Source organism: Hemitrygon akajei, chromosome 3, assembly GCF_048418815.1.
Source record: "Hemitrygon akajei chromosome 3, sHemAka1.3, whole genome shotgun sequence".
In the NCBI taxonomy this organism is placed as follows: Eukaryota; Metazoa; Chordata; class Chondrichthyes; order Myliobatiformes; family Dasyatidae; genus Hemitrygon; species Hemitrygon akajei.
This window is the reverse complement of record NC_133126.1, coordinates 14,219,600-15,373,032: the sequence shown is the minus strand read 5'-3', so window position 1 is coordinate 15,373,032 and position 1,153,433 is coordinate 14,219,600. Positions and strand designations below refer to the sequence as shown.

Genomic DNA, 1,153,433 nt, shown 5'->3' with positions numbered 1-1,153,433 from the left:
AAGGTGGTGAGAGTGTGGAACAAGCCGCTAACAGAAATGGTGGATGCAGGCTAGATTTCAAAACCTATGAGAAATTTGGTTAAGTACATGGGTGGGAGTGGAATGCAGGGCTCTGGTCTGGGAGCAGGTCAATGGGACTAGGCAGAATCATAGTTCGGCATGGACTAGATGGGCCATAGGGCCTGTTTCTCTGCTGTAGTGTAGAGTTTCTATGACACTCAAAACAATAGCATGAAGGTATGGTTACCATATCAAATTACTTCCATGCGTTTTGCAACATAGACAAAATTGACTTGTCTTCTGTATATGTAGCCTTGTTTCCAATGATGAATGTTTGATATGGCAATAAGCAGCCAAGTTATTTAATATGGAATAACTGTAGGCATGCTGTGTTGATGCTGAAATCATAGTGACGCTTCTGGGCTGCCCCAGCACATCCTTGGATGTGTTGGCTGTTGATGCCAATTACGCATTTCATTGTACGTTTTGATGTTACAATGTTCATCTGACAAATGAAGCTAATCTAATCACTATTAGAGAAATTGTGTTCAGTTAAAATAATGTATTACAGTAGTTAATGTATTTTATTATTCTACTTAATAAATCAAAAATAACAGACACTTCATCTGAGCGATATGTCTTAATCTATATTGCTGCTTATCAATGAGCTCTATTTGCTTTGTACACTCAGTGGCCACTCTGTTAGGTATACTTGTACATCTGCTCTTTCATGCAAATATCTAATCAGACAATTATGTGGCATCAACTCAATGCATAAAAGCATGCAGACATGGTCAAGAGATTCAGTTGTTGTTCAGACCAAATATCAGAATGGGGAAGAAATGTGATCAAGGTGATTGACAGTGGAATGATTGTTGGTGCCAGATGGTGTGGTTTGAGTACCTCAGAAACTGCTGATCTCCTGAGATTTTTCAAGCACAAGAGTCTCTAGAATTTACACAAAATGTTACAAAAAAAACCCAAAAAATTCCCCTTGTTAATGAGACAAGTCTGAGGAGAATGACCAGACTAGTTCAAGCTGCCAGGAAGATGATCATAACTTAAATAACCATGTGTTACAGCAGTGGTATGTAGAAGAGAAGCTCTGAATGCACATGTTGAACCTTGAAGTGAATGGACTACAGCATCAGAAGACTATGAACATACACTTAGTGGCCACTTTATTAGGTACAGGATGTACCTAATAAAGTGACCACTGAGTGTATATCTCAGTAAGTAGATTTGGAAGTACTACTGTCATCATTATCAGGAAATACTTGTATATCTCTATATTATATTAATGGAAATGAGATCTCTTGTTTCTGCTAATAGAAATGTCTTAAATATGTGCCATTTCCATTAGTTCCAGGTGTTTATAGGATTAAAAGAAAAACAGATTAAATGTATGATATTAGCTAATGGTAGCCACCATAGTGAGCTTACTTCAAGATAACACATTGGTTCTGAATTCATGCACCAAGCCCTCCGAGTTCTGGGAAAATACAGTATAGTACAACAAATATTTTCAGAAGTTATTCTGCAATTTTCCTTTTTCAGGTTTGGTATTCAAAGGATGGTGGAAATTCATTTGATGTATTAATCAAATTGAAAAATGATTCTGTCATCAAGGCAGTTGCATGTTCTTATTCCTATGCAGTGATTTTCATAACTTCCACCAACAATATCTATTATACTAAGCCAGGTAAGCTTACACCTAGAATTTGCTGTTACTTTCATATGCAATATGTATATTGTGGGAAATACTTACAGGGAAGATAGGACCTGTACTAAGGAGATGGTTTCCACCTGTACTGGAGGGAGACTAATATCCTTATGGGAAGGTTTGCAGGTGCTGCACAGGGTGGCGGTGGTTTAAACTAGAGTTTCTGTGGTATGGGAACCCCTGTCAGAGAAGATAATGGAGTGCTTGTGGGAAAAGATATTGTTAAGCCTACATAGAAAGTCCTGAATTGAAAGGTTGAGCATGATGGGACTAATGTTCTGAGTTGCATATATTTCAATCCAAGGAGTATTGTAGGAAAGGCAGATGAGCTTAGACCATGGATCAGCACGTAGAATTATGACCTTGTAGCCATTAGTTAGACTTGGTTGAAGGAGGGTTAGGATTGGCAGCTCAATGTTCCAGGATTCCATAAGACATAGGAGTAAAATTAGGCCATTTGGCCCATCGCATCTGCTCCACCATTCAATCATGGCTGATCCTTTATTTTCCCTCCTCAACCCCACTCCCAGGCCTTCTCCCCATAACCTTTGATGCCGTGTCCAATCAAGAACCTATCAACCCTTGTCCAGTCAAGAACCTATCAAGTACTGCCTTAAATACACCCAATGACATGGCCTCCACAGCTGCTTGTAGTAACAAATTCCACAAATTCACCAACCTCTGGCTAAAGAAATTCCACAACATCTGTTTTAAATGGATGTTTCCCTATTGTGAGGCTGTGCCCTCTTGTCCTAGACTCCCCCACCATTGGAAACATTCTAAACATCTAGTCTATCTAGGCCTTTCAACATTTGAAAAGTTTCAATGAGATCCCCCATCATCCTTCTAAATTTCAGTGAGTACAGACCCAGAGCTATTAAATGTTCCTTGTGTGATAACCCTTTAATTCCCAGAATCATCCTTTTGAACTTCCTGTGAAACCTCTTCAATGCCAGCACATCTGGAGTCCAGAACTGTTCACAATATTTAGGTTGAGGCCTCACCAATGCCTTATAAAACCTCAGCATCACATCCCTGTTCTTGTATTCTAGACCTCTTGAAATGAATGCTAATATTGCATTTGCCTTCCTCACCACCAACTCTGTCTGCAAATTAACCTTTAGGATGTTCTGCACAAGGACTCACAAGTCTCTTTACATCTCAGATTTTTGGATTTTCTCTCCATTTAGAAAATAGTCTGCACATTTATATGTACTGCCAAAGTGCGTGACCAAGCATTTTCCAACTTTGTATTTCATTTGCTGCTTTCTTGCCCATTCTCCTAATCTATCTAAGTCCTTCTGCAGCTCACCTGTTTCCTCAACACTACCTGCCCCTCCACCAATCTTCATACCTTCTGCAAACTTGGTAACAAAGCCATCTATTCCATCATCTAAATCATTAAAATACAGCATAAAAAGAAGTGGCCCTAACACCTGCGGAACACCACTAGCCACTGGCAGCCAACCATAAAAGGATCCTTTTATTCCCACTCGCTGCCACTTACCAATCAGCCTCATGTGGCACCTTCTCAAAGACCTTCTGAAAGTCCAAATATAAAACATCCATTGCATCTCCTTTATCTATCCTACTTGTAATCTCCTCAAAGAATTCCAACAGGTTCATCAGGCAAGATTTTCCCTTAAGGAAACCATGCTGACTTAGTCCTATCTTCTCCTGTGTCACCAAATACTCCATAACCTCATCCTTAATAATTGAATCCAACATCTTCCCAACTACTGAGTTAGACTGACTGGTCTATAATTTCCTTCCTGCTGCCTTCCCCCTTTCTTGCAGAGTGAAGCAAAATTTGCAATTTTCCAGTCCTCTGGCACCATGCCAGAGTCCTGGGATTTTTGAAAGATTATTGCCAATCTCTCCACAATCTCTACTGCTACCTCTTTCAGAACCCTAATATGCAGTTCATCTAGTCCAGGTGACTTATGTACCATTAGTTTTAGCTTTTTGAGCATCTTCTCTTTTGCAAAAGTAACTACTGCACTCACTTCTCTTCTCTCTTACCCTTCAACGTCTGTCACACTGCTAGTGTCTTCCACCGTGAAGATTGATGCAAAATACTCATTTAGTTCAACTGCCATCTCCTTGTTCCCCAATATTATTTCTCCAGCCTTGTTTTCTAGTGGTCCTATATCCACTCATCTCTCTTTTATTTTTTATGTACTTGAAAAAGCTTTTACTATCCACTTTGATATTGTTTGCTAGCTTGCTTTCACATTTAATCTTTTCCCTCCTTAATGATCCTTTTACTTGTAGGTTTTTAAAAGCTTCCCAATCTTCTGTCTTATCACTAATCTTTGCGTTGTTGTATGCCTTCTCTTTTGCTTTTACATTAGCTTTGACCTCCCTTGTCAGCCACGGTTGTACTATTTTGTTATTTAAGTATGTCATTGTTTTTGTAATGCATCTATCCTGCACCATCCTTAATTTCCTCAGAAACACTCATAATACAGGAGTCACATCCGTACAGAATACTGTAGGGAAGAAGTTGCCTTTCCTCAACTGTTAGCCAATTGTGAAAGATACTGTTGATAATTCGGTTCTTAGAATAATCAGGTCAATTCCTAAACCCAAGAAAAGCTGTTTATTTTAGTGACATCTGAATCTGATGGACTGCTGGTGCTCAAATGTTTTTTGCATTCTTGGTAAGACCCCAGTGCTGCTCCTCCATTTTGAGTAGTCAAGTGCCAGAGATTCCCATGAGGAGGATTTGACAACATCCTTTTATCTTCCACTCTGTCCACATGATGATATTTTGTATGACAGAATTTGGAGTATATCTGTTTGGAAGTTTAGTTTCAGTGATGTGGAGTTGAGTGAGTGTAAATAAGGCCTCTAGGTTGAGAACATTTGTTAGGAGGAGGACTTTGGTCTGATTATGCTACAGTAGATATGTAGGCTGACCTGGTGGTACAGTGACATCAGCGCTTGACTCCGGAACGGAGGTTCCCGGGTTTGAATCCAGTCGGGCCGTTCCCGAGTATGCTTTCCATCCGTGCCGGGTTGAGTGTTGAGCTCGCAACTCGACCTCGTAAAATAAAGAAAAATACTGCGAAATGTCTGTGTGAGGAGTGGCATTCCACACAGTCTTTCGTTCCATGCCTTGTAAGGCATGAAAATGCCCAATGCTGGCCTCTCAGGCTTGAGTCGATGTCATCATCATCAGGTATGTAGGATTTTGCAGTGGTAATGTTAGTGATCTCCTTGCAATGCTTTGGGGTGTATTTTGGTCTCTGAAGCATGCAAGAGAGTGATGATCAAGAAAATGAATCTCAAGTTAGTCTTTGGTAACAGATACATTACTGTGCAAAAGTCATGTGAAAAAAATCTGTGAAGCAAAAATGTTTTCAAAATAATGAAAAGTTTCTAAATATCAAAAACTTACTAGAAAGAGCAGTAAATAGTCAAAAAGACTAAATCAAATTAGTATTTGGTCTGGCCACCTTTTGCCTTTAAAATTGCATCAGTTCTCTTAGGTATGCTGTCTTGCAGTTTTATAAGAAAATCAGCTGGTAGGTTGTTCCAAATATCTTGGAGGATTTCCATGGTTCTGAAGACTTTGGCTGTCTCGCCTGCTTCTGTTTTACCAGGTAATCCCAGGCAGCCTTGAAGATGTTGAGATTAGAGATCTGTGGAGGCCATGCCATCTGAAACTATATAAGCAAATCTAGGGTGCTTAAAACTTTTGCAGAATATGTATATACTTTGATTATAAATGTACTTTGAGCTGTGAAGAGGCCATAAATTGTCTGCTGGGTCTGAGCACTTGATTGCCAGATCGATGACTTTAAAGCTGAACAGTTACATTGGAGATGATAGGGAAATTAGTTACGAATTAACAATTAGTAGTTAACAATAATTAGTCATTAAGTAGGTAAACTTTAGGGAATGGTCCACATTTCCCAAGTCATCTGTATTGTCAGGGGAACAACCTGTGTAGTCGGATCAGATTGATAGAGGACTTCTGTTTTGGAGAGAAGTGTAAAGTTATTTCACATTTTAGTGAATAATCCGATGATGATTTGGAGCTTGGCCTCTAACCAAGCACTAAAGCATTGTCTGTGAATTACACTTTGACAACTGAAATTGGGATGGCCTTGGTTCTGGAAGTAACAGCGGCTGAACAATTTCTCATGTGTTGATTAGCTCTATCCCAGCAGGAAGCTTGATGAAGATTAGGTTCAGTTTGTAGTGACATTCGTGTTTGAGTGTTGAGGCAGACTTCCTTGACTCTGAGTCCATTGTGGGCATAATGCTTTGTGATCACTGCTGATAAAGAACTAGTCTTCCATTGTTTTGGACGTGATAGAATTGGAGGGATTAAAGGAAGAGGTGTGGTATTACAAGTCAGGGAAAATGTCATGGCAGTGCTCAGACAAAACAAGTTGGAAAGCTCATCTACTGAGGCTATATGGGTAGAACTAAGGAATAAGAAATTAATGAGCATGTTAATGGGATTATATTATAGACCACCCAACAGTCTGCAGAATTTAGAGCAGCATATTTGTAGGGAGATTGCATACTATTGCAAGAAAAATAAGGTTGTGATAGCAGGTGCTTTAAACTTTCCATGTAGCGAATGGAACTCCCATACTATAAATATAACTGTGTGGTTTGTAATAAAATGGGTTAAAACATCCAAGATTAAATTAATCAAACATAGTTTGGAAGAAGGGACCCTCCATTGGAGCCAAACTCATGTGTCATATTTTATTTCCCTAATAGAACATAGAACAATACAGCACAGTACAGGCCCTTCGGACCACAATGTTGTGCCAACCCTTAAACCCTGCCTCCCATATAACCCCCCACCTTAAATTCCTCCATATACCTGTTTAGTAGTCTCTTAAATTTCACTAGTGTATCTGCCTCCACCACTGACTCAGGCAGTGCATTCCATGCACCAACCACTCTCTGAGTAAAAAACCTTCTTCTAATATCCCCCTTGAACTTTCCAACCCTTAGCTTAAAGCCATGCCCTCTTGTATTGAGCAGTGGTGCCCTGGGGAAGAGGCACTGGCTATCCACTCTACCTATTCCTCTTAATATCTTGTATATCTCTATCATGTCTCCTCTCATCCTCCTTCTCTCCAGAGAGTAAAGCCCTAGCTCCCTTAATCTTTGATCATAATGCATACTCTCTAAACCAGGCAGCATCCTGGTAAATCTCCTGTACCCTTTCCAATGCTTCTACATCCTTCCTATAGTGAGACGACCAGAACTGAACACAGTACTCCAAGTGTGGCCTAACCAGAGTTTTATAGAGCTGCATCATTATCCCGCGACTCTTTAACTCTATCCCTCGACTTATGAAAGCTAACACTCCATAAGCTTTCTTAACTACCCTATCTACCTGTGAGGCAACTTTCAGGTATCTGTGAACATGTACCCCCAGATCCCTCTGCTCCTCCACACTTCCAAGTATCCTGCCATTTACTTTGTACTCTGCCTTGGAGTTTGTCCTTCCAAAGTGTACCACCTCACACTTCTCTGGGTTGAAATCCATCTGCCACTTCTCAACCCACTTCTGCATCCTATCAATGTCTCTCTGCAATCTTGGACAATCCTCAACAGTATCCACAACACCACCAACCTTTGTGTCATCTGCAAACTTGCCAACCCACCCTTCTACCCCCACATCCAGGGCATTAATAAAAATCACGAAAAGTAGAGGTCCCAGAACCGATCCATGTGGGACACCACCAGGCCCTCCAATCTGAATGTACTCCCTCCACCATGACCCTCTGCTTTCTGCAGGCAAGCCAATTCTGAATCCACCTGGCCAAACTTCCCTGGATCCCATGCCTTCTGACTTTCTGAATAAGCCTACCGTGTGGAACCTTGTCAAATCCCTTACTAAAATCCAAGTGGATCACATCCACTGCACTACCCTCATCTATATGCCTGGTCACCTCAAAGAAATCTATCAGGCTTGTTAGACATGATCTGCCCTTCACAAAGCCATGCTGACTGTCCCTGATCAGACCTTGATTCTCTAAATGCCCATAGATTCTACCTCTAAGAATCTTTTCCAACAGCTTTCCCACCACAGACATAAGGCTCACTGGTCTATAATTACCTGGACTATCCCTACTACCTCTTTTGAACAAGGGGACAACATTTGCTTCCCTCCAATCCTCCAGTACCATTTCCATGGACAACAAGGACATAAAGATCCTAGCCAGAGGCTCAGCAATCTCTTCCCTTGCCTCGTGGAGCAGCCTGGGGAATATTCCATCAGGACTCAGGGACTTATCCATCCTAATGTATTTTAACAACTCCAACACCTCTTCTCCCTTAATATCAACATGCTCCAGAAAATCAACCTCACTCATATTGTCCTCACCATCATCAAGTTCCCTCTCATTGGTGAATACCAAAGAGAAGTATTCATTGAGGACCTCACTCACTTCCACAACCTCCAGGCACATCTTCCCACCTTTATCTCTAATCGGTCTTATCTTCACTCCTGTCAACCTTTTGTTCTTCACATAATTGAAGAATGCCTTGGGGTTTTCCTTTACCCTACTTGCCCCCTTCTTGCTCTCCTCAGCCCCTTCTTAAGTTCCTTTCTTGCTACCCCATATTCCTCAATAGACCCATCTGATCCTTGCTTCCTAAACCTCACGTATGCTACCTTCTTCCGTCTGACTAGATTCTCCACCTCACTTATCACCCATAGTTCCTTCACCCTACCATTCTTTATCTTCCCCACCAGGACAAATTTATCCCTAACATCCTGCAAGAGATCCCTAAACATCGACCACATATCCATAGTATATTTTCCTGCAAAAACATCACCCCAAATCACACCCGCACGTCTTATAGCCTCATAATTTACCCTTCGCCAATTAAAAATTTTCCTGTCCTCTCTGATTCTATCCTTTTCCATGATAATGCTAAAGGTCAGGGGGCGGTGATCACTGTCTCCCAGATGCTCACCCACTGACAGATCTGTGACCTGACCTGGTTCGTTACCTAATACTAGATCTAGTATGGCATTCCCCCTAGTCGGCCTGTCAACATACTGTGACAGGAATCCATCCTGGACACACTTAACAAACTCTGCCCCGTCTAAGAATTGGTTTAACTCATTAGCCCATTCACAGCTGCTTTCCAAGGCTCTACAGCTAGGCTGATTGAAGCCAGTGATGTTCTTCATGCCTCTCCACACCTCCCGTGTGCTACTCTACCCAAGCTTGTTCTCCAGCTCTCTCCTGTATTCCTCTTTAGCTACCTTGATCTTCTCCTTTCACTCTCTCTTTTTGTGGTTGAGAAGACCCTTTAGATCACTGATGACGCATGGTTTGTTGTTAGGGAAGCAGCGAACAGTTGTTGATGGCATTACAGGGTCCACACAGAAGCTGATGTAGCCAGTGATGCCATCAGTGTTAATGTCCTCCCCATGTGGTTCACAAAGCACATTCCACCTGATAAACCTGATTCTGATACTTTCTCCCAGGCATTTAAGGTAAAGGGGGCAAGTTTTTTAAGCAGGTGGTGGTAGGTGCCTGGAACTGGTGGAAGCAGATGTAACACCCTGCTAATGTAATGGTCTTTAGAAGCACTGCTAATATAATGGTCTTTCTATAGCAGCATTGTTTTGGTTATGGGTAGAGATAACAGGTGCTTTGGAAAGTGAATCATCCAATGAGGGGACTGTTTTCCGGCTGTGTGCCTGACACTGAGGTGATCTGAGTCTTTTGTTCGGTGGAAGATGGAGAGAGAAGATGCCAGTAAGGAGAGGTCATTGACACCAGAAAGGAGTGGACTTGTATTGGGGCTGGGAGTCGAAGCCTGGGAAAATCGATGAAGGACCAGTGGAAGGGAAACAGTGAGCTCTAAGTTGTGCACATTAGACTGTTTTATTAAAATGCCCCCTTTTACTTTACTAATCTGTTAGTCAATTGTAGAAATATAAAGCTAAATTGTTTAATTGAACATGGTGTACTGTCTGTTATTTCATGGTACTGATTTGTAACAGGGTAACACATCATACAGCCTCCACACAAACAGGAGGTTTTGCTCTTCAATCTCATATGTTTGGTGGGGCCAGAGACTATCTTCCCTAGACTTACACAGCTGACAGAACCTGAGGGTTATACAGATATGTTAATGGCATTTAAGAAGCTTTCAGATAGCCACATGAATATGCAGGGACTGGAGGGATATAAATCATATGCAGGCAGAAGAGATTTAGTTTAGTTAGGCATCGGTTAGGTAAGGGTCAAAGACTAGTTGCTGTAGAAGTACTGTTCTAGGCTCATTGCTGTATGTTCCCTGGAATGCAATTGAAAAATCAAAGGGATCTTGCAGTAGTTTTCTAATGGTCTGGCATTTTTTAATTTATTGAGATATAGGCCCTTTGGGCCCTTTGAGCTGCACTGACCAGCAATCCCTAATTTAATCCTAGCCTAATCATGGGACAATTTACAATGACCAATTAACCTACCAAATGGTATGACTTTGATCTGTGGGAGGAAACCAGAGCACCCAGAAGAAACCCAACCGAACGTACAAACTCCTTACAGGCAGCATAGGAACAGAACCCAGGTCACTGGTACTGTAAAGTGTTGTGCTACACTACCATGCCATGAAACTCTGTGAGCTATGGATATACAATTGTTAATTTTTTTCTTCCTCTCACTGTTGGTTGATGTTGGAGTTTCAGGGAATATCATTCATTTTTTAATAGTATAGGAACGATAAGGCCCATGTGTATTTCACTTCAGTCTCAAAATATCAAAATACCACCATTTTTTAAAGGCTCTATCCATGTAACATTGTAGCAGTATGGCATTTTTTCAAAACCTTAACTGTGTTCCCTCTCAGTTCAAGGGATGATCTGATATATTTCTGGATTTATTTTCTTCCAAAGGCTTGTCCAAATATGCCTTATTTAACTATTGGGATAGACGGCCAATGGCTTTCTCCTGTGATCATTGTGGTAATATATTAAGAATATTCTTGAATGAAAGTACTTCAACTGGCTTGAGTGTGGAATTTATTGATCACAAGTCATTAATAGCGGTGAGTTTTCAATTGTGAGTTTTTTAAAATTATGATAACAAAAGATCAGTATGGTAGCTTTATGTAATTTTAACTATCTTCTGTTCTGATCAATATTACTGCTTCTTAAGGACTGGAAAATTGAAACATTTGAGAACTAGTAATGCATTCCTTATGTGTTTTGAACCTACAGATAAAGAGGGAAAAAGCTGGAAGCACTAAACAGGCAGATAGAATATGTGGAAAGAGACCCTTTGTCTTTGATTTGAAAGATTAACCCTGTTTCTCTTGCCACAGATGTTGCCCAACCCGCTGAGTATTTCCAGCATTTTAAAAATTTGTTATGAGAATTCCAACATCTGCAAGGGTTTTTTTTTATGGCGGACAAGAAATTTGCCTGGTTATGTGAACTCTTAGCAGTTGAATGTCTCACACAAGCAACACTTTGTGGTTCATTTATTTTAGTTGCAGATGGCTGCATTAAAAACAATCAAGAACCTCAACAGTTTCTTGGACAAAGCAACCTCCTTTGTTGGTACACTATGTATTAGCTTAAACATCCATACCCACTACTAACACACACTGTGACTCTATAGTGTACCATCTACAAATTGAACCACAATTCCTTCCTAGGACTACTCCAAAACACTCCCCAATCTCTTGATCCCTACTGCATTAAATCTAAAGGCTACAAGGAATAAGTCACATTTTGGTGCTTCTGACTACTTTACTACTTTTGTAGAAATCATTTATGGACCAAGTAGATTCCATTCATTCCATAATAATACAATAAATCCAAATGAATGAGTTGCTCAACAGTGGTTTCTTTTTAAGCCTCAATATCAAAGCAATTAATTGTTTTTAACAATGTTGTGTTATCCATGAAGTGAACATATTTTCATATTTTTAATTGTTTCTCAAAATATTGGTTATTTACTTAAAATGGAAACAGAAAATGCTGGAAACACTCAATAGGTGAGGCACGGGTGAGAAACAGAGTTATCTACAGGAAGACAAAACATCTTAAGATCACGTGACACAGGAGCAGAATTAGGCCATTTGGCCCATCAAGTCTGCTCCGTCATTCCATCTTGGCTGATTTATTATCCTTCTCACCCTCATTCTCCTGCATCTCCCCGTGACTTTTGATACCCTAACTAATTGAGAACCTATCAAGTTCTGCTTTAAATATACCCAGTAACTTAACCTCCACAGCTGTCTGTGACAGTGAATTCCACAGATTTACCACTCTCTGGCTAAAGAAATTCCTCCTCATCTATGATCTAAAAGTATTTTCTTCAATTTTGAGGCTGTACCTTCTGGTCCTAGAATCCCCCTCTATTGGAAACATCCTCTCTGCATCCACTCTGTCTGGACCTTTCCAATATTCGATATGTTTCAATGGGATCCATCCTCATTCTTCTGAACCCCAGTGAGTGCAGGCGCAGAACCATCAAACACTCCTCATACCTTAACCCTGTCATTTCTAGGATTATTCTTGCAAACCTCCTCTGGACCATCTCCAATGCCAATACGTCCTTTCTTAGATTGTGAGCCAAGAACTGCTCACGATACTCTGTGTGCAGTCTGACCAATGCCTTATAAAGCCTCAGTATTACCTCCTTGCTTTTATATTCTACTCCTCTTGAAATAAATGGTACCACTGCATTTGCCTTCCTCACCACTGACTCAAGCTGCAATTTGCATCTTGATAGATGCACCTCATTTGCTGAGTGTTTCTATCATTTACTGCTTTTACTTCAGACGACTAATTGCATCTGCAGTTATTTAGTGACCATTTATTTTATTTTGTAGATTGATAATGCAGGCTTCTCAAGACCTCTTGCACTACAATATGTCACCAGATTAAAGGCATTATTCTTTGAACACATTTCTTGGATTGAATATGACGTGGATTCCGAACCCATGTTTTCCTCTGCTCACGTTGGCAAACTCTTAAAACTAAGGTAAAAGGTCTACAGTATGAAAATCATGCAATAACATGCATAAAAATTTTCAATACTTTTTTGTGCAAGTTCATTGAGAAGTATTGCTACCAAGGATATTGATCAGGCAAATAAGAACTTGTAAACACAAAAGAGTCTGCAAATGCTGGAAGTTAGCACACCACCCACACAAAATTCTGGAGGTACTCAGCAAGTCAGACAACATCTATTAAAATGAATAAACATTTGACGTTTTAGGCCAGGACCCTTCTTCAGGACTGAAAAGGAGGGAGGAAGATGCTAGAATAAAATAAAATGGTGGGAAGGAGGACTAGCTAGAAAGAAGCCAGATGGGTGGGAAAGGTAAATGGAGGGAAAAGAAGGAATCTGATAGGAGAGGAGAGTGGACTATGGGAGAAAGGAAAGAAGGAGGGGCACCAGAGGGAGATGACAGGCAGGCGAGGAGAAGACATAAGAGGTCAGAGTGGGGAATATTAAAAGAGGGAAGGATGAGGGAAAAAAATTACCGAAAGGAGGAATCTGTGTTCATGCCATCAGTTTGGAGCCTAATTAGATGGAATATGAGATGTTGTTCCTCCATCCTGAGAGTGGTCTCATCGTTGTAGAAGAGGGAGCCATGGATCAGTATGTCATAATAGGACAGGAATAGGAATTAAATGGTTGGCCACTGGGAAATTCCACTTTTGACATGGAGACATATCAACAAAGCAGTCCCCCAATTTATGTCGGGTCTCACCAATGTAGAAGAGGCTGTATCAAGAGCATTGGATACACTAGATGACCCCAACAGATTCACAAGTGAAGTGTTGCCTTATCTGGAAGGACTGTTTGGGTCTTGAATGGAGGTAAGGGAGGAGGTGAACGGGTACGTATAGTATTTTTACTGTTCGCAGGGACATGAAATGAGTAGACAAGGATATCATGGAGGGAGAAATCCTGGCAGAAAGTGGAGAGAGGGGGAAGGGTGGAGTACTTGTAATCAGTTTCTTTAACCTGCATCACAATCAGCATTTCATATGGGGTTCATTCCTGGGTGCATGATCCATTAGCTTGATATTACCTATCATTGTTAAGATGGAGGGTTCAAGTATCACATTTCCGACATTAGGCCCTACCCATTGCACAATACATAAAATAATGATGACACTCCGCAAGTCAGGCAGCATCTTTTGCGGCCCATTAGCTAGATAGGCCAATCTATAGCAATTTATGGGAAAATGGTACAAACCAGCACTGTGCTATCTGGTCCCAGACTACATAAAGTTGTTTATTATGATCATTTAGAACATCTTATTTGTGGTTGCTTATTATATGGCATAATGCTAAGCTATTAGCTGAAGCATTTTGTTTCAAAGTGCTAGAATCCCTGAAGTAATATGGTTGGCTGCCAGTGGCTAGTGGTGTTTCACAGGGGTCTATCTTGGGACCGTTTTTTTTTCACGCTTTTTACAATTTCAGAGCTAGGGTGCTGAATCAGAGGGACATTAGGACCGTGTGTGTCCTATGTTTCACAGAATCCTGGTTAACACCTTCCATGCCAGGTGCATCGATCCAGATCAAAGGGTTTACTATACACCATCAGGATAGATGTGTAGAGTCTCTCAAAAGCAGAGGTGGAAGAGTATGCCTCATGATCAACTCTTCTTGGTGCACAAACATATCAGTGTTATCCAAATTCTGCTCACCAGACCTGGAGTCCTAATGCCTTCACCATTGTTTTTGGATATTTTAGCCAGGGCAGTCAGAAAAAAATCACAAAGCAACTACCATCAACAGATCACTTGCAATACCAGAGGAAACAACACACTGGGCCATTGCTATGCCACTATCAAGAATGCCTACCATGCATTCAACGCCCTCACTTCGGGAAGTCTGATCACCTAGCTGTACTTCTACTCCCTGAGTATAGGCAGAGACTGAAGAATGCAACACCAGTAGTGAGGACTAAGAAGGTATGGATAAAAGAGGCACAGGAGCACCTACAGGACTGCTTTGAATCGGTGGACTGGACTGTATTCAGGGATTCATCTTCGAACTTGGATGAGTATGTTGCAGTTGTTACCGACTTCATTAAAACTTGTGTGGATCAGTGTGTGCCCACAAAGACTTGCTGTACATTCCTAAACTAAAAGCTGTGGATGAACTAGGAGGTACATTGTCTGCTGAAGGCTAGATCTGTGGCATTCAAGTCTGGCGACCCAGGCCTGTACCTGGAAACCGATTATGATTTGTGGAGGGCTATTTTAAGGGTGAAGAGACAATTTTGAATGAGGCTGGAGGTGACATTGGATGCACGGCAACTCTGACAGGGTCTGCAAGACATTACTTCCTACAAAGCAAAACCCAATAGCATGAGTGGCAGCGATGCTTCACTACCAGATGAACTCAACACCTTCTATGCCTGTTTTGAAAGGGGAATACAAGTCCAGCTGGGAAGATCCCTGCTGCACCTGATGACCCTGTGATCTCTGTCTCAGAGGCCGATGTTAGGCTGTCTTTAAAGAGAGTGAAGCCTCGCGAGGCGGAAGGTCCTGATGCAGTACCTGGCAAGGCTCTAAAAACCTGTGCCAACCAACCAGCGTGAGTATTCAAGGATGCTACGGGCAGAATTTCCCACTTGCTTCAAAAAGGCAACAATTATACCAATGCCTAATAATGCAGGCTGCTTTAATGACTATTGCCCAGTAGCACTCACATCGACAGTGATGAAATGCTTTGAGAGGTTGGTCATGATTAGACTGAACTCCTGCCTCAGCAAGGACCTGGACCCATTGCAATTTGCCTATCGCCACAATAGGCAGAAGCAATCTCAATGGCTCTCCACACAGTTTTAGAACACCTGGTGATGCACCATCAATAACTCTCGGAGACGGGAGGTGAACGATAGGCTTTTATTAGCAGCAAAAGGGAGCACAGCATCTCGGAGACTGAGGGAGGAGCAGTGCCCCAATCGCCTTTATACAGGGGTCTGTGGGAGGAGCCACAGGAGCAGTCAGCAGAGGGGCGTGTCCAGACAGGTATACATAGTTTACCACACCTGGACAATACAAACACCTACATCAGGATGCTGTTCATTGGCTATAGCTCAGCGTTTAATACCATCATTCCCACAATCTTGATTGAGAAGTTGCAGGACCTGGCCCTCTGTACCTCCCTCTGCAATTGGATCCTCGACTTCCTAACAGGAAGACTGCAGTCTGTGCGAATTGGTGATAACATATCCTCCTCACTGACTATCAACACTGGCGCACCTCAGGGGTGTGTGATTAGACTATAGCTCTATTCTCTATATACACATGACTGTGTGGCTAGGCATGGCTCAAATACCATCTATAAATTTGCTGACAGTACAACCTTGTTGGTAGAATTTCAGGTGGTGACGAGAGGGCGTACAGGAGTGAGATATGCCAACTAGTGGAATGGTGCTGCAGCAACAACCTAGCACTCAATGTCAGTAAGACAAAAGAGCTGATTGTGGACTTCAGGAAAGTTAAGATGAAGGAACACATACCAATCCTCATAGAGGGATCAGAAGTGGAGAGAGTGAGCAGCTTCAAGTTCCTGGGTGTCATGATCTCTGAGGATCTAACCTGGTCCCAACATATCAATGTAGTTATGAAAAAGGCAAGACAGCGGCTATATTTTATTAGGAGTTTGAAGAGATTTGGCATGTCAACAAATGCACTTAAAAACTTCTATAGTTGTACCGTAGAGAGCATTCTGACAGGCTGCATCACTGTCTGGTATGGAGAGGCTACTGCACAGGACCGAAAGAAGCTGCAGAAGGCACATACTCAGCGATTGAGCAACAGCTTCTTCCCCTCTGCCATTCGATTCCTAAATGGACATTGAATCTTTGGACACTACCTCACTTTATTTTAATGTACAGTATTTCTGATTTTGCACGTTTTTAAAATCTATTCAATATATGTAATTGATTTACTTGTTTATTTATTATTATTATTTTTATTTTATTTATTACTTTTTTTCTCTGCTAGATTATGTATTGCATTGAACTGCTGCTGCTAAGTTAACAAATTTCACGTCACATGCCAGTAATAATAAACCTGATTCTGATTCTGATTCTGAATATATGTCAATAATTTGGGATGATGGAATTGATGGCTTTGTGGCAAAGTTTACAGATGATGCGAAGATAGGTGGAGGGGCAGATAGTTTTGAGGAAGTAGAGAGGGTACAGATGGGCAAAGAAGTAGCAGATGGAATACAGAGTCAGAAAGTGTATGGTCATGCACTTTGGTAGAAGAAATAAATGGAGAGAAGATTCAGAAATCTGAGGTGCAAAGGGACATGGGAATCCTTGCGCAGGATTCCATAAAGGTTAATTTGTCAGATGAGTGTGTGGTGAGAAAGGCAAATGCAATGTTAGCATTAATTTAAAGTGGACTAGAAAATAATAGCAACAATGTAATGTTGAGGCTTTATAAAGCACTGGTGAGGCTTCACAGAGTACTGTGAGCAGATTTGGGCCCCTTATCTAAGAAAAGGTGGGCTGAAATTGGAGGGGGTTCAAAGGAGGTTCATGAAAATGATTTTGGAATTGAAAGGGTTGTCAAATAAAATGAGTTTACGGGGAGAAAGCAGGAGATTGGGAATGAGAGAGAAAATGGATCAGCCATGATGAAATGATGAAGCAAACTTGTTGGGCCAAATGGCTTATTTCTACTTCCATATCTTATGTGGTCTTATGGTCTAATCAGATGTAGTCTAACCTGCATCACCAGATTTCTAAATGGTCCATGAATCCATGAACATCACTTCACTATTCTTTTGTTTTTGCACTGTTTATTTATTTTGTAATTTCTAGTACAGGTTGAGTACCCCTTATCTGAAATTCCAAAATCCAAAAATCTCCAAAATCCAGTTTTATAAGCACTACCATGATGTCACAAATGAAATATTCCACACAAGATGCTGGGAAGGTTCTCAGACAATGTGCAGGTCTCTACATACCACAGGCAATTCTGAGAAGTGACCTCACATATGTAATGAACAGAAGTCAGTGAAAAATAGAAAAACACTGCATAAAGCAAAAAGTGAAAATCTTGAGCATGTATCATCAGCATCAGAGTGAACTTAAGCCAGTTAGTTGTATGCTGATCATGAAACAAGTAAAGATCTATCACAACAAACTGAAAATTGAAGGTAATCTTGAATATTCAGCAGATTGGTTGCAGAAATTTAAGAAAAGACACATCATTAAATTTTAAAGTGTCTACTGATCACCAAAATCTAGCACCAGAATGTCTATTATGCTGATTAATTTTTTATAAGTTTTATATTAGCTATAAAAACAAAGTACAAGTACAGTGTACTGTAACTTTTGAATCAAAACAGGGTGTCCTAGCTGGAGACTGAAAGCCTGCCGTTGTTTGTTGTTCTCAACAGCTTATTCAGGTATTCTCCTGATACTGCCTTGCTGCATTTATTTCCCTGAACACATTACATATTCATTATATTAATGGCATGTAATAATTTTTACTGTTTAGTACGTATGGGTGATGAACAAGTGTAAAACGATCCCAAGCTACTTCATTATATCAAAATCTGAAAATATCCAAACTCCTGAACACTTCTCACCCCAAGCATTTTGGACAAGGGATGCTCAACTTGTAATTTCACGTCTTTGCACTATACAGTTTTTAGATCAATTTTATCTTCTAGACATGCAGAAATATTTTCTTAAATGAATGTGTTGCTTTGCTCATCATTAACATGATGTAGCATAGTGGACTTCCTTGGTGATTTTCAAATTTAGGTTTAACAAACTGCAGTCTTTATTTTGAAGAAAATAAATTCCACATCCCATTCCCATTCTGATATGTCTATCCATGGCCTCCTCTACTGTCAAGATGAAGCCACACTCAGGTTGGAGGAACAACACCTTATATACCAGCTGGGTAGCCTCCAACCTGATGGCATGAACATTGACTTCTCTAACTTCTGTTAATGCCCCCTCTCCCCTTCTTATCCCATCCTTGTCATATTTAGTTGTTTGTTTTTTTCTCTCTCTCTGCCCATCACTCTGCCTGTTCTCCATCTCCTTCTGGTGCTCCCCTCCCCCTTTCTTTCTCCTTAGGCCTCCTGTCCCATGATTCTTTCCCTTCTCCAGCTCTGTATCACTTTCGCCAATCACCTTTCCAGCTCTTAGCTTCATCCCACCCCCTCTGGTCTTCTCCTATCATTTTGGATTTCCCCCTCCCCCTCCTACTTTCAAATCTCTTACTATCTTTCCTTTCAGTTAGTCCTAACGAAGGGTCTTGGCCTGAAATGTCGACAGCGCTTCTCCCTATAGATGCTGCCTGGCCTGCTGTGTTCCACCAGCATTTTGTGTGTGTTGTTTGAATTTCCAGCATCTGCAGATTTCCTCGTGTTTGCTTTTGAAGAAAATGGTTTTTTTTTGTTCATTAATGTTTGTGTTCTTTGTGATTTTAGTTCAGTGGGCAGTGCTGAAATAACAGAAGTTCACAAATATAGAGGATCTCAGCATTTCTTGGCTGTTGCCATTGCAAGGATTGTTGTTCCATATCACGCAGAACCTTTTTACAGAAGGATTTTAATGAACAAGCTGCTTATTGTTAAAAAAGGGGATATATACCATCTGGAATTATTGGATGCTGGTGAGGAACTGTTGTACTAATACTATTTAATTGACTTTTGCCTTGAATTCCATTGCCTTTACAATATATCTTCTATGGTTTTAGTACGCTTTGGGTCATTCTTCAGTTTGCAGGCAGGAATAACATTATCTTCTTGATTACTGCTAGAAATTTCAAATCTGCACATGATGATTCAGAGAATGCTTGAAATACAACAGCAAATTTACTTTTTCCCTAGTTATGAGTCTGTAACTGAGTAGCGCACAACTTTTTTTTGTGGGACCTGACAATTAGATTGGCAATTGGAAACAGAATTGAGAACCAATTTTGCAAATTCAAAAATGTTAACCTCTTTAAGCATTATTATTTGATATGCTTTTATGTTGCTTTCCTCATGTAGTTTCACAGAAGTTTTACTGAGAAACCTATGTACTAAAACTATGCCAGATGCAGGCTAAATGGCTGTATTCATTTCAAAGGGCTAGAATAGATCCAAAGCAGATAGGTAATTTTTAGGTACTTTATATCTTTGAAATAGTTTAATGATTAATTAAATATATTGTTTCATGTGTTTTTGAGTTTATGATTGTTTATGTTTTAATTACTTATCTTTTAAAAATTATTATTCATTTTAATTTAATAACTTTTTTGCACTAATGAATCCCCATCGTTACAGACCACAAACCAAGACAGAAACCTTAGTGCTGTGATGGACTCTGACTTAAATATTAACTACTGCATTAAGACAATTATAAAGTCAGCTTACTACCATTTAAAAAAAATTCATGAGAGTTAAAGGGCTTATGGTTCTGCAAAACCTAGAAAAACTGGTCCATGCATTTATTTTTACTAGGTTTGACTACTGGCATTTTCACAGGTCTTTGTAAAAAATCCCTCAGACAGCTGCAGCTCATTCACAACGCTGCTGCTAGAGTCCTCACTAAGACCAAAAAAGTAGAACACAGCACCCCAGTTCTCAGATCACTAAATTGGCTTCCTATCTGTCAGAGGATTGACTTTAAAATACTACTGGTTTATAAAGCACTGAATGGTCTAGGGACAAACTATATCTCCAATCTCTCGTTGTACCTTAAACCTTCCTGAGCTCTCAGGTTGTCTGGGGCGGGTCTGCCTACCATCCCCAAATTCAAAACTAAACAAGTTGAAGCAGCTTTAGTTACTGTGCTCCACATACCTGGAATAACCTTCTGAAGTCTGCCCCAACTTTAAGCTCGTTTAAATTGAGGCTTTTCACTGTAGCTTTTAATTAGAATTTCCTGCACAGTAACTTTAATTCCTTTTTAAATTCATTTATCTTATCTATTTTTGTGTTATTTTATTCTTATATACTGTCTGAAATTTGATGCGTGGTTTTTATATCTTGTTTTCTGTAAGGCACTTTGAATCGCCTTGTGTTTGAAAAGTGCTATACAAATAAACTTGCCTTGCCTGTGCCTTTCCAATCCAAGTATTCAAACATTTGTCCAAATGCCTTTTCAATATTATGACTGTATCTACTGCCACCACTTCCTCTGGCAGAATGTTCCAGATATTCATCACCTTCTGTGTAAAACATTTATCCCTCACATCTCCTTTAAATTTCTCCCTTCTCACTTTAAACCTGTGCCTTTTAGTCTGAGCCTCCTTTCCTCCATGAACCAGATTCTTACCATCTAGCCTATCTCTTTCCCTTATATGTTTAGAAATCAATATTAGATCAGCTGCTTGTGTTCCCTCACTCAAAATGTTCATTTGGAAATAAGCCAGGAAACTACAGACTGAATAGTCTTACATCAGTGGTAGGAAAGTTGTTGAAGGTTTTGAGAGACATGATTTATGTTAACTTTGAAAGGCAGCACTGATTAGGGGGAATCGGTGTACTTTATGAAGGGGAAATCCTGTCTCACAAGTCTGTTTGAAGATTTTGAAAAGGTAACTAAAAAAATCATGAAGACAAGGCAGTAGATGTGGTATATATGGACTTTAGCAAGGCTTTTGTTGAAGTCTCACATGGTATGCTTATCCAGAAGGGTCAGGGCAAAAGGGATCTGAGATGTGTTGGCAAACTGGATACTAAAACTGGCTTATTAATAGGAGGTAAAAAACAGTGATGTGGGGTTGTGTCCACTAGTGTTACACAGGGATCAGTGCTAGGACCTTTGCTGCTCATCAGTTATATAAATTACTTTGATCAAAATGTACAGTAAGTGGTATGTTTAGTAAGCTAGCTGACAACCTGATAATTGATGGTTTTGGATAGAGAAGAAGATTGCGTAAGGATAGAGTAGACAATGATCAGTTAGAAAGCTTGATGGATCTGTGGCAGATGGAATTTAATTCAGGCAAGTGTGGGATGATATATTTGATGGGACACTAAATTCTACCAGGACATTTATAGGAGTTGGCAGGGACCTGATGAGTTACCCAGAAACACTGGGTGCAGTTCATAGTTCTCTAAAAATGATGGCATAGTAGTTCTGGTGGTGAAGAAGGCTGCAAAGGCTGCATTTGGGTTGTTGTGCACAATTCTGCTTGCCACATTATAGGAAGGATGTGGTAATATTTAGAAAAGAGTGCAGAAGAAATTCACCAGGATGTTGCCTGGAATGGATGGTTTTAGTTACAAGAACTCTAGATAAGCTGGGTTTATTCCCACTGGAGCATTTTTTAGAGGTTTAAAAGGTTATGAAGGGTATGCATAAGGTGGATAGTCACGGTCTTTTACTCAGGGTAGGGGAATCTAAAACAAGAGGGCAGAGATTTAAGTTGAGAGGAGAAAAAACTTAAAGAAGATCTGAAGATCAAATTTTTGATACAGTGGTTAGTGGCAATAAAGTATGAGTTGTCAGAGGAGATAGCAGAGACAGGTACAATTACAATGGTTCATTTGTACAGGTACTTGGATAGGAAAGGAGTAAATGATGCAGGCTAATGCATGAAAATTATATTAATGAAAATAGGCATCATGGTCCATTCCAAGTTCAGCTGAAGAATAACTATTCAGTGACTCTGTGACATGGAAAACCTCCTGGAAAGAAGGAAGAACAATAGTCTAGCATAAATAAAAAGTATTAAGGAATTTGGATGCTAAAAATGCAAGGGAGAAGTTGATGTAACTGAAAGCTAACAAGTCCCTACTACCTGGTAATCTGCATTCTAAGGTTTTAAAATAAATGATTGTGAGGATAATCAGTGCACTGATTGTCATCTTCGGACATTGCATGACTGGTTGAAATGTTTGAAGACGCAAAGTGGGAAATACAGACTTGCTAGCAGTGAAATACTTATGTTTGTTATTAATAAAATGGTAACAGGTGATTTAGAAAGTAATAGTAGGTTTGGGCATGATCATTATGGATTCATGTAAGGAAATTATTCATGTTTGACAAGTCGGTTACAGTTGTTTTAGCTTGTCCCTGTTGGAATATGTAGGTGAAAACCGTTATAGTGTGTTTGGACTTTCACTGTAAATTGTTATTAAACGTAATTAAAGCTAGTTGGATTGAAGGTTGGTTGATAAAAGTAAAAGAGTGAGGAAGGTTAGAAGGGTGATGAACGTATCTATTCTCAGGCCCCATGTATTTATGTAATGATTTGGATGAGAATATCAAGTGTACAATATGTAACTTTTCTAAAGCTTAGTGGTAGAATGGATCTTGAGAATACAGAGGGATATGAAAAATTGTGCCAAGCAACTGGCAGGAGTGTTAAAGGACATTTTCAATCTCTCTCTGCTGCAGTTTGAGGATCCTGTCTGTTTCTAAAGGGCAACAATCATTCCAGTGCTCAGGAATAGCAGGCTAAGTGTGTGTAAGTCGGACCGTGAAGCAGCGGGAGTATTTAAAAGAGAGCAGTTTGACAGAGCGGGTGACATTGTAGCATGTGACGGAGTAGAGGGAGACAGAGTAGGAAGGCTTTGTCTCCAGAGGCTTCGGCGAGCAAAGGCTGAGGACAAGCTTCACTCCAAGTGAGGTAAGGCCAGGTAAGTTCCTTTCAAAGGAGAACGTTTCAAATTTGAGGCAACGTATTGGGTAGGTCATGACAGCTGAGATCGGCCCCGTGGTTTGTTCATCCCGCAGCATGTGGGAAATCAGAGATACTTCCAGTGTCCCTGACGACTATGTGTGCAGGAAATGTGTCCAGCTGCAGCTTCTGGCAGACCGCATTGAGTGTCTGGAGCTGCGATTGGATTCATACTAGAGCATCCGCGATGCTGAGAAAGTCGTGAGTTGGCCACACCGCAGGTAAAGGCTGCACAGGCAGAAAGGGAATGGGTGGCCACTAGACAGCGTAGCAGTAGGCAGGTAGCGCAGGAGTCCCCTGAGGTCATCTCCCTCCTAAACAGATATACTGTTTTGGATACTGTTGGGGGAGATGTCTCATCAGGGGAAGGTAGCAGCAGCTGAGTTCATGGCACTATGGGTGGCTCTGCGGCATAGGAGGGAAGGAAAAGGAGTGGGAGAGCTATAGTGATAGGGGATTCGATTGTAAGGGGAATAGATAGGTGTTTCTGTGGCCCCAAACGAGACTCCAGGTGGGTATGTTGCCTCCCTGGTGCAAGGGTCAAGGATATCTCTGAGCGGCTGCAGGACATTCTGGAGTGGGAGGGTGAACAGCCAGTGGTTGTGGTGCACATAGGTACCAACGATATAGGTAAAAAACAGGATAAGGTCCTACAAGGTGAATTTAGGGAGTTGAGAGATAAACTAAAAAGTAGGACCACCAAGGTAATAATCTCTGGATTACTACCAGTGCCACGTGCTAGTCAGAGTAGAAATAGGAGGATATTTCAGATGAATACGTGGCTTGAAAAATGATGCAACGGGGAGGGATTCAAATTTCTGGAGGATTGGAACCAGTTCTGGGGGAGGTAGGACCAGTACAAACAGGACGGTCTGCACCTGGGCTGGACTGGAACCAATGTCCTAGGGGGAGTGTTTGCTGCTGCTGTTCAGGAGGATTTAAACTAATGTGACAGGGGGATGGGAACAAGTGCAGAGAGACAGAGGGGTGTAAAATGAGGGTAGAAGCAAAAAGTAGTAAGGTGAAAAGTAAAAGTGGCAGGCAGGCAAATCCAGGGCAAAAATCAAAAAGGGCCACTTTTCAACATAATTGTATAAGGGCTAAGAGTGTTGTAAAAACAAGCCTGAAGGCTTTGTGTGTCAATGCAAGGAGCATTCGTAACAAGGTGGATGAATTGAATGTGCAGATAGTTATTAATGAATATGATATAGTTGGGATCACAGAGACATGGCTCCAGGGTGACCAAAGATGGGAGCTCAACATCCAGGGATATTCAATATTCAGGAGGGATAGACAGGAAAGAAAAGGAGGTGGGGTAGCATTGCTGGTTAGAGAGGAGATTAACGCAATAGAAAGGAAGGACATTAGCCTGGAGGATGTGGAATCGATATGGGTAGAGCTGCATAACACTAAGAGGCAGAAAATGTTGGTGGGAGTTGTCTACAGGCCACCTAACAGTAGTAGTGAGGTTGGGGATGGCATTAAACAGGAAATTAGAAATGCGTGCAATAAAGGAACAGCAGTTATAATGGGTGACTTCAACCTACATATAGATTGGGTGAACCAAATTGATAAAGGTGCTGAGGAAGAGGATTTCTTGGAATGTATGTGGGATGGTTTTCTGAACCAACATGTCGAGGAACCAACTAGAGAGCAGGCCATTCTAGATTGGGTATTGAGCAATGAGGAAGGGTTAGTTAGCAATCTTGTGCAAGGCCCCTTGGGTAAGAGTGACCATAATATGGTGGAATTCTTCATTAAGATGGAGAGTGACATAGTTAATTCAGAAACAAAGGTTATGAACTTAAAGAAGGGTAACTTTGAAGGTATGAGACGTGAATTAGCTAAGATAGACTGGTAAATGATACTTAAAGGGTTGACGGTGGATATGCAATGTCAAGCATTTAAAGATCACATGGATGAACTACAACAATTGTTCATCCCAGTTTGGCAAAAGAATAAACCAGGGAAGGTAGTGCACCCGTGGCTGACAAGGGAAATTAGGGGTAGTATCAAGTCCAAAGAAGAAACATACAAATTAGCCAGAAAAAGCGGCACACCTGAGGACTGGGAGAAATACAGAGTCCAGCAGAGGAGGACAAAGGGCTTAATTAGGAAAGGGAAAAAAGATTATGAGAGAAAGCTGGCAGGGACCATAAAAACTGACTGTAAAAGCTTGTATAGATATGTGAAAAGAAAAAGATTGGTTAAGACAAATGTCGGTCCCTTACAGTCAGAAACAGGTGAATTGATCATGGGGAACAAGGACATGGCAGACCAGTTGAATAACTACTTTGGTTCTGTCTTCACTAAGGAGGACATAAATAATCTTCCGGAAATAGTAGGGGACCGAGGGTCTAGTGAGGTGGAGGAATTGAGGGAAGTACATGTTAGTAGGGAAGTGTGTTAGGTAAATTGAAGGGATTAAAGGCAGATAAATCCCCAGGCCCAGATGGTCTGCATCGCAGAGTGCTTAAGGAAGTAGCCCAAGAAATAGAGGATGCATTGGTGATAATTTTTCAAAGCTCTTTACATTCTGAATTAGTTCCTGAGGATTGGAGGGTGGCTAATGTAACCCCACTTTTTAAAAAAGGAGGGAGAGAGAAACCGGGGAATTATAGACTGGTTAGCCTGACATCGGTGGTGGTGGTGAAAATGCTAGAGTCGGTTATCAAAGATGTGATAACAGCACATTCAGAAAGCAGTGAAATCATCGGACAAAGTCAGCATGGATTTGTGAAAGGAAAATCATGTCTGACGAATCTTATAGAATTTTTTGAGGATGTAACTAGTAGAGTGGATAGGGGAGAACCAGTGGATGTGGTATATTTGGATTTTCAAAAGGCTTTTGACAAGGTCCCACACAGGAGATTAGTGTGCAAACTTAAAACACATGGTATTGGGGATATGGTATTGATGTGGATAGAGAATTGGTTGGCAGATAGGAAGCAAGGAGTAGGAATAAACGGGACCTTTTCAGAATGGCAGGCAGTGACTAGTGGGGTACAACAAGTCTCAGTGCTGGGACCCCAGTTGTTTACAATATATATTAATGATTTAGACGAGGGAATTAAATGCAGCATCTCCAAGTTTGCGGATGACACGAAGCTGGGCAGCAGTGTTAGCTGTGAGGAGGATGCTAAGAGGATGCAGGGTGTCTTTGATAGGTTAGGTGAATGGGCAAATTCATGGCAGATGCAATTTAATGTGGATAAATGTGAGGTTATCCACTTTGGTGGCAAGAACAGGAAAACAGATTATTATCTGAATGGTAGCCGATTAGGAAAATGGGAGGTGCAATGAGACCTGGGTGTCATTGTACACCAGTCATTGAAGTTGTGCATGCAGGTACAGCAGGCGGTGAAAAAGGCAAATGGTATATTGGCATTCATAGCAAGAGGATTTGAGTACAGGAGCAGGGAGGTTCTACTGCAGTTGTACAAGGCCTTGGTGAGACCACACCTGGAGTATTGTGTGCAGTTTTGGTCCCCTAATCTGAGGAAAGACATTCTTGCCATAGAGGGAGTACAAAGAAGGTTCACCAGATTGATTCCTGGGTTGGCAGGACTTTCATATGAAGAAAGACTAGATCGACTAGGCTTATACTTGCTGGAATTTAGAAGATTGAGGGGGGATCTTATTGAAGCATATAAAATTCTAAAGAGATTGGACAGGCTAGATGCAGGATGATTGTTCCTGATGTTGGGGAAGTCCAGAACGAGAGGTCACAGTTTAAGGATAAAGGGGAAGCCTTTTAGGACCGAGATGAGGAAAAACTTCTTCACACAGAGAGTGGTGAATCTGTGGAATTCTCTGCCATAGGAAACAGTTGAGGCCAGTTCATTGGCTATATTTAAGAGGGAGTTAGATATGGCCCTTGTGGCTAAAGGGATCGGGGGTATGGAGAGAAAGCAGGTACAGGGTTCTGAGTTGAATGATCAGCCATGATCATACTGAATGGCGGTGCAGGATCGAAGGACTGAATGGCCTACTCCTGCACCTATTTTCTGCCTCAATGACTATCGCCCAGAGTCACTCACATCTATAGAGATGAAATATTTGAGAGGTTGGTCATGGCTAGAATCAACCCCGACCTGAGCAGGGACCTGAACCCACTAAAATTTGCCTATGCTACAATAGGTCTACAGTGGATGCAATCTTACTGGCTCACCACTTAGTTTTGGATCATCTGGACAATAGTAATGCCTATGTCAGGTGCTGTTTATTGATTACAGCTCAGCATTCAACACAATCATACCCTCAGCTCTAATAAACTGGCTCCAAAACCTAGAACTTTGTTCCTCCCTCTGCAACTGGATCCATGACTTCCTCACAAGGTGGCCACAGTGTACAGATTGGAAGTAACATCTCGTCCTCGCTGATGATCACCACTGGCACGTCTCAAGAATGTGTACATAGTCCACTGCTCTACTTTCTCTACACCCACTATTGTGTGGCTAGGTACAGCTCAAATATCATCTATAAATTTGCCAACAACACAACTATTGTTGGCAGCATTTCAGATGGTGACAAGGAGGCATACAGGAGCGAGATAGATCAGTTGCTTGAGTGGTGTCGCAGAAACAACCTTGCACTCAATGTCACTAAGACTAAGAAATTGTGAACTTCAGGAAGGAGAATTCAAGGGAACACGCCCCAGACCTCATTGAGAGATAAGAAGTGGAAAGGGTGAGCAGTTTTAAGTTCCTGGCTGTCAACATCTCTGAAGATCTATCCTGGGCCCAACATACTTAGGCAATTACAAAGAAAGCACAACAGAAGTTATACTTCATTAAGAGTTGAAGCACTCGCAGATTTCTACAGATGTACCATGGAGAGTACTCTATGTATCTCCATATCAGATGGTGATGCAACTAGTTAAAGTGTAAAAGGGAGAGGAGAGTGGATATTGGTCCACTGGACAAAGAAGCTGGAGAAGTAGCAATGGGGGAGAAGGAAATGGCGGATAAACTGAATAGGATGCTCCAGAGTGTCAAGGGTCAGAAGAGTGTGAAGTTGTCTGGGAAATTGAAAGGTTGGAAGGTGGATAAATCACCTGGACCAGATGGTGTGCAGCCCAGGATTCTGAAACAGGTTGCTGAAGAGATTGTGGAGGCATTAGTAATGATCTTTTAAGAATCACTGGATTCTGGAATGGTTCTGGAAGACTTGAAAATTGCAAATGTCACTCCACTCTCCAAGAAGGGAGAGAGGCAAGGCTACCCTGCCGATCAATGACCGGATACTTCACTCCCTGAGAGGCTGAATGTCTTCTATGCCAGTTTTGATGCACAGAACAAAGTGCTAGTGAGGAAGGCAACCCTCCCCCGAGGAGCAGACATTCTGTCTGGCTGAAGCTCAGGTGAAGAAGAGCCTGGCCAGAATCAACCCACTCAAAACTGCAGGGCCCGATAATATTCCATGTCAGGTTCTGAAAGACTGCGCAGTCCAGCTGATGGAGATGCTGAAGGATATACAGTATTTAACATCTCACTGGGACAAATCATTGTCCCCCTCGATTTTCAAGGCAGCGATCATTATTCTAGTGCCAAAGAAGGCTACAGTATCCTGCCTAAATGATTATCATCCGGTGGCATTAACATAAACTTTTTTGAAATGCTTTGAGCAATTAATCATGGAGCACATTAAAGCCTTTCTCCTGGCTACACTGGATCCTTTCCAGTTCATTTATTGCTCAAATCAATCCACTGATGATGCAATAGCCTCTGCCTGCCACTCTGTCCTGTCCCACCTGGAAAATGGGGTCTCATATGCCAGACTGCTGTTTAATATAGACTTCAGTTTGCTATTCAACACCACCATACTCTTCAAACTGTCCTCACTGGGTCTCAGCACCTCCCTCTGCAATTGGATACTGGGCTTCTTAACAGTAAGGCCACAGTCAGTCCATATTTTGCAGCAACTTCTCTCATCCCATTACTACACTCCCCAAGACTGTGTGCTCAGCCTGCTGTTGTTCACACTGCTGACGCATGACCATGTCACTGGCAGCTCAAACTGTGTAATCAAGTTTGCAGATTACACAACAGTGGTTGGCCTTATCAAGAACAATGACGAGGTGGAGTATAGAGAAGAAGTGGAGTGGCTGGTGGATTGCTGTGAGAAAAACAACCTAAGTCTGAACATGGAGAAGACAAAGGTGATGTGGACTTCAGGAAGGTGCAGATAAACCATCCCCCTCTGCAAATATATGGCTCCTCCATAGAGAGAGTTAAGTGCACCAAGTTCCTGGGTGTTCACATCATGGATGATCGACCTCACCTGGTCCCTTAATATCACCTCACTGAACAAGAAGGCACAGCAGTGCTACCACTTCCTAAGAAGATTGAGGCAAGCAAGGCTTCCCCCTCCCCCACCCCCTCATTTTAACTGCATTTCATACGTGCACCATTGAGAGCATCCTGACAAGTTGCATCTCTATCTGGTATGGAAGCAGTCAAGCATCGGCAAGAAGTCCCTAAAAATAGCTGAAAAATCTCCTTACCATCCATCAGGAGCACTGCATATGTGGGGATTAAGGATCCCACCATCTATCCATCCGTCCAGCATCCACTTTATCTTTCTACTATAAGGGAGGAGACTACAATGCATAAAACCAAGGATGGTCAGGATGAGAAACAGTTCCTGCAGGTCATTAGGCTTCTGAACTCCTGGCCGCTTCATATTTGAAGTGTTGCTGGATAACCTCTTCCGTACTTTACAGTATTTAATATTAATATACTTTAGTTTGTTACTTATGCATGATTAATTTGTGGATTTTATCCTTACCTTGATAAGTTAGCATATGTTATGTGTGTTAAGTTTTTTTTATATACCCTGGTTCAAAGAAACGTCTTATTTCTATATATGTTATATAAATGTGTGTATTTAAATAACAATAACTTGACTTGACTTGAGGCAGCAGAAAGTAAATTATAGGCTAATCTGTTGGAATTCTTTGAAGAAGTAACAAGCAGGATAGACAAAGGAGAAATGGTGGATGTTGTGTACAGGGATTTTCAGAAGGCCTTTGACAAGGTGCCATATATGAGACTGTTCGCTTGGTTGACACCTTCCAGGTAGCTCATGAAAATATCTCTTGTACTTTTTTTATGTTTGTTTTTCAACTTAAATGATTTTCATGGACTGTTATAGCCTGCGATAACAGTTTGGAAATCGTTTAAGTGATTCAGCGCTTTGTTGTCTCCAAGAAGATTCTGGGAAGCAAGTGCGTACTTGGAATGTCTCGATGTGAAGAAACTTCGCCAGCTGATATTCGACTCCATTTCACCATTTAAAGCATCCATTAATCGCTGATTAAAGCGTGAGGAACACTGCAACATCGAGGTGAATGCGGAAGCAAGCGAGTTTCAGTACCAACTCTGTGCCTTTTGATTGCTATCGGAGGAGAATTCTGTGAGCAGCCTACTGCTGTGTGGCTTGCTATGGCAGGGGGGTAGGCTTCTCTGCCTCGTGGTGTCCTCTGTTTCGATGAATATTGGTAATATCTTAGGATGTTATCATGGTTCTGTGTTTATGGATTGGACTGTAGATTTCTTCAGACTTATGGTTTCACTTGTTCCTTTTCTGTTTTGTGTGTGAGGGGAGGGTGTTTGGGTTTTGATGTTCTGTTAGTTAGTTGTGCAGGGAAGGGGATGTTTGGGGGTCAATGTTCCTGTTCCATTATGTGTGGGGGGAGGGGTTTTTTGGGGGTTGATGATTGGAATACAATTATTTTTTGTATGGGAGGTGGGTTTGATGTTTCTCTCTGAACGACTTTCATATTTTAGAACATAGAACATAGAAATCTACAGCACATTACAGGCCCTTTGGCCCACAATGTTGTGCTGACTTTGTAACTGACTGTAGAAATTGCCTAGAATTACCCTACTGCATAGCCTTCTATTCTTCTAAGCTCCATGTACCTATCTAAGAGTCTCCTAAAAGACCCTATTGTGAAATATACCACTGACATCTCCTGTGTCCCTACTTCCAAGCACCTTAAAACTATGCCCTCTCGTGTTAGCCATTTCAACCTTGGGAAAAAGCCCTCTGGCTATCCACATGATCAATGCCTCTCACCCATCTTATACACCTCTAGCAGGTCACCTCTCATCCTCCGTTGCTCCAAGGAGAAAAGGTCAAGTTCACTCAACCTATTCTCATAAGGCATGCTCTCCAATTCAGGCCACATCCTCTGCACTCTCTCTATAGCATACATACCCTTCCTATGGTGAGGTGACCAGAACTGAACACAGTACTCCAAGTGGGGTCTGACCAAGGTCTTGTATAGCTGTAACATTACCTCACGGCTCTTGAACTCAATCCTATGGTTGATGAATGCCAACACACCATACACCTTCTTTGCATCATGACTATCCGGAGGAGACAAATTTCAGATATATATTTGTATATAGATATATGCTTTGATAATAAATGAACTTTGAACCTTTGCTTAACAAGTTAAGAGCCCATGGTATTACAGGAAAGATTCTAGCATGGATAAAGCTGTGCTGACTGGCAGGATGCAGAGTGGGAATAAAAGGAGCCTTTTCTGGTTGGTGGCTGGTGGCCAGTGATGTTCCACAGGGGTCTGTGTTGGGACTTTTTTTACATTATATGTTGATGATTTGGATGATGGAGTTGATGGCTTTGTTGCAAAGTTTGCCAGGCAGCACAAAGATAGGTAGAGGGGCAGGTAGTTTTGAGGAAGTAGTGTGGCTACAGAAGGACTTAGACAGATTAGGAGAATGGGCAAAGAAGTGGCAGATGGAGTACAATGTTGGGAAGTGTAGGACATGCACTTTGGTAGAAGAAACTAAAGGGTAGATTACTTTATAAGTAGAGAAAAAAATCAAAAATCTGAGGTGCATAGGGACTTGTGAGACTTTGTGTAGGATTCCCCAAAGGTAAATTTGCAGGTTGAGACTGTGGTAAGGAAGGCAAATGTGATACTGGCCTTCCTTTCGTGAGGATTAGAATATAAAAGTAAGAATGTAATGTTGAGACTTTAGAAAGCATTGATGAGCCCTCACTTGAAGTATTGTAAGTAGTTTTAGGCCCCTTATCTTAGAAAGGATGTGCTGACTCTGGAGAGGGTTCAAAGGAGGTTCACGAAAATTATTCCAGGATTGAATGGCTTGTCATATGAAAAGCGTTTGATGGCTCTGGGCCTGTATTCACTAGATTTCAGAAGAATGAGGGCAGACAGAATTGAAACCTATCCAATGTTGAAAGGCCTCAAGAGAGAGTGAATGTGGAGAGGATGTTTCCTATGGTGGGAGAATCTAGTGCCGGACAAAGCCTCAGAATAGAGGGGCATTGTTTTAGAATGGAGATTAGGAGGAATGTCTTTAGCCAGAGAGAGGTGAATCTGTGGAATTTGTTGCCACAGTAGGTGTGGAGGCTAAGTCTTTATTTAATGCAGAGGTGGATAGGTTCTTGATTGGTCAGGGCATGAAGGGATACGGGGACAAGGCAGGAGATTGGGGCTGAGAGGAAGAATTGATCAGTCTTGATGGAGCAGGCTTGATGGGCCAAATGGCTTAATTCTGCTCCTATATCTTATGGCCTTATGGATAGGCCATAGCACAGGATCTGAAAAAGCTGCAGGAAGTTGTAAACTCTGTCAGCTCCATCATGAACACTAGCCTCCCCAGCATCCTGGACACCTTCAAAAAATGATGTCTCAAAAAGGTGGCATCTATCATTAAGGACACCTACTACCCAGGACATGCCCTTTCTCATTAAGGAGGATGTGCAGGAACCTGAAGACACACACTCAACATTTCAGAAAGAGCTTTTTCCTCTCCACCAACAGTTTTTTGAATGTACTATGAACCCATGAACATGACCTCAGTAATTTCCCCCCTCTCTTTTTGCACTACTTTTTTATTTTGATTGTTGTTTGAGGAAATAAATTAGCAATACCTAGCCTGTCAATCTTTTTCAGAATATTGTATTTCTTAATGAGATAATCTGATAAACTTTCATTCTTATAAACTTTGAGTAAGATTGCTTAACACTTAGCATTCATGTCAAAACAATCAAAATTCTTCATTAGTTTGATAGGTTTCCCTTGGATTTGTTGTCCAGAGCCAGATGTTACAGCCTCAGAATAAGGAATGAGATATTCAGAACAAAGAAGATTTTATTTCTACCCAGAGGGTAGTGAGTAGTTGGAATTTTCTAACAAGAGGCAGTGGAAGCTCAATCATTAAGTAAAGTATATAAATCGGCTGCAGCTTGTTCAAAATGCAGCAGCAAGAATCTTGACTAAAAAATGAAAATCTGAGCCCATTTCACTGTTTTTGGCATCATTACCTTGGCTGCCCATGTATGTTAAGATCAATTTTGAAATCCAATTAAATGTATATAAGGCTCTGAATAATCTAGCTTCTCCATATATTTTTTGGGGTGTCAATCCTCTTGCATCCCCAATCGTAATCTTAGATTCACAAATACTATTTTACTTAGTGTTCCTAGAGCCAAACATCCAAGAACTGTTGATGCAGCCTTTTGCTCTTATGCACCAAAAAATCAGGAATACTCTACTGACTCAGAAAGACCAGGCTAGTACTGTGGAATGTTTTAAAACACTTTGGCTTTCTTATAGGATAGCTATTAATGTTAATGTTAACATTAACCTGTTATTGTTGATTACATTTATATAATTTGGTATATCTCATTATATTTTATTCTATATAATGTTTGTGTTTTTAAATTTGTCTCATTTTAATGACTGTATTGATTTATCTTTACAATCTATGTAAAGTACTTTGAGCCTGCATCATAATGTATGAAATGTGCTATATAATATTAACTATTATTATTGAAGACACAGATCAATAGATTTTTAAATAGTAACGGAATCAACTAGAAAGTGGTACTAAGGGTAAAAGATCAGCCATGATTTCATTGAATTACAAAACTGGTGGCACTGGTAGTCCAGTAATGTTCGCCTGCTACTTTCTAATGTTCTCATGTAAGTATTGTTGTGGAAGATCGACTGATGATTCGAAGTATCTGCTTCTTTCAACAGAATATGGCTTTATTGCTGATGATTTCGAGAAAACGGTGGTTATTCCTGGATACAGTAGTTTTCTGATAGTTCGAGTTATTAGCACTAACTTAGTAATTGCACATGGTACAATGCCAGAACAAACTCCAGACTATTTCATAGTTGAAGAAAGACAGTGGTTTATGTTTGACTTTGGCTCAAAGAGTGGCACATGGTCTATTGTTGAAAATGAGTGTGTTACGTCTATTGAGGATCAGAACAACCTTACACCAAATCCTATTGTATTTCTTGATATTAATGATTCTGTCAAGTTGACATTTGAGTTGTCAAGCATCGGATTTGGTTAGTAATTTTTATATAATTTATCATCTATATTAGTAAAAGCTCCTGAACTGCAGCTGTGCTTTGTATATGTGGCAATAATTTTTATATTTATCTATTTTTGAAATGTGCATAAGTGTAACTGTGTTTCATTTCAAACTTGATTGCAAATCCCTATAATGAAATAGAGCCATAGATCACAGAAACAGGCTCTTTGGCCTAACTGTTATATGTTGACCAAGATTCCCTTATGACTGCACTGGGCCCCTTTCTCTCCAACTCTTTCCTATCATGTACTTGTCCAAGTAACCTTTAAAAATTATTTATGTACCTATGGCAATCACTTCCTCTGGCAGCTCATGTCCACCTTCTGGATGAAAATGTTCCCCCTTGGGTTCCTAATAAATCTTTCTTGTCTTAAAGCTGTGCTGTCCAGGTTTTGATAGGTTTTGATTCCCCAAAACTGGGAAAAAGACTGTATTCACCCTATCTATGTTTCCCCAAAATTTTAGATACCTCTATAAGATCATTTTCCTGCACTTCAGTAAAACAAAAAACTCAGCCTGTTCAACCTCATTCCATGATTCAGTCCCTCAAGTAAACAGCAGCATCCTGGTAAATCTTCCCTGTGCCCTTTCCAACTTAATAGCTTATTTGCTATAACAGGGTAACCAAAACTGAACACAATTCATCAAATATGGCTGCACCAACATCTTGTACAACTGTAGCATCATCCCTGACTGATGAAGGCCTGCTTGCTGGAAGCCTTCTTCACCAGCCTGTCTAGCTGCTATGCTACTTTCAGGGAATGCTTTGTACATTCACATCTGGATCATTGATATAGATGACAAATAGCAATCAGCATAACACTGAGCACTGAGTTTGAAAAAAATATCTTCCTTCATGACTCTCTGCTTCCTACCATCAAGCCAATTAGCTAACTCTCTCTGGATAGCTGCAAGCTAACTTTCCATAGCTACTTAACATAGAGAACCTTATCAAATATTTATTGAAGTTCATACAGTGCCTATAAAAGGTATTTAACCACCCCCTTGGAAGTTTTCATGTTTTATTGTTTTGCAACATTGAATGTGATATTTCCATGGATTGATGGTTTGTGACATAAAAAGAAAACTAAAGTACCCGGTAGTCTAGACAGTTCTTTTGAGATGGGATTGCAATATTTTGTGGAGACAAGGTAAAGCTTTCCATTATATTTTCTATCTTGATTTAGGAGAGCTTGATCCGAAACATTATGTGTTTCATTATCTTCCTCTGACTTGCTCTTACTACTTGTTGTGGAAAAATTGCAAATGAATTTACCAAACTAATCTTCTCTAATCTTATTTTGCAGCTGGTTCAAAAAAATTTGAAGTGGTCATTGGAAATCGGGTCCTGCTAGATATAGATTCTGAAAGTTACTATGATAAAACTGGCAGAAGTGTCATAATTCATTACATTACCAACAACTTTAATGTCAGGGTAAGGCTAGTATTTTGAATGAATGCAAAGTCTGGGGGTTGTTTTAAAATGTTGACTTCACTTAATTGGTATAAAAAGAAAAGAGTTGTAATAACCATACAATCATATAACAATTACAGCGCAGAAACAGGCCATCTTGGCCCTTCTAGTCCGTGCCGAACGCTTACTCTCAACTAGTCCCACTGACCCGCACTCAACCCATAACCCTCCATTTCTTTCCTGTCCATATACCTATCCAATTTTACTTTAAATTACAATACTGAACCTGCCTCTACCACTTCTACTGGAAGCTCATTCCACACAGCTACCACTCTCTGAGTAAAGAAATTCCCTTAAACTTTTGCCCCCTAACCCTCAACTCATGCCCTCTTGTTTGCTTCTCCCCTACTCTCAATGGAAAAAGCCTATCCACATCAACTCTACCTATCCCCCTCATAATTTTAAATACCTCTATCAAAAGTTCCCATTCAACCTTCTACGTTCCAAAGAATAAAGACCTAACTTGTTCAACCTTTCCCTGTAACTTAGGTGCTGAAACCCAGGTAACATTCTAGTAAATCTTCTCTGTACTCTCTATTTTGTTGACATCTATCCTATAATTCGGTGACCAGAACTGTACACAATACTCCAAATTCAGCCTTACCAATGTCTAGTACAATTTTAACATTACATCCCAACTCCTATACTCAATGCTCTAATTTATAAAGGCCAGCATACCAAAAGCTTTCTTCACCACCCTATCCACATGAGATTCCACCTTCAGGGAACTATGCACCATTATTCCTAGATCACTCTGTTCTACTGCATTCTTCAGTGCCCTACCATTTACCATGTATGTCCTATTTGGATTATTCCTACCAAAATGTAGCACCTCACACATATCAGCATTAAACTCCATCTGCCATCTTTCAGCCCACTCTTCTAACTGGCCTAAATCTCTCTGCAAACTTTGAAAACCTACTTCATTATCCACAATGCCACCTATCTTAGTATTATCTGCATACTTACTAATCCAATTTACCACCCCATCATCCAGATCATTAATGTATATGACAAATGACATTGGACCCAGTACAAATCCCTGAGGCACACCACTAGTCACCGGCCTCCAACCTGACAAACAGTTATCCACCACTACTCTCTGGTATCTCCCATCCAGCTGCTGTTGAATCCATTTTACTACTTCAATATTAATACCTAACCATATAACCATATAACAATCACAGCACGGAAACAGGCCATTCCGGCCCTCCTAGTCCGTGCCGAACTCTTAATCTCACCTAGTCCCACCTACCCGCACTCAGCCCATAACCCTCCACTCCTTTCCTATCCATATACCTATCCAATTTTACCTTAAATGACACAACTGAACTGGCCTCTACTACTTCTACAGGAAGCTCATTCCACACAGCTATCACTCTCTGAGTAAAGAAATACCCCCTCGTGTTTCCCTTAAACTTTTGCCCCCTAACTCTCAAATCATGTCCTCTCGTTTGAATCTCCCCTACTCTCAATGGAAACAGCCTATTCACGTCAACTCTATCTATCCCTCTCAACATTTTAAATACCTCGATCAAATCCCCCCTCAACCTCAACCTTCTACGCTCCAATGATTAACGATTAAACCTTCCTAACTAACCTTCCGTGCGGAACCTTGTCAAAGGCCTTACTGAAGTCCATATAGACAACATCCACTGCTTTACCCTCGTCAACTTTCCTCGTAACCTCTTCAAAAAATTAATAAGATTTGTCAAACATGACCTTCCACGCACAAATCCATGTTGACTGTTCCTAATCAGACCCTGTCTATCCAAATAATTATATATACCATTTCTAAGAATTCTTTCCATTAATTTACCCACCACTGACATCAAACTGACAGGCCTATAATTGCTAGGTTTACTCTTAGAACCCTTTTTAAACAATGGAACCACATGAACAATTCTCCAATCCTCCGGCATCATCCCCGTTTCTAATGACATTTGAAATATTTCAGTCGGAGCCCCTGCTATTTCTACACTAACTTCCCTCAAGGTCCTAGGGAATATCCTGTCAGGACCTGGAGATTTATCCACTTAAAAGCACCTGTACTTCCTCCTCTTTAATCGTCATAGTTTCCATAACTTCCCTACTTGTTTCCCTTACCTTACTCAATTCAATATCCTTCTCCTTAGTGAATACCGAAGAAAAGAAATTGTTCAAAATCTCCCCCATCTCTTTCGGTTCCACACGTAGCTGTCCACTCTGATTCTCTAAGGGACCAATTTTATCCCTCACTATCCTTTTGCTATTAACATAACTATAGAAACCCTTCAGATTTATTTTCACCTTACTTGCCAAAGCAACCCCGTATCTTCTTTTAGCTTTTCTAATTTCTTTCTTAAGATTCTTCTTACATTCTTTATATTCCTTGAGTACCTCATTTACTCCATGCTGCCTATATTTATTGTAGATATCTCTCTTTTTCCTAACCAAATTTCCAATATCCCATGAAAAGCATGTCTCTCTCAAACTTTTATCCTTTCCTTTCAACCTAACAGGAACATAAAGATTCTGTACCCTCAAAATTTCACCTTTAAGTGACCTCCATTTCTCTATTACATCCTTCCCATAAAACAAATTGTCCCAATCCACTCCTCCTAAATCCTTTCACATCTCCTCAATGTTAGCCTTTCTCCAATCAAAAATCTCAGTTCAGCCCTATCCTTCTCCATAATTATATTGAAACTAATGGCATTGTGATCACTAGACCTGAAGTGCTCCCCAACACATACCTCCATCACCTGACCTATTTCATTCCCTAACAGAAGATCCAACACTGCCCCTTCTCTAGTCGGTACCTCTATGTATTGCTGCAAAAAACTATCCTGCACACATTTTACAAACTCCAAACCATCCATCCCTTTTACAGTATGGGCTTCCCAGTCTATGTGTAGAAAATTAAAATCTCCCACAATCACAACCCTGTGCTTACTACAAATATCTGCTATCTCCTTGCAAATTTGCTCCTCCAATTCTCACTCCCCATTAGGTGGTGTATAATACACCCCTATAAGTGTTACTACACCTTTCCCATTCCTCAATTCCACCAAATAGTTTCCCTAGACGAGTCCTCTGATCTATCCTGCCAGAGCACCGCTGTAATATTTTCTCTGACCAGCAACGCAACACCTTCCCCTCTTGTCCCTCCGATTCTATCACACCTGAAGCAACGAAATCCAGGAATATTTAGTTGCCAATCACACCCCTCCTGCAACCATGTTTCACTAATAGCTACAACATCATATTTCCAGGTATCACTCCATGCTCTAAGCTCATCCACCTTTCTTACAATGCTCCTAGCATTAAAATAAATGCATTTAAGAAATTCTCCACCTCTTCCTCTCTGTTTATCTCTAACAGTACAAAGAACTTTACTGTCTTCTTTTTCTTCCTTCTCCCATACATCTGTTCCTACACTCTGGTTCCCCTCCCCCCGTATCTAGTTTAAATCCACTGGAGCCTCTCTAGCAAACCTACCTGCAAGAATATTTGTCCCCTCCTGTTCAGATGTAGACCGTCCTGTCGGAACAGGTCCCCCCTTCCCTGGAAAACTGCTCAATTATCTATAAATCTGAAGCCCTCCTGCATCACATCTTCAGCCACATGTTGATCTGCACTATCTTACTATTTCTAAACCCACCTGCACATGGCACTGGTAGCAATCCTGAGATTGCTATCCTGGAGGTCCTGTCCTTTAACTTGGCACCTAGCTCCCTAAACTCACCTTTCAGGACCTCCTCACTTTTCCTACCCATGTCATTGGTCCCTACATGGACCACGACATCCGGCTGCTCACCCTCCCTCTTGAGAACACTGAGAACTCGATCCGAGATATCGCGGACCCTGGCACCAGGGAGGCAACAGACCATCTGGGATTCTGGATCTCTTCCATAGAACCTCCTATCTGTCCCCCTAACTATTGAATCCCCTATCACTGCTGTTCTCCTCTTTTCCCTCCTTCCCTTCTGAGCTGAGGGTCCAATGCCAGAGACGCAACCACTGCAACTTGTCCTTGGTAGGTTGTCCCCACCAACAGTATTCAAAACGGTATACTTATTGTTGATGGGAACGGCCACAGGGGTGCTCTGCTTTTCCTGTCTATTCCCCTTCGCTCTCCTGACAGTCACCCAACTACCTGTCTCCTGACTCCTAGGGGTGACTATCTCCTTGAAACTCCTGTCTATTTCTGACTCTGCCTTCCGAATGATCCAAAGTTCATCCAGCTCCAGCTCCATTTCCCTAACACGGTTTGTCAGGAGCTGCAGCTGGATGCACCTTTTGCAGGTGTAGTTATCAGGGACAGCTGTGCTCGCCCTGACTTCTCACATACTGCAAACGGAGCATTCAACTGCCCTAACTGCTGCCTCTATTACTACTCCTAAGCTAATTAGATTAATTAAAGGAGCATACCCATCCTTACCTCACCTGAAGTGAAGCTCATACTCAGCTTCTGCTTGCTTTTTAAATTCCCCCTCTGATCTCAGAGGCCAACTTTCACGCGCTTGTGCAGTTGTGCCCCATTCAACCTCGCCTCTGTCTGTTCTCGCCAAAGCCGTCCCACTCTGCCTCAGTCCACTCCGACAATGGCCGCTACGACGATGGCCTCTGTATATGGCAATCTTTCTTTTAAACCTTTGGCGCACTACGTTATGGGCCTGCGCAGTCTAGCCTCTTTGCCCCGATCAGTTAAAAAAACAGCTTCTCTCTCAGCTTCTTTTACCTCTTCCCTCTTGCTTCAATTGTAATATACTGAAAATGAAATTACATTTGAATATTTGATACTTCAGTAATCTAGTATAATATGGTAAAGTTAAAACCTTGGTAACCAGGGTTTAGGAGGTTGTCTGACATTAAGTGGAGATAATTTTCCATCAATTGTTTGTGAAATATTTTTAATACAACCTCAGTTATTCTTTTTCCCATTGGCTGTACATTCAGGTTAAATTAGTGTATTGTCACAGTGAAAATCTGTAGAGAGAGATGAGACTTAGAAACTGTAGAGCACTATTAGAGGCCCATTATATGGTATTCAAACAGCATATCAATACTAGAACTTGGAATTGAATGAACACAACTTTGTGTGTTGCAGAACACACAATGGAAGAAATAGGGTTCAGAACCAAAGTCACACCTGAAAGAATTAGGGAGAGGCAACCACTGAGGCCCATTCATCCTAAGTATGGTGATGCAAGTCTAATTGGCCATCTGAGATCTGTGATGAATAGTATGAGGTTTAGAGATCATGGCTCCTGATGTCATTCAGGTTGAAAATCTCATTTTGGTTGTAGCAGTACAGTTGTTTGTCAATCTTTGTATATAGTTTTTCATTGATTCTATTGTATTTCTTTATTCTACTATGAATGCCTGCAAGAAAATGAATCTCAATGTAGTGTATGATGACATATATATAGTTTGATAATAAAATTACTTTGAACTTTGAGAAAAAAGTGCCAGGGAGAATAAAAATCTCATAAATAAATGAAGTTTAGGTACCAAGAAATGTGCACATAATTAATCTACTCCAGCTTTTCTATGCACAATGCAATTGTCTTCATATTCATGTGAACAGATTTCTACCCCTTTATATCAATTGTTTACATTTCAGAGTGGACACTGGAAACTGGCAGCTGGGAGATGTGATCACCTAGCAGCCAACTGATTGTTTCCCTAGACTTTGGAGTCTATGCTTTGGTTAGTTGCCTGGCCCCTCCTAAGGCCACAACTCTGCTGAACAGTACCATGTCACTGTTGGTAGTGCTCTCTGTAATCAGGTCAGTTTGTGTTATGGCCACAGGACAGGTGCAAGCCCATGAAGTGCACTGCACTATAGTTGTCAAAGCAGACTTGACAGTTGAGTGCATTGACTGCGGCAGACAGCACATGATCACTATATCGCTTTAAATGCCAGTTGGTCAGTATTGTGGTCTGACCTCACACCACTCTTTTTCTCTTTTGCTCTCCACCACTTTTTTCTATCCCCATTTCCTGTGTCCTGTAGTGGATAAGGATTTATTGTTCTCCTTAGCTTTCCACTGCCATTAAAAATCAACAACATAATGTAAAACTAGAGTCATTTCTTCTTCAAACCAGGCACACATAAAACATAAGCAAATAGAAGCAGTCACCTCCTCAAGCCTCCCTGCTAATGAGTGTAATCATGGCTGATAGAAGTCTTACCTCATCTATTCTTTGCTTGTTCTATACTGTTTTTAAATTTTTGATTCTTCAAAGACTTACCTACTTCTTCTTTAAACACCCCAAATGATCCAATGTCCACAACCTTCCTAGGTGGACATTTCTAAGATTAGCCTCTGGAAAAAAAATTCCAAGCACTACAGTTTTAAATGATTGCCCCGTAATCTTGTAACTATATCTCTTCATGGTAGATTCTGTCATTAGTTAAATTGTCCCAATTCTACCCTGCTGTACCCCTTTAGGACCTTAAATGTTTTAGTAAGATCGCCCCTCCTTCTCCTAAAGTCTAAAGATTATACATCCTATTTCTTTATTCACTGATGAAATGAGAATACAAAAAAGAACATTAATGGTACACCTAAGCATTCCAGGAGTTTTTATGGCTATTTTCTGTTATGGCTTTCCACAAATAAGTATACTTATAATAGATAATTTTCATCTTACTTTTTTGTAAGGAATAAGACAGGTGAGTTCAGTTAGGGGAGCAAAAGTTATTTTCATGTTGAAGTTAGGGACACAAACATTAGGGAAAGGATTAAGAAATAGGATGGAAATAAGTAGTGAGCTCATTATCCCATGCATATCAGTTTTCTAGAATATTGGAGCATGGCAAGGCTCTGCATAGGGAGTTCGGGGAGTTTGTTAAAGGGCAGGACCTCCAGGGTTGTGATCTCAGGATTGGGACCTATACCACGTGCTAGTGAGGCTTGAACTAGGAAGATCATACAGTTTAATACATGGCTAAGGAGTTGGTGTAGGAGGGAGGGCATAAGATTTTTGGATCATTGGGCTCTCTTCCTGGGAAAGTGGGACCTGTACAAAAGGGATGGTTTGTAGCTGAACTGGAGGGAGAATAATATCCTAGCAGGAAGGTTTGTTAATGCTGCACGGTGGGGTTTAAACTAGAGTTGCAGGAGGATGGGAACCAGAATGCCAGAACAGTTAGTGGAGAGGTTGCGGGGAAAGGTTGAGCATGGTGTGACAAAACTAAAAAGGGTGAATACAGAAAAAACACAAAGTACACTGCAGATGCTGTTGTCAAATTAACACGTACAAACAAGCTGGATGAACTCAGCAGGTCGGGCAGCATCCATTGAAATGAGTAGTCAACGTTTTGGCCCGAAACGTTGACTGTCCATTTGAATGGATGCTGCCCGACCTACTGAGTTCATCCAGCTTGTTTGTAAGGGTGAATACAGGACTGAAGGTATTGTATCTGAATGTGCACAGAATATGGAATAGGTAGATGAACTTGCAGCTTAGATGCAGATTGGCAGATATGATATCGTCAGCATCACAGAATCATGGCTGAAAGATTATTGCTGGGAACTTAATGTCCAAGGATACACATTATATTGAAAGGATAGGCAGGCAGGCAGAGGAGGTGGCATTCTTCTATTGGTTAAAAATGAAATCAAATCATTAGAATGAGGTGACATTGGGTTGGAAGGTGTTCAATTACTGTGGAACTGCAAGGGGGAAAAGACCTAATGGGAGTTGTATACTGATGAATTAATGGTAGTAAGGTTGTGACCAACAAATTACAATGGGAGATAGAAAATGCATGTTCAAAAAGGTGATATTACAATAATCATGGGGGATCCAATATGCAGGTAGATTGGGAAAATCAAGTTACATAGAACGTAGAATAGTACAGCACAGTACAGGCCCTTCAGCCCACAATGTAGTGCCGACCATTAAAACCTGCCTCCCATTCCTCCATATACCTGTCTAGTAGTCTCTTAAATTTCACTAGTGTATCTGCCTTCACCACAGACTCAGGCAGTGCATTCCACGCACCAACCACTCTCTGAGTCAAAAACCTTCCTCTAATATTCCCCTTGAAATTCCCACCCCTTACCTTAAAGCCATGTATTGAGCAGTGGTGCCCTGGGGAAGAGGCGCTGGCTGTCCGCTCTATCTATTCCTCTTACTATCTTTTATACCTGTTATGTCTCCTCTCATCCTCCTTCTCTCCAAAGAGTAAAGCCGTAGCTCTGTTAATCTCTGATCATAATGTATACTCTCTAAACCAGGCAGCATCCTGGTAAATCTCCTCTGTACCCTTTCCAATGCTTCCACATCCTTCCTATAGTGAGGTGACCAGAACTGGTCACAGTACTCCAAGCGTGGCCTAACCAGAGTTTTATAAAGCTGCATCATTACCTCACGACTCTGAAACTCTATCCCTCGACTTATGAAATCTAACACACCATAAGCTTTCTTAATTACCCTGTCTACCTGTGAGGCAACTTTCAGGGATCTGTGGACATGTACCCCCAGATCCCTCTGCTCCTCCACACTACCAAGTATCCTGCCATCTACTTTGTACTCTGCCTTGGAGTTTGTCCTTCCAAAGTGTACCACCTCACGCTTCTCTGGGTTGAACTCCATCTGCCACTTCTCAGCCCACTTCTGCATCCTATCAATGTCTCTGCGCAATCTTCGACAGTCCTCTACACTATCCACAACACCACTAACCTTTGTGTCATCTGCAAACTTGCCAACCCATCCTTCTACCCCCACATCCAGGTCGTTAATAAAAATCATGAAAGGTAGAGGTCCCAGAACCGACCCCTGTGGGACCCCACTAGTCACAACCCTCCAATCTGAATGTACTCCCTCCAACACAACCCTCTGCTTTCTGCAGACAAGCCAATTCTGAATCCACCTGGCCAAACTTCCCTGGATCCCATGCCTTCTGACTTTCTGAATAAGTCTACCAGGTGGAACCATCAAATGCCTTACTAAAATCCTTGTAGATCACATCCACTGCACTACCCTCATCTATATGCCTGGTCACCTCCTCAAAGAACTCTATCAGGCTTGTTAGACACGATCTGCCTTTCACAAAGCCATGCTGACTGTCCTTGATCAGACCATGATTCTCTAAATGCCCACTGATCCTATCTCTAAGAATCTTTTCCAACAGCTTTCCCACCACAGACGTAAGGCTCACTGGCCTATAATTACCCAGACTATCCCTAATACCTTTTTTGAACAAGGGAACAACATTTGCCTCCCTCCAATCCTCCGGTACCATTCCTGTGGACAATGAGAACATAAAGATCCTAGCCGGAGGCTCAGCAATCTCTTCCCTCACCTCGTGGAGCAGCCTGGGGAATATTCCATTAGGCCCCAGGGACTTAACCGTCCTAATGTATTTTAACAACTCCAATACCTCCTCTCCCTTAATATCAACATGCTCCAGAACATCAGTTGATGCTGGATTCCTGGAGGCGGTATTTCTAGGTGCCTTCAAGATGGCTTTTTGGAGCAGCTCGTGGATGAGCCCACTAGAGGATCAGCTTTTCTGAATTGGGTGTTGTGCAATGAACCAGAATTGATTAGAGAGCTGAAAGGTAAAAGAACCCATAGGGGCAGATGATGATAATATGATCGAATTTTCCATGAAATTTGAGGAGAAGCTAAAGTCAGATGTATCAGTATTACAGTGGAGTAGAGGGAGTTACAGAGGCATGGGAGAAGAGTTGGCCAAAATTGATTGGAAAAGGACATTGGTGGGATGACAGCAGAGCAACAATGGCTGGAATTTCTGGAGGCGTTTTGGAAGGCATAGGATATATACATCCCAACGAGGATGAAGTATTCTAATGGAAAGATGATACAACCATGACTAACAAGAGAAGTCAAAACAAACATAAAAGCCAAAGAGAGTGCATACAATAGAGCAAATGTTAGTGGGAAGTTAGAGGATTGGGAGGCTTTTAAAAACCAAAAGAAGGCAACTAAAAATGTCATTAAGACAGTAAAGATCATAAGTATGCTAGTCAATTAAAAAGAGTACCAAAAATTTCTTCAGATACATAAAGTGTAAAAGAGAGGTAAAACTGGATATTGGATCGCTAGTAAACAGTGCTGGAGAGGTAGTAATGGGGGACAACAAAATAGCAGACAAACTGAATAAGTATTTTTGCAAACATGAGGAAATCTGCAGATGCTGGAAATTCAAACAACAACACACACAAAATGCTGGTGGAACACAGCAGGCCAGGCAGCATCTATAGGGAGAAGCGCTGTCGACGTTTTGGGCCGAGACCCTTCGTCAGGACTAACCGAAAGGAAAGATAGTAAGAGATTTGAAAGTAGTGGGGGAAGGGGGAAATGTGAAATGATAGGAGAAAACTGAAGGGGGTGGGATGAAGCTAAGAGCTGGAAAGGTGATTGACGAAAGTGATACAGAGCTGGAGAAGGGAAAGGATCATGGGACAGGAGGCCTTGGGAGAAAGAAGGTGGGGGGGAGCACCAGAGGGAGATGGAGAACAGGCAAGCAACTAAATATGTCAGGGATGGGGTAAGAAGGGGAAGAGGGGCATTAACAGAGGTTAGAGAAGTCAATGTTCATGCCATCAGGTTGGAGGCTACCCAGCCGGTATATAAGGTGTTGTTCCTCCAACCTGAGTTTGGATTCATTTTGTCAATAGAGGAGGCCATGGATAGACATATCAGAATGGGAATGGGACGTGGAATTAAAATGTGTGGCCACTGGGAGATCCTGCTTTTTCTGGCGGACCAAGCGTAGGTGTTCAGCGAAACGGTCTCCCAGTCTGCGTCCAGTTTTCAATGTGGAAGACACTAGCAGTATGGTTCCAGGTGTCAGGGGTCAAGAAGTGTGTGAAGTTACCATAACTAGAAGGTTCTAGGGAAACTATAAGGTCTGAAGGTAGATTAGTCACCTGGACCAGATGGTGTACATCCCAGAGTTCTGAAAGAGTTGGCTGAAGAGATCAGGGAGACATTAGTAATGATCTTTCAAGGATCACTAGATTGTGCAATGGTTCCGGAAGACTGGAAAATTGCAAATGTCACTTCACTCTTCAAGAAGGGAGAGAAGCAAAAGAAAGGAAACTATAGGCCAGTTAGTCTGACCTCATTGGTTGGGAAGTTGATGGAGTTGATTATAAGGTGTCAGGATACTTGGAGGCACATGATAAAATAGGCATAGTCAGCATGGTCTCCTCAAGGAAAATCTGTTGGAATTCTCTGAAGAAATGATAAGCAGGGTAGACAAAAGAGATTTGGTTGATGGTATGTACATGGATTTTCAGAGGGCCTTTGGCAAGGTGCAACAAATGAGTCTACTTTATAGGAAAGATTCTAGCATGGATAAATCAATGACTGATTACAGAAGGGAAAGAGTGGAAATGAAAGGAGCTGTTTCAGGCTGGCTGCCAGTGACTAGTGTTGTTCCACAGGGGGTCAGTGTTGGGGACAGATTCTTTTTACATTATATGTCAATGATTTGGATGATGGAATTAATGGATTTAATGCAAAGTTTGCAGATACTGTAATATAAAGATAAGTGGAGGGGCAGGTAGTTTTGAGGAAATAGACTGGCTACAGAAGAACTTAGTCAGATTAGGAGAATGTGCAAAGAAATGGCAGATGGAAAATAGTGTTGAGACGTGTATGGTCATACACTTTGGTAGAAGAAATGAAAGGGTTGACTGTTTTCTAAGTGGAGAGAAAATACAAAAAACTGAGGTGAAAAGGAACTTGGAAGTCCTTGTGCAGGATTCCCTAAGGGTTAATTTGCAGGTTGAACCTGTGGTGAGGAAGGCAAATGCAATGTTAGCATTCATTTCAAGAGGACTAGAAAATTAAATAAATGTAACATTGAGACTTAATAAAGCACTGGCGAGGCTTCACTTGTAGTATTGTGAGCAGTTTTGGGTCCCTTTATCTAGAAAGGATGAGCTGAAACGAGAGGGTTCAAAGGAGGCTCACGAAAATGATTCCAGGATTGAATGGCTTGTCATTTGAAGAGCATTTGATGGCTCTGGGCCTGTTGTCACTAGAATTCAGAAGAATGAGGATGAGCTCATTGAAACCTATCGAATGGGGAAAGACCTTGATAGAGTGGATGTGGAGAGGATTTTTCCTATGGTGTGAGAGTCTAAGACCTGAGGACACAGCCTCAGAATAGAGGGGCATTCTTTTAGAACAGAGATGAGGGGGAATTTCGTCAGCCAATGTGTGGTGAATCTATGGAATTATTTGCCTCAGGCAGCTGAGAGGTGAAGTCTTTATGTATATTTAAGGCAGATGTTGATAGAATCTTGATTGGTCAGGGCATGGAAAGATATGGGGTGAAGGGGGACGATTGTGGCTGAGAGGAAAATTGGATCAGCCATGATGAATTGGCGGAGCAGAGGCAATGGGCCAAATGGCCTAATTCTTCTCCTATATCTTATGGTCTTAAGGTCTTATGAGTTAGACAACATAGAAACAAAACTCTTCCACTCAGCTTGCCCATACCAAACAATGTGCCTTTCAGAGCACATCCTATTTGTTTGCATCTGGTGCATCTCTCTCTACCTTTCCTATCCATGAACTTGTTTAAAAGTTTTAAACTTTGTTGTTGTACCTGCCTCTATCACATTTTTTCTTGCAGCTCATTACATATACCCATCAGTCTCTGTGTGAAAACTTCCCCCTCAGGTCCCCTTTCATTCTTTCCCCTCTCATCTTAAGTCTACATTCTTTGGGGAAGACTGCGATCATTCACCTGATCTCTGTTCCTCATGATTTTATAAGCATTAGGTCACCTCTCTGCCTCCTTGACTAATTTTCCTGCATCCTCACATTCTTAATTACAATCTTCCTGTAGTACGGCAACTGGAAGTGCACATAACATTTCCACAAGCTTTTTCATCAATGTCCAATACAGCTGTAACATGACTTCACTTTTGTAATCAATATGCAATCCAATGAAGGCATGTGTATTCTTCATCACTTTATTTGCATGTATCAACACTTTCAGGGAGCTATGTAGTTGTACCCCTAGGTCCCACAATTCTACAATGTTCCCAGGACCCTGTTATTTATTGTTGTAATCTTAAACAACTTTCTGTACTGTCCACTACGCCTCCAACTTTGGTAACATTTGTAGATGTAATAATCATGCAACCTGCATCCAACTCATTAAGATATGTGTTAAACAAAAGTGACCCAGCCCTGACCCTGCAGTACCCTACTAGTCGCAGACCTCCAATCGAAAGAAAGGACAACCCTCCCCTACCACCCTCTGACTCCTATCACCTAGTTAACTCTATATCTAATTAGCTGGCTCACCCTGGATCCCATGTAATCTCAACTTCCAGATTGGCCTACCCCACGGGTCCTTCTCAAAAGTCTTGCTATAATTCACATAGATAATGTCTACTGCCCTGCTTGTCTTTCTTCCTCTTCAAACACACTATTGAATTTGTGAGATAGAGTTTCCCACATTCAATTGGGTTGCCTCTCCTCCCTGAATGGGAAGATGCATTGAATATATGACCACCTTGTTGACAGTGTTTAATGTACAACTATAAAAATGGTTCAAATGTGTATTTAGTTTTAATCAGATAAGTGATATATACAGAACTCTTCATTAGCCTTACTTGTGTCATCATTTGAGAAGGGTGATCTTTGTTCACTACTCATCCCAGAACATTGAGATGAAATTACTTAATTGAAAATATATCCAACTGTTTATTAAAAAATAATTCTCACTATTTCAGGGATATTCTACAATGTCCATTTTCAATCCCGATGCATCGCTGTTGTGTCCAGTCACTAGCTTCTCCTTTATTATTTGTTGCGCCTGTCCAGTTGGAAAATATATTTTCTATGAAGAGCCTATATCAATCAGTACCAGTGAGTGGTTGTATGGTAATTCAGAAGGTACAATCACTAATCTGAAGACTTTGCCTGTAAGTAGTGTTCAGAAAATTAAGTTGTAAATAGTGGTATGAAAGAATATGATAATCAAAGCTGCAGTAAGGAGAATCTCTCATATGTTCCAAATCTTAAATATCTTGTAATTTGCAGTAAGTATTATGAGATCATGGTGTTTGCAAGTGATTTCATGGTTCTCATGTAACTGTGAAGTTGTTCATGGTATTTAATTCTTTCAGGCCAGACACTTAGTACCCAAACAGAATGTCATTGTCACAAACACAAGAGATTCTGCAGGTGCTGTAAATCCAGAGTAATGAATACAAATGCTGGAAGAACTCAGCAGATTAACCAGCATCTATGGGAAGGAATGCACAGACAACATTTTGGGTCACCATTCCTAATGAAGAGGCTCAGCCTGAAACATTGACTGTTCATTCACTTCCATGGATGCTGCCTGACTTGCTGAGCTCCTCCAGTATTTTGTAAGTGTTGGAACATTAGAACATTAGAAAGTTTTTGACAAGAACAGGCCATTCAGCCCAACAAAGCTTGACAAATTCCTATTCACATAGTGTGTTGAAATAACTATCTAGTTTAGATTTGAAAGTCTCTAAGGTACTACTCTCAACTACATAACTAAGTAGGTTGTTCCATGTGTCCACAACTCACTGTGTAAAGAACTGCTTCCTGATGTTAACCTGAAATCTCCCTTTAACCAGTCCCCACCTATGGCTCGTGTCCTTTATGGTGGATTAGTTTTGAAGTAGCAGCTGGCATCCACTTTACTTGTACCCTTAATGATTTTGAACACTTCTATCATGTAATACTTTACATTTACTTACATTAAATTTCATCTGCCATTTATTTGCCCACATCTGGATTTTGTTTAGATCTATCTGTATTGATTCTGCTGCCTGAATGTTATCAGTCCATCCCCCTAATTTTGTGTCTACAGAAGATCACTGTGTTCCTTTCTTCTGCATTTCCCTTCAAATACAGCAAAGACAAGGCAATTGCAACCTTTACACATAGTTCTTGTTGGGAGCTGCATGGCTCCCTTTTTGGTGCATGATTATAGCTCTGAGCCAACAGAGTGCAAATTTTTGCTAACTTTGCTGATGGGTGAGGAATCCATTTGAGCGTTCATGACTTGTGTTTTTAAGAAATGAATGACATCCAATATGAGCTGCTGATTCATTGTATTATGTTTGAACTTAAAAAGAACAAAATGAGTGATCACTGAAAAAAGGCTGCCCTCAATCTTAAAAACTTCAAGGATATAAAAGTAGCTCTGATGAAGCAGTTTTGGAACAGTGAAACTTTTATGTCAAACCTGGAAAGGACAATGCCAAAATTAAACAAAGTGAACAAATTTAAAAGGAGCTTGATTAATTTGTGGCAAATTGACCACTAATTTTGTGTGGGGGGGGGGGGGGAGAGAAATATAGAACCACTAAGTTATGAGCAGGAAGGTAACTTCGGGATAAAAGAAAATTCATAACTGCTAAAAGACTGCTTTTCTGGGGTTCACTGTGCATTGGCATTCAACCCCTTTAAATTAGTGTTTACAGGAAAGTAATCTTGAAGAAATCATGGTTACTTGGCCCTGTTCATATGTTATTAAAATTGCTAAGGTTTGTAAGCTGGAGACCAGTTTTAGAAGAAAATTTTCTCTGTGCATGAAGAAAGGTGAGCTTTTGACATGACTACACTTTGCTGGACTTTAGTAGTGTGATTTTGTTTGTGCTTATTTTCTGACTGGAAATTAAACATCTTTGTTGCTATCAGCAAAAGGGGCACTATAGTAGTATAGAGGTTAGTGCAACGCTATTACAGCTCGGGGCTTCAGGGTTCAATTCTGGCATCCACTGTAAGCAAGTTTCTACATTCCTTTCCGTGTGTGCATGGGTTTCCTCCATACGTGGGTGGGTTTTCGCTGGTACTTTGGTTTCCTCCCACAGTCCAAAGATGTACCAGTTAGTAGGTCATTTGATCATTGTAAATTGTTCCATGATTAGGCTGTGGTTAAATCAGTGGGTTGCTGGGTAGCACAGCTCAAAGGGCCGATGCCACGATGTATTCAATCGATCAATAAATAAAATAATGTAGTATTGACATGAGAGAAGAATAAACCTGAAGCAATGCTTGGCAGTATGTCTAGAGTAAGGACTAATTAAAATATTTTAGAGTGATGAAGATAAAATTAGGATATGTAAGGAAATATTTCTTAACCAAGACTTTGATCAATCTTTGGAATTGGTTATCAGCAAACTTGTTGAGACCAGGACAATGGTTGTATTTAAAATCGAATGAAATACAGTATCAGGGTGACAAGCAATCTGCTAGAGGAACTTAGCAGTCCATGCAGCAACTGTGTGGGTTGGGGGGTGGGGGTGAGGTTTGCTGTTGGTAAAGAAATTTCAATAATTTAGTTTGAAACCATGCGTCAGGGCTAATGCATGGTCTTGACCCTTCCTTTCCTCCCCCAGAAGCTGCTTGATCCATGGAGTTCCTCCACAGATTGTTTATTTCTGCAGATTCTAGCCTCTGTAGTCTATAGTGTCTTGAAATATCAGAGTGACATTCTGGAAAGAAAATATACTAAAGGACCACCTTCATACAAAATTATCTTCTACTTTTGCAGTATATCAATTCTCAATTTATATTTTACAAAAACATCAACATGGTAGTGGAACTTGTTTTCTCTTATTTGTTTAAAATAGGTGAATTATAGACCACCATCCATGCTTGGAATCAACATACCTACAACTGATAACATTTATAATGCTGATCCGAGTAAACCAAAATTTCGAGACTTTTATAAAATCTCAAAGGCAAGTATTGTATATGTAGAAATGTAATTTTAACACAGGAATCCTGAAATCGCATTAAGCCACTCTTCACTGTAGTCCTTGAGAATGACCATGGTTCTTATGCACAAAGAAAATGTCTCTGCATGTTATTGCTTTTCATCAGCCTGTACAGGTCTCTTTAAGCCCCTAGGAAAACTCTTTGATTCTGCTCCCATCATTGCAGCATTTATTGATTCAGGAACAGATCTCCCTTGAAACTGTGTTTCTTGTATTGCAGTGTGTCCCTTTTTAGAACTTGCACAAGAGATTTAATGTTTTAGGATATGAGCTGAGAACTCTAATAAGTTTCATCATATTCAAAGGGAATGTTACACTGAAATTAAAAGTCCTATCCTCTGAATCTAGCAAATGAAATGCTATTTCTTTCTCTCAGTTCCTCTGCCTCTGCCTCATTTAATCTCAGGATGAGGCTTTCCATTCCATGACATTCAAAATGTCCTCTGTTATCAGAAACTGAGGTTTCCCTTCAACCACTATCAATGCTGCCACCCATTTCCCATACCTCAGTAAATCCCAGGAATACAGTTCTCTTGGTGTTCACCTATAACCCAACAAGCCTTCATATCCAATACATCATTCTATGTATTTTCCACAATTTCCAATGGGATCCCATCACCAAGCACATCTTTCCCTCCCCACACCTACTTTCTACAAGAATCACTCTCTCTGTGATTTCCTTGTCTGCTTGTCTTTCCCCATTGATCTTCTTCCTGATGTTTATCCCTGCAACCATGCTAAGTGCAGCATTCTCTATATCAATGAGACCCGATGCAAGTTCTGAACCACTTCATTGAGCACCTTCATTCCACTACATTATAGCCAGGGTCTTGCAACATCCACTCAATTCCATTCCCCATTTCCACACCGACATGTCTCTCCATGGCCTCGTCTACTGTCTCAATGAGAACAGATTCAGTTTGGAGGAGCAACACACACAAAATGCTGGTGGAACGCAGCAGGCCAGGCAGCATCTATAGGAAGAAGTACAGTAGACATTTCAGGTCAGGACCCTTCGTCAGGACTAACAGAAAAAAGAGATAATAAGAGATTTGAAAGTGGGAGGGGAGGGGGAGACCCGAAATGATAGGGGAAGACAGGAGGGGGAGAGATGAAGCTAAGAGCTGGGAAGGTGATTGGCAAAAGGGATACAAAGCTGGAGAAGGGAGAGTATCATAGGACAGAAGGCATTGGAAGAAAGAAAGGGGGAGGGGAGCACCAGAGGAAGATGGAGAACAGGCAAAGAGTTATTGTGAGAGGGAAAGAGAGAGAGAAAAAATATATATAAAATATAAAAATATACATGAAAGTTAACCACTCCCCTCCCCACCCCTTTGTTTTCCTCAAAGAAGGGGTAGGCATCTCCTCCCCTCCACATTACCTGTCCATCACCTCTTTCTGGTTTCCCTCATCCTTCTTGTTATTTCCATAGACTACTGTACTCTCCTTCTTCTTCAGCTCTCTATCTCTACCACCTATCACTTCCCAGCTCCTTGCTTCATACCACTTCAACCCTTCCTTCCCTACCCACCTACCTTTCTCCTCACCTGGTCTCACCTATCACCTACCAGTTTGTTTTCCTCCCCTTCCCCCCACCTTTTAATTCTGGCCTTTGTCCCCTTCTTTTCCGGTCCGGATGAAGGGTCTCAGCCCAAAGCGCCAGCTGTTCATTTCCTTCTGTAGATGCTGCATGACCTGCTGAGTTCCTCCAGCATTTTCTGTATGTTGCTCAAGACTTTTAGCAGAAACTCATGTCTCCATTTTGCAACTGAAATTATTACTTTTTATAAGAGTTTCATAAACTGTGTTGAGGTGAGCCATACTGCTAGATTAATGCCAAAAACAGGTTTGAAAGAATTATGGCCCTGTCACGTTCACATTTTGAGTTCAAATCTCAAGTTCTACATGCATATCAATATTAGAGCAGTCACTGTCCTTAATTTGTAATGCATTTTATTTCTGAGTCTAACCATTTGTGGTTGCTATAAAGAAACATTTCCTGTTTAGTAATGCGAATGCAATGTTGGCATTCATTTCCAGAGGAATAAAGTATAGGAGCAGGGATGTGATGTTGAGATTCTATAAGGCAATGGTAAGACCTCACTTGGAGTACTGTGTGCAGTTTTGGGCTCCTTATTTAAGAAAGGGTGTGCTGAAGGACAGGGTTCAGAGAAGATTCATTAGAATGATTCCGGGAATGAGAGGGTTAACGTATGAGGAACGTTTGACTGCTCTTGGACTGTATCCTTGGAGTTTAGAAGAATGAGGGGGGACCTCATAGAAACATTTTGAATGTTGAAAGGCATGGACAGAGTGGATGTGGTAAAGTTGTTTCCCATGGTGGGGGAGTCTAGTACGAGAGGATATGACTTAAGGATTGAAGGGCACCCATTCAGAACAGAGATGCAAAGACTTTTTTTTTAGCCAGAGAGTGGTGAATCTGTGGAATTTGTTGCCACAGGTGGCAGTGGAGGCCAAGTCATTGGGTGTATTTAAGGCAGAGATTGATAGGTATCTGAGTAGCCAGGGCATCAAAGGTTATGGTGAGAAGGCGGGGTAATGGGACTAAAGGGGAGATTGGATCAGCTCATGATAAAATGGCGGAACAGACTCGATGAGCCGAATGGCTGACTTCTGCTCCTCTGTCTTATGGTCTTAGTAAATCTGATTGACTTCATATCAAAACTGATTGACCCATGACATGGATAGGACAAGTGATGAGGTTTTGCAGAGGGAATTCAGGGAGTTAGGTGTTAAGTTAAAGAGAAAGACCTCCAGGGTTATGATCTCCAGGACTGGTACCCGTGCCATGTGCCAGTGAGGCCAGATCTAGGAAGATTATACAGTTTAATACTTGGCTAAGGAGTTGGTATAGGAGGGAGTGCATAAAATTTTTGGATCACTGGGCTCTCATCGAGGGAAGGTGGGACTGTACAGAAGAGACAGTTTGCATCTGAACTGGAGAGGGACTAATATCCTAAATGGAAGATTTGTTAATGCTGTACACTGGGGTTTAGACTAGAACTGAAGGGGTATGAGAACCTGAGTGCTAGAACAGCCAATGGAAAGGTTGTGGATGTAGATATTGGTTAAAACCTCAGGCAAACTTAAGAATTATAAGGTTCAGCAAGGTGTGACTAGTGGCTTGAGCTGTGTATACAGTGCTTATGAAAAAATATTCACCTCTTCCCCCCTCCCCCACAGAAGGTTTCATGTTTTATTGTTTTACAATGTTGAATCTCACTGGATTTAATTTGGCTTTTTTTGACACTGATCAAGAGTAAAAGATACTTTTGTGTCAAAGTGAAAACAGATCTTGGAAGGAGCTTAAAAAGGAAATTAGGAGAGCCAGAAGGGGCCCTGAGAAGGCCTTGGTGGACAGGATTAAGGAAAACCCCAAAGGCATTCTACAAGTATGTGAAGAGCAAGAGGAAAAGACGTGAAAGAATAGGACCTATCAAGTGTGACAGTGGGAAAGTGTGTATGGAACCGCAGGAAATAGCAGAGGTACTTAATGAATACTTTACATCAGGATTCACTATGGAAAAGGATCTTGGTGATTGTAATTATGACTTGCAGTGGACTGAAAAGCTTGAGAATGTAAATATTAAGAAAGAGGATGTGCTGGAGCTTTTGGAAAGCATCAAGTTGGATAAGTCGCCAGAACTGGATAAAATGTACCCCAGGCTACTGTGGGAGGCGAGGGAGGAGATTGCTGAGCCTCTGATGATGATCTTTGAATCATCAGTGGGGATGGGAGAGGTTCCGGAGGATTGGAGGGTTGCCGATGTTGTTCCTTTATTCAAGAAAGGGAGCAGAGATAGCCCAGGAAATTATAGACCAGTGAGTCTTACTTCAGTGGTTATGAACATTTGGAGAGGAATAATATGATTAGGAATAGTCAGCATGGCTTTGTCAAGGGCAGGTAGTGCCATATGAGCCTGATTGAAATTTTTGAGGATGTGACTAAACACCTTGATTGAAGGAAGAGCAGTAGATGTAGTGTATATGGATTTCAGCAAGGCATATGTTAAGGTACCCCATGCCAGGCTTACTGAGAAAGTAATGAGGCATGGGATCCAAGGGGACATTTGTGGATCCAGAACTCACTTGCCCACGGAAGGCAAAGAGTGGTTGTAGACGGGTCATATTCTGTATGGAGGTCGGTGACCAGTGGTGTACCTCAGGGATCTGTTCTGGGACCCTTACTCTTTGTGAATTTTATAAATGACCTGGATGAGGAACTGCAGGGATGGGTTAGTAAATTTGTTGATGACACACAGGTTGGAGGTGTCGTGGCTAGTGTGGAGAGCTGTCAAAGGTTACAGCGAGATATTGATAAGGTGCAAAACTGGTCTGAGAAATGGCAGATGGAGTTCAACCCAAATAAGTGTGATGTGGTTCATTTTGGTAGGTCAAATATGATGGCAGAATATAGTATTAATGGTAAGACTCTTGGCAGTGTGGAGGATCAGAGGGATCTTGGGGTCCGAGTCCATAGGACGTTCAAAGCAGCTGCGCACGTTGACTTTGTGGTTAAGAAGGCATACAGTGTATTGGCCTTCATTAATCGTGGATTTTAATTTAGGAGCTGAGATGTAATGTTGCAGCTATAGATAGATAGATAGATAGATACTTTATTCATCCCCATGGGGAAATTCAACTTTTTTCCAATGTCCCATACACTTGTTGTAGCAAAACTAATTACATACAATACTTAACTCAGTAAAAAATTTGATATGCATCTAAATCACTATCTCAAAAAGCATTAATAATAGCTTTTAAAAAGTTCTTAAGTCCTGGCGGTAGAATTGTAAAGCCTAATGGCATTGGGGAGTATATAGGATCCTGGTCAGACCTCACTTGGAGTACTGTGCTCAGTTCTGGGCACCTCACTACAGAAAGGATGTGGAAGCCTTTCTATAAAGGGTGCAGAGGCGATTTACAAGAATGTTGCCTGGATTGAGGAACATGCCTTATGAAAACAGGTTGAGTGAACTCATCCTTTTCTCCTTAGAGTGACGGAGGCATTGATCATGTGGATAGTCAGAGGCTTTTTCCAAGGGCTAAAGTGGTTGTCACAAGAGGACACAGGTTTAAGGTGCTAGGAGTAGATACAGAGGAGATTTCAGGGGTAAGTTTATTACGCAAAGAGTGGTGAGTGTGTGGAATGGGCTGCTGGCAATGGTGGTGGAGGCGGATACGATAGGATCTTTTGAGAGAGTTTTGGATAGGTACATGGAGCTTAGAGAAATAGAGGGCTATGGGTTAGCCTAGTAATTTCTAAGGTAGGGACATGTTCGGCACAACTTTGTGGGCCGAAGGGCCTGTATTGTCCTGTAGGTTTTTGATGTTTCTATATTTCTAGATCTCTACAAAGTGATCTAAATTAGTTACAAATATAAAACACAAAATAATTGATTGCATAATTATTCACTCCCTTCAGGTCCATATTTAGTAGATGTACCTTTGCCAGCAATTACAGCCTTGAGTCTGTGTCAATAGGGCTCTATCAGCTTTGCACATCTGGACACTGCAATTATTCCCCATACTTCTTTACAAAACTGCTCAAGCTCTGTCAGATTGCATAAGGATCATGATTGAACAGACCATTTCAAATCCACCCACTTGGATTGAGGTCTGGACTCTGACTTGGCCACTCCAGGACATTAACTTTGTTGTTTTTAAGTCATTTCTGTGTAGCTTTGGCTTTATGCCTGGGGTCATTGTCTTGCTGGAAAACAAATCTCCCAAGTCTCAGTTCTCTTGCAGATTACATCAGGTTTTCCTCCAGGAATTCCCTGTATTTTGCCACATTCATTTTACCCTCTACCTTCACAAGCCTTCCAGGGCCTGCTGCAATGAAGCATCCCCACAGCATGATGCTGCCACCACCATGCTTCATGGGAGGGTGGTTTTAATGATGTGTTTGGCTTATGCCAAACATAGCATTTAGTCTGATGGTCAAAAAGCTCAATTTTGGTTCGATCAAACCATAGCACCTTCTTCCAGCTGACTGCAGAGACTCCTACATGCCTTCTGGCAAACTAGCCAAGATATTGTGTGGGGTTTTTTCAAGTGTGGCTTTCTCTTTGCCACGCTTCCATAAAGCTGCAACTGATGAAGCACCCGGGCAACAGTTTGTATGTGCAGTCTCTGCCATCACAGCCACTGAAGCTTGTAACTTTTCCAGACTTGTCATAGGTTTCCTAGTGGTCACCCTCACTGGTCCCCTTCTTGCACGGTCACTCAGTTTTTGAGGATGGCCTGCTCTAGGCAGATTTACAGCTGTGCCATATTCTTTCCATTTCTTGATGACTGACTTCACTGTACTTCAAGGAATATTAAGTGACTTGTAAATTTTCTTGTCTCCATCTCCTGACTTGAGCTTTTCAATACCTTTTTTGCAGAGTTGCTTAGAGTGTTCTTTTGTCTTTGTGGTGTAGTTTTTGTCAGGATACTGACTCACCAGCAGTTGGACCTTCCTGATACAGGTGTATTTTTTCAACAATCAATTGAAACACCTTGACTGCACATGGTGATCTCTATTTAACTAATTATGTCACTTCTAAAGCCAATTGGCTGCACTGGTGATGATCTGGTGTGTCATATTAAAAGGGTTGAATGCAATCAATTATTTTGTGTTTTATATTTGTAATTAGTTTAGATCACTTTGTAGACATCTGTTTTCACTTTGACATGAATGAGTATTTTTCTGTTATTCAGTGTCCAAAAAAAAGCCAAATTAAATCCACTGTGATTCAATGTTGTAAAACAATGATCATGAAAAATTTCAAGAGGGGTGAATACATTTTATAGGCATTGTATTTCAATGCAAAAATATTGAATGCTGAAGATGAGGTAGCTAGTTTACAAACAGAGGCAATGTGTAGTAAGGAGAGGCAGTTGATAGAGCAGAATTGTAGTCAACAGGATGAGTTGCAAAGTAAAAAAATAAAATCAAAAAGGGTGAATACAGGACTGAAGGTGTTATATTTGAATGCGCGCAGTATACAGAATAAGGTATGATATATTACTGAATCATCCTGAAAGAAGATTATAGCTGGGAGCTTAATGTCTAAGGATATACATTGTATCAAAAGGACAGGCAGGAAGGCAGAGGGGGCGTGTTACTCTGATGGTTTTAAAAAAAGAAATTAAATCATTAGAAAAAGATGACAAAGGGTCGAAAGGTATTGAATCGTTATGGACAGAGCTAAGGAACTACAAGGATAAAAAGACCCTGATGGGAGTTGCATATAGACCCTCTAATGGTAGTAAGGTTGTGGCCTACAAAGCACAACGGAAGATAGAAAATGTGTGCCGAAAAGGCAATGTTACAATAGTCATGGGGGATTTCAATACACAGGTAGATTGGGAAAATCAGGTTGGTGCTGGATTCCAGGAGGCGGTATTTCTAGGTGCCTACAAGATGGCTTTTTAAAGCAGCTCGTGGTTGAGCCCACTAGAGGATCAGCTATTCTGGATTGGGTGTTGTGCAATGAACCAGAATTGATTAGAGAGCTTAAGGTAAAAGAACCTTTAGAGACAAGTGATCATAATATGATGAAATTCACCATGAAATTTGAGAAGGAGAAGCTGAAGTCAGATGTATCAGCATTACAATGGTGTAAAGAGCATTACAGAGACGTGAGAAAGTTGGGCAGAATTGATTGGAAAAGAACATTGGCAGGGATGATGGCAGAGCAGCAATGGCTGGAATTTCTGGAGGCATTTCAGAAGGCACAGGATATATACATACCAAAGAGGAAAAGGTATTCTAATGGAAAAATGACACAACTGTAGCTAGCAAGAGGAGTCAAAGCAAACATAAAAGCCAAAGAGAGGGCATATAATAGAGCAAAAATTAGTGGGAAGTTAGAGGATTGGGAAGCTTTTAAAAACCAAAGAAGGCAACTAGAAAAGTCATTAAGAAGGTAAAGATGGAATACAAATGTAAGCTAACCAATAATATTTAAGAGGATATCAAAAGTTTCTTCAGATACATAAACTGTAAAAGAGAAGTGAGAGTGGACACCTCTTTGTCCCTTATTAAGGAGAGAGAGCCTGTGGTATGTCAAATACTGGGTGATGGGTGAACAAGTAGTCTTTTGGGGTACTGCAAGTTTGTGTCTTTATTGATGCTTGCTGCACACTTGAACGCTCAGTGGGGTGTGCAGATGCTTTTTTGCCTTCGGGGAGGTCATTGCTTTGCTGCTGCATATGCGTGGGACGGGGAACCGGAGGGGGTGCTCTGGAGTTTTGTCATTCATTTTTTGGGGCACTCTGTTTTCATGGATGTTTGCGAAGAAAAAGAATTTCAGGATGTATATTGCATGCATTTCTCTGATATTAAATGTATCTATTGAAACTATTGATACCTGACTTCTGGAAACAATGCTGGAGAGATAGAAATAGGGACAATGAAATAGTGGATGAACTGAATAAGTATTTTGCATCAGACTTCACTGTGGAAGACTCTAGCAGTATGGTGGAAGTTCTAGGTGTCAGGGGTCAAGAAGTGTGTGAAGTTACCATAACGAGATAGAAGGTTCTTGGGAAACTGAAAGGTCTGAAGGTAGGTAAGTCTCCTGGACCAGATGGTCTACACCCCAGGGTTCTGAAAGAGTTTGCTGAAGAGATTATGGAGACATTAGTAATGATCTTTCAAGAATCACTAGATTGTGGAATGGTTCCAGAAGAATGGAAAAATGCAAATGCCACTCCACTCTTCGAGAAGAGAGAGAGAGGCAGAAGAAAGCCTACTGCATAGGCCAGTTAGTCTAACCTCAATGATTGGGAAGATGTTGGAGTCAATTTATTAAGGATGGGGTTTAAGGGTGCCTGGAGGCAGATGATAAAATAGGCCATAGTCAGTATGGTTTTCTCAAGATAAATTCTTAACTGACAAATCTATTGGAATTTTGTGAAGAAATAACAAACACGGTACACAGGAGAATTGGTTGATCTTGTGTGCTTGGATTTTCAGAAGGCTTTTGACAGGTGCCAGATGTGAGGTTGCTGAATAAGCTATGAGCTCGTGGTATTACAGAAAAAAATTCTAGCATGAATAAAGCAGTGGCTGATTGGCAGAAGGCAAAGAGTGGAAATGAAGGGAGCCTTTTCTAGTTGGCTACTGGTGACTAGTGGTGTTCCACAGGGGTCTGTGTTGGAACTGATTCTTTTTACATTATATGTCAATGATTCAGATGATGAAATTGATGGCTTTGCTGCAAAGTTTGCAGACGATATGAAAATAGCTGGAGTGGCAGGTAGTTTTGAGGAAGTAGACTGGCTACAGAATGACTTGGACAGATTAGGAGACTGGACAAAGAATGCTTTGTTGGGAAATGTATGGTCATGCACTTTGGTAGAAGAATTGAAAGGGTTGACAATTTTCTAAATGGAGAAAAAATACCAAAAAACTGAGGTGCAAAGGGAATTGGGAGTCTTTGTGCAGGATTCCCTGAAGGTCAATTTGCAGGTTGAGTGTGTGGTGAGGAAAGCAAATGCAATGTTAACATTCATGTCAAGAGGTCTGGAATATAAAAGCAAGGATGTAATGCTGAGACTTTATAAAGCACTGGTGAGGCCTCACTTGGAGTATTGTGAGCAGTTTTGGGCCTCTTATCTTAGAAAGGATGTGCTGAAACTGGAGAGGGTTCAAAGGAGTTACACAAAAATGATTCTAGGATTGACCCTGGCTTTATCATATGAAGAGCCATTTGATAGCTTTGGGCCTGTATTCACTAGAATTTAGAAGAATGGTGACCTCATTGAAACCCATCGACTGGTGAAAGGCCTTGAAAAGTGGATGTGGTGAGGATATTTCCTATGGTATGAGAGTCTAAGACCCAAGGACACAGCCTCCGAAAAGAGGGGTGTCCTTTTAGAATGGATATTTAGCTAGAGTGGTAAATCTGTGGAATTTTTTGCTGTGAAGGCCAAGTCTTTATGTATATTTAAGGCAGAGGTTGATAGATTCTTGATTGATCAGGGCATGAAGGGATTTGGAGAGAAGGCAGGAGACCACAAAATTGGATCAGTCATGATGAAATGATGGAGTAGACTGGATGGTCCAAATGGCCTAATTCTGCTCGTATATCTTATGGACTTATGGTCTAATTTACCACATTTGGCTTTCATCTTAATTACAGGAAACTGGACGCTATAAGCAATGTGCAGGGAAGCGTTCAGTCGAGGAATGTGGCTGCACAGAGGATATGAAGTTATCTTCCCTTGTTGAATATTCAGACTGCAGAGAAAGAGTAAGATAGTTGTTCATCTAGAATGGAATCACTTCAGCTTACCTTTTGCTCTCCGATTAAGAACAACAGAGTTTATTTTAGTTGCAGAAATTTGTATTACGAGGGGTGATTGATAAGTTCGTGACCTAAGGTAGAAGGAGTCAATTTTAGAAAACCTAGCACATTTATTTTTCAACATAGTCCCCTCCTACATGTACACACTTAGTCCAGCAGTCGTGGAGCATACGGATTCTTGCTTTGTAGAAGTGGTCCACAACACCGGTGATTGATAAGTTCGTGGCCTAAGGTAGAAGGAGATGAGTTATTAACTTCAAACTTTCTGCATTATCACTCAAAGAGTTGAACTGCACGTGCATGTAACAAGAGTGTCTTGGACCTCCAGGTGGTCCACAGCAGGGGTGATTGATAAGGTCGTGGCCTAAGGTAGAAGGAGGTGTGTTATACAGCTCTTGTTACATGCACGTGCAGTACAACTCTTTGAGTGAAAATGCAGAAAGTTTGAAGTTAATAACTCATCTCCTTCTACCTTAGGCCACGAACTTATCAATCACTGGTGTTGTGGACCACTTCTACAAAGCAAGAATCCGTATGCTCCACGACTGCTGGACTAAGTGTGTACACGTAGGAGGGGACTATGTTGAAAAATAAATGTGCTAGGCTTTCTAAAATTGACTCCTTCCTCATTAGGCCACGAACTTATCAATCACCCCTTGTAAATGTATTACCCAAATAAATAGATAATTACTAGTATTTTGTATGCTGTACATTGCAATCATTGAACATCTCTAATGTAATTAATTTTGAAACCGATTGGTGTGAAAAGCTGGTTGGTAGTTGACCAATATTCATTTGCTGAGATACAACATTTAAAGTGAAAGAATAACATTTTGCAATGTATTGTTTAATGCTAAAATCATCTTCATGATCAAACCTTATGCATTATGGTAACAGGAAATGAGAAAATATCCTGGCAGTTCAAGGCTCTTGATTATTTAACGTTGGATAAAGGACCTCCTAGCAACTTACTCCTGCTTTACTTTACTTCCGTATTATGTTGTGTATTGTTTGTTTTTGCTGAGTTATAATAGCTTAGGGTATTGATTGTCTGATCCTTACAGAGTGTTTGTTTCTTTAAATGACTCACTGTCTTTTCTGATGCTACAACGGTTGAATTTTGAAGCAGTTGCTAATTGTCTTCTAAGTATCAGATTTACTATCACTGGCATATGTCATGTAATTTGTTAACTTTGCAACAGCAGTACAATTCAATATATGATGATAGAGAGAAACAATTGAGAATCACAGTAAGTATATATTTGTATATGTTGATAATTTTTGTGTGTGTGTATATGTATGTACATATATATATATATATATATATATACATACATACATACACATGTATATACATATACATACATATACACATACTCATATACTTACTGGGTATGGGGGGCTGGGGTTCAGGTCCAGTGGTGGCCTGGTAGGGGTCTTGGGCTGGATACCCCACCTTCATGCTACATCTGCCCACAAAAAGCTCTGGAAGGGAGTGACAAGAACAAGAAAAGTCATGCCGGCTCACACGTTGCCCAGATTAACAAGGTCCACGTCAATGGTTGGGGAACCGGGACCATCTGATGAGAAATTGGCTACTGGAACAAACCATACATGAGCAAGACTAGACTACATGGAATAAATTGTATGCTACTTTAACTGCAACCCACATGAAAGAGCATGTGGGGACTGGCAACAATGAAGGCTGTCTTCCACATTCATGGAAAAACAACTGGTTACCCAGCAATCAAACGTTGTCAGAGGATTGCTATCACATCTTGAATTGGAAGATATAGAATCATGATGCGCCATAGCAACAGCACCGCAGAACCGAGCCAAACAGAAAATATGAGTTTAAACCCCACTTCCACAACTCACATATGGCACAAGGATAATAACATCACTTTGTACATGGGAAATGTAAGTTTGAACCTCACCTCCGGCTATATTGACGCTGGCTGCTGCAATCACAGAGAAGATCATAGCTAAACTAGTGACTGTCAGTCAATGAACTAGACCCCCAGGTATTAATATTGAAGTGGTAAAATGGATTCAACAGTGGCTGGATGGGAGATGCCAGAAAGTAGTGGTGGATAACTGTTTGTCAGGTTGGAGGCCGGTGACTAGTGGTGTGCTTCAGGGATCTGTACTGGTCCAATGTTGTTTGTCATATACATTAATGATCTGGATGATGGGGTGGTAAATTGGATTAGTAAGCATGCAGATGATACTAAGGTAGGTGGTTTTGTGGATAATGAAGTAACACACACAAAATGCTGGTGGAACACAGCAGGCCAGGCAGCATCTATAAGGAGAAGCACTGTAGACGTTTCGGGCATTTTGTGTCTGTTGCTTGAATTTCCAGCATCTGCAGATTTCCTCATGTTTGTGGATAATGAAGTAGGTTTTCAAAGTTTGCAGAGAGATTTAGGCCAGTTAGAATAGTGGGCTGAGCGATGGCAGATGGAGTTTAATGCTGATAAGTGTGAGGTGCTACATCTTGGTAGGAATAATCCAAATAGGACATACATGGTAAATGGTAGGGCATTGAAGAATGTAGTAGAACAGAGTGATCTAGGAATAATGGTGCATAGTTCCCTGAAGGCGGAATCTCCTGTGGATAGGGTGGTGAAGAAAGCTTTTGGTATGTTGGCCTTTATAAATAAGAGCATTGAGTATAGGAGTTGGGATGTAATGTTAAAATTGTACAAGGCATTGGTAAGGCCGAATTTGGAGAATTGTGTACAGTTTTGGTCACCGAATTATAGGAAAGATGTCAACAAAATAGAGAGTACAGAGAAGATTTACTAGAATGTTACCTGGGTTTCAGCACCTAAGTTACAGGGAAAGATTGAACAAGTTAGGTCTTTATTCTTTGGAGCATAGAAGGTTGAGGGGGGACTTGATAGAGGTATTTAAAATTATGAGGGGGATAATTCAAACAAGAGGACATGAGTTGAGACTTAGGGGGCAAAAGTTTAAGGGTAACATGAGGGGGAATTTCTTTACTCAGAGAGTGGTAGCTGTGTGGAATGAGCTTCCAGTAGAAGTAGTAGAGGCAAGTTCGGTATTGTCATTTAAAGCAAAATTGGATAAGTATATGGACAGGAAAGGAATGGAGGGTTATGGACTGAGTGCGGGTCAGTGGGATTAGGTGGCAGTAAGCGTTCGGCATGGACTAGAAGGGCCGAGATGGCCTGTTTCTGTGCTGTAATTGTTATATGGTTATATGGAGAGTACTGTTATAACCCCCCCCCCCCCCCCAGAGACAATGATTGGAAGCCAAGATGAAAACCACAAGGGCAGAGGTCAGTTGACTAACTGAGCTACAGAAAGGTGGGAAGACCAAAGACTCATCTCAGCTAATAAGGAAGTACAGGGTTATATCCATAGCCAAAGCCCTGGAAACTGCCAAGGCATGGTTAACAGCTCTGGCTACCAGACTACAGAGGTACACTAAGGACACAGAGGCCAAGTGAATAAGTGCACTCTTCTCCAAAGAACCAGGGAAAGTATTCACACAGTTCCAGAGCACAACATGCCAGTACCTGAACAACCAAAACAGCAACTGAAGTGTACTGGAAAAGTATATGTGAGAACGGAGCATCACATAATATCAGTGCCCAATGCCTGAAGGACCTGCAAGTAAGCCTCTGCAATCTCCCAGAGGGAGAATCAGTCACCATCATAGCAGTAGATGTCCAGCAACAGGTAGCAAGTATGAGAAAACAAACATCACCAGGGTCTGACATGATCCAAGCCTATTGGCTGAAGAAACGGACAGCATTACATACACGGCTGGCAGCTCAAACAAACCAGCTCATTTGAAGCAGGTTCCCACCTTGACTAGCTAACTAAATGATAGACAGTACTCATAATGAAGGATCCTCACAAAGGAGCAACACCATCAAACTACCAGCCTATAACCTGCCTGTCAACAACATGGAAGTTCCCATCAGGCATCATTGACACCAGGTGAAGAAACATGTAACGTGTAAATTCTTGAGCCCTGCTCAGAAGGGGTTGGATATGGAACCAGGGGCTCCAGGCACCAACTACTGGTAGACAAAGCAGTCATGCAAGACTCCAAGACCAGGCAAACTAACCTAAGCACAGCATAGATCAGCCACCAGAAAGCAAACGAGTCAGTGCCTCACACATGGATCCTGGAATGCCTATCTTTGTACAAGGTCAACAAGACACTAAGGACCTTCATCAAGAACTTAATGGGCTGTTGGAGGTCAATGCCAGAAGTTAACTGAAAACCAATAGCAGAATGGCCATCAGATGTGGAATATACCAGGGTGATGCACTATCTCCACTGCTGTTCTGCACAGGCTTGAACCCCCTCAGCCAGATCATCTCAAAGAGCAGATATGGCTACAGGCTCAAGAGTGGAGTGACCATCAGCCACCTCCAGTTTATGGATGACCTCAAGCTGTATGCAAGAAGTGAAAGAGCCATTGACTCACTAATCCACCTGCCAATGGAGTACAGCGGAGACATTAGATTGTCATTTGAACTGGAAAAGTGCAGCTGGGTGGTCATGAAAACAGGCAAACTCATCAAGACTGAAGAAGTTGAGTTACCTGAAGGCCACGTACCAGATGCACAGGACAGCTATAAATACCTGGGGATCCTGCAGGTGCATGAATGCCACAATGAAGACACAAGGAATGCTGCAACATCCAAGTACCTCCTAGTAAGCCAGCTGATTGAGAAGAACAAGGTCAGAGCCATCAACACATTCACCCTATCGGTCATCAGATACCCAGCCACAATAGTGTACTTCCCAAGGAACGAACTGGAAGCCACTGACATCAAGATCCGGAAGCTTCTAACAATACATGGAGGATTCCACCCAAAGCCCAATGTCGAGCAGCTGTACACCCACCAGAATAAAAGAAGGTGGGGATTTAGAAGTGTCAAGGCCATAGTCCTGGAAGAAATGCGAAACATCCATAAGTATATCAGGAAGATGGTCCCTAAGGACAACCTGCTAGGAGAATACCTCAGACAGCAGGCAGGGACATGGAAATGGAAGTGGGTGAAGCAGAGCCAGAGGACCAGAGGCCATGGCAGGACATGCCACTGCACGGGATGTACCATCACCAGATATCAGAGGTGGCTGACAGAAGAAAGTCCTACCAATGGCTGGAAATAGCAGGGCTGAGGGACAGCACAGAGGTGCTGCTCATGGCTGCACAAGAACAGGTGCTGAACACAAGAGCAATAGAAGCAGGGTCTGTGCAGGGAATCCACTGAAACCATCCAGCACATAGTAGCAGGGTGCAAGATGCAGGCAGGGACAGCATACACTGAACAGCACAACCAAGTTGCAGGAATTGTGTACAGGAATATCTGTGCTGAGTATGGATTGGACTCTCTCGTCCAAATGGGAAACACTCAAGAAGGTAGTGGAGAATGACAGAACTAAGAACTTTGGGACTTCCAAATACAGACTGATAAGCAGGTACTGGCCATCCAGCCAGACATAGTATTACTGGACAAGCAACAGAAGAAAGCAATAGATGCGACAATCCCAAATGACAGTAACATCAGGAAGAAAGAATATAAGAAGATAGAGAAATACCAGGGCTTGAAAGAGCAGCTAGAAAGCATGTGTAAGGTTAAAGCCAGAGTAATCCTGGTGGTGATAGGAGCACTTGGATCTGTAACTCCTGGGCTGGGAGAGTAGCACCAACAAATCCCGAGAACAACATATGAGATCTCAGTGCAGAAGAGTGCACTACTAGGTACAGCAAGAATACTGCGCCAAACCCTCGAAGCTCCCAGGCCTCCGGTAGAGGACCCGAGATTGAGGGGAAAATACACATACACACCATCAATAAGGGGCGAGAAAAAAATATATATTAAATAGGTAAATAAGTAGTACAAAAGCTAGGAAATGAAAGAGTGGTAGTGTTCATGGGTTCAATGTTCATTCATAAATTGTATGGCAGAGGAGACAAAGCTGTTCCTGAATCGTTGAGTGTGTGCCTTCAAGCTTCGGTACCTCCCTCTTGATGGTAGCATGTCCTGAATGGTGGGGGTCCTTAACAATGGATACCACTTTTCTGAGGCACCACTCCTTGGAAATGTCCTGGATAATACTGAGGCTAGTACCTATGATAAAGCTGAATAACTTCACCACTCCCTGCAGTTTACTTTGATCATGTACTGTAGCCTCCTCCCCCAAGACACTGATGTGGCTGGTTAGAATGCTCTCCATGGTACATCTGTAGAAATTTGCGAGTGTTTTTGATGACATATCAAATCTCCTCAAACTCCTAATGAAGTATAGCTGCTGCCTTGCCTTCTTTAGAGCTGCATGGATATGTTGGATCCAGATTAGGTCCTCTGAAATATTGACAATCACAAACTTGAAATTGCTCACTCTGTCCACTTCTGATCCCTCTATCAGGATTTATGTAGGTTTTCTCATCTTACCTTTGTAAAGTCCACAATCATTTCTTTGGTCTTACTGATGTTGAGTGCAAGATTGTTACTGCAACACTACTCAGCTAGCTGGTATAGCTCACACCTATATACCCTATCATCTGAGATTCTGCCAACACTGGTTAGATTGTCAGCAAAGTTATAAGTTGAAAATCTGTTGTGTATCTGTAAAGATCCTAAACCCAAGCAAGGGAATCAGGATTTGGGTGTATTGGAGGGATAGCTGAACACAATTTAAGAAGACCCAATCTTCAACTAATGATTAATAAACTTGAATTCAATAGAGACATATTTTCCATTCTGGATATCTTCTTTCATGAGTACTATAGAACATAGAATAGTATAGGACAGGAACAGGCCCTCTGGCCCACAATGTTGTGCCAAACCAGCTAAAAAATAAATCAAAATACCTCAAAAGCTAATTTACCCTACCAAGGTGCAACACATCACATTTATCCGGGTTAATCTCCATCTGTCATTTCTCTGTCCATATCTGCAACTGATTTATTTTTGTGCTATATTCTTTGCTATTCTTCTGCACTGTCTACAACTCTACCTACCAATCTTAGTATCATCTACAAACTTACTAACCCATCCATCTATATGTTCATCCGGGTCATTTACATATATCACAAACAGCAGAGGTCCCAGCACAGATCACTGCAGAACACCACTTTACAGATCTCTAACTCCCTTCGACCACCACCCTCAATCTTCTATTTGCAAGCCAGTTCTGAATCCAAATAGCCAATTCGCCATGGATATAGAAACATAGAAAACCTACCTTTCGGCCCACAATGCTGTGCTGAACATGTACTTACTTTAGAAATTACCTAGTGTTACCCATAGCCCTCTATTTTTCTAGGCTCTTGAAAAGGAGTCTCTTGAAAGACCCTATTGTATCCACCTCCACCACTGTCGCTGGTAGCCTATTCCACGCACTCACCACTCTTTGCGTGAAAAACTTACCCCTGAAATCTCCTCTGTATCTACTTCCAAGCACTTTAAAACTGTGCCCTCTTGTGTTAGCCATTTCAGCCATGGGAAAAAGCCTCTGACTATCCAGACGATCAATGCCTCTCATCGTCTTATGACCTCTAACAGGTCACCTCTCATCCTCCGTCGCTCCAAGAAGAAAAGGCCGAGTTCACTCAACTTATTTTCATAAGGCATGCTCCCCAATCCAGGCAGTATCCTTGTAAATCCCCTCTGTATCCTTTCTATAGTTTCCACATCCTTCTTGTAGTGAGGTGACCAGAAGTGAGCATAGTACTCCAAGTGGGGTCTGACCAGGGTCCAATATCGCTGTAACATTACCTCTTGGCTCTTAGACTCAATCCCTAAGTTGATGAAGCCCAATACACCATATGCCTTCTTAAGCGGAGTCAACCTCCGCATCAGCTCTGAGTGTCTTATGGACTCTGACCCCAAGATCCCTCTGATCCTCCACACTGCCAAGAGCCTTACCATTAATACTATATCTGTTGGGTCTGGGTTGAACTCCATCTGCCACTTCTCAGCCAAGTCTGGCATCCTATCAATGTCCCGCTGTAACCTCTGACAGCCCTACACACTATCCACAACATGCCCAACCTTTGTGTCATCAGCAAATTTACTAACCCATCCCTCCAATTCCTCATCTAGGTCATTTATAAAAATCACAAAGCGTAGGGGTCCCAGAACAGATCCCTGAGGCACACCATTGGTCACCGACATCCATACAGAATATGACCCATCTACAACCACTCTTTGCCTTCCGTGGGCGAGCCAATTTTGGATTGACAAAGCAAGGTCCCCTTGGATCCCATGCCTCCTTACTTTCTCAATAAGCCTTGCATGGGTTACCTTATCAAATGCCTTGCTGAAGTCCATTACACTACATCTACTGCTCTACATTCATCAACGTGTTTAGTCACATCCTCAAAAAATTCAATCAGGCTCATAAGGCACGATCTATCATTGACAAAGATATGCTGACTATTCCTAATCATATTACAACATCCTAATCTTCTGATTTAGCCTCCCATGAGGGACTACGTCAAACATCTTACTAAAATCCATGTAGACAATATCCACTGCCCTACCCTTGTCAATCCCTCTTGTCACCTTGTCAAAAAATCAATCAACTTGGTATGACACGACCTGCCCCATGATGCACCATCAATAACTCTAGGAGACTGGAAGTGAACGATAGGCTTTTATTAACAGCGAAAAGGGAACACGACCATGTCGAAGACTGAGAGAGGAGCAGTGCCCCAATCGACTTTATACAGGGGTCTGTGGGAGGAGCCACAGGAGCAGTCAGCAGAGGGGCGTGTTCAGACAGGTATACATAGTTTACTACACCCCACACAAAGCCATGCTGGCTCTCCTTAATTAGGACAGGGGTTTCCAAATGCTCATTTATTACATACCTAGGAATTTTTTCCAACAATTTCCCTACAACTGATGGGATACTCGCCAGTCTATAGTTCCCAGGATTTTCCTTTGTTCCTTCCTTAAATAGAGGTACATCATTTGCCACTTTGCAGTCGTCCAGGACCTCGCCTATACCTAGAGAGGACATGAAGATACTGGTCAAGGCCCTAGCAATCTCGTTTCTTACCTCCTTCAATAACATGGGGTAAATCACATTAAGCACTTACTGCCTTACTATTCATTGGGAAACCTAACACTTCCTGTTCCTCCATGTCCTTTTCCTTGGTAAATACAGAGCATTTACCAAGTACCTCACTCACATTCTCTGCATCCAAGCAGATGTTCCCCTCTTTATCCTTGAGTAGTGCTACCCTCTCCCTGTGTATCCTCTTTATTCTTGATGTATGTATAGAATGCCTTGGGATTCACCTTAATCCTACTTGCCATGGACTTTTCATGGCCCCTCCTGACTTTGCTAATTCCTTTCTTTAATTCTTTTCTAGCTTCTTTAAATTCCTCATATGCTCAGTTTGATCCTAACTTTTAAAGCGTTAAAAATTTTCCTTTTCCTTCTGGACTAAATTCATCATGTCTTATGACATCCAGGGGTCACTTATCTTTCCAACCGTATCTTTCCTTCTAACAGGAACACACCTTTCCTGGACTCTGTGCAATTGATTTTTAAACATGCTCCACAAATCTAATGAGGACTTGCCATAAAAAAGCATTCCCAATTAGCTCGTAATTTTCCCTATTCCAATTTGAAACTGTCCTGCATGGACCATACCTATCCTTATCTATAGCTATCCTAAAAGTTAAGGAGTTGTGGTCACTGTCCCCTAACTGTTCACCCACTGAAAGGTCAAGTCAGCTGACCAGGCTCATTACCCAACACCAGTTCCAATACAGCCTCTCCTCTCATTGGACTGTTTACATGTTGATTTTAGATAAGGTGCTGGAGGATTGGAAGATAGTCAATATTGTTCCACAGTTTGAGAAAGGCTGTAAAAATAAACCAGGAAATAATAGGCTGATGAGTGGGAACATTATTGGAAGATATTTTAAGGGTCAGGATGTATGAGTGTTTGAATAGACGTGGCCTGATTAAGGATAGTCAGCATAGCTTCATGCGTGATAGGTCGTGCCTAACCAATCTTATTTCGAGGACATTACCAGGAAAGTTGATGAAAATAAGGCAGTGGATGCTGTCTACATGGACATTAGCAAGGCATTTGACAAGGTCCTGCATGGGAGGTTAGTCAAGGAGGTTCAGTTGCTCGGTATTCAAGAAGAGCTAGCAAATTGGATTAGATACTGGCTTCTGGGAGAAGCCAGAGTGTGGTAGCAGATGGTTGCCTCTCTGACTGGAGACGTGTGACTAGTGGAGTGCCACAGGGATCAGTGCTGGGTCTGTTGTTGTTTGTCATCCATATCAATGATCTGGATGATAACTGGATCAGCATATTTGTGGATGACACCAAAATTGGGGGTGTAGTGGACAGCAAGGAAGACTATCATGGCTTGCAGAGGGATTTGGACCAGCTGGAACAATGGGCTAAAAAATTGCAGATGGAATTTAATGCAGACGTGTGAGGTTGCACTTTGGTAGAACCAACCAGCATAGGTGCTACACAGTGAAAGGCAGGGCACTGAGGACTGCAGTAGAACAAATGGATATTGGAATTATAGATCCATAATTCATTGAAAGTGATGTCACTGACTGATAGAATTGTAAAGAAAGCTTTTGGCTTCATAAATCAAAGTATTGGGTACAGGAGATAAGATATTATGTTGAAGTTGTACAAGACATTGGTGAGGCCTAGTTGGGAGTATTGTATGCAGTTTTGGTCACCTACCAACAGAAACGATGTAAGTAAGATTGTAAGGGTACAGGGAAAATTTACAAGGATGCTGTTGGGTCTTGAGGACCTGAGTTATAGAGGAAGATTGAATAGGTTAGGACTGTATTCCCTGGTCTAGAGCGTAAAAGATTGAGGGGACATTTGATAAAGGTATACAAATGAAAGGGTAAATGCAAGCAGGCTTTTTCGACCAAAGTTGGGTGAGACTACAACAAGCGGTCATGGGTTAAGGGTAATTGGTGAAATGATTAAGGGAAACATGAGGAGGAACTTCTTCACTTAGAGGGTGGTGAGAGGTTTGGAAAGATTTGCCAGTGCAAGTGGTAAATGTAGGGTAGCTTTCGTAAGAGAAATTTGGATAGGTACATGGATGGTAAGAGTATGGAGAGCTGTGGTCCCGGTGCCCGTCAATAGAAGTAGACAGTTTAAATGGACTAGATGGACCAAAGGGCCTGTTTCTGTGCTGTAGTTTTCTGTGACTCCATTACTCTATAAGCACTCCTGGATACAGTTGAACAAATTCTGCCCCATCTAAACCCCTTGCACTAAGGGAGTCCCATTTATATTAAAGAAGTTGAAATTCCCCATGACAACAACCCTATTATTTTTACACATTACTTAATCTGTTTACATGTCTGTTCCTCAAAGTCCCGGGTGGCTGTTCGGAAGTGTCATTGTGCCCTTCCTATTCCTGAGTTCGACCCAAGTAGGTTCAGTGTCTGCCCCTTCCCTTATGTTTCCCCTGAGAGCAGCTGTGATATTGCCCCTGATTAGTAGTGCAACCCACCCCCACTTTTACCTCCTCCTCTATCTTTTCTAAAACTTAGAAAACCTGGTATTTTAATGACTCATTCCTGACCCTCTCTCAACCAAATTTTAGTAATGACTACAACATCATAATTCTACATACTGGTGGATGCTCTAAGTTTATCACCCTTACCCATAATACTCGTAGCATTAAAATACGCACGCATTAAACTACCCATCTCATCATACCTGTTATTTTGTTTTGCCTTTCAATACTTTCTCTGATATGTACATTCCTGTCCAATCCTTCACTTACTGACCTGGTGCTCCGGTTCCCAGCCCCTTCAAAACTAGCTTAAACCCTCCCGAGTAGCATCGGCAAACCTCCCGACCAGGATATTGATTCCCCTCCAGTTCAGGCGAAACCCGTCTCTCTTGTACAGATCACCCCTTCCCCAGAAAAGGTTCCAATGATCCAAGAAATTGAAACTCTGCCCCTTCCACCATCTCCTCAGCCACTCATTCATCTGTGCTACCATCCCATTCCTACCTGCACTAGCACGTGGCACCCAACATAAACCAGAGATTACTACCTTGGAGGTCCTTCTTTTCAGTGATTTTCGTAACTATATATCTACTCAGTGTGTAGGACCTTTTCTCCTTTTTTGCCTATGTCATTGGTGCCAATATGCACCACAACCTCTGGCTGTTTACCCACCACCCCCAGAGAAGATCTTGCAGCTGCTCTGATACATCCTGGACCTGGGAGGCAATACACCAGCCTAGTGTCTCTTTTGCAGCCACAGAATCTCCTGTCTGTCCCCCTAACTATCGAGTCTCCTATAACTATAGAACTGCCTGACTTTACATTCCCTGTTGAGGCTGAGAGCCAGCCATAGTGCCAGTAGCCTGGCTTCTGCTGCTATGTCCTGATAGGTCATTCCACCCCCCCCCCCACCACCCCCAGCAGTATCCTAAGAAGTACACTTGTTGCTGAGGGGAATGGCCACTGCAGAACCCTGCTCTGATTGCTTAATCCCCTTACCTCACTTGGTGGTCACCCCTCTACTGTCTGAAGCCTAGGTATGACCACCTCTTAAAAAGTCTCATCTACAATCAGCCTCCCAGATAACCCTGCGTACATCCAACTTCAGCTTCAACTCCTTAACCCAGTCAGTCATGAGAGCTGAAGCTAGGTGCACTTCCTGCAGATGTAGTCATCAGAGAAACCTTCAGGTCTCCTGAATTCCCACATCTGACAGGAGGAGCATTCCATCCTGACTAATTTGTATTTTAAAAAGTATACCTCTTCTTATCTGTGCCTCTGCCTATCCTCGCCAAAGCTTGTTAAACCAAACCTTCTCATTCTATCACTGGCAGATTCCAGCAATGGCCGCTCCACTTGATCGTACCTTCCTTTTACTTGCTGCTGAGTTTAGACCTCTGACGCTGACTCTTTTTGTACTTGCACCGACAAAAAAGACCTGCCTTAACTGAACCACTTTTTTTTTACTCTCTCTCTCTCCTGACTTTCAGTAGGGCTCTGACACAGACACTTACTGCACCTGAGCCACCGGAAAAAGACCAGATTTATCTGAATCAGCTCCTTTTAAATTCTCACTCCGAGCTTCAGTAGGCCTCTGACACTGACACTTACCACATCTGTACAGCTGAAAAAGCCCGGCCTTACCCAGAGCTGCTCCTTCTTTCTCCCGACCTTTGGTAGAACTCTGACACCGACACTTACTACACCTGAGCTGCCAAAAAAGTTTCATATTTATCCGTGAACAGCCTACTTTAATCTTAGTAATCCTTTATTTTGAAAAGCAATAAAACCTATAGACCAGAAGGCCATAAGACATAGGAGATGAATTAGGCCACTCAGCCCATCAAGTCTGCTCTGCCATTCCATCATGGTTGATTTATTATCCAACTCAACCCCATTCTCCTGTCTTCATGTTCAAATTTCAATGTGCATTTATTATTAAAGTATGGATCTGTTATACAACCTTGAGATTTGTTTTCTTACAGGCAGCCACAAAACAAAGAAACCCAAAAAAAATGCGGTAAAAAAAGGTATACTGTCAAATACCCAATGTGCAGAGAAAAAAACCCAAATTGTGCAAACAATAAAAATAAGCAAATAGCATTCAGAACTAAAGTGAGTCCATAGACACGAAGCCTGGAGCATCCAGAGAAGGCTACAACCACAACCTCAGTTCATTGCAGATCCAATTAACATCACAGAGCAGTGAGCAGAACTGGCCTGACAAGCGCCTCTTGTCCTGACACCCTACCTTTTCAATTCACCTGGCCTGGCATTTAAATTGTCCAAATATTGAGTTGTTCCTCGCATTAGGACCTGGGCCCTGTCACATTGCTGTGCTCTGGGCCTGGACCCCACCACCATGTTTTGACCCTTACCCAACCTTTTCAAATTGGCCTGGCACTTAGATCGATCAAACCTCAGTCTTGGTTTAGGTGGAAGGGTCTCAAATATGCCTCTCCACTGCTCCAACTTTGCTTCCCTCTTGGTTGGCCTGACTTTGCCTTGACTTCACCTTGCACACACGTGCTTCGACTCTCAATTCAGCCTCACTTCGCTTACCTCTCCATTGTTTACAGTGATCGTTTACCACAAATTTTACAAGAAAATGTGTCATTAATAAAGAATATACTTGTATTCTTTGTTTTGTTTGTCACCCGTAATTAGTTATTGGGCTTCACCAGCACTATCTTAAACCTGAAGCCCCCATAACCTTTGACACCATGATTAATCAAGAACCAATGAACCTCTGCTTTAAATATACCCAATGACTTTGCCTCCATAGCCATCTGTGGCAATGAATTCCACAGATTCGCCACTCTCTGGCTAAAGAAATTTCTCCTCATCTTTGCTCTAAATGGACACCCCTCTATTCAGAGGCTGCAACCTCTGGTCCACTCTTCCACGTTGTAACTCCTGTCTATTAGTATAATCTGTGTAATCAATAATAATTGTTCCAGTCTAATTGCACTCATTCTGTTTGTCAACATAGCACTTTTAGCAAAATATTGTAATTGCTGTTCAACTATGTCACTATCTCTATTTCTGAAGGTATATCGAGTTTTATATCCAGCCTATGATTTAAACATCCCCCTTTGGTTGAGGAATAAAAATAAACAAAATCAGAGTTTATATTCTCCTTTCTTTGTTACGATCACTGAACTGAACAACCGGACCAACTGGAAAGCAACTAGTAAGTGAACTATATGCATAGCAGTAAAAATTCATTCTTTAAAAACAGGATATTTTTTAAATGCAGATGCCAGAAATTTGAAATAAAAATCAAAAATGCTGGATACTCAGCAGGTCAAGTAGATGTGCGTAAGGAGAAACAGAGTTAACATTTCAGGTCTGATGGAGTGTCCTATATCCCAAACTTCAAATCATTTTTCTGCTGAATGAATATTGCACAAGGATTTCAACAAGATCCTATGCAAGGCAATATTTGCTACACCACCAGCTGATTCAGCATAACTCAAATTTGCAATAGTGATCAGTGACCAAAATAGATTTTGGAACAATGTTATAGTAAACCGGTTGCAATGCACTAGAGGTTATATTTCCTCTCAGAACAATGACTAGAAATGCAAAAAGTAATGTGGAATTCTGGCAAATATCCCTTTATTGCTTTTTTAAAAATTCTGCATTGTGCTTGGGAAATTGACACAAACAAAAATGTTGTGGAAATTCCACCTAAAGAGCAAACCTTTTGTAATCAGTCTAGTAGATATTTGCTTGAATTATGAGCTTATGCCTTCTCTTATGGGAAAATATCTAAAGATGTTTGCAGGAAAGTGAAGGTTTCCAAGTGAATCACTCATAATTGTATTAGAGGGCCAAGAGGACTCAAATTTCACAACTTAGTACTTTTTCAGAGAGAAGTTACTTCCAGAATGCTCCAGCTAAGGAAAGAACACAGTGTTCAATAAATATTGAGCAGGCAACATTTATCTTGCTAGATTATTGACTGACTCAGATGCCTAAATTGCCTAAAGCAAATCTTGGTAATGAATTGATGAGATTTCTTTTCTTTTTGGCCTAGGTACGAAAAAAATCCCAAGCTTTTCCAAATTAAGAAATTTCTATAAAAACAATTTAACCATTTACAACCCAGATGGCCTTGTTATTAGTTTATTTGTAAGTAATCATTTTCACTGTAAACCTTCATCAAAATGGATTTAAGTTAGATTTTCAATGTTCAAATTTTTTTTATCAACAGTGACTATTATCTATAATTAAATGTCCTGAAAGCATGTGCCGGCTCTTAGCTGGTGTGGCAAGAGACAGGGTTTCCAGAATGTGATACAAATGCTTCCAAAGTATTATATAGTTAGAAGTGGGATGAATCAAAGATGCACCAAATTTTCTGCATTAGTAAATAGATGAGACTCAGGCATGGTAGTTGTGGGGTGGGTTGCATGATCAATCAAGGAGACTGCAGTAAAAAGGCATGATATCTTGGAAGGCTCTTTGAATGAGCCCATGTTGGTAGAGAAATAAATTGGGAGTGATCACTTTGTTAGAGTATGGATGACCCCCAACAGTCAGTGGGAGACAAAGCAGCTGCTCTGGACGCATATCATGGATAGTTGTAAGGAATAGGATTGTTGCAGGGATTTTAACTTCCCCTATATTAATCAGTTTGCCTTAGTGGAAAGGATTAGGCAGGATATCATTTTTAAAGTGCATCTAGGAGAACTTTTTGTGCCAGTACATACATGATGTAATTGCATGATCATGCAAATGTCCAGTATTTTGAGAATAATCATCATAATTCATTACATTTCAAAGCAATTATGCAAAAGAATTGTCTGGAAATTGAGTCTGAATTGGGGATATTGCTGATTTCAATGTCATTGGACATGACTTGGGAGTAGATATTTATAGGTAAATTTTCATTTTGAAGGTTTGGATTTTCTATAGGTGAAGTAGTGAGAGTACGGGGCTGGTGTGTTTCTGTAAGAGTGAAGGGTAAGGACGACAAATCTAGGCAACTTTGGACATCAAGGGATGACAAACACCAAACAATCAAGCATTGATTCCTGTGGCACACCCCTAGTCGCAGGCCTCCAGTCAGAGGGGCAACCCTTTACTATCATTCTCTGGCTTCTCCCACAAAGCCAATGTCTAATCCAATTTACTACCTCATCCTGAATGCTGAGAGAGTGAATTTTCTTGACCAACCTCCCTGTAACCACAGTAATAAGTCCTCTATATCAATGATCTGGATGGTATTGTGGTTAACTAAATTTGCAGATGATACCAAGATTTGGGGTGAAGTGGACTGCGAGGAAGACTGTCAGAGCTTGCAGTGGGATCTGGACCAGCTGGGAAAATGGACTGAAAAGTGGCAGATGGAATTTAATGCAGACAAGTGTGAGGTGTTGTACTCCTTAGGACCAACCAGGGTAGGTGTTACATAGTGAATGGTAGGGCACTGAGGAGTGCAGTAGAACAAATGGATTTGGGAATACAGGTCAGTAATTCAATGAAAGTGGTGGCACGTGTACACAGGGTTGTAAAGAAAGCTTTTGTCACTTTGGCCTTCATAAATCAAAGTATTGAGTATAGGAGATGGAATGTTATGTTGAAGTTGTATAAGACATTGGTGAGACCTAATTTGGAGTACTGTGTGCAGTTTTGATCAACTACCTACAAAAAAAGATGTAAATAAGGTTGAAAGAGTACAGAGAAAATTTACAAGGATGTTGCCGGTCTGGAACACCTGACTTATAAGGTTAGGACTATTCCTTGTATCATATAAGATTGAAAGGAGATTTGATTAAGATGTCCAAAATTATGAGAGGTACAGATAGGGTAAATGCAAGCAGGTTTTTTCCACTGAGGTTGCATGGGACTACAACCAGAGGTAATGGGTTAAGGGTGAAAGGTGAAAAGTTTAAGAGGAACACAAGGTGAAACTTCTTCATTCAGTGAGAATGTGGAATGAGGTGCCAACTCAACTGGTGCATGTGAGCTCAATGTCAACATTCAAGTGATGTTTGGATGGATACATGGACGGGAAAGGTATGAAGGGCTATGGTCCGGGTGCAGGTCGATGGGACTTGGTAGTTTAAATGGTTTGGAATGGACTAGATGGGCCGAAGGGCCTGTTTCTATGTTATATTTTTCTGTGACTCTCCCAATTTCTCTAGTTTCTGCGGAAGATGAATTCTTTGTGTCAGTTATAAACACTGTTGCTGATAGCCTTACTGACATTCTTATTGCAAAATTTGATGGAATAAACTTTTTTCTGCAAACTAGGGTTCAGAATTGTACCATTTCAGAGTAACAGTTATTCCTGGAGTATCGCTCTGTGACTTGTTTACTGAATTTCAGGTAATATCTCTTTTGTTTAGATGTTTCAGATATCATTTTTTAGGATAATGAACATTAAGAATATTAAGAGCATTGAGATTCTAAACTAATTAAATATCTTGATTGATGCTTGCATTTGAACAGTTAAATAAAGTAATCAGTTTGGGTCATATTGTGTAGTGGTCAGTATGCTGCCATTATAGCTCAGGCATCAGAGTTTGGAGTTCATTTCCGGTGCTGTCTGTAAGGAGTTTGTACCTTCTCACGCTTACTGTGTGTGTTTCCTCTGGGTGCTCCAGTTTCCTCCCATATTTCAAAAACTAACTGGTTAGTAGGTTAATTGGTAATTGTAAATTGTAAATTGTCCTGTCATTAAGCTAGGGTTAAATAAGTGGGTTGCTGGGCAGCACAGCTCATTGGGCTGTAAGGGCATGTTCCACGCTGTATATCTAAATAAAAATAAAATGAAGTATCATAGTAGAATTATTCATAGTAAGCACATCAGTATGCAGAAGAGACAAGAGTCCTGCAGATGCTGGATCCTGGAACCTGATGCAGGATTTTGATATGAAAACATTGACCATTCCTTCCCCCCTGTCATGTGTTACTCAACTTGTTGCATTCCTCCAGCAATTGTTTGTTGATTTTAGCAGAATACTGTATGTTCTGTAGTGACTAGCACTTATACCACATTTATGACTGTCCGCTTCATTTAAAGATTAATGACTTCACTCATGTTAGTCATAAACAAGTCAGATATTTGTTATTAAGCAACACAGACAAAATGCTAGAGGAACTCAGCAGGCAACACAGCATCTATGGAAAAGAGTAAATAGTCGATGTTTCGGGCTGAGGCCCTTCATCAGGACTGGGATAAAAGAGACGAGGTCAGAGTAAGAAGGTGGGGGCAGGGGAGGAAGAAGTACAAGGTAGTAGGTGATGGCTGAAACCGGGAGAGAGGGAGGGATGAAGTAAAGAGCTTGGAAGTCAGTTAGTGAAAGAGATAAAGGGCTGGAAAAGGGGAATCTGATAGGAGAGGACAGAAGACCATAGAAGAAAAGGTTTCAAAGGGACATTTAATGTCAGAGAAATGTATACAACATACATCCTGAAAAAGGAAGGGAAGGGGCACCAGAAGGAGGAGATGGGCAGTAAGGAGAGAGAGAGAGAGAAAAATGGGAGTGTGGAAAGGTGAAGGAGAGGGGGCAGAGGCATTTACCAGGTTCTTGAAATTGATATTCATGCCATGTTCATGAGGCAACCCAGACAGAATATAAGGTGTTGCTTCTCCACCCTTGAGGATAGCCTCATCGTGGCAGTAGAAGAGGCCCTGAATTGACACGTCAGAATGGGAATGGAAAGCAGAATTGAAATGTGTGGCCTCCTGGAGATCTAGCTTTTTCTGGCAGATGGAGTGTGGATGCTTGGCAAAACGGTCTTCCAGTCTATGTTGGGTCTCACTGATATACAGGAGGCCACACCAGGAGCACCAAATACAGTGAATGACATCAAACGACTCACAGGTGAATTGTCACCTCACCTGGAAGGACTGGTTGGAGGCCTGAATGTTAATGAGGGAGTAGGTGTAGGGGCAGGTGGGCCACTTGTTCAGCTTACAATGATAAGTACCAGGAGGGAGAACAGTAGGGGGGACGAGTGGACAAGGGAGTCGCGTCTGGAGTGATCCTTGAGGAAAGTTTTTGGGGGGAGTGGGGTTAGAGAAAGATGTGCTTGCTGGTGGGATCCCATTGGAGATAGCAGACGTTCAGGAGAATTATGTGCTGGACGTGGAGGATGGTGGGGTCGTTGGTGAGGACAAGAGGAAACCTATCCCTGGTCAGCACCTCTGATGCTCCACCCCTTTCCCTTTCTTCCATAGCCTTTAGTCCTCGCATCAGATTCCCTGTTCTCCAGCCCTTTATCTCCTTCACTAACTGATTGAATTCCTAGCTCTGTACTTCACCTCTCCCCCTCTCCTGGTTTTACCTATCACCTGCTACCTTGTACTTCTTCCTCCCCTCTGTCCACCTTCCTACTCTGACTTCTCTTTTTTCCAATCCCTATTGAGGGTCTCAGCCAGAAAAGATGACTGTTTACTCTTTTCTATAGATGGCCTACTGAGTTCCTCCAGCATTTTGTGTGTATTGCTTTAATTTCCAGTACTTGCAGATTTTCTCTTATATGTTATAAGTAGCAGTTGTTCCTCCACTAATTACAGAATATGGTGATGGTTTGTCAAATGTACCAGACATGGTGTCTCTGGCCTTCATTAAAGTTCTTGTGAATTCTCGTTAGGAACAATACTTCCAGTCATCTATTTTGGGGACAAACTAATTATATGGATTGGGCTTGGGAATTGGTCTTCCAACATTTGGGATTTTCATTTTCATATATATTGGGGAATATTAGTGAGGAGCAGCATACTTCTTGCCCTGCTCAGATGTGTGTGGAAAATTGTCATAAATTGTCTTCAATTCAGTCCCATTCTGTCAAGAATCATACAATACTTGTTTCACCGAATGTGACTGGATGGTAATCCATCGTATTGTACTTTCTGACTTACTTTTGGTCAATCTCATACTTGATTTGCAAGAAATCCTGTTGAAGCACCTGGGAAATCAAACTGGCTGTTCTCTTCACTCTTTGGATTATAAGAATTTTATAATAAAGAAGATCATCCAGGATGGTAGTGAATAATGGTAGCTCAGATTGAGGCGTTTAATGTTGCGGAATTTGCCGAGTTTAGCAAGGCTTGGAGATATTTCATCATCAGTCAAGTGCACAATTGTTGGTGTTTCTTTCTGTGTGTGCTTATGTTTATATTGCCCTGCCCCCTTTGCTTGGTTCAGTCCTGATTGGCTACCCATTCAGTTGATCATTCAGCTCACTGTGTCTGAGCAGGCCCTTCGAAAAGCTGAGTAATTTGCTGCTCTTACCTGTTATTTTTCTTTAGCCCTGTGAAGTTCTGCTCTTCTGGCAATTATTCAGTTTTATACAGCATTTAACAAGGGTGTAGGGGTTACCAACCTGGGGTCCACAAACCCCTTGGTTAATAGTTGGGGTCCATGGCATAAAAATGATTAGAAACCCCTATCCTAAAGCCTGTTACAATCCTGACTTCTTCCAATAAAACATAGTTGTAAAGTTTTCTGAATGCATTAAAAAATTGTGTCCGTATTTCTTGGACACAGTAAATCCTATTTAGGTTTTGATTGAACAGTTCATATTAATTTGACCATACACTTCTAACAGAAATTTTAAAAAAGCAGTAATGTATAAAGGGCAGGTGAATCATTATAGGTGATTATATTTTATCAATAAAATTATAATTACTTGTTTAACTAACAATAAATATTTTTTTGATTTTTTGTAATAATTTTTCTGAGTTCACAAAATTACTTGCAAGAAAAAATATGGACACAAAAAGATATGTATTATGTTAGATCTGATTTGATGCTGAGGGTTATTGAAAAATTAAACAATACTTTAACCATAATGTCAAATGGAGCTCACTGATGTTCATCTAATTTTGCTGAAGGCCTTGCATGATAACAAAAGTGTCAAATAGAGAATAAATATTGTAAAATGTACATTGCTGTAAATCAACATTAGATTTAAATTAATGAAAAAAATAGTGCGGGAATGGATCTTTTTCAGAAAGTATTTAAATGATGAGATCTGGTGATTTCGACAGTACTGTCATGGGATTGTATACTCTATTCTTACAATATGTCAAAATAATAAAACAAATATAATGACAATTGAAGTTACTATATCTAATTTAGTATGTAATGGATTGTTCAAATTATAAGTACTTTTTAAGATCAAAAAGCCCCCATTAAGCAGAAGTTCTTGTGATAGTGCATTTATATATATGTTTCATGTCACGTTTATCCAAGCTAAATGGAAGTAATTCTAACCTATGCCATTTTACATTTGTGTTCAATGAGGGACTCATAATAGTCTGTATTTCATAGTTAATAGCAAAGCATCAGCATTCTTTGCTGGCCCCAAAGAAAGCTATCCACAAATATTAATCATTCCTATTTGGTATAAATTAAACAAGGTACCTGACATCCTGCACCAATTCGTTAAGGCATTCATCCAGGCAACAAATCAGGAAGGAAGAGGCACAATTTTTAATTGCCTATTGAAATACTTTACAGAATGTCAATAAAAATTGAAATAAATAATTAAGCCAAGATATGAATTATCTTCAAAACTGTATTTAATGTATTAATCTACATATCTTCTCATATATTTAGAATACCTAACAATCCAGCATAGGAACAGACATTTCAGCCTATGTTGTTTGAAAGGACCATGATGTCAGATTAAACTGATCTTACCTGCCAACGCAATTGCTTCCAATTCAGAATTGATCAAGTCTTTGTCTATTGTAGTTAACTTATTTAAGAGTACTTATCGCCCTCCATACCCATTCCATCCATGTACCTATCAAAACTTCTCTTAAACATTGAAATCAAGCTTGCATGGACCACTTATGCTGGCAGCTCGTTCCACACTCTCATGACCATCTGAATGAAGAAGTTTCCACTCCTGTTCCCCTTAAACTTTTCACCTTTCACACTTAACCCATGACCTCTGGTTGTAGTCCCACCCAACCTCAGTGGTAAAAATCTGCTTGCATTTACCCCATATATATCCCTCATAATTTTGTATATCTCGATCAAATCCCCTCTCAGTCTTCTACGTTTTAAGGAATACAGTCCTAATCTATTCAACCTTACCTTATACTCTAGACCTGGTAACAGCCTTGTAATTTTTCTGTGTCCTTTTTCAACCTTATTTATATATTTCCTGTAGGTAGAATGATCAATACTCCAAATCATACCTCACCAAATTCTTATACAACTTTAACATAACATCCCATCTCCTGTACTCAGTACATTGATTTATGAAGGCCAATGTGCTAAAAGCCTTTTTTACGATCCTATCTGCTGTGCCACAGCCTCTTCCAAAGAATTATGGGTCTGTATTCCCAGATCCACAGGGAGGATCTTTTTAAAGGAAGATACTTTTCTGACAATTATTTCCTTAATCTATTTAGATGGTTTGTATTTATTTTTAAGTGTAAAGTATGCTATTTCAAAAGGATTTAATGTAAAATGCAGAGTATTTAATTTTTTTTTTACTTTTCTTTTCAGATTTATGTTGATGACCCACCAATGGCATACCCATTGCACTATTTAATCAGTATGGTTACTGCCATCGTTCTTGGAGCAATCGCTATGGTTTACTTCTTTTTTCAGTATCACTACTATGCATTTAATATCACTCCATGTTGGAAGTTTATCAAAGTAACTTAATTTTCAGGGAAAAACTATTATAAAGAAAATAATAAATCAAAATTAAGGATGCAATTTTGCGATTTATTTTCTATATTTAATAGCTAAATAATTAAGTCATGATAGTGGGAGTCAAGGAGCCTTGATAAAATTAAAACCAAGCATTGTCTTTTTGAGGTGACAATATAACAGACTACTCTGGATCTATTGCTGCGTTATGAGAAAGGGTTAATTAATAATCGTATTGTAGAAGAGTCACTCAAAAAGATTGGTCATAATATTAAAAAAATTGCATTTAGATTTGAAAGATTGATATTTCAGTCTGTAGCCAGGATCTTTATACCGGCATCCATCTCTATTCTCAGACCAAATATGCTGACAGTCTGTTCTCCCCACAGATGCCACTGAAACCCCCCTCCCCGGGGTTTCCTCCTGCAGATTGTTGTTGCTGGAGGTCTGTAAAGACAGGATATCCATTAGGAAGATGAAGCGGTGGGGAGCCTTGTTATCTGAAATTGTCAGACAAGTGGAGGGCATGATAGGCAACCTGAATGTACCTTGGACACCGTGGTAGCATAGCAGTTAGTACAGCGCTATTACAGCTTGGAGCATCAGAGTTCAGAGTTCAATCCTGGCATTTTCTGTGCATCCTCTTTGCAGAATATGTAGGTTTTTTCCAGATCCTCTGCTTTCCTCCCACAGTCCAAAAATGTACCTGGTATTTTAATTGGCTATTGTAAATTGTTTCGCAGTTTGGTTAAGGTTAAATCAGGGTTGTGGAGGCTTGCTGGTCAGTGCGGCACGAGGGGCCACAAAGGTCTATTCCACACTGTACCTCTAAATAAATAAAGTAAAATAGATAAAAATAATATCATTAGGAAGAGACTGGACAATGGCGGACAGGATAGAGAGGATCGAGGAAATAAATTCAGTAGGGTAAGAGCAGGTAGAAAGAAAGGGCATAACAAAACAATCATGGGTAATGGTTAGAAGTAGGAAGTATAGGGTTTTGTCGATATCAGATAGGAAGCTATAGAGGAGATACCTCCTGGTGTGATGGGATCTCCAACAGTGCAGGAGACAATGGCTGGAACACCAAAACACCTGGACTTTTCCCTAGATCTAAGAAGGCTGGAGGGGTGATGTTTATAAAATTATGATGGGCCTCAACTAGAGGAATTTCCAGAATCTTTTTCTAAGGATATAGGGTATCTAAAACCAGAGGACATAGCTTTAAGGTGAAAAGGGGGAAAGATCTAAAGCAATTGGGTGGGGAGAGGGTAGGTTTTTCCACACACAGGGTGGTGAGTACAATTGGGATGCTTAAAAGACATCTGAACAGGTAGGTGGTAGGAAAGGGAGAGGCAGCATACCAGGTCATGCCTTATCAATGACAGAGTTTTTTGACAAGGTGACAAGAGAGGTTGATGAGGGTAGGGTAGTGGATGTTGTCTACGTGGATTTTAGTAAGGCGTTTGACCAAATCCCTCATGGGAGGCTAATCCAGAAGATTAAGATGCTTGGGATCCGCAGAGATTTGGCTGTTTGGATTGAGAACTGGCTTGCACATAGAAGACAGAGGGTACAGTACTGGTTGAAGGGACTTATTCGAGCTGGAGGTTTGTGCTTGGACCTCTGCTGTTTGTAATGTATATAAATTTCTTGGATGAAAATATAGGTGGGTGGGTTAGGAAGCTTGCAGATGATGCCAAGATTGGTGGAGCCATAAGTACAGCACAGAAACAAGTCCTTCAGCCCATCTAGTCTGTGCTCAAACCATTTAAACTGTCTACTCCCATCAACCTGAACCAGGACCATAGCCCTCCATATCTCTACTATCCATGTACCTATCCAGTAGAGTGGAGTTGTGGTTAGTGTAGAAGACTGGCAAAGAATACACCACAATATAGATCAATTGCAGATATGGGCTGAGAGTGGCAGATGGGAGTTTAACCAAGATAAATGTGAGGTGTTGCTCTTCAGTTGGGCAAGCTCCTTAACAGTGTCGCTGAGCAGAGAGATCTTCAAATCCAAGTTCATAGCTCCTTGAAAGTGGCTCCACAGGTCAATAAGGTAAGGAGGCTTATGGAATGCTTGCTTTTATTAGTCAAGGCATTGAGTTCAAAAGTCAGGAGATCATGTTGCAATTTTATAAAACTCTAGTTAGGCCACATCCGGAGTATTGTGTACAGTTCTGATCGCCCCACTATAGGAAGGATGTTGAGGCTTTGGAGAGTGTGTAAAGAGGTTTAGCAAGATGCTGCCTGGTTTAGAGGGCATGTGCTATCACAAGAGGCTAGATAAATTTGGGTTGCCTTCTCTGGAGCATTGGAGGCTGAGGGGAGATCTGAAAGAGGTTTACAATTAACTTGAAAAAATTACTTATAATTTAAGAGATAAATATGAAACATTTTTGAAAATTTGGCGCCCTTATTTACAAAAGACAGGATTAAATAAATAGGTGCTCCGAAGATGAAATAATTGGTTACTTGGGGAAAGAAATAAATATATATACTAAAGTTATTACGAACTCCATGGAGCATGTGGGGATCTTCCAATATCCAGGCATTCCTTTTTTTTTCTTTCTTTCTTATTTTTTTAATAGGGATGTTAGGGAGGAGGGGTTAAGGGGAGGGGGGCTGGGTAACACAGTTTTTTTTCATACACATTTATTCTGTAACTATTTGAAAACAATAAAAAAAAGTTTAAAAAAAAAGATTATGAGAGGCACAGATAGAGTGTAATGGAGAGTATCTGATTCCCAGGGTTGAGTTGTCTAAGACCGGAGAGCATACATTGAAGGTGAGAGGGTGTAGATTCAAGGGGGATGTGAGGGGTAAGTTTTTTTGCTCAGAAAGTCATGGATACTTGGAATGTGCTGTCTCTTATGTGGTAGAGGCAAATACATTGGAGGCTTTTAAGAGATGTTAAGATAGGTACATGAATGTAAGAACAGAACATAGAATAGTACAGTACATTACAGGCCCTTCGGCCCACAATGTTGTGCCAACCCTCAAACCCTGCCTCCCATATAACCCCCCACCTTAAATTCCTCCATATACCTGTCTAGTAGTCTCTGAAACTTCACTAGTGTGTCTGCCTCCACCTCTGACTCAGACAGTGCATTCCATGCACCAACCACTCTCTAAGGAAGATGGAGGTATATGGACATGGCATAGGTAGGAGGAATTAGTGTTTGGGTGTTTTTGATTTGCTTTTCAGCTGGTTCGGCACAACACTGAGGGCCGAATGGCCTGTTCCTGTGCTGTACTATTCAAAGTTTTATGTTTAGAGGGATATGGATCAAATGTGGGCAAATAGAATCAACTCAGGTAAGCACCTTAGGTGGATGGATTGGGCTGAAGGACCTGTTTCAGTGTTGTATAATTCAGTGATTCTTTGTGTTTTGTTTGAATTCTTTTTCTGTCAGTGGTATCACAGGTATACAGGGTCATAAAGAGAGCTTTTGGCACATTGGCCTTCAGTAATCAGGGCACTGAGTGCAGCATGTTATGCTGAAGTTGCGTACAATGTTAGTGAGTCCGAATTTGGGGTATTGTGTGCAGTTCTGGTCACCTTCTTACGGGAAATGTATCAAGATGCTTGAAAGAGTGCAGAGAATATTTACAGGGATGTTGCCAGGTCTTGAGAACCTGAGTTATAGGGAAAGGTTGACTAGATTAGGATTTTATTCACTGGAGTGCAGGAAAATGAGGGATAATCTTATAATGATATCCAAATTTTGGATGAGATTAGAACTAGAGGTCATAGGTTGAGGATGAAAGGTGAAAGATTTAAGGGAATCTGAGGGAGAACCTCTTCACTCAGAGGGTAGTGTAAGTGTGGAATGAGCTGCCTGTGGAATTGGTGGATGCAAGTTCGATTGCAATAATTTCCTGCTCATTCTTTTCAATGTGATGTCAGTTTTGATATAACGTACATTCCATTTCATGAGAACAAATTTAATAAATTAAATTAGCAAATCTTAAACTAAAATGATATTGATGCAACAGAGTGAAACACAATAATCATAGCTGATGTAAGAAAGCTCCAGTGGATCCGGGTTGAGTAAGACTTCAGAGATGAACTTTCTTATCTGATGATTACAGTACAAAGCTGAAGGCCACCCCCTCCCTGTGAAAACAAACCAACACACTATTGGTAACATCCTTATTTAGGCCTGGCACTTGTGTTGCACAACTTGAACATGTACTGCAGTAATTCAACTGGAAGCCACATAATTGACACGAGACAAAATTAAAATAATGGTATGATTAGATAAGGCATGGAAAGTTTTCAGGATACATCTTTGTGATTTATCTTTGCATCATCAATGCAGACAGGAGAGGTTCCGGAGGATTGGAGGGTTGCGGGTGTCATTCCTTTATTCAAGAAAGGGAGTAGAGATAGCCCTGGAAATTATAGACCAGTGAGTCTTACCTTAGTGGTTGGTAAGTTGATGGAGAAGATCCTGAGAGGCAGGATTTATGAACATTTGGAGAGGTACTGTAGAATATAATTAGGAATAATCAGCATGGCTTTGTCAAGGGCAGGTCATGCCTTACGAGCCTGATAGAATTGGGGATGTTGTGGATAGTGTGGAGGGCTGTCAGAGCTAGGTATTGGTGAATGAGATAGAGATAGACACTCAAAGCTGCTATGCAGTTTGACTCTGTGGTTGAGAAGACATGGGGTGCATTGGCCTTCATTGACCACGGGATTGAGTTTAAGAGCCGAGAGGTAATGTTACAGCAATATAGGACCCTGGTCAGACCCCACGTAGGCCCCCACCCTCCTTCACCATTCCCTATTTGCATTTCCCTCTCTCTCCTTATCTCTTTACCTGCCCATCACCTCCCTCAGGTGCTCCTCCCCTTCCTTTTCTTCCATGGACTTCTGTCCTCTTCTATCAGATTCCTCCTTTTCCATCCCTCTATCTCATTCACCAATACCTAGCTCTTTACTTCACGCTCCCCACCTGGTTTCACCTATCACCTACTACCTTGTATTTCTTCCTCCCCTCCCCCACCTTCTTACTCTGACCTCATCTTTTTTCTGCAGTCCTAATGAAGGGTCTTAGCCAAAACATTGACTGTTTGCTCTTTTCCATAGATGTTGCCTATCCTGCTGAGTTCCTCCAGCATTTTGTGTGCATTGCTAATTGCTCCAAACCTAGCCCTCAGATTTTGTCTTGTCCATTTCCAGAGCATAGTGAGGAGGTTAGAGACTGTAATCAAGTGATCAGCTTCCAGAGATTGTTTTCACTAAAGCACTGCATAATTTCCTGTAGATTTCCATCACAAAAAAATCAGAGTGCAAATAAATGCAATTAGATATTTATTTTTCACTAATTAAACACTGACATTTACACAAGATAAGATCAACATATAAAGAGATATTATTTTCCCTAGAAGCTTATGGTGCTACAAGGTAAACTTCGGAGTTTACCAGATTGAATCAATGATGACAAAGATGAGATTTAACTGAAATCCATTGTCATGTTGCCTTGAATCTTTAAAGCCTTTCAGTACCAACTATCAATTGTACTATCACTCCACTAGTAAATGTTTCCACAATCCACAAATACACTTAAACACTCTGGCTAAAATCTGAAACAAAAAGTTTGCTGTGAGTGACCGAAAGACTGAAGGCTGGGTGATCACCTGCTGGGGTGGGCGAATGGTGATTATTTGCATGATTCTAGAGGGTATATTTATTTATTTATTTAGGAATACAGCACAGGACCTTCCAGCCAGCTGAGCCGCGCTGCCCAACATCCCGCTGATTTAATCCTAGCCTAATCACAGGACAATTTCCAGTGACCTGTGAATTCTTAGGTGTGTGTGGGAGAAGCTGAAAGAGACCCACATGCACACAGAAAGAACATCTAATCTTTCTTACAGAGGATGGCAGAATTGAACTCTGAACTCTGACATCCCGGGCTGCAATAGCATCACACTAACTGCTATGCTACCATGGCACTCCAAGGTAGGGGAAAGGTATGTGCCAGTAATTGCTTTCTGAAAAGTTCCACTAAGGAAGTTGAAAATGAAATGGCATGATTTACATCTGACGAGGAAATTGGATTAGGTTCACAAGTATGACAGGATTGCAGTTCTGTCTAATCTTCTGAGTGATGAAACTACCTGGAAGCAATTGTTATTATGATTCATTTTGGAATAAATTTAAATAGTTTTAGAATTATACAACAGTATAAACAACAGTACACTGCAGTTGGATTACCAGGCGAGAGGTTAGGTGCATAATTTGTAATTCAGATCACTTGTCAAAAGTTTTTAAATGTTCTAAGAGACTGAACACTGGACTAAAACTGCAATCACTGGAATGGTGGTGGTGGGGAGTGTGGTGTAGTTACTGGGGTGGGTATTTCACTCATCTCAAAGCTCTTGCTGCTTTGTGATCATTAATGTGGCCAAAACTGTGCAACTTGAACATGGAAAAAAATATTAAGATTCTGAGAGAGGGATGTAATAAAATAGTTAAAATAGATAAAATAGTTCACCTAATCTGGATCAAGAACGCTGATGAAATGTCTCTGCCCGTAATGTTGACTGTTTGTTTATTTCCATAAATGCTGCCTGACTTGCTGAGTTCTCCCAGTATTTTGTATGTGTTGCTCTGGATCATGAGTTTCCCAATTGTCATCCTTGCAGAGAGTATATCGATCCTAGCTTCTGAGCAGGGCGAGAACTCACCCCATCATAAATCCTGTGTATCTCTAAGCTAAACTGTGGTCCCTCTAATGCCATATCAAGGTACCTTTATTTCAGGGGTTCTCAACCTTTTTTTTATGCCATGGACCCCTACCATTAACTGAGGAGTCTGTGGACCCTGGGTTGGGACTCTTCTGCTTTATATCTGTAGTGAAAGGGAAAAAAATATAATCGGGCAGGGTGAAAAAATAAATTAGGCTGTCAGGTAAAATGTTGACTTTACCAGACAAGAAGGTTTGATAGAGCAACATGGTTCCTAGGCAGCAAATGGATACAAGCAGGGAAATGAAATAATGCCAACCACGCATATCTGGGGCCACAGAAACAATGGTGCCAAACAAGGTGAACTGGCACTTTCAAATCATAACTCAATCAAGTATTAGGCAATGCAGCCACAAGCAAGAGAAGGATATCCAAGCAACACACACAAAATGCAGGACAAACTCAGCAGGCCAGACAGAAGGATGGAAGATGTCCTAATAAAATAGTTCACCTAATCTGGATCAAGGATACTGATGAAATGTCTCAGCTCGTAACATCGACCGTTGTTTTATTTCTAGAACGCTGCCTGGCCTGCTGTGTTCCTCCAGCACTTTGTGTGTATTGCTTAGGCAATGGAGCAATTAATTAATGCAGGTTGTTTGATTGGAGGGAGGGTGGCAGAACATCAGACAGAATTGGAGATTCACTCATAACTCTGAAGATGGCAAGAACCTTGGGTACAATGGCATACAGAGGGATCTTGAGGTACAATCTGTGGCTTCCCAAAAGTGACAACTAAAGTAGATAGGGTGGTGACGAAAGCATGTAACATATACTCCTTTCATTGGTCAGGGCACTGAATATAGAAGTTGGGAAGTTACTTTGCTGGTGTATATAGCTTTGGTTAGGTTCATATTCAGAGTATTGTGTGCAGTTCAGGTTGCCATATTACTGGAAGGATGTGGAGGCATTGGAGAGGGTGCAGAAGAGATTTGCCAGGACACTGCCTGGATTAAAGTATTCACTACTCTACAAGAAGAGATTGGATAAATTGGAATTGTTTTCTCTGGAGCGTCAGAGGCTGAGAGAATGTATACAGTTATGAAGGATGTATGTAGGGTAGACTGTCTTTCTCCCCCAGGATGAAATGTCAAATTCTAGAGGGAATAAAATTATGGTGAGATGGGAAATGTTTAAATGAATGTACGAGGCAAATTTTGTTTCATGCAGAGCGGTAGCTGTTTGGAACAAGCTACCAGAGGAGCAGATACATAGCAATGTTTACAAGGTATTTAGACAGGCATGGCAACACGTAGGGAAGGGAGGGTTATAGGCTGTGTACAGGAAAATAGGATTAGTTTAAAGTGGCATGGATATAGTGAGCCAAAGGGCCTGTTCCCAAGCTGTTCAATATACTGTCTGCATCAATGTAGCGAGAATAGGTCTTTTAATGGTGTTGCAGCTAAATAGGCCAAAAGGAGGTGCATTTCCAAACACCAAGCTACACAACCATTGCACCAAATAGAAGGAATATGGATGAGATTCTAGAGGAGGTGAATAGCCACTGAGAAGTTCAGTACAAAATAATACAGGAGGATCATCTGAAAAACTGTACATTAGTGAAAAGAGCTTTTCAGGATTTTGTTTTTTGTCCATTTGAAAAGCTGGAGGAAGAAGGGAAGATCATTCACTCAGACCTTGCTCTAATCGCCATTAACACAGGTGCAATCAAGATATTTGAAACAGCTTTTAGCAAAAGACTTGCCAAAGGTCAGAGAGAGTTGGTGAAAGTTACACTGGAAATTATTGCAAGACTTATTTTGAGTGAGCAAAGGAGCATGTGAGGTAACTTGGTAGAGGTGTACAAGATGATAGGAGGCTTAGATCGAGTGGATTGCCAGAGACTTTTTCCCAGGGCAGAAATGGCTAAATATAGTGGGGCATAATTTTAAAATGATCAGAGGAAAGTATACAGTGGGGATTCCTAACCCTTTTTATGCCATGGACCAATATCATTAAGCAAGAGGTCCATGGATTCTGGGTTAGGAACCCCTTCTTTAAGCTACTGGGAATTCTGCACTAAGTCCGAAATAGAACAGCTTGAGGCTGAGAAGTGTGAGAGACATGCAACATGAAATTAATATCCTTGAATGATTAAGCAGAGTGCCCCGCACAGTAATTTGTATTTTAATGCGGTCATGTTTTCTATTTTTTTACTTCATTGACTGGAAAGCAAATACTTAAGTTATTTCGATGCTGCAGACGCTTTTAGTGGATACAACACACTCTTCATCCCCACATGGCTGAGACAGTGATGTACAGCCCATTCTCTCAAAGATCATGTTGTTCGTTCTAAGGAATTTTCTGAAAAGCCTCTGCTTCTGCGCAGCTGTAGAATATGATGGTCACACACCCGATAGACAAATATCACCATGTTGATCTTGGCCAATTATTTAGACATGAGGTAAACTTGTCACATGTCACATAAGCTTTGTAGATTTTCACATTAAATTACCTATGAAGACCAAATGAGCTGGCTAAGAGTTGGGCCAAAGCAGAAATTGCCTAGAGATTCATTGTTAATATTAATCAGACATCAATGACTATGGAATCAGTGCAGGATTGTGGCACTGAGGTAAAGGATCAGCTATGATAACATTTAAAAGGCATAAGGGGCCTACTTAGATTTCTTAAGTTCTCATTATTCAGTTTTAAAAGGATGATTGTAAACATAGAATACTGTGCAAAAGTCTTGGGCATACATATATTTAGCTAGGGTCCTTAAGATTTTTGCACAATACTGTATATTGGTAAAAATAGGAAGGTGGTTGGGAAACAGAAATAAGAATACTTAGCTTTGTATTAGCTCAGTAGTATTAAGTGGTATTTGGTAACTGGAAAGACATAATATACAGTACTGTGCAACATCTTAGGCATCCTAGCTATGTGCCTAAGACATTTACACAGTACTATAGCTACTTTCTATCACAAAAAGAGAGATTTAAAACACCAAACTGTAATATTGAGGTTCCTCCCCCTTTTCTTTGAGATGGGAAAGACATTCTGTTGTTTTTCAAGCTAATTACACTTGAGGAATATTTACTGCAAATCAAATTACAACCATTTCACATTTCACACGTTCTTGCAACATGTTTCAGTGAGTGAAATTTCATAAGTCAAAAAGCTGGGTGGAATGTATTGCAGGTCTGTTAATTGTGAAAAGTTAACTTTGTAAATTCAGGACATATACCAAAGATATGAAAGGAAAAGTTTGTAAACGGTACGTACTGTCATTATTAGAGAAAAAATTAATTAATTTGAAGTAATTTAGTTGAAAATTTCCATTTGTGAATAAATGGTTTTAATGGATGTGCAGTAGTATGAAGCAGCACATATTTAAGTTGAGCTCACGGCAACAACCTCCAACAGAACCACAACCTTGTCATAGGATTTGGAGGTCTGCGTGCCTCAGTGACCCGGAGATCTATGTTGGCTAGAGACAGGGCCTAGTGCTTTGGCTCTTGGTAGGGTCACCCATGCCAAACAGGTCAAAGGGTAGATAGAGGACAGACTAAGAGTGGTCTATTGGTCCTCCAGGTTCAGGAGCTTGGCTCAGGGCGAACAACCCTGAATGGTAAAAAAAAATGTTACAGAAACAGCAATGAAGAGTCCTTCTATAGTCTGTGCGATGGTACGGACAGACAGAGATGGTTGACCTTCACTGCTGCTCTAAACATCAGCAGCGTAACAGGCAGTAACTAACTCATAGCAATAACTAAGTCATCCCTATCATAGTGTATCAATATCTTCTATGCTTATTGTGGAAGCAAGAGTAAGTATAAGTTAAATTATCTTATCCAAAAACCAAGGAAATCCAATAATATATTCTGTAGAGCAGCTTGAACATAAAACATACAGATTAATATAAATAACAAATTCAGAAACATCACTTTCAGTAGCTGGTATAAAAAAACTAAAGGGCTTATGTAATGGTGGGGGAAGCTTCAGAAAAATACACCATCAGGTTTAAAATAAATTCCTACTTTGCTTACAAGACTATGGTTATAACAATTTAGAACACAGAATAGTATAGCACTTTGGAGGGTATGGTGTTCTCAATACCTCATTTTCTATTTGGAGTCAGTGTGCTAATATCTCAATAAACAGCTGACATTTTATTGATGCAAGGCATCTTCCTCATCCACAACATGGAGATTTTTATAAAAATCCTTCATTAATATATTTCAAGTTTTTCATCTCCAGTATACTGGGGTCATAGAATAAATGTCCAAGTTGAACTAAAAAGAGAAAACTCAGGACTATTAACTCACATAAAAGATGCCTTTTCAAAGTCACTACTTATAAATACACGCTAACAGACAAACTGGAACAGTCCCCTTTTAAATACTCAGAATTTAAATCAGAACATTATTTATATATGTTGTTAATCAATTGGCATAATACATGAAGAAAAGTTTTACTACCTGATGACCATGAAACAAAAGAACCTACAGCAAATATAATGACTTTATGTACTATCATGTGGAACACATTACAAGTCAGTTAAGACAGTCCAGAGGCTTAGGAAATCACTATCCCAAATCCCTGGGCAATTTCAAACATATTCTATTGTATGCTTCAACATTTTTTATATATATATTCCATGCTTGAACAGTGTCAGGTTTTACAAATTAAGAACACTGCATTATCATATTAATGTTTCCTGTGAATCTACTTATAAAAAACACGATTCAGTAATATTCCAGTCCAGTCTGACCAGTAAAGTTACAGTTTAGCTCGGTGTGGCAGCTTCAGGTGAGACTCAGATTGTGCCAGTTGACAACAATTTTCTCTGGATTGGAGCTTGTATCTTGCCACTGTTCCAAAGCCACTCCAGTGCTGTCCCAACCGATCACCACCTACAGATCATTTAAATGCAATAAAAATAAGGCACTTGGGTCAGGCAAACACAACTCTACATAGCTATCACAAGGTTGTTTCCATTCCTGTTAAAGAAAATTATTTATTGATTTGAGTTAGAGATACAGTGTGGAACAGGCCCTTTCAGCACAATGAGCTGTTCTGCCCAGCAACCCATCTATTTAGCACTAGCCTAAACACAGAACAATTTACAATGACCAATTAACCTACCAATCGGTACATAGAAACACAGAAAACCTACAACACAATACAGAACCTTCAGCCCACAATGCTGTGCCAAACACATACTTACTTTAGAAATTACCCATTAGGGTTCTATATACCTGTCCAGGAGCCTCTTAGAAGACCCTATCGTATCCGCCTCCACCACCATTGCTGGCAGCCCATTCCACGCACTCACCCTTCTGTGTAAAATACTCACCCCTGACATCTCCTCTGTACCTACTTCCAAGCACCTTAAAACTGTGCCCTGCTTGTCTTTGGAGAGTGGTAGGAAACTGGAGCACCCAGAGGAAATCCACACAATTGCAGGGAGATTGTATAAACTCCTTACAGACAATACTGGAATTGAACTCTGAACTCCAGAATGCCAGAGCTATAATAGTGTTGTGCTAACTGCTACACTACCACGGTGCCCTAGCAATACACGTATAACTGCAAGATTACCATCAGCTTTAAAAGAAACTTCTGCTTTCAGATGGGCCAAAGGGTCCATTCCTATGACTCTCTAAACTGACCAAATTGGATTTCTCTTGCAACAGTAGTTTTTAAGGAAGCCTTCAAAAAGATTTTAAAAATCTGAGCTGCAGATCTTTCCCACATACCTTCTACTAAAAAGCCATATCTCATCACAGAGTAACATTTGTTTTGATAATCCCGCTCAAGCTCTCAAGTCTTCTTCCACTGGTCTCTTCAAATTAAACAATCTCCCTCAAAAGGTAATTGGCAGATCAGCTTTTTAGAACTACATTCCTAAACTGTGGAATTCAATACCTAAAACTAAAGGGTGTTGATTCAGCTGACACTTAAAAACCAGCACAAAACCTATTTATTTAACTTTGCTTTTAACTAATTTTTTTTGTCTTTTATTTTCATGTTTGTACTTTATCTCATTGTAAAGCACTTTGAATTACATGTCTGTGTGAAAAGTGCTCTATAAATAGTTTGAGAAAATCTGCAGATGCTGGAAATCCAAAGCAACACACAAAAAAACTACTGGAGGAACTCAGCAGGTTAGGCAGCATCTATGGAAATGAATACACCTTATATTCAGTTTAGGTAGCCTCCAAACTAATGAATATTGGTTTCTCTGACTTACAATAATACCCCGTCTTTACCATTCCCTATTCCCTCTTGCCTGCTCTCCTTACCTGCCCATTGCCTCCCTCTGGTGCTCCTTCACCCCTCCTTTTCTTTCTTCCATGGCCTCTTGCCCTCTCCTATGAGATTTCTCCTTCTCCAGCTAAGTATCGCTTTCACCAATTAACTTCCCAGCTCTTTACTTCACCCCTGCCCCCTTCCCAGTTTCACCTTATGTTTCTTTCTCCCCTACCCCCCCACCTTCTAATTCCGACTTTTCATCTTTTTTTTCTCTCCAGTCCTGTTGAAAAGTCTCAACCCAAAACTCTTTTCCATAGATGTTGCCTGCTGAGTTCCTCCAGCATTTTGTGTGTTGAATGGAAATTAATAGTTAGTTGATGTTTCAGGCCGAGACCCTTCTTCAGGACTGAAGAATGGTCTCCACCTGAAATGTCAACTATCTATTCTTTTGCATAGATGCTGCCTGACTTGCTGAGTTCCTCCAGTATTCTGTGTGCATTGCTATAAATAAATTATTATTTCTCAAAGATCCTTTCAATATCACTGGGTTTTGAGCAGTGCACACACAACCTCATTTTATGGAGGACATGTTCTTGCTCACAGCCAATCCCACAGCTTTGAGATGCTTTATCTGGGTGACCCAAACCGTACCTGCCTTCACCCTCTCACCAGGCTGTGAGAGCACAATATGGACAGAATCCCTCAATTCTGGCAATGCTGCTTGAGAGGATCTCAGTGGAGATATGTGCACAGGAGACGTGGGAGATGAACATCTCTTTGATTTTGAAAGCAAGATCTACAGATACTGGAATCTGGAACAGCACCATCTGATGGAGGAATTCAGCATCTGTGGTGACCTGGTGCAGTGTTTCAACCTGAAACGTCGACAATTATTTTCTCCAAAATCTTTTAGCTTCTCTTCTGGATAATAAGCTATCTCTTCCGGCTACATTTTTCCTAGCCTTCACTTTTTTTTTCATAAATCAAATAAGAAGGGGCTTGGTTTTCATTAATTCCCTTGTCAAAACTCCCTTCACCTTCCTGCTCAACTCTCACCGACATCAATTATCTGTCCTTTCATGGTTTGTCTCTCACATCAAAAATCTGACCTTTAAATCCAAACATCCTGGTACTATCCCCCTTTGTCTGTCACAGTTTTCAATGTTATCCCAGGCATTGGCAAGTTGTGTTTCATTTGCTGTTGATCCTTTGTCTGCACCATTCTTTCAAGTTAATACTTATTTGGATTTCTGCCAACTGTTAAAATAGCTAATCCCCTGCGCAATCAAAGCTTTCCTGCAAATCATTCTGTATTTGAGCCCTTCAATATACAAGACATTAAAAAACATATCGTAATTAAGCAGTAGGGGTCTACACATTCTAAACACAAGAAAGTCTGCAGATGCTGGAAATCCAGAGCAGCACATGCAAAATGCTGGAAGAACTCAGTAGGTCAGCCAGCTTCTATGGAAATGAAAAAAAAAGTTGACATTTTGGCCGAAAACCTTCTTCAGGACTGAGAAGAAATGGGGAAGATGCCAGAATAAAAAAGTGGGAGGAGGGGAAAGAGGCTAGCTGGAAGATGATAGATGAAGCCAGGTGGGTGGAAAAGGTCAAGGGCTGGAGAAGAAGGAATCTAACAGGACAGGAGAGTGGATCATAAGAAAAAGAGGAGGAGGAGGGGACCCAGGGGAAGTAATAAGCAGGGGAGAAGAGGTAAAAGGTCTGAGTGGAGAATAGAGGAAGACTTTATATTACCCCAAGTCACTAGAAAGAAAATTGGTGATTTAGAAAATCAATAAGCAGCATTAACAAGAGAACATATACTGTAGACAGGAGACATGTGCAGGCTCAGAATTCTTGCCACTTAACTAAACCTAAAGAAAAGAAATTCTGAAATCCTCTACACCGCATATCTCTACAGATGCTCCTTAAAATGATTTCTTTGATTAAACTTTTAGCTTTTAGGACCCTGGTCAGACTCCACTTGGAGTACTGTGCTCAATTCTGGTCGCCTCACTACAGGAAGGACGTGGAAACCATAGAAAGTGTGCAGAGGAGATTTACAAGAATGTTGCCGGGATTAGGGAGCATGCCTTATGAGAATAGGTTGAGTGAACTCAGTCTTTTCTCCTTAGAGCGACAGAAGATGAGAGGTGACCTGATAGAGGTGTACAAGATAATGAAAGGCATTGATCGTGTGGATAGTCAGAGGCTTTTCCCCAGGGCTGAAATGGCTAGCAGGAGAGGGCATAGTTCTAAGGTGCTTGGAAGTAGGTATGGAGGAGATGTCAGGGGTAAGTCTTTTTTACGCAGAGAGTGGTGAGTGTGTGGAATGGGCTGCCGGCTGCGGTGGTGGAGGCGGAAACGATAGGCCCTTTTAAGAGACTCCTTGACGGATACATGGAGCTTAGAAAAATAGAGGGCTATGGGTAAAGCCTAGGCAGTTCTAAGGTAGGGACATGTCCAGTACAGCTTTGTGGGCCAAAAGGCCTATATTGCGCTGTAGGTTTTCTATGTTTCTAAGCTACCGGCCAGAAGATTGGCAGCACCATCCATTACCCTTACACATGACAGCTTATTTTAGAATCAGAGTGGTACAATTGGTAGTAATCCAATAAGCAAAATTATGAAGCACCCTCAACAGATGACCAGATACCTGCTCAAATAAGTTAAGCAACTCTGGACTTCCCTAAACAAATACTGTTGAATCCATAATTCTAGTTCAAACACAGGAGTGTGGCGATGAACACAACTGCTTTGCAGTGCTAGTGATTACCGAACAGGAATCAATTCCAATGTTGTCTGTAAGGAGTTTGTATGTTCTCTCTGTGATCACCTGGGTTTCCTCAGGGTGCTCTGGTTTCCTCCAACATTCCAAAAAGATGTACGAGTTAGGGCTAGGAAGCTGGTCAGATGTTGTGTTGGCACCAGAAGCATATCAACATCTGCGGGCTGCCTACAGCATATTTCAAATGATAACATAAATCATGAAATTTACTGTATGTTTTGATGTACATGTGACAAATAAACCTATTTTTATAATTTTCTTCTTCCCAGGATTGAAATAGCTAATATGAGAGGGCATAATTTTATGGTGGTTGGAGGAGAGTTTAGGGGGATGTCAGAGGTTGGTTTATTTCTTCACACACACAGAGTGGTGGGTTCCTGGAACATGCTGCCAGGCATGGTAGTGGTAGAGGCTGATGCATTATAGAGACATTTAAAGGATTTCTAGATAGACACATGGATAACAGAAAAATGGAGGGCCTTGTAGGAGGGAAGCATTAGATTGATCTTGGAGTAAGTCAAAAGGTCACCACAACATTGTTAGCCAAGGGCCCGTACATACTGTGCTGTACTATTTAAAGTTCTATGAAAGTAAGATCCAGATAAAGGACAAGTGTCTAGTTTTCACAAGGAATTGACATGGACAGGCTGGTCTGAATGGCTGTTCACCTATGCCTTATGATAGTACGATAAACTTTAAAACATTCTGACAGATTTAACATTGTGATGCCCAAGACTGTTGTGGAGGCCAAGTCATATTTTAAGTGGCGGTCAACAGGGTCTTGATTAGTCACAGCATCAAAGGTTATGGGGAGAAGGTAGGAGAATGGAATTGAGAGTGTTTATAAATCAGCCATGATAGAATGGCAGATCAGACTGGATGGGCCAAATTGCCTAACTCTGCTCCTATGTTTATGGACTTACAAAGGTAGTAAAAACCCATCTGTATCTTTTCTTAAATTGCTGGCTTTGAAAGAATGTAAATGACATGTACAGTTCAACTGAACAATTCCTCTTCCTTGTGTTTTTTGGAAGATGGTTTATTCCTACATCTAGGAAATCAATTGATAGTTATTTCTTTTTGGAAGGCTGTCATTGGTATAACAACAATGATAATGCTGTGCATCACCTTAAAGCAACAATGGAAGAATACAAACTGGAACTTCATTAATGAAGATTCTTCATCTTCACATAGAGTTCAGCAACTGTTGGACATGGTAGCGCAACAACCATAATTTTACACCAACGTGATGGATCAGGTTCAGCTCCACATGTGAAATTATGTGAAAAAGACACTTTCTAAATGGTCTCCTCTTCCTTTATCCCTAATTGGCCAAATTAATTTGATTAAAATGAAGATTCTTCCTAAATGTTTATATCTTTTTCAGGCTTTACCTATTTTTATTCCTAAGACCTACTTTGATTCTTTAGATTCAATTTTAACATCTTATATTTGAAATAATAAACAAGCTCGTTTAAGTAAAGTTTACCTACAAAGAAATAAAGAGATGGGTGGATTAGCCTTACCCAATTTTAGGTTTTACTATTGGGCTGCCAATATAAGGAATATTACTTTTTGGTCCTATTATATTTATCGTAAAGATTGCCCATCATGGGTCTCCTTAGAAGTTAATTCTGTAAAAAATTCCTCTACTGTCTCTCTTCTTGGATCATACTCTTCTTTTTCAGCAAATAAAACAACAGATAAAATAACTGTTAAGCAAAGTTTAAGGATCTGGTCTCAATTTAGAAAAATTTTTGGTTTAGCAAATTTTTCATTATCATCTCCCATTCTCCTTAATTATTTTTTTATCCCTTCCATGACTGACAAAGTCTTTAAGGTTTGGGATGAACTAGGTATTAAGTGTTTTTGGAACCTGTTTATCTCAGGATCTCTTGCTTCATTTGACCAATTGTCAACTAAATTTGCACTGCCAAAAACACATTTTTACAGATACCTTCAAATTAGAGATTTCTTACGTTCCCAATTAATTACTTTTCCTATAGGTCCTGATAAAAATTTACTGGACGATCTTTTAAATTTAAAACCTTTTGTTAATGGTTCTATTACCAGTATCTATAACTTTCTGATTGATTCTAGACAAGACTTTTTAGATAAAATAAAAAAAGCTTGGGAGGATGACCTAAATTGTCGGATTTCTGATGAAAGATGGAATAAAATTCTTAAACGGGTTAATAAATCATCTTTCTGTGCCGTCATTCTCTTCTACAATTTAAAGTGGGTCATAGAGTTTACATTTCTAAACAGAAGCTGTCCAGTTTTTATCCAAATGTTTCTCCACTTTGTAATAAATGCAACTCTGCTGATGCCTCTTTAATTCATGTTTTGGTTTTGCCCTAAAATTGAAAAGTTTGGCAGGAAGTATTCCATACCTTCTCACAACTTTTTAGGGTCCAATTTGACCCAAATCCCCTTACTGCCTTGTTTGGTATTATTGCAAATGAAGATATAACTTTAAATACTTCTAACCTACTTTTTAGTTTTTACCTCTCTTTTAGCAAGGAGAGTAATCTTGCTTAAATGGAAGGAGTCTACCCCTCCTACACATCTTCAATGGCTACATGATATTATGTCTTATTTAAATTTAGAGAAGATCCGCTGCTCAGTCTTAAATTCAAAACAATCTTTTTATGATAGCTGGGGACCTTTCCTAAATTACTTTTCCAATTTATTAAGTTTAACAGTGCACAGACTTTTATGTATATTTCTATCTTCTCTTCTTAAGCGAATATGTTTTTTTTCCCTAATTATCCATTATCATCTATCAGCTTTTTTCTTTGGTAGTTGGTAGGGGGTTGACTTTTTTATATAAAAAAAATGTTCTATGATGTATGACCTATCTTTAAATTTTTGATTACAGAGTGGTATACCTTTATGTGATATACTATAACATTTTGATCAATTTTATTACAATATATGAATGTACACAATTTATGTTGAGATGTATCTATGTGTTGCACTCTGGAAATCTTGTTTTTCCTTCTGAATAAAAATATTGTAAAAAGAAAAAAAGCTCCACACCAGTTAATCCTGGAAAGCTGGAGGACATCACTTAGTCCACAGTGATCACCCAATCCACAGGAGATTCCAAGCCAAAGATCTTAGCCCAGAGGCCATGAAATGTCTTAGCTTACAAGTAAGAGGACAGAAATGAAAACTAGTTCTTTATGAGCAGTGATCACAAAGCATTGTGCCTACAATGGACTCAGAGTCAAGGAAGTCTGCCTCAACACTCAAATACAAATGTCACTACTAACTAAAGCTATCTTCAACAAGCTTCCTGCTGGGGTAGAGCTAATCTATATAATACATGACAAATTGTTCAGCTGATGTTACCTCCAGAACTAAGGTCATTCCAATTTCAGTTGCCAAGGTGTAATTCATAGACAATGCTTTGGTGCTTGTTTAGAGGCCAAGCTCCAAATCATCATCGAATCATTCACTAAAATGTGAAATAACTTTACACTTCTCTCCAAAACAGAAGTCCTCTATCAATCTGAATCGACTACACAGGTTGTTCCCCTGACAATACAGGTGACCTGGGAAATGTAGACCATTCCTTAAAATTTACCTACTTAATGACTAATTATTTTTACGTTTCTATTGTTACCTAGTTGACTAATGCCCCATCATCTCCGATGTAACTGTCCAGCATTATAGTCTTCAGACCCAGCTGACAACTCATGGCCTGTTCAAAGCTCAAAGTACATTTATTATCAAAATATATACAGTATTCTGCAAAAGTTTTAGGTACCCTAGATTTTTAAAAATATGGTTTCAGGTGGTATGGCCTTCAAGCTCTGATCAACATCATCGAGGCTTGTGGGGTTACCTGGAAAGATAGAAGCAAGCTAGACAGCCAAAGTCTGCAGAACTACGGTAAATTATCCAAGATGCTTGGAACAATCTACTAGCTGATTTTCTTATAAAATTGCATGACAGCGTACCCAAGAGAACTGATGCAGTTTTAAAAGCAAAGGCTGGTCACACAAAATATTGGTTTAATTTAGTCTTTTACTGTTTATGGCTCTTTCTAATAAATTGTTGATATTTAGAAACTTTTCATTATCTTGAAAGCATTTTCATGTTACAGATTTTTTTTCACATTACTTTTGCACAATACTGTATATGTTACCAAAGACCAACTTGAAATTCATTTAACAACACACACACAAAATGCTGGTGGAACACAGCAGGCCAGGCAGCATCTATAGGGAGAAGCACTGTCGACGTTTCGGGCCGAGACCCTTTGTCGTCAGGTCTCAGCCCAAAACGTTGACAGTGTTTCTCCCTACAGATGCTGCCTGACCTGCTGTGTTCCACCAGCATTTTGTGTGTGTTGTTCGAATTTCCAGCATCTGCAGATTTCCTCATGTTTGCTCTTGAAATTCATTTTCTAGATCATCACTCTCTCGTATGCTTCAGAGACATCAACATACACCCCAGAGCACCGGAGAGAGACCACTAACGTTACCACTGCAAAATCCTGCATATCTACTGGCAGCATAAGCAAACCAAAGTCAGTGTCCTCCTCCAGGCCAACGTTCCCAACACAGAGGATAGAGGCCTTATTTACATTTGCTCAACTCCACGTCACTGTAACTAAACTTACAAACAAATCTACTCCAAGTTCAGTCACAAAAAAAATTCATCAAGTGGACAGAGTGGAAGGATATTGTCAAATCCTCCTCAAGGAAATCGCTGGCACTTGACTACTCAAAATGGGGGAGCAGTATCAAAGTCTTACTGAGAACGCGAAAACTATTCAAGCACACAGCAGTACATCATCAAAGGAGATTCAGGTGTCATTAGGAATCGAGCTGCTTATTCTAAGAACCAAATTATCAGCAGTATCTTTCACAATTGGTTAATAGTTGAGAAAAGGCAACTTCTTCCCTACAGTATTCTGTATAGATATGACCCCCGTGTCATGTGTTTCTGGGGAAAATGAGGAAGGTGCAGGATAGATGTATTCCAAAACAAAGAAATAATCAAATGGCAAAATTGCACAACCATGGCTGACAAGGGAGGTCAAAGTTAACGTAATAGCAAAAGAGAGGACATATAATAACGCAAAAAATAGTGAGAAATCAGAGGATTGGGACACTTTTAAAAAACTGCAGCGAGCAACTAAAATAATGATTAGGTGGGAAAAGATGAAATATGAAAGCAAGCAAGCAAACAATAGTAAAGTGGATAGTAAAAGCTTTTAGTAAGTATTTAAAAAAATAAAAGAGAAATGAGAGTGTATATAGAACCGCTAGAAAATGAGAATGGAGAAATAATAATGGGGGACAAGGAGATGGCAGATGAACTAAATGAGTATTTTGCCTCAATCTTCACTATGGAAGACACTAGCAATGAGTCAGATTTTCAAGGGTGTGAAGGAAGAGAAGTGAGTGCAGTTACAATTACAAGGGAGAAGGTGCTCAAAAAGCTAAAAGGCCTAATGGTGCTAAGTCACCCAGACCAGATGAACTGCACCCTAAGGTTCTGAAAGAGGTAGCGGTAGAAATTATGGAGATCTTTCAAAAATCATTGGACTCTGACATTGTGCCAGAGGACTGGAAAATTGCAAATGTCACTCCACTCTTTAAGAAAGGAGGAAGGCAGCAGGAAGGAAATTATAGACCAGTTAGCCTGACCTCAGTAGTTGGGAAGATGTTGGAGTCAATTTTTAAGGATTAGGTTATGGAGTACTTGGTGACACAGGGCAAGATAGGGCAAAGTTAGAATAGCTTCCTTAAGGAAAAATCTTGCCTGACCTGTTGAAAATTCTTTGCGGAGATTACAATTAGGATAGATAAAGGGGATGCAATGGATGATGTATATTTGGATTTTCAGAATTTCAGAAGGCCTTTGACAAGGTGCCACACATGAGGCTGCTTACCAAGTTAACAGCCCTTGGTATTACAAGGAAAGTTATTGGCTGATAGGTAGGCGGCAGTGAGTGGGAGTAAAAGGATCCTTTTCTGGTTGGTTGCCAGTGACTAGTGGTGTTTCACTGGGGTCAGTGTTGTGATTGTTTTTTTTATGTTGTATATCAATTATTTAGATGATGGAATAAATGGCTTTGTTGCCATGTTTACAGATGATACAAAGATTAGTGGAGGGGCAGGTAGTGTTGAGAAACAGCTAGTCTACAGAAGGACAAATTAGGAGAATGGGCAAGAAAGTGGCAACTGAAATTCTATGTTGGAAAATGCATGGTCACGCATTTTGGTAGAAGAAATGAACATACAGGACTATTTTCTATAATAGGGAGAAAATCCAAAAATGTGAGATGCAAAGGCACTTGGGAGTCCTTGTGTAGAACACCCTAAAGGCTAACTTTCAGGTAGAATCAGGAGGAAGGCAAATGCAAATTTAGCATTCATTTCAAGAGGTCTAGAATACAAGAGCAAGGATATGATGCTGAGGCTTTATAAGGCACTGGTGAGGCCTCACTGAGTATTGTGAACAATCCTGGGCTTTTATAAGGTCATAAGATATAGGAGCAGAAGTAGGCCATTTGGCCCATCTCTGCCATTCAATCATGGGCTGATCTAATTCTTCTAGTCATCCCCACTCCCCTGCCTTCTCCACATACCCTTTGATACCTTTGCAAATCAAGAACCTATCTGTCTCTGCCTTAAATGCATCCAATGACTTGGCCTCCATAGCCGCTCATGCCATCAAATTCCACAGATTTACCACCCTCTGACTAAAGTAATTCCTCCGCATCTCTCTTCTAAATGAACATTCTTCAATCCTGAAGTCGTGCCCTCTTGTCCTGGACTCCTCTACCATGGGAAATAACTTTGCCATATCTATTCAGGCCTTTTAGCATTCGGAATGTTTCTACGAGATCCCCTCTCATTCTTCTGAACTCCAGGGAATACAGCCCAAGAGCTGTCAGATGTTCCTCATACAGTAACCCTTTCATTCCTGGAATCATTCTCATGAACCTTCTCTGAACCCTCTCCAATGTCAGTATCTCCTTTCTAAAATAAGGAGCCCAAAGCTGCACACAAAACTCCAAGTGTGGTCACATGAGTGCCTTATAGAGCTTCAACATCACATCCCTCATCTTATATTCTATACCTTTAGAAATGAATGCAACATTGCATTCGCCTTCTTCACCACCGACTCAACCTGGAGGTTAACTTTTAGGATATCCTGCATAAGGACTCCAAGTCTCTTTGCATTTCTGCATTTTGAATTCTCTCCCCATCTAAATTCTAGTTTGCCCATTTATTTCTTCCACCAAAGTACATGACCATACACTTTCCAACATTGTATTTCATTTGCCACTTCTTTGTCCATTCCCCTAAACTATCTAAGTCTCTCTGCAGGCTCTCCATTTCTTCAACATTACCCGCTCCTCCACCTATCTTTGTACCATCAGCAAATTTAGCCACAATTCCATTAATCCCATAATCCAAATCATTGAAATACATCATAAAAGCAGTGGTTCCAACACCGACCCTTGTGGAACTCAACTGGTAACCGGGAGCCAGCCAGAATAGGATCCTTTTATTCCCACTCTCTGTTTTCTACCCATCAGCCAATGCTCTACCTATTCTAGTAACTTCCCTGTAATTCCATGGGCTCTTATCTTGCAAAGCAGCATGTGTGGCACCTTGTCAAAGGTCCTCAGAAAATCCTGCATCTGCTTTGTCAACCCTGCTTATAATTTCCTCAAAAAAATTGCAGTAGCTTATTCAGGCAGTATTTTCCTTACAGGAAACCATGCTGGCTTTGGCCTATCTTGACATGTGCCTCCAGGTACTCCATAATCTCATCCCTAACAATCGATTCCAGCAATTTCCCAATCACTGATGACCACTAACAGGTCTATCATCTCCTTTCTGCTGCCTCCCACCCTTCTTAAATAGCAGAGTAACATTTGCAACTTTTCCAGCCATCTGGTACAATGCCAGAATCTATTGATTTTTGAAAGATCATAGTTAATGCCTCCACGATCTCTCCAGCTACTTCTTTCAGAACCTGAGGGTGCATTTCATTAGGTCCAGGAGATTTATCCACCCTCAGACCATCACGCTTCCTGAGCACCTTCTCAGTCCTAATTTTCACTACATATATTTCACTTCTCCGACACTCTTGAATGTCTGGTATACTGCTCATGTCTTCCACTGTGAAAACTGAAGCAATGTATGCATTCAGTTCCTCTGCCACCTCTGTCTCTCTCATTACAATATCTCCAGCGTCATTTTCTTTTGGTCCTATGACTACCTTCAGCTCTCTTTTACCCTTTATATACTTAAAAAAGCATCCTGGCTGCTGTTTGGAGGCCTGTATACAACTGCCATTAGGGTCCTTTTACCCTCGCCATTTCTTAACTCAACCCATAGAGACTCTACACCTTCTGATCCTATGTCATCCCTTTCTAATGATTTAATATTTCGTAAATACAGGGCCACACCACCCCTTCTGCCTACTAACCAATCCTTCCGATACACTGTATATCCTTGGACATTCAGCTCCCAAAGGCAGACATCCTTTAGCCATTTCAGAGATGGCCACAACATGATCACAAGTGATGGTGTGGGGGTGGAACTGGACTCTCTGATGGTGGTGTCTGAAAAGAGGATGCTGTCCAAGTTGCATGCCATCTTGGACAATGTCTCCCATCCACTCCATAATGTACTGGTTAGGCACAGGAGTACGTTCGACTCCACTGAGATGCAACACTGAGCGTCATAGGAAGTCATTCCTACCTGTGACCATCAAACTTTACAACTCCTCCCTCGGAGTGTCAGACACCCTGAGCCAATAGGCTGGTCCTGGACTAATTTCCACTTGGCATTATTTACTTATTATTATTTAATTATTTATGGTTTTATATTGCCATATTTCTACACTATTCTTGATTGGTGCGACTGTAACGAAACCCAATTTCCCTCGGGATCAATAAAGTATGTCTGTATGTCTGTCGGTCAAACATCATACTTGCCAATCAGTAGCTGAATTTCAAGATCGTCCATTTAATTTCTTACGCTGCATGCATTCAAATATAACACTTTCACTCCAGTATTTGTTGCTTTCTGTTTTAACTGCATAGGTAAGCCTAGCAATTTCTGAGGTAGGGACATGTTCAGCACAACTTTGTGGGCCAAAGGGCCTGTATTGTGCAGTAGGTTTTCTATGTTTGTATGCCTCTATTGCCTTGTAATTCATTCCACTGGCTGTGATTATGCATCATCTCCTGCCTGTCCTTTCTATCATCTCTGTTGCAAGCTATCTTTGATTTATTTCTGTTTTCCCCTTCCTCAGCCTATCACTCTGGTTTCCATCCCCCTGCCAAATTAGTTTAAACCCTCCCTAACAGCTCTATTAAACCTGCCTGCAAGGATATTGGACCCCTTTGGGTTCAGGTGTAACCGGTCTTTGTTGTTCTCCATCTATGAAAAGATGTGCTTTCATTGAAGAGGGTTCAAAGGAGGATCACGAAGATGATTCGGAGAATAAAAGGGTTATCCTATGAGGAACGTTTGATAGCTCTGGGTCTGTACTCACTAGAATTTAAAAGGATGGGGTGGAGGGGAGACCTCCTTTTAAATGTTGAAATGCCTTGACAGAACAGATGTGGAAAGGATGTTTCCCGTGGTGGGCGAGTCTAGAACAAGAGGGCACAGCTCAGGATAGAGGGGCATCTATTTAAAACAGAGATGTGGAGAAATTTCTTTAGCCAGGGGGTGGTGAATTTGTGGAAGTTATTACCACAGGCAGTTGTGGAGGCCAGGTCATTGGGTATATTCAAGGCAGAGCTTGATAGGTTCTTGATTGGATACGGCATCAAGGGCTACGGGGGAGAAGGCCACGCAGTGGGGCTGGAGAAGGAAAAATATGGATCAGCCATGATTGAATGGCAGAGCAGACTCAAATGGGATAAATGGCCTAATTCTGCTCCTATATCTTATGGTCTTACAGTTTAGGTAATGGAAAGTCACTGTTACAAATTCCAACCTAAAAATTCGTGAACAGAATAAAATTTGCTCTCACAAAATTTGTGAAGCAAATAAACCATAATTTATATTTTTCAAGGAAGAAGCGCTGTCGACGTTTCGGGCCGAGACGTCAACAGCGCTTCTCCCTATAGATGCTGCCTGGCCTGCTGTGTTCCACCAGCATTTTGTGTGTGTTGTTGTTTGAATTTCCAGCATCTGCAGATTTCCTCGTGTTTGCTAACTTTATCTTTTTCAGTTTGCATTTCTTGATGCACACACAGATGATATGCTTCCCATGACAAGTTGTTGTAATATGGGGCAATGTAATCTTCCATCATTCATGGGGCCATGAATGAATGCAAGTCAGGCCTCTCCTGCACCGGATTCAGACACTTCACCCCAAGATTTTTGTTCTTCTCTTCAGTGTTTGAAAACATTCTGCTTTTCACTATTGAAGGAGGATCTCAGCACTTTGCTTAATTAATGTCCAGGATCCCAACACTTAATGTCTAGAGGCAAGTCTTGTAAGGAAGGGAAGTTACCAAATGTCGGTCAGGACTCTCCACCCAACTACTCCTCCTGAGCCACCTCCCTCATGGATTCTGGCCATCGCACCTCCTTTATGTGGGAAGCTTCCCGAAGTCTGGAAAGACTGCTCAGCCATGGTTAGACTCAATTAGTTGTTAAAATTAAGGTAGGTGCCACCATTGTGAAATATAAATGACCACAACCACCCCCTTGTCTTGTCCCTCAGCCCACAACTGGCAAAAAGTGTTTCTCCTCCCCTATTTTAGCCTCTGGCTCACCGGAGTTCAGAAGTTCATAGAACATAGAACAGTACAGCGCAGTATTATTCTGTGTTCTATGAACTCCCAAAATTTGGTGGGTTAGAGGGTAAAGAAAGTTGTGTTGACCTTTTAGTGTACTCTAAGATCAGTCTCACTCTTCCCTCACACATAGGTCTGTCTCCATTTTACTTGCATCTACGTGTCTCTTAACTGTCTCTATCTGTCTCTAAAACCATTCCTGGCAGTGCATTCTATGCACCCACCAGTTCGTGCGGTACATTTCAAGAAAGGTTTAGCGGTATATTTCTCAATGTAATTTTCGGAGTTCTAAACTAAGCCTGTAATTCAAGCCCTTATAGATTTATTTGTACTGTAATCTAAGAGGCCTTGCACTACAAAGGCTTCTTTGGCTTCCGAGAGGAAACAGATCTTTTGAAACTACAGAATGAATGGCCAAACATGTGCGAGTGAAAGTGATATAGCTGATGTTGGCCCCTTATCTGTGTGTAAGGATTTTACTTAGAGTACAGTAATTGATAACCAAACCAATGGTGTTGCCTTACACATTTAATTGAAACCTTAATGAGTAGTATCTTTGTGGTAAAACTAAATGGCTAGAGGGAAAGTTATAGAAGTATGTCAATGATGACCTCATGAAGGGTGTAATTCTTGCATTGCACAATGCAAACAATCACCTGGCTTGTTGAAGCAAAACTCATCCCAGTTAAATCGTGCAATTTGCTTCCCCACCCCTCAAAGCTTATTTATGATTACTTAATCTGTCTCTAGCTGTAGCTACGTTGCTGAAATGGCTCAGAAATATCCAACTAAATTACAAACAATTAAATTACAAGTTATTACTTTCCCCTAGCCCTTGTCTGGTGAAGGGTTGATATGTCCATGAGCAGGAAAAAGTTAAGCAGATTTCAAAGGAGGTGGTTGAGGCTACGGGCGTATTTTCGTCTCAGCAGTCCATGCCAGCAGCAAGAATGTGACAAAAATTGATAACAGGTGGAAATAGGTTACACTGATCTACCGTAAGACAAAGGAGCAGAATTAAGCCATTCAGCTCATCGAGTGTGCTCCACCTTTCCTTCATGGCCCATTTATTATGCCCACAACCCCATTCTCCTGTTTTCCATAAAGCTAGTGCCCAAAGCCTGTACTCCTGGCAAATTGTGCTTTGGAAAACAGCTGTGATCTATGTATTTATTTTAACTCATGGGGCAGGATTGTAGGGTAGTAGTTAGCACAACACTTCATAGTACCAGTGATCCTGCGTTCAACACCTGCTGCTGCCTATAAGGCGTTTGTACATTCTCCCCATGTCTGTGTGGGTTTCCTCTAGGTGCTCACTCCACCGGTTGGTAGTTTAATTGGTCATTGTAAGTTATCCTGTGATTAGGCTAGGGTTAAATGGAAGGATTGCTGGGGGCAGGCTCAAAGGACCATAAAGGGCTACTCCATGCTGTATCTCAATAAATAAAAAATAAAGAAAGAAAGATTGATTTTGAAGGGCCAATGCTTGACAAGACTTGCTAGCACAATTTCATCATTGACTAGCTTTGTTAGATATAAATAGCCTTGCTCAGTAAAGTCATGGAATGGACGACATGTAGTGGGTTAAAACATCGCACCATGTAATACTGGTCTTCTATGAAAGGCTCTCCGCCCACCAGCTTCAAGTACAGTAAGTCCCCAGGTTATGATAGGAACTGCTCGTGGTCTGAACTGAAAGTATGTTTTAAATGAAAAAGGACAGTATGTGGAAAACGATTAAAGAAAGTGAGCAAGTGTGGGAAGAGTGGCTGTCAGTCTTAGAGACTCAGTGAGCAAACAAGTCTGCTCAAGAGTTTCCCAGCTCTGCTCAGCTTGACCCAGCCCTCGACCGAAACGGCTCAGGTGGTGGAATCTCCGCATCCACAGATCTCAGAAACATAGCAAGTACCCATTCCCACCAGGCATATACAAGCAGCATAGAATGTGATTGAAATTCCAACAGTCAGTGCAGAGATACTGGGGCGTCACCCGTGCTTTGAGACAACAGCCAGAACAAAGACACGTTTATCTCCCAGATCAAAAGCAACACTGTTTACTTTTAGAATGGTGCCAAGGTTATTGAAATATGCTGAAGGTCCCCAGGATCTTGATTTATAAATCCTATTTCAAAGTAATCCAATTACTCAATCAATCAACAATTTTCAACAAGTGCAACAGACCAGGAAAGGATTCAATGGGGGAATTTTGGACCATGTCTAACAATGCAACAACTACTATTTATACATTGCATTATTTTTCTAACTCTGCCCACTCTTCCTCACATCAATCCCCTTCCTTTTGTATTATACACCTTAGAGTAGGTTGCCATGTGCCTTACAAATGTAAACTTCTCTCTTTGGCAACTTCCAGCGGTATTATTCCATTCCCATAAAGCCTCCAGAAATAAACCCACTAACCTGGAAAGAGGAAACACTGGAAATCTGAAGTAAAAACATCTCTCTGCAACCCCTCAACCCCACCCCCCAAAACAATTAAGTAAATTCAGCATTTTCTGTTTATTTTTCCTAACGTGGGAAATCCAAGCGTGAGTGGATTCGATGCCCCAGTTAATGTCCAGATTAACTGTTTGTTCCTGCTTTTATCTCAAAAAACTGGAGAGGCCTCACGGAGTATTGTGAGCAATTTTGGGTCCCTTACCCTACGAGGGATGTGCTGACTTTAGAGAGGGTTCAAAGCAGGTTCATGAAAATGATTCCACGATTGAAAAGACTATCATATGAAGGGCATTTGATGGTTTTGGACCTGTACTCGCTGGAATACAGAAGAATGAAGGGTGACCTTATTGAAACCTACTGAATGACGAAAGGCCTCAATAGAGTGGATGTGGAGAGGATGTGTCCTATGGTGCAGGAGTTTAAGACCAGAGGACACAGCCTTAGAATAGAGGGGCATCCATTTAGAATGGAGAGGAGGACAAATTTCCTTAGCCAGAGAGTGGTGAATCTGTGGAATTCGTTGCCACAGATAGCTGTGAAAGCCAAGTCATTGGGTATATTTAAGGCAGAGGTTGATAGATTCTTGAGTGGTTAGAGCATGAAGGGGTACGGGAAGAAGGTAGGAGATTGGGGCTGAGAGGGATAATGGATCAGCCATGATGAAATGGCAGAGCAAGCTCAATGGGCCAAATGGCCTAATTCTGCTCCTAGATCTTACAATCTTATGGTGATAATCCAGAATCTCGGCACTGAATGTTGGAATTTCATTCACATTCTGTGCTGCTCGTGTATGCCCGGTGGGAACAGCTACTACCTATGTTTCTGAGATCTGTGGGTGTGGATGTGAAGCAGCACCATCTGAGCTGCTTCTGTCGAGGGCTGTGCAGTCTTGCTCACTCACTAGCACTGAATGGCAGCCTCTCTTTCCACACTTGCTCACTATGATCCTATCCCACACACTGTTCTTCATTTAACACAGAGCTTTCTTTCTGAAAGCAAGTTTAACAGCATGTCTTGAAAGAGTCATACTTGAGCTTCTTTGCCATCAGTAGATACTCCCGGCCTGTGGAATGAGTAGGACGTACCTGGCCCAAGTGCTGCTTTCTTCTGACCGAACTCTTGCTGTAGAGTTTCAGGGTAAAACTAACTCTCTGGAACTGGAGCTCATTTTGAGTAACAGGGAAGAGAAATGTTTCTCCCCACTTCACTTGGCCGTTCACAGCTTTCACAGGGCGAGTCTTCTTTGAGTCAAACAGCCCATTCTTTGTCTCCATCATTATTTTCACATAGAAAGCTGGATAGAGAAAGCACACACTATTACAACTGTCTGGTGTAGTGCCACATCCTCTCACAATATGTGAAAACCACAGTGAACTGTCAGGACAGCAGGAAAGGTCATTGGCTGCAGTCCATAATCACAGCAGGACTTGTATCTGTCCAGCACAAAGAGGCGGGCAGGAAAACCCACTGCTGACACAACCCACCCTGCAAATTGCCTTTTCCAAAAGCTCCCTTCTAGAAAGTGCTATAGGGCTAACAAAAAACAAAAAACTTCACATCATCTTAGAAGTTTCTTCCCCCGAGGTAGTTAATCTGATAAACCGTTCTAATTAGATGAACACCGCCCCCTCTATTACTTCAGTCAATGCACTGTAAACACTTTAAACCACTTTTTATAATGTTGTTTACATTGCAAATCTAAGCCGGTATTTATGCATATTTTATTCCATTTCTGTACTTGTATATCATTCTTTATAATTGCTGAATATTGTTGTGTTATTTGCATATCGTGCCAACACATCACAACAAATTTCTATTACATGTAAATGTGTATGGCAAATGAGGATCCTTGATCCTATAGAAAAGTAGTAGGTAAAGTTTGTGTCTTTATGGCTCAGAGGAGCACAGAATTATCGAACGCCACTGGTTCTTCTCCCCACAGATATCCTCCCATTAAAAAAAACACATAAAATGTTGATTTGCATTTCTGGTGAACCCTAAAAAATTACATCCAGGCTTTGAGTAGGGTATAAACATGTCCTAGGTAAGCTACTTAAATCCATTTCATCTTGCTTAAATCTGCTGAAGCTCAGTTCAAAATCAGCTGCTGGTTAAATTACAGACATATTCCTAGGAGTTTCATCAGAGATGCTAGATAATATTAGAATTCATTCCCTAGAACGTAGAAGATAAAGGGAAGATTGGATAGAGATAAGATTCGATAGAGATATACAAAATTATAAGGGGTATAGATAGGGTATTTGCAAGCAGGTTTTTTCCCCACTGACCACAGTATGTAGGACTACAACTAGAGGTCATAGGTTAAGGGTGAAAGGTGAAATGTTTAAGCGGAACATGAGAGGAAACTTCTTCACTCAGAAGGTGTTGAGTGTGTGGAACAAGCTGCCAGTGCAAGTGGTGGATACGAATTCAATTTCAATGTTTAAGAGAAGTTTGGATAGGTACACGAACGGGAGGGCTATGGTCCCAGAGCAGGTGTTGCCTGGACTACGGAGCATGCCTTATGAGAATAGGTTGAGTGAAATCGGCCTTTTCTCCTTCGAGCAAAGGAGGATGAGAGGTGACCTGATAGAGGTGTACAAGATGATGAGAGGCATTGATCGTGTGGATAGTCAGAGGCTTTTCCCCAGGGCTGAAATGGCTAGCATGAGAGTGCATAGTTTTAAGGTGCTTGGAAGTAGGTACAGAGGAGATGTCAGGGGTAAGTTTTTTTATGCAGAGGGTGGTGAGTGCGTGGAATGGGCTGCCGGCAGTGGTGGTGGAGGTGGATACAGTAGGGTCTTTTAAGAGACTCCTGGATAGGTACATGGAGCTTAGAAAAATAGAGGGCTATAGGTAAAGCCTGGGTAGTTCTGAGGTAAGGACATGTTCGGCACAGCTTTGTGGGCCGAAGGGCCTGTATTTGCTGTAGGTTTTCTATGTCTCTGGATCGATGAGAGTAGGCAGTTTAAATGGTCTGGCATGGACCAGATGGGCTGAAGGGCCTGTTACTGTGATGTAGTTATGACTCTGTGTTTCCTTTGCCCATGATTTTGCTGACTAGTACAGCAGACACAAAGGGCTGAATGTATTCCTCCTTCTTCTACTTCTTGCTTGATTTACAGTAAGTTGCCTTTAGAACAAACTCTCTCCAACGAGAAGCACTTGAATTGCCAAGGCATAGGAGGCCACATATCAAGAGTCAGTAAATAGTGATGACAAGCATGGATGGATGGGTAGAAAGCCTGTTCCTATGCTGTTTCACTGTATGACCCCAATAGGATTTTTTTCCTGTGGAATACACATTCCCCAAATGCACTGGAATTTGTCTCCTAATCCTTGCTGCTCCATCACTCACTGATCCTTGACACTCACTCACCTGTTATCCCTTCAACCCACTGCCTCAGGGTAACATCATACCTCAGGTCTTCACTGTCGTAGTGAATGGATCCTTCCCTGTGGCCTGTCGTATTGCTTCCTCTCCCCAATAATGGCCATGCCAAAAATTCTCCAACACCTATCCCCACATCCCCATTACAACCCGCCACCTACACACTCATCTATTTTAAGGTTTTCCGCAACATCTTAAAACTTTCATTAATAATTTCAAGATTTCTGGAAAAACACCTACTTAGTGTCAAAGGAAGTGAGGAACTTGGCAGATTCTGGACTTCCAGGACTTGTAGCTGGACCCGATTGCTGACAGCTTGGAAGCAGGTTCCCACGCGGAGAAGAGCGTGGCAGGGCTGGGTGGAAATACACAGGAAAGAAACTATTTATACATCAGCAAGCAATCGTTAGTAACAAGGAAAGCCATGAAAAGTAAAGTTACAAATCACAGAAGATTCTGCATATACTGGAAATCTGGAGTAACACACACACATAAGATTTCAGGAACTGCGCAGGCCAGGCAGTATCTATGGAGAGTAATAAATTGTCAATGCCTGAAATGTCATCTGTTCATTTCCCTCCAGAGATGCAGCCTGACCCGTTCCTCCAGCATTTTGTGCGTGTTACTTTTTTAAAAAAGCCACAAGCTGGCTCCCATCCTCCATTGAACAACATTTTAGGCAATCTCCATAATAAAAATGGGCTTGCATTCATGTCTGTTCCATGGATTTAAGTGGCTGAAGGATCTGCAGACTCTGGTAGATGTGACAAGAGCTGTTTGATGGGCTGAGTCCAATCACAAACAAGAGAAAATCTGCAGATGCTGGAAAGCCAAACAACACACACAAAATGCTGGAGGAACTCAGCAAGCCAGGCAGCATCTACAGAAAAGAATATAGTCGATATTTCGGGCTGAGATCCTTCACCAGGACTATAGGAAAAAGGATGAGGAATCAGTTAGAGGGTGGGGGGGGGGGGGGTGAGGGGAGGAGGAAACACAAGGTGGTTGGTGAAAACAGGAGGGGTGATGTAAAGAGCTGGGAAATTGATTGGTGAAAGAGATACAGGGCCAGAGAAGGGGAATCTCAGGTTTGAAGAACAACACCTTACATTCCATCTGGGTAGCCTCTAACCTGATGGCATGAACATCAATTTCTCAAACTTCCAGTAAAGCCTCCTCCCCCTCACCATTCCTCATTCCCTTTTCCCTCTCTCACCCCATCTCCATACCTGCCCATCACCTCCCTCTGGTGCTCCTCCCCCTTTTCTTTCATCCATGGACTTCTGTCCTCTCCTATCAGATTCCCCCTTCTCCAGTCCTGTATCTCTTTCACCAATCAACTTCCCAGCTCTTTACTTCACCCCTCCACCCCCCCCCCCCCCCCGGTTTCACCTATCACCTGTGTTTCTTCCTCCCCTCCCCCCCCCCACCCTCTAACTGACTCATCTTTTTTTCTCCAGTCCCGATGAAGGGTCTCGGCCTGAAACGTCGACTATACTCTTTTCCATAGATGCTGCCTGGCCTGCTGAGTTTCTCCAGCATCTTGCATGTGTTGATGGTCTTAGAGGCCCGTTTCAGAGTTTGTACTCTCTATCCACAATTTGTACAGGAAGTGGGTTTAACAGGCCTCCTCTGAGAAAGATTCAATATGAATTCAGAGAAGTCAACCAACACTCAAAAGGATCTGGAGGAACTCGGCAAATTGGGCACCATCTATGGAGGGAGATGACTCCAATATGTTTTGCTCCAGACTTCCAGCATCTGCAATCTTGTACATTTCAATAAATTGAATACAACAGTGATTTGTGTAACATTTTACAGTGCCTGCAACCTGATATCAGTTCCTCCCGCAGCCTATAAGGAGTTTGTACAGTCTCGCAGTGACCGCACGGGTTTCCTCCTGGTGTTCTGGTTTCCTCCCACATCCAAAATGTGGGAGGAAATCTGGTTGGCAGATTAAATGGTTACATGGATGTAACTGGGTGACAAGAGCTCGTTGGGCTGGGAGTTCGCTGTATCTCTAAACAAAAAACATTCTCAGCTGCCACAATTCAGCCATTCACAAAACTCTTCACTGGATGATGATCTTGATTAGCTGTTCAATTATTTTACAAATTATATTCCTTGGAGCCAGATTATTTTGGATTACGATCAGTAAATTAACTGCAGAGGGAAATCACTAAACCTGAATTGTTACTGTAAACTGCTGCTCAAGTGCTTCAGTCTGAAAAGATCTTTTAAATCAAGAGTGGTTTCTGTTCCCAGCTCTCCTTGGCCAACTGGCTTTGCAGGTTTTCAGATCAATTACTGTAACACAAACCATTAATGCAATTCACTTCCTCCAATGCTCGGAACATCACTGTTGAATTAACATGGAAGTTACATAAATAAATTCACACTAGGTGTTTTAGACATGGCTTGGTAGGTTGCAATTTGTTTCTCATTCAGTGTTCTGAACTCAGGCCTCCAGACGATTGAACAGAGTTACTTAAGTTGAATGTTACAATGTCATGTTTATGATTTACTGCCACGCACACTGCCATTCAGTTACACCACTGAGTGCAAAGTGATGCATTTGGAAATGTGGACAGTGATGACTGGGCCCTAGAGATCGTTGCAGAACAGAGAAGCTGGTGCATAAGTACACAGTTCCCCAAGAGTGGCAACACAGTTAGACAGGGTGGTGGAGGAGGAACATAACCTATATTCTGCCTGTGCACCCGCCAACCTGGTCACGTGAATATCGATTTCTCCTTCAGTGAACAAAATTTCCACCCTCCTCCCTTCCCCTATTCCCCACTCTGACCGTCTCACCTACCTATTGCTTCCCCCAGGTCCCCTCCTCCTTCCCTTTCTCCTATTGTCCACTCTCCCCTCCTATCAGATTCTTTCTTCACCAGCCCTTGATCTTTTCCACTCACCTGACTTCATCTATCACCTTCCAGCTAGCCTCTTCCCCTCCCCACCTTCCTTCTCAGTACTGAAGAAGGGGCTTGCCCCAAACTGCTGACTGCTTATTCATTTCCATAAAAGCTGCCTGACCTGCTGAGTTCCTCCAGTATTTTGGGTGTGTTGCATATGGCAAGTTTGCCTTCATCAATTCATTTATTTACTTACAGCAGTGGTTCCCAGCCTGAGGTCCACAGACCTCTTGCTTAATGCTATCAGTCCATGCCATAAAAAAGGTTGGGAACCCCTGATTTAGTGATACAGTGGGAACAGGCACTTCCAGCCTACTGCTCAGCAACCCACTAATTTAACCCTAGCCTAATCACAGGACCATTTACTTTAACCAATTAACCTACTGTGAGAGGAAACCATAGCACCTGGAGAAAACCTATGTGGTAGCAGAGATAATGTACAAACTCGTACAGAGAACACCAAAATTGAACTCTGGCTGATGCACTAAACGCTACACTACCATTGCATCCCTCGGGACACCAAGTATAGATTCTTAAAACCTCTGTACACCCAATTAGTTTTACTAATATGCTGAAGTTCCATGAAGAGGCAAGTAAAATTTATGAAGGAGCACTTGGGAGAACGTCAATATGGATTTGGTGGCCACAGTTAATCTTAGCCACCAATCTTACTGGGTGTGAACAATTCTCGCAGAAGTAACCCGGCTGTAACCTGGGGAAAACCTGTACAAGAGGTGGGACACAAGAGATCCTGCACAATTCCACGGTGACAAACACAAACACTGATGAGACTCAGCAGGTCAGAAAGCATCTGATGAAGATCAAGACCCTTCATTTGAAACATTGACTATTGATTCCTCTTCATAGATTCTGTCTGACCTTCTGAGTTCGTCCAGCATTTTGTGCAAGAAATGGAACATCATATCAGAGCTGTACAAAATAGCACCGAGAATATTATATGCAGCTCAGGTCTGTATACTATGGGAAGGATGTGATTATGTTAGAGGGCACAGAAAAGATTCAGAAGGAAGCTGCCAGGACTGGATGGTCTGAGTTACAAGTAGAGACTGGATAGGCTTCGATTGTTTTTTTCCTTGGAGTAACAGACACCAAGGGTAACTTATAATGGAAACAATAATAAAGAATGTGATAGAAAAGTAGCTGCTAAGAACAGGCATATTAGCAGAAAGCCAGCATGGGTTCGGAAAGAGGAAATTGTGTTTTACTATGCCTAAGTTCCATGAAGAGGCAAGTAAAATTTATGATAACAATAGAGCAGTTGATATCATTTACTTAAGACTTTCAGAAAACTTTTGTATCCCACAAGGGGTTAATAGTCAAATTATAGGAAGTAGGGATTCGGGATAAGATGTGCAAATGGTGCAGAATTGGCTTAAAAACAGAAAATGACGAGTTATGGTGAGAGGATCATTTTCCCATCTAGATGATGTTAAAAGTGGGGTTCCACAGGGATCAGTTCTGGGGCCACTGCTGTTTTTAATTTACGTTAATGATTTGGATAAACATATAACAAATAAGATAGTAAAGTTTGCCAATGACACAAAATTAGGGGGGGGGGGTTGATAACATTCTGGCAACAGTATCAATACAGTTAGATCTAAACAAAATCCAGATGTAGAACAGGAATTTGGCAAGCTTTTCTGAACTGAATGGCCTGTTCTTGTCAAAAACTTTCTAATGTTCTGAAGGAGACTTGAAAAAATCATACAGAGCATAAATAGTGTGGACGGTCACAGTATTTCACCCAGAATAAAGAAGTCTTAAACTACATGGTTGAAGCTGAGAGAAGAACAATTGAAAGGGGTAGCATCTCCACACACAGGTAGGTGGGTATAAGCAATGAGCAACACACAAAATGCTGGAGGAACTCAGCAGCTCAGGTAGCATCTATGGGAAATGACTAAACAGTCGATATTTTGAGCCAAGACCCTTCACCAAGTTGTGATGAAGTGTTTCAGCCCAAAATATCGACTGTTGCTGCTGCTGCCTGACTTGCTGAGTTCCTCCAGCATGTTGTGCCTTTTGCTTTGGATTTCCTGTATCTGCAGAATCTCTTGTGTTTTTGTTACATAATGAGCTGCCAGAAAAAGTGATACACAGGTCCAATTACAACACTAACAAAAATATTTGCATGGTTACATGGACGGGAAAGGTTTAGGGCATGAGTTCCCATACTGGGGTCCACGAATCCCTCGGTTAATGGTAGGAGTCCATGGCATAAAAAAGGCTGGTTTAGAGGCATACAGACCAAACACAGGCAAATGTGACCAGCAGACAGCTTGGTTGGCATAGCCCATTTGAGCCAAAGAGCCTTGTTTCAATGCTGTATTACTAGAACCAGGAGATGGGATTGAAGCCCTGCCTTCCCTTCTGTAGATCCATCACGGGTAAAGCCCTCACCACCATTGAACAGATCTACATGGGGTGTTGTCACAGGAAAGCAGCATCCATCATCAGGGTCCCCCACCACGCAGGACTTGCTCTCTTCTCACTGCTGTCATCAGGAAGAAGGTAGAGGAGCTTCAGGACTCGTGTCACAAGGTTCAGGAACAGTTATTATCCCTCAGACATCAGGCTTTTAAACCAAAGGGGATAACTTCACTCAATTTCATTTGCACCGTCACTGAAACGTTCCCACATGTTATGGACTCTCTTTCAAGGACTCTTCATCTGATGTTCTCGATATTTATTGCCTATTTATTTATTGTTATCACTATTTCTTTCTTTTATTATTTGCACGTTTTGCTGTCTCGTGCCTTCTGGTTTGAATGCCCAGCTGGTGCTGTCTTTCATTGATTCTTTTATGGTTATTATTTTATTATGGATTTATTGAGTATGCCCACAAGAAAATGAATCTCATGCTGTATATGATGACATATATGTACCTTGATAATAAATTTACTTTGAACTTTGAAATTACATAAGGCACTCAACTGACCAGCAGGGGAGTTCAGCCCCATGCACTTACCAGAATTATCAGATTGCAGTGTATGGGATCTTGCTTTGCACTGATTCATTGTCACCTACCCTGTTCTATAACAGCGACTATACCTCAAAACTAGTTCATTGCCTGTAAAGCACTGAGGGGATCGGAGCTTGTCCGAAGTACCGTACAAATGGAAGGCTCTTATCATTTTTGTTCACTCCCTATTTTTTCATTCTCTTTCTTGACTTATATTGTCTCTGGCTTAATTTTGACCAGCATTCTCATGATTTCAGCAAGGAAGTTAAGATGCTCAAGTGTGAGAACAGGCCTGGTGCTCTCAAGAGTTAGAGGGGACATTACATAATTTATCCCCAAAGTGGATAATCTAAAAGGACAATCTAAAAAGGGGTATCTGGATCTAGGGTCAATAATTTCAAAATAAGGAGTTGCCCATTTAACACCAGATGGCAGTATCTTTATCCCAGGGTTGAAATGTCTAATACCAGATAGCATGCATTTAAGGTGAGAGGGGGTAATTACAAAGGAGATGTGAGGAGTATTTTAAAACACAATGGAGTGTGGGTGCCTAGAATGAGCTGCTTGGAGTGATGGTAGGGTCAATAAATTAGAAACTTTTAAAAGATGTTTAGATAGACACATGAATATGGATGGATATTATGTAAGCAGAAGGGAGTAGTTTAGTTGGCCATTTGATTACCAATTGATTTGGCATTCATTGTGGGCTAAAGGGCCCATTTCTGTGCTGTAATGTTCTATATTCTATGTTCTATGAGGAGGAATTTCTTGCCTCAGAGTCAACAAATCTTTGGAATTCTCTCCCTGTGAAGGCAGTCATTGAATTTGCCTGTGGTGGAGATTAACAGATATTTGAACTACAAGGGAAGAGGGACAAAGTGATGCTGAGAGCAAGATCGGATCAGCCATGATCTTAATGAATGGCAGAACATGCTTCAGGGGCAGATGGCCAGTGTCACTGTGGTGCTAATGTTGTAAAGTCTCTATAATGTATAATGTGGATTACAGGAACATAACCAGCAGGTTAAACTATTCAAATAAAGGGGGGGATAAAGGAGTAGCAAGTAAAAAATATTTTGAAACAACAGAGTTATCCAAAGTAGGATAATGTACTACAGAGGATTGATGGCTGCAAAATGCCCTGTCACAAGATAAACTATTGTTTTCTCAGCTTGCACGGGGCCTCATTGTGATAGTGCAGAAGGCTCAAGACCGATAGGTCAGAGTGAGAGTGAGATGGGGGTTTAATACAGCAGGCATCAGAAGATCAGGCGGACTGGAAAAAAGTTCTGCTTTTCACCCATCACCCCTAAAAACCAGCTGGACTCAACTTGCTTTTCTTTCTCAGTTCTGAAGCAGAGTCCTAGACCCAAAATGTTAAATGTTTCTCCTTCCATAGTCATTGATTGCTCTGCTGAATGTTTCCAGCATTTACTCTTTTTAATGCCAGTGTGGACCACACATCATGGTGGAACCCAGTCCTGTTCAAGCAACGGATCGTCAACGGATTGAAAGCTGATGTAAACTCACCGGGACCTTTGACAGTGGATTAATATTCAGCCAAAGGTCTGACTCCACACTGCTCAGTTCTCTGAGTGATATCGCACATTCACCAATGACCCTCTTCCGAGGCTGCTGGGTAACGACTTTGATTACCAGGCCGTGTGTTTGAAGAAGGGGCAGTTTGATGTTAAACACAAACGTTTCCATGAACACCAAAGTCTGGAAAAGCAAAGGGAAAACAGTGAGTTAATCTCTATCCAATGCAGGTCTTTTGATCTTTGGAGGGGAATAAACTGTTGACATTACAGGCCAAGTCCAGGTATCAGGACTGGAAAGGAAGGAAGTAGAAGCCAGAATATTCCCCTCACAATCCAACTGCTATGTCCCCATCTCTTCATTTTCCTGCTGTAATAATCTTCTTCCTCTATTCCCGCAGCTCTTTTCTTCCACTGTTTGCTTTTGCCTGGTCTCTTCCCCCAACTTCTCGAAGCAGTCTTTCATAATAAATGCAGGAATGGGCTCAGCAGCCTCTGTGACAGTACTGTGGCTCTTTTCTTTGCAGTCCCCATTATGCCAAGGAGAGAGTAGGTTCTGCACAGTGAGCAGCCAGCAGAACCTCGACACCCCACCTCCATAGGCTCGCACCATGCCCTCCAGCCATCTCCAGCTGCTAGTGTTAGGCTTTCTTATGCTCGGACACCTCCTTAATCCGGTCTTCCCAAGGAACTGTCAGTTCTACCATGGCACCCGCTTTAATGTTTCTGATCGAATGACCAGGTCAGGTTTCAGGGATGAAGACGGAGAACTTTAATTGCTTTGACATTCAGTTGCCAGTCGCAATGAAGTACCAAAATGCTATACTGGGCACACCTTCTGTGGAAATCCACGAGTTTTTGTTTTAAATCATAAATTTCACTCCTCCTGCCCTTGTTTCTATCCACATATGTGAATGGCAGGACTCCCAATGTGCATGACCTTGACATGAAGTGTCACATACACTTACTTTTATGAAATAAAATTGGCTCTTTTTGCTGCCGCAAAACAACAAATTCCACGTTATACATGACAGTGATAATAAATCTGATTCTGATACATACGAAAAGCAAGTTCTTGAATGTACTGCTTTTAATATGCAATTTCCTTTTTTTTTCAGTAAAACTGCAAATGCATCTACAAAAGATGTCAGAAACTAGACATTAAGTTAGCAAGTCACAGGCCTGTAACGTGGAAAACTTTTGATCATACATTTGGAAAGAAGCTACGCTTGTTGGAGACAATTGTCTGTACAAATTGAATCATGCCTTGGTTCAGGTTGATTTTTTTTTTACTCTATCTGAAATAAGATTTTCATTGTACCTGGACCTCACTGTACTTGTGCATGCATCAGTAATCTTAGCTTGACTGTTGAGCACAGAAACAGGATAATTAACAGAATTATTCTCCGTGCCAGGTAAGCAATCCACTCCCCATTCACTTCTCAACCAACCTCTTCAAACCAATCATTCAAGAGGCCTTTCATGAGGATCATTCAATGATCTTAAAAATCCGTGCACTCTGAAAAATTACATTTAAATATTATCTATGCTTTTAAATTAATAGACATGAAATGTATTTAAATCACTTTTTGACTCGTGAAATACTAATTTTATTTTTCTCTTGACTTGTATTCTGTTTGGATGTGAACTCTTCTCAGTGTTGGCCCTGCCCTACATAGTGGGGCAAGATTGGCACTGAGAAACACAGCACTGAGAACGAACCCATGTACACCACCTCACTATTTTTCTGTAATTTACAACTTGTTTATTAAGTATTGCACTGTACTGCTGCCTCAAACAACTAATTTCATGAAATATGCCAGTGATATTAAACCTGATTCTGATTCTGGGCATCACTACTGAGCAAACTGGAATAAGAATACTCACAACCGAAATGCATAACGATGGTACGTTGTGACACAACTCTCCACTGAATAATATGGATGAAGCACCAAATGTAACATGAACAAAGTCACCAGAGAGATGTAGCTGGTAGATATGGAATAGTCTTTTATTCAGCAAAATGAGAAACAGCAGGCACCATATTGAGACCGCTTTGGAGGAAGAAGCCTGCGCAACCCACATTACATGACGTTTTATATTCTAGAGATCAAAAGGCAATTCTATATTTACAGTGTATCTACCATGCTTTCTTTGAATTACAAATAACCTTCAGACTTCCTTCTTCGCACACACCCTACAGACACACAAATGAATGTTAAATCAGCACTGTCTGGTCTTTCAATTAACTGTGGTTCATGGCTAGGAACCCATTGTTCTAAGAGCTGCATTTTAAACTTAATATACAGTCCATATTCCGATCTGAAGATTGGCTGAAATTGCCTGCTGAAGTTAATATTTTACTATTCAGCTCTTTTGCTTTTTTGGACATTGAGGGAGAGGTTGTTATCTTGGCACCACTGTGTCAGGGTGTTAACCACTCCTCTGTAGGCTGTCTCGTCGCTGCTAGAAATAAGACCGATCAATGTTGTGTCATCTGTAAATTGGATCAGTAGATTGGAGCTGTGTTTTGGAGTTATTGAGTACACCCACAAGAAATAACCAATCTCAGGGTTATATGGTGACATAAGTGTACTTTGAAAATAAATTTACTTTGAACTTAGAGATCTCGATCATCCAAGATATATCATCTTCCCTCAGCTATGATCAGGCAGGAACGACAGAAGCCTGAAGTCCCACACCACTGTGTTCAAGAACGTTGACTTCCCTCCTACCTGGACCACTCCAATCACTGCAGTAACACTAGTATAGTAAAATTATGACCACTTTGATCATATTGCGCTATAATAGATATTGTTTTGCTCTAATTATGTTCTTTCTTGTAAAATTTGTGTATAATTTAAGTTTATTTTATTCCTGCTACATGATGCTTATATATGTTTTCCTGTAGCTTATAGGATTCTATGTGCCTGTGATGACACTGCAAGTTTTTGATTGCACCTATGCATATATTACTTGGGCATATGACTATAAACTTGACTTTGATCCCGTTCCCCTGTCACCCTAAACCATGGGTTACAGCCCCCCTGACCCCATTCTCCATCCACCACAACCTCTCTTCAATTGATTCAATCGGGGTCAATATACTATCAGTTGATAATCCATGGTGGCATATGTAATATACAGTTAATAGTTCCATAGTCCTATTGCAGCACTCATAATTAGTTAGGAATTAATTAACGAGTACTTACTGTGCCACCGTCTTTCACAGATGACTTGAATTGCACTGGCTTCGGTATTGTTATTGTCCCTTTAAGATACACATTAACTTTTTCTGTGGGTTTGTTGTACAGGTACAAATCCTTAATCTATTAAAGAGTGAAGAAACAATTTGCTAAGTATACTGACAAAAAATATGCACAGTATATATTCCCTTTAATGTAACCTGCAAGAGGAATACTACAGGCAGGATAGTACAATGCTCCTGTTGCAGGGAAGACAGGGAGACATCCATTTCCTTGACCACTATAACTGCCAGAAGTGCATCCAGCTAAAGCTTCTAACAAACTGCATTAAGGAGTTGGAACTGGATGAGCTCTGGATCATTCGGGAGGCTGAAGGGGTGATAAATAGGACATATAGAGGGGTAGAGAGGGGTAGTTACAGCCGAGGTGCAGGACACAGGAACTGGATGACAGTCAGGAAGGTGAAAGGATTTAAGGAGCCAGTGCAGAGTAGCCCTGTGGCTATCCTCTCAACAATAGGTATACCACTTTGGATACTTTTGGGGAGGATGACCTAACAGTGGAAAATCACATTGAGCTAACTTCCAGGGAAGGTAGGACCTGTACAAAAGGGACTGCTTGCACCTGAATTGCAGAGCGGCTAATACCTTAATGCTGCATGGTGGAGTTGTAGGGGGATGGAAAGCAGACTACCAGAACTGTTAGTGGAGAGGTTGTGGAGGCAGCTGTTAGTAAGACCTCAGACAAGGTTAAGAATCAAAAGGTTGAGCATGGTGTGACAAAATCGATAAGGGTGAATACAGGACAGCAGCATACGGAATAAGGTAGATGAACTTGCAGCACAGTTGCAGATTGGCGGGTATGATGTTGTAGGGCATCACTGAATCATGGCTGAAAGGTTATAGCTGGGAGCTTAATGTTCAAGGATACACATTATTTTCCTGAGGCAGAAGAAAGGAAACTATCAGCCAGTTAGTCTGACCTCAGTGGGTGGGAAGATATTAAGGATGAGGTTTCAGGCTACTTGGAAGCACATGATAAAATAGGCCGTAGTTAGCATGGTTCCCTCGAGGGAAAAGTTTGCCCAACAAATCTGAAGTAGTAAAGAACAAGATAGACAAAGGAGAATTGGTTGATCTTGTGTACTTGGATTTTCTGAAGGCCTTTGACAAGGTGCCACAGATGAGGCTGCTGAACAAGCTATGAGCCCATGATATTACAGAAAAGTGTCTAGCCTGGATAAAGTTGTTGGTTGATAGGCAGGAGGCAAAGAGTGGGAATAAAGGGTAGCTGGCTGCTGGTGACTAGTGTTGTCCCACAGGGGTCTGGGTTGGGACCGATCCTTTACTCGCTTGGAGTATTGTGAGAAATCTTAGGCCCCTTATCTTTGAAAAGATGTGCTGAACTGGAAAGGGTTTAAAGGAGGTTCACAAAAATGATCGCAGGTTTGAATTGCTTATCATATGAAAAACATTTGATGGCTCTGGGTCTGTATTCACTGGAGTTCAGAAGAATGAAGGGTAAACTCATTGAAACCTATCAAATGGTGAAAGGCCTTGATAGAGTGGATGTGGAGAGGATGTTTCCTATGGTGGGAGAGTCTAATACTAGAGGACAAAGCCTTAGAATAGAGGGCACCCATTTAGAATGGAGAGGAGGACAAATTTCTATATTAAAGTGGTGAATCTGTGGAATTCAGAATAGAGGGACTTCCTTTTAGAATGGAGAGAGGGTGATGAATCTGTGGAACTCTGCCACAAGTAGCTGTGGAGGCCAACTCTTTATTTTTAAGGCAGTGGTTGATAGGTTCTTGATTGGTCAGGGCATGTGTGGATACGAGGAGAAGGCAGCAGATTGAGGCTGAGGGGAAAATTAGATCAGCCATGATGAAATGGCAAAGCAGACTCGATGGGCCAAATGGCCTAATTCTGCTTCTATATCTTATGGACTTAAGCTCTTCAGGGTTAAAGAAAAAGAACTTCACAGCTAGAACAAAACTGCCTAGAAAATAGAGCCGCACAGGAACAGGCCCTTCGGCTTCCAATATCTGTATGACCACGATGCCAACCCAATCTAATCCCATCTGACTGCACGTGGTGCTCTGCCCATTCACATGCCTATCTAAATGCCTCTTAAAACTTTGTTCAAACTCATTCCAGCTTGTTTGCTACTGCTGTTGTTTGGTTCCCATCAGAAATTAACCATTCCAACTATTCGTTAGCCATCAGGAGGGTGAAAGGTGATTTGATAGAGATCTATAAAAGGCAGCGATAAAGTGGGTTGTCTGCACCTTTTTCCCCAGGGCAGAAATGGGCAACATGAGAGGGCATAATTTCACAGTGACTGGAGGAAAGCATGGGATGGTGAATGTCAGAGATAGATTATTTTTACTCAGAGTGGTGGGTGTGGGAACAATTTGCCAGGTGTGGCGGTGGAGGCAGATATGTTAGGGACACTCAAGAGACTCTTAGATAGGCACATAGATGAAAGAAAAATGGAGGCTATGTAACATGACTACAATATATCAATTCCAAATATGGTGAAGCAGATAGATGGAGTGGAAATTTGTGTGGAGCCAAGGTGAAGGAACTCGAGGCTGGTTTCCTTTTGTAATGAATTAGGGAACGGAGTCTTTGGTCAACTGGACGTTGTCATCTAGAGGAGGTATACAAGGTGGGAGCAAAGCAACAAGCAAGATTATAGCATTCACACGGCATGATTAGAACTCACCTGTACCACAGTGATCCAGATCTGTTCCACGTCTGGTCTGTAACTAAGTTTCAAATTCAGCTTTCCAAATTCATCAGAGAATCCATCTGCAGAAAAATAATTAATTTCAAATTGGTTTATATCTGGAAACCAAGATGTACCATTACTTAGGGGATGTTCATGACCAGGAATCCAGAGCACCCTTCTTTCTCCCGGTTTGTATTCATTTTACTAAGTAATTCATGGGATTTACAATCTATTTACTTTTAGATTTTTATTTAGAGATACAGCGCAGAACAGGCCCTTCCAGCCCAACATGCTTTGCTGCCCACCAATCCACCTATTTAACCCTAGTCTATTCACAGAACAACTTACAATGACCAATTAACCTAGTAACCGGTATGTCTTTGGACAGCAGAGGAAACTCACACGGTGACGGGGAATGTGCAAACTTCTTACAGACAGCGCTGGAACTAAGTTCTGAACTCCCTGCGCTGTAATAACGTAACGCTAACCACTACGCTACCTTGGTGAGGCAAGCATTTAGTGCCCACTCCCAAGTGGCTCCACGTTCAGGAGGTGGTTAAAATTTAGCCATATTGCTGGGTCTTTGACCAGACAGAAGTCAGAAAGGGCAAGGATATTAGTAAGTCAAATGGGGTTTCACAATCATTTCATGAGTTATAATGTGAATGAAGTTTCTTGCAAACAGTATTTTCTTTACTCGAATAAATACCTGAAAGGCAATCAAGGTTCAGAGTCAGTCACAGTACATGACCCTGTCATCACCATCAACTGGTCAGAACAAACAGCTTCTAAAGGTCAAAGTTGAAAGTACATTTATTATCAAAGAATGGATAAACCATATAACCCTGAGATCCGTCTCCTTACAGGCAACCACAAAACGAAGAACCCATATTAAAAAAGACCATCAAACACCCAATGAGCAGAGGGAAAAAAATAGATTGTGCAAACAATATAAGTAAGCAAATGGCATTGAGAACAAAATTGAGTCCTCAGACACAAAGCCTGGAGCATCCAGGCAAGCATCCAGTGCATTGTGGTTCTGCAAAGCCAAGATGGGTAAAAAAAAAGCACAGAGATACACATCCAACTGAACATTGGGGCTTACTTGAAAACTGAGCAGTTACATATCACTTTACATGCGATGTGTGGCACACGAGGAGACTGATCAGCCATTGTATTCACGCCAACTTTTTGGGGGAAAACAGAAATCGAACTGGAATCTTGACCTTTATAAAGGGAGAAGTTTCATACTTGCTCTTCAAACCAGAAGGCCAAGTATTGTAAATAAGAATAGGGCATAGCTAAAATATAAAACTTGGCACAGTTTATTTCAACAGCTTTATTCAATGGAACTATTACTGAAATAACATGGAAACCCAGTCTTTAAAACAGGGGTTCCCAACCTGGGGTCCACAGACCCCTCAGTTAATGGTAGGGACCCACGGCATAAAAAAGGCTGGAAACCCCTGCTTTAGAATAACAATGGTAAGTATTTTTAGTGTTTACAGTTGAATATCTTAAAGCATTTTATCCTCCAAGAAAGGGGCAGGTGGCAATTGGGGGTGGGGTTAGTGGAGGACATACCATCTCAATTTTAGCCATGTTTGTTTAAAACAGGATTAGGGGAGGAGGTAGCTTGACCTTAACTCTTCCTACACATTTTTCCTGCTGGTTGCAATCCACTTTAATGACTCAAGTCTTACCATGTGCAGGAGCAGCACTAATAATCTGCCACTCCCTTTAAAATTAAAATAGTTACAAGCGTCATGAATTTATTTATTTTCTTTTTTTAAACATTACAGGCACCCACCCATCAATTAAATTAGCTGGGAGCTAGTCAACCTGCGTCATTGGCTCAAAGTGCATTCTAAGTCACAAGGACACCACACCATTCCCGGTGAGATCCAAGTAGAAGAGCATGAAATGACAGGAGCCAGCCATTTAGCACTACAAATGCTCGCAAAGGGAACACGTGAGAAGCAGCTGCCTAAACTCCCACCAGTATGAAATTACACGAGAAAAAAACCATCTAGGTTTATTTGAAAGTGCTCCCTAGCTATGAAATTAATGTCCAACGATACACATTGTATCAGAAGCACAGGCAGGAAGGCATGGCACTGTTGGTAAAAAAAAATGAAATTATATCATTAGGAAGAGGTGACATAGAGTTGGAAGGTGTTAAATTATTGTGGATAAAGCTAAAGAACTAAAAGGGTAAAAAGACCCTGATGGGAGTTATATACAGACCCTCAGTAGTAAGGATGTGGTCTACAAGTTACAATGGGAGATTGAAAATGCACACCAAAAGGGCAACATTACAATAGCCATGGGGGCTATTGTGATATGCAGGTAGGTAGGGAAAATCAGATTGGTGTGGCATTCCAGGAGGGGGAAGTTTCTGGAATGCCTACGAGATGGCTTTTTAGAGCAGCTCGTGGTTGAGCCCACTAGAGGATCAGCTCTTCTGGATTGGGTGTTGTGCAATGAACCAGAATTGATTAAGGAATTTCAGGTAAAAGAACACTTGGGGAAAGTGATCATGATATGATTGAATTCCCTCTGAAATTTGAGAAAGAGAAGCTAAAGTCAGATGTATCTGTATTACAGTGGAGTAAAGGGAAATTACAGAGGCATGAGAGAGGAGTTGGCCAGACTTGATTGAAAAAGAACACTGGCAGGGATGACAGCAGAGCAGCAATTTCTGGAAGCAGTTTGGAAGGCACAGAATATATACATCCAAAGAGGAAGAAATATTCTCAAGGCAAGATGGCACAACCATAGCTAATAAGGGAAGTCAAAGCCAAGATAAAAGCCAAAGAGAGGCCATATAATAGAGCAAAAAATTAGTGGGAATTTAGGAGATTTGGAAGCTTTTAATACCAACTGAAGGCTAGTTTTTTTAAACTAAAAAAGTCATTAAGAAGATACAGATGGAATATGGAAGTAAGCTAGCCAATAATATTAAAGAGGATACCGTAAGTTTCTTCAGATACATGAAGTGTAAAAGGGAGCCAAGAGTGGATATCAGATTACTGGAAAAGAAGGTTGGAGAGGTAGTAATGAGGGATAAGGAAAGGGTGGGTGAATTGAATAAGAAATTTGCATTATTCTCCACTGTGGAAGACACTAGCAGTATGGTGGAAGCTCCAAGTGTCAGGTTCCAAATGTGTGAAATTACCATTACTAGAGAGAAGGTTCTTGGGAAACTGAAAGGTCTGAAGGTAGAGGAGTCACCTGGAATAGTTGGTGTACACCCCAGAGTGTTGGAAGAGGTGGCTGAAGAGATTCTGGAGGCATTAGTAATTATCTTTCTGGAAGACTGCAAAATTGCAAATGTCCCTCCACTCTTCTAGAAGGGAGAGAGGCACAAGAATGGAAATTATAGGCCATTTAGTCTCACCTCAGTGGTTGGGAATATGTTGGTGTTGATGGTTAAAGATGTGGTTTCGGGGTACTTGGAAGCACATCATAAAATAGGCCACAGTCAGCATGGTTTCCTCAAGGGAAAATCTCGCCTGACAAATCTGTTGGAAGTCTTGGAGAAAATAACAAGCAGGATAGACAAGGGAGGTTGTGTACTTGGATTTTCAGAAGGCCTGTGACAAGGTGCCACATGAGGCTGCTTAACATGCTATGAGCCCATGGTATTACAAGAATGATTCTAGCATGGATAAAGCAGTGGATGATAGGCAGGAGGCAAAGAGTGGGAATAGAAGGAGCCTATAAAAACACAAAATGCTGGCAGAACTCAGCAGGCCAGACAGCATCTATGGGAGGAAGTAGTGACGACGTTTCGGGCCGAAACCCTTCATCAGGAGCCTTTTCAGGTTGGCTACCAGTGACTAGTGGTGTTCCACAAGAGTCTGTGTTGGGACCAATTCTTTTTATGTTATATATCGATGATTTGGATGATGGAACTGATGGCTTTGTTGCAAAGTTTGCAGATGATACAAAGATAGACAGAGGGGCATTTCGTTTTATGGAAACACGGAAGCTACAGAAAGACTTAGACAGATTAGGAGAGTGGGCAAAGAAGTGGCAGATGGAATACAGTGTCAGGAAGTGTATGGTCATGTGCTTTAGTAGAAGAGATGAAAGTGTTGGCTATTGTCTACATAGAGAGAAAATACAAATGAGAAAATGGGAGTCTTTGTGCAGGATTCCCTAAAAGGTAATTTGTAGGTTTGAGTCTTTTGTGAGGAAGGCAAATATGATGTTAGCATTCATTTCAAGAGCACTAGAATATAAAAGCAAGGATGTAATGTTGAGACTTTATAAAGCACAGGTGAGGCCTCACTTGGGTATTGTGAGCAGTTTCAGGCCCCTTATCTTAGAAAGGATGTGCTGAAACTGGAGAAGGTTCAAAGGATCTTCACGAAAATGATTGCAGGATTAAAAGGCTTGTCATATGAAGGCCATTTGATAGCTCTGGGTCTATATTCACTGGAATTTAGAAAGAATGAGGGGTGGCCTAATTGAAACCTATCAAATGGTGAAAGGCCTTGATAGAGTGGATGAGGAAAGAATATTTCCTATGGTGGGAGCACTTAAGACCAGAGGACACAATCTGAAAATAGAGGGGTGTCCTTTTAGAATGGAAATGAAAAGGAATTTCTTTAGGCAGTAAGTGGTATATCTGTGGAGTTCTTGCCACAGCTGCAGAGACCAAGTCTTTATGTATAAGGCAGAGGTTGATAAATTCTTGATTGATCAGAGCTTAAAGGGATATGTGGGGGGGGGGGGGGCGGGGGGAGAGAGGCAGAATTTGAGGCTGAGAGGAAAAATGGATCAGCCATGATGAAATGGTGAAGCAGACTTTATGGACCATATGGCCCAATTCTGCATCTATATCTTATGGTCTAAAGTAGATAGAACATCAAGGGTAGGAGAGTTTCGAAAATCATTGCTTACCTAGACTGCGAGAGCTTCCTAAGGAGTCCATCAAAGATGACGCATTGCTGTTTAGACTGGATGTCGAACTGTATCTCTACATGCAGAAAGAAATAAACACCTTTAGTGTTAAGCTAGGAATAGGAAGAGGCTAAAGCAGAAAGCCAATGGAAGCATTCATAGTCTCCATAGTAGATGGGTCAAATGCAAACAAATGTGAATAGCTCTGTAAGGTACCTTGGTTGGTATGGATGGAATGGAAAGGCATTTTGTTAACATTAATTGAAAGGACAAATACTGGCCAAGATCTATAGACACTTTAATAACTACCTAATTATTTAAGTACTTGATGAGCCGAATAGTCTAATTCTGCTCCTATGTCTTATGGTCTTGTAGGACGATGGGATTGAGAGAGATAATAAATCGCCATGATGGAATGGTGGAGCAGACTCAATAACTGAATGGCACAATTCTGTTCCTGTGGCTTATTGTCTTAATTGGCTCTAGAATACAGTGGAATATTCCTAGTGAGAAACGGGCAGTGAAAGTCCAAGTCTTTTTACTTCAGTGACAGAAACAAAGCAAAGGAGGATGAGAGGTGGCCTGATAGAGGTGTACAAGATAAGAGACATTGATAGAGTGGACAGCCAGAGACTTTTTCCCCAGAGTGTAATCACTAATATAGTTACTGCCCATTATGCCGCTGATGTTTAAGACAGCAATGAAGGTCCTCCGTCTTTGTCTATCCTTGGCCGTATACCATCACACACAGGTATAGAGGTATCCTTCAATGCTGTTTCCATATCAATTTTTTTTGACTAGTCAGTGTTGTTAGCTCTGAGTTGAACCCTCGAAACTGGAGGACCAGAGGACCACCCTTGGTCTGGCCTCTACACTTTGACCTCTTGGGCATGGATAAACTTACCAAGAGCCAAAGCATAAAGTCCTGACTCCAGCCAACATAGCTCCCCAGGTCAGTGAGGCACACAGGCCTCCAAACCACGACAAGGTTGTGTTCCTCTTGGAGGCTAATATGATGAGTCAGGTTTTAAGGTAATTTGAAGAAAAATATGGGGGGATGTTAGGGGGAGGTTTCTCCCCCACATAGAAAGAGCTGGAGAAACGTTTTGTTTGGCGGTACACATGCGTACACTTGAATGACAATAAACTGAACTTTGAAATGAGGATGATCTTAATCAAATCAAATTCAAGTTTAATTATCATTCAACCATATATGAATGCAGTCGGACAAAACAGCAGTTCTCTGGGGCCAAGGTGCAAAACATACACAGCACATTCAAAATATAGAGCAAAAAAACATATACATAGCCGTCCTGAACGACATATCCTGCAAATTGATGGCACGGTTCCCAGACATGCACAGACGAACACAATGCAGCTGTTCATTCCACCAAACATTGGAGGGCAGCACCAATGGGTGGGACCAGCCCACAACCAAGCATGGACGCCATGCTACACCACCTCCAGTGTCTCCTCTTCTGGACTGCAGCAGCAGACAAGCCTATGATTTGAGGCCTAGTCCTCATTCCCACCGAGACCATGCAATTTCCCTGCCACCTGTCACACCACTAAACAGCAGCATCTTACATTTTCAGTGTCCAACTGGGTAATATTCTCCAGGGGCTGAACTGAGCTCTTGTCTCAAAGCACTAGTGACCCAGGTTCAGTATTGATCTCCAGCGCAGTCTACATGGGGTTTGCATGCTCTCTTTGTGATCACATGGCTTTATTCCATTAATTGACCACTGTAAATTACACAAGTGAGTGATAAAATTATGGAAAGGGGGGTAGTGCAGGGGTCCTGATCATAATGTGGGAAAAATTTAAAAAAAACATGATTAGTGTTATTCCACTATAAGTGAATATTTGATGGTTGGTGCAAATACAATGAATTATTTCTATGCTTGGTGATTATATGACAAGGTAGATACTAATGTCACATTCTTGGGGATTGGAATGCAAGGTTCCAAGACGTTAAACTCTGGATCACCGGTCTTAGTTAACCCTGATATCACCATAGCCCTGATAACATCATTTTGAACCACACTCCTAAAATGCAGTTAACACTTTAATGCCAGCACAAAACCTATTTATTTAACCTTTCTTTTAACTAACATCTTTTAGTCTTTTATGTTTATGTTTGCACTTCATCCCAAAGTAAAGCACTCTGAACTACATCATCTGTATAAAAAATGCTTTATAAATAAGCTATTATTACTATTATTATTATAATTATTATTATTAGGGTAAATCCGGTTAGCAAAATGAATCAAGGATTGGATTGGCGAGAAGTAAATTAGTAAATTGGTTTATTATTTTCACACGTACCAAGGTATGGTGAATAAAACTTTGTAGGCATTACGTCCACACAGATCATTGAAACAGGTCAGTACCTTCAGGTAGTGCAATGGAAAAGAGAGAGAGAATGCAGAATGAAGTGTAACAGTTACTGAGAAAGTGCACTGCGGGGAGACAATAAGATACAAGGCTATGCTGAGATAGAATTCATTTGAGCTTTTTTCAAAGTTAGAGATACAGCATCTCTAACTTCAGGCCCAGTAAGTCGCACAGCCCAGCTGCCCACCTATTTAACCTTAGCCTAGTCACAGGACAATTTACAATGACCAATTAAACTAACTGCTACATCTTTGGACTGTGGGAAAAGAACAGAGCACCCAGAGGAAATCCATGCAGTAAAGGGGAGAATGTACAAGCTCCTTAAAGACAGTGCTGGAAATGAACTCTAACACCCCAAGCTGTTATAGCATTGCTCTACCATAGTGCCCCCAGTATTAGGAAACTACCGGTAGTCAAGTTTCTTATAATGGCAGCACAGTAGCTGTACTTGAGTCTGATGTTACACGCTTGCTTTCAAGCTTTTGGACCTTCTGCCTGATAGGAGGGTGGAGGCGAAGAGGAAATTTTGCAGTGGATGCGACCTTTATATGTGTTCGCTACCTTGTCAAGGCAGCGAGAGGTGTAGACAGAGTCCACACACAACTGAGTCCAGCATTTAGTCACCGAGCCAAACTAAGTCAGTTTGTGCATTTCACCAGCAAAATTTCATGACGTTTTCCAAAATAAATAAACATCCTCAAACTGGAAGTGGCCATCCGGGAATAATTAATCTCAATAGGAATGCCAAACCCTCTTTTGTGGGAAAGAATTCACAGTATGCTGAATAAGCAAGGGAACAACAGAGTGGTCTCCTCCCTCATCCAAGGTAAATAAACCTGTGCCCACTGAAACCTCAGCAAATCATGACATTTTAAAATAAAAATATAAGAAACACCAGAAATAGAATTATTGCTGTCTTGAAGGAGCAGCCATAAGATATGGAGATCTGATAGCCTTGTTCTCTTCTCTTCTCAGAAAGGTGGTACAAGAGCCTCAGGACTCTCACCACCAGGTTCAGGAACGGTTCCACAGAGAGTGTTGGTTGTGTGGAACACCCTGCCAGGGGTGATGGTGGAGGCGGATACATTAGGGGTTTTTGAGAAACCCTTAGGAAGGCATGTGGATGACAGAAACGAGGAAGGCTATGTAGAAGGGAATGGTTAAATTGATCTTCGTGTAGGTTAAAAGATCGGCACAACATTGTGGGCTGAAAGGCCTGTATTGTGCAGTAATATTCCACGTCAGATACTCAAAGAAATTTGCTGCCACTCCCTGGCTCACGTCAATCCACTCTCGTAATACATGCGTGACAGAAACTGCCAATGGCACCGAAGGAGACTGGTAAGTTGCAAAGTTACAATGAAAATACTTTCCTTCCGTGATGTAATCGTGGGAACACCCACACCCTGGAACTATCAGAAACATGAACACCCCTGCTGGAGAAGCACCCTGAGAGAGGCAACACCAGACCACAGGAACATCCACAACGTGGAATGTTCTTGGAGTGAGAACAGCCCCGGCACGTGAACGTCAATGGTTCACAGGAAGGTTGGGGGGGGGGGGGGGAGGGAGGGGGAAAGAGACATTTTGTCAAAACACGTGGTCTTTAAATCAGTGCTACTTTGATATACCAAACATTCTGTGGGTTGTTTTCTCTGGAGCGTTGGAGGCTGAGGGAAAATCTGATAAGAGGTTTCCAAGATTATGAGAGACACAGATAGAATGGACAGAGAGTATCTGTTTCCCAGGTTTGAAATGGGGCATGCATTGAAGGCAAGAGGGGGTAGGCAAGTCTTTTTTTTACTCAGAGTCATTGATGCCTGGAATGTGCTGCCTGGTATGGTGGTAGAGGCAAATACACTGGAGGCTTTTAAGAGATGTTTAGATAGGCATGTGGATGTGGGGAAGATAAAGGGATACAGATGTGGTGTAGGTAGGAGGGATTGGTGTCCGGGTGTGTTTGATTTGCTTTATAGTTGGACACTGTGGGCCAAAAGGTCTGTTCCTATGCTGTACTGTTCTATCTCACAAACAGCAGCCACCAATTCTCACAGACTTTCCCTTAAAAGAAAATTCAACTCAGAATCAAAGTATAAAACATTTGATGGTAATGGGGTACACTTATGGAGATCTTATCTTTGAGGCACTTGGTCATGTACAATAGGCCTGTGCCCTGTATTTGGAAACCTGAGTTTACAGCAACTCAGAAGCTTACTAACTGTAAAAGTGAAGGGCCACCCCGTGGCTCAGCAAGAAGGGCCCAAGGAGGGACGCAGTCTCAGTCCTGTTGCTGTCTCTATGCAGCTTGAACACAGTCTGAGTGACCATGCGGATTTCCTCCGGGCACACCGCTTTTCTCCCTCATCCTGAAGATCTGCAGGTGGTTAACTTACGCAACTGGCTACAAAAGCAGCTTTTTTTTCTCTCGCGAAGTAAGGCTGATCGACACCCCCCGCCCACACTACTTCATCATTTCCAGTCAGAGTCACTTTACATACAAACTCTCCTGTACCTGTTGTCTCTTTAGTGACATATAATCAATCCATGTACACAAGCTCCATTACGTATTTACAGTACTGTGCAAAAGGAGATATGAACTAGGGTGCTTAAGACTTTTGCACAGTACTGTATTTGTCAGCATGGAGCAGAGAGAGAGTTTGTAAATCTGGTGCGAGCAAAGAATGCTGGGAATGACAAGGGCGGAGTACTGTGGGAGGGATGTGGGATAGGTAGCAGAGGAGGAGTGTCAGGGATGGGGGAGTGGATGGTTTGGGTGTAGACCAGGCGCCCACATGAGATTTCAGGCAAGGTCATTTGATTCCAAACAACTGGTTTATTGATCATTACAGAATGTCTCTCTGATGCTTCCCACTCTCTCCCCTCTGCCTTCCCCTTTTCCCAACTTTGACTCCCCTCTCCCCAACCATGATTCCCCTCTCCCTGCCCCCTTCCCACTCTCAGTCCACAATAGAGACCCATATCAGAATCAGGTTTATCGTCGCTCACGTATGTCATGAAATTTGTGTTTTCTTTTTGCAGTGGCAGTACAGTGCAACACATAAAATCACTACAGTACTGAGCAAAGGTCTGAAGCACCCTAGCTATCAATATGTGCTGAAGAACAGCACTGTACATTTATTGCATTTTTTATCTTTGTGCTTGTTTATGCTGCATTGCATCCAGAGTAACAATTATTTTGTTTCCCCTTTACACTTGTGTGCTGGAAATGACATTGAACAATCATGAATCTTGGATTATTGTAAACTGTCCCTAGTGTAGAGGTGAGTTGTAGAATATAAGAGGAGCTGAGAACGTGCACAGAATAAAAACGGGATTGATGTAGAATCAGTGTGAATGGTCAGCAGGGAGTCAGTGGGCCAAAGAGCTCAATTTATGATTGACCCAACACCATGGTGTGCAAAGCATCAAACCCCCACAGTTCACAGCCTGAAAACAGCATGGAACAACAAACCCACACTGAAGGAGAATGATATATTCCCAATCAGCCTTGTTGACCACATGATAGAGAGATGGTTGTTGCTGTTGTTCCTTTCTGTACCTTGTGGTGCATTGGGCAGATCCTTACTATTTCTTTAGCATTTTGTCTGTTCTTTTAAATGAGGCTGAGTTGCTAGCTCGATGCTCAACCCAGCACAGGTGGAAAGTGAGCAAGGAGCCGGTCGGAATTGAACCTGGGACACACGCCACCAGCCAGCTGACAGTGAGATTACCTTTACAGAAATAAATTAAATCCAAATTGTCTCATGATGAGACCACCCTCAGGTTGGAGGAGCAACACCTCATATTCAGAATGGGTAGCCCCCAACTGATGGCATGACTCATTTTCAGCAATTTCTCCCCCCACCCTATTTTTTTTTCTTTCCATTCCCTATTCTGGTTCCCCTTTTACTCCTTCTATTCTCCTCACCTCTTAATCACGTTCTTCTGGAAACCCCTCCTCTCTCCCTTTCATGGTCTACTGTCCCCTCCTAGCAAATTCCTTCTCCAGCCTTTAGCCTCTTCCACTTATCACCTCCCAGCTTCTCACTTCATCCCTCTCCCACTCACCTACTCTCTCAGCTGGTCTCATCCATCACCTGACCTGTACTCTTTCCCCTCCCCTCACCTTCTAATACTGGCTTCTGCCCCCTTCCTTTCCAATCCTGAAGGGTCTCGGACCGATGTGCCGATTGTTTATTTCTCTCCATTGATGCTGCCTGACTTTTGTGGGAGTTAATCTGGATTTCCTGCATCGGCTGAATCCCTTGTGTTTATGATCCATTATCTCCCAAACTTTCTCCCTTTCTCTAGAACAGACCCTGCTTTGACAGCGAGATATTGCCAGAGTTCTCGCTTCTTTCTCAATTAATAGCCTGTCTTCTGAGTAAGTTTGAGTTGCTTGCTGTTTGATAGAGCTTATGTGACTGATACACCCCGTACCACCTCCAAGTCACTTACTAATGCCAATAGGCAGGCTGATTACTGATCAAAATTCCTATCAAATTTAAAAGTACCTTGTGACCTGTCCAAGGCTAGAAGATTCATCATTACTTGTTTGTGCAGGTTTGCAAAGTGCAGCTCATAAGACCAAAAGACACAGGCACAGAATTAGGCCATTCAGCCCATTAAATCTGCTCCACTATTCCATCATGGCTGATTTATTATCCCTCAACCCCATTCTCTTGTCTTCTCCCCCCAACCTACGATGCCCTTGCTAATCAAGAACCTATCAACCTCCACTTTAAATACACCAAATGACTTGGCCTCCACAGCCATCTGTTGCAACGAATTCCACAGATTCACTATGCTCGGGCTAAAGAAATTCCTCCTCATCATCTCTCGGGGACATCCTTCTGTTCTGAGGCCATGTCCTTTGGTCTTAGACTCACCCACTGTTGGAAACATCCTCTCCACATCCACTTTCAACGTTTGATAGGCTTCATTGAGATGCCCTCCTCATTCTTTTAAACTCTAGCAAGTACAGGCCTAAAGGTTCCTTTTACTTTAACCCTTTCGTTCCCAGAATCATTCTCATGAACTTCCTGTGTACCTTCTCTAATACCAGCACATCTTTTCTGAGCTAAGAGGCCCAAAACGGCTCACAATACTCCAAGTGCAGTCTGACCAACGCCTTACAGGGCCTCAAGCTTTACATCCTTGCTTTTATATTCTAGTCCTTTACATAATGTCTCATAGTGTTTTGCACAACACTAACCACTTGGCAAGTTTTAGGAGGTACATCTCCACTATTGACAGTAGATTTTAACAAGGTGATCAAGACTGGTTTCTGAATTAATATATAAACTTACCTGTGCTCGCTGGCCAGACGAGAGATCCGACATGGAACTGCTTAAACTTTGTGTATTGCTCAGTTTTGGGCTTCTCAGTTCCCATGCTGGAAAAGGAGGAACATATGTGTTTGTAAGACAAGGTAATCATATTGTAGCCATCATAAAGATCACACGTAACTGTCCCTCTTGTTGTCTACAAAGATACATGGTCTCCTGAAGGAAATTGCTATCATCCTCTTTAAGGGAGGAAGGCAGAAGAAAGGAAATTATAGGCCAGTGTGATCAGAGCCTATTATAAGGATGAGTTTTCAGGGTACTTAGAGGCACATGATAAAATAGGCCAAAGTCAGCATGGTTTTCTAAAGGGGAAATCTTACCTGACAAATCTGTTGGAATTCTTTGAGGAACTTACAAGCAAGAGACAAAAGAGTATCAGTGGATGTTGTTTATTTGGATTTTCAGACAGCCTTTGACAAGGTGCCACACACGAGCCTGCTTAACAAGAGCCCATGATATTACAGGAAAGATACTAATATGTATAAAAGATTGGCTGACTGACAGCAGCAAAGAGCGGGAATAAAGAGGGCCTTTTCCGGTTGGCTGCAAGTGACTAGTGGTGCGCTGCTGGGGTCAGTGTTGGGACCGCCATTTTTCACATCATATTTCAATGATTAGGATGAAGGAATTGATGGTGGTGAGGCCAAGTTTGCGGATGATACGAAGACAGGTGGAGGGGAAGCCACTGTTCAGGAAGCAGGGTGTCTGCAGAAGAACTTACAAAGAAGTTACAGATGGAATATAACGTAGGGAAGCGTATGTTCATGCACTTTGGTAGAAGGAATAAAAATACAAATTATTTTCTAAATGGGGAGAACATTCAAAAATCAGAGGTTCAGAGGGACTTGGGAGTCATCCCTAAAGGTTAATTTGCAAGTTGAGTCATTGTGGTGAGGAATGTTAGTATTTATTTTGTGAGGTCTAGAATACAAAAGCAAGGATATAATGCTGAAGCTTTATAAGGCAGTGGTCACACCACACTTGGAATATTGTGAGAAGTTTTGGGCCCCTTATCAAAGCAATGTGCTGGCATTGGAGAGGGTCTAGTGGAGATACACAGGAATTAAAGGGTCAACATATGAGTAGTGTAGTGTTTGTTGGTTCTGGACCTGTACTCACTGGAGCTTAGAAGAATGTGGGGGAGGGGAGATCTCATTGCAACCTATCAAATATTGAAAGGTCGGGATATAGTGGGTGTTGGGAGGATGTTTCCTATAGTATGGCTGTCTAGGACCAGAGAGCACAGCCTATAATTGAAAGATGTCCATTTAGAACAGAAATGAGGAAAAAAATTATTTAGCTAAAAGGTGGTGAATATATGGAATTCATTGCCTTAGATGGCTGGACAGGCCAAGTCATTGGGTATACTTAAGACGGAGGCTGATGGGTTCTTGATTAATCAGGGTGTCAAGGTTATGGGGGGAAGGCAGGAGAATGGGGTTGAGAGGGATGATGAACCAACTATTATGGAATGGCAGACCAGACTCAGTGGAAGAAATGGCCCAATTCATCTCCTATGCGTTATGCTCTTACTAAAGATCGGAACACAAATTGTCACACCCCATAATCAAGTCACTGTTATACAACTGATATTCAATTCTTGAGCAAAAAGCAGATGATTTGTAAAGCTGACACTATTGATGAACCAACTTTGGAAGTATGACGTATGAGCCAGTTAAAATTATTATAATTAATTTTTTTACAACACACGCAAAATGCTGGAGGAACTCAGCAGGTCAGGCCCTGTCTATGGAGAGGAATAAACGGTTGACATTTCAGGCAGAGACCCTTCATCAGCTCTGAATTTCTGGCATCTGCAGAATCTCTCCTGTTTTTTTTAAATTATTAGCCACATATGCCACTATTGGCATTTGCGGAAAGGGTTTGATTACTGACCACAAAGACCATTAGGTGTTAAGCAAATTAAACTCTTCCACTCATCAGAATCTTCCCTGACATTGCAAACGTCACTATATATTCTGGTGTTGTATAACAAGGGAGCTGGCAGTCAGCTGCCTTGGTGATTGATAGTGTTGTGGTTACACCTTGCAAGGTGTGGTGCAGGGTGGAGGCGAAATGGATTTTTAAAAAATCAAAATGACAGATTATTTTTGGAAAAGCAACAATAGTTCATTTACTCTTCTTTTGTACTGCAAAACTCTAATAAATCAGAATCCAGCTGCTCAGAAATCCTTATGGCATGACGTTTAACTCACTCTTAAATCCAGTATTTGAGCTGATGGACCCAAATACAACTGGGTGAATGATAGTCTAGAGTGCAGCAAGGTCTGGGGTTCAGCACGTGGGCCAATGAATTGCTGGAGATGGGGTCTGGTACACTAGGGGTTAAGATTGAGAGAAAGACAAGGGAACACACCCCTGCCCTCATCCATCAATCGATCAGAAGTGGAGAGAGTAAGGAATTTCAAGTTCCTGTGTATCAATATCTGAGGATCCAATCTAGACCCAACATATCTACACAGCTACAAAGAAGGCACAAAATCAGCTATATTTCATTACGAGTTTGAGGAGATTCGGTGCGTCACCAAAGACACTTGCAAATTTCTACAGGTCTATCGTGGAGAGCATTCTAACCGAACGCATCATCGTCTGGTATGGTGAGTGGTGGCACCACACAGGACTGATACAAGCTGCAGAAAGTTGTAAACTCAGTCAGCTCCATCATGGAGTCTGATCATCTACTCTCCCCAGCACAGAGGACATCTGCAAAAAATGATGCCTCAAAAAGGCAGCATCCATCATTAAGGACCCCATCACCCAGGACATGCCCTCTTCTCACTGCTACCATCAGGAGGAACAGGTACAGGATCCTCAAGGCACACACTCCATGATTCATGAACAGCTTCTTCTCCTCTGCCATCCAATTTCTGAATGGACATTGAACCCATGAACATTACCCCACTACTTCTTTTTCCTCTTTTTACACTACCTATTTAATTTATATAGTTCCTACTATAATTTACAGTTTTTATTATGTATTGCAATGTACTGCTGCACATAAAAACCAATTGCATGACATATGCCAGTGATATTAAACCTGATTCTGATACTAAGTTTGTGAGCAGAACCAGGATCCAGAGTGCATGTGTATTTCCTCCTCCCATTAAGCTAACAGTTTGCTGGAAAATTTATTATACCACTGTATAATGAAACAAAAGTGGAATTAAAGTGTGTTTGGTGATTTCTCTGATCCAATAGTTCAGAAAATCTACTAGACCTGCACTACCAAAGTACTGAAGGTGTCGGATTATTATAGGCAAATCAAAAGCGATATGATTAATTAGCTGTTTGCTCATACTGGTTGAAGCATTAAATATTGGTCAGGATACTCTTCATTTCATATTCTCTATACTTATTGCTCATTTATTTATCATTATTATTATTATTATCTCTATTTTTGTATTTGCTCAGTTTGTTGTCTTTTGCACACTGTTTGAATGCCCAAGTTGGTGTAGTCTTTCATTGATTCTGTTACTGTTATTATTCTATGGATTTATTGATTAGGCCCCCAAGAAAATGAATCTCAGGGTTGTGTACGCTGATATATGATGTACTTTGATGATAAATTTATTCTGAAAATGCTACAGAGTTATTATAACCACTTGAAAGGTAAAATGTTGATTCAAGGTCTCATCAGGAATAAAGACAACATCTTGGATAATGCGCTACTTCAATTTAAATTAAGTGCGCCAAGATTTCATGCTTCCAGTTTTCCTTACTTCAGGTTATAGATTGGGTTTTGAAGCTACTCTGTCTGAATCAGACAAACTGTATCGTCACCTATTTAAAGGATTTGTTACTATTGTGCAAATTGTTTATTGTAATTAAGGCATCATACCTGACATTGGTTTGTGTTTTGTGTTGTTTGAGGTAGCTACACATTTTGATCAATGGACTATCACCCAAGGCAAACTTGTTGAATACTAACTTTAGTATGTAACATCCAACAATGCTACATTTTTCTTTAGGGCTATGTTGAGTGTAGCATGTCTTTAATGCACAAAGTAAATAGAATTTCTTGTACTTATAGTCTGTCTGAGGAAATCTTCAATATTGCAACCTGTGTTACTGTTGAAAGCCAGCACTAGTGCTTAGAGGAACTCTATAACTTTCTTCACAAATGTCCCAAAGACCATTGCTGACTTCAGCACCTTCTACTATAACGTGAAATCTGAAAACCAAGCCTAAAATCAAGAGGACATACAACAGCACCACTAACATGAACAAGGACAGATGAGTAAGTGGACCTTCGTATTTGATTTCATTCAATTCAACATTCAAAGTACAAAGTACATATATGTTACCATTGAGATTCATTTTCTTTCAGGTATTTACAGGAAAAATAAAATACAATAGAATCTATGAAAAAGCACTCACAAAGACTGATGAACAACCAATGTACAAAGCACAAATTGTACACTTAAAATAGAAATGAGAACACGAGTTGTAAAATGTTGTTGAAAGTGAATCTGCAATAGCTTTTCTATTATTTCTTTTTAATGTTACTTTTATAATTTGAAACCTCTTGAGAACTTCTAAATATCAGAGATGGGGGCAATTAACTGCAGGGACAGCTTACGTAGTGGGCAAATCATGGTAGAACACACTTCTAGAAAGACCATGATCTGGACCATGCTGGTGATCGGGGAGCTGTCCATCCAACAGTAGACTGAATCAGAATCAGCATCAACTTTACTGCCATTGACACACGTGGTAAAATTTGTTGTTTTGTGGCAGCACTACAGTGCAGGCCAATAAAAACTACAAGTTAAAATTTTAAAAGTCTATAAAAAGGTGCAAAAGTGGAATCATGAAGTAGTGATGATGGGACCATTCAGAAATCTGCTGACAGATGGGAAGAAGCTAAAACACTTGAGTACAGGTCTTCAGGCTCCTGTACCTCCTCCCTGAAGGTAGTAATGAGAAGAGGGCATATCTTGGGTGGGGATGGTCTTTAATGATGATGCTGCCTTCTTGAGGCACCACCTCTTGAAGATGTCCTCGATGATGGGAAGGGTGGTGACTGTGATAGAGCTGGCTGAGTCTATAACCCCTTGCAGCCTCTGTTGATCCTGTACATTGGAGCCTCCATACGGGCAGTGATGCAACCAGTCAGAATACTCTCCATGGTACATCTGTACAAATGTGCTTGTCTTTGGATACATATAAAATCTCAGTCTCCTGATGAAGTAGAGATGCTGGCATTCTTTCTTTGTGTTTGTGTCAATGTGACAGGCCCAGGAACCACTCTCGTGTCTGTAAAGTTCTGGTTTAAAAACTAGCTTTAAATTCTACAATATCCAGATTTGCATTTGGTTGTCCTGATTATTAGTCCACAGGTCAGAATGAATTTGAAAGCACTGGTGAGGCCTCACTTGGAGTACCGTGAGCAGTTTTAGGTGCCTTATCTAAGAAAGGATGTGCTGACATTGGAGAGGGTTCAAAAAAAGCTCTCAAAGATTATTCCAGGATTGAACGGCTTGTCATATGAAGAGCGTTTGATAGCTCTGGGCCTGTATTCACTGGAATTCTGAAGAATTAGTGATGGCCTCATTGAAAACTATCAAATGTTGAAAGGCCTCAATAGAGTGGATGCAGAGAGGATGTTTCCTGGGGTGGGGGAGTCAACGGCCAGAGGACACCGCCTCAGAATAGAGGGACATCCTTTCAGAATGGAGATGAGGAATATCTTCAGACAGAGAGTGATGAAGCTGTGGAATTCATTGTAGCAGGTGGCTATGGAGGCCAAGTCATAGTGTATACTTAAGGCAGAGATTGCTAGATTTTTAACTGGTCAGGGTATGAAGGGATACAGGTACAAGGCAGGAAATTGGGGTTGAGAGGGAAAATGGATCACCTGTGATGAAATGGTGGAGCAAACTTGATGGGCCAAATGACCTAATCCTGCTCCTATAGCTTCTGGTCTTAAATGAATTCTGAAACTTCAGCACAACAAATGTCCGCATTTAGCACAATGGTTTTTAAAACTGGGTGTGCTTGACTAATAATTGTAGTATATAACCAGCTCATTCTCTGTATATGTGAGAATGACATTTAAGAAGATACAACGATGCTTAGCAAGAAGTATCCACAAAGTCTCTGTAATAAAGCTGCTCACTTGTCTCTGGGAGTGGTCATGCAGTAAACAAACCTCCCTCTATTCCTGTGAGCTTAGTTAATAAAGCACAGTGCTCCTTCAGCTTAATGGCTAGCCTCCAGTACCTTGGAAATTGATACTGACATATGGTACTAGAAGGGCTCCTTAATGAAATAACAAGATCTAAAAATCCTGACTGAAGTAACAAGTGAATATGCACCAGAAAATAGCAGACAGAGAGCATAAAGGTGCAAATAAATCCACCAGCAGTCGGTTTCCAAGCAATGAACCTGACTCAAGAACGGCCAGATGCAAGAAGGGATTACGCCCGATAGTAAGCCAGGCTACACCAGATAGACCAGAACTGACACATGTTAAGGTGCAGTATACAGGCTACAGGAGCACAGAATAGTAACATACAATTAAAAAATTGGGAATATATGGATTGGGAAGTCTTTTCCACAAGCAGTACAAATTAAGATACCAGAAGTTCACACAGTGGTTGAGATGAGCCGTGCAGTGACAGAAACAGATTCAGGTTCAGAGCATCAGCTGAACATAAATGGACCTAATAAAAAGGTCAGCCATTGCATACATCCACAGCAAGATGAGGCAAAAAGCCCACCACTCACACTTCGTTTCTACTTGGGAGCAATTTTTAAATTCCTCCTGAAGCAAACCAACAAATCTGAAGTGATGCAGTAGAAAGCAACACGACAAGCCTACACTGGTGCCCACTGTGAATCCAACAAATCCAGAGAAATATAATGAGGTGTTCATCATATATGAGCAGGCAATGTCACATCCATTCTCAGAATTATTGAAGAGCAGAAGATGGGAATTGTATAGAGAGCCAAATAACTACCACAGAGTACCAAAGGCCTGTCACTTCTGAGAGTCCGGGACATCAGACCATCATCAGAAGTGGCCGAATGCTCAGGTGACTTGACAAGCATGAAACTTCAGATGATGCAAGAGCAGAGTGTATCCCATCTGGGAGTAGTGGCTCAGATCCAGGAGGATAGTCCATCAACTCGAGCTGTTTAGAGGATTCAACTAAAGTGCGCAATTGGACAGTTATTTGAGATTTGACTTTTTTTGATTTTAAGATCATCACAGGATATAACATCCAACTTATGTACCTGACCCTGACATTCCCCTCAGAACCTCTTACTTTACATTCCTTTTTAATCTTACCTTTTTAATCAATTTCTTCTATCTAGTCTTCAAGCATTTCTCTCCACGACACATCCTTATTACTGTTCTGAACCACATCACCCTCTGTACTCATTTCCAAAGTAACAATCAATTAAACCTATTCCTTACCTGATCCACTAGGGCTTATGGCTTTCCCCTTGGGTAGTACATGTCTACCGGATCCGGGGATGATGGAAGGGATCATATAATTGGGGTTGTACACATCATCGAAATCTGGCATATTTTGAAGAGAATTGGACAGCTCCAATTTTCTTTCGTTGTACTGAGCTCTTGAGAGAACTGGCAATCAAAATAAATAAATAAGTGTGAGAAAACTGTTTCTGTTCCGTCTCTATCCGTTAATCATAATGATCCAACTGACAGATAAGTTTGGACCAGTCCTCCCCAAGAATGGACCCTTATCAAGCTGTTGTTTAAAATTTCCCATTCTTAGGTTTAAAACCCACTGCATCCACACCTCTGTACCTTCATCTGATGCTACAATCATCCGCTGCACTCCTCCGCAAACTCTAGTCTTCCACCTGATGTCTAGTCTTCCCTCTCACTCTGTCTTTCCAACCTCATCTTCAGACCCCCAAGAGAGGATGGAGATGGATGTCTTTCCACTATGTGCTTCAAATCAAAACACACACACACACACACACACACACACACACACACACACACACACACACACACACACACACACACACACACACACACACACACACACACACACACACACACACACACACACACACACACACACACCGCCCCCCCCCCACCTATCACCCTCTGCATGGAGAAAATGCCTCGAGCCCCTTCTGATTGTTCCTTTTTCCACCCTCTAATTTTGTAAGCCCCTATGCAGGGGAAAAGACTGTGTATGCAACTTACCTACACCCCTTAAGATTTTATAAACCTCTATAAAGTCAGCCCCCTTCACTCCAGGAAAAAAAAAGTTCCAGCCTATCCAGACTCTCCTCATAACTCAAGCCCTCCAGTTTCATTAACATCCTCATGAATCTCTTTGCTCCCTTCTAGTTTAATGACATTAAATATTTATTAGACACTGTTTATGTCACTATTGTCATTATTTATGGAGATTAATCTTAAGAACGTTCAACAATTCATTTAAAATGTCAGTAGGTCTGAAGCCTGTGGTGTGGGCATTACCTGACAAAGCTTCCTCATTGTTCCAATGAAAGTTGGGCTGTATGTAGGTTGTTCTTAGGTTTGGAACCACAAAGGGAACTTCCTTGCCATTGGGAGGTAGTTTTGCGAGCAAAATATCTTCAGTAAATCCGATCTTCTTGGACCCCATGTTGGTCTCCAACTTTGAAGATTGAGTTGCTGAGAATAATTACAAACAGAAAAAAATGCCACCGGTAATTATCAAAGTTAGAATTGCTGTGGTATTTATAATCAGTAAGTGAATTCTTGAAAAATAAGGTAAAATGAGATTAAAAGCGATTTCAGAATTCATGGAAATTTAGGAGTTACACCCATGACTAGAACTCCCAATACTGGGTGACAGGGGTTAGTCGTATAAGAATGCCCTGTCCTCTGGTGATTTCAGTTCTCAGATCTTATTTCATGACTAGCATTAACAATTTCCTACCAATTACTAGCAGGGAGGAAGGCAACAGTTGACTGAGGGCAAAGACTATAGCTTCAGGTGACACACAGTGTAATGGAATGATGTACTTTTGGCAGGAGAACTGGTTCTGAGGAGGTCTGAAGGGGTTTTGTGACATTAAACAATCTTGAATCCTGAAATGCTCAAAATGGGGGAGGAGCATTTGCGATGCTGAGAACAGAGTCATCAGAAGCTCAGAGAAACCTTGCAGAAGGATTGCATCATGTTAAAAACTCCCCACTCACTGCCACGTCAGTAGAAGAGGCATCGGTTCCCACATCATCCTCTGTCACTCAAAACCCACAAATTCAGTGTGGAACGAAGTCATTCTCAATCCCAAGAGACTGCCTCAGAAGCGGACATTGCAATTGTTGCTGTTATTTTTCCATTTTATTCAATGTTATCACATAGTATTTAAAACTATGTCAGTGGCAGTCAGTGGTGAGTGGGGTGCCGCAGGGGTTGGTGCTGGGCCCGCAGCTGTTTATCATTTACATTGATGACTTGGAAGAGGGGACTGAGTGTAGCGTAGCAAAATTTGCTGATGACACTAAACTGAATGGAAAAGCAAATTGTACAGAGGATGTGGAGAGTCTGCAGAGGGATATAGATAGGTTAAGTGAGTGGGCCAAGGTCTGGCAGATGGAATACAAAGTGAGATCATCCACTTTGGAAAGATTAATAGAAGAGCAGATTATTATTTAAATAGTGAAAGATTGCAGCATGCTGTTGTGCAGAGGGACTTGGGAGTGCTTGTGCATGAATCGCCTTCATTGCTAGAGGGATTGAATTCAAGAGCAGGGAGGTCATGCTGCAACTGTACAGGGTACTGGTGAGGCCACACCTGGAGTACCGTGTGCAGTTCTAGTCTGCAACTTGGATCTAGAAGGACATACTGGCTTTGGAGGTAGTGCAGAGGAGGTTCACCAGGTTAATTCCAGGGATGAAAGGGTTAACCTATGAGGAGAGATTGAGTCGCCTGGGACTATACTCTCTGGAATTCAGAAGAATGAGAGGGGATCTTACAGAAACATATAAAATTTTGAAAGGGATAGACAAGATAGAAGTAGGAAAGTTGTTTCCATTGGTAGGCGAGACTAGAACTAGGGGACATTGCCTCAAGATTCAGGGCAGAAGATTTAGGACAGAGATGAGGAGAAACTGTTTTTCCCAGAGAGTCATGAATCTGTGGAATTCTCTGCCCAGGGAAGCAGTTGAGGCTTCTTCACTAAATATATTTAAGATACAGTTAGATAGATTTTTACATAGTAAGGGAATTAAGGGTTATGGGGGAAAGGCAGGTCGATGGAGATGAGTTTACGGACAGATTAGCCATGACCTTATTGATTGGCGGGGCAGGCTCGATGGGCCAGATGGCCTCCTTCTGCTCATATTTCTTATGTTCTTTTGTAAAACTGGAATATCATTGACAGAAGAGCAAGCAAGTGCATACTGTCCATTACCATGTGTGTTGCTTGGATTTCCAACACCTGCAGATTTTCTCTTGTTTGTCCATTACCATGCATTATCATTATCTGCATTATCAGACCACAAACCCCAATTTGATCAAACAAGAAATATAATGACTCTGGATAGCAACAAGAACACTTACTCTTGTCTTTGGTGGCACCTTTCTTTTTTTCTTTCATGGCTTCCTTGCAGCAATCCTTTAGAAACTCTGTGCTGATTCCCAGTACAACAACAAACAGCAAACCAATAAAAACGGGAACCAGCAACCAAGGTGTTTCTGAAAGAGATGGGAAAGGCGAGGTTTAATAGGATTTCCAGAAAAGCTGCAAAGAAAGAGGGTTCCAAGTACAATGACAATGCCAGAGCTACAGGGGAAGAGCAGGAACTGAGTGAGCTAACTCCCAGAATGAATGCAGCAACCCAAGGCTTAAATAGCCTCCTGGACTGCATGATACTCAGTTCAGTATAGCATTGCTACATTGAGGTGCTCTCTCACCCAGCTTACTGTAGGTCCATGTTGGCTACCAGCACATTTGAACTACTGTGAGCAGGTCGGTTTTAGTTGATCTTTGTACTGGAAGTAACAAATGCAATTATATTTAATATAAATTAAAAACCAAGTATTGATCATCTTTTTTCAATATTGGTGTTTCCTTTATTTTGTATTGTACTCTTGTGTGTCGGGGTGGAGATACATCTCTACCAAAGGAGGTGCAAAGTGCCCCTTCCCTCCACTAGCCTGCAGGTCACCCCTGGGCAAGGTGTAGCACCTGCTTAGCCCCTGATCATGAACATGTGAACCAGTGGTAGCAGGTGGTGAATGGTCGTATGAGCAGCTAGTGAGCGGGTTATGTGACCACTGACCCCAGGCAGACAATCTCTGAAGAGCGTTGATAATGGAAGGGGTCACCCAGCTTGTAAAGACATCATCCAGAAGAAGGCAACGGCAAACCATTAGTGTAAGAAGATTTACCCAAGAACAGTCAAGGTCATGGAAAGACCATGATCGCCCACGTCATACGGCATGGCACATAACAAATGATTGAGTGTTGCACTCAACTTTTGAGTCATTTAGGGAGTACATTCTCGTTTTTGCTAAATCTCTCAGTAAGAGCTGCTTATAGCTTTTAGTCTGGTGAAGTCAGATACCCGTGAATGTCATTGCTTTTCTGTAACAGAAGGGGAGGGCTGTTGTTGGGAAATGGGGAGGAAGCAGGACATTTAATGGATGTGCATCCAAGGTATCTTCAGCTCCTTTGTCACACATCTTGCTGATCCCTGGAAGTCACATGACCTTATTTGTCTTTCCGAACTCTGATGGAAAATTAAATAGAGATTCTCAACTGAAGTGAAACAGCTACAGAGGTCAAGCCTGATCAACTTGGATCTCAAGTTGTGTAAATTTATTGAAGAACAGCAAATCCTTCTATAATTTGTGTCTGAGTAGTAAATTTGCATCTGTACAACACACTGGAACACAAGACCATTAGGATCAGAATTAGGCCATTTGGCCTATCGAGTCTGCTCTGCCATTTCATCATAGCTGATCCATTTCCCTCTCAGCCACAACCTCCTGCCTCCTCCTTGTATCACTCGAGTCTGGAGCGTGGAGGCTATTCAGTTATTTAAAGAGAATGCCTGACCAACAGCACATGCAAGTACCACTCATAGCTAGTATCCACAGTGGACTGAGGAATACTCAGCAAAGACTTCTTCAAAGATCAAGTGGAAGAATTGTAATTAAATAGTATGGTTTTGAATTCACAAAATTTGCCATGTAGACCTATTGGAATTCTTAGGCAGAATTAACATGCGTTTTGAAAGGACCACTGAGATTCAAAATTCTGTGAAATAACAGAAGATTAGTTTATTAGATTACCAACGGGATTAGCAGTGATAGAAGCACTGCTGATATTTTGAGTTTTTTTAAACTAGGGGATCCCAACTTTTTTATGACATGGACAAATACCATTAAGCAAGAGAACCTATTTTTTTTTTAAACTTAACAGCCATTGGTGCATTCTGGCTGTGTTGTCAAGCAGGGAGAAACGCATAAACTGTTTACCACAATGCAATAAATAATAACAAATTACAGATTATTTGACTTTGTTGAAGGGAAGTTTGGAGAGCAAAGTGGAAGTTGACAGCAATCTAATTTGCAGCATCTGCATGGCCTTGTCAGTGGTGAAGTGATGAATTTCCCACTGTCCATTAAGGTCCAGTGGTCATAGTAGCTTGGACTTGGTTATTTCCTTAATTATCAGTGCCCATCAGATATAATTTCCCCAGCACCTAATAGCATTACATTGGCTGAGAGGCCAGTTGCATTTTAGATAATTCTCTATTCGAGTTCTATAAGGTGCCTCAAATAAAGCCATATATACCTCTAATTTATGAGTCTATTAGAGGCATCTTATAGAACTCAGATTAAAGAACATACGATTAAGAATAATATAGATGTTGCAATTTCAGAAACAGTTTTTGAAATTCAAGGTTTATTATCAAAGAAGGTATAAATCATACAGATTTGTTTGCTTACAGGTAGCCACAAAGCAAGAAACCCAGAAGGACACGATTATAAAAAGAAAAAGAATAACAATAAAAATAGAAAACCAATACTCAATGCACTAGAGAAAAAAAATTGTGCAAACAAATATAGAGGACAAAAGCATTCCAGACCAAAACTGATCCTCAAATCTGAAACCCAGAGCAGCTCGGAGTAGGCAATAAAGTCATTTTAAGATTCATCATGTTTTGCCACTTACACTAGTAAAGTACGTTCCACATACCTGTACATAAAACTAGTTCAGGGCCAGATAATTTGTTAAGTAGTAATCAAACTTAGCAAGCCATTACAAGCTTGAAAAGACTTCATACAAGAAAGCTTAACACTTTTAGGGCACTTTATATAGAATTTTAAATGCAAATTAAGTTCACACTAATTAACTACCCACAACTGAAAGAGGCCATAAACTGCAGCTTATAGGAAAGGCCTGAGTAACTTGGGAAATGAGGTTCCTGTCTTACGCCACCAATAGTTTGACTGTTGTTAGAATAACAAAATCTGAGCCACACTGTGTGAGCCAATGTCTCATTTCCCGTCACACAAAGTCTTAAGGACAAACTTTCAAAATACCCATTAGCAGAATTAGAAGAAGAGATAGACGTCATTCATCATCATGTGCCATGTCAGTATGATGTGGGCAATCATGGTCTCATGACCATGATTTTTCTTGGCAATTTTTTCTACAGAGTGCTTTGCCTTTGACTTCAGGTTATTGAAATGTCAATCTCAGCCAGGATCTATTGTGTTTCAAGTTCTAATGTGTCTGAAGGGAACTGCAATGAAAATCAATATAAATTATATCGATCATATACTGGCTGATATTTTCAATATTGTGGAGCAATTTCGGTGTTGCGGGTACAAGGAGAGATCACAGATAGGGTTCAGCAATTTCCTGGAATGCAAGGATACACTTGTATGTAGTCAATTCTGATATCTACTTCAACACATTCCACTACAGTACAAACCCTCCCCAACTTATGAATGGCTCGTACACGAGTGCTTGGGAGACCGACGGGTGTTTGCTGGCTGCTATGGAGCTGAAGGCACCTGTGGGAATTTGGTTCACAAGTCAGAACTGTGACTGCAAACTGTTGGGCTGCTAACAGTTCACAGAAAGAGACCCTGCTGTAATCTGGGAGTAACCTGTACAGATTTGTTTTTGTAATGGCCTCAACGTTATTACCAAGTCACGTGAACAATATATGAAGTTTGCTCAGTTCTCAATTGTAAATACTGTGATGGCTTCAGAACAGAATTAAGTCATTATAGTTATGCCTGAAGTAGATTGGCTCTGTATCAGCTCTGGGGAGAACAACCCCACCGGTTCCTTTCTATCTTACCCCTTCCCCTTTCTTCACCTGCCCATCACCTCCTTCCTTTACCCCCTTCCTCCACACTCTTCTCCTATTAGATTCCTTCTTCTTCATCCCTTTACCTCTTCCACCTATCACCACCCACCTTCCATTCCCTCCCATGGTTTCACCTATCAGCTTGTACTCTATCCCCTTCCCCCACCTTCTTATTCTGGCCTCTGGCCCCTTTCTTTCCAGTCCTGATGAAGGGTCTCTGCCCAGAACAGTGCCAGTTTATTCATCTCCATAGACGCTGTCTGACCTGCTGAATGCCTCCAGTATTTTTGTGAGTTTATTTCTATCACTTTCCCGAACTGCCCTGAAAATTATTTTCCCATAGGTAAAATCCTGACTGACTCCAAATTAACACATTTAGTCATTTACTTCACCTCCTTCCCAAAGATGTAGATCATTTTACAATTATTACCAAACTATTACCACTAAAAAAGTAACAGATGTTTAACATTTCTTATCATTCACAGCTCCTTGGTCTAGTACCAGATAATTAAAAGGATGGATATCAATGGCAGCACAGTTACACAGAGCAGAAACACACAATGATATGCATAAATTCTGAATAAATAAGCTTTTGTTTAATCTACCAACTAAATTCTTGGAAGTCTTGATTTATACAACTATGATAATTTGCCCATGATGTCCCATGACTCCACACCACTACTTTATCATTTCCGTTCTGCCACCATATGTACAGATGTGCTCGTACCAAATGTCACTTTACGTTCATGCAATCAGGCCGTGTATACAAGCTCTTATGTACTTCTATTTATTATGATATGTTTATTATTGTGTTCTTTATCTCTTTGTGCTGCTGCGGGTCTGGAATAACAATTAATTTGTTCTCCTTTACACTTATGTACTGGAAATGACATTAAACAATCTTGAATCCAGAACACGTCAAAATTCACAGTTAGCTACCAAGTATTCAACTGAGGCTGCAATCAGTGGCAATTTGGAAAGCATTTAGTGTGATTCTTCAGCAGATTACCACTGCACTCCAGTGTAAGGAACTCAGTCAATAACAAAAGTCTGGAAACACTATATTGGGACAGTCTGCTTTGCGGTTTTACAGACACCCACCTGCTGTGGATGGATCTACCTTGAAAGCTGCCATTCCTTCAGTTGCTGTGGTGAAAAATTATCCGGATGTCTTTCTCTTGAAAGTTATGAATGAGTCACAGGGTTCCTGCATGTAAAAATATATCACTTTAGACAGTAAATAAACATTAATTTCTAGAAGCATTAAAGACATCAGTTAAGTTGACAGAGGATAAAATCCGTGGTAAAAACAAAGACATGTATTGCTGTGGTAACTTTTATTTAGTATTTATTTACTTCGAGATACAGTTCAGAACAGGCCCTTCCAGCTCAACGAGCTACACTGCCTAGCGATCCATCTATCTGACTCTAGCCTAATCACAGGACAACTTACAATGACCAACCTACTAACTGGTACGTCTTTGGGGTACTGGATGAAACTGGAGTGCCCAAAACAAACCCACACCCCCATGGGAAGAAAATACAGACTTCCTTACAGACGACACCAGAATTAAACTCTGGACTCCGATGGCCAAAGCTGTAATTGCTTTACACTACCTTGGTGCCCCGGATTTGAATCTGCAATAACATTCACAGCCAGAAAAGTACAGAACTGTGCAAAAAGTCTTAGGCACATATATATATATATATAGATAGCCAGGGTGCCTAAGACTTTTGCACAACTCTGCTCTTGTCAACATGGAGCAGAGAGTGAGCTTGTAAATCTGCCAGAAGCAAAGGATGTTAGGAATAGCGAGGATGGAGCGCCAAGAGAGGGGTGTGGGACAGGTGGCGGAGAAGGAGTGCTGGGGCAGGGGTTTGGCACAGGTGCAGACACACTCAGCCCCAAGACACCAGGCAAAGTCATTTGATTCCAAACAATTGTTTTATTGATCATTACAGAATGTCTCTCTGGTGCCTCCCACTCCCTCCCCTCTCCCTATCCCTTTTCCCAACCATGATTCCCCTCTCCCTGCCCCCTTCCCACTCTCAGTCCACAATAGAGACCCATATCAGAATCAGGTTTATCATCACTCACATATGTCATGAAATTAGTTTTTTCTGGCGGCAGCAGTACAGTGCAATACATACTACAGTGCTGTGCAAAAGTCTTGGGCAAGGTGTAGCACCTGCTTAGCACTCTCTCCACCCCACCCCACCCCGGATCAGGGTCACATGAAATCATGGGAGTAGGTGGTGGATGGTCATATGAGCAGCTGGTGCATATCTCAAGTCCTGGTTATGTGACCACTGACGCCAGGCAGACAATCTCTGAAGAGTATTGATAATGGCTGGGGTCACCCGTCTTGTAAAGACATTGCCCAGAAGAAGACAATGGCAAGCTACTTCTGTACAAAATTTTGCCAAGAACAATCATAGTTATGGGGGCATGACTGTCCACGTCACATAATGATGATTACGATCCTTTGTTTATTAGAAGTTAACACAATGCAGCACCGTACTGGCCCTTCAGCCTATGATGTTGTGCTGACCTTTTAATCTACTCTAAAATCAATGTAACCCTTCCCTCCTACATAGCCCTCCATTTTTTCTAACATCCACTTGCCTACCCAAGTTTCTTAAATGCCCCTAATGTATCTGCCTCTACCACCATCTGTGACAGGGTGTTCCATGGTCTCACACAGTGTAAAGAAGTAAAAACAGTGTAAAGATGACACTAGTCATCTTCCCTATAGTCTTCTCCAATCACCTTAAAATTATGTCCCTGGTATTTGCCATTTCCGCCCTGGGAAAAAGGGTCTGGCTATTCATTCGGTCTATGCCTCTTATCTTGTACACCTCAGTCAAGTCACATCTCATCTCCTTCACTCCAAAGAGAAAAGCCCTAGCTCACTCAACCCATCTTCATAAGACACGTTCTCTAATCAAGACTGCATCCTGGAAAAACTCCTCTGCCCCCTCTAAAACTTCTGTATCCTTCCTACAATGAGTTGATCCTGAACTGAGCACAATATTCCAATTGTGGTTTAACCAGGGTTTACAGGGGTGCAAATTTACATTGTGGCTCTTGAACTCAACCTCTGAAGAATGAAGGCCAACACACCACACACCTTCATAATCACCTTACACTATCAACTTCCGTGGCAAGTCAATTTAAGCCCCAAATCAACTGCCTCTGATCACTGCTTCCAGCACATTTGAATTGGGGCCATTAACCCAGATGAGCATGTAAAAGATTTAACAAATGTTGACCAATCAAAAATAATATTGGGTGTTGCAGATTGGTATCAGAAACAAGAAAATCATTCTCCTGCGAAGTTGCAGAGTACTTCAACAAAGAATTATTTCCAGTCATATAGAGAATGAAAGTACCAGTATAGTAAATCCAATAGAGCACAGATAACAGCCCAATGCAGGTGAGAAGAGAACAGATAAAGCCATTAACACTTCCTCGTCAAAAGTTCACCATTAGTACGGTAACATGAAGTTGAATACAACTTAATTATCCTGGGTTTTCAGAAATCACTCACAGATGGTGTTTGTCTTTCATCTGCAATTTATTAACTTCAATTATCAAAAGCTTTGGAGTTTGCAAGATGTTAACTTCTCAAAGAATGAGGAACCAAATGTGATTATCCTGTTTGGAGTACATATGGTTATCTATCTTCCAAATCAACTATTCTACATTCCAAAAGTTGCACAAGAAGCCAAGCTTTATCCAGCTGTAATTTGGCATCTAAACAGGTTCAGGTTTTTTTTATGGCTCACTTGGTTAATGTTTTCATAGCACTGTCTGAAATTAGCAACTACTGGAGTTTTATTAAAACAAAGAAGGAACTCGTGATGCTAGGGAAATAATACCAACGGATAATTCAAGTTGATAATTGTGAACTAGGGAGTCTATTTATTCATATTCAGGTTTTATGATGCATGACATTTATTACTACTTCGCACTTAAAACAAAACAAACACCAGCCTTCCATGATAGTACTTCCTTGATTAATTTTATTTAAGATGTACTTCGATCACAGATGCTTAATAGTAAGTCATAATAATTTTATTTGGCACTTTATTATTCCTGGCAAGACTTGGAGCACAAGTTTCACCAGGAATATTTAATTTCAGCCTTGGCTCTGTGATGCGAGTATCATCATAGGGTTCAAACTTCACAAATACATAATCTAAACATAAGCTCTAGCACAGGACAGAGAGTCCAGTACCGGGAAGCCCGGGTCCATGTGATACAGGGAGTCCTGTACCGGGAAGCCCGGGTACATGTGATACAGAGAGTCCTGTACCGGGAAGCCCGGGTCCATGTGATACAGAGAGTCCTGTACCGGGCAGACAGTTCTGTATTGGGAAGCCTGGGGACACATGATACAGAGAGTCCTGTATTGAGAAGCCCGGGTGTACATGATACACAGAGTCCTGTATTAGGAAACCCGGACACACGCAATACAGAGTCCTGTATTGAGACAGATAGCCCTGTACCTGGACAGAGAATCCTGTATTGAGAAGCCTGGGTGTACAAGATACACAAAGTCCTGTATTGGGAAAGCCAGGTACACGCAATAGAGAGAGTCCTGTATTGGGACAGATAGCCCCGTACCTGGACAGAGAGTCCTGTATTGGGAAGCCTTGGTACACAGGATAGAGAGTCCTGTACTGGGAAGCCCAGGTACACACGATACAGAGAGTCCTATATTGAGAAACCCAGGTACACATGATACAGAGAATCCTGTATTGCGAAACCCAGGTACACACGATACAGAGAGTCCTGTATTGAGAAACCCAGGTACACACGATGCAGAGAGTCCTACATCAGGGGGCTCTGTTTATTGGATGAGACATTAAACCAAGCTCACAACTGCTGAACTAACTAAAGTAGATGAGGGAAGTTCTTCATGGTTTCCAGGTCAGTATGTATCCTTAAAGTGTGACTAGTTTTGTCATTAACATCTGTGGGAGTTTGTTGTGAGCTAATTGTCTCCTTGCTAATGGAATTTTCGGACAGGCCAGTGTTATGGAGGATGCCTAGGTGTGATTGGCTCCAAACTTTAAATTTCTCAAACACAACCAATCATGTTTGCACATCCCTCACTCCCTCCCAAGCGTTCAAGTTCCCAGCAAGAGAAGCAGAGTGAAACGGCTGGTGTAGCTGCTGAAGGTCCGACACATTACCCACAGACATGAATTATCAATGAATCCCACCCAAGCATTTACATTCAAACCATTAAACAAACAATAGTAATAGTCCAATCACCCGAGACAAGTACGCTGTTCTCCTCAGGGGGTTAGGGTGGACTCCCTTAAATGGAGAACACTACGCATGACTTTGTTTAATGTGGGCAGGCTGATGCATGGAGCAGCCCCCACACAGCCCTTGACAGATTGGGGTCAGGCTCCAGTGGCATGAAGTGCAAGATGACTGGGGACCTTTCACTGCTGCAGCCTTCCTCCCCCCTCACAACCATCATCTTCCGCATGCTCCGCTGCTGAGGTAGTCTGGAACCTCCCCTTGCCCCTACCAGGCGCGAAGTGCTAGCTGCCTAAATTCCAGACAGCGTCACCCTCGGGATCTCAGGAACTCGCAAGCCTTTCCACCGTGACGAGGTGATGATCCTCAGAGAAGTAAACAAATGAACCCAGTACATTGTCATTGCGCTTCTGGATTATTGTAGAATCCCTTCAGGTTCAATAAGGACCCGAGCAAGGAACTCCACCACCTTCAACCACTGTGGTCTAGACCCAGCGACTAGGTTACTTGACTTCAGGGTCAGTTAAAGTGGAGGAAAAGTGGGGCTTTGCCAGACATATCCACATTCACAAACAAATGCTGGAATGCAACATTGCTACTCTGCCACTACTACCATCCCTACATATACTTCCCTTCACTCATTCCATAGGCCTTAAAGGGGAAACAGTGATATTTTGGGAGCCTTAAAAACAAATCTTTTGAGATTCTTTGAGGAAATAACAGGCAGGATAGACAAAGGAGAGTCAGTAGACATTTTTCAGTTGGATTTTCATAAGGCCTTTTGATGCACCATCAATAACTCACTCTGAGACGTAGAAGCGAGATATTGGCTTTTATTGACTGGAAGAATGAACAACACTACATCCTGGAGAATGAGGCCGGGCTCAGGCCTCAATCGCCTTATACAGGGGTCTGTGGGAGGAGCCACAGGAGCAGTCAGCAGGGGTCTGTGGGAGGAGCCACAGGAGCAGTCAGCAGGGGTCTGTGGGAGGACCCACAGGAGCAGTCAGCAGGGGTCTGTGGGAGGAGCCACAGGAGCAGTCAGACAGGTATATGTAGTTCACCACACCTTTGACAAGGTGCTGCACATGAGGCTGCTTAACAGAATAAGAGCCCGTGGTATTACAGGAAATGTATGAGCATGGATAGAGAATTGGCTGACTGACAGAAGGCAAACAGTGGGAATAAAGGTGTCCTTCAGATGACAGAATTGTTTGCTTTGTGGCAAAGTTTGCAGGCAATACAAAGACAGGTGGAGGGGCAGGTAGTGTTGAAGAAGCAGGAAGTCTGCAGAAAGACTCAGATTGGGAGAACAGGCAAAGAAGTGGCGGATGGTATGTAGTGTAGGGTAGTGTATGGTCATGCACTTTGACAGAAGGATTAAGGGCATAGATTATTTTCTAAAAGTGGAGGAAATTCAGATATCAGAGGTGCAAAGAGACTTGGGAGTTCTTGTGAAGGATTCCTTAAAGGTTAACTTGTATATCAAGTTGGTGATGAGGAAGGCATTGAATTGTTAGCATTAATTTTGAGAGGACTAGAATAGAAAATCAAGAATGTAAGGCATGGTCAGACCACACTTGGAGTATTGTGAGTAATTTTGGGATCCTTCTTAAGAAAGGATGTGCTGGCATTGGAGAGGGGTCGGAGGAGATTCACAAGAATGGTTCCAAGTACAAAAGGTTAACTTGAGGGGAGTTCAATGGCTCTGGTCTTGTACTCGCTGGAATTTAGAAGAAAGAAGGGGGCCCTCATTGACACCAATCGAATACTGAAAACCCTAGGTAGTTTATTTCTTACATCCTTCACATACATTAGGAGTAAAAATCTTTATGTTACATCTTCATCTAAATGTGCAATCGTCATAATTTATAATAAGTAGAACAGTCAATGTAACATAGAAATGCAAACAAATCAGCATGTTAATCAGTCCGATAGCCTGGTGGAAGAAGCTGTCCCAGAGCCTGTTGGTCCTGGTTTTTATGCTGCAATACTGTTTCCCGGATGGTAGCAGCTGGAATAAATTGTGGTTGGGGTGACTCAGGTCCCCAATGATCCTTCGAGCCCTTTTGTCACACCTGTCTTTGTAAATGTCCTGAATCATGGGAAGTTCACAACTACAGATGCACTGGGCTATCCGCACCACTCTCTACAGAATCCTGTGATTAAGGGAGGTACAGTTCCCATACCAGGCAGTGATGCAGCCAGTCAGGATGCTCTCAATTGTGCCCCTGTAGAAAGTTCTTAGGATTTGGGGGCCCATACCAAACTTCCTCAACCAACTGGGGTGAAAGAGGCGCTGTTGTGCCTTTTTGACCACACAGCTGGTGTGTATAGACCATGTGAGGTCCTCGGTGGTGTGGATGTCGAGGATCTTAAAGCTGTTAAGCCTTTCAGCCCCAGATACATTAATGTCAATAGAGGTTAGCCCATCTCCATTCCTCCTGTAATCCACAACCAGCTCCTTTGTTTTTACAACATTGAGGGAGAGGTTGTTTTCTCGACACCACTGTGTCAGAGAGATGACTTCTTCCTTGTAGGCCACCTCATTGTTGTTTGAGATTAAGCCAATCAATGTAGTGTCGTCAGCAAATTTAATTAGCAGATTAGAGCTGTGGATGGCGACACAGTTATGGGTATACAGGGAGTAGAGGGGACTTAGTACACAGCCAAGAGAGGCTCCTGTGTTGAGAGTCAAAGAGGATGAAGAGAGGATGGTTCCTATTACAGGAGAGCCTAGGGCCAGAGAGCACAACCTCAGAAAAGAGTTCAGAAGAATGAAAGGGGATCTTATAGAAACATACAAAATTTTGAAAGGGATAGATAAGATAGAAGTAGGAAAGCTGTTTCCATTGGTAGGTGAGACTAGAACTAGGGGACATTGCCTCAAGATTCAGGGGAGAAGATTTAGGATGGAGATGAACAGAAACTGTTTTTCCCAGAGAGTGGTGAATCTGTGGAATTCTCTGCCCAGGGAAACAGGTGAGGCTTCTTCACCAAATATATTTAAGATACAGTTAGATAGGTTTTTACATAGTAAGGGAATTAAAGGTTTATGGGGAGAAGGCAGGTAGATGGAGCTGAGTTTACAGACAGATCAGCCATGATCTTATTGAATGGCAGGGCAGGCTCGATGGGCCGGGTGGCCTACTCCTGCTCCTATTTCTTATGTTCTTATGACTTTCATTTAGAACAGAGATGAGGAATAATTTCTTTAGCCTGGGGTGGTGAATCTGTGAAGACCAAGTTGCTTGGTATATTTAAAGCAGAAGCTAATAGATTATTGATTAGCTAGGGCATCAAAGATTACAGGTAGAAGACAGGAGAATGTGGCTGAGAAGAATAATAAATCAGCCATGATATAATGGCAGAGCAGACTCGACGGGCCAAATGGCCTAATTGTGCTCCTATGCCTTATGGTCTGTGGTCTAAAATTATGCTTCTTGAAACACCATGCTGCATTCTGACGTCTGGAATGTTAAGTATATAGAAGCTGTTTAGTTCTGAGGTACCGTGAAAAATTTGTCTAATCTACTGTTCACTGAGATTACTACAGTGCATTTAAGTAGTACAGGTAGACCAATAACAGAATATAGAGTATAATCAACAGCTACAGAGAGAGTGCAGTGCAGTCCATGAGCCTCTTCCATTTTGTTTGTTTTTTTTTATGCGGGGAGAGGTATTTGGGGGTCGATGTGCCTGTACCATTTTGTTTGTTTTTTGTGCTGGACCAAGGATTTGGGGATGTGCCTGTTCTGCTTTGTTTGTTTTTTGGGCTGGGACAGGGGATTTTGAGAATTGATGGTCATGCTGCCTTTCTGTCCTTGGTTTCATCGCTATCCAGAAAAGAATTTCAAGTTGTTTTCTTTGATAATAAATGAACCTTTGAATAATAAGATGCAAGATCATAATGAACATATATGTTGTGAAGAGCCTGTTTTATCACACGAGGGAAGCATTCTGTAGTCCTATAAAAACAAGGTAGAAGCTGTCCTTTTGCCTGGTAATAAGAGCCTTCAGGCTTTTGCCATGCCTATTCCATGAAAGAGGGAAGAAGGAAGAATGTCTGGGATAGGTGTGGTCTTTAGTTATGCTGGCTGCTTTACTGGGGTAGCAAGAAGTATAGATTAGCTTTGTGTACAGTGAAATTATAATTTACATCAATTTGTGGGCAGCCACAAGTGGCGACATGCCTCCAAGGCCAACATAGCATGGCCTCGGAAGCATGTCACCACTGGCATTCAACAACCGTGGGACTGAGTTCAAGAGCCATTGAGGTAATGTTACAGCTATACAAGATCTTGGTCAGATCCCACTTGGAATACTGTGTTCAGTTCTGGTCACCTCCCTACAGGAAGGATGTGGATACTATAGAGAGAGTGCAGAGGAGATTTACAGAGATGTTGCCTGGATTGGAGAGTGTGCCTTATGAGAATAGGTTGAGTGAACTTGGCCTTTTCTCCTTGGAGAAAAGAGGATAAGAGGTGATCTGATAGAAGTGTATAAGATGATGAGAGGCCTACAGCAAACAATAACGAGGAGGCCTAGAGGTGTGTAAAAAGGACCCAAAGGATCATTAGGGACCCAAGCCATCCCAACTACAATCTATTCCAGCTGCTATCGTCCGGGAAGCGGTACCACAGCATAAAAGCCAGGACCAACAGGCTCCAGGACAGCTTCTTCCACCAGGCCATCAGACTGATGAACTCACGCTGATTTGAGTGTACTCTATATTACATTGACTGTTCTATTTATCATAAATCACTATGATTGCACATTGCACATTTAGGTGGAGACGCAACGTAAAGATTTTTACTCCTCATGTATGTGAGGGATGCAAGAAATAGTCAATTCAATTCAATTCAGTGATGAGTGGATAGCCAGTGGCTTTTTCCCAGGGCTGAAATGGCTAATACGAGCGGGCATAGTTTTAGAGTGCTTGGAAATAGATACTGAGGGATGTCAGAGGTAAGTTTCCACACAGAGAGTGGCCGGTGCGTGGAATGCACTGCCGGTAGTGGTGGTAGAGGCGGATACAATTGGGTCTTTTAAGAGCCTCTTAGATAGGTACATGGAGCTTAGAAAAATAGAGGGCTATGCATTAGGGAAATTCTAGTCAGTTTCTAGAGTAGGCTACATGGTCAGCACAACATTGTGGGCCGAAGGGCCTGTAATGTGCTGTAGATTTCTATGTTCTATGTTATGATCCGTGGAAGAGAGGCTGGCTTCCGTGAGGTGCTGAGCCACATCCACAACTCTCTGCAGTTTCTTGCAGTCACAGGCAGAGCAGTTGTCATACCAAGCTGTTACATATCCAGACAGAATACTTCCTATGGTGCGTCAACAGAACTTGACAAGGGTCAACAGGGCCATGCCAAATTTCTTGACATAGAGGGCAGTTAACATCTTGTAAAGGGCCACAAATCTATGTCAAAGCTTTGTGATACGCATCTGAAATGCCAACAGCGTCCCTTCTTTCCAAGGGACTTCCCGTACTGTCATCGTCTCCAGTCCGGTAAACAGCTTACATTCTCAACATGAAAACCTGCTTCCTGTCTGGTTTCCTCCTCTGGAAGTTAGAGAAATCCGGGAACAGAAACTCACAGTAGCAGACAATAAACTAGATAAAAATCAGGATAGTCTCCAGCACAAATTGGAAAATAAAGGACATCCATACATTATCCAGGGATAGGGACTAAACTTGCATTGGTAAGCTGCGCAGAGAGCATAAACGATCATAAATTTTGAAGCTGCAGTTATCAGAGTGAACATATTTCCAGGGAACAGAACGAAGTATGTCCAGAAGAGGCAGAAACTGGCCATTCAGCCCAGCTGAGCCGTGCCAGATTTTATGCCGCACATGAGGTTACTTCCATGTAGTCCTTCCCACCCCCCCCCCCCCCAATGCTCTCTGAACACACCAGTAGCACATTCCACATTTTATCCATTCTCAAAGAGAAATGTCATCTTAACTCTTTCTTAAGCTTTGGGCCCCTTATTGAAGAAAGGATATACTAGTATTGGAAGCTCTTTGTAACTGATGCACCAAGATAGATTCTGGGATGAAACGGCAGTCCCATCAAGAATAACGAAACAAGGTACTACACGATGGGGTAAATGTTAAAGAGTGGTAGAGTCTCAGACAAGGGGACATTGTTACAAGAGAAGAGGCAGTCATTTAACTTCATTAATAACACTTTTTCTGGTAAACAATAACCTTTAACTTCCCATTTGGAGCTGAACTTTTCAACTGCTTGCAAGACCTGGTGTTTTTGCAGTGTGAACTAAAGTCTTGTGGGGTAGTATGCCTGAGACATGGCGGGCTGGGGAACGGAGTCATTGCTGGAGCGGACTTGGAGGCAATTCGATGCGGTAGAACTGAGCTGAGTTAGAGCTGAAGCAGAGCCTGGTCCCATCCCCGACCGCGTGGAAGGATCCGAGGTTCAATCGATTTAAGTGTTCGGCTGAATTGGAAAGGTCAGGTACAGGCCAAATCAGGCGGGGCCCAGCCCCCAGAGCGTATCGAAGCAACAAACCAGGGTTCGAGAGCGAGGAACGTATGTATGAATTAAACGTAAAGCCAGATTGAAAAGGTCATGGTATCAGGGCTGGAGACAGGGACAGGATGATTCAGCTCGCTGCTCTTCAGTTTTCTTGTCTCCGTGCAGAACTGAGGCTGTGGCTTTGTGTCTGTGGACGGACTTTCTTTCATAAACTTCATTGCTGAATGCTATTCACTTAGCAACATAGAAAACCTACAGCACAATATGGGCCCTTCGGCCCACAAAGCTGTGCAGAACATGTCCTTATCTTAGAAATTACTAGGGTTACCCATAGCCCTCTATTTTCCTAAGGTCCATGTATCCATCCAGGAATATTTTAGAAGACCCTATCGTATCCCCCTCCACCACCATTGCCAGCAGCCCATTCCACGCACTCACCACTCTCTGAGTTAAAAACTTACCCCTGACATCTCCTCTATACCTACTTCCAAGCACCTTAAAACTGCGCCCTCAAGTGTTAGTCATTTCAGCCCCAGGAAAAAGCCTCTGACTATCCACACGATCAATGCCTCTCATCAGCTTATACGTCTGTCAGGTCACCTCTCATCCTCCTCCGCTCCAAGAAGAAAAGGCCAAGTTCACTCAATCTATCTCATAAGGCATGCTCCCCAATCCAGGCAACATCCCTGTAAATCTCCTCTGCACCCTTTCTATGGTTTCCCCGTCCTTCATGTAGTGAGGCAACCAGAACTGAGCACTTGCTTATTTTATTGTCCGCACAATTTGTTTTTTTTGCACATTGGGTGTTTGATGGGTTTCTTAAAAAACGCAGTTATTTTGGGTTTCTTTGTGGCTACCTATAAGGAGGTGAATCTCAAGGTTGTATATAGCATACATACTTTGAACCTTGAAAATCAAAGTCATAGGAAAAATTCTTCTCGTGAATTTTAATCTCTGAAATTCACTACCTTAGAAGGTGTGAAGAAAGGGGGTATTTAAGTAGGAGGTACATGTAATGTTGAAAGATGAGGGTCATGAGGATTTGACACTACAGAGGAGTTAGACTGGAGCAGATTAAACATGAGCACACTGATTGGAACAGTGGGATTAAGAGACAAATGTTCTCCGCTGTTCATATGTTCCTCATAGGATTTATCGCCATTTAGCATCCTGCACCAAGATTTTGACTTCCCTTCGAGTGGGTTTGGGGTTTGTACCGGGGAAGCAGCGTGGATGTACTGTAAAAGGGGAAAGCTGAGGGGACACACAGTTAAGCAAGCTGCTGACAGTGACTGCCCTTGAGTGCTACCTTACAGTCTGATCCAGGGAAACTGGCAGAAATAAGAGATCTGCCAAGAATTTATTCCAGCTGTGGAAGTAACCACAGAAACAGTTCTGCTTTGTTACACCATTCTCGCCTTTAATTTCTGCTTAACGGCTTCTTATTTACTCATCACATTAGGCCCATCGGGTCTGGCTGGCTGTGTCCAGGACAATCCCATCAGTCCCTTACCTGCTTCAGCCCAGCTACATTCCCTCCTCACATGCCCATTAACTCCCTTTTGATTCCTTAACCACTCACCTACACTAAGGGATGATTTACAGTAGCCAATTAACCTACCAGCATGCCTTTGGGATGTGGGAGGAACCCAGTGCAGCTTGTGGAAGTGTGAAAACTCTCCACAGTCAGGATTCATCCTGGCTCCCTAGGGGAGTAAAACAGCAGCACTACCCTCTGCACCATTACGCAAAATTGCACAAGGAGGATCATAGAGTCAAAGAACAGCACAGAAGTAAGCCTTTTGGCCCATGTAGTCCTTACCAAACGATTAGTCTGCCTAGTGCCATTGACCTTCACCGGACCACAGACCTCCATACCTCGCCCAACCATTTTCAGTACTTAACCAAATTTCTGTTAAGTGCTGAAATTGAACCCACATCCACCACTTCCACTGGCAGCCAATTCCACACTCTCACCCCTGAGTGAAGAAGTTCCCCCTCAGGTACCCCTTAAATATTTCTCTTCACCCTTATCCTATTCCCTCTAGTTCTAGTCTCACCCAACCTCAGTGGAAAAAAACCTGTTTGCATTTATTCTATCTTTACCATTCAGTTTTGTATACATTGATTAGATTAAATTTATTTATAAATCACATGTACATCTGATTTATTAATCATGTTAAAATCAAATAACCCAATTTTTTCAAAATTGAACAGAAAATTTTATTTTGATTATGATTTTTCTGTCTTAATCGCTCAAGTATGTTTTAATTTTTGTGCAACGCAAAACGTTAGGTGAAAAGCAAGCTTCTCCTTCCTTGTATGCTATCAGTGACTGGGTTGACACAATCATGGTTACTGGGCACTGTAGTCACTAAATCAGGAAGATCGAGCACAGAATCAGTCTCTTGGCCTCCAACCAATGTTTGTTAGGAGCCAAGGTCTGACTACAATCAATGCCAGGGAGATGAAATGCATGGCACAGCATATAGATTTTAGGCAAGGTCACAGCAAACCAACTGCCACAATCCAAGCGATCTTTATATTTGCCTAAACTAATCACAACTTTCCTTAACCTAGCGCTCAATGTCGATTTTTTCCAAGGAGTCACGAGCCTAGATATTGTATCAGTTAATGCAATGTTTTCACGTGTTATGGAACAACATTGTTTTGGAGTCCTCATCTGAATACTGACAGCAACTTCGAGATTTGTTCCCAACCCTGGGTGTACGGGTCAAACACCATGCAAGGCTTTTCCCAATGCACTGCACAATATTCTCCAACCTGAGGCTCGCACTATTAGCAGAAGCTGTGAGCCTGTTTCAGTGTTTGTTGCAGAGGCTACGAATACTGCTTCTATGTCTTATGGTCTTCTGGTTATCAGACTCTTGAGTCTTATTGTACAAGAGGTCCAAAGTACATTTGTTAACAAAGTATGTATACTGTATACAACCTTGAGATTCATCTCCTCACAGACAGCCACAAAACAAAGAAACCCAATGGGACCCATTAAAAAAAGACTGTCATATACCCATTGTGCAGGAAATAAAACAAATTTTGCAAACAATAAAAGTAAACAAATAACATTCAGAACTGAAGCTCATGAGCTTCACACGAGGAAATCTGCAGACGCTGGAAATTCAAACAACACACACAAAATGCTGGTGGAACACAGCAGGCCAGGCAGCATCTATAGGGAGAAGCACTGTCGATGTTTCGGGCCGAGACCCTTCGTCAGGACTAATTGAAAGGAAAGATAGTAAGAGATTTGAAAGTAGTGGGGGGAGGGGGAAATGCAAAATGATAGGGGAAGACCGGAGGGGGTGGGATGAAGCTAAGAGTTGGAAAGGTGATTGGCGAAAGTGATACAGAGCTGGAGAAGGGAAAGGATCATTGGACGGGAGGCCTTGGGAGGAAGAAGTGGGGGTGGGCGGGGAAGCACCAGAGGGAGATGGAGAACAGGCAAACAACTAAATATGTCAAGGATGGGGTAAGAAGGGGAGGAGGGGCATTAATAGAAGTTAGAGAAGTCAATGTTCATGCCATCAGGTTGCTTCACATATTTTGGCCTCTCAATCTACCTCATTATGATTTTGTACTTAATCATTTACCTGCACCACACTCTTTTGATAGCTTTTAAAATTTATTGTGCATTGCTATTGTTTTATTTCCTTCACGCTCAATGCACTTTGTAATGATGATCTGTATAAACAGTATGCAAGACAAGCTTTTCACCGCATCTTGTACCAATACCAATGCAGACTGCTGCCTCATCTGACCATTTTCATAGACTCACAATGAACGTGTGTTATTTCTTTCTGGCAAGTCAGTTAGAGCTAGCTTTCACTAGTAGAGAACGCCAAAGGCAGAAGGGAAAATAGCTATTGATGTCTGCGAGTGCTCACTGGTGCAAATCATGAGAACAGCCTGTGCGAATTAAGTGCCTCTAGGTCTCCTGGCACATTGAGCAGCCTGAAGCTCGGCACCTGTGGCTAGCCCACACACTGGAACCGAGACACAACCTGGTCAGTTTCAACATGCCTGGAAGTTCCACGTTGAAACTCCACTCAGCTCCAATGGGAAAGATTTAGTGAAAGCCAGCTAATTTAGATCTTCTGATGAAGGGTCTCGGTACAAAGCGTCAACTGTTTATTCATTTTCAGGGATGTTGCCTGACCTGCTGAGTTCCTCCAGCATTTCATGTGTGTTGCTTTGGATTTCCAGCATCTGCAGACTTTCTCATGTTTATAACTTAGATTAGTTTGAAAACCAAAAAAGCACAAGTCACACTGTCCCTATAATAGGCACAACCAAAGGTTTTAGAAAAAGGTCACCTACACCATTCAGATGCCATTTACAACAATATTAAGGCTGGGTGACAAGAAAAATAAAGGAGGGTGCAGTACCTTTCTGAAGGGTCTCAGCCCAAAACATCCTCTATTTATTCCCCTCCATAGCTGCTGACTGACCTGCTGAGTTGCTCCAGCATTTTGTGCATATGGTTCATTTTCCAGGATCGTTTCTGTATACGAGGCCGCAGCATGACCTGATAGAAGTATACAAGTTCTTAAAGGCACAGATGAATAGATGGTCAGAATCTTTCTCTCCCGCAGTAACCAAAGAGGGTATTGGTTTAAGGTAAGAGGTAAGAAACATGAAGCATATGTTGGAGTCTGCTTTTGTTAAGAACACAGACAGTGGTTGACATCTGGAATTCACTGCCAGGTGAGTGGATGCAATCAGTACAATTTCTATGCTTAAGGAGCATTTGGACAGATGCTTAGGTGGGCAAGGTGTAAAAATGTGATCAATGGTTGGCCAAAATGGTATCCCTGCCATTTTGCTCTAGGAGTCTACGTGGGATTCGTTTGACAGGCTAAAAGAGTGACATAATACGGTGGGCCAAAGAGCCTTTTTCTGTGCTGTTACTCTGATGACTGAGAGATCATCTCTCAGAGAGAGTACGAGCACTTGGATATCTGTTGTCAGGGACAGCAACCCAATCTCCATTTACATTCCTCCTGTAAATGAAAAAAGAAAACTCAACATCGACACAAGAGGTACTGCAGACACTGGAAATCTAGAGCAATACCCACAATGTGCTGAAGGAGCTCAGCAGGTTAGACAGCATCTATGGAGGGGAATAAACAGTCGATGTTTCGGGCCGAGACCCTTCATCAGGACTGGAAACCTGGGGAGGGGGGAATAAGTCAGAATAAGATGGGCGGAGGGGAGGAAGAAGTACAAGATGGTAGGTGACAGGTGACTCCAGGAGAGGGGGAGGGGGTGAAGTATAGAGCTGGGAAGTTGATTGGAAGCTAAACGTACTGTAATTAAGTAAAGCTTACAAAGATCCAACTTCGATCAAGCATTTGGCTAAAGAGCTGACATTAGGGTAGAGCTTACAGGTGGTCACGAGGTGCAAAATAAGAGTCAAGTTTCACAAGAGAACTCCAAAATTAGATTGAGGCAGCTGGAGGCACCGACAACAGTAAATGTCAAATACACTTCAAAGAAAGGGTGATAGCTGAAAGGAAAGCAAAACTTGGTTTCAAAAAAAAAAGCGATTCTAGTGTGCAGAATGTTGAACTCGTAACTTCACTAGTTTAATAGAGTTCTTTTTCAATAGAGTGTTAAGTGGGTGATCAGGCTTCTCACGAGGAGGGCAAGGTCAATGATTTGTAGTAATGATTATGGACCTTCTATCCATTGCTGGTAAATTTTATACTGGAACAACAGGAAACCACAGAGCAAAAACTAATGGATGAACTAAGCCAAAACAATCTTCAGATGCTCTCTGAGATCAGTAAATTTTGGAAGAGTGCCGCATATTGCTTTTCGTTGCAATTTTGGGAGTTGGGCAACATGGTACCCATTACCCACTCCACCTGCCCATTGAAGAGAGGAGGTGACTCCACAGTTATGATCGGACCTGGTGAGGGTGGCAAGTTCCCCTCCCAGCATCCCATCAGCCTTCGCTGCTTTCTTCATGAACTGATTTATCAAATTCATAACCTATCAAAATGAAATCTGAACTCAGCAGGTTTTAATCAGTTGACCAAACAAGATTAAGAACTTCTTTTTTCATCATATAGCAATTTTTTTTAAAAAAGTTTATCTGGAACTACTGCTACACTCTCCTATACTGTAATCCCATATCACAATCAGTGCTCAGTAGCGTAGTGGTTAGCACAACACCATAGAGTACAGGCAACTGAGGTTCAATTCCCGCTGCTGCGTATAAGGAGTATGTACATTCTCCCCATGACCATGTGGGTTTTCTCCTGGTTCTTCAGTTTCCTCCCACAATCCAAAGGCGTACCAATTGGTAGGTTAATTGGGCATTGTAAATTGTGCCGTGGTCAGGCAAGGGTTAAATCAGGTGATTGCTGGGTGGCGAGGCTCGAAGGGCCAAAAAAGCCTATTCCGCTCTGTACCTCAGTAAATAAACAAACGCAAATATACTCAGCTCGACAAATTCTTGTGATTACCCTTCAGTCATTTGTACTATACTCTCTTCTCAATACCCAATGACTCAAAGAATGGGAAGAACACTAGTTCAAAATCAAAAGCTAGCTAGTCAGTCACCAGCACAAAGCTTCAAACTGCTGGGACATCCCAAACCTAACTCAACTACATCTGAGACCACGTGGGAGAGCAATCCTCCCAAGTGGAGTCCCAGCATTTCTATGGGATACGAAGAAAAGCAACATGAAATCCGCCCTTCTCCTGCAGGACTGTAATACTACGGGGTATATTGTACAATTTCCAATGAATTTAAAACACAGATTCAGAAAAAAGCTTGTCCTGTCATATACATTTTATTGAATCCAAACCATGCTACTATTAAATGTGTGGAAACTTCACACTGCATGGACTAGACATGTATCTGAAAGATAATTAAAGGTTTGAATTGTAAGCACCAGTGAAGATTTCGCAAATAGAAGGTACCAGCAGACAGATTGTACTGAGATTTGAGGAGATCCCCAGAGATGGAACTGTACCTAGGTGGTAACGGCAGGGGCTTAGACAGCAATGCTGTGGGGCTCGTACATGAGGGATGAAGAATAGCGAAGACAACAAAAAAAAATTAAAAGTTAGAAAAAAGTTTATTCATTCTATGCACTTTGTCCATATTGCGTCAGCAATCATCAGTACTTTAGACGTGCTGGAAAAGTTTTCAGTAGGAGTTTGCCCAAGTACTTCATATTCACTCAACAATACCACTGATATCCTGCACATAATGGATACTTGAGCAGTAATCTTATCAGAGAATTCAATTGACGTCAAGCCGTACAAACAAAGCAATGAGAAACAGTCATCTGAATCCTGAAGAACGATTACAGTTTAGATTTCCTCTCGATTTCTGCCTGAAAGCATTATCAATTGTTATTTTGATAACAGTTGTGACTCAATTAAAAGCTAACATGTCTCCGAGGGAGGAGACTATGACCTCAAAAGTTGCAGCAGGTATCCTGATGGAGTGCTCCATTTTTAATGGTTGGTGATTTCAAGTCAATCATGAAACTGAAGCCTAATTTAGTTCGATAGGTGGGCAAAACAAAATGCCCCAAAGCACAAAGTTAGAGTATAGAACTTTCAGCCCAACTTCTCCATAACTAACTGGGTGAGTCCCATTTGGCTTTCTTTAGCCCATATCACTTTTTCTAAGGATAGGACAGAATTTTCTCTGGACTGATGAAGGGTCTCGACCTGAAACATCAAATGTCCACTTTCCTCCACAAATTGGGGAACCAATTTGTCGAGCAACTTTGCTCCACTGGCAACTGGGAGGATTTCCCGGTGGCCAACCACTTTATTTCCATTCTCCATTCCCATTCCAACGTGACCTACTCTACTGGCCCGATGAGGCTACTTTCAGTTTGGAGGAGCAACACCTCATATTCTGTTTGGGTAGCCTCCAAACTGATGGCATGAACAGCGATTTCTCCAGCTTCTGGTAATTTCTCCTCCCCCTCTATTCTCTTCTCCTCGTCTGCCTATCACTCTCCCCCTCTGGATCCCCTTATCCTTTCCTTTCTCCCATGGTTATTACTTCAATAACCACTGAAGTAATCAGCTCCTAAAGTGGCATGAGCAAGTGTTGGACTCTTGTGAAATGTACCAGCAAACCACTCAGTTCAAGAGCAATTAGGAAAAGCAATAGTTCTTCAAGATCACTGAAGATCTTCCTAACAGTAGATTGCTTTTTAAAACACATTAACAGGAGTTTTTCCACAACAAAAGGCAATTCTTTTTTAAAAATTCACTCACAGGACGTGGCAAATCTACTGTTAATTCTCCATCCCTAATTGTCCTTGAATTAAGCAGTTTACTGGACCGTTTCATAAGGAACTCAAGTTCAAACACACTGACGTGAGTCTGCAGTCATATTTAGGTCAGACTGGCTATGAACAGCAGCTTTTCTTCCCTAAAGGACTTTGGTGAACCTGATGGGTCATTTAATGACACTCTGAAGGTTTAATCATCACCACTCAACATTCCAGTTCCACTTAATTTTTTTTAAATGAACTTATTTCCTTTTCTACCACAATGGGATTGATTTTTTGTAAACGGACTCACAAGAAACACCAATGCTGTGATGTCTCCACGACAAAAGATAGCTAGTAAAAAAAAAATCTTCATTAATGTCTTCGCTAATCTTTGGAGGTGGGGTGGAGACACGTCTCTACCAAAGGAGGTATAAGGCACTCCTTCTCTCCGCTAGCCTGCAGGTTACCCTTGGGCAAGGTGTAGCACCTGCTTAGCCCCACCACCCCCCAATCAGGGTCGTGTGAAGACATTGGAGCAGGTGGCGGATGATCGTCTGAGTGGCTGGTGCAGATCACAAGACCTTGATTATGTGACCACTGACAACCATATAACCATATAACAATTACAGCATGGAAACAGGCCATCTCGGCCCTTCTAGTCCATGCCGAACGCTTACTCTCACCTAGTCCCACTGGCCCGCACTCAGCCCATAACCCTCCATTCCTTTCCTGTCTATATACCTATCCAATTTTACTTTAAATGACAATACTGAACCAGCCTGTACCACTTCTACTGGAAGCTCATTCCCCAAGGCAGATAATCGCCAAAGAGTATTGATAATTGCTGGGGTCACCCATCTTGTAAAGACACTATCCAGAAAGACACTATCCAGAAGCCAGCAATAGGAAACCTGTTTCTGTAGAAAAAATTGCCAAGAACAGTCATGGTCATGGAAAGACCATGATAACTCACGTCATACAACACCGCACATAATGAATGAATGAATCTTCAACCACAGTCATAAGATGAAGGATAGTTTAAAGTCAGAAAAACAAATAATTTCCACTTTTTTAATACTTTAGAAAATAAATAAAATGAATTTCATTTTAACTGTCAGCATTTTTCCTCCATTATTTTTAACTCAGAGTAGTTTATATTAAGTCACCAATTGCTTGTTCCAATGGTCAATTAAATGCAACAAGCACAGCAGCATCAATATTTGGGTTAATTGCAAGCAATTAGGCAGATTGCTGGCCAAAACTTTAATTGTTTCCTCTCCCTACAGATGCTGACTGTCCTGCTGATTATCTGTGTGTTTCAAAGTTCAAAGCACATATATGTCACCATATACAACACTGAGATTCAATTTCTTGCAAGCATCCGCAGAAAGAAATACAATAGAATCAATGACAAACCGCACACGTCAGAGACAGCCAATTGACCAATGTGCAAAAGACAATGATCAACGCAAGCACAAAAAGATAAATAAATAAATATCATCCAACAAATATCAAGAACAGGAGCTGTAGAGTCCTTAAGAGTGAGACCATAGATTGAGGAATCAGTTCAGTGCTGGGATGATTGAAGTTAGATAGATAGATAGATAGATAGATAGATAGATAGATAGATAGATAGATAGATAGATACTTTATTCATCCCCATGGGGAAATTCAACATTTTTCCAATGTCCCATACACTTATTGTAGCAAAACTAATTACATACAATACTTAACTCAATATAAATATGCATTTAAAATCACCCTCTCAAAAAGCATTAATAAATAGCTTTTAAAAAGTTCTTAAATAGTTTACTAAGAAATACATTGAATGGTAACTTAAGCTCAGTCCTGACCCCGGCACTTTAACATATCCTACCCCTGGCGTTTGAATTGTAAAGCCGAATGGCATTGGGGAGTAATGATCTCTTCATCCTGTCTGAGGAGCATTGCATCGATAGTAACCTGTCGCTGAAACTGCTTCTCTGTCTCTGGATGGTGCTATGTAGAGGATGTTCAGGGTTTTCCATGATTGACTGTAGCCTACTCAGCGCCCTTCGCTCAGCTACCGATGTCATACTGTTGTTGTGAAAATGGGGGGGCTCCTCCCTCTCCCTTGCCAGGGAGAGAGAGAGAACCTGTGGTTTGTCGAATGTCGGATGAAATGCGAAGCCTTTGGGGTAACTTCGGTCTGTCTTTGCTGTTGTTTGGCACACGCTTGAGCTCAGTAATGGTACCAATGCGCCTCTTTTTGCTGGTGGGAGGAGGGGGATCATTGCTTGCTGCTGCTTATGTGCAGAAGGGGGAAAATGGGGGAGGGACTTCGGGGTTTTCACATTTAATTCTTTGAGGCACTCCTTTGTTTTTGTGGATGTTTGCGAAGAAAAAGCATTTCAGGATGTATATTGTATACATTTCTCTGACATTAATATCGACCTTTGAACTTCCTATGCAACTAAATGCTAACATTTATAGAAGAGGCTCAGGGCCAAATACCCTGACTGGTCAAACAAAACAGTAACGGAAACAGCAATGAAGAATCCTTCTACATCTGTGTGCAACAGTATTGAAAGACAGAGATGGAGGACCTTCATTGCTGCCCTAAACACCAGCAGGCATAACAGGCAGTCAGTAAGCACGTTTATAGAAGAACAACATTCGGAAATTAGCTTTGTTTGTCACAGGTACATCGAAACATACAGTGAAATGAGCTGTTTGTGTCAAATCGAATCAGTGAGGATCGTGCTGCGCAGTCTGCAAGCGTCACCATGCTTCTGGGCGCAAAAAGAAACACAACGTCATCGTGTTTCTTGGCTTCTAATGTGGAGTATGTTTGCGAAAATTTGAATCCTATTGTGGCTGCATTGGAACTAAATTCTTTTTTTTTAAAGTGGAACTGAAATAAAAGTATCAGATTGTCATTAATGACCACAGCTTACTATCTCTAACCATACATCCTAACCAGAGCACCCAGAGGAAAGCCACACGGTCACACGTAGTGGTGGGAATTGAACCCTGAATGGTGATCTCTGGTGCTGTAACAGCGTTACGCTAACGACTACGCTACCATGCCAGCCTTTTCGCATTGGGTACCATTTGCTTCTAGAGCGCAAATGCAAGGAGTTCATGAATCCCTGAAATCAAGAATGTGATTCGGGATTTGTGAGGAGTGGAATGTCACTATTTCCAACAATTATTCATTTGTAGCAATACTGGTCCACTGCAGTATGCCGGCATTTCTCCAGCAAATTCTGGGACAATGTACTGCTTTCATACAACTACCGCCTTTTATTTTGCCAGCAGAGATATTACTAATCATGTCAAAGTGACTAATATTGCCATGATTATGGAAAATACAAGGAAAGAAGACTGACATTTTATAAACATAAAAGATTCTGCAGATGCTGGAAATCCAGAGTAACATACAAAATGCTGGAGGAACTCAGCAGGTCAGCCAGCCTCTACAGTGAGGAATAAACAGTCGACATTTCGGGCTGAACCCTTCGTTGGGAGTGGGAAGGAAGAGGGAAGAAGACAGAATAAGTTGAGGGGAGGGGAAGGAAAACAAGCCAGAAGATGATAGGTAAAGCCAGATGGGTGGGGAAGGGGAGGTTGATCTAAGAAGCTGGGAGGTGGATAGGTGGGAAAGGTAAAGGACTGGAGAGTGAATCTGATAGGAGAGTGGAACACGAGAGGCAGAGAAGAAGGAGGGCACCACGGAAGGCGATAGGCAGGCGAGGAAAAGAGGCTAGAAGTCAGAGTGAGGAATTGAGAAATGGGGAAGGGGAGGGGGATAAAGTCCTGGAAGTTGAAGAAACTGTTGCAGAAATTGAAGTTGAAATATTAAACATTTTTATAATCAAGTTTTTTTAGGTTAAGAGCCACCTGCTTTCAACGACATTACTAATACATCTAACAGGAGAGAAAAAAAATCAGACTGTACATTAGGGGTAACAGAGGCCTTTTTCCCGTCCGCTCAGTCAAATACTGCTTTCGTTGGGAGTCACTCACAGTGGAGTGGCAACCCCTGGAAGCCTTAACAACCACTTGTCCAGTACATCACAACTGAATTATTAATGTGTGCAGGAGCTGACTGCTTTTGGAAGGGTCATGTGAGCATTTTTAATAATTATGAGAAGGGGCATCACACACACACAAAACCTCGGGTTAAACTATTTTATTTAAAGTGACATTTGAGGGATTTGTGAAATGCCCTTTCAGCCTATTAAACTCTACAGTCAAGTTCTAACCTACTCAGTCTACTCTGTAGTTCATCTTTTTTTAAAAACACAAGGAGACCAAATCGTACACAATTGTAAACAAAGTCTGTTTCAACCAGACTTATAATTGTAGTAATTTGGCTTAACACACAGCAAGTATTTTATCTCACACTGTTATCTAGTCAATGCATCTCCTTACTCTACCATAATCTCCCTACAACCCCCTACTTCTGTCTGGTCACATCTCTTGCCCCAGTATTTAAAGTTTTCTCAGAATTTCACCCTGGCCCCATTATCACCCTCCCTTGCCTCTCACTGAACACCCAGCTTCTCTCTCCAACACTTACCTTATTTGAGAAATATCCTACACAGAGTTATTGCTGCTACTGATAAGCTAATCTCAGGGAGGGCCCCCTTTTCTCACTGTGAATTAGGCTGGCTTTTCGAGCTAATGAAAACTCCTATTGACTGTTGCAGAGTTTGGGGAAGCATTCACCTAGGCAACCAGGAGCAAGGGAATGTTCCATCAACATGGAACCAACAGCCCCCTACAGGCAGCTAGGACAAAAGTGTACAAACCAGCAGTACTGGGGAACGATGAAGACTCGGGAGCCATAGCCTTCCCGGGCAGAGTATAATATTACCTGCCCGTGACCATTAACTACTCATTATGGGGTGAAGGCAGGAGAGTGGAGTGGAGGAATAATAAATTAACCATGATAGAGTGGTGGAGCAGACTCGATGGGCCAAATGGCCTAATTCTGCTCCCATGTCTTATGAACACAAGACACTGTAGAGTTGAGAACACAGCTCAGCACATTACTGCCTCCCACCATGGACTGTCTACACTTCTCACTGCCCGGGTAAAACAGCCAGCTTAATGAAAGACTCCCCACCCCTGCTCCACACACACACACACCCTGAACATTCTCTCTTCTCCCTCTCCCCCTACTAGTGGCAGAATATACAAAACCCTGACAGTGCATACCGCCAGGCTCAAGGAGAGCCTCAGACACAAGAGTATTGAAACGTTCCTGTATTGTGAGATGAACTCGAGACCTACCTGCCTCATTATGACCTTTCACCCTACTGTCACCTTCTGCTGCACCTTTCTGTAACACCTGATTCTGCAGTCTGTTATTGCTTTCCTTTGTGCTACCTCAAAGCACTAACGTGATAGAATGATCTGTATGCATGGCATGCAAAACAAAGATATTCCGTGCATGTGACAATAATGAACCAACGTACCTGGTGCTTTCATACTCACCGCTGCCTGGGAGGATTCACCAGCATGACATCCCTAAAATACTAACCTCACCCTTCTCTCCCCAGAAAAGGAACTTTGTTTACTTCTATACACTTTGAAACACTTGGCCCATGCGTACAACTGGTACCAAGCACCTGGATGAACCTGTTCAGCGGAATGGCACCATCATTGCAAAAATGGGGACACCAACACCCAAAGGGAAACTCTGGTGATTCATCAGGGCTGACACCAAATGTTAGCAGGCACCAGGTATGAAGATACCAAGCTGAATTAGTCACAGAGTATGACAGCACACAAACTGGCTCTCTGGCGCATCCAGTCTGCACCAAGCTATCATTCAGCCTAGTCCCAATGACTGTCAGCTGGACAATACCCCTCCCACACTCATCTTACAGATGCACCCACAACCACTTCCACTGGCAGCTGCTTCCACAAACCCACCGTCCTCTGAACCCCTGATGTTCCCCTTAAATATTTTTCCTTTTACCCTTAACCCTAGTTCTAGTCTCACCCGACCTCAGTGGGGAAAAAAACCTGCTTGATTTGCCCCTCATCATTTTAGATGCCTCTGTCAAATATCCCCGCATCTCCTACACTCCAGGGAATAAAGTCCTAACCTGTTCAACCTTCCCCTATAACTCCGGTTCTCAAATCTAACAGCGAGCTCTCTTAAAATTCTAGTTTGGTCCCCGCAGGTGCTGGGGATATTATCACCACATTCTGCTTTGATTTTTAATTTCCCCGCATTGATTCACACTTGAATCTTCAATCCCACAACAGGGGACCAACTTTAAAACTAGAAATAAACTAAGGAAGTTCGCAGAGAAACATTTGAGAGTAGATGCCGGTCTGGGTCCTCCCCAACAAGACGACCGCTCGTAAGAGAAGTTATGGAAGAGCTAGTTTGCTGCACTGAACTAGGAGACGGACCTTATGCCAGTCGGTCGAACTTGTCCAAGTCCCGGAATGTTTTGTACGATCAGTGGGAATCAATCACACACACACACACACACTTTCACACCGCTCACTGGCACAGGTGGACACTAACCTGGCTTTACGAAGGCTGCCTTTGAAACAATGTATAGTTGCTTTGATGATCAAGATTATAAATTTGGGATGGGGGGGTGGTCGTTACACTTTTCACATCAGCTTCCCCAAATCCAGTAGGAGTTTAGATTTGTCTCGCTTTCCGGCACAGGCAGCCGCTGTGTGGGATCTGCTATCACAGACCTTGTCGCCATCCCGGCGGCCCGGAGACCGTTCCTTCGCCTGGCCTCATTCCTCCTCCCGGAGTTCAGCAACTTACACGCTCCTTACGCATCTGGTTTATCTTCGTCTCATCGGCAGCAGCATACAGGCGTCCGCTGGGTCCTAAAGCTCCTCGGAGTTACGTATCACGGACCTATTAACCCTTCTAGTGCCAGACACTGCCGCTTTGCAAAATTGCGACCCATAAATATAAAAATAATCATTTTAATAGATAAATCAGCCAACATATCCAATTTATATACTTCCTAATTTGCAAGCAAATGAAAAATAGATGGCCTAACCTTTCAATTTAATGTCAACAATCTCCAGCAAGTATCTTGTGCAATGCGCATAAATGGCCGGAGGAACTCAACAGCTCAGGCAGCATCTGTGGAGAGAAATATCAGTCGGCATTTTGCGCCAAGATCCTTTCATCACTCGCCCTGTCGATTTACCTTCAGAGATGCCGCCTGACCTGCCGAGTGTCTCCAGCATTTAGTGGGTGTTGCCTAGATTTCCAACATCTACAGAATCTCCTGTGCCTCCAAATATCTTGTTCATTTGCGCAGTAAATGTCATTATCTTAAAAAATAAAATTGCAAAGCACCCGTGAATACTGAATCCGGAGCTATTTTATATATATAAAAAAGCTTTTCTATTAGTATTTCGGATCAGAGCATAGTAAATAGCACAACAGATAGAGCTGCAGCCTCACAGTTCCATTGACCCCAGTGTGATCGTTTCAGGTGCTGTCCCTGTGGAGTTTGCATGTTCTCCCATTGACTCTGTGAGTCTTCCATGGGTACTCTAGGTGCCAGATCTCAAAGGTGGAACGTGGCAGGAAAATAGCCTACCCAATTTGATCCCTTGGTTGTCCATGACCATGATTTCTTTTGGCAAGTTTTTCTTCAGAAGTGGTTTGCCATTGCCTTCTTCTGGGCAGTATTTCTACAAGATGGGTGACTCCAGCCATTATCAATACTCCTCAAAGATTGTCTGCCTGGTGTCAGTGTTTGCATAACCAGGACATGTGATAAGCACCAGCTGCTCATACGACCCTTTGTCACATGTCCCTATGGCTTCTCGTGACCCTGATGGGTGGGGGAGGCGCTAAACAAGGGTTACACCTTGTCCAAGGGTGACCTGCAGGCTAGCGGAGGGGAGGAGCACCTTACACCTCCTTTAGTAGAGATGTATCTTCACCCCGCCACCCCGTAAACGAGGGTAGGGCTTTCACAGTGAATGGTAGGGCCCTGGGTTGTGTAGTAGAACAAAGGGACCTGGGAGCACAATGCGCAGTGCTGTGAAAGTGACACCACAGGTAGACAGGGTGGTGAAGAAGGCATTCGGCATGCTGATCTTCATCAGTCAGGGCACTGAGTACAGAACTTGGGATGTAATGTTCCAGTTGTACAACACCTGCAATATCGTGTACAGTTTTGGTTACCCTATTATAGGAAAAAGTGTAAAGAAGATTTACAAGAACATGGCCAGAACCTGAGATGTTGAGTTATAGGGAGAGATTGGGAACACTTTGGCTGCAGGCTGCCATCGCTACGGGATATGAATGTGTCCAGGACAAAGAAGCAGGCAGGAAAAATCATTGCAGACATGATCCACCCAGCAAACTGCCTCTTCTTAAAGCTCCCTTCTGGGAAACAAAAACTTCACACCACCTTAAAATGTTTATTCCTCCAGTTAATCTGATCAACCATTCTTTCAGCCACCCCCCTCTATCTATTACCTCAGTCACCGCAATGCACAGTAAACAACTTAAACCACTTTTCATAATGCTGTTTACATTGTAAATACATGCAGCCATTTATGTATTTATGCACATTTTGTTCCATATCTGTACTTTAACCTCTAAATTCCATATTATTGTCTATTCTTTGTAAATGTTGATTATTGTTGTGTTTGTTGCATGTCGTACCAACACACCGCGGCAGATTCCTAATGCATGTAAATGTATATGGCGAATAGAGTTGAGACTTGATACTTTGGTCCTCATAGTGCAGGAGACTGATGTATAATCAGAATCAGATTCAGGTTTATTATCACCAGCACTTGATGTGAATTTTGTAACTTAGCAGCAGCAGTTCAATACAAAACATAATCTAGCAGAGAAAAAATAATGATAAATACAATAAAGGTAATAATAAGTAAACAAATAAATCAATTACGTATATTGAATAGATTTTAAAAAGTGCAAAAACAGAAATACTGTATATTTTTTAAAAAGTGAGGTAGTGTCCATTGGTCATTTAGGAATCGGATGGCAGAGGAGAAGAAGCTGTTCCTGAATTGCTGAGTGTGTGCCTTCAGGCTTCTGTACTTCCTACGTGAGAAAAGGGCATGCCCTGGGTGCTGGAGGTCCTTAATAATGTACACTGCCTTTCTGAGACACTGCTCCCTAAAGGTCTCCTGGGTACTTTGTAGGCTAGTATCCAAGATGGAGCTGACTAGATTTACAACCTTCTGCCGCTTCTTTCAGTCCTGTGCAGTAGCCCCTCCATACCAGACAGTGATGCAGCCTGTCAGAATGCTCTCCACGGTACAACTATAGAAGTTTTTGAATGTATTTGTTGACATGTCAAATCTCTTCAAACTCCTAATAAAGTATAGCTGGTATCTTGCCTTCTTTATACCTACAACTTTATAAATTCATAAGGGGCATAGATAGGGGCCTGATGGGCAAATTCATGCTGAGGGAATGGCTAGGGCAGCTACATTAACAACATTTAAAAGACAATTGGTCAGGTTGGGAACCCCTGTATCTTCATCTGGAGTATAGCATTCAATACTGTTCATCCCATTACAGGAAGGATGCCGAGACTTTGGAGAGGGTGCAGAAGAGGTTTATCAGGATGCTGCCTGGATTAGAGGGCATGTGCTATAGAAGCTGGACAAACTTTGGTTAGACCATAAGACATAGGAGCAGGATTAGGCCATTCAGCCCGAGTGTTCTCTGCCATTCCATCATGGCTGATCCCAGACCCCACTCAACCCCATACACCTGCCTTCTCATCATGTCCTTTGATGCCCTGACCGATCACGAAAATATAACCTTCCGCCTTAAATATACCCATGGACTTGGCCTCCACAGCAGGCAGTGGCAGAGTATTCCACATTTTTACTACTCTCTGGCTAAAACTATTCCTTCTTACCTCTGTTCTAAAGGGTTGCCCTCAATTTTGAGGTTGTGCCCTCTAGTTCTGGAAATCCCTACCATAGGAAACATCCTCTCTATGCCCACTCTATCTAGTCCTTTCAACATTTGGTAGGTTTCAATGAGACCTCCTACCCCTCCACATTCTTTTAAATTCCATTGAGCATCAGCCCAAAGCTGCCAAATGCACCTCACATGTTAACCCCTTCATTCCCAGAATCATCCTTGTGAACCTCCTCTGGACTCTCTCCAATGACAACACGTCCTTTCTGAGATATGGGGCCCAAAACTGTTGACAATCCTCCAAGTGCAGCCTGACTAGTGTCTTATAAAGGCTCAGCATTATCTCCTTGCTTTTATATTCTGTTCCCCTTGAAATAAATACCAACATTGCACTTGCTTCTTTAACACAAACTCAACCTGTAAATTAACCTTCTGGGAGTCTTGCACAAGGACTCCTAAGTCCCTCTGCACCTCCGATGTTCGAATTTTCTCCCCATTTAGATAACAGTCCGCACTATTGTTCCTTTTACCAAAATGCATTATCATACATTTCCCAACACTGTATTACATCTGCCACTTTTTTGCTCTTTCTCCCAATTTGTCTAAGTTCTGCTGTAATTGAATTGCTTCCTCAGCACTAACTACCCCTCCACTTATCTATGTATTATCCGCAAACTTTGCCACAAAGCCATTGCTTCTATTATCTAAATCAATGTGAAAAGCATTGGTCCCAATACTGACCCCTGAGGAACACACCATAGAAACCCGCAGCCAACCAGAAAAGGCCCTTTTTATTCCCACGCTGCCTCCCGCCTGTCAGCCATTCCGCTATCCATGCCAGTACCTTTCCTGTAACACCATCGGGTTTTCTCTTGTTAAGCAGCCTCATGTGTGACACCTTATCAACCGGTTTCTGAAAATCCAGGTAGATGATATCTACTGACCCTCTTTGTCCACCCTGCTTGTTACTTCCTCGAAGAACAGATTTGTCAGGCAAGATTTTCCTTGACAGACACCATGGTGAGTTTGACTTATTTTATCGTTGTTCTCCAAGTATCTGGAAACCTCATCCATAACAATAGACTCTTAGGGTTGTTTTCTTTGGAGCAACGGAGGGGAAATCGGTGGAGGTTTATAAGATTATGAGAGTTGTATATTGACAGCTGGTATCTCTTTCCCAGGGATGAAATGTCTAACACCAGAGAGTATGCATTTCAGGTTTGAAGAGGTAAATTCAAAGGAGACGTGCAGGGAAAGTCTTTTTACACAATGAATAATGGGTACCTGAAATGCACTGCCAGGGAAGCTGGTTGGGGTAAATGCTATGGCAGCATTCAAGACTTCCAGCATCTGCAGATTTTCTTGTGAACAATAATTTTAGATAGGCACATTAATGTGCAGAAAATGTGAGGATATGGACATTGTGTGGACAGAAAGAAATGTTACAGTCTGATTTTGGTTCTTTGTGGGAATGGGACCCGTTCTCAGGGCCTCATGACCAGTCGCTTTTTGATATGCCAAGGACTCAGCCTGGAAGACGAGTGCACCTTCAGGGTTCCGGGGTCTTGTGGCTTTGGGGTCATGCTGGGGTCCCTGACTGGAGCATCGTGCTAGAACACAGCAGCAACGGGCTAGCTGCCAATGGTTGTGTGCTCGGAGATCTACACCTTTCTGATGCCCACTCTCCGGGCGCAGAGCTCAGAAAAAGCGATAACAGACTTTTAACATCATAAATCAATGAGTTGTTTGTTATGTCTCCCCTCTCGCTGTGAAACGGAGACACCTCTTTTTCTCTTATTAGGGAGAGAGACAGAGCCTGTGGTATGTCGAATTACCGGGTGAACGAGTAGTCTTTGGGGTGCTGCAAGTCTGTGTCTTTATTGATGCTTTGCTGCATGCTTGAGTGCTCGGTGGGGGGTGCTGATGCTTTTTTGCTGCTGTGGAGGGGGGATCATTGCCTTGCCGCCAGGGAGGGGGGAATTGGTGGGGTGCTTTGGGGTTCTAATGTTTAACTGTCATTCATTCTTCGGGGCACTCTCCTGTCTTTTGTGGACGTCGGCGAAGGAAAAGAATTTCAGGTTGTATATTGTTTACATTTCTCTGACATTTAATACGCCCATTGAAACAACGATAAAACCACACTTAGAGTTTTGTCTGTTTTGCCCGCAAGCTCATTCATTTCTAACATGTATACCTCACGTTCCTTGGTGCCATCCTTGTAAGTCTCTGTATCCTCTTCTGTGTTATAAACAGAACTGCACCCAGTGATCCAAGAATGACCTGATCAAGGTTCAGTGCTGGTTTAGCATCCTTTCCCTAATTTCCAGTTCCCTCACTCTAGGAATGAATTTTAGTGTTCAATTTGCTTTTTATTTAACCACCTTACTAACCTTTGGCACAACTTTTAGAGACAAATGTATTTGTATTTCAGGGGCCCTTTGTTCCACACTGCTCCACCTAAACTTACATCTAATAAAGAATAAATAATCCAAAGGCACATAATCCAGCACACCTGTGGAGGATGCTTCGGCAAGCTTTCAAGAGTGGATACAAGCCCAACGTTGGGACCCCAACATTTCAAGTTACTCAGCAGTTCCCCTACACAATCCCTCTCTCTTCCCTAATGTATCAACTTACATCCCACTCACAATGCTCATAACCTTTGTCCAACTTGGTCCAACCCATCAATCAAATCATCGCAAATCATGCAAATTGGTGATTGCATCTTATCACCACACCCTCCATTCCATTTCAGCAATTGCAACATCCTCTCCACCCCACCCCCCCCCCGAGCCCCAAATAATCAACATGCCACCTGTCCTTATATCTTTCCCCTCATAATCAATTCCATTTTTATTGCACATTGTTGGTTACTGCATATGTAAGTACTTGAAGATGTTCTGTTACACTTTTTGTATGGGACTCATGCTGCAATGCTTACAAACCCAGTATGACAACCCTGGTGTACATAAGTTCTCTTATCAGGACTACTAATGTCTCCTAGAATACTTGTATTATGTCATTCATCAGTGGAATTCATTGTTTTAAGCTTTAGTAATTCATGCAGTACTTCCCTCCTAGCTTTTCCAACCTGTTGCTGCTGGGCCCTCCATGTTCTCCATTCTGAAATTCAAGTAGCTCACTTCTTAACAAACACCACGTCTACTTCATTCTTAAAAACACACAATGCTGGCAGAACTCAGCAGGCCAGACAGCATCTATGGGAGGAGGTAGTGATGACGTTTCGGGCCAAAACTCCTGATGAAGGGTTCTGGCCCGAAACGTCAGGAACGTCAACATTACGTCAGGAACGTCAACATTCACGTTCTGGCCCGAAACGTCAACACAACCTATGCAATAACTTTCAAGGACCCTACAACCGACATTCTCAGCATTATTTATGTATTTATCTATCTATCCCTATATCTGATTAATTATTTTTATATTCGCACAGTTTGTCTTCTTTTGAACATTGTTTTTGCATTTGTGTGTAGTTTTTCATTGACAATTTTGTACTACTTTATTCTACTGTGAATGCCTGCAAGAAAATGAATCTCAGGGTAGTAAATGGTGACATATTAAGTACTTTAATATTAAAATTACTTTGAACTTTGGAACGTGCACCATGCTAAAGTGGAGATTTATTGATGTTCCTTTTTGTATCTAGGTCTACATTCTGGCACATTCTCCTCGACAACACCCGAAATCAAACCAAGAGGGTGGCTCAACACCACTTTCCCAGGAAGAGATGCATAGTTGACACACTTTAAGTTTGTTTCAGCGTGCACAGTTTTGCCTCGACTAAAAAAAAACTGTCATTCAGAATGGAGCTGAATCAAACAGAACTGGGAAAAGGTTTTCTTACACTGTCAATCTAAGCATTACTCTTACACCTCAGAGCTTTCAGCACATTTCCAGAGCATACTCTGACATGAGATGCAGTCGAAACAAAAGGACAGAAGTAAGAAAAGGCGCAAGCTGCAAATTAACAATGAAATTACTGTTGGTTGCCCATCATATCCAATAAGAAGGCCTGTATGGGAGAGGTTTTGAAGTGGAAAAATCGTTGCACTGGGGCAGCTCCACTCTCTCAACCTCAGAAGTCCGGGTCCGGTGGGATGATTAGTCGTTGTAAACTGGGATCTTCCTTGGTTGCAGTAGATGTGTTCTATGCTCTGTCATGCACATCGCCCTCCACAAAGTATTGCAGAACTGCCTTCCTGGCCATTGGATTTCACTGTGGATCTCATCCATCCAGTTCGCCGGAGCTGACTTTGCATGCTAGGACAGGCATGTCCCTATCTCACTTGGGTATAAGCCCACTGGCTACTCTCACCTGGTTTAGACCGCCTGTACTGCAGTGTGGCTGCTGTCACATGCAAACAGCTACTTGGAGCCACAGATGAGAGCTAAGTGTCCAGTAGACCCAAAGGTGAGTGAACTGCCCTCAGAATGGACATGACAAGTCCTTTTGCCACGGGGACTACCCATCCCTAGACACCCCATATGTTCACTTATTCATTTGTTATGTGCCACGTCATATGACGTGAGTAATCATGGTCTTTCCATGACCGTGATTGTCATTGGCAAATTTTTATACAAGAGTTGGTTGCCATTGTGTTCTCTGGGCGGTGTGTTTACAAGACAGGTGACCCCAGCCATTATCGAAACCCTTCAGAGATTGCCTGCCAGGACTTGTGGTATGCACCAGCAGCTCATATGAACATCCACCACTGCTCCCACGGCTTCACGTGACCCTTCAGGGGCTAAGCAGTTACCACATCTTGCCCAAGAATGATCTGCAGGCTAGCAGAGAGAAAGAGCGCCTTCCACCTCCTTTGGTAGAGACATTTCTCCACTCCACCACCATACACTCAAAAATAAAAATAAATATAAATATATTACAAAGGCAATTCAGCCCACCTATTGTTGCCTCTGCCCTTCAGCAGCAGAGTATTCAAATATAATTAAACTTCCATCTCTATGAGGTAAGTCCCTATGATTTCTGAAGCTTTCTTTCACTGTAACAAATAGTACTCTATTCTCCATGTACAACAACATACATTTAGCAATACACTGTGGCAAAATAGCCACAAGGCACTTCACTCAAGCCTTTCAACTAATGAAATTCTGTTTAACAAAATGTTTTATTGACTTTTTACAAGATTTGAACTTATACAAATTCAGGAAAGGCTGTATCTGTAAATATTTAAATAACCATTTCTCAGATGTGTTTACTCAATTCTCAATAAAAAAAATTGTTTACCACAAGGTTCAGTTGTAAGACTATTATCAAAGTACATATATGTCACCATATACAACCCTGAGATTCATTGCCTTGCACGCATACTCAATAAATCCAGTAACCATAATAAAATCAATGAAAGAGAACCAGTGTTCAAAATACAACAAACTGTGCAAATGCAAAAAGAAAGAAATAATTATAATAATAAATAAATAAGCAATGAATATTGAGAAAATTAGATGAAGAATCCTTGAAAGTGAGTCCACCGGTTGTGGGAAGAATTCAGTGATGGAGCAAGTGAGGTTGAGTGAAGTTATCCCCACTGGTTCAAGAGCCTGATAGTTGAGGGGGAATAACTGCTCCTGAATCAGGTTCTATGAGTTCTGAGGCTCCTCTACCTTGTTCCTGACAACATACCTCCACACCTGGCAACATACTTGTAAATTTTCTCTGCATACTTTCAGCCTTATTTACATCTTTCCTGTAGGTTGGTGACCAAAACTGCACAAGATTAGGCTTCACCAATGTCTTATACAACTTCAACATAAGATCCTATCACCTGTACTCAATTTATGAAGGCCAAAGTAGCAAAAGCTTTCCCTGAAATCCTATCAACCTGATGAAAGAATGAAAGGGAAATTGATGGGAATGTGAGAGAAAATAAGTTGCAGAACTATAGGGAAGTAAGGAAAAAGGCAATGGGACTAATGGGATTGCTCTGCTAAATGTTGGCATCAACTCAATAGGTTGAATAGCCTCCTTCTAGGTTGTAATGAGTAAATTACCCTGAGAACTCCACGGGAGCTAGCACTGGGAAACCAAGCACAATATTGGATGTATGGTTAACCCATGCCCATTTGACCTGATGCAGAACAATCCAAATGTTAATTCTTATCATGCTACTTGCAATAAAATAGATCACGCTGGACATATTCAGCGGTTTTAAGAAGCCGAGGGGCAAGCGTGGACAATTCTGAATTTAAATGGAAGGCAGCAGGGACTGGGATCATCAGATTATTTATTTATTGCCACGCCATATGAAACAGGCCCTTCCGGTCCTTTGAGCCATGCTACCCAGTAATACCCCGATTTTAACCCAAACCACGGGACAATTTACAATGACCAATTAGCCTATCAACCAGTAGGTCCTAGGACTGAGAGAGGAAACTGGAGCATCTGGAGGAAACCCACGCGGTCATGGGGAGAATGTACAAACTCCTTACAGGCAGCAGCAGGAATTGAACCCAGGTCGACTGGACTGTAAAGAAAGCATTGTGTTAACCACTACGCTGCCATGCTGCTCCAAGGACTAGGCAAGAGAAATATAAGTTTAATAAAAATATCAGAAATAATTGAGCATTCTGCATTTTACCATCTGCTTATCTCTACTCTTCCAGTTCCAACGAAGATTCATTGAAACATTAACTCTGTTTCTCTCTCCGTACAGGTTTTCTGCTCTGTAGAGCATTTCCAGCATTTTCAGTTTTATTGCAGATATCCAGAATTTAGACTTTTTAAAGCACGACGTGGCATTACAAAAGCAACATTTTTACAGTGGGTAAGTACATGGTGGTATAGAGGGCTATGGTTCAGGTGTAGATTAATGGGACTAGCTAGAAAAATATGATTTCTGTGCTATAGTGTTCTGTAGATCTATGGCTCCATTAAGTCAGGCAGCATCGATGGAGGAGAATAAACCTCCTGATGAAGAGTTTCAGCCCAAAAAGTTAACTTTTGTTCCTCTCCATAGATCAGGGGTTCCTAACCTTTTTTTTTAATGCCTTGTGGCCCTACCAAGAGGTCTGTGGGCCCCAGATTGGGAAACCCTGCCAATTGGAGAAGAGAGATCCTCTATTCACAGGGCTCCAAGAATCTTTCAGTAACAGTATGGGGGGGATCAATGCCAAACGTGAAGCTTCAAGAACATTGTCCAAATGCTGCAGGGAGGTTAAAGACCCAGAACCTGCAGTCAAGGTCAGTACAGATATCAAACCTCACTTCCTATCTGCTCACTTGACTCACACACTAAGCTTCACACCACTTTGCTCTCCTAGCAGTAACTTCTATTGATTAAATAACATTCATAAGCTTCACCACACCCTCAAACATTATCATGAAACCAATCTAAAGAAACATGTTTTCTAATGTCTCTGCCCCAAAGTCAATTAAACCTGATAATGTTCCTGTGGAATGCATTAGGGCATTGACCTACGTCAAAGACGCATGTTATTATTATGCCATTTTTCAAAGTTCAAAGTACATATATTATCAAAGTATTTATACTATATGCAACCTTGAGATTCATCTCATTACAGGCAGCCACAAAGCAAAGAAACCCAAGAGAACCCATTAAAAAAAGAAAAACATCAAACATCCACTGTGCAAAAGAAGTACAAATCGTGCAAACAATAAAGAGAAAGCAAATAACATGCAGAACTAAACTTCATGGAAGAGGGTTCAGAGCCATGAAGCCAGTCAACACTACAGCCTGTTTAGGAGCCTGTTAGTTGTAGGCCACAGCCTCCGTTCAGTGCAAAGACAAGCAAACCTCACCAAGTAGCAGGTTGAACACCAGCCTGTTCCTCACCTCCAGCACCAAAACCCTGACCTTTTCAATGTGGCCTGGCACTTAAATCGGTCAGACAATAACTCATTCCTCGCTCTCAGGCCTGGGCCCTGGCATTTCATCTCTGCCTCACCTTGGTTCTACCGCTTGGAATTGGCTCCAAGTCCACTCCAGCAACAACGGCTCATTCCTCGCTCCCGGGACTAGGCCCTGCCGCCTCAGTTTGGCTCATACACGTCACTCCGCCACAACTGTCCTGCGACTTTGAGACGTCACTTCACACCACAAAAACGCTAAGTCACACAGGCAGTTCAAAGTTCAGCTCCGAAAGGGAAACTACAAGCTATTCACTGCAGTGGTTGTTTTCCAGAAAAAGTGTGATTAATAGAAAAATCAGTAGTTTTGTTTGCTGCTTGTTAGGCATTGCTGTGCTTCACCAGTGCTGTCTTAAACCAGAACCATGTGCTCCATATGCTAATCCTCCTTCATTTAAAGCAGAGGTTCCCATCCTGGGCTCCTCAAACCCCTTGCTTAATGGTGTTGGTCCAAGGTATAAAAAAAAGGTTGGAAACCCCTGATTTAAAGCCAAAATCCTCCTTGAAACTGTTCTTATGTGTAACTTCCAAAGAAGTGTGTGGAAACACAAGATAAGACCTTTAAAAGTGCAACAATTCTCCCAGTGTGCCAGACGATGTCTTTCAAAAGTTCAAAGTAAATGTATTATCAAAGTATGTATATGTCACCATATACTATCCTGAGATTTATTTTCTAGTGGGCATTCATAGTAGAACAAAGTAGCACAACAGAATCAATGAAAAACTACAAACAAAGACTGATAAACTTTGCTGAATCGATATTATCATTTTGGAAACCTGCTACAATTGGCCACAAAACAGCTCCACCAAAACTGTAAGTAATTTATCTCCAATGAAAGAATCTGAGACATAACGGTTGCTTTTTCTTTCCTTTCCCAGCTCCTTCAATGTTTTGTTCACTAGTTTGTGGTTTCTGTACTCGTTTACCTGGATTAGAAACAGTGAAACTTAAAATCCCCCTGCTGTTCTATCTACCAAAGGTGAGGTCTACCACATTCGTGCTCTCTCCTTTGTTCACACACTATTTATTTTTCTTAGACTTGATCAAAAACATTTTGAAAATAATGTTGTAATGTTGAAAATAATGGGTAACCCTAGTAATTTCTAAGGTAGGGACATGTTCGGCACAACTTTGTGGGCCGAAGGGCCTGTATTGTGCTGTGGGTTTTCTGTTTCTATAAGCATATGATGTAATAAGCATATGTCTTTAATTCTACAAATATTACATTACTTTCCACTGCCCACACTATTGGAAAAGCCTTCCATTATTCCAGAATTTTTGTTTAAGTAAAGCAGCATTAAATGCACTTTTCTGACCCTTGCCAATGCACAATCGGTTTACAACACATTACACAGGCCAATAAATTTAATGTGCTGGTCTCTGCTGCCATTAAACCATTTTGACGTACCTTATCACACTTCATTGTTCTACACTTTCCTTCCCCCCCCCCCACCCACCTCACCCCACTTTTACTTAAGCCAACTTTCATCTCTCTCTTTGCCTGTTCAGATAAGAAACTAGAGCTCCAAATCATTGACTATTTTTCTTTACATAAATGCTGACGTTTTCTAACAGTTTTGTTTCTCTTTCAGATTTCTAGCATCTGCAGTGTATTTGATTTTCATCGATTCCTACAACACGATCATCCATGGCCTTCATAGCAAATGGCATGAGGATTAAGAGACACAAGAGATTCTGCAGATGCTGGAAATCCATAATATCACACAAAAAAATGCCGGAGAATCTCAGCAGGTCAGGCAGCACCTATGGAAAGGAATAAACAGTTGAACTTTCAGGCCGAATTCACCCTCCCTCTACATTGCAGAGGACTGCACAGTCAGGCAGATCAGGAGGTGTCTCTGGAAAAGCTGAAACATCGACATCAAGATGCTGCCTGACCTGCTGAGTTCCTCCAGCATCTTGTATGTGTTACTGGAAACTTATCGATATGCCTGTTGTGTATTTGATTTTTCAATAATATTAGAATAATCATATTTATACAGTTTAATTAAGCTTTCTTGTTTGTTTAAATAATTAAATACTGCTAATTGCATACACCATCATGCTACCATGTGATACATGGGGCACCTCACTTACAGTAAACCCATAGTTAGACTCACATTTTGGACTCCTGTGCCTTCCTTTGAATTCGTTTAATGTTTTGAAGTTACAAAACATAACATTGGTGATGAAGTATTTAAGATGAACTCAAGACAGCTACTGACACGCTCAAGTGCAGCGAGATGTTCAAGTTTAAAAATGCGCAGTGAGGAATGGTGAAACAGGGTGGAGCGTGCAGAGACATTGAGTTAAAAAAAAGGTTGTAAATAGAAAAATTCAGGTTCATAAACTGAGAGCACTGGGTAATGATAATTATTTTAAAAAAGCAGAAATGGCTAGCTACATTGGAAAAATTGACAAGTTTGATTACACTATAGGTAATTGACTCGTGTACACTGAACTATTGGGACAGTATTTTGAAGCAAATCAAACAGCCAGTGAGAATCAAGTACAAATTCCGTTAAGTGTGTTGGGTTTAAAGGCAAAGGGTTTGCTTTGAAGATTGACTGCTCCAACCAAACCATCAGAAATCACCTTTGTTGCTATAGTAAAGGTAATGCAGGAATCAAAGCCATTGTTGATGGCAGAACACTTTAGGCTTCATAATTAGAATCAAAACGAAGAGGAGTCGATTTCAATGCACATGGCTGAATTGAAGAGATTGTCTGAGCTTTGTCGGTTCATTAATCGGCTTAATGATACACTAAGAGATCATTTAGTTTGTAGAACCCTACAATAAAAGACATTCAATAATGGCTCCTAGCTGAAGAACAACTTGCATTCAAAAGAGCAGTGAAAAAAAATCAGTTTCAATCGAAACTGATAACAGAAATGCAATTGAGTTGCAGTCAGGAATGAGAGTGAGTGTGAATAAAATTACAGCATCTAAACGGACACTGGTCTGGCCAAACAAATTGTGTTACCATTGTGGAAGGGGCTCACATACACCAGACAAATGCAGATTTAAAGAACAATGACAAGACGGAGTATAGAGAGGATGATTTTATAGAAATATATACAGAGGAGATCTTTTGGAAACATTTAAAATTATGAAAAGGATAGATAAGATAGGGACAGGAAAGTTGTTTCCACTGGTAGCTGAGACTAGAACTATTGGACATAGCCTCAAGATTCGAGGGAGTAAATTTAGGATGGAGATGCTTTTCCCAAAGAATGGTGAATCTGTGGAATTCTCTGTCCAATGAAGCAGTGGAGGCACCTCAGTAAATATATTTAAGACAAGGTTGGGTAGATTTTTGCATAGTAGGGTAATTAAGGGCTATGGGGAAAAGGCAGGTGGGTGGAGACAAGTCCATGATCAGATCAGCTATGATCTTACTGAATGGCAGAGCAGGCTCGATGGGCCAGATGACCGACTCCTGGTCATATTTCTTATGCTCTAATGTTAAGTAGAGCGACTGATGGATTGGTGTGAGAAGAACAACATAAATCTGAATGTGAAGAAGACCAAGGAAACCGTTGTGGACTTTAGGAAGGTGCAGACGAACCATCCCCCTCTATGAATACATGGCACCTTCGTACAGAGAGTTAAGTGTACCTGGGAGTTTCCATCACAGGTGAGTTCACCTAGTCCCTTAATATCACCTCCCTAAACAAGAAGGCACAGCAGCACCTCCACTTCCTAAGAAGATTGAGGCAAGCAAGGCCCCACCATCTTAAATGCGTTTTCCAGGAGCACCATTGACAGCGAAGTGACAAGTTGCACTTTCATCTGTTATGGCAGCAGTCGAGCTTCGGACCTGAAGTCCCTACAATGGTCTGTGAGTACGGCTGAGAGGATCATAGGGGTCTCCCATGATCAGGGACATTTATCAGGAGTGCTGCGTACGCAGGGCCCTTCGTATTAGTATGGTTCCCACCCATCCATCCCGCATCCTCTCTGACTTTCTACCATCAGGCAGGAGACTACGATGCATAAATACAAGAACGGTTAGAATGAGAAACTGTTTCTTTCCCCAGGCTATAGGCTTCTGAACTCCATGGCACATTATATTCAAAGTGTCACTGGTTAATCTGTTCCATAGCTTACAATATTTAATATTAACACACTGTTGTTTGTTATTTGTGTGATTTATCCGTAGATGTTATCCTTTCATTCATAAGTTATCGTGTGCTTGGTGTGTTATGTGTACTACTGTGCTTTGCACCCTGGTTTGAAGAAACATTGTCTCATTTCAATGTATATTATATGATAAAATATGTTATATACAGTACATGTATATAGTTAAATAAGAATAAACTTGACTTGAATTGAAACTTGCAGAAAATGCAACAAAGTAGGTTACATACAAAGAGCATGTTGGACAGACACAAAATAAATGGACTGCTCAAGGAAGAGAAAAAGCTAAAATACCTATTTACAGTTTCAAAAAGAGGACTAATCTGCATGCTATTAATGAAAAATCTGATAATGATGTGTGTGAAACAAGCCTGGGTACCCTTGAGATTTCCAATGTGAAAGCTAACAATAGACAAGCAATAAAAACACAAACTGCTGGCAGAACTCAGCAGGCCAGACAGCATCTATGGGAGGAGGTAGTGACGATGGTTCGGGTGGAAACCCTTCATCAGGAGTGGGGGTAAGGTTGGAATTGGAGCATGGGGTGGTGAAGTCGAGACCGTTAATGTCCCAACGGCAATTAGAGATAAACAGATCCAGGGCGGGTAGAAGTCCTGGGCAGGGAGTCCATGAGGAGGAGGAGGGTTGGAGATGGGAGAATGGGGGTGGGAGAGTCCCTACCGAAGAAGCGGGCTCGAAGACGGAGCCGGCGGAAGAAGAGCTCCACGTCCTGGCGCACGCGGAACTCACTGAGGTGAGGGTGAAGGGGGACAAAGGTGAGGCCCTTACTAAGGACAGAGTGTTCAGCCTGAGAGAGAGGAAGGTCGGAGGGGATGGTGAAGACCCGGCAGGGTTGAGAGCTCTGGTCCGAGGGGGGTGGGAGGCTGGTGGAGTCAGTGGGGAAGGGGTGGGGGTGAGAGGAAGATGAAGCCCCTGAGGGCCCGGGAACCGGTGGTTGAACCTCAGGCTCGGAAAGATCAGATGGCAGCGTGCTGGTGGGGGGGAGGGGGGGAGACGGCAGCGCGTGGAGGTCCAGCTCGGAGGTCAAGGCTGGGATCCAGCGTGGTGGTGGGGGGAAGGGGGGAGAGGGCAGGCGTGGAGGTCCAGCTCGGAGGTCAAGGCTGGGATCCAGCGTGTTGGTGGGGGGGAGGGGGGAGGGGGGAGACGGCAGGCGTGGAGGTCCGACTGGAAGTTCAAGGCCGGAGTCTCTGAGGGGGTGTCCATGACCGTAGGAACCAGCGTTGGTGGTACTGGAGTCAGGGTTAGGAGTCTGTCCAGTGCCGTGATTGGCAGCGGGTGTCGCGATCCGAGATTCATCCGTGTTGGCATCGGAGCTGACGGGCTCTGGGGTCCGCAGATGGGCGATTTTGCAGTGTTTGACGGACGAAACAAAGTAAAAAAAATGACGATTGTATGCATGAATCCGTCGAAGGATGAAATAGCGGATGGGTCCACGGCACACGGCGAAGAAGGTGTCCCAGAGGTGCGGGAAGTATGAGGAAAGGGAAGCCAGGTATCTCCTCATCGCAGAGATGGTCGCTCTCACAGCCCGGCGGGAGGCAGAGTCAATTACATGTGAGTACCTGTGATCCTCCGAAGGTCCAAATAGGGAGGCTTGGAAACTAATCCTGAAGCCCGTTGGAATTAGTTGGTTGCGGAGACACGCACCAAGGAAGGATATGTGACTATAATACTGGGTCTGGGTTAGCGTGTGGTCCAAAAGTTTCAGGGCTGAAGAAATAGTAGGTTGGGAGCAGAGAGAGAGGTTTTCGCTGATCTCCCGTCGGAGAGAAGATCTGAACTTCTTCAGTGTAGGCATCACTGGAAGAGGCTTCGCAGTAGTGAATTCAAAGGCAACACAAGTGAATCTGCAGATGCTGGAAATAAATAAAAACACAAAATGCTGGCAGAACTCAGCAGGCCAGACAGCATCTATGGGAGGAGGTAGTGACGACGTTTCGGCCCAAACCCTTCATCATAATATGGCTTACACCAGAAGTGAACGGTAAATTAATTAAAATGAAATTGGACACCAGCTCAGCTGATTCTGTCATTCCACAAACCAAGTTTTAATGGAATTTCAAAGATACTAAACCTGCAGAGATCCAACTAAGAACATAGTGGAGAAAAGACAACTCCCGTGGGAATGACATTCGTACCAGTGAAATGCAACAACCAACAAGCCACATTGAGCTTGTCTGTGGTAAAAATAGGAGGACCAGCATTGTGGGTACATGATTGGCTGAGAAAACTACAACTTGATTGGAGATCCATCCATCATTTGCATGTCACATCCTTTACAGTAAAGTCAACTGAGAATTAATTAAGAAAGCTACTGGGTGGACTGTGCCACAATTGTCTCCGTGCTGTCACCATGAACCATTGGCCAACCGAGGACAAATAGGTGTTGGTGCCAACCTCTGTGCCTCTGGTTGGAAAGCAAATTAGATCAAGGAAGGACAGTGCTGCCCAGAGGAAGCAAAGGTCCAACTACAATAGTTTCTGTAGACAACATAACTGAGAAAGATTCTGATATGTTAATTGGGTAGTTGCTTGCAAAATGTGGCTTTGTCTTAAGCTGAAAGAGAGTTCAAGGAGCTTCAGGAAAGTTGTAAACATTCCGCTTTTGTGAGTATAAAGAACCAGAATCTACTCTGCGTGCATTATGGTCATTGTATGAACATCAAGTGGTAGACAAAAAACTGTTTGTAAAAGTAGATGCAAAGACCAACGCCCAGCTGGATGAATGGAGAAGAAGAGTCATTGGAAATACGAAAACAGAGGATTTGTCAGATGATGTTGTGAATAAGGAAAACGCTTCCTGTATTCTCCTAGAACCACCATGTAGGAGGCCCCAGAACCTGAGATTGTTTTCATGGCCACAATCCTCACCTGCCAAGTATAGTGATTCCGCTTGTCAGGAAAGATGTTATCTCACAAGAGAGAGAAAGCTTCCACAGTGATTAAATCTTTAAGCCTGAATGGGGCCATTTAAAATTTACTATGCTGTGGATGTCTGCATATAGTAGATCTTCTTTATATATTGTTTGATTAAGCATTCTTGTTCATTTAAATAATTAACTATGGGCTATATGTAGAAATACAATAACTGTATATGTCATCGCACTATCACATGATACGTGGGGGCGCCTCGCTTAAAGTAAACCCAAAGTTAGACTCACATTTCGAACTCTCGTGCCTTCCTTTTGAATTAGTTTAATGTTCTGAAGTTACAAAACATAACAGAACCTTCCCATTAATCTGTCTCAGGAAAGCAGTAGGCATAATCGAAGACTCCACCCAAGGGGACATTCTCTCCCCTTTTCCTCCCACATTGGTAGAAGATACAAAATCCTGGAAGTTCCTACCACCAGGCCCAAGGACTGCTTTTATCCCACCATCTTGACTATTAAATGATTCCCTAGTACAATAAGATGACCTCACAATCTATCTGACCTTGCACCTATTGTCTGTTTGCCCTGCACTTTCTCTTTAAATGTAACACTTTACTCAGCATTCTGTTTACGCTTCACCCCTATCCCTTCTCCGAGGATCATCACCTTGTTGTGATGGAGAGTTCCTGAGATCCCAAGAGCAATACCATCTGGAGTTTAGCCATCTGGCATTTAGATCCTGGTCGGGTCATGTCAGGTAGTAAGGTCAAAGGGGACGTTCCAGACAAAGAGCGATTCCACCAAAACGTCAACAGTGGAGCTGGCAGAAGATGATGACACCCCACAATGGCAGTGAAGGTGGAGGAGGGCTGCTGCAGTGAAGGTTTACCGTGCTACTGGACCTGACCCTGATCTGTCAAGGGCCATGTGGGGGTTGCCTGTGCATCAGCCTTCCCACGTTGAACAAGGTCATACATGGGCATTCCCCACCCTAATGTCCTGGATTATGTGGATCCTGGATCGGACTCTACAGCCACCAGAGAACCTACCAATATACAACTTCTTAGGAGAACATCATACTCGACTCGCGTGATCGCACTACCATTAAGAGCGAGCAATTTCAAGTTCCTGGCTGTCAATATCTCAAAGGATCTAACCTGGGCCCAGTGTATCAATGCAGCTATAAAGAAGACATGACAGCAGCTATATTTCATTAGGAGTTTGAGGAGTTTTGGTATGGCACCAAAGACGCTTGCAAATTCCTACAAATGTATCATGGAGTGAACGTTGTTCAAAGTGCTATACAGTGAGATAAAGAACAAACATGAAAATAAAAGACAAAGAGATGTTAATTAAAAGCAAGGTTAAATAAACAAACAACACACACAAAACGGAATGGGAATGGGAAGTGGAATTAAGATGGGTGGCCATTGGGAGATCCCGCTTTTTCTGGCGGATGGAGTGTATGTTCATCGCCTTCTCTCAATTCCTCCGTCTCAGCCACATCTGTTCTCAGGATGAGGCTTTTCATTCCAGAAATAGGGAGATGTCCTCTCTCTTCAAAGAAAGGGGCTTCCCTTCCTCCATCATCAACACTTCCCTTCAACCGCATCTCTTCCATTTTGTGCATGTCTGCCCTCACCCCATCCTCCTGCCACCTCACCAAGGCTAGGGTTTCCCTTGTCCTCACCTACCACCCCACCAGCCTTCACGTCCAGCACGTAATTCTCTGTAACTTCCACCACCTCTAATGGGATCCCACCACCAAACAGAACTTCCCCTCCCCCCCCCCCCCCCCCCCCACTTTTTGCTTTCTGAAAGCAGCTCAACAAAACAACGTAGGCTTGGCCTATAAGGCTGCCGTTCACTTTGTGGCCTCTGATGAGGCCACACTCAGGTTGGAGGAGCAACACCCTATATTCCATCTGGGTAGCCTTAAACCTGATGGCATGAACATCAATTTCTTTAACTTCTGGTTATGCCCCCACCCCCCCCCCCTCACCATTCCACATTCCCTTCTCCCTCTCTCACCTTATCTTCTTACCTGTCCATCAACTCCCTCAGGTGCTCCTCCCCCTTCCCTTTATTCCATGGACTTCTGTCCTCTCCTATCAGATTCCCCCTTCTCCAGCCCATATATCTCTTTCACCAATCAATTTACCAGCTCTTCACGATACCCCTCGCCCCTCCGGGGTTTCACCTGTCATCTTGCATTTTTCTTCCCCCACCCCCAAATTCTTATCCTGACCTCATCTTTTTTCTCCAGTCTTGAAGAAGAGCCTCGGCCCGAAAAATTGACTGTTCCATAGATGCTGCCTCACCTGCTGAGTTCCTCCAACATCTTGAGTGTGATGTTTGGATTTTCAGCATCTGCAGATTTTCTCTTCTTTGTAATTAACTATACATGTATTTAAAAGGCTCAGCTGAGTCTGCATCCTTTATAGTTTTAGGTATTGAATTCCACAGTTTAGGAGCGCAATTCTAAAAAGATGACCTGCCAATTGCTTTTTGAGGGAGATTGTATAAACTGAAGAGACCAGTGCAAGAAGAACTGAGAGCTCGAGCAGGAATTATAGAATTAAAAGCTGGGCTCCACCATTCATAAGTTGTCAGCTACAGAACTTGAGCTGCAAATTCACCACAGTGACTGGACTGATTGTGTTAGGGAAAGGATTTGGTGTCCGCCAGAAATAATGCCAGCATGCACTGCTCAGGAGATAAAAGCAGACGTGACAAAGTGAACAGCAGCCTTATAGGCCAAGCCTACATTGTTTTGTTGAGCTGCTTTCAGAAGGGCAAGACTTCCCCTGTACTGATGCAATGCTCTAATCTCAATATCCAAAATGTGGTGACCTTTCTTAAGGAAAACAATTGAACCAGGTGACAAAGTAAACTGTTCCAAGATTGTGTTGAACACAGAAACTTTTCTTATAACCATTGTGTATCTATGCAAATTATGGAGCATTAGGCCATAGAACATAGAACATTACAGCACAGGAACAGGCCCTTTGGCCCTTAATATTGTGCCAAACCAGCTACAAGGTAAAAACCAAAAACTAATCCCTCCTACCTACACAATGTCCATATCCCTCCTCTTAAAAGTCTCTAATGTATTTCCCTCTACCACCGTACCAGGCAGCATGTTCCACCACTCTCTAAGTAAGAAAAACCTAAACCTCACATTCCCTCTTTATCTACCACTTCCCCCCACCCCACCTTCAATGCATGCCCCCTGGTGTAAGACATCTCTACCCTGGGAAAAAGATACTCACAGTCAACTTTATTTATGCCTCTCATAATCTTATATAGCTCTATCAGACCTCCCCGCAGCCTTCCGCACTCGAGAAAAAACCATGCAACCTCTTGTTATAGCACATGCCTTCCAATTCAAGGAGTATCCTGGTAAACCTCTTCTGCACCCTCTCTAAAGCCTTGACATCCTTCCTATAGCAGGGCGACCAGAACTGTATGCAACACTCCAGTTGAGGCCTAACCAGTTTTATAAAGTTGCAACATAACCTCCTGACTTCTGAACTCAGTGCCTTGACTAATAAAAGCAAGCATTCCATAAGCCTTCTTAAGCACCCTATCAATCTGCATGGCCACTTTTATGGAACTATGTACTTGGACCCCAAGATCTCTCGGCTCAGCAACACTGTTAAGCGTCTTTGCATTCACCCTAGCAAGGTGCGACACCTCACATTTATCCGGGTTAAACTCCATCTGCCATTTCTCTGCCCATATCTGCAACTGATCTATATTGTGCTGTATTCTTTGCCAGTCTTCTACACTATCCGCCAATCTTGGTATCATCCACAAACCCACGCAGTTACAAACTTACAAAAGAACCTACAAACTCCTTCCAGACAGCAGTGGGAACTGAACCTGCTGTAAGGCATGTGTGGGTACCTTTATTTCACAAAGAGGTACAGGAGCCTTACGTCCCACATCACCAGGTTCAGGAACAGCTATTACCCTTCAACCATCTGGCTCCTGTACCAGTGGAATAACTTCACTCACTCCAACATTGAACTGTTCTCACAACCTATGGACTCACTTTCAAACTTCTACAACTCATGTATTATTATTTGCTTATTAACCTATTATTATTGTTATCTTGTTTTTCTTTTTGTATTTGCACCATTTGTTGTCTTTTGGACATTGTCTGTTTGTCCGTGTTGTTTGTGGTTTTTTTCATTGATTCTATTGTGTTTCTTTGTATTTAAGAATTCAAGATTCAAGATTGCTTAATGGCATTTCCAGTACATAATTGCAACATAAAATTAAATAGTTATTACTCTGGATCTGATGCAACTCAAAATAAACATAATAAGATAAAGAACACAATAAAAAAGCACAATAAATATAAATTCATAAGATTGATTGTAAGTCCATAAAGTGACACTTGGTGCATAAGGTAACTGACAGGAAGTGATAAAGTAGTGATGGTTAAGTGTGTAGAAGGGTGGAGATGTTGATCAGCCTTACTGCTTGGGGAAAGTACAGTCGGCCCTCCTTATCCGCGGGTTTCACATGTGCGGATTCAACAAACCGCAGATGGGGAAAACCCGGAAGTTGAGCATTGTTCGCCTCGTGTCTCATTTGTTCGCTATTTGTGTTGTGAGCAAGAGGAAGGAGTTTGAGGCTAGTAAGGGATGGCTGACTAGCTATGTAAAGCGCTACAGCCTCAAGGACTTAAAGATCACGGGAGAATCGGGATCGGCTGATGCCGAGGCAGCATCCGCGTTCCCAGAAGAGCTATGATGGTTGCGTCTGTACTGAACATGTACAGACTTTTTTTTCTTGTCATTATTCCCTAAACAACACAGTATAACAACTATTTACATAGCATTTACATTGTATTAGGTATTGTAAGTAATCTAGAGATGATTTAAAGTATACGGGAGGATGTGCTTAGGTTATATCCAAATACTACACCATTTTATATAAGGGACTTGAGCATCCGTGTATTTTGGTATCCGCGGGGGGTCCCGGAACCAATCCCTCGCGGATAAGGAGGGCCGACTGTATCTGAATCTTTTGGGCTTGTGTGGCTGCTACGTCCTAATGGGAGTGGGACAAGCAGTCCATGAGCAGGGTGGGAGGGATCCTTCATGATGTTACAGGCCCTTTTCCAGCTCCTTTCTGCATCTATGTCCTTGACGCTTATAGGCTGATGCCAGTGATACACTTGGCATTTTTAACTACACATTGTGGAACTTGCCTGTCTGCCACAGTGCAGTTTCCGTACCATGCAGTGAGGCAGCTTGTTAGGATGCTGTCTACTCAGCATCTGTACAAGGTCCTGAGTATGGATGTGCAGAGTGCAGCTCTCTTCAGAAAGCAGAGGTGATGGTGAGCTTCCTTGATTGTGTAGGATGTTTTCTGAAACCATGATTGGCTGTGTGAGATGTGCACTCCCAGGAGTTTGAAACTGCTGTGACATCAATCGAGTGTGCATGGTGTGAGTTCTCCTCAAATTGATAACCATCTCCAGTTGTTGACATTACGGAAGAGATTATTTGCCAGGCACCAGGCCTCGAGCTTTTACACCTCCTCTCTGTAGGATGTCTCATCTTTGTTGGTGATGAGCCCCACCCCTGTCGTGTCATCAGTGAACTTGACAATGCAGTTACTCGGGTGGTTGACTGGGCGGTCATGTGTGAGCACAGTGTACAGCAAAGGGCTCAGCACACACCTTTAGGGGCCTCCCACGTTGAGGATGATGGGGAGGGAGGAGCCATTGTGCATCCTGATTATCTGAGATCTGTTGGTTAGGAAGTCCAGCACACAGTTGCACAGACACGTACTTAGACCAAGGAGTAGGAGTTTGTTCACCGAGGTCTGTGGGACAAAGGGATTGAATGCCGAACTAAAATCCAGAAACAGCATCCTGACATAAGTGTCCGTGTTTCCCAGGCATGTCAGGGCCCGGTGCATGATTGGTGCTATAACATCTGTCGTAGAGAGGTCCCCTCAGAAAGCGTATTGGTGAGTGTCCAACGTGACAACTACCGTATTCATAGCACTTCATGATAATTGGTGTCAGCGCCACAGTTCATTTTATTTTACTATAGTGTACTGGAAATGGCATTAAACTATCTTGAATCTTGAATCCTTAAGTACAAGGAAACACAATAAAATCAATGAAAAAGAACAACACAAACAACATGGACAAATACAATGTCCAATAAACAACAAATTGTGCAATACCCTGATTTCTCTCTGGACTCCTGACACAAATGAGTGGGCCAGATGCTAGACTATCAGGATTTCTGAACAATCAGATGCCAGTTTATTGGAGTTCTATTTCTTCTCCTTCCAATCGAACTTACTGATCAACATTTTTTTTCAAATGTGTTACAGTACTTCTTCAGAATTCTTTTGTGATTATGATAGACTGCTTCAAGCTGAACCCACATATATTTCAGACTACTTGTATCACGTGGCAATTCAGAGAAATAAGAAATTAACTTTTATTGAATATAATGTGTTTAATTGCATAATAGTGCAGATGCTTTGCAATAATTAAACTAAGCTAAAATGTTTTGTTTGTACTCTGTGTCTGAGGCTTCTCGCTGAAGTGTCCAACAATAATCAGCCAGCATTGATGGATTCCAGTTGCCTTGATACCATTTCTCCATGACCACAATGGCCTGGTGAAACCTTTCATCGTGCTTGTGACAGCAACAAGATTTGCAGGGAAGGAGTCTAAATGGGAATGCAGAAAATTAATCTTTAGTGACAGGTTGCACTTTTATTAAAGGCCTTCCATGAGATGGTCCCACTAGAAGTTCTTCAAATTGCCTGTCATTGATGACCTGTTTGATTTGTGGACCAATAAAAATTCCTTCTGTATTTTTGGCAATACTTATTCTGGGAAACATTAGTCTCAAATATCGAATTCCTTCACCTTTCTTCTTCAGTGCTTTCACAAAATTTTTCATAAGCCCCAGTTTTATATGAAGAGGCAAAAATATCTCTGTTGAGAGTACAAGTGGCTTATGTGCCACACCTTTCTGCCCTGCAACCAACTGTTAATGGAGTGGCCAATCTCTTTTAATGTAATGAGATTTTTTAGCATGGCTGTCCCATTTGCAAATGAAACAACAGTACTTGGTGTATCGGCCCAGCATTCCTGGTAGCAGGGCGAATACTTCCAGATCACCACGGATATTCCAGTTGTAGTTTCTGTACAGTATGTGTTTCAACAACACCTCTAAACTTCCATAGTTTTCTTTCATGTGTACTGCACAGCCAATCGGTATTGAAGGGTGGGCACTGCCATTGTGTAGCGGCACAGATTTCAGGCTTAACACTGAAGAATTGATAGAAATGCATCATTGTTGTGGGTCATGATGGCAACCCAAAGCATGCCCAAGCACGTCTGGACGAGATAGAAAAATTTTCAGCTTACATTGTGGGCAACATTTTAATTGACTTGAATTAGGAATTGAAATAACAAGTATAGGCAATTACTTTACTTTATTGTCACCAAACAATTGATACTAGAGCGTACAATCATCACAGGGATATTTGTTTCTGTGCTTCGTGCTTCTGTGCTTCGCGCTCCCTGAAGTACAAATCGAAGTAAATATAATAAAAATTTAAATTATAAATCATAATTAGAAAATAGAAAAGAGAAAGTAAGGTAGTGCAAGTCAGGTCCGGATATTTGGAAGGTACGGCCCAGATCCGGGTCAGGATCTGTTTAGTAGGCTTATCACAATTGGATAAAGTGAGTCCAAGGATGGAAGATTGGTTTGTGTGATGTGCTGGGCTATGTTCACAATCTTCTGCAGCTTCTTCCGGTCTTGTACAGGACAACTTCCATACCAGGTTGTGATGCACCCTAGAAGAATGCTTTCTACAGTGCATCTATGAAAATTAGTGAAGGTTTTAGGGGACAGGCCAAATTTCTCAGGAAGTAAAGGCACTGGTGGGCCTTCTTGGCAGTGGACTCTGCTTGGTTAGACCAAGTCAGGTCATTTATGATATTCACCCTGAGGAACTTAAAGCTTTTGACCTGTTCCACCTGCGCACCGCCAATGTAGATGGGGTCGTGCGGTCCGCTACTCCTTCTGAAGTCAACAACCAATTCCTTCGTCTTGCTGACGTTGAGAGACAGGTTATTGTCTTCGCACCATACCACCAGGTTCTTAATTTCCCTTCTGTACTCAGATTCATCATTACCCAAGATACGGCCTACAATTGTGGTGTCATCAGCAAACTTATATGTTGAGTTCGATGGAAACTTGGCTACACAATCATGGGTGTACAGTGAGTACAGCAGGGGGCTTAGTACACAGCCTTGTGGGGCACCGGTGCTCAGAGCGATTGTAGAGGAGAGCTTGTCCCCTATATTTACAGCCTGGGTCCTGTCTGTGAGGAAGTTGAAGATCCAGCTGCAGATCTGAGTGCTAAGACCCAGGTTCCGAAGCTTAGGAATCAGTTTATTTGGAATGATGGTATTAAAGGCAGAGCTGTAGTCAATGAAAAGGAGCCTTACATATTCGTCTTTATTCTCCAGGTGTTCTAAGGAAGAATGTAGTGCCAGAGAGATGGCATCTGCTGTTGACCTGTTTTTGACCTATTTTTCCAAAAATAAATGGTGCATGATAGGGAAATTTCAGAACCAGAATCAGGTTTGATATCTCCGGCATACATTGTGAAATTTGCTGGCTTTGTGGCAGCAGCACAATGCAATATATGATAAATATAGGAAAAAACCTTGAATTACAGTAAATATATATATGTATATTAAATAGTTAAATTAAAATAAGTAGTGCAAAAACAGAAATAAAAAAGTAGTGAGGTAGTGAACATGGATTCAATGTCCATTCAGAAACCAGATAGCAGAAGGGAAAAAGCTGTTCCTGAATTGCTGAGTGTGTGCCTTCAGGCTTCTGTACCTCCTACCTGATGATAACAATGAGAAGAGGGTATGTCCTGGGTGGTGGGGTTCCTTAATGATGGATGCTGCCTTTCTGAGGCACCGCTCCTTGAAGATAGATGGTTACTATGTGAGCTAGTAACCAAGATGAAACTGACTAATTTTACAATTTCTGCAGCTTACTTCAATCTTGTGCAGTAGCTCCCCCCACCCCCATACCAGACAGTGATGCAGCCAGTTAGAATACTCTCCAAGGTACATCTGTAGAGGTTTTTGTGTGTTTTAGGTGGCAAGCCAAATCTCCTCAAACTCCCAATGAAATATTGACACTGTCTTGCCTTCTTTATAGCTGGTTCAAAATGTTGGGACCAAATTAGGTCCTCAGAGATACTGACACCTAGGAACTTGAAATTGTTCACTCTCTCCACTTCTGATCCCTCTATGAGGGCTGGTTTGTGTTCCCTCGTCTTACCCTTCCTAAAGTCCACAATCCGCTCTTTGGTATGATTGAATTTCGCATTCAGATGGAGGATGAAATAGTTAGATCTATAACTAGTGTATTATGCTTGAGGTGAGCTAGCCTTGGATAACTAAGGAAATAAAAAATAGTATCAAATTAAAAGCTCATGTGTACAAAGTCACAAAGGGTAGTGGGAGACTGGAAGATTGGGAAATCTTTAAAAAGCAACAGGGAAAAACTAAACAAGAAATAAGGAAATGGAAGATAAGAGTATGAAAGTAAGTTAGCACAAAATATAAAAGCAGATAGCAAAAGTTTTTATAAATATATAAGGCAGAAGAGGGTGGCTAAAGTCAATGTAGGTCCCTTGGAAGATGAGAAGGGGAAGTTGGATATTGGGTAATAAGGAAATGGCTGAGGCATTGAACGACTATTTTGTGTCGGTCTTCACGGGGGAGGACACGTCTAATATGCCAAAGAAGGATGATATGGACAAAATGGGAAGTGAGGACCACGATAAAATCATTGTCACTAAAGAACTAGTGATGAGCAAGCGAGAGGGCCGGAAGGTAGTTAAGTCCCCTGGTCCTGATGGGATGCATCCCAGGGTGCTGAGGGAATTGGCAGAGGTTATAGTAGATGCATTGGTCATCATTTATCAATACTCTCTAGATTCTGGGCATGTCCCTGCAGATTGGAAGACAGCAAATGTCATGCCACTTTTTAAAAAAGGATGTAGGCAAAAGATGGACAAATATAGACCAGTTAGCATAACATCTGTAGTCAGGAAAATGCTTGAAGCTGTCATCAAGGAAGAAATAGCAAAACATTTAGAAAGGAGTGGTTCCATTAGACAGATGCAGCATAGATTCAGAAAGGGCAGATCCGGACTGACAAACTTACTGGAGTTCTTTGAGGACATAATGAGTGCAGTGGAGAGAGGGGAACAGGTGGATGTCGTATACTTGGATTTCCAGAAGGCGTTCGATAAGGTGCCGCACAAGAGACTTATAAATAAGATACAGATGCATTGTGTTGGAGGAAGTGTATTGGCATGGATAGTGGATTGGTTAACCAATAGAAGGCAGAGAGTTGGTATAAATGGGTGTTTCTCCGGTTGGTAGTCAATGGTGAGTGGGATGCCGCAGGGGTCAGTGCTGGGCCCGCAGCTGTTTACCATTTACATTGATGATTTGGAAGAGAGGACTGAGTGTAGTGTAGCAAAATTTGCTAATGACACTAAACTTTGTGGAAAAGCAAATTATACAGAGGATGTGGAGAGCCTGCAGAGGGATATAGATAGGTTAAGTGAGTGGGCCAAGCTCTGGCAGATGGAATACAATGTGAGATCATTCACTTTGGAAGGAATAGTAGAAGAGCAGATTATTATTTAAATGGTGAAAGATTGCAGCATGCTGTTGTGCAGAGGGACTTGGGAGTGCTTGTTCATGAATCGCAAAAGTTTGGCTTGCAGGTACAACAGGTTATTAAGAAGCCAAATGGAATGTTGGCCTTCATTGCTAGAGGGATTGAATTCAAGAGCAGGGAGGTCATGCTGCAACTATACAGGGTACTGGTAAGGCCACACCTGGAGTATTGTGTGCAGTGGTGTTCTCCATACTTGAGGAAGGATATACTGGCTTTGGAGGCAGTGCAGAGGAGGTTCACCAGGTTGATTCCAGAGATGAAGGGGGTTAACCTATGAGGAGAGATTGAGTTGCCCGGAATACTCACTGGAATTCAGAAGAATGAGAGGGGATCTTATAGAAACATAAAAAATTTTGAAAGGGATAGCTAAGATAGAAGTAGGAAAGTTGTTTCCATTGGAAGGTGAGACGAGAACTAGGGGACATTGCCTCAAATTCAGGGGAAAAGATTTAGGATGGAGATGAGGAGAAACTGTTTTTCCCAGAGAGTGCTGAATCTGTGGAATTCTCTGCCCAGGAAAGCAGTTGAGGCTTCTTCACCAAATATATTTAAGATACAGTTAGATATGGTTTTACAGAGTAAGGGAATTAAGGGTTATGGGGAAAAGGCAGGTAGATGGAGCTGAGTTTACGGACAGATCAGCACGATCTTATTGAATGGCGGGGCAGGCTCGATGGGTCGGATGGCCTATTCCTGCTCCTGTTTCTAATGTTCTTTTGTTGGTCTTGCTGATGTTGAGTGCAAGGAGGCTGCTACAACACCACTCAACTTGTTGGTATATCTCACTCCTGTACATCTTCTCATCACCACTGAGATGGTTGTATCTTTAGCAAATTTATAGGCGTTTGAACTGTGCCTAGCCACACAGTCATAGGTATAGAAAGAGTAGAGCACTGAGATGTGCCAGTGTTGATTGTCATTGAGGCGGAGATGTTATTAGCAATCCACACAGATTGTGGTTTTCCAGTTAGGAAGTTGAAGATCTAGTTGTAGAGGGAGGTTGTCACGTTGAATCAGTATCACAGGTCTGGCAAATGAAACAGAAAAGACTGACTACAAATAAGTATTTTAATCATTTATTTACAAACAGTAAAAAATTGACCAAACATTCATGTTCCCCAAGTTACATACACTACAAAACTGAATTTTCAACAAATATTCATACATTCAAGACACATGCTTAGTTAAAAGCGTGCACAGAGCATACCTTTCCAATGGTCATGTACACCGCTTGCCTTAAACAAAGGAAGAGAGGAAGAACCTTCCACATGTGCTCCCCATATACCCAGGATATTTGAAACTGGATACCAGGCAGCTAACCAATGGGAAAAGAAGCTGCAGTTTTTAAACAAACAAATCATGATGGAAGTGACTTTCAAAATCAGAATAAGCCATGCCCCCCCACATTACACTCCATTCCTTGAAAACTGCAAACATGATGGTTCAAGCTTCAGACTAGTGTGACTCTCGTGAACTCTCAACCAATTAAGTTACATATAAAACACAAAAGTACAAAGCCCAGTCACTGCCAGTACACTACAGTAGTCCACACGCCCCCCTGAGCCCCAAAAAGGCCACCCCCCTGAAGTGAAATAGCCAATGAGTTCGCCCGCTCACTTAATCTTATACACGGACTCTGAGATATGATCAACTAGATGAGTGATGTTCTCCAACCCGTCAGGAATGTAGGTACAGCATTCTTGATTAATAACAGTACAGATGCCACCCTCCTATGCGGCAGGTAGACTAAAGTGATTGAAATCAGTTTCCAGGACAGTCTGGCCACACCATGCTAAGAAAGGCTCACATTCAAAATCTTCCTTCCTTTGTAATAGTCCTCTTTCTGACCAACACGGGCCAGGTAATCATCCGGGGCACTGGTGTGGTATACATACGACACCACGAATCAACTGCACCACCCTGTGGGAACCACGGGTAGACTTAGGAACTGCATATCCAGTAAGTGCCATTCAGCATTCAACATGAGCCCAGCTTCACAACAGCAAAAGGCACAGACAGGGCTGTCCCAGGATAACGTTCCTGGGACTTACCATCCACCTTTTGTACTCAACGTATAAAACTACACCCACACTCTGTCAGGTGGACAATTCACTCTCACTTTAAGAGTCAGGACTTTCCAGTTATACACATGGTATGTAGGGAAATACCAGCCCTTAAAGTACTTCCTCCACCAGGGATATTACAGTAAGACTCAAGTCCCTTATGGCTGCTACCATACGTTTGGCTGGAATAGACTACCCCCAAACCAGAATGCCAAAACCTGAGAATCTAGATAATTAACCCCAACAGTCTTTTTCCTTCTCAAAGGGATCAATATCAGTGGCATCCCTTCCGTGATGTAGTAAGGAATCAAATCAGCAATCTGACCCGTTGGTCCTGCATGAAAGTGCAAATGCCATCCCCAAAAATGTATCACAGGATCACCCACCACAAGTCAGCATCCACCACTTTGCTAGTCTGTTATGCTGGGAGATACAAATATACTCACTCCTGATTAGTCACTGGGTATTTAGAAAAATACAAAATCAAAGACTTCTAGAATTGCTCCCCAAATGCTTAATTCCCTCTGCAATGTGGGTATCTCATACCCAGAATAAAGTTGCCCAACTTTCTACCCCATAAACTCAAATTTCATATGGCCAGTATGAAATGTCATCCCTAAAACAAATTACATGGGAAGCAAGTAACAAAATAACAGGTTAAAACATAATAAACGTGTAGCAGACTAAGAAAACAAGAAACAAAGTCACAGCTTTAACACCAGAAGACAAAGCCCAGGCTGTACTACTCCCCTTCTTTTAAAACTTCGTATGGAACTGCAAAAGCTTAAAGCAGACAGCTAATTTCTCACAGAGAAATAGAAGATCTTTCAGAGAAGGAACAAGCAACTGCGAGGGGCCAAAACATTTACAGTCTCTTAAAGGCAAAGCGCGCGCGGACGCACACGCACACACACACACACTCATTCACTCACTCACTCACACTCACTCACTTGTGGCCACACCTCCCTCACATTCCTCTGCATTCGAATCATTCACACTCTATTTACAGGGAAGAGGGATGCAGGTCAAATGATTCCCCTCCCTACAACAATGGGGTGCGAACGTGCTAACCACCCCCCGGATTCCCACTGCTGGCAAAGATCAGGCACAGCCATTTGCAATGCCTGCAGTGAAGATAGAGGCAATTCTGAATGGAATGTGAGGAATCTGGCAGAGGACAAAAGGAACCCTTATCTACAGAGGGCTTGAAGAACGACTCTGCCCCCTCAATAGCCTCCCTCTCATGCTTCTCCTAACAGTACTTCCTCTCTGTTGCATAAAGGGTGTGGTTGGGAACTCCACTTACATGCTGCTCCGGGACACCAGCTTTGAACAACACTGAAAACATCTATTTATGGGATACGCGGGATCCCCCACTCCCTGTCTGCTTAACCAACCTTCATACCCGGCTAGCCTCTTCTACATATAGTACTCTAAACTTTGTAACAATTGAATCGCTGAGCTCATAGGATGACCAACAGCTGATGCTATTAAAAACAGCACTACTGTTACTCCGTTTTTTGGGGAAAACGTCTCTATAACCATGGGTCCTATCATTCCAGAAGTTAGTTCAATAGTCGTGGTATAATTCGGTGATAAGAGCCCATTAGGGCAGAACTTTAGCACCCTCCTCTGCAGTGCTCCACTCTGCCTGGGATTTTAAATTTCATTCATTAGAGTGGGATATGTAAGCTTAACTGCAGCCGTTACTTGAACCCATAGTGATGCTCATGATCAGGAGAAGCAAGTAGTGTTCTCAGGGCGTTATTGATCATGTGTTGGGACAATAGGCTCCCTAAAGCACCTATTTCTGTGTTACATAGGATCACTCTGGTACCCCCTCATCCCATGTCCTCAATAGCCAAAGTCTGCAGCCTGTACCTAGTCCCTACACTCGCTAATTCCTTGCTGGAAAATTCCCTGAGCTCTGTTCACTCAAAGGAACCTGCTGTACTATCCCCCTCATATTCCTGATCCTCATCCCCATCCACCCCCCCCCCCCAGAGGAAGAAGCCATGGGCCAATGCCTCCCATGGCGGATGTGGGAACGTGCGATCACTCCTGGCCCGTACTGTTTCGCACAGGCAAAGGAGAAGGCAATCGTCTTGAGGACTAAACTGAGGGGTCCAAGCTACCCTCTCTCCCTTAATATCATTATACAGCCAGACATCCGCATCTCCCAGCTTCCCAATAGGATCATCGTCCCTGCCTCATCGTGGCTTGGACTTTTACAGAGTTGGGCTGCCAACCTGCTCTCTGCGCAGGGTCGAAGTGCCGTAGCTTCATTAGCTGCCAGGCTATTCTGAACCTCCAGCTTTGCAGCCCTACCCTGAGCCATCAGTAGTGGTTCTCTCAGAGTTCTCAGAGTTCTGCACTGAGTGAGATTTTCCGATTAATTCTTAAGACCCTATCATATTAATGCTGATGTCTTACAATTGCTACAAACAGCCAGGACGCATACTGCTGGCAAAACCCAAGCAGGAAAGCATCCTGCTTTCTCCTGGGAAAATCCGACGGTTTAAGTGTGGAAAACCACGTCATGTCCTGTTTCAACCCTGGTGAAATCTGACCAATCTACCGACATCCCATAATCCATCAGGTGGATAGCGAGACTTCTGAAGCCTGCACTATTATCTGTTCACCCCCTGGGACTCTGCATCTCTCATATGGAGGGTCCACTTTTTTAAATAACCTTTTAGAGAAGTACATTTTTGCTGAGAAAGTCATATCCTGTTCATAGCACCAAAATGTAACATTGAACCAGGCTAGCAGGTCTGAAAGTAAGACAGAAAACACTGACTACAAATAAGTATATTAATCACTTATTTACAAACAGTAACATTTTGACCAAACATTCATGTTTCCTAAGTCCCTACACAGCTGAATTTTCAACAAGCATACTTAGTTACAACTGTGAGCAGGAGCATACCTTCCCAGTGATTATGTGCACTACTTGCCTTAAACAAAGGAAGAGAGAAAGAACCTTCCAGACAGGATATTTGAAATTGGACACCAGGCAGCTAACCAATGGGGAAAGCAGGTGCAGTTCCTAAACTAACCAATCACAATGGAAGTGACCTTCAAAAATCAGAATAAGCCACACCTCCTACAGGAAAGAGGTACAGAGGCCCAGACTTAGTAGTTTTTACACCAGGACTGTAGGAACGATGGTGTTAAGCACTGAACTATAGTCAGGAAACAGCATCCTGACATAAGTGTTTGTATTGTCCATGTGGCTGTGTGGAGATTTTCATGGTCAGCAGCCCAAAATTCATAAGATACACCCAAATGTATTCAGAAAGCAAAATCTTTGTTGTCTAGTGTTTTTTTTGTCAAAGTCAAAGTACATTTATTATCAACGTATGTATACATTATACAACCTTGAGATTTGCCTTTTCACAAGCAGCCACAAAACAAATAAACCCAATGGAACCCATTAAAAAAAAGAAAACTATCAAACACCCAATGTGCAGAAAAAGAAAACAAGCCATGCAAACAATTAAAACAAGCAAACAACCGAAGTTCGTGCAAGTGAGCCACAGCCACGAGGTCAGTCATCACTGCAGCCAGTCAGTAGACCATCAGCTGCAGGCCACAGCCTCAGTTCAGTGCAGAGACGAGTAAACCTTGAGGAGTAGTGAGCTGAATGCTGGCCTGACCCTTGACTCCAGCCCCGACACCCTGAACTATTCAACTTGGCCTGGTCTTTAAATGGGCCAAACCTCAGATCGATCCTCGCTCTCAGACCCAGGACCGGCAGTTTTGAAATGTTTCTCGGGCCTGGGACCTGCCGCCTCGATTCAGCCCGTGCACACCATTCCACAACCGTCCTGCACCTTCGAGACTTCAGTTCACAATCCACACCATAATGACAGCTGCTTCCTAACTCAGGCAAAATGAAATTAAAATCTGTGGATACCAAAAATACAAATTAAGATGGAGAATGCCAGAAATACTCAACAATTCAGGCAGCATCTGTGGAGGGAGAAACACAATGAACATTTCAGATTAGTGAGCTAATGTCAGAATTAATGAAAGGCAATCACTTACTTAAGTCCACCATCCGTAATGGGGCATAGACTACCAACAGCAGCTTGCTGGAATCCTCTGACCTGGGCCAGTCTTTCAAGTTTTCCCCAGGTGTAGCCCATCTTCTTGGTGCATCCTTTCTCTCCCAGAGATGAGATATTTGGAACTTCTTTTGGTGTTTCTGTAGCACTGCGTCTTTATGGGATGGGGTTGCTAGCCCCATGTCCAACTGCCCTCCTTGGGCTTGGGACATCCATGGTGGAATTGAAAGCTAATCAAACTGATACATTAACTCTGTTCTTCTCTGCAGATGATGTCCAACCTGCACTGTATTTTAGCATTCTCTTTCTTGTTTCACACAAAACTTACCTTTAGATCTCCTTCCTCTCCATATATTTGAGTGGGGAAGAAATGTGATCTAAATGACTTTGACCATGGAATGATTGTTGGAGCCTGATGGAGTGGTTTGAGTATCTCAGAAACTGTTGATCTCTTGGGTTTTCATGCACATTAGTCTCTAGAGTTTACCGAGAATGGTGTGATAAACAAAAAACATCCAGTGACTGGCAATTCTGTGGGCAAAGATGGCTTGTTAATGAGAGGAGGATGGCCTGACTAGTTTGAGCTAAAAGGAAGGCAACAATAACTGTAATTCTGTGGAATTAAGTTTAATGTCATTTTCTGTACGAAATCAACAGCAGAAATTTCACTTTGCTCAGTGCCAGTTCAGGGTTTTGAACCAAAGGCTGAGATTCCTTTCCTCCCACAGATACAAGTATCTGGGAGTACAGTTAGACGAGAAGCTAGACTGGACTGCCAACACAGATGCCTTGTGCAGGAAGGCACAGAGTCGACTGTACTTCCTAAGAAGGTTGGCGTCATTCAATGTCTGTAGTGAGATGCTGAAGATGTTCTATAGGTCAGTTGTGGAGAGCGCCCTCTTCTTTGTGGTGGCGTGTTGGGGAGGAAGCATTAAGAAGAGGGACGCCTCACGTCTTAATAAGCTGGTAAGGAAGGCGGGCTCTGTCGTGGGCAAAGTACTGGAGAGTTTAACATCGGTAGCTGAGCGAAGGACGCTGAGTAGGCTACGGTCAATTATGGATAACTCTGAACATCCTCTACATAGCACCATCCAGAGACAGAGAAGCAGTTTCAGCGACAGGTTACTATCGATGCAATGCTCCTCAGACAGGATGAAGAGGTCAATACTCCCCAATGCCATTAGGCTTTACAATTCAACCGCCAGGACTTAAGAACTTTTTAAAAGCTATTATTAATGCTTTTTGAGATAGTGATTTAGATGCATATCATATTTTTTACTGAGTTAAGTATTGTATGTAATTAGTTTTGCTACAACAAGTGTATGGGACATTGGAAAAAAGTTGAATTTCCCCATGGGGATGAATAAAGTATCTATCTATCTATCTATCTATCTACTGCTCGAACCCCTGCATTCCTCCAACAAATTGTTTGTGCTTGAGAAACGTAGATGACCAGTGCCCTACGACATGCCGCAGAGGCTTGTAGGGCTCATGACAGATAGTGATTACGGTCTTGCAGATTAGTTCAAGAGCTGAATGATTAACAGCAAAGTAGGTGTTCTTAAACCAGGTGGCGTGAACAGAAGGCTCCTATACCTCCTGCCTGATGGTAGCTGTAAGAAGATACCATGGCCTGGTTAATGATAGATTTTGACCTATATACTTACAAAGGTGTTGTTAAATTCTGCTCTAACTCCATGTAGAAGTTTTCAGGTCACACCAGTGTCAAATCTCAAACGACAATGAGACGGAGTAGAGGAAGGAGAGAGTGAGCCCGGTGTCATGGTTTCTAGGCAACAACCTTTCCCTCATTGTCAGCAAAACAACGTAACTAGTCACTAAACAGCCAGATCAGCTATTAAAATGAAGTCCAAGTAATACATATTGTACCTCCAAAAGAATCACAAACTCCTTATAGTTTAGAGGCTTGCATGCCTCAGTGATTTGGAGAGCTATGTTGGCTCAAGTCAGGACTTTATGCTTTGGCTCTTGATAGAGTCACCCATGCCAAGCAGGTTAGACTACGAGTGGACCAACAATCCTCCAGGTTCAGGGTTTCAAGGCTAACAACCCTGACTAGTAAAACCAAATTGTTACGGAAACAGCATTGAAGAATCCTTCTACATCTGTGTGCAACGGTATTTCTGAGTCTCCACCCACGACTTGCAAGGTAGACAGTAGTGAAGACTGAGAGAAAGCTACTGACACAATGAAAGAAGCCAGAGATGAGGGATTTTTATTGTCACCCTAAATGCCAGCTGCACCATGGGCAAAAGAAAAGAGAGAATGAATATTGTGAAATTACAATTTACTGTGGTTGTGTAAAGAAACACTGACAGGAAAAACTCTTTTGTTTGGCTATGATAAACATCCTATATAAGTGTCATCTTGAATTGTCTATTATCTACTGTAACTGCCAGCATCTGAGTCATAAATAATACTTGTATTATCTATTAACTTTTTGTTTACAAATTCAAGTTGCATTATATCAGGACATAATTTAAAATACATCTTTTACCAGCCCAACAAGTTCCTGCTGTATGTCATTTAAATATTCCCAAGATCTCTGCACCTCACCTCTTGATAGCTTATAAACTTGACCTTGGTAGAAGAGTAGCCTAGAAAGGGAAGACAGTCAGAGTGTTTTCCCAGGGTAAAAAGAGCTTAGAATGTGTTCTGGGATGTTGGGGGTTAGAAATGTTACACAGAATATAGAACAATACAGCACAGGAACGGGCCACCCTGCCCATGATATTGTGCCAAACTCTTTAAGCCAATTGATAGCTGGTGCATTGTTGCCACGTACCGAGGTACAGTGATAAACTTTGTTTGCATGCCATCCATACAAATCATTTCATCGCATCAGTGCATTGTGGTAGTGCAAGGGAAAATATTGAAAGAATGCAGAATAAAGTGCTTCTGTTACCGAGAAAGTACAGTGCAGGCAGACAATAATGTGCAAAGTCATGACGAGATAGATCGGGAGGTCAAGAGTCCATCTTATCAAAGCTTCAAAGATCAAAGTAAATTTATTATCAAACTGCATATATGGCACCATATACTACCGTGAGATTAATTTTCTTGTGGGCATTCATACTAAATACAAGAAACAATTGAATCAGTGTAAAACAGGTTACACATCAACCAATGTGCAAAAGACGACAAACTATGTAAGCACAAATAAGAGAATAATAGTAATAATAATAGTAATAAATAAGCAATAAATATCAAGAAAATGAGCTGTAGAGTTCCTAAAGGTAAGTCTATAGGTTAATGTATCAGCTCAGTGTTGAGGTGAGTGAAGTTATCCGCACTGGTGCAAGAGCCTGATGGTTGAGGGGCAATAACTGTTCCTGAAGCTGGTGGTGTGGGACTTGAGGCTCCTGTACCTTCTTCCTGACAGCAGCAGTGAGGAGAGAGCGTGGCCTGGATGGTGGGTGTCCCTGATGATGGATGGTGATTTCCCGTAACAGTATTCCAAGTAGATGTGCTCATTGGTAGGGAGGGCTTTACCTGTGATGGATGGGGCTGTATCCAGTATATTTTGTAGGCTTTTCCATTAAAGGGCACGGGTGCACCCATACCAGGTCGTGCTGCAACCAGTCAGTTCACTCTCCACCAGGTACCTCTAGAAGTTTGTCCAAGTTTTAGATGACATGCTGAATCTGCGCAAACTTCTAAAAAGGTAGAAGAGCTGCCATGCCTTCTTTGCAATGACACTGAAGTGCAGGATCCAGGACAGATACTCTGATATAATAACAACAAGGAATTTAAAGTTGCTGACCCTCTACTCCTCTGATCCCCCAATGAGGACTGGCTCATGGACCTCTATATTCCTCCTCTTGTAATCAATAATCAGTTCTTTGGTTTTGCAGACATTGAGTGAGAGGTTATTGCTGTGGCACCATTCAGCCGGAGTTTCAGTTTCCCTTCTAAACGCTGATTCATCATTACCTATGATTCAGCCACTAACAGTCACGTCATCAGCAAACTTGAATATGGCATTGGAGCTGCACTTGGCCTCATAATCATAAGTATAAAGTGAGCAGGGCAGGAGGCTAAGCACACAGCCTTGTTGTGCACCTCTGCTGATGGTGATTGTGGAGGAGATGTTATTACCAATCCAAACTGACTCTGCAAGTGAGGATCCAGTTGCACGGGGAGGAATTGAAGCCCAGGACTCAGAGCTTATTGATTAGTGGGAATAACGCAGAAGATGTGTAGCTCAGGTGGTTGATGGTCGGGTTGAACTGTTCTCTGATCTTGGTAATTTACTTGTATACTTTTCACTGATAGGCTGTGTGGCGAACTTCGGGCATTGTGGTCTGGAATTTTGCCTGCATCGACTCATGAATAGGACTCAGGTCTTCATGTTTGTTTACAGAATTGTTCATAGAAAACCATGCTTCTGGGAATTCCCTTGCATGCTGCGTATTCCTCTCCACTTCACAAATGAGTTTTCGAAATGACATCCAATATGCTGATTGAAAACTATACAAAGCCAAGCATTTGGAGGACACACTGTAATCAACAGTGCATTGTGACAAAATGTTTGCAAGTGAATTGTCAAGATTGCAGAACAACTCAACCCTCCCTTATTGATTAGTTTTTGTAACTGCAAAAACTAATTAAAAGATTAAAAAAAACAGGAGCCAGGGATCCTTAGTTTTACTTTAGTGAGGTGCTCACGTGATCTGTTTTTTTGAGCGTGTTGCACCAGCGTGGTGTCAGGGTTGCTCTCCTTTCAGATTAACCGGGTCACAATATGAACGTTCCTTTTCTTTTAACGAGGCCGAGTGGCTAGCTCGATGTTCAACCCGGCACGGACGGAAAGCGTGCTCGGGGGTGGCCCGACTTGGATTCGAACTCGGGAGCCTTCGCTGATGGCCATGTGACCTGGTGACATAATGACATATGCCATTTACATACTTTTATATATAACCTGTAATGAATTATGTAAACAAAGAATGCTTAATCAAACAATATAACTCAAATATTACTGAAATATTAAGTAACATTCCTCTCTGCTTAATTATAAAGTCCAACTCAATATAGAATGCATCTGAATTTACACTCACACACACACACACACACACACACACACACGCACACACGCACACACGCACACACGCACGCATGCACGCACGCACGCACGCACCCACGCACACCGTTTATTTATTTATTTATTGGTGGATCAGTGGTGGAGAGGGTCAGTAACTTTAAATTCCTGGGGGTCACTATCTCAGAGGACCTGTCCTGGACACATCATATAAATATAACTACAAAGAAAGCATGTCAGTACCACTATTTCCTCAGGAGTCAATGGGGATTTGGCATGTCATCAAAAATCTTGCAAAGTCCTATGGATGTGCGGTGGAAACTGTGCTGAATGGCTGCATTATGGCCTCGTATGGAAACATCAATGCCTTTGGGTGGAAATTCCTACAAAAGATAGTGGATTTGGCCCAGTACATCAAAGATAAAACCCTCCCAATCGTTGTGTACATCTACATGAAAAGTTGCTGTAGAAAAGCAGAATCCATCATCGAAGATCCTCACTACCTAGGTCATGCTATTTTCTCACAACTGCCATCAGGTAGAAGGTACAGGTGCCTCCAGACTCACACTACCAGGTTCAAGAACAATCACTACCCATCAACCATCAGGCTCTTGAAGGGGATAACTATATTCGTTTTATTTCTGGAGTTCCTTCAATGGATACTCTCACTTTAAGGACTCTTTACTATCCCTACGTGCTATCGTAGGGACAGAAATGTGGACAGAGGGGGTGGGGTGGCCCTGTTGGTGAGGAATGAGATTCAGTCCTTTGCAAGGGGGGACATAGGGTCAGGAGAAGTAGAGTCTGTGTGGATAGAACTGAGGAACAGTAAGGGCGAAAGGACCCCAATGGGTGTTGTCTGCAGGCCACCAAACAGTGGCATGGATATTGGGTGCAAGTTGAATAGGGAGTTAACATTGGCATGTGGCAAAGGTAATGTCGCAGTAGTTATGGGGGTTTTCAACATGCAGGTGAACTGGGAGAATCAGGTTGGTGCTGGACCACAGGATAGGGAGTTTGTAGAGTGCCTACGGGATGCATTCTTTGAACAGCTTGTACGAGAGCCGACCAGGGACAAGACTATTCTGGATTTAGTGTTATGTAATGAACAGGATTTGATAAGCGATCTTGCAGTAAAGGAGCCATTAGGAGGTAGTGATCATAATATGATAAGTTTTTATCTGCAATTTGAGAAAGATAAGGGCAGCTTGGAGGTGTCAGTGTTGCAGTTGAACAGGGGAAACTATGGAGCCATGAGGGAGGAGCTGGCCAAAGTTGACTGGACGGATAGCCTAGCAGAAAAGACAGTGGAACAGCAATGGCAGGTATTCTTGGGAATAATGCACAAGGTGCAAAATCAGTTCATCCCCCAGAGAAGGAAGGATTCAAAGGGGGGAAAGGGGCCACAGTGGTTGACAAAGGAAGTCAGAGATTGCATAGCATTAAAAAAAAAAGGAAGTATGACAGAGCTAAGGTGAGTGGGAGGACAGATGATTGGGAAGTTTTTAAGGAACAACAGAACTTAACTAAAAAGGCAATACGGGGAGAAAAAATGAGGTACGAACGCAAGCTAGCCAGGAATATAAAGGAAGATAGCAAAAGCTTTTTTAGGTATGTGAAGAGAAAGAAGATAGTTAAGAACAATGTTGGGCCCTTGAAGAATGAATTGGGTGAAATTGTTATGGGAAACAGAGAAATGGCAGAAGAATTTAATGAGTACTTTAGATCTGTTTTCACTAAGGAAGACACAAGCAGTCTCCCAGATGTATGGATGGGCCAAGGACATAGGGTAACAGAGGAAATGAAACAGATTGACATTCGGAAGGAAACGGTGATGAGAAGACTGATGGGACTGAAGGCTGACAAATCCCCAGGTCCAGATGGTCTGCATCCTAGGGTACTAAGGGATGTGGCCCTGGAAATTGCGGATGCATTGGTAATCATTTTCCAATGTTCCTTAGATTCAGGATCAGTTCCTGAGGATTGGAGAATGGCTAATGTTATCCCACTTTTTAAGAAAGAAAGGAGGGAGGGAGAAAACAGAGAACTATCGACCTGTCAGCCTGACATCGGTGGTGGGGAAGATGCTAGAGTCCATTATTAAGGATGAAATAGTGGCATATCTAGATTCAGTGATAGGATTGGGCCGAGCCAGCATGGATTTACCAAGGGTAAATCATGCTTGACTAATCTGTTGGAGTTTTTCGAGGATGTAACCAGGAAGTTAGACGGGGGAGATCCAGTGGATGTAGTGTACCTCGATTTTCAGAAGGCATTTAATAAGGTCCCACATAGGAGATTGGTGGGTGAAATCAAAGCTCAGGGCATTGGGGGGAAGACATTGACATGGATAGAAAACTGGTTGGCAGATAGAAAGCAAAGGGTAGCGGTGAATGGGTGTTTCTCGGAATGGCAGGTGGTGACTAGTGGGGTGCCACAGGGCTCGGTATTGGGACCACAGATGTTTACAATTTACATCAACGATTTAGATGAAGGCATTGAGAATAATATCAGCAAATTTGCTGATGATACTAAGCTGGGTGGCAGTGTGACATGTGATGAGGATATTAGGAGAATTCAGGGTGACTTGGATAGACTGGGTGAGTGGGCAGATACTTGGCAGATGACGTTTAATGTGAATAAGTGTGAGGTTATCCACTGGGAGTAAGAACAAGAAGGCAGATTATTATCTGAACGGTGTAGAGTTAGGTAAGGGAGAAATACAAAGAGATCTAGGAGTCCTTGTTCATCAGTCACTGAAGGTGAATGAGCAAGTGCAGCAGGCAGTGAAGAAGGCTAATGGAATGTTGGCCTTTATTACAAAGGGAATTGAGTACAAGAGCAAGGAAATCCTCTTGCATTTGTACAGAGCCCTGGTGAGACCACACCTGGAGTATTGTGTACAGTTTTGGTCTCCAGGGTTAAGGAAGGACATCCTGGCTGTAGAGGAAGTGCAGCGTAGATTCATAAGGTTAATTCCTGGGAGGTCTGGACTGTCTTACACAGAGAGGTTAGAGAGACTGGGCTTGTACACGCTGGAATTAAGGAGATTGAGAGGGGATCTGATTGAAACATATAAGATTATTAAGGGATTGGACAAGACAGAGGCAGGAAATATGTTCCAGATGCTGGGAGAGTCCAGTACCAGAGGGCATGGTTTGAGAATAAGGGGTAGGTCATTTAGGACAGAGTTAAGGAAAAACTTCTCCTCCCAGAGAGTTGTGGGGGTCTGGAATGCACTGCCTCGGAAGGCAGTGGAGGCCAATTCTCTGGATGCTTTCAAGAAGGAGCTAGATAGGTATCTTATGGATAGGGGAATCAAGGGATATGGGGACAAGGCAGGAACCGGGTATTGATAGTAGTTGATCAGCCATGATCTCAAAATGGCGGTGCAGGCTCGAAGGGCCGAATGGTCTACTTCTGCACCTATTGTCTATTGTCTATTTACCTTGTTATTTCATGTTCATTATTTATTGATAATTATTTTTATCTACATTTGTACAGTTTGTTATCCATTGATTCTGTTTACAGTTATTGTTCTATAGATTTGCTAAGTGTGCCAGTGGAAAAAGAACCTTAGGGTTGTAGGAGGTGACATGTATGTACTACGATAATAAATTTCATTTTGAACTTTGCGTGCTCCTGAGATTGAGTTTGAGAAGATCCAAATGTGAATGCGAAGGACAACCCAGGAACCTGGTGAGTTGTTGGTTGTGGAGTGTGCGGCATTGCAATAAGCAAGGAGAAAATTGGCAGACTTCTGATTTAGTGTCAGTGTAGTGTGCCCTGCTGATATTGCTAGCAAAGTGTTCTTTAGACTCTGGACAAACCTTCCCACAGAACCACTTGCAGCTGGGATGTACGGTGCAGATGTAATATGTCTTATTCCATTCACTTTCAGGAATGGCTGAAACTGTTCCGCAACAAACTGGTCCATTGTCACTGAATAAGTGTTCTGGAGCTCCTTGAGAAGACCCTTCTCAACACATCAACAATGTGTAAAGTTGCAGTGGAGGCATCCACTACTACCGAGAAATTTGTGCCCAGGAATGGACCAGCAATATCCACATGAATCCTCTACCAGGGTGATGCATGCATTCCCAGGGTTGAAGAGGCATTGCTCTTGGCATCTTCTAGACATCTGGACATGTTGGCATTCTGAACAGTGCATGAAATTTTAATCGATTTACTGATCTATTCCAGGCCACCAGACCAAGTGTTCCTCAGGGGTCAGTATTGGGACCACTGCTTTTGACAGACAGACAGACATACTTTATTGATCCCGAGGGAAATTGGGTTTCGTTACAGCCGCACCAGCCAAGAATAGTGTAGAAATATAGCAATATAAAACCATAAATAATTAAATAATAATAAGTTAATCATGCCAAGTGGAAATAAGTCCAGGACCAGACTATTGGCTCAGGGTGTCTGACACTCCGAGGGAGGAGTTGTAACGTTTGATGGCCACCGGTAGGAATGACTTCCTATGCCACTCAGTGTTACATCTCGGTGTTGTACGCACTGGAGAAGTAAAAAAACATGACCCTCACAGTGCTCGCCAGCTTGTCCAGGTGGGCGTAGACACGGTTCAGCAGGTAGACGATGGCATCACATTTCACATTGTTTGTCAATTATTTAGATCATGGAATTTATGGCTTTGTGGTCAAGTTTGTGGATGATATAAAGATAGGTGGAGGGGTAGGTAGTGCTGAGGAAGCAATGCAATTGCAGCAGGACTTAGACAAATTGGAAGAATGGGTAAAAAGTGGCAGATGGAATACAGTGTTGGGAAGTGTATGAAAATGCATTTTGGTAAAAGGAACAATAGTGTGAACTATTATCTAAATGGGGAGAAAATTCAAACATCAGAGGTGTGGAGGAACTTATCAGTCCTTGTGCAAGACTTCCAGAAGGTTGAGTCTGTGGTAAAGAAGGCAAATGCAATCTTGGCATTTATTTCAAGGGGAATAGAATATAAAAAACAAGGAGATAATGCTGAGCCTTTATAAGATACTAGTCAGGCTGCACTTGGAGTATTGTCAACAGTTTGGGCCCCATATCTCAGAAAGGATGTGTTGTCATTGGAGACAGTCCACAGGAGGGTCACAAAGCTGATTCTGGGAATAAAGGGGTTAATATGTGAGGAGCGTTTGGCAGCTTTGGGCCAGTACTCGCTAGAATTTAGAAGAATGCATGGGGATCTCATTGAAACCTACCAAATGTTGAAAGGACTAGAGAGGGTAGATCTGGAGAGGATGTTTGATATGGTTGGGGTATCCAGAACTAGAGGGCTCAGCCTCAAAATTGAGGGGTGACCTTTTAGAACAGAGGTAAGCAGGGATTTTTTTAGTTAGAGAGTAGTAAATCTGTGGAATGCTCCGCCACAGACTGCGGTGGAGGCCAAGTCCATGCGCATATTTAAAGCAGAAAGTGATCGTTTCCTGATTGGTCAAGGCATCAAAGGATATGGCGAGAAGGCAGGTGTATGGGGTTGTGTGGGATCTGGGATCAGTCATGCTGGAATGACAGAGTAGACTCAATGGGCTGATTGGCCTAATTCTGCTCCTATGTCTTGTGATCTTGTGGTCTTGTGGTCTTATGTGCTGCAAGGCTGTCCAGGCACTCATCCCCAAGGGCCAAAGGATGTATCACAGTTGTGGTCCTTTTTAGGATTTGTCAGTTACTATAACAGGATCCTGCCAAACCTGACTACTGTGCTCCACCCTTTGAATTTATTATTGCAGACCAGGAAGAAATGTCAATGGACAGGGTAGTATGAGGTGGCTTTCCAAAAGGCAAAGGAAGTGGTGATGTCAGACACTGTACTCACACATTATGATCCAAATTGTCCAGTGAAGCTTGCCTGTGATGGTATAGGTGCAGTCATGGCACATGTTATGAGTTAGGGAAGTGAATGCCCATAACATTCGCATCACTTTCCCTTACCACTGCAGAGAAAAATTACGCACAGATTGACAGAGAGGAATGAGTCTCTGGTTTGGAGAGTAAAATGTTCCAACCAGTACTTGTATGGGAGAGAGTTTACCCTCATTACAAATCATCATTTTCAATCTACAGAAGGGTGTTCCACTTACGGCAGCACAACGAATGCAGAGATTGGTTCTGTTTCTTGGAGGACAGAATTCCAAGCTCAAATCCAAGAGGACGACTAATCATGCAAATGCTGATGGATTGCTTCGTTTACCCCTGGAAAGGAAACTATTGAAATTTTTATTAAAGAGGACACTCCCCTTGTTGCATTCTCCCTAAAGCAAATTGAAAGTCTCCCTATTATGGCAGAGATGATCCAGCAGGAAACCAGAAAAGACCCCACACTATCTCAGGTCCATATGACCACCCAAAATGGCTGGAATGTGCAACAGAAATCTGAGTTCCCCCATTTTTATCAGTGCCGCAATGAACTTGCTGTTGATGGTGATTGCCTTATAAGGGGATTGAGAGTTGTTGTACCATCCAAGCTGAGAGGTAGAGGAGCTACATTTCAGCCATCTAGGCTGGTAAAAATGAAAGCATTGGCTCTAAGTTTTGCCTGGTGGCCTGGGATAGATCAGGAGATCAATCAGCTTGCCATGCACTGTTTAGGGTGCCAGGACACCCAGAAGATGCCAAGAGCAGCACCTCTCTATTCCTGGGTATGGCCCACATTGCCCTGGCAGAGGGTTCATGTACAAGGGCACAAATTTCAGCTACAATGCAGCTTTGTAGATGCGGCTACAATGTGGCCCAATGTTTTCTCAACAGTCTCCACTACGGCCTCGCACACAGTTGATGTATTGAGAAGACTCTTCTCAAGGTCTGGTATTCCAGAACACTTTATCAGTGACAATGGACCACAGTTTATTGCAGAACAGTTTCAGTCATTCCAGAAGATTAATGGAATAGATATATTACTTCGGCACCATACCACCCAGCTGTCAGGATCAACGTTATCCCACAAGCTTAAGAAAGCCTCCACAGCAATTAGATCTTTTAGCCTGAATGGGATAACTATGTTGCAGATGTCTATATAGTAGTTGTATTATATAGAACACTATAATACATCTATAATATTTGAGTAGTATTGCATATATGTTGTTTGATGAAGCATTCTTGGTTGTTTAAATAATTTACTGTGGACTCTATGTAAAAGTACATGAATGGTATAAGTCATCGCGTTACTACTACAAATGTGCGTGTTTAAAGTAAAAACAAAACTAAGACACACATTCTTGGCTCCATTTTTTTTTGATTAGTTTCCTGTTTTGGAGTTACAAAACATAACAAGAAGGGCCTGTTTGCTAAATAAAATATAAACTAAAACAGATAACCCATAGCTGAGCAACATGAAGAGACATTACGTAGTTAACTAAAAGGTTCATGGAAGCCACAGGTAGTATTTCAAAAGGATGAAGGAGAACTTATGAGGCTGAAAATTTGAAGGATTGAATCCAAAATCTTGTGATCTTGGCACAGAACCACCAGCAGTAGGAAATTAAATAGAAGGTTTGATGAGAAATTGACTCCATGGAGAATGAGATGTTATTTTAACTCAGTGAAGAGTTCAGAACCAGGGGTGTGGTATCCAGATAAAGGATCATTCAGTTCAGAATCAGATTTATCATCACTGACCTAGATGTCATGGAATGTATTACTTAGGGTGTGAGATGAGTCTAAACTTTTTTGCACAGAGGGCTGTAAATGTTGTGTACTGGGTTCTTTCTGTACTGCACTGTGAAATTAGATTAGACTTGCAGTATCAAGGAAATGTCTTTATTTGTGATGCTTGTCCCTCCAAATGACCTTAAGTGTGACACACACCATTGTTGGTATAGGTAACCACCAGCCAATCTTAAGGCAATGGTAACACCACCACCAACTGACTGGTGGTAATGAAGCATATTACATGTTGTGTTTCATTGGTTGGGGCAAGAACTACGTGAACTACAGCTCGGCATTCAGTACTAATATCCCCTCAAAACTAATCAATAATTGTCAAGACCTTGACTTCAGTATCTCGTTGTGCGACTGGATCCTCAATTTCCTCACTTGCAGACCTCAGTCAGTTCGGATTGGCAACATCATCTCCTCCACAATCTCCATCTGCACAAGGCCGTGTGCTTACCCCCCGCTCTACTCTCTTCATACCTATAACTTCTGTGGCCAAGCAAAAGCTCCAATGCCATATTTAAGCTTGCTGATGACATCATTGTTGTTGGCTGAACCAACGGTGGCAAAGAATCAACGTTTAGGAGGGGGATTGAAAATCCGGCTGAGGGGTGCCACAACAGCAACCTCTTACTCAATGTCAGCAAGAGCAAGGAGCTGATTATTAACTACAGGACGAGCAAACCAAAGGTCCATGAGCCAGTCCCATTGGGGGATCAGAGGTGGAGAGGGTCAGCAACTTTAAATTCTCAGTGTTATCATTTCAGAGGCCCAACACCTAAGTGCAATTACAACAAAAGCAAGGTAGCATCTCTACTTCCCTAGGTGTTTGCAAAATTTGACGACAACTAAACTTTAACAAACTTTTATAGATGTATATTGACTGGTTGCATCTCAGACTGGTATGGAAACACCAATGCCATTGAGTGGAAAATTCTACAATAAGTAATGGATAGAGCCCAGTTTATCATGGGTAAAATCCAGCCCACCATTGGGCACATCTGCACAAAGAGTTGTTGCAGGAAAGCAGCATCCATCATTAGGGACCCTCACCACCCAGATCATGCTCTCTTCTCAGGAACAGTAATTACTCTTCAACCATTAGGCTCCTGAACCAGATGATATAACTTCACTCACTCCATCACTGAACTGTTCCCACAACCTATGAACTCACTTTAAAGGACTCTTCATCTCATATGCTTGACATTTATTGCCTATTTATTTGTTATTAACATAAGTTCTTTTTTTTTCCTTTTTGTATTTGCACAGCTTGTTATCTACCCTGTTGGCATGGTCTTTCATTGATTCTGGTATGGTTATTGGATTTATTGAGTATGCCTGCATGAAAATGAATCTCAGGGTGAAATATATGTACTTTGGTAATAAATTTACTTTGAACTTTGAACTTTGAAACTGGGATGTCATATAACAGTTGAGATAACACCTGAAATACTGTGTGCAATTCCAGTCACAATCTGAAGGAAGGATGTGATTAAACTAGAGAAGGTGCAAAAAAGATTCATAAAGATTTTGCCAGGATTGGAAAGTTTAAAGTATGAGAAGAAACTGGATTGGATGGACGAAGGGTCTTGGCCCAAAACATCGACTGTGCTTCTCCTTGTAGATGCTGCCTGGCCTGCTGTGTTCCACCAGCATTTTGTGTGTGTTGTTGTTTGAATTTCCAGCATCTGCAGATTTCCTCGTGGATTGGATGGAACCAGTTTTTTTGTAGAGGAGGGTTTTTCTTTTAGAGGTATGTAAAATCAGGAGGAGTATGGATAAAGTGGGTGGCCACAATCTATTTCCCACGAGTAGGGGACCTGACAGTACATTTTTCACGGAGAGGTTGGTGGGTATGTAGAACGAGCTGTCAGAATGAATCATAGAGGTACTTGGATAGGAAAGATTCAGGCAAATGGGATTAGCTCAGGTAAGGCTTTGGTCAGCATAGAGGAGTGAACAAGATAGTGCAGGTGATCATAGGCAACATTCTATGGGCCACAGTATGCCCAGAAGAAAATGAATCTCAAGGTTATAAATGGTGACATATATGTACTTTGATAATCAACTTTACTTTGTACATTGTAGGACTTGGGCCAAAGAGCCCGTTTCTGTTAATATAGAACAATAGAGGCCTTTCGACCCATGATGTGCCAACCTTTTAACCTACTTTGAGATCAATCTAAACCATCCCTCCCTCGTAACCCTTATTTTTCTATCATCCATGTGCTTATCTAAGAATCTTTTAAATCTCTCTAATGTAGCTGTCTCCAACATTACCCTTGGCAGGGTGTTCCACGTGCCTACCACTCCCCTGGATGCTAGGGAGGCTGATGCCCATGATGGAGCTGACCGAGTTTACAACTTTCTGCAGCTTTTTCCATTTCTGTGCAGTGGCCTCTCCATACCAGATGGTGATGCAGCCAGTTAGAATGCTCTCCATGGTACATCTATAGAAATTTACAAGTGTCTTGGACGACATCAATTCTCCTCAAACTCCAAATGAAATATAGCCACCGTTGTGCCTTTTTTGTAATTGCAACAATATGTTGGGCCCAGGATGGATCCTCAGGAACTTGAACTGCTCACCCTTTTCATTTCTGATCCCTTGATAAAGACTGGTGTGTGTTCTCTCAACTTCCCTTTCCTGAAGTCCACAATCAATTGGTTTTGGTCTTTCTGAGACTGAGTGCAAGATTGTTGCTGCAACAGCACTCAACCAGCTAATCTATCTTGCTCCTATAAGCCTCCTTGTCACCATCTGAAATTCTGCCACCAATAATTGTGTTGTCAACAAATTTATTGAGCTATGCCAAGCCACAGAATCATGGGTGTAGAGAGTAGAGCAATGGGCTTAGCACGCATCCTTGAGGTGCACCAATGTTGAGCGAGGAGGAGATGTTATTTCTGACCCACTCTGTGAGGAAGTCACGGATCCAGTTGCAGAGTACAGAGGCCCAGGTTTTAGAGTTTGTTGATTGGAACTGAGAGTATGATTGTGTTGAATGCTGGGCTGTAGTCAATAAACAGCAGCCTGATGTAATTATTACTATTGTCCAAGTGATCCAAGGCTGAATGGAGCTACGTGTAAAAGAGATCCTGCACTTCACAGAGCCCAAGAAGCCTTCATTGTTGAAGTAATTATATCCCAGAGAAGGAAGCCAGAGACAATCATGACCCTGGGAAAACAACCTCATATGTCCAATCAGCATATGCAGAAGCAGAACAAGAACCCATTTATTAACTGCTCTAGTCCTGTACTCACACAGACACTCAGGTACCTAATAAAGTGGTCACTGAGTGTACGTTCATGGTCTTCTGCTGCTGTAGCCAATCCACTTGAAGGTTGTGTATTCAGAGATGCTCTTCTGCAAAGCACTGTTGTAACCCGTGGTTATTCGAGTTACTGTTGCCTTCCAGTCAGCTTGAACCAGTCTGGCCATTCTCCTCTGACCTCTCTCATTAACAAGGGATTTTCACCCCCAGGACTACCACTGACTGGATATTCGTTGCTTTTCTGTTAACTCTAATGATGGTTGTGTGTGAAAATCCTAGGAATTCAGCAGTTTCTGAGATCCTCAAACCACCCCATCTGGCACCAACAACTATTCCATGGTCAAAGTCATTTAGATCCCATTTCTTCCCATTCTGCTGTTTGGTCTGAACAACTTGCTGTGTCTGTACAACTACATATCAAATAAATAAAGATTCACATTCAGAGGTGGAGTTAATGTGTATATATGCACTTTGCAGAGAGAGTAACAATGTGCATGTGTAAGTTTTCAGTAAATAATTAATGAAAGGGAAGTCATTGCAGTAAAATCTGTACATTACACTTCCTCCTCCTTTAGATTAATGTAACATATAACTGTATATGTAACAAAACATTCAATTTCCTTTAACAGACCTTGTCCAAATAAACATGCTTTCACAAAAACATGTCACGGTCCAGACCATTGACTCCTCATTCCAGTTGTTTCCTTTTCCCCGTGGTCCATTGGGTGCCTTGATTAAGGCATCTGTTTCCCATCTGAGCCAGGCTTAAAAGCTCCGGCTTACAGCTACTCGGTGCTGGATCGTCACCTGAACAAGTGCAGTTGTGCGCGATTCGGGTCCCCGTTCATTGTGGACCCTAAGTGGCTTCAGTGCCTGGGGGTGCTTTGTGGATTCAGTCGTTTTCGTGTCCAGCTGAGTTGCCAGTTGTTTGCAACCGCTCCGATCCAAAGTTATGAATTTTGCCGTTTCCATGGCCAGCTGAGATTTGCTGGCCATTGCCACTACTCCAAGCTGAAATTCGAATGGACTATCGTGGTTTGGATTTCGTTGTCTCGTATCCAGCTGAGTAGGCAGGCCGTTTGCCGCTACCCGAATGGACTGTTGTTGTTTTGTTGTCTCGTATCCAGCTCAGTAGGCAGGCCGTTTGCCGCTACCCAAATGGACTGTTGTTGTTTTGTCGTTCCGTATCCAAATCCAAGTTGGAGTCCCGGCTCCTTGTCCAAGTCCGGTCCAGTCCAAGTCTAAGTCCTGGTTCTGAGTTCCAAGTCAAGTTCAAGTCCTGGTTCCGAGTTCCTAGTCAAGTCCAAGTCTGTCTCCGTGCCTGTGTCCTGCACTTGGGTTTGCTTGGGTCTCTCTCTCTTGACTCCAACCAAAGACTGCAGCCGGCAGCTTGAATGGACTTGAGTGACTTTTATATTTCCATTGGACAATACATTATCCCCTAGACAACGATAGAGTTATTTCTTATTGATTATTATTATACCCACGCTTTTAGATTTAGTATTGACGACGTATATTATCTATATGGTTGCATTGATATTATTTTTGTGTATTTTTATCAATAAATACTGTTAAAAATAGTACCATCAGACTTCAACGGACCTCTCTATCTTTGCTGGTAAGTGACCCAGTTACGGGGTACGTAACAGGAGTTAGAAGAATTAGAAGCTGAGAAGCAGGATCTCAAAGGTAGCTATCTTGGGATTACTGCCTGTGCCACTCGACAGTGAGGATAGGAGTAGAATGAGGAGGCAAATAAATGCACAGCTGAAGAATTGGAGCGGGGGGCAAGGATTCAGATTTCTGGATAATTGGGACCTCTTCTGGGGCAAGTGTGACCTGTACAAAAAGGACGGGTTGCACTTGAATCCAAGGGGTCCAATATTCTTGCTGGGAGTGGTTTAAACTAATATGGCAAAGGGACGGGAACCAGTATGAGGATAAGCCAGCAGGTTTACAAGTAGCTGATGGGTGTAACATGAATGTAAGGAAGGGCAGACAGAGCATGGAGTATAATTGTACCACAGAGGAAAAATTCATAAGGACGAAGAATGCAGGACTGAAGGTGCTGCTTTTAAATGCACGTAGCATTCGGAAAAAGGTGAACCAATTTGTAGTGTAATTACAGATTGGTCAGTATGATGTTGTGGAAATCACTGAGTCTTGGCTGATAGAAGGCCATAGTTAGGAGCCTAACATCAAAGGGTATACTTTGTATCGAAAGGACAGACAGGAAGGCATAGACTGTGATGTTGCTCTGGTGGTAAGAGATGGAATTACATCTTCAGAAAAAGGTAACATAGGGTCAGAGAATTTTTGAATCTTTGTGAGTGGAGTTAAGAAACTGCAAGGGTAAAAAAAAATTATAGGCCTCCAAATAGTATCCAAGAAGTGGGATTGAGATTGCAATGGGAGCTGGAAAAGGCATGTAATAAGGGTAAGGAAACAATTGTATTGGGGGACTTCAATATTCAAAGGGAGTGGGAAAATCAGGTTGGTGTCAGATCACAAGAGAGGGAACTTGTAGAATTCCTACGAGATGACTTTTTAGAGCAGCTTGTGCTTGAGCCTACTCGGGGAAAGGCCATCTCAGATTGGGTGTTGTGTAATAACCCAGATCTTATTAGTCAGCTTAAAGGAATTCTTAAGAGGCTGTGATCATAATATGATTGAATTCATTCTGCAATTTGGGAGGGAGAAACATAAGTCACATGTATCAGTATCACAATGGAATAAAGAGAATTACAGAGGCATGAGAGAGGAGCTTGCCCAGGTGGATTGGAGGAGGATACTGGCAGGGATGACAGCAGAGCAGAGATGGCTGAAGTTTCTGGGAATAGTTCACAAGGTGCAGGATAGGTGTGTCCCACAGAAGAAAAAGTTTTCAAATGGCAGGTCCAGGCAACCGTGGCTGACAAGGGAAGTTAAGGACTGCATAAAAGCCAAAGAAAGGACATATTGGATTGCAAAAGTGAGTGGGAAGTTGGATGGTTGGAAAGTTTTTAAAAACCAACTAAGTGCAATTAAAAAAGCTATAAAAAGGAAAAGATGAAATTTGAGGGCAAACTAGTTAATAATATAAACCAGGATACTAAAAGTTTTTTCAGTTGTATAAAGAGTAAAAGGGAGGTGAGAATTGATAGTGGACCACTGGAAAATGACGCTGGTGAGGTAGTAATGGAGAACAAGGAAATGGCAGATGAACTCAATGGGTACATTGCATCTGGCTTCACAGCACAAGACACTAGCAGTGTGTCAGAGATCCATGAGTGTCAGAGAACAGGAGAAAGTGCCATTGCTATTACAAAGGAAAAAGTGCTAGGTAACCTCAAAGGTCTGAAGGTGGATAAGTCTCCTGGAGCAGGTGGACTGCCTCCCAGAGTCCTGAGAGAGATTGCTGATGAGATAACAGATGCATTGGTCATGATCTATCAAGAATCATTTGATTCAGGCATGGTCACGGAGGACTGCAAGATTGCAAATGTCACTTCACTCTTTAAGAAGGGAGGAAGGACAAAGCACAGGGCCTTGACTCCAGCCAGCACAGATCTCTGCTTCATTGATGCACTCCAAACCATGACAAAGCTGTGGTCGTTTTGGAGGAAAGTGAATGCACTGCATAAATAAACATGCCCGTGTAGATTTTAGTTTCCTTTTCAAATGTATCCCGTAACTTGCTGTGCATTACTTTCTGTGATGGATTATGTCAGCCAAATGATTGATTTTTAAGCAACACAGAAGGAACTCAGCATCATCTATGGCCCAAAATGTCAACTGTTTACTCTTTCCCATAGATGCTGCCTGGCCTGCTGAGTTCCTCCAGCATTTTGTGTGTGTTGCTTGGATTTCCAGCATCAGCAGATTTTCTCTTCTTTGTGATTGATTTTTCATGTGGTTCTTTCAGGTAAGGTCTTCTCAGTTTTTTATTAAGTCTCCTTGAATGTGTTACACAGAGTGTTTTCTGCCGCATAAATAATTAGATGGTTTCTCTTTCGATGAAAGGACAAAAACTGGTGTACATACTAAAGTTTGATATACCGCAGGGCTACTGCAAAGGTTCTACTGAAATTCTTATAAACATCAAGGAAATAATTTGAAAGAATGAGGAAAGAAAAGGCAAAATGCTCCTCAGACAGGATGAAGAGGTCAATACTCCCCAATGCCATTAGGTTTTACAATTCTACCGCCAGGACTTAAGAACTTTTTAAAAGCTATTAATGCTTTTTGAGACGGTGATTTAGATGCATATCATATTTTTTTACTGAGTTAAGTATTGTATGTAATTAGTTTTGCTACAACAAGTGTATGGGACATTGGAAAAAAGTTGAATTTCCCCATGGGGATGAATAAAGTATCTATCTATCTATCTATCTATCTAAATCTCAGAAGGTAAAATACCAGAGACCAGAAATTGCTCTTGTGTTAAAATAAAATCAGAAAATACTGGAAATACTCAGCAGGTCAGACTGCATCTGTGGGAAGAGAAACAGAATTAACATCTGATTCCAGTGAAAGAAATTTCTACCAGGAACATCAATTCTGATTCTCTTCCTGCAGCTGTGGCTTGATCTGTTGTGCATTTGCAGCATTTTCTATTTCTATTTTAGAACTCCAGCATCTGCACTTTTATTTGAATTTTCACGTCTGTGTTGGGTTATTCTGGTGTTAAAGAACCCTTGTGGACCACCCTAATGTTGTTTGTGAAAATAACCTTGAGAGCAAGATCTTCAGTTGTGGAGCTGCATACAGGAGGGAGATTGAAAATTTGACTGAGAGGTGTCATAACAATTACCTCTCACTCAACATCAGCAAGACCAAGGAACTGATTGTAGACATCAGGAGAAGGAAAACAGCGGTCTATGAGCCAGTCCTCATTGGAGGATCAGAAGTGGAGAAGGATAGCAACTTTAAATTCCTGGGTGTCTCTATTTCCGAGGACCTGTCATGACCCAGCACGTAAATGCAATTGAGAAGAAAACATGACAATGCCTCTATTTCCTTAGGAGTCTGCAGAGATTCGGCATGACATCAAAAACTTTGACAAACTTCTACAGATGTGCCGTGGAGTGTGCATTGATTGGCTGCATCATGTCCTGGTGTGGAAACACCAATGCCTCTGAGCAAAAAATCCTACTAAAGGTGGTGGATTTGGCCGATTGAGCATTTCTACATGAAATGCTATCATAGGAAAGGAGCATCCATCGTCAGAGATCCCCACCACCCAGGTCATGCTCTCTTCTAGCTGTTGCCATCAGGCAGATGACACAGGAGCCTCAGGACTTCCATCTCCAGGCTTAAGAACAGTTACTATCCCTCAACCATCAGTCTCTTGAATAAAAGGGGATAACCACGCTCACTAGCCCCATCATTGAGATGTTCCCACAACCAATGATCTTATCATCTCATTATCTCATGTTCTCATTATTTATTGCCATTTACTTATATTTGCATTTGCACAGTTTGTTGTCTTTTGCACACTGGTTGATCCTGTTATAGTTACTATTCCATAGATTTACCAAGTATGCCCACAGAAAAGCGAATCTCAGGGTTATACATGGTGACATATGAGTATTTTGATAATAAAATTTACTTTGACTTTACTTGTCAGAAGAATATCGTTACTTTTCCTTGTGAACGTAATATTTTTGGTTAGCTTTTAATCTCATTATTTCTATCGATACAAGTTCTCAGCGTGTATCCCAGCAAGCACAATCTTTGGAGTCAGCTCTTCACGTGACATAGCAGAGTATATATAACACTCTTCCAAATGCAAGGAGTGGAAGGAGTCTAAAGACACACACTCAACATTTTAGGAATAGCTTCTTCCCCTTCGTCATCAGATTTCTGAGCAGACATAAACACTACCTCACAAATTTTTTTGCTCTATTTTTGCACTACTCATTTAATTTTTAAAATATATTTTTTATTATAATTTATAGTATATATTATGTATTGCACTGTACTGCTGTTGCAAAACTCATTTGGTGACATGTCAGTGATAATAAACCTGATTCTGATTCTGACAATGATAGGCGGGTGGTAGGAGAGTGCTGCTGAAATGGGAGGTCTGTCAGAGGAACTTGTACAGATTAGTGAAGAACAGTTAGTTGGTTAATTGGTGAAATACATGCAATTCAAGAAAGTACTACGGTACTTCTTTGGACCGGGTACAGGTAGATGAAGTCACCTTTCTCTGGGCGTGAAGTGTGAGTGACCTCCATAATACCTTGGAGTGATCCCACTTACATGAAAGATCATCAAGAAGATAAAGCATGTACCATAAATTGTCGGTCTTTTAAAAACCATGTTTCTAAGAAAAATAGCAATATAAAACCTGGCTGTCCTGTTGCAACTGGGAGCTTATTGTTACTGACTCCCTCTACTGGCTGGACGACAGCACAAAAATGCAGTGATTTAGGGCGTGCGAATTCTGTTTTTACTTGAGATGCCAATACTGAACAGTGCCTTTACAATATCTACCAGTGAATGTAAATCAGCATTTATCAGATCAGCGAGATTGAAAATCTCATTAGAAGTGAATTTTGAATGTTGTGTAACTGCTGGTGTTATATAACGTAGAACAGCACAGCATAGTATGGGCCCTTTCACCACAATGTTGTTCTGACATTTAAATCAACTCCTGAATCAACCTAACTCTTCTTTCCTACACAGCTTACAACCCGTCTATTTTTCTTTTACCCATGCACCTATATAAGCGTCTCTTAATATATCAGCCGGGTGGTGGGGTGGTGATGTGACTCTACCAAATGAAGTGTAAGGTGCTCCTTCCCTCTGCTAGTCTGTAGGTCACCCTTGGGCAAGGTGTAGCCCCTGGATCAGGGTCACGTGAAGCCATGGGAGCAGGTGGTAGATGGTCGTATGAGCACCTGGTGCATATCACAAGACCTGATTTTGCAACCACGGATGATGACAGACGATCTCTGAAGAGCATTGATAGTGGCTGGGGCCACCTGTCTTGTAAAGGCACTTTCCAGAAGAAGGCAATGACGAACCACTTCTATAGAAAAAATTGCCAAGAACAGTCATGGTCATGGATAGACCATGGTTGCCCACATCATACAACATGGCACATAATAATGATGTCATACCGCACGACACATAATGATGTTGACGGCCACTTCCAGCAGTACATTCTCGGCACTTGCCACACCTGTGCCATCTCCTTTGAACTTTTCTCCTCTAATAGATAATTCTGGGGGAAAAGTCTCTGTCTGTCCACTCAATCTAGGCCTCTTCTCAGTATACACATCTCTACCAAGTTATCTCTCGTCCTCCTTTGCTCTAAAGAGGGAAGTCCTACCTCGCTCAACCTTTCCCATTTAGACATGCTCTCTAATCCAGGCAGCATCTTGGTAAATCTCATCTGCACCCTCTTTAAAGCTTGCACATCTCTCTGATAACGAGACGACCAGACCTGCAACAGTACTCCAGATGAGATCTAACCAGACTTTTGCAGAACTGCATCTTGGGTGAGTCGTGTGATAGGGAGGACAAAACTCTGCCACTGGCCATTGGGGGGATTGATTTCCCCATTTGTTCACCAGAAACATGTACCAGTGGAGAAAAGCAAGAGACAGCAGATGCTGGAAGATGGAGAAAAGGACAAAATGCAGGAGAGATTCAGCGGGCTGGGCAGCATCAGTGGAGCTGAGGGGTGGACAACATCTCTGGTTGACATCCTGCATCAGGACTATGATATGCATAACATTACTCTGGACGAGTTCCATTCTTCTCAAGTGGGAGGACTAGGTACCATCCAGATGAAGAAACAAAAGGCCTTCCCAAATCTTCATGTCGATATACAACGTTTGGATGTATATCATTTCCATTGGGCAGGAGGTACAGAAGTTTGAAGGCGCACAACAGAAGTTCAAGAGCTGCTATTCTCCTCAACCATTCCATTCCTGACCGAAATAATGCAATTGCAACAGTTTAGCAAATTTATGACCACTTTGCTCAAAAATGAATGCTTTTTTGTTCTAATTGTGTTTTTCCTTGTAAAAAATTATGTGTATTTTATTTATGTTTCTGTTGTAAATGCTGTGGTATTCTGTGGTTGTGATGCTGCTACAAGTAAGATTTTTATTGCACCTGTGCAAATGACAATAAACTCAACTTTGACTTCTTCCTATAGGTAAGAAAATGTCTGTTTAACTGTATATGATTGTTTTTCATTTTAGAAATCTCATCGAGAAGATTCATTAACGTTTGTTTCTGTGTGCTGATGGGCTCAGTTTGTCATTACTATTTGTTAACACACTTGAATATGAAAAAGATCCTTAAACGTTGTTTGACTGACAAGGATTCCTGCTTCAATGAGGTCTCTGGATTAGACAGGGAATAAATGGAAATTGCGTTCCTGACCAAGTTTCAAAGGTAAACAGTGACAAGTAGCTGGGAGAAGCTGACAGATTTTGTAATTAATGTCCATGTATTTTAAATGGTTATACCACTGGGTGCCACGGTAGCGTAGTGGTTAGTGCAACACTAATACAGGTTGCGGCATTCCGGAACGCGAAGTTTCATTCCAATGCTGTTCTGTCAGGAATATCTATATGTCCTCCCTGTGGAATATGTGTGTTTCCACTGGGTGTTCCGGTTTCCTCCCACAGTCCAAAGATGTACCGGGTAGGTTAATTGGTCCTGTGATTAGGTTAGTGTTAATCAGGCTTGTGGGGTTGTGTGGGCCTCCAAGTGGACTACAATCTTGGAGCCTTAATGACCTGGAGAGCTACGTTAGCTGGAGCCCACATAAAGTCAGGACTTTATGCTTTGGCTCTCGGTAGGGTCACTCATGCCAAACAGGTCAAAGGGTAGAGGCCAGACTGAGGGTGGTCACCGGTCCTCCGGGTCTGGGGGTTCAGCTCAGGGCTATCAATCCTGACTAGTAAAACAAAATTGCTATGGAAATGGCACTGAAAAATCCTTCTTCGTCTGAGTCCAGTGGTATTCCTGAGCCTCCACCTATGACTTGTAAGACTGACAGTGGTAAATACTGAGAGGAAACCACTGGCATGATGAAGAAAGCCTTAACACACCAGAGACAGAGAACCTTCATTGCTGTCCTCTGCCGGCAGTATAACAGGCAAAAGAAAAGGGAGAGGGTTTGCTGGGGAGGTGAGCGTTGAAGGGCTGGAAGGACATACTCCACGCTATATTGCTAAATAAATTAATAAATTATAAATGCCATCATATAAGAAAGATATTTCAGTCAATTTTTTATAATATAAACAGTTTTATAAATTTAAAAATCACATTAAATACTACTATTACATATTTTAGGCTGTTTTCTTATTAACAACGATTTTCTGGATCCTGATCATTTTCTGTCATTGTAAAGGAAGGGAGAGAGAGAGATGAAAGGACCTGGCCTTGTCACAGCATTGAACTGGCTTATCAGAATCGTGAATGGCTCTCATTACGATCTGTGTCCGTGGTAACCTATCCTTCCAAGTCTGTTGGTTCACAGTCGAATCGCTTCTTCATCCTCCAGTCTCCTCCATCCTCCAATCAGATAAAACTGGTCTCTTTTGGTTTCATCCTTACCAAATGGTAGCCTGGGCAATGCCCATGAAGAATTCCCTGCTCATTCCTTTGTCGTTACCTTCAAATTGTCTATTTTATTTTATTTATTTAAGAGACACCACGTAGAACAGGCCCAGCAAGCTGCACCACTCAGCAGCCCTCCTAGTTAACCCTAGCCTAATTGACAATGACCGATTAACCTGCTAACCGTGTATCTTTGGACTGCGGGAGGAAACCAGAGCACCCAGAGGAAACCCACCCATTCCACGGGGTACAACCTCTTTACAGACACCGTCGGAATTGAACTCCAAAGTCCGACACCCCAAGCTGTAATAGCGTCATGGTAACTACTACGCTGGAGTGGAGCTCTCAACTCTTCCCTTTGGGCTTTCTGATTATCATCTGTATTCTAATGTTTGCCCATATCATTCAAGGACACATTCACGTCTCCCCTGCTCACTCTTAGTTCTTTCTGTCCAACACCTCTGTAGGCTACTGCTCTGCCACAGATTTGTTAAGCAGAAATACACAACAAATAAATATGGTGAAGTTGGCAGCCATTGTCTTTGGTCCTGCCATACATTCGACTCTCTGGCCATCCAGAATGATGCTGACTTAGACTGGTTGCACCACTGGGAGGGTTTGAGAGCTGTGATAAGACCATAAGATATAGGAGTAGAATTAGGCCATTTGGCCCATCTTTGTAAGTTCCCATCTCTCTCCATAACATTGCTAATCCTATTGGTGTCCCAGTTCAAATGGTTTCTGGGTTCTCGTATCTATGGCTTTGTTACCTGATATTATTCTGATATTCTGCTGGAATGCCATCCTACATAAACTTGGGTTCCTCCAAACCTCTATGTTTGGTACCTCCAGGACCCATGCACCCATGTCCAAGTGCTTGCCATGGACAGCTTGGCGGCCAAGTCATTGGGCATATTTAAAGCAGAGGTTGATAGGTTCTTGATTAATCAGGGCATCAAAGGTTATGTAGAGAAGGCAGGAAAATGGAGATGAGAGGGGTAATAAATCAGCCATGATGCTATGGTGGAGTAGACTCAATGGACTGAATGGCCTAATTCTGCTCCTATGTCGTATAGTCATGTGGTCTTACTACCAGTTCATTCTCCACTATCAATCCCTCATCGCTCTTAACTTCTTACACTCACATAAACCTTCTAGTTCTGAGAACCTGGACCTGATTTGAACTCCAACCAGTGGGAACAGCAGCCAAGGCTATGCTCTCTTCTCATCACCATGATCAGGCAGGAGTTAGGTCCTACACCATCAGGTTCAGGAACTGTTTTTACCCTTCAACCACCAGGGTCCTGATCCAGCATAGATAACTTCACTGACTCCACAACCTGTGGACTCACTTGCAAGGACTCTACAACTCAGTATTATTTTTTACTTCTTTTTTATTACTTGAACAATTTGTCTTCTTTTGCACAATGGTTGTTTGTCAGTCTTTGTTATTTATAGTTGTTCATAAATTCAATTGTACTTCTTCATTTTCCTGTAAACGTCTGCATGAAATCAAATTTGAAGGCAGTATTCGGTGACATATAATAAATTTACTTTGAACTTTGAAGGGTTTTAAGGTCCTCTAACTACTTGCCTCGCTCAGCTCCTTTAAAAAGTCTGATCAAGCTACCTCTTTGATCGAGCCTTTCGCTATCAGCCCTCATTTCTCTGTCAAGTAATCTCATTTGGCAATAATTCTGTTCTGCATCCTGGAACATTTCACTACATTAGAGGTGGGACATTAGGTCAAGTTATTGTTGTTGTTACAACATCACAAATTGAGAACCAAGTTAGGAAGATATCAGATGCTAGGAAGAACTATAGAAAAGTCTGCTTTACAAAGCGGTGACACACTTGAGACAATAAGGATTTATTGTTAGTTGGGTGAAATTAAATTTGCCAAGGGGAGGTAATTATCCATTTGCGTTAACCAACGTTGTTCAATGTCTTCAGTGTTTTATCTGCTGCAGAATCTAGGCCACTTGTTATTGCCTGAGGCAACATGTAACATGGGTGGTAAAATAATAGTTTGCCATTAAGCTCTTTATGAGTCACCGTGCTTGTTTAGGATTTTACAGGGTGGCTCCAGGTTTCTGTGATTAATATAGATACCCGTTGCTTTGAACAAAAGGAAAATATCTGAAGGCAAAGAGTGCAGATGAGATGGGCAACGTCTCACAGTGACTGAGGCATCTGAATCCTTTTGTGATATTATGCCTGACATCATTGCATTGGGCATTTAATTAACTGCAGATATCAGATTCCAGAGTTTTGAGCTGCAGGACAAACACATGAATCTTCATGTTATTCAGTAATTGATCTTGGGGTAGATATTGATTCGTCCTCCCTCCATACTGTAGAACACTGTGGCTCAGTAGGTCAAGCAGCTTCTATGGAAAGGAATAAAGAGTTGACATTTCTTCGGGCCTCAGCCCGAAACACTGACTCTTTATTTAATTCCATAGATGCTGCCTGGCGTGTGGAGTTCCTCCTGCATTGTGTGTGTCACTCTGGATTTCCAGCTTCTTGTTTAGGAACTCTGTGACTGTTCTGGGTGACCAAAGGAGCAAGCCCTTCCTCTTTCTCCTCCAGCGTAGAAAATACTTTCTTTTTGATTTAATATTTGTTAGCTCTGCTTCCACTTCTCCTTCACAAAATGTACCGTAGATTAGAAATACAAGATAAGAAAAAAATTCTCCCCGGGACCTTGTACTGTCTTCTTCGAACTACAGTGTCCTTAATAATGGGTGAACCCTGTTATAATGCTTGCAATGATCTCAGAGTATAACACACTATACCAGGCTGCTTGTCAAACCATAATTCTTCTATATACAACAAAGTTCACAATTTATCAAAACTCTATTCAACCTGAAGGGTGTAACTAATGATTAAGCATGTAGGTGTGGGTGTGGAGGTTGTTCAGTGTTGTGCAGACACCAATATTGAGGATATCACCTGTCACAAAAGCTAGGTAATGATTTTGTGTTCTTCTCAGTCCTAAGATTTGGACTCGGACCCTTAAGGGCACATCTCAGCCCTACAACATTTACCACTAACAAGGATAAGGGTGTCAATGTCATGAGATTGTTGTCTGCCAAGTTGCAGAGTATGTATTAGATTTTTGTTTAGTTCATTTCTACTAGGGCAAAGTCCTGGGATTACCTAACTAATCCTATTGAGATTTGCTCTTTTGTTTTCGGAACTGCAGCAGTCACAGAGAGGGTAGTGACGGTGGTGACTGATGGATCATAAAATTAGCCCTAACTATGCCAACTATTTCACAAAACTCAATTACGTATATATTATAAAAACTGTTCTTGACGATTCTCTCCAGCCTTTTATACACTGTTGCCATCCTTGATTGACATAAGGGTGCCAAAAGTCATGGGGGACGGCAGGAGAATGGGGATGAGAGGGCAGATAAATCAGCCACGATCAAATGTTGGAGCAGACTCACTGGGCTGATGACCTAATCCTGCTCCTATGTCTTATGACCTAATGGATAAACAATGGCTAAGGACATCACAATGCCTTCCTGAATATACTGCAGCTTGAAGGCATTGCATTTCTATTCATGGGTAGTTGTACAATAACTCTGACCCAGCCAGGGGAGAAAAGCAGACAGAATTAAGAATCTATACAGTTACAATGTATTATCAAAAGCAGCTTTCTGCCTTAGCAACAACAGTGACACATTCACTCACTAAAACATAGATGTAGAACCTCTAGCCCTGGGAAACCCAACGGCTTTAAAACGTGTATTCAGATATAAAGATTGTCAGTCTGATCACTGAACTCCCGCGAAAGTTGATGACGGTGTTCACGGTGACCATCTCCAGGTCCAACACAATGTCCCGAGGCCCTTGAATTGGACGGGTCATCACCACTGTAGCACTGACAGGCCCAGTTTGCTGCAGGTTTGTGAAGAAAGTGAAAATCTTATTTAGTAACAATTTTAATAAACGGTTAAGACTACATGGAAATCTGAAAACGCTGGTAGAATGCAGCCCTTGTGGACACTGAATGCCCTGGACTAAATTGGAAGGAACAAGTGCCTTGGCAGCTTCCCATGCAACCAGGGTTGATGCTGGACCTGTTCAATCACCTCAGCCCTTTCTACCACCCAGGCACTCAAACATTCAATTCAGACAAATCAGTGATTCCCCTGAACTTCATCCAATCTCATCCACTGCATCCGGTGTTCACAACGTGGTCTCTACAATGGAGAAACAAAATACAGGCTCTACCCACAGGGATGACCCCTGATCTTCCTGCAGCAAGCCACTTTAATCCACATTCCACTTCTGTCACAAATTGCCTGCCTGGGGCCCCTACTGCTGCTCAGCAAAATCTAGAGGCATAATTATTTGGATTTCTGCAAGGTGTACCCTGAACCCTGAACCAGGAGGCAGTAAGACGGGCTTTTCAACCTATCTGGTCCACACCAAACCCACCATCGTCCCTGCTAGTCCTCTTTCATACCACCTGGTCCGTACCAATTCCAACATCGTCTCTGCTAGTCCTCTTTCATACCACCTGGTCCGTACCAACTCCAACATCGTCTCTGCTAGTCCTCTCTCAGACCACCTGGTCCATACCAACCCCACTATCATCCATGCTAGTCCTCTTTCAGCCTTACTGGTCCATACCAACCACAATTGACCCCCATTGACCCATAATCCTCCAAGCTCCTCCACTCCATGTACCTATCCAAATGTGTCTTAGATATGTCATTGAACTCGTCAAGACCACTCGTACTGGCAGCTCATTCCAGGTACTCACTACCCTCTATGAAAAACAGTTACCGCTCTTTAATCTCTTCTCTTTTATCCTGTATCTGTGCTCCTCTAATTTTTTAATCCCTAGCTCTGGGGAAAAGACTGACCACCCATCAAATTTACATCCCTCATGATTATAGAAACTTCTATGAGTTCTCCTTTTATTCATCTGCATTCCAGGGTATAAAGATCCAGTGTGGCCAACCTTTCCCTATGACTCAGGGCCTATACTCTAGACAGCATCCCTGGAAATCTCTTCTGTGCCTTCTCCAGCCTGACAATGTCTTTCCTATATCAGGGTGAGCAAATGTGTATAAACTGCTCCAAGTGTGGCCTCAGCAATGACTACACTCATCCTTCTGGATGAAGTGTACGTGAATTCAGAGGGTGGAGGAGAAGTGGCTACATGATGGAGGGACGATGCCTGAGGTGACTGCTTTCAGCTGGAGACACCAGAGAGTGTTATGGTGAGCTGAAATAACCAATGCCTATTGGTCAGCAGACAACCAATTCCAAGCTGACTTTCACGGATTGGTCATTATTCCAATCAACGTCTTGAGTGTTCTTCGGTAAGCCATTTAAACAGTCATGCTTTGGGATGTACAGCTGAGTTTTGAGTTTGAGATTTTGCAGCTGAGTGTTTTTACTGAATAAAGGAGTATTTTGAGTTCCAGCTTCGTCGTGTCTCCTGGCTTTGAGTCTGACCAGTAGTTACAGGCATGTGAACTCACAGAGAGTCAAATAACCCACCTTTGAAGAGTTTAAAGAACACTGGGTAATAAAGTTGGTGTAAAATATGTTTTGATTCAAATTTAAGGTGGGAAGATGGTGTTGCGGAGGGGTTACGCTGGTTGTGTTTGCTTCAGAATTTTAATACTGGTAAAAAGTTCCCATTTTCATTCTGGATCAGTAGTAACGTTCCTCAGTGTCATGACAGAAGCTGTGGCTTACCCTCATGTAGAACTCTCTGCCTTCATTCCCGGATTTGACCTGGAAGATGTAGTATGCTCCAGGATAGCGGGCCGTGGCCTGCATCTGGAAGACATCTGAGGGGACGCTCCTTCCCGACGCAATGTCCATGTATTTGTACAGAATGGTGAACGGCTGATCTGCACACCCAGGGTTGTCTCCATGGCACATACAGCGACTGTAACACGGCGAGAATACAATAATTAATGGATTTTACAATGAATTCCTCTCATTGTAGCTGCAACAGCGAAGTCCAAGCATATTTGGTTCACCATGTGATCAAAGACTCCAGCAAATTTCTACAGGTGTGTTGTGAGAGCATTCTGACTGGGTGCTGGTACGAAGGCCCCAATGTGCTGGATTGAAAGAGGCTGCTGAGGGTCGTAAACTCAGCCGGTTCTATCACAGGCACAAGAAGCTCCACCATCGAGGACATCTTCAAAAGATGTTGCCTCAAGAAGGTGGCATCCATTATTAAGGATGGTCACTATCCGGGATATGCCCTCTTCTCATTACTACCAACAGGGAGGAGTACCGGAGCCTGAAAAGGTATCCTCCACACTTTAGGAATAGCTTATTCACTTCTGCCATCATATTTTTAAATCTCACACACACACACACACACACACACACACACACACACACACACACACACACACACACACACACACACACACACACACACACACACACACACACACACACACACACACACACACACACACACACACACACACACACACACACGTCAATATTTGTTTCCATAGATGCTGTCCGACCTGATAACCTGCTGAGATCCTTCAGAATTTTGTCATTGCTACAACAGGACCTGAAGAAGGGTCTCAGCCCAAAATGTCGACTGTTATTCATGTTTATTCAGTATGTAACTTCAAAACATTAATCTAATTCAAAAGAAGTCATGGGAGTCTGAAATGCAGGTCTAACTTCGAGGTTACGTAAAGGCACACCTGTATCACGTGGTAGTGTAACAATGTATGCAATTCACATATTTATACGGATAACCCACAATGAATTAGTTAAATGAACAAGAATGCTTAATCAACCAATATATAAACAAAGTTACACAAATATTATTGAAATATTAACTACACAACTCCCATGCTCCCTTTCAATGACACCAGAGGCCACTGTCTGCCCTCTCGGACCCTGGTCTGCTTCCTGTGCTCTCTTTAAAGGAATCAGTTTCCCTGGAAACTTTACTGTAATACTATGTACTGTCTAAAATAAGAATTAAAATGTGTTGATTCCTATTATAAGAATAAAATCCAATAAATCTATAACAGGAACAGTAGTCATTGGAAAGGAGAGGAATGGCTGCAAAGAGGAAGTGTAAGTATAAACTAAACATTATTTATTTGGATTAATCAAGTTTGCTTCAAAATTTTAATAGTTCTTATTAGTTTTAATTTTTTTTAAAAAACGGATTTTATAACTATTTAAAATAATTTTGAATGTTACTGAATGTCATGGGAGGCCCTGATGGTTAACAATTCCTTAGTTACAGTTATTTCACGGTCAGTGCTTTCTAAGGCTTGCCCACATGATGGGATTACTAGGCCTTGCTGCCTCCCATGGCTTCTTTTGTTGGTATCAGGATGGCCTGAGTAGTAAACGATATTGAGGAACATGGATGAGGTCAGCTTGTGCTCTTGTTGTGGGTTAATAGTGATACGGAAACAGGCCTCTTTATCCTATCAAGTCTATGCTGACAGTTAGTTACCTATCCACACCAATTTTAAATTAATTTCATTTTACTCTGCCCGTATACCCATCAACTCCCCCCCATCCCAGATTCCATCGTTCACTTACACACCAAGGGGAATTCACAGTCGCCAATGAACCTACCAATTCTCACAATTTTGGGACGCGGTAGGAAAGTAGAACACCCAGAGGAAACCCACAAGGTCACAGGGAAAACAAGATAACTCCATACAGGCAAGGCCCGAGGTCAGGATCGAACCTAGGTCTCTGGCACTGCGAGGCATTGGCTCTACTTGTGTTTGAGTTAAAGTAATGTGAAATCTGGGAAGATGGATGGACCACAGCACAAATGAGTGACAAACCCAGAATCTATTGAACGGAGAATGCCATATCCTGGCATAGGAAAGACTTGTTAAAAGACATTACTGAGGATTGTAGTAGAACAGAGGGATATGGGAATACAGATCCATAATTCCTTGAAAGTAGATAAGGTCATAAAGAAAGCTTTTGTCACCTTGTCCTTCACAAAGCAAAGTATTTAGTAGAGGAGTTGGGATGTTGTGTTGAAGTTGTATAAGATACCAGTGTGGACTAATTTGGAGTATTGTGTATGTTCTTTTGGTTGCCTACCTACTAGAACAATATCAATAAGATTGAAAGCATGCAGAGAAAATTTACAAGGACACTGCCATGACTTGAGGACCTGAGTTATAGGGAAAGGTTGAATAGATTAGAACTTTATTCTCTAGCGTGTAGAAGGAAGAGGGCAGATTTGGTAGAGGTATCTAAAATTATGAGGGTATAGATAGGGTAAATGCAAGCAGGCTTTTTCCACTAAGGTTGGGTGAGACTAGAGCTAGAGGTCATGGGTTAAGGGTGAAAGGTTAACTATTTAAGGGGAATATGAGGGTAAACTTCTTCACTCAGAGGGTGGTGAGAAATGTGGAAAAAGCTGCCAGTGCACGTAATAGACTCGGGTTTAAGTTCAATATTTAAGAGTAATTTAGATAGTTACTTGGATGGGAGGGGTATGGAGGGCTATGGTCCGGGTGCAGGTCGATGGGACTAGGCAGATTAATAGTTCAGCACAGACTAGATGTGCTGAAGGGCCCTTTCCATGCTGTAGTGTTCTATGACCAATATATAACATGCAGCAAAACATAATGAAGCATAATATTCAGCTTAATGAGCTTGAGTTCCCTCTTAGCTAATATGCTACTTTGCCATGCAGTTGCCCATCAGAGTTCTTACTTTTCATTCAACTGTATGTAGGGATCCTGGCAACGCACTGGGTCCAGGCACTTGTACGTCCCTGGAATGTTGAAGCAGATCTGTTCTTCTTGGCAAGTGTGGTTACCCGTCTCACACTCATCGATATCTGAAGAAGAGAAAACATTTCAAGTATTGTCCCACACTCTCAACTCTGCGGAGCACGCCATTGGATCTGCCCCTGAAAAACGGATGTAGAGCTGGACATCTTGGCGAACATCTCAGCTCATTTCAGATCAATACCACACAGCTTGGCTTGTCCCAACAATTTTCTCTGGCACCAACTGCAAATCAAATGTTCCATTTCCCAGAGCAGCAGACAGACAGTTGGGGATTTTTTGCTGCTCAACCTGCTTAGTTCCTCCAGTAGAGGGCTTGTTGCTCCAGTGTCTGCAGTCTTGTATCTCATTACCTGGCTTGAGCTTGCAATCCTCCCCACCTATCCTCTACACTCTGCTCCTCCTCCAACGCTTCTTAAACCAATAAATGAAAATCTGATACAGTACTGTGCAAAACTCTTAGGCACGTGGGGAAAAAAATCTGTAATGAAATAAACAAATGAAAAGTTTCTAAATATCAAAAAAATTACTATAAAGAGCAGTAAACAGGAAAAATACTAAATCAGATCAAAATTTGGTGTGACCACCCTTTGCTTTTAAAACTGCATCAATTCTCTTAAGTACACTGTCCTGCAGTTTTGTAAGAAAACTGGCTGGTTGGTTGTTCCAAGATTCTTAGAGAACTTCCCAGAATTCTGCAGACTTTAGCTGTCTCGCTTGCATCTGTATCTCCATGTAATCCCAGACAGCCTCAATGACGTTGAGATTAGGGCTCTGTGGAGGACTTGCCATCTGAAACCATATAAAAAAATCTAGGGTCCTAACACTTTTGCACAGCACTGTGCAGTATAAAATTCAAAGGATTTATTGTCAAAGTATGCATGCAACATACAACCCCGAGACAGCAACAAAACAAAGAAAACCATGGAACCCGTTCAAAGAAAAACATCAGCCCCATTCCCCCCCCCCCACAACATGCAAAGAAAAACAATTCACGCAAGAAAAAATGAGCAAAAACACAACTTTGAAAGCATCCATATGCCGTTTAGTTCAGTGCTCATTAGTCCAATCTACGAACTTCAGGCCTGGAACATCGGTACCATCCTCTGACAGCATTGAGGGAAAGAGAGACCATTCAAACACTGGGACTTCCTTCCAGGAGCAACAAGTGAGAGACCATCGCACGCAGAGGCCTTCCTCTTGCAGCAGCCAGCGAGAGGCTGGTAGACCGCTGAACACTTGCTCGCTGTCCACAGTCACCTGGATGTTTCAATCTTCCTCAACACTTTAATCGGTGAGATCGATGAGAAATGGAATCATGGGCTCACGCCACATCTCTAAGCATCTTAGTCTGGAGACTGCTCACCTCCTGGAACCTTCTCATAGACAGCAAAGTACCAGATCGCTCAGTCAGCCCAAAAACACATCACTAAACCGTCAATCACAGGCTCCAACAGCACCAGAACCACATTTAAAAGAAAAAGGAGATGTAAAATAAGTGAAAGAAACAGTTTTGTTCACCATCTGGAGAATGCTGCCTGTGGTAGCACTGTTCGTTGGTGCCATCTTTTCTTCTTCCGGAACAATAATACAAGCGGAAAAGGCGCATTCTGAGATTTGTAAGAGACAGTTCATGGATTCATCTGCATGAACAAATACTCAACCCAAGAATGCTCCGAAGTTGCTGGCTACAAATTGGAACACTGGAGGTGAAAGAATCACGAGGAAAGAGGACATCTGCAATTCGAGATGCAGGACTGAGAGGTGTGACAGATAGCAGTGAAGATTCAACATACTTTGTGGAATGGCAGGATTTTCATATGAGGAGAGAATGAGTAGGCTAGGCCCCGGTCCTTTAGTGTGGGAGAAGAATGAGAGGTGGCCTCATTGAAACATACAAAAGATGCAGAGGGTGGATGTGGTGAAGCTGTTTCGACTGACCAAGGACCTGGAGGATGGACGTAGAGAGGATGTTTCCATTGACGATGAATTCTAGAACTAGCTGTCACAGTGTCAAAATAAAGGGTTGGCCAGGAAATGAGGAGAAATATCTTTACTCAGCGGATAGTAAAACTTAATGATTCTCCATTACAGGTGGTGTAAAGATTCAGTCATTCATTGCCTCCTAGATTACAGAAATCTTCTCACTACTACCATCTTGGAGGAGGTACAAAAGCCTGAAGGCCTACATTCGGTGTTTTAGGAACAGCTTCTTCCCCTCGACCATCAGATTTCTGAATGGTCCTCACGCAGAGGAGTTTCAAAATTGCTTTCTAAGTTGTGAGATCGATGAGAAATGGAATCATGGGCTCATGCCCCATCTCTAAGCATCTTAGCTCAAGCTGCTCGCCTCCTGGAACTTTCTTGTAGATGGCAAAGCACCAGATCGCACTACCTCACTTTTCCTCTTTTGCACCATTTATTCATTGTAGCTCACGGTATATTCAGTGCTTTGCACTGTACCACTACCACAATACAACAGGTTTCACAGCATATGTTAGTAATAATAAACCTGATTCTGCTTCTGACTCTGAAATGGTGAGGAAGTTATAATTTGTTGAATGGTAAGAAAGTCTCGAAGCCCATGGTTGCTCTGACATTCTTAGTCATATCCTGTCTATGCTTCTTGTAATTTCATTTATCTCCACCTCTGTAATTCCAGGGAAAGCAAGCCCAGCCCAAGTGATTTCTTCCCATACTTGAAGTGCTCCAATCCAGACAATAGCCTGGTGAATCGCTTCTGCACTTTTTCCAGCACAATCGCATCCTTCCCATCGTGTGGCGACCAGATCTGCACCCAAAACTCCAGGAGCAGTCTAAACAGTCAAAAGTTGCAATCTGTCTCGTGTCCTGAACTTCCTTCAACACGCAGGGTCATAAAAATTACAGAATCATAGATACAGAGCAAGGAATCAGACCTTCGGCCTGCTGAGGCCACACTGACCATTAGCCACACATTTACACTAATTTTACATTTCATCCATTTTACTTAAGGTCTCCCCACATTCTTATCAATTTGCACCAGGTTTCAACCACTCACCTGTTCGCTAGGGGCAATTTACAGTGGCCAATTTGCCTACTAACCCACAAGTCTTTCAGATGTGAATCCAGAAGACCCAGTGGAAACCCGTACAGAGAGAGCACTCAGCTTTGCACAGGGAGCACCCCAGGTCAGGACTGAACCTGGGTCCCTGGCACTATGAGGCAGCAGCCCTACCAGATGTGCCACTCTGTGCATCTTCCTTCACCTAATGTCATATGCAATGATTTCACTTTGGGCAGCTTGTATTTTAAGGCCCGTGATTCCATAATTGGTTTTATTGTTTGAGCAACACACACAAAATGCTGAAGGAACTCAGCAGGTCACGCAGTGTCTACGGAAATGAATAGACAGTCGACATTTCAGGCCGAGACCCTTCACCAGGACTCCTATCTTAATATATTACTTCTTCAGCCCTTTACCTTTTCCACCTATCCTCTCCCTACGCATCAACCTTCCTGTCACCTGCTCTCACCAATCACTTGCCAGTGTGGATTCCTTCCCCTCTTCCCCCTCCCCCCCCCCCCAACCTTCTTATTCTGGATTCTGCCCATTACCTTTCCTGCCGACTATTTATTCCTTTCCCTGGATGCTGCTTGGCCTGCTGAGTTCCTCCAGGTGTGTGTGTGTGTGTGTGTGTGTGTGTGTGTGTGTGTGTGTGTGTGTGTGTGTGTGTGTGTGTGTGTGTGTGTGTGTGTGTGTGTGTGTGTGTGTGTGTGTGTGAGTGTGTGTGTGTGTGTGTGTGTGTGTGTGTGAGTATGTGTGTGTGTGTGTGTGTGTGTGTGTGTGTGTGTGTGAGTGTGTGTGTTTTCAAGTTTCCAGCATCTGTCCCTGTTTTGTTTTATTTCATGTTGGAACCTTTTCTTTTTGACTCACCCCTTCTCCCTCTCAGCGCTAACCCTCTGGTAAACACCTGCAGACGGATGATATTTGACCACGGCCAGGGTTATCATGGGCCCGTGAGAACAACCTTCAAGAGACCAGTGGCGAGCGTAAGCCTTGACGCAGTATTGGTGAGTGGCCTTACCTTGGCAGCTCCTGTTGTCGCTGAACATGGTGTAGCCTTGGGGGCAGATGCAGTAGTAGTCGCCTGGCTCGTTCACACACTGATGCTGGCAGAGGAACTCCGAGAAGCTGCACTCGTTGATATCTCGAAATAAGAACAAATACCTGGGTCAGAAACTGAGAACAACATGCTGTTTCGTTACACTGGCCTGGTGCTTGCTTTTCTCTAATGTCAACACCCAACATTTACATAAGAACATAGAACAGTACAGGCCCTTCGGCCCATGATGTCGTTGCGACCTTTTGACGTGCTCTAAGATCAACCTAACCCTTCCCTCCTTTATAGCCCACCATTTTCCTATCATCCATGTGCCTATCTAAGAGTTTCTTAACTGTCCCTAATGTATCTGCCTCTACCATCATCCCCGGACAAGTGTTCCATGCACTCACCACTCTCCTGTAATGAACATACCTCCGGCATCCCCCATACTTTCCTCCAATCACCTTAAAATCATGCCCCCTCATACTGGGCCACTTCCACCCTGGGAAAATTTCTCTGGCTCTCCAGTTGATCTATAACTCTTGCCACTTTACACCACGATCAAGTCACTTCTCATCCTCCTTCAATCCAAAGGTAAAAGCTCCAGTTTGCTCGACTTATCCTCATAAGGCATGCTCTCCAATCGAACCAGCATCATCTGCACGCTCCCTAAAGCTTCCACATACTTCCTACATATGGGAGTGTGTTTTGCACCATGTTTGACTTAAAAAAGTCTCTTATTGAACTCAAGCAACGCACACAAAATGCTGGAGGAACTCAGCAGGCCAGGCAGCATCTGTTTTGCTTGGATTTCCAGCATCTGCAGATTGTCTTGTCTTATTGGTCTCAGCGGGTCAGTCAGCATTTCGGGCCGAGACCCTTCATCATCAATAGCAGACTGTTGATTCACTTCCATAGATGCTGTCTGACCTGCTGAATTCCTCCAGCATTTCTGTCTTTTGCCTTTGGATTTCCAGCATCTGCAGATTCTCTCATCTTTGTTGAGCCCGTTATTGAAATATGCATTTTAATAAATTAACTCACTTGATCTGCATATAACAGTGAGCAGAATGCACATATCTTAAATCTTTTACAAATTCAGTTTATTTTAGTTAAATACTATGCTACTTTATAAAATACAAAGTGGGAAAGTTCTATTAAAGCAGAGCTTCTTCATGGACGAGGTCTGGCAGTTTTCAGCTGGGACATGATACACTGGCTTTCCCAGAGGGAAGGAGCTCCCTCATAAATGTGTAGGGGTATGACTTCAGCAAGCTGCTTCACCACTTGTACAAATCCTATCGAGAAGCTTGCTGGAGATCGCCTGAGAGCTTCCTCCTATGCCCACGATTCCCCGTACTAACATTGGCTCTAGTACTTGTATCTGTCCGCTTTGGAGAGGCACACTGGATGAATGTATATTACAGACACATGCGTGCATTCAGATCGCATTTAATAATTGTGAGTTGAAGGCCAGATTTATTCCTGCTGCTTTACATTAAATGCAACTCAGAACCTCTCCGTAATTAGAAAGTAATGTGCTTCAATCCCAGCCTCAGATATGGAACCTATTAGATGCAATTCCTCTCGGTTGTCCTGTGGCCAGTTTGATGCGGATTTGCAATAAAACTTTGTTATTTTGGCTGCATTGACCCAAGACTACCGGAACCAGCAGTCACTTGGATAAGCTACTTAAGGTTGAATGAAAACAGTTTTATAAGCACTGCTTTGTAGTGCAGCGGTTAGCACAACGCTTTACAATAGCCGGCTGTGAGGTAGCCGTTGCCTATAAGGAGTTTGTTTGTACGCCTGCTTCGGTTCCTTCGGCTGCTTCAGTCTCCTCCCCCATTCCAATGAAGCACGGTTCGGGTTAGGGCTAGTCACTTGTGGGCATGTTATGTTGAGGCTGGAAGCGTGGTGACACTTACAGTCTGCCAAGCTCAGTCCTCACTGATTTGATCTGCTGCACACGATGCATTTCACTGTATGTTTCGAAGCACGTGTGACAAATAGAACTAATCTTCTAATCTTATCTTAATCAGTTCTGACAATCATTTCTCCTAAATCCTGCATTAAAACCTCATTACTTCCATTAGAGAGACCTGGGAGCTACAATGTTGGAGCAGTTAGCACAACGCTATTTCAGCTCGGGGTGTCCGAATTTGGAGTTCAGTTCCAGCGAACTCCGTAACTCCCTTCTCGTGTAAGTGTGAGTTTCCTCCGGGTGCTCCAGTTTCCTTCCACAATCCCAAGATGTGCCAGTTAGTAGGTTAATCGGTAGTTGTAAAGTTTCCTGTGATTAGGCTAGGATTAATCACTAGGTGGCGCGGTTTAGTGGGTTGGCGGGCCTGTTCTGATTCTAATTTAAATGCATAATGATTGAAAATGAGAAGAGCTTTACTAGGATCTTTGAAAGAGGTTCCAATCCAACAAGGTTGATCTGGGAGCTACCAAATATAGTCAATCCTGTGAGACATGAACTGCCTATTACATAGGGAGCAGCATCAGGAAGTGACTCACACCACGAAGTACACAGCTGTACTCCTCGTGTGAAATGAAATAACACCAACACTCCAAAATGCAATGCCCAGTTATGTTCTCAGTGTGACATGGAACAGCTCCAGAGACAAACTGATTTTCCATTCATAAAGTTGGAAAAAAAACAAGCTCACATTGTTGAATTTCTCACCCTGAGGGTGAACCTACTGGAATGCAATAAAATAAATTTGTTCACTGGGATCCTTCAGGGAGGAAATCTGTTGTCCGCATCTGTCTGGCCATTATATCTGCTCTCTAACCCAACTATCCACTTTCTTTGTTCAAAGGACAACTAGGGATGCGCAATGATTGCTAATTTTGCCAATGACATCTGTGCTGTAAGAATGAAAAATGAAACAAATAAAATCCCCACTTAAAACAAAGAATTTATGCTAAGCTGAACAGTTTTTAATTAACAATGGCACGTGAATAGAGTTCTGTACAACTTACAGTAAGCTCCTGAATTTACAAGTTATTACATTTTACCATATTAATAACAGAAATCTAAGTTTTTAATATTTTTAAAAAATTCATTTATTTTAGTTAAATATGATGCTACATTAGTGAATACCAAGTGGGCACAACACCTTACAGTACCAACAGCCCAACAACCATCACGGCTCGTAAGGAGGTTGTATGCTCTCCCTGTAACTGTGTGGGCTTCCTCTGAACGTTCCAGTTTCCTCCCATAGTCTAAAGACTTACAGGTTGGTAGCTTAATTGGTCACTGTAAATTATCCTGTGATAAGGTTGGAGCTAACTGTTTAAAAAGTTCATGTATTTGGCGAGGTAAGTGGGTGAGTAGACCTATTTTTCCTTGTTTCATTCCTGAATTAGGTAGCATGTCTGCAGGGTTAGTGCTTTGTTCAGGGTGTCAGATGTGGGAATCCTGGGAGACCTCCAGCCTCCCTGATAGCCGCATCTGCACCAGGTGAACCGAGATTCAGCTCCTCGGAGACCGTGTTAGGGATCTGGAGCTGCAGCTTAATGACCTACTGCTTATTAGAGAAAGTGAAGAGGTGATAGACAGGAGCTACAGGGAGGTAGTCATCCCTAGGCTACAGGGGTCAGAAAACTGGGTGACTGTCAGGAGAGGGAAGGGAAATGTCTGGATAGTGGAGAGCACCCCTGTGGCTGCCTCCCTCAGCAACAAGTATATCGTTTTGGATGCTGTTGAGGGGGATGACCTGACAGAGGACGGCCACGGTGACCGGGTCTCTGGCACTGAGCCTGGCGCTGTTGTGCAGGAGGGAAGGAGGGAGAAGAGGAATACGGTAGTCTTAGTGGATTCTATAGTCAGGGGAAGAGACAGGAGATTCTGTGAGCCTGATAGAGATACCCGCATGGTGTGTTGCCTCCCAGGTGCCAGGGTACGGGATGTCTTGGATCGGGTCCAAAATATTCTGAAGGGAGAGGGCGAGCAGCCAGCTGTCTTGGTACATGTTGGTACCAATGACAGAGATAGGAAAAGGGAGGAGGTCCTGAAGAGAGATTTCCGGGAGTTAGGAAGGAAATTGAGAAGCAGGACCTCTGGGGTAGTAATCTCAGGATTGCTACCTGTGCCATGTGCTAGTGAGGGCAAGAATAGTAGGATCAGATGAGTGCATGGCTGAGAGACTGGTGCAGGGGGCAGGGCTTCAGATTCTTGGATCATTGGGATCTCTTCTGGGGGAAGTATGACCTGTTCAAAAAGGACGGGTTACATCTGAACCCAAAGGGGATCAATATCCTGACGGGAAGGTTTAATTGAGCTGTTAGGGAGGGTTTAAACTAATTTGGCAGGGGAATGGGAACTAGAATGATAGAGTGGAGTAGGGGGAAAATAGAAATAAATCTAAGATAGTGAGCAGTAAAGATGTCAGGAAGGACAGGCAGGTGATGGGGCAAATTTGCAGCCATTGGGATGAGTTGCAGTGCAATCAAAGCAAAAAGTACCAAATACTGGACTTAAGGTGTTATACTTAAACACACGCAGCATAAGGAATAAGGTGGATGATCTTGTTGTACAATTACAGATTGGCAGGTATAATTTTGTGGCCATCACTGAGACGTGGCTAAAGGATGCATGTCTCTGGAGTCTGAACGTCCAACGATACACGGTGTATCGGAAGGATAGGTAGGTAGGTAGAGGGGGTGGTGTGGCTTTATTGGTAAGAAATGATATTAAGACATTAGAAAGAGGTGACATAGAATCGGAAGGTGCAGAATTTTTATGGGTTGAGCTATGAAATTGCAGGGGTAAAAGGACCCTGATGGCAGTTATCTACAGGCCTCCAAACAGCTGCAGTGATGTGGACTACAAATTACAACAGGAAATAGAAAAGGCTTGCCAGAAGGGCAGTGTTATGATAATGGTGGGGGATTTTAACATGCGAGTGGATTGGGAAAATCAGGTCGGCACTGGATCTCAAGAGAGAGAATTTGTAGAATGTCTATGATATGGCTTTTTAGAACAGCTTGTTGTTGAGCCCACTAGGGGATCGGCTGTACTGGATTGGGTATTGTGTAATGAACCAGAGGTGATTAGAGAGATTGAGGTGAAGGAACCCTTAGGAGGCAGTGATCACAACATGATTGAGTTCACTGTGAAATTTGAGAAAGAGAAGCCGAAATCCAATGTGTCGGTATTTCAGTGGAATAAAGGAAATTACAGTGGCATGAGAGAGGAACTGGCCAAGGTTGACTGGAAAGGGACACTAGCGGGAAGGACGGCAGAGCAGCAGTGGCTGGAGTTTATATGAGAAATGAGGAAAGTGCAAGACAGATATATTCCAAAGAAGAAGAAATTTTCGAATGGAAAAAGGATGCAACCGTGGCTGACAAGAGAAGTCAAAGCCAAAGTAAAAGCAAAGGAGAGGGCGTACAAGGAAGCAAAAATTAATGGGAAGACAGAGGATTGGGAAGTTTTTAAAAGCTTACAAAAGAAATCTAAGAAGGTCATTAAGAGTGAAAAGATGAACTATGAAAGGAAGCTGGCAAATAATATCAAAGAGGATACTAAAAGCTTTTTCAAATATATAAAGCGTGAAAGGCAGGTGAGAGTAGATATAGGACCAATAGAAAATGATGCTGGAGAAATTGTAATGGGAGATAAGGAGATGGCGGAGGAACTGAACGAGTATTTTGCATCAGTCTTCACTGAGGAAGACATCAGCAATATACCGGACAATCAAGGGTGTCAGGGAAGAGAAGTATGCGCAGTCACAGTTACGGCGGAGAAAGTACTCAGGAAGCTGAATAGTCTAAGAGTAGATCAATCTCGCAGACGAGATGGAATACACCCTGGTGTTCTGAAGGAAGTAGCTGTGGAAGCAGAGGCATTAGCAATGATCTTTCAAAAGTCAATAGATTCTGCAATTGTCACTCCGCTATTTAAGAAGGGGACAAGGAAGCAAAAAGGAAATTATAGACCTGTTAGCTTGACATCAGTGGTTGGGAAGTTGTTTAAGTCGATTGTCAAGGATGAGGTTACGGAGTACCTGGAGACATATGACAAGATAGGCAGAACTCAGCGTGGTTTCCTTAAAGGAAAATCCTGCCTGACAGACTTATTGCAATTTTTTGAGGAAATTACAAGTAGGCTAGACAAGGGAGATGCAGTGAATGTTGTGTATTTGGATTTTCAGAAGGTCTTTGACAAGGTGCCGCACATGAGCTGCTAAACAAGATAAAAGCCCATGGAGTTATGGGGAAGTTACATACGTGGATAGAGCGTTGGCTGATTGGCAGGAAACAGAGAGTGGAAATAAAGGGATCCCATTCTGGTTGGCTGCCAGTTACCAGTGGTGTTCCACAGGGGTCCGTGTTGGGGCCGCTTCTCTTCACATTGTATATCAACAATTTGGATTATGGAATAGATGGCTTTGTGGCTAAGTTTGCTGATGATACAAAGATAGGTGGAGGGGCTGGTAATGCTGAGGAAACAGAGGGTCTGCAGAGAGAATTGGATAGATTGGAAGAATGGGCAAAGAAGTGGCAAATGAAATACAATGTCAGAAAGTGTACGGTCATCCACTTTAGTAGAAGAAATAAACGGGCAAACTATTATTTAATGTGGAGAAAATTCAAAGTTCTGAGATGCAATGGGATTTGGAAGTCCTCATGCAGGATACCCTTAAAGTTAACCTCCAGGTTGAGTTGGTGGTGAAGAAGGCGAATGCAATGTTGGCAATCATTTCCAGACGAATAGAGTATAGGAGCAGGGATGTGATGTTGAGGCTCTATAAGGCAATGATAAGACCTCACTTGGAGTACTGTGTGCAGTTTTGGGCTCCTTATTTAAGAAAGGATGTGCTGATGTTGGAGAGGGTTCAGAGAAGATTCACTGGAATGAGAGGGTTAACATATGAGGAACATTTGACTGCTCTTGGACTGTATCCTTGGAGTTTAGAAGAATGAGGGGGGACCTCATAGAAACAAATTGCATGTTAGAAGGCATGGACAGAGTGGATGTGGCAAAGTTGTTTCCCATGGTGGGGAAGTCTAGTACGAGAGGGCATGACTTAAGGATTGAAGGGCGCCCATTCAGAACAGAGATGCGAAGAAATTCTTTTAGCCAGAGGGTGGTGAATCTGTGGAATTTGTTGCCACAGGCAGCAGTGGAGGCCAAGTTATTGGGTGTATTTGAGGCAGAGATTTATAGGTATCTGAGTAGCCAGGGCATCAAAGGTTATGGTGAGAAGGCGGAGGAGTGGAACTAAATGGGAGAATGGATCAGCTCATGATAAACTAGCAGAGCAGACTCGATGGGCCGAATGGCCAACTTCTGCTCCTTTGTCTTATGGTCTTATGGTCTAAATCAGGGATTGCTGGGCTGCGTGTCTCCAAGGGCCAGAAAGGTTCCATTCTGTATCTCAGTAAATCAATATTAAATTAATCAATTTTGTTAGCATTTTTCTTTCCAAAAATTGTTCATTTTATTTTAATACTGTTATGCCTGCAGCCCCCTCCTTTGTGAGAATCGCAAGATCACTATTGGGTTGGGTCAGGGGACCCAGGAAATGAGAGAGAGACGTGCAGAATGCCTCGTTCCCTGGCAATGTAAAACTACGGGACATGGCCATTGTCTCTTGGAGACACATTTGTGGATTGGAATACTATGCTACGTGGACGCCCTCAGGCAAAGTGGGCTGGGTGAGAAAGAGATTGCATCACCCCAACCTGATTGATATTTTCGACCCTGCGAGTCAGGATAAAAGAGGGTCTGTAGGAACAGCCCCTCAGACGCACCAGAAGAAACGCTAGCGATCCCGTAATAGCGGGAAGCCATTTGAAGGAGGCCACGTGCGTTCAGTTCCGTTGCTCGGGACTGGTGGCTGGAACCACGGAAAACGGCTTTTAGCTAGCAACGGGGAAATCAACTCCCCCGACTCAAAGGACTGGCATCATAAAAGACCTGGGCAAGTTTAAAACCGTCTCTCTTAAACCCAAAGAGCTGCAGCTTGAATGACAGTGACTTTTATATTTCCATCGGACAATACATTATCCCCTAGACAACGATAGAGCTATTTCTTATTGATTATTATTATACCCGCGCTTTTTGAGTTAGTATTGACGACGTATATTATCTGTATGTTTGCATTAATCTTATTTTTGTGCCCCTTTATCAATAAATACTTTTAAAAATAGTACCATCAGACTTCAACGGACCTCTCTATCTTTGCTGGTAAGTGACCCAGTTACGGGGTACGTAACAATAGATAAATAGATAGATAGATAGATAGATAGATACTTTATTCATCCCCATGGGGAAATTCAACTTTTTTTTCCAATGTCCCATACACTTGTTGTAGCAAAACTAATTACATACAATACTTAACTCAGTAAAAAATTTATTTCTCTCAATAATCTCTTATAGGTGAGCTGTCGATCTGATTGAATCCACGTAAGAAATAAATGGAAATTTATATACAGTAAACCTCAGAGAATATTTAAAGTTGCTAATATTTTAAAATTAGGGAATGAAAAGTACTTTGTAAGTACATGTTCAGCACAGCATTGTGGGCCAAAGGGTCTGTATTGTGCTGTACGTTTTCTATGTTTCTAAAATCATAGAGGATGTAGCAGTTTAAAAATGGAACGGTGAGATAATTTTAGTGAAGGATGGGCTATAATCATAATTATATCAGTAAACGAGGCAGGTCACACTAACAGCTTAGCTCTCCTGTCCCTCTGTGCGAAAGCCATGAAGTCTATATCACAAGCATTGTTGTGGAAGGGCCAGAGGGTGGCGCTAATGAGCACTTTCACCTGAATGTTAATGGGAGCTCATTGGTGGTTGGTGCTACTATTATACATTTTCAATCTTTGTTTTTGCTGTGATTGTTCCTAAAGGACAAACCTCAGGAAATAGGTGCTGCAATATGTATTTTATTTCACTCTCAGGTTCTTACCTGTTTAACTACATTCTGTGAAATTCCAATTTGGGGAGGAAGGTACTTCAGAGATAAAAGCACTAGAAAGACTAATCACCGATATTATTTGCCTGTCTGCCTTGCTGCATTCCTGGCCAAGGATCTTGCTTTGCTTCAATCGCAAGAAGTTATAATATTACTGAGGTTAACAACTTTGTCAAGAATGAGCCCAACCTACAATTAATGATTAACCTAAAATTATTATTTAATGATCTGTTCCCCTTATCAATGCAACTCCTTCTAATATCTAGGCAGTATGTCCCTGGTTATCAATTTGTCTTTTCCTATGAGGGTGATTAGATAAAAAGTGTATAATGTTGCTATAGAAAAGGAGTTGGAGTTTGTCAGAAGGGCACACTACTTCAATCTGTCCAAGGTTCAAAGTAATTTTTCATTGTCACCATATACAGCCCTGGGATTCATTTTCTTTCGGGCATTCTCAATAAATCCAAGAACTATAATAGAAACAATGAAAGACTGCATCCAGCAGGGTGGACAACCGATGTGCAAAAGATAACAAAGTGTACAAATGCAAAAGAATAAATAAATATTGAGAATATGAAATGAAGAGTCCTTGAAAGTGAGTCCATAGGTTGTGGGAAAAGTTCAGTGATGGGCAAGCAAAGTTGAGTGAAGTTATCCCTCAATTCAAGAGCCTGATGGTTGAGGGGCAATAACTGTTTCTGAAACTGGTGAGATGAGCCCTAAAGCTCCTCTACCTTGTTCCTAATGGCAGCAGTGAGAAGAGGGCATAAACTGGGAGTTGGGTGTCTGTGGTGAACTACATATACCTGTCTGGACTGCTCCTGTGGCTCCTCCCACAGACCCCTGTATAAAGGCAATTGAGGCCTGAGCCCGGCCTCATTCTCCAGGATGTAGTGTTGTTCATTCTTCCAGTCAATAAAAGCCGATATCTCGCTTCTTACGTCTCAGAGTGAGTTATTGATGGTGCATCAGTGTCCCTGACGAAGAAATCAGTTTTCCTGTGACAGCGCTCTGTTTAGATGTTCTCTATGGTGGGGTGGGCTTTACCCAAGATGGACTAGGCTCTATTCACTACTTTTTGTAGGATTTTCCATTCAAGGGCATTGGTGTTTCAATACCAGGCTGTGATGCAGCCAGTCAGTATACTCTCCACTACACATCTATAGAAGTCTGTCACAGTTTTAGATGTCATGCCAAATCTTTGCAAACACTGAAGAATTAGAGGCATTGTTATGCTTTTTACATAAATGCACTTACAGTATATGCTGAGCCCAGGACAGATCCTCTGAAATATTAACTCCGAGGAATTTTAAATTGCTGACCCTCTCCACCTCAGATCCTTTGATGAGGACAGGCTCATGGACCTCCAGTTTCAAACCCCGAAGTCAATAATCAGCTCCTTGGTTTTGCTGACATTGAGTGACACGTTGCCGCTGTGCCACCGCTCAGCCAGATTTTCAATCTCCCTCCAACATACTGATTTGTCACCACCTTTGATCTGGCCCAGTGACGGTGGTGTCTTCAGTAAACTCGAGTATAGCATTGGACCTGGACTTAGCCACACAGTCCTGAGTGTAAAGCTAGCAGAGCAGGGGGCTAAGCACACAGCCTTGAACTGCACCAGTGCTGATGGACATTGTGCAGGAGATGCTGTTGCCAATCTGTACTGACTGGGGTTACAAGTTCAAACTCAGCCCGAAAGGAGGGGATAAATATCCACTGGATTCATAAAGGATTAAAGAGGTGTAGGAGTTTCCTGTTGCTCCAAATGTGGGTGGGTGGGAGGGGACGTGTTCCTTCGAGTTTGGGATGAAAGCGTTCAGGCTTGTTATGTTAGAGAGGAGAGTGTAACAGAGCCATGCAGCGTGGGAGCAGATCCTTCGGTCCAACTGGTCCAAGATTCCCATCTAAGCATCTTCCATTTGTCTGTGCTTAGCCCATATCCCTCTAAACCTTTCCCTCCCATGCACCTGTTTGAGTGCCTTATAAATGTAATTAATGTACATGCCTCTGTCAGCTTGTACCCTCCATTGACCATCTTCTGGGTGAAAAAGGTTGCCCCTCAAGTTCCTATTCAATCTTTTCCCTAAATCCATATCCTCTAGTTCTTCATTCCTCAACCTTGGGAAGAAGAACTATGTGCATTCAACCCAGAGTGTCACAGTAGTGTAGTGGTTAGTGTCACAGTAGTGTAGTGGTTAGTGCAACCACTTTACAGTGCCAAATCATGGTTCAAATCCCGCCACAATCTGTAAGCAGTTTGCATGTTTTTGCATATTTCCTTCACATTCTCTGCAATTACCCTTCTCTTCAATAGGAAATATTAGATAAACAAAGCATTTTTGTTCAGCCAACAGGGTCTGGTTGGGAAGGGCAGGACTGGAGGAGGAAATTGCTGCTACAATAATGCTTCCAATCACCAAAATGATAAAATGGTGTGAACTGTACACAAGACCAAAATGACCTGCAGCCCTCAGAAAGTTAAGCATTTATCAATAAACCAAACAGTAGCATTGTGTTGAAGAGTTTAAAAGTTAAATGTGGTTAATATAAACCCAGTGATAAATTAGTCAATCTCCAGAGAAAAATAGATGCTATCATTAATAAACATTTTTGTACAATTTAGTCACCTCGATTCCCAAGTAAAATATTAGTCTGAATTACATAATTTCCTGCAGGATTTATTTTCCCAATGAAAGAATTTCTGAACTATATCCCACAGCTGTGGTTTGCCTGAAACAACATGGCAACACTTGTCGCTAAAGACAACAAGGTGTTGGTTTAAAAATATTAGTGAATAAGAGCTTGCTTTTAAAAGACACCTTCTTTAGTAGTAATCACAGTGAGCATAACAAACAAAATACTTAATTTTATTCACTTACCATGTTTTTATTTAAATAAAATTTATTTTATATCCATGTAAAGTATGTTGGTATAACATTTAGTTTCTAACATACATATTTATCAGTGCGCTAATTCTCTTCTCCACAGGATATACTTACTTCACCAGATTTAACTGGAACTAGATGGATATTTTCCCAAATTAATTGTAAATAAATGATTCATCCTCAGTTGGCAAGTGAGTCCTTTTAATACCCTTTCCTATCTATCTTTTTTAAGCTATATAGAAACATAGAAAACCACAAAGCTGTGCCGAACCTGTCCTTACCTTAGAAATTACCCAGGGTTACCCGTAGCTCTCTATTTTTCTAAGCTTCATGTACCTGCCCAGGAGTCTCTTAAAAGACCCTATTGTTTCCGCTTCCCCCACCGCCGCCGGCAGCCCATTCCACGCACTCACCACTCTCTGTGTAAAAAACTTACCCCTGACATCTCCTCTGTACCTACCTCCAAGCACCTTAAAACTGTGCCCTTTCATGCTAGCCATTTCAGCCCTGGGGAAAAAATCTCTGACTATCCACACAATCAATGCCTCTCATCATCTTATACACCTCTATCAGATCGCTCCAAGGAAAAAAGGCCAAGTTCACTCAACCTATTCTCCCCAATCCAGGCAACATCCTTGTAAGTCTCCTCTGCACCCTTTCTATGGCTTCCACGTCCTTCCTGTAGTGAGGCGACCAGAACTGAGCCCAGTACTCCAGGTGGGGTCTGACCAGGGTCCTAGATAGCTTCAACATTACCTCTGGGCTCTTAAACTCAATCCCACAATTGATGAGTAAAACTATGTTTTATTTTTGATGGGCTGATTTTTTTCTCAGTGATATCATTGCAGGTGACTGAACTACGCGGGTCTCCGAGGTAGCGTAGCGATTAATGCGTTGCTATGGCAGCTCATGGTGCTCCAGAATTCGGAGCTCAATCTGGTACCGTCAGTAAGGAGCTTGTACATTCTCCCCGTGACTGCGTGGGTCTGCTTCGAGTGCTCTGGTTTCTTCCCACAGTCGAAAGATGTACCGGTTAGTAGGTTAATTGGTCAGTGTAAAATGTCCTGGCTAGTGTTAAATCAGTGGGTCCCAAACAGTGCAGCTCAGTGGGCCAGAACGGCCTCTCCTATCTATTTAAGCTATATGTTTATGGACTGCTGTTTTGAGTGATGTCGTTGCTAGTGCTACCTACACATTACCTATACACCTCATAATTTTATATACGATAGGAGATTAGATTTAGCTTGAGTTGTCGCCTGTACATCAAAACATTGAAACAGTCAGTGAAATTCCTCATTTGTGTCAAATCAAATCAGCGAGGACTGTGCTGGGGGCAGCCCACAAGTGAGCCGTGCTTCAGGCACGAACAGAGCAGGTCCACAGCTCACTAATTCCAACCGTGTGTCTTTGGAATGTGGGAGGAAACTGGAGCACCCAGAGGAAACCCACGTGGTCACTTGGAGAATGTACAAACTCCTCACAGACGGTAGTGGGTATCGAACCCCCAATCGATGATCGCATGCACTGTGCTAACCGCTGTGCTACTGTGCCACCTCAGTCATGTCCCCTCTGGATTCTCCTGAGTTCTAAGGAGAACAGACCTAGCCTCTCTGATCTCTTTTCATAACTGAGCTGCTCGATCGCATTCAACATCGTGGGGAATCTCCTCTCCAGAGCTATCACATCTTTCCTATGGTATGGTGACCAGAAATCTATGCATTACTCCTGCGAAGGTCTATATCAAATATTAGAAAGCTGGAATATAACCTCCCTCCTCTTGTTTTCAATGCCCTGACTAATGACGAATAATATCCCATCAGCCTTTGTACCTATGTTATCAACCGGCACTACCACACTCAAGGATAACTGGACTTGTACCGCAAGCTTTCACTGTACTTCAGAACTCAGAAGGTGGGCTAGATTCTGACTTCTACCACAGTGAAAGTGAATCGGCACGACATGTCACATCTCCTACTGTTTCTGGCCTTCTCTACATAGGTCCACAAACTGGACTAATCGCACATCATTCATTAAACATTTCAATAGTTTTCTTTTCCATCTTTGATTGTCTCAGGAGCAACCAGCAGAAAATTAATCCCTGCTTCGTTGACCTCAATTTATTAATTTTTATTTATTTAATGATACAGCGTGGAGCAGACTCCCCCGGCCCAATGAGTCACGCTGCTCAACAACCCACCTAATCAATCCTGGACTAATCAGTAGACAATTTATTAACCTACTAACCGGTACATCTTTGGACTGTGGGAGGAAACCAGAGCACCTGGAGGAAACCCACACAGTCACAGGGAGAACGTACAAACCTCTCACGGACAGCGTCATAATTGAACTCCCAACTGTGACACTGGAGCTGTAATAGCATCACGCAGATCGCCATGCTACCATGACGCACGTGAATTGGGCTAAGGGAAGAAGTGAGTAGATGCTAAGGCAAGGTTAACAGTCAAGTGTCAAAACTAACACTGAACTCATGCACCTATATACCAGTGTAGGTCCTTTGATGTGGCTAGCAAAGTCCCAAAAAGCTGAGAGAGCTATTGGGTTATAACATCAAACATACTATAACAGCAGAAAGATGAGACAAAGAATCAAAGCCATTTTAAACAGTTTCAAGATTCAGGGTTCAAACTCCAAGATCTTATAAAATTTTCAACAGATATAAACGAACTTCATAGAAATCAGTCAATAAGTGACGATAATGGACGTTATCACAAGATTGTGATTCCTTTGTCTTTCTTTATAGTTTCCTTGTCTCACAGGTACACCCAAAATTTGAGACTATTTAGACCAAGATAATGAAGATTCTATACAATGTTCTTTCCTTTTTGATATCTGGCCCTAATTCAGTAGTAAATCCGCACATTATTGTACCCACGACCGGAGTTCAGTTCCCACCTCTGTCAGCCAGGAGTTTGTACACTCTTCCTGCGATTGTATGGGTTTCCTCCAGCTGTCCGTTTCCTCCCACATTCCAAAGATTCAGTACGGTTAGCAGGTTAACTGGTCACAAGGGTGGAAATGGGCAGTGCAGGCTTACTGGGCCGGAAGGGCCTGTTACTGTGTTGTTATCTTTAAATAACTAAATTAAACAATTTAGCAAGTAGACTGATAATTAAAAGATTGTGCAAACTCGCTGGCTGTAAATCAGATGGGTTTTGTTGGTTGCCAAGTGCCAGAGCATCACAGACATGCATGAGAAATGGTCTTGGGATTGTTGTCAGCGACAGCCTTAACTCCGCCTGACCAACCATGAAGCAGTAGTGGTAGCAAAATGATAGAGTGGTTCGTACATTAAGTTCAGGTGAGACCCTTGACAGGAATGGGAGGGGGCTTAGGGAGGCAAAGCCAGCTCTCAAAGATAAAAAAATTGAACCCAGTTGTTCCATTGCTTACCATCACAGCCCATTCCCTCCGAATTTAGTTCATACCCAGTATCACAGCGACAGAGGAAGGAACCGTAAGTGTTGATGCATTGTTGCCCACAGGGATTTTCTCCAGCGCACTCATCCACATCTATAGCAGGATGGCAAGGCATCGAAAGAACATCGGTGTCAAAGTTCAAAGTAAATTTATTATCAAAGTACATATATGTCTCTATGAACTAACTGAGATTCATTTGGTCATCTGTTGTATCATCATTTATAAAATGTACCTTATCCTCTGCAGAGAATTGTCCAGAAGTTTAGATGATAACAAAGAGTCAAAGATACAGTCCTGCACAAAAGTGTTAGGCACATATTTATGTAGGGGGAGCTTAAGACTTTTGCACAGTACGGCAGTAATCCTCTGTATTGCACAGTACCACTGACACAAAAAAATCAAAACATTTAATTTAGATAAGGTGGATGTGGAGAGGATGTTTCCTATGGTGGGGGTGTCCAGAACTAGAGGGCACAGCCTCAAAATTGAGGGGCAACCCTTTAAAACAGTTAATGAATTTTTTTAGCCAGACAGTAGTGAATGTATGGAATGCTCTGCCAAAGATAGCTGTGGAGGCAAAGACCATAGGTATATTTAGAATGAAAATTGATAGTTCCTGATTGGTCAGGACATCAAAGGATATGGCGAAAAAGCAGGTGTATGGGGTTGAGTGGGATCTGAGATCAGCCATGATGGAATGGCAGAGCAGACTCAGTGGGCTGAATGGCATAATCCTGTTTCTATGTCTTATGATTTTATGGGCAAATGTGAGTGATGATATACCTGATTCTGAGACGGGTTTCTATTGTGGACTGAGAGTGGGAAGGGAGGAGGGAGAGGGAGAGGGGAATCATGGTTGGTAATGTGTCACCAGCCTCAATTAAAACAGTTTTAATTGAAAACGAAAGGAGATATTTATGATAGAATATGTTACAATGGGCTACACAAAAAATATGTCCTTCTGCTCAAAGCACTGTAGGATTCTATTGTTTTTCATCTAAGGTTCTTTTGGAAGTAAAGAAACAGGTATAAAACTTGTTGCCTTGCGATTATTTAATTAAGCACTAATAAAACAACAAGAATTGGAAAGCTAAGGACAAAGAATAGAAAAAGATGGCAGGCCAGTGTGTTCAGCTCTTCTTATAACCATAGATAAGAAACATTCCATTCAAAATTATAGATATGAGGGAACCAATCAGATAGCCTCTACTTAAATAACGTGATACCAGGGGAGCTTCCAGAATCACAAAGGAACTGTAACCACTAGGGGGCACACTGAACAGTTACATATACATCAGTAGTTTATAAAATACAAGCAGGCACAGATTGTTAAACTGTGCAGAAAATAACAATTATACAGTCTATTGCAACAGCATCAAAGCAGGTGGACAAGTGAAACCAGATATAGCAAACTGCTCTGAACTAAAGGATACGGTTTATAGCAATTTCGGTCATTCATATCACGCCGATAGCTACTGCATCTTGCTGTGGACTCATGGCCCCATATTTTCTATGCTACGACGTAACTACACTTCAAATGTAGTTTATTGGCTGCAGAGTGTGTGGGAAGTTGTGAAAAACAACGTACTGAATACCAACTTTATCCTCAAAAGGAAAGCCTCACCCTGGGACAGATGCAGCAGAGATGAAGGATCTGAGAAAAGGGAATGGCATTTCTACAGGTGAGACAGTGGAAAGGGCTGTGAGAATCAGTAGGTTAATAAAATATAACAGTAAGCTTTCCTTTTCAGAACATCAGAGATGTCCTCCTTCTCCAAAGAATGGGATTTTCTTTCCTCCGCAATTGTTGCTGCACTTATATCTCCTCCATTTCCCAGATATCATCCCTCACTACATCTTCCTGCTGCCTTAATGGCGATAGAGTTCCTCTTGTCCTCACCTACCACCCCATGAGCCAGCACATCATTCTCTGCAACTTCCATCATCTTTAATGGGCTCCTACCACCAAACACATCTTTTCCTCCCCGGCCCCACTCCCTGCTTTCCACAGGAGTCGCTCTCTCCATGATTCCCTTGTCTATTCATCCCTCTTCACTAATCTCCCTCCTGGCACTTTTCCCTGCAAATGAAAGAATAGGTAGCTACACCTACCCATTCACCTCATCCCTCACTTCCATTCAAGGGCCCAAACAGTCCTCGCAGGTGTGGCAACTCTTCACCTGTGAATCTGTTGAGGTCACCTAATGTGTCTGGTGCTCCCAATGTGGCCTCTGCATTGGTGAGACTCAACGTAGATTGGGGGAACACTCTGTCGAGCACTTTTGCTCCATCCACAACAAGCAGGAGTCCCAATGGCCAGCTATTGTAATTCCAATCCCCAATCCTATTCTGATATGTCAGTCCATGGCCTCACGTTGGAGGAGCAACACCTCATATTCCATCTAGGCAGATTCCAAGCTTCAAGGCCTTCCTTTTCAAAAGGATCAACATCAGACCCTGGTCAGTAGGGATCGGCAACAACTCCTCAATGATCATCAAGCTCACTGCACCGCAAGGATGTGAGTTTAGCCCCCTGCTCGGGTCTCTTTACACCCATGGCTGTGTGTCACCGGCACAATTCCTCTACGTTGCCACAGGCCGGGGTGGGAGGTGGGGGTGATAATGAGGATAATCTCCCACTACCTATTAAATGCACCCAATGGTGTACATCTCAAATAGCCTCTGACAACCAAGTCCAGCTCCTGGACTTCACACGTGGCCCAGCGGAACCATTTCTACTGACAGGAGATGGGGCAAAGGTGGGTTACTGGAGACTTAAAACCAGTGGCTTTGGGCAGATGGGACTCATCAGCTGTGGTTGGCAGATCATCTAGGGGAAGGAAATCTGCGATCTTAAACCTCCACTGCCTTGCTACTACACTCAGTCATGCGGAAGACTTCAGGAATAAACGCTGATGGGAAGTTCCAGATCTAGAATCCCAACGGCAGTCAATGAACACCATTGAGTTCAATGGTGACTGGCAACTCCTGCGACAGCGCTGGTGTCAAACTGTACCGGTTTCTATTGTTCCTTTGGATTCTTCAGTTGCGTGGAGCAGGGGCAGGATGGAGTCGGTTACATGGGCAACAGCTTGGTTTCCACACCGTACCAGCCTGATCTGCTTACTGGCTTGCGTGTGACAGCTGGGACGCAACACCCATGGTTGACCCCGACCAACACAGGACCAAGTTACCGGTGCATAATCCAACATCCATGAACTCAACTGATTTCTAAAGCTACTCCAGGAGGCCTTCAATGCATTGTAACACTTCAAAGTGCAAAGTAAATTTATTATCCAAGTATTTACATATATGTCACCATATACTACCTTGGGATTCATTATCTTGCAGGCACTTACAGTAAAATAAAGAAATACAATGGAATCAATGAAACTCCACACAAACAGACTTGGACGAACTGATATTGAGATCTCACTACCTTGGCATGATCTCCCATCAGGGTTGAGGAGGAAGCCGGAATTACACTGGCAGGAGTAGGAGCCGGCAATGTTGGCGCACAGTTGCTGACAGTATCCATGCCGACACTCGTCGATGTCTGAGAGGGGAACAGAGTTCAGTGTCGATGAGGAAGCGATGTACTACCACAAGAAATAAATCACTGATTTTTTTGATATCAGAACATCACAGAAATGTTGTGAATCTGTGGGAGGTCATTCCGTCCATTTTTCCTTGGCATCTACTGGAAGATGAATTCTGTCATGCCCCCCACTCCTCCAAACCTCCCATAGCCTTATACACTAATTTCCCTATTTCAGGCTGAGACCCTTCATCAGGACTGTCCTGATGAAAGGTCCCGACCCAAAACGTCGAAAGCTTATTCCTTTCAATATGCCAGACCTGTAAAGTTCCTCCAGCATTTTGCATGTCTTACTCTGGATTTTCGGCATCTGCAGAATCTCTTGTGCTACTGTAACAATCATACTTTGCTCTGTGTTATTTTCATGGACAATATTAAGTTAGGATATTTGATCATGGAACATTTCATTCAAGACTCTTTCTAGTGAATCCCACTACTTACGTTAAAAATAATTTGCCCATCTCTATGTCAGAAAATGAGCATAAATCATAAGAAATGGATCCAGATGAGACCAATCAACCCTGGAGCCTGCTTAGCAGATCACTGTAGTCATAGTTAACCCTTTCATTCATAACTGCAGCATGAGTCAGTAACAAGGAGCAGCAGAATATAAAAGCCAGGATGTAATGCTGAGCTGTTATAACATATTGGTAAGACCACACTTGGAGCATTGTTAACAATTCTGGACTCCGTATCTAAGGATGTGCTGGCTTTGGAGAGGATACCGAGGAGGCTCATGAGAATAATTCCGGGAATGAAAGGTTTAATGTGTGAAAAGTGTTTGTTGGCTTTGGACCAGTACTTGCTGGAGCTATGAAGAATGAGGGAAGTTTTTGTTGAAATCTAGGGAACATTGAAAGGCTTAGATAGAGTGGGTGCGTAGATAATGGTTCCAATGGTGGGTGAGTCTAGGATCACAGAGTGCAGCCTCAAGATAGAAGGATGTCCCATTAGAACTGAGACGTGACGGAACTTCTTTAGTCAGAGGGTGGTGAATCTGTGGAATTTGTTGCCACAGGCGGCTGTGGAGGCCAAGTTATTGTGTATATTTAAATCAGAGGGCAATAGGCGCCTAAGTAGTACGGGCATCAAAGGTAATGAGGAGGAGGTAGGAGAATGGAGTTAAGAGGTGCCATGGTTGTGTAGTCACTAGCGCAATGCTGTTACAGTCCAAGGCATTGGAATTTGGAGTTCAATTCCGAAGCATCTGTAAGGAGTTTGCACGTTCTTCCCCCCTGACCATGTAGGTCTCCTCTCACAATCCAAAGACAGACTAGTTAGTAGGTTAATTGGTCACTGTAAATTGTCCTGTGATTAGGCTAGGGTTAATTAGGTGGGTTGCTGGGTGGTACAGCTAACTGGGCTGAAGGGCCTGTTCTCTAAATAAATATATAAATCAGGCATGATGGAATGGCAGAGCAAACTCGATGGGCCAAATGGTCTAATTCTGCTTCTATGCCTGATGGTCTTATGGAAGGTGCTATGATCTGGGAGGCACGGACTGAAATTGGGGCACTGTTGGGCAAAGCAACCCATTGGTTCCCTTCTCAATCTCAAAACAAACACTGATCAAAGGAATCATATCTGGGATTTGGAGGAGCTTATTGAAGTGTTAGGCTTTGATCAGTCTGGGCATTCAGTGGGATTGATTGGGATGTGAAGTGGTGTGGTCTGACCTTGCTCTGGCTTTGAGAAGGGTCAGGATAGGCTGGTCAATGTCTGGGAGTCTGGTTTCAACAGTGGGGAGGTTAAAGAGAGTATATAGCTGGAATCTAAAGTGGGGGGGGGAGGGGAATGGTCCAACCTAGACTAATAGGACAGTAGTCAAGAGCAAGAAGCAGTATCAACTTGGACTGGCGAGGGGTCAGAAGGTAGGGGTGGAAATGGGTCTGGGTAGGATCTGCAGATCTGTTTGGCAGCTACTGTATGACGTGACAACTTGAAGGAGTCCTTCCAAGACTAAAATTGGGTTCTAGCTGAGATCAGAATAACTTTCCATCCAGAATCTTTGGAATTCATTGCTACGGGCTGTGGAGGCCAAGTCTTTATGTAATTTTAAGGCAGAGGTTGATAGATTCTTGATTGGTCAGGGCATGAAGGGATACAGGGAGAAGGCAGGAGATTGGAACTGAGAGGAGAAATGGATCAGCCATGATGAAAAGGCAGAGCAGTCTCGAATGGGCCAAATGGACTAATTCTGCTTCTATATCTTATTGTCTTATAGGTAGGGTTATCAATTGGATCTGTATTGTTTGGGTTGCTGGGCACCTAATTGTGATACTGTGTGTTCTGGTTCCTGCTGACTGTGAACTATTCCACTCAACTCTCATCTCAACTGTAAATTCTAGCAATGGGCATCGGCCCTCGATTCTGTTACTGAACAAGAACTCTGGCTTTCATTCCTTCACTTACCTCAGGATGAATTGAGACTTACCCATACACTGCCCGTCAACTAACCAGTAACCTTCCGTGCAGGAACAGCTGTAGCCTCCCTCTGTGTTAATGCAGATCTGCGAGGGATTACATTGGTGAGTTCTTGCCGTGCATTCATCAATATCTGTACAGGAGAAGAAGTCAAGACAAGGATTAATGTCATATGCACAAGAACATGTAAATGTATAGGGGCAGCAGTATCACAGGCACATGGCATTAGAGGCACATTTGCAAGAAAAAAATACAAATGAAACATAAATTGTACTAAATTATATAAGAAAGAACACAATCAGAACAAAATAAAGGCCATTGCAGTATAAAGTGGCCATAGAGTTGTTTTGCTGAGGCTGCAATGAGAGTTGAGTAAATGGATTCAGAAGCCGATTTGTTGTCCTTGAACCTGGTGGGGTGGGAATCAAAGCTTCTGTGCCTTCTGCTGATCATAGTGATGAAAGATACAGTACGGAATGAGTCGCATTGTCCTACAACCCTCCGTTTTAACACCAGCCTAATTACAGGAGAATCTACAATGACCAATTTACCTATTAACTGATACGTCTTTGGTCTGTGGGAGGAAACCAGAGCACCTGGAGGAAACTCACTCACACACACACAAACTCCTTACAGACGGTGCCAGAGTTGAACTTGGATATCCAGAATGGTCTGAGCTGTAATACTATCACGCTAACCATCACAGATCATGAGGGTATTTGGTGAAGGATGTTGCCTTCTTGTCTCAGCTCCCATGTAAACTCTTCTGATTGTGGAAAGCGATGTATTATACAGGGTAATGAAGAGAGTGAAAAAAACGATGCAAAATCAAAACAATGCCAAAAAAGATATACAGTAATCATGGACGGGCCCATGAAATGGCCCATAGTGCTCCATTACTGTGATAGGATTGGGGTTGTGCTGGTTGGTTCAAGAACCTGAAGGTTGTAGGAAAGTATCTGGTCCTGAGCCTGGTGCAAGGGATTTCAGGCATTTGTACCTCTTGTCTGATGGTAGCAGACAGGAGGTGTTGAAGCTGTGCTTAGCTGCACAGCCATGGGTGTAAAGAGACCTGAGCAGGGGGCTAAACTCACATCCTCGTGGTGCAGCAAAGTTGATGACCATTGAGGAGTTGTTGCTGATCCCTACTGACCAGGGTCTGATGTGATAAAGGATCCTGTTGAAAAGGAAGGCCTTGAAGCTTGGTGATAAGCCTGACAAATGCCAATGGCAGATTTTAAATGAAACTCTGAAGACTCAGAAAGCAACATTAGCATTTTCTCAGATATTGGGGTCATAGTCCTCAAAGTTCAGCCCAGCTGGGCCAGCCATGTTGTGTGGTTGCAGACTCGGAGTTCAGCACTCAGGAGGAGGCAGGGAATGTGTTTCAAGTAGCTCCTTGTGGATATCGTAAAGAATTGGAATACCGGCATCAAGGTGAGACGCCTTGGCCTGGTACCACTGGAAGGACTGAGATAAGCTGCAGGAAACTCTGCACTCTGACAGCAGACGATGGCAACAAGAAATGCGAAAGTAAGAGAGACAGATCGGATGGCATCCCAGCTCTATCCCAGACCCATGAGAATACAGATCCATAATTTCTTGTGTTACAAACCCCATAACTGGGTATCTTACCAGCAAAGATAGGAGTATCTGTTGGAGTCTGGTGATACTATTTTTAACAGTATTTATTAGTAAAAATACACAGAAATAATATCAATGCAAATATACAGATAATATACGTCGTCAATACTAAACCTAAAAGTGCGGGTATAATAATAATCAATAAGAAATAAGCTCTATTGTTGTCTAGGGGATAATGAATTGTCCGATGGAAATATAAAGTTCAGTTCAGTTCATGCAGGCTGTGGTAGTTGTTGATCGCTGTGTTGCAATTGTTGGAGAGAGAGAGAGAGAGAGTAACAGCTATTGACTTGCCGACTTTCCTTTTACGATCTTGATCCGTCGATGCGTTGTTGTTGTGGCCATTCACGTATGACCCCTCCGTCCTTTAGCTAGACCGTTCTTCCGTGGCGGACTCGTCACCCAGGCAAGGGTGGACACACATACAAGCCCCCATCGGTCTCGTAGCATCTCTCCTGGTGCGTCTGAGGGGTGTTCCGCAGACCCTACTTTTATCCCCACTCACGGGGTCTCAGGTGTCAATCAGGTTGGGATGATGCAACCCCTCAACCAGACCACTCTGGTTGCCCCCTGAGGGGTTTCAATGAATAGAACAGTACTCAATACACAATCTTTCTCCAAGAGACAATAGCAGTAATCAATGGTTCCGTTCCGCTTTTGTTAGGAGGAGACATTCCACTTTTGTGTATCTCTGCGTTGTCTCTCTCTCATTTCCTTGGTATCAGACCCAAAATAGTAGCGATTTTGCGATTCTCAAAAAAGGGGGGGGGGACTTTGCACCCTTCTGCCCATCAGAGTTGCTCCTCATTCGTAACACTTGAAAGTGACGTCTTAGGTAGATAGGGTCATAAAGAGAGATTTTAGCACTTAGGCCTTCATAAATCAAAATATTGAGTACAGGAGTTGGAATGTTATGTTGAAGTTTTATCAGACATTGGAGAGGCCTAATTCGGAGTATTGTGTACAGTTCTGGACACCTACATACAGGAATGATATCAATAAGATATCCATCTCCCACCCCCCCATTCTCATCACATTCTACAGGGGTTGTATTGAGAGCATCCTGAACAGCTGCATCACTGCCTGGTTCGGAAATTGCACCATCTCGGATCACAGGACCCTGTAGTGAGGTCAGCTGAGAAGATCATCGGGGTCTCTCTTCCCGCCATCACAGACATTTACATTACACGCTGCATCCACAAAGGAAACAGCATTATGAAGGATTCCACGCACCCCTCATACAATCTCTTCTCCCTCCAGTCGTCTGGGAAAAGGCTCCAAAGCATTCAGGCTCTCACGACCAGACTATGTAACAGTTTCTTCCCCCAAGCTATCAGACTCCTCAATACCCAGAGCATGAACTGACACCTTACTGCCCTCCACTATGCCTATTGTCTTGTTTGTTGTTTATTATTTATTGTAATGCCTGCACTGTTTTGTGCACTTTATGCAGTCCTGGGCAGGTCTGTAGTCCAGTGTAGTATTTTTTCTGTGTTGTTTTTATGTTGTTCAGTGTAGTTTTTGTACTGTTTCGTGTAGCACCATGGTCCTGAAAAACGTTGTCTTGTTTTTACTGTGTACTGTACCAGCAGTTATGGTTGAAATGACAATAAAAAGTGACTTTAAAGAGCAAACACGAGGAAATCTGCAGATGCTGGAAACTCAAACAACACACACAAAATGCTGGTGGAACACAGCAGGCCAGGCAGCATCTACAAGGAGAAGCATTGTCGACGTTTCGGGCCGAGACCCTTCGTCAGGACTAACTGAAAGGAAAGATAGTAAGAGATTTGAAAGTAGTGGGGGGAGGGGGTGGGATGAAGCTAGGAAGGGTGAGTGGCGAAAGTGATACAGAGCTGGAGAAGGGAAAGGATCATGGGACGGGAGGCCTCGGGAGAAAGAAAGGGGGAGGCGGGGGAAGCACCAGAGGGAGATGGAGAACAGGCAGAGTGATGGGCAGAGAGAGAGAAAACAAAACAACAACTAAATATGTCAGGGATGGGGTAAGAAGGGGAGGAGGGGCATTAACGGAAGTTAGAGAAGTCAATGTTCATGCCATCAGGTTGGAGGCTACCCAGCCGGTATATAAGGTGTTGTTCCTCCAACCTGAGTTTGGATTCATTTTGACAGTAGAGGAGGCCATGGATAGACATATCAGAATGGGAATGGGACGTGGAATTAAAATGCGTGGCCACTGGGAGATCCTACTTTCTCTGGCGGACCAAGCATAGGTGTTCCGCGAAACGGTCTCCCAGTCTGCGTCGGGTCTCACCAATATATAAAAGGCCACACCGGGAGCACCAGACGCAGTATACCACACCAGCCGACTCACAGGTGAAGTGTCGCCTCACCTGGAAGGACTGTCTGGAGCCCTGAACGGTGGTGAGGGAGGAAGTGTAAGGGCAGGTGTAGCACTTGTTCTGTTTACAAGGATAAGTGCCAGGAGGGAGATCGGTGGGAAGGGATGAGGGGGACGAGTGGACAAGGGAGTCATTTAGGGAGTGATCCCTGCGAAAAGCAGAAAGAGGGGGGGAGGGAAAGATGAGCTTGGTAGTGGGATCCCGTTGGAGGTGGCGGAAGTTACGGAAAATTATACGTTGGACCTGGAGGCTGGTGGGGTGGTAGGTGAGGACAAGGGGAACGCTATCGCGAGTGGGGTAGCGGGCGGATGGGGTGAGGGCAGATGTGCGGGAAATGGGAGAGATGCGTTTGAGAGCAGAGTTGATGGTGGACGAAGGGAAGCCCCTTTGTTTAAAAAAGGAAGACATCTCCTTCGTCCTGGAATGAAAAGCCTCATCCTGAGAGCAGATGCGGCGGAGACGGTGGAATTGTGAGAAGGGGATAGCCTTTTTGCAGGAGACAGGGTGGGAAGAGGAATAGTCCAAGTAGCTGTGAGAGTCTGTAGGCTTATAGTAGATATCAGTAGATAAGCCATCTTCAGAGATGGAGACAGAAAGATCAAGAAAGGGGAGGGAGGTGTCGTAAATGGACCAAGTAAATTTGAGGGAAGGGTGAAAGTTGGAGGCAAAGTTAATGAAGTCAACAAGCTCAGCATGCATGCAGGAGGCAGAGCCAATGCAGTCGTCGATGTAGCGAAGGTAAAGAGGGGGATGGATACCCGTATAGACTTGGAACATGGACTGTTCCACAAAGCCAACAAAAAGGCAGGCATAGCTGGGACCCATACGGGTGCCCATGGCTACACCCTTGGTTTGGAGGAAGTGGAAGGAGCCAAAGGAGAAATTATTGAGAGTAAGAACTAATTCCGTTAGATGGAGGAGAGTGGTGGTAGAGGGGAATTTGTTAGGTCTGGAATCCAAAAAGAAGCGAAGAGCTTTGAGACCATCTCGGTGGGGGATGGAGGTATATAGGTACTGGACATCCATGGTGAAAATAAGGCGGTGGGGGCCAGGAAACTTAAAATTATTGAAAAAATTCAAAGCGTGAGAAGTGTCACGAACATAGGTGGGAAGAGATTGAACAAGGGGGGATCACGAACATAGGTGGGAACACCTTATATGATGGCTGGGTAGCCTCCAACCTGATGGCATGAACATTGACTTTTCTAACTTCCGTAATGCCCCTCCTCCCCTTCTTACCCCATCCCTGACATAATTAGTTGTTTTTTTTCTCTCTCTCTCTGCCCATCACTCTGCCTGTTCTCCATCTCCCTCTGGTGCTTCCCCCCCCCCCCCCATTTCTTTCTCCTGAGGCCTCTCGTCCCATGATCCTTTCCCTTCTCCAGCTCTGTATCACTTTCGCCAATCACCTTTCCAGCTCTTAGCTTCATCCCACCCCCTCCGGTCTACTCCTATCATTTTGCATTTCCCCCTCCCCCCTCTACTTTCAAATCTCTTACTATCTTTCCTTTCAGTTAGTCCTGACGAGGGGTCTCGGCCCGAAACGTCGACAGTGCTTCTCCTTGTAGATGCTGTCTGGCCTGCTGTGTTCTACCAGCATTTTGTGTGTGTTGTTTATAAAAAGTGACTTGACTTGACTTGAAGATTGAAAGTGTACAGAGAAAATTTACAAGGATGTTGCCAGGACTTGAGGTCTTGAGTTATATGGAAAAGTCGAACAGGTGAGCACTTTATTCCTGAGAGAATTGGAGAATGAGGGGAAATTTGATAGAGGTATGCAAAATTATGAGGGATATAGATAGGGTAAGTGTAAACCAGGCATTTTCCACTAAGGTTGGGTGAAATTACAAAGAACTGGAGCTCATAGGTTAATCTCTTACCTATGAGGTTGAAAGGCGAAATGTTTACCTGGGGGTGGGGGAGATCTTCACTCAGAGGGTGGTGAGAATGTGGAATGAGGGAGATTGAAAAATTGGCTGAGTGCTGTCATAACAACAATCCCTCACTCAGTGTCAGCAAGACCAATGAACAGATTGTAGACTTCAAGAGAGGAGAACAAGAGGTCCATGAGCTAGTAATCATTAGAGGATCAGAAGTGGGGAGGGTTAGTAACTTTAAATTCCTGGGTGTCATGATCTCAGAGGACCTGTCATGGATCCAGCATGTAAATACAATCGTGAAGAAAGCAAGGCAAAGCCTTTTCTTCCTCAGGAGTCTGCAGAGATTTGGCATGACGTCAAAAACTTCGACAAACTTCTATAGATGTGTAGTGGAGAGTGTATTGACTGGCTGCATCGCAGTCTGATATGGAAACACTGATGCCATTGTACAGAAAATGCTACAGAAGTAGTGAATTCATCCCAGTACATCATGGGTAAAGCCCTACCAACCATTTAGAAAATCTACATGAAATGCTGTTATAGGAAAGTTGCATCCATCATCAGAGAACCTCGTCACCCAGGTCATGCTCTCTTCTTGCTGGTGCTATCAGGTAGAAGGTACAGGAGTCTCAAGGACTTGCACCACCAGGTTCAGGAGCCATTACTACCCCTCAATCCATCAGGCTCTTGAACAAAAGGGGATAACTACACTTTCTTGGCCATCCATTGAGATGTTCCCACAACCAATGATCTAATTTTAAGGACTGTTTATCTAATTATCTCACATTCTCATTATTTATTGCTACTTATTTATATTTGTATTTGCATAGTGTATTGTCTTCTGCACTCTGGTTGATCTTTCATTGATCCTGTTATAGCTACAGTTCTACAGATTTGCTGAGTATGTCCGATGGGAAAATGAATCTTAGGGTTGATAGTAAAATTTACTTTGAACTTTTGAACTTTGTAGATTAAGTTCATTGTCATTTAATTGTACATATAAACGACTAAACGAAGCTAAGTTCCTTTGGACCACGATACATCCACAATACATATTATCACACACATAAAACAAAAATATTATCACAAATGAGTTAATAAAATATAATTCAAACTGCATGTGAAGAGTACAGCACAGGTAAACAATAAGCAGCTTGCTCTTCTAGTGACGGGACCTCAGTGGTGGCAGGGTATTAATTAGTCTCACGGACTGGGGGGAGGTCGCTTTTACCCGGTCTGGCAGTCCCAGGCCTGATGCTCCTGTACCTCTTTACTGATGGCAGTGGATCAAAGAGATTATGGGATGGTTGGTAGGGATCCTCAGCAATGCTTTGGGCCCTTCGTATACAATCTCCAGGTCACCAGTAGTGGGGAGGGGGACCCCAGTGATTCTCGCAGCAGATTTTACTACAGTGAAGCTGCCGATGCAAGTGGCAGGCGCAGGTTCAGCTGCAACATTTGGTAAAAGTTTGGATAGGTATATGGATGGGAAGGGAATGGAGGGCTATGGTCCGGGTGCAGATCAATGGGGCCAAACAGTTCAGCATGAACAGGACGGGCCGAAGGGCCTGTTTCTGTGCTGTAGGGTTCTATGACTCTATGGACCAGCATTTTCAAGAAGAAATAAACATCCAAATGGCACCTGTATCAAACCATCTCAGATCAAACTCATTCCATCCTCAAATCCACAAATGAAATATTCACAGGGAGGCAAATTAAAATGGACTGCGTGGGCTGTGAGTGAATAACAAAATCTCAGTCTGCATTCTGTTTACATCAGCTGAAACTAGTGTCAGCACACAAGTGACATTAAGTTTTTGAACTCTTGAAATGAATCAAAACCAAAATCAGGTTTATTATAACTTAGTTGTATGGCATGAAATTTGTTGTTTTGCAAAGATATAAAATTACTGTAATTTACAGTGCCAAAAAAGGAAGAACCAGGTAGGGTTCATGGACTGTTCAGAAGTTTAGGTGTCCCGGTAACATGGCAGTTGGTGTGGCGCTATTACAGCTTGGGGCATCAGAGTTCAGAGTTCAATTCCAGTGCCATTCTGTAAGAGGTTTGTACGTCCTCCCTGTGAATTTGTGGGTTTCCTCCCAAAGTCCAAAGATGGATAGTAGATTAAACGGTTGTAAATTTTCCTGTGATTAGACTACGGTTAAATAGGTGAGTTGCGGGTCGGAGTGAGTGGCTCATTGGGCGGGAAAGGCCTGTTCCGCTCTGTATCTCTAAATAAAAACAAAATAAAGCCTTTCCTAATCGTTGAGTGTGGGTCTTCAGGCCACTGAACCTCACCCCTGATGGCAGTAACATGGAGGGGTCATGTCCATTTGGCAAGAGTCCTTAGTGATGGATGCTGCCTCTTGAATATGTCCCTTGATGGTGGAGAATGTTGAGCCCATGATGAAGCTCTTGAGACCCTGTGCACTGGAAACTCCACACCAGATTGTGATGCAAGCAGTCCGGGTGCTCTCTGTCCTACATCTAAAAGTGTCTGAACAAATTTCTATCTACGCACTGAATCTCCTCAACTCTGAACAAAGGAGCAAACTCCTAATGAGCTTCTGATGTGCCTTCTTTGTGATTACATCAATGCTTTGGGCCCAGGGTAGACCATTCAAAATGTTGACACCGAGCACTTGAAGCTGCTCACCCTTTCCATTGCTAATTCCTCAGTGAGGACTGGTGCGTGTTCTTCTAACTCCTCCTTCCCGAAGTCCACAATCAGTTCCTTTGTCTTGCTGGTATTGTTGTTGCAACACCTCTGAACCAACTGATCTATCACATTCCTGCATGACTCCTCCACTAATGGCACAAAGGTAATTAGGATGCCGTCTTTACAATTCCTAAGCAGGAAGTCATGCTGTTAGCATATATAACAGCAAACTGCATTTGTAAGAAACACCACAGGTGCTTACAGAAGCAATTATTGAATAAAGTATAGAACCTGAACTTTAATTGTGAGTTGTTAGTACTTTCTCAATATTCCACAAATATCACCTGGATTATTTTAGATTCAAGATTCAAGATTGTTGTAGTGATTTCCAGTACACAAATGTAAAGGAGAACAAAGTAATTTTTACTCTGGATCTGATACAGCACAGGAAAAAACACAATAAGATAAAGAACACAATTAATATAATCAGAATCAGGTTTAATATCACTGGTATATGTAATGAAATTTGTTAATATTGCTGCAGCAGTACAATGCAATACATGACAATAGAGAGAAAAAACTGAATTACAATAATATATATAATTAAATTAAATAAGTAGTGCAAAAATAGAAATAAAAAAAGTGACGAGGTAGTGTTCATGAGTTCAATGTCCATTCAGAAACTGGATGGCAGAAGGGAAGAAGCTGTTCCTGAATCACTGAGTCCGTGTCTTCAGGCTTCTGTACCTCCTTTCTGACAGTAGCAATGAGAAGAGTGATGTCCTGGGTGGTGGGGTCCTTAATGATGGATGCCACCTTTTTGAGGCATCGCACCTTGAAGATGTCCTGGATACCATAGAGGCTAATGCCCATAATGGAGCTGACTAATTTTACAATGCTTACTATGCTTACACAGCTTACTATGGTCCTGTGCAGTAGACCACCCCCATACCAGAAGGGGATGCAGCCAGTTAAAATACTCTCCACGGTACATTTGTGAGTGTTTTTGATGATATACCAAATCTCCTCAAACATAAGATAGCTTATACACATACGTGACCCAATGGTTCTGTTGGCTGCGTAGGCGAGGGAAGACAACCTCTGGCATCACCAGATGTATGAGGTTGAGGAGTAAAAACTCCTGTTTGTGTGGATGCTGTGTGATGTGTTACCCTGTTACAAATCAGTACCACAGAATAACAGACAGTGCACCATGTTCAATTAAACGATTTAGCTTAATAATTCTTAATTTGACTAAAGGGTTAGTAAAGTAAAATAAAAGGAAAAGGGCCCATTTTAATGTAACAGTCTAATGCGCACAAGTTGGAGGCACACAGAGAAGAAAACACTCTCCCTTCACTGGACGGCGCCCATTCCAAAGCCCCTGTCTCTAGCCATAACCCAAACACTGCTGCTACAGAAAAACCATTACATTAGCAGCGAAACCTTTCCCAGGCTGTTACACATAGTATGTGCATAAAATGATGCTAGGCACAAGGAGTGTCAGTACATTTGTGTTGACTTGCTAATTAATAACTGAGCTAAAATATTATTCAAACACATTTCGTTTGCAGACTACACAAATACACAAAGATCCTTTTAGTCAATTGGCCTGACTGCTGAAGGAAGATCTTGAAGCTCTGTATATAGCCAGTGTCTTTGAGGAACAGAGCAGACAAACTGACCTGCTGAGGATGAGCTGATACGATAGCTATGTATTCATGGAAGCAATATCTCCAGTGAAAAATATTACTAAATGTATCTTTCTTTTGAGACACACGTCCAGTGAATTCTTTTCCAACATCTGCACAGCTCCAACTATTTTTTACAAAAATATCACACACACCAAGCGGGAAGATTCCATTGCAATGATTATATTAATATGTTTCTCCAACTGTGGTTATTTCTGGTTCGGTTGTAACACAGTAATTACCTACTCCTGTGAGATAGCTCATATCACAACTCCCAGATGGCCATTTATCTGATATTAGAGTTTTGAGTAGAATTTATTGTAAAAACATTGAATTCTAAAGAGGAACATAAATATAGATTAAGGAATTACAAAGTGCTCTGTCTAAGCGTAGCAGTCCAATAGAGACAGAAAACCAAATTTTATTAACCAAGTGACATAATAAATTTCAGCTTGCTGTAGGGTGTTCCATTCATCTGTTTACAGAGTTTCTCCTTATCGTCTTGTCTTGTTAGTTATTGAGTCATAGAAAAGTACAGCACAGAAACAGGCCCTTTTGTCCCAATCCAGTCTGTGCTGAACCATTAAACCTGCTTACTCCCATTGACCTGCACCGGGACCATTGCCCTCCATACTCTTAGCATCCATGTACCTATCCAAACTTCTCTTAAACGTTCAAGTTGCGTTGCCATGCACTACTTGCCCTGGCAGCTCATTCCACACTCTCACAACCCTCTGATTGAAGAAGCTTCACCTCATGTTCTCCTTTAACTTCTCACCTTTCACCCTTAATCCATGACCATTAGACAATAGACAATAGACAATAGGTGCAGAAGTAGACCATTCGGCCCTTCGAGCCTGCACCGCCATTTTGAGATCATGGCTGATCAATTACTATCAATACCCGGTTCCTGCCTTGACCCCGTATCCCTTGATTCCCCTATCCATAAGATACCTATCTAGTTCCTTCTTGAAAGCATCCAGAGAATTGGCCTCCACTACCTTCCGAGGCAGTGCATTCCAAACCCCCACAACTCTCTGGGAGAAGAAGTTTTTCCTTAACTCTGTCCTAAATGACCTACCCCTCATTCTCAAACCATGCCCTCTGGTACTGGACTCTCCCAGCATCTGGAACATATTTCCTGCCTCTATCTTGTCCAATCCCTTAATAATCTTATATGTTTCAATCAGATCCCCTCTCAATCTCCTTAATTCCAGCGTGTACAAGCCCAGTCTCTCTAACCTCTCTGCGTAAGACAGTCCAGACATCCCAGGAATTAACCTCGTGAATCTGCGCTGCACTTCCTCTACAGCCAGGATGTCCTTCCTTAATCCTGGAGACCAAAACTGTACACAATACTCCAGGTGTGGTCTCACCAGGGCTCTGTACAAATGCAAGAGGATTTCCTTGCTCTTGTACTCAATTCCCTTTGTAATAAAGGCCAACATTCCATTAGCCTTCTTCACTGCCTGCTGCACTTGCTCATTCACCTTCAGTGACTGATGAACAAGGACTCCGAGATCTCTTTGTATTACTCCCTTACCCAACTCTATACCGTTCAGATAATAATCTGCCTTCCTGTTCTTACTCCCAAAGTGGATAACCTCACATTTATTCACATTAAACGCCATCTGCCAAGTATCTGCCCACTCACCCAGCCTATCCAAGTCACCCTGAATTCTCCCAACATCCTCATCACATGTCACACTGCCACCCAGCTTAGTATCATCAGCAAATTTGCTGATGTTATTTTCTATGCCTTCATCCAAATCGTTAACGTAAATGGTAAACATCTGTGGTCCCAATACCGAGCCCTGTGGCACCCCACTAGTCACCACCTGCCATTCCGAGAAACACCCATTCACCGCTACCCTTTGCTTTCTATCTGCCAACCAGTTTTCTATCCATGTCAATGCCTTCCCCCCGATGCCCTGAGTGATTTTACCCACCAATCTTCTATGTGGGACCTTATCAAATGCCTTCTGGAAATCGAAGTACACTACATCCACTGGATCTCCCCCGTCTAACTTCCTGGTTACATCCTCGAAAAACTCCAACAGATTAGTCAAACATGATTTACCCTTGGTAAATCCATGCTGGCTCGGCCCAATCCTATCACTGCTATCTAGATATGCCACTATTTCATCCTTAATAATGGACTCTAGCATCTTTCCCACCACTGATGTCAGGCGGACAGGTTGATAGTTCTCTGTTTTCTCCCTCCCTCCTTTCTTAAAAAGTGGGATAACATTAGCCATTCTCCAATCCTCAGGAACTGATCCTGAATCTAAGGAACATTGGAAAATGATTACCAATGCATCCGCAATTTCCAGGGCCACCTCCTTTAGTACCCTAGGATGCAGACCATCCGGACCTGGGGATTTGTCAGCCTTCAGTCCCATCAGTCTTCTCATCACCGTTTCCTTCCGAATGTCAATCTGTTTCATTTCCTCTGTTACCCTATGTCCTTGGCCCATCCATACATCTGGGAGACTGCTTGTGTCTTCCTTAGTGAAAACAGATCTAAAGTACTCATTAAATTCTTCTGCCATTTCTCTGTTTCCCATAACAATTTCACCCAATTCATTCTCCAAGGGCCCAACATTGTTCTTAACTATCTTCTTTCTCTTCACATACCTAAAAAAGCTTTTGCTATCTTCCTTTATATTCCTGGCTAGCTTGCGTTCGTACTTCATTTTTTCTCCCCGTATTGTCTTTTTAGTTAAGTTCTGTTGTTCCTTAAAAACTTCCCAATCATCTGTCCTCCCACTCACCTTAGTTCTGTCATATTTCCTTTTTTTTAATGCTATGCAATCTCTGACTTCCTTTGTCAACCACTGTGGCCCCTTTCCCCCCTTTGAATCCTTCCTTCTCTGGCGAATGAACTGATTTTGCACCTTGTGCATTATTCCCAAGAATACCTGCCATTGCTGTTCCACTGTCTTTTCTGCTAGGCTATCCTTCCAGTCAACTTTGGCCAGCTCCTCCCTCATGGTTCCATAGTTTCCCCCGTTCATCTGCAACACTGACACCTCCGAGCTTCCCTTATCCTTCTCAAATTGCAAATAAAAGCTTATCATAATGTGATCACTACCTCCTAATGGCTCCTTTACTGCGAGATCGCTTATCAAATCCTGTTCATTACATAACACTAAATCCAGAATAGTCTTGTCCCTGGTCGGCTCTCGTACAAGCTGTTCCAAGAATGCATCCCGTAGGCACTCTACAAACTCCCTATCCTGTGGTCCAGCACCAACCTGATTCTCCCAGTTCCACCCAAGTTCAATGGAAAAAAAGCCTGCTTGCATTTACCCTATCTATACCCCCTCCTGATCTTGCATACCCATCAAATCTCCTCTCAGTCTTCTACATTCCAAGGAGTAAAGTACTAACATATTCAATCTTTCCATATAACTCATGTCCTCCAGTCAGGACAACATCCTTGTAAATTTTCTTTGTACTCTCTCACCTATATTTACGTCTTTCCTGTGAGTAGATGATCAAAACTAGCCCTTCTAAATTAGGCCTCACTAACATCTTATACATTTCAACAGTCCCTCAGGAACGAGGATGACTTGCTTCCATCTTAGTCTGTGCATTCTGAGGTCAAAATGGAGCAGAAGGTGCTTGACTGCATGAGCAAGTAAGTAGTTAGTGAGAAAAAGCATTACTGCTGGTCTCACTGAGTTCTTCCAGCAGTAGGACATCTGTAGACATTGGACTGTCCCAGGTTTGTGGGTCCTGGGCTAGGATATTTGTGCAAGCAAGAGGCACGAGGTCTGGTGGGTCATCAAGCCCAGAGGCCTGAAGTTTGGGCTTTTCGCATTGGCTAGACTAGAGGTCGATACTGAAGCTTGAAGGTCAATTGGAACTCTGGAATTCAAAGACTAGTGGCAGAAGTCTGGAAATCTGTACTGGGGTTGGAAGACTGTCCATGTGTGTAGGTGGGCGAGATGGAGGAAAGGGACATGTTTTGCTGTTGTTGTTTTGGGGCAAGTTGTGTTCTGTGTAGTTCTGCTGAACATTGTAGGCATGTGTTGGCACCATAACCTATGGCAACACTTGCAGGCTGTCCCCCAGCATGCCTTTAGGTTGTGTGGATTGTTAATGTAAATGACACTTTCACTGTATGTGTCCATGTACATGTGATAAATAAGTAGATCAGATTCTGAATCTGAACTTAAGTTGAGACTTGGAATGAAGAAGTTTGGGAACGAAGAGAAGTTGAGAAGGTTCAGCCTACTTTCATTGAAGAATGAGATATGATCTGATTGTAACATAAATTTCTTAGGGGGATTGAGGGAGCAGACATTGACAGAATGTTTCACCTCACAAGGTTATCTAAAATCATAGGGGGCATTGTTTCAGAATAAGGGTTTACCCATTTAAGGTGGAGTGGAGGAGGAATTTATTCTTTCAAAGGATCATATATCTGTGGAATTCCATATGCATGAGATGGAATTATTGACATATACCAGTGATATTAAACCTGATTCTGATTCTACTTGCTTTGATAATGTTACACATAGCCTTGTGCTAGTTGTCCATACAGGAGCACAACGCTCCTCTATAAGGTATAGAGAATATGTAGACCTGGATTTAAGATCAGTCCCAGCCAGGCCAGCATTAGTTGGACACATCTGAGGCTGTGCCTTCATGGGCTATTTATGATAGAGGGTAAGCTTCAGGATGCAAGAGTTTGAAATGAGCTGAGCTTGGGTGATAAATCAGTAAATTGGTCTATTATTTCCACATGTACCAAGGTGTATTGAAAGGCTCATATTACATACCATTCATACATATTAATTCATTGCAACAGTGTCCTAAGGTAGCACAATGTAAAACAATCCAGAGTAGAGAATAAAGTATTACAGATTCAGAGAAAGCACACTGCAGAGAGATAATAAGGTGCAAGATTATAAGGATGTAGATTATGAGGTCGAGTCGATTTTATTATGCTAGGGAACTGTTTCATAATCCTACAGTGACAGGATAGAAGCTGCCCTTGATCCTGGTGCAGCACGCTTTCAGGCTTTTGCATCTTCTGCCCAATGAAAGGGGAGAGAATGCCTGGGGTGGGTGGGATTTTGTCTCCATTGACTGCAGTGAGAAGTGTAGACAGAGCCATGGAGGGGAGGCTAGTTTCCCTGACGCTCTGAGCTGTGTCCTCAACTCTCTGCAGTTTCTTGCGGTCATGGGAGATGCAATTGTTCCCTAGCAAAATAAAATGAACTCTTGACCTCATAGTCAGAATCAGAATCAGATTTAATATCACTGGCATATGCTGTGAAATTTGTTAAGTTTACGGCAGCAGTACAATGAAATACATGATAAATAAATACAGAGTAAAAACTGAGTCACATTAGTTTTATATATATATATATACAGTATTTATATATATAGTATGTGTGTGTGTGTGTGTAATAAATAGTTAAATTAAAAAGTAGTGCAAAAACAAAACAGAAATTAAAAAATGTGGTGAGGTACTGTTCATAGGTTCAATATCCATTTTGAAATTGGATGGCAGAAGCTGTTCCTGAATCGCTGAGTGTGTGCCTTGAGGCTTCTGTACCTCCTTCCCAGTGGTAACTGTATGAAGAGGGCATGTCCTGGGTGGCTGGGATCCTCAATGATGGATGCCTCCATCCAAAGGCACCGCTCCTTGAAGATGTCTTGGAGGCTAGTACCCAAGGTGGAGCTGACTAATTTTACAAGTTTCTGCAACTTATTCTGATCTTGTCCCATAGCTCCCCCATACAGACAGTGATGCAGCCAGTCAGAATGCTCTCCACAGTGCATTTGTAGATGTTTTCAAGTGTTTTTGTTCACAAACCAAATCTCCTCAAACTCCTAATGAGATATAGCCACTGTCTTGCTGCTTTATATGTTGCTTCTAAGTTAGGTCCTCAGAGATATTAACACCCAGGAACTTGAATTTGCTCACCCTCTCCACTTCTAATCCCTCCGTGAAGACTGGTGTGTGTTCCCTTGTTTTACTCTTCCTGAAGTCCACAATCAGCTCTTTGGTCTTGCTGATGTTGAGTACAAGATTGTTGCTGCGACATCACTCAACTAACTGGTATATCTCACTCCTGTACACCCTTTCATCACCATCAAAAATTCTACCAGCAATGGTTGAATCATCAGGAAGTTTATAGATGGCATTTGAGCTGTGTCTAGCCACACAGACATGGGTGTAGAGAGGGTAAAGCAATGAGCTAAGCACCCATCCCTGAGGTGTTGATCATCAGCGAGGTGGAGATGTTATTTCTAATCCACACAGAACTTTGGTTAGGAAGTCGAGTTCTAATTGCAGAGGGAGGTACAGAGGCCTAGGTTCTGCAGCTGTTTGATCAGGACTATAGGAATGATAGTGTTAAATGCTGAGCTGTAGTCAATAAACAGCACCTAATAAACATGCAGTAGGTATTTCCATTGTCCAGGTGATCCAAGGCTCTGTGGAGAGCCATTGAGATTGCATTTGCTGTAAACCCATTGTGGTGTTAGGCAAATTGCAGTGGGTCCAGGTCCTTGCTGAGGCAGGAGTTGACTGTAGCCATGACCAACCTGTCAAAACATGTCATCACAGTAGATGTGAGTGCCACCCAACGATAGTTGTTAGGGCAGCTCACCCTGCTCTTCTTGGGCACTGATATAATTGTTGCCCTTTTGAAACAGGCAGGAACTTCTGACTGTAGCAATGAGAGATTGAAAATGTCTTTGAAAACTCCCTTCAGTTGGTTGGCACAGGTTTTCAGAGTCTTACTAGGTACTACATCGGGTCCCGCTGCCTTGCGGGGGCTTCCCTCTCTTGAAAGACAGCCTTACGTCGGCCTCCAAGACAGGGATCACAGAGTTATTGGATGCTGCAGGGAGCCTCATAACTGTGGTTTTATTCTCCCTTTCAAAGCAAACATAAAAGGCGTTGAGCTCATCTGGTAGTGAAGATTCACTGCCATTCATGATGTTGGGTTTTGCTTTGTTGAAAGTAATGTCCTACAAACCCTGCCAGAGCTGACGTGCATCCAACGCCACTTCCAACCTCTCCTGGAGTTGTTTCTTGGCTCTTGAAATAGCCCTCTGCAAGTCATACCTGGTTTCCTTATGCAGACCTGGATCGCCACAGTTAAATGCTACAGATCTAGCCAAGGTAGTAATCTATCTTGCTATGATCTTGCACCATACCAAGCTATGACGCACCTATGCAGAATGCTAAGGTGTTTCGATAAAAATTGGGAAGAGTTAGTAGGAGCATGCAGAATTTCTTTAGCCTCCTAGGGAAGTAGAGATGCTGTGATCTTTTTTGGCCATGTGTCTACATGGTTGTACCAGGGCAGGTTATTAGTAACGTCTATTCTTAGGAACCTGAAGCTCTCAATCCTCTTGACTTCAGCACCATTGATGTAGACAGGAGCATGTGCACATCCCCTTCCTGAAACCAATGACTAGCTCTTTTGTCTTGCTGACATTCAGGAAGATGAAGTCATGACAACATGTTACTAAGATCTCTATCTCTTCCCTGTACTCCAGTTCATCATTTTTTGAGATATGGCCTACGACAGTAGTGTCATCACAACCTTGTAGGTGGAGTTAGAGCAAAATTTGGATAGTCGTAAGTGTATGGAGATTAGAGTAGTGGTCTGAGATCATAACTTTCTGGGGGACCTGTGCAGATGATAATTGTGGTGGAAATGTTGCTGCCTATCCCTATTAATTATGATCTGTTGGTCAGAAAGTCAAGGATTCAGATGCAAAAAACAGTATAGAATCTCAGATCTTTGAGTATAGAATTGAGTTTGCTTGGAATTATATTATTGAAGGTGGACCTGTAGTCAATAAGCAATAATCTAACATGGGTGTCTTTACATCCAGATGCAAATGTGTGGCCAGAATATAGAGTCTGCTATAGAACTATTTGGCTGGTACCCAGCTGATGACATAAGCTGTTTAGGCTTTTAACCTCAATATATTAATCAGATGAGTTGGCAGAGGAGGCTAACATGATCCAATGCATCTGATTGCCTCCTTCACTATGCTTTTAAGAAGCACAGTGCCCTCATTCCATTGTTACCATCAAGGAGCTGGTACAGGAGCCTGAAGCCACACTCAGCGTTTTAGAAACAGGTCCTTCCCATTCCCATCCTCCATCAGATTTCTGAACAGATAATGAGCCCATGTACACATAAAAAGCTTCTAAATATTAAAAAATATTATAAATTAATATAAAGAGCGAGAAACAGTAAAAAAAAACTAAATCAAATCAGTCAACACACACAAAATACCGGTGGAACACAGCAGGCCAGGCAGCATCTATAGGGGGGAGCGCTGTCGACGTTTTGGGCCGAGACCCTTCGTCAGGACCCGAAACGTCGACAGCGCTTCTCCCTGTAGATGCTGCCTGGCCTGCTGTGTTCCACCAGCATTTTGTGTGTGTTGTTTGAATTTCCAGCATCTGCAGATTTCCTCATGTTTGCTAAATGAAATCAGTATTTGGTGTGACTGCCATTTGCCTTTAAAACTTCATCGGTTTGCTTGGGTACACTGTTGTGCAGTTCTTTAAGAAAATCAGCTGGGATGTTGTTCCAAACATCTTGAAGAACTTGCCACAGTTCTTCTGCAGACTTTAGCTGTCTCGCTTGCTTCTGTCTTTTCAGGAAATCCCTGACAGTGTCAATAATGTTGAGATCAGGGTTCTGTGGAGGCCATATAAAAAATCTGGGGTTCCTAAGTCTTTTGCACAGGTCTATATATATATCATTTCTTACTGTAATTTATAGTTTTTATTATCATGTATTGTTGCTGCAAACAACAAACTTCATGAGATATGCCAGTGATATTACACCTGATTCTAAGCAGGTTGGTGAGCAAAGCAATGGCTTTGGGAGAGATTGAGAAGGGAAAACTGGCGTGAGGGGGCAAAGCACGCAGGTAATATTGAAACCATATCCACCCAGTGCAGTACTGGTGATAAGAACATAAGAGATAGGAGCAGGAGTAGGCCAATCAGCCCCTCAAGCCTGCTCCGCCATTCAACAAGATCATGGCTGATCCAATCTTAACTGGATGTGGGATGCAGAACAGGGAAATCCCTGGATCGGGAGGGTTAAACAGAAGACCTATCAACAATTCTCATGTTTTAATTTACCAGTGCAAGTATCTAGAAGCTTAAGGTGATCAACAGAAACCTGAAAAGACATATAAAGGACATTTGGACTAGTGCATGGTTAGGAAGGGTTTAGAGGAATATGTACCAAATTTGGGCAAATGGGACTGATAGGTTGACATCCTGGTTGGGATGGACAAGTTGGACAAAAGGGCCTGTTTCAGCATTGTATGACTCTGTGACTCTGAGTTCTATTCACATGTGCTTGCCAAGCTGATGTGGGATATGGGCCATTTAATGCCTGGGGTGTATCTGGATGAAGTAAAGAGTATGCATGAACAAAGGAAGGTTAATTCCACACCATCAATCTCCACCTCACTCCCCACCACTTTCCCAACCTCCTCAGTGTCACCAAATGCCCATCTCTTTGGTTGCCTGTCATGATATACCCTCAAACATGTTATGTTTTGTAACTTCAAAACATTGAAGTAATTCAAAGAAAGACATGGGAGGTCACAATGTAGGTCTAAGTTGGAGCTTACTTTAAGTAAGGTGTGCACAAATGACGTGGTAACCTGATGACGAATGCAATTCACATATTTATACATATAACCTGTAATGAATTATTTAAATGAACTAGAATGTTTTATCAACCTATATATACTGTATATAAATATACATGAGATTACTCAAATATTATTGAAATATTAAATACACAACACTCCTCCCTGCTTAGCTATAAAGTCCAACTCAATAGAGAATGCATCTCAACTAGATACACAGTATATTCAGTATATCTCACAACTACTATATACAGTGGGTGTGGGAAGACGAATCTCAGACTTGTACATTGCATATATACTTTGATGATAAATATACTTTGAAGTTTGAATTATGAACAAAGAGAATGTTTGAGAGATAATTGGAAAGCTGGAAAGCTGAGGTGCGAGCCAGTTAAGAACGAGCTTGGCCAGAGAGGAGACTAAAAGTAATGGATTCATGTTGTTTCTGAGCACAAGCTATATTCCTTTTTAGGACTTGTTCTCAAAATAATTTGCATTGTTTCTGGAAGATGTAAAAGGAAAAAATGAAAACATTTCTACAGAATGAAATCATTTGTATAGTCAGTGAAATTCATCAGGATAAAGATTTAATTAATAGAAGGTGTATTGAAGGACAAGCCAAAGTACAATATGGGTTGTTACACAGACTTGTACAAACCTATCTGACATCTACACTGGCCTGTTAATGGCTGGATGCCAGCACTAACAGTGGCCACCTGTTTTCTGTTAGCCTCACACATCAGAGAACTTAGCTTCAGCAATCTCTACATCTGCTCCTAATGCTAAAGAGCAATCATGGCCAGAGAAACGGTTCTGCTCCCTGGATAGTCACAAAAAGAATCAACTCTTCATTATTTGTAGTCCTCTACTGCTCCACTGTCATTGTAAAGTCGACTTCTTTACATCAGAGGATGCCAATTTCCTTATTAAAAAAAAATCTGAAAATAGGTGGACATCTGTCTTTTATGAAATGTTTCTGGTCATATTACCTACTGCCCATTAAGCCGCTAGCATTTAGGGCAGCAATGAAGCTCCTCCATCTCTGGTAGTGCTCAGGGCTTCCTTCATCATATCAGTAGCTTGGTTTTTACCACTATCAGTCATGCAAGTCCCACGCGGAGACTCAGGAATACCATCGCGCACAGGTGAAGAAGGATTCTTGCAACACACACAAAATGCTGGTGGAGCGCAGCAGGCCAGGCAGCATCTATAGGGAGAAGCATTGTCGACGTTTCGGGCCAAAACCCTTTGTCAGGACTAACTGAAAGGAAAGATAGTAAGAGATTTGAAAGTAGGAGGGGGAGGGGGAAATGCGAAATGATAGGAAAATACCGGAGGGGGTGGGGTGAAGGATTGTTCATTGCTGTTTCCATAACAATTTTGTTTTACTAGTCTGGGTTGTTAGCCCTGAGCCCTTCGACCTGTTTGGCATGGGTGACCCTACTAAAAGCCAAAGCATAAAGTCCTGACTCCAGCCAACATTGCTGTCTGAGTCATTGAGGCACACAAGCCTCCAAACCCTACGATAAGGTTGTAGTCCTCTTGGAGAGCTGGTCGCATTGTCTGGTGTTATTTCAGCAGCAAAGCACAGGGGGCCATTGACAGGAATGATTGGCCACAGATACTTAAGCGACTGGGTTCTGATACTGTCAGCGTTTCATTGCTCTCAATTGAAAAAGATGAGCAGAGCTGCTGGCATAAATTCTTCAGATTAATTTGTTCCCTGATTGGGAATACGGCAATCTCAGAATGGGGCAGCATGGTAGCGTAGTGGTTAGCATAAAGCTTTACAAGGCCAGCGACCCAGGTTCAATTCCTACCACTCTCAGTATTGTACATTCTCCCCATTGCTGCTTGGGTTTCCTCTCACCGGTTAGTAGGTTTCGTTGGTCATTGTAAATTGACCTGTGATTAGGCTAGGGTTAAATTGGTGGGTTACTGGGCGGAGTGGCTCGTTGGGCTGGAAGGGCCTGTTCTGTACTGTATTTCAATAAATAAAATAATAAATTAATTACCAAAAAATATTTGACTAGAGCAAAGGAAAACAAGCTTCTGAAGGAACTCAGCAGAACAGGCAGCATCTGTGGAAGCAGAGAAAGAGAGTTAATTTTTTTGAGGTAGAGACCCTGCATCAGGATTGAGAGTGTCAAGGGGAGGCAACCAGGGTAAAGAGGTGAAGGGGGAGGGGCAAGGTAGTTGATAGGTTGAATCAGGTGAGGAGGAAGCCAGGTTGAGGAAGGGAATGGTGAAGGTAAAGACAGACACAGGAAAGTGATGTGGAGAGACATTGATGAGCTGCAGATTCTGGAATATTATAAGTAAGGAAGATGATAAGTGGAATTTGATATGGGACAGACAGATGGACCACTATGGAAGGGACAGGGGTCTGGTATGGAGGGCTACTGCACAAGGTCAAACTAAGTTGTAGAAACTTGTAAAATTAGTCAGATCCATCATGGGTACCAGCCTCTGTAATATCCAAGGCATATTGAAAAAGTGTGTCTTAGGAAGGCAGTGTCCATAATTAAAGATCCCCACCTCCCAGGACATGCTACTGTCGGGCAGGTGGTACAGAAGCCTGAAGGCACACTCTCAGTGATTCAGGAACAGCTTCTTCCCCTCTGCCAACAGATTTCTAAATAGACATTGAAACCATGAACCCTCACTACTTTTTTTATTTCTGTTTTTTTTTGCACTGCTTGTTATAACTTAACTATTTAATAGACATAAGACCATAAGCCTTAGGAGCAGAATTAGGCCATTTAGCCCATTGAATCTGCTTTGCCATTCCATCATGGTTGATCCTGAATCCCACTCAACCCCATACACCTGCCTTCTCGCCATATCCTTTGTTGCCCTGACCTATTAGGAAATAATTAACTTCTGCCTTAAATATACATATGGACTTGGCCACCACAGACCATTCCACAGATTTACTATTCTCTGGCTAAAAAATACCCTCCTTACCTCTGTTCTAAAGAGTTGCCCCTCAATTGTGAGGCTGTGCCCTCTAGTTCTGGATATCTCCGCCATAGGAAACATCCTTTCCACATTTGGTCAGTTTTAATGAGATCCCCCCCTCCTCCCCGGCATTCTTCTAAATTCCAGTGGATGCAGTGAGCGCAGGCCCAAAGATGCCAAATGCGCCTCATATATTAACCTTTTCATTCCTGGAATCATCCTCGTGAGCCTCCTCTGGACTCTCTCCAATGACAAAACATCCTTTCTGAGATATGGGACCCAAAACTATTGACAATACTCCAAGTGCAGCCTGACTAGAGTCTTATAAAGCCTCAGCATTATCTCCTTGCTCTGCCTAAGTGGTTGCCTGAGCTAACCTTGGTCTTACCAATGTAAGGGTGTATCATGGGCACCAAATACAGCAGGCAAAGTTGGAAGAGGTGCTTGAGAATCTCTGTCCCACCTTTCTTCCACCTTCTTACTCATTTTTTCTGCCTCATTCATTCGTCTCCCTTCTCCTACTGGGCAGAAGATGCAAAAGCCTGAAAGCACATACCAGTCCGCTCAAGGAAAGATTTTATCCCACAGTGGATCCCAGACATCCGCTTGTATGATAAGATTGACTCTTGACCTCACAACCTACCTCATCATGATCTTACACTTTATTGTTAACTTGCTCTTCACTTTCTCTGTAGCTGTTACACTTTATTCTGCATTTATTGTTCCACCTCCATGCACTGAGTAATGATATGATCTGTATGAATAGTTTGCAAAACAAGCTATTCACTGTATCTTGGTACATGAAACAATAATAAACTGTCGTCGTCGTTGTGGCAATCCCTTGAGGTCGAAGATGATGGTCTTCATTTCGTTGATCTGTTTATGGGCTCTCAAGTGGCTTATGAGTCCAATCTTGGCTTTGAAAGTTCTTCCACATTCAGGACAGGTAGTTCCAGACGGCAGATCGGGCTTTGGTTGTTGCTGCCTCTCTTTCCATTTTCTTCTAATTCTGCACATCTGTTGGCTTCGAAAGTTGCTGTTCCTTCTCAGATGATGGTTTGCCAGAGTTTCCTGTCCTTGGCATTGGTTTCCCAATTCTTGATGTCGATGTTACATTGTTTCATCTTGGCTTTTAAGATGTCTTTGAATCTCTTCTGTTGTCCACCTCTTTTACATTTGCCTTCTTTAAGCTGGGAGTAGAAGATTTGTTTCGACAGATGTTTGTCTTTCATCCGAACAACGTGACCACTCCATCTTAGTTGGTTCTTGATGTCGTAGGCTTCAATGCTCGTTGTTTTTGCTTCATTTAGCATGCTGATGTTGGTGCTTCTATCTTCCCAGCTGATATTTAAGATATTTCGAAGACAGCGTTGATGGAACTTTTCAAGTGCCTTCAGATGTCGTCGGTATGTTGTCCAGGTTTCTGATGCACACAGAAATGTTGGGATCACCACTGCTTTGTACACTAACATTTTGGTGTCTGTTCGGATGTTACGATCATGAAAGACTCTTGTTCAGAGACGTCCAAAAGCTGTTCCAGCACATTTAAGATGATGTTGGATCTCTCATTAAGCTTAACCTTGGAGGAGAGGTGACTTCCAAGATACGGAAAGTGGTCCACATTTTCCAGGTTGTTTCGCCAAGTTGAATTGTTGGTTTTATCCGATTTGTCTCAGTTGGTGACGGTTGGTAGATGATCTGAGTCTTCTTGGAATTGACGGTAAGTCCAAGTTTCGTGAATGCACGATTGAAAACAGTCAGAATCTGTTGTAGGTGGTTTTCTGAGAGAGCTGCAACACTGTTGTTATCTGCGTATTGGAACTCGATGAGGGAACTCGTGGATGTCTTGTTTTTGGACTTGAGACGGGCAAGATTGAAAAGTCTGCCATCTGTTCTGTAGACAAATTCGATTCCTGGGGGTAGGCCGTCCTTGATGATATGGATGATTGTCGCAATGAAGATGATGATCAAAGTTGAGGCAATCACGCATCCCTGTTTTATTCCTGATCTGACTTGAAAAGGCTCACAGGTACTGTTGCTGACCATGACTGTGGCAAGCATGCCATTGTGGAGGTGTCTCAGGATTTGAATGTACTTTTCAGGGCATCCATAGGTAGATAGGACATCCCATAGGAGTTCCCTTGATACCGAGTCAAAGGCTTTGGTGAAATAATAAACCAATGCACATACCAATACCTAGACACTAGCAACAACATCTCTTCCACGATCTCCAGCAGCACAGGTGCTCTACAGGGTTGTCTGCCTAGCCACCTGCTCTACTAGCTTTAAACTTATGACTGTGTGGCTAAGCACAGCCCCAATACCATATTTAAATTTGCTGACGACACCACTGTCGTTGGCCAAATCAAAAGTGGAGATGAATCAGCATTTAGGAGGGAGATTGAAAATCTGGCTGAGTGGTACCACAACAACAACCTCTTATTCAACGTCAGCAAGACCAAGGAGCTTCAGGACTTCAGGAGAAGAAACCTGAGGTCCTTGAGCCAGTCCTCATTAAAGGGTCAGAGGTGGAGAGGGTCAGCAACTTTAAATTCCTTGGGGTTATTATTTCAGATGACCTGTCCTGGGCTCAGCACATGTGCAGTTAATGGAAAATAGCATGACAGAGCCTTTACTTCCTCAAGATTTTGTGAAGATTCAGCATGACATCTAAAACTTTGACAAACCTCTGTAGATGTGTAGTGGAGAGTATATCGACTGGCTGCATCACAGCCTGGTATGGAAACTCCAGTGCCCTTGAATATCATCCCAGTCCACCACAGGTAAAGCCCTTCTCACCACTGAGCATATCTACATGATACACTGTCACAGAAAATCAGCATCCATCATTAAGGACCCCACCAACCAGGAGATACTCTCTTCTCAATGCTGCTATCAGGAAGGTGGTACAGGAGCCCAGAACTAACATCATCATCCATCAGGCTCTTGAACCAAACTTCACTCAACTTCAACCTTCCCAGAACCTATGGACTCACTTTCAAGGACTCATCATCTTGAGTTCTCAATACTTATTACTTGTTTATTTATGTATTGTATTTGTACAGTTTGTTGTCTTTTGAACACCCAAGTTGTGTGGTCTTTCCTTGATTCTGTTATGGTTATTATTCTATGGATTTATTGAGTATACCTGCTAGACAAAAAATCTCAGGGTTGTATTTGGTGACATATATGTACTTTGATAATAAATTTGCTTTGAACGTTGAATAGTCTTTCTCTGGAGAATTAGTTGTATTACTATTTATTTCAAGTGGATATTTTTTAAATGAAGCAGTCTGTAGAATATAATACAATATTTCCTACAAAGAGCAAAGAATTTTAATAAGTATTAGTTTTCACATTCTGGAACCCTATGCTCTAGGATTTTCGTGGAATCTTTAGGAATTGAGGATTAAGATCCGGGCAGACACACAAGGATGAAAGCCAGTTGAGCATTAAGTATACAAGCATTCTTTTTGTTTTCTTTAAACATTTCCCCTCATATGTTGGAAAGGGAAGATGCCTGTCTCACTGACAAGTTTAAACCTGTTAGATAAACCCATTCCCTTTCTAATTGGCCATGGAATAGTGGTGCCCTTGGGAATGGAACATTGGTGGGAGTGTTGGGATGCACCCATTCACAGTAAGAGTTTATGAGATAAAACTTCCCAGAAATACACTGAAGGTGAATTGGCAAATATAACTCTCATTCTCTAAGCTTTCAATCTGTAGTTTAAGCCACAGCAGCTATGTAATCACAAGAAGCGCTGTAGCCAGTTATAAAGGCTCTTTGTTATCCAACTGGTTTCATTTCAGAAAGTCAGTTTCTGTTGAGTGAAATTCCTGTAACATAAAAGGTATTAATGAACTTGCAGTTAGATTGCTCCAACTTTACATCTACAACAGTGTTCTCTGACACTTTTTCTCATTAGGCTACAACTGGCCATTTTCTTGAGCTAGTAGAAACACTATCTTGTGGTCTAACTGCTGACGATTTCAAGCTAAATATCTGCTGGAAAATGCATTATATGCAGACTTTGACCCTATTGTGAAGTATCAGAAAATTTTGTCTGTACAGAGGCTGATACCACAGCAGTCCAGCATTAGACCAATGTCCCAAAGTCCAAGTGACTGGTCAAGCTTTCTCCACCATTGAGCACGTCTACACAGAAAAGCAGCATCCATCTCAACGAACCCCAACTTCCAGGCCATAACTTCTTCTCACAACCACAGCCTCAGAACCACCCCCCCCCCCCCCCACACCAGATTCAAGAACAGTTATTACCCCTCTTGAACCAAAGGGGATAATTTCACTCACCCCCAACATTCTTCCCACAACCCTATGGCTCGCTTTCAAGGACTCTTCATCGGAAGTTCTCGATATTAATTGCTTATTTATTTATTTATTTATTTATTTATTTAGTATTTGCAGTTTGCTGTCTTTTGCACACTGGTTGTCTGCCCTGTTGGTGTGGTCTTTCATTGAATCTATTGTGTCTCTTTGTATTTACTGGAAATGCTCACAAGAAATGAATCTCAGGATTATATATAGTGACATATATGTACTTTCAAAGATTCAAAGTACACTTATTATCAAAGAATGTATAAATTATACAACCTATCTTGTGTTTGCTTATTGGGAGCCACAAAGCAAAAAACCCAAAAGAATACGATTTTAAAAAATAAAGACCAACACCCAATGCGCAGAGAAAGAGAAAAACCACTTATCAAGCAAACAATAGAAGCCAGCAATAGCATTCCAAACCAAATTGAGTCCTTAGATCTAAATTCCCAGAGCATCCTGGAGTAGGCCCAAAGCCTCAGTCTCAGTTCATTACATTAGTGGGGCAAATTGCCGCAAATCTAGCAGACGCGAAGCACAGCAGCCGGGGCAGTCTCAGAGCCTCAGTACTGTGGAGAGAGGAGTGAACATCGCAAGAGAGTGAGTGAGTTCAGCCCAACTCTCGCCTCCTGTATGGACACCCTGTCTTTCCAGTCTATCGGGGCCAGCATTTAAATTGTCCAATCAGCGGATCATACCTCACATTAGGAACTGGGCCCCACCGCAGAGAAAATTTCCAGGCCTAGACCACACCACTCAGCAATTTGCACTGGCCCTAGACCTCACTGTCCAGCCCAGAGCCAATCTTGACGACTCCAAATCAGCTCGGAAATTAGACCAATCTAACCTTGCACGTGGATTAGTTGGATGGGCATCAAAACTCCTCTGCCTCAACTCCCTCTCTCTAAATTGTTCTGCAACTCTTTCTGTGTTGATTTTGCAATGCACCAACACAGCTCAATTTGCTTTGTATTCGTTTGCCTCTTCATGGTTTGCAGTGATAGTTTGCCACAAATTACTTCAGAAAAATAACGTTTTAGTCATTTTCTTTGATAATAAATTTACTTTGAACTTTGACCTTTGAATTCCAGTTCAGTTCATTGTTACCACTGAAACAGCCATCGCACATTTGTCAGTGTAGAACAGCCGTATGTTTCAGTTGCCAAAAGAAAGTTCCCGTTTCAAAGGACTGCAGATGTAAGGCTAATCCTAGCAACAAAAACCATTTCAATGCCAAGTCAAACAACAGAAAAGAGGCCTTCATAGTCTGGAAGTTCAAGTAGAAAATGATAAACTGTGATTGTACTGTAGCTAAGCTACAAACAATAGTGGCAGCAAATATTGTCAATTATAGGTGTCAATTAACAATCAGTGCATTGGCGTGTGTGTTGATAGCATTGCACATATTTCAATAATGAATTGAGATATTTACTTTGGCAAGTTTGGTAAGATACTGTTAACAGAATGCAATGATTACTCTGAAGAAATTTTATAGATATTAAGACAGCATTAATTAATTAATTTTGCAATACAAAACAGAGCAGATCTTTCCAGTTCCTTGAGCCATGCTGCCCAGTAGCCCTCAACAAATCCTATCAACCCTAACCTAATCAAGGGACAATTTACAATGACCCATTAACCTAGTCAATACGTCTTTGCACTGTGGAGGACCCAGGGAAAACCCAGGTATTCCACAGGGAGGATGTACAAAGACTGGGGTCAGAATCGAACTCTGAACTCTGGAACACCCCCAAGCTGTAATCATGTCACGCTAACAACTAGATTACTAATATGGTGCCCCATAATAGGTATCTCTACTAAACAGGTAGAACTTCCTGTTATCATTGGAGCAAACTACAACACAGAGCAACATTAACAGAGAAGGAGATCAAGCTCAATTGAAAGAATACTTCCAATGATGATACTCCAAGTCACCATGTAACATCTTGATGAGAAATTATGACCATATGTTCAATGACACCTCCTCTTGCACAACAAGGTGCATTTGAGTCGGATTAGTTGCAAAACTGACTGGCTGCAAGCTCAAGCTAGTTCATTATGCTCTAGAGTCAACTTGAGAGGTGCTTGTGAAAGCTGATTACTGGTAAATTAAGTGCCAAGGTAGTGTAGCAGTTAGTGCGATGCTATTACAACTTAGGGAACTCCAGAGTTTGGAATTCAATTCCAGCACCATCTGTAAGGAGTTTGTATGCCCTCCCTGTGAACAATGTTGCTTCTCTCTGCGTGCTCTGGTTTCCTCCCACAATCCAAAGAGGCATGAGTTAGTAGATTATTTGGCCATTGTGAATTGTCCTGTGATTAAGCTAGTGTTAAATAAATGGTGATGCAGCTCATTGGGTTGGAAGGTTCTGTTCCATGCTGTATCTCTGAAACAAATAATAAAAAAGTTAAAACCTACTGTGTTTAAACAACAAAGTCATACCATACCTAGATGTAAATGTTGAACAGTACCTCCTTACAAACAAAAGAAAATCTGCAGATGCTGGAAATCCGAACAACCCACACAAAATGCTGGAGGAACTCAGCAGGCCAGGCAGCACCTATGGAAAAATGTACAGTTGATGTTTTGGGCTGAAACCCTTTGGCAGGACGTTGACTATACTTTTTTCCATAGATGCTGCCTGGCCTGCTGCGTTCCTCCAGCATTTTGTGTGTGTTGCACAGTATCTCCTTGCTACTTTGCAAGGCTTCTACATAAACGTAAGACCCAAAGAGATGCAGATGCTGGAAGCTGGAGCACTACACGAAGAACTGGAGGAAATCAGCAGGTCATCTGTGGAGGGAAATGGACAATTGATGTTTCAGGTCCATATCCTTCATCTGGACTGAAAGGAAAAAAAGTAGATAGGCAGTATAAAAAGAGAAGCATAAAAACTTTATATACTGGCTATCTCCCATCTTTCTTTAAGTCCAGGTGAAGGGTCTCAACATGACATGTTGACTGTCCATTTCCTTCCGTAGATTCTGCCTGACCCACTGAGATTCACCACCACTGAGCACAGCTACATGGAGCGCTGCCAGAAGGAAATAGCACCCATGACCCAGGACCCTCGCCATCCAGGCTATGCTCTCTCATTGCTGCAGGAGGTGTAGGAAACTTATGTCCGCACCAGCACTTTCAGGAATAGTTGTTACCCTTCAGCTTTCAGGCTCCTGAATCAGGGTGGATGACTTCACTCACTGAACTGATTCCACGATCTATGGACTCACTTCGAATGACTCTATGACTCCTGTTCTCGGTGTTTGTTCTCTATTTGTTTGTTTACTTATTGTTTCCGTATTTGCACAGCTTGTCCTTTTGTCATTCTTTGTGTGTGTGTTTTTATTGATTCTTTTGTCTTTCTTTGTTCTACTGCAAATGGCCACAAGAAAATGAATCTGAGAATCAGAATCAGGTTTACTATCCTTGGCATTTGTCATGAAATTGCTGTTTCATGACAGCAGTTCAGTGCAATTAATAATAATAAATCTATAAATTACAATAAGAACTGTATACACACACACATATTTTATATATATAATTAAATTAGTAGTGCTAAAAGAAGGAAAAAACACTGAGGTAACATTGTCCATTCAGGAATCTAATGGCAGAGGGGGAAGAAACTGCCGCTGAACCGTTGAGTGTGTATCTTCAGGCTCCTGTACCACCACCACCGTGATGGTAGCAGTGAGAAGAGGGCTGATGGGGGTAGTATATGGTGACATATGGGTAACTTGATAATAAATTTACTTTGGAAGAGTTTGTGTATTATAAATATACAAATTTTATACATATAAATTTGGCATGGTTGGGGTGAGTGCAAGGCAGAGGCATGAAGGTAAGATTTCAGCCTTGATCTTTCTGAGAGACAACGCTTGAGTCAACCCTGAAATGATCTCCAGCACAATTCACTTTGGGTAACACTGAAACTCGTAAGCACAGTGCTGTGATCAAATTTCTAGGCTGTGTTGCTTCAATCCCCTACTTTTATGTTGTCTACAGCGGTCAGAGCTTTTCAGCCAAGTGAGAAATTAATTCCAGCAGAAGTGTGTCAAAATTATCCAGTGGGCAGGAATTGAGTAAAATCAGAGTCAGCAAACTATGGCTCTGGCACTGAGCACACTGGAGCTTCCTTTGAATCTGAATTAAATAGAAATACTTCTTTATCGAGCAGGAGGGATGGCTATCAACTCAAGTTCAAGTTTAAGTTTATTGTTATCTGACTGTACATATATATAACCAAATGAAACAATGTCTCTCTGGACCAAGGTGTACCCACAAAGCACATAAAACCAAATATTAATATAAATAAGTTAATAAAATGTAATTCAAATGCATGTAGTAAAGCACAGCATGGGCAAACAGTAAACAGCTGACTGTTCCAGTGATAAGACCTTGGTGATGGCAGGGCAGTCATTAGTCTCACAGCCTGAAGGAAGAAGCTGTTACCCGTTCTGGCAGTCCTAGTCCTACGCCTGTAGCTCCTCCCTGATGGTAATGGGTCAAAGGGATTGTGGGATGGGAGGTAGGGATGATGGGATGGTGGGATGGGCACAATGCTTTGTGTCCACCGTCTGCAATGCTCCTGGTAAATTTCATAAACGGAGGGGAGGGAGACCCCAGTGATCTTCTCAGTGTTCTTTCACTATCCACTGTTGGGTCTTGTGATCCTAAGCCTTGCAGCTTCTGTAACACACAGAAAGGGACACTCTCGATGGTACTCTGTAGAAAGATGCTGGAATGGGGACGAGGACCCGTGCCCTGCCTCCCAGTCAATCAGTCTACTGGATGAACTCAGTGGGTGACGCAGCATCTGTAGCAGAAAGGGAAATGTCAAAGTTTTGGGTTGAAATCCTGCATGCTTTGTTGCTCCAGATGCCAGCATCTACAGTCACTTATGTCTTCAGGAATTACCATCAACAATCACTGAATCGTAGCTGAGGTTGTAGCTGGGAGCTGAGTGTCCAAGGCTACACATTGCAATGGAGCGATAAGAAGGTAGGCAGAGGAGGTGGTGTGGCTCTGCTGGTAAAGAATGGCATCAAATCATTAGAAAGATGCAACATAGGGCTGGAAGATGTTAAATCCTTGTGGGCTGAGTTAAGAAACCGCAAGGGTAAAAGAACACTGTTGGCAGTTATATACAGGCCTTCCAGCAATAGCTGGGATGTGGACTACAAAGTACAGTGGGAAATAGAAAAGGCTTGTCAAAAGGGCAATGTTATGGTAGTCATGGGAGATTTTAACATGCAGGTAGTTTGGGAAAATCACATTGGTAATGGATCTCAAGAGAGTGAGTTTGTTGAATGCCTAGTATCTGGGAGTACAGTTGGACGAGAAGCTAGACTGGACTGCCAACACAGATGCCTTGTGCAGGAAGGCACAGAGTCGACTGTACTTCCTTAGAAGGTTGGCGTCATTCAATGTCTGCAGTGAGATGCTGAAGATGTTCTATAGGTCAGTTGTTGAGAGCGCCCTCTTCTTTGTGGTGGCGTGTTGGGGAGGAAGCATTAAGAAGAAGGACGCCTCACGTCTTAATAAGCTGATAAGGAAGGCGGGCTCTGTCGTGGGCAAAGTACTGGAGAGTTTAACATCGGTAGCTGAGCGAAGGGCGCTGAGTAGGCTACGGTCAATTATGGAAAACCCTGAACATCCTCTACATAGCACCATTCAGAGACAGAGAAGCAGTTTCAGCGACAGGTTACTGTCGATGCAATGCTCCTCAGACAGGATGAAGAGGTCAATACTCCCCAATGCCATTAGGCTTTACAATTCAACTGCCAGGACTTAAGAACTTTTTTAAAGCTATTATTAATGCTTTTTGAGTTAGTGATTTAGATGCATATCATATTATTACTGAGTTAAGTATTGTATGTAATGAGTTTTTGCTACAACAAGTGTATGGGACATTGGAAAAAATGTTGAATTTCCCCATGGGGATGAATAAAGTATCTATCTATCTATCTATGAGATGGCTTTTTAGAGCAGTTGGTCGTTGAGCCTACTAGAGGATCAACTATACTAGACTGAGTGTTATGTAATGAACCAGAGGCTTAGAGAACCTAAGGTAAAAGAACCCTTATGAGACAGTGATCACAATATGACTGAGTTCAACTTGAAATTTGATAGACAGAAGGTAAAGTGTCGTAGCAGTATTGCAGTCTAGTCAGGACAAATGGCAGAGGCAGAGAATTTATGAATTTCAAGGGCGCTCTGATAGTAGTGCAATTAGTTTGATGCTATTACAGCTCAAGGTGTTGAGGTTCAGAGTTTAATTCTGGCATCATCTTTAAGGAGTTTGTACATTCTCCGCTTGAGCGCATGGATTTCCTCTGGATGTTCCGGTTTCCTCCCACAGTCCAAAGATATACGGCTTAGTAGGTTAATTGGTCATTGTAAGTTGTCCTGTGATTAGGCTAGGGATATTGTAAATAGGTGGGTTGCTGGGTAGTGCAGCTTGTTGGGCCAGAAGGGTCTGTTCTGCACTGCATCTCCAACAAAATAAATAAATTTCTAGGTTATCACTGACAAGCTTCTCCAGTGGACTGGGGAGACAGTTTATTTATTGAAAGCATAAAGTGCAAGGGGAGAAACTCTCTGAAAACAACGCCTCATTCCATCCTCCACTGACCCGGACCCCCACGCACCTCCATTCATCGGAGAAATTACCTTTATTTTCCCCCTCGCCAGCTAACAGACAACAGTTCAGTAAGCAAGAAACAATCAGCTGGAGGAACTCAGTGGGCATTTGTAGACTCAAAAAGCAATTGTCAACATCTTGTGCTGACGATTATCTTTCTCCCGCCCACAGACACTGCTCAACCCCCTGAATTCCTCTAGTAGTTTGTTCATTGTTCCAGATTCCAGCATCTACAGTTTCTAGTGTCTCCAAGGATTTCAGTAACTATATGGTTTATTTATTGCCAATGTGCTGGTTCTCAATTTGTTCTGCTTGCTATGTTTCCTGGAGAAATGAAATTCATTCCTGGACACCCTAAGAATATTGGCAAAAGGTACTCAGGCCATGTACAAAAGTTCTGCAAGATTTAAACTCAATTGTCAAGATTCAAGCTCATTTGTCAAGAGTGCATCAAAGCATACGGTGAAATATGTCTTTGTGTTAACAACCACCACACCCAAGGGTGTGCTAGGGGCAGCCCGCAACTGTTGCTACACATTTCAAGGTCAACATAGCATGCCCACAATACTCAGCAGAACAACACAGAACACAACAGACCAGAGAACAGAATAAACAACAAAACAAAAACAGCAAAATGAGTCATGTTCGTCGCTTCCGGCCATGCACATTCATGGCCCTCCTGCCCATATGACAGTAATCATGCCCCTATGTACTGTATGTGTGTAGTCCTGATATGGGGCTTCAACCCAAATCATTGACAATTCCTTTCCTCCCATGCTTGACCTGCTGAGTTGCTTGGGCAATTTAAACACTGGACCAGATGGACTGAAAAGGCAGGGAGTCAGGACTGGAGGAGAGGGGAGGGGGAGGTTCTGCTCTGCGACGTTTTACTCCGCTCTCCTCGGTGCTGAGGTTGAGGCTGAGTCGAGCCCCGGCTGCTCTGGGCTTAGTGTCTGTAAGCTTTGTGGCAATTTGCCCCACTGTGTGATGAACTGAGATCGAGGTTATGGGTCTATTCCAGCTGCTCTGGGCTTCGGGTTTATGGGCTCAGTTTGGTTCTGAATGCTGATACTTGCTTTATTGTTTGCATGATTTTTTTTTCTCTCTGCGCATTGAATGTTGGTCTTTTTTAAATTCAGTTCTTTCTGGTTTCTTGTTTTGTGACGGCCTGTAAGCAGTTGAATCTTAAGGTCGTATAATGTATACATACTTCGATAACAAATGTACTTTGAACTTTGTTGCTCCAGATGCCAGCATCTGCAGTCTCTTGTCCTGTGTTGTATAGAACCTATAAAAGGGACGCAGTTTCTCCCAAGCAGCTGAGCAGAAGCAATGCTTCGAAATTCAGGGTTGTCAGGAATTTCCTCTCAGATCTACAGTTGAGTCCCTAGCCTCAGGGACTGGGCCTTGTCCATTACCAAGGGACTTCAGTGTTTTTTTTTAACAAATATTTTGATTGGAAACTCTTTATTTGGCAAGTACACAGGTTGGAGAGTCCTGCCAATGTTTTATAAGTCCACAGAAGTATTGGACGGAGCTGGACTGCCTGAAGCAGTTATATGTTGAGTTCGACGCTGACTAGCAACTTCTGCAACACTGATGGTGCCAAACTGCATCAACCACATGGAGAGGGGGAGCCTGACACATGGGCAACAGCTTGTTCTCCATATCATACTGGCTTGTGTATCACATAGAGAGCTGAGACACAACATCCATGCTTAACCGTGACCAATGGAGGACCTCAGTTACTAATGAGAGAGAGGGGAGAGAGAGGGGGGGGGGGGGGAGAGAGGGGGGAGAGAGAGAGGGGGGGGGAGAGAGAGAGAGATTCAGGACAGGATCTGGGATGAAGTGCTTCACAATCTCTTATCCTCTGTGGAAGCACAAGAGCAGAAAATAAAGCAAGCATAGCCAAAACTCACTTCCCATAATCCCCAGTGGCAGATCACTTCAGTGATTACCGAATGCTTTCAGCAATCGAAGATTCAATCTCAGCAAGATTGACTGAAGCAATATGCGGCTCTTAGTTTCATCTGTGGCTGAGATGGGCAGAAGAAAGGGGATGTGGAAGTTCTTCACCCACCTTGGTATTCCAAAGGCCACTTACTGTTGGAAAACTGATGAAGGCACCAGAGAAACTGTAGATGCTGGAAATCCGGAGCAACACACAAAGTGCTGAAGGAACTCAATGGGTCAAACAGCATCTATGGAAGGAAATGGACAATCGATGTTTCAGCTCAAGGCCCTTCATCTGGACTGGAAAGAAAGAGGGAAGAAAAGCTGGTGGCCATTACAACCATTGGAGACACAAGAGATTGCAGACACTGTGGAGCAACACATAAGATGCTGGAGGGACTCAGTAGAATAGACAGCGTCAATGGAGGCAAAAATGGATTGTCAGCATTTTGGTCCAAACGCATTGCTTCAGCCTGAAATGTTGACCGTCTATTATAAGACAATAGGACATAGGATGCCTGCTTTGAAAGAGAGAATACAACTACAGCTGTGAAGATCCCTGCTGCACCTGATGACCCTGTGATCTCTGTCTCAGAGGCCGATGTTAAGCTGTCTTTAAAGAGAGTGAACCCTCGCAAGGCGGAAGGTCCTATTGGAGTACCTGGTAAGGCTCTGAAAACTTGTGCCAATCAACTAGCAGTAGTATTCAAGGACATTTTCAACCTCTCACTGCTATGGGTGGAAGTTCCCTCTTGCTTCAAAAAGGCAACAATTATGCCAGTGCTTAAGAAGAATGACGTGGGCTGCCTTAATAAATATCGCCCGGTAGCACTCACATTGACAATGATGAAATGCTTTGGGAAGTCGGTCATGACTAGACTGAACTCCTGCCGCAGCAAGGACCTGGACCCATTGGCATTTGCGTATCGCCACAATAGGTCAATGGCAGATGTAATCTTAATGTCTCTCCACACGGCTTTAGACCACCCGGACAACACAAACATCTATGTTAGAATGCTGTTCTTCAACTATAGTTCAGCATTTAATACTATCATTCCCACAATCCTGATTGAGAAATTGCAGAACCTGGGTCTCTGTTCCTCCCTCTGCAATTGGATCCTTGACTTCCCAACTGGAAGACCACAGTCTGTGCGGATTGGTAATAATATCTCCTCCTTGCTGATGATCAACACTGGCGCACCTCAGGGGTGTGAGCTTAGCCCAATACTCTACTCTCTATGTAATCATGACTGTGTGGTTAAGCATAGCTCAAATACCATCTATAAATTTGCTGATGATACAACCATTGTTGGTAGAATCTCAGGTGGTGAGATATGCCAACTAGTGGAGTGGTGCTGCAGCAACAATCTGGCACTCAACATCAGTAAGATGAAAGAGCTGATTGTGGACTTCAGGAAGGGTACGACATACCGATCCTCATAGAGGGATCAGAAGTGGAGAGAGTGAGCATTTTCAAGTTCCTGGGTGTCGAGATCTCTGAGGATCTAACCTGGTTCCAACATATCGATGTAGTTATGAAGAAGGCGAGAAAGCGGCTATATCGTATCATCTGCAAGCCTTGTAACAAAGCCACCAATTCCATCATCCATGTCATTGACACATAACGTAAAAATAATTGGTCCCTACACAGACCCCTGTACAACACCACTAGTCACCGGCAGCCAGCCAGAAAAGGCTCCCTTCATTCCCACCCTTTGCTTCCTGCCGATCAGCCACTGCTTTATCCATATTAGAATCTTTCCTGTAGTATGCGCTTGTTGCTTATTAAGCAGCTTCATGTGTGGTACTTGTCAAAGGCTTTCTGAAAATCCAAGTACACAACATCAACTAATTCTCTTTTGTCTATCCCGCTTGTTATTTTTTCAAAGAGTTACAGCAGATTTGGCAGGCAAGATTTTCCCTTGAGGAAACTATGCTGACTATAGCCTGTTTTATGAAGAACTTGCAAGAATCCTGAAACCACATCCTTAACAATCGACTCCAACGTCTTTCCAACCACTGAGGTCAGACTAACTAGCCTATCGTTTCCTTTCTTCTGCCTGACACCCTTCTTGAAGAGTGGAGTGACATTTGCAATTTTCCAGAATTTCCAGAACCATTCTAGAATCTAGTGATCTTGAAAGATCATTACAAATACCTCCATAATCTCTTCAGCTACATCTTTCAGAACCCTTGGGTGTAGACCATCTGGTCCAGGTGACTCATCTACCTTCAGATCTTTCAGTTTCCCAAAAACCTTCTCCCTAGTAATGGTAACTTCACATATTTCATGACCCCTTATACTTGGAATTTCCACCATACTGTTAGAGTCTTGCAGAGTAAAGACTGATGCAAAATGCTTATTCAATTCATCTGCCATTTCATTGTTCCCCCATTACTACCTCTCCAGCATCAGTTTCCAGTGGTCTGATATCGAGTCCAGCCTCTCTTTTACACTTTATGCATCTGAGGAAACTTTTGGTATCCTCTTTAATATTATTAGCTAGATTACTTTCATATTCCATCTTTACACTCTTAATGAGTTTTTTAGTTGCCTTCTATTGGTATTTAAAAGCTTTCAATTCCTCTAACTTCCCACTAATTCTTGCTCTATTATATGCCCTCTCTTTGGCTTTTATGTTGGCTTTGACTTCCCCTGTTTAGCATGGTTGTGTCATCTTGCCTTTAAAATACTTCTTCCTCTTTGGGATGTATATTTTCTGTGCTTTCCAAATTACTTCCAGAAATTCCAACAATTGTTGCTCTGCAGTCATCTAGTGTTTTGTTACCAATCAATTCTGGTCAACTACTCTCTCATGCCTCTGTGAGTTATGGGAGTCAGTGGGTTTATTGAAGATGTCAGTGGACAGTCTGTCTCCGGAGATGGAGACCGAGTGATTGAGAAAGGGGAGAGAAAGTGTCTGAGATGGACCAAGTGCATTTGAGGGCTGGGTGAAAGTTAGAGGCAAAGTCGATGAAATTGATGAGCTCAGCATGGGTGCAGGAAGCAGCACCAATGTAGTTGTCAATGTTGCGAAGGAAAAGTTGGGGAGCAGTGCCAATATAGATTTGGAGCATAGACTGTTCCACATAACCCATGAAGAGGCAGGCATAGCTGGGGCCCATGTGAGTGCCCATAGCTACACCCTTGGTCTGAAGAAAGTGGGAAGAGCCGAAAGAGAAGTTATTAAGTGTGAGTATCAGTTCCGCCAACCAGAGGAGTGTGGTGGTGTTGGGGAACTGGTGAGGTCTATTGTCAAGAAAGTAGTGGAGGGCTTTGAGGGGGAATTGAAGTGTATAAGGATTGGACATCCCCTGAACATCTGCCACATTTCTTCCATACGTTTCCCTGAGAACATCTGTTTCCAAGTTATGCTTCCAAGTTCCTGCCTGATAGCCTCATATTTACCCTTACTCCACTTAAACATTTTCCTAAATTGTCTGTTCCTATCCCTCTCCAATGCTATGGTAAAGGAGAAAGGAGATAGAATTATGATCACTATGGTAAAGGAGATAGAATTGTGATCACATCCTTACTACTGTTTGGGGTCTGTATATAACTCCTGTCAAGGTCTTTTCACCCGGGCAGTTCAGCCGAACAACTCAGCACCTTCTGACCCCATGTCACCTCTTTCTAATGACTTAAACTTCACTTTTTACCAATAGAACCCCACAAACCCTCTGCTTCCTGCCTATCCTTTTGATACAATGTGTATCTTTGAACATTAAGCTCCCGGCTATAATCTTCTTTCAGCCATGATTCAGTGATGCCTACAACATCACACTTGCCGACATCTAACTGTGCTACAAGTTCATCGACCTTATTCCATATACTGCACACAGTGAATATAACTCCTTTACTCCTGTATTTACCCTCTTTGATTTTGTCTGCCTTTTACGTTGCAAATGATCCTCGTGACTGTAATTTTGCCCTACTGTCAGCCTCTCCTTGCTTGAAGTCTCACTACACATGCCTCAGCAAACCAACTAGCTCATCTTCTGCACTCTCATTCCATTTCCCATCCTCCTGACAAATTATAGTCAGTATTGGCTCCACTACTGGAGTGCTTGTTATTACAACAGGGGTCTCCTGGTCTAGAGGCTTCTTGTGTTTAGAGGATCCATGATGTAGAATTTACTATAGTTCTTGATTGTTATAGTTGTGAGGTTTCAGCGGCATTTCCGTGACAGGCCAAAACCCACATGAAGATCAGTCAAGACCCTGAAGAAGTTCCTTGAGGGCGATAGCTGTAAATCTGAATCACACCAGAACAATTTGTTATCATAGAATCATAATCCCCTCAACCCATGTAGTCCTCGCCAACCTGGTCTTCTGTCCAGTCCCATCAATCTGCACCTGGACCATTGCCCGCCATACTCTTCCCATCCATGTACCTATCCAAACTTCTCTTAAATGTCACAATTGAACTCCATCTACCACCTCCTCTGGCTTGCTCCTCACTCGCACTACCCTCTGACTGAAGACGTTCTCTCAGATTCCTCTTAAAAACTTAATTGGTAACGTCTTCATTGTGGAAAAGCATTTAATCTTTTGCAATTCATCCTAAACTTAAATTTTAAAACCTTTGTCAGTCCTTTGTTCATGGAAGTTATGTGTTTCATTTCACTAAAGGTGGCAGGCACAAGGGAAGAGTGTAAGATTTTTATTTGTGCATTGTGAGGTATAAACTTCTGAAACAGGAAGAATGATAGCAACTTAGCAGTATGACATTTTTAAAGCGGCCCTGACGACCGTTTCAGTTATATTTGAGTAACATTGTAATTATATTAAGTACTCCTTGTTGTTTACACAAAGCATTGCAGGTCATATGTAAAAGTATGTAAATGGCATACATCATCACACCACCGCGTGATACGTGCACATCTCACTTAAAGTAAAAAGCAAGTTAGAAACGTATTTCAGACTCCCTTGTTTTTCTTTCAATTAGTTTTATATTTTGGAATTGCAAATCATAACAGTGGTGATAAGTAAGTTTTAAACAAATCTGAGTTGAAACACAGAGAAATGCTTGAATTTTTAAAAAGTGCAGAGAGAAATGGTTAAGTAAAAAGAAACAGCGCTGTACATGATCTTCAAAAAAATCAGACAGACCAGGTTGAGGCAAGAAACAGAAAAATTCATGGATTCATGAACAGTGAGTACTGTAATAATCATAAAAAAGAACAGAAATGGCTGTCTACATAGGAAAGTTTGATGTGTTCGATTACTCAACAGGTAACTGGATATTGTATATGGAGCAAATTGAGTATTATTTTAAAGCAAATTATATAGCTGATGAGAAGCGAGTGCCAACTTTGCTGAGTGCATTTGATTTAAAGGCATATAATTTGCTTAGAAACTTGACTACTCCAAACAAACCAGCTGAAATTAGCTTTGCTGACATAGAGTCATCGAGTTATAGAAAAGTACAGCACAGAAACAGGCCCTTCAGCCCATCTAGTCCATACTGAACCATTTAAACTGCCTATTCCGATCGACCTGCACCGGGATCATAGCCCTTCATACCCCTATCATCCACCATGTACATATCCAAACTTCGTTTAAACATTGAAATCAAGCTCACAAGTATCACCTGTGCTGGCTGCTCATACCGCACTCTCATGATCCTCTGAGTGAAGAAGTTTCCCCTCATGTTCCCCTTAAACTTTTCACCTTTCACCCTTCACCCTTAACCCATGATTTCTGGTTGTAGTCCCAGCCAACCTCAGTGGCAAAAGTCTGCTTGCATTTATCCTATCTATACCTCTCATAATTTTGTATACCTCTATCAAATCTTCTATGTTCCAACGAATAAAGTCTTAGCCTATTCAACCTTTCTTTATAAACCAGATCCTCCGGACCGAGCAAAATCTTTTAAAATTTTCTCTGTACTCTTTCAACTTTATTTACATCTTTCCTGTAGGTAGGTGACCAAAACTGCACACAATACTCCAAACTAGGCCTCACCAGTGTCTTATACAATTCAATGTAACATCCCATTTCATGTACTTAGTACTTTGATTTATGAAGGCAAATGTGCTGAAAGCTTTCTTTATGACCCTCTCTACCTGTGATGCTACTTTCAACGAATTATGGGCCTATATCACCTTTGTTCTACCACATTCTTCAGTGTCCTAACATTCACTATGTAAGACCTACCCTGGTTGGTCCTACCGAACTGCCTCACCTCGCGCTTGTCAGCATTAGATTCCATCTGCCAGTTCTCAGCCCATTTTCCCAACTGATCTAGATCCTCCTGCAAGCTAAGATAGCCTTTCTCGCTGTCCACTACATCCCCAATCCTGGTGTCATCTGCAAATTTGCTGATTCAGTTAACCACATTGTCGTCCAACAATGGACCCAGCACCAATCCCTGCAGCACATTAAGAGTCACAGGCCTCCAGTCAGAGAGGTAACCATCTTCTACTGCTCTCTATCTTCTCCCACAAAGCTAATATCTAATGCAATTTACTTGAACACTGAGCGACTGAACCTTCTTGACCAACCTCCCATGTGGGACCTTGTGTAAAATGCCTTGCTAAATTCTTTGTGGACAACATCCACTGCCTTGTCTTCATCCATTGTTGATTGCAGAATTCTTTAGGTTTCATAAGCGGAGAGAGTCCATTTCAGCGTACGTGGCTGAATTGAAGAGATTGAGCATTGTCAGTTCAATGATTGGCTTAATGATGCACTGAGAGATCGTTTCGTTCGTGGAGTCTTACAAGTAAGCATTTAAAGACAGCTTCTAACTGAAGCACAACCTACATTGAAAAGTGCAGTTGAAATTGTTGTATCAATGGAAACAGTAGAGACACAATTGAGTTGTAGTCAGAAATGAAAGTGAGCATGAACAAAATTACAATGCCTTATCAGAAACCTGCCTGGCCAAACAAATTGTCTTACCATTGTGGCAGGGGCTCACATACAACAGACCAATGCAGGTTTAAAAGCAAAACTTACAGAAAATGCAACTAAGTAGGATACGTGCAAACAGTATGTCAGGGAGACAGGCACTTGCAGTCTGGCAGAAAGCTATGCACCAGGTGTGCATGACTGCCCAGGAATTCAGTGTTAACTGGATGACATTATTGTTACTGGTAAGAATGACAAGGAACATCTCCAAAATCTCCAGACAGGTTATGGGCTCAGAGCATAATGCAACAAGCGTGAATTCTGTAAACCAAGCATCACTTGCTGTGGTCACACCATCAATGTACAAGGATTACTCAAATATGCTGAGAAAATTCAAGCAGTGGTGAATCCCCCAAAGCTAAAGGATGCGTCACAGTTGAAATCCTTTTTAGGATTAGTCAACAACTATAATAGGTTCTTGCCAATCCTGGCTACTGTGCTCCACCCTTGAACTTATTGCTACAAATTGGGGAAAATCAGCAATGAACAAAGCACTATGAGATGGTTTTCAAAAAGGTAGAGGACATGGTCACATCAGACACTGTACTCACACATTATGATCCACATCATCCATTGAAACTTGCCTGTGACACCACTTCTTACAGTATACAGTGCCTATAAAAAGTAGTCACCCCCCTTGAAGTTTTCTTGTTTCATTGTTTTACTACATTGAATCAAAATGTATTTTAAATTTGTTTTTTTCTGACACCGATCAATAGAAAAGGACTCTTTTGTGTCAAAGTGAAAACAGATCTCTGCAGTGTGATCTCTACAGTGTGATCTAAATTAATTACAAATATAAAAAACACAAAATAATTGATTGCATAAGTATTCACTCCCCCCTTAATATGATACACCAAATCATCACTGATGCAGTCAATTGGTTTTAGAAGTCACATAATTAGTTAAATGGAGATCACCGTGTGCAGTCAAGGTGTTTCAATTGATTGTAGTAAAAATACACCTGTATCTGGGAGGTCCAACTGCTGGTGAGTCAGTATCCTGGCAAAAACTACACCATGAAGACAAAAGAATACTCCAAGCAACTCCATGAAAAGATTATTGAAAAGCACAAGTCAGGACATCGATACAAGAAAATTTCTAAATCACTGAATATCCCTTGAAGTCAATCATCAAGAAATGGAAAGAATATGGCAGAGATGTAAATCTGCCTGAAGCAGGCCGTCCTCAAAAACTGAGTGACCGTGCAAGAAGGCAACCAGTTATGGAGGCCATCAAGAGACCTATGACAACTCTGGAGGAGTTACAGGCTTCAGTGGCTGAGATGGGAGAGACTGTGCATACAACAGCTCACACAAAGTGCTGGTGGAACTCAGCAGGTCAGGCAGCATCTATAGGGAGAAACGCTGTTGACATTTCGGGCTGAGGGCGCTTCTCCCTATAGATGCTGCCTGACCTGCTGCGTTCCACCAGCATTTTGTATGTGTTGCTTGTTTTCCTCATGTTTGACATACAACTGTTGCCCAGGTGCCTTACCAATCACAGATTTATGGGAGAGTGGGAAAAAGAAAGCCGCTATGGAAAAAAAACCTCACGTGAAATCTTGGTTAGTTTGCCAGAAGGCACTCTGAAGTCAGCTGGAAGAAGGTTTTATGGTCTGATTAAATCAAAATAGAGCTTTTTGGCCATCAGACTAAACACAAAAATAAACCGAACACCACGCATCATCAAAAACACACCATCCCTACCACGAAGCATGGTGGTGGCTGCATCGTGCTGTAGTTGTTGCCAAAGGCGCATCTACTAAATACTGACATGAAGTGGATGAATACTTTTTCAATCAATTATTTTGTGTTTTACATTTGTAATTAATTTAACGCGCTTTGTAGAGATATTTTCACTTTGACACGAGTATTTTTCTGTCGATCAGTGTCAAAAAAAAAGCCAAATTGAATCTACTGTGATTCAATGGTGTAAAACAATTAAATGTGAAAACTTCCAAGGGGGGGGTTGAATACTTTTTATAGGCACTGTAGGTGCAGTCATGACACATGTTATGAGTGATGGATGTGAATGCCCCATAGCCTTTGCATCACATTCTCTTACTACTGCAGAGAAAAATGATGCACAGATTAACAAAGAGGTCTTGAGCCTCATTTGGGGTGTGGAGCTATTCAACCAGTACTTAATGGGAGAGAGGTCACCCTCATTACTGATCATCAACCACTGGAGTCCATTTTCAATCCATAGAATGGTGTTCCACTAACTGTAGTAGAATGAATGCAGAGATTGCGTCTGTTCTTTGGAGGATGGTTACAAATTTAGATTCAATAGGACAACTTATCATAGAAATGCTGATAGATTGTTCCATTTACACTTGGAAAAGGAAATATCTGAAAAAATGTACTAAAGATGATCCCTTGATGTATTACAGCAATGATCCAAAGAGAAACAATAAAAGACCTCACATTGTCTCAGAACTACATAGCAATTTGCAGCAGAAAGTCTCACTCCCCCATTTTTATCAGTGCCGGGATGAACTTCCCCTTGACAGCAGTTGCTTTATGTGGATTAAGAATTCTTGTACCATCCAAACTGAGAGCTAAAGTGTTGGAGGAGCTCATCTCTAGGCATAGTCAAGATGAAAGTGTTAGGTCAAAGTTTTGTTTGGTGGCCTGGGATAAATCAGCAGATTGATCAGCTTGTCATGCACTATTCTGGATGACAACACGTCCAGAAGATGCTAAGAGCAGCACATCTCCAGCCCTGGGAATGGCCTGCATTGACCTGGCAGAGGATTCATGTGGATTTTGCCAGACCGTTCATGGGCACGGATTTCTTGGTAGTAGTGGATGCAGCTACAAAGAAGTCAGAAGTGTCCCCAATACCTTCTATTACAGCCTCATTCACTGTTACGTGTTGAGAAGAGTCTTTGCACAGACTGGTGTTCCAGAACAGTTGGGCAGTGACAATGAACCACAGTTCGTTGTGGAAGAATTTCAGTCATTCCTGAAAATGAATGGAATAAGATACATTACATCTGCACTGTACCACCCAGCTATGAATGGCTTGGCAGAAAGGTTTGTCCAGACTCTAAAGAACACACTCCAAGCAATATCAGCAGAACACACTACATGAACGGTGAATCAGAATCTCATTAATGTTCTCCCTGCAAATCGCAATGTGGCATTCTCCACAACCGACAACTCACCAGCTCTCCTGTTCGTGGGTCATCCCTTGCATTCACGCTGGGATCTTCTCAAACCCAACCTCAGAAGGAGAATGCAGGACAAACAGGTGAGACAAACTGGGGGCTTCTCAAACAAAAGGGTTCAATGTTTCACTCCTGGACAACAGTCCTGGTGGGAGATCAATATTGGGTACTTGGAAAGATTAAAGACAGAACTGAACCACTCTCCTACACAGTGGAGGTTGCATCTGATGTCATCTGTAGAGGCGATCAAAGGGCATTGTTAGATAAGAAACATGGCCAGAGCTGTCAGAACCACTTCCTGCAGTCCTAGAGTCAACTGCTACAACCACCATGGATAAGGCCCCGGAACCTGGGATTGCTTCACAACCACAAGTCTCACCTGCCAAGCAGACTTTACCCCTAAAGAGTAAGAAAGCCTCTGTAGTGATTAAATCTTCAGGCCTAAATGAGACAATTTAAAAATTTACCATGCTGTGGATGTCTATATAGTGGTCTTATTACGTAATGTATTAAATATATATATATAGTTTGATTACGCATTCTTTGTTGTTTACATAATGCATTGTGGATTGTCTATAAAAGTACGAAAATGGCATACGTCATCACGCCACCATGTGATATGTTCATGCCTCACTTAAAGTAAAATCAGAGTTAGACTCACATTTCTGGCTCTCCTGTTTTCTTTTCAATTAGTTTTTTATGTTATGGAGTTACAGGACATAACGGTGACCTCTTAGGATACATAGAGTGATGGAGCAACCAACTTCAAATCCAATGTGGGTGGGAGATTCATCCATCTCTGTCGATGGGTGCAGTAGGTAATTTGATAAAATGCATTCTAAAAGCTTGCTTTGCATGCCACCACATCAGTACATCAGGGTAGTACAAGGGCAAAGCAATAACAGAATGCAGACTATGATGTTACAGATACCAGAAGGTACAGTGCAGGAACACAGTTAAATACAAGGCCATGACGTGGTAGATTGTGAGGTCAAGTGTTACCTTTATTGTACAAGAGATCTCTTCAATAGTGACATGACAGTGGGATAGAAGCTACCCTAAATTCCAGTGTTTGGTGACTTTAGGCTTTTGTATCTTTTGCCCAATGGGACAGAGGAGGTGGAGTGGGGGTGGGGGTGGGTAGAAGACTGAATGCCCAGGGTGGGAGGGGCTTTGCACATCTCCTATTCATAGAATGCTTAAGCAAGCATGAAATATTTTTGGCAATCATGAACAGCTTAAATGTGGGTGGAGGATGTGTTATAACTCATTGCTCAGACCTCATGAGTTGAAAAACATCAGTAATGAATTTCTGCAGCCGTGCAATCAAGCCCTACGAATAGCAAATGTTGGCATTTTTGCAGCAAACCAAAACCCAATGGAATTAATTTGCGGTTGTCATAGTTCTCCTAGAAAGTGATAGATTTGCCATTGAAATAAAACGATAAACAAAAGCAGACCGGAAATGATCCCAACCTGTTACAACAGCATACAGGATGATACGGTAGCAGTTAGCGTAATGGCATTACAGCGACAACTGAAAGATTGGTGTCTAATTCCTGTCGCTGAGTGTAAGGAGTTTGTACGTTCTCCTCATGACCACATGGGTATCTTGCGGTGCTCCAATTTCCCTCTGCATTCCGAAGACGAAGGGTTTAGGGTTAGTTAGTTATAGGAATGCTCTGTTGTGCCTGAAACATGGCTACACCTGCAGGCTGCGCAGCACAATCCTTGCTGACCTGATTTGGCATAGATGATACATTTTCAATGTTTCAATGTACAGTACATATGACAAATAAATCTAATCTTATAACAGTAGAAAGGAAGTAATAAATCTTAGCTAGGTTCATATTCTGTCCATTAACGTCAACTGAAACACTCAAAGGTGTACAAAACAGGATTCTGACTGGGTGACACCTGTTTTATCCTGTTGCATAAAGCCAAAAGCAACATGGACACGTATCAGTGTATTTTAGTGGTAACTCTATTTTCAAACTAAATAGCCACATTGAGGCCACAAATATTCATCTGTGACTCTGTGTAATAGTCAAATTACATCAGTCCAAAGCTATGTTTAGAAATTTATTACATAGCCAAATGTTTCTCAGAGTATTGATTTAAATGGATGCTGAAAATATTTATCTTCATAAAAAAATTGGATCTTTAATCATTCTTATGTTTATGGGCAACAACCTCTAGGTAAGGGGTTCCCAACTTGGGGTCCGTGTTTAGTGAAAAAGAATAAACAGTCAATGTTTCAGGCTGAGGCCCTTCATCAGGACTAATGAACAGTCTCAACCTGAAATGTCGACTGTTTACTCGTTTCCATAAATGCTGCCTGGCTGGCTGAGTTCCTCCAGCATTTTGTGTGTTACTCTGATCTCCAGCATCTGCAGATTTTCCCTTGCCCCTGCTTAATGCTGTTGGTCCATGGGACATGGAAGTTTGGGTATCCAGTTAATGAAGCTAGAATCTAAGTCCTCTTGAACATGAAGTGTTATAAGAGGTTGGAATTTTGAGATGTTATGATGAGACCTCTGTAACCAGCACTTCTTCTTCACAAGGTTATACTTTCTGAACTTGGAAACAAACACTCCCTTGGAATTATACATTCCTGTTAATTGAGCCATCGGTTGAACAGGGCTGCTTATTTGGAACAAGTCTTAAGGAACAAAATCTATTTGAGAAAATTGCTGGATTCCCTTTGTATTTTGGGACACTATGCTACTTAGTTGGTGCGAGAGACCGTTGCTGAACAAGTTTTGATGAACTTCAATCATGCGCAGTTGTGTGGCTATTAGAATGTACACCATACTTAGACCAAGTAGTTTTTAAATCGTCAGTTGCATGTATTTGTGTTCAAAAAGCAGCAATTCTTGTCATTGATAGTTGGTGAGAAATAAGCAGTAAGACAATTCTGAATTGCTTTGCTCACTGCGGTTTCAAACATTCAGGTTTGGAGACGCCAGAAACAGCCACAAGTGAAAATAAAAAGATTTCAACAAGTTAGGAACTACGAATAATTCGAAGGCATCAACAATCATCTTGAATGTTACTATGAAAGTTAAGATTTGCAAAATGCAGTTGTTGATTGCACTGTATGAAGGCAGTCTATTATCTACACTAAGTGCCTGCACTGATTTTGTTCATTGTGTACACTGGATGAATTTCTCTGTTGATAACTATTAGGAACTATAACACAATTTTATAGCACTGTAGTGCTATTAGTAATGTTCTAATTTTTTCTGTACTTCATATAAATACATAATTTGTTACTCAGTTAAATGTAGTTTGTCTTTTTAAACTATTTCCCTGAAACTTTGGCTAATTGTGGTCGCTGTTTAATTGGGCCAAAATGTACTGGTCCCGATGTGCCCAATTAACTGGAATCCACAGTCCACTGAGAACTCGAGCTCTTACATCTTCTTCTGCCAGTCTCTTAAACTTAAACAGTCTCTCTCAAAAGATAATTGACAGGTCAGCTTTTTTGAAGTACACTCCTAAAATGTGGAATTCAGTACTTAAAAGTATAAAGGATGCAGACTCAGTTGATCCTTTTAAACACCAGCTCAAAACCTATTTACTTAATCTTGCTTTTAACTAACATGGTTTTGTCTTTTATTTTCATGTTTGCATTCTATCTCATTGAACTGTATCTGTATGAAAAGTACTCTATATATAAGTAATTATTAATATTATAATCATTATTATTATATTCTACCTTATCCAAGCAAAATGATTGAAAGTCTGTAACCAGAGGAGTGCGGTAGGATTTGGTGCAGGGTCCTCTGTTCATCACGCACTTCAATGATTTGAAAGAGCATGTAGATGGCATGCTCTTCTCTCAATGCTGCCATCAGGTAGAAGATACAGGAGCCTCAGGACTCACACCACCAGGTTCAAGAACAGTTACTACGCCACAGCCATCAGGCTCTTGAACAAAGGAGGATAACTACACTCACTTGGCCATCCATTCCCACAGCCAATGACTACCTTGTTATCTCAAGTTCTCGTTGCTTATTGCTATTCATTTATATTTGCAGTTGCACAGTTTGTTGTCTCCTGCACTCTGGTTGATCTTTCATTGATCCTGTTATAGTTACAATTCTATAGATTTTCTGAGTATGCCCACAGGAAAATGAATCTCAGGGTTGTACAGAATATGGTGACATATACAGTATGAATTTATGTATATGTAATAGAATCTGCCGTACTTTGAATTTGCATGATTAGTAAGCTTGCAGGTGACACCAAAACTGGAGTGCTCCATGGCAGGAAGCCAGTGATCCTCATGGATGGATGTTAGGCCATCAGGGCCCATGAATGAGGGCAGATGATCTCACAGGTTGGCGAGCCCTAGAATCAGAGGTCTGTGTGAGTCCAGAGTTCAAAGTTCATGATCGTTGTGTCCTGGGTTGATGCCAGAGGTTAAAAATCAAAGCTCAAGGCAGTAAGTCTAGGCCCGAAGGTCTACGACTGAGGTCAGTGAGTCCAGAAGTCGAAGCCCAATAGTTGAAACCCCAAGGTCAGCGGATCTGGAAGTTAGAGGCCTGTTGTCTGTGAGTCTTAGAGTCCGGGCCAAGGACTCTGGAGGTGGCCTGCCTTGGGGTTGAAGGCTTGTTCTTATGTGAGTGTGGATTGGTGGGTAGGAAGGAGGAAAGGGGCTTGTGTTGCTGTTGTTGTGTTGACATTGCCTGAGTTGTTCTCCTGAGAATTGTGGACACGCGCAGTTGGCGTTGAAATATGTAGTGATACTTGCAGGCTGCCTCCACTACATCCTTGGGTTGTGCTGGTTGAAAATGTAAAAAAAGGCCTTTCAGTCTATGTGTGATAAATAAATGAATCTGAATGTAAAGTGAACAATTTTCCTCATAAAGTGAGTATTCTACATAGGAAATATCATTCTGCCCGTGGTACTTACTGTAACCCCTCTAATCTCAATTTCATTCTGATCAAAGGTTGGCTGGTGGCGCAGTGAGATCAGCGCCGGGCTCAAGAATGGAGGTTCCCGAGTTCGATCCAGTGACAGACCGCTCCTGAGCACGCTCTCCATCTGTGCCGGGTTGATGTTGAGCTCACAACTCGACCTCGTAAAAAAAACACTACCACCTCCAGTTTAAATTCCCACGCAGAATATTGTGGAGGATCAAAATACCCAAACCTAAAGCCAATGTATTCATTTCCTACCTACTCTATGTTATGTAGATGATAAGAAGATCTCAGTGGTAATCTCCTTTTCATCCTTTTAGCCTCCTTTATTCTCACTCGACTTCACGTGACCTATCACCACAATGGATCAACAGTGGATGTGACCTCTTTGGCTCTTCACGCAGCCTTTGGTCACCTGGACAATACTAATACTTATGTCAGGATGCTGCTTATTGAATATAGCTCAGCGTTTAGCACAATAATTCCTATAATTCACTTTTGTACCTCCCTCTACAAATGGATCCTTGCCTTCCCCACCAGAATCAGAAATAACATCTCCATCTTGGTGACAATCACCACTGGTGCACCTCAAGGATATATGCTTAGCCCACTGCTCTACTCTCTCTGTACCCATGACTGTGTAGCTACATACAACTCAAATGCAATCTATAAATTTGTTGACAACACAACCATTGTTGGCAGAATTTCAGATGATGACGAGAAGGCAAACAGCAGCAAGATATATCAGCTAGCTGAGTGGTGTCACAGCACCAACCTTCCATTCAATGCCAGTAAGACTAAAGAACTGATAGTGGACTTCAGAAAGGGTAAGATGAGGCAACATACACCAGTCCTCAATCGAGGGATCAGAAGTGGAAAGAGTGAGCAATTTCAAGTTTCTGGGTGTCAACACCTCTGAGGATCTATCCTGGGCCCAACATATTGGTGCAACAAAGACATGACAGCGGCTATACTTCGTTAGGAGTTTGAGGAAATTTGATATGTCACCAAAGACACCGGCAGAATTCTTCGGATGTACCACGAAGAGCATTTTAACTGGCTGCACCGCTATCTGGTATGGGGGTGTGGGGGTGGGGGGCTAATGCACAGAATCGGAAGAAGCTGCTGAAAGTTATGAATTCAGTCAGCTCCATCATGGGCAATAGCCTCTGTAGCATCCAGATCATGTTCAAGGAGCAAGGCCTCAAAAATGCTGCTTCCATCATTAAGGACCCCCATCACTCAGGACAAGTCCTCTTCTCAATAGACAACAGACAGTAGGTGCAGGAATAGGCCATTTGGCCCTTCTAGCCAGCACCGCCATTCACTCTGATCATGGCTGATCATACACAATCAGTACCCTGTTCCTGCCCTCTCCCCATATCCCTTGACCCCGCTATCTATAAGAGCTCTGTCTAACTCTCTCTTGAAAGCATCCAGAGACTTGGCCTCCACTGCCTTCTGGGGCAGAGCATTCCACAGATCCACCACTCTCTGGGTGAAAAAGTTTTTCCGCATCTCTGTTCTAAATGGCCTACCTCTTATTCTTGAACTGTGGCCTTTAGTTCCCCCCTTACCACCATTCCGGGCCCCAGACAGTCCTTCCAGGTGAGGCAACACTTCATCTGCGAGTCTGCTGGAGTCGTCTATTGCATCCGGTGCTCCCGATGCGGCCTCCTCTACATCGGCGAGACCCGACGCAGGTTGGGGGACTGCTTCGTCGAGCACCTACACTCCATCCGTCACAATAGACAGGACCTCCCGGTTGCCACCCACTTCAACTCTGCATCTCATTCCCATCTAGATATGTCCATACATGGCCTCCTTTACTGCCATGATGAGGCCAAACTCAGGTTGGAGGAGCAAAACCTCATTTACCGTCTGGGTAGCCTCCAGCCTAGTGGTATGAACATTGAATTCTCCAATTTCCAGTAATTCCCTCCCCCGCCCCCTTCCCCTATCCCAGGTCCCTCTCTGCCTCTCTCCCCTTTCAACTTTCTGCTCCTTTACCTCTACAGTTCTTTCATGCTTATCCCCTCCCCCCTTTATCCTTCCTCTGATTGGTTTTCCACCTGGCGCCTCTAGCCCTTCCCCCACCCCTATCTCTATTACTGGGCTTCGGCCCTCTCTTCCCCCCCATTCCTGATGAAGGGTCTCGGCCTGAAACGTTGGCTACTCTTTTCTCACGGATGCTGCCTGACCTGCTGAGTTCTTCCAGCGTCGTGTATGTATTCTTTGATCCACAGCATCTGCAGTCGTATTTTTGTGTTTTGGGCCTTAAGTTCTGGACTCACCCATCAGTGGGAACATGCTTCCTGCCTCCAGCGTGTCCAATCCCTTAATAATCTTATATGTTTCAATCAGACCCCTCTCATCCTTCTAAATTCCAGTGTATACAAGCCTAGTCGCTCCAATCTTTCAACATATGACAGTCCCGCCATTCCGGGAATTAACCTTGTGAACCTATGCTGCACTCCCTCAATAGCAAGAATGTCCTTCCTCAAATTTGGAGACCAAAACTGAACACAATACTCCAGGTGGGGTCTCACCAGGGCCCTGTACAGCTGCAGAAGGACCTCTTTACTCCTATACTCAATTCCTCTTGTTATAAAGGCCAGCATGCCATTAGCTTTCTTCACTGCCTGCTGTACCTGCATGCTTGCTTTCATTGACTGATGTACAAGAACACCTAGATCTCGTTGTACTTCCCCTTTTCCTAACTTGACTCTATTTAGATAGTATTCTGCCTTCCTGTTCTTGCCACCAAAGTGGATAATCTCACATTTATCCACATTAAACTGCATCTGCCATACATTCGCCCACTCACCTAGCCTGTCCCAGTTACCCTGCATTCTCATAACATCCTCCTGACATTTCACACTGCCACCCAGCTTTGTGTCATCGGCAAATTTGCTAATGTTACTTTTAATCCCTTCATCTAAATCATTAATGTATATTGTAAACAGCTGCAGTCCCAGCACCGAACCTTGTGGTACCCCACTGGTCACAGCCTGTCATTCCGAAAGGGACCCGTTAATCACTACTTTGTTTCCCATCAGCCAGCCAATTTTCAATCCATGTCAGTACTCTGCCCCCAATACCATGTGCCCTAATTTTACCCACTAATCTCCTATGTGGGACCTTATCAAAGGCTTTCTGAAAGTAATTGCTACCAGGAGGAAGGAGGTACAGAAACCAAAAGGCACACATTAAATGATTCAAAAACAGAGTCTTCCCCTCTGACAGCAGATTTCTGAATGGACATTGAACCCATGAACACTACCTCACTACTCTTTTGGACTACTTATTTAATTTAACTATTTAATGTTTATTATCAAAGAATGTATAAATTATACAACCTTGAGATTTGTTTACTCAAAAGCAGCCACAAGGCAAGAAACACAACAGAATGCAATTTAAAAAAAATAAAAACCAACCCCCAATGCGCACAGAAAGAGAAAAAAAAGCAAGTCATGCAAACAATAGATGCGAGCACAACAGCATTCCAAACCGAATTGAGTCCTTTAATCCAAATTCCCGGAGTAGGCCCAAAGCCTACTTTCATCATATTAGTTCGGTTCATCATATTAGTGGGGCAAATCGCTGCAAAGTTCACAGACAGGAAGCAGAGCAGCTGGGGACAGTCTCACAGCTTTAGAGCTATGAAGAGAGGAGCCAGCATTTAAATTGTCCAAATGGTGGGTTGTGCCCTCATTAGGACCCGGGTCCTGCCAGAGCAAACCGCTTCAGGCCGAGAATGTGCCTCCAAGTGATTTGCCGATTGGCCATTCTTGACATCTCCAAATCTGCTCGGCACTTAGATCAATCCACCCTTGCCTCGTCTTCACCTCTCCGAATCATTCACTCCAGCCAGCACAACTCCAACTCCCAAGTGCGTGGATTTTGCAGCACACCAGCAGGGCACATCTCCTCTCTGTGGTGATAGTTTACCTCAACTTACTTCAAAAAAACTGTTATTAGTAATGGTTTTAATCAAATTCCTTTGGTCTCGAACTACCAGTAAGCTGTTGCACAACTTCAGTGACGCCATCATAAACCGGAAGTATATATATTAGTAATTCATAGATTTAGTCACATGCCGGTGATATTAAACCTGATTCTGATTCTGACTTTATGCAGCCTCAACACACTTATTCAATATGTACACTATTTATTTTACTGAATGGTGTTGGTTAAAATTTCCTTTCATCCCTGAACTTGATGGCCAACAAGTTAAGTAAATATTCTTGGGCAAATAAATAGAAAATTACTTTTGCGAAAGGAGCCTGCTTGATTGGCACTCAGCCCAGCAGCCTAACCTGGACTCGCTCAACTACTGGTACAAAGTGACTTCTTTAGATATCTCATACAAAATGCAATACAGGAATTTGCCATAACTCATTTGATCACACTCCCCAAACCCTTGATTCCTACAGCTTGGGAGTACAAATACAAAGGAAAACTTGGGGAACAGCACCATCTACGAATTATTATCAGTGAGCATTAGACTTTCTTTTGAAAATCTGTCACCGGTACTAAATGCTGGAACCCTCATCCTCGCAGTGGTTGGAAAAACATCACCTAAAGGGCAACAGCCCATCAAGAAAGCAACTCATTACTGTTGTGTGTTTAATATTTAAGTAATATTTGAGTAATCTTGTAGATATGTTGTTGATTAAGCATACTTGTTCATTTAAAATAATTCATTACAGCTTCTAAATAATTAATTACAGGGACAGGTTACAATTGAATCCAAGGGGGATCAATACACTTGCGGGCAGATTTACTAGAGCTGTTGGGAGCGGTTCAAACTAACAGGGCAGGGGGATGGGGATAGGGCGAGAATGAGCCAGCAGGTTTACAAGTAGTTAATGAGTATAACATGAATGTAAAGAAGGACAAGCCAATGATTGGGTACAAATGCAGACTGAAGAAACAGTTAAGTTGTACCACAGAGGCAAAATTCAAAAGGGCGAAGAATGCAGGTCTGAAGGTGCTGCATTTAAATGTGTGTAGCACTCGGAATAAGGTGGACAAACTCATGGGGCAATTAGAGATTGGTTGGTATGACATCGTGGGCATCATTTGAGTTGTGGCTGAAAGAAGGCCATAGTTGGGAGCTTAACATCGAAGGACAGGCGGGAAGACATAAGTGATGGTGTGGCTCTGTTGGTAAGAGGTGGAATTACATCTTTAGAAAGAGGTGACAAAGAATGTTGAATTTTTGTGGGAGGGGTTAAGAAATTGCGCAAGTAAAAAAACCATTATAGTAGTCTCCAAATTAGACTCCAAATAGTAGTCAAAATAGTCAAAACTTATCCTTGTAAACGGAACAAGTGCTACACCCACCCTTACACTTCCTCCCTCACCACCATTCAGGGCCCCAGACAGTCCTTCCAGGTGAGGCGACACTTCACCTGTGAGTCGGCTGGTGTGATATACTGCGTTCGGTGCTCCCGGTGTGGCCTTTTATATATTGGCGAGACCCGACGCAGACTGGGAGACCGTTTCGCTGAACACCTACGCTCGGTCCGCCAGAAAAAGCAGGATCTCCCAGTGGCCACACATTTTAATTCCACGTCCCATTCCCATTCTGATATGTCTATTCATGGCCTCCTCTATTGTCAAAATGAATCCAAACTCAGGTTGGAGGAACAACACCTTATATACCGGCTGGGTAGCCTCCAACCTGATGGCATGAACATTGACTTCTCTAACTTCCGTTAATGCCCCTCCTCCCCTTCTTACCCCATCCCTGACATATTTAGTTGTTTGCCTGTTCTCCATCTCCCTCTGGTGCTCCCCCCCCTCCTTTCTTTCTCCTGAGGCCTCCCGTCCCATGATCCTTTCCCTTCTCCAGCTCTGTATCACTTTCGCCAATCACCTTTCTAGCTCTTAGCTTCATCCCACCCCCTCCGGTCTTCTCCTATCATTTCGCATTTCCCCCTCCTCCCACTACTTTCAAATCTCTTAGTATCTTTCCTTTCGGTTAGTCCTGACGAAGGGACTCGGCCCGAAACGTCGACACCGCTTCTCCCTATAGATGCTGCCTAGCCTGCTGTGTTCCACCAGCATTTTGTGTGTATGTTGTTGTTTGAATTTCCAGCATCTGCAGATTTCCTCGTGTTTGCTGTCAAAATATGGGGTTAAGATTGCAAAGGGAGCTGGAAAAGGCATGTAATTAAGGTAATGACATAACTGTAATGGGGGACTTCAATATGCACAGGGATTAGGAAAATCAGGTTGGTGTCAGATCGCAAGATAGGGAATTTGTTGAATGCCTACGAGATGGCTTTTTAGAACAGCTTGTGCTTGAGCCTACTTGGGGAGAGGCTATCTTAGATCGGGTGTTTTGTAATAACCCAGATCTTAATAGGGAGCTTAACATAAAGGAACCCTTAGGAGGCAGTGATCATAATATGATTGAATTCATACTGCAATTTGAGAGGGAGAGAAGCATAACTCACATGTATCAGTATCACAATGTAATAAAGAGAATTACAGAGGCATGAGAGAGGAGTTTGCCGAGGTGGATTGGAGGAGGATACTGGCAGGGATGACAGCAGCGAAGAAATGGCTGAAGTTTCTGAGGGTAGTTCATAAGACACAGAAGAGATATGTCCCACAGAGGAAGAGATTCTCAAATGGCACTGGTAGAAAACTGTAGCTGACAAGGGAAGTAAAGAGCTGCATAAAAGCTCAGGAAAGGGCATATAAAGTAGCAAAAGTGAGTGGGAAATTGGATGATTGGGAAGCTTTTAAAATCCAACAAAAAGCTACTAAAAAAGCTATATGAAGGGAAAAGATGAAATATGAGGGCAAACTAGCCAATAATATAAAGCAGGATAGCAGAAGTTTTTCAGTAATATAAAGAGTAAAAGGGAGGTAAGGATTGATACTGGACCACGGGAAAATGATGTTGGTGAGGTAGTTATGGGGGACAAAGAAATAGCAGATGAACTTAATGGGTACTTTGCATCTGTCTTACTGTGGAAGACACTAGCAGTGTGCCAGAGGTCTGTGAGTGTCAGGGAGCAGGAGTGAGTGCCATTACAAACTTCTTAAGGTAGATAAGTCACCTGGGGCAGATGGACTACATCCCAGAGTCATGAGAGAGGTTTCTAAAGAGATAATGGATGCATTGGTCATGATCATTTCAAGAATCACTTGATCCTGGCATGGTCCCAGAGGACTGGAAGATTTCAAATGTCACTCCACTCTTTAAGAAGAGAGGAAGGCAAAATAAAAGAAAGTATAGACTAGTTAGCTTAACCTTGGTGGTTAGGAAAATGTTGGAGTATATTATTAAGCATGAGGTTTCAGGGTACTTGGAGACTAATGGTAAAATAAGTCAAAGTCAGCATGGTTTCTGTAAAGGGAAATCTTGCCTAACAAATCAGTTAGAGTTCTTCGAGGACGTAACAAGCAGGATGGACAAGGGAGAGGCAGTGGATGTCATTTACTTTGACTTTCAGAAGGCGTTTGATAAGGAGCCACACACGAGGCTGCTTACCAGGATAAAATCCTATGTCGTTACAGGAAAAGTACTGCTATGGATAGTGGAATGGCTGACAGGCAGGAGGCAGCCAATGGGAATAAAGGGGCCTTTTCTGGTTTGATGCCAGTGACTAGTGGCGTTCCTCGGGGTTCAGTATTGGGGCACTGCTTTTCCCATTGTTTGTCAATGATTTAGATAATGGAATTAATGGCTTTGTGGCAAAGTTTGTCGATGATATGAAGATAGGTGGAGGGGTAGGTAGTGCAGAAGGACTTAGACAAATTGGAAAAATCGGCAAAAAAAGTGGCAGATGGAATACAATGTTGGGAAATATAGGATAATGTATTTTGGTCAAAAGAACAATAGTGTGGACTATTATCTAAATGGGGAGAAGATTCAAACATCAGAGGTGCAGAGGGACTTAGGAGTCCTCGTGCAAAACACCCAGAAGGATAATTTAATAAAGTTCTATGGTAAAGGAGGCAAATGCAATGTTGGCATTTACTTCAAGGGCAATAGAGATTAAAGGCAAGTAGGTAATGCTGAGCCTTTATAAGACAGTAGTCAAGTCACACTTGGTGTATCGTCAACAGTTTTGGGCCACATATCTCCGAAAGGATGTGTTGTCGTTGGAGAGAGTCTAGTAGTTGTTCACAAGTATGATTCTGGGAATGAAGGGGTTAACATGTGTGGAACATTTGTGGGCCTGTATTCACTGGATTATAGAAGGATGTGGGAGGATCTCATTGAAACATACTGAATGTTGAAAGGAGTAGATAGTGTGGATATGGAGAGGATGTTCCCTATGGTGGGAGTGTCCAGAAATAGAGGACACAGACTCAAAGTAGAGGGGAGACCCTTTAAAACAGAGGCAAGGAGAAATTTTTTAGCCAGGGAGTAGTGACTCTGTGGAATGCTGTGCCTCAGACTGCAATGGAAGCCAACTCTGTGCTGCGTATATTTAAGTGAAAGTTGATCAGATCCTGATTGATCAGGGCATGAAAGGATATGGCGAGAAGGCAGGTGTATGGGGTATGTCTCCTGGCCTTATGGTCTTATCCGTATAAATAAGTAAATTGCATACACCGTCACCCTACCACATGATACGTGCGTGCCTCGCTCAAAGTAAACTCAAAATTAGACCTGCATTTTTGACTCCTGTGTCTTTGTTTGAGTTAGCTTAATGTTTTGAAGTTATGGAACATAACAACTATCATCTTCTCAAGGGCAATTATAAGTGTGCATTGAATGCTGACTTTGGCATGTTTTAGTTAAAAAATTAGAGATCACTATTTCTTAATTGCACCAACTGACTCACCCAAGGGTCTTTGACCATCTGCAAGTCGGAAGTGTGATTGAATGGTCTCCATTCATACTGGATGAATTCAGTTCCAACAGTACTCCTAACAAACTCAATATCCACTGACCAGTCTGAACATTCATTCCCACCACACTCGCTGTCTGCAATGAGTACTACCTGCAAACCTAATTACAATTAGGTTGCTTTGACAACATCTCCCAAATCCATGATATCTTCCATCAAGATAGGCAATGGCAGCAGACGTGTTTGCCAGTACCTCCTTCCAATATTTCTGTCCAAGATAGGGACTATTGGAGCTTAGAAATATCAAGGACACCCACCATCCAGGTCATGCTTTCTTTTTGCTGCTGCTATCAGGAAGGAGGTACAGGAGTCTCAGGTCCCACACCACCAGGTTCAGGAACAATTACCCTACAAATATAAGGCTCTTGAACCAGAGGAGACAACTTTACTCACCGGAACACTGAACTGATTCCTGAACTTATGGATTCACTTTTAAGAGCTCTACAGCTCATGTTCTCGAAATTTAATGCCTATTTATTTATTATTCTTATTATTTCCTTTCTTTTTTGTGCGTGCACAGTTCATTGTCTTTTGCACATTGGCCATTTGTCTTTGTGGTGTGCAGTTTGTCATTGAAAGTATTGTACTTCTTTGTATTTACTGTGAAAACCTGCAAGAAAATGATTCTCAGGATTGTATGTGGTGACATAAATGTACTTTGATAACAAATTTACTTTGAACTTTGATATTGTATTGTTTGTTCTTTAAATCCTGGAACACCCCACTCAACAGTACCATGGGAACACTTTCATCAGATGGAGTATAGGAGTTCAAATGGCACCTCACCACCACCTGCCCAAAGGGCAATTATAGGTAGACAATAAATATAAGTGTTTGTAGTGAAATCCGGACTCAGAGTCATGGTTCTTTAACCCAACTCATCCATGCCAACTGTGTTGTCCAGTGAACTAGTTCCCATAGCCCTCTGAACTCCTCCCACCTGTGTACTCATCTAGATGGCTTTAAAATTCCAGACAAAATGAATTTTTAAAGAAGCATTGCCTAATTACCTTATGTCAGCTTGGCTGCATCAACAATCCAGGGTCTGTGACATTAAATCTCATCAACAATTTGAGAATTTGAATTCATTTTGATCGTTACAAAGATGAGAAGTTTGTTAAAAGTCAAAAATTAGCCTTTGACATTTTCATAGAAATGAATTAATGCCCTGTAGTGATGGAAATCTGACACTCTAATAGTTCTGGGCTTTCCGGTCCAATGCCTATGACTCAAGTGCTTATGGACTGGTCTAACAAGACTCTCAGCTGTGTTAAATGGATGCCAGTGATTAAACTGGGCACCTGCCATGATGATCTGATCTTCTAATGATGGTAACATACTGAGAAGGAAATCAACAAGGATGTTAATCTCACAACGTATTAGCTGTGCTTAAATAAAATCAGAATCAGATCAGGTTCATTATCACAGTGTGAAATGTGTTGTTTTGTGGCAGCCACGTAGTGCAAAGAACCCAACGAGGTAGTGTTCATGGGTGCTCAGACCATTCGTAAATCTGATGATGGATAAGAAGAAGCTATTCCTGAATCGATGGGCTGAATGGCCTGATTGTGCTCTTCTGTCTTATAGTCAAATCATTGAGTGTTTCCTTTCAGGCTCCCTGATGATATTAACAACATGAGGGCATGTCCTGAGGGTCCCTAGTGATGGATGCTGCCTCCATCAGGCATTGAATATTTCAGGTGTCCTCAATGGTCGGGAGGGTTACCCAACACCCTTCCCTGCACTGCACCCCTGTTTTGAAGAAAAATGTTTCTGGATAAAATCTCATTTGTATCCTAGACATTTCTACTGTTAAATTGCCTTGAATGAGCCTGCTGCCTTGGCTTCATTCAGTTTTGCAGTGAATGCGCTTTACATTTTATTTCTCTCATGTGTTAAGTGCCAACTTCGGTCATTTCTTCCAAATTATACCAATTACTTTGGAGCCATATTTTTTTTCTGTCTGGCAATTTGGATCCACCTTTCCCTTCACTGAAACATGTATTTGAAATGCTTATTCCAGGTCTGCCCTTTGCTTCCCAAGTGTATGTCGATAAATTATATTATTCAGAGAGAATTGGATACATGGTGGTTTTTATTCAAAAGGTGAAATTGTGAATGACTGAATTCCTTTAGGCATTGGAAAAATAGTTAATAAACACTAAATAATTTGCTCACAGTCACGGAGACCGGTAATCTACGAAAGATAACTAAACCAATCCCAACTTGCATCAGTGCTCTAATGAGCAACAGAACCGTACAAAAATCCAACAGGTTAATCGTGTCTTTTAAAGAAGGAAACCTGTTGTCCTCACCTGATCTGGTCTTCTTGTGTTTCAACCTATTGCTAGCATGACTAATACCTTGAATTGTTCACTTTGAGAAGACATTTCATCACCAGCAACTATTGCCTCATCAGCTCATTTTCCTGAGCTGAATCCTCAGAGGAAGAATTTACCTGCAGCTCTTCAAAAAGCACCCATCTGCGTTAACTGAGAACTGTCCTACATGGTTATATAAAACCAATAAATTACCATTCCCAATAGATGTATTCCAGCTGCTGAAAGTTATTAAACCACGTAATTTAGTTCTTTAATAGTCTTGGTGCAGACAAACAGGAGATTTCACGTTAAAGTTTAATTGTTATTCAATCATACATGAATACTCATGAAAGCAGCAAAATGAAACAACGTTCCTCTGGAGTTTGGGTGCAAAACACAGTACCAACAGTCACACACAGCACAAGACACATGTAGCACATAAGATTATGACAGCAGTAGACAGTCACAAACAGTAAGCCCGAGTGTCATGTCCATGGTGCATGGCATGTTGTCATGGAGACATGTTTCTGGAAGAACAAGCTCTCAGCAACATACGTATTCTACAACATAAAGGATGTAGTTGATGCCGGAGTCCGGCGCTGATGCCATTGTGCCACCAGCCGGCCAGATCAAACATCAGAATGGGGAAGAAATGTGATCTAAGAAACTTTGATGGCGGAATGTTAGTTGGTGCCAGATGGGGTGGTTTAAGTATCTCAGAAACTGTTGAACTCATGGAATTTTCATGCACTTTAGAGTTTACAGAGAATGAATGGTGTGAAAAACTAAAACCCTCCATTTCTTTTAGCACCTGCAGTTTCTCTTGTCTTCACTTGACCTAACTTTATTCTTTATTCCTTTAAATTTCTTATTTTTATCTGCACTCTCTAATTCTTGGACTCGCTGTATGCAGTGTGTGCAACTTTGTCTATCTCCTCTATGGTGAGGAAGGCTTCCACTTTGAAACATTGGCACAAAATTCTCCCTCTTTTAGTACATCAAGATGCGACAAAGCCTTCATATATCATGTACCAAAACTTGCATCGTTACTCTAATGTTACGTTTTCAAAATATTAGAGGAGGGTCATTTAGTCCATTGCATCCATACTGTTGAAAGCCACTGTCTTTTCTTAATAACATTTTTATAAGGTTTGTACTTTTGAACAAACTCATGTATTTTTCACACTCACTGGCAGAAAGCAGTATAGCAGCTAAACTAATGGTTTATCCTTTTCTCATTTTCATTGTTTAAGCATTAGTACCTTACCTATATGATGTAATTGTTTTAATTAGCCTATTAACTAATTTATCTCTATCTAAGGAATTTCTCTTATCTTATCTATAAAAGTGATAGATTTTTCAGAAGTGCCATTTTTATTCTTTTCTCTATTCACCTCAGCATCGTTTCTCTGCTCTTTATTTAGCTTGCTCAGTATTTGTATGTTTCATTGTACTGTAAAATAAACTGAAATCTTGGAATTAAGATTGATCGTCATTCCTGATTCCCAGAGGAACCCTAAGGATCAGAAAATAAACAGAAATCCAACAACCCTAATCAATTTGCTTTAGTTTTGGTTCTTTTTTTCATCTGTTGGTCCATATGTCTGCTGGTTATGGCTTATTGAGTAGTGATTTACCTGTAAAATAATGATGGCTAAAATGCTTCCGTCTCAATACCCCACTTCTTTCAAGTTAAAAATCATGATAACATGGAACTGAGCAGGTAAATTTATTTTTTGGCAAATAAGCCCTTGATAATTAAAACGATCACTTACCCACACAGTTGTTGTTTTCATCCACAGTGTAACCAAAACGACAGATCAGAGATCTAGCTCGGGCAGGATACCTGGGAATGGAGGCCGGCTGGTAGACGGATGAACTTTGTGTTTCTGAGTACCTTGATTGTGAAGACATGGGGTAAGATGGATTGGATGGTCCATTTGCCAAAACGAGTGCAGCAGTCCTTGGCAGGCACAGGTATCCACCATTGTGATTAATGCACCTCATGTCCCCTTTGCAGGCATCTGGGATGGTTTGGCACTCATTAATATCTGTAGAAGGGCAGCAAGAAAACACAGCTGAGAGGCTATGCTGACTCTGATTCGTTGTCAGAGGACTATTTAATCATTTCACCCTTCATAAAGATGTCATTCATGGCTCAGTTGATAGCAATTTTCATCAGAGTCAACTCTGAGTTTCACTTCTAACACAAGAACATAAGAAAATAGGAGTGGGAGTAGGGTGCCTGGTCCTTTAGGCCTGCCTCAACATTCATTATGATCAGGGCAGATCTACAGAGGCCTCAACTCTTTTCGTTCTAGTTCCCCATCAGCCTCATTTCCACAGACTTGCAAAAACGTATTCCACTCGAGCTTAAATAGTCCTTAAATTAGTCTCCTGATGAAGGGTTTCGGCCTGAAACGTCGTCACTACCTCCTCCCATACATGCTGTCTGGCCTGCTGAGTTCTGCCAGCATTTTGTGTTCTTAAATTATTCTAATGACTTACTAAGGCTAAAGCACAGAAGTCTAGACTAACACCATAGTGAGGACGTGCTGCACTGTTATTTTTCTGATGACACATTCAACTGAGAGACCAGTTATGCCTGGCACATTTGGTCTGTCAATGGAACGTAAAAGATCACTTGAAACAATAAATGGTAGCCTTACCAGTGATGCTTTCATCTCAAACATAAAGAGTATATGTTATATTGAGTGTTCTGGCTACTACTACTCTCTCATTTGACATTACTAAAAATCTGATCATCTGGTCATCATTGTTACACTGCTTGCAGGAACTTCCTGTGATCACACAATCCCTCAATTCTACCAGTTACTACATACACATCAGCGCAAAAAGCACTGTGGGATGGTATGGAGAGGATGAGAAAGCTGCTATATAAATAAATACCTTTCTTCACCAGCATACATAACTTCTGGTATCCAAGGAGGAAATGTTGAAGATTCTCAGCAGATCAGGCAGCAGTTCTGGAGATAGTTATTGTTTGGGAAGTCTGGAATGAGGAGGCATTTGAGTGTAAGAAAGCCAAATATCAGGGGCTGGTAGGGCAGTTTCAGGGCTGAAGGACGCAATGTGACTCTACAGAGGTGTGGTTTAGAGGTTTTACTGGCTACTTGCTCTGCAGAGCCTACTTTTCCCTTGGCATTACAGGGGCTGCACAGAAAAGAGCTATCAGGGCCATCACACAGCCTGCTGAGATGGCTATGGATCAAGAGGTGTGATATGTGGATCATTGTTGATGGGGCACAAGCCAAGGCCTGGTCAACCCTAGCTGGGTTGCCTGGCTGAGGGTGTCTGATGTTAAAAGACCTGAAACATCTGATTGTCCCAGTTACACCACTGATGATGTGTCTCAGTACATCTTAGGATCTATCTCAGCATCAGCTCAACAGCCCTTCATTAGTTTCTCTGTCTGCAGATGCTGCCTGACCTGCTGAGAATTTCCTGCTTTTGTTTCCAATATTCAGCATTGCTATTTTGCTTTTCAATTTCTCTTCCAGTAGCTCTACACGTGAGCATTGGTATGGCTGTAGCTCCATCTCTCTTCCTGATACAGGGCCCATTGGCCAGCCATTAGCACCAGCAGCAGGCTGAGGTTTAGAACCCTGTCTCCACTCCAGCATAAAGCGGGCAGCAGTGAACATAGAATAGAGAACCTAGAACAGTACAACACACTACAGGCCCTTCGGCCCATGATGTTGTACTGATCCCGTAACCTACTCCAAGATCACTCTAACTCTTCCCTCCCACATAGCCCTCCATTTATTTTTCATCCATGTGCCCCTATTGCACCTGCCTCTATCACCACCCTTGGCAGCGTATTCCACACACCCGCCAATCTCTGTGTAAAAAGAATCAACTCTAACATCCCTAATTACCTTCAAATTATGCTTTCTCATATTAGCCATAACTACCCAAGGAATAAATTGCTGGCTGTCCACTCTGTGTATGCCTCTTATCATTTTATACACCCCTTATCCTCCTTCACTCCAAACAGATGGTAGAAAAATGGAGGATAATGCAAGAGTGAAGGGTTAGATTGATCTTCGAGTAAATTAGTAGATGATCACAACACCTACGCTGTAATGTTCTATACCCTGTGTTCAATAGCCAGATTGATGTCTGTTGGTTCTTGCTGTGCCCAGGAAAGATGCTACATAAACTGGAGTAGTAACTGTGTCTCACCTCTGCATTGTCCCGATGAGCGGTCCAGTCGATAGCCATCAGAACACCGCTGAAATAGAACGAGACAAAACGATCTCTTCATTGAACACATAGAGCAGAGTCAGCAAGAGATTCTCACTTGCCTGTGTCTTACATTAAATTGACATCCGTCCGTAGGCATCCTCTCCATTCCTTGATAACATTCACCCAAAATACTCTGACTGTTAGCTATTTCATGTCCATTTTTCTTGTGTGGAAGTTTGGCAATTTTTTTTAAACAGTGTTCAGTAAAGAAGAGAAGGCAGGAGAATGGGATTGAGAGGGAAAATAAATCATCCATGATTAAATGGTGGAGCAGACCTGGAAGTTGGACAAGTACATGGATTGGAAAGGTTTAGAAGAGTACAAGCCCAAGAGTGGCAAATGGGTCTATCTTGGTTGGTATGCCTTGGTCAGCAAGGACTGAAGTGCTTGTTTCTGTGCTGTCTCGTACTATAAACGCTATGAACCATAACAGCTTTTCCATAATACTAGTTCAGCTTTTCACCACAAGCAACTGTAATGCAGAAACTCTCAAAAAGAGGTCAGAGCTACAAAATGGAATTGGGGGTCACTAACGTCTCCTATTCCCATTTCCATTGCAAAAAAAAAACACTGTCCAACCACTTTCAGCTCATCTCAGCTCACACTACAATGCGGATCCATGTCTTTATTATCTCTAGCCATGATAGTTCCAATGCACTGATAGTTGGCCTCCATCATTCTGACCTCTAAGACCTCACTAGTTATCTAAAGCACTCTTACTCACTTCGATTTGCATGATTTGTTTTCTTTTCAGTTATACCTGGTCACTGCAACTAGACAGGGAAGTAAGCCAGTCTATAAAGGTGGTTACAGTATAATTGCCTCATAGTGAGGGTACTGTAGATAGCTATATCGGTTGGGGATTAAAATCTCCGTTTAAGTTTAGGGCTTTGTGGCCAGTGAACCCAATTCCAATACACCACCACCCCTAACAAATCATGGCTGAAGGATGATTGTAGTTGGGAGCTGAATGTCCAAGGTTACATGTTATATTGGAGGGATAGGAAAGTAGGCAGAGGGGTTGGTGTGGCTCTACTGGTAAAGAATAGCATCAAATCAGTAGAAAGATGTGACTTAGGATTGGAAGATGTTGAATCCTTGTGGGTTGAGTTAAGAAACTGCAAGGGTAAAAGGACATCGATGGCAGTTACAGTTTATACAGACTTCCCAACAGTGGCTGGGAGGTGGACCACAGGTTACAACAGGAAAGAGAAAAGGTGAGTCAAAAGGGCAATGTTATGGTAGTCATGGGAGATTTTATTATGCAGGTTGATTGGGAAAATCAGGTTGGTAATGGATCCTAAGAGAGTGAGTTTGTTGAATGCCTAAGAGATAGCTTTTTAGAGCAGTTTGTCATTGAGCCTACTAGATTGGGTGTTATGTAATGAACCAGAAGCGATTAGGGAGCTTAAGGTAAAAGAACCCTTAGGAACCTGTGACCACAATATGATTGAGTTCAACTTGAAATTTGATAGGGAGAAAGTAAAGTCTGATGTAGCAGTATTTCAGTGAAGCATGGGAAATTACAATGGTATGAGAGAGGAGTTGGCCAAAGTAAATTGGAAGGAGCTGCTGGCAGGGACGTCAGCAGAGCAGCAATGGTGCAAATTTCTGGGGAAAATGAGAAAGGACATATGAATTCCAAAAAAAAGAAATACTCAAATGGTAAAATAGTACAACTGTGCCTGACAAGGGAAGTCAAAGATATTGTAAAAGCAAAAGAAAGGGCATACAACAAAGCAAAAATTAGTGGGAAGATAGAGGATTAGGAACTTCTTTAAAACCTACAGAGAGCAACTAAAAATCATTAGAAGGGAAAAGATGAAATAAGAAAGCAAGCTAGTGAATAATTTCAAAATGGATAGTAAAAGTTTTTTCAGGTATGTTAAAAATAAAAGAGAAATGTGAGTGGATATAGGGCTGCTAAAGAGAAATAGTAACGGGACAAGGAGATGGTTGATGATCTAAATGAGTATTTTGCATCAGTCTTCACTGTGGAAGACACTAGCAGTGTGCCTGATGTTGTAGTGTGTGAGGGAAGAGAAGTGGGTGCAGTTACTGTTATAAGAGAGAAGGTGCTCAAAAAGCTAAAAGACCTAAAGGTACATAAGACATCCGGACCAGATGAACTGCACCCTAGGATTCTGAAAGAGACAGTGTTAGAGATTGTGGTGGCATTAGAAATGATCTTTCAAAAATCATTGAACTCTGGCAAGGTGCCAGAGGACTGGAAAATTGCAAATGTCACTCCACTCTTTAAGAAAGGAGGAAGGCAGCAGAAAGGAAATGGTAGACCCGTTACCCTGACCGCAATGGTTGGGAAGATGTTAGAGTCAATTGTTAAGGATGAGGTGATGGAGTACTTGGTGACACAGGACAAGATAGTACAAAGTCAGCATGGTTTCCTTAAGGGAAAACCCTGCCTGACAAACCTGTTGGAATTCTTTGCGGAGATTACAAGTAGGATGGATAAAAGGGATGCAGTAGATGTTGTATATTTGTACTTTCAGAAGGCTGTTGACAAGGTGCCACACATGAGGCTGCTTACCAAGTTAAGAGCCCATGGTATTACAGGAAAGTTACTAACATGGTTAGAGCATTGGCTGATCAGTAGGAGGCAGCCAGTGGGAATAAAAGGATCCTTTTCTGCTTGGCTGCCAATGACTAGTGGTGTTCTGCAAGGGTTGGTGTTGGGACCACTTCTTTTTATGCTGTATGTAGATGATTTAGATGATGGAATAGATGACTTCGTTGCCAAGTTTGCAGATGATACAAAGATTCGTGGAGGGGCGGGCAATGTTGAGGAAACAAATAGGATGCAGAAGTACTTAGATAGATTAGGAGAATGGACAATAAAGTGGCAAATGGTCTACAATGTTGGAAAATGCATGGTCATGCACTTTGGTAGTAGAAATCAATGTGCGAACTATTTTCTAAATGGGGAGAAAATCCAGGAATCTGAGATGCAGAGGTACTTGGGACTTCTTGTGTAGAACACCCTGAAGGTTAACTCGTAGGTTGAGTCAGGGGTGAGGAAGGCAATGTCATGTTAGCATTCAGTTCAAGAAGTCTAGAATACATGTTAGCATTCATTCCAAGAGGAAGGATGTGATGCTGGGGCTTTATAAAGCACTGTTTACGCCTCACCTTGAGTATTGGAACAGTTTTGGACCCCACATCTTAGAAAAGATGTGCTGGCGTTGGAGAGGGTCCAGAGGAATTTCACAAGGATGATTCCAGGAATGAAAGGGCTATCATCTGAGGAATGTTTGATGACTCTGGGTCTGTACTCACTGGAATTCAGAGGGATGAGGGGGGATCTCATTGAAATCTTCTGAATGTTGAAAGGCTCTAGACAGAGTAGATGCAGAAAGGATGTTTCCCATGGTGGGAGAGTCTAGGTCAAGAGGGCACAGGGTAGAGAGGCATCCATTCAAAACAGAGATGTGGGGAAATTTCTTTAGCAAAAGGGTAGTGAATTTGTGGAATTTGTTGCCACATGCAGCTTTGGAGGCCAGGTCACTGGGTGTATTTAAGGCAGAGATTGATAGGTTCCTGATTGGACATGGCATCAAAGGTTATGAGGAGAAAGCCAGGAACTGGGGTTGAGGAGGAGACAGAAGAAAAGGATCAGCCATGATTGAATGGCGGAACAGACTTAATGGGCCAGATGGCCTAATTCTGCTCCTGTGTCTTATTGTCTTATAGTCTAATGCTGTATTTGGGCTCAGGCACAAAGCATCCAAAATCACAATCAGATGTATGGTCACTGACTTTAGTGGTGAAATGTGTTGTTTGTGGCAGCAGTATAATGCAGGCATAACAAATTACGTTAAGTTACAATAACAAAATAAATAAAATAAGGCAAAAAAAGGAATAGTGAGGGTTCATGGGCCATTCAGAAATCTGATACAAAAGGGGAAGAAGCTGCTCCTAAGGTCCCATTCTTCTCTTTGAATTCGTTTCTGGAGTTACAAAACTTAATAATCACAATTACTTTTATTGCCTCCTTCCCAGATCTGACAGAAATCTGAAATGTTAACTCTTGTTTCTTTTCCCTAAGATGCAGCCTGACCTTGTGAAGCATTTCTGACATTTTCTGTTTTGGCACTCCCTGTCTATTGAAATGATTTTCCTTCAGTCGGTCTTCTGCGCCATCTCGGAGTTTCTTGTTAGTAATTACCGTAATTGAAACAGCTGAATCCGTCTCCTGTGCCAGCCCTGCTCTGATGCACAGCACTGTCAGTGCCAATGCAGCCAACATTCTGCAACAGAATTAACATGCTGTGAATGAAGGGTAAGCTGCGCTAATTCAGCCACTGCATTTTGCAACCAACCCACGTTCCCACCCCACCCCACAATCTCACCCAAAAATAAAGAGCAGTTTCTGGAAATTCACATGCCCATCAGTCTCATATGATTAAAGTAAATGTCAAGAATTGTGCATGGAGTTTCTAAATCTGACAAGCTTAATATAAAATGATATTCGTAACTGGATAACATGTTAGCACCAAGGTATAGGTGCCCTATAGGACAGACGTGCATAATGTTCCAGTTCACAAGGAAAGCTAATTAATAAAGGATTAATGATCAACTTCATTTACCATATCCTGTACACTTACATGTATCAGGAATTGGCTGAGGTGTGTTAGTACAACATTCAACAAAAATCAACAACTTTCAATAATTAAAAATACTAAAGAATTTGTGTGTGTATGTATATTGAATTGAATTGACTTTATTTCTTATCCTTCTCATACATAAGGAGTAAAAATCTTTACCTTCCGTCTCTGTCTAAATATGCAATGTGCAATGATAGTAATTTATAATCATTTATAATAAATAAAACAGTTAATGTAACAGAGAAGTACAATCAAATCACCATGAGTTAATCAGTCTGATGGCCTGGTGGAAGAAGCTGTCCCGGAGACTGTTGGTCCTGGCTTTAATGCTGTGGTACCGTTTCCCAGATGGTAGCAGCTGGAATAGAATGTGGTTGGGTTGACTCGGGTCCCCAATGATCCTTTGGGCCCTTTTTTCCACACCTGTCTTTGTAAATGTTCTGAATCATGGGAAGTTCACAACTACAGATGTGTGGGGCTGTCTGCACCACTCTCTGCAGAATCCTGCCATTAAGGGAGGTACAGTTCCCATAACAGGCAGTGATTCAGCCAGTCAGGATGCTCCCAATTGTGCCTGTAGAAAGTTCTTAGGATTTGGGGACCCATCCCAAACTTCCTCAACTGTCTGGGATCAAAGAGGCGCTGTTGTGCCTTTTTTCACCACACAGCTGGTATATACAGACTACGTGAGGTCCTCGGTGATGTGGATGCCGAGGAACTTAAACCTGTGTACCCTTGTGTGTATATACATGTATTTATCTGTATATGTGTGTACACACACACACACACACAGGTTTTATATACACACACAAAAAGCTAGTAAAATTCATATCATATTTTTCAAACAGATTCTTCTTTTTCTGAAGTGTTATGGCAGTTTTCAAACAGTTTAAGGTGCATTACAGCCATCGAACATGATTAATTTTCCCAAAGCAATGGACAGGTGTATTGTCAAACTTAAAAAGCAACACAAGATAGAGCGGGATAAGGAGGAAATTTCAGGAAACTCACTCCCTAAACCTTAGTCACTCAAATGTTTGAAAGGTACCCCGAATTCCACCAGCTCCTGCCCTCAGTTGCTCTGGGATGGTATTGAAAAGGAGCATTTCTTTTGTGAGTGCATTCAAACAATAGGGTACTAACAGGGCAACATATCACTCAGGTAACAGGACTGCTATTGAACTTCTGACATCAACCAAGGTTGTTGGTGGGACTTGAGAACCTGAGTTACAGGGAGTAGGTGAATAGATTGGGACTTTGTTCCCTGGAGCGCAGGAGAATGAGGGGAGATCTTGAGAGTGATAGGCCTTCATTGGTCAGGGTCAACCATGGATGTTGTGTCCTAGATAATGCAATCCTGGGCAGTACAATATGAAGAGCAAGCTGTTGTCCATGTAGCAAGCACCCCCTCTCAATGCATCTGATGAACCCAAAGGAATGGCAGAAACTGATATAGTTTGGCCACCAGCAATGTCTCAGGAGTTGCCAGTCAGCATTGAACTCAATGTAGGACTTCATTAGGGGCTCTAGCACCAGATTTTTCCCTTGGGGTTCACTCCTGAAGCCTTCCCCACGAGTGGGTATAGCCACAAAGCAGCAGATGTTTGAGATCAGAGTTTCCCTACTCTTCCGCTGCCAACCACAGCTGACAAGCTCCAGCTGCCCGAAGTGACTGGTTTTAAAGTACCAGTAACCCACCTTTGAGACTTCTCCTGTCAGTAGAGATGGTTCTGCTGGGTTAAAGAGCTAGACCTAGTTGATAGAGGCTATTTGAGGCGCACGCCATTGGGAGCATTTAATAGGTAGTGGGAGCTTGACCCCATTACCACCCCCGGATATATGAGGGTGTAAAATGATGAGAGGCATGGATTGGGAATGGGTGGCTGCGATGCTCTTCTCCCAGGTGAGCTCAACACCTTTTATGCAAGCTTGGAGAAGGAGACTAAAACTACACCTGTGTGAATCCCTGCAGGTGACCTTTGTCTTAGAGGCTGACATCAGAACATCGTTAAAGAGGGTGATCCCTCACAAGGCATCAGGACCTGATGGTTTACTAGCTGGGGCAGTAAAATCTTGTGCCAGCCAAATGGTGGGAGTGTTCAGGAATATCAGTCTCTCACTGCTGCTGTCAGAGGTTCAGAAGGATGACAATCATTCCAGTGCCCAAGAAGAGCATGGTGAGATGTCTCAATGACTATCACCCAGAGGCACTCACGTCTACTGTGATGAAGTGCTTTCAAGAGGTTGATCATGGCTAGAATCAACTCCTGCCTAAGCAAGGACCTGGACCCAATGCAATTTGCCTATCACCACAATAGGTCTACAGCAGATGCAATCTCACTGGCTCTCCACTCGGCCTTGGGTCACCAGGACAATAGTAATATCTACCTCAGGTTGCTGGTTATTGATCACAGCTCAGCATTCAACACAATCATATCTGTAATCATACCCTCAGTTCTCATCAACAACCTGGGCCTGACCCTCCTTCTGCAACAGGTTCCTTGACTTCCTCCCCGGGAGACACCAGTCGGTGCGGATTTGTAATAACATCTCCTCTTCGCTGATAATTGACAGTGACGCCGCCTCAAGGATGCCTGCTGAGCCCACTGCTCTACTCTCTCTACACCCACAATTCTATGGTTAAGTACAGCTTAAACACCATCTATACATTTGCCAACGACACACCATTGTTGGCAGAATTTCAGATGGTGAGGAGATCCTGTAGATCAGCTGGTTGAATGGTGTCTCGGCAACAACCTTGCACTCAATGTCAGTTAGACCAAGGAATTGATTGTGGACTTCAGGAAGGGGAAGTCGAGGAACACACACCAATCCTCATTGAGGGATCAGAAGTAGAAAGGGTGAGCAGCCTCAAGTCCCCAGGAGTCAGCATCTCTGAAGATTTATCCTGGGCCCAACATATTAATGCAATTACAAGGAAAACACCAACAGCAACTATATTTTATTAGGAGTTTGAGGAGCATTGATACATCACCAAAGACATATGCAAAGTTCCAAAGATATACTGTGGAGAGCATTCTAACTGGTATAGAGGGGCCACTTCACAGAATTGGAAAAAGTTGCAGAAAGTTGTAAACTCTGCCAACTCCATTATGGGCCTCCCCAGCATCCAGGATACTTTCAAAAGGCGATGCCTAAAACAGCCATTCATCCATCATTAAGGACCCTCATCATTAAGGACATGCCCTCTTCTCATTGCTACCAACAAAAAGGAGGTAAGGGAGCCTAAAAGCACACACTCAATATTTCAGGAACACCTTCATCCCCTCTGCCATCAGATTTCAGAATGGATAATGAACCTTTGACCATTACCTCAGTAATTTTTCCCTCCCTTTTTGCACTACTTATTTAATATATTTTAATATATATTTTTATTGTAATTTATAGGTGTTTTATTATTTTGTATTGCAATGTACTAATGCCACAAAACAACAAATTTCATGACATATGCCAATTATATTACATCCGATTCTGATTATCTAGATTTAGGGTGAAAGGTGAAGTATTTAAGAAGAATCTGAAGGGAAACTTGTTCACTCAGAGGACGATACAAGTGTGGATCAATCTGCTATGGAAAATGGCAGATATGGTTTCAAATATAACATTTAAGAGAAATTTGACAGGTACAGTACGTGGATGAGAGGGATATGGAGGGCTATAGACTGGGTGCAGTTGGATGGGACTGGGCAGAAGATCAGTTGGTATGGTCTAGATGGGCCAAGGAGCCTACTTCTGCTCTGTAGTGCTCTATGACTCTATAAACACTACCAGGAACCTGTAAGGACCAAAATGTACCTTGATGCAGACTTTTGGTACCCCTCCAACTCACTCTACCCCAAAAGGAAGAATCATCCTTTGCACAATTGGTCATCCACAACTGAGTCTTTTAAGGATAATTAACATTTCACTTTAAAAATGCTTCATTTATAACATATTTCATGAAGACATCTTCTTAACCAATGACTTTATGCCAATAGAAATGGAGGTATTTGATATACATAATGATCCATGACCGATAATGAGATGGTATTTAATCTACATTAGGCCATGCTGTGCATGGAGTCCTTACAGTAAAGGAGGAGGCCATTCTTCTTATCAGATCTTCTTTCAGATCTCTGCAAAGCTATCCAGTCAACCCCATTCTCTCATTCTATCCTCAGAGCCATGAAAGTTTACTCCCCTCTTGTGCCCATCCAATTTCATTCAGAAATCGTTGATGGTCTAACATCTACCACCCTCTTAAGCAGGAAGTTCCAGATTATTGCCCCTCTCTGTGTAAAAATATTCCACTTCAGATCTTGCATGTATCTCTTGCTCAGAACTTTCAGTCTATGTAGCCCTGATCATAGAACGTAGAACAGTACTGCGCAGGAACAGGCTATTCAGCCCATGATGTCTTTGCCTACCATGATACCAAGGGTGGCCTCTTAAGCCTACAAGCCATTTTAAACGTCTAAGTGTTGAGGTTGACAGTTCAAAGCCCACTAACGTCTTGAGTATCTAATACGCAGCACTGAAATAGTGTTTTTGGGCTCTTGGATAACTGGGAAATAATTTTGTGTACGTTGTGGCAATTCTCACATTGTACAACTGTATGATTGTTACCCACCTGTGGAGCACAAAGGCCTAACATTTGGTTGTTGGACAAGGCTGGTGGCAGTGAGGCACACCCTCGCAATGCTTAAGGCTGGGGCAAGACCTGAACTCCAGAACAAGAGCACTACGAAGCAGATTCTAATCCAAATCACTCCACTTCATGGATGAAAAGTTGACCTAAAATATTTATTCCATCCATGGATGCTGCTTGACTGCTGAGTATTTTTTTTGTTGGGGCCAGGCTTCAACTTCCTTCCTAACATTTTGCCCATTATAGAGTCAAGGGAAGAAACACACAACATATTTGTATCTACATAAATGAAGGATCATTGTCTTTGCAAACAACACACACAGAACGCTGGTGGAATGCAGCAGGCCAGGCAGCATCTATAGGAAGAAGTACAGTCGACGTTTCGGGCCGAGACCCTTTGTCAGGACTAACTGAAAGGAAAGATAGTAAGAGGTTTGAAAGTAGGAGGGGGAGGGGGAAATCGGAAATGATAGGAGAAGACAGGAGGGGGAGGGGGAAATCGGAAATGATAGGAGAAGACAGGAGGGGGAGGGGGAAATCGGAAATGATAGGAGAAGACAGGAGTGGGAGGGGGAAATCGGAAATGACAGGAGAAGACAGGAGGGGGAGGGGTGAAGCTAAGAGCTGGAAAGGTGATTGGCAAAAGGGATACGGAGCTGGAGAAGGGAAAGGATCATGGGACAGGAGGCCGAGGGAGAAAGAAAGGGGGAGGGGAGCACCAGAGGGAGATGAAGAACAGGCAAAGAGTCACTGTCTTTCCTCCTTTATGTCAAACCAGTAGACTATAAGACATAGGAGTAGCATTAGGCCATTCAGCCCATCAAGTCTGCTCCACCATTCTATCATTTATCACACCCCACTCCCCTACCTTCACCCGCAACCTTTGACACCCTTACCTATCAACCACCAATTTTGATTTGCCAATGACTTGGCCTCCACAGCCTTCTGTGGCGATGTATTTCACAGATTCCCCAACCTATGGCTGAAGAAATTCACTTTATTTCTGTTGCAAAGGGGCACCCTTGTACTCTGAGGCTGTGCCAACTGGTCCCAGACTTCACCCACCATAAGGAATATCCCCTCCATGCCCACTCTGTCTAGGTCTCTCAATATTCCATGAAATCATCCCTCTAAATTCCAGAGAGCACAGGCCCAGAGCCATCAAACTCACTTGTTAACCTTTTCATTTGCAGGATAATTCCCATGAACCTCCTCTGGACCCGCTCCATACAAAATTCTGAAAGAAGTGTGTACAGTTGGCAGTTTTTATGGTGAGTTAAATCACTGTCTGAAAGTACGTTATATTCAGTTAGCTGGATCAATATTCTGCATTAAAATTCAGCTAATGCAACTCATGTTGCATTATAGGAACGATCAGATCCCACTGCTTGTTATTTTTGTTTGCTATGAGCTTACTTGAAAATGCATCACTTGGAAAACTCAAGGCTGATTTATGAAACACAGTGAAATATCAGATAACTGTCGACAGGTTTGAAGAATCCAGATTTTATGTGAAATCCCATGAGGATGCAGCTGTGAAGGTTTAGCTCCAGTAATTTAGTCTTACATGCTTCCTCGGTTAATTTAATAAAATTTATTGAATCTTTTCTCTCCCACGGAGATGTAAATAAGCATGTGGCCCATGGTGGTTGACATTGGCAGAAAAATAAACTGAGATCTAAATATTTTTTATTTAAATCCACATTGCCTGAATAATACCTCATCACCCCAGTCCATCTTGTACTGACATCATGCTTCTGTCAAAATTGGATGGTTGTGAAGTCAAAAAGAAAGAAAGGCTTAGATGTGCAGAGTTTTGTTCCGGTAAGATGGTGGCACGCTTGGTCAAAGCAGCCTCTCCGGGTCCAAACGAAGAGTCTTCTTTGCGATCGCAAGACGCTGCTGGATATTGAAAACATCAAGTGCTGCTGAGGTCTGTCCTACTGGCAAGGTGCTCGATGGCAGTGGAGCTGGACTTGTTGCATGCTGAGCTGTTGCCTGCTACAACCACCCAGGGAAGAAGGCCTCACAGGCAGTGTACGGTCCAACAAACGGTGTAATGGATTGTCTTGGATATTTTTCTGGTGATCGCATGGTGCTCTCCCAGTTGGGCGATGGTAATGTAGAATGCTGCAAATCCACTTCATTGGTTCACTGACGAGACCAATGGCAAAGGAGCTGCGTGGCCTCAGTTGTTGCGCGGGCCAGGCACTCAAGCTGCAAGATTTCCTGTTGCAACCCCGCTAAGAGGAGAGATGTCAGAGGCAGTGTGGGTGAGAACCGAATTCTGTGCAGGGTTGATGGCTGCCCATCCCATCAGTGCTGCCCTCTAGAGTTTGCTTGGTGGAAGACAAGCTGGATTATGTTCATCTGCAGCAGCACTAGCGTGTGATGAGGATTGCTGTGGTCTTGTTCTTGTAGAAATGTGGCTCTGGGACAATACCATGCATTATATATAATACATAATAAATATATGTATATATGTATAGTTTTGCAACTCTGTTTTTCTGCTGTCATCACCATATGCACTACATATGCTGTGAGCTGTGTGTCACTGTTGCTACTGTGTTTTGCACTTGGTCCTGGAGGAACACTGTTTTATTTGACTGTGTTTATGTAAATGTTTGAATGATGAGTAAACCTGAACTTGAATATATGTTTGTATTGTTATGCTTTTCTACAAAGTGTTTTTGCCTATTGACTATGAGAATTCAGAGATTCAAAGTATGCAGTATACAAACCTCAGGTTCATCTTCTCAGAGACAGCCATCATGGAATCCATTCAAAGAAAACATCAAACACTCAACGTGCAGAGAAAAAAAGAATAAGTTGTGCAAAAGGCAAAAAATGAGCGAATAACACACAGACTATTAAACATCAAAACACAAAGTCTTTGAATCAGCCTAGAAACGTTCAGTTTAGGTCAATTTAGTGCTATGTCATTCGCTGATAGGGTACAGATTTTACTCAGCCTAAAATACAAAGATACTTTTAACCTCTCACATTGTATATTCAGTATGGTTATCACACACCATCCAGGGCACTATACATGCAGCCTATGTTCTTTATGCTGCTTCATTGTATTTATCTAGACTGAGGAAAAGCCAACTTGGACATGATCATCTATAATGATTCTTTGACCCTATATCTATCTAAAACCTCTGCCGTGGAGGGTCCCAAGCCTGGCTGCAAATGGAGCAGGGTTGAGCATAGAGATAGCAACCCCATCCCATGAAAACACAGTGCTACAGAGACGTCCACAGAAGCTCCAAAGACCTCCTCCCTGTGAAAGGAAGGATCTTGGCCTAGAAGACCTATAGATGGACTACACCTGAACTTGAAAGATGGGCCTAGGCCTGTTGAGCTGCTTTTGGCAGCCTATGCCGCAGTAGGGCTGATGGGCTTACAAAGTAAAAGAATGACTATCTAAATGTTAACCCTGTTCTTAGGTATCTGTTCATTCAATTGTCTCTCCTTTTCTGAAGGTGTGTTTTATCACAGAATTGAATGGGACCCACAATATCACAGGAATGCTCCCAACACCTACAGGACCTGGTCCTTTGTTCTTTTCAGGAGTAGAGTTCCAAATTTCTACAAATCCTTTTTGCTAAGGTATTTCTGATTACACTCTGGATTTCCCTGGCTCTAATTTTAAGATTACATTTCTCTTATTCTTACTGTTCTGTTCGGAAGCTATCAATTACGTATCATTGCGCAATGACAGTCTATTTGGTTCTTTGGTTCCATGCCAGCTCATAGCACACACCTCATCAGTCCCATTTCTCTATAGCTACGTAACTTATCCTTTATTAGATCAACTTTTTTGCTTTTTATGTACAATAATGCATTCTTTCATTCCTGAGCAAAATTTTGTACTCTCTTTTGGATATCATCGGTTTTACTCGTTTGACCAGCCCGACATTTTGGAATTTGTCAAAAACCTTGTTTAGTATAAGGCTTTCCAAGGACTGAAAAGGAAAGGGGGCATCTTCTCCCTTCCGTCTCAGTACTGATAAAGGATCTTGGTGCAACATTTCGACTGTTTACTCTTTTCTATAAATGCTGCCTGATCTGCTGAGCTCCTCCAGCATTTTGTGTGTGTCTCTCTCTGGATTTCCAGCATCAACAGACTTCCTTGTGTTTTTTGTTTAGGTCCATATAGATTGCTTCAAAATGCTGCACTAAATAACAATCCAATGTACTGCCTTCACTTTAATCAAATATTCTAAAGGATTAAATATGCAAGAAAAATGGTACATATACGACTTGCTTGACCATTGTATGGTCCACTTGAAACTCCTACTACATTTCCTCATTGAAATACACTCGGCCCTCCTTATCCACGAGGGATTGGTTCCGGAACCCCTTGCGGATAACAAAAAACGCGGATGCTCAAGTCCCTTATGTAACCTGTCTCAGTGCGGTGGTGTTTAGGACCCGGCGCAGCTCTGAATCCGCAGTGTTTCTGCCCACAAAAATAATCACGATCACAATTGAAAATAAAGTGGAAATAATAAAGTGATCGGAAAGAGGTGAAATGCCATTGGTCATTGGAAAAGGGTTAGGCTGCAGTCGGTCAATGATCGGAACAATTTTAAAGGATAAGGTGAGAAAGGCCCTGCCCCGATGTAAGCTACGATTATTACTAAGTAACGCAGTGGTTTAATTATTGAAATACATATGTTTCTTAAGTGTTTTATATGCATAAAAAGGTAAAATATATACTATATACTGAGACAAACATTTGAGTAACTGACGCTAAATAATGCAGGGTATACCTGTTCCGACTTACTTAGTAAGAGAACTTACAGTTTTGTTTGGATCCTGATCCACAATAACCCACGCACATCCTCCCGTATACTTTAAATCAACTCTAGCTTACTTACAATACTTACTACAATTTAAATGCTATGTAAATAGTTGTTATATTGCATTGTTTAGGGAATAATGACAAGAAAAAAAGTCTGTACATGCTCAAACAACAAGTGCTGGAAGAGCACTTCCGGGTTTTCCCTATTTGCGGTTGGTTGAATTCGCGCATGCGGAACTTACGGATAAGGAGGACCGACTGTATTTGATCCTTTCTCCATTCTCTGTTTGTCCATCTGTACAATTCATTTTAACCACTCCCTGTGATAAACAATTCCCCATTTTCACTATTCTTAGGATAAAGAAGTTTCTTCTGAAGTCCGTATTTAGATTGCATTTTAGAGGACCACATATAGTTCTCTTCACTGCATTATTAAGAAAGAAACTGAAGTAATGGTGAGGGTACAGAGAGGATGCGCAAAGAAGGTAGCCTGAAATGTAAGAGATCAACAATGACTACTTTACTGATGGTGAGCTCGTTTCCACCCTTCCCTGCCTCTCCAACCCCCATGCTCTCTGCAGGCTGTCTTCCAAATGCATCATCACTTGAATAATCTGCGTTGTATTGATTCCCTCCTTGTTTATCTTTTACATTTCCGGCTACCTTCTTTTCCGTACCCACTGCATTTCATTGAGATACTTACGCGGAATAGGCCCTTCCAGTCCTTCGAGCCGTGTTGCCCAGCAACCCCCCCATTTTAATCCCAGCCTCATCACAGCACAATTTACGATTACCAATTAACCTACCAATGGGTACAACCTTGGAATGCAGGAGGAAACTGGAGCACCCGGAGGAAAGCCACACGGTCACAGGGAGAACATACAAACTCCTTATAGGCAGCAGTGGGAATTGAACCTCAGTCCCTGGTACTATAAAGTCCTGTGCTAACTACTACAATACCATGCTGCTCTGACAATGCAGTGAGCAGGACTAGATGTAGCACTCAAAATCGCAATCTAAAATTCCATATTTTCAGTAGCATACCTTCCCTCATTTTCAATTCAAGAAATAAACACTATTATTGGTTTTGTATTGGTTTGTGACTTCGCTAGCCTGTGTACAACTTTTAATAACTGGTGTACTGGCACTCCATGACTCTTGTTCCCTCCCAAAAGCAAGCAAGTCACCACCTGATTCTTCCTACAAAACATACGCCCTTTTAAATCTCTCTGTTGCTTCGCTTCATGTCTTACCACCTTTGATAGCTCTGGCGTGTACTCACTGGAATTCAGAAGAATGAGGGGTGACCTCATTGAAGCCTATTGAATGTTGAGTGGATGTGGAGAGGATATTTCCTGTGAGCACAGCCTCAGAATAAACAGTCAAGGGGGAAGGCGTACCTCTTCCCCCAAGCTTCTTACTTCTTCCCCACCCCCCCCCCCCACCGCACCTCACAACAACAATTTCTTGCTCAATGTCAGCAAGATCAAAGAGATGATTGTTGACTACAGGAAAAGGAATCAAGAGATTCATAAGCCAGTCCTCATTGAAGTATAGGAACTCAGCAATTTTATGGTCATTGGTGTTATCATTTCCAAGAATCTGTCCTGGGACAAGCACATAAGAGACATTACATAGAAAACACGGCAGTACATCTACTTTCTTAGAAGTTTGCAAAGGTGCAGGGGAGATTATATTGACTGGTTTCATCACATCCTAGTACGGAAACACCAATGTCCTTGAATGGAAAATGCAACAAGAAGTAGTGGATACCCCCCAGTCCATTATGGGTAAAGCCCTCCCCTCCAATGAGCATATCTACTTGGAAATCTGTCAGAGGAAAGCAGCATGCATCATCAGAGACCCCCACCACTCAGACCATGACGTCAGCTCGCTGCTGCCATCAGGAAGGAGGTACAGGAGCCTTCGGATCCACGCCACTAAGTTCAGGAACAGTTATTACTGCTTAACCATCAGGCTCCTGAACAGAGAGGATAACTTCACTCAAACCATCACAAAACTGTTCCCACAATGTATAGACTCACTTTCAAGCACTCATCTCATGTTCTCAAAACTTACTGGTTATTTATTATTATTTATTTGTTTCTTTATATTTACTGTGAATGCCCACAAGAAAACGAATCTCAGGGTTGTGTATGGTGATATATATGTACATACTTTGACAATAAATTTACCTTGAACTTTGCTTATTCCTCTCCATATAATTGACTGACTTGCTGAATTCCTCCAGCATTTTGTGTGTGTTGTTCAAGATTTCCAATATCTGCAAAATCCCTCGTCTTTATAAAGCTCTGTAAAATTTTATTGATTTTACTCTTTAGAGAATACAATCTCTCAATCTCCCCAGTTTTGGCAAATCTACCATCGAGTTATCAGTCTAGTGAATTCTCACTGCACATTCTCTGGAGAAGTACAATTTTTATAGGTAAAGAGTCCAAAACTGTATATGATAATCCAAGAATATAAGCAATAGAAGCAGGAAGGAGCCACCAGACCACAAGATTATGAGTGATCATTTACCTCACTGCATTTATCCCACATCCTCCTTTTCCATTAATTAACTTATATAATTATTGAGATACTCTGGCCCTTCAAGCTGCACCGCTCTTGGGACAATGTAAGCCTAATCACGGGACAATGTACAATAACCAATTAACCTCTCAACAGGTACATCTTTGGACTGTGGGAGGAAACTCATACAGTCATAGGGAGAATGTACCAACTCCTTACAGGCAGCAGCGGGAATTGAACTCAGGTCACTGGTACTGTGCTAACCACACCTTACCATGCCTCTAAACGTCTATCCCATATTTTCTTGGGAAACTGAGCAAGTGAGCCTCCACGGACTTCTCAGGCAGACGTTTCCAAAGATTTACTGATCTCTGATTGAGGATATTGATTTTTGTCATGATCATGAATGTCTGTCCTCAAACCCTCATCCCTTTGGCCTCATGACAACACCAAAAGTCATGACTTGAAGCAAAGAAAAAAGGCAACTCGTTAAATTGTTTCCACGTGAGTAGGATTTCATTTTGCACACTTAATTCTGTTTTGGTTCAGTTGTCATCGCTAGCTCTGCTGAAGAACAGTGATTGAGGATGATATTTAGACTTCCAAAATGCATTTGCCGTAAAAATAGACTCAAGATCGAAAACCACGGATGAAAAGGGTGTCCAGCATCATGGGTAATAAATTGGATGGGAAATAGGAAACAGAGATTAGAAATGAAAGGCTGTTTATTGGACTGGAGTTCCCCAGGGTTCAGTATGAGGACTGATGCTTTTATTACTATAGCTGTTTACTTGGACTTGGATTTACAGGCTAACAGTTTTCAGATGTGCAGATGATTCAAAATTGGAAGCATGGTCAATACAAGGAAGACAGTAATAGACTTCAAGGAGAATGCATTTCACAGTATGGATAGATAACTGGTAGACGAAACAACGTCAGGGTTAGAGGACCTGATGTATGGGGAAAGGTTGAACAGGTTAGGAATTTATTACCTAGAGCATAGGAGAATGAGGGAAGATTTGATAGAGGTATACAAATTATGAGGTGTATAGATAGGCTAAATGCAAGCAGGCTTTTTCCACAGAGATTCAGTGAGACTAGAACTAGAGGTCATAGGTTAAGGGTGAAAGGTGAAATATTTAAAGGGAACTTCTTCTCTCAGAGGATGGTGCCAGTGTGGAATGAGCTGCCAGTGGAAGTGGTAGATACGGATTCAAATGCAGCATTTAAGAAAAGTTTAGATAAGTTCAAGGAATGCAGGGGCTATGGTCTGATGGGGGTTGATGGGACTAGGCAGGATAACAGTTCAGGGTGAACTAGATACTTCAAAAAGCCTGTTACTGTGCTCTTGCACCTTATGACTATATGGTCAGACTGCACTTGGAGTATAGTGAGCCATTTTGGGCCTTTTTTCTCAGAAAAGATATGCTGGCATTGGAGACGTTCTAGAGAATTATTCCAGGAATGAAAGGATTAATGTATGAGGAACGTTTCTTGGCTCAGCACCTCTACTCGCTGGAGTTTGGAAGAATGAAGGGGATCTCATTGAAACCTATCGATCATTGAAAGGCCTAGATAGAGTAGATATGAAGAGGATCTTTCTTATTGTGGAGGAGTCTATGACCAGAAGGCATGGCTCAGAACATTCCCCCTAGAACAGAGAAGAAGAGGAATGTTGTTAACAGGGAGATGATTAAACTGTGAAATTCGTTGCCACAGATGACTGTAGAGGCCAAGTCACTGGGAATACTTAAAGTGGAGGTTCATACGTTCTTGTTTAGTAAGGATGTCAAAAGTTACAGGGAGAAGGCAAGAGAATGAGGTTGAGAGGGAAAGTAAATCAGCCATGATAAATTATGAAGCAGATTTGATGAGCTGAATGACTTAGTTCTGCTCCTATTACTTACGGTGGTAAATTCCTTGGTATTATCACTTCAAAGTACCTGTCCTGGGCCTGGCACTTAAGCGCAATTGTTAAAAAAATCACAGCAGTGCCTCTACTTCCTCGGAAATTTGTGATGATACCATATGTCCTCTAAAACTCTGACAAACTTCTATAGATGTGTGGTGCAGAGTACATTGGCTGGTTGCATCACAGAGTGGCATGGAAACAACAAAGTCCTTGAACAGAAAATCCTACATAGTGAATACAGCCCAGCCCATCATGAGTAAAGCCCTCCACTCCGTTGAGCACATTTACATGGATCATTGTTGCAGGAAGGCAGCATCCATCATCAGGGATCCCCACCACCCGAGTCAAGCCCTCTTCTCACTGCTGCCATCATGAAGGTCATACAGGAGCCTCAGGACTCACATCACCAGGTTCAGAAGCCATTATTACCCCTCAACCATCAGGTTCTTGAACCAAAGGGGATAAATGTCACTCAGCTTCACTTGCACCATCATTGAAATGTTCCCACAACCTATGGAGTCACTTTCAAGGATTCTTCATGTCATGTTCTTGATATGTATTGCATATTAATTATTATTATTATTATTATTATTATTATTATTATTATTATTATATCTTTTATTTGCATTTGCAGAGTTTGTTGTCCACCCTGTTGGGTGTGGTTTATCACTAATTCTATTATGGTTCTTGGATTGTCAGAGTATGCCCGCAAGAAAATGAATCTCTGGGTTGTAGATGAAGATATACATGTACTTTGATAATAAACTTACTTTGAACTTTGGTAGGAAAAATGAGAGGAGGAAATATAAACTACGCTAAAGAGGACACAAGGACAGAGAGATCAGGACATCTACGTGCACAGTTTGCTTTAGGTGGCCGAGCAGGTTAACCAACGTGAGATCCCGGGCTATCTAAATCAATTCCATCTCCGCTCAGGTTCCAACTGTGGCTATGTGCAAAGAAGTGCAGAGAGGTTTGTTTTGATCCACCTGAATCCTATTGCTCCAAATTCACAGAAAATAGTGCTCTGTAACAGAATGTTTTTTTTTAAAGAATGAAGTGTTTGAAAAATTGTATGTGGAGTCTCTCACTGCTCATTTATACTGGAGAGAGTGCCAGAAAGATAATTGATATGTTTACCATTTTTGAATAAACAGGCAGAAATGTGTTTAGGAGTGAGATGAGTCAGGAATGGAAATCAAAATTACCATAATCATTTACAGGAGAATGATGGGAACACTTCCAAACTAACACAGTGAAGCGAAACTATTCCATACCAACTCATTACGGGATATCACAAAGATGACCAGGTTCCCAATGACACAACTCTCAAAGCAGTGGCAGGATTTATCCTCTTCCAATGCCAAAAAAAATTATTGTTAGGGTCTTACGACAAAGTAAATTTATGATCAAAATATGTATGTATGTTACCAGATATTACCTTGAGATTATTTTTCTTGCAGGCATTTACAGGTAAATACAATTGAAATATGAGAACTACACATATGCAAAGACGGACAATCAGGAAGACACATCGTACAAATTGTAGGCTCTGGGAAAACCTTTGATCTAATTTATCCTGATTTCCCAAGTGTAGATGGAGGTGTTGAAGGAGGTTAAACCTCCTGGGATCTCTACATCCTTTCTATTCACTGGCAATGTTTAATCAAACAGAAAATGAAGTCAAGGTCAAATAATAGCCCAGATAAGGCAGCTTATTATTCAAAAAGGTCTAATTTAGTGGCAAAACATTTAACAAGTGGATGACCTCTTTAAATAAGGTCTGGAATGATTTATGGTCTGTTGAACAGCTAATTCAGTGTAAATTATGGTTGGTTCAGGAGAATGATTTTGTAACAAAAGTATCATAAATCTTTGGCTTTAACTGGAAATAAGATTGCCTTTGCCAGAATTAAAGTTTCTCGAATTTCTTTCCTCTAGTTCCTTCAGATCCTGTGACCCTCTGTCAACTTGAAGATCAAAGGTTAGAGGCAACCAGGAGCATAGACACCTGCAGTTTCCCTCCTACTCACACACTTTCCTGAAATGAAAGAAGAAAATTAATCCTTCGTTGTCATGGGAACAAATTTCTGGGACTCCCTCCACAACCGCAGAGTGGGTGTACCTTCACCAGAAGCACTGCAGGATGACTTTCTTAAAAACATTGCCAAAGATGCCAATAAATAATGGCAACCATCCTTTAGTGAGTAGTATAATCTTCATGACAGCTATCCTGTAACTCGTCATTTCCAGCATTAAAACACTGCTCGGAGTAATTATTTTGTGTCTGATATATATCAACGAACCATTGCACCCTCGTTTTGCATTAAAATCTCCATCAATGTTCAATACATTACATTGTTTTCCATAGAAAATGAGGTTAAGATCTGCTGATTTTCCTGGGTTTAGCTGGATAAAGTTACTTCTTTGCAGCTTTATGGATTAAACCTACCTGATCTTCTGTTCCAACTGTTGAATATTCCTGAAAAGTAAAATCAAAATCCCAAGAACTGATGTGGCTTGGACGAACAGCTTATATTTCCCTTTTTTCCTTTTAACGAGCCCCTGTGAGCTTTGCGCAGCGGCTGGATCTGAACTTGAGGAAAGCAGATGGAACCCCCCTCCCACTCCTCACAGTTTTTGCCCCCCAGATCTCGGAGGTACTAGTCCTGGAGTAAGCGGCACTTGGCTTCGTCCGAGCTCCCTTCTAACTCAGCATTAAGCCAATAGAGCAAAGAATGCTAAAAATGAACACTTTGCTCTTGAAGCACGCTTAAAAATGCAAATGGGGCCTGTATGTCTCTGACAGCTGGTTTAAATTACAGAGCACCAATTGGCGTGAATTCCCACAACCAGTTTGTGGATCTTGGCAGTTTAGGGCTCCACACTTTGTCTCTCTGGAAAGGCTGAGACCTTCAGTATGTTTAAACTGCAGCATCTGATATGTTATTGCTTTTACATGCTAGCTCATGAGACCTGACTTTGTACTAAACTAAAATTAACTAATGGAAAGGAGCCAGTCTATTCTGATGTTTGCTGTGTAAACCACTACCAAAGTAAACTGGACTGTATGGAATAATCTGCGCAGCCTTACTTCTTCAAATTTATGGGGTGCTCTGGGAATCTAGTTCAACCTTTACAACTGGTTGGTTGGAAATATTGGGGGTAGTGGGGAATTGGGGCCAAGTGACTGCAGTGGTTGGTGAAGAGTACTAAGAGGCTAGACTTTACAACTTAGAAACACAAGTTCAAGGTTATTGTCATTTACCTGCATGTGTGCACAGGGCCAAAAGGAACAATGTGCCTCTGGACCAAGGTGCACAACACAATACATGTAACTCACACACAACACATAAAGTAATATTACCACAAATAAGTTAACAATGGATAAGATATATTCCAGGAGACTGACATTTTGCCTAAGGTGTAAACAGTATAACGCCATTGGTGCTTAATAAGTGAAGAGGCCTGGGTGGTGGCTGGGATCTCAGTCATCACATGGTCTTGGGGAAGAGGCTGTTTCCCCATCCTAACAGTCCTTGGCTTCGTGCTATACTACCTCCTGCCTGTCTTCCGGTAGGAAGTCAAAGAGGTAGTGGGATGGATGGGAGGGATCCTTGACAATGCTAAGGGCTCTCCATACACAGCTCTCCTGATGGATGTCTCAGATGGGTGGAAGAGAGACCCCTATGATCCTCACAGCAGACCACCGAGTCTTGCAGTCAGATGCCTTGCATTTCCCATACCAGACAGTGATGCATCTCAGTCGTGCTCCTGTACAAATTGGTTAGAATGGGGGACAGAGAGCCTTGCTTGTCTCAGTCTCCTCAGGGGGTGGAGACGCTGCTGTGCTTCCTTGACTAAAAGGCTGGTGTTGAAGAACCAGGTGAGATCGTCCATTATGTGCACTCGCAGAAACTTGGTGCTTGTCACAGAGGAGCCATTTATGCGTAATGAGGAGAGGTCAGCTTGCACCTTTCTAAAGTCCACAATTAACTCAGGTTGTTCTACAAGCCACTCTACCTCTTCACTGTATGCTGCCTCATCATTATTGTTGATGAGACCAACCACTTGTGTCATATTGACTTGATTCCGTTTGAACTGGATGTAGCAGTACAGTCAGCAGCAGGCTGAGCATGCCAGTGCCGGGGGGCACCGGAGCTCAACGTGATGAAGCTAGAGATGTTGCTGCCAAAATCATCCGACTGTGACCTTTTTGTCAAGAAGTGCAAGATCCAGTTGCAGAGAGAGGTGTTGAGACCCAACAAAGACCGATTACCCACCGGCTTCTGAGGGGGTGATCGTATTAAATGCCGAGCTGAAGATGATAAAAAGTTGTGGGATGAAGGAGCTTCACACTCACAATAGAATAAAACAAGACTAATCTACAATTTATACCTTTCTATTTTCAAAGCCATAAGGACTGGGTTAAGAGTCTATTGCAAACTTTGAATATTGTCGAGACACAATTTTGATGTCGGAGAAATAGAATTGTTTTCTTTTTTATAAGGAATGGCAGTGTTCTGGCATTCATAAATGATATAAATAATTCCACTATTTAAACACATAGGCATAGAAGTTACTGTTTGCAACATTTCCTTAGACTGCCATTATTCAACAACATAAGAGCTCTCACATATTTCCGTTATATAAAATATTAAAATTGTGTAGAAGAGAATGTCACATGAACATTCTGGCTTAGGAGCTGTAGAATGGGATTGACAGTTCCACTCTCCACACTCACAAGGTATGAAAAGTAACTTAGATCTCTTACCACTATAGTTGCATAGCTAATAATGCCAATTCAACCCATTGTACTGATTGTATCAATGGCTTTCCCACCGGCCTCTGACTTCCACCTCAGACCCTGATCACTGTTAAAGAGCCATCTATAGGAATAACACAGAGTTAAATGTGGAAATCAAGAAAATACCAGCTGAATTGTTCTTCTCCGGAAACTAAGCCTTAACAGTACCTCAGAGACAGACATATCATCGGAATATACACATCAAAATAAAATTTTATGAGTACAATGTCTTAGTTGTGCCAAATCACCTCCCTGATAGAGAAATTTAACCTCTGAAGTGAGGAGACCCTCTCTTTTAGATTTGAAAACATAAGGAATCCTTTTCTTCATGTTATATTTGTCTCTTTTGTCCCATTTTTGTTTTTCTTGTTTCAATGTCTATTCATTTGTTTCCTAGGCACTGTGTGGCTCTATTAATATTCTTCAATCTAATTGGCTAAGGAGATATTTAGTGGTACTGATATGTTACTGCACAGGACACCACATCAGAGTACCATTTTGTGTGCAAATGTCCTCGGGAAGTCCATTGGTAAGTACAATGAAAGGTGGGTGAGAAGCATCACTTAAAGCTGCTCACACTCTGGACCAGAAAATGGTCATAAAAACCTTCATTAAAATGGAGGAGGAATTGTGTGGACTTGTCCTGTATTCCCTGCAATTTAGAGACTGAGCATATTGGAATTGCTTGAGATGGATTGAGAAAATAGATTAAAGGGTAAATCGGTACTTGATCAGTGGTGTATATTTAAGGAGTTATTTTACAACTATCAAGAAAAATATATTCCACTGAAGAAAAAAGGGTGTAAAAGAAAAAATAGTTATCCGTGGCTAAGCAAAGAAATAAAGCAAAGTATACGACTAAAAAGAAAGTTATATAAGGTAGCTAAATCTAGTGGGAAGATTGAAGATCGAGAAGCTTTTAAAGATCAGCAGCAAATAACAAAAAGATTGATTAAGAAGGGGAAGATAGATTATGAAAGTAAATTGACGAAAAACATAAAAGCAGATAGTAAGAGTTTTTATAGTTACATAAAAAGAAAAAGGGTGGCTAAAGTAAATGTTGGTCCCCTAGAAGATGAGACCGGGAAATTAATGGTAGGGGACATGGAGATGACGGAAACGCTGAACAAATATTTTGTATCAGTTTTTACAGTAGAGGACACTCAAAATATCCCAACACTGGATAAACAGGGGGAGGGAAGCTAACTACGATTCAAATCACCAAGGAAGTGGTACTTGATAAATTAATGGGACTGAAGGTGGATAAATCCCCTGGACCGGATGGCTTGCATCCTAGGGTCTTAAGGGAAGTGGCGGTCGGGATTGTGGATGCATTGGTGATAATTTTTCAAAACTCGCTGGACTCGGCAATGGTCCCGGCAGATTGGAAAAATGCTAATGTAACTCCTTTATTTAAAAAGGGCAATAGACAGAAGGCTGGGAATTATAGGCCAGTTAGCCTAACATCTGTGGTTGGCAAAATGTTGGAATCGATAATTAAGGAAACAGTAACAGGGCATTTGGATAAACATAGCTTAATAGGACAAAGTCAGCATGGCTTTACAAAAGGGAAGTCATGTTTGACAAATTTGTTGGAGTTCTTTGAGGACATAACATATAGGGTAGATAAGGGGAACCAGTGATTGTGGTGTATTTGGACTTCCAAAAGGCATTTGACAAGGTGCCACACCAAAGATTATTACTTAAAGTAAAAAATCATGGGATTGGGGATAATATTCTGGCATGGGTGGAGGATTGGCTTTCTAACAGAAAACAGAGAGTTGGGATAAATGGTTTATTCTCAGACTGGCAGTTGGTGACTAGTGGTGTTCCGCAGGGGTCGGTGTTGGGACCCCAACTCTTTACAATCTATATTAATGATTTGGAGAAAGGGACTAAGTACAACGTATCAAAGTTTGCTGATGACACAAAGATGGGAGGGAGTGTAATGAGTGCGGAGGACATTGAAACCCTGCAGTGGGACATAGATAGGCTGAGTGATTGGGCAGACATTTGGCAGATGAAATATAATACTGACAAGTGTGAGGTCTTGCACTTTGGCAGGAAAAATAATAGAGCAAGTTATTATCTAAATGGAGAGAAACTGGAAAGTGCTTCTGTGCAAAGGGATCTGGGGGTCCTGGTGCAGGAAACACAAAAAGTTAGTATGCAAGTGCAGCAGGTGGTCAAGAAGGCCAATGGAATGCTGGCTTTTATTGCTAGGGGGATGGAGTATAAGAACAGGGAGGTCTTACTGCAGTTGTACCGGGTATTGGTGAGACCACACCTGGAGTACTGCGTGCAGTTCTGGTGTCCATATTTAAGAAAAGACATACTGGCTCTCGAGGCAGTGCAGAGAAGGTTCACTAGGTTAATTCCGGGGATGGGTGGGTTGATGTATGATGAGAGGTTGAGTAGATTGGGACTCTACTCATTGGAGTTCCGAAGAATGAGAGGCGATCTTATTGAAACATATAAGATTGTGAAGGGGCTTGATTGGGTGGATGCGGGGAGAATGTTCCCAATGATGGGTGAAACTAGGACTAGGGGGCATAGTCTTAAAATAAGGGGATGCCGTTCCAGGACTGAGATGCGGAGAAATTTCTTCACTCAGAGGGTAGTGGGGCTGTGGAATTTACTGCCCCAGAGAGCTGTGGAAGCTATTACACTCAATAAATTCAAAACGGAGATAGACATTTTCCTGGATAAAAATGGCATTAGGGGATACGGTGAGCAAGCAGGTAAATGGACATGAGGCTAGGTTTAGATCAGCCATGTGATCTCCTGGACCAGTTTTCGATAGCCTGGATGGGTCGGAGAGGAATTTTCCAGATTTTTTCTCCTCAATTGGCAACTCGGTTTTTTCCCCCCGGGTGATCACATGGGTTTGGGCGGGATGAATAATAAAATAAAATGGGCGGCATGGTGCCCTGTTGGTTGGCACTGTTGCCTTGTGGGATTCGGTGAAAACTAGAGTTAAGATTGGATCAGCCATGATCTTGTTGAATGGCAGAGCAGGCTTGAGGGGCCGATTGGCCTACTCCTGCTCCTATCTCTTATGTTCTTATGTTATGTTAGAGTAATGCTCTACAGTGCCAGCAACTTGGGTTCAATTACATCACCATCAGTAGGGAGTTTGCATGTTCTCCCTGTGACCGTGTGGACTTCCTCCGGGTGCTCTGGTTTACTCCCACATCCCAGAGGTGTACAGGTGATGTGAGCATGGTACGTTAGTGCCAGAAGCACCAGGGCATCTTCAAAAGGTGATGCCTCAAAAAGGCAGCAGTCATCATTAAGGACCCTGTCTCCCAGGACATGCCCTCTTCTCATTACTACCATCAAGGAGAAGGTACAGGAGCTCAAAGATACACACTCAATGATATAGGAACAGCTTCTTCCCCTCTGCCATCAGATTTCTGAATGGACATTGAACCCGTGAACACTATCTCAGTGCTTTTTTCCTCTTTTTGCACTACTTATTTAACTTAATTCTCTTTTATATATATATATGTATGTATATATTTCTTACTTTAATTGTTTTCATTAATATGCATTGCAATGTACTGCTGCTGCAAAACAACAAATTTCATGACATAGGCCAGTGATATTCAAACTGATTTTGTTTCTCACACTTGCAGACTGCCCTCGAGATGTGTTGGTCATTGCCCCAAATGACACATTTCACTGTATAATTCAATATACATGCAACAAATAGAGCTATTATTTATCTTGCTCTTTAAAAAACTCACAGAGACTTACAAGAAAGAGAAAGTCTGCAGATGCTGGAAATCCAAGCAGCACACACAAAATGCTGAATGAACTCAGCAGGCCGGGCTGAATTAAATTGAATTGACTTTATTACTTACATCCTTCATATACATGAGGAGTAAAAGTCTTTATGTTACATCTCCATTCAATGTGCAATGTGCAATAATAGCAATTTATAATAAATATTATGTACAACAGGATAGTCAATATAACATAGAAATACAGTTTTGTCAGCATGAATTAATCAGTCTGATGGCCTGGTGGAAGAAGCTGTCCCGGAGCCTGTTGGTCCTGGCTTTTATGCTGTGGTACCGTTTCCCGGATGGTAGCAGCTGGAACAGTTTGTGGTTGAGGTGACTCGGGTCTCCAATGATCCTTCACGCCCTTTTTTACACACCTGTCTTTGTAAATGTCCTGAAGTTCACATCTACAGATGCGCTGGGCTGTCCGCACCACTCTCTGCAGAGTCCTGCAATTGAGGGAAGTACAGTTCCCATACCAGGCAGTATTGCAGCCAGTCAGGATGCTCTCAATCGTACCCTTATAGAAAGAAATTGGGGGTCGTATCAAACTTCTTCAACCATCTGAGGTGAAAGAGGAGCTGTTGTGCTTTTTTCACAACACAGCTGGTGTGTACAGACCACATGAGATCCTCGGTGATGTTTATGCCAAGGAACTTAAAGCCCTCTCAATTCCAGATCCATTGACGTCAATGGGGGTTAGCCTGTCTCCATTCCTCCTGTAGTCCACAACCAGCTCCTTTGTTTTTGTGACATTGAGGGAGAGGTTGTTCTCTTGACACCACTGTGTCAGGGTGGTGACTTGCTCTCTGTGGGCTGTCTCGTTATTACTTGAGATTAGACCAATCAGTGTAGTGTCATCAGCAAATTTAATTAACAGATTGGAGCTGTGGGTGGCAACACAGTCATGGGTATACAGAGAGTAAAGGAGGGGGCTTAGTACACAGCCCTGAGGGGCACCTGTGTTGAGAATCAGAGGGGCAGAGGTGAGGGAGCCCACTCTTACCACCTGCCAGCACTCTGACAGGAAGTCCAGGATCCAGCTGCACAAGGCAGGGTGAAGGCCAAGGTCTCTGAGCTTCTTGTCAAGCCTGGAGGGAATTATGGTGTTGAATGCTGAAAAGCAACTATGGAAAAAAGTGCAGTTGACATTTTGGGCCAAAATCCTTTGGCAGGACGGGAGAAAAAAAAGCTGAGAAATAGGTTTAACAGGTGGGGGAGGGAAGAGAGAGGCAGCAGGGGATGGGTGAAACCTGGAGGGCGAGGGATGAGGTAAAGAGCTGGGAAGTTGATTGGTGAAAAAGACAGAAGGCCATGGAAGCTGTAGTAGCAGGTTTGGGTAAGCACGTGGTCAAGGAGTTGGAGAGCTGCAGGGATCACAACGGGGGAGCAGGGAGAGATTTTCTCTTGTTTGTGATTTGATTACTACAATGCAAAGTCTCTTCCAGGCATGCCTACCCTGAAGAAGTTTAAATCTTCCCTTAGACAGGAGTTCAGTGAAATTCTCACTGCTCCATATTTCCATGGAATAAAGGAGTCCAAGAATATGGGCAGAGCAGAGAGAAATTAAACTACAGTCAAAAATCAGTTTTGATCTTAATGAAAGGCAGATTAGGATGAAAGACCAAACGACCTACTCCAGGCTCCTAATTCCAATGTTTTATGCCCTTGCAATAATTTCCAGACTCTGCTGTTCATTTAGCATCTTAGTCACGGTTGCTCAGGTGGTTGGTACATTATGTCTACTGTAATCAAAGGGATCAGGTTAACACAATAGAGTAAATACACTTACTAGTTACCATAGAGTTCAGTATAACAAATAAACTACTCCCAGTCTTCAGCATCATGGGGTTACCAACCTCCAAAGACATACCTGGAGTCCTGAGAAATTGATGATTAACTTTCTAGGAGACTTTTCACCAGGGAGGAAAATAACAAAGCTTTCTAAACAAGAAATCAACCATTAAGTAGTCAGAAATATCTTGCATTGTCAAACATTGGCATAGGGTTTGAGAATTACACTCAGTCACCACTTTATTAGGCTAGGCAGCATCTATAGGGAGAAGCGATGTCGACGTTTCGGGCCGAGACCCTTCGTCAGGACTAACCAAAAGGAAAGATAGTAAGAGATTTGAAAGTAGAGGGGCCTGTTCTCCATCTCCCTCTGGTGCTCCCCCCCCCCTTTCTTTCTCCTGACGCCTCCCATCCCATGATCCTTTCCCTTCTCCAGCTCTGTATCACTTTCGCCAATCACCTTTCCAGCTCTCAGCTTCACCCCATCCCCTCCGGTCTACTCCTATCATTTCGCATTTCCCCCTCCCCCCTCTACTTTCAAATCTCTTACTATCTTTCCTTTCGGTTAGTCCTGACGAAGGGTCTCGGCCCGAAACGTCGACATCGCTTCTCCCTATAGATGCTGCCTAGCCTGCTGTGTTCTACCTGCATTTTGTGTGTGTTGTTGTTTGAATTTCCAGCATCTGCAGATTTCCTCGTGTTTGCCACTTTATTAGGTATCCCTGGCTCGTTAATGCAAGTATCTAATTAGCTAATCATGTAGCAACAACTCAAGCATAAAAGCATTCAATGATAATTGAAAAGTACAGCTTACAGGGAAATGGTCAAGAGGGTCAGTTGTTGCTCAGACCAGATGTCAGAATGGAGAAGAAATGTGATCGAAGTGAGTCTGATCGTGGAGTGGTTGTTGGTGCCTGGTGTGGTGGTTTGAGTACCTCAGAGACTGCAGATCTCCTGGGATTTTCACGCACAACAGTCTTGAGAATTTACTGTGTGAAAAACAAAAAAAAACAGTGAGCGGCTGTACTGTAAGTGAAAACTCCTTGAGAGAGGTCGGAGGAGAATGGTCAGACTTGTGTCAGCTGACAGGAAGGTGACAGTAACTCAAATAGCCACACGTTATAACAATGGTGTGCAAAAGAGTATCTCCGGATGCACAACATGACAAATCTTAGTGGATGGGCCACAGGAGCAGAAAACCACGAAGGTATACGCGGTGCCTACTGTATTAGGTAGAGAAGGTACCTGATAAAGTGGCCACTGAGCATTGATTACGTAGTAAAAGGAGTCATTGCAATATTCAATTACTTTGAAACTCCAGTTTCAACCTGGTGTCATACACCCGCACTTTTCCAACAAAATCCCACATAAGCATTTCACCTTTCTGCTACACAGCTCAGGACTCAACATTGATTTCAACAATTTTCGATAATCCGTTGGTAAATTGGTTTATTGTTATCACGAACTGGGATACAGTGAAAATCTTAGCCTTGCATGCCATTTATACAGAACATTTCATCAAAAGCAGAATCAGGTTTAACTTCACCAGCATACGTCGTGAAACCTGTTGTCTTTGTGTCAGCAGTACAATGTAATACACAGTAACAGAGAAAAAACTGAATTACAGTAAGTATATATTAAATAGTTAAATTAGTGCAAAAATAAAAATAGTAGAGTGGTAGTGTTCATGGGCTCAATATCCATTCAGAAATTGGATAGCAGAGGGGAAGAGGCCGCTCCTGAATCGTTGAGAATATACTTCCTTTCTGATGGTAACAATGAGAATAGGGTGTGACTTGTGTGATGGGGGTCCTTAATGATGGATGCCGCCTTTTTGAGGCATCGCTCCTTGAAGGTCCTTGATGTATCCTTGACGATGGGAAAAGCAGTGACAGAATGTAGAATGCAGACTGTGTATGCGAGGCAGCCAGCTCTGCTGAAAGATCATAAACACAAGAGATACTGCAGATGATGGAAATTCAGAGTAACACAACAAGATGTTAAAAGGAACTCAGCAGGTCAGGCTGCATGCTGACTGATGAAAGGTCTCAGCCTGAAATGTTGACTGTTCATTAACTTCCATAGATGCATTCTGACCAGCAGAGTTCCTCCAGCATTTTGTGCACGTTATTCTATTGAAGTATCACCATTCAGTAACATTTTTATCTCTTTTCCCAGAGATGCTGTCTGATCCAAGTATTTACAATGTGGCAGAACAGTGGTGAAGCTCATAGAACCAAACAACTCACAGCTCAAGTGACCCAAGTTCAACTCTCACCTCAGGCACTGTACTTGAGGAGTCTCCTCATTCTCCACAGCTGCATAGGTTTCCCCTGGGTGTTTTGGATTCTTTCCACATGCTAAAGACGTGCAGGTTGGTGGGTTAATTGGCCACTGTAAATTCATCCTTGTTGAGATGAAATGGTAATTGAAAAGTGTAGCTTAGAGGGAAATGGAACTACTCTGTGAGATTCAAAATCAAAGTTTCTACTTCCATATCATAAATTACTTATTACCCATTACACCACTGGGTCCTCCATCTCTCGCTGTCCTCGGCCATCGTCTCTATTATGCCCCAAGTGTGGTTCAGGGTCTTCATTACTGCCTCTATGATACGGTGCCAAGTTCTCTTTAGTCTCCCACGGTTCCTCTGCCCTTCAGGGGTTCAATAACAAGCTATCTCAATGATGGAGTTGGCCTCGCTTCTTGTTGCGCACCCAATACATCTCCAACATCTCCTTGTGATGACTGTGGCCATGTCTTCTCGGTGACACTGAAGGAGTAGTGGTGTGGTTGGAGACCTTTCTTGGCCTGAAAATACGGAGGATCTTCTGGAGGCTCACGGTGTGGAATGATCACAGCCTGGCACGTGCCAGCATTCTGACCCCATAAAAGAGAGTGGACAGAACATAGCTCTGGTACAGCTTCACCTTGGTGTGGACGCTGTACTTGGTTGATCCCCATATGTTGCTCATTGATTTGAAGACAATTCTAGCTTTGCTGAGTCTGCACTGGATGTCACCGTGTGTCCGACCATCCTCCCCAATGATGCTGCCCAGGGAGGTGAACCTGCCAGTACTGGGAAAGTTGATGTTATATGCTTTGATGGGAGGAGGAGACTCTACATTGAGGGTCATGGTCTCGATATCATAAAGAAATATGAAAATAACATCTGCTCTGAAAGAGAAGGGAATAATAAATCTGATGATGAAAGATAGTCCTTGCTCATATTTCCACATTAACTTGTTGCCTCTAGGCACAGTTCCTCTGGGAACATGTTATAACTGGTAGATTAAGCAAAGAACACACACAGCAAGACATGTGAAAGGAGCAGGAAGAAGGTAGGGAGAATGGCCCTCATCTGCAGGTCCACATTTGCTAGGATATTTGGAGGACAGTCTTCCTACATGAAATACAGCAAGGAATAATGTGTGAAGCATTTTAGCCAGGATGCCCCCATTAAACTTGTTCACTTACTGTGCATTAGCTGCAACAGCAATCTCAGAACAGGACAAGGACTACATTGCCGAGATGAATGCAGCCATTTTGATGGGCTCCTTCCAAGGTGATGCCAAGGCACTTGCAAAGTGACCACAAATTGCTATTTATTAGAACCACTGGATGTTTTCTGTTCAAAGAGCCATAAGACATAAGAGCAAAATTAGACCATTCAGCCCATCGGGTCTGCTCCGCTGTTCAATCATGGCTGATTTATTGTCTTCTTCAACCCCATTCTCCCCATAACTAATTAAGTACCTGTCAAACTTTACTTTAAATATTGTCAATGACTTGGCCTCCGCAGCCTTTTGTAGCAATGCATTTAATTGATGCACCATCCTCTGGCTAAATAAATTCATATTTAGAAACATAGAAAAATTTACAGCACAATACAGGCCCTTAGGCCCACAAAGCTGTGCTGAACATGTCCCTACCTTAAAAATTACCTAGGGTTCCCAATTGGCCTCTATTTTTCTGAGCTCCATGTACCTGTCTAGGAGTCTCTTAAAAGACCCTATTGTTTCCGCCTCCACCACCACCGCCGGCAGCCCATTCCACGCACTCACCACTCTCTGAGTAAAAAACTGGCCCCTGACATCTCCTCTGTACCTACTTCCAAGAACCTTAAAACTGTGCCATTTCAGCCCTGGGGAAAAAGCCTCGGACTATCCACACGATCAATGCCTCTCATCATTTTATACACCTCTATCAGGTCACCTCCTATCCTCTGTTACTCCAAGGAAAAAAGGCCAAGTTCACTCAACTTATTCTCATAAGGCATGCTCCCAAATCCAGGCAACATCCTTGTAAATCTCCTCTGCACCCTTTCTATGGTTTCTACATCCTTCTTGTAGTGAGGCGACCAGAACTGAGCACAGTACTCCAAGTATGGTCTGACTAGGGTTCTATATAGCTGCAAGATTACCTCTCGGCTCCTAAACTCAATCCCATGATTGATGATGGCCAATGCACCGTATGCTTTCTTAACCACGCAGCAGCTTTGAATGCCCTATGGACTCGGACCCCAAGATCCCTCTGATCCTCCATATGCAAAGAGTCTTATTCCTTTGCATCTCTTTTCTAAAGGGGTGTTCTTCTATTCTGAGTCAGTTCCCTCTGGGCCTAGTCTCTCCCACTATTGAAAACATCCTCTGCACATCCACTTATTCTAGGCCTCTCATTCTTCTAAGCGATAGCAAGTATAGGACCAGAGCCAAATGCTTCCATTTCATAAGATAGCATCTTACTGGACCCAACCAGTGGCTCAATGTCACTGCATGTGGCCCCTGCTCACCTGTATCCTCCTGGTCCAGTTGTCGGACCAACCTCGCTGATCGTCTGCCTTCTCAAGTAAATGGCAGGAACTCAATCACAACTGGGCATCAGATGGCAGGAGAATGATCAACTACTCTAAAGTGGACAACGAGGTGGTAAGTTTCATGTCAAAGCGTGCACTCAATCAACACTGGTCATGTGTGTTTTTCTTGTCGTTAGTGAAGATTCTACCTGTTTATCTCTTCCTCTGCAAGGAGCACTACAATGTTTTGTTTAAGAGGCTCTAATTGGTTTCTCACTCATCCACAACTTGCCATGTCTCCATTAGCAATGAATGTCTTGCTTATTGAAAGGCAGTTCTTTTGATGGGTAATGTGAGCTCACATGGAGACCACAGAGTAAAGAAACAGAGGCTGAAAGCGTCATCATCGTTCTCTCTGTTCATGCCTCCATGTGCAAGTTTCCATTTCGAAGTTACTGTTATTATGAAGGGGCAAACGTGTGAATTCAAAGTTCAAAGTAAATCTTATTATCAAAGAACATATATGTCACCATATACAACTCTGAGATTAATTTTCTTGTGGGTAAATTTCTTGTGACGTGAGATGAAGAGTCCTTGAAAGTGAGTCCATTTGCTGAGGGAATATTTCAATAAAGTGGCAATTGAAGTTGAGTTAAGTTTTCTTCCTCCCCCATCAACCATGTTCTGAGTTCAGTCAAACCCATGTTGTATCTGATCATGGAGAAACTAGAATACCCACTTTGTTAGAACACAGAACAGGAGAGTCTGTCCTGTATGTCTGGCCTGATCATGTCAATCTAGCTAATCCTATTTGCCTGAACACAGTCTGAATCTCTCGACTCCCTGCTCATTATGTGCATGTCTAAATGCTTCTTTATGGAAAGGGTAAAAGCATGTTGCTCTCCTCTCATATCCATCATCCACTGGGATGGAATTGTGCTTTTTAATACAAGAATAAAGAGATAAGGCATTCCTTAATAATGTCATTTCTGTCAGATACAGGGTCTTTCTAAAATCACTCCTCAATCGCACATCATTACACAAATAAATCTGGCGAGAGATCATCACGGTTTGTAAATGTTATGTTCATGTTTCCGCAGCTGGTCTTGCAGCTGCCAGAAGTTCCAGATCCTTGGGATGATTTGGAAATAAAACAGGCACTGGTGACAACAGGCAATTGATAATTACACAACAAGTTAAATGAATGTTTTCCTTTCTTTGAAGTCTTCAGCATTCATTCGAAGTTTACAATAACCTCTGGAATACTTCTTTTACAGGCTTCCTTGCATCTGCTCCAGTATTGAGGAAAGATTAGCCAGAGATCATTAATTTTAACCTTTGTATTTGGTGAAATCATAGAAGCCATACCAACACAGCTTTTATAAATATGGGAGAAATGCTGCAGATGCTGAAAATCCACAGCAACACACACAAAAAATGCTAGAGGTACTGAGCAGATCAGGCTACATCTATGGAAAGGAATGAACAGCTGACGTTGAAGGCCAAGACTCTTCATCAGTTCTGGATAGGAATGGGAGAAGATGCCAAAATAAGGTAGAGGGAGGAGATGGAACACAAGCTAGGTGATAGGTGAAGCCAGATGGGCGGGGGAGGGAGGGGTGAAGTAAGAAGCTGGGAGGTGATAGGTGGAAAAGGTAAAGAGCTGGAGAAGAAGGAAGCTGTTAGGAGAGAAGAGTGTGAATTTTCTCAAGCTTTCAATGTCATTTAGAACTTCCAAGGCAATTTGAAAGTTATAAACTTTTGATCATGTATTTTGTAAGAGATGGAGGTAAGAAACTGAAATGTGAGTTGTAGAACAGGTAGAATGTGGCCCAGGATTACCAATATTTCCATATGTATTACACAGCTCTGAGGAACATATCCAACTCCAAGGTCTTTCCATCAATGTCCATTCAATCAACAATATAAAAAGTACTACAAAACTAAAGGAGGGAATTTTAGGAACTAACGTAGAAGTCCAAGTTTAGTTATTGCACATGCTCTTCCTGATTTACCAGTATACATTTTCTGTGTTAACCCCCTGAATGCTATTTTAACAATTCCTTAACTGCTGCAGTTCTTTCTTTATCAGGTTCACTAATGCCCTTCAGGGACATTCTTACCCGTTCTTGGTGCATATGAAGTGTAAGAGCTGGTTCCATAGTTGGCTCATAACCATTCTCAAGTCTTCTGAGCTACTCAGATTTAAAGATCAGCTTAATTTGTCACACGTACATTGAAACATTAAAGCATTCTGTGAAATGCCTTGCTTTGCACCAGCGTCCAACACTGTCTGAGGATGTGCTGAGGGAAGCTTACAACTTATCGCCACACTCCCAGTGCCACAGTAGCATACCCACAACTTATTAAGCCTAAGCAACACACACAAAATGCTGGAGGAACTCAGCAGGTCAGGCCGCATCCATGGAAATGAAGAAACAGTCAACGTTTCGGGCCTGAACATTCTTCAGGACTGCAGGGTGGGGGGGTGGTGGTGGAGGGAAAGATGCCAGAATAAAAAGGTGGGGTGAGGGGAAGGAGGACAAGCTAGAAGGTGTTAGGTGATCCCCTAACTTGCATAGCTCTGGACTGTGGGAGGAAACCAGAGTACCCAGAGGAAACACATGCATTCACGGAGAAAACACACAGACCCCTTACAAACAGGGGAATTAAATCCTGATCTTAGAGTTGGCACTGTATAGCATTACACTAACCACTATGCTACCAATCTGCCCTGTATGGAAGGGTAGGAGAAGAAAACAATTTAGTCCCTGTCTTGGCATAAATGGCTGCTTAGTGTTCAATGTGGACTTAGTGGACTGAAGAGCTTTTCCCTGTGTGTACAACTCCATGAAATATGTTAAATGAGGCAACAAATTTTCAAGTTTCTACAAATAACAATGTTCAAGTCATAATTTAGCAATTTTGAACGAGGAATACATATTTTATGGATAACTGTTTACCCGTGGGATCTGCTGAGGAAATGGAGTCTGTCTCGTGTCTCTGAAAGATGTCCTTCCAACAATATAGCACTCCTCCATTACAGAACTACCAAAGCAGCCAAGATTTATGCGCTCAAGGCTCTGGAATGGGAGTTGAACTGACAAGTAAACATAAATGCAATCTTTTTCTTAAATAAATAATTGGAGTGCCAGTGGTGGAGCTAATGATCCCAAGAGTGTTGGCAATTTCGTACCAAGGCTGTCAAAGTAACAAAACTCGTTAACATTTAATTTTAACAAAATGTGAGAAATGATGGGTCAGCCAGTTTTTAGTAACAATGACCAAGTGCACAGCTCATTGGACCGTCTCAATGCAACACTTTATCCAGTTGGAGCCTGTTAATCCTGAAGCCAGCTTGCCAGGAAATTCTACGCATGTATCAGAGTCATGGCCAGACAAGAATTCTTTTTTCCATAAATTTTATGTGTTCAACATTCTTCGCAAAATAGCTTATTTTACAGTTGTTGCTAACTTAATGATAACACTGTTCTTATTTCCAGTATATTTTAAGAGCAATTAAATAATATAATAATGTAATACATTCAACTTTGGAATGAACTATGTCAGGAACAGAGATACATAGTACTGAATAGAATATGATTGTTGGAGCTCATGCGACAACTATCACATTCGGATTTTTCAGGTGCAGCCCATTTTAATCATGCTAGCTTGGCAAAATGGCAAGTAAATCAGGCTACTGATTAGGTGCAAGAATTGTTAGAAGTTTCTGCTTTTGAGATGGTGTTGAGTAAAGCGATTGCCTCTATTATTTAAGAAGCGTGCCTAAAGTCATCTGAGCTGACACAGCTGGTGGATTATCTGGCTCCCACGAGCAAATGGTCTGGAGACTTCCGATCCCAGCACTGTACATGAACTGCCAGTGGTAAATAGCACCAGATTTCTCCCCAAGTCCTTTATCTTGGGAGCTTATCTTTTCTTAAGGGTTATAATCCTCAAGTGGACAAAGTCAATGAGTCAACTGTGCTTCTGCTGATGATCCCTCCAATTACCAGTTATCTCTTTTTAACATGTAACTCTCGATTCCGCTAGTGGCTTAATCTAGGGGAAGACAGACCTCAGCCCGGCCAAACTTAATAAATCTTGTTTGGGTGGATGCCTCGTGATGTGTCCCCTGTTACAGATCAGTACCACAAAATAACAAACAGTACACAATATGCGATTAAATGATTGAGCTCAATAATGCTTAATTTGACAATAGGGTTAGTAAAGAAACAAAAAAAAGAAAAGGGCCCATTCTCTGAAACAGTCTAATGCACAACGTTGGAGCTCACAGTTCAGTCCATTGGTTTCCCATCGACGTCCTCCAAGTGTAGCCGACCCTCAGACCCTCACTCCAAGTCCTCTCCGTCCGACGGTCTACCAACTCTCTCCATTCGTGTCTTCTCTCCTCATTTCTACCCGGCAAAAGACCACAAAATCCCTGCTCCCTGACCCACAAGAAAGAACAACATCCCTCTCATTGGATAGCCCCACATTCCAAAGCCCTGTTATCTCTAGTGATAACCCAAACATTGCTGCTACAGAGAAACCATTACATTAGCAGTGAAACCTCACAGCACGTTACAAACACAATGATCAATGCTTTCTACAAATAATATTTCTGTTTACCCCATTAAGTTCCAACTGATTTGAGACTGATAAGTATTTACCCCAATACATTCAAATTCTAACAGCCTTTCTTTGGACTAGGAAAATATGAAGATAAATTACAATTTAACCACATGGGAGGTAATGCATTGTCAGAATTGCCAGCTCTCTGATGAGATGTGAAATGTAAACTTCTCAAGTGGAAACAGAAGATCCCATGAAAAACAACATTAGTAAAACAGGAGGGCATATCATTACTTTATTACTGTCTTTCATGCTCATTAACCTTTGCAATTGGTACATTGCAATAGTGATATGTCAGAAATAGTTATTTTGTAGGGAAGGGCAGTTGGATTTACTGAGGTTGGGAAAGGTATTTATGTAAATGTGAGATTCTGAGAGGTCTTGAGGTCCTGCCTTAAGGTGTCACAAATCTTTGCAACTCAAAAGGCAATGGAAAAAGTCTTTAAATATTTTAAGGCAAGGGTGTATAGGTTCTTGATAAACTAGTGATGAAATATTATTTTATAGACTAGAAAAAGGACTTGAGGACCCAATCAGTTCAGTTACTTTGTAGGTCCTAACATGCTGGATGACCTGGGATGTGTACCCCTGCATCTAATTCAGATATTTTTAAAATTAAAAACTTGTTTTTTTAAATTATATTTACCCAGATGTTGCACAATTATTACGGGGTTTAGAGCATTTACTCAACCGTCACTTTCAGATATTTTCCTGATGCAGCTCATTTTAGTAATGAGCAACACATCTGAAATATTTTTCACTCTTGGCATCACACAATCCAAGTTTTCCAAGCCTGAAAACAAAATACTATCTGCATCAGCTGCCCTGATGTAAATTCTCACTACTTCTCTCTGATTATTTAGTTATTCCCAAATAACTTAATGTTACATTGGCAGCAAATGTGGATACATTGGTTAACATAAGAACATAAGAAATAGGAGCAGGAGTTGGCCATCTGGCCCATCGAGCCTGCTCTGCCATTCAATAATATCATGGCTGATCTGGTCATGGACTCATCTCCACCAGCCTGTCTGTTCCTCGTAACTCTCAATTACCCCACTATGCAAAAATCCATCCAACCTGGTCTTAAATATATTTACTTCATTGGGCAGAGAATTCCACAGATTCAACACTTTCTGGGAAAAGCAGTTTCCCCTCATCGCTGTCCAAAAACTACTCCTCCAAATCCTGAGGCTATGTCCCCTAGTTCTAGTCTCACCTACCAGTGGAAACAACTTTCCTGTCCCTATCTTATCTATCCCTTTCATAATTTTATATGTTTCTATAAGACCTCCTCTCATTCTTCTGAATTCCAACGAGTACAGTCACAGGTGACTCAGTCTCTCCTCATAGTCTAACGCCCTTACCTCTGGAATCAACCTGGTGAACCTCCCTCTGCACTGCCTCCAAAGCCAGTATATCTTTCCTCAAGTAAGGAGACCAGAAGTGCACACAGTACTCCAGGTGCGGCCTCACCAGTACCCTGTACAGTTGCAGCATAACCTCCCTGTTCTTAAATTCAATCCCTCTAGCAATGAAGGCCAATATTCCATTTGTCTTCTTAATAGCCTGCTACTCCTGCAAATCAACCTTTTGAGATTCATGCACAAGCACTCCCAAGTTCCTCTGCATAGCAACATACTGCAGATTAAATAATAATCTGCTCTTCCATTTTTCCTTCCAAAGTGGATGACCTCGCATTTACCAACGTTGTATTCCATCTGCCAAACCCTTGCCCACTCACTTAACCTATCTATATCTCTCTGCAGACTCTCTGTATCTTCTGCACAATTTGCTTTTCCTAGTGTCATCAGCAAATGCAAGGACAGTATAATTAGTATTGGTAGCAAAAAGCTGATCATCAATATCATGGCAATTAACCAATTAAAAAGGTTCTTTATTCACATCGTTATTCTGGCTTTTCTACTAGTTTCCTATGTATTTTAATACATCTCCACACCTTGTAAGCCTTTAGCGTATGTATTAAGTTTGTATGACATATTATGCATTTTGAGGAACATCCACCGTTTTCCCCCTATCCAACCTGATGTATCTTCAGCTGGCTAGCATGGCACTGCAGCAGTTAGTGTAGCTGGTGCTTCACAGTGCCAGCTGTAAGACTGGGGTTCAATTTCCACCGCTGTATGTGGGGAGTTTGCATATTCTCATCGTGACCCGATGGATTTCCTTTGGGTGCTCCAGTTTCCTCTCATGTTCCAAATATGCATGAATTAAGGTTATTAAGTAGTAGCCATGTTGCCACCAGAAGTGTGGTGACACTTGAAGGCTGCCCCCCAGCATATTTCGAGCTGTGTTGAATGTTGATACAAACAATTCATATTAGTGTATGTTTCCATGTAGATGTGATAAAGCTAATCTTTAAAGTCTATCTTCAAAAACAGATTTTCTCATGTGTAAACTCATGTTACCTATCTAATCATATTACAATTTTAGAAGCATTTTATTACCCAAATTTTTAATAATTGATTCAGTACTTTCTGAAACTATGCCAAGCTAACTAGTCTGCAATGCTCCATTTCCTCACTCCCTCTTGTTGTAATTTGAAATCCACAAGGAACATTCCAGAATCTGGCAAATCCTGGAAGCTCACCACTCTCTAATGAACTCTGAATACCCTAGGAAACTGGCTGTCAATGTGAGATAGAAGTTAAAGGCTCAAATGCCAACCAATGTTTTCCCTGCACCAGTATTAACTATGTTCTTCAGCATGCCCTTGGGCTCTTCATTATTTCCTGGGTTTTCATCACCTTCTCTGTTGTGAATACTGATAAGAAACAATTCATGAATTATTTTCCATTTCTCTTTAATTGTTCCTGCTACTGTCCCAATGAGTTCCAGATTTACTTTTTCTGCTCTTCTACTTTTCCTCCAGTATTTCATCCACTTCCTATTTCAACTATCTCCTCTTAGTTTTTAAAAAGCTGTCAATACTCCAGGCTTAAGACTGCCTTGGCTATCGTGGAGTCCTAGTCATACAGCACAGAAACAGCTCCGTTTGTACAAACAGTTCACCTCCCCATCAAGAATCCAACTACTCTGATCTCATCCAACACAAATCCTATTTTACTTTCCTCACCTCCACAAACTTTTGCTGGAATCTAACAACTTACACACCGGCAGAATTTACCCATCATCCCATATGTTTCCAGCTTTGTTTTATAAGCCACTCTTAATATATTGGGTGTGGGGTGGAATTACTTCTCTACCAAAAGAGGTGTAAGCCACTCCCCTGCTTCGCTAGCCTGCAGGTCACCCTTGGTGTAGCATCTGCTTAGCACCCCGATCAGGGTCACATGAAGCCATGGGAGCAGATTGTGGATGGTTGTATGAGCAGCTGGTGCATATCACAAGTCCTGGTTATGCGACTACTGACACCAGGCAGACAATCTCTGAAGGGTATTGATAATGGCTGGAGGCACCCATCTTGTCCAGACATGTCCCGGAAGGCAGCAATGGCAAATCACTTGTGTAGAACAATCATGATCAAGAACATGATCATCCATGTCATATGGCACGCACCTAATGAACAACTTAATATATTTTTCTTAGTCTCTAAATGGCTACAGATACGAATGTCCATTGCCTTTATTTCTCCATGGACAGTATATTCACTAAAAATAATAACATAAATGATAACATATTTAGACCATGAGACAAAGAAGCAGAATTAGGCCATTTGGCTCATTGAATCTGCTCCACCATTCAATCATGGCTGATCCTTTTTCCCCTCCTCAGCCTTCTCCCTATAACCTTTGATGCAGTGTCCAAGAACCTATCAATATCTGCCTTAAATACACCCAACAAGCTGGCCTCCACAGCTGTCTGTGGTGACAAATTCCACAAATTCACCACCCTCTGGCTAAAGAAATTTCTCTGCATCTGTTTTTAAATGGAGGCTGTGCCCTCTTGTCCGAGACACCCCCACCATGGGAAACATCCTTTCCACCTCTGTCTTGGCCATTCAACATTCAAAAGGTTTCAATGAGATCCCACCCCATCCTTCTAAATTTCAGCGAGTACAGACCCAGAGCCATCTTATGATAAACCTTACGTCCCAGGATCATCCTTGTAAACCTCTTCTGAACCCTTTCATAAGAGCATAAGAAATAGGAGCAGGAGGAGGCCATCTGGCCCATTGAGCCTGCTCCACCACTCAATAAGATTATGGCTGATCTGGCCATGGTCACATCTCCATCTACATGCCTTTCCCTCCATAACTCTTGTCCCCTAATTCGAGTCTCACCTACCAGTGGAAACAACTTTACTGCCTCTAACTTATCTATCCCTTTCAGAAATCTTGTTTCTATAATTTTGTTTCTATTATAATTCATAATTTTATGTTTCTGTTTCTCCAATGCCAGCACATCTTTTCTTAGATAAAGAGCCCAAAATGCTCCACAACAGTCTACATGAGGCCTCACCAGTGCCTTATAAAGCCTCAGCTTCATATCCCTGCTCTTGTATTCTAGTCCTCTTGAAATGAATACCAATGTTGCATTTGGCTTCCTCACCACCAACTCGACCTGCAAGATAACCTTTCAGGTATTCTGCACAAAGACTCCCAAGTCCCTTTGCAACTCACGATTTTTGCATTTTCTCCCCATTTTGAAAATAGTCTGCACATTTATTTCTTCCACCAAAGTGCATGACCTTGCATTTTCCACCATTGCATTTCATTTGCCACTCTTGCCCATTCTCCTAATTTGTCCACGTCCTTCTGCAGCCTACCTGTTTCCTCAACACTACTTGCCCCAATCTTCATATCATCTGCAAACTTAGCAACAAAACCATCTATTCCTTCCTCTAAATCTTTGATATACAGCATAAAAAGAAGTGGTCCCAATTCTGACCCCTGAGTAACCCCACTAGTCACTGGCAGCAAAGGATCCTTTTATTCTCACTCGCTGCCTCCTACCAATCAGCCATTCCTCTATACATGCCAGTATCTTTCCTGTAATCCCATGGGCTCTTAATTTGGTAAGCAGCCTCACATACGGCACCTTGTCAAATGCCTTCTGAAAGACTAAATATAAAACATCCACAACATCATCTTTATCTAGTCTACTTGTAATCTCCTCAAATAATTCCAACCGATTTGTCAGGCAAGATTTTCCCTGAAGAAACAATGTTGACTTTGTCCTATATCAACAAGTATTCCATAACCTCGTCCCTAACAATTGACTCCAACATCTTCCCAACCACTGAGCTCAGGCTAACTGGTCTATAATTTCCTTTCTGCTGTCCTCCTCCTTTCTTAGCTAGTAGAGTGACACTTGCATTTTTCCAGCCCTCTGGCACCATGCCTTTGAAAGATCATTACTAATGCCACCTCAATCTTAACTACCTCCTTCAGAACCTTAGGGTGCAGTTCATCTGGTTTGGGTGATCCTTGGATCTTTCAACTTTTTGAGCACCTTCTCCCTTGTAACTGCACTCACTTCTCTTCCTTCATACCCTACAACATATGGCACACTGCTAGTGTCTTCCACAGTAAGACTGATGCAAAATACTCATTTAGTTCATCTGCCATCTCTTTGTCCCCATTATTATTTCTCTGCTTTCATTTTCTAGTGGTCCTATATCAAAGGTGAAAAGTGAAAAGTTTAAGGGGAACATGAGGGGAAACATCTTCAGTCAGTGGGTTGTGAGAGTGTGGAATGAGCTGCCAGCACAAGTTGTCCATGCGAGCTCGATTTCAACATTTAAGAAAAGTTTGGATTGGTACATGCATAGTAGAGATATGGTGGGTTACGGTCCCAGTGTAGGTCATCTGGAGTAGGCAGGTTAAATGGTTTCGGCATGGACTAGATGAGTCAAAGAGCCTATTTCTGTGCTGTATTTCTCCATGACTGAGACTTGGGCTTAAGTCTGAAACATCAACAATTATTTTCCCTCCACAAAAGCTGTTCAACCCACTGAGTTCCTCTTGAAGACTATTGCTCAAGAACAAATGGACTTTTAATGTGGGTCAGAAATTTTAAAGACGATAGTTCTATGTTTAAACACAGGATTGATGTACAATGTTTTGGGGTACAGTTTGTATTGTTAGTAATGTATATAATAGTTGGGGAAGGAATAGTAGGTGTATATATTAATATCTTATGCAGCATATCCAATCTAAATATATAGGAGCTGTTATGACCTCAGCCTCCTCCTTTGTGAGAATCGCAAGAGCCCTAGTCAAGGGGGGGGTCAACTGACCCAAGAGGGGGAGAGACGTGCTGAATAGACACAGGAAATGGGAGAGAGAGAGGGAGACGTGTGGAAGACCACGTTCTCCCGAGAAGCAGAATAAAGTGACTCTGACTATTGTCTCATGAAGACCACATGTAAAGCCCTAGGGTAATGTGGGCTGGGTGATGGGGGAAAGATTGCCTCACCCCCCACCCTGATTGACATCTACAACCCTGTCAGTCCAGATAAAAGGTGGGCTGCCGAGGCGGGGCCTGAGACGCACCAGAAGACACGCTAGAAATCCTGCGACAGCTGGTGGTGGGGTTCGTGTGCGTCTTTTCCTTGCCTGGGATTGACAACCTCACCACGGAAGAACGGCCTAGCTACAGGGGAGGCCACAGATGAGAGTCCATTCCCCAACGAGACTTCCGACGAACTCCTACAGGTTGGAAAACCTGTCGGGTAAATGTTTCATTCAATCTCTCTCTAACAAAAGTGCACCAACGCGACACCACAACGACGGCAGCTGGTGGAACTGCAGTGACCGTAAAAGACTTGTAGATATCCAGCAAACAATATATATCTACGTTACCCCTAGACAACGATAGAGCTTATTTCTGATTGATTATTACTATACCTGTGCTTTAGATTGAGTTGTGACAACGTATATGATCTGAATGTTTTGTATTAACCATACGTTTGTGCCCCGTTATAAATAAAAATGTTTGAAAATAATAGCACCAGGCTTCAGCGGACCTATCTATCTTTGCTGGTAAGTCACCCGGTTACTGGGGAACGTAACAAGTGGGGGCTCGTCCCGGATTTGAAACCAAAAGGGAGGGTCAGTGAATCGGGCTGTAAGTCCAAACTTAAATCTGGTTACGCAGGTAGCCAGACAGGAAACCAGCAAAGATGGATGTGGGTGAATTTATGAGAAACCCGACTGTAGAGGCGCTAGGGATGGCTACCAAATCAGACTTGGTAAATCTGGCAAAGGGGTTAGGCCTCGCAGAGGTGAGGTCATCAGTGAAAAAGCAGGAAGTGCGAGGGGTCATAAATCAGTATTACATTGGGAAGGTGGTGTTTGCAGCTGAGGATTTGGAAAATATCTCTGAAAAGAGATTAGCGAGTGGGACAGATCAGGTAGAGTTGGAGAAAGTAAGGTTGGAACATGATCTTCAAGTAAAGCAGCTAGAAGCAGCTGCAAAGGAAAAGGCTGAGGAACGAGCTGCAAAGGAAAAGGAACGGGCTGAGGAACGGGCTGCAAAGGAAAAGGCTGAGGAAAGGGAGCAGGTGTTCAAACTAAAGGAATTAGAGATGAAACGGGGTCATGAGCTCCAGCTAAAGCAGCTAGAAGCAGAAGCAGAAGAGAAAGAGAAACAAAGGAGCCATGAATTGGAGCTGGACAGGCGAAAGCAAGAGCGAAGAGCTCAAGGGCAAGAGAGAGAGGAGGGGTTTGATGTTAGTCGGGCGTTGAGGTTGGTCCCCCCGTTCGAGGAGACGGATGTTGATAGTTATTTCTTGCTTTTTGAGAAGGTGGCAGTGAATCAGAAGTGGCCCAGAGAGCAGTGGGTGGCGTTGTTACAAAGTGTGTTACGAGGGAAAGCACAGCGGGTATATGCCGCGTTGCCCCCAGAAGGGGAAGGGAATTATGACCAAGTAAAGGAGGCCATTCTCCGAGGTTACGAGTTAGTACCTGAGGCGTATAGACAAAGGTTCCGAAATTTAAGGAAAGGGTGGAATCAAACGTATACCGAGCTAGCCCATGAGAAGGGTGTGCTCTTGGACCGTTGGTGCACCGCGGAAAAGGTGGCCGAGAATTATGGACGTCTCAGGGAGTTATTTTTGATTGAGGAATTTAAAGGTTGTGTTCCGGAAGAGATCCGAATGTATTTAAATGAGAGGACGAATCAGTCCATCTCAGAAATTGCTAGGTTCGCAGATGAATATGCCCTAACCCACAAGACAAAGTTTTCCTCGCCAAAAAGTTACCCGAGAGACCGTCGGAATGGTAGGGAAAGCCCGCCGGCTGAGGCGGAGATCCTGCCGGGAGCTAGCAGGAAAAGTGAGGATAACAGGCAGGAAACCTGGAGATTTCCTGGTTTAACCTGTTTTAATTGTGGAAAGGTGGGTCATATTGCATCTAAATGCTTTGCTCCGAGAAAGGAGCCAAAGAGAGAGAGAGCAGCGATCCCTATCGGGCGTGCAGTGGTAATCAGAAAATCTGCAAGAGGGTCCCAGGGGAGCAGAGAGCGCGAGGGGTCGGAGATTTATCTGTCACCCGGAACCGTGTCTGTGAGGAAGGGGGACCCGCCTATCCTCGTACGGATTTGGAGAGACACGGGGGCGGAGCTATCATTAATTAGCCGTAACGTATTACCATTCGGACCTCCAACAGGCGAGGTAGCCCTGAGAGGCATAGGAAACTGGACCGAGGTAGTGCCTTTGCATAGGGTCCTTCTAGATTGTGAGTTGGTGTCGGGACCAGTGGAAATGAGGGTCCTGCCGGAGTTGCCGGGGGAAGGCGTGGACGTCCTTCTGGGTAACGACCTAGCGGGTGGGAAGATTGGAGCAGCCGTGAAGCTAAAAACCCAGCCCGTGAAAGTTGAGGCCCCGCCCATAGAGTCCCCGAGCTATCCCGCATGCGCGGACACTAGCAGCCTGTCGAGAGCGGCAGCTGAGAAAGCGAGCAGTTTAAAATTGGCTCAGACGTTTTTACCGACCCTGTGCCACGAGGGTTTCGAGGGTGGTAAAACGAGGAATAGTAACGTAAAAGGGGATAAAGGAGAGAAGGTAGATCCTCCTTTAGTGAAGAAAAAGGTCCTAGAGGTAGGAAATAACGATGAGAAACAGATAAAGCTGTTAAAAGGTCCAGGGTTGGACCTGGATGAGTCTAAAGGTGTTCCCGATAATGAAATGAGGGCAGTCCTCGATGAAAAGGATGCCATTACCTTGAAGAAGTCTGCTGGATTGGCAGATGAGGTTGTTCCAGCCCAAGGGGTTGAGTTTATTTCGGAAGTGAGTTGCCCAGAGAGTAACTGGGAGGATCAGAGGAAGTTAGAATTTGAAAAGGGTATGGGGATTGAAAGCCTGGAAGAGGCAAATGCCCCGTTTGAGTGTGTCCAAGATGGGGAGGCCCGTGGTCCTAAACCTAGCCACGGAGCTCAGAAAAAGTCTGAGGTATTTGACTCGGCTGGACGAGACGGCCGTCCTTTTGGATCAGATAGACTTGGTTCGGGGAAGAAAGGGTTAACCTTGGGAAGTGTGAGTTCCCAGATGGTTGTGCTGAAGGGGGTGTTCAGAGTTAATGTGGAGTTTACGAATGGGGAGATAACTGTTGTTGTGGAGGAGAATGGTAAATCTGTAGTTCCCAAATCGAAGGAAAAAAAGTTAAAGTCTAGATTGATGCCTGCGCATCGATTACAGGTTGATTTGGAATGTAAAGGGGCCTCACACGCTATTGTTATTCAAGGAAGCGCTGTGAGGAAGCCGAAATTTAAATGCGGCCGGGGAAAAAGGTTCGAACTGAAGCCCATCAGCCTGCATGGTTTTGTCAAAAGGGTTAACTACCTGTGTAACATTAAAGAATTGGGTGGAAATTCTCATGATGGACTAGGTTGGGGACACGGAGTTAAGAGAATAACCCTTGTGGAAAGGAAAGGTGGGAGAGTACCTCGCCAAATTACTCAAGTTCCCCACAGGGGGACTCACTGGAAAAAAGGCGATGGTTAATAGAAATGCCATTTTTAAACAGCAACGCCGGTTGTACGGGTTTGCGCCAAAGCCTGTGAAATATAAAGACAACCCCTTTGGAGACCTGCCGGTGAAATAACACGACCGAAACGATTAGTATTTGTATAAACTTTTGTAGATGCACCTAAGCTAAGATCACACCTCCTTAGTTGTGTGGCTGAAGAAAATAAATAAAAATAGGTGGTTATTGAGCTGAAGTTTGATGCTACCAGACTTTAGTACGGTACATGAGGTTAAGATATTAAAGAAAGGGGCACTGTAATTGTTACCTGTTTTGATACTGACTGGAATATATAATGGTAGTACTCTGTGAAGTGAAAAGCTTGTGTAGTATGTTAGAGTCCAGAAAAAAAAATAATCCTGTACCAACCTGTTTTTAACCGCTGGTAAAAAAACTTTTAAGAGGGGAGGTGTTATGACCTCAGCCCCCTCCTTTGTGAGAATCGCAAGAGCCCTAGTCAAGGGGGGGGGTCAACTGACCCAAGAGGGGGAGAGACGTGCTGAATAGACACAGGAAATGGGAGAGAGAGAGAGGGAGACGTGCGGAAGACCACGTTCTCCCGAGAAGCAGAATAAAGTGACTCTGACTATTGTCTCATGAAGACCACGTGTAAAGCCCTAGGGCAACGTGGGCTGGGTGATGGGGGAAAGATTGCCTCACCCCCACCCTGATTGACATCTACAACCCTGCCAGTCCAGATAAAAGGTGGGCTGCCGAGGCGGGGCCTCAGACGCACCAGAAGACACGCTAGAAATCCTGCGACAGCGTTTTGATAGCGACAGCCGGTGGTGGGGTTCGTGTGCGTCTTTTCCTTGCCTGGGATTGGCGACCTCACCACAGAAGAACGGCTTAGCTACAGGGGAGGCCACAGATGAGAGTCCATTCCCCAACGAGACTTCCGACGAACTCCTACAGGTTGGAAAACCTGTCGGGTAAATGTTTCATTCAATCTCTCTCTTTCTAACAAAAGTGCACCAATGCGACACCACGACGACGGCAGCTGGTGGAACTGCAGTGACCGTAAAAGACTTTTAGATATCCAGCAAACAATATATATCTACGTTACCCCTAGACAACGATAGAGCTTATTTCTGATTGATTATTACTATACCTGTGCTTTAGATTGAGTTGTGACGACGTATATGATCTGAATGTTTTGTATTAACCATACGTTTGTGCCCCGTTATAAATAAAAACGTTTGAAAATAGTAGCACCAGGCTTCAGCGGACCTATCTATCTTTGCTGGTAAGTCACCCGGTTACTGGGGAACGTAACAGAGCCAACTGAGTTTTGATGTGGAGAGTAATTTCAGACTTTTGATATTTCTTTGTTATATTTTATCTACTGTCAAGCTTTAACCAATTTTCCAATTTACCTTAACCAATTCGTCTCTTGTGCCTATATGACCGTGTTAAAATGGAGAATAGTGTTATACTCAGGTCATATAGCATGCATAGGGAGCATTTATGAAAGACCATAAGACAAAGGAGCAGAATTAGGTCTTTTGGCCCATGAGCCTGCTCCACCATTCATCACAGGTGGTTTTAAAAAGCCAAAAATAAACAAGTTTAGAAAGTTTATGATGCTATATTTAAATAAAAGTTAAATGCCAATCATTTCCCCAACTTGGATTCACAATAATGCTCAACTGCAGCTCACTTACAACAGGTTGAAATACAGCCAGCATCAAAATATTGAGAAAATGGAAGCAAAGGCAAAAACTATTCTGTAAATTCATATTTAATACATTTTGTCCATTCTTTATCAGAAGGCAACAGTGAATGTTTCACATTTCAATTCAAATAAATTAGGTATGAACACAAAAGCAGAATTAGCATCAGAAGCAGCCCATGGCAACATAGACCAAGAGGTTGTCATGGATAAGAACATTTGTAAAAATGTCATTTTACACTAAGCCAATATTTAGCAATGGGCCTGTTAGCACTAAAAGACACTTCTAATTAATCAATGTGATTAACATACTGATAGCGCTGAAGACATTTCAATTCATATGATTCATTATATAATGATATCAATGCCACCTGATAAGACCATAAGTAAGTCTTCTTCCCAGGAACAAAATTAATAGTATGATAAAGTATTCAATTTTTAAATCACGCACTGCATATAATCCCATCAAATGCAAGAGCTTGCATATGTTAAAATAACAATGCAGAAATATTTAAGTAATGTGTGGTACTTAGTCACCTTAGGGAATATAGAAATCTGTCTTTCATGCCAACTTTAACTTTGAAGCTGGACAGAATTATCAGCTGTAACACATACAAAATGCTGGGAGAACTCAGCAGTTCAGACAGCATCTATGGAAAGAAATAAACAGTCGATGTTTTGGGCTGAAACCTTTTATCAGGACTGGGAAGGAAAGAGGAAGAGGCCAGAGTAAGAAGGTGGGGGAGTGGAAGGAGGACAAGCTGGCAGCAGGTAAGGTGAAGTCAGGTGGGTGGTGGGGGCAGAGGGAATGAAGTTAAGATAAAGGTAATAGGTAGAAAAAAAATGATTAGCTACCTTCTATCTCTTTCAAAAGACATGCATTGAAACTGGAGGGTACTTTTGTCCTTCTGAACATAGATTATTTGATAAAGTCAGAAATATTTACTTCTAACACTGCCATATAACATTATGGAGGTTTGTTGGATTACTCCCGGGCTTTACTTCCATGATAACCCTACTCTCATATGAACTTAGTTTAATTTAAATTGAAGCAAAAGATTTCCTGTGAAAAAAGGCTAATGAAATCAAGAGATTATTTTGTTTAATATGATTAAAAACAACTGCAACAAGATGATATATGTGTTATGATAAAATATAAAGTGATTGCGCCACAAGAAGGTCAGACAATGAACCTCTCTCTTGCAAAGGCAAGGCTGAATTCCTGCAATATTGAATATGTTCAATGATAAATACTTGAACATGATTCAACATATTTGCAGTCCCTCAAATCACTTTGTGCAGGAAACAGCTAAATTACTTTGCAATTCAGCTTGAAAAATGATTTTTAAAAAAGTAAAGCAAATAAATTAAGGGCCAATCAAGATAACTAGCATTTGGTTAGTACCAAAACAGGTTGCTCAGCCACGTAGATTCAGTCAAGCGCAACAGGATTGGTGACATATTTTGGTCTGGATTACTCAGCTACTGGAAAGGTTCCAGATCAAAATACAGGAGCAAGTAAAATTTTGACCTTTAAAGTTCAAGATGACGCCAGAGATCATCAGCAACTTACTGCATGCTGCAAATGCTGTCATAGGAAAGCAGCATCCATCATCAGAGATCCCCACCACCCAGGTCATGATCTCTTCTCGCTGCTGTCATCAGGTCAAAGGTACAAAAGCTTCAGGACTCACACCACCAAGTTCAAGAACAGTTACTACCCCTCAACCATCAGGCTCTTATACAAAAGGGATAACTACACTCATCTATTGAGACATTCCCACAACCAATGAGCTTACTTTAAGAACTCTTTATCTTGTTATTTCATGTTCTTTATTATTTATTGCAATTTATTTATACTTGCATTTTGTGGTTTGATGTCTTCTACACTCTACTTGATCTTTCATTGATCCTGTTATAGTTATTATTCTATGGAGTTGCTGAGTATGCTCACAGGAAAAAAAAATCTCAGGGTAACATATATGTATTGTGATAATAAAATTTACTTCAACATTTTTTTTAAATCGGTCTTTTCATCAGGTGAGTAGTTACAATGACCTCATATGTTTCTAACCTTATCAATACATTATAGTGTTTCAAGCATCAAACCTATATGAAGTGCATAAGTAGCAAGTGTTTTGCATGATACTCATTTATTTTCATTCCCTTTAAAGAACCTCTATACCAGCTATACATACACTATGGTACTCTTTAAAAGGTCTCATCCAAATGTTAGAACAGCTATGCCAATCCTGTCCCCACTGATGGCTGTGACAGGCAGGCAGGCACACAGACACGACAGACACATATTACTTTCTTCAAGGCCATTTGCTTTTGCCCAGCACTGATCAAAAAATGAGATGCTTTGCCAGGTTCAACATCCACTAAATGGCACAGGGCCATTTTATGGGAAAACTGAATCCATTGTATTTCATTAAAAATTAGCACTGCATGAACTGTGCAAATAATCCATCAGCTTTCTTTTGTAAAGCTTACAAGGAACAAGCACCTTTAAGAAATTTTGAAATATGATTTCTAAGCTTTTGCTGAACAGCATTTCAGATGTGTTTGTTGGGGTTTTCTGTGTAAATAAACCATTCAGCATGCACTCTAGCATGATTTGAACAATGGCTAGTCCCACTCCACCTACTCCACTATATTACTTAGGGAGTTGAGATCTATATTTGTAACAAAGCTAACTGCAGCCCAATAATGGTGCTTAACCTCAGTGCAGAAAAGCATCCTGAAATTTGGGGAAAAAATATTTTATGCAGCAATAGAAATAGGTCATATGCATCCCAGCCTGTTTTGCCATTCAGTTAAACAATTATACGCTTTCCTAAATCTCCATGGTTATGCTAGCCCCCAACATTTAATATTAAGCTATAAACATGTTCATGCATTTAAAACTGAGCTCACTCAGCCAAGAGTGCCATCTTTTTAGAGTTAGCACCATTTTCAAATGCAACTCCAACTGGTGAAAAGATTATATTCATAATGCTGCTAACATTCTTTGGCAAGCTGTCCTTAATACAGTATATCTGCTTGGCTGGAAAAGTTAAACGTGAATATACACTCCACTGATCTGTGCACATAACCTGTTAACCATTAAGCTGAGATGCACAAAATAGAAGAAAATCAACAGCACCAAGCTATAGAGAAAATAGCTGGTGGAAATGGGGAAACTTTTATATAATTGTTCTTATTAAATTTAGCTTTATTGCTGGAAATTTTAATCTGAACCAAACTCAAATTAAGATTAAAAACACAAAATGCTGGCATAACTCAGCAGGCCAGACAGCATCTACGGGAGGAGGTAGTGACGACGTTTCGGGCCGAAACCCTTCATCAAATTAAGATTATGATGTTTCCAGATTTTCTCTGCAAACTTATAACATGAAGCTAGAATAATTTCAAGTGGAAAAGAATTCTGTAGAAAGGTGGAACGGTTGAGTGTCACCTTTGCAGAGCAGAGGGTCGATAATCAAATTTCAAAGAAAAATTTATTATCAGAGTACATACATGTCACCACATTCAACCCTAAGATTATTTTTCTATGGACATACTTAGCAAATCTATAGAACAGGAACTGCAAACAGGATCAAGGAATAACAAACTGTGCAACTGCAAATATAAATAAATAGCAGTAAATAATGAGGGCATGAAATAACAAGACAAAGAGTCCTTAAAGTGAAACTATCAGTTACGGGAACACCAAAAATAGAATGAGTGTAGTCATCCCCTTTTGTTCAAGAGCCTGATGGTTGAGAGGTAGTAACTGTTCTTGAACCTGGTGGTGCAAGTCCTGAGACACTTGTACTTTCTACATGATGGCAGCAGTGAGAAAAGAGCATGGACTGGGTGGTGAGTATCTTTGATGATGGATGCTGCTTTTCTACAGCAATGTTTCATGTAGGTGTGCTCAAAGGCTGGGAGGGCTTTGTTGTGAGGTACTGGCCCGTCTACTACCTTTTGAAGGATTTTCCGCTCAAGGCACTCGTGTTCCATAGGCTCAATAATGAGCGTGATACACTTAACTTTCTGCACTAGGAAGAAAAAAAGAATGCTTAAATTGACAGAAGCATGTTGGTAAGGACAGCAAGGTAGTAATCAATTTTGGCCAGGACAGTACAAAAACACATCTGCTTGATTTCAAATGATGCCATGGGATGTTTCATGCGCACCACAGAGTAAAAGTATGTCATGTCTCATCAGAAAGACACTACTCCAGCAGTACAATGAATCTTCAGTAATATGCTTAAGTACCTGCCTGATTTATACTGGTCAACAGCTGGAGTGGAACTCCAAACCAAATCTTACATTTAAAGAAAGCTGATAAAGATAAGATTATTACTAGGTCATCAACAAACAGGAGTTCTATAAAAAGTCACATCCTCTCTTTGTCTTTGTTGGTAATTTGACAACTGTAAATAGATTTTCAAGAACAGTTGTCAACATTTTGTGTACTTTCAAAGACTGACAAATAAACTTTAAAGTAATTAATAATGTTTAAATTTTATTGGGGTCAAATGTTGGTTGTCACCTGCACAAATTTTGTTGAAAATGGCGTTGAGCAAACCCAGCCAGGATTCTCACCACAGATAGAATGTCTGAACAGCTTCTGAAGAGCCACACTGCTGCTAGCGTGAAGAATTTCCTATAGTCACATTTAATTATGATGAACAGTCAATTGAATGAGTTAGCAGTGAGCTGTACTCTTGGCAACAATGCACCCAAAAAATCACCCTGTTCAGGAAAAGGATGAAAAGAAAACTAAAATCTTATTTTGAAGACAAAGCAGACCTTGCACTATAATGTCACAGATGAATGATGGAGATCTTCAGCTTTGACCAACCCCTAACATTAAACAACTTAGGGGCAGTTTGGTGGCATAGCAGCACGCTTTACAGTGCCAGTGACTGTACAGTTCAATTCCCAGCACTCTGTCAGGAGTTTGGACACTCTCCCTGTGACTGCATGGGGTTCTCTCCATGTGACCCTGTTTCCTTTCACATTCCAAAAGAAGTACAGCTTGCTAGGTTAATTGGTCACGAGTATAATTGGACAGCACGGGCTCATTAGGCCGGAAGGGCCTATTACCGTGCTGTATCTCTAAAAGAAACACTAAATAAAGAAATGGATCTATTAAATCAGTATATGAGTATTCTTGGCTGGCTCTAATGATGTCAGCACATTTGGTTCCAATGCAGAAGACTAATCATAACCTTTAATAAGTTTGCATTTTGATATGTACACAAATCTTCAAATCATAGTAATAAGTAACCTGAACAATTTTCTGGGAAATAAAGACAGTTTACTATAAAGGATTTTAATATATTCAAGAATAGCATTTTTCAGCTAATCACAATATTATACAATAACCAACTCAGCTATTAGATTATGGATAATTTAGAACTTAGAAGGCTGTACCTTATAAATCTGCAGGCATATGCCAGATGAAAAACCAGTTGTTGGATGGTGAAGACAAACAATTTATACAAAGAAATGTGTTGCAGGCTGTTAACTGTTGTTTCACTGATACAGTGAGCTGCAAGTAGAATAATTTAACAGAAAGTCCTGCAGCAATTCAAAAGCCCAAATTCCAGAATTGTACAAATTATTACAACTGAAATATAATACAAAAACTTTTAGATCACTGCCTTTACATACAAATAACAGATTCCTTGGCACTAGCCAGCATCAGACACACAAAGGTTATACTTTGCAGGCTTGACCAAAATAGACTAGAGTGTTACTATGCAGAAGTGTCTGCAAGAGTCTCAGTTTTAGTTTTCAGTGAAATTTCCTACATCCTTAAATGCAAATGACAGTCTACTGTTCCTTTGTGGCATTTGCTTTAAGCTCAAAGCAAAATTCACTATACTGAACAGTGAATAGAAAAGAAGATTCCATCATTAAGAATAAATTAATCTCAAGGTTGCAATCAAGTTTCTGATGGGTTCTACAATAAAATAAAGAATGAAGATTGGTAACAAGGCCTGCTTACAATCATGGAAGACAGTCAATGATTTTAATTTGGATTTACTCTAATGGAGTTAGTTTTGCAAACATACTGTAACCAATGTTTTCATTTTATATTCTGATTAAGACACTATAGCAGACACCATTTTCTTAAATTAAGGTAATTCAGCATAAATAAAACTTGAACCCTCTAAAGCAAGAACGCGGAATAGATGGGAAAGTGACAGGGAAACAGTTTTCAATTTCTTCTCAAAACTCAGCATAAATAAACCACAGGAAATCTTGCTCACCACTAAAGCCACTTCAGATATGCAGTTATGTAGTTACAGGCAGTGTCAAAAAATAATTGTTTTTATACCATGGAAGGTACAACTGAAAAAACAATAACTTGAAAGAGTCTGCATTTAATAAACTTCATGTACACAACACTGCTATTTTATTTCTTTGGAACTTTGTGCTTCAGAGGCCTTACTTTAATCCTCCTGTGGAAGGCGTTATGAAAATCCATTATAGCTTGCAAATATGCAGGTCCCATTAGGACAGACAATTCTGTGCCTCTGTGAATTTCTTTTTTTAAGTTCTGCCTCTTGATTAAGTGCCAAATATACAGTATCTGCATTTAGCAAAACAAAAGGCTCACCTTGCGTACTTGGTATCAAGTATTTATAATTAGCTTTTTGGAAAGGGGTGAAATTATTCCTACACATGGAGCCAATCATTCCCCAAGAGGATTGCAACTTTCATGGACTTAGCATGTCAAATTGAAAGATGCATGCTTACAATATGTAAATATTTTTCAGGGAGCTCTGTGTACACTGCACAAAATCCCTCTTGTGCTATAGTCTATAGTGTAAGCTTTCACTTTAAAGTGCTGTAGTGGATTGCTCCAGTTTTTTTTATTGCTTGAGGAGATCTTTAAGGACAGTGCCGGCACTGGAATCTGGTGACACTGGCAGAGGCGTGAAAGTGGGAAGGGCACTGGAGATTGGTTTCATGAGGAGATGCGAGGACCCAGTAGAACTGGCAACAGCTGAGGTAATGAGAGGCACAGCAGCAGATCGTGGAGCCAAGAAGGAACTGGATTCTGATTTTTTCACTGGACCTGCTCCAGCTGCGCCTGAAAATAAAATTTAATAGCATGATTTAATGAAATTATACATTGAGAAATGCTCCACAAAACTGTTAATTTAGAACATAGAACAGGAATAGGCCATTTGGCCCACGATGTTATGTCGAACTAGCTAAAAAGCAAATCAAAAACACCCAAACACTAATCCATCCTATGTCAATATCCCTCCACCTTCCTTACATCCACGTGCCCATCTAAACATCTCTGAAAAGCCCCTAATGTATTTGCTTGTACCACCGTACCAGGCAGCGCATTTCAGGCATCCACCACTGAGTTAAAAACTTACCCCTGCCATCCCCTTCTCACCTTCAATGTGTGCCCTCTGGTATTAGAAATTTCAACCCTGGGACTTCTCATAATCGTGTAGGCATCTATCAGATCTCTGCTCAGCTTCCAATGTTTCAGAGAAAACAACCCACGTTTATCCAGCCTCCTCTCATAGCACAAGCTCTCTAAACCAGGCAGCATCCTGGTAAACCTCTTCTGCACTCTCTCCAAAGCCTCAACATACTTCCTTTTGTGGAGTGACCAGAACTGTATGCAATACTCCAGATATGGCCTAACCAGAGTTTTATAAAGTTGCAACATAACCTCGACTTTTGAACACAATGCCTCAACTAGTAAAAGCAAGTATTCCATAAGCCTTCTTAACTGCCTTATTGACCTGCATAGCCACTTTCAAAGAGCTATGAACTTGGATCCCAAAATCTCTCTGCACAGCAATAGATAAAATTTATATTTATTTTGTTAGAATATAGTGTTTAGTGCCTATTTTCAAACCCCTTCAAATAACTATATGCAGTCTTAAACCCTGGACTGAAATACATCATAAGTCCAGTCAAAGCAACCAGCAGGTTGAGCAGGAAGGCTAGGTTACTATTAAAACTATTCACTTTGGAATTAAGCAAAGTGAAGGAGGAGGAGCTTCAGAGGATTAATGGCACCTAACGGTGGCTCCTTTGCTTGCACCTTCGGAAGCAGCTCTATTTTCATCTTCAATATCTCTATTTTTCCCTTTCAGGGTTCTTTTGAAGACCCTGACCTGGGGTTACACACTGTCTACGGTTCTTTGAAGGAATGGGAGCTGCTCTCAGGGTTTCACGAATGGCCGTTATTTGGGACGCCAAGGACTCAGCCTAAGAGGGATCGAATATAAGAGCTGAGAGGTAATGTTACAGCTATATAGGACCATGGTCAAACCCCATTTGGAGTACTGTGCTCAGTTCTGGTCACCTCACTACAGCAAGGATATGGAAACTATAGAAAGGATACAGAGGAGATTTACAAGGATGTTGCCTGGACCGGGGAGCATGCCTTATGAGAATAGGTTGAGTGAACTCGGCCTTTTCTCCTTGGAGCGACAGAGAATGAGAGGTGACCTGATAGAGGAGTATAAGACGATGAGAGGCATTGATTGTGTGGATAGTCAGAGGCTTTTTCCCAGGGCTGAAATGGCTAACATGAGAGGACACAGTTTTAAGGTACTTGGAAGTAGATCAGGGGTAAGATTTTTAAGTATAGAGTGGTGATAGTGTGGAATGGGCTGCCGGCAACGGTGGTGGAGGTGGATACGATAGGGTCTTTTAACAGACTCCTAGATAGGTATATGGAGCTATGGGCAATGGGAAACCCTAGGTAATTTCTGAAGTAAGTACATGTTAGGCATAGCTTTGTGGGCCGCCCTGTATTGTGCTGTAGGTTTTCTATGTTTCTAAGAGCTCAGCTCACCTTTGGAGGGCTGAGATCTTGTGGCTCTGGAGACAGGCAGATCGAAGGTCAGTGTCCGGGCAGGAGATCGGTGTGTCGTAGGAGATGGAAGATCTAAGGCTGTGTGCCTGGAGACCCAAGATCTTTGGGGACAGAGCTCAAAAAAATGATGCAAGGGACTTTTAACAGTCTCTTAAATCAGGGACTTTTAAATCAGCGAGTTGTTTGTTATCTCTCCCCTCTCACTGTGAAATGGAGACACCTCTTTCTCCCTTATTAGGTGGAGAGAGAGAGCCTGTGGTATGTCAAATACTGGGTGAATAAGTAGTCTTTGGCGTACTGCAAGTCATTGTCTTTGCTGTTGCTTTGCTCACGCTTGAGTGCTCAGTGACAGGTGCTGATGCTTCTTTTTGAAGGTGGGGGGATCGTTGCTTGCTGCCGCTTACGCGCAGGAGGGAGGGGAGTTGGAGGAGGGACTTTGGGGTTCTAACATTTAACTGTCATTTATTCTTTGGGGGCACTCCTCTGTTTTTGTGGATATTTGCAAAGAAAAAGCATTTCAGGATAAAGGCCAATACCTGAACTGCTCATCCCTCAATTCCATTAATATCTAAAAATTCTATCAGCCTTCTTTGAGAGAATACTAAGTGCTTCAGCCTCCACAACCCTGGTGTACAGAATTGCAAAAAATCAACACCCCTGGACAAAGAATTCCTCCTAGTCCAAAGCAGCTGTGATCCCCGGACCCTAACATCCTCCTCCTCCTTTCTAGTGAACAGCCCCGCTAACAGAAGTCTTTCATTCTTGTAAACTAGCTTTGCCTTTTCTCTGCTGCCTCTGGATCCTTAAACAATTCACTATATTTAGAGAACGTTGAATAAAGCTTCAATTAACTGCTCAATTCTATCCTTGCATAACTGAACCCAAATGCTTGTTTCAAACAAACTTCTCTTTATGGTTAAATGTAGAAGATATACATCGAGTAAATTATAAACATACCTGCTGTGTGACCAGGAAGGCTGCTGGCTTGCTGGTTGGCTGCAGGTGCGGGCCCAAGCGGATGTATATCATAAATTGGAAGCTTTGGTGGTGGAAGAGAAGGACGAGATTCTACTTCCAGGAACTTTACAAACATTTCTGAGAAAGACTGCAAGATAAAAGGTGCCTGGTGTAAGAATTCATTCCATCAATACCAAGATCACAAATCATTCACATCATATTGTTCTGTACTGGGTGGCATGATGGAGATACGTCTCTACCAAAGGAGGTGTAAGGTGCTCCTCCCTCCACTAGCCTGCAGGTCACCCTTGGACAAGCTGTAGCGTCTGCTTAACCCTGATCAGGGTCATGAGAAGCTGTGGGAGCAGGGGGTGGATGGTCATAATTATGCACCCAATTATGCACTACTAATACCAGGCAGACAATTCTGAAAAGTAATGATAATGTCTGGTGTCAGCAGTCTTGTAAAAACACTGCCCAGAAGGCGGCAATGGCAAACCACTTCTGTAGAGAACAATAATGGTCATGGAAACATCTGTAAGGACTATGTTTTAATCTGGTTGCACATATCAAAATTAGCAACACTTATAGGAGATAAATAAGAAAGTCAGTGATTTTAGAACAGAGGGAAACCAGTTGGTTGCTATACCTGTATGTAAAATTCAGAGCTATCTAGTCAAATTTAACTATTCACCTGCAAAATGCTGGAGGAATTCAGCAGGCCAGGCAGCATCCAGCATTTTGTGTGTGTTGCTTGTGTAACCCTCAGTCTCTGCCAGCATTTGTTTCAAGGCCCCCACATTCCAAGCCCTGTTATCTCCAGTCATAACCCAAACATTGCTTCCACACAGAAACCATTACATTAGCAGTGAAACCTTACAACGTGCTACACTTGTATTTCCAGCATCTGCAGGTTTTTCTCTTGTTTCTATTCACCTGTTCTACTTAGCGTATTACTAAGGAATTACAAGTTTTGCCTTAAACCACAGGATTGACTCAGAGCTGTACGAAATAGTCAGCAGATTTCAAAAGTATTTTTAAGGATAGTGAAAAATCTCAGGACATTATGGTACTAGGAAAGAAACAGTATTAAGAATTTTTTTAAAAATTTGTAACTAGGACATGTTGCTTTTGTCATACTCCCTTAAATTTATTCCAAGAATTTTTATACATCTCTGTATCCAAACAAAAAAAAAAATTAAGCCCATTCTGGTTAACTGGACTACTAGACCCTCACCTAACTACAATTATAACATTGTGGTATGCTATGTTGGTGCCGGAATGTGTGGGCAGCACCCAGCACATTTTTAGCTACTTGTTGTGAATACAAATGATGCATTCGCTGTATACTTTGATGTACATACATGTGATAAACAAATCTGAACCTGAATCCCTGGAGCTGTGTTTATTCTTACCCTACAGCAAAAAACTAACTGCTAAAGGAACTCAACGGATCAGACAGAATCCGTGGAGACACAGGGATGGATAAAGTTTCAGTCTGAGACCCTGCATCAGAACTGCAGCGGTTGGGGGGTGGAAATAACTTGCAGGAGAATGAGAGGAATTCATTGAAACTTTTAAAATCCTGACAAGATGTAAGAAAGGTATTTCTGATCGTGGCGTAGTCTAGAGCCAAGGGTACACTGGCCTTTATAAATCAAAGTACTGAGTATAAGAGTTGGAATGTTATGGTGAGGCTGTATAAGGCACTGGCGAGGCCGAATTTGGAGTATTGTGTGCAGTTTTGGTCACCTAATTACAGGAAGGATATTAATAAGGTTGAAAGAATGCAGAGAAGGTTTACAAGGAAGTTGCCGATACTTGAGAAACTGAGTTACTGAGAAAGGTTGAATAGGTTAGGACTTTATTCCTTGGAGCGTAGAAGAATGAGGGGAGACTTGATAGGGGTAAATAAAATTATGATGGGTATAGATAGAGTGAATGCAAACAGGCTTTTTCCACTGAGGCTAGGGGAGAAAAAAAGAGGTCATGGGTTAAGGGTGAAGGGGGAAAAGTTTAAAGGGAACATTAGGGGAGGTTTCTTCACACAGAGAGTGGTGGGAGTGTGGAATGAGCTGCCAGATGAAGTGGTAAATGCAGGCTCACTTTTAACATTTAAGAAAAACTTGGACAGGTACATGGATGAGAGGTGTATGGAGGGATATGGCCCAGTTGCAGGTCAGTGGGACTAGGCAGAAAAATGGTTCGGCACAGCCAAGAAGGGCCTGTTTCTGTGCTGTAATGTTCTATGGGTCACAGTCTAAGGATACTGGGTAACTCATTTAGCACTGAGATGAGGTGAAATTTCTTCACCCAAATTGTGATGAACTGTACCACAGATGGCAAATGAAGCCAAAGTATCAAAGAGTAAGATACCATTCCAGAGCAGGGGTTCCCAACCTTGTTTATGCCATGGAGCCTTACCATTAATCAAGAGCTCCAGGTTGGGAACTCTTGCGATAAAGGCTAAAGAAATCATGGGATAAGTGAAGAAAGTAGAAAAGGGCACTGAATTTGGTGATCAGCCATGATTGTGCCTGCTCTGCCATTTAAGGCCAAAAGGAAAAATAGGCCACTCCGATCATTAATGATCACATTTCCATCCATAAACCAATGTCAAATACCAGCAAATATAAAACTAAAAGATAAATTGCATACACAAGGACATATTTTCCTCTGAAATATTGCTGCTCTCTGTTTTTAATACTGTATGGATCCAATCCATAACGATCCTATTACAATCACAAGAGAATGCAGATGCTGGAATCTGGAACAGCACACAAACTGCTGGAAGAAATCAGTGGTTCAGGTAGCATCTGTAGATGGAAATGGACAGTCATCTTTACTGAAGTCCAGATGAAGGGTCTAAACCCAAAATGTTGATTGTCCATTTCCCTCCACACACTCAGTTCCTCCAAAATTTTATGGGTTGTACCTTATTGTGGTAAATCTCAATTTTCATTAATTTACTATACCCCAAAATATCTGTTGTTCATGTATTTTTAAAACAAAACATGTGGAAATTTATGAACAAAAGAGAACTTACACTGTTGAAGATTGTCTGCTGGTTTGGCCTTTGCGGGGTATTTGGTACACTTTGGGTTCCACTAGATCTGCCACCAAGCCAACTAGTGACCCATCCAGTAACACCACGAAATTCACTATCCATGAGCTAGTAAAACAACATATTTAAAATGTAATGTGTGTTTATACTATTATGACAACCAAGCAATAGAATACAAGCTTTTTTTTGGTTTAATGCAAAGGCTCATTGTTCCATTACTGTATCTGTCTTGAGAAGTTCAGGAATTGGCTCCTGATCCTTGACCAAAATGACACACATTTCAGCTCCACAAAATGTTAGCTCCTACATACATACAACTTGAAGTGTGTTCATAGTGTTTCTTATGGTATCTTTAATACCTAAAAAAAGGACTAAATTATGTTCCAAGCTCATAAGACATAGTAGCAGAATTGGGCCATTCAGCCCATCAAGTCAGCTCCACCATTTGATCATGACTGACTTATTTTCCCCTTCAACCTATTTTCCTCTTCCAAAATAAAGCAGCAAATTCCAGCATTCTGTCATATATACCTGGTTTAGAAATACTGCACTTGAAGAAAGAGAAAAGTAAAATATAAATCTCTATTGAATCTTGCTTCATAAAGAAACTCATGGGCAAGAGTTTGTGGAAATCACAACTTTTGTAGAAGGTCTTCCACAATTCTTTTGGGTTCAAGAGTTCTAAGATTTAGGCCAGAAAAGAAATAGAGTTAAAAGATTTCAAAATCAGGATGGTATGTGTCTTGTGAGGTAAGGTGGCAAGAACATATACACTGTACACACCGATGTCCTTGCCCTTCTATGGCTCAAGGATATGGAAAGATCTTGGGATGTCTGGTGGTTAAGTCATTTACCTAAGGCTGGATATTTGAGATGAGTGACTCACCACTTGACATTCCACATCCAAATACATGAGCCATTTCCATATCCATGAGACATGTCAAATGTCTGATAGAATGCTCTCTAGTTTCTTGTGTGAATACAGTTCAAGGAAGTGTACCCCCCGGATAAAATGAGCTGTTGATTGCTATCCTGTTTGATGGGATGGATTCAGAGTACCATGCTAGATCGCTGAATTTATACCATTTAAACAATGGTTGTGTCACACAACATCTTCACTGTAAAGAAGATCATGCTGTGGATGATCCTTTAAATGCTTTCACAGGCAAGATGGACAAATAAGTCTGAGGTCAAGTTGGTTTATCCCTTATGTTACTTTGCTTCCTTCATGCCACCAGGACCTGCTAGGTCAATTAGCGGCAGTACTATCAAGCTACTTTTATCGAACACAAAAGTCCTTCAAACACAGTACTGTCCTTGATAGTGCTTTGTCTAATAACTATTCAAGATAATAGTAACACTCTTACAAGATGACCACAACTTTGCCATGGTTTGGAGACTGTGTGCCTCAATGACCCAAACAGCTATGTTGGCTGGAGTCAGGGCTTTATGCTTTGGCTCTTGGTAGGGTCACGCATGCCAAACAAGTCAAAGGGTAGAGGATAGACTAAGAATGGTCCCCATTGGTCCTCCAGGTTCAGGGCTAACAACCCTGACTGGTAAAAATTGGGTTTTGTTACAGTTGCACTAACCAAGAATAACGTAGAAATATAGCAATATAAAACCATAAATAATTAAATAATAACAAGTAAATTATGCCAAGTGGAAATAAATCCAGGACCAGCCTATTGGCTCAGGGTGTCTGACACTCCGAGGGAGGAGCTGTAAAGTTTGATGGCCACAGGCAGGAATGACTTCCTATGACGCTCAGTGTTACATCTTGGTGGAATAAGTCTCTGGCTGAATGTACTCAAGCACCTAACCAGTACATTATGGAGTGGATGGGAGTCATTGTCCAAGATGGCATGCAACTTGAACAGCATCCTCTTTTCGTCAGAGAGTCCAGTTCCACCCCCACAACATCACTGGCCTTACAAATGAGTTTGTTGATTCTGTTGGTGTCTGCTACCCTCAGCCTGCTGCCCCAGCACACAACAGCAAACATGATAGCACTGGCCACCACAGACTCGTATAACATCCTCAGTATCGTCCAGCAAATGTTAAAGGACCTCAGTCTCCTCAGGAAGTAGAGACGGCTCTGACCCTTCTTGTAGACAGTGTCAGTGTTCTTTGACCAGTCCAGTTTATTGTCAATTCATATCCCCAGGTATTTGTAATCCTCCACCATCAGCTCCTTAGTCTTTTTCACATTAAGCTGCAGATGATTCTGCTCACACCATGTGACAAAGTTTCCCACCGTAGCCCTGTACTCCGCCTCATCTCCCTTGCTGATGCATCCAACTATGGCAGAGTCATCAGAAAACTTCTGAAGATGGCAAGACTCTGTGCAGTAGTTGAAGTCCGAGATGTAGATGGTGAAGAGAAAGGGAGACAGGACAGTCCCCTGTGGAGCCTCAGTGCTGCTGACCACTCTGTCTGACACACAGTGTTGCAAGCGCATGTACTGTGCTCTGCCAGTCAGGTAATCAATAATCCATGACACCAGGGAAGCATCCACCTGGATCACTGTCAGCTTCTCACCCAGCAGAGCAGGGAAGATGGTGTTGAACGCACTGGAGAAGTCAAAAAACATGACCCTCACAGTGCTCGCCGGCTTGTCCAGGTGGGCATAACAGTGATAAAGAATCATTCTACTTCTGAGTGTGATGGTATTCCTAAGTTTCCACTTGGGACTTGCATGACTTACAGTAGTGAAAACCAAGAGGAAGCTACTGACACAATGAAGGAAGCTGTGAACACCACCAGAGATGGAGAATCTTCATTGCTGTCCTAAATGCCAATGGTGTTACACAGTAAGTTAATATAGTAACACTGATTTATCTACTGAGGGAGAACAGGATGTGGTAATCTGTATGTTAACCAATTGAGGCTTGACTAGATGCTGTGAGATCGTATGGGGTAAAGGAAATCATTTGATGAACTACTTGTGATACCTGTCTGGGTTGTCAAGATTCTGGGTTCTGTACACCATTGCAATGGTGGGTTTATACTGCCAGTGGGGCAGGACCTATCCACAGCTTGAGATGGAAGAGTCCGGCACATTGTCTTTAAGGTATGATGCTGATAAGACAACCCCCCCCCCCCCCCCTTTAGACACCATTCCCTTTTATATTTGTGAGGAAGTCTCTGCAAGGTCAACTGGACACAGAGTGATTTTAGCATTTCCAAGTTTGATACATAGATCAATGATGAGTGTACCATTCTATGTATCCGCTGCTCTGTCTTAATGAAGTGGTTGTGATATAAATGCTAGGCCATTTCAGAGAGCAGTTATGAGTCAAATACATTATTGTGGTTGGCCATACCTGGTAGAAATGGCATTTTCCCTCCTCTGAAAGACACTGGTGAACCAGATGGGTTTTTAAGACAGGCATTTTCTTTTAAATTCCAGGCTATGAACTAAATTAAAATATAGTAAGGGCTTCCATGATTTTATCCCATTCATGGAGCAATGATGACCATTTCCAAATCAGAACTGCATGCAACTTGAAAGGGTATCATTCTAGTATGCCTGCCCTCTTTATCTGATGTAGGGGTGCAAGAAAAAGCAATAATGTTGTTGGATGAAAAACACTACAAATGCAAGGAAGTGAATGCTCAGGATTGTGTGATTTGACCTTGCACCTCTGAATTGTAAGTCCAGTAATTCACCAATCACCCTACAGCCATATCCATATGATTCACCAACTACACCGGATGACTCGGTCATACCTGACAAATCTCTCCTTTCTTTATCCCCAGAACACTTCCCATCATCCGCATTGCTTCATTGCGCTTGTTTTTTGGAGTATGGAAGTAACTCACAAACAAATTTCTCATCAAAACCCTTGGAAATAAAGAGCAAATGGTTAACGATACCTGAACACAAAAAAAAGGCAGATCTGCATTTCAATTAAGTGGCATTCTAACTAGCAATGATTTTGCTTTAAGTGCATGATACAATCATAATATTTTCCTCAAAAGAAACTTTTACGATACTGAAATCAACCACTGATATTAAGGAAAATATTTAAGTTTTCTTAAAGGTAATCTTAATTGATTTTTACTTCATGATTAACAGCAGTATGACAACTTGAATGCACAGGAACTGAAGAAGCTGCAGAAGGTAACGGGATCCACCCATACATGACAGGTACATCCTTCCCACCGTTGGAAATATCTATAGAAGGCATTGCTTCAAGCAGGCAACGTCCACCAAAGATCCCTTCTGTCCAGGCCACACCATTTTCTTGCAGCCACCATCATGCAGGAAGTAAAGCAGCCTCCAACACCTGGTCCAACAACAGCTACTTCTCTTCAACCATTTGCTATTGAATTAACCTGCACAACCCTATCACTTTAACATAGTATCACAATAAACACTTTGATCACTTTGCACTAAAATGGACTTTGTTTTTTTGTTCTGTACTAACAGTGCTCTTTCTTGTGTATAATTTACGTTTATATTTTTCTTATGAATGCTGCTTATATGTGCCTGTGTTGCTGCTGCAAGTTTTTCATTGCCTCTGTGCTTCATATACTTGTGCAAATGATATAAACTTAATTTGATATTTTTGAAAGGGATTACGCTGAATATGTGTTCAGAGTGTGATCTAGAACTACATATATGGAATCAACTTGCATGTAGATAAGAGAGATTTCCTTGCAATTTGAACATCTTTGTAACTTTCCATAATGGTAAATAGACATATTGATATAGACATGCCAACATATTACAACATCAATGAGCAGCAGCCTGTCTTAGCAGGAGTCTGGATTCACAGGTAGTGAATTAGATAACGAAGCGTGCTGCTGCAAGCAGAATCACAAAGCAATATATCAAGATTTTCAGGAAAACAGAAAAGGGTATTTGTTGAATCATTGTTTTATTTTAAATTAACTTATGGAATGTGGATGCTACTAGAAAAGCTAATATAGATTTATATTATATAGACCTGATAGCCAGAGGTCTCAGGGAATAGAATTAGGTACAGTTAAGATTACTAGAGAGAAAGTGCTTGGGAAGCTAAATGGACTAAGGATAGGCAAGTCTCCCAGACCAGATGAGGTGCACCCATGGGTTCTGAAGGAGGTGGCCTTGGAGATTGTGGAGGTATTGAAAATGATCTTCCAGGAATCAATAGACTCTGGCCTGATTCCGGAGGACTGGAAGGTCGCAAATGTAGTTCCACTGTTTAAGAAAGGAGGGAGGCAGCAAAAAGAAAATTACAGATCTATTAGTCTGACATCGGTAGTTGGGAAGTTACTGGAGTTGATCCTCAAGGACGAGGTTATGAAATACCTCGAGGTGCATGACAAGATCGGCCCAAGTCAACATGGTTTCATGAAGGGAAGATCCTGCCTCACCAACCTATTGGAATTTTTTGAGGTAATCTCAAATAAGATTGACAAGGGAGAGGCTGTGGATGTTGTGTATTTGGATTTTCAAAAGGCCTTCGATAAGATGCCACATAACAGACTGCTTAATAAGATGAGAGCCCATGGAATTACAGGAAAGATATTGGAATGGGTGGAGCATTGGCTGATAGGCAGAAAGCAAAGGGTGGGAATAAAGGGATCCTATTCTGGTTGGTTGCCGGTTACTAGTGGTGTTCCGCAGGGATCGGTGTTGGGGCCGTTTCTTTACACTATGCATCAATGATTTAGATTATGGATTAAATAGTTTTGTTGCTAAATTTGCGGATGACACCAAGATAGATGGAGGAGCAGGAAGTGTTGAAGAAACGGAAAGGTTGCAGAGAGACTTGGTCAGTTTAGGAGAGTGGGCAAAGAAATGGCAGATGAGATACAATGTTGAGAAATGTACAGATGTACATTTTGGAAGAAGAAATTATCGGGCAGTTTATTACTTAGATGGGGAGAAAATTCAAAAATCAAAAGTGCAAAGGGACTTGGAGGTCCTCGTGCAGGATACCCTAAAGGTTAACCACCAGGTTGGATCGGCAGTAAGGAAAAATGAATGCTATGTTGGCATTCATTTCAAAAGGAACAGTGTATAAGAGTAAGGAGGTGTTGATGAGGCTCTATGGTGCACTGGTGAGACCTCATTTGGAATACTGTGTGCAGTTTTGGGCCCACTATCTTAGAAGGGATGTACTGAAGTTGGAGAGAGTTCAGAGAAGATTTACGAGGATGATTCCCGGAATGTAGGGGCTAACATATGAGGAGCGTTTGTCGGCTCTTGGGCTGTATTCATTAGAGTATAGAAGAATGAGAGCGGATCTCATAGAAACATTTCGAATGTTGAAAGGGTTGGACAGAGTAGATGTGGAAAGGCTGTTTCCCTTGGTAGGTGAGTCCAGAACAAGAGGCCACAGTCTTAGAATTAGAGGGTAGCCATTTAAAGCAGAGATGAGGAGAAATTTTTTTTAGCCAGAGGGTCGTGGATTTATGGAATTCATTGCCACATACAGCTGTGGAGGCCCAATCACTGAGGATGTTTAAGGAGGCGATTGATAGGTATCTAATTAGTAAGGGTATTAGGGGGTATGGGGAAAAAGCCAGAAATTGGAACTAGATGGGAGAATAGTTTAGCTCATGGTGGAGTGGCAGAGCAGACACGATGGGGCGAATGGCCTACTTCTGCTCCTTTAACTTGTGATCTTGTGAGATTGCCCAATATATCTTCCAATGAGAAAAAGATGGTGAGCTGTTACTTTGAATTTTCAAATCCAATCCAAAGTGTCCTGGGTAATGAATAGGTTCCATTTTTACATACATCCATGGGTCAATTTTGTTCGTACATTGGAAAATAACAAAAATCACTTGATTTGTAATTGAACCTCCGCAGCATTGCAATGAATAGCATTGAAAACACTCAAGACTGTTATGAAATGATAATTGCTAAAAGTGGAGAGAGAGGAAACTAATTCTGCAATGCACAGGATATGCATGTACCTACTTCAGACTTTTGAATTTAATAATATGGCGGCTCATTCGTACATGGAGTGTTCATAAGTCACCTGTGGGCAGCCTGTAGAGAACAATCACTCACAGTGATGGCTACAGCCTTTGGCCCAGAGATTAAGAGTGATAGTCATCTCACATCAGGATGGTGTGATTTGGAGAAGGACTTGCATTTGATGGTCTTCCTATCCAACTATTTTTGTTCTTCAAGATAGAGATGATTATGGCCAATTATTGCACAAAATCATCCAATAGAGTTCTTTATCAACGCTGCTCCTTTGGATTCCAGTAAATACATTAAAGTCAGACACCGAGTATTAATTTTAATATGAAAAAATCCATGCATTACTGATATAAAATTGAGTATTGATACATACTTGTCAATTTTTCCTTCATTGTTGTTGACCAGGTTTAATAATTTTCTCTGCGCATCATCCAACATATCATTTTGAGACTCAACTGTAAAAGAAATAGATATGATTCATGGAATAGCCAAAAGTAGCCTGAGCAGACAAAGTGGTCGGGCAGAAAAATCTTATTAAGGGAAAACAGCGCGGTTGACACCAAACTTGCTTCAGGAAAATGCTCAATTTCAGCCAATTAGAATCAGAAGATAAAATTCAGACAACCCTATTACTCGAGATGATGTTACCAAATCAGCTTAAATATGTTCATAAGTGGATAGGAACGGGAAAGACTCGGGTATGGGAAGTTTTCTACTTTGATTCTGTGTTACAATATTATCTGGCACCATATAAAAATAACTATGTATAAGCAACTCGCAGAACACATTACATGTTCCTTCGAACCACATTGCTGATTGAATCAGTTGTAAGAGTTGTCTTCAGAGAAGTTCATATACAGCAGTGCTCGCTGAAGGATCAGAAGTGGAAAGAGAGAGTATTTCAAATTCCCAGGTGTCAACGTCTCTGAGGATCTAACCAGGGACCAATATATCAATGGTGTTATGAAGAAGGCATGACAGCAGCTACATTTCATCAGGAGATTTGGTATGTTACCTAAGACACTCGCAAATTTCTACAGGTGTACCAACTGGCATCACTATCTCGTATGGGAGGGGGGCACTGCACAAGGTCAAAATAAAGATGGCTCCCCAACAGCCAGGACATCTTCAAGGAGTGATGTCTCAAAAAGGCAGCATCCATCATTAAGGACCCCCATCACCCAGGACATGCCACCTTCTCATTGTTACCATCAGGAAGGAGGTACAGAAGACTGATGGCACACATTCAATGATTCAGGAACAGCTTCTGCTCCTCTGCTATCTGATTTCTGAATGGACATTGAACCCATGAAACACTACCTCTCTACTTTTTCCTTTTGCACTAATTTAATTTAACTTAAATATACAATACATATTTAATATATAATATTTTATATATATAAAAATATAAGTACACATACTTTATATTGTAACTTGCAGTTTTTATTATGTATTGTAATGTACTGTTGCCGCATAACAACAAATTTCATGATGTATGCCGGTGATATTAAACCTGATTCTGACATGTGTTACTGACAGTATTACTGTGCTGGGGATAGGTGTGAGCCTTCCCAGCTCTCAGCCCTCTGAAGCCACTTCTGTGTTAACAAGATGATCTCATTGCTGCATAGTTCATGTGGAATGAATGCAATGGCTTCGAGCGCTGACAGTGGATGAACTGGGTAAGAAAAGTGGATGTTCTTCACTGAGATCCAGGGCTCAAGAGTACATCCTATCCCACATAGTACAATGTGTGAGGGCGTGACTGGGGACTAATTGTGCCTGCTCCACGGGCTGACAGAATACTTTGATCTTAATATCACCCATCACCTCCTGTGAATGTGATGACAGCTGAGCTTGTTACCAATGAGAAATCACTGGGCTGCGAAGAACTGTGTGGACAAAGAAAGACAAGGGACATTGTAGCTTCCAATACTGAAAGCCATGCCAGTCTGCAGCAACTCCTGCATTTGCTTTTCTGGTCAGGGTGCAGCCCTACACATCCTGCTCTAACACACACCAGTCCTCAAAGGCAACCTCTGCATATGCAGTGGTTCACTGCATAGTGAGCCATGTGACAATGAGATCACCATTCCATTTCATCAGAACCACCAAAAGGCATAGTTGCACTCTGGACTCCCAGAAGAGCCCGAATGGAAGATTTGTTTAAAGTTCAGGAGTACTACTGATTTCTAGGACAAAGGACAATAGAAGGAATCAGCACCTTGAGAAAACACAGAGTACCAGTGTAAGAAGAAATGCTGAGACTACACTAACTCTCTTTACTTCCTAAGAAGGTTGGCGTCATTCAATGTCTGTAGTGAGATGCTGAAGATGTTCTATAGGTCAGTTGTGGAGAGCGCCCTCTTCTTTGTGGTGGCGTGTTGGGGAGGAAGCATTAAGAAGAGGGACGCCTCACGTCTTAATAAGCTGGTAAGGAAGGCGGGCTCTGTCGTGGGCAAAGTACTGGAGAGTTTAACATCGGTAGCTGAGCGAAGGGCACTGAGTAGGCTACGGTCAATTATGGATAACTCTGAACATCCTCTACATAGCACCATCCAGAGACAGAGAAGCAGTTTCAGCGACAGGTTACTATCGATGCAATGCTCCTCAGACAGGATGAAGAGGTCAATACTCCCCAATGCCATTAGGCTTTACAATTCTACCGCCAGGACTTAAGAACTTTTTAAAAGCTATTATTAATGCTTTTTGAGATAGTGATTTAGATGCATATCATATTTTTTACTGAGTTAAGTATTGTATGTAATTAGTTTTGCTACAACAAGTGTATGGGACATTGGAAAAAAGTTGAATTTCCCCATGGGGATGAATAAAGTATCTATCTATCTATCTATCTTTTTCATCTGCTTGGCAACAGATTTAGTTTACTAAACTTTCTTCAGATATCAACTGATTACAACCTGGAGTCATTATGTTCTATTTTCAGAGCACCTTTCATTCTTCCAGAAAACTAGTGGTCACTATATATAATTACAAGTTCTTTAAAATGTCTGTGTTAAGTTTTACCATAACAGAAAGAGAAGCTAAAATCTGGAAGGTATAAAGTCTTATAGGGGAAAAGATGCAACAAGTATTGCAATTGGATAGAAAACTTTGTAAAAAGATTGAATTAGAAGCTATTTTCTATATCACTGCAATAACAGTAATCAGTTAGGAATCCTAAAACAATCTCAGTTAAGATTAGCTGCCTGTTAAATACCACAACAAAATCACGACCATCTTTGGCAAAGAACTCCCCACCCAGATCACTCATGGTACAAAAATGTTTTCTCTCAAGTCACTATTGGTTTTTTAGCTAATCACCTTCATTCTACATCCATCAGTTCTCGACCCATCCATTATTGGGAACAGCTTCTTTCCTGCTGAATAGTGCAAATCTTTCATGATTTTAAGTACCTTACCTCTAGCAGATCTTCTTACAATATTGTTTTTTAATTTTCTCTAGCCTATCTGCCAAAAACAGAGTCCCTTTTCTTTTAGTAAATCTTTTCTGCATCCTCTCCAAAATCTCTATATATTCCCAAATCTGGATGCAAATACTCTAGTTATGAAATAAAAATATTTAGCCCTTGCATCCAACAAGCACATCTTTACTTTCCTCTTCTCTTGCTGTTTTCTGCTGGGATTGCTCCCTTTCTGATTTCCTTGTCCATTCATCCCTTCCCACTAATCTTCCTCCTGGTACATATTCCTGAAAGCAACAGAAATGCTACACCAACCCATCCATCTGCTCCCTCGCCTCCATTCAGGGCTCCAAACAGACCCTCCAGGAGAGGCAACAGTTCATCTGTGAATCTGCTGGGGTCACCTATTGAATCGAGTACTCTCCAAGCAGCATCCTTTACATTGGTGAGGCCTGATATAGGCTGGGGAACCGCTCTGCTGAGCACTTCCACCCCATCTGCCAAATGTGTAAATTCCCAGCAGTCAACCACTTTAATTCCTATTCCCATTCCCGTTCTGACATATCAGTCCACGGCTTCCTCTTCGGTCACGATGAAGCCACTCTCAGGGTGGATAGCACCAACTCATTTCATGCAGGTCACCTCCAATCTGATAGCATGAATATCAATTTTTCCTTCCGGTAATTTTGTTTGCTTTTATTTTCCTTCCCCTTTTTCTTCTATAATCACTCAGACCTCTTACCTCTACTCCTCACCTGCCTCTCTCCCCCCACCCTGTGCCCCTCCTTCTTCCCCTTCTCCCATGGTCTACTCTTCTCTATCGGTTTCCTTCTTCTCCAGCCCTTTACCTTTCCAATCCACCTGGCTTCACTTATCACTTTCTAAGCTTGCCCTCCTTTCACTACCCTCACCTTTTTATTCTGACATCTTCCTGCATCCTTTCCAGCCCAAAACATCAACTGTCTATTCATTTTCATATATGCTGCCTGACCTGCTGAGTTCCTCCGGCTTTTTGTGTGTTGCTCACAAGAAACAAATGTTGGATGTCATTTGGCATTGGTGCCTTCTACCGCATTCAATAAGATCATTGTTGATCTATATCCTTCAATTCCCCTAATATTTTAAAACCTATTAATTTCCATCTTGAAAGCCTCCACAGATTCACCTATTGACCAAAAAAAATACTTCTCATCTCTATTCTAAATATCCAACTCTTTATTTTGAGAATGTGACTTCCTAGTATTGGAAACCAAAGGCAGGGAAAATTAGTTTTGTGTCTACATTATAAAATCTTATTCAGAATCCTGTAAGCTTCAATAAAACCACCTCTCACTCTTCTAAACATGAGTGCATAGGCTTAATCTAATTAACATCTCCTCACTTCTCACAACAAAACCACCGTCTCGATAATCAATCCCTGATGAAGCATTGCTGCACTCTTGTGCTCAAAGTTCCAAGTGTGGTCTCGCCAGGGCTCTATAAAACTGGAACAAGATGTCTCAACTCTTGTACTCAAATCCTCTGCAATAAAGGGCTAGACACCATTTGCTTTCAGAACCACTTGTCAAACATGCATTCATCAATTCAGGCAGAAAAACTCATATGCCCCAGTGAACACCAACACCCTGCAGTCTTTCAATACTGAAATACTTTGCTTTACTATTTTTACTGTCAAAATTAATGACCTCACAACTTTCCATTTTCTGGTCCATATACTACGTACTTCATCAGTTATGAAGCCTGTCTACGTCCTGCAAAGCCTTCTGCATCCTTTTCACAGCTCCCACTGCTACTTAGCTTCTGTGTTATCAGAAATCATGGAACACATTCCACTTGATAGCCTCAAATAAATCAGTGATCTAGGTTGTGTATGGCTGGGGACCCAACAATGATCCCTACAACATCAATTGGTCATTATCGCTTAATCTGAAAATGACCATCAATGTCTTCTGATTTCTCTCCATTAAGAAAACTCAACTCAAGCCAGTTTATTACCATCCTAAATGCTGAAGTCACAAGCGACTGCAGAGACTAGAATCTTACGCAATAAACAATCTACTAGAAGAACTCAGTGGGTTGGGTAGCATCTGTAAGTAGAAAGGAATTGTCAACTTTTTGCCTCAAAACCCAGTATTAAGTCTCTGCACTCTAATTTTAATTTCACTCTGATACATATTTAAGCCCCTTCTCAATGCTACAATCAAGAAGATGCTGTAGGAGCCTGACGACACACACTCAACATTTCAGAGACATCTTCTTCCCCTCTGCCATCAGATTTCCGAATGAATCCATGAACACCACCTCACTATTTTTCCCTCTTATTTTGCATTACTTATTTAATTTATTATTACATATTTATTGCTGCCTCAAATCAAAATTCACAACATGTCAGTAATATTAAACCTGATTCTGATTCTCTGAAAGACAAATACAACACATCAACTGGTTTCCCCTCATCTATTCTGCTAGCTACAACCTCTAAAGCTCTAACAACCTCAAACACCTCTCATAATAACATGATGATTCTGCCCGATCCCACTTTTATTTTCCATGAGTCCTGTTAGCAATTCCTTGTTATAAATTTCCTGCTTTTTCCCCTACTACTCATGTTAGTATAATTGGTCCATTGTTATTCTTTTTCTCTCTCTGTCCCTCCTTTCATGAACAGTGGAGTTACATCTGTTATCTTCTAATTTGTGGGAACCATTCTAGCGTCAATGGAAATTTAGAAGATGACAATTAATGCATTGAATGTCACAATAGACAATGCAAACATACAAAACCCGAGAATGATGAGGATTTAATCACCATTCCGATCAATTCCTCCATCAAACGCTCCACATACATTAACCCTTTCATTCCTGAGATCATTCTTGTATACTTCCTTTGGACCCTCTCCAATGTCAGCACATCCTTTCTTAGATATGTAAGATAGCTTACAATACGTCAAACGAGGCCTGACTAAAGCCTCAGAATTACATCCTTGCTTTTATAGTTTAGAATTTTGAAATGAATGCTGTTTTCCCTGTTGACTTCAAGATGGTGCCAACGAACAATGCGCCCAACAGCGATGTCCTGCAGACAGATCATGAAACTCCTCCTTTTACTACTATTTTTTCTTTGAAATATAATTCTACAACTGAACTGCCTGCCATTGGAACCTGTGACTTAAATTTTGATTGTGTGTTTTTGGACCAATTGAGCAATCTGGACCTTTGCTGGCTCTGAGGGAGTTTGCTGAGGTTTGGAAGGGGGTGTGGGTCCTGGAGACCAGGTAGCCTGGGATGCAAGCCCAAAATCAGCTCCATTGCTTCTCTCCGACTGAGCTGTTGAGCAAGATTGAAGTCGACGAGGACGACAGCGGAGGATGAGCGGATGTTTGGCGCCATCTGCCCGCAATTGATTGGTCTTCCTCTCTCACCCACTTGCAGGATTCTTGGGATCTACATTGCAAGGACTGATTGGCACATTTTCGGGTACTTCAAGGTTCATGTTGCATGTGTTCCTGGACTCTGGTTACTCTGTTTTGCTGTTTTTGAGCAGTTTGATCAATGTGGACTGGGGTACACCGGCGAAGAATGGTTCTCCGGCCTGCAGTGGGCTAGCAGCATGGCACTGAACTGAACTAAACTGAATACTACCGGACTCCTTGATTGGTGTTTGATATTCCCCACTCACTTTTTGCCATTTGCGCAATTTGTTCTTTTTTCGCGCGTTGGGTGTTTGATGTTTTCTTGAACAGGTTTCATGATGTTTTGTTCTTTTGTGCCTACCTGTGGGAGGACAAATCTCAGCTGTATTCAGCATACATATTTTGATAATAAATGTACTTTGAATCTTTGTGTAGGTAAGTGCTACCATGGAATGGCGCAGTAGTATAGCGATTAGCACAACAGCTATAAAGCACCAGCAATCACTGATCAGGGTTCGATCCCAGCCTCTGTTTGTAAGGTGTTTGTACGTTCTGTTGTAACTGCATGGGTTTACTCTGGATTCACTGGTTTCCTCCCACATTCCAAAGATGTACGGTTAGGCTTAGCAAGATGTCGATATGCTACCTTTGCAGTGAAATCATGGTGACACTTGCAGGCTGCCCCAGCACAATCTTCACAGAATTGATTTGATGCAAATGATGCACTTCACTGTACTTTTGATGTACGTGCTAATCTCATATCTCATTCTTGGAGGGAGATGGAGTTAATGGGAACATGGAAAGAATAGGTTACAGGGACAATTAGCAGAGAATGGGATCACTCTGTGAGCCAGCATGGACTCGAATGGCCAAAATAGCCTCCCTCAATGCTGCAGATAGAACTTGCTAAGGCAACGGTTATACAGTTGGCCCTCCTTATCCGCGAGGTATTGGTTCCAGGACCCCTCGCGGATAACAAAATTTGCAGATGCTCAAGTCCCTTATTTAACCTGTCTCAGTGCGGTGGACCCAGCGGAACCCAAGACCTTATTTAACCTGTCTCAATGCGGTGGATCTAGGACCCAGCGGAACCCAAGACCTTATTTAACCTGTCTCAATGCGGTGGATCTAGGACCCAGCGGAACCCAAGACCTTATTTAACCTGTCTCAGTGCGGTGGACCCAGCAGCAGAGATCTGAATCTGCAGTGTTTCTGTTCACAAAAATAATCACGATAACGATTGAAAATAAAGTGGAAATAATAAAGCAATCGGAAAGAGGTGAAACAGCATCGGTAATTGGAAAAGCGTTAGGCTTTGTCGGTCAACGATTGGAACAATTTTAAAGGATAAAGTGAGAAAGGCCGTGCCCCAATGAAAGCTACTATTATTACTAAGCAACGCAGTGGTTTAATTATTCGGTTTGGTGGGTTTGGGTTTTTGATCCTCCACATTAACCTGGCATGGTGGAGAGCGCACTCGATAGGGATCTGTCACTAGATCGAACTCGGGAACTTCCCGAGCCCAGCGTTGAAACATGCGTTCTTAAGTGTTTTATGTGCATAGAAATGTAAAATATATACTATATATGAATGCAAACGTTTGACTGACACTAACTAATACCGGATGTATCTGTTCCGTCTTACTTAGTAAGAGAACTTCTGATTTTTTCAATCCCGATCCATGATAACCCACACACATCCTCCCGTATACTTTCAATGATCTCTAGGTTACTTATAATACCTAATACAATGTAAATGCTATGTAAAATAGTTGTTATACTGCATTGTTCAGGGAATAATGACAAGAAAGAAAGTCTGTAAATGCTCGAATAACAAGTTCTGGAAGAGCACTTCAAGGTTTTTGCGATTCGTGGTTGGTTGAATTCAAGGATGCGGAATTCGCGGATAAGGAGGGCCGACTGTATGAGAAAGTTGTCAAATTAGCATTTAAAAAGCCATGACTCAAATTTAAAAGCCTCACCCTGCCCTTCAAGTTCCTCATGTGTCTCATGTGGGATTGTTTAAAAATTTATCAACATACAGTAACTCTAAAATGCAGTTACGCTTCAGTCTGGCAACCTGCATTATTTCTGGAATGGGAGCTACACACAAGCTTTTGACTAAGAAGCAAGCGGGCTAACATTGTAGACAAGGGGAACAGCAAATTGACTGATCTACAAGATTCAGTAACGTTAAAAATACATGATGGAGGAGAGGTCCAGATGGAACATTTTCCACAAGAAACTAGGGATAAAACAGGAAAACTCTCACTTGCACAATACCCAAAACATACATGCCAGTCCAAAAGGAATGAGGAAGGTAGTACCGTTATTTTTTTGTGTCATTTAGTTGAATAGTCTTTTTTTTAAGTTTAATATGAACCAAGGAGATATACTGAACTAAACCTTATTAAACCTGTACTAATAACGTCATTTCATGCTTCATATACGCCTTAAGATTTTTATTAATTCTCTGTCTACCCGTCTAGTTCCCTCAACATTGCTTGTGCAGCAATGAATATTTTACCACTGAATAACCAAAGTCATTCCTTGGCTTATGATCTGAAGCTGAAAGAATGAAGCAAGCTGCCCAACAATCTTGATTGACAACCCACGGCTTCAATGCATTAAAAAACTGCATTTTAGCAATGAATGGGCATTTATGATACAACCTAAATGCTCAATCAATCAAGAAAATGAACAAATACCTTCAGCTCATTTGATATAATGCCAGTTAGATCCATCTTATTTCTATAAGATTATTAAACCAGCTGAAATTACCTTCTCTGCCAAGATATCCCTCCTTTGTCTTAAATCATTTCATACAGGAGAATTTGCCAAAATCTTAAAAAGGTCAACTACTGCTTTAATGATTTCTGTGCAAAAGCTACTCATTTATGCATCAGGCATCTCCTCATTTTATAAATAGGGGACAAATATTTCTCTGACATGAAGTGATTCACCATTTTTTATCATTTAATAGTACTGATATCCTTGTATCTCTGAATGGAAATGAAAGTGAACCATATACCTGCATCTGATGTATGGAAGTTTAAAACTGTACAGCCACACTACTTTTAGGACTATGCTTAAAACAGCATTCAATGGAGCATTGGTCAGAATCGCCCTAATTTAATACCCCCAGTTAGTCCCAAAAAGTGAAATAGATCAACTTCCATGACAGATCCTTAATTTCATTTAAAACTGTATACTGACTGAATGGAAACAGATTTAATTACAATTAATAATCTTTTTACTACTGTTTTGAAATAGATATGTTGCAGTCTGTTAGAATCTTTCCAGCAATCAAATAACTATTCAATACTTCATGTAGACATACAAATGCAATTTTCCAGTCAGCAAGTTGTGACTGAAGATTCTTCACGTAATGCTAATACTCTATTCGATTGTGTGAAAGGACACCAAAGCACTGAACAAAACCAATTGGACTGTCAAGGTATTGTTTTTACTTGGCTAATGCAACAATTTGTTTACCACAGACTCCACTAAACCATCCAATCCTCTGAAGAAATTTTCTGCACAACATTTAGTCCACAAAACTGACATGTATCCAAAATGCTTACTACATTCTGTGTTCTGTACCTTAGACTGTTTCTTAGCTTCACATTTTTAAGATTTTTGTATTTCAGAACACTACTATGATCCACACGGTATTGAAATTATCAGCATTTGGGCTCTGAGTAACTAAATAAATATGAAATTTAGAATTCCAAAGTTGACAACAGAAGATTCAACTTCATGTCTCTGGATCAAAAACACAGATTTCTCACCGATGATCTAGTACTTAACCAGCTGCTGCAAGATTTGATTTGACTATCTATTCACATATCAGCACATAACTCTTCATACTTTCCTCTAAATTGAACATGTTCTGATTAATGCATCACAAATGTAGGAGTTTAAAATGGTTTGGAATGCTTTTCCATGTTGCTTCATAAGCACAAGTTGTTGCATACAGTTTTCAGATCTCTTCAAGAACCTGAAGAAATCCATATGTCTGCATTTCTATCCATCCTTCTATAGCTTCACAAAGTTCTGCCTTGAAGATTTTAAAGTATTTTTAATTGTTTCTACATTGTAAATGAAGTAATCTTTGTAGTTCAAGGGTTTACAAAATGAAGAATTGATTTATTCACTTCCCTGTTCTGGTTGGCTTCCTTTTATATATACTCCCAATTGTTTCTTTATCTGTGGCCAAAAACGCATATTTTCAAATTGCATTTTTGTTGCCAGTGATCCAGACACATTGCTGTTTACTATCAGTCAATCAACTGCATGCCTCTTTCACAAAATTGCTTTTAAACCATTATTTATTTCTTTTCAACCTACCCACCCTTAGCTATGTCCATATTTAGCAAATTTGCTCCACATCCACATCAATCCTATCCAAAGAAATTCAAAACGCAAATTTGTAAATGGATTAGGAATGTCGCAAAGCTTCTCATATCTTTTAATGTTAATGGCATTCCTGCTGGACAGAGACAAGATTTCTCCAAAATGGCTCAAGATAAATTATGCTATACACAGTAAATCAAAAAAGCTTTTTGATTTAGCTTTTCCTTTACTCTTTGGCTTATTAACAGCTTCTTGTTAATTTAAAGTAATTCAGCACTACCCAATTCCTTCTTACACAACTCTTACTCGGTGTACTGTCCACTCCTCATCGCTGACATTATATTGTTGGTGAGTCTAGTGAGTATGCGCCAGACATCACTGTACTTAAACTGTTTTTTTAATTAATCATGAAACCTTTCTCTCTGTACTTTTTCCTTTAGTTTCTCCAAAGAATGTCAACTCAGGCCATGGTATGATTCTGTGGAATTTCAACAAAATGGCCTTTATTTCTCTATGAACCTTTACAGCAAGTGATAATGGGAAATTCAAATAGAAAGTATTTCTAAAAAGCCTGCTAGTGCACAGTTGGCCAGTTGGAGAGTGATTAGGTACAAGAACAGTGATCTATACTCTTGAAGAGCTAAAGAAAAGCTACTGCAATGCAGGTTGAATGCAGGTAGACAGCCTGTTTCCTAATGACTGACATAAGAGAATTGTAAAATCGAGCAGCCTGGGGACAAGCCATTCAGTCTAACTTATCCATGCCAACCAGTGGGCAGTCTTCTGCATTAGCCCTTAACACCCAGAACCGTGTCCATAGCCCTCCATGTCTAAGCAATTCAAGTGTTCACTGAGCCCACAAGGAGGTGCAGAGACGTGCGACAGATCAGCTTGTTGAATAGTGTCTCAACAAGAACCTTGTACTCAATGTCGGCAAGTCCAAGGAATTGACTGTGGATATTAAGAAGGGGAAGATGGGTAAACACATACCAGTCGTCATTAAAGGCTCAGTGATGGAAAGGGTGTCAATATCTTAAATGATCTATCCAGAGCCCAACACATTGATACAATTATGAAGGTGGCATGCCAGCAGCTATATTTCATTATGAGTTTGAGGAAATTTTGTATGTGACTAAAGACTTGATCAAATTTCTACAGATGTACAGTGAAGAGCATTCTGACTGGCTGCACTAACACCAGCTGTACAGGCTCCAAAATGCAGAATCAAAAGAGGCTGCACACAGCTGTAGATTCAGTCATCTCAACTCTCTCCACATCTTCAAAAGGCAGTGCCTCAAAAAGGTGGCATCTATCCTTGACATATCTGCTTCTTGGTACATGAGACTGAAGATCCACACTCAAATGTTTTAGGAACAGCTTCTTCCCCACCACCATCGTATTACTGAATGGTCCATGAACGCTACCTTGCTATTCCTTTTTCATACTATTTTTTTTTGATAACTTATATAGAGTAATTTTTGTCTTCCACTGTACTTCTGCTGTAAATTAACAAATTTACGACATGTACGCTACAAGAAAATTGATTCTGAAAGAAAAATTATGTCAGCGACCCAACTCCAACCACCCTCTCAGGCATTGTATTCCAGATATTTATCATGCTTTGGGTGTAGGTCTCTCTTATATTCTCTCTGAATCTCCTTCCATCTTAATGTACACCAACATCCACTAGTTTTATTTACATCTCATGGTGAAAATGTTTCCTGCAGTCTACCCTATCTATACCTTCAAAGTTTTATATACCTCAATTGTGCCCTCCCCCAAACCTCTCCAGGGTCTCCTCATAACTGAAATGCTCCATCCCAAGTAACATTCTGGTAAATTTCTACTGAACCATCTCCAGTACTACTAAAATTCTTCCTATCCCATGGAGGCCAGAACTGGATGAAGTACTCCAGCTGAGGTCAGAGCAAGGTTTTCTCATTTGAAGCACAACTTCTGTATGCAATGTTCCAAGTAAAGAAGACGAGTACCCCATGACTTCCCTAACCACATAATCTATACACATTGCCACCATTAAGGATCTACAGGCTTCTACTCTGAGGTCCAATACTTCTCAAAACCCCACTACTCAGGTCAGTACCAAGTCTAAGTAAGAGCAGTCCAGGTAGTTTCACTCGAATGAAGAGCATTGGAGTAGATGTTCCTTAAAGGTGGACTGCTACGAAGGCCGTTCTTCTCCTATTGCGGAACACAACAGGTTTCTGTATTCACTGGCCTTCTTTATTCCCCTCCTCCCACTATTACTACCTCCAACTACACCATTTTCTCCTACCTGGCCTATCGTCACCCTTCTGCCACCCCCCAATGAAGCTGCTAAGCACCAAGAAGCATTTACTAGGTTTTGCAAGAAGATAAATGAATATACAATCAGTGGTCATTCCATTAGGTACAGGAGTTGAATCCAGTGTTATCTTTACTGCTGTAGCCCATCCACTTCAAGATTCTAATCAGCCAACCATGTGGCGGCAAGTTAAAACATAAAAGCCTCCAGACATGGTCAAGAGGTTCAGTCGTTGTTCAGACTAAGCATCAGAAAAGGGAAGAAATATGATCTAAGTGACTGACTGTGGAATGTTTGTTGGTGCCAGGCGGAAAGGTTTGAGGATCTCAGAAACTGCAGAACTCATGGGATTTTTGCAAACTACAGTCTCTAGAGTTTACAGAGAACAGTGCAAAAAATAAAAACATATCCAGTGAATGACAGTTCTGCAGGCAAAAATGCCTTGTTAATGTGAGAAGTCAGAGGAAAATGGCCAGAGCTGACAGGAAGACAACAATAATTCAAATAACCACGCGTTACAACAGTGGTGTAAGAAGCATCTCTGAACACACATGTCGAACCTTGAAGTGAATAGGCTACAGCAGCAGAAGACCACACCGGGTTCAAATTCTGCAACTAACAAAGTGACCACCAAGTATAAATCCTGACTTCCGGCCAAGATGGTGCCTGTGTACAACGATCCTTTGGTCAATATCTCCTGGACAGATCATGAAACCATATATTTCACTTCTTTTATGTCTTTTACATTTGTTTTCATTTTGGATGTGATTCTGGAACTGTTGGAGCCTATGATTTGCTGTTTGGAGATCATTTGGGTGTTCCAGCATTCTGCAGTCTTCAAGAGGATTCCAGGAGGAAGAGGCAGTGGACTTGCACTATAGACTCTTCTTTTCAGTCTCAAAGCTTTTTATATTCTGCTCTACTGCCATGATGAAGCCAAACTCAGGTTGGAGGAGCAACACCTCATATACCGTCTAGGTAGTCTCCAGCCCCTGGCATGAACATTGAATTCTCCAACTTCTGGTTAATCCTTCCCTCTCCCTTCCCCCATCCCAGTTTCACTCTGCCTCCTCCTCCAGCAGCCTATCACCTCTCTCATGATTCTGCCTTCTTCTACTACACATAGTGCTTTCCCCTTACATTCCTTCTTCACCTTTCCTGCCTATCCCATTCCCCACCCCTTGATCTTTCCTCTTACTGGTTTTTTACCTGGCACCTTCTCCTTCTTCAGCCTTCTCCTTCCCGCCCTCCCCCCACCTTCTTTATAGGGCCCCTGCCCCCTCTCTCTTCAGTCCTGACGAAGGGTCTTGGCCCAAAATGTTGACTGCTCATTTCCACAGATGCTGCCCGACCTGCTGAGTTCCTCCAGCTTGTTGTACGTGTTGCTTTGACCCCAGCATCTGCAGTGTACTTTGTGTTTTCATATTCTGTGCTTTTTTTGCCCGATCTTTGTTGATTGTTTTGTGCAGGAGGAGGGATTAAGGGGTCAATGTGCCTCAACCATTTTCATTTGTTTTAAGTGCAGGGAGGGGTATTTTGGGGGTTGATGATTGTGCTGCCTTTCTTTTCTTTCTTGGTTTCATGGTTACCCAGAGAAGAAGAATTTCAAGTTGTATACTTTGATAATAAATGAAGTTTTGAACCTATGACATCCAATCAATATTCAAATCTTACGGACAGGATATTGGCCCAAAATGTTGACAGTTTATTCCCCTCCATAGATGCTGCTTGACCTGCAGAATTTCTCCAACACAAAATGTGTGTGTATTGCTCAACATTTCCACCATCTGCAGAACCTCTTGTGTTACAGACACTTGTCTTTCCCTTATAATTTACTTTTAATTGCAAAGATTGAGTTTGAGGTAAATATGGAGAATCTTTTTAATAATTCATTTCACAGGAGCAACATAATGAATTACCTTGTTTTTTAAGATCTTCAATCTGTTCCTCTTTGAGATCCAACTGCTCAGTTAGTCTTGATGCAGAATCCAAAGCATCATTCGCTTCCTTTAAGCGCTCCTGCAGGAGGAATGCAATTGCAATCAAACATACTCATGTTTTAATTAACCTGGAGGAGAAAACATTTGATAATATCAGAATCTGGTTTAATATCACTGGCATATGTCAAGAAATTTGGAAACTTTACGAGAGTAGTACAATGCAATACATGTGCCTTCAGGCTCCTGTACCTCCTTCCTAACAGCAGCAATGAGAAGAGGGCTTATCCTGGGTGGTGGTAATGCTTAATGACGGAGGTCACCTTCCTAAGGCACCGCTACTTGAAGATGTCTTGGATACTACGAAGGCTAGTACCCATGATGAAGCTAATTTTAGAAGTTTCTGCAACTTACTTCGATCATGTGCAGTAGCCCTCCATACCAGACAGTGATGTAGCCACTCAGAAGGTTTTCCACAGTACATCTGTAGAAGTGTTTGTAGAGTGTTTTAGTTGATAAACCAAATCTCCTCAAATTCTTAATGAAATATAGCTGCTGACTTACATTATGATCAGAGATTAAGGGAGCTAGGGCTTTACTCTTTGAAGAGGAGGAGGATGAGAGGAGACATGATAGAGGCATACAAGATATTAAGAGGAATAGATAGAGTGGACAGCCAGCGCCTCTTCCCCAGGGCACCACTGCTCAATACAAGAGGACATGGCTTTAAGGTAAGGAGTGGGAAGTTCAAGGGGGATATTAGAAAGAAAGGTTTTTTTTTACTCAGAGAGTGGTTGGTGTATGGAATGCACTGCCTGAGTCAGTGGTGGAGGTAGATACACAGGTGAAATTTAAGAGACTACTACACAGGCATGTGGAGGAATTTAAGGTGGGGGAGGCAGGGTTTACGGGTCGGCACAACATTGTGGGCCAAAGGGCCTGTACTGTGCTGTACTATTCTATGTTTATAGCTGCTTCAGTAAGTTGGGTCCTGGTTAGGTCCTCAGAGATAATGACACCCAGATAAAACTGCTCACTCTCCACTTCTAATCCCTGTATGAGTATGAGGATTGGCATGTGTTCCCTCGTCTTACCATTCCTGAAGTCCACAATCAGCTCTTTGGTCTTACTGACACTAAGTGCAAGGATGTTTCAGCGACACCACTCAACTAACTGGCATATGTCGTTCCTGTTCGCCCTTTTGTCATCATCTGAAATTCTGCCACAATGGCTGTATCATCAGCAAATTTTTAGATGGCATTTGGGCTGAGCCTAGCCACACAGTCATGGGTGTAGAGACAGTAAAGCAGTGAGCTAAGCTCCCATCCCTGTGGTGCGCCAGTATTGGCTGTCAGCAAGATGGAGATGTTAGTTCTGATCCGCACAGATTGTGGTCTGCTGGTTAGGAAATTGAGGAACCAATTGCAGAAGGAGGTACAGAGGCCCAGGTTTTCTACCTTTTCGATCAGGACTGTAGGAATGATGGTGTTAAACCCTGAGCTATAGTCAATAAACAGTATCCTGATATAGGTATTTATATTGTCCAGGTAATTCAAGGCCACATGGAGAGCCACTGAGATTGTGTCTGCTGTAGACCTACTGTGGCAAAAGGCAAATTGCAGTGGGTCCAAGTTCTTCCTGAGACAGGTGTTGATTCTAGCCATAACTAACTTATCAAAGCATTTCATCACCACAGATGTGAGTGGTACTGGATGATAGTCGTTAAGGCAGCTCATGCTGCTCTTCTTGCACACTGATATAATTTGAACCAGGTGGGAACTTCTGACCAGAGCAATGAGAGTTTGAAAATGTCTTTGAATAACGTCGCTAGTTGGTTGGCACAGGTTCTCACAACCTTACAAGTTACTCCACTAGGTCCTGCCATCTCACCCTCTTGAAAGACAGCCTGATGTTGGCCTTCAAGACAGATCACAGGGTCATCAGATGCTGCAGGGATCCTCATAACTGTGGTTTTATACTCCAGTGCAGTGATCATGAAATTAGAAAATTGTCATTAAAAAATAATCTAGTTCAGCAACAGCCTCAAGAGAATACCAGCTATCATACCAAACCACAGACCATTTGGCCAAGTTCAATCAGTTCTGATTACTGGGCAATTTTCTGTATTAATGCCATCGACCAGCACCTGCTCCATAGTCTTCTATACTAAGCAATTCCCTTAAGTTCTGCCAGCGATCCAGCTTCAACCACTCTTTCAGGTACTTACTTATCTCTGGGTGCAGCAGCTCTCCTCATACCCCTCTAAATCTCTTCCCCCTAGTCTCATTAGTAGTCCTAAAATTCAGCACATCACATTTGTCAGGACTGAGTCCCATCTGCCATTTCTCAGCACATCTATATCTTTCGGCAACAATTCTGCCAAACCATAGATTTACTGGTCATGCCTCCTATACCCACATCAAAGAAATTTGAAAAATTGCAAACAGCAAAGGTCTCAGCCTCAATCCTGTGGGATATCACTATCACAGGAATCCAAATGTAGAACAATCTTCTACCATTGCCCTTTACTTCCTATTGCCAAGCCAATTATGGATCCAGTTTTCCAACTTGCTCTGTATCCCATGGGCCTTAATCTTTTGAAACTACTTCTCATGTGGGACCTTATCACATGCCTATTTAAAAATCATGGAAATCACACTTAACTGTTCAAGCCTCATCTATACTATTGTTAGCTCTTCAATTACCAATTCAAAGAGTTCAATCAAATTGATTGGACAGGATGTACTTAACAAAGCCTTGCTCACTGTCTCCGATTAGTTGATGCCTTTCTAAATAATCATTAATTCTTCCCTCAGAATTTTCTCTAATATCGTCCCTACCTCTGATGTTAGTCTCTTAGCTATAGGTACTAGACTCTTCCCTGCTGCATATTTGAAAAGCGCAGAGGGGCAGGTTTTCTGGTATCCAGTTCATTTTTAAGAAGCTGGGCAACAGCAACAGTCATTGCCCAACCCTAAATGCTATTGAGAAGGCCGAGATGAACCATCTTCTTGAACTACCGCAGTCCTTGAGACGAAGGTTGTCCCACAATACTGTTGATGCTGGGCGCAGTTTTCCAGGATTTAGATTAACCTGGTGAACCTATGCTAAACGAAGGCAAGTATAGCTGTGATCTTATCAAACCCTAGTAATCATAACTTCATTACTTTTTAATATAACTTGGCATTCTTCCTCCTGCTTTTTTTTTTAAAAAGCTTCATAAATCATACATGAAGTTCCTTCCATACACCAATATTTCCTAGCTCCTCAACATTTCAGGAGAAAATGAGAGTGTTGTTAATATGGCATCTAGTGCATTGGCCTTCATTAGTCAGGGGATCAAGGTCAAGAGCGACAAGGTGATATTGCGGCTCTATAAAACTATAGCTTGACACCAATTAAAATACTGTTTTGAGTTCTGGTTGCCTTATTTTCAGGAAAACGTGGAAACTTTAGAGAGTACAGGAGGGATTTACCAGAATTACCTGGTTTGTTGAGCATGACTTATGAGAATAGGTCGAATGAGCTAACGCTTTTCTTTTTGGAACAATGGAGGTTGAGAGGTGACTTGGTAGAGGTGACAAGATGATAAAAGCATAGATTGAGTTGACAACTAATGACTTTTTCCAGGACAGAAATGGAGATCAGAGAAAAGTATGGGGGGATGCCAGACGTAAGTTTGCCTTTTCTGTACAAGGTGGTGGGTGCATGGGACACGCCAGGGATGATGATGGAAGCAGATACATTGGAGACATTTGAGAGACACTTTCCTGTAACGCCATTGGATTTAATCTTGTTAAGCAGCCTCATGTGTGGCACCTTATCAAATAGCTTCTGAAAATCTAAGGAGAGGCAGTGGATATCATTTACTTGGATTTTCAGAAGGCATTTGATAAGTTGCCACACATGCAAGATAAAATACTATAGTGTTACAGGAAAGATACTGACATGGATAGCAGAATGGCTGACAGGCAGAAGGCAGCAAGTGGCAATAAAAGGGGCCTTTTCTAGTTGGCTGCCGGTGACTAGTGGTGTTCCTTAGGGTTGGGACCACTGCTCTTCACGTTGTTTGTCAGTGATTTAGATAATGGAATGGATGGCTTTATGGCAAAGTTTGCGGATGATACAAAGATAGGTGGAGGGATAGGTAGTGCTGAAGACGCAACGCAATTGCAGCAGGACTTAGACAAATTAGAAGAACAGGCAAGAAACTGGCAGATGGAATACAGTGTTGGGAAATGTATGATAATCCATTTTGGTAAAAGGAACAATTGTGCAGACTATTATCTAAATGGGGAGAAGGTTCAAACATCAGAGGTGCAAAGGGACTTAGGAGTCCTCGTGCAAGACTCCCAGAAGGTTAATTTTCAGGTTGAGTATGTGGCAAAAAAAAAGGCAAATGCAATGTTGACATTTATTGCAAGGGGAACAGAATATAAAAGCAAGGAGATAAAGCTGAGCCTTTATAAGGCACTAGTCAGGTTGCACTTAGAGAAGCATTAACAGTTTTGGGCCCCATATCTCAGAAAGGATGTGTTGTCATTGGAGAAAGTCCAGAAGAGATCCACAAGGATGATTCCGGGAATTAAGGGGTTAATGCATGAGGAGCATTTGGCAACTTTAGACCTGTACTGACTGGAATTTAGACGAGTTTGTGGGGATCTCATTGAAACCTACCGACTGTTGAAAGGACTAGATAGGGTGGATGTGGAGAGGATGTTTTCTATGGTGGGGGTATCCAGAACTAGAGAGCACAGCCTCAAAATTGAAGAGCAACAGAGTCGTAAATCTGTGGAATGCTCTACCATAGACTGCGGTGGAGGCCATGTCCATGCGTATATTTAAGGCAGAAGTTGATTGTTTCCTGATCGGTCAGGGCATCAAAGGATATGGCAAGAAGGCAGATGTATGGGGTTGAGTGGGACCCAGGATCAGCCATGATGGAATGGTGGAGCAGACTCGATGGGCTGAATGGCCTAGTTCTGCTCCTATGTCTTGTGGTCTTATGAACTCTTAGATAGGCACATGGACAATAGAAAAATGGAGGGTTTTGTAGGAGGGGAGGGTTAGATTGATCTTAGAGTAGGTTAAAAGGTCAGCACAACATCGTGAGCTAAAGGGCCTATGCTGTGCTGTAATGTTCTATGTTCCATGTAAAATGTTTCTGTATTCTCCCAAAAATGAGTATCCTCATAACTTCAAGAATGTACTCTCTCCTTCACTGCCCAAGCATGCTTGGTGTCTCCCTCCCAGAAACCTTCCCACCCAGCTTTATATCAATGACATTTCAATGTACTAAACTTCATGCAACATTGAAATTCTTCACTGGTGAGGCTACTCTACAGGATCAAATGGATAAGCTTAAAGTCCCAGTGGAATAATCAACTAAATTCAACCCATAGTGTAATAAATTATGATTATAATATCTGGATAAAACTGCTTTTATAAAATAACTCAATATAACCTTGGCAGAATTTCATCAATCAAAACAAATGTTTGCATTTAAAAATTACTTAAAGCTGAATCTAAGGATTAGTTTGATATTTTGACATGGTTAACGAGGCAATAAACCTATTTGGGGTCAGATGTCACTGATTTGCGTGCACAAACTGAACCCAAGGCTTAAATAATTGCTGCTAAACACTTTGGTGGAGAAATCAGCCTTTCATTGGTAACACTAAAAGCACATTTAATCATGGATATGTATTGCTTTGCTTTGCTTTGCTTTCTGAAATTCAGCTTCAATGAAGTCAACAGCTATGAATTTCAGAAGAATACAACCTGAAACTACTATTAAACTTACATGTTTAGTGAAAGCAAACAAATTTGTTAGAAAACAGTCTGTGACCCATGGCATCAGGCAATACAGGACATCACTGATGTCAGACATCATAAAATAGCCAGTGGTGAATTACAGATAAACTCACTAACTATTGCGTAACATTATTATAATCGAAACTGGTCAAAAACGTTGACAAATTTTTCCCTTACCTCTAATTCTGTGACTCTTTTCTCAAGACTTAATGCTTTCTTTTTCCACTCTGAAATTTCCTTCTGATATTTCTCCAGCTCAGTTGCATACATCGCTTTCTCCTCTGCATGTTGGAACAGAAAATATACACGGACACAGAATGAGCAAAGCTATCTACATTATTAGGATGCAATTTATTACTATACTGCAAGACCAAAAATATAGCTTTGATCATTAAAAGAAAGTGAAAAACATCTAGCAAGCTGTCACACAAAAAAAAGCAGGGGAGAAAACATCATGGAAGAAAATTTAAAATATTTTGTTGGCCAAAACATTCTGAATTAAAACAATAAGGATAAATATTCCAGGCCTGCTTTGCAATGAATTAACTGACCCCAATCAGAGAGATACCGTTGATGCTATATTTGGATTCAAAACCTCAAAATCTTTTAAATTCCACAAAACAGGGTTTGACACAATGGTCACCCTTATCTACGTCTCTGGAAGGTCGAATTAATGTTATTAAAATGTATATCCTTCCTAAATTTTTATGCTTATTTCAGTCTACATCAATTTTTATTTCTAAAGCTTTTTTGACTCGTTAGATTCTATTATTTTGTCCTATCTATGTTAAGGCAAACGTTCTAGACCTGATAAACCTTACCTCCAAAAATCTAAAAACGGTGGTATGGCTTTACCCAACTTCCATTTATATTATTGGGCAGAAATATTTGCTGTCTTACTTTTTAGTCCTTTTTTTATAATCAGTCTGATTGTCCAAAATGGGTGGCAATGGAGTTGAACTCTACTAAGAATATCTCTATTTCTGCACTTCTTGGATCTGCACTTCCTTGTCGCTTGCCTAGACTAATTGTTAATCCTCCAATCAGACACACTCTGAGAATATGGGCTCAGTTTAGAAAATTTAATGACCTTCATGTTTTTTCTCTCTCTAGTCCTATCTTACATAATCATCTTTTCCTACCTTCTATGCAAGACTCAACATTTCATGATTGGTATAGAATGGGCATTAGGTGTTTTGAAGATCTTTTCATAGACAATCGTTTTGCAACTTTTCAACAACTCTCTGCAAAGTTTAATCTGCCTAATACCCATTTCTTTAGATACATTCAAATTAGACATTCCATTAACCCTTTATTATCTAATTTTCCTGAGATGCCCAAGAAAAACATTGTGGACCTGTTTCTTTGTATTAATCCATTGAGCAAAGGCTTAATATCTTTTATTCATGATAAATTATTGACCTTAAGACATGCCCCCTTTGATAAAATTAGAACTGCTTGGGAGCATGATTTAAATATTTCTTTATCTGATGCGGTTTGGGATTCAATTCTTAAGTCAGTTAATTCAACCTCGTTATGTGCTCGCCACTGTCTTTTACAGTTTAAGGTTGTACATGGGGCTCACATGTCTAAAACTAAATTGTCACAGTTTTATCCTGACATTAGTCCTGTTTGTGACAAGTGTAAAGGGGGTGGGGCTTCTCTTATCCATATGTACTGGGCTTGTCCTAGTCTAGAAAAATTTTGGAGAGAAGTTTTTTTAAATCTTTATCCCATATTCTTAATTGCCACTTAGAACCTAATCCTCTGATTGCCCTTTTTGGTGCCTTGGGTGAGGCAGACATGCATTTGAGTCCAACTAAATGTCGAACATTACCTTTTGCCTCTCTTTTGGCTAGACGCTTAGCTCTCCTTCGGTGGAGAGATGTTGCCCCACCCACTCATGCTCAATGGCTTAATGATATTATGTCCTGATTAGACCTTGAAAAAATTCATTACTCACTTCTCAATTCGGACATAAACTTTCAAAAGGTGTGGGGACCTCTTCTTGAATACTTTTTATAACTCCTCTTTAGATTAAGTTTATTCTTTTTAATCCCTTACTTTCAGCTTTTTTTTCTCTCTAAGTTTTATGATTTCTTTTTGATGGAAATTACATTATAGTTTTGGTAGTAGGCATTATTATTCTTTTTTTTATTTATATTTACAGTTGGGGGGGTTGAATGCTCCGATTAATTTCTTTTACATATGGTTGGCCTGGAGTTCTATAGTGGGAGGGAGAGGAGGATACTAACTTTATATGATTTTATTCTGGGTGCTGTTTCCTTATTGTTATGAATTATTTAACTGATATGTTTATTTTGCACTGTATTAATCTTCACTTTGTTGTTGGGTTTTTTTGTTTGCAGAAATGCATAAAAAAATTAATAAAAAACTTCATGGGATAGCAATGAAAGGAAAGAAAACTAGAAGTCCTTGATTAGAGTTATCCAATGTGGAGAACTATAAAAGTGAGTGGCACAGGTGTAGGCGATTCAGGCCGTCATGCTTCCATTGGCTCTTTGCTGAAGGAAGCAAAAACAAACTTCACCCTTCTATCAACCCTGCATTTTCTTCAGTTTCATGTACATTCTTCCTCTGCACTGTGATTTTCTCTCTCAACCATAGTCTTTATTGTAAAAATCTCACGTACCGTGTGTATCCTTCATTCTCTTACACTATGTAAATTAGAAACTAATCCCTGCCTTGACACTAAATCCCAAACTTGCTTTGCTACATTTTCTCTAGGCTTTAAGAAACTTCTTACAAGTACATATGTGCCCTGTTACTAAATCCCATGGTCTGATCGATCAATAATTGCATTTTCACAACTTATGTTCAGTGCCTTGCTGTTTATCCACTAATTAACATGTTTTTATGGAAATAATGGTTCCTTGCTTCGCCATATTATATTGCAACTGCCTTCTGACCACCTCATTCCACCAATTTATGTGCTTTTAACTATCTTCTAACTCCAGCAATAGATAAATCAAATCTTTCTTGCTGCCTGTTAACATAACAATCATACTCGCACTTCTTCTTTTAAAGCCTGTGATGAACGCTTACAAGAATTACAAAAATGGAAGCAATGTTCGCCGATAACCATGGACTGACAAAGTCTACATGCATGAGTAGTAGAATATGTAAACAGATTGAATCATCTGAAAAATGGGGAAGTGAAAAAAACAACAATTATTTCAGGGGAGCCAGAGCATATAGTGATAGGTGGGGGGGGCGGGCAATTTCTGAATGTAGATAACAAGAAAAAATGGAGTGACATCTGTGCAACATGTTGATGCTTTGACTCTACACTATATGACTGCATCGTAGAAATATTTCTTGCTTACAAGCATTACAATTACCATAGATCATTTATTAATTATTGTGCATTCTGTTTCCAAACTCATCCTCATAAATATTACACAACTTTTCACTCATGGTACTCATGGTAAATGATCTTACTGGTGAGGTATTGCACCAGCTGTATGACCAGTAATGTTCCTTTCCCATCACCCAACAATATAATTCACTCAAGGTCAAGAAATTTCTGTCTCCATCTCTGGAGACAGCTTATCTACTGATATCTATGATAAGCCTCCAGACTCTCAGAGCTACCTGGACTATTCCTCTTCCCACCCTGTCTCTTGCAAAAATGCCATCTCCTTCTTGCAATTCCTCCGTCTCAGCCGCATCTGCTCTCAGGATGAGGATTTTCATTCCAGGACGAAGGAGATGTCTTTCTTTTTTAAACAAAGGGGCTTCCCTTCCTCCACCATCAACTCTGCTCTCAAACACATCTCTCCCATCTCACGCACATCTGCTCTCACCCCATCCTCCCGCCACCCCACTCGGGATAGGGTTCCCCTTGTCCTCGCCTACCACCCCACCAGCCTCCGGGTCCAACATATAATTCTCCGTAACTTCTGCCACCTCCAATGAGATCCCACCACTAAGCACATCTTTCCCTCCCCCCTTTCTACTTTCCGCAGGGATCGCTCCCTATGTGACTCCCTTGTCCATTCGTCCCCCCATCCCTTCCCACCGATTTTATGCCATGATCTAATCCTGTTGAGAAGCAAACTGAGATGGTTTACTCATTTCGGTTAAGCTATCAGTAAGACATTTAGTTCTGTTATCAACTGTAGATTCTGATGAAGGGTCTCAGCCTGAAATATCAACTCTTTATTCCTCTCCATAGATGCTGCCTAACCTGCTGGGTTCCTCCAGAATCTCAAGTGGGTTGCACTGGATTTCCAGCATCTGTAGAATTTCTTGTATGTAGATTCAAATGGACATCTCCGAATGAGTTCATACTAAAACATTAGTTTATATACATTAAGAATGTACATGTAAATGTACAAATGCATTTAATAAAATTGCACATTTCATGAAAATTGCTGATGTTGATTGTAAGAATAGTAGTCTTCAACTACAGAATGATATTAGTGTTGATACAATTTAATCCTGAAAAGTGTGGGGTGAGGCATTTTGATAGAATTAGGAAGGCAAGGAAGTACACAATGAATTGGATCCTAGGAAGTACTCAATAATAGAGACCTTAGTGTACAAAGGATGATATGTCAAAAGTCACTGAAAACAGCAGCACAGGTGGTTAAGGTGGTATACAGGACACCTGCATTCATTAACTATAGCCAGAAATGCAACAGAGGAGGTTATACTATAACTAAAGAGTGGGAATTCCCAACATTTTTTATTCCATGGGCCCTTACTATCAACTGAGGGGTCAGTGGCCACCCAGGTTGGGGGCCCCTGCTACTAGTTCAGCCACAGCTGGAGCACTGGGTGAAGCTTGTTTTTTATTCCATAGGAAGCAGGCGATTGCACTGGATAGGGTGCAGAGGAGATTCACCAGACATTTGCCTTCTTTAACCATGAGGAGAGAGAAAAAAAAACAAACTAAATATGTCAGAAATGGGGTAAGAAGGGGAGGAGGGGCATTAACAGAAGTTAGAGAAGTCAATGTTCATGCCATCAGGTTGGAGGCTACCCATGACATATTTAGTTGTTTGTTTTTTTCTCTCTCTCTGCCCATCACCCTGCCTGTTCTCCATCTGGTGCTCCCCCCTCCCCCTTTCTTTCTCCCAAGGCCTCCTGTCCCATGATCCTTTCCCTTCTCCAGCTCTGTATCACTTTCGCCAATCACCTTTCCAGCTCTTAGCTTCATCCCACCCCCTCCGGTCTTCTCCTATCATTTCCATTTCCCCCTCCCCCCACTACTTTCAAATCTCTTAGTATCTCTCCTTTCAGTCGGTCCTGACGAAGGGTCTCGACCCGAAACGTCGACAGTGCTTCTTCCTATAGATGCTGCCTGGCCTGCTGTGTTCCACCAGCATTTTGTGTGTTTTGTTTGAATTTCCAGCATCTGCAGATTTCCTCGAGTTAGAGAAGAGTCTAGGACATTTTATTCCCCGCCTCCCCTAATCCAGAGTATGACTGAAATCAAGAATACGCTGCCCGAGGGATGCTGGAAGTAGACAATCTCAGAACAATTAAGAATATTTAAATGAGCCGTTGAAACATCATGACACAAGGCTCCAGGCTAGATGCTACAAAGTAATAAGACGACCAAGTATAGGAGCAGAATTAGGCCATTTGGCCCATGAAGACTGCTCCGACATTCAATCATGGCTGATTTATTATCCCTCTCAAACCCGTTTTCCAGCCTTCTTCTCGTAACCCTTGACACCCTTACTTATCAAATATCTATCAACCTTCCCTTTAAATATATCCAATGACTTGGCCTCCACAGCCATCTGTAGCAATGAATTCCACAGATTTACCACCCTCTGACTAAAGAAATTTGTCCTCACCTCCCGTAAAGGGAAACCCTTTTAATTGGAGTCTGTACCCTCTCTGATATAGACTCTCCCACTATTGGAATACTTTGTTATCTAAGTGTTTATTTGGTTCAAACTCACATGCCAATCTTATAGTTTTGCCATTTACGACATCTGTCATCCAGAAAGCAGAACGTTGGTTCAGTATGAAGGACAATTTTTATCAGGTTGAAATTCACAGGGAATAAAAAATATTTAATCAACTGCCCTCAACTGCATCTCTTCCATTTCATGTACATTTGTTCTTACCCCATCCTTGCACCACCCTAGGGATAGGGATAGGGTTCCTCTTGTCCTCACCTACCACCCCACCAGCCTCTGCGTCCAGCACATAATGCTCCAGAACATTCGCCATCTCCAATGGGATCACACCACCAAGCACATCTCTCCCTACCCCCCCACCCACTTTCTGCTTTGTGTAGGGAGTGATCTCTGCAGGACTCCCTTGTCCATTCGTCTCTCCCCACTGATCTCTCTCCTAGCACTTATCCTTGCAAGTGGATCAAGTGCCACACCTCCTCCCTCACCACCATTCAGGGCCCCAAACAGTCCTTCCAGGTGAGGCGACACTTCACCTGTGAGTCTGTTGGGGTCATATACTGTACCCGGTGCTCCCTGTGTGGCCTCCTGTATATCGGTGAGACCCAACGTATATTGAGAGACTGTTTCACCAAGCACCTACTCTCTATCCGTCATAAGTGGGATCTCCTAGTGGCCACCCATTTTAATTCCACTTCCCATTCCCATTCAGATATGTCAATCCATGGCCTCCTCTACAGCTGCAATGAGGCCACAATCAGGTTGAAAGGACATCACCTTATATTCCATCTAGGTAGCCTCCATCCTGATGGTATGAACATTGATTTCTTGAACTTCCGGTAATGCCAACCCACCCCACCATTCTCCATCCCCTTTTCCCTCTATCACTTTGTCTCCTGGCCTGCCCATCATCTCCCTCTGGTGTTCCCCTCCACTTTTCTTTCTTCCATGGCCTTCTATCCTCACCTATCAGACTCCTCCTTCTCCAGCCCTGTCAACTTCCCAGCTATTGACTTCATCCCTCCCCCTCCACCTATCACCTTGTGTTTCTTTCTCCTTTCCCCCTGCCTTTTAAATCTCTCCCTCATCTTTTTCACTCCGGTCCTGCTGAAGGACTTCGGCCCAAAACGTTGACTGTAGTTTTTTCCATAGATACTGCCTAGCCTGCTCGGTTCCTCCAGCTTTTTGTGTGTGTAGCTTGTGGTTTCAGATTTTTCTTGTTGCCTACTTATCTTCACAGAAATCTATGGGTTGCAAATAATTACAATCTTTGGAAACACAATTAAATGACCAAAGTATAAAGGAAGCTGTAAAAATCTGTACATCTAAATTTAATCATCCATCTGACTCAGCTTACTCCGAAGCCACTGGTTTCACTTGAGCAACATCTTACCCTGTTGAAATTGCTCTATCACCATCTGCAGGTTGGTCAGTGACATTGCATACTGCTTTACTTGTTCTTGAGCGGCACGTAACTGCACCATCACATCATCTCGCTGCTTCGTGATGGCCTGAAGTTGTTCTTGCAAAGACTCCACTTGAAGACTGGCTTGGTGGCTATAGGGGAAATATGCATGGTGTTCTGATGATAAGGTACACTGCTCAAGCATAGCATGCCTTCAGATAAAATAGTTTGGAAGCAAATGTGAAATTACATGCATAATATCACAGCAACTGTGTAGTCACCCATGCCTCCCAGAAAATAAATCGTATCTGACACTAGAGCAAATAATTTTCCATTAGCAACCTGCCTGATTAATAGATGTAGGTACCACATTTACAATGAAGCCGCTTACTCACTGTCAATGTGTTTGGATTAATTATATTCATGTGCCTGCTGAGATGCAGAAGAAAATGTGCACTTCTTTTTAAATTTCAAGCAAAACTTACAAATTTGTCTCTCCTCTGCTTTATGGAATACTATCCCTAGAATTCACCATCTTGATTAAATTGGCAGCAATCTCAGGGACTTTGGATCTTGTAGAAACCAAACATAGGGATAAATCTAGGCCGACCACTAGAGAAATGGTGCAGTGTGACAGGTAGCCTATTCTGGCAGTAGAAGGAAGGTGATATATTAATAATCCTCCTTTCTTTTTACTTACCTGTTGCTAAAATAAGCAGGCTGACTGATCTTCGTTTGACCTTATCTCATGCTATAGAAGTCTAAAGTCACTTCAGTCAGAAATATCATACAAAACATGACTCACAGTGATTCATTGTGAAGAAAAACTCAGGAAAGTCTTAGGAAGTGACTGTGTGGTATGGAAATTGCACTGCAGAAAGCTCTACCAACAGGTAGTCAAAACTGCCCAACGCATCACTGGCACCAGCCTACCCGCCATCAAGGACATATATGCAGAGAGCTGCTAAAAGAAGGCCCATAACATCCTGAAGAATCCCACCCACATTCTCATGGACTGTTTGTTCCACTCCAATCAGGAAGGAGGCTACGTAGCATCCACAGAAGGACCATCAGACTCAATAACAGTTACTTTCCCCAAGCTGTAAGGCTGATCAACACTACCCACCAACTCACCCCTCCACATCCCTACCACCACTACTTAATCATTTTCTGACAGAGTCACCTCATGTGCTGACACTCCTGCACGTGGCACTACAGGTCATACATAAGCCATCTTATGTTATTATACTTACTGTGTTATTTTATTATCATGTTCTTTAACTTATTGTGTTTTTTGTGCTGCATCGGGTCTACAGTAACAATTATTCTCCTTTGTACTAAAAATGACATTAAACAACCTTGAAACTTATCCACTTTAATCACCATTTTAAAATCTAATATTTTCTAAAAAGGAGGACTTCTACCTTGCACTTTCCACAGCGCAAGACGAGGATGCCAACTTTTCCTCCAAAAAGGTAATCTTCCTCCTCAGCTCAGTCTCTCTGTCCTCAGCTGTCAAGGCCTCTTTGGTGTATGATTCTTCTATCTCAATTAAGTGGTTTCGCAGTCGCTGCAACTCCTGGTTCAGACGCTGCTCCTTATCACGCATATGCTGCAACTGAAGAAAAGGGTGTTCATATCATGATGGGTGTAAAGTAGGTTTCCTAATAGTTTCTGTTTTCCTGTTGGCAAATTACATGAAAGTAGAAGACATGACATGAAGGAACGGAGGTAAGGCAGACATGTTGGAACCCATGTTGGGTTGGGGGCTGGCCCCACATATCATCACTGTTCTCCATTGTTCAGTCCTGTGGTTCACCCAGCGCAAGACAAGCTGTTTTGCCTTCATCTGCTGAACCTGCACAAGATGAGGAACTGCTGTGCACCTGTTCTTGCAAAATTTGCATTTAAAATATTTATTATCAACATTAATTTCTTTCTGAGCACATACAGCAAAGTAAATTGATTAATTTACATCATTTAAGGTTGCTCCTTAATTAATAACTCTCCAAGACAACATCCACGCACCATCAATCTTCAGGTCATCCCACTCAGGGACTTGTGCTAATATTATTTTTCATGACTGTATCTATATGTGCTATGTGTGACTGAATTACTGTGTTTTGCATCTTGGCCTTGGAAAAATAGTTTTTATAGCTACGTAGATGTATGTGGTTGAATGACAATGAAGTCTGAACTTGAACTTCAGACAGACAAGATCCCAATTAACTGCCAGTGAAGAGAACTTCAATCTTCCTCTGCAATCAAACATGTGGTCAACTGTTTTCAAGTTAAAGAAACTGATTCTTCTGAATCTAACAAATTACACAATTCACTGCTTCACTAAATCTACTGAGGCAACAACAGATACCCTTAAATGTAACTGGGTACAGTAGAATGCACATTTCTGGAAACCAGCTTATGTTGAATATCCTGACCTAGGATACAAAAGATGTAATTTATAAAATATGATTTATGTTAGTTATTAATCACAAACATCTCATCATTTATCTCACATTGGGCTTTAGTTGACTCTTTGGTTGCCAGTTACATGGTGCATAACTGCAACAAGATGTGATGATCCTTTACCTATTAAGTAGAAGGCCTAGATCATCGAGGGCTGTGGTAGACAGCAAAACACAGTGAAGATCAGAATGCACAGAGGAGTTCCAACACCAAATTAAAACCGAGTATGTAATATAATCAAAACTACATACCATCACACACTTCCAATAGCTCATTTAACATGGGAAATGATTAACTCAAGAGCAACCTTAAATGATGTAAATTAATCAACTTACTTTGCTGCACGTGCTTGGAAAGAACTTAATGTTGATGATAAATATTTTAAGTACAAATATTTCAATTTTTCTACTTCTTGTAGAAACATGCCCCTCTAGGAAAGCTCAAATGATCTGAAGATGCTCAAAAACACTCCAGAAAACAAGAAATAATTATTTGTTTTAGAGCCCCCTTAGCAAGGTATCAAGCAGGTTATGTACTAAGGAGATTTACCCATTAATGAATGTGCTCTCTCATAGGATTTCTGCTAGTGGTTCCACCACTTTGCACAGTTGCTGAAAAGCTGATTTTGTTTCTTACTTCTATTGTAATTGCTTCCTCTAGATTGGGCAAATCCATCATCATTACTTCACTGTTTAAACTCTTTACTCTTGAATCTATGTCTTCACAAACTTCCACCAGACCTCCAACTAGGCCAAAAATGAAAAAAAGATTTCATTCCAAGATTTGTACCTAGCTCTCCCATGAGTAAATCTCTCTGAACAGGATTCACTAGTTTCTTTCTACTCATTCTCTCAACAATATATATCATACATCCAATGATTTCCTTCCCAACATCAATTCTCTATTGTCCAGTTCATAAAGTTCCCTACTATTCATAAGTTGATCATTTTCAGCAATGGCTTTCCTTCTTGCACCATTCTTTTGGGGTTCCCCGAGGTTCACTTGAAAAGGCTAAGTGACCCTACAAATGTGGCATTTATGGCATTTATATCCCTACTATTGCAAGATTGCCTTAACCAAAAGCACTTGAAAACATGTTACCTCACAGGAGGCATTTGAATAGTAGAGCATTAAACAACTCTACTGTGTTAAGATAACTCAGTAGATAAGTTACTGAAAAGCAAGAATTCTGGACATGGGTCAAGATACACAAGTTTGGATCTTATTGGGGCACTTGGAGCATTTTAAATTCAAAATAGTAAATAAAATCCAGACCTTCATGTACAAAGCTTGACTCAGTAAAGGTAGTCACGAGACTACAGGATACTGAGAACACAGTCTGCCTCCTAACACTTACGCACTATATATGACTCCACCTCTGTTTAAGTTATTGACTTAACTTCCTTCTCCGTTTTAATGTAATTGGAATGCACAATAAATCCTAGCACTGCTAGCAACTAACACGTACCTGGAATGAATGAAGACATCATTTTGTTTTATTTTACAGTAAGAGGTTAAAATCAGCATTTATTGCTAATATTGCCTCAGCTACCCTGGATTATCACCCACCAAGAAAAAGTAGACCACCACCTTCCTCACTGTCACAAATATCATCACATCAGCAGATCTCCAATCCACAGGCTCCAACTTGAGCGTGCCCCAATCCCACACTTGCTGCTCTCAACTCTTATCCAAGATCCACAAGCAGTACTTTCCCAGTATGCCCATTGTTTCTACCTGTTGAACTTCATCTCCTCGTACCTTGACTCTACTGTGTCTCCTATTGTCCAGTCCTTTCCCACCTATATCCTGGAGACCTCACGTGCTCTCCACCATATTGACAACTTCCCTCCCCATCTAACCCTCCCTGACCCCTAAACTTACCCATATAACCGTGGGAAGTGCAACATTTATTCCAACACTTCATCCCCTCATACCATTCAGAGACCTAAACAGTTCTTCCAGGCAAGGCAAAGATTCACATGCCCCTCCTCCATCCTTACCTACTGCATTTGATGCTCTTTATGTGGCCTCTTCTAGAGCAAGGACTGAGTAGGCAGTCAATTTGCATTCGCTCCTCAGTGGTCACCCTGATTGCCAGATGGCATGCTAGTTGAACTCCCTGTTCCCACACCAACTTGTCCACCCTTGGCCTTCTCCACTGCCAGGGTAAGACCCAACACAAACTAGAGGAAAACAAAACCTGCACTGCCCGGGAATTTGACAACACAATGATACAAACATTGAGCTTTCCAATTTCAGATAACCCTTACCTCCTGTGTTCACCTCGCTCTATCTCCTTCTGATCCACTTCTATCCTTCCATTTATGTTCCCTTTCCCATACCTTCCCCCAACACCCATCATTCATTTTTGTCCTCCTCTTGGGTCTATCCACCTACTACCCACACACTTCACTCACTAGATTCCCTGCTCCATCTGCCTCTCCCTCCCTTAAACAGTTCCCATTATCACCTTCCTTATCTCTCAGATTCCAGCACTTGTAACCTTTATTCCCTTGCTCATGACTAGCTTGTTTCTGCCTTTACTTTTCCCCACCTACCCCACACCTCAGCCTATCTCCAATGGCTCTTTACTTCCTCCCCTTGTCTTGCCTGCTTCCACCTATCACCCAGCTGCCTCTGTCTCTCAATTCCATCCCACCTCCTCACCTTTAGCTGGCTCTTCTGCCCATCATCTCTCACTCTTCCTCGGTCCACCTATCACCTACTAGCCTGTCTCACCACTCCCCTTCTCCTGTTTACACTGGCTAACTTCCCTTTGACTCTCAGTCCTGACAGAGGATCTCAACCTGAAACTTCAACAACTCCTTTCCCCACCTACAGATGTTACTCGACCCACCATGCTCCTCCAGCAGATTGCCTGTTGCTCCAGATTCCCAGCCTCTGCAGTCTCTTGTGTCAGCATTTATTGCCCGTGTTGAATTGACATGGAGACATGGGCTTCAGATGCAGAAATCTTTTTGGTGAGGCATTCCACATGCTCCAGGATTTTTGACTCAGCAAAAGTGAAGTAACAGCAATGTATTTATAGGTCAGGATGGTGTGTTTGTCTCTGTTTGGCTAAGAGGAGAACCAGCAGACGGTTGTGTTCCCTACACCTGCCAGTCTCTTGGTGGTAGATATCTTCACAGATCATGCTGGGGTGGCACAGTAGCTTAGTGGTTACAGAACCAGCGACCTTGGTTCAATTCCCTCCACTGTCTAAAAAGAAGTTTGTACATTTTCCCTCTGACCACATGGGGTTCCTCCCACAGTCCAAAGAGCTACTGGTCACTGTAAAGGATCATGTGATTAGGCAAGGGTTAAATCAGGGGTTGCTGGGTACTATGGCTCAAAGTACCAGAAGGGCCTACTTCGTGCTGTAGCTCGATAAATAAACAAACACATATATACAAAGATAAATAAATAAATAGATACTGCGGAGGGGATTTCAAGAGTAATGCAGTCAAATACATGAAGTGCATTTTGCAGTTTGGCTACACTGATGCCACAATGGGCTACCCATTGACAAGAGTTTTGAGAGGGATGCAGTATCAGATATGAAGGGTTTGTTTCTCTATTATCATCAAATAGAAAACAAACTGGCAGGAGGTACCATAGCATTGGGACAAAGCCTGTTAGGATGGGAAATACAAAAGGAACGCCCAAAAAATTGTTAAGGAAATCAGCAGGTCAGGTAGCATCTATGGAAGAGAGTGAACAATCAACGTTTTGGGCTGAGACCCTTCTTCAGGATGGTAAGTGCTTCTTCTACCAGTCTGTAAGACTACTGAACTCCCTGCCACCACCCACGTTTCATCACATATGATGCACCAGTCGTGTTATACTGTTTATTTTTTAAACTTGTGGCGTAAATGCACCTTATTATTTGTTAATTTATTTGTGGTAATATTACTTTACGTGTTGTGAGCCTGAGCTATATGTATTGTGTTGTGCTGGGTTGAATGACAATTAACTGAACTTGAACAATAATTAGAAGACACCGTTCTGATTCAGGGTGTCAGTGAGCCACACACTGAGAAGTGAAAGGAACACAAGCGCCAAAAACAGAGCAAGTGCCTCTGAACTAGTGTTTGCACAAGGTGTGTTAGTTTTGTGCAATTGAGAGTACTGTAGTTACTTGGGGAGAGCTTTGTGAAATTTGCATGGAGTTTGCTTTCAACTGGACTAGATTTACTATTAGCAACTGAAAGTGCTGAAAATACTCAGCAGTTAAGGAAACATCTAGGGAAAGAGACAGAGAATTATAGCTGGAGACAGATACACCATTCTTCATAACACAAAGCACTAACACTCTCGCTCCCTCTTCCCACAGGAGGACAACTGATCAACATCTTTCCAGCATTTTCAACTATAATTCTAAATTCCAGTATCAGCAATATTTTATCTTGGAACTAGATTTAAACTCTGGTGCCTCACAAATAATTGTGAGTCATGCTTAATGTGCCTTACCTACTCCCTCTATAATGTTTGAATTTAACCACAATTCTAATGATATCTTACCTCATTCACTAATGCAGTGGCTTCCATTTGCTTCTGCTTGAGGGCCAGCATAACTTGGTCTCTCTCATGCTGAAACATGCCTGCTTGCTCCTGCATTGATTTCACTTCATTAAGCAGCTGATTTAACTCGCCAGTCTTCCCCTTCAAGTTGTGAAAAATAACTGATCAATTTTAAAACAAAACTCGTGCCTGCAAAGATAAAGTTTTAAAAAGCTATATTCTACCTATGGAACTACTGTATATAAGGTTTTGATTTCCTCTTTTAAAATTTCTTTTGCATTTTTCAAAATTTAGAATCGTGCCCTTTATTACGTTAGAAAGAACAATACTACCAGCAATAACATTTTCACATTTTAAATTGCTCTTTTCACACCTAACAATAAAATATAAAGACACATGTCCTTTCGAAGTGTTATATTCCCCAGCTTTAACTATTTGAAACATCTAGTTGATTGCTGACATGAAAATAGTAACTGAGAAACAACAAAGTATTTTTTCAACATTTGTGATGATCACTTGAAGGATCCCATATTATCAGTAGATATAAGAGGAGATCAAGGAGAGCCTTTGAACATTAAAATCCATAGTGGGGCTGCTCAACCTTGGGAAGCCATTCTTTTAAACAGAAATAGCAAATTCTAACACAGTTACATCTAAATTATAACTTTTAGGCCATAAGGAAAAGGAACCACCACTAGGATATATGTGTATTATTCTCTTAAATTATCAAAGTAACCAAGGAGGAAAATGCAAATAACTTCAAAATCAGTGACTGACTTTTGCGATTGGCAACTTGTTTTTAAAACAGAAAAGCAGGACATGTACTCTTACAATTTTTCAACATTTAAAAGCTTTACAAAATCTTCTACTAGCCTAGCCTGCTGATTCCTAATGCTGTTATTGCCCCATGACTGTATAGAACTTGTTCCACCGACAACGCAACTAATTAAAGAGTTTTGAACTAACCTCTTCTTTCTCCTTTAACAACTTTTCTAATGCAGAAGCTTTTTCTCTCATAGAATTTGATTCAAACTCTTTTTCTTTCAACATCATGGAGAATTGCATATTAGTCTCCTGCAGGGCTCGAAATTCAGTTTCCTTTTCCCTCGACTTGGCCATAATTTGGTCATTCTCCTCTTGAGCCTTCTGGATGTCCAACTGCAAAAGCGAAATCCTTTCTTTCAGATTAGTGACTGCCTGCTTTAAAACTTCATTTTCATTATCCTTGTTCCTCAAGGATCCTGTCACTGATGACAACTGGTCACTCTTTGATTTGATGAGAAGGTCTTTTTCCCTGAATGACCTTTGTAATTCTTCATTCTTTTCTTTCATTTGCTTTATCTCCAGGGCTACATCCTCGTGCATGCTTTTTCCAATGTTAGAATTCATTGGCCGAGAGGCAGATAATTCAGCATTATTCTGAAGTGCCAATATTGTGGCATCATTCCCCTCCAATATTTTATTCAAACGTTTCACCTCTTGCTGTAGTCCTTCTATTTGGTTCAAGTGTTCTGCTGATGAACATTCATGGGAAGTATTCTTCATATGCAATATTCCTGTGCTTGTTCCCAACATTTGTGGTTCTGTTGGTACACTGTCCAACTTGCCCAATATCAGATTCTTGGTGCTGCTGAGTTGCCCGATGCTTTGCTGGACCTCTGCAAGCTCCTGGCTTAGGCTCTGCAACTTCTTTTCCTTTTGTTCATAACTATAAATTAAGCTGTTGTAGTCTATCTGGAGCCGAGAGTTGCACTCACCATCTGTAGACAATCGGCCCTGAAGCTTAAGGAGCTCATCCTGGAGTTGAGCTGACTCGTGCTGCATGTTTTGAACAGTGGTGATCACCTGCTGTTTCCACTCTTCCATCTTCTTCACTTGTTGCTTTAGCTTGTCACGCTCCTGCAAGAGCTCTTCAAACTGATTACTACTCACAAGGCCTGACTCGCCATTCGCCCCCATTCCAGAGGTCTGCAGAACAGTGACTAAAGTTTGGCACTTTTGACTAAGAGCATCAATTTCAATGTCCTTCTCGCGGATAATCCGAGACAAATTCTGGATTGTTTCCCGTATCATATCCTGACCCTCATTTTCAGTTTTATTGACCATTTTCAGATTCTCCTCTTGGAGTTTCAAAAGAGCAGCTTCCTTTGCAGCAATAATGTCCATCATCCGATGGTATTCTGTCTTTAGTTGACTGTTCTCCCTTGTCTTTTCATTTAACACTGCCAATACTTGCTCTCTCTCCATAGCATAAGCCTGCAATTGCTGCTGCAAGTAGGCCACGTCTGCACCAGCCTGCCCATAGGTGCCAGAGGTTATCCTGGCATTAAGAGTTTGGATTTCCATGTTCTTCTGTTGAACGATTTGGGATAGCTTAACGACTTCATCCTTAAAAATAGTAAACTGATCTAACTGCTTAATCAGAGACACATTCTTCTCATTCAGTACCTTTATCTCCATTTCTTTTTCTTTTATACCATTAACTAATCTATCAATCTCCACTTTAGACAAATCATGTTTTTCATTTCCATTTTCACCATTTACTGCTTGCACTTTAATCTCTTGGAGAATAACTGGAGCATCTGTGGGGTCATCCTGAAATTCTCTTTGCATTTTCATCTGATTGATGGATTCCTGAAGGCTATGGATTTCATCATCTTTCTCACAAATTAACTTTTCATAATTTGAACTGATTTCCTCACACTGGGTTTTAGCTTCGTCCACTCGATCTTGTATGGAATGCTGGAGCTGGAGGACATTCTGCTTTTGTTCCTCAATAGTCTTCTTGTGAAGCCTTACTTCCTCTTCAAGACTGTTCCTTTTGTTGTTCAGTTCAGTTATTTCTGTCTCCAGCTCTATTATTATATCAAGGGTCTTCGGTTCAGCAATAGGTTGAGTCCTGCTTTGTTGGTCCCCCAGCCTATCTATTTCTTCCTTGAGGTGGTTGTTCTCTTCCTTCATCACACTTAGTTGCCGATCTTTCTCTTCAAGGTTTTGCTTCAAAGACTCACATTCCCCTAAAATCTTTACATTCTTTTCAATTTCTTGCTGCAGTTCTAAACTTCGCGCTTTCAGCATTTCAACAAATGACTCTTTTTCCTCCAAAAGATCTGTCAACTGCTGCTGTCCCTCCAAACTAGATTTCAGCATCTCTTTGGTCTCTTCATGGTCTGCTTCCAACTGCTCTATGTTGCGTTTGAGCTCTTCAACCTCAAAATCCTTCTCTTGGATCGTCTTAATCAAACGATTATGCTCTTTCTGCAAAGTCGTAGCATCTAAACTTTGAGCCTCTGTTAATTCCTTGATGGTTTGCTCGTATTTTTTTGCTTCTTCGTTCAGTCGTTTCTCAGCCTGGCTCAATTCAGACTGCAGCTGGGCTTTTTCCATTTTCATTGCCTCCAGCAAGGTGCTGTTCTCCTTGGAAGCCTCACTGTTACTGGAAACAGTTTCCTCAAGTTGCCCTCTAACATTATTCAAAGCCAAGTTGGCTTCATCTTTATCTGCAACAAGCTTTTTATTTTGGATTTTGAGATCATAAAGCTCTGTTTGCAAATCATCATTTGTAGATCTGGTTTCCATAATTTGCTTCCTCAGCTCTGAAATTTCTCGATCTTTATCTTCGAGTAATCCTTCTTGACATGCACTGCTCTGAGTTTGCTGAACTACTTGAGCAAACTCCATTTTAACAACCTCTAGCTGTGATTCTGCACTCTTTAGCTTCTTTGTCAGATCTGCAGCTTCTGCCTTCAACTCCAAGTTATCCACCTGCGACTTGTTTAACTTCTCTGTTAAGTCATTGACTTTCGTGTCCAGTTGTTGTTTGCTCATGTGCAATTCATTAAGTGCAAAAGCACTCTGGCTCAGCTTGCCCTTCTGCACTTCCAGCTCTTGCACCATTAATGCCTTTTCAGCCATGATGACCTCCAACTCTGATTGCAGCTGCATGATCTTTCCTTCGGAATCTTTTCGCTGCTGTGTCAGCTGATCTTTGGATCTAATCAAATGCTGCAGAAAATCAAGAAATTATAATATTATTCAGGCATGTTTCAAATGCAACTCACTTATACTGCATATTATGAGCATAAATCGGTTCTAACTTTTAGCCATTTTAGTAGGACTGTGTGTCACATACTTGCAGGCAATTTACAAAATTGCTGGTACAAAATGTATTTATTTATTATTGAAATATGACACAGAGAAGGCCCTTGAGCCGTGCTGCCCAGCAGACCCTAAATTTAATCCTAGCCTTGTTACTGGACAATTTACAATAACCAATTAACCTACAAACTGGTACTGGTATGAAAGGAAACCAGAACATCCAGAGGAAACCCACACGGTTATGGAGTGAGTGCACAAACTTCTTACAGGCAGCAGCAGGAATTAAACCCAGGTCACTGGTACTATAAAGTGTTGTGCCAACTACTGCACTACCATGCCACCACAAATTCCGGTGCCACCCACAGTATGGCCAAAATAAATGATTAAAAACTGTTCAAACTTTACATTACAAATCTCCTCAATGCGGTATTTAATATCCTGTAAGCATCAAAGCTAGCTACAATATGTTTATATTTCTATTATTTACAAAGCACACAACGAGAGTCCCTTGAGTATGCAATGTATTTTCTGATTATAAAGCAACTATTATTCCACAACCCCTTTCCAAATTACAGCAGCTGGGTATACTACAGCATTGAAATAGGGTTAAAAACCAATCGTTGGCACACCTTTTCCAATCTGATGTGGTAAATACAGTGGTGCTAGAAAGTTTGTGAACCCTTTGGAATGTTCTCCATTTCTGCATAAATATGACCTAAAATGGGATCAGATCTTCACGCAAGTCCTAAAATTGGATAAAGAGAACCCACTTAAATAAGTAACACAAAAGCATTATACTTGTTCATTTATTTATTGAGAAAAATTACCCAATATTACATGTATTTGTTGGAAAAAGCATGTGAACCTTTGCTTTCAGTAACTGGTGTGACCCCCTTGTACAGCAATAACTTCAACCGAATGTTTCTGATAACTGCTGATCAGTCCTGCACATTGACTTGTTGGAATTTTAGGCCATTCCTCCTTACAAAACTGCTTCAATTCTGGAATGTTGGTGGGCTTCCTTGCATTAACTGCTTGCTTCAGGTCTTTCCACTACATTTCTATAGGATTAAGGTCAGGACTTTGACTCGGCCATTCCAAAACGTGAGATTTCTTCTGCTTTAACCGTTCTTTGGTAGACTGACTTGTGTGCTTAGGATCGCTGTCTTGCTGCGTGACCCACTTTCTCTTGAGCTTCCATTCACAGATGGACACCCTGACACTTTCCTGTAGAATTTACTAGGACATTGCAGAATTCATAGTTCCATCAATGATAGTAAGCCATCCTGGTTCCAAGGCAGCAAAGCAGGCACAAACCATGACACTGCCACATCCATGTTTCACAGATGGGATGAGGTTCTTATGCTGGAATGCAGTGTTTGCTTTTCACCAAATATAACGCTTCTCGTTTAAGCCAAGAAGTTCTATTTTGGACTCATGCATTCACAGAACATTCTTCCAATAGCCTTCTGGCTTATCCACCTGGGTCTTTAGCAAACTTTAAATGGGCAGCAATGTTATTCTTGGAGAGCAGTTGCTTTCTCCTTGAAATCTTGCCATGCACATCATTGGTATTCAGTATTTGCCTGAAGGTAGACTCATGAACACTGACATTAACCAATGCAAGAGAGGCCTGTAGCTCCTTAGATGTTACCCTGAGTTTCTTTGTGACCTCCTGGAATATTACATGCCTTACTCTTGGAGTGATTTTAGTTGGTCAACCACTCCTGGGGAGAGTAACAATGATGTTGAATTTCCTCCATTTGTACACCATCTGCCTGATTGTACACTGGTAAAGCCCAAACTTTTTAGAAAAGGTATTGTATCCTTTTCCAGCTTGGTGAGCATCAAAAACTATTTTTCGAGCTTCTCAGAAATCTCCTTTAATTGAAGCATGGCACACTTCCAAACACCTATGTGGTGAAGATCAGACTTTGATAGTGAAGACCCAGGTTTATGTTTTTTAAATAGGACAGAATCTCCTACACTCACATTGATTGAAATACCTAAATTTCCCCTTTAAATGAATTGATAATACTAGAGGTTCAGATACTTTTTCCAATACCTACATGCAATATTGGATCATTTTTCTCAATAAATGGATGAACAAGTATAATGTTTTTTGTGTTGCTTATTTAATTGGGTTCTCTTTATCCATAATTAGGACTTACGTGAAGATCTAATCACATTTTAGGTCATATTTATGCAGAAATAGAGAAAATTCTAAAGAGTTCACAAACTTTCCAGCACCACTGTAGAATTGACTGTAAAAAGTAATTTGAAAATATATCTTTTTGCCACGAAGGAAATATTTTCTCCCATTAGTGCAAAGGATATTAGTTTGTTCCGATTTACAAAGCTTACACAAGGAATCAGGAGCTATAGTAACACCGTTATAAATAATGAATAGTACTATGCATACTTCAGTAGCATCTTGATTCTGTTTGTCCAGTTCTTCCAATTCAGACACTAATTTGTCCCTCTGCATGGACATGCCCGACAGCTCATTCTCTTTGGTCAGCAAATTCTGTTTCAGTTCACTCACTTCCAAGGCCAGACTATTAAGGTCCGATTCACTCTTCTGAATATTCTGCAGGTTTGAGAGTTCCTGTTGCATTGCCTCCTGCCATTTAAAGGATTTCGTTAATTGCACATTTGGTCAGCTTTAAACACAATCAACATATCACATGATCAATGGCAAAGCCCTGTTAATTCAGGGATGAACCGGAATGGGTACCACCAATCGAAAACGTGCATCTGAAACACTCAAAATTCATTAGAATTACATTCATGCATTTTTTGCAATGAAGAGCTTAAGACTGCTAAATGATTACTCAGTTTCAAATGGTTTTTAGCTAATTTTCCACATCAGACAACTATTGGATACTGAATTATTTCCAGCATTACTCAAATCGCAATCCACAAGTATAGCAGCTGCTGTCCAACATGAAGTTCATACCATCATCCTGTAAGCATATATACAAATCTAAGAACTTAAATATGGGGGCATTCCCCAAAATTCAGAGATCCTGACTATACAAGCAAGGTTGGTAATTCATCAATTACATCATCAGGCTTAAACTTCCTACTGCCTATCCAGGCGATCTTGCTTTGCAAAATTATCTGGAATCCGGTGAGGAAATTGTGAACTAGTCTAACAGGTCACTTCCTCCAAATTCTATTAAGTTATTCAATTATTTAACAGTGCTCAACAACCATTTTACTGTGACAGTGGATAAATGTTCTGTCATAGAAGCTTAATTTGCTCTTGATCTTCAAATGCCTTCCCATGTTATTTTGGAAAACACATGGATGACAAAATACCCATTTAAAATTTTCTGTCCTAACAATAATCATTAGACAACACAGGTTGCGTATTGGTCTCAATTAGAAAGAATGCAACAAATTGGAATCTGTTCATGAACAACATTAGTGCACTTTTATCACATTGCTGAGTAGAGCACATATCATGTCTCAAAGGCAGATTTTTGGATATTGAAGTATGCGCTTCCAAAAACAACTTGTAAGAGGTGCTTACAGTTGCCGTTGCCAAGGGCTTTATTTTCTCCACCCTCAGCATAACATTGGGGGCCTTTCTGAAGAAGTTTGTGATACAGAAATCATCTTGGTTTTCAAAGACTATTCCAAACAAAGGGTGCAAACATTTCCTAATATCAATCTGGAAAAAAAATTAATGATACAACACTAACCTTTTCCTTTTGTAGTTCTTCTTTTTCATGGTTTAACAATTCCAGACTTGCTTTTAGCTCCTGAATATCTTCTTGTCCATTATACTTACCCTTAAAAGTACACAAAATCAAAAATTAAACTACACAACTAGCTACCAAATATTAAATTTGGTTATTTGATCAAAAATTCTTAATAAAGATTGTTTAAAATCTTTTCAAATGAAGTATGTTTAACAATTTTCCATCATCATTTTTATTATCTCCTCAAATCTGACACAAAGGTACAATTTTGATCACCCCTACCCTAAGATCAAAACAAGCATGATAACCTAAAAGATAAATCAGCACAATGCATCAATAACAAAACACAGGTAAAATTTAAAAATCTGAAACAGTTTTTATGTTGACAGTAAGGTAGAAGCGAATACTCCTAGGATATTTAAGAAATATTTAGCTGAACACAGGAATTGCCAAAGGATCGAAGGCTACAGGCCAAATGCAGATAAATGGGATTAATACACGTGGATATCTGTTGATTGGTATGGACATGCTGGGCCAAATGGCACATTCTTATGATTATCACTTTCATACTCGACATTCACAAAATAATTTAAAACTAACCAAAAATTGTTTAGTGCTCTTTTTTTAAAATTGGGCTTTTTAAAAATGGATTTATCTTTGCAAAGGGACAACAGAATATAAGAAACCATAATGAGGATAACAGATAATTTGAAACCAATTATTTATTTTATTTTATTTAGTGATATAGTGCAGAGTAGGCCCTTCTGGCTGCCCAGCAACCCCCGAATAATCCTAATCCAAATCACAGGACAATTTACAATGACCAGTTAGCCTACATGGCATGTCTTTGGACTGTGGGAGGAAAAAGGGAGGACCCAGAGAAAACCCATGCATTCCATGGGAAGCACTTACAGAACAGTGCCAGACCTCTGAACCCTAGAACACCCCAAGTTTAATAGCATCACACTAAATGCGATGCTACCATGGAGCCATGGTCAGTGTGAGCCCTCTTTAGAGGAAAAGACTACTAAGCAACGAGTTAGTTTCTAAGGAGTGGTTCAAAGTAGACACATTAAAGCAGTCCCATGACTTCAGCATATTTTCTTACGATTTCAAACATCTGAAGAAACTTACTGAATATTTTATCAGCTCAAGCTGTTCCATACTAACATCTTAAGAGAGGAAAATAAATACAAGCCCGGAACCTGTGATCCGCTGCCTCCCACTACTGCTCTTAAAGTGATGCCAGAACAAAGGCCCAATAATTTAAAAAAAGCCAAAATGAACCTGGACAGTTGGCTAAATCTATGCACGTTGGTAAAGATGGCTGTCAAAAACTTGTTTGATATTGAGAAGCAATTAAAAACAAAAATTTTCAAAAAATTGTAAAATATTGAAAAATATAATTACAAGTTGCAGTAATTGAAAAAGATTCTGAAGGGCAGGATAAATGATGAATTGGACAGGCAGGGACAAATCAGAGATGTCCTTGTCAGGGATAAATCTGACAAGGGATAAATCTTGGACAACTAATCCAAGTGAGTTATTTGAGAATGTAACAAGTGCATCAGATGAGGATAGGGCAGTAGATATGACTAACATGGACTTCGATGTAACCTTCAACATGGTCTCATGTGAGAGATTGGTCCAAAAGGCTTGAGCCCAGGGATCATGGGCAAGTTGGCTAATCGGATCCAATATTGGCTTGGCAGTAGAAGAGAGAATGATGGCTGAGGACTGCGATTGTTTGCCTGAAATCAGCGGTGCTGGGGCCTTTGCTGTTTGAAAGATACATGAACGATTTCGATGTGGATACAGAAGGTGTGATCAGCAAGTTCACAAGTGACTCAAGATCGGTGGAGCCGTTAATAGGATGGAAGGTAGTCTTGGGATACAGGGCGGTATCAATGTATCTGAGAAACAATATGAGAAATAGCAAATGTATTTCAATCCTGATACATGTGAAGAGATGCATTTTGTGAATACTAATGAAATTAAGTCATAACACCAGGTTCTAGGAAGCATTGAAGTGTGCATGTCCAAAAATCCTTGAAGGTGATAATGGTTAAGAAGCTATATGGGACAATGGTTTTCAGTCGTAAGGTCAATGGATACAAGAGCAGGGCAATGATGCTCCAATTTTATAAATCACTGGTCAAAACTCAGCTTGAAGTATTATATGCATTTCTGGTCACTGCACTATTGGAAGAACACAGTGCACAGGGTACAAAGAAGATCCACCAAAATGAGATGGAGTGTTTTAGTTACATTAGAAAGATTACATCTATTCTCTCTGGAGTGGAGAAAGTTAGGAGAAGACATGACTGAGATAAAGAAATTATTGACAGGTATAGATAGGGTAGATCACGGGAATCTTCTCTCCTTTTCGGAAGTAGATGAAACCAGAGGAGACAGATTGAGGAAAAGGGGTAAGAGATTTAACAGGAATGTAAGGGGAACTTATCCACCCAGATAGTGTGAAGTATTAATACTGAACTGTTGGGGAGAATGGCAAAAGCAGAATTACTAACAGCATTTAAGAGGTGTCTAGACAAGCATTCTCAATTAGACAAAAATTCTCAAATTTTTCAGATATCATTCCTCACACAAAGATCTGCAAAACTGGTTTACATGATAATTTAATACTCAATAGTTCATACAGATATTTACTAAATAAAATTTGACCTTTGAAACCATTCAATAAACATTCATTAATAAATACTGAACTCATAGTCCATCCTTTGCAGATTTACAGATCTGTTTACAGATGGCTATTAATTAATGCATATTTTACAATGGTCTCACAATGTGTAATTTACACTCATGGATACTACTCACTGGAATTTAGAACTTGCTGTTCTAGAATTATCAAGACATCTTGAATACAGTTTAAATTTTGTTTATCATATGAATCCTATTTGAATAAACAGCAGGAATATTTAACACAAAATTAAGTTAAGACATTGCTCAGGAAGCCACCTGCACATACATACATCTTTAGAGTTATTCATTCCCTTCTGTTCTTTCTCTGCATCTATAATAGACAATATGAAATTATGTTAAATTATAAGGAATAAAACATATCTTTATTCATCCTTACAACTCACCAGCTAAGGACTCAAGCTTTCCATAAATGTGAACTGTTTAGAATTATTCAAAAAAAAGTTAACTTAAATTAGAAGTAACTTGAAAATAAAATCTTAAGCATTCTAGCTTGCTGTTGAAATATAGAACATAAGTCTTCATGATTTAATAATTATATAAATTAACCAAAAATTCACTATCAGATTCACACATCTGACATAACTATACAACACATAGCATTAGAAAACCACTGGATTCCAATAAGTAAAGTCTGATCTAATCTGGGATCACATTTGCATCATCTAAAGCAGTGAAGTTTTACATACACTAAGGTATAATTTCAAACCAAATTTTTTCAAGCACTATTAATAAAATAATTCAAACATACACTGATGGTTTGCCCACAAGTTGCAGTGGATTAACACATTTCCTTTTCAACTCTGGGATGTGATTAATAAAATGAAGGCCAACCTCTCCCAACGTTGTTACGCAAAATTATTCTGGCTCATCTCCACATAGATTCTTCTATGTTTTCACCCAATATGCACTGAACACACAGAGCTCCAATCTGCTAATTAAATTTACATTAATTGGCCATATCTCAAATAATAACGAGACAGCTAACAGAGAAGAAGTCATCACCCTGACGTAGTGGTGTCAAGAAAACAACCTCTCCCTCAATGTTGCAAAAACAAAGGAGCTGGTTGTGGACTACAGAGGAATGGAGACGGGCTCACCCCTATTGAGATCAATGGATTTGGGGTTGAGACAGTGAACAACTTTAAGTTCCTCGGTATACACATCACAGAGGATCTCACGTGGTCTGTAAATAGCGGCCTGTGGTTAAAAAAAAAAGCACAACATCACCTCTTTCACCTCAGACGGCTGAAGTTGTTTGGTATGAGTCCCCAAATCTTAGGGACTTTCTACAGGGGCACAATTGAGAGCATCCAAACTGGCTGCATCACTGCCTGGTATGGGAACTGTACTTCCCTCAATCGCAGGACTCTGCAGAGAGTGGTGTGGACAGACCAGCACATCTGTATATGTGAACTTCCCACTATTCAAGACATTTACACAGACAGGTGCGTAGAAAGGGCCCGAAGGATCATTGGGGATCCGAGTCACCCCAACCACAAACTGCTCCAGCTGCTACCATCTGGGAAACGGTACCCCAGCATAAAACCCAAAACCAATAGGCTCCGGGGTCAGCTTCTTCCACCAGGCTATCAGATTGATTAATTCACGCTGACTTGAGTGTATTTCTGATATATTGACTGTCCTATTGTATATACTATTTATTACAAATTACTATAAATTGCACATTTAGATGGAGACGTAATGTAAAGATTTTTATTCCTTATGTATGTGAAGGATATAAGAAATGAAGTTAATTCAATTCAATGTAATATGCACAACTAAAATAGAATAATTATTATGGCCTTTACCTTAAGACAAACTGCTGGGGTAAAATTAGGGGTACAATTTATTCACGTGCTTTATCAAAAAGTTGGAACATTAGATTCTGATCCATTTCTCAAGTTTCTCTTCACCAATCCTGACAGCACATAAAAGACTCCCCTCATTTAAACGTTAAAATGCCATCCAGGTGGAAGGAAAATATTTTGTGTTGTACAGAATTGAGAATTACTGATAAATTTGTGTGATAAAGGGCTCTGAGAAACATACACTCATGCAACATGCAAACAAGCCCTGTGGCCTAACTCTGCAGACTATGCTGTCCAGTGAGCTAGTGCCATCTGCCTGCATTTGGCCCACAGCCCTCTAAGTACCTCCTATCCATGTACCTATCTATGTTTTTTTTTAATTATTACTAATATGTCTGCCTCAATCACGACTTCTGGTAGTACATTCCATGTATGCACAACCCTTTGCATGATGAAGCTGCCCTGATGTCACTTTTAAATCTTATGTCTTTAATCTTAAACCCAAGCCCTCTTGTTTTGAGCAACCCCACTCTGGTAAAAAAAATGTCCTTTCACCCTGTCTATGCCCTCATGATCTTATACACCTCTATCTGGTTAACCCCAATCCCCTAAATTCCAGACATTAAAGTCCTCGCTTACACAGCCTCTCCTTGTAACTCAAGCTCTCCAAGTCCTGGCAACATCCTGGTAAATCGTTTCTGCACTCTTTTCTAGTTTAATCACCTATTTCCTTTAATACCGTGAGCAAAACTATACACGACACCCCTTTCCAGTTATGATGAAAGATCCTGACCCAAATCATCAACTGTTTATTCCCCTCCATAGATGTTGCCTCCTCAAGAATTTTGCGTGTGATCCACAATTCTCAATACAAGTGCAGCCTCTTGTCTAACAGCATCATAACTTCCCGACTCCTGTACTCAATACCCTGATTAACGAAAGCCAGCATGCCAAATGCCCTCTTCACTACCCTATTTATTTGTCACATTGCTTTTATGAACTATGTAATGGCATTCCTAGAGCTCTGTTGCGTAACACTCACCTAAGCCCTACCATTCACTGCATAAGTCCTAACCTTATTTAATTTCCCAAAATGCAATACTTTGCTGATTTATTTAAAATAAATAAACACTCACCAAGGCCATACAATCATTGCACAAATCCTAACCTAGTTTGCTCTTCCAAAATACAATACCACACATTTATCTGGATTGAAGCCATCTGTCAATCCTCAGCCCTTATAGCTAGCTGATCTAGATTCCCTGAAATTTCTAATAACCTCCTACACTATCTATAATATCATCTAATTTAGTATTATCCAGAAACTTACTAACCATGCCTTGTACATTCACATCCATTGTTTATATAAATTACAAACAACAAAGGTCCCATAACTGATCCCTGTGGCACATCACTAGACACAGACCTCCAGTCTGAGAGCCAAACCTCTACTTCCTACCACCAAGACAATTACAAATCCAATATGCTATCTCCCCCTGGATACAATGTAATCTAACCTTCCAGGCCATGAAGGACTTTGTCAAAGGCCGAGCTAAAAGTTCAAATACACAACATCTACTGCCTGACCCTGATCTGCCCTATTGGTTACCTCCTCAAAGAAATCCTTCAACAGATTTTGCAGACAAGACTTTCCATGCAAAAAGCCAGGCTGACTATCCTGTCAGACCCGATTGACTCCAAATATTGGCAGATCCTGCCTCTCAGCACCCTGTCCTACAATTTATTCTGTACCAATGGTCCTTGACAGTCAGCCAATCTTATATCCATGCTAGTATCCTTCTTGTAATACAATGGGCTCTTATCTTTATCTTGAAGGCACACACTCAGCAATTCAGGAACAGCTTCTTCCCCTCTGCCATCCGATTCCTGATATTGGACTTTGAAGAATTGGACACTATCTCACTTTTTTTAAAATGTACAGTATTTCTGCTTTTGCACATTTGTTAAATAACCTATTCAATATACATGAAGTGATTCACTTGTTTATTTATTATTATGTTTTATTTTATTTATTATTTTCTTTCTGTCTCTCTGCCAGATTATGTATTGCATTGAACTGCTGCCGCTAAGTTAACAAATTTCACGTCACATGCCGGTGATAATAAACCTGATTCTGATTCTGGTTCTGATTTAGTAGCCATATAAGAGTTTGGAAATCAGTAAGCAAATAACAACTGTAATTAGGCAGTCTATCTAATTGCTCACTTATCACTATCTGTGGAATAGCACGGATGAACTTACTTGCTATAGCAGCTAAAAACAAAAGTCAGACAGCAATTACAGTACATCCCTTCCCAATGAACTTAATGCACTCTATGCATGTTTTGAAGACAAGAGGATTGGTACGTCACCACCCATTCCAACAGGAATCTTGGAGTGCACCCGAACCTCAAGTCTTCCAGAGAGTGAACCGTGGAAGGCATCTGGCCCAGATGGTGTTCCTGGCTGTGTAATTAGATCCTGTGCAGATCAGCTGGTTGTGGTACTTGCAGATATTTTTAACCACTCCCTTTTTCAATCCAAGGTTCTCACCTGCTTTAAAACCACCACTATTAAGTTCAAGTTCAGTTTATTGTCATTCAACCATACACACAAAACAATTTTCCTCTGGACCGAAGTGCACAACACAAAACATAGTTCACATGCTAACACAAAGTAATATTATCCTGATGCCCTAAGAAAAACAAGGTAACGTTTTTTTTTGATAACTACTTCCCAGTGGCTCTGAGAGGGCATAGTTTTAAGGTGCGTGGAAGTAGGTACAGAGGAGATGTCAGGGGTAAGTTTTTTTTTATAACGCAGAATGGTGAGTGTGTGGAATGGGCCACCGGCGACGGTGGTGGAGGCACATACGATAGGGTCTTTTAAGAGACTCCCGGATAAGTACCGTAGATTCCGGACTACAGAGCGCACCTGATTAAAAGCCACTGGCTCTAATTTTAGAAATAAAATCAATTTTTTACTTGTACAGGCCGCACCGGATTTTAGGCCGCACCGGATTTTCGGCCGCAGGTGTCCCACGTTGTAATATGAGATATTTACACAGAAAGATATTACACGTGAGGATTTTTTAACTTTTAATTAAATCCATATGGTAACATAAACAAATACATATTGCAAATGCTTTTTTTCGAACCGTGCCTGTAACGCGGCTACTTTTAAATATACGTTGCGTATACTTCTTTACTGAACAACATTCCAATATCTCCTAACGACTGGTAAAAAATATATATACTGCAGCCTACCAGGAAAAGTTATTGATCGCCTTTAACTTAAAAGCAGCGTTTTCGCTCCGCCGCTCGCCCCCCTCCTTCCCGTTTATCGCAAACCGGTATCCCACAAGACGCGGCGAAACCGGGTGTGACGTCATAGCATCCCGCGATGTAGTACAGAAAACAAATATAGTTAAAACAGTTCTAACTTTAACTAACAAATGAATTACTAAGCGAAAATATTATAAACTAAATAACTGCCATAAAGGCAGCACAATGCTTTTCTTCGAGTGTTTTCCATGTTGATGAGGGTGAGTACAAATGACTGATTTACAATAATTTAATTGTGAAAGTGCGCTTGATTTATTGTACAATTTCATTGGACCTCTGTGAACTACTCATCAATTTTATTGGTCTACTGTTACGAGGCAAAATGTTTTTGGCGGCATGAAAAAAAACCATGTATTAGCCGCTCCGTATTAAAGGCCGCAGAGTTCAAAGCTGTTCAAAATGTGGGAAAAAAGTAGCGGCTTAAAATCCGGAATCTATGGTATATAGAGGTTAGAAAAATAGAGGGCTATGGGTAACCCAAGGTAATTTCTAAAGTAAGTACATGTTTGGCATAGCATTGTGGGCCAAAGGACCTGTATTGTGCTGTAGGTTTTCTATGTTCCAATGTTTCAATCTACTGTCGTGAAGTGTTTCCAGAGGCTGGTCATAGCATACAGTAACTCCAGCTGCTCAGACAACCTCGACCCACAGCAATTCACCTAATGCCAAAACAGGACTATAGTGGACACCATCTTCCTGGCCCTACACTCACTTTTGGAGCATCTGGACAGTAAAGATATCTATATGTTTGACTATTGTTTATTGACTAAAGACCTGCCTTTAATATTATAAGCAAACTTATAATCAATATTATAAGCAAACACCAAACTCTGAGACCTGGAAATCAACACCTCCACTGCAAATAAATCCTCGACTTCCTGATCAGCAGACAGCAATCAGTAAGGAGAGGCAGTGACATCTCCACATAATTATTCTAAACACTGGTGCTTCACAAGGTTATATCAACAAAAGAGCTGGTCATTGACTTCAAGAAAGGGGGCAGTGCATATGTCTCTGTTTACAAATCAAAGATGCTGAGGTTGAGAGGATTGAAAATTCCAAGGAGTAAATATTACCAATAGTCTCTCCTGGTCCAATCACATAGAAGCTAGGGTCAAGAGAGATCACCAATATCTCGACTTCCTCAGGAAGCAAAAGAAATTCAGCACATATCTGTTGACCGTTATCAATCTTTATAAATACACCACAGAAAGCATCCTATCTGGATGTATCAAGGCTTCATACAGCAACTGCTTACCCATTACAAGAAACCACTAAGAGCTGTCCAAAGCTCCACATGTCACAGAAACTAGCCTTCCTTTCCATGTCTATATACCTCAGTGCCTTAGTAAAGCAGCCATCATAATCAAGCACCCCACTCTCCTGGACATTCCTCCTTCTCCCCTCTCCCATCAAGCAGGAGATTTCAAAAGCCTGATAGCACATACCAGTAAGCTGAAGGACAACTACTATCCTGGCACAGGGGAGAATATATATTCACATGATGATAGAAAACATAGAAACATAGAAAATAGGTGCAGGAGTAGGCCATTTGGCCCTTCGAGCCTGCACTGCCATTCAGTATGATCATTGCTGATCATCCAACTCAGAACCCTGTACCTGCTTTCTCTCCATACCCCCTGATCCCTTTAGCCACAAGGGCCATATCTAACTTCCTCTTAAATATAGCTGATGAACCGGCCTCAACTGTTTCCTGTGGCAGAGAATTCCACAGATTCACCACTCTGTGTGAAGAAGTTTTTCCTCATCTCGGTCCTAAAAGGCTTCCCCTTTATCCTTAAACTGTGACCCCTCGTTCTGGATTTCTCCAGCATCGGAAACAATCTTCATGCATCTAGCCTGTCCAATCCCTTTGGAATTTTATACTTTTCAATAAGATCCCCCCTCAATCTTCTAAATTCCAGTGAGTATAAGCCTAGTCGATCCAGTCTTTCTTCATATGAAAGTCCTGCCATCCCAGGAATCAATCTGGTGAACCTTCTTTCTACTCCCTCTATGGCAAGAATGTATTTCCTCAGATTAGGGGACCAAAATTGCACACAATACTCTAGGTGTGGTCTCACCAAGGCCTTGTACAACTACAGTAGAACCTCCCTGCTCCTGTACTCAAATCCTTTTGCTATGAATGCCAACATACCATTTGCCTTTTTCACCGCCTGCTGTACCTGCATGCCCACCTTCAATGACTGGTGTACAATGACACCCAGGTCTCGTTGCACCTCCCCTTTTCCTAATCGGCCGCCATTCAGATAATAATTTTTCCTGTTCTTGCAACCAAAGTGGATAACCTCACATTTATCCACATTAAATTGCATCTGCCATGAATTTGCCCACTCACCTAACCTATCCAAGTCACCCTGCATCCTCTTAGCATCCTCCTCACAGCTAACACCGCCGCCCAGCTTCCTGTCATCCGCAAACTTGGAGATGCTGCATTTAATTCCCTCGTCTAAATCATTAATATATATTGTAAACAACTGGGGTCCCAGCACTGAGCCTTGCGGTACCCCACTAGTCACTGCCTGCCATTCTGAAAAGGTCCCGTTTACTCCCACTCTTTGCTTCCTGTCTGCCAACCAATTCTCTATCCACATCAATACCATACCCCCAATACCATGTGCTTTAAGTTTGCACACTAATCTCCTGTGTGGGACCTTGTCAAAACCCTTTTGAAAATCTAAATATACCACATCCACTGGCTCTCCCCTATCCACTCTACTAGTAACATCTTCAAAAAATTCTATAAGATTCATCAGACATGATTTTCCTTTCACAAATCCATGCTGACTTTGTCCGATGATTTCACCTCTTTCCAAATGTGCTGTTATCACATCTTTGATAACCGACTCTAGCATTTTCCCCACCACCGATGTCAGACTAACCGGTCTATAATTCCCCGGTTTTTCCCTCCCTCCTTTTTTAAAAAGTGGGGTTACATTAGCCACCCTCCAATCCTCAGGAACTAATCCAGAATCTAAGGAGTTTTGAAAAATTATCACTAATGCATCCACTATTTCTTGGGCTACTTCCTTAAACACTCTGGGATGCAGACCATCTGGCCCTGGGGATTTATCTGCCTTTAATCCCTTCAATTTACCTAACACCACTTCCCTACTAACATGTATTTCCCTCAGCTCCTCCATCTCACTAGACCCTCGGTCCCCTACTATTTCCGGAAGATTATTTATGTCCTCCTTAGTGAAGACAGAACCAAAGTAGTTATTCAATTGGTCTGCCATGTCCCTGTTCCCTATGATTAATTCACCTGTTTCTGACTCTAAGGGACCTACCGGTACATTTGTCTTAACCAATCTTTTCCTTTTCACATATCTATAAAAGCTTTTACAGTCAGTTTTTATGGTCCCTGCCAGCTTTCTCTCATAATCTTTTTTCCCTTTCCTAATTAAGCCCTTTGTCCTCCTCTGCTGGACTCTGAATTTCTCCCAATCCTGAGGTGTGTCGCTTTTTCTGGCTAATTTATATGTTTCTTCTTTGGCCTTGATACTATCCCTAATTTCCCTTGTCAGCCACGGGTGCACTACCTTCCCTGGTTTATTCTTTTGCCAAACTGGAATGAACCATTGTTGTAGTTCATCCATGCGATCTTTAAATGTTTGCCGTTGCATATCCACCGTCAACCCTTTAAGTATCATTTGCCAGTCTATCTTAGCTAATTCACGTCTCATACCTTCAAAGTTACCCTTCTTTAAGTTCAGAACCTTTGTTTCTGAATTAACTATGTCACTCTCCATCTTAATGAAGAATTCCACCATATTATGGTCACTCTTACCCAAGGGGCCTCACATGACAAGATTGCTAACTAGTCCTTCCTCATTGCTCAATACCCAATCTAGTCTAGTCTAGATTGTCATTTTGATATTGTCATATATATTGTCATGATATTGTCATTTTATGTTACTGCAATCCTGAACACTTTCTCTGCCAGGTTACAGTGCATTTTAGAGTTCCACTGTACAAATAGCTACTTCTAACCTTGCAACTGCTGCTCCAGTTCTTCTATCCGCTCCTCGTACTCTGCAAGCTCATCCCTGTGTCGGTTTGTGAGACTATTTATTTTCTGCCGATGTACATCTTGCAGCGTAGACAATTCATGCTGATGCTCATCAATCTCCTGGCTAAGCTGCTGCTTCACCTCCTGTAATAATGAGCCAACTGGTTATCATTAGAGCAGCACGAACTAAACATTAGCATAATCTAAATATTTCACGAGGAACATTAATCACGAAATATATGATTTCAATTTCATTGGGAATTCAGAACCTCCAGGAAAATACTGCAACAGATTCAGTGGCGATACTAACACACAATTAGATTTTCATGAGAGAGAATGAGAAAATTTTTCCCTCGGACAAAATTAAAACTGCTGGGCATAAATATGGTTAAAATAAGTACTGAAGGCAGCATTATGGCAAAAAGAGTTCCTAACCCAGACAATGATGTTCAATGCTTGGTGATCATCTCCACTGTTAATTTAGTATCACCCTACTGCTGTACTTAACAGCTGATCAAATACCAGATGCATTAATTTTACAATCTTGTTTAAAATATCAGCTAACATTCATTCTTGATAGTTTAGGAGAGATTCAGTGGATAGAAACATGCTAAATAATGTAGCAGATGGCTTGAATACCTGAACAAATATGACCAACGTATTCCATGAGTTTGTTTGTTTGTTTATTTATTTACACAGAGTGGAGTAGGCCCTTCTGACTCTTTGAGCCATGCCACATAGCAATCCCCAAATTTTTTTATCCTCGCCTAATCACAATTAACCTGCCGACCGGTACGTCTTGGGACTGTGGGAGGAAACCAGAGCACTTAGAGGAAACCCAGGCAGCCACGGAGAGAATGCACAAACTCCTTATTCAGCCAGCAATGGGGATTGAACCCGGGTCACCTGTACTGTAAAGTGTTATGCTAACCACCATGCTACCGTGGCTAATTGACAACAATCATTATCATACAGTTCAAAGACACCTAGTAAGTTGCTGGTTTCGTTAAATTAGTTGTTATATATTGTCCATTAATACAAGCCAAAAGTTTTGCAGAAATGGAATGCACCAACCAAGCAGATTTCAGTCGGTCAATGATTGGGGTACTTTTATCGGTTGCCGAACCCACAACCTAATGATAAAAAGGTTATCGTTCAGTCTTAGCAACTGATTACAACCAGTAAGTACAGTTGCTAGACAAAGACAAAATTTGCTTTGTCTGTGATACCATTTCTTGAAGGATAATGAAATAGATTATCCCCTATATAAAATAATAGGCACATGATTAAAGTACTAAATGAATTTTAACAGAAATTATATTGTATTCCTATTACTACCATGTAAAGAGAATGGCAAAATAAACGTCAATTAAGGCAGATATGGGGAAACTAACAGCACTCACTTTAAGTGATAATTCATCGCCTTCCTGTTATTACCTTAATAGCTATGCAACATACCCTTATACTCTGACATTATATATACATTATATTTTAAGATGACTGCTGAAACTGCAGTTCCATTTACTAATGGAGTTCTTAAATTTGAAAGATGTTCTTACCTCTATTGTCTTTTGCAGCTTGTAGACATCATCCTCATCAGAACTGACTGTCCCTTGACTCTTAGTTACCTAAAAATAACATTAAAAAGGATTAACTTTTCTCTTCCAAAACTGCAATGAGCAGTTAGCATAATCCTGCAACGGGATCTAGATTAAACACAGAGACTAGTAAAAAAAAAAGTTCTTAACTTGAAATACAAAGATTTCAGCAATTTTACAAAAAGGTATTAAAAAATAAAAACCCTTATAGTATAGAATCTCCAAGGTGTTGCAATATACTGTGAAGATAAATTTTACAGTCCTGATAAAGTATCCACTAGCACAGGGTGGAGTGAAAGAACATTGCTTCTGGTTGAGGAGTCTATGACGAAGAGAATCAATTTCAAAGTGGCTTAGAATAATTAGAAGAAAAGGTTTTACATGGACGATAGTTGGACTTTGAGTACTTTCCTGTTGAGAGAAGTTGTAAGTGGAACCCTCCATCCTTCAAGAAAATATTGTTAAAAATATTTGAAGCAGGAAATGATATTGTAAGCAATTGGGATAGTGCAATTGATTTACATTTGTTTATGCAAAAGGCCACTGCAAGAAAGTCCAATACCTTGCTTGTAACCTTCCAAAGTCCAATTTCTAGACAAACAAAAATAAATCTTTAGAGAAAGACATTGGATAGAAAATCCTGCACATCATTCATCCTGTTATTTATGTCTTCAGTCTATAAAGAGTACAACAGTAATTTGTATTATAATACTGAAAAGTATTTTTAAGAAACTGTTATCAAAAATGAGTATTTTTTTACTCAGTTCTCCAAAGATCCTGACAAGATGTGCAGTGAGTGCATCTTCATTTACAATTTCACCCCCCCCCCCCAATATTTTAAGCATTCAGCAGCTGAATCAAGAGTTATATGCTTGCCCAAAAATTACATCTGGTGTGTTTTCTAGTTATTGACAGTTCAGTCAGGTGCATAAGTATGGAATTATACTTGTAGTATATAGATCAAATCAAAACTGAAATCTGAATGCACTGCAACACACACAAATGCTGGAGGGACTCAGCAGATCAGGCAGTATCTATGGAAATGAATAGATCGTTGATGTTTCGGGCTGAGACCATTATTCAGGACTGAAAAGGAAGGAGGAAGATGCCAGAATAAAAAGGGTAGGGGTGGAGACGAGCTGGAAGGTGATAGGTGAAGCCAGGTGGAAAAGGGCTGGAGAAGGAGGAATCTGATTGGAGAAGAGAGTAGATCAGAAGATAAAGAGGAGGAGGAGAGGACCCGGAGGGAGGGGGGGAGTAATAGGCAGGTAAGAAGTAATGGGTTAGAGTGGGGAAAATCTTGTTTATGATCTGAATGCAGTGATTTGATTTGTATCCTCAAAGACAAATCCAACTTCTTATACAAGAAAATATTGGAAGAGCTGAGAGATAGTACTCAAATATTCTGATCACATGGATGAATGGAGAAGCAAGGGAAATGCTAGGATTCTGGGATCAACTTCAGCTTTAACAATTATAACCAGCTTTAACCAGCATTGACACAATTCACTGACCTGTGCCAAAGCTTTCCAATGGGCAACATCAGTTTCTAACTTTGACACCTGTTTGGAAAGTCTGTTAATCTCCTGCTGGGACCAAATGACATCTCCAAAATCCATGGTGTCCCCATGGAACGTTGCACGGAGGGAAACATCATCAGGCAAAAAGGCAGTAGAGGCTGTCAATGTGCTGACGCTGGTTTCTGTGTGTGTTGGCTGAGCAACGGACTGAAGCTTCTGTACTTGGTCTTGTAATGCAATCTGCTTGGCTTTCAAAAGATTTATTGTCACCTTAAAATAAAAATCAATAAATCAGAGAGCCATATCCAGCAAACTAAATGAAAATTCAAATTTACGTGAGATAAAATTAAAAACAAATAAGTTTCAACTGCCTTAGAACAAAAAGAATCTTCTGCCATCAACAAAATCAGCAATTCCGGAGACTCCAACCAGTAGCATAGAGGAATCACCTTAACTAAACTTTGAACTAAATTGACGATGATGATCTATGAATAAGCCACTATCATAAGGGTCATGAAATTACATATCACTTCATGGGTACAATGAAAATAAAGTTTTAATTTAATCCCTGGGCCCAGTAATACGATCCAAGCAACAGTTTGTTGTTCTTTCATCGACACTCAGTGGTCCCTTTATTAGGTACAAGAGTGGAATGCAATGTAGTCTTTTGCTGATATAGCCCATCCACTGCAAGGTTTGAAATGTTGTGCATTCAGAGATGCTCTTCAGCACACTAGTGTTTTAACAGTTGGTTACTTGAGTTACTGTCACCTTCCTGTCAGCTTGAAACAGTCTCGCCATTCTTCTTTGACCTCCCTCGTTAACAAGGCATTTTCACATACAGAACTGTCACTCATTGTGTTTTTCTCAGTTTGTGCAACATTCCCCATAAACTCTACAGACCGTGCATGAAAATCCCAGGAAATCAGCAGTTTCTGAGATAACTCAAACCACCCTATCTGGCGCCAACAATCATATCATGGTCAAAGTCATTTAGATCACATTTCTTCCCCGTTTGGAAGTTTGGTCTGAACAATAGCTGGACCTCTTGATCATGTCTGTATGCTTTTATGTAATGAGTTGCTGCCACATAATTAGTTGATTAGATATCATGAGCAGGTGTACAGGTGTACCTAATAAAGACCTCATTGAGTGAATGCCATTTTTAAAGGCGTCTAGAGGCCAGCTAGGTTTACTTTAAAACATACAAAAGTCTTGCAAGTGACAAGGCTCATTTACAATATAAACACAATGCGTACTAAACAGGTTAAGTATGCTTTTAAGAATTGAGAATCTTCAGATCACAGGAAGCCATCAAAATGCCAAGATCCTAAAATGTACACCCTTGTGCCACTTACTTCTGTGGTAACTTTACTCGTCAGATAGCATTGCTTTGATATTACATTTATTTACACAGTAACAGTCCCTTCTGGCCCAATGAACCCATGCCCCCAATTACACCAGCTGACCAATTAACTACCAACCTGAAATTCCACATTCCTCCCACAGAGAACTGCAGGGATGTGGAGAATATACAAACTCCTGACACACAGCAGCAAAATTGAACCCAGATCACTGGCACTGTAATAGATTTACACTGACTGCTGCCATAGTTAATCTGTTACTAATTACAGAGTTCCAACACATAGAAATAAACAATTTCCAAAGGCAATTAATCCAACAGCGCCTTAGAGTCCTGAAAAACTAGCTGTTCAAGAAGTAGACAAAAAAATTGGCCAACATTTGGTCATCTCTCACCTTGAAGCCAATTTAAAGAGATTCTACCCAAAGTTTATTTTGAATACAACTAGTGGTCAAATGTTACTTATCTTTCAATTACTGTCAACACTTTCAGCTCAGGCTTTAAATGTTTCATCTAATGCTAAACAGTTTCCAACAACTTTTTATTGTTCCTATTACTTTGAACACTTTCATCTTTATGGCAGATTTGATCCTCCACCAGTCAAAAGGAGTGTCAAATCTCTCAGGACCAGACCTGAAAGTGCACTGAAGCCGCCAATACGCCCATTACTCCCTCCATACAATAGCAGTGCTTCATCATGCATGGCACATCCCCAAGTGCAAACCTGAACTCTGGTTTGACAGATTGGGACACCCTGGTGTCATACATATATCAGGTATCATATTCTCCTATAACAAATGCATTTAAAGCCTGAACTGAAAGAACTGACAGTAATTGAAAAATAAATATTAACAAATAACACAAATAAATAAATAATAAATTCCCATTTGACCACCAGTTGCATTAAAATATTGTTTGTTCATTATGTGCCATGTTTTATGACATGGGCTATCATTATCTTTCCATTACCATGTTTGTTTTTGACAAATTTTTCTAATGAAGTGGTACACCATTGCCGCCTTCCGGGCAGTAACTTTACCCCAGCCATTATCATAACTCTTCAGAGAATAACACACACAAAATGCTGGTAGAACACAGCAGGCTAGGCAGCATCTATAGGGAGAAGCGATGTCGACGTTTCGGGCCGAGACCCTTCATCAGAGAATGCCTGGCTTCAGTGGTCGCATAGCCAGCTGCACCAGCTGCTCATAGGACCATCCACAACCTACTCTCACGGTGATAATCAAGAGCTCTTAAACTCACTGATAAAACTACATGTTAACTGATAAGGTGATAAGTATTCTAATGGGAGAACAACAAGCTGGCAACCAGAGCAGCAAGGTACCAAAGGGAAGGGATGAAAAGGAAAACAGATATTATTAAAGTCTGAAAGGAAGGACAGGGAGGGCCACATTCATGTACCTGGTGGGACGGATGGGTAAAGGCTTAGATGGGGCAGAATTATATAGTGCACTGGACAGAGTTTCTTGAAACAATAAGTGGATAGTCTAACTAGAGGAGGGAGCACACTACACCTTTGCATTAAGAAATGAAGCTGGACAAGAGACTGGCCTTGCAAAGGAAAATCATTAGGGGAATAATGATCACAACCTCTTGTTTTAAGATAGCAGGAAAAAAATCAACCAGGGGATTAGGAAGACCAAAAGAGGCCATGAAATATCCTTGGTGAGTAGGATTAAAGAGAATTCCAAGGCATTTTCTACATGCATGAAAAACAAGAGGATAACTAGGGAGAGAGCAGGAACACAATGATGAAGTAATTTTATGCTTGGAATCAGAGGATGTCGATGAGGTACTAGATTAATAGTTTGCTTCAGGATTCACCAAGGAGAAGGACATGGAGGGTAGTAGAGAAATGCAGGGCATGATGATGTGCCAGGACATTTTGAGAGCAGGAAGGTGGTGGTGCTGGATCTTCTGGAGAGTATCAAGGTGGATAAGAACTCAGATCCTGATGAGATACAGAGGAAACAGGTGAGATTGCTGGGGCCTTGATGAAGAATTCATCAAGAGGCAAGGTCCTGGGAGACTATAGAATAGCCCATGTTGTTAATTTGTTCAAAAAGGGAAATTGGGATAACAGTCAGAAGAGTCTCACATCAATGATCAGGAAGCTATTGGAGAGGATTCCTTGAAACTGAATTTACATGTATTTGGTAAAACATGGCCTGCTTAGGGATAGTCAGCATTGCTTTATGCAGGGCAGTTAAGTCTTACAAAACTGATTAAGTGTTTTAAGGAGGTAACCATGAGACCATAAGATATAGGAGCAGAATTAGGCCATTTGGTCCATCGAGCCTGCTCCACTGTTTCATCATGGCTGGTCAAATTCTCCTCTCAGCCCCAATTGCCTACCTTCTCCCTGTATCCATTCATGCCATGACCAAACAATAATCTCTCAACCTCTGCCTTAAATATACATAAAGACTTGGCTTCCACAGCTATCTATGGCAAATAATCCCACAGATTCACCACTCTCTGGCTAAAGAAATTCCACTTCATCTCCGTTCTAAAAGGACACCCCTCTATTCTGAGGCTGTGTCCTCTGGTCTTATACTCTCCCACCAGGAAACATCCTCTCCACATCCACTCTATCAAGGCCTTTCACCATTCGTTAGGTTTCAATGAGGTCATCCCTCATTCTTCTGAATTCTAGTGAATACTTATGACAAGCCATTCAATCCTGGAATCATTTTCATGAACCTCCTTTGAACCCTCTCTTGTTTCAGCACATACTTTATAAGATGAAAGGCCCAAACCTGCACACTGGCCTCACCAGTGCTTTATAACGTTTCAGCATTACATCTTTGCTTTTATATTCTAGCCCTCTTGAAATAAATGCTAACATCGCATTTGCATTCCTCACCGCAGACTCAACCTGCAAATTAACCTTTAGGGAATCTTGCACAAGGACACCCAAGTCCCTTTGCACTTCACTTGTTTTTATTTTTTCTCCAATTCAAAAATAATTTCTTTCATTTCTTCCACCAAAGTGCGTGACCATACACTTCCCAATGCTGTATTCCATCTGCTATTTCTTTGTCCATTTTCCTAATCTAAGTACTTTTGTAGCCTCTCTACTTCCTCAAAACTTCTGCCAATCTTCATATCATCTGCAAACTTTGCAACAAAGCCATCAATTCCATAATCCAAATCATTGATATATAACATGAAAAGAATCTGTCCCAACACAAACCTCTGTGGAACACTACTAGTCATCAGCAGCCAGCCAGAAAAGGCTCCCTTTATTCCCACTCTTTGTCTCCTGTCACTCAGCCACTGCTTTATCCATGCTAGAATCTTTCCTGTAATACCATGGGCTCGTAGCTTGTTTAACAGCCTCACATGCAACATCTTGCCAAAAGCCTTCTGAAAATCCAAGTGCACAACATCCACCGATTCTCCTTTGTCTATCTTGCTTGTTACTTCTTCAAAGAATTCCAAAAGATTTGTCAGACAAGATTTTCCCTCGAACGAACCAGGCTATGACCTGTTTTATCATGTACTTCCAAATACCCTGTGACATCATCCTGAATGATCAACTCCAACATCTTCCCAACCTTCCCAACGGAGGTCAGACTAACTGGCCTATGGTTTCCTGAAGAGTAGAGAGACATCTGCAATTTTCCAGTCTTCCTGAACCATTCCAGAATCTAGTTGATTCTTGAAAGATCATTACTTATGCCTCCATGATCTCTATGGCCACTTCCTTCAGATCTCTGGGGTGTACACCATCTGGTCCAGGTGACTTATCTACCTTCAAACCTTTCTGTCTCCCAATAACCTTCTCTCTCGTTATGGTAACTTCACACACTTCATGACCCGACACCTGGAACTTCCACCGTACTGCTAGTGTCTTCTACAGTGAAGACTAATGGAAAACACTTATTCAGGTTGTCCACCATTTCGTTGTCCCCCATTACCACCTCCTCAGCATCATTTTACAGTGGTCCAATATCCACTCTCACCTCTCTTTTACACTTTATGTACCTGAAGAAAGTTTTGGTATCTTCTTTAATGTTATTGGCTAGCTACTTTTGTTTTCTATCTTTATCTTCTTAACTGATTTTTTTTTTTGTTGCCTTCTGTTGGTTTTTGAAAGCTTCCCAATCCTCTAACTTGACCATGTTATTGAAAGACAATTAAAACTTATAAACTATTGAAAACTTTAAAATGATTAAAATGCAAAATAATTAAATAATTTTAATTAAAACAAAACAGGAAATTGATCAAATTAAAATAATTTCTCCTAATCTCAAAGCCAGGAAACCCACTCAAGTAATGATATCTCTAATCCTGCACCAGATCCTTCCAGGATTGGAGGGGAGAGTCAAGTTCCCCACTGTAATACTGGGAAATCCTGGAAAGACTGAGCTGCACTGTTGGAGACAGATAATGCAGCATAGTAACAAATTGCCTGTATCTAATATGCAAACCAGATAAATCTGGTAATTTCTTGCCTGAGAACATGCACTGTGACAGACAGCATGATTTGGCCTCTTAACTCATGTAAACAATCCAGTTTCCTAGTGAACATGTGCTCATTTTCAGAATGCATAGCACAACGTTTAGATCCACATTTATAATCTACTACTTCTCCGACTTGGGAATTTCAGTATCACCTTCTGGTACAATTCATTTACTTAGTATGTGTCCGAACAATTAAATTTTACATTTATTCCTGAAACAAATTAATTATTGTATGATGATATACTGGCATGAATTCAAAGATAACTTCAGAAAATACCTTTATAGTTTTGTAAAAGTAATTCACACAGAGTTGTGAAATAAATCTGTTTTTCCGTCAACACCACTGAGTAATCTATTATAACTGAAAGGAAGGTGGATAAAGATGCTTCCGTTTGGTTTTATGTGATCTTTCTGATTAAACAACAAGAAGATAAGTGACCAAAAATATCTGAAGTTTAATGTGGTCAATGCTGAATTAGCCCACTTAACTGTTGTGGTTGCTAAAAATGGTTTCGTTTCCGACGGATTAGTAAAAGGAAAGTGGGATTGCTAGAATTAAATAATTTCCAGTAACCAATGTCAGGTGTTTGTCATTGAGAGAGAACAGTTAATAAACACTTCCAGTAAGATCTTGGCATACTCAGATTCTCAAGATCAACCAAAGATGCTTTTCCTTTTTTAAAATTACTTTTTTTTATGATCGCAAGACAATGTCTGCCTCCCAGAACTTTGGGTACTGCAGGTCTACCCCATCAGTGAGTTGCTTGTTGGCAGAGCAGCTGGACTTGATGCAGAACATGTTGTTCCCTCCCACAGGAAGGCATCAAAGTTGGCACGTGAAGGCGGCGTGTAGTATATCTGAGGGTGATTGTCCTGGGCGTTTCCCTTGAGATCACAAGATCCGGTTGGATATTGATAATGTAAGATGCTACAGGCCTGTTTCCCTTGTTTGGTGGTGCAACAGACAGCAGGGGAGCTCTGTGGCCTCGGTTCAGTGAGGACTAGGCCTCAAGCTGCAGGCTTGCCTGATGCTGCAGTCTAGGAGAGGAGGCACCAGAGGCGGTGCAGCATGGTGTCCATGCTAAGTTGGGGGCTGGCCATTCCTGTCAGGGCTGCACTCCAGTGTTCCGAGTGGTGGAATGACAAGCTAGTCTGCTCATCAATTTGCGGGACATATTACTCCAGGACTTGGGTTGTACACATTTTTTTTGTGTGACTGCATGTGTGCTTGCTAGCTTCAACGTGCTGTGCGCCTTCTGCTGTGCTGTGCCTGTTTTGAATGCTGTTTTATTCAGCTATATTCATGTATGGTTGAATGACAATTAAACTTGAATTCGATTTGATAATTCACATAATCAAATAGCCTGCCTGTACTCATAGCTGACAGATACAAAACTATTACACAGGCAGAGTCCTGGAGATGGACCAGTACTCACACTGCTTACATATAACTTTTCAAAAGAAAACCTTAATATACAGAAAATAGGAACATTTAAAAAGCTCAAATAACTTTATCATTAACATTGAACACAAGACCTTAAATAGAAAATACACAAAATCTTTGACCTACTTCTTTCTGCTGTAGTTGGGCTCTATAATCTGATGAGAGGTGCTTTATTTGGAGCTCTGCTGCAGTCGCTTTCTCTTCTACATCCGTGTAAAGTTTTTTCAACCGTTCATACTAAAAACAAATAACATCTTTAATACAATCAGATATGCTAAAGAATCAATATAAAATTGCAATGATTAGTGCATCAGTTTGTTCCAAAATTATAGAAGCTTTGTAAACAACCCTTGAGATTGTGTTCTGTGTTGACATCCTACTTGAAAGGGTTGAGCATCTTATTTTTACCCTTCTCCAATTCCTTGTGTGGAAGTGCTTGCCATGTGTCTCTCTGTCTTAGTGAAGGAAGCAACGCACCTGAAATATTTCATTCTAACAGTGGATCACAACCCTCAACACAACCAAAAGCCACAATCAAGCTGCACAACTGCTTTTATTGGGTTAAATTTGCTACGATACTCTAACTGGCACTGAAGTAGAGCAAAATTCAGCTCACCAGGAAATTTAATTCCAAGGTTAGCATGACACTATTACAGTTCGGGGAATCCAGAGTTCAGAGTTCAATTCCAGCACCGTTCTGTCAGGAGCCTCTGTACATGCTCCCCATGGAATGCGTGGGTTCCTATCAATACTGGAATTAAACACTTGATTAACTAATAGTTTAACTTGCACTAATTTCATTTGTTGAACTGTTGTGTTTTTCACCATGTTAGTGAAATGCTTGTTAAGCTGTTTCAGCTGTAGCTTCTTTCATGCATTGCTGGAAATGTCTAAATGCATGTACCTAATCAATAAATTCTTGTTAACAGAAGAAACTAGGTGAATTTATCCAGAACTGTCTTTCTTCCCAACGATACTGTATATATCTGATTTTCACTTAACAGATTAGATATGACAAAGTTATTTCCCTAGGACAAGAGGACACGACTTTGGGATTGAAAGACATCCTTTTAGAACTGAGATGCGGAGAAATTACTTTAGTCAGAGAGTGGTAAATCTGTGGAATTTGTTGCCACAAGCGGCTGTGGAGGCCAAGTCATTGGGTGTATTTAAGGCAGAGATAGATAGGTTCTTGATTAGCCAGGGCATCAAAGGGTATGGGGTGAAAGCAGGGGAGTGGGAATGACTGGAAGAATTGGATCAGCCGATGATTGAATGGTAGAGCAGACTCGATGGGGCGAATGGCTTACTTCTGCTCCCATATCTAATGGTCTTAATGGTCAATTAATATTGGTTAACAGACAAGATGGTGGCGCGACATAGCGCACAGAGGCCACTCCAAGAATGAATATCTGTTATCTGTAAGTAGGGGCCGTGTACAATCCTGATTTGATGGAGACGGACATGTGAAGTGCAGAGGAATATCTGGTGAAACTTTTGAAATGCCTGTTTCGCTGCTGCTGCTACTGTGCGATTGGAAAAATCTCTGGGAGGAAGGCCCCGAATCCTCGGCTTTGCCTGTTGCTTGGCAGCCAGTGCTTGGGGTCGAAGCGCTCGGCAGAGATGGTGCTCGGTGCTCGGTGTTAGAGGCTCGAAGTTTTCGAACAGACTTGGAGTTGGCTGTGGTTGGAGCTCTCAAAGTGCTGTATCAGCAAGCTGTGGCGCTGGAGGTTCATGGCAGGAAGAGTTTTTCTTCCGTCTACCGTCTGCGTGAGATGATGGGCTGTCGGGACTTTAGAGACTTTCTTTTAAACCGTGCCATGGACTGCGCTCTATCAGATTACAGTATTGCTTTGCACTGTTGAAACTATGTGTTATAATTATGTGGTCTTTGTCAGTTAGTCTTTTATCAATTATGGTATTGTCTGCACTGTTGAAACTATGTGTTAACTATAACAATATGTAATCTATGTGGTTTTGTGTAGGTCTTGTAGCTTTAGGTTTGTCTGATGGGTTTGTAGTTCCTTTCCGGGGAACATGCTAAGACAGTAGCGCGATATCGATATGCAGCAACCTCTCTGGACTCTGGATTGGGGATTACCAAACGTTATGTAGTTTTTCTTGTGTGGTCTGTTTTGTGCTTTTTCGTGATATCATTCCGGAGAACGCTGTCTCATTTTTTAACTGCACTGTATTTGTGCTTTATAAATGACAATAAACTAAATCTGAATTTTAACACAGAAGGCATTCACTGAGTCTACGGCAGCTCTCAGAGAACATCCATCAGTTGAATTTCCCCACTTATTTCCACAAACCTATTTTGTCACCTTTGCCCAGCAATTCCCCCCGTGTTTCTGCCACCCAGCTACCACAGTAGCCAATTAATATATCAACCAGAATGGTGCATGGATGTGGGAAGAACCCAGAATATATTAGAAAAGTCCAGGCATCACATACAAATTCCACATAGAAAGCACCCAAAGCCAGGATGGAATGTGGGTTACCGGAACTGTGTAGCAACAGAACAGCATTCAGCAACCGGATCTTGTGCCCTGTAACTAAATCTCCACAAATTTCCTTACCAGCCACATTGCAGGCAATTTATAATGGCCAATTAACACGCATATATTTGGGATGCAAGGGAAAACTGAAGCACGAGGAGAAAACATACAGGGTCACAGAGAAAATGTGCATACTCTCAACAGAGAGCACCTGAGATCATGATAGAGCCCAGGTCACTTGAGCAGAGGAAGAAACTAGACTAGCTGCATCACTGCTGCCCACAGGCACCTAAGTTACAATGATACTTAAACTGGCTCCTGAACATCAGTTATACTTCTGCCTCAGATATACCCTGAGTCTTAATGGTTCAAATCTCACCAAGGCAGGACTGGATTGAAATTCAGTTTGTAGTCAACTAGAATTAGAGATCTTATGTTAAGGGGAAAAGGTGAAATGTTTAACTGAATTGACTTTATTTTTTTTAAATGCTTCACACATATATAAAGAGTAAAAATCTTATACGTTACGTGTCCATCTGAATGTGCCATGTGCAATCATAGTAATTTATAACAACTAATAATAAATAGAGCAGTCAATGTAATATGGAGTACACTCAAATCAGCGTGAGTTCTTCAGTCTGATGGCCTAGTGGAAGCCTGTTGGTCCTGGCTTTTATGCTGTGGTACTGCTTGCCAGATGGTAGCAGCTGGAATAGATTGCGGATGGGGTGACTCAGGTCTCCAATGATCCTACGGGCCCTTTTTACACACCTGTCCTTGTAAATGTCCTGAATCATGGGAAGTTCACAACTACAGATGCATTGGGCTGTCTGCACCACTGCAGACTCCTGCGATTAAGGGAGGTACAGTTCCCATAACAGGCAGTGATGCAGCCAGTCAGGATGCTCTCAATTGTACCCCTGTAGGAAGTTCTTAGGACTTGGGAGCCCATACCAAACTTCCTCAACCGTCGGAGGTGAAAGAGGCGCTGTTGTGCCTTTTTCACCACACAGCTGGTGTGTACAGACCACGTGAGATCCTCGGTGATGTGAATGCCGAGGAACTTACAGCTGTTTTCCCTCTCGACCCCAGATCCATTGATGTCAATAGGGGTTAGCCCGTCTCCATTCTTCCTGTAATCCACAACCAGCTCTTTTGTTTTTGCGACTTTGAGGGAGAGGTTGTTTTCCTGACACCATTGTGTCAGAGAGAAGGGGAACATGAAGAGGATCTTCTTCACTCAGAGGGTAGTGAGTGTGGAATGAGTTGTCAGTGGAAGTAGTTAATCCGGGTTCAATTTCAACACTTAAGAGAAATTTGGATAGGTACATGGATGGGAGGGGTATGGAGGGCTACGGTCCGGGTGCACGTCGATGGGACTAGGCAGATTAATAGTTCGGCACAGACTAGGTGGGCCAAGCGGCCTGTTTCTATGCTGTAGTGTGGTATGACTTTGTAATTTGTAATTTAAAACTCTGATACAGTAACAAAGATTCTGTACAGGAAGGAAATCTGCACCCCTACAATATGATTTGTCAATGATTTGGATAATGGAATTGATGACTTTGTGGCAAAATTTGTGGATGATACAAAAATAGGTGAAGGAAAGTGCCGAGGAAGCAATGCGATTGCTGCAGGACTTAGATAAATTGGAAGAATGGACAAAAAAAGGGGCAGATGGAATACAGTGTTGGGAAATGTATGATAATGTATTTTGGTAAAAGGAACAATTGTGCGGACTATTATCTACATGGGGAGAAGATACAAACAGAGGTGTAGAGGGACTTTGGAGTTCTCGTGCAAGACTCACAGAAGGTTAATTTACAGGTTGAGTCTGTGATAAAGAAGGCAAATGCAAAGTTGGTATTTATTTCAAGGGGAATAGAATATAAAAGCAAGGAGATAATGCTTGCTTTATAAGACACTAGTCAGGCCACACCTGGAGTATTGTCAACAGTTTTTGGCCCCATATCTCAGAAAGGGGAGAGAGTTCAGAGGAGTTTCAGGAAAATGATTCTGGAATGAAGGGGCTAACATATGAGGAGTGTGTGGCAGCTTTGGACCTGTACTCACTGGGATTTAGAAGAATGCAGGGGGATCTCATTGAAACCTACTGAATATTGAAAGGACTAGATAGGGTGGATGTGGTGAGGATGCTTCCTAAGGTGGGGGTATCCAGAACCAGAGTGCACAGCCTCAGAATTAGAAGAGAGACCTTCTAGAACAGAGCTAAGGAGGACATTTTTTTAGCCAGAGAGTAGCAAATCTGTGGAATGCTCTGCCACAGAGTGTGATGGAGGTCAAGTCTGTGGGTATATTTAAGGTGGAATTTGATCGTTTCCTGATCAGTCAGGACATCAAAGGATATGGCAAGAAGGCAGGTGTATGGGGTTGAGTGGGATCCGGGATCAGCCGTGATGGAATAGCAGAGCAGTCTCGATGGTTTGAATGGCCTAATTCTGCTCCCATGTCTTATGATCTTATGGACTCGTATCTGGCAACAAGGGTCTTCAGGCTCACAGCAATGTGGTCCCTCACTCAGTTGTACCACAGCCATTATGCTTATGCAGAGAAAAAAATAAAAATCAAATTGACCTAAGCTCCACACTTCAGGTACTGTGAAGTTGCACGCTACTCTGGTTTCGTTCCCCATCCCAAGGAGACATTGATAAATTCACTGAGTACTATAAATTGCTGCTTCATATAGGAGAACTGTGGTGGATAAAGAGGGTGCTGTTGGTGAGTGCATTATAGAGGTAACAGGAGAAAAGGTGAGAGAATAGAACTGAATAATGTGAATGATTTGAGAACCTGTACGTCCTCCCCCCTGTAGCAAGAGAAAAATAAAGATTACCATTGCTGTGTTTCCCACCCAGCAACATTTCTGGGGATTACCACTGACTGGAAATTCAACTAGACTCGCCCCATAATTATTGCAACTGCAAGGGCAGCTCAGGTATTAGGTAACTGCAGCATGTACCTGCTCTCCAGACATCGCAAAGCAAGTTCACCAACTACAGGCTATTGTTGACAAGTCAAGTCAAGTCCTTTTTATTGTCATTTCAACCATAACTGTTGGTTCAGTACACAGTAAAAACGAGACAACATTTTTCAGGACCATGGTGCTACATGAAACAGTACAAAAACTACATTGAATTATGTAAAACAACATAAAAACTACACTAGACAAAGACCTACCCAGGACTACATAAAGTGAACAAAACAGTGCAGGCATTACAATAAATAATAAACAGGACAATAGGGCAGTAAGGTGTCAGTCCAGACTCTGGGTATTGAGGAGTCTGATGGCTTGGGGAAAGAAACTGTTACATGGTCTGGTCGTGAGAGTCCAAATGCTCCGGTGCCTTTTCCCAGATGGCAGGAGAGAGAAGAGTTTGTATGAGGGATGCGTGGGGTCCTTCATAATGCTGTTTGCTTTGCGGATGCAGCATGTAGTGTAAATGTCTGTAATGGTGGGAAGTGAGACCCCGATGATCTTCTCAGCTGACCTCACTATCCGCTACAGGGTCTTGCGATCCGATATGGTGCAATTTCCAAACCAGGCGGTGAAGCAGCTGTTCAGGATGCTCTCAATGCGCTTTATTGAAGTGCAACACCATTCAGGTCAAAGCAGCTTGTAAGATTGGTACTCTCTCCTACCATTAGCATACAGTGACTACATTATATAGCCAAAATGCATTGCAGTTACTATCCTAGCCCTCGTGAGAACACCTTCTAAATCCATGACTTCTGTTACTGAGGTAAGGAGAGTAGATGCATGGGGATATCAGAATCCGCACGTTCCCCTTCAAGAGGCACACCATCCTGACTTGAAAATATGGCACTGTGCCATTTAGTCCTAGAAATTGCTACTCAATAGCAATGCAAAAGAATTGTCCATCACAAGGGCACTATGATGAGTAATTAATGCTGGCCTTACCACCAACAGCTTAATCCTAAAAATTAATGTATTAAATAAACATAACATCCATTCTTGCATCTCATGGGCAATTAGTGCTAAGACAATAGCAGCCGAGCATAATGCGCAACCTGAAACAAGACTATCAGTCTTTGAAAACAGTTGCAACTCCATTTAGCACATGTACAAGGAGCGCTGTCACAGGAAAGCAGCATCCAGCATCAAGAATGCCCACCATCTTTGCCATTCTCTCTTCTCAGTGTTGCCATCAGGAAGGAAGCACAGGAGCCCAAGGTCCCATACCACCAGGTTCAGGAATGGTCATTTTCCTAACTGTCAGGCTCTTGAACCACAGCGGATAACTTCACACACTCCAATACTGAACTAGTTTCACAACCTATGGACTTACTTTCAAGGATCTACAATTCATGTTCTCAATATTTATTACTTATTTATTATCATTTTGTTTTTTTCTCTTTTTGTGGTTGCACAGTTAGTTGTCTTCTGCACATTGGTTGTCTGTCCGTCTTTGTTGTGTGCGGTTTCCCCTTGATTCTATTGTGTTTCTTTGTAGTTACTGTGATTGTCCACGAGAAAATGAATCTGAGGGTAGCATATGGTGAAGAATGCATTTTAATAATAAATTTAGTCTGAACTTTGAACTTCATACCATAAAAATGTGAGTTGTCAATTCCTTTAACAAATTAGGCAAACTGGTCACCATTTGAAAAATATTCCATAGCAATGCCTCAAAGTCTCTAGTTAAATGCCTGTAACATGAAGGTATCACATACCAACCTCTGATTTCTGTGCAGTGTAGGCTGTTTCAATGTCCTTCAGTTTGGAATTGGATGCATGCAGTTCACTAGTAGCATCTGAAATTCAAGCAAAACATAGCAATGAGTGCACATTTTCACAACACAGGACCAATGGCAACTTCCATTTATATGGTGCTCTTAAATGCAAAACTAAAGCTGTTCAAAGAGGTGAGTTGATAAGGTGCACCACAGTAGCATAGCAATTAGTGTGATGCTATTACAGCTCAGGGCATCAGACTTCAATTCCAGTGACCTCTGTAAGCAGTTTGTATGTCCTCCTTGTAAACACACGAGTTTCCTCCTACGGTCCAAAGATGTAGCCATTACTAGGTTAATCGCTCATTGTAAATTTTTCTGTCATTAGGCTAGGGTTTAAATGGGTGGTTTGCTGGGTAGAGTGGCTCATTGTACTGAAATGGCCTGTTCTATACTGTATCTCTAAATAAAAAGAAATTAATAATGGCCATCTTAAGACGAAAAAGGTGACCAATCACCCATTGACTCTTATTACAAAGTCTTTTTATTGCATTGGGGAGGAAATGTAATGATGCTGCAGATTCAAAATCTTGAATAATTTTACTCTGTTAATCTGTTATTTGACCATGTAGAAATCCCTATGCTGCAACATCAAGCTCACCAAGTGATATCTGTTGTGCTCCCTTTCCATTCATTGGGGCCCAATTTCTTGTGTTCACTTTAAACTTACTGCTTCAATGGAAAATGTATTATAATTGTCTGTAATATACACTAAAAGCGAATTAAAATGTGTTGATTGTACCATCCAATAGTCCAGAAAATCTGCCAGTTTAGCACTCTAGTTCAAAGCATGACAAATCGTTAAGTTTTAATGTAGAGAATTTTTTTAATGCAGTCAGCTCCTTTTCCTGATCCATATATCTCTAAAAATTCTCCAAGTGCTTGGAGCGTATGAAGGCTTCACAAATACAAGAGTACAAACTGTACATTCACATTAAGAGTCATAAAATCATTAAGTCTGCAGTACAAGAAAAGCTGACCCACTGTAATGGTTCCCATTAGAGTATCAGGAGACAGATCCCTCAATTTAATTGCCCACTACTTTAAATATTTATCCACAATCTCCTTAAAAGTTACTGATTCTTGCTGCAATGACCACCGATGGGAAGTACTTCATCCTCATAAATCATCTAATTAAGAACTTCAGGCTCAGCAGCTATGCTCAATTGTTACCAACTTTCCAGCCATTAAAATTGTTCTAGCCTTTACAACATCAAAATTCTCATAAATCCTAATAGCATCTATTAATTTCCCTCTAGCCTGTTCTCTACTCAAGTGGAAATAATCCCAGTATTTCAAGTCTTTTCTTGTAAATGATTTCCCATACTCACTTTCGAGCAGGCAAGTTGTGTTGGTTTTGAATCCTGAAAATTCACAATGATCTATAAAAAATAAAAATTCTTGACAATAGGCATTGCCTTTTATTTACCCTCCTTTGGAACCCCATGATGAGTGTATTGTCCATGATGACAATTTAAACTAATACCATTTTCCTGCACATGGTTTATATCTCTCTAGCAGGGGTTCCCCACCTGGGGTCCATGGACCCCTTGCTTAATGGTATTGGTCCATGGCATAAAAAAGGTTGGGAATCCCTGCTCTATCCCCTGCCAGTTCATATATCTCTTAAATGCTAATAATATCTGTAGAGTGGTTTTGGATCCCATGTGCCTTAATCTTCTGAACAGCCACCACCAGGGATTGTGTCAAGTGCTTTACTAAAGTCCATGTTGACAGCATCTACTGATCACTTAACCAGAGCGGATTGTAGGCTTCCACAAATAAAATGAATTGAGGTGTTTTATGTTTAAGAAAATCTGTAACAACTCATTTACTGTACTCCAAACACTGAACACAAAAATGGCGGTAAAAGAACTTTATGTAATATGTCATCGTGTCAGACCAGCCACTTAAAGTCAACCCCAACTCAATGTCGGTGGTTGTGAGTTATGTAAGTTTCCAGCAATTACATTAGCCTACAGAATAACTTTACTCAACTTCACTCACCCCATCACTGAAATGTACCCACAAACTATGGATTCACTTTCAATGACTCTTCATCTTATTTCTCAATATTCGTTGCTTACTTATTTTGTTTTTTTTATTTTACTTGCAGTGTTGTCTTTTGCACATTGGTTGTTTCGTTGAAGCTTCTCATTGATTCTATTGTGTTTCTTTGTATATACTGTGAATGCTCGTAAGAAAATGAATCTCAAGGTAGTATATGGTCACATACATACATTTGGATAATAAATTTACTTTGAACTTCATTCATCTTCATCACCTCCTCAAAAACATAGTTCTTTACAAAGCATAACAGTCTCCCCACAGAAAACCAGGCTGGCTGGTAGCTCCATAATTGTTCCTACGGTCCAAGAATTTTCCCCAATAAATTCCCTGCCAATGATGAAAGGCTCACCAACCTGCAACTCCCTAGTTTGTCTCTATTGCCCTTTTCAAACAAAGGAATAACACCAGCTATTGTCTAGTCCTCTGTGACTTCACCTATAAAGAACTCTGTTCAGTCCGTAACAATCTCCTCTCTGGCCTCTTTCAATAGCCTGAGAAAGCTCTCATCAGAACCAGGGGAATCATCTCACCACTGACCATCTCACCACTTAAGCCACCTGGTAACTCTTGTTGAGGCAAATCGTGTTATACCTTCCTAGCCCAGTATTCTAACATTTAGCCATTAATTACCACCTTCTGCTCAAACGGATTCCAAAAATCCTCCATCAGAAATTCACTACAATCAAATTACACGATGTTTCTGCCCTGATTATGCTGATACAAACTGATCAAACATATTCAATTACATTCTGGAATGTCTGAGTCATTCTATATTCGCTCTTTTGCGAACTGTCTGTCGATCTCACTTCAATATCATGACCATTGTTTGTAATGCACAATTATCTATTAGAATGCAATCTTGACACAAGCACTTATTGTTAAGTTATTGTTGTATTTAATGTATTCTTGCACTATATGAGCTATTGGCCCAGTTCATGCATTGAACAGGAATAAAGACATACGACATGACAGCAAAAGAGCTGGACATTAACTTCAAAAAAGGAGGAAGTGCACATACTTGAATGCTGTTGAGATAGAGAGGGTTAAGACCTTCAAGCTTCTGGGAGTGAATGTTACCTATAGCCTCTCCTTGTCCAAACATAAAGCATATAGATTTCACAGCCAAGAAAACTCACCAATGACTCTACTTCTTCAGAAGGCTAAAGAAATTTAGCATGTTTTCATTGCCCTTTACCAGTTTTTAATCAATGCATCATAAAAAACATTCTATTTGGATGCTTCACAGCTTGGTATGGAAAGTGTGAGCACATCATATAAACTACTCTCCCCTGTACGGGCTATCAATCATCCTGCTGCTTCAGTAAAGCAGCCAGCAAAACCAAATTCCTCTGACCGTGGGCACTGTCTCTTCTCCCCTCTCCCATCAGGCAGAAGATACAAGAGACTGAAAGCATGTATCACCAGGCTTGAGGACAGCTTCTACTCTCCTGTTAACTAGACTATTTAATGTTCCACTAGTATAAAAAGAAGATAGACTTTTGACCTCACAAACTACTTTTCTTTGATCTTCCACCTTCTTGTCTACCTGCACTGGGCTTTCTCTTTAGCTGTTACATTTCATTCTGCATTGTTATTGTTTTACCTCAACGCACTGTGCAATCATTTGGACTATTAGAATAATATGGGTGACAGGGTGGAGATACGTCTCTACCAAAGGAAGTGTAAGGTGCTCCTTCTGTCTGCTATCCTGCAGGTCACCCTTGGATGAGGTGTAGCATCTGCTTAGCCTCCCCCTACCCCCACCAGGGTCACATGAAACAGGTGACCACTACAGCAAGTGGCAAATCGTCGTATGAGCAGCTGGTGCACATCCCGGTTATGCAACCACCGAGACCAGGTAGACAACTTCTGAAGAGTATTGATAATGGCTGGGGGGTGAGGGGGGGACTGATCTTGTAAAGACATTGCCCAGAAGGTGGTAATGGCAAACCACTTCTGTACAAAAATTTGCCAAGAGCAACCGTGGTCACAGAAAGACCATTATCATCTATGTCATACAACACAGCACATAACAAACAAACAAATAACATGCAAAACAAGTTTTTCACTGTACCTTGGCAATTGTTCCAATAATAAACCAATATCAATTACAAGGAACCTGCAATAATCCACTGTGTTCTAACTAGTATTGATTCTTCAAACATCACCAAAGCCAGATCAGCCACGATTTACTGAATGGTGGAGCAGGTACAATAGGTCTAATCTTACTATTTCTCATGCTCTTATATCCTTAATTACCTGTTGATTACAACACACATGGAGAATAACTTGGTTGTTCTGATGCCCTATATTACAAAAAGTGACTAAGATCCTATAATTGACTATAAAACACTTCAGAATAAGCAAACACCACAAAATCTACAATACAAGTACAAATCCTTCTTCCCCCTTTTGTATATGAAATAATTTAAACTACAGCCTGGTTCTTCTACCAGAGAGATCAGAGTATGCCACAAATACAGCATGCAGATTTATACTATGTACTAAATCTGTTGGGAAAATGGCAATTTGGAAATATATCAGAAGCAAAGTGGTATCGTGTAACTGAGATTCCTCAGCTAAATACTAAACTTTAGGACTCAAACTCCCTAAAGTCTAAGTATCTAATCTTGTAAATACTTCAAAGCAGCACTGAAACACAGCTTCACTGAAAGTGGGAAAGTGGGAAATTCTTTCAGGCAAGAGAATGAGTCACAAACTCATCCTTATGCCCAGGTGGTCTTTCAAGATCTCATAACTATGCTTCAATAAAAGCTGGGAGTTACCCTGGTGTCCCTATCAACATTTTCCTCTTCAAAGTGTCTCTTCATGTATCTGAGGAACCTCACTGAATAAAAAAAAAGAATGCTACAGTTCCCCATAGAACAAATGCATACAGTTTAAAAGCAACAAAATGCTGGAGGAACTCAGCAGGACAGGAAAAGAGTAAACACTCGGCATTTCGGGCTGAGGTCTTCCTTAGAAGGTTGGCGTCATTCAATGTCTGTAGTGAGATGCTGAAGATGTTCTATAGGTCAGTTGTGGAGAGCGCCCTCTTCTTTGTGGTGGCATGTTGGGGAGGAAGCATTAAGAAGAGGGACGCCTCACGTCTTAATAAGCTGGTAAGGAAGGCGGGCTCTGTCGTGGGCAAAGTACTGGAGAGGATAACATCGGTAGCTGAGCGAAGGGCGCTGAGTAGGCTACGGTCAATTATGGATAACTCTGAACATCCTCTACATAGCACCATCCAGAGACAGAGAAGCAGTTTCAGCGACAGATTACTATCGATGCAATGCTCCTCAGACAGGATGAAGAGGTCAATACTCCCCAATGCCATTAGGCTTTACAATTCTACCGCCAGGACTTAAGAACTTTTTAAAAGCTATTATTAATGCTTTTTGAGATAGTGATTTAGATGCATATCATATTTTTTTTTACTGAGTTAAGTATTGTATGTAATTAGTTTTGCTACAACAACTGTATGGGACATTGGAAAAAAATTGAATTTCCCCATGGGGATGAATAAAGTATCTATCTATCTATCTATCTATCTATCTTTATCAAGGCCTCCATTGATGCTGCCTGACCTGCTGAGTTCCTCCAGCATTTTGCACATGTTGTTTTGGATTTCCAGCACCTGCAGATGTTCTCATGTTCATGCAGTCTAAAATTTTTCCACTTGCTGTAAACTAACCTGCAACATCTTGCCCATTAGCAGCTAATGTAAACATCAGTTATGTAAACCTACTAGAAAAGCAACTGGGGTGTGGGCAGAGGAGGACAAGCCTTTACATTACTGAACTATTCTGTCTCACTTCCATGCATCATGCAGTGATGTGATATTCTTGATGTTTGCCTTTGCGAACCAGTATCACATGGATGAATGAAGCTGGTTAAAGTTGGTTCTTAACAGAAGCCAAAACTCAACCAGATAATTCAATCTGGGTATGGTTCAATAGCTATTTGAAATGGATATGAACTTTTAAATACTTGCATTTCTACGCCACTTCACTATGCCCCTCAGGACATCTTGAAGTCCTGAATACACAAACCATCCTTTGTTGTGTAAATTGTGATTTTCAGACAAAAACACCTTTAATTGTTTGGAAATTGATCCAGTGTTAGTTATTTCTAAAGTTTTAATTGCCTGCGATGTGAGCCAGACTTTCTTACTTGTTACTGCCGACTTGATCAAAATACGTTTTAAAAATGTTTTTTTTGCAGAGTTGAATCTAAACATAAGCCATGTTTCATTAAAATGAATCTTCACACCCATATCATTTGTTTGTCATGTGAGTGTTAGTGAACGGCATGTAAAGTCCAGTGGCTGTTTTTAAATTTATTTATTTCAGAAATATAGCTACAGCGTGGAATAGACCCTCCAACCCAACGAGCTGCACCACCCAGCAACCCACCTAGCCTAATCGTAGACAACTTACAATGACCAATTAACCAGTACACCTTTAGACTGTGGAACGAAACCAGAGCACCTGGAGGAAACCCACGCAGTCACAGGGAGAATGTACAAATTCCATATAGAGGATGCCGGAACTGAAGTCCGAACTCCGATGCCTAATCTCCAATAGCTAGTTGTTAATCACACGTGAACACTCCACGTTGGCAAGTATCTTTAGCTATCAGTTTTCATAACTCTAGTATTAGTCATGCTGACTATTCTGTCCAGAGTAAACACTATTTCACACTGTATCAGTTGATGTCTTGTGCACTAAGACTATGACGTGAACAGATATGACTGAATATTTTCCATATACAGTGGCATGCAAAAGTTTGAGCACCCCTGGTCAAAATTTCTGTTACTGTGAATAGTTAAGTGAGTAGAAGATGAACTGATCTCCAGAAGTCATAAAGTCAAAGATGAAACATTCTTTTCAACATTTTAAGCAAGATTAGTGTATTATTTTTGTTTTGTACAATTTTAGAGTGAAAAAAGGAAAGGAGCACCATGCAAAAGTTTGGGCACCCCAAGCGATTTGAGCTCTCACCCAAGGTCCCAGACCTTAATTAGCTTGTTAGGGCTATGGCTTGTTTCATTAGGAAAGGCCAAGTGATGCAAATTTCAAAGCTTTATAAATACCCTGACTCCTCAAACCTTGTCTCAACAATCAGCAGCCATGGGCTCCTCTAAGCAGCTACCTAGCACTCTGAAAATTAAAATAAATGATGCCCACAAAACAGGAGAATGCTATAAGAAGATAGCATAGCGTTTTCAGGTAGCTGTTTCCTCAGTTTGTAATGTAATTAAGAAATGGCAGTTAACAGGAACGGTGAAAACTTCCCGAGACAACTGCTCGTAGGATTGCTAGAAAGGCAAATCAAAACCCCCATTTGACTGCAAAGACCTTCAGGAAGATTTAGCAAACTCTGGAGTGGTGGTGCACTGTTCTACTGTGCAGCGACACCTGCACAAATATTACCTTCATGGAAGGGTCATCAGAAGAAAACCTTTCCTGCGTCCTCACCACAGAATTCAGCATCAGAAGTTTGCAAAGGAACATCTAAACAAGCCTGATACATTTTGGAAACAAGTGCTGTGGACAGATGAAGCTAAAATAGAACTTTTTGGCTGCAATGAGCAAAGGTATGTTTGGAGAAAAAAAGGGTGCAGAATTTCATGAAAAGAACACTTCTCCAACCATTAAGCACAGGGGTGGATCGATCATGCTTTGAGCTTGTGTTGCAGCCAGTGGCTCGGGGAACATTTCACTGCACGAGGGAAGAATGAATTCAATTAAATACCAGCAAATTCTGGAAGCAAACATCACATCATCTGTAAAAAAGCTGAAAATGAAAAGAGGATGGCTTCTACAACAGGATAATGATCCTAAGCACACCTCAAAATCCACAATGGACTACCTCAAGAGACACAAGCTGAAGGTTTTGCCATGGCCCTCACAGTCCCCCAACCTAAACATCATCGAAAACCTGTGGATAGACTTCAAAAGAGCAGTGCATGCAAGACGGCCCAAGAATCTCACAGAACTAAAAGCCTTTTGCAAGGAAGAATGGGTGAAAATCCCCCAAACAAGAATTGAAAGACTCTTAGCTGGCTACAGAAAGCGTTTACAAGCTGTGATGCTTGCCAAAGGGAGTGTTACTAAGTACTGACCATGCAGGGTGCCCAAACTTTTGCTTCAGGCCCTTTTCCTTTTTTGTTATTTTGAAACTGTAAAAGATGGAAATAAAAAAGAAATCTTGCTTAAAATATTAAATAAATCTTTAACTTTATGCCTTTTGGAAATCAGGTCATCTTTTACTTGCTTAGCTATTCACAGTAACAGAAATTTTGACCAGGGTGCCCAAACTTTTGCATGCCACTGTAATTATACTCACTGAAGGCATGAAACTTGATTGAACTCTAATTGAGTTCTAGATTACCTTCAAAAATGTTTTCTGGAGAGTGTTATATGAATTGTGGGACTGTTTTAACTTTGCCACCACAAAATGGGAAGTTCATTTTAAATCTTCCATTTATATGGGCAACATATGGAAGCTTCGACTTCCAGTCAAGATGGCGCTAACATACAACGCTCCCGCGGTCTACATCATCTAGATAGCCCATGAAAATATCTATTTTACTTCTTTTACATCTATTTTTCACCTAAAATGTGTTTCTGGAACTGTCAGGGCCTGCAATTTACAGTCTGGAGATCATTTGAGTGACGCAGCAGTTTGCTGTCTTGAAGATTCCGGGAAGTGAGTGCATACTCGGACAGCCTCGAGGTGAAGAAACCTCGAGATGGTGCGAGTCATTGTTCAATCCATTTCACCAATTAAAGCCTCGAGGAAGATTGAGACATCCAGGTGAAGAGTTCGGTGCTGACCTCCTTCCTTCTGATCGCTGCCAAGATGGGAGTCTGTGGGCAGCCTATCGCTGTGGCAGGTGGGTAGGCCTCTGCGCTCATATGGTGTCTCTCTCTCTCTCTCTCTCTGTTGCCAAAAGTAGTTCATACCGTGGTTGTGTTGGGATTTGGACTATTGCATTTATGGGCTGTAGACTTTCTCAGACTTGTGTGATTTTTACCCATTTCAAGATAGACCTAAAACTTTAAATGCAAGTGATGAGTGATTCTTTTTGACCGAAATGGGCCAAGAATATTGACCCAAAACCCCCTCATCTGCACAACAAAACAATTTCTATGTTCTAAATAATTCCAGCTGCTTCCTCCAAGGATCTGAACTGAAGACATAAACCTAGTACACCAGGAATGGGTTTGCACAATTTCAAGCACATTGCAGATATACTGAATTCAGTCAAAAAGAATCACTCATCACTTGCATTTAAAGTTTTAGGTCTATCTTGATAGACTTTAAAACAAATTACAATGAAATGATTACCAACAGCTCCTTTTCATCTTGCTGTCTAGGACTACTGAGAATGGCATACCTCAGAAACAGCAAAATCAATACGGAAATGACCAAGTGAAGGGGCAAGGGACGCAAGACCTTAGGGACTCCCAATTCCAGATTTTTCCTCGGGGTTTACTCCTTACCCATGAGAGGGTATAGCGGCAAGGCAGCAGAGGTTTGAGATCAGAGTTTTCCTTCTCCTATATGATCTGCCCGAAAACCAAAATTGGCAAGCATCTAAAAATGAGTGAAGAGTAAACCATTTCCATTAACGGAGTGGTTAAGAACTAGATTTATGATGATTACAAGAAATAAAAATATTGGGAGGGTAAACCATTTCAAGCAATAAGTTATATTGTACTGAAACGTAGATGCAGATCCCAAGCATCTTATTTTCACTATGGAGGTCCAGTCCCTATACACCTCCATCCCCCACCAGGAAGGCCTCAAAGCTCTCTGGACATCAGACCCAACCAGTTCCCCTCCACCACCACTCTCATCTGTCTGGTGGAACTTGTCCTCACTCTCAATAATTTATCCTTTGGCTCTTCCCACTTCCTTCAAACAATAGGTGTGGCCATGGGTACTCACGTGGATCCCAACTAGGTCTACCTTTTTGTCAGCTACATGGAATACACTATTTTCCAAGGCTACACTGGTGTCACTCCCCAACTTTTCCTACTCTACATCAATGACTGCATTGGTGCTGCTTCCTGCACCCATGCAGAGGTCATCAACTTCATCAACATTGCCTCCAACTTCCACCCTGCCCTCAAATTTACCTGGTCCATTTCCAACACCTCCCTCCCCTTTCTTGATCTCTCTGTCTCCAAATCTGGAGACTGCTCATCTACAGATGTCTATTATAAACCCACTGACTCACAGCTACCTACCTGGACTATACCTCTTTCCACCCTGTTACTACCCCATTACTTGTAAAAATGCCATCTACATCTCTCAATTCCTCCATCTCCACCACATCTGCTCTCCAGAATGAAGATGTCTTCCTTCTTCAAAGGAATAAGCTTCCCTTACTCCACCATCAACGCTGCCCTCAACCACATCTCTTCCATTTTGCACACATCCACCTTCATCCCATTCTCCCGCCACCCCACCAGGGATAGGGTTCCCCTTGTCCTCACCTACCACCCCACCCGCTATTGCTTCCAGCACCTAATTCTCCATAACTTCCACCATCTCCAACCTAACTCCAAGCATATCTTTCCCTCCCCCCTCCAACTCCCAAAACTTTCAGCTTTTTTGAGGGATCACTCCTTACACAACTCCCTTGTCCATTCGTTCTGCCCCACTGATCTCCTTTCTGGCGCCTATCCTTGTAGGCGGAACAAGTGCTACACCTGCCTGAACAGCTTCTCCCTCACTACCATTGAAAAACCCAAAGAGCCCTTCCAGTGAGGAAACACTTCACCCGAGTCTGTTCAGGTCATCTACTATATCTGGTGCTCTTGGTGTGGCCTCCTGTATATCAATGAGACCCGACATAGATTGGGAGAGCACTTTGCCAAGCACCTACGCTCCATCTGCCAGAAAATGTGGGCTCTCCCAATGACCACTCATTTTACTTCTACTTCCTGTTCTCATTCTGACATATCAGTCCATGGTCTCGTCTACTGTCACGATGAGGCCACACTCAGGTTGGAAGAGCAACATCTCATATTCCGTCTGGGTAGCCTCCAATCTGATGGCATGAACATAGATTTCTCGAACTTCCAGTAATGCCCCCACCCCTTCACCATTCCCTATTCCCATTTCTCTCTCTCACATTATCTCCTTACCTGCCCATCAATTCCCTCTAGCACTCCTCCCCCTATTCTTTCTTCCATGGCCTTCTGTTCTCTCCTATCAGATTCCCCCTTCTCCAGCCAATCAAGTTCCCAGCTCTTTACTTCACCCTCCCCCACTACGGTTTCAACTTGTGTTTCTTCCCGTCCTCCCCCACATTCTAACTCTCACTCCCCATCCTTTTTTCTCCAGTCCTGATGAAGGTCTTGGCCCGAAATGTCGGCTGTATTCTTTTCCATAGAAGCTGTCTGGCCTGCTGAGTTCCTCCAACATTTTGTGTGTGTTGCAGCTTGAAGTGTGGCTTTCAGATTTGGATGGGATATTTAAGGAAGAAAGAATTGCAAAACTTCAGACAAAGAACTAGGAATGGGAGACAGTAGATGATTTTTGCAGAGATCTGGGATTAGTCATATATAGCACAGAAATGGGCCTTTCTTCTCAGCACAGCCATGCTGACCTTCTATCCTATCTACAGTAATCACATTTGCCTGTATTAGGTACATATTCTTCTATGTCTTGCCTATTCAAATGTCTGTATTCAAATATCTGTAAATGCCCCTTAAACGTACTGACTGTAACTGATTCCACCTCCTCCTCTGGAACAGCATTTCAGATATCAACCGTACTCATTTAAAAAAAACAACCCCTCACAAGTCCTTTAAAATGTTCCTTCTCACAGTGTTTCTGATATGAACTAAATGGCTTCCTACCGGCTGCAGAGGTTTCTTCTCAATTAGATATAGAGTCATAAAGTACATCACAGAAACAGGCCCTTTGGCCTGTGTTGTCCACACCAAACTATTTAAGCTGCCTACTCCCATTGACCTGCACCACAACCATAGCCCTCTATATTCCTACTATCCAAACTTTGAGCTTGCATGCACTTATGCTGGCAGCTCATTCCTCACTCTGAGTGAAGAAGTTTCCCCTCATGTTCCCCTTAAACTTTTCATCCTTCATCCTTAACCCATGACCTCTGGTTGTAATCCCACCCAACCTCATGAAAAAAGCCTGCTCTCATTTACCTTATCTATACCCCTCATAATTTAATACCCTATCTATACCTCTCATATACCTCTATCAAATCTCCCCCTCAATCTTCTATGTTCTAAGGAATAAAGTTCTGATCTATTCAATCTTTCCTTGTAACTCAGGTCCTCCAGATCCAGCAACGTCCTTGAATTTTTTTTCTGTACTTTTTCAACCTCATTTACATCTTTTCTGTAGTAGGTTACCAAAACTACACATAACGCATCAATGAATGTCTTATACAACTTCAACATAACATTCCATTTCTTGTATTCAATACTTTGATTCATGAAAGCCAATATGCCAAAAGCTTTCTTTACGGCCCTATCTATCTTGTGATGCCATTTTCAATGAATTTATGGACTTGTATTCCCAGATCCCTTTGTTCTACTGCATTCCTCAGTGCCCTACCATTCACTGTGTAAGACCTACTCTGGTTGGTCCCACCAGAGTGCAACACCTCACACTTGTCTTCATTAAGTTCCATTTGTCATTTTTCAGCTCATTTTTCCAACTGGTCCAGATCCCTCTGCAAGCCACGATAGTCTTTCTCGCTGTCCACTTCACACCCACTCTTTGAGTCATCCACAAATTTGCTGATCCAGTTAACCACATTATCATCCAGATCACTGATACAGATGACAAACAACAATGGACCCAACATCAATCCCTGCAGCACTCCACTAGTAACAGGTCTCCAGTCACAGAGGTAACCATCTACTGCCACTCTCTGCCTTCTCCCACAATGCCAATGTCTAATCCAATTTACTACCTCATCTTGAATGCTGAGCGACTGAACATTGTCAAATACCTTGCTAAAGTCCATGTAGACAACATCCACTACCTTGTCTTCATCCACTTTCCTGGTAACTTTCTTGAAGAACTCTACAAGATTGGTTAGACATAACCTACCACACATGATCCCATGCTGACTATCCTTAATCAGTCCATGTCTATCCAACTTATATATCCAATCCCTTAAAATACCTTCCAATAACTTTCCCACAACTGATGTCATCAGGTTCACCAGCCAATAATTCCCTGGTTTAATTTTGGAGCCTTTTTTAAACAGTGGAAGAACATTGGCTATCCTCCAATCCTCTGGTACGTCATCCTTTGCTAAGGATGTTTTAAATATCTCTGCTAGGGCACAGGCAATTTCTGCACTTGCCTCCCACAGGGTCCGAGGGAACACCTTTTCAGGCCCCAGGGATTTATCCACCCTAATTTGACTCAGGACAGCAAATAGCCCCTCCTCTGCAATCTGTATAGGGTTGATGCCACTTTTCGTCACTCCTACAGACTCTGTCTGTCTCCTGAGTAAATACAGATTTCCCCCATCTCTTTTGGCTTCACACTTGGATTACCATTCTCATCTTCTAGAGGACCAATTTTGTCCCTTGCAATCCTTTTGCTCTTAACATATCTGTAGAATCCCTTAGGATTCTCCTTCACCTTATCTGCTAGGGCAACCTCATGCCTTTGTTTAGACCTGACTTAAGTGTTCTCTTGCATTTCTTATACTGCATTAGTATGTCATTTGTTCCTACCTGTCTATACCTGCTTTGCACCATTTTTTTTTACCTTAACCAGGGCCTCAATATCTCTTGAAAACCAGGTTCCCTATTTCTGTTATCTTAACCTTTTATTCTGACAGGCATATACAAGCTTTATACTCTCAAAATTTTAATCACCAAAAGCCTCCCACTTACCAAGTACACCCTTGCCAGAAACAGCCTGTCCCGGTCTACACTTTTCTGTTAACATCAAAATTGGTCTTTCTTCAATTTAGAATCTCAGCCTGCAAACCAGACCTATCTCTTTGCATACTTACTTCAAAACTAATGGCATTGTGATCACTAGATGCAAATTGTTCCCCTACACAAACTTCAGTCACCTGCCCTGTCTCATTCCCTAATAGCAGATCAAGTATCACACACTCTCTCATTGGGACTTCCATGTACTGATTAAGAAAACTTTCCCGAACACATTTGAGACACTCTATCCCATCTAGTCCTTTTATAGTATGGGAGTCCCAGTCAATATGTGGAAAGTTAAAATCACCTACTAGAACAACCTTATGTTTCTTGCAACACTGATCTCTCTGCAAATTTGTTCCTCTAAGTCCCTCGGACTATTGGATGGTCTGCAATATAGCCCCATTAACACAATCATATCTGTCTTATTTCCCAGTTCCATCCTTACGAATTCTCCAGTCTATTCTGACTGAGCACCATCATGACACTATCCCTGACTAGTAATGCCACCCCTCCTTCTTTAATCCCTTTTGCTCTGTCACATCTAAAACAATGGAACCCCAGAATACTGAGCTGCCAGTCCTGCCCCTCCTGCAACCAAGTCTCACTAATAGCTACAATATCATAATTCCAGGTGCTGATCCATGCCTTGGCCTCATCTGCTTTTCCTATGATACTTCTTGCATTTGCATTTTGCAATCTTGCAACTCACTTAAGCCTAAATCCATGAGCTTAAATTTTCTTAATGAGCTGCTCTATTGCACACCTCTTAAAAACCCACAGGTCACAGCAACTGTTTCCCAAAAGAAAGAATCAAATTTTTTCCCACAGATAATTAGCCCTTCGTTAGTCCATAGGTCCAATGACTGTTAATTTCTCCCAGTTCACCATTTTTAAACCATCATCACTGATGTTAAACTGACTAGCTTGCAATTACCAGGTTTAATTGTTCTTTTTTTGAACGGGGGTTTCAGCAGTGGCTAATCATGGGGCCATCCCTATACTTAAACTTACAGCCAGCAAATTACTAAAAGGATTGGTAAATGGAAAAAATTAAGAGTTCCATCTGATCTGGAGGGAAATATCTTCAACGTGTTAGAAGTATGACATTTCACAATGCTACTGATACACAGTTAGGGTAAAAGAGTCTGCTGAGGCTCGAGAAGTGTCAAAGCTGAAAATGTTTGTAAATGGCTGTTTGCAATAAATCTATCAACAAATACATTCAAAAACTTATATAGTTCTACCGTGGAGAGCATTCTAACAAGCTGCATCACTGTCTGGTATGGAGGGGCTACTGCACAGGACCGAAAGAAGCTGTAGAAGGTTGTAAATCTAGTCGGCTCCATCTTGGGCACTAACCTACAAAGAACCCAGGACATCTTCAGGGAGCAGTATCTCAGAAAAGCAGCATCCACTATTAAGGACCTCCAGCACCCAGGGCATGCCCTTTTCTCACTGTTACCATCAGGTAAGAGGTACAGAAACCTGAAAGCACATACTCAGCAATTAAGGGATAGCTTCTTCCCCTCTGCCATCCAATTCCTGAATGGACATTGAAGCTTTGGACACTAACTCACTTATTTTTTAAATATACAGTTTTTCTGTTTTTGCACGTTTTGTTTAATCTATTCAATATATATAATTTACTGACTTATTTATTATGTTTTATTTTATTTATTATTTTTTTCTCTCTGCTGGATTATGTATTGCATTGAACTGCTGCAGCTAAATTAACAAATTTCACGTCACATGCCGGTGATAAAATTGATTCTGATTCCTGCATGGTAATCTGAATTTAAATAAACGTAACTAAAAAATATCACAAATCACATTGCAACAATAAACAATTCACTTCCCTTATTCACAGATTAATGCAAATTTAACATGTTATCATTTTTAAAGGCTTCAGTTGAATTTAAAGAAACCGCACAAAATGCTGGAGGAACTCAGTCGACATTTCAGGTCAAAATGTGTGAATAAGGGAAGTGATTTGTTTATTATTGTAATGTGATTTGTGATCTTATTTAGTTATGTTTATTTAAATTCAGATTACCATGCAGGACAGATTTATTGCAACCAGCCATTTACAAACATTTTCAGCTTTGACACACCTTGAGCCTCAGTAGGCTCTTCTACCCTAGCTCTGTACCAGTAGCATTTTGAAATTTCATCATTCTAACGAGTTAAAGATATTTCCCTCCAGATCAGATGCAGCTCTTAATATTTTTTTATTTACCAATCCTTTTTGCAATTTGCTGGATGTAAACTTAAGTATCAGGAAATGAATAAACAGTCGTTGTTTCAGGCTGAGATCCTTCTTCAGGACTAGTAATTTACTATAATGAATTCTAGTTTCCTTACACAGGAACGATTTTGTGCAATGTGATACTTAGCAATATTTTTAATATAACACTAAACAACTCAAAATTTAAAATAGAGAAAAAGAATAAGGCTTAACTCCTAAGCAACACACATAAAATGCTGGAAGAACTCAGCAGGTCAGTCCTGAAAAAGGGTCTCAGCCCAAAACATCAACTATTTATTTCCATAGATGCTGCTTGTTCTGCTGAGTTCCTCCAGCTTTTTTGTGTATGTTCCTCTCGGTTTCCAGCATCTGCAGATTTTCTCATGGTTATGGCTCAACTCCTGGTTTTTCCATCTGTTGGGAATGACAGATCTTATTATCCCAAAGTAAGTTTTATTTGTGAACATTGATGAGTTGTTTATGAAAAATCCTACTCACGCTGCATGTGTTGAGCAAGGGAAACTGAAAACCAAATTGTAACTTTATACTTGTAACAGAAATCATTTGTACATGTGCTTCGGATCATATTAATCATGCTCATAGTCTGAACCACAACAGAGCAATCACTACAGTGAAAACCAGGTTAGACAGGTAGAGCTTCAAGATAGTTAATATGAATGTTCTCACTTAATGTGTACTGCATTGAGATCCCCATGAGACCAATATGAACAAACAAGAAAAGGGAAAGCAGAGCCAAATAAACCAGTTTTATTTATTAGTATTTATTTTGTAATTTATAGAAAGTTTATGTTCTTGAACTGTCTGCTGCCAGAGAACAACATATTTCATTTCAAGGCAGTAACAATAAGCCTTATTTTGCTTGGCAAAACACAAGAATATACAAGGCATGCAACACTCTGAAGCAGTCCCTCAGGACTAAGAAAGGCTTGCTTCCATTCTAGTTTTGTTTTACAGTGATGAACAGGCCCAATATTCAAACTACAGATTTATCTAAAGATGGGGCAGGAGGTGGGTAATGGGATGGACAAGAGTGTAGTTTGTGAGGTGGTGCATTCCTTCTTCTTGTGGTCAGATAATTCAGCTCTCCAGTCTCCTCCGCTGCGCAACACACCCATGCAAAAATAGTAAACTTCTTGAGATTTGTGGGGAGCAAAATGTATTTCAACTGTGGAGGTTATCCATCACTAAATTAGCTTGACATCACAAAGATACTCTCTAGATCCTGATGTCAACCCCATTTAGGCTTAGAGGAGCTGGAGAAGCTCAGCCTGTAGTCAAACTTTAATCATAAATTCATACTAAAGTTCAACAGTCACCAATGAAAATATAAAACCAGAGAAGATAAATTTCCAAGGAAAAGGCATTGGACTGCGCAAGATTTCTTCTCCTCCAAAGATCTACTTTATTTGTACCATACACAGTCACACACTCAAGAAGCATCTTTGTCTTCATTCACTATACCAAGCAATTCAATCCACCGATGTTCTCCAATACAGAATCTTGACCCAAAATATCAACCATCCTTCTGTCTCCACAGATACTAGCCGACATGCTGTTGTTTTGTTCCAGATTACAGGAACGGCAGTCTCGGATTCCAATTCTGCTAATGTTGCTTCCTCAAACAATCCATCAGAGAAACCTCTGAGTAGGGTTCTTAACCTGGGGTCCACAGACACCTCAGCAGTCAGTCGATAGGTCCACGAATTTGGATGGGAACAAAAATTTACAACTTTATTGGCAGCTTAATGTTCTTCCTCATGCTGAGCAACAACAGCCTTTACACAGATATGTCTTTAAATAATATTTAATTTTAACTTGCCTATATCTTAAATGTATCGTTTTGTTATTTAATGTGTTAATAAAGAAGCACATATTATATAACACATGTTTTTTAATATTTTGATAACTGTATTTCAATATAATTGGTTTCTTTTGCAATCCTACGTATTTCATTTGATATATTTAAATACTTTATTCTGAGAAGGCGTCCGCAGGCTTCACCGAACTGCCAAAGGGGTCCAGAGCATTAAGGTTAAGAACCCCTGCATGTGAGGAAAACAGTGATTAGATTCCAGCTACAAAAAGATTCTGAACTGTGATCCTTCCAAAGAGAACCTTTGCAGTAGCAACATTTGGTTTCAACGTGATCCTCAGCATGAAGAGATTCTTCCTGGGTTACAGTGAACATACGAACACCCATACCTATCAATAAGCATATGGGGGACTGATGGGATGGATATCGTTAGATTTACCAGCTGAGGCAAGGTTGTAGGCATATTCTGCCAGGTGGGAGTGGAGCATTTCCAAGAGACTTCTTATCCCTCACCACGCACCCCACCTCCACCAAACAGAGCACCAATTAGACTCACTCATTCACACACAAAATGCTGGAGGAATTCATCAGGACAAGCAGCATCTATGGAAAAGAGTGAACAGTCAAAGTTTCAGACCAAGACCTTTCTTCAGCACCGAGAAATCTAGGTACCTTCCAACCTGATGGTATGAATATTGATTTCTGCTTCCGGTGAACAGATTTCACCCCCCCCCCCAATCCCTTTCACTTCTTCTCACCTGCCTATTACTTCCCCTGGGTCCCCTCCTCCTTCCCTTTCTCCTATTGTTCAGTCTCCTCTAAAATTCTTTCTTCTCCAGCCCCTGACCTTTCCCACCAACCTGGCTTCACCTATCACCTTCCAGCTTGCCTCTTTCCCCTCTCCCCACCCTTCCTTCTCAGTCTGAAACATTGATTGTTTATTCTTTTCCTTGACAATTTAGAAGCAAAATGTTCTGCAGAATATTATAATGAAAAACATATTATTCTCCCACCTCATTGGTGTAAATATTTGGAAGTCACTAACACCCTAAACAGAATGCATAGTTGCTTGTAATACGCATACATTTTTTCCAGTGTTTGTATTTAAATTCAAGTAAAGCTTTTCTCCACTGGGTAGAAAGCATCCAGTTTCAACCAAAATCTGCATCAGTTTACTTAGTCTACAATGGATGTTCTCGCAAACTAATCAACCCAAATCTGCACTCAGTATTCTAATCATAGCATAATTATGCTTTATACAAATGTACTGTAACATTATTGTTCACCACCCTAGCCCCCTGTTCTAATTTGGCCAGCCACCTGTATAGTTTTACAGCACTATAATTGCATTTGTTTATTTTGTAGTCCTGTTTATCTTTATCTCTGCATGTTCTCAATACTTCTCTCTCCCCAATACTTCCTTATTCTCTTTCCTCCCAAGATCTTTCAGATGAGACTTGACTGTTATTGTCTTAGATGCCACTATTTCAATGAGCTGAAGCTACCCCCAATGTTCTGGCCAACATTCATCCCTCAATGAGGATCAATAAATTACATTAGTTGGTTATTATTGCACCTTGTTTATGGGAGCTGGCTGTACACAGATTGATGGTTTAGTTTGCTTCAAGCAACCCATTCTTCAATGTCACTATAAACTTTGGGATGTTCAGAAGTGATGCTTGGCAGCAAAGAAGCAAAAAACATCTCTACAATTTCAATAACTAATATCTTTTTCAATTTTTAAACTTGCAGATTTTGAAATAGTCTCATCACCAAATCATAAATATCAGACGTATAATCATTTCAGGTTTAATGTTTCTGATAATTCACCTTTCAGTACAGAGTAAATATTCTAATTTCAGTATGTCAGACAAACATCAACCAAGTAAACATCCTTTTAAATCTAAAAATTGGGGCAAAACATGAGCAATGAAACTGTCACTCATAAATCTAATGGAATGTTCAGTGCAGCAGTACTTAAATGTCAGTAATGTCACAAGGATAGCTCCCGAAAAAAATTCCAACAATCAACAATTTCAAATATAAATTGTACTCCAATCTGAACATGATCGAAAAAGCGGTTTTTCATTTACGTGGATAGTGAACAGCTTAAATAATGGCACGCCAACTTGATTAGAATGAAAGATTAATCATTACACAAGGAATACTAACAAAATATCTGGCATTGTTAAGACATTTTTTTTATTTTCACCTTTGCACCAATAGAATCATAGAGAAGTACAGCAAAGAAAGAGACCATTTGGCTCATCTAGTCTATTCCAATCCTACTCCCATTGACCAGTACTGGGAACATAGCCCTCCATACTCGTACCATCTTGTGTCTTCTTTGGCAACTAACAAATGAACCCTTTTACTCTGAAAATAGTTGGTGCAGCCATTATTAGTAGGATGAAATTAACAAATCTGTTTATTTGTGGTCATTCAGGGCAATATCCTGAATACCTTCATCCTACACTCATTCTGTCACATAGAAAAGTAACACTTTATCATTTAATATCTCCCTTTATTATGCAACTTCAGCATTGCTAAAGCCGCACTAAATATTTTGCAGCAACATCACAACTGCAATTCAACTTTCATATTCGATATCAACCTAACTCAGGATAGCACTGGCAAGGTTTTTCTTAAAGGAGACTCATATCCTTTAGATTGGGCTATGCAAACAGTAAACAGAGTGCAATACTAAACGTAGAATAATTAGAATCTTCTGAACACAACTTATCCTGAGTTTATATAAATGAATCTATGGTGCAGGTAGTCCCCACATACTGTACCTGCATCTACCAAACATTTAAAATTTAAAAGACAGATTTTTGAAATCCTCTTAGGACCAACATACAACTACACAAAACACTGAAGGAACTCAGCAGGTCAGGCAGCATCTATGGAAAAGAATAAACAGTAAATATTTCGGGCCAAGACTATTCATCAGGACCCTCCAATACTGATGAAGGGTCTTGGCCCTAAATGTCAACTGCTCATTCCTTTCCACAGATGCTCCTGATCTTCTGAGTTCCTCCAACATTTTGTGTGTATTGCACTATATTTCCAGTATCTGTATAATCTCTTCTGTTTTACATATAACTATCTTTGTCATGAAATGGGCCAAAAAGATCAGAAACCACTGGAACTTCCATTTATTTATGTGGAAGAAACATTTCCAAGCTTTGAAAAGGGATTATCACACAAAAAAAGCTGATGGTCAACCACTTAAGGAGGTGAAGAGTAGATGATGATAAACCTTGATCAAATATTACAGCTAACGGACAGAAAGATCGTGTGAGTGTATGAGAGAGAACCCGTGCGATTATCACCTCAGCAGGAGAAGGCACTGTTCCAATGGTGGTATAATTCCATAAGACTCTAAGATATAGGAGCAGAATTAGGCCATTTGGCCCATCAAGTCTGCTCCACCATTTCATCATGGCTGATCTATTTTCGTTCTCAGCCCCAATCTCTTGCCTTCTCCCCATATCCCTTCATGAAAAACTAATCAAGAATCTATCAACTTGACTTAGTTTAATAAAAACTATCCATTACCTACATGTCAAAATAAACACAATTTATTATCAAAGTGTGTATGCAGTTTACTACCCTGAGGTTGCTCTTTCCACAAAAAGCCAGTAAACAAAGAACACCACGGATCCCACTTAAAGAAAAACATCAAACTTCCAATGTGCAAATGGCAAGAAAAAAAGAGCAAAAAACACAGAATTGAAAACACCAAATCACAAAATCATCAAAAGAGTATAGGCATATTCAGTTTGGCTCCATTCAGTACAATCCAGCACCTCGTCTCTTGCTATCTGCAGGCCACAGCACAAGACCTGGAGCAGAATTAGGCCATTCAGCCCACTGAGTCTGCTCCGCCATTCCACCATTGCTGATCCCCGAGCCCTCTCAACCCCATACACCTGCCTTCTCGCCATATCCTTTGATGCCCTGACTGATCAGGAAACGATCAACTTCCGCCTTAAATATGCCAAAAGACTTGGCCTCCACCGCAGTCTGCGGCAGAGCATTCCACAGATTTACTATTCTCTGGCTAAAAAAATTTTCCTTACCTCTGTTCTAAAGGGTCGCCCCTCAATTGAAGCTGTGCCCTCTAGTTCTCTCCACATCCATCCTATCTAGTCCTTTTAACATTTGGTAGGTTTCAATGAGATCCTTCTGCATTCTTCTAAATTCCAGTGAGTACAGGCCCAAAGCTGCCAAATGCTCCTCATATGTAATCTCTTAATTCCTGGAATCATCCTTGTGAACCTCCTCTGGATGCTCTCAAATGACAACACATCATTTCTGAGATATGGGGCCCAAAACTGTTGACAATACTCCAAGTGCGGCCTGACTAGTGTCTTATAAAGGCTCAGCATCATCTCGTTTTTATATTCTATTCTCCTTGAAATAAATGCCAACATTGCATTTGCCTTCTTTACCACAGACTCAACCTGTATATTAACCTTCTGGAAGTCTTACACAAGGACTCCCCAGTCCCTCTGCACTTCTGATGCTTAAACATCCCCTCCATTTAGTTAATAGTTTGTACGATTGTTCCTTTTACCAAAATGCATATCATAGATTTCCCAACACAGTATTCCATCTGCCCCTTTTTTGCCCATTGTTCTAAGTCCTGCTGCAATCGCATTGCTTCCTCAGCACTACCTACCCCTCCAGCTAACTTTGTATCATTGGCAAACTTTACCACAAAGCTATCAATTCCATTATCTAAGAATATGTACAAAATGCTGGAAGAACTCAGCAGGTCAGGCAGCATCCGTTAGAAAAGAGTAGCCAACGTTTCGGGCCAAGACCCTTCATCAGGAATGGGGGGAAGACAGGGCCGAAGCCCAGTAATAGAGATAGGGGAGGGGGTAGGGCCTAGAGGCGCCAAGTGGAAAACCAATCAGAGGAAAGATAAAGGGGGAGGGGAGGGGAGGGGATAAGCATGAAAGAACTGTAGAGATAAAGCAGAAAGTTGAAAGGGGAGAGAGGCAGAGAGGGACCTGGGATAGGGGGAGAGAGTTACCGGAAATTGGAAAATTCAATGTTCATACCACCAGGCTGGAGGCTACTCAGACGGTAGATGAGGTGTTGCTCCTCCAACTTGAGTTTGGCTTCATCATGGCAGTAGAGGAGGCCATGTATGGACAAAGCTAGATGGGAATGAGATGCAGAGTTGAAGTGAGTGGCAACCAGGAGGTCCTGTCTATTGTGACGGATGGAGCGTAGGTGCTCGACGAAGCAGTCCCCCAATCTGCGTCGGGTCTCGCCGATGTAGAGGAGGCCGCACCGGGAGCACCGGATGCAATAGACGACTCCAGCAGACTCGCAGGTGAAGTGTTGCCTCACCTGGAAGGACTGTCTGGGGCCTGGAATGGTGGTAAGTGGGGGAGGTGTGGGGACAGGTGTGCATTTGCACTTGCAGGGATAAGTGCCAGGTGGGAGTAAATCACTGACAAATAACGTGGAAAACAGCGGTCCCAATACTGACCCCTGAAGACCACCAACCCAACCAAAAATCACAAAGTAGCAACAAAAAACGAGCAGCCAGAAACACATCATAACATGAACTACTGAGTCCAATCCACAAACCGTGTCGATTAAACCTTACCCAAGACCAATGGACTCCTCCTGCAGCATCCAGTGAATTCAGAAAGAGAAAGTTATTGTCCTTGGTAGTAGGGTTTCTTCAGGTTGATTAAGAATCTGATGGTAGTATCAAGAGGGCATGTCCTGAATGACGGAGGTCTCTGATGATGAACGTCACCTGTCTGAGACATCACCTCTTGTAAAAGTTCTCAGTCATGGAGAGATCTGTATCATGATGGAACTGGCCAATGTACTCTGTGCATTCTTGCATTCCTGTACATTGAAGTTTCTATACTAGGCCAGAATGCAAACTAGCAAAATGCTTTCCAATGTACATCTGTAAAGGTTTGGCAAACCTTTTGAGATCATGCAAAACCTCCTTAATCTTCTAATAAATTAGAGGTGCTAGCATACCCTTTGTTATAGTTGCATCTATGTGCAGGATTGTTTCACAGACATGCTGACACCCATGAGCTTAAAAACTACTCACCCTTTCTACCACAGACCCTTCAATTAGGACTGATGTGTGTTCACCTGAGTTCCCTTCCTGAAGTCCACAACCATTTCCTTGGTTTTGCTGATGGTGAGCTCAAGGTTGACACCACTCAACCAGCGACTCTATCTCACTCAACTCCTGAATGAGGAGTTTTTGCACAGTACAACAAAGACAGTGTACACTGGAACAGTTACAACTAATGACAAGCAAAAGCATGAAGATTTCAGCAGGTGAGCTGAGACAGGGCCGAATAGGGCAGAGGTAGAACTAGGTGTCCTTAGCATTCGTACAGATATGTAGCACGCAGCTCAAGCAGGCACTCTATGACACCCTAGTTGCAAATAATCCAAAATACCATAATGCTGAAAATACAAACTGCAAATAAGAGCAAACACGAGGAAATCTGCAGATGCTGGAAATTCAAACAACAACACACACAAAATGCTGGTAGAACACAGCAGGCTAGGCAGCATCTATAGGGAGAAGCGCTGTCGACGTTTCGGGCCGAGACCCTTCGTCAGAACCCTATAGATGCTGCCTAGCCTGCTGTGTTCTGTTAACTGCAAATAAGAGATATTTCTGTAGATCAGGCAGCAATGTGGAGAAGTGAACATGCCAAACCTGACCTGCCAGGGATGTCCACCTGCTCTGCAGAGTACAACTCCTATGTTCTTTTGTCTATGGCCTCATTCTAACTGTTCTCAATTACTCACAAGATAATTTTGTGTAGCCTCCATGGTCATCCTTTCTAAGACATTCCCCCTATCTCACCCTCCCTGCAGCCTTACAAGATTATTTTGTCTTGTTTCTGGATTGGAATTCAAACCTTCGAACTTAAACAAGTTCCTATGCAAAGATGAATGTGCACACAACATTATTTCACTAGACCATATATGTCAAACTCAAGGACCGCGGGCCAAATCCGGCCCGCGGTGAAATTATCTTTGGCTCGCGAGATAATATCTATTTATTATTAAAGCTGGCCCCAGTAATCGAAGCGCCTATGGCGTATGATATGGCTAATGCTGAGTTTATTCAGGTACCAGGTTTTCAGGGTTTTTAGTGTTTATTCGGCAGTCTTCTTCATAAGAAACGGAATTTGTAAAGTGAAACACTTTGTAGTTATAGCAGAGACTGAGACACATGAGAGCAGGCTGAAAAAACGGAGGCAACGAAAGCTGCGTTCGCACGCGTCCGACTGATCCGGCCCGCATGAAGCTGCATTTTGCTCAATCCGGCCCGTGTCCTAAAATGAGTTTGACACCCCTGCACTAGACAATAAATGAGCAAGCAATTGTGCTCTGCACTCAATTCCCCACAAAGTCCAGCGCAAGACCAGAAGCTCACTGCTCTTCGAAATGCCATGTTGAGAACACCACAAAGGCCTGGCTAAATACCAAATACAGACAACTAAAGGAACAATCAGCCACTTGGGCAAAACGGTGATAACACTCCTGACAGTAAATCATAAGATTCTGGAAGGATCTTGCCCCGAAATGCCGACTGTTCATTCCTCTCAATTGATGCTGCCTAACCTGATACATTTCTCCTTCATTTTGTGTGTGTTATTTACTCTGACATCAAATTGATTGTTTGACAGTATCATAAACAAATTATATATATACTTGCCAGACTTTGGTCTTCTACTCATTAGACATGTCCCTAACAATGTCAATTGCACACATTATTGACACAGTAATTATATGTGGTTCTCATTTTAACCATTTTTCACTGAACTAAGTATAATCTTCCTAACCGGAAGACCCACAATCTGTGCAGATTGGTGATAATATCTCCTCCTTGCTGACAATCAACACTGGCGCAACTCAGAAGTGTGTGCTTAGCCCACTGCTCTACTCTCTCTATACCCATGACTACGTGGCTAGGCATAGCTCAAAGACCATCTATAAATTTGCTGATGATACACCCATTGTTGGTAGAATCTCAGAGGAAGGTGAGAGGGCGTACAGGAGCAAGATATAGCAACTAGTGGAATGGTGTTGCAGCAATAACTTGGCACTCAACGTCAGTAAGATGAAAGAGCTGATTGTAGACTTCAGGAAGGGCAAGACAAAAGAACACATACCAATCCTCATAGATGAATCAGAAAGAGAGAGAGTGAGCAGTTTCAAGTTCCTGGGTGTCAAGATCTCTATGAGGAGCTAACTTAATTCCAACATATCAATGTAGCTATAAGGAAGGCAAAACAGCGTCTATACTTCCATTAGGAGTTTGAAGAGATGTAGTATGTCAACAAAATCACTCAAAAACTTATATAGTTCTACCATGGACAGCATTCTGACAGGCTGCATCACTGGTATGCTGGAGGAGGGACTGCACAGGACCAAAAGAAGCTGCAGAGAGTCAAATTTAGTTGGCTCCATCTTGGGTACTAGCCTACAATGTACCCAGGGTACATCTTCAAGAAACAGTGTCTCAGAAAGGCAGTGTCCATTATTAGGGACCCCCAGCACCCAGGGCATGCTCTTTTCTTATTATCATCAGGGAGGAGGTACAGATGCCTGAAGGCACACACTCAGCAATTCAGGAATAGCTTCTTCCCCTTCTTCCATCCAATTCCAAAATGGGCATTGAACCCATGAACACTACCTTACTTTTTAAGTATATATTATTTCTGTTTTCGCACGATCTTTAATTGATTCAATACACGTATACTGTAATTAGAAACACAGAAAATAAGTGCAGTAGTAAGCCATTCAGCCCTTCGAACCTGCACCGCCATTCAGTATGATCATGGCTGATCACCCAACTCAGAACCCTGTACCTGCTTTCTCTCCATACCCCCTGATCCCTTTAGCCACAAGGACCATATCTAACTCCCTCTTAAATATAGCCAATGAACTGGCCTCAACTGTTTCCTGAGGCAGAGAATTCTGCCTTTCCCCACAGGATGTCTTAAGGCCTCTACTGGGTACCTTCCAGTAAAACTGAGGTTAAAGAAACGGTAACATATAATAATAATAATAAGAAGAAGAAGAACTTTATTGATCCTGAATGGGAAATTCTTTCATTACAGCAGCAACATTTAAAAACATATTTAGCAGTGTGCAGACTTAACTAATAATAAAGTACAGAATAATAATACACAATAATAATGTACCAATATGTGATAATAATGTGCAAAAAATTAAGCAGACTATTATACTATGATGTGCTCTCCTGCTGCAGAGATGAAATGTGAGAAAAACAATGAAAATATGAGAAAAGCAAATGTATTTTTTATACTGAGAATATTCTTTGCTCTTTCAACACTTTCCTTTATATACTCATTCAAAAGCTACTAGAGATTCAGATTCCATTGTTGTTTCTTGTTCTAAATTCTTGCAGATTAGAAATTTTCTCCTAATATTTCCCTTCACTCTTTGACAATGATCTTAAATATTCAGAATTAATTTTTTCAAATTTACTGAAGTTTTATACTTAATAACTATTAAGAACCCTTAACTTTATGATAATAACTAACACTATTTACTAGCTTCCATTTCTGTGAGCTTCAATGTCATCAACAGTTTCTGAAAGTGGGTGCTTAAATTTGAACACAATCTAACAGCAAGGACAAACGTTTTGTCTAGGGTACGTAGTATCTCTTATTTTTCGATTTGTCCTGTGACAGAATTTTTCAGTCCTGTAGCTAAAGATCTGGGGAACTGAATACTGTTTCTTGCTGCTGTTCACCATTCAATCCATCTTCTAGTCACATTTCTGTATTGTAAATGCAACACTTCATATTTCTATGTATTTTGCATAACATTTATCCTTCCACAGTAAATGGGGTAATAACAACTTCAAATTTTGATAATGCTTCATACGGATCTATGTCAGTAATAAAGTACGAAGAAATCTAAAACCTGACATTTGTTGGCACCACACACCTACAACGGGCAAATTAGGTAAGGAAAAACATCTAATTATTAATATCTTTGTGTTCTTTAGCTACATACTGTCCATGCTGCAATATTTCCTATACTTAATTATCAATAAACATGTTACATTTTATCAAACGTGTTTGGAAAATACAAAACTCAACATTTCTTACTTAAATACACCACAGTATTCCTTTAAAGCTTTCAGGAATAACAAACAAGAGAAAATTTACAAATGCCGGAAATCAAATACAGACAAATAATTGATTTATTTTTCTTCATATTATGTACTGCATTGAATGCTGCTGCTAAGTTAACATATTTCACGACACATGCCGGTGATAATAAACCTGATTCTGAAATCAGCTTGAAAGCCGAGGAATTATAGAGTTCTGGATATCTTTACTCCTTCTGTATCAAGCAATTTATTAACATCGCACTCAAAGCAAAACTATGTCGCTCATCATGTCTCAGGTTCCACATACTCAAGCAGCATCCAGCTCCGATAATCCAGTCAAGGATCTTAAAGCCCAAAACACTATACATATTTATAATTTCCTCTCTTGCCAGGTGGTACATGTGCATGTGAGTGACTAACTCCAACTCTGGAGGTTCCTCGGGAACTAGGTCTAGAGGTTTTTAAACAGAACTAGATAGGCATCTGAGAGGGAATAATTTGCAGCTGAAGACAGCTGGGGAATAAATGTGAACATTTAGACAGGTACATGGACAAAAAAAAAGGAGAGGTTTAGAGGCCACAGGCAAAGGGAAGTAACTCAGGTAAGCATCTTGTTTGGCATGGACAAGTTGATCTGAAGGACCCGTTTCCATGCCAAAGCTCTGTGACTCTACAACTTAATGGCTTGCTCTTCTAGCAGCAAACATTAACTTGAAGGGCCAAATGGCCTGTTTTCATACTGCTAACATACAGGTATTTTTTTCCAAAGCAACACGTACAAAACGTTGGAGGAACTCAGCAGCCCAAGCATGCTGGAAATGAATAAACATTAAAGGTTTCAGGCCAAGACCCTTCCCCGGGTCTTAATATTTCCTCTTCCCTCTCAGTCCCGATGCAAGGTCTCAACTCAAAACGTTGACCTTACACCATTTGCCTCCGCGTGAGTTCGTCCAGAGTTCTGCTTTTTCAATCCTAAATGTAACCTCCAATTACAGACACAAAGCAGCAAAAAAGCCACAATTCTTTTGAAACTGGCAACTACTATACAGGATCATTTATTTATAACCTCTACAACAACCTCCTCAGATTTCTCCCAGAACAAGACAACTGCAGAAAACAAACAAAGGCCTTTCACAGCTGTTGCAGTGACAACTGGTGTGGCATGCATGTTCTAACACTGTGTTTGCACTTGTGGAGATCAAGAAGCGTAAAGACTACATCGGTCTAATTGTAACAGCAACCGCAGTGATTCTTTACAGTTTGCAAACTTTTGGGGATGCTCACCTTGCACTTCCTCGACGCCTTCTGCCAACATATCCTTGGTGAAGCTGGAGAGCTGATCTGTCAGGGAGGAAAGGCTTCCCCCGACCTGACCCAGTCCCGAGCTAATGCCCCCGAACCAAGACATGTTGAGATGCGGTGAGTACTTAGAGATGTCCCGGGCTTAGAGGGGCCACCCCTCTGGCAGGGCCACTCGGCTCGGCCAAGAGCAGCGGGGGCTGGCCACGGCCTCCGCTACTGATATGACTACCCTGGCAGAGGAAAAAGAGAGGAATGCGGCTAGAGGACGCCGACACCAGAGAGTCGGGCGGTGAAACCCAGCCGTCACTGGCCCTCAACCCGCCGTAGTCCTGCCAACTCAACGATCGCCATGTTGTCGGCGTCAGCAATTACACACCGCCGAGCATCCTGGGTAGCTCTGCAGCCGTATAGACCACTTTCACATCCGCCATTTTAGCAGTAAGGATTATGGGATCATTTCGGCAGCTACAGGGCGGGCGGGGGGGGGAAAGCGAATTCTTAGCACCAGTTTATTAAAATAAACGAGAGAAGTTGAGGAAACGTCTAGTTTCCCCACTTCAAACTATCTCAATTTCGGTTGTAGGTTCATCCATTCCACAGAAAAAAGAGTCCAACAGCAAAATACTGCGGATCCTTTAAACTGGTCACGTCGTTCTTACAGAACGTATTCGCGTCAAAGAGTTTAAAAGTTGAGTTTATTGTCATATGGAGAAGTAAATGTGTCCACGGGTACACTGGAAAACGGACTTGCAGCAACGCGCAGGCACCTGGCTTCATATAGCAGCAGTCACAAGAAAAACGTAGATTGCACGCGTTTTTTTTTAACAATTACAACAGCAAACAAATAAATTTTAGTCCAAAGTGATCCTGGTATTATGAGATTGTAGTGAATGGAGTTGTTCAGGTTGGTTCAGGAACCAAATGGTTGAAATTGTTCTTGAACCTGGTGGAGTGGGACTTCAGACCTCCTACATGATGGTAGCTTTAAGAAGATGGCATAGGACGTTGGGTATTTTGATGATTGATAATGGATATAGAGTAAAACAGGTCCAAATGATCTACGCCAACCAAGAAGCCCACCTAAGCTAGTCCCATCTACCTGTGTTTGGCACATATCCATCCAATGTTTAAAAGTTGATATTGTAACAGCTTTGACCACTTTCTCTGGCAGCTCATTCCATATACATACCAGTATCTGCATGAAGAAGTTGACCACCCCACCCCCAGATTCCTTTTAAATCTTTCACCTCTCACCTGAAACTTTTTGAAATAAATAAGTGAAATTGAGGAAGCGATCACCTCTCCATTGTCTTACTATCCCAATTACTGAATATCACAGAGTCATAAAGCCCAACTGGTCCAAACCAATCAAGGTACCCTTCCAAGCTATTCCCATTTGCCCACGTTTGATCCATATCCCTCGAAACCAGGGAATCCCAACCTGGGGTCCACAGACCACTCAGTTAATGGTAGGGGTCCATGACATAAAAAAGGATGGGAACCCCTGATCTAAGCCTTTCCTATCCGTGCACTTACCCAAGTAACTTTTTAAATGTTGTTAACATAGTTGCCTCAGCTAATTCTGCTGCCAGTTCATTCCATATCTTGGTCACCATCTGAGTGAAAAAAATGTGTCCCTCAGTTTCCTATTAAATCTCTCCCCTCTCACCTTCAAACCGTCTCCTCCAGTTTTTTAATTCCTCATCCTCCGGGAAAAGACTGTGCGCAGTGATCCCCATCAATGCCCCTCATGATTTAACACACATGTATAACGTTACCATTTATTCTCCTATGCTCCAACAAAAAAAGGCACAACCTGTTCAACCTTTCTCCTCGAGTCTCTTGAGTCTTCTTCATGAATTTCTTTTGTTCTTTTTCAAGATTAATGGCTTCTTTCCAATAGTAGGATGACCAAACCTGAACACAATACTCCAACCTCATCAAGGTCTTGCACAACTGCAACATAACATCCCAACTCCTGCGCAACACGCACAAAGTGATGGAGGAACTCAGCAGGCCAGGCTGCAGCTATAAAAAAGAAACAGTCGACGTTTTGGGCCGAGACCCTTCATCAGGATTGGAGAAAAAAAGAAGAGGAGTCAGAGTTAGAAGGTGGGGGTAGGGAAGGAAGAAACACAAGGTGGGAGGAGGAGGAATGAAGTAAAGAGCTGGGCAATTGATTGGTGAAAGAGATACAGGGCTGGAGAAGGGGGAATCTGACAGGACAGGTCGGAAAGCCATGGAAGAAATGGAAGGGGGATGAGCGCTAGGGGAAATTGATGGACAGGCTAGGAGACAAGGCATAAGGGGGTAAGGGAATGGGGTATGGTGAAGGGGGTGTAGTATTACTCAAAGTTCAAGAAATCAGTGTTCATTCCATCAGGTTGGAGGCTACCCAGGCGGAATATAAGGTGCTTATGAGAGTGTGGCCTCATCACGACAGTAGAGGAGACCATGGACTGACATGTCAGAATGCAAATGGGATGTGGAATTACAATGGTTGGCCCCTGGGAGATCCTGCTTTTCCTGGCAGATGGAGTGTAGGTGCTCGGTGAAGCGGTCTCCCAATCTACATCGGGTCTCAGCAATATGCAGGAGGCCACACCGAGAGCACCGGACCGGATGGAGTAGATGACTCCAACAGGCACACAGGTGAAGTGTCACCTCACCTGAAAGGACTGTTTGGGGCCCTGAATGGTAGTGAGCGAGGAGGTGTAGGGGCAGGTAGAGTACTTGTTCCGTTTACAAGGATAAGTGTCAGAAGGGAGATGAGAGGGGAGGGACGAATGGACTTGAGTAGAGAGCAAACCCTGCAGAAAGCAGAAAGTGGTGGGGGGAGGGAAGGTGTACTTTGTGGTGGGATCCTGTTGGAGATGGCGGAGGTTACGGAGAATTATATGCTGGACATGGAAGCTGGTGGGGTGGAAGGTGAGGACAAGGGGAACCCTATCCCTGGTGGGGTGGTGGGGATGAGGGCAGATATGTGTGAAATAGAACAGATGCATTTGAGGGCAGCGTTGATGGTGGAGGAAGGGAAGCCCCTTTCCTTGAAGAAGGAGGACATCTCTTTCATTCTGGAATGAAAAGCCTCGCCCTGAGAGCAGGTGTGGCAGAGACAGAGGGATTGAGAGAAGGGGGTGGCATTTTTACAAGTAACAGGGTGGAAAGAGATATCGTCCAGTTAGCTGTGAGAGTCAATGGGTTTATAATAGACATTAGTAGGTAAGCTGTCTCCAGAGATAGAGACAGAGAGATCAAAAAAGGGGAGGGAGGTGTTGGAAATGTACCAGATAAATTTGAGGGTAGGGTGGAAGTTGGAGGCAAAGTTAATGACGTCAATGAGCTCTGCATGGGTGCAGGAAGCAGCACCAATGCAGTCATCGATGTAGCATAGGAAAATTTGGAGAGTGACATCAGTGTAGGCTTGAAACATAAATTGTTCCACATAGCCGACAAAAGGCAGGTATAGCTGAGACCCACATGAGTACCCATGGCTACACCTTTTGTTTGAAAGACGTGGGAGGAGCCAGAGGAAAAATTATTGAAAGCGAGGACAAGTTCTGCCACACAGAGGAGAGTAGTGGTGGAGGTCTGGAATTCAGAAAGAAATGGAGAGCTTTGAGGCCTTCCTGGTGGGGGATGGAGATGTCTAGGGACTGGACATCCATAGTAAAAATAAGATCCTTGGGGCCAGGGAACTTGAAATCATTGAAAACATCAAGAATGTGTGAAGTATCATGGATGCAGGTAGGAAGGGACTGAATCAAGGGGGATAAAACTGAGTCAAGGTGTGCAGATATCAGTTCAATGGGGCAGGAACAAGCAGAAACAATGGGTCTACCTGGACAGGCAGGTTTGTGGATCTTGGGTAGAAGGTAGAAACAGTAGGTATGGGGTGAGGGATCTATGAGGTTGGTGCCAGTGGATGGGAGATCCCCAGAGTGAATAAGGAGACTACAGCCTGATGTTCTTTAGTGGGATCCTGTTCGAGGGGTAAGTAAGAGAAAATGTATGATAGTTGCCACTGGGCCTCAGCAAGGTAAAGATCAGCCCGCCAGACTACTACTGCACCCCTCTTATCCTGGAGTTTGATGGTGAGGTTAGGATTAGTGCGGAGAGAGTGGAGAGCAAAGTGTTCAGAAAGAGTAAGGTTGGAATTGGAGAGAGGACTTCTATACTCAGTGCTCTGACATGCCAAAACCCTTCTTCACCACGCTGTCTAACTGTGATGCCACTTTCAGGAATCCATGTACTTCTACTCGTCAGGTTCTCTGTTCTACAGCATTCCTCAGGGCCCTCCCGTTCACTGTGAAAGTCCTAACTTAATTTTTCTTCCCAAGGTGCAATATTTCCACAGTTGATGAAATTAAACTCCATTTGCCATTCCTCAGCCCACTTACACATCTGATCAAGATCCCTCAGTAAATCCTGATAACCATCTTTGCTGTCATTTACAAATGTTTGCATGGAATGTACTATGCCTTGTACATTCTCATCCAAATTATTGATATAAGTGACAAATCACAATGGGTCCAACATTGACCCCTGGGAAACAGTCACAGGCTTCGGTCAAACCCTCTGCTTTCTACCATCAAGCCAATTTTGAATCCGATTAGCTAGCTCTCCCTGGATCCCATACGATCTAACTTTTCAAGGCAGCTACCATGTGTAACATAATCAAAGGCCTTTCAGAAATGCATATAGATCACATCTACTACCCCACCCATATTATCTTCCTTGGTAAGATCTTCAATGCACAAAGCCATACTGACTACCCCCTAATCAACTCCTGATCGTCCAGATGCATGTAAGTCCTATCCCTCAGAATCCTCACAGATATTAGGCTTACTGGTCTATACTTTACAGCCCTTCTTAAATAAAAGTATAACATTAACCACACACCAGTCTCCTGGCACTTCATTAACTCTGATACATACAGTTTATCTCATTCAGGTTCACACAATTACTTCTCTGCCTTCCTACAGTATTCTTGGGTATTCCGGATCAAGTCCCAGAATTTTATCTACCTTCCTCTGTTTTAAGACTTCCACTGCCTCAACTGCTGTAATGTGGACTATCCCAAAACATCCACATTAATTATTTCAAGTTCATATGTCTTTGTGTCCTACTTCACAGTAAAAAACCAAAGAAAATATTCATTGAAGAATGAATGAATATTCCTGCAGCTCTACACAATGATATCTATTTTTTGTTCCTGAGGGACTCTGTTCTTAATCTAGTTACTCCAAATTCATTAGAATTCTTCTTTGGATCCTCCTTAATCTTTTCACTCAAAGTTATTTTCATGCCCCTTTTTTGTCCTTCCCGTTTCCTTTTTGAGTGTACTTCAGTATCCCTATTCTCTTAGGGACTCATTTGATCCCAGCTACCTGTACCTGACTCATGCCTCCTTCTTCACCCTGACGAGAGCCACAATATCCCTCATCACCCAGGGTTCCAATCAGCCAATCATGTGGCAGCAAGTCAAAGAGGTTCAGTTGTTGTTCAGACCATATATCAGAGTGGGGAAAAATTGTGATCTAAGTGACTTTGACCATAAATAAAATGATCGTTGGTGCCCGACGAGGTGATTTGAGAAACTGCTGATTTCCTGGGATTTTCATGCACAACTGTCTCTAGAGTTTTCAGAGAATGGTGCAAAAGTTTAAAAAAAACATTCAATACGCAGTAGTTCTGTTGATAAAATAACTTTGTTAATGAGGGAGGTCAGATGAGCCAGACTGGTTCAAGCTGACAGGAAGGCAACAGTAAGTCAAGAAACCATGTGTTAAAGTTGTATAAGCTTTTTGCCTAAGTACTCTCAGAAACTAAGCCTTCCAACAGCAGGAAATAGAGAGGCAAAATAAATAATGATAAATTGGTTTAAAGTGGGGTTTCCCAATCTTTTCTTATGCCATGGACCAATACTATTAAGCAGCACAGGTTGGGTACCCCTTGTTTAAAGGGAGCTGAGGTGGGGTGACAAATGGGGAAACTCTCCTAAAGAATACAATTCCAATATTGCCTCCTACATCTCTGTGTGGACTGGAAAGTGATTTTTCATTTATTTAAACTACACTTAGGGGGCTTATTTTGACATGGTCCAGAGGAGGTTCACAAGAATTATTCTGGGAAAGAAGGGGTTAACATATGAGGAGCTTTTGATGGCTCTGGGTCTATATTTGCTGGAGTTTAGAAGAATAAGGGGAAATCTCATTGAAACCTGTTGAATATTTGAGATCGAGTGGATGTGGAGATTATGTCCTATAGTGGGGGAGTTTAGGATCAGAGGGCACAGCTTCAGAATAGAGGGGCATCCGTTTAGAACAGGGATGAGTTTGAAGTTCAAAGTAAAATTTATTACCAGGGTACATACAGTACGTGTCACCACACACAACCCTGAGATTCTTTTTCCTGCAGGCATACTCATGAAATCTACATAATAATAACTGTAAACAGGATCAATGAAAGAGCAAGAGCATAGAAGATAAAAAACTGTTGAAATGCAAATATAAATAAATAGCAATAATTAAGAAAGGCATGCACTAACAAGATGTAGAGTCCTTAAAGTGAGATCATTTTTTGTGGGAAAATCTCAATAGATGACTGTAATTATCCTATTTGGTTCAAAAGCCTGATAGTATAGGGGTAGTAACTGTTCTTGAACCTGGTGGTGTGAGTCCTGAGGTACTTGAACCTTCTGCCTAATGCAACAGTGAGACAAGGGGATGGCCTGGGTGGTGAGGATCTTTGATGATAGATGCTGCTTTCCTATGAGAGTATTGCATCTACAGTAGATGTGCTCAATTGTTCGGCGGGATTTACCTGTTATGTACTGGGCCAAATCAACTACCTTTTGCAGGATTTTCCATTCAAAGACATTGGTGTTCCCATACCAGGCCGTAATGCAGCCAGTTAATGCACTTTCCATTACACATTTGTAGAAGTTTGCCAAGCTTTTTGATGACATGCCAAATCTCCGGTACCTTCCAAGGAAAGAGAGAAGCTTTTGTGTTTTCTTTGCAGTTACATATAATTGATGGGTCCAGGACAAGTCCTCTGAGATAGTGACACCCAGGAATTTTAAGTTACTGATCCTCTTTACCTCCGATCATCTGATTGACCTCTAGTTTCCCTCTCCTTAAGTCTTTAATTAGTTCTTCGGTCTTGCCAATGCAGAGTTAGAGATTGTATTTATAACAACCAGATTTTCATTTTCCCTCCTGTATGCTGATTCATCACCACCTTTGATACAGTGGTGTCAGGTGTCATCAGCAGACTTGAATATGATGTTGGAGCTGTGCTAGGCCACATAATCATAGGTGTAGAGCAGGGGGCTAAGTACACATCCCTGAGGTGCTCCCATGCTGATGGAGATTGTGGAGATGTTTTTTGCCAATCCGAACCGATTGGGATCTGCACGTGAGGAAATCCAGGCAAGAATGCATTGTCAAGATGAATGACAATATCACTTTAAGCAAAATAGTTGATGATGAGCACTGGTCACTACCTCTGTATAGTTGTAAATATAGATTGTGCAAAAACAAGTATAATTGACAGGGATCTCATCCTCAAACTTTCAGCTTTCACATAAACCTCTGTACTTGACCATTATGGCCAGTGAGCTGTGACCTTACTGATGTGTGAAATCTGGAGAAGTTCAAATGTCTTGAGATCTCCGCTGTTAAATGCAGGCCCATTACTGGCAGTACGCCGAACAATAATTTCTTAGCAACTACAGGATGACAGGAAAGTTACGTCTTGCTTCAAGTTTTGAGGTAGATAGAATGACAAGTTCAGCAGAGCATTGAGAATGTCCTGCAGTGTATGTATAATGTCATAAGAGGGCATATCTTCTGTGACATGTTCCAATTTTTGTGACAATTACCGTAGATTTCGCACTACAGAGCGCACCTGATTAAAAGCCGCTGGCTCTAATTTTAGAAAGAAAATCAATTTTGTACTTGTACAGGCCGCACCGGATTTTCGGCCGCAGGTGTCCCACGTTGTAATATGAGATATTTACACAGAAAGATATTACACGTGAGGATTTTTTAACTTTTAATTAAATCCATATGGTAACATAAACAAATACATATTGCAAATGCTTTTTTTCGAACCGTGCCTGTAACGCGGCTACTTTTAAATATACGTTGCGTATACTTTTTTACTGAACAACATTCCAATATCTCCTAACGACTGGTAAAAAATATATATACTGCAGCCTACCAGGAAAAGTTATTGATCACCTTTAACTTAAAAGCAGCGTTTTGGCTCCGCCGCTCGCCCCCCGCCTTCCCGTTTATCGCAAACCGGCATTTTCCCACAAGTCGCGGCGAAACCAGGTGTGACGTCATAGCATCCCGCGATGTAGTACAGAAAACAAATATAGTTAAAACAGTTCTAACTTTAACTAACAAATGAATTACTAAGTGAAAATATTATAAACTAAATAACTGCCATAAAGGCAGCACAATGCTTTTCTTCGAGTGTTTTCCATGTTGATGAGGGTGAGTACAAATGACTGATTTACAATAATTTAATTGTGAAAGTGCGCTTGATTTATCGTACAATTTCATTGGACCTCTGTGAACTACTCATCAATTTTATTGGTCTACTGTTATGAGGCAAAATGTTTTTGGCGGCATGAAAAAAAATCATGCATTAGCCGCACCGTAGTAAAGGCCGCAGTGTTCAAAGCTGTTCAAAATGTGGGAAAAAAGTACCGGCTTATAATCCGACATCTACGGTACTCTTATATACAGAGACAGAAATATATCTTGCTTCATTACAGCTTCAGTTTTAGTGTCATTACTTTAGTCACTGCGTTCATACTAATTTACTCTGAATACCCACTAGAAAATGAATCTCAGGGTAGTAGATGGTGACATATATGTACTGTACTTTGATTATAGATTTACTTTGAACTTTAACCAAAATGCTGTTTTGCAATCTTTCTTCATGACTTCTTGATGGCTTTGCACCTGTGGTCCCACAATGTTTAATCAGCTTTGCATTGAACTGAGGCTGTGGCCTGCTCCAGCTACGGTGATGCCTGGCTTCGTATCTTCTGTTGAACTTCAGTTCTGAAGCTATTTGTTCACCTTTATAGTTTGCTTTGTCTTCTCTCCTGTGCATTGGGCGTTTGACGTTCTCTTGTATTGATTTGTTTTAGGTTCCTTTGTTTTATAGCTGCCTGTAAGGAGATGAATCTCAAGGTTGTATAATGTATACATACTTTGATAATAAATGTACTTAAATCAATTATTAAGGATTAATAATTCCAAATCAATTATTAAGGATTAATCATGACAAAAGACTGAAATCCTAATAAACAGACTACAACACCAGGCCTCTCTTCCCTAACTCTACTCAGCATGAAGATCTGTTTTGTTAGAATTTTTATTATGGTAAGATATAATAACAAATTTTAAACATCGTGTAATAAGAAACAAGGAAACAGAGAGGGCACTTGTGTTAGGCATTCTATGTATGTGGACGGTAAAAATAATTGAACCAAATGGCTTTCTTCAGCATCACCATTCTGTTTGGTTTCTCCTTACACATTGTACAACATCTCTGCATTCATTCCAACTTCCTGTGCCTCTTCCTTCCTTTCCATGGGTTGGCTCAAGTCTCCCGAATCTAATTCCTTACAGATGATGACTAATGAAGACTAGATTCATAGAAAATACAACACAGTAAACAGGCCCTTTGGCCCATCTAGTCTATGCTGAACCATTTAAACTGCCAAATCCCATCAACCTGCACCAGGATCATAGCACCCCACCCCCATACCGCTCCCAGCCATATACCTATCCAAACTTCTTTTAAATATTGAAATCGAGCTTGCATGCATCACTTGCACTAGCAGCTCATTCCACACTCTCATGACCCTCTGAGCGAAGAAGCTTCCCCTCATGTTCCCCTTCAGCTTTTCACCTAGGACCTTTAACCTATGACTTCTAGTTGTAGTCCCACCTAAACTCAGTGGGGCTAATGAACACCCTCCCACTATTGAGGGCTCATCACTAGGACAGCAAGGTATTTACTGTTTACTATTTACCCATCCTGCACACTACATGCACTTTGAATTATATTTTATTAATTTATTTGTGGTAATATATTGTTTTATGTGCTGTGTGTGATATATGTTTTGTGAGTGTAACATGGTCTGGAGGAACATTGTCCCATTTAGTTGTACGTATGTACAGTCAGATGACAATAAACCTGAAAAAGGTTCAAAACGTTCAAAGTTTCATTTATTATCAAAACATGTTTCCAAATACAACTCTGAAATTTGTCTTTTCCAGATAGTTACGAAACAAAGTAAGAACATGAAAGTCATTCAGAGAGAAACATCAACCCCCCCACACAAAAAAAACAACATCACGATCATCAACCCCAAAAATCCCCCCCACACACACGCACACACAAAACAGTACAGGAATATCAACCCACAAACACCCTCCCCTCACACAACAAAATGGAAAAGGAACTAGCGATGAACCTGGAGATCTCATCGCCTGACATGCTAAAGGGGTTTGTTGCTAGCTTGTTGGTAAGTTTGTTGCTTTCTAATTGGAGAATTGGGCAATGAGCTCAGGAATAAACTCAGCACATTGCACTAAGAGCTAAGAACTTTGGAAAGGTTCACTCACCTTTGTTATGTGAGTGGAAAAGAGGGCTTTGCTCTCCAATAAAGAAATAAAGGAAGCACTGATGCCCTGTTAGCAGCGTGGTCATAACAGCAAACTTAAAAATAATTGACTTAGCTACACACAAAAAATAGCATTTTAGGTATGTAGCTCTGGATTTCCAGCATCTGTAGAATCTCTTGTGTTTATAATTGACTTAGACACATCCTTTGGTTGGGCAAAAAGTTGCTGAGAAACTTACAAGGAGTTAGAGCATCCATCTTTAATGAAGAAAGTTTAGGAATTTGTGACTGATATGAGAATCACCATGATTATAAACACAAAGAAGCGGAAGGAGGCCATTTGGCCCATTGGGTCTGCTCCCCGTTAGTTTCACTCTCTTTCTCCTTAGTTTTCTTGTATCCATACAGTCTACTCTCACTCACACATATACCTCTAGTTTCTTTCTTTTGCCATTAACCTACATCAAGGAATAATTACTAGTTGACATTTAATCTACCAGCACATGATTAGGATGTGAAAGGAAGCTGGAGTTCCCATGCCATCATGAGGAATATGTGCAAGCTCTACCCAGAGAGCAACCAAGGTCAGGATGCAATCTTGATCCTTAAAGTGGCGAGACACAAGATATTGCATCAACAATGGTACTTTTGACATATCAAAACCTGACCTAAGCAGCTTCACAGATGTACTAGCATATAATATTAGATTAAAAAAGGAAATAGAAGGAGAGATGACCAAGTAAGTGCTTGGTTGAAGGAGGCTAGTGGGGTGGAGGGTGAGAAAAAGAATAACTCCATCCTCCTGGCACCCAACCAGGGATAGGGTTCCTCTTGTCCTCACCTACCACTCACTAGTCTCTCCATCCGGCACATAATTCTTCCTAACTTCGACCATCTCCAACAGGATCTCATCACCAAGCACATCTTTCCTTCTCCACAACTTTCCACTTTCCACAGGGATCACTCCCTACACAACTCCCTTGTCCATTCGTCCTTCCCCACTGATCTCCCTTCCAGCACTTAGCCTTGCAAATGGAACAAGTGCTACACTTGCCCCTACACCTCCTCCCTCACTACCATTCAGGGCCCCAAACAGTCCTTTCAGGTGAGGCAACACCATCTGTCAAGTCTGTTGGGTTCATCTACTGTATCTGGTGCTCACGGTTTGGCCCCATATATCAATGAGACCCGGCACAGATTGGGAGACTGCTTTGCCGAGCACCTAACAGAAAAAGCAGGATCTCCTGGTGGCCACCCATTTCCATTCTGACATGTCAGTCCATGGTCTCCTCTGCTGCCAGAATGAGGCCACACTCAGGTTAGAGGAGGAACACCTTAGATTCCATTTGGGTAGCCTCTTACCTTATGGCATGAAAATCAATTTCTCAAACTTCCAGTTATTGACCCCCCTTCACCATTCCCCCATTTCTCTTTCCTTATCTCACCTTATCTCCTTACTTGCCCATCACCTCTCTCTGGTGCTCCTCCCCCTTCCCTTTCTTCCATGGTCTTCTATCCTCTCCTGTCAGATTCCCCCTTTTCCAGCCCTGTATCTCCTTCACCAGTCGACTTCCCAGCTCTTTACTTCATCCCTTCACCCCCCCTCCCAGTTTCACCTATCACCTACCACTTCTTCCCTCTCCCCCACCTTCTTGCTCTGAATTCTGGTCTCTATTTCCAGTCCTTTTGAAGGGTCTCAGCCCGAAATGTCAACTGTTTACCTTTTTCCATAGATGCTGCCTGGCCTGCTGAGTTCTTCCAGCACTTTGTTTGTGTTGCTTGGTGAGCGGGAACAAGTTTTAAGGAGTACCCTTAAAAAGGCAAATAGTGGATGTGAGGTAGGATTATAATTGTGGCTATGCGTCCTGAAGCCAAAAGCATGGTTGTCTGTGTTTTGTACTGCTCTGTCGGTTGTCCGATGGTCATCCTCCCCATGCGCTTCAAAAATTATTAGTTTTGTGCCATTATTTCAGGTGAATGTGGTGGCAGATGGAAAAGAAAAAAAAATGTAGGTGTAGGGAATCTGAAATAAAAATGGAAAATGCCAGAACTAATCTGCAAACTCCTCACAGTCAGCAGCAGGAATTGAACCCTGATCAGGGTTTACTGCTGCTGTCATCCTTTGTGCAAGCTACCTCCCTACAAATTGAGCAATTGAACCAACAGAATCTCTTTCTTGTAATCAATAAGTTATTTCAAGTGCCATTTTAAATTGTAAATGACCTAATTTTTTATAACCATTTTCTTTCTATCAGCTCTCTTTTAAGCCCAATTGCCCGTTTTTCTATCTCTCTTTCTGCACTTAATTGCCTCTTCTGTCATTCCAATTTTTTTCCTTTATCTTTAAATATAAATGGTTAAGGAGGCCAGTGTTTTGGTCCCATGACTCAGTGAATTCCCAGTTGTCCCATTAAACTTATTGAGACACAATTGATTTGCTGCTCTAATAATTAGCAGGGCAGAAACAATTCACAGAGGTCAAGCTATAAATGCGAACCCAATTGTATGCAAAAATACGAGCAAACACTGAGCAACAAATTTTGGGCCTGTCTCTCTATCTGGAAGCAATCAATTGAAGTGAACATCTTGCAGTTCATTAATCATTTTTCTCCCTGTTCATTTTGTTTAATCTACAAAGTAATTACCATTGATAGATAACTTGCAATCTTACAGCTTATCTCTGTTGGTAGATAACAAGTCGGTTCTTCAATTATCTCCATACCAAAAGAAAATGACTTCTGTAGCAATTGCACTGGGAAATCGAAGTATGCAGAAAATTAGCCTGATGGTAATTTAAAAACATTAAAACAGTTCTGATACTGATGCACCATCAATAACTCTTGGAGACGTGAGGTGAGATATAGGCTTTTATTGGCTGGAAGAAAGAACAAGCAGCAATTGACCACCACACTGCATCCTGGAGACTGAGGCCGGGGCGGTGTCTCCAATCGCCTTTGTACCGGGGTCCGTAGGAGGAGCCACGGTCAGTGGGAGGAGCCACAGGAGCAGTCAGCAGGAGGGGCGTGTCCAGACAGGTATATGTAGTTCACCACAGATACTCATTGTTCAACTTGCTTCAAGTATTAGATGAGGTGCATTTTAGGTTCAGATTTTAAAGGATGTGTATTTAAGGTGAAAGGGGAAGTTTCAGGGACACTTGCAGGCAGTGGTGAAAAAGGTGAACAGCTTCAAGTTCTTGGGTGCCAGCATCCCAGCGGAGCTCTTCTCAGTCCAACATATTGACGCAATCTAAGCACAAGACATTCTACAGATGCTGGAAACCTTGAGCAACACACAGAGAAAATTCTGGAGGAACTCAGCAATTCATGCAGCATCTCTGGAGGTGAATAAAAAGTCAACACTTTGGGCTGAGATCCTTTATCAGGACTGGAAAGGAAGTGGGTAGAAGCTGGTATAAGATAGTGAGATACAAGCTGGCAGATTATAGGTGAAACCTGGTGAGGGGATAGATGGCTCTCCAACGGAGGGGGGATGAAGTAAGAAGCTGGCAATTGCAAAGAAGGTATGCCAGGGGCTTTACTTTGTCAGATTCAGTCTGCCACCAGAAACTCTTACAAATTTCCATTAATGTACAATGGAGAGCATTTCGACTGATGCCTGGAATTATCTGTCAGGGGTAGTGGTGGATGTGGGTGTAATAGTGATGCTTATGAGGCTTTTAGACAGATAAGTGAATATGAATGGATGTGAATAATGTGCTGGCAGAACAGATGTGGTTTAATTTGGTATTTTCCCATACGGAGAGGATGTTTCCAATAGTAGGAGAGTCTGTGTTTTATTGGCAACAGTTCAGTTCTACAAACACAGTTTTAAAGACCTAGAAACTTGATTGCGGGGTATGACATGAGAATAGGTTGAGCGAACTCAGTCTTTTCTCCTTGGAGTGACGGAGGATGAGAGGTGACCTGATAGTGGTGGTGTAGAAGATAATGAGAAGCATTCATCGCGTGGATAGTCAGAGGCTTTTTCCCAGGGCTGAAATGGTTAATACGAGAGGGCACAGGTTTAAGGTGCTTGGATGTAGGTACAGAGGAGATGTCAGGGGTAAGTTTTTTTATGCAAAGAGTGGTGAGTGTGTGGAATGGGCTGTTGGTGACGGTGGTGGAGGCAGATATGATGGGTCTTTTAAGAGACCCCTGGACAGGTACATGGAGCTCAGAAAAATAGAGGGCTAAGGGGAACCCTTGGTAATTTCTAAGGCAAGGACATCACAAGTAATTTGTGACCTAACTTTATAATATTGTGATCTGCCTCATATTCCTATCTATCCGGCTCAACCCAATAGCATGAACATTGAATTCTCCTATTTCAGGTAACCTGCTTCCCGCCTGTCCCTATCTCTCTGCAACTGGTCTTCCCGGTTCCTTCCACAACCAGCCCCTCCGCCTGCCTCTGAATTCTTTCCCCTGGTTCATCTGCCTATTACCCACACACTCCTCCCATAGGATCCCCCCTCCTGCTGCCTCCATCTGCCCACCCCACCCCACCCCACTTGGTTCCATGCTCCATCTTCCTTTCCTATCAGATTCTACCATTGGCAGCCCTTTATTGTCTCCACCCATCACATCCCAGCTTCTGTCACTATTTTTACCCTTCCCTCCATCATCTGTTTGTCACCCTTCTCACCTGGATCCACATATTGACTGCCAGCTTTTGCCCCACCACTTCCCCTCACCTCTATGAGCTAGCTCACCTCTATTCTTTCAGTCCAGATGAAGGGTCTCAATCCAAAAGGTAGTCTGTCCATTTCCCTCCACAGATGTTGCCTGACCTACTGAGTTCTTCCATTAGTTTGTTGTTGGCATTAATTGGATTTGTTGAAAAGAATTCAAATAGTTATGTATTTTCTAAAACTCCTAAGATGCTTTTGATTTTGAACTGTTTCCCATCTTTATCTCCCCAAGCAGTGAAAATTGCTTTCCTCTGTCTATGCTGTCAGTTCCACTTAGACTTTGGAATCTTTGCTCAGATCGTCTCCTCACTATTTAAATGTTTGGGAACGCAAGTCTACTTTGTGCAATATCTCCAAGCAAATTAACCCTGTACCCCTTGTGCAATAATCTAGCATGTAATACCCAGAGATGAAGACAATGTACAGGATGTGGCCGAAGCCAAAATTTGTAAAGCTATATTATAACTATTATTTTATATTTATTTAGAGATATCGCATGGAACAGGCTGCACTGCCCAGCAAATCACCTATTTAACCTTTAGCTTAATCAGAGGACAGTTTACAATAACTAATTAACCTACTAACTGGTACGTCTTTGGAATGTGGGAGAAACGGGTGCACCCAGAGGAAACCCACTCATTCACAGCGAGGACGTGCAGACTCCTTACTGACAGCACCAGAACTGAACTCCAAAGTCCGATGCTCGGAGCTGTAATAGCATCACGCTAACCACTACAATAGCGTGGTGCCCTCAAACTTCATATTTTCTCCCCTAACATAAAGGACAGTGTTCCAGTAACATAGCAATGGATTCAAGTGTACTAGTTGAACACAGTGTTGCACGCTGGGTCAGTGTGCCTGCTGGTCGGAGAGCAGGTATAGCACTTTGGAGGTCTGTGGAGGTGAGTGGGAGTGTGGGAAACTCAGTCATTATCAGTCCCAAATCTGACTGCCAGAGGAGGAGGGTTGGGCATGGGGCTAGCAAACCCATCCCGTAAAAACCCAGAGCTACAGAAACACCAACTGAAGCTCCAAAGGTATCAACCCTGGGAGGGGAAGGATCTTTTGTTGGTGAACTATGCCCCAGCACGGGTGATAGGCTTAACCTAACTTAACTAGACACGGTGTCAGGTAATAGTAAATGCAGACATACCATGCTCAAATAACACATGGTGATGATGGAAGAGGGTGTCCTGTTTCAGAAGAGCAAGCGTTGGACCACAAGAGGAACCTGGAGAACTTTGTGCTTCAAATGTTTATTTTCTCACTATTTCTAAAAAATTATTAGAAGTCATAGAAAGCACAAAAAACAGACCTTTTGGCCCATCTAGTCCCTGCCAAACCATTTAACCTGCCTAGTTCCATTGACCTGCACCGGAACTGTAGTCCTCCATACCCCCTTCCCCCCAATCCATGCACCTATTTAAACTTCTCTTAAACGTTGAAATCAAAATCGCATTCACCACTTGTGCTGGCAGCTCGTTCCACATTTTCACCTCATGCTTCCCTTAAACATTTCACCTTTCCCCCTAACCCATGACTTTTGATTGTAGTCTCATGCAACATCAGTGGAAAAAGCCTGATCTTTTGCCCCTCATAATTATCGGCGATCTATTTATTATTTAAACAGTATAGTATGCAAGCAACTGCTCTCTGTACATATGTTTTAGCGTTAAACTGCAGAATCAGTCTGCCTTTGTGAAATGAGGAACACTTCACCTGCAAATCAGCTGGAGTCATCTATTGTGCCTGGTCCTCCCGACGCGGCCTCCTTTACATCGGTGAGACCCGTCATAAATGGGAACACTGCCTCATCGAGCACTTCTGCTCCATCTACAAGAAAACAGAACTTTCCAGACGCCAACCATTTTACTTCCTATCCCCATTCCCATTCCGACATGTCAGTCTATGGCCTCCTGTTAGGAAGACGAGGCCACCCTCAGGGTGAAGGAGCAACAGCTTATATTCCATCTGGGTAGACTCCAACATGATGGCATGAATATCAATTTCTCCTTCCAGTAAAAAAAATCCCCCCCCCCCCCACTTTTACTCTATTCCCCACTCTGGCTTTTTACCTCTTCTCACCTGCCTGTCACCTCACCCTGGGTCTCCTCCTACTTCCCTTTCTATATAGTCCACTCTCCTCTCCTGTCAGATTCCTTCTTCCCCAGCCCCTGACCTTTCCTACCCACCTGGTTTCACTTCTCACCTTCCAGCTAGCTGCTTCCCCCTCTCCCACCTTTTTATTCTGGCATCTTCCCCCTTCCTTCCCAGTCCTGAAGAAGGGTCTTGGCCAGAAATGTCGACTATTCATTCATTTCCATAGATGCTGCCCTGCCTGCTGAGTTCCTCCAGCATTTTGTGTGGTGCTTTGGATTTCCAGCATCTGCAGACTTACTCATGTTTCTGATTATACAGTAAAAATGATGCTTTTCTTTCTGTGAGTTCTTTCAGTTTAATAAGTCATTTAATTAGTTAAAATTATGAGCTAACATTCTGTGGATGGTAAAAGATATTAAGGGGCACAACAATTTTGGAGATTTGAATGGATAGTTAAACTTTAATGTAGGCCTCACGGGCAAGAGCAGCATTAATTCTACATGTAAAGATGCTGTGGGCAAGTTGGAAATGGACCTCCTTCAATGGGTTATCATAAATTGTTTAGACATAACAAAATGCACTTTTAATAGTTCCTAGTACTTGAATCACCCACATGATAATAGCTTTGCCATTGCTGGAAGGTTTCAACATATGGTCAATAGCCACAGCAGTTTTTTGTTCTCTTTCTAATCTATTTTCTATAAATTACAGTTGTACTTTTTATTGGCATGCTGTAGATCTAATGAATGAAGTCACTTAACGCAGTGAATTATGTTGCAGTCAAGTTACTGGAGTGTAAATAAGCATTAAATCATTCTGAGGGCAATAAAGTTGGGCAATGAATCAGAATAAGTTCCTCTTTTTCTACAAAGCACCACAAGATTTAACAGTAGGAAAAGTGTAGACATCATAATTTAACATCACATGTCAAAAGCATCAAATCCAACAACCTGCCTGACCTGCTGAGTTCCTCCAGCACTTTTTTGTATTTTGTTCTGATTTGCAGCATCTGCAGAATCTCTTGTTTTCTTGAATCCACGAGCTCTGATGTAAATCCAATAAACGACCTGACATGCCCCCGGTCATTTGACTTTCTGTCTCACGTTCTTCCGTTTCAAGTGCACACTGCAATAAAAATAAAGTGCACAGTACCGAAGAGAAAACTAAAATAGAAAAGAAAGAAAGCAGGGGGAAAGGAAAAGGAAATAGCTAAAGGAACATCTCCATGAATCAATCCCCAGTGAACAGGCCTAACAGCACAGTGGCAAAACATACACAGAATGCTGGTGATAATCAGCAGTCCAGTGCATCTCTGAATAAAGGAACGGCATTAATGTTTCAGGCAATGAACCTTCATTAGAATAGCATATTACTCTATAGGATATTGCGCATACAGAAATACCAAAATAAAAAATTAAAGTAGTGGAAATACTCAGTCAGTATTCCTACGAAGCAAATGTTGTATCTTCCAGTAAAGTGTGAAATCTGCAATCAGGATAACTAGTCAGTTAATGAACAATAGAATGAAACTGACCTTCTGGTTTAAGATGGCACTGGTGATGCCCAGTGACTACCGTAGATGTCGGATTATAAGCCGCTACTTTTTTCCCACATTTTGAACAGCTTTGAACACTGCGGCCTTTACTACGGTGCGGCTAATGCATGATTTTTTTTCATGCCGCCAAAAACATTTTGCCTCGTAACAGTAGACCAATAAAATTGATGAGTAGTTCACAGAGGTCCAATGAAATTGTACGATAAATCAAGCGCACTTTCACAATTAAATTATTGTAAATCAGTCATTTGTACTCACCCTCATCAACATGGAAAACACTCGAAGAAAAGCATTGTGCTGCCTTTATGGCAGTTATTTAGTTTATAATATTTTCGCTTAGTAATTCATTTGTTAGTTAAAGTTAGAAGTGTTTTAACTATATTTGTTTTCTGTACTACATCCCGGGATGCTATGACGTCACATCCGGTTTCGCCACGTCTTGTGGGAAATACCGGTTTGCGATAAACGGGAAGGTGGGGGCATTAGACCCGAGCGAACGTTGCTTTTAAGTTAAAGGCGATCAATAACTTTTCCTGGTAGGCTGCAGTATATATATTTTTTACCAGTTGTTAGGAGATATTGGAATGTTGTTCAGTAAAAAAGTATACGCAACGTAATTTGTGTGTTACCGATACGTATGTATATTTAAAAGTAGCCGCGTTACAGGCACGGTTCGAAAAAAAGCATTTGCAATATGTATTTGTTTATGTTACCATATGGATTTAATTAAAAGTTAAAAAATCCTCACGTGTAATATCTTTCTGTGTAAATATCTCATATTACAACGTGGGACACCTGCGGCCTAAAATCCGGTGCGGCTTGTACAAGTACAAAATTGATTTTCTTTCTAAAATTAGAGCCAGCGGCTTTTAATCAGGTGCGCTCTGTAGTGCGAAATCTATGGTACTTATTGGCAACAAAATACAAAATTTAAAAATCTACCAAATACCTTATTAAGTACGACCACACACCTAATGATGGAGAGGCGAGCGGAGGCAGAGGTGGAGATGCAGCTGAGGCACGCTCGAGGGAAGTGGAGCTGAGTAGAGGTAGTGGCAGAGGCAGAGGTGAAGGCGAGGCATGGCGGAGGCATGTGGAGATGGAGGTAGTAGCAAGGATATCCCCAATGTCTGATTGATTTAAGTGCCAGGCCAGGCCGAATTGGAAAGGTCAAGCACAGGACGAGTCATGCTGTCGAGGTCCAGGCCCCGGAATGGTCCAGGAGAGAGGAACGACCCGATGTTTAGAATATTTAAGCACCAGGCCAGATTCAAAAGGTCAGGGTCTCAGTACCGGCCGGTTCTGCCCACTGCTCTGCGACATTTACTAAGCTCTGCGTTGAACTGAGGCTGGGGTCTGCCCTGGCTGCAGCGACAACAGGCTTCGAGTCTGTGGCCTTGCAACGTATGCTTGGCTCAGTGGCAGTGACGCTTGGCTTTGTGCCTATACAGACCTTCAGCTCTGTGTGATATTTGCTAACTTTTATTATTTGCAGGATTTGTATTTTTTTCTCTCTGCGCATTGGGTTTTTGACCGTCTTTGATTTAATGTTTTTTGGGGGACTTCTTTGTTTTGTGGCTGCCTGTAAGGAGGCAAATCACAAGGTTGTATAATGTATACAGTACATGCTTTGATAATAAATATGCTGTGAGCTTTGCTCTTTGAATAGTGTGAGGCTAACATCTGGTTATCACATGAAAACAGAGAGCTGGAGTAAATGAGTCCTTTGCAGGCTGGAGCCATAGAACTTAAAAGCAGAATACAGGGTTAATGACAAGATTCATAACAGTATGGAGAAACAGGAGGGATCTTGGGGTCCGCATCCATAGTTCCCACAGAGCTGTAAAACAGACTAATAGGGTGGTTAAGAAGGTTTATGATGTGTTGGTCTTCATTAGATAGGGGATTGATTTCAAGAGCTATGAGGTAATGTTGTAGTTCTATAATACTCTGGTTAGATCACACCTGGAGTATTATGTTCAGTTCTGAGCGCCTCATCAAAGGAAGGATGTGGAAGCTATAGAGAGGGTGCTGCAGAGATTTGGCAGGATGATGCATGGATTAGGGAGTATGTCTTATGAGGATAGGTTGAGTGAACTAGGGCTTTTCTCTTTGGAGCAAAGGAGGATGAAAGGTGACTGATGGAAGTGTATAAGATGATTGGAGTATCTACTGTGAATGCCCACAAGAAAATGAATCTCAGGGTGGTATATGGTGATAATAAATGAGAACTTTTAAAGGGAGAGTAAAAATAAACCTGTGCAAATCCACACAACATATGGCAACTCTGTCATCTCTGTCTCGGAGGCTGAACTCAGAACATCCTTCAAGAGGGTGAATCCCTGCAAGGCATCAGACCCTGATGCAAAGTACTGAAAACCTGTGCAAAACAACTGGCTGGATGTTCAAGGACATCTTAAACCTCTCACTGCTGTAGCTTCAAGTTCCCACCTGCTTCAAAGGACGGCAATTGTACCAGTGCCCAGGAAGAGCCTCGATGACTATTGCTCAGTAGCAATCACATCTACTGTTCTGCTGAAGTGTTTCGAGAATTGGTCACGGCTAGAATTAACTCCTGCCTGAGCAAAGACCTGGACCCACTGCAATTCGCCAATCAACACAACAGCTTAACAGTGGACATAATCACAGTAGCCCTCCACTAGGATTTGGTGCAGGTGGACAACAATAATACATACATCAGGCTGCTGTTTATTGATTACAACTCAGTATTCAACACCATTATCCCATCAGTACTAATCAACAGGCTTCAGTACGTAGGCCTCTGTACCTCATTCTGCAAGTGGATCCCTGACTTCGCCATTGGGAGATGAGAGTCAGTGTGAATGGCTAATAACATCTCCTCCTTACTGATGATCAACGCACGTACACCTCGAGGATGTGTGCTGAGCCCTCTGCTCTGTCCTCTCTACACTCATGACTGTGTAGCCAGGCATAACTCAAACACCAATGACACCAGCAGAATCTCAGATGATGACAAGGTGGTGGATAGAAGTGATATTAAGATGGTGCCGATAAGTGGTGACTCTTTGCGTGCAGCTCCAATGGGAATCATCAAATATTTCCATTCAGGACAACTACAGCTGAAATCCCATCACAGCCACCAGTACTTCAGTAAGAGCGTCATTTTAAGTCATTTTTAAAAAACCTATCAATACTAAATATCTGCAGATTGCAGATTTGGGTCACATGTGCAGTTCCCCTTTAAGAAAACAGAAGTGGGGAAGGTGCACCAATCTACATGTATGATTGAAATGCAGTCGCCTTAGACCACTCACCCCCACTTCCAACTACCGAAAATAAAATTGAAGACCTCAGAGCAAGATTGTAGTACCAGAGGGACATCGGGGACTGCTGTGTACTTTGCTTCATGGAAACATGGCTATTACCTGCCATTTCAGATGCAGCGCTACAGCCCAATGGCTTCACTATTCTCCACAAAGGCAGGACTGTTCAGTCTTTTAAGGTAGTAGGGGTGGAGACTGCTTTATGAGTCACTCATCTTGGTGCACAGGCATGAGGGTTCTGTCTCAAACTGCTCGTCTGACCTAGAACATCTAGTGGTCAAGTATCGTCCATTTTATCTGCAAGGGACTTTTCCACTATCACTCTGGAAGTGGCATACTATCCACCTCAGGCCAACGTCAGGCAGGCACTGGAGGTGCTGAGACCATGATCAGAAGTCACAAAACAGCGCACCTGGACTCCTTCCCTAACACTGTCAGAGATCTCAACCAGGTCAGCTTGAAGAAGCCTTTGAACAATGACCACCAACGTATCACCTATGGAACCAAAGGAGCCAACACATAGACCACTGTTAACCACTATTAAGAATGTTTACCATGCCATCCCACGTTCACACTTCGGCAAGTCCGATCACCTGACTGTATTTCTAGTCCTGGCGTATAGGCAGAGACTTAAGTCTGCAACACCAAAGGTGAGGACCAAGAAGGAATGGTCAAGGGAGGTGGAGGAGTGTGTACAAGACTGCTTTGAGTCAGTGGACTGGACAATACTCAGGGATTCATCTTTGAATCTGAATGAATATGCCACAGTTGTCACCAACTTCAGCAAGACCTGTGTGGATGGGTTTGTGCCTTTGAGAACATACCAGACATATCCAACCAAAAACCATGGATGAACCAGGAGATTCATGGTTTGCCATGTGCTAGATCTGTGGCATTGAGGACTGGTGATCTGGAGCTAAACAAGAGTCTAGGTACAACCTATGGAAGACTATTTATGAGTGAAAAAAACAATTATGAATGAAGCTAGAGACAGAATCGATTGCACGTCATTTGTGGCAGGGTTTGCAGGCTATTACTTTCTACAAAGCAAAACCTAACATTATGAATGGCTGTGATGCTTCACTTTCAGAAAAGGTCGACGCCTTTTATGCATACTCTGAAAGGAAGAATAGAGCTATGCCTGTGTGAATCCCTGCAGCATCTGGTGACCCTGTGACCTCCATCTCAAAGACTGACATCAGAACATCTTTCAAGAGTGTGAGTACTCGCAAAGTGACAGGTCCTGATGGTGTACCTGGCAGAGCACTGAAAACTTGTGCCAACCAACTGGTGGGCATGTTCAAGGACATCTGCAATCTCTCTCTGCTGCAGTCAGAGGTTACCACCTGGTTCAAATGGGTGACAATCATACTAGTTGCCAAGAAGAGCAAGGTGAGCTGCCCTATTGACTATCGTCCAGTGGCACTTTTTAAACTAATTTACGGGCTGTGGGCATCGCCAGCTGAGCCAGCATTTCTTGCCCATCCCTAGTGGCCCTTGAGAAGGTGGTGATGAGCTGCCTTCTTGAACCGCTGCAGTCCCTGAGGTGTAGGTACACCCACAGTGCTGTTAGGGAAGGAATTCCATGATTTTGACCCAGCGACAATGAAGGAACAGCGATATGTCTCCAAGTCAGTTTGGTGAGTGACTTGGAGGCCGATTTCCAAGTGCTGGTGTTTCCAGGTATCTGCTGTTCTCATCCTTCTAGATGGTAGTGGTCATGGGTCTGGAAGGTGCTGCCTTAGGAACTTTGGTGTGTTGTTGCTGTGCATCTTGCAGATAGTACACACTGCTGCAACTGTTTGTCAATGGTGGAGGGATTGGATGCTTATGGAAGGGGTACCAATCAAGTGGGCTGCCTTGTACTGGATGGTGTCAAGCTTCTTGAGTGTTGATGGAGCTGCACTCATCCAGATGAGTGGCGAGTATTCCATTACACTCCTGACCTTAGCCTTGTAGATGGTAGAAAGGCTTTGGGGAGTCAGGAGATGAGTTACATCCCACAGGATTCCTGGCTTTTGACCTGCTCTGGTAGCCATGGTGTTTATATGGCTAGACCAGTTCAGTTTTCTGTCAATGGTAACCCCCCAGGATGTTGATAGTTGGGGATTCAGGTGATGCCACTGAATGTCAAGGGATGATGGTTAGAGCCTCTCTTGTTGGAGATGGTCATTGCCTGCACTTGCGTGGCTCAAATGTTACTTGCCACTTGTCAGTCCAAGTCTGGATATTGTCCAGGTCCTGCTGCATTTGGGTATAAACTGCTTCACTATCTGCGGAGTCGCAAATGGTGCAGAACATTGTGCGGTCTTCTTCTAAGATGAGGTGCTTTAAGAGGTTGGTCATGACCAGAATCACCTCCTGCCTCAGCAAGTACCTGAGCCATTACAATTTGCCTGTCACCACAAAAGGTCTCCAGTGGATGTCATCTCACTGGCCCTTCATTTAGCCTTGGATCGATCATCTGGACAATAGTAACACCTATTTCAGTTCCTGTTTATTGATTACAGCTCAGCATTCAACACAATCATACCCTCAGCTTTAACCAACAAGCTCCAATACCTGGAACTCTATACCTTCCTCTGCCACTGGATCTTTGACTTGCTCGCTGGCAGACCACAGTCAGTGCAAATCAAAAGTAACATCTCCTCCAACACTGGCACACCTCAAGGATGCCCCACTGCTCTACTCTCTCTACACCCATGACTGTGTGGATAGGCACAGCTCAAACGGCATCTATAAATTTACCAATAACACAATTATTCTTGGCAGGATTTCAGATGGTGACCAGGAGACGTACAGGGCTGATATAGGTCAGCTGGTTGAATGATGTTGTAACAACAGCCTTGTACTCAACATCAATAAGACCAGTTGATTTTTGGACTTCAGGAAGAGGAAGTCAAGGGAATACACACCAATCCATGAGGGATCTGCAGTGGAAAGGGAGAACAGCCTCAAGTTCCTGAATGTTAACATCTCTGAAAATCTGTTCTGGGCCCAGCATATTGATGCAATGACAAAAAGGGCACAACAGCAGCTATATTTCATTCGAAGTTTGAGAAGATTTGGAATGTCACTAAAGACTCACAGATTTCTATGGATGTACCATGGAGAGCATTCTAACTGGTATGGAAGGGCCTCTGCACAGGATTGAAAAAAGCTGCAGAAAGCTCCATCATGGACACTAGCCTCTCAGCATCAAAGACACCTACAAATGGTGATGCCTCAGAAAGACAGCATCCAGCACGAAGGAACCACATCACTAAGGACACACCTTCTTCTCATTGCTACCATCAAAATGAGGTACAGGAGACTGAAGATTTTAGGATCAGCATTTTAGGAACAGCTTCTCCTTCACCCATGAACACTACCTCACAATATTTTTTTGCTTTCTCTTTGCACTGCTTATTTAATTTCCTATATATACTTATTGTAATTTATTTTTTTATTATTATGTATTGCAATATACTGCTGCTGCAAAACAACAAATTTCATGACATAGGCCAGTGATATTAAACCCGATTCTGAGATAGATCACATGGTTAGGTGATGTCGCAACAACGATCTTGCAACGAGTGTCAGTAAAACCAAGGAATTGATTGTGAACTTCAGGAAGAGGATGTCAGGAGAACACACATACCTGTCCTCATTCTTATAGGTTCTTGATTGGTAAGAGGGTTAAGGGTTACATAGAGAAGGTGGGACCATGGGGTTGAGAAAAAGAAAATCAGCCATGATTGAATGATGGAGCAGTCTTGATGGGCAGAATGGCCTAATTCTTCTGTAATATCTTCTGGTTTCAGGCAGCATCAGTGTTGAAAGGAACTAAGTTTGCACTCATGGATTCTGATGTTTTGCTTCTGAGGTTCTTTCAGAAGTCATGAACATGGTGTACAAAAATGAAACAGAGTCTTTGGTTTTGGGGTTAATTTAAAACTGTTACTTGAGCCCTGGGTTTGTGTTTATTTATTCATTTAGAGATAGAGCAGGGAACAGGCTCTTCCAGCCTACTGAGTGGTGCTACTCAGCAACCTCCAATTTAACCCGAGCCTAATCACAGAACAACTTACAATGACCAATTAACCTACTAACCGGTACATCTTTGGATTGTGGGAGGAAACCGGAGCACCCGGAGGAAACCCACGCATGCGTGGGAAGTTACGTACAAAATTGTTGACAGAGGATGCTGCAATTGAACACTAAACTCTGATGCCGTGAGCTGTAATAACGTTGCCCAAACCACTACTTTACTCCTATGTGATAATATTATGTTTAAAAATCCATTTATCTTCACCTTGCTGTTAAAGATTAAATTAAATCCACTGAGGCCTATAAGCTACTGCTTAGCTTGAAATATCATAATTAGATCAAGTAAATTGCAGAAATGATGAACGTCACTGCAGACTAAATTGTCTGTACAGCCGAAGCTTTGATGTGCTCAGATAACACTCACAAAATGCTGGAGGAACTTAGCAGGTCTGAAAGTATCCATGGAGAGGAATAAACAGATCTGATGAGGCCTTCACTTGGTCTCACCCGAAACACTGACTGTTCATTTCTTTCCATATATGCTGTCTGACCTGTGAGTTCCTCCAGCATTCTGTGTGCAGAATCTCTTGTTTTTATGCTTTGGTGACTCATCCCAACATTTATTTATTGGGCTACAACGCAGAATAGGCCCCTCTGGCCCTTTGAGCCTCGCCATCCAGCAATCCCCCAATATAATCCTAGCCCAATCATGGGACAATTTACTACGACCAACTAACCTACCAGCCTGCATATCTTTGGACTGTGGGAGAAAACTGGAGCACCCGGAGGATGAGGAAACCCACATGGTAACAGGGAGAATGTACAAACTCCTTACAGACAGTGGCAGGAATGGAACACTGGTCACCTGTATGGTAAAGCATTGTGCTAACCACTATGCTACCGTGCTGCCCCATGTTTTAAAGTTTTCCCATTTCCTTTGTTTTACTTTTTAAAGTATGATGGTATGCCACATATTCACAATATCTTTCTCCCTCACACTCCCATACAAAACATGGAAACAAGCTCTAGAGTCTACAGTATCCATGCCAACCACTAAGCATCCATTCACACTAATCATATACTAGAATTACTGTCATCCTGTAATATTTCTGGCTTCTTTCCCCTTCTTTTCCAGTCCTGATGAAGGGTCTTGGCCAGAAGCATTGACTTGTTCTTCCTTTCGATGGATGCTGCCTGACCTGCTGTGTTCCTCCAGCATTTTGTGTGTGTTAATCCTATACTAACCCAGTTTTATTCACTCCACATTCCCATCGAGTCTCCCAGATAGTCCCCTTCCCTCCACACTAGGCACAATTTACAGTGGCCAATTAACCTTCCAATTAGGTGTTCTCCCTTTAAGTTTCTTTCACATACATAATCTTTGCTGTAAGAGCTCAGCACAGGACTATAGAGCTCAACTGTTAGATACGTGAAGGATGTTCCCTTGGCTGCGGAGTCTAGAAATGGGGTTTACAATCTCAAAATAAGGGTAGGCCATTTAGGAATAGATTCAAGAGAAATATTTTTACTCAGAATGGAAAACATTTAAAATTCTCTTCCCTGGAGGATTTATTTATCGCTTGGTGTGACAATATTGTGTATTATTTTGGAACCCTTGTGTTAAAAAGGGTTATCAAGGGAGGATAGCAAAGATTTACCAGACTGCTTCATAGGACAGTTGGTGTGTTGTAGGAGCAGAGATTGATTGAGTAGACCAGGCGTTGAGAAGGAATGTTGTTGAATCACATAAGAGTCATTGAGAGCTCAACAGGTAGATCAGAGTGAATTCCAACAGGTCACCTATCAGCTTCCTTTGGTCCTGGGAAAACAAGCCCAGCCCATGCAATCTCTCTGACTCATATACACATGAGCTCAGAAAGACACATTCCATGCTGTATCTCTCCTTTGCCAAGACCCACTCTCTTTCATTCCTTCCTATCTCTCTCATTGACACCCATTGAACGTTTGAACTGAATTGAGTCGACATTATTTCTTACATCCTTCACACACGTGAGGAGCAAATATCTTTACGTTACGTCTCCATCTGAATGTGCAAATTATAGTAATTTGTAATAAATAGTATGTACAGTAAGATATACAATTGAATAGTCAATATAGCTTTAGAAATATGATTGCGTCAGTGTGAATTAATCAGTCTGATGCCCTGGTGGAAGAAGCTGTCCCAGAGCCTGTTGGTCCTGGGTTTTATGCTGTGGTACCGTTTCCCAGATTGCAGCAGCTAGAACAGTTTGTGGCTGGAGTGACTCGGGTCCCCAATGATCCTTCGGGCCCTTTTTACGCACCTGTTGCTGTACATGTCTTGAATAGTGGGAAGTTCCCATCTACCGATACACTGAGTTGTCTGCATTAAATAAACATTATGTAAAGAGGACATGTCCTCTTCTGTTTGTTACCACCAAGGAGGAGTGACACACACTCTGCATTTCAGGAGCAGCTCCTTCCCCACCATCATCAGATTTCTGAATGGATAATGAACCTATTTACGCAATCTCACTATTGTTTCCCTCTCTTTTTGCACAACTTATCGAATTTAATTTTATATACTTACTTTTCTACCCATTATGCCACTGTTGTTTCGGGCAGCAATGAAGGTCCTCCATCTCTGCTTGCACATACCATCGCACACAAATGCAGAAGTATTCTTCATTGCTGTTTCTGTAAAAAAAAAATTTGACCAGTCAAGGTTGCTAGCCTTGAGCTGAACTCCGAACCTGGAGGACCAGTGGACCACTCTTGGTCTGGCCTTTACTCTTTGACCTGTTTGACAGGGGTGACCCTACCAAGAGCCCTGGTGCTAGCCACCATAGCTCTCTGGGTCACCTCAGTACGCAAGCCTCCAAACCTATAACAAGGTTGTGGTCCTCTATATATACCTTATTGTAATTTATAGTGTTTTACAATATATTGCACAGTACTGCAGCCACAAAACAACAAATTTCACAATCTACGACAGTGATATTAAACCTGGTTCTGATTCTAAGTTCAAAGTTCAAAGTAAATTTATTATCAAAGTGCACATATGTCACCACATACAACCCTGAAATTTGTTTCCTCCCGGGTGAGTTTGCACAGTAAATCCAAGAAACACAATAGAAGTGGATGTAAGGTGTTATTGGGTGAGCTAAGGTATAGAATTATTCCATTTCTTTCCACATGCAATATTGCACATCATTCCCAACTGAGAAAGTGACAACAGAGACAGGAAACAATCAGTTAAGAAACATCTATTTTTTTAAAGACCTAGTTTGACCTAACAAACAGCATTAATATGACTGTGAGATAACGATGACATAGACCAATGTTATTTTAAGTGTATGCAATTTATGTTGTCCTGCTTGTAATGTGCTATCCTTAAGGTTGTTATAACCAGGGGTGGTAGTGGAGATAAGCTCCCACTACCTATTAAATGCTCCCAATGATGTGCATCTCAAATAGCCTCTGACACCAAGTCCAGCTCCTGGCCTTCATGTGTTGCTTAGCAACTAAGCCCAGTGAAACCATCTCTACTGACAGAAGGGGCAAACACGGTTACTGGCGCCTTAAAACTAGTCGCTTTGGGCAAATTGGGCTCATCACCATGGTTGGCAGCTCATCTAGGAGAAGGAAAACTCTGATCTCAATCCTCTGCTGCCTTGCGGCTGCACCCACTCACGGGTACGGCTTTGAGAGTAAACCGAGGAAAAATCGGGGTCCCGAAGGCAGTCCTACATTGAGTCCAATACTAATTGGCAACTCCTGCAATGCCACTGGTGCCAAACTGTATCAGTCTCTGCCATTCCTTTGGATTCACCAGCTGCATGGAGAGGGGGAGCCTGCTACATCGGCAACAGCTTGCTCTCCGTATCGCACTGCCCTGGCTTGTGCATCTAGACAGCTAGTCGACCCTGACCACCAGAAGTACTCGTGACTGTACTGCTGCTGCAGAAAGCCAGCTTTCATAACATTTATACAAAAAGCACAGGCCATTGACCTCATGAAGCAGGGCACCACTCCTGTTTACATCAAAGGTGATGAGGTCAAGATGGTGGAGTGTTTCAAGTTCTGAGGAGTAAACGTCATCAATGGCCTGTTTTGGTCCAACCGTATGGACATCATGCCCATGAAAACATACCAGCACCTCTATTTTATTTATTTACTTATTTCGAGATACAGTGCAGAACAAGCCCTTCCAGCCCAACAAGCCGCACCTTCCAGTAACCTCCCTATTTTAAACTAGCCTAACTGCTGAACAACTTACAATGACCCATTAACCTACCAACTGGCACGTCGTTAGACTGTGGGAGCAAGCCAGAGCACCCAGAAGAAACCCACATGATTCATGGGGAGGATGTATAAACTTCTTATATTCAACGCTGGAATTGAATTTCGAATTCTGGCACGCCCTGAGCTGTAATATCGTTGCACAAACTGCTATACTACCATGCTTCAAATGTCATCAGTAGCCTGTTTTGGTCCAAGCATATGGACACCATGCCCAGGAAGACACATCAATATCTCTACATTCTCAGTTAGTTTTCTTCCTAGCTAATTGGTAAGTAAACCTATTCTTTAGGATTTGGTTGTATAATTTAAGGTCAGAAGATGTTCGTGCAGGGCTATACTCAAGCTGGCACCCTGTTTAGTAAGATTAGGACAGGCCTAATTTTGGCTTCAGTCTGTTCCTCTTAATCCTTACCTTCTGAAGACCAGACCTGGAGGAGCACCTGGGATGCTTCAAGCCCTCTTCGTCAGGAGTAAGTGGAAATCCATTGAGTGGTGCCTTGACAACAACCTTGCACTCAACGTCAATAAGACCATGGAATTGCTTGTGAACCTCTGGAAGGAGAAGTTGGGAAAACACACACCAGTCCTCACTGAGGGTCCAGCAGTGGAATGGATGAGCAGTTGCAAGCTCGTGGGCACCAACATCTCAGAAGATCTACTGTGGGCCCAAAGTATCGATGCGATCACGAAGAAGTTTCAAAAGCAGTTATGCTTCATTTGGATCTAGTAAATTTCTACAGATGTACCGTGGAGAGCATTCTGACCAGTAGCATCGCTACCTGGTATGGAGGCTCCGATCCACAGGATCTAAAGAAGTATCGTCTCAGCCAGCTCCATCACTGGCCCAGGACATCCCCCACTAAGGACACCTAGTAAAGGCAGTGCCTCAAGGAAGCAACGTCATCATTAAGGACCCTTGTCACTTGGGACACGCCCTCATTTCATTACTACCATCAAGGAGGAGGTACAGAAGCCTGAAGCTGCACAGTCACTGTTTTAAGAACAGCTTCTTCCCTTCCACCATCAGATTTCTGAATAGTCCATGAACCCGTGAACACTACTTTACTATTCCTCTTTCGCACAATTTATTTATCTATTTTTAGTTGCCACTTACAGTAATTTTTTATGTCTTATACTGTACCACTGCCACAAAACAACAAATCCCTGGAGAAAGAGCATCTGGGTTGGCACTGAGAGCAATAAGCCTCTTGGTCAGGAGCATGTGGAAACCCCTCGAAACTGCTGGGAAGTAGTTCTCCACCCATGTGTCAATTACCTCCTGCGCATGGAAAAACATAACATTAATTTCCTCAATGCTCAAAGTACATTTATTATCAAAGTATGTAAATACTATACAACCTTGAGATTCGTCTCCTAAAAGCCAGCCACAAAACAAAGAAACACAAAAGAACTGATTAAAAAAAAGACTGTCAAACACCCAATGTGCAGAAAGAAAACAACCATGCAAATAAAAATACAGGCAGATAGTGTTCTGAATCAAGGTCCACAGAGAATCCGTCCCCAGACCCGTAGTTCAGCACAGAGCAGAGCAGCTACCTGAACCGGTCCATCCCTCGCCTCGGGCCCCGATACCCTGACATTTTCAATTTGGCCCGGCGCTTAAATCATCGTCCAAACATTGGGTTCAGTCGCTTCAAGACGCTTACTGGTATAGTCATATTTCTAAATTTTCTGACAACCCATTTTTGCTGATTATGTCATCCATTTTCACACTGTACCAGCCTATTCCCACCATGGCTCCCACCCAACCCCTCCCTACACCGCCACCTACGATACAGCAAACATTTGCATCATAACTCACCTCAGAACCCACAGAGTAGAGATGAAAGCAACTCACCCCGATTCCAAAGGACAACCTCAGATGCAAATGGAAGGCCATTGCACTTTGTTGACTTCACCATTCTTCCACAGAGATAAATGAACTAGATTTAGTCATTTATAGGTCCATGGGCCCTATTCTTTTATATATTGTGGGCTGTAAGCTTTGCAGACTGAGCCAACCTGTTGCCCTCGAGAAGGTGCCAATGAGCTGCCTTCTTGAAGCTGTTAGGGAGAGAGCTGCAGGATTTGGGGTGGCGTGGTAGTGTAGGAGTTAACGTAATGCTATCACAGTGCCACTGACCCTGGTTCAATCTCTGCCATGGTCTTTAAGGAGTTTATATGTACTCCACATGACCGTAAGTGTTTCCTCAGGGTGTTCCTCTTTCCTCCCACTTTCCAAAAGACACACGGGTTATTAGGTTAATTGGTCACGTGCAATATTCCCGCTAAGATGGGTTCGCTAATTGCATCTTTTGCTACTAGTGCACAAAGGAACTTAAACTGCGCACAAAAGGTTATCACCCTTGACCTCGTTGGCATGTTGAGTATATTTCAGAATCGTACACAATTACATTTCCTTTTCCAGATTCTGACGTGGACAGTGTTGACAACATGGAGTTTGCAATGATTTGTCTACAGGTTTTAGAACTGGTTTATTTATACTGTTTTTGTTGATGGAATTATTCAGTGCGCACTTTATGTTGTTACTGGGCAGAAGAATTGTACAGGTCAAGATTGAGGGAACATTGGTCACATGGGTGTAATTGGGTGATAGAGGCTTGTTGGGCCAGCAGGACCTGTTACTGTGCTGTATCTCTAAGCTAAAAAAAATATAATTTTGATGCAATGATGGCGAAGGAACCAAGTCAGGAAGGTGTGTGGGTTGGGGGAGCAACCTCTGAGGTGGGGTTCCCATATTTCTGCAGCACTGGTCCTTCCAGCTGGTACAGCAGGTGAGTTCGGAAGGTGCTGAACTGAGGATCTTGGAAAGTTCCTGCAGCACATTTTGCAGATGGTACAAACAACTGCCTCTATGCCTCACTGGAGGAGTGAGTGACATTGAACATGTTCTACAGTGAAGTGTTTCAACAACTGAAAGTCGTGGTCCTCCAGTGGAAGCTATCAGCTGACAGCCAGAGCTTTCAGCTTTCATGAGCAGGGAGAGTCCTCGGGCTTGATCACAAGCAGCAGCTAAAACATAAAATGAGAGGGAGAATGAGAGAGATGAGAGAGAGGGAGAGGGAGGGAGAATGAGAGAGAGAGAGAGAGAGAGAGAGAGAGAGAGAGAGAGAGAGTGAGAGAGCGAGAGAGAGAGAGAGAGAGAGAGAGAGAGAGAGAGAGAGAGAGAGAGAGAGAGAGATGTATGAAATGCTCCAGGGCTCAAGTACTATTCCCTACAGATCATTTCCATAAGTGCCATATGGTAGACCCACTGAGGTCTGCGCCCAAATGCTCCCTGTCACTGACTGTACTGTTACAGTAACTGCATCATGGAGAGAGAAGTGACAGGCTACAGACACAGGAAACAAACAACTCTGCACTATTCCGATTCTCAGATGATCTCTGCATGAAATCTGCCTTTATCAGCATCACCATGAATAGTTTATACCTTTTGACACCAGGCAGCAGAAAATGCATGCAGATTTTACATTTGCATAACCATATATTGAGTTAGAAGCAGGCAATAACGTTAATTCTATAAAAGGTGATGGATTCTGCCCAGTACATCACGGGTAAAGCCCTCCCAACCACTGAGCACATCTGCATGAAATGCTATCATAGAAAAGCAATATCCATCATCAGAGATCCTCACCACCCAGGTCACGCTCTCTTCTCGCTGCTGCCACCAGGTAGAAGGTACAAAAGCCTCAGGACTTAAACATTGCATTCAGAACAGTTACCACCCTTCAACCATCAGGCTTTTGAGTAGAAGGGTATAACTACATTTACTTGCCCCATCATTGAAATGTTCCCACAACTAATGATCTCACCTTAAGGACTCTGTATCACATGTTCTTGTAATTTATTGCAAGAAATTTATTTATATTTATATTTGCACAGTTTGTTGTCTTCTGCACTCTGGTTGATCTTTCATTGATCCTGTTATAGTTGCTATTCAATAGATTTGCTGAGTATGCCCACAGGAAAATGAATCTCAGTGTTCTCTCTGGTGACATATATGTACTTCGATAATAAAATAACTCTGAACTTTGTAGTTTTAATGATTTGTGGAGTGAGCTTCCAGTAGAAGTGGTAGGGGCAGGTTCGGTATTGTCACTTAAAGTAAAATTGGATAGGTATATGGACAGGAAAGGAATGGAGGGTTATGGGCTGAGTGTAGGTCAGTGGGACTAGGTGAGAGTAAGCGTTCAGCATGGACTAGAAGGGCCGAGATGGCCTGTTTCCGTGCTGTAATTGTTATATGGTTATATGTAGAGAGCAATTCAGGCTTTAGTGAAAGCAAGAATAAAGCTGGGAATATTCGACAGGTCAGGCAGCATCTGTGGAGAGGGAAAGTATTATTTTGCTGAACTCATATTGAAAGTCAGAAAGGTCTGGACTGTTCACAAGAAACAGAAGTGGAAAAGTAGGGAGGGAGAAAGAATGAAATAAGAAATGCCTGCAGCCACTGCATTATCTCTCTCCAGGGGAAGGACAGTCACTCCCTGTAGAATTAGATCAGAATCAGAATTAGAATCAGGTCAATTATTATGACATATGTTGTGAAATTTGTTGATTTTAATGAATAAATAGATAGATAAACAAATAAATGAGAGATAAATAAGTAGATAAATGGTCCCGAAGAGGAATACTGAAGTAGTGTTGATGAGATTATGAACCACTCAGAAACATGACAGGGGAGGGGAAGAAATTGTTCTCCAGACATTCAAGTGGGCCTCCAAGCTCCAGTACTTCCTCCCGGATGGTAACAATGGGAAGAGGGCATGTCCCAGATGGTGAGGGTATTTAATGATGGCGACTGCCTTTTGAACGTCATTGACCTGTAACCTAACCCTGCTTTCCTCCCAGTAGATGTTGACTGACCTACAGATGCTGACGTATGTCTCGCAGGATGTCATGTACTCACAGAACCGTGAGAGTCTGGGGATTTCTACCTGGGTGTGGTTGGATGCAAAGAATTAATAAGCTCCTTCAGCACATTATTTGCCTCCATGATTTCCTGAGAAGGCCGACACAAGATGCCGGAAATCTGGAGCGACCGCACAAGTCGCTGGAGGAACTCAGCAGGCCACGCAATATCCCCGGGGGGAAATGAACAGTTGACGTTTCAGACTGAGACCTTTAACAGGACTGAAAAGAAAGAAAGCAGAAGCCATAATAAATGGAGGGGAGAGAGAGAGAGTAACATGAGCTGGTGGGTGATAGGTGAATCCAGATTGGGGGGGGGGGGGGGGGTAGTGGGAATGATGCGAGATACTTGGAGATGATAGGTGGGAGAGGTAAAGGGCTGAAGAAGATGGCACTGGTATTGGTTAATTATTGTCACATATACTTCAGGCTAAAAATAATTACGCAGTGCACTGAGGTAGAACAAGGTAAAACAATAACAATGAAGTGTAAATGCAGGCATTAGATCATAATGAGGTAGGTTGTGAGGACATGGAACAAAAAGTCCATTCAAGAGTCCGATAACAGTGGGATAGAAGCTGTCTTTGAGCCCGGAGGAGGTACGTGCTTTCAGGTTTTGTGCCTTTTGCACGATGCAAGAGGGGAGTCCTGGGTTGGTAGGGTCTTTGCTGAGGCAGCGAGAAGTTCAGACACAGGGAAAGCTGGTTTATGTGACATGCGGAGGAAGGAAAACCGTGTGCTTATGGGAGGGATGTACAAACTCCTTACAGACGCCTCCTGAATTCTAACACTCTGAGCAGTAATAGCGTCATGCTAACTGCTATGCTACTCTGGCACCCCAATGCCTAGTCATTGAACTTTGCTAGTACCATAACCCTCCATACACCACCATCCAAACTTGTCTTAAGTGAAGTACAATGCTGAGCCAACCAATATAAAGCTACTGCACAATTGTTAGGAATTGTAACTCCAAAACATAAAAGCTAATTGCATGAAAAATATGGGAGCCCAAGAGAACCAGTCCTTAGCACACGTATCACATGGTGGCATCATGACATATACAATTCACTTATTTTTACATATAACCTGTAATGTATTATTTAAACAAATGAGAATGCTTAATCAAACAATTGATGGTGGACGGCAGTAGGTAGTTTAAATGTTTCGGCATGGACTAGATGGGCTGAACAGCCTGGTTCTGTGCTGTATTTTTCTATGACTCTGTGACTCTAATACATTTACAATATTACTCAAATATTACTGAAATATTAAGTACACAACAATCTAACTCTTCCTTCCTACGCAGTCTCTAACCCTCAATTTTTCTTACATTCATGCCCCCATCTAAGAGTCTTTTAAAGTTCAAAGTAAAAAAAATTATTATCAGAGTACATACATGTCACCACATACAACACTGAGATTCTTTTTCCTGTGGGTATACTTAGCTAATCTATAGAACAGTAACTGTAAACAGGATCAATGAACAATGGTGCAAATGCTAATATAAATAAATACCAATAAATAATGAGAGCCTGAAATAACAAGATAAAAACTCCTTAAAGTGAGATCATTGATTGCGGGAACACCAGAAATAGAATGAGTGTAGTCATCCCCTTTTGTTCAAGAGCCTGATGGTTGAGGGGTAGTAACTGCTCTTGAACTCGGTGGTGTGAGTCCTGAGGCTCTTGTACCTTCTACCCGATGGCAGCAGCGAGAAAGGAGCTGGTTGGTCAGGATCTTTGATGATGGATGCTACTTTTCTATGGCAACATTTTATTTAGATGTGCTCAATGGTTGGAAGGACTTTACCCGTGATCTACTGGGATGATCAGGATTTTCTGCTCAAAGGCATTTAAATGTCCCTATTGTGAAATATGGAGAGGTTACCAGAAGTTACAGAAACCGGTGTTGATGCCACCAGGTTGGAGACTACCAATAGGATCCGTTGTTCTTCTACTCTGCGTCTAGCCTCAGTCTAGTGAAGACTGGTAAAAATCACCACAATACGTCAACGGCAGATGCAATCTCAATGGCTCTTCACACGGCCTTAGACCACCTGGACAACACAAACACCTACGTCAGGATGCTGTTCTTTGACTATAGCTCTGCATTTAATACCATCATTCCCACAATCCTGATTGAAAAGATGCAGAACCTGGGCCTCAGTACCTCCCCCTGCAATTGGATCATTGACTTCCCAACCGGAAGACCACAATCTGTGCGGATTGGTGATAACACCTCCTCCTTGCTGACGATCAACACTGGTGCACCTCAGGGGTGTGTGCTTAGCCCACTTCTCTACTCTCTCTATTCCCATGACTGTGTGGCTAGGCGTAGCTTAAATACCATCTGTAAATTTGCTGACAATACAACCATTGTTGGTAGAATCTTAGGTGGTGATGAGAGGGCGTACAGGAGCAAGATATGCCAACTAGTGGAATGGTGTCGCAGTAACAATCTAATACTCAACGTCAGTAAAACAAAAGAGCTGATTGTGGACTTCAGAAAGGGTAAGACAAAGGATCACATACCAATCCTCATAAAGGGATCAGAAGTGGAGAGAGTGAGCAGCTTCAAGTTCCTGGGTGTCAAGATCTCTGAAGACCTAACCTGGTCCCAGCACATCGATGCAGTTATAAAGAAGGTAAGACAGTGACTATACTTCATTAGGAGTTTGAAGAGATTTGGTAATTTCAACAAAAACACTCAAAAACTTCTAGAACGGCGTCTCAGAAAGGCAGCGTCCATTATTAAGGACGTCCAGCACCCAGGGCATGCCCTTTTCTCACTGTTACCATCAGATAGGAGGTACAGAAGCCTGAAGGCACAGACTCAATAATTCAGGAACAGCTTCTTCCCCTCTGCCATCCAATTCCTAAATGGACATTGAACCCTTGAACACTACTTCACTTTTTATAACATACCGTACATTTATTTCTGTTTTTTGCACGATTTTTAATCTATGCAATATTCATAAACTGTAATTGATTGATTGATTGATTTTTCTTTCTTCTATATTATGTACTGCATTGAACTGCTGCTGCTAAGTTAACAAATTTCACGACACATGCCGGTGATAATAAACCTGAAACCTGAAAGTATAGCTTTCTCTGTGTTTTTTTTTACGTAGTTCAGTCTAGTTTTTGTACTGTGTCATGTAACACCATGGTCCTGAAAAACATTGTCTCATTTTTACTGTTACGAAGGATGAACAACTCTGATGGGCAGAAGGGTGCAGAGTTGCCCATGTTCCCCTTCCCCCCCCCCCCCCCGGAGAATCACAAACTGCTACTGTTACCACGCTGCTAATGAGAGAGAAAGAGAGACAAAGGGAAAACATACTGGGACTGGAACATCTGCTTCAGATAAGAGAGAGATAACACCGGGAGAGAGAGACTTGTTGACCCACCATATTATGATTCCTGAAAGACTTATGGCTCCGGAGAGGGCTGTTCACTTGGTACCATTCTGTTCATTAAAATTGCTCAGTGGACAGCCGGAGTCTCTCTCTCTCTCTCTCTCTCTCTCTCTCTCTCTCTCCCTCCCTCTCTCTCTCCCTCTCTCTCTCCCCCCCCTCTCTCTCTCTCTCTCTCTCTCTCTCTCAAAACCACCAACAACTATCTCAGCACGTCTGAACTGAACTGAACTTTATATTCACATATGACAATTCATTATCCCCTAGACATCGATAGAGCTTGTTTATGATTGATTATTATTATACCCACACTTTTAGGTTTAGTATTACTAACGTGTATCATCTATATATTTGCATTGTTGATATTGATTTGTATATTTTACTAATAAACACTGTTTGAAAATAGTACCACCAGACTCCAACGGATTCTTCTATCTTTGCTGGTCAGACACCCAGTTATGGGGTACGTAACATTACTATGTACTGTACCAGCAGTTATGGTCGAAATGACAATAAAAGTGACTTGACTGATTCTGATTCTGATTGGAAAAATATTAATGTTAGGTTTGTGCAAATGACAAAGACATTTCAACAAATACTCCACAAGTCAAACACAATTGTTAGTGCAACAACGGGTCGAGACCTCCTATTTACAGAAGGTATTGTCCCTCTCAGCAGGCTTGGTTTGGCCCAATTCTTACAGATATAGGATCCCCACCATGTGTTAGTGCCATCATTTCCCACCAGGGGGCGCTAATGTAAAAACATACACAATCCATCGAAAGGCAGTTTGGTTGAGTTGTTGTCAATTCTCTCATTTCTTCGCAAGAGTTATATTTTGCCCCCAAAAAATAAAAGAAGCTCAGGAAAAGTTGTTCTTCTTTTGTTTTATAACGGGCTTGCAGGGATTTCCAGACCAACCTGCTTGGGTATTGCACCGTGGCAGACAGACACCACAACAGGTAGTCAAAACTTCTTGACAAATCACTGGCACCATCCGACACGCCATCAATGACATATGTACAGAAAGGTGCTGAAAAAGGGCATCATGAAGGACTCACCACCCTGCACGTAGTCCCACTCCCATCAAGGGGGGGACTACGTAGTTTCTGCGCCAGGACCGTCAGACTCAAAGACAGTAAATTTTCCCCAGCAGTAAGGCTGATCAACACCTCCACCTGCTACCCCCCACACCCCCAATACCACTACTTTATCATTTTGTGTTCATCTCCTTATGTACAGACACTCCTGTGCCTAGCATCACTTTATAGATAGATAGATAGATAGATAGATAGATACTTTACTTTATTCATCCCCATGGGGAAATTCAACTTTTTTTCCAATGTCCCATACACTTGTTGTAGCAAAACTAATTACATACAATACTTAACTCAGTAAAAAATATGATATGCATCTAAATCACTATCTCAAAAAGCATTAATAATAGCTTTTAAAAAGTTCTTAAGTCCTGGCGGTAGAATTGTAAAGCCTAATGGCATTGGGGAGTATTGACCTCTTCATCCTGTCTGAGGAGCATTGTATCGATAGTAACCTGTCGCTGAAACTGCTTCTCTGTCTCTGGATGGTGCTATGTAGAGGATGTTCAGAGTTATCCATAATTGACCGTAGCCTACTCAGCGCCCTTCGCTCAGCTACCAATGTTAAACTCTCCAGTACTTTGCCCACGACAGAGCCCGCCTTCCTTACCAGCTTATTAAGACGTGAGGCGTCCCTCTTCTTAATGCTTCCTCCCCAACACGCCACCACAAAGAAGAGGGCGCTCTCCACAACTGACCTATAGAACATCTTCAGCATCTCACTACAGACATTGAATGACGCCAACCTTCTTAGGAAGTACAGTCGACTCTGTGCCTTCCTGCACAAGGCATCTGTGTTGGCAGTCCAGTCTAGCTTCTCGTCTAACATGGACATACATTCAATCTATTTAGAATTGAATTGAATTGAAAATACACGTGGACTAAGATGTTAACTGTCCTGTACTATCATCAGTGGGATCATCAGTTGATCCGCCACCTGTCCTCAGGAGTTTTGGCCCGCTTATGATTGTCGTGGTTTCTCGTGCCCCACAAACGACCAGGAGACACAGAAGATTCTTCAAGAAGTATTAAACTTTAATTTGCAAATCAAAGCTGAGACAGTCATTGAGCTAGTCGCTGATTGCCCACCGATCCTTGTACATAGCATTTTTTATAGCAATCTCCTGGTTTAGTTGCATTAGCATATCCAATTGGTCTACAGTTGTGTATCACAAGTACATCCACCACTATTGTTTCTACCCATTGACTTAACCCTGTTCTAATCTACATCTCTTAGCTACCTCTCATTAACACACCATTGTCTTCCACATTCTTAAGATTTCATTCTCCTACTAAATTGGTTACATGCATAGCAAATAACAAGTTCAAAGCTGACTACATAGTTTTGGTTACACAGCAAACAATGCAACTTTTATACTCCAATATGATCAAGACTCCCTCGAGGTGGTGGGCCAGCAGTGCTAAAGCACCACCTCCCACTGATGGTCTTAAAAACTTGACATCGGCCTCAATCAGAGTTGCTGGTCGCTTCCATCCAACAGATAGTCCCCTCTTCAGGTGTCTATGCAGCTACTGAAGGGTTTACAAAAGATGGACACACTGTCCGACCATCTGCCCCTCTGGACGTACTTAGTCTACACCCATGATGATGTCTGCCTCAGCTACAGCCCTGTTATCTCCTGTATTTATATTTATTGTGTTTTCTATCGTTATGCTTTTTACCTGATTGTGTTTTTTTTTGTGCTGCAGCGAACCTGCAGTAACAATTATTTCATTCTCCTTTACACTTGTGTACTGGAAATGACATTAAACAATCCTGAATCTTGAATTAAGGGTGATTTATTCCTACTTCAGTTTTGTGAATTATAAAGTCAGAATCAGAATCAAGTTTATTATCACTCACTTATGCCATAATATTTGTTGTTTTATGGCAGCAGTACAGTGCAAGGCGTAAGAGTTATTACCTCACTGAAACAATCACTTCAGCTTGAGACAAGTGCATTCCTGAGCTGGTCCCCCTTGCCTGCATTTGGCCCTTAGGCCCTTAAACCTTTTCTATCTATGAACAGGTGGCATCTGTGTGGCTAAGCACAGCTCCAACACCATTTACAAGTTTGCTGATGACACAACTGTTGTGGGCCATACCAAAGGCAGTGATGAATCAGCACACAGGAGGGAGATTGTAAATTTGGCTGAGTGTTGTAATAACAACAACCTTCTCTCGATGTCAATAAGACCAAGGAACTGAGAGCAGACTTCATGAGAGGGAAACTGGAGGTCCATGAGCCAGTAATCATCGGAGGATCAAAGGTGGAGAGGGTCAATAACTTTAAATTCCTGAGTGTCACTATCTCACGGGACCTGTCCTGGACCCATCATATAAATGTAATGGCAAAGAAAGCACAACAGCTCCTCTACTTCCTCAGGTGTCTGTGGAGATTTGGTATGTCATCACAGACTCCTATAGATGAGTGGTGGGAAGTGTGCTGACTGGCTGCGCTACAGCCTAGTATGAAAACACTGAGCAGAGAGTCCTACAAAAGGTGGTGGATTCGGCCCAGTACAGCACAGGTAAAACCCTCTGAACCTCTGAGCGCATCTACATGAAATGCTGCCGTAGAAAGCAGCATTCACCATCGAAGATCCTCACTACCTAGGCCATGCTATTTTCTCACTACTGCCATCAGGCAGAAGGTACTCACACCACCTGCTTCAAGAACAGTTACTACCCCCCCCCCCCCCCTATCATCAGGCTCTTGTACAAAAGGGAATAGCTACACCCATTCTACTTCTGGTGTTCCCACAACCGAAGGTCTCACTTTAAGGACTGTTTATCTTGTTACTTCACGCTCTCATTATTTATTGCTATTTACTTATATCTATCTGCATTTGCACAGTTTGTTGTTCATTGATCCTGTTCATTGTCACTGTTCACAAACAAGAGATAATCTGCAGATGCTGGAAATCCAAGCAACACACACTACCCTGAAGAAGTTTAAATCTTCCCTAGCACAGGAGTTCAGTGAAACCCCCCTCACCCTCTGTGGCCCTCCTTTTTTTAAGTTCCTCCAGCATTTTGTGTGTGTGTTATAGTAACTGTTCTATAGATAAGCTAAATATGACAGCAGAAAAAGAAACACAGGGTTGTAAGAGGTAACATGTACGTACTCTGATAATAAAGTTTAAGAACTTTGAACTATGAACATTTGATGTTTTGGGTTGAGACCATATGGACTGAGAGGCTGATGAATCTGAGAACCACAGATCCCTCCACAAATGGATCAAATGGCATCACTTATACAGAGTTCTTATGAATTCCCGATGCATGAAGTCCAGAATCTCAATTTCATCCTAAACTCTCTTTTGTCACCTACAGGTCAGTTTGATCAGTGTTGTTGTTAGAACAAAGGACAGTACAGCACAGAACAGGCCCTTCGGCCCACAATGTTGTGCCGAACCAATTAAATCAGTAATCAAATGGCTCACTAAACTAATCTCTTCTGTCTACACAATGTCCATACCCTATTTTCACACGTTCATGTACCTATCTAAGCATCTCTTAAGAGCATCTAATGCAGTGGTTCCCAACCTTTTTTTAGCCATGCCCAACCTAATCGCCTCTAAAATCCTGAAGCCCCCCGTGGTGATATATAATTCTTATTATTCAAAAAGTGAACTCCTATTCACCTGGAGGAAGCCTAAAAGACCATTAACTTGGTTTAAACCAGCTTCCAAAGAACATGGCATTCATGAAAGAGAAAAATAAAAGAACCAAAGGACTGTTAAAGTTCTGAGGAAGAAATTACTAAGAAATTGTAAAAAAAAGAACATTAAGTGATATTAAAATAATAATAATAATAATAATAATAATAATAAATAAATAAAACAATGCTGATTCGTTTCTACAGCATACAAAGACAGATACACCGTTTAAAAGAGATGACGCAATGTACACACCTTCACACCACCAAGAACCGAAAGCTACTGCAAAAAGCAGCATTGGCGCGACCTCGTACGAGTTTCTTACGCGTTTGGACTTGTTCATTCGTTCCTTCCTACATCAGTCAATTCATTAATTTAATTATGAAAGCCATTTGATGGTTGTAATGATGGTGATACACTATATATACAGTACATACGCAATTACTCATGTACATACACACAAGTATTTTTATGTATGCATACTGTATATACACATATGTATTAACTCGCACACACACATACTCACACAGACTTACTAGAAAAAATTCACTGTTAATAACTCATTCTCGAATTGCCCCCCTTAAAAATCAAATTACCCCCCTGTGGGGCGTACGCCCCACATTGGGAACCACTGATCTAATGTCTACCACCATCCCAGGAAGCACATCCCAAGCACATACCACTGTGTAAAAAACTTGCCCCTCACATCTCCTTTAAAATTACCCTCTCTCACTTTAAATGTGTGTTCTCTGGCATTAGACATTTCAATCCTAGGATGAAGATATCCTGTGTCTACTCTGTCTGTGCTTCTCATAATCTTAAAGATTCAAAGTTCATTTATTATCAAAGCATGAAAGCAGTCTACAACCCTGAGAATTGTCTTTCCCACAGACAGCCGTGAAACAAGGAAAACCATGGAACCTGTTCTAAGAAAAACATCAACGCACAAAAATAAATCACCACTCCAGAAAAATCACCCAAGTTTGTCCAACCCCTTTCCAATCCAGGCAACAGCCTAATAAACCTCTCCAAAGTGCTGATATTCTTCCTATAATGGGGTGACCAGAACTGCATGCAATACTCCAGATGTGGCCCAACCAGAGTTTTATAAAGCTGCAACATAGCTTCCTGACTTTTGAACTCAATACCTCGACTAATAAAGGTATGCCTTTTTAATCACCCTATCAAGCTGTGTAGACTTTTTTCTGGGAGCTATGAACTTGGATGCTCCTCTCCGTGCCTTCTGATGCATTGGGAGGCAACCTTACCGTTTCTGTAGCATTTGTCTGTTTCTCTACGAGGCACAGTGGCTAGCTCGCCACTCAGCTCGTGGATGGGGAGTGTGTAAGGAGCTGGCCGGATTCGAACCAGTTGCCTTGAAGTCCGGTGCTGATGTCACTAAACCACCAGCTGGCTATAGGTCAGGATATTCCCAGGAAAAAGTCAGGATGTCACTAATCTTCAAAGCATTTTTATCCCATTGCTAAATTTGCTAATGAATGATTTCATGGCAGTTTCACGCCATTTCCATTTATGCTATGTGCATTTTGAGAATTGCTTATACCGTAACCAGCTCCCAACTCTTCCGGTTCTTAAAAACAGCAGATAAATCTAGTGATGGCAATTCTGATGAATTGTCATTGATCTAAAGCATTAACTGAGCTTCTTTGCAGATGGTACATGACCTGCTGAGTATCACCAGCACTCGCTGTTTTTATTTTAGTGATGCTAAAGTAGTTTCAAAGCACATCCTGGGCGAATCATCATTCACCTCAAGTACTTTCAGCACAGGTTGCTTGAGCTTGCAAATTGACTGTTAAACTGCAAACTGAAAGGCAGGTTTCAGATGTACCTTGATAGCTAACGTGTATGAATAATTCAGTCAGTGGTGAGACTGGAAATCTGCAGCGGTCTGATCAGCACTGGTGAGCTGAGGGCAAGAATTCTACAATTCATGGCGTGGTGAGGACAAGAGTAGGCTGCAGGTGTTGAAATCTGCAGCAAGATTAAAAGTGCTTCCTGAACTCAATGGCTCAGGCAGAATCTGTGGAGGCAACATTGGTAAGACCAAGGAATTGATTGTAGACTTCAGGAAGGGGAAGTCTCTGGGACACACACCAGTCCTCATCAAGGAATCAGCAGTGCAAAGGGTGAGCAGTTTCAAGTCCGAGTCTCAATGACTCTGAAGATCTGTCTTTGGTCCAACACACTGATGCGCCTTTGCAAAGGGCACGCCGATGGCTTTTTTTAATCAGGGGTTTGAGGAGGATTGGAATGTCACCAACGACACTCGCAAATTTCTACAGGTGTAACGTGGAGAGCGTTATAACCAGTTGCATCACTGTCAGGTACGGAGGGGGCACTGCACCGCGGCAGCAGGTTGCAAACTCAGCCAGCTCCATCACGGCACTGGCCTCCTCTCCATCAAGAACATCTTCAGAAGGCCATACTTCTAAACAGCATCCATTATTAACGATTCTAGCATACAGCACAGTGCAGCAAATGTCTTAGGTACATATATATAGCTAGAATATTCCTGAGACATTTGCACAGTACTGTATTACTTTTATGTCTTGTACTGTACTGCTGCTACAAAACAACAATTTTCATGGCATATGTTGGTGATAATAAACTTGATTCTCATTGTGAGGGAGGTGTTGCGGCCTTCATTCTGGGTTTAGATCCTTCTTCTGGGATGTTCTTTTTCTTGAATAGTGATAGGAACATGAAGAGAAGCTATTCAGGGTCTGCACAAGTTCTGCCAAGTGGTGGAACGTGTCCCTAGATGGGAAGTCAGGATAAAGGGGTCAAGTCGAAATATCGACAGCCCATTTCCCTCCACAAATGTTGCCCGATTCACTGCGTTCCTCCAGCAGCCTGTTTTTCTGATACTGACTTAGAATTTGGCCAAGAGGCCCTCCACCCCTCTGCATCTGTAGATTAGAGTGAACGGAGGAAAGATTTAAGGATATTGTTACTTGCTGAAATCCTCGAATCCTGAACCACTTTGTCCATCAGTAGTGAGTCCCAATGCTGCTGATGAAAGAATATTGACTTGTAATATTAACTCTGTTTCTCCCTTCACGGTTGCTGCCTGACCTGAATACTCACACCTCAATGTTTCCATTCTGTATTTTAAAGTATATATTTCAGACTGAGTAACCTTGCGACAATAATTTCCTTTGAGATAAATAAAGTTCATCTTATTTTATCTTACTCTATTTCCTTTCTTTCTGTTTAGACTCCTTAATCAGATAGACCAGACTGCATGATCAAAAAGAGATTTCTTTACCCAAAAGCCATTGTAGGTTTCTACCCAAAAGGGATTGTGAAGCTCAGTTGCTGCATATATTCAAGAGGGAATCAAAGGATTTTCTTTAGACATTGAGGGTATCAATTGAAGATTCAAGATTACTTATTGTCATTCACCTATATAGTGTAAAGGAGACAGAAATGAGTGCTATTCAGATCCAATTCAGCATAAAGAACAAAACACGATAAGCGAAAGAACACATAAAAAATAACAAAGTTCAAAGTAAATTTATTATCAAAGTGCATATATGTCACCATATACAACCAAGATTCATTTTCTTGTGGGCATTCAAAGTGGATACAAGAAATAAAACAATCAATAAAAAACTGAACACAAAGATGGACAGCCAACATGCAAAAGAAAACAAACTGAGCAAATGCAAAAACAATATATAAACAAGTTAAAAAAAATACTGAGAACATGAGTTGTAGAGTCCTTGAAAGTGAGTCCACAGGTTGTGTTCGGAGATCAGTTCAGTGATGTCATGTGTGAAGTTATCCACGCCAATTCAAAAGCCTGATGGTTGAGGGGTAATGACTGTTCATAGACCTGGTGGTGTAGGTCCTGAGGATCCTTAATCTCCTTCCCAATGGCAGCAGTGAGAAGAGATCCTGGCCTGGATGGTGGGGGTCCTTGATGATGGATGGTGCTTTCTCGTGGCAGGGTTCTTTATGGATGTGCTCAACGGCGGGGAGGGCTTTTGCTGTGAAGAAATGGGCTGTATCCACCGCATTCTGTAGGCTTTTTCATCCTTGGACTAGTGGTGCTTCAAAGGATATACGTTAGTGCAGGAGAGGATCATAGAGGTGAAAATCTCAAAGAATGGTAGACAGGTATTTGAATGGGGTCAAATAACCTCTTCCCATTAGAGCAAGAATGAATATTCTTCTCACTTCTGCCATCAGGTGTAAAGTACGGGAGCCTCAGGACTCACACCAGATTCAGGAACAGTTATTACCTCTCAACCATTATGCTCTTGAACCAGTGGGGATAACCACACTCAATTTTCCTTGCCCCATCATCACTGAACTGTTCCCACAACCTAAGGACTCTTCATCTCATCTTTTTAGTATTTATTGCTTATTTATATATTATTTTTCCTCTTTTGTATTTGCAGAGATTTTTATTTTTTACACACTGGTTACTTGTCCACCCTGCTCAGTGTGGTTTTCATTGACTGCTCTTGGATCTATTGAGTACCCCTGCAAGAAAATTAATCTCAGGGTTGTATACGGTGACATATATGTACTTTGAAAATAAATTTACTTTGAACTTTTGAAGAGAGTGTCAGGTAGGGAATGAAAGGGTATGCGGAGAGGGACAAATCATAAACACAAGAAAGTCTGTAGAAGCTGGTAATCCAGAGCAACACACACAAAATGTTGGAGGGGCTCAGCGAATCAGGCAGCATCTATGGGAAGGAATAAACAGTTGACTTTTCAGCCAAAACTCTTCTTCAGGGCTGAGTGAAAGGTCTGGGTCCAAAACATGGTCTGTTTATTCATTCCCATGGGGACTCCCTGAGCCTTCTGAGTTCCTTCAGCATTTTGTGTGCGTCAACAAATTAATAGGAGAAATGGGAGGGGGGGAGAGTGAAGGATGGTGGTGAGACAACTGACAGCAAGAAATCCATTTAGCTCATTCCAAGATAATGAGGCAATGGCTACAATCTTTTACAGATACTACATCAAACAAGTGAATTTTCCATGTTAGCCCTTGACAACATCCAGCCCCAAGTTGCAGCTTTTAAGTGTAGCCTGTCAGCTGTTTGTTTAAGTAACTTTATCACATTATCCTTTCAAACTGGCATTTTGGCAAGTGGAACGTCTTGCAGTCCTGCACTGTCGACCACAAGGAATGTGTATTCCTTTCTAAATTGAGCACTGTATCATCTGTTGCCCGGTAAATTAAACCATGGAGTTAAGTTCTCTGACGCCCTGTTTTGTGGGTATTTTGAAGTGTATTAAAGTTAAAACTTCAAAGTAAATTTACGATCAAAGAACATACATGTCACCACAAACAACCCTGAGATTCATTTCCTTGTGGGCATCCTCGGTAAATCCGTAATAGAATAATAACCATGATAGAATCGATGAATGACCAAACCAACTTGGGCAAATGGCAACAACCTGTGCAGATGCAAAAAGAAGTCAATAATGCCAATGAATACAGAAGCATTGAATATTGAAAGCATGAGATGCAGAGTCCTTGAAAGTGAGTCCATAGATTGTGGGAACACATACAAATGGGAACATTACAGTGACGGGGCAAGTGAAGTTATCCATTTAGTAACTGTTCCTGAACCTGGTGGGGAGAGTCCCCCGAGCCTCTTGTACCTTCGACCTAGAGGTAGCAGCAAGAAGAGAGCATGGCCCGGGTGGTGGGGGTGCTGCTTTCCAGTGACAGCGTTTCATGTAGATGCAGTTGGGAGGGTTAATGGTGCGTAAATAACACCTAATTTACCAGATTTGAGAAATTATCTTATCTCGTGTGCGTAGCATTTGAAGAAGTCACTTAGAACTCCCTCATTAGAGGACGAGGCGGGAAGATAGCCTGGGAACAAGTTTCCAACCTGCTCAATAAATAATTGCGAAGGGTCACGGATGGATTATGACCCCGTCCTGCAACGCCGGGGGAAATTAATTCCACTTTGGACGGAGACAGGTTCGCGGTGTCACTGATTTCAATGAATAATCCCAGCTATCGGGGGCGGGACGCTCTAAACAGTCACAGGAGACAGCGTTAGGCCAAGGAAGGGAACTAAAATTCTCAGCGGTCTTCTGTTAAACAGGTGTCACATTTAGAACATTATTCCTTGGGTTTCTTCTCCAGAACGGGGTGGACAAGTGTAACACAAAATAAGAGCGAGCACGCGATTTAAGAGCGAGACCAGCCACCAGAGAGTGACTGTCTTCGGCCAGACCTTTCCACGGAGTTCCGCCCTCCTTACTCGCACCTGGCCAAAGACAATTCCTGAATCTTAAGTCAGGGGAATGGAGACGCGAAGTGACCTTTTCTCCTCCTTCTCCACCACGTCCCCGCAGAATCCGCTGAATTACTCCAGCAGTTGTGTTTACCCGCATTTAATTAGGGAATCCCGCCTTCATAACATGAAGGTGACGAGAGGAAACCCAAAATAGCAGATCTGAGTGAACAGAAAATACACTTTGTTTCTAAGGGTTATTCGCAACAAAATGGACGGAAAGCAGTGTCTCTTTATTTTGGATCCGAATCCCAGCGTCCTCATTCTCCCGTGCCTCCGGGGAACTTTGCGGCCCGTCGCGACTGTTCTGGTTGGTCGAAAGAAATGTCAGATTGATCGTAGTAGCTAGGATATCTCCAAGGAGCGAGGCGTCAACAAGGCAGTACCCATCATTAAGGACCCCCATCGGCCAGGTCCTGCCTTTACCATCAGGAAGGAGGTACAGAAGCCTGAAGGCACGCACTGGAAAACTCAAAAACAGCTTCTTCCCCTCTGCCATCCGATTTCTGAATAAACATTGAGCCCCCACTACTTCTTTATTTCTATTTTGTACTGTTTTCTCTCTGTTATTATGTATTGCATTGTGCTGCTGCCGCAGGATATTACAGTACATAATTTTAAAAAAAACTGTGCATTACCACAACAAATATATGTGGTAGTGCAAATAAATAAAGTGCAAAAAGAGAGCAACAACTAAATAGTGAGTTAGTGTACATGGGTTCATTGTCCGTTCAGAAATCTGATCTCCTGTTCTACCTCATGCCCCTTGCGCTTTATTTGCCTACCTGCTCTGCACTTGCTCTGTATTCCGAGTTCTGTTTTACTTGTTACTGCCTCGACCTACTTCTGTACGACTTGATACGTCTGGCTATCACGCTAACAAAAGCTTTTCATCGTGTCTCGATAAACCAACACCAAAATAAAAGTCGGAATCCTAGCTGCTCCGCGCTACAGAATTGGATAAACTGGAGGTGTCAAATGGTTAATGTGGGAATAGTTTAAGTGATGCCCCACGCATTATAAACCTGAACGTGTGCGGAGAGAGCCCAGTCCCAATATGTGTGTATGTGTGAGAGAGAGAGACAGAGAGAGACAGACACACACACACTCACTCACTCACTCACTCACTCACTCACACTCCAAATCGCTCTGACTACCTGCCTTCCTGCCTTTAATTCTGCTTGTCTTCACTATGATTGGGCGCCGTTGAGCGACTGACACTACCATTGGACGAGAGGCGTCAAATTCAGTGCCGGGGAGGAGGGTGAGAGAGGCTGAAGTTCTTTGTTGCGAGTATCGATTTCAGGAAACTAGTTGCACTTTGCTGTTGCCTTGGCGCTGCCCTTGGAGAGCACAGACCGCCGGCCGTGTCGCCCGAGGCTTGGGGACGCATCCGAGAGCGAGGTACGGTCGGAAAGCTCTCCACCCCCTCCCCCCGGTCCACGTTCGGCACGATCTCATTCTCTCCCAGCCGGAACGAGCTTCACGCCATCGTAAACCAGTTGACCTCACGGGTCTGGGATTATAATTTCTATTTTAGCGACGGGCAGAGGTGGAGTTTTGCCTCAGAGCATCGCGGAGCCGACTAGGACAGAAGATCGCTCGCTGCGTGTGTGTTTTTATTTTCTCTGTGAAAGATCTTTGCTCTCTCTCTCTCTCTCGCTCGCTCTCTCTCTCTTAGCTGCAGCTTTCTAACCCCCTTGGGGAGAGACCCAGAGGGAGAGAGAAAGAGAGAGAGAGAGGGAAACGAGAGAGAGAGAGAGAGGGGGGAGAGAGAGAGGAGTGGGGGACGGGAGGTCCATAAACAAAACAACATGAATTGGATGTATCCCAGAGTCCGGAGGTAAATTGGGTGCTAAAGACGGTTGCATTAAGACACTGAGAGGTTTATAAGGACGGTGTGAAATATAAAAGGGATATGGCTAAGAATTCACCGGACGGGTCCAAGGAAGATCTGTCGAAGATAGCGGACGAGGAGCTGGTGAAATGGGGTAAGCTGGAGCTGGTGAAGCGGCTGCGGCGGACGGAGAGCGAGAGGATGAGCATCATGCTGGAGCACGGGAATCTGATGAAGGAGGTGAACCGGCGTCTCCAGCTGCACCTGCAGGAGATCCGGGGTCTCAAGGACATCAACCAGCGGCTGCAGGATGATAACTCCGAGCTGCGGGAGCTGTGCTGCTTCCTGGACGACGACAGGCAGAAAGGCAAGAAGCTGTGCAGGGAGTGGCAGAGGTTCGGCCGCTTCGCCGCCAGCCTGCTGTGGAGGGAGGTGGGCACCTACCAGCAGAAGCTGGCCGAGCTGGAGCGCAGGCAGGACGCGCTGCTGGGCGAGAACCTGGAGCTGAAGGAGATCGCGCTGATGCTGGACGAGGAGCGCAGTGGCGCCGGCAGCCGGAGCTCCATCGACAGCCAGACCAGCCTGAGTAACCTGAATGGGGGCTCCGGACCCCGGGACGTGGGCGACGGCAGCAGCACCTCCAGCACCGGCAGCGCCGGCAGCCCCGACCACCACCAGCATCCCAGAGCCGTGGATAAGGGCGCTCCGCTCAAAAGCTCCAGTGACGATCTCTCGGGACCCCCTCCTCACCACAGGAGCATTCCCAACGGGCTGAATGGTGAGTCCTCACCTTTCCTTCTCTGTTTAACATTCCCGGTCTGGGCAGCGTTTGGGGGTTTAGTAAGGAAAGGACTGCATTGACACGCTGGGCCGATTGGCCTGTTTTATGTGAGTCTTCATTAAGAGCTTTCCAAAGGCAGATTTAGCGGAGGAACTTTTCCTCTGGGGTAGGAGTGACTAAAATAAGAGGGTGTTGGTTTAAGGTGAGAGGGAAGAGATGTGGGGCAACTGATGAGAACGAGCAGCCAGACAGAGGAAACTGTTGAGGCGAGTACAATGACACTTGGAGGTGCAGGATAGCGAAGGTTAGAGCAATGAGGAACAAATGCGGGAAATGGGACTGACCTGCTACTTAGTTGGGCCGAAGGGCCTGTTTCTGTTCCGCATGACTCTATGACTAAGGCGGCAGGCAGATCTGAAGGAGAACATTAAAACAGAGAGAGAGAGTGAAGGGTCTTCCGACCCTAGGCATTGGCCGATGGAGTGATTAACCCCATCACTAGGAAGTCAGAGTGGAGGGTGGCGGGCGGGGCTGCAGAGGACTGAGGACCGAGAGGTATTGTACAAGAGTAACCGGGCCAGTTAGACATGGGTAACTGAGTTTTGGATGACCTCGAGTTAACAAGTGTCGAGGACGGGGGGTGGGGGGGGGGGAGTGCTTCAGAGTCGGCAAGTCTGAGGGCTAAGATGTATCGGAATGGTCGGTATTGCCGGGAGATATGAACAGTTATCCTTTCTGTGGCAACAATGTTAGAATTCGCGGGAAATGCTGTCACCATAAACTTCAGTGCTTAAGCTTGGGCAAACATTTCTTATTGAAGAAATAACCATTTGTGAAAGCCGTCATAACCGCGAAGGAGTGCCATCTCTGTATGTCTGAAAGTGGAGCGTACCTACTAAAAGTTTTCCGAGAGCTTTACAGTTCTTACTGTGTTGACTGAAGGAGTACGTTTACATGTTGCGGAGTTGAAACATTCAAAACATGTACTGAGAAATAAAACAAAGTATGTACCAGGGATACTGGAAAACGGAAATACGCGCCGAAAAAAAACCTGGAAGTCACCCTCCTCCTTCCGTCTTCTTCAATTCTCCACTCTGGCCCCGCTCTTCCCTCTGCTCTTCTCCTTACCTGCCTATCACCTCTCCCTGGTGCCTCTCCTCCTTCCCTTTCTCCCGTGGTCCTTCTCCAGCCCTTTACCGATCACCTCCCAGCCTCTGACTTCATTCTCCCCTCTCCGGCCCACTTGGTTCCACCTGTCATCCTCTTCCTCTCCCCCACCTTCTTATTCTGTTTTCTGCCCTTTTCCATTCCAGTCCTGAAGAAGGGTCTCCACCCAAACCGTCGACTTGTTCATTCATTTCTATAGATTCTGCCTCTCTTGCTGAGTTCCTGCAGTACTTTGTGTGTGTGTCTCTCTGCAAGCTGGTCAAACAGTGAGATTTTCTGAGGACTTTAACTATGAATGACAGCTTGACCGAAGTATTTTCAACATTTCTCTTTTACTCTGTAGTTTTCCAGTGACCGAATTACGTAAAGTCTAGAAATTGTTTTCACACTTTCCTTTTTCAAGATACCGTTATCTGATTTGAATATAATTTGGTACCAAATCAAACCAGTAAGTATCGGAAGTACTTAGCGGGTCAGACTCCATCTGTGGCAAGAAAAAACAGCGGTAATATTCAACTTGACCCCAGTGAAACGTTAACTCTGTTTCTGTCGCTGTTGATGCTGTCTGACCTCCGCCTTATCAGTAGTTAATGTTTTCATTTTAACCTCTGTGCTTTTTTTCTTTCCCTGTATAAATACTGATTTGCTGAATTTCCTGTATCTTTCTTTAAAAAACGGAATATCTGAAATAAATATAACATGAGACCTTTCCGAATAATAAATTAGTTTCAACATTTCAGTAGTTTTCCATCTTTGCAATTAGCCAGTACACATCAGCTAAAAAATATTCCCAGTAATCTCTTATCTGCGATATACATATTTTCCCATGGTGTGCAAAAGTACACCATTTTTTTTTTAGTTTACTTTAAAACATACTTAATTGCAGTCTGCAGTTCCTGTCATTTAGGGAGGTGGACAATCGATGTGGCTGGTTCGCATTTTGGAAACTCATAGCAGACACAGTATTTGGCATCTGGAATGAAAGAAGCATAGAACACGTTTTCATTGGAACAATTCATACAAAATGCTGGAGAAACTCAGAATCAAAATCAGGTTTAATATCACTGACTTTTTATCCTGAAATGTGTTGTTTGGCAGTAGCAGTGCAATGCACTATATAAAATATACTACAAATTACAATAAGATATAAATAAATTAAATTAAATAGCTGGTGCAAAAGGAAAGCAAAAATAGTGAGGTACTGTTGTTGTTTCATTGTCCATTTAGCAATCTGATGGCAGAGGGGATGTCCTGACAAAGGGTCTCGGCCTGAAATGTCAATTGTTTATTCATTTCCATAGATGCTGCCTGACCTGCTGAGTCCCCACAGCATTTTGTGTGTGTTTCAGATGGGAAGAGGCTGTTCCTCAATCGTTGAGTGTATCTTCAAGCTCCTGTACCTCATCCCTGATGGTAGCAAGTCCTGGGAGTGGGGTGCCCCTAACGATGGACGCTGCCTTTCTGAGGCATTGCCTTTTGAAGATGCTAGCAACCGTGATAGATCTGGCTGCGTGTACAGTCCTCTGCAGACCAGGCAGCATTTATAAAGAGTGGACGTTTCCGGCCAAGACCCTTCATTGGGACTCAGCATCTGCAAGATCTCTTCTGCTGTTAATATTTCTCCATAGATGCTGCCTAACCTGCTGAATTCCTCCAACATTTTGTGTATATTGCTCTGGATTTCAAGCCTTTGCAGAATCATGGCTGATTATTTTAATTGAATTATTTTGACCTTTAACACGAGTTTTCATCATAAATTTTCATTGTGCTACTTACGCAAAGTTTAGCAGACTTCTTGAAAGTATTCTGCTGGGTAAACAGTACCTGGTGCATGAGAAGGTCAACAATGTAAAGCAAGACTCTATTGTTTGAACAATTCAATTGCAGAAATGGCTTTAGCAAGTTAAACTTAAGGATCAAGTAGCATTTTATATTTGCTTGAACTAAGGTATCAAATTTTGCCTTGAGGTAGCCTGCCTGTGGTAGGGAGCTAAATCTTTCATACCACACCATCAATGTTTGCTCTAATTTGTAATGATGAGTGTGCGCAAAAATCTTGTGCTGTGCAATTTCTTCCCCAGTAACGAGAACATGTGCGCACTGAATAATTTCTTCAATAAAAACAGTACAAGTAAGCCAGTTCTAAAATCTGGAGACAGATCATTGCAAACTCTGCGTTGTCAATGCCCCCCTGCTTCAGAAACCGGAAACGGAAATGTGATTGTATCGTGAAATGAAGTTGACATGCCAATGAGGCAGAGGGTGACAATCTTTTGTGTGCAGTTTAAATTCTCTTGCGCACTAGTAGCAAAAGATGGGTGCGCGTTCACACCTTAGAGGGAACACTGCACACCACCTGTTTAACAATTTCATTGCCTGATTCAAAACGGAGCATTCCCAGGTGACACAACTTCAACACTCTTGTAAAAGTAATTGAACCTTAGAACAAATAGAATTTAATATTGCAGTTTGTCATACTTTCTATAAAAGAAAGCTGAGAAAAGCTACGTGAATAACATTAAAAATGTGCACACTCTCATAATTGACTAGAGCAGCCTGTCGGTTTGGTTCAAGCTGACTGCAGGATCTCAGTTATCTCATGGATACACGTCACGTCTTTGTGGCAAGGAATGATTTGTTCTGACAGCGCCAGATCTTCTTTTGAAGGAAACGGAAAATAAAATCTGAAAGTAATTTCTTGGCATGAGAAGCATTTTTTTTAAAGAATGAGTTTTGTGATGGCTTAGATAAGAGGTGATACCAGCTGATGTGAAGCATCTTTGTAGCAGATTTGATCTTTGATCTGTGCTGGTCTGAAAGTCTGGGCAATATGAGCAGTATTTGACGTTTGTTAGGTTACATTGGGGAACGGGGAAAAGTCAGCTAAAGTTTGAATTTCCTATATCCATAATTCTGAAGAATTCCTGCAGTAATTTTGCCATCTTATCTTCTCTCATCCCACAACAAGATGCTGGTTATAGTTCATATAGACACTGCGTGCCCACTATAATTTTTGCTTATGACTCACCCTTCTAAAGTACCTACACATTGAAATTCATAGGGAGATGATCAAACAAATGGGGCACTGAATCAAAGCAGTATTAATATAAATGGCTACAATCTTGCTTAAAGCGGTTAGGAGGGGTGTCATAAAAATTCAAAGTTCAAAGCAAATTTATTATCAAAGTATGTATGTGTTACCATATAAGATCATAAGCCATAGGGATAGAAGTAGGCCATTTAGTCCATGGAGTCTGTTCCTCCTTTCATCTTGGCTAATTCAATTTTCCTCTCAGTCCTACTACCTTGAGATTCATTTACTTGTGGGCATTCACAGAATAAAAGAAGTGCAATAGAATTTTGTGGACAATATTCATGAACAAGACAGACAAACAGCCAATGTGCAGAAGAAGACAAACTGTGCAAATAAAACTAATACTGGGAACACGAGTGTAAAGAGTCCTTGAAACTGAGCCTGTTGGTCAGTGCAGAGTGGTGGTGAATGAAGTTATCAATGTCGGCTCGGGAGCCTGAAGGCTGTAGGTGGAGGGAGGAATAAAAAGGCTGAGCAGATAACGGAGGGAAGTTTCTGGGTCCTGGCAGTGATTTTATAATTGGAGAAAATGCCAGGAGCCATAATCACAGAGAAGCTGTTTGGAGAGAGTGCATATAGAGAAGGTTATGCTGAGAAAATTACAGAAATAAGGTGTTGAAACAAAGAAGAAATTGGTGAATTGGGAACCTGTGTGAGTCAGAACGCACCAGGTTACTGGGTGAACAGGACATTCCGTGTGTTGGGGTATAAGGGTGTTATGGTAGTGCAGCGGTTAGCGTGATGCTCTTATTGGTGTTCGGGGTTCAGTTATGGCGTCCTCTGTAAGAAAGTTTGTACGTTCTTCCCGTGAGTGTTTAGGTTTCCACTCGGCCCTCCAGTTTCCTCTCACAGTCGAAAGATGTACCAGTTAGTAGGTTAGCGGGTCACCATAAATTGTCCTGTGATGAGGCTAGAGTTAAATAGGTGGTTTGCAGGGCAGTGTGGCCCTTTGAGCGGACAGGCCTGTTCCATGCTGTATCTCTAAATAAGTAAGTAAAGAACATTGAGCAGATGGAGGGTAAGTTATGCATTGATCCTTGAGGCTGACCAAATACTTGAAAAGATTGGATCCTCCAACTCAGATCCACTTTCCCACCTTAATTCCTTCCCAGACCGATAACGCTGCTGATTTTAGTCTTTATTATTATTACTCACTAACTGAGCACCCAAATCCCTGGGGAGGAGAAATCCAACCATACCTTTCACTGATGACCTTCTTTACAACAGGAGTCCAGAATTGTGGATAAATAATGATCATTGTACAGTTGTTCAATTTTATTTGCAATTCTCCAGAAGATGCTAGGTGGCTGGTAACGTTTGGTGGCCACCAACGTGCCAAGTGATTTACTTTAAATCTGAATTTACTATGAATCTCCAACAGGACAGAATCAGAATTACTATTTCCGGGAGTTTTGTGAGTTGCCTGCAAATGTTGCCATTACTTGTCAGCGCCATCTTGAAATCTATTGATGCACAGTGGAGAGCTTAAAATTTATTTTCAAAGTATGAATACGTTACCATGTAGTACCTTGAAATTCATTTTCTTTACAGGAAAATAAATACTTACATGAAAAAATATACATAACAAAAATAGACAAATAATGAAAGTTTAAAGTGCAAAGTAAATTTATTATCAAAGTACATCTATGTCACCATAAGCAACCCTGAGCTTCATTTTCTTGCCGCCATGTGTAGTAAGTCCAATCAGCATAATAGAATCAATGAAAGACTGCACTTACCGGGGAAGATAACCAGTGTGCAAAAGGCAACAAACTGAAAAGAAAAAAGAAAAAAATAAATAAATGAATAAGCAATATGGAGAACGTGAGATGAGAGAGTCCTTGAAAGCGAGGCCATTGGTTGTGGGAACCGTTCAGTGCTGGAGCAAGTGAAGTTGAGTGCAGTTATCCCCACTGGTTCAAGAGTCTGATGGTTGAGGTAATAACTGTTCCTGAGCCTGGTGGTGTGAGTCTTGAGCCTCCAGTACCTTCTTCCTGATGGCAGCAGTGAGAAGAGAGCATGACCTGGATGGTGGTGTGGTGGGGGTTCCTGATGATGGATGTTGCTTTCCTGCAACAGCGTTTCATGTTCTCAAAGGTGGGGAGGGCTTTACCCGTGATAGACGGGGCCATATCCATTACATTTGTAGGATCTTCTGTTCAAGGGCATTGGTGTTTCCATACCAGGCTCTGATGCAGCAGTCATTACACTTTCCACCACACATCTATAAAAGTTTGTCAGATTATTAGATGTCAGGGAGAAACTTCCCAAACTTCTGTGGAAGTGGAGGTGCTGCCGTGCTTTCTTCATAATTGCACTTACATGCTGGCTGGCCCAGGACAGGTCCCTGAAATAATAACACCAAGGAATTAATCCCCTGGTGAGGACTGGCTCATGGACTCCCTGTTTCATCCTCCTGAAGTCAATAATTATCTCCTTGGTCTTGCTGACATTGAGTAAGAAGTTGTTGTGGTAGTTTCAGTTTCCTTCTATAAGCTGATTTGTCACCACCTTTGATTCGGCCTGCGACAGTAGTGTCGTCAGCTGACTTAAGCATAGCACTGGAGCTATGCTTGGCCACATGGTCATGCATGGAAAGCGAGTAAAGTGTAAAATGTGTAAAAGAAGATAATTTGCAAATAAAAACACAAGGCAGAGAACGTGAGTTGAAAAGAGTACGTATGTTGTAGAATTCAGAGCTATAGTGAGTGGAGTTATCCACGCCGGTTCAGAAGCCTGATGGCTGTTCCTGAACCTGGTGCTGTGGGACCTAAGGCTTCTGTACTTCCTGTGTAATGGTAGTATTGGGAAGAGAGCGTGGTGCTGGTCCTTGATGATGGTTGATGCTTTCTTGTGGCAGCGCACCATACAGATGTGCTTAATGATGACAAGGGCTTTAGCTGTGATGGACTGGGCTGTGTTACCACTTTCTGTTCCTGTGCATTGGTGTTTCCATACCAGGCCATGATGCAGCCAGTTAGGACACTCTCCACTGTGCATCTATGGAAGTTCGACATGACAAATTTACGCAACCCGAAGAAAGTAGAAGTGCTGTCCTGCCTCAAAGTTTTCCACTGGTCCTCAGTAGATGTGATAATAAAATAAAACCAGATACCAATTGCCCCACCAGACTGCGTCGTGAGCGTACTCACAACAGAAGCATTGCAGCACTTCAAGAAAGCTGTTCCCTTTCCCATGGGCAATTAAGAATGGAGAATAAATTTTGGCATTATCAGTCATGAAAAACAAATAAATAAAAATGTAATTGTTCTGTGCGTTCTCTGTTTCCAGTCCTACGTGGCTGACCCCCTATATTGAAGCTATGCATCCTGGTTCTAGGCTTGTTGAGGCAGACACATCCCAATATTGACTTAAACACGAGGAATTCTGCAGATGCTGGAAATCCAAAGCAACACACATAAAATGCTGGAGGAACTCAACAGGTCAGGCAGCGTCCATATAAAATGAATAAAGAGTCAATATTTTTGGCTGAGACCCTTCTTCAGGACTGGTAAAGAAGGATGAAGATGCCAGAATAAAAAGGTGGTTCCTTAAGAGTGTGGGTGAACAAAGGGACCTTGGGGTTCAAATCCATACATCCCTCAAGGTCGCTGTGCAGGTTGATAGGATAATTAAGAAGGCCTATGGGATGCTAGGCTTCATTAGGGGGATTGAGTTCAAGAGTAGAGAGATCACATTGCAAATCTACAAATCTCTGGTGAGACCGCACTTAAGAGTATTGTGTTCAATTCTGGTCACCTCATTATGGGAAGGATGTGGAAGCTATGGAGAGGGTGCAGAGGAGATTTATCAGGATGTTGCCTGGTTTGGAGAACAAGTCATATGAAGCAAGGTTAGCAGAGCTGGGACTTTTCTCTTTGGAGCGTAGAAGAATGAGAGGGGACTTGATAGAGGTCTACAAGATTATGAGAGGCATAGATAGGGTGTATGGTCAGTACCTGTTTCCCAGGGCACCAATAGCAAACACCAGAGGGCATATGTACAAAATTAAGGGAGGGAAGTTTAGGGGAGACATCAGGGGTAAGTTTTTTACACAGAGGGTTGTGAGTGCCTGGAATGACTTGCCAGGGATGGTGGTGGAGTCTAAAACATTAGGGGTATTTAAGAGCCTCTTGGACAGGCACATGGATGAAAGAAAAATAGAGGGTTATGGGGTAATGTGGGTTTAGTACTTTTTTTAATGATTATTTGGGTCGGCACAACATAGAGGGCTGAAGGGCCTGTACTGTGCTGTAGTGTTCTATGGTTCTATGGTGGGAGAGAAAGGAGAATATCTAGAAGGTGACAGGTGAAGCCAGGTAGGTGGGAAAGATAAAGGGCTGGAGAGGAGAGTGGACCATACAAGAAAGGGAAGGAGAAGGAACCCAGGGGGACATGACAGGCAGGTGAGGAGAGGTAAGAAGCCAGACTGGGAATAAAAGAAGAGGGAATTTTTTTTAACCAGAAGGAGAACTCAATATTCATGCCATCAGGTTGGAGACTGACCTGTCAATCACTCTCAAAATCAGCTATAGAAGATACATTTCAAGTGACCTGAGATGAATATTTATTGAGGTCCCCTTACAAAGGAGACAGTAAACATCATAATAATATTAGTTAACCTTTGCAACTGCTGATTCCTATTCCTGAAAGTTTAGTGACCCAAACATTTCACAAGTTTTCCAAATGTCCCTACTTCAAATGAGGAACAAACATAAATAGAATTGTGTAGATGAATGTCTGGACAGTTTTATTTATTAACATGGAGGTTGTCTACATTGGTGTTTAATGAATTCATTTACTTTAACAAATACTAATGTTTGTTAATTATTTGATTGTTTGTTCCTCAAAAGCAAAATTGAAGCAACACACACAAAATGCCGAAGGAATTCAGCAGGTCAGTCAGTATCTATGGAAAGCAGGAAACAGTCGATGTTTCAGACTGAGACATTTCTTCAGGACTGAGAAGGAAAGGGAAAGATGCCAGAATGAAAAGGGGGGGTGGGGTTGGGATAAGAGACTATCTGGAAGGTGAAAGGTGAAGCCAGGTGGGTGGGAAATGTCAAGGGCTGGAGAAGAACTAATCTGAAAGGAGAGGAGAGAGGACAATAGGAGAAAGGGAAGGAGGAGGGGACCCTGGGGAAATAATAGGCAGGTGAGAAGAAGTGAGGTGGGAATAGAGGAAAGGGGGATGTTTTTCTGGTGAGTTGTGTCAGATATGTACATATATGTAATGCATTTCATTTGTGTCAAAAATATTTTGTTTGGATAATCTAAGATTCTGAATAGGCCCTGTTGAAATTAAGGTCTTTATTATTTTGATCGTTAGATTATTAGTCTTTAGCTGCATTGTCATTTTTATCTTGAAACAGTTATGGAAAAAAAGGTTGACTATGATCTTATTAGCCAGTTTTTCTCTAATCTATGCTGTTTATCCATGGATTACACTGAGCATATTCAAATACCCAGTGTATCGCGCAAAGAAACATTTAAGTTTACAAAAATGATCCTCCATGGTAAAGATGGGCCCTCTCTAAGCTCTAGTGTTTGATGTTACCCTCATTGATATGCTTGTGTGATTATTCTGGTATAAACATAGCCTTTGCTTTGAATCCTGTGTTCCATTTTCTGCTCTGCAGTCTTAAAAGGGAATTGGGTTAAAATAAAGCAAAGCAAAACATTATTTATTTATTTATTGGGGTACAGCGTGGAATGGGCCCTTCCAGACCTTCAAGCTCCACCGCCCAGCTGCCCCCGATTTAACCCTAGCCTAATCGTGGGACAATTTACACTGACCAATTAACCTACCAACTGGAAAGTCTTTGGACTGTGGGAGGAAACCAGAGCACCCAGAGGAAACCCACATGGTCGCGGAGAGAATGTTCGAGCTCCATACAGATAGCGGCGGGAATTGAACCCGGGTCACTAGTACTGTAAAGCGTTTTGCTAACCACTATGCTACTGTGACTCAAATGGAAGAGTATACTGGTACTGAAATATAGTGAAAAGCTTATTGTTTGTGTGCACCCCAGACAAATCATGCCATAGGTAAGTACAATGAGGTAGTAGAAAAGAAAACAGAATGCAGAATAAAGTGTTGCAGTTACAGAGAAACTACAGTACCGGTAGACAAAGTGCAAATACCATACCAAAGTAGTTTGGGAGATTCATCTTTTATGATGTAAAGATGAAATGAGTTCATCTTTTAACATTGTCTTAGAATATCAATCTGTGTTAGAGCTAGGAAGGACCAAAGGGCAGAACACATTGGTGAGAATTGTCCACAGGCTTTCAAACAACTGTGGTAATGTAGAAGGTGGTCACAACAAGAAATTAGAGAGAGACTGTTCATGGTAGGTATATCTTGAAATTGAGGAGGATTATAGTTGGTAGACTGACAGGTAAACTGTGGAGGTTCACTAGTCTTTGCAGTTGGGAAAGAGGTCAAAGGAATTTTATGTGGGCTGAGTATGGATTATGGAATTAATAGATTCTGTGCCAATCAGGAATTAGTCTTTATCAGGCTCTTAGGTCGGTTATCCCTGGCTGTACCTCTGAACAAAGGTAGACAGAGGTGATAAAATTCACGGATCATTATTTCATTGGCCCTACACTCTCTTCTGGAGCATCTGGACAATGAAGATGCGTACGTCAGGATGTTCTTCAATGACTACAGCTCAGCATTCAACACTATTATCCTCTTGAAACACATTACTAAGCTCCAAGAACTGGGCCTTGGGACCTCCCATGTGCAACTGGATCCTCAATTTCCTCACTGGCAGACCCTAGGTAGTATAGATTGAAAACGTTTCCTCCACACTTGTCATCATAACATTGATGATAACACTGGACAGCAATTTTTTTTGGAAGCGTTGCTTCCTCAGAATGTTTTTTTTTGTTTATGATAGACTGCTTGAAGCTGAACATAGATATAAACTCAGATGACTTGTATCGCATAGGAATTTGGAGAAACAATAAATGAACTTTTATTGAGCACACAGTAATGTGTTTAATTGCATAAAGGTGCTGATGCTTTGCAATAGTTCAACTAAACTAAAAAGGTTTTGTTGATGATTTTTCTTTGTACTTAGTGTCTGAAGCTTCTCATTTAAGAGTCCAACAATAATCAGCCAGCATTAATGGATTCTAGTTTCTCCATATGTTCTGGTGAAACCTCTCACCATGCTCGTCACTGGCAGCACTAAGATTAGATAGATAGATAGATAGATAGATACTTTATTCATCCCCAAGGGGAAATTCAATGTTCCTCCAGTATGATATCACATAAACACAAGACAGACCAAGACTAACTGACCAAAAAACCACATAATTATAACATACAGTTACAACAGTGCAAAGCAATACCATAATTTGATAAGAGCAGACCATGGGCACGGTAAAAAAAAAGTCTCAAAGTCCCAGATAGCCCATCATCTCACGCAGATGGCAGAAGGAAGAAACCTCCAACGTGGCAAAACTTCCCGATGCAGCCTCTGGAAGCACCCGAGCACAGCCAACTGTGAGTCCGTCCGAAAACTTCCGACAACTTCGTGCCTCCGACCAGCCCTCCGACACCGAGCACCGAGCACCATCTCTGCCGAGTGCTTCAACCCCGGCTCCGGCCACCAAGCAACAGGCAAAGCCGAGGATTCGGGGCCTTCCTCTCTGGAGATCTCTCCGATCGCTCAGTAGCAGCGTCAGCAGCGCAGGCATGTCAGAAGTTTCGCCAGATGTTCCTCCGTGCTTCACACATCCGTCTCAATCAAATCAGGATTGTGCACGGCCCCTACTTACAGATAACGGATATTCCTTACTGGAGTGGCCGCTGCGCCCTGCGTCGTCGCGCCGCCATCTTGATGGTGATTTGCAGAGAAGAAATCTAAATGGAGATCTAATCTTCAGTGACATGTTGCACTTCATGGTTTTCTATGCTTGAAACATGTTGTCAACCAGCTGCACATAGCTTGGTGTTCTGCATAGCTGGCAAGAGAACTTTCAGCAACACCCTTGAATGCCTTCCATGTGATTTTCTCTGGCCCCACCAGAAGTTTTTCAAATTGCTTGTCGTTGATAACCTGTTTGGTTTGTGGACCAACAAAGATGCCCTCCTTAATCTTGGCATCAGTTATTCTTACTTGAATTATGAATTGAAATATCAAATATAGGCAAATTTTTAAAATGATGTATGATAGGGAAATTTTGGAGTGATTTTCATAATCAGTAGCCCAAAATCCGTAGGATACTCTGAAAAATATTTGTTGTTCTCTGTAAGTTACTTTGAAATTTGCATCATATTCCAACACAGCATTTGCCTCTGCTGCTACTACAGCAACTTTGTTATTGTAACTGAACTTGCTGTGTTTGTGTACATGACGATAAATTCAGCTTGGCCTAGAGATAGAAAAATATCTGAAAATCCAGCTTCAGTCGTGGCAGAGAGTTCAAGGCATTGGAAAGATACCATCATCTTCACAAAGTCTTCCAAATCCACCGGAAAGATTAATTCAAGAGATTCAAAGATTGAAAGGTTCAAAATACATTCAACGCTGAGATTCATCTTCCCACAGCCATGAAACAAAGAAAACCATGGAACCCACTCAAAGAAAAACATCAACCATCCCCCACACACAAAAAAACAAATCACACAAATGGAAAAAAAATGAGAAACACAGGATATAAAAGACTGAGCCACAAAGTCATCATCGAACGTGTCCAGACATATTCAGTCCAGCTCAGGTCAGTTCAATCTAATGCTCTGTTGTTCGTTATCTACAGGCCGCTCCGATCAAACTCGCACTAAATAGCAACAGAAGCAAAAATGATAAATCATCCAACGTCTATGTCCCTCTCCCAGTCTAACAACCTCAGCACTGAATTATCCTCATTCAGTAAACCATATTATTTGTGACTGTAATTGAAGTCACCAGTGAGATGTTGAAGCTAGTGGATATAGAAGTCTTTATTCAGTCAAACAAGCAGGAATCATTCTGGAGACTCTCTTGGAAGAAAAGACCTGCCTGACCCAATATTACATGATATTTTTATGTGCTAAGGATCAAAGGTACAGCGGGACAATTCTACAGTTACGATGTATCCACAATGCTTACTTTGAGTTACGTATAGTTTTCAAACACCCACACTCCAGACACCCAAAATAAATGTTAATCACCACTGACTGGGCTGTGGGGATTCATGCATTTGCAGACATCTCAGGTCAAATGGGGTGTTTCTTTGTTTGTGACCAACCCCAAAATGCAGCTCCAAGGTGGCGTGCCTGTGTGTATGCGTGTGGTGTGTGTGTGCACGCATTGCTCTGGATGCATTTTAAGTTCAATCTACAATCCACATTCAGGTTGCTGTTGAAATTGGTATTTGCTATATACCACTGTAACTCCAGAATATGCCCAAACACATGTCTGATAAGACTCCTAAAAACAGAATCTCCTCAAAACGTTGAACAAAAACTGCTGCTGGCTCCGGCTCTAGACTGTCCAAGGTGAGGAAGTATTCAGGGTTGACAGCAAAAATCCTGGTCCATACACCATGACCATGCACAGGGTCAGTGTCAACAGTAGCGTAGCAATTAGCATAACATTTCATATTGCCGGCATTTGAGGTTCAATTCCTGCCATAATTGTCCCTGTGACTATGGGTTTCCTCTGGATCCGCTGATTTCCTCCCATGTTCTAAATATGATTGAGTTAGGATTAGTAAATTTGCGAGCATGCTATCGAAGCAGGACAATACTCGCAGGCTGCCCTCAGCACATCCGTAGACTGTGTTGGTCATTAATATTAATGTTTCAATGTACATGTGACAAATAAATAAATAAAGCTAAGCTAATCTTTAGAGCAAGCCATATTTATTGCTGGAGAAACACAGCAGGTCAGGCAGCATCTATGGAAATGAATAAACAGCCTTCATTCTTTGGGGTTTTTCTTCTGTTTCACGGATGTCTGCAAAAAGTAAGAATTACAGGTTGTATACTGTATATATGCTCTGATATTAAATAGAACCAACCACTTGACCATTGGCCTTTCTGGCTGAGACTTTTCATCTGGATTTCCAGCATCTGTAGAATCTCTTGTGTTTAATCTTTAGAGCACACCACCCTGTCATCTACCACCTTCCCATCTGTGGAAGAGATTGCAGTTCCTACCTTCATCTCTTAGGTCATCGCTGAACCCACAGATCTGGATTGGAAGCAAATCATCTGTGATCCCAGGGGATTCTCTAAGAAAAAGTCTGGTAAAAGAGAGGCCAAACTTTGGCATTTTCAACGGTTGACAGAGGTTGGATTCCAAAGAGTTCTGGGGGTGATGGTGAGGTGAATTGTATTAATAAGGGAGGTCAAAGTAAGGACATTTGTGGGGGCTGTTAGTGGAAAATAAACACTAGGAGAAAATAAATGATTAACTTTACTTTGAAAGTGATGGCATTGGTCATGTTAATCACACCAGACAGGTTCTTGGGCAGGTTTTAAAGAAATTGATTTCAGCTTGTCTTCGTTGTGACAGGAGTGGAAATGTTAAGGAGGAACCTGTGTCAGAAAGGGCATTGCATATGTTGCTCTTATTTCCTGCCACTGGTATGCCTCACCGATGACATCAAGCATGAACTGAAAGGAAGACATAAAAAATGTAAGCGGGAGGAATGTGGTCAGTCAAGTCTGTAGCTGGAATTTAGATGATAAGATGGGGGAATGTAAGGCAAATGGAGCTGTTCACCAGTTTGAACCATTAGCACTCTGACCATGTAATAAACCTGCAGCAGATGAATGCAAAATCCTTGTACTCCTTTCACTGGCAGCGTTCTGTAACTGATGCTAGAAAGGTGGGTGATGATATCTGTATTTAAGTATCATCTGTGTTTGATAAGTCTTATACAGAGTTACAAAGTTGTTCCGCATTCTATTCTTCATTCATTATGAGCTGTGTCGTTTGACATGGTCTTTCCATGACCTTGATTGTTCTTGGCAAATTTTTCTACAAAAGTGATTTGTCATTCTTCTGGGCAGTGTCCTTACAAGACAGGTGACCCCAGTCATTATCAATACTCTTCAGAGATTGTGTCCCCAGTCATTATCAATACTCTTCAGAGATTGTCTGCCTCGTGTCAGTGGTCGCATAACCAGGATTAGTGATCTGCTCCAGCTACTCATACGACCATCCGCCACCTGCTCCCATGGCTTCATGTGACCCTGATCGGGGGCTAAACAGGTGCTACACCTTACCCAAGGATGACCCTAGTAGAGGGAAGGAGTGCATCCATCTGCTACATTGTATATATTTTGTAATTCAAAGTTCAAAGTCAGTTTATCATCGAAGTATGTATATGTCACCATATACAACCCTGAGATTCATTTTCTTGCAGGCATTCACAGTAGAGCAAAGAAATATAATAGAATCAATGAAAAACTACACAGAAATAGAATAGCAAGTGACCCCCAAATTGTAAAAGACAAATTGTGCAAATACAATAATAATAATAAATAAGTAAATAATTAATATTGAGAACATGTATTGTAGAGTCCTTGAAAGTGAGTCCATAGGTTGAGGAATCAGTTCAGTAATATTATTTCATAATGTTTGTGGATCTGTAGGGAAGTCTTTCAAGACAGTAAGAAGAACTTAATTCATTTTCAAATAATTGATATTAAATTTACATTTAAAATTGGCCTAATTGGTGAGCAAAAATCGGGTCATTCCTCACATCCCAATAGGCCTCCTGTTTCCCTAGGCGATTTTAATTAGCCTCGGGCCCGAAGGCCTCGGAGTGAAGGGGGAAAGCAAAATCAATTCTGATTCTCCCTGTTCCGGATATCTATCAGGAAGAAAAAGGGAAATTTAATTTCTGGAACATTTTCCATGACTTCTAGACAGGCAAAAAAGTGCTTACAATCAGTGTTGGTTCAAGATGGTTTATTGTCATTCTTCGCTATAGGAGTGTAAAGGAGAACAAGATGATTGTTACTCTGGATCTGATGGAGCATAAAAAACACAAGAATGTAATAAAAAGAACACTATTAATACTGTATAATTATAAAAATAACCCTACAAATCACAATGAACAAGTAACTGAGTGTGGCCGTGCATACATAATTTTATCTTATGTACATAGACTGATTGTATGTACATAAAGTAACATTAGGTATGGGCGTATCTTTACATAAGGTGACTAAAAGGAAATGACAAAGTGGCTCGCTCGGCAAGAGGAACTCTTCTAGTAGCAGCAGGGCAGCTGAAAACTTTGCAGAACAGTGACTTTGTTAGTATAGGCATGAAGTGTGGAGCGTAAGCAACGTGGCAGTGCATGGGGAATGAAGCGTGCTGAGGGGCTGTGGAGAGATGTGAACGTAGTGGCGGTGGGGCGTGTTGATCAGACTAAACGCTTGGGTGAAGTAACTGTTGTGTCCTCCTGTAGGAAGAGTGCCAACCAATATAGGCACAACAACTGCCACCATAATCTGATGTTGAACCCACAAATCTGCTTTCGATGATGTTGTCTAGGGGATAAATCCTGATCAAGACATGGGAAGCGGAAGTAATAGGATTGTTTCATTCACTGCTTGGCTGAAGATCGCAGTCTGTGCCAGGGTAGATCATCACATTACACAGCTGGGGTACAGATGGTATCGTGCCATTACATTGAGCAAATCCCTGTAGTGCCCAGCACTCTGTCCCTCACTCCTACTGCTAGAGTTACCCTTGACCCTTGCCATCTTGACTCACATTGTGATGGATAATCAACGTCCAGGGCTTAGGGGGCCATTTTGCCAAGCTCAACTTTCTAACACAGCAGTCGACTCTCCCAGCTGTCAAAGAGTTTTTTTTTGAGTAAGTTAAACTCCCAACCAATATTCTTTGCTCAGCCTCTTGTCATAAACAAATGCACAAAAGGGTCCTCGCTGGCCCATTGTTTAATCATGTGAAAACGATGGGGTCCGCTTTGGCTTAATTAAACAATGCACTTACCTGGACTGGTAAATGTAACTGAGAATATCACATGTGTGTGAAGTCACCAAGTAGCAAAAAAGCAGTCAGTCTTGTTAGGAATGGTCAAGGAATGACAAGAAGAATGACAGAAAAACAGGATGATGAAAATCCATTCCTTACCTTTGATTTCTGCAATGGAAAACTTGTTCGTCTGCAACTTGTTGGTCTGTCTTTTTAGCTGATAGGAATTGTAGCTGTTTTGAAATTCCTTTGTCTTTTAGAAATTGAATCCTCTGAGAGTTTTTAAAATGTGTTTCAAGAGTATTATCTAAATGTAAATATGTATTGCTGAAAATAAGTGAACTGTGTTCACTTATCTTTTGTTAGCTGGAAGTTTCTCCACATTGGCAGGGAAGCGGTGAGGAGGGGGGGTTGGTCTCACCACTCAAATAGTGGGTATTGGCAGCTTGAAGTGATCTGGAGTAGGTGGCTACAATATAACCCCCCTTCACAGCGTAAGAAGAGTGGCCATGCACGTTTGGGAATAGGTATAGAACCATATGTTCAGTGCTGCAAAGTGTTATTAATGTGCAAATCAGTGAGAGACTCCTTCATTCGAAGTAGGTCAGCAGTGTGCATGTGCCTGAAGACTTGCGTTAATTTACAGTGATAATCAGTCTTGCCGATTAGCGGAGAAAACAATCCTGATTAGCTGGGACGATGAAAGTAAAACTACAATTTTTGCTGGCTTCAGAAATGTGCACTTCAGTAAACAAGAATATTTTAACGGGGAAGGGGCATTAGAATAAGTTGTAGCATCTGCTGCTTTTTCCAATTATATTTGTGTCTTGCATTCGTTCCTGTCACTGGTTTTTGGGCAGGTGTGTATTCTGTTATTTGTACCTTTCCCACAGAGTCACAGTCACTCAGAACCTCCGTCCCTGCAAAATGAGGAATTCCTTTGTTGTTGTAAGCATGAAGCAGACTAGAGGGCAAATACTTATTTTAATGCACTAGATTGTAATTGTGTGGTAAATCTTTTGTAGAGTGCTCCAGTCAGCCTTTTCAGTTGCAGCGTGACAGCATGTAGGTGAAAAGATTACTCTATTTTGCCAATCTCACTTGGGAATACACTGTGTTATGTAACCATGGATATTTCCTGCATTGTCAAGAGCATGATGTGAGGACAGAAATTAATGTGCCTTTTGCCTCTTTGTGTTACTGTTTTATTTTGGTTGTGTGGTTTCTATTGAAATCACAGACAAAGCCTTTAGTCAAATTGTCACATGTTTAGTCAAGTCTATATGTCACAATCAATTTAGTACTGAATTTCTTTTTTAATGTAAATGTAAGCAGCATCTAAATCTGCAACATCTGATTCAAATACTGCCAGCCAGCCATTGGTTCATTGCAGCCTTCATCCATAATTTGTTTCAGGCCCAGCTTCATCTGCAGCAATTGAGAATGGGAGTATTAACTTTATTTATTGGGTTACAATGTGGAATAGGCTCTTCCAGTCCTCCAAGCTACGCTGCCCAGCAATCCCCTGATTTAATCTGAGCCCAATCACGGGACAATTTACAATGCCCACTTAATCTAACAACTGGTATGTCTTTGGACTGTGTGAAGAAACTGGAGCTCCTGGAGGAAATGGTTGCAGTCACGGAGAGAATGTGCAAACTCCTTACAGGCAGGGGCGGGAATTGAACCCGGGTCACTGGTCCTGTAAAATGTTGTGCTAACGACTAAACTACTGTGTACCAAATGCACTTTATTGATACCAGTCATGCCTGATCTATCCTGGTGGGAATGTTAATGGACCAATGAGATGAGGAGAAATATATTAACTCAGAGGGTGGTAAACCCTGAGAAGGAGCTGAGCTACAAGGTCAGTCGTGTATTGTGGATCAAAAAACCCGTTTCCATGCTGACTAAAGCATTGAGGCTTTGCAACGATTTGATCAGACCTGATCTGGAGTATTGTGAACAGTTTTGGGCTCCTTATCTAAGAAAGGATGTGCTGTCATTGGAGAGGATCCAGAGGAGATTCATGAGAATGATCCCAGGAATGAAAGGGTTAATACATGAGGAACATTTGATGGCTCTGGGCCTGTACTTGCTGGGGCTTAGAAAAATCAGGGGGGGAATCTCATTGATACCTATTGAATATTGAAAGGCCGAGAAAGAGTGGACGTGGAGAGGATGTTTTCAACAGTGGGAGAATCTAGGACCAGAGGGCACAGCCTCAGAATAGAAGAGCACCTATCTAGGAGAGGAACTTCTTTAGCCAGAGGGTGGTGAATCTGTGGAATTCATTGCCACAGGTGGCTGTGGAGGCTAAGACATAGAGTTTATTTAAAGCAGAGCTTGTTGGCTTCTTAATTAGTAAGGGTATCAAAGGTCATGGGGAGGAGGTAGAAGAATGGGGTTGAGAGGAGTAATAAATCAGCCATGATAAAATGCTGGAACAGACTGGATGGGCCAACTGGCCTAATTCTTCTGCTCCTATGTCTTTTGAACTTATGGACTATAATGAATGGTGAAGCAAGAGCATTTCACCTCTTTTATGAGGTGATTCAAGGATTTACCAATGCACCAAATCAACAACTTTGGCTGAAGATTACTGAAAAAAGCCTTCCTCTTCATTTAATAGAATTTATTTGATTGATTCTTACTCTCTTCCTTTGGATTTTCTGCCAGCCAGTACATACACTTCCACAAGCACCAGGATCACTTCTAACCCCAGCCAGTAGTTGGCTATCAGCCTTGACAATATGTGTTCAACTGCAGGGGCCTGAGTCTTAGCCATCTTCTTTTATGTGCAATACATTATTTATCTTCTCTGTCGGCGCCTTTTAACAAATTGGGAAGCTCCTTCCATGTGTTTAACCCGAGCTGGAGTGTGAATTTACAGGGTATTAGACAGTGGTATTTTTCTCTGTCAATTTCTGAAACACATTGGGATCTGGTGTGCTGGATGTTTGTGCTACACATACTTTACAGAAGGAGCTGGCCCAGTTTTGGATGGGGCAGGGCTGACTTCAGATAGGTGAATGTCTTCATGGGTAACTCTTAATTTGCATGTCCTGTACTGGTTGCAATTGCCTGATGAGTTTGGGTACACAAGGAGAAGGATGTGATCTGGGAGTTGTGGGTAAGTATTTGGCCAGGGTGCCTTTACCAGGGTACTCCTGGACTAATGGTCTCTCATGTCTTCTGAAGCCCGGGAGTTACAATCTTTACCATCAATGTGACAAGCTGGACAATCCTTCTGTTCTAAACCCTGTATTTCCCCTCCAGTGTCAAAGATTGCTCCTGAAAAATAAAAACATTTGAAATTGATTTTTTAAACAAAATTTAGACTAATTGAGAGCCATTTTCTTTCATTTGAATTTGGTTAAAATTTAATTAATTTGTGTTGTGATTGATCGTCTGTTGTGTGCATAAAACACACAATGCTATTGGATATTCATATTAAGCAAAGCATTTGAAATGCAGTTCTATCAGATCCCCCCCATGGAATGCGATTATCAAATTCAATCTTAGAGCAACACACCTTGTCGATAAAAAGCTGAATACGGTTTTATGGTATTTTGCACTGGCCACAGAAGCCCAAAACAAGGCTTGACTAGAATTTATGTTGCCTTGAGGAGAAATCTAATAATTGAATTTGCTGAACCATCTATATTCCCGCATGGCTACTGGCTGACCTGATTTGGTTTAAAGGATGTAGTGTAAATGTGCATTGCCACTTTTGTTGTGGGAAATTATAGAATATAGTAACCACTATAGTGTTTAATGGGCTGTGTGCACTAAAGCTCCAGATCAAATCCAGCCAGTGCAGCCAATTATAGATTAGCAAGTCTAATGAAAGTTTTTGAATTTCAGGCCTTGTATTTCCAATGGGAGTATAAAGGGCAGAGAGTATGATAATGGTAACTATTGGAGCATCCTGACAAAATATTTTTGGATTATTGTCTCAGAACATGAATGCCTAAGGAGGAATGGGAAAGAGGTTATTTTCATGGGAAGAGGGAGAGGGATTTTGAGTGATTGTGACAGAAGAGCTAAAGTCAAATCTGGAGTTAGAGAAATGTAAGTCAGGAGTTACCTTTGCAGGATGTTTCTGATGTGATAGCAGGTTTTTCCACTGGGGGTGGTTGGGACTACAACTAGAGGTCATGGATTAAGGGTGAAAGGTGAAAAGTTTAAGGGGAACATGAGGGGAAACTTCTTCACTCAGAGGACCATGAGAGTGTGGAATGAGCTGGCAGCAAAAATGGTGCGTGCGAGCTCAATTTCAACATTGAACAGAAATTTGGATAGGTACATGTAACACGCACAAAATGCTGGAGGAACTCAGCAGGCCAGGCAGCATCAATGGAAAAGAGTACAGTCGACGTTTTGGGTTGAGACCCTTCTTCAGGACTGAGAGAAAAGACAAGAAGTCAGTGTAAGAAAGTGGCGGATGGGGAGGAAGAAGAACAAGGTGATAGGTGAAACCAGGAGAGTGGGAGCGGTGAAGTAAAGAGCTGGGAAGTCAATTGGTGAAAGAGATAAAGGGCTGGAGAAGAGGGAATCCAATAGGAGAGGACAGAAAAATATTGAAGAAAGGGAAGGGGGAGGATCACCAGAGGGAGGTGATGGGCAAGTAAGGAGATAAAGTGAGAGAGGGAAATGGGAATGGGGAATGGTGGAGGGGGGGGGGGGGGGAGGTCCATTACTGGAAGTTTGATAAATTCCTGTTCGTGCCAGCATGTTGGAGGCTAACCAGACGGAGAATAAGGTGTTGAACTCCACCAAACTGAGTGTGGCCACATCATGGCAGTAGAAGATGCCATGGACTGACATATGGGAGTGGGAAGTAGACTTAATGGCCTGTTGAGTGCCTCGAGCAATTTGTGTGTGTTGCTTGGATTTTCAGCATCTGCAGATATTCCCTTGTCTGGATAGGCACATGTATGGTAGGGCTATGGTCCTGATACAGGTTGTTGGGAGTAGGCAGTTTAAATGGTTCAGCACAGACTAGAAGGGCCAAACGTCCTTTTTCGGTGCTGTACCTTTCTATGACTATGATAAGCTGTGACTGAGCTGCCACTAATTGGGGTAAAGGCTGTTGCTGGAAGAATGCAGTTTACAGCAATGGGGGAGGGTGGGGGAGTTACAGAGTGATACAGCATGGAAACAAGCCCTTCGGCCCATGGAGTTCAGACCATCCACTTACATTATTTCTAAACAAATCCAATTTAATTGCTTTAACATTGCCGTGCACTCCCCCTACTTTGTATCAGGCGCCTACACGCTGCAGGCAATTAAGTGGCTAATTAACCAATCTATCTGCATGTCTTTGGGATGTGGCTGGTATACATGCATGGAACAAGAACGAGGAAGGTATTATTATACATTTTTACTGAGAGGCCGTATGCGCACTTGCCGCATTCTCGCAGTCGGTCTGGTTGGCGGAAATGGGAATGTAGACACGCGGTCACAGAGTGAGTGTGCAAACTCCACACAGACAGTACCAGAGGTCAGGATGAAACCTGGGTCTCTGGGGCTGCGAGGCAAATTATAATGACTGCAGTAGCTGGCAAAATTTGGCATTCTTTATTTTGTTCAGATTGATCCAAAGAAAGAACTTAAACACAGATATGAGAAATTCTTTGCATTGGACAATGGGAGGGTGGTAGGGTCTGGAAGGTAATGTGACTCGGCATTAAAGGTGAGCATGGTGTTTGATGACAAACACATATGCAACTGATCGTAAATACGAGAGATTCTGCAGATCCTGGAAATCCAGAGGGACACTCATAGAATGCTGGAGGAACTGATCAGGTCAGGCAGCATCTACGTGGAAATAAATAAACAGTTGACGTTTTGAGCCAGGACCCTTCATCAGGAGTGGAAAGGAAGGGAGAAGATACCAGAATTAAGAAGGTTGGGGTGGAGGGAAAGGAGGGCAAACTGGAAGGTGATAGGTGAAGCCTGGTGGTGGAGGAGGGGTTGAAGTAAGAAGCTGGGAGGTGATAGGTGGAAAAGACAAAGGGCTGAAGAAGAAGAAATCTGATAGGAGAGGAGAGTGGACCATGGGAGAGAGGGAACGAGGAAGGGCACCCGGGGGAGATGATAAGCAGGTGAGGAGTACAGGTAAGAGGTCACGAGGGAACAAGAGGGAAGATGGTGGGGAAAAATTACCTGAAGGATAATTCGATGTTCATGCCATCAGGTTGAAGGCTACCTAGATGGAATATGAAGTGTTGCTCCTCCACCCTGAGTGTGGTCTCATCCTAGCAGAAGAGGAGGCCGTGACAAACATAAAGCCCCTGACTCTGGCCAGCGTAGCTCTCTAGGTCGCTGAGGCACGCAAGACTAAACCATGACAGGGTTGTGGTCCTCTTGGAGGAAGCGGTAAGATGCAAGATCATAATGAGGCAGACGGTGAGGTCTTATTGTCAGGGTATGAGCGCTGGTGGCCCTGTATGAACTGGTCTGTTTTGTCCAGAAAGCAATAGATTCATAGGGGTGACCATTATGAAAAGAGGAATGATGAAGTTAAATTGTCTTCTCTGGCAGATGTTGGAAAGACAGACACAATATCCACAACAAACTCTCTTTGCAAGTTGCAGGGGTTGAAAATATCATCATGGTCCCCTTTATTTTACACGCTTGCTTCTCAGGTCAATTTTGGGGTGACGTTAATGCAGACTGCTGACAGGATGGGTTATTCCTTCAATTTGAAGCAACGACTCATCTCTCCACGCAGGCGAAGCACCGTCAGGAGGCAGAGACAGAGAACGCACCAGTCCGGAGACGCTTTCTCATTATGCTGTTGTGTCTTTTGTGTCCGGGTGCACAGTGCTGTAATTGAGGAAGGATGGGGGGAGGTGGGGAAGGAGGTGAAAGCCACTGTTTCTCACTGAGAAAGTGGTGCAAGGAGGAACGATGCTCAGTTTGTTAAACACTGGGGAACTGCTTTGACAAACCGTTCCGAGCGAAACTTCGGTTGCAAAAGGGGAAACAATTTCTGTTGTAAGTTGCCTTTTCCCTGTTGGGGCTAAGCAATCTCATTCACATTGGCTGTGAATGGATCTTTTTTCTATTCAGGCTCTGTACTCTCAAAGCGCACACACACAAAAAAAAACAAAGGGCAGTGGAGAGTGACAGTTGCTTTGAAACCTCAGATGCAGGGGAAGGTCTCTGCTTATGAAATCGGCCCTTTGTCTGGGTAATTGGATTCCAGTTGATTGGACCCTGGGGCCCAGCCGGGTGAATGGTGTGAGCAGGGCAGCAGGGACAGAGGGAAATAAAATTGATTGCTGCAAGCACGCCTGGGTGCTATCTCCAACGGTGGATGTTGTCTTTATTGCCATTGGCTGTCACGTAGTAGCTGTGCTCAGCAATTTTACAAAAGGGCTCTCACCAATAACGAACAGATAGCTGGAGTCTACAGATCATCATCTACGAGGCAGCTTCTTTGTAAGAAGCTCATGGGTATGTGACAAATGGTCCCCTGGCAATATCCTTACCCACTGTGGGTCTGACTTTAAATCTAACCCATTTATCATCCCCATCGATTCTCTTTACAATGGATATTTTTAAAAAATAATTTCTATCCTCACAACAGTTCCCCAAAATGATTCACTTCTGACTAAAGGTCACAGACTTCAGATATTGACTATGTCTCTCTCCATGGAAGCTGATGAGTTTTTCCAGCATTTTTAAATTTCAGATTTCTAGCATCTGTATTTTTAAAATTTTCTCTTGACTAATGTTATGAGACACTTCTAAAGGTAACAGCGACCCAAGTGTCTGTTTTGAATTGGCACCTGATTTCGATTTGCTGGCATTCTGTGACTGAACCTGTCTCTCTCTCTCTCTCTCTCACACACACACACTCACATACACTCTCACTCTCTCTCTCTCTCTCTCTCTCTCTCCCCCCCCCCCCCCCTTCCATTGTTAGACTGGGTTTGTTTTCCTTGCAGTAGACAAGGCTGAGAGGAACCTAAAGAGATAAATTATGAGGGACATAGGGTACAGATTTGTCTAAATCCAGGGGGTATGGATTTAAAGCGGACGTTCTCAACCCTACCATTAACCGAGAACCCCAGGTTGGGAACCCTGATTTAAAGTAAGGGAAGGAGGTTTAGAGGGAATATGAGAATGAATTTTCTTTGGAATCTGGAATGAAGGCCTGAGTGGATGATGGGAAGTAGAGACTCTGACGACATTGGAGAAGCACCTTGTTTAGCCAAATGTAAAAGGTGGACAAAATTCTTGAAAGTAGGGTTTGTAAATCTGCTGGAGGAACTCAGTGGGGGGAGTGGCCTCTTTTGGGAGAGGGGAGGAATTTTTTGATAATTGCTTCTCCTCACAGACGCTGCTCGACCTGCTGAATTCCTCCAGCATTTTGTGCTTGTTGCTCTGTAAATATGTTTACATTAGCTTTTGTTAGCTCCAGAAGCAGTGATGAAAATTTGGGTCCCTGCTGTACATGTGACGTGGAGCAGATTGGGCACAGTTGGTCACCTGGGAGCAAGAACCAAGTTACATGGTTGTGTCACAAACAACTGTCCAGACCCTATACACTTCCATTCCCCACCAGGAAGGCATCAAAGCTCTCTGTTTTTTTCAGGACACCAGACCTAACCTGTTCCCCTCTCCCTAGTGGAATTTGTCCTCACTCTAAATAATTTCTCCTCTGGCTCCTCCCACTTTTTTCAAACAGAAGGTGTAGCCATGAGCAATCGCATGGTTCCCAGCTATGCCTGCCTTTTTGTCGGCTATGTGGTACGCTGGTGACTCTTCCGCACTTTTCCAATACTACATTGGTGATTGCATTAATGCTGTTTCCTGCACCCATGCTGAACTCGTCGAATTCATCCACTTTGCCTCCGGCTTCCACCTGGTCCTCAAATTCACCTGGTCCATTTCCGACACTTCCCTTCCCTTTCTCTATCTCACTGTCTCTATCTCTGGAGACAGCCTATCTATTGATGCCTATTATAAACCCACTGGCTTTCATAGCTACCTGGACTATACCTTGTCCCACCATTTTACTTGTAAAAATGCCAACCCCTTTTCTCAATTCCTCTGTCTCTGCCACATCTGCTCTCAGGATGAGGCTTTTCATTCCAGAATGAAGGAGATGTCCTCGTTTTTTCCAAAGAAAGGGGCTTCCCTTCCTCTTCCATCAATGCTTCCCTCAGCCGCATCTCTTCCATTTCACGCACATCTGCTCTTATCCCATCCTCCTGCCACCCTACCAGGGATAGGGTTCCTCTTGTCCTCACCTACCACCCCACCAGCCTCCACGTCCAGCACGTAATTCTCCGGAACTTCTGCCAACTCCAGCAGGATTCCACTACCAAGCACTTCCCCTTCGCCCCCACTTTCTGCTTTCCACAGGGATCGCGCCATACACAACTCCCTTGTCCATTTGTCCCTCCCCACTGATCTCCCTCCTGGTACTTACCCTTGCAAGCGGAACAAGTGCTACACCTGCCCCTACAACTCCTCCCTCACTACCATTCAGGGTCCCAAACAGTCCTTCCAGGTGAGGTGACACTCACCTGTGAGTCTGCTGGGATTATATACTGTGTTCGGTGCACCCAGTGTGGCCTCCTGTATATCAGTGAGACCTGCCATAGATTGGGAGACCGTTTCGCCGAGCACCTACGCTCCGTCCACCAGAACAAGTGGGATCTCCCAGTGGCCACCCATTTTAACTCCATTTCCCATTCCCATTCCGCTATGTCAATCCACAACCTCCTCCACTGTCGTGATGATGCTACCCTTAGATTCGAGGAACAACACCTTATATTCTGTTTGGGTGGCCTCCAACTTGATGGCACGAACATCGATTTCTCAACCTTCTGGTAATGCCCCCCCACTCCACCCCCCTTCACCATTTCCCATTCCCTTTTCCCTCTCTCACTTTATCTCCTTGCCTGCCCACCGCCTTGCTCTCGTGCTCCTCCCCCCTTTTCTTTCTTCCATGGCCTTCTGTCTCTTTCACCAATCAACTCCCCAGCTTTTTACTTCATCTTTCCCCCTTCAGGTTTTGCCTGTCACCTTGTGCTTCTCTCCCCCCTCCCCCCAACTTTTAAATCTACTTCTCAGCTTTCTTCTCCAGTCCTGCCGCAGGGTTTTTGCCCAAAACGTCGACTGTACTCTTTTCCTAGGTGCTACCTGGCCTACTGAGTTCCTCCAGCATTTTGCGTGTGTTACGTGGTTGTGTGATAAGATCGAAGTAATTCACTTCAACAATGCTTGGCAGCACTGATATTTCCGTCTGTGACCAGGATGAAAGCACAGAAAGAAGAAAGCAAAACTATTATTAACAGTTACTCTAATCCAGGGATCGGTGATGTAGTCACCAACAGAGATTCCAACTCCCTCACAACATTCTTACCCACTTTAATTACATGTATCTTTGGTTACATAGATCCATCTGATATGGAGGGGCCTCTGTACAGGATGTAGAAAAGCTGCAAGGATTGTAAACTCAGCCAGCTCTGTTGTGGGCATTAGCCTCCTCAGCAATGAGGACACCTTCAAAACGTGATGTCTCAACAAGGTGGCATCCATCATTAAGGACCCCCATCACCCAGAACAACCCCTCTTCTCATTGCTACCATCAGGGAAGGAGGTACAGGAGCCTGAAGGCACACACTCATTGTTTTAGGAACAGCTTTTTCCCTTCCATCACTAGATTTCTGAATGGACAACACGATGAGCCCATGGACACTTCCTCAGTATTGTTGCTCTCTTTTTGCATTACACATATATATATATATATATATATATCTTAATGTAATTTATAGTTTTGTGTATTACAATGTACTGCTGCCACAAAACAACAAACATCACGAGATATTAAAGCTGAATCTGAATCTGACCCTGACTGAGCGTGGGGTTGGACTGATCTGATTGTCGCTGAGATTTACACTTGGATAATATGCACAAGGGTGAGTCATGGGAGGAGAGGACGTCTCTGTGAAATAATCAGCACCTTGTCAGGGTGGGGGTGGGGTTTGGGGCTCCCACGTAGGAATTGAGGGGGGAAGTGGGGGGGGGGTGTGAGGCAAAGTGACGTGAGGTGACAATGTGGAAACACTGGTGCATCTCATTTCGGAGGCGGGTGTGAATGGTCTGTGATTCGGCATCTGTAAATGGAGAATCTGACCTGCTTGAGCATGTTAGAGTTAGGGTCAGGGAATCCGTACAATGGGAGGGAGTGGGATGTGATGAGACATATTGAAATGTGATCCTCGGATTCGGCTTGCATTGTTTTGGGAGGGGAAGGCGGGACCGAATTTCAAAACCCTCTCCGCCGTTTTATGCTTAAAGCGCTCCCATCTCACCAGGCACTCAGATTCTGACTGGTTGTTAAGCTGGCTGACCGGATTGAACAGAGTACAATGCAGACACACAATAGTTAAGTGGTCCCCAGTTTGGTGGTAAACTTTATACACCGGAAATCTTACTTCCCTGAGAGTATTAGATCCTTCACACAAAAGTCTGGCTGTGAGAGGCTTTCATAATACAACAAGGCCTAGGTAACAAAGATGCCCATCTGTTGAAAGCCCCCGTTAAATAAATTTGTAAAGAATGTGTATTTAAAAATTGGCGAGTGGGGGAGGAGGAATGTAGTTGAGAGAGTAGGTCAATGCAGAAGCAATCCTCAGTAGGGCCAGTCGGCTCATAAACATTCCAATGCATTTTGGTGCTTCAGGCATGCTCCCCTAAAACTTGCAACAACCTCCATCCACCCCATTCCCTGCTACTCTGGCTTCTGGCTTTGATAATATATCATGAGGACTGTGGAGGTGTACCTCAATGAGAACTGGCAAACTACAGCAACTCAGAGACATAAGAGAGGCTGCAGATGATGGAAATCTGGAGAAACACACACAAACTGCTGGAGAAACTCAACAAGTCAGGCAGCATCTATGGAGGGAAATGAACAGTTGACATTTTGGGCTGAGACCCTTCATCAGGACTGAGGTAGCCAGCTGTGATGAAGGGTCTCAACCTGAATCATCAACTCTTCGTTTCCCTCCGAAGATGCTGCCTGAACTGCAGCAAATGTTATGAAGCCGGGGTTTGATATTCAGCTTACAACAGAGGTGTTGGAGGCATTTTCCTTGTCTTTGCAACAGGCCACCAAAATGCATACAGGACCCTCACTAAGCGATATGGAAAGTCTCAGTTTGACCATCATCCTATTGAATGGGCCCATTTGGTTTACTCCTTTTAATTGTCAATGTTCTTAGCTTAAGACCATATGATATAGAAGCAGAATTAGGCTATTTGGACCATCGAGCCAGTTCCATGGTTGATTTTTTTTTCTCAACCCCATTCTTCCTACATTTCCTGGTAACCCTTACCTTACTTGCTAATCAAGATCCTATTCATCTCTGCCTAATACACCCAATGACTTGGCCTCTTTGGTAATGGATTCCATAAATTCTCCCTCTCCTGCCAGCTGAAGAAATTCCTCCTCATCTCAGTTCTAAAGGGTCGCCCTTCTATTCTGAGGCTCTGCCTTCTGATCGTAGATGCTCCCATTACTGGAAATATCCTGTCCACGCCTACTCTATCCATGCCTTTCAATATTCGGTAGGTTTCATTAAGATACCTGTCATTCTTCTGAACTTCATTGAGTACTGGCCCAGAGTCATCAAAATACTCCTCATGTTTCATTTATCCTGCATGTATCTTGGAGATGTTGGCTTCAAACATTAAAAAAAAATCCTTTTGCAAATTTCAGAGTCATGCAGTTCGAATGGGCTAAGCCAGAAATATCACAGTTGGTAGGCCTTGTTTCTTTGCATTCCTTGTTCCAGCTTGGCAGGATCAAGGGGCATTCTGCTGAGGAAGGCTACACTGTGAATACCCCTGACTGAAGGATAATAAAGGTGTACAAATATACATTTTTTTTACAACATGGTATGGCACAGTTCAGGCCCTTTGGCCGATGATGCTGTATCGACTGTTTAACCTACTCTAAGAGCAATCTAACCCTTCCTTCCTACATAGCCTTCCATCTTTCTATCATCCATGTCCCTATCTAAGATTTTTCTTGAATGCCCCTAATGTATTTGACAACAGTGTAACGTTTTACAATTTCTGCTCTAACATTCCAACTTGTTTTTTCTTACTTACTTACTGCCTGTTATGCTTGCTAATGTTTAGGGCAACAATGAAGGTCTTCCATCTCTGTCTGTCTTTGGTTACTCACATGTAGAAGGACTCTTCATTGCTGTTTCTGTAACAATTTTGTCTTACCGGTCAGGGTTGTTAGCCCTGAGCTGAACCCCTAAGCCCAGAGGACCGGTAGACCACTCTTAATCTGGCCTTTACCCTTTGACCTGTTTGGCATGGGTGACCCTACCAAGAGCCAAAGCATAAAGCCCTGACTCCAACCAACATAGATCTGTGGGTCATTAAGGCACACAAGCCTCCAAACCCAATGACAAGGTATTGGTCCTCATGGAGGAGACAATAAGGCGCTTGTTTTAACTTGTTTATGACATTGATAATGCAGTCACTCATTGCTAACTCCAACCCTCTCTCATTTTCTAAAAGCCATCTTCTAGGGGCGGTAGGGGAGTGATGTGCCCAGGTGGACCGGTTGTCACGTGATTCCTTATTAGAATGCACAGTTTGCTTCTTGTGTTTCAATGCAGCTCCAGTGAGCCAGATCTGTCAAGGAAAACAGATGCACAGAATGTGCCGCTTGATCTTAGAGTAGCAGTCACGGTGGAATTGATGTTCCCAACAGTAGCGAAGGAAAGAATTCCCAAAGTGGGATGGCCGTGGGCTATTTCCACTTTGCTGCCGTCTCCAGTCTGCAACAGTCGGAATCTCTGGCATGTTTTCAGTGCACTCCGGAAGTTGTGGCAGGCTGTCAGAAGTATTTCCACACACCATTTGGAGCATTTTGTTTATCCCTTGCAGCTATGAGTGGAACAGCAACATCACTGAATCACTGACTCAGAATAATAATAGAACATCAATTAATGTTTTCTCTATTAAATAATTTATTTCAGTGTTAATTCTGACTTTATACAAAATTTCTGTGTAATCTTCCCTTATAGATGTTCAGGTAATTTAATGCTGAAGGGCTGGCAGATGTACTGACATTATTTAAAGGGATCTATCGAACCTTAGCAGAAATTACTGAATAGTTTTCTATTATTCTCACACAGGAGCAGTTATTACATGCATTCAGAAATTACAAATATATGTTAAAATACACTTCTGTAAATTAATTTATATTAAGTAAAACAAAGTAACAGGGTTACTTGCCTTTCTAATGAAGAAGAGTGACTCTATTTAAATGATTGGGGTCACACTGGAGGCAAAGGGCTGGAAACTTATCCAGTCGTTTTAGGACTGAAGACTGCACTGGATGCAGTGGTCCACTGGGATGTCAGTTACACTGGCATCTGACCCCCCCCCCCCCCCCCAGTATATCTGGTACCTTTACAGAGCAGTGCACAGTTACCAGACTCTGATACTGCACACTAATTTGTGGTGATTCTTCACAGGACCCTGTTTTAGCAGATTCTGAATGAGTTGTCAGTGCTGCCTAATCTGCCTGGCATTGGTCTGAACAGAAACACAGGAAAGTAAAAGCAAGCCAAGATTTATGATTCGGTGTTGTTCAATGTCACTTCCTGTACACAAGTTCAAAAAACAAAATAGTTGTTACTCTGGATCCGATGTGGCACAAAAAGAAACACAATAACATGAAGAACACAATAATATAAAAAACAATAAACGTAAATACATAAGATAGCATAAACACATATGTTCATAAAGTGGTGCTAGGCACAACAGTGTCTTCGCATCAGGTGACTCTGACAGGACAGGATAAAGTGTTAGCGGTGGAGGGTGTGGTGGGGTGAGTTAGTAAGTGGAGATGTTTGGTGACAGTGACTATTTTTACTGTAAGTATGGTGGACAGGCTGCGCCTGAAAGATATTTAAACTTAGGCTTCAAGCGCTCATAACAAATATAACTATAATACGGCAGTTAATCATCCCGTGGGGTTCTAGTGCTGCTAATGTGTTGACCATTGCTGTATACTGCCATGGTAGGGACATCGCACAAACTCCAAACTGATGCACCGTTGAAGACGATGCCTTCTTTCAGCTGTGGTATTAAACAGAATATTCTTCTCTCTTCATGAATAATCACCATGTGAGTTCTTTCTGTTCAACTGACCAGCATTTGTGCTTAACTGACATTGTTGAAACAGGTTAGCTTAAAATATTAAGATTATTCTTATTTGTCACTGAACATTGAAACATACTGTGAAATGTGATGTTAGCGTCAGATCAAATCAGTGAGGATTGTACTGAGCAGCGCCCAAGTGTCAGTAAGCTACTGGCACCAATGCCCGCAACCCACTAACCTTAACCGTACGTCTTTGGAATGTGAGAGGAAGCCCACGTGGTCGCAGGAAGAACAGGAAGAACTGCTTGCAGGCAGCGGCAAGAATTGAACCCCAATCTTTTAGTTGGCACTGTAGAGCATTGCACTATGCTACCATGCCGTCCTTTTTGAGTTTTTTAAAAAATTAAAATTGGTCACACTTGCTCAGTGCAATCCTTGCTGACTTGACTTGACGTAAACGATGCACTTCACTATATGGTTTGAAGTACGTGTAATAAATAACGCTGATCTTTAGTCTTTGAAATGAAGGAAAGAGCAAACTAGAGGAGGGATTGACTGAACCATATGAAAATAGCAGCTCATTCCCAAATAATTTATAAATTGACTCCAGTTACAATGGTAGTAAACATTGTGTAGGAGGATCAAGACTAGACTTGTGCCGTGCTGGATCTATTTGAATACAACTCTGATTACCACAATCTAAACAATTCTGGGCTGAACAAAGAACCCAGCGTTAGTATTGAATGATCAGTGGTTTCACAAGCAGCATGTTCAGTGGTTGGATTACAGTGCAAGTATTCAACCCCACAACTATTTTCATGTTTTACTCTCTCATTTTCTAAATTTAAAATAGATTGAAGGATTGTTTGAGCTTATTTATTGAACATTCTGCATCATGTCAAATCAAAAGAAAAATTCCAAAACCTGTCAACAATTTACTGAAAATTAAAAACCAAAATTGTGAGGCTGACAAAGTATTCATCACCTTTATAATTACTATGCTAATTTACCTTAGGATCAAGCTCAAGTTTAATTGTCATTCATCCATACACATGAACACAGCCAAATGAAACAGCATTCCTCCAGGGCAAAGGTGCATAACAATACCAGAAGTCACACACAGCACAAGGCACATACAGTAGCACATATAAAATATCAATAATAGAGAATCACACAAAAAAAATATATTCCTAGACCCTGAGTCCATGAACGTTGCAACAGTCTGCAATTGAACGCGATACCGGGGTCAGCATCAATTCCAGCTTGGACACCGCACCACGCCACCTCCGGTGGAGCACACTGACTCCAATCCCACTCTTCTGGGCGGCTGTAAACAGGCAATAGGTGCAGTACTGTACAATACATTACCAACTCACCCAAACGTTGATGTAGAAAATTGGTGGATCATCTGAATAAAGCACTCCCTCTCTCTTTAAGGTCCAAAAGTATGGTAGATTTTCAATAGACTAAGCCAAAATGAAGACAAAAGCATTCAAGGCAAGTCAGGGAAATGATAATAGGGAAGCACGACTCTGGGGAAGGGCACAAGACCATCTCAAAGGCACTGAACATACAGCAGAGCTCAGTGCAGTCCATTTTGAAAAAGTGTAAAAAATATGAAACCACAGCAATACTGCCTAAGTCAGGCTGCCCCTCTGAACTTAGTCACCAGAGAAGAATGACATTTGTGAGAGAGGATACTATGACACCAATAGTCAGAGTGAGCTGCAGAAGCCAGTGGAGATGAAATTCATAGCTCAACAATCTCTAAAGGTCTTGCATGAAAAGGGTATTTATGGAAGAGTGACAAGGAAGAAGCCCAAGCCAAAAATAAATCATATATTTGCCTGTAAAGACTTTGCAAAGTGCCACTTAGATACTATACAGATGTGGAAGAAGGTCTTGTGGTTGGATGAGACTAAAGTGGAATTTCCAGCCTCATCACTAAGCGGTACGTGTGGTATAAATCTAATGCTGTGCATCAGCCTGGTAACACCATCCCAACTGTAAAGTATGGTGGAGGTAGCACCATGTGATGGGGATGCTTTTCAGCAGCAGGGTCTGGAAAAGTGCGCAGGATTGATGGGAAGATGAATGTTGCTAAATACAGAGAGATCCTAGATAAAAACCCGCTAGCCTCTGCCAGAAAGCTTAAACTGGGGACGAAGTTCATCTTTCCACGGACAACAACCCAAAGCACACTGCCAGAGCAACCATGGCTCCAAATGAAAAAAAATCGATGTCCTGGACTGACCCTGTCAGAGTCCTGACTTCATCCCGATTGAACATCTCTGGTACGACCTCAAGATTGCTATCCATCACCGCTCCCCAACTAACATGGCACAGCTTGAGCAATTTTACAAGGAGGAATAAATTCACTTATTCTTTGTGGAGGGATGAGAGGGAGTGAATTGAATCAGAATCATGTTTATTATCACTGACATGTGTCATGAAATTTAGCTCAAGTACAGTGCAAGGCATAAAATATACTGTAAGTTACAATGAGCAATTTAAAAAGATAGTGAAATAAGAGAGCAAAGAACAGACCTGATAAAGAGTATCAGCTTGAAACATCAACTGTTTATTCCCTTCCATAGAAGCTACCTGACCTGCTAAGTTCCTCCAGAATTTTGTGTTTATTGCTCTGGATTTCCAGCATTTGCTTGTGTCCCTGAACTGATTCTACAACTTACAGATTTACATTCAAGGACTCTTTACAGCTCATGTTCTCAGTATGTATGTATTTATTGATTAATTGATTGAGATACACCACAGAGTAGGCCCTTCCAGTCCTTCGAGCCATGCTGCCCAGGAATCCCCCAATTTAATCCTAGCTTAATCACAGAACAACTTAAAATGACCAATTAACCTACCGATTGGTACATCTTTGGGCTGTGGGAGGAAACCGGATCACCTGGAGGAAAACATGAGGTCCACAGGGACAATGTGGGAATTGAACCCGGGTTGCTGGTACTGTAAAGCGTTGCGCTAACCACTACATATATTTTTTATATTTGCACAATTTGTCTTCATTTGCATGTTGGCTGTTTGTCAGTCTTTGCTTATGTATGGTTTTGCACAAAGATTCACTGTATTTCTTTTTTCCCTGTAAATGCCTGCAAGAAAATGAATCTCTAGGTAGTATATGGTAACATGTACATACATGGGTAATATACAGTCGGCCCTCCTTATCCGCGAGGGATTGGTTCCGGGACCCCTCGCGGATATCAAAATTCGCGGATGCTAAATAAAGTGGAAATAATAAAGCGATCGGAAAGAGGTGAAACGCCATTGGTCATTGGAAAAGCGTTAGGCTATGTTGGTCACAGATCGGAACAATTTTAAAGAATAAAGTGAGAAAGGCCCTGCCCCAATGAAAGCTACAATTATTACAAAGCAATGCAGTGGTTTAATTATTGGGTTTTGGGGTTTTGGGTTTTTGATCCTCCACATCAACCCAGCACAGATGGAGAGTGTACTTGAAAGCGGTCTGTCACTGGCTCGCACTCGGGAACGGTTCCCGAGCCCGGCACTGAAACATACGTTCTTAAGTGTTTTATATGCATAGAAAGGTAGAATATATACTATATACTAAGACAAACGTTTGACTAACTGACGCTTAATAATACCAGATGTACCTGTTCCGACTTACTTAGTAAGAGAACTTCAGATTTTTTTTGATCCCGATCCACGATAACCCACGCACATCCTCCCATATACTTTAAATCAACTCTAGATTACCTATACCTAATACAATGTAAATGCTATGTAAAATAGTTGTTATACTGCATTATTTAGAGAATAATGACAAGAAAAAAAATAGTCTGTACTTGCTTGAACAACAAGTGCTGGAAGAGCACTTCCGGGTTTTCGTGATTCGCGGTGGGTTGAATTCGCGGATAAGGAGGGCCGACTGTATTTACTTTGAGCATGCTTTTTTTTAAGAAACTCCAACTTGCCACATTGCCCTTGCTCGCTCAAAAGGAGTCCCTCGCCAGCAGTGCACCACCCCCTCAGTTCAGTATTATCTGAGACCCCGCCAGGTACAAGGCTGTAGAAAAAGGGCAGATCAGAGGATTTAATTTAAATTGTTTTAACAAAGAGCTGGCACAGACCTGTAGCTGAGGAATCTGCATTTGTGCGATACATTTCTGAGGATCAGTTTAACTCTCCTTATGATTTGAGTCTGGAGTAAAGCAAGAAATTGTGTGCACTGTTTAGTGTCATGACCTCTGTAATGGGTCATTACACTGCGTTTGTTTAAATTAAATTAATTTGCCGAGAAATTTTCTGTAGCAGTTAGAATCTTAGGGAGTTGCAATCTCAGAATAAACCATTTATACTCTTGGGAGTAACTAAATATAAATCATTGCACCTAGATAAATCAGACCCCTGGTATTACTGTCTGCGTTCTGCCTTTATATTAGTTCTGCACTCGAAGGAAGGATGGTATTTCAGATGGAAACCTGAACAATTTTGTTTGGTCTTTTACAAGCCCTTGCGAGCATTGCAGACGAAGATGGTTGTGTGTTGCCCTGGTAACACTTAGTGTACCGCTGGCAGAGAAATGGAAGCGTAACTAATTAGACACTATCCTGTGCCTTCATGAGTTCAGTGTAACGAGAGTAAATAAGAATTGATTTGCTACTTGCAGGATTTCTCTGCATTGAAATGTGGTATTGATCAGGAGTTAACAATGTTTAAAGCTTGCCCTCGAGGGCCTGAGCTCTTGCTTAATCTGTGAGGAGTAAAGGAGGGAACCATGTGAACAAAAAAACTGTGGGAACTGGGGGGCCCTTTCAGATGCTTTTTTCTCTCGTAATTCCTGCAAAGAATAGCAAGAAAAATGCAAAGGTGTAGGTCCAATGAGGAATCCCAAATTACAATTTAGGTGCACTAAGACACAGCACGAGCATTAGACGCTTTACAAATGGATCCAATATTTCTCACCGTGGTTGTGGAAGTATAAAAATCACTAGGTTTGGTCTTCTGCCCTGACTCCGGCTTTAACAGTGTGGAAATATTATCATTGCTGGGGACAATGCGCTCACTAGCTGCTCTTAATTAGGACTTGAATTTTTCCATTTTAACCAAAGAAAGAGAGAGCCCTGCTTATTTTCTTTGTGCACCTCTACTGCCAATGTTTTTTTGCAATGGCAGCCCTGCCTATTAGTTTAAGAATGTGGCTTTCAGAATCCGGACTGTGCTCTGGCAGCTGATCAGTCATATTTGTTTGTAGATACACGGTAGAATTCTCTGATCCATGGTGTGACTGTAAAACCCGCGCTGGCAGGCTGAAAACATGGGAGTGCTAAAAACGTGGAATGTGAGAGATAGTTTTGTAAATGCAGTTTAAAACATAATCTGATGAAGGGTCTTAGCCCAAAACATTGACCCTTTATTCCTCTCCATAGATGCTGCCTGGCCTGTTGAGTTCCTCCAGCAGTTTGTGTGTGTTACTCTGGATTCCCAGCGTCTGCAGATTGTGTTTGAAGCATAATCTTTTATACACATTACCAATTTTATTATAATTCACTGTAAGAATGGAAAGTTAATGACTGTGCTTTAAGCTTTTAATAACCAAAAATATCCAATTTTGCTTAACAATGATTAAAAACTGAAGAAAAGATTCCCTGGAGTGTCCTAAAAATAAAAAAAATTGAAATATTCATGCCCTACTTACAATCCATCAGTATGTTCATCCTTTATAGTTTGCACATCATCCTGTTCACCTAGATCTGATGTTAAATTGCTTTGTACCTCTGTAACCCAGTTTATGTTATGTTGTCATACTTCATCTTAAGTCTTTCTTGCAAAAGGGAGCGTTTGGATTGGTTACCACAGTTGAGTTAATAATCACTCTGTTTCCCAAAGATACCATATCTTTACCACATCCATTGAGTTAGTATCATTGTACTACAGGGGAACTACTGGACCATCAGAATCAGAACACGATTTATCTGATGTATTATCACTGCTATTTGACATGAAGTGTGTTGTTTTGCAACAGCAATATAGTGCAAAGTTATATATATATCTCAATAAATTACCTCACTACTTTTTTTTCAACTACTTATTTTAACTTAGCTACTTTATAGACATATACATGCTTACTGTAATTCAGCTTTTTTCTCTATATTTACTTATCATGCATTTCATTGTACTGCTGCTGTAAAATTGGCAAATTTCATGGCATATGCTGGTGATATTAAATCTGATTCTGATTCTGAAATTACCAAAATAAATAAATACACAGTGCAAAATAAGGGATAATGAGTTAGTGCTCATGGGTTTATGGACTGTTCAGAAATCTCTTGGTGGAGGGGGAAGAAATAGTTCCTAATTTATTGAAAATGGGTCTTCAGACTCCTGTACCTCCTCCCTGATGGCAGTAATGAGGAAAGAGCATGTCCTGGACTGTGAGGGTCCTTAATGATAGATACGCCTACCTGCTGTACTTCATTGGAGAGTCCATCAAGAATTTTTGGATGAAGTCATGGAAATAGGACTTGGATTCTGAACACACACCACTAGGATCAGGAAAAGTTATTACCCCTCAAACATCAGGCTTTTGAACCAGAGGGGATAGCTTCACTTCATCATTGAAATGTTCCTACAACTTAAAAACTCACTTTCAAGGACTGTCATGTTCTCAATATTTATTGTTATTATTTCTTTCTTTTTGTATTTGTGCAATTTGTGTCTTTTACACACTGGTTGAATGCCCAAGTTGGTGCTTGTCTTTCATTATGGTTAATATTCTATTATGGATTTATTGAGTTTGCCCACAAGAAAATGAATCTCAGGGTTGTATATGGTGACATTTATGTACTTTGATAATAAATTTGCTTTGAACATTGAACCTTGAACTTACAACTTTTAGAGAAATTATGTAAATGCGAAATTTCTATTAAGGGCCGCAATCAGAGAGAAACTCTAATACTGAGCTTATGGAAGAGACTTTAGGACCAACAACCAAATGGTTAACTGGGCTTCAAATTGTTCCTTTGAGAGGGTATGAAGAAGGAATTTAGACAGCTAAAGGAGGTCAGCTCTTCAATGAACGGTAAAAAGAAATGGGTGCCCAAGAGTTAGAGAAATGGAAACTTTTTGGAGTTGCAGGGGAGGAAGAGATCATGGAGAAAGGTACGTGTAAAGATTGCACTGGGTGCCAGTCAAAGTTTTTTAAATAATCAGAGAGATGCATGAAGATCCTCTTAGACCAGGGGTTTCCAATCTTTTTTATGCCATGGATCCCTACCATTAACTGAGGGATCTGTGGATCCCAGCTTGGGAACCCCAGCCTTAGATTGAGAAGGCCTGATCATTGATGCATAACCAGTTTCCAAAATAAAAATCCTGTCCCGAAAATTTCTTTTTGAAGAGTCTTTGGGTTAGTATTTGAGAATAATTCAGTAGTTGTACATTCTGATTTTCAGAAAGCTGTTGATATGCACCATCAATCTCAGATTGCCAAGCTGCAATCTTGTATAACTGTGAAATTGTACAATTTATATAACTCAGGGTGGAAGAGCAACACCTGGCCCGTTTGGTGCATGATGCCATGCCAAACTAATTAAAAAGTCAATTTTCTAACTGAACTAGTTCCTTCTGCTTACACAATGTCCATATCCCTCCATTCTGTGCACATTCACGTGCCCATTAAAGTGTCTCTTAAATGCCCCTAATGTATTTGCCTCTATTTCCACTCCTGGCAGCACATTCTAGGCACCCACCACTTGTCCTACTTTGCAATTACCCCCTCTATCTTTAAGCGCCTGCCATCTATTATTAGACATTTATGATAGTGTCTGTCTATTCTATCAATGCCTTTCATAATCTTATAAGCCTCTATCAAATCTCCCCTCAGCCTCCACCACACTAGAGAAATTAGTCCAAGCAGTCCAGCCTCACGTTATAGCACACACCCTCTAGTCCAGGCAGCATCCTGGTAAACCTCTTCTGCACCCTCTGCAAACCCTCCATGACCTTCCTACAATGGAGCCTTCAGAATTGAATGCAATGGTCCAGAGTTTTATAAAGCTGCAACATAAATCCTGATTCTTGAACTCAGTCCTTCAATTAATCAAGGCAAGCATGCCGTATTTGTCGGTATGATTTTCACAGTGAGTCTTAATCGGCCCAAAATTCTGAGAGAAATTTTCAGTATCTTCCATCTTACGAGGGTTTCCTTTATTACTGGGATTTTTGCTTTACCGAAAGGTTATATGCCTCTAGCATCACAACACTGTAGAACAAGCCAGCTGGACCAGTCATGGGATGGCAAGGTGGTGAGACTCGTCATGCCTGTCTGTTAAACATTAATAATTTCAGGCCATTTCCTGATATTAAAGAGCTACAGCCGAAAATTTTTAGTAACCTATGTCACAATGACACCATTCCTGAAAGTGAGCCCAACCAAAATCCACATTCCAAAGTTTCCTTTTCCTGTCATTTATAGCTTGTGGGTTTGATGTTCTTCTGGATTTTTGTTAAAGCTTTGCCCGTTGTGATTACTGTCAGGAAGGCCGCTTTCCTTTCTCTCAGCAATGAGGTAAGTTAGCGATTGTTCGGGTGAGGTTAATTGCCCAATAAAGCAGCCGACTCCATCTGCCTATCACGCTCTGCCTCTTGGAGAACGCCGATGAAGAAAGGCTCCCTTTTTGATATGGGAATTACAGGGAAATCTCAGGAAGAGATAACGAGCACACTCCGTGAAACGTCTGTTTTCATTGGACAGGAAAGCCAGCAACTGATTTGTTACTTCCACAGACTGTGGAGTCTGGTGGCAATATATTCTTCACTGATAATTCAATTGCACATCCATCACGCTAAATGGTCCATAGTCAGAATCTAGCTACAGTAAATGTCATGGCAGCTGTTTAAATCTTCTCAAAGCTTAATTAGAAGGATGAGCTGTCTCCCCCTGGCAGGCACCAACTATCCATTGCCTTATTCTATGGAACTTCCCATGGAATGATCTTCAAACCTAGTAACAGGTTTGCAGGCAAGCTGCATTGAGATAGAGCAAATAATGACATTAACTTTTAAGTTGAAGGTATCAAACTAATGAAGGCATAAATGTTCTCAAATGCTGGAATATGAAGTAGCAAAATGGAGAAACTCAACAGGTCAGGCAGCACCTGTGGAAGGAAATTAATGCTCAACATTTTGGGTCAAGACCCTTCATCTGGACCATTGAGGCTAACATTTGCACAATACTAGAAATAGAAGCTATACGATATTACTCAGCTGCAGTCAACAACACACCAACATAATTTACAACCACTATTCTTACAGAATCAGAATCAGGTTTATTACAACTGACAAATGTTGTGAAATCTGCTACAGTACAGACAGAGAATTACTATAAGATACAATAAATAAATAGTGCAAAAGGAAGATAGTGATGTTCATTAGTTCATGAACCTTTCACAAATATGATGGCAAAGGGGAAGAAGGTGCTCCTAAAACATTAAGAACACATCTTCAGACTTTTGTATCTTCTCCCTGATGGCAGTGATCAAAAGTTGACATTTCCTGAATGGTGAGAGTCCTTAATGATGGATACTGTATTCTTGAGGCGCTGTCTTTTGTAGATGGTGGGGAGGCTAGGGCTCATTGTAGTGGTAGTTAATAGTGTTATTCCTCCACCTCTCTCACATGGGAGGAGTGTACATACAGTACAAGCAAGGTTATCAGTCCTGATGAAGGATCTCGGCCTGAAACGTTGACTGTTTACTCTTTTCCATAGATACCACCTGACCTGCTGAGTTCCTCCAGCATTTTGTGTGTGCTGCTTTGGATTCCCAGCATCTGTAGATTTTCTTATGTTTGAGGTAATCGGTAAAGTTCCGTTGAGTATCCTGCATGCTGGTATCCTGGTGTGCTCTGCACTATCCCTCAGTAATGAACATAACACCCATGATAGAGCTGGCTGAGTCTGAAACCCTGTGTAATCTCACCTGTTCTACTCCATCCTTACCGAGGCTGGATCAAACAGGAGCAACCCCGAGCCAAATTTCAAACTCACTGAGATGAGTAAAGCCTGTGCACATAAATTTAGTTTTTAAATCATTGATTTTATCACCATCAAAACAAAAACTAACAGAAAGAAGCTCTCTCAAGTAATTAAATATTCTCTTTTTAGGAGCAATGGATTAGGCATTCTGAGGAATGTGCTATTTTTACCTCAGGCAGGAAAATGTATTGTCAGACTCAGGGGATATGCAAGTCTGCTGTATTCAGCGCCAGACTGCAGCCTGTCTCCAAGTTGTTCCAGTGCAATGCACACATAGGCTTCCTTATTGAGAAATATAGAAATTTGGGCGATGGAAAAGGAAAATTTTAGGATGAGCACGTTTATTCCAGCGTTGCCAAGATTTGAAATCCGGACATGAAAGGTCATGTTTATAGAAGTAGTCATTAACGTCCTGTGATTGTTGACAGCACTGTCTCTCATGGGTCTGAAGATCGTCTCTTATTCCAAAGAGCATGGAAAACTTCAGCTTTATAGAGGGAGTGCTGCTCAGGTAGAGGTGCTGTTTCTCTGATAAGATGTATTCAGCCTCCAAAGTTGAACGCAAAAGCCCTCTGTGACTACTTCAGAGATAAACACAGAAAGCACTTCTGTCCAGTGTTCATCCCTCACTCAATTGTACCTAAAGAACCCTTCTCTAGTTGCTGATCGTGAAAGCTGTTGATGAGAATCTGTCATGAAGCAATTGTTGTTGCATTTCCTACCTTCTTCAAGAGACACTCCACTGGCTGTTAAAATACTTTGATGTTCTTTAAGGGCTTTAAAGACGCTTCAAAAATACAAGTCTATTTGACAGCACTGGGAGATAGTGTGAACTCTCACACAGAGGTACAATGTTGAAATGAAAAGGAAGCTGGTCATTTTAAAGGCCAATGTTCAGACATGATGTCTGAGTGGATCTGGAGATAAACTAGCATGTAACCTTAATACCTCCTATTTCATCCGGGTAGCTTCCAACCTGATGGTGCGAACATTGATTTCTCTAACTTCTGGTAATTTCTCCCCCTCCCCCTTCCCTCTTATTCCACTCCCCATACTGGCTCCCCTCTTGTCCCCTCTCTTCCCCTCAGCTTCCATCACCTATCCCTGGTGCCCCACCTCTTTCCCTTTCTTCCATGGTCTACTCTCCTCTTCTATCATGTTCCTTCTTCAGCCCTTCACCGCTTCCACCTAGCATCTTCCAGCTTCTTACTTCATGTCACCTCCCCCACCCACCCACTTGTCCCCTCCCCTGATTTCACCCATCACCTACCAGCTTGTATTCCTTCCTCCCCCCGCCTTTCTAGTCCTAATGAAGGGCCTTGGCCCAGAACACTGGCTGTGTGTTGCTCTAGACTTACAGCATCTGCTGAATCTCTTGTGCTTAGCAAGTAAGATTTTTGGTGAGGAAATTTTCAAGTTTCATAAGGGCCAAACTTAGTTGGCATTTTTTTTTAAGCTAAAAGAATTGCACTCATCATCTCACAGGAACATGCAGCGCCTCTGGCCCACTGAGTTCATGCCACTCATGAAACACGCAATTGTACCAAACCTACACATATTCCCATCAACTGCTGCCCCCCTCCAGACTCTTCCACTCACCTATCTTACTTACTGCCTGTTACGCCACTGGCGTTTGGGGCAGCAATGAAAGTTCATCTCTGGCAGAGTTCAGGATTCCCTTCATCATGTCAGTAGCTTCCGTTCAGTTTTCACAACTGTTAGTCACACAAGTCCCTGGTGGAGACTCAGGAGTACCGTCGCACTCAGGTGTAGAAGGATTCATTATTGCTGTTTCTGTAACAATTTTGTTTTACTAGTCAGGGTTGTTAGCCCTGAGCTGAACCCCCGAACATGGAGGACTGGTGGACCCTTTGACCTGTTTGGCATGGGTGACCCTACCAAGAGCCAAAGTATAAAGCCCTGACTCCAGCCAACATAGCTCTCCACGTCATTGAGGCACACAAGCCTCAAACCCAATGACAAGGTTGTGCTCACTGGAGGACTCACCTATGTACGAGGGGCAATATATAATGACCAATGAACCTACCGACCTGCACCTCTTTGGGATGTGAGAAGAAGTCCTTATGGTCATAGGAAGAATGTGCACGGTCCTCACAGACTGTACTAGAGATCACAATTGAAGCCAGGTCACTGGAGCAGTGATGCAGCAACCACACTCGCTGTGCCACTATGTTAGATCAAGGATATGGACATCATGTAGGCATAAGGAATTAGTTTAGTTGGCTATTTTATTTATTTGGTTCAGCGTAACATTGTGGGCTGAAGGGCCTGTTCTTGTGCTGTACTGCTCTATGTTCAATGTTCTGTGAATTTCAAAGAAGTAGAATTTCAAAAGAAGGTAAATTTTGGATGTTTGCCAGTATTTGTTTATATACAGTTGATTCCAGTTAATTAGGACACATTAAGACCAGTAAGTTTTGGCCCGATTAAGTGGATGCCCAAGTAGCTGAAATCTCCTGTACATATTTAACAAGGTACAAAACAAGACAAACTGAGTTACAAATTTAAATGAAATACTGAACAAATTAGAACACTACCAATACTACTACAGTTCTATAAAACTGTATTAATTCCTAATAGATAATGATGGATGAATTCACTGCTATATTCTTTCGAGTGTAATTGATCAAAACCAGCACAGACACCTAGTGTAGATAACAGACCGCCTTCATGCAATGCTTTCGATAATTGCATCCTCCAAATCTGCGTTTTCATTATAACCTTCAAGATAATTGTCGATACCTTAAAATTCTTTGTAGTTCCAACTTGCTGAAGTAGTGAAATCATTTCATTTTCATTTCCAGCCATTTCTGGCATCTCCAAGCCTGAATACTTGAAACTGCAGTGAGCAAAATAGTTCCAAACTGTCTTACTGCTTATTTTTCACCAACTGTCAGTGTCTTAACAGCCATGCAAGTGCATGTGACTGATGCTAGTTAGAAATCGTTCAGCAACAGTCTCCTGCCCCAATTAAGTGGCATAGTATCCCAAATATTGAAGGGAGTGCCAGTAATTTTCTCGATTATTTTTTGTTCTTTGAGAGTTGTTCCAATTAAGCAGCAGCCCCAATTAACCGATGGCTCAATTAATCTGAATCCACTGTATACGTTTTCATAACTCTATTGTGTTTCTTTCTTCTCCAGCCTGCAAGAAAATGAATCTCAGGGTAGTATATGATGATATAAACATACTTTGTTAATAAGTTTACTTTGACTTTTGAAAAGGACATATACACCAGATTGTGTAATGAATAGAGTGTTGGTAGGATTTGTCTTTTACAGATCAGGCCATTATTTGTCACATTCGTCCATAACTAGCTGCACTTCACTTTACGATTATGTTTCATAAAGAGCCTGTCTGGCTTGGTGGCAGTCTGGGGAGCACTGAGATTGTGGAATGTTTCATTCGCATGCAGAACTTTATTAGCTGCCATAACTTAGGCGTAGGTGCAGCTGGTATCTCTGTAAGAACAAGTTTGTCCATGCAAGTTCTTAGATGTTAACACGGTGTTGGTAATTTTCCTAAAGCTGTATAAGTAATTGTAAAATTTGTCTGAGCCCTTTTCAAAATAGTGTCTGCAGATGTCCTCACATGGAACATTGAACAGTGAACAGTACAGCACAGTGCAGGTTCTTTGGCCCACAATGTTGTGCCAACCCTTGAACCTTTTCCAAGATCAATCTAACCCTTTCCTCCCACATGGCCTTCCATTTTTCTTTCATCCATGTGCCTCTTAAATGTCCTGGAATTATCTGCCTCTACCAGCACCCACACTGAACACTCATTGTGTCAATAAAGCCTACCTCTGCCATTTCCTCTATTCCTTCCTCCAATTACCTTAAAATTATGCTCTTTCATATTAGCCATTACTAACCTGGGAAAAAAGATGCTGGCTAATACTGAACTACAGTGCTGAGGGAAGGGTTAAAAGAATTTCTCAGGAATGCTTATGAAGAGCAGTGTGTGCAGGAGGCAGCTTTCTTGTACAAAGGAATTGGAATTGGTTTATTATTGTCACGTGTACTGAAGTATATCGAAAAGCTTGTCTTGCCAACTGTTCATACAGATCAATGCATTATCATCAATTCATTGAGGTAGTACAAGGTAACACAATAACAGAATGCAGAAAAAGTGTAATAGCTACAGAGAAAGTGTTGTGTAGGTGAACAATAGGTACAAAATCATAATGAGATAGATTGTGAGATATTTACTGCCTTAGGGCAGCAATGAAGGTCCTCCATCTCTGGCGGTGATCATGACTTCTTTCATTGTGTCAGTAGCTTCCTCTTAGTTTTCGCTGCAGTCATGCAAGTTCCGAGTGCAGACTCATGAATACCGTTGTACTCAAATGTAAAAGGATTCTTCGTTGCTGCTTCCATAACAATTTTGTTTTACTACTCAGGGTTCTTAGCTCTGAGCTGAACTCCGAACCTGGAGGACAGGTGGACCACTTTTAGTCTGTCCTCTGACCTTTGACCTGTCAGGGCATTGTTGACCCTACCAAGAGGCAAAGCATAAAGCCTTGACTCCAGCCAGCACAACTCTCCGGGTCACTGAGGTATGCAAGCCCCAAACCACAACAGGTTGTGGTTCTCTTGGAGGAGATTGTGAGATCAAGAGTCCATTTTGTCACACTAGGGTATTATACAACAGTCTTACGACAGCAGAGTAGAAGCTGAGGGCACTTAAGAAGGACATTAGCAGGGAGATGTCTGAATGCCATGATTTTTGGGAACCCTGCACTACAGCCAAATGTCTCATCCTGGTGTGAATGTAAAAGTTGCAATGTCCAAAAATCCATACTTAACCTTGAGAACTGCTCCTGACTGTGGCAATGCAAGAATTAGCTTATCTTAACAGAGCCCACCCCACTTCAACACCCCCCCAAGGAACCTGAGGCAAGGCTTCTGAGACAGAATGTGACCCCGTCCTTGATAGCATTCAAACGTGTTTACTTTCTACTTGAGGTTTCTCTGAAAAACACATACAAGTTCACACAAGCAGCAGCAATGGGCAGAGTTTTTGTATATTCTGTTCCAGGGATATGATATACCTGAAAAGAATTCCTTCAGTGGGTGTTGATTGAAATTCATGGCTCCAGTGATGTAAACCTGTGGCTTTTACATATTCCATGCCAACACATCAAATTTCAGTGAGGTAAGAGCAGGCTACAAATCCAAATCCTAAGTGCCATCTAACAGGCACAAACAAAGCAATGCAGTGAGACTGAAAGCATGTTTGTCCCTGGGTACATATTCACACTTCAACTAGGTTCATGTCCACAATTCAACCAGGTGCATGTCCACACCTCAACCAGGTACACACTCACACCTAAACCAGGTTCATATCCACACCTCATCCAGGTACATATCCATACCTCATCCAGGTACACATTCACACTTAAACCAGGTACATATCCACACCTCATCCAGGTATACACTATGTCAACACCACAATAGGTCCAAGGCTCCTCTTGATCTAATGGAAGTCACTGAGTAATAACAATTTACGCTATCTCTGTTCCAGGACATTCCTTTCTCCTGGAAATTAGAAATTTTATTTTAAAAGAGGTGAATTTTGGCACGTCCGCTGACGTGAACCTCACAAAAGTTTTGCTTGAAAAACCATTGATGACAGTGGGAGTGTTCTGGGTGTAAATGCCATTTTCTTTTGACATTAGTGAATGCTTCACACTCAGATTTGTTAGGTATGAAGTACTTTGGAGATAGTTTTATTTTATTTATTGAGGTACAATGCAGAACAGGCCCCACTGGCTCTTTGAGTCACCCAGCAATCCCTTGATTTAATACTAGACTAATCATAGGACAACTTACAAAGACCAATTAACCTACCAAATGGTATGACTTTGGACTGTGAGAGGAAACTGGATCACCCTGAGGAAACCCATGTGATCACAGAGAGAATGTACAGGAAGCAGCAGGAACTGAACCCGGGTCGCCTGTATTGTAATGCTTTGTGCTGACCACTCTGTACCTTGATAAGTATAATTTTACTGAGACTGTGAAGTTAATCCTTTTACATCAGGACGCTATTCATGAGGTCACATGACCTCTCCGTGCCACAACAACACTATGGAATAAATGTAATTATTTCTTTTATTGGCAGAAGTTTTAATGTTTGATGCTAATTGGATGGAATGGGCAGCTGTCAATTGAAGGTTTGTTACAATGGTGAACTGGCAACTTCGAGACAGTTTGCTAATCCAGAAAGGTGACGAGGTCTCTCCGAAGCAGCATCTGACGGCACAGGCTAATGGCTCTGCTGTTTCTAAGCGGGTGGCTGCTGATGCTGAAATTTTAAATTGCTTTTTGACCCAGAAGAACAAGTGGCAGAACTGGAACAGCAGGCAGCAGTGCCTAGACAGTATGTTCAGAGGTCATGTGGGCCGGTCTGCAGAGCAGTAACCAGCTGAACAGACAGAAGGACAGAAACTGCCCGTAATGTTTACTGAGTTCACGGCCAGGACTACAACCGTCCATCCACTCCCTCGCTCAGCTGCTCCACTGGACACCTCCACCCAACTAGTATGGATCGTTTCGATGGGTCACTCGTGCAAAAGCTGCTTGGAGGGACTCTCCATTTGAAATTGCACCTTGTCTGTGTGCCACTGGGTCCAGTGGGGGAAGCATCGAGGGAACAGACACCATCCTCACTGAGGATCAGTGGTGGAAAGGGTTAGCAGTTTCAAGTTCCTGGGTGTCAATATCTCTGAATCTCTATCCTGGATCCAACATATTGATGCAATTAAGAAGGCGGCACACGAGTGGCTGTATTTCATTCAGAGATTGAGATATGTACATTACCAAAGGCTCTAGCAAACCTATAGATGTTAAATTTCTAAAAATAGAGCGCTATGGGTAAGCCTACTAATTTCTAAGGTAGGGACATGTTCGGCACAACTTTGTGGGCCAAAGGGCCTGTATTGTGCTGTAGGTTTTCTATGTTCTATGTTTCTATGTTCCATGGAGAGCTTCCTAACTGGTTACATCACTGCCTGGTATGGAGGGGCCACTGCATAGGACTGAAAAAAGCTGCAGAGGATTGCAAACTCAGCCAGCTCCATCATGGGCACTAGCCTCCCTACCTTTGAGGACTTCTATCACCAAGGAGAAGCTACCAGGACCTGAACCAGGCTTAACATCACTGGCATGTGTCATGTAGTTTGTTGTTCTGCAGTAGCAGTACAGTGCAGTAAATAAAATTGCTGCAGTACTGTGCAGCAGTCTTAGGCACCCTAGATATGCATACGAGTGTATATGTGCCAAGGACTTTAGCACAGTACCGTATGTCAGTGATAATAAAACTGACTCTGATTCTAGAAAGTCCACTGTTTATTGCCTTTAGGAAGGTGGGGGTGAGTCACCATCATTATCCATCCATCCATCAGGGACCCCCACCACCCAGGACATGCTCTCCTTCACTGCTGCCATCAGGAAGAAGGTACAGGAATCTCAGGACTCATATCAACAGGTTCAGGAACAGTTACTGCCCCTCAACCATCAGGCTCTTGAACCAAAGGGAATAATTTCACTCACCTTGCCACTGAAATGCTCCCACAACCAATGGACTCACTTTCGGGGACTCTCCAGCTCATGTTCTCAATATTTATCGTTTATTTATTTATTATTATCATTTCTTCTTGTGTTTGCGGTTTGTCTTCTGCACCCTGTTTGAAAGACCAGGCAGACTTTTATTGATTCTGTTATGGTTATCACTCTATATATTTATTAAGCATGCCCACAAGAAAATGAATCTCAGGGTTGTATATGGTGACATATTCAGATTCAGATTCAGATTCAGTTTATTGTCATTTAGAAACCACAAATGCAATGCAGTTAAAAATTGAGACAATGTCCATGTACTTTGATAATAAAACTTACTTTGAACTTTTTGAATTTTGAACTTTGTGCTGTCTGAAGGTGCAGTGGGTATGCTGGAATGAAGCTTCTGACTCTCCCTGGACAGACTCAGTACCTGCATGGCTGCAAAGCAACATGCCGTTGTGATACAGTGCACGGTCTGTGTGCGTGATGACAATCTTTAATTAAAGATTAAAGATAAGATATAGACATAAGGAGCAGAATGAGGCCATTTGGATCATTGAGTCTGCTCTGCCATTCCATCATGGCTCATTTAATATCCCTCTCAAACCCATTAGCTTTACTTGTCACATGTACAGTGAAACATCAAAACATAGAGGCTGGACTACGCACGTCAATGCTCACCCTTCTACAGATGTGTAGTAGACAGCATCCTGACGTGGTACGGAAAAAGCACTGCGTGGACAAGGAGCCTCTACAGTGAGTAGTCTAGACTGCCCAACACATCACCAGCACCAGCTTACCTGCCATCAAGGACATATATACAGAGAGGTGCCAGAGAAGAGCCAGTACCATCATAAAGGATCCCACTGACCCTGTTCATGGACTGTTTGACCCGCTCCCAACAGGGAGGAGGTTACGTAGTGTCCACACCGGGACCACCAGTCACAAAAACAGTTATCTTCCCTAAGCAGTAAGGCTGGTCAACACCTCGACCCACTGACCCATCCCTCCACATCCTCACCACCACCACTTTATCATTTCCTGTCAGAGTCACCTTATGTACAGACACTCTTGTACTAGTGTCACTTTATGTATATACAATCAATCTATGTATATAAGCCATCTTAAATATTTATATTTAATGTACATTTTTTATTATTTTGTTCTTTATCTTATTATTTTTTTGTGCTGTGTTGGATCCGGAGTAACAATTATTTTGTTCTCTTTTGCACTTGTGTACTGGAAATGACATTAAACAATCTTGAATCTTGAAATGTGTTGTTCGTGTCAACAACCAACACAGTCCGAGCATTCGCAAGTGTTGCTGACGCGGCATGCGACTCCCTCCCCACAGCACTCCCCAAATTAAAGTAAGCTCCAGTGGATACATCCCTATGTAAACACCAGCCAGGAGAGCCCTTTCTGACGCCATCAGCTCTCTGAGGTCCCAGACAGTGGGACGTGATGCAATTAGTTAGATGCTGGATTGCCACCGGTAGCTGCTTTGGTGATGAGCCTGCCTTCTTGAGCAAGGTGAAAAAAAAACCATTAAGTGTCTGAGTTTGTTTGGTTAAGGGGAGCAGCACGCTTTTGACGTGCCACCCCAGTCTAAAAATTGTATAAATATACTTTTAATTCCAAATCATTCACATTTCCGTGGCCTTGATCTCTTTGATGTGTGTGGAAGATTATGCCAGCTGGCAGCCGTCTACCATTTCTACCTGTTTTGGAAAGATAATTGATAAATTGAGATGGTGTCTCTGTTTTACAAATTGTAACATGGGTAAAGTTGGTAATCCGAGGCATGTGTCCAAATAGAAAGATGCAACCTCAATACTATATAATGTAGGAATATAGGAAGTCATTCCTACCTGTGGCCATCAAACTTTACAACTCCTCCCTCGGAGTGTCAGACACTCTGAGCCAATAGGTGGGTCCTGGACTTATTTTTTCCACTTGGCATGATTAACTTGTTATTATTTATCTATGGGTTTTATATTGCTATATTGCTTCACTATTCTTGGTTGATGCGGCTGTAACGAAACCCAATTTCCCTCGGGATCAATAAAGTATGTCTGTCTGTATCTTAATACATGAATGAGAATTTTAAAAATTCTGCAGGTGCAGGATATTTATTGAGATACAGTGCAGAATAGTTGTGCCGCCCAGCATTCCCTGTCCCCGATTTAATCCCAGCCTAATCATGGGACAATTTATAATGACCAATCTTCATGGAATCCAATCTTCCATGGATGAACTACAACAATTATTCATCCCAGTTTGGCAAAAGAATAAACCAGGGAAGGTAGTGCACCCGTGGTTGACAAGGGAAATTAGGGATAGTATCAAGTCCAAAGAAGAAACATATAAATTAGCAAAAAAAGGCGGCACACCTGAGGACTGGGAGAAATTCAGAGACCAGCAGAGGAGGACAAAGGGCTTAATCAGATTATGAGAGAAAGCTGGCAGGGAACATAAAAACTGACTGTAAAAGCTTTTATAGATACATGAAAAGAAAAAGATTGGTCAAGACAAATGTAGGTCCTTTACAGTCAGAAACAGGTGAATTGATCATAGGGAACAAAGACATGGCAGACAAATTGAATAACTACTTTGGTTCTGTCTTCACTAAGGAGGACATAAATAATCTTCCGGAAATAGTAAGGGACTGAGGGTCTAGTGAGATGGAGGAACTGAGGGTAATACATGTTAGTAGGGAAGTGGTGTTAGGTAAATTGAAGGGATTAAAGGCAGATAAATCCCCAGGGCCAGATGGTCTGCATCCCAGAGTGCTTAAGGAAGTAGCCCAAGAAATAGTGGATGCATTAGTGATAACTCCTTAAATTCTGGATTAGTTCCTGAGGATTGGAGGGTGGTTAATGTAACCCCACTTTTTAAAAAAGGAGGGAGAGAGAAACCGGGGAATTATAGACCGGTTAGTCTGACATCAGTGGTGGGGAAAATGCTAGAGTCGGTTATCAAAGATGTGATAACAGCACATTTGGAAAGAGGTGAAATAATTGGACAAAGTCAGCATAGATTTGTGAAAGGAAAGTCATGTCTGACGAATCTTATAGAATTTTTTGAAGATGTAACTAGTAGAGTGGATAGGGGAGAGCCAGTGGATGTGGTATATTTAGATTTTCAAAAGGCTTTTGACAAGGTCCCACACAGGAGATTAGTGTGCAAACTTAAAGCACACGGTATTGAGGGTATGGTATTGATAGGATAGAGAATTGGTTGGCAGACAGGAAGCAAAGAGTGGGAGTAAACGGGACCTTTTCAGAATGGCAGGCAGTGACTAGTGGGGTACCGCAAGGCTCAGTGCTGGGACCCCAGTTGTTTACAATATATATTAATGAATTAGACAAGGGAATTAAATGCAGCATCTCCAAGTTTGTGGATGACATGAAGCTGGGCGGCAGTGTTAGCGGTGAGGAGGATGCTAAGAGGATGCAGGGTGACTTGGATAGGTTAGGTGAGTGGGCAAATTCATGGCAGATGCAATTTAATGTGGATAAATGTGAGGTTATCCACTTTGGTTGCAAGAACAGGAAAACAGATTATTATCTGAATGGTGGCCGATTAGGAAAAGGGGAGATGCAACGAGACCTGGGTGTCATTGTACACCAGTCATTGAAGGTGGGCATGCAGGTACTGCAGGCGGTGAAAAAGGCAAATGGTATGTTGGCATTCATAGCAAAAGGATTTGAGTACAGGAGCAGGGAGGTTCTACTGTAGTTGTACAAGGCCTTGGTGAGACCGCATCTAGAATATTGTGTGCACTTTTGGTCCCCTAATCTGAGGAAAGACATTCTTGCCATAGAGGGAGAACAGAGAAGGTTCACCAGATTGATTCCTGGGGTGGCAGGACTTTCATATGAAGAAAGACTGGATCGACTAGGCTTATGCTCACTGGAATTTAGAAGATTGAAGGGGGATCTTATTGAAACGTATAACATTCTAAAGGGATTGGACAGGCTAGATGCAGGAAGATTGTTTCTGATGTTGGGGAAGTCCAGAACGAGGGGTCACAGTTTAAGGATATAGGGGAAGCCTTTTAGGACCGAGTTGAGGAAAAACTGCTTCACACAGAGAGTGGTGAATCTGTGGAATTCTTTGCCACAGGAAACAGTTGAGGCCAGTTCATTGGCTATATTTAAGAGGAAGTTAGATATGGCCCTTGTGGCTAAAGGGATCGGGGGTATAGGGAGAAAGCAGGTACAGGGTTCTGAGTTGGATGATCAGCCACGATCATACTGAATGGCAGTGCAGGCTCAAAGGGCCGAATGGCCTACTCCTGCACCTATTTTCTATGTTTCTGTGTTTCCAACTGGTATGTCTTTGCACTGTGGGAGGAAACCCATGCGGTCACGGGGAGATCATACAAACTCCGACAGGATATCTGAAATTAAGCAGAAATTAGAAAACATTCCAAAAGTACGTGGGTTGGTAATTCAATTAACCAGAGCGTGGACTTGGTTGGCTAAAGGGCCTGTTTCTGTGGTGTATTCTCATGTGAATTTAATAGTATAGGAATGTTAAGTCTGTGTGTTGAGCCACTAAGAAAAACAAACGCTCTCATTGGACAGCAAGAGTGATTTACATTTGTCTAAGCATCTTTCATAATGCAGGGTGATTTAGTCAGGTGTACTTTCCTCTTTTAATGTCGGTGAGAGGAATGTCTTTGCTTCCCTGCTGTTTTCCAATTGAACTATTATGAACCAAGCGATTGAACTGTTATGAGTTTAAACCGCTAAATCTGGGGCTTCCATGTCACATCAGCTAGTTGGGGTTACGGTTTTACGGCGGAGGGCAGACCGTTTTAAGTACATTCCGCTAAAATTGATGGGTCCAAGTGGACATTCCTTCGGGGATGACATTTATGAGGTGTTTGGTAACTGAGCCTCGGTCATGTGATCAGTGCCGCCCTTGTTGCCGGTCGGGCTTTACAATGTTTACGATGTGAAGCATGGGTTATGCTGGAAAAAGTCTCCTGGCAGCCACCGGCGCGGCTCCGCAGAGACAAGGGTTCAGTCCCTGGACTCCGATTCCTCTCCACCCTGTCACACCCCGCAGCAGGCAACCGTTTCACAACCTTTAGTCATAGCGCTGTGACTGGAGCTGCAAGGAGGGAGGTTCAGTCTGCCCGCCTCCCCTCGTTCCCGGAACATTGCCGCTTGTGCAAGGCACTGGAGACAGTAGTCTGCTAGATAGTTTCCAACGTGAGTTGCTGTACTCGGAAGGCGGAAAATATCACTTACATCCCCCTCCCACCCCGTTCGGCTCAAAGCATTGTGTTGGCTCTGCGAAAGAGTTCGCCAACGTGCACCCTGATACTTTTCAGCTATACCTAATGGAAAGTGCATTCTTATCGGACTGATGAGAAGCATTTTAGACTGATAACACAATAATAACTTACTAAAGATATTTGAATAGGTAGATGAATCAGACCTGATACTGTACCGGATATAGACCAGACGCAGTCGGATAGGACAAGCTGGTGGGCACCAATGGGTAGATGGTTCCGTTTCCATGCTCTGAACCTAGAGGATCAGTGAATCACTCTTAGTCTGACCTCTACCCTTTGACCTGATTGGATATGGGGTGACCCTACAAAGAGCCAAAGTATAAAGCCCTGACATCAGCCAACATGGCTCTCTGGGTCGTTGAGGGACACAAGTCTCCACACCACAAGGTTGTGGTTCTCTTGGTGGAAAGACAATTTCTACCCTGCTGTTATCAGACTGTAAGATGATCTCTTGACCTCTCTATCTGCCTCATTATGATCTTGTAATTTATTGTTTAACTGCACAGCAATTCCTCTGTAGCTGTTACACTTTATTCTGCATTGTTATAATTTATTTTGTTCTACCTCTGCACTGTGTAATGATTTGATCTGCATGAACAATCTGCAAGTAAAGATTTTCACTGTGTCTTGGCACGTGAAAATAAAAGTAACTCAAACCAAACTATTAATAATTAGCTATTATATTATTTGTTAATTATTAACTTATAATCAGCAAAGCTCAGGAAGTTGGAGTTCAGAGTTTAATTCTAATGCCCTTTGTAAGGAGTTTATACATACCTCTTGTGACTGTGTGGGTTCCCTCTGGGTGCTCTTGTTTCCTCCCACCGTCCAAAGACCTACTGGTTAATTGGTCATTGTAAATTGACTTATGATGAAGCTAGTGTTAATAGGTGGGGGTTACTGGGCAATGGGCTCATCGTGCTGGAAGGGCATGTTCTGCACTATGTCTCTAAATAAAATAAAATTTAAAAAATCAAGTTACTATTCTCTACTCCTTAGTTTTCTTACAGATCAAAATGCATCCTCATATCCTGATCCTTCGCCATATTTGCTGTGTTAAAATCTTTTCCTAGCTTTGAAAGCTCTCCATGCTCTCGATGCCTGTGAACTTCCCCAGCCCTTCACCTGGCTATCCTCCTCCCCCTCTCACATCTTTTCATTCTGGTGTCTTCCCCCTTCCTTTCCAGTCCTAATGAAGGTTCTTGGCCCAAAATGTCAGCTGTTATTCATTTCTACAGAAGCTGCGGGGCCTGCTGAGCTCCTCCAATATTTTGTCTGTGTTGCTTTGGATTTCTGGCATCTGCAGACTTCCTCTTGTTTATTTATGCCTGTGAACCTCACTCACTTGCATCATCTTATGACTAAGTTTGATTCCACGTTATTAAAGCAACCAGCAGCAAATAGACCTAATCTGATAATGTCTTAGGGACAAAGCTAATAAACCATATGAAATTTGTTTATCCTTTGTGCACTTGCGTGTTTTAGATAAACTGGCCCACTGTTAGAATAAGTCATCCAGCCAGTAACAATCAGAGACTGTTGCATGGCCTTACGTAAAGCTGTGGTCTAACCAGGAAAGCTCACCAACACCTCTACTTCCTCAGGAGGCTAAAAAAAGGTTTGGCATGTCCCCGTCAACCCTTCCAGCTTTTATTGATGCATTATAAGAAGCATCCTATCAAAATGGCAACTGCTCTGCGCGTATCTGCAAGAAATCGTAAAGAGTGTGGACATAGCACAACTCATCACGAAAACCAGCCTCCCCTCTGTGGACCTTGTCTGTACTTCTCTGCTTCAGTTAAACAGCCAGCGTAATTAAAGATCCCACCCACCCTGGCTATTCCTTCTTCTGCCATCTGGCAGGAGATATGAAAACCTGAAAGCATGTACCACCAGGTTCAAGGACAGCTTCTACCCCACTGTTATGTCTATTAAATGTTATAAGATAGATTCTTGACCTAATATTCTACCTCATTATGATCTTGCACCTTATTGTTTTACCTGCACTGCACTTTCTCTGTAGCTGTTACACTTTATTCTGCAGTGTTAGTGTTTTACCTCCTTCTGCACCAATGAATTGATCTGCAGGAACTGTGTGCAAAACGTGTTTTTCACTGTATCTCAGAATCAGGTTTATTAAAATCACGAACATACGTCATGAACTGTGTTGTTTTGTGGCAGTGCAGTACATAAAATATACCATACAATAAGAAATATATCAAGAAAATCAGTAAGTGGTGCAAGAAGAGAGCAGAAATCAGTGAGGTAGAGTTCATGGATTCATTGTCCATTCAGAAATCTAATGGTGGAAAGGAAGAAGCTGTTCCTAAAACGTTGAGTTTGTGTCTTCAGGCTCCTGTACCTCCTCTCAGTACAGGTGACAATAACAACCCAATTCCAATTCCAAAAATGAACTCACTGGTTCAATTTTAGGGGGTCTAATGAGATGGAAGAGCTTAAAATATTGTTCAAATATTGCTAACTATTGAACGGACAGGGGAGAGTGAAAAGTCTGTTTTTCAGTAATATGGGACGTGAGCATCATTGGTAGAGTCATCGATTTTCCCCATGCCTGTGTGAAGGTGGTGGCAAGCTGCCTTCTTTCACTGCAGATACTCTCGGACTGCTGCCCCACTGGACTTCGCAGAGTTCCACCCAGTGAGAGTAAGGGTGTGTCAAGTCACGGCAGTGTAAGACTTGGAGGGGGATTTCCAGCTGCACGTTTGTTTGTTCCTGCTGTTTTTGTCCCCTTCTCCGTGATTTTGATGCATGAGTTATTTTACAAAACTGACACAAATATTCTTCTCTTTTTGAAGAGACTTGTGGCAATCTCTGCTGTTACACACAAGAAAATAAGAGCAGGAGTCTCCTGCCCTGCAATTCATATAATCTATGTTGGCTTAAGCTCTTCTGTGCAAGTTCCCCGTAACCCTCAACTCCTTGATCATTTGAATATTTCCTACCTTAAATATGCTTAATGATCTGACCTCCACCACTGGGGTTGGCATGGTAGCATAGTGGTTAGTGTAACAGCACCAGTGATCTGGGTCCAATTCCCGCTGTTATCCATAAGAGTTTGTACGATCTCCCCGTGGTTGTGTGGTATTCCACCGGGTGCTCTGATTTCCTCCTGCATTTCAAAGGTGTTTGGGTAAATTGGTCGCATAAGTGTAACTGGTCAGCACGGGCTCGTTGGTTTGGAAGGGTCTGTTACTGTGTGCATCTCTAAATAAATAGAAACTCTCAGCACAAAGAATTCCAGACAGACACTGTAGAAGAAATGTCTACACACCTCAGTTTTAATTATTTGATATTTTAAATGCTCATCTGCTTGTGCCCCCTCCCCACCCCCGGTAACTTCACTGGAGAGGTTAGACCATGATCATTTTGATAGACGGATCTGTGTGTGCAAGTATTTTTCCAATTTCATTTGAACTTTTGCAATAATTTTTTTAAAGTGAGGTACAATGCACTGATACTGCAAAAGGATGAGGGATTGAGAGTTTGTGACACTTGAGGGCAAGGCATCATGGAAGTAGTCAGAAAGTGTCTGGAGGAAGTCGAAGACGGCTCTGTGAAACCATGAATGGCCATGCCTTGGGCTTGTCAACAGTCATCTAGGCTCTAAATTACCTTGCTTTCCAGTAAGGTTAGACCTTGATTCTAATTTTGCATTAAAATAAAAAGTGAAGTCTTTTTTAATGAAAACTCACATGGTTCATTAATGTTCATTCATGGAACAAAAACTGTACCCTCTGCAGGTCTGGTTGGTAACATGGGTCCAGTCCTATATTACCTGCTTCACATACTATCTGAAGTCGATTTGCAAGCTGCTCACTTTTTCAAATAATTACTGTGACAAAGACAAAGACAAAGGATAATTAAGAATGGGCAATAAATCAATAGATACAGACTTCTCATCATCACTGCACCCTGAAAGCAAATAAATATAATGTAATTATTACAAGGAAATCCTCAGAATAGCAAGTGTTGTCTGTTGACCTTTCTACCTCTTGAGTGAGTCTAACCTTCCTCCTTTACTGTGTTCTGTTCTGGCCGATTGTGAAGAATAAAGGAAGCTGCAATCTTTAGTCTTAGCAATGCTCAGTAAGAAATCTTATCAGAATTAACCTTGAGTTATGATGGTGGGTAAAAATGACCTGAAGTGAGCATTGGAATTCTCTTGAGTTAAATGAATACAAATGTGGTGCATAAGCTGACTGCTGTGCTTTCTTCCGACATTATATGGTGATGGTTTTCTTTACGCTGCCTTTATTTTATGAGGGTATTGAATTCTGCTTTGTTATTTGGGAATAAATATAACTTGAGTTAAGACTAAGTTGAAGAAGTCTTTTAATACAGTTCCTGATATAGGATCATTTCAAGCAACAGTAATGAATACCAATGGACAGCTCACATGCAATGTGATCTTTATTCATTTATTAAGAGACAGCACAAATTAGGCCCTTCGGCCCTTTGAGCTGTTACGCCCAGCAATTCCGGATTTAACCCTAGCCTAATCACGGGACAGTTTACAATGACTGGTACGTCTTTGGACTGCGGGAGGAAACCAGAGCACCCAAAGGAAATCCACGGGGTCACAGGGAGGATGTATGAACTCTTTACAGACTGCGGCAGAATTGAACCTGGGTTGCTGGTACTATAAAGCGTTGCGCTGTCCACATGTCGCCCTTTGTTGTGGGAACAGGAGGAGAAGAGAGAAATAGAGGGCTTAGCAAATATGCTTAGGTGGCCGGAATTAATTTGCAGAGGTAATCTATTCATTCGTGAGGTGAGATGTTACCGGTCACGCCAGCATTTATTTTCCATTCCAAAATTCCCCTGGGCTGAGGAGGCTTTGTTTGCTCTGGAGTCATAATTCAGGTCAGGGTGGTAATTCACTAATGCCTTTCTCTCATTGGGTTAGATTCAAGATTCAAGTTTGTTTCATGTCATTTCTAGTTCACACGTATAAAGGAGAATGAAATAATTGTTACTCCAGATCTGATGCAGCACAAGAAAAATCAACCCAATAAAAACACAATCAATATAAATATTCATTTGGGGAGGGTTTAAATTGATTTGATAGGAGGATGGGAACTGGAATGTATGGACTCAGGGTAGGATGGATGGTACAAAAGCAAAGATAGTGTGCAGTGAGACTGTCAGGAAGGGAAGGCAGATGATAGGACAGAATTGCAGCCAGCAGGCTGTGTATCAGGGCATTAGGGATACAAAATCAAAAGGGGTAGTAAATACAGTACTCAAAGTGTTATACCTCAATGCACGGAGTGTAAGAAATAAGGTAGATGATTTTGTTGCACTATTGCAGATTGTCAGGTATGATGTTGTGGCCATCACTGAATCTTGGCTGAAGGATGGTTGTAGTTGGGAGTTGAATGTCCAAGGTTACACATTGTATTGGAAGGTTAGGAAGGTAGGCAGAGGGGGTGGCGTGGTTCTGCTGGTAAAGAATGGCCAAATCAGTAGAAAGGTGTGAAATAGGATTGGCGATGTTGAATCCTTATGGGTTGAGTTAAGAAACTGCAAGGGTAAAAGGACCCTGATGGCAGTTATATGTAGGCCTCCCAACAGTAACTGGGATGTGGACCATAGATTACAACAGGAAATAGAAAAAGCATGTCAATAGGGCAATGTTATGACAGTCATGGGAGATTTTAACATGCAGGTAATTTGGGAAAATCAGGTTGGTGATGGATCTCAAGAGAGTGAATTTGTTGAATGCCTATGGGATGGCTTTTTAGAGCAGCTTGTCATTGAGCCTACTCAGGGATCAGCTATACTGGATTGGGTGTTATGTAATGAACCAGAGGCGATTAGGGAGTGTCAGGTCAAAGAGTTCTTAGAAGCCAGTGATCACAATATGATTGACTTCAACTTGAAATCTGATAGGGAGAAAGTAAAGTTTGATGTAGTAGTATTTCAATTAAGTAAGGGAAATTACAGTGGCAGAGAGGAGGTGGCCAAAGTAACTGCTTATGGAACTGCTGGCAGGGATGACAGCAGAGCAGCAATGGTGTGAGTTTCTGGGAAAAATGAGGAAGGTACAGAATAGATGCATTTGAAATACAAATAAATACTCAAATGGCAAGATAGTACAACCATGGCTGACAAGGGGAGTCAAAACTAATATAAAAACAAAAGAGAAGGCATACAACAAAGCAAAAATTAGTAGGAAGATAGAGGATTGGGAAACTTTTTAAAACATACAGAGAGCAACTAAAAGAATCATTAGAAGGGAAAAGATGAAATATGAAATCATGCTAAGAAACAATATCACAGTAGATAGTAAAAGCTTTTTCAAGTGTATAAAACTAAAATAAAGATGACAGTGGATATAGGACTGCTAGAAAATGAGGTAGGAGAAATAATAACTGGGGACAAGGAGATGGCTGATGAACTAAATGAATATGTTGCATCAGTCTTCACTGTGGAAGACACTAGCAGTGTGCCAGATATTGTAATGTGTCAAGGAAGAGAAGTGAAAGACCTAAAGGTACATAAGTCACTTGGACCAGATGAACTGCACCCTAATGTTCTGAAAGAGGTAGCATTAGAGATTATGGAGGCATTAACAATGATCTTTCAAAAATCATTGGACTCTGGCATGGTGCCAGAGGACTGGAAAATACAAATATCACTTCACTCTTTAAGAAAGACAGAAGGCAGCAGAAAGGAAATTATAGACCAGTTAGCCTGAACCCAGTGGTTGGGAAGATGTTGGAGTCAATTGTTAAGGATGAGATTATGGAGTACTTGGTGACACAGGACAAGATAGGGCAAAGTCAGCCTGGTTTCCTTAAGGGAAAATCTTGCCTGATGAATCTGTATGGATTCTTTGAGGAGATTACAAGTAGGAATGCAGTGGATGTTGTATATTTAGATTTTCAGAAGGTTTTTGAGAAGGTGCCACACATGAGGCTGCTTACCAAATTAAGAGCCTATGGAATTACAGGAAAGTTACCGGCATGGTTATAGCATTGGCTGATTGGTAGGAGGCAGCGAGTGGGAATAAAAAGATTCTCTTCTGGTTGGCTGCTGGTGACCAGTGGTGTTTCGCAGGAATAGGTGTTGGGACTGCTTTTTATGCTGTATATAAATGATTTAGATGATGGAATAGATCGCTTTGTTGCCAAGTTTGCAGATGATATTAAAATTGGTGAAGGGGCAGGTAGTGTTGAGGAAACAGGTAGGATGCAGAAGGACTTAGACAGATTAGGAGAATGGGCAAGTGGCAAATGAAATACAATGTTGGAAAATGCATAGTCATACAGCTTGGTAGAATAAATAAATGTGCAGACTGTTTTCAAAATGGGGAGAAAATGCAAAACTGTGAGATGCAAAGGGTCTTGGGAGTTCTTGTGCAGAACACCCGTAAGGTTAACTTGCAGGTTGAGTTGGTGGTGAGGAAGGCAAATGCTATGTTAGCATTAATTTCAAGAGGTCTAGAATACAAGAGCAAGGATGTGATGCCGAGGCCTCACCATGAGTATTGAGAACAGTTTTTGTCACATCATCTAAAAAAAGATGTGCTGGCATTGGAGAGGTCCAGAGGTGGTTCACAAGAATGATTCTGGGAATGAAAGGGTTATCACCTGAGGAACATTTGATGGCTCTGGGTCTGTACTTGCTGGAACTCAGAAGGATGAGGGGGATCTCATTGAGACCTTTTGAATGTTGAAAGGCCGAGACAGAATAGATGTGGAAAGGATGTTCCCCATGGTGGGGAGTCTAGGACAAGAGGACACAGCCTTAGGATAGCGGGGTGTCCATTTAAAACAAAGATGTCGAGAAATTTCTTTAGCCAGAGGGTGGTGAATTTGTGCAATTTATTACCACAGGCAGCTGTGGAGGCCAAGTCATTGGGTGTATTTAAGGCAGAGATTAATAGGTTCTTGATTGGACATGGCATCAAAGGTTACAGGGAGAAGGCCTGGGAATGGGGCTGAGGAGGGGATAAAAGGATCAGCCATGATTGCATGACAGAGCAGACTCGATGGACCAAATGGCCTAATTCTGTTCCTATGACTTAAGGTCTTATGGTCTAAATACATAAGATAGCTTATTTACATTGACAGTATGTCCATATAATGACGCTAGGCACTGGAATGTCTGTACATAAGGTGATTTTAACCAGAAATGATAAAGTAGTTCTGGTGGGGTGACTTAGTGGGTGGAGGTGTTGATCAGCCTTGCTGCATGGGGAAAGTAACTGTTTTTGGGTCTGGTGGTCCTGGCATGGATGCTATAAAGCCTCCTCCCTGATGGAAGGGGTTTGAGGGCCTTTACAGCTGCCAATGATTTCATGATGACCATCACTGATTTGTTTTGTTTTAAAATCTCTCCAGAGCTGGCCTGGTGGGATTTGAAATCCTAACATTAAATCAATTGTCTGGGTCTGTGTACAGTTACTTCACCACTGAATTGCCATAAAAAGAAAAAACTATTCTGACCTGATTTGTAGAAGCTATTGATTGTGTGCATATTTGAAATGTTTAGAGCTGCAGGGCGGTATTTCAATAAAATGTGGAGCACCTTGAACAGCATGAGGAGGAGGTGTGCGAGTGTTGTGTGGCTGCAGTTCTTGCCTAGACCTGGTGGTCCTGGGAATTAAGAGGCAGCAGACCTCTGTCCGAAGCTTAACCTTTTAGAATCTGGGCTCCTTGCCGCCTCATTGTGCTTTTTGTAGTTATGGAGAAAACGCTGACCTTGAAATTCTTTTTTTTTGCCAGCAAAGTTTGAGATTTCCAAGCCTAATTGCTAACTGAATATGGCAGGTTGATTCAAGCCTTAGGCCTACATCAGCTGAAAGCAGAGTCACAAAAAAAGCCTTACGGTCAAAGGGAAGTGCAGGGAGACCCAGCCGATGCAGGTTAACAATGTCATGTGGTGTAGATAACTAGGACTTGAATTTTAAAATTCTAACTGATCCAAAAGTGAAGAGTACCTCAAAGACCCTACCTGAAGTGGCATGGTAGTGTAGAGGTTAGCACAGCGCTTTACAGTCCCAGCGACCCAGGTTCAATTCTCGTCACTGCCCGTAAGGAGTTTGTACATTCTCCCCGTGACTGTTTGGGTTTCCTGCGGGTGCTCTGGTTTGCTTCCATTGTCCAAAGATGTACCCGTTGGTAGGTTAATTGATCATCATAAGTTGTCCTGTGATTAGGCTAGGATTAAACTAGGGGATTGCTGAGAGTCATGGCTTGAAGGGAAAAGGCCTATTCTGTGCTGTAGCTCAATGTATAATTCACACCGATCAAACTCCCTGTTGGACATATACTTTCAAAGTGTTTTCATAAACAAATGGTGAATCCAGTTTGTCAGAGGGACATGCTGGTAGCTGGCTCCTCATGGGTGAAGAAGATTAGAAGACAAGAAATAGGTCAAGAAGCAAAAATGTTAAGTTCCATGAAAGAAAGTGGAAGCTTTGGCAAATAAATAATTAGAACTACAGAGAGCTATTGTATTATTTTTTAATGTTGATTTAATTGGGGTTTGTAGACAGTATTAATATTTAAAATGGTCAAAATACTTTGTTAACACTAATAAAATCTGAGAGACCATACTGCAGTGAACAAACCATAAAAGCAAGCAAGTTCAAGCTCTAGATAAAAAGTTTGGATAATTTGATTAAACATATGAACTTCTATTATACAAACACTGCCTCAGTTGGAAGAAGACCAAGTTTTCAAAATAAATGTGAACCACTGTGGATTAATAGTGTGAGAGATGTGTGAAATAACAACATCGACTGTATTGCAAGGTCAAGGGTTACATAAGACTGCTTCTCCAGCCAGGATACTGTCTGCTCGACCCAGCGTACAGAAGGATTATATCTGCTGGCCGCCGAGGTGAACTATTAGTTTACACACTTCAGCTCTGAGACACAAGCCATCTGCACTTGCTTCAGGGACTGGAGCCTGAAGTTCGAAGAATTTGGAAGCTGGCAGCCTTTGGCCTCTGATGGTGAGAGGAGAGGAGGAAAGGTTGAGGAGACAAGCAAACATTTTTACTAACTGGTGAGAAATTGAGCTGTTACAAGTTAAGGTGCAAGATTGAGTCTGGGTGCAGGAAGTCAAATTCAGCTACTTTTCTTTCAATAGAAGAGACTAATTCCTAACAATATCAATCTGAAATCCAAGGTCCATTTCCCTCTGTTTTTTATTATTCTATCAGGTTCCAACAAAAGCTGTTCTTTGCATGTATTGCATAAATTCTGGAGTGTTTTGAACATTGTGAAATCACGAACTGTAGTATACAGAATTACAACAGCTACAAAATGCTGGAGGAATTCAGCAGGTCAGACAGCATCTGCGAGAGGCATAAAGAGCTGACAATTTGGGCCAAATCCCTTCATCAGGTGTGTCCGTTGCTCTGCATTTCCAGAGAATCCCTGAGTTATCGGAGGGAGACAGAAAATCTGGCTGAGAGGTGTCATAACAACAACCTCTCACTCAGTGTCAGCAAGACCAGGGAACTGATTATTGACTTCAGGAGAAGTCCATGAGCCAGTCCTCATCAGAGGATCAGAGGTGGAGAGGGGTCAGCAACTTTAAATTCCTGTGTTATTTTGGAGGTTCAGTCCTGGGCCCAGTATGCAAGTGCAATTATGAAGAAACCATGGCAACGCCTCTACTTCCTTAGCAGTCTCAGAAGATTTGGCATGGCATCCAAAACTTTGACAAGCTTCTATAGATGTGTGGTGGTGAGTATATTGACTGGCTGCATCACAGCCTGGTATGGAAACACCAATGCCCTTGAATGGAAAATCCAAAAAAAGTAATGGATATGGCCCGGTCCATCATGGGTAAAGTCCCCCACAATTGAGCACATCTACATGAAACACTGTTGCAGAAAAGCAGTACCCATCATCAGGGACCCCAACCCAGGACATGCTCTTTTCTCACTGCTGCCATCAGGAAAAAGGTACAGGAGCCTCAGGACTCACACCAGCAGGTTCAGGAACTGTTATTACTGCTCAACCATCAGGCTCTTGTCCCAAAGAGAATAACTTCACTTGCCCCATCATTGAAGTGTTCTCATACCCTATTGCCCCACTTCCACGGACTCTTCATCTCATGCTCTTGATACTTATTGTTTGTTTATTTAGTTAGTTATTGTTACTATTTTTTTCCTTTTTTTAATTTGCACTCTTTTTTGTCTTTTGGACACTGATTGAACACCCAAATTGGTGCAGTCTTTCATTGATTCTGTTATGGTTATTATTCTATGGATTTATTCAATATGCCTGTAAGAAAATGGACCACAGGGTTGTATATAGTGACATATATGTACTTTGTTAATAAATTTACTCTGAATTCTGGAATTTGGAATCTTCTAAACTGATTAATTCCCCAGCTCCTTTCCTTTATTGGCAGATTCTTGCAGTGAGTTATTGAAGATTAGTTGCTTTTAGAAATCTGAAAAAGCTTTCTCGTGTGGTGGTCTCTCCCTGTCCACGTGAGTCCCATCCTCCCCATTGTTGCAGGCTGGAAATGCTGCAGGTTTGTATTGAGCCACCCAGCCAAGTGGGACTGGAATGTGACCCTGCAAGAGAATCTCAGGGACCAGTGTGGATTCGGATTACACTCACTCCTGCCACCTCTGTCGCTCTGCAGGCACTCACATTCTTTTGGTTTCATGGTGATTATCTCCTTAAACCTCCAATAATAAACTCTGCCTATCTATCTGATGTCTTATGTAAACTTTGTGATATCTGCAACATGACTTCAGCTGTAACATGATAGTACTCAGCATACCCTCTAAGGCACAGAAGGAGGCCATCAGGTTCACATCAGCTCCCTGCAGAACAATCCTATCTATCCTATTTCCCCTCTCCTTTATTTCATTCCAGTCCTGAAGGTTTCACATACTCCCATTTACACTGCTTTGATTCTATTGCTACTATCTTATACTCAGTGACATTAAACTTCTGAGCAATCTGGAAGATTATCTGGCACAATATTCCCGCCGCTGCCTGTAAGGGGTTTGTACGTTCTCCCCTTGACCACTTGGGTTTCCTCCCTCAGTCCAAAGACCAGCCAGTTGGTGGGTTAAGTTGAAAGTTGTCCTGTGATTAGCGTAGGATTAAATTGGGGGATCGCTGGGTGGTGTGACTCCAGGGGCCAGCCTACTCTGTGCTGTATTTCAATAAATAAACACAACATTCAGGGTCAGTGTTCCTTAGAGGGAGATGAAATCTTGTCTTTCAAATCGTAAATCGGTTCCCCCTGCAACTTAAGAAGAGACGGCGAGACAAAATTGGCCTTTTGTCCCAGGTTCAGGAAAGAAAGCAAAAAATTTGGACTCTTAGCCATGGATATCCTGCCTTTAATCAGGAATGTTTGGGGCAGAATGACATATTCAAAGGACTGCTGTTAGAATCTCCCTTTCTCCTTTGTTGTTAAAAAACTCTCTTTCCCTTTACAGGAAAGATAGACTGGATTTGTAACCGTGTATTCTTCCTCCTCATTTCAGACAGCGTACCCACGTGCAATGTGTGTATGTGCAATTGCATGTCTAAATTTAGTCTGTGCTGCATTTGCCATACTGACCAATGTGACTGTGTTAAATTTATATTGACCAATTATCAATGCTATTAACTAATAGGTTGATCGATTGTGTTGTTGCTCGGCCTTGTTAGAGAGCACTAGACAGTGCACAGAATTTCATCTCTTAGGTCAGAAATTGGGAAGGGCTTGAAGGAGTAAAGTGGCCAGTCCCTCATGGAAAGTGAACTACCTGATGCTGATGACAATTGGTCTGGAGACGAGCGTGTGTAAGAGGTAGCACATTTTATTTATTGAGATACGAGCAGAACAGGTCCCTCTGGTAATTCAAGCTGCGCTGTCCGGCAGTTCCCCAATTTAATCCCAGTCTGATCATGGGACAATTTACAATGACCAATCCCAGGGGCACACGGTGCATCTTTGGGGCTCTCCATTCTCGTACTATGGAGGCTCAGACCCTAAGAAAGGTTTTTGGATATTAAGTAATTTGAGGGATGTGTAATTAATGCAGAAAAGTGGCATGAAGGCAAAAGATTTGGTCTAACTGAGTGGCAGATCTTTTGACAGAATTGGTTTGAGGGACCAAATGGACTTGCTGGATTCTTTCCTAATGTTCCTTTAAGACTGTACCGGCCAGTGAATTAGAGGCAGGACAGTGACTCACAGCTACATGGAAAACAGTTTATGCAATAAACAGTCTGCTTGAAGAGAGTATTGAACAGAAACAACAGCAAGTTCTTTGTTTAAATAAAAGAGGGTAAAATAAAATCCCCGCAAAAGAAATGCAGTGAGTGGAGGCCGTTAACTTGCAAATTATGTGCATAAAATGAATCTCAAACACTCACTGCTCATTATGAGATGAACTCCCCGAGTAGCATCCCACTGTGCAGGGTAAAAAATTGCCTCCATGAACCCTGAGTCTGATCAGGAATGTGTTCTCTGAAAAGTAGAGTGGAGGGGGCAGGCTGAAGGAACATTCAAAAGATTGGCTGGCATGAAGAAGACACATTTGCAAAGAGGTGAAATCTCTTCCAAAGAGTTGAGATAGCCAACTTTTGGAATAGAAGAAGTAGAAGAAGATGGACGCCGTTGCCCTCTCACCCTTGCCTTGCTCTTCATCAAGATCATGGTCAACCTTTTACCAAGATCAAGGATCTTGGCACGAAATATTAAAAACAAGAGAAAATCTACAGATGCTGGAAATCCGAGCAGCACGCACAGAATGCTGGAGGAACTCAGCAGGCCAGGCAGCATCTATGTCTTGAAATATTGACTGGTTATTCAATTCCGTAGATGCTGCTGAGTTCCTCCAGAATTTTGTGTACATACACCCATTCTTCCTACAAACTTCACAGCTAGTTTCCTCTCTCTCTTTCCACTTTTAATATTTGTTTCTTCTTATTCGTCCAAGGTGCTTTTGTTGCTATTTGTTACCATACTGTGGAGGTGCAGTTTTGTGTTACTTTTGTGTTACTTTTGAGTTACTTTTGTGTATTTTTTGACATGCAGCCAAAATTGACTTACGGACGTCTGCAAAAAAATGGACCCCATCCATTACTCAGAGATGATCTGTACATGGAGTGACAAATCAGTTCAGCGCTTGAGGGTGGGGCAGTGAAATAACAACAAAGGTTATGGAAAGGTCATTCAACAAAATATCCATAAAGGCAGTAGGGCAAACTTGGATCACTTAAAGAGGGCTGGAAACTGCATTGTTTGCAAGTTTCAAAGTGTTTACCATGTGCTCCATCTTAATGAGTTTAACGTTCTTTTAATTAATTTCAGTTCACTCTTGCCACCATTTGTTTGGTTGAATGTCAATCAATAAATATATACAGGAGGATGTTGTTACTGTGACTAAATAGGTGGCTGCTATTTATTTATTTGGGTTAATTGCCATGATCTTACAGCTGAATCTCATATTACTCCACTTAATCCTGACAGATTCATGAGACCATTCAGCCCATCAAGTCTGCTCTGTCATTCCATCATGGGTGATTTATTATCTCATCAACTGCATCCTCCTGCTTTCTTCCCATAACGGTTGACGCCCTTACTAATCAATAGCCTATCATCCTCCACTTTAAGTCTATCTAATGACTCAGCTTCCATGGCTGCCTGTGGCAATGAATTCCACAGATTAACCATCATCTGGGTAATGAAAATCCTCCTGTGGAATTCACTGGTAGGATGAGTGAACAACATCATCTCCCAAGCCATCATCCCCAGTTGCAATTGCACAAGGGTGACTCTGGATGTTAAGCCATGTGATTCATATGCCTGACACTGGCTCCTGGGAATCTCTGGTCAGAGACTACTCAAAGTAGAGAAGGAATATAGAACAGGAACCGTAGCGGTTTTGTGGGCTTGCACCAAAGTCTAGGGTCCTGTCACCACTGACACTGAGCACTGAGCGGTTAAGCCCTGCATAACAGTTTCTTAAACACCACTGGGGTATTGTCCAAGGAAGCAGCATAAATGCTGTTGTCATGTATTAAGTTGATGGCACAATGAATGATATACAAGGACATGTCCGAATTGTATTTTCTGTATATTAAGAAGAAAATGTACACTCAGCGACCAGTTTTATTAGCTTCAGGAGGTGTGTGGTCCTCTGCTGTAGCCCATCAACATGTTGTGCATTCAGAAATACTCTCCTGCACACCACTGTTGTAATGTGTGGTTACTGTCACTTTCCTGTCAGCTTGAACCAGTCTGGCCATTCTCCTCTGACCTCTCTGATTGACAAGGAGTATTCACCCACAGAACTGCCACTCATGGGATGACTTCTGCTTCTCGGAACCAGTCTCTGTAAGCTGAGACTGTTGTGCAGGAAAACCCCATGAAATCAGCAGTTTCTGAGATACTCAAACCACCCCATCTGGCACCAACATTCCATAGTCAAACATACTTTCGATCACAGTTATTCTCCATTCTGATGTTCATCTGAACAACAACTGAACTTCTTGACCACTTCTTCATGCTTTTATGCATTGAGTTGCTGCTGCATGATTGGCTGATTAGATATTTGCATTAACAAGCAGTGTACCTAATAAAGTGGCCACTGAATGTATATTTGCCAAAAGAAGCATGGAGCAAACAGGGAGGATATCATTTGACAGAACCAGTGGTTTGTTCATGCCAAGGAAAGTGAGTATTGAGAGTTATAAACCATACATGCCACCCCGAGAGTCCATATTAATAGATTACCTCAGTGAATACACTTCAAAGGTACTTTGATCGAAGCAATTCCTAAAGTCCTAAAGTGGCAGCTTCTTGGGAGTCAAAAAGCTAAGAAATCTGACTGAAAGCATCACTAAAAATACCTTTTCTGAAGTAAAATGTGTAAAATGATCTCTCTTTCACAAACAGTGAAGGAGAGAACGATGGCGAGGCAAGTTTGGGGGATGATTCGATGCAGATGGAGTTCTGATGCCCATTTAGCTGGCCTGGGAGCGAGGTTGGATCGATTTGGGTGCTGAGCTGACTTGGAAGAGCTTGAGAGCAGAATGATCTAGGTACGGAGTGAGTCGTTGGGCAGCGAAATCGGCCCGGATCGAGTAACTGGACAGCATGGTCTAGGCCTGGAGACTTTCTCAGCAATGGTGCCTGGGTCCTAGTGCGAGATACAGTACGCAGTTTAAACAATTTAAATGCTGGCCCAGATCGGAATGGGAGATGATTTTGTTCGTTCTGCATGATCTTCACTCATTCCTCCAGGGTGCCGGAGCTTTTTGTTGTTCTGTCATCAGGTCAATTTAAATGCTGACCCAAATAGGGTGAAAAAACATGGTGTCAGTTTGGATGAGAGCCGATTTCGCTCATTCTCCACGATGGTCATTTCCATGGCACTGAGGCCATGCAGACTGACCTGGCTGCTGTGCTCCATGCCCACCAACTGATAAGTGAGGCTCTGGGCTGCTCCAGGGTTTGGATCTGAGGACTCCATTTTGGTTCAGAATGCTGTCGTTTGTTTCAATTGTTTGCATGATTTGTATTTTTTTTCTTTCTCTTGCGCGTCAAATGTTTTTTTTAAAAAAATTCTTTTTGTTTCTTTAATTTGTGCTCTTTTGGGTTTCCTTGTTTGTGGCTACTGTGAGCAAGCAAATCTCCAGGTTGTATACTATATACATTCTTTGATAATAAATGGACTTGATGTGAAAGATAAAGCTACTTCTTACACATTTAAAAATAATTCAGCCTTGTACGGAATTCTTGAACATTCATCAGCTCCTTGGTAAAGCAGTGAATGCCCCCTATTTTTTTCCCCTCCTCTATACATTCCAACTAACCAATATCCCACTGTGTCCCCTCCCCTGCTGTTCTCACCTGCCCTCCCCACTTCCCTCATTTGCCTCCATGTTTCACCTTCCTCTTGTGTCAGGTTCCATCACCTGCAGATCTTTGTTGGCCTCCACCCATCATCTCCCAGCCTGTGTTGCTATTTCCCTCCTTCCCTCCTTCCCTCCTCCATCTACCTCTCATCCTTCCTCAACTGGCTTCACCTATCACTTACCAATCTTGCTTCATCTTCTCCCTTCATCTCTTTATACTGGTTATCTCCCCTCTTTTTCAATCCTGATGAAACATCGAATGTCCATTTTCCTCCATCCTTTCTGCCTGACCTGAGGAGTTCCGCCAGCTTCTCATTTGTTACTGTGAATGGTTGTTCCCATTAGTATTTACCACACTTCACTGTGTGTCAGGGTGTCAATGGAGCTAAGCAATGCTGAAGTTCAGGGAAAATGAGTTTTCTAATTGAGTTAGTCTCCTAGTTAACCACTACTTGACGTTCCTGACAAGGTTTGACCTTTACTGTACATCCTGTTCAGGGAATGTAATGTACAACTTTGTCTGAGAACTACAGCTATTTTCCTGCAAGGCTGCAGGAGAGAATTTTCAAAAACTTATTACCAGATGCTCTCCCTTTTGCTTCACAGTTACATGACTCATAAGAAAGAGCCCAGACTAAAGGAAGACCTGAGCTTGTAGCTCAAGAATTATCTTTTAACAGAATAGATCAACCAGTGATTATCACACAGGGATCCTTGTGTGCCCAAATTGACACATTAATTAGTAAATTGGCTTATGATTTATTTATGATTTAAAATACATATTTTTTAAATTTTTAGTAATTTACTTTTTATTTTATCCATCTCTCTCTGTCTCTATCTGTATCTCTATATCTATCGACTGTTCACTCCTTTCAATAGATGCTGCCTGAGTTCCTCCAGCATTTTGTATAATAGTAACAGATGTAACACATACTAAATGCTGGTTGGTCCATGGTCTCCTCTACTGAAATGATGAAGCATTTTCCCTCCAAGCTGAGAGTGGCCTCAACATTTCAGTGGAGGAGGCCATGGATCGGCATGTTGTAATGGAAATGGGGAATTGGAAGTAAAATCATTGGCCACCAGGAAGGTGCTCGACAAAGTGATCCCCCAATCTGTGTAGGGTCACACCATCGTAGAGGGGAAGCCACAACGGGAGCTCCAGGTACAGTAGATGACCCCAAAAGATTCACAGGTAAAATGTTACCTCAGCTGGGAGAACTGTTTGCGACCCCGAAAGGAGAGGTGGTTTATGTCCTGCATGGACCCACTGGGCCAGGGGCCAGTTCTCGTGCTTTTTAACTCAGTGGCTCTTGGGAACATACCTGTCCCACTCACCTTGCAGCAGCTATTGAATGAACACTGTTCTGTACAAGAAACTGCTGGAAGTTGTGGACACAGCTCAGCACATCACAGGAGCCGGCCTCCCCTCCATATAAATAAATATGTATATATAAAAATAGTTTGATTAAATAAGCAGTGCAAAAATAGAAATAAAAAATGTCCGGATGTCAGAGGGGAAGAAGGTGTTCCTGAATTGTTGAGTGTGTACCTCCTACCTGATGGTAGTGATGAGAACAATGCATGAGCTGTTTGATGGGGGTCTTTAATGGTGGATACCCCACCCACCACCGATATTCTCTCTTCTTTCCCCTCCCGTCGGACAAAAGATACAAAAGCCCATACCACCAGGCTCAAAGACAGCTTCCATCCCAGTGCTATCAGACCTTAGAATTGACCTCTTGTACGATAAGGTGGATTCTTGACCTCTCAATCTACCTCGTTCTGATCTTGCACTTCATTGTTTAGCTGCACTGCTGTTGTTTGGTAGCTTTTACACTTTATTCTGCACACTGTTACTATTTTTTACCTTGTACTATTTCAGTGTACTGCATAATGATGTGATCTGCGAAAGCTGTGTGCAAAACAAGCTTTCACTCTATCTTGGTATGTGTAGCAATATTTTTTAATAAAACCCAATACAGTTGGCTGTAGCAGGCCAGCTGTCATCAGTCCAGCCAATTCCACCATTCCTGGCATTGCAACCAGTAACCACAAGCTTTCTCTTACCCGTGTTGACATAGGTAGTCTGTCAGTTACATTCTTCCCCAAGGCACTGTTACCTGTCCAACTGACTTGATCTACAATGGCAAGATCTCCTCAATGGAATATTCAGAAAAGCACCAGACTAGAAGGATGAGAGTAAAATTTTTGTTTAATATGGATCCCATTGCTTTTGTTCAAGCACAAAGTCAAATGGTGTAAGTGGTGGATGTTTTATTGCAGTCGTTTAAATGTAGACATGTTCACGGAATCAGGAATGCCGTTTCTTAACAATTTTGACAGATTTTTTTTTCAGCTCTCCGTTGCCAAGAGACACCAAAACAAATCACAGCAGTTCTCCCACTGCCTTGACCAGAATAGTTCTAGCAGAGATCAGAATAAGAGATGTTCTTAGATTTCTGCTTCAGTCAAATAATAGAGCAACAAGCACAAAATCCTTGAGGAACTATGGAGATATGAAGATCTATGGAGAGGAATACACAGTCGGCGTTTTGGGAGGACACCTGATAAAGGGTCTCAGCCTGAAACATCGACTGTTTATTCATTTCCATAGATGCTGCCTGGCCTGCTGAGTTCCTCCAGCATTTTGTGTTTGTTAGTGTGGATTTCCAACATCTGCAGAACCTCTTGTGTTTATGGTGATAGAAACAAATGCTTATACATTTAAAACACCCTAACATAATTCTTTAAGTCATTTTACAACCAACAGACAATTTTGCATTATTCCTACTGTTGTGCAGGAAACAAGGCACAGATGTATAAAGCCAGTCCCCACAGAGAACAATGCCCTATGTTTCAGTGAAGTGAGGGATTATTATGTACTTGTGGACCAGGGTTAATTTCTCTCCTCGTCAGATCACTTAAAGCGATTTGTGAGAGCAGCATGTCCGTGCCGAAAGAAGACAGCTTCATGGCACTGAAGTCTCAACTGCGGGGAAGTTGTCCATAGTGGGTCTTGAATCTATGACCTTCAGATTTCTGTCTTAGCACAGGAGGCAAAGTGGTCACATAGATCACTAGTGGGAAGATATTTCAAGGTCAAGGTAAACCTACTATCAAAATATTTGTATGTCACTATATTATACCTTGAGATTAATTTTTATTATAAGCATTTACAGGAAAATACAGAAATCTAGTCAAGTCACTTTTATTGTCATTTCGACCATAACTGCTGTGTACAGTACATAGTAAACATGAGACAACGGTTTTTCAGGACCATGGTGTTACATGACACAGTACAAAAACTGGACTGAACTACGTAAAAAACAACAGAGAGAGAGAAAAAACAACTACACTAGACTACAGACCTACCCAGGACTGCATAAGTGCACAGAACAGTGCAGGCATTACAATAAATAAACAGGACAATAGGGCAGTAAAAAACTTTTAAAAAACTATTCATAAACAAACAACCAATGTGCAAAAGAAGATGAATTGTATATGTAATACTGAGAACATGAGCTGTAAAGACCTTGACAGTGAGTCTATAGGTTGTGAATTCAGTTTAGTGTTGCGGTGAGTGTAGTTATCCATGCTGATTCAGGAGCCTAATGGTTGTAGGGTAATGACTTTTCCTGAACCTGGTGGTGTGAGATTCTTGGCTCCTCCAGAAGACAGAACATTTCCTTTCAACCTTTTCCATCAGGGATTTAACTGCATTTCCTCACAGACCTGAGACAGCACCTTCTCAATATGACCTCCCCTTTAACTTGATACCACTTGTCTCTGAGTCTGAAAGTGGTGGGTTCCCATGTGACATTAACACAACAAACTCCATTGATACTCCAGTAAAGTCTGAGGAGCTGTCTTTCAGATGAAATTTTAAACTGAGGCTTTGTCCTATTGTGAAAACCACAAAGATCCAATAATACTCCTTTGAAGAAGAGTAGGAGAATTGTTCGAAGTTCAAAGTAAATTTATTATTATATGTCACTATATACTACCCTGAGACTCACTTTCTTGTGGGCATTCACAGTAAATACAAGGAAATCAATGAAAAACTGCATACAAAGGCGGAAGACTACAAACTGCAAATACAAAAAAAACAAGCAAGAGTAATAATACATAAATAAGGAATAAATATCGAGAACATGAAATGAAGAGTCCTTGAAAGTGAGCCCATAGGTTGTGTGAACAATTCAGTGTTGGGGTGAGTGAAGTTATCCCCACTGGTTCAAGAGTCTGATGGTTGAGGGGGGTAATAACTGTTCCTGAATGTGATGGTGTGGGTCCCGAGGCTCCTGTATGGCAGCAGCGAGAAGAGGGCGTGACTTGAGTGGTAGGGGTCCCTGCTGATGGATGCTGCTTTCCTACAACAGCTCAATGGTAGGGAGGGCTTTACCCATGATGGACTAGGACACAACCCCTGCTTTTTGTAGGATTTTCCTTTGAAGGGCATTGGTGTTTCCATACCAGGCTGTGATGCAACCGGTCAATGTACTCTCCGCCACACATCCACAGACCTTTGTCAAAGTATTAGATGTCGTGCCAAAGCTTCGTAAACTTCTGAGGAAGGAGAGGTGCTGCCGTGCGTTCTTCATAATTGCACAATGATAACACCGAGGAATTTAAAGTTGCTAACCCTCTTCTCCCTTGATCCCCCAATGAGGACTGGCTCATCGACCTCTGGTTTCCTTCTCCCGAGGTCAGTAATCATCTCCTTGCTCTTGCTGACATTGAGTGAGAGGTTGTTGTGGCACCACTCAGCCAGATTTTCAATCTCCCTCCTTCATGCTGCTTCACCATCACCTTTGATTCGACCAGCGACAGTGGTGTCCTCCACAAACTTAAATATGGCATTGGAGCTGTGCTTAGTTATAAACATAAAGCGAGTAGAGTAGAGGGCTAAATCATATTGGTGCGATCAGATGTTCTTTCCCTCTGTTTAAGATTTGTTTATAAGAGCTTTATTAGATTTTACACGCATCATTAGGTGTGATCTAGTGAGCTATAGTCAAGCTATTTCAATGTTTATTACCCACTGGGGACCTCTGACATCTCAGCTTTGCTTCATTAAAGTTCACTTATTTAAATTATAAAATGATTGCTGTATTTATCCTCTTTCATAACCCATGTTTAATTAGACAGATTTCCTCTCATAATCTGTGGCTGTAAATTGTTTTACCTCCTTGACGCAGACAGGCAATCACACGTTGTGGTTATGCAATGTAGCTCGTGATACATCCAGTTTCAAGTTGGCATTGCTGAGAAGGACCAGGATGGCGCATGGTTGAGTTCGGCCCAGAACCGAGATGGGAGTTTTAACCCTAGTTGGGAACCCAATTATGCGCAGCCACTGCTGCGGCCTCCGCCAGCATCGCAATGGTAAAATGCTGGAAACTCCATTACACCCCTCAGAAACAGTGAGGCTTGAATGGCAGAATGCCACATCACGAAAGAGAGATTATCTTTATTTGTCATGTGTACATAGAAGTGTACAGTGAAATGTGTCGCACGTGTCAAGTCAATTCAACAAGGGTTGTGCTGGGCAGCCCGTCTTCTGGTGCCAAAACAGCATGCCCACTGCTCGCTAACCCTAACCATACATCCTCGGACTGTGAGAGGAAACCAGAGCACCCGGAGGAAACCCATGCAATCGTGGGGAGAACGTACAAACTCCTTATGGGTAGTGGCGGGAATTGAACTCCAGTCGGTGGATGCTGACTTTGTAAAGCGATGAGCTTTATGCTAATGCTGCCCTGCTCTATCCGCAAATTCTACATTTGATAATGAAAGAGTGGTGTGAGTTTGGATTGAGGATAATAGATTACTGTGACTGTGAGTACAATATCATAGTCACAAGCAGGACCTTTCTGGAAAGCCACTACCATCTCTGATGGTCAGTCTGTGAAGGGTTGCTATGGGAACCTCGGTTCACAACAAGTGGGTTTTGAGGCTGGTAGATATTTTTATATGTTGGTGTTGTTGCGGTTTCTTTAGTATTCATTCAAGGGTAGTGGACTTCACAGGCTGAGCCAACCTGCCTGTTGTTACATGCCCTGTGAGCAGCCTTCTTGAAACTGCTGCAGTCTGTGATGTGTACAGTTCTGCGCAAAAGTCTTAGGCACATACTGTACAAATAGCTAGGGTGCCTAAGACCTTTGCACAGTACTGTAGTGATTTTATGTTTTGGACTGTACTGCTGCTGCTGAAAGAAAACAAATTTTATGACATATGTGAGTGATGATAAACCTGATTCTGATATGGGTCTCTATTGTGGACTGAGAGTGGGAAGGGGGCAGAGAGAAGGAAGAGGGGAGGGAGCAGGACATACCAGAGAGACATTCTGTGATGATCAATAAGCCAGTTGTTTGGAATCAAAAGACCTTGGCCTGGTGTCTCAGGGTTGGGTGTGCCTGCACCCACGCCAACTCCCACCCCTGACACTCCTTCTCTGCCACCTGTCCCACACCCCTCCCACAATACTCCACCCTCACCAATCCCAACATCGTTTGCTTCCAACAAGATTTACAAACTTGCTCTCTACTCCACATTGTCAAATACAGTACTGCGCAGAAATCTTAGGCACCATAGCTATAGATATGTGCCAAAGTCTTTTGCACAGTGCTGTAGGATTACCCATAATGCTGTTAGTGAGGGTGGGCGGGGTTCCAGGACTTTGACAGTGAAGGAGCATCGATATACAGTATTTCCAAGTTAACAATGGGGAAGGGACGATGGTAGCAGTTAGCATAACTCTAATACAGTGCCAGCGATCGGGTTCAATTCCACCATTTTCTGTAGGGGTCTCTATCTTCTCCTCAGGACAACGTGGATTTCCTGGAGGACTCCAGTTTCCTCCACATTACAAAGGCAAGTTGTGGCGTGTTATGTCGGCATGCCGACCCTTGCAGGCTTCCCCCAGCACATCCTCGGGCAGTGTTGATTGTTGACACAAATGACTGTCTGTTTTGATGTTTCAGCATGCAAAAGGTTATGGGGTGAAGAGGGAAATGCACCAGCCATGATGAAATGGCAGAGCAGACTCGATGGGCCAAATGACCTAATTATGTGTTGTGGTCATACATTTTTAAAGTCAGGGCAGTGGAGGGCAGCTTCTCGGTGGAGGTACCCCATGTCATTGCTGTCCTAGTTCGCCTGTCTGGTAGAGCCTGTGTCTTTGAAAGGTGCTGTTTGCCTAAGGAATCTTGGTGAATTGCTGCGGTGCATCCTACAGATGGTGCAATCTGTTGTTACCATGATGGAGTGAGTGAATGACTTAATTGTGTCGAAGAATAGCTTAGGGCCTTAGTTATTTGGTCGCTGGCTGCTGGCTACAAAGGGGGTGGCATGGTGGCATTATGAGTAGAGCTGCTGCCTCACAATGCCAACAACATCGGTTCAATCCTGACCTCAGGGCTGTCTAATTCAATTTAAAGACCCCAAGCACACCCTCAGGTTGTGTTGGTTGGTAATGCAAATAACACCTTTCACTGCCTATTTTGGTGAAAATAAAGTATCTATCTATCTATCTAAATTAATCTGGATCTCAAGTCCCATCAAGAGTCTTGGAACAAGATAAAAGCTATCCTTAAGCCTGGTGGTACAAGCTTCAAGTGTTTGTATCTTCTGCCTGATGGGAGGGGGCAGAAGAGAGAATGACCATGGTAAGAAGGTCTTTGATTATGTTGGCTGTTCTCATGAGTTAGTAGAAATAATGGAAGGAAGGCTTTTCATCTGAGATGGAAAAAATTCTGCAATTCGCAGTAGCCAATTAACCTACAAACTAAGGGAGGTTTTGGAACAAGGAGTTGCTCATCCATTTATTTATTTATTTATTTACTTACTTACTTTTATTTCTTTAGAGATACAGTGCAGAACAGGCCCTCCTGGCCCAACAAGCCGCACCGCCCAAAAACACACCTATTTAACCCTAGCCTAATCACAGGACAATTTACAACGACCAGTTAAACTACTAACTGGTTTGCCTTTGGACTGTGGAGCACCTGGAGAAAGCCCACGCTGTCATGGAAAGAACATACAAACGTAGTTACAAAGGACACAGGGAATGAACTCTGAACTCCGACACCCCGACCTACAATAGTATTGTAGGTCTATGTAGTATTGTAGTGTCAACTACACTACCATGGCATCTGTGTTGAGTTTGCACACAATTTCTCCTGGGCGCTTCAGTTCCATACCACACACCAAAGCTGTTTGATTTAGTAGGCCTTAGTTGCCCCTAGTGTATCGACGAGTGGCAATTGCTTCAGTCTGTCCCAAGGTATTGATTGCATGGGTTCCAGTTTTACAGGCAATCCATTAGTCAATGTTGTTGGAAAATGCATAAAAATCACTCAATGCTAACCATATTTCCACAGTATTGTGATGAATGGCATCAAAAGCACGGAGGACTGATAAGAAAGAGAAATTAGTGAAAGTGGATTGAGAGGCTAATCTAGTTCTGCTGTCTGTAAGAATGTGAGGGTCTCCAGGTCCTTAAATGTATGTACAAAAATTTGTGAATTTAATAACTATACAGGAGATCGCTGGTATATAGGGGTGACACATAAGTCAGTCGTTCATAACCTGAGACGGCCAGTACAACAGACCTAAGTGTTGTCCCTGTCCTTTTCTGAGGTTGTATCAGAGGTGCTCACCTTTAGAATGTGGGTGGCAGTTTGGAAGTACGTCTCTACCAAAGGAGGTCTAAGCTGCTCCTTCCCTTCGCTCGCCTGCAGGTCACCCTTGGGCACGGTGTAGCACCTGCTTAGCCCCCTGATCAAGGTCACATAAAGCCATGGGAGCATGTGGTGGATGGTCGTATGAGCAGCTGGTGCACATCAGAAGTCCTGGTTATGCAACCACTGACGCCAGGCAGGCAATCTCTGAAGAGAATTGATAATGGCTGGGGTCACTTGTCTTGTAAAGACACTGCGCAGAAGAAGGACCAGTTCTGTAGAAGAACTTGCCAAGAACAATAATGGTCATGGAAAGACCATGATCACCTACGTCATACAACATAGCATATATCAAACAAATGAACAAGCAAATCTTTTGATGAGATGTTAAACAGAGAGATTAAGTTTTTAGAAAAGATACTATGGCATTTTTCCTTTAGTGTTGTGGTAACTTTTCCATCCACCGCAGAGTCAGATGAGGACCTGGTTTAGTATTTAATACAAAAGACAGTGCAGCTCTCCTCCAATGACATCAGATTGGATTTTCCCTTCCAGCCGATGAGTGAATAGTCTCTATTTTTCCTGCACTGGCTCTGAAAACCTGATTGTTGCATGGTGCCACCTATAATTTCTCTCATCGTTTCTTTGAGACACAAATGAGTTCTATAATTGACTGCAAAAACAAACAAATCGGGGGATATCAGTCATGGGAATATCTGAACAATCAATAGTGATGTTTCTTGTTTTAGTCTGGGGTTCTTTTTACGTTCAGCTGTTAAACTTGTTCCTGTCAAGGAGAGTGACTTTTGCAGTGCTCCTCCCTTTTTATTAGCATGGTTCAATTATTGGCTAATCTCTTGGTTTCGCAGTGTGATTGAGCTGTAGTATCATACTGCATGGAAGGATTCCATTTGGCTTATTGCATCTGGGCTGTTGTTTTTATCTCAGTCTCTCACTGGAGTCCAACACAACCTTCCCCGTCGAGCAATAATCTAATTTCAAGATTGTTTAATGTAATTTTCAGTAGACTGTAAAGGAGAATTAAATAATTGTTACTCTGCAGCACACAAAGAAACACAATAATAAAAAACCACAATAAAATATAAATACATAAGATAGCGTATATACATTGATTGTATGTCCATAAAATGACGCTAGGCACAGGAGTGTCAGAATGGGGAAGAAATGTGATCTAAGTGACTGTGGTAGACAGGGAGGTTTGAGTATCTCAGAAACTGTACATGCTCAAGTCTCTGGAGCAGAGGTTCCCAACCTTTTTTATGCAATGGAATCCTCCCGTTAATTGAGGGGTCCGTAGACACCAGGTTGGGAACCACTGCGCTAGAGTTTACAGAGAGTGGTGCGAAAAACAAAAAAATGACATCCAGTGAGCAGCAGTCTGTGGACAAAAACACCTTGTTAATGAGAGAGGTCAGAGGAGAATGGCCAGACTGCTTCATGCTGGCAGAAAGGCGACAGTAACTCAAATAACCACGTCATGACAGTGGGGCACAGCGGAGCATCTCTGAACGCACAACACCCACATTGAACCTTGAAGCAGATGGGCTACAGCAGCTGAAGACCAAACTGGGTTCCACTCCTTTATTTTGATAATAAGTGTACTTTGAATCTTTGAAAATGGTGTGTTTGTAGAACAAGGGGAGAACTGGTGAGAATATGAGAAGAATCAAATGAGATTAATCTAAGATTAGAGTAAAGAGGTGGTTCTGAATGGCCTATTTCTGTGCTGTGTCTCTCTGTAACTCTCCATGAGTCTACAACCACAGGACAGACACTGGTCCAGATCAGTCACCTGATTTCCACAGGTCTGCCTGTTAGTTGAGGTATCTGGTTAAACAGACATAGAATTGATGTAACTTACTGACAGATTGCTTTGGGATATGTTGGCCCAGATTCACATAAACAGGGAGGGTCAAGTCTTAGTCCTGTAGTCATCAAATCTTTTGAATCTATTACTCATGATACCCTACACTGCAATAGTGATTGCATTGCATAAGTACTTCCTTTGCCCTGAAGCCAAATGGGATTGCAAGGTGCCATACAAATGCAAATTCAGAAGCTCAGAAGGAGGAACAGGAATAATGTTTATGGCCTCATGAGCCCACCCTACATTTCTGTGATCTCAAACTCCACCTTCATCCTTGTCCCATTAATCCTGTCTTCTCTATAGCTTATCTGTCCCAGCCTTCAAGATATATTCTGTTACTCAGACTCCCCGTCTGAGCTTGGAGCCGCCACATATCTCCTTCCAGAAGAAAATCCTCATCTTCATGGGGCACCATGGTTAGTGCGATGCTGTTACCTCTCAGGATGTTCAGAGTTCAATTCCACTGCCATCTGTAAGGAGTTTATACGTTCTTCCTGTGGCACTGTGGGTTTCCTGCCACAGTCCAAAGACATACTGGTTTAGTAGGTTAATTGATCATTGTACCGTAATTTGTCCTGTGATTAGTCTGGGGTTAAGTAAGCGGGTTGCCGAGGGGCCGGGAGGGCCTGTTCCACACTGTATCTCCAAAGAAATAAAAATAAATAAAGCAACTCTTTATTCTGAAACCTCCCCAGTTGGTAGGTTAATTGGCTACTGTGAATTGCAGAACATTTTCAACACAGCCCACTCTGTCTCAGAAAAATGGCCAATTCCCTCTGCCTTATGAAAGCAGCCAAGAGCATTCTCACCCTGGCCATTCTCTCTTCTGCCCCCTTCCACCTGGCAGATGATACAAAAGCCTGCATACATGTGTCACCAGGCTGGTTTCATCTTGTTGTTACAAGACTCCTGAAGGAGCTTCAGATTCTTTTATATTCACGGAAGCACACAGTGAGAAGTGTCGTTTGCGTTAACAACCTAAGGGTGCGCTTGGGGGCAGCCCGCAAGTGTCACCACACATTCTGGCGCCAACCTACAGTAGCATGGCTACTGAAGGGGAAGGGGAAGGACAGCAGCAAAGCGAAGCCATTTCCTCCCTCCCACACCACTTACTTTTGATCTTTTGATCTCTCAGTCTTCCTCACCTGGCCCTTGCATCTTATTTGTAAACCTGTACAGTACTTTCTCTGTAACTGTGACACTATAATTTGCATTCTGTTATTGTGTTCCCTTTGTATGACTGCAGTCAAATCATACTTATGGAATAATCTGACAGGTTGGCCTGCAAATAAAGGCTTTTTCACTGCATCTTGGTGCACGTGACAAAAGCAAAGCCTCTCATCTGTCAAAACTTCTTTGCGGGCACGTGGTAGCCTAGCGGCGAGCATCACGCTTTATAGTACCAGCAACCTGGGTTCAATTCTTGCTGCTGGATGCTGGATATGTAGAATAATAACACACCCAAAATGCTGGAGGAGCTCGGCAGGTCAGGCAGCATCGGTAGGGAAATGAATAAACAGTCAATATTTCAGGCTGAAACTCCTCACCAGGATTGGAAAGGAAGGGGGAAGAAACCAGAATAAGAAGGTGGGAGGAGGTGTGTGGAAGGACTACAATTGCCTGGAGAAGGTGGGTGGGGGGAATGAAGTAAAAAGTTAGGAGGTGATAGGTGGTGAAGGTAAAGGGTTGAAGAGGAAGGAATCTGATAGGAGAGGAGAATGCCCATGGGAGAAAGGGAAGGAGGAGGAGCAACAGAGGGAGGTGATAGGGCAGGAGAGGAGAAGAGATAAGAGGGATGCCAGAGTGGGGAATTGAAAAAGAGGGAAGAGGAAGGGGGAAAACTACCGGAAGTTGAAGAAATCTATGATCATGCCCTCAGGTTGGAGGATTCGAGGTGTCGTTCCTCCAACCTGAGAGGAGGCCATGGACTGACATGACAGAATGGGAATGGGGATTGGATATCGATGACTTAGTTTATGTGGCTAATGATAGTCTATCTGTCACAGCCTTCAAATCTCACCTAAGATCTTTCTGGCATCAATCCATTATGATGGTCAATGGTTCATTTCTCTTGATGGCCCAAAGGTCTGTGCACTGGCTGCTCTTGGTGAGCCGAAAGCCCTTGTGGAATTTAGTACTACACAGATGAAATTAGCGCAGCGAATTGCACTGCTGAGAGCTAAATTTGGGCACATTAGGCTGTTTGCTTTCAAACAAAGCTGGTGAAAGTCCAGAAGTTTTAATAATGAGGTGTTAAAATTAATTAGAGGTTGCTGCATTTCTGTTTATAGAAAGAGAAGGAGAGGCAGGTTACCTGACAAATACCACATAGCGACTTCAGAACCATTGACCTATATTATCCCAGCCACTGGAAATAGTCCAGCCAGTCTATGTACTTGCGACCTGATTAAATAAATGAAAGTTATACTTCTGTACTCCAGCATATGACAAATTATAAAATGTATACACAGATTGCAACTCCATTTTACAACAAAATTACTTTGATTGTAAATGTGATTGGGAGGATCTGGTTTGAATTTGAACCCAAGTAGCATCAGCACCATGCTTAAACCTTTTGATTTTCTGTGTAATACTGAACTATCTTTCATGTTGGCCATGTGTGAGGACTCTATTATATCTGGAATAGCAATATCATTGGAAAAGAAGCGCTCAAATTGATAAGATTCTTCAAAGAAAATGCTGCCACGGTGTCATTGCGGTTAGTGCAACAGTACGACAGCCAGAGATCAGAGTTCAATTCTGATGTCATTTGTAAGGAATTTGTACTTTCTCTCCGTGACTGTGTAGGTTTTCTCCCGGTGCTCCAGTTTGCTCCCACAGCCCAAAGACATAGGTTAATTGGTCATTGTAAATTGTCACTTGATTAAACTTGGGTTAAATCGGTGGTTGTTGGTCAGTATGACTTGAACGGCTGCTAGGGCGTGTTCTGTGCTATATCTCACTAAATAAAATAAATACAGTTCTCAGAGAGGGATACTGAGTTTTTTAAGGTTACATGAAATATTTTCTTACAAAGAAACGAGTTCAAAACTGCAAACCAGTGGAGTTTTGAGGGAGTGCTATCTTAGAAAGGAAACCTGAAACTGCTCGTTTAGGTGAAGATGACATTAATTTTTCCCTTGATGTTATTTGGATAAACAGGGAGCTGTCCATAGTGTTTTGGATAAATACAGAAGATCACAAAAACACATTATTTAGCCATTAGTAGATTGCATTTATGGGGTCTTGGCCCAAAATGTCGACTGTTTATTCATTTCCATAGATGCTGTCTGACCTACAGAGTTCCTCCAGCATTTTGTGTGTGTTAATCTGGACTTCTAGCAACTGCAGAATCTCTTGTAGTTCTGGGACTTTGTTGCTTACGGGTTGACAGTCTCTACTTTGCAATAGTGACTACACACTCCCTAAGTGGCTGTAAACTTATATGGCAGTAAAAAGGCACCGTGTAAATGTAAGGCTTTTCCTCATCCTAGTTCAGCATCATTCTGGGCACCAAATTATGAAACTTTCAATCAGAGGTTCCCGATCTGACCCCTTCTCAATGGTATTGTTCCATGGCATAAGAAAGGTTGGGAATCTCTGCTTCAAATAGAATAAAGAAGACGTACATTGAAGCATACAGTGAGCTGCGTCATTTCCGTCAGATCAAGTCAGAGAGGACTGTGCTGGAAGTGTTTGCCACCCTTCTGGCACCTGCATAGCATGCCACAACTCACTAACCTGAACCCTAGATGCATGCCTTTGGAAGGTGCAAGGAAACCAGGGCACCCCAGGGAAACCTGCGCGGTCACAGAGAGAACGTACAAACTCCTTATAGTTAGTGGCAGGAATCAAACTCGGGACAGCGGACACTGGCACTGGAACGCGATTGTGCTAACCGCTAAGCCACCATGCTGCCCATTGGGGTGATTGAAACTGGAATTTCTTACTGGTACGGCCCCCATCGCAAAGATGGCTTCAACCACTCCCTTACTGGTACATCCAGACAAAGAGCGGTCGTGAAGGTGGAGGAAGCCTGCAGCAGTGAATCATCTGACATTCTTTGCCACTGGACCCTGACCCCAGTCTGTCAAGAACGTGCGTCGGCCTACCCACGTTAGACAAGGACATACACAGACATTCTCCATTAAATGAATCCACCCCCTACATCTCACTATGTGGATCCTGGATCGGCCTCTACAGAGATCTGAGAACCTACCAATAGATAACTCCTTTGGAGAGCAGCATCGTACTCGACTCGAGTGAAGTGGTTGCATTACTACATCCTATTGGTCTGTTCCAACTTCCTTTCATTCCTTGATGGATTAGAGAGAAAAACTATTTGACTCCCTGGTTAATGAGGCTCTGAAATTCACTGTCCGTGAGGTTGGTTGGAGGCGAACGTACTCAGTGAATTTAAGATATAACAGGATGACAACTTGAAAACCTGTGTCCTTCAGGGTTATGTATCTATTGTGGCCTACTTGCATAGACTGGATTGAATAAATTCCTCCCATGCCAGAACTGTATCTCTCTACATGGGATAATAATCCAATTACCAGTTACAAATTCCTGAACTACTTGTAAGATACTTTCAAAGTACTTCTCAGTAGGATGTCCTAGCAGTTATGGTCCAAATGGCGTGATTTAAAGAGGGACTTGGTGGTATCCCTTACTTAAGGACCCTCTGCTCAGGACATGCTCTTTTCTCATTATTACCATCGGGAGGAAGTACAAGAGCCCAAAGCCCCAAATTCAAAGTTTTAGAGGAATGCATTCTTCCCCTCTGCCATCAGACTTCTGAACAGTCCACAAATTCATAAATATGATCTCTCTATTCCTCCTTGCACTGTTTATTTTCTGTTGTAATCTACAGTAATCTTTTTATGAGTGTTACCACAGAACGACACTTACACGAGGTATCTTGGTGATAATAAACCTGATTCTGATGTGCTCATTTCAACAAAGTTAATTAAATAAGAACTAGCAATGAAAAGTTTGGGCCAGACTGCCCTTCCTTCCCCCCCCCCCCCCCCCCACACCATCTGGAGCACGCACAGTAGCCTAGTGGTTACCACAACTTTTACATCAACCCAGGTTCAGTTCCCACCACTGCCTGTAAGGAGTTTGTACATTCTCCTCGTGACCGCGGGTGCTTCCTCCAGGTGCTACAGTTTCTTCCCACAGTCTAAAGACGAACCAGTTGGTAGGTTAATTGGTCATCACAAATTGTCCTGTGATTAGGCTAGGTTTAAATCGAGGGATTGCTGGGTGGTGTGGCTCGAAGGGCCTTTTCCTCACCGTATCTCGATAAAGAAAAAATAAATATAGCCTAACTATCATCATCTAGGGGTCATAGAGAGTACCATGTACAGCTTAGCTACCATATCAAGGGACTCTACAGTATATCTATGGGTAGCAAGCTCATAAGACCACCAGCAGCAGCGCTAATATTGGCGGTATTGTGGACAGTAAAGAAGTTGTCTAAGTTTATAACATGATATCGTTCAACTGGGAAAGTGGGCAAGCAAATGGCAGATGGAATTTAACTCAGGCAAGTACGAAGTGGTGCATTTTGGGAAGTTAAACCAGGGCAGAACATACACAGTGAATGTTGTTTAATAGAGAGAGTTAGAGGCACAGGGCCATTGTTCCCTCAAAATGGTGAAGAAGGCATAGGACATGCAACGGACTCAGGTTTACTATGTCTGTCTTCTATGATGTGAAAATTGTTGTTTTGCAGCAGCAATACTGTACAAAGATATACAGTAAAATTGCTATAACTTACAAAATAAGTTAGTGCAAAAAGAAAGGAATAACAAGATAGTGTTCATACACCTTTTAGAAATCTGATGGCAGAGGGGAAGAAGCTGTTTTGAATCATTGAGTGTGGGTCTTCAGGCTCCTGTACCTCCTCCTAGCAATGAGAAGAGACCACGTCCCGGATAATGACATTAGCCCTTTTAACATATGATTCCTGCTTATTGTTTCATTTGGGGTAATGGGTTGGGATTTCTTGCGTTTTAATTCGGTGGACATCAAGGAGGCAAGTTATCTGCCTATCTGCCAGGTCAGCCCGAGCCAGGAAAGGGCAGTGCACAGTGATACTTGGCAAGTGTACGAACCTGGGGCAGCAACTGGAATAAACTAGAATTAGTCCTGAGTAATATTTATCTATCTGTTTATTGATACAGTATGGAACAGGCCTTTTCAGCTGAACAAGCCATGCTGTCCAGCAACATTAACTTAATTACAGGACAATTTACAATGACCAGTTAACTACTAACCAGTGCGCCTTTGGGCTGTGGGAGGAGACTGGAGCATCCGGAGGAAACCCACGTGGTCAAGGGGAGAACGTACAAATTTCTTACAGATGGCACCGGAATGGAACTATGAACTCTGACGCCTGGAGCTGTAAAAGCTTTGCACTAGTCGCTATACTACCATGGCATAACGACAGGTCTTGGCTTAGTAGACGGATAGTGTTTCTATTTTATCTGTACAGAATGTACGAAAGCATTCTGAGTCTTACACAGTGCAGCTACTGAGTAAAATTTGTCACAGAGCTACTTAAGACGAGGGTAAGAGAGAAGAACGAATAGTTGGAGGATCAGAAGTAGATTTTATATTGTCTGAAATAATGGAAGAAAAGAAGCAAAACAGAAAGGTTTGAGGAGGCAATTCTAAAACTTGTTGCCATGGTAGATGTAGGGACATTCAGCAGTGGTGGTCATCCTCAGAACACCACCGTAGAGTAGTGGTTAGCACAACGCGATTACAGCTGAAGGTGTTCTGGGGCTCAGAGTTCAATACTGTCTGGAGTCTCTGTCTGTCTTTCCTGTGGAATGTACGAATTGTCCCCGGGTGCTCCCAATTTCCTCCCACAGTCCAAAGAGGTTAGCTGGACATTGTAAATTGTCCTGTGATTAGGTTAGAGTTGAATCAGGGTCATCGTGGCTCAAAGGACAGGAAGGCCTACTCCGTGCTCTTTCACTGAATAAATAAATAAAGTCTCTAATCCATCAGAAACCATGAAATGGGTGATCTTTTACATGCAGGTTGCAATTCTGATTTATTGTCACATGCGGAAGACAGAAATGCACATCAAACATTGTTTCTCACGTTTCCATCCCGCTGACTCTGGGGAATTGATGCTCTCTTTTCTCTCTCTGTCGCGTTGTTGTTCGGATGCGCTGGCCTCTGTTAATATGATTGGACGATTGGAACCTGCTGCCCTGCCAGGTCATAATCACGGTTAATGACACTGCCTGCTACTCAGAAGCAACAGTGCCGTCTGGCCTGCGGCTGCTGTCAGGATTACGTTCATTCAATCGGTTAATGGGTGCAGATAATCTCCTCGTGATTTGCATTGGGTTAATCGCTCCCACCTCGGGTCAGGCACGGTATAATCAGCTTCAACATTATTTTTATTAATGACTTTTATTATTGGCCTCTTTGGGATTAAATCGATATGAGCTGCAATGAATAGCAGTTACATTTACTGCTGTGCCTTCACCTTCCTCAGGAGGAAACTGGAGAAACTAGCCTTAGTTTGTTATTGAGGTCATAGGACTGTGTCTAAACTTACACCCCTGAGTTTATTGCTACTGAAATTCATCTTACATGCTTGAGAGAAAGGTGTTTTGAAAGATCTTATGTCAGCTAGGGTGTGGGTTATAACCTACCCACAGAAGAACTCAGTCATGGTTAGTGTGTGTGGGTTCAAATGTAGGCTGGGGAGATGAGTAATTGAATCCCTTATCTCCTTTGAGGCATTAGTTATTATAATCCTGTCCTAAATTTCATTTTGGCGTCAAACATTGGTCCCAAGTTAAAAGATGCTCTGCATTGTTGGTTGACCTGCCCCTCACAGGCATTCCTTGAATCTGGCAATGCCCATTTCTTCAGCAGATTTGGGTGGTTGAGGCTCCTCCACCTTTTTATTATATCACTTTCTGAATCCTGCTGAGTGTCTGCACACCATCCTCACCCAGGCTGACCTCAGTGGCACTGGTTCAGTTGCTGACAATCGACTGTAGAACTTACGGGAGACACAGGACCCTGCAGATGCTGGCATCCAGGGCAAAAGGAAAATAGAAAATGCCAGAGGAAATAACAATTCAGGCAGGATCTGTGCAGGGATTCAGTTAATATTAAAGTATGTATGCAGTATCCAACCCTGAGATTCATCTCCACAGACAGCCACAAAACAAAGAAACACCATGGAAGCCATTCAATCCTCCCCCCCACACAAAGAACAACAAATCAGCAACAGAAACGAAGAGTGAAAAACACGGAATATGTAGCACAAAAATGCAAGAGTCCAGGCATTTTTAGTTCAACTCACTTCTCAAGAAACTTCTGCATTCTGAGGGTTGTGAGTGTGTGGAATGAGCTGCCAGCACAAGTGGTGCGTGCGAGCTCAAAGAACGTTTAAGAGAAGTTTGGATAGATATGTGGACGGTAAGAGTATGGAGGGCTGTGGTCCTGCTTCAGCTTGATGGGAGTAGGCAATTGAAATGGTTTTAGCATGGACTCGATGGGCCAAAAGGCCTGTTTTTGTGCTGTTCTTTTCAATGATTCTTTGACTCAGTGTTACCTACAGGCCAGCCTGAAGTGAACTATTAATAGGTCGAGACCATTCATCTGGACTGAAAGAGAAAGCCAGTTTAAAAGGGGAAGAGAAAAGGATGATGCAAAAGCTGGCCAGTGATGGGTGGATCTAGATGAGGAGCATGATGGGCATATGGGGGAGGGGAAATAGTGACCGAGGGCTGCTGATGATGGAGTCTAATAAGAGAGAACGGTGGAGCCTGGAACCAAATAAGGGAGGGGGAACAGTGTGGAACTCTGCCATGGAGCTAGCAACCCCGGCCTGAGAAAAAACCAGAGCTACAGAAATGTCCACCAAAGCTCCAGGTACCTCATCCTGCGCTGGGGACAGCTTGAGAGAATGGCCCAGGGACAGAGGACTCTGGTAGGCTGCTGTTGGCGGCCTGTGTCCCAGTGGGGATGCTGGGCCGAAGAAGAAGAAGAAGAACAGTAGGGAGAGGGGACCCAGTGGAAGGAATTGGTGGAATACCTGGAAGCTATGCAGCTCCTCTTTTCTGCTTAAATCATGAGACCATAAGATATAGGAGCAGAATTAGGCCATTTGGGCCATCAAGCCTACATCGCCATTTCAACATGGCTGATCCAATTTTCCTCTCAGCCCCAGTCTCCTGACCAAGCAAGAACCTATCAACCTCTGTCTTAAAGACTTAGACTGTACAGCTGTCTGTGGCAAAGAATTGCACAGATTCACTACTTTCAGGCTAAAGAAATTACTCCTCGTCTCTGTTCTAAAAGGACACCACTCAATTCTGAGGCTGTGTCGTCTGGTCTTAGACTCTCTCACCATAGGAAACATCCTCACCACATCCACTCTATTGAGGTCTTTCACCATTCGATAGGTTTCAATGAGGTCACCCCTCATTCTTCTGAATTCTAGTGAATATAGGCCCAGAGTCATGACTGTTACTGGCTTTTACAACTTGCCTCAAGTAGGTATTTCTTGATATCCATGTCTAATATATATTGTGCTGTAGGTTTTCTATGTTTCTATGTTTTAATACAATCCTTCCATCTCAGTAATGGAAGTTCCAGTTGTTCACTCCACCCCAAGCTCCCTTGGGAAAGGGAGATCGAGATTTCAATTGCCCTTTGCCTAACAAGGTCAGCGTAGCTACTGATGTAACAGTATTGCAGCAGCCCGGGTTCAATTCCACTGCAGTCTGTAATGAGTTTACTTTCCCCCCCAAAATGCTTATGTTTCTTCCGGGTGCTCTCGATTCCTCCTACATTCCAAAGGCGTATCAGTTAGTATGTAAGTTCCGATTCAGATTCAGTTCATTATCATTTAAAAACCACAAATGCAATGCAGTTAAAAAATGAGACAACGTTCCTCCAGAATGATATCACAAAAACACATGACAAAACGGACTACACCAGAAAATCCACATAACGTTTGGCAATCCCCAATCCAGAGTCCGGAGAGGCTGCTGCGTATTAATATCGCGCTACCATCTTAGCGCATTCCCCGGAAAGGAGCACCAAATCCACCAGACAAATCAAGACCAAAAACTAAAGCTACAAGGCCTGCACAAAACCACATATTTACAACATATAGTTACAACAGTGCAAACAATAGCATAATTGATAAAAAACAGACCATGGGCACAGTAAAAATAGTCCAAAGATGTTAAAAGACTATAAGTTCGAAAGAAGCCACCACACAGTTTCCACAAGTCCTCAGGGTCCCCAATTGACTCGTCATCCCACGCCGGTGGCAGAAGGGAATACCCCTACTATGGACTTCCATGGCGCCGCCCGACTCAGCCTCACAGACACAGCACACACTGAGAGCGATCTGACCGCAGCGGACTCCGAGTCCATCGAACCTCCGAGCCTCCGACCATCCCCTCCGGTACAGCTTCTCCGAGCACCATCCTCTGCCGAGCGTATCAAGACGGCCCCGCCAACGGCCATCGGCAACGCGACCCCGAGGACTGGGGTGTGTGGAATTGCGCAGTGCAGACTTGTTGGGCCGGAAGGGACTTTTGCCATGAGGTATCTCTAAAATCTCTAGAAAAAATAATGCCCGACCTCATTCTACAATGGGCTGGTTCAAGTTCAAAGTCAGTCTACAAAGAGCGTAACTGAATATATGATATACTTGACAAGGAAAAAAAGCCTGGCTAAACTTTGGGTGCATTTCTTTAAGCCGACAGTTTGTGACAGGTGTAGTTACTGCCTTGCTGACAACTGCCCACGTGTGTCGATTTCGGTGTTAAGGAGTCAATAGTGTCAGATTCTATTTGTTCAATGACTGGGATCCTGTCAGGGTGATGTTTTTTTCCCTCCATACACATCCTGTGAAAGGGGAAATATTTAAGGAGAATTTGAGGGGGAGTTTCTTCACTCAGAGGGTGGGGGTGAGTGTGGGAAGAGCTGCCATAGGAAATGGTAGAATAAAGTACAATTGTAACATTTAAGAGAAGCTTGGATGAGAGATGTTAATGAATACATTGGTGAGAAAGGTATGGAGATCTATGGTCTGGGTGCAGATAGACTAGGCAGAAGACTGGGCTGGCATGACCTAGATGGGCTGAATGACCTCTTTCTGCGCTGTAGTGCTCTATGCCTCTATAACCTGCTGTCAAACATTCAAAGTGAGCAAGTTAAATGTGATTTTAGAATAATAATGACAGGACTAGACTAGGCTGAATAATTGTCACAGATTATACGGGCTGAAAGAGTTTGTTTCAGCGCTATAGTGTTCTATGATTCTATGGCTAACATTAGCAGAACACCTTTAAACAAAAGTTGGATCTGTTCTGTGAAATGTGGGAGATCTTTACCAATTGCACTTTCCCAAACTTCCCTTGCTTCCCTTTCATGCCAACTTTTTCAACCACAAAAACTATTTTTATAGCAGTGATTGAAGGCACTTCCAGGAGTATAATCAAATAGGAATTGGCTTCACGTGAGGAAAAATGAGGGGAAAACCTGTAATTCTAGATTTATATTCTTGTGGCACAGCAGAGTGCAAAACTGTGACCTCTGCGAACCAAAAGAACACGAACAGCAGTGCATAAGAACACCACCACTTTCAGATTCCCTCCTCAAGGCACATTGCCTCCTGACTGAGAATTTCCTTCTTCAGAATTGTATCTAATTCTTTGTAAACTCAGGACCAAACATTGCCTTGAGGCATGCAAAAGTACATGAAAGGGCAACTCATACCTAAATATTAGTCCAGCTCCACATCCTGTTACTGAATTATAAACACAGAAAGGCTTAGTGACTTGTTTTTAATTGATCTTTTACTGTGATTACACAGAAGAGAAAATATTATAGATGCTCAACTTGTCAGGCATTGTCTTATTGAGAGCAATTTCAACATGAATACCTCCAGAGAACGGGTATAGTGAACATTCTGGTTAAATTCTGTGAAAATATCTTTCCAACACATTTTCTGTCTGCAATGGCCAGCTGAGCATTTCAACTTTTTCCTTCATGTTGTGGTTTCTCCCTTTTTTTTTAAATATAAATGAAAATAACATGAACTGAACATACAAAATGCTTTTAGCCAAGTGAAGCTGTTAGTTTGGTCATAAATACGAGAAAATGTGCAGATGCTGGAAGTCCAAAGCAATGCACACAAAGTGCTGAAGGAACTTGGCGCCGCTGGAAGAGTTTCGGGCTGAGACCTTTCATCAGTTCTCGGTTTGAAACGTAGACTGTTTACTCTTTTCCATAGATGCTGCCTGGGCTGCTGAGTTCCTCCAGCATTTTGTGCATGTTGCTGTTAGTTTGGTGAAGCTCATGCAAGCTGCTGACCTCTGCAAAGTTCACAGACTTTCCAACTGCGAAGGTGTGGTCTGGAATCATCATTATTCTTTGCTGTTGGTCGTTGAATCATCAGAACTTTCTTCAAGGTCATGTACAAGGGAAAGGGAGATGCAGGAACAAGTCACACCAAGAAAACTGACTGACAGCTGGTTAAGCCACACCTCTTGCTTTAGTCAGCTAATAAAAATGATTAAAATCTATTTTTGAAATTGAAAAAAATTCTAACATATTTAAAATGATTTAAATACAATTAAATGATTTTAAATTCTGCTAAGCCACAAAGCTTGCTTTAGTCAGTTAATAAAACCTGAGAAAATATTCTTTGAACTGTAAGAAAATAACGGTTATTAAATAACTTAAATACAATTAAAATATTTGGAATTCTGAATGAACTAATACTCAGTTCAGATGCACAAATTGTTCCAAGGCATCATCCATCACTGAGGACCCTCACCATCCAGGATGCCCTCTTCTCACTGCTCCCATTGGGAAGGGGTACAGGAGTCTGAAGACCCACACTCAGTATTTTAGGAGCAGGTCCTTCCCCCTCTGCCATTGAACACTACCTCTTAGTACTTTTCATTTATCTTTCTAACTTAGTAATTTTTCTGTATTGCACTGTACTGCTGCCACAAAACAACATATTTCACCATAGACAATAAACCGGTTTCTGAATCTGCATCTGAATGAAGAAAGGTGAGATCTGCACCGAGTCCTATCTGAACAGGAACTATTTCAAGATTCCCCATTGTAAGTTCAGTGAAGTTGCTTGATCCGGTGCTGGAGTGGATTCTGGAAGGAGAAAGACAAGCAATTGACTGCAGTGGAAATCTCACATTTTGTGGTCAGTTACACAGAGCATATCTCAACAGTTTTAGGATAATCCCAACATTTGCTTGGAACTCCCAACCATTCTGTTGACCCGTAGCTCAACACAGTCCCTGTGTGAGGAGACGGCTTGCTTTTAGAGGCCATTATCCAAAATGGCACTGATAAATATGTTGTAAATACTGATGGCAAGAAAGTGGGGCAGCACAGTAATGCAGTGGTTAGCACAATGTTTTACAGTAGCAGCGACCTGGGTTCAATTCCTGCCGCTGCCTGTAAGGAGTTTAGATAGATAGATAGATACTTTATTCATCCCCATGGGGAAATTCAACATTTTTTCCAATGTCCCATACACTTGTTGTAGCAAAACTAATTACATACAATACTTAACTCAGTAAAAATATGATATGCATCTAAATCACTCTCTCAAAAAGCATTAATAATAGCTTTTAAAAAGTTCTTAAGTAGTTTACTTAAATACATTAAATACAATCAACCCCGGCACTTTAACATATCTTACTCCTGGCGGTTGAATTGTAAAGCCTAATGGCATTGGGGAGTATTGACCTCTTCATCCTGTCTAAGGAGTCTGAGGTGATATAGAGAATACAAAGGAACTTCTGCTGTTCTGGTGTTTGTGTTGAGCGACTACCAGCCACGTGCTGTCTTTGAGGACAGAATTCTGAGGTTAAGAGTGATATAGCCCAGTGCTTTCAATTAACTGGCTGTCAGAACCCATCTCTGGGTGTGAGCAGCTTAAATTGCGTCTTCTATTTAACTTGGAAGTAGTGGAATTGATCGCGTAAATTCCAGGGAAACGTGAATCTGTTCTTTGGTATTTTAACACCTGCTACTTTGTCTTCCTGCCATCGTGACAAAACATTAAAAAAATGTTACCCTTCTGATGGTGGGGGTAATTCCGAAGAAAAGTTATCCCAAGTTTTCCTCTTTATTTTCTCTTCCGTCATCAAAGTTCAAAGTACATTTTATTATCAAAGTACATGTACTTGTACAACCCTGAGATTTGACTCCTTACAGGCAGCCACGAAACAAAGAACCCATTTAAAAACAAAAGAAGATCGTCAAACACCCAGCATGCAGAGAGAGAGAGTGAAGGCAAACAAATAGTGTAAACAACAAAAGCAAACAGACAGCTTTTAGAACTGGAGTTCGCAACGCCAGGCATCGCTGCAGCCGATGTAGATGTCCAGTCGTCGGACAGCCTCAGTCCGGCACAGACTCAAGCAAACCCATGGAGCAGGGAGTCGATCCGGCTCGACTCTCACCTCCAACCTCTACACCGCAACCGTTTCAATCTGGCCCAGTGCTTAAATCATCAAGCAAATGTTCCATGAACCCATGAACGTTACCTCGCTCATTTATACTGCATTTTATTTATTGCACTGTGCTGCTGCCACAAAACAACACATTTCACAACATATACCAAAGGTAATAAAACTGATTCTGCTCTGATTACCTCCCAAGAGATTCCATGGTTGAGAGAGGTTGTGGGAGGGAGTATAATGTCCCAGGGGTGACAGACAGGCTCAATCAGTGTTTTGAAATATTGTTCGGCTCATCTGAATTTAAGAGGCAGCTAGGGGAGTTGCTAGGAAACAAAACAGTGGAAATCAAACTGGATTTGCATGTGCAACAAGCCTGAGGCCCAGCAGGTCCAATCAAGCCCCACTTGTTTCATAAATATGTCAGGTAGCAGACAATGTGCATCATCAAAGACTTACCTAGAATATAAGGAACATGGAAATGGATAATCTCCATTTCAGACTGCATGCAAATTAATGTAGGCATAGCCGTTGAGAGACTGGACAAGCAAAATTCAACTCTGATGAGCTTGTTAAAGTGTTCTGCACTGCAAAATAATGAGATATGACTGTTCCTTTTTACTAAGTACGGGATCATGGCTCTGGGCATATACTTGCTGGAATTCCGAAGAATGCAGGGGGAATCTCATTGACAACTATCGAACATTGAAAGGGCTAGATAGTGGATGTGGAGAGGATGATTCCTATCGAGGGGGAGTCTAAGACCAGAGGGCATGGCCTCAGAATAGAGGGCATCCTTTTAGAACAGAGATGAGGAGGAATTTCTATGGTCAGCAGGGGATGAATCCGTGGAAATCATTGCCACAGACGGCTGCGGAGGCTGTTGTGTACAATATTTAATATTTCAGTAGTATTTGAGTAATATTGTAAATATATTGTTGGATTAAGCTTTCTTGTTCATTTAAATAATTCATTATGTAAAAATAAGTAAATTGCATGCATCATGATACCACCACGTGATACGTAGTGCACCTTGCTTGAAGTGAATATGAACTAAGACTCACTTAATTTTCCTTTTAATTGGTTTAATGTTTTGAAGTTACAAGACATAACAGAGCCCAAGTCATTGGGTATATTTAAAGCTGAGCTTGATAGTTTCTTGATTAGCAAAGCTGTCAAAGGGTACGGGGAGAAGGCAGAGGAATGCAGTTGAGAGGGATAATAAATCAGCCATGATTGTATGTGGAGCAGACTCGATGGGCCAAATGGCCTAAATTTTCTCCTGCATCTTATGGCCTTATAGGCAATATGGGTTCAGTGTAGAAGGAAGGATGCTTGAGCACGGTTCAGTGCTTTTGTAGAAATACTTTGAATATGTAGAAATATGTATGTGGAAAGAAAACCAAATAACATTTCACCTCTGAGATCTTTGTCAGAAATGCAGATTTCCATCCCTTGTAGTTAATTTTAATTTTCAGATAGGTATCTGCCTTGCAAATAGACCACTACTTTCTACATAATGCATTTGTGGAAACATCTTGCGTCCATTACCTTATCTTTTTCAGTCCAGGGACGCTCAGGGATGGACAATATATGGTGGAACTGCTGGCACTGTGACATCCCATGAAGGAAAGAATAATATACACACACTTTCCTCCGGGAGTCATTGATTGATAACCATGGTGATTCTCCTTTAACCACACTCTGAGGCCACGGGCAATTGCAGGGCAGTAAATCAAGAGTGAGTAATAGCCCCTTTCTGGGCTGCGGTTTCACTGCCGTACTTGAAAGAAGGAACACTTTGGCATTCCAGCAAAGAACTGAGGGGATGCTGCACCATCAGTGGGGTGGGGAATCATTCAGCTGCCCCATTAACCCTTTCAGGCAGATGCAGGGTAAGACATTCCGGCCGCACCTTCCCACCCGCCTCACAAGCTTTCTCCTGTTTCCTGTGCAAACTAACCTGGCCCATTGTTGGAAAACCAAGGAAGAGCGACATAGATAATCTATGATGGTTCACGAGAAAATGTTAGGATGAGATTGTGGTGCTTCTCCAGTCTGTGCAAAACAGATATTTACATTGCATGTGGTATGGCTTAAAAAAAATCCCGTATTTACATGCAACAAGTGAGTTCAATAGTCCATTACACTCAAAGGTCATTGGCAAGCCGGGTGTAGCATTATTCAGCTGCACAACAGCCCTCGGGAAGAAGCTGTTTTTCAGTCTTACTGTATTGGGTAAGATGTTTCTACATCTTACCAGATGGCAGGAGATTGAACAGGCAGTGTCCAGAACGGGATGGAATGGGTTTTTAATGATGTTACGGTCACACCATAGGCATTGAGAGTTGTAGGTTATTTCCAGGTCCGGTAGTTGAGTCCCAACAATGCGCTGATACGAGGAAACAGCATCTTTTCTCAGTTTGGAATGTATTGCCTGGTGAAGTTGCAGTCGCATTGTCGTCTGCAGCTTGCAGAAGGGAACTGGGTAAGTTCAAAATAATTACATGTCCATGAAGAAGTTTAGACCTGCTGCAAGGTTATAAGATTATTGAGAAGCAGAGATAGGGTGCTCGGTCAGAATTGACCTCCCAGACTAAACATGTCAGGCACCAGAGGACATGCATTTAAGGTGAGACTCAAGGTTGTTTAATGTCATTTCCAGTACACAAGTGTAAAGGAGAATGAGATCATTGTAACTGCAGCACAAAAAACACAATAAGATAAAGAACGCAATAATAAATAAACACAATAAATATAAATATGTAAGATGGCTTTTATCCATAGATTGATTCTATGTCAATAAATTGACGCTAGGCACAGCAGAGTCTGTGCATAAGGTGACTCTGACAGGAAATGATAACTGTTTTTGAGTCTGGTGCTCCTGGCGTGGACGCTACGTAGCCTCCTCCCTGGTGGAGATGGGACAAACAGTCCATGAGCAGGGTGGGTGGCATATACCTCCTGGCCCTTTCCCTGGCAGCTTTCTGTATATACGTCCTTGATGGCAGACGGGTAGGCTGTTGTCAATGATGCGCTGGGTAGTTTTAATCAGCCGTTGAAGAGCATTGTAGAGTAGGAAAGTTTAAAGTTTAAAGAGAGCGGTGGGTGTCTGGAATGCACAGATGGCGGATGCATATCTGATCAAGGCACTCGAAGCTGTTAGACTGACATATGAAATAGCAGGGAAGGGAGGGATATGGATCATGTACAGGCAGAAGAGAATTTGTTTAATTCAGTAGCATGTTTGGAACAGATATTGTGGGCTGAAGGGCCTGTTTTTGTTCTTTTATATTGTCTGGTCTGTGAGAAAGGCTCATGGGTAGTGGGACTAGTTTCATTGCTACAACATGAATTCAAAGGGCTGAATAGCCTCCTCCTAACTTTGCTACCACTGTAAGATACTATTTTACATTTTTTTCTTTTTTCACTTGTATACTAATTGCGGCTCATTAAATATACCACTGCTATTTAACACCACAGGCTCCCTGGAAGTGAATTTCACATCCGAACTTTTGTCTAGGTGACAAAGTTTCTTCTCAGTTTTATAGTCCTAGAGTCGCAGAGCAGATAAATGCTCAAGCAGAGTGTGCTGACCACCACGCTTGTTCAATTAATCCTAATTTCTTGTGTTCGGCTCACATCTGTCGAAGCTCCGCCTCTCCTTGTACCTACCCAAGTGCTTCTTAAATGATACTATTGTGCCCATCTCAACCACTTCCTCTGGCAGCTCATTCCACATATCCTTACCATCCTCTGCGGGATAAACACGAGGAAGTCTGCAGATGCTGGAAATCCAAAGCAACACGCAGGAAATGCTGGAGGAACTGCTGAGTTCTGCCACCATTTTGTGCGTCTGCATGATAAGGTTGCCCCTTGAGTCCCCTTTTAGATCTTTCCCCTCTCATCCTGGATCTAGGCCCCTACTTTCCCATGTTCTTACCCTTGGGAAAAGACTGTTACCATCTACCTTATTTCTACCTCTCATAATTTTAAGCATTTTGGCAAGTTTGGAAGAGAGGCATTTTTCATTGGAATTGTTAGCGATGATCCTTATATTCGTGGCTCCTGTCTGCACGTTCCCCTCACAGTTGAAGCTGCCGATGTTATGTGTTAGCGTAGCATTGGGTCAGTCGGGCTGAGTGACTGTTGGATGAATATTCTCATCCCCTGCTCTCATCTGCTCTCTAGAGGGTGTGTCCTGAATCAGGCAAGATGCCTGGAGAGAGTAGGTGCAGCATATGCCTGAGTACACTTGTCAGAAGTAATGCATGGATATGAGTATATAATTGAAACTGTGCCTCTGGGGGATCAGAGTGGTCAGGGGGAAAGGGTAATGCATACCAGTCCATTAGTTTTATGAGTCTCCATGCTAGGTTAAGAAAACACTCATAAATGAAGTACAAATTCCCTCTTGGACATGTATTGCTTTGATACCTGGTGGTCAATGAGGTTCAGTGCAACCAGCATCAAGTAAATGCACTGTAGGGTGCTGCCGCTAACATTTTATACCATGGTAAGGTCAAAGCCAATTAAATAAAACCTCTTTCCAGGCTCTTTCCCTGCCACATTTAAACCAGCTATTTCATCACTGATTCCATGACCAATCGTCTCACTTTCAGGGATTCCACAACTCTTGTTCTTGATGTTTAATGATTATTTATTTATTGTTGTTTTGCTCTTTTTCCCTTTTTGTCTTTGCAGATTGTTGTTTTTTTGCACATTGGATGTTATTCCATCTTTGTTGTGTGCTTCTATGTATTTTATTGAGATACAGAGCGGAGTGCAGGTCCTCCTGGCCCTTCAAGCCGCGTTGCCCGGCAACCCCCGATTTAACTCTAGCAGTGCATTCCACGTACCCACCATTCCCTGTGTAAAAAATCTTGCTCTGCACATCTACTTTAAACTTTCCCGCTCTACAACGCTCTTCAAAAGGTAGTCAAAACTGCCCAACAAACACATCACCAACCACAGCCTACCCGCCAATAAGGACATACTGTATATTTAGAAAGGTGGCAGAAAAGGGCCAGTAACATCACGAAGGATCCCACCCACCCTGCTCGTGCACTGTTTGTCAGTGTCTGTAACAAAATGAATCTCTGGGTTCTATATGGCAACGTCTACAGTACTCTGAACTTTAGTATTTTAAGATTAGTGGATATCCATTTCACCTTCACGCTTTTCCCTCCTCTTGACAAGTGAGTTATGTTGATTTAAGGTTCGGGCGAGTAAATTTGACAACCTCACAGGTCGATTTCGTCATTGTACCAGATGGTAACATCAATAAGTGACGATATGACTGTGGAGAGAAATGAGAGATAAATCAGTACTGTGGCAAGTTTTTTTATTTAATGTTTACCTACCTTGATCTTCTTTTTATTAGTTCTGGTAGTAATAACTGTTTCAGTATACAGTACCTGCATATAGCCACATACAACAATTAAATTTTATTTTATTTTGTCAGTCAATAGCTCAAGCTTCTGACCAAATAAATGCAATCATAGCTTAAAGAGACCCTTGTGGTGAATGTGGACAATTGTATCTTCAACTAGTTGGGATGATTGGTAATTGTAGGAAAAGCTTCCATAAATAATCTGTACCGGGGCCATGCTAAGACAGAGCTTTCAAAGCACTCTTAGAATCTGTAGAGAAACATAACTAAAGAAATTCCCTAATATACCTTCTTGGGGTGGTGGGGTGGAGATACCCCCTTTGGTAGAGGAGGCGTAAGATGCTCCTTCCATCCGCTGGCCTGAAGGTCAAGGTGGCACAATGGTCAGTTGGTAGGGCAAGGTACAAGGTATAGCACCTGCTTAGTACCTACCCCCCGATCAGGATCATGATGGTCGTCTGGGCAGCTGCTGCATATCACAAGTCCTGGTTATTTGACCACTGTTACCAGGCAGACAATCACTGAAGAGTATTGAACTACCCTGGGCTCACCTGTCTTGTAAAGACACTGCCCAGAGGAAGACAATGGCAAACCACTTCTGTTGAAGAATATGCCAGGAGCAATAATGGTCATGGAAAGACCATGATCGCCCAAGTCATACAGTGCAGCATGTAATGAACAAACAAATGTGCCTTCTTCGTGTATCAAATACATTGCACAGTTAGTCAGCTCAAGACCCAGTGAAATTATAATGCCAGAGAGCAAAAAGAAGATCCTTTGGCCAGCTGAGTTCACATTGACCACCAAGGACCTGTTTACATGAATCCCACTTCATTCTCCCCACATTCCCATCCACTTTGCAAGGCTACCCAGACGGAATATAAGGTGTTGTTCCTCCAACCTGAGTGTGGACTCATTGCAGCAGTATTGGAGGCCGTGGACTGACATGTCGGAATGGGAGTGGGAAGTAGAATTGAAATGGGTGGCCACCAGGAGATCATGATGTCTTGATGAAGTTTATTTTTTTATTTAGAGATAGAGCACGGTAACAGGTCCTTCTGGTGCGACGAGCCCTTGCCACCCAATTACACCCATGTGACCAATTAACCTACTAACCCATACATCCTTGGAATGTGGAAACTGGAACATTCAGAGGAAACCCACACAGTGATGGGGAGAATGTACACACTCCTCAAAGAGAGCAGCAGAATTGAATCTGGTTCGCTGGCGCATTACGCTAACCACTATGCTACTGCTTCGTCACAAAGGACCCAGAGGAGACTGATGTGGTGATAGAAGAATGCCTGATGCCCTGGTGATATGCTCAATGTTTTGAATGTTAGCATTCTTAGCAAGCAGTGTGAGCACACTTCACAGTCTTTCTTCCCTCAGGTAACTGATGTCGAGGATTCCGAACATACCACTTTTTATTGCTTCCAGTGCTGGGGTTGCTATCAAGCTGTGGTATCAGGGCTCCCTGCATCATTTCACAAGGCCTGGGTTTTGTCAGTTTGCAAGCACTGTCTCAAAGGCTGCTTCTCCAATTCACTCAGGGTGGTCTGGAATGGATTTTATCTCAGGCTGATGTCAGCAAACATAAATTATTCCAACTGAGATCATGCTACGTCCTCCATTAATCTTAATCTGCATTTCCTTGGAAAATTGATGATTTTCGCATTTTTTAACTTTACTCCGTATCCCTGAAATCTCTGGTGAAAATGGATTTGAGCAGGAAGAGCAATAATCAGTGATGGCAATAGGTCAGGAAAGGTCACCAGGTGGTGCTGTCCTGGGTTAATATGCAAATCAGGCTCTGCATCATCTTCCAGGCCCAACGTCCTCGTCAACAAGGCTCGAGTTACTATCATTCAGCTACAATGGAGCAAGCACCATTTTGAAATTTAAAACTTTTGTACTTATTCTAGACATCTCCCCTCACACCAGAAAAAAATATTCTCTGGTGCTCTTTCAGAATCCTATTACTTTCAACTAGATCTCTCTTGTTCTTCTAGATTCTGTTGAGTATTGGCCTACTTGACCCAATCACTCCTCACGTCATAGCTTCAGGAATCAGAATGGTGAGTCTTCGCCACATCATCTTCTTAAGAAATTATATCCTTTCTTAGGTGAGGAGACCAAAACTTCATGCAGTGTGGTCTCATCAGGGCCGTGCAGACTTGTAGCTAGGCAACTTTGCTGCTGTAATCAAAATTTACTGAAGTAACAGTCAATGTACAATTGAATTGTGTTCAGTAGTGGGTGCTTCATGATAAAAAGGACATGTAAGCTTTCAAGAGGGTGCAGAGGAAATTTACCAGCATGCTGCCTGGACTAGAGAGCATGTGTTATGAGGATGGGTTGAGTGAGCTAGGGCTTTTCTCTTTGGAGCAAGGAAGGCTGAGAGTTGACTTGACAGAGGTTCTAAGTTCAAAGTAAATTTATTATTAACATACATGTATGTTACCATATACAACCCTGAGATTTATCTTCTTGCGAACATATTCAATAAATCCATAGTAGAATAATAACCATAATAGAAACAATGAAAGACTTCACCAACTTGGGCATTCAATCAGTGTGCAAAACACAACAAATTGTTCAAATATAAAAAGAAAGAAAAAGAATAACAAATAAATAAGCAATAACTATCGATAATATGAGATGAAGAAAGTGAGTTTATAGGTTGGGTGAACATCTCAATGATTGGGCAAGTGAAGTTGAGTGAAGTTATCCCCTTTTTATTCAAGAGCCTGATGGTTTGAGGGATAATAACTATTCCTGAACTTGGTGGTGTGAGTCCTGATGCTCCTGTACCTTCCTCCTGATGGCAGCTGTGGGAAGAGAGCACGTCCTTGGTGGTTGGTCTTCCTGACGATGGATTCTGCTTTCCTGCAACAATGTTCCATGTAGATGTGCTCAATAGTGATGGGCTGGGCCAAATCCACTATTTTTTAAGGATTGGTGTTCCCATACCAAATGCATATAAGATGATAAGAGGCAAAGATATATTGGATGGAAAGCGACTTTTTCCCAAGGTGGAAAATGAGGAATATGAGGAGGCGTAATTTTAAGGTGTCTGGAGGAAGGTATAGGGAGAATTCAGATGTGGGTTTTTATACACATTGAGTAGAGGGTACAGGAACTCATCGCCAGGAGTGGCAGCAGAGGCAGGTACACTAGGAACATTTAAGAGATTCTTAGATAGGAAGATGGATGAATAAAAAGTGGAGGGTTATGTCCAAGGGAAGGATTAGTTAGATCTTGGAGTAGGTTTAATGGTCAGAACATCATCATATGCTGAAGGTCTATACTGTGAACTTACTCTATGTTCTAATAAACATGCAGCATTTAATCCCTGCTGTACCTGCATGTTGGCCGATAGTGACTGGTATATAAGTTCACACATCCACCATTGAAGAAAAACAGTTTTCAATCTGTCGTTATGAAAATAATATCATGTCTTTCATATTTTCCTGTAGAATGAATCATTTCACATTAATCCATGCTACATTGCATCAGCCATCTAGTTAGTCATAGAGTCATGGGGAAGTACAGCACAGAAACAGGCCATTTGGCCCATTTAGTCTATGGTGAAACCCTTTAAGATGCCTACTCCCATCAACTTGCACCGGGACCATAGACCCCCATATTTCTACCAACCATGTATCATCAAGGGAGTTGCTCACCCATCCACTTCCTCAAAATTGCTTTGGAGCCTCTTTGAATCCTTCCACAATTCACGGTGCTGCAGAATAGTAGAGTAGCCATAAGCGTGTTACTTTGCAGTGCCAGTGACCCAGGTTCAATTCCCGCCGCTGCCTGTAAGGAGTTAGTACATTCTCAACGTAACCGGATGGGTTTCCTCCCACAGTCCAAGCGCGGACTTGGTCACATGGATGTAATTGTTAGACTGGGATGGCCTGTTACTGTGCTGTAACTCTAAAGAAATAAAAATAATAAAATATTGTGTTCTTGAATGTATGAGCTATGGGAAGTGGTTCACGTTTTCCAGTCTTCATTGGTGTACAATAGAGGGAAGTCAGAGGAGTTTTTGTTTTGTTGGTGTTCAGCATCCTCTTGTCTGCTTCAGTGGATGATTTAGCTCAGCCTTCAAGATGTACTTCTCAGCTGCAGCTTGTTTAGGTTGGAATGATCTTGGTTCTGGAGTACATGAGGTGAGATATCCAACTGAGCGATTCTGCAACATTTCCCCGTGACCAGCCATTTTAATTCCAATCCCCGTTCTCAATCTGACATGTCGGTCTATGGCCTCCTCATCTGCCATGATGAGGTCACTCTCAGGTCGGAGGAGCAACACCTCGTATTTTGTCAGCATAGCCGCCAACCCAACAAATGAACATTGATTTCTCTAACTTCCAGTTAATTTTTGCACTCTTCTATTCTCGACTCTGCCTCCCCTCTTACCTATTAGTTTCTCTTCACCTGCCTATAACCTCCCCCTGGTGCCCTTCCTTCTTCCTTTTCTCCCATGGTCCATTCTGCTCCCCTTCAGCCCTCTTCAGCCTTTTATCTTTTCCACCTACCACCTCACAGCTTCTCACTTCATACTATTGCCCCCACCCACTTACCTTCCTCCTCACCTGCTTTCAGCTATCACCTTCTGCCTTGTCCTCATTCCCTCCTCCCCCTATCTTACTCTGGCTTCTTCACCCTTCCTTTTCAAGTCCCAATGAAGGGTCTTGGCCTGAATTGTCGAATGCTTGTTTATTTCCTTAGATGCTGCTGGACCTGCTGAATTCCTCCAGCATTTGCATGTTATTACCCCATTGCTATAAGGGGTTCTTTTTACACATGATTATAGCAACAGGAGCAAACTTTATCTTGCTCTTCCTTATGCATTCAGTTTATGCCTTTCACATCTCCTGCACATTCCAGAGCCCATCTAATTCATAGGGAGCAGCAAGATTACCCGTGTGTCGGAAAGGTCATGTCCGGGGAAAGGGTTAAAGTCAGAAAATGTGGAACATTCTGCAGGTCACCTGGCATCAAAAGAGTTAACATTCCACATCTTCATCTGTAGTTTTTAAAAAATATTTTCATTTATCATAAGCAGCTATTTTTGCTTTTTAAAGGGGCTATCTAAAAACTGGAAATGTTTGAAGCTATTTTGTGTAACGTGCTTTGTGCGCAGTGTGTTGAAGTATGCACGTGAATGGTAGCAGACGGGTTGTTTTATTAAAGCTGACATTCCCATTCGATGAGGTACCAACCCTAAAATGTGTCTGGAATATTTTATCTTTTGGTTGCAGCTGATGAGCTTTGCTCATGAGCTGCTATTATTCTTGCTTTTTACTAATCCTAAGCATACATATTTTATTGACACCTCTCTTCCCCCCCCACCCAAAGAAATCAATCCCTACTATATTAAACTATTGGATCATATAATGTTATTTTGTGCATAATGGAGGTAGTACAATATTTCAGAATGACAACGGAAACTCTATGTTGCTTTGTGATGGCAAGCGTGGTACCTGACAAAGGGTCTCAGCCCGAAATGTCGACAGCGCTTCCCCCTATAGATGCTGCCTGGCCTGCTGCGTTCCACCAGCATTTTGTGTGCGTTGTGTGATACCTTCTGATGCACCGCATGCCAAAATATTTTTATTTGGACAAACTAGCTGTTTGCCCTCACTCTTTTTGGTTTGGAACTTTTTTGTTTTTATTTATGTTTACTTAGAGACACAGTATGGAACAGGTTTATCTAGTTTCATCTCATTCAAGTTGCTCAGCATCCCACCACACTTCATGACATACAGTATGCTTGGTGATATTAAACCTGATTTTGATTCTGACGTATTTAACTCTGGCCTAGTCACTGGACAACTTACAATGACCAAGTAACGTGCTAAATGGTACGTCTATGGCACGTGGGAAGAAACTGGAGCACCTGGAGGAAACTTACGTGGTACTGGGTGGGTGGGGGGGGGGAGTAGAAACTCCTTACAGAGGACACTGGAATTGAATCCTGAATTCCAACATTCTGAGCTGTAATAATGTCGTGCTTACAGCTATTCTGCTGTGGCGTGGCGCCTGATACTCAGATTACATCCCGAGTGAGACTGAATTCCATGTGGCGTCATTGGGAACCATCTGCATTTGACATGGGGGAGTCTCCAGTAATCTAGGTGTATTACTGGGACTCCAGGGCGTCTGAAGCAAATTCCTGACCACTACAGGCTTAGAAGCATCGTGGGCTCAATGTATATTTCTGCAAATTCTATGATCATTGATAGACACTGAGGTGGTCAACCATAAGGTTCAAGGTTCAAGATTCAAAATTGTTTGATGCCATTTCCAATACTAAAGTGTAGAGGAGAACAAAATAATTGTTACTCTGAACCTGATGCAGCACAAAAAACATAGTAAGATAAAGAATATTACAATAAAATCACAATAAATATAGATACATAAGATAGCTTGTACACATTGCTGAATGTCCACAAAGTGACCCTAGGCACTGGAGTGACTGTGCATAGGGTAACTGACATGAAATGATAAAGTAGTGGTGGTTGGGGTGTGGAGGTGTGGGTGGAGTAATAAAATTCAGGTCAACGCACACAAATGCTGGACGAGCTCGGCAGCTGGGCAGCATCTATGGAAAAGAGTGAAGAGTTGACGTTTCGGGCCGAGACCCTTCATCAGGACTGATGTTCAGTAAGGTTAATAGGGAGCATAGTACAAATTGTGAAGGCACATTTTCTCTGCCACTAAAACTTCAAAGGTTGTTTTTTTATTATATATTGCATTGTATTGCTGCTGAAAAAACACCATATTTCACGACATACGCCAGTGATATTAACCCTGATTCTGATTCCGAGATTCTCAGTCTTTGCTAATTATGGTATTTGTTTTATGTTTTGTGCAATTCTCTCTCCTCCCGATCTCACAGGCTTTAGCTGAAGCGCAGCAATGTGGAATGAGAGACTGTATTTATTATGAATCCAAACACTGTGCTCAGCACATCAGCCTGTTCCCAGCCAACTGCTCTCTAATCACATGTTGTTTTGGAGGATTAAATTGTGAAAGAACCTACCGCAGGCATTTAAATTCTCAGCTTGAATGTAGTAGAGTGCCTGACGGTGCAAGAATAAGCATTTCTTGAGCAAGCTGTCTTCATCATACTGATGCTGCCCTCTTTTATTCCAGTTAAAGAGCACGTGCTGTTGTTTCAAATTTATAATCACACTCTATTTAAAGTTGCATTTAAATTTTACACAACAAATTAGAGGGAGCTTTGGGCGGCACAGTAGTGCAGTGGTTAGCACAAGGCTTTATAGTGACAAGCGACCTGGGTTCGTTTGCCGTCGCTGCCTGTAAGCAGTTTGTACGTTCTCCCCATAACCGTGTGGGTTTGCTCCGCTTTCCTCCCACGTCCCAAAGATGTACCATTTGTAGGTTGGCCGTTGTAAACTGTCCCGTGATTTGACTAGGGTTAAATCGGGGGTTGCTGGGCCATGTGGTTTGAGGAGCCAGAAGGACCTGTCCACACTGTATCTCAAATAACACACACAAAATGCTGGAGGAACTCAGCAGGCCTGGCAGCATCTATGGAAAAGAGTACAACCGACGTTTTGGGCTGAAGAGTCTCGGCTGAAACGTCGACCATACTCTTTTCCATTGATGGCCTAATCCTTTCTTGGTGTTATATAAAGCCTAGATAGGTACGTTGCAGCATTGCTAAGGGAGTGCTGCTCTCTCATCTTTCAGATTAGAGGTAAATTGCCTCCAGTATACAGGCTGAGTTACCTGTACACTGACACTGGACTCGAGGTAGGATCCATACCTCAAACTCTGCCACAGCGAGAGGTTAGAAGGAAAACTTAGCAAAAGACAAACTGCTGAGGGAACTCAGTAAATTGAACAGCGTGTGTGGACATGAGAGGAGTAATTGATGGTTCAGCCTGAGACCTTGTATCAGGATTGAGAGCGGAGGGAGAAGAGAAAGAGAGAGGAGAGATAGGGTCCAGAATGTGATGGGTGGGCTGAGGAGGGGTGAAGGATGTCTGGCAAGTGGAGCCATTTGGGGGAGGTGGAGTTGGGAGACAGAGGCAAGTGTATGATAGGTGGAAGGATGCAAGAGAAGTGGGGGTGAGGGTGAGGGTGCAGGCAGAGACTGGAAGGCAATGAGGGGGCCATAAAGACCACAATGTTGGAATCTGATAGGTAAGGAAGGTGATGATGGAAGCCATCAACCATCACAGAATGTCCCTTTAGAACAGAGATAAAGAGGAATTCCTTTAGTCAGAGGGTGGCGAATCTGCGGAGTACAGATCTTTTGGTTCATCCAGGGCTTCTGGTTGGGGAAGACTGAATGGTTTTGTGGGGACACACTCACCCACGAGGGTCTTTATATAGTCCGTGACACCCCGGCGTATTCACTCAGATCCTCTAATGAGTCCTTGAACATGGCCCAGTCCACAGACGAAGCAATTCCAGAGCCACTCCTCTCCTTTCCTGTCATCACCTCTCTGTTGAACTTGTCCCTAGTGCCTTTCTCCTTATGCAGGCTTGAGGAGAACAGCCGTGTCATCAGATTTTCCAAAATGCAGACTAGGGATGGAAATATCAGCAGTCTTGATGGTAGTGTAGCAGTGGTCAAGTGCGTTCGGTTCTCTGGTACTGCAGCTGATGTTCTAATAGTAATTGGGCAGTGATCTCTTCAAACTAGCTTGGTTCTTGATTAGTAAGGGTGTTCAAGGTTACAGAGAAAAGGCAGGAGAATAGCGTTCAGAGGGAACCTATTTTCCTTCTGCTTGCACCTCGATGATGTCAATCATCCTTGATGCTTCAATCAGTGAGACCGGTGAGGAATGGCTTTGATGATGGGCTTGCACCTTGTCTTCAGGCTTCTTAGACTGGAGGCTGCACACTTCCCCGCAGATCACCCTCGGAGAGAGCAAAATGCCAGATCGCTCAATCGGCCCAAAAACACACCATCAAAATAGATAGATAGATAGATAGATAGATACTTTATTCATCCCCATGGGGAAATTCAACTTTTTTCCCAATGTCCCATACACTTGTTGTAGCAAAACTAATTACATACAATACTTAACTCAGTAAAAAATATGATATGCATCTAAATCACTATCTCAAAAAGCATTAATAATAGCTTTTAAAAAGTTCTTAAGTCCTGGCGGTAGAATTGTAAAGCCTAATGGCATAATGGTAATATAGATTACGGGCTCCAACAGCAGCAGAACCACATTTGAAAGAAAATGGTCCAAATGGTGAATGGTCAAATCCTGTTCCTATGGTCCATTGCTGAAACCATTTAAGGGGGAGATGGAGGGCAGATGGAGCCATATGGGGAAGCAACTGGAGCACTTCAAGGTTGTTTTCTGAGCCTCTCTGGGGGAGGTGAAAAGCAGCAACTTCATTGAATCATAGGAATCTCTGGAGAAATGGAGAAGGAGCATCCACGATGGCCTGGAGCTTCCTGGGTCTCTTGCGTGCAGAGGCCAAATTACACTGGAGTACTGAATCCCTCGAGTAACCCAACGTCCTGCCTGAGGCAAACTCTGGCCACTGGACAGTCTTAAACCCACTGTCCCGGGACAGAAGAGTTACATATATTACATGTGTTGCCAATGTATATTTTGCTGAGTCATGTTAGCAATGCTGCTCTTTGGGCAACTTACCGTGTGGGAGCGACGAACTGGGCCCAGCCATGACAAAAGACATGTGCGCTCCAAAGCCCATGGCTAAACGAGAGAATCCACTGTGCGTAGGAGACCCAATCGATTCACCGGGCGATCAAGTGGCCGCATTCTCGCAGTCGATCTGATACGGTACATGAAGCACACCATCTTCACTCGGGAGGAGAAGACAACCATGTCTTGGAGCACCCGTGACTCACAAGAAAAGAGTTCAGCTGATGTCCCATAACAAGCTGAATTGCTATGGTTCCTATACGGCACTGGAATGTCAACAACACCCTCAAAACACAGAAACCTACTCGGAACTTCACGCCCAAGAGATAAGAAGTGATAGAAGGAAATGAAGGAGACAATATTTTTTAAAGAGACAAGAGACTTTACATAGTGATGCAGTGTGCACAGAAATGTCGACAATTCCTTTCCCCCCACAAACGCTGCTCGACCGGTTAAGTTTTTCCAGCAGACTGTTTGTTGCACGTTCTTTAAGCTTGAAATGAAAACAGGAACTACTGATCGTAGAGAGATACAGCACATAAGCAGGTCACTTGTCCCACGGAGTGCATGCCAATCACCCAGCACCCATTTCTAATTAGCTCATTTTATTTTCCTTGTCAATTCTCTCCCAATTCTACATTCAATTGCACAGCAAGGATAATTTATAGAGTCCAATTTACCAACTGACCAGCACATGTGGAAGATATGAGAGGAAGATTGGGCACCCAAAGGAAACCTATGTATTCGTAGTGATAACATGCAAACTCCACACAGACAAACGCCAGCTCAGGACTGAACCTGGGCTTCTAGAGTTGGGAGAGAGTGGCTCGACCAGCTGCGTCTTTATGCAACCACTGCAGGCCCCGTCACTGGCATCTCAATTCAAATATAACAAGTACATATGCAGCATACAACCCTGAGATTTGTCTTTCCATAGACAGCCACGAAACCAAGAAAACCAATCAACCTCCCCCCCCCCCCCCCCCCCGCTGCCATGTGGAAAAAAAACCCAAATTCCACAAATGGCAAAAAAAACGAACGGGAATCACAGAATATTAAACAGAAAATTGGAAGACTGCAGGCATCATAACGTGAACTACTACCAGTAAGTCCAATCCACAAATCGCGTTGATTAACCCTTGCCCAAGACACGAGACTCCAGCACCATCCTCTGGCAGCATCAAGCGAGAGGGGGAGAGAGAGACCATTCGAATGCAGGGACCTTCCTCCAGGCGCAGCGAGTGAGACGCCACTGAACACCTATTCGACTTCTGCCCTCTCCTCAATGATTTCAATCTTCCTCAATGCTTCAGTCGGCGAGACTGGTGAGAAATGGGGTTGATGATGGGCTTGCACCCCGTCTCCAGGGTCTGATCCTCAAGCCTGCCCACTTCCTCACAGATCAGTCAATCGGCCCGAAAAGACACATCAAAAGACGTAGTTTGTGAACTGTCTGGAGGATGTCGCCCTTGTTCACTGGCGTCTTTCAATTCCAGACTCTCAGGACTTCGAAACAGAAAAAGAGATACTCCCACAGCATAGCATTCTAAATGAGGTGCTAACTCAGCCTCCCGCTTTGTGGTTCTTTACAAACTTGCTGCGTGTTTGCAATATTTTCATATTTACATTCCACCAAGTCACTTGATGCTCAGAACTCTAATTAGAACATCCACACTGTGTGCTGTTCTAATGCCAGAATCAAATTTCTAATGATACATTGTCAAGGTGTAAAATATTTACATCCATATTTCTTTCTGTTGTCATGCTTTATATCATTCCTCGATTTGTTTCCTGTGGTTCCAGCCAAATAGCGTAAATTGCCTTTTTCTTAAGCTGATTAATGCTTTGCATTTTTGTAGCAGATGGAGGTAGATATGTCAGGCCAGCTGATGGAGAAATGCTGTAGTAAAGCTAATCGAGAGACGGGGGGTCAGAGATCAGACCGGGTAAATGTCCAAAATGCAATCCTAGCAGGGTGAAGTGCAATGGCTTTTGGAGGAGAATTATTATCTCCATAAATCTTAGAATCCAGGATTGTGACTTTTTCACAGCTCCTATCATTGTCCCATGCAAGAAGAGTTAGAGGGGGTTTCTAAATCAGTGCTAGGGCCAGAAGGTCCAGCTTGAAGCCACCTAATGGGCAACTAGTCATAATCCAAGAAGCTTGCAGAATAAATAGCAGCTAACCTCATAAACAACATATTTTATTCTGTCTATTAGCCAATTGTATTCAAAATGGAGTTTCCATTATTGTATTGTTATTGGTTTATTATTATCACAAGTACAAAGAAACAGGGAAAAGCATGTCTTGCATATTGTTTCTCCCATTATCTCCCTTTATTTCTCCTGCCTTCCCTCTTCCACTGTGGGATACTAGAAGTTGGTGCAAACTTGTGTATTTCCAAACAGATGGTGCTCTGGAATGAATGTAATTATAATCCAGGTAGTAGAAACGATGTTTTATCTATCAAGTAAAGGAGATGAAACTCAAATAAAAAGACTGCATGATGGAGCGATTACTGGATGAAAGATAGAAATAATGGAAGATTCACCAAAGTCCTTTGCATTGAGAGGGAGTACTGCTGTTCAGAGGTAAATAAACCTGTACTATGAATAAATCTGCTCTAATGTGTAGCTCCCCCTCATCTGTTGAGATGTTGCTGCAGAGTACAGCTTCAGTTTAATTCCATTCCCCTTCTCTGCTGCATCCTGTTCCTTTATGTCACAATGCTGCTGACCATTGGGCACCTGTCAGTGCAAATCCCACTCTTCTGTGAAACTACTTAAAAGTCTTTTCAAGTATTATCCCTTTATTTTGTTAATGAGTTGTGAATTTCATAAGGACAAGTTTCCATTACCCTGACTGTTTTGAGGTGAGCCAACACTGTATATGTTTGAACGTTATGGTTTATAGCCTAGGTGTGGTCTATAGTTGTTTTTTTTTTCTTTTTTTTGCTCTAGGCAAAATTGGTTAATTTTGATTCGAACATAGAAAATCTACAGCACATTACAGGTCCTTTGGCCAGCAATGTTGTGCCGACCATGTAACATAGAAGCATAGAAACATAGAAAATAGGTGCAGGAGTAGGCCATTTGGCCCTTCGAGCCTGCACCGCCATTCAATATGATCATGGCTGATCATCCAGCTCAGAACCCTGTACCTGCCTTCTCTCCATACCTCCTGATCCCTTTAGCCACTCTAACCCACGCTAGAAACTGCGTAGGATTTCCCTAGCGCATAGCCCTCTATTTTTCTAAGCTCCATGTACCTATCTAAGAGTCCCTTAAAAGACCCAATTGTATCCACCTCTGCCTCTGTCGCTGGCAGTGCATCACATGCACCCACCACTCACAGTGTGAAAAACTTACCCCGACATCTCCCTTGTACCTACTTCCAAGCACCTTAAGACTATGCTCCCTCGTTTGCTATCCACACGATCAATGCCTCTCATCATCTTGTACACCTCTGTCAGATCACCTCTCATTCTTCGTCGCTCCAAGGAGAAAAGGCCGAGTTCACTCAACCTATTCTCATAAGGCATGCTCCCCAATCCAGGCAACATCCTCGCAAATCTCCTCTGCCTTCTCTCTATAGCACCAACATCCTTCCTGTAATGCAGTGACCAGAACTGAACACAATGCCCCAAAATCTTCAGCCAGTAAGATGCATGAACATTCGGTGCAGTTGAATTACAATATTTATCTTCAGTTTGCTGAGCTAACGTATCAGAATCAAAGGATCCAAAGTACATTTATTATCAAAGTATGTATAAATTACACAACCTTGAACGTCATCTGCTCACAGACAGCCATGAAGCAAGAAAACCAAAAGAGATCATCAAAGGAAGAAAGACCAACCCCCCATCACACAGAGAAAAAGGGAAAAAATACAAATCATGCAAACAATGGAAGCAAGCAACAACATTCCAAAGTGAATTGAGTTCATAGACCTGAATCCCTGGAGCAGGTGGAGTAGGCCCAAAGCCTCAGTCTCAGTTCATCACACAGTGGGGCAAATCGCCATAAACCTCGCAGGCATGAAGCCCGTAGCAGCTGGAGCAGTCTCACGCAGTCTCAGCACTGTGGAGAGAGAAGTGACCATCACGGGAGAGCGAGTGAAATCAGCCCGACCCTCATCTGCAGTCCCAACATCCTGCCTTTCCAATCTATCTGAGCCAGTGTTTAAATCATCCAAACACCAGGTCACCAGGTTTATTCTCACTGGCATATGTCATGAAATTTGTGGTTTTGTGGCAGCGGTACTGTGCAATACATAAAAAATTACTATAGGTTACAAAAAGAAACACAGAAGTAAATAAATAGTGCGAAAAGAGTGGTGGTGTTCATGGGTTCTTGGACCATTCAGTCATTTAATGGCGGAGGTAAAGAAGCTGTTCCTGCAACACTGAGTGTGTGTCTCCGGGCTTCTGTGCCTCCTTCCAGATAAGCACACCCAAAACGCTGGAGAAACTGAGCAGGCCAGGCAGCATCTATGGAAATGAATAAACATTTGAAGACCTTTTTCTCTCCAGTCCTGCTGAAGGGTCTAAGCCTGACTTACTCTTTTTCCATAGATGCTGCCTGGCTTGCTGAGTTCCTCCAGCACTTTGTGTGTGTTGCAAACATTTGATGTTTTGGGCCGAGACCCTTCTCAGAACTGGAAAGGAAATGGGAAAAGCCAGAATAAGAAGGTTGGGGGGGGGGGGGTTGATGGTAGTGATAAGAAGTGGGCTGACATGATGTACCTGTACACTGATCCTGCGAACTAGATGATATAAAATGCGCTTACTTACCTTGATGTTGGAGGAGTAAATGAAGAGAACACTTGCCACTTTACAGTGATAATGGCAGGTCTCCACTCTGTCTTTGTTTAGGAGGCAAGGGACTTTATCCGATGTAATGAACAGTAAGTATTATTCTATTATGGAGTATGCCAGCAAGAAAATGAATCTCGGGGGCGACATATACGTACTTTGATAATAAATTTACTTTGCACTTTGTAATAATGCTTTTATTGATGCTTTTATTGAAGCTTGCATGTTATCGACGTGAACCTGCTTGCCCTTAGTCATAGAAAAGCACAGCACATAAACAACCCTTCGGCCCATCTAGTCTGTGCTGAACCATCTAGACTGCCTACCCTGGCAGGAAACATGAAAATGAAAAATGCAAATTACAAACACTGGAAATCTGAAACAAATGTTGGAAGTAATCAGGTGGCATCTGTGGAAAGCGAAATAGGATCGATGTTTTAGGATGTAGTTTGAATGAAACACCTGCAATCTGATTTCACAAATTTTGCCACACCAGTCAACATTTTCAGGATCAAAATCGGGTTTAATATCATTGGCATGTGTTGTCTTTGGTGACGTACCAAATCTCCTCGAACTCCTAATAAAATATAGCCACTGTTGTGCCTTCTTTGTAGCTGCATGAATAACGCTGGGCCCAGGATAAATGCTCAGAGACGTTAAGGTCAGAGACCCCCTCCCCCACTTATTTGTTGCTCATGAACATAAAAGCAGCGGGTGCATTGTAAAGTCTGTAAAGAGGGGTTCTGCTGAGCAGAGGTGGTTGTTAACCCAGTGCTGAGCTCTGGGAAATGGGCGGTTTTGAGGTAATGGATTTTCAATGCGTCTGATAAGAGGCTTTGGAATGAATGGTATTCGAGGCTGTTCCCATTGTTCTCCTGTACACAAACTTATCACACTATTCTGATCAAGGTTGCTCCAACTTGAAAAGATTTCCTGATCAAACCATTAGATCAGTGGCAGGAAGGGGAGAGTCAGACTGCCCTGAATATACTCCGCCCAGTTCCTGACAAACTAATGGCTCCTGGGTTGCAGTGTGCTGTTTGCGAACATGGAGTTCCCACACTTCTCCCATTGTGCACTACAGCCGACACTCAGCCTGAGAGTGACACTCTGCTTCTGACAGCAGGGTGTTAAACCCGTGAACTGGCAGCGTAATCAAACAAGACTCGTGTATTAAATACAAGAGATTCTGCAGAGGCTGGAAATATATTTATTGTGTGTGTGTGTGTTTTTTTAAATTTTGTGTTCTTCATCTGTTGCGTTTTTGTTTATGCTGCATCGAATCCAGAGTAACAATTATTTCATTCTCACACTTGTGTACAGGAAAAAACATTAAGCAATCTTGAATCCTTGAGCAACACATACATAAATGCTGGAGGAGCTCAGCAAGTCAGGCAGCATCTGTGCCCGAATCATTAACTATTTATTCCCCTCCATTGATGCTGCCTGACATGCTGAGTTCCTCCAGCATCTTTTGCGTGTTGCTCATATATTAAATGGAAGGTTCTCAGAGGGCTTCGAGGACCATATACATGTACATATATTAGGAATCCGCGGTGGTGTGTTGGTGTGACATACAACAAAAATAGAACAGAATAGAACTTCATCGTCATTGCTCAGGACGAGACTGCAATGCTACTCCAGTCTGTGCAAAACAGATATTTACAATGCATGTGGTACGGCTTAATTAAAAATAAATTCCCATGTTTACATGCAACAAGTGACTTTGATAGTCCATGACACTCAAAGGCCTTTGGCAAGCCAAGGTGTAGCGCTATGTAACAATAACTGTCAACGATTATAAAGAATGGAATGAAATATAAAGTTAGGGGTTAAAATATGGATACCTAAATACCGGTGTGTATTTACAATGTAAACATCATTATAAGAAGTAGTTTAAAGTGTAGTAATGGGGGTAATATATCAAGAGGCGTTAGGAGCGGTATGAATTATTGCAATGAAGATGTCCACTGTGAAGGCCAAGGAGAAGGAGTGGAAATATTCATCTTACATCCGAGTCTTTTCTTCCTTTAGATCAGGCTTTCCCAATCTTCTTTATGCCATGCACCAATACCATTAATCGAGGGGTCCGTGGACCCCGGGATGGGAGCACCTGCGAGTAAGAATCTGTTTGATCAGAAGTTTTTGTGGGCAAAGAGATTCCAAAGTACTGGATCAAGATGGAAGCAACAGTCAGGAGTTAGTGTGGTGTGGGATGCATGGAGTGGTGTGAGATGGAGAGGTGTCATTTACGTACAATGAGGGAATGTCATAGAGAAGTCTGGAAAACGGCATCATGGCAGGGAATCTGCAATTTCTCTCAAGTTCTTAGGCAGAGGAATGTGTCAGTTGGCAATAAGAGAGACCTTCAGCTCAAAAACAAAGGTCCAATTAGGTCTGGTCGAACAGCAAAGGGGTTATATTACTGGTCTGTTGTGGAGACCAATGAATCCAGAGATGAGGGCAAACCCTGGTACTACTGTGCTGGAATTTAAAAGTTAAAAATGAGAATTTAAATAGGTTATCAAAGTAATAGTGGTGGTGCAAGTAACTGGATTTTCATTTAAAGCTCATTTGGATCGTTGGGAAAGAGAAGCTTACCTTGTTTGGCCAGTATGGGTCTTCAATCCCTGAAAGGAAATAATACTGAAGTGGCCAAGCAAACGTGTGAATGAGTGAAAAGTGAATGGAAGAGGAATAGGGTTCAGGAGAGGAAATTCACCGAAGCAAATTGTTAAATGTGGTGATAAAAAAATCAGAGTAATTGTGAAGCTAAGGATAAGAGAGTTCGATATTGTATGTTATATAGAAATGGAGGGCTATGTCAGAGAGGAGGGCAATGATGGATATTCACTTTTCGGGGCCCAAAAGGCTTTTTGCTAACCTCAGCTCTTCAGTACAGCGACATAACTTTTCCAAAGGGTCAGAGTTGTTTGTGACAAAGTTACAGTTAAAGTTAAACTTGCTAAAGTTACAGGCATAGGTATAGCTGAGTGGGGGAAAGATCAAAGGGGATATGGGGAGATTTGGGTGGTGAGTATAAAGTGCAACAAGCCATCAGAAGAAGCTGTAGAGAAGGGTACAATTATCTGTTTAAAAGACATGTGGACAGGTTCATGGAAAGGAAACGTTTAGTGCAGGGGTTCCCATCTTTTTTTTATGCCATAAACCAATGCCATTAAGCAAGGGGCCCATGGACACTGGGTTGGGAACCATGATTTAGAGGGCAGTGGGCCAAATGTGGGAAATGGGACAAGTCACTTGGCTGACCTGGAAGAGTTAGGTGCTTGCTGTATGACTACGTCATCATCTTTTCCTGGTGGTGAGGCTTGTGAGTTCCTCAGATCCTAAGAGCGATACCATCTGGAGCTTGGCTCCTGGTAGCGTCACCTGTGGTGGCAAGTTAATGGGGGAGGTTTTAGATGAAGAGCGATCCAACCAAGACCTCGGCGGTGGAGCTGGCAGAAGATGACGACAAATCACAATGGCAGTGAAAGCAGAGGAAGCCTGCAGCAGACATCTTGCATTCCACGTCACTGGACCCTGATCCCGATCTGCCAAGGGCTGTGTGGTGGCTGCTTCCCCAAGTGAAACACAGTCATGCCCAGGCATACTCCATTAAGGGAATAACCCCCTGGGAGAACATCATACTCGCTGAATGATCACACTATTAGCAGTCTATGACGATGACTCTGGCAAATGCTCTTTACTGAAGGAAATCTACTATCTGGCCCTTCTACAACTCCACACCACCTGATGTGGTAACACCAGATACATCCTGAAATCAAAGAACTATTGGTAAAGAGAAATTAGATAGGGAAAATATAAGGTTAACATCAGCACAGGGAATGGGAGAAGACCATTTAGATTTAAAAGAAAAGTCTGCAGTTGCTGGAAATCCAAAACAACACACACAAAACACTGGAGGAACTCAGCAGGTCAGGCAGCATCTATGGAAATGAATAAACAGTCGATGTTTTAGGCTGAGATCTGATGGGTATATACTACCCTGAAATTCATTCACTTGCAAGCATTTACAGTAGAACAAAGAATGCAATAGAATCAATGAAAGATCTACACAAAGACAATGTACAAAAGAAGATAAACTGCGTAAATATGAAAAAAAAAGTAAATAAATAATACTGAGAAAATGAGTTGTAGAGTCCTTGAAAGTGAGTCCATAGATTCACTGGAATCAGTTCAGTGTTGAGGTGATTGAAGTTATTCACATGGATGAAGGGTAATGACTGTTCCTGAACCTGGTGGTGTGGCACCTAAGGCTCCAGTGTCTCCTCAGGACATCTGCCTTTACTCTGTGTCGATTGCATTCGAAGTGGCTCCCTCCTGGGACTCAAGTTTGTGACTCTGTGCACTCACTGGTAGAAATCTTTGTTACCTCTCCTCTCCCCAGCCCCGTGACTGTCAGCACATTATGCAGTGACCCCTTGTCCCACGCAGATCTTTTCAACCATCTTCCTTTTTGAAACACTCAGATCATTCCCACGCTGTGTGCTGTGAACCCAGTGGGTGTTCCTTGTACACGACATCATTAACAGCTAAATGATTTTGACAGCGTCAGGCTGCCCACAGATTTGAATATTGACAGAGTGCTTTTGAATATGACTGCATCAGCCAAGCCTTATTCCAGCAGAGCCGAGGCTGTGTAAAGAAATTCTGCCGGCTTTGAAGCTTTGTCTAGAACGTGGGCCCAGGCATGCCGGGGTCTACAATGATTTCACTCTCTCTCTCTATCCCTCACTCTCTCACTCCCTTTCCCTCTCCCTCACTCTCTCCCTCTCTCTCTGACTCTCACTTTTACTCATTCTCTCTCACACACACACACACACACACACACACACACACACACACACACACACACACACACACACACACACACACACACACACACACACACACACCACCACCACCACCACCACCACCACCCCACCCCACCCCCCTGAGGGATGGTAGAAGCAGAGATTCTCACTACGTTTCAGAAGTTCCACAGCTGGACCACCGATCAAAGGCGATGGACAAAATGCTGGAGCATGTGGTCAGTACTAGGTGGTCAGTGTGGAAATGGTGGGCCTGCTTTTATGCTGAATGACACATATACGCACAGACATAGACAGACGCTCTCACACGTACGAACACTGTGCAGCATATGCACTAACTCAAACATTCACAGGCCTATTTCTTCTCAGGTGTTCATTCCCTCAGGAGGAAAGCTGACTTACGCTATCTCCATTTCTGTGGGTTTGGAAGTGGCTGACGAGGGCAGTGAAGGCACTACGGATAGTGCTCCAAGTGAGACAGGAGTGTTTGTCAAGAGTGGTGTGTATTGTTGACTGAGTCTCTGCAAATCCATTTTGCTGATTGTACTGCTTGGCCTGAAATGTCGACAGCGCTTCTCCCTATAGAGTCCTGATGAAGGATCTCGGCCCGAAATGTCGACAGCGCTTCTCCCAATAGACGTTGCCTGGCCTGCTGTGTTCCACCAGCATTTTGTGTGTGTTGCTTGAATTTCCAGCATCTGCAGATTTCCTCGTGTTTACCCATAGTGCTCCATGCCTTCCGAAATGTTTCTTCACCTGTTCCATTCCTAACTGACCCGGGGCTCCCATCAACTGGCAGGAATGTTACATTTTTTCAAGGAGGATTTAAGGATATTCTTGAAGTGATTTCAAGATCTTCACAGGACTTTCGGGAATCTGATGTCAAGTGTGCAAACAATATATCCAATCCAGTGTTGATCATGAGCAGAAATGAGGGAACGTTTGCCTGTATTGCCAGTGGATTCTCTGGATTTTGAAAAGACAAAATTAATACCCCATGCTTTGTGGTGCCCATTGCAAGAGTGGCAAACCTGTGGCACATGTGCCCAAGATGGCACGCGCAAGAACTTTGTTAGCACGTGCAAAAATTTTGTTGGCTGCCCCTTGATTCTTTCAACCCCGCCCGTAATAAAAAGATACATAATAATTATCTTTACTGCCAAACAAAGCAGCAAATGATGTTTTACAACCCAAGAGCAGTGAGATGTTTTCACAGGAAATGCTTCAAGCCAGCTTAGTACCAACCAAATGGTTGCGAGGACATGTGACATTGGGTGATATGGTTTGAAATCCTCACAGGCCTGGTATTTGGAAAGTAAATGATTACAATGACAATACTATATTAAAACATGTTACTTTTCAATTGTCCTTTTAAAAGATTAATATTACTAAATGTTTACAAGTTTATAAAATGCCTAATTTATTTCAATCTGCCTCTGTTTTACCCTTATTAATAGTAAACAATGAATACATGTAAATAAGCAACAGGACTCATCCTGTTTCCTTAAAAAGTCCATATCTATTTTTATTAATCCATTAATCAAAGATAATTTCTGCTCAAAGTTACCATGGCACGTGAAAGATTTTGTTCAGAAGATGATCACCAGTTTGGTCCTCAAAGGTATGTTACCCTGGCGATTGTAAGTTGTCCTGGTCTCCAGACCCTATAGGAGAGTGAGATCACTGCCACTCGGTTAGAACATATTTTGTTGTCTTGGTCTTCGAATGGTGCTGGCAGATTAGGGTTGCAGTGGATTCTCTCATCAATGTCTTCCCATCCTGAGATGCGGCCCGTACGTATGGAAAATGCTTTAACTTAACCAGAGTTTTGTGTGGATCATTATTTCCAGACGGCAGTTGTAAAATAAGGATGAAGGATTTTTGTCTTCTGGAGGTTTAGTGTAAAATTTGGTGCTCGGTCTCCAAGTGTGCACTGTCTCTGTTCAGTGCCTTGACAACAGATGTTGGAGTGACCTTGTTTCTGAAGTGGAGGCAGCAGAGGCTGAACTGTTTCCCACATGTCCTGTAGTTTAGCACCACCCCAGTGGAGATCATGTGGAAGGTGATGGGCAGAATTGTAGCAGGTAAGGAGGAGGGAAAGGTTACAGCAATGGCACAGCTTTACCTCCACTGGGATCATCTCTGTGGTTAATCTAATGTTGAGGGATGCGTCTTCTTTGGACAGGAGTCTTTGGGCGAACATCTTTGGAAAATTTCTGTAGTTTTTATGTTCTCCTGCTGCTGCCGTCAGGAAGAAGGTACAGGAGCCTTGGGATCCACAGGGAAAGTCATGATTCCTCCACCAAAAGGCTCCTGAACCAGTGGGGATAACCTCACTCAACTTCACTCACCCCAACACTGAGCTGTTCCTACAACCTATGGATTCACTTTCAAGGATGCTTCAAAGTCAAATATTCAAAGTGCATTTATTATCAAAGTCTGTAGTATACAACCTTGAGATTTGTCTTCCTGCAGGCAGCCACTAAACAAAGCAGCACTATGGAATCTTTTCAAAGAAAATATCCAACACCCGACGTGGAGACCCCGGCCGCAGAGCCAGTCTGACCCGATCAAACTCACACAAAATAGCAACAAGACAGAGAAACCGGAAACCAGAAACATGTACAACATGAACTGTAGAGTCCTCTAAAATGAGCTCAATCCACAAACCGTGCCAATAAGCCGTGCCCAAGGCTCTTGCACCTTCCTCCAGCATCAGCGAGTGGGAGGAAGAGGGAGACTGGTCAAACATAGGCAGACAGAGATTCAAAGTCTCATGTTCTAGATATTTATTGTTTATTTATCATTTTTTTCATTTTGTATTTGCACGTTAGTAGTTGTGTGTTTGTTATTGTGTTTATTTGTATTTACTGTGAATGTCCACAGGAAAATGAATCTTGGGGTAGTTTATGGTGACATAGATGTACTTTGATAATAAATTTACTTTGAAATTGAGCTTTGAACTTACTTTTTGCATTTTGCTTTAGATACACTCTCTAGTGAGTATTACTATTTTGACCGCAGAAAGACTGACTTGTGAAAATATATTAGTTTGTTTGACCGTGCAGGGAAATGTAGAGACATGCAAAGACTACTGACGATGATCGTCAAAAGCATCGAACTCCACATAAGGTGAAACTATAAAGCTTTTTCTAAGGCATCCAGCTGAGAGAGGAGATACAGGTGACCCACCCTCAGCTCAGAAATCAGAAAAAATGTAAAACCACTTATGAGAATGGCCCCTGTGCAAACTCTGCTGGAGCAGAGTGACAGGTAGACGACAGAAATAATGTAGAAGTTCAGGATCAAGTGCCGGCATGTAATCTGAGAGCAGGGAATAGCTGCCAAATGAAAGAGTCATCTGGGAAAAATTGAAGGAGGCTTGAAGCTGGTGATTCAATAAACCAACCCTTTCATAAGGCTCTAGGCAGAGTGAGGCCAGAGCTACCTTTTGACAAGGTACCTGGAAAATGCAGGAATTGTAAAGCTGTATTAAAATGCACCAAAAGGAATATTTTATGTTTAACTCTCCCCTTTTCTTCTATTCCACTTGGGCTCCTCTCTTAACTCTTCTCTTTACCTGCCTATCACTTCCCCCTGGTGTCCCTCCTCCTTCCACTTGATCCATTCTCCCTTCAGATTCCTGGTTTCTTCAACCTTCCTTTCCAGTCCTGATGAGGGGTCTCGGCCCGAAACGTTGACTGTTTACTCTATTCCATGGATGCTGCCTGACCTGCTGAGTTCCTCCAGTATTTGTGTGTGTATTTTATATATTTATTTCCTTACAAAAATAAGAATCAACTTTAGCCCATTTTGAAGTCTGTTCTGGCTCATCAGAGAAATTCCATTTCCTGACTTATTTATCCAACATTCCCACCAAGTTTTAAAACTAAAATAGAAGGGATGTAATGGGGCTGGAGAGAGTGCATTGGAGATTCATTAAGATGTTGCCGAGGATGGAGGGCTTTAGTTATTCAGACAGACTGGGCATGTCCTCCCAAAGTTCAAAGTACATTTATTATCAGAGTATATATATGTCACCGTATACCAGGAATTCTCAAACTGGTGTCCACGGACCTTTTGCTCAATGCCATTTGCCCATGACATAACAAAGATTGGGAGCCCCTGCTATACACACACAAGAGATTCTGCAGATGCTAGAAATCTAGAGCAGCACACACAACATGCTGGAGGAACTCACAGCTCCGGCAGCATCTAAAGAAAGGAATAAACATCAACCTTGTAGGCTGAGACCCTTCAGGTTCTGTTGAAGGGTCTTTGTCTGAAACTTGGTCATATGAGCAGCTGGTGCACATCACAGGTCCTGGTTATGCGACCACTGTCTGACGCCAGGCAGACAATCTCGGAAGAGAATTGATAATGGCTGAGGTCAATCATCTTGTAAAGACGCTGCCCAGAAGAAGTCAATTGGCAAGCCACTTCTGTAGAAAAATTTGGCAAGACCAGTTAAAAACCATGGTCGGGCACGTCATATGACACTGCACACAGTGAATGAATGAACGAGTGTTCATGGGTTTGTTCACTGTCCCTTCAGAAATCTGATGGTGGAAGTGAAGAAGCTGTTTCTGAAACGTCATCAGGCTCCTGTTCCTCATCTCTGATGGTAATAATCAGAGGAAAGCACATGCTGGGTGATGAAGGTCCTTAATGATGGAGTCTGCCTTTCTGAGGCTTTGTCACTGCGCCACCCTAATACAACAAAAGTGTTAGGTCTGCAAGTGTCACCTGCAGACTTTGCTGACGTGCCAGCAGAAGACGAGAGTAATCTTTTGGCACCGAATTTCCAGCGTCCAGTAGAGCTGAGGAAGAATGGAGGTCCCACTGCCTGACTAACATTAGCACACAAGTCATCAGTGAGGAAAGAGTTACACAGCTTAATAAAGAGTTCAAAAGGTGAAAGCAGGATTGAAATCTTAGTTATTTATTAAAGCTGATTAGAACAGCAATCCTATCAACTAACAAGGACAACATTCAGTGGTGCGTTGCCAGGTCAGGCTTGTCATTTGCATCTGTTAGAAGATTTCTTTTTGACTTAGTACTCAGTTGTCAGATATCTGAGTTCTAGCAGAGATGGGACAAGAAGTCATGGGTTAAGGGTGAAAGGTGAAATGTTTAAGAGGAAAATGAGTGGAGGTTAGCGAGAGTGGAGCGAGCTGTGAGCACAGGTGGTGGATTCGGGTACAACTTCACTGTTTAAGAGAAATGTTGGATGGGAGGGGTATGGAGGGCTATGGTCCGAGTGCAGGTCAATGGGTTTCGGCAAGTTAGTAGTTCAGCATGGATGAGGTGTTTGGAAAGGCTTGTTTCTGTGCTGTGGTGTTTGATTCTATGATCGGCGATAATTACTGTAAGTTATCAACCGTGCCAATCATTCTGGAATCGGCATAAAGCAACGGAACACTCCTGCTGGACGAGTGCTTGTTCAGTGAATAGTTGAACTGCAAGTTCTGATAAGGTCCGGACTCACATTAGGTTCAATTGTCGACAAACCGGATGTAAATACCCATGAGTACAGCCAAAGGAAGGAGTGTTCCTCTGGGGTCAAGGTGCAAAACACAGTATCAACAGTCACACACAGCACAAGGCACATTTAGAACAGTAATGAACATACAGATAGGCAATAAATATGCAATCTAACCCAAGTCCCGGAGTGCATGGATGCCCGCAATCACAATCCAGCTTGTCGTCCACTGAGTGAACACTGGAGGGCAGCACTGACAGGAGGGGCCAGCACCCAATCCAGCACGGATGCCATGCCACCCTGCCCCTGGCATCCCCTCCCTTGGGCAGCTGCGACAGCTGGCACTACAGCATGAGGTCTAGTCCATACTACAACCCAGGCCATGCCGTCGGCCTCGCCAGTAAACCAGCAATTAGGACGTGCAGTATTCAACATTACCAATATCCAGCAGGGTTGCAATCACAAGAAATACATCCAAGACAATCTCTCACTGTTAGACTACATACCCCGTTTCATTCATGATGTTCCCGATGTTGGGGAAGTCCAGAACCAGAGGCCACAGTTTAAGAATAAGGGGTAGGCCATTTAGAACAGAGTTGAGCAGAAACTTTTTCACCCAGAGAGTTGTGGATCTGTGGAATGCTCTGCCTCAGAAGGCAGTGGAGGGGGTACTGATTGAGTATGATCAGCCATGATCACAGTGAATGGTGGTGCTGGCTTGAAGGGCCAAATGGCCTACTCCTGCACCTATTGTCTATTGTCATGACCACATGTGTTCTCACAACAACTGATAACTTTATGGTTTCTGTGACTGGTACAATGCAAGTTTTTTAATTGCCGATTTATTTAATTGCTTGAATTAAATTACCCAGCTGGCATAGTGTGATTCAAGTTCACGTTCTCAGTGTTATTTATTTACTATTTATTCATTATTGTTATTTGTATTTGCACAGTTTGTCTTCCTTTACACTTTGGTTGTTTGTCAGTCTGCGTGTAGTTTTTTATTGATGATTCTATTGTATTTCTTTGTTCTGCTGTGAATGCCCACAAGAAAATGAAGCTCGGGGTAGTATATGGTGAAGTGCGGTATACATACTACGATAATAGATTTACTTTGAATTTTGAACGTTTGAATCTTCTGGAAGTTTGTCCCTCTGGATCAATGGTTGAGGCCTCTGTAAAGTGTCTGGTAAAGTAATAATTCCCCAATCAGACTCTTGACTGTGAGTATCCATTTGGATCAAGCCCAGCGAGAAGATGATTGCGTCAAGTGGAGATGAGGGTGTTGAGGCAAGATTGGCAAGACATAATTGGTCAAATGTTCTCTGCATAACATGTCTGATAATTCAATACAAGGAGTGGTGAAACGCCTCAGACCCATTCCACTTAAATTTTATCCCAATGTAACCCAACCGTTCAAGTAAAATATGTCTGTTTTGAATGAGAAAGACAATTTATCTCCCCTTCTCTTTCAAGCATTAATCAATTGTGTTCACAGAATTTCTTACGTTGACTGCAAAATACAAAGAGCTAGCTGAAATCTTTTGGCAGCAGTTGTTGGCTGTCCAGGTTAACACTCTGAAGGGAATGTAAAAGTTACAGAAGTTACAGTGTTTTCTGTAATGTTGATAAGGATTATTGTGTCACCTCTTAATCAAGCCCTTGAAGGTATTAAGGGCTATTAGTAGTGTTTAGCTATTTCTAATCAGTCAGTGGGATGGTAACAAAAGGACTCACATTTTAAAAGAATTGCAAAAGGATTAAAAGGGTGAACAGGGAAATGTTTATACAAGACAAATAGATCTTGGGCCTCTCTAGCTCAAACTGCTGATGAAATCTTCCACATGCAGTGCTGTGCTAGAATTTTGCACAGTACTGCGTTTGTCAATGTGGAGTGGAGAGAGCTCGGCAAATCTGGCGGGAGTGAAAGATATTAGGAATGTCGAGGGTGGAGCACCGCGGAAGGGGTGTGGGACAGGTGGCAGAGAAGGAGTGTCAGGGGTGGGGACTGGCGGGAGTGCAGACACACCCAGCCCTGAGATACTAGGCAAAGTCATTTTATTCCAAACAATTCATCAATCCTGATGAAGGGATTTGGCCCGAAGTGTCGGCTTGTTTATTCTTTTCCATAGATGCTGCCTGGCCTGCTGAGTTCCTCCAGCACTTTGTGTGTATTACCTTGATTTACAGCATCTGCAGATTTTGTCTCATTTCAAATTGGTTTATTGATCATTATAGAATGTTTCTCTGTTGCTTCACTCTCCTTTCCCTTTTTCCCAACCATGATTCCCCTCTCCCTGCCCCCTTCCCACTCTCAGTTCACAATAGAGACCCATATCAGAATCAGGTTTATCATCACTCACATATGTCATGAAATTTGTTTTTCTGTGCAGCTTCAGTACAGTGCAATATATAAAATTAAAACAGTACTGTGGAAAAATCTTAAGCTCCCAAATGTCCAGAGGAGATTTACAAGGATGTTGCCTGGATTGGAGAGTATGCCTTATAGGTTGAGTGAACTCGGCCTTTTTTCCTTGAAGCGACGGAGGATGAGAGGTGACCTGATAGAGGTGTATAAGATGATGAGAGGCATTGATCATGTGGATAGTCAGAGGCTTTTTCCCAGAGCTGAAATGGCTAGCATGAGAGGGCACCATTTTAAGGTGCTGGGAAGTAGGTTCAGAAGAGATATCAGGGGTAAGATTTTTAAGCAGAGAGTGGTGAGTGCGTGGAATGGGCTGCCGGCGACGGTGGTAGAGGCAGATACGATAGGGTCTTTTAAGAGACTGCTGGACAGGTGCATGGAACTCAGGAAAGTAGAGGGCTATGAGTGACTCTAGGTAATTTCTCAGGCAAGGACATGTTTGGCACAGCTTTGTGGGCCTGATTGTGCCGTAGGTTTTTCCAATGTTTCTATGTTTCCTAAGCCATATACATGTGCTGGAGACTTTTGTGCTGTACTGTAGATTGTTGTTGCTTTCTAACAGGGAATATTGAACAGTATGAAGAGCAAAACAGAGAAAGAGATTAGGCAGACAGCAAAGAGCATTAGCGCAGATTATCATTTAAAGATTCTGCAACAACCTGCAGTATCAATGGGAGCTAGAAGAGCAAAAACAGGGAAATTGTAGACAGGTGTACAAATAATAGTTCTATAATAGTAATTGTTTTTTAATTTCACTGATATTGACTGGGATTCTAATGGTGCTAAGGGATTAGATGGGGCAGGGTTCATATGTATCTAAAAAGTTTTCTCAAGCTGATTCTATAGAGAGAGGGCAACAATCGACCTCCTTTTGGGACCTGAGACTGGGCAACAGGCTGAAGTGTCAGTAGGACAGCACTTTGGTTCAGCAAACATAATTCTATTACTTTTAAATTGATTATGAAAAGAGATAGGGTTACTTGACAAGTTAGTCCTAAAAATTTAATGTTCTTGCAGTGACTTTTTGTGTTTCTTCTGGGTGTTGTGGTTTCCTTCCACAATTCAAACCTGTGCAGATTGTGGGCGTGGGCGTGTTGGCGCTGGAAGCACGGTGACACTTGCAGGTTGCTCTCGGCATATCCTCGAATGGTGTTGCTCGTTGACGCAAATGATGCATTTCACTGTATCAAAGTGTTGATGTACAGTATGTGTGACAAATAATGGCAATCTTTAAGATCTTTATCTTTCAAATTGGGACAGAGCCAATGTTGATGGCGTAAACAGGAACTGGCTAAACTTGATTGGGAGAGGCCAGCTGATCAGAGGAAAGGAGAATGCAAAATTTATTGAGCAGTAGGATCCTGTGTTCATCAACATCGTTTAATCTCAACACTGAACTGATTCCACAACCTGTGGACTTACTTTCAAGGACTCTACAACTCATGTTCTCAGTATTATTTGTCTGTCTATTTATTTGTGTATGTTTTTTGGACATAGAGTCATATTATCACAAAAAAGTACAGCACAGAAACAGTCCTTTTGGCCCATCTAGTCCATGCCAACCCATTTAAACTGCTTTTTTCCATCGACCTGCACCTTGAGCATAGCTCTGCAAACCCTACCATCGATGTACCTATCCAAACTTCTCTTAAGTGTTGAAAGAATCGAGCTGGCATGCACCACTTTGCACTGGCAGCTCGTTCCACACTCTTACGACCCTCTGAGTCAAGAAGAATCCCCTCATATTCCCTTTAAACTTTTCACCTTTCATCGTTAACCTCTGGATGTAGTATCACCCAACCTCAATGGAAAAAAGCCTGCTTGCATTTACCCTACCTATACCCTTCACAATTTTGGATATCTCTACCAAATCTCCTCTCAGTCTTCGATGTTCCAAGGAATAAAGTTTTAACCTATTCAATCTTTCCTTATATCTTAGACCATATATGTCAAACTCAAGGCCCGCGGGCCAAATCCGGCCCGCAGTGGAATTATCTTTGGCCCACGAGATAATATCTAATTACTATTAAAGCTGGCCCCAGTAATCGAAGCGCCTATGGCGTATGATATGGCTAATGCTGAGTTTATTCAGGTACCAGGTTTTCAGGGTTTTTAGTGTTTATTCGGCAGTCTTCTTCATAAGAAATGGAATTTGTAAAGTGAAACACTTTGTAGTTATAGCAGAGACTGAGACACATGAGAGCAGGCTGAAAAAACGGAGGCAACGAAAGCTGCGTTCGCACACGTCCGACTGATCCGGCCCGCATGAAGCTGCATTTTGCTCAATCCGGCCCGTGACCTAAAATGAGTTTGACACCCCTGTCTTAGACCCTCCAGACCTGGCAACTTTCTTGTGTTACGTACCCCGTAACTGGGTCACTTACCAGCAAAGATAGAGAAGTCCGTTAAAGTCTGATGGTACTATTTTTAAAAGTCTTTATTTATAAAGGGGCACAAAAATAAGATTAATACAAACATTCAGATAATATACGTCGTCAATACTCAATCTAAACGCGCGGGTATAATCATAATCATCAATAAGAAATAGCTCTATCGTTTGTCTAGGGGATACTGTATTGTCTGATGGAAAAATAAAAGTCAATTGTCATTCAAGATGCAGCTTTTTTGGGTTGTAGAGAGAGACAGTCTTAAACTTGCCCGTGTCTTTTATGAGGCCAATCCGTTGAGTCGGGGGAGTTGGTTCCCCGTTGTTAGTTCAAAAATCGTTTTCCGTGGTACCAGCCACCGGTTCCCAGGCAAGGGAACCGAACGCACGTGGCTTCCTTCAAATGGCTTCCCGCTATTACGGGATCGCTAGCGTTTCTTCTGGTGCGTCTGAGGGGGCTGTTCCTACAGCCCCTCTTTTATCCTGACCTGCAGGATTGTAGATGTCAATCAGGTTGGGGGGATGATGCAATCTCTCCCCTTCACCCAGCCCACTTTGCCCGAGGGCTCTCACGTAGCATAGGATCTCAATCCACAAATTTGTCTCCAAGAGACAATGGCCATTTCCCCTTGCTTTACATCGCCGGGGAACGAGACAGTCCGCACGTCTCCTTCTCATTTCCTGGGCCCCCTGACCCAACCCAATAGTGATCTTGCGATTCTCACAAAGGAGGGGGCTGCGGGCATAACACTTGCAAATTTTCATTGTACTCTTTCAACCTCATTTCCATCTTTCCCGTAGGTAGGTGACCAAAACTGCACAAAGATGCTCCAAATTAGGCCTCACCAATGTCTTATACAACTTCAACTTAACATCACATCCCCGTACTCAATATTTTGATTTATGAAGGCCAATATACCAAAACCTTTCTTGATGACCCTGTGATGCCACTTTCATCGAATAATGATCCTTGATCCCTTCGTTCCACCGCACTTCTCAGTGCCATCTGTGTAAGACCTACCCTGGTTGGTACTACCGAAGTGCAACTCCTCACAGTTGTAGTGGTCAGATTGTCTTATTTTGCACATTGTTTGGTTGTTTGTTAGTCTTTGTGTTCAGTTTTCCGTTGATTCTATTGCATTTCTTTGTTCTACTCTGAATGACTGCAAGAAAATGAATCTCAGGGTAGAATATGGTGACATTCAAGTACTTTGATAATAAATTTACTTTGAACTGATGGAGGTTTGTAATATTAGGAGAGGCATAGATGGGGTGGACAAGGGAATATCTTTTTTCCCAGGTTTGAAATGTCTAATACCAGAGGGCATGAATTGAAGATGAGAGGGGGTAGGTTCAAAGGGGATGTGAGGGTTAAGTTTTTTACTCAGAGTGGTGGATGCCTGGAATGCGCTGCTTGGTACGGTGGTAGGAAATACATTAGATTCTTTTAAGAGACATTTAGATAGGGACGTGAATATGAGGAAGATGGGGGGGATATGGACATTGTGTAGGTAGAAGGGATTAGTTTTTGAGTTCAAGTCAAGTCAAGTCACTTTTATTCTTTTTTTTTCATTTTTCAGCTGGTTTGGCACAACATTGTGGGCTGAGTGTCCTGCTGCTGTGCTGTACTGTTCTATGTTTGTTTCTAACTTAGAACTCACAGGCTTGGCTGTTTGGCAGAGAAGCTCTGGAACTGTACCGTTCTACTTCATTAATATAACCATTTGGATCTTTGCCATCAGAGTGATGGGTGAATGGAAACTGGCCAGATGATAAGCTCTCTGTCCTTGGAAGCTACAATCTCATCTCCACCCGTCACTCTGCTCAGCTCTTGCTGGCCTCCTCCCTCATAGAGTCCTGGAGCACGACAGCACAGAAACAGGCCCTTCAGCCCATCCAGTCCATGCCAAGCTATTATTCAGCCTCATCCCATCTTCCTGCAGATTAATTTAGTACTTTCATTTCCTCTGTTTCACTATCTTTCTTCTCAATGAATGACTGCCTGTACCTTAGTTCATTAAATTTAAAATCGTTTCCTTCCTTTAAAAGTCATTGTGTGTATTCATAGACCAAAAGTTTGCTTTCTATAAATTGGAAATGGAGTGTGTTTAGTAGTCTCTCTGGAGTGCTTGTCTTCAAGCTGTATCTTTGATATGGTTTTGTGGAATTTATAGAAAGGATCTCTGCGGCTTGCAAGGACACCCACAGCATGTAAAATCAGCCCATGCACAGGATGCTCACACATCAATCCCTGCTTACTGAGAAAGACTTCGCGCAGTGCAAGGTCTGCCTCTGGAAAACAGATCAACTTTCAAGGCATGCAGCGTAAATCACATCCTTGTCCTCACATTTGAAAATGAATATACTACAAGACATCTGTTCTGTTGCTAATTATGCAAACTCCAGGAATATAAAGCATGCCTAACCACTTGGTAGACCGCTAACAAACAAACATTTGCTCCTTTCAGTTTGTTTTTTTCCCCTCTGGGTTCCTGGCTCCAAACTATCTTCACAGTGAGCCTGGTTGAAGAATGTCAATAGGCTATTCTTTCATGAAGTGAATCACACATCCAGAGCTTTTCATATAAGCATGTAAGATTCAGAAGCAGAATCATTATCTCTGACTTACATGACATGAATAAACACGGGAGAGCCAGCAGATGCTGGAATTCCAAAGCAACACACACAAAATGCTGAAGGAACTCAGTAGGTCAACAGCATCTATGGAGAGCAATAAACAGTCAATGTTTAGGGTCAAGACCCTTCTTTGGGTCTGAGGGGGAAGGGGGAAGATGCCAGAATAAAAATGTATGGAGAGGGGAAGGAGGCTAGCTGGAGGGTGATAGATGAAGCCAGGTGGGTGGGAAAGGTCAAGTCCTGGAGAAGAAAGAATCTGAAATGAGTCAAGAGTAGACAATAGATGAATAGGAAGGAGGAGGAGTTCCAGGGGGGAAGAAACAGGCTGTTGATAAGAAGTAAAAGATTGGAGTGGGGAATAGAGGAAGGAGGGAGGAATTTGTATACCAGGAGGAGAAATTGATATTCCTGCCATCAAGTTGGAGGCCACCCAGATGGAATATAAGGTGTTGCTCCTCCACCCTGAGGGTGGCTTCATCTTGGCACAAGAGGAGATGAAATTTGTTTTATTGTGGCAGCAGTACATAAATATCTGAACTATAAAGACAGAAATCACTGGGTAGGTACCAAGTTCAGGAATTCACGAGCCTCTCCCCTTTCTTATCACTCATATACTGTAACTACTTCCTCCTTCCACCCCACCCCACACCTACCAACCACCTGAACCCATAAACGAGAGCCCACAATGCTGAGGCCAGTTACAAGGGCAGGAAAAAAATAAGATTAAAGTATGAAGAATGTTTTATGGCTCAGGGCTTCTACTTGGTGGATTTTAGAAAGGGTGGGGGAAGAATCTCACTGAAGCCTATCAAATATTGAAAGGCCTAGACAGAGTGAATGTGGAGAGGATGCGGTCCTGCTGAAGGATTTCGGCCTGAAATGTCGACTGTAATTTTTTTCCATAGATGCTGCTTAGCCGTCTGAGTTCCTCCAGCATTTTGTGTGTGTTGTTCGGATTTCCAGCATCTGCAGATTTTCTGTAGGATGGTTTTGATATTGGGGGAGTCTCAAACCAGTGTGCACAGCCTCAGAATAGAAGGATGCCCCTTTAGAAGAGAGATGAGGAGGAACTCCTTCATCCAGAGGATGGTGAATCTGTGGAATTCTTTGCCACAGCTGGCTGTGGAGGCCAAACTATTGCGTATATCATAAATCCGCCATGATGGAATGGCAAAGCAGACTCAATGGGCTGAGTGGCCAAATTCTGCTCCTGCATCTTATGGCCTATCAAGGCAGAGGTCATTGGATAGGAACCAGGCTCAAGAATCCTAGGAGACTCCTCTTCCCTGCCAGTCATATAACTACTCCCCCTGCCAGCACATCCGATCCCCCTCCACCTACCAAATGCTCTATCCCATGAACAAGGGCCCAGGAGCAGACAATTTAAATAGGTTGGCACAGACTAGATGGGCCAAAAGGCCTGTTTCTATGCTGTACTTTTCTATGACTCTATAATACTGAGACCAACTACAAGGAATGAGATTTACAAAAAAAGCTGGATGATTTGACCGCAGCATCTGCAGTGCACTTTGTGTTTAGGAATGAGATTTGCTTGTCAGTACAAACTGGGGAATGAGCCTTCTGCTTTTTCCAGGCATTGCCCATTGTCTGTGAGCATTTGATCTGCTAGAATTGCATCAAAGGTGTTTGATGCAGTGGAGCAGAAGGGCAGAGAACCTAATCATGGATAAGCCTGGACTTGGCTCTGGATTTCTTCATCTTATGATAACTGTGTTTTCGAGATACTTATCTTTATAACCCACACTTCATAGTTAGGCAATATAGACTTACCATTAAAACACAGTCAAATGTCTGTATTTATATCAGTAGTGTTGACTTCATGTATTCAGCAAGAGCTTTTAATCCTCATTTTGATTTGCAGTTTATAGGCACACTCATAAATTTTCCAGAATTCCAAGGAGTGTGAAAAGAGTTAATGTGTGCATTTTTAAAATATTTTGACAAGTAAATCTTGAGCAAGGGTGTTCTTCATTGTGGTTGGTACTGTACAAAGTCTAGCTGACATTAAAGTGGTGGTTAATCCAACTGTTAATGAGTAGCGTAAACCAAACATTCCTCAGTTAGGTTGCCGGGGTTGCTTTGTTTGATACCCTTGAACTTATCCTACGCAGAAAAGTACTCAAATGTTGTTGGATGTAAGAGGAGCCAAGTTGCTTTCAGAGAGTTGCATAGTGTGTTTAATATGATTATTAACCACATAGTTGAAAAGATTATTTTGCATCTGTAAACTGAAATAGAAAAGTGATGTTGGCTCGTTCCCAGGGCAAGGCAGCAACGAATGATCAGCTTTCGATTTTGTCTCCCCTTTTCCGCTCATGGAGAGTCAGGCTTATAAAAGTACATTCAACAGTGCACTGGGTGACATCCAACATTATTATAGTACTCAGCAGGTCAGGTAACATCTATGGAAATGAATAAATAGTCGATGTTTTGGGCTGAGAGCTTTGTTCAGCCCGAACTGTTGACTGTTTTCAGAGATGTTGCCTGACCTGCTAGGTTCCTCCAGCATTTTGTGTGTGTTGCTCTGGATTTCCAGCATCTGCTGACTTTCACATATTAATGATTATTATGGTATTGATGTTAAGAGATAGGACCAAGTGTTTGCAATATGGCACTTTGAGCCTGTGTTGTCACCTGGCAGGATTAACACTGATTTGAATTTGGCCTTATCTCTACTTTCCTGCATGTTTCCCTTCATCTTTGACCTCGCTACACCCTCCCTCCCCCACCATCACCACAGTCCAAAAATCAAAATCCACCTCAACCTTGACGTGGCCCCCTCCTCTCTGTGAACTAGAGAATTCCGACATGGGGGGGGGGGGAATCCTCCTCATCTCAGTCATAATTAGGTGACCACTTATGCTGGAAATGTGGCTCCTAGATCTAGACTCCCCCATGAGGAAGAACGTATTCACATCTACCCTATTGAGTTCCCACTGAAAACTAACTGCTTTTATAAGATCACCCCTTATCCTTCTACAGTTACCTCTTAGTCTAATAGTAAAGACCCAAATGCTCTTCAATTAAAAGTCATAAAGGTACTAATTCCCCATAAAGGCCAGCAGTAAATGTCACAGGACTTTCAAGTGACATTGCTTTTGCCTTCCACTGGTGAGGATACACCTTTATCTAATCTCCCTCTCTCGCAGTTCAATATTTTTCCTAGTTTGTGGCTGTGATGCAATCATTAATTTTTGTGACAATCTTCACGATGGAACACGCAGATGGAAAATAGGTTTAGAAAAACAGGTTCTGTACGAGCCCAACTTGTCTGTCAAACTGACTGAAATGCATTACAAACTTGTTAAAGGAATGAAAGACTCTCATTCACTGATCTCCTGCCACTTCCTCAGGCTGCCTGCCTGGGTTCAGTTCACAGCTAATTAAACACTACTTTTTTTGAAGTGTTTGTAATGAAAGGAGGATTACAGCCAGTTTGCCCACAGCAAGGCCCTCCGAACATGACAAACGTTGTGGTAATGAAAGCCTGAGAAAAGCCCTTCTTCAAAATATACAAAATTATGAGGCTATAGGTAAGGCTTTTCCACTGAGGTTGGGTGAGACTCGAACCTGAGGTCAGGGGTTAAGGGTGGAAGGTGAGGTGTTTAAGGGGAATATGAGGGGAAACTTCTTCACTCATGTTGGTGCGATTGAACAACAGTCCTGTTCCAGTGCTGGAGAGCTGAATGACTCTATGACTCTATGACTCAAAGGGATGTATTCCTGGGAAGTGTTTTGTTAGCATGATTTCATATGTCGAGAAAGGCTGACAAAACACTTTCTGGCCAATTTGCAGGGTGGGGGAGCATGTTGCTATTCATTCATTTTGAAGAATAGATTTGTAAAGTAAACATACTTACCCAGAGTCAATGCTGTGGTAGCAAAAATACATAAATGTGCTGTGTGCCATTTCGGACACCAGGGAACGTAGAGGGTGCAGGAGAGAGCGTAATGAGGATATACTGTAGTCATAACCGAAGCATTTACAGATATAGGGTGCAACTGCTGAGACTGAAGTTGCTTTCTTTGGAACGGGGGAGATTGAGGGGAGATGTACAAGATCATGAGACACCACAACAAGGTGAACAAGGAGGGCCTATTTTCCTCTGCTCCCTTCCCCTCTGGTTTCCGAACAGTCCTTGAATCCATGAATACTACCTCCCAATTTGCTCACTTTTTGCACTATATATTTACGTTTTTATTTCTTCTTCCAGTCCTGGCACCCTCACCAATTAGTTTGGGATGCAATTTGACTCTTGGAAAGATCTTTGAAAAAAACAAAGTAATCAATATCCTCCTTCTAAAAAACATTCCTGTTATTTTGCCACGATTGTTCCTTTATGTGACTGAATGGGAGATGTTGGCAGAATTGCCTTCAGCGGACATTTGAAACCATTCCAGGGATATTGGCACAATAACTTGCCACAGTTAGCACGGATTATGGCTTCTTGCTTCAATGCTGCTGGCCGGTGTAGATTTCATCTTTCTCTCACATGTCTGTCAATCACCTGACACACAGACAAAGAGATATAGTGACTTAATCTGTTTGCACTCTGACCTTGACTGCAACAGGAAGGAAATAATATTCACAGTGTAGTGTTAGGGCACTTCAGCCAGTATTATGGGCAGTGTCAGAGGATGATTTGACTTGGACATATTGACAATGGCCAGAACCTTTTCCAAAGCCGTTAATGACCTCTGCCGAAGGCCTAAATACGGCGAAATTTTAGGAGCAAATTATTATAGTCTTGTTCCTCAGTGCTCGTTTTACATTAACTACTTGTGCTGTAACCTGATACTGAGCTTTAACACAAACAGAGCAAAAATACAATGGTTAAGCTGTTGAATGAGCTTCCAGAGGCCTGGACCATCGCTGACGAGGCATGAGTTCGAACCTCACTAGGGCAGCTGGGAAATTTAAAGGTAATAGAATGCAGTCAAAATAAACAAAAAGCTCTCAGGAGTAATGTACAGGAAACTGCTGTATTGCTCTGAAACCCCCATTTTCATTTGATTTTGGAATATGGACTTCACTGCAATGGCAATATTCTTTGTCTGTACTTACTAGCTCTCAGGATCAAGCATTATCATGAGGTCTGAAGTCACATGTAGACCAGGTCAGGTGGTAATGTGGTTGCCTCATAATTACCCTGTTATCAAATAAGGGGAGTCAGACATGGGCAATAAATATTGGTCTTGCCAACATACCCATATCCAGTGAACAAATAAATGTAAATAGAACCCCCTACAGCCAATTTGCAGGGTGGGGAGCATGTTGAAAGAAAGAGAGAGTATGAGAGAGAAAGAGACACAAAGAGAAAGATAGAAAGTCAAAGAAAGAGAAAGAGAGTAAGAAAGGAGAGAGAAAGAGAAAGAAAGAGACTAACATCCGTGCATTGTCTTTAAAGCCACCCCAAAGGTAAGAGCTTTTTGGATTGGAGGACAAATGCTGCAGCCTAGATAGAGTTGGGGTAATGATTAGAAAATGGAGCTCTGGGATTTCAGGTCAGGTGTATGGGCAGACTGGAGGAGTACAGAATGAACTAAGGAATGAACTGGGAGTAGTGAACTCATTGCACTGAGCTGTAGCATACCATGAGGTTCAAAGTTCAAAGTAAATTGTATTATCAAAGTACATATATGTCACCATGTACAGCCCTCATTTTCTTGTGAGCATACTCAGCAAATCTATAGAATAGTAACTGTAACAGGATCAATGAAAGATCAACCAGAGTGCAGAAGACAACAAACTGTGCAAATGCAAATATAAACAAATAGCAATAAATAACGAGAACATGAGATAATGAGATAAAGAGTCCTTAACTGAGATCATTGGTTGTAGGAATATTTCAATGATGGGGCAAGGAACTGCAGTTATCCCCTTTTATTCAAGAGCCTGATGGTTTTGGGGTAGTACCTGTTCTGGAACCTGGTGGCACGAGTGCTGAGGCTCTTGTACCTTCTACCTGATGGCAGCAGTGAGTATTCAGTGAGTATTGAGTAGTGCTGGTAAATCATTTACTGAAAACAGACACCAATACCATAGTGGATTGAAAAGGAATTATAATGCCGGTTAACTGTCGGCTAACTATTACTTGGATTGCACTACCTGTATGTATAATCTATATTTTCATTTATATTTATCATTATTATTGTTATGAGCAGAGAGACAACATCTGCCGGAAGTAAATTCCTTGTATGTGCATAGGTACTTGGCGATTAAAGTCTGATTCTGATTCTGATACTGCATTTTAATGAGAAAGGGAAATGGTGTTTGTGCAAGATATTGTAATTGTGTGTTTGGTTGTGTGTGTCTGTGTATACTTGTGCATGTGTGTGATAATGTGTTTGTGTGTTTGGTTGTGTGCACTTGTGTGTGTGTGTGTGAAATATGTTTGTGTGTTTGGTTATGTGTAATATTGTCTGTCTATATTTGTGTGTGTGTGTGTGTGTGTGTGTGTGTGTGTGTGTGTGTGTGTGTGTGTGTGTGTGTGTGTGTGTGTGTGTGTGTGTGTGTGTGTGTGTGTGTGTGTGTGTGTGTGTTGGGTTTCACTCTCTGAGCTGAAGTGCTTTATCTCCTTTTTGCTTTAGTAACAAAATTTAAACTTGTTTGACAATCCCAAACTTTTGAGAACATTTATTGATATACATTATTGGACAACACAACAATTTGTGATACAAAGAAGTTCACTCCATTTATCTTCGAAACATCTTCTCCTTCCAGCATTTCAGCAGCAGACTTTATGTAGTTTGTGGACAAATGATTTTGAAATGGGTTTTACATTGATCGATTGGTGACAGAAATCAAATGGCTGCAGCACAGTAGCTGAGCCAAAGGCTCTTTGATAGAGAAATAAATGAAGATATATAACAAAAAAAAGGATGTAATAAACTAGGTAGTATGTTTTTGAACCCTGAGCACCACAGAGATGAAATATGGGAAGATCCTGGCCAGTTTCCTCTATACCATATTTATTTCACTCCTACTTCTGGCAGTGAGGCCAAAGTGCAAATATCATCAAGAACTTTTGATCTGCTGAGTCCCTCCAGAATTTTGTTTGTGTTGGGCTTTGGATTTCCAGTGTCTTCAGAATCTCTTGTGTTAAAGGTTCTGAGAAGTTTCTGCTCAGTGCTTTGAATAGGTTTTAAAATATTGGTTTTTAGAAGTACACATGCAGTCCATTGAATCCTAGAATCATAGGGCTCTACAGAATGGAGGCAGGCCCTTTGGCCCATCTGGTCCATGTCAAATTGTTTTTAATTTGTTGAGATACATTGAGGACTAGGTCCTTCGAGCTCTGTCGCCCAGCTATCCCCCGGTTTAATCCTAGTCTAATGTTTATTTATTTAGTCTGTTTACAATAACCAATTAACCTACTAATTGGTATGTCTTTGGACTGTGGGAGGAAACCGGAGCACCTGGAGGAAATCCAGGCGATCACAGGGAGAACATACAGAGTCCTTACAGGCAGTGGCGGGAATTGAACCCAGGTCTGTAGTAGTATAAAGTGTTGTGCTAACCACCATGTTACTGTGCTGCCCCATTTGCCTAGTCCAGTTAACCTGCACCTGGACCACAGCCATCCATACCCCCTGCCCCGACCCCATCCTTGTACTAATCCAAGCTTCTCTTAAATATTGAAATCAAACCTCACATCCGCCACTTCCACTGGCCCACTGCTTGCTCATTCCACACTTGCACCATCCTCTGTGAAGAAGTTCCCCTTAAATATTTCACCTTTCACTCCTAACCTATGACCTCTAGTTCCAGTCTCACTCAACCTCAGAGGAGGATGCCTGTTTGCATTTACCTTATCTATATTCTCAAAGTATTGCATACCTCTGTCAAATCTCCCCTCATTCTCCTACACTCTGAAGTCCTAACCTATTTAACCTTTCCCTATAACTCAGGTCTTCAGGTCCCAGCAACATCCTTGTCAATTATTTATGCACTCTTTCAATCTTATTGATATCTTTCCTGTAGGTAGGTGACCAGAACTGTACACGATACTCCGAATTAGGCCTCAGTAATGTCATTTGCTGCTTTAAAGTAACATCTTGAAAGGCCTGAAAATAATTACCTGAAAATGAATCTCAGGGTAATATATGGTGACATATATGTAGTTTGATAACAAATTTACTTTGAACTTTGTAAGCAGCAATGTGCTTTGTGGGATGTTATGATGATGCTAAGGGCACTGTATAAAAGCAAATCTTGCTCATAAATTTCATAATGGAAATATGAATCCCAGTATGCTTCTCTGTAGCATACCCACTCTCCCTTCCATTCACTCCACAGTTACTGGGAAAGCAGAGGAATGCACATTGAGGTTGTTAAGTATGCGAGCCTGTCTTCTTGTTTGGGGCACAAAAGGGCTTTACGTCTGTGGGCACTCTAAGGCAGATAGATGAATTGGCTGGCCAGGCGTTTCACACCCCTCTGCATGCATGGCAGAATTTCTGTGCTGTTTGATCTGCACTCTACTGCATGTCGGTCATTTTAACAACGGTACGCAGGGGCAGTGCAATTCCCAGCAGAGTAGGGATGATTGAGTAATTTATCCATCAATCACACTTACGGATTGCATGCCGGTGTTGATTTTATGCATAGGTTGGGTTTTAATAACTTTGTTGGAGAAATACCTACTATTGTCAGGAAACACAGTAATCTTCTCTTTCGGTCACTGAGTTCAAGAGCATGCCTTTAATTTCCACCCTTGCATGCAAATTGTTGGCTGATAATGGGCGCCACAATAGTGTAGTGCTTAATGCAATGATATTACAGCTTGGGGAGTTCTGGAGTTTAAACTTCAATTCTGGCTCCCCCTTCTTCCCTAAGACCATAAGATATAGGAGCAAAATTCGGCCATTTGGTCCATCGAATCTGCTCGCCATTTCATCGTAGCTGATCGAATTTTCCTGTCAGCCCCAAACTTCTGCCTTCTCCCCATATCCCTTCATGCCCTGCCCAATCAAGAATCTATCAACCTCTGCCTTAAATATACATAAAGACTTGGTCTCCACAGATTTGCCACACTCCAGCAAAAGAAATTCCTCCTCATCTCCATTCTAAATGGACATTCCTCTATTCTGAGACTGTGTCCTCTGGTCTTAGACTCTCTCACTATAGGAAATATCCTTTCCACAGCCACTCTATCCAGGCCTTTCACCATTTGATAGGTTTAAGTGAAGTCATCCCTCACTCTTCTGAATTCCAGCAAATACAGGCCCAGAGCCATCAAGCCATCACAACCATTATATGACAAGCCATTCATTCCTGGAATCATTTATGTGAACCTCCTTTGAACCCTCTCCAGTTTCAGCACAAATCTGTGCTAAGTTAAAAGACCCAAAACTGGTCACAATAGTCCAAGTGAGACTTCACTAGGGATTTATAAAGTCTCAACATTACACCCTTGCATTACATTCTAGTCCTCTTGAAATGAAAGCTAACATTGCACTTGCCTTCCTCACCACAGACTCAACCTGCAAATTAACCTTTAGGGAATCCTGTACAAGGACTCCCAAGTACCTTTGCACCTCAGTCATTTGTAATTTTCTCCCTATTTAGAAAAAAGTCGAAGTGCATGGCCATATACATCCCGACACTATTTCATCTGCCATTTCTTTACTCATTCTCCTAATCTGTCTTAGTCCTTCTGTAGCCTGTCTACTTCCTCAAAGCTACCTGCCCTTCCACCTTTCTTCTGCAAACTTTGCAACAGAGCCATCAATTCCATCATCCAAGTCATAGACATGTAACATGAAAAGAATCAGTCCTGCCACAGACTCGTGTGGAACACCACTAATCACCAGCTTATTCCCACTCTTTGCCTCCTGCCAGTCAGCCACTGCTTTATCCATGCTAGAATCTTTCCTGTAATACCATGTAGCTTGTTAAGCAGCCTCATGTGCGGCACCTTGTCGAAGGCCTTCTGAAAATCCAACTACACAACATCAACGGATTCTTCATTGTCTATCATACTTGTTATTTCTTCAAAGAATTCCAACAGATTTGTCAGGCAAGATTTTCCATTGAGGAAACCATACTGACTACAACCTATTTCATCATGTGCCTCCAAGTACCCTGAGACCTCACCCTTAATAATCGACTCCAACATCTTCCCAATCTTCTCAACTGTGGTCAGATTAACAGGCCTATCATTTCCTTTCTTCTGCCTTGCTCCCTTCTTGAGGAGTGGAGTGACATTTGCAATTTTGCAGTCACCTGGAACCATTTCAAAATCTTGTGATCATTACTAATGCCTCCACGATCTCTTCAGCTACATCTTTCAGAACACTGGGATGTACACTATCTGGTCCAGGCGACTTATCTACCTTCTAACCTTCAGACCTTTCAGTTTCCAAGAAACTTCTGTCTAGTTATGGGAACTTCACACACTTCATGACCCCTGACACCTGGAACTTCCACCATACTGCTAGTGTCTTCCCTGATGAAGACTGATAGAAAATACTTACTCAGTTCATCTGCCATTTCTTTGTCCCCCAATACTACCTCTCCAGCATCATTTTCCAGTGGTTCAATATCGACTCTCACCTCTCTTTCACACTTTATGTATCCTTTCCTTTCTCCTATTGTCCTCTCTGCTCTCCTATCAGATTTTTTCTTCTGCAGCCCTTGACCGTTGTTACTCACCTGGATTCACCTAACACCTTCCAGTTTGCCTCTTCCCCCCCCCCCCCCCCACTGTTTAGTTCAGGCATCTCCCCCCTTCCCTCTCAGTCCTGAAGAAGGGTCTCAGCCTGAAATGTCGACTGTTTACTCTTTTCCATAGATGCTGTTGGACATTCTGAATTCGTCCAGCACTTTGTGTGTGTTGGCATCGTAAGGAGTTTGTACATTCTCCCCGTGACTCTTTGGGTTTCCTTAGGGTGCTCAAGTTTCCTCGCACAGTTCAAAGATGTACCAGTTAGAAGGCTAATTGGTCATTGTAAATTGTCCTGTGATTTGGCTAGTGGTTGCTGAGCAGTGCAACTTGTTGGGCCAGAAGGGCCTGTTCCGTGCTGTATCTCTAAAATAAAAATTAAACAAAAATAATATACAGTGGTGTCATTATTCACCTTGTACACACGCCCTGTGAGACAACAGAGCCTCAATAATTGTCTTATTGTCCTAAGCCATTGTGCAGCGGGTACCAAAACTAGGCTGAAGTAATTACTGCCTGAGGAAAATAATTCCAGAAATTTGATACACTTACACATGATTTTTATGCAGCTTGCTCTAAATAGACTGGTTTACCCTGGGTAGATCATACTTCTGCGTGAAACTGAAACCATTACACGATTCACCTTCACGCGACTGAAGCTTGCCCAGTGTTAGCCACATATCTCATGATGCTGCAATGCCACACACTATAGATTTACTCCTGTCAGTGGAGATAAAAACTTTTAGGGACCGCCTACAACCTTTGTTGAACATTCACATGGAGCACTTCACCAGCGGACCATTACAGAGACTGCACTGCTGCTGCGAAAACAAAACAAATTTCATCTCAGGCAAGTCAGTGGTAATAAACTTGATGCTGATTCTTCCTGAATTGTGAAATTTGCATCTTTTACACCACATGATATAGTGGGTTCTTGTCCTCATAATCTATCTCGACATGGCTTTGTACCATGTTGTCTACCCGCACTGCACTCCCTCTGTCACTGCAGCTTTATTCTGCATTCTGTCAATTGATTTAATTCAAATGATCTTTAAGGATGCCATGCAAAACAAAGTTATTCACTGTACCAAAGACACAGCAGATCCTGTAGATGCTGGAAATCTAGAGCAAAACACAAAAGATGCTGGATTAACTCACCAGGTCAGGCAGCATCTATGGAGAGAAATATGTTTTCAAAGTTTTGGACCAAGATCTGTGGCATCCAGAGAGTTAGGTGCCCCTTGAACTAAGAAAGGATGTGTTGACGTTGGAGAGGGCTCAAAAGAAGTTCACAAAAATGATTCCAGGATTGAAAGCTTGTTGTAATCTACTGGAATTCAGAAGAATGAGGGGTGATCTCGTGGAAGCCTTTCGAATGTTGGACTGGATGTGAAGATGAGTTTCCAGTGGTGGGAGGTCTAAAACCGGAGGACACTGTCTTAGAATAGAGGCATGCCTTTAGAATGGTGATGAAGAGGAGTTTCTTCAGCAAGAGAGTGGTGATCTGTGGAATTTATTGCTAGAGGCAGCAGTGGAGGCCAAGTTATTGGGTATGTTTAAGGTGGAAGTTGATAGAGACTTGACTGGTCAGGAAGGGATACGAGGAGAAGCCAGGAGACTTGGGCTGAGAGAGAAATGGATCAGCCATGATGGAATGGTAGAGCTGGCTCGATGGGCCAAATGGCCTAATTCTCCTAGATTTTATGGTCTATTGCCATCTTTCCCCCACTTTTTCCCTCACCTCCATGGTGACCTAATGTGTTTTTGTACTTTCATTCAAACTAATTTATCAAATGTACATCAAAACATACGTGCAGTTTGCATTAATAACCAAGGATGTGCTTGGGTAACCAGCAAATGTCACCATGCATTCCAGGGTCAATACAGCATGTCCCCAATGCTCAGCAGAACTTCACAAGCAACAGCAGCAGCAGCAGCAGCAGCAGCAGCAGCAGCAGCAGCAGCAGCAGCAACAACAACAACAACAACAACAACAACAACAACAACAACAGCTAAACAAGCTCCTTTCCTACCCTTCCATCCACCCACTCACACACCCAGACAGGCCCCCAAGCCCTGGACAGGCCGCCTCTGGTCCTTGCCCCTGGACTGCAGATAACAAGCCTTCAACCTCCAGTCCCTGGCCCGGACTCACAGGCACCAGGCTTGCTCCATACTCACTGGAGAGGATTCTTCAAGATCTGACTTGCCTCTCAGGGAATTACATGATGATTTAGTAGATGTGATAGAGCTCCTGGTGTGAGTCCTACCTCACTCCATGAGTCCGGAAGCTAAACACTAGAGTTATACATCCAACTTAATATTATCTATCTCCACAGATGGATGCTAACAGGTCAGACTTGGACACGATCCACTTTCTGGGCTAACTGTTCAACAGATCTTCATGAAGTTCCTGAAAAAGATAGGAAGTTATAAGTATCCTCGGTCCAATGCACACCATCATCGTCAGTGTTTATGGTGATGCTATGGCACCTCCATGGCTACAGTGATGACCTTGCAAATCTATGGCCAGCCACTTGCTGCTGGCTGATAATGTATAGTGTTATTACAGCTCGAAGCACATGGGGTAATTCAGCTGGCTTCAGTGCTTCAAGTAGAAGCACCAAGGGTGACAAGGATATTCCATTACTGCTTGGTGACCACAAACTTCTCCTCGCTTGGCAGGGAGATGGTGGGATAAAAAGAAATTCTGGTTGATTGGAGTTTATAAACAGACAGCAGGCCAGTTAACCCAACTGGTCTGTGTCAGTTTACACTCTCCCCCTCCCTACCTTATTTTGTGACATATGATCTGCAGAGCATTGTGGGCCTTATTTATTTATTGAGATGCAGCATGGAGTAGGCCCCTTCTGGCCCTTTCCGGCCCTCTGGGCCTTGTTACCTGGCAACACACCAAATTAACCTGAGCCTAATCACAGGACAATTTACAATGACCAATTAACCTACCAACCAGTACATCTTTGGACTGAGGGAGGAAACCTACGTGGTCACGGGGAGAACGAACAAACTCCTTACGGGCAGCAACGGGAATTGAACCTGGGCCACTGGTACTGTAAAGCGTCGTGCTGACCACTACACTATTATGCTAGAGAGCCTATTCCTACGCCACGCTGTTCTATGCCTTTGCACTATTTATTTATTTCTTATTGTAACTTAATAGTAATTTTGAATGTCTTGCACTCTACTGCTGCCACAAAACAAGAAGTTTCATGACACATATATCAGTGATGTTGCACCTGATTCTGATGATGCCGTTGCCACCCTCTTCACGTAGAATCAGCCACATCCTGAAGGAAATAAACGGGTTATGTGGGGAAACTGACTGGTATTTATTACTGTGCACAGTGGGAGGAGGATGTGTGCTCTGGCAGGACCACAGTGAAACAGAGAATGTCCACCTCCAGCTGTCTCTTACAGCGTTAAGGGCCAGACCACATACCAGTTGTACGTTCACTTGTCTGAAAGGCATTAATTAAACCGGTTGGGTTCTTGCAATAATCCGGCTGCTGTCTTGATTATTTTATCAAGTGCCAGCTCACAGAATGCTGAGCTTGCTCTGGCACGATCTGAAATCAAAAGCTCGAATTCCTCACCTAGACCATTATCGCCAAGATACCTTCCACATGGGACTTCTCTTCATAAGAGAAAACGGCCATCCAAACTGATCTGCTTTCTTAATCAGCCAAATTTGCTTCAGGGAACCTATTGATTTTCTGCTAAAACTGTTGCCTCTTAGTGACATTTATTGCTCTTCCTAGTTGCCCTTGAGAAAGTGCTGCATCTCCTCGAACAACTGCAGGCCCAGTGAAGGATTGATGATAAACATAAGAGTTTCTGCAGATACTAGAAATTCAGAACAACACCCACACACACACACACACACACACAAAATGCTGGAGGGACTCAAGACAGTCAGGCAGCATCTATGGAAATGAATAAATCATCGATGTTTTGGGTTGAGACCCTTCATCAGGTCCAGAAAGGAAGGGGGAAGAAGCCAGAATTAGAAGGGGAAGGAGTACAAATTGGCAGGTGATAGGTGAAACCAGGTGAGGGGGAATGTGGGTGGGTGGGGAGGATGGATGGAGTAAGAAGCTGGGAGGTGATAGGTGGAAAAAGTAAAGGGCTGAGGGAGAAGGAATCTGATAGGTGAGGAGAGTGAGCCATGGGAGAAGGAGGAGGACGGTCATCAGAGGGAGGTGATAGGCAGGTAAGGAGAAGGTTTCAAGAGCACCAAGTTTCTTGGAGTGCACATCATATTCACTGATGATCTCACCTGGTCCCACAACACCACTTCTTTTGTCAAGAAAGCACAGCAGCACCTCCACTTCCTGAGGAGATTGAGGTGAGTGAGGCTCCCCACCACTAAGCTAACTGCATCCTTCGAGAGTGTCCTGACCAGCTGTGTCACCGCCTGGTATGGTGTATAGTGAGGCACCTGACTACAAGACCCTGCTACAGATTGTGAGAGCTGCTGAAAGAATCAGTGGGGTCTCTCTCCCCTTCCCCCATCAAGGACGTACACCAGAAGTGCAGTGTTCACAGAGCCCTCAGCATTGTCGAGCACCCTCCCAACTCCCCCCACCGCAATAGATCCCACAATCTCTTCAACCTCCTACCATCAGGAAGAATGTACTGTGGAATAAGACCAAGGGGTGTTTAGCTGGGTAACAGCCTCTTTCCCCAGGCTGTGAGACTTCGAACACTCAATACACATTATTTATGATGATGCCAGTAGCACTATGCTGACATATATTTAACTCTATGTCAACTTGTACATCTGTAGAATGCTTTTTGTTATCTGTTAATATGTATTATATTACATGCTGAACGAGATGTATGGACCCTGTTTTGCACCTTGGTCCCAGAGGAATGTTGTTTCGTTGAGCTGTATACATGTGTACAGTTGAATGACACTTGAGAAGCAGTCAGAGGGGAGCCAGAGTAGGGAATGGAAAAAGAGAGAGAAGGGGAAAAGGGGAGATATAACTGGAAGTTAGAGAAATTAATGTTCATGCTGTCAGCTTGGAGGCTACCGAGGTGGAATATGAAGTGCCGCTCCTCCAGCCTGAGAGTAGCCTTATCATGGCAGTAGAGGACCCATGGAAAGCCGTGTCAGAATGGGAATGGGAAGTAAAGTTAAGATGGGTGGCCAGTGGGAAATCTTGCCTGTTGTCACAGATGGAGTGAGGGTGCTTGATAATATAGGGGTAAAGAGTCCTTCTGAACTTTTCCTGCTTCCTTATAGAAGTGAACAGGACAGGCCAAACTCCAGGATAAAAATGCCAAGGGTATCTCCATCCCACTGTCCATGTCAGCTCCTAACTGATAGGTGCCACTTCGCACGATGCCATTACAGCTCGAGGCGACAAAGTTCAGAGTTCAGTTCCGATGCCGTCCATAAGAAGTGTGGACCTCCTCCCTGTAAGTGCGTAGGTTCCCCTCCAGCTGCTGCAGTTTCCTCCCATATTCCAAAAACATACGGGTTAGTAGGTTAACTGGCCATTGTAAATTGCCCTGTGATTAGTCTAGGGTTAAATAGATGTGTTGCTGGTTGGTGTGGCTCGTTGGGCAGGAAAGGTCTGTTCCACAACGTATCTCTAAATAAAAATAAACTTAAAAAAATTAAATGCAGGTTGAAAGCACCGCGCCTCCTCTCGCATTTTAATGAGCTGTTTTAAGAACATTATCTAATGAAGCGAGAGGGTGAAGTTCATTCCTTTATCCCGTGGTACGTGGTAGAAGGAGTTGCCAGACTATGCAGTAGAGATGTTTATTAAGCAGTTGAAAGTCACTACAAAGGAATATATGGTTTTGTTTGTCAAGCAGGTCCCTCAGCCTAGAGCATTAACCCTTTCAGAATCAGATTTACTATCACTGACTGGGATGACGTGAAATTTGTTACTTTGTGGTAGCAGTTACGGAAAGAAGTAAATTGTGCAAAAAAAAGGGATAATGAAGTAGTGTTCATGGATTCATGGACTACTCAGAAATCTGATGAATGAGGAGAAGAAGCTGTTCCTAATTCACTGAGTGTCCTTCTTCAGGATTCTGCACTTTTCCCCGATGGTAGTTATCAGAAGAGGGAGTGTCCTGGATGGTGAGAGTCCTGAGTACTTTGCTGAGGCATTGTCTGGTTGACCAACTCTCTGGAGCATCTTGTGATCCTGTGCATTCGAGCTTCCATAACAGCTTCCACCGTACATGCAGAGAAACTTGTAAAATCTGGTTAAACACCAAACCTCAAACTCCTATTGAAGTTCAGGGCTTTTTAATACCTTGCCATGAAAGATGTTTTTTGTAGAGACAGAAGGATAGCTGTCAATAACTGTGTGGAAAGCAAAATGTATTTCTTTTGCCCTGGGAGGAATGGTAAGAAGGGTACACCTCACCCGCTCCACCCCAAAGAAACCTTAATATCAATAAAACAATTCAAGATAAATTCTTGTATTTATACAGTATAGTGTTTCCCTTAACCTTAGGATATCCTGAAGTAGTTCAGCCAGTGAAGTGCACTTTAAAATCAAAGTCAAAGTAAATTTGTTAACAAGGTACGTAAATATCACCATATACTACCTTGAGATTCAGTTTCTTGTGGACGTTTACAGGAAAATAAAGAAATGCAATTGAATTTTTGAAACTATACATAAAGACTGACAAACTACCAATATGCAAAAGAAGATAAATTGTGCATTAAATGAACCAGCAAACAAACAAACAAGCAAACAAACAAACAAACAAACAAATAAATAAATGCAGAGAGACAGATAGGATATTAAATAGATCAATGGAGAATGAACAAGTAAAGGAATAAATATATAGATGATAAATTAATAGATAAATAATGCATACATAATTATTAATTAATAAATGGATTAATTAATAAATAAGTACTGAGTACATGTGTTGTAATAGTTCAGAAGATGTATATCTAGTAGTTTTGTGAGCTGTGCTCAAAATGTTACAATATATCGCCAGGCATGAATGCAAAGTAGGAAACATGGCAGTTTCTTCCAAGAGTGATTTGTTCAGGCTTTTCCAGTCTTTCCCAGTCTTTTTTCTTGCCTCAGGGCTTCAACAGCAGCGACCCGCCTTGCAGTTCAGTACTTCTCATCAAAAGGAATGGGGAGTGCCTAACTTCCTTTGCTCCACCAGTACTGGCAGATGTCCTCATCTGCCTTATCTCCAAGGTCTGTTCTCCTCCCCTGGCCTTCTCTGTTTCTTTGTCTCTCTTACTATTTTTAAGATGATGTAGCTCACACCATTCACTAGGCTTATGGCCACTTGTCTGAATGTTTCCTTCTCTGGTGTGGTATCTGTTTGCTAGAGCCCTTGTAAGCATTTAGAATCACAAGGTCTTTAAAATGTATCAAGGTGGCCATTCAACACATTGCATCTGTGCCAGTTCTGTATAATGTAACTCAAGATGGCCACTCCCTCATCTCTTACCTATAGCCCTGCAACTTTTGAAAGCACTAATTGATTTTTCTTACACCACCCCTATAGGCCATGAGTTCCAGGTCGTTACTGCATGCTGGGTGAGGAAAAAAAACATTTTCCTCACCTTCCCCTTTCCACTATTGCCCAAAGTTTAAAACCTTGTGTTCCCATGCTCCTTGAAACACTCTAATGAGTAATAGTTTACGTTTACGTCCCTTTTCTGAACCAGTCATGAACCGGTATATCCTTATCAAATCTTTCTTTGCTTCAAGGAGAACAGCCCTTCACTTCTCCAGACTGGAACCACTCTAGATAGATAGATAGATAGATAGATAGATACTTTATTCATCCCCATGGGGAAATTCAACATTTTTTCCAATGTCCCATACACTTGTTGTAGCAAAAACTCATTACATACAATACTTAACTCAGTAATAATATGATATGCATCTAAATCACTAACTCAAAAAGCATTAATAATAGCTTTAAAAAAAAAAAAAGTTCTTAAGTCCTGGCAGTTGAATTGTAAAGCCTAATGGCATTGGGGAGTATTGACCTCTTCATCCTGTCTGAGGAGCATTGCATCGACAGTAACCTGTCGCTGAAACTGCTTCTCTGTCTCTGGATGGTGCTATGTAGAGGATGTTCAGGGTTTTCCATAATTGACCGTAGCCTACTCAGCGCCCTTCGCTCAGCTACCGATGTTAAACTCTCCAGTACTTTGCCCACGACAGAGCCCGCCTTCCTTATCAGCTTATTAAGACGTGAGGCGTCCTTCTTCTTAATGCTTCCTCCCCAACACGCCACCACAAAGAAGAGGGCGCTCTCAACAACTGACCTATAGAACATCTTCAGCATCTCACTGCAGACATTGAATGACGCCAACCTTCTAAGGAAGTACAGTCGACTCTGTGCCTTCCTGCACAAGGCATCTGTGTTGGCAGTCCAGTCTAGCTTCTCGTCCAACTGTACTCCCAGATACTTGTAGGTCTTAACCTGCTCCACACATTCTCCATTAATGATCACTGGCTCCATATGAGGCCTAGATCTCTAGTAACCACTCTTTCACTGCCTTGTAGTGCCAGCATAACTGTGCGTTACTGCTTTACATCCTGACTAGAGAACTCTACAGCTAGTGTGTGCCTTGCACCAAATTGTACTTTGCTCTTGAACCAGAGGGTTCAGCTCCAATGAATGGACATATTGAATCCCTAGTTCTATATATTTTGTGAATCTTAATTTCATTTTGAAGAGATTCTGCAGAAGCTGGAAATCCAGGGCCACATACACAGTAGTCTGCTTATTCCTCTGTAGAGGCTGTCTGACCTGCTGAGTTTCTCCGGCATTTGTGTGTGTTACTCATTTTGAATTTATTTAATATTTGCATTGACCAAGAGATGATCAACAAATATGTAGATCATCACATAGTTATACACCTTACATCTCTTGTTCCACTTCGTGTGAAACCTATGATCTCATTGAAACCTGTGTTTCTAAGGAGCACCTCATTGGCTAAAACTCACATGAGCCTGGAGATTACCGTCATGGTGTGCTCTGGGAGAGCTGGACCCATTTGCAGAGGAAAGGATGGATCTCTGTTACGGGGGTCACTGGCACTGACACAACCCAAGAGCTGCAGATGGCAGACTCACAACTGTAGGAGTGGAGGAACGGCAGAATCCCACAAAGAGACGGAAAAGAGAAGTTATATATAGGAACGCCAACAAAGCCTTAGAGGAACGACTGAGCAAGGCTGCGAGACAAATCATTCTCATAGAATGTGGGAAACCCATGCCAGTCACAATCAACTTGAGCAGATTAAACCAAAAACACAAGGGCTGAATGGCTCTAGTTAAGATAACGATTGGGAAATACATGCACTGAAGAACCCTGGTAGCTCCATGCTCCACGGCAAGCCGCAGTGGCCATAGGGCTCATGATAATTATGGATGTTTCTTCTGGCTGGGACGTCTGAAACCAGGGCTCATAGTTTCCAAATAAGCGAGCAGCCAATCAGGATGAAGATGGAGAGGAAATTCATTCCTACAGAGGGTTGTGAATCTTTGGAATTCTACGTATATCGGGGTTGACCGTGAAGATTCAGTTGCTGGGTATATTTAAGAAAGTGATTGATGGATTTTAGGATATTTAAGGAATCACAGGCTATGGAGATACTGTGGCAAAGTGGCTTCAAGGTAAAAACACACCCAATGACAGATTGGGAAAAGGGACCAAACATCCAAATGTTTCCTGTTTTTGCTTTTGATTGTATTTCTTTTGATTTTAAAAAATATTTTTGTTACAAGTTATGAATGCTGGACACATGAACATCTTGAATTATTCTGGGGGGGGGGGGTTGCTATGTTATCAAGGTTGTTGAATATTGGATGTCCTGAAGAAGGGTCTTGGTCCACAATGTCAATTTCTTTTTCATTTCCATTGATGCTGTCTGACCTGCTGAGTTCCTCCAGCGTTTTGTGTGTGTTGTTGATATGAAGCTGGAATAGCTCAGTATTTGCAACCACTTGTAACTTCAAAGTTCGAAGTAAATTTATTATCAAAGTGCATATATGTCACCATAAACAATCCTGTGATTCATTTCCTTGCGAGCATACTCAATAAATCCATAGAAGAATGATAACCGTTAACAGAATCAATGAAGGACTGCACTGACTTGGAGGCTCAACCAGTGTGCAAAATTCAATAAACTGTGCAAATACGTGAAGAAAGAAATAATATTAATGAATAAATAAACAATAAATATTGAGAACATAAGATCATTTCATAGCTTGTCACACCAGACAGTCAGCCATTCTTGTCTGGTACGTAGTATCAGGATTGGTCTCCTTTCGGATTAATCGGGTCGCGGTATGAACATGAACATAAGATGAAATGGTCTTGAAAGTGAGTCCATAGGTTGTAGGAACATTTCAGTGATGGGGCAAGTGAAGTTGAGTGAAGTTATCCCATTTTGGTTCAAGAGCCTGATGGTTGAGGGGTAGTACGAGTGAATCTGCAGATGCTGGAAATAAATAAAAACACAAAATGCTGGCAGAACTCAGCAGGCCAGACAGCATCTATGGGAGGAGGTAGTGACGATGTTTCAGGCCGAAACCCTTCATCAGGAGTGAAGTAACATGGGATGGTCGAGGGGGGGATAAGAAGTGGGGGGAGAGATGAAGTATAGAGCTGGGAAGTGATAGGCTGAAGGGAAATGGGCTGGGGGAAGGTGGAGAATTATGGGAAATAAAAGAGAAAGAAAGGTAGGGCTAGGGGGAGATTATAGTGAGGGGAGGGAAAAGAGAGAGAGAGAGAACCAGACTAAAATTATAGATAAGGGATGGGGTAAGGGGGGGGGGGGCGGGGTATGAACAGAGGTCTGTGAGTTGAATGTTCATGCCGGCAGGTAGGAGGCTACCTAGGCGGGAGATAAGGTATTGCTCCATCGACCTGCGTGTGGCCTCATCTTGATGGTAGAGGAGGCCATGGACAGACATATCAGAGTGGGAGTGGTCTGTGGAATTGAAGTGTGTGGCCACAGGGAGATCCTGCCACTGCTGGAGGACTGAGCGCCGGTGTTCGGCGAAACGGTCTCCCAGTCTGCGGCGGGTCTCCCCAATGTATAAATGGCCACATCGGGAGCACCGATACAGTATATCACCCCAGCTGACTCGCAGGTGAAGTGGTGCCTCACCTGAAAGGACTGTCTGGGGCCTGGGATGGTGGTGAGGGAAGAAGTGTGGGGGCACGTGTAGCACTTCTTCCGTTTTCAGGGATAAGTGCCTGGAGGGAGGGAGGTGGGGAGGGATGGGGGGATGAATGGACAAGGGAGTCACGTAGGGAGTGATCCCTGCGGAAAGCCAAGAGTGGGGGGGAGGGGAAGATGTGTCTGGTGGTGGGATCCTGTAGGAGGTGGCGGAAGTTACGGAGGATTATACGTTGGATCTGTAGGCTGGTAGGGTGATAGGTGAAGACCAGGGGGACTCTATCCCTGGTGAGCTGGTGGGGGGATGGGGTGAGGGCAGAGGTGCGTGAAATATGGGAGACGCGATGGAGGGCAGAGCTGATAGTGGACAAAGGGTATTGGAGTATAAAAGTTGAAATTGTTCGCTGTGTAACCAAAACTATGTAGTCAGCTTTGAAACTTGCTATTTGCTATGCATGTACCCAATTTAGTAGGAGAATGAAACCTTAAGAATGTAGAAGACAATGGTGTGTTAATAAGAGGTAGCTAAAAGATGTAGATTAGAACATGATTAAGTCAATGGATAGAAACAATAGTGGCAGGATGTACGTGTGATACGCAACTATAGACCGATTGCATATGCTAATGCAACTGGACCAGGAGATTGCAACGTAGATTGCTCCACATGGCCGACAAAAAGGCAGGACCCATGCGGATGCCCATGGCTACACCTTTAGTTTGGAGGAAGTGGGAGGAGCCAAAGGAGAAATTGTTAAGGGTGAGGACTAATTCCGCAAGGCGGAGAAGAGTGGTGGTAGAGGGTGACTGGCTGGGCCTGGAATCCAGGAAGAAACGGAGAGCTTGGAGACCTTCCTGGTGGGGGATAGAGGTATATAAGGACTGTACGTCCATGGTGAAAGTAAGGCGGTGGGGGCCAGGGAACTTGAAATCTTTGAAGAGATGTAAAGCATGGGAAGTATCACAGACATAGGTGGGAAGGGATTGAACAAGGGGAGATAAAACAGAGTCGAAATAGGAAATATGAAAACTGGGATTACTCAGCAGATCAGACATGCACCATTCTTTCCATGGAAGCCTACAGTGCATAGAGACTCAACCTGGCTTAAAAATCTCTTGTGTGTCATGTTACTGTCAAAGCTCAAGCAAGCAGGATGGGGTGTGAACTGGAGAAATATTCCCACTGATTCACAGAGCTGTGCTTTTGAAGAGTACAAACCACACCTCATGACTTATGACTTGGCTATTATTCCTTCTCATTGTCAGGCTTTTCCATTTGTATTAACACCATGTTGTTGGTGCCAGAGGCACAAAATTCTGGCATCAGTGCAACAGTAAAATAAAGGCAGCATTTTGATGAGAATTTAAACTGGAAGGAATACAAACTGCCCCTGTGGAACACTGGCCACAGCTTCTCTATCAGGAGCAATGGTTTGTGCCTCAGGATTCACACCACCAGGTTCAGAAACAGTTACCACCCTCACCGATGACCCGTTCTCCCATCTCCAACCCCCCTCCTCCTCATGGACTCCCTGCCCAGGACTTCTACCCGCCCTGGATCTGTTTATCTCTAATTGCCGTTGGGACATTAACTGTCTTGACTTCACCACCCCTTGCTCCAATTCCAACCTTACCCCTCTGAACGCTCTGCTCTCCATTCCCTCCACAACAATCCCAACCTTACCATCAAACCCGCTGATAAGGGGGGTGCTGTTGTCGTTTGGCGCACCGACCTGTACATAGCGGAGGCACGACAACAACTCGCTGACGCCTCCTCTTATCTACCCCTGGACCATGACCCCACTAGGGAGCACCAGTCCATTGTCTCCCAAACCATTTCCAATCTCATCAGCTCGGGAGATCTCCCATCCACAGCCACCAAACTTATAGTTCCCAAACCCCGCACCTCCCGTTTCTACCTCTTACCCAAGATTCACAAACGTGCCCATCCAGGCAGACCCATTGTCTCTGCTTGCTCCTGCCCCACTGAACTCATTTCTGCCTATTTCATTTTGTCCTTCAATTTTGGTGCATTTCAGTCCGTCTGCCCTACAAAGAATCGGGCAGTTCAAGATTTAGATTTATTTATCACATTCAGATCAAATATTAAAAGCAAGAAGCAAAGGCAGCTTCCCAGCTGCAAAGCCTCAAGCCCACTGGCCTGAGCCAATATTGGTGCATCTGGAGATTCAAAAATCAATAATTGACTTAGTCATGATGCTGAGAGGAGATTACTCAAGTATTGGTACTTTCTTGATGGGGTGTTTGATGTGAGAAACTGAGTGGGTGGGCTGCAAACTTTAGAATTCTCTGACTTAGTTTCTCAAGGTCTGTGCTACTAGAATCAGGAAAATCATGTCATTGAATCATTGAACATTACAGCACATAACCAGGCTGTTTGGCCCATCTAGTCTGTGCCAAGCTGTTAATCCGCCTAGTCCCATTGGCCTGCACCCGGACCATAGCCATCCATACATCTCCCATCCACATAAAGCATTTACCCAAATTCCTCTTAAATGTTAAAATCGAATCCACATCCACCATTTGCACTGTTAGATTGTTCTACACTCTCACTGCCCTCTGAGTGAAGAAGTTCCTCCTTATGTTCCCCTTAAATATTTCACCTTTCACCCTTAACCCATGACCACTAGCTTTAGTCTCACCCAACCACAGTGAAAGAACCCTCAATCCTTTACATTCTAGGTAATAAAGTCTTAACCTGTTCAACCTTTCCCTACAGCTCAGGTCCTGGCAACATCCCTGTCAACTTTCTTCATACTCTTTCAATTTTATTTACATCTTTCCTTTAGGTAGGTGACCAAGACTGCAGAAAATACTCCAAATTAGGCTTCACCAATGTCTTATACAACTTCAACATAACATTCCATTTCCTGTACTCAATACTTTGATTTGTGAAGGCCAATGTGCCAAAAGCTTTCTACTTGTGACACCACTTTCAAGGAATTATAGATCTGTATTCCCAGGTCACACTGCACTCCTCTGTGTCTTCCCGTTCTCCATGTAAGTCCTATCCTTATTGGTCCTCCCAAGGTGCACCACCCAACAGTTGCCTGCATTAAATTCCTTCCACCATTTTTCTGAAGCTTCCTTTCAAAACCTTCAGGAAATACAAAGGCATGATCCACTTGGGAAAGGTAGTGTTTCTGTAAAGGAATAGAATCATGTGTGGGAAGTCAAGATGTATCCTGTACTATTTCAAAGCTATAGTCAGTAGTGGCTGAGAGTTGTAAAGTGAGAATGCATGGGGACAGATCCTTTGGTTCTTCTTGGCCATGCCAGCCAAGTTGTAGAACTGAACTGGTCCTATTGGCCTTATCCAATTAAAACTTTCCCATCCATGTAACTGTCCAATTTAGTGAATGACGCCCTTTGGTCATGGGTTTGCCAGCTCATCAAAGTGTCCATGGAGAAATTCTGCCAACTGGCACATTCCAGACTGCAGGAGTACGTGCTGAGGGACACACTGAGGCTTGGTGCAGCCACCACAGAGTCTCGATGAGGAAGGGCTCGTCTGCTACTGGAGAGGGAGGATGCCCCTCAGTTATTGAAGAGGTGTAGCACCCCAAAGAACCACATGAGTGTCAGCATTGATGTGCAGGAAAGTAATAGAGCAATACTGAAAGCATTGACGATGAATGCAAAGCATTAAAATGCATTGCACGGTTTATTCTTCTAAACTCTCTTTCGAATTATAGTCATGGTAAACTACAGCACAGAAACAAACCCTGCTGCCCTTTTCTTCCTTGCCAAACAATTTAAGTTGCCTTGTTCCATTGGCCTGCACCTGGACCATAGTCGTCCACACCCCTCCCATCCACGAATCTGTCCAAACTTGTCTTAAAGGTTGAAATTAAAATGACATCCACCACTTGTGCTGGCAGCTTGTTCTACACTAGTGGTCGCCAACCCGTCGATCGCGATCAACTGGTCGATCTTTAAGACTTTCCTAGTAGATCCCCCCCAAAAAAGAAAAATAAACACACAAATACTGTTGAGAGATTGTTCCTGGGTTGCAGGGTTTTTAATTCCATTCTTTCTGCCCAGTGCGCAAGCGTGTAGCTCCACTACAGTGTACTTCAGTGGTCCCCAACCACCGGGCCGCAAGGAAATGATATGAGTCAGCTGCACCTTTCCTCATTCCCTGTCACGCCCACTGTTGAACTTGAATACACGCAAAGTCATTACCCAACTGAGGTGGCCTAATTGCAGTGATACCCTCGCACCAGGGATCACTGGCTGGCCTTGGGTAACCAGTGCCTCGTGTGGCCGGCGGGAATTTGCTACTGGCCTAGAGCGCGGACAAATGAGCGCTGCCTCTAAACCTGTTTAGCACACCAAATGTTCGTGGGGAACCCGGTGCTAAAGTATTTGCAGACGACTTAATTCAGGCTCAGGGTTTCGTAAGTAGCGCAGCAGCTACCTCACTGCGATCTAATGAAAGTCATTCCTCGGCCGATAGATCCTACAAGGGGGGTGGGCACACGTCTTGCCGCACTCCTCGCTCAGTTGGTCGCTCTGTCCGGACTGTGACCGCCGCGGACCCGATACGAGAACAGCTGTACCTGGCCAAGGCGTCTGGCGGCTGGTGGGTGGGAGGCTGTCTCCTGTGTGACGTGGCTACCGGCCAACCTCGCCCCATCGTCCCGGCAGCCTGGAGGCGGTGAGTTTTCGACTCCATACACGGTTCGGCGCACCCATCTATCAGGACAACTGTCCGGCTGGTCTCCAGCGGGTTCGCGTGGCACGGACTTCGCAAGCAGGTCAGTGAAGGGGCCAGAACGTGCACGCAGTGCCAAACAGCCAAGGTGCAGCGGCACACTAAAGCCCCGCCGCAGCAGTTTGAACCCACCCACCGGAGGTTCGACCACATTCATGTGGATATCGTGGGCCCCCTATCAGTGTCCCGAGGAGCGCGGTACCTCCTAACTATGGTAGACCGGTTCACGAGGTGGCCAGAGGCGGTCCCGCTCACCAACACATCTGCAGATTCCTGCGCCCGAGCACTGATCGCAACCTGGGTAGCACGCTTCGGGGTACTGGCCCACATTACCTCTGACAGGCGCCCAGTTCACCTCCAGCCTGTGGTCGGCTGTGGCCAGCCTATTGGGAACGCAGCTGCACCACACAACTGCCTACCACCCACAGTCGAACGGACTGGTGGAACACTTCCACCGTCACTTGAAGTCGGCTCTCATGGCCCGCCTGAGAGGACCTAACTGGGTGGACGAGCTTCCCTGGGTCCTGCTTGGAATTCGTACAGCGCCCAAAGAGGATCTGCACGCCTCGTCGGCCGAGTTGGTGTATGGCGCACCCCTGGCCATCCCAGGAGAGTTCATACCAGCCCCAAGGGGGCAAGAGGAAGAACCCACAGCAGTCCTGGACAGGCTACGCGAAAGGCTCGGCAACGTGGCCCCGTACCAACTTCACAGCACAGACGGACCCCGACCCATCTACCCAAAGACCTGCAGGACTGTAAGTTTGTGTTTGTACGAAGGGACGGACACTGGGCACCGCTACAGCGGCCGTACGAGGGGCCATTCAAGGTGATCAACAACAACGGGTCCATGTACGTTCTGGACATTGGGGGGAGAGAGAAGGTTTTCACGGTGGACCGACTCAAACCAGCCCATGTGGACTTGGCGCAGCCGGTCGAGGTTCAGGCACCGCGGCGCAGAGGCAGACCTCCCAAACAGAGGCTGATCCAGACTGTGGACATTGGGGGGTGTATCGCCTGTTCTGGGGGGGGGGGGGGGTTATGTGGCGACCCACTTTCTGCGCAGGCGAACCGGCTCACAAATAGCCAGCGCGCGGGGGGAGACTTTGGTAATGCACCTCTGATGTCATTTCCGCCCGGAGAGGGCGGGCGCTAGGGATTAAATGCCAGCGCCACGAAGTTTGAATAAACTAGTCTCCAAACGACTTACTGACTGCATGTCGTTATTTCAGCGCTGTGTGTAGCACATCGCTACAAGTTTATGTTTTTCGTTAAAGTTGACCTATTATTCCTGTTTGTTCTTGCATGTTCGTTAGGTGAGAGTGCCTGGTGACAGAATGAGTTAGAAATTTTTAAACAGCTTTTGTCTCTGAGTGATTTCAGTATAAAATCTCAGTAGGTTTTGAGAGGCTTTTATAAAGGGTAAGGGGATTGTCAATCAGATACAGTGTTCAGTTGAGGCCTCTCTGACTTGTTATGTTGGATATATGATTCCTAAAGCAGCCCCTTGATAGGGGCAAGGCAAATTTCCAGTCCAATTCTGACAGGTGTTGAGATAGATTATTGGTAATTAAAATGTTGCTTTTCTCACATAGTTGCTCTTGAATTTACTGCTGTCTTTACAATACAATAACAAAGACTCCCGCTCTGAACAACTTTATTGATTGCAAAACCCCAGAGATCATGTGATGCATTACAGAAATCTATCTTCTGTACTTAACACCGTTATTTATATATAGCAATATCCCTTTAGAACAGAGATGAGGAGGAATTTCTTTGGCTAGAGGGTGGTTAATCTGTGGAATTCATTGCCACAGAGGCCAAGTCATTGTGTATATTTAAACTGGTGGTTAATGCATTCTTAGTAAGAATGTGAAAGGTTACAGGGAGAAGGTCAGAGAATCGGATTGAGAGGGATAATAATTGTGCCGTGATGGAATGGTGGAGCTGACTGGGCTGAATATAATCCTAGGTCTTATGGTTATACAACTGTAATACTGTCTTCTCTGATGACTAATCACTTTTGTATGAAAAATGTGGAATTTCACACTAATTTGCTCTGCCACTTTTCATTAGAATAAAAATTAGGTGGCACAGTAGTATAGTGGTTAGCACAACGCTTTACAGTACCAGCAACCTGGGTTCAGTTCCCACTACTCCCTGTAAGGTGTTTGTACGTTTTCCCCTTGACCGCCTGGGTTTCCTCTGGGTGCTCCGGTTTCCTCTGGGTGCTCCGGTTTCCTCCGGGTGCTCCGGTTACCTCCCACAGTCCAACGACGTACCAGTTGGTTAATTGGTCATTGTAAATTGTCCTGTGATTAGGCTACAGTTAAAATGGGGAATGGCTGGGTGTCGCGGCTCGAATAGCTGGAAGGGCCTGTTGATTCACTGAGGTCTATTAAGTTTCAGATTTGTTCATTTATTGATCACAAGTACATTGAAACATACAGTGAAATGTGCCATTTGCCATAAGAACCAAAATAACAAGAACGTGCTGGGGGCTGTCCGCAAGTGTTGCCACACATTCCAGCACCAGCCCACTATGCTCAGCAGAGTTCAAATTAATTTTACTGACTTTCTGAAGCACGCATCACTAAATCGCATTCTTGGCTCATGCTGTGGCAGAGAAATTTCTCCCAAGCTTGGTAAAAGAACCTCCAAGAGGATCACAGCCTTGACTAGGGTTTGGAGGCTTGCATATCTCAAGGACATAGAAACATAGAAACATAGAAAATAGTTGCAGGAGTAGGCCATTCGGCCCTTCGAGCCTGCACCGCCATTCAGTATGATCATGGCTGATCATCCAACTCAGAACCCTGTATCTGCTTTCTCTCCATACCCCCGATCCCTTTAGCCACAAGGGCCATATCTAACTTAAGACACTATCTAACTTAAGACATGGAGAGCGATGTTGGCTAGAGTCAGACCTTTATGCTTTGGCTTTTGGTAGGGTCATCCATGCCAAACTGGTCAAAGAGCAGAGGCCAAGATAAGAGCGGTCCACCAGTCATCCAGGTTCAGGGGTGCAGCTCAGGGCTAACAACCCTGAATGGTAAAAGAAATGTTACAGAAACTGCAAGGAAGAATCCTTCTATATCTGTGTGTGACTGTATGGACAGACAGAGATGGAGGTCTTCATTGCTGGCCTAAATACCAGCATCATAAAGGGCAGTAGGTAAGTTAGAAAAACAAACTGCAGTTTGTCTGTATTGACTACAGTGAAGAAAGATTAATTGAAGGTTATTCTGGCCCGTTTGCAGAGGATGCAAGTATTTATGCCTTTACTCAGTTCATAATCCCTCACACTGCATGTTATTTTCAAATTCCCCTTCCAGCAGGTTTCTGGCAAGCCTCAGGACTTCAGACCACAGTTTATTCTTTCATATTTTAGTGAAACTCGCCGTTTTTTCTTCATACACATTATTGTTTTTAGGATGTGAGCATCGTTGGCCCATCTATTATTTGCCTATCTCATGTTGTGGGTGAGGGAATTGTAGGTTTTAAAGTTAGCGTATCTGATCTCGACCTAAAACATCGACTGTTTATTCACCTCCATAGCTGCTGCTCTGGTATGTTACGCGCGTTGCTCTGGATTTCCAGCATCTGCAGAAGCTCTTGTGTTTAGAAACCAAGATAAAATGTGTGGCTTGCTGGGAGGCTGCAAGTAGTGATGTTGTCTTTGTGCTTGGTGGTATTGATCATTGCATTGGGAAGTATGTTTTGTGTGCTTTTTGTAGATGGTATAAACTGCTTTTCGTGTAGAGATATGACTATGGGATGCAATTGTGGTTTGCTGAGCTAGGATTTTGTTGCTTTACCTGGGCAGCCTTGTCTTAGGGCCGTGAACAGGTTGTTTTTGATCAAAGAGTACTGTGCAGAAAATGTCTCATTCTTCACTCTTAGGTTGGAGGAGTAACTCTTCATAGGTACATTATGACATAGTGTCTTGTACTTCAATACAAAGGTAATGATAAACGATTGCAATAACCAACTGGTTAACATTAACAAACTCGTGGTTTCCTGGCGTATGTGATGAATAAATTGTTCTTGGGGTTCCAGACGGGTGCAGGTATCAATTAGAACTGGCGTTTCAATGACAAACTCTGCCATTTTCATCAGGGGTCATCCTTGATGAAGGAGGCAGAGTTTGACATCGAAACGTCGAACATAACTGATACCTGTACCCGGCTGGAAACCCGAGAATTATTTATTCATCATATTAACATCAACATTTGGAATATGTTCAAGTTCATATTCCATCTGGATGCCATCCAACCTGGTGGCATGAACATTGATTTCTCCAAATTATGGAAAATTTCCCCCACCCCTCTTCTTCTATTCCCCACTCTGGCCTCTTACATCTTCTCCCCTGCCTATGGTAATGTTACAGCTGTATAAGACCTTAGACCCCACTTGGAGTACTGTGTTCAGTTCTGGTCACCTCAGTACAGGAAGGATGTGGATACAATAGAGAGGGTGCAGAGGAAATTTACAAGGATGTTGCCTGGATTGGGGAGCGGGCCTTATGAGAATAGATTGAGTGAACTTGGCCTTTACTCCTTGAAGTGACGGAAGATGAGAGGTGACCTGATAGAGGTGTATAAGATGATGAGAGGCATTGATCATGTGGTTAGCCATTGGCTTTTTCCCAGGGCTGAAATGGCTATAATGAGGGGGCATAGTTTTAAGTGCTTGGAAGTAGATACAAAGGGTTGTCAGAGCTAAGTTTTTCACAGAGAGTGGTGGGTGTGTGGAATGCACTGCCGGTGACTGTGGTAGAGGCAGATACAATAGGCTCTTTTAAGAGACACTTAGATAGGTACATAGAACTTAGAAAAATCGAGGGACATTCTAGGCAGTTTCTAGAATAGGTTACATGGTCAGCATACTCCTCCCTTATCAGATTCTTACCTCTCCAGCCCTTTATCTTTTCTACCCACCTGACTTCACCTATCACCCTCTAGCTATCCTCCCTCCCCTCCTTTTTATTCTGGCATCTGTCCCCTTCCTTTCGGCCCTAAATGTCGACCATTTATTCATTTACATACCAGCTGCCTGACCTACTGAGTTCCTCCAGCATTTTGTGTGAGTTGCTTATGGTAATCTTTCTCCCTTCCCTTTCCCTCTTCTTCAGTTCCCCACTCTGGCCCACCTGCCAAACACCTCCCCCTGGTTCCCTTCCTTCTTCCCTTTCTCCTATGGTCCATTCTCCTCTCCTCTTAGATTCCTTTCTCTGCAGCCCTTGACCTTTTCCTCCTGCCAACTCCCAGCTTCTTCCTTCATTCCCTACCTCTAGCTACCTGGCTTCATCTGTCACCTTCTAGCTTCTAATCCTTTCCCTCCACCCCCCCCCCCACCCCAGCCATGTTCTTATTATGGCATCTTTCCCCTTCTTTTCCAGTCTTGCTGAAGGGTCTCAGCCTGAAACATCAACAGTTTATTCATTTTTTGTGCATGTTGCCTGACCTGCTGAGTTCCTCCAGCATTTTGTGTGTGTTGCATTGGATTTCCAGCATCTGCGGATTCTCATGTGTTCATTCTTCACTTGTCGGGAGGTATTATATTATATCGTCAGGCCTTTCACTAAAAGCCCAAGCATTTGGAGCTGAGGGCTGAGATGTTGAGGCCTACTCTGGAGCAAATCCCTTCATGCATTGCACTAGGGAATTCAGGCAAATTGAGAAACAAAGTTAATGTTCTGGTGAAGTTGTCTTCAGCTGGAAATATTAAGCTTTCCTTGATTTTCATGATGCTGACTAATTTGCTGAGATTTTGTCGATCAGATTGATAAACTTGTGCTGTATCTCACTGAAAGCTATAAATTTGACCCAACTGTGAACATCCAGTGATTGCATGAAAAGGATTTTGTGGCCCGTGTTTAACATTATTAATTTGATTGACTTCTCATGGGGTCTTTTCAAGGCCTGCTGAACATGTTGGAGTGGAATTTTGTCTTGAACAGCAGGTCAGAACTGGAGCAGTGCATTAGTGAGTAACAAAACTAGAAACAGGCCTAGCGATTAATGGAAAGCCAATGTGAAATCAGTGCCACCCAAGTTCCTGGTCCATTGTATAGTTAGACGTTTTTCGAGTGACTGAAATTCCTTTGAGAATAATATTCAGCAATTATCAAGGAAAAGGATTCTTTCACTTGTTGAAGTGCAAAACCTGCACTGCTCAGTTTAAAGGTCTATGAGAAGACGTAGAACATGAAGATGTTCTAACAGCAGTGGACAGATTAGAACCAGTAACCATTGTTTGGGGTGTCCAGTACCAGGGGTCCAAGTGTAAGGATAAGTGTTAGCCACTTAAGACTGACATGAGGAGATTTTCTTTTCACTGGGATAATGATGAACGTGTAGAATTCTCTACCACAGGAAGCAGTTGAAGACGAATCTTTAAGTCCATTCGATAAGGCTGCTGGTTATTTTTCTTGGTGCTAAAGAGATAAAAAGATATGGGAAGAAAGCTGGAACAGAATATAGATGAAAGTGTCACAAATATAGATGATAAGTAATGATCATATTGAATAGGAGAGCAGGTCTGACTGGTTGAAATTCTCTCTGTTTCTATTATTTTGTATGAGGTGAAGAGCAGTCAGGCTGATCAACACCTCCACCCATAAATCTGCCCCTCCACCAATACATTCACAACAGCTCACGTCAATTTATGCACATATAATCAACCTTTATATATAACTGTTGGTTGTACGTTGTGTTTTATAGGATTGGTTTTATATTTATATTTATTGTGTTCTTTTTTGTTTCTTTATTGTGTTTTTTATGCTTATTGTGTTTTTTTATGCTGCATCAGATCTGGAGTAACAATCATTTTGTTCTCCTCATGCTTGTGTACCAAAGAGTGACAATAAATAATCTTGACTCTTGAGATTCACCGGACATATCTCTGTTAATCACTGCCATCTCATTGTCTTGCAGACCCTGCCTCAGCCTACATCAGACAACTGGAAAACAAAGTCAAGTTTCTGGAGGAAGATAATAAGATCTTATCACAGGTATAACTTCCCTAATTCTCCAAAGTCTTCATTGATGTAATGTACAGCAAGTTTTTCCTCCCCATCCAGTTGTAGCAGCTGCCTGTGGATCCTGCGGGATATACTTCACATTTTAGCCCCATTGATTATTTATTTATTGACAACCCCACTGAGCCACGCTGCCCAGCATACCCCCAGGTTCATCCTAGTCTAATCACAGGACAATTTACAATGACCAATTAACCTACCAACTTTGGACTGCGGGAGGAAACCAGAGCACCCGGAGGAAACTCACGTGGTCACGGGAAGAATGTACAAATTCCGTACAGGCAGCAGAGGGAAATGAACCCGGGTCGCCTATACCGTAAAGTGTTGTGCTGACTACTACGCTACTGTGCCGCCCTACCCAACATGCCCCACCCAACTCCTAATCATTTTGCAACCAGCCCTATCACCCAATAAATAGCCTGGCTCCGTCTTCATCATATGACTGACCATCCTTTCCTCATCAGCCACACTTCTCCTCCTTCGCCTCTTCAACGCCCATCCCAGTAGCATTATCAACCCATCATATTAAACTTCTCCTGTGATTTATAAACCCACTTGTGAGATTCTGAATCAGAATCAGGTTTACTATCGCTGGCATGCATCATGAAATTTGTTGTTTTGCGGCAGTGTGTGAAGCCTCGTTGGACAGGGCCAACCATGGACGTTGCACACTAGCTGTCTATGTACACGCAAGCTGGTATGCCAGCCAGGCTCTACGATATGACATGCAACATCAGGTGCCCCCTCTCCACACAGCTGATGAATCCAAAGGAACAGCAGAGACCAATGGAGTTTGGGACCAGCAGCTTCGCAGGGATCTCCAGTCAGTGCTGAACTCAACATAGGACTGCCTCAGGGACTCCAGCTCTGCACTTTTCCCGTGGCGTTTACTCGCGAAGCCTTCCCCACGAGCGGGTGTAACTGCGAGGCAGCGGAGGGTTGAGATCTGAGTTTTCCTTCTCTTAGAGGAGTTGCCAACCATGGCTGGCAGCAATACAGTGTATACATAATTTAAAAAGCTATAAATTATAATAAGAAATATTTATAATTATATATATATAAATTAAGTAAATAGTGCAAAAGAGAGCAAAAAAAGTTATGAGGTAGTATGCATGGGTTCATGTCCATTCAGAAATCTGATGGCAAAGCTGTACCTGAAATGTTGAGTGTGTGACTTCAGGCTCCTACACCTCTCCCTTGATGGTGGCAATGAGAAAAGGGCATGGCTGGGGTGATGGGGGTCTTTAATGATGGATGCCACCTTTTTGAGGCATTGCCTTTTGAAGATGCCCTCGATGCTGGCAAGTCTAGTACCCGTGATGGAGATGGCTAACTCTGTAACATTCCTGTGCAGTGGCCCCTCCGTACCAGACACTGATGCAACGAGCTAGATTGCTCCCCATCATGCATCTGTAGAAACTTGCAAATGTCATTGGTGACATACCAGTTCTTCTCATACACCTAATGATATATAGCTTCACACAAAGTACACTGCAGATGCTGTGGTCAAAGCAACACGTACAACACGCTGGAGGAACTCGGCAGGTCAGGCAGCATCCGTGGAAACGAGCAGTCAACGTTTTGGGCCGAGACCCTTCTTCAGGACTGAAGAGGGAGCAGGCAGGGGCCCTATAAAGAAGGTGGGGGGAGGGTGGGAAGGAGAAGGCTGGTGGGTGTCAGGCTAAAAACCAATCAGAGGAAAGAACAAGGGGTGGGGGAGGGGAAGCAGGGAGGGGACAGGCAGGAAAGGTGAAGAAGGAATGTAAGGTGAAAGCACTGTGTAGTAGAAGATGGCAGAATCGTGTGAGAGGTGATAGGCAGCTGGAGGAGGAGGCAGGGTGAAACTGGGATGGGTGAAGGGAGAGGGAGTGAATTACTGGAAGTTGGAGAATTCAATGTTCATACCAAGGGGCTGGAGACTACCCAGATGGTATATGAGGTGTTGTTCCTCCAACCTGAGTTTGGCCTTATCGCGGCAGTAGAGGAGGCCATGAATGGACATATCCGAATGGGAATGTGAAGCAGAGTTGAAGTGGGTGGCAACCCGGAGATCCTGTCTGTTGTGGCGGACGGAGCGGAGGTGCTCGATGAAGCGATCCCCCAAACTGCGTCAGGTCTCACCGATGTAGGGGAGGCCACACCAGGAAATATAGCTTCTGTTATGCCTTCTTTGTAATTGTATCAATAAGTTGGGCCCGGGATAAATCCTCAGAGACGTTGAAACCCAGGAATTCGAAACTACTCATCTTTTCCACTGCTGATTCCTCAGTGAGGACTGGCGTGTCTTCCCTTGACTTTATGGAAGTAGGGCTACATGGATTTTACAAGAAATAACATTAATCAGAACAAAAAGAGCAAAGCCCATTGTCGTGCAAAGTGATCAAAATGATGTAGGTTGCTATAGTGAAGGCCTGTCTGGTTCTGTGTCACAGACAGATGGGTATATGTACAAAATTCAAAACAGATTTATTATGAAAACATATATATTTCACATTTGACTCTGGGATTCATTATTTTGCAGGCATTCACAATAGAGCATGGAAATACAATAGAATTAATGAAAAACTACAAACAACCTTTTTGTGAATTATTTATAAGGACAGTAGATCTTACAATTACACGACCTGATTACTCTCTTAATGATGTACCAACAGAACATCTGGGCTACCTTTCAACTCCCGTCTATGTCTTTACTCAGGAATGAACCAGTTTCCAGTGATATTCAGTGTCCTGAGTAAAAAGTGAGAGTTTTCCAGGTAAATGTCTCTCAAGGATCTCCTCTGGACCCAGTAATTTTTGAATCCAGGAAGAAGCAGAACCATGCCATTCGGCCCCTAGAGTCTGTTCCAGCTCTTAAAGATGGTTGATTTTTTTCCCCTCTCAACCCCATTCTCCTTCCTCCTCTCCCATCCTTTATCAATCTAGAATATATCAGTCTCTGCTTTAAATGTACCCAATGACTTGGCCTCCACAGCCAATAGGGGACAAGAACACAAGAAGTAGACCACTAGGCCCTCAAGCCTACCTTGCCTTTCAAGGTGATCATAGCTGACCTCAACTTCTCTTCTGTGCTATTTCATAGCCTTCAATTTCTTGATCTTTCAAATAATTCTCTATCTCCACCTGAAATATTTCTAACTGGCTGACTTCCACCACCCTGGGGGGGGGTCAGAGAATTTCAGAGATTTACTCACAACAAGAGGAGAAATGTCTCTTCACTTTAAGGGATAAGCCTCTCACACTTTATTCCAGTTGCCGCGGGCAACACAAATCCCGCAGTCAAAATTACCAACACAGATTGATTCCATTTTCAGATTGTTTTTTGTGGGATTTTGCTGTACATAAAACAGCAATCAGGTTTCCTATATTGCAGGGATCATAAGTCTCTCATTAACAATAAAATGCAGGATGATGTGATGAAGCAGTGAAAGGTGAAGTAGAACGGCAAGTCTTTCTTTTTCTGCCTCTCTCCGTCATGTGTGTGAACAATAATCCCTTGGGCATTGAAATTACTGGTCATGGTCAGAAGATAATAAACTGTAAGGGAACAATGTGCCTCAGGGATATCCATTCACTCACCAATCATGCACACAAAAGCTGCCACAAAATTGTAGGTAACATGGCAGCTGTCTGAATATGTTCAAAACATTCTGCTTTTATGTGGCTTCAGCTCTAACGTTCCTGCCGCCCAATTATAAACGGACACTATTTTTCCCTCAGTGGGTTACTTACGTTGAGGAATAAGATGCCCCATCATAATTGGATCTGTCTGCCAACTTTGAAAACAGATAGATGATGACGAGAATACCCAAGCTGAAGTGAACGCAGTGCTTTGTTTGACCCAGCTTATCACTGTGAAAGGATTTTCGAACTGTGATACCACAGATTTCATTTTATAGACGCTTTGTTTCAAATGCGGGATACTACAAGAGAATGCCAACTAAAGCTCCTCCAGCCTGTTCTCCACAGGCTTATGCATCAGGAAATGAGCTGTCAATGCTTATTTTCCCAGTGTGACATTTCCCCTTGCTCAATGGTACATCATCCTCATTTTGAACTGCTGAAAATACTCTCTATAGGTATCTTGCAAGTATAGAAGGACGTCTCACTATTGCCAAGGAGTAAAAAGAGAGTGTTAATATTTCAGCTCCATGACCTTTCAAAGTTCAAAGTAAACTTATTCTCAAAGTACATATATGTCACCATAAACAATCCTGAGATTCATTTTCTTGCAGGTATACTCAATAAATCTAAAGAATAATAACTAACAGAATCAATGAAAGATCACACCAACTTGGGCATTCAACTGGAGTGCAAAAGGCACCGAGCTGTGCAAATATAAATAGAAGAAAAGGAAGATATAATAATAACCAATAATAATAAATAATGATAAATAAATAGATAGATAGATAGATAGATAGATAGATAAATAGATAAACAAACAAACAAACAAACAAACAAGCAAGCAAGCAAGCAATAAATATTGAGAACATGAGATGGAGTCCTCAGAGTCCTTGGAGTCCATAGGTTGTGGAAACATTTCAATGATGGGGCAAGTGATACTGAGTAAAGTTTTCCTCTTTGGTTCAAAAGCCTGATGGTTGAGGGGTAATAACTGTTCCTGAACCTGATGGTGTGGGTCCTGAGGCTCCTGTACCTTCTTTCTGATAGCAGCAGTAAGAAGAGAGCAGGTCCTGGGTGGTGAGGGTCCCTGATAATGGGTGCTGCTTTCCTGCAACAGTGTTTCATGTAGGTGTGCTCAATGGTTGGGAGTGTTACCTGTGAAGGACTGGGCCATATCCACTTCTTTTTCTAGGACTTTCTGTTCAAGGGCATTGGTGTTTCCATCCCGGCTGTGATGCAGACAGTCAATATACTCTCCACTGCACTGTAGAAGTTTGTCAAAGTTTTAGATGTCACACAGAATATCTGCAAACTCCTAAGGAAGTAGAGGCACTGATGTGCTTTCTTCGTAATTACACTGCTCCATTGAGGGCTGTAAGATTGATTTTCCTTTTCCTCACACATCCTGCTTACAATCGTTTTGCTCTATATTTTTGATTTTCTGTCTCTACAACATTTTTCTATCCCCTATAACTGGCCACTCCACTTAGCTGAGATAGGCAGATGAACAGGGAAGAAGAAATCATAAGCATAAGGAAGTCTGCAGTTGCTGGAAATCCAGAGCACCACACTCACAAAATGCTGGAGGGACTCAGCGGGTCAGACAGCATCTATGGAAATGAATGAACAGTTGATGTTTCGGGCCAAGAAAGATCTCCAACCACTCCCAAGTCCTTCAGAGTCATCGAAATGACAGGGCCACAATCACATGAGGAAATGTTGGAGATGGATTGGGCAAGTAATGAGAAGAGAGGCCAACACAATCATCAAGACAGCACTTCATTGGATACGTGAAGGGTGGAGGAAATGTGAGAGATTAAAGACAACTTGGTGCTGTACCACAGAGGCAGAAGTGAAGACCCTGAACCTCACGTGGAGCACAATGGAGAAGATGGCCAAGGACAGACAGAGATGAAGGACCTTCATTTGCCCTCTTAAACGCCAATGCCATATTGAGCAGTGAGTACCGTAGATTCCGGACTACAGAGTGCACCTGATTAAAAGCCGCTGGCTCTAATTTTAGAAAGAAAATCAATTTTGTACTTGTACAGGCCGCACCGGATTTTCGGCCGCACCGGATTTTCGGCCGCAGGTGTCCCACGTTGTAATATGAGATATTTACACAGAAAGATATTACACGTGAGGATTTTTTAACTTTTAATTAAATCCATATGGTAACATAAACAAATACATATTGCAAATGCTTTTTTTCGAACCGTGCCTGTAACGCGGCTACTTTTAAATATACGTTGCGTATACTTTTTTACTGAACAACATTCCAATATCTCCTAACGACTGGTAAAAAATATATATACTGCAGCCTACCAGGAAAAGTTATTGATCGCCTTTAACTTAAAAGCAGCGTTTTCGCTCCGCTGCTCGCCCCCCGCCGTCCCGTTTATCGCAAACCGGCATTTTTCCCACAAGACGCGGCGAAACCGGGTGTGACGTCATAGCATCCCGGGATGTAGTACAGAAAACAAATATAGTTAAAACAGTTCTAACTTTAACTAACAAATGAATTACTAAGCGAAAATATTATAAACTAAATAACTGCCATAAAGGCAGCACAATGCTTTTCTTCGAGTGTTTTCCATGTTGATGAGGGTGAGTACAAATGACTGATTTACAATAATTTAATTGTGAAAGTGCGCTTGATTTATCGTACAATTTCATTGGACCTCTGTGAACTACTCATCAATTTTATTGGTCTACTGTTACGAGGCAAAATGTTTTTGGCGGCATGAAAAAAACCCATGCATTAGCCGCACCGTATTAAAGGCCGCAGAGTTCAAAGCTGTTCAAAATGTGGGAAAAAAGTAGCGGCTTAAAATCCGGAATCTACGGTAAGTAATAATGACACAGTTCACAAGGCATTGAAGGGTACAATCCAATGCAGACATATAGGAAGTTCTCATTGGAATATTTGCTACTACCACCAAGATCTGCTCCTGCAATGGCTCTACCCAGGATTCCATGCTCAAAGCAGCGTCCCTCCTACTCGTCGTGGCGTAGTCACTGTGGGCTTTCTATCTTGACTGCCAGCAGCAGCCAGGTATGGGTCAGATGCTCCAGCACCATCCATTTTCAGGGCTAGTTGTTTCGGCTGTGTGGATGGGCAAAACTGTTGGTATGAATATAGTGGGCCGAAGAGCCTGTTGCTGTGCTACAGAACTCTTTGGCATCTTGCAAAGGAAAGACAGCATTTCTGCAGCATGTATGTCCATACATGGCCTCCTCTACTGCCATAATGAGGCCAAACTCAGGTTGGAGGAGCAACACCTCATATACCGTCTGGGTAGCCTCCAGCCCCTTGGTATGAACATCGAATTCTCCAACTTCCAGTAATTCCATCCCTCTCCATTCCACCATCCCACTTTCACTCTGCCTCCTCTTCTAGCTGCCTATCACCTCTCTCATGATTCTGCCTTCTTCTACTACCCATAGTGCTTTCCTCTTTCATTCCTTCTTCACCTCTCCGGCCTATCCCCTCCCTGCTTCCCCTCCCCCACCCCTTGATCTTTCCTCTGATTGGTTTTTCACCTGGCACCTTCCACCCTCCCCCCACCTTCTTTATAGGGCCCCTGCCCCCTCCTTCTTCAGTCCTGACGAAGGGTCTCGGCCCGAAATGTTGACTGCTCGTTTCAACAGATGCTGCCCGACCTGATGAGTTCATCCAGCTTGTTTGTACGTCTTGATTTGACCACAGCATCTGCAGTGTACTTTGTGTTTAGCATTTCTGTAGTGCTGCTCCCAATCTTGGAACATCCCAAAGTATTAGACATGCATTAAAATAGTTTTCAAGTACAGTCACTGTTTGAAATCTCTCAGAAATAGGAACCTGATAATCTAGGTATGGTGATATTTATTGAAGGATAAGCAGGCTGCTCCCCTGAGTGGACAGGCGGACCCTTTGTTTAACCCTTTATTAGAAAGTTTGATTCATAAAAAATAGCATTGGTATTTTCTTGATCTGTGGATCTGAAAGCAACATAGATTTTGGGAATGTCAGCACTGGTGGAACTCTGGAGTGAAGACTCCAGTTAAAATCCCTCTGCAGCAGATACAGAATTTAAATCTTGCTCATTTAAGAACCTGGAGATTAACCAGAACCGGAAATGGTAACCATGAAAATCTGCTGAGTTCCAATCGTCTGATCCTGTCTGCATTCTTACCTGGCTGGACTTGGACTCACAATGATGAGATTGTTCAGCTATGAACTACTTTCAGAAATGTTGTAGCAAGCCACCCAAGTATCCCAATCTACCAGAACTCCTTATTGACCTTCCTTCAGTATTCCTTGGTGCCAGCCCTGAACCTTTCTTCCCATCAACTTGACTGGAAGAACCTCAGTGTCTAGGAAAACAGCTTACCACTCCTTAGGATGGATACTAAATATTGACCTTACCAGCAAAGCCCATGTCCCACAAAAGAAAAAATATTTCCTTCTAAATTATTTTCTTATACCTCCAACAAAGTACTATGTAGAAAGGCAGGATGGTTGATGTTAGTTGAAGAAACCATGAGGCACTCACATGTGCACTGAGAAGGAAAGCATTGGCTAGCTGCATTTTTCCACCCTGCTCTGTTAGATGAGAGAAACTTCTCCTGAATACTTCCCTCTCATGAATGGATTTCTTAAACACACTGCACTTGGAATCAGATTCATTATCACTGTCTGATATAGTGTGAAATTTGTAGTTTTGCAGTGGTAGTGCAATGCATGAAATCACTATAATTTAGAAAAGAAATAGTGTAAACAGTAAAGAAGAACTTTAATGTGTTTATAGACCATTTGGAAATGTGATGGCGGAAGGAAGATTGAGAATCATTGAGCGTGGTTTTTGAGGTTACTGCACCTCTCCCCCAATGATACTAATGAGAAGAGGAGAGGTGCAGATGGTGAGCAGATTTCTTCATGGGTGCCACTTTCTTGGGGCACTGTGTCTTGAAAATATCTTCAATAGTGGGGAGCAGTTGAAACTGGCTGAGTCTACAACCCTCTGCAGCCTCTTGTGATGCTGTGTAGAGAAGTATTTGTGCTCTCACAACCAGACTGTGTAACAGTGTCTGCCCCCAAGCCATTAGACTCCTCAGTTTCCAGAGTCTAGTCACACACACACACACATACTCTCTCTCTCTCTCTCTCTCTCTCTCTCTCTCTCTCTCTCTCTCTCTCTCTCAACTGAACACCACTCCACTCCCTTTGCAATTGTTGCTCATTTCTTTCTCAATTCCTGCTAAAACATTGTTTACATTTACATTTACATCATTTATTATTATATTGTAATTTGCCTTTTACTGTGCTTATTGTCTTGTTTGTTAATTATTGTACTGTCTTGCACTGTTCTGTGCACTTTATGTAGCCTGTGTAGGTCTGTAGTCTAGTGTAGTTTTGTGTTGTTTCATGTAGCACCATGGTCCTGGAGGAACGTTGTTTCGTTTTTACTGTGTACTGTACCAGCAATTATGGTTGAAATGACAATAAAAAAGTGTCTTAGAGTTGGATTTAGAAGCTGCTTGAACAAACTCAAACAGACCAAGCACGGGGAGTTATCCTGTATGATGCGTCTTCTGATCCAATCCAATACTAACGTTTAAAAAGTTGAAGAATTGTATTCAATCCTTTATTATTAACAAACAAAACGTTCTTGTAGCGATGAAACTGGTGGATACGATTTCAACTTCAACAGTTAAGAGAAATTTGGATAGTTACATGGATGGGAAGGGTATGGAGGACTATGGTCCGGGTGCAGGGCAAGAGGACTAGGTAGTTTAAATGGTTCGGCACAGACTAGATGGGCTGAAGGGCCTGTTTCATTTTTCTATGACTCTATAACTCTAATATTGTATCTGTTTCTGGGATAACTTTTATCCTTGAACTACCCGTTTTGTATCTTTTTATTGAAGCATTTCTGATTTATGAGGTCAAAGGTTGCGTACTGACCCTGCCTTAAAACATTTTGATCAGCCACCTCACAAAAATATATCACTGCCTTTAAATTAAATATATGTATCTATTTGGCAAGGTAAGTTCTGGATTTAGCCCAAAGAAGTTGCTCATCAATTTCTCCCTCAGCCATCGGCCTGAACCTCATTCATCCTGCGGAGATGTGTGAAAATGTCTGGCTGAGGGGTAAGGCCTCATTTATTATAGTCATTGGTCTGCTAAGGCCTGCAGGCTCGGTGTCAGTGGCAATGCTGTGACTAGTTTATTGGCTGCAGGCAGCCAATCAGATCTCATTGTCTGTATGACCTTGATGCCTTTGATGTTGCCTTTACTAATGGTGACATATTGGATTTTTATCTAATCGACTGACATTGCAAAGCAGTACAGGATTAGCAGCAAGAGAAACAGAAGTGAAACACATGCTTATTCTTGAGAAGAAAAGAGTAGGCCACCTTTTGATTTATTTATTTTAAATATTTCGAAGTTCAAAAGTTCAAACATGAGAAAATCTGCAGATACTGGAAATCCAAGGCAGCACACACAAGATACTGGAGGAACTCAGCAAATCAGGCAGCGTTATTGGAAATAAATAAACAGTTGATATTCTGGGCCGAGATCCTTCTTTAGGACTGAGAAGGAAGGGGGAAGATGCCAGAATAAAAGGGTGGGGGAAGAGGAAGAAGGCTAGCTGGAAGGTGATGGGTGAAACCAGGTGGGTGGGAAACGTCAAGGGCTGGAGAAGAAAGAATCTGATAGGAGGAGAGTGGACAATAGGAGAAAAGGAAGGAGGAGGGGACCCAAGGGAAGTAATAAAATTCAAAGTGCATTTATTATTGAATTATGGCTGTAACCTTGAGATTCAGCTTCCTGTAGACCAGCACAAAATGAAGAAACACTGTTGAAGCCGTGAGTCTCGAGTCTCTCAGCTTATTGTAATCCTGATTGTTCAGTTTCAGTTGAATTTTGATGGTGAGCTGTTGGGTGTTGTAAACCATGTCTTTTTGTAAATAATAATGTTCTGGTTGTTCGCATTCTCTGAATTCTAAATTATGTCAAATCACATGACAGTTCCCTGTGAAATCAACTTAATGTCAAGGTTGCACTTTGCACTGGACATCAGTACTGCTCCCACTGGCTTGTGAACAGGGGACTTACTGGGCTTCGAAGTTCCAAGTATATTTATTATCAAAGTATGTATAAATTATACAAACCTGAGATATGTCTGCTTACAGGCAGCCACAAAATGAGAAACTCAAAAGAAACCAATTTTTAAAAAACACCAACATCCAATGTGCAGAGAGACAAAAAGCAAATCATGTGAACAATAAAGCAAGGCATCAGCTTTAAGAAACAAACTGAGTCCATAAACCCGAAGCCCAGAGCAGCTGGAGTAGGCCCATAACCTCAGTCTCAGTTCATCACGCAGTGGGGCAAGTTGCTACAAAGCTCACAGACACTAAGCCCAGAGCAGCCGGGGCACGACTCAGCCTCAACCTCAGCACCGAGGAGAGCGGAGTAAAACGTCGCAGAGCAGAACCGGCCCCTCCCCTCCCCTCCAGTCCTGACTCCCTGCCTTTTCAGTCCATCTGGCCTGGTGTTTAAATTGCCCAAGCACCGGGTCATCACCTGCACTCGGACCCAGGCACCGCTGCAGTGATACACTCCGGAATGGCCCATACTCGACCTTTCCAAATTGGCTCAGTGCTTAGGTGGATCCAACCAGAAGTTTACAATGGCTTAAGAAGGTTGAGAAGGTTCGAAGGGGGCACTGACAGTGTAAACACTGTGAGGATGTTCCCTGTGCTCAGATTAAAGAGACCTTACTCAGGAATGAGCCAAAGATATTTTTCTTTCAGCAGATTAGGTTAATTTATTTCTTTGTTATTATTGAGATACAATGGAATAGGCCCTTCTGACCCTTCTAGCCACACTGCCCATCAATCCCCTGATTTAACCATAGCCTAATCACAGGACAATTCACAATGACCAATTAACCTACCAATTGGCACGTCTTTGGATTGTGGGAGGAAACCGGAGCATCCGGAGGAAACCCATACAGTCATGGGGGGAATGTACAAACTCCTTAAAGGCATCAAAAAGAAATGAAGTTGGGTTGCTGGTGACTGTAAAGAGTTCTGCTAACCACTACCTTACTGTGCCACGTATTAATTGCGGTAATATTACTTTTATGTGTTGTGTGTGTGAGTTATATGTACTGTGTCGTGCACCTTGATTCATAGGAACTTGGTTTTATTTGGCAATATACAGTACATGTATATGGTTGAAAGGCAATAAACTTGAACTTGATCCAACTCTGGGAAGAGTGGTGAAGGAAACCCTGATGATTTTCTGTTCACTGATACACACCGCAGTTGGAAGTGGAAGGAGGGGTTGGCATGCCAGCCATTTGTGTCCCGGATGATGGCGATCAGTCTGAGTAGCACATATGTCCAGTGCACTTGCTGTGGAGAACTCTGGCTAGATCACACGTTGTATTCGACCCAGTAAGCTAGCTCATTATGGTTCCGAGGTTAGGTTGTATCTGAGTTAATGTAAATAGATTTGACAAGAGGAATAATGGGCTGCATTTAATTAAATGGGAGATCATTTGTAACTGTCAAACTTCAGCTTGGCATAGACATATTGCTGCCACCCACAGATCAAACTGAACCTCTGCATTTGACATCCCATCTCAGGGATACAGAGGCAATTCCATTACTGTCATCTACAGTACCTAATACTAATTCATGTATGTACATACCATAAGACAAAGGAGCAGAAGTCGGCCATTCGGCCCATTGAGTCTGCTCCGCCATTTTATCATGAGCTGATCCATTCTCCCATTTAGTTCCACTCCCCCGCCTTCTCACCATAACCTTTGATGCCCTGGCTACTCAGATACTTATCAATCTCTGCCTTAAATACAGCCAATGACTTGGCCTCCACTGACGCCCGTTGCAACAAGTTCCACAGATTCACCACCCTCTGGCTAAAAAAAATTCTTCGCATCTCTGTTCTGAATGGGCGCCCTTCAATCCTCAAGTCATGTCCTCTGGTACTAGACTCCCCCATCATGGGGAACAACTTTGTCACATCCACTCTGTCCATGCCTTTCAACATTCGAAATGTTTCTATGAGGCCCCCCCACCCATTCTTCTAAACTCCAAGGAGCACAGTCCAAGAGCAGTCAAACGTTCTTCATAATGTTAACCCTCTCATTCCCGGAATCATTCTAGTGAATCTTCTCTGAACCCTCTCCAACGTCAGCACATCCTTTCCTAAATAAGGAGCCCAAAACAGCACACAGTACTCCGACTGAGGTCTTACCAGTGCCTTATAGAGCCTCAACATTATATCCCTGCTCCTATACTCTATTCCTCCAGAAATGAATGCCAAAATTGCATTCATCTTCTTCACCACCGACTCAACCTGGAAGTTAACCTTTAGGGTATCCTGCATGAGGACTCCCAAGTCCCGTTGCATCTCAGAACTTTGAATTCTCTCCCCATTTAAGTAATAGTCTGCCCGTTTATTTCTTCTACCAAAATGCATGACCATACACTTTCCAACATTGTATTTCATTTGCCACTTCTTTGCCCATTCTTCCAATCTATCCAAGTCTCCCTGCAGACCCTCTGTTTCCTCAGCATTACCGGGCCCTCCACCTATCTTTGTATCATCAGAAAACTTAGCCCAAAACTATCTATTCCATAATCCAAATTGTTGATATACAACGTAAAAAGAAGCGGCCCCAACACGGACTCCTGTGGAACACCACTGGTAACCAGCAGCCAACCACAATGGAATCCCTTTATTCTCACTCCGTTTCCTGCCAATCAGCCAACACTCTATCCACGTATGTAACTTTCCCATAATTCCATGGGAATACCTAACATTACTCCAGGAGACAGCGTCCAGATTTCCCTGTATAGATTCAAGTTAGATAAATGAATTTTCCATTGAAGCCCTTTTAGTATTTAAAGTGGAATAATCTGTGAACTATCTTCCTTTTAGTTTTCCAAATTGGTTTATTAATGTCACATACTGGCGTACAGTGGGAAACTTGTCTTGCATACCATTCATACAGAACTATTCATTACAACAGTAATAGGGCCTCTGTTGATTGGCATCAGCCGTGGATGCTGTATCCTTACCACCTGCACAAGTCAGGGCAGCGCGATCTGCAGACCAAGCTTTGTCTATGCAACACACACTCCCTCTCCACACAACCGATGAATCCAAGGGAACGGCAGGGACCCATACAGTTTGACACCAGTGGCGTTGCTGGAGTTGCCAGTCAGCATTGAACTCAGTGTAGGACTACCCTAGGGACTCCAGCTCCAGATTTTTCCTTGGCGTTTACTCCCAAAGCCTTCCCCATGAGTGGGTATAACTGCAAGGTCATGGCAGTTTGAGATCGGAGTTTCCCGTCTCTTAGTAGATGAGTTGCCAGCCATGGCTGACCAGCCCCATCTGCATGGTGACTGGTTTTAAGGCACCAGTAGCCCGCCTTTGCCCCTTCTCCTGTCAGCAGAAACAGTTCTGCCGAGCTTAGTAGCCACACGTGAAGGCCAGGAGCTGGACTTGGTTGTCAGAGGCTATTTGATTGCCCACCATTGGGAGCTTATCCCCACCGCCCCACCAGCTATGACAACCTTAGGGAATCAACAGTATATCGAGGTAATTCAGGGTTAAACAATAGCAGAGTTCAGAATAAAGTTGAACTGTTATGAGAAGGTGCAGTGCAGGCAGATGATAAGCTGTGAGGCCATAATGAAGTAAATTGTTAGGTCAAGAGTCCATCTTATCATATTTGGGAACTGTTCAGTAGTCTTTTTTTAATAAAATTTTTTAATTGAATTTTCAAATGGTTACAGAAGGAAAAAAAATTATCAACCCTTCCCCCCTCCCTTAACCCCTCCCCCCTAACATATCCCTGTAGAAAGAGAAAAAAGAAAGAAAGAATGAATGAATGAATGAATGCCTGGATATCAGAAGATCCCCACATGCTCCATGGAGTTCATAATAGCTTTAGTATATATATTTATTTATTTCCCCAAATAACCAATAATTTTATCTTCGGAGCACCTATATACTTAATCCTATCTTTTGTAAATAAGGGTGCCAAATTTTCAGAAATATTTCGTATATATCTCTTAAATTATAAGTAATTTTTTCAAATGGAATGCAGCTAAAAGCTATATCTATTTTCATTTTCTTAATGTATGTTAAAATTCTTTTTCTTTTCACTGGTCCATTAAGCCCATTAACATTAAAACTTTAAAAATTCAGTAAATTAGTCATTATTTTTAACAGGGTTACTCCAGTCTATAGTAATACCTAACTTTTCAACTTCCGTAGTACCTTGGAGAATCATTTTAAAATTCTCCGTGTTGCTATGTGTCTCCCCTCCCCCCACCCCCCGATTGTCCAGGCAAAGAAAGAGAGATTAAAGAAAAATAGATTATAAAGAAAAAAGATTACAAAATACCCCCCTACTAATGTTGTGAATAAAGAAAAAACACATTACCCCCCTCCATTGTGCGGGTCATGGCAATCGCCATGATTACACACGTGAATCCCGTAGCAATCGATCCGAAGTTCCCCCAGCTCCCCGTAACATAAAAAAGTATATATAAGAGAAGAAAAAAATAATATCACTACTCTCGATTAATATTTCTCAAATTTTTACCTTTCTCCCCCTGTATCATATAATTAAGAATATATTTAAATATTCTTCTGTCCTTAAACATCCATCAACTCCATTCACTGTCCCTGTCTTTATCTTTAATCCGTTTCACTTTTAAATCTTTGGCTGTGGTTAGTGAATATTTGGGAGTTCTTGTGCAAATTCTTCCGCATCCCGATAATCAGTAAAAGATCTTCTTTTTCCGTCATCCAAAAAAATTATCAGGGTTGCCGGGTGGCGCGATATAAATTTTTAACCCTTTTCCCATAAAACTTTTTTCGCTGGGTTAAATTCCTTCTTTCTCTTCAAAAGGTCATAACTTATATCAGGATAGAAAAGAATTGTTTTCCCTTCTATCATCAATGGCCCGTTTCTCTTTCTGGCACGTTGGGCAGCCGCCTTCAGGATCTTTTCTTTATCTTGATATCTTAAGCATTTTATCAAGATTGATCGTGGGTTTTGATCAACTTGAGGTCTTGATCTTAAGTCTCTGTGAGCCCTTTCAATTTCAATTAACTGGGTTCCTTCTTCCATTTCCAAAATTTCCGGAATCCATTATTGAAAAAAATTTATTGGATCCTCTCCCTCTATACCTTCTTTAAGTCCAACAATCTTAATATTATTTCATCTGTTAAAATTTTCAAGTACATCCACTTTTTCCAACAACTGTTTTCTTTCTGATCTCCAGGCAGAAATATTATCTTCCATTTTATTCACTCTATCAATGGTGTCTCCCATTATTTCTTCCAAGTTTTTAATTTTCTTGTCCATTTTGGCCTGTCTTTTTGTCATTTTATCAAACATAATCTTCATATTTTTAATTTTTTTTATTACTTTTAATGCTTTTAATTCATGCATTATTTACACCAAAGATTTTTTTATGTCTCCAATATCACCTCCAACCTCTTCCAACGCTCTTCTTTGCTTGTCTCTTCGTCTTCGTCTGATTTATCTAGAGAATCTGATTCCACCTCATATTCACTTTCACTTTCAGTTCCGATCATAGCTGGGATTTGTAGTTTGGGTTGCTCGTGTTTGCGCATGCCCCTTCCTTCATGCATGCGCAATTCCTGTTGCTCTTTTTTTTTTGGAAACGGTTGATGTTGCCGCAGTTTCTTGTTCTGTATCATGGCTGCTGGCCTTGATTCTTTTCCAACTTGTGTTGTCTTCAAAGTAGTAGTTTACTTCTGCTTCTGTTTAGGAGACATATCTTAAGACAATCCTGAGTAGTTTATAAGTAATTTTAAAAAAGTATTTACTAACTTTTCTTCACTTAAACATTATTTTACTGTTTTTTTACGGGAGAGCTGGATTTCCACGTCTCGATCCTACGTCATTACGTGACGTCCCCTGTTCAGTAGTCTTATAATGGCAGGAGAGAATCTGTCCTTAAGGCATTTGTATCTTCTGTCCGATGGAGGGGGAAGAAGAGAGACTGTCTGCAGTGGATGGGGTCTTTGATGATGCTGGCTGCTTTACCAATGCAGTGAGAAGAGAGGAAGAGAGACGTGATGGGCTACGTCCACAACTCTCTGCAGTTTCTTGCAGGCTTGCATAGAACAGCTGTCCTACCAAGGTGTGATAGATCCAGACAGGATGCTTTCTATGGGGCATTGATAAACGTTGGCGAGGGTTGAAGGGGACATGGCAAATTCCTTTATCATCTTGAGGATGTAGAGGCATTGGTGAGTTTTCTTGACTGCTGAGTCAACATAGTTGGACCAGGGCAAGATGTTGGTGATGTTTACTCCAGGGAACTTGAAGCCTCAGCACTGTTGATGTAAACAGGAACATGTGCCTTTCTTTACCTGCTGCCAAGGCACCACCACCTCTGGATGCTACTCCAAGGCCTACACACAACCTTCGGCAAACATGCCAACCTGGTCATTATTCACTCCTGAGCTTTGACACTAAAAGTGTCCGTGACGTACTTTTAGATGGGACTTAGCCTGTTCTTACCTACTGCTACTTGAATTTACATTGCCTTCAAAGCAGCTTACAGCCAACATGATAGACAAAATGGCTTAGCAGTTTGTCTGTAGCGGCAATGTGAGAAAAAACAAACACTCTGCTTCGTGGATGTTGTTTGAGGTTCGACTATTGGCCAGGAAGCTCTCTCACTCTCTCTGAATGATGCTGTGGCCTTTCTCTATTTGATGGAAGTCTGCTGCCCCTCTCTCTCTCTCTCTCTCTCTCTCTCTCTCTCACACACACACACACACACACACACACACACACACACACACACACACACACACACACACACACACACACACACACACACACACACACACACACACACACACACACACACACACACACACACACACACACACACACACTTACTTTGAAAGGAACAGCAGTTTTCCCCAATTTTACTCAAAATTATCCACTTCTCCAACTGCATGTACAGAGTGTGTTGTACCTAACAATTCCTATAACTTGTTCCAGCAAGAGGCTGAATCCATCACTTTAGGTGTCAGCGTCTGATCCATGAGTCTAGACAATGAAGATTGGCAGGATTAGCTGCTGCAGCATTACTATGGAGCAGCTTAATCCTGTCGCCAGCTGACATCCACAAATCTGTACAGAAATCCCGCAAACTGTGCTGGTTTGAATACGGGGAGCGCGCCAGTATCTCCTGGCCGCTGTAATCAGTGCAGGGGGGTGTTTGGATGGCCGATGATTCTCCAGCCATCCCAAAGGGAGTAGGTTTGCTCCCCATTCCACCCAAGAACTTACATTTCTTACTGATAAACTGACAGTACCAGTATCTATCTAACCAATGCTTTGTGTGGACCACAAGCCTATTGTCATCAACGTTGGCACCAGTCATGATCACCCTGCCACATTCTGGCTAAGATCAGCTGAATGTACATGGGTTAAGGGGAAGGGTGAAACTTGAGACTTTGATTGTGCAGTGGGTTTCACCTGGCTGAATTCAGTTTACATCAGTGAGTTATTTTTGCAGGGTTAAAGGTTAATTTGCAGGTTGAGTCGGTGGTGAGGAAGACAAATGCGATGTTAACATTCATTTCAAGAGGACCAGAACATAAAAGCAAGGATGTAATGGTGAGGGTTTGGTGAAGCCTCACTTGGAGTATTGTCAGCAGCTTTGGGCCCCTTATCTAAGAAAGGATGTGCTGACATTCGAGCGGGTTCAAAGGAGGCTCATGAAAATGATTCTGGGGTTGAAAGGCTTATCATATGAAGAGTGTTTGAAGGCTCTGGGCCTTCTTTCACTGGAATTCAGAAGAATGAGGGCTGACCTCATTGAAACCTATCGAATGGTGAGAGGCCTTGATAGAGTGGGTGTGGAGAAGATGTTTCCTGTGGTGGTGTGGGAGACCGGAAAGCACAGAACGGCATCCATTTAGAATGGAGATGAGGAGGAATTTCTTTAGCCAGACAGTGGTAAATCTGTGGAATACATTGCCACAGGCTGTGGAGACCAAGTCTATTTAAGGCAGAGGTTGATACATTCTTGATTAGTCAGGGCGTGAAGGGATATAGAGAGACAGCAGGACATCAGGACTGAGAGAGAAAATGGATCAGCCATGATGAAATGGCAGAGCAGACTCAATGGGCCAAATGGCCTAATTCTGCTCCTATATCTTGTGGACTTTGTCATCCTTGTTATCGTGTAAGAAGCCTATTTGCATACAGCAGCCTCCCAGTGAGTGGTTGACTGAAATCTTTGATGTTCATTACAAGACTTCTAAAAGATTGACAAGTAGGATACAAGAGATTCTGCAGGTGTCGGAAATCTTGAGGAACACAAACACAAACACTGGAGGAGCCCAGTGGGCCAGGCAGCAGACAATAAAGAGTCGATGATTTGGACTGAGACAGGAGCTTCATCTCTATTTCTCTGCCTCATGTTCAGAGCAGTTCATAACCCTCTAGTCCAAGCACCATCCTAGCCACCTTCCTCAGCCCTGTCTATGCTTTTGTTGCATCAGTTTTCCAGTGTTGTGTGTTAATGTGTGGTGTTTGTTCAATTACTGGTTTTGAAAATGATTTTGTTCAGTTTGACTGAACTTGTGCTGTGAACTGCAGGTATTCTCTACTTGACCTGATGCTGTGCAACCCAGGGAAGCTTCCTGTGCAGAGGTTTATTACCATCACTATTTATCATTACCATATTTTTATTTTTTCTCAGCTCAAGCTGGTAAAACTGGAGCCAAGCACGCTGATTTCTCAATTGCTAGGCTCTTTCAGGCAATTCTAGTAGTGTTTAGTATTGTGGCTTTCTGAAGATTTACATAAATATTGCTGTGTAAGCCTATTTGTTTAATGTTATTGTGTCGTGACTTCGGAATGATACCAGTTGTAGATATATTATTGGGGCAATGTATATCCTGTTCATGTTCTATAGTCTTTCAATTTCCTCAATTTTAATTCAGCATGTTTCTGGTGTTCTGCACTTAATTGATTTCTGATTTGCTGAATGTGTGTTTGGAATGGGTATTTTTATTAAGTAAGTTGTTCTTGCTTGTTTACCCTGCATTATTATATCCACACTTATTATGGATTGTCCCATCTGTAATAACTCATCGGTCATAATATAATTTGTGGTATTCTGACTCTAAAATTGGATCAGGCTTGTATTTATTGTAAGGTAAAGTGTATTTTATGAGTTTGTATGTTAAAGCAAGGTTTTGATGGATGATGTTTGTCACTTGATTGTGTCTGTGTAAGTAATCAGATTGAGTTAAACTGCTACAGGATCCTATATTTTGTTTGATTGTGGCTTTTCTTGTCACTTTCTCTATTTATCTTTTTGAATTTGTTGGTTTTTATATTTTATTTTTGATAATTTTTTTGTGTTAATCACCTGGTCCTGTATTGCCACAAAGAATCCTTCTGTTTCTGGGAAGAAGTTTCCAACTCAGAGCCAGGTGTTTAGTGTTACCTTGTCATCATCTAACCTGCTCAGGTCATAGAGATGTCTGTTATTATTATCAAATATAACAGGATACAGTGAAAAGCTTTTCCTGCATACTGTTCATACAGATCTGATCATTACACAGTACACAGCAAGGTAAAACAATAAAAACACAAAATAAAGTGTATCAGATAACAGAGAAAGTGGAGTCTAGGTAAATAGTCAGGTCCAAGATCATAGCGAGCTAGATTGTGAGATCAAGAATGCAATTGTTTGTACTAGGGAACTATTGAATATGCTTATAACTGTGGCATAGAAGCTGTCCTTGATCCAAGAGTTGCATGCTTTCAGGCTTTTCTATCTTTGCCAGATGCAAGGGGGGAGAGGAGACATTGTTAGGGGTGGGTAAGGTCGTTGATTATTCTGGCTGTTTTACTAAGGTAGTGAGAAGTCTGGACATAGTCCATAGAGGGGAGGCTGGTTTCAACAATGAGATGTGCTGAATACAAATCTCTCTGCAATTCCTTGTGCAGAGCAGTCGCTATATGAAGCTGTGGTGCATCCCGATAGGATGTTCCCTATGGAGTGCATCAACAAAAGTTGGTAAGGGTCAAAAGGTCCAAATGTTCATTGGTCATCAAAGTATGTATGAGGTACACAACTCTGAGATTGCTTGATATGCAATAACCTGGATGACTGAGAACCTTCACAGACAACTCTGAGATTCCTCTTCTCCAGACAGCCTCGAAACAAACAAAAACCATGGAAGTCAGTTCAGAGAGAAACAGAAAACCTACACCACCCCTCCCACCATACAATTAAAGAATGGCAACACAATATCAACCCCCAAACCCCTCTCCTTCCACACAAAGCACAAAAAGAACATTGGCCTCTGAATCCCCCTCCTCCCACCCAAAACCCAACTGGCCCACAAATCCTTCTCTCTACACACAGAAAAAACAAGCAAAAATTCAACAACAACATTGACCTCCAAGCCCATCCCTTCCTCACACTCCGCACAAAAAACCAAGAAAGAATGAGGCGAAAACACAGAATATAAAAACCATAAGACTGAAAAACTCCACAGGCCATATCCAATTCCATAAAGGCAGAACATCGGTAACATAGTCCAACATCATCAAAAGAGTGAGACCCACAGGGACCTACTCTCTGGATACAGCAGAAGGCCAGACAGGGTCCTCTCCTGCAGCAGGACGGCAATAGGCCACACAGGATCTTCCTTCAGGTCTAGGAACAGAAGGCAAGTAGCCAACAAGTGTGATGAATGTGGCTATATCAACACACCATCCAGAACTGGGGTTAACCTTTTAGACCAAAGTTTCCCAGTCTTTTAGAACAGGCGTTCCCAACCTTTTTTATGCTGTGGACCCATACCATTAAGCAAGCTGATTGAGGGCCCCAGGAAGGGAGCCCCTGATCTAGAGAGAAGCAGCCCAACCAAAACACTAAACTCCTCTCCTGCTTGGCAGAAGATTCAAAAGCTTGAAAGCACTAGCACACTCAAGAACAGTTTCTGCTCCACTGTTATCTTCAATGGACTTTTCATAAACTGAAAGATAGACTCTTTATCTTCCAATCTACCTTGACGTGGTCTTTGTCTACCTGCACTGCACTTTCTCTGGAACTGCAATACTTTTTCTCTGTGTTCTATTTTGTTTTTGTTATCTCAGTGTTGTTAAGTATGGAACGATCTGTCCTAATGATAGACAAACAAAACCTTTTCACTGTGACTCAATATATCAGAATCAGATTTAATATCATTGGCATACGTTGTGAAGTTTGTGGGCGTCCATTGAGGGGAGTGTTTGCTTTCTTGTGTGTCCGAGAGTGAGGTATTCGCAGGGCTTTTGTTCGGCAGAAGGTGGAGAGAGAAGATGTGAGAGGAGTGAGCTGGTAGTCCGCAGGACGGAGTGGACGGAGTGAGGGTCCAGGAGTCGATGATGCTCGGAGGAAATCGATGGGAAATTCAAGGACGGAAAACCATGAGCTCCGATGTGCACAATAGACTGTTTCATTAAAATGGGCCCTTTTTCTTTTTGTTTCTGTTACTAACCCGCTAGTCAAATTAAGAATTATAAAGGTCAGTTTTTTATTTGCATATGGTGTACCATCTGATCTTTCGTGGTACTGAGTTGTAACGGGAACACATCACGCAGCATTCACACAAACGAGATTTCACCAGTTTGGCTGGGGTGGCCGTTGTCTTCCCCTAAACTAACGCAGCCCTGGGGTTACATATATATATTCAATACATAGACCTATACTCTCTCTCTCTCCCACACACACACACACACACACATTTATACACTAAATGAAATAAGTAGTGAAAAAGAAAGTATATCAAGGATCAACTTTGAGAAGTATTAGGAATTTGCTTTGGTGGTGTTAGGGTGCGACATGCAAGAGAAAAAGCATTCAGCAATTATAAAGAATGAAGATAAAAATAAAGGGTGAGGTTAAAGTACAGATATGGAATAAAATGTGCATAAATACATAAACACCAGCATATATTTGCAATGTGGGTCTAAGTGTTTACATTGCAGAGCAGAGACAAGAGCAATAGATAGAGAGGGAGGAGAGGGACTGGAGAGAATAGTTGATCAGATTAACTTTTACAGCGGTGTGCTGTTTTGTTTTAATAATCCTATAGCATTTCCAGAAGAGAGCTTTTGGAAAAGGCAGTTTGCAGGGTGGATAGTGTCTGCAGTGTTTTCTCCTGCCCAATTTCCTGCCCTGCACATGTACCAATAACCCAAATACAAAACCCAATTGTCAATCTCTCTGTCCCCAGGCCCGTGTGGCTAACAGAGCATCTCATCATCCTGATATTTGAATCTGTATACTGACGTTCCTGATGTGTTATTGTATCTGGAGCTCCCTAACCAATCACACTGGCGAGCACTTTCACCAGACCGAGTGGAGTGCTCCAAGAGACAGGTCAAAGGAGAATTTTAAAAAAACCATGAGCACTGGCAAATAGATAAAACAGTATCCCCTACCCGGACATTGAGGTAGAAATCCAAAAACAGATGTTAGCAGCTTAATTGTACATGCCAAACTTTCCCTTGCATCAGTGTTCACTCAGGCAAAAGTCATAGCCCATGCCGATGACTTTTATTTTATCCTCCAGGACTCTTCGATATGTACGTATAAACATTGCAATGTGCAGTCAATGGCCTGAGATGTTAGAAACCAGCTAGTGCTCTTCTCAGACAGACAGTCTTTTGAAAGCCATATATACAGACGCTCCTGTGCCTAGTGTCATTTTATGGGCATAGAATCAGTCTACATGTATAAGCTATCTAATGCATTTACATTTGTTGCATTCTTTATTATTGTGCTCTTCATCATTTTTTTGTTCTGCATGAGTGTTGGAGTAACAATTATTTCATTCTCCTTTACGTTTCTGTACAGGAAATTACATTAACCAGTCTTGAATATTGAAAATGTTTGCACCACTAAGGCACACGTTAAAGTGATTGAAATAAAACCCAACAGTGTAATCTTCACATTAGTCCAGCAGTGTAAGCCTCCATTGGTACCCACCCCCCTCACCTCCTTCGCCTGAAGCCCAACTTAATCAGCCTGTGAATCACTGCTTTGTGACCTCCGTGATCCTTTCCCAGAATTCCGCAGTGGCCGTGGCCCCCAGGCAGCCAGCACAGTCCTTTTATTTCAGGAGTTCCCAGACATGAGCTATGACATCTGTCTGCGAGCTCTCCTTCACCTTTCAGACAGCGACGAGCTTTACCACATGCAGTGACACAGTTCCTGCAACAATCACTTCTGGCTCTGGCCACAGGAGACCCCCTTGACCGGTGGTTCTGCGCAGAATCCGGTTTGATTCACGTTGGCTGTTGGTTCAGATGCTCTCGTGGGTAATGAGGGGCCTGTCAGCCTATAATTGGGCAGTTACTGATCGAGTTGTCAGTGTGACAGCTGGCTCCCTTGCCTGCAGCAAGGAGAGGTGCAGCCGAAGTGAATTGTTGAAAGTCCATCACGAGGATTTGGTGTACAGGCTTTAGTAGAATCACAGACTGGCAGCAGTTGAAGGAAAGTATGAGAGCCCATTTCTAAAAATGGAAAAGATGGGGGTGCATAAAATTGACACACTCACAGGATGGGGGTGGGATGCTGGCAAGATTAATATTTATTCACCAGATTTAGCGGTCCTGGAATTAAGTGGCCTGCCGAAGCATTTCAGAGGGTAGTTAGCAATCCGCCGAAACCCAGCACGTGCTAGAAATCTGAAATATACTGGAAATTCTCAACAGGTCAGGTAGCATCTGTGAGAAGCAGAATCAAATACCCTGAAGCCCTGAGGTCACATGCGGGTCAGACCTAATAAAAACATTATCATTGGGTCAGGAGTTGGCTATGCAGTACCTCCAGCCTGCTCCACCATTAGGTAAACTCCACCTTCGTGCCCATTCCTCAGAACCCTACACTCGGCACAGACCTAAATCCTTGAATATATTCAATTATTTACCAGCCCTCATACCTTGAGGGTTTAGATTCTGAAGATTCACAACCCTTAAAGGAAAAAAATTCCTCCTCCTTGTCTCTGACCTGATTATTCTTAAACTACACCCATTGTTCTCGATATTCACGTCTGCAAGAGTTGTAAACATAGTCCGCTCCATCATGGGCAATAGCCTCCCTAGCATCCAGGACATCTTCAAGGAGTGGAGCCTCAACAAGGCGGCGTCCATCATTAAGGACCTCCATCACTTAGGACAGGCCCTCTTCTCACTGTTACCATCAGGGAGGAGTTACTGGAACCTGAAGGCACACACTCAGTGATTCAGAACAGCTTCTTCCCCTCTGCCATCTGTTTTCTGAATGGACATTGAACCCATGAACACTATCTCACTGCTTTTTAATTTCTGTTTTTGCACTACTTATATAATTTAACTAATATATATTTACTGTAATTCACAGTTTTCTTCCCATTATTATGTTGTTATGTATTGCATTGTACTGCTGCCGTAAAGACAACAAATTTCACGGCATATGCCGGTGATATTAAACCTGATTCTGATTTTGAAACTCTTGACCTTGCTTTCATATCTCTCCACTGTTTCATTGCTGGCCTGTCCTTATAACTTTGTTCTGTTCCAAAACCCCAATGTGATCAGTTCCTGTCTCAAAATCATTCCAAATCTTCATTACTCTTCAAAAGGCAATCTTACTTTCAGCTTCTTGTGTCTCGATCTCTGGAAGGTCCTCCTAATCTCCTCTACTCTTCCCCATTTCTCTGTCCTCTTTGCAAATGGTCTGTAAGCCCACCTTGCTTGTAACCAGCCCTGATATCACCTCCGTGTGACTCAGTAGCAAATGTTGTAAAAAATGTTATTGGTGGACCTGGTGATTAGTTTACGATTTGTGTAAAAATGCAGCTTGATGACTCAGTGGGCTGAAGGATGCTAAGCTCCTGGGTTTAGTACTGCTATTCTCTGTACTGAGTTTGGATGTTCTCCTTGTGCCCATGTGAGCTTCCTCCGGATGCTCCAGTTTTCTCCCACAATTGAAAGGCCAGTAGGTTAATTGATCATGTGTAACTGGGCTTGTTGGGCTGGAAGGGCCTGTTACTGTGCTGCATCTCTAAATGAATAAACAACCGACAATCAAACAAATAAACAGAAGAACTATTCTTTTTTACAGTGATTTGTTTCTGTGTTCATATTTGTGAGTTTGTATATGGTTACAGCAGGTGTGTGTGTGAGAAAGAGGGAGAGAGAATATGAGAGCCTGTGTGTGTCTGTGTGTCACTGGACTGTGAACTTGTACAAATCAGTAGCATTCTGATGGAAATTTCTGCCAATAACTGTGGTCAAATCTTCAACGTTCACTGCAGGAGAGGAAAGAGAACGCGAAGGAAAACAATATGGGGCACTATGGTAGCATTGTGGTTAACATGGCACTATTGCCCCTTGGGGCACCGGAGTTCAGTTCCGCTGCTGCCTGTAAGGAGTTTGTACGTTCTCCCTGTGATTTCCTCTGGGTGCTCCGGTCTCCCTCCACAGTCCATAGACGTACCAGTTGGTAGGTTGATTGGTCATTGTAAATTGTCCTGTAAATAGGCTGGGATCAAATCAGGGGATTGCTGGGTGGGATGACACGAAGGGCCAGAATGGCCTATCAGTCACTGTTTCTCAATGAGTAAACAAATATTTTTATGAATGTGGTGTTTATTTGTGTTTTTTTTGTGTCTGTGGTTTTGTGCATAGACATGCAAGTGGGCAATTTGTCATTGGCAATGAGAGAGCAAGTATTGCGACTATCCCAACACTTCTAGCTGTAACGAATTTTGGTGAAGCGACCCAAGTCATTTTGAATCTATGATTTAATGTGCATAGCAACAAGGGCCTGAAACAATAGTTACCAGAGATCACACTTAAATATTGCAACGTAGATAGGAACTGAGCGTGAGAAAGTAAGAAGATGAGAGATTGGGAGAGCGAGACAGGGCAAAGAGAACAGGCATCAATGCTGCTTGAGGTTGCCCTCGTATTTAAAGTTGTACTTATGTTTACGGTCCACAGCATCAGCTGCAGTACATGGCGTGTGACTGAATATCATGCACGTAAATCCCCCAAGTAGGAATGTTGACAGTTTTACATTCTCTTTCGGACCAATGTAGGCTGTTGCCATGACAGCGCCCTCATGCTCTCTGAAACTGCTCACAGTCAGACCTCCTGGATCAGCTTCCTGGCAATTCCACTTTGACTCTTTGTCCTTGCGAGGCTAAAAACAAGCTGGCATCTCGAGGAGTGCAGCTTGTGAGCTGGCTGCCAGGGAAGCCTACCTGCTAGGCCGCCTTTCCACAGGAGGGCATTTGCACACTTTTCCCCACAGAAATGTGAATTTGATTCATTCTGCAATGCACTATCTAGCATCATAAACACATTAAAAAATCCTCTTCAGCAAACAATTGATGAAAGTCCCCATTGTGAAGGCACCCATTGTCTGTCTGAAGTTTAATTATTGTTGTGCATGACCACAAGGTCACCAGCCTTCGAACAATATTCTTTTTAACCAACTTCAGTGCTGGTGCCTAATCTGTACCACCATAAGCAGTTCGTTCATTGTATGCCTAATAATATTCTGAACATAGCTGTCAGTTCACATCAGAAGGGAGCTTGCTCAGTGCAGTGAGGATTTTTCATTAATAATCGCGGACGCTTTAGTTTCTAATTTAAAAATGCATCCATCTTTCAATTTGATTTTAGAATGACTGACATTAATTGCAGGCAAATATTTGGACACCTTACCACTGACAGGATTGTGAATGTGCCAATATTGTGGTGTGACCATGAACAATGGATGTCTTATTGAACAACATTTTTGTAAGAAGAGAAAGCATCCAATGAATAGAAAGGCTGTTTTGTTTGTGAGAGAAAGGCAAACTGGTTCTCTTCCAAAATGGATTGTCACTTCTCATGGTAGAGAAGCAGAGTGATGTGAGGAGGAGGAATCTTCAATGACTGTCTGAGGCAGTAAACTAAGATGTTCCCCTCCCAGCATTTGCATAAAAATAGTAATTTACTACTCTGTTCATCTGTTTGTGATTGTGTGTGGTTGTACGAATATGTTTGGGAGTTGGTTTGCGTGCAGTTGTATTTCTGTGTGTGTGGTTATGTGTGTTTGATTATATTTGTGTATATGTGTCCATGTATGTTTTGTGTTTGTGTCTGGAGAGAGAGAGAGAGAGAGGGAGAGAGAGAGAGAGAGTGTGTGTGTGTGTGTGTGTGTGTGTGTGTGTGTGTGTGTGTGTGTGTGTGTGTGTGTGTGTGTGTGTGTGTGTGTCTGTGCGTACCTCAAAAAAGCTGCATCCATCATTAAGGACCCCCATCACTCAGGACATGCCCTCTTCTCATTGCTACCATCAGGAAAGAGGTGCAGGAGTCTGAAGGCACACACTCAACAATTCAGGAACAGCTTCTTTCCTTTTGCCATCCAATTCCTAAATGGACATTGAAGCCATGAACACTACCTCACTACTATTTTATTTATATTTTTCAACTACTTATTTAATTTAACTATTTAATATATATTACTGAAAATGATGTTTTCCCATATATTATGCATGCGTTGTACTGCTGCTGCGAAGACAACAAATTTCATGACATGTGATGATGATATTAAATCTGATTCTGTATGTAACGTGATTTGTGTGTCTCGTGTCTTTGTATGTGGTGGTGTGTACTTCTATCTATGGTTTTGCATATTGATAGGTGTAGTTTTGTGTGTTTGTATCTAATTATGCTTGTGTGTATGTATGTGTGTATGTATAGTTATTAAGGAGAGTAGTGGAACTGGTAGATGTAGGGGTGATATTTTCCCTGGAGTACCCGGAAGCAGGAGTAATGGTCACAAATTAAGGGGTCAGCTATTCAGGTCTGGGATGACAGAAAATCTCTTCCCCGGGAGGGGAGGTGAGTCCCCTCCTCCCCTGTATATGCTCAGTCACCAAGTACTTTCAAGACAGATATAAATTGATTGCCTAATATTAAGGTTAGTGCTTGCAGGTGGTCCTGTGACAAGAGATCAGCCACCATATTGAATGATGGAACAGTACAAGGGGCTGAATGGCCTTCTGGTTCTGTTCCTTGTTTTCTAAAATGCTCGGAGAGTTTCCTGATGGGTGAGTGTTGCTCTTAAATTCCCATACAGCCTTGGTAGGCAGCTGATTGGGTGTTCCCCATCCAGGCCAAAGAAAGCAATTTCAGCAGCTGACAATTTTGTCATGGGGGGCATTTATTCTTCCTGATGCAAAAAAAACTGCAGATGCTGCATTCTGTGTTGAGGAGAAAGGCAGAGTCAACAGAACAGAGGGAATATCTGTGATAGGATACAGTTCTTAAGGTAAAAGTTACTTTCAAAGCCGAGCACTTTTAGTCTCTGCATCCAGCCTTTCCCCTATGTTAGTAACGAGGCTTGGGCTGGAAGAAGAGAATGGCCTCACAACAATGATGCTGAACACAATCCTCTCAACAGGAACATGGAAATGTAAAAATTGGCAGCAGAGCGATCCAATTGTAAGCTCATCTCTGCATTCCCATCTACCCCTGTAACCTTTCACTTCTTGGCCTATCAACAATCTGTTTTTTAATCTAGGACTGAAATGCCGAATCCCAGAGGACATGCACTTGAACTGAGAAGGGGTATGTTCAGGGGAAGGTGTGTGGAGAAAGTTTTTTTATGTTGAGATTGGTGGGTGCTGAGAATGCACTGCCAGGGGTGCTGATAGAGGCAAATATATAAGAGCATTCAGAAGGGTCTTAGATAGGCACATGAATGTACAGAAAATGGAATGATGTTGAATGAACCTCCAAGCTAAAAAGTCTGTGTTAAATGGGCCAGCACTAATTTTTAAAAAGTGGTCCTTCACAGAAGAAACATTTTCTACACGTACATCAGTAAAGGTTCCTCCATAGCATAGGGCAGCACGGTTTTGGGGGCCAGAGTCTTAAACTTGAAGGTAAAGGTGATTCCCTGGTGGTGATTAAATAATTTACCTTCTTTTCTCCCTCCTTAGCTTGCAAAGCAATATAATTCATCAAGGAATTGCAAGCAGGTACCTTCAAACCATAGGGTGGTTTATGTGTGGGCCTGACATGTTGGTGTTGGCGTTTGCTGTGTGGAGTTCTATGCTTTAGTTATTTTCCATTCTTACGCATTGTCTTGGATAAGGATGTTCAGCCCCAAAGGAAAATTCCAGAACTGAAATGCTGTGGCAGCTGGGAGTACAAAATAAAAAAACCCAAAAGAATCAAGAATCACTCAACAGTTATAAAACATTAGTTGAGTCAGATGCGACTCTGCTTTTCACAAAGCAGCACCCACAAAATGCTGGAGGATCTCAGCAGGTCAGGCAGCATCTATGGAAATGAATAAATAGTAGACGTTTTGGGCTGAGACCCTTCTTCAGGACTCAGCATTCAGTTTTTCTCAGCATTTTTGCTACGTGATCTAGTGCAGCATGACTGCAGCACAAAAACATGGCTCAGGGAACCATGTCTCAAAAAATATTACTTTTTGATATTGAATTCATATTTCATAGAATCATACAGCATGACAGCAGGCCCTCTGGCTCAACGACCAGCTGGCTTCATCTACCACCTTCCAGCTAGCCTCTTTCCTCCCACACCCGTCTTTTTATTCTGACATTTTCCCCCTTCCTTCTCAGTCCTGAAGGAGGGTCTCAGCCTGAAACATCAACTCTTTATTCATTTCTATAAATGCTGCCTGATCTGCTGAGTTCCTCTAGCATTTTGTGTGTGTTGCTTTGACCATGCCAAGCAAGTAGCCTAAGTAAGGCTTGTCCCATTTGCCTGCTTTTGGCCAATATCCCTCTAAATCAGGGGTTCCCAACCTGGGGTCCACAGACTCCTTAGTTAATGGTAGGGGTACATGGCATAAAAAAGGCTGGAAACATCTGCTCTATATTCACATACCTGTCCAAATGTCTTTTTACATGTAAAAACACCTCTTGAACTTCCTCTGGCAGCTTATTCCATGTGCTGGCCACCTAAGTTGCCCCTCAGGTCCCCTTTAAATCTTTCCCCTCTCACCTTAAACCTATGCTCTCATTAGCTCTGGACTCCCACACCCAGGGGGAAAGACCATGGCTGTTCACCTTATCCATGCCCTCGGGATTGTACGAAACTCTATGAAGTCACTCCTCAACCTCCTATGATCCAGGGAGAAAAACACAAACCTATCCAGCCTTTCCTTATGACTCAAACCCTCCAGTCCTGGTAAGATCTTCATAAATCTTTTTGCACTCTTATGCAGTTTAGTTACCTCTTTCCAAAAGCAGACTGCCAGAACTGCGTGCAATCTCCATATGTGGCTTTACCAACTTCTTCTTATGCTGTGCTTCTCAGTCCAAAGTTCAAAGTAAATTTCATTATCAAAGTACATATATGTCACCACAAACAACCCTGAGATTCATTCTCCTTGTGGACATACTCAATAAATCTATAGAATAATAACCATAACAGAATTGATGAAAGACTGGGGCAGTCAAGCAGAGTGTAGAAGACAACAAACTGTGCAAGTACAAAGAGAAGAAATAATAGTAATAAATAAATAAGCAATAAGTATTGAGAGCATGAGATGAAGAGTGTTTGAAAGTGAGTCCATTAGTTGTTGAATCATTTCAGTGATGGGGCAGGTGAAGTTGGGTGAAGTTATGCCCGTTGGTTCAAGAACCTGACAGCTCAGGGGTAATAACTGTTCCTGAACCTGGTGTGTGTGAATCTTGAGGCTCTTGTACCTTCTTCCTGATGGCAGCAGTGAGAAGAGAGACGTACAAATAAGCTGGATGAACTCAGCAGGTCGGGCAGCATCTGTTGAAAGAAGCAGTCAAATCCAGTTTGTTTGTATGTATGTCTTGATTTGACCACAGCATCTGCAGTGCACTTTGTGTTTACTAGTGAGAAGAGAGCTTGCCCTCAGCGTTGGAGGTCCCTGATGATGGTTGCTGCATCCTGCGACGGCATTTCATGTAGACGTGCTCAGTGGTGGAGGGGACTTTACCCATGATGGATTGGGCCGTATCCATTACTTTTTGTAGGATTTTCCATTCAAGAGCATTAGTGTTTCCATACCTGGCTGTGATGCAACTAGTCAATATAATCCAACCTGCATAGACAACATAGTGAAATAGTATTAGCTCTTTAACGTAAATCTGTGGGTAATGTTTATAGACAGCTGCTCAGTGTTACTGCTTTTTTGGTTTTTCTGCTATGACCTGCTGGATCCTACAGTCTTGGTATCTATTGTTTTATTTTTTTTAGTTCTTTCCCAGGGTAAGCAATTATCAGAATGCAGCCTGGGTCAAGTCATTCAATTAATTGTGTGACTGCTTGCCATTTCATCTGCTTAATGACGGTCATCCATCAATGTGAGCAACTATCTTTTATGCACTGTATGTTGCATGAGAATTGGAAAAGAACTTAGGTCACTTGCATCAGTGGTTGTGGAGCAAATGGATGCTAATTCAGGGGGTTGTGTACATCAAGTTCTGGGTTTGTGGAGAAATGAGGCAACCTATGGTTCTTTGTTCAACAGTAGGCCACTTGTCCCATCGGGTTTTCAGACAATCCATCACGACTGATTTATTACCTCTCTCTCAACCCCATTCTCCTGCTTTCACCCCAAAATCTTTGATGCCCTGAAAATGAATTCCTCAGATTTACTACTCAGTGGCTAAAGAAATTCCTTATCATCCCTCTGTTCTGAGACTGTGCCCTCTGCTCCTACACTCATCCACTATGGGAAACATCCTCTCCACATCCACTCTATCTCGGCCTTTCAATATTTTCAAAGAGATCCCCCCTCATTCTTCTGCAGATATACAGATATAACCCTGAAATATCTTCTGCTGCTGCCACTTATTCCATGTAAGTCAGTAAGGACAAGTTTGATCATTCACTAGAGGTTGAAATGAACTGGGTTCAGCCTCGGAATGAGAGGGATAATGATCAGCCCAGATGGCATGGCAGAGCAGATGTGATGGGTCGATTGGCCTAATCCTGTTGTTATGTCTTGGTCTCAGTACCACTAGAAGTATGACTTGAAGTTATCACCCCCTAAAGGCTTTCCTGGAAAGCGTACTCGTTCGGAAGGCTGCAAGGTATTAATGAGTGTGAGGCATGAATTATGAATTGAAATAACAAATATAGGCAAATTCAAAGCAATGGTGTGTGATAGGGAAATTCGATGGTGATTTTCATAAGCAGCAGTCCAAAATCCATAAGATACATCCAAAAGTATTTAGCAGGCAAAATCTTTGTTGTCTAGAATTATCAGTCCAGAAGCCATTGCTTTGAAGGCAGTGGAAAACTGATTTGATAAGGTCTTTCTGGAAGATATTGCAGGAATACTCCATGAAGAAGCAGCTCTGTGGAGCGCTGGGTGAGATTAGGAGAATGGGACCCAGCGCAGGTGGGGATGAGTGAATCCATGTGGTAAATTGTTCAGGAAAGAAAAAAATATGGCTTTTCTTTAGTATTGGATGGGAACCTAAAACAAAAATGAGAGAGTTTCCAGTCTAATTACACTGCATATAACAGCACAGAAATGGGCCATTTGGCCATGGGTGCCTGCTGGTGTTTATCCTGCATAGTGGCCTCCTCCCACCCATCTTCATCTCACCCCATCAACTTGACCTTCTATTCCTTCCTCCCTCTTGTGGTTATCTGGCTTCCCTTTACAAGCACCTGGGCTATTTGGCTCCCAGTGGAGCATTCCACACTCTTCACCAACTGCAGCGGTTCCTCCCGCATTCCTCGCTGCATTCATTAGTGACTGTCCTCTATTTCAGCCCTCTCATTCTGGTTCCTCCCACATGTCAAACATAGAACATTACGGCACACTGAAGGCCCTTCATCCTACACAATGTTGTGCTGACCATTAAACCTACTCTAAGATCAATCTAACCCTTCCCTTCTACATAGCCCTCCATTTTTTATCATCCATGTGCATATCTAAGAGTTTCTTGAATGTTCCTAATGCATCTGCCACCAGGCAGGGCATTCCACACACCCACCACTCGCTGTGTCAATAACTTCTGACAACCCCCCCAATACTTACTTAAATCACCATAAAATTATGTCCCCTCATGTTAGCCTATTTCTGCCCTGGGAAAAGTCTCTGGCTGTCCGCTGAATCAACTTGTACACTTCTATCAAGTCACCTCAATTCCTCCTTTACTCCAAAGAGACAAGACCTAGCTCACTCATCCTTTCCTCATAAGACATGTTCTCTATTCTAGGTAGCTAGTCTAGGTAAATCGCTTCTGCACCCTCTCTAAAGCTTCTACATCCTTCCTATAGTGAGGTGATCAGACAATACTTCAAGTGTGATCTAGCCAGAGTTTTATAGAACATTACCTTACAGTGTTTGAACTCAATCCCCTGACTAATGTGTAAACAATAAGATATAGGAGCAGAATTAGATCATTTGACCCATCGAGTTTGCTCCACCATTTCATCATCGCTAATCCATTTCCCTCTCAGCCCCAGTCTCCCCGTAACCCCTCATGCCCTAACTAATCAAGAATTTATCAACTTCTGTCTTAAACATACCCAATGAATTGGCTTCCACGGCCACCTGTGGCAACAAATTCCACCGATTCACTACTCTCTGGCTAGAGAAATTCCTCTAAATAGATGCCCCTCTATTCTGAGGCTCTGTCATCTAGTCTCCATAGGAAACATCCTCTTCACATCCACCCTATCTAGACCTTTCAACATTCAATTGGTTTCAATGAGATGCCTTTCAATCCTGGAATCATTTTCGTGAACCTTCTTTGAACCCTTTCCAATGTCAGCACATTCTTCCTTTGATAAGGGACCCAAAACTGCTCATAATACTCTAAGTGCTGCCTCACCAGCATTACATTCTTGTCTTTATATTCTAGTCCTCTTGAAATGAATGCTAACATTGCATTTGCCTTCCTCATCACCGATTCAACCTGCAAATTAACCTTTAGACAATCCTGCATGAGGACTCCCAAGTCCCCTTTTTATCTATTGTAAGTCCTGGTAGTTTCCTTTCATCTATCCTTGAACCTACGCTGTTATAGTGCCTTTGTCATAGTCACCTCTCAGCTGTCACTAATCTAAAGAACCCCATATGCCCTGTCCATTCCGATCAATCAGGGAGGAAATTGTGGTGACTTTGGATTAATTGAACAGAAATAGAAATCCTTCGATGTAAAGCTTCAAACATTATTTTGCCAGGAGCTTAAATCAGCCTGCTATCATTCAGATAGACCCAGCTAGCAGATGTAATCGTCATCCATCCATGCAGATTGAGCTGGTGGTAGTTAATCTGATCAACCATTCTAGCTAGCTCTCCCCATTCCCCCTCTATCTGTTACCCTCATCACTGCATTGCAGTGTAAACACTCAAAACCATGTTTAATAATTTTGTTTATGTTGTTAAAACATGTTGGTATTTATGTATTTTTTTCCATATCTGTGCTTTAACCCCTTAGCTTATTTTTTTTATATACTTGGTTCTTTATAATTGTTAAATGATGTTTTTTGTTGTACTTCCTAACACATGTAAATGTACATGGCAAAGTTGATCCTTGATCCTTGAAAGTGGCCACACCTTCATGAGAGGAGAGTGTTGCCTGCGACACTGAACAACAATGCAAAGAGCAGACTTTATTTCCTGCGTACTTTGAGCTGATCTGGTGACCACCTCATCGCTCTCCTCCTTAAAGCAAATAGATTGGTGCCATGCAGGGCTGTATGTATTTAAGGCAGGATGTGGTACATAGGAGATCCTTGTAACGAGAGAAACTCATTGAACCGTGAAATTCAAACAAAGTGTTTTATATCTGTGCCCACAATACGTGTGTCACTGCCAGGGCCAGCATTTATTAATTTATTTAGAGACACAGAGCGGGACCGGACCTTGCAGCCCAGGGACCCACCTACGTAACCCTAGATTAATCACAGGAGAGTTTATAATGACCAATTAACCTACTAACTGGTACGTCTTTGGACTGTGGGAGCTTACAGGGGAATGTAGAATGCAGTCACAGGGAGAATGTACAATTGTATTCTCTATAGACTTGCAGACGGCACTGGAACTGCGCTCCAAACTCGGATGCCTCAAGCTGTCCAGGTCCAGGCTTCGTGTCTGAGGACTAAATGTTCTTTGCTTACTTTTCTTGTTTGCACAATTTGTTTTTTTTCTCTCTCTCTCTGCACATTGGGTGTTCGCCATACTTATTTTTGATAGGTTCTTTTGGGCTTTTTAATTTGTGACTGCCTATAAGGAGATGAATCGCAAGGTTGTATAATGTCTACATACTTTGATAATAAATATACTTTGAACTTTGTAATAGGGACACACTAACTGCTATGTTTAACGGCCATCCATTAGAGAAGAGTAGCTTGCGGTACAATGGTGGTGGGAGTGACGGGTGTGTAGTAAACTAGGTCTGGAGTGCTACTTGGTTGCCAAGGCTGCTGCAGCAAGCGTCCTCTCGGAAAGAACATTAATGAGTTGAAAATATAAAATGATAGTAACATTCAACAGTACAGTCAGCATCTACGGAAAGAGAAACAAAAATAATGTCTGTCAAAAACCCACTTATTTATTCATTATTATTACTTGTGTTTTTTGTATTTGCATATTGTCTTTTGCACATTGGTTCCTTGTCAGTGTGTAGTTTTTCACTGTATGTCTTTGTTCTGTGAATGCCTGCAAGAAAATGAAACCTAGGTGACATATTCATTCTTTGATAATAAATTGACTTTGAACTTTGATCAGCCCAGTTCTTCCACCTGAGACAATTAACTGTGATCCTGACCTGCTGAGTTCCACCAGTATTTACAGTTTTTAACTCATATTTCAAGTGTCGGCAGTCCAACCATATCAAGGCCACCATTGCCAATACAAGCTTTTTCATGCCAGTTTAAATTACATAGGTAGGCTGCACCTCCCTTTGCCCAAGTTAATAACGCAGGTTTCAGCATACCAGCATTGTTCCTTATAGTTTTAATCCCCTTTTGTCTCACATTTCATCTTCAGTAGTTTCCCTTTAAATGTCTCTGGGTGTTTTTGGTTTTCCTGAACCTTTTGCTTATCTTGTTGTCTGTCTCAGTTCTCTCGCTTCCATCTTTAACTTTTCCCAATTTCTTTTAAGGACTGTTCTCCAGAGCACTACTCATCCCTTTCTGGTTTAAGCTTGGGGAGATGTGTCAGGCTGTCCTATGTGGTCAAGGTGAGGTGTGTTAGTGCCTGGTGATGGGGCTCCTGATTGTTGACTGACTGGCCATGTTGGAGAGCTGGGTTAAGGAAGTAGGGGTATTCTGTCTGTGGAGATGGGCATCCCTGCTCTGACTAACTCCGAAACCCAGCTGGTATAGTGGTCTCACATGGTTACCTGGCCTCCTACCACAATGAGGCCACCGTCAGATTGGAGAAGCAATGCCTCATATTCCGTCAAAGTTGCCTCCAACATGATAGCATGAACATCGATTATTTCTCCACCTTCCGGTAATTTGTTTCCCCTTCCTTTTCCCTCTTCTTCAATTCCTCACTCTGGCCCCCCTCTTACCTCTTCTCCTCACTTGCCTATCACCTCTCTCTATCTGATTTCTTCTTCTCCAGCCCTTTACTTTTTCCACCTATCACCTCCCAGCTTCTTACTTCAACCCCCCCCCCACCCCACGTGGCTTCACCTATCATCTTCTAGCTTGTACTCCTTCCCCTCGTCCCCACATTTTGTATTCTGGCATCTTTCCCTTTCCTTCCCAGTCCTGATGAAGGGTCTCGGCCTGAAATGTTGACTGTTTATTAATTACCATGGATGCTGCCTGACCTGCTGAGCTTCTCCAGCATTTTACATGTGTGTTGCTTTCGATCAATTCCATCCAACTTGTTGTGCAAGTGCTTGCCAGGGTAAAACACCAAAATGAAAACTTAACCCACAATGTGAGGATTGGACCCATCGTCTGTATTTTCTGACAAACAGGATTGATTCCTAAATGCTTATGTGAAATCAGCCAGCAGTCGTTCATTTGTACCTCCCCTGCTACTCTGAAACATGGAAATAAGAAAATCCAGATGCACCATTTTGAATTGACCCAACTCTGAATTCAGAAAAGCCACTCCCAGCCCTGTCAAACGTGCAGAGTCCTCTCACAAGCATCTGGGGCTGGAGTCTGATCTGGATGAATGGTCCCTCAAGCCTGACAAGCTCATCCTCAGAGAACTTCACTGAATTCAACGCCGAACTGAGGACTCACTTTCAAGGACTCTAACAGCTCCTGTTCTTGATATTTATTGCTTATTTATTTATTACTATTTTGTGGTTTATTTCGTTATTTGTGTTTGCACAGTTTGTTGTCTTTTGCACATTGGTTGTTTGTTCATTTTGTGTGTGGCTTTTCACTGATTCTATTGCGCCGCATTGTATTTACTGTGAATGCCCACAAGAAAGTGAATCTCAGGATTATATATAGTGACATATGTGTACTTTCAAAGATGTGACATATACAGCACAGTGCAAAAGTCTTAGGCACATATATATAGCTAGGCTGCCTAAAACCTTTGCATGGTACTTTAGTAATTTTATGTATTGCTCTGTCCTGCTGCCACACAAAAAAAATAACAAAATGCATGACATACATGAGTGATGATAAACCTGATTCTGATATGAGTCTTTATTGTGGACTTAGAGTGGGAAGGGGGCAGGGAGAGGGGAATCATGGTTGGGAAAAGGAGAAGGGAAAGGGAAAGAAGTGGAGAGCACCAGAAAGAATTCTGTAATGATCAATAAAACCAATTATTTGAAATCAAATGACCTTGCCTGGTTTCTCAGGGCTGGGTGTGTCTGCGCCTGTGCCAACCTCCGCCCCTGGCATCCTTCTCTGCCACCTGTCCCATGGCATTCCACCTTTGTCATTCCACAATAGACAAACTTGCTTTCTGCTGCACATTGATAAATACAGTACTGTGTAAAAGTCTTAGCACCCTAGCTATAAATATAGGGGTGTGTGTGTGTGTGTGTGTGTGTGTGTGTGTGTGTGTGTGTGTGTGTGTGTGTGTGTGTGTGTGTGTGTGTGTGTGTGTGTGTGTGTGTGTGTGTGTGTGTGTGTGTGTGTGTGTGTGTGTGTGTGTGTGTGTGTGTCTCTCTCTCTCTGTGAGAATTTTGGACAGTACTGTATGTATTTGGATAATAAATTCACTTTGAACTAAGTCTCACAGGTAGTGTGCTGTACTTCTCTATCACAATGAAGGGATACATCTTGTCTCATCAGCAGGGCAGGCACAACATCAGGAGCAGTTTAGTGGTGTACGTGGGGGAGGCAGGAGCCCTTTGGTGCCTTCAATATTAACTCCATGAAGTCTCAGAGTATCAGCTGAACATGAGTAATGAAAGCACCTCCTTGTTTAGAAGATTGCAGATCTGATGGAGGTAATTGGGATTAATGGAGATGAGTAGTATGGGTGACCAGAGCATGATGGGCCAAAGAACCTGCTTCGCTGCTGTATGACTACCATAGTTGACTATGACTACCACCTAATGTTCATCACCAAAAATAGCTTGGCAGTTCTACCGCTGATAGAGCTGCCTGAGTTCTGAGAGGAGCCTGTGGCACGTGCTGAGTGAACCAACATTAGGAATAATCCACCTTAAGCTTCTGCTCACCAGTCCATTAAATCACTGGTTGAAGTGATCACCACATACTTACAGACAGCACGATAGCACTATTACTTTAGAGTGCCAATGAACACGGATGAGGGTTCGATTCCCGCTGCTGTCTGTAAGGCGTTTGTACGTGTTGTGTATTTCATACTTCAATAATATTTGAGTAATCCTGCATATATAAGTTGGTTGATTAAGCATTCCTGTTTGTTTAAACAATTCGTTATGGATTATAGGTATAAATATGTTAATTGCATACGTTATCACGTTACCATGTGAGATGAAGTTACACCCATATTTTGGACTCTCCTGTCTTCCTTTGGATTTGTTTAATGCTTTGAAGTTACAAAAGGTAACAGTATGTTTTTGTTGTGACCGTGTGGGTATGCTGTGTTGGTGCCAAAAACAAGGCAACAGTAGTGGGCTGCCCAGCGATATCCTCAGATGCAAAACGATGCATTTCATTGTATGTTGTGATGTTGGTCATTGGTGCAAAATGACACATTTCTCTGTATATTTCAATATTTTAATGTAAATGCAACAAATAAAGCTGATTTTTTCTTTATTTTGGAGGCAATGTCCCATCTTCCCTCCATCATGTTATTTGTACTGTAATCAGACCAGATGGGGTTAGAATTCTGATTTCCTGGTTCGGGTTTCCGGACAGTCTATTAGCTTATGAACACTACATTATTTTTCTTTGCATTATGTCTTTATTTTGAATTTATAGTAATTTTAATGTCTTTGCACTGTACTGCTGCTGCAAACCAACAAATTTCATGCCAGTGGCTTTTTCCTCTAAGTTTGGGTGGGACTACAATTAGAAGTCATAGGTCATGGGTGAAAGGTGAAACATTTAAGAAGAACATAAAGGGAAACTTCTTCACTCAGAGAGTCGAGAGAGTGTGGAATGAGCTGCCAGCTCAAGTAATGCATGTGAGCTCGATTTCAACGTTTAAGAGAAGATTGGATAGGTACATGGATGCTAGGAGTATGGAGGGCGATGGTCCTGGTGCAGGTCGATAGGAGTAGGTAGTTTAAATAGTTCAGCATGGAGCAGATAGGTCACATGGCTTGCTTCTATCCTGTACTTTTCAATGGCTCTTTGGTTGTGGATCTGATACTCAGAGCAGAATTGCCAACCCAAAGCAGGGTGCTATGGATTATCATTTGCAGAAATAAATGTGCAGCATCTCAGTTTGCAATCCCAGTGCCCAACACATCCATCACTGTACCAGTAGTGTCAGGTCAGAGGATCAACCCTGGCTCAGTGGGAACAGCAGAAGGACATGCTTGGAGTGGCATCGAGAAAATCAGTAACTGAGGCCCAAATCCGGTGAGTTGTGATCTTTTACAAGGAAAGGAGCATGTCTTATCAGAAAAGGCTGAGCAATCAGAATCAGCTTCAATATACCTGGCATATGTCATGAAATTTGACGACTTTGTGGCAGCAGTACATTGCAATACATAATACCGTAATAGAAAAAATATGAATTACTGTATGTCTATATTAAACAGCTAAATTAAATAAGTAGTGCAAAATTAGAAATAAAGAAGTAGTGAAGTATGTTCAAGGGTTCAATGTCCATTCAGAAATCTGATGGCAGAGGGGAAGAAGTTGTTCCTGAATTGTTGAGTGTGTGCCTTCAGGCTCCTGTATCTCTTCCCTGATGGTAGCAATGAGAACAGGGAATGTCCTGTGTGGTGGGGTTCCTTAATGAAGGATGATACCTTTCTGAGGCATTGAACCTTGAAGATATCCTAGATACCATGGAGGCTAGTGCCCATGATGGAGCTGAGTTTACATCTCTGTGTAATTAGCGCCCTCCCCCCAACCGTACCAGACAATAATGCAGCCAGTTAGAATGCACGCCATCTTACATCTGTAGAAATTTGCAAGTGTCTTTGGTGACATACCAAATCTTCTCAGGCTCCTAATGAAACATAGCCGTTCTCGTACATCGATATGTTGGGTGCAGGATAGATCCTCAGAGATGTTGACACCCAGAAGCTTGAAATTGCTCACTCTTTCCACTTTTGATTTGCAATCTCAGAGCCCAACACTGTACCAGTAGTGCCAAGCTAGACCGTGGTTCAGTTGGAACTGCAGAAGGCATAAAAAAAAAATCAGTAACAGAGGCCCAAGTCTAGTAAGGTGGGTTCACTTACAGGAAAGGAGCATGTTTTATGAGGGAAGATTGAACAAACCAAGGCTTTACTCATTGGAACGAAGGAGGATGAGAGATGACTTCATAGAGGTGCATGAGATGATGAGAGGCAATGATAGAGTGGACATCCAGAGTCCTTTTCCCAGAGTGGAAATGGCTAATATGAGGGGTATAATTTTAAGGTGATTGGAAGAAAGTATAGGGGAGATGTCAGAGGTAGGTTTTTCCACACAGGGAGTGGTGGGTGTGTGGATTACACTGCTGGGAGTGAAGACAGAGGCAGATCATGGCTGAACCATTTCCCTCTCAGCCCTGTAACCCTTTATGCCCTGACTAATCAAGAACCAATCAACTTCTGCCTTAAATATACATAAAGACTTGGCCTTCATAGTCGCCTATATCAACTTCCACAAATTCACCACTCCCTGGCTAAAGAAATTCCTCCTCTTCTCCATTCTAAATGGACGTTCCTTTTTTCTGAGGCTGTATCCTCTGGTCTTAGATTCCCTACCATAGGAAACATCCTCTCCTCACCCACTCTATCAAGGCCTTTCAACATATGATAGATTTCAATGAGATCCCCCCCCCCCTCCCATTCTTCTGAATTCCAGTGAGTAGAGGCCCAGAGCCATCAAACACTCCTTATATAACTCCTTACAATCCCAGAATCATCTTCAGGACCCTCTCAATGTCAGCATGTTCTTTCTTAGATAAGGAGCCCAAAACTGCTCACAATACTCCAAGTGAGGCCTCACCTGTGCCTTATAAAGCCTCAACATTACATCTTTGCTTTTATATTTTAGTCCTCTTGAAATGAATGTTCAGATTACATTTGACTTCCTCACCACTGACTCAACCTGTAAATTAACCTTTAGGGAATCCTGCACGAGGACTCCCAAGTTCAAAACCTCAGGTTTTTGAATTTTCTCTCCATTTTGAAAGAAGAAGGAAGTCTACACTTTGATATCTTCTACCAAAGTGCACATGGAAACAAAAATGGAGGACAATGTGGAAGTGAAGCATTAGCTTGATCTTGGAGTAGGTTAAAAGATCAGCACATCATGGGCGGCGGGGCTTGTACTGTTCCATGTTGATAGATCATGCATTCTGGAGAGACGTGGCTATACAGAGCTAAGCAGTGGCTCAAGCAATAAATCAGATCAAAATAGAAATATTGAATGCCAGTGATTCTCAATGCTGAAGCAGCTTCTGTGGAAACAGTTAATACTTCAAATTGAAATCAGATGAAACAAATTTCTCTGCAAGGATATCGGAAAATAGAAGCAGGAGCGGGCAACTAGGCCCATCAAGCCTGTGCTTTATTATAGTCATGGGTCATCTCTGTTGGCATCAACTCCTCTTCTGTGCCAGTACCCCATACCATGCAGCTATAATCAGGCATCTGGTATGGAAACATTTCAGCTTTATCTTGGGTGACACAATAGCGTAGCAGTTAGTGTAACACTTCTACAGCGCCATTGACCCGAATTGAATTCCGCCGTGGTCTGCAAGGAGTTCGTATGTTCTCCCTCTGATGTGGGTTTCTTCCAGGTGCTCTGATGTCCTTCCACATTCCAAAGATGCATGGTGACATGGGTGTAATGGAGCAGTGTGGGGCAGAAGGGCCACACTGTATCTCTAAATGAAAGCAACAGAATGTTGCAAATGTAATGGAGTTCAGCTTGCGCTTTGCCAAGAGGAGCACACTTTAAACTGTAATGTTTGCTCACTGTTGGCAATCTGCACTGTGATTTCTGCTAAGTTCTGCTGTTGGCTTTTGGGAAGCAAGCAGCCCCCGTGTTGGCAGTTCGAGTGCTGGAAATGTACCCTGACGGAATTCACACAATCACTATCAGAACATCTGGCATGTAGAATCAAACTTTGCTCTTTTGAAATTTTTGTTATAAAAAATGTAAATACATACGCACAGAGAACCTTTCAACTCACATTTTTTGATGCATGTGCAGATGGTGTGTCTCCACGATGTGATGTGGATCATTTTCGAGTAACTTGTGGGTCATCTGTACAAGACAGAGCATTTTATTCTACATCAGGGTTCTGATGTGTAAATTGAAAGTGTCAGATAGATTATATTGCCTTTAGCATAGCTGGCTGTGTCCCCCGAATTGATGATAGAAGCACAATTGACCTAGAATACCAAAAAGACACCTCACGCCCATTCTCCATCTTTCCTCGTCTTCCTCCCGTAGGAACATACTCAGATTGTTCTAACACCAGATTCAACCTGCCTTGTGTTGGACTGAGTGCCCAGGAGTGCAGCAATTTGGAAGTCTCTGCCTCACTGCAGAATGCTTTGTCAAAACACAGAAGCAGAACCAGACCTGTCTGGGCTCCCTGTTACTATTATGACAGAGCCATGATTCAAAGCTGAATGGGAGCACTCATATGGACTGGCATTTCATCATGATAGCTGTCTCTTCAATCTTATTTCTTCTCTTGAATATCCAAGGAATGGGCTGACAGCAAATCAAGATCACTCATGCAAGTGATGGATGTTGACCTGGCCAGTCTTCAAATGATTGATGATGAGTTTGGATAAAGTGTTATATCAGCCAACGCAAACAGGGACCCTGTTCTACTAAGAGTGTAGAGACGGGTTACGTATAAGCTGACAGGGTCCTACCATGATGACTGAGGTAAAGCCGATCTCCTCGCAAGTAGGCTTCACTCCACAGGCTTCAGTGGACTGAATAGCAGTCAGTCTCGTCCTTGAGTTGTTTTTTTTCCCCTTTTTTTATACACCCCATTACCTAAACATCAAATATTTTGTGCTCTGCTGTGACATTAGTGCTTGTGCTTTCTGTAGTCTACAATCTTTAGCTCCCGAGACTTCATTTTTCTCATATACCCTGCCCTCTAGGAGGTTAACCCATTCAAAACTTTGCTGCCTATTTTTAAACTCTCAGCAGCTCTCATTGTGATCGGAGATACTTGGCTTTGAAATTCTCACCCTTGTTTAAAATCCCTCCTTCCCTCTTCTTCAATTTCCCCACTCTGGCCCTCCTCTTACCTCTTCCCTTCATCTATCTGTCATCTCCCCCGATGCCTCTCCTTCTTCCCCTTCTCCTACAGTACACTGTCATCTCATCAGATTCCTTTTTCTCCAGCAATGACCTTCCAGTTTCTCACTTCATCCCGCTCCCCCACCCACCAGGCTTCACCTATCACCTCTTAGATTATACCTCTCCCCCTCCCCCATCTTCTTATTCTGCTTTCTTCCCCCCTCTATTCCTGTCCTGATGAAGGGGCTCAGCCCAAAACATCGGCTGTTTATTCACTTCCATAGATGCTGCTGAGTTCTTCCAGCATTTTGTGTGTGTTGCTTTTAAATACCTCCTTTTTAGGCCTCTTCCAGCCCTGAAATCCTCCAAAGATTCTGCAGGTCAATGGCTCAAACCTGGAAGTTTATTTGTGTGTTAGGGGTGTGGGTGTTGGAGAGGAGAGGAGCCTTGCATCATTATTTACAGACGCAGCACGTTAAAAGGCCCTTCTGGCCTAACAAGCCTGCACTGCCCAATTACACCCATGGTGATAGGTGAAACCTGAGTGAGGAATGGAAAAAGAGAGAAGCTGGGGTGTGGGGGGGGGGGGGGGTGAAGGAGAAATAACCAAATAACCTGAGGCCCCAAGTGCCACCTAGGCACTAAGGGTTCAGACGACCAAATTAACTCGCGTGCCTTTGGTATGCAGGAGGAAATGCAGCACCCGGTGGAAACCCACGCCGTCATGGGGAGAACGTACAAACTCCGTACAAAACAGCCGATGGAATTGAACCCGAGTCGTTTGTGAGCCTTGATTTAAGGTTTAGGCCCCAAACTTTGACACTTCCGTTCTCTGTTCTCTGCATAGATTCTACTCGACCCACTGAGTTCCCATTGGTTGCTCCAGATTCCAGCGTCTGCCGTCAGTTGTGTCTCCTTCCAGACTGTGTCCTCCAGCTGCCCACTGTTCCCACTCCCACTCCTCCCTAAGCCACTCCTTTGTGCCAGCTGTCACTCACCAGTCCTCAGGTCATCTTATGTCTCTTTGTGCCCATTTTTAACGTAGCACTGCTGTGGAGCATCCTGGGAATTTGATAATCACAAGAGATTCTGCAGAGCAGCGCACACAAAATGCCGGAGGAACTCAACCAGTCAGGTAGCATCTATGGAAAGGAATAAACAGTGGATGTTTTGGATCAGGACTAGAAAGGAAGTGGTGGGGGGGGGGGGTCAGAAGCCAGAATAAGAAGGTGGGGGTGGTAAAGGAATACAAACCAGCAGGTGATAGGAGAGACTGGGTGGGGGGGAGGGGGAGATGAAATGAGAAGCTGGGTGGAAGGGAGAAAGGGCTGAAGAAGGTATCTGGTAGGAGATGAGAGTGGACCATGTGAGGAAGGGAAGGAGGGGGTGCATGAGAGTGAGGTGATGGGCTGGTGAGAAGAGAAGGGGCGACAGGGGAACCAGGATGGGGAATGCGAGAAGGGAGAAGGGGGACAGGGAGAAATTATCAGAAGTTAGAGGTCAAGTTCATGTCCAACTTGACGACATGAACAATGAATTCTCTAATTTCCGGTAACTATTCCTTTACCCCCACAGCCCCAACTTCTCTCTTTTTCCATTCTTCACTCAGGTTTCACCTATCACCTACCAGAATGAACTCCTTCCCCCACCCAGCTTATTTTTCTGGCTCCTGCCCCCTTCCTCTCCTATCCTGACAAAGTGTCTTGACTCTGAACACTGACCATTTATTCCCCTCCATAGACGCTGCCTGACCGGCTGCGTTGCATTTGGGAATTCTACTGCTTGAGAGGTGTACTGTAAATACAAGTGGCTGTTGTTGGGTCGCCCCAGGGAAAGGAATAATCAAAGTGTTGCTTCAGTGAAGATCTGTGTATGAGGAACCCTGAGGTTAGATTATATTACACATTAGACAGTCACTGCTCAATCAGTCTCTGCCTGGCAGACCACAATGTAAATTCCCAGTTTGGACCAAGACAGGGAGTTTAAACTTTTCAGTCTGTTTGTTGAAATGGGGAGTCAATTTTCACTGGACCTCGACAGCCTGCTTCAAATCACCGCCAGCTGAGCCCCCACCTTCCAAGACCACAGGTAGCCAGGCCAGTTTCACTGGCGTCCCACACCTTCAGTTTGGGCAATGAGGGGTGGGAGAACTGTGACTACCCACCCCAGCCAGCAACAACGCTGGAGGTGGGGCTTCAGCTCCTGTTAAAGCTTGCAAATGATCTTAATTACTTTAAAATATATCTGACATGTAGAATATTAACTTTTTTGAACACACGAGGCTCTGCAGATACTGGAAATCTTGAGCAACGCATGCAAAATGCTGGATAAATTCAGCAAGTCAGGCAGGATATATGGAGGGGAATAAGCAGTCAACATTTCAGACTGTGATCCTTCATCAAGACACACGTGGAATACTTTGGCAAGGATTTCCCAAAAGTCACCCAAAATGAGTCCACAGCCACGAGCGTCACTGATCAATCCTTGCAACGTGGAACCCTAGATTTTCCTTTGACAGCAATTACTGTGAGGGAAAGGAAGACGAGTTAAACGCAGGCGGACAGAACCGAACACCTGCACGTTCTTCACTCTCGACTTTGTCGACTTCAAAGCGGAGAGAAGCAATGGAGTCAATCGTGCGTTTGCGCCCCGTTTCCGGGGCTTTAGGCTGCCTACTCCACCCCCCAACCTCATTGAACACCTTCGGAGAGAGCAAAGCACCACATCACTGAATTGGCCCAAAAAACAATATCACGTGTGAAAAAAGTTCCCTTTAGCTCCCCTTTGAGAGGTATGTCAACTGTCCTGGGCCCAACTTATTGAAGCATTATAAAGAAGGCACAGCAGTGATTATATTTCATTAGGAGTTTGAGGAGATTTGGTGTGTCACCAAAGACTCCAGCGAATTTCTACAATTGTACCATGGAGAGCATTCTGACTGGTTGCATCACCATCTGGTATGGAGGTGTCAATGCACGGGGTCCAAAGACGCTGCAGAGATCTATAGACTCAGCCAGCTCCATCATGAACACTAGCCTCCCCGCCATCATGGACATCTTCGAAAGGAGATGGGTTAAGAAGGTGACATCCAGCATGAGGGACCCTCACCCTCTTCTCATTCCCACCATCAGGGAACACATTCAGGAGCCTGAAGACACACATTCAATATTTTAATAACAGCCTCTTCCCCTCCACTTGAACGGTTTCGTGATTTTACCTGATCTCTGAATGGTGCATGAACCCACCTCAATATTTTCCTCTCTTCTTGTGCTGTTTTTTTTTTAATGCTTACTTGTATTGTAATTTTATAGTAATTTTTATGTATTGAACTGTCCTGCTAAAACAAAGCAACATACACCACTGATAATAATTCTGATTCTGATTCTAAAAGATTTTCTCTCACCTTCAACCCTTGCCCTCTTGTTTTTGGTCCCTGTTGCAGTTGTGAGTGGGCTGGTAGAACAACGGGAGGAAAACTATTTTTGTGACTGAACCCAAGCTTTGATCCCCATTGCCAGTGAGAAGTTATTACTTCTGAGTTCACACTCCAAATTCACTCCGAGGAGCCAGTTGCAAAAATTCAATGTGTTTATTCGTTGTGGGAATGTTCGTTCACTGATGGGGAGAGATTTCTGACCAGTGGGAGGTCTAATGGTAGGAGCTCAGACAGGATCGAAGGTAGTTTTGTGGTCTTGAATAGCCCACTCCCACTCCTGTTTCCTATTTATCTATTTAGAGATACGGTGCGGAACAGGCCCTTCTGGTCCAATGAGACGCGCTGCCCAACAACCCACTATTAACACCAGGAACATTTACAATGACTGATTAACCTACGAACCAGTATGTCTTTGCATTGTGGGCTTTAAACATCTTTGGACTTTGGACTGTAGAAGGAAACGAGAACCCGGAGCAAAAGCCACATACTCACAGGAAGAATGTAGAAACTTCTTATAGACGATGACAGGATTGAACTCTAAATCTCTAATAGCAACAAGCTAACTGTTATGCTCCTGTGGCACCCTACTGTTCTTTTGCCCTTACTAAAGCCACTTTTCGTCTTGTGTATTCCCTGAATTGTTAGAGTACCAGCATTGCACGGCTCTCCTTTGTATTTGACTTTACGTTTATAGAACATAAAACAATACAGTACACTACAGGCCCTTTGGCCCACAATGTTGTGTCGACCCTCAAACTCTGCCTCCCATACAACACCCCACCTTAAATTCAACATTTACATAAATTCAACAGTTTACACTTTTCAACATTACCACGTTCTCTCAGGGGTGGATAGATCACAGGAATCCTGACTGAGGCTGCTCAGTCTGCACTATGCAGCTGATTTTCCTCTATTTAACCGGTTTTGAACCAAGGCAGTGTGTGAGGAAAGTCTTCAGAAATGCTACGGATCAGAGGCATAATCAGCTGGCACCATCTATTTTCATTGTAAGTGAATTTCAAACAGAGTAAATCGGGTACAGCATTCAACCTTTTCACTTCTCTCCCAAATTTCCCTGAGTAATTCATGCTGACTTGTTCAGCCTACAGTTCTGAGTTTTGCACACAAGTAAGAGATATTTTTCCCTCCCTCCCCATCTCATACAAGTAAATATGTCCACATACTTGCAGGAACTAAATCATCACCTTCAAAGAGACGGGCGCTGTGTCCCCACAGACTCAAGATCTGCACCTTCATACAAGCTAACACTGTGACTTCATCCAAGAGTCAGGTTACCTCAATAAGCAGAATTCAAACCAGGATCAGGTTTATTATCAATGACATCATTCATTCGTTAGGTGCTGTGTTGTGTGACATGGGTGATCATGGTCTTTCCATGATGATGGTTGTTCTTGGCAAATTTTCTACAAAAGTGGTTTGTCATTGTCTTCTTCTGTGCAGTGTCTTTACAAGATGGGTGACCCTAGCCATTATCAATACTCTTGATGCCTGGCATCAAGTGAATGACTAACCAGGACTTGTGATATGCACCAGCTGCTCATAAGACCATCCACCACCTGTTCCCATTAAATTACCATAAGAAATATATTTAAAACGTTAATTAAGTAGTGCAGAAAGAAAGCAAAAATAGTGAGCTAGTGCTCATGGGTTCATGGTCTATTCAGAAATCTGATGGGTGAGCCAGGAGTCTTCATCTACCATGGACACTGTGGCCACTTTACTAGGTACACCTGTACACCTGCTTGTTAGTGCAAACATCTAATCAGCCAATCATGCGGCAGCATCTAAATGCATAAGAGTCTGCAGACGTGGTCAAGGGGTTCAGCTGTTGTATAGACCAGACTTCAGAAAGGGGAAGAAATGTGATCTAAGTGACTTTGATCGTGGAATAATTGGTGTCGGATGAGGTGGTTTGAATATCTCAGAAACTGCTGATCTCCTGGCATTTTCATGCGTAACTGTCTCCAGAGCTTACAGAGAATGGTGTGAGGAACAAAAATCATCCAGGGAGCGGCGGTTCTGTGGGTGAATACTCTGTGTTAATGAGAGAGGTCAAAGGACTGGACAAGCTGTCTTTTCACCACAGTTCCTATACAGTACACAGACTGATGTATAAAGCTGGCTCGTGCTGGAATCTTCTCAGCTGTGCAAGTCTCTATTTTGAATTCAATGGCTGGGGTTCTGTAGTACACCACAGGGCCTCTCATCGAAAGAAAACATATTTCATATTGTTCAGCTACCCTTCACCCCACCCGTCAGAGTGATTCCTGTTTCGGCACATGGCATCAGTAAAAGGAATGAATACGCCATATGTTTAAGTAGCTGTGTTTGGTCTGTTGTTCATTTCTTTGATGTGACCGGGTTTAGCAGTGGCAAGTAAGCTTGTGCATCTGTCTCAGTGAATTAGAATATGAACCACTCTCCGAATGACGAGTCAAACAGGGGCTCATACATGAATGCTTTTAATATATCGATGTTGTCATGAAATTTTAGCCAAATCAAAAGAGGCGGCTGATCAGCAGTTCGGTGAGAGATTGAAAATCTGGCTGAGTGGTGTCACAACAACTGCTCACTCAATGTCAGCAAGACCAAGGAGCTGATTATTGACTTCAGGAGGAGGAAAGTGGAGGTCCAGGAGCCAGTCCTCATGGGGGATCAAAGGTGGAGAGAGTCAGCAATTTTAAATTCCTCAATGTTGTCATTTCAGAGGCCCTGTCTACTTATGACAGTACTTATGAGGTCTACCTCATAAGTGCAATTATGAAGTAAGCATAGCAGTGCCTCTGCTTCTTTAGAAGTTTGCAAAGATTTGGCATGACATCTAATACTCTGGTGGTGAGGAATGACCTGAGGTTTGTATGATTTAAGTGCTGGGCTGGATTGAAATGGCCAGGGAGTCAGGGTCAGAGGTGAGAGACAGGCCTGTTTGGCTCCCTGCTCTGTGGGGTTCGCTCGACTCTGTGCTGGACTGAGACCTTCTGAATTGGTCTCTGTGGACTTCTGAATCACTTGCAGTGATATCTGACATTGTGAACTTCAGTTCTTAATGTTGTTGGCTTGCTTTATTGTTTGCATGATTTGTATTTTTTTTCTCTCTGCACATTGGGTGTTTGACGATCTTTTTCTATTATTGGGGTTCTTTGTTTCATGGTTGCCTGTAAGGAGATCAAGTATACTTTGATAATAAATGTTCTTTGAACTTTCAAACTTTGGATATGGCCCAGTCCATCTTGGTTAAAGCCTTCCTCACCACTGAGCACATCTATATGGTGCACTGTCATAGGAAAGCAGCATCCATCATCAGGAATCATCATTCTCTGTTCTCGTTGCTGCCATCAGGAAGAAGGTAGAGGGGCCTCTGGACTCACACTACCAGATTCAGGAACAATTATTACCTGTCAGCCATCAGACTCTTAACCATTGGGGATAACTTCACTCTCCCCATCACTGAACTCTTCCCACAACCTATGGACTCACTTTCAAGGGCTTCTTCATGTTATCGATATTTATTGTTTATTTATGTATTATTATTTCTTTCTTTTTGTATTTGCACAGTTTGTTGTCTCTTGCACGTTGGTTGATAGTCCACTCTGTTGGGTGCGGTCTTTCATTGATTCTATTATGGTTCTTGGACTTACTGAGTATGCCCAGAAGGAAACGAATCCCAGAACGTCATATTCTGGGATTCTTGATAATGAACTTACTTTGAGCTGTGAACTTTGAACAGCCTGTGATGTAGGGGCTCAAATTGGTCAGTGGGGAGTAGGCCCCTGGTTCTGAAGGTGTGTGCAAGCATCCATATGGATGTGGGATGGGTGAAAGATTCACGCCTAATTCCAGTTCGGGCACATCATGGACAGATGTTTAATAGCAGTTCATTTCCGAGAGATGGATGTAGTGTTGTAATATTGTAGAGTATTTTTATGTTCTGCTGTCTCATCAACTTTAAGAATGCCATCTGTGTTTCTGTCTTAAAGACACATGCAGTGATTACAAAGTAATAAGGTTGTAGGTTGAAGAGGTTTACCAGGATGCTGCCTGGATTAGAGGGCATGTGCTATAACGAAATCCTGGGCAAATTTGGGTTGTCTCTGGAGCGGCAGAGGTTGAGGGCAGATCTGACAGAGGTTTACATGATTTATGAGAGGCACAGATAGAGTGGACAGACAGTATCTTTTTTACATCTAATACCAGAGGGCATGCATTTAAGGTGAGAGGGGGTATTTTCAAAGGAGATGTGAGGGGCAAATTTTTTACACAGTGAGTGGTGCGTATCAGGAATGCACTGCCTGGGGTAGTGGTAGAGACAGATATATTTGAGAGTTTTAAGAGACATGTAGGTAGGCAGGTGAATGTGAGGAAAATGGAATGATATGGACATTGTGTAGGTAGAGGGGATTAGTTCAGTTGGCCATCGTGGGCTGAAGGGCCTGTTATGTCCTGTTCTAAGTTCTATCAGCGGTAGAGAAAATGTTGAAATCTATTTCCAAGGAATTTGTAATGGGACATTTAGAAAATAATAACTGGATTATCCAGCAGCGATGTGGAGCTGTGAGATAGAAATGGTGTTTGACATATGGTCTTTGACTATAACTAGCAGCGTCGATAAGGGCAGATGTTATGGTGTATTTGGACTTCTGTGCGCTACTGTTCTATGTTCTATGTTAAGGTGGGTTTGGTTTTCTTGAGCAGAAATGGAATGTACTGAAAGGGTTAAGCCATTGGCATTTGTATGGTGTATAATGGGCAGGGATTGAACCACTTCTTCATACTGGGATGAGCTGATCCTGTCTTATTCCACCCACACTAGAAGTTGAAATCACCTCCTGACTATACTAATGATGTCAGCCTTTCCAGTAAATTGAATTGCTTTTCCGTGATCAGCTTTGGGGATCTGGATGTTTCCAGCATTTATTTCTGATCTTTAATTTCCCATTATAAGAAAAGCCACCTTCTTGACTAGCTACATCCATTCTGGTAAGGAACTCCCTCAGCTGTGTTCTGTGAGGAGTTCCAGGATTTAGACCCAGCAACCGTGAAGACCCAACAATATACTTCCAAGTCAGATTGGCATGTGATTTTGAGGAGAAACCGGAGGCAGTGATGTTCTCGTGTACCTAAGCGTTTGGAGGCTGTGGGTTTGAGGGGTGCTGCTAGAGTAAGTAACTGCTGTACCGTGCACCAAAACTGGAAGAACTGAACCCCCTCTCTGGTTTCACATGCCTTTTTGTACTTCGTTCCCTCTCCCACCTTCTCATTCTGGCTCTGCCCCCTTCCTTTCCAGTCCTGATGAAGGGTCTCAGCCCAAAATGATGACTGTTTATTGTGCTGCATCGATGCTACCTAACTTGTTGAATTCCTCCAGCATTTTGTGTGTGTTACTCATGATCTCCAGCATCTGCAGAATCTTTTGCACTTTCATTTGCAGGGAGGGTAGGAGAGGGATGAATTAGAAAAAGGGAATATCTGGTATGGTGGGACCAAATGAGTTGGTGTGGTGGATGGGGTACCTTACCATTGAAAGGTGGACCTTCCATTGTTCAGGAGGTTAATTGAGTCAGTGATTCCCCTGCTGTTGAAGAAATGGGTACCCCTCCTGACTCCTGTGGTGCAATATGTTTGTAGTCAGGTAACATGACCTGAGCTGCCTTATGATTACCACCTAGTAGGGAGGGTCCAGTGCAAAGGATTGAAAAAAAGCTGCAGAGATTTGTATATTCAACGAGCTCCGTCATGGACACTCGCCTCTCCACCATCAAGGACATCCTCAAATGACAGTGCCTCAAGAAGACGCCATCTTTAAGGGCCCTCGCCATATGGGGCATGTTCTCTTTTCATTGCCGCCATCAGGGAGGTAAGGGAGCCTGAGGATGCACACTCAACATTTTAGGAACAACTTCTTCCCCTCTGCTATCAGATACCTGTAAGATCCAAGAAACCATGAACTCTACCTCACTAACGTACTGTCCTTATGCACTATTTATTTTTAAAATATATTTTTATATATTTATTGCAACTTTTAGCAATTTTAATGTATTGTATAGCTTCCGGTGGCAAGGGAGAGATATGTGTCTACCAAAGAGGGCATAAGATGCACCTTCTCTCCACTAGCCTGCAGGTCACCCTTGGGCAAGGTGTGGCACCTGCTTAGCGCCTCCCCCCATCAGGGTCATGTGAAGCCATGGAAGCAGGTGGTGGATGGTCATATGAGCAGCTGGTGCATATCGCAAGTCCCGGTTATGCGACCACTGACACCAGGCAGACAATCTCTGAGTAGCATTGATAATGGTTGAGGTCACCTGTATTGTAAAGACACTGCCCAAAAGAAGGGAATGGCAAACCACTTCTGTAGAAAAATCTGCCAAGATCAATCATGGTCAAAGACCATGATCACCCACGTCATACGATACGGCACATAATGATGATGAGGATGGTAGTGCTACCACAAAACAACAAATTTCATGACATATAGTGATAATAAATCTGATTCTGATTCTCATTCTAAAACATCCTTAAACCTTTACCCTCTTGTTTTTGGTTCCTTTTGCAGTTGTGAGTGGGCTGATTCTGACTGGTATTCACCCGCAAAGGGTAAATAGTTGAAAGCAAATTTATCATCAAAGTGCATATACAGTCTCTCAACATATACAACCCTGAGATTCATTTTCTTGTGGGCATTCACAGTAATTGCAAAGAAACCAAATAAATGAGTAATAATAATAATAATAATAAATAAATAACAAATAGTAAGAACATGAGATGAAGAGTCCTTGAAAGTGAGCCCATAGGTTGTGGAAACGACTCAGTGCTGGGGAGAGTGAAATTGAATGAAGTTATCCCCTCTGCTTCAGGAGCCAGATGATTGAGGCATAATAGATTTTCGTGAAACTGCTGGTGCAGTCGAGTAGAAACATATAGGAAATAATAGTTAGAGGAAAAGACATGTCAAACCTGGCTTGCTATACTGATGCTGTAAAGCAAGCGCAGCTTATGGTAGGTATGGTGACTCCTGGAGTCGCTGTTAGTTTCAGATGGTATTTTGGTATCTGATATAAGCCAGCTGAGTGGCTTAGGCTGGGGGCATTGAATATGATACCCTTGATCTCTGAGAACAAACATTTGCCTGGGCAATCTTCACACAACTCATTAACTGAAGGATTTACTCTGCTGGTTTCACATTGATATTTACTGTCAATTAGTGCTGAATTGTCAGTAATTTAGTGGCTCCAGCCTACACGAGATGAGATTGTATAATCTTCCTTAAAAGTTGACTGGGTTAAATCTCATAACCCTCCTAAGGACCCATTCAGCTTTCTTCTGTTTGCAGAAGTGAAGCATGAAGGTTAGTATTGGTGGAACAGAATCAGAAACTGCTGCAAAAATTCAGCAGCTTTGCAGCGTGCTTCAGCATTTTCTGCCTTTGTTTCAGATACCCAGCATCTGTCGTGTTTTCTTTATTTACTTTTACAGCACAGAACAGGCCCTTCTGTCCAGCAACCCACCTAATTAACACTAGTATCATCACAGGGACCAATGAACCTGACGTCTTGGGGAGGAAACCAGAGCACCCAGAGAAAAGCCATGCACTCACGGAGAGGAATGTACAAAACTCTTACAGACGGCTTCAGAATTGACCTCTGAACTCTGACACCCCAAGCTGTAATAGCATCATGCTAACCGCTTGGCTGCCGCGGCATCCCTGGTTTTCTTCTTGTCAGTTTTGGTGGAATTATGTACTCAAACCGTGCTATGGGGTGAAATCTGGTCTTGGATATCAGTGGCAAACAAAACTTTGGTGAGGGGCCTGAGCATTGAACTTACCGGAGTACCACTGGGGTCGATGGAGTGGGACTACCCCAGAGCAATGGCTTTCCCACTTTAAAATCTCTTTCGAACATGTTTCCTGTCATTGTTGCACACAACAGACCATCACCACAAGTTTCAGGAATGGCTCCTGATTCCTTCTTTCAACTCCCATCCCGACAGTGCAATCATGATGGAAGTGTCGGTGTCCCCGTGTCCAGCTCCTCAGCCACTCTCTGTAATGTATCTGCTGACTGGAGGACTGACTGCATTTCGGTCTGATTCACTGGCACAGGTTCTAGCTAGCTGCGGGGCTGCTCCCCTACCCGCCCCCATAAACACTGGCTTTTAGAACAGGGATCTCAGAAACCCTCACACACATTGTCAAACACACACACACACACATTGCTAAACACACACATTGTTAAACACATACACAGACTGCTAAACACATCCCACACACAGATAAACATGTACATGTTATGTTTTGTAACTTCAAAACAGTATATTAATTCAAAGGGAGACACGAAAGTCCGCAAGTACAGGTATAACTTTGAGTTTACTTTAAGCGAGGTGCAAATATTAGCCTCAGCCAGTTTCAGCCACCCCTGAGCGTTCTTTCCCTTGCCCCTGTCCTGGAGATGTCAGGAATGCAAGAGGTTAGGGGCTTCCTGAGAAGGCTCTCGACCTGAAATGTCGACTGTCTATTTATTTCCATAGATGCTGCCTGATCTGCCGAGTTCCTCCAGCATTTTGCGTGTGTTGCTTTAGGTTTCCCATCGTCTGCTCTCCACATTCGCATTGTGGGAGCAGTGAACCAAACCCCAGTTATCCATCGAGGGGTGAGGGGGTGAGCTGCACCCAGACTTCCAGTATATCTGCTGCTGTGAATGCAGAGTATCGCAGCACATAGAGAGAGGCCATTCACCCCATTGGGGGTGTGAGCTCCCTTTTTTTGAAAGCACTACCCAATTATTCCCCACTTCCGTTATTTACCATTTCTTTATTATTATTATTATTTTATTAACTGTGCACTCATCAATAGTATTTCCATTTGACCATTTGAACTGATCTTCAAATTCCTTATCAGTATTCCACATCGTCTCACACAGATAGATAGAAACATAGATATAAAACCTACAGCACAATACAGGCTCTTCGGCTCACAAAGCTGTGCCGAGCATGTCCTTACCATAGAAATTACCTAGGGTTATCCGTAGCTCTCTGTTTTTCTAAGCTCCATGTACCTATCCAGGAGTCTCTTAAAAGACCCTATCGTATCCACCTCCACCACCACCGCCGGCAGCCCATTCCACGCACTCATCACTCTCTGTATAAAAACTTACCCCTGACATCTCCTCTTTACCTGCCTCCAAGCACCTTAAAACTGTGCCCTCTCATGTTAGCAATTTCAGCCCTGGGAAAAAGCCTCTGACTATCCACGCAATCAATGCCTCTCATCATCTTGTACACCTCTATCAGGTCACCTCTCATCCTCCGTCACTCCAAGGAGAAAAGGCCGAGTTCACTCAACCTATTCTCATAAGGCATGCTCCCCAATCCAGGCAACATCTCTGCACCCTTTCTATAGTTTCCACATCCTTCCTGTAGTGAGGCGACCAGAACTGAGCACAGTACTCAAAATGGGGTCTGACCAGGGTCCTGTACAGCTGCAACATTACCTCTCGGCTCTTAAACTCAATCCTACAATTGATGAAGGCCAATTCAGCGTACGCCTTCTTAACCACAGAGTCAACCTGCGCAGCAGCTTTGAGTGTCCTATGGACTCGGATCCCTAGATCACTCTGATCCTCCACACTGTCAAAAGTCTTACCATTAATACTATATTCTGCCATCATATTTGACCTACAGGAAAAAGCACTTACCCCAGAGTCCCACAAGTTATGGACCTGCAGGGGATTATGTCCATTTTTAATTCTTAAGCTCAAAACTTATCTTTCCGGCACAGCAAAAGTCTTATTTAAAAGAAAATTCCTTGCATAATACTGAATTATGGAGTATCTGGAAAAGAGAAAGGATATTATGGGTTCAATGAGACGGCATTATAAAAAAGTTGTCAGGTTTACACTGGCTTTGAACCATTTAATGCTAGTTCACACTAGTTCCAACACAGATTGCCTTTGGGATTGCTAAATTTATTAGATGCGCAGTACTTAGGCTGCGGCAGGCGTGAGTGAGGTCAGAGAGTGGAGCTCTTGGGAGTGAGATGCCTGTTCCAGATCTGAGAGCGGTTGACAGCTGCACAGATGAACGATCCCTCTGTGTCCCTTCAGGGGTCGTGGGCCAAGCAAGGTTTTGACCCTGCAGCATGGGATGCCCTGATCCTGAATGCGGGGATTAAAAAGGACCAGAGAGATGGATTGAGTGTCTTTCGTGTTGGAGAACAGCTGTAAGTTCTGTTGCCATGTAAGGTGTAAACGGGAGGGGGGATGTGCTGGAAAGCTGGAGAGAGTCAAAGAGTAATACAGCTTGGAAACAGGCCCTTGAGGTCAGGTTGTCCTTGCCAACTGCAGTGATGTCAGCAGCAGCTAAAAGGCTTGTGGTCCCACACTGAGAGAGTTAAAGATCGTTGACTCAATGCAGTCAATTCAATATAAAACTTAAAACCAAAATTCTGGGCGTTTGTTCAGTGAGAGAGTTTGAATTCCACCGTAGCAGCTGAAGAATCCAAGTCAGTTAAATCAGAGATTTTCTCAAAAGAAACTTTCGGTTTGTTTTGGTAACTGTGGTAAACTATCAATCTACGTGAAACACTGTCATAGGAAAGCAGCATCTCTCATCAGAGATCCCCACCACCCAGGTCCTGCTCTCTTCTTGCTGCTGCCATCAGGTAGAAGGTACAAGAGCTTCAGGATTTGTACCACCAGGTTCAGGAACAGTTACTACTCCTCAGCCACCAGCCTCTTAAATAAAAGGGGATAACTCCACTCACTTGCCTCATCATTGAAATGTTCCCATTACCAATGATCTCGCTTTAAGGACTCTTTATCTCATTATCTCATGTTCTCGTTATTTATTGCTATTTATTTATACCTGCATCACTCTGGTTGAGCTTCCAAAGATCCTGTTATAGTTACTGTTCTGTAGATTTGCTGAGTATGCCCACAGGAAAGTGAATCTCAGGGTGGTATATGGTGACATATATGTACATTGATAATGAAATTTACTTTGAAACCTCCAGATTATTGTAAAAACTCGCCTGGTTTTCTATTGTCCTTCGGGGAAAGAAATCTATCATTCTAAACCAATCTAACATCTATGTGAATCCAAAATGCCAAGATGGTTGAGCGAGTGTAGACATTATCAATGACATTTACACTTTGAATGCCTCAGTAGCTTCACTTCCCCTCTTCTGGCTGGTATGCCTGTTTATATTCGCTTCATCTGTGGCTAATCCATAAAACTCTGAATCAGGAGGTTTCGGATTTAAGCTCTTCAAAAGCTCGACTGTGGAAATCTCAGCTTGATACCTCAGTGCTACTTCAAAATTGTTTAAGGTCGTTTTCTGTACACAAGTGTTCGGAGAACAAGATAATTGTTCCTCCGGATCTGATGCAACACAAAAAACCCCACAAAAGAACTCAATAACAATGATAAAAAAGCATACAATAAATATAAACACATAGGATAGTTTATATACATAGATTGATTGTATGTCCATAAAGTGACTGGCGGGAAATAATAAAGTAGTGGTGGAGTCATTGGGTGGGGGTGTTGATCAGCTGACTGCTCAGGGAAAGTAACTGGTTTTGAGTCTGGTGGTCCTGGCGTGGATACTGCGCAGCCTCCTCCCTGATGGGCAGGATGGATGATGTTACTGGCCTTTTTCCAGCACCTGTCTGTACATATGCCTTTGATGGCAAAGTCTAGATCTCTTCAGCCTCTTCAGAAAGTACAGGTATTGGTGAGCATATTTGACTGTATAGATGTGTTCCGGGACCAGGAGGGGTCATGTGTGATGTTCAGCCATAGGTGTTTGAAACTGCTCACAGTTTCCACTGCATCATCAAGTTCACTGATGATGAGTCGGCATACGAAGAGGAGGTGGAGACGCTGGTCAAATGGTGCAATCACAACATCCTGAGTCTCAACGTGGATGAGAGAGAAGAGATGATTGTGGACTTCAGGAAGGCACAGGTCGACCACTCTCCATGGCTCTGCTGTGGAGAGAGTGAAGAGCACAGAGTTCCTTGGTGTGCACGTAATGAATACAGCACTCACAACACCTCCTCACTAGTCACTAGGCGCTGTAGCATCTACCCTTCCTGAGGTGGTGGAGGCCGATAAGGCTCCCTGCCCCCATTCTGTCAACTTTCTGCAGGAGCACCATCGACCATAAGATTATTAAGGGATTGGACAAGATAGAGGCAGGAAATAGTTCCAGATGCTGGGAGAGTCCAATACCAGAGGGCATGGTTTGAGAATAAGGGGTAGGTCATTTAGGACAGAGTTAAGGAAAAACTTCTTCTCCCAGAGAGTTGCACTGCCTTGGAAGGCAGTGGAGGCCAATTCTCTGGATGCTTTCAAGAAGGAGCTAGATAGGTATCTTATGGATAGGGGAATCAAGGGATATGGGGACAAGGCAGGAACCAGGTTTTGATAGTAGATGATCAGCCATGATCTCAGAATGCTCAAAGGGCCGAATGGTCTACTTCTGCACCTATTGTCTATTGTCTATTGACAGTGTCCTGTCAGGCTGCATCACTGTGTGGTGTGGAAACTGCAAGGCAGTGGACCTCAGTACTCTACAGAGGATAGTTAACAAACCAAGAGGATGACCGAGTTATCCCTCCTATTTGTAACATTTACCAGGAGCATTGCAAGTGAAGGGCCCGAAGCACTGTGAGGATCCCTACCATCCGTCACACAGTTCCTTTGATCCACTACCTTCAGGAGGGAGGTAAAGGAGCATCAGCACTAGGACTGCTAGACTGGGTAGTAACTACCTAACCCAAGCTGTGAGACTAATGAATACCCTGGCCACCTCCAAGGTTTCACCATTGTTTACTGTACTGTTCACTGTTTACTTGTGCTGCACACTTCAAATGCATTTTGAATTATATTTTATGAACTTTTCATGGTAATACTTTGGTTTATGTGCTGTGTGTGGTATATGTTTTCTGCGTGCACTGTGGTCCAGTGGAACGTTGTTCTGTTTGATCATTTATTGGTATAGTCAGAGGACCATAAACTTGAACTTGAACTTGGTGAGACTGCACTTGGAGTATTGTGTGCAGTTCTGGTACCCCAGTCATAGGAAGGGGAACAAAAGTTATTAATCATGAGCCATTTACAGGGAAAGACTACAAAAAACATCACAGAAAGATTTTAGCAGGATTGGGATGCCTGAATTATGAAGAAAGCCTCGATAGGCTGGGGCTTTTTTCCCTGGAAGATAGGGGGATGAAAAGTGTAAAAAGTCAGGGTTCCCAGCCTTTTTTTTGCCATGGAGGCTTACCATTAACTGAGGAGTCCGTGGACCCCAAATTGGGAACTCCCGTTATAGAGGTTTATAAAATCATGGGAGACCTAGATAAGGTGAATGGTCACAGTCTTTTCCCAAGGGTATGAAAGTCTAAAACTAGAATGCATAGATTTAAGGTGAGAGAAAGTTAAAGGGGACTTGAGGAGCAGGTAGGCAAGGACGAACTGACCCCAACAGCAACTGCCCAATGAACATTGTTCATTGGCTGCCAAGTTCTCTAGCACTCCCGGAAAGGTATATGAGATGCACTATAAAACACTGCGCTCAGACCCCACAGTGGAATTCAGGGGCACCATGTGGCTGTAGGTGAAGGGCTGCACTTGGCTGTGCCATGTCAGGGCAGTGCTGCTTGAAGGTGGTGATCCAGGGCCATTCTTGTGTCATCTGAAGAGCTTTGCTTAAAAGTTCAGTGAGCTGTTATAAAATGCTAACACCCAGTTCATGTTCTTTGGGATGATAGTATCTGACAGGCTAGACCTTTAAATCCCAAGTTCCACAACTCTGTGATCAGAATCCCAAAAGAAGCAGAGATTCTAGTTCTCTAATGGACCAACAGAACAACAAATCCCTCTTTTTAAATTGATGGTTCCTCTAAGAAATCTATATTTAGTGCTAAACAATGCAATGTGCTGCATCAAGAGCTGGCAAGTGATCGGTGGATCCAGGTGAGGAGTGGTGAGAGGCAGATGGAGGAAGGAAGGTGGAAAATAGTGATGGAGGCCAGGAGGTTATAGGTGGAGGTGACAAACGGTTGCCAGTGATGGAACTGAAAAGAGAGGAAGTTGGAACATGGAACCAAGTGAGGGAGATGGGGGTATGTATATAGATACGTTTGTGTCGCACTTTCTATGTATCAATGTGGGCACATTGTGTGAAGAAGAGTGCATCAGAGTCCGAAAGTCTTTGTGTGAGTGAGAGAAAGTGCATGCTGGTATGAGAACGTCCATCTAGTTGTATGTGAACCTGTTATATGTGTGTTGATTGTTTATGTATGCTTGAAAGAAAGTCAATGTCAATATGAAAGTGTGTACCTGTGAGTAACCATGGGTTTATGCGTGAGTGTGTGCCCATGATCGTATCAAATTTAGTTTTCACATTCCCTTTTATTGATGTAGAAGATAAACTGATCTGATGGGCGATATTAGGGAAAAGGACCCGCTCTGTGCTGCTCTTTGGAAATGCTTATGCACGAGCTCACTAAGGAATCTACAATGCTCACCAAAATGCTACTGCAAAACTGGTTCGTGCAAATAGACCCATTCTAAACTGACCAGCTCAAAGCTCTGTGTTGTGTATTTAATATCTCAATAATATTTGAGTAATCTTACATAATATAATTTGATTAAGCATATTTGTTGGTTTAAATAATTCATTACAGGTTATATGCGTAAGTATTGTGAGCAGTTTTGGGCCCCTTATCTAAGAAAGGATGTGCTGACATTGGAGCAGGTTCAAAGGAGGTTCACAAAAATGATTCCAAGATTGAAAGGCGTATCATATAAGAGTATTTGATGGCTGTGGGCCTGAACTCACCGGAATTCAGAACAATGAGAAGTGACTTCATTGAAACCTATCAAATGTTGAAAGGCCTCGATAGGGTGGATATTGGGAGGATGTTTCCTATGGTGGGGGAGTCTAAAACCAGAAGACATTGTCTCAGAATAGAGGGGCGTCCTTTTAGAACGGAGATGAGGTAGAATTTCTGTAGCCAGAGAGTGATGAATCTGTGGAATTTGTTGCCACAGGTAGCTGTGGAAGCCACGTCATTGGGTATATTTAAGGCAGAGGTTGATAGATTCTTGATTAGTCAGGGCATGATGGAATACGGGGAGAAGACAGGAGATTGGGGTTGAGAAAGAAAATGGATCAGCCATTTTGAAATGGTGGAGCAGACTTGATGGGCTAAGTGGCCTAATTCTGCTCCTATATCTTATGGTCTTATGGTCTAAATACATGAATTTCATGCATCATCATGCTACCACGTGATATGTGCGCACCTCGCTTAAAGTAAGCTCGAAGTTAGACCTGGATTTCAGACTCCCGTGTCTTTCTTTGAATTAGTTTAATGTTTTGAGGTCACAAAACATAACACTGTACATTAATGCAGCTTCCTCACACATGTCTGGCTCGGAAAGTACTCCAGGTCAGGACTCCTGAAGACCTGCTCAGAATATTCAATGACCATTAACAAATATTGAAATAAGTAAAACAGGAACAATTGGCGTCAGCTGGAAGAATACTTCTGTCTGAGCTGGTTTGAATCCCACGACAGTCATTGCCTTACTGAGTGAGTGTTGAACTCCTGAACGTGCCATCTCTTTTCTCTCTAAGGGTTTTAAAAGATACCACTCCTCTTTTCAGAATTGGAGTCAGATTTATTATCACTGATTTATACGACATGAAATTTGTTATTTTGCGGCAACGGTGCAGTGCAAAGTCATAAAAATCACTATAAATTATAAAAAAAATTAAAAGCCCAAAGTTTAAAGTTCAAAGTAAATTTATTGTCGAAGTACATATATATTATAGTAGACTACTTTGAGATTCATTACATTGCAGACATTTACAGGAAAACAGAAAAGAATTTCATGCACCATAAATTATAAATTACAAATATTTCTCGATAAATTTCACGCAATATTGAAGTGCATGGGCTTAGTACAGATTGTATTCATTAGAAGCGCAGTGTTAGGCATTATAACAATGAATATGCTACAAAAATACTTGTTTTGCAAATACTGTGTGGTTTGGAAGACATTACATAATTCAGGCCTCTCCAAATAACCAATGCTGTCAGAATAAGAATCAGAATCAGGTTTATTATTGCTGACATATATCATGAAAGTTGTTTCTTTGTGGCAGCAGTACAGTGCAATACATAAAATATAACACAAATTACAATAATAAATATATATATGCATTAAAAAATATAAGTTATGCAAAAAGAGAGCAAAAGTGGTGAGGTGGTGTTCATGGATTCATGGACTGTTCAGAAATCTGACGACAGAGGGGAAGATGCTGTTCTTCAAACACTGAGTGTGTGTCTTCAGGCTTCTGTAGCTCCTCTCTGATGGTAGTATTGAGAAGAGGTCATGTCCTAGGTGGTGGGAGTCTTTAATGATGGATGCCGCCTTTTTGAGGCATCACCTTTTGAGGATATCCTCGATGGTAAGGAGGCTTGTGCCCATGATGAAGCCGGCTGAGTTTACATGTCTCTGCAGCTTTTTCCAGTTAGCCCCTCCATACTAGGCGGTGATGGAACAAGTTAAAATGCTTGCCATGGTACATTTGTATAAATTTGTTAGGATCATTGGAATGGGAAACATCTTTCCTTTAATAATGTGCAATGTGTTCCCCTCTGCAGCAGTCAAGTGCCAGTGACCTGAAGGCCATTCGCAAGGTGTATCCTGCACCGCACAAGTCTGAGTCTCCACATTCGTCACCACTACCACCGCCGTTTCAGGAGCCAACACAAAATGTGAGTAGAGTACAGGATCGCCTTGTCTTTGAAATCATAGCAGGACATCTTGCCTAGCTCCTGGGTCTGTACAACACACAAATCCAAATACTGCATCAATTGTCCAGCTCAAATTCCCTCAAAAGTGTGTGTGTGTGTGTGTGTGTGTGTGTGTGTGTGTGTGTGTGTGTGTGTGTGTGTGTGTGTGTGTGTGTGTGTGTGTGTGTGTGTGTGTGTGTGTGTGTGTGTGAGAGAGAGAGAGAGAGAGAGATCACTCAAGCCCTTTCACACAGGCAGTGTGATCACCATGTTACTGGTCAACTGTGCGTGATCATGATTGAATTAGAATCAGAATCGAGAACTGGTCCAGAGATTAAATAATAGTTTTGTAGAAGAAATAATTATACTTCCCCATGCAGAGGCTGTGCCTGTGTGTAAGGGGGAATTCAGGAGAAGCTTCTTTATCTCAACAATGTTTAGATTACGTTGAAGTACTGAAGCCAAAGTTGAGATGCACTTAGTGGGAGGCCAGGTAAATGCGCTGGGGGAGAGAAGGCATAGGTAATGCTGACAGGAGCATTATGGTGTTGGAGCTTGGATCAGCTAGGCTGAATGGCTTACTCCCATGCCACAACCTTAGACTATAAGACTATAAGATACAGGAGTAGAATTAGGCCATTTGGCCCATCGAGTCTGCTCAGCCATAAACTTCTGAAATTCATTTGAAATCAGCACAAGATGATGAAACAGATACAGCAGCAGAGGCCATCAGATTAGCTCAAACCACTTCTGGTCACATGCCCGCAGAGGCAATCAGGAAAGATTGTGTGTGCATTAAAAGATTATTGTGGCTGACGGAACACAAAAGGGGCAAAATCAGTGAGAGCGATGAATCTCCTGCAAAGTTCTTCAGCCAAGCGGATAATTCGAGGAGCAGAGCTCGCAAGGCAAGGTTTTCGATTGTACCTCTGCTGGTCTGGCTCAGTAAGCTGTGCCCTTTACGCACGACTGCAATAAGAAATCTGTAATCCTATCATGTCAGGCATTATTCCACACCTAATTGCACTTGCACGTGTACAGTCTCATCACTAATGACCAGCGTGGCTCAACAATGACATGAATAGTGACGAAGGGGTCTGTGAATCCATGATAACCACAAGGTGATTTGTCTACATTAGGCCACTCCGGCTGGTTATTGTGGAGGTAAAAGCAATGCTTCCTGTGTAATTGGCAGCAGCGTGCAGTATGATGAATTCCATCAGGGAAGGGGACTGAAGCAGCAGCAGTCTGGACATGGCTCGGGGGGCACGTAGCTGAGTTATATTGGAGTCAGAGTGGGAGCCTGCCATTCACCTTTGTGTAGGAACCTCCTCAGTGCAGCCCATGCACAAAACTAAAGCAATTTCACCCCCCGATTACTCGAGTTCATGAATTTGACAACTCACTCGCCTTTGCAGCGTTAGGTGGTTTGAAATGGAAAAAATATATCTCTCCGGGATACATGCATATCAGTTTGGTTTAAAAGTTGCTATGATAAAAATCAGGTCCCGAAGCCCTTCTTAGAGGAGCCATTGAATATTGCGATTGCATTATGTGAAAGAGAGTTGTGTGCTTTTCATATTTCCAAAGCATTGAGTCATAGAAGAGTACAGCACAGAAACAGGCCCTCTGGCACAGCTAGTCTAGGCTGAAGCCTTTAAACTGCCTATTCCCATTGACCTGTACCAGGACCACAGCCCTCCGTACCCCTCCCATCCATATACCTATCAAAACTTCTCTTAAACGTTGAAATAGAGCTCGCATGCACCACTTGTGCTGGCACCTCGTTCCACACCTCTGAGTGAAGAAGTTTCCCCTCATGCTTCCTTAAACTTTTTACCTCTCACCCTTAGCCCATGACCTCTGGTTTTAGTCACAGTTTGACAACCGAAGGTCACGATGGCAATGTTGGCAATTGCAGCAACTAAGTTACTCATAGCAATCTCCTACAAAACAGGAATACCAAGGCTAATTATTCTATTATAATGCTGTTGATTGAGGGATGGGTATTGGTCAGGACAATGGACATAAATTTCCTGTTCTTCTGCATTGTGATGCTGGGTTTTTTATACATACTGGGGCTCTTAGTTTACTAGGGTATTAGATATAAAATCAGCATCCATCATCAACGACCCTTATCCAGGCCATGCTCTCTTCTCATTAAGGGATTAAAAGTAACATTAGCAAATTTGCAGATGACATAAAGCTGGGTAGTAGTGTGAAATATGAGGAGGATGTTAGGAGAATGCAGGGTGACTTGGACAGGTTGGGTGAGTGGGGAGATGCATGGCAGATGCAATTTTTTATGTGGATAAATGAGCGGTTATCCACTTTGGTGGCAAGAACAGGAAGGCAGGTTACTATCTGAATGGTGTCAAGTTAGGAAAAGGGGAAGTACAACGAGATCTAGGTGTCCTGGTTCATCAGCCACTGAAAGTAAGCATGCATGTACAGCAGGTAGTGAAGAAAGCTAATGGCATGTTGGCCTTCATAACAAGGGGAGTTGAGTATAGGAGCAAAGAGGTCCTTCTGCAGTTGTACAGGGCCCTGGTGAGACCACACCTGGAGTATTGTGTTCAGTTTTGGTCTCCAAATTTGAGGAAGGACATTCTTGCTATTGAGGGAGTGCAGTGTAGGTTCACGAGGTTGATTCCTGGGATGGTGGGGCTGTCATATGTTGAAAGATTGGAGCGACTGGGCTTGTATACACTGGAATTTAGCAGGATGAGAGGGGATCTGATTGAAACATATAAGATTATTAAGGGATTGGACACACTAGAGGCAGGAAACATGTTCCCGATGTGGGGGAGTCCAGAACCAGAGGCCACAGTTTAAGAATAAAGGGTAGGCCATTTAGAACGGAGTCCAGGAAAATCTTTTTCACCCAGAGAGTTGTGGATCTCTGGAATGCTCTGCCTGAGAAGGCAGTGGAGGCCAGTTCTCTGGATGCTTTCAAGAAAGAGTTAGATAGAGCTCTTAAAGATAGCTTAAAGATATCAAGGGATATGGGGAGAAGGCAGGGACGGGGTACTGATTGTGGATGATCAGCCATGATCACATTGTTGGCGGTGCTGACTCAAAGGGCCAAATGGTCTACTCCTGCGCCTTTTGTCTATTGTCTATTAATACCATTGGGCAGGAGATGCAGGAGCCTTAGGTCCCACACCACCAGGTTATTACTCAACAACCACCAGGCTCTTGAACTGGACTGGATACAGCCCCAGCCTCTCCAGTCTCTCTTTATAACTCAAGCCCCCCCCCCCCCCCCCGACCCCCAGCCCTGGTAATATCCTTGCAAATTATCTCTGTGCCCTTTCCAATGTAATCACATCCTGCCTATCGCTCTGTGGCCAGAATGGGACATAATACTCCATTTGTGGTCTCTCCAATGTCCTTTACAGTTATAGCAAGACATCCCAACTCTTGTACTCTTTGCTCTTACTGTTGCCAAGTGCCCTCTTCATCATTTTGTCGACCTGTGTCTCAGGTTTCAGGGAATTATCTAGCTGTAGCCCTATGAATCTCTGTTAGCAGATTTCTAGCAGAGCCTTCCTGCTATTATATTCAATTTCTCAGCTGGTTTAAAAAAGAAGTCTCCTCTATGTGGTGGCACGGAGCTGCAGTCTCCATTGAGGTTGTGGCTCAGACTTAGTCATTTCTGAAGTTTGCAGGCAGGGTTTTGGGGGAGTTGGAGGTCATATTAGGGTTCATGGACAGGGATATGGATCAGGCCGGAGTCTGGGCTTCTGCTTTACAGAATGTGGACACCTGGAGTCCAAGCTTACTGCTCTGTGCTCAAAACCAGTGACTTGGACACATGACAAAGGACATCTGTGAAGGAGGACCAATGAGTTTCCCCAGGTTGGTGAATCCCAGGATCAGATGTCTGAGTGAGCAGGAAGCACGACAGCTGGTGACTCCCTAGGTACACGAGTTGGTGAGTCCAGATCTCAACGCCTGGACTTTGCGATCCTGTCGTGGGCCAGTTCTGGGTTTGATACCGAAGACGGAAGCCCAAAGATTGGTTGGAAGTCGAGAAGTTGAAGAGCAGTGGCTGTAACTCTGGGTCTGAGAGTCCGACAGTCCACTGGAGAAGCTGGGGAACCATTGTCTGCGGGACTGCAAGTCCACTGGAGGCTGAACATCCAGATGCCTGTCCTGGGGTTGGAGGAATGTCCGTGTGTGAGTGGGTGGGAGGGAGAAAGTGACTTGTTTTGCTCTTGTTTTTTTAATTGTTGTGTTCTGTTGTTGTTGTTACTTGTGTATGCTGGTGCTGGAAAGTGTGGTGACACTTACAGGCTGCCCCCAGTACATCCTTAGGTTGTGGTGGTTGCTATCGCAAATGACCCATTTCCCTCAACATGTTTCCGTGTATGTGAGATAAATAAATGAATCTGAATCTGAACTTTCTTGTTGCACCTCCTCAAATGAAGGAGATTAAGAGGAAGTATTTTTCCCATCAAGTCTCTCGTTTGTGGTCCTGTGGGATTGTACTTGTTGGTTTTTGTCCTATCTTCCTTTGAGTCTGCACCTTATTTTGGGCAAGTCTAACAGTAATTGCACCAGCCAGCAATGCCGTTAGAGGTGGGGTCATACTTGGGAGAGAAGGTAACCTACACTGTTACAGCTGGGCGTGCAAGAGCTCCGAGTTCAATTCCAGTGATCTCTGTAAGAAAGTTTGTATGCTCTTCCCTTAAGTGTGTGGGTCTCCTCCGGTGCTCCAGTTTCCTGGTTAGTAGATTAATCGGTCATTGTAAATTATCCTGTGATTAGGCTAGGGTTAAATAGGTGGGTTGCTGGGCAGCGTGGCTCAGAGGGCCACACTCTATCTCAAAATTTAAAAAAATAAAATTGTAGCTGTATTGGTAACCCATGCTAGAGAGTATGCTCTATTCTACTATATCCTGAGTACATTATATGTTTGGATCATTTCTTTCCATGAATTCAGTTTGGAATTAAAACTCATATTAAAAATTTGAAATTGATTTCTTTCTTGCTTGGCAATTTAATCGGAATTACATGTGCAGCCACTATTTATTATGACAGGACTGGGACCAAATCTGACAGGCGGTTTGAAACTGTGAAGAGGTCCGAGTCTGTCTATTTGACAGCCAATAGCACAGTAACAAAACCAGAGCCCTCTAATTTCCCAACCCAGCACAGAATGAAAATCATTCATGCGCGATGCCACTACGTCTTGTGTTCATGTGACATGAACTGTCAAATAAAGGCTGGTCCCAGGAAAGTTTCCACAAAGGCTCAAGTCAAAGGCTTGTGGATAAATAAACTTATAATTATAGGTTGCTTTTAGGTTTCAGCAGCATGGTTGACTCTTGTTGAACGTTTGCCTTGTTGATGAAAAGCATGTTTATAATCCAGTCCACCTTAATCTAGCACTAATGGAGACCCATTCTTGGGCATCTGGACCATATGTGGGATGTCTGACCTTGAATCCAATAAGTCTGTAGAAGACTGAGAGTGACCTGCTGTAAAACAGGAGAACAACAGATACATAGAAAGACAATGAAGCCATTTAGCCTCTCGAACTTGTTCCACCATTGAATTAGATCATGGTTAATTAGTGATTCACTTTGTACATTTGCTTTATCCACCAGCCACAAATACCAATGTCCAACAAAAAAAATGCATCTCATATTTAAAATTCACAAATTCCACAGACTATATCTTTCTTAACTTTCTGAAAGGCTGAAGATCTTCAGTCTACACTTCTCACTACATTCAGACCAGGAGCCATCAAAAGCCCTTCCTTACTTCACTACTGCTACACCGTTGGCGCTCAGGGAACAATGAAGGTCCTCCATCTCTATCTGTCCTTGGTTTACTATCACACACAGATATGGAAGGATTCTTTGCTGTTCCCATAGCATTTTTTTTGCCCAGTCAGGGTTATTCACCCTGAGCTGAACACCTAAACTTGGAGGACTGGTGGACCACTCTTAGTCTGACCTCTACCCTTTGACCTGTTCGGCATGGGTGACCCTGCCAAGAGTCAAAGCATTAGGCCCTGAATCCAGCCAACATAGCTCTCTGGCTCATTGAGGCATGCAAGCCTTCAAACCATGACAAGGCTCTGGTCTTCTTGGTGAAAAATCTTTCCACCCCAGATACTCTCTGTCCTCCCTCCTCTGAACAGACACAGGATAAAAACGTCTGAAAACATCCTCGTCATGCCCTTGCACGTTTTGATCTATCTGCGCCACACTTTCATCATCATCATCATTAGGTGCTGTGTTCTATGATGTGGACAACCATGGTCCTCCATGACCATGATTGTTCTTGGCAAATTTTTTGATAGAAAAATTACCTCCTTCTGGGCAGTGTCTTACAAGACGGGTGACCCCAGCCATTATCAATACTCTTCAGAGATTGCCTGCCTGGCCTCAGAGGTGGCATAACCAGCACCTGTGATATGCACCATCTCTTCATATGATCATCCGCTACCTGCTATCATGGCTTCATGTGACCCTGATTGGGGGCTAAGCAGGTGCTACACCTTGCCCAAGCGTAACCTGCAGGTGAGCAGAGGGAAGGAGCACCTTACATAGACTTTGGTAGCAATGTACCTCCACCCCGCTACCTATGCACTACACTTTCGAAGACAGAAAATAGAATACTACAGTACAGGCCCTTCAGCCCATGATGTTGTGCTGGCCTACTGTATGATCAACCCAACCCATCCCTCCCACATGGCCCTCCATTTTTTTGTCATCTATATTCCTATTTAACTGTTTCTGAAATGCCTCTACCACCCTGACAGAAAATTTCACGCACTTACCTCTGACATCTCCCCTTGCTTTCCTCCATCACCTTAAAATTAATGCAGCCTCATATTCGCCATTTGCAGCCTGGGGAAAAGTCCCTGGCTATCTACTGGAATCTCATGTGGATAGGGTGGTGAAGAAAGCTTTTGGTATGCTGGCCTTTATAAATCACAGCATTGGGTATAGGAGTTGGGATGTAATGTTAAAATTGTACAAGGCATTGGTAAGGCCAAATTTGGAGTATTGTGTACAGTTCTGGTCACTGAATTATAGGAAAGATGTCAACAAAATAGAGAGAGTACAGAGAAGATTTACTAGAATGCTACCTGGGTTTCAGCACCTAATTTACAGGGAAAGGTTGAACAAGTTAGGTCTTTATTCTTTGGAGCGTAGAAGGTTGAGGAGGGGACTTGATAGAGGTATTTAAAATTATGAGGTGGATAGATAGAGTTGACGTGGATAGGCTTTTTCCATTGAGAGTAGGGGAGATTCAAACAAGAGGACATGAGTTGAGAGTTAGGGGGCAAAAGTTTAAGGGTAGCACGAGGGGGAATTCCTTTACTCAGAGGGTGGTAGCTGTGTGGAATGAGCTTCCAGTAGAAGTAGTAGAGGCAGGTTCGGTATCGTCATTTAAAGTAAAATTGGATAGGTATATGGACAGGAAAGGAATGGAGGGTTATGGACTGAGTGCGGGCCAGTGGGACTAGGTGAGAGTAAGAGTTCGGCACGGACTAGAAGGGTCAAGATGGCCTGTTCCATGCTGTAATTGTTATATGGTTATACTTGTTCTTTGCCTCTTTCTCTCTGAAACTGTAACAGTATATTCTGCACCTCCGAGTACCTCTGCTCATCCACTTAAAGCGGACCTTCCTGGTGGCCAGACATTTTAAATTGAATTCCCATTCCCATTATGACGTGCCAGTCCATGGGTTCCTCTTGTGCCAAGAGGAGGCCACCCTCAGGATGAAGGAGCAACACCTTATATTTCACCTGGGTAGTCTCCACCCAGATGGCATGAATATTGATTTCTCCTTCCAGTTAAAAAAATTCCCTCCACCCTCCCCTCTTCTTCTATTCCACACTCTAGCTTCTTACCTCTTCTCGTCTGCCTATCGCTTCCCCCTGGGTCATCCTCCTCCTTCCCTTTCTCCTATGGTCCACTCTCCGATCAGATTCCTTCCTCTCCAGCCTTTTACCTTTCCTACCCACCTGGCTTCACCTATCACCTCCAAGCTGTCCTCCCTCCCCGCCCCCCACCTTTTTATTCTGGCATCTTCCACCTTTCTTTCCAGTCCTGAAGAAGGGTCTCTGTCCAAAAAGTCGACTGTTTATTCATTTCCATGGACGCTGCCTGACCTGCTGAGTTCCTCCAGTATTTTGTGTGTGTTAATCTGGATTTCCAGCATCTGCAGAATTTCTCCTGTTCTTATTTCTGCACTATTTATGGCTTTTTCTGTGTCCTACCTCAATGTTTTGGATGACTTGAAAAACTAAGTTTTACATTTTATCTCATTACTTGTGGCAATAATAAGCCAATACCAATACCAACTGTGATTATCATACCATGCTCTCCACACACTGTCTCCTCAGCAATCAATGCCTCTTAACATAGTAATGAAAACTTCAATCACGACGCCGCTTAACTCTTGGGCTTCAAGGATTAAATCAGAATTTGGATAATGGAGACACAGGAGTCCTGTAAAATATCAGCATGAAACATCAGTGATTCCTTTACTCGTGAAGATGCTGATCAATTTACTGATTTCCTCCAGCAGATCATTTATTGTTCATAGTTTGGGTAATTTCTGCTTGGAAATTAATCCTGGGATGCCAGTGTGACTTACTTACTGCTGGTGTTGAGGGCAGCAGTGAAGGTCCTCCATCTCTCTGCCCTTGGCCACTCAGATGTGGGAGGATTCTTCACTGCTGTTTCCATAACAATCTTGTTTTACTAGTCAGGGTTGTTAGCCCTGAGATGAACCCCTGAACCTGGAGGACCAGTAGATCTCTCTTAGTCTGATCTCTACCCTTTGACCTGCTTGGCATGGGTGACCCTAAAGCATACGGCCCTGACTCTAGCCAACATAGCTCTCCAGGTCATTGAGGCACATAAGCCTCCAAACCACGACAAGGTCCTCTTGGAAGTTATCAGTGTAAGTGAATACTTTAGCACTTCTCTGCCATCTTGCTCTGACACAATGGTGTACAAATACTTCAAGGGCCAGGTTTTACACTCTGCTGTGACAGTTGAGGCAAAAGGCGAAGGATGTTTAGATTATTATTTTTCCTCAAACTTAATATCTCTTCCGGTTCTCAAAGATTGCCAATAGATTCATAATAGAATCATAATAGATTCACATCCTCTTGGGCATGTCATCATTCTAACTGTGCGTACAAATAATGCTTCAGAGAAGAAAAGAAGTCCCACGTTTCACCCCAGTCCTCAGCAGCTGAGCAGAACTCAGGTGATGCCAGTTGGGGATGAAAAAAAACATGATGTGGACAGTTACACAGCTGATCTGCTAAGAATTGGGAAGGATGCCATTTGCTTGTAAATAGCATTGTAACTCTTATATTCAATAGGGACTGAAACAGAAAGTAGGAAACAATGGACTAGTTAGCCTAACATTTAGAATATAGAACAGTTCCACACAGCAGGGGCCATTCAGCCCTCAATATTGTGTCAACCTAAATAAATCTACTCTGTAATCAATCATCAACACAATGAATTCTGCAGGTGCTGGAAAAACCAAAGCAACACACACAAACCGTTGTAGAAACCCAGCAGGTCAGGCAGCATCTACGGGAATGAGAAAACCCTTCATCATGACTGAGAAGGAAGGGGGAAGATGCCAGAATAAAAAGATGTGGGGGAGGCGAAGGAGGCTAGCTGGAAGGTGATAGGTGAAGCCAGGTGGGTGGGACAGGTAAAGGGCTGGAGAAGAAGGAATCTAATAGGAGAGGAAAGTGGACCATAGGAGAAAAAGGTGGAGGAGGGGACCCTGGGGAAGCAATAGGCAGATGTGAAGCGGTAAAAGGTCAGAGTGGGGAATAGAGGAGGGGAGGGGGTGGAACTTGTTTACTAGAAGGAGAATTTGATATTCATGCTATCAGGTTGGAGGATGCCTAGATGGAATATAAGGTGTTTCTCCTCCATGGACTGACACGTTGGAACAGGAATGGGAATCAGAGTTAAAATCCATCTAATCTTTCCCTCCTACACAGCCCATAACCTTTCATTTTTCTTACATTCATCTGCCTATCTAAGAGTCTCTAAGTTTCCCTATTGTATCAACCTCTACTACAATGTGTTTTAAGAACATACCACTCTGTGTGTGTAAACAACTTAACTCCAACATCTCCCCTTGGACTTTCCTCCGCTTTCCTCAGACATACGTCCCCTGGTTTAGGCTAACATTGTCACAGGGAAAATGTTAGAAGTTATTATGAGAGGTGTTATTTGCAGGGCAATTAAAAATCAAGACAAAGTCATCAAGGTTTGTGAGAAGAATTCCTGTTCGATCAATGCATTCGAGTCCTTTGAAGAAGCAGCCAGTGCTGTAGATAAGGGCGGCCCAGTGGATATATTATAACTAAACACACAGGAGCATTTGATGAGGTGACACATCAACTTCAAAGTACATATACAAGTACAAAGTACTAATTTATTACCAATGTATGTATGTATATACTACCTTGAGATTCATTTTCTTGCCGCATTCACAGTAGAGCAGAAAGATACAGCAAAATCAATGAAACATATATACGAATGAAGACTGACAAACAGCCATTGTGCAAAAGAAGATAAACTGTGACAATAAAAAATAAGTAAATAAATAATACTGAGAACGTAAACTGTAGAGTCCTTGACAGTCAGTCCATAGACTGTGTAGTCAGTTGAGAGTTGGGGTGAGTGAAGTTATCCACGCTGGTTCAGGAGCCAGATGGTTGAAGGATAACTGTTTCCTGAAGCTGGCGGTGTGGGGCTTTGGCAGCAGCGAAAAGACATCAAGGCCTGGATTGTGGGGTCCTTGATGATGAATGCTGCTTTCTTGTGGCAGTGCTCCTTGTAGATGTGCTCAGTGGAGAGGAGAGCTGTGATGGGCTGGGCTGTGTCTACCAGTTTCTGTCGGCTTTTCTGTTCTTGGGCATTAGTGTTTCCATACCAGGCCGTGACTATTGTGAGAAATCAAAGATTATTATGGGAAATGAGAGCTAATGATGTTTGACATAACATATTTGGCATGGATGGATAGATCAGTTGACAGGAAACAGTGAGGAACTACTAATGGGTATCTCATTGGCTGGCATCATTTAATAAATGAGGTACTACAGGATCAATGCTGTGTCCTCAACCTTTTACAATTTATATAAATGATCTGGAAGAAGGCGCTGAAGGCATACTTGCCTAATTTGCTGAGCAGCTCTGAATATTCTATCCAATCAACCCTTTTTCCTCTGCCCTTTCCTCACACCTTATAGAAGTATTTTGGCAGTGACAGAGGCTGTGCTAGCTCTTTGTGTGACAATCCAGTCAGTTCTATTCCTCTATTAATTCCTCAAAACCCTCCAAATTAACGTTCCTTGGCCTGTCCAGTTCATTTTTGAATGCCTTTGAAGAATTCTGGGATTGTTTGTTCTCCCCCCTTTTCAAGTACATATCCTGTTAAGCTTTTGATGGTTGTGTTGGAGCCCTTGCTGCTACCCATGCACTGGAGTGCAGGAGAATGAGGGGAGATCTTATAGATCAGGCATTCCCAACCTTTTTTATGCCATGGACCAATACCATTCAGCAAGGCATCCATAGATTCCAGTTAGGGAGCCTCTGTTATAGAGGTATTCACAATTATGAGGGGTACCGATTGGGTGAATGCAAGCAAACTTTTTCTCATCAGGTTGGGTGAGACTAGAACTAAAGGCCATAGGTTTAGGGTGAAAGGTGAAATATTTAAGGAGAATCTGAGGCAAAAATTCTTCAATCAGAGGTTGTGTGAGTGTGGAATGAGCTGTCAGCTCAAGTGGTGGATGTGGGTTTAACTGTAACAATTGAGAGAGTTTGAATAGTTAAATGGATGAGAGAGGTATGGAATTGAATTGCCTTCATTTCTCACATCCTTCACGTATATGAAGAGTAAAAATCTTTACAACACGTTTCCGTCTAAATGTGCAATGTGCAATAATAGTAATTTATAATAATTTATAATAAATAGAACAGTCAATGTAACATAGAAATACAAATCAGCATGAGTTAATCAGTCTGATGGTCTGGTGGAAGAAGCTATCCTGGAGCCTGTTGGTCCTGGCTTTTATGCTGCGGTACCATTTCCCACGTGGTTGGGGTGACTCGGGTCCCCAATGATCCGTCGGGCCCTTTTTCACACCTGTCTTTGTAATTAAATGGGACTAGGCAGAAGACCAGGCTGGCAGAGACTAAAAGGGCTGAAGGGCCTGTTCCTGTGGAGTAGTGCTCTGTGACTCTATGAAAGCAGTGAATTCCAGATTCTAACAGAAATCATACTGACTGACTGACTCCTCCATCCCGTTGCCAGTGCCTGCATCATCTCCTTGGTTTAAGTGAGTTAACTCAGCACAGTCAGAAGTCTTCACGGACTGCACGACCTTGCACCTCACCAGCTGCTAGACTCCTTCTTGAACACTGAATGAAGTTTCTCTGAAGTGTCTCTCAGAGTCTTGGCCAACCAAAGTGCTTCCTCTGCTGTTAAGAGGAGATGTTGTCTGGGAATAGCTATCAAGGTTATGTTTGACATTGAACTATGAGAAGCAGCTTTCTCAGTGATGTATTGTGACTGTTGCTTTCGAGTGTGTGTGGATTTTATAGAAGGGAGGCCTGTCTTTTCTCTGACAGAACACTGACAACTGCATATGTCTAACTACACATCTACAAAACCGGCCGGCCCCCCTTGTTTTCTGTTTGGCTTTCTCCCCTATCGTCATTAGTAACCCAGGGTCAATAGATTTCAGTTACAACTGCAAATGAAATCCAAACAAAAAGAAGCAGGTGCTGGAAATAAAAAATAGCAAAATATGAAATAAAAACCGAAAATGTGCGAATACTCAGGTGGTAAGGCGGTATCCGTGGACCGAGGAACAGAATGAACGTTTCGGGTGTGTGACTCTTCTATGGAAAGGGACAAAGGAAATACTTCATTGGGGTGAGACCAGGGGTTCAGTGGGGTTTCATCTGAGAGCTTATCCTATTGATGCATTCATGGGAAGAGTTATATCAAAGGATCATGAACAAAAACTATGCAATGTGGGTGGTTAGAGAGTGAGATTATTGTACTAATTTTATTTAGAGATACAGCACAGAACAGGCCATTGTGGCTTATTGGGCCAGAAACCCACCTATTTAATACTAGCCTAATCACAGGACAATTTACAATGACCAATTAACCCCCAAGCAGTACATCTTTAGACTGTGGGAGGAAACCGGAGCTCCCAGAAGAAACACACATGTTCACGGGGAGGACGTACAAAGTCCTTATAGAAAGCATTGGAATTGAACTCTGAATCCGATGCACCGAGCTGTAATAGTGTCGCGTTAACTGCTATGCAACCACACAAAGGAACGCAAAAATGTAAGACTTAGAACATTCTCAGCAGGTTCGAGAGAGAAAAACTGAGCCAGTTTCACAAATGGATGACTTCATGCATTAATGATAATTTCTGATCCAGAGCAAGAAAGTGAGTTACCTACGTTTGTAGCATTAAATATTGAATTCAGAATGCTTCCAGCATTCCCAGATGGAAAATAAGGAACTATCCACAAATTTACATTGGGCCTCATTACACAGTGCAAGTAGATCTGACTGAATGGTCAGAGTGGGAGTGGGATGCAGATAAGTGTGCACTTAGGGCCTCTCCCGTGGATTGGGTGCAGACACTTCACTGAGGTTCCCCAACTGTGTTGTGCTTATCTCATGCAGAGGAGAATACCTTGTTGTAATGAGAGAGCTATGAATGGTGATGAACCCAACCGCAGAGTGAAGTCTAGAATTAAATCAGACTCAAAATAAACAAGCCCACACAAACAAGAAATGAAAGGGTTGACTATTTTCTAAATGGAGATAAAATACAAAAATCTGAGGCACAAGGGGAGTTGGGAGTCTTTGTGCAGGATTCCCCAAAGGTTAATTTACAGGTTGAGACTGTGGTGAGAAAGGCAAATGTGATGTTAGTGTTCATTTCAAGAACTAGAATATAAAAGCAAGGATGTAATGTTGAGACTTTATAAAGCACTGGTGAGGCCTCACTTGAAGTATTGTGAATAGGTTTGGGCCCCTTATCTTAGAAAGGATGTGCTGAAACTGGAGAGGGTTCAAGGGAGGTTCATTAAAATGATTCTGGGATTCAATGGCTTATCATATGAAGAACATTTGATGGCTCTGGGTCTGTATTCACTATAATTCAGAAGAATAAGGGGTGACCTCATTGAAATCTATTTAATAGTGAAAGGCCTTCATAGAGTGGATGTGGAGAGGACGTTTCCTGTGATGGGAGAGTCTAAGACCAGAGGACAGCCTCAGAGTAGAGGGGCATCCTTTTAGAATGGAGATGAGGAGGAATTTTAGTCAGAGAGCAGTGAATCTGTGGAATTCTTTGATACAGACAGCTGTGGAGGTCAAGTCTTTATGTGTACTTAAGGCAGAGGTTGATAGCTTCTTGATTGGTCAGGGCATGAAGGGATATGGGAAGAAGGCAGGAGACTGGAGCTGAGAGGAAATTTGGATCAGCCATGATGAAATGGGGGAGCAGACTCAATGGGCCACATGGCCTAATTCTGCTCCTATATCTTATGGTCTTATGGAAATCTAAAGGCAAAATCCCAAACAGCGGTACTAGAAGTAGAACTCACTGAGCACTGAGTGCTCAGCCATTCTTTCCATGAAGAAACATGACAGGCAATAATTGGCAATCTGAGTCTTAAACGGACAGTGGCAGCTAACCATACTCTGGGGAGCTGGAGCACCGAAACTTGGATGCCTGTGGCTCTTCTGTGGGGACCATGACATTGTGAATGCTGAACTTAGTACATTTCAGTGAAATAATCATTGCCTCTCAGGTTTGGATCCCTAATTGCTCAGAACAGAAGAGTGATAGAGACAGACAGCAGCATAGAAGGCCCTTTGGCCCAACTTGTGCATGCCAGCCAAGGTGTCTATCTGAGATAGCCCTGCTTGCTTATGTTTGGCCCATTTCCACACCCATAAGATGTGAAAGGGCTAGTGTTGCGTCTCCTGAGATTATTTACATACAGTGAGCTACAATGCAGATTGTTAATCTACATGTTTTGAAATTAAGGATGATCTTTCATCAGAAATGATACAAACTGGAGAGGCTGGTTATCTGAAAATTTTGATTGAGTTTTGAGACCCGAAAGCTGCGATGTGCCTCGTTGGAAAATGATACATGGAGTCTGCGGAGATTCAGCGTGCCATCGAAAGCTCTGACAAATTTCTATAGCTGTGTATTGGAGAGTGTATTGACTGGCTGCATCATGGCCTGGTATGGAAACACCAATGTCTTTGAAAGGAAAATCCTACAAAAGGTAGTGGATTTGGCCCAGTCCTTCACAAACAAAGCCCTCCTAACTATTGAGCACATCTGCATGAAATGCTGTTGTATGAAAGCAGCATCCATCATCAAAGATCCTCAACACCCAGGTCATGCTCTTTTTTTGCTGCTGCCATCAGGTAGAAGGTACAAGCGCCTCAGGACTCACTCTAGTAGGTTCAAGAACAGCTACTACCCCTCAAACATCAGGCTCTTCAACAAAAGGAGATAACTACACTCACATGCCCAACCATTGAGATGTTCCCACAACCAATGATCTCACTTTAAGGACTCCTTATCTTGTTATCTCATGTTCTTGTTATTTATTACTGTTTATTTATATTTGCATTTGCACAGTTTGTTGTCTTCTGGTTGACCTTTCATTGAACCTGTTATAGTTAATATTCTATAGATTTGCTGTATGCCAGCAGGATAATGAATCTTGGGGTTGTATGTGGTGACATATACGAATGTACTCTGATAATACAATTTAATTTGAGCTTCAATACGTGGTTGCCTAAGTTTATGATGTTGTTTGTTGTAACAGGCTAAGAGGCCAAAGACAGTGAGAGTGGGACGGGGAATTGAAGATGTAGCCAACTGGAAATTTAGGATCACTCGTGCCAATTGAACAGATGTTTTCTGCAAACTACTCACCAATCTGTGAGAATGTGTATAGTAATCTAGAGCTTTCAACGTGGTGTTTCAGCTAGGAAAGAATACACTGAGAGGCTATTTACTAAATACCTCATGTACTTAATAAAGTGGCCATTGAGTGTATATCAGCACCTGGTAGATTAACAGCATTATTACAATTCCCCATTTCTTTCCCTGTAGTTGTCCAAATTATTCACCTGAAGTGCCTCTCCAAGTACCTACTGAAGGTGTTGGTTGATTCTATTTTGATACGTCTAGAATCACAAGTTCCTGATCCTAATTGCTCGTATGTTCACATCTATCTTCCATCTGTCATTGCATCCAGCATCTCCCGGTGGCCAGTCCTTTTAATTCCCTTTCCCATTCTCACACTGATGTGTCTGTTCATGACCAAGTGGAGGCTTGGTGAAGAACAGAACTTCATATTCTGCCTTGGTAGTCTTCATCAGATGGCATGAGCACCAGTTTCTCTAACTTCCAGTCACCAACCCCTGTCCCCATTTTTTCCTCTATCCCATCAACCCTTTGCTTTTTCCTTCCCTCATCCTCTTGATCTGCCCACCACACACACCTTCCACCTTCCTCACCTCTTTCACTTTATTCCATGGTCAACTGTCCTCTCCTATCAGATTCCATCTTCTTCAGCTCTTTGTTACTACCACCTATTAACTACCAGCTTTGTACATCATTCTCACTCTCCCCTCCCTCATCTGCCTATCAACTCTTCCTATCACCAGCAAGCTTTTGATCAACTCCCATTCCCCCCACCTCTATATAGCTGCAACCTCCCCTTTTTCTTTCCAGTCCTGATGAAGGATCTCACCACAAATTCTTGAATTTTCTATTCCCTCCACAGATGCTACCAGATCTGTTGACTTCCTCTGCACTTTGTGTGTTGCTCTGGACTTCCAGCATGAGCAGTCTTTCTTCTGTTTCACATCCACCTTGTAGCTTTAGATAGACAGATAGATACTTTATTGATCCCAAAGGAAATTACAGTGTCACAGTAACATTACTAGTGCACAGATATACAAATATTAGAAGAGTAGAAAGAATTTAAAAAAAGTTGCCACAAACAGTCTAACAGGAGGGGGTCCTCACTTCCCCATCTATAGGTTGTCTCATTATAGAGCCTAATGGCCGAAGGTAAGAATAATCTCATATAGCGCTCTTTGGAGCAGCACAGTTGCCTTAGTCTATTACTAAAGCGCTCCCCTGTTCAGCTAGGATTGCATGCAGAGGGCGAGAAACATTGTCCAGAATTGCCAGGATTTTCTTAGGGTCCTTTGTTCTACCACAGCCTCCAGTGTGTCCAGTTTGACTCCTATAACAGAGCCAGCCTTTCTAATCAGTTTATCAAGCCTGTTGGCATCACTCATGTTGATACCGTTGCCCCAGCACATCACCACATAGAAGACTGTACTGGCGACAACAGGCTGGTAGAACATGTGAAGGAGAGGCCTGCATACTCCAAAGGACCTCAGTCTCCTCAGGAAGTAGAGGCAACTCTGGCCTTTCTTGTACACAGCCTCTGTCATGGTGCTCCAGTCAAGTCTGCAATCCAGGAGCACCCCGGGTACTTGTAGGTCCTCACCATCAATAGTAACAGGGAGCTGTGCAGGCTTAGTCTTCCTAAAGTCCATCACCATCTCCCCTGTCTTACTAAGGTTGAGCTTCAGATGATTCAGCTTGCACCATTTGACAAAGTTCTCTACCAGGGCTCTATATTCATCCTCCCATCCTCCCTTTATACACCCGTATTGCTGAGTCATCAGAGAATTTCTGCATATGACATGACTCAGTACTGTATCTAAAGCCGAATGTATGCAAGGTAAACAGGAAGGGAGCCAATACAGTCCCCAGTGCTGCTTATAGCCATAGCTGACACACAGCTCTGAAGCTGTGAACATTTTCCCCAAATGTTAAATCTGTGGCCCTGTCCTTGAACCATCCAGAAATAGAAGTAACTTTTCCTTTATTTCCTCAATTCTCCATACGTAATAACAGAAGTTTTGACATCTCTTTAGTATTCTTCAGTAACTGTTTAAAATGTGCTGGCAGAACATTTAGTCAGACCAGTGAACTGAGAGAATCCAACAAAAGAGCCCACAGTGTACAGTGTTAAGTTTCTTTCAAATTAATTATTGGTTTCAATTTAGCTTGTGCTTGCTCAGAATGTTAAAACTCAAAACAGTACAAGGAACAGCACTGGCAAAACTGGTCATCCTTCTGTGAGTCAGAAGTGTGTGAGTAACAAGCAGAGAGTGCAGTCTGAGGCTGTTGCCATCCTATCTCCCAGAAGAGAATTTAATTCAACATATCTCTAAATCTTGATGTAAGAATTCCCGTGACTTCATTGGAAGCCGTAGCACTACTCCAGCATGTTACCAGAAACTGGTAAACTGATCATAAATCTCAAGAAAGCCTGCAGATGCTGGAAATCTATAGCAACACACACAAAATGCTGGAGGAACCCAGCAGGTCAGGCAGCATCTGTGGGAGGGAATGAACAGTCAATGCTTCAGCCCAAGACCTTTCTTCAGGACCAGAAAGGAAGGGGGAAGTCATTTCAGTGCAGAGACAAGTAAACTTTGCGTAGTAGTGAGCTGAACACTGGCCCTTCTTTCACCTCCTGCCCCGACACCGTAATCTTTTCAATCTGGCCCAGTGCTTAAATTGGTCATATCTCTGCTCATTCCTCACTCTCGGATCAGGGTCCTGCCGCTTCGGACCATGCTCTTAGGTTGGGCCCCAATGCCATGATTTGCTACTTACCCAACCTTTCCAATCTGGTGTAGCATCCAAATCGGTGAAACAACAGCTTGTTCCTCGCTCTCGGCATGGGCCCCGCTGCCCCATCTCTGTTCCGCCTCACCTTGGATCCGCCATTTTGAATTGGTTCATCTTCTGCCCCGGTGATGGCCATTCATTGGCTTGCTCCTCACTCACAGGCCCGGGTTCCACCGCCCCGATTCAGCACGTACATGCTACACCACAACCGTCCTGCACCTCTGAGACTTCATACACGTTGGAAAAATGCCAGGTCATACAGGGGGCTTAAAGCTCAGCTCTGAAAGAGAAGTCACAGGCTGTTGATTGTTTTCCAGAGAAGGGTGTATCAGTAGTTAGAAGTTTTGCTTGCCGCCAGTAAGTCATCACTGTGTTTCTCCAGCACCATCTTAAACCAGACTCCCCCTCCACTGACTCCATTCACTTCTCACTACTTGGAAAAGCAGCAAGCATAATAAATGACATCCCCCACCCCAGTCTCACTTCTCCCCTCTCCTGCTGGCTAAAAGATACAGAAGCATCTATCATCAGGCTAAAGGTCAGCTTCTATCCTGCTGTTACTTGTGTCTTGAACAAATCTGTCATAGGCTCAAGACAAATTCTTTACCTCCCAATCCACCTTACTGTCATTTTGATCTTTATTTTACACTGCACTTTCCCTGTAGCCACAACACCAAATGCTGCATTCTACTTTTCTTTTTATTACCTCAGTGTAGTGATATATGGCACCCGGACAAATTTATTTCACAGAACCTTGATATATGTGAATCAACAGAGTAGGCTAGAATGTTTTGCATCCACGAGAGAAGGCCGACAGGCTCTCAGTTCAGTGTCTCATCTGAAAGGCAGTGCAGCACTCCCCTAGGTCGTCAGCCTACATTTTAATGCCTGAATCTCTGAAGACGGGACTATGACTGACCTTGACTGGCAAGCAAGAGAACAACCACTCTGCCAAAGAATCAAAATCAGGTTTAATATCACCGGCATATGTTGTGAAATTTGTTGTCTTTGCAGCAGAAGTACAATGTAAAATAAAATGTGAGTTACAGTAAATATATATATTAGTTAAATAAGTCGTGCAAAACTGGAAATAAAAAAGTAGTGAAGTGGTCTTCATTGGTTCAATGTCCATTCAGAAATCTGTTGGCAGAGAAGAAGCTGTTCCTGAATCATTGAATGTGTGCCTTCAGGCTCCTGTACTTCCTTCCTGATGGTAGCAATGAGAATAAGGCATGACCTGGGTGATTTTTGAGGCATTACTCCTTGAAGATGTCCTGGATACCACAGAGGCTAGTGCCCATGATGGAGCTGACTAAGTTTGCAATTCTCTGCAGCTTATTTTGATCCTGCGCAGTAGCCCTCCGACCCCCCACCACCCATACTAGACAGTGATGCAGCCAGTTAGAATGCTCTCCATGGTACATCTGTAGAAATTTGTGAGTGTCTTTGGTAACATACCAAATCTCCTCAAACTCCTAATGAAATATAGCTGCTGTCATGACTTGGTTGCATTTGCATCGATATGTTGGGTCCAGGTTAGATCCTCAGAGATTTTAACAGCCAAGAATTTGAAATGGCTCACTCTCTCCACTTCTGATCTCTGTATGAGGGTTGGTTCATTTTCCCTCGTCTTACCCTTCCTGGAGTCCACAATCAGCTCTTTGGTCTTACTGACATTGAGTGCCAAGTTGTTGCTGCGACACCGCTCAACTAGCTGGTATATCTCGCTCTGTATGCCCTCTCGTCCCATCTAAGATTCTACCAACAATAGTTGTATCATCAGCAAATTTATAGATGGTATTTGAGCTATGCCTAGCCACATAGTCCTTCGTGCTATTACGTTGTAATTTTGAGTGTTAACATTTGAGTAGCCATAAACTAAGCCGAAATAGTGGCACAGGAGTTGGGTCTGTTATTTCATACCTCCAGTCCTGACCTGTGGTGCTGTCTGTGTTTATATATTTAGAAATGCACCACAGTGACAGGCCCTTCCGATCTGACGAGCTAGTGCCAACAAATTACATGTGACCAATTAACCTACTCACCAGTTTGTGCGAGGAAATCAGAGATGCCAGAGGAAACTCACGAGGAAAACGTTCAAACTCTTTAATGACAAGGCCAGAATTGAACTGTTGTCGCTGACACTGTAATAGCAGTACACTAACCGCTGCACGCCAGTGCTTCTCCGCATGCCCTAAAAAAAGAAATAGGTTAATTGGACCACTGTAAACTGCTCTGGCTGGCAGAGGGCATTGGGTTTGGTGGGATGGCCAGAGGAGGGGAAGGATTGGCAAGTGAGGGAGATGCAGGTGAGAAAATAGAGTATGTGGATGATTGATGTCTAGTATGAACATGACTGGCTGAAGGGACTGTTTCCATTCACACTGATTTTATTTATTTATTGAGATACAGCATGGATTAAGTCTTCAAGCCACGCTGCCCAGCAGTTGCCTGATTTAATCCTCGCTTAATCACAGGACAATTTACAATGACCAATTAGCCTACCAACCGATAAATCTTTGGGCTGTGGAAGAAAGGTGGAGCAAGTTAGGCCTCTGGTCTTTGGAGTTTAGAAGAATGAGATGCGATCTTATGTAAAACATAGAACAGCATAACAACACGCTGAGAACACTGGAAGAACTTCGCAAGTCAGGCAGCATCTATGGAAGAGAGTAAGCAGTCAATGTTTCAGGCTGAGACTCTTCATCAGGACTGAGAAGGAAGGGGGAAGATGGCAGAATAAGAAGATGGACAGATGGAAGAAGGCTAGCTGGAAGGTGATAAGTGAAGCCAGATGGGTAGGAAAGGTCAAGGGCTGGAGAGCAACATAGCAAAGGAACAAACTCTTTGGCAGATAATATCTGTGGGAAACACAATGCCAAATTAAACTAAATCTCTGTTGTTGGTACATGATCCATATCCCTCCAGTCCCTTTATATAAGACCATAAGATATAGGAGCAGAAGTAAGCCATTTGGCCCATCAAGTCTGCTCCACCATTCAATCATAGGCTGATATAATTCTTCCAGTCATCCCCACTCCACTGCCTTCTCCCCATACCCTTTGATGCCCTGGCTAATCAAGAACCTATCTATCTCTGCCTTAAATGCACCCAATGACTTGGCCTCCACAGCCACTCGTGGCAACAAATTCCACAGATTTACCACCCTCCGACTAAAGTAATTTCACTGTAACACTTATGTATTTTTTAAAAAATTCTTTCCTATTCTATCCAGTTCCACAACAATCCCAGGCAGACTGTTAATCTCTTTGTAAAAGAACTTGCCTCACACATCTCATTTGAACTTTCCTCCTCTCACCTTAAATGCATGTCCTCTAGTATTTCACACTTCTACCCTGGGAAACCGCAGAAGTATATTAGAGTGGACAAAGTGGATATTGAGAAGAGATTTTGCCTTGTGTGAGGGTGGGGGTTTGAATCTAGAAGTGCAGGCAATGTTCTCACTAAAGGGGATGGCTTATTATGATAAAGATAAGGTAGAATTTCTTTTCAGTGGATTATGAATGTTTGCAATTCTCCACCCTCATTGCAGGGCGAGGCAGTCAGTATTTTGGTTTAAAGGAGAGCCCAGGATAATGGGGAAGAGGAAAGAAAGTGGAGACACAAGGGACTGTAGATGCTAGAATGTGGAGCAGCATTTGTGGGAAGTGGAGCTGAGGTCATCATATAAGATTCTTTCTTCTCCAGCTCTTGACCTTTCCCACCCACCTGGCTTCACCTATCTCCTTCCTGCTAGCCTCTTTCCCCCCCCCCCCCCCCCCCCCAACCTTTTTATTCTGGCATCTTCTGCCTTCCTTCTCAGTCCTGAAGAAGGATCTCGACCTAAAATGGCGACATTTTTTCTTTTCCATTGATGCTGCCTGACCTGCTGAGTTCCTTCAGAATTCTGTTTGTGTTGTTTATTTATTTATCTATTGGTTTGTTTACTTATTTATTTAGAGATACAGTATGGAACAGGCCCTTCTGGCCCAACGAGCTGCACGCCCACTTATTTAACACTAGTCTAATTGCAGGGCAACTTATGATGAGCATCTGGTGCATATCACAAGTCCTGGTTACATGATCACTGATGCCAGGCAGACAGTCTATAATAATGGCTGGGGTCACCCATCTTGTAAAGACACTGCCCAGAAGAATGCAAAGGGAAACCACTTCTGTAGAGAAACCGGAGCACCCGGAGGAAACCCATGGGCACATGGGAAGGAAAGTATATACTTGCTTATAGAGGATGCTGGGATTGAACTTTGAACTCCAAACTGTAACGGCATTGCACTAACTGCTATGCTAGCTATTACCAGGGGTCTTTCTGAACAGTAGAATAGTTTCAATTGAACCTAATTGCCGAACCAACTCCAGAGACTGAATGACCTATTCCTCTCCTCTAGACCACATAAGATTTTACATGAAAGCATATTCATAAGTTTGCATCGTTGGGCTGCATACTAGTTAAGTATGCCAGTGAATTGTTGGCTGAATCTAGTTAAGTCTTTGCACACTGCCCTATTGATTTGATTTTTAAGTCTTTTGTTCTCATTAATTCTCTTCCCTCCACTAAAAATGTTTCTTCTTCCCACAGTTTTCCTAGTATCTGAATCCTCCTCCCACGCACTCTTTGTAACTGAACACAATCCCCCCTTGTGCCCGATATCACGGTGAAGTGGTCCCATTAACAGACAGCACAGAGTCGTGAGGCGGGAGCTGTCAACTGTGCTCTTGTCAGGAGAGTGACTCATTGCCGCCAGAATAATCTGCATCTGTTATCTGCCTGTGTCAGTTGCTGCTCAGTCTCAGCCTCTTTTAGACCAAAGGCGACAGATTATTTCTCATTTGATAGATCAGGGCCGGCACAAATGGGAGACCCACAATGCATCAGTTTCCAACAGAAGATAGCTACATCGCATGCTGGACATTCCTTCATCTCCTCCTCGCCACGAGCAGAAGATATTAAAGTTTGAGAATACCTAACACCAGGGCCAAGGACAGAATTTTCCCACTGTTGCAATACTCTACATAGCACAGTACAGCACAGTAGAGGCCCTTTGGCCCATGATGCTATGCTGCCCTTTAAACCTACTTCAGTCACCCTCCCACATAGCCCTCAATTTTTCTTTCATCCATATGCCTATCAAAGAGGCTCTTAAATGTCCCTAATGTACCTGCCTCCAACAATAGCAGTCCTCTTATAGAATAAGGATGAACTCTTACCTCATCAAGGCTCTTGTACTTATTGGTTTCCCTGCAGTGCTTTTGTCTATAACTGTAACACTATAGTCTGCATTGTCTTTTCTCCTTTTGTACAAGCTCATGTATTTATATACAGAATGATCTGACTGGATGCGTGCAAAGAAAACTTTCCAATGTGTTTCAATCCATGTGACAACAATAAACCAATTACAATTACACTGAAGATGAAACACCCAACTCCTGCCATGAAGTGCTAGAATCCGAATCAGGTTTAATATTACTGGCAAATGTTGTGAAATTTGTTGTTTTGTGGCAGCAATACATAAATTTTTTTAAAACTGTAAATTACAGTAAGTATATATATTTAAAAAGTTAAATAAATAATACAAAATTAGAGAAAAGGAAGTAGTGAGGTGGTGTTCATTCTGAAACCTGATGGCAAAGGGGACAGAAACAATTCCTGAATCATTGAGTGTGTGCCTTCAGGCTTCTGTACCTTCTTCCTGCTGGTAGCAGTGAGACGAAAGCATGTCCTGGGTGTTGGGGGTCCTTATCGATAGATGCTGCCTTTTTGGGGCATCAGTCCTTGAAGATGTCCTGGATGCTGGGGAGGCTAGTGCTCATGATGGAGGTGACTAAGTTTACAACTCTCTGCAGCTTATTTTGATCTTGTACAGTGGCCCCTCCATACCAGACAGTGATGCAGCAAGTTAGAAAAGCTCTTCATGCATCTGTAGAAATCTTTGAGTGTCTTTAGTGACATAGCAAAGCTCCGCAAACTCCTAATGAAGTACAGCCAATGCCACGCCTTCTTTGTAACTGCATCGATAAGCTGGGTTCAGGATAAATCCTCTGATATATTGACACCCAGAAACTTGAAGTTGCTCACCCTTTCCACTACTGATCCATCGATGAGATCTTCCTTTGTTCTCCCCTTTCCACAATTGACTCTTTGGTCTTACTGTTGTTGAGTACAAGGTTCTTGCTGCAGCACCACTCAGTCAGCTGATCTATCTCGCTCCTGTATGCCTTCTTGTCACCATCTGAAACTCTGCCAGCAATAGTTGTGTCATCAGGAAATTTAAAGATGGCCTTTGATCTGTGCCTAGCCACACCATCATGGGTGTAGAGCGAGTAGAGCACCAGGTTGGAAAGCCAGCTCAAATCTGAATCAGTAGCCACTTTATTAGGTACACCTGCTTATTAATGCAAGTATCTAATCAGCCAATCATTTGGAATAATTGTTGGTTTGAGTATCTCAGAAACTGCTGATCTCCTAGGAGTTTCACACACAACCGTCTTGAGAATTTACAGAGAATAGTGTGAAAATCCAAAAGCATCCAGTGACTTCATTGGGCAAAAACACTGAGCGAGGTCAGAGGAGAATGGCCAGGCTAGTTGAAGCTGACAGGAAGGCGACAGTAACTCTAATAACCATGTGTTACAGCAGTGATGTGCAGAAGGGCATCTCCGAATGCAGAACATGTCAAACCTTGAAGTGGATGGGCTACAGCAGCAGAAGATCACACTGGGTTCCAGTCCTGTAAAGTAGTGGCCACTGAGTGTATACTCAATGGGTAGAATAGCCTAACTATTCTATGATTTTGTGAAAATGATCCAGAGCATTTCACAAACAAAACATAATTTGACAATAGTTACACCACATACCTTAGTCTAAAGTTTCCTGTTTTTTTATTCATCACCTATCCAAGTATCTTTTAAATGTTGTTAATGTACCTGCTTTCACCATTTCATATGCAAGGTTATTCCATATATGGACCACAATTTGGGTGCAAAAGGTTATCTCTGAAGTTCCAGTCATTCTTCTCTCACCATAAACCTATGTTCTCTAATTCCGATTCCCCCTCACCTCACCTATGTCCCTCATGATTGTATACATTGCTAAACTATCACTCCTGAACTTCCTACTCTCCCCTAAAAATAGTCCCAAACTGCTCAACCTCTCTCCACAATGGAGTTCTTTGAGTCCCAGTGACATCCTCGTTAATGTCTGCTGCGCTCTTCCCTGCATATTGGTACATTTCCTATACAAAGGTGACCAAATCTGAACATAATAAGCTGGACTTCCTGGTGGCCAAACATTTTAATTGCATTTCCCATTCCCATATATTGATCCATGCCTCCTCTCGTGCCAAGATGAGGCCAAGCTTAGGGTGGACGAGCAACACTTTATATATTGCCTGGGTACCCTACATCCTGATGCCATGAATATCGGTTTCTCCTTCTGGTAACCAAATCCCCCCCTCCCACCTTCCTCTATTCCCCACTCTGATCTTTTACTTCTTTTCACCAGCCTGCTACTTCCCCCTGGGTCCCCTCCTCCTTCCCTTTCTCCTACGGTCCACTCTCCTCTCCTATCAGATTCTTTTTTTCTCTAGCCCTTTACCTTTCCTACCCAACTGGCTTCATCTATTGCCTTCCACTAGCCTTTTTCCCCTCCCCAAACCTTTTCATTCTGGTGTCTTCCCCCATTTTTCTCAGTCCTGATGAAGGGTCTTGTCTCACAAGATTGACTGTTTATTCTTTTCCATTAATGCTGACTGACCTGCTGGGCTTGTCCAGCATTTCCTGTGTGTTGCTTTGCAAAGTTTCTTCTTGGAATGACTTAAAACAAGGGTCCACAGACCCCTTGGCTAATGGTAAGGCTCCATGTCATGAAGAAGGTTGGAAACACCTGATTTAAAAGGATTGCTAAGGAGGCTATGGGGCGAAAGCAGGAGAATGGGGTTGAGAGGGATGATATATCAGCCATGATTGAATGGTGGTGCAGATTCGATGGATTAAATGGCCTAATTCTGCACTCCTATGTCTTAAGGTCTTATGTCAATGAAAATTTCCCACAACTAACCTGAAAGGAGTCTTTATAAATGATTAAAAAAAAGCTCTGTCCCAGCATGTTATTACAACAATAGCTTTGAGCCATTCCAGTTACATCTCAAGTCACAATACTTTATCGCCCATAAAATGTGCAGCCTGAGCAGGTTCACTTTGCTTGAAGAAGGAGGAGAACACACTGACTTAATTCCTCCAAGCTGTTTTAACCTACTTGAAACTTTACTGTGTGTCTTTCCTCATTCTGGAAGTGACATGTGTGCTGAAATTAGAAACAAACAAAGCCTGAAGGTTGGTGTCTTATTACTGGGTTGTTTTGCCAAGTTCATAGTTTAATTAGTAAATTGTTTCATTTCTCCTTGCTGTGAGCTGTCTGGATGTCAAATGAGGATGTTCTGGAAAAGTCCTGGTATAAATCCGTTTCTTTCTGTGAGCTTCTCCACAGTTAAATGAAACCAAAATCCACAGGTTTGAAATAAGCTCCACCATTGCCACTAGCCTCCATGCTATCCAGGACATCTTCAAGGAGCGGTGCCTCAAAAAGGTGGCATCCTTCATCAAGGATCTCCCGTCACTCAGGATATGTCTTGTTCCCATTGTTACCATCAGGAAGGAGGTACAGAAGTCTGAAGGCATTCATTCAATGACTTAGGAACAGCTTCTTCCCCTCTGCCATTCAATTTCTGAATGGACATTGAACCCACAACCTTTTTAATTTCTATTTTTAAACCACTTATTTGTTTAACTATTTAATATATACTATATAAACTTAATGTAATTCACAGTTTGTTTTCTATTATTATGTATTGCATTGTATTGCTGCCACAAAGACAACAAATATGCCAGTGATATTAAATCTGATTCTGACTACTTCAACATAACCATTGCCACAACTGTTCCTTCATCTTCAATGCACTGTTTGCAAAAGTTAATTTACACCATTTGCATCAAGAACACTAGTTTCCACAGGGAGTTGGGTAAGCTTGCATACGTCCATCACATGTTGATCTGCAAATTCCGTTCTCACCACAGGGACTTAGTGAAAGGGACAGCGAAAGATTGTCATAGTGATGAAAGGTTGCTTTTTGAACAGGAGGACGTGTGCTGTGGCATTCTCCTGGTTTCAGTACCGCATACAATGCTTTTATTTATATCACTGACACGGACTTGGGTGTGCAGAGGGCACAGTTCTCAAACTTGCAGATGGCACAAAACTTGGAGGTATTGTGGAAACGAAGATGTTAATACAGTTGGTCCTGCTCTAAGGCAATAGTGACAAAGATAGCTACAAGAAGCGCTGCTGCAAGAAAGCAATACACATCATCAAGAATGCAGACCATCCAGGCCATACTCCCACCTCACTGCTGCAGTTCGAAAGGAGGTACAGGAGCCTTCGGGTCTCACACCACCAGATTCAGAAACAGTTATTACCCCTCAACCATCAGGCTGATGAACCAGTGCGGATAACTTCACTCATCCCATCACTGAACGCAACCTATCAATTCAAATTCATGTTCTCAGTTTATATATTTGAATTGAATTGACCTTATTTCTTACATCCTTCACAAACATGAGGAGTAAAAACTTTATGTTATGTCTCCTTCTAAATGTGCAATGTGCATTTTATAGTAATTTTAATAAATATGTACAACTGGACAGTCAATATAACATAGATATACAATTGTACCAACGTGAATTACTCAGTCTGATGTCCTGGTGGAAGAAGCTGTCCCGGAGCCTGTTTCTCCTGGCTTTTATGCTGTGGTACTATTTCCCAGACAGTAGCAGCTGGAACAGTTTGTGGTTGGGGTGACTCGGGTTCCCAATGATTCTTCGGGCCCTTTTTATGCACCTGTCTTTGTAAGTGTCCTGGAAAATAGGAAGTTCATATCTACAGATGCGTTGGGCTGTCCACACCACTCTCTGCAGAGTCCTGCGATGAAGGGAAGTACAGTTCCCATACCAGGCAGTGATACAGCCAGTCCGAATGCTCTCAATTGTGCCCCTGTAGAAAGTTCTTAGGATTTGGGGGCCCATACCAAACTTCTTCAAATGTCTGAGGTGAAAAAGGCGTCGTTGTGCCTTTTTCACCACACAGCCAGTGTGTACAGACCACGTGAGGTCCTAGGTGATATGTATGCGAGGAACTTAAAGCTGTTCACACTCTCAACCCCAGATCTATTGATGTCAATATGATGCCTCCTCTCCATGTTTGTGTATTTAATTATTTATTTGCTTTTTGTGTTTTTGCACTGTTTGTCTTTTGCTTCTTGGTCTTTGTGTGTAGTTTTTCACTGATTCTATTGTACTTCTTTGTTTTACTGTCAATAGTCGCTTTCCATGTGTTGTGGTGCTATGGGCAGCAACCTTGTTTTTCTATAACATTTGCCTGTTCTTTATAACGCCGAGTTACTCGCTCAATGCTCTTTCACTCTAAATGTTCACAAAAAAAGAACCTCATGGCAGTATATGGTGACATGTATGCATTTTGGTAATAGATTTACTTCGAATTTTGAACCTTGAGTTCCTGAGAAACCTTGCTTTGCTAGAAGTTGCATTATAGCAGCACAAGTGGTAGCTGCATTCAGAGCCGAGATTTAGGCAGGCTTTCCCGATTGTGCTCTAACCAGTTTACTAACCAGATTAGTTGTGTCCCCTAATCCATTAATCATGTTATAACCAATTCTCATTATGAAAACACATGTTATAGCAGAACTACCTGAAAGGAAATGTGGACATATTGGTGAGATAAGTAAATACATGGTGGATGAAATTTAATACTGAAAATTGGTAAGTGTTATATTTTGGAAGAAAACATGAGAAAAGACGATATAAACTAAAAATAAACTAAAGTGCATATTTCTACAAGGACAGGGAGATTTGATGATATAACAACACAATTCATTAAGGAAACAAGGAAGGTTGTGGATGTGGTTAAGAAACATATGGGATTTTGGGCTTTAAAAGAAGGAACATAGACTACAAGAGAAAGGAAATCAGTATGCTCCATTGTAAAATTCACGCCTAGCTATATTAGAGCAATAGATAACACTATTTACTTCATTCATTTGTTTACTTGTCTGTTTATTTATCTATCTATCTATCTATCTATCTATTATTTATTTTCCCTCTAGCTACCTCTCTGCCTCAGCAAGGACCTGACCCACTGCATTTTGCCTATCACCACATTAGGTCTGTGGCAGATGCAATCTCAATGGCTCTTCACATGGCCTTAGATCACCTGGACAACACAAATGCCTACATCAGGATGCTGTTCATCGACTGTAGCTCAGTGTTTAACACCTCATTTCCACAATCCTCACCGATAAGCTACAGAACCTGGGCCTCTGTACCTCCGTCTGCAATTGGATCCATGACTTCCAAACTGGAAGACCACAATCTGTGTGGATTAGTGATAACATCTACTCACTGATGATCATTACTGGCACACCTTGAGGATATGTGCTTAGCCCACTGCTCTAATCTCTCTATACCCATGACTGTGTGGCTAGGTATAGCTCAAATGCCATCTATAAATTTGTTGTTGATACAACCATTGTTGGCAGAATCTCAGACAGATTTGAGAGGGCGTACAGGAGCAAGGTACGCCAGCTAGTTGAGTGTTGTCACAGCAACAACCTTGCACTCACTGTCAGTAACACCAAAGAGTTGATTGTGGACTTCAGAAAGGGTAAGGTGAGGGAACACACACCAGTCCTCATAGAGGGCTCTGGAGTGGAAAGAGTGAGCAATTTCAAGTTCTTGGGTGTCAATATCTCTGAGAATCTAACCTGGATCGAACATATCGATGCAAATACAAGCAAGTTATGGCAGCAGCTATATTGCATTAGGAGTTTGAGGAGATTTACTATGTCGCCAAAGACACTCACAGATTCCTACAGATATATGTGGGAGAGCATTCTGACAGACTGCATCACTGTCATGTATTGGAGGGTGGGGGTAGGGTTACTCCACAGGATAGAAAGAAGCTATAGCAAGTTGTAAAATTAGTCAGCTTCATCATGGGCACTAGCCTCCATAGTATTCAAGACATCTTCATCAAGTGGTGTCTCAGAAAAGTGGCATCCATTATTAAGGACCCCCATCACCCAGGGCACCCCCCTCTTCTCACTGTTACCATCAGGAAGGAGGTACAGGAGCCTGAATGCACACACTCAATGATTCAGAATCAGCTTCTTCCCCTCTGCCATTCGATTCCTAAATGGATATTTGACTCATGAACACTGCCTCAATTTTTAAAGTTATTTCTGTTTTCACATTATTTTTAATTTAACTATGTATTACACACACACAGACACATTTATTTACTGATTGATTTCAATGTATGTATTTATTGATTTATTTTCTATATTTATCATGCATTGCAATGTACAGTGCTGCTAAGTGAACAAATTTCACAGCATATGCTGGTGATAATAAACCTGATTCTGATTATATATATAAAAATCAGAATCAGGTTTATTTAGTTATGCATGAATTTATTTAGAGCATAAAACAGGCTCTTCCGGCCCAACATACCATACTGCGCAGCAGCCCACCTATTTAACCCTAGCCTTATCACAGGACAAGTTACAATGACCAGTTAACCTACTAACGGAAACCGGAGCACCCGGAGGAAATCCATGTGGTTCATGGGGAGAATGTACAAATTCATTACAGAGCACACTGGAATTGAATTCTGAACTCCAATGCCCTGAACTGTAATAGCATCGTGCTAATCACTGTGCTACCATAGGAGAGATTTAAAGGCTTTAGAAAGGGAGCTGAAGAGATATAAGAAAACAGTGTCAAGGGTGGAGTGATTTTATTTTTGTGGATTAACAGGGATTCTTCTTGAAACAGAGGAGGTTGTAATGCCATGTTCCTTTGATCCAAGAACAACCCCAAATTATGATAGTTGTGAAGGAAAGAGATATTTAAGATATCTTGAGTGCGGATTGAATAGTTCAGGGGTTCCCATCCTGAGGTTCATGGGCCACTTGGTTAATGGTAGGTGTCCATGGCATAAAAAAGGTTGGTAACCCCTGGAGTAGAAGTAGGGAAATGATTTCAATTGGTGGAAAAGTCATGAAGAGAGCACGCAGGTGACTGACAGAAGAATCTCAGGTATTATGTAGAGAGACCTCTTTACCCTGTGTGTGATTTGGGTCAGGAATACACTGCTAGAACCGAGGCAGATTTAATGGTGTTGAAAATGAAGCTGGAAAAGTAGCTGAAAGGAAAAGAAATGCTGGGCAGCAGAGTGGGACTAGCTTGGATGCTCTTGTGTAGATCTGGTATGGACTCACAGCATCTAATGTTTCCTCACTCTGCTGTCATTTTGTGCTTGGCAAATGGCTGGAAATCCCACAGTGCTGTTCAGTGATGTGCATTTTCACCCATTTCACTTTCTTGGGTTTGCAGTGCACAATTCTTACACCGTCCTCTCCATTTTCCCCTTTTGTATTGCTTCTCACATCCTGTCTCACTCCTCTCCTTGCCTGTTCCATCTCCTATCAATTTCTATCATTTTATTTACCCATTGGCCCAATGTTACCTCTCTCCATTCTCTCACTTGCCTCCCCTTCTTTCTCCTTCCCTTTCCTTCATTTCTCCTCCCACCTGTCCCATTCTCTCCTGTCTCCTCCTCTCACCACCACTCCACTTCCTTTTACTACCTCTTTGCCCGTTCCCTGAAATGTAATGCTGCATCCACTTCCCAGGTATCCCTTTTTAAGGCACTGTGTCCTCACCACTGTTGTGTTCTTTAAACAGGGCCTCCCTTGGCTGGTGACAGGAGACCCCAACAATCCAGCGTTGCCACCTGGGTACATCCCCAGTGCCCAAAAGCCTGAAGCTGTAGTGCATGCAATGAAGGTAAAATCCAGCAGACATTTTGTTTTACACACAAAAAAAGATGTGCTTATTCATCAAAAGAAATGTCTTACCTAAAATTATATTGCTTTGAAACTGACCACCAAATAGAAGTTCCAGGGACCTCCTTTCGCTGAGTCTCCATTATCAGGAATCTTTAGTTCTTGTTCCTGGAGAAAGCTGTGACATGATCTAAGCCATGTGTTATTCTTTTCCCCTCTTTCCTTCTTCCAGGGGTTCACAACCTTTCTTATGCCGTGGACCAATACCATTAGGCAAGGGGTCTGTGGACCCCAGGTTGAGAACCTCTGCTCTATCCCTTCCATCTGCCTTTTCTGTTCCTCCTCTTGCTCCATTCCAAAACTTTGGAATCTACCAAATGCTGAAAGGCCTCGACAGAGTGGATGTGGAAAGGATGTTTTCTACTGTGGAAGAGTCTAGGGCCAGAGGACACGGCCTCAGAATAGAAGAGCGTCCATTTAGAATGGAGATGAGGTGGGATTTCTTTAGCCAAGGAGCGGTAATTCTGTGGAATTCGTTGCTACAAGCAGCTGTGGAGGCCAAGACTACGTATATTTAAGCCAGAGATTGATAGATTCTTGATTGGTCAGGGCATGAAGGGATACGGGAAGAAGGCAGGAGACTGGGGCTGAGAGGAAAAATGGAACAGCATTTGGGGAGCAGACTCAATGGGCTATATGACCTAATTCTGCTCCTGTATCTTCTGGCTTTTATTCTCACCACCTAATAATCTTCCTTTGTTTCCTTCTCTCCTTCACATTCCTTGTTTTATCTCCAGGTCCTCAGTACTTTTCCCTGTTACTCCCCACCGGCCCTTCTTCTTGTGTTCCCGTTCTCTCCTTAATTACCCTTCACCCTTGATCAGTCTCACACAACAAAACCATTCCAGCAATTATCCATCACAAATCACATCCTTTCAATCATAGCTAATGGCATTTTGATCTTTGTTCACAAAGCTATCCTTTTTTCTTGCCCGTTTCCCCCCTTTTCCTCACCCAGCTTTTCACCTGGATAGATTTCCTCTCAACTGAGGTCCATCATGATGCATGGGTTGGCCTAAAGCTGGGGAAGTGGATGACTGAACTTTCAAGTAGTCTTCGTCAATACAGGAAATAAGGATCAAAAAAGCTTCAGAAATTGGAAATCCAAAACCTCAGTTCTGATGTACTGTTAGTAGATCTGAAACTTTGACTATTTCTTTTTCTGCAGAAGCTGACTGACTTGCTGGGTTCTTCCAGCATTTTCTCTATTTTTTTTTGTTTCAAATACCTCCCAGTTGTTTGTCTGCTCAATGTGTTGTCTCCTCCATTTGCAGTGACAATGTCTCTGTCACTCACTAGCTCTTCTCATCCGTTGAGGTTGTGATGTTGTAACTTTGTAAGAGGTTTGAAATGCCAGTTTATCTCTATTATCTCCCTTGCCTTGTCCCCCAACCTTTACTGTGCAGATAATCTGTCAGGATTTAATGGGCCAACTGTTTTATACTCACTGAATGAATCCATTTCTCTGTATTGCATTATTGTTAAGAAATTCAGGGATTTTTGTTAGGCAATACTTTGATAAGCAGACTTACAATGGGGCCATTCAGTCACGAATGGGGGTTGTACACCTAGAGATTTGTCAGCCCATGACTCGCAAGATGGATTTGATTAATATTATACTGGTAGTAATTCCACTCAAACTACATCCAACAGATTTATGTCTGCAGCAGCAAATTTATGTTGAAATTTCCATCAGAAAGATGCAATTAAGTTATTTTTTTTCTCTCTTCCATGCAATTGAGAGGTTTATCGGTGTTTTTCCTCATTTGAATTCCATAAACATGGAATATTCCTGGAAAATAGTTTGTTGCCTTGTTAACAGCTCTCATAGCGTGGTGGTTAGCACAACGCTTTACCATACAGGAGAAATGGGTTCAATTCCCACCGCCGCCTGTAAGGAGACTGTACATTCCCCCCTTGTCCGTGTGGGTTTCCTTCCACAGTCCAAAGATGTACTGGTTGGTAGGTTAATTGGTCATTGTAAATTGTTCCGTGATTAGGTCAGGATTAAATCAGGGGATTGCTGGTTGGCACAGCTCGAAGGGCTGGAAGGGCCTATTCTATGTTGTATCTCAATAAATAAATAAATAGACATATACTTGTTTATCTTCACGAGAAATCAGAAGTACACCATTTGAAATCCTGCAGGCCTGGCTGGTTGCTAAGCATTCAAATTGCCCATTGACAAAGTAATTGCAACTAACCCTATCTCAAAACTGGTAAGATTGGCAGCACTGTGACATGGCTCTGGCAGAAGTGTGCTACAACTAGCGGAGCTGCTGCCTCGACGGCACGAATGATTAGATTAATTCCTGACCTCTGGCACTATCTGTGTGGGGGTTGCATGGGTTTCCTCTGGGTGCGCTGGTTAAGAGAAGGTTAAGGGTTAATGGGCTAATTTCCTCCTCCCCTCAATTCTCCACTCTGACCTTTTACCTCTTCTCACCTGTCTATCTATTACCGTAGATTCCGGACTACAGAGCGCACCTGATTTTAAGCCGCTGGCTCTAATTTTAGAAATAAAATCATTTTTTTAATTGTAAAGGCCGCACCGGATTTTCGGCCGCAGGTGTCCCACGTTGTAATATGAGATATTTACACAGAAAGATATTACACGTGAGGATTTTTTTAACTTTTAATTAAATCCATATGGTAACAAAAACAAATACATATTGCAAATGCTTTTTTTCGAACCGTGCCCGTACGCGGCTACTTTTAAATATACGTTGCGTATACTTCTTTACTGAACAACATTCCAATATCTCCTAACGACTGGTAAAAAAATATATATATTGCAGCCTACCAGGAAAAGTTATTGATACCTTTAACTTAAAAGCAGAGTTCGCTCAGATCCAAAGCCGCTCGCGTAATGCGCTCCCCCCCTCCTTTCCGTTTCATCGCAAACGGCATTTTCCCACATGACACCGCGAAACCGGGTGTGACGTCATAGCATCCCGCGATGTAGTACAGAAAACAAATATAGTTTAAACTAAATAGTCAGCACAATGCTTCGAGTGTTTTCCATGTTGATGAGGGTGAGTACAAATGACTGATTTACAATAATTTAATTGTGAAAGTGCGCTTGATTTATCGTACAATTACGAGGCAAAATGTTTACGAGGCGGCATGAAAAAAAACCATGCATTAGCCGCTTCGGATTATTGGCCGCAAAGTTCAAAGCTGTTCAAAATGTGGGAAAAAAGTAGCGGCTTAAAATCCGGAATCTACGGTACTTCCATTTTGATCCCCTCATCCTTCCCTTTCTCCTAAGGTCCACTCTCTTCTACCAGATTTCTTCTTCTCCAGCCCTTGACATTTTCCCACCCACCCGGTTTCACCTATCACCTTTCGTCTAGCCTCTTTCCTCTCCCCCCCACCTTTTTATTCTGGCATCTTCCCCTTTCCTTCTCAGTCCTGCAGAAGGGTCTTGGCCCAAAACAGCGACTGTCTATTTATTTCCATAGATGTCTGCCTGACCTGCTGAGTTCCCCCGGCACTCTGTGTATGTTGATAGGTTAATTGTCCACTGTAGATAGTTGTGGTGATCTAACCTCTACAATAAGCCACCCTTTCACGGCAGAGAATTTAAGGGGTTCAGCAGCCTCTACAAGAAGAAATTCCTACACAGTAAGTTTTAGCTATAAGTGTCTGCCACATTTATCTTGTAACTGTGTCCGGTAGTTTGAGATTTGCCCACTTGTGAAAGAGCTCAACATCTACACTGTCAAGCCTCCTTAAATCTGCATTAAAGTATTTCAGTAAGAATGCCCCTAAATTAGAACAAAGACAAATCCAACTCCTTTAGCTGCTTATGAAAGGGATTGCACTGTGAGTCAGCATTGGCTTGTTGGGCCAAGTGGCCTCCTATGTCATAAGAAAAAAACTAAACTCTAGAGCGTGTTATTCCTGAATGAAGATCAGGCTTGTTGTCATAAGGAAGAGCCATTCAGATAGAGTATCTGGAACACAAGAGATTCTACAGGACCTGGAAATCTTGAGCAAAGCACTCAAAATGCTGGAGGAACTCGGCAAGTCGGGTAGCCTCTAAGGAGGGGAACAAACAGTTGACGTTTCAGGCCGAGACCCTTCATCAAAAGCTACCTTTCATTAGGAGTTCATTAGATTATCTGGAATCTTGCCATGGAATCACAATGGAGATGATGGACTGGGGTCAATTGAAAACATAGAACAGTGATAAAAACCAGGCTCCCTTTTCTATCTAATATCTCTTCCTGCTCTCTAAACAACTAATGTAGTATCAAGTGTGAGTTGAGTCTCGACATCCTGTTCTTATTGCCTCTCATTGGTCCTGAGGCTCAGCTCGACACACTCGGTCAATTAAACACCTGAGTAAACACGGACTGTGCTGAGAATGGATAAAACGCATGCTCTAGTTTTGAGAAACAAGACCCATAGCTGTTTACATTTAGACATTCCCAGGGCCATCAGCGATTGAGGGGATTGTTTTTAAGATCATGCCATTTGGAGTATTGCCACTGTTAACTAACTCTCCATGCAATCTGGGTTTTCAGGTCCTGGAAGTCCATGACAACCTGGACAGGCAGTTGCCAGAAGATTGCGATCATGACGACTTGAGCGAGAAGGAAAAGGCCATCGTTCGTGAAATGTGCAATGTAAGGATTCTGTAGTGTGGGTAACAAGGCAGGAAACTGTACCTGGATATCTGTAAGCTGCCACTCTCATGTTGGCTTCAGTATGTGTCCTATAACGAAAATACAGACCGTAAAACTATCGTTAGGAAACAAGGGACTGACTGAGCTAAAGGAGAATGTAAAAAGTCTGACGAAGGGTCTTGTATCTGAAACATCGTCTGTTTCTCTTCCCACAGACGTGGCCTGAGTATCTCCTGATTTTATGCTATAACAGGAGGGTTTTGACTTTGTACATTAATTATATGGTACATGTACAATGAAAGACATGCAGGTTCAGACAACACACAGAAATATAGAAATAAATAATATAGAAATAAATTATACAAAACAGTGAAGAGAAAAAGAAGAGTGTATAAAACACAAGACAAACTAAAACCTAGCTAGAGACAAAACCATTGTAGTATAAGAGATGGTCTGTAGTGCTCTGTGCCCGAAGTAGTTTATCATCTCTTCCATTGCTTATATCCCTAGAAATCAGTAAAATCAGAAGAAGCATGAAATGATTTGCTATCTCCATTCCTCTGCTCCACTTGCCAAAAGCGAAACTTCCCATGGCCAAGCATTTTAATTCTGATTCCCATTCCCATTCCGACATGTCAGTCCATGGCCTCCTCTTGTTCCATGATGAGGCCACTCTCAGGGTGGAGGAGAAACCCCTTCTGTTCCGTGTGGGTAGCCTCCAACCTGATGACATGAATATAGATTCGCCTTCAGGTGAAAAAAAAACGTTCCTTCTATTCCCCACTCTGGCCAGCATTTTGAGTGTGTTGCTTCAGATTTCTCATGTTTCTGACTTGCTCTGTTTTACTTTGTTGCACAGAATCATGTTTATTCTGGGTTGAAGCATTCTGGGTATTGCTTTATACTACTTCCCCTCCCCCCCCCCCAGTCCTGCGGAAGGATCTCAGCTCAAAACATTGACTGTTTATGGCCAGACACCAGTCCTGAGGCACCAACCAATCATTTGATTCCAAACAGTTGGTTTATTGATCATTACAGAATGTCTCTCTGGTGTTTCCCACACTCTCCCCTCTCCCTTCCCCTTTTCCCAACCATGATTCCCCTCTCCCTGTCCCCTTCCCACTCTCAGTCTACAATAGAGACCCACATCAGAATCAGGTTTATCATCACCCACCTCACATATGTCATGAAATTTGTTAGTTTTTTTTGCGGCAGCAGTATAGTGCAGTACATAAAATTACTACAGTACTGTGCAGAAGTACTGGGTACCCCAGCTGTATATATCTGTGCCTAAGAGTTTTGCACAGTTCTGTACCTGCTCCCAGACCACATCCTCTCTTACCCCTCCCAACCATATACCTAACCTCTTAAATGTCACAATCGAACCCACGTCCTCCACTCCTGCTGACAGCTCATTCCACTCTCGCACCACCCTCTGAGGAAAGAAGTCCCCCCTCAGATTCCCCTTAAATATCTCACCTTTCAGCCTTACCCTATCACCTCTAATCCTAGTCACTTCACCAAGCTGAATAATTCAGCTCCCACCACTCTCAGGACTAGAGAATTCCAAATACCCTCTGAGAGATGAAATTCCTCCTCATTTGATGATTCCTTATGCTGTAGTTAAGCCCTATCCTACACTCATCTCTGCATCTACCTGAGAAATACAAACCCACTGGAATTCTCTTCCAGCAAGGGGTTAGTGGCTCGGAAAAGACAGTTGGAAAGAGAGGTAGAAGACATCCAGTCAGCTTTGCTTTCTGTATAGGGAGAGACAAAGGGAAAGGGAAGAACGCCAAAATGCCCTATGATGGTAGGGTAGGAGATTGGCAGAGAAAGTGGGGGGGGGGGGGGGGGGGAGTGTGTCTCTGGACTTGCTGAATTGTGCATTGTGTGTCTTTCAGGTGGTTTGGCGTAAGCTTGGAGATGCAGCCGGCTCCAACCCCTCCATCAGACAACATCTGTCGGGCAATCAGTTCAAGGGACCTTTGTAGTGCTATTGTCCACCAGGCCTGGGCTCTCACGGCCTGTTCCGAGGACAGAAAGAAGCACTCGGTTGCATCGGTATACATAGATAAACAAGAACCTCAGAGAAATCTAATCCTGGCCTTTTGCTCACCCTCTCCCTCTCTACCATTCTACACGTGAAGAAGAGCATCACCATATGCAGAATGTGCTGGAGACTGTACAGAATGTACTGACCACAATATAAGTGTAAATTACTCACTAGATATACAGTAGCTGGCTGTGCACACAACTCTATTAAGGTGCACTGCAGTCATATACATTGGCCTGTGCGGAGAGATTTATCTGAAGGGACTGAGTGGCCTGTAATCTTGAACAAACTAGCCCCCTCTTTTCCTCCACAGTCTCGTCCACATCAATGATCATTATGAGCAGATTCCATTGTTTCTTCATTAAATTCCTAAGACTGGGCAATTGCTGGCCAACGTTACAAGCAAGCCGGGGTCCCAGCAAGATCCATAGGAGTTGCTCAGCAGGGTCACCTTCCCATGTACAGAGACACCCAGCCCATAAGTGCATTTGCCTCTCATTGTGCAGATCTGCAGTTTTGGCCGAGTGCAACTACAGCCGGATCTAGACTGGTACAACCCTAACGTATGAGTCCAGATGGAAAGGCCTCTCTTGTTCAAAAGTACAGTCACTGAAGATAAAGTATAGTTTTTTTTAAGGTATAGAATTCTAAAGGGACAGTATTCTTTTCTCTTGATGGTGTTTCTTCTTGGCGTCAGTTCTGTGTGGACTGTTTTAGGAAATCTGATTGCTTTGTCTACTGTGGAAAAGTACTTGTTCATCCCCAACCTTGGTGTTGGGGACCACAATCCATGTGTTGTTTTTGGAATGATGTGGATGTGAAATTGATTATCAAGTTTTGAAGGAAGACTGGACCATAACTCTTGGCTCTGTAGAATCAGTTTGAACCAGGCTTCAAACCCTCAAACCCTCGCCTGCTGTGGCTTCCAAAGCCTATTCAGATGGAATACTGCCTCTTTAACAGGGGATGCTGAGTCCCCAACACTGATACGACCAGGGTCAGGCAATGCCATTGCAAGCTGTGGACTTGAAAGTGGCACGGTGCCACATCACACCATGCAAGCATGACTCACTTCAGCTGAAGTGCTGATGATTGGCAGTGCTGTTGACAGGTGGCTGACAGTGTAATGTAGAATTTCCGGGATTTTCCAATTCTGTTGTAAATAAGAATGCACATTGAGGTAATCTATAGATTCATGAATGTGGTTGTTTTCATAACACTGAGAGGAAAGAATTATTGACTCTGGGGGTATCTTCAGATCTAAGATATATAGCAAACCAGTATCACTACAAGGAAAGTGTCAGATGGCCCAATAATTAAGGTATCTTTCTTCACTTCCGACCTGTCCCCATACTCTGTTCTTTACCATGTTGGTCAAATTATCATCTAATAACTAAAGTTTGCGATGTTCTCACTTACAGCCATAGAATTGGAGAAAAGTAAGGCACAGAAACAGACCCTTCGACCCATCTAGTCCATGCCAAACCATTTAAACTGCCCACCCCCATTAACCTGGCCCGGGATTACAGCCCTCCGTACCCCTACCATCCATGCCCCTATCCAAACTTCTCTTAAACGTTGAGATCAAGCTTGCATGTACCACTTGTGCTGGCAACTCGTTCCACACTTTCATGACCCCTCTGAGTGAAGAAGTTTCCCCTCATGTTCCCCTTAAACTTTTCACCTTTCACCCTTAACCCATGAACTCTTGTGGTCCCACCCAACCTCAGTGGAAAAAGTCTGATTGCATTTATCCTATCTATACCCCTCAAAATTTTGTATACCTTTATCAAATCTCCTGTCAATCTTCTGTGTTCCAAGGAATAAAGTCTTAACCTATTCAATCTTTCGTTACATCTCAGGTCCTCCATGCCTAGCAATAGTCTTGTAAATTTTCTCTGTACTCTTTAAACCTTATCTGCATCTTTCCTGCCGATAGTTCCTTAGCAAACAAAAATATAGTTATGAGTCCTACAGATATATATAAAGAAACTGGTGCTGTTTGTCACAATGTTACATAGAGTTCAGTATTTTTGTGTACAGTGCTGTTATTTATAATAGAAAACTGCACATTCCAATAGGAGTATTGAGATTCTTAGAGGTGGCTCAGTAGCATGGTTAGTACAACGTTTTACAGTACAAGTGTGCCAGGTTCAATTCCCGCCACTGCCTGTAAGGAGTTTGTATGTTCTCCCCCGATCACATGGGTTTCCTCTGGGTGCTCCAGTTTCCTCCCACAGTCCAAAGATGTACCAGTTGGTAGGTTAGTTGGTCATTGTAAATTGTTCTGTGACTAGGCTTGGATTAAATGGGGGTTTGCTGGGTGGCACGGCTTGAAGAGACGGCTAGGACTATTCCATGCTGTATCAATAATAATAATAAATCATGTGGTAGCCTGTTTTGATGATATGGTTGAAGTAAGAATGTTCATTGGGATTGCTGTCTGCACCAGAGAGTGCCATGGAATGGTTAGCGTTCTATTTAAAACCCCAGTGGGCTCCTCATTTTAACATCTCATCAGAGCAGTGCACTCTCAGTGCATTAGCAGACGATGGTACAGGTGAAGCATTTGGAACAGCTTCTTACATTAATATAGTGTCTATAAAATTAATCAGCAACATATTGACTGAGCCAAAGAAGCTTTTAGGCAAATTTCCACAGAAAAGGGTAATTTTTAAAAGAATATGGGAAGAGGAGAGTGAATGGGTTGTAGGGTGTTGGGGTGTGGAAGCAAGGAAAAGGCAGGAGGTACAAGCCGATCTCACATAACTCTGCAGATTCAACAGTGTTGCTCAGCACCACATTCTGAAGGGCAGTTAGAGATGGCAGGAAAAGGCCCTCGCAGTCTAAATGTGAATTACTTCCATGGGTTTCCTCCGGGTGCACTGATTTCCTTCCACATTTGAAAGATGTACTGGTTAGTAAATTGTCCTGTGATGAGGCTAGGGTTAGATAGGCAGGTTGCTGTTTGGTGTGGCTTGTGCAGGAAGGGCCTGTTCTGCTTTGTATCTCCAAATAAGTAAACATGGTGTCCAGATGTACTGGTGACTTCATGGAATGATGGTAATCTAAGATATAGCTCATCAAAATAACTTAATGTAATGGGTGGGGGTTTTCTGTCAATTTGCTACAGATCTTCATCTCTGCCAAATACCCATTATCCATAGTGTGAGTACATGAACAATTGCTTAACATTTGACTAATTGTTATTCCCTCTCCCCCAAACCTCGCTCCATTACCCTGATCCCAAGACATCATGGGCCAAACCCAAAATTCATTCAGTAGACTTGGCTTTTGATATTTGTGTTCAATACAGGCAACACAAATTGAATCTAAACCCACATGTGCCTGATTTGATCACACAGTCAATTGACTGTCTTTCCCAAGTGATTTGTGGTCGGGGAGTGTGTTTATTTTTCTGGTTCAGATTTGCCCGCATAGGGAGCCAGTGCATTTGCAGTGAAATCTGAACCTGAGATGAGAATCTGAAGCAAATCAGCAGGGAAATATACACCCCCACCTGTTCCATTGTATAGTTTTGGAGATCTATCTTGGATCAAAATCATTCTTTAAAGAGCCAGTCATCCTTTCCATAGTACAGTCAGGTGATAATGCAGCGTCTTGTGTTCCATACAGTCAGCAGACGGCTGCAAAGAGATTAACCTAGCAGAGGTTCGCAACCCTTTTTATGACATGGAGCCTGACCTTTCACAGAGAACCTCAGGTTGGGAACCCCTGATCTAAAGCATACTGAAAGTAAATTTGATGTGAAATAGGCTAGGGAGCAAAAGAACCCAGATTATGATCTGTAGTCCATTCACTGTTGGTTATCAAAGGAGGTAATCACTTCCTCTTCAATGTCTGTATTCTTAGGTTAGGATGCACTTAATGTGTGTGAGAGAGCGAGAGAAAGAGATTGCTACGGTAGAGAGAGAGGGAGAGAGAGATTGCTGCAGTGTGTGTGAGAGAGAGGGAGAGAGAGAAAGAGATTGCTACAGTAGAGAGAGAGAGGGAGAGAGAGATTGCTGCAGTGTGTGTGAGAGAGAGGGAGAGAGAAAGAGATTGCTACAGTAGAGAGAGAGGGAGAGAGAGATTGCTGCAGTGTGTGTGAGAGAGGGAGCGAGAGAAAGAGATTGCTACAGTAGTCATCTGTCTGCATCCTAAATGATGAAAAGGATAGTGCAGTGACACAGCTGTTGGCATTGCTGCCTCCCAGATCCTGGGCTTGCTCATAATCTTGAGCAAAATGTACACAAAATACTGGAGGAACTCAGCAAGTCTGGAAGCATCTATGGAGAGGAATAAACAGTAAACATTTCGGGCCAAGATCCTTCTTGTTGAGTTCCTCCAGCATTGTGTGTGTGTTTTGCTCAAGATTTCCATCATCCACAGTACCTTTTGTTATAGTCATAGTCATAGAAACTGCAGCACAGAAACAGGCCCTTCAGCCCATCTAGTCCATGCTGAACAATTTAAGCTGCCTATTCCCACTAACCTGCACCTGGACCATATCGCTCCCAGCCTCTACCATCCACGTACCTATCCAAACTTCTGTTAAATGTTGAAATTGAGCTCACATGCACATCTTGTGCTGGCAACTCGTTCCACACTCTCACTACCCTCTGAGTGAAGAAGTTTCCCCACATGTTCCCCTTAAACTTTTCACCTTTCATCTTTAACCCATGACCTCTAGTTGCAGTCCCAACCAACCCCAGTGGAAAAAGCCTGCTGGCATCTACCCTATCTATTCCCCCTCACAATTTACCTCTATCAAATCTCCTCTCAGTCTTCTATGCTCCAAGGAATAAAGTCCCAACCTATTCAACCTTTTTGTTTTTGATCATGACCTTGCATACTACTGGGTGGGGTTTCCACACCTCCCTGTGACTAGTTTCCTCCCATCTTCCAAAGATGAAATTGGCTCTGTAAATTATCCTTAGCGCAGATAATTAGTAAAAGAATCAAAGGAGGGCTGAGACATTTCATCAATTATCGTGCAGCCAGCATGCAAATATTTTACAGGGCCTCAAGGAGGTAACGAGAGAAGTAATGGGAATAATACCATTGCTGTACTGGGGGATAGCATGGACATGATGGGCTGAATATGTCATCAAAAAGAATTATGGGTGGTATCTTCTAGGTCAGAGGGCCAGCACAAGGGGTTTGAAAACAGTGGTTGGATATTTACAAAAATAGATCCATAATACAACTGCCAACACAACACTGATAGATTCACAGAGAATCTGAGGTCGTGATCATATTTTCCCAGGAAGAGAAACCCAATTAGTATAGAGTGGCAAAGCCAGTAAGTTAGTAGAAGATGGGAGACTTAATATGGGGAAATGTAATGTCAAAATTAAATTTGAGAATCCAAATTATAAAATGGTGTGATCTTATCTGTTAACGTATGCTTAAGGCCTGTTGGTGGGAGGTCATTACCAAATGTGTTATTCCCGGAAAGCCTCCGGTGCTTGCTTTGTCTTGGATTAGGTCTCTGGTGCGGGCGGAGGGGGAGGGTTACATCAAGGAGTTCAACCAGCTACAAAAGTCACAGTGGGAAGCAATCTCCTGGGATGATTGAAATTCTGAAAGATACAGGACTCTTGTGTGGGTTCTACAGTGTTTGGTTACAGGCTTGTTCCAGCCAGTTTGTTCTGAAAACAACTTCATTCACCAGTTTGTCTAAAGCAAAGGACAATGATACTCTATTTTCAATCTGATCTTTAGTTAAACTAGGATTTTGATAGTCCAACACTGATGGCAGCTGCATATTTTTGTGCACTAACACTTGTAAATATACTGTCCAGAGATTATCCAAACCGTAGAGAGTTGAAAGATTTCTTTTACCTCAGAATATAATAACTAACAAGCTGTACACTGGAAAATGGGGATTTCCCCAATACAATTTTGTGTTCTGACAGTATAATATTTTAATAAGACCACAATATAAATTTATCATGTTATATCAAATATATATATCTATATATGATAATGTCAGTGCTTTATTATTGATGAACAGTTTCTGCCTCTGTCAAGGATGGAGAGCCTCAGTCCTATTCTGTCGATAATTGTGATTTGATTGTTGCAGTGGGTTTAATAATAAGCTCGTGTAAATGCAATGATTTTCTTTTTAATGCCAATATATTGATGTATTCCAAAGCTCTGTCAATCCTGCCATCAAAAGGAAATTAGCTAGAGGAGGATTTACTCCACTTATTCTGAAAGAGTAAAATTTGGTGTGGACAACTCTTACGCCTCTGCTGGCTCCCCTTCTCTCTGTACCCTCTTTTGTTTTATTAATAACAGCCTGTAGATGATGCATTAATGTTCATGAATGGAACTTGCTTGGAGATCCTGATCCCATTTTAATTAAGTTTGTACATCTACTGTCGAGAAATAAATGAAATGGCCCTTAAAATGAAAAAATCTTAGCATTGCTACATAATTTTAAAAAAATATCAATGATTGATTACCATTTGGGGATAAAAATTAAAGTTTTAATTCTCTTAAAACACTAAATGATTCTCTTTCTGTTTACTGTGCGAGATTAGAGGTGGCTTTGAGGATAAATTGAGTTTGATTGCCCTGAGCCAATGGAATGTAACCAGAGAGCTGGGATACTTAACTCATGGGATCGACGTGATGTAGTTAATCCCTCTGCTTGAACTCAGCCATTTGTTCCTCAACACTCAGCACTCAATAATCAAAAACAATAAACCTGATCAACTAGGACCATATAAAATGGAGAGCTCCTTATCATGGTGCATATTGTGGAAAATAACCAAGTTATAAACTCTGTAATGTTTTTACTGCCGTAGTCTGTTAATGAACCAGGTAAAGAAGCAGGCTATTTGATTCAGTCCAATGCTTAGAATCAAATTCAGAGCACCTCACCTATATGAGATTATTGCGTTTTAAGGCATAACCTAGTTAAAACATAGTTCAGCATTCTAGGTGTACATGTGCCTATTTTGCTCGTTTGTTTTGGCATATGTTGCACTGATGAATCAAACAACTGGAAGTCTCTTTTACCTTCTTAGCCCGTGTTCATACAAAATAGGACATCTGTATAATTCTGTGCCTTAGGATAGCATCCACATCATGAGAATAACCAGGCTGGAGTCTGTGTCCTCTCTAGTCTCATTATGTGTTCTATTATAATGATCAATGGGTTTGTTTTGTTCCATCTGTAGGACTGCGTGTTCATCTTGTAATCGCCACTCTACATATTTCATTACATGATGTTTTGCTTTGGTTAACTCAAGCCAAGTACTGTGGGTTAATTGGTTCTAATTATTTACCTGCTCAACGTTTATAATTTCAATTGCCGCTTCCCATGGCAAATCAATAATTTATAGTAGATTGAACTTTCTTTCCCATTTGCAATAACAATAAAATTGAAACAATCTTCACTCAACTGGTTATTAATTTTTTTTAAGATATAGGAACAGAATAGGTTATTTGGCCCATCAAGTCTGCTCTGCCATTCCAATTTGGCTGATTTATTATCCCTCTCAACCCCATTCTCCTGTTTTCTCCCTGTAACCTTTGACACCCTTACTAGTCAAGAACCTCTGCTTTAAATATACCCAGTGACTTGGTGGCCTCCACAACCATGAATTCCACAGATTCATCACTCTGGCTAAAGAAATTCCCCCTCTTCTCCATTCTAAATAGATGTCTTTCTATTCTGAGGCAGTGCCCTCTGGTCCTAGACTTCCCCACCATAGGAAACATCCTCTCTACATCTACTCTATCTTTCACCCTGCTTCCCAATAGGATAACTAACATCAGTGACTGTGCCACAATTAGAATCTGCAGCTTAACAGTTTGAAGTGCACATCTTTAGTGAAGAACTGCTGAGTGATTCCAGTTGACCTAGTGAGGTAAAGTACTAGAGCACTAAACCACTCAGACTTCAATAATCCAATTTCAATATCTGTAATCCTCACTCCCTAAAGGAGGCTGTGGATGGTGAGATAATTGAAGGTTTCAAGGAAAGATCAATAGAGTTTTTGCTGGTTAAGGGTGTCAGAGTGCATGGAGCTGAGGTAGTTAAAACAGATCTAATCGAATGTTCCAGGGTGGTCAAAGACCTGTCCTATTCCTGTCTTGCTTGGTCTATGTTGAGCCTGTTACCAGTTGGGACCAAGGATTATGTGGCTCAGCATTTTCAAATTATGGAGAGAAACATCAGAGGGATTTCTGCCTGAAAACATTCATGTATTGATCAAGTACGGGGCAGGTTCTGGCTGAGTTCAAATATCCCATGGATGTACTCCTTGTCTGGCAGATACATGAGGTAGTGTGCATAAAAATGAACCACATATAGATAGATGTCCTCAAGAGCAGGAAGGAGGGACTGCGGAAAAGACTATCAGCATCTTATTTCTGTAATGTTTTGTCCCTGTGCCAGACTTGAACAAGCTTGAGCCAAGCGGTGTTAAGGGTGCATTAGAACGTGCCCCACCTCCTGCAGGAAGTTATTAGAAAGCTGCCTCCCACCCGGCAGAAAGTTATTAGAATGTAATCTCTCTTTGCTGAAAATTATTTAACACATTTCGTTAAACTTATATAGCTTCATTAACATTTTCCGACTACTTAATGAGATAGAAATTAGTGCTGAACCACATGAGAATATGAGGGCAGGAGATAAGAGGTTTGCTAAATGAGGTTGCCTTCAGTCAGTGTGGGAAAGGAGTCAGAGAGTTGTAGAGGGGAAATTCCAGAGCCTGAGCCCTTCATCCTGAAGATACGGCTGCCAGCAGTGTAGTTATATAACTCCCAGTGGCGATAGGCAAGGGGCCAGATTAGTAACGGCCATCACTTGTAGCACTGAGTCTAATACAGAGAACATGAGTGGTGAAACTACAGAGGAACATGAATGCTCGACTGAGAATCTTCAGTTCAGACCACTGCTTAATTGGGAGCCAGTGTAGGTCAGATAGCACAGGTATATTGATAAATGGAACAAGGTGAGAGTAAGGTACCAGCAGCAGAGTTTTGGGTGACTACTAGTTTACCGAGATTAAAATAAGCAGGCCAAACAAGAGCTTTAGAGTTGGGAGAAGACACACATTACTCATTCTGTATAGAATGTTAGCTGCTCTCGGCAGTCTAATCCAGATTTCCAGCCAGTGATGAGTTGGTAAACTCACAACCAGAAGATGACCATGAAGTAGGAGTATTAAAGCAATGGTTCTGTATTGAGAAGCAAGGTGAAACATTCCCCTTGATGGATGCACCAGAACAAGTGTGTCACCTGATTCAAATCCAGTGAACTGCCAATCAGAGCAGCTTCTCACAAGCTCATTTACATACCTACCTATGAAGATAAATGCATGCAGTCAATGGTCCTGAGCCCAAAGACGAAGACTTATATATTGAAAGGTAGAGAATTCCCTTACACATAAAAGGATGGCAAGTGCTGCTCAGAAGTCCTTCTGTTGTCGACCATCCTCTCCAATTGTGCAAGCATTTTCATCAGGACTGCTAACTCTAGACAAGGCCCCAGAAGCACAGCCAAAAGCACTCTATGGGAACAAAAGATACCTGAGAATTTTTCTCAAATGCCCCGAGACCATCAACAAACTTAGTCCTCATATCTTAATCCCTCACTATCCCATGCGCTCTCAATCCACTAAGAAAATAAAGGTTGTAAAGGACATCTGCATGTTCACAAAATTCATCTCTCATTTTATCTTGTAGCCGTCAGTCCTTTAAAATTTATCTGCCGTCCATGTAGAAATTTCAATTTGCATATACAGGAATGTTGGCCTACAGATTTTTGACTTAACGTCATGCCAAGGGGAAGGAAACAGAAATGTGACTGGTTATGTACTTGCAAAGTCATAAGTATTCAAGCAGAGCAAGTTACCATGGTAACCGTCACTTCCTGTCTGCAATGCAAGCAGCCCTTGAAGTGATTGTCTATTTGAATAAGTGAAGGTACTCACTTGCTGCTGTTAATCACTATTGTGTGATATTCTGCTGACAGTACTCTCCTTGCGTTGCCGAAGTGCCATGGTTGAGAACTTCGTAGAAAAAGGTGACAATATGGCTTCACAAGAAACCTGCCCTTGCAAAATTTGAAAACACCAGCCTTTTCTACAGATCAATAACTTATGCATTGATTAGCTTAATATGTAATAGGATTTTAGGTTTAAAGTCCTGTACAAACTATTTCTTTCACTCCCTTGGTCTTCACTTTTCTTCAGGCAAAAGACCATAATTGCTAAATATGTTTGGGGAGCTGATGTCCTTAAAGAGAGTGTGGGAAGGAGAAATTAGCGGGAAACATAATAGATTCTTTTCTTATCACTATTAACATGATACAAATAGAAATTTCTGCATGGATAGCAGATACACTTTGTAGAGCATTTGATGGCTCTGGGCCTGTACTGACCAGAATTCAGAAGAAGAATTAAAAACTCATTAAAAACTATCGAATGGTGAAAAGCCTTGATAGAGTGTTTGGTTCTAATGGTGGGAGATTCTAAAACCAGATTACACAGCCTCAGAATAAAGGAGCGTCCTGTGGTGATGAGGAGGAATTTCTTTAGCAAAAGAGTGGTGAATCTGTTGAATTCATTGCCACAGGCGGCTGTGGAGGCCTAGTCTTTATGTATATTTAAGGCAGAGGTTGATAGATTCTTGATTGGTCAGGCACGAAGGGATATGGAGAGAAGACAGGAGTTTGGGGCTGAGAGGGATAATGGATCAGCCATGATGAAATGGTGAAGCAGACTCAATGGGCCAAATGGCCTAATTCTGCTCTGATAACTTATGGTCTTATAGTTGTGTTTCCTCCTGGCTGTATACTCTCCCCTGTCAAAATTGTAATTTGTTTCCATTCACTATCATAACCTGATCAACAATAATTCCCAGGGTGGAACTTAGCTATCTCCGAGCAGTGAAACAGGAGGCATCTAGCAAATTTTACCTCAGCCACTGCCTCTTGAAGAAGCTATTTTGAGAGAATGCTGGCATTTGAGAGCAAGGGAGTTGGAAGGAAGATGAATATTTTTTTAACATTAAAAATATTGTTATTTTTTTTGAGGTGATGTATGTGTGTATAAAAATGCTCACAAAAAACACAGAATGAGAGGAAATCAACTGTGAATATAAAAGATGAATATTTTAATAAGGTTGTGATGCGACCGTAACTACTTAAGAAAAATTGCAACTGAAGTTTCACTATGGAACTTGCGATGAGGAAATTCCTGCTGTTTTTTGCCTGCTGTAAATGTGCATGCTGTTGTCTTTGAAGATTCTCTCTGTATATATTGAAGTCTGTGGGCCCTGCGTGGATTTGTATTTTTGGCGGAACACAGCATTTCACGCCCAGCCTCCTCTACTTGTCAAACCCTGAGGTTTATTTGAATTTTAAAGTAACAATTCTAGCTTTCAATATTTTAGTTAAAGCAATGAAAAGGGTGTGTCTCATAAGAACTGTTAGTTGACTTTTAAACAAAATAAAACATACCGATTCTTTATGTCTTGTGTAAGTTTCTGTGTGTGTTTGTGTGTATCTGCGCAAGTGCAAAGGCACGTGTCCACGTACGCACCGTGCGTGTACAGGCACTCGAGTATATGTGATTTTGAAACCCGCAGAGGAAAACACAATTAATTGTTGTAAACTCATGTTCTTGTCATTAAAATGTTCACAAATTTCAAGGTAAATTTATTATGAAAAGATGTAGATGTCACCATATAGTCCTCTGAGATACATTTTCTTGCAGGCATTCACAGTAGAATGGAGAAATACAATAGAATCAACAAAAAGCCCTCCGTACAAACATCGATTGACAAACAACCAATGTACAAAAGAAAACTCTGCAAATACAAAATAAACAAAAATCATAAACAGACAGAGGGAAAGGTAAATATATACATAAAAACTGAGAACGTGAGTTGTAGTGTCATTGAAAGTGAGTCCAAAGGTTGTGGGCAACACACACAAAATGCTGGAGGAACTCAGCAGGCCAGGCAACATCTATGGAAAAGGGTAAACAGTCGACGTTTTGGGCCAAAACCCTTCAAGTTCAGTGTTGAGGTGAGTGAAGTTATCTGTGCAGATTCAGGAGCCTGATGGTTGGGGGGTAATAACTGTTCCTGAATCTTCTGTCCACAATGCAGGGCTTCAACCCAAATCGTCTACGGTTCCTTTCATCCCACAGGTTTTGCTCAATTTGCTAAGTTGCTCCAGTAATTTATTTTTGCTCTCTTCTGTCCATTGTTGCATTTTAATGTTTTTGGTTTTAATGATTAATACATTATCCAGACTATCAGTGGAGAGTGTGCTACCGTTCCCAACCTTATTGGTCATTGCTGATATCTGTTCATTGCATGCACACCCTACTATTAATTTTAATCTTATTTTTGGAACTTAACCTATTAAAATAATTATCTACTTCCTCCACTAACTTTTGCTGAAGTTGCTGACTCAGCCTCAGTTCTATGATGGAGCTCTATCCTTTGCCTAATGACAAGGCTGTATTTCGAGATGTTGAGTATGTAGAATGTGTATCAGAGGCAATTTCCCATTCACCATATCAGTCCAGTCCTGCTATCCAACTCCTGTCCACTGAATATTTTGCACTTAGCTATCACCTTTCACATCCTTGGGATACTTCTAAATCAAAGTTCAAAGTAATTTTTATTATCAGAGTACATCCAACCCTGAGATTTGTTTTCCTGGGGTCATATTCAGAATGAGAATCAGGTTTAATATCACCAGCATATGTTATGAAATTTATTAACTTAGTGGCAACTGTACAACACTATAGATAAATATAGGGAAATAAGTAAATGAACTACTGAGTATATATGTGTATTAAATAGTTAAGTTAAAATTGTGCAAAAACAAAAATAATAAAAAACAAGTGAGGTAGTGTCCAAGGGTTCAATGACCATTTAGAAATTGGATGGCAGAGGGGAAGAAGCTGTTCCTGAATCGTTGAGTGTGTGCCTTCAGGCTTCTGTACCTCCTTCCTGACAGTAGCAATCCGTAGATGGCATGTCCTGGGTGATGGATGTCCTTAAAATGGATACTGCCTTTCTGAGACAAAACTCCTTGGAGATATCTTGGATCCTATGAAGGCTAGTAATCATGATAAAGCTGCCTAATTTTACAACTTTCCACAGCTGCTTTCGATCCTGTGCAGTATCCACCATACCAAAGATACGGCTTGTTAATGCTTTCCATAATACATCAGTAGAAGTTTCTGAGGTTTTAGATGACGAACCATATCTCCTCAAACTCCGAATGTAATATAGTCACAGTTTTGCTTTCATTACGGCTGCATTGATATGATGCAAATCTATAGAATAGTAACTATAACAGAATCAATGAAAAATCAACCAGAGTACAGAAGGCAATGAACTATGCAAATGCAAACATAAATAAATAGCAATAAATAATGAGAACATGAGATGAGATAAAGAGTTCTTAAAGTGAGGTCATTGATTGTGGGAACATCTCAATGATGGGGCAAGTGAGTGAAGTTATTCCCTTTTGTTCAAGAGCCTGATGGTTGAGGAGTAGTATCTGTTCTTGAATCTGGTGGTGCGAGTCCTGATGGCAGCAGTGAGAAACAAGCATGGCCTGGGTGCTGAGGATTGCTTCACACCAAAGTAATTGCCCTTTGAACTGCAGTCAGTGTTCTATCAGTTAATGCAACAGCCAATCTGCACACAACTACTCCACTCAAACAACAGATGCTATAATGGTAAGTTCTTTATTCGTCAGGGTGGCAAAGTTATGGAGAGAAGACAGGAGAATGGGGCTGAGAGGGAAAATAAGTCAGCCATTGTGGAACAGTGGAGCAGGCTCGATGGGCCAGAGGCCTAATTTAACCCTTATGTCTTTTGGAATTTGAGACATTTGTCTTAAGGCAGCATTACATCCTTGGTTTTATATTCTAGTCCTCTTGAAATGAAAGCTAACGTTGCATTTGCCTTCCTGGTTGAGTCCAGAGGTTGATTGGAGGTTTATAATTATGTAAGTAAAGGCTCTGATCTCCCATGGAGGACAATAGAATACAGTGGCCTGTAGGTGTTAGTGCTTTAGATATGGCAGGCCACAATGAAAACAGAACATGCTGGAAAGACTGTAGATCAGGCAGCATCTGTGGAAAGAGAAAGATTTCGTTTCAAAGTGGAAAACCATCAGAAATGGCAAACAGAATTGATTTTAAGTTACAGAGAAAGTGAGAGAGGGAATAAGTGTGAACACAGAATTTACAATCTAACCCTTCCCTCCTACATAGACCTCTTTTTTTTCCTACCATTCAAATGCCTAAGTCTTTTAAATGTCCTTAATGTGTCTGTCTCTAGCACCACCCCCAGCTAATGCATTCCAGACATTTTCTACTCTTGGTGTAAAAACCCTACCATCTCTCCTAACCTGTCCTCAACTTAACCTCAAATGGATGTCCTCTGGTATTAGCTACTGCTGCTCTGGCTGGCCGCTCTGTCTATGTCTCTCATCATATTCATGTCACTCTCCTTTGCTCCAAAGAGAAAAGCCGTGTGAGTGAGAGTGTGTGGGTGAGAGAGTGCATTGTGTGTGGATGTGAGTGGGCACGTGAGTTGAGTGTGACTGAGCGAGCGAGCGTTGGTGCTGGTGGGGGGGGGTGGTTCTTACTGGTAGATCGTTAGGACAAAGGAAATATCTCTGGGAACATCACTAATAAATTGAGGCCAGGGTTGTCATGGAGATGAGCTATAAAACAGGCCAGCCCGTGGATGGGTTAATGGGGGAAGCTGGAGAAAACATAAAGGCTTTGAAATGTGGCAGCTAGGGTGTGAGAACATAAACAAAGTTTCAAGATGTTCTGTTGTTGAACAATGTGAATGGAGAGATAAACTGAGCCAATATAATAGAATGACTGGCCAGTCCTGACAGAAAGCTGGTTAGCTGAAGTTGTAGGATTTGACAGTGAGTCCAGAAAGCTGTAACATTTCCTGATGTGAGGTGTTCCTCAAAGACACTGCACTCTGAATCAGGTTTAATATCATTGACATACTGTATGTTGTGAAATTTGTTGCTTTGAGATAGCAGTAAAGTGCAATAAATTAATAAGTTCCAGCAAAAAAATTAAATAAATAAATAGTTCAAAATAGTTAGGTCTTTACTTGGAAAGCTTGAGATACAGCTTGGAAAAGACCTTCGACCCACACTGCCTGGCAATTTAACTCTACCCTAACCATAGCATGATTTACAATGACCAATTAAACCTACTAACTGATCCTTCTTTGGATTGTGGGAGGAAACCAGAGTGCCCGGAGGAAACCCACGTGCTCACGGGGAGAACGTACAAAAACTCCTTACAGACAGTAGCGAGAATTGAATCCGGATCACTGGTACTGAAAAGCTTTGTGCTAACCACTATGCCTCTATGCCTCTCTGCTCATAGACCATTCAGAAATCTGAAGGCAAAGGGGAAGAAGTTGTTCTTAAAATGCTGAGTGTGTGTCTTCAGGTTCATGTGCCTGCTCCCTGATGGTAGCAATGAGAAGAGGGCATGAACAAATGGTGAGGGTCCTTAATGATGGATGTCACCACCATTTGAAGATGTCCCTGATGTTGGGGAGGCTTTTGCCTGTGGTGGAGCTGGATGAGTCCACAAACCTCTGCAGCCTCGTGCATTGGAGCCTCCATCATACACACTTCAGTACATTCTGCCAGACAGACAGGTCGGAGCAAGTCAGGGTCGCCCCTGAGGACCAAACACAGGTGTTCTGCAGAGGTCAACCATGCTCATCAGATAGCTCAGTCACTTCTGCCTCAGTGCTGTACCTAATGGGGTGGGTGGGTGTGAGTGTGAGTGTGCGTGTGTGCCCTTAACTCCTGGTGGAGTCGTCGGGGTGCCGTCATGACAAGCTTTCTGCACCAATCTTTTTGGTGATTGCTCATCGTAAGGCATGTCTTGGGCATCTGAAACCTGATGGAGCCTATCCCTCTCCAGGTTTTTGGAGCTGGCTGGATTCGAACTCAGGAGCCTTTGCTCCAAAGTCCGGTGCTGATGCCACTAGCCGGCCTACCTAATGGGATGAGAATGGTTAAAACTGGAGAGCAGATTAGATCTTACTGCAGCGAGAACGAAGCAGAAACAAGAGACTCCAGGTATATGAATCTGGAGCAACACACAGACAAGAGGAATTCAGCAGATCCGACAGCATCTATTGAGGGAAAAAGTCAACATTGTGGGTCTAAGTCGCCAATGCCCTTGAATGGAAAATCCTACTGAAAGTAGAGGATACAGCTCAGACCATCGTGGGTAAAGCCCTCTCACATTGAGCACATCTACAGAGCATTGCCGCACAAAAGCAGCATCCACCACCCAGGATGTGCTCTCCTCACTGCTGCCATCAGGAAGAAGTTACAGGAGTCTCAGGACCCACACCACCAGGTTCAGAAACAGTTAATACCCCTCAACCAGCAGGCTCTTGAACCAAAGGGGTAACTTCATTCACCCTATCGCTGAACTGTTCCCAAAACCTATGGACTCTTTCACCTTATGCTCTCGACATTTACATTTCTTTATTTTTTCTCTTTTGTAGTTTGTTTTTTTGCACATTGGTTGTTTATCCATCCTGATGTGGCTGTTTATTGATTATTTTGTGCTTCTTGGATTTACAATGAATGGCCACAAGAAAATTAATTTCTGGGTTGTATAGGGTGACATATGCACTTCGATAATAAAATTGCCTTGAACTTTGAAGACTCTTCAAAAGTAGAAGGAATCTTTAGTGTGAACTTTTGAAATAGTTGACACAAAAAATTACTGATAAAAATTAGTAAGATTTAAAAAATCCTTCCTGTTATTACATTACATTGCTATTATATATTTACAAAGGCAAGTTGAAGAATATACAAGGCAGAACCGTCTGAGTCGCCATCCTTCGACTGTTCGCGGTACTAGTCCGCCCCCTACTGTTCACATTACAAAGCATTCTGAGAGCATATAGATCATCTCCCATTTACAAATCAACTAGTATTTTAAACCTAGTCAGAAATTCTTCAGAAGCAAAACCTGATAAAGGAGAGTACAATTAGCTTATATCAACTTGCTGGTTTCCTTCAAGTCGCTGGCAGAATATTTCATTCGCTTCTGGTGGGGAGTCAGATGTATTCCTGCAAATCAGTGCTTTCCAAAAACAAATTCTATTAGTACTATATACACCACTAAATACTGATGAAGGTGGAACCTCCATTTCTACATACCATGGAGTCACAGATAATCCCCATGTTCAGAGAGAGGCCAGGGAAGATATGAAGTTAATTGATCTAACAGTTAGGCTGGAAGACAAGTGTTTCCATCGCTTCTTCCCTCTTCCTTCCCAGCCCTGATGAAGGGTCTCAGTTCGAAACATAGACTGTAAGTCATTTTCATAGGTGCTGCCCGGATCTGCTGAGTTCCTCCACCATTTTGAGTGTGTTACTAATCGACCATTAGTATTGGTCTATAATTGTCACACGTACTGAAATACAATGAAAAGCTCTCTCGCTTGTGTGCCTTCCAGTCAGATCATTCCATACACAAGTACATCAGAGTAATAAAAAGGAAACAGAATGCAGAATAAAGTAAAAACACAAGAGATTCTGCAATTGCTGGAAATTCAGAGCAATGCACACAAAATGCTGGAGGAACTCTGCAAGTCAGACAGAATCTATGGAGGGGAATAAACAGTCCTGATGAAGGGTCTCGGCCTGAAATGTCAATTATTTATTCTCCTCCATAGATATTGCCTGACCAACTTAGCTTTTCCATCATTTTATGTGTTGTAGAATAAAGTATCACAGTTACAAAGAAAGAGCAGTGCAGCTAGATATAGAAAGCTCAAGGGTCTTTAGCATTAGGAGCCAAGAGGTTCAGAGATGAGGAGAAACTTCTTTAGCCAAAGGGTAGTGAATCTGTGGAATTCATTGCTATAACAAGTGTGGAGGCCAAGTCATTAGGTATATTTAAAACGGAGGTTGATAGGTTCCTGATTGGTCAGGACATCGAATGTTATGGGGGAAAGGCAGGAGAATGAGGTTGAGGGGGATAATAAGTCAGCCATGATGGAATGGTAGAGGAGACTCAGTGGACTGAATGGACTAACTCTGCTATATCTTATGAAGCTAACGGCAGAAATTTCAGGGATCAAGGTGCTGGTGGAATGGGAAAAACAGCCAGAATTTGTGAAATATGTTGGCAAAAATGACATGGGTAGAAGGGAGGGTGGCCCTCTGCAGGTGGAAGTAGGAATACCTTCTTCAACTGTGCAATCGGATTTCTGAATCCATAAACCTATGAAAACCACTTCATTGTTTGACTTTTATTTTTGAAACCACATTATAAAATGTGGTTTAGAATGTTTACACTGCAGTGTAGTGACAGGAGTGATAAATAGAGGGGGTGGAGGAGTTGATCAGATTAACTGTCTGGGGGAAGAAAGTTTTATGTCTTGCACTGTATTGCTGCCACAGAACAACATGTTAGTGATAATAAACTTGATTTTGATTCTGACGTAATTAAAAATATTACCTATAAACTATTAAATCTGGCTCAGTCTAGCGAGTGCAGGACTGGAGGAGTGCAGTTTGATGCATTGGTAAAGACAGTTACAGGAGGAAGGGCCTTGAGATTCCTGGATCACTGAGTCCACTTCTGGAATAGCAGATCCTATACATACCACATTGGTTTTAGCTTTGCTGAGAAACAGAGTTCTAATCAGAGATTCATTAAATCTGGATGTAGAAGAAATATTTTAAAATAAATAATACAAAAACACAAGTACAACTCCAATGCCATATATTTAAAGTTTGCTGATGACACCACTGTTGTTGGCCAAATCAAAGGTGGTGACAAATTAACAAGTAGGAGGGAGACTGAAAATCTGGCTGAGTAGCGCTACAACCACCACCTCTTACTGAATGCCAGCAAAACCAGACAGGAAACCTTTGGGAGGTTATTACAGGAGGAAACCTTTGCTAGCCCTCATCGGGGTATCTGATGTTGAGAGGGAAGGTAACTTTAACTTCCTTGGTATTATTATTTCAGAGGATCTGTCCTGGGTCCAGCATGCAACACATGGCAGCACCTCTACTTTCTTAGAAGCTTGCACAGATTTGGCATGTTATCTAACTTTGACAAACTTCTATAGATTTGCAGTGGAGAGTTGCACGATGGCCTGGTATGGAAACACAAATGCCCAAGAATGGAAATGTCTACAAAAAAATATTGAATACAGTTCCATCACAGTTAAAACCCTCCCCACTATTGAGCACATATAGAAAGAGCTGTCACAGGAAGGCACCATCCAGGCCATGTGCTCTTCTCACTGTTGCCATCAGGAAGGTGGTACAGGAACTTTATGCCCCACACCACAGTTGTTATACCTCAACTATTTGGCTCTTGAACCACAGAATAACTACACTCATCCCAACACTGAACTGATCCCACAACCCATGTACTCACATTTAAGGACTTTACAACAACTCATGTTCTTGATATTTATTATCGTTCTTTTTGTATTTTGCAGTTTTGTTATCTTTTCCATATTAGTTGTTTGTCCATATTTGTTGTGTGTTTTTACATTAATTCTATTGTGTTTCTTTGTATTTGCTGTGAATGCCCACAAGAAAATGAAAGTCAGGGTATATGATGACGTATATGTATTTTGGTAACAAATTTACTTTGAAATAATGAGCAAAATAGTGAGGTAGCATTCATGGACTGTTCAGAAATGTGATGGCAGAGTGGAAGAAGCTGTTCCTAAAATGTTGAGTGTGCATTGTTAGGCTTTTGGACCTCCTTCATGATGGTAGTAATGAGAAGAGGCCATGTCCTGCATAGTGGGGGTCCTTAATGATGGATGTCTCCTCTTTTGAAAATGTCCTAAACAGAGGGAAGGCTAGTGTCATGATGAAGCTGGCTGAGTCTACAACTCTCTGCAGCCTGTGCACTGGTACCCCCATATCAGATGGAATGCTCTCCATGGTCCTGTTGTAGAAATTTTCTAGCTTTTGATGAAACACCAAATCTCCTCAAACTCCTAATGAAGTTCTCTCAGCAGGTGGTGGATGGTCGTATGAGCAGTTGGTGCATACAAGAAGTCCTGATTATGTGACTACCAACACAAGGCAGACAATTTTTGAAGAGTTTTGACAATGGTTAGGGTCACCTGCCTTCTAAAGACACTGCCCAGAAGGTGAAGACAAACTACTTCTGTAGAAAAATTTGCCAAGAACAATTAAGGTTGTGGAAAGACGGCAATCGCCCACATCATGAACAAACAGATATCCAGGCAAGTGGAGAATATTCCATCACATCTCTGACTTGAGCCTTGTAAATGGTAGGCAGTCTTTGGGCAGCTTGGAGGCAAGTTACTCAGCAGAGGGTCCAGAGGTTCACAGGAATGATCACAGGGTTAATGCATGAGGAGCATTTGATTGGCGCCATTTGGCGCGTACCCACAGCAGTTTAAAAGAATGATGAGGATGAGGATCTCATTGAAATTATCAAATATTGAAAGGCCTTGATAGAATAGATGCAGAGATATATCCCATGGTGGGGCAGTCTCTGGCTTTATCCCAGAGGGTGAAGCCTCAGAATAGAAGATAGTCCCTTTAGAATAGAGATGAGGAATTTCTTTAGCCAGAGGGTGGTGAATCTGTGGAATTCATTGCTATAGATGGCTGTGGAGGCCAAGTCATTGGTTATATTCAAAGAGAGGGTTGGGAGGTTCTTGATTAGAAAGGGCGTCAAAGGTTATGGGGAGAAGGCAAGAGAATGGGGTTGAGAGGGATAATAAATAGAGCCAACTCAGTGGCCAAATGCTCTAATTTTGCTCCTATGTCTTATGATTTCTAGTCATGGAAACCAAGTGACAAATATCTGAAAAAGCTATATTATTTGGGAGTGTCTAGATTTATTTTAGAGGAATGAGATTATAGATTTAAAGGGTGGTTAAGGAATAGAGGGACAGTGATCACCCAAAGAACTGCAGTGATATGGAACTCACTGCTTAATAGTAACTGGTGAAGTCTGAGAAACTTACTTCAGTGAGAACTATTTGTAGTGTTGTGATTTAGAGCTGAAAATCAGGATCAGCCATACTGGTTCTTTTCCTGAACTGACATAGGTGCAGTTCTCTGAGTTCCCTCCCTTGGCAGGGTAATTTTCTATTATTAGAGGGCCTGACTAAACTAGCAAAAATCTGGGTCAGAATCAATTGGCCAGTCATCAACATTTGGCCGTAAGTGATACTCTGCATTAGTTGAGCATACCATGGTTACTGGATTTATAGCTCAGGATTCCCTAGGCCAACGTCAGCACCATTTGTGAAGAATTACAGGACAAATCACTTTGCCAAGATAACAGGGAAGAGCACAGACTCACAAAAAAAAGAGACTGCCTTCAAGAGGAGCGGCAACTTAATAGCTTGTAGTGAGCCAGGAGTAAGCTTCCACTTTTCAGTCATATTGGTACCTCCCTCCAGCTACGGATCCTCTTTGTTAAGAGTCCAGACAGCAGTAATGATTCGAATACCATGATCTACACTCAGTGGCTACTTTATTAGGTACAGGCATGGAACACGGTGTGGTCTTCTGCTGCTGTAGTCCATCTATATTAAGGTTCGACGTGTTGCCCATTCAGAGATGCTCTTCTGCACACCACTGTGGTAACACATCGATTTACTCTCGCCTTCCTGTCAACTTAAACCGGTCTGGCCATTCTCTTTTGACCTCTCATTAATAAGGCACTTTGTTCACTGAACTGCCACTCTAGATTTTCTTTTCTGTTTTTTTGCACTATTCTGCTGTGCATGAAAATCCCAGATGATCAGCAGTTTCTGAGATACTCAAACCACCCTTTTCTGGCATCAATAATCATTTTACAGTCAAAATCACTTAGGTTACATTTTTTCCCCGATTCTGACATTTGGTCTGAACAACTGAACCTCTTGAACATGACTATATGCTTTTATGCATCAAGTTGATGCCACATGATTAGCTGATTGGACATTTGCATTAATGTGTTTAGGGTTAGATGATAAAGTGGCCACTAACGGTATATTGCCACCACACCTTAAAAAATTGTAGAAAAGTTAGTTTCATATGCATAGCCACAATAACTCCAATATCAAATTTATTAGGCTGTATTAGCCACTAATTGTACAATATTATCAAAGCCCAGCTCACAGTACAATCTCATGTATTACATTCAGGCTTTGACACTATTTGGAAAAATAAACTTAATTCAACCTGTAGACAAATATACTACAGACAGAGTAAATTACACTGATTTTTTTAAAGTTATATCAGACAACTGAATAAATCAATGCAAAGCAAAAGAAACAATGACTCGTTGGAAAGCCCATTTGTCTAACTGAAGTATTTTCAGTTTGCAAAAATGGAACTGGAGATGGGGGGGGTAACATACTGGATATTCCCCAGGTTACTGGAGAATCAGGGATGGGACAATGACCTCAGCATGACAATTATAAAGAAAATAATAGCATTAAATTCTCCAGTACCAGATGGCTTCTATTTCAAGCTTTTAAAGTATGACACTGAGAGGTGCCCAAAGGACAACTGTCCAAAGAAGTTTTGTTTTTAGGAAATTGTTTCTTCAGACTAAAAAATAGTGACTCTGTTACTTGAAAAACGGGATGCTAGGAAATTATAGATCAACCAGCCCATGTTGTCAAGAGATTACTGGAGTCTATAATCTAGAATCAAGTGACTAAACATTAAGAAAAAAATCAGTTATCTGGGTATACCAACATAAATTTGTGAAGCATATCATGTCCAATGAATGTGACAACTGAAAAAAAGGTAAACAGTGTCCTGGACAGGAAAGCTTTGAGAGGTTTTATTTATATCAACTTCCAGTAGGCATCTCATAAAATGCCTCAAAAAAACTGACAGTCAAATTAATGGAACTGAAGCAAATTAACAACCGGATTATAAAACTCCTACAAAATACAGTAGAATGTGTGGTGATAGAAACTAGCTACAATGATCTGTGCTGCATCTTAAACTGTGTTCTTTGAAGTTAAATGTTCAAACCGGCATTGGTGCCAAGATAGATGTGGTTTAAGCAATATAAATAGAGTCCTAACAGTACACATTTTAATAATTTTAAACCAATTGGCAAAATGCACTTTCACGTAAGGAAATATTGAACCATCCCCTTGAGACCAAGAAACAAAGTCTTTCCTACATTTAAAAGTCCAGAGAAAATGAAGCTTTTTAAAAAACTGCAGATGCTGGAAATCTGATATAAAAACAGAAAGACCCAAAACATTGGGCACTTCGGGCAACATCTGTAAAAGAACAAACTTCAGCATTTCTTTTAATGAAGGGTCATCAGCCCAAAAGCTTAACTTTCTTTCTCTTTCCAAAGATGCTGCCTAACCAGCTGGGTGTTTCCAGAATTTTCTGCTTTTATTTCAGAAAGCCCAAGGATTCTTGGGTGCCTTTCTAAATGCCAATGAGTCATACAAATATTCAAATATTACATACATGTACAAACAACAATTGAAAAGGCTAATAGAATACTCAGTTGCATACTTGGAGAGTGAAATACAAGGGACAGAATTTATGCTACGGCAGTTGAAAACTCTGGCAAGACCGCACTAGACAGTTTATCCAATTGCAGAGATGACATCTTAAGGAGGCTTATTTGGCTTTGGTGAGACTGGTAGGGGTAACTTGATCAATATTTTCAAGATATTATAAAGATTTAGATTAACCAAAAAGTTTTTTTTCAGTTGGTTAGAAAATCTAGGATTAGACAAAGAACTGGGCTTTTCAAACTACCCTGCAGAAGGTAGAAATTCAGAACTCTTTTCTACATGTAGCAATTGACGTTGGTTCAATTGTTACTTTTAAATCCAAATTAAATTGATTTCTGATGAATAGAAGTGATACAGAAAGGGGTACCAAGTAACAGTTCAGTACTGAAATCACCAAGTGGCAGAATAGGGTCAAGAAGTTGAACTAACTACATCCTTTCCTAAAGCCTGTTGTCAGAGTGGCATAAATCTGTCAGCTTGACTGGAATGACAATCATTTGACAATGTAATCTTGTCTTGTAATGTAAGTCAGTAAAAATTCACATACAACTTTATTTTACTTAGAAAAACACAAGTAGAAATTTCCAAGGGAATATAAATGTGGTGACCACAAGTGCAGTGGTGGTGTCTTCTCAAACCAGGGGCCAGAGTTCAAATCCCAGACTGACAGATATCAGAAAGTAAGGCGCCTCCAGAAGTTAACAAACCTACAATCAAGCTAGAGAGAACAGCGTATAGTAATTGGGGGTACTCATCCGACATTTTCATGAAAAACCAGCAAAACAACCTCTAAATTAAAAAAAGTTGGAACATGCCACCTCAAATTTGAAATGTTGACTCTATTTATCACAAAGGAACTGGAGTTATTCTAACCCCAATGTGCACCTTTTTCACTACCAACAACACAAATCCATAGCCCAGTCTTACATGGCGTTTTTATTGAACAATCCGAAGGCTGGAAAAACAGTGGAGCTAAGAATAGTTAATAACCTGAAATGAATTTGACTTTAAGGGTAACAAATCTTCCCATTTAAAAATAAAATCTTCAACTACTTGTTTGTATGAACATAATACAGTAATACCAGAAAGAATGCAATCGATTCTTTGATGCAGCCAACTTGTGCTAACCAGGTGAGATCAGGTTGAACTGTATCAGGGACCACGCTGCTGCAATAACTAAGGTGTTACGACTGTCAGTCACTTCCTAGCTCTGGGCCCTTCACAGTAACTCCTGAAGTGTGGACAGCAAAATCAGGCAAAGGTGAGATTATTCCCAAAGTCGACGAGCTTTCCTTCTTCACTTGCAGTCATGTTGACAAATGGCCTTTTAAGCAAAGTACTGGGAGAGCAAAACATTGACCCAGAGCACTTTATGGGATAAGGGGGCCTGTTTGAGGATGCAAGCATCACAATAGATTAAGGCACCTAACCTAACTGTTTTTCTAAATGCCGAATTTTACCAGCATTTTTTTTGTGCGTACAGATTTCCAGCATCCACAGGATGTTGATTTTTGCCCCAGTTACCTTCCTCTGGCTGCTCCAAGACTGGGTGCAATGTGACCACAAACAACCCACCAGATGGAACAAGGTGCGGGAACATACTGGGGTGTAAGTGGACAAGAAAGCTGGGTGAAGACAGGAGGAGAGGGTGATCAATAGTAAAAACTGAACTACTCATTCATCTGCACTTAGCATACAGTGCAAACTCAGCAGGAAAGTACGTACAGTCATCGGGTAAAGGGCACCTGCATTATTGTAAATCTGGTTGTCGGACCCCGTATGACTTCAGGGCCACACTGATCCCTGCAAGAAGCCAAATGCCATTCCACACTTACCGGATAATAAATGTCCACTACCTCAGCCAACCTCGTGTCAAGCCACCTACAGGTGGTAGGCCTGGTGGTGGTGGTGGCGGCGGCGGCGGCCCAGGAGGTTGTCCCCCAGGTGGCACTGTAGGGGGAGGGTAGCTGGTCGGCGGAAGACCCAGTCCTGGAGGAGGTGGCACCGTGTGGGCAGGTGGAATCCGAGGAGGGGGCAAAAATGTAGGATTGTACCCTGGTGGAGGATATCCTGGAGTAGGAGGAGGGATATTAGGTGGATAAGTAGTGGGTGGAGGTACAGATGGATTAGGATAAACATGTGGGTGGTAAGGAACATGAGTTGGTGGTCCATAGGATGGTATGCTTCCATAGGAGGGTCCCTCAGTCTTCATCATAGATTGTAAGCTCTGGAAACCTTCCCCAGACATGTAAGAGCTAGTTGTTGACATTCCCATGATATAGGCGGCAGATGGTGGAGGTCGCTGGGGCATCTGTGGCTGTTGGTGTGCAGCAGGAGGAAGAAGAGGTGGTGGGATGGTGGCTTTGGCCACTTCAGAGGAGTTTCCTGTGGAAGGTGGCTCACTTTCTATAATGGTGGTCCCTGTGCTTATTGATGGCTTGCGCTCTGTAAGTTAAAAGAGGCAAATTTTATTTTTAGATATTAATAAGTACAGAGGCACAAGCACACACACAAACACACATAAGGGAACAGTGCAGACAGTATGTCTAATAGCCAGGGGATCCTCATACACGAAGGAGCAGTATTTTAGGGGCAGTTGCAATGCGTCTTCAGTGGGTTGTTGGAATGAAATCCATTATCTTCAAGGATTTGGGTGAATGAAATAGAGATGAGGGAATTGATGGAAAGAAGCAAAAGGTCAGAGATTGGCTTGAGGGTCACTTTCAGCTGACCCAGTCAGGAAAGTAAAATTAAGTACTTAGAGCAGTCTAACAATTCAAAACTATATTCGAGATTAATTCTAGTTATCTGAAAACAAAATTATGCTTGATAACTAGTTCACATAGACCAGCTATTTAACCAAAACTGACAGGGCCGAGTTAATCATCTAGATACACTAGGCTTAGAGTGCTGCAGAAAACACAACTCAGACAATGCAGGAAGCTAGGAGGATAATATGTGGCATCAGAAGAACATAGTAGACAGCTGAAATGGGAGGGCACATGGCAGGTTAAATTGTATTTTGAACAATTTGGAAGAATATAGATTTAAGAAATACTGATGCAAAATTAACAGGGGTGCAGGAACAGAAAGATCAAAGAGTGTCTACACAATTTCTGATGTTGACCACACAGGTAAGTTAATACACACTGGCCAAGTGTAAAATTAAGTAACTTTCATTGTTTTTATTATTTAAAGATACAGCACAGTAACAGGCCTTTGTGGCTCAACAAGCCCATTCCAGCCAATTACACCCATGTAACCAATTAACCTCATAATCCGTACATCTTTTGGAATGTGGGAGGAAACTGGAACACTCTGAGGAAATCCACGTGGTCATGAAGTGGACATACAAATAAACTCCTTGCAGACAGCAGCCAGGAATGAACCAGGATTGATGGCGATACAACAGCATTACGTTAACTGCTACGAAACTGTTCTCAGAAACAGTTGGTCAGTATGGGTATGGGTGCTGGGCAAAAGTAATAATATAGCATTTTTTATGCAGAAATTTGTCCTGATCTAGAAGACTTTGCCTGAAAAGATTATGAGTATATAGCAAGAGCGTATAGTAAGGCTGATATAAAAAAAACAGGTTATGCAAATTGTTACACTGTATGCATTTGTAAAAATGCATCAACTATTCAATTATGCTCCCATTTAGCTTTGGAAGTTATTTAAAGTACTCAAGACTAGGACATGTTGAAAGTAGTCACCATACAAAATGTCCCAATCTTCATTATCTGCAGACAAGCTGTAAATACACATTGTTAGTACCCATGACCAAAGGGCAATATCCTGAATGGAACCTATTTACACTGAGCTCCTAAAATAAAGAGGAAGTTCATGTTCAGTTTATTGTCACTCAACCGTACACATATATACCGCCAAACTAAACAATGTTCCTCCGGATCAAGATGCACAACACTGTACAAATATCTCACACGCAAAGCACAAAGTAATATTACCACAAAAGAAAACAAGCCTGTAGCAAGTCATCACATCAGATTAATTTAGCAATCATAATATGATGAATAAAACATTAATAAAACTAGAACTGCTTTTAAAATACAACTTTGCAAAATCAATTATTTGTGATTTCTTGAGTGAACAAGCTTACCTGGAGGAGGATGGTTCGCTGGTGGAAGTGCTGGATGAGGATTTTCCAGTTTGGGAATCTTAGAAGGCTGTACATCTGTAATGAATTGAGAAACATTGATTTACAAGACTACTGCAGTCCGATTAAAATCCGAACTGTTCACTAAAATACTTGCTACTCCTGCCAAAATTACAGTGCACAGGTGATTCTTAATGCCTTCTGAAGTGTGCGTGTGTCAACTTAGTCTTGAATAATAGCTATATATAGCAAAGAAATAGGGCAGTCACCACACATTTATAATCCAATCAAGCTTTCTCCCGTCTTTTCCCATCAATCAGCATTAACTTTATTTCCTTTTCTTTTGCATCCTTGTCCACAGTCCCGCTAATGGAATCTACACTGTTTGTTTCAACCACCGTGAGACAGAGTACCACATTCTCATTACTCCTTCGGTAAAAGCATTTCTTCAAATTCCTAACACAGTCCCAGTTCTCATCCTGAATTTGTGGCCCCTAATCTATGCTTTACTCCACATGTGGAAAATGTTCTCCCTGTATTCACTCAATCAAAAACTTTCACATTTCAAAAGACCTCTATTAAGTCCCAGCTTCTTCAACTGTCCTGATATGTGTGTGGTGTAGGCCTCCATTAGTCTCGATAGACCATGGATTTGTGCCTTGGAAAGTTTGTGCCTTGCACAAGCCTGGGCAAGGTGTTTTTTTTTTTAAATGGAAGACCGGCAGTTGCCCAAGCTGCAAGTCTGCCCTTTCCACGCCACTGATGTTGTCCAAGGGAAGGGCATTATGACCCATACAGCTTGGCACCGGTGACGTCGCAGAGCAATGTGTGGTTAAGTGCCTTGCTCAAGGACACACACGCAGCCTCAGCCAAGGCTCGAACTAGCGACCTTCAGATCACTAGGCGAACACCTTAACCACTTGGCCAACCTGATATGTATACTCTCACATTTCAGGTATTATCCTTGTAAATCTTCTCTAGTAACGCTGCATCCTTCTCATAATAGTGACCAGAACCATAAGGAGTTCTCCATGTGTGGTCCCACCAAGGTTCAATACACATATAGAACTAAAATAACTTTTCACTTTTTGCCTCTTCAAATATAATGCGGAGAGCTTGATTTGTTCTCTTGATGTCCTCACTAATCTGCGGCATAACTTTAGTAATCAGTCTGTTGATGACAGTCTGAGCTCCCTTTGTCCTTTTCCCTACCTAAATGTAAGAACATAAGAAATAGGAGCAGGAGTTGACAATCTGGCCCATCGAGCCTGCTCCACCATTCAGTAAGATCACCGACCTGTCTTTTCCTCATAACTCTTAATTACCTTACTATGCAAAAAATCTATCTAACCTTGACTTAAAATATATTTACTGAGGTAGCCTCCACTGCTTCATTAGGCAGAGAATTCCACAGATTCACCACTCTCTGGGAAAAGCAGTTCCTCCTCATCTCTACTCTAGATCTACTCTCCCAAATCTTGAGGCTATGCCCCCTAGTTCTAGTCTCACCTGTCAGTAGAAACAACTTTCCTGCCTCTATCTAATCTATCCCTTTCATAAGTTTTGAAAAGATCTCTCATTCTTCTAAATTCCAGGTGACTCAATCTCTCGTCGTCTAAACCCTACCCCCCCCCCCCACCCCCCCCCACCAATCTCCGGAATCAACATGGTGAACCTCTTCTGCATTGCCTCTAAAGCCAGTATATCCTTCCTCAAAGTAAGGAGACCAGAAATGCACACAGTACTCCAGGGTGTGGCTTCACCAGTACTTTGTACAGTTGCAGCATAACCTCCCTGTTCTTAAATTCAATCCTTCTAGCAATGAAGGCCACCATCCCATTTGCCTTCTTGATAGCCCAATAACACCTGCAAACCAACCTTTCATGCACAAGCACTCCCAAGTCTCTCTGCATTGCAGCATGCTGCAATTTTTTTACTATTTAATAATCTGCTCTTCCATTTTTCCTTCCAAAGTGGATGACCTCGCATTTTCCAACATTGTACTCCATCTGCCAGTTCCTTGCCCACTCACTTAACCTACCTATTACTCTCTGCAGACTCTCCATATCTTCTGCACAATTTGATTTTCCAATCAATTTAACATCATTAGCAAACTTAGGTACACTACACTCGGCCCCCTCTTCCAGATCGTTAATGTGTATTGTGAACGGTGGTGGGCCCAGCACTGACCCCTGCGGCACACCGCTCACCACTGATTGCCAACCAGAGGAACACCCATTTATCCAAACTCTCTGCCTTCTATGAATGAATCAATCCTCTATCCCTGCTAATACATCACCCCCAACTCTATGTATCCTTATCATATGGACAAGTCTTTTATGTGGCACCTTATCAAACGTCTTCTGGAAATCCAAGTAAATTACGTCCCCCTGTTCCCCTCTATCCACTGCGCTCATTATATCCTCGAAAACTCCGGTAATTTTGTCAAACTGCTCTTGCCTTTGCTGAATCCATGCTGCATTTGCCTGATGTATCCATTTCTTTTCAGATGCCTCGCTATTTCTTCTTTAATGATAGCTTCAAGCATTTTCCCAACTACAGATGTTAAACTAACTGGCCTATAGTTACTTGCCTTTTGCCGACATCCTTGTTTGAAGTGGCAAGATATTCACTGCCTTCCAATCCGCTGGGACCTACCCAAGTCCAGTGAATTTTGGTAAATTATCATCAAAGCCTCTACTATAATTTCTGCCATATCTTTCAGTACCCTGGATGCATTCCATCATGACCAGGGGACTTATCTATCTTCAGGACCACAAGTTTGCTCAACACCACCTCTTTAGTGATAGCTATTTTATTGAGGTCCTCAACTCCCATAACATCTCTCTTTGGCACGTTAGATGTGTCATCCACTGTGAAGACCATCACAAAATAGTCATTCAAAGCCTCTGCCATTTCCTCATAACCCAATATCAATTCCCCCTCTCATTTTCCAACAGACCTACATTCACTTTAGCCACCCTTTTCCACTTCATATAATTATAAAGACTTTCACCATCTGTTTTTACATTTTGTGCTAAGTTTTATTTTCATAATCTATCTTACCTTTCTTCATTGCCCACTTAGTTGCTCTTTGTTGCTTTTTAAAATCTTCCCAATCTTCCAGTTTCCCACTACTCTTGGCGACTTTGTACACATGAACTTTTAGTTTGATGCCTTCTTTTATTTCCTTAGTTATCCAAGGCTGACTTTCCCCACCCTTACTGTCCTTGCTTTTAACTGGAATATACTTTTGTTAAGCACCGTTCATTTTTCGTTGAACAGTGAACAGTCTTCCACTGTTCTTCAACCGTTCCACCATATAGCCTGTGTTCCCAGTCTACACTAGCCAAATCCTCCCTCATCCCATTGTAGTCTCCATTGTTTAGGTATAATCTCTGGTTTTAGACCAAACTATTGCACCCTCCATTTGTATGAGAAACTCAATCATACTGTGATCAGTCCTTCCAAGAGAATCCCTAACTACAAGATCACTAATTTTACCTGTCTTATGGCATAGGACTAGATTTAAGATAATATGTTCCCTTGTAGGTTCAGTAACACGTTGTTCAAGAAAGCCATCATGGATGCATTCTATGAAATTCTCCTCAAGATTGCCTCGACCAACTTGATTCACCCAATCTACGTCCAAGTTAAAGTCCACTGTGATAATTGCTGTTCCATTCTTACATGCCTCAGATATTTCTCTGTTTATTGCCTGTACCACTGTAATGTTCTTATTTGGTGACCAATAGACAACTCCCACCAGTGATTCTAATCTCTATCCAGTTGGATTTAACATTCTGCTCCTTAGATCTTATATCGTCTCTTATTATCGCCCTGATCTCATCCTTAATTAAAAGCGCTAACCCACCTCCCTTACCTTCCTGCCTATCCTTCCATATTACCTGACAGTTAATTCCCAATCCTCTCCACCCTGCAACCACATTTCTGTAATGGCCACTAAATCATACCCCTTTGTACTGATCTGTGCCACAAATTCACTGACCTTGTTTCGAATACTATGGACATTTAGATAAAGTGCCCTTGTACTCAGTGTGCTTTTACAATCTTGTAACCTTTTTCTCCTTTGCACTTTTCTTTATTCCACTCTTTTCTTTTTTATCCTTTGCTTTTTCCTTATCCACACTTTTCTCTTTTACTTTATCCATGCTTCTTCAATCTGCTAATCCACTCCCCTACTATTTAGTTTAGTCTATCCACAGACCTACTTATGCGATTCGCTATGATCCAGGTCCCATTGCAGTTCAAATGGAGCCCGTCCCATTGGTGCAGTCTCCTCCTTCCCCAATACTGGTGCCAATTTCTTATGAATTCAAACCCACTTCTCCCAGAACAATTCTTGAGCCACACATTTAACTATCTAATCTTCTTGACCCAATTTACACGTGGCTCAGGTAGTAATCCAGAGATTGCCACCTTTTTAGTTCTGCTTTTTAATTTAGTCCCTAGCTGCCTAAACTCTCATCTACAAGTAACTAAGGTGTATTAGCTCACATCAGGTGTAGAACCTCACCTGCTGATAAGATCACAAGATACAGGAGCAAAATTAGGTCATTTGGCCTAACAAGGTTGCTCACACATTCAATCAGTTCTGATTTTTTCTCCTCATCCCATTTTCTCACTTTTTCCCATAATGCTTGACCCCCTTACCAATCAAGGACATCACTGCTTAAATATGCCCAATGCAGGCTCCAAATCCCTGTGTCACAATCAATTGCATAGATTTATCCCTTCTGGCAGCACCTTTTCCTCCTCATCTTAATTTTAATGGGTCATCCCTTTATTCTGAAGCTGTGCCATTGCATCCTAGACTGCTCCACTCTTGAATCATTCTCTGTATGTCCACTCTAATCAGGCCATTCAGTAAGCTTCAATGAGATTCCCTCTCATCTTTCTGAACTCCATTGAGTTCAGGTCCAGAGAAATCAAACGCTCCTATACAAAAAGCCTCTCATAGCTGGTATTATTTTTGTGAACCTGCTCGGAACCCTTTCCTTAGGTATGGGGCTCAAAATTGCTCACAATAATCCAAATGTGGTTTGATCATCACCTTATAAAGCCCAACAACAAATCTTAGCTTTTATATTCAAGTCCTCTCGAAATAAATGCAAACAATGCATTTGCTTTCATCATTTACAATTTTATTTGTGATTTTCAGTACTGACCATTTCCCTTCCTTTCACCCACACCTCATCTGGTTTCACTGAGAAATTTAGAAATTATTTTTGATTCCAGATTCTAAATGATTAATGTCAACTGTGAACAATTGTAATTCCAGTACCAACCCTTGGACAACAGGATTATTCACTGCCTCTCCATTGTGAATATCTTTCTTTCTTCACTTTCTGCTTCATCATGGAGTCAGAGTACTTTTGCCCACCATTTGCAAACAGATCACCCATCCAGTCTAATCTTTCCAGCATTTGACCCGTATACCTCAGCAATTCCAGTTTTTTTTGTTCTTGCTTTTTAACTATTGTTCCAGCAACTCTTCGACTGTGTTCTAGATTTCAACCACACTCGAGTGGAAGAAAATTCTTTCTAGAATTCTTTCCATTATATCTTATTTATACCCCTCAATGTGGTATAACTCAGTTAAGCCAACCCCTCAACCTTCTTCACCAAGAAAAAAAACAACCCATCTTATACAGTCTCTCTTTACAGGTGAAATGTTCTCTATCAGGGAAGAGCCCATTGAACCCCCTCTTCAGCTTCTCGAGAGCAGTTGCACCTTGCTTATCGTGTATGGACCTCAACTGCATAGACCACTCCTGCTGTGGTTCAACTAATATTTTATATCATTGTTCGCAATGCCCCTGCTTTTATATTCTACATCCCAGTCAAAAGAGGCAACTTCCCAGATGCCTTCTTAATCACCTACCAACCCCTGCTACCTTGGGACCCAGAGGGACCTCTGAACTTCCTTGACTCTTCAATGTGAATGCCCTTGCTCTATTGGTCCATTATCATAAGATATAGGAGCAGAATTAGACCATTTGGCCAATCAGGTCTACTCTGCCATTTCATCATGGCTGATCCATTTCTCCCTCACCCTAATCTCTTGCCTTCTCCCCGCATCCCTTCATGACCTGCCTAATCAAGAATCTATTAACCTCTACCTTAAATATACCCACTGACTTAACCTCCACAGCTGCCTGTGGTAACAAATTCCACAGATTCACCACTCCTGGGCTAAAGAAATTCCTCCTCATCCGCATTCTAAATGGACTGTATCCTCTCACCTTGGACTCCCCCACCATAGGAACATCCCCGGGTGGGGGAATTGAGTACCTCATACATATCAAGGTTAAATTCCATCTGCCAATGCTCTTCTCATATTGTCAGCTAATTAATGTTGTCCTGCAGCCTACAACTACTTTCTTGTTATATTATCAAGTTTTGTCATCTGAAAATGTAGTCATCATACTTATGATGCTCATATCCAAATTAAATGTGTAAAACACAGAAATGGTCCCAGCATGAATCAGTGATAGCCTTTCCTTCACCAAAATAACCCTCAACCACTGCCACCAATCTCAAATCCAATTTGCCAACTTGCCGGATACTATAGGCTCCGACATTATGAAAGTTTCCCATTTGGGATCTTATCAAAGATGATACTTTCATCCATTTAGACTATATTACTGCATTGTTTTGATCAATACAGATATTATTTCTTCAGATATTTTCAGTCAAATTGTTCACACAGTATCCCATCTTAATAAAGACATGCTGATCACCTTTGGTTAATCAGTCCCTTTCCAAGAGGAATCCTGTTCCTCAATTTTTCCCACCAGTAGCTTCCCTATCAATGACATTAAACTTGCTGTCCTGTAATTACCTGGCTTTTCCCTGTTGCCCTTCTTGAATAAAGGTACAACATTTGCTGTCCTCCAGTCATCTGGCACTTCACCTGTAGTTAGTGAAGATATAAAAATCTGTCAGAGCCCCAGCAATCTCTCCCTCGCCTTCTATAGTGGGTTGGGAACATCTAATCAGGACCTGGGAATCTATACATTGCCCTCCATTTACTGCTACCCCTCCCCAAGTTCTAACATGTGCTTTTCTTTAGTGAGTTATATAGGTAGATATTGCTCATGTGACCCCCAATAGGCCTAACCTTTTACCTTGTTACCTGCTTTATCTTTATATACTTACAAGAAGCTTTTGGGATTTCCTTAATCTTGTCGACCAGTGACATTTTCTGCCCCCTCTACTCTCCTATGAAAGCACTCTTACAACCTTTAAACTCTTGTTGGGCCTCCTGGGTTTTCAGTTATCTTGCCAAGTTTCCTTTCTTTTCCAAACAACCCTTAATACTCCTTCATGTCTAAGGTTTGCTGGGCTTAACTTTACCTTTCATCCATTCTGCAACTGCCCATTGACTATTCAATTTCTGACCATTTTCATTAATCTATTCTGACACACTTTATTAAAAAAAAAAGTCCTTTGAAAATCTTCCGAATTTACATCTACTGCATTGACGGAGACACTGTTGACTCTAGATACCTCTTCAAAAGAAAGATAAGTAAGGTTGGTCAAGAAAGGCTTTTGCCTATGATAACTATGCTGACTAATTATTACATTATCTGTCATTACACCTTTCTACATATTCTATTCACTCCTTTAAGAGGGATTCCATACTGTTCAGTGGAAGCTTTATTGACAGGATGGATCTGTATAGCAGAGATTCAGAGGTAAGGAGTGGGATCCATGCATTCAATGACATATTGAATCACATCTAAATGCAAAGGCCATGATTATAAAATAGGCAGTGTGGCTGACAGGAAAATATGAATTGATTGATTAGTTGGTCACGAGGTGGTAAATGGACCCAATCCAAAAAAATAAGAGATAATCCAGAGAGGTAAACAAAGTGTGATAATATATAGTAAATGTGAGGACAGCATGTATAGAGAATTAGGGATTGTTAGAAATTGTGACAACAGATGCTTAAAATGTGTGATGGGTAGCTAAGTTATTAAGGTAGCTCCTCATGTTTTAGACAGTAAAGGCACAAAATACAAAAAGAGAAGCGTGATACCAGAAATGCATAAAATACTAACTACACTCAGATGGATTAATAAATCAGATTTGGTTATATCACATGAAGGATTTGATAACACCAGAGGGTGCTGGTGTTGCCAGTGCGGAGGAATTAGTTATGAGAGGCCAACGACACCATGGGAACTTCCATTGGAATAAGGACACAGAGACATTTTAATTGAGTTGTACAAAATAATGAGCCACTCAGACAGGATGTAAATTACAGACCCATTTTCCCTTAGCAGAGCCATCAATAGTTAGGGAATAGTGTTGAGGAAAGTCTTTCATACACAAGAAGCGGTGTGGGTATGGAATGTGCTACCCAAAAGGATAGTGTGAAAGAAAACCATCAGTTTGAAAGGGTACTTGGATGAGCTATTGAAGTACAAACAAGGCTATAGGCTGAGAGCAAGGGAGTTGGAAAATCTAAATACTTCTATTTTTGGTTGTCATGAACATAAAAGAACGTCTTTTTGTTAATTCTCTCATTTTTTTTATTGAGTTTATATCTCACATAAAAATAACATCCTGAATGATAAATGAATGTGTGACTATGAAGATAATTATACTCCAAAAGTACAATACCTATTGTCTTGCCATCTTCCTTTGGAGAAGCAACCTAACAGAGGAAGAGAACAAACAAAAATTCTTAGATTCAACATACCACTGAATTGCCTGTCAAAGAACAGAAACAGTTCAATCACCTTCTGGGTAAAAACAGAAGAATTACCGTAGATGCCGGATTATAAGCCGCTACTTTTTTCCCACGCTTTGAACAGCTTTGAACACTGCGGCCTTTACTACGGTGCGGCTAATGCATGGTTTTTTTTCATGCCGCCAAAAACATTTTGCCTCGTAACAGTAGACCAATAAAATTGATGAGTAGTTCACAGAGGTCCAATGAAATTGTACGATAAATCAAGCGCACTTTCACAATTAAATTATTGTAAATCAGTCATTTGTACTCACCCTCATCAACATGGAAAACACTCGAAGAAAAGCATTGTGCTGCCTTTATGGCAGTTATTTAGTTTATAATATTTTTGCTTAGTAATTCATTTGTTAGTATTTTCTAGTTAAAGTTAGAAGTGTTTTAAGTTTATTTGTTTTCTGTACTACATCCCGGGATGCTATGACGTCACATCCGGTTTCGCCGCGTCTTGTGGGAAAATGCCGGTTTGCGATAAACGGGAAGGAGGGGGGGGGGAGCGCATTAGACCCAAGCGAAAACGCTGCTTTTAAGTTAAAGGCGATCAATAACTTTTCCTGGTAGGCTGCAGTATATATTTTTTTACCAGTCGTTAGGAGATATTGGAATGTTGTTCGTGCACTGTTCAGTAAAAAAGTATACGCAACGTAATTTGTGTGTTACCGATACGTATGTATATTTAAAAGTAGCCGTGTTACAGGCACGGTTCGAAAAAAAGCATTTGCAATATGTATTTGTTTATGTTACCATACGGATTTAATTAAAAGTTAAAAAATCCTCACGTGTAATATCTTTCTGTGTAAATATCTCATATTACAACGTGGGACACCTGCGGCTTAAAATCCGGTGCGGCTTGTATAAGTACAAAATTGATTTTCTTTCTAAAATTAGAGCCTGCGGCTTTTAATCAGGTGCGCTCTGTAGTACGGAATCTATGGTAAGTCACAAGTTACACTTGGTCAGTTGCTATATTTCATTAGGAGTCTGAGGAGATTTGGTATGCCTCCAAAGACGCTCGTAAATTTCTACAGATGTACCGTGGAGAGCATTCTAACTAGCTACATCACCATCCGGTATGGCAGGGTGGGACACTGCACAGGATTGAAATAAGCTACAGTAAGTTGTGAACCCAATCAGCTCCATCATAGCCACTAGCACATCTGCCTCAGCATCCAGGACATGCTACGACAAGGGAGGAGGTACAAGAGCCTGAAGGCACACTCTCAATGATTCAGGAACAGCTTCTTCCCCTCTGCCATCAGATTTCTGAATGGACATTGAACTGAAAGTAGTGACTCCACATTTACAACATTTCACTCACCGCAGCTCGTTTGATCTGTCGAGGTGGTGTCGACTGAGGTGAAAGTTTCTTGGTCTGTTGCACCTGTACTGGTGGTAGTGGTTGCTCCAAGCTCGGGATTGCTGCTAACTGGTGCTGGGGGGCCTGGGGCATCTGCTGTTGACCTTGGGAATAGAGGTCCAGTATCTGATGGCAAATATCTGCACAAGATCAAAAGCCAAACATCATTTGCTGTAACTTGATTAAAACAGCAGACAGGTCTGAAAAACATCAGTCAATAATATAGCTGGTGTAAGCAAACCAAGTACTAGCTTAGAAAATCAGGCACTGCATGTTTAATGAAATATTAAGGATCTAGTACTGGTATCCAATACATTTCTAAAAATCCTCAGAGAAACATTATTTAAAATCTAGCTTGTACTACAACAGGTTCAGAAAAGGGTAAAACAGCTCGAAGACAGTCTTAAGCAACTGCAGGGGTGGTGGAATGGCAGTAAAATTAATTACCCTTTGGAAACCTGCTGAGAAAACACTCCAGGTATTCAATCAGATATTAAAAAAAATGTATGGTGAGCCTGATGCAGTTTGCACCTACTCAAGGAAATTTCCTCTTCTATGAAAATGATCATTAATGCTCTAGTATATTCCAATAGATGTTCTTTCTCTAGCCCACTGATAATGGTTGCAGGGATCCCAGCCAAAACTTGTACTGTCCTTGCTTCAGCAATCACACATGCATTTTCCAGTAGTTTGTCACTTGCTAACAGTCCCCTACACTTTACTGGTTGGAAGGCACCCTAGCCAAGGAAGTTGCAGGGTTATAAAAGACAGGGTTATAATCATTATCACCACTTTTATCCTCAACAGAAAGGCTGAAGGCAATGTATCACTGCTAAGAGAGCAATTACAACGAATCAACAGAGGCCCAGTATTTGATTCAATCAAATGAATTAACTGGGAACTATACACACATTTTACAACAAATTCCATTTTATTAGATGTTTAGCAAAACTGAAGATATGACTACACTCAATTGGTTAACCCCATGACTTCAATTCTTGCACAAAGGGCTAGATAGTCACTGATTAAAAAAACAGCAAAAGTTTGCTTCCAAGAATTAATGCTATCTCAATAATTATACTAACAAGGAACATTAGGAATTCACATTTTTATCTTAGTTTTTATTTGTTTAGTTAATTTACGGTGTCCTTTTTTTTGCTGCAACAAAATATTTAACAAAATAATCACTTGTGCTCTAGGGATAATACAACTTTGAACTTTATTGGTTAAATTATACATAGGTTAAAATACATCTTAGGTTAGATACATGCTTACTTTAAAAAATGATACCATTTTCTTAGTGCTTTTAAACTAAACAAAATCAAATAAAAATCTTTGGAGAGCTTCTGGAGTGCAACTAAAGGGATTGTTTTTTGTGGAAAAACTAGCTGAGACACAATGGGCTGCAAGACATGATAACTTTATGATCTTGTGACTGTAAACTGTACCTTCCAGTAATTCAACAGGCACATCCTGTACAAACTGCTCCCACCATCGCCTGTAAATTGGCTTGGCCGACCACTCCTGGATCTCAAATTTACACAGCCTGCCAGCTAGGTACATCACAGCCACTGCAATAATCTCAGGCTCCCACTGAAGACATAGCATGGTGCACAAACTGAAAGAAAAAAATTTACATGCTGTTAAAGGAGCTATCGCAAAGCAGCGTATGAAAAACAAATCCAAAGCCAACATAATAAATTTATCCTTTTAATGTATGATCAGCCTTTCACGGCTATGTTAAGAACAGTACGCTTCAGAAGATTGCTTACCTGTCATTTACAAAGGTCCAGGCCATTTGCACCAGCTTTTGAAGTTTGTTTTTATCACCTGCAGAAAGAGAAAATTGGACTAACATTATGTGTAACCTCTAAGCTCAAAACCTATGAATCAAGAAGAAAATAAGTTAGATTTAAGCTTAGAGTTTAGCTACTGGAATGCAAAATAAATTAGTACTTTAGTGCAACAATCTGTTATTTCCACATCAACTTTGAAAAACATACATCTCAGGAAGTTCTTCCCCTTTACAAGTCATTAATTTACATGAAATTTCACTTTATCTAGGTTTCTGAACATGGCCCTTGATTGATCTGAAGTGTCCATATCCATGACTCAGTAACTCATGTAGCCCCCAGTCATATCCATAAATTTCACATCGTTGTCCTTATTAAACCCAAGTTTGTGATGTCATGACCATAAGGCAAAGTAGAAGAATTAGGTCATTTGGCACTTTTAAGTCTTCTCCATCATTTCATTGTGGCTGATCTATTATCCCCTCAATCCCATTCTCCAGCTTTCTCCCCGTAACCTTTGACTTTGACACCCTTACTAAGAAAGAACCTAACAAACTTTGCTTTAAATATATCCTATGACTTGGCTACCAGATATCTGTTGCAATGAATTCCAGATTTGCCACCCTCTGCCAAAAGAAATACATCATTTTCATTCCTAATGGATGTCCTTCTATCCTAAAACTGTACCCTCTGGTCCAAGACTTCCCCACTATAGGAAACATCCTCTCCATATCCACTCTATCAAGACTTTTCAGTACTTGACAAGTTTCAATGAGATTGCCCCTTATTTTTCTCAACTTGAGTGAGTATAGGCACAGCATCAAACACTCCTCAAATGTTAATATTTTCATTCCCAGGATCATTATCATGAACTTCTCTAATACCAGCAGCAAATCCTTTCTTAGATAAGGGGCCCAAAACTGCTCACAATACTCCAAGTGCAATGCCTTAGAAAGCCTCAGCATTACACCATCTTCCTTGGGCACCATCATCTTCAATGCCAGAAAATTCAAATAGACCAAATGAGTAAACAATACCAAAAAAACAGAATAACCCTAACCCCTCTTCATCATACTGTGGCTTTCAAAGCAAGATTGTTAGAACTCAGTGGTCACATGTGGCTCTGAGACTCTAAACTGGACACTTCTTTCATATAACTCAAACAAGTTACATATGATTGTTAAGACTGTGCATAACATATATTTTACATAATATACCGTAGCAGTTCATGCTTCAAGTTTAGATCCCGTAAATGCCCCCAAAACACTGCACTGCATACATGTAAATGTACCACATTAGTTTACTATCAAAGCCAGGAATACACACGTGTAATGCAGAAAACTGCTTTTGTATCCTTGGTATGTGACCCATATGTTTCAAGTAGGAGAAACTGTTCTGACCATCTGTTTAATCAAACTCTAAGAATTTTATATCTTTCAATTAATTTTGATGTGAATAATTGGTGTCTGGCTATGAATCATAGCTAAACAAAACTATACATTTGGTAAACAAAAAAAAATGTGAACGCCCTGTGAAATATACCCCAGCAAAAATCAAACCTTAAGAGAAGGTACTGTGAAAAGAGGGACAAGCTATTTTAAATGAAAATGCAATTAAATATCTGCAGGTCAACCAACTCCATGTTGAATGGATGAAACCAAAAAGGAGACTAATGTAGTTTATAATTGCCATGTACCAAATACAAATCTCATAAATTCATGATTTCAGAAGAATAGGAGGTGATCTTACAGAACTATATTCTGCAGGGGCATGGCAGGATAGATTGAGATATTTTCTTCTTGGAGAGTGTCAAATAAAGGAATATGCATACAATAAAAGGGGCAGACATTTAAAACTAAAGTGCATAGGAATTTCTTCATGCAGAAGGTGAACTTGTAACACAGAAGGTTGTGGGAAGTTTTTCCATCCAGAGGTAACCATCATAAAGCCAAAACAGATCCATCAGTATCCTCCCAGTTTAAACCCACCACCATCTACTCCAGCCTTGTGACAGAAGCCCATCTATCCTAGCATTGCAGCATCACACGAAGTCCATAAAATGTGAACTTGAGATCAAATCTGAACTACTTTGATTTCTGTGCCTCGACATCTTATTGGTGGGTGCATTTACAAGACAGTGACAGCTGCTAGGTCAATAAAAGGATGTGACCTCATCCATCAGGAATTAAAAGTTTAGCCTCCCATATTACTAATACATATTCAGATATAGAGTAGTAACCAAGTAAGCCATTGTTTTCATTGTGAACATCTCATAGATTACACAAAACAGGCTGGTCTTCAGCATCACCATGCACAAATCAAACAAACCCATACAATGAAAAGTCAGCACATTGATTTCAAGACTACAATCTCATTATAAGGATCCAGATGGTCAATTTATTTCTCAAATGTTGTGGTTTACCACATTGTAAACTTTAAGTACATAATTACCTTGTAACCATATGGTAAAAATTGAGCCCTAAAGTGACTTTTGCATCTCTTTATTTTAATTGCTATTAATGCTTAACATCAAAAACCTTTTCTCAGTCCTTATTTTCAGTATACATATTTGAAACATGTAACCACCTGAGTTGTTTTGCTTGAAGTATGTGCTCACGTTGCTAAGCCATGCAGTGTTAAAGCAGCAAACAGAAGCAAAAGAGATTTAAGACTGCACATTCTCAGCATAAACATGCAATTCCAGTACCTTTTAGTTGCTTAGCATACTTAAGCAAGAATTGATAGGGATGTTCGACCTGCAAGTCAAATTTAATTGTCTGTAGCAGTATTCTCTCCAGAACCATGACTTCCTCCTAATTCAAAAACAAGGAAAATATATTTTAAAACGTGTGCAAAGAGGTCAATACGCTCAAATTTCCATCTGGCTCAGATAACCCAATTTTTCAAAACCAAATGTAGTGTAATAACAATTAAAATCATTTAACTGAAATAGTACCACTATTTTTTGTACACCACTGATGTTCCCTGACCCAACTAAACATTTCAGTATCAAAGTTTGGATTAGATTCAGTGGAAAATATTGTTCAGTTGTCTAGAAACTCTTTTAGAGCAAATTCCCAAATTAAATTGCTCCAATGTAGGACCCAATTACTGGACAAAGAAAATAATCATCGTCTTGGTGGTGCACATGCAGCTGAACCTACACAGAGATAAAGGAAAGTTACATTAATTAACTGGCATATTTAAGCTTGTTTTATTAGGGCTACTGCTTTGCCTTTCTCTGGCCCATGACCACTTAAAGTGAAGAAGCATTCCTGATGGAACACAAGAATCGCAAGAACAAGAACACTTAAGGGAACAAAAGAGTGGACAACATCACAAACTACCCACCCAATTGGTCCCACGTCATTTGCCCCACAAATCGGGGAGTACATAGTTCTCAGAACTCTCAAAACTGGAGTGGAAGCAAGTTATTCAGAACCCCAAAGATCTGCCCAAGAAGAGTACAAGTGATTGCAGAATAATGCAACCACCAAGACCTAAATCACATAACAATGGTTTCTTCCTCCTAATTCTTTCTATCTATTGTGCCTTCCTACTCTTGATACACAGAAAATGAAAGAGCAGCAGTTTACAGATCAGCCTAAAACAGTATTGGGGCTCTATATTGAATTTTATGTACAACATCACTACAAGTTCATGTAAATACTACAGGTATGGTGATGAAATGCTTTGAGAGATTGGCCTCAGCAAGAACTTGGACACACTGCAATTTGATTGTGGACAAAATAGTTCTACTATGGCAGACACAATTTCAATGGGTCTTTGTGCAGCCTTAGATCACCTGGACCAGATAAACACCTATGTCAGGATACTGTTCATTGATTATGAACAGTAAAACACCATAATTCTTACAGTGCTTATTGAAACGCAACAGAACCTGGGCCTCTGTATCTCCCTCTGCAATTGGATCCTCGACTTCCTAACCAGAAAAGCATAACGTCTCCTCCTCAATGATGATCAACACTGGCACACCTCAGGGATGTGTGCTTAGCCCAATACTCTACTTTCTCTATATCCATGACTTTGTGGCTAGGCGCAGCTCAAAAGCCATCTCTAAATTTGCTGACGATATAATCATTGTCGGCATAATCTCAGATGGAGACGGGAAACTGTACAGGAATGAGGTATACCATCCAGTTGAGTGGTGTTGCAGCAACAACCTTGCATTCAATGTCAGTAAGACCAAATTGCTGATTGTGGACTTCAGAAAGGGTAAGACAAAGGAATCAATCCTCATAGATGGATCAGAGGTGGAGAGAGTGAGCAATTTCAAGTTCCTGGGTGTCAACATCGGAGGATCTCAACTGATCCCAACATATTGATACAGCTACAAAGAGAGCAAGACATCGGCTATATTTCATCAGGAGCTTGAGAAAATTTGGCTTGTCACCTGAAACACCCAAAAACTTCTACGGATGTACTGTGGAGAGCATTCAGACAGGCTGCATCACTGTCTGGTATTGGGGTGGGGGGCAGGGTGGTGGGGTTATGGCACAGAATCCAAAGAAGCTACAGAAATTTGTAAAATTAGTCAGTTCCATCATGGTTACTAGCCTCCATAATATCCAAGCTATCTTCAAGGAGCAGTGCCTCAGAAAGGTGGCATCCATTATTAAGGGCCCCCATCACACAGAATAAGCCTTTTTCCCATTGTTACCGTCAGGAAGGAGGTACAGAAGCTTGAAAGCACACTCTCAGTGATTCAGGAACAGCTTCTTCTCCTCTGCCATCCAATTTCTGAATGGACATTGAACCCATGAACACTAACTCAGATTTTTAAAAAAGTTATTTCTGTTTTTGCAACATTTTTAACTTTAATATGCATATATACTTAGTGCAATTGATTTTTTTCTATATTTATCATGTATTGCAATGTACTGCTGCTGCTACGTTAACAAGTTTCACTTCATATGCTGATGATATTAAACTTAATCTGTACTAAAGAAACTGGTCTATTGCTGAAAACAAAAATAAAGTTCACATTTTTCAAACTATAAAACCATATTAACCAATCAAAACCAAGGAAATATTTTCCCCAGCTCTTAACACGTGTGGGAGGGAATAGAGGAAAAACATGTAATACAATGCAATACTACCACAGAAAGATAACACAAAAGATTTTTGTGATGAGAAGTTTTTTTTTGCTCACAGGGGAATGCAGATGTCCTTAAAATACATTAAAAATTAATACCAACCTTGGGGTCGTCTCCAAATTGGGAAAACTGCACATCATTCAGCAAGCTTCGAGCAGTTTTTATGATATCTTTACACTTTTTGGGAGTTTCTTCTACTTTTCCAGCCAGAAAGAGGCAACAGCCTCCTGTGACCTACATTAATGAAAAGATAAGTTAGGAATATACTGGTATACCACATCGGCTGTGGTGAGCAAAAACCTCTGATACCAACACTATCATAACTTGTAAATAACTTCAATGACAGGACGTCATATCAACAGGAGCCAGCCATATGTATATGATGAAAACACTACACCACCCTTTGAGAGAGCTCTTTTAAAATCAAAACCAGACTTTGAATATCCCTGCAAATGGAAGAAGTGCTACAACTGCCCCCACACTTCTTCCCTCACCACCATCCCAGGCCCCAGACAGTCCTTTCAGGTGAGGCACCACTTCACCTGCAAGTCAACTGGGGTGATATACTATATCCAGTGCTCCCGATGTGGCCACTTATACATTGGGGAGACCCACCGCAGACTGGGAGACCGTTTCGCCGAACACCAGTGCTCGGTTCTCCAGCAGTGGCGGGATCTCCCTGTGGCCACACACTTCAATTACACAGACCACTCCCACTCCGACATGTCTGTCCATGGCCTCCTCTACCGTCAAGATGAGGCCACACGCAGGTCGATGGAGCAATACCTTATCTCCCGCCTAGGTAGCCTCCTTCCTGCCGGCATGAACATCCAACTCACAGACCTCCGTTGATACCCCTGCCCTCAACCCTATCTATTATTTTAGTCTGGTTCTCTTTCTCTCTCTTTTCCCCCCTCACTATAATCTCTCCCCCCAGCCTACCTTTCTTTCTCTTTTATTTCCCATAATTCTCCACCTTCCCCCTAGCCCATTCCCCTCCAGCCTATCACTTCCCAGCTCTCTACTTTATCCCTCCCCCCACTTCTTATCCCCCCTCGACCATCTCATGTTACTTCACTCCTGATGAAGGGTTTCGGCCCGAAACGTCGTTATTACCTCCTCCCATAGATGCTGTCTGGCCTGCTGAGTTCTGCCAGCATTTTGTATTTTTTACTTAGACTTTGAATACAATGTGTTTCCTTATTTTTTTTGGCATGTTATTCCTTTTGCTGAATGAGTAGCTGGTTATGAATGTTGCTCTACATCAGGCCTCTAAAAACTAGAGAAATGAATAGAGCATTTCCTCCTCATGGCATAGTGCTTTGTCTATCTGGTGTCATTATTTGTAACATTCAGTTCAATGGGAAAATTCACTCGAAAACTAGAAAATATGATAATGTAGACAATACTTCAACCACCATGTTTTGTGATAATAAAGACAGAGCTTGGCAGTATTAGAAGTCAAGAACAAACTCACACTGCTGAGATCCAGATATAGTATAACTATATTTGCATAAGGGACAAAATACTCCGGAGCACAGTCATCAGAAATTCAGATTAAGATTTGTTTAAAATATACAAGCAACATTGTCCTGATATCTATCCTAATCTCAGCATAAAATCATTACAGGTATAACACTCACCCAACAGGCTGGTATATGTCTAGGGGAAAAGGAGATCCAGCCACACACCACCCCCACCTCCCGTACACGCAGGTGCTGTGGGAATCAAGTTTATGCCTCACACACGCACACAGTATCAAATTCACACCAGATACCGTTATGAAATACACTTTAAAGATTTTACTAAAACTAAAAGAGTACTAGGCAATACAATATATATGAAAGAAAAGAAAAAGCAAAAGGCGCCAACTTATCAAAGTTCAGTCAGTTTAGTGCACATCATTGGAGCTCAACCATCGAACCATTCGACCCCTCGTCACTTTCCTCCGACCTCCACATCTTCGCACCTGGGACCACCCCCAGTGGTCAACCAAGCAGTGCAGCGCACGTCCACCTTCCTCGGCATCTCCTTCCCGACTCTCCCGAAAACCCCCCAAGCTCCCAGCCTCACAAGACAAAATAACATTCCCCATTGGTTAACAAATGAATACAATCCCCATATCAGCAAGTCTAAAGCTAAAGAACTGCGAGAGAAACACTTATCAGACAAAGAAGCATTCCTACTCTTAACAAACTAAAGAAGCCATTTTGAGTAACATACACAGGACATTGTACATTCTCCCCCCACCAGCAAATATCATGCCCTCATGACACTACCAGAGTTCCCCAAAGCTTCTTGCAACACACAAAACCCAACCCAGGTGCAGAAAGCAGTGACATAACTACCCAGAGCAGTAGAAATCACACTCGGTTCTCCTGGTTCCACATATGTCAACCGCTCCGGCGGGGGGGGGGGGGGGGGGGCGCGCCTACTTCTCTGAGATCTCCGTACCCCTTCTGCCGACCCTTCCGCCTCACTGGGCTCCCTCTTCACCTGCGAACCCACTGCCTCGGACACCCCAGGTCTACCTGACAGACCCTCACCCCCTCCCTCACGGGGTTCCCCCCTCACTGGGCTCCCTCTTCACCAGTGAACCCACTGCCTCGGACACCCCAGGTCTACCTGACAGACCCTCAACCCCCTCCCTCCCGGAGTTCCCCCCTCACCTGAGAACCCTCCGGCTCACGCTCAGGTTCCACCCTCTCTCCCCGCAACGCTGGCTGCCTCTCCATCTGACCCTCAACACCTTCCCTCCTCTCACCCAACTCAGTATGGGAAGGGCCAGGAGCCTCCTCTTCTGGTACTGGAGCGCAAGCAAATGGGAACAGGGGCCATTCATCTGAGTCGTCATCTTCCGAATTGGTATCCATTCCCGGGTTAAGGACCCGTCCCCGCTCTTCAGCAGCGGGCTCTTCCCTCGCTCCGCACCCTCACAGAGTCCTTGTACTAGGCACAACCTCCCACTCTGGCTCCTTGTCCACCTGCACTGCTTGACCCAGGGGCAGCAGGTGATTCCGATGGAGTACCTTGATAGGTCCATTCCCATCCTCAGGTTTCACCCAGTAAACTGGTAGATTCGACATCTGGCTCTCTATTACATAGGGGCTGGCCGCCCATCGATCTGCCAACTTGTGCTTACTAGGGAGTCCCAAATTCCGTAAAAGGACCCGGTCGCCCGGCAATAATTGAACAAACTTCACCTTTTGGTCATACCTCATCTTATTCCTCTGATTTTGTTTGGTAGCCGCCGCCTCGGCCAACTCGTACGCCCGCTGTAACTCCCTCTTCATGTCAGACACATACTTTAGATAGGGCTTCCTGGGTAATTCACTCACTTCAACCCCAAAACACAAGTCAATGGGCAACCTCGCTTTCCACCCGAACATCAGATAATAGGGCGAGTACCCTGTAGCATCATTGCGAGTACAATTGTAACAGTGAGCCAATTGTCCAATATGACGACTCCACTTACTTTTCTGCCCAATCTCCAGCGTCCCGAGCATGTCCAACAAGGTCCTGTTGAACCTCTCTGGCTGAGGATCACCCTGTGGGTGATAAGGGGTAGTCCTGGATTTCTCAACCCCAAGCAGAGTCAGTAATTCATGGATAAGGCGGCTCTCAAAGTCCCGCCCCTGATCACTATGGATTCGCCTGGAAAGGCCGTAATGAACAAAATACTTCTCCCATAACACCTTTGCCACTGTCGTCGCCTTCTGATCCTTAGTGGGAAATGCCTGAGCATAGCGAGTGTAATGATCGGTGATGACTAAGACATTCGTGGTGTTGCTGGTGTCAGGCTCGATCGACATAAAATCCATACATACCAGGTCCAGAGGTCCCGCACTCTGCAAGTGCGGCAGTGGAGCCGCCGACGCTGGCAGGGTCTTCCTCCGGATGCAACAACTGGATTTCCTACAGTATTCTTCGACTTCCCCCCTCATCCGGGGCCAGTAGAACCGGTCTTTGAGTAATCCATAGGTCTTTTCCACCCCCAAGTGTCCGGAATCATCATGTAAGGCCTGGAGAACAGCCTGCCGATACTCCTCCGGCAGGACCAGTTGCCAACGGCGGGTTTGGTCCGGAGGCGCCGGGACCTGGTACAAGATTTGGTTCTTTAACTTTAACCGAGACCATTCCTTCAATAACAGAGGCACGGACGGGTGTTTCACCTTATCAGCCAACTCCACATCCCCCTTCTCTACCACTCTCCACACGGTGCCAAGACCCGGGTCATTCTGCTGAGCAGCTGCCACTTCCCCCGGACTCAGTTCTGGCAACTGCTTAGTCCGCAGTACGGTCAGGTCACAGTAAGCTAGGTGTATGGCGTTGTCAAAAACCCCCAAATGGTCCACTGCTCGCTCCAGCCTTCCTCTTCCCTCGGCCTTCACGGTGATAGCAAACTGACACATCGCCTTCACTCCAGGGGCAGGGATACTCTCCCACTCCTCGTCCTTCTCCTGTTCCCCCGGCTCCCGACGTGACAAAGCATCCGCATCGACATTCTTGCTTCCTGGGCGGTACCTCAGGCTGAACTCATATACCAACAAGGCCGCCAGCCACCGATGTCCTGTGGCATCCAGCTTAGCCGAAGTCAAAATATAAGTGAGAGGATTGTTATCCGTTCTCACCTCAAACTTGGCTCCGTACAGGTAATCGCTCAGCTTGTCCACCACTGTCCACTTCACCGCCAGGAACTCCAACTTGTGAGTGGGATAGTTTCTCACAGAGGGCGACAAGCTTCAGCTGACAAATGCTACCGGTCTCAATGCTTTGCCATGCTCCTGGTACAGAACAGCCCCCAGACCCTCTCGGCTGGCATCCGTGTGCAGCACATATGGCTTTTGGGGATCAGCAAAAGACAACACCGGGGCCTGGGTCAGCGCCCTTTTCAAAGATCGGAATGCCTCTTCACATCGATCATCCCATCTCGAGCCAAAAGGTTCCGCCGGGTTCCAGTATCCTCCAGCGTCTTGCCTCTGGTCCCCCTTCCTTTTCTTTCCCACCGGGGGATAGCCACACAACAGCTGAGTCAACGGGTGACACACTTTGGCGTATCCTTTCACGAATCGGCAATAATACCCACAGAACCCCAAAAATGAGCGCAGAGCGCTCACTTTCTGGGGTCTCGGCCTCTATCTTGGTTGGATCAGTAGCCACTCCCTCTTGCGAAATGATATGGCCAACGTAGCTAACCGACGACTTGCAGAACTGGTACTTGTCCAGGGAAAGCTTCAGCCCATCTTCATTTAGCCAGCTTAACACCTTCAACAGCCTCTCCTCATTTTCCTCCAAAGTCGATCCAAACACTATCAAATCGTCCAGGTACACCAGCACCTCCAACAGATTCATATCCCCCACAGTCCTCTCCATGAGCCTCTGCAAGGTGGCTGGGGCCCCCGATATGCCTTGGGGCATTCGTTCGAACTGAAAGAACCCCAGCGGGCAGATAAAGGCTGTCTTCTCTTTATCGCCCTCACTCATCTGGTATTATCTGGTATTACCAGATCCCACTTCTAAAGTCCAGCACACTGAACCATTTCGCTCCACTCAGGCAGGCCAACGCGTCCTCGACCCTCAGGACAGTATATTGATCAGGGACAGTTCGCCGATTTAAAGTCCTGTAATCAACACACATGCGCACCCTCCCATTCTTCTTCCGTGCCACCACTATTGGGGACGCATAAGGACTTAGAGACTCAGCTATGATTCCGGCTTCCTTCAACATGCACAAGTGCTGCCGCACGTCCTCAACATCTGCCGGAGCCAGCCGCCGGGATCTCTCTCGGAACGGGGTGTCCTCCGTCACCCGGATGGTGTGGCGAGTGCTTTTGGAGCAGCCCACATCAAACTCGACCCGAGAAAAAACAGCTTCCATCTTCAGCATCTTCTCCACTAGCCTGCGTTTCCACTCCGGCGTCACAGGGGAATCCCCGAAGTTAAAGGCTTCAGCGGTCAGCTCCCTTTGATGCTCCAACCCCTGCCCGTTAGGGGTCCTCACTGGTGCGCTAGACATTACCGCCACCGGGAACAGATGTGCCAGCGGCATTCCCCTCTTAAAGGTGATTTCTTTTTTTTTTAAATCTCCCCCCCCCCCCAAAGGTGATTTCTCTTGCTGTAGTGTTCCTGACTCTTATGGCTATACGCCTCGCACGTACCACCGATGGTCTCTGCACTTCGGGCCTCACCAGTGCCCCCGCCGGAAATCGTGTCTCCCCTTCAAGATCATCCGGGGCGTCTACTAACAGGGCTTCGCCCGTCGGCACTCCTGGGAATCTGGGGGTCCCCATCACGAGTGCTACCTCCCCGGTCGGATCACCTTGGGCCTCACCTGCGTACACCACACCGTCCCTCGTTTACACTTCAGGTCCAGCCCTTGGGAGGCAACCCCTTCTTCGAACACCGCTCGAAACACTGGATGCAAACTTCTCCTTACAAGCTCCCAGGAGCCGTCGCACAATGGGGGAGTTAGTCCCCACCAGAAGGGCAGCACCACCGGTTTCCACCGGGTCAGGACACACCAACACCAACGTCTCAATAGCTTCAGACACTCCCACATCGCCCTCCGAGAACTCCAATCTCACCGATAGGTACCCATCGTACGGGTAGTCACCCTCGCTCACACCCCAAATCTGCAGGGCGTCAAATGGGGTTATGGGCAAATGCTTTAGATATTGGTTGTAGAATGACCGGTACAATGAGGTCACTTGCAATCCCGTATCAAGAACGGCTTTTGCGTAAACTCCCTCTATCTGTAGACACACACTGGCACGGGGTCCTACACGCCCATCCGGAATAGAGGCGTGGGCACCCGGTGATCCCCTGGCTGATCTCTGGGAACGTGTTCCTCCACAGGCTCCAGTCCGTTCCTTCACTGAGCCTCTCCTAAGTTTCCTGACATCTCTCCCTTCTTAGTTGCAGGGGGGCTTGCCCTCTGCGGGACTCCTCGTCTCTCACAATCCCACCTAAAGTGTCCCTCCTCTCCACAGCTATAGCACACCCTTGGCCGCCCACAGTCCCGCCTGAAAAGCCCTTCTTTCCCACAGTTAAAGCACACGCTGCCTGCTGCCCCTCCTCTCCCAGGACGGCTCCCACTCCCAACCCACTGCACTGGTCGCCCCCGGGAGTGGGTATCTCCCCTGTCCTTCCCCTCCAGAGGGGGGGTCCCTACTCCCCTGGGGGTTGTCAGTCCTCCACCCAGCCACTACTTCCTGTATCACTGAGGATCGCTCCTGTAGGCCCAAGCCCTTTTTCCGCCCCAACGCTCTCTCTTCCTCCCGCACCTCTCTAATCAGTTGCCCGAACGAGGGGAGCCTTTCCTATAAGCCTGCCGGATAGTCCACGCCACCTTGTCCTTCTCCAGAGAGCCACTGAATATCTGACTCATCCTCACGCTAGCCACGTCAGGCGCCTTCACTACCCCCCGGCGCCGCAACCCCGTAAGCATCCCCTCCATCCGAAATATGTACTCGGAGAGGTTTTCCCCTCTCCGTTGTTCCAGGCATTGAAACTCTGCTAAAAGCAGCCAGGGCTCCCCGGACAACCCAAATGCTCCCTCCAAAACTTCTATGCATTCCTCAGGCTTTTCAGCTTTCAACTCCCTGACTGTTTTGGCTGCCGAACCGCTCAAACTTCCCACCAATCGCTGCCTCTTCTCCTCCTCCGAGCCTGGCCACTCCTCTAACATCAAAGACGTATGCTCGATCCAGGTCTCATAGTTCACCTCCCCGTCCGGAGTAGGCTTGGCTCCGGAGAACACCCCAAGCTTCAGCCGTGGCCTCTCGGCCACTCCCACCAAGGAGTTAAGAGCGACTGCCAGTTCCGAGGCTCCCCCCCCCCCCACCTGGGGGGGGGGGCGGGGCCTAGTCACGCCTCCCTCCTCCGGTGTCTCCTCATCCTCATCGAGAGTGTGGAGTCCCCACGGCCCCGCCTCCCCCGGAACACTGACCATCGCTGGCAGTTCCAACGTCATGACGTCAGCACTCGTACGAACCAACACCCAGCTAGACTCCACCTCTTTACCACACCGTCTAGCTACCAATTCTACCTGCCCAATACCTTTTACCAAACTTAACCCCCGCACTAATGCGTACCCCGAAACTCGAAAATCCACTCCGCTCACTACACAGGCATACTGAACCGGTACATCTTCAAACTCGCACCAGCTAACAATCTTATCTCTGTCCATCTCCACACTGCTGCCTGTGCGATTCCACAGCCTCTAAAATCCAATCCCAGGACAAGCCCCCACAAATGTAACACTTAATCAACAGGCTGGTATATGTCTAGGGGAAAAGGAGATCCAGCCACACACCACCCCCACCTCCCGTACACGCAGGTGCTGTGGGAATCAAGTTTATGCCTCGCGCAGGCACACAGTATCAAATTCACACCAGATACCGTTATGAAATACACTTTAAAGATTTTACTAAAACTAAAAGAGTACTAGGCAATACAATATATATGAAAGAAAAGAAAAAGCAAAAGGTGCCAACTTATCAAAGTTCAGTCAGTTTAGTGCACATCATTGGAGCTCAACCATCGAACCATTCGACCCCTCGTCACTTTCCTCCGACCTCCACGTCTTCGCACCTGGGACCACCCCTGGTGGTCAACCAAGCAGTGCAGCGCACGTCCACCTTCCTCGGCATCTCCTTCCTGACTCTCCCGAAAACCCCCCAAGCTCCCAGCCTCACAAGACAAAATAACATTCCCCATTGGTTAACAAATGAATACAATCCCCATATCAGCAAGTCTAAAGCTAAAGAACTGCAAGAGAAACACTTATCAGACAAAGAAGCAATTCCTACCCTTAACAAACCAAAGAAGCCATTTTGAGTAACATACACAGGACATTGTACACAGGATATCAACTAGGTTGCAAACTATGAAGTGGAAGTTCAGCTTGAAAGTTGATTTTTACAGCTTAAGACAGTGTTTAGTATGGGATGTTACATCTGTTCTTTGTTAAGGCATTTTTCATCACAAGAATCACAGAATTATATACTGACGAAGGCCACTAGACCTATCCAGTACATTCTAGGTCATAGTAGAACAATCCCATCTCCCTGCTGCTTCCCCAAGTACATGTACAAGTTCAGGTGCCTATTCAATTCCCTTTTGAAGGTACTGGTTCTTGCCACACTCCTACAGGTAGCGAATTCTAAACCAAAACTACTGACACCACCTCACATCCTGCATAAAATTATAAAATGTGTCCAGAGGGCCATCTGCTACACTCTACCTTTTGTTACGAATGATGAGCAACTCTGATGGGCAGAAGGGTACAGAATCGCCAATGCCCCCCCCCCCCCCCACTTTGGAGAATCGCAAATCGCTACTATTCCAATGCTGTTATCAAGGGAGATGCAAGAGACACAGGATAACAGTAAAGGCAGTTGTTATTGATAACGCTCATGAAAAATTAATGAGAGAGAGGCCCACAGGTTGGAATGTCTCCTATTGACAAAAAGAGAGATTACTGCTATTGTCTTTTGGAGAAGGTTTGTGTACTAGGTACTGTTCTATTCATTGAAACCCCTCAGGGAGCAACCAGCGTGGAGTGGTTTGATGGGTTACATCATCTCAACCTGATTGATACCCGAGACCCCGTGAGTGGGGATAAAAGTAGGGTCTGGGGAAACACCCCTCAGACGCACCAGGAGAGACGCTACGAGACCGATGGGGGCTTGTGTGTGTGTCCACTCTTGCCTGGGTGATGAGTCCGCCACGGAAGAACGGTCTAGCTAAAGGATGGAGGGGTCATACGTGAATGGCCACAACAACAACGCATCAACGGATCAAGATCGTAAAAGGAAAGTCGGCAAGTCAATAGCTATTACACTCTCTCTCTTTCCAATAATTGCAACACAGCGACAAACAACTACTGCAGCCTGCATGAACTGAACTGAACTTTATATTTCCATCAGACAATTCATTATCCCATAGACAATGATACAGCTTCTTATTGATTATTATTATACCCGCACTTTTAGGTTTAGTATTGATGATGTATATTATCTGTATATTTGCATTGATATTATTTTTGTGTATTTTTACTAATAAATACTGTTAAAAATAGTATCATCAGACTCCAACGGATACTCCTATCTTTGCTGGTAAGACACCCAGTTACGGGGTTCGTAACACTTTCCCCTATCAAAACCAGTTATGACCTTGTACAGCTCTAATAAATTTCATCTCAAACTTTGCTCCAGGTGGACACCATCAACTCTATTATAGGAGCTTTTCTAATATTTTTTAATCTACATCCTCTTCTGGCTAATGGAAAAAGGTGGTGTACTCAGTATTATAAAAGGTTCCACATAACTTTGCTGTTTTTGTACTTTTTACCTCATTTTATGAATTTGAGGATCACACTTAACTAATTGAGCAACACATCACTCAACATGCTTAACTAATGATATATGCATAAAGACTCAGGCCCTCTGTTACTGCACACCCTAAACAATTCTATCAGTAGTCAATATAATCTCTTATTCATTTGGCCAAAATCTATCACTTGGCAAATGGATTTCATTTGCCCACTTGTCTACTCGAAGGCTATTAACTATCCCCACTGTTTAATCACACTTTAAAGCTACAAAAGGAGTCTCATGAAGCAAAAGTACATAAAACGAACAGCTAGATTAGTCTGAATCTAATCTGGCTTTGTCTACACTCTACAGGGTATAGTACAGGAGTAGGAGGGGAAAGTATCTTCCACTGTAACAAAAGAAACAAAAACAGACAGTCCATTCAAAAAGCAACACAATGCATCATTCACATTAAACTTGTACAGTTCTTGTCACCATACTAAATACCATGCAGACAACATATAAACATAGAAAATCCAGCCAGGGAAAGATTAAAGGTCTACTTGGTTTGTGATTTGATATACTATTAGTTTGATAAGAATGTGGGATTTTTGAAGATGGTTGATTTTACCCTACAGATTTAAGCCACTTGTTTATGCAATCCCCATACAAGCTTTTTATTTCTATAAAAAAAATATTCTACCTGAATAATTAACACTATTGTTTTTGACTATAGAATCAGAAGATTTTTTTGAAATCTGAGAGGATTATATAAATCTTAACGCACACTTTTCTAGATATAATATCTGCATTGTACCACCATACCTGTTCTTTCAATCATAGAAAACATACAGCACAATGCAGGCCCTTCAGTCCACAAAGCTGTGCCGAACATGTTCTTACCTTATGTTATCCCCTTTGGTTCAAGAGCCTAATGGCTGATGGGTAATAACTGTTCCTGAACCCAGTGATGTGAGTCCTGAAGCTCTTGTGCCTTCTTCCTGATAGCAGCAGTGAGAAGAGAGCATAACCTGTGTGGCGGGGTCCCTGATGGTGAATACTGCTTTCCTCAATAGTGTTTCATGTGTTGAGTGGTGGAGTGGGCTGTATCCATTACTTTTTGTAGGATTTCTGTTCAAGGGCATTGGCATTTCCATACCAGGCCTTTATGAAACCAGTCTATATACTGCACATCCATAGAAATTTGTCAGTTTTAGATGTCATGCCAAATTGCCACAAACTCCTAAAGAAGTAGAGGCGCCACTGTACTTTCTTTGTAATTGTACTTATGGGCTGGGCTCATGACAGATTTTCCAAAATAATCTATATACTCCTGTATCCAGGTCTTTTTGAACACAATTACCAATGGCTTTCGATCTCTATCCACTGAGGAATAACATCTCCTCATTGATAACCAGCACAGCATGTCAAGGATGTGTGTTTAGCTCACTACTCTACTCTTCAGTCATGACTGTGCGGCTAGACACAGCTGTAAATTCACTAATGACACAAATGTTGCAGGCAGAATCTCAGATGGTGACGCGATGTAAAGGTAGATCGGCTTGTTGATTGATATCTCAACAACAACTTTGTATCCAATGTCAGTAAGACCAAGGGATTGACTGTGGACTTTATGAAGGGGGATGTCAAGAAAACACACATCTTAATTGAAAGGTCAGCAGTTCCAGGTTCCCAGGCATTAACATCTTAGAGGACCAAACATATCAATGCACTCACAAAGAAGGCATGCCAATGGTTATGCTTCATTACAACACACACAAAATGCTGGTGGAACGCAGCAGGTCAGGCAGCATCTATAAGGAGAAGCACTTTCGACGTTTCGGGTCGAGACCTAACTGAAAGGAAAGATAGTAAGAGATTTGAAAGTAGGAGGGGGAAGGGGAAAATGCGAAATGATAGAAGACCATCTCCCTCTGGTGCTCCCCTCCCCCTTTCTTACTCCTGAGGCCTCCCGTCCCATGATCCTTTCCCTTCACTAGCTCTGTAACCCTTTTGCCAATCACCTTTCTGGCTCTCAGCTTCATCCCACCCCCTCCGGTCTTCTCCTATCATTTCGCATTTTCCCCTCCCTCTCCTACTTTCAAATTTCTTACTATCTTTCCTTTCAGTTAGTCCTGACGAAGGGTCTTGGCCTGAAACATCGACAGCGCTTCTCCCTATAGATGCTGCCTGGCCTGCTGCGTTCCACCAGCATTTTCTGTGCGTTGCCTGAATTTCCAGCATCTGCAGATTTCCTCATGCTATGCATCATTAGAAGATTTGGTTGTCATCAAAGCCTCCAGCAAATTTGGACAGACACACCAATTTCGATAGAGAGCATTCTTTCTGGTACGGAGGCTCCACCACTGAAAAAAGCTGTAGATGGTTGTAGACTCAGATGGCTCTATCATGGGCTCCAGTCTCCTAACCAATGAGGATACCTTCAAAAGGCAGTGCCTCAAGAAGGAAGCATCCATCATGGGCAAAGTACTGGAGAGTTTAACATCGGTAGCTGAGCGAAGGGCGCTGAGTAGGCTACGGTCAATTATGGAAAACTCTGAACATCCTCTACATAGCACCATCCAGAGACAGAGAAGCAGTTTCAGCAACAGGTTACTATTGATGCAATGCTCCTCAGACAGGATGAAGAGGTCAATACTCCCCAATGCCATTAGGCTTTACAATTCAACCGCCAGGACTTAAGAACTTTTTTAAAGCTATTATTAATGCTTTTTGAGATAGTGATTTAGATGCATATCATATTTTTTACTGAGTTAAGTATTGTATGTAATTAGTTTTGCTACAACAAGTGTATGGGACATTGGAAAAAAAGTTGAATTTCCCCATGGGGATGAATAAAGTATCTATCTATCTATCTATCTATCATTAAGGACCCTCACCATCAGAGAGGTGGTATTGGGGCCTGAAGACACACTCTCAACTTTTAGGAACAGCTTCCTCCCCTCTACAGTAAGATTCTAAACACCTTACTATTTTACTCTCTTTACATGACATTTAGTTTTATTTATTTTTATATTTCCTATTATAACCTATACTAATTTTTATACATTGTACTGCTGTCACAAAACGAATTTCATGACATACTCTACTGTAGCAATTTTATGTATTGCACTGTACTACTGAAAAAAGCAACAAATTTCAAGACATGTGAATGAAGAAAAAGCATTTCAGGATGTATACTGTATACATTTCTCTGACATTAAATTGGAACTTTGAACCTTTGATAATAGACCAGATTTTCATTTGGGTATTTATTGAGGACAGAGTGGGAAAGGGCAGAGGGGGAAATCATGATTGGGAAAAGGGAGAGCGGACGGAGAGGGAAGCACCTGTGAGACATTCTGGAATGATCAATAAACCAATAGTTCAGAATCAAATGAACTTGCCTGGTGTCCTAGGGATGGGTGTGTCTGCACCAGTACCACCCACTGTCCCTGGCAGTCCTTCTCTGCCACATCCCAACCCCTCCTGCGGCACTTCATTCAGTTTTCCCAACATCCTTTGCTCCCGCCAATTTACAAACTCATTTTCCACTTCACATTGACAAATTCAGTACTGTGCAAAAGTCTTAGGCATCCTAGCTATATAAATATGCCTAAAACTTTTGCACAGTACTGTTATGTCAGTGATAATAAACCTGATTCAGATTTCAGAAATACTGTTTTGCCAAAGTGCATGACCCCACATTTTCCACATTACGCGTCAACTGCCATGTCTTCATCAATTCACTCTACCCAGCTTTGAAGCCTCAATATAACCAACACTGAGCTTTTTATTCAGAATAAGATTTATTTATCATGTGAAAATGGAAGCATACAGTGAAATGGCTGTTTATGTGAACAAGCAACAGAGGTAAGAATATGCTAGGGGCAGCCCACAAGTGTTGTCGCACATTTCTGGGCTAACATCGCATGTCCATGATGCTCAGCAGAACAACACAGAACACAAACTGAACACCATAAGCAACAGGAAAACAAGCCCCTTTCTTCCTTCCCAATCACCCACACACAAGTACAAACATCCAACTGCAGGACAGGCCTCTTGACTTCCAATTGACTTTTGGGCTCCAGTGTTCAGTATTGACACCTGGAGTAACTGATGATGGGACCCAAAACTCGCATGAACATTTGATCCCTTGTCTCATCGTCCTGGAACAGCTCAATATCGATGGATGCCGTTCATTGCCTGTGCACGTCACTGGCCTTCAAGCACAGAGTGGATGCCTAGGCTCTGACCTGACCTCTAACTCATCAATATCCGTCCCCAAACCCCAACGTGACTTTTTATTCCCCAAAACCATCGCTACGAACATTAAAACAAATCTGAGCCATGATCTCAATAGAGACTGCAGCTCGGCGCCATCTTGACCAGAAATCAGTAGCAAGTCTGTATTTATTACATTTAATTCCTTCATCCAAATCACTGACACAAATTATGAAAATTCCATCACACTACCACCCAACGATAATCCTCCTGTTTTCTATTCTTTAATCCTTAATCAAAACTAGTATACTATCACCAATATTATGCACTCTAATTTGGTTTCATTTTGTTATTACTAAAACCCTCCAAAAGTCCAAACACACCATACCATTTGTCCTTATCATAAAGTTCCAACAGATTTGCTAAGCATGAAATCCATTTCGTAAATCCAGGTTGAATGGGGCTACTCCTATTATATTTTAAAAGTCCTGTTATAACTTCCTTAAAAAGAGATTACAGCATTTTCTCTGCCACTGAAGTCTGACAAGCTGGTCTATTATTCCCTTCTCCTCTCCCACTTTTCTTAAACACTCATTAAAAAACTTAAAACTTCTGTTATTATATTTTCACAATTCAAGAGTACCAGCTCTTACTGATTTAGAGCAGGGGTTCCCAACCTTTTTTAAGCCATAGCCAAAAACCATTAAGCAAGGAGTCCACGGATTTAGAGATACAGCATAGTAACAGGCTTTGTATGTGCCGCCCAATTACAATTATGTAACCAATTAACACACTAGCCCTTCTGTCTATCTTTGGAAGGTGGATAGAAACTGGAGCACCCAGACAACACCCATGCAGTTAGGAGGAGAACATGCGAACTCCTCACAGACAGCAACGGGAATTGAACCCTAGTCGCAGGCACTGTAAAAATGTTGTTCTATTATGAAACTGTGCCACCTCATTGTACAGAAAGAGTGAAAGAGGCCTACTCTTGTTACATTTCACGTAAGCCAGAAAGAATATAATTTCTGGCACACACTGCCGCTGATAATCAGCTTTCATTCAGTGTTAAATTTCAGATTAATTTATTGTTATAAACACTAGGATGTAATGAATTTGTTGGTTCACATGAAGCCCAGAGCATATTGCTCATCCAGATGGAGGCATTCCCTAACAGCGAGTGAAGTTCTTTGCTGAGCCACCACATAACTATCCAATGTGGCGTAGAATTAGCTGTTTGGCGGGATTCTATGATCAATGGAGTAGCTGTGATGCAAACATTAGCTATTATATACTGAGCAATATTAGCATAGTTTCATATTACTCAAACATTTGAAGGCTACAAAAGCAATTCGTCAATTTGTTGAAATCCACGTGAAAGAAAATCAGTTAGTCATCTGAGGCCGAAGTACGCAGGTGTTTCCAACGAGTGGACAGTCGCAAGGCTTTGGGACCAGACGGCATCCCAGGGCGGGTACTCAGGGTGTGCTCGGCACAACTGGCAGATGTGCTTACAGACATCTTTAATCCCTCCTTCTTCCAGTGTAGGGTGCCCTGCTTCAAAACACCCACCATTGTTCCTGTACCTAAAAAGACCAAGGTAACATGTCTGAACTTCTGCCGCCCTGTCGCACTCACCTCAATAATAAGCAAATGCTTTGAGAGGCTGGTCAAGGACTACATCTGCAGCATGTAGAGCACCCACATCTGCACCACCCACACTGGACCCCCCACATTTCACCTACCAACACAACCGATCAACAGATGATGCAATAGCCACAGCTCTACACACCCATCCTTACATAGCTGGAGAAAGATGCTTGTGTGAGAATGCTGTTCTTGGACTACAGTTCAGCATTCAACACCATAATTCCCTCTAGGCTTCACAAGTAGTTCAGAGACCTTGGTCTTCACCCTGCCTTGTGCAGCTATATCCTCGACTTCCTGTAAGATCACTGGCAGGTGGTCAGAGTGAGCTCCTCCACCTTTGCCCCTCTGACTCTCAACACAGGTACCCCCCATGGTTGTGTGCTAAGTCCCCTCCGTTACTCTCTGTATACCTATGACGGTGTCGCCACCTACAGCTCCAATCTGTTAATTAAATTTGCTGATGACACTACATTGATCGGCCTTATCTCAAATAATAATGAGGCAGCTCACAGAGAGGAAGTCATCACCCTGACACAGTGGTGTCAAGAGAACAACCTCTCCCTCAATGTCGAAAAAGGAACTGGCTATGGACTACAGGAAGAATGGAGACAGGCTAACACCTATTGATATCAATAGATCTGGGGTTGAGAAGGTGAACAACTTTAAGTTCCATGGCATAAACATCACTGAGAATCTCACTTGGTTTGTACATACCAGCTGTGTGGTGAAAAAGGCACAACAGTGCCACTTTCACCTCAAATGATTGAAGTAGTTGGCATGATCCCCAAATCCTAAGGACTTTCTACAGGGGCACATTTGAGAGCATCACTGCCCGGTATGGGAATTGTACCTCCCTTAATCGCAGGACTCTGCAGAGTGGTGCGGACAGCTCAGCGCATCTGTAAATATGAACTTCCCACTATTCAGGACATTTACAGACAGGTGCGAAAAAAGGCCTCGAGTCACCCCAACCACAAACTGCTCTAGCTGCTACCATGCAGGCAACGGTAGCACAGCATTAAAGCCAGGACCAGCAGGCTCCGGGACAGCTTCTTTCAGCAGGCCATCAGATTCATTAATTCACGCTGATACAATAGTATTTCTATATTATATTTACTGTCCTGTTGTACATACTATTTATTACAAACTACTGTAAATTGCACATTCAGACAGAGGCGCAACATAAAGATTTTTACTCGTGTGTGAAGGATGTAAGAAATAAAGTCAATTCAGGAGTTCACAGACCCCTTGCTTAATGGTATTGGTCCATGGCATATAAAAAGGTTAGGAACCCCTGGTATAAATAAAATACACCAGAACAGTATACTTATACTTCAAGCACAACGTTGAAAGCTGTTCAACTTTATACAGCAGGTCTGTTCAGTACTTACATATCTTGGAAACTGTTTGAAGGAATGAAACATGTAAAAACGATGAAAGTAGATGATTCCAGTAGCCAGTGTGTCATAATGTCTTACAGCTGTGGTTAAGGAAAAACATTTAGTAATGATTTCCAAAAAAATTGTAGACAAAGCTTAAGATGGATAACACTCAGACCCGCCTAAGTCTTTCTTCATATTAATAAGATCTCATTTGATTCCTAGACTATGCTTTTTAGCAATTTAGTCGACATTTCATTGCAATTGGTGTGCTGTTCAAAATTCCTAAACTCTTCCCCGAGAGCGCCATTTTGAAGTGAGTACACAGCAGCAGGGCTACGCGATAGTGTAGTAAAGCTGTAAGTATCCACTATTGGACCATTCAGATGGTTCAGTAGCAGAAACACGAGATGATGTTCTCCTTCATTTTATCGGGGCTCTGGTTCCTAAGCCCCCTTTCAACCTAAGTGGCTCACTGGAAAATTTATAATCCTGTACAACATCTAAAAGAATTAAAATGTGTTGCAGTATTAGTAGGAATAACATCCAATTGCCTGGAAAATCTGCTAGGCCAGCACTACAGTCCCAAGCATGCTGGAATGTCAGAGCTTTACTGTACATCCTAATTAGCAGTCTTTGCCTTCATCTCTAGGTAGTAACACATTTTCATGGACTGAATTATCTGGAACATTAATTTGCAAGAAGAAAATACATACAACATGCTTACTTATTTGCTCCATTCAAATATCCAATCAGAATCCTAAATAATGGAACCTTACCACTTATTATTATAGATGAGAACTATCAACAAGTTAACACTTCTAGATCTTCAAGAAATTTAGACAAATTCCTCTCATCCGTAAAGATTTTGAAACTCTATGACATCAGTTCAGAATCAATCAAGAGTTTACGTACTTCAAAATGGGTTAACCTAAAACTATGATGCGAAATCAAGAACAAATGGATACTTTAAAAATGGCATTTGGGCTTGGAGAGCTAACATCCAGCTTTGTTGGTGAAGATTAAAGCAGTCTTTGCTGAGACACGTTGAATCTATCTAGCTCAGCACACCTGGGACCTGGCTAGTGCAGGACCACAGAAATTGTCAGTAATGCCCCTATCATCTTCCTCTAAGCAGGAGAACTGTTCTTTTTAAGTATAAAGCAACAGTTGTGGAGTATGGAAGCTAGAAGGATCAGAGAATTGCCCATAACCCAAAGCTTCCGTTAGTCATTTACTGTCAGGTGAGACCAAAAAAGTTGCACGGGTAGGTTAGTTACAAAATACTAGGGATCTTAATCAATTTTAGACTTTAGTTAGAATTAGTTAATTAGTATACATCTATGCTACAGATTCAAAATTTACTGGTGCACAGAATGTTGAACTAGAAAGTTTCAAACTGTAGTTAATTCCATTGGATGATACAAGCAGAAAATGCTAAAGGTATGCTAGACACCATTTGTGGAGATGGAAGCAGAGTTAACATTTCAGGTACAACACCATGCACTTTGAGATTAATTTTCTTGGTCTTGAGTCAAACATATGAATGTTGCTTGAATTCCAGATTGAAGAATTCTTCTGTAAGCCCACTGAATTCAAAATCGAACTTTAAGACAAGAATTAAAATCAGATGAAAGCAAAAAGTGATGCAATATCTCAAAGTACAGCTCAAAATACAAAACTATTCCATACTTTGTGAACATTGAGCCAAAAACAACAGTGATGCAAAAGTTTCAGCTGAAAACAGGAAGGCTGGAAGAAAGGCAAGTAAGTACACTTTTTGAAGTTAAGTAAAATGTTATCCTCGATAAAAAGTGTACATGTACATGCAAAATACTGGAGGAACTCAGCAGATCAGGCAATATTTATGGAAAGGAATAAACAGTTAATGTTTCAGACTGAGACCCTTCATTAGGACTGGAAAGGAAGATGCTTGAATAAGGTAGGGAGGAGATGGAGTACAAGCTCGAAGGTGATAGGTGAAACCAGCCTGGTGGGGGAAAAGGAATTAAATAAGAATCTAGAAATTGGTAGGTACTAAAGGGAAGGAGGAGAGGCACTAGGGGAAGGTGATAGGCAGAGTGAGGTGAAGAGTTAAGAGGAAGGCCAGAGTGAGGGAGGAGAAAAATTACCAGAAGTTGGAGAAATTGATGTTCATGCCATCTGGCTGGAGGCTACCCAGATGGAATATAAGGTATTACTCCTCCAAACTGAGAGCAGTAGTAGAGGAGGCCATGGACCGACATGTCGAAATGGAAATGTTAGTCCATGGGAAAGAGCAAACACGAGGAAATCTGCAGATGCTGGAAATTCAAACAACACACACAAAATGCTGGTAGAACACAGCAGGCCAGGCAGCATCTATAGGGAGAAACGCTGTCGACGTTTCGGGCCGAGACCCTTCGTCAGGACTAACCGAAAGGAAAGATAGTAAGAGATTTGAAAGTAGTGGGGGGAGGGGGAAATGCGAAATGATAGGAGAACACCGGAGGGGGAGGGATGAAGCTAGGAGCTGGAAAGGTGATTGGCAAAAGTGATACAGAGCTGGAGAAGGGAAAGGATCATGGGACGGGAGGCCTCAGGAGAAAGAAAGGAGGGGGGGGGGAGCACCAGAGGGAGATGGAGAACAGGCAAACAACTAAATATGTCAGGGATGGGGTAAGAAGGGGAGAAGGGGCATTAACAGAAGTTAGAGAAGTCAATGTTCATGCCATCAGGTTGGAGGCTACCCAGCCGGTATATAAGGTGTTGTTCCTCCAACCTGAGTTTGGATTCATTTTGACAATAGAGGAAGCCATGGGTAGACATATCAGAATGGGAATGGGATGTGGAATTAAAATGTGTGGCCACTGGGAGATCCTGCTTTTTCTGGCGGACCGAGCGTAGGTGTTCAGCGAAACAGTCTCCCAGTCTGCGTCGGGTCTCACCGATATATAAAAGGCCACACCAGGAGCACCGGACGCAGTATACCACACCAGCCGACTCACAGGTGAAGTGTCGCCTCACCTGGAAGGACTGTCTGGGACCCTGAATGGTGGTGAGGGAAGAAGTGTAAGGGCAGGTGTAGCACTTGTTCTGTTTACAAGGATAAGTACCAGGAGGGAGATCGGTGGGAAGGGATGGGGGGAACAAGTGGACAAGGGAGTCTCATAGGGAGCGATCCCTGTGAAAAGCAGAAAGGGGGGGGGGGGGGGGGAGGGAAAAATGTGTTTGGTAGTGGGATCCCGTTGGAGGTGGCGGAAGTTATGGAGAATTATATGTTGGACCTGGAGGCTGGTGAGGTGGTAGGTAAGGACAAGGGGAACCCTATCCCAAGTGGGGTGGCGGGTGGATGGGGTGAGGGCAGATGTGCGGGAAATGGGAGAGATGCGTTTGAGAGCAGAGTTGATGGTGGACGAAGGGAAGCCCCTTTGTTTAAAAAAGGAAGACATCTCCTTCGTCCTGGAATGAAAAGCCTCATCCTGAGAGCAGATGCGGCGGAGACGGAGGAATTGTGAGAAGGGGATAGCCTTTTTGCAAGAAACAGGGTGGGAAGAGAAATAGTCCAGTTAGCTGTGAGAGTCTTCAGACCACAAATGGCTTACCTACCCTTTCAGCACCTTTTCTTCTTCATTACTGGGGTCTTTGTCCTGTTTGACATCTTTATATTCAATGACATAGCATCTAAAAATTCAAAAGGATACAACCCGAGACGAGTTCCCACATCAAATATAAACCTGGCACCCTCTCGACGATAGCGTGCCTCTGTTGCTGGATCAAGTCCTTCCAACTGGGATGGAGTGTGTGCCAGATCCTTCTTATCCCAATACCAGCATGGCTTCCTAACGTCCACATTTGCCAGCGCTGCAGTCAGGGTGGAGTTCTCTTTGTTTTCCTTCATTTACCTGGAGCCAGAAAGTAAACAATCACTTAAAAGATCAGTTAGCAGTATCTGTAATTGTTTCACTTTTCGCTTTATTGAAAAGATTTTATCTACGAGTCATCAAAATGTCAAAAACACTATTGCAAAACATTCTGTACTCATCTAAATTGAATTTTTCTTAGATGATTTTCATAACTATTTAACACTTATCCTTTTGTGGTCATTAATACTGGTTCACAACGCCTGATATGGGTACTGATGTGACAAATACAAAGGTCAGATGTAAGCTTATGTAGCAGAACTAAAATAGGCAGTGGTTGTAATAAATCCAAACCCACCTTGATCTCAAGCTCTGAATGCCTATCCCCTTCACCTTGTTGGTATGAGTAAGAAAAGCTGACAAGAAAAATGCTGTAATGTTATAACGCAGGGCTAAGGAGTCTCTGAATCAGTGTGACAGATTGGTGGTGAGAAGAGGGCTTAGAGAGTTAAGACCATAAGAGATAGAAGCAGTAATAGGCCATTTGGCTCATTGAGTCTTCTCTACCTTTCAATCATGGCTGATTTGTTATTCCTTTCATGGCTAAAGGTTGATCCCTCATAAAAATGAAATACTATCTTACGTCTTCTTAGCTTGGGATTGAATCGTTTGGATGTACTCCAGTTCAAAATTCATAGAAAATTTATTATCAAAGTACATATGTCACCATATATAACTGAGAACAACACACACAAAATGCTGGTGGAACACAGCAGGCCAGGCAGCATCTATAGGGAGAAGCGCTGTTGACGTTTTGGGCCGAGACCCTTGCCTGGCCTGCTGTGTTCCACCAGCATTTTGTGTGCATTGTTTGAATTTCCAGCATCTGCAGATTTCCTCGCGTAACTCTTGAGATTCACTTTCTTGTGGGCATACTGAATAAATCCATAATAGAATCAATCAATGAAAAACCATTTATCTTTTATTCAACTAGCATGCAAAAGTTTAATGGGTTGAACAATGAGGTCCAGAACTGAAGCACAGTCACCGCCACAAATGGGCAGGATTCTGATGTGACTGATGATGGTAAATTGTAAGATGGTGCCCCAATTCAGTCGTTCACATTGGGTTTCTACGTGCTCCTAATGCATGAAGTTGAGATTTCTGCATGATGGTTGTTTTAACATTTTGAACAGTCATTGGACAGGGAGGATTTCCTATTACTGTCATATTTACCCAGAAGTCAATGGCTCAATGCATTTTTTTTCCCAAGGAACTTCAATCCTTTCCTTGGTCCAATGGTATTTTCTCTTGACAAAACTTTAAACAAAGTTTTGATTTTGGAAAGGCATGCAAACCACATATTTAAATGCAAGTACAGTGCAAATACTGCAATTCAACACTGGGGCTGAAGTGATTTTGTTTTTGGACTCTAAGCAACATAGGTGAGAGTTTTGTAAATTAACTCCACCACTGCTCCATCTGTTGTGGACCTGCTGTTAGGATTGTGGCTTTTATGCCATCAGAGTAAAGAGGTGAATTTCTGTGAGCAGCTAAATATGAGGGCACAGTTCATTTCCTTTCAGTAGGCACAGCTAAAGGTTTTAGTGAGATCAAAATGGCCATGGTAAGCTGCTCCTCTATGTACTTGCATTGAAGTTGCAGTATGGTATATATACATCACGTCCTTGGCTCTCAATGATTAAAATTCAGGGAGCAGGCCTTCAGCGACTGGGGGATGAGGCAGTTGAGGAGGACCTGGTGATGACTTCCCTCACAGCAGGCAGTGGGAAAGTCTCTCAGTAGTTATCATAGATGAATTGGTTGTTCTTGAAGACAACCATGATTTTAGGATCTCTGGTATTGCAACTTTCCAGATGTGGACAATGGGATTATGCATTCATGACTGAAAGTCTTCACAACCTGATCGTAATTTTCAGCAGAGATATCACATACTTCTAAAACTTTGTTGTTTTATGACTTGGCACATGTCTTTTTGACACATTGGTCAGAACTGACTGCAAAACTGAGTGGTAGCATCATTGGGATGCCCGGACTGCAGCATTTTCTGTTGGTGCTAACACTTTCCAGCTAGGTTGGTGAAAATCAGAATCAGAATCAGAATCAGACTTTAATCGCCAAGTACCTATGCACATACAAGGAATTTACTTCCGGCAGATGTTGTCTCTCTGCTCATAACAATAATAATGATAAATATAAATGAAAATATAGATTATACATACAGGTAGTGCAATCCAAGTAATAGTTAGCCGACAGTTAACCGGCAGTTAACTGTTCAGCAAAGTGACCGCAGTAGGAAAAAAACTTCTCCAGTGCCTATTAGTCTTGGTCTGGAGGGATGCAACATATTATCATCAGAATTGTTATGGCACAAGTGACACTAACAGCATTGTGGTCTTTTACTAAGGCAATGATATAACCTTACAGATACCAATGTCCAGAGTGTTGACACGATGGCACCTTATGTTACCATATTAGATTTTTATGATGGCCGTGGTAAGATGGCAGCATGTTTGATCATAGCAACTTCTACAGGGTCAAAGTATTGTCTTTTTAAAATGTTATTTTTTACGATTGCAAGACCTTGCTGGATATTAAGAACTTAAAGTACTACAGGTCTGCACCATCAGTGAGGTGCTCGTTGGCAGAAAAACGGATTCCATTAGATTGCCCACTGCCTTTGCACAGACTCCTCTGACACCTCTCTGACACAGGCAGCAGTGTGACCTTTAAACAAAATTTTGGAAATTTGGGGTTCAGTCATGCAAACTACATATTTAAAAGAATAGTGCAGATACTGCAGTTCAACAACTGAGGCTGAGGTGAATTTTCTCCCCATAATGCATAATTTCCTCCAGGTGCTCCAGTTTTCTCCCACATTCCAAGGTGTACTTGAACTTCATCCGCTTCTGATTGAGCCATGTTAGGAGTAACAATTATTTTGTTCTTCTTTACACTTGTGTACTGGAAATAGCATGAAACAATTTTGAATTTTGAAAACATTCCTATACATTAAGGTGGGGATGTGGCTGGGAAATGTAGATAAATGATAAAGTACAAAATCATAATGACGTATAGAGATTGTGAGGCGAAGAGTCCATCTTATCGTACAAGAGGTCTATTTCAGAATCTGATAACAGAGGGATAAAAGCTTTTCTTCAGGCTTTCGTATCTTCTGCCCAAAAGGAGAGTGGGGTCTTTGATTATGCTGGCTGCCGTACTGAGGTAGTAAGAAGAGAGGCCGTGATGTGCTGAGCTGTGTCCATAACTCTCTCTGCAGTGTTCTTGCAGTCATTTGCATACAGGACAGTTGCCATACCAGGCACTTATGCATTCAGACAGAATGTTTTTATGGTGTTTTGATAAATAGGTAAGTATCAATGGGAGCATGTCGAATTTCTTTGGCTTCCTGAGGAAGTAGAGGCATTGGAAGTTGCACAGAAGGATCTCCTCAAACTCCTAATTAAGTAAAACTGTTGGAGTGCCTCTAACATGATTGCATCGGTGTATTGGGCCCATGACAGATCCTCTGAAAAGTTGATGCTAGGAATTTGAAGCTAAGCACCCTTTCAATGAGGACTGGCATGGGCTCTCCTGAAGGAGATACACAGCGAATCTGGATGGAGATTGAATTGACAATTCCCTTTACAATTTGAAGCTTTATCCAGTTGCTTGTTGTGCATAGCTCGTCATTATGAAATAAGCCAAATAATATAGTCATGAATTTCTAATTACACATATTTCTCAAAAACTGAAAATATGCCCATTCATAATAGTGCCCCAGAGGCTTTGCATTGTTAGTGGTTTACATGAGCTATGACACTAAAAAACAGCTTGTCTGTCCAAGAAAATATCAAAGATTCGGTAAACTCTTCCAATGGTCTACCAATGTTTGGATCTGAAAGTTGACCTTCAAATAGATGTCATCAGATTGGTTGAGGTTTTAATGAATTTTGTTTTATTTTAATTGCACACTTCCAGCATGTAAAGTTTCTTTCTTTCATTTTTTGAAAGCAAACTAAAATTTGGTAATTACAACCATTGGTAGCTCCAACATTATTGAAATTGACTTAAAAATGTGTCAAGGTCAACCAGTCAAAAAAGCATCCCTCCAAACCTAGCACCTGTCCCAACTCGTCTTATGAAACGAGAAATAAATACAGCTTCAATGCAAGATGAGCTTCAACAACTTTTGAGTGTAGAGAATTCTCATTTCAGTCCTTCTTATGTAGTCCATAAGTCCCCAAGATTTAGACTCCATAATCAGTGGGGGGAGGGGGGAATCATCCTTCATTTTTCTAGTCAAGTCCTTTTTAAAAAATTCTGCATTCTGATAGGGCAGTCTTTATTCTTCTAAATGCTACAGAATAGTACGGAAATTACAGTGTGATGAACAGGAGGGCTCTACAACGGATAGTCAAAAATGCTCAACGCATCACTAGCACCAGCCCCCCCACCAAAAAACCATTTACAAAAAGGTGCCAGGAAAAGGTCAGCAAAATAATGAAGGATCCCACCCACCCTGCTCATGGACTGTTTATCCTATTACCATCAGGTAGGTTACATAGCAACCCCACCAGCATCACCAGACTTAAAAACAGTTACTTTCCCCGAGCAGTTAGGCTGATCAACATATCGATCACTGACCTACCCCATCACCATGACTTCATTTCTTGTCTGCACCTTATGTACTGAAACTCCTGTGCCTCGCATCACATTAAGGACATACAATCAATGTATACTAGCTATTTTATGTATTTATATTTCTGGTAATTGTTAAAATATTGTATTATTTATCCTGTATATTTGTGTGCCACATTAGATCTAGAGTAACAATTATTTCATTCTCCTTTACACTTGTGTACTGGAAATGACATTAAAAAATCTTGAATAGAGGTCAAACAAAATCACTCCATATATGACAAACCTATCAGAGCATCTAGTCCAGCCTTTCACTTTATAACAAGTCTTCCCTTTTGGAGCAAGGAAACCAAAATTATACACAAAATAAAAATAAACCACATCCTGACCCGTTTACTTCAGATTTCCAAGCCTGTGTAGTTTTTTTTATATTTCACATCATACTCTCGATATGGCATCCGTACTCTTGCAATCAAGACTAACATTTCCGTTCCTAACAGACAATTACACATGCATGTCAGATTTCATTAACCTGTGTATGCAGACACCTGGCTTCCTTTGAATAAGCACTTCACAATCTCACATTTTAAAATACTCAGTATTTTTATTCCAGAAAAGTGGATAAGCTAAAATTTTCCCATGCTGCTTCACACCTGCAACATTGCCCTTCAGTCAGCTCATCAATATTCCTTTGAAGTCTCTGCATTCTCAATAGCACACACATTATCCAATTTTGTTTTACCAACAAATACTGAATTATTACATTTGCTGCCCTCAGCCAAAGTGTTAATACAAGAACTCATCCCTGCTGTTACAACTTACAACCTGTTTATTACTAGTCTGATATTATTCTAGTATGGACCAATTCTTGATCCAGACTAGAATATTTATAATTTACGTGCTGTATTCTGGATATTATCAAATACTTTTTTTCTTCTCCCTTTCTGAAATACTGGGATCACATTTTCTACCTTCCAACTTGAGTAAACCTTTACAGATTGTAAAGAATTCTGCAAGACAACAGAGTAACCACTGTCTTTATAGTCACTAATTAAACACCCTGGAATTCAAATTATCAGCATCCTGGGACATCAGCTTTTTTCTTTAAAATTGAGAGACTTCTTTGTGCCTTCTTTCATGAAGGTCAACACAAAGTAGTCACTTAATTACTTCACAATTTCCACATCAAATGTAAAAGTTTAAAGATTGCTTATAGTATAAATCTGAAATATAACCATGCTGGAAACACTCAGTAGGTCAGACTTTTCTATGGAAAGAGTTAATATTTCAGATCAAATACTTTTTTATTAAAACTCTCTCATCCATAACAGTGATTTTTTTGCATTAAGACAGTCTCAATATATTTTTGTTCCTTGCTAGCTTACTCTTATATTTTATAATATGGAATACTTTGTTTTATCAACTTGCTAGACATCTTTTGCAGAATTCTAAGTCATTCCCAATCCTCAGATTACAATGCTTCATCTTGTATTTAATACTCTTTAATTTATAGTGATACAACACACGAATAGGCCCTTCTGCCCAACTAGTCCATGCTAAGCAATATCCCTATCCAAGCTAGTTCTATTTAACAGTACTTCCATCCATGTCCCTACCTCACCACTTCCTTTAGCAACTCATTCCACATACATATTACCGTAACCTATGTAAGTCCCTCAAGTTCCATTAAATCTTTTCCACCACCTTATATCTATACCTTCTATTCCTAATTTCCCTACCCATGGGAAACAGTTTAATCTTAATCATTTTTGTACTATTTTCTCCCAGCGATTTTGTGCCTCAAAGGAAACACAATATTATAAATTGTTCAAAGGCAACACGAGTGAATCTGCAGATGCTGGAAATAAAAAAAAAACACAAAATGCTGGCAGAACTCAGCAGGCCAGACAGCATCTATGGGAGGAGGTAATAACGACGTTTCGGCCCGAACCGTCATTATTACCTCTTCCCATAGATGCTGTCTGGCCTACTGAGTTCTGCCAGCATTTTGTGTTTTTTAATTATAAATTGTTCAATCACTTTTTAGATGTTAGCAATTGCCTGTCCAACGACATACTTCACCAATCTACAAGAGCCAAGTCTGCACCTCATACCTCTGTAACAATATGCTACAGCAGCATCTGTGGATGCTGCTCTAGCATATTGACGTATAGAAAGGAGCTGTTGACGTTTCGAGTCGAAACCCTGCATCCAGATTTCAACATTAGCAGTCTCTGTTGTCTCATACCTTAGAAGTTTTCTTTGTTTAGACTGAAAACCCTGGCTTCAGAAACATAACACCCACTCGCAAACTAATTCAACAAGTAGGTGAGAAAGCACGATGCACGCATATGGTATTTAGTTAAACTGAGAAAGGTTTCCTCTCCCTCTCCCAAAGGGCCCGGTGGAGGCCAAGCTCCCGAGGCCCCGGCAGTATCGGCGCCCTTTACCTGAGACAGCGCTGAGGCACGGCCTCCACTTCACCAGGCTCGGCCTGCACAAACACAGCTCCCCAATCAATTACTTAAAGTCCGCGGGGCAATTCAGACACCGTAGGCGGAAACAACCGACGAATGTAGCGGATCGAACGACCAAACTACCGATACTTTCACTCCGGCTGACTAACTTCCCCAACGAGTCGAACAGGGCGCCGCCATTTTGAATAAACCACCCCCACGCAGACAACCTCCCGACCACGCACGCGCGCATGGAGGCAGCGACAGTTCCGTCTGTGACATCACACAACTGACAAGCCGCTTCGGCCTATCGCGCAGCCACTTTCAGCAACGACAGTCGTCATCACACCAACTCGCTGCGATCCACCAGTTTTCAAAGGGAAGGGGTCGGGGAACATGGGGAAGGGGCGGGGCTCTATGATGACGTTAAGGTTGACCATTCAAATTGGACAGACTGTCGGGAGTATGATTGACGGCTACCCCCAACCAATGGAAATGAGGAGGATGAAGGCGCTGTACGGATAGCAGGCGGGACTTGGGTAACTATCAAGTTAGGCTGAGGAACAGCACTAAAGGTTGACTGCTGGGCTGTTTTTCCATTCTTATTGCAGAATCATCAAGAGCTGCGGTTTGTAGGTTATTTCAGATTTTTCTTCATTAAGCATTGCTTCGTTGTGAGTATTTTCTGCCTGTGTGGAGTGCGCCCAGTTCTCAGTGCGTACTGTTCTTATATATGGGCATAAGGTGGTAGAGCGTGAGTGAGTGATGGGGCAGGGCCTGCAGAGCTCTTTCTGTGAGCCTTAACCCTTTCTTTGGTGTGCGACTGGAATAGTTTAAACTGAGAGTTGATTCAAATACCGAAGCAAGATCTGGAGCAAAACGGGTTTAATCATGGCCAGACCTGATATTGGCATTTCTTAGTGAATACTTAAGAAAATCTTCACCGTTTAATCGTTTTGAAAGTAGGTAGTCAAACCATGAATGGGTTGTGTTACTCAAGTGTTCTGCACGCATGGGGAAGCAGAAAGTTGCAGATGAATTTAATATATTGCCTTGTTATCCCAGACTGGTTCATATTTAATGAACCTCTACTGAACTGCAGGTAAATAAGAATAGTAAATTTACACTACAAGTCGTTATTGAAAGTAATTTGCTTTCGTTGGTATTAATTTGAAAAGACATCTGTAAATGTTCATTGGTTTTGAAGTTACTGTATAATTGTATGATGCTGGCAACAGTACAACACTGTCTTTCTGCAGTGACTAAGTGACTTTTTAGTTAGTATACGTCGTAGGTATGACATTTAAAATGTCTGAGCATTTTTCATTGCCATAAAGGGCATTTATGGATGTATGCATTCTTGATGCCAGTATATGTATATGTGCACTTGCAATTTTTAATTCTAGTGCTTGGAATGATCTAAACACATCTACATGCTTAGATTTTTCTTCTGCAAAACTTTCCTACGTTGTTGCTCATAACTAATTTTGGAATCTCAAATGATTTGGTGCTGTTTTTTGCAACCTGGTGACCTATTACATTGATATTGGCTTTTCACTTTGTTGAATTCTTATTGATGACTTTTCACTGACAGCTGAAACCTGCCAAAGGTGGAAATCTGAAATAACGACGGAAATGCTTGAGACAATTGTTAGCTTAGATATAGATATAGATATATATAGAGAGAGATAGAGAATATAAAGTAAATGCATTAGGTCACTGGTCCATCAGAACATCATACTAGCATTATAGCGAAAATGTTACCAGAGCCAGAGGTGTTCTGGCTTAGAGTTTTTAAAATGCATGTAGTTAAGTAGGTAAGAAGTCAAGAATCAGTCTAGGTAACCTCCAACCTGGTGGGATGAATATCGACTTCTTCCAGTGACCAATTTCCTCTATTCCCCTCCCCCTCCCATTTCCCCGCTCTGACCTTTTACTTCTTGACACCTGCCTACTACTTGCCCTTGGGTCCTTTCCTCCTTCCCTTTCTCCTATAGTCCACTGTCCTTTCCTATCAGATTCTTTCTTCTCCAGACCTTGACCTTTTTACCCACCTGGCTTCACCTATCACCTTCCAGCTATCGTCCTTCCCTGCTCCCCACCTTTTTATTCTGGTGTCTTTCCCCTTTCCAGTCCTGAAGAAGGGTCTTGGTCCGAAACATTGATAGTTTATTCATTTCCATAAATGCTGCTAAGTTCCTCCAGTGTTCTGTGTGTGTGTGTTGCTTAAAAATAAGATTTGCTTGGTTTTGGTGATGTATCGAGGTGGTCTGTTCTTCAGATAGATGATAGGGAAGTTCTGCAAATGCAATGTTTTAATTTCATGCCCAAATGATCTTAATTGCTTATAAAGAAACTAAAAATCTGTTGCTGCAAAATCAAGTTGTTAAAAGTCATGAACTCTCTGGGTGTGCGATACTGTTCTCACTCATGACCAATCCTCATGTTGTGCTGGAATCTTCTGACTGGGAGGTGATGTGGTTTGACAAACTGGCCCTTCCTTACCTTGAGTGTCATTTCTCAGTCACCTCCTCATCTCCCACTGGGTCGTGACACCCCAGGCCACAGTCTCCCCAAAAAGTCATAATACTCATTTCCATAGGAGATTGTCTTCCACCAGCCGACTGTCTCATAATATCTGAATTGTTTGTATCCATCTTCTAATCACTTGCCAAAGTCTAAAAGCGGAAGTATTCCGTCAAATCCACTGTTTTAGCTTGTTCTTACCTCAAAGAATAAGTTTTTTCCTACCTTGAGTTTCTGTTTTTCTTTCATTATGCAGACCCTTCCTACTGGTATCCATGATACCTCTGATACCTTCCACCACTTTGACTATTTCCAGTTTCCTGGTTCCTTCCAGCTTATATTCACCATGGTTGTTTATACCTCCAGACACACCATGATGGTTTGAAGAACTTCTCCTTAGACAGAAGCCCACCATGTCTTCACTTGGTCCCTGCATTAGATTCAGGTTTATTTTAAAGTTCAAAGTAAATTTTATTATCAAAGTTGTTCCAATGAAGGACCATTGACTTAAGGCATTAACTTTATTCTTTTTTTTCTCTCTCTCTATCTATATTTATATATCTCACATTTCATCAATGTCACCATATGTCACCCTGAGTTTCATTTTCTTGTGAGCAGACGCAGCAAATTTATATAATAGTAACTGTAACAGGATCAATGAAAGATCAACCAGAGTGCAGAAGACAACAAACTGTGCAAATGCAAAATATAAACAAATAGCAATAAATAATGAAAGCAAGAGATGATGAGATAAAGGTCCTTAAAGTGGTTGTCTGAGCACATCAGTGATGGGGCGAGTGAAGTTATCCCCTTTTGTTCAAGAGCCTGATGGTTGAGTGGTAGTAACTGTTCTTGAACCTGGTGGTGTGAGTCCTGAAGCTCGTGGACTTTCAACCGGATGGCAGCAGCGAGATGAGAGCATGACGTGGGGAGTGATGATCTCTGAGGGATGCTGCTTTCCTCTGACAGTTTTACACATGTACATTGAAACATGTAATAAAATGAGTCATTTGTGTTAAACAACCAATACACTCAAGATGTGCTGGGGGCACTTCCTCGGGTGTGTTGGTTGTTAGTGCAAACGATGCAAGTATCGCCACACATTTCAGTGCCTTTGATGCTAACGCCTTCTTAAATTCTACCTGTTTTCTCTAAGTCTGAAGGAACTTGCATGCTTGGCTGTTCGTTGTACACACACTTATGGTGCTACTAAGGCCTCTCGGCTTGCTATTGATGAATGAATTGGTGCCGCTTCCTGCACTTGTAGAGAATTTTAAAAGTAGTTTTACCTTTGCTACCAGTTTCCACCCTGCTGTCATTTACTTTTGATCCATTTGACTCTTTTACTTGACATCTATCTCTGTTTTGAAGAATAGGTGCAAAGTCTTAGATGGAAGAAGGCTTTTCTGACTGACACTTGGAGAGGGATTAGTGTTCAGTTCGGATTTTTTTTGTAAACTGCTTGCTGAAGTGGGAATTCAGCTCATAACCCTCTGATTCAAAGGTTAAAATGCCACCAGCTGAAGCACCACTGACAAGGCAAATGCAGTCTTGTTGATATTAGTCAGACCTTTCATTTTGCTATTAATTACATGAGCAATTTCTTTTCTAACTCTAGTATACAACAGATCTCGCAGGTTTTGGAGCAAAAAGAAACTGGGGCACTTTGCAGTTTGGGCATTATAAATTATTTCATTTTGACATTGAAGTGGGTTAAAATTTGGTTACAAAATCAAAAACATAATATGCAGTATTTGATAAGAATCACAGCTTGGATAAGAGATGGGAGAGACCACGGACTGTAAATGAGTATAGATTTGACGTTCAGGAGGAATGGCTACATCAAAACAAATTAAGTGATTGGGTCGCTGAGATAGAAATTTAAAAACCAGTTTGATGGAGCAAGAAGGAATAGCCGGGGAAAGACTGAATTCAAGTAAAAGGGATTAAGATTTGTGTGTGTTAATCCTGCATTCCAAATACATTTTCACTTCCTAATATTGGTGACGTTTCTCTTTTTTTTAACAAATTTTATCTTTAGTATGTCTATGTACAAGATGTACACAAATTATGACTGTACAAGACCATAAGATATACAGTAGGAGGAGAATTAGGCCATTTGACCCATCAATTCTGCTCTGCCATTTCATTGTGGGTGATCCATTTTCCTCTCAGCGCGAATCCCTTGCCTTCTCCCCGTAACCCTTCATGCCCTGACTAATTAAAGGTCTATCAACCTCGGCAATAAATATATCCAATGGCTTGGCCTCCACATATTTTATTAGGGTACAATGTGGAACAGACCCCCTCCAGCCACAGCCCAGCTATTTAACCTAGTCTATTTATAAGACAATTTACTAGTTAATCTACTAACTGGTACATCTTTGGACTGTGGTAGGAAACTGGAGCACCTGGAGGAAACCCATCTTCTCATGGGAAGAACATATGGATGGCACAGGAGTTGAACTCTGAACCTTTGATGCCCCAAACTGTAATAGTGTCACACAATCACAATGTTACGGTAGCACCCCAATGTTCCTGTTACTGTTTTTCAAAACTTGTTATGCTCCACAGTACTTCCCAAAGGGAAGTTTTCTATAAGGACATAAATAATAAAAAGGTAGCACCAGTAAGGAAGGAGCTTATTAGGGACAGGATGGTGGGGTGTAAGGCGCTCCATCCCTCCGCTAGCCTGCGGGTCACCTTTGGGCAAGGTGTAGCAACTGCTTAGCCACCAGATCAGGGTCATGTGAAGCCATGGGAGCTGCTGGTGGATGGTCGTATGAATAGTTGGTGCATATCACAAGACCTGGTTATGTAACCACTGATGCCAGGCAGACAGTCTCTGAAGAGTATTGATGGGGGTCACCCGTCTTGTAAAGACACTGCCCAGAAGAAGGCAATGGCAAACCACTTCTGTAGAAATATTTGCCAAGAACAATCGTCATGGAGAGACCACGGCTGCCTACAACATAGGACACGGCACATGATAATGAAAGCTGACTAGCTCTTCAAGAATGCTTACAGAATTTTTGCATCTGTTTCTTATAAGGAAGAAGATACTGCTACAGTCATAATAAGCAAAGGTAATTGAGATGTAAGGTGGCTAAAAAATTATGAAAAGTAGATATAGTACTATATAAAAGTCTTAGACATGTAAAAAAATCTCTAAAGCAAAGATGCTTGAAAAAATAATGAAATGGAAAGCTTCTAAATATGAAAAGATTACTATAAAGAGCAGTAAACAACAGGCAGATAAATCATGTCAATATTTGGAATGGCAGCTATACACACCAGCTGTGTTGTGAAAAAGGCTCAACAGCACCTCTTTCACCTCAGACGGTTGAGGAAATTTGGTATGGGCGCTCAAATTCTAAGAAATTGAGAGCATCCTGACTGGCTGCATCACTGCCTGGTATGGGAATTGTACCTCCCTCAATCGCAGGATTCTACAGAGTGGTACAGACAGCCCAGCACATCTATAGTTGTGAACTTCCCATGATTCAGGACATTTACAAGGATAGCTGTGTAAAAAGGGCTCATAGGATCATTGGGGACCCAAGTCATCCCAACCGCAATCTATTCCAGCTGCTACCATCCAGGAAGCGGTACCACAGCTTAAAAGCCAGGACCACCAGGCTCCAGGACAGCTTCTTCCACCAGGCCATCAGACTGATGAACTCCCGCTGATTTGAGTGTACTCTATATTACATTGATTGTTCTATTTATTATAAATTACTATAATTAATTACACATAACACATTTAGATGGCGACGTAACAGCGATTTTTTTTTTTACTCCTCATGTAAGTGAAGGATGTAAGAAATAAAGTCAATTCAATTTTTCCTTTAAAATTGCATCAATTCTCTGAGGTATCGTGTTATGCAGTTTTAGAAGAAGGTTGGCTGGTAGGTTGTTCCTAGTATTTTGGAGAATCTGCCACGGGTCTTCTACAGACTTTGGCTGCCTTGCTTGCTTCTGTCTCTCTGCATAGTCCCAGACAGCCTCAACGATGTTGAGATCGGGGCTCTGTGGAGGCCATAACATCTGAAACCAAATATTAAAAAATCTAGGGGGGGGGGCGGTGCCTAAGATTCTGTACAGTACTTTGTGTGATTTCTGGTTAACATCAGCAAGATTATAGTACAACCCTTTGCATGCCAGCTGTGCTTCTGTTAATTGTTCTTTCACCTTTGAATCAGAAGATTGTTGGTTGGATTCCTATTCCAGAGAGCTGAGTATAATGACCTAGACTCCCATTTGAAGAGGGGATGGTGTACTGTCAGAGGTGCCTGCTTCCAGTGAGACTTCTAATCATAGTTCTGTCCAGTCTCTCCAGTGTGTATTAACAGATCTCATTCCATTTTCGCAGAAGATTGAGGGCATTATTCCTTCTAATGTACACTCTTGGCATTGTACCTGTATGTAATAAAAGGCCAATTAGTGTTCTGCTGCTGCTGTAGTGTATCCACTTCAAGGTTAGATGTTCAGAGATGTTCTTCCGCACTCCACTGTTGAACACGTGGTTATTTGATTTACTGTCTCCTTCCTGTCAGCTTGAACCAATTTTGCCATTCTCCTCTGACCTCCCATTAACAAGGCATTTTCACTCATTGGATGTTTTTATTTGTTTTTCGAACAATTCTCTGTAAACTCTAGAGACTTGTGTGTGAAAATCCCAGGAGATCAGCAGTTTTTGAGATACTGAAACCATCCCATCTTGTACCAACAATCATTCCACAGTCAATGTCACTTAGATTACATTTTTCCCCATTCTGCTATTTGGTCTGCGCAACATATTCAGTTCTGAAGAAGGGTGTTGGCTTGGAACATTGACTGCTTATTTAGTTCCATAGATACTGCCAGACCTTCTGGGTTCTTCCATCATTTTGTGGGTGTTGCTTTGGATTTCCAGCATCTGCAGACTTTTTCATATTTATGGTTAACTGAACCTCTTGACCATGTCTGCTTTGAGCACATCTACACAGTGGTGTCGCAGGAAAGCAGCATCTATCATCAGGGACCCCCACCACCCAGGTCAAGCTCTCTTCTCGCTGCTGCCATCAGGAAGAAGGTACAAGAACCTTGGGGCTCACTCTACCTGGTTCAGGAATAGTTATTACCCCTCAACCATCAGGCTCTGGAACCAGTAGGGAGAATTTCATTCAACTTCACTTGTCCTATCATTGAACTATTCCTACAACCAATGGACTCGCTTTCAAGGACTCTTCATCTCATGATCTCTTTACTTATTGCTTATTTATCTATTATTATTATTTCTTTCATTTTTTCATTTTGCAAGTTGGTTGCTTGTCTGCCCTGTTGGGTGCGGTCTTTCATTGATTCTATTATGTTCTGATGTTTCAGTGTTTGCTGAGCTTGGCAATTAGCTTGCGGTGGTTCTTGGATTTACCAAGTGTGCCTGCAACAAAACAAATCTCAGGGTTATATTTGGTGACATGTATATACTTCGACAATAAATTTACTTTGACCTTCTATGCATTCAATTTCTGCCGCCTGCTTGTCTGGTTAGATCTTTGTATTAATGAACCAGTGTGAAGTGGCCACTGAGTGTATATCGATCCGTCATTGCTATCCAAACAGATTACCTGGTGATCATCAGCTGTTTGTGAGAGCTTGATGTGAACAAATCTACTGTTCCAATCACTCATTCCTGACAAAATTAACAGACGCTTGAAAAAGTACAACACAAGGAAATGGGAAGCAGGATTAGTAGATCAGTCTCCGACTTGCTCCCCCATTCAGTAATGTCATAGCTTTGCTTTATTCATTTAAGGAATGTGTGCTTCTCTCCATCATGTGGTCAAAAACGTACTTTGATCATTGCACAATACTCAGTTGCTTTTGAGTCCAGATGAAGGGTCTTGGCCCAAAACAGCAATTGTTTATTTCCCTCCAGAGCTACTGCCTGAACTGCTGATGTGCTCCAGCATTTTGGGTTTGTTGCTCTGATTTGCATCTGTAGAAATCTCTTGTGCTTACAATTTCTTTTGAAACTCCACAACTGTTCTTTGTTCGATAAATGAAGCAATCCACTGCTGCATGCAGGCAATATTCAAGCGTAGGCTAATGAGTGGCATTCATGACATACTAGTCCCAAGCAAAGGCAATGTGTAACAAGAGAAAGTTGAACCACTAACCCTTGATGTTTCATTGTAATGTCTTCATGAAGAACCCTATCATCAACATCTTGGTGTTCACCATTGACCAGAAACTCAACTGACCCTTGATGTTTAATGGTAATGTCTTCATGAAGAACCCTATCATCAGAATCTTGGTGTTCGCCATTGACCAGAAACTCAACTAGTCTAGATGTGCGTCACCATCCAGAACAAAACAGCCTATTTCGTTCTACTACCTTGTATATTAATTTCTCATACCTTGGCACACAATACTATGAGCACCATCATGCCAGTAAATTTCAGTTATTCTTGTAGAATACTTGGACAGCATCTCTCAAATTCTCAACCTTTGCTGACAAGGAGAACTGGAGCAGCATGCATATAGGAGTCCTACCACCTGTAAATTCCACTCAGGCTGCACACAATACCAAATTAGCCTTGAATTGTAAACTGGGTCTAATCCTGGAACTCCCTACGCAATAGCAGTGTATAATTATTTTTTCCAAGGACTCAACAATCAGATTATAAGACATAGGAGCAGAATTAGGCCATTTGGCCCATCAAATATACTCCGCAATTCCATCTGACTAACTAAGAACCTATCAACTTCACCTTTAAATATACAGTCGGCCCTTCTTATCCGTGGGTTCCACATGCGCGGATTCAGCCAACCGCTGATCAGGAAAACCTGGAAGTTCTCTCTTCAGCACTCATTGTTTGTGCATGTGCAGACTTTTTTCTTGTCATTATTCCCTAAACAATACAGTATAACAACTATTTACATAGTATTAGGTATTATAAGTAATCTAGAGATGATTTAAAGTATACGGGAGGATGTGCATAGGTTACTGTGGATGGGGAATGGAAAAACAAGCCAGAAGTTCTCTAAGTCGGAACAGGTACATCTGGTATTATTTAGCGTCAGTTAGTCAAACGTTTGTCTTAGTATATAGTATATATTTAACCTTTCTATGCATATAAAACTCTTAAGAAACACATGTATTTTCATCAGGGCAGGGCCTTCACATGCTCCATTGTTCTCACTTTATCCCGACTGTAGCCTAATGCTTTTCCAATGACCGATGGTGTTTCACCTCTTTCCGATTGCTTTATTATTTCCACTTTATTTTCAATCGTAATTGTTTTCCAAACAGAAACACTGCGGGCGGCGGGTCCCGAATTCCGCCGGGTTGTAAAGTCCACCGCACTGAGACAGGTTAAATAAGCTCCGGTGCTCCGCCGGGTCCTAAAGTCCACCGCACTGAGACTGGTTAAATAAGCTCTGGAGCTCCACCGGGTCCTAAAGTCCACCGCACTGAGACTGGTTAAATAAGCTCTGGAGCTCCACCGGGTCCTAAAGTCCACTGACTTGAGCATCCGCGTTTTAAGGGGTCCTGGAACTAGTCCCCCGTGGATAAGGAGGGCCAACTGTACTCAATGGCATGGCTTCCACAGCCATTTGTGGCAATGAATTCCGTTAATTTTCTATCCTTTGGCTAAAGAATTCATGAAGATGGCTCAGCACCAAGTGCAGTTAAGGCCTGGTAATGTACTTCCATTACCAGCAATGCCCAATCCTCAATATTAATTCTTTTTAGAAAGCAGCTGAATGAGTGTCGTTTTAGTTGTCTCAGAAGATGGTGATTCTCTAAAGCTGGAGGTCAGCGCAACACTTCGTGAGATCAGGATTCAATTCCTTCTGGGGTTTGTACACTTCCCCAGGTACAGCGTGGGTTTCCTCAAAATGCTCCAGTTCTCCCCCCCCCCCCCCCCACATTCCAAAGACGTACAGTTAGGGTTAGTAAGTTGTGGACTTACTCTGTTGCTGCCTGAAGTGTGGTGACACTTGTGGGCTGCCCGTCACAGTCCTCACTGATTTGATTTGACGTAAATGACGCCCTTTGCTGTATGTTCCATGTACATGTGCCAAAAATATCCAATGTTTCTCTTCGTGTTATCTGTCCTGGAATGTTGTGAAGGCTAGGTCATTGGAGGTATTGAATGGGACTATTTATGGAGAAGGCTAATAGATTTTTTCTGAAAGATCAGTGATTTGAGAAGCCTGAGGGAACTGAAAATGGAAGAAGAGCTGAGTCCCGAGGCAGATTAGTCCTAATTGTGTTGAATGGCAGGGTGGGCTTGAGGAGCTAGGTGACCTACTCAGAATCTGGTTTAATGTCACTGGCACATTGTGAAATTTGTTGTCTTTGTGTACAATAAATATATGTAATAATTAAATTAGTAGTGCAAAATAGAAATAAAGTGGTGAGGTAGAGTTCATGGGTTCAGTGTCCATTCAGAAACCTGATAGCAGAGGGGAAGAAGCTGTTCCTGAGTTGTGAGTATGTGCCTTCAGCCTTCTGTATCTCCTACCAGATGGTAGCAATGAGAACAGGGCATAACCTGGGTTATGGGGGGGAGGGTGATCTTTAATGATGGATGCCACCTTTTGGAGGCATCGTTCATTGAAGATGTCCTGGATACTATGGAGGCTAGTGCCCATGATGGAGCTGACTGAGTTTGCAACTCTCTGCAGCTTATTTTGATCCTGTGCAGTAGCAACCCCCCCCCCCCCCCCCAACCAGACAGTGATGCAGCTAGTTAAAATGCTCTCCACGGTACATCTGTAGAAATTTGTGAGTGTCTTTGGTGACATACCAATTCTTCTCAGACTGCTAATGAAACATAGCCACTGTCGTGCCTTGTTTGTAGCTGCATCAATATGTGGGGTTCGGGATGGATCCACAGGGATGTTGACACCCAGAAACTTGAAATTGCTCATTCTTTCCTCTTCTGATCCCTTGATGAGGACTGGTGTGTGTTCCCTCGTCCTACCCTTTCTGTGTAGAAGAAATGTCGGGAAACTATTATAGTAACAAAGCAGGAGTACAAAAGGAGAAGTAAAGCAGAAGATTAATGAAAAGGTTTCTTCAAAGTAAAATTGGTAACAAATATTGCTGGCATTGTAGTTGTCAGGCATTTGCAGATGGAGGAATTGACCTGATCTGTCCAAAGATATTGCCTGACCTGCTTGGATTTGTGCATTTGTGCTTTAAGTTTCCATTATCTGTAATACTTTGCTTTTATTACCATGCTGTGAAGTAGCTGCTGTGAAGTAGCCAAGAGAGCTGGTACAAGAATAAAGAAATGTGATTGAAATAAGAAACTTTTTGAGGAGGGTTGCTTTCCATTTTAAAGATTATTGGGCACATTTTTTAAAATCTTGCAATAGAAAGGTGCAAGTAAAAACAAAATGCATCATTGTGACATAATGAAATGCAGTTCTGTTTTTCTCAATCTCCAAACAAAACCAGCTTGCCAAACATTCCTTCATGATTGTGGATTTTATAAACAGGTCATGAAAGCCGAATGTGCTGTAGTAAATCTTGGATTAAACTGCACCTTAACCATTTATCGTCATACTTTTTGCTTTGCCTCACACACATGTATAGGATAATCTTAAGAACATAAAACAATACAACACAAGTACAGGCCCTTCAGCACATGATGTCAGTGCTAATCATGATGCTAAATTAAACTAAATCTGTCTTCGGCACATAATCCATGCCCCCGGCCCAACTACCTACATGTTCCCATGCCTGCCTTTTTATTACTGCATTACTGCCTATTACGCCACTGGTGTTTAGACAAGCCATGCAAGTTCTCCATCTCTTGTCTGTCCTTGGTTGCACACAGGAGGATTCTTTGCTGTTTCCATAACAATTTTTTATTTTTTTTGACCAGTCTGGGTTGTTAGCCCTGAGCTGAAGCCCCGAATTTGGTGGACTACCCTTAGTCTGGCCTCTACCCTTTGACCTGTTTGGCGTGGGTGACCCTACAAAGAGTCAAAGCACAAGACTCTAACTAACATGGCTCTCTGGGTTGAGGCAGACAAGCCTCCAAACCCGATGACAAGTTTGTGCCTGTCTTAAGTGCCACTGTTGTGTCGGATACCACTGCCATTTTGCAAGTTTCCAGGCCCCTTCAAAAATAAAACTACTTATCCTGCACATTTTCATTAAACTTTCCGATTTCCTCTTCCAATTCAAAGGTTCATTTATTATCAAAGCAACTTGAAATTTGTCTTCTCCAGATAGCCATGAAACAAAGAAAGATCATGAAAGTCATTCAGAGCAGAACATCAAACCTAAGCCTCCCCCAATATAAGAAGAATGGCATCACAATTATCAACATCCAATATTCCCTCCCCTGCACAAAAATAGAACAAGAACTCTCAAAAAGCAACCCCTCCCTGCACAAAAGAACTAACAGAACGTCAACCCCCGAACACCCTCCCCTCACAAAAATGGAAAAGGAACAGGTAATTATAAAAAACAGAGTATATAAAAACCATAAGTCTGAGAAAGTCCACAGTCTATAAACGCAATAGTCCAATCCATAAATGCAGAACTACATTCCCATCCTACGATATCTCCAACGTTGAAAGTGAGGGACCACATAAATGCAGAGAGGCCTACCTGCCTGCCACAGTGAGCCTCAAAGCAAGAGACTGCTGACAGGCTTCTTCTCTGGCAGCGATTTAAGGGCAAGTAGTCTGCGCTGGACTCTCGCTCGCTTTCCATATTTGCCTTGATGTCTCAATCTTCTTCGATACTCTAATGGGTGATTAATGGACATCTTTACTGGTGAAATGGAGTCGAACATTGGCCTGCGTTCCATCTTGAAGTTTTTTCGCATTGCGACCATTCAAGTAGGCGTTGTCTTCCCAGAATCTTCTTGGAGACAGCAAAGTGGGAGAGTTGCACGCTGGCACCATCTTGACCAGAAGTAAAGCTGTAGCCTCTAGTGTTGTATCTTGGGAGCTCTTTCCCTCACCACCCGCAGCCCGATGAGTTCCTCCAGAAGATTGTTGCTCCAGGTTCCAGCATCATCTCTCCATTAATCTGAAATAATCTGCTATTCTTTGGCAGGAGATTGTTCAAAATAAATTTATTATCAAAATACGTATATTGTTACCATGCACCACCTTAAGCTTAATTTTCTTGTAGGCATTTGTAGTAGATTAAAGAAACACAACACAATGAATGGGAAAAAAAACAACACACAAAAACAAACAACCACTGTGCAAAAGAAGGCAAACTGCAAATACAAAAAAACCCCAAAGATAATAAATACATAAATGATACGGAGAAGACGAGTTGTAGAGTCTGTGAAAGTGAGTCCATAGGTTGTGGAATCAGTTCAGTGTTGATTGAAGTTATCCGTGCTTATTCAGGAGCCTGATGGATGAAGGATAATAACTTCTTGAATCTGGTGGTGTGGGACCTAAGATTCCTGTATTCCCTGCCCGATGGCAGCATAAGTTAGACAAGGGAGATCCAGTGGATGTAGTGTACCTCGATTTTCAGAAGGCATTTGATAGGTCCCACATAGGAGATTGGTGGGTAAAATCAGAGCTCATGGCATTGGGGGGAAGATATTGACATGGATAGAAAACTGGTTGGCAGATAGAAAGCAAAGGGTAACGGTGAATGGGTGTTTCTTGGAATGGCAGGTGGTGACTAGTGGGGTGCCACAGGGCTCGGTATTGGGACCACAGCTGTTTACGATTTACGTCAACGATTTAGATGATGGCATTGAGAATAACATCAGCAAGTTTGCTGATGATACTAAGCTGGGTGGCAGTGTGACATGTGATGAGGATGTTAGGAGAATTCAGGGTGACTTGGATAGGCTGGGTGAGTGGGCAGATACTTGGCAGATGGCGTTTAATGTGAATAAGTGTGAGGTTATCCACTTTGGAAGTAAGAACAGGAAGGCAGATTACTATCTGAATGGTGTAGAGTTAGGTAAGGGAGAAATACAAAGAGATCTAGGAGTCCTTGTTCATCAGTCACTGAAGGTGAATGAGCAAGTGCAGCAGGCAGTGAAGAAGGCTAATGGGATGTTGGCCTTTATTACAAAGGGAATTGAGTACAAGAGCAAGGAAATCCTTTTGCATTTGTACAGGGCCCTGGTGAGACCACACCTGGAGTATTGTGTACAGTTTTGGTCTCCAGGGTTAAGGAAGGACATCCTGGCTGTAGAGGAAGTGCAGCGTAGATTCACAAGGTTAATTCCTGGGATGTCCGGACTGTCTTTACGCGGAGATTGAGAGGGGATCTGATTGCAACATGTAAGATTATTAAGGGATTGGACAAGATAGAGACAGGAAATATGTTCCAGATGCTGGGAGAGTCCAGTACCAGAAGGCATGGATTTGAGAATAAGGGGTAGGTCATTTAGGACAGAGTTAAGGAAAAACCTCTTCTCCCGGAGAGTTGTGGGGGTCTGGAATGCACTGCCTCAGAAGGCAGTGGAGGCCAATTCTCTGGATGCTTTCAAGAAGGAGCTAGATAGGTATCTTATGGATAGGGGAATCAAGGGATATGGGGACAAGGCAGGAACCGGGTATTGATAGTAGATGATCAGCCGTGATCTCAGAATGGCGGTGCAGGCTCGAAGGGCCGAATGGTCTACTTCTGCACCTATTGTCTATTGGTAAGAGAGCATGGCCTGGGTGATGGGGGTCTTTGATGAATAGGGGGTTTATGTTCAGGACCACACTTTGAAAAGAAAGCAAATGTGGTTAAGATGCTCCTGAAATGTCAGAAAGTGATCATCAGCAAATCCTGAACATCATGGCACATATAGATAGGCGTCCTATGTTACAGCAAAAAGGTTATGGGGATCAGAAGTGGAGACAGTGAGCAGTTTCAAGTTCCTGGGTGTCAAGATCTCTGAGGATGTAACCTGGTTCTAACATATCGATGTAGTTATAAAGAAGGCAAGACAGTGGCTAAACTTTATTAGGAGTTTGAAAAGATTTCACATGTCAACAAATACACTCAAAAACTTCCATAGATGTACCGTGGAGAGCATTCTGACAGGCTGTATCACTGTCTGGTATGGAGGGGCTACTGCACAGGACCAAAAGAAGCTGCAGAGGTTTGTAAGTCTAGTCAGCTCCATCTTGGGTACAAGCCTAGAAAGTACCCAGGGCATCTTCAGGAAGCAGTGTCTCAGAAAGGCAGCGTCCCAGGGCATGCCCTTTTCTCACTGTTACCATCAGGTAGGAGGTACAGAAGCCTAAAGGTACACTCTCAGCGATTCAGGAACAGCTTCTTCCCCTCTGCCATCTGATTCCTAAATGGCTATTGAGCCCTTGGACACTACCTCACTTATTTTTTAATATACAGTATTTGTTTTTTGTATGTTATTTTTTAATCTATTCAATATATGTATACTGTAATTGATTTACTTATATTTATTTCATTTATTATTTTTTCTATATTATGTATTTCATTGGACTGCTGCTGCTAAGTTAACAAATTTCACATCACGTGCCAGTGATAATAAACCTGATTCTGATTCTGAATGGTGTTGAGAGGGAAAATAAATCGCTCATGGTGGAATGGCCTAATTCTGCTCCTGTCTGTTAGTCTTATGGTCTTTGCCACTTTAACATTTCCTGTCAGTCATCTTGTGTTCAGATGCTCCTGCACTATATTTACATACAATAAGTCCAAGTATATAAGCTGATCTTGTGCATATGCAGCCACACTCAACAGTTAATTGTACATTAAGTTTTATATGATTTGCTTATATTTTTTCAGCCCTGCATTGAATCTGAATCGTTTCATTCACCTGTAGACTTGTGTACTGAAGAAAGACAGTAAACAATCTTGAACCTTGAAATATTTGGTGATTTGTTTTGTCATATTTAGTGCCCTAATGTCACTGACCTTTCATCAGCTAACTTACCATCCAGGGATTCCCAACCTGGGGTCCACAGGCCAACATTGGGGAAGCAAGCTTAAAATTTCCTGCACAGCGTTAAATTGAAGCAGAAGTTTGAAAAATGTCTTTGAAGAAATATTGAACATGTTTGAACATACTTACTCTCCACAATAGAACACTCCAGGTGTACTGAAAAGCAACACTAGCAGCTTTTTAAGACACAACTGTTAATTTATGTAGTTTATTTTCTTTCTATCGTTCAGGATTGAATATTCCTACTAACTTTAGCATATTATCATCGCTGATATACAGTAAGCGTTCATTTTTCTACAGTTTTGTTAAAGTTTATCCCACAATACAAGTGTAGCCATATCCAGCAGCAAATTATTGTCTTTTCTGTGCCTAGGGGCAAAATTGTGCTTTAAAATAGGTTTCCACACTCCACTGGAAAGTCTGACATTGTCTTGTGTCAACCTGATTGTACTTCCTGAGCTTGACTGTGATCAAACAGTGAGACAGAATTTTGTACTTGTGTGATAGTTTTAACTACAAAAATGTCTGGAAGTACTTTGCAAGGTTATAATTTTCTTGACAAAATAACAGGCAATCGCTGCATGGAATGATCAAAATCTATTTGATAAAATCGTCCCCTTTAAAGATGGTCATAAAAAGGAAGCCAGGGAACTAATGAAATGTACGTCACAGAAGGAATCATCATGAGGCACTCTATTATAATCACGCCAGTCAAACTATTTGGACAAAATTGACTGCCTCAGTGTATAGCTTTGTGGTTGATGGTAAATGAAGTACTTTTTAAATATGTTGAGGATTTCTCTTCCACCATCCTGTCAAGCTTAGTCACTACACCTTTGGTTTTAGAAAAGCAATTCCTCAACTCTGCTTCACTCTTCAATTATTTTGGAACTGTACTCTTGATGGCGATCCCTCCATTAAAGGAAATCCATCCTGTAACTGTCATAACTTTATCCATCTCAGTTAAATCCTAAAACCTCACTAATTTTTATAGATGCACTGTAGAAAGCATTCTTCTAGGGTGCATCACAACCTGGTATGGAAGTTATCCTGTCCAAGACCGGAAGAAGCTGCAGAAGGTCGTGAACATAGCCCAGCACATCACACAAACCAATCTTCCATCCTTGGACTCACTTTACACCACACGCTGTCGGAGCAGTGCTACCAGAATAATCAAGGACACGACCCACCCAGCCAATACACTTTTTGTCCCTCCTCCCTCCAGGAGAAGGTTCAGGAGCTTGAAGATTCGTACAGCCAGATTTGGGAACAGTTTCTTTCCAACTGTGATAGGACCGCTGAACAGATCCTGACTCGGATCTGGGCCGTACCTTCCAAATATCCGGACCTGACTTGCACTACCGTACTTTCCCTTTTCTATTTTCTAATTATGATTTATAATTTAAATTTTTATTATACTTCAATTTGTACTTCAGGGAGCGCGAAGCGTAGAGTCAAATATTGCTGTGATGATTGTACGCTCTAGTATCAATTGTTTGGTGACAAAGTTAAGTAAGTAAGTAAATAACTTTCCACTTCCCCTTTTCTAAAAGAAAAGGCCCCAATTCAGTCATTTTTCTTTTGACATGACTCATCTTCTCTAACTGGCAGTATTTTTGTAAATCTGTACTGTGTCCTCTGGTTCAGTCATATACTTCTGTAATGTGACCAGAATTCTATGCAATCTTCAGTAGTTCTTTGGGATCAAAAATATCTAATTTCCTGTTCAGTTCTGTGGGATCAAAGGTGAGTGATGAGATCCATACTGGATTTTAAACTTCTATTCAAAGTGAAATAGGTGATGCTTGGCAAGGGCATGGGCCTTGTTGGGCAATCTGATAAGCTATTTTCAAGATTGTTTAATTTCATTTCCGTACACGAGTGTAAAGGAGAATGAAATAATTGTAACTGCAGATCCAATGCAGTGCAAAAACCCACAAAAGATAAAGAACACTAATAATAAAACACACAAATGTTAATACATAAGATAGCTTGTATACATTGATTGTATGTCAATAAAGTGATGCTAGGCTGTACATAAAGGTGATGTTGGAAAATAATATAGTAGTGATGGAGTTAGTAGGTTGTGTTGTTTATCACCCTTACTACTTGGAGAAAGTACCGTAGATGTCGGATTATAAGCCGCTACTTTTTTCCCACATTTTGAACAGCTTTGAACTCTGCGGCCTTTACTACGGTGCGGCTAATGCATGATTTTTTTCATGCCGCCAAAAACATTTTGCCTCGTAACAGTAGACCAATAAAATTGATGAGTAGTTCACAGAGGTCCAATGAAATTGTACGATAAATCAAGCGCACTTTCACAATTAAATTATTGTAAATCAGTCATTTGTACTCACCCTCATCAACATGGAAAACACTCGAAGAAAAGCATTGTGCTGCCTTTATGGCAGTTATTTCGTTTATAATATTTTCGCTTAGTAATTCATTTTCTAGTTAAAGTTAGAAGTGTTTTAACTATATTTGTTTTCTGTACTACATCGCGGGATGCTATGACGTCACACCCGGTTTCGCCGCGTCTTGTGGGAAAAATGCCAGTTTGCGATAAATGGGAAGGGGGGGGGAGCGCATTACGCGAGCGGCATTGGATCTGAGCGAACGCTGCTTTTAAGTTAAAGGCGATCAATAACTTTTCCTGGTAGGCTGCAGTATATATATTTTTTACCAGTCGTTAGGAGATATTGGAATGTTGTTCAGTAAAAAAGTATACGCAATGTATATTTAAAAGTAGCCACGTTACAGGCAAGGTTCGAAAAAAAGCATTTGCAATATGTATTTGTTTATGTTACCATATGGATTTAATTAAAAGTTAAAAAATCCTCACGTGTAATATCTTTCTGTGTAAATATCTCATATTACAACGTGGGACACCTGCGGCCTAAAATCCGGTGCGGCCTGTACAAGTAAAAAATTGATTTTCTTTGTAAAATTAGAGCCAGCGGCTTTTAATCAGGTGCGCTCTGTAGTCCGGAATCTACGGTAACTCTTTTTCAGTCTGGCGTTCTTGGTGTGGATGCTACATAGCCTTGTCCCTGATAGGAATGGGACAAACAGTCTATGAGCAGGGTGGATGGGATCCTTTATGATATAACTGGCCCTTTTCATCACCTTTCTGTATATATGTATGGTATTTTCTCTCATTTTTTTCTGAAATGCAATTTAAGTTCTATTGACCATTTGGTTAAATTCTATTCACCATTTTTCTGGCTCTACAAGAAGTCCGTGGACGTTCAGTGCAAGGCCCTTTATTTAGCATGTTTCAATGAAATTCATAGCTTGGACCTCAGCCTCTGAGCAAATGTACATACGAACATTTAAATTTGTATGGTACCTTTGCAACTTCTGAGAATTCAAACAAAAAAGTCAGTTAACTACTTCCAAATCACTGCTGCAATAGTCAATTTGTGCACAAGCAAGTTCTCACAAAGAGAAATCTGGTCATGATCAGATCTTCTGGTGGATATTGGTTGGAGGTAAGTACTTGCTGGAACAATAGGAATAACACTCTCAGTTTTCAAAATGATGCTCTTGAAGCTTCATATTCTCCTGAAAATGAATATTGAGCCTCCATGAATCCTCTCATTTGAAAGAAAACAAATATGACCATAAGACACATGAGCAAATTTGGCTATTTATTGTCCTTCCCAACCCCATTTTCCTGCCTTCTTACCTTAACCTTTGATTCCCTTACTAATCAAAAACCACTGCTTTAAGTATGTCCAATGACTTGGCCTCCACAACCATCTGGGCAATAAATTGTACAGATTCACCACCTGCTGGCTAAAGAAATTCCTCCTCCTGATGTCATTGTATTCTGAGGCTGTGCCCTCTGGTCCTAGACGCTCCTGCTATTAGAAAAGTCCTCCAAACATCAAAACTATATTTAGTAGTGCATGACTTCTTCTCTAACACTGCAGTAACAGTCCAGATTTTTGCTCTTCAGTGACTCCAACTCTCAATCATCTTTAAAAATGTAAGTTTTGATTGGGGTGCCAAGATTGGCTGTGGCCTGCAAATGATTCAGCTTTTTTCTCTGGCTGTCAAGATTTCTTTTCTGATTTACAATACATTGTATGGTTAAAGTAAATTTAAGCAATTAAAATTTATGATCAGATCCAAGCACATAATTACTGATGGAAAAATTCTTATGGTCGGATGTAATTTAAATTTCTTGATCTTCAGTGTATATACCAGAGAATAGTTACTAAGTACCAAAGTGAGTGAGACAGCCAAGGAAGATGCTGTTAATAGTTTGTGAAAGGATTTAGTTCATTATCTAAATCAGTAATGCGTTTAATCTGGCAAGAGCAAACAAGTTTGAAAGAATGGAAAACTTGTGTAATAGTGGAAGTAAAGAACTTTGGAAGCAAGTTTGGGCAGGGAGGTTGGACTTTGTAACTTTGTTACTCATCTGCTTAAATATCCAAAATTTGTGAATGGGAGAATTATGCTTTCAATTAATGCAGGCATTTGTATATATATTTATGTGCATATATATAATTTGCCCCCTCTCAGTTTAAATGCATGCCCTCTGGTATTAGACATTTCAACCCTGGGAAAAAGATACTGGCTGTCTACTTTATCTTTTCCTCTCGTAATCATATAAACCTCTATTAGATTTTCCCTCGTGCTCCCCCACTCCAGAGAAAACAATGCAAGTCTGCCCACCCTCTGCTTACAGTAGATGCCCTCTAATCCAGGCAGCATCCAGGTAACCATCTGCTGCATCTTCTCCAAAGCCTCAGCATCCTATAATGGGTGACCAAAATGCCAGAATACTAACTAGAGTTTTATAAAGATGCAACATAACTTCCTGACTCTTCAAGTCAAGTCATTTTTATTGTCATTTCGACCATAACTGCTGTGTACAGTGCATAGTAAAAATGAGACAGTTTTTCAGGACCATGGTGTTACATGATACAGTACAAAAACTAGACTGAACTACGTAAAAACAACAACTATGCTAGACTACAGACCTACCCAGGACTGCATAAAGTGCACAAAACAGTGCAGGCATTACAATAAATAATAATAGGACAATAGGGCAGTAAGGTGTCAGTCCAGCCTCTGGGTATTGAGGAGTCTGATAGTTTGGGGGAAGAAACTGTTACATAGTCTGGTCGTGAGAGCCCGAATGCTTCGGTGCCTTTTCCCAGACGGCAGGAGGGAGAAGAGTTTGTATGAGGGGTGCGTGGGGTCCTTCTTGAACTCATCACCTCGACTAATAAAGGCAAGCATGCCGTGTGCCACCTTTACCACCCGTGAACCTGTGCAGCCACTATCAGGTAAGCTGCAGTATGGACTTAGACCTCAAGGTCCCTCCACACACTTGTACCCCTAGGCTCCTCTGTTTCAAATGTCATTAGATTCCAACTTCCTGCTTCATACAAATCTTTCATAGCTTGCTGAGAAACATTTGTGTGGATTTGATTGTATCTCCTTATAGACTTTCAAGAATTTTGGAGGTATCTTCCAGTATATTTTACTGCAGTAAGCATGTTATACAAGTATGGTGATAGTGTTGTGTTGATTTTTGGGATTGGAAGCTCAGTGGTCAGTTACTTCACCGATTTACACAAACACTGAGATAAGCATTCGGCATATTTTTTAAAATTAAAATCTCTGCCCCTTCTGCTTGGAAGAAATCATTTGATCTTAAATTATAGGAACCCATTCAGTTTTATTGCAGCACTTAATATATTTAAACCAGAAGCTGAAAAATTCTTGATTAGTGAGCGTGTCAAAGGTTGCAGGGAGAAGGGGTTGAGTGGGGAAAATAAATCAGCCATGATCGAATGGCAGAGTCGGCTTGAAGGCCTGAATAGCGTAATTCAGCTCCTGTGTTGTTTGCAAGATTTGCTGGTCATCTATTTAAAATTGTTAGTATTGTGTATTTGACAGTTAGTCCTGCAGCAGCAACATGATTTTCTTTTCCTGTATAACACTGACTGACACTGCCACCAACAGTAGTTGTACGATTAATGGTAGTCTTGGGTTCCACTCCAAGCATGGAGTGGGATTCCGCCCTCAGAGATCTGTCAGATTAGTTTTAATACTAAAGAATTCTTTTTATGTAACAATTGTTGGGGGGGGGGGGGAAACATTTTTATACTAAAATAGTTTCATTTCAAAACTATAATTCTCTTTCCCCTCCAGGGCATCTGCAGTAACCGTGGTGGTTACTGCTTTGTGCTGAAATAGGCCATCTCTAGGCTGTAAAAGCTGTTATTTGCAGCATTGGCCTTAATCTTTGGGAACTGCTAATATAGATGTGTTTTTTTTAGTCCATTTAATACCTTTGATTTTTACCAGCATAAGTTGATCAGATATTGAATGATTTACTGTTTCACAGTTAAACTGCTGGATTTAGTGTTACCCTGTTCCAAGTGCCTAGTTACACTGTCTGTCAGTGTGTTTTTTTTTGGAAGTTGTTCCATCTTGTTCTGTGCCCTTAAGAATAGGAGGCATTTGGACAAAGTACTAGACTTCCTCACAACCCATTTAACAACCCATTGATTCCTGCTTCCAAATCAGAACAGCTCCAAGCTTCCCAGTGTTTGAGATGTTCCATTTGTTTTAAATTTACTTTTGATTATTAACATACAGTATGCTTCTAATTGTTCCTTTTTCTTTTACCCACATGTACACTTTGCACTGTTCTTCTCTGCCACTGTTTAATATTTCTCCCTACTACGGTAGTATTTTTTAGATTTTTAAAATTTTTTATTTTATTTTAGAGATACAGCGCGGAGTAGGCCTTTCCAGCCCTTTGAGCTGTGCTGACAGCTATCCCTGACAAGCACTAGTTTAATCTTAGCTTAATCACAGGGCAATTTATAATGATCAATTAATCTACTAACCAGTATGTCTTTGGACTGTGGGAGGAAACCGGAGGACCCAGAGAAAACCCATGCGTTCCATGGGGAGAAGGTACAAACTCTTTACAGAGAGTACGAGATTGAACTCCGAACTCTAATGCCGCAAGCTGTAATCGGGTTGTGCTAACCGTGACTCTGTTACCAGTTTGCATTCTTTATTGATGCATTCAGGATTCTATTTATCCTGCACCTTATGTAATTTCCTCCACGGTATTCTTGAGCTCTAAAGGGTCAGGAACATATTAATTCATATTTGTATTACAAGTACAAATGCAATTTTGAGATAAGATTCCTGCTGGTTCGATAGGTTAACTATTGAGCTCAGCAGTAGGAAAGATGCTTGAGTTGAATTTCAAGTTTCATCTTTTTGGATAATCTATACTCTAGTGAATATCCAGTCTTTTATCAGCAGAAGCAACATTTTTGAGGTTACCTGTCCCTCCCTCCCACCCTCCTTCCTGGCCCAAGACCCATGACATCCAACAACCTACCAATTGTACACCAGACTCTTGACACGCCAAGCTGTATTAGCATCACACCAACTGCTACGCCACCAGAGCACCCACGATCAGAATCTTTTGGAACCAATTGGAAAAAAAATTAAGCAACAATAAATTTATTTACCTTTAATGTTAATTACTTTAAAACACAAAACATACTTCCCCTTCCCCCCCTAATGATTATCAGAGACTGTCTTCAATTCAATCGACCCTGCTGGGTGTATTATTATCAATGTTTGGTGTAAAGCTGAGAGGACTTGTTACTTGAAAGCCTTTTAATAATTGCTGGCCTTTGGCTTTCTCAATGTGTAGATTAAATTAATGTGCAATTCTGATCTGTATTTCCTAACAGAAAAATGGGCAAGAAGAGTAGAGTGAAAACACAGAAATCAGGAGGAGGTGGAGCCGCAGCCACTGTTTCCACAAAGGAAGTAATGAATCTGATAACTGAATTGTTACAGAGTAAGTATGCTGATAACATATTTAATGTGAGGTCCTTTGTTCGCTCACAAGGCGGGCACTTTGGACAACATGGTGAAAAGCTGATAAGATTGAATTGACAACTCATTTTAATTTTGCTCAATTTCATCTTCAAAATCTCTGCAGCTGTAGGCATTTTCCCTTTTGTTTCCGATCACATTTGCAAAGTGGCTTCTAGTTCCTGGAAATGCAATATTCTTTGGAAAATCTGCTTCACTAAGTTTAATTCTTTTAGAAAACAAATTCCTTGCAAAGACTTTAGCTCTTGCTTGCCCCCCCCCCCCCCCCAACCCATTTTGACTCCAACCTCCTAATCACATTCTGAAGTCATTATACCCTTGTCCTCGGTTGAATAAACTGTTAATATTTCTATAACCTTTGATCCTCATTTTCAATTGCTAAGTTCCTTTATAAATTCGCCTGGAGTCAATCACATGCTCTGGTGGTTTGAGCAGCATATGTACTAACAAAGCACTGAGATTTATTAGCTTGATTTAAGCCAGCTATTTTGCAGTTTTCAATAATCCTGGAATTGTTCAGAGTGAATAGTATTATAGGAGACTGATTTGAAGAGGATAGAACGAGCAAAGTGATGATTTACCACAACACAGTGCAACAAAAACTGGATATGAGTGGTTCCCTAACTCCTCTTAATCTACAAAGTAAAGTTCTTTCAAACAGTAGAAAATCTGCTCAGGACAGTGGTGAATTAGAAAGAATCGATCGGTCACCTAATCGCAAAGAAAGCTTTTGGGATGTTGGCCTTCATAAATCAATGTATTGAGTACAGGAGATGGAATGTTATGTTGAAGTTGTACAAGACATTGGTGAGACCTAATTTTGGAGTATTGTGTGCACTTTCGGTCACCTACCTACAGGAAAGATGTGAATAAGTTTGAAAGCGTACAGAGAAAATTTACAAGGATGTTGCCGGGACTGCAAGACCTGAGTTATAAAGAATGATTGAACAGGATAGGACTTTATTCCATGAAATATAGAAGATTGAGATGAGATTTGATAGAGGCATGCAAAATAATGAGAGAGAGAGTAAATACAAACAGGCTTTCTCCATTGAGGTTGGGTGGGACTACAACCAGAGGTCATGGGTTAAGAGTGAAAGGTAAAAGGTTTAAGGGGGAACATGAGAGGAAACTTCATCACTTGGAGAGTCATGAGAGTGTGGAACGACCTGCCAACACAAGTGGTACATGCAAGCTTTATTTCAATGTTTAGGAGAAGTTTGGATAGGTACATGGATGAAAGGGGTATGGAGGGCTATGGTCCCCATACAGATTGATGGGAGTAGGCAGTAGTACAGCACAGACTAAATGGGCCAAAGAGCCTGTTTCGGTGCTATACTTCTCTAAGACTCTGATCCTTAAGTTCGAAGTAAATTAATTATCAAAGTACATATATGTCACCAAATACTACCCTGAGATTCATGTTCTTGTGGGCATTTGCAGTAAATACAAGAAACACTGCAGAATCAATGAAAAACAACACACAAGATGGACAAATGACCAATGTGCAAAAGATAAGGAACAAGTGCAGATACTAGAAGAAAAAAAACAATAATGATAAATAAGCAATAAATATCGAGAAAATGAGACGAGTCTTTGAAAGTGAGTACATAGATTGTGGGAACTCTTCACGTTGGGGTGAGTGAAGTTATCGACACTGAGTCAAGAGCCATTGTTTTACTTGACAAGAATTGTCTGTGGAGGAAAGGCTATTAATTAGGAATAACATCTTGGTTAGGGAAAAAACTGATCAAATCAGATGTTTATGGGAGTTCAGGACTTTTTTTAAGATGGGCAGAATGGGTTAAAATGCCATTTGACAAATTATGATAGGGTAAATAAGAAATCTGTTCCAAGGCAGCAAGATTTGAGTACCCGGGATATGGACCTTCGATAAGCAAAAAAAAAGACAGCCATTGTAAGGAATAGTTTTGCACTATGTTGTGGTTAGAAAACATTATAGAGTGAGATTTTACGTGTAACATTACAGAAAATACAAGATTGGGGCAAGTGAGTAGGTTTAACTAAATCACTATGGGAGCAGTCATAGATGGGATAAGATCGAGCCTTGTACTATCTCATTCTAGGTAATGCCTTGAGTTTGTCAAAACAAGCTACATTAATGAGAAGAAGAAACCCTTTATTATACTGGAGCTGTTTGCTGACTCAAGGCATTCTCAGGTCAGGTGTATTACAGCTGGTTTCTGAGTGAAGCTTCTAAATGAATAATGTGCCTTGCTCTCAACCTTCAAATTCCATTGTGATTTAGTTTACTGTACAAACTGTTGTTGTTCTCTAACTTGAAGTTGGGAATTTTTATTCCAACAGTAAGGGTATTTTTATAATATATGAACAGACACTTGAGGCTGGATAAACTCCTTACTCTTGAAGAGAGTAAGCGACAGACACTGGAGCTATTAATTAATTGATTGATTAATTTAATGGCACATTGCGGAACAGGCCCTTCCGGCCCAAGCAGCTGCAATGCCCAGCAGCCTGCCTATTCAACCCTTGTCTAGTCACAGGACAATTTGCAATGACCAATTAACCTACTGACTGGTACATCTTTGGACTGTAGGAGGAAATCCCCACACATAAACGGAAAGAACATACAATCAGAGAATACTGAACTTAAACTCTGAACTCTAACACCTTGAGCTGTAATAGTGTTGCACTACCCACTATGCTATCGTGGTACCCAGTTTAGGCAGTTTCATATTGGATGTGAAAATGAAGTGCTGAATTGTTAATTCAATATGCCATTCCCCCAGGGTAAAACACTTAAGTGGTTTAGTTAACCCGAATATGCTTTGTAATATATCTTTTCCACCTTTTAATTGTTTTCAAGAATGTAGTAATCCTTCCACTGCACCGGGAAAGGAGTGGGAAGAATATGTGCAGATCCGAAGCTTGATTGAGAAAATCCGTAAAAAGCAAAAAGGTATGTGTGGCTAATTTTCTCTTTTGGGTAATAATTTGTTATGGTTTCTCTATGCATGTATTCAAACTCTGTCTGACCCCATGTCATTGTCAATTATTAACCAGTAACATTAAAATTGGAACAGATTGAAAATGGAAACACATTTGGATGCTTAATTTGCTGTATTCTGTCGCTAAGCTATTAAGTCAAAAATTGATAGAATAGACTTGGATAAAGTTAAGTGATCCATTGTTTGTAATATTATAGTAGAGAAAAATTCTGATAATGACTTGCATATGCAGTTATTAATGAGCACCCATACTTCTGATGTGATGAAAGGAAGATCATTGGTATCAAATCAAATATCGCTGTGATAATTGTGCGCTCTAGTATCAATTGTTTGGTGACAATAAAGTAAAGTTAAAGTAGATGAGGAAGAATGAGCCTAAAACACTACATTAAACAGCTCCCACAACAATCTTTTGGGGAGAGATGATTGGCTTTGTCAGCCATCTTTTTTGTATGAGGTACAACTCCAGTCAGTGATTTTTCACTCTTGACAACTCCCCAACCAAGCACCAAGGTCCATTAATTTTACAGAAGTTCCTGAAGTCACACTAAAAAAAATGCTGCCTTGATCTCAAAAGCTATTACTCTCAGCTGAGCTCTGAAATTTGGTTTATTTATTTCTGTTTGGACCAAGGCTATAACGATCCTTGAATCTAAATAATATTAGTAGAACACAGAATGAGCATCAACTGTAAGGTTGTTAGTAAGTGTGTTGGGTACTGCTTAATAACCTCACACATGATCTCTACCAACATTCTGATGCTAAATGACTGTAGAATGAAAGTGGTTATAACTGTATTGGAGCTATACTGCTTGTCGTGAACAAGACTAGGAACTTACCTGGCAAGTGTTTGTAAATTGAATAACATTTTAGTATAGTGCACTTGTTCCAATGTACATCCTCCAACTTCTGTCCTTTCATTGACTGCTTTTTGTTGGGTTGGATCAGAACATTCTGTATAATTAAATTTCAGTCGGTGCATGAATTGCAAGAGTTTGTCTGCTGTGATTCTGGCTGATGAACATATAATTTCATCTATTTTTGAGGGGTGGAGAAGTTTGGTGAGAGTTGTCCATAGACCCCCAAACAGTTGCAATGCAGGGCATAGTATAAATCAAACATTTAAGAGGTGCATATAACAATGGTAATACTGTACAGTGTTTTGGGGGGATTAAAATCTACATAAAGGCTGAACAAACTAAAGTAATGTTAATACACTGGAGGAAAAATGCACCATCATGTATAAGAAATGATTTTCTGGATCAGTATTTTTGAAGAACAAATTAAGGAATAACCTGGTTTAAGAAGGTGTTAAGTGATGATTCACTAAGAAGCACTTATTAAATGGTGATCATAATTCCATTTAATTTTATATAATTTACTTAGAAATTAAACTGGGAGTCTTGCATCTAAATAAAACAAATAATTGTCAAATAAAAGAGCAATAAGTCTGAATATTGGCAAAATCTCAAATCACAATGGCAGATTAAGGCATTTGAGCAGAAATGGGGAAAATACAACATGACAGTAGTCAAGGTTTGTTGGGGAGGGGAATAGATGTATATAAAAAGTGAGGAAAAATTAGCTGAAGTTAATTTTTCCTGAGGTCTGAGATGAGAAGTTTTGCATTGTGGAAATAGAAATGTGCAAATGTTCAGTACCTGTCATCACATCTGCAAATAATGGAAAATTGCAATTGCAGAATGAATAACTACTTAAAAAGCATCAGCAGAAAGTTATTGAAGAAGTTAATGGAAGTGTAATAGCTCTCTAGGTTCTGATAACCTGTATCCTAGGTCTGTGGTAGATGTACAGGTCATCATCATCCAAAAATTGTATTAATTCTAGCACATTTTCCTCAGATTGGAAGATGAGAATGGAGAAAAGAAGAAGAGAGAAAGTAGGCAATTATAGTTAGCAAGATGTGTAGCAAAAATGTGGTTTAATATATTATTAAGGAAATAACAATTGCACTTAGAAAATCATAGAACTTAGCAAATCAGCATGGATTTATGAAAGTAAGTCATGATTAGCAACCTTTTGGACATTGAGGTTGTAGGTAATACCTTAGATGGGGATTGGTGTGGTGTATTTGGATTTTCAAAAGGCTTTTGATACAGTGTCTCACAAGAAATTCTTAAATTGAATTGATTGGGCTTAAAGAACTGGAGCTATGGTCTTGTGAACTTGAAGAATGAGAGCCGATTTCTTTGAAACGTTATAACTGTAACCATCCTGCAAGGCCTTCTGTTTTCTCAGACTGGACAATCTAGGAACTGCAATGACCGCCTCAAAGTAAAGGGTTGGCCATTCAGGGCGTAACTGGTGTGCTTCTCCCATCAGATGATGCAGCATGACCAATTGGTGCCAGCATTCAGTTAATTGAATATGATGCACAAAATTCTTATGGATTGTGTATATTGTAACTCTTGTGCAAACTTGTCACTCTGCAGTGTTCACTGTGCAAAGCTACATGATCCTTTTTATAACTTTTTTTTAATGCCTATTACCAGATGAGTTTTGTTTTTATCTTGCTGTTTTTCTCATTAATAAGCTTTCCCTTTGCTTAATTATTATGATTTTAAGTTACTTTGTGGTTTGTGATAATTTAGGTTTATCGGTTATCTTTGATGGGCACAGAGAACACCACTTTGATGAACTACTGCAGTGGGCAGCTGACTGTGGAGCCTCAACTGAAGGTTTTGAAATCACTTATTTCCCAGAAGAGGGTTATGGTTTAAAGGCAACTAAAGACATTAAGGTTTGCCTTTTTTTTTATAAAAACCTCCTTCATCTGCTATCCTATCTGTGCAGCAGTTTTGCCTGCAGACTTTAGTGTCTTTGCTAACACGTGTTGTCATTTAGTTTTGAAATGGCTGTAGTTATTTCACACCTGCTCATAACTCGACATTAGATTGTAATGACATCTGTCATGCTTTCAAAGGCAGTTCCAACTTCAGTTATGGTACTTTATAGTAAACGAGGCTCTGATTTACTCAGTGGCCACTTTATTAAGTATATCTATACATCTGCTCATTAATGCAAACATCTAATCAGCTAGTCATATGACAGCAACTCAGTGCATAAAAGTCTGCAGACATGGTCAAGGGATTCAGTTTTTGTTCAAACCAAACGTCAGAATGGAGAAGAAATGTGAACTAAGTGAATTTTTTTGACCGTGGAATGATTATTGGTGCCAGATGTTGAGGTTTGAGTGTCAGGAACTGCTGATCTCTTGAGGTTTTCATGCATAACAGTCTCTGGAGTTTACATAGAATGATGCAAAAAAAAAATCCAGTGAGTGGTAGTTCCATGGAGGAAAATGCCTTGTTAATGAGAGAGGTCAGAGGCAACAGAAACGGAAGTAACTGCACATTACAATAGTGGTGTACAGGAGAGCATCTCTGAATGCACAAGACATTGAACCTTGAAGTGGATGGGCTCGAGCAGTAGAAAATATTGATGTGTCTAATTAGGTGGCCACTAAGTGTATGATGCAACTGCACCCATTTAAAAAAAAAATCAGGTCATTAAAATCTTTCAGATATTGGAACAATGGCCTTTTAAATAAAAGGTTCATCTATTAATATGGAGCATCATTGTCTATATGCATGGAATATTTTATGTGTCTACTGGCAGTCCTATTGCATATAGTAGCATCATATTCATTTTCTGTGCACATGGTTCCAATGCATATACAGGAGGAAAACACCTTGATGAACTGCTTCACCCAACAATCCCACTAACTTTTTTTTTACAGCTGCACAGACCCACCATTGCCCTGAACAGGAAATTTTTACATGGGCTGTGAACAGTGTGGCACTTCAAATGTTTTTTTTTGTTGATCTAATAATTTTTAATTTTTAATTAAAAATTATTGCTATATTATGATTTTTTTTGAAAGATTACCTACCTAAAAAAACAAGTCAGAAATAGAATTTTTCACAACAAACACATACCACAACCCACAACAGAGGCAAATGATGTCAAGCAGTTAAACCAACTGACAGGCATAATGGCAAAAGTAAAACATTTTGACTAGACAATGTTGGCATCCAGCAGGCCAGTGGTTTATTAACAGTGAGCTACCAACTTCTGTTCTGTGTTTGTTGTTACAATTTGTAACAGTGTTGTAACTTGAAATACTGGCAATGTAAATACGGTGAAGCTCTAAAATGTTTTACAGTAAAGGTTGATTATATTAATACAGATTTCAGAATTATATTAGCATGATTTTGAAATTGTATTAAAAACATTCTAGCTGCATTTTAACAAAAGTTATGTGTGCAAGAGCATTGCAGTTACTGTGTAGCTTAGAGGGAGCAGTGGTTTCACCGTTCTTTAAATTATAAACTTCAGCATTCTATAGATCTTTGAAGGTAAAGGAGAGCTTGCCTAGCAGTAATTTGGAATCAATACTGCAGTCACAATGATAATCTGCAATAATCCAGCAGAAACCAGCTGAGAAGAATTTGCAGGTGCATCAGATGAATGACAGAACATAACTTTCTCCCCATATTCAGCTGTTAGTTGGACTCTTACTGTCTGTCAGCAGAAGTACAGTCGGCCCTCCTTATCCGCGGGTTCTGCACGTGCGGATTCAGCCAACCGCGGATCGGAAAAACCCGGAAGTTCTCTCTCCAGCACTTGTTATTTGAGCATGTACAGACTTTTTTTTCTTGTCATTATTCCCTAAACAATACAGTATAACAACTATGTACATAGAATTTACATTGTATTAGGTATTATAAGTAATCTAGCAATGATTTAAAGTATGCGGGAGGATGTGCATAGGTTACTGTGGATCGGGAATCGAAAAGCAAACCAGAAGTTCTCTAAGTCAGAACAGGTACATCCGGTATTTAGCGTCAGTAAGTCAAACATTTGTCTTAATAGATAGTATATATTTTACCTTTCTATGCATATAAAACAGTTAAGAAACATATGTATTTCAATAATTAAACCACTGCATTGCTTAGTAATAATTGCAGCTTTCATTGGGGCAGGGCCTTCATATGCTCCATTATTCTCACTTTATCCTTTAAAATTGTTCCGATCGTTGACCGGCTGCAGCCTAATGCTTTTCCAATGACCGATGGTGTTTCACCTCTTTCCGATCACTTTATTATTTCCACTTTATTTTCAATCGTGATCACTTTCCAGAGCAGAAACACTGCGGGCGGTGGGTCCTGAGCTCTGCCGGGTCCTAAAGTCCACTGCACTGAGACAGGTTAAATAAGCTTCAGAGCTCCACCGGGTCCTGAAGTCCACCGACTTGAGTATCCACGTTTTTTGGTATCTGCGGAGGGTCCCGGAACCAATTCCTCACCGATAAAGAGGGCCGAAGGATGAAAATTAAAATTAGAGTCCTCTCTCCACTGGTGTAAACTGTTGTAAAATAAATTGACATTATTTACACCATGAGAATTTATTGAAGATGAGCACCTGTTTGACAATAGACAGTAGGTGCAGGAGTAGGCCATTCGGCCCTTCTAGCCAGCACTGCCATTCACTGTGATCATGAAGTTTGTTTATGAAGGATATGAAGATGGGACATGGAAGGCATCCGTGGATATTAGGAGAGAAAATAATGTAGTGATAAGATATTTGCAGTTTTGTAGATGATCTGGAGAGAGATACAAGTCTTTTAGGGAAAAATAGTAAAGGGCTAGACATTAAAATTACCTGCTCAGTAATGAAATAGTTAAATGTTTTTCAAATCCAGTTTATTTAAGACCTTGTATGTTCCTCCTTCTGTCATTTGCTTAACAAGTTGAGCCAGATTAAGAATCAATTAGTTTAATGAGAGAGAGAGAGAGAGAGAGAGAGAGAGCGAGGGAGATAGATTTGTTTTGTTTTTGCAGTTGGTCAAAGTGTTTATAATAAAGGTTATTATGACTTCATTAGCATTGACTCGTTTTCTATGAATTTATCAAGTGATAAACAATTGATAAATACATAGTAAATATCATTGCTGCTTGAGTTAATCTTTGATTTTAGATAGATAGAAAGTGAAATCACACTTTTTTCCAGACTATCTCCAATTTACATTAGTACATTTGTTTTCTGCCTTAAACGTTTGTTGCCTAGCCGAAACAGAATGTGAAGAAATAAGTATTTTGTTACTTTTTATCTCTCTCGGACAGCATCCGTGGAAATAGAAGCAGTGAGTGTTTCCGATCAAAGACCTTTCAATCTTTTCTATCTGAAGATTTTTTTTGAGTCACTAATTTATATACCTTCTCAATCTATGGAAACAGTTATGTGCATTGAAACGATTTAAATTAGTGACTTTAAATTTTGTGAGATTTCGGAGTAGTAATCTATTTCAGATGGCCACTACAGTTTCAGAGTCTCTAGCACTATCTAGAGATTTGATTCAATTAAAAATCTGTTATATCCTTGGAAACAATGGTCACGATTTTTGTTCCTTTTCAGATACTCCGTTTATATCCCATGAACGTATCTAATCATAAATCCTGTAAAATGAAAATCTATCATTAACTGCACAGTGGAGAAATTGCAGCATTGATGTTCACCAGAATAAAAGTGTCTGGTATTGAAACCAGCTCACTCCGGCTATAAATTGGAGTTGTCAGGGGTTGCTGGGGTTGTGCAACTTGGAGGGCCGACTTCACACTGTATCGCTAAATTTGAAAACTAAAGAGGCAATGACCAAACCAAACTTAGATTTTTAAAAAAGGATTAAATTCTGTCAGTGAAGGGATGAGATGGATATGAAAGAACATTTGAAAGCAAAGTGATACTATGACAAAATCTTGGTCACAAAATGTTTTGTGTTCATCCTTTCATGTCCATCTCATCAGTTCTTTCCATTAGTACTGATTTTTCGCAAGATTTTAATGAACCTCACAGCTCATTTCCTGTATTTTTATCTGATTTTAGTGCTTGCCGTCTGCCTTATGAACTGAGAGTACACATGACATTTCCTTACAAGTTATTACAGTGTCTCAGCAGTGTGCATGTGCTTATCTGTGATAGCTTTCTTAATCCTAGAATTCAGCGCCTATTTGTAGCCTAACAATTTAAAAATAAGATGAACAATAAGTAATGTTTGTATTAGTCTTCTGCTTTATTTTGTGGTCCACAGCTTTAACACATATATTTGTTTAATCCATTGACTACCCACGTACCCTGCATTCCAGCTAATTTTACACATGCACAGCTATCTTAACATGGTAGGTATTCTGATGCTGCAATCTGACACTGTGCGTACAGTGATCTCAGCCAGTCTTTATTTAGCAGCAAGTAAATCTGAATCTCTTAAAAGGTTGGATCTTCTTTGCAGTAAAGTGGAACATTTGTGTTTAATGTGCAACAATACCTCATCTTCCAAAACAAAACATTACTCAACTTAATGTGAGCAAAGTTTATTCCTTACAAACGTTCTCATGATTTATAATTCCCATTTTTTCCAATCAATTTCAACTATATAAGGATTATTTCCTTAAGCTTATGGTGTGAGAGCAAAATTAATTTATGTTTCATCTTTCTGATTTGTACTTCTTTACCTGACAGGCAACTTTTTAAATATAAATTATGCACATTTTCTCTCCTGTGGTATTTTAGACAGGGATGCTGCATTTTTTTATATATATATAAGATGCCTCAAAATGTTAAAATGCCCTGATGAATGCTCTTGGCCCAAAACGTCAGCTGTTTGCTCTTTTCCATAGATGCTGCCTGGCCTGCTGAGTTCCTCCAGCATTTTGTGTGTGTTACTTTGATTTCCAGCACCCGCAGATTTCTCTTGTTTGTGTCACATTGCTAAAATTTTGTTACATGCTTTAAAACTTTAAACAGTACAGTGCAAAAACAGGTCCTACATCTCACACGCTTGTGCTGAGCTAACAAATGCCTAGCAACACAGAGAATGCTGAAGGAACTCAGGTCAGGCAGCATCCCTGGGGAAAGAGTAAACAGTCAATGTTTCGGGCCAAGACCCTTCTTCATGACTGAAATGGAAAGGGGAATTTGCCAGAATAAAAAGGTAGGGGGAGGGGAAAGAGTCTAGCTGGAATGTGATGGGTGAAGCCAGGTGAGTGGGAAAGGTCAAGAGCCAAACAAGAAAGGATCTGCTAGGAGAGCAGAGTGGGCAATAGGAGAAAGGGAAGGAGTAGAGGACCAGGGGGAAGTAATACGCAGGTGAGAATTAAATACCTAATCTTACTTATTCCTTCTGCTTGCACAATGTACCTAAGAGTCTCTTTAACTCCTTTATCGCCTCCACTGCTACCCCTGGCAGTGCATTCCGGGCACCCACCAAAAGAAAAACATTGTACTGCACATCTCCTTTAATTCCTTGAAATATACCTTTGTCACCATGATATTACTTAACAGTACTATAATTTGCATAACGTCATAATCTAATATTTTGCTCTTGTAAGTAATCTATTCCCATTGCTGGAAGTCTAAAAATAAAAGAAGGAAATGTTAGATGTACTCAAGACATGCGGCAGCTGAGGACAGAGGGAAAATAGGACCAACTTGCAAAATTTAAGCAGATTTCCAGCACCTGCAGAATCCCCTGTGTTTATAATTCATCAGGTCAATGGCCTTTTCTCATATTTGTCTCTGATGAAATGGTAGTCATCGGAAAAGTGAATAGTTTTTCTTTCTCACATTTTTTCACAAAAGTTCCTTTTCATCCTTCAAAGTTGTAGAAATTGGCTTTTAAATACATCTTGGTGTGTAGGTGTTGGGAAGAATTGAAAGGTGTGGATATTTCAACTGAAATCAGAATCTGGCTCATTATGATTGACATATGTCATGAAATTTGTTTTGTGGCAGCATTGCAATGCAAGACGTATATTACTGCAAGATAAAATGCATACATAAATATATAGTGCAGAACAGGAATAGAGAGGTAGTGTTTATGGACTGTTGAAAAATTTGATAGCAGGGAGGAAGAAGCTGTTCCTAAAACAGAGTGTGGGTCCTGTACCTGCTCCTGATCCAAAGTTTCTGATTGGACTGTTTAAATTTAATTTTGTAACTTACTGCTGAGAGTTCATGTCCTCCCTTGGTTGAGCTAGCGAAGAACAATCAACTGGACTAGTTTGCAAATTTGGTAAAATATTTTCACATGAACCAAATGTCGAGCAATCCATTACTTGTATGAATGAATACATGCTCAAACATGTTGCATAGTGAATTAGCCAATCAGAAATGTATAATCAAGCCAACTCCTACAGTCACAACACAAACAAGAGAAAATCTGCAGATGTTGGAAATCCAAGCAACACACACAAAATGCTAGTGGAACTCAGCAGGCCAGGCAGCATCAATGGGGGGAAGTATAGTTGGCATTTCAGGCCAAGACCCTTTGGCAGGACCACAGTCTTGGCCTGAAATGTCAACTGTACCTTTTCTCCATAAATGCTGCCTGGCCTGTTGAGTTCCTCCAGCATTTCGTGCGTGTTCCTACAGTCACAATGTGTTCTGCTTGATATTTGTTAACAAGGCAGAAAGGCAGTGTAAGTAATTATTCTGGATTGCTCCCTCTGCCATGGGCTGGTGCATATAGGAATCGGGCAGTAGCAGAGGTGCATGAGTGGCTGAGGAAATGGTGCAAGGGGCAAGGTTTCAAGTTCTTAGATCATTGGAAATGTTCTGGGGAAGGGGTGATCAGCACAGGAGGGTTGAGTTACACCTGAACTGGAAGGGAGCCAATATCCTGGCTGCGAGGTTTGCTGATGCTACTCAGGGGAGTTTAAACTAGTTTTGCAGGAGGCTGGGAACCAGAGCACCGGGTCATTAAGGGAAGGATCAGATCGGAAGTTGCATGTCAGGGAAAGTGTTGAAAGGAAAAGTTGAAATAACAGGTATGTTGGGTCGGTTAGTTTGAAGTGTGTATATTTTAATGCTAGGAGTGTTATTGGTAAGGGTGATGAACTTTGAGCATGGATGAGTATGTGGAACTACGATACTGTAGCTATTACTGAAACTTGATTGAGAGAGTGGCTGGAATGGGTGGTTAATGTACCAGGTTTTCAAAGCTTTTGAAAAGACATAGGGAGACGTAGAACATGGGGGCGGGGGTGGAGTTGCACTACTAATCAGGATCAATATCACAGCTGTACTCGGGAGACATAATGGAGGGGTCAGACACTGAGTCCCATTTGGATAGAACTCAGGAATAGGAAGGGTGCAACCACACTGATGGGATTGTACTGCAGACCCCTAATAACAGCAGGACATGGTGGAACAGATATGTAATCAGATTAAGGAAGTATGGAAAAATAATTGGGTTGTTGTCATGGGGGATTTCAACTTCCCTAATATAAACTGGGATCACCTTAGTGCATGGGACAGAATTTCTTTTTGACAAGGTGGCGAGAGAGATTGATGAGGATAAGGCAGTGGATGTTATCTAAATGGATTTTAGTAAGGTGTTTGACAAAGTCCCTCATGGGCGGCCAATCCAGAAGATTCAGATACATGGGATCTACCGAGAATTGGCTGTTTGGATTCAGAACTGATTTGCGCATGGAAGACTAAGGTAGTGGTGGAAGGGACTTATTTGAGTTGGAGGTCTGTAATTAATGGAGTTCTGCAGGGCTCTGTGCTGGGACCTCTGCTGTTTGTAATGTATATAAATGACTTGGATGAAAATGTAGATGGGTGGGTAAGTAAGTTTGCAGATGATACCAAGATTGGTGGAGCTGTGGTTAGTGTAAAAGACTTGCAAAGAATGCAGCTTGATATAGATCAGTTGCAGATATGGACAGAGAAATGGCAACTGGAGTTTAACCCAGATAAATGTGAGGTGTTGCACCTTGGTTGGGCAAAATCCTGAACAGCATTGCTGAGCAGAGAGATCTTGGGGTCCAAGTTCTCATCTCTTTGAAAGTGGCTACACAGGTCAATAAGGTGGTTAAAAAGGCTTACAGAATGCTTGCTTTTATTTGTTGAGGCATTGAGTTCAAAAGTCAAGAGGTTATGTTGCAACTTTATAAAGCTCTGGTTAGGCCACATCTGGAGTATTGCATACAGTTCTGGTCACCCACTATAAGAAGGATGTTGAAGCTTTAGAGCTGATGCATAAGAGGTTACCGGGATTTAGAGGGCATGTGCTATCACAAGAGGCCAATAAACTTGGGTTCTTTTCTCTGGAGTGCCGGAGGATGAGGAGAGATCTGATAGAGATTTACAGGATTTTGAGAGGCTTTGATAGTGGACAGAGAGTATCTGTTTCCCAGGGTTGAAATATCTAATACTACAGGGCATACATTGAAGGTGAGAGGGGGTAGATTCAAAGGGGATGTGATAGGTAAGTGTTTTAGTCAGAGAAGTGGATGCCTGGTATGGTGGTAGAGGCAAATATATTAGAGGCTTTTAAGAGACATTTGCATAGGCACATGGTTGTAATGAAGTTGGAGGGATTAGTGTTTGGGTGTTTTTGATTTGCTTTTTAGCTGGTTCGGTATGACGTTGTGGGCTGAATGGCCTGTTCATGTGCTGTACTGCTCTATGTTTTATAACAAATCTTTTCTCTTCCTGCCCGTTCTGACAATTCAAATGATAATTGACCTAACTACTGTGTTAATTAAAACGACTTTAGGGTGAGGTAGAATACAACAGAACTTTATTGTCATTACTCTGGACAATGAGACTGCAGTGCTACTCCAGTCTGTGCAATGCCGATATTTCCAGTGCATGCAGTAAGGCTTAATTTGAAAGAAATTCCCATATTTACATGCAACAAGTGACTTCAATAGTCCATAACACTAGAAGGCCATTGGCAAGCTGGGGTTTAACGTTACTCAGCTGCACAACGGTCCTTGGGAGAAGCTGTTTTTCAGACTTGCTGTCTATACTAAGATGTTTCTGTATTTCCTACCAGATGGCAGGAGATTGTACAGACAGAGTCCAGGATGGAATGGGTGCTTAATGATGTTATGAGTGCCCTGTAGGCACCGAGAGGTGTAGATTATCTTCTGGTCCGGTAGTTGAGTCCCAATGATGTGCTGAGCTATCCAAATCACCCATTGGAGGCTTTGTAATCTGTCTTGCTGCAGCTGAAGTACCACACTCATTCCATGTGTTAGTGTGCTCTCCATCACATATCACTGTGAAATGCTGTCTTCAAGTTTTTGGGGATCAACATCACCAAGGAGATCTCTTGGTCCATCAACACGACCTCGATAGTAGGGCAAGTGCTTCAGGAGAGTTAATCTGCCCCAAAAATTGCTGGCAAATTTTTATTGATATTTATTTATTCATAGAATAACTACAGCACAATACAGGCCCTTTGACCCACAGTGCTGTGCCAAACATGTACTTACTTTAGAAATTTCCTAGGATTACCCATAGCCCTCTATTTTTCTAAGCTCCATGTACCTATCCAGGACTCTCTTAAAAGACCCTATCATATCCGCCTCCACTACCGTCGCTGGCAGCCCATTCCACGCACTCACCACTCTCTGCGTGTACGAAAAAACAACTCATCCCTGACATCTCTGTACCTACTTCCAAGCACCTTAGAACTGTACCCTCTCGAGTTAGCCATTTCAGCGCTGGGAAAAACCCTCTGACTATCCACACAATCAATGCCTCTCATCATCTAATACACCTCTGTCAGGTCCAAGGAGAAAAGGCTTGGCCTTTTGAGCACAGCATTGTGGGCCGAAGGGCCTGTATTATGCTATAGTTATTCTATGAAGAAAAAATAGATAAATATTGATTTTTAAAAAAAATTGCCCGCAATTTTTGGGGCAGACTAGCTCTTCTTAAGCACTTGCCCTACTATTGAGGTTGTGTTGATGGACCAAGAGAGCTCCTTGGCGATGTTGATCCCCAGAAACCTGAACACAGCGTTACACAGTGATAAGAAAAGAGTACTAATATTGGCTAAGATTCTTGGGTTACCCTTTTGAACATACTTGATCCTATAAGCTCAAACCTCAACAACTCCTTGTCATGCATTGTGCCCTCTTTCAATTTGCTTTTCTGGAGTGGTGAATTTGGGTTCCAATTTTCGATTATGTTTCTGGTTGGATCTGATTGTGCACGGCTCAGGCAAAGTAGTTGATGTTACTGAAGATGAACCCTTGTATTTGAGAAGTGCCAGATGAAATCTTGGCTCACAGGTACTAAATCATTTTCTTTTATTTGAATAACAGACTTTGTTTCTGAGTTATGGGGGAAACTCAGAATATGAATCCGATTTATTATCATTGTCTTATATGACATAAAATGTGTTGTTTTGCAGATGCAGAACAGGGCAAGCACAAAATTACTATAAATTACAAAACTGTGCAAACAAAAATGTAACGAATGGGTAGTGTTGATGGACTTTTCATAAATTTGATGGCAGAAGCTGTTTCTAGATTATTGACAATGTATGTTCAGCCCCCTGTACTTCCTCCCCCATGGTAGTAACAAGTAAAGGACATGTCTGGATGGTGAGGGTCCTTAGTGATGGATTCCACTGTCTTGATCTTGGGGAGTGTAGTGTATTTAATATTTGAGTAATATTGTAAATATATTGTTTGATAAAACATTCTTTGTTTACAGAATTCATCAAGTGTTATATGTAAGAAAATGTGTGAAGGGCATATGTCATCATGCCACTGTTTAATGTGAGCACCTCACTGAAAGACAATTGATTAGAGCACCATCCCAGTTTCTGTGTTTTTCTTTCGGTTAGTTTCTGGAGTTACAAAACATAACAAGGAGATTTGTACCCATGATGGAACTGGCTGTGTCTACAACCCTCTGTAGTCTTTTGTGATCATATGCACACCAGGCTGTGATGTAACCTGACAGAATACCCTTGACCATACATCTATTGGCATTTGCAAGAGTCTTTGACAATCTCAAACTTCTAATGACGTAGAGCTGTTGTCGTTCCTTCTTCATGATTGCATCAATGTGTTAGTCCCAGGATAGCTACTCTAAGATGTTGACCCTTAGCACTGCAATGAGGGTTGGTGTGTGTTTTCTTGATTTTCCCCTTCCCACTGTGAACTTCAGTTTTCCATGACCTTGCTGTTGTTGAGTTGGAGGTTGTTGTTGCGACTCAACCTGCCGATCTATCTCTCACATCCTAAAATGGCGACATGGTGGAGCACCAGGTTCCAGTGGTTATCATGTAACACATCAAATTAGCAAACTTGCCTAGAGAAGTCAAAGCCTGGTTGAGGTTATGCAAATAAAGTAGGAACTAAACCAGCACTATATAAATGCTGAGTAAGGCAGCACCTATTTGTTATTAATAGAAAGCCGTATCACACAAAATGAAAAACAGTTGTATGTAAAATAGGAATTTGCTTTCCTCTACTATTCCAGCTAGACTTTGAAAGCAGTTAGAATGGATTTACTCCTGTCACATATTGAAGGTGACAGTTGGTGAAAGCAGCAATTTAGTGCCACACTTCTATTTTCCAAAGATATGCAAAAGCATGTATGTAGTTGTTGCTAAAAGCTTATGCTTTTGGTAAGAATTAATTGCATATGCTTGCTATGATGTGCTTTTAGTTTTGCTTCTATTTTGAGCTTTTGATTTGTTGACTGTAGGTAGTATAACATGATTAGCAATTTACTTGTACATTTATCAGTACAACCATGGTGACGTGATTCTTTGTTTTCAGGCAGAAGAACTTTTTCTGTGGATCCCTCGGAAAATGCTGATGACTGTTGAATCTGCTAAAAATTCTGTACTAGGTAGGTCATAATTTACTAATGTAAATAAATTTTCCTATGATTACCTGTGATTCACTCTTTTCAGATGTTTAGTCATTTTTGAAGTACATATTAATTGGAAGTTAGTCCAAGAGATTTTGCCTCTACCCTCTATCTTGGTTGGTTAGGTGAGAGATTAGACCATAAGATTTCAGGCCAGAATTAGACTATTTGGCTCATTGAATCTGATCTGCCATTTCATCATGGCTGGTCCATTTTCCCTCCTAGACCTAATCTGCTGCCTTCTTCCTGTATCCATTCATGCTCTGACTAATCAACCTTTGCCTTAAGTATACCTAAAGACTTGGCATCCACAGTCGTCCGTAGCAATGAATTCCACAAATTCCCTAGTCTCTGGCTAAAGAAATTCCGACTCCTCTCTGTTCTAAAAGGACACCCCTTTATTCTGAGGCTGCGTCCTCTGCTTTTGGGATCCCACCATCATAAGAAACATCCTCTCCACATCCACTGTCTCTAGGACTTTCAACATTCGATGGGTTTCAATGAGTTCACCCTTCAGTCTTCTCAATTCCAGTGAGTACAGGCCCAGAGCCATCAAACGCACCTCGTGTGACAAGCCTTTCCCAAAATCTTTTTTTCCTGACCCACCTTTGAACCCTCTCCAATGTCAGCACTTCACGCAGAATAGTTGGTGTTTATTAAGTTGATGTTGCTGTGTAATAGCTTTCCAGGTCTGTTCCACCATAGGCCATTCCAATGCACCACTAACTTGTTCAATCTTGCTTGAGGGTAAATGTTTGTTATTGTCATGTGCACCAAGTTACAGTGTAAAACTTCGTCTTGCACGCCATCCATACAGATCATTTCATTGCAACAGTGCATTGAGGTAGTACAAAGGAAAGCAATAACATAATGCAGAAGGAGGTGTCAGAGAGAGTTCAGTGCAGTGCAACAGTAAGGTGCAGTGACATAATGTGGTAGATGGTAAGGTCAAGCGACAATCTTATTGTACTAGACAACATTTCAGTAGTTTCATAACAGTGGCATAGAAGTTGTGTTCTTGAGCCAGGTGGTATGTGCTTTCAGGCTTTTGTATCTTGCTGTCTGTATGGAGTTTGAACATTCTTGTGGGGTTTACCCTGGGTGCTCCAGTTCCCTTGGAGTCATGGGACATGGGAAGAAACTGGATCATCTGGGAATAAATGAGAATAAATAGGATTAGTGCATATAGGTACAGGTACTTGTTGGTTGGCTTTTGACTTGGTGAATCCAAAAGACTTTATGTATTAGGAGAAAGATGGCTCCTGCATTCAAGTTCCAGGCATTCCTCCTATGCTTAAAGCTAATTTGGGGTGTCTTAGCCAGGGTGAGTGAGAATACCATTGTAAAATCTTGTTTAAAGAGCTATGGCCATGGCAATATTGTTTTTAGCAAAGGCAATTCATGTGTTGTTTGTAGAAACTTCCCATACCCCAATTGATAGACCATATTTTCCTGCACAACAGCATTTGCATTGCTAGGTGAGAATACTTCAAAGGTATTCCAAGTACATCTGATGTTATCTAAATATAAGCTGATCTTTGAAATTTGTTGAAAGTAGTTTTCATGAAGTGGCTAACATTGAGGCATCAATCAGTTAAAGCATCTTTGAAAGCCAGGATTCACTACGGCACAGAAACAGGCCCTTTGGCACATCTGGTCTGCACCAAAACATTAATCTGCCTCGTTCCATAGACCTGCACCTGGAACATAGCTCTCCATAACCCTTTCAGCTCCTGCAGTAGTTTTTTAAATTCCAAATTTTAACACCTGCCTGCATTCCCCTTGGGTTTTTGTAGCATTTGTGTGTAAATAAAGATGAAGTGTGTTAATTTCACTCGTGTAGAAAATTTAATGTTATGGATTTTAAAATTAAATTATTGGCATCAGCTAGATTTCCATAGCTGTTCTGACGAGTGTGTAATTCTCTAAAACTTTACTTTGGTATTTTATTATTTTAACCCTATTGAAACTATTATGTGGAATTACATTTACCCCCGCAGCTCTAAAATTGTGTATATTATCAGTCATTCAACCTGTCAAATCTGTGCCAGCTCCAAGTTTAGGAAAACAACCAGTAGAGGATTTCCACTTCTTACTCCATAGCCCTATAAATTATTTTCCCTCTAGTGCCTATTCAATTCACTTTTAGATGCCATAAATTAATATTTATTGACTGAATAATTGTTTTTTTTTCCTTTTCACTAGAGATTTTAAAAAGGTGAATCTTTTTGGTTTTACTGAATTAGTTGGGTGAGGTCTCAAGTGTCCTCCATGGATAAAGTTTTTTTCAGTTGTCAGAGAGTAGATCCGCTCTGGGAATAAACACTGAGAAGACTGACCTTTCCATTCAGAATTGTAACTCCTGCTGAGAGACCGCAATATTGATAACATTGCAGAAATAAAAATGAGAGTGGAACTCAAATAGTTAAATCATTTAATTATTAGTAAAGAACAGCATATGCTGCCCCATTTATTGAAATGTGAAGCAGGCCTTTTTGATATATAATAGAAATTTAAATGGCTAGATCATCATTTCATTCACCAGTATCCCTGAATTCCTGTTGTATAACAACCCCACCCACACTGCCTGAAAGCTGTCAATCTAATAACAAGTCCAAGAAACTGAAACCATTCCAGATAATTTATTTACTTATTGAGATGAACCTCAGAAATAGGCTCCTCCGACCCTTCGAACCACGTTGCCCAGCAGACCCTCAATATAATCCTAACCTAATCACAGGACAATTTACAATGACCAGTTAATCTATAAGCTGGTATCTCTCAGGACTGTGGGAGGAAACCCACACAGTCACAGAGAGAACAGACAAACTCCTTACAAGTTGCAGTGGGAATTGAACAGGGGTCGCTGGTACTGTAAAGCGTTGTGCTAACCACTATGCTAACATGCCGTCCCAAAGAATGACACCGCCTTTAAGTTGCATTTACAGTGCAATTTAAGAAGTGAACAGTGTATTGGTGCTTCATACATGATGAGACATGGGTGGTAGCAGGGAGATGAGTGGTTTCATAGCCTGGGGGAAGAAGCTGTTTCCAGTCCAAACAGTCCTTGTCTTAATTCTATGATTCCTCCTACTTGATGTTAGAGTAAGAAATTGTGGTATATTGGGAGGAATCATTGACAATGATAAGGACCTTGCATATGCAGTTTTCCTAATAAATATCTTGGATGGGTGAAAGAGACACTGTAATCCTCTCAGCAATCCTTTCTAGGGACTTGTGGTCATGTGCCTTGCAATTCCTGTGTATGAGATGATGATGCAGTTGGAAATACTGTAAATAAAGCTCTTTCGGATTCTGAAACCATTTTTGTTTTCCTTCTAAGAAATGATTTCTTAAATTGAGACTTGAGTACATCTTATTGATGGGTAATGTGGAAATGAAACATCCCTCTAAACTTTCATACTCTTAGTGGTTTCTAACACATGTCATGCTCAGACTGCAGCACCTAAATTTTTTTTTAAAAAACTAGCTTTCTACATATTTTTCCCCAGTGGTAATTTCTTTAGTCCAGGAGTACCCAACCTGTTTCATACCATGGGTGGATACTATTAAACAAGGGTTCCGTGGGCCCCCGCTTGGAAACACACACACAAAATGCTGGAGGAACTCAGCAGGCCAGGCAGCATCTAGGAAAAGAAAATAGTTGATGTTCCTCCAGCATTTTGTGTGTGTTGCTCGGATTTCCAGCATTTGCAGATTTTCTCTTGTTTGTTCCGTGCTTGGAAACCCCTGCTTTAGTCAGAGGATGGTTAATCTGTGAAATTCATTACCATAGATGGCTGTGGAGGCCAAGTCATTGGGTGTATTTAAAGTATAGATGCTGATAGGTTTTTGATTAGTCAGGGCGTCAAAGGTTTCCGGGAGAAGGCAGCTGAATGGGGCTGAAGTGGTTAATGAATCAGCCATAATGGAATAGCGGAGCAAACTTGATGGACTGAATGACCTAATTTTGCTCTTATGTCTTATGGGGGAAATCTTGGAGCTTAGGTAATGGCTTTCTTAATAGAGAATTGAAACCAGCCTGAACTTTTTACTTTACTTGATGTCTAGGACCAGTGTATTCCCAGGACCGGATTCTGCAAGCCATGGGAAATATCACTCTAGCATTTCACCTGCTTTGTGAACGATTGAATCCTGATTCCTTCTGGTTGCCCTACATTAAGACTTTACCTATGGAGTATCATACCCCTTTATACTTCGAAGAGGAAGAAGTTCGTTACCTCCAGTCAACACAAGCCATCCATGACGTCTTTAGTCAGTATAAAAACACAGCTCGCCAATATGCGTATTTTTATAAACTCATCCAGGTAAGTTGACCTCGTATAGCATTATTTAAATGTTCATCAAGGAACAACTTTATTTGCCATATTAATCAGGTGTGTTGATCAGAGTGCAGTATACAACCAAAAACAACATTCAACAATGATAAAGAATTATATAAAAAAGTTAGAAGTTAAAGTATGGATATAGAATAAAATATGCATAAATATATAAATACAATGTAAACAGCATTTATAAGAAGTTGCTTAACGTGTTTACAGTGCAGTAACTAAGGCAATTGAAAGTGGGGGTGGGGTGACTAACTAAAATGGTGGATCAGATTAACTGCCTGGGGGAAGAAGCTTTTAAGATGGTGAAGTTTGTGTTTTAATAGCCTCATAGCACTTTCCAGACGGGAGCTTTTGGAAAAGGCAGTTTGCAGGTGGGCAGTATTCCCAGTGATCTTTCTCTGCCTGTTTCTTTGTCCTGGACACATGCAAGTCCTGCAGTGATGGTAGCCTGCAGCCAATGACCTTGTCTGCTCAGCTGACAGTTTGCAGTAGTTTTTGCAAATTGCTGAAGGATGCTGCATGATACCAAACAGTAATGGCTAATGTGAAGATAATCTGAATTTATCTGAAGAAGATCTCTCTTTCAACAGTCAGCTGGTGGCCATTTCAAGAGCTATTTTTCACATGCAGTCTGTATTTACGGTTAGAAAGTTTGTGAACTCTGTAGATGTCCAAGTGGAGTAGCCAGATTGTTGACTCCTTGTTTACTTTTTCATTTTAATTTTTGTGAACCAACTCTCTTCCCTTTTGTAAAGTCTCTTAGACCCCTTGCCCCATGCTGGGCACCACTGACCTGGTATGTTCCTGTGTCGTTTGTAATTGCATTTCTGTCCATTGCAAGGATTATTGAGGAACTCTGGTAAAATTTGACTGTGGTTCAGAGACGACAACTGCCATCTAACCTGTATCATTTTTTTTATTTTGGTCATGTTTCATGATTTTGCCTTTGCAGAATTCCAATTGAATCACTTTGCCTGGTGAACTATTGCTGTTCAATAGTTTATTATTCAATAGTTCAATAAATATTGAAAAAAAAATAGTATTCAATAATTAGTTTATTTATTCAATAGAAATGGTTTATTACTTTAACATGTACCAAGGTACAGTGAAGACTTCCCTTGCTTACTGTACATACAAATCAATTCATTACACAGTCCAAGGGAAAAACAATAACAATGTAGAATAAAGTATAACAACTACAGAGAAAGTACAGGCAACACACACAAAATGCTGGTGGAACGCAGCAGGCCAGGCAGCATCTCTAGGAAGAAGTACACTCGATGTTTCGGGCCAAGACCCTTTTGCAGGTCAACAATAAAGTATAAGATCATAATGAGGTAGATTTTTAATGTCTAAAGTCCATCTTATCATACCAGGGTTGCTTTCAGTGTTCTTGTAACAGCAGGGTAGAAGCTGTCCTGGAGCCTGGTGGTTTCAGTTTTTGATGGGAGAGGAAAGAAGAGGGAATTTCTGAGTGGGTGTTGTCTTTGATTATGCTAACTGCTTCGCTGAGGCAGCGAAGTACAGACTGAGGCCATAGACAGGAGGCAGGTTTCCATGATGTGCTGAGCTCAGTCCACAACTCTCTGCAGTTTCTTCTAGTTATGGGCAGAACAGTTGCATCCATATCATCTGTATAAGATGCTTTCTATGGTGCATGGATTTTAAAAATTGGTTGGGGGACATGCCAATGGATTTTAGCATCCTGAGGAAATGGAGACATTGGTTATGGTGTTTAAAATGGTGTTATGGTGTTTGTCATTTTTTTAAAAAATTAGATAGGTATCTGGATAGGAAAGGAATGAAGGGTTATGGGCTGAGTGCAGGTCGGTGGGACTAGGTGAGAGTAAGCATTTGGCACAGACTAGAAGGGCCGAGATGGCCTGTTTCCGTGCTGTAATTGTTACATGGTTAATATTATGGGGCCAGAACAAGCAATTTTCACTCTTGGGACCTTGAAGTTCTCAAACCCCTCAAGCTCAGCATAGCTGATGTAGATAGGAACATGCGCACTGCCCCTTTCTGGAATTCAAAAAGCAACTCTTTTGTTTTGCTGACATTAAGGGAAAAGTTTTTGTCATGACAAAACATGACAAGGCTCTTTTCTTCACGTAATCCAACTCATTTTTATTTGAGTTATGAGCCACTATGGTGGTATCACTTCAAACTTTTAGGTGGAGTTAGAGCAGAATTTAATCACTTAGTCGTGAGTGTATAGGTTGTAAGTCAGGGGCTAAGGATGCAACCTGTGGAGCACCAGTGTTGAGAATAATTGTGGCAAAGCGTTGCTGCCTGTCCTTACTAAGGCATTCAGAGATCTGCAATAAATGCTGGTCTTTTGGCAATGTTCATGTAGTATAAGAGATTAGCGAAAATTGAGTAGCAGCAAATGCAAGAAGTAATTGGAAGGACTACCGAAATGCTAATTATTGTATCCCAAGGGTTGGAATGTAAAACTAGTACTTCATTTAAACAGAATCTTCACTGACCTCATTGCATCTGGGTTTGGGAATAGGCTTAAAAGAAGCACAAATGCAGATTAATTTCAGATTGATACTGTACCTTTGAGCAGGGTTGACCCGTACTCATTGAAGTTTGGAAAATTAGAGGTGGTGTTCTCAAAATATGTTCAACCCTCATTGGACTTGAAAGGATAAATACTAAGATGCTATTTTAGCTCTTGGGGAAATCCAGAACAAGCAGGTATTATTTCATTAAATAGAAGTCTCCTACTGTTCTATTTTGTCACATTCACAGATGTCAAATTGTGAAAACTGTGTAATATACTTTTGAGTTCAGGGTGAGCTGTGGGTGATTTAAATGATACATTAAAAGATTAATTAATATAGAGAAGCTATTTTGCTCAGTGGATTAATCGTAACAAAAGGATTAATAAGGTATAAACAAACAAAAACTGCACCTGCTGGAAATCTGAAGTAACAGAAAACGCTGTGGAAATTTTATTTATATATTTATTTATTGAAATAGAGCGTGGAATAGGCCCTTCCACCCCTTCCTGCTGTATGACCCAGCAACCCCAGATTTAACCCTAGTCTAATCATGCAACAATTTATAATAACCAGTTAACCTACCAACTGGGACATCTTTAGACTGTGAGAGGAAACCAGAGCACCTAGAGGGAACCCATGCCGTCATGGGAAGAATGTACAAACTCCTTGTAGGCAGTAGCGGGAATTGAACCCGTGTCACTGGTACTGTAAAGTGTTGTGCTAACCAACTGTCATGCCACCTCAAATCTCAGCAAGTCAGACAGCATCTGTGGAAAGAAACGTTTCAGATCAGTGACTCTTCATCAGAGCTAGAAAGTAATTGTAATAATATCATACAAATAAAATAATAGTACTTAAAGTAAAATTATAACTCTTCTCCCTTGCAGACACTTCTGGAATTTTTCTCTCATTCACTATGACTCACCCCTTCCCTCAACAGTCCTACACTCCTCCCACAATGTAAAAAAAAATCTGTGTAAGTGTCTCTGCCTGAAAAGTCGACTTTACTTTTTTTCCATACGTGCTGCCTGGCCTGCTGGGTTCCTCCAGCATTTTCCTGTAGGTTGCTTGGATTTCCAGCATCTGCAGATTTCCTGTTGTTTTTTTCCCCACTAGTTAATCAATGGATAAGAATTTTGAGGGACTAGGCAAGTAAATTTTTAACATTAACTATGACCTTTGAGTACATGATCTCCTGCCTTCAATGACTGGTAAACAGTTTCTGCCTATTATATTGCACTGTTCTGCAATATACTGTTCGGGTGTCTTATCTCCTGCTGTTTAAAGACACAGAAGGATGCAGGCAGGTTTGTAAATGAGGAAGCACTATGCCTGAAAAGACAAAGAAGTAGCACAACTGGAGGACAGTTGGAAGTCACGATGCCTGGGTCAATTAAAATGATCCATTGCTGCCGTGAGAGTGACATATTCGTTATTTTGCAAGGTTAAGTTGTGCTGATTGATTGGATTAATGAAATTTGATCACAACTGCTGTTCCTGAGATCATTTCGTGGTGAAGTATAACAATTGACTCATTTGTCGCAGCCCTTTCTCACTAATCCCTGCTTATTCCATATTCTGAGAAATTGAAGTGTGCACACGAAAGACATCAATATCTGGTTCAGGTCACAAAGGGATACTTTTGTCTTACAATTAAAATCACACTCACACTCATTCACTCTGCTTTTGGAGCCACTGAAACCATTTAAAAATCGGAAGGCATCTACAACAGAATTAAATTGAGAAAGATTGTATAATTAACACAATGACAGTGGGGAAAATTAGAAAGCATTTGTATATAATTGATACAACATGTTTGGTTTAGTTTTCTGATGTAGCTAATTACTGCAGAAACTAGTTGGTTTCTCCCCATAATACCTAGAATTTGATTGCTTAGTCACTATTTTGCAATACTAGATATTGTTCCACTTTCTCCATTTTTAGACAGGATTGCATGGGGAAATCATAAGCACATAAAGCAGTTGAGGTCAACTGACACACATCTATATTTTTACATTTTGTGTTTCAAGGCTCAAGGGATTCATTGGCCTGTTTCCATTTCTGCCTTCAGTGCTTGCAAGTATTTCAGTATATAACACAATTAGAGTTGTAATTTCCAGCAAGCCAACAGTGAACTCACCTGAATCCCATATTATCTAATTCAATTAACTAGTTTGTGCACTATTATGGACTTTGCAAGACCAATTAATGAAGCAATAATGAAGTCAAGTGCTATAGGTGCTCTGCATAATAATGCTGAAGGCTGGCATACAGGGAATCCTCTTAAAGCTGCAAGAAGCCTCAACATGTTTTTTCCATTGATAAAGTGATGTTTATATCCAAATGTAGCTCTCATGCAACCACTGGCAATTTGTTAGTATAAAGGAGGTAGATTCCATACTTCATTGATACCTGGCACTCAGTGTCTCACAAATCTTGAGAAATCAGTCCACAAAGAACTCTTCTGTTGATCCTTACAGTAGAATTGAGAAGAACAAGAGAAAAGTCAATAACAATGATTCTACTTTGGATGCTCAACCTATCATTCTGCCTATAGATTCACTTTTCAGAACTTGACAACTCGCGTACTCTATTGCTTATTTATCACTATTTTGTTTTTCTTTTCTCTTTGCATTTGCGCAATGTATTGTCTTTTGCAATTAGGTATTTGTTCGTCTTTGTGTGTGTTTTTCATTGACTATTGTGTTTCTTTGTAATCACTGTGAACTCCCACAAAAAAGCGAATCTTGGGTTAGTGGTGGTTGTCCACAGAGTTCAGAGATGACAGGAAACCTATGCAGGAGAGTTTCAAAGTTTAAAAAGCCGCTGCACTGGGGCCTCGGAAGTCTGGGCCCAGTGGTACAAACAAGTGACTCAAACTGGAGTCTTCCTTGGTTGCAGTGGATGAGCATAATGTCTTCTGGGCCTTGTCATGCCCTTTGCTCTCCAGAAAGCATTGCAGTACTGCCATCTTGGCAGTGGGATATCACTGTAGATCTCATGTGCTCAGTCTGCTGGAGCTGACTTCACATGTTAGGACAGGCATGTCCCTGTCCCACCAGGATACGAGGCCACCAGCTTCCCTCACCTGGTTTAGCCTGCGTATTGAAGCAGTGTACCAGGGTGAGGCTGCTGTTGCACGCAAACAGCTACTTGGAGCCACAGGTGAGCACTGAGTGTCGGGTGGGGACCAAAGGAGAGTGAGTTGCCCAGAATCGACATGACGACTCCCTTCACCAGAGAAGTCAACCCTCTATGGACACCTCATACATGCCCTCAGGGTAGTATACTGTATGGTGACATATGTACTTTGATAATAAATTTGCTTTCAACTCTGAACTAGTATAAAATGTCAACTTGTCCAGGTTAGTTTCCAGTACTTGAAGGCTCATTTTCCTTCTGATGAACATGTACAGGATTTTTGAGACATCCTTTTAATGCAGTAAACTTATTTTGATTTCATGATTGACAGTTAAAGTTAGGGCTAAGAGTGCTTGATGGATTGACATACTGTTTGGAAAGACTACCTACATGTTCAAGTGGGAAGTCCCTACCTGGAGAAGAGTTAGGAGTAGATTTTGTCAAATGAAGGCAGCAGGTGCTGTTAATATTTAGCAGGTGAGGCAGCACCTGTGGAGAGGGAAATGAAATTCAGTGACACTTGATTCATTCATCATTATTGTGTGCCATGTCATATAAAGTAGGATATCCTGGTCTTTGACCATGATTGTTCTTGGCACATTTTTCTACAGAAGTGGTTTGCCTTTGCCTTCTGGGCGGTGTCTTACAAGATGGGTGACCCCAGCCATCACCAATAATCTTCAGAGATTGTCTGCCTGGCATCAGTGGTTGCATACCAATATATTTCTTTCCTGTTGACCCTGACAATAGAATTGAGAAGAACGAGATAAAAGTCAATAGTGACGATTCTACTTTGGATTCTCAACCTTTGATTCCACCTATGTACTTGTGGTGTGCACCAGCTGCTCATACAACTATCCACCAACCTGCTCCCATGGCTTCACGCAACCCTGATTATGGTGGGAGTGGACGGGGCTAAGCAGGTGCTGCATCTTGTTACCATGGGTGACCTGCAGGCTAGCAGAGGGAAGGAGCACCTTACTCCTTCTTTGTTAGAGATGTATCGCCACCCAGACGGTTCATCAGAGCGGGAGAAATGAGCAAAGAAGTGTGTTTTTAAGATGAAGGGATTACTGGAAAGAGTAAGTGGAGTGTTTGTGACAGAATGGTCCCCAAGGTTCTCCAGGTGACAGTTGGAGAATGAAATGCAGAAGAACGTGTTAGAACTGTGAAAATCAGTAAAGCCAAAACTGCAGATGCTGAAAATCTGAAGTAAACAGAAAATGCTAGGAAAGCTCAACAGGTTGGGTAGCATCTGTAGAAAGAGAAGCTGTCAATGTGATGGGTCTATGACATTTTTTGTTTCACTTTCCACCTGTGTTGCCTAACCTACAAAATTGTTAAAGAATTTTCTGTTTTATATCGGTGTCCCCTGCTTTACGAATGTTCACTTTACGTCACTCCACATTGGTAACCTGTTTTCACATTACAAAGAGGATTTTCGCTTTTACGAAAATTTTTCCTATATAAATTAATGGATTTTTGCTTTACGCCATTTCAGCTTAAGTAGAGAGGGGAAGATGCCATCAACGATGCCCTTACCCACATCTCCTCCATTTCCTGCACTTCGGCCCTCACTCCATCCTCCCGTCACCACAACAGGGACCGTGTTCCCCTTGTCCTCACCTACCACCCCACCAGCCTCCAGATCCAGCATATTATCCTCCGCAACTTCCGCTACCTTCAACAGGACCCCACCACTAAGGACATCTTTCCCTCTCTACCCCTCTCTGCTTTTCGCAGGGATTGTTCCCTCCACGACTGCCTGGTCCACACGTCCCTCCCCACAGATCTCCCACCTGGTACTTATCCCTGCAAGTGTAAGTGCTACACCTGTCCCTACACCTCCTCTCTTACCACCATTCAGGGCCCCAAACAGTCCTTCCAGGTGAGGCAACACTTCACTTGTGAGTCTGTTAGGGTAATCTATTGCATCCGGTGCTCCTGGTGCGGCCTCCTCTACATCGACGAGACCCGACGCAGATTGGGGGACCACTTCATCGAGCACCTCCACTCCGTCTGCAACAACAGACAGGATCTCCCAGTTGCCACTCACTTCAACTCTGCTTCACATTCCCATTCGGATATGTCCATACATGGCCTCCTCTACCGCCATGATGAGGCCAAACTCAGGTTGGAGGAGCAACACCTCATATACCGTCTGAGTAGTCTCCAGTCCCTTGGTATGAACATCGAATTCTCCAACTTCCGGTAATTCCCTCCCTCTCCCTTCCCCCATCCCAGTTTCACTCTGCCTCGTCTTCCAGCTGCCTATCACCTCTCTCATGATAATACCTTCTACTACCCATAGTGCTTTCCCCTTACATTCCTTCTTCACCTCTCCTGCCTATCCCCTCCCTGCTTCCCCTCCCCACCCCTTGATCTTTCCTCTGATTGGTTTTCCACCCTCCCCCCACCTTCTTTATGGGACCCCTGCCCCCTCCTTCTTTAGTCCTGATGAAGGGTCTCGGCCCGAAACGTTGACTGCTCATTTCAATGGATGCTGCCCGACCTGCTGAGTTCATCCAGCTTGTTTGTATGTGTTGTAGAAAAATAATTCTCTGCAGAAATGTACTGATGGACTGAATTGCACATTGTTGCACTTAAAATAGAACAGTACAGACCATTTAGCCCACAATTTTGTGCCAGACGTTTAACCAACTCCAGGATCAATCTTTTCGTTCCCTGCCACATCGCCCTCTATTTTACTTCCATCAATATACCAATCTAAGGACCTCTTTTATGTCCTTAGTTGTATCAATCTGTACCACTACCTACTACTGACGCTGTGTGTGTGTGTGTGTGTGTGTGTGTGTGTGTGTGTGTGTGTGTGTGTGTGTGTGTGTGTGTGTGTGTGTGTGTGTGTGTGTGTGTGTGTGTGTGTGTGTGTATACATGTATGTACATACACACACACCCACCCCCCCCCGTCATTCCCCCCACTATATTTTCTTCCAATTACCTTAAAATTATGCCGTCTCATACGAGCCATCTCTGCCCTGGGAAAAACATGCTGGCACTCTACTGTATCTGCCTCTTATCATCTTGTACACCTCTATCACATCACCTGTTGGCACTCCTTGGTTGTATAACTTTGAATAAATTCCTATCATTTATGGTATATAACCAACCATGAACTGAGTATGTTCATTTGGAGTATTTTATTTCTTTATACAGTGTAGAACAGACTCTTCCAGTCCAATCAACTGCACCGCCCAGCAGCTCACCTATTTAACCCTTTCCTAATCATAGGTTAACTTGCAATGGGCTGTTAACTGTTATGTATTTCAACAGTGGGAGGAAATGCACTCACAGGAAGGACTTACAAACTTCTTACAGATTGTGTTGGAATTAAACTCCGAACCCAACACCCCGAGCTGAAATAGCATCACGCTAACTGCTATGCCACTGTGGTGCCCCATTGTTTTTATTAGGATTTCTTAGATTTGAGGCAGATAGTTGTGTGGCTACACCTGATTAAATTCATCATGTATTTGCTTTTCTTTACAACTTGAATTCTTTATTTTCTAACTACCTGTATCTCTGTAATGCAGGGGTTCCCAACCCTTTTTTTTAATTCTTTGGATCCCCACCATTAACCAAGGGGTCTGTGGACCTCAGGTTGGGAATCTGCTCTGATGGATCCAAGAGTTGGTATCTCAACCAGTAGTGTTCAAGTTAAGTTTTTGTTCAGCATGGAATTTTACAACAGAACTTAAGTGATTAAATGAAAAGCGACGAACTTTGATAGTAGAAATTTGAAACTAAAATGCTGGAGATGTTCAGGTAACACGTGGAGTGAGAAGCTGAATTAATGTTTCAGCTCAGTGACCATTCATCAACACTTGATTAGATAGAATTATTAGCAGATAAGTTTATAATTATTATCTAGATCTTGCAGATCAAAGTAAAGCTATGTTCAGATCTCTAGTACTTGCAAAGCTGGATCCTCATTCAGTTTTGGAGCTAGTTCCTGCACCAGAACTGTATTTGAATTCTTTTTTGCCAGTCTTGATGAAGGGTCTCGGCTCAAAACATCGATTCTTTACTCTTTTCCATATATGTTGCCTGGCCTGCTGAGTTCCTTCAGCATTTATTTTGGTGTGTTAGTCTGGATTTCCAGCCTCTACAGAATCTCTTGTACATTGGTATTACAGGTCGAATGTCTGACATGTGTACTCACTGTACATATGAACAGGTGTTTGGGAGACCATTTGCAGGCTGCTGCAGGCATCTTCTGCCTTATGCCATTCCGAACTTCCACACTACCTGGGTTGCAAACAGTTAACTGGAATGGAACTCTGCTGTAACCTGGGGAGGACTTGAACCTTGTGTGTCTGTTCTTTGCAGTGGTGACAACATTGACTTTGTTAGAGTTGGTCTTCTGAATAATGATGATCAAACTAATGAAAATAATTAAGGTTTTTCTGCACATGTAATATATAGATGTATAGATGAATAAAATAGAACAGTATTTGAGAAACGATTACATATCTTTCCTGCTAGGTAGTATTAGAGTTGATACTAAATCACTTTGTTCAACCAAATTGCTGTAATAAAACTTGTGCATAAATGTGCTCATTAAGGATTATGTCTTTATCGTAAATTACTGATATAGACAGTAAAAATTTATTTGCTGATTACAAGGCATAAGCGGCTGCTGTCAGGCAAGGCAACCTAAAATGTTTTTCCTCAAAGGATTTGCTGTTTTTTGCTGAGCCTTTAGGAAATGTAATCAAATGCTAGTTTGTAAGAAGGACCTTTTAAAAGTTTTATCAGTTTGCATGATAAACCAATTGAAATGAAAGAAGATTTGGGTTGACTGCTTGTTTGTAGGGTTGTTTGCTGAGCCTGGAGGTTAGGGGGCAAATGTTTTGTCACCAGTCGAGTGCGCCATGGAGTGTTGTTTCTGCCGAGTGCTCGCGTTTATATTGTGTCAGTATTAACACGAGCACTTGGCAACAAACTGTGCATTGATGACGTCACCTCAACTGTGTCGAAACGTTTGTGACCTCACCTCCAGGCTTGGCGAACAACCTTCCAAGCACGATAAAACATTAAAGAGAGAAATGCTAACTGTTTGTTGTTTTGATTATGTTCACCCTTTCTCTGCTCATATACTGAAACGTTGGGTATCATGGGTATAAAATCCCATCATAAAACATTGATAGTAAAATTTAAAGCCAGTTTGCTTTGTTATCAGGGTAAGTAAATCATGCAGCCAGGGTGTGTTGCAGCTTACTTTACTGTTGTGCCACTTTGAGTAAATTCGGATCCCTATTAATGTAATACAAACTCTTTATTTGTAGTAATTTACTAGTTGACACCTACATGAATACATTTTACTCAAGAACAAGTGTTTAATCCATGGGTCAAGGGAACTAAACTAAATAATAAATTTAATTAATGCAGTTAGATCAATTGTTTGAAATAACTGAGTTAATCACTGTGCTAGACAACAGTAGAGTACCAGAACTTTCGAATGACTAAATGAAGACTGCTTGCCATCATAACCTCTGTGCAGTTCAGTTGTTTGAGAGATCTTGTTATTAAATACTTTAACATGTCACAGGAGGAAAGTTACTGATGTACATCAAGTGTTTGTGCTTTTAGGCCGTTCTTGGGAGCAGAAACCAAAATGCTGTTAAGGAATATCTTTTTTTTAAAACAAAGGACATTTAATGTCAGTGTAAGTAAAGCTTTCAAGTTGGTGAATGGTTAGATTGGACAACTGCAAGGAAGTTTGTTTATCCTAGCAAACGGTTGGAACATTTTGGTAATAGTTTTAAAAATTAAGAATGCCAAAAGAAGCCAAAGCATACAGGGTTTCCAACGCATGAGCGCTTGCCATTACCTGACAACCAGCAGGGCGGTGATGTGATGGGATGCACTTGCTGTCACTTGATCTACAGTCACGGGGCTGTTGCCCCAGTTTTCCAGGAGATATTCACAACCACTCATCATGTCAGTGTTCATTACAGGGCGTAGAACATTCATTTTTGAATTTTCCCTCTTTAAAAAGCACAAGTAATCTGAATTTTTTCCCCAAGAAAAGAATCATTAATTTGCATTTCATAAACACAAGCAATTCTGCAGATGCTGGAAATCCGGAGCAACACACAAAATGCTGGAGGAACCTGCAGGAAAGGCTGCATCTATGGTAATGAATAAACAGTTGACGTTTTGGGCCAAGACCTAAAGGACTGGAAAGGAAGGAGGAAGATGCCAGAATAAAAAGGTGGGGTAGGGTAAAAGAAGACAAGCTAAAAGGTGATAAGTGAAATTAGTTGGGTAGGGAAACGGAGAGTGACGTAAGAAGCTGGGAGGTGATGGAAAAGGTAAAAGTCTAGAGAAGGAATCTGATGAGAGTAGAGAGTGGACCAGGGGAGAAAATGAAAGTGGAAGAGGCACCAGGAGAAGAGGTAAGAGGCCAGAGTGGGGAATAGAAGAAGTGTGAACAGGGAGGGGAGGGAAAAATTACCAGCTTGGAGGCTACCTCCTCCACCCTGAGACTGGCCTCATCATGGCAGACGAGAAGGCCGTGGACGACATTTCGGAACAGGAAGAGAAATTAAAGTGGCCACTGGGAAATTCTGCTCTTTGCAGATGAAGCAGAGGTGCTCATTATTCATGCACACTAATGTAGATTAATTAACAGCCCTAAATAGAACCTGTTTCCAAGTAATAAACAAGTAAATAACATGCTGCGTTTCCTATAAGGGTGTTTTACCTTCACCTGCAAATTACTTTCTGTATTTCTAACTCCAGCTACGCCCCAGCTTTCACAGAATTAAAAAATTCTGACTTGCTGCTGCTGAAATCTTCTCTGTTCAGAATGAAAACAGTTTCTTTTGTATTATTCCTTTGCTTGCCACATAGATGGGCTTCTAATCATTGCACTGTTTTCCTCCCTCACATTTCCTCAAGGTGTCTTTGAGCGCATCTCATCTTTTCCTGACCCCCCCCAGCTATCTCTTCCTGTGACAAAGCTCAGAATAATATGAGTGTTGTCGACCTGCCCTTTGTGGCAGCCTGAGTGTCACTTTAACCTCATGCTGTCTTTATCTGTTTCATTCCACCTGTGCATAGCATGCATTTTATTTAGAGATATTGTGCAGAACAGGCCCTTCTGGCACAATGAGCCACTCAACTCAGCGACTCACCTATTTAATCCTAGCCTAATCATAGGACAATTTACAATGACCAATAAACCAAGTACATCTTTGGAATGTGGGAGGAAACTGGAGCTCCTGGAGGAACGCGCATTCACGGATTGGAGGTACAGACTCCTTACAGTTGACGTCACGATTGAGCTCCAACATCCCAAGGTGTAATAGTCTTACACTAACCTCTACACCACCGTGTGCTTGTGCATGTTACCCCAAATTCAACTTTGACTCTTGTGGGTGCACATCACCCTCCAGCAACTTTGGCAGATTTTGCAGAGAATGTGTTGATGATAGATAGATAGATAGATAGATACTTTATTCATCCCCATGGGGAAATTCAACATTTTTTCCAATGTTCCATACACTTGTTGTAGCAAAACTAATTACATACAATACTTAACTCAGTAAAAATATGATATGCATCTAAATCACTCTCTCAAAAAGCATTAATAATAGCTTTTAAAAAGTTCTTAAGTAGTTTACTTAAATACATTAAATACAATCAACCCCGGCACTTTAACATATCTTACTCCTGGCGGTTGAATTGTAAAGCCTAATGGCATTGGGGAGTATTGACCTCTTCATCCTGTCTGAGGAGCATTGCATCGATAGCAACCTGTCGCTGAAACTGCTTCTCTGTCTCTGGATGGTGCTATGTAGAGGATGTTCAGGGTTTTCCATAATTGACCGTAGCCTACTCAGCGCCCTGCGCTCAGCTACCGATGATATACTCTCCAGTACTTTGCCCACGACAGAGCCCGCCTTCCTTACCAGCTTATTAAGATGGCATTTAAGGTGGTGTTGAGAACATTGGATTCCTGCGTGTGGAACACGTAGAGGCACTGTAGGTTTGACAGAAGGAATCACAAACTACCTACCTACCTGCTGTATCAGGTGCCGAATGCTACAACAGTAGAGCACTGCGGTTCTCACACTGGAGTTGGTTTATTGTTGTCACCTGTACCGTGATAAAGTGAAGAGTTAATCTTGCATACTGTTCTACAGATCAACTGATTACACATTGCTTTGAGATCATACAAAGGAAAACAATAACAGAACGAAAGTGTAACAACTACAGAGAAAGTTCAGTGCAGCTAGACAATAGGGTGCAAAATCTTAACGAGGTTGATTGTGAGATCAAGGATCCATCTTATTGTATTAGGGAACCATGTAATATTCTTATAACAGTGTGAGTAGGCAGTTTGAATGGTTCGGCAGAAACTAGATAGACTGAAGGGTCTGTTTCTGTGTGGTACTTTTCTATAACTCCATGACTAAGGGGTGGAAGCTGTCCTTCACCCTGCTTTAGACTGTATATTCTCCCTCGTGGGAGACTCGAGAGGAAGGGATGTTGAGTGGGCCAGACCTTTAATGATACTGGCTGTTTTATTGAGGCAACAAAAATTATAGACAGTTAATGGAGGGGAAGGGGAGGCTGACTTCTGTGATGTGCTAACCTGTGTCCACAACTCTCTGCAGTTTTCTTTTTACTTCCAAGGGCAGAATAGTTACCATGTAAGTGATGGGTTGCTTTCTATGGTGCAATGATTAAGCTAATATTCTTTAGCTTCCTGAGAAAATAGAGGCATTGGTGAGCTTTCTTGGCTGTGGTGTCTGCATGGACCAGGACTGGTGAAGTTTACAATCTCAGCACTGTTGAAATAGACAGGAGCCTATGCACCAGTCACTTTTTGAAGTCAATGACCAGCTCTTTTCTGGGCATTGAGGGAAAGGTTATTATGACACCATGTCACTAAGCTCTCTATCCTACCTGTATTCCAACTCATTGTTATTTGAGATGCAGACCACTATGGTGGTATTGTCAACAGACTGGCTGATGAAGTTAGAGCAGAATCTAGCTAGGTCCCCAGCTACGTGAGTGTACAGGTGGAAGAGATGGGGGCTCTGGACACAACCTGTGTTCAGAATTATTGTGTAAGTGGTGTCGCTGCCTCCCCTTACTGATTGCAGGCAGTGCTCAGGAAGTTGAGGATCCATGCTCCCGGGCCTTGGAGTTGGTAATGAACTTGCTTGGAATTATAATAGTGAAGGCAGAGCTGTATTTGATAAAAGATGATAGAATATAGGTGTCTTTACTGTCTAGATGCTCCAGGGATGAGTATAAAGCCAGAGAGATTGCACCTGTTATAGTCCTGCTTTGGTGGAAGGCAAATTATTTTGAGTATGACCACCCCGATGTTTTATGCCAGAGCCACTGGCCGGTAGTCATTAAGGCATGTTTCTTTGTTTTCCTTGGGTACTGGATGATGATGTTCTTCTTAAAATAGGCATGAACCTCAGATTGAAGCAGGGAAGGGTTAAAAATGTCTCCAAATACAGTTAAAATACAGAATCAAAGGGCACGGCTAGGGGCACCATCTAGATCAGATGCTTTCCTTTGATTCACTCTTCAAAAGCGGATTTCACATTTGTAACGGTGACTGTGGGCTTGGGCGCATTGGAGGCGGTAAGGGTGGACAGTGACAGACAATCCCTATCTGTCCAAAAACATGCGTAGAATATGTTGAGCTCCTTTGGAAAGGATGTACTGGTGTCAACAATATTTCCTTATCTTTGCTTTGTAGTCTATTATGTAAAACCTGTCACAACTGATGGCTGGTCTGGGGCTCTCTTTTGGAGTGGTATTGTCTCTGAGCATCTCTGATAGCTTTATGGAGGTTGTATCTTAATTTCTTGTGAAAATCAGGGTCACCTGATTTAAATGCTGAAGACCTAGACTTCAGTATGGATTGGAATTCCTGGTTTATCGATGGTTTCTGATTTGAGAATACTCAGGTTGTCCTGTTTCGTGCACAGTTCTCACACACTTGCTGCTAAAATCCATGATGGTGGTGGCTTATTCATCAAGGGGTAAGTCTTTGAGCATGGACCAGTCTATTGCCTCAAAGCAATCATGTATTTCCTCAGAATTGCATTGTACAAATTTCTGTACTGATCCTCCTCATTTCTGCTGTTTATGTTTCATACAACCTGGTGTTCTGATTTATCAAAATGTGGGTGGGTGACTCATTAGGCATCTTTGGTTGTATAGCAATGGCCAAATGGATTTGGGCCTCATTAGCCACTTATAAAACAGGAATGAGAGCAACTTGTCTTCGATCCTGAAGAGAAGCAACTTCTCTCTTCCTTGCCCTCCATTCACTATCCTTATTGAAATTACCTGTATGTAAAGGTTGACTAGAATCCATACGTTAAGTCACTTTATTGGTGGAAGTGTGTGAGATAAAATGCAGCGCACATTTTATTTGTAAAAACATCATGGATACTATTCTAGATCTTAATACACAAGCTCTAATTCTTTTCCTGAACCTCTACATATTTACCTAATGTTTATGCCCACCATTTAAAAGTACATGTACTCAAAGCTGCATTATTTCAATAAGGAACATTGTAACACCCTACTCTAGTAAAAGATATTAACATAGAAACATAGAAAACCTACAGCACAATACAAAGTTGTGCCAAACATGTCCCTACCTTAGAAATTACTAGACTTCCCCATAGCCCTCTATTTTTCTAAGCTCCATGTACCTATCCAAAAGTCTCTTAAAAGACCCTATCGTATCCGCCTCCACCACTGTTGCTGGCAGCCCATTCCACGCACTCACCACTTGCTGAGTAAAAAAACTTACCCCTAACCTCATTTCTGTACCTACTCCCCAGCACCTTAAACCTGTGTCCTCTTGTGGCAACCATTTCAGCCCTGGGAAAAAGTCTTTGACTATCCACATGATCAATGCCTCTCATCTTATATACCTCTATCACATCACCTGTCATTCTCCATTGCTCAAAGGAGAAAAGGCCAAGTTCACTCAACCTATTCTCACAAGGCATGCTTCCCCAATCCAGGCAACATCCTTGTAAATCTCCTCTGCACCCTTTCTATGGTTTCTATATCCTTCCTGTAGTGAGGCGACCAGAACTGAGCACAGTACTCCAAGTGGGGTCTGACCAGGGTCCTATATAGCTGCAACATTACCTCTTGGCTCCTAAATTCAATTCCATGATTAATGAAGGCCAATACACCATATGCTTTCCTAACCACAGTGTCAACCTGCGCAACAGCTTTGAGTGTCCTATGGACTCAGACCCCCAAGATCCCTCTGATCTTCCATACTGCCAAGAGTCTTACCATTAATACTACATTCTGCCATCATATTTGACCTACCAAAATGATTCACTTCACACTTATTTGGGTTGAACTCCATCTGCCACTTCTCAGCCCAGTTTTGCATCCTTTCAATGTCCCGCTGTAACCTCTGACAGCCCTCCACACTATCCACAACACCACCAACCTTTGTGTCATCAGCAAACTTACTAACTGATCCCTCCACTTCCTCATCAGGGTCATTTATAAAAATCACAAAGAGTAAGGGTCCCAGAACAGATCTCTGAGGCACACCACTGGTCACCGACTTCCATGCAGAATATGACCCGTCTACAACCACTCTTTGCCTTCTGTGGGCAAGCCAGTTCTAGATCCACAAAGCAATGTCCCCTTGGATCCCATGCCTCCTTACTTTCTCGAGAAGCCTTGCATTGGGTACCTTATCAAATGCCTTGCTGAAATCCATATTAAAATACATCCTGCAGTCAATTTGTTTTGCAAACAAATTGACTATTTTCCTGAAAGATAAAGCCAGACTGATCTCTGATTGGCAGTTTAAACCAATTAGCAGACAAATCATAAAAATTCTAACCCTGAGGAGTATCACTTTTCAAATAAAAAAAATTAGGTGACCTAGTTAAAGCCGTATAACTTCGATCTTGAAGGCTACATCTTTATGGTTTATGGTCTCTATGGTGTTTGTCACAGAGAAGCTCATAATAAACATCTCCCTTCTTGTTGTCAAAAAGTCTCCCCTCCAGTTTCCGTTTAGATTTCACCCATCAAGAGGTGCAATAAACATGACATAACAACCACATGACCATTCCAGAAGTAATGCCAGGTATAATAACTACCACATGAGGCCTTTTTCAACCTCCCAAAAGTCACTCAGCTCTGTCAACCAAGGCCAATTGAGAAGAATCCTCATGTTTGGCTGCTCTCAGAAGGTCATCTCTGTTTTTAATTCAGGTACACCTTGTGCAAGCCATGATTCCAAGTCAGGTGAAAGGTCTTCATTGAAGCGTCAATTGTTCATTTCCCTGCTGAGCTCCTCCAGGCTTTTGTTTATTATTCCAAGCAGCAAGTCCACATTCCCTGCTGTATGTTCACTACATCCTGTTCTGCCTTCCTTATGTAGCCCCCTGGTAAGCCTCAGGCTCGCTCAGCTCGCTTCCGTCTAGGAGGAGCAGCCTTCGGCCCCGCAAATGCTGTGTGATGTCTCCACCCCGCTAAATAACAAGACAGTACACCATGTGCGATTAAATGATTACATTTTATAGATCTTACTGGAATTATGTACTTAATAGAGATACAGTATAAAAGGAAAAGTGAAAGGTGCCAAACTTATCAAAGTCCAAACCACTTCGTTCACAACCGTTGGAGCTCAGTTAACGAAGTCTTCTTGCCACCATTCGATCCCCTCCGACCTCCTTGACCCGCCACCTGAGACCAACAACGGTGGTCAACCAGACGGTCCACATGAATCTGTCCTCGTCTCCTCTCCATGCCGAAAACCCTGGGCCTCGGACCCCCGCTCGGGGTCCGTTCCATCGCCCAGCTTACAACATTGCATCTTCTCCCTCTAACCCCTTTGCGCCGTCTCCTCAAAAGTCCGCGCAACACTAGTTTACAGACCCACAAAAAAGAATAACAGCTATCCCAATTGGTTAACAAATGAATACAATTCTCATTATCAGCAATTATAACCCAAACAATCTGCGAGAGAAAGCACTCTCTCATCAGTTAACTTAACAAAGAAGCATTTTTACTTTTAACATAACAAAGAAGCCATTTTATTAGCCTTAGCAGTAACATAAAAGAAACCCCTTACACTTAATAGAGCATTGAACAGCCCTGCAACACATACCCCACTCAAGTGTGACTAATCTACAGCACATATAAGAAGTGATTCAATCTTTAGTTACATTCACTGCAGAATCAATGTCTCTCTTCGCATAGAATCATTGTCCAGATTCTTGATTAGTCAGGGCACAAAGGGTTATGGGGAGAAGACAAGAGAGTGTGGCAGAGAGGGAAATAAATCAGCCATGACGAAATGGTAGAGCAGATTCAATTGACCGAATGGTCTGATTCTGCCTCTATATCTTATGATCATATGGTCTTTCCATCCTCTATTATTGAGGCCACAAGGAAGCCATACCAGAGGATGTGCCCTGCACTGAACATGGACAAATTGCATTTCCCTACCCACCTGTGTGGGCTATCCAACTCAGGACACACACCCAGCCCCCTCTGGCAATAAAGGCCCATGATGAGATGCTAGAAAACCTAGCATGCTGGAATCATGCTTTCAGCAAAAGTACCAATTGAGATTTCCAGTGTGAAAATCTAGTTGCTGATCATCCAAGAAAAAAGTTTGAAGATTAAAACTTCATTCCTGGGTAAAGCTCATAGATTGCCAAGAAACAGTGATCCCTCACTTTCTGAATGCTCCTTTGATGTGGACTACCTTTAGTGAACATGTCAATGCACTAGACAGCTATCAACTTTGCCACTTCTGCAAAACCATCCAAATCTATTGGCCTGATATGCAAATAATCATCAACTTTGCTACCCAACATTCCTGGTTATAGTTGTACTCGAGTTGACCATTTTGAATGGGGAAAGGGTATAGGAGAGGAGGAAAAGCTTGAAAGTTCTCAATCAAAAATTTCCATTGTCTATTTCATTTCATAGATGCTGCTAGGCCTGCTGAGTTCCTCCAGCGCCGCTTGTTGCTGCAGATTCCAGTATCTGCAGTCTCTTGTATGGCCTATTCTAGGGTTTTGCACCTGAACACCTAAGACAAAGGGGATTATTACGATTTTCCAGCTTGAACTTGTCTTCCTTTATGGAAGTACCTTCACAGCCAATCTTGTACACCTATCCAAAATTGGGGACTCCAGATCTGTTTGTTTGTATTTTATTTAGAGAAACAACACAGTAACAAACCCTTCCAGCCCTACGAGTGTGTGCTGCCCAATTACACCATGTGACCAATGAACCCAGTAACCCATACCTCTCTGGACTGTGGGAGGAAACCAGAGCACCTGGAGGAAACCCATGTGGTCATGGAGAAAACATACAAACTCCTTATAGACTAATCACTATCCACCTTTTTTAAATTTTGAAAATAGTAGCATTCTCTGAGCCAGAATCTCCCAGGTTGAACCCCATTCCAGTAATTCAAACACAAAGGTCTGAAGTGATGCTGCATTACAGTACAGAGGGAAGATTGCAATATTATTGATGATTGGCTCCAACCTCCAAAAACCAACCTTCCTAAATATTTTAATGTTTCCTACACTTGTTAGCCATTTTCAGGTGCTCATTTAATGAAATTGTTGTTTTGTTCTGTGAATTCTAATTCTCTGCACTTATTTTACACCCGGGAGATTGTCAACCTGGAGTTCATGGACCCCTCAGTTAATAGAACATAGAACAATACAGCACAGTACAGGCCCTTTGGCCCACAATGTTGTGCCAACCCTTAAACCCTGCCTGTCATGTAACCCCCCACCTTAAATTCCTCCATATACCTGTCTAGTAGTCTCTTAAATTTCACTAGTGTATCTGCCTCCACCACTGACTCAGGCAGTGCATTCCATGCACCAACCACTCTCTGAGTGAAAAACCTTCCTCTAATACCCCCTTGAACTTCCCACCCCTTACCTTAAAGCCATGTCCTCTTGTATTGAGCAGTGGTGCCCTGGGGAAGAGGCGCTGGCTGTCCACTCTATCTAATAATGGTAATAGTCCATTGCATTAAAAAATCTGTTTTACAGGGAATTTTTACAGCAATCCGTAGATGAACATTTTTCTTTAGAAACCAGAATTCTAGGCGTACCAATGTGTTAGCAAACTGTGCTGCCATTTTGTCACAGTGTTTTATATTAATAGGTATGTACTTGTGTTTTTTTTGTGATAAATGAGAGAAGGGAAGAAATCACTTTAATGGGCAATAAAATTATCCATTCTTTAGGGGCTGATTTTTGAGTTTAATGATGAAGAAACTCTTGGCATTTGCTGCATTGTACCATGTAAATGATTAGATTTCTGTGACTGCATCAGTAACAATAAGCCACAAACTACTGGAGCAGACTGTGTGATTTTTAGGGGCAAAGGTAGGTTTTGCTTCAGTGACTTGACAACAATTAGAACTGCCAACAGTTTCCTCTAAATATTAAGCAGATTGTGATTATGTACTAATCAATCATTACTACACAGCAAACTTGTGCCCTAGAAAAAAATATTCCTGAAAATGAATTTCAATTCCCTAGGGTAAGCAGTAGCTTCATGGATTTGCATTTTTTATATATAACTTAGCTCTGATCTTTGAGGTTTTGCTACAAGCTTGCTTTTTTTGCTGATGAAACATTGATTGCAAATTCCCCTCCATAGATGCTGCCAGACTTGCTGAGTTTCTCCAGCAGTTTGTGTGTGCTGCTTGTATTGCTGACTATTTTTTCAGAAAAAGAATCTTTATTACTAACTAAAAATGATTGTCTTTTCTCTTTGATTAGAAGGGGTTCAAAATTCTTCTGTGTTAATGGCTGTCCTGCCATCTCAATGAATCACCATTTCAAGATGTTAGGAATCTCTGTCAGTAGCCAGTGTTGGAAAAGGGGCAGGTTCAACCAGTGGTGGCAGCAAGAGTTGGGATGAATGCTGGTGACTGTCAAGTCCAAGCCAGTGTGATTAAACTGTTAAGTTTGAGCCCAAGATTTTTAAACTACTTATGAATTGCATTTTGTGGGGCTGTTTTTTAAATTTTTGAATTGACTGTTAATCTTTACCCATTTCTTCACAAGTCAATGATTACGTAGCTTGCATTTCTATCCATTGCAAATTTGTTGGGACCTTTAATGTTTGCAGCATCTCCAGAATCATAATAATTGCAAATTATTTCATGTAAATCTTTTGTTTGAGTTCAACTTCATGTCCAAACGAAAAGGAAGTCCCAATGATAGCTGGCATGAAGCGGTTGAACAACATTAATATGTGGATAAAATGCTTCATGGAATTTACAACACATTTCAAACGTCTGGCCAACATTTCAAAGCTAATGTTTAAGCTCCAGGTAAACAACCTCCAGCTCTGTTTTAACTTGCCCTGTCACGATCTCTATCTAATCCACTCTGCCTTCTTGACACCATCCTAAAATGCATCCATACTATTTTCCACAACTACTCCTTAATAGTTGTGTTCCAACTGAATTTCTGAATTTTTGTTTTTGTAAATTTTATATTTTCTCTGGTGAAGTTTAAATATTCATGGAAATACAAGCACATTAGGGACTTTCGGTAATTTAACATGGATTACTGTACAGAAGGAATATTTTAAAACCGACGTATTTACATAGTGCGTGCCAAGTCACTTTACAAGACTGTTATCAATGACATTGAAGTACTAAATAGGGGCTCACAACCAAGCCCTCGGGAGTTTGTGAGATTTCGAGAGGGAATTCCAAGTCTTAAGGATATAATTGAATTTATGATATAATTAAACCTTGGGATTATTAATGGGTGAGATTAGAGGAGGATTGGTAACCAAGGGTTATTGATATGATGGTGATTATAAAGGGAAGGCTGCATTAACAGAAGGAATTGGAATACGAATTTTAAACAGTTCCTTAACCTCATGCTAATGCATATTGTTTAAGTCAAGTCACTTTTATTGTTATTTCGACCATAACTGCTGGTACAGTACATAGTAAAAATGAGACGACGTTTTTCAGGACCATGGTGTTACATGACACAGTACAAAAACTAGACTGAACTACGTAAAAAAACAACAACACAGAGAAAGCTACACTAGACTACAGACCTACACAGGACTGCATAAAGTGCACAAAAACAGTGCAGACATTACAATAAATAATAAACAGGACAGTAGGGCAAGGTGTCAGTCCAGGCTTTGGGTATTGAGGAGTCTGATAGCTCGGGGGAAGAAACTGTTACATAGTCTGGTCATGAGAGCCCGAATGCTTCGGAGCCTTTTCCCAGACGGCAGGAGGGAGAAGAGATTGTATGAGGGGTGCGTGGGGTCCTTCATAATGCTGTTTGCTTTGCGGATGCAGCGTGTAGTGTAAACGTTCGTGATGGTGGGAAGAGAGACCCTGATGATCTTCTCAGCTGACCTCACTATCCGCTGCAGGGTCTTGCAATCCGAGATGGTGCAATTTCCGAACCAGGCAGTGATGCAGCTGCTCAGGATGGTCAAGGTGTTGATAGATAAATGAACTTTTATACAAGTTTAGTCATGGTTTCAAGTTCATGGAGGGTATAATTGTGGAAACTTGTCCAATTGTATGTTGGAATACTCACTTGTGCAGGTGACGTAATTAGAGTTTCGGCATCATTTGAACCGAGGCAGGTTAAAAGAAAGGTAATGATATAGAAGTACAACTAAGCACCCATGTTGATGGTCTGGATGTGTGGTCACTGCACTGGAAAAGCTACTGAGCCAAAGGTTCAAGGTGTCCTCAGAAGGCAGTAGAGGCCAATTCTCTGGATGCTTTCAAGAAAGAGTTAGATAGAGCTCTTAAAGATGGGAGTCAAGGGATATGGGGAGAAGGCAGGAATGGGTTACTGATTGTGGATGATCAGCCATGATCACATTGAATGGTGGTGCTGGCTCGAAGGGCCGAATGGCCTACTCCTGCACCTATTGACTATTGTCTATTCTTGTCTTTTTCAACCTCCCATTGGCTAACGTGTCCATGTGTCAGTGGTAATGGAATGAAGTTTGTGAAGAGGATCAATGTCAAACGTGAGAAAATCTGCAAATGCTAGAAATCCAAAGCAACACACAAAATGGAGGAATTCAGCAGACCAGGCAGGATCTATGGAACAGAGTAAATAGTTGACATTTTGGGCTGAGACCCTTCAAGACTGGAAAAAAGGAGAGAAGTCAGAGTAAGAAGGTGGGGGAGAGGGAAGGAGAAGTACAAGGTAGTAGGTGATAGGTGAAATTAGGAGAGGAGGAAGGGGTGAAGTAAAGAGCTGGGAAGCTAATTGGTGAACAAGATAAAGGGTTGGAGGAGGGGGAATTTGATGGGAAAGGATTGAAGATCATGGAAGAAAGGGAAGGGGCGGAGCACCAGAGGGAGGTAAGGGCAGGTAGGGAGATAAGGTGAGAGAAGAAAACAGGAATGGACTTTATTTCTTAAATCCTTTATATGCATGAGGAGTAAAAAAAATCTTTATGTTAAGTCTCTGTCTGAAGGTGCAATGTGCAAATTATAGTAATTTGTAATAAATGGTATGTACAACAGAACATTCAATATAGCTTAGAAATGCAATTGTATCAGCGTGAATTAATTAGTCTGATGGCCTGGTGGACAAAGCTGTCTCAGAGCCTGTTGTTTCTGGCTTTAATGCTGCAGTAGCATTTCCCAGATGGTAGCAGCTGGAACAGTTTGTGGTTGGAGTGTCTTGGGTCTCCAATGATCCTTCGGGCCCTTTTTACGCACTTGTGGCTATTAATGTCCTGAATAGCCTGAAGTTCACATCCACAGATGTGCTGGGCTGTCCGTACCACTCTCTGCAGAGTCCTGACAGAAGTACATGGATACTATAGAGAGAGTGCAGAGGAGATTTACAAGAATGTTGCCTGGATTGGAGGGCATACCTTATTAGAATAGGTTGAGTGAACTTGGCCTTTTCTCCTTGGAGCAACTGAGGATGAGAGGTGACCTGATAGAGGTGTATAAGATGATGAGGGGCATTGATTGTGTGGATAGCCAGAAGCATTTTCTGAGGCTGAAATGGCTAACATGAGGGGGCCTAGTTTTAAGGTACTTGGAAATGGGTACTGAGGGGATGCAGGGGTAAGTTTTTCACACAGAGAGTGGTGGGTGCATGGAATGCATTGCTGACAGCAGTGGTGGAAGTGAATACAATAGGGTCTTTTAAAAGCCTCTTAGATGAGTACATAGAGCTAAGAAAAATTAGAGGGCTATGCGCTAGGGAAATTCTGGGCCGTCTCTAGGGTAGGTTACATGGTCGGCACAACATAGTGGGCCGAAAGGCCTGTAATATGCTGTAAATTTCTATGTTCTATGATCTACAGTTCCCATACCAGGCAATGATACAGCCAGTCAGGATGCTCTCAACTGAAAGTCCTTAGGACTTGGGGACTCATGCCGAACTTCTTCAACGGTCTGAGGTGAAAGAGGCGCTGTTGTGCTTTTTTCATCACACAGCCGGTATGTACAGACCAAGTGAGGAACTTGAAGCTGTTCACCCTCTCAACCCCAGATCCATTGATGTCAATAGGGGTGAGCCTATCTCCATTCCTCCTGTAGTCCACAACCAGCTCTTTTGATTTTGCCACATTGAGGGAGAGGTTTTCTTGACACCACTGTGTCAGGGTAATGACTTCTTCTCTGTAGGCTGCCTCGTTATTATATGAGATGGGGTTAATCAATGTAGTATCATCTGCAAATTCAGTTAGCAGATTGGAGCTGTGGATGGCAACACAGTCATGGGTGTACAGAGAGTAAAGAAGGGGGTTTAGGATGAAACCATGGGAGGAGGCACCTGTGTTGAGGGTCAGAGGAGCAGTGGTGAGGGAGCCCACTCTTACCACCAGCCGGCGATCTGACAGGAAGTCCAGGATCCAGCTGCACAAGACAGGGTGAAGGCCGAAGAATGGGGAATTGTGAAGGTGGGGGGGGGTAGTTACCGGAAGTTCAAGGAATTGATGTCTATGCCATCAGGTTGGAGGCTATCCAGACAGAATATAAGGTGTTGCTGCTGTAGCCTGAGTGTGGCCTCAAGAGGATCAATGCATTTTTATCCCCACAGTGTTTAAGTAGAGCATATTTCTCGATATCCACAGACAGTGTGACCGTGAGTAAGGTCTAATGTGACCATTAGCAAGAGTTGGGTGTTATTAACATTTTTTGGATGGCTTCGCATGGGGCAGCATAAAGAAGAGAAATATGGAGCCAAAACTTTCTTCCTTGTGGAATACCAGCCATGATCATGTTGAAGGCCAAATGGCGGATAAGATGCCTAGGAGTTACTTTTTTTTTCTTATAATATGATGTACTTGCAGTGCTGTGTTTAGACTACACCCAGCTTATGTGAAACAATAGATCCTCTTGCTGCAAAAAGATGTATCCTAAACTCAGAGTGTAATTGTTCCATCTAGAGTTTCAAATTCATGTAAATTATTTGCTGCCCCCCAAATTGGAAGAAGAAACCACCATCATTCTTTTCTCTTTCCAGTGCATACAAGAATGAACTTGTACTTTTTGTTTCCTAGTAAACTCTTTCATGTTTTGTTACTGGCCTCCATCCAACAGTCTTGCCAACTGCTTCAGAGCTCTACAGTGACGCGAGCATGGGCTAACCACATTACTGGAGCATTGCTGCTCTCATTGCACCATCCGTAAAACATGGTCCTTACAAAATGAGCTTGATCCCAAATTAAAACCTTGTAAAAATTAATTAATTATTAATTACTCCATCTGTCTAAGTAGACAATGGATGCGCCTTCGGGGCGCAGACCTGGGCGATGAATATGGTGATCCTGGGCTGCCCAGACATCAGGATCTCCCTCACGGATGTGGTCCGAAGGACTGTGAAGCAGTATGTTTGGCATCAGCTTGGCTGAAGGAGTTGCCAGGAGGTGACGTGATACGTCATCCAACCGTCTTAGGGGCTCCACTTCGGATTTGTGTAGGGTCTATTCCTTAGCCTTCTCTTCTCCCGAAGATACCCACAAGTCAGTGGGATCCGTAACCATGGATACGGGCCCATAGCAGGTACTGTCAGCTGGAGCCAGTTGAGCCCGGGCAGAGTCGTATATATTTTTAAAAAGTCAGTAGCCTGTGAGTAAAAACATTGAAAGTACATTGTCCATGAAGTTGAATATGATTTATGTCTTACTGTGCAGGGGTTCATGGAATACTTGTTTCTGTGTTTCTCTAGTTATGTCTAAAAGATCTCAGCATTTATTAAAATGTTAGATCTACTTTTCTCCTCTGCATCAGATTTCTGAATGGACAATGAGCCATTGTACGAATATGAACCAATAGTGAACACAGTACATATTTATTTTAATTTATTATTTCAATTTAATTTAATATATATAACAACAAATTTTACGGTATATACTAGCGATATTAAACCTGATTCTAATTCTATAACTGGATCAAAATCTTCCGGCCATGTCACTCTGGGACTTGTGCTAATGTTATTTTGTGACAGTGTGCTCTGGATCGTAACTATATGTGCTGTGTGTGACCATGTACATTGTGTTTTGGCCCCAGAGGAATGACGTTTCATTTAGCTGTAAGCATGTGTATGGTTGAATGACAGTAAACTTGTACATGAAGTAATGTTACCATCAGAAAGTTACCTTTCTGAATCAGAATGACTTTTAATATCACCAACATACATCGTGAAATTTGTGCACTTTGCGGCAGCGGTACCATGCAATGTATAATAAATATAGAAAAAAGACGGAATTACATTAAATTATATGTGTATGTGTGTGTGTAAAATATACACGTGTATTTGTGTATACATGTTAAAATAAGTTGTGCGGTAATAGTTTTTTTAAAAAAAAGTAGTGAGATAGTGTTCATGGGTTCAATGTCTATTTAGAAATTGGATGGCAGAGGGGAAGAAGCTGTTCCTGAAACACTGAGTGTGTGCCTTCAGGCTTCTGGACCTCCTACCTGATGGTAATGATGAGAAGTGAGTCTGTCCCAGGTGGTGGAGGTCGTTAATGATGGATGCCACCTTCTTGAAGATGTCCTGGATACTATGGATGCTAGTGCCCACGATGGAGCTGACTGAATTTACAACTTTCTGCAACTTACTTTGTCTGTTATGGGGGTGGGGCTACTGCACAGGATCTGTGATACAGCCAGTTAGAATGCTCTCCACGGTACATCTGTTGAAATTTTCGAATGTTTTAAGTGACAAACCAAATCTCCTCAAACTCTTAATGAAGTGCAGCTGCAAGCCAATCTCACAATCTTGCAGTAACTGTTGGATCATTGCCTTGTTGTGGTGGAGAAGTTTGTGAGTTCCTGAAATCCCTAAAGCAGTGCCGTATGGAGTTTAGCCATCTGGTGTTCAGCACCTGGTATGGCAATAAAGTCAGGAGGAAGGTTCTACCCAAAAAGCAATCCAGTCAAGACCTCAACGTCAGAGTTAGCAGAAGATAATGACACATTAAAGCAGCAGAGAAGGTGGAGGAAGGTTGTAACAGTGAAGTGTGTCCAGTTGCTTTGCAATCCATGCCATTGGACCCTGACTCCTATCTGTGAACGACCATCTTGTGACTGCACATGCACTGGCATCCCCACGTTAAACAGAGTCATGCACAGGTGTTCTCCTTTAAGGTAATCCACCTAACACCTCGGAATTTGTGGATCTGGGATCAGCCTCTAACCCACCAATAGACAATCCCTTTGGAGAACATCGTACTCAACTCAAGTGATCGTACTACTTCAAGATAATTTGCATCAGGTGAGATCATAATATTGAATAGGACTATAGTTGGTCTGTCCACAGACTAATAAAGAGTTGCAGCTTTTTAATTCAATCGCGATGCTCCTTTAAATTGTCCCCAATGAGTTTGGAAACTGACCATAGTTTGTATAGTTATATTAGTTGCTGAATATTGCAGGAATCTCCTGTCTCTGTTGTCCACTACCATCAATATGAGCAATACTGGTTTATTTCCAAATGTTTGGGAACCCTTTTTTCTTTAGAAGAACTTCATTCCTGCTATGTTGAAAAGTGAGCCCACTACTTACTGAACAATTACAACAGATCAATCAAAACGGATTAGCAATGCTCTTGTTAACAGTGAACATTGGACATTCTGAGGATATTTGGCTACCAGCCTGCAACAGATACTGTTCTACATCTCATGGAAATAAATGTTCTTCAGCTCCAAGGCAGAATCCTACGTGGCCACTTTTAAAGAAACACATTTGTGATGCATTAACCTTCATCAAGGTTAAATAAAAAGGAGTTAACAGAAGTGCAACAAGTCTTCAGTAAGAGATTTTGTTTTCTTTTACAACAGTGTGAAAGCTGAAATAATGAGCAAATCACAGTCAAGTAACAAATAAGAGGCAAACTCATAAGGACGAACTGAGTCTGGGTCTGGAGGACCTGAGTTGTATGGAAAGATTGAATAGGTTAGGATTTTATTCCTTTAGAACGTGGAAAATTGAGAGGAGATTTGAGACAGTGGCTACACTTTATTAGGAGTTTGAAGAGATTTGGCTTGTGAACAAATACACTCAAAAACTTCTATAGTTGTACCGTGGAGAGCATTCTGTCAGGCTGCATCACTGTCTGGTATGGAGTGGCTACTGCACAGGACCGAAAGAAGCTGCAGAAGGTTGTAAATCTAGTCAGCTCCATCTTGGGTACTGGCCTACAAAGTACCCAGGACATCTTTAGGGAGCAGTGTCTCAGAAAAGCAGCACCCTGGCCATGCCCTTTTCTCACTGTTACCATCAGGTAGGAGGTACAGAAGCCTGAAGGCACACACTCAGCAATTCAGGAACAGCTTCTTCCCCTCTGCTATCCGATTCCTAAATGAACATTGAATCTTTGGACACTACCTCATTAAAAAAAAATATACAGTATTTCTGCTTTTGCACGTTTTTAAAATCTATTCTATATACATAATTGATTTACTTATTATTACTATTTTTATTTTATTTATTACTATCTTTTCTCTGCAAGATTATGTATTGCATTGAACTGCCACTGCTAAGTTAACAAATTTCACATCACATGCCGGTGATAATAAACCTGATTCTCAAACTAAAGGTATCCAAAGTTTTGAGGGGTATAGATCGGGTAAATGCAAGCAGTTTTCTTCTGCTAAGGTTGGATGGGACAACTAGAGGTCATGGGTTAAGGGTGAAAGATGAAAAATTTAAGGGGAAAATGAGGGGAAACTACTTCCCTCAGAATGTTGTGAGAGTGTGGAAGGAGCTGCCAGCACAAGTGCGTGCAAGCTCGGTTTCAGCATGTAAGAAAAATTTGGATAGGTACATAGATGGAAGGTGTATGAAGGGCTGTGTTGTGTATCCAGTGCAGGTTGCTGGGTGTAGGCATTTTATATGGCTCAGCATAGGCTAGAATGGTTGAAGGGCCTGTTTCTATGCCGTACTTTTCTATGACTACTGGAAAACAAATAGTTTCATTTTAAAGAAATTCACTACTTTGTATAGTTATCCTGACAAAATAGAGTGCCATTCTTAAGAGAATCACTTTAGGAATCTTTTGACATTTGATTATTGTGAAATGTTTTTGCATTGTTGTGTAAAATGGTGCCAGTAAACGAGGTGACCTGGATGTCATCCTTCAGGTGGTTGTGAAACCACTTCTTTCACTTCTTTTACTTTTTCTTTCAAATGTGGTGTCGCTGCTGTTGGAGTCTGTGATCTACATTTTGTTGCCGTATTTATGGGCAGATTGAGCGATCTGGTGCTTTGCTGTCTCGGAAGGGGTTTGGTGAGATTTCAAGTGTGCGGCCTGGAGGCCAAGCAGTCTGGAGATGGGCCGTGAGCCCATCAACAATTCTATTTCTTACCAATCTCACCGATTAAAGCATAAAAGACTTGAAATCGACGAGAATGAGAGTGAAAGGCGAGCACATATTCAACTCCCCTCTCCCCCCTCCCTCTTCCCCTTCCCTGTCCCCGTCCCCTCCTCTTCTTGCTCAATGCTGCTGGAAGATGGAGCTGGAGTCCTGGGTCTTGGGCAAAAGGTAATTGACGTGGTTTGTGGATTAGGTTCAGTGTTTCATGTAAAGATGTGTTTCTGGTCACTGCTTTTTGTTGTGGCTATTTTGTGTGATTTTGATCGGGGTGGTCTGCAGATAATGAACGACACAGCACTAGATTGAGCTGAAGTGACTGTGCCTGGACTGTTTCAGTGACTTTGTTGTCTTGTGTTTTATATTCTGTACTTTTCGCGTGATTTTTTTGCAGTTTACACGATTTCTTTTTTTGCGCATTTGGGTTTGACATTTTTCTTTGAACAGGTTCCATAGTTTTCTTTGTTTCATGGCTGTCTGCAGGAAAATGAATCTCAGAGTTGTATCCTGCATACATACCTTGATAATAAATGTACTTTGAATCTTGAATTGAGAGTGAAGAAGATCATTGGTTATTCATTTGGGATAAACAGCCTGTGAAATTATTCCAAGGTGTTTTAGTTCTTCTTTTCAAATGGTTGAGTCATTTTAAAACATAATATGTGTGAACTTTTGGGTTCACTCACTTATAAATGAACACAATACCAGTTTCAAAAAATCCAACCATTCCTGAAATTAAACTAATTATATTTAAATAGTAGCATAATTGTCTGCTATTGTAGACCACCTCATTTATATTGTTGCAAAGCAAGTGTCTAGGTGTAAAAACAAGTGCTCTCTTCCTATTTTTAAAGTTCAGTTAGTGGTTTTTGTAACTGGCAGCTCTTCTTAATCTATTGGGAGGTGGCTGGCCTTGAATGGTATTACAGGCAGTCTCTAGAGGCAACAGAGTTTATAATGCTGCACCAGGTATCATAATATATGATCTTAATGCCGGCAGTCTTTGCTTCTCTTAATAGAGCTTGTATTTATACCCCAGAGGATCCCTTATTGTCTGTTGGTGTCCCAAATAAAATACACTAATGGATGTTTTGTGCAGAGGCAAACTTGCCCAGCTTACATGTTGCCATAGCTAGAAGAAGGAAAGAAAATAAATAACTGAAATGTCGTGTGTGCAGTGTAGGGCGTGTTTCTTCACACATTGCTCTCTGTGAAACATCCTCATAGATCAGGGGTTCCCAGCCAGGACCAATACCATTAAGCAAGGGGTCTGTATACCCTAGGTTGGGATAATATTGACTCATCATTTGCATTACTCTGACTTCGTACTGGTGTAATATAGCTAGACTTTGGGGAGTTACAGAACAGTCAGTTTTGTGTTGCACAGTTAATTTCATAGGACCTGCCCATGTATCGGTTGTTTTTCTCCATTATTTTGCAGCACTTGTTAAACCTAAAGTTGAAATATACAGCTAACGTCTTTCTTATCCGTGACTTGCAAAGTTCCACTGGCTCCAGGCATCTTCTGGTACCTCAATCAAGTACCCACTATTTATGTCTAAACACCTTCACTGTACCTCTGGTATACCATCAAATGGGACATCATGTGAACCAAGCTTTTTCTTATCTATCCTACCCTCATTAGACATCTTTGTTTCCATAAGGTTGCATTGGCTAGCTGTCAGCAGTTGATTAGTACCTCCACTCAAGCTGCCAAGGACCATTGTCTTTCCTGTGACTCTCCCTTAAGTGTCCATATTTCTGAGTGTTGATTCATAATGGTGGAACGGATGTCTGGGAGCACACGAGACTGCAGATGCTGCAATCTGGAGTAAAAAAAATACAAGATGGTGGGCTAATATGAAACAGTACAGCACGGTGCAAGCCCTTCAGCCCACAATATTGTACTCATCTACTATTTGAACCTATTCTACGATCAATCTAACCCTTTCCTTCTACACTGTCCGTAGCACTCCATTTTTTTCCTTACATACTTGTGCCTATCGATGACCCTCTTAAATGTCTTTGTTGTATCAACATTTTTGATCATTTGTAATTAACCTTTACAAAAATATACTTTTGCATTTAAGGGCTGACTATAGACATGTTTACAATGTACAAATGATACATTTTTTCTCCTCATCTGTACACAATTCTGTCTAGTTTTTTGCAAAAGACAATGCAAAGTGTTCAATTTTATTGAGATGAGGTTCTGACCACTTCTGAAGGAACTGCATCTCGTTTGCTCCAAATTGATTTGCCAACGTGAGGCCTGAAGATGCATTTGGTTTCTCTGGCTGTCATGGGATTGCCGTAGCTGCAATTCTGTCATGCTGAAGCCTTTTCTCTGCAACCGGTTTAGAAACATCTTGAGACGTTTCCAAATACAGTGAGTCAGACTTCATCGGTGAGGGAGGAAATGGATTGTTGAAGTTTTGGGGTTGAGGCACTTCATCTGAACTGTCCTCCAGAGATGCTTCCTGATCTACCTGGTTCCTCTAATTTGATGAAATGTATTTATTTAAATGTTTGGGAGTGCAGTGAAAACTGAACCTTTGACAGAAACTACACCTAAATGAAAGGAGCACTTTTGCTGAAGAAAATGCAGTGAACTTTGCATCGCTGGATTGTAGAAGAATGAGGGGGATCTCTTTGAAACCTGTGTAATTTTGAAAGGCCTAGATAGAATGGATATGGAGAGGACATTTCCTGTAGTGAGGGAGTCTAGGACTAAAGGACACAGCCTCAGAGTAGAGGGATGCCCATTTAGAACAGAGGTGAGGAGGGATTTCTTTAGCCAGAGGGTAGAGAATCTGTGGAATTCTTGTCACAGATGGCTGTGGAGTCCAAGTCATTGGGTATACTTAAAGCAGAGGTTGATAGGTTCTTGATTAGTCAGGGTGTATTAATTTCAGGAAAAGGCAGGAGAATGGGGTTGAGAGCGATAATAAATCTGCCATAATGGAATGGCGGAGCACACTTGATAGGTTGAATGGCCTAATTCTGCTCCTTTGTCATATGGCCTGATGTTCCTATTATGACCACTTCAGAACCCACAAGACTGGACTGGAAGCAAGTCATTCTGGAAACTGGGGGATTGCCGAAGAAGAGTGGCGTTTCGATGGTTAATTGGATGCCCAGCTTAAACTGGTTACTTCATAACCACCCACAGCCAGGCTGACGCAGGACTTTGAAAGTTCTGCCTGTATAAATGCAGGAGGATTTTGACAATACACATAATAAGTAATACATTCTACAGGATACAAACCTCTGGATTTGGATAGTGGCAGAAAGCTTGTTATTTAGTGATTGAAGAAATAATGTTTTTAAGGTCATAAGAATCACTGGTATTCCCAATTCTAACCAAGGTTTTGGTAGGTGCAGGAAATATGGACTCCTGGACTGTTTGGTCCCCTCCCATCAGGGAGGAGGCTGTGTAGCATCCACACCAGGACCACCAGACTCAACAACAGTTACCTTTCCCAAGCAGTAAGGCTGATCAACATCTCCATCCACAAATCCACCCCTCCACATCCCCAACCACCACTACTTTATCACTTTATCGTGTATAAGATGATGAGAGGCATTGATTATGTGGATAGTCAGAGGCTTTTTCCCAGGGCTGAAATGGTTGCCACAAGAGGACACAAGTTTAAGGTGCTGGGGAGTTGGTACAGAGCAGATGTCAGAGGTAAGTTTTTTACGCAAAGAGTGGTGAGTGTGTGGAATGGGCTGCCGGCAGTGGTGGTGGAGGCGGATACAATAGGGTCTTTTAAGAGACTTTTGGATAGGTACATGGAGCTTAGAAAAATAGAGAGCTATGGGTAAGCCGAGTAATTTCTAAGGTAGGGACATGTTCGGCACAACTTTGTGGGCTGAAGAGCCTGTATTGTGCTGTAGGTTTTCTATGTTTCTATTTCCATTCAGCGTGACCTTGTATACAGATACCTCTGTGGCTGACGTCACTTAATAGGCATGCAATCAGTCTATGTATACAAGCTACCTTGTATATTTGTTGTTTTTTTTTGTGCTGCATCAGATCCAGAGTAGCAATTATTTTGTTCTCCTTTACATTTGTGTACTAGAAATGACTTTAAACAATTTTGAATCAGTGTGGCATGAAGAAAAATAATTGATAAACAGCATAAAGTTTGCAGATGCTGGAAATCCAAAGCAACACGCACAAAATACTGGAAGAACTCAGCAGGTCAGGTAGCTTTGATGGAAGTGAATAAACAGTCAGCGTTTCGGGATGAGACCCTTCTTCTCAACTCACACAGGCCACAGAAATGTTGCTTAGGAAAATAATTGATAGTGGTTTTATTTCTGTCAAAGACATGTACTTTAAATTGTAATCTAATTCAAAAAGTGCAATGAAAATTGCTATCTTAAAACAAGATTACAGTTTTTAATTATAACTTAATCTAATTAATGGCCAGCTGGAAAACCTAATTACTAATTAAATCAAATTATAACAGACGAGGCAAGGCTGCAGTGCAGGGAACCTGGTGGAGATCACTGTAGGACAGATTATAAATCAAGAAGTAATGGAAGCTTGTCAGAAAGATACTGCAAAAATCATGGGTAACTTTGTATGAATTGAACAAATCCAATCTAATAGTGATTGTATTGAGGGGGATTCTGTAGCGTATGATTTGTATTATGAGATACATTTTCTTGGGACAATACATTTGAACTAAATGGAATTGACTGCTTTAGATCTGGTCACCTGTAATAAAATGGGATTAACTGATAATTTATTTATCCAGCAGTACAGTGTGGCGTCGGCCCATCTTGCCCTTCGAGCCATGCCTCCCCAGCAACCCCTGACAAACCTGATTAATGCTAACCTAATCATCAGGCAATTTACAATGACCAATTAACCTAGCCAGGAGGCTAGCCCCACCCAGCGGTGCTGCCCTCCAGTATTCGCTTGGTGCAGTGTTCCTGCCCTAGCAGAAACGTGGTTCCAGGACAACATCCATGCATCATCAATCTTCAGGCCATGATGCTGAGGGGCTCTATTGTTGTTTTAAAAAATATTTTAGTTTGTAACTAAATAGCAATGTTTCTCTGCTATTATAATTATATGCGCTTTGTGTAACTGTAGGCCCTGTGTTTAGCACCTTGGCCCCAGAGGAATGCTGTTTCAGTTGGCTGTATTCATGCATATAGTTGAATGACAATTGAACTTGAACTTGAATTGGATTTCCAAAAGAAGAAGTAACCTTCATTCAAGCTAAGGGAAAGCAGGGTCAGTGTAAATCACTTTCACATTCGCAAGCTGTAACTAGTGGGGTAGTACAGGGCTAAACAGTGGGTCCCCAGTTATTTATAATCTGTATTGAATTACGGTAGATGAGGAATACTGTGTAATTAGCTAATCTTGCAGATGAGCTGAGGATGTGGGTCAACAACTGGAATTATGACATTGTAACCATTAGTGAGATTTGGTTGTGGGAGGGGCAGGACTGGCAGCTCAATATTCTAGGTTTCCATTGCTTTGGATGTGACAGAGCGTGAGGGATTAAAGGAGGAGGGGTGGTGTTACTTGCAGTGTTCCATCAGAACTCGTCTAGTGAGGCATTATGGGTGGAACTGAGAATTAAGAAAGGTATGACCATGTCACTGGTCATGTATGGTAATGTACACACCACCCAACAGTCCTAGGGATTTGGAGGAACAAACTTGTACAGAGATTGCAGACTATTGCAGGCAACATAAAATCACCTTAGCAACCTTAACTTTCCACATATTGACTGGGAATCCTATACCGTAAAAGGATGAGATGGGCTAGTTTATCAGACATGTTCAGGGAAGTTTCCTTCATCAGTATGTAGAAGTCCCAATGAGAGAGCTTACGATACTGGAACTGCTGTTAGGGAATGAAATAGGGCAGCTGTCAGAATTTTGTGTAGGGGAACACTTATATAAGGATAGTCAGCATGACTTTGTGTGTGGTAGGCCATGTCTAACCAATCTTATAGTGTTTTTGAGGAAGTTTCCAGGAAAGTGGATGAAGGGAAGGCAATGGATGTTGTCAACATGGACTTTGTCAGGTGCAACGGAAATGGGAAAATGTTGCTCAATGTGCCGCAAGGTGCGAAAAGGAACAACACCAGTACAAAATTGTGAGGGGTATTAGAAACATAGAGCACAATACAGGCCCTTCGGCTCACAAAGCTGTGCCGAACATGTCCCTACCTTAGAACTACTTAGGCTTTACCCATAGCCCTCTATTTTTCTAAGCTCCATGAAGCCATCCAGGAGTCTCTTAAAGTACTCTATCATTTCCGCCTCTATCACCACCGCCAGCAGCCCATTCCACGCACTCACCACTCTCTGCGTTTAAAAAAAAACAAACAAACAAACTTGCCCCTGACATCTCCTCTGTACCTACTTCCAAGTATCTTAAAACTGTGCCCTCTTGTGTTAATCATTTCAGCCCTGGGGAAAAGCCTCTGACTATCCACACGATCAATACCTCTCATTATCTTGTACACCTCTATCAGGTCACCTCTCATCCTCCATTGCTCCAAGGAGAAAAGGCTGAGTTCACTCAACCTATTCTCATAAGGCATGCTCCCCAATCCAGGTATTGATAGGGTAAATGCAAGCAGGCTTTTTCCACTGAGGTTGGATGGGACTACAACCAGAGGCCATGGGTTAAGGGTGAAAGGTAAAAAGTTTAAGAGGGACATGAGGGCAAACTTCTTTACTCAGAGGGTCATGAGAGTGTGTTATGAGCTGCCACCACAAGTGTTGCATGTGAGCTCAATTTCAACATTTAAGAGAAGTTTGAATAAGTACATGGAGAATAGGGAGGGATATGGGGGTCTATGGTCCTGGTGCAGGTTGATGGGAGTAGGCAGTTTAAATGCTTTTGGCATGGATTAGTTTGTCTGAGAGCCTATTTCTGTGCTGTACTTCTCTATGACTGTAAGAGAGAGACAGTTGGAAAGGCAAAGTGTGTGGGTGCGAAGAGTTGGTAAAACCACTAAGCTAGCCATGCTCTCTTCTCACTGCTGCCATCAGGAAGGAGGTGCAGGTGCCTCAGGACCCACACCATCAGTTTCAGGAATAGTTACTACCCCTCAATCATCAGGCTCTTGAACCAGTGGGGATAACTTCCCTCAACTTGTCCCATCATTGAAATGTTCCATTGGACTCACTTTCAAGGACTCTTCTTCTCGTGTTCTCTTTATTTGTTATTATTTCCTTTTGTATTTGCACAATTTGTTGTCTTTTTCTTTCTTTTCAAATCTTTTTATTGTTCAAAAATAACACAAGTACATCAAAGTAACAACACTTACAAGGCCTCAAGGAAAAAAATTATCTTAAAGATTGAAAATTTCGTGAATAAAAAAATAACCCTATTAAGCAAAAAAGTGGGGGGAAAACCATTAGGGGTACAACCCTGGAGCCATGCGTCATACAAAAAGCTTCAAAAAATAAACATCAAACTGCCAGCAAGAAAGAAAAATATATCAAAAAAAATTTACAGTTAGATCATGGAGAAGATCTATCAATGAGCTCAAATGATAATAGTGAGCAAATGAGCCCCATCTTTTCTCAAAATCAAATAAAGTTTCAAAGGTTCGACTTCTAATTTTCTCCAAACTAAGACATACCATCACTTGAGAGAACCATTGTGACAAAGTAGGAGCTGATATATCCTTCCACTTCAACAAAATGGCCCTCCTAGCTATCAATGTAACAAATGCAATAACATGTTAGTCAGACACAGAAATACTATGGATATTTTGAGGAATTATTCCAAAAAGCGCAGTCAATTTATTAGGTTGTAGGTTAATTCTGAGTGCTTTAGAAATTGTCGAGAAGACTGACTTCCAGAACTGTTCCAATATAGAACATGATCAGAGCATATGTGTCAATGTAGCTATTTCAGTTTTACATCTATCACAATAACTGTCAACATTGAGAAATATTTTAGAGAGTTTGTTGTCTTTTGCACACTGGTTGAGCACCCAAGTTGATGCAGCCTTTCTTTGATTCTATTATGGTTATTATTCCTTTATGGATTTAATGAGTATGTCTGCAAGAAAATTAATCTCATGGTTGTATTTGGTGACATATGTACTTTGATAAAAAAAATTACTTTGAACTTTAAACCACATATACAAGTTAAAATTGGGGGTGTAGAATAAAACAAGAGGTTACCACATTGGTAGGAATACCTAACTGGAGAGATTATAGAATGCTATGGTACAAAGGCATCCAGTTGTCCCCATACAAAATAGGGCACATATATGAATTGTTGGCTTTTATTGCTCCAGAAATAATGTATAAGACTTGTGTCTCACTGCGACTCAAGAAAACTTTAGTGAGACCATTGCTGAAATACTGCATACAGTTTTAGGTTCTTTATTTACTCAGCAATTCTTATCAATTGCAGGAGGACCTCAGCAGGCCGGGCAGCGCCCGTGGAGAGGATTAAACATTCGACATGTCGGGCTAAGACCTTTCATCAGGACTCGTGATGAAGTGGCTTGGCCTGAACCATCAACTGTTTATTCCTCTCCGCAGGTGCTCCCTGACCTGCTGAGTTCCTCCAGCAATTTTTTTTTCTGGATTTCCAGCATTTTCCAATCTGTTGTTTAGTCAACAATATTTTCGTGTTGAAGTCATTTCAGAAAAGAGTTGCTCTGCATCTGAGCAGTTTTATGAACAAGAGGTGCGTGTGTTGTATCAACACTCACTGGATTTCAGAGAAGGGAAAGGAAATGTGCAATTCTAAAGGGCTTTGATAAGACAGATGCTGAGAGGATATTGCCCCTTCGAGTTGGAAATTATCAAGTTCAGGAATGTTATCACATAAAATGATTACACATCTAAGATGGAGAATTAAAGAATGCCCATGTCAAAGATCTGTGAATCTTTGGAGTTAACTGAAGAAACATGAGGATGAAATATTTAATAAATTAAACACAGGAACGTTGAAAATCATAAACACGAGATTCTGCAGATGCTGGAACCCCAGAGTGTGCACACAAAACACTGGAGGAACTCAGTAGGTCAGGCTGTATCTATGGAAATGACTATACAATCGTCATTTTGGGCTAAGACCCTTCTTTTCAACTGACACACAAGTCATAAGACCAGAAGGTGCAGGACCAGAATTAGGCCATTCGGCCTATCATGTCCGCTCTGCCATTTTATCAAGGCCGATCCCGGATCCCATTCAACCACATACACCTGCCCTCTCACCATATCCCCTGATACCCTGACCAATCAGGAATCTATGAACTTCTGCTTTAAATGCATGTATAATACAACTCTGATATTTGTCTTATCCAGATAGCCATGAAATACAGAAAGGCCATACATCAACACCGCCCCACACACATAAAAAAGAAACAAAACTCACAAACCAGGTCAGTGTGACTAGGCAGAAAAATGGTTCGGCACAGACAAGAAGGGCCAAAAGTTCTGTTTCTATGCTGTAATGTTCTATGGTTCTAAACCCCAAAATGCCCCACCCCATCCCGCAGGAAAAAGTGTGACAATAGCATCAAATCTCCCACCCCTTCCCCACAATCCCCGAGCCCCTCACTCACAAAACCTCCGCCCCCACACACGCAAAGAACTAAGATCAACCACAAGAAGAGAAAATGTGCCCATGGACTTAGCATTCCACAAATTCACCACTCCCCACTCTTTGACCAACAAAATTCCTCCTTACCTCTGTTCTAAAATGTTGCCCCTCAACTTTGAGGCTGTGCCTTCTAGTTCTGGATACCCCCACCAGAGGCAACATCCTTTCCACATCCACCTTATCTAATCCTTTCAACATTTGGTAGGCTTCAGTGAGATCCTCATGCATTCGTCTAAATTCTAGTGAGTACAGGTCCAAAGCTGCCAAAATGCTCGTCATATGTTAACCCCTTCATTCCTGGAAGATCCTTTCTGAGATAAAGGGCCCAAAATGGTTGATTATACTCCAAATACAGCCTGACTATTGTCTTGAAAAGCTTAAGTATTATTTCCTTGTTTTTATATTCTATCCTTGAAATACATGCCAACGATTCATTTGCCGCCTTTACTACAGAATGAACCTGTAAATTAATCTTCTAGGAGTCTTGCACGAGGACTCCTAAGTCCCTTTGCACCTCAAATGTTTGAATTTTTTCCCATTTAGATAATAGCCTGCACTATTGTTCCCTTTACCAAAATGCATTTTCATACATTTCCCAACACTATTCCATCTGCCACTTTTTTGCCCATTCTTCCAATCTGTCAAAGTCCTGCTGCAATCGCATTGCTTCCTCAGAACTACCTACCCTCCATCTATCTTCGTATCATTCGGAAACTTTCCACAAACCATCAATTCCATTTTCTCAATCATTGACAAACAATTGAAAATAAGCGGTCCCAATACTGACCCCAGCAGAACACCACTAGTCACTGACAGCCAACCAGAAACAGTCCCTTTTATTCCCAGTCACTGCCTCCTGCTTGTCAGCCATTCCTCTATCCATTCCAGTATCTTTTCCTGTAATGCCATAGGATTTTATCTTGTTAAAGCCTCATGTGAGGCACTATGAAATGTTGTCCTATGTGTGAATCAAGACTCATCCGGACACATATTTTGCCCTCATCTTGTTCCCACTGTCAGCTTGATAACCTGACTCATAGATGGAGGAAGGCAGGAATCTTTTGAATGTACATTTGATCTGTTAATGGATCAAAACTTAAAACTGAAGTAAAGCCCAGGACCTCCCACAGGCGATGCTTTATCTAGTAAACAATTTAATAATTTACTGCTCTTTTACTTTGGACTCTGTAGCTATTCAGACACAGATCAAACATTGCAAAACTGCAAATTCTATGGGGAGCATGTAGGAAAAGAGATCTAAGACTCAAGGTAGATAACTCGTGTTATTAAGTGACGTGAGAGCTCATTTTTGACTTGCTTCTCCTTGCCTCCTATCATTACATGTAAATTACTTGCTTACTGCCAGCAGATTTGCATGACATGAATGCTGTTTATCCTCTCTACCCTGGTAGAGATTTGTCAACACATATGTAACAGCTTTGTTACTGCACTTTCTTCTTGTTTCCACAAGATGGAGCAGTAGTGTTTAGAAGTGGACCTGCAGAATTCCTTCTATAAATTTCAATGCAAAACTGAAGTCAGGTTTATTGTCATCTCAGGTTCTCAGAATCAAGTTTAACATCACTGGCATTTGTTGTGAAATTTGTTGTCTTTGCGCTGCAGCACATTACAATACACAATAATAGAAAAAATTGAATTGGTCTAAGTATATATTAAATAGTTACATTAAATAAGTAGTGCAAAAATAGAAATTAAAAAGTAGTGAGGTAGTGTTTATGGGTTCAATGTCCATTCAGAAATCAGATGGCAGAGAACAAGGGGCTGTTCCTGAGTCGCTGAGTGTGTGCCTTCAGGCTCTTGAACCTTTTTCCTGATGGGAGCAATGAGCACAGAGCACGTCCTGGGTGATGAGTTCCTTAATGATGGATACCACCTTTTGGAGGCATCACTCCTCGAAGATGTTGTGGATACTATGGAGACCAGTGCCCATGATGGAGCTAAGTTTACAGCTCTCTACATACATGTGTGCAAGCACAGGTATGTGCAATGAAAATCATAACCTGTAGCATCATCACAGGCACATAGCATTAGAGACACAAATTTTACAAAGTGTAAACATGAGTTGTACTAGAAATAACACAATTTGAACAAAAAAAAGTGCGAAGTGGTCATAGTGTTGCTATACTTAGGGTTTTGCCGGTTGGCCAGGAAATAAATGGTTAAAGGAAAGTACAGTACTGTGCAAAAGTCTTGGATGTCCGAGGTGTGTGTGTGAGTGTGTTTATATTTGTATATATATATATATATATATATATATTTTTTTTTTTTTTTTTTTTTAAACACAATATGGTAGTTGTTCTAGAATCTGATGTACCACCTGCCCAGTGATAGTGGCATGAAGATGTCATGCCCCAGACAATGGGCATCTTTCCTAACCAGAAGACCACAATCTGTGCAGATTGGTGATAACATATCCTCCTCGCTGACGATCAACACTGGTGCACCTCACGGGTGTGTGCTTAGCACACTCCTCTACTCTCTCTATACACATGACTGTGTGGCTAGGCATAGCTCAAATACCACCTACAAATTTGTTGACGATACAGCCATAGTTGATTGTATCTCAGGTGGTGATGTACAGGAGTGAGATATGCCAACTAGTGGAGTGGTCCCGCAGCAACAACCTGACACTCAACGCCAGTAAGACGTAAGAGCTGATTGTGGACCTCAGGAAGGGTAAGACGAAGGAACACATGCCAATCTTCATAAAAGGATCAGAAGTGGAGAGAGTGAGCAGTTTTAACTTCCTGGGTGTCAAGGTCACTGAGGATCTAACCTAGTCCGAACATATGGATGTAGTTATAAAGAAAGCAAGACAGCGGCTATACTTACATTAGGAATTTGAAGAGATTTGGCATGTCAACAAATGCACTCAAAAACTTCAATAGTTGTACTCTGGAGAGCATTCTGACAGGCTGCATTGGGGGGCGTGGGGCTACTGCACAGGACTGAAAGAAGCTGCAGAGGATTGTAAATCTAGTCAGCTTCATCTTGGTCAGGGAGCAGTGTCTCAGAAAGGCAGCGTCCGTTATTAAGGACCTCCAGCACCTGGCCATGCCCTTTTCTCACTGTTACCATCAGGTAGGAGGTACAGAAGCCTGAAGGCACACACTCAGTGATTCAGGAGCAGCTTCTTCCCCTCTGCCATCCGATTTCTAAATGGACATTGAACCCTTGGACATTACCTCGTGGCTTTTTTAATATACAGCATTTCTGATTTTTGCACGTTTTTAATCTGTTCAATGTATGTATACTGTAATTGATTTATTTATTATTATTTTTATTTGCTCTTCTATATTATGCATTGCATTGAACTGGTGGTGCTAAGTTAACAAATTTCACATCACGTGCCGGTGATAATAAACCTGATTCTGATTCTGATAGATGCTCCCTTCTTGGCTATGCCTCATGGAGATAATTTTGATGGTGGGGAGGGATAAGCTAGTGATGTTTGGGACTGAGTTCATTGATCTTTGCAGCCTTTTCCATTCCCGTAGCAGATAAAGGGATATACATCAAGGAAATTATAACAGAATGACCCTGCTTGCAGGTTTTTGATAAAAGGAGGTCTGCTTAAAGTTGCTGTCATATTTAAACCTCGGATAAGAATCTAAGAACTTCAGCAACCGAGGCACAAGATCCACTGCACAGGATTTTTTAAAAAACTACATAAAGTTGAAAATTTACCTAGTTCCATCCTGGGCAGTGGTCTTCCCCAGCATCAAGGGCATCTTCGAAAGGCAATTCCTCAAAAAGGTGGCATCCATCATTAAGGACTCCCATCACCCAGGACATAGTCTCAGTGCTACCATCAAACAGGAGTTACAGGAGCCTGAAGACACACTCTCAGTGTTTTAGGAACAATTTTTTCTCCCCCGCTATCAGATTTCTGAATGGACAATGAACCCAGGTACACTACCTCATTATTTTCTCTCCTCTCTTTTTGCACTACTTATTTAATTTAATTTATTTGTGTCCCTTTGAAGCATCCATGCATCCTCCTCACAATGTGTACTTCTACCTGGCTTTTGAAGAGCAGAGCTGAATATATTACACTGGCTACTCTCGTCCAGATCATTGGTGTAGATTGGGAAAAGCCGGTTTTCCAGCTCTGAACACTGTGGCACTCTAAGAGTCACAGCGTCCCATGGTAGAGGAATAATAGGATTGTTCTGAGGGCCAAGATATCTCAAAGTGTCAGATAGCCTTCTCTTTTCACACAAAGAAGAATGAGCTCAAAAATGTCCCGTTTATTCCTGCCAGTTTCTGTTTGTTAATGAATGATAAATCCCAAGTGTTCTAACTTTAATGATCTCTTATGTAGGACCTTATCAGAGACCTTCTCAAAGTCCAAGCACAACACATTATCTGGTTCCCCCTTACTAGATAACAGTCTCCAGAAAGCTCTGCCAGATCATTCATGTTACGTTATGACCACCTATCATTTGAGCAGATAAATGATCAGTGCATCAGGGTCACTGCTGGCAGAGGCAACTTACAAAAGCACCAAGTCCATTGGTGGAATATTTTATAAATTGGTCTAAGACAAGACTTTTGCATCTTGTAGCTTGAAATCAGACAGCTACAATATCAAGGAATTGTCTTTTAATTGCAAAAAAAACTTTACAGTTTAATATTTTTGCCAATATACACAAATATCACTTCCTTTAAAGTCCTGATGAAGGATCTCAGCCCGGAAGATCATCCATTTGTTTTCCTCCATAGATGCTTCTTGACTTGCAGAGTTCCTCCAGCGTTTTGTGTGCATTTTACTGAAGATTTCTAGCATTTGCAGGATCTCTTAATGTTTAGGATATTTTGACCAAATGTTTGGTTTTGTAATTTTGTCTCTGTGTTTCATGAAAGCCATGATACTACACAGGTTATAGACCATCTTGCCAGACTGCCTCCAGCTCCCATTCTCAATCTACACTTCAGTTATTCCTCAGAGTGCATAACTCAAGATTAAATCCTTCAAAAGTCATCTTAATATCAGTTTCTAGAGTTTTTTTTCATTTGAGCATCTGGAACATTTAGCTAAGCACTCATGTAATAATTGATCTGTTCCTCTAATACATACTGCTGTGCACAGATACGACCTGTTTAACGGATTCTCAATCTACCTATAATCTTCCGGGCTAATTAGCCTTCCTTAACTGAATGCCAGGTGGTTTATACTTTCCATGGTCTCCTATGGGTTTAAAATGAAATCATTAGTAAATTTGCTAAACTAGTAGATAATTTCCACAGTTTGTATTTTTAATGGTGTTTTCAGATCTGATGCAATTCTCTAAAGTTTGCAATTTGGAGACATGCTGGGAAATATTTTTGAGTGCCCGTTGCATGAACAATTCATATTTTTCATTCCCATGTTGCATGTTAAATTTCAGAGCCCCCCTACTTTAAGTGCACGGCCTTTACAGACCTTTTTACTCTTGGGATTAAGCCTCTGACACCAAAGCTCCCATGTCAAAAATTCTTAGTCCTGACGAAGGGTCTCGGCCCGGAACGTCGACAGTGCTTCTCCCCGTAGATGCTGCCTGGCCTGCTGTGTTCCACCAGTATTTTGTGTGTTGCTTGAATTTCCAGCATCTCGTGATTGAATTTCCAGCATTTCCAGATTTCCTCGTGTTTGCATGTCAAAAATTCTGCCTGGTTTCGGTAATGATGGGAGGCAAAGTACCCATTGAGGAATGATCAAATAACCACTCACTGTAGTCATGCACGTTTGTACGTTCCTATGTAGTCAAAAGAGCTACTGCGGGGACACAGACCCTTTAGCCTACCGTGTCTATAGCAGCATCAACCCATTTACAGCAAACCCACAGTTGGTCCACAGATCTCCTCAACTTCTCCCGAGATTTTACCACTCAACTACAATTTGGATAATTTTATAGTTGCCAATTAATCAGTTTTCTTACAGAGGGTTACTTGAGTTTACAACTTCTGTAAGGAGAAACCTTCTGTAAGAAAACTGATCCCAGAGTGGAGCTTCACTGCATGTGCTCTTCCCATTATCATCTGGAGCAGAGGTTCCCAACCTTTTTTTTATGCCATGGATTCCTGCCATTAAAGAGTGGTCCATGGACCCAGATTGGGAATCACCGATCTAAAGGGATTAGGCATTTGGGACATCAGTAAATCCCAAAGCAATTCGGAGAGTGTATCTCTGTTCCAAACATCTGTGCAGTCTAGAGAAATCACCAATATGTACCAAATGTAAGAGTACTGGTTTTGTGGTGGTTCAGTGGAGCACAGCAATACAATTCGTCACTAGTAAGCACCATAGACTGTTGTGCATGAAAATCCCAAGAGATCAGCAGGGAAGCTTGCTGAGCCCATTACCCAGAGGTTGATGGATCAAAACTATCCTCTGCTATATACGCTGTTGGCCGCAGCAGTTATCCATCCCTGAGCTTTAGAATACGAAGCTGTCATGGTAGATTATGTGTAGATACAAGGAAACCCTCTGCACTTCAATTGAAATGTTATTTTCATTGACAGGGATGGAAATATTTTAGTTTAATGTTGTTTAGTAGTAATTAGTCACTGGTTTATGTATATATTGTAGCACTGAATTTGTAATAAAGATATTTTGTAAAAAAAAAAGATCAGCAGTTTCTGAGATGCTCAAACCACCCTGACTGACACCAACAATCATTCCACAGTCAAAGTCACTTAGATCACATTTCTTCCCCCATTCTGATGTTTGGTCTGAATAACAACTGAAGCTCTTGACCACGTCTGCATGTTTTTGTGCATTGAGCTATTGTCACATGATTGGCTGACTAAATAATTGTGTTATCAAGCTGATGTACCTAAAATTATGACAACCAAGTGTACCAGAGGACTTCAGTTGTTCAGAAAACAGCTCATCACCACTTTCCATAGAGCAGCTAAGAATAGGCAATTAATACTGCTAATATAGAAGGCTACCATAACTTCTGTTAAGGAAAATACAATTATACCTCATTGTCTAATGATACAGAGTGAAACAATACTGTATGTGCAAATACAACTTGGAAATGGGTTCCTTTTCCTTCCTGTGGATGCACTGGAATCTGTACTGAGTTGGGGACTGCCATTCACTGTTAACTTGTTAGAAGACGAGCTGGACCAGGGCAGCATCCCATGCACGATCAATCTAAAGCCCGTGCCACTCAGAGACTTGGGTTATGACTGTACGTTTTTCTGCTATCTTTACTATATGTGCTGTTTGCTGTTGGTACTTTGTTTTGCACCTTGGGCATATTCATGTATGGCTGAATGACAATTAAACTTCAACTTGAACATTAGTTTTATTCCCAATTTAATCCTGTTCCTTTAGCCATCTATTTGATCCTGAACATGGGTTTCAGACCCCTTGAGATCAGTCATTTGGTGACAAAATGTGAGTTGAGTTATTGTACATATTTTGCGTTATGAGCTTATTCCTGTGTTGTGTTTTTTTTTCCAACTCTTGCTTTCATATGATGTGTTTAGGGTCATATTCCTTTACGGATGGGGAAGTGTACATTCATTCCCACTCTGTTGAGCTCTTTTGTCTTTAAGAAAGCTTATTGAAGCTCGAGATAGTCCACATCTGGAGTATTACCTACAGTTCTGGAATGGTAGTAGAAGCAAATACAGTGAAAGATTTTAAGAGATATTTAGATAGGCAGTGTGAATGTGAGGAAGATGGAGGGATGTGTATGTAGAAGGGATTAGTTTTATGGGGGTTTTGATTTACTTCTTATCTGGTTCAGCACAACATTATGGGTCAAAGGGCCTGTTCCTGTGATGTCCTGTTCTATGTTTAATTTTCCTTACTGTAATGCTTTCAGTTTTGTTTTGCTTTCCATTTTTACCTTTGCCTTTATCCCTGATTCAAAACAAATATCGAACTTGAAAACATCCTGTTTCTCAGCTGGATAAATTAATACTTGTAGGTCTCCATAGTAACCACCATTTAGCTAAACTGACATAATGGCAGTTAAGATCAGCACCTTGTAACTTTCCTTCCACTGTGGCGTAGGCAGAGTGGGAGGATTTCAGCATTTGTTCTCCAAGCGGTGTTCCTAATCTTGACTTGGCTAATTTTAGCATTCATTGCCAAGGCAGAGGTTAGGCCACCCCTTGTTGACATTAATGAAGACTGCGTGTCTTATTTTGCACCCAGGTTGTCAGTTCACACAACAGGCTTTTTTGGGAGAGTACCCAATCCACTGGCCATAGATTAAAACCTGTTGCATCCATCATTTTGTTCTCAACATTCAAAACAAACTTATTATCAAAGTACATATGTCACCATATACAACCCTGAGATTCATTTTCTGGCAGGCATACTCAAAAAATACTTAATAGGATAATAACCAGAACAGAGTCATTGAAAGACCACACCAACTGGGTGCTCGATTTGTCTGCAAAAGGCAAAAAACCATGCAAACACAAAAAGAAAGAAATAATAACAAAAAATAAATAAGCAATAAATATCAAGACCATGAGATGAAGAGTCCTTGAAAGTGAGTCCATAGGTTGTTGGAACGTTTCAATGATGGGGCAAGTGAAGTGATCCCCTTTGGTTCAAGTGCCTGATAGCTGAGGGGTAATAACTTTCCTGAATTTGGTGGTGGTGTGAGTGCCTTCTATCTGATGCAGCAGAGAGAAGAGAGCATGACCTGGGTGCTGGGGCCCCCGGTGATGGATCCTGTTCTCTTGAGACAATGCTTCGTGTAGATGTGCTCAGTGGTGGGGTGAGCTTTATCGTGATGGACTGGGCCATATCCACTACTTGTTATTGGATTTTCTATTCAAGAGCAATTGGTGTTCCATACCAAGTTGTGATGCAGTCAGTCAATATACTCTCCACCACACATCTATAGAAGTTTGTCAAAGTTTAAGATGCCATGCTGATTCTTTGCAAACTCCTAAGTAAATAGAGGCGCTGCCGTGCTTTCTTTGTAATTGTACTTCCACGCTGGGCCCAGCACAGGTCCTCTGAAAGAAGCTGTTGTGGTACCACTCAGGCTGATTTTTCAATCTCCTATTTACTGATCCATCACCACCTTTGATTCAGCCTATGACAGTGGTATTGTCAGCAAATTGGAAATGGCCTTCCTACCTTCTTTCCAAGATCTTGCTGCTAGTCGATTTATTTTATTTAGAGGTACGATGCGACACAGGCCCTTCCAGCCCAGCGAGTCACACTGCCCAACAACCCATCTATTTAACCGTAGCCTAATCACAGCACAATTTACAATGATCAATTAGCCTACTAACTGGTATGTCCTTGGACTGTGGGAGGAAACCTACGTGTTCACAGGGAGAATGTACAAGCTCCTCAGAGGGGATGCCGGAATTGAACTCTGAGCTCTAATGCCTGAGCTGTAGTAGTGTCAAGCTAACTGCTAAGCTACCATGACGCTTTGTCTGTTACATCACACAGAAAGCAGATCCGAACTTCCATTTTGCTCTTCTTACAGGTGGAATGTAGTTTGCTTCAGCCAGCATATAGCAGCCACTGCATTACTCCATTCCTTGGTTCTTACAATGGTCTTTGAAACATTTGAGTAACTAAGAATTGTTCCAAATATTGTGGATGTCTGACAGATACTATCATTGGGACCCTAAAGTTCATATCATGTCATTAATACAGATGGTTTCCGCCTGCAGTGTAAAATACAAAAGGCTGAAATTGGATTGTGTTGGCACCTGTTCTTCTGATGTATAAATGACATATTTGGAGATTTGAAGATTGTGATAAGAGCAACACGATCGAATCATGGACTCTTGCCCACTAAACAAACTTTACAGTATTTTTTTTGAGATTTCTCCTCCTCTGGAGCATTAAACTAGTTAATTGATCTTAAACTGTATTTATAACTGTCACTCCAAGTCAGGCAGAGGGAAAAACAATTATAGTCATGGTACTTTCACCTCTCAGTTTATTGAATTTTCACTGAAGGGAAAGCAATGTAAATATTTAATTACATTTTTTAACGAGTTCTATAAGTCAATATTTAGATTGTTGCTACTGCCCATCTGTGTGCAGTTTGAGTACAATGTGATAGTGAGAATGCAGGTCCAAGAGAGAGAGGCTTTATAACCTCATACATGTAGTATGTTGTTTAATTTATGTAACTGACTCACTTGGTTGTCACTTCCAGATACTCATCGCTCTCTGATCATCGATTCTTTATGCAGAAATGGATAGTCTTTGCTTGCTGTATTTTTGCCACGATGCCTTTTAGCTCTGGGTGGAGGGGTGGAGATATGTCTATACCAAAGGAGGTGTAAGACGCGCCTTCCCTCCACCAGCATGCAGGTCATCCTTTGGCAAGGTGTAGCCATGGGAGCACGTGGTGGATGGTCGTATGAGCAGCTGGTGCTCATCACAAGTCCTGGATATGCAACCACTGACGTCAGGCAGGTCATCTCTGAGCAGTATTGATAAAGGCTTGTAAAGACACTGCTCGGGAAAAGGCGATGGCAAACCACTTTTGTAGAAAATTTGCCAAGAACAGTCATGGTCATGAGACCATGATTGCCTATGTCATATGACACGGCACATAAAGATGATAGTGACTCTTCAGCTAATTGGTACACGCTTTCTGACTGCAAAATTAAGTTTCTTGAATCCTTCTGTACCATTCTTATTCAGGTCTTTCCAAAGATTGTGGATTCAAGCTCATTGCAGCAGATTTAATCTTCTAATTAGAACCAGTGATCTAATGCAGTACAAAAGAAATGTTAAACTAGTAAGAGCAAAAATGTTGGAGAAACTCAGCCGGTCAAGCAACCTCAGCAGAAAGAAATCAGTCAACCCTTCCTTGGAACTCAGGGAGGAGTGAAATGTTTACACTTGTGGAAGCAGAGCTGGGTGGTGGAGTGAGATGTGAGATGAATGGTTGTATGGAGGCAGATTAAGGCAGATCTGATGATAAGAAGCATGGTTGTTGATCAAAAGGCATTATGAAGAAATGGCGAGTAAGGTACATAAGGTTGATGATAGATATATGGGTTATGACAAAAGGGAAAAATGGTTAGAGTGGTTTAGCATTTTCATGCAAAGGTGTTTATTAGGTGCATCAAAAATCAAACTTAAAATATTTATGAGAATAATGGAAAAACTAATATTTACAAAAAGATATCTACAAGGCAACACAACATCAGCTCCGTACGTTGTTCAGTGTGAACTTCTGGCAGCCCTGATCTTTCTCTGCTATTGAGAGCGATGAACCCTGTTTATTAGACACCAGAACATGCCATCTTTAACTCCCCACAAAGTTAACTTTTGACTTGGAATCTGAGTCACCCCACAATGTCGTTACAACCATATTATAAAGTAAATTGAAGTATCTACCTTAAATAGTTTACAAACAACATGTACACATTTACACATCCCCATTACTAAAAAAAATGGAATATTCTGAAGTGTACAGCGGGAAAGATGCCACAAAGCCACCCTGAGTGCATTAACTCTGTCTGAAACCCATTGTGAGATTAAACTGGGGAAGGCATTGAGGTGCAACAACAGCAGAATGACAAGGCATCGTGTGTTTGTGCGCGAATGTGTATGTGTAAGGAGTACGTTTACTGAGTGGTCTCCGTCACAGATGATAATGGGAAGCAATGATGGGCAGTTTTCCTGAAGTTGGAGAATTCGATGTTAATTCAGTGATTCCAGCGTCTACAATATTACATTTTTCTGAAGTGTTGTACCGTTGGATATATTGACCCATGGATATCTTTAATGATGACATGAAAGTTCCTTGACATATCAGAATCAGGTTTAATATCACTGACATATTAATTTCAGTGCTGTATATATGACTAAGACTTTTGCACAGTACTGTATATTGGTTAAAATAGGAAGGTGGTTGGGAAACAGAAATAAGAGAATTAGCTTTCTATTAGCTCAGTAGTATTAAGTATTATTTGGTAACTAGAAAGTCTTCGGCACTGGCTGTATATACATGCCTATGATCTTTGCACAGTACTGTTAAAAAAATAAGTGGTGCAAAACGAGAGCAAAAATACTGAGGTAGTGTTCATGTTAATTCAGATATCTGATGGTGGAGGGGGAAAAGCTGTTCCTAAAACATTAGGTGTGTGTCTTCAGGCGTCTGTGCTCCCTCTCTGATGGGCATGTCAGGTGAAATGGGGGTCCTTAATGCTGGATACCACCACACTTTTGAAACTAGAGCATGGATAAAGCATTGGTTGATTGGTAGGAGGCAATGAGTGGGAATAAAGGGAGCCTTTCCTGATTGGCAGCGGTGACTCGTGGTATTTTACAGGGGTCGGTGTTGGGACTGCTTCTTTTGTTAAATGTCAATAATTTGGATGATGGAAATGATGGCTTCATGGCCAAGTTTGCGACAATACAAAGATGGGTGCAGGGGCAGGTAGTTTTGAGGAAGCAGAGAGGCTACAGACAGATTTACACAGATTAGGAGAATGGACAAAGAAGTGGTGGATAGAATACAGTGTCAGGTAGTATATGATCATGCACGTTGGTAGAAGAAAGAAAAGTGTACAAAATTCAAAAATCTCAGGAGCAATAGGACTTGGGAGTCCTCATGAAGGATTCCCTGAAGGTTAATTTGCAGGTTGCGTTGGTAGCAAGGAAGCAAATGCAATGTTAGCATTCATTTCAAGATGACTAGAATATAAAAGCAAGGATATAATGTTGAGGCTTTATAAAGCACTGGTGATGCCTTACTTGGAGTATTATGAGGAGTTTTATACCCCCTATCTAAGAAAGGATGTGCTGACATTGGAGAGGGTTCAAAGGAGGTTCAGGAAAATGATTCCAGGATTGAAAGGCTTGTCATATCAGGAGCAGTTGAATGCTCTAGGCCTGTACTCACTGGAATTCAGAAGAATGAGGGGCACCCTCATTGAAACCTATTGAATGTGGAAAGGCCTCAATAGAGTGAGTGTGGAGAGGATGTTTCCTATGGCGGGAGAGTCTAAGACCAGAGGACACAGCCTCAGAATAGAGGGACATTCTTTTCGAATGGAGATGAGGAGGAATTTCTTCAGCCAGAGAGTGGTGATTCTGTGGAATTCATTGTCACTGGTCACTATGGAGGCCAAGTCATTTAGTATATTTAAGGCAGGTAATTCTTGATTTGTCAAGGCATGAAGGGTTATGGGGAGATGGCAGGAGATTGGAGCTGAGAGAGAAATGGTTAAGCCATGATGAAATGGCGGAGCACTTTCGATGGGCCAGATGGCCTAATTCTGCTCCAGTACCTTATGGTCTTATAGTTTCAATATGTCCTTGATGTTGGGGGGACCAGTATGCATGATGGAGCTTGCAACCCTCTGCAGTTTTTTTCTGATCCTATGCAGTGGTTCGTCCATTTATTGAAGATCCTGGCACTCTTCTCTGTCCTAACTACTGTTTCTCCCTCCACCAATTAACACCAAAACAGCTTAGCAGGTTCTTCAACTCGCTGCATTTCATAATGCTTGCTGGTGGGGAATAATGACTTAATTTGCCCATGTAACAACTGTCAGCCGCACTTTTAAGTAATTCATTATATGAAGTGCTTTGAAACATTTCGAACTGACGTCTGGTAAATGCAAATATTAATTGTGGTGATAAATGTGGATACGAAGATACTTTTGTTTGCTCTGTTGCTGAAATGAGCCGACTGAAAATCCTCCCCTTGAATTTTGACTGCTGTTTCTAGAGTGGAAAATTCATGTTTTTTTTCTCTGAAATTTTGTACTCCTCAAAGGGTTAACATAATTAAACTCATTAATTTTTCCTAATGATTTTTCTACTTCATTGAAATTGTTAATCTGTAGAACACAGCAGTTGTCTTTCTGCTGTGTACATAACTTGTGTCTGGAGATACAAGACAATTTGAAGTCTCAATTGCTTCCCCACTTGACTTGACACAATTAACTGAGTGCATGACATGTTGATTGCTGATAGTCTCAGCTGAAGGGTGTACTGCTGCTAAATGTCATATTCCAGTGGGCAATTTGAAATATTCTTAAATATTTGATTGGCTTTGTAATTCCTCTTTTGGCCTCGCTATAGCTGAGAAAGTGGCAGGAGTTCATTAAAATGCTGGCTATTCGTATCCTTCACCCAAGGAGATCGAACTTGTTGACATGTGGAGACTGTAAATGTGTTTCTTGTTAATTCGATTAAGTACTGGGCTGTTTGTATGTTCCACTCTTTTAATTTGTAGCATTGCTGATCTCTTGCCATTCCCAGTAAATTACAAAGGAAGATTTTACATAATTTTACAAACAGTTCACAGGAACAGAGCCTTGTAACCTTGGGAGGATCTGTACTCAAGAGTGGCTAGAATATGGATTTCACTAGTACGGATAGTATTTGAGGCAATATTGACAGGGAAAGTAAGACCAGTGGATGATGGTAAAATGCATAGAGGGCTACACCGATCAGTTTAGATGTGGAGAGAAAGAAAAGTTCGAAGTAAATTTATTAGCAAAGTATGTATATGTCACCATAGACAACTCTGGCATTCATTTTCTTGTGACCAAACTCAACAAATCTATAGAATAATAACTGTAACAGAATCAATGAAAGACTGCTCAACTAGGGCAATCAACCAGAGTGTAGATGACAATAAACTGTGCAAATACAAAAAGAGATGATGATAAATAAGTAAGCAATTAATATTGAGAACATGAGATGAAGAGTCAGTCCATTATTGATGAGATGGGAGCATTTCAGTGATGGGTCAAAAAGCCTGATGGTTGAGGATGGTAACTGTTCCTAAACCTGGTGGTGCAAGTCCTGAGGCTTTTGTACCACCTTCCTGATGGCAGCAGCAAGAAGAGGTTATGTCTTGTTGGGTGGTGGGGCACCCTAATGATGGATGCTGCTTTCCTGCAAAGTCAGCAGCTTGAGTGGTGTATAAACACAAGCGAAGTTTGATTAGACTGAATGGTCTGCTTGTGAGTTATTAGTCCAATGTATAGGTGTTGCTGCATCCTCTCGAAGGCAGAACCATGTTATTGCTGTGGAACATAAGACCATCAGATAAAGGAGTAGAATTGGGCCATTTGGCCAGTCGAGTATGCTCCACCATTTAATCATGGCTGATTTATATTTCCTCCCAACCCCATTTTTCTGCTTTTCCCTGTAACTTTGATGTTCTTACTAACATACCCAATGACTTGGCCTCCACAGCTGTCTGTGGTAATGATTTCCATAGATTCACGTCTCTTTGCCAAAGAAATTCTTCCTCTTCTATGCTCTCGGGACATTCTTCCATTCTGAGGCTGTGCTGCCCCACTATAAAAAAAAACATCCTCTCCACATCTACTCTGTCTAAGCCTTTCAATATTCGATAGGTTTCAATGAAATTCCCCCTCATTCTTCTGAACTCCTCCGGTACAGACACAGAGGCATCAAACACTCCTCATGTTAACTGTTACATTCCTGGTATTATTCTTGTAAATGTGCTGTGGACATTTTCTCCAATACCATTACATCCTGTCAGCATTTAATATTGATTTTTAACTCATTTTAATAGTGACCATATTTTGTGTTGTAAATATTCTGCACCCCGTCTTTTCCACAACACTCTCACATTTTCATTCACTCTTCGCACCTCTGACTATTTCTTCTCAGCTTAAACATGTTTAGCCCAAGTTCAGGAAGTCTGTTTTGACATTGAAGGAGTTGCAAATTTCCATTAGGACACAAAGGTTGAAAGAGTATTCTGAATAAGGTCACGGCCAAAGCAAATGATTAGATGATTGGGCAGATAAATTTGGATAAAGAGACATTCGTAGAGATTTAATTTAGCAGTCGGTTCGACCTGTGTGGGCAGCCAGCCAATTCGAATCTTTGCCTACAAGAACTGCCTGCAGCTCAGATAAAGAATATTCAGGTGGCCTGCTTGTGTATTCCCTGAAATTTTCAATAATGTCTTTGTCATTCACGTTCACTTTGAATGACCTAGATGTCATTGTACATAAAATTTCAGGAGGTGAGAAGCCGTTGTAAAAATATAAGGAAGTGGGTTTTCATGCATATCTGATAAAAATAGTTTCCTTTAATTTTAATGTTTTATCAACTTTATATTTTTTGACTTGCATGAAAAGAACATCTCAGTGTTTTCACATGTTTCAATAGAATGTGTGGTGTTCCCTCTTAGATATATGTATTACCATTGAAATCAATTCACTGAAGAGGAGACAGCTATTAAATTGAATTTCCAATGCATTGGATAAAGGTCCTGTGATTATTTGTAAAGATCTACTGCTTTGCGTGGCGATTTATTTTAATTGCCTTTGTCAGGAAGGCTTTTAGAATTCTTATTTATTACATATTTACGAACACCATTCAGTCGGCCATGGATCTGCAAAATCCAGTAGTTCATTTTTCTACACTGGCGGAGCATTATGTTGACAATTAAAACAAGTTCTACACTTAGTTGATGTAGCCAGTAGTAAAATTCAAGGAGAGCATCAATTTTTCTTTTGAGTTTTGATATTGAAACTGATTAATTGAAAAATTCTGAAGTAAAACCTTTTATTAAAAATATTGCCCAATATGCCATTGTGTTGGAGTTGTTTTATTTTCTCAATGTTTTGTAAATATTATAACTTTACATTAGTGTCACAATGAAGCATGAAACATCCATGGATTTTGAGTTATTGTTTGTAATTGTGTCATTTATGTCCAGTTTTTTGGTATGTAATAATGATATTCTGTTAACAAATTTTTTAACAGAAAAATTCGCAGAGGCGATTCCAAAGCAGAGGTTGATAGTTTCTTGATAAGTCAGGGCAACAAAGGCTACATGGGGATAGCAGGAGAATGGGTAGAGAGGGATAATAAATCAGCCACGTTAGAATGGCAGAGCAGACTCGATGGGCTGAATAGAGTAATTCTGCTCCTTTGTCTTATGATCTAACCCCTCTGTATCTTTATATGACTAGTGATTAGCCAGAATTAATTTGGACTTTGGCACCCTTGCATTTTGTGCTAGATAGACAACAACTGTCAGGTAAAGTCTTGTGGCAGTGGGGTGCAATCTGTTTGACCTCTGGTTGGATTTATTCTCCCTGAGGGCCAGATGTTGCTGTTCTATTCATATCTGGACAGCAAATGGTGACTTGGCTGTGTTTGGTTTTTTTTCTCTTTCACTCTCCATGGAAATGCCCATACTGTGTGCTTGCTGTGGCCAGTATTAAGAATGTGACACTTGCCATCTGTAAAATTATGATGCAAATCTTTGCTATATTAATTTGGCAGAACACACTGTACGCACTGAAATCTTTGTTTATGCATGCTTTTATTTTATTCTCTCTTTCAGTATCCCTCACATCATCTTTCACTCAGTTGTTTGCACTTTTTTTCTCTAACACATTATACCTATCACTCCAGTCTCCTTTTCTCTTTTTCTCTCGCATTCTCTATTGTTTTTCTATCACTCACTTCAAGCACTCTGAATTTTCTTTTCAATCTCTTCTGCTGGGCTTTCATCTTTGCCCCTTTTATGCACTCTGCATTTTTCTGGTCTTTTTCATTCTCTTCTTCCAATCTCTTTCTTTCTATTTTTCACGCTCCTTGTGTCTCCAGCTTGTTCTCGTGGGGGGGGGGGGGGGGGTGTCAGTCTTTACTTGCATTCTTTACGGAATTTGCTGTTGAATTGGATTTAGATTGGAGAAAAATTATACAGTTGAGAAGCTATGCTGTAATTGTAATTGCTGTGGTCAGAGGATAATTTTAGTGTTGAGGCTACTTTATTAATTGCTCATTTATATACATTATTGTTTCTTTTTTGCATTTCCACAGTTTGTTGTCTTCTGCACTCAGGTTGAACACCCTAATTGGCTGTCTTTCATTGGTTCTATTATAGTTATTATCCTATAGATTTGTTGAGAATACCCACAAGAAAAGGAACCTCAAGGTTGTATATGGTGACATATATGTACTTTGATAATAAAATTTACTTTGAACTTGTTTTTCCTTTGTCCAAGGGAAGCAGGTATAACAGATAATAAATAGTTAAACTAGAAAAACTAAATTGGGTTATTATTGTACAGCATAGTGAAAAGCTTCTGCTTACCATCTATACAGATCATTCATCATATCAGTGCATTGAGCTAGTACAAGGGAAAACAATAACAGAAAGCAGAAGTGATACAGTTATGGAGAAAGTACAGGCAGGCAAAAAGATACAAGGCCATAACTCGGTAGTTTGTGAGGTCAAGAGTTATAAATGAATAGCCAGCTGTAAGACCAGAGTTCAATTTGTACCGCTGCCTGTAAGGAGGTTGTACGTTCTCTCTGTGACCGCATGGCTTTCCTCCGGGTGCTTCAGATTCCTCCCTCAGTCCAAAGACATTTGGTTAGGTTTAGTGAGTTGTGGACAGGCTATGTTGGTGCTTGAAGTATGGCAACACTTGCAGGCTATCCAGCACAACCCTCGCTGATTTGATTTGATGCAATTGATGCTTGTCATTGTATGTTTTGATGTATGTGTGACAATTAAAACTAGTCTTTATCTTTAGTTATTGGGTATCTACAGTACAGGCGCTATGAAGATTAGTAAACTGTGCTAACTCTGTCTTGAAAGTTAGTATGGTCTATAGATTTATCAGACAGTAGATAATATAGAAATGATAAAATCAGTGCAGATGAGTGGTCTGAAGTGTTAAAGGATCAAATGAGTAAGGAGGGAATTCACGGTAAATACTTGGAATTTCTCCACTTAACTGTAAAATTCGGGGTTTGGTAGTGAAGGGAAAGGCTTTGAAATCTGTCTGAGCAAATGAGCTGGTCTGAGTGAGATGGTCTGTTGTACGTACTTAACTAGTACCTCACACGGGCTGAGAACAAGCATTGAAACTTCCCAGACGCTAGAGATTCTGCAGATGCTGTAAACCCAGAGCAATACACACAAAATGCTGGAGGAACTCAGCAGATGAAATAGTGTATATGGAAATGAATCAACAGTCAACATTTTTTGTGTCAAGACCCCTCATCAGGGCAGAAACCTTCTCGGCATGAGTTTTGTCCTGCTGTTCAGACCTGTGCAAGGAAATAATGTCTCCTTCTTGAATGCAAGGATGTATTTTCTTTCCATTGTTAATTTTGCTTTGCCTGGTTATCAGGATACTTTGATTCCAGTTCTAATTTTTACAGTGTATGCTTGCACCAATTAGTTCAATACAATTTTTTGTGTGACTGTATGTTTACTGCTAACTTATACGTAAGTGCTATTTGTGCTTTGTGTTGTGTATGACTGTTGGTACTGTGTTTTGCACCTTGGCCCCAAAAGGAACGTCATTTCGTTTGGCTGTATTTATGTATGGTTAAATGATAATTAAACTTGAACTTTTCATTGGACATTATCACTCCTTGGACAGTAATTCCAATAATAGCTGGGAGGAAATAGCAATACTGTTTCATAGTAAAGGTGTAGTAAGAGGTATAAGACTCATTCATCCTGAGGAATGTCAGCCAGCCATGTGCCAGGAGGTGAAATACCAGGGTGTGCTGCAGAGTTAAATGCACAGTCATTTGTTTCTGAATGATGTAATACGAGGGGTAATTGATATATTCGTGGCCTAAGGTAGAAGGAGTCAGTTTTAGAAAACCTAGCACATTTATTTTTCAGCATAGTCCCTTCCTACATTTACACACTTAGTCCAGCAGTTGTGGAGCATACGGATCTTGGACCTCCAGAAAGTGTCCACAGCAGGGGTGATTGATAAGTTTGTAGCCTAAGGTAGAAGGAGATGAGTTACACAGCTCTCGTTACATGCACATGCAGTTCAACTCTTTGAGTGATTATGCAGAAAGTTTGAAGTTAATAACTCATCTCCTTCTACCTTCAGCCACAAATTTATCAATCACCCCTGCTGTGGGCACTTTCTGGAGGTCCAAGATCCGTATGCTCCACGACCGCTGGACTAAGGGTGTAAATGTAGGAGGGGACTATGTTGAAAAATAAATGTGCTAGGTTTTCTAAAATTGACTCCTTCTACCTTAGGTCACAAACTTATCAATCACCCCTCGTAAATACAGCTCAAGTTTTGTGTGTATGCACTTTTTAAAATCTTTGTCACCTGAAGTCTTGCACTATCAGAGTAATGGGACATTTGGAATAAAGGAAACTTGAGCTGTTTACAGTAGCACTGCACAATCATGTTACACATAAGCTAATGCAGTTATATTGCACTAAATTACTTATTGAAGCTATATCATCGGAATGCAAGCAACAAAACAGCTAAAAGTCCTTTTCAGGTGAGATGGTTTTATTAGTTAGAAAGTAACATGGACAAATGTAACTGTGGTCCTGGCTGCGGTGGTGCTGCCTGTACTCAGTGACCCAGTCATTGCAGCAAGCTCTCTCTCTCTCTCACTTTCACTGGTAATGGAAGCTTTCTGGAATCAGTAATCCTCTCGCCAGAGCAGTATCATCATCACTGTTGCACAGTTCCTTCTTTTCTGCATATATCTCATGGCACTTCATACACAGTCATTCACACACAGCAGGCTTCTATTCATCGATTCTAGTTCCATCACCTTCTTCAGTCATTTGTGCCTCTGAACTTTGAAACGGAACGATTTCCAACTCAAATTTATTATCAAAGTACATGTATGTTGCCCAACATTCCCTCCAATTCTTTTTTTACAGCTGTGTGGACCAACCATTGCTCTGAGCAGGAAATTTTTATGCTGCCTGAAAACAGTGTGGCAAGTAAAATTTTGGAATATGCATACTATGAATATTTAGAATAAAAACTGAAAAATCATATGCAGTTGATTTTATTTATAAATTGAAGGGTATAATAAAATACAGTGCAACAAAGGAAATCTTTCACATTTTGTAAACCTTTCCTAGCTGCATCCAATTTCAGGTGGGCAATATGCACGGGAGCATTTCAGTTACTGCGTGGCCATACACCTGCACAGCTTATAACATTGATGTTACCATATAATGCCTCGAGATTCATTTTCTTGCAGGCATTTACAGGAAAATTATAGATAACCAGACACAAATCTGACAAGCACCAATGGCAAAAGAGGATGGGTATAAATAAAAATAATGCTGCGAACACAAGCACAAGGGATTCTGCAGCTACTTTAAATCCGGAGTTTCACACACAAGATCCTGGCAATTCTTAGCAGGTCAGGCAGCATCGATGGAGAGGAAAAAAGAGCCAGCGTTTTAGGCTAAGATCATTCATCAGTCCTCTCCATAGATGATGCCTGACCTGCTTGAGTTCTTCTAGCATTTCGTGTGTGTTACTGAGAACATGAATAGTGGGTGTTAGAGTTCTTGAAAGTGAGTTTGTAGGTCGTAGAACCAATTCTGAGTAAGTGAGGAGTGAAGTTATCCACCCTCGTTCAAGAGCCTGTTGGTTGCAGGGTAATTAATAATTGTTTCTGAATCTGGTAGCTTCGATATCTTCCAAAATACTCCTACCAGTATAAAGCTCAGTATTACAGTGGCATTGCCTGTCACTAACATCATAAAGACCTTGTGTAAGCTTGAACCTGCACCCTGCTCATTCCACAGAGTTAGCCAAAGCAATATTATTGGTGAGATCAGCTATCACATCTTCTACCAAGTGCCCCAGTGTTTAAGATGAAACTTTCTTTGCTCACCCAGAGTTTGAATAAAAATACTGACATGATTCATTGTTTACTGAGGCTAGTTTCTTAGACAATAAAGCAGCTGTACGATAGAGCATGTGGATTTTTCTCTCATTCTCAATTGCTGCTGCTTGACAAGCTAATTCCTGCTTTTAATGTTGACTGTAGTTCATATGCTTGCAGAACTTCAACCTGCCAGTAGATGGTGCCACTTACTTGCATGTTGCGCAATATTACAAAATAGCATCAGTGGATTTAAGTGAATTTTGGAACTTCTTTTAATATAAAATTGATTTTTTTTCCTGCAGCAATAAACATAATGTTCTTACAGAGAGATAAGATCAATAAGAAATTAATTTAACCTTTTCTTTTCTCTGAAGAAATATGATTTTGCAAACATTTGAACCCAGTGAACTCTTGCAATTTTAATCTTTCTCTGCACCAAAGCTGTGTTATTGTATATTACTGATAATTGAAAAATGGTAACATGTTTAAGCCTGGGATTCATTTAAAAAGGAAAGGCTGCAATATTAATCTGAAGAAGTATAATCAATATCTCTCGCAATTTTTGTTTAAAAAGTCAGTATAAAACAAAAGTAGATTTACTTTTTATTACCAGACTTGTGACTATTTTTCTGCAGTGTCTCGTGAGCACAGAAGTCAATAAAAATGGGCTTCTACATGAAACTACTTTGGTATCTGTCAGCATATATCTGAGGGATTTGGTCGCCTGTAATTATTTTCTCTGCCTTATAATGCAGCCGACATTGAAAGCCGATAGACTTGTCTAACATTCAAGCTGGGGTTTTATGGAAGCCAGCTGCCTGTTAATGCATGCTGTTGCCTTGATGCTGAATGCAGGCATCTTTCACGGATTACAAAACATAGTTCAGGAACTTATGTTTTTAATTCCATTCACTTCCCTCTCTTGTCTCTGCCCCCCTACACACCATTCCAATTTCCCCCCCCCCCCCCCACTGCGTTCTGCCTTCACCTTCCTCCTGAGCTCTCGAAGGGTTTGGTCCTTTGCTGGGATTCCATTCTGTACTATGACCATTATTGGTGTGTGATCTTGGATAGTGGGTGTCAGTGCACCTGATCCTGCCTCACCTTCTGTTCATTGGGGGGCTCAGAATCACTGCTCCATGTTAGGCTGAATTCTCCAACCCAGCCTGATCTGAAGCCATTTAAAGCACTTTGAGCTGTCTTATAATCAGAGAGTAGTACGGCCCAGAAGCAGGCATTTTGGTCTATCATACACATGCCAACTAAAATACCCATCTGAGCTAGATCCATTTGTCTACGTTTTAAAGATAAAAATCAGCTTTATTTGTCACATTTACATCAAAATGCATTGCTTGCATCAAATCAAATCAGCCAGGATTGTGCTGGGTGGCCTGCAAGTGTTGTCGTGCTTCCAGCGCCAACATCTACTGGGGCATAGGCCGCCGACAACAGCTTGCTAGAGTCCTCTGGCCTGGGCTGATTTTTCAAATTGTCCCCAGGTGTAGCCCATCTTCTTGATCCTTCCTCTCCCAGGGATGAGGTATTTGGAGCTTCTGGTGGCATTTCTGTAGCTCTGGGTTTTTACGGGATGGGGCCGCAAGCTCCTCCTTTCGAAGCTGGGCTTGGGACTGTCCATGGAGTTCCAGCACCAACACAGCATACCTACAACTCTCTAACTCTAATCGTGCATTTGGCCCATATTATTCTAAACCTTTCCTATCCATGTACCTGCCTTTTCAAGGCTTTTATTGTACCTGCCTCAGTGTGAAGATGTTGCTCTTCAGGCCTCTTTCAAATTTTTCCCTTCCCATCTTAAACTTATGCCCTCTCTTTTTTTGATTCTCTTTCTCTGGGGGAAAAAGACTGCGTGAATTCATCCTATCTATGCCCCTTGTGATTTTACACTGGAAAAATCGAGTAGCTGGGATCATGTGATATGTGGTTATAGTGGTCATACCCAGCCTTCATCTCAGGCACTCACTGCATAATTTTGTTTTATTGCTTTTTACTTGGAGGTACAGCACAGTAACAGGCCCTTCTGGCCCAACGAGCTCACACCACCCAATTACACCCATGTGACCAATTAACCTACTAAACCATACGTATTGACATGTGGGAGGAAGACCACACAGTCATAGTGAGTATGTGCGGACAGTGGCAGAACTGAACCTAGGTTGCTAGTGCTGCAGTAACGTTATGCTAATAGCTAGGCCACTGTGCCAGCCAGAGGGAATTCCAAGATTACTTGTAGCAATCTCACTGAACCATTGAGGGCAGACCTCGGGAAGGAAGATGAGCAGTGATGGAGAACCTTTCTATTTAGTGGGATATTGCTGTGCATGGAATGGTGCTGTGAAATTGTCTACAAGTATAGAGACTTCGTAGAAGTATTTTTTCCCATCATCAGCAGCCTTTTGTCACTTTTACCTATCACTCCCCAGCTCCTGCCTCTCTCCTCTCCCCTTTGTCTTATCACCCCTACTCACGTATCCATCTATCACCTACCAGCTCTTGCTCTCCTCCCAGCCCCCATCTTTCAATTCAGGTGTAGGGTCTAGATCCAGAATATTGCCTATCCATTTCTCTCCACGGATGCTGTCTGACCTGCTGAGTTCCTCCAACATTTTTTGTGCTGCTCCATAGAACACAAATGGCAGAAATTTTCATTTTTAAAAGGCTAAATAATATTGTTTACAGCTCTACCTAAGGAGGTGTAAGGCACTCCTTCCCTTCACTAGCCTGCAGCTCACCCTTGGGCAAGGTGTAGCATCAAGGTCATGTGAAGCCATGGGAGCAGGTGGTGGAGGGTCGTATGAGCAGCTGGTGCATATCACAATTCTTGGTTATGTGACCACTGATGACAGACAGACAATCTCTGAAGAGTATTGATAATGGCTGGGGTCACCTGTCATGTAAAGACACCACCCAGAAGAAGGCAGTGGCAAACCACTTCTGTAGAAAAATTTGCTAAGAGCAATTGTGGCCATGGAAAGACCTTGATCGCCATGTTATATGACATGTCGCATGATGTTGATGATGAAATAACATTATAATCTTTGAATAATCGCTCATTTTATTTATTTATTTACGGCTCCTATTCCCACAGTGAGGTGCACGGGTGGTATACCCATTTGGAAAAAGAATTCCACTCTTGTAGAGTCATTCGTATCATCAGAGTGTCCCAAACCCTCGTGTAGCTATCGTAAGTCCAGTAAGACTGGCAAATTGTTCTATGTGGTAATTTTCTGCTTAATCACATACATGGTACCCTGATTAAAAATATTTATTTTTGTGATAACTTTGCTTTCAATTGAATTAATGAAACATTTGTATTAATAAAACTGAACACTTACATATATCAAGATATAATTTTATAACACCACAATTTTTCTTTAAATTAAGCTCTTAAAAGCTGCCAAATTTGATTCCCTTGATTGATCACATCAAAAAAAAAGTCTACCCTGTCAGAAGGCTGGTTAATGAATAGTATCACGTAAATTAAAAACAGACTGAAATGACTCTGGGCTTTCAGCTTCTTTGAGCAAGTCATTCAAGAGCTCTAGTCAGGTTATGGTTATGGAGTTATACTTCACAGCTGCAGTCAACTAACTTACTGTGCCATAACATAATGTACTGTTGCATATAATTTGTGATTGTTCTATTGATTGTGGTGTGATATTGTCAATGCTTGGGACTGGAGTACTTTTCTAATTTTAGCATGCACCTCATGTCCTGGAGTCGGTGGTGACATAGTCTGTGGGACATTTGCAGAATACCCGCCTGTTTTTCTGTGGCTGTGCTGTGCAGGCATCATTTGCACTGTGTACCTTTCCACAGCCAATTTAACAGAAATCTCTAGGGTTGAGCTTAGTTCCATATATCCTGTTAAAAATTGCAAACAAGAGTCAGCGAGAGAGACTAACACCCCGTTTGTGTGGACAGGCGTCACGTGACCCTGTCATCCCACTTATGAGCAGATTTGGGAACTTTGCATTCAAAATTACACTCTTTATTCACCCCTACATGGGTCATTTTCAAAGATCTGCTTAAGTTAGTTGTCTATCGATTCTTGTGTGTAGAAGCAATAGTTCCCACCCCAACCCATTTGAAATTTTGTGCAGCCTTCCATCAGAGAAGAAAGTGACAAGAGCTGGTTTTAATTTGATGCTCCTCCAAGCCTGCCAAAGTACACAGTCATTAAAAAGCAGTGTTGTTGCTTATATTTCAGAAGCATCTTGCCCCAGTCTCCTCTTAATTCTCTTGTCCTATGAAGAAAGCATAAATAAATATGACTGGTTTTTTTCTAGACTCAAATACAGCCGAGCTAACGTCCAATTAGTGGTCTTTTGTGATCTGTAGTTTGGCCAAAATTGCATTATCTGTGCCGGCTTGTGTTGTATAATTGATTTGCAGTGCAGCTACTTAAACCTCAGTTTCCAACCCCCCCCCCCCAGCCCCCACCTTCACTACTGTACTCCTGATGCCAGCCAATATACTATTGAGAGAGATGATGAATTACCCCAACTTCTGATGCTAATGCATCAAGGAAGAAATTGCACGCTACATGGAGTGCCACTGACAGTAGCACTGCATCAGAGCTCAATGCAAAGGAAAGACTCCCAGTCGTAAAAAAAAAGGGGGTGGAATCTATCTCCGGGGCCCCTGCCAGTGTCAACAAGTGAATGTTTTAGGAGAAGAGGTGACATTCGGTAGGCTGCTGAAGGACTTGTTGGCACCAGATTGCGTTACTGTCACAGGCGCTAAGTTTTATTTTTGTATTGCTGGTGGGTTCTGCTTGCAGGAGTTGATGGAGCAGATTTATGACAGCTGCTGGGTACAACAAATTAAGTTGACAGTGATGTATGGGAGCATTATGGCACGATGATCCAGCCATAGCTCGGCTGGACTCCTCTTGCTACATTTGGCTCTTGTTAGTATCTGTTAGGCTGCTAAGTAATGAAATTCTGTTGACTGACTTATGCTTCTCTTTCTCTTGCCCCCCACTTTTCTTTCTTTCTCTCTCTCTCTCTCTCTCTTTCTCTTTCTCCTGTTTGTTCCCTTTCATTACCCCCTGAACCTACTCTTTCATTCTTCGATTCCCAGACCCACCCGACTGCAAGTAAGCTGCCCTTGAAGGAATCCTTCACCTTTGATGACTACAGGTCGGTATTTAAAAGAAAATGTTACAGAAGAAAATTCACGAGAAGAGCGACAGTATTTTTTTTAAATGTCTGTATGGTCCTGTGTAATATTTTGTCTGCAGCAGTGTGTGGGAAACTACTGCCTCATTTTAATAATGTGGACTTCAGTGCATGTGCAATCCATCTTATTCATCTGATGTCCTATCACTCAATTCCAAGATGTAAAATGCGTTGTCCTGGACGTTCTGAGAATGAGCGAAGGATAGCACACATCAAAAATGACCTCAAAGTCCTCTTTCCTCTAAATGCAACTTTTTGTAAGATGAGAAATACACAAGAAGATTCATTCTGGTTTTTCAGATGTCTGTGTGTAGCTGCTGGTTTTTGCACTGACCATGTTACCTGCCAGTGAGGTTTCATTGCACTGCATCCAGGCGGAGAGACCTGAGGGACAGAATGGCCCACTCCTCCTTCTCGTGTTATTGGGATCAAAAAGATGCATTGGAAACATTATTGGGGCACCACAGTAGCATAGTGGTTAGCACAACGTTGTTATAGCTTGGGGGCATCAAAGTTCAAAGTTCAATTCTGGAGTCCTCTGCAAGAAAGTTGTAAGTTCTTTCCGTAAGTTTCCTCCAAGTTCTCCAGTTTCTTCCCACAGTCCAAGATGTACCGCTTAGTAGGTTAGATGATCATTGTAAATTGTCCAGTGATGAGGCTTGGGGGTTAAATTGATAGGTTGCTCAGCTGTGGACTGGAAGAGCGTGCTCCATAGTGATCTCTAAATAATAAAAAATAACATTTGGAATGCATGTTCTGAAGATTACTCCACATTTCTCACTGCTTCATGAGCACCAGATGCAATCTTTATTTTTATCACTAGTAAAAAGTGATTAAATATTGTGGAAATCTCAGCACATTCAATCCTTAGCAGTATAATTTCTCTAGATAACACGTACAAACAAGCTGGATGAACTCAGCAGGTCGGGCAGCATCCGTTGAAACGAGCAGTCAATGTTTCGGGCCGAGACCCTTCGTCAGGACTGAAGAAGGAGGGGGCAGGGGCCCTATAAAGAAGCTGGGGGGAGGGTGGAAGGTGCCTGGTGAAAAACCAATCAGAGGAAAGATCAAGGGATTGGGGAGGGGAAGCAGGGAGGGGTAGGCAGGAGAGGTGAAGGAATGTAAGGGGAAAGCACTATGGGTAGTAGAAGAAGGCAGAATCATGAGAGAAGTGATAGGCAGCTGGAAGACGAGGCAGAGTGAAACTGGGATGGGGGAAGGGAGAGGGAGGGAATTACCGGAAGTTGGAGAATTCAATGTTCATACCAAGGGGCTGGAGACTACCTAGAGGGTATATGAGGTGTTGCTCCTCCAACCTGAGTTTGGCCTCATCATGGCAGTAGAGGAGGCCATGTATGGACATATCCGAATGGGAATGTGAAGCAGAGTTGAAGTGGGTGGCAACCGAGAGATCCTGTCTGTTGTGGCAGACGGAGCGGAGGTGCTCGACAAAGCGGTCCCCCAATCTGCGTCGGGTCTCGCCAATGTAGAGTACCAGGTGGGAGATCTGTGGGGAGGGACGTGTGGACCAGGCAGTCGCGGAAAAGCAGAGAGGGGTAAAGAGGGAAAGATGTGCTGAGTGGTGGTCATCTATTGCATCCGGTGCTCCCGGTGCAGCCTCCACTACATCGGCAAGACCTGACACAGATTGGGGGACCGCTTCGTCGAGCACCTCCGCTCTGTCCGCCACAACAGACAGGATCTCCCGGTTGCCACCCACTTCAACTCTGCTTCACATTCCCATTCAGATACGTCCATACATGGCCTCCTCTACTGCCATGATGAGGCCAAACTCAGGTTGGAGGAGCAACACCTCATAAACCGTCTGGGTAGTCTCCAGCCCCTTGGTATGAACATCAAATTCTCCAACTTCTGGTAATTCCCTCCATCTCCCTTCCCCAAACCCACTTTCATTCTGCCTCGTCTTCTAGCTGCCTATCACCTCTCTCATGATAATACCTTCTACTACCCATAGTGCTTTGCCCTTAGATTCCTTCTTCACCTCTCCTGCCTATCCCCTCCCTGCTTCCTCTCCCCCACTCCTTGATCTTTCCTCTGATTGGTTTTTCACCTGGCACCTTTCACCCTCCCCCCCACCTTCTTTATAGGGCCCCTGCCCCTTCCTCCTTCAGTCCTGACGAAGGGTCTTGACCCGAAACGTTGACTGCTCGTTTCAACGGATGCTGCCCGACCTGCTGAGTTCATCCAGCTTGTTTGTACATGTTGATTTGACCACAGCATCTGCAGTGTACTTTGTGTAATTTATCTAGTTGATTGTTATTAGTAATCCTTGAGAAACTCCCGAACTATCCTGAGGGCCAGAGTTATTCCACTTTTGGCCCATGGATTGAGGCATGCACTTTAAGGAATTTTTATTGAGGTTGAAAGGTTATGCTAATACCTAACGGTTATACACCTGACAAAGGCTAGCCTCACTCAGGTTCATATTCAGATAGGTATATTGTCATTTACACCTATGTGGAATGAAATTCCTTGCTGCCGTGAAGCTCAGAGTTGGCAGTAATGGTAATAATGAACACAATATGTACAGTGTTAAGTATAAAACAGCAGAGTGGTGAAGAGATTGTAGTGCAAGTTGAAATGCTGAAGTGTTAATAACTGAATATCTGAGAGGGGTAAGAGTTATGAGTATGAAAGTATAGCAGCACCAGTGGGAAGGGGTTGTGAAGCCGATGATTGCTTCAGAAATCTGATAGTGAGAAAGAAGCTGTTTCGAAGTGTAAATGTCTTGCCTTTTAAAATGCTGTGTCTGTTCCCAGAAGGTAGAAGATAGAGAAGGGAATGGCCAGAATGACAAGCATCCTTGACGATGCTGTTAGCCTTTGTGAAGCAACACATCACGTAGGTGGACTGGAAGGAAGGATTGGGCCATACTTACCACTCTCTGCAGGTTCTCTTAGTCCACAGCAAGAGCAGTTGCCATGCCAGGCTCATCATGGAGGTTACATGTGCGAGAACTGGAAATCGTCCCTTCAGCATCCCCACGTGAAGTCTTCCACTGATCCCATTTGATCTACTTTACAGATCTAAGATTTATTCCTTTCCTGAGAAATATTTGATAGGCTGACACGGTAGCTTAGCAGTGAGCATGACACTGTTACAGTGCCAGCAACCCGGGTTCATTTCCCGCCATTGTCTGTAAGGAGTTTGTCCGTCCTTTCCGGGTGCTCCAGTATTCTCCTACATTCCAAAGGCACATAGGTTAATTGGCCAAATGGGTGTAATTGAACAGTGCAGGTTCATTGGGCTGAAAGGACCTATTATCGTGCTGTGTTTCTTAAAAAAAACGTAAGTGTTTTCTCATAGCAGAACAGCTGGAGTCTGATCTTTTGAATACACCGACAAGTCATGAGAATAGTATCCCGATGAAGGGTTTTGCCCCAAAATGTCGATTGTTTATTCCGCTCCATAGCTGCTACCTGGCCTGCTGAGTTTCCCTCCAGCATTTTGTGTGTGTTACTCTGGATTTCCAGCATCTGCAGAATCTCTTGTGTTTACAAGTAGTGAGAGACCTGGAGGAAATAAAGCTGTTAAAGTCATCTTCCAGAGGTGTCCTCTTTGGTCTTGGCATTCAGTAAAAAGCAGCAGGACTGATGTTACTGGCCTTCAATCCTATTCCTTCTTTCTATGTGATTATCACTGATTCCCTGCCTCAGCTGAAATTTTGTGCCACATCCCATTACCTTTGAGTCCTTCAATATCAAAAAATAATTATTGATTTTGGCTTTATATATTTTCAACAGCTGTGTGGCCTCAGTCCTTAGAATCAGAAAATTCTGAAGATTCAGAGATTTCTGAGTTGAGAATCTTCTTATCTCAGCTTTAACTGGGATTCCTTTGTGCATCGCCCTTCAATACTAGTGCAGTGTAGAGCTGATAGCTGAAGCATATATATTTCCTGAAATGTAGAATGTGCTTTGCAATTAGCTACTTTCCGTCAATGGTATCACACAATGTAAATAGTGTGAATCTTCTATGTGATTTTTGTGTATGAAGAGTAACTGGCCAAATATTCACCCACAGGGTGTATATTCACATGTGTTTATGCAGTTCCTTCCAAAAAATACAGAATGCTGAAGGATTTGGAAAGCATTAGTTACAAATACTTGCATACCAGTTTCGTAACTGCTGTATTCTCTGTTTGTTACAGATGGGCTGTATCTTCAGTCATGACACGCCAGAATCAAATTCCAACTGAAGATGGTTCCCGGGTCACTTTGGCCTTGATACCCTTGTGGGATATGTGCAATCACACCAATGGTTTGGTAGGTGAAAACCTCCATCTACACAATATGAAAAGCTTTGTTCCACATGATGTAAGCAATTGAGCATTCGGTACATTTACCACTTGAAAACAGCCCCTTGACACAGTTTCAGCATTCAGTTTGCCACTAATATTATGTGGTTACCTGTCTTTGCTAATACGAGGGGGTATATTTTAAAGCAATTGGAGGAAAGTATAGGGGGATGTTCTTTACCCAGAGTTATAGCTGCATGGTTTGGCAGTGGTAGAGGCAGATACATTAGGGACATTTCAGAGACTAAGATTTGCAAATGAATGATAGGAAAATGGAGAGCTATCTGGAAGTGAAGAGTTCGGTTGATCTTGGAGTAGATTAAAAGGTTGGCACACTTTGTGTGCTGAAGGGCCTGTACTGTTCTGTAATGTTTTATGTTTCTATCCTCATTATTGCAGTCAACAATGAACTGTCTAATTTCTTCCAACAAATCAGTGTGACCCAGCCAACAGATTTCTGCATGAAAGCTTAACCCATGTGCTAGTGGAATCTCACTTTCCATCTGCTTTTAATCAACACTGTAGGACCAATGCAGCGAAGCCATTTCCTCAAATGTGGTGTGTAAGAATGAGATTGATAACCTTAAATTTGTGACCAGGAGCTGAGGAGGGTAGTTAGTAAGCACTTCATTTTGCAAAGAGCAATATAAATCTGGTGTTCTTCCTCCAATACAACTGTGGATATTGGGACAAAGGATGCTTCAGGAAAAGGTATGATGAACTTTAAGTGCAACATACAAAGTTCTGGAAGAACTGAGCAGGTCGGACCGTATGTGTGGAGGGAAATGAACAGTCACACTTCGAGTTGTGGCCTGTACTAGGTCAACATGGTAGCGTGATTGTTCGTGTAACACTATGCAACATCAGCAATCATGTGCTCCAGTTTTCTCCCACATTCCAAAGACATAGATTAGCAAGTTAATTGGTCACGTGAGTGTAATTGGGTTACATAAGCTTGTTTGGCCAGAAAGGTCTGATACCTTTCTGTATCTCTAGATAAAAATAAGTCTGGACTGGTTGTAGAGTCTCAGCCTGACCCAGTCCTGATGAAGGGTCTCAACCCAAATCATCGAGTGTCTATTTCCCTCCTCAGATGCTGCCTGACCTGCTGAGTTCTTCCAGTACTCTGTGTGTTGCTTCGGATTTCAGCTTTGTGTCTCTGTAATGAACCTTTATTCAGTATCGTGAAATATTAAGCCAGAAATGGAGTTGCAGCACAAGATCAGCCATGATGTAACTGAATGGCAGCACGGACTTGAGGGGATGAATGGCCGACCCCTGTTCCGGTTTCCCAACAGCGAGTGATAACTGTTGAATTTGCTTAGTTGGTGCACTTCTGCCCAGGTAGAAGGGTTAACTGTCTGGCTACTCACCCATTGTGCATAAATTGCTCGATGAGGTGCAGGGAATCTATTGGGTCTGTGTTTGAGAAGTCACAAACCCCAAATAAAGGATGTAACATGCCATAGCACCCACAGGCACTTTTTACATGTTACTGTATTGTTGTGTCATGAAGATGCTATTTGTTGTAAGTGAACAACATTTGGGGATGGTTGAGTTGAATTGACTTTATTACTTACATCTTGACATACATGAGTAAAAATCTTTGTTACGTCTCCATCTAAATGTGCAATGTGCAGTCAAACAGATGTGCATTGGTAAATTGGTTTATCATTGCCATGTATACAGAGGTCCAGTGAAAAACTGTTTTGCATGCTATCCACACAGATCATTTCAACACATCAGTCCATTGAGGTAGAGCAGGAGAAAACAGTAACAGAATGGAGAATGAGTTACAGTTACAGAGAAAAGGCAGTGCAGGCTTGCAATAAGGTGCAGGCCAAAATGTGGTAGATTTTGAAGTTATGAGTCCATTTTATTGTACTAAGGGAGTTTTTATTGAAACTGACTCCAAAGAATCAGAACTGGGTTTAATATCACCAAGATATGTTGTTAACTTTGTTATCATTGCAACACCAGTACAGTGCAATACGTAATAATAGAAAAAAAAAACTGAATTACAGTAAATATACAGTGCTTACTAAAAGTGTTCACCCCCTTAGAAGATTTTTTACAACATTGAATCACAGTGAATTTAATTTGGCTTTTTAAAAAATTTGACACTGATCAACAGAAAAAGACCCTTTTGTGTCAAAGTGAAAACAGATCTCTACAAGGTGATCTAAATTAATTACAAATATAAAACACAAAATAATTGTTTACTTAAGTATTCAGTCCCTTCAAGTCAGTAGATGTACCTTTGCCAACAGTTACAGCCGTGAGTCTGTGTGGATGGGTCTCTATCAGCTTTGCACATCTGGACACATTGAAACATAGAAAATGTACAGCACAATACAGGCCCTTCGGCCCACAAAGTTGTGCCGAACATGTCCCTACCTTAGAAATTACTAGACTTCCCCATAGCCCTCTATTTTTCTAAGCTCCATGTACCTATCCAAAAGTCTCTTAAAAGACACTACAATTTTTCCCCATTCTTTTTTCCAAAACTCCTCAAGCTCTGTCAGATTACATAGGGATTGTGATTTCAAGTCCAGCCACAAAGTCTTAATTGGATTAAGGTCTGGACTCTAACTTGGCTACTGCAGGATGTTAACTTTGTTGTTTTTAAAGCCATTCCTGTACAGCTTTGGCTTTATGCTTGGGGTCATTGTCTTGGTGGTAAACAAATCTCCCAAGTCCTAGTTCTCTTCCAGACTGCTTCAGGTTTTCCTCCAGGATTTCCTCTATTTTGCTGCATTAATTTTACCCTCTACCTTCACAAGCCTTCCAGGGTCTGCTACAGTGAGGCATCCCCACAGTATGATGCAGCCACCACCATGCTTCACAGTAGAGATGGTATATTTTTGATGATGTGTGGTATTTAGCTTATGCCAAACATAGCACTTAGTCTGATGGCCAAAAAGCTCAATTTTGGTTTTACCAGACCATAGAACCTTCTTCCAACTGACTTCAGAGTCTCCCATATGCCTTCTGGCAAACTCTAGCTGAGATTTTATGAGAGTTATTTTCAACAGTGGCTTTCTCTTTGCCCCTCTCCCATAAAGCTGCGACTGGTGAAGCACCTGGCAACAGTTGTTGTGTGTGCGGTCTCTCCCATCTCAGCAACTGAAGCTTGTAACTTCTCCAGAGTTGTCATAGGTCTCTTGGTGGCCTCACTCACTAGTCCCCTTCTTGCACGGTCACTCAGTTTTTGAAGACAACCTGCTCTAGGCAGATTTACAGCTGTGCCATATTCTTTCCATTTTTTTGATGATTGACTTAACAGTGAGGTGAAGTGAGGGCCGCTGTTGGTCAGAGTTAACCATGGATATTGCATCCTAGCTGTCTAGATATTGAGCCAGGGCAGTACGATAGGGAGAGCAAGCTGTTGCCCATGTAGCAAGTTCCCCCTCTCCACACATCTGATGAACCCAAAGGAATGGCAAAGACCGATACAGTTTAGTACGAGCAGCTTTGCAGGAGTTGCTGGTCAGCATTGAACTCAATCTAGGATTGCCTTACGGACTCCAGCTCTGGATTGTTTCCTCGAGGTTTACTCCCGAAGCCGTCCCCATGAGTGGGTATAGCCGCAAGGCAGCTGAGGTTTGAGATCAGAGTTTTCCTTCTCCTAGATGAGCTGCCAACCACAGCTGACAAGCCCCATCTGTCCAAAGTGACTGGTGCTCCAACGGATATTCAGTGACTTGGAAATTTTCAGGTATTCATCTCCTGACTTTGCTTTTCAATAACCTTTTCATGGAATTCCTTGGCATGTTATTTTGTCTTCATGTTGTAGTTTTTGCCAGGATACTGACCCACCAGCAGCTGGACCTTCCAGGTACAGGTGTATTTTTACTATAGTCAATTGAGACACCTTGACTGTACACAGGTGATCTCCATTTAACTAATTATGTGACTTCTAAAACCAATTGGCTGCACCATTGATGATCTGCTGTGTCATATTAAAGGAAGTGAATACTTATGCAATCAATTATTTTGTTTTATATTTGTAATTTATTTAGATCACTTTGTTTTCACTTTGACACCAAAGAGTCTTTTTCTATTGATCAGTGTCAAAAAAGCCAAGTTAAATCTACTATGAATCAATGTTGTAAAACAATAAAATATGCAGACTTCCAAGGGGGTGAATACTTATTATAGGTACTATATATATTCAATAATTATGTTTATTAAGTTGTGCAGAAATAGAAACAATAATGTAGTGAGGTAGTGTTCATGGGTTCAGTTTCCATTCAGAAGTCTGATAGCAGAGTGGAAGAAGCTGTTCCTCAATCATTGAGTGTATGTCTTCAGACTTCTGTACCTCCTTCCTGATGGTAGCTATGAGAACAAGAAATGACCTGAGTGATGGGGGTCATTAATGATGGACGCCGCCTTTCTGAGGCACCGCTCCGTGAAGATCGATAAACTGTCATTTGTTTTTGCCTCGTGATATATGGAAAGAAGACATATTTCCCCTACGATAAAGTGGATGTGCAGAGGATGTTTCCATTAGTGGTCGAGTCTATGATCAGCGGGCATAGCCTCAGAATACAAAGACATTCCTTCAGAACAGAGAAGAGGGGGAACTACTTTAGCCTCAGGGAGGTAAATCTGTAGAATGCACTTCCAAAGACGGTTGTGGAGGCTAAGTCATTATACGTAAAGATTTACAGGTTTGAGATCAGTTTGTTTATTCATTAATGTGCTGTGTCATATGATGTAGGTGATCGTGGTCTTTCCATGACCATGATTGTTCTTGGCAAATCTTTCTACAAAAGCAGTTTGTCATTCTTCTGGGTAGTGTCCTTACAGGACTGGCAACCCCAGCCATTATCAATACTCTTCAGAGATTGTCTGCCTGGCGTCAGTGGTCACATAACCAGGACTTGTGAGATGCACCAGCTGCTGATATGACCATCCACCAACTGCTCCCATGGCTTCACGTGGCCCTGATTGTGGGCGAGGGGGTGCGGCTAAGCAGGTACTACACCTTGTCCAAGGGGACCTGCAGGTTAGCGGAGGGAAGGAGCACCTTACACCTCCTTTTGAGAGTGATGCATCTCCACCCCTCCACCCTTCTAGGTCAGTAAGGTCATCAAAGGTTAGGGGGAACTTTTTTTTTGCAAACTTCTTGCTCGTCAATCTTTGTGTGTAGTTTTTCATTGATTCCATTGTATTTCTTTGTTCTACTGTGAATGCATGCATGAAAATAAATCTCAGGGTTATATATGGTGATATGTATGTATTCTGATGATAAATTTACTTTGAACTTTGAGAAGTCTGAAGAATGGGGTTGAAAGGAAAAAATAATCGGCCATGATGAAATGGTGGAACAGACTTGATGGACTGAATGGCCTAATTCTACTCCTATGTCTTCTGGCCTTATGCTGTTTTACACACACAGGTCATTTTATCAATATCCTAAATTATTACAAAAACTTGGGAGATCCCTGTTTTCTGTGCAACTTCTGTATACACCCTCTTTACGTTCAGCTCTTCCCTTTGTAGATCACAACTGGATACAACTTGGAGGATGACAGATGTGAATGTGTGGCTCTGCAGGATTACAAAGCTGAAGACCAGGTAAGGAAGAAAATTATAGGTTTCATATTTCTCGAGGGATTTGTAAAGAAAGCCGCATTAACATCATCGCATTATAGTAATGGTACTTGTAAGCAAGGATAAAAAAATTGTGTTTTCTACAGAAATGGCACTCGGTGCAGAGAAGTTGAGAATCTGCTTTTTCTGGGATGAATTTATTTAAATCTAAACTCTAGACAAATAGGACAATGAGACAGGGGATGTGGGGAAAAAATAACTTGAGCAGTTTTGAGGGTTTAAATGCTAACCCTCACCTTTGTCGATGCCTGTGCTTCATTTCCCACACTTTTTTTTGTTTGAATGTGTCACTGTTTCAGTAGGACTTTCCACAGTTTTTACACATTGTCTAACAATGCATCAAGCTTGGGTTAAAGTGAAAGTCTTGTCTGAACACTCAGCTCATGATGAGCCCAGACTCTTCATGTAAGTAATTGAAGTCACAAAGTGAACATTCAGGAGCTTAGTATGGAGAAGTTACCCAAATCAAACTTGCTGCAGCTTGGGTTCGGACCTATGTACCTTACTAGCTTAAAGAATACAGGGGAATACTAGTGAAAATTGTCATTGGGGTTGTTTGCTGAACATTTAAGCTACATTGGAGTGCATTGGCATAAAGTGTGAACAGTGTCTGTTCTATATTGCCAAGTACCACCATCTTTAGCTAATCAATGAAAAATATATATGAACTTGTTTGGATCTTGTTGACCACACTTCCAGTGTAAAGACCCTGAGCAATTTTTTATTTTTACTTTTCTTCCATATACACTTATACTCCAACTAAATACTCTATTAAGTACATGGATAGGAGGGGTGTAGAGACCTGTGGTCCAGATGCAAGATGACGCAACTAGGCAGAATAACAGTTTGGCACAGACTAGATGGACTGAATGGCATGTTTCTGTACAGTAGTGTATTTGTGCATAATAATTTTAAGAAGATGGGAACTTGTTTCAAATTTTAAAAGATCATATGCAAAATTTAATAATGCAGGTTTGTGTTTGTGTAAAGTCTTGAACAAAGTAATCGATGCACACTTGGATCAGAAAGGTTTACAGGAATGTGGGCCAATCATGGGCATATGGTTCTAGCTTAAACAGGAATCTGAGTAGGGCCGAAGCACCTATTTCTGTTCTGTACTACTGTATGACTCTATCATTTGAGAAGATCTCAAGGCACTGAACAGCAATGTCATAAAACAAAACTTGACAAGTATTAGTACCAATGATCAAAATTTGGTTGTTAAAAAACATCTTTTTAGGAATGAAAAGTCATTGAGCAGAGGTTGATAGGTTCTTGATTAGTCAGGGTGTCAAATGTTACCAAGAGAAGGCTGGAGAATGGGGTTGAGAGGGATAATAAATCAGCCATGATGGAAAGGCAGAGCAGGCTCAAGTGGCCTTATTCTGCTCCCATGTCTTACGGAAAAGGTATGAGATTTAAGAAGCCAATTCTGGACCTTAAAGACTCAACAGATGAAGCCATGACTACCAGTAATACTTCATAAAGGTAGTTACAAACCTTTTGTGATTTTGAGATCTTCCAAACCACTTACACCCAGTAAAGTACTTTTAAAATGTTGTTGCTGCAGTGATATAGGAGATGTGACAGTTAATTTTTATGTAGCTGTGAAATAAATTAACCAAATCATCTGATACTTGATAAGAGATGATTATTGATCAGAACGGAAACAAAACAATTCCCATTCTCCTCTCTATGGTCAGATGGGCCTCAGTTTAAAAGTCCCAATCAGCATGAGTCACCTTGGATAAATAGTTCAGTGCTTGCTGCTCTCAGCCCAGGGGATAAAGCCTTCGCCTCCGGAGACCAACAGGAAGTCATGAGATAATTTACATAGAGCCATCAAACTGGCAAAACGGCAACACAAGGACAAAATCCAGTCACAACTCTGTGACAATGACACACGCTGCGTATGGCAAGGACTGCGTACCATCGCGGACTTCCAAGAGGGAACACAGCAGTACATCCACCTCGTTCACAGACAAGCTGAATGTTTTTTATGCTTGATTTGAGATTGATAGGACTGAACCCCCGAGGAGAGCTGCCGACAAGACCTGCATCTTGGTCATCTCCGTGGCTGAGATACGTAGAACATTTCAATATGTCAACAACCACAAGGCAGTGGGGCCGGACGGCATCCCAGGGCGCGTCCTTAAAGTGTTTGCTGAACAGCTGGCTGGTGTGTTTACGGACATTCTTAATTTCTCCCTCTCCCCGTGTGTAATGCCCACCTGTTTCAAATCATCCATCATTGTCCCTGTACCTAAGAACACTAAGGTAGCATGCCCTGTCACACTCGCCTCAATTATAAGCAAATGCTTTGAGAGGCTAGTTAAAAGACTACATCTGCAGTGTGCTGCCACCCAGACTGGACCCCCCTACAATTCGCCTATTAATGGAACTGGTCTACCAATGACGCCACAGCCACAGCACTACACTCCATCCTCCCTCACCTGGAGAAGAGTGATGCATACGTTAGAATGCCATTCCTGGACTACAGTTCCCATAATTCCCTCCAGTCTAGACAGGAAGCTCAGAGACCTTGGCGAGCACCCCACCTTGTGCTGCTGGATCCTAGACTTACCACTGGGATCATTGAAGGAGGTAAGGATGGGCTCCCTCACCTCTACCTGTCTGTCCCTCAACACAGGTGCCCTCCAGGGTTGTGTACTGATTTCCCTTCTCCACTCCCTTTACACCCACAACTCTGCTGCAACACACAGCTCCAATCCGCTGATCAAATTCGCAGATGACACTACTTTGATCGGCCTTATTTCTACCGGTGATGAGATAGCCTATGGAGGAGAGGTTGACACCCTGACACAGTGGTGCCAGGATAACAACCTCTCCCTTAATGTCCAAAAATCAAGAGAGCTGATTGTGGATTACAGAAAGAATGGAGACAGGCTTACCCTGATCAACATCAATGGATCTACTGTTTTGCAGGGTGAGTAGTTTCAAAGTCCTCAGTATACACATCACTGATGATCTCACCTGAACTGTACACACTGGCTTTGTAGCAAAAAAAAAAGCACAAGAGTGTCTCTTCCACCTCAGGCGACTGAAGAAATTCTGCATGGACCCTCAAATCCTTAAGACCTTTTACAGGGGCACCATTGAGACCATACTGACTGGCTGTATCACCGCCTGGTACAGGAACTGCACCAGCCTTGATCACAGGGCATTTCAGAGAGTGGTATGGACAGCCCAGCACATCTGTGGATGTGAACTTCCCTCCATTGAGGACATTTATATCAGCAGGTGCAGAAAGAAGGCATGAAAGATCACTGGAGACACCAGTCACCCCAACCATAAACTGTTTCAGCTTCTTCCGTCTGGCGAACGGTATCATGGCATTAAAACCAGAAACAACAGGCTACGGGACAGCTTCTTTCTACAAGCCATTAGACTTTTGAATTCACATGTCTGTACACTGTGACGGAGTCATAACACAAAGATTTTTACTTCCTCACGTTGTGGTATGGATGTAAGATTTAAATAAATTCTAAATTATGGAGCAATGCTTTATTAGTATGTTCCTGAAATAATAACCTGGATGACAATGATCAGATTTTTAGGATTAAAGATGCTAAGGAGCTAGACTAAGAAATTAGACTATTGAAGGCACCATGGTAGGGTTATGGTTAGCACAATTCTATTAGAACTCGGGGCATCAAAGTTTGGTTTTCGATTCTAGCACCATCTGTAAGGAGTTTGCATGTTCCTCCCCATAACTGCGTGGGTTTTCCATGGGTTCTCTGGTTTTCTCCAACAGTCCAAAGGTGTACCAGTTAATAAGTTATTTGGTCATTGTAACTTATCCTGTGATTTGGCTAAGGTTAAATAGGTGGGTTGCTGGGCAGTGCAATTTAGTATTTTAGTTCATTCCTATAATTGCCTTGTTTGCTCATTCTGTTTCAAGAGATTTTTCATTGTATAGTTCAAACAATGAAAACATTTCACTCTTGTGCCTCTGCATTTTGTTAGTTATTTACGATAAGTTTTCTTTTTAGAGTTCCCTGTAAAAAGGAGTTGAAAATACAGTAAGCCCTGAATCCTTTTAGGAAAATGTATTTGCAAGTTAAGCCAAGACTGCTTAAAAACTCTTATTCAAATAGGAGACTCGCTCTCTGAGCACTAAGATCTGAGACTTGGAGTTGCATGGTTACGGTAATTTGCCAAATACTCTGTACTCAGCTCACACAGAAAATACTCAATTTTTCAGATCTACATTTTCTATGGGACTCGATCCAATGCTGAATTTGTGATACACAATGGATTTTTCTTCAATAATAACTCTCACGATAGAGTGAAGATAAAACTGGGAGTAAGTAAAAGTGACCGACTCTACGCAATGAAAGCGGAAGTTCTAGCACGTGCTGGTATTCCAACGTAAGTACCCTATAACAGTGTTCTTTCCCTTTCTCATCATTCTGTTATTTTTGTGTTTGTTGCTGTACTTATTGTATTTACCATTTATTATCAAGTATGTTGTTTATTCTCTGACTGGCACAAGAGCAAGGAATTTCAGAGCACCTTGATGGAAATGACAATAAGCTGTTCTGATTTTCTGTCACAGTCCTGGCCTTTTGGCCCAATGAGCCTGCTCCAAACAGAAATCAATTGACACTCATCCAAATAAACTTACCTAAATAAACACTATGGCGGCCTAGTGGTTGGCACAATACTATTACAGCTCGGAGCGTCGGAGTTGTCCATAAGGGGATTGCACGTCCTCCCACAGTGACTGCATGGATTTGCTCTGGGTACTCTAGTTTCTTTCCACAGTTTGAAGATATACCAGTCAGTAGGTTAATCAATCATTGCAAATTGTCCTGTGATTAGGCTAGGGTTACTTAAGTGGGTTGCTGGATAGTGCAGCTTGTTGGGCCAAAAGGGCCTGTTCTGTACTGTTTCTCTAAATAAAATAAAATTAATTAATTAATCCCACATTTCCATCAACTGCTCTTAGATTCTACTCACTAGCTATGCACCAGTTCTCTTCCCTGAGAGTATATTGCTTTATAAGTAATAAACTTATTACTCAATAATAAGTATACTGCGTTATATACTGTTGTGGGAGATGACCTCCCAAGGGGATGCCACGGAGACCGGCTTACTGGCACTGAACATGGGTCTGTGCTGCAGAAAGTGAAAAGGGAGAAGAAGGGAGCAGTAGTGATAGGGGATTCAATTGTCAGGGAAGCAGACAGGAGATTCTGTGGATGTGAACGGGATGCCCGAATGGTATGTTGCCTGCCTCTCAGGTCAGGACGTCTCAGATCGCCTCGACAACATCTTGGAGAGAGGGAAAGCAGCCAGATGTCTTAGTACATATTGGTACCTATGACATAGGAAGGAAGAGCAAAAAGGTTCTGAAAAAGGAATTTAGAGTGCTGGGCTGAAAAATGAGTAGCAGGACCTCCCGGATAGTAATTTCTGGATTGCTACCTGTGTCACGTGACAATGAGGGTAGAAACAGGATGATTTGGCAAATTAATGTGTGGCTGAGAAGCTGGTGCAGGGGGCAGGGCTTCGGGTTCTTGGGTCATTGGGATCTCTTGTGGAGGAGGTATGACCTGTTCAAATGTGATGGGTTGTACCTGAAACCGAGGCAAACGAATATTCTTGCAGGCAGGTTTGTTAGAGCTGTTAGGGAGGGTTTAAACTAATTTAGCGGGGGTAGGAATTAGAGTGAAGGGACTCAGGATAGGATGGATGGTAAAAAAGCAAAGATAGCGTACAGTCAGACTGTCAGGAGGGGCAGGTAGATGATAGGACGTAATTGCAGCCAGCAGGGTGAGTATCAGTGCATTAGGGATGCAGAATCAAACAGGGTAGCAAATGCAGCAGACAGTGTTATATCTCAATGCACAGAGTATAAGAAATAAGGTGGATGATCTTGTTGCATTTTTACAGATTGTCAGTTATAATGTTGTGGCCTTCACTGCATTGTGGCTGAAGGATGGTTGTATTTGGGAGCTGAATGACCAAGGTTACACGATGTAACAGAGGGATAGAAAGGTTGACGGAGAAGGTGGCGCAGCTCTGCTAATAAAGAATGGCATCATATCAGTAGAAAGATATGATATAGGATTGGAAGATGTTGAATTCTTGTAGGTTGAGTTAAGAAACTACGAGGGTAAAAGGACCCTGGTGGCAATTATATACAGGTCTCCCAACAGTAGCTGGGACGTGGACCATAGATTACATCAGAATATAGAAAAGGCGCTTCAGAAGGGCAATGTTATGATCGTCATGGAGAATTTCAACTTGCAGGTCGACTGAGAAAATCAAGTTGGAAATGGACCCCAGGAGAGTGAGTTTGCTGAATGCCTGCAAGATGGCTTTTTAGAGCATTTTGTTGTTGGGCCTACTAGGAGATCAGCTTACTGGATTGGGTGTTAAGTAATGATCTGGAAGTGATTAAGGAGCTTAAGGTAAAAGAACCCCTAGGAACCAGTGATCACAATATGATTGCGTTCAATTTGGAATTTGAAAGTAAAGCCTGATGTAGGAGTATTTCAGTGGAGCATAGGAAATTACAGCAGTATGAGAGTGGAATTGGCCGAAGTAAATTGGAAGGAGATGCTGGTCGGGATGACAGCAGAACAGCAATGGCTTGAGTTTCAGAGAAAAATTAGAATGTGCAGGATAGATGTATTCCAAAAACAAATACTCAAATGGCAAAATAGTTCAACCGTAGCTGACAAGGGAAATCAAAGCTAATGTAAAAGCAAAAGAGAGAGCATTCAACAAAGAAAAAAATTATTGGGAAGACAGAGGACTGGGAAGCTTTTAAAACCCTACAGAGAGCAACTAAAAGAATCATTAGGAGGGAAAAGATGAAATGAAAGCAAGCTAGCAAACAATATAAAAGTGGATAGTAAAAGCTTTTTTAGGTATGTAAAAAAAAATAAAAGTGAGAGAGTGGATATAGGACTGCTAGAAAATGAAGCTGGAGAAGTAATAATGGGGACCAAGGAAATCGCAGATGAGCTAAATTAGTATTTTCATCAGTCTTCACTGTGGAAGACACTAGCGGTGTGTCAGATGTTGAAGGGTGTGAGGGAAAAAAAGTGAGTGCATTTACTGTTACAAGTGAGAAGGTGCTCAAAAAGCTGAAAGACCTAAGGGTACATAAGTCTCCCAGACCAGATGAACTGCACCCTAGGGTTCTGAAAGAAGTAGCGGTAGAGATTATGGAGGCATTGGGAATGGTCTTTCAAAAATCATTGGACTCTGACATGGTGCCAGAGGACTGGAAAATTGCAAATGTCACTCCACTCTTTAAGAAAGGAGGAAGGCAGCAGAAATGAAGTTATAGACCAGTTAGCCTGACCTCAGTGGTGGGAAGATGTTGGAGTCAATTGTTAAGGATGAGGTTATGGAGTACTTGGTGATATAGGACAAGATAGGACAAGGTCAGAATAGTTTTCTTAAAGGGAAAATCTTGCCTGATGAACCTGCTGGAATTCTTTAAGGAGATTACATGTAGGATAGATAAAGGGGATGCAGTGGTGTTGATAATTTTGACTTTCAGAAGGCCTTTGACAAGGTGCCACACATGAGGCTGCTTACCAAGTTAAGAGCCTATGGAATTACAGGGATGTTTCTAGCATAGTTAGAGCATTGATAGCAGGCAGCGAGTGGGAATAAAAGGATCGTTTTCTGGTTGGCTACAAGTGTTTAGTGGTTTTCCACAGAGGTCAGTGTTGAGACCGTTTCTTTTTTTGCTGTATATCAATGATTCAGATGATGGAATAGATGGCTTTGTTGCCATGTTTGCAGATGATATAAAGATTGGTGGAGGGGCAGGTAGTGTTGAGGAAAGAGGTAGGCTGCAGAAGGACTTAGACAAATTAGATAGATAGATAGATACTTTATTCATCCCCATGGGGAAATTCAACTTTTTTTTTCCAATGTCCCATACACTTGTTGTAGCAAAACTAATTACATACAATACTTAACTCAGTAAAAAAAAATATGATATGCATCTAAATCACTATCTCAAAAAGCATTAATAATAGCTTTTAAAAAGTTCTTAAGTCCTGGCGGTTGAATTGTAAAGCCTAATGGCATTGGGGAGTATTGACCTCTTCATCCTGTCTGAGGAGCATTGCATCGATAGTAACCTGTCGCTGAAACTGCTTCTCTGTCTCTGGATGGTGCTATGATTAGAAGAATGGGCAAGAAAGTGGCAAATGAAATAGATTGTTGGAAAATGCATGGTCATGCACTTTTGTAGTAGAAATAAATGTGCAGACTATTTTCTAAAGGAAAGATGCAAAGGAAGTTGGGAGTCCTTGTGCAGAACACCCTAAAGGTTAACTCGCAGGTAGAGTCAGTGGTGAGGAAGGCAAATGCAATGTTGGCATTAATTGCAAGAAGTCTAGAATACAAGAGCAGGGATGTGATGCTGGCGAGGCCTCACCTTGAGTATTGTGAACAGTTTTGGGCTCCACATCTAAGAAAAGATGTGCTGGCATTGGAGAGGGTTCAGAGGAGGTTCACATGGATGATTCCGGTAATGAAAGGATTATCAAATGAGGGACTTTTGCTAGCTCTGGGTCTGTACTCGCTGGAATTTAGAAGGATGAGGGGGATCTCACTGAAACCTTTTGAATGCTGAAAGGCCTAGACAGAGTAGATGTGGAGAGGATGTTTCCCACGGTGGGGGAGTCTAAGTCAAGAGGGCACAGCCTCAAGACAGAGGGGCATCCACTTAAAACAGAGGCGTGAAGGAATTTGTATAGCCTGAGGGTGGTGAATTTGTGGAATTTATACACAGGCAGCTGCGGTGGCCAGACTCAATGAGCCAAATGATCTAATTCTGCTCCTATGTCTTATGGTCTTTTGGGTTTCCACTTTGGAAGGAAAGATGGAAGATCAGATTATTATTTAAATAGTAAAAGAAGGCAAATGGAATGTTGGCCTTCTGTGCTAGAGGGATTGAATTTAAGCACAGGGCGGTTATGCTGCAACTGTGTAGGGTATTGGTGGGGCCGCATTTGGAGTACTGTGTGCAGTTCTGGTCTCCTTACTTGAGGAAGGATATACTGGCTTTTGTGGATGTGCAGAGGACGGTCACAGGTTGATTCCAGAGATGAGGGGGTTAGACTATGAGGAGATGTTGAGTCACCTGGGACTGTACTTGCTGGAATTCTGAAAGATGAGAGGAGATCTTATAGAAACATATAAAATTATGAAAGGCATAGATAAGATAGAGGCAGGAAAGTTGTTTCCACTGGTAGGTGAGAATAGAACATAGAATAGTACAGCACATTACAGGACTTGGCCCTTCGGCCCACAATGTTGTGCCGACCCTCAAACCCTGCTTCCCATATAACCCCCCACCTTAAATTCCTCCATATACCTGTCTAGTAGTCTCTTAAACTTCACTAGTGTATCTGCCTCCACCACTGACTCAGGCAGTGCATTCCACGCACCAACCACTCTCTGAGTGAAAAACCTTCCTCTAATATCCCCCTTGAATTTCCCTCCCCTTACCTTAAAGCCATGTCCTCTTGTACTGAGCAATGGTGCCCTGGGGAAGAGGCACTGGCTGTCCACTCTGTCTATTCCTCTTAATATCTTGTACACGTCTATCATGTCTCCTGTCATCCTCCTTCTCTCCAAAGAGTAAAGCCCTAGCTCCCTTAATCTCTGATCATAATCCATACTCTCTAAACCAAGCAGCATCCTGGTAAATCTCCTCTGTACCCTTTCCAATGCTTCCACATCCTTCCTATACTGAGGCGACCAGAACTGGACACAGTACTCCAAGTGTGGCCTAACTAGAGTTTTATAGAGCTGCATCATTACATCGCATCTCTTAAACTCTATCCCTCGACTTATGAAAGCTAACACCCCATAAGCTTTCTTAACTACCCTATCTACCTGTGAGGCAACTTTCAGGGATCTGTGGACATGTACAGGGATCCCTCTGCTCCTCCACACTCCCAAGTATCCTGACACTTACTTTGTACTCTGCCTTGGAGTTTGTTCTTCCAAAGTGTACCACCTCACACTTCTCTGGGTTGAACTCCATCTGCCACTTCTCAGCCCACTTCTGCATCCTATCAATGTCTCTCTGCAATCTTCGACAATCCTCTACACAATCTACAACACCACCAACCTCCGTATAGTCTGCAAACTTGCCAACCCACCCTTCTACCTCCACATCCAGGTCGTTAATAAAAATCACAAAAAGTAGAGGTCCCAGAACAGATCCTTGTGGGACACCACTAGTCACAACCCTCCAATTTGAATGTACTCCCTCCACCATGACCCTCTGCCTTCTGCAGGCAAGCCAATTCTGAATCCACCTGGCCAAACTTCCCTGGATCCCATGCCTTCCAACTTTCTGAATAAGCCTACCATGTGGAACCTTGTCAAATGCCTTACTAAAATCCATGTAGATCACACCCACTGCACTACCCTCATCTATATGCCTGGTCACCTCCTCAAAGAACTCTATCAGGCTTGTTAGGCATGATCTGCCCTTCACAAAGCCATGCTGACTGTCCCTGATCAGACCATGATTCTCTAAATGCCCATAGATCCTATCTCTAAGAACTAAGGGACATAGCCTGAAGGTTTGGGGAGTAAATTTTGGATGGAGATGAGGAGGAACTGCTTTTTCCAAAGAATGGTGAATCTCTGCCCAATGAAGCAGTGGAGGCTACCTCAGTAAATATATTTGAGACAAGGTTGGATAGATTTTTGCATAGTAGGGGAATTAAGGGTTATGGGGAAAAGGCAGGTAGATGAAGATGAGTCCACGGTCAGATCAGCCATGATATTGAATGGCAGAACAGGCTTAACGGGCCCGCTGGCCTGCTCCTGCTCCTATATCTTATGTTCTTATGTACTTCACGTTGGTCAGCCAACCAACAGACCTGTACATCTCTGGGATGTGAGAGGAAACTGGAGCATCAGTAGGAAACCCAGGGAGAACGTGCAAACTCAGCAGAGCCCATGTCTCTGGCGGCGTGAGGCAGAGGCACTACCAGAGCCCCAACCAGTCCCTCCACCAGCACCTTCATTCACCAGGGTGATCTTCCCTCCAACTCCACTCATTGTCTCCGGACACTGAGAACACTCGCCTATCAACTCCTCGGACAAGAATTTCTATCTGTATGGTGACTTATAATGGATTTCACAATTAAATCAAATAGTGCGAATTTAGAAAATATACGGTTTCAGGGAAAGTTTACTCATGCATTTATTTTTCAGGGATATTTTTGTCATTGCCAGTATTTTTTGAGAAAGAAATGGAGGAAGAGAGGAGAGAGGTGAAGATATTTGTGTGTGTGTGGGGGGGGGGGGGGGAATTCCTGAGCTGGAGGTACAACCATGACTTGTGGAGCAATTTACTTTAGTGAAGATCAATAGGACTAAATTAGAGGCTTGTTGGTCTGGAATAGATTATAGGGATGCAGAGAAGAGAGACTGTAGAGGGTTTGAAAGTAAGTTTAAATACTTTACAACTGAGACATTTGCTATACTGGGATCAAACAAATTCAGAGACACAGGGATTGTAGGTGCTGGAATCTAGAGGAACTCAGTCATGCAGGCAGCAATTGTGGAAGCGGAGGTCTGATGAAAGAGTTTTGACCAAATGATATTTGACTTTCTGAGTTCCTCCAGCAGTTTAATTTTTACAGCAAACAGATTCAGTTTGTTCTGAAAAGTGTATATAATAATATTATATTTACTTTTTCCATCATTAAAGAAACATCCAGTTATGAATTGTTTAATGTACTTCAATGGCATTCATTTTCCAATTTTGCTGGTGAGGTGTTCCAACTACAAATCTGCACCTCCCATGATTTCCTCTGTCCATTGGTTTTAATCAGTGGAGACCCATGGGCAATACAGCCACAATTTCTCAAACGGCTGATGATAAGGCTTCTGCCAGCAGTAAATTCAGAAAGTCAGCATCTTTAATTGTGCTAAATGGGTGGCAACAAATAGGGAATTACGATCTCTCTAAACATGGGATTAGATGTGGCCCATTCGTGGGGGAATGGGAAGATCAGGATTTCGGCCAAGGCAGGGAAATCAGGTCTCACCAGCATGGTAGTCTAGTGGTTAGCACCACACTTTACAGTGCCAGTGTTAAGAACGTGGTTCAATTCCCATTGTTGTCAGTAAAGAATTTGTACATTCTCCCCCTGAACATGCAGGTTTCCTCCAGGTGCTCCAGTTTCCTCCCACGTGTCAAAGAGGTATGGGTTAGGACCAATAAATTATAAGCTGCTATGTTAGTGCCTGAAGTATGGAGGTACTTGTGGCCTGTCCACTGCACATCTCAGATTGTGTTGGTCATTGACACAAACAATTCATTTCTCTGTTTCGATATACATGTGACAAATGAAACTGAACTTCAAAGCTCCTTTGACCACATCTGTAATTTCTGGTTGCTACTTTGCAGAAAGAATCTGATAGCATAAAAGAAGGTGCAGGACTGATCCATAAGGATTAGCTTTGAGGAAAGATTGTCTAAAATGTAATTGTTTGTTGGAGACAAAGGACTGTGAGAGATTTCACTGAAGTATGTAAAACTGAGTGTCCTACATATGCTGAATAGAAATGACCCCTTGCAAGGAGGCCAATAGGTTTAAGGTAATTCAGTTCGCGTTTCCTGAGGTTCCACAACCAGGAATGTGTTAACTAAGTTTCGCTAACAGCTGCTGGTGTGTTTGCACACACTCATCATGTTCAGTAAGTCCGTGGACGGTTCACATGCCATAACTGGCAAGGATACTGGCTGATAGGTTCTCGATTAGTCAGGGTATCAAAGGTTACATAGTGAAGGCAGGAGAAATGGGGTTGAGAGGGATAATAGATCAGCCACAGTGGAATGGTGGAGCAGACTTGATGGGCCGAATGGCCTAATTCAGCTTTTGTGTCTTTGGTCTGATAGAGAATGAGGAACTCTAATTAGTCTGAGTAGCTCTTTCTCAACTGAGCATGTGGACACCATGAGCAGAGTCAGTGGCTTCTGTGCCACAAATTTCTGATTCCATGATTCAGAGCTAATTTATAATGTTAGGTGAATAGGCTGAATGTACTTCAATTAATAAAAGAGAAACTGGAAGTAAATTGAGGAGCTGAAGACTTTTTCTTTCTTTATGTATGTTCTAAATTGATGCACAAAGCTTTGACTTGGTTAATTCAGGCTTTCCATGGACTGACAAAGTACATTTTCTACCCACCAACTATCTGTTTCCCCAAGCTTTAAGTGCAGTTTAGGTTCTTCTGCCGGGCGAGGATTGTATTATTTCTGAAACTTCGAGTGAGTTAAATTGGTCAGAACAAATTAAATGCTGCATTCACCATAAAGATTCTGTGTTTTTCCTGACAGAAGTGTTCATTTTTTTACATGCTGTGCCTTTTCATTTTGAGTATGTATCACAACTAATTAAAGTAACAGTTAATAAAGGAAGCAGATATAATCTGTTCTCCAAAATGCTACGTGCTTCAGAACATTTTGTGTGACTCCAAAAGACAACCTTACAGAGATGAAACTTAACACTGAATCCACCTCATCCTTGCCTAGGTCATATTATTCCTGAGAATAGAGGGGCATCCATTTAGAACACAGATGAGGAATTGCTTTACCCAGAGAGTGGTGATTCTGCAGAACTCATTGCCACATACGGCTGTAGAGGCCAAGTCATAGGATATATTTAAAGCAGAGGTTGATAGCCTCTTGGTTAGTCAGGGCATCAAAAATTATGAAGAGAAGGCAGAAGAATGGGGTGAGAGATAATAAAGCAGCTATGATTGAATGACAAAACAGACTCAGTGGGCTGGATGGCTTATGGCCTTATTATTTATGGCATTAGTGGGATAAGACATCTTGGTTCCCCTAATATCAAGTTCTGACACCAATTCTGGTTAATTTGAAAGTGGACAGTTTTTCATTTTCCCTCATTTTAATATCTCATTAGGTCCAAAGAAATGTGGAGTTTTCTTTACATAGCAGTACCAGCTGAAGTGGATTTCAGTGATAAAACTGAACTGGTTAAAAGTAAGAAGTGCCCCAAAACAAAAAAAATGTCTAGTACAATTTCCTCTGATCACAAATTCACTGTGTAAAATCCTTGACTAGCCAAGGTGTTCATAGCCGTGCTCTATGAGAAAGATTTTCCTGTGAATGTCCCAATCTTCCACATGGCTTCTGCCCAGATCAATAAGAAATCATTATACCTAGCATGACGTGTGTCCTATTGCTCTACAATAAAGCCTTAACAACAACTGTTCTCTTTTCACTCCTCACTCACTGATTTGATTAATCTTGGTATATCCATGGACATAAAAGAGGCTACAGAAGCTGGAATCCTAATTGATCCTGATGCAAAGTTTTTACAAAAAGAATTTCAACAAATTCTTTCCCCCTTTAGATGCTGCTTGACCTGCTGAGCTCCCCCAGCAGATTGTTTGTTGCTTGGTTATATTCTACTTCTTGTTAACTGAGTACAGGAATACCACTTACAGCAAACTCAAGCTGTAAGATCTCTCATCTTGTTTCCCAGCTAAAAGAAAGTGGCATTGCACTGCAGGACAAAAGTACCAGGGAGTGCACCGAAAAATCACCAAAAAGGATAATAATCAGTATTCCTTGGGTTCAGTTCTCACTTCTTCAATTCCCAGAGCAGAACAAACACACACACTGAAAGCTTAATTACTAGATATCGGCTGCATTAGATTGTACATTAATAATGCAGCCCAACTAGATTACTATCTATTAACTTAAATAGCTGAGTTGAATCCTCCTTTAGTGATATGCTGTTCTATCTACTGGTACTTTATTGTGAGCTGCAAGAGTGAAAATCTAACGCCATTACAGGGGAGATATAATCAGACTGTGCTCAGCTTTGGTGCCATTGTAGAAGCTGATGATGGGACCGGAGTACGTCACAAAATTGCTTTCATTTTAAAACCCTGCTCAAGCTCTCATGTTTTCTTCTGCCGGTCTCTTAAATTTAAATAATCCCGCAAAAGCTGCACACACAATATACTGGAGGAACTCAGCAGGTCAGGCAGCATCTGTGGAAATGAATAAACAGTCTATGTTTTGGCCCGAGACCCTTCTTCAGGACTGAAAAGAAAGGGGGAAGACACCAATATTAAAAGGTGGGGGGGAGGAGGATAGCTGGAAAGTGATAGGTGAAGTCAGGTAGATGGGAAGGATCAGTGGCTGGAGAAGAAGGATTCCTATAGGAGAGAAGAGTGGACCATAGAAGAAAGGGAAGGAGGTGGGGACCCAAAGGGAAGCGATTCGTAGGTGAGAAGAGGTAAAAGACCAGAGAGGGGGAGGAAAAATTTATTTTACTGCAAGGAGAAATTGAAATTGATGCCATATAGTTGGAGGCTACCAAGATTTAATATAAGATGTTGCTCCTCCACCCTGAGGGTGGCCTCATCTTTGCACAATAGGAGGCCATGGACCGACATGTCGGAACGGGAATTAACATGTTTGGCCACCGGGAAGTTGCTTTTGGCAGATGGAGCAGAGGCGCTCAATGAAGCGGTTCCCAATTTATGGCAGATTTCACCAATGTAGTGGAGGCAAAAGATAATTGACATGTCACACTCCTAAACTGTGAAATTCAATACGTAAAACTACAAGGGATGCAGACCCACTTGACACTTTTAAACACCAGGAATGAGCTATTTATTTAACCTTGCTTTTTGCTAACATCTTTTTTATTAGTTTTCTTCATGTTTGGACTTTATCCCGTTGTAAAGCACTTTGAACTACATCATCTATGTGAAAAGTGCTCTCTAAATAAGTTGTTGTTATTATTATAAACTCTGATATCTCTGTGCTTCCCCCAGGTCCAGTGTGTTTGCTCTGCATTGCAGTGAGCCTCCAATCTCAGCCCAGCTGTTGGCTTTCCTCCGGGTGTTTTGCATGACTGAAGGTAACTCCTGCGTTGTGCGGTGGTGGGTGTGGGCGTGGATCTCGATATGACTAGACCAGTGGAATCGTAGAGAGATTAAGCATGGAAACAGACCACTTGTGTTATCAAGTCTACACTGAGCACTTAGCAAGTGTGCTTACTACAATCCTGTCCTAACCTTGTTCTCTCCCTCCCCCACCCCCAGATTCCGCCACTCATCCACATTTTACAGATATCTATTACCCTATCCATGTACACATTTTTTTGGGATGTGAGAGGAAACTGGAACACAGCACCTGGAGGTCCAGCTTGGTCCTGCAAGGCAGCTCTATGAGGTGTGCCACTGTGTCACCCTGTCAGCAGCCAGTCTTCTTCTTCGTGAGCCCTTATCTCCCAGTAGAGCATAGGCCATTGATGACCTCCCATCTCCTCAATGGTGTGGTTGGAGTTCATCAATGTTTCTGCACAGGGGATTTCCCTATACAGCTTCAACAGTTGGCCAGCCTTACCCATTTCTACCCCTCACAATGGGGACACAGGGTTGGACTTCAGAGGCAGCCAGTAATGAGAAGACTCAAATTGACTCTCTTGAATTACAAGGAAAATCTGAATGAGTTATAATAAATTCTTGAAGTGAGATCATCCGTGAAGCAATTCATATGATCTACAGCATCAGTGAGGTTTTGAACTTGTTGCTGACAAGTCTTTGTGGGCATTGGCCAGCTCTGGATGTATAATGGTGCTCTAGCTCATCTGCATCTCTTCATCCACATAATTTACCTCAGTCATCAATGACTAACTTTTGCTATTTCTCAGATTTTCCTAAGTAGGACTGGGTCAGCAGTAAGGATGGCAAATTCTTTTATTTATTACCTTTACAGTAATTGCTAAAAGGCTACTTTGATTTGTCATTCAGATATATTGAGAACTGCTATTAATATTGTCCTTTTTCCTGTTAGTGTTATCTATTTTTTTCAAGTAAAAGGCTTTAAAAGGATTTGAGTAACCTGCTCTTTATTTATGGGCTGTTTCCCCCCCCCCCCCCCTCCTTTTGTTCTAATTTTGGATTCCAGCTGTTAGTTGTATCAGACTTTAATAGTGAAACCCATGTTTGTATTTACTTTCAACAAAGGATGAGCCAGGCAGATGATCCCTCTTACAATAGTTCTGCCTCAGAGTATTTATCTCAAGGTGCTTACTCTGTGAATCTGCAAATCTGCGAGTCATTTGGAAGCTGGAGATGACCTGTCCTGGTGTGGAGGATCATGTATGTGTATGGGTGGCAGGGAGGAATGGGGTTTGTTCTGCTGTTCTTTTGTTGTTTGTTGTGATCTGCCGAGCATTGTGGGCATACTATGTTGGCGCCAGAACGTTCAGCAGCACTTGGGGGCAGCCCGTAGCACGTCTTTGGAGCAACTGACACATTTTGCTGTATATTTCAATGTACTTACTGCCCATTACACCACTGGCATTTAGGGCAGCAATGAAGGTCCTCCATCTCTGGCTGTGTTCAGGACTTCCTTCATCATGTCAGTAGCTTCCTCTCAGTTTTCACTATTGTTAGTCATGCAAGTCCTGTGTGGAGACTCAGGAATGCCATCGTGTTCAGATGCGGGATTCTTCATTGACTGGTCAAACAAAATTGTTACGGAAACAGCAGAGTTTTTAGCCCTGAGCTGAACCCTCAAACCCGGAGGACTGGTGGACCATTCTTGGTCTGTCCTCTACCCTTTGTCCTGTTTGGCATTGGTGACCCTACCAAGAGCCAAAGCATAAAGTCCTGACTCCAGCCTACACAGCTGTCTGGGTCACTGAGGCATGCAAGCTTCCAAACTATGACAAGGTTGTGGTCTTCTTGGAGGTTTGATATACATGTGATAAATAAAACAAATCCTGATAATAAACCTCATTTTCCCAAATCTAAAACTGGAAAAATACAGGACAAGTGTGAATGATTTCATCTTCAATTTTGTCATTTTCTCTTCAAGTGCCTCTTTGCAGTTGACCAGGTGTGTTAGGTTTACACCATGGTTGCATTCATATTTTGCATTTGTAGCCAGAGAATCACCTTCAATATCTTCCGTTCTCACTTTTCTACTGTTCCCTTTGGACTCTCCCTGAGGACTTTTTTCACCCAACACATTTTCTTATCTGCATTCATCGCCCTGGCGGCATCACACAAAGTCACAGCGGTTTTCCAAATGTACAATGATGGCTCCAAAAATAACTTAATAGCATTTTCTTGACCTCCCTAATTCCTTCCAAATTGCTGTGCTTATAACACTGGACTGGGTAAGTAGAAATTTCCCACAAAACATTAGAGACTGATGTCATTATCTTTGGTTACTGTCATAAATTGGTAATAAGCCAACACATTTGACCCTCAGACAGTCGTCTGTCTGAAACCGAACCATATTGTTCATGATCTTCAGGTGTTTGACTCTGAGATGACTTCCAGACCACATCAATTTCCACTGCCTGTTTCTACCTTTGTAACATCACCCAATGACACTCTTACTTCATTTTACTTATTACTGAATCCTCCTTCCATATTTCAATGCACCCCTAATGGATCCTGCTTTGCGTATCCCTTTGTAAATCTGAGGTACTACTTAGAGGGTGTGCACACAAGTCAAGTCAAGTCACTTTTATTGTCATTTTGACCATAACTGCTATGTACAGTACATAGTAAAAATGAGACAATGTTTTTCAGGACCATGGTGTTACATGACACAGTACAAAAATTAGACTGAACTACGTAAAAAAACAACACAGAGAGAAAAAAACAACAACTATGCTAGACTACAGACCTACCCAGGACTGCATAAAGTGCACAGAACAGTGCAGGCATTACAATAAATAATAAACAGGACAATAGGGCAGTAAGGATTCAATCCAGGCTCTGGGTATCGAGGAGCCTGATAGCTTGGGGGAAGAAACTGTTACATAGTCTGGTCGTGAGAGCCCGAATGCTTTGGTGCCTTTTCCCAGATGGCAGGAGGGAGAAGAGTTTGTATGAGGGGTGCGTGGGGTCCTTCATAATGCGGTTCGCTTTGCGGATGCAGCGTGTAGTTAAATGTCTGTGATGGCGGGAAGAGAGACCCCGATGGTCTTCTCAGCTGACCTCACTATTCTGGAAATTCACATGCTTGTTAGTTGAGATAATAAAGGTACTTACCAATAAATACAGATCCTCTCTGTGCGTAACTGATCGCTATTGTTGAGGATTAATACTTGAGGGCTAATCCTTGTTACAGGGGGTTAGTGAAAGTGATACTGGTCCGCGTTCTTTATTTGCTTGCTCAGGAGGAGTGCTACTGTTCCCCTTTACTTTGAGCTCAGGTAAGCAGATTTCCACAGGATAACTTGCTTGTAGCAGCTCTGGTTTTCCAGATTTCAAGGATCAATAGCTGTTTCAGCCCAAATTACCGGTAGTCCTACAGCATGGACCTCGGTTGTTAGCCCCTATATTGCAAATTTGAAAATTTTTAGGGTTGGGCTCTGTACGTCATTTAACTTGACCTCTCATTACAAACCTGGCAGTGTGCTTCGCGTTGAGATGACATGTTCATTTCTTGAGCATGGAAGGGAGCACATTGGGCAAAGCAGGACCTCATCTATAATCAAAATCCAAAGTAAATTCAGCGTAAATTTACTATCAAAGTAAATATCTGTCACCATATACAATCCTGAGATTAATTTTCTTGCAGGCATTCACTATAAATCCAAGAAACACAATAGAATCGAGAGACTGCGCCCAACGGGACAGTCAAACAACTAATGCACAAAAGACAACAAACTGTGCAGATATAGAAGAAACAATAATAAATAAATAGATAATTAAATAATATTGAGAACATGAGCAGAAGGATCATTACAAGTGAATCCATAGGTTGTGGGAACAGTTCAGTGATTGAGCGAGTGAAGCTCTGGTTCAAGAGCCTGATGGTTGAGAGGGGGGTAATAACTGTTACTGAACCTGATGTTGTGGGTCCTGAGGGTCCTATACCACCTTCTTGATAGGACCAGTGAGAAGAGAGCATGGCCTGGGAGGTGGAGGTCTTTGATGATGAATGCTGCTTTCCTGTACATTCCATGTAGATGTAGTCAGTGGTGAGGAGAGCTTTACAAGTGATGGACTGAGCTGAATCCATTACTTTTTGTAGGATTTTACTTTGGCATTGGTGTTTCTATAGCAGGCCGTGATGCAACCAGTCAATATACTTACCACCACACATCTATAGAAGCTTGTCAAAGTTTTAGATGTCCTTCCAAATCTTCGCAAATTTCTAAGGAAGTAGAGGCACTGCTGTGCTTGCTTCGTAATGGCATTTACATGCTGGACCCAGGACAGATCTTCTGAAGTGAATTTAAAATTTCTGACTCTCTCCACCTTTGAAACCCTGATGAGAACTGGCTCATGGACCTCTCGTTTCCCCCACCTGAAGTCAATAATCAGCTCCTTGGTCTTCCAGTAGACAAATGTAAGGAATAACAAAATAATTATTACCCTGGATCTGATGCAACACAAAAACAACATTAGATAAAGAACACAATAAATATAAATACATAAGATAGCTTATATACAGAAATTGATTATATGTCCATAAAGTGACGCTAGACACAGGAGTGTCTGTACATAAGGCGACTGACAGGAAATGATAAAGTAGTGATGATTGGGGGTGTGGAGGGTTAGCAGGTGGAGGTGATGATTAGCCTTACTGCTTGGGGTAAGTAATTGTTTTTGAGTCTGATGGTCCTGGCATGGATGCTACATAGCCTCCTTCCTGATGGGAGTAGACAAACAGTCCATGAGCGGAGGGGAGTGGAGGGGTATATGATGCTTCATGATTTGGCTGGCCTTTTTCTGGCACCTTTCTGTAAATATGTCCTCAATGGCAGATAGGCTGGAGCCAGTAATGTTTTGGGCAGTGTTGACTACCCATTGAAGGAATGTAATTATTTAATTTATATCCTCATGAAGTGTGTTCTTCACTCCTGCCCTGCGACAATGCATCACATATTTTAAAATTCCATTATCTGATTGTTCTTTCTAGGACTACTCTGTACAAATTTGCACATGACAGCAAGGCACATTTAAAAACTGTCTTGCTCTGAAGCTGTTTAGAGTATTTAAAATATTTAAAAGTTGTGAAATAATATTCCTTCATCAAGTGCATGTATTCCTTATTTTTTCATTGTAATATTGTACAGTTCTCTGCATTAAATTATATCTTGCATTTGTCTGTTTCCTTGCTTATTTTGCCAAATTCATTCTATGTTTAGCCACTGGTTGTACTGCTTTCATCTCTCCCCACTGCCAGCATCACAGGTAGCTCATGAGGAAATGTGACCGCTTTGCGTAAGCTCCTCAGTCTAAGATATTTACACTTATGAGCTCTGATATTCCCGACACTACAAACCAGGAAACCCCACTTACCACTCTTTTCTCCATCCCTTCATTGCCATAACCATGCTTCTGCATATTTTCTTTTCTCTCTTCACCCGCCTTCTTCTTCAAACATCATGTTCACCTTGAATCTGCACTGCTCTGAGTTTGACTAATTACTGATCATGAGGAACTTTGCCAATGCCTTTTGTAAATCTGAGGGTTCCCTGGAGGGGTTGCTGCCTCAAGGAAGCTGAGGAGGTTAGCTGGAACAGGATCTTTGTCTCTGGGTTCACATCGGTTATGATTCATTTACTCAGCCTCCTGAGCCTTTTGCGACTTTCTCCCAGATCTGGCAGATAATCATCTTGACTCCATCTATCGATCTTTATTTTCATTGCTACTCTTGAGACCTTACGCCAGCAAAAATGATTTTTGATGTTTTTTAAAAAAAAATCAACTAACGTAATGCCTATAATTTTGTGGGGAAAGTGGTTCAAATTTCCTTTGTGTGAAAGCAGTGCTTTCAATTTTCAATTTTTCCTAACACAAACACAGGAGATGCTGTGAATGCTTGAAATCCAGAGTAACACATACAAAATGCCAGAGGAACTCAGCCAGCAGGTCAGGCCACATCATAGGAAAGAAATAGAGTCGACATTTCAAGCTGAGACCCTTCAAGATTCCTGAATGAAGGGTGTCGGTCCGAAACATTGACATTTTATTCCTTTCTATAGATGTTACCTGACCTGCCGAGTTCCTCCAGCATTTTATGTGTGTTACTCTGGATTTCAAGCTACCATTAAGGAGGAGGTAAAGGAGCCTGAAGATGTACACTAAACGATTTAGGAATAGCTTCTTCCCACCGCCAGCAGATTTTTGAATGGACAATGAATCCATGAAAAATACCACACTTTTTATTACTTATTTTTGCTCTCTTTTTGCACTAATAATTATACATCTTATTAAAATCTATAGTTTTTTGTTATGATTTGCACTGTTATACTGCAAAACAGCAAACTTCATGTGGTATGCCAGTGATATTAAACATGAGTCTGATTAAGATTGTGGTATTACTTCCTATTTTCCCTTCTTTATATCTCTTTGCTCTAAGATCATTTTAATTATTTATTTATTGGGCTACAACATGGAACAGACCTTTCCGGTCTTTTGTGTTGTGCATCTCAGCAAGCCCCAGATTTCATCCTAGCCTAATCACAGGACAATGACCAGTGTAAACAGCTTATCCACAGGCACTCAGTTGAAATGTTTGCTCTTTTTAGGTACCTTTCATCATCCTGCAGATAGTAAACCCCAGGGCCTGCCTAGAGAGCCTGTCCATTAATTTCGCCCTGTAAGCTATGCCCTCCCATTAAGCCAAAGATATGGAAAATCTCATGTACAGAACCAAAACAAATTTTAACATTCGACATTTCGGGCCGAGACCCTTCATCAGGACCGGTCATGAATCTTGAAGGGTCTCGGCCAGAAACGTCGAATGTTTATTCTTTTCCATAAATGCTGCCTGGCCTGCTGAGTTCCTCCATCATTTTGTCTCTGTTTTCTTTGGATTTCCAGCATCGGCAGGTTTTCTTTGTTTAAGATACAGTACTGAGTCAGACGGGTGCAATAACCACGGTAGCGCGGCGGTTAGTGTAATGCCAGGAACACAGGTTCTGTCCTGCCTTAAATTGAACCCGAGTTCTGGCGTTAATATGACATTATAAGGAGTTTATATATTCTGTAAGGAGTTTGTACATTCCCTCATGACCACATGGGTTTCCTCCGGGTTTTCTCCTACAGTCCAAATACATAGGAGTTAGTAGGTTAATTGGTGATATGGGTGTAATTGGGTGGTGCGGGCTTGCGGGGCTAGAAGGGCTCTCTACTGTGCTCTATTTCAAAAGTATAAGTAAATACCCAGATGGAAGATGAGGTGCTGATCCTCAAGCCTGCTATAGTCCTCATCATAACAAATGAGGCTGTGTGAAATACAGGCTTTTTTTTCTGACCCTGCCTTTGTAATGCAAGGTAGATCATTAATCATGGTGATTTCAGAAGATTAATTGTATTTTTTCAAAAAAATTAAGAGCAGTTGGTGATCCTTGAATCTTTTATTTCATGATTACTTCATACAGGGATCTGATCTCAAGTAAAGTAGATTGCACTTGACCTTTAGAGGGGTAGAACCTTTCAACACACTGTCTATTCCATTATTGTCATGCAGTCCTTTGGTGAAGTTTCATCTTTGTTGTTGATAATTAACGGAGTGAAAGATTCCAAAGTTCGTATTTGTTGAAGCACCTTTGAATTGTAATTCCTGTTGTGTGCAGCCAGGTTTCCCATTGTGTGGACTTGCCAATAGCAATGATGTCCCAAATATCAGGGATTTATTTAATGTTTGAGGATAATGTTGTGGAGGGTGCTGTCTCCCCCATCATCATCCCCTCAAACCATAAGACGTAAGAGCAGAGTTAGGCCATTTGACCCATTGTGTCTGCTCCACCATTCCATCATGGCTGATTTATTATCCCTCTCAACCCCATTTCTCCTGCCTTCTCCCTGTAACCTGTGACGTCCTTACTAATCAAGAACCTGTCAATGTCCACTTTAAATATACCCGATGACTTGGCCTCCAGAACTATCAGTGCCAACAAGTTCCACAGATTCACTACCTCTGACATCCTCCGTGGTCAATCTAACTCTCCCCTCCTACACAACCCATAACCCTGCTGCTGCCGGTGAGCCACTGGGCAGTTTTGACTATATTTGTGATAAAGTCTGCAGATCACGCTTGGAAGAAGGTGTGGAACCCTTCCATAAGACTGAAAAGGAATCTTGATTTAAATGGACAGGAGATAACTCTGCTTCCTCAGTTGAATAGTCAGTTGAAGACGGTACAGTTGTAAAAGAGAGAATCCAGGAACAAGTCAAGCTCTGTGCCCTCAATTGTATCTACTTCAAACCTCAGAAATGAGATTGTGCTCTACTACTTGCGGAATGTTGAAAGGAGCAAGAAATAATGAAAATCCAACTGTGTTACTGTTTTCTTGCTCAGAATATAATCAGCCCAAGTTATCCTTATGCTGAATTAGTGCCTCTAGGATTTTGATCTATCTTAGTTTGAATGTACTTTAAACATGATTTGTTTAATTGCAGATGAATTGAAAGAACACCTTGTTCGAGAGCATGTAATCGATAAGATCTTCACCTTGGGAAACTCTGATTTCCCTGTAAGCTGGGATAATGAAATTAAACTGTGGACCTTTCTTGAAACCAGGGCTGCACTCCTGTTAAAAACATATAAAACTACCACGGAGGTAAGTTCTGTGAAAAGCAGAATGAAATTTGCAAGTGATAAGCTAAGTGTAATGATCGACATGTTTTTGCCTTGCACAAAGAATGTGGAACATAGAACAGTACAGGCCCTGCAGCCCACAATGTTATGTCAACATTTTAAATTACTCCAAGATCGATCCCACATAGCCCTCAATTCTTCTTTCATCCATATGCCTCTTAAATGTCCTTAATTTATCTGCTTCTGCCACCATTCCCAGCAGGGCATTATCTGTGTGCAAAAAAAAAACTATTCCTGAGAGCACCCCCCATACCTTCCTCCTATCACCTTAAATGTATTAACCATTGCAAACCTAGGAAAAAGTTGCTAACTTACAACAGCAGCATTAACTGCTGCATCACTGTGCTGCCCTAAACACAGTGTCAGTTCGCTGTTCAAATTGCTTCTCCTCACTTCTTCTTCAAAGTTATTTTAAATGTATGGGTATTCACGTAGAGATAGGTCTCTACAAAAGGAGGTGTAAGGTGTTCTTTCCATCTGCTAGCCTGCTGGTCACCCTTGGGCACTTGCTGGCCCCACGATCAGGGTCACATGAAGCCATGGGAACAAGTGGTGGATGATCGTATGCACCAGCTTCTCATCTCACAAGTCCCAGTTGTGTGACCACTGATGCCAGACAAGCAATCTCTGAAGAGTATTGATAATGGCTGAAATCATCCATCTTGTAAAGACACGGCCCAGAAGAAGGCAACGACAAGCCACTTCTGTAGAAAAATTTGCCAAGAACAGTCATTGTTGTGGAAAGACCTTGATCACCAACGTCATTCAACTGGGCACATAATGAACAAACAAATTTTAAATGTGTTTCTGCAGGTTGCCATCCTCTCTCTCACTCTTTGCTCTCTGATGCTGAAATCTTCAACTTTGTACTTCCTCTGATGCCCACTATCCACTCTATCTAAGACTTTTGTCATTGAGGTGGCACAGTAGCATAGTGGTTAGCACAATGTTTTGCAGTACAGGCAACCTGGGTTCAATTCGCACCCCTTCCTGTAAAGAGTTTGTATGTTCTCCCCGTTTCTCTCAGGGCTCCGGTTTCCTCCCACAGTCAAAGAAATACTGGTTAGTAGGTTAATTGGTCAATGTAAATTGTCCTCTGATTAGACTAGGATTAAATTGGGGGTTGCTGGGCAGCATGGCTTGAAGGGCCAGAAGGGCTATTCCACACAGTATCTCAATAAACAATAAATATCTTGCATTCCTCTATCAAGTCACCTCTCATCCTCTGCCACTCCAAACAGAAAAGCCCTAGCTTGCTCAACCTTTATACGGAGTTTATACACAAACTTTATACTGAGTTTATACACTTATAAACTCTGCATATATTCTACAGGATCTGTTTGCAAAGACTGCTGCCCTGTAAAGTTGTGTTTAAGAGTACTGACTCCTACAGTGCATAACAGCCTATGCAGATTCAATATTCAACTAGCCATGTAAAATCTTTGCCTTCAGTCCATTTTAAAAGTTATTATTGAACCTGTTTCCACTACTATTTAATGACAGAGAAGTAAGCCATTCAGTCCATTATATCTATGCTAGCTCTAAGAACATTCCCAGACCAATCCCTTAACCCATCCTTAATGAATGGATGTTCCAGTTTAAGATGGCTCTACCGAGGCGTCTTACTGGTGGTGCGAAAGCAAAGAAATACGATTAAAAACATTACTAATAACATTTTTTAAAGTAACTTGTGTTAAACTATCACCGTAAACAAGTGAAGAGATGAGCAGAGACAAAGTGAATTTGTGAGATGCTGCAAAATTGACGCAGTTGGAGTTGGAGCCGTGCTAATTGCAGTGAACAATTTGGAAAGGAGAGATGAGACCGAGGAGTTCCAATGTCCACCCAACTAACCCGGCTGTGAGGGTAGATTGATCTAAGTACCAAGCCTGTTTAGAGAGGTCGAAAATGGCTTCTTTGGCAGCAAAATCCAGGTCTGGAGTGAATCACTGGGTGGCATGTTGACGGCCCAGAGCGATTAACCGCAGCGAAGCCCGGGTCCTAATGCGAAGTACCGTCTGCTGTTTGCCCAATCTAAACGCCAGCCCATATAGACTGGAAAGAGAGGGTGTTCAGAGTCGGGCAAGGTTGGATCGCTCTGGGCATTGAACAATTTGGAGAGGTCGAGAACGGCTTCTTTAGCAGCGAAATCTAGGCCCCGAGTGATTCGCTGCAGCGGAGCTCCAGTCCTAATGCGAGGTAAAATCCATTCTTCGGACAATTTAAATGCCAGCCCAATTAGACCAGAGGCTTCTTTCTCTGCAATGCTAAGGCTACAAGACTGCCTCCCGGCTACTGTGCTTCATGTCTCCGAACTTTGCAACAAGCCCCGCTATATGGGGATTTGGATTAAAGGACTCAATTTGGTTCAGAATATTGTTGTTGCTTGCTTCCAGTTTTTGCATGATTTGTATTTTTCTCTCTCTCTCTGCACATTGGGTGTTGGTCTTTTATATTTTTAAATTGGGTTCTTTTGGGTTCCTTGCTTTGCGACTGCCTGTAAGCAAACAAATCTCAAGTTTGTATAATTTTATACATTCTTTGAAAATAAATGTACTTCGAATCTTGAATCTTATTTCCATGTCACCAATTTGTTTCCTAGACTGCAACTCCTGCAGATCCTTCTCCACCTACATAACCCTAGGCCTAGGCAAGTAGTTTAGCCATTTAATCTGTCAGCATCTCTTTGGAGAAATAAGAACAAACTGAGTACCTAAAGGAAACCCGCAGAGAAAAACACGCATGCTCTGCTGCAGACAATCCAAGTCACTGTAATGTGAACTGCTGCATCACTACGCTGTCCTAGACAGATCTTGTCATCTCCCTGTTTAAATTACTTTTCCTCATTTACTAAAGGTTATTTGAAATGTGTTTCTGCTGGTTACTATTCTCTCTCTCATCGAAGTTGTTTCTCTTGTACTCTACTGCTGACACTTTCAACCTTCTCTCTGTTTCCTCTAGTCCCTACTATCCGCTGCTCGGCCAGTTGGCCTCCCGTTCTGTTTCCACTGAAAACTTGCACTGTCCCAAAGCTGGTGCTATATTTTCATTCTTACTAATTTTCTTTCATCCTTCATAGTCCTGCTGGCTGGTCACCAATGGATCCTTATTGTAGCCACATCTGGATTTTAAAATACTTTTCATATTCAAATCCCTTCATCCTTACTGTTTTCACTGCCATCTCCAGCCCTTCAGATCTCTGCAGATGTCAATTCATGTTTCTTGTACTACTTTAATTTCCTTTCTCTGATTTTTGGCAGCTGTGTCTGCTTCTGCCAAGGCCTTAAGCTGTAGAATAAATCCTTAACTGCTCTACATCATTTCTGCTTTAGGAATAGGAATCTCCTTCAAGCCTAATTCCTTGTCCAAGTTGTCAAAGGCAATCCTTTCAGACTTTCTTAGAAAATCTCCCCTTTGATGTGCTTTTGAAATATTTTATTTTGTATTTTTTCATGACGTAGGAGGGTATCAAGTCAATGCCAGCTCAGAGTCATAGAACACAACTACAGCACAGAAACAGGCCCTTAGCATGTCACCCGATAACGTATTCCCTCTCGTGCCCATTAATATCGTCCTCGCTCTCTCACCATCCTCCTACATTAGGATGAATATAAAATAGTTAATTAACCTAATAACCATTGTTGTCGAAAGCTGGTGCACCCCTGGGAACCCACGCAGTCACAGGGAGAGCAAGAAAACTCCACAAGGAGGTCAGAATTAAACCCAGGTCACTGGAGACAGCTTTACTGCCTGCCATACCAATGCACTACATTAATTGCAGATGATCGTCAAACCAGTTCTTGATTTTCTGTTTGTACTGTTGAAGCAGCCATTTTCTTAGTCCTATAAGGTGTATGAAATGATGAGAGGCATTGATCGTGTGGATAGCCAGAAGCTTTTTCCCAGGGCTGAAATAGCTAACATGAGGGGCATAGTTTTAAGGTGCTTGGAAGGAGGTGCAAGGGGGATGTCAGAGGTAAGTTTTTCACAGAGTGGTGGGTGTGTGGAATGTACTGCCAGTGACAGTGGTAGAGGCAGCTACAATAGGGTTAAGAGACTCTCAGATGGGTACATGGAGCTTTAAACAGAGTGTCAAAAAAATAGAAGGCTATGCAGTAGGGCAGTTCCAGGCAGTTTCTAGAGTAGGTTACATGGGCTGAAGGGCATGTAATGTGCTGTAGATTTCTATGGTCTATGTTCTAAAGGGAATTAAAATTTATCAGCTTTCTTTTGGAGCAGAGATGGATGTGAGGTGACTTGATAGAAGATTTATAAGATGATAGAGGCATAGAAAGAGTGGACAGCCAGTGCCTTTTTCCCAGGACAGCAATCACTAGTACAAGAAGGCACAGTTTTAAGGTGACTGGGCGGAAGAGTCAGCAGGATGTCAGAGGTCGGTGGGTGTGTGGAATGTCAGAGGCAGGGACATTTAGGAGACTCAGAGATAGCCCTCTATTTTTCTGTCAACCATGTGCTGATGTGGGAGGGAAGGGTTAGAATGATCTGGGGTAGGGGGCAGCATAGTAGTGGTTAGCACAGCACTTTACAGTACTGGCAATCTGTGTTCAATTCCCGGTAACGTAAGGAGTTTGTACGTTCTCCCCATGACCGCGTGAGTTTCCTCTGGGTGCTCTGGTTTACTCCCACAGTCCGCAGACATACTGGTTGGAAAATTAATTGGTCATTGTAAATTGTCCCCTGATTAAGCTCAGATTAAATTGGAGGATTGCTGGGTGGCATGGCTCAAGGGCCGGAAGACCCTATTTCACACTGTAACTCAGTAAATGGGTGCAACATTGTGGGTTGTATTGTGATGTGAACAAAGTCACCAGAGAGACACTGAAGCTGGTGGATATAAAAGTGTTTATTCAGTGAAAACGAGCAGCAGGCATCATAATTCCAGACACTTGGAAGAAGAGGCCTGCTCGACCCAATATTACATGGCATTTTATATGCTAAAGATCAATGTTAACAGCAAGACATTTCTATAGTTGAAATGTATCTATAATGCTTCCTTTGAATTACATATAATTTTCACACCACCTTCTTCGCACCTACACGCCGGACAGTCAAAATGAATGTTAATCAGCATTGTCTTGTTTGCAATCAACTCCAGTATGCAGCTCCAGGAATGCTACTGTTCAGGGCTGCATTTTAAATTCAATCTGTAATCCACATTCAGGTTTGAAGACTGGCTGCTGTTAAAATTAGTATTTGCTCTATACCATTACCCCAGAATATGGCCTAACAGGCCAAAGGGCCTGACTGTGCTATATATTGTTCTGTTGAAGTATCTCCAGGTAAATGTAAATCTAAACCTTTTCAAATGAAAATGAACATTATTCTTTTTCAATTACTCTCTTTATACTCCTCCTCTTGTCCCTGTTTCTCTGGTTTTAGGATGATAAGTCATTGCTTGAAAAGCCAGAGCTGTCGTACCACAGTAAGATGGCAATCCAGCTCCGTACAGCAGAGAAGGAGATCTTGGAAAAAGCAGTGCAGAGTGCCGCTATGAAGCGTGAGCACTTTACGGAAGTCCGGAACAAGAGCGCACCCCTTCCCAAATACGAGGAAAGTAACATAGCCATGCTGGAGAACACTGTAACGGACTCGAAAATTCCACTGATCCTGAGAAATCTGAACAGTGATGATGAAAAAGACCATGAGTTGAAGTTAACGGAGGTACTGGATGACGGGATTGCAGGAGAGGAGGGAATATTGAATGGAGAGAACACTTTTCCCAACCACACTGATCCTGAACGTCACGAGAACGGTGAACAAGAGAACGATGCCAAAGAGAATGGGAATGCCAAAGAGACTACTGCAGAAAAGATTGAATATAATGAAAGCTGAAACAGAAGAACAATCAAAATACGAGAGTCTGATCCTCATTGCCAGTGTGAAGTGCAGATGGGAACTCCTAATGTTACACTAGCTGACAATGCAGCATATTTGATCATGTCTTTTTAAGGTGAGAAGAGGTGGAGCTGAAGTGGCTTGTCATGAGAACATACTTCCTGGTCAAATTATAGTTCATTTAAAAGAAATGGTCTTAAATTAGCTTCTGGCCACTGTTGTGTTTCTTCTCAACCATGGGTGCAGAATGCAGGGAGGTATTTGAATCGTTTTCAAGTGCATTTTCAGCATCAAAAGTTAAGGATTTCAGATTTGTTTTTAAGAGACTTTTTCAGAGCAAAGAAACATTGCCAGTCAATTGAAAAGCAATCATGAAAAGCTGGTGGAAAAATAATGCTTGTTCTTTTAATGCCATGTGCCTGCTGTTTGGTGCACTTGGTGGTTTAATGTAATGCTTTTAAACACAATAGTTATATTCTGTTTTTACATTTACAAGATTTCAGTTAGATTGTGGAATTACATGCACTCCAACCCATCCACTGTGATCACATGGCTTTGTTGAATGTTTTAAATCAGGTGGTTGTTATTTCTAGTTTTTTTTTCCAAAAGAATATCAATGGTGAATGATTAACCAACTTGTGTGTTGCAAACTGAATGTCATGGTTCCATATGCCTGCTAGGAATATCATGTTTGCTTCAGGCATATTGTAATCATTAAACATTACCACAAGATGAGGCTGACATAGAATTCTTAAGCATAACTTGCAGAGAAGTTCATCTTTCTGACTGGGCAAACTGAAGCCACTTATAACCACAGCTAAAGAACTTGGGAATCCATGAAAACTCTGGAGCCTTTGATAATGTTGATCGGTTCATGGGTTTGGCATCAGTGTCATCTGCAAACACTTAAGAGAATTTTGGCTGATACTTTCTGTTCCAATCTATGACAGTTCAAACTGGTCTGGCACTTAATTCCCATGAGAAAGTTGGTGCCATGTGTGTGAATCCCTTGCACAGATATATCTCCACTCCAAAAAAGGATTGGGGGCAGATGGTCGTCAGGTATTGTTTTATTCCACCTGAAAAACAGGGATTCTGTGGGAGCTGATGTTTATTTTCCTTCAAAAATTGAAGGCCCAGCTTAGCCATAGGACACTCACCTACATCTTTCAGCCCACTTGTACCCCATGTTGTTGGTAATGTATCCCCATATTGTAACCAAAGCTGTACATTTTGTTTTAGATAATATTGCTTACTCTACTTGTATACTGTATCTTCTGCCATGGTTATATGGGTTAAGATTAAGTGAATAAACTGTAGTGACTACTGTGGAGGGGGGAATAAATTCTCACTCCTAATACGTTACAAAGAGAGCAAAGTTTGCATTGAATAAAGTTATAACACTGATTCTTTAAGTAAATGTTTCGATTTTCACCCTTGGGGTTTTGATAATTTGCCCATTTAATTTCCTCTCTCAATTTCACAACTCCCTTCACCTCCAATAATGTGAATTGTCATTATCTGGTGTTTAACATAGTCTGGCTCTCAATTTGTGAGTAGAGCAGTTTTGGATATAAAGTTCAGAATCAGGTAATGTTATGGGCAAATTGCCTTTGGGCGGATTAGGTAATGAAGTTCTGAAACACTGCTTTAAGCACCAATAATTGTCATCAAAGCTAATACTGTTGCAAACATTTTAAGCTACTTTAGTTCAAATTATCAAAAACTTTTCTTCATACTAAATTTCCAACCACTGAAAATTTATTTCATTCAGATTCTTGCCTGGTTCACCTTTTTGAGAAGTTCAGAAACAGTCTGAATTGAACAAGTGTGGAAGAATTTTGGAAAATAGGATAATTACCCCTTGGAACATCAAACTCAAACTTGTAGATCAAACCAGCATTTTGATTACTGTTGCCTGGGAGACATCAGTGGGTTTGCAACATTGAGCTTTGCATCTTTTTGAGACATTTGCGTGTTTTGAGATGGTGACAGTTATTTTATCATTGTTGTGAGCAAAACTATACTGTGTTCTGAGAATCAGACAAACCATTTTTGGGAGATAGTAGAACATTGAAATGTAAAGAGCTAGCTGCTGGCTTCTTATTCTACTGTTCATTTATTCTGCTCCATTTGTTCTTTTTGAATGAGAATGTTGTAGTTTTAGTAATTTCTACAAAGCACTCTTTAATAACGTACTTGTCAGTATTGTTCACCTAACCCTTTAAGGACAGGTGAGAATGTGTATTTTTATTTTGGCAAATTTTAAGTTTCTGATATAGAGTGTGGTCATAGCAACGCTTCTGTCTTGGAATGTTTTCACAAATCGAATGTGTGCACGCCACCTTCCAATACCAAGTACAAGTGTCATACATACTGTGTGCTTTAATTAAAATGTCAACTATACAGGTGTGGGTTAGATACTTCTACTCTCAAAATACCGAACAATATCAGTTACTGTGAATTGGTAAAGGATGGCAGCATTTTCAGTTAAATGGCTTTACTTCTCCTTAGGAAATTGTGGCTGCATTTATATTTGAATGTGATTGCTTTGTCAAATGATTTTTTTAAAATTGAAGACTCACCTTCCAAAGATGATGATTAGAGTGCACTTTGTGTTTGAGAAAATATATCTTCCATTTGCTACTCATTTAATTTGCAATTTTATGACTCCCATCTTTTGACTCCTCTCCAGTGCAAAATCTTTTGTTTAAGTTTGTAAACCACAGCCCAAGGGGAAATCTTTGAGGCAGAAATAAATGCAGATTGTTGCATACAACCTAAATTTCATTGTGTAATTGTATTCTGTTTCAAAAGGGGAAAAAAATCAGTTATCGGACCTTGTCACTTTAAGAATGTAGTGTATTGTAACACTAAGTATTAACTTGAATAGGAAGCTTTCTCATTAATAGATGGCTGCTCCTAGTGGAATTAGGCCGCAAGTACCTTAAGCTGCTGTTTAAGAACATAAGCTTACTCTGCCACTCAGGAACATCGTGGTTGATCTGATCTTTAACCAAACCCTTTCCCCACCCATAACCCTTGATTCCCCTGCAGTCTTCAATTATCCAACTCAATCCTGAAAATATCTCAGGCCTTGGCATTCACAGCTCGTTTGCGTAGTAAATTCCACAGTCTTACAGCTCTCAGAGAACAAATTCCTCCTCACGTTTAAGTGGTCAATTCTTTATCCTGAAACTTTGTTCCTATTTAAAAATTCCCACCCAAGGGAACATTCTTAAAACATCCATCTTCCAAAGCCCCTTCAGAGTCTTGCACGTGCCAATGAGGCTTTAGAACTTTTAATGTCTTATTCTTATGCAGTGAAGAGAAATCAGGCAAATTGCTTTAAAAGTCAGGTACAGATAGAGGACAGTTTAACTGAAAGGACGTGGTGGGCAGCACCTCAAGGCACCGTCAAATGCTCCTTCATTATGCAGCATGGAGCACTGTACGTTGATAGGTAGTTCCTGACTGAGTGAAGGGTAGTATTTTTCCAAATTATAAAATGTGTTAATCTGAAAATATAAAGTAAACAGGTAAGTGCCAATCTTTCTGATATTTATGTTGATCCCAAGTCATCAGGATTCCAGGAGTCTCAAACCATAGTTCGCATCTACCAGGCCTAATATATCCAACTTTAAAAAAAACACAATTTGTTTTTTTTCCCTTTCCGCATTTATTCCTATCAGACCATAAGACATAGGACAGAATTATGCTTCTCGGCCCATTGAGTGTGCTCTGCCACTCCATAAAGCCTGATCCATCATCCTCATAACCTTCGACATTCTGACTAATCCAAAACCTATCAATCTCCTCTTTAACTATATCTTGACTGCCACAGCTGTTTGTGGCAATGAATTCCACCGATTCACCACCCTCTGGCTAAAGAAATTCTTCCTCATCTCTGGTCTAAATGAACATTTCTGTACTCTAACGCTGTGCTCCATGGTCCTAGTCTCCCCCACTATAGAAATCATCCTGCCCATGTTTACTCTATCAAGGCCTTTCAATAAACTCCATCAAGAACAGACCCAAAACCATCAAACACTCTTCGTACTTCAACACTTCCATTCTGGAATCATTATCTGGAATATCCTCTATACCCTCTTCAATGCCAACGTATCTTAGATAAGGGGCCCAAAACTCCTCACAATACTCCAAGTGTATTCTGGCTAATGCTGAAATATTAACTTTGCTTCTCTTTCCTCTAATGCAACCTGAATTACCATGTTACTGCATTTTCTATTTCTAACTTCTGAGAGTTTTTTAAAAAATTTCATATTCTAACTTCCCCATGTACAGTTCCTCAGGATACAGTCTGATCTTTACATTACCACTAAAACAGAAATGTGTGTGTAGAAAATATGAAACATTTGGTAAGAATTCTTTTAGCAGGATTTGCAGAAAGAAAGCAGAGATTTAAACTTCCTGAAAGTGAATTTACATGACTGGGGGGAAAAGAACCAAAGCAATCGTGGTCTTAATATATGAAAATACTGTTGATAACAGAAAATTTCTAGCATATGGACTGGATAATTTCAGATAATAATTCTGCTTCTCCCATTTATTCTACTTCTACACCCAGCTTTTGTTTCTTTACAAGTTAACAAACAAACTCATGGGGGAACTTTGTTGGGTCAGGCATAATTTTCTCCCTGTGATTGCGTGGGTTTCCTCCAGTTGCTCCGGTTTCCTCCCACAGTCCAAGGATTTATTGGGTTGATAGGTTAATTGGTCATTGTAAATTGTCCTGCGATTAGGCTAGAATTAAATTGGGGATCGTTGGGCGACGTGGTTCAAAGGGCTGGATGGGCCTATTTGTACTGTGCCTCAATAAATAAATAAAGGGAGGTGAGCAGTAAATGTTTCGAGTTCAGACACTCAGACTACCATTGTTTCTATACTTGCCACGTTAACACACTATCCCTCACCTTACATTATTGTCCCTATTTTATCTTTTAAATTCTCTAACCTTTCACTCTCTTACAGCCCTGCCCATGTTTTCTCTGCTCCTGATCTGTTGATCATTGAACATCCTGTTCAATGTTTCAGGTCTTCCCTTGCCCCCATTCTTTATGTGTTAAAGCTTTTGATGGAAGTTCATGTCCTGAAACGTTAATCCTGCTTCGTTCTCCAAAGAATTAGCCTGAATACTTCCAGCTAACGTAGTGGTTAGCACAGTGCTTTACAATACCAGTGACCTGGGTTCAATTCCCATCACTGTCTGTAAGGAGTTTGTACGTTCTCTCCATGACTGCATGGGTTTCTTCTGGGTGTTCTGGTTTCTTCCCAAAATCCAAAGATAACATTTGGTAGGTAAATTGGTCATTGTAAATGGTTCCGTGATTAGGCTAGGGTTAAATCAGGGGATTATTGGGCGGTACAGCTCAAAGGGCCCAAAGAGCCTATTCTACACTGTATCTCAATAAATCTATAAAATAATTAACAACTTGATTTTATTTCAGCTTTTTAGCTTTTGCATTATTTTATTTTTGTATTGCTGTTTCTGTAGAGAATATAATTCTGGTAATTTGGTTGTTTTATTGGACTAAAATTTTAATTGGCAATTGTGTTTTGAGATTTAATATAATTTTCAAAGGAATCTGTTATATTGTAAAATGACAGTATTGCCAAGGAGGTTGTGATGATGGTATTGGATCTACTGATGTTAAAGTACAATTATGCTTTAGCAGTTATGGAGTCATACAGCGTGACAACTCTTCCCAACACTGACCATTAAATACTCATTTCACACTAATTCTACATTAATCTTACTTTATTCTCCTCACATTGAATTGTTTCTTTGCTTTTCTGTGACTGGCCACCACTTAGCAACTTTCTCTCAACTCTTCATTTCCCAACACCCTGCTATCATTCACGGTGGCTAAATTGTGGTTCACTGTTTGAAGGCAATAAAGGCAAACAACATTCTTGATTCATCAGCAACTTCCAAGCAAATCCTTGACAGAATTTAAAGATTGCAGGTCTGAAGTTGAAGCCCAGTGCAGGCTGGAGTCCCGGAGGCCCACCATGGAGTTGGAGAACCGTCCAGTGTAAGGAGGAAAGGGGTTTATTTTGCTGTTGTTTTATGATGTTTTGCCGGGCATTGTGAGCATGCTACGTTGGTGCCAGAATGTGTCATGACACTTGAGGGCTGTCCCAGCACATCCTTTGGTGTGTTGTTAATACAAACAATACATTTCACTACATGTTTCCATATACATGTGATGAATCTGACATTTGCAACTGGTGAATGTCATCTCTTTGACTTTGAGTAATAAGTTTAAAATTATTTGCAAGTACTATTTTTAATAAAACCAGTAAATACAGTATAAACAGAATTTATATTTTAGGTTAAAGACAATTTGTCAGAATTTGGAAAGAGAAATAAAATTAGTTTTAAAATAGTCTTGAGAGTAGGAACATGATGGTTATGACAAAGGATTGACCTTGATCTCAATTTTTGCTGTTCATTCCTATATCCCTTCTGCTCTAAAATGTAAAATTCACCTAAGACAGTAAGAGATAGGAGCAGAATTAGTCCATTCAGCCCATTGAATCTGCTGTGCCATTTCATTGTCATTTTCCCTCTCAACCCCATTCTCCTGCCTTCTCCCCATAACCTTAGACACCCTGACTAATCAAAAACTTATCACCCTCCACCTTAAAAACATCCAGTGACTTGGCTTCCACAGCCACCTGTGGCAATGAATTCCACAGATTCACTAACGTCTAGATAAAGAAATTTCTCCTCATCTCCATTCAAAATCGATGCCCCTCTATTCTGAGCTGTACTCTCTGGCCCTAGGCTTCTCCACTGTAGGAAACACCCACTCTATCTAGGCCTTTCAGAAGTCGAGAGGTTTCAATTAGATCTCCTCCACATTCTTCTAAATTCCAGCGAGTACATGCCCTAAGCCATCAAATACTTCTCGTACAATAACATTTTCATTCTTGTGAACTTCCTCTGAATCTTCTCCCAATGACTACACATCCTTTCTCAGATAAGGGGCCCAAAACTGCTCTCAATACTCCATTTAAGGTCTCCCCAGTGCCTTGTAAAGCCTTAGCATTACACCCTTCATATTCTAGTCCTCTCAAAGTGAATGCCAACATTGCATTTGTGTTCCTTACCCCTGGCTCAATCTTCAAGTTGGCCTTTAGGGAATCCTGCAGAGGACTCCCCAGTAGTTTTACACCTCGGAATTTTGAATTTTCTCTCCACTTAGAAAATAGTTTACACTTTTATTCCTTCTACTAAAGTGCATGACTATACACTTCCTAACACTGCAATACCAGCTGCCACCTCTGTCTATTCTCCTAATCTGACCAAGTCCTTCTGTAGCCTCTCTGCTTCCTCAAAACCATCTGCCCTTCCACCTATCTTCGCAATGTCTGCAAACTTGGCCACAAAGCCATCAATTCAGTCATCCAAATCATTGACATATAATGTAGAAAGAAGTGGTCCCAGTACCGAACCCCGTGGAACACCACTAGTCATTGGGAGCTAATCAGAAAAGGCACCCCTTATTCTCACTTTTTTGAAGTCAATCCTCTATCCATGCTAATATCTTTTGTGTAATACCTTGATCAACCGAGACCTGAAAATCCAAGTACCAAAGATGCACAAATTCTCCTTTGTCTATCCTTCCTTTAATTTCCTCAAATAATTCCAACAGATTTGTCAGGCAAAATTTTCCTTTAAGGAAACCATATTGACTTGGGCCTATTTTATCATATGCCTCCAAGTACCCTGAGACCTCATTCTTAACAACCAACTCCAACATCTTCCCAACCTCTGAGGTTAGGCTATGACATTTGCAATTTTCCAGTCCTCCGGAAATATGCCAAAATCCAGTGATTCTTGAAGGATCATTAAAAATACCAACACAATCTCTTCAGCTACCTCTTTCAGAACCCTTCGGTGTGGTCCATCTGGTCTAGCTGATCTATCTTCAGGCATTCCCAAGCACTTTCTCCCTAGTAATAACAACTGCACTGACTTCTGCCTCCTGACACTCATGAACTTCTGGCATACTACTGGTGTCTTCCACAGTGAAGGCTGATGCAAAATACTAACTCAGTTCATCTGCCATTTTCTCATTCCCCCATTACTACCTTTCCAGCATCATTTTCCAGTGGTCTAATATCCACTATTTTGCTCTTTATATAATCTGAAAAATTGTTTAGTATCCTCTTTAATATTATTGGCTAGCTTGCCTTCATATTTCATCTCCCCCCCCCATACAACATTTTTTGTTACTTTCTGTTGCTTTTTAAAAGCTTCCCAATCCTCTAACTTCTCACTAATTTTGCTCTATTATATGCCCTCTCTTTTGCTCTTATGTTGTCTTTGACGTCCTTCGTCAGCCGCAGTTGCATCATCCTGCCTTTAGAATACTACTACTTTGGGATGTGTCTATTATGCACCTTCCGAATTGCTCCCAGAAACTTGAGCCATTGCTGTTCTGCCATCATCCCTGCTTGTGTCCCTTTCCAATCAACTTTGACCAGCTCCTCTGTCTTGCATCTGTAATTCCCTCTACTCCACTCTCATACTGATACATCTGACTTCAGCTTCTCCCTCTCAAGTTGCAGGGCGAATTCTGTCATATTATGATCACTACTTTAGGATTCCTTTACCTTAAGCTCCCAACTCAAAACCAGTTCATTGCACAACACTCAATCCCAAATAGTCTTTCCCTTAGTGGGCTCAACCAGAAGCTGCTCTAAAAATCCATCTTGTAGGCATTCTAAAAATTCTCTCTCTGGATCCAGTACTAATCTGATTTTCCAAATCTACCTGCATCACAACACAATGACAATCACAACATTGCCTTTTTGACGTGCCTTTTTTATCTCCCATTGTAACTTGTCCCCCACATCCTGGCTACTGTTTGACAGACAGACAGACAGACATACTTTATTGATCCCGAGGGAAATTGGGTTTCGTTACAGCCACACCAACCAAGAATAGTGAAGAAATATAGCAATATAAAACCATAAATAATTAAATAAAATAAGTTGAAGGACTGTATACAACTACCAGCGGGGTCTTTTTACTCGGTTAACTCTACCCATAAGGATACTTCCAATCCTATGTCTCCTCTTTCTAAGGATTCAATTTTACCAACAGAGCCACGCGGCCCCCTCTGCCTACCAGCCTGCTCTTTTGATACAATGTGTAACCCTGGATGTTAAGTTCCTAAATATAATCTTTCAGCCATGATTCAGTGATGCCCTGCCAATCTCTAAGTGTGCTACAAGATCATCTGCCTTATTCCATATACTGTGTGTATTCACCCATATCACCTTCTGTCCTGTATTCGTCACCCATTTCAATTTTGTCCCTATGTTACATTGCAGCTCATCCCACTGGCTGCAATTTTGCCCTATCATCTGCCTGTCTTCCTGAGATTCTCGGTTGAAATCCTGCAACTAGATTTCAGCATCTACTGTCTCTTGTGTCTCTTTGACCTGAAATGTTAACATTGCAGTCTTTCCACAGATCTGCAGACAGTTTACAGCATTTTCCACTGTAAAATTATCTGCAGTTCCACTTTTTTATTTTTATTTTCTCTTTTTAAAAAAAAAAGTCCTCCAAAATAGTTGAGCAACTTATTTCAGAAACGTCTTGGTTATATATATCTTTTAACTTCAATGTTGGCAATTCATGTTACAATGTAATGCAAACTGCCTCTCAGTGTCAATAAAAAATCAGTTTGATGCTTGTATGTCACATTGTTGGAAAACCAGTGCAGGTAAATTCAAGACAGTTGCACAAGTTAGCCACAAGCTTTAATAAACAAAATGCCATTGAAGTTGAAGGGTGTGAGGTATCTGTGCCACAAAATACCAGGAACTCCTGAATTCTTGGAAATGGAATTTTATTTCCTTCTCTTACCCCCTTCTCTCTTCCCCATCTCTCTTACCCCCCTCTCTTTTCCCCCCTCTCTTTTCCCCCCCTCTCTTTTCCCCCCTCTCTCTTCCCCCCCTCTCTCTTCCCCCCCTCTCTCTTCCCCCCTCTCTCTTCCCCCCTCTCTCTTCCCCCCTCTCTCTTCCCCCCTCTCTCTTCCCCCCTCTCTCTTCCCCCCTCTCTCTTCCCCCTCTCTCTTCCCCCTCTCTCTTCCCCCCTCTCTCTTCCCCCCTCTCTTCCCCCCTCTCTTCCCCCCTCTCTCTTCCCCCTCTCTCTCCCCCCCCTCCCCCCCCCTCTCTCCCCCCTCTCTCCCCCCTCTCTCCCCCCTCTCTCTCCCCCCCTCTCTCTCCCCCCCTCTCTCTCCCCCCCTCTCTCTCCCCCCCTCTCTCTCCCCCTCTTCCCCCTCTCTCTCTCCCCCTCTCTCTCCCTCCCTCTCTCCCCCCCTCTCCCCTCCCCATCTCTCCCCACCCTCTCTCTCTGCCCCCCACCTCCTGCAGGGATTGGTGCTGGGTCCTTTGTTCTTTGTCATCTAGATCAATGATCTGGATGTTAATGTGGTTAACTGGATCAGCGAATTTGCAGATGACACCAGGATTGGGGGTGCAGTGGACAGTGAGGACAGCTATCATAGCCTGCAGAGGGATCTGCATCAGCTGGAAAAATGGACTGAAAATGGCAGATGGAACTTAATGCAGACAAGCTGGTTGCTTTACATTTTGGTAGGATCAACAAGGGTAGGTCTTACACAGTGAACGGTAGGACACTAAGAAGTGTGGTAGAACAGAGGGATCTGGGAATTCAGATCCATAATTTGTTGAAAATGGCGTTACAGGTAGATACGGTTATTAAAAAAATGCTTTTTGGCACATTGGCCTTTATAAGTCAAAATACTGAATACAGGAGATGGGATGTTACATTGACATTGTATAAGACATTGGTGAGGCCTAATTTGGAGTAGTGTGTGCAGTTCTGGTCACCTACTACAATGTTGGAAGAGTACTGAGAAAATTTACAAGGATGTTTTTGGATATGGAGGACCTGAGTTATAAGGAAAGATTGAATAGGTTTGGACTGTATTCTTTAGAATGATTTGATGAGGTTATACAAAATGATGAGAGTAAATGCAAGCAGGCTTTTTCCACTGAGGTTGGGTGCGAATACAACTGGAAGTCATGGGTTAAGGGTGAAAGGTGAGAAGTTTAAGGGGAACATGAGGAGAAACTTCTCCACTTGGAAGATCATGAGAGTGTAGAACGAGCTGCCAACAGAAGTGGTGCATGGGAGCTTGGTTTCAATGTTTAAGAGAAGTTTACAACAATTGTTCATCCCAGTTTGGCAAAAGAATAAACCAGGGAAGGTAGTGCATCCGTGGCTGACAAGGGAAATTAGGGATAGTATCAAGTCCAAAGAAGAAACATATAAATTAGCAAAAAAAAGCAGCACACCTGAGGACTGGGAGAAATTCAGAGACCAGCAGAGGAGGACAAAGGGCTTAATTAGGAAAGGGGAAAAAGATTATGAGAGAAAGCTGGCAGGGAACATAAAAGATTTTGGGATTTTCACATACAACAGAGAATGGTGCAAAAAAAAAAAATCCAGTGGGCAGTGCTTCTGTGGACAAAAATGCCTTGTTAATGAGAGAGGCCAGAGTAGAGTGGCCAGATTGGTCGAAGCTAACAGGAAGGCGACCGTAACTTAAACGTTAAGTTACTGTTACTTAGTGTTAAGTTACTTAAGTGTTACAACAGTGATGTGCAGAGGAGTGTCTCTGAATGCACAACACGTCAAACCTCGAAGTGGATGGGCTAAATCAGCAGAGGACCATAGTGGGTTCCAGCCCTGTACCTGGTAAAATGGCCGCTGAGTGTAGCTTACAGCAAGAAAACAAGGGGTAAAGTGAAAAACTGAAGAAAACTGGGATGATTTTCTTTACTTTTAATAACAGACCTATGTCCTGTGGTCCTGTGGTAAAGGCTGAATCCCACTCCCTCAAAGAGACTGTAAAATGGGGTCAGTACCATGTTGAAACTGGCCACAAGAGAATCTTAACAGTTTAGCTCATTTCCATAGACCAGAATTAGACGACCTGACTCTTTGTATGAAATGCTGATAGATCCATTTGCGTTTGGTCCTAATGTAATCCCTAGTGGAGAGCAAGAAAAAAACTGATTACTGCACTTCATTATATAGCTATGCATGTCTGTGTTACTATTTAAGATGGCAGGCTACTATTTATAAGGATTCCTCTGCTATCTTGACTGACCAGGTGCTCGTGAAATCAGAGGATATGGATTATCTGCCTCTTAAAGCATAATTGCTCCCTTTCAGTTTACCCTGTGTTTAAACCACAAATTAAACCTGTTTGCAGTTTTAATGCAGAGTAAAGTGTTTAAACATTTTGGACCACTCTTGAAATATTGTGTTCATTTCTGGTCACTCATTTTAGGAAGGATGTTAAAGCTTGTCCCTCTATTCTGAGGCTGTGTCCTCTGGTCTTAGACTCTCCCGCCATAAGAAACATCCTCTCCACACTCACTCTATCAAGGCCTTTCACCATTTAATAGGTTTTAATGCGGTCACCCTTCACTTTTCTGAATTCCAGTGAGTAGAGGTCTAAAAATATCAAACGCTCCTCAAATGATAAGCCTTTCAACCCTGGAATCACTTTTGTAAACCTCCTTTGGACCCTCTTCAATGTCAGCACATCTTTTCTTCAATAAGGGGCCCAAAATTGCTCACAATACTCTAAGTGAGGCCTCACTGGTGCTTTATAAAGTCTCAACATTACAGCCTTGCTTTTATATTCTAGTCCTCTCAAAATAAACTCTCACATCATATTTGCCTTCCTCATCACCAATTCAACCTGCAAATTGACCTTTAGGGAATCCTGCACAAGGACTCCCAAGTCCATTTGCACCTCAGATATTTGAATTTTCTCTCCATTTAGAAAATAGTATACATTTTTTTCTTCATGACCATACACTTCCCAACATTGTATCCCATCTGCCTCTTTACCCTTTCTCCTAATCTGTCTGAGTCCTTCTGTAGCCTCTGTCCTTCCTCAAAACTAATTGCCCTGCCACCTATCCTCATTTCATCCAAAAACATGGCCACAAAGCCATAAATTCTGTCATCCAAATCATTGACATATAACATTAAAAGAGACGGTCAAAAGACAGTCCCCTGTGGAACATCACTAGTGACCAGCAGCCAACCAGAAAAGGTTCTCTTTATTCCCACTCTTTCCTCCCACCGATCAGCCACTGCTCCATCCATGCTAGCATTTTTCCTGTAACACCATGGTCTTTTAACTTGTTAAGCAGCCTCGTGTCTGGCACCTTGTCAAAGGCCTTCTGAAAATCCAAGTTTTCCCCTTTGTCGATCCTGCTTGTTATTTCTTCAACTGAGGTATACGAGGTGATAAGGGGACAGCCAGAAACGTTATCCCTGGGTGTAAATTGCTAATATGAGAGAGCATAATTTTAAATGATTGAAGAAAAATGTAGGGGGGGGGGGGGTGCCAGAGGTAGAATTTTTACAGAGGGTGGTGGGTGCATGGAACACCCTGTTAGGGGTGGTGGTAGAGGCTGATACATTTAAGAGACTCTTAGATAGGCAAGCTGATAATAGAAAAGTGGAAGGTTATTTTTGGAAGAAGGGGTTAGATTGATCTTAGAGGAAGTTAAAAGGTCAGCACAACATCATGAGCTGAATGGCTTGTACTGAGCAAAAATGTTTTATGTTCTATGTGAGGAGGGTAAAGTTGGGCATTTCCAACGCTGTCCTGATGATAAGGGGGGCATCTTGCAACTGCCGAATAGTGTAACAGCACCACCATAATAGTGGACCCCAGAGTAAAGTTTACCCCTCCATCCTCCCAACCACCACTCATTATATTCTCTCTAATATTCAGTCTGCTCCTTCATGGGCACCAGCCTCCCCAGCATCTGTGACATCTTCGAGGAGGATTGATTCAAAAAGGTGGCATCCATCATTAAGGACCAGGACATGCCCTCTTCTCATTGCTAAAATCAGGGAGGAGGTGCAGGAGCCTGAAGGCACACACTCAACGATTCAGGAACTGCATCTTCCCCTCTGCCATCAGATTTCTGAATAGACATTGGACCCACGAACGCTACTTCACTACTTATTTTCTATGTTTTTGTACTACTTATTTAATTTAACTTTATAAAAATATTTCTGTACTTAGTGTAATTTAGTTTTTTTTATTATAATATATTCCAATGTACTGCTGCTGCATAACAACACATTTCATGACATATGCCGGTGATGTTAAGCCTGATTCAGATTCTGAAAAGCTGGCTCTGCTACTATAGAATGCACTTGCAAAGTTAAAAAATGTCACTTATCAACTAATGCTAAGTGTATTGTGAATTTAAGATAAGAGTGTTGTATTTGGCCTCAGAGCTGGGTCACGCACTGCGCCAGAGAGCACTGAATCTAGGCCAATGCTTCAGGACAAGTATTGTGCTACTTTTTAACATGAAAAGTTAAACAAACAATCCCTTGGCGCTATTTCAAAAGCAAGGAGTTTGCCATGCTCCTGGCCAACCAGAACCACTAAAACACATCAACTGGACTTTTATCCCATTGGTGTTTCTGGGGCCATGCTGTGTTCAAATTACATTTCCCTACATTGCAACCGTGACTACACTTCAAAAAGTACTTAATTGACCGTGAAGTGTTTTGGAACATCCTTAGCTTGCGAAAGGTGCTAATTAAATAGATTTACTTTTCCCTACCCTCTGTGTATATAATAGGGCAGAACAAAGAGCAGTTCTCCAAATAGTTCTGCGCTTCCAAAAGCTCATCATCTTCGTTCTGTTTGAAATAGTTCGGGTTAAGAACTAAATCCTCCTGGGTGGAAGAGTAAACTACTCTGTATTCATTTCCTCCTTTTTCTAAATAAGTGTGTTGAAATATGCGTAATGCCCTGCAAATAGCTGTTCTTCACACACACACACACACACACACACACACACACACACACACACACACACACACACACACACACACACACACACACACACACACACACACACACACACACACACACCAGAAAGAGACCCTTCGGCCATCAAGTCCATGCTAGCCAGCTTTTCTGCCTAGACCCATCTGCATGTACCCAGGCCATACAGCTCCATACCCCTCTCATCTATGTACCTTTTCAACCTTCTCTTAAACATTACTATCAAACCCACAGCCACCACTTCCACTAGAAGCTTGTTCCACACTTGCACCACCTTCTGATTGAAGAAGTTCCACATCAGATTCCTCTTAAACATATTTCCTAGTGCGAACAGGATTTATTAAAAAAACATATGATTAGAAGTGCATTAGCAGGAAATAGCAAACAGAATTGGGTGCTTAAGCAAAGTCAGAGTCCTGCAGCACAGAAACAGGCCCCTCAGCCCACCACATCAATGCTAACCTTCAAATATCTTTCTGCACTAATCCACTTACCAGCATTTGATTTGAGTTTACTGCGCCTCAGAGATTAAAGTGCATGGACAGATATTCCTTAAGCATGCCATGTTCTCATTGTTACTGTCAGGATGGAGGTACAGAAGCCTGAAGGCACACATTCAGTGATTCAGGAACAGCTTCTTCACCTCTGCCTCCCGATTTCTGAATGGAACATTGAGCCCGTGAACCTTCACTGCTTTATTAAATTTCTATTTTTGCACAACTTACTTAACAATTTAAGTATATATGCTTACTGTAATTCAGCTTTTTTTCTCTATTCGTTTGTATTTCATTTTACTTCTGCCACAAAGGCAACAAGTTTCACGACATATGCCAGTGATATTAAACCTGATTCTGAACATTATGAGAGTATCTTCCTTCAGTGTATTCCACAAGTTGTAATTCTAACAGAAATTTTGTTCCGCTTGTTGAGAAGATAACTAGGAGCCACCGATATAACATGGTCACCAAGAAATCTGAGCAACACACACAAAATGCTGAAAGAATGCAGCCCATGCAGCATTTATGGAAAAAGTACAGTCGCCGTTTTGGGCTGAAACCCTTCGGCAGTCCTGCCCCATGATAAAGGCAGAAAAGCTGAGATGGATACCTCACTCTTAGTAACCACTTATACTGCTTGCCAGCATGGTAGCATAATGGTTAGCACAAAGCTTTACAGTGCCGGTGATCCAGGTTCAATTCCTACTGCTGCTTGTAAGGAATTTGTACGTTTCTCCGTGACTGCGTGGATTTCTTCCCGGTGCTCCAGTTTCCTCCCACAGTCCAAAGATGTACTGGTTGGTAGGTTTATTGATAATTGTAAATTGTCCTGCGATTAGGCCAGGATTAAATCGGGGGGGGGGGGGGGGGGGATTGCTGGCCAGCATGGCTTGAAGGGCCAGAAGGGCTTTTTTTTAAAAAATTGCCCAGCTTGAGGAGCTTGAGTGCACTGTGTATCTCGGCCAAGCGCTGGGCTGGCTCTGGAATGTGTGACAACATTTACGAGTTCCTTAGTTGTGTTGGTCGTTAATAAATCTGAAGTGTGCGACTTTCAACTGAGATTAGATCACAAGGCATAGGAGCAGAATTAGGCCATTTGGCCCATTGACTCTGCTTTACCATTCCATCATGGCTGATTTATTATGTCTTTTAACCCCAGACTAAGGACCATCTCCATCACAATTCTCCTCCTGACAGTCTGATCTCTGAGAGAAAAATGTTGCTGCCGTCACAAAAGATAGAGGAGCTGTTTTTATTTCTGTAACTGTTCCTTGGATGGGAAATCACCTTCGGAAGATGGGAGAAAATAAGAGGGGGAGAAAGTAAGAAAATGCTGGAGGAACTCAGCAGCCTCCAGGGAAAGGAGTAGACAGTTGACATTTGGGGCTGAGACCCTTCTTCAGGACTGGAACAGAAGGGGAAGAGGGCAGAGCATGAAGGTGAGGGAGGGAAGGGGAAGCTAGAAGGTGAAGTCAGGTGGCTGGGGTTAAGGGGAAATGAGGTGAGAAGCTGGGAGCAGATAGGTAGAAAGGGTAAAGGGCTGAAGAAAAATGAATCTGATAGGAGAGAAGAGTGGACAATAGGAGAAAAGGGATAGAGGAGGGGCACCAGAGGAAAGTGATAGGCAGGGAAAGAGAAGAGCAGAGGGAAGGGGGAAACTCCATCATGGGCACTAGCCTCCCCAGCATCCATGACATCTTCAAGGAGTGATGCCTCAAAATGGCAGCATCCATCATCCAAGACATAGCCTCTTCTCATTGTTACCATCAGCAAGGGCAAACAGGAGCCTAATGACACACACTCAAAGATTCATGAATAGATTCTTGCCCTCTGAAATCTGATTTCTGAATGAACACTGAACCATGGACACCATCTCACTACATTTTTTTTCTCTCTTTTTGCACTATCCAGATCTGCAGCTGGATTTTCAACTTCCTCACAGACAGGACCCAGGCTGTAAAAATAGGGGACAAGCTCTCCTCTACAATCACTCTGAGCACTGTACACCCCTGATTGTGTAGCCAAGTTTCCATTGAACTCAATATATAAGTTTGCTGATGACACCACAAATGTAGGCCGTATCTTGGGTAATGATGAGTTTGAGTACAGAGAGGAAATTAGAGGAAAAAAGAGGTGGCATGGTGCAAAGACAATAACCTATCCCTCTACGTCAGCAAGACAAAGGAATTGGTTGTTGACTTCAGAAGGAGTAGCAGACCGCACAACCCCATCTACATCGGTGGTGCGCAGGTGGTACAGGTCAAAAGCTTTAAGTTCTTCGGGGTCAATATCACAAATGACCTGACTTGGTCTAACCAAGCAGAGTCCACTGCCAAGAAGGCCCACCAGCGCCTTTACTTCCTGAGAAAGCTGAAGAAATTTGGCCTGTCCCCTAAAACCCTCACTAATTTTTATAGATGCACTGTAGAAAGCATTCTTCTAGGGTGCATCACAACCTTGTATGGAAGTTGTCCTGTCCAAGGCCGGAAGAAGCTGCAGAAGATTGTGAACGTAGCCCAGCACATCACACAAACCAATCTTCCATCCTTGGACTCACTTTACACCGCACGCTGTCGGAGCAGTGCTGCCAGGATAATCAAGGACACGACCCACCCAGCCAACACACTTTTTGTCCCTCTTCCCTCTGGGAGAAGGTTCAGGAGCATGAAGATTTGTACAGCCAGATTTGGGAACAGCTTCTTTCCAACTGTGATAAGACTGCTGAACGGATCCTGACCCGGATTTGGGCTGTGCCTTCCAAATATCCGGACCTGTCTCTCGGGGTTTTTTTTTGCACTACCTTACTTCCCCATTTTTATTTTTTATTTGTGATTTATAATTTAATTTTGTAATTATATTTACTATTGATTTTTACTCCAGGGAGCGCGAAGTGCAGAATCAAATATCACTGTGATGATTGTATGCTCTAGTATCAATTGTTTGGTGACAATAAAGTAAAGTAATACTTACTTAATTTAACCCTTTAAATATATATATTTGTTACCGTAATTTACAGTTTTAATTGTTACGTATTGCAATGTACTGCTGCCACATAACAACAAAATATGCCAATGCTATTAACCTGATCCTGATTATTAGGCCTTGCTGCTGTTTCATTTGTTGAAGTAAAGCAGTTGAAATTGTTCATAGTTGAGCAAACATCCTACTTTTGATCTTACGATAGAAGGGAAGTCATTGATGAAGCAATTGGCTAACGGGCTAAGGACATGGCCCTGAGGAATTCCTGGTGCTGGGACAATTGACCTCAACAACTGCAACCAGCTTCCTTAGTGTGAGATATGACTCCTGCTACCAGAACTTTTCCTATTGGTGTACTGATGCCACACTTGCTTAATTTCCGTCCTGATGCCAAAGGTTTCCACTTTCATCGCAACTTGAGATTTCAGATCTTCTGTCCATGTTTGGTTGACGTTTGTGGTGGGTGGTTCTGGGCAAAAGTGACTTGGCATTTGGTGAGTATGTAATAGATAAATAAGAACACTTGTTAGCATGGTTGACAACAGATTCCATCATTTTATTTTTTGCTGATTGGTCAGTAATTAGACAGATTGGATTTTTTCCTTTGATTTTGAACAGCTTTCCATATTGTTTGTCATATTGTAAATACATGGAAGCAGCGTGGCTAGAGGCACAGCTCATTCTTAGCACAAATCTTCTGTGTTATAGTTGGGTTGTTGAAATGTCTCACAGCCTCTTGATGTGGCCAACTATTCCCAGGCATTTCTCAACTGAACTAGTTAATGACCGATGAGGCTCTCAGGAAGAAGCAGAGATGGATCATACAACATACACAGGGTCACTGGCTGACCAGAGATATGAATATTTCAGTTTGTTCGTCAGTACTGCCATGTCAGTGAACGTAGAACAGTAAAACACAGTACAGGCCCTTTGGCCCACAATGTTGTGCCAACCTATATAAGCCTATCCCATGATCAATCTAACACTTTCCTTCTTACAAAGCAGATTATCTTCCACTGTCTTTTCAAATAGAAACCAACCCCGCATTAAATTAGGTCCCTTCTAAGGTCCACTAGCTTAGAATGCAATCAGATGCAGAGGCTCTCTCAGAAGATCTGCAGAAAATAACATAAGGAAGAATGAGACACACCAGCGATTCCAGATGTTAGAACTCCAGAGCAATACGCGTAAGATGTCGGAGGAGCTCGGCAGGTCGAGCAACATCAATGGAAATGAATTATCAGTCAACGCTTTGGGATGAGACCCTTTATCGGGACTGGAAAGGAAGGGGGAAGATGCCAGAATATGCTCGGAGGAGGGGAAAGAGTACAAGCTATAAATGATTCTGTGAAGCCAGGTGTGTGTGGGAGGGGTGGGAATGAAGTGTTACGTACCCCGTAACTGGGTCACTTACCAGCAAAGATAGAGAGGTCCGTTGAAGTCTGATGGTACTATTTTTAACAGTATTTATTGATAAAAATACACAAAAATAATATCAATGCAAACATACAGATAATATACGTCGTCAATACTAAATCTAAAAGCGCGGGTATAATAATAATCTATAAGAAATAGCTCTATCATTGTCTATGGGATAATGTATTGTCCGATGGAAATATAAAAGTCACTCAAGTTCATTCAAGCTGCAGGTTTTGGTTGGGGGGGGGGGGGGAGAGAGAGAGAGAGAGAGAGATTTTTTGAACTTGCCAGTTTTTCCTTTTTATGATGTCGATCCTTCGAAATTTCGTCGGTGGTGATCTCTTCTTTAGCTAAGCCGTCTTCCGTGATAAGGCCCCAAATCCCAGGCAACGGGAAAGGACACATGTGGGCCCTCCACCGGCTGTCGCTATTAAATGCTGTCACGGGTTTTCTAGCGTTTCTCCTGGTGCGTCTAAAGGGGTTGTTCCCCAGACCCTCTTTTATCCTTACTCACGGGGTCTCAGATGTCAATCAGGTTGGAATGGTGCCATCCCTCATCCCAGCCCACTTTGGTCATTCCCCGAGGGCTTCAATGAATAGCACAGTACTCAATACACAACTCCGTCTCCAAGAGACAACGGCCGGTATCCGTGGCTTTGTCTCGCTGAGGGCAGGACACACATTCCAAACCCATGAGGATTCTCTCTCCTTTCCTGGGTCCCCAGACCTGAATTAATAGCGATCTTGCGATTCTCAAAAAGGAGGGGGCTACTTTGTACCCTTCGGCCCCTCAGAGTTGGGGCACAGGCGTAACAGAAGTAAGAAGTTGGGAGGCGACTGGTGTAAAAGGTAAGGGGCTGAAGAGGAAGGAATCTGATTACAGAGAAGAATGAACCTTGAGAGAAAGGTCCACCAGGGGAAGGTGATAGGCAGGCAGATAGATAGATGAGGTAAGAAGGGCCTGAATGGGGAACTGAAGACCAGGGAAGAAGGAGTGAGAATGAGAAAGTTGGATCTGCATCAGAGGTACAGGGTTTCCTAGCCTAAAGCAGTTAGAATTTCCTTGGCCAACTTGGCTATGTTGGCCAGATTCTGAGAAGCCAACATTTGAGAACAGAGGTATCCTGGGCCTGGTCACCGGCTCAAGATGACTGCAAACAGACGTAATCTGAGCTCAGCAATTGACATGAGCTGGCTGAAACTGGTTTGAATGAATCTGACAGAAAGCATAGGTCCTTATTTGGGAGAAGTGCAATGGAGTAATGCTGCCTGTGTCCTAGGGCTAGATCTAATGGGGAGGGAGCACAGACAGGCCAAATAGCAAAGAACCAACAAAATTGAAACATAATGGCGCAGAACCGATAAGAAAAAGAATTGGAATGGAGTAATTTGAGAGGAAAAGGCAGTGAAAACTCTGGAGACCAGCCATTGTGGAAGTGGCTGACCTTCTGTCGGAGATGTGGAGATTACATCGTGATGAAGAGGAATGCCTGAGCAGTGTGAGTTCCTGTTCCTGGTTCTGACCTTTCTTCTTTGATTGTCTGCTCAGGAAATGCCAGGGAAACAGGGTGTGTATACAGACAGTCTTGTGTGAATTGCATGCTTACTATTAACCAACTGTGTGAGCTGCATGTCTGCCTTTAATTGAACCAATACATATAACCAATGTTTAATACGGACCACTCATTGCCTAACCTATCATTGTTGTTAAGGGCAAGGATACTTGCAACAGGTTAATGGTGGAGTAATCCCATTTTGTTTAAAGATATGCGTGTGTGCTCACTCAGTGGCACAGTAAGCAGTGACCATCCTTTCTTCAAAGAGCTTAGCAAATCATACATCTCCTAAAATGTAATAGAACAGAAACGAGTCAATCACCATCACAGCTGCATCGAAAACTGTGCCAGAAAAACTCAGCAGGTCAGGCAGCATCTGCGGAAAGAGAAACACTCAACACTTGGGTTAATCTGAATCAGGTTTAGTACATATCTGAACCAGCATATGTAGGTACAATTTGCTGTCGATTTTTGTTTTTAATTCCCAGGATCTGCAGTTTTTTCAATCCTGTCATTATTCATGGAGGGCTATGTGAGAGGGAAGGGTTAGATTGATCTTAAAGTAGTTTATAAAGTCTGCACAAGATTATAGGCCGAAGGGCTTGTACTGTGCTGTAGTGCTCTGTGTTCATGGATCACTTTAATCCTAATAGCACAGATCCTTTAACAATTTATTTTCTTTAAAATACATTTCTGAATCAACATTTACATTCTAAATGTTCAATGGAAAGAAGAATTCCCTTTACTAAGATCATCTTACCATTCTTTCTGATTATGAATGGATCTAAGCATTACCTCATGAACTCATTCATAATTTTGAAACCCTGTGCCAGTTCTTTGCAGCCATCTCAGTATTAACTTCTCAGGTCAATATGTCACTGAGCACTTTTTCTAAAGGCCTGATGTTAATGGAACTTCTTATTCCACTGAGCACTTGTAATAACCTCTGACATTAATGGAATATCATACTTGATTGGACTTTTGACTTCCAACAAAAGGTAGAAATTGGATGAATTTAATTTCCACCATGTAGTGAACATCCCAAAGTGAATTATACCCAAACTAAGGTATGCTAGTCCTGCAATGAATGTTGGGTAACTTGCTATGGTATTAATATGACTTGGATGGCGGGTAGAGAAACATGGTGTAAGGCACTCCTTACCTCCATTAGCCTGCAGGTCACACTTGGGCAAGGTGCGGCACCTGCTTGTGCCCCTGATCAGGGTCCCGTGAAGCCATGGGAGCAGGTGGTGGATGGTCGTATGAGCAGCTGGTGCATATCACAAGTCCTGGTTATGTGACCACTGATGCCAGGCAGACAATCTCTGAAGATGATTGATAATGGCTGGGGTCACCCGTCTTGTAAATACGTTGCCCAGAAGAAGGCAATGGCAAACCACTTCTGTAGGTAAATTTACCAAGAACAGTCATGGTCATGGAAAGACAATGATACCCCATGTCATGCGATACGGTACATAACGAATGAATGATTAATATGACCCAGTAAGTCCATGAACTGAAATTAGTTCACCGCCTGGATTTGACTTCACTTACTACAGGGATACATTATTCATGCAGGTCAGTGGATGGAGGTTTTCTGTAGCAGAAACCATCCAGATTCTCAATAATACATCATTCATCGTCTGAGTATAAAGGGGTAGTCCATTCAAAAACTGTTACCACTCATCCTCAAACGATCAAGAAAACTTCTGCTCAAGCTTTCCCATAGCAGCCTCTGCCCATGGCTTGAACTGCCAATCAAAGGTTTCCGAGGAACTGACAGACGAGTGTTGGGAAATAGGTGTCTGTAAATTTATTACAATGAATTCCTGATTCCTAGTGGGGAACAGTGTAGAATGATACTGTATTTGATGAGAAAGATGAGGACCAACGTTTTCTAATAGTCAGTCCTCGTATGCCATTGACAGGGTGTGGGGAATAGATCCACTCAACATCAGGGATCAATATTTGGCTTTAGAGGATGTGAAGCAGATATGAATAAATACAGATCTGATCATTCATAGTCAGCCAAAACTCACAAAGAAGTTTAATATATCTTAGTATTACACAACATCAATGGATCAAGGATAGCTGTTTTGCATACTTCGGTAAAACATCATGCTAATCTGCCCTTCCCACTTTTTCCCACCCTTTTCCCTGCAAAAATGTCATTCCCTTTTCTCAGTTCTTTGTCTCCACCACATCTGTTCTCAGGATGAGTCTTTCCCTTCCAGAATATCAGAGGAGTCCTCCTTCAATGAGTATAAAGGGGCAGTCCATTCAAAAACCATTACCACCCACCCTCAAACGACCCTTCTTCTTCTTTCTTCACCATTGATGCTGCCCTCACCCAAATCTCCTCTATTTCTCGGATATCTGTCCTCACCCCAGATTCCCGCTGCCCTAGGAGGGATAGAGTTCCTCTTGTCCTTCCCTATCTCCCCGTGGGCTGCCACATCCAGCACATCATTCTCTGCAACTTCTGCCATCTTCAGTGAGATCCAACCACCAAACATATCTTTAACTACCTCCACCTTCCCCCCTCCCACTCTCTGCTTTCTGCATGGGTAGAGGAATGAGTAAGAGGGTATGTATTAGCAGCTAACTTAACTAAGGCACAATTCAGAAGATTAATGGAAAATAGTCCACTTGCCTGGGAGAGTGGGATGCTATCAACAGAGGAATAAACACTTCTCGGGCTAGATCTTTTTTCAACTTTGAGGAAGCTTAGCAGCCAACTTGTTGGTATCTCAATCACCAGCTCAAATGTTCATTCCTTCTGCCACCACTGCGCACTGGCTGCAGGGCATGCCGTTCTCAAGTTGTACCATCCTGCAGACACTTGACTGGACTACACCAAACTGACAACCTGCTACCAAGATGGACAAGGGCAGCAGGTACTGTACACGGGAACACCATCATCTTCAGCTTCCTCCCCAAGCCGCAAACCATCCCAACTTGGAATTATATCATCAACCCTTTTACCGTCACCGTGTCTAGACCCCAGTACTCCCTTCAGGACAATAACGTGCGAGTCCATTCTGCAGAAGAGTGACAGCCCTTCAAGAAGCTTCCTCACCACAGCCTTGTCATGGACAGGTAGAGATGGATAATAAATGTGGCTTTGTGGAACCAAGAACCGGAAATTAAATTAACAAAGTTGCTACATTAAAATATGACACCACTGGCTAACTCGCTGTGTAGAATTTACTCGGCCTGGCAGAATGAGGACCTTCCTTATTTGTGTTTTCAGGATTTTACACCTCATTTTGCAGTTCAAGCTGCTCGGATGGATACTTTGAATTAGCAAGTCCAATCAGGTAACCTCATTTTCCATAATGTGCTGCTGGGCTAAGTTATTGAAGGGTGTACTGGGTCATATTTGCACACGAGGTGTTTAGCAACATGAGCAATGATGCCACCCAGGGGGAGAGACACTGCAATGTTACAAGCTGACTAGCTGTGGAATAAAGCAGTGTGGAATTGGACAGAGAAATTGCAATTGACTTTATGAGGTAATTTTAGAAGTTGGCACAGTTAAGATGATAACCGTGGGGACTATCTCAATGAATTTCGAGCTTCAGTACCTTGGCTTGAACACCTAGGTTTTTTTTTAGCCGGGAATATTTCCTCTGTCTTGTTTGCAGTTTCCTTGATCAATTGCCACCTCTCCGTTTTCCATCCCAGGTCAATAATTCATGAGCACAGGAGTTATCCTCTGTGTCCTGGCCAATTTTCATTTGTTATTATTAACTCTAAAATAAGCTGGATTATTTCAAAGTTCAAAGAAAATTTATTATCAAAGTACGCACATGTCACCATATAACACCCTGAGATTAATGTTCCTGCAGGCATTCAGACAACAAAAAATACATCAGAAACAATGAAATACTACACAAAACAAAGACTGACAAACAACCAGTGTGCAAAAAAGACAAACTGTGCAAATACTAAATAAATAAATACATAATGGATAGATAAATAGATAGATAACTAAATAATACTGAGAACATGAGTTATACGTATATAGAGTTGTATTATTTATTCATTTTCATGTTGTTGTTTGCCGTCTGCATGTTTGCTCCCACAATCCTACAAAGAAGACAGAAGTCTTAAAGTCTTCAAAGTCTTAAACTTATAGTATTTAATCAGTCTGGATATGAACCTCAGAAAATATCAGAACAAAATCACTGGGATTTTCCCCAGAAATTTGCACTGTACCTGGGTCTTTGACTGGTAAGTCTCTGTTCCTTACCTGGAAACTAGTACTGAGACATTTTGAAATGAAACTTTCTACAGCATCAGTTAAGAAATGGTATTTTTGTAATAAAATTAAAGGTGTCTCAGATGGTTGACATCCATTAACACAAGAAAGTCTGCAGATGCTGGAAATCCAGAGCAACACACACAAAATGCTGAAGAAACTCAGCAGGTCAGGCTGCATCTATGGAAATGAATAAATTGTCGACACTTCAGGCTGAGATCTTTCTTTAGGACTGGTGAAGGAAATTAATTTCTCATCCTATTTCAGGTCACTGTAAGTGTTCAGCAGGAAATGGACAATTAGCCTTTCACTGTCCTGCCCTTCTTTAGAAAGCAAATTGGTCTTTCCTGGAACCTTTTGATAACTGAGATGCAAACACTGAGGAAACTAACAATGCACCGTGATTGTTCCTGTTTTGAGTTAAAAATAGAAGATCAGTATCACCCATTTGAATTGACGAAATATTCCATGTTTGGTCTCTGTGCTGAACCCAGTCTCCTCTGTTCAATGGTTATGTGCACCAGAGACGGACCTCTAATTGCTTTGGATCTCCTTGCTGTTAGACCAAGGTCTCCCTCTACCAGAATTGCATGGAGCTGATCTACAGCATTCAACTCATGTTGAATATCAAACCTTTCATTCTGCAGAAGATGGAGGGGTGGCCTCACGTTGGTCTTAATCTCGAGGGGCTGCTTCAGAAGAAAAAGAATCTACTCTAATTCAAAAGTATTCCATCAATATAAAGATGCTACATACAGGCTGTCTGTCTTTTGCAATGTCCAGTGACCCTCAGGCAGCTCAAAGGCCAATAGTCATTTTCAGCCCTTAATTGGTTGAAGATTTTAATTATAATATCCACTTTTTCTCCATCTACCCATATCAGGTCATTGTGTTGTCCTTCAAAGACAACATGGCAATCTGCACTTGTTTCCAGATCCACGAGTGTCCCTGTGCAAGATCACTTGGTAGACTGAGTGTGTCCTTGATGCTGGTCTACAGATTCTCTTTCCCATTTCAAAGGTTCAAACGCTCATTTTATTGTCTAAGTATGCATGCACAATACCACGCTGATATCCATCTTCTCCAGATAGCCAAGAAATACAGAAAAAACATGGGCATTATTGAAAGAAAATACATTATCTCCCTCCCCCCGGTATGAAAAAGAAAAAGAAACAAACTCTCAGACCCCAAAACCCCCTGTCCCTTTCCTTGCACAACAAAGTAATAGATTGTCCACATGGTGAATGGCAGCTGGAACATCAAATATGCCAAACCCCTCCCTCTCAGAAATGAACTGTGACAATGACATCAAACCCTCTAACCCCTCCCTCACAGAAATGAACTGTGACAATGACATCAAACCCTCTAACCCCTCCCTCACAGAAATGAACTGTGACAATGACATCAAACCCCAAACTCCTCCCTCGCAGAAATGAACTGTGACAATGACATCAAATACCCCAAACCCCTCCCTCGCAGAAATGAACAGTGACCATAGCATCACACCCCCAACCCTCTCTCTCACACACAAAAACTAACATCTCGGCCACAGAGAAAAACGCCAACAAGGACATCAGACCCCAAGTCTCCATGTCCTCCCTCTCACAAAAAATAACAAATCGCCCACCCGCCAACCGGCAACAAGAAACACCGAAAACTGAAGGAAGCCAATATAAAGTACTGTCCAATAATCACATAAATCTCGGAATATCAGAAACATCCCCCTGTCAGAATTCGAGAGCGGCTGCACGAACTCAGTGCTTCTGTGACGAGCGACTGCCATGCCAAATCCGAATGCTGCCAACCTGGCTACCAACTGTGGCCTCGGTTGAGAGCGACAGCTGACATTCTCTGCATTTGCCTCGATGTTTTGAAACGGAATCGTTCGCCATGACCACGTGCCCCATCTCTAGTCTTATCCACGAGGCAGTCGGTGTTCGCGGTGCTCTTCGGGATCCCATCACTGGCCCTCTCCAGAGCGCTAGATCATCTGATAGAATTCCAAACTGCATGTCACAGGCTCCAACGGTTTCTGTAACTCAATCAGGACAAAAAGAACAATCAGAAAAATGAAATAATTGAAGAGATAGGCTAGCTGGAAGGTGTCGCCGAAGAACCATTGTTCAGTGACGCCATTCAGTCCTTCATTTTGTTTTCAGTTCTTTCCACCTTGACCCCAATCCATGTCAGCTACTCACCAATTCTTTTCATATCTCCAGTTGGTTTACCAGTTATCACTGGAGCCGTTTGGTGCTCCATTTTCTTCCTCACCATGTCATAACTTCACCATGTGTATGTGAGTGTGTGATTCTATCTCCTTCCTTTAGTTCCATTGCTCATTAAATACTATTCATGTGCGAATCCTTTCCCCATTCTAGCAGAATGTACAAGAGAAGCAGTAACCCATTCCTTCTTAGTCTTTATCTCTCTCAGATCTTCTACTATTGACACTCCAGTACTTTTTTGCACAGCTTCAGATTCAAAGTTTAAAGTAAACTTACAACCCTGAGACTCATGTTCATGTGGGCACATTCAATAAACCTACAGAATATAGCCATAACAGGATCAATGAAAGTCCATCCAGCTTGGGCCTTCAACCACAGTGTGGAAGACAACAAACTGTGCAAATACAAAAAGAAGAAAATAAAATAATAAATAAATAAGCAATACATATTGAGAGCATGAGATGAAAATCTGATATTGGCTCAGCATTTCTCACAATATTTTCCACTTCTTGGCTTGTATTTTACTCTCTCAATTCTCTCATCAACCTATCGATCAGACTTCCTCTATAATTTAACCCCATGATTACTCTTGCCTTGCCCTATCGCAAATATTCTCTTTGTCCCCACCCCATCCACCTCTCTACAACTTAAAACCAACCATGTTTTCTCTCCTTTCCTGTTCAAGCTGAAATATTATCCCCGTTTCTCTTCTATGCCAGATGCTGCCTGGCATGGCTGAGGGTCTTTTGAGCATTTTCTGTTTATTTTATTATCCTGGACCAGCGTGAGGCCACGCCAGAAAGCTGACCGCCTTCCAGCACAAATTAGCGAGTTATTTCAGAATGGCCACCAAGGTAACCAGTGTGGAAAGCCACACGGGCTTCATTAGTCAGAGTTCTTCTGAGACTGAGGTCAAGGGTCATTTCCTGGGTCAGTTTGACTCAGACTCCACCTCACTTGGGAACATCTCATCCTGAAACTGGGTTTCAAAAGTAGGAAATCTTTGTTCCATCTTTATTAATAAGCATCAAAAAACCCGCTCAGAGAAGAGGGGGGAAAGAATCGAAGAGCAGTTTCTCTGCTGAGAATTTTAAAAACTATGTTTCGGAAATTTTAGTTCACCCTCCAAACCTGATCTTTGACCCTGCTTTGAAAGGGCCAGCAATTTTAAAGCAAATTTGCTATTCATTCTGCAGGTACACTTTAGGCATACTATGTTTGCAGAATTTTTAACCCTTATGGTCTGAACACCTTCTATTTCGTATCTGTACTGCATATGGATGCTAAATGACCTTCAGATTTTGAGCACTGTAGCCTGAGCATTCAGCAGAATATAAACTACCTTTACATATTCAAAAGTTCACATATTTCTGACTGCAGGTGCTATAAGTTCCATGTACTGAAAAAAAAGTACGCCATTCAATGAATATATTTAATGGGTCACTGTCTTTCTGTTAATGACCGAGGATACTGTGGGCTGGTTAACATAACTGCCTCCCAGTTGGGTAGCTGTGATGTTCTAGTCCCATAACTGGGCAATGCTCAGTTTTGCCTGCCATTACTTGGCAGAGAGTTCTACCGGTACTAAATGATGAAGTGTGCCACTTTGGGAAGGCGGAGAGGGGAGCTGCCTCCCAGAGGACGGAAGCAAAGAAACATGGCCTAGTTGGCTCATGCTAAGGCAAGCCTAAACCACTGTCAGATCAGTGCTGACATCAGTCGTGAAACAGAGCTTCAAACACTCCCAGTCTTTTAAGCTGGGAGGAGCTACGATATTGTGAAAGGTTTGCACAGTGTGTCTATCAGAGAATCAGGGGAATTGTCGCTGACATTAGCTGAGGAATTTGTTGTTTTGTGGCAACAGTACAATTCAGGCATAACAAATCACTGCTAGTTACAATAGACATAAATAAATAGTGTGAAAGAGGCATAGCGAGTTAGGCTTCATGGGTTTATAGACCGTACAGAAACTTGACGGGAGAGGGGCAGAAGCTGTTCCTAAAGCACAGAGTGTGGGTCTTCTCCCTGATGAGAATAGGGTATGTCTTGGATGCTGCTTTCTTGAGGCACAACTTCCGAAGATGTTCTCAACGGTGAAGAGGAGGTCTGAGAGTCATAGAAAAGTACAGCACTGAAACAGGCCCTTTGGCCCATCAAGTCTGTGCCAAACATCTTTAAACGGCTTTGTCCCATTTACCTGACGAAGGGGCGGAGTGGTCAAGATGGCGCTAAATGGCGACTCCTTTGCTTGCCTTTTTGGAAACAGCTCTATTTCCATCTTTAATATCTTTATTTTTCCCTTTCAGGTTTCTTTTGAAGACCCTGACCTGGAGTTACACACTGCCTTTGTTTCTTTGTGGGAATGGAGCCTGTTCTCAGGGTTTCAGGACTGGCTGTTGTTCGGAACGCCAAGGGCTCAGGTTGAGATTTAGCTCAGATTTGGAAGCCTAAGATCCTGGGGCTCTGGCGACGGGCAGATTGAGGGTCAGTGTCATGGCGGGAGACTCGTGTACCGTCAGGGGAGTCAGAAAATCTTCTGCTTTGTGCCCAAAGAGCCAGGATCTTTGAGATCTTTGGGAACAGAGCTTGGAAAAAGCAATGTAACGGATTTTAACATCGTAAACCAGCGAGCTGTTTGTTATGCCTTCCCGCTCACTGAGAAAATGGAGATACCTTTTTCTCCCTAGTATTATTAGGGGGAGAGAGAATCTGCGGTATGTCGAATGCCAGGTGAACCGCGAAGTCTTTGGGGTAACTGCAAGTCTATGTCTTTGCTAGTGCTTTGCTCACACTTGAGAGCTCGGTGGTGGGCGCTGATGCTTTTTTTTTGCTAGTGGGGGGAGGGGAGATTGTCGCTTGCTGCCGCATATGCGCGGGAGGGAGGGGAGCTGGAGGGGAATTTGAGGGTTCTCACATTTAACTGTCATTCATTCTTTGGGGCACTTCTCTGTTTTTGTGGATGTTTGCGAAGAAAAAGCATTTCGGGATGTATATTGTATATATTTCTCTGACATTAAATTGGACCTTTGAACCTTTGAACCTGTACCTGTCCCGTAGCCCTCCACCACCCATCTGTGTACATATCCAAATTTTTCTCAATCTTTGAAATCGAGCTGCATGCACCACTTGAACTGGCAGCTCGTTCCACGCTCTCACAACACTCTGAGTGAAGAAGTTTCCCCTCATGTTCCCATTAAACATTTCATCTTTCACCCTTAGTGCATGCCTTCTAGTCCCACCCAACCTCAATGGGAAAAGTCTGCTTACATTTACCCTATCTACACCCCTCATGCCTCTATCAAATCTCCTCTCAATCTTCAATGTCCCAAGGTATAAAGTTTTAACCTGTTTAATTTTCTTTCTAACTCAGGTTCTCCAGATCTGGCAACGTCTTTGCAAATTTTCCCTGTACTCTTTCAACTTTGATTATATTGTTCCTGTAGGTAGGGGACCAAATCTGTACACAATGCTCCAAATTAGGTCTCACCACCATCTTATACAACTTCAACATAACATCCCATCTCCTGTACTCAATACTTTGATTTATGAAGGCCAACGTGCCAGAAGCTTTCTTTACGACCCTATTTACCTGTGATGCCACTTTCAATGAATTATGGACCTTGATGATGGAGCTGGCAGAGTCTAAAACCCTCTGAAGCCTCTTGCGACATTGAGGGAACCTCTCTCTCAATGTCGTAAAAGTAAAAGAGATGGTTGTGGATTACAGGAGGAATGTAGACGGGCTAACCCTGTTGACGTCAATGGATCTGGGGTTGAGAGGGTAAACAGCCTTAAGTTCCTCAGCATCCACATCACCGAGGACTTCAAGTGGTCTGTACGCACCAGCTGTGTGGTGAAAAAGGCACAACAGCACTTCTTTCACCTCAGATGGTTGAGGAAGTTTGGTATGGGCCCCCAAATCCTAAGAACTTTCTCGTCGTAGGTCGGTCACATCTGAAATTCCCGGTTGGCGGACGATTTCCCTCTGTATTGGGAAATCATGTACGTGGCAAGTTACAGCAGTGGTTTCCCTTTGCATTCTGCTGGGTGAGTTTTTTTTAAGAGATCACCGGCTCGAGAGCGTGCAAGGAAGCCGGCCGGATTCGACCTCAAGACCTCTTGCCCCGAAGTCCAACGCTGATGCCACTACGCCACCAGCTGGGCAAGAACTTTCTACAGGGGCACAATTGAGAGCATCCTGACTGGCTGCATCACTAACTAACTGGTATGGGAACTGTACCTCCCTTAATCGCAGGACTCTGCAGAGTGGTGCGGACAGCCCAGTGCATCTGTAGTTGTGAACTTCCCATGATTCAGGTGTGAAAAAAGGGCCCAAAGGATCATTGGGGACCCGAATCACCCCAACCACAATCTATTCCAGCTGTTACCGTCTGGGAAACGGTACCACAGCATAAAACCCAGGACCAACAGGCTCTTGGACAGCTTCTTCCACAAGGCCATCAGAATGTTTAACTCACACTGATTTGAGTGTATTTCTATGTTACATTGACTGTTCTATTTATTATAAATGACTATGATTTCACATTGCACATTTAGACAGAGACATAACGTAAAGATTTTTACTCCTCATGTATGTGAAGTATGTAAGAAATAAAGTCAATTCAATTCAGTGATGGTTCATTGGTGCCTCTGCACCAGGTTGTGATGAAACCAGATAGAGTGTTCTCCATGATACATCTGTGGAAATTTGCTGGAGACTTTGGTATACATGTAAATATCAGAGCTCTCCGGGTTGACACACAATGAACCCAGTTTCTATTGCTGCAATGGGGCAAAACAAGCAGTATCAAAGCAAATCTTACTGTTAATGTAGTATTTAGTTAGCAATCCCTTTCCCTCACTAATGCAATTCCCACACTAAGACTGAAGATTGAAGATCCGAGATTGTTTAATGCCATTTCCAGTACACAAGTGAAATAATTGTGTCTTCAGATCCGATGCAGCACAAAATAAAAACACAATACGATAAAGAACATAATAATAATAAAACACAATAAATATAAATACATAAGATACCTTAAATACATAGTTTGGTTGTGACGCCAAGCACAGGAGTGTCTGTACATAAGGTGACTCTGACAGGAAATGATAAAGTAGAGGTGGTGGGGGGTGTGGAGGAATGGGTGTTAGGGAAAAGTAACTGTTTTTGAGTGTGGTGGTCCTGGCATGGATGCTATGTAGATAAGGCTTTGTAATGCACTGGGCACATTAAAAGTTCAACAAAGTTGTTTGGTAACTCATAATGACTTTACTCAGCCCAAGGTGAATTGTTAGGGCATACCCTGGAGTTAGGTTACACAGAACAATATTAACTTCAGCAGCCAATCTTTAGACCTGAACATGGATTGTAGATTAAATTTAAAATGTAGCCATGGACAATATTTCCTGGAGCTGTACACACCAGTTAGTTTCGAATGAGACAATGCTTATTAGTATTCATTTTGGGTGTCTGGAGTGAGGGTGCAAAGAAGAAGGTATGAAAAGTATATGTAATTTAAAGGAAGCATTGTAAATACCTTGTAACTGTAGACTTTTCCTGCTGATCCTTTGATTTTTAGCACATAAAATGTCATGTGGGTCAAACTGACCTCTTCCTCCAAAAGAATCTCAAGATGATGCCCTCTGCTCATTTTTGCTGAGTAAACCAGTTCTGTATCCCCAAGCTTCAGTGTCTCATCAGTAACTTTGTTCATGTTACAACATGAATTATGGTACCAAATCGAGTAAACTTATACAGCACAATACAGATGCTGAAAATACACTCAAAAGTGATAATGTATTGCCAGGATATGATGTTAATGAAATCAGGTAATGTCCAAATTTCAGTTTTCTCACCTCTCCGGGGGGAGTGCTTCACTTACAGTTCCCCGCATCCGTTCTTATTTGAGTGACTCTTCCACATGTTTTCATCTTGACAGCGAGCATCCCAGACAAGCACATACACAACATTGATCCTAATCTAAGCTTGCTCTGAGTCTATACTTCCCCAAGAAGTGAGGAGTATGCAGATTTCCAAACAACATTTAACAGGAATATAACAGAGAAAGCTGACAATACTCCACAGATCCAGCAGCACTTGTGATAATGGAAATAGAACAAATGTTTCAGGTCAATGACCTTTCACCTGTACAGGTACTAGTGTACCTGTACATGGTCTTACACTTTTAAATTGAAGTCATGGTTCACAAATCACTGCGTTATCTTTTTGCAGAATGAGATTATCTCGTTGCAGACAGTCTTGTCTGATCTCTACATTGCAATAACCCAGATTTTCCGATTTTATTTCAGATTTCCAGCATCTGAAGTTTATCTTCATTTTCACCAAAAGGCATGCAAAGCATTCATCAGACCACATTTGGAGGATTATGAGTGGTTTTAGGCTCGATATCTAAGTGAGGATGTGCTGGCATTAGAGAGGGTCCAGAGAAGGTTCTTAAGAATGATCCCAGGAATGAAAGGATTCATATGTGAAAGGGTTAATATAAGGGTTTGATGGCCCTGGACCTGTACTCACTGGAGTTTAGAAAGGGGGATCTTATTGAAACCTACCAAATATTGAAAGCCGTGTATAGAGTGGATATGGAAAAGCTGTTTCCAATAATGGGCGAGTCTAGGACCAGAGGACCAGAACAGAAGGATGTCCTTTTAAAACAGAGATGAGGAGGAATTGCTTTAGCCAGATGGCGGTGAATCTGTGAAATTAATTGCCACAAGAGCTGTGGAGATGAAGCCATTAGGTATATTTAAATTGGGGCATTGTAGGTTCTTGATTCATCAGGGCGTCAGGGAGAATAGAGAGGAGTGGGAAAATAAATCAGCCATGATTGAATGGCGGAGCAGACTTGATGGGCTGATTGGTCTAATTCAGCTCCTACGTTTTATGGTCTTTATACTGTACATTGTTATACACTTCACAAACACAATGGCCAGATGTAACCATGGCATTTCTGCAAACTGTAAAGATTAAATCGTGTGAAATACGAAGGTTTATACAGTTGTATCAAATGAGACTTTGATATGCCAGCGTAGCCCTATATTGCTTTAAAAAATTACAGATCTGGAATTGTCAATCTTTATTTAGATTCATTTATTTGTCACTTGTACATGGAAACATACAGTGAAAACCATCGTTTGTGTTTGCTACCAACACAACTGGAGGCAGCCCGCAAGTTTCACGAACATAACATGCCCACAGTGCTTGACAGACCAGCACAGAACAATAAGCCCCTTTCCCCCCTCCCACCCAACCACATATCCACAAAGACAGTACACACAAAATGCTGGTAGAAGACAGCAGGCCAGGCAACATTAATAAGGACTTTGTGATATGGTGCAACTCAAACTACCTGCGTCTCAATATCACCAAGACCAAGGAGATGGTGGTGGACTTTAGGAGATCTAGGCCTCATATGGAGCCAGTGATCATTTATGGAGAATGTGTGGAGCAGGTTAAGACCTACAAGTATCTGGGAGTACAGTTAGATGAGAAGCTAGACTGGACTGCCAACACAGATGCCTTGTGCAGGAAGGCACAGAGTCGACTGTACTTCCTTAGAAGGTTGGCGTCATTCAATGTCTGTAGTGAGATGCTGAAGATGTTCTATAGGTCAGTTGTGGAGAGCGCCCTCTTCTTTGTGGTGGCGTGTTGGGGAGGAAGCATTAAGAAGAGGGACGCCTCACGTCTTAATAAGCTGGTAAGGAAGGCGGGCTCTGTCGTGGGCAAAGTACTGGAGAGTTTAACATCGGTAGCTGAGCGAAGGGCGCTGAGTAGGCTACGGTCAATTATGGAAAACTCTGAACATCCTCTACATAGCACCATCCAGAGACAGAGAAGCAGTTTCAGCGACAGGTTACTATCGATGCAATGCTCCTCAGACAGGATGAAGAGGTCAATACTCCCCAATGCCATTAGGCTTTACAATTCAAACGCCAGGACTTAAGAACTTTTTAAAGGCTATTATTAATGCTTTTTGAGATAGTGATTTAGATGCATATCATATTTTTTACTGAGTTAAGTATTGTATGTAATTAGTTTTGCTACAACAAGTGTATGGGACATTGGAAAAAAAGTTGAATTTCCCCATGGGGATGAATAAAGTATCTATCTATCTATCTATCTATCTATCTATCTATCTATCTATCTAAGGAGAAGCACTGTCGACGTTTCGGGCCGAGACCCTTCGTCAGGACGCTCTTTAAGAACTTCAAAGTTTTTAAGAAGTGCTTTATAAGAACTTCAAAGTTCAAAGTAAATTTATTATCAAAGTACATTTATGTCACCATATACAACTCTAAGATTCATTTTCTTGTGAGCATGCTTAATAAATCTATAGGATCCTGTGAGCACGGAGCCGAGTGTACACAGAGCATTCCAAAATCACAAGACTGCCCTCACAGAATTCCACGACCCCGGGTTCCGCACTCGCAAGATTCCACAATTCGCCTGCCGACACAACCGATCGTCAGATGACAAAATAGCCACAGCTCTACACACCATCCTTACACATCTGGAGAAGGATGCTTGTGTGAGAATGCTGTTCTCGGACTACATTTCAGCATTCAACAGCATAATTCCCTCCAGGCTCGACAAGAAGCTCAGAGACCTCGGCCTGCTTTGTGTAGCTGGATCCTGGACTTACTGTCAGAGTGCTGGCAGGTGGTAAGAGTGAGGTCCCTCACCTCTGCCCCTCTGACCCTCAACCCTCACGGCTGTGTGCTAAGCCCCCTCCTTTACTCTCTGTATACCCATGACTGTGTCACCATCCACAACTCACTAGGTTTCAATAGGTACATTTAATGTCAGAGAAATGTATACAATATACATCTTGAAATTCTTGTTGTTTACAAACATCCAGTAAAACAGAAGAGTGTCCCAAAGAATGAATGACAGTTAAGCGTTAGAACCCCAAAGCCCCCCTCCCACGCACAAGCAGCAGCGAGGCAATAGCCCCCCCAGTAGAAAAGCATCAGCCCCCTCCACTGAGCACTCAAATGTGCAGCAAAGCATCAATAAAGACACAGACTTGCAGCACCCCAAAGACGATTCATTCTAATCTGCTAATTAAATTTGCTGACGACACTACACTGATTGGCCTAATCTCAAATAATAATGAGGCAGCCTACAGAGAAGAAGTCAACACCCTGACACAGTGGTGTCAAGACAACAGCCTCTCCCTCAACGTCGCAAACACAAAGGAGCTGGTTGTGGACTTCAGGAGGAATGGAGACGGGCTAACCCGTATAGACATTAATGGATCTGGGGTTGAGAGGGTGAACAGCTTCAAGTTCCTCTGCGTAAGCATCACCGAGGATCTCAATTGGTCCCTACATACTGACTGTGGAGAAAACAAAGCACAGCAGCGCCTCTTTCACATCCAACGGTTAAAGAAGTTCAGCAAGAGTCCCCAAATCCTGAGAGCTTTCTACGGGGTCACAACTGGGAGCATCTTGACTGGCTGCATCACGTGGGAACAGTACCGTACTTCCCTCAATCGCAAGACTCTGCAGAGAGTGGTGCGGACAGCCCAGCGCATCTGTAGATGGGAACTTCCCACTATTCAGGACATTTACAAAGACAGGTGTGTAACAAGGGTCCGAAGGAACATTGGGTACCTGAGTCACCCCAACTATAAACTGTTCTAGCTGCTGCCATCCGGGAAACGGTACCACAGCATAAAATCCAGGACCAACAGGCTCCGGGACAGCTTCTTCCACCAGGCCAGCAGACAGTTAATTCATGCTGACACAACTGGATTAACCCCTATTGACATCAGCGGATCTCTGTTTGAGAGAGTGAACAACTTTAAGTTCCTTTGCATACACATCACCGAGGATCTCATGTGGTCTGTACATACCGGCTGCACGGTGAAAAAAGCACAACAGCACCTCTTTCAACTCAGACGGTTGAAGGAGTTTGGTACGGGACACCAGATCCTAAGGACTCTCTACAGGGTACTGAGAGAGGATACTGACACACATTTCTATGTTAGATTGACTGTTCTATTGTACATCTTACTGTACATATTATTTCTTATGAATTACTATAATTTGCACATTGTATATTCAGACAGAGATGTAACATAAAGCTTTTTACTCCTCATGTATGTGAAGGATGCAAGAAATAAAGTCAATTCAATTCAATAGTCACTCCCTCCACAGTCACAGAGTTCCATCCACTTTGGGCCCCACATTCAGAGAGCCCTGCACTCACTCAGAATTCCACACCCAGTGGGCCCAGCACTCACTCAGAATTCCACACTCAGTGGGCCCAGCACACACTCAGAATTCCACACTCACAGAGCCCTGCACTCACTCAGAATTCCACACTCACAGAGCCCCGCACTCACTCAGAATTCCACACTCAGTGGGCCCCGCACTCACTCAGAATTCCACACTCACAGAGCCCTGCACTCACTCAGAATTCCACACTCACAGAGCCCCGCACTCACTCAGAATTCCACACTCAGTGGGCCCAGCACACACTCAGAATTCCACACTCACAGAGCCCTGCACTCACTCAGAATTCCACACTCACAGAGCCCCGCACTCACTCAGAATTCCACACTCAGTGGGCCCAGCACACACTCAGAATTCCACACCCAGTGGGCCCCGCACTCACTCAGAATTCCACACCCAGTGGGCCCAGCACTCACTCAGAATTCCACACACAGTGGGCCCAGCACTCACTCAGAATTCCACACACAGTGGGCCCTGCACTCACTCAGAATTCCACACTCAGTGGGCCCAGCACACACTCAGAATTCCACACTCAGTGGGCCCAGCACTCACTCAGAATTCCACACTCAGTGGGCCCAGCACTCACTCAGAATTCCACACACAGTGGGCCCTGCACTCACTCAGAATTCCACACCCAGTGGGCCCAGCACTCACTCAGAATTCCACACCCAGTGGGCCCATCACTCACTCAGAATTCCACACTCACTATGCTCCTCACTCACAGGATTCCACACTCAGTATGCTCCTCACTCACAGGGTTCCACACTCACTATGCTCCTCACTCACAGAGTTCCAAACTCACTATGCTCCTGACTCACAGAATTCCACACTCACTATGCTCCTCACTCACAGGATTCCACACTCAGTATGCTCCTCACTCACAGGGTTCCACACTCACTATGCTCCTCACTCACAGGATTCCACACTCACTATGCTCCGCACTCACAGGATTCCACACTCACTATGCTCCTCACTCACAGAATTCCACACTCACTATGCTCCTCACTCACAGGATTCCACACTCACTATGCTCCTCACTCACAGGGTTCCACACTCACTATGCTCCTCACTCACAGAATTCCACACTCACTATGCTCCGCACTCACAGGATTCCACACTCACTATGCTCCTCACTCACAGAATTCCACACTCACTATGCTCCTCACTCACAGGATTCCACACTCACTATGCTCCTCACTCACAGAATTCCACACTCACTATGCTCCTCACTCACAGGATTCCACACTCACTATGCTCCTCACTCACAGGGTTCCACACTCACTATGCTCCTCACTCACAGAATTCCACACTCACTATGCTCCGCACTCACAGGATTCCACACTCACTATGCTCCTCACTCACAGAATTCCACACTCACTATGCTCCTCACTCACAGGATTCCACACTCACTATGCTCCTCACTCACAGCATTCCACACTCACTATGCTCCGCACTCACAGGATTCCACACTCACTATGCTCCTCACTCACAGGATTCCACACTCACTATGCTCCTCACTCACAGGGTTCCACACTCACTATGCTCCTCACTCACAGAATTCCACACTCACTATGCTCCTCACTCACAGAATTCCACAGTCACTATGCTCCTCACTCACAGAATTCCACACTCACTATGCTCCGCACTCACAGGATTCCACACTCACTACGCTCCGCACTCACAGAATTCCACACTCACTACGCTCCTCACTCACAGTATTCCACACTCACTACGCTCCTCACTCACAGGATTCCACACTCACTACGCTCCTCACTCACAGTATTCCACACTCACTACGCTCCTCACTCACAGGATTCCACACTCACTACGCTCCGCACTCACAGAATTCCACACTCACTACGCTCCTCACTCACAGTATTCCACACTCACTACGCTCCTCACTCACAGGATTCCACACTCACTATGCTCCTCACTCACAGGATTCCACACTCACTATGCTCCTTACTCACAGGATTCCACACTCACTATGCTCCGCACTCACAGGATTCCACACTCACTATGCTCCTCACTCACAGGATTCCACACTCACTATGCTCCTCACTCACAGGGTTCCACACTCACTATGCTCCTCACTCACAAGATTCCACAATCACTATGCTCCTCACTCACAGAATTCCACACTCACTATGCTCCTCACTCACAGAATTCCACACTCACTATGCTCCTCACTCACAGGATTCCACACTCACTATGCTCCGCACTCACAGGATTCCACACTCACTATGCTCCTCACTCACAGGATTCCACACTCACTATGCTCCTCACTCACAGGGTTCCACACTCACTATGCTCCTCACTCACAAGATTCCACAATCACTATGCTCCTCACTCACAGAATTCCACACTCACTATGCTCCTCACTCACAGAATTCCACACTCACTATGCTCCTCACTCACAGGATTCCACACTCACTATGCTCCGCACTCACAGGATTCCACACTCACTATGCTCCTCACTCACAGGATTCCACACTCACTATGCTCCTCACTCACAGAATTCCACACTCACTATGCTCCTCACTCACAGAATTCCACACTCACTATGCTCCGCACTCACAGGATTCCACACTCACTATGCTCCTCACTCACAGAATTCCACACTCACTATGCTCCGCACTCACAGGATTGCACACTCACTATGCTCCGCACTCACAGGATTCCACACTCACTATGCTCCTCACTTACAGAATTCCACACTCACTATGCTCCTCACTCACAGGATTCCACACTCACTATGCTCCTCACTCACAGGATTCCACACTCACTACGCTCCTCACTCACAGGATTCCACACTCAGTATGCTCCTCACTCACAGGGTTCCACACTCACTATGCTCCTCACACACAGAATTGCACAGTCACTATGCTCCACACTCACAGGATTCCACACTCACTATGCTCCGCACTCACAGAATTGCACAGTCACTATGCTCCTCACTCACAGGATTCCACACTCACTATGCTCCTCACTCACAGGATTCCACACTCACTATGCTCCTCACTCATAGGATTCCACACTCACTATGCTCCGCACTCACAGAATTCCACACTCACTATGCTCCTCACTCACAGGATTCCACACTCACTATGCTCCTCACTCATAGGATTCCACACTCACTATGCTCCGCACTCACAGAATTCCACACTCAGTATGCTCCTCACTCACAGGATTCCACACTCACTATGCTCCTCACTCACAGGATTCCACACTCAGTATGCTCCTCACTCACAGGATTCCACACTCAGTATGCTCCTCACTCATAGGATTCCACACTCACTATGCTCCGCACTCACAGAATTCCACACTCACTATGCTCCACACTCACAGGATTCCACACTCACTATGCTCCTCACTCACAGGATTCCACACTCACTATGCTCCTCACTCACAGGATTCCACACTCACTATGCTCCTCACTCACAGGATTCCACACTCACTATGCTCCTCACTCACAGGATTCCACACTCACTATGCTCCTCACTCACAGGATTCCACACTCACTATGCTCCTCACTCACAGGATTCCACACTCAGTATGCTCCTCACTCACAGGATTCCACACTCAGTATGCTCCTCACTCATAGGATTCCACACTCACTATGCTCCGCACTCACAGAATTCCACACTCACTATGCTCCACACTCACAGGATTCCACACTCACTATGCTCCTCACTCACAGGATTCCACACTCACTATGCTCCTCACTCACAGGATTCCACACTCACTATGCTCCTCACTCACAGGATTCCACACTCACTATGCTCCTCACTCACAGGATTCCACACTCACTATGCTCCTCACTCACAGAATTCCACACTCACTATGCTCCTCACTCACAGGATTCCACACTCACTATGCTCCTCACTCACAGGATTCCACACTCACTATGCTCCTCACTCACAGAATTCCACACTCACTATGCTCCACACTCACAGGATTCCACACTCACTATGCTCCTCACTCACAGAATTCCACACTCACTATGCTCCTCACTCACAGAATTCCACACTCACTATGCTCCTTACTCACAGAATTCCACGCTCACTATGCTCCTCACTCACAGGATTCCACACTCACTATGCTCCTCACTCACAGGATTCCACACTCACTATGCTCCGCACTCACAGGATTCCACACTCACTATGCTCCTCACTCACAGAATTCCACACTCACTATGCTCCGCACTCACAGGATTCCACACTCACTATGCTCCGCACTCACAGAATTCCACACTCACTATGCTCCTCACTCACAGAATTCCACACTCACTATGCTCCTCACTCACAGGATTCCACACTCACTATGCTCCGCACTCACAGGATTCCACACTCACTATGCTCCGCACTCACAGAATTCCACACTCACTATGCTCCTCACTCACAGAATTCCACACTCACTATGCTCCTCACTCACAGGATTCCACACTCACTATGCTCCGCACTCACAGGATTCCACACTCACTATGCTCCGCACTCAGAGAATTCCACACTCACTATGCTCCTCACTCACAGAATTCCACACTCACTATGCTCCTCACTCACAGGATTCCACACTCACTATGCTCCTTACTCACAGAATTCCACACTCACTATGCTCCTCACTCACAGGATTCCACACTCACTATGCTCCGCACTCACAGGATTCCACACTCACTATGCTCCTCACTCACAGGATTCCACACTCACTATGCTCCTCACTCACAGGATTCCACACTCACTATGCTCCTCACTCACAGGATTCCACACTCACTATGCTCCGCACTCACAGAATTGCACAGTCACTATGCTCCTCACTCACAGGATTCCACACTCACTATGCTCCTCACTCACAGGATTCCACACTCAGTATGCTCCTCACTCACAGGATTCCACATTCACTATGCTCCTCACTCACAGGGTTCCACACTCACTATGCTCCTCACTCACAGGATTCCACACTCAGTATGCTCCTCACTCACAGGATTCCACACTCAGTATGCTCCTCACTCACAGGATTCCACACTCACTATGCTCCTCACTCACAGAATTCCACACTCACTATGCTCCTCACTCACAGAATTCCACACTCACTATGCTCCTCACTCACAGGATTCCACACTCACTATGCTCCGCACTCACAGAATTCCACACTCACTATGCTCCTCACTCACAGAATTCCACACTCACTATGCTCCGCACTCACAGAATTCCACACTCACTATGCTCCGCACTCACAGAATTCCACACTCACTATGCTCCTCACTCACAGGGTTCCACACTCACTATGCTCCTCACTCACAGGATTCCACACTCACTATGCTCCGCACTCACAGAATTCCACACTCACTATGCTCCTTACTCACAGAATTCCACACTCACTATGCTCCTCACTCACAGGGTTCCACACTCACTATGCTCCTCACTCACAGGATTCCACACTCACTATGCTCCGCACTCACAGAATTCCACACTCACTATGCTCCTTACTCACAGAATTCCACACTCACTATGCTCCTCACTCACAGGGTTCCACACTCACTATGCTCCTCACTCACAGGATTCCACACTCAGTATGCTCCTCACTCACAGGGTTCCACACTCACTATGCTCCTCACTCACAGGATTCCACACTCACTATGCTCCTCACTCACAGGATTCCACACTTACTATGCTCCTCACTCACAGGATTCCACACTCACTATGCTCCGCACTCACAGAATTCCACACTCACTATGCTCCTCACTCACAGAATTCCACACTCACTATGCTCCGCACTCACAGAATTCCACACTCACTATGCTCCTCACTCACAGGATTCCACACTCACTATGCTCCTCACTCACAGGATTCCACACTCACTATGCTCCGCACTCACAGAATTCCACACTCACTATGCTCCTCACTCACAGGATTCCACACTCACTATGCTCCTCACTCACAGGATTCCACACTCACTATGCTCCGCACTCACAGAATTCCACACTCACTATGCTCCTCACTCACAGGATTCCACACTCACTATGCTCCTCACTCACAGGATTCCACACTCACTATGCTCCTCACTCACAGGATTCCACACTCACTACGCTCCTCACTCACAGGATTCCACACTCACTACGCTCCTCACTCACAGAATTGCACAGTCACTATGCTCCGCACTCACAGAATTCCACACTCACTATGCTCCTCACTCACAGAATTCCACACTCACTATGCTCAGCACTCACAGAATTCCACACTCACTATGCTCCTCACTCACAGAATTCCACACTCACTACGCTCCTCACTCACAGAATTGCACAGTCACTATGCTCCTCACTCACAGGATTCCACACTCTCTATGCTCCGCACTCACAGAATTCCACACTCACTATGCTCCTCACTCACAGAATTCCACACTCACTATGCTCCGCACTCACAGAATTCCACACTCACTATGCTCCGCACTCAGAGAATTCCACACTCACTATGCTCCTCACTCACAGAATTCCACACTCACTATGCTCCTCACTCACAGGATTCCGCACTCACTATGCTCCTCACTCACAGGGTTCCACACTCACTATGCTCCGCACTCACAGAATTCCACACTCACTATGCTCCTCACTCACAGGGTTCCACACTCACTATGCTCCTCACTCACAGGATTCCACACTCACTAAGCTCCTCACTCACAGAATTCCACACTCACTATGCTCCTCACTCACAGAATTCCACACTCACTATGCTCCTCACTCACAGGATTCCACACTCACTATGCTCCTCACTCACAGGGTTCCACACTCACTATGCTCCACACTCACAGAATTCCACACTCACTATGCTCCTCACTCACAGAATTCCACACTCACTATGCTCCTCACTCACAGGGTTCCACACTCACTATGCTCCGCACTCAGAGAATTCCACACTCACTATGCTCCTCACTCACAGGATTCCACACTCACTATGCTCCTCACTCACAGAATTCCACACTCACTATGCTCCTCACTCACAGGATTCCACACTCACTATGCTCCTCACTCACAGAATTCCACACTCACTATGCTCCTCACTCACAGAATTGCACAGTCACTATGCTCCTCACTCACAGAATTCCACACTCACTATGCTCCTCACTCACAGGATTCCACACTCACTATGCTCCGCACTCACAGAATTCCACACTCACTATGCTCCTCACTCACAGAATTCCACACTCACTATGCTCCTCACTCACAGAATTCCACACTCACTATGCTCCTCACTCACAGGATTCCACACTCACTATGCTCCGCACTCACAGAATTCCACACTCACTATGCTCCTCACTTACAGAATTCCACACTCACTATGCTCCTCACTCACAGGATTCCACACTCACTATGCTCCGCACTCACAGAATTCCACACTCACTATGCTCCTCACTCACAGGATTCCACACTCACTAAGCTCCTCACTCACAGAATTCCACACTGACTATGCTCCTCACTCACAGAATTCCACACTCACTATGCTCCTCACTCACAGGATTCCACACTCACTATGCTCCTCACCCACAGGATTCCACACTCACTATGCTCCTCACTCACAGGATTCCACACTCACTATGCTCCTCACTCACAGAATTCCACACTCACTATGCTCCGCACTCACAGAATTCCACACTCACTATGCTCCTCACTCACAGGATTCCACACTCACTATGCTCCTCACTCACAGGGTTCCACACTCACTATGCTCCACACTCACAGAATTCCACACTCACTATGCTCCTCACCCACAGGATTCCACACTCACTATGCTCCTCACTCACAGGATTCCACACTCACTATGCTCCTCACTCACAGGATTCCACGCTCACTATGCTCCTCACTCACAGGATTCCACACTCACTATGCTCTGCACTCACAGGATTCCACACTCACTATGCTCCTCACTCACAGAATTCCACACTCACTATGCTCCGCAATCACAGGATTCCACACTCACTATGCTCCACACTCACAGAATTCCACACTCACTATGCTCCGCACTCACAGAATTCCACATTCACTATGCTCCTCACTCACAGAATTCCACACTCACTATGCTCCGCACTCACAGGATTCCACACTCAGTATGCTCCTCACTCACAGGATTCCACACTCACTATGCTCCGCACTCACAGGATTCCACACTCACTATGCTCCTCACCCACAGGATTCCACATTCACTATGCTCCTCACTCACAGAATTCCACACTCACTATGCTCCTCACTCACAGAATGCCACACTCACTATGCTCCGCACTCACAGAATTCCACACTCACTATGCTCCTCACTCACAGAATGCCACACTCACTATGCTCCGCACTCACAGAATTCCACACTCACTCGGCTCCACACTCACACAAGTCCACATAGAATTCCACACTCATTCAGGTGTGCCCTTGCAGAATTCCACAATTGCTAGGCTCCGCACACACTGAACTTCACACCAGCTGGGCACTGCACGCACAGATGTCCATGCTCAACCTGTTCCTGGGGTACTCACTCACTGAAATCTACACTCTCTGCTCTTTACTTACAGAATTTCACACTTCAAATTACCTGCGTCTCAATATCACCAAGACCAAGGAGATGGTGGTGGACTTTAGGAGATCTAGGCGTCATATGGAGCCAGTGATCATTAATGGAGAATGTGTGGAGCAGGTTAAGACCTACAAGTAGCTGGGAGTGCAGTTAGACGAGAAGCTAGACTGGACTGCCAACACAGATGCCTTGTGCAGGAAGGCACAGAGTTGACTGTTCTTCCTTAGAAGGTTGGCATCATTCAATGTTTGTAGTGAGATGCTGAAGATGTTCTATAGGTCAGTTGTGGAGAGCGCCCTCTTCTTTGTGGTGGCGTGTTTGGGAGGCAGCATTAAGAAGAGGGACGCCTCACGTCTTAATAAGCTGGTAAGGAAGGCGGGCTCTGTCGTGGGCATAGAACTGGAGAGTATGACATCGGTAGCAGAGCGAAGGGCGCTGAGTAGGCTGCGGTCAATCATGGAAAACCCTGAACATCCTCTGCATAGCACCATCCAGAGACAGAGAAGCAGTTTCAGTGACAGGTTGCTATCGATGCAATGCTCCTCAGACAGGATGAAGAGATCAATACTCCCCAATGCCATTAGGCTTTACAATTCAACCGCCAGGAGTAAGATATGTTAAAGTGCCGGGGTTAGGACTGAGCTTAAGTTACCATTCAATGTATTTTAGTAAACTATTTAAGAACTTTTTATAAGCTATTTATTAATGCTTTTTGAGAGGGTGATTTTTGATGCATATCATATTTATACTGAGTTAAGTATTGTATGTAATTAGTTTTGCTACAATAAGTGTATGGGACATTGGAAAAAATGTTGAATTTCCCCATGGGGATGAATAAATTATCTATCTATCTATCTATCTATCTATCACTCACTCTGCCGCACATTCTGGCACAACCACGGATTCGGCAGCGCAGCAGATACAACAATTGCACTCTTGAATGTGCACGTGTCAGCTGATTATTATTTCATTGTGATGATATTTAACTCCATTCTTTTCATCGTAGCAGTTGCTGAGACTTGAACAAAGCACAGCAATGTTTCACTGCCTGCTTGCATTTGGCCTTGCCTGTGAAATTGGACTGTCAAGTCAACTGTCTCTGAAGACTTGCAGTATTTGTTTTATAATTAGTTATTGCTTTCGGTCAGGGAGATATTCTGGTAATCCTGATGGTTGTGGGAATTTTACTACCCAGTGCGAACTGACATTCCAAGCACAGCCTGGTTATTTTGGTGATGATGCGCAAAAACCGGCATGCATGATCAATCTCCGAGATGGACCTCCACTCACCCTGTTCGATAGCAACAGGAGCAAGGATACCCCGTGGTCTGGTCGTCCCAACATTTCATGGCAGAGTTAAGGAGGGGTTATGACCTTCCAGTACAGGGTCAGGAGGCTGCCCACCAACTCTTGGACCTGCGCCGGGGAGAGGAACAGTGAGAGCCTATGCAGTTAAATTCTGTTCACTTGCAGTAGAGACTGAATGGACTGAACGCAGGGGTCTGGCATGAGATCTCCGCCCGGGACGAGCAGGATAGTCTGGATGACCTGATTAATCTGGCTATTCATGTTGATGACTGGTTAAACTGTGGTGCAGGGAACGTATGTTTCAAGCTTCCTATGCACCATCTGATCACTGTCTTTCCTTGCCCCCCCTTGCCACCCGGCACCCAGCCCACGGAGGAGTCTATGCAAGTAGGGTGCATGCACCTGTCTCAGGAGGAACGAGGGCATCACAGGACAGGTTCCTGCCTCTATTGTGGTAATCCAGGACATTTCCAGCCTTCATATCCTAAGCGTCCAGTAAAAGAGAATACCCGTCAGCAGGGAGGGGAATCCTGGCGGGCTGGTTCTCTCTTCAGTCAGCTTCCACTAATTCTGTAATGCTCGCTGAGGCTGGGTGGGACAACAACCAGAGGACATGGGTTAAGTGTGACAGGTGAACAGTTTAGGGTGAACATGTGGGGAATCTTCTTCATGCAGAAGCTCATGAGAGTATGGAATGAGCTGCTAACACGTGGTTCGTGCAAGCTTGATTTCAAAGTTTAAGAGGTCTGAATAGGTACCTGGATGGTAGGAGCATGGAAGGCTATGGTCCTGGTGCAGGTCAATGGGAGTAGGCACTTTAAATTGTTTAGCACGGGCTAGATGGGCTGAAGGGCCTGGTTCTGTGCTGTACTTTTCTATGACTCTACAATTCTATGAGATTCCTAGGGTTGAAACGTCTAACAGAGGGTGCACAGATCCTTTAATGGTATTGGTCCATGGCATTAAAAAGCTTGGGAACCCGTCTGGCACAAGAGGGCATGCATTAAAGGCAATGGGGGGAAAGTTCAAAGGAGATGTGTAGGGCAAGTTTGTTGCACAGTGGTTGTTGAGTGCCTGGTATGTGCTGCCAGAGGTGGTGGAGGTTCGAGGCGATTAAGAGGTACCTAGATAGGCATGTGAAGATACAGAGAATAGAGGGTTGTAGACAATTTGCAGACAAAATTGATTAGGTGTCATCAGCTTAAATTGTTTGGCACAGAATCATTGGTCAACATTTCGGGCCAAGACCCTTCACCAGTCCTGATGAAGGGTCTCGGTCTGGAACAGCAACTGTTTATTCCTCTCCATAGACGCTGCTCAACCTGCTGAGCTCCTCCAGCATCTTGTGTGTGTGACTTTGTGCTGTGCTGTTGTATGTTCTACAATAAAACATTCGCAGATAGTGCAGCCAACAGAGCCCCTGCCTCACAGCGCCAGAGAGCTGGGTTCAGTCCTGATGTTTAATGCTGTCTGAGTGAATTTTGGATGTTCTCCCTGTCATTGCAAGGGATTTCTTCCAGGTTTTCCGGTTTCCTGAATAAAAATGATGTGGTAGGTGAGTTGGCCACTGTAAATTGCCCCCATGTGTGTGGTGAGTGGCCAATCCTAAGTGGAGCTGGTGGGAATGTGGGGAGAACAAATTGAGATTATTGTAGGCTTAGTGTAAATCAGTGTGGATTCATAGGCCAAGAGCCTGGTTCCACGTGGAATATCTCCATCCTGTCTGTGAAAAGCCCCTACACTCACAGCTGAGGCATTATAAAGCACTAGAGAGGCCTCACTTGGAGTATTGTGAGCCATTTTGGGCCCCTTTTCTAAGAAAGGATGTGCTGACATTGGAGAGGGTTCAGAGGAGGTTCATGAAAATGATTCCAGGATTGAAAGGCTTGTCATACAAGGAGTGTTTGAACGCTCTGTGCCTCTGCTCTCTGGAGTTCAGAAGAATGACGGCTGACCTCATGGAAACCTATCGATTGCTGAATGGTCTCAATAGAATGGATGTGGAGAGGACGTTTCCTATGATGAGGGAGTCTAAGGCCAGGGGATGCATCCTCAGAATAGAGAGGCATCCTTTTAGAACGAAGATGAGAAGGAAATTCTTCAGCCAGAGAGTGGCAAATCTGTGGAATTCGTTGCTGTGGGCAGCTGTGGAGGCCAAGTCACTGGGTATATTTAATGCAGAGGTGGATAGATTCTTGATTAGTCAGGGCATGAAGGGATACGGGGAGAAGGCAGGAGACTGAGGCTGAGAGGAAAAATGGATCAGTCGTGAAGAAAAATGGTGGAGTAGATTCTATGAGCCAAATGCCTAATTCTGCTTCCATATCTTACAGTCGTATAGAATTCCTAGTTCAAGAATCCTTGCCCTCAAGAATTCCTACACCAAAGAAACTTCAAAGTAATAATACCGTCAAGAAATACCGAATCAAGTCATGCTGTGCCCAGGTAACAGTATATGGAAGTTATGTTACACTCAGGAAACACCAGATGTAAAAACCTTGCACTCAATTCACATCACACCCAAGTAAAGTTACACTCAGGTAATGAGCATTGAAGAAACTCAGCACTCATTGAATTTCATGCAGGTCAGGATCACTTAATTTTTGGATCTCCTGCTGCACTCAGTATTTCCGCCCCTCGCCAACGGCAGACGCTGCACTTCGCGGGTCTTTTCGTTGCACCTCCCAACTCCTCAGTGTCCCCTTCCAGACGGAGCACTTCCGTCCCCCGGTGCAGCAGGCACGCACCTCGCACTAGGCCGCGAGGGAGTCAGGTGTGCCTCACGCAGCAGGGGCAGGACCCCCCGTGAAACCAGTCAGGCGATCTCACTTCAGGGGAGCCAGAGGGACAGATGGTTATAGGAAACAGAAATGTCACAGCAGTGCAGCGGGAGAGTGCTCTGCTCAGACTTTAGCAGATTGTTCAGGGATATAGGCTGCACGGAACTTGTGCCATCCCCTGCCTGGAAAGGTATGACCCAGCCGGTGTGTGAAAAACGAAAGGTGGTCAATATGCTCGGTGCTGTCACGGCGTCAAACCTGTAATTCACTCACACTCTAAAGTGCTTTATTAGCTCTACCTCAAGCTCTAACTGCTTTTAACTTCTTCCCCTGACATTCTTATAAGGCCATAAGACATAGGAGCAGAATTAGGCCATTTGGCCCATCCTGTCTACTCCACCATTCGATCATCAAGGATCAAGAACCAGCTTTGTTCACTATTTACATGCATCAGGGATTTACTATTGTTGTGTTGGTGTGACACACAACAACAAACAACAATATTCAACAGTTACAAAGAATCAATAATTACACCAAAAATAAAATTAGGGGTGAAAGGATGGATGTGGAATAAAACGTGTGTAACCCTCAGACTCGGCCAGCTCGTGTTCGTCTAGGGGAATCAGCGTGTTACACTCTACCCCCACCTAATTTAGTCTTGTCCTCATGACGTTGAGATAATTCGCCAACCTTCCTGAAAAACACAAAACCCTATCCAGGTACAAAAGGCAGTGACATAGCTCCCCAAAATGGTAGAAATTATACCCTGTTCCCCAGGTGCTACATAGCCAACCTATTTGGTGGTCTCCTAATTCTCTGAGATCTCCGTATCTCCTCACCTAACTCTTCAGGCTCAGATGCTGCTGGGGATACTTCGGGTCTGCCTGGCGAGTCCTCCCCCGACACATCACTCATGCCCCCCTGCAACTCGGAGACCCCTGACCCGTGTCTAGGCCCCGCTTCCTCTCCTTCAGGGTCCCATTGTAACCCAGGCTGTCCACAGATAAACCCCACCCCACTTCACCTGACTCAGAGGGAGAAGGCCCAGGAGTCTCTTCGTCAATCACTGGGGAGTTAGTGAAATGCAGCATGTACCACACATACCACACATCTGGGTCCTCATCCTCCGAATCAGTATCTCTCTCATGGTCAGTGCCTGGCCCATCCTCTCCTGCTGGGGGCCCTGCAGTCGCCCTGCATTTTCGCAGAGTCCTCTTACTAGGTGTGGGCTCCAAGTTGGGCTCTGGGTCTACCTGCACCTCTTGTCCCGGGGCTACATGTGGTTCTGATGGAGAATCTTGACAGACCCATTCCCCTCCTCTGGTTTCACCAGGAAAACTGGTAGGTTTGGCATCTGACTCTCCACCACATCGGATGTGGCCATCCAGCAGTCAACTAACTTGTGCTTTCCAGGTAGCCTCAAATTCCTGATGAGGACTCAGTCTCCCGGCAGGAGTTGGGAGAACCTCACCTTTTGATCATACCTTCTCTTATTTCCACGATTCTGCTTGCCGGCCGCAACCCCAGTCAATTCGTAAGCCCTTTGCAGCTCTCTCCTTGTATCAGACACATACTTCAGATAAGGCTTCAGTGGTGTCACCCTCGTCAGTCCCAAAACAACGGTCAATGGGCAACCTCGCCTCGCACCCAAACATCAGATAGTATGGCCAGTACCCAGTAGCTTCATTTCGTGTACAGTTGTAACAATGAACCAGATGCCCAACATGTTGACTCCACCTGCTCTTCTTGCTGATCTCCAGGGTCCCGAGCATGACTAGCAAGGTCCAGTTAAACCTCTCATGCTGGAGATTGCCCTGTGGGTGAGAGGGCGTGGTCCTCGATTTCTCAACTCCAAGCATGTCCAGTAACTCATAGATGAGTCTGCTCTCGAAATCCCGTCCCTGGTCACTATGTATTCGCCATAATAAATGAAATACTTCTCCCATAACACTTTTTCTACCATAGTCGCCCTCTGGTCCTTGGTAGGAAAAGCCCGAGCATATCTGGTGTAGTGGTCCGTGATGACTAAGACATTCGCCGTGTTGCTGGCATCGGGTTCTATGCACAGGAAATCCATACACACCAGGTCCAGAGGCCCCGCACTCTGCAGGTGGGACAAGGGAGCTGCCCATGTAGGCAGTGTCTTCTGCCGTATGCAGCAAATGCATGACTTGCAGGATTCTTCGACCTCCGACTTCATTCGGGGCCAGTAAAACCGGTCTCCGAGCAATCCATAGGCCTCTTCCACCCCCAAATGTCCAGAATCATCATGAAGTGATTTCAACGCCATCCTCCGATACTTCTCGGGCAGAACCAGCTGGCAACGCTGGGGTCGTCTGGGGGCGACGTGACCCGGTATAAGATCTGGTTCTTCAACTCCAACCAAGGCCTTTCTTTCAGTAATGGAGGCACCGAAATGTGTTTCGTCTTCTCCACCTGAGCCATGTCTCTCTTTTCGACTGCTGACCAAATAGTGCCAATGCCTGGATCACCTCGCTGAGCAGCAGTCACTTCCCCAGAATTCAATTCTGGCAGCTGATTTGTCTGCAGAGCAGTCAGGTTACAGTAAACTTGTGGAATGGCATCATCAGAAGCCCCCAATTGATCCACCGCTCGCTCCTGCCCCTCCTTTTCCTCTGCCTTCACGGTGATGGCAAACTGACACAGGGCCTTCACACCCGGGGCAGGAACACTCTCCCACTCCTCGTCCCTGTTCAGTCCCTCAGACACCCATTGGGACAAAGCATCCGCATCAACGTTTCGGCTCCCCGGCTGGTACTTCAGGCTGAAATCATACGCAGGCAACGCTGTCAACCCCCTAAACCCTCTTGGCTGGCAATCAGGGGACCTGCAAAAGCCAGCACAGGCGCCTGGGTCAGCAACTCCTTCAGCAACTGAAAAGCCTCCTCACATTTTTCATCCCACCTCTGTCCAAAGGGCTCTGACAGGTTTAGATAATCTCCACTCTCCTGTCCTTTCCACCCCTCCCTTTCTTCCCCAAGAGGGGGGTAACCATACAGAAGCTGATTCAAGGGGTGACTCACTTTGGCGTAGCCCTTCATGAATCTCCGATGATAACCACAGAACCCAAGGGACGAACGCAGAGCGCTCACAGTCTGGGGCCTTGTCCAAGTAGTCACTACTTCTATCTTTGCCAGGTCTGTAGCTACTCCATTCCATAAGATTATGTGCCCAACATAGCTAACAGACGTTTTGCAAAACTGACACTTGTCCAGGGAAAGTTTTAACCCTTCAGCTTTCAGGCGGCCCAGCACCTTCAGCAGCCTCACTTCATGTTCTTCCAAGGTGGATCCAAATACTATGAGGTCATCCAGTTACACCAACACCTCAAGCAAGCTCATATCTCCCACCATCTTCTCCATGACCCGCTGGAAGGTTGCAGAAGCTCCCGATATGCCCTGGGGCATCCTTTTGAACTGGAAGAATCCCAGGGGACATATAAATGCCATCTTCTCTTTGTCGGCCTCACTCATGGGGATCTGGTAATATCCACTCCTCAAATCCAGCACACTGAACCACTTGGCACCACTCAGACAGGCCAGCATGTCTTCGGCCCTCGGGTCAGTATACTGGTCAGGGACGATGAGCCTGTTCAGAGTCCTATAGTCCACGCACATCTGCACCTTCCTGTTCTTCTTCCGGGCCACTAGTATTGGGGACACATAGGGGCTTTGGGACACGATGATGATACCAGCTTCCTTCAACTTACGCAAATGCTGCCGCATGTTTCCCACTTCTGCAGGGGCCAGTCGCCGCGACCTCTCTCTAAACGGGGTGTCCTCGGTCACCCAGATAGTGTGACGTGTGCTCTTGGAACAACCCACATCAAACTCGCCAATGGAATTGACACCTTCCGATTTCAACACCTTTTCTACCAGCCTCCTCTTCCAACCCGGCAGCACTAGGGAGTCCCCGAAGTTGAATGGCTCAGCAGTCAACTTCCCCCTTTTTCAGATAGTTTCTCCCCAGCGTGTCTCACGGGGGCACCAGACATTACCGTCACTAGGAACAGATGCACCAGGGGCATCTCGCACTTAAAGGTGAACTCTCTCTTCGTAGTGTTCCTGATGATCATAGCCATCCTGCTCACCTGTACAACTGAGGGCTTCTGCAATTCGGGCCTCACCAGTACCCCAGCCAGAGATCTCGACTGCCCCTTGTGGTCTTCCGGAGCGTCCACTAAGAGGGCCTTGCCCTCAGGCACTCTGGGAAATTTGGGGGCCCCATCACTCTTGCTACTTCCCCGGGCCATACCACCATTGGCTTTGACTAGGTGAACCACACAGTCCCTCGTTTAAATGCTGCTACACACTTCCTCAAAAGCAGCCTGAAACACTGGGTGCACGGACAATGTTCCCAAAAAGCTCTCACCCGCTATCTCCTTGCAGGCCCCCATGAGCCTCCTCACAAAAGGCGTATTGGTCCCCACCAGAACTGAAACACCGCCGCTCTCAACAGAGTCCGGACAAACTGAAGCAACCTGCACATCTTCACTCATTCCTCAGCAAAGGAGCACTGCAGACCACACCTTGAACTACCATCCGACATGTTTCTGACTGTGTTATTTCCTGGGAAAAGGATGGTGGAATTTAGGAAATGTTGGCTCACGCATGATCTTACATACTCCAGTGAGCAGAGGCCCAACCTGCCCGCCTTTCTCCATATATCAACCCCTTCAGCCCAGGTGTCAACCAGGCCTTGCAGTGCAGGGGCGGAAATGTAGTGCAGTGGTTTGCACAATGTTTTGGAGTGCCAGAGGCCGGGTTCAAGTCCTGTGTCTGTCTGTAAGGAGTTTGCACATTCTCTCCGTGACCCTGTTGGTTTCCTCAGGTTCCTTCTCACAGTCCAATGATGGAAAGCTCGATAGGTTAATTTGTCATTGTGAATTGTCCCATGATTAGTCTAGGATTAATTTGGGGGGATTCCTGTGCGGCACGGCTCGAAGGACCTGGAGGGCCTATTCCACACTACACCTGAATAAGTAAATACTAATATTGAAGTCTGTTAGATCTGGAGATGGTACTGTCGAGAGATTCTTCAGAAGTCAAGAATAAGGCACAGTGGTTATGGCTACATTATGGTTAAGGATCCTGGAAACCGCCTGGGTCATAGGGTGCTGTACAGATAAGCACTGCATCAATTGCCTTCATCTCTCACGGTTGTGGGCAAGCGCCTGGATTGCAGCAAAGCACTCTCCGGTCCACTCTGCGATGTTGCCTGTCCTTTCCTTCCTCTGTCTGCATCTTTTTCTTTTCCCCTGCACCATTCCTTGAGGAATGGTCTTTGATAGTCCACTTGATCTTGCTATGTGGCCATACGATCTCAGTTTCCTCTTCTTTATGGTGGACAGTAGATCTTCATGTTGGGTGATAGTTCTTCGTACTTCGTCATTTGAGACATGGCCTGTACAGGAGATGCCGTGCAGCCTTCTGAAGCATCTTATTTCTACTGACAGGATCTTCTTTTGCAATTCTGCTGTCAAAGTCCATGATTCACAAGCACACAAGGAGATGGAGAGCACAAGTACATGCAGGAGTTCCAGCTTGGATCTGAAAGTGATGTTAATGTCTTTCCAGATTTGTTTTCATTTAGCCAGGATTGCTGTTGTTTGGGCTGTCTTTGCAAGGCTTTGATCCTTCTTGGTTGATGATAATGCACCAAGATATTGAACCGTTTGACAATCTCTAGTTCTTGTTCACTGACTGTGGTTTTTGTTGTGATTGGCTCCTCACTGTTTCTCATCAGCTTAGTTTTCTCTGCACTGATCTCCATGCCATGTATCATCCAGACAGTTCATAAGGCAGGGCAACTCATCCTCACTTCCTACTAGCCCATCAATGTCATACCTGAGGTTGGTTATGATCTGTCCTCTGATGCTGACTGTGCTGATATGGTCTTCCAGGGCATCTGTCATTAATTGCTCCAGGAAAATGTTGAATATCATGCGTGAAAGGAGGCGGCCTTGTTGGACTCCAACTGATGTGTGGAATCGGTCTCCAACTGTGCCTTGAGCAAGTACCTCACTACCAGCTTTGGCGTAGATGTTGCTTGATGGTTTGGACCATCTTCTGGTCCATGTTGTATGTCTTCATTGTGGCCCAGAGTGCATCATGTCACACCCTATCGAATGCCTTCCTGAAGTCTATGAACACATGGAAGATGACCTGTTGATGTTGTTGTACTTCTTGCACAGTTCTCAGAGGTTGAATATCTGTTCTGTTGTACTTCCTCCACTTCTGAATCTAGCCTGCTCTTTGGCGATTATTTCTTCTGCCTGTGGTTTCGGTCTGTTCAGGATGACTTTCAACATCACTTTGCTTGCGTGGCTGGTAAGACTTCTGGTTGTATAACTCTGGCACTGCTGTAGGTTGCCTTTCTCGGGGAGAGTAATGATGAATGATTTTCTCCAGAGTGTTGGCCATTCCCTAGTCTGCCAGATTCTGTTGCAGATATTGATGAGGATGTCTATCACTGTCTCTCCTCCAAGTTCTCTCAGCTCAGCCGGGATGTTGTCTATTCCTGGAGCTTTCCCATTCCTCAGTGATCTTATGGTTGTATTTACTTCTTCCCGAGAATCTTGTGGTTACAGACATTTTATTAGAAATTTATTGACAAGAAATAACTGTAAAGAGAGTAATTATCTCTAACTATAACCAACTCACTCTACTGTAAATATAGAGGAAAAAAATGGGACAAGGAACTTGCCTCGTGGTTGGTGTTTATTCTGAAAACTAGTTGAAGCTGGCTAGATGAGGAAACTCTCTGATAAGAACAGCCTATGAAACAAGAGTGGTTTTGATTGATGCTGCTGTGACACCGAAGGTTTACAGAGAATGAAACTACAGAACTAATGAACCAACTGTAGTACAGATTACTGACAATTTACAGATAAACAGGTCAATATACAAACATATAAGCAAGCATGAAGAAAATTAAATACCAAGAAAAGTAACAGTTTAGACCCTAATCCAACATCACTAATCAGAGTGTGGTCTCACCAATGCTACGTTCCACCAGTTGCTTTACCTGTTTGCTAACCTCTGTGTTACATGGGATAGGAGCTGAAGATCCCTTCATACCATTTGTGTGTGTGTGTGTGTGTGTGCGCGCACGCCTAAGATGTTATACATAGTACTGTGTATAAATATACTGCATACATTAATAACAGATATAAATTAAATTAAATAAATAGTGCAAAAAGTGAGAGAAAAGACTAGTGAGGTAATGTACATGGGCTCACTTTCCATATAGAAATCCAATGGTGGTGGGGAAGAAGATGTTCCTAAAATATTGGGGGTCTTCAGGCTCCTGTACCTTCTCCTTGCAGTAGCAATGAGGGCTTGTGTTGTGTATTTAAAATTGCAATAATATTAGAGTAATATTGTAAATATATTGTTTGATTAAGCATTCTTTGTTTTGTAATAACTCAGTATGACTATATGTGTGAAGTACATGAATAGAATACGTCATCCCGCCACTGCATCATTTGTACGTGTCTCACTTAAAGTAAAAACGAAGTTTGACTCGCACTCCAAACACCCTTGTTTTTATTTTGATTAGTTTTATGTGTGGAGTTTCAAAACAACACAAAGGTGACAAGGAAGCTTTAAAGAGAAACCTGAGACAGTTACAGAAACAGATGTCCTGTTGAAGCGCAGTAGGACATTGGAGTTAAAAATCATCAGCTCAGCATGTGTCTCCTTGGAAGGGAAGAGAGAACGGCCAAGTTTAAAAAAAGGTAGAAAATGAATTAAATTCACAGGTGCAAAGAACATCATAATTTTTTTTTAAAAGTGCATAACTGGCCTGCTACATCATTCGATTCTACAGCAGATAACTGGATAACGGGATTTTATATACTGAACAAACTGACCTGTATTTTTAAGCAAATGAAATAGCCAATGAGATGCCTGTGCCAGTTTTGATGAGTGCAATAAGTGGAAAAACAAACAGTTTGCTTAGAAGTTTGACTGCTCCAACCAAACTAGCTGAAATGAGCTTTGCTGATATCATGAAAATGCAGGAACATTTAGAGCCAAAACCATCGTTGTTTGCAGAATGCTTCAGGTTTCATAAGCAGAATCAAAAGGAAGGGGAGTCCATTTCAGCTTATATGGCTGAATTTAAGCGATTGTCTAAGCTTTGCCAATTCAGTGATGGTCTTAATGATGTATTGAGAGATCGGTTGATTTGTGGAATCTTACAAGAAAGCATTCAAAAATGACTCCTAACTGAGTCACAGGTTACACTTAAAAGACCAGTTGAAATAGCTGCATCCATGGAAACAGCAGACAGAGGTGCAATTGAGTTGCAGTCGAGAATGAAAGTGAGCATGAACAGAATTGATACATCTAAACAGAAACCGCCTGGCTGAACAAATTGTGTTACCATTGTGGCAGGGGCTCACGTACACCAGACCAATGCAAATTTAAAGGTGAAACTTGCAGAAAATGCAACAAAGTAGGACTCGTACAAGGAGCATGTCAGGCAGACAAAAATAAATGGACTGCACGGGGAAGGGAAAATGTTAAAAAGTCAAGTCGCTGTTTTAAATGGAACACTAATCTGTATGCTGTTGATGAAAAATCTGATAATGATGAAAGCAATACAGGACTGCATAACCTTAAAATTTACAATGTAAGAACTATCAATAGACTAGCAAAACAGTTTATACCAAAGTGATCGACATATTATTTAAATTGGAATTGGACACTGGTTTGGCAGTTTCAGTCATTCCACAAAATGGGTTTGAACGGCCTTTCAAAGATACTGAACTGAAGCCTACAGATTTCCAACTAAGAACTTCTACAGGAGAAAGGGTAACTCCTGTGGGAATGACATTCGCAACAGTGAAATACAACAACCAACAGGGCACGTTGAGCTTGTGCGTGGTAAAAACAGGAGGGCCAGCATTGTGGGGGTGTGATTGGCTGAGACAGCTAGAACTTGATTGGAGATCCATTCATCATCTGCATTCCACATCCCCTGAAATAGTCAACTGAGAATGAATTAAGAAAGGTGCTGGATGATGCCGTGGTAGCATTCAAGGATGGCATTGGAAACCAAACATATCAAGGGTAAAATATGTGTTGGCCTCACTTGAAGTAAAAGGAAGCTGGACTCGTATTTAAGACTCCCTTGTTTTTATTTTGATTAATTTTATGTTTTGGAGTTACATAATGCAACAGCATGTTGTGGGTGATGGGGGTCCTTAATGATGGATGTGTAGCGGTGTGCTGCACGCAGCGCTAAAATAACGACACGGAGTCGGTAATCTGCAGTTAAAGAAGATTTTATTCAAACTTCACAGCCTTGCTTTAAAGCCTCCCTGATCCCGCCCTCCCCGGGCGCGGATGCTGTAGGGGCACGTACTCACAGTCCCCCGCAGGCTTTTCCCTTTGTTGGTGAAGCAGACCTGGCGCCCTTTTGGGACTGGCCTTTGTGCCGGCGCGCTGGCTATTTGTGAGCCGGTTCGAGTGCGCTAGGAAGTGGGTCGCCACATAACCCCCCCAGAACCGGCGATACACCCCCCAATGTCCACAGTCTGGGCCAGACCCTGTTTGGGAGGTCGGCCTCTGCGCCACGGTGCCGGAAATTTGACCGGTTGCGCCAAGTCCACATGGGCTGGTTTGAGTCGGTCCACCGTGAAAACCTCCTCTCTCCCCCCAACGTCCAGCAGAAACGTGGACCTGTTGTTTCTGATCACCGTAAACGGCCCCTCGTAGGGCCGTTGCAGCGGTGGCCGATGCCGGCCCCGGCGTACAAACACAAACTTACAGTTCTGCAGGTCTTTGGGTACGCAGGTCGGGTTCTGCCCCTGCTGCGAAGTGGGTATGGGGGCCAGGTTGCCGAGTCTCTCGCGTAGTCTGCCCAGGACTGCTGCGGGTGCTTCCTCTTGCCCCCTTGAGGCTGGTATGAACTCCCCGGGGATGACCAGGGGCGCGCCGTACACCAACTTGGCTGACAAGGCGTGCAGATCGTCTTTGGGCACCATGCGGATGCCGAGTAGGACCCAGGGAAGCTCGTCCACCCAGTTAGCTCCTCGCAGGCGGGCCATGAGAGCTGACTTCAGGTGACGGTGGAAATGCTCCACCAGGCCATTCGACTGTGGGTGGTAGGCAGTTGTGTGGTGCAGCTGTGTCCCCAAAAGGCTGGCCATAGCTGACCACAGGCCGGAGGTGAACTGGGCGCCTCTGTCGGAAGTAATGTGGGCCGGTATGCCAAAGCGAGATACCCAGGTGGCAATCAGTGCCTGGACGCAAGATTCGGAGGTGGTGTCAGTGAGTGGGACCGCCTCTGGCCATCTTGTGAACCGGTCCACGATAGTCAGGAGGTGCCGCGCTCCACGTGACACTGGCAGGGGGCCCACAATATCCACATGAATGTGGTCGAAACACTGGCGGGTGGGGTGGAACTGCTGCAGCAGAGCTTTGGTGTGTCGCTGCACCTTGGCCGTCTGGCAGTGCATGCACGTTCTGGCCCATTCACTGACCTGCTTGCAGAGTCCGTGCCAAACGAACCTGTTGGCTACCATCCGGACGGTTGTCCTGATGGAGGGGTGCGCTAAGTTATGAATGGAGTCGAAAACGCGTCGCCGCCAGGCTGCCGGGACGATGGGACGGGGTTGGCCGGTGGTGACGTCACAGAGTAGGGTCCTCTCACCTGGGCCTACGGGGAGGTCCTGGAGCTGCAAACCGAAGACTGCGGTTCTGTAACTTGGGATCTCCTCGTCTGCCTGCTGCGCCTCTTCCAGCGCCTCAAAGTCTACCCCTTGGGAAAGGGCATGAATGTTAGGGCGAGAGAGCGCGTCCGCCACGACATTGTCCTTACCCAAGACGTGCCGGACGTCCGTCGTGTATTCAGAGATGTAGGACAGATGGCGCTGCTGGCGGGACGACCAGGGATCGGACACCTTCGTGAACGTAAAGGTAAGCGGCTTGTGGTCCGTGAACGCGGTGAAGGGCCTACCTTCTAAGAAGTACCTGAAATGCCGGATTGCCAGGTATAGCGCCAACAGTTCCCGGTCGAAAGCACTGTATTTGAGCTCGGGTGGCCGCAGGTGTTTGCTGAAAAATGCCAGGGGTTGCCAGCACCCCACTGACTGCCGTGTTAGATGCGTCTACTGTGAGGGTGGTAGGGACGTCCATTCTGGGGTGCACTAGCATCGCGGCGTTTGTTAAGGCTTCTTTCGTTTTAATGAAAGTGGCGGCGGACTCCTCGTCCCAGGTAATGTCCTTGCCCTTACCCGACATCAGGGCGAACAGGGGGCGCATGATCCGGGCAGCTGAAGGGAGGAAGCGGTGGTAGAAATTGACCATACCTACGAATTCCTGAGGGCCTTTGATTGTGGTGGGTCGGGGGAAATGGCGGACTGCGTCTACCTTAGCGGGCAGAGGGGTTGCCCCGTCTTTAGTAATCCTGTGGCCCAGGAAGTCGATGGTGTCGAGCCTGAACTGGCATTTGGCCGGGTTGATTGTTAGACCGTATTCACTCAGTCGGGCATAGAGTTGACGGAGGTGGGACACATGCTCCTGACGACTGCTGCTTGCTATGAGGATGTCATCCAAATAGATGAAAGCAAAGTCCAGGTCGCGTCCCACCGTGTCCATTAACCGCTGGAACGTCTGTGTGGCATTCTTTAGGCCGAACGGCATGCAGAGGAACTCGAAAAGGCCGAACGGGGTGATGAGAGCCGTCTTGGGGACGTCGTCCGGATGCATTGGGATTTGATGGTGTCCTCGGACGAGGTCTACCTTGGAGAAGATCCGTACGCCATGCAGGTTTGCTGCAAAATCTTGAATGTGCGGCACAGGGTAGCGGTCCGGTGTTGCAGCCTCGTTCAGCCTGCGGTAGTCGCCGCATGGTCTCCAGCCCCCTTTCGCTTTGGGCACCATGTGCAGGGGGGAGGCCCATGGGCTGTCGGACCGCCGTATGATCCCCAATTCCTCCATCCTCTTGAACTCCTCCTTCACCAGTCGGAGCTTGTCTGGGGGAAGCCTTTGAGCACGGGCTTGGAGGGGTGGTCCCTGGGTCGGGATGTGGTGCTGTACGCCGTGTCTGGGCATGGCTGCCGCGAACTGCGGTGCCAGAACCGACGGGAAATCCGCCAGGACTCTGGTGAAGTCGTTGTCGGACAGCGTGATGGAGTCTAGGTGTGGGGCCGGCAACTGGGCTTCACCCAGGGAGAACGTCTGAAAGGTCTCGGCGTGGACCAGTCTCTTCCTGGGCAGGTCAACCAGTAGGCTGTGAGCCCGCAAAAAATCCGCTCCCAGGAGCGGTTGGGCTACGGTGGCCAGTGTGAAGTCCCACGTGAACCAGCTGGAGCCGAACTGTAGCTGCACTGTACGGGTGCCGTAGGTCCTTACTGTGCTGCCGTTCACGGCCCTCAGGGGGGGACCCGGTGCCCTGTTGCGGGTGTCATAACTCGTCGGAGGTAAGACGCTGATCTCGGCACCGGTGTCGACCAAAAAACGGCGTCCCGACCTCTTGTCCCACACATACAGGAGGCTATCCCGATGGCCAGCCGCCGTAGCCATCAGCAGCGGATGGCCCTGGCGTTTCCCGGGATGTTGCAGGGCGGGCGACAGCGGTGGGCTTCTGCGCCCCACCGCTGGTGGTAGAAGCACCATTGTTCGTTGGTCTCCTCACTCCTGCCTCCGGGGTTAGCGGGCTCTGTAGCCGGGCCTGGTCTGCTCTGCTACTGGGAGCGTGGCCTGGTGATCTGTGCGACGGACGCCCCACTCACCTTCTTGGCGTCCAACAGCAAGTCCGCCCGGGCTGCCACCTTCCGGGGGTCGCTGAAATCCGCATCGGACAGCAGCAGGCGTATGTCCTCGGGCAGCTGCTCCAGGAATGCCTGCTCAAACATAAGGCAGGGCTTGTGTCCACCGGCCAGAGACAACATCTCATTCATTAAAGCCGATGGAGGTCTGTCCCCCAAACCATCCAGGTGCAGTAAGCGGGCAGCTCGCTCGCGCCGTGAGAGTCCAAAAGTCCTTATGAGTAGGGCTTTGAAGTCCGTGTATTTGCCATCCTCCAGGGGCAACTGTATGAACTCCTCAACCTGGGCAGCTGTCTCCTGGTCGAGGGAGCTCACCACGTAATAGTAACGTGTGTGCTCTGAGGTTATCTGCCGAACGTGGAATTGGGCTTCTGCTTGCTGGAACCATAGGTGAGGTCGCAGCGTCCAGAAGCTTGGCAGTTTCAACGAAACCGCATGAACAGATGCGGTGTCGTTCATCTCTGGTCCAAATATCGTTTGGACTGTCGGGGTCACCAATTGTAGCGGTGTGCTACACGCAGCGCTAAAATAACGACACGGAGTCGGTAAACTGCAGTTAAAAAAGATTTTATTCGAACTTCACAGCCTTGCTTTAAAGCCTCCCTGATCCCGCCCTCCCCGGGCGCGGATGCTGTAGGGGGCACGTACTCACAGTCCCCCGCGGGCTTTTCCCTTTGTTGGTGAAGCAGACCTGGTGCCCTTTTGGGACTGGCCTTTGTGCCGGCGCGCTGGCTATTTGTGAGCCGGTTCGAGTGCGCTAGGAAGTGGGTCGCCACAGATGTCACCTTTTTGAGGCATCACCTTTTGAAGATGTCCACGATGCTGGGAAGGCTGGTGCCTGTGATGAGTTTGCAACTTTCTGCAACTTTTTCTAATCCTATGCAGTACTCCTCCATACCAGATGGCGATGCAACTGGTTAGAATGCTCTCCACGGTACATCTGTATAAATGTGAAAGAGTCTTTGGTGACATATGAAGTCTACTAAAGCGATATAGCTGTTGTCGTGCCTTCTTTGTAATTGCATCAACCTGTTGAACCCAGGACACATCTTCAGAGATGTTGACGCTCAGGAACTTGGAAGTGCTCACTGATGCCTCGATGAGGACTGGTGTGTGTGCCTTCGATTTCCCCTTCCTGAAGTTCACGATGAATTCCTTGGTCTTACTGATGTTGAGTGCAAGGTTGTTGCTGCAACAGCGCTCAACCAGCCAATCTACTGCACTCCTGTACACCTCCTCATCACCATCTGATATCCTGCCAATGATAGATGTTACATTGGCCAATTTATAGATGGTGTTTGAGCTGTCCCTAGCCAACCCTGAAAACTTCCTCTATACCCCTCATAGTTTTGCATGTCTCTGATAAATCTCCCCTCATTCTCCTATGCTCTGGGAAAGAAAATCACAGAAAACTTAAGCAAATCCATTCTCCTATGAGAATACCAGTGAACAATTTCAACTAATTATGTTTTTTAAAAAAAAATCAACAGAGATTCGGAAACAGAGAGAAACTAGATCCACTAATAAACCAGGTTTTTAAAAAGGGGTCCTGCTATTAACAGACTCCGTCATGTAGTTCCTGGAGAGGCTTTTCTTAATGTGATACCATCAACTTAATGAGACATTGGTCATTGCTTTTGCAATTCCTTTTCCCATAACATTAATCTGCTCACAGTACTTGAAATAATTGCATGTGATATTGCCATGTTTGAATTAAAAATGCTTAAGCAGCGTAACTTTCCATTGTTTCCTAAGGTGATCTTACCTTTATTGCCGCTCTGTTTCTTGGTGATTTCAGGACTTTGCAATGATCAGGGTGAGAGTCTGCACACAAAGCAGTAACAACCACACGTTGGCCACTTCACAATCCTTTGCACCTCTGAAGTCATCTTACAAGCTCCATAAATGAAAGGCTGCAATTTTGCCTCTGGATTTTAACTCTCAGCTTTCATATTGACTATATGCACTTAGGTTCACCAGAGTGATCCTGGGAATGAAAGGGTTAATATATGAGGAGCGTTTGATGACTCTAGGGGGCTGTCCTCGCTGGACTTTAGAGAATGAGGCGGAATGTCATTGAAACCTTTCGAATATTGAAAGGACTAGGTGGTGAAGATGCTTCCTATAGTGGGGGAGTTTAGGACCAGAGGGCTGTGGTGAACTACATATACCAGAGTGGTTTGCTCCCAACAGACCCCTGCTGACTGCTCCTGTGGCTCCTCCCACAAACTCCTGTATAAAGGCGAATGAGGCCTGAGGCCGGCCCTCATTCTCCAGGATGTTGTGTTGTTCATTCTTCCAGTCAATAAAAGCCGATATCTCACTTCTTACGTCTCAGAGTGAGTTATTGATGGTGCATCAAGGGCATATCCTCAGAATAGAAGGATGTCCATTTAGAATGGAGATGAGGAAGAATTCTTTTTTAGCCAGATGGTGGTGAATCTGTGGAATTTTATGTCACAGGCAGCTGTGATTGGTCAGGGCATCAGTGTGTTGGATTCCTATGGGTGGGAGTAATTGACAACTCAAGAGAGACCTACCAAATATTGTAAGGCCTTGACAGAGTGGACATGGTGAGGATATTTCCTATAGTGGGGGAGCCGGGAGGCATATCCACAGAATACAAGGACAGAACAGAGATGAGGAGAGATTTTTTTAGCCAGAGGCTGAATTATCTGTGGAATTCATTGCCCAAGCAGCTGTGGAGGCCAAGTCATTGGGTGCATTTAAAGCAGAGGTTGATAGATTCTTGATTAGTATGGGTGTCGAAGGTTATGGCGAGAAAGCGGAGCAGATTTGATGGACCGCTAGGCCTAATTCTATTCCTTTATCTCATGGTCTTATGTCATGCAAGGACTTCATTAAGGCTATAGGTATAATATACTTCTGGTATGATGGCGCCGTGATCAGATGCAACAGCCTCTCTGGATCCAAACGAAGCTGTAATTGATTGCCCTTTATGTCTTTTTTTATGATCGCAGGGCACTGCTGGATATTATGAACACTGAATACTGCAGGTCTACCTCACTAACGAGTTCTTTGAAAGCAATGGAGCTGAGGCTGTTGAGCCACCAGGGATAGAAGGCATGCGATACGGTGTGCGATCCAAAAAACTGTGGAAATGCTTGGCTTGGCCATTATTATTGTGATCACAAGACCCTGCTGGACATTGGTAATGTGGAACACAGTGAGTCTGATTCACTGCTACATTAGCGAGACTGAAGGGGGGAGCTGTGTGGCCTCAGTTATGGCGTGGACCAGGCCCTCATGCTTCCAGGTTTCCTGTTGTGGCCGTTGGCGAATGAGGTGCCAGAGCTGGGTGTGTCCCACCAGATTTACTTGCCGAACAGCAAAGAAGAAATGACTGTTTAAAACCAGTCCAAAGTTATACGAGTTAAGCTTTTTCCAGAACCTCGGTATGTCCCAAAGCACCTTACAGCAAATGAGATATATTTTGAAATGTGGTCACCATTGTAGAGTAGAAAACAATATTAGAATGAATTTATATAAAAGTGAAATTGCAGAAATCTCTCCCAAAAAAAAAACAATATGATTTTTCCATCACAATCCAGCTGCATGCTTAGCATCTGAGATCACCTACAAAAATGGGTTAGAATGTGTTAGAATTCTTTTCTAGGTGAAATTGTACCCACCTGAAAACTGAATTGTGTAGATCTGTGAGTGTGTTAGGTGCCTTTATTCAGTGGTCAACATGTAGATAACGTTATTGCAATTTTAAAAACTGGCATATTTCTGCTCAGACTGGCATATTGGTATATATATTTCTTTTTGCGTGACTGTATGTGTGCTCGTTATCTTGAATGTGCTGTGTGTGTTTTGCACCCTTGCCCCAGAGGAATGCTGCTTCATTTGGCTGTATTCAAGAATGGTTGAATGATAATTAAACTTGAATTTGATTTTGATCTTGATTTGATGACCACCATTGGCAAACTATGATTAATGTTGATCAGTCCCTGGACAACTGGTCACAGTTGTCTGCATGTGAGCTTCCTCCGGGTACTCCAGTTTTCTCTCACACCCCAATGACACGTCATTTGGAGGTTTAGTTGGCTGTCTGAATTACTCCCAGTGCAGGTATGAAATGAGGGAATCAGTGAGATGTAGGGCATGTGAAAGGTTATAAGAAGTAGAGAGTGGAGAAATGTGACTGAGGAAGGATAAAGTTTTTTTTATTATCAAACTATACAACTCAGAAATTCTTCTTCTCCAGATAGCCACGAGACCAAGAAAGAAAGTAATGGCAGCACATCAACCCTAAATCCCTCCTCCCTGCACAAAAATGAACAGAATGGAATAGACACATCAACCCCTAAATCCCTCCTCCCCACACAAAAATAAATGGAACAGACACATCAACCCCTAAATCCCTCCTCCCCACACAAAAATAAATGGAACAGACACATCAACCCCTAAATCCCTCCTCCCCGCACAAAAATAAATGGAACAGACACATCAACCCCAAATCTCCCTCCCCTGTAAATAAAAAAATGAGAAAGATCAGGAGAAAAACTATGACTGAAAAAAGTCTATAGTCCAAGTCCATATCCAAAACGCAGACAACCTGAGTAACATTCTCTAAGCACGGCATTAGGCCTTTCCCTCTCCATAGCAGTGATCTAAAGGCAGTCTCCCCTCTCTATAGCAGAGCAATCCCACCAGCAATAAAAAGGCAGGCAGCTGGCACTCACCTTCCGCATTTGCCTCGATGTTTCAATTTCCCACGTCACTTTAATTGGTGAACAATGGAAACTTTTACTGGCAAAATGTAGTCAAGCATTGGCTTGCATCCTGTCCAGCAGCCATCACACCACAAGGTTCACTCACACTGCCACTGCCTCCTGGAATCCTCTCGAAGACTGCAGAGTGCTGAAACACCCGAACGATCTCCAAGCTGCAATTCACGGGCTCCGACAGCTCCAGAATCACATTCAAGCTGAAAACAAACGTGAAATACATAAAGAAGTGAAACATATGGTTTCATGATCTATCCGGAAGATGACAACTGTAGGAGCATTGTTACACAGGTGCCATCTTGACCACTATCTTAACAGCATGGACTTAGTGGGCTGACTGACCTCTTTGTACAGTTCTGTCTTAGGTACATATATGTAGCTAAGGTCCCTAAGACTTCTGCACAGAGCTGTATTTGTCAACGTCAAGTGGAAAGCAAGTCTGTAAATCTGGCAGGAGCAAAGGATGCTGGGAATAGCGAGGGTGGAACGCCATGGGAGGGGTGTGGGACAGGTGGCAGAGAAGGAGTGCTGGAGGAGGGGGTTGGCGCCAGTGCAGACACAACCAGCCCTGAGAACCCGGGCAAGGGAATTTGATTCCAAACAATTGGTTTATTGATCATTACATAATGTCACTTTCCACTCCCTCCCCTCTCCCTTTGTCTTTTCCCAACCATGATCAGAATCAAGTTTAATATCAGTGGCATATGTCGTGAAATTTGTTAATCTTGTAGCATCAGTGCAGTGCAATATCTGATAAATACAGAAAAAAACTGAACTACAGAAAGTATATCTGTATGTATATTAAATAGTTAAGTTAAATTAAGTAGTGCAAAAGAATATAAATTTAAATAAAGTAGTGAGGTAGTAGGTTCAGTGTCCATTTAGAAATTGGATGGCAGAGGAGAAGAAACTGTTCCTAAATCATGAAGTGTGTGCCTTCAGGCTTCTGTACCTCCTTTTCCTCTGCCTGCCCTCTTCCCATTCTTAGGCCACAAAAGAGACTCATATCAGAACCAGGTTTATCATCACTTGCATATGTCATGGAATTGTTTTTTTTGCGGTAGCAGTACAGTGCAATTCATAAAATTACTACAGTACTGTGCAAAGGTCTTAGACACCCTAGCTATATGTATGTGTATGACTTTTGCACAGTACTGTAAATCTTAAGGAAATATGGGAAAATGAGAAATTCTGTTTCTTTGTTGTGTCTATTACCTTTTAAATGGAGCTCATTAACCCTGATAGGCAGAATCTGAACTCAAACTGAAACACCTTGCAAAGCCTATGAGATACACATAAAATAATGGACAGTGTCTCCTCTACCACTAGTTACAAAGAAACCCATGCAAAGAGTATTGGGTTGTAGGATGTGACATGGTGGGTGTGTGGGGGGGGGGGGGGGGGTGAAGATTGGAAGGAGAATTTGGACCTGGAGTCCAGATATACTCATTTGTGAACTTACATCCAGAGAGACTTTAGGAACACATACTACATGAGCCTTTCCGATCTGCAAGGCATTCCTAGCTTTTAGTTCTGAGGCTGTCGTAACTGAGATGTGACATCTAGTGGTGACAAGGAGATACGTCGAGCATTGGGATTTTCCAGCATTGCTCGTTCCCACAAAGCAACCTCTGGTTTCACTCCTGAGGGGTTCCAATAATAATCATGGCCTTTTCTTCAACAGGAAAGGTTCCCAACCTTCAGCGTATTGTGGACCATCAGAGAATAGCCTCATGATCATTGTTTCTGGGAAGCACACAAGCTATCATCATCCTCAGTGAATCCACACTGTCCAACATTTTCAATGGCTGATGACAGCTGGAGGGAAGGAATCCAGGAGACAATAGACAGTAGGTGCAGGAGTAGGCCATTCGGCCCTTCTAGCCAGCACCACCATTCACTGTGTTCATGGCCGATCATACACAATCAGTGCCCCATTCCTGCCCTCTCCCCATATCCCTTGACCCCGCTATCTATAAGAGCTCTATCTAACTCTCTCTTGAATGCATCCAGAGACTTGGCCTCCACTGCCTTCTGGGGCAGAGCATTCCACATATCCACCACTCTCTGGGTGAAAAAGTTTTTCCGCATCTCTGTTCTAAATGGCCTACCCCTTATTCTTAAACTGTGGCCTCTAGTTCTGGACTCACCCATCAGCGGGAACATGCTTCCTGCCTCCAGTGTGTCCAATCCCTTAATAATCTTATATGTTTCAATCAGATCCCTTCTCATCCTTCTAAATTCCAGTGTATACAAGCCCAGTCGCTCCAATCTTTCAACATATGGACTACCCTCTATGTTTGTCTCATATTCAAGGTGCTACTAAAGCTGTTGAATGCTGCTCCAATAACAGCCATACAAGTATTAGATTCCTTGTGGTTAATACAACCTGGTATTCTGGAAATGAGAAATCTGCATCAGTCTGGGTATCCACATGGGTGTGGAGGATTAGGGTGATGCACTGTATGACACACAAGCCAACCATTGGAAGAGATCATTCAATACTGCAGGAAGAGACAGCAGCTTCCAAGCCCACAACCTCCAGCAGCTGGGAGGACAAGGGCAATAGAAACACGGGGAAGCCACCACCCAGAAGCTGCTCTCCAAACCACAAACCATCCTGACATGGAAATAAATTGCCATTTCTTCACCGTCACTGAGTCAACTTCCTGGAGCTCGCTCTCACTCTCTCTCTAACAGCATTGAGGGTATACATACACCTTCAGAATTGCAGTCACTCAAGAAGCAAGCTCATCTCCACCTTCTCTCAAGCAACTAGGGGTGGGCAACTAGAGGTGGGCAATTAAATACTGGTGAAGTTCAAATCCTTCGACTTGACTAACTTTTAGTCATTTCTCCCCCTCTCCCTTTATCAATTTCCCATTCTGGCTCTCCTGTTACCCCATCTCTTCTCCTCACCTGTCCATCACCTCCCTCTGGTACCCCTCCTCCTTCCCTTTCTCCCATTGTCCACTGTCTTCTCCTATCAGGTTACTTTTTCTTCAGCCCTTTACCTCTTCCACCTATCACCTCCCAATTTATTACTTCATCTCCTCTCCCCCATCCTCCCACTTTGCCCCTCATCTGGTTTAATCTATCAGCCTCTAGGTTGTACTCCTTTCCCACCCCCACTTTTGTATTCTGGCTTCTTCCCCCTTCCTTTCCAGGCCTGATGAAGGGACTCGGCCCAAAAGGTCAACTTTTTCGTTCCTTTCCATAGATGCTGCCTGATCTGCTGATTTCCTCCAGCATTTTATATGTGTTGCGGCCCATCCCTTGAATGAATATTTAAAAAAAAGAACAGCCTGCAGCTCAGGGCCAGAGGGATGTGAGGCTGAGGCTGGAGAACCTCAAGAGCTGGAGATCAGCGAAGAAAACAACCAAGTCATTCCAAAGGCCTGGAGGACAGAGCTGTTGTGAATGCTCTGAGAGAGGTACAATGCTGAATACACTTGGCCAGTTAATCTAACATCTGTCATTGGAAAAGTGCTGGACCCATTATTAATGAGGTAGATAATAAAGCTGGTTTAAAGAAAGAAATCATGATTGATAAATCATGACATTAATATTAATAACTTTATTTATAGAGAACTTTTCACATGAACAGTTTAGCTCAAAGTGCTTTACAAAATGATAAAGTGCAAACATAAAAATAAAAAACAAAAAGCAAGGTTAAATAAACAGGTTTCGAGCAGGTTAAAAGTGTAAACTGAGTCTGCATCCCTTATAGTTTTAGCTATTGAGTTCTACAGTTTAGGAGCGTAGTTCAAAAAAGCTGACCTGCCAATTATCTTTTGGGGGAGATTGTTTAAATTTAAGAGGCTAGTGGAAGAAGGCCTGAGGGCAGGAACATAAAACAAAAGTGATTCTGTGATGTATTCCTGTCCCAGACCCTTGAGAGCTTTAAAAACAAGTAAGAAGACTTCAAAATCAATTCTAGAAGATACAGGAAGCCAAGGCAGTGTATTTCAGACACTGGCACAGTAATGTGACAGTCTCATGGCTCCGGCGACCCACCTTCAATCCTTGTGCTGTTAGTGCGGAGTTTGTGTGCTTTCCCTGAGACTGAGGGGATGACTCTGGTTTCCTTCTGCATCCCAAAGTCATGTGGGTTGATAGGATGTGATTGCAGTAGAAGTGTCCAAGGCAATCATTTCCACCGTTTATTGGAGAGTACGCCACATATGATGCCTATATCCCGGGCGGCTGAGGGAACATGGTTGCACAACAATTCTAGTTGCACCGCTGTCGAGCAACTCACTAGCAGACCTACCGTATGCAGTGTTCATGATGTCCAGCAGTGATCATAAAAAAGATGCTGCCATAAACACTGCCCGGCCTGCTGAGTCCCTCCAGCATTTTGTGTGTGTTGCTTGGATTTCCAGCATCTGCAGACTTTCTCTTGTTTGTGAAAGGATGATCAATTACATCTTTCTTTAAACTCAGAAAGGCTCCTGCGTTCGTTTGCTCTGCTATCTTACCAGAAGTATATTATACATGTAGCTTAATGAAGTCCTTGCAAAACATAAGACAATAAGATACAGGAACAGAATCAGGCCATTTAGCCAGTCGAGTCTGCTCCACCATTCCATCATGGCTGATTTATTATCCTTCCTGACCCTATTAGATAGATAGATAGATACTTTATTCATCCCCTTTAACCTTTGATGATCTGACTAACCAAGAACCTATCAACTTCTGCTTAATTATACCCAAAGACTATATTTACTGCAGTCATCTGTGGTAAAGAATTCCTCAGATTCACTACCTTCTGGCTAATGAAATTCCTCCTCATCTCTGGCCTAAAATTTCTCCTCATCTCTGTTTGGTGGGCTGAACATCCTCTACATAGCACCATCCAGAGACAGAGAAGCAGTTTCAGCGACAGGTTACTATCGATGCAATGCTCCTCAGACAGGATGAAGAGGTCAATACTCCCCAATGCCATTAGGCTTTACAATTCAACCGCCAGGACTTAAGAACTTTTTAAAAGCTATTATTAATGCTTTTTGAGATAGTGATTTAGATGCATATCATATTTTTTTACTGAGTTAAGTATTGTATGTAATTAGTTTTGCTACAACAAGTGTATGGGACATTGGAAAAAAAAAAGTTGAATTTCCCCATGGGGATGAATAAAGTATCTATCTATCTATCTATCTAATCAGTGCAAAAGGTTGTTTGTTGGTGACACAGAGTGAGGTTTAAAAAGAGCTCTGCTGCTCTTGTCTCTTTTGCAATTAGCATGAAAGGTCACTTGTTGATGACACGGTGGAGGACACATCTAACATGCCAAAGGGAGATGTTATAGATGCGATGGGAGGTATTGTACCTCGATACAATAGCTAAAAGAGATAGTGCTGAGCAAACTTGTGGGCTGGAAGATAGATAAGTCCCCTGGTCCTGATGGAATGCATCCCAGGGTACTGAAAGAAATGGAAGAAGTTATAGCACAGGCTTTGGTAAATATTTACCAAAATTCTTTGGCCTCTGGGCAGGTCCCGGCAGTTTGGAAGATGGTGAATGTCATGCCACAGTTTAAAAAAGGATGTAAGCAAAAGGCAGGTAACTATAGGTCAGTTAGTTTAACATCTGTAGTTGGGAAAATCCTTGAAGCTATCGTTAAAGAAGAAATGGTGAGGCATCTGGAAAGAAATGGATACATCAGGCAAATGCAGCATGGATTCAGCAAAGGCAAGAGCAGTTTGACAAAATTACTGGAGTTCTTTGAGAATATATTAAGTGCAGTGGATAGAAGGGAACAGATGGATGCTCTTTACTTGAATCTCCAAAAGGCATTCGATAAGGTACCATATAAAAGACTTATCCATAAGATAAGAATGCATAGACTTGGGGGTGTTTTATTAGCATGGATCGAGGATCGGTTAACGAATAGGAAACAGAGAGTTGGGATTCATGGGTGTTACTCTGGTTGGCGATCAGTGGTGAGTGGTGTGCCACAGGGGTCGGTGCTGGGCCCACGACTCTTCCGGATATACATTAATGATCTGGAAGAGGGGACCGAGTGTGGTGTATCTAAGTTTGCTGATGACACTAAATTGAGTGGAAAAGCAAATTGTGCAGAAGATACGGAGAAACTGCAGAGGGATATAGATAGGTTAAGTGAGTGGGCAAGGGACTGGCAGATGGAGAACCACATTGGTAAATGTGAGGTCATCCACTTTGGAAGAAAAAATGAAAGAGCAGTTTATTATTTAAATGGTAATGCAGACAAGTGCGAAGTGTTGTGCATTGGAAAGAAAAAACTAGGGTAGGTCTTTCTGTGCTGTAATGTTCTATGACTCTATGATTCTAACTCAATTTGCCAAATTCTATGTGCTAAATGCTTTATGTATTCACTGTGAGAGTTTTATATTTAAATCACTCTCATTTACTACATTTTTATTATAATGAGCAGTACTATGCAAAATGTTCATTAGAGATGAAATTTAAATTCCTTGGTGTTAGTATTTCAGAGGATCTGTCCTGGATCCAGCTCATAAATGCCATTACAATGAAAGCAGGGAAGTGCCTTTGATTTCTTAGAAGTTTGTTAAGATTTGGCATGTCATCTAAAACTTTAACAAATTTCTATCAACACATTGACTGGTTGCATCATGGCCTGGTATAGAAACACCAATGCCTTTGAAAGGAAAGTTCTACAAAAGGTAGTGGATATAGCCCAGTCCATCACAGCCCTCCTCACCACTGAGCATATCTACAAGGAGATGTTGGCCGGAAAGAACTACGATCTACAAATCAGTGAACTGGAATGAGGCAAGGGCAGTGGAGACAGACAAATCAAAAGACTTTGTTCTTGCCATATGGTTGTAGGAATGGGGCCACTATTTTGTGAGAATGTCCTTGTAGCCACTATTTAGTGAACTGTTAGGTAAATTGATTCTTGCTCCAAGATAACTTAATCAGAGCAGTTGAATGTGGACACAAGGTGTTCCTGCTAATGATCTGCTAAACGGGAGACCATTCTCAGATAATTCCACATCCCATTCCCATTCTGATATGTCTATCCATGGCCTCCTCTACTGCCAAAATGAATCCAAACTCAGGTTGGAGGAACAACACCTTATATACCGGCTGGGTAGCCTCCAACCTGATGGCATGTACATTGACTTCTCTAACTTCCGTTAATGCCCCTCCTCCCCTTCTTACCCCATCCCTGACATATTTAGTTGTTTGCCTGTTCTCCATCTTCCTCTGGCGTTTCCCCCCCCCCCCCCCCCCCCCTTTCTTTCTCCCAAGGCCTCCCGTCCCATGATCCTTTCCCTTCTCCAGCTCGGTATCACTTTCACCAATCACCTTTCCATATCTTAGCTTCATCCCACCCTCTCCGGTCTTCTCCTATCATTTCGCATTTCCCCCTCCCCCCACTACTTTCAAATCTCTTACTATCTTTCCTTTCGGTTAGTCCTGATGAAGGGTCTCGGCCCGAAACGTCGACAGTACTTCTCCCTATAGATGCTGCCTGGCCTGCTGTGTTCCACCAGCATTTTGTGTGTGTGTTGGTTGAATTTCCAGCATCTGCAGATTTCCTGTGTATTCTCAGATAAGAAACTGTTTATTATGTAACATTATGGGTTTGCAGAAGAAACAACCTGTGATCTTGCCAGCTGGGCCCAGTGTTTGGGTGACCAGGTTAGACTGGTTTAAACCAGCATGAGTTGGGGGAAAAAAATCAAAGGAAATCACCTAAGACATGAAGCTAGAGGAAAAGCCATAAAGCAATGCTGCTTGTAGCCATGGGCTACATCCAATTGGAATTTGACATAGGTCAGTCAGGTGACCTTGAGCCAATGAAATTGAAAATTATAGTTGATCTGACAAAGAAAAGAATAGGAATGGAGGATTTGGTGAGCACTGGCAGTGACAACTCTCCAGAGACCAAACCTCACAGACGTGAATGCAGATGACACCAGGTTGGACACATGGAGATTAGAAAGAGGCCTCGAGGGATGCCTGCCCAGCATAGAATCTTTTCCCCAGGTATTACCTTTTCTGTTCTTTGACGGTTTATGGAGGGTCAAGGACACCTTGTAGGTATGCAGACAGGTGTTCAGTTGTGGAAATTCAAGTGCTTGCTAGTTGAGGTAATAAAGGTATTTGTCAGTAAATACAGAACCTCCCTGTGTCTAACTGATGGTTATTATTGAGGGGTAATCCTTGTGACAGTGCACTGTCAGAGGAAAGCAGCATTAATCATCAAGGACTCCCACCACCTAGGCCATGCTTTCTTCTCACTGCTGCCATCAGGAAGGAGGTACATGAGCCTTAAGTCCCATATCACTAGATTCAGGAATAATTATTACCACTCAACCATCAGGCTCCCGAACTTCACTCAGCCCAACACTGATCTGATTGCACAATCTATGGACTCACTTTCATGTCTCTACAACTCATGTTCTCAATATGTTTTACTTATTTTTTTTTGTATTTATACAATTTGTAATCTTCTGCGCATTGGTTGTTTGTCTGCCTTTGGTTGTGTACAGTTTTTCCTTGATTCTATTGTGCTTCTTTGCATTTACCATGAAAGCCCGCAAGAGAATGAATCCCTGAGTGGTATATGGTGACATATATGTACTTTGGTAATAAATATACTTTAAACTAGAGAAATATGTCATCTGTCTAGACTGATTAGAGTTATATTGCTGAGAGAGTGCATGGAGATTCTCAGAATCAGCTAAGATTCATGTGCAAATCATATTTATACCAGAACATATTTTCACAACAACATGCTTCAAACCATTGGATCAAAAATACAAATATAGATCAACCCAGCATTGCCAAAGAAAAAGTCTGGCTGAAATATATTGGAATACTCTCTAAAATGCAAGTGGGAACTTGTTCCTCAATTCAGTGGTGACCTGTATCCCTGTTTGTTAAAGGCCAATCATGTGGCAGCAACTCAATGCATAAAAGCATGCCGATATGGTCAAGAGGTTCAGTTGTTGTTCCTCAGAAAGGGGAAGAAATGTGACCTAAGTGACTTTGATCATGGCGGGATGGTTTGAGAATCTTAGTAACAGAGAATTGTGTGACAAAGTAAACAGCAGTTACATGAGTGCAAGAGGCTCGTTAATGAGAGAGATCTAAGGAGAATGGCCAGACCGATTCAAGCTGACAGTAACTCTGATAACCACGTTACAACAGTGATGTACAGAAGAGCATTTCCGAATGCACAACACACCAAACATTGAAATAGTGGACTACAGCAGTAGAAGGCCACAAACATAGGCTCAGTGCAATGAAGTGGCCACTGTAATTGTGATTAGTATATTTTTGTGTTTGAGTGTGTATGTACCTGCAACATATATGTACAATGGCAGTCTATGGACATTAATTGTTGCCTTGAAGCTTTCACCTCTGTAATGATCATTTCACGGGACTAGCTGCTGGTTTCTGAAGCAATGGCATTTTGGGGACAGAAAATTCCAGATGGAGGCTGTTGGAAAGAAAGCAACTGTGAGAATCCCGATGAAAGAGAGAGCCCAGGATGGAACGAATTAAGTCGCCCGAGCCACCGTGTTTCTGGGCAAGTACGCTGTCTGAAAGTGCAGAGAGTGGAGGGAAGAGTTCACACTGTGGATTGAGGGTGGTGTGGGGGGGGGGGGGGGTTGCGGGTCGTGGCAACTATACCAGAGCAGATGGAAGTAAAGATGTTAATGTATATTATTGGCCACGGGGACAGAGAACGATACCATATCATGAAGGTGAAGATCCAGTCACTACGTTAGATCAATTATGTTATGTTTTGTAACTTCAAAACATTGATCTAATTCAAAGGAAGACACAGGAGTCCTAAATGTGAGTCTTAAGCGAGGCATGTAAGTATCATCAGGTAGCAGGATAACGTATGCAATTCATGTATTTTTACATGTAACTCATAATAAATTATTTAAACAACCAAGAATGCTTAATCAACTAATATATATATATATACAAGATTACTCAAATATTACTGAAATATTAATTCACAACAAGTTGTAAACAACAATCTACCTTGAAATGGACACCTATGCCACACTCACAGCACGTAACAGGCACATCGGCACACACACAAACATTAGTCCAAAGCATGAACGGTGCATTAGCCCTCCACAAGTACTTACTGACCTTCCCAGTTGTTTTTATTGTATTCTTGCAGTAAATTCTCTACTGTAAATGCCTGCAAGAAAATGAATCTCAGGATAGTATATGGTGACATACTTGTATTTTAATAATAAATTTACTTTGAACTTTGAGTTTCTCCGTCATCTGCAGTCTCTTGTCTCTGGAAATTAAACCCTTTGACGCTGTCGCTTTATTGTTTGCAGCTGAGAGCTGGGAGAATTCTTTGACAATTTTAATAAAGTTCATGCTATTAGCAAATAATTGCATTGCTTCAGATCACAGATCAGAACACTTGTGTCACCTGAGATCCTAGCAGGGCAGAGGCTTTCTCATTTGAGGGATAGAAAAGAAAACTCTGGAAAAGTCTATGCAGATATGCAAAGGCACCCAAAGCCAAGCTTATAGTGTCAAGAGCAAGCACAGATTACATAGAGGAGTTTTGAGACCGCTGGGTGCCGTGGGGAATGAACGCCAACCTCAATGAGGATGGGAATGTGTTAGTTTTGTCAGTGTTATTCCTGATGAGCCCTATCTGCCAGAAGTGACTGGTTTTAAGACGCCAGTAACCTGCCTTTGCCTCTTCTCCTGTTAATGGAAATGGTTTCTCCGGGCTTAGTAGCTGAGCTGCACATGAAGGCCAAGAGCTGGACTTAGTTGTCAGAGGCTATGTGAGATGCACGCCATTGGGAGCATTTAGTAAATAGCTTACCCCCTACTGCCCCCCACCCTGCTATATCAACCTTAAGGAACCATGAATGAATGTGGATTGGAATATAGACAGTAAGTGCAGGAGTAGGCCATTCGGCCATCACTGTGATCATGGCTGATCATACACAATCAGTACCCCATTCCTGCCCTCTCCCCATATCCCTTGACCACACTATCTATAAGAGCTCTATCTAACTCTCTCTTGAAAGCATCCAGAGACTTGGCCTCCACTGCCTTCTGGGGCAGAGCTTTCCACAGATCCACCACTCTCTGGGTGAAACAGTTTTTCTGCATCTCTGTTCTAAATGGCCTAACCCTTATTCTTAAACTGCGGCCTCTAGTTCTGGACTCACCCATCAGTGGGAACATGCTTCCTGCCTCCAGCGTGTCCAATCCCTTAATAATCTTATATGTTTCAATCAGATCCACTCTCATCCTTCTAAATTCCAGTGTATACAAGCCCAGTCGCTCTAATCTTTCAACATATGACAGTCCCGCCATTCCGGGAATTAACCTTGTGAACCTATGCTGCACTCCCTCAATAGCAAGAATGTCCTTCCTCAAATTTGGAAACCAAAACTGCACACAATACTCCAGGTGGGGTCTCACCAGGGCCCTGTACAGCTGCAGAAGGACATCTTTACTCCTATACTCAGTTCCGCTTGTTATAAAGGCCAGCATGCCATTAGCTTTCTTCACTGCCTGCTGTACCTGCATGCTTGCTTTCATTGACTGATGTACAAGAACACCTAGATCTCGTTGTACTTCCCCTTTTCCTAACTTGATTCCATTTAGATAGCAATCTGCCTTCCTGTTCTTGCCACCAAAGTGGATAACCTCACATTTATCCACATTAAACTGCATCTGCCATACATTTGCCCACTCACCTAGCCTGTCCAAGTCACCCTGCATTCTCATAACATCCTCCTGACATTTCACACTGCCACCCAGCTTTGTGTCATTGGCAAATTTGCTAATGTTACTTTTAATCCCTTCATCTAAATCATTAATGTATATTGTAAACAGCTGCGGTCCCAGCACTGAACCTTGCGGTACCCCACTGGTCACAACTTGCCATTCCGAAAGGGACCTGTTAATCGCTACTCTTTGTTTCCTGTCAGCCAGCCAATTTTCAATCCATGTCAGTACTCTGCCCCCAATACCATGTGCCCTAATTTTGCCCACTAATCTCCTATGTGGGACTTTATCAAAAGCTTTCTGAAAGTCATAAACACTAGAGATTCTGCAGATGCTGGAAATCCAGAGCAACAAACACAAAATGCTGGAGGAACACAGTAGATCAAGCGGCATCTATGGAGAGGAATAAACAGTCACCATTTCAGGCCAAGACCCTTCATCAGGACTGGAAATGAAGGGGGAAGAAGGCAGAATTTGAAGGTACGGGCAGGGTAAGGAGCACAAGATGGCAAGTGATAGGTGAGACCAGGTGAGGAGGAAGGCAGATGTGTGGGGGAGGGGGAATGAACTGAGAAGCTGAGAGGTGACAGGTGAAAGAGGCAAGTTTTGGAGAAGAAAGAATCTGATAAGAGAGGAGGAGAGGAAAGGAGAGTAGACCATGACAGAAAGGGCAGGAGGAGGGGCATCAGTGGGTGGTGAGGGGCTGGTGATTTCGCAAACCATACTGAGAGAAGAGAACCAAAATCCATGGAGTAGTTGACATGAGCCATGCAAGGACAGAAATAAAGCCATTCTCAGAGCACCAGTTGGACCCAATGGATCAGTTCCTAAATGAGGTTACCTCTGTGGCTGGAACACCCGTTTGGTGTATCAATGCCGTGCTTGTTGGTGCAATCATAATCAATGATATTTAAGATTACAATATCCTCCCAAAGCCAAGCATCAATCTTAAGGCAGAGCAATTAAAGCCCATGAATTCATGAGCCTGCAATGTGCAAGAGGATTGCAAATAAGGCAGGCAGTGTCATATCCTCTTGAAGATTGCAAACTCAAAGAATCAAGAGAGCTATAGATACGCGTTTCATCAGTGTAGACCAGAAAGCTGTCACAGCTCTGTTGGAAGTAGTACCATAGAGCAGATGGGACGGGTAAGGATAGACCATGACAGGATCACGAAGACCGCTTCAACACAAGCATCCAGCCATACTAACAGATGGATGTGGAGATAGGTTTTGTTTCAGGGAGCAAGGAAACTAATTTAAATCCCATATGGGGTTAGAGGACTGCCCGTGTTTGTGCGTTGGTCTAGGTGGGTGGGAGAGAGGAAGAGGGCTTGTTTCGTTGCAGCTGCCCTGTTGTTGTTGACTGGGTGTTTTGCGAACATGGGAACATGATATGCTGGCACTGAAATGTGTGGCAACACTTGGGG

General features: G+C 42.2%; 6 protein-coding genes across 20 annotated transcripts; 2 read left to right on the top strand and 4 right to left on the bottom strand.

The window, feature by feature from the left end:
- Positions 1–91,781: 91,781 nt before the first annotated feature.
- On the bottom strand, positions 91,782–186,132 carry LOC140724731 (tandem C2 domains nuclear protein). Its single transcript, XM_073039222.1, has 13 exons — positions 185,836–186,132; positions 160,351–160,456; positions 155,477–155,611; positions 153,402–153,578; positions 152,355–152,525; positions 144,872–144,957; positions 137,166–137,241; positions 132,249–132,334; positions 129,525–129,641; positions 126,305–126,496; positions 119,111–119,225; positions 116,565–116,773; positions 91,782–98,092 (listed from the first exon to the last, which is right to left on the bottom strand). Exons 2-13 carry the CDS (start codon positions 160,382–160,384, stop codon positions 97,985–97,987), a joined length of 1,506 nt encoding a protein of 501 aa, XP_072895323.1. The 5' UTR covers positions 160,385–160,456; positions 185,836–186,132; the 3' UTR covers positions 91,782–97,984.
- Positions 186,133–248,009: 61,877 nt separating this feature from the next.
- On the bottom strand, positions 248,010–368,394 carry fbln5 (fibulin 5). Its single transcript, XM_073039221.1, has 11 exons — positions 368,066–368,394; positions 351,273–351,354; positions 347,027–347,075; positions 344,596–344,871; positions 280,810–280,932; positions 278,217–278,333; positions 274,751–274,870; positions 259,498–259,620; positions 255,354–255,480; positions 252,363–252,558; positions 248,010–250,544 (listed from the first exon to the last, which is right to left on the bottom strand). The coding sequence occupies exons 2-11, from the start codon at positions 351,351–351,353 to the stop codon at positions 250,383–250,385; spliced, it is 1,374 nt and encodes a 457-aa protein (XP_072895322.1). The 5' UTR covers position 351,354; positions 368,066–368,394; the 3' UTR covers positions 248,010–250,382.
- Positions 368,395–401,549: 33,155 nt separating this feature from the next.
- Positions 401,550–519,750, bottom strand: trip11 (thyroid hormone receptor interactor 11). 2 transcript variants are annotated; one of them, XM_073039219.1, is made up of 20 exons: positions 519,371–519,750; positions 489,754–489,830; positions 482,662–482,772; positions 475,232–475,507; positions 473,679–473,747; positions 472,101–472,263; positions 463,204–463,244; positions 460,211–460,300; positions 458,923–459,123; positions 453,369–456,407; positions 452,403–452,543; positions 446,837–447,030; positions 445,401–445,564; positions 438,288–438,391; positions 432,279–432,378; positions 417,239–417,320; positions 413,667–413,781; positions 409,917–410,042; positions 406,871–407,018; positions 401,550–404,152 (listed from the first exon to the last, which is right to left on the bottom strand). In XM_073039219.1, exons 1-20 carry the CDS (start codon positions 519,492–519,494, stop codon positions 403,932–403,934), a joined length of 5,586 nt encoding a protein of 1,861 aa, XP_072895320.1. In that variant the 5' UTR covers positions 519,495–519,750; the 3' UTR covers positions 401,550–403,931. The 2 variants fall into 2 exon arrangements, with proteins under 2 accessions (XP_072895320.1, XP_072895321.1); XM_073039220.1 differs by lacking the exon at positions 475,232–475,507.
- Positions 519,751–570,577: 50,827 nt separating this feature from the next.
- On the top strand, positions 570,578–856,345 carry ccdc85ca (coiled-coil domain containing 85C, a). Of its 5 annotated transcripts, XM_073039213.1 has the most exons (6): positions 570,581–572,032; positions 740,446–740,522; positions 805,232–805,345; positions 838,000–838,101; positions 842,693–842,794; positions 844,699–856,345. In XM_073039213.1, exons 1-6 carry the CDS (start codon positions 571,336–571,338, stop codon positions 844,786–844,788), a joined length of 1,182 nt encoding a protein of 393 aa, XP_072895314.1. In that variant the 5' UTR covers positions 570,581–571,335; the 3' UTR covers positions 844,789–856,345. The 5 variants fall into 5 exon arrangements, with proteins under 5 accessions (XP_072895317.1, XP_072895318.1, XP_072895319.1 ...); XM_073039215.1 differs by lacking the exon at positions 838,000–838,101 and having other exon boundaries at positions 570,582–572,032; XM_073039216.1 differs by lacking the exons at positions 740,446–740,522; positions 805,232–805,345; positions 838,000–838,101; positions 842,693–842,794; positions 844,699–856,345 and adding an exon at positions 599,676–599,750 and having other exon boundaries at positions 570,578–572,032.
- A 207-nt stretch (positions 856,346–856,552) lies between these two features.
- ccnk (cyclin K) lies at positions 856,553–918,369 on the bottom strand. 5 transcript variants are annotated; one of them, XM_073039209.1, is made up of 13 exons: positions 918,114–918,368; positions 910,843–911,043; positions 907,172–907,253; positions 889,693–889,824; positions 887,181–887,286; positions 884,453–884,531; positions 884,129–884,298; positions 882,642–882,820; positions 881,197–881,230; positions 879,407–879,478; positions 872,545–872,619; positions 870,260–870,869; positions 856,553–858,979 (listed from the first exon to the last, which is right to left on the bottom strand). In XM_073039209.1, the coding sequence occupies exons 2-12, from the start codon at positions 911,037–911,039 to the stop codon at positions 870,277–870,279; spliced, it is 1,719 nt and encodes a 572-aa protein (XP_072895310.1). In that variant the 5' UTR covers positions 911,040–911,043; positions 918,114–918,368; the 3' UTR covers positions 856,553–858,979; positions 870,260–870,276. The 5 variants fall into 5 exon arrangements, with proteins under 5 accessions (XP_072895310.1, XP_072895309.1, XP_072895311.1 ...); XM_073039208.1 differs by lacking the exon at positions 856,553–858,979 and having other exon boundaries at positions 866,976–870,869; XM_073039210.1 differs by lacking the exon at positions 856,553–858,979 and having other exon boundaries at positions 866,976–870,869; positions 884,453–884,510.
- Positions 918,370–918,563: 194 nt separating this feature from the next.
- On the top strand, positions 918,564–1,074,733 carry setd3 (SET domain containing 3, actin histidine methyltransferase). Of its 6 annotated transcripts, none has more exons than XM_073039207.1 (13): positions 918,564–918,658; positions 942,313–942,422; positions 945,309–945,401; positions 948,063–948,211; positions 960,066–960,138; positions 964,231–964,487; positions 1,031,391–1,031,449; positions 1,035,660–1,035,774; positions 1,041,318–1,041,392; positions 1,045,654–1,045,820; positions 1,057,281–1,057,366; positions 1,065,894–1,066,054; positions 1,071,493–1,074,733. In XM_073039207.1, the coding sequence occupies exons 2-13, from the start codon at positions 942,317–942,319 to the stop codon at positions 1,071,943–1,071,945; spliced, it is 1,794 nt and encodes a 597-aa protein (XP_072895308.1). In that variant the 5' UTR covers positions 918,564–918,658; positions 942,313–942,316; the 3' UTR covers positions 1,071,946–1,074,733. The 6 variants fall into 6 exon arrangements, with proteins under 6 accessions (XP_072895308.1, XP_072895303.1, XP_072895304.1 ...); XM_073039202.1 differs by having other exon boundaries at positions 918,654–918,751; XM_073039203.1 differs by having other exon boundaries at positions 918,656–918,755.
- Positions 1,074,734–1,153,433: the final 78,700 nt, after the last annotated feature.

Excerpts from the sequence above, each read along its gene's own strand:
- LOC140724731 (XM_073039222.1), bottom strand. The coding sequence starts at position 160,384 with ATGGCAGCTTTCAAGGTAGATCCATCCACAGCAG. Across the intron at positions 155,612-160,350 it reads GGTAGATCCATCCACAGCAG|AAACACCTTGGTTGCTGGTT; the intron begins GTGGGTGTCTGT and ends CATCTCTTTCAG. Across the intron at positions 129,642-132,248 it reads TCTGGATCACTGTGGTACAG|ATTAAGGATTTGTACCTGTA; the intron begins GTGAGTTCTAAT and ends ACTCTTTAATAG.
- fbln5 (XM_073039221.1), bottom strand. The coding sequence starts at position 351,353 with ATGTTGGCTGCATTGGCACTGACAGTGCTGTGCATCAGAGCAGGGCTG. Across the intron at positions 255,481-259,497 it reads CGACAACAGGAGCTGCCAAG|ATATCGATGAGTGTGAGACG; the intron begins GTAAGGCCACTC and ends TCTCTTCTTCAG. Across the intron at positions 252,559-255,353 it reads TACATACAGTTGAATGAAAA|TCGCTGTATGTGCCATGGAG; the intron begins GTAAGAACTCTG and ends GCCGTGTTACAG.
- trip11 (XM_073039219.1), bottom strand. The coding sequence starts at position 519,494 with ATGTCTTGGTTCGGGGGCATTAGCTCGGGACTGGGTCAGGTCGGGGGA. Across the intron at positions 463,245-472,100 it reads ACTGGAGCAGCAGTTGCAAG|ATGCAGAGAAAGAACAGAAG; the intron begins GTTAGAAGTAGC and ends TGTCTATTATAG. Across the intron at positions 447,031-452,402 it reads CCACTGCATTAGTGAATGAG|TTGCAGCATATGCGTGATAA; the intron begins GTAAGATATCAT and ends CCTTTTCTTCAG.
- ccdc85ca (XM_073039213.1), top strand. The coding sequence starts at position 571,336 with ATGGCTAAGAATTCACCGGACGGGTCCAAGGAAGATCTGTCGAAGATA. Across the intron at positions 572,033-740,445 it reads CATTCCCAACGGGCTGAATG|ACCCTGCCTCAGCCTACATC; the intron begins GTGAGTCCTCAC and ends ATTGTCTTGCAG. Across the intron at positions 842,795-844,698 it reads TCGTTCGTGAAATGTGCAAT|GTGGTTTGGCGTAAGCTTGG; the intron begins GTAAGGATTCTG and ends TGTGTCTTTCAG.
- ccnk (XM_073039209.1), bottom strand. The coding sequence starts at position 911,039 with ATGAAGGAAAACAAAGAGAACTCCACCCTGACTGCAGCGCTGGCAAAT. Across the intron at positions 884,532-887,180 it reads GTATGCTAAGCAACTAAAAG|TCCAATTTTCTCTTTCTGCA; the intron begins GTACTGGAATTG and ends ACATAATGTTAG. Across the intron at positions 872,620-879,406 it reads GGGCAACAGGGAAAAGCCAG|ATGTACAGCCTTCTAAGATT; the intron begins GTAATTACAGGA and ends AATTCATTACAG.
- setd3 (XM_073039207.1), top strand. The coding sequence starts at position 942,317 with ATGGGCAAGAAGAGTAGAGTGAAAACACAGAAATCAGGAGGAGGTGGA. Across the intron at positions 942,423-945,308 it reads GATAACTGAATTGTTACAGA|AATGTAGTAATCCTTCCACT; the intron begins GTAAGTATGCTG and ends ATTGTTTTCAAG. Across the intron at positions 1,045,821-1,057,280 it reads GCACGTGCTGGTATTCCAAC|GTCCAGTGTGTTTGCTCTGC; the intron begins GTAAGTACCCTA and ends TGCTTCCCCCAG.